The 1,031,873-nt window shown below is 45.9% G+C and overlaps 9 protein-coding genes, 10 long non-coding RNA genes, 5 other non-coding genes and 1 pseudogene across 55 annotated transcripts; 17 read left to right on the top strand and 8 right to left on the bottom strand.

The window, feature by feature from the left end:
• The first annotated feature begins 8,560 nt into the window (after positions 1-8,560).
• On the top strand, positions 8,561-81,670 carry GNG4 (G protein subunit gamma 4). Of its 3 annotated transcripts, none has more exons than XM_078434196.2 (5): positions 9,233-9,563; positions 49,647-49,743; positions 52,747-52,864; positions 54,621-54,728; positions 78,432-81,670. In XM_078434196.2, exons 3-5 carry the CDS (start codon positions 52,850-52,852, stop codon positions 78,558-78,560), a joined length of 252 nt encoding a protein of 83 aa, XP_078290322.1. In that variant the 5' UTR covers positions 9,233-9,563; positions 49,647-49,743; positions 52,747-52,849; the 3' UTR covers positions 78,561-81,670. The 3 variants fall into 3 exon arrangements, with proteins under 3 accessions (XP_078290321.1, XP_078290322.1, XP_078290320.1); XM_078434194.2 differs by lacking the exon at positions 9,233-9,563 and adding an exon at positions 9,590-9,830; XM_078434195.1 differs by lacking the exons at positions 9,233-9,563; positions 52,747-52,864 and adding an exon at positions 8,561-8,686.
• Positions 81,671-106,289: 24,619 nt separating this feature from the next.
• On the top strand, positions 106,290-184,123 carry B3GALNT2 (beta-1,3-N-acetylgalactosaminyltransferase 2). Of its 4 annotated transcripts, none has more exons than XM_060642864.3 (13): positions 106,290-106,381; positions 106,602-106,678; positions 139,595-139,742; positions 146,934-147,034; positions 150,668-150,861; positions 155,397-155,492; positions 165,831-165,941; positions 168,950-169,028; positions 174,643-174,826; positions 178,257-178,382; positions 178,964-179,123; positions 179,735-179,791; positions 181,545-184,123. In XM_060642864.3, exons 3-13 carry the CDS (start codon positions 139,717-139,719, stop codon positions 181,689-181,691), a joined length of 1,281 nt encoding a protein of 426 aa, XP_060498847.1. In that variant the 5' UTR covers positions 106,290-106,381; positions 106,602-106,678; positions 139,595-139,716; the 3' UTR covers positions 181,692-184,123. The 4 variants fall into 4 exon arrangements, with proteins under 4 accessions (XP_060498847.1, XP_078290339.1, XP_060498846.1 ...); XM_060642863.3 differs by lacking the exons at positions 106,290-106,381; positions 106,602-106,678 and adding an exon at positions 124,931-125,272 and having other exon boundaries at positions 181,545-181,697; positions 182,899-184,123; XM_078434213.2 differs by lacking the exons at positions 106,290-106,381; positions 106,602-106,678 and adding an exon at positions 124,038-124,476.
• TBCE (tubulin folding cofactor E) lies at positions 181,870-804,116 on the bottom strand. Of its 3 annotated transcripts, none has more exons than XM_078434212.2 (17): positions 804,105-804,116; positions 251,609-251,742; positions 221,457-221,541; positions 207,914-208,099; positions 202,461-202,549; positions 198,498-198,597; positions 196,660-196,762; positions 194,932-195,008; positions 193,824-193,919; positions 193,247-193,311; positions 193,080-193,144; positions 191,186-191,338; positions 190,034-190,187; positions 187,708-187,776; positions 186,869-186,928; positions 183,249-183,340; positions 181,870-183,103 (listed from the first exon to the last, which is right to left on the bottom strand). In XM_078434212.2, exons 2-17 carry the CDS (start codon positions 251,706-251,708, stop codon positions 183,011-183,013), a joined length of 1,587 nt encoding a protein of 528 aa, XP_078290338.1. In that variant the 5' UTR covers positions 251,709-251,742; positions 804,105-804,116; the 3' UTR covers positions 181,870-183,010. The 3 variants fall into 3 exon arrangements, with proteins under 3 accessions (XP_078290338.1, XP_078290337.1, XP_078290335.1); XM_078434211.2 differs by lacking the exon at positions 804,105-804,116 and adding an exon at positions 273,882-273,958; XM_078434209.2 differs by lacking the exon at positions 804,105-804,116 and adding an exon at positions 259,782-259,801.
• LOC132685496 (cell death regulator Aven pseudogene) lies at positions 266,255-270,276 on the bottom strand (annotated as a pseudogene).
• Positions 280,398-280,521, top strand: LOC132685680 (small nucleolar RNA SNORA64/SNORA10 family). The gene has a single exon (XR_009613265.1). It is a non-coding gene; the product is annotated as a small nucleolar RNA SNORA64/SNORA10 family (small nucleolar RNA).
• GGPS1 (geranylgeranyl diphosphate synthase 1) lies at positions 292,965-303,731 on the bottom strand. Of its 5 annotated transcripts, none has more exons than XM_060642867.3 (4): positions 303,592-303,731; positions 299,733-299,825; positions 294,313-294,383; positions 292,965-294,066 (listed from the first exon to the last, which is right to left on the bottom strand). In XM_060642867.3, the coding sequence occupies exons 2-4, from the start codon at positions 299,800-299,802 to the stop codon at positions 293,305-293,307; spliced, it is 903 nt and encodes a 300-aa protein (XP_060498850.2). In that variant the 5' UTR covers positions 299,803-299,825; positions 303,592-303,731; the 3' UTR covers positions 292,965-293,304. The 5 variants fall into 5 exon arrangements, with proteins under 5 accessions (XP_060498850.2, XP_060498848.2, XP_081646677.1 ...); XM_060642865.3 differs by lacking the exon at positions 303,592-303,731 and adding an exon at positions 303,309-303,535; XM_081790551.1 differs by lacking the exon at positions 303,592-303,731 and adding an exon at positions 302,629-303,269.
• On the top strand, positions 303,885-460,401 carry ARID4B (AT-rich interaction domain 4B). Of its 8 annotated transcripts, none has more exons than XM_078434200.2 (24): positions 303,885-304,150; positions 305,158-305,212; positions 370,752-370,862; positions 374,187-374,252; positions 377,859-377,949; positions 380,599-380,678; positions 386,562-386,653; positions 395,122-395,260; positions 401,169-401,248; positions 403,199-403,275; positions 404,590-404,744; positions 407,680-407,752; positions 409,305-409,399; positions 410,383-410,480; positions 411,642-411,885; positions 412,206-412,381; positions 416,414-416,665; positions 431,056-431,140; positions 432,834-433,032; positions 441,616-442,830; positions 446,191-446,304; positions 448,588-448,803; positions 450,346-450,492; positions 460,202-460,401. In XM_078434200.2, the coding sequence occupies exons 2-24, from the start codon at positions 305,207-305,209 to the stop codon at positions 460,390-460,392; spliced, it is 4,002 nt and encodes a 1,333-aa protein (XP_078290326.1). In that variant the 5' UTR covers positions 303,885-304,150; positions 305,158-305,206; the 3' UTR covers positions 460,393-460,401. The 8 variants fall into 8 exon arrangements, 7 of the variants coding, with proteins under 7 accessions (XP_078290326.1, XP_078290328.1, XP_078290325.1 ...); XM_078434202.2 differs by having other exon boundaries at positions 303,885-304,316; positions 416,414-416,557; XM_078434199.2 differs by having other exon boundaries at positions 303,885-304,316.
• Positions 371,339-371,448, bottom strand: LOC132685654 (U6 spliceosomal RNA). Its single transcript, XR_009613243.1, has one exon. It is a non-coding gene; the product is annotated as a U6 spliceosomal RNA (small nuclear RNA).
• LOC145712512 (uncharacterized) lies at positions 450,499-454,935 on the top strand. The gene is made up of 2 exons (XR_014135388.1): positions 450,499-454,176; positions 454,236-454,935. It is a non-coding gene; the product is annotated as an uncharacterized LOC145712512 (long non-coding RNA).
• On the top strand, positions 460,333-481,773 carry RBM34 (RNA binding motif protein 34). 3 transcript variants are annotated; one of them, XM_078434206.1, is made up of 11 exons: positions 460,355-460,462; positions 460,572-460,746; positions 460,962-461,098; positions 467,393-467,624; positions 468,333-468,392; positions 470,711-470,754; positions 477,333-477,416; positions 477,573-477,636; positions 479,197-479,236; positions 479,472-479,590; positions 481,433-481,773. In XM_078434206.1, the coding sequence occupies exons 1-11, from the start codon at positions 460,404-460,406 to the stop codon at positions 481,709-481,711; spliced, it is 1,293 nt and encodes a 430-aa protein (XP_078290332.1). In that variant the 5' UTR covers positions 460,355-460,403; the 3' UTR covers positions 481,712-481,773. The 3 variants fall into 3 exon arrangements, with proteins under 3 accessions (XP_078290334.1, XP_078290332.1, XP_078290333.1); XM_078434208.2 differs by lacking the exon at positions 460,962-461,098 and having other exon boundaries at positions 460,333-460,462; XM_078434207.1 differs by lacking the exon at positions 468,333-468,392.
• On the top strand, positions 486,963-522,096 carry TOMM20 (translocase of outer mitochondrial membrane 20). 3 transcript variants are annotated; one of them, XR_013550439.2, is made up of 6 exons: positions 486,963-487,235; positions 492,496-492,542; positions 495,014-495,095; positions 498,387-498,529; positions 520,166-520,336; positions 521,717-522,096. XR_013550439.2 is itself a non-coding variant. In XM_060642855.3 (5 exons), the coding sequence occupies exons 1-5, from the start codon at positions 487,115-487,117 to the stop codon at positions 520,196-520,198; spliced, it is 426 nt and encodes a 141-aa protein (XP_060498838.2). In that variant the 5' UTR covers positions 486,963-487,114; the 3' UTR covers positions 520,199-520,994. The 3 variants fall into 3 exon arrangements, 2 of the variants coding, with proteins under 2 accessions (XP_060498838.2, XP_060498837.1); XM_060642855.3 differs by lacking the exon at positions 521,717-522,096 and having other exon boundaries at positions 520,166-520,994; XM_060642854.3 differs by lacking the exons at positions 520,166-520,336; positions 521,717-522,096 and adding an exon at positions 501,748-504,584 and having other exon boundaries at positions 486,965-487,235.
• Positions 487,643-487,777, top strand: LOC132685681 (small nucleolar RNA SNORA14). Its single transcript, XR_009613266.1, has one exon. It is a non-coding gene; the product is annotated as a small nucleolar RNA SNORA14 (small nucleolar RNA).
• Positions 532,018-539,549, bottom strand: LOC132685489 (uncharacterized). Of its 3 annotated transcripts, XR_013550441.2 has the most exons (4): positions 539,461-539,549; positions 533,918-538,724; positions 533,058-533,208; positions 532,018-532,830 (listed from the first exon to the last, which is right to left on the bottom strand). It is a non-coding gene; the product is annotated as an uncharacterized LOC132685489 (long non-coding RNA). The 3 variants fall into 3 exon arrangements; XR_013550440.2 differs by lacking the exon at positions 532,018-532,830 and having other exon boundaries at positions 532,866-533,208; XR_009613139.3 differs by lacking the exon at positions 532,018-532,830 and having other exon boundaries at positions 532,866-533,208; positions 536,111-538,724.
• On the top strand, positions 548,735-553,587 carry LOC132685490 (uncharacterized). Its single transcript, XR_009613144.3, has 2 exons — positions 548,735-551,157; positions 552,656-553,587. It is a non-coding gene; the product is annotated as an uncharacterized LOC132685490 (long non-coding RNA).
• LOC132685670 (U6 spliceosomal RNA) lies at positions 557,167-557,268 on the bottom strand. Its single transcript, XR_009613259.1, has one exon. It is a non-coding gene; the product is annotated as a U6 spliceosomal RNA (small nuclear RNA).
• On the top strand, positions 608,596-617,975 carry LOC144613152 (uncharacterized). The gene is made up of 2 exons (XR_013550443.2): positions 608,596-616,612; positions 617,327-617,975. It is a non-coding gene; the product is annotated as an uncharacterized LOC144613152 (long non-coding RNA).
• On the top strand, positions 626,292-645,748 carry LOC132685488 (uncharacterized). Its single transcript, XR_013550444.2, has 3 exons — positions 626,292-630,220; positions 643,544-643,839; positions 644,917-645,748. It is a non-coding gene; the product is annotated as an uncharacterized LOC132685488 (long non-coding RNA).
• LOC132685486 (uncharacterized) lies at positions 660,000-732,266 on the top strand. 3 transcript variants are annotated; one of them, XR_014135386.1, is made up of 12 exons: positions 660,000-669,769; positions 670,344-670,491; positions 670,961-671,016; positions 672,186-672,231; positions 682,184-682,273; positions 682,556-682,934; positions 709,163-709,372; positions 719,552-719,668; positions 719,989-720,176; positions 730,977-731,542; positions 731,804-731,960; positions 732,155-732,266. It is a non-coding gene; the product is annotated as an uncharacterized LOC132685486 (long non-coding RNA). The 3 variants fall into 3 exon arrangements; XR_009613130.3 differs by lacking the exon at positions 732,155-732,266 and having other exon boundaries at positions 682,897-682,934; positions 730,977-731,826; XR_009613132.3 differs by lacking the exons at positions 709,163-709,372; positions 732,155-732,266 and having other exon boundaries at positions 682,897-682,934; positions 730,977-731,826.
• On the bottom strand, positions 728,684-732,158 carry LOC132685487 (uncharacterized). Of its 2 annotated transcripts, XR_014135387.1 has the most exons (3): positions 732,017-732,158; positions 730,585-730,821; positions 728,684-729,984 (listed from the first exon to the last, which is right to left on the bottom strand). It is a non-coding gene; the product is annotated as an uncharacterized LOC132685487 (long non-coding RNA). The 2 variants fall into 2 exon arrangements; XR_009613136.3 differs by lacking the exon at positions 732,017-732,158 and having other exon boundaries at positions 730,585-730,981.
• LOC132685485 (uncharacterized) lies at positions 745,642-748,817 on the top strand. Its single transcript, XR_009613129.3, has 2 exons — positions 745,642-748,188; positions 748,567-748,817. It is a non-coding gene; the product is annotated as an uncharacterized LOC132685485 (long non-coding RNA).
• Positions 781,145-783,679, top strand: LOC132685483 (uncharacterized). Its single transcript, XR_009613127.3, has 3 exons — positions 781,145-781,338; positions 781,796-781,943; positions 783,491-783,679. It is a non-coding gene; the product is annotated as an uncharacterized LOC132685483 (long non-coding RNA).
• Positions 804,117-879,431: 75,315 nt separating the features above from the next.
• On the bottom strand, positions 879,432-884,075 carry LOC132685482 (uncharacterized). Of its 2 annotated transcripts, XR_009613126.3 has the most exons (4): positions 883,276-884,075; positions 882,765-882,948; positions 882,023-882,223; positions 879,432-881,586 (listed from the first exon to the last, which is right to left on the bottom strand). It is a non-coding gene; the product is annotated as an uncharacterized LOC132685482 (long non-coding RNA). The 2 variants fall into 2 exon arrangements; XR_014135385.1 differs by having other exon boundaries at positions 882,023-882,948.
• A 42,056-nt stretch (positions 884,076-926,131) lies between these two features.
• IRF2BP2 (interferon regulatory factor 2 binding protein 2) lies at positions 926,132-929,172 on the top strand. Of its 2 annotated transcripts, none has more exons than XM_060642849.3 (2): positions 926,132-927,375; positions 927,955-929,172. In XM_060642849.3, exons 1-2 carry the CDS (start codon positions 926,313-926,315, stop codon positions 928,668-928,670), a joined length of 1,779 nt encoding a protein of 592 aa, XP_060498832.3. In that variant the 5' UTR covers positions 926,132-926,312; the 3' UTR covers positions 928,671-929,172. The 2 variants fall into 2 exon arrangements, with proteins under 2 accessions (XP_060498832.3, XP_060498833.3); XM_060642850.3 differs by having other exon boundaries at positions 926,133-927,327.
• Positions 929,173-931,850: 2,678 nt separating this feature from the next.
• LOC132685480 (uncharacterized) lies at positions 931,851-1,010,082 on the top strand. Of its 3 annotated transcripts, XM_081790549.1 has the most exons (10): positions 931,851-937,124; positions 973,949-974,057; positions 974,950-975,133; positions 980,823-982,494; positions 982,732-984,707; positions 984,907-985,020; positions 996,033-996,158; positions 1,000,509-1,000,608; positions 1,009,643-1,009,712; positions 1,009,860-1,010,082. In XM_081790549.1, the coding sequence occupies exons 5-9, from the start codon at positions 984,623-984,625 to the stop codon at positions 1,009,689-1,009,691; spliced, it is 474 nt and encodes a 157-aa protein (XP_081646675.1). In that variant the 5' UTR covers positions 931,851-937,124; positions 973,949-974,057; positions 974,950-975,133; positions 980,823-982,494; positions 982,732-984,622; the 3' UTR covers positions 1,009,692-1,009,712; positions 1,009,860-1,010,082. The 3 variants fall into 3 exon arrangements, 2 of the variants coding, with proteins under 2 accessions (XP_081646675.1, XP_081646676.1); XM_081790550.1 differs by lacking the exons at positions 1,000,509-1,000,608; positions 1,009,643-1,009,712; positions 1,009,860-1,010,082 and adding an exon at positions 996,955-1,000,214; XR_014135384.1 differs by lacking the exons at positions 931,851-937,124; positions 1,000,509-1,000,608; positions 1,009,643-1,009,712; positions 1,009,860-1,010,082 and adding exons at positions 953,335-953,915; positions 996,955-1,000,214.
• Positions 948,224-948,296, top strand: TRNAV-UAC (transfer RNA valine (anticodon UAC)). Its single transcript has one exon. It is a non-coding gene; the product is annotated as a tRNA-Val (tRNA).
• Positions 1,010,083-1,031,873: the final 21,791 nt, after the last annotated feature.

Raw genomic sequence — 1,031,873 nt, 5'->3', positions numbered from 1 at the left:
AACTCACTTCCTTGCACAGATACACTGAATCTATAGCTACTTACAGAAAAATTCCCTCTGAAAGAAATGCAAAAACTAGCTGAGCAGCTCTTACATCTTGGTGGGGGGGCAGGGTGGAAAAACGACAACATCAAAACGGGGAGGAGAGGCGAAGACACAATGTCACCATAAACCACACTCTCGGAGAGGCGCCCACAGATAGCAGAGAACTCACAGCCCTAAGCTTCTCCTTGAGAGGCAAAGGGTTTGAACCCCACACCTGGCACCCCTAACTTTCAAGACCTGCACCTGAGAGATGAGTCCCCAAAACATCTAGCTCTGGAAGACAATGGGATTTGCATCCACAGGACCACAAGCTTATAGCAAATTTAAAGGGGTCTCTGGACTCACCATGGCTAAACCTCTAGGGCACAGTGCAGAGGCAGCAACTGAAATGCAACCAGTCTTTCTGTGAAAGAGGCCTGTGGTTTATCTTAAAAGATTCATCCCAAGGGGCAGGCCTTTAACAACACACATCTCGAGGCCACCGGACTGCAGAAGCCGGCAAGGACTGTCTCTACGCTCGCTCGCTCTGCCTCCAGGTTATCTCCCAGAAAGGAGGTTGTGCACATGACTGGGGCCCCAGTTTTTGCAGCCATCACCCATGGGACACCCCCTGATCACCAGGCTGGTGGCCAGTAGGGCTTATGTTCGTTGCTCTCACAGGACTGTAACAAATGGAAAATAGTTTTTTTTTTAATGTTTTTATTTTTATTTTTGAGACAGAGCATGAGCAGGGGAGGGGCAGAGAGATAAGGAGACACAGAATCTGAAGCAGGCTCCAGGCTCTGAGCTGTCAGCACAGAGCCCAACATGGGGCTTGAATCACAAGCTGTGAGATCATGACCTGAGCCAGAGTAGGACACTTAACCGACTGAGTCACCCAGGCGCCCCGAAAAATAGTTCTTAACCAAGGTACAGCACAGAGGCCGTGGTCATAAACCCTAGTCTTTCTCTGAGAGAGGAAAGAAGCACTATGAAGAGTGGGTAGGGGGCGGGGGACTTCTAATTAAACACATCTAGGGGTAGATTGCAATCCTCTCCAGAGATCAGGGAGAGCAGCGGGCATCATCTTCTTGCTCTCCCTCTGCCCTGCCCCCTGGTGCTGGTGTCTCCCAGAAAGCTGCTTATGTACGTATCCGGCATCCTGGTCCTTATGGCTGCTGCCCAGAATACATATCCTTTAATAGACTGGTTCTGGTAGACAGGCTCATGTTCATAGGTTCAACAGGACAGGAGCAAAGAAACAGTTCTTAACTGCTTAACATCCAGGGCTCGGTGTAGAGGAAGGAGACAGAAATGTCCATCTCTCAGTCTTTGCATTAAAAAGTATATTTGGGAAACTTAAAAGCTGCTGCCTGAAGGTCTGGCCTCCAATGAGCCTGAATCTAGATGCTGTCTGAGATCCTCCCTTGGTACAACGACTGGTCTTGGCACACCCTCAACTGTTGGAGGCCACTAAGAATAAGTAATTTGCTTAGATAATCACAAACTTTTGAGACGCAACCAAGAGCTGGGGGGGGGGGGGGGGTGAACAATAAGGTTCAGCTCCTACAGAAGAAGGCCACTCCTTCAAGACTGAGAGAGTTGGCTGTTTTATTTAATGCATAGAAAGTCCAAGAAAACAGGGCACCTGGGTGACTCAGTCAGTTAAGCATCTGACTTCAGCTCAGGTCATGATCTCATGGTTCGTGAGTTCAAGCCCTGCATCGGCTCTGTGCTGACAGCTCAGCCTGGAGCCTGTTTTGGCTTCTGTGTCTCCCTCTCTCTCTCTGCCCCTCCCTCGCTCATGCACTCTCTCTCTCTCTCAAAATAAACATTAAAAAAATTTTTTTTCAAGTCCAAGAAAATGAAGAAACATAGGAATATGTTCCAAATGAAAGAACAAGAGAAAACCTTAGAAAAATACTTCAATGAAACAGAGATAAGTGGTTTACCTGCTAAAGAGTTCAAAAAGAAAAATGGCTATAAAGATGCTCACCACGGTCGAGAGAACAAGGCATGAACAAAGTGAGAATTTTAACAAAGAGAAGGAAAATGTAAGAATGCACCAAACAGAAATGACAGAGCTGAAGAATACAATAACTGAACTGAAAAATAGAATAAAAGGGTTTAATAGCTGACTTGATGGAGAGCAAGAAAGGATCAGTGGATGAAAGGATTGGTGAACTCAAAGATAGGGCAGGGAAACTCACCTGATGAGAGCAGAAAAATAAAAAGTAAAGATAGGTTAAGTGGCACATAGGACAACATCAAGCAGACCAACGTTCACATTATAGGGATCCCAGAAGAGAGAGAGAACAGGGCAGAATACTTGTCTGAAGAAATAATGGCTGAAAACTTCCCTAACCTGGGGAAGGAAACAGACATTGAAACCCAGAAAGGCCAAAGACTTCCAAATAAGATGAATCCAAAGAGATCCACGCCAAGACACGCTGTAATTAAAGTGTCAAAAATTAAAGAGTCATAAAGTCAATGTTTACAAAAGTGAGCAAGGAGGAAAGAAATTCAATTGCCTAACACTTGGAGATTGAAAGTATTATGGAGTTCTTGGATTATTCACATTACCCTTACTTTGCTGATTACCCTTCAGCTATCCCAAATTGGGACCAACATGTCCCCATTTGTTCCCAATATGTCCTAATTCTTGGACAGCTGCATTATTTTTCAATATCTTCCCCTTCTCAGGATAACACTCCATATACCATGAAGCCAAAGCACTTCAAAACTTTACAGGCTTAAAACCTTTAACTAGGAAAACCAACCAAAAAGCATCAACAGTTGGAGTGAGGGGAGTAGATGGCCATTTGAAATAACAAGTCAAGATTAAGGTCAGAGGCAAAAGAGGTTTTAGGTTTGGCACAAACTGGCATTTTGAAGCATCACATGGAGTGTTGACAATATTTATCAGATACTTCCCCCAGGTTATGTCCAATTTAAGCTCCACGATTAAAAAAAAAAAAAAGCAGCTATATTTGCCAATATGAAATATATACACTTGAACGTCCAATGAGCTGGGAAGGAGGTGCTATTAATTTTATTGTGTGTTATATGGCCTGAACAGAAAAATATATCCTGCCACTTTGGGGACACTGGCTTGCAACTCAGCTGTTTGAGAGAAATTAAATAATGCAACGTGTCCTTTGAGGTCAAAACGACTAGATGATTATTTGAGGCTGGGCTTTAATATTCTCGCTCAAATGCTAAGCTTGTTTCTCCTCTCATGAACAAAGTTAATGAGAGATGAGGTTGGAAAAGATTGCTTTGTGGCAACGTTGGGCTCCTTTCCAAAGTGAATTAAACTTGTCTTGCCAAAACTTTTGAGGGCTGATAACAATAAACCATTTTTTCATTCCCAGATTTTAATTTAGTTAAAAGAGCTTTAAAAATCCTTGGAATCCAGGTTCAAGCATCAAGAATTAAAAAAAAAAAAAAATCTTGTGGTGCCTGGGTGGCTCAGTAGGTTAAACATCTGACTCTCGATTTTGGCTCAGGACATGATCTCACGGTTTGTGAGATCAAGCCCCATGTCAGGCTCTGCACTGTGCAGAGCCTGCTTGGGATTCTCTCCCTCTCTCTCTGCCCTTCCTCTGGTCACGCTCTCTCTCTCTCTCTCTCTCTCTCTCTCTCTCGCTCAAAAGAAATAAATAATAAAAACTATCTGTTTTCTCTCTCTCTCAAAAGAAATAAATAATAAAAACTATCTTTTCTGAGATTTTAGGAAAAATCAAGCAATCATTTTCAGATTTGTTGATAGGACCTAAACACAAATGGTTAATTAGCTAATATCATTACAAGATTTCTATAGATACTTTATTATAAATGAAAGTAAAACCCACTCATGTGTGCTCCTGGTTATGTAAGAATTAGACATCTATTTTATTTCCCAGGATGGTCTGGAGAACAGAGTTGTGAGGTCTCATGTTTCACAGCCTGTAGTGAGATGGAAAGAACAGGTGTCTTCCACAGCCCTTTCTACCAGGTGCGTATTTACACACACCCATGCTCCTTGGCCCTCAGAGTCAGCATCATCTGCTACAGTTCTGCCTCACTGATCCTGGTGCTTATCATGTGAGCCACCCTCTTCCCCATTTCTTTACTTCCTACCGGGAATGATTTCTTTCAGTTATTACAGTTGACCATTCAGAATATACTCAATGTTGAGAAATCTTTCTCCTACGAACATACGTAAGTTTTGAAAATAACTAGGGGCACCTGGGTGGCTCAGTCGGTTGACATCTGACCCTTGATGTCAGCTCAGGTCATGATCTCAAGGTCGTGAGATCAAGCCCTGTGTAGGGCCTGCTTGGGATTCTCTGTCTCCCTCTTCTGCCCCTCCCCTGCTCATGCACATGTGCTCTCTTTCTCTCTCAAAATAAAATAAACATTTAAAAAACAACCAAAAGTCATCCAGAGCTGAATCAGATAAATTAAATATTTGATAACTGCCTTAGTTGAAAACAAAGCACAATTACAAGGTAACACACACAAAAAAATTGGGATTCTGCAGGTAATTCCAAAAGAGGAATTTTTAAATATTTTGGGCGATTTATAGTATCATTGAAATAGGGTAGAGTAGGTGCATGCTAGAAAAGGACGGACGGATGGATGGATGGATGGATGGATGGAGTGGGAGGTGGGGGGGAGGTGGATGGCCAAGGGGATGGGTAGGTGCACAGATAGACAGTATGTGTCACATTTGTTTGTTTCTATGCTTGTTTTTAAGAAAACTTCCCAACTCAACCTACCAAGTCCTAGGTTGCCTTTCCTTATCTTTGGATCATGTCTTCCACAGAATATGAAGCCCACACTTGGATTATCTTCACTTTCACACTTTCCTCAAGTTTCTTCTTTGCTAAGGAGCTCCTTGCCTTGGAGTGAACTTACTTGACTTCCCCTAAAGAGTGTCTCACTTCCTTTCTTGCCCTCGGCTTTTGTAGATCGCAGTTCTATGTTCATCTCAGGATAATTCTTATACAAATAGGATAAGAATGACAAGGTTGTACACACATGGACATTCCAGGATTACAACAGGTCCTTATGGAGCCACCAAAAAAAGCTAACTTAGATGCCTATGAGAGACCAAAAATGTGGTTATCACTCAGGGATGAACTGTGCCAGAAGCAAGCCGACTTTCAATCTGGTAATCCTTTTAATTTCCCCATATCAGACTAACGTTGCAGTTTTTAATGATCACTCTATCAGTTAGTTGATCCTTACAAACTTTTTATTCAGGAATAATGTTCAAAAGCTAAGGCTTTTTGTAATTTTCCTCCTAAATTGCCTCTGCCTACACCACATCGCCTTTGCCAGATCCTTAAAAATATTGAAAATTAAGCAAATGAATAAACACATGGATTTTCTTGACGTCCCATTAAACGTGGGGTTTCATTTAACATTTTTTGAGCCTCTACGATATAGCAGACACAAAGATGTATAAGATCTGCTCTCAAAGAATGAGTAGAGCAGTAGAGAGAGAGATTTAGAAAGAAAGGAAAGGAGGGGAAAGGAGATGAGGGCTGAGGGAAGGAAGGATTAGGATACAATAAAGTAAATTTTCCAATAGAGGCTTCTACATATCAGAATGACAAGATTGGGATGTGAGGAGCAGTTAGATCAGGTTCCTCAAAGATAGCAATGATTTAGTCAAATCATGAAGAAAAGAGAAAACTTCTAGACTTGGCCCAGGATGGAAGGAAGCCAAGGCTGAAGGAAAGCATCAGAGACAAAAGGCAAAAGTGAAGAGATGGGGGAATGAACTCAAACGACAGGCCGAGAACTCCTGCTTCCGTGCACTTCGGGGAAAAATGGGATCAGACTCACCCTGCCCTCCTACACAACTGGAAACTGGATATAGTACAAGAAACCATGGTTGTCAAAGCGTGAAATACAAGCAGCACAGGACTGTGATCCCTGGGACAGAGGCTGCCTCAGCCTCCTGCCAGAGGGCACTTAGCAGCCATGGGGGCGGGGTTCCTAAGAAGGGCCTAGAAAGAAGTCTTGCTGAGAAGAAGAGACAGAGGTTAGCACTTGCAAGGCTGAGAAACTGGAGTTTGTGACACAGAGTGGCCCAAAGAAGGCACCCAGACAAGAAGAACCAGGTGGAGGCTCTGGCTGAATACTTTTGCTCTGAGCAAAGGCTGACCAGGGAGCTACAAGCTGATCAATTCCCAGAGCTCATAGTGGGCGGGGAGACATTTCAGTTCTGACCAATCAGAGGGGAAGAGTTCACTGAACATAAAGGTATGCAAAGAAGACCCCAGAAGAGTCATAGAATAAAGGTTAAAAGTCTTTAGAGAAAATATCAAAGGATCATGGGTAAGCAATTTAGCTGGCTACCAGAAAAAAAAAAAAAAAAAATCCCTATTCTTTAAAGCAACAAAATCTAGGCATACAACAGCATACATTTACAATGTCTAGCATCCAATTTAAAAATTACTAAACATGCCAAGAAAGAGGGATATGTGACATAAAACAGGAGAAAACTCATTTGACAGGACTATATCAAGAAAGGAAGGAAATGATATAATTCCTCTAAGCATATTAAAATAGCTATTATAAACCCGTTCCAAATGCTCAAGGATTTGAAGAAAAATCTAGGGGCACCTGGGTGGCTCAGTCGGTCGGGCGTCAGACTTCAGCTCAGGTCATGGTCTTGTGGTTCACGAGTTCAAGCCCCACATCAGGCTCTGTGCCGACAGCTCAGAGCCTGGAGCCTGCCTCGGATTCTGTGTCTGCCTCTCTCTCTCTCTCTCTCTCTCTCTCTGCCCCTCCCCTCACACTCTGTCTCTCTGTGTCAAAAATAAATAAATGTTAAAAAAAATTTTTTTTAATAAAAAGAAAAGGCTCAGTTTGTCAGGCTGAATTACAAAACAAGATCCAACTCTGTGTTGTCTTCAAGAATAGAGATCCTACTTTACGAATAAAGACACAGGTTAAACGTAAAAGGTTAAACGTAAAAGGATGGGGAAAGATACACCATGTAAACACCAGTCTAAGAAATCTGCCACCTCCATATTGGCATCAGACAACAGAGTTGAGAACAAGGACTGTTAGCTGGGAGAAAGGAAGTGGGGGGGTCCAGGGTCCTAGAACCAGATGGTAGGTGATTACAGTAGTCTCAGGTGATAAACAAGGAGGGCCAGAATCAGAATTCCCCTGAGGGCTTAAAGCAGATTGCTGGGCCCCTTCCCCAGAGTTTGTAATTCAGGAGGGCTGGGGTGGGTCCTGACAATTGGCATTTCTAACAAGTTCCCAGGTGATGCCATTGATGCTGGTCTTGGGATCCACTCTGGAACCACTGACTCTCTTCCTTTTCTTTTTTTTTTTTTAAATTTTTTTTCCCCAACGTTTATTTTTGGGACAGAGAGAGACAGAGCATGAACGGGGGAGGGGCAGAGAGAGAGGGAGACACAGAATCGGAAACAGGCTCCAGGCTCCGAGCCATCAGCCCAGAGCCTGACGCGGGGCTCGAACTCACGGACCGCGAGATCGTGACCTGGCTGAAGTCGGACGCTTAACCGACTGCGCCACCCAGGCGCCCCTCTCTTCCTTTTCTTTAAAATGGGCATACTCCAGCCTTAAGGGATGGTGTAATCAGTTAGAAAGATAAACAAGGAAGGGAGGTACCGGGAAGTGTCGATCTTGCTTTCCCTTACAACTGATGCCTTCGGATTGGTCGAGATGCGGGTTGGGAAGATAGGAAACCAGGATTCTGCCTTAGCCAACCACCTGGGCGGGGCGGGGGCAGGACGTGCTGTCGAGGCGAGAAATGCAGGAGAAATAAACTTGGGGGTGGAAATAGTACAGTTTTCGATTTGTTGAATTTTAAATGCAGTACCCATATACCTTTTCTCACTTAAAAAAAAAAAAAAAAAGGTCAGTGCTGTAGGTGCATTTACAGGCTTAGTCATTTTTACCATCGTTCGATTCTGTGCCTCATATGGGCACTTGCAAGCTGTGAAAAAAAAGCTGCGAGATGTTCGCGGGCCCCAGGTGGGCACCTCTGAACTCTGCATTCGCGTTCTGTCAGACACTCGGAGTCAGCAAAGCCGCACATTTGTCTGGGGCAAATGTCAAGTCAGTGGGGATCAGAGATCTAAGAAACAAGTGATCTGGTGTCATTTACATCAAGGAGTGGCTGCTGTTTGGTGGGTGAGCGCGGCGAAGGCAGATTTGCAAGACTTATTTCCTAATTGTCAGCCATGATTTTATATAGTTTTTACAAAAGAACTAACATCGGCCTCCTCGTCCTACCAAGGAAATCTTTGTTGCTTCTCTGTTCCAAACGTTTTGCGTAATTTCACCAGCAGTCGGAAAATGGACGGCAACTACGCTGTTTTCCCCCCAGAGGTGGAGGGCTATAATAATTAAGAGGCTTAAAAAAGCTCTACCGCAAAACGCTTACAGTTCAAAAGGAACGAGGGGTCGCCCTGGATTTCCCCGCGGGAACCGCTTCTGCTCTCCACGAACACCGGGAAGTCGTTCCCGCCTTCCTGGCCGCCGGCCGGGATGGGGGCTGCCCGCGGCTCGCCCTCAGTCCCCAAAGGGTGGGCTGCCTCGGCGGGCCCTTCGTTCCCCGTCACTTAGCGACGTCAGCGTTACCCTGCGCCCGGAAAGGGAGACAATGCCCTGTGAATTTTCGCAGGTATCAAGCGTTTCTCCACTCACTGCCCTCCATTGGGGGGCTGGGAGGCATATTACGGATTCTTTGGGGACGGATGGAAACTGGCCGCGCCCAGCCTGGCTGGTCCCCGGAACTAACCCTCCAGGCCGGGAGGCGGACGCGGGGGTTCAGGTGCCGGAACCCCGCGAGGACCGCGACCCCACGGCCACAGCCCCGCCCCCCCAGCCCCTCCCCCCCCTCCCCCCAGGCGACGCGCGCGCTCCGGGCGCAGTGCTGGGCCCGGCCGGGGGCGCGCGAGCGGGCGGGGGGCGAGCGCGGCGGGGCGGGGGGCGCGGGGAGTGCGCGGAGCCCTGGCGCGGGAGCCCCGGTGACGCACCAGTGACGTCGGCGGCGGCGGGCGGGATTTCCCGGCCCCTCCCGGGCGCCGGGCGAGACCCTGCCGCGGAGTGGGCGTGACCACCGTGCCGGGAGGGCGGCCGGGGTCCGGGGGTCTGGCGCTCCGCACCCCACCGCACCCGGACGCGCCCCGGGAGCCCCGCACGGCGGGTGTGAGCGGGCCGAAGTACTTTGGGTCTGGGTGACTTCCCTCGCGCGCGGGGCACGGCCTCGCCCCCCTGCACCCCCGCCCCCAGCCTCCCCTGTCCGGGCGGGGCTGCTGACGCGGCCCGGAGACCCCGGGGGCGGTGCGGGGCGCGCCTTTCCACCGCGAGCCCGCGAGCGCCGAGGCGCGCGGGCGCCGGGGCGCGGAGCCGAAGCCGGAGCCGGAGCCCACCCGCCCGCCCAGCCCCGCGCCCGGCCGAGGAGCGATGCCGCGCGCTCTGGCCGCCCCCCGCGAGCACCGCGCCGGAGACAAAGCCCGCGCGTGAGCGGCGCCCTCGGCCCGCGCGCCCGGCTCCGGGTAAGTGGGCGCCCCGCCGGCGGGCCGGGCCCGGTGCGTCTGCGGCGAAGGGACGGCACGGCCCCGGCTCCGGCGAGCCCGGGGCGAGCCAGAAGCCAGAAGGCAACTCGGGCGGGAAAGTCTCTGCAACTGGAGACGCGGTTCGGTGCATGTGTGGTCCTGCCGTCCGTGGCAGCACGCGAAACGAATACCTTGCTTCTCTTGGCCGCCCGCAGCGAGCCGGCCTTCGCGCTGCCGCGCAGGTGGGCGTCGGCGGGGCGCCGGCAGGTGAGCGCGCCCCTCGAACCCACGACCCTCGGCCGGGCCGTTGGCAAACCCGAGCGCAGGTTTGGACAGACCGCTCCGAACGCTTACGGGAGGTCTCCCGGTGCCCGGGGTCTCCCGATCTCTGGGGCTTGAGGCGGGGGGAGGCTCCCCGAGACCCCTTTTCCATATGTAGGTCACGAACGCTTGCCATTCTCCGGGCAGGGACGTCCCCCCCGTTGAAGAGGACCGCAGTGGAAGGGCTGGAGCGGCTAGTTGGTCGTTTTATTTGTGGAAATGTTTTATTTGTGGAGTGCCTAAAGAAGCCCTCATGATTTCGCAGTACCCTGGGACACCTGTCCCCAGAGCAGTTCTGGTGGTGACAGTAGACCAGACGAGGGTTTGGTTTTCCCCTCCCTTATGGCGTCTGTCCCCCGAGGCTGGTGCTGAAACGGGCTGCGCCCGCAGCGCGCGCACACAGCGGCCTTGGGGGAGCTTTGGTTTAATGTTTGAATTGCCTTAGAAATAATAACGGGAGAGTGAGGCGGGGGGGGGGGGGGCAGAGGTGTGGCTGGAGAAGACTTCTTCATTTGGGAGGATTTGCTTATTTCCGTGTATTTTGGGCTAGGGTGTTAGGAAATTCAAAAATGTTAAAGTTTGACCGAGTGATAAAGTGGATCATGGGCGCCGGGTCTCCCACCCTCTTCCCAGCTCCCCACCGCTGCCGATCCTCGTCTCGTTCCGTTAGCTCCTAGGACTGTACAGGCTGGCACAGCGCCCACCCTTTTCAGTCCCAGCAGAAGGCCTCCTGGGCTGCGCTGGTGTTGCCCATTAAACCGTGTCAGTCCTGTCATCTGCTCATGAGTCCTCACTGGGAGGCCTCCTTCCCACAGTGGGACAGGAGAATTCAGCGGTAAATGCCTCAGAGCAGCAGCGAGGGGCCCCGGGCTCTGTGGCTGGCTCCTTGGTGCTCTGGGGAAATCTTTTTCCTGATTTTCGCATGCTGTGGGGGAAGGGAGGCACACGGCCATCTGATCTGGCTCTGTTCCCTGCAAAACGCTTACTGTGGGAACAACTGAGATGTTCAATGGAAAGCCTTTTTCGGTCCTGAGACACACGACGTAAACTATGAATTAGTTTTGGAGCGTGGAGTTGACTAGGTTATCAGTCTGGGTAAAAGATGGATATAGCACTTAATATGTTGTAGGGGTTAATGTAAGTACAAGGTTTATTGTGATGCTCTGCTGGTTAACCGGGCGTCTCACCTCAGCGTTATTAAGCTGAAATAACTATTTAGGAGAATGGACTTCCTCTTGGCTCCTTTGCCAGCACAGGGCTCCAATCCTCACCCTCCTTAAAATAAAATTGCCCAAAGGGAACCTGTGGATGAAGTCTGGCTGGCTGAGAACTAGCACAGCAAAAGGCTCATTCCCAGTAGTCCGGTGATTGGCTTGGCATTTGCCTGTGACATTTCTCGTGCAAGTAGACAGCAGAGAAACCAGGAAAAAGCTTTTCCCATACGCACTTTACAGCTTTTAAAGCTAAAGTGGCAGTCTCCAAAGCTGCTCATATCTCAGCACATTCTTTGGAGCGGCAGAACGTTAGGTGGGCACTCGGGCCCTGTCGTCCCCCTGGGCCCTGGGGTGGCAAGTGCCCCATAGCTGTCCCAGGAGGTCGGGGTGGGGCTTCAGGACTGATGATGCATCATGCCACTTCTCCCCACCACTGTCACCACTACACAACTATTGCTTCATGAGGAAGACAGCCACATGGCTAAGACAGAACTCTGCAAGACAAACCACTCTTCTGTATCTGCAGGCATGTCTCACGATCACATTTTTCTTACCTTGACTCATTTTCGTTCCACGTGAAAAGGGGAGAATGCCTAATGATGCAACAACGCATGTCAGCAAATTGCCCTTTTTCTTCATGGAAGTTTGAAACAGTGTCTTTAAGATATCACCTGGTTTGTTCTCAGAATACCCTTAGGAGCATATTCTATTCTCTAATCGCCCAGATTTCCCCCTCCTTGATTTGGTATTTTCATTGGTAAATAAACATGATAGACATAAAGAGACTTATTATCACAAAGCTAGAGAGATGATTTGTTGGGTTTTCTTAAACCAGGAACTGACATATAACTTTTTTTAAAGTTTGTTTGTTTGTTTGTTTGTTTGTTTATTATGAGAGAAAGTAGGGGAGGGGCAGAGGGAGAGGGAGAGAGAGGAGAGAGAGAATCCCAAGCAGGCTGTCAGTGCAGAGCCCGATGCGGGATCTCGTACTCGAGATCACGGCCTGAGCTGAAATGAAGTGTCAGAACGACCTCTTGAGCCACCCAGGCGCCCTGAAATTTAACTTCTTTGATACACCAGGAATACTACAAAAACATCCTCTTAACAGTGGCCAGCAAGGGTATTTTAACTGAAAATCAGAGAAGCTAACTGAGTGTCAGAAAAGAGAAACAGGGAGGCCAATTATAATATAGAAACTAGCATAATACTCCTGTAAGATTTTAACCAGTTGGTTACAACCATATGAAGAATAAACCAGATAACTTAAATTATCATCAGTGAAAAATGCAAATGCAATTTCCATTTAGGAAGGAAGTAGAGGCAAGAATTACTGCTGAAAGGAAAAAAAAAAAACTCACTGCAGAGAAATCAATGGGTACTTAAGAGGGGATCTGTTCAGTAAGCTAGCTGAAGCATTCCAAATCACTTTAATTGTCAAGGAGCTTTTGTTAGGTTAAATGGCAGGGGGTGTGCACCCAGTTTTCCTCGTGGAAACCAGCGGACAAATGGCAGGCCTTGCGGGGATGGGGGAGTGCGGCTGTGTTTCCCACACGGGGGCTTGTGGCGTGGGTTCTGCTGCCCTGGGCAGAGTGAGGACATATATGTGGCTGTGGAGAAGCCACTGGTCCCCGAAGCCTTGAGGTTCCCGCATGTCTGCAAGCAAGTCACCAATGGCCCAACCTCAGAGGGCGATCCCCGGGAGGGAGCCCAGGTTAGCGGGCCGCGGGGTGGAGGGAGGGCGGACCAGGCTTCGAGTCCCTGAGTCACACGGATGATCTCATGTAACCTTCGCGCCATACCCGCAAGGTTTCTCTTTAGCAAAACAAACAAAAACTGTCCAGGAGTGTTATGGCAGGGGGTTCGGTGGGTGGTGGTGACCAAGGAAAAGCTTATACAAATACGAAGGGGGAGCCGTTGAGACAACTGGAAGAGAAGAAACGGTGGTGTGCGTGGAGAGAGCCACGCCCAGGGACGACGCATGCGCTCTCTTGACAAAAGAGCGGATTTCTTCCTCTCTTGGATTTCTCTAACCATTTCACCCTGGGTGGCTGGGTTGGCTCGCCCTAGCGGGGTGTGTGCTGTGAGGCTGAGGAAGAAGAGGTAGAAGAAATGCTGTAAGCATCCCGCTGGGGCCAGGTGGGTTCCCCCGCCAGTGATCGCGTGCACAACACGAGCAACCACCCTGGGTCTACTAACCCGCACCTGGTTTGTGCTTGTCTGCAGTTCTCCTTAGTGCCTGTGTTTCCTCCTGGCTTTCATGTCTAATTTGCTACTGTGGGGGCTTCTCTTCTACCCCTTGCCTAGGGTCACCACCAAAGGAAGAGGGGCAGGGAGATAGCAGTAGGAAAAAGGGAAACATTTGTATTGCTTCCAAAATTCATATTAGAACATCTTTACAACCACAGCACAAGGTGTTGGTATGAAAAATACATGTGTCGCCATAGGCCTACCACCCAAATTCGACTGTATTTACTTATGGTTATCACACAAATATTAAAATTGAGAGATCTTTACCAAAAGCACTGTGTGAGAGTGAGGGTCCAAGTAGGAGAAATGGAATTTGAAACAGAAAGGAAAAAGCAAGGGAATGTTGCTTTTGCAATATTGCAAGAGGGTAGAAAGCAGAGCAGGGTATGGAAGTTGCTGGAGGTGGCCTCAGCAGTGGCCCAGCCGGCTCTGTGGCTCAGGTTCTGGAAACTCTTGGAGAGGCAGAGACAGGGATGGCAGACAGTGGGCGATAGTGCTTCATCCTTGGTCCCTGGGATGTTGGACGCAGCGGGGACAGAGATCTGGCAGCATATAGGCTGGGGCAGCCTGCATTTGCTGACTACCCCACTGCACACTCCTCATACAGCAGGGTCTGCTTTCCAGGTCCAACAGCAGAACCCATTCTAATATGGCCAGAAGGAAAAAAAAGCTTTTCCTCCAGCCTTTTAGATTTAGTGACTGGGGCCTGTGAATTAAACTGACAACAGGAGAGATTAACAGGAGAAAAGAGCCAAATTAATGGGAGAAACAGTTTGTTCTACGTGCACACAGGAGCTTCACAGGAAAGAAGAGAAAACCGGAAGAAGCAGTTAGGCCTGAGAGCTTATATATACTATTTTAACAAAGGGAGATGAGTTATGGGAAAGTGACAAGACAAAGGAAAAAAGGGGCTAGGGGTTCTAGGGGCAGTAAATTGTGGGAAGATAAATACGTGGAGAAAACTTCTAGAAGATAAGAGTTACTTTAGCAAGATTTCCTTGTGCTGATCCGTCTTGGTGCCAACGTTATCTCTCCAGTGATAATGGTGATTTTCTTCCTTCTGGTGTGGGAGATAGAAGGCAAGAACACCTTCACAAAAGGAAATGCATGTCTTGCTTTTAGGTGGAAAGGGCGAGGCCAGAGAATTCCTTCTGTGTCTGCTGTTTCTTAATTGCCTTCCGCTCAAAACAGCCCTTATGCCAAAGTGGCACATTTGGGGGTGGTATGATCTGAACCTCCTTCAAGATTGCCAGCGGGACCTTTCCTTGGTGGAGGCTGGAGTCCCAATCCTGTGTTATGCCGAACAAGCATGAGAATCCCTATTTGGTTTTAGTTTCTGTTCATTAATTTGGGGAACATTCTGTTTTCCCTGAACCCCGGTGAACTTCACTTACAACCATGGGGCTCCAGGGCTCTGGAGATGTTTGTTTACCCCCGACACCTGTGGGGCCACATGGATGAGGGAGGGCTCCGTCCTGGTTAAAGAGACAGATGATGTGAGAGTACAAGTGTATGTTTAATGGTACATATAAGAGGAAGCAGATGTCACGAGGATGGAAAGACACAGGCTCCTGAACTTAAGGGCAGTGATGAGTATGGAGTGTGGCCAAGAGCGGATCGATGACAGAGCCTGAGTGGAGAATCCGAAAGCTTTGAACCTTAAGGAAAATAACAGAGGGACAGTGACAGTGATGTCAGCCGCCGAATTTTTTCTGGAACAAGGTGAGGTATAGATACGTAAATCGGCCTTCGTTGGCATCACGTAGTCTCTTCTTCAGCTGAATTTTACCTAGCAGAGATACGGTCACTGGAGCCTTCTGCTCACTCTGGGTACCCGGGTAGACCCCACTCTGGGTCCACCACCCTGTTACCCTGTGTCTGTCTTGAGTGGCTTCACCTCATTGCCCCTTCCAGTCAGAGCTTGGTGTGTCGGTGCTGTTCTCCCCCAGGTGGTTGACCTTGCAGAATCGGGGAGTTTGGGGCTCTTTCCTGCCGATCTTTCTGGGCTTGCTGTGTCCGCACTGCAGTGCAATCTTTCTGGGGCTCTGCGTTCTCAGAACTGTTGCAAAGAGACTGGACACAAGCCCTGTGTGTCCTGCATCAGGATTAGCAGCCCTCACACCCCAGGTCCGCTGTCCCCCCTGACGGGTCAGATTCCTCCCAGCCTCTCTCCAAACCCTCCCCTCGCGCTAGAACTTCGCCATAGTCAGCAGCAGCGGAACTAAGTCGTCGGCCTGGACCCAGGCACGCTTTTTTACTAAACAGAAACTGTCTGTGTCACGGGATTTGTCATCGCAGAGGTCCGCCGATCCACGCCATGACCAGGCTTCCCGGGGTTGCCTGCCTGTCCCTGGTTTTCCTATGCGTTACTGCTGTAAGCCGTCTTCATCGGGGGACACGGCGGAAGGACCCTTTCCGTGCATGTGTGTGACTCAGAGCCGTAGATACGTTCCTACGAGATTGTGCAGAAGCCATGTGTTTCTAAGACGTTCATTTAATGAACGTGTGAGCAGGTATTTCAGGCACTGATGATTTAAGGATGAATAAGGACCTGAGAGTACTCATAATCTAGGAGGGATAGAGGTGTGAAAACAACCCGTGTGCCCCTGGATTAATGCCGTGACAGCCGTGCTGTGCGAGCGGTGATAACGGGAACATTCATTCCTCCCGAGAGCAGCGCCTGCAGGAAGGGCCTGACAGCCGAGGCCCCGGAAAGCTGAGCGAGATTTTTTCCAACCCACACAAGTGAGCAAGGGCTTTCCAGGCAGAGGGACCAGCATGTGCAGAGGCTCAGTTGGGGGCGTGCAGGCGGAGAAGGGGAAAAGGTGTCCCAAGCCCAGTTAGGAGGACTGTCACCTGAGCTGTGGGAGTCTGTTCTGGGACCAGTGGGGATCCCGGGCAGTTGTTCAGCAGAGGCGGGATTCAGCGGGGGGGGGGGGGGGGGCCTGTGTGGGGCGGGTCAGAGGAAGAAGGCTGGAGATGTGGGGCGTTAAGACTCGGCTGCAGTTGGCCCCAGGATGCCCAGGCCCTCGCATCAGTCGGCACTGCTGTCTGACCAGAGGTGGGGGGGGTGCGGGGCAGGGAGAGGCCTGCGCCTGGGTGGCCCAGGGTGACAGCATGACCTGGTTTAGTGAGTGGAAGGGGGGAGCGGGCTGGGCACGTGGGGAGAGAGAGACGTGGCAGGTGAGGAGGTCCCGCCCACGTGGAACAGAAGGCTGGCTTATGGCAGAGAGGGGCTGGGAGCCAGGTAGCCATGCGAGGGGCGGGGGAGGGCAAGGGAGACAGCCCAGGGTGGGGGTGGGGGGTCAGGTAGCCATGTGGGGGGCAGGGGAGACAGCCTGGGGTCGGGGGTGGGGGTCAGGTAGCCACGCAGGGGCCAGGGGAGACAGCCCCGGGGTAGGGTTTGGGGGGGGGGTTTCTGAGTCATGGTAGACACTGTAGGGAGGCTTCAGAGAACGGATGTGAAGTTTGGGCCGACACAAAAACGATGCTGTGAAATGCAGGCTCTTTCTGCCGCAGGTTTACACGTGTTGGCCTCCCTCGGAAGGGACCGCCTGGCCGGCGGCCCCTGACGCTGCTCGGCTGCCAGTCTCTGGGAGGCCACAGCCAGCTGCCGCCACCACCACGCTCCCCTGGATGACTCATTCTTTCTGTGTCCAGGCACAGCTCTGTCTCTTGTTTATGATCTCTTTGTCCCCCTAACGCTCGCGAATTTGATCCGATGCCCACCGCACCGCCTCCCGCCGCATGTGGATGGCGGGGATTACAGTTTATGAGCCTTCGGTGAGAGCGTCCCTCTCCCAGGGTGAGTTTTTGTTTTGTGCTTCTGCCAAACCTGGTCACCCTCTACCTACCCCCCAGCTCAGGCGGCCTGAGGCGGGAGGGCAGGGCCCAGGCCTTCCTTCACAGTAACCATGGCAACTGACACGTTGATCCAGGGCCCCCGGCCTCTCTCCGCTTTCCCCTGGTTCTTCCTGCTCTGCCTTCTCGTTGGACCTCTGTCCGCTGTGAAATGCGCCCCGTGGTGGGGTTTTCTGTCTTTTTCCCTCACAGTTCCTCACTCTGTCTGTCCGACTGGCTTTTCCTTGCCGTACTTTTGACGTGCTGGGGGACCCATCAGTGGGCAGCGGAGGGGAAGACAAAAAATATCCCTGCGCTCATAGAATTTACATTCTGGTAGAAGGATCAGGCCAGTAATAATAAGCCTGAAAATCAAAGGTAATTTCAATGCGTAAGTTAATAAGTAAGCATTTAAGATGTGAGTGAATGCTGGGGAGAAAACTAGAACAAGGAAGGGAGATAAAGAAAGAACTCCAGGGAAGGGCCATTGTAGATTTTAAATAAGCTGCTTATGGAAGGACTCAGTATGGATCCAAGATTAAGACCAAGATCAAGGCCATGAATTGAACTTGTGTCGTGCGTGTAGAGGCAGCGAAAGTGGAAGCAGGCGAGCGTGTGATTGACCCACAGATTATTCATGCCCAGCTGCCTTCCTTGACGGGGCAGGGGTCTTCTCCCCTTGTCTCCTCCCCCACCCCCAGCCTGTGAGGAAGCTGCATTTTCCAAAAGGAGCGTTTGGTAGTATAACTCAAGGCAGAGGAAGAGACGCGTGGCAAAATAGCGCACAGCACAAGGCTCTCCGTTTTGTGGATGCCCCCCGCTCCGGCAACTGGCCTGGTGAGCCGAGTGGCTCCAGACGCCCCAGGTGCCGGGTGCAGGCAGTGGAGAGTTTGAGCCCACGAGGAGTGGCGTCACCTTAGAGGGTGCCCCTCAGAGGCCGCATCCAAGACCCCCCTTCTTGAAGACCTGGGGGCTAACCAGAGGAAGGAGATCCAGGTAGGTTAGAAGACACAGCTGGGTATTCTCGCTGTGTGGCCCGGTGGGTAAAGAGCACGTTTGCGTAACGATGGGCCGCACTGGCTGTGCCTTCCGGTTTTACACACTTGTTTTCGGAACCACGTATTTGTAGCACAGGCTTGTCTGGAAAATTCGGGGAAGATCCGTCAGTGGCTCTCCAACCTGGCAGCGTAGCAGAATGACTTTGGGTAGTTTGCAGAAATACCACCTCACCCCTGGACATTCTTACTCAGCAGTTCTGAGCCAGGGCCAGGGAATCTGTTTTAAGTCTTATAAACCACCAAAGCAGATGACTTCTCAGGTCGTCCTTCCATGTATCAGAAAACCCAAACTAGCTGAGCCTTCCCAGACCGTCTCCTGTGGCAGCCTGCCCCACCCCCACCCCCCTTGGGGCTGTGTGACAGTGACTTTCCACAAACACCATGAGACCGAGACACCTGCAGGAGCCCAGCTTTCCTTTCCAGGCTGAGCGTGGATCTTTCCCCGCTTTTCGCAAGAGTGCTTCACTGATGGGGAAACCAGCCGTTTGTCCTAAAGAACTGCCTCTGTGCAGAGCATGATGACCCCAAAATACAGACTCCCCCCCCCCCCCAATCCCCTGGGCTCCCCTGTGGCAGGATGCAGGAGCTCCACGGTTCTGAGCACCCCTGGGAGCTCGTGAACCAGCATCCACCCTCGCTTGCCAGGGAGTCAGGAAGGGCCCTTCGTCCTTGATGAGACTTGTAAGTGCTACTGTGCCAGCAGGCAGGAACACAGACATGAGTAAAACGGAGGTCTCGGGTCTTAAAGAATTTACAAGCTGCTGGAAGAAATGGATGATTAAAACACAACACAAAATTAAGAACCTGAATCCAGCAGGACCCCCAACCCAGTCTAGGTCAGGAGAGGCTTCCAGAAGGAGGTCTCGGGACTTGGCCAGATGAAAGGGTTGGGTCACAGCTTTTGAACGGGGAAGACTTTCAAGTCTGAGAGGTTTTGCCCAGGCAAATAATAATAACAGCAACTAACACATATTGCGTGTTTACTAAAGCCAAGCTCTAAGTGTCTTATATTAAGTATTTATTCCTTGACAACTGTTGTGGGAAAAATAATGCACCCCCCCCCCCCGAAGATGGCCACACCAGAACCTGTGGATATGTTACCTTACAGAGCAAAAGAGACTTTGCAGATGTGATTAAGAATCTTGAGATGCAGGGGCGTCTGGGTGGCTCAGTCGGGTAAGCATCTCACTCTCCTTGGTTTTGGCTTAGGTCCTGATTTCAGGGTCGGGGGATGGAGCCCCACGTTGGGCTCCCCCCAGCCCGCTCAATGTCCTTATAAAAGGACGGGAGTGTCAGAGGGATTGGACCATGCTAGGCTGCTGGCTTTGAAGTTGGAGGAAGAGCTGTGAGCGAGGCGTGCAGGCAGCCACCAGAAGCCGGAAAAGGCAAGGATACAGACTCTCCCCGGAGCCTCCAGGAGCCCTCCTGCCACTGTGCACTTTCAAACACCCGCTGCTCTCAAATAACAAATTTGCGTTGTTTAAACTGTAAATCTGTTGTAATTTGTTGCAGCAGCAAAAGGAAACTAGTACAAACCGTGGCTCTTCCCACTTTGCAACTGGAGAGAGCAAGAGGTTAAGTAATGTGCCGAAAGAGTTACGTAGCCAGCAAGGAGCAGACCCAGGATTCAAAGTTCAGCCTTTGGGCTTCAGGTCCTGCACTTGCCCGCTCTTGCCTGTGTCCTGCCTCACGGGTTGTCGGGGGACCGGAAGCATCAGAAGATGGCCCCGACAAGGTGGGCAGACAGGAGCTGGATCTTGGTCCCTTCTTGGCCGAGTGGAGGGGTGGCCTCCGTGGCCTCTCTGCCTCGTGTCCGTGCTGACGGCAGGTGCCCACTGGAAGCGAAGCCGGCTCCCTGTCCCTGCTCACCCAGCTCCCCAGCGGTGCACACTGAGCTGTGTGCTGATGGAAACCCCGCCTTTCTCCATTATCACAGAGTTTTAAGGCTCCTTTATGGCCGGGTAATTAAGGAGAGACTCTGGTTGAGCACAGCATCCTTATGCGTTTAAGGTCCTCCCCTCTCCAAACATCTCTTTCTATCTCAGCCTTATTTGATTCATTCTCATTCTTCCATAGAAACAATTCTTTATCTCAAGAGTTCTTTATTATAACACATCCCTATCCCTCGGTCTTTGACTGAAATAAGTGGTCAGAAGAATTTTAAGACAGTGTTCCAAGTTTAAAAAAAAAATATTAGGCACAATAAACCTTACCTGAAACCGCTACTCCAGATATGTCTGCTTAATATGTGGTGCAAGTATTTTACAGGCAGTGCTTAGGTTTTCAAAGGAGTGGGGGCTAACAGTTGATTCGCATTTTATAGTTCCCTGAAAGCCTTCACGTCACCTGTCCACTTGATCTTTTCAGAAACAGCAGGAGGCATGAAGTTTTCTCCCCATTCTTGAATGAGAAACTGAGTCTTGAGTATAATCTGGCTGTGGAACACGGCAGAGCCAGGATGCAAACTCGGGGCTTCCACGCTTTTTCTATTGCATTCTATTGCCTCTTAGGGGGCAAAAATGGCCCCAAATGCCCTTATCGGGAAATAGGGTACCATCCTCTGGATGGTCAGATGTGCCCCTCCCAAGTACAGGAACAAGATGCTGGGGCATCCACCCTCTGGAGGGAGTGCACGAGATTCCCTGGGTCTTTGACATGAGGATGTCCTACGGGACAGTCTGCCTCGGGGCACAGGCAGGCATCCTGCGGAGGACCCACGGCCATATGCAGGTCTGCTGGCGGGAGGCCCTCAGAGAATATGGCCTTAGCATGCATGACGTGCCCCTGAGTGGCCACAAGGTTCTAGCAAGCATGGGCTCCCAGTGTGATAAAGACAAAGCAGGTGCAGGCCTGCTTCTCAGTGCTCACTGCTCTCCTTACACATGGGTCCTCCAGTCTCCTGGGTTATTCTGTACCGCTCGTCACGCCTCTCCCAACACAGGTGTCCTAGGGACAGGTCAATCCTGGCCTTTCTGGGGTGTTTTTCTCTAGGTATCTTTGGAGCCCTCCCTTTCTGCAAGCCTTCCTCTCTTATAAATCAAAAGCGTTGGCCTCCAAAACTTGTTCCTGAAGCAAGGGCTTTCAGAACCTACTTTGAAGGAAAAAAGCATAATACTTCTTTGTCTTTCTAGCCCTACTTTAATAATCTGAGTTCCCCCTGAGGCAACATGGATGTGTCTGGCTGGCTGAGGAAGGGTTAGGTACAAGGGAGCCCGGAGAGAAAGCACAGACCTGTCCGTCAGAATATTCTGTCACTGCACAGAGAGCTGGTTTCTCCCCACCCTAGTCCGGGCTTACCTACTCCGTGCAAGGAAAGACCCCAGGGTCCCCCAGAGAGAGGACCCCTGGCAGTGGGGGGAGATTCTCAACCACTAGCTGGCTGGTTCAACTGGGGTTACATTACCTTCCCTCTCCCAGCCTTCAGCTTCCTCCAAGTGGTACCCAGAACTACTACACGAGGTCCTTGAAGGCAGGTCCAGCCCAGGAACCCTGTGTAGACTCCGTACAGAATGTCACGTGCTTGTCTACTGCTGATTTGCAAGTGTGCATAGACGTCCTTGAGATCAGTAAGATAAAATGAATGTTAGTGTGTTACTGAATTCTTTATATCACTGTATGTCTTCTGAGTCAATAGATATCAAAAGTACTGCCATAGGGACACTGCATTTTTTTTTTTTTTATTTTAGAAGGAACCTTTAGGGGTGCCTGGGTGGCTCAGTCAGTTAAGTAAGTGTCTGTCTTCAGCTCAGTTCATGACATCACAGTTGTGAGTTCAGGCCCCACATCCGGAGGGCTCCAAGCTCACGGTGTGGAGCCTGCTTGGAATTCTCGCTCTCTCCTCTCTCCCCGCCCCTCCCCTGCTCATACTTTCTCTCTCTCTCTCTCTCTCAAAATAAATAACTTAAAAAAAAAAAGAAGAAGGGACTTTTATGCTTTAAAACCTTTGGAGCCCTGGTCTGTGGAATCCTTTCTCTTTTCAGTACTCTGTGGTTTGTTAACAAATGTTACGGTAAATTTTCTAAATATACCATAAATGTATTTCTTCTCTGCCTTTGTCCACATTGCCTTCCTTTATCAGCTGCTGGGTTCAGAGCAGGAAGAATCACTAAGCAGCCTTGCTCCTGCCACGGGGCACTGGGTGGAGAATTTCCAGAGGATGGGTCCTCGCTGTGTAGGTATAGAGGGCCATTCTGAGACTGGCTGTTTGTCCCCCACCCTCCCTGGCAAAGTGGCGACCACTTAGTGATTGGTGGGACTGGTAGGAAGTCTCCCTCCTGCATTTGGACCAGAGCTTCATTTTATCCGCGTCTCAGATTTGGATACTTGTCTTTGCAGTCTTACAGAGACTTTGAGGTGAGCTGGACCACGGGTACATTTTTCCTGCTGGTTATAGCCTTATTATCTTGATTAGACTTTCCCCATCTCAAAGTGCCTCTTCCCAACAACTGGCTGACTTCTGGTTCAAAGGGGGAATAGCCAGAGCCAGTCCCCGCCTACCCCGCCCCCCCCACTGCCCCTGTAGACGCTCTTGCTCACACGTTGTTCAAGGATTTCCCACCACGGTCCACATCATTTCAGGTGTTTCATGTAGGGGTGGGGCGTGGCTGGCATAGGTCAGATCGGCTCCACCCATCAGTGGTCTGGGGCTTCCTGGGGTCCTGGAAAAAGCGGAACTTCTCTCTGCTCACCTCCAGCCTCCACCCTGCCACTCACCACCACCACCTGTACCACTTAGGGACAGTTCACCATGGGCAACGACTCTGCAGAGGTCACCAGCAAGCCACCAACACGTTAAAGAAAAACTCACGTCGGACTCTGCATCTTTTTTCCTGGAAAAAAATCCAGATCACATGCAGGCTTATTTCATATGTCCTGTTTTGTTTTGTTTTTTTCACTACTGCTAAAAAATTCCCCTCCATGCATAGCTCACTTGAGCAACACGAATCGATCTGTCTGCAAAGTGTGAATATACACCTTGGAGAAATCCTGTTAATGTTTGTAGCCAGTGATCAGCAGTGTTCGTGGGTGACAGCCTTTGATGGCAGCCTTCCTTTGTCTTTTAGAGACAACTGTCTAAGTATTCATTGGTCATAAGTTCTTCTAAACTAGAATGGTTTCCTTTGTTTGCTCGTTTTTTTCTTCATGATCAAGCCATTAAGGTTTTAGCTCAGAAAGTCAGGTGACAATGTCCACTATATTTTTTTAAATGTTTATTTTTGAGGAGCGCCTGGGTGGCTCAGTCGGTTAAGCATCTGACTTTGGCTTAGGTCATGATCTCACGGTCTGTGAGTTTGAACCCCACATCAGGCTCTTTGCTGACAGCTCGGATCCTGGAACCTGCTTCAGGTTCTGTGTCTCTGTCCTTCACTGCCCCTCCCCTGCTCATGCTCTCTTTCTGCCTCAAAAATAAATAAACATTAAAAAAATATTTTTAATATTTATTTTTGAGAGAGACAGAGAGTGTGCACACATATGAGCAGGGGAGGGGCAGAGATGGGGTGCAGGGACACAGGATCCAAAGCAGGCTTTGTGCTGACAGCAGTAAGCCTGACACGGGGCTCAAATTCACAAACCATGAGATCATGACCTGAGCCAAAGTCAGGTGCTCAACCGACTGAGCCATCCAGGTGCCCCACAGTGTCTAATATTTGATAAATTTGTTAAGTTGTCTTACTGGTTTTGTTCCCACCTGAGGCATCATGCTTGGCTCCAATCTTTTTGGGACAAGAGGATCACATTGTTACAAAGGGAAACGCCCCCCAAATGCAGAGGTAGAAACTTGCTCAAAGTCAGACAAGTAAATCAAATACAGAAATAGGATTAGAAGCCAGTGTCCTGGCTTCTCATCCACCCTTCCTATCTGGAAAAAAAAAAAAAAAAAAAAAAAATCTTTTCCCCAGGAGTTCATCTCCCAAGGAGCCTCAGAACATTCTAGAGTTCACCTCACAAGGAGCATTGGAACATGCTAGCTGCTCCAGCTGGACTTGAAGAAGGATTCTCCAATTCAGCCCTGGCAGATTCAGTTCGCTCAGTCTTGGCACAAAGATGAAAAGTCCGTAAACGAAGCCCTGCCCTGTGCCGGGCGTCGTCCAGCTGGGAAACCGCACGCCTCACACACAGCGGCTGACCCTCTGCTCGTGGTCCTCTGGGTCGTCTCCAGGGTTATTTTAAACTCTGATGTGATATCGTCCCAGAATGAAGTTTTCCTGTCGGTCTGTGCCATCGTTTGGTTAGCTGAGGATTAATTCCTGCGTCACCACTTTTAGAAGAAGTAGAAGCAAGGAGTGACGCCGGACGTGTAAACAGGGTCAGGTCAGAAGTCACTTGAGAGTCACTTGTGAGCATCAGGACTGCCTCTTCCAGGATGTCGGTTGACAGAGGCTCCCGTCCACACAGCGCCGGATGACTGGCCATGACAGCGGTTCAGAGCTCCTCCCCGGTAGGATGTGTCCCTCACGTCTGAGGGCCACGCTTCCTGAGAAGCGCCGGGCTGCGCCCACACCGCTCGGGGGGTGGCCCTTGTTTAATGACAGACCCACCGGGGCCTTGAACTGGCATCTCGGGCCACGCCGAGCGGGACTTTCCAAACCCTGTGCTCGCACCAGAATTCCCAGGATGAACCCAACACCTGCCCTGGGCTGCCCCGCCTCGATGGGGCTTCTACTGTGATGACACGGCCACGGCACCCATCTGCTGGTCGCCACTGACCACGGGCCGCTGTCCCCAACAGCACAGTCCAGTGCTTACCCTGCTCTGAAGGGGTGTGTCTGACAGCTTGCAGGTGCCGGTGATTTGAGGATCTTTTCGAAATTTTAAAATTTAAATTTCTTGAATAAAGAGCGGCGGCGTCTTCTACGAGCGTGTGCTTGCTTTATGTGAAGCTAATGCCAAATGAATGGGGGCCTCAAACATCTTACTCTCGTCCTGTTTAATTGGAAAGGGGAGAGTAAAAGTGAAGAGTGCGGGTAAGGTGATACCAATCACTTCTACTCCTAGTGTGCCCCCCACAGAAATTCTTGCTCGAGAGATCCATTCATCACGTTATCGTACAAGATAACAAACTACGGGAAATAACCAGTTCTGCATCAACAGGACAAAAGATAAATGGGGGGGGGGGGAATAAATAACAGTGGAACACTGTGTCAGTGAACTGCTCCGGAAAACAGTTCAGGAGGATAAACATAGTATCCCATCTACAGATACTTCTTTTTTTTTTTGGATGTTTATTTTGAGAAAGAGAGCCCACGAGCGAGCGGGAGAGGGGAAGAGAGAGCGGGAGAAAGAATCCCAAGCAGGCTCCACACTGTCAGCACAGAGCCCAACTCAGGGCTCAAACACACGAACCAGTAGATCATGACCTAGGCTGAAATCAAGAGCTGGACGCCCAACTGACTGAGCCACCCAGGCGCCCCTACGAATACTTTTAAATAGGAAATAATTCTCCGTATTGCTTAGAGATACGTACATATGTTTTAAAAAGTCTGAAGATGTGTAGGAATAATAAACTGACTTCAGAAGAGCGATTGCTGGGGAGAGGTACCAGGGCACCTCACCCACATATTTTTGTTTTATTTCATAAGCTGGGTGGTAGAGAGACCAGGGTGTGTCATGTATTATTCTCTCAATTGCATTATATGTCTGAAATATTCCATAATACAAAGCAATTTGGAAATTCCTCCACTGAATGCTGCCTTTTTTAAAGGAGTCATTAGTATTAGAACTACTTTGGGTTTTTTTCATGGAATGAAATTAAAATATAAACAAAAATCTTTATTGTCTTACTGAAATGATTTAACTTACAGGTGATGTTAACTTTATATTTTCCTGTAGAGTTTGGATATTTTATAATGAGCACATAATTAGGGAGGAAGAAAACTAGGTTGATTCCATTTGGAAATAAACATCCTTCAAAAGAATTACTGAGACCTTGGGGCGCCTGGGTGGTTCAGTTGGTTGAGCATCAGACTTCGGCTCGGGTCATGATCTCATGGTTCGTGGGTTCAAGCCCTACGTCGGGCCCTGTGCTGACAGTTCAGAGCCTGGAACCTGCTTTGGACCCTGTGTCTTCCTCTCTCTCTCTCAAAAATAAACATTAAAAAAAATTATAATAAAAAAAGGATTACTGAGACCTGGAGTCCTTGCAGGTGAGGACATTTGACTCTGGATAGGCCATCATCATTTCTGTTCCTGAGGTATTGATTCAGAGAAAGGAGTGATGCTGAGTTGTTTGTTTGTTTTTTGTTTTTTTCATTCAATTCAATTCATTAAATATGTACTAAGTGGAAAACTCCCATCTTCCCTGAGGTTATAAAAATGAGCCTAAAAATTCCCTATTCTCAAAAGAGCTGGTAGTCTAGAAAGGAAGAAAATATACAAGCACCGTTGTTTGAATACCAGAGTACAAAGTCTAAGATGTTGAGGACGATAAAAAGTCTAGAAGCATCACAGTGATGGAGGGTGGGGCTCAGCTCCAGGGACCAAGGCGGCAAGCCAGGTCAAGACACTTTTGTTTGAGAGGGTAGTAGCATCTGAATGAGACCCTGAAAACGTGTAAAGCAGCTTTTATCAGGAAGAGTTGGGGTGGTGACTAAATAAAATAATGAAAGCAAACGATGACTGTGGAAACATTCCAGGCACCAAAGAGTAAACTCAGGCAGCCAACTCTAGGTTTGGATCGGAATTACAATAAACCTTGGTTTGCAAGTATAATTCGTTCCAGAAACATGCTTGTAATCCAAAGCACTTGTATATCAAGGCGAATTTCCCCATAAGAAATGGAAACTCAGAAGATTCATTCCACAGTCCAAAAATATTCACATAAAAATGATGACAATACTGTAACATAATTTAGAATAATAAAGAAAATACAACATATATAGAAAAAGAAATTAATTAATTCCACTTACCTTTGAAAACCTCCGTGGCTGGTATGAGGGAGACAAGACGGAGGAGGGTGATCGTGTAGGACAAGTTTCACAGTCGCTAACGGAATCATTGCTGTGGATTGGCTCAATGGAATCTTTTTCTTTTCTGTGCGACTTTAATAAGGAAACTATCCAACGACACTTGCTTTTGCCTCCTTTTGAGGATTTTGAGGAAATGTGACATTGCATTGTCGTTAAACAAATTCATTGCTTGCACTGCTACGGCCTTATTTGGGTGGTGCTTTTCTATACAATTTGCACTGTTTCCCACATTTTACACCTCTCCCTATTCTTGTTCGAAGTGAGGGATTCCTCTGCCTTTTCCTCCCCCTCCCCCGCAGACGAGATCTCCTCCGTAACCTCTTGGGGTTGCTTGCGATGCAGATCCGGCAGTGTGTCTCCACCAGCTCCCAAATGTCATCCTCATTCACCTCCAGTCCCATGGTCTTCCCCAAGGACACAATCTCAGCGACAACCGGTGGCTCCCGTTCATGAGCAAGCCCCTCCACGTCATGCCCAAGAGCACAATCAGGCCACAGTTTTCTCCAAGCAGAATTGAGGGTTCTCTTGGTGACCCCATCCCATGCTCTATTGATGATCTTGAGGCAGTTCACGATGTGGAAATGACTTTTCCAAAACTCTCAGAGGGAAAGGTTTGTTCCTTCGGTCACCTCGAAGCATCGCTGAAATAATGCTCCGGTGTAAAGCTTTTTAAAGTACAAAATGACCAGCTGGTCCATGGCCTAGAGGATCGGAGTGGTGTTGGGAGGAAGGAACTTGACCTTAATAAACTCGAGCGCTTCCAGTAAGTCATCCTCAAAGCCTGGAAGATGAGTAGGAACCTTATCCATGACCAGAAAGGCTTTGAGTGGCAGATTCTTTTCAAAAAGATATTTCTTCACTGCAGGACCCAAGACCTCGTTGATCCACTAATCGAACAAGATACAAGTGACCCAAGCCTTGCTGTTGGACCCTCCACATAACGTTTAACTGGCTCTTCTGCACATTGCATTTCTTTTTTTTTTTTTTTTAATTTTTTAATGTTTATTTATTTTGGGAAGACAGAGCATGAGAGAGAGAGAGAGAGAGAGAGAGAGAGAGAGAGAGAACGAACAAGCAGGGGACAGGCAGAGAGCAAGGGAGACAGAATCCTAAGCAGGCTCCATGCTCTGAGCTGTCAGCAGAGCCCGATGTGGGGCTTGAACTCATGAACTGTGAGATCATGACCTGAGCCGAAGTCGGATGCTAAACTGACTGAGCCACCCATGCACCCCATGCACCTTCGTTTCTTGAAGGCTCGTGGATTCTCTGAATGATACACGACCAGGGGCTTGACTTTGAACTCCTGACTTGTGTTAGCACGAGAGGGTGAGACAGTCTTTCATGGGTTCGTGACTGGACATTTCATTCTCTTCTGTAATGTAGGTCCTCTTTGGCATCTTTCTCCCCCCAAAAAACGCCATCTCGTCACAGTTAAAAACTTGCTCCTTCGGGTAGTGCTTGGAAACCATGAGCTTCTGGAACTTGGTGGTGAACACCTCAGCTGCCTTAGCATCTGAACTCACAGCCTCACCATGCCTCACAACAGCATGGATGCCACTTCTCCGCTTAGTTATCAAACCATCTTGCCTTGCAGCCTTTATTTTCTGTTGACGTACCTGGCAGTTTACTTACAAGGTCGGTGTACAAGGCCTTTGCCTTCTCCCAGATAAAGTTCTCGGTCACAGTGTCACCTGCTAGTTGCTTCTCATTTATATAAACCAGAAGCAACTTTTCTACATCTTCCAGAACACGTGGCCGTTGCTTTGATATTCTCATGACTCCTTTGGCTGCACCTAGCCCCCTTCTTTCTTCTTTCTTCTTTAATATTGTGCAAATGGTCAATGCAGACTTCTTATAAAGTCTTGCAATGCTGGCCACTTGCATACCTCATTCGTACTTGTCAATGATTTCCTTCTTAACTTCTCCTGTAATCGTCTTCTTACCTCCTTTCTTTTCAACCCTTTACTGCATGGGGGCCATTATATACGCTCACATGGATGTTGACTACAGTGCAGTATTAATAAACTCTTGTCATACACTGTATTTCATGTAACCGGCAATAGTGTGGCAGAGGAAAGGGTCTCTATCTGCAGGCAGCCTGACCTAGAACGAAGCAAGCATTTGTAAGCTCACTCTTGTCTGGAAAAGCAAAGGACTGTCCACAGGTGCTTTTTTTTTTTTTTTTTTTTTTTTTAATTTATTTTTGGGACAGAGAGAGACAGAGCATGAACGGGGGAGGGGCAGAGAGAGAGGGAGACACAGAATCGGAAACAGGCTCCAGGCTCCGAGCCATCAGCCCAGAGCCTGACGCGGGGCTCGAACTCACGGACCGCGAGATCGTGACCTGGCTGAAGTCGGACGCTTAACCGACTGCGCCACCCAGGCGCCCCTCCACAGGTGCTTTGAGGTGACAACAAATACATTAGTGCCAGTCGTGGACACCTTCTAACATTCTGAAAAATCACTGATTTCTGCCAAACACCACAGCCTGAGACTGAGCATGGGAGGTGATTACCCACAATCCCGCAGTGAGAGAGAGAGACAGAGAACAACCACTGCCTCAGTTGTGATCACGTGACATTCGGCGTCACGTACTACGCGTATCACAAGACGTCGCTCATTTGTCAAGTTACAATTTATTAGAAATGTTTGCTCGTCTTGTGGAACGCTCGCAGAACAACTTACTTGCAATCCAAGGTTTTACTGTATTTGATTTTGAATATTGTAGGGAGGAAGTTTGGTACCAATTCTTTAAAGCCTCTCGTATTTGACGTTTCAGAAGAGTTCACGCACCATTACATTAAATATGGTTTCAGAAATAAAATCAAAACAGCTTGATCTGAGCCTCTGCTTTTTCTTGCCTTATATGAACGTCAGCCTCACCTATTTGACTAATGAACTCCTGTGTGAAAAATACCAAGCAGGTGTTAAACTTCATCACTTCCAAATAGAGCAGATGCCATTTCTGCTCAGAGAGGGATTTCATGGCTGTTTCTGGTCCTGCTCAGTTCTGTGAGGGGGGCGGGGGGGCACTGGCGTAATTAACATGAGGGCACTCTGGCTGCCGCGGGTTCAGTCACAAAGATTCCAAGGAAACAAGCCTTCAAAGAGGCAGCTGGTAATAAATGACTAGTGAGCTACAGAGGAGGCCAGATGAGATGGTGAGAGCAGGCGCCCTTGACCAGGGACTGGCATGAAGCCCCGGAATCAAAGGAGGCTGAGGACTCGGATCACAAAAGTGGAGGGAAGCCGCTGAATGAAGCACACGGGACAGGAAGCTGGGCCTGCAGCAGGGGAGCTGTCATTAACACGGGCCACCGTCCAGCGCCGTGAGTCAGAGTGAATAGGGCTGGTGTGAACCTCAATCCACAAACTCTGGTGCGGGGGAGAAAGGCGATTCTTCTGATTTTCCAATAACTTGACTTTCACTGAAGCATGCATCCTTTGGGCTGGCAAGGAACTTTAGTCTCAGTTTTTACCAGGTGTCCCCAGCCTCCCTGGGATTTCCTCAGGGTCTCCCCAGGACTTAGGAAAGGCCAGGGTGTGGGAGAGGTGCCCCCTTGGTCCTCGAGGCATCTGTCCACCAGGTGACCAATGAGACACCCACCAACTGGGCATCGGCCCGTGAGGCGAGTGCCTCTTGGTGGCCTCGGGTCCTGCCTGGGGGCACAACACTCTCCTCTGGGACCCTCTCTGCTTCAGAGCAGTAGGCGGCCAGTTTGTTTTTGGGTCTTGCCACCACCACCCCCCCCCATGCCCCACCTAAGACTCCCACCCCCAGCCCCAGCCACGCTGGCTGTTGGTGAGGGTTACCCTCTAGTCCTGGGGCAACTCCACTCTTCGCCCTGCTCTGGTGAAGGCATTGCCCTCCTATCTCCTGAATTCTTTCCCACCTCTGAGGCTCAGGCTTTGGAAACAAAAGTCTAAGACTCTTGGGCATGTCTGTTGTTTAACCTACCACACCGGTTCCTCCATGGATTGGGAGGTGTAGGTCAACATCTGTAAGTGCGGTACGATCCCTGTGTTTGAGGTTACTTGATTCGGGTTTTCTTTCAGGCTTCACCCTACTCCAGGCAGCCTGGCTTTCCTCCCTGACAGGTTAACACACACAGAAGGATTGCACTTCCTGACGCCCTGGGGAGAGCAGATGGTCCACATCACAAGCCCCCTGGCCCAGCCTGCTCCCGCGTGCCTCCATTGTACTGATAACTGCCACTTACCGAGGCTTCCCCCCCCCACACCCCCCCCCACCACTGTGCCAGGCAGTTTTCTAGACCCCTCACTCACATGATCTCATTTAATCTTCAAAACTGTGCCATGAAGGCAGGTATAATTACACCTCATCCTCAGAGGATTTTTAGGGCGGTGAGACTATTCTGTGTGACACTCTAATGACGGCCATGTGTCATTATACATTTGTGCAAACCCATAGAAGGTATAACGCCAAGAATGAACAACGACAGTGTTAACTGTGGCCTCTGGGTGCTAATCATGTGTCAGTGCAAGTTCATCAGTTGTAACCGATGCACCAGGCTGGTCAGCGGTGCTGGTGGTGGGGACGCTGTGCAGGTGTCGGGGTGGGGGGGACACAGGAGATCTCTGTACTTTCTGCTCAGTTTTGCTGTGAAACTAAAACTGCTCTGAAAAACGAAGTATTTTTGTTTAAAAGAGGTTGAGAGGGTGGCAAAAGAAGGTTTGGAAGGTGGGAAAGAGAAGTATAGTCCTAAGCAAGAGGAGAGAGACCAGGGAAGGGGCCTCATGCCTGGAGCTGTGTGTAGGGCACAGGATCATCCTGCCAGAGATCCTTTCACCAAGATCCCTGAATACCTTTGTCATGCGGGGGCCTCACCTGCCTTCTGGTCGTTCTTTTCTGGGTCCTGCTGGGGGCTCCCTCCCAAGTCAGCTCTTCCCCAGGGTGAGAAGGTCAGCAATGTGTTACAGATTTTCCAAGAGCTGCAATTTACTAACAGTCTTCCTCTGAGGGTCAGGAGCCTGTTTGCCAACAGCAGTCTTGACCAAGACAAAAACAGGTTTCTAGAGGTGAGAGGGAATCGTGATGGAGACAAGGACGGCAGAGAAACCTTATTTGATCTGTCTTCCCACTAAAAATCTTACAGGAAGCCAATGAGGTGGGAAATAAGTTTACAAACACACACACACACACACACACACACACACACACGATGTAAAGTTAAATCCTGATGCTTTGGAACAAAATCATGTCATTTCTTAAAAAGACTAATGTGCCAGTGGCTTGCTGAAGAATGTTTATAGGAAAATTCATTATTCTTGAATAATGCTCAGAGCTGAAATAGGACAGCGTTTGTCCTTTCCTCAATTAAAAGTCACATGGACAATTCAAATGTGTCATTTTTCTCTGACAGTCAGACACTTCCCACCTTGTGAAAATAGCTTTTCTGTTGAAATAATGTCGCGAAGATGGGATTTGACATAGTCTGAAGAACCACACTGTCTTTCAGAGGACTCGCTTGGGACCCATGACCGCTTTCTTCTTTCTGCTTTCTCCCTTTCGGCCTGGAAAAGTCTCTCCTAGGCCACCGTTGTGTTTTGGAAACAGATAACTTGTCTGATTTCACGGGTTCACAGCTGGAGTGGAGTTTTTGCCTCAGGATGAATCATAACTCACGTCTCCTCCATACTTGATTTAGATGAGATTTAATTTTTTTTTAATTTTTTTTTTTTAACGTTTTATTTATTTTTGAGACAGAGACAGAGCATGAACAGGGGAGGGTCAGAGAGAGGGAGACACAGAATCCGAAGAGGCTCCAGGCTCTGAGCTGTCAGCACAGAGCCCGACACGGGGCTCGAACTCACGGACCGCGAGATCATGACCTGAGCCGAAGTCGGCCGCTTAACCGACTGAGCCACCCAGGCGCCCCTAGATGAGATTTTAGAAGAAGATTAAGACTTTGGGGCTGTTGGGATGGGGGTGAATTTACTTTTCATGTAAGAAGGACATCAACTTTGGGGGTCCGGAGGGCGGAGTATTATGGACTGAGTTGCACCCCCCACCAAATTCAGAACGTTACAGAATGTGACCCTATTTGGAGAAGGCCTTAAAAGAGGTAATTAATGGGGTCATGTGGATGGGCCCTAATCCAACGTGACTGGTGTCCTTATATGAAGAGATTAGGACATGGGGCGCCTGGATGGCTCAGTCACTTAAGCCTCTGACTCTTGATTTCAGCCCAGGTCATGCTCTCACAGTTTGTGAGTTTGAGCCCCACTTCAGGCTCTGCGCTGACAGTACAGAGCTTGCTTGGGATTCTCTCTCTCTGCCCTTCCCCTGCTCCCACACACACACTCTCTCTCTCTCTCTCAAAATAAATTAATAAACTTTAAAGAAAAAACAAGATTAGGACACAGACACACAAAGACAGAGGCCATATGAGGACACAGCAAGATGACCGTCTGTAAGCCAAGGAAAGACACCTCAGAAGAAACCAACCTGCCAGCACGTTGACCTTGGACTTGTGACGCCCTGAACTGTAAGAAAATAAGTGTCTGTTGCATAAGCCCCTTAGTCTGTGGTACTCTGTTATGGCAGCCGGGGCAGACTGATACAGCTGGAGAGTGCCGGAAGCGAGGCTGAAGAAGATAGGGAGGGGCCGGCTGTATATCAGGCGTGGGTGAAAGGGTCACACACCCTCTTCCCCTGCTGCATAAGAACCCAGCCTTGTTCACCACCTAGCTCTCTTACCCTGCCTTGCAGCTGTAACAAACAACCACAAAACGAGTGGCTTAAAACAATCTGTTCATCGTACTGCACTTCTAGAAGTCAGAAGGCGGAAAAGGGTCTCGCTGGGCTAAAATTAAGGTGTTGGCAGAATTGCATTTGTTTCGGCTCTGAAGGAAAGCCTGTTTTCTCGCCTTTTCCAGCCTCCAGAGGCTCCATACGTTCCTTGAGGCGTGGCCCTCTTCCATCTTTAGAGCCAGCAGTTAGCGTCTTAAAATCTCAGACTTTGACACTGACTCTCCCACCTCCTTCTCTCTCTTATAAGGACTCTTGTGATTGTATTGGACCCATCGACATAATCCAGGATAACCTCCCTATTTTAAAGCCAACTGATTAGAGGCACCTGGGTGGCTCAGTTGGTTACGTCTCTGACTTTGGCTCAGGTCACCAACTCTCGGTTTGTGGGTTCGAGCCCCACATCGGGCTCTGTGTTGACAGCTCGGAGCCTGGAGCCTGCTTGGGATTCCGTGTCTCCCTCTCTCTCTGCGTCTCCCCCATTCACACTCTGTCTCTCAAAAATAAATAAGTGTTAATTTTTTTTAAGTCAACTGATTAGCAACCTTAATTCCATCTGCTATCTTAATTCCTCCTTGTCATGTTACATAGTGTATACACAGGTTCTTGGAATTAGGACATGAGCCTCTTTGGGAAGCCACTCTTCTGGCTTACTCCGGAAGCCAGATAAGACAGCATATGTCAACTGTATTGTCAGGCAGCATCGTTCATGGTAAAAATGTGCTCTGATTGGTAAATTACTTATGGACCGGAAGCAGCCATGAAGGAGCTTCAAACACCTCATGTGGACATGATACTTTGGGCTTTCCCAAGTGTTTGGTGACTTCTGTAAGTGGCATGTCCCTGCGGGGACCCGGAAGCTCTTTTGAAGAGATGCTGCTTCCGCGGGCGGGGCTCTGTGGCCCCAAGGTGGACCCTGCCCCTCCACTGTACATCTCATCCCTGAACGCCGTATAAACTGCAGTAGGAACTTCTGAAGGACTCCTCGTGCATGTGCCGATACTGTTGTGCTGGCCAGCTGGGGCTTCTGTCCTAGCTTTCGGAATAGATTGGTCTGTGTTGTGTTACAGTCACGTGAGTCTGAAAGTGTGGTCGGTCGTCAGCATCGTACTGGACCAAAGTGGTTGGCTTTCCTCTTATGACCAATGAGGAGCTATAGTCGCCTTCCTTGGCCACCAACAGAGTACCACAGAACAGGTGGCTCACACAGCAGGAATTTATGTTCTCACGGTTCTGGAGGCTGAAGTCCAAGACCAAAGTGCTGGCAGGGTTGGTTTCATTTTGCCGTGAAGAACATTATTGGTATTTTTTGTTTGAACCTTGCATGAAGTCTGAGGCATAGATGAGAGCGATAGAGCAGTGCAAACTTCCTGCCTGGGGCGGTCATATTGTGGTTATGGGAGAGAATGTCCTTGTTTTTCGGAGATGCATAATATTTTTTTTAAGTTTCTTTATAAATTTTGAGAGACCGAGAGCATGAGGGAGGGGAAGGGCAGACAGAGAGGGAGAGAGAGAATCCCAAGCAGGCTCAAGTCCCAGGTCAGCAGAACTTGAACTGAGGAAGCATGGGATCGTTGATCTGAGTCGAAATCAAGAGTCAGATGCTTAAGCGACTGAGCCCCCCAGGTGCCCCAAGAAACACATAGGATTGAGGAGTAATAGGGAGTCAGCTGGCAACTCACACTCAGGTGGTTCAGAGAAAAAAAAATCCTCTGTGCTACACTTGCAACCTTTCTGTACGCTTGAGATTGTTACAAAATGTTTAAAGTTTGACATTAAGGCCACTCTTAAAAAGTAAGTGATGCCAACAAGCACATGAAAAGATGCTGGGCATCGTAGCCCATAGGCAAATGCAAATGAAAACCACAATGAGGTCCCACCTCACGCCTACTAGGATGATTATAATCCCCCCAAAATGGAAAGTAACAAATGTTGGTGAAGATGTGGAAAAATTGGAACCCTCCTACGTTGCCGGTCGGAATGTAAAATGGTCCAACACAGGTACTCCGACAAATATAGGCATATGCCTGTTCAAAGCAGAAGTAAGCACAATAGTCAAAAGGTAGGGAGAGCTCAACTGTCCATCAAACAAAGTAAGGGCAAAAAATTGTGGTATATCCATACAGTGGAATATTACTCAGCCACAGAAAGGAACAAAGTATTGTTACATGCTGCACCCTGGATATAACCTCAAAACATTACATAGTTCAGACACAGAGGGGCACATCGTGAGTTATTCCATTTATACAAAATGTCCAAATAGAAAAATCCATAGAGACAGAGAGCAGGTTGGCTGTTGCCAGGGGCTGTGGGGAGAGCCACTTAATGAGTATGGAGTTTTATTCTGGAGTGATGGAAATGCACCGAAACTAGACGGAGGTGGTGTTGTGCAACATTGTGGATGTACTGAATGTTCACTTTGAAATAGTTACTTATGCCAGGTGAATTTCACCTCCATAGAAATTCACTTCGAAATCCCAGCATTTCCCTGTAAATGGTGTCTTAAAAAATGGTTAGAGATAAAATGCAGTTGCCAGCAGCTGGAGTCTTTAGAAATAGTGTTTCCTGGAACCGGTCCCAGAGGTTGGAACTGCCTCATCTTCATTGGGTAGCTTGGCCTGTCGCCAAGATTACTGCTTCCTAACAGGACACACGCGGTGGCATTTGAAGCCCATGTTAGAGTGAACCACCAGAGTGAGGCGAGAGGCCTGTGCTAGAAACCCTCCCAGAGAGGGAGGCAGTGCATCCGGGCTCACGATAGCCACTGGTTTTACTCGGATACTGGAAGCTTCGCCTGCACCCTAGAAAGATGGCTAAAATACCAAGGGGCGGAAAGGGTCTGGCTGGGAGAGGCCAACAGACAAATCGGCATGAGCTGCTTCTCTCCCATCAAAGAGCATGACCCACTGAATGTGTGCTGACGTTTTTGATGGCATCGTGTGGGAGGCGCAGCATACAGCTGACCCTTGAACTACACAATTTGAACTGTGAGGGTCCACTTCTATGGGGATTCTTTTCGACAGGTACAGTACCGTACTGTAAATGTATTTTCCTTATGATTTCCTTAAAAATATTTCCTCTTCTCTAGCTTACTTTACTGTAAGGATACAGGGTATAATGCATATAAGATACAAAATAAGGGCTAATCGACTCTTTATGTTACTGTTAAGGCTTCCGGTCAACGGTAGGCTATTAGTAGTGAAGTTTGGGGGGAGTCAGAAGTCGTATGCAGATTTTTGGTTGCACGGAGGGTTGGCGCCCCTACCTCCCACGTTGTTCAAGGCTCAAACGCATATAGTTCAGATCGTTCCCAGAGCCAGCTGCCTGCATGGCTACCTCTGTTTCTCCAAGAGCAAGCTCCACGTTCTACCCAATGGCCATGGCCAACAGCCTCATTTAAGACTGCGCTCTCTATACCAACTACATAATAGCTGGGGCCCTTCGTGACCCAGAAGCTCTGCTGTCACTTCTCCATTCTGCAGAATTTCACTTTACGGAACCTCAGACACAGTCCTAGCAATTCTGTGCCCTTTGGTCCATGATGAGTAACTTATTGGGTTTTTTGGTATTTTTCGCTTTTTACATTTTCTTGGCCACAGGGGAGGGGGCCTCCTCCCTGTCCCTTGAGGTATTCACAGTTTCTTCCACCACTGCAGCCTCCCCTGGGGGCCCAGGGGGCCGCTGGGCACAGGGGGTGGGGTGTGTTCCCATGATCACAGACGGGCACTGGGTAGTTCTGGGCATGGCCTTGTTGATGATAGTGGAGTATTTGGTGAAGGGGCTGAGGGAGGGTAGAATTACAGCGAGCCCCCCGATGGCAAAGGACGCAACCAGCACCAGCTCCTTGGCCCAGGCATCCTCGCGGAAGGTGGTGCATCTCCCGGCCATCTTGGCCTGTCAGCCACAGCCAGTAATTTGTGGGTTCTTTTCAGTATTAAATCTTCTACAATTCTGAAAACACAGACTGGAGATCAAAGAAACAGAGCAGAGATGAGCATAGGGGTCTCCTTCCTGTGCCCAGCCCTGCCACGCTGGTTTGAGCCAAGGCTCCCACCTGGCCCTGCCTTCTGACTCCTGCCCCCTCTTCCTCTGAGCCTTTCCATGAGCAGACTTCTGGTGGCCCTACAGGCACGACCGACAACTCTCCGTCCATCTTCAGCTCAAGCTCACTTCTAAGCTGCATCCCCGTCAGTCCACCTGTCTGCCGGGCATGGTCTCTTCGGTGTCCTCAAGTCGCTCCAAGTGCAGCCTGCCCCACGTGAGCTCACTGCACACCCCTGAGAACCCCGCTTTCTCTTTTTTGAGCCTGGTGAGTTTCCCCGAAAGTCGGCCAGCCACCTTCCTTCCCCACCTTCCCCAGCGTTCAGATCCCGATGTCGTCCTCTCCGCACTTCCATCCCGGTACTGGCTCTCCATCACCCCCCGTCATCTCCCTGCCAGAGCTTCAGGTGCGCAGAGCGGGTCTCTCGTCTAGACTCGTGGAGCTTCCGAAGTGGTCTGCTTGTGTGTCTCATTCACCTCTCGCACATTCTCCACACTAGGTTGAGGTGATCTTTCTAAAATGTAAAAGCCGCTCATTACCTCTCTGCTTCAATATCCTTCACTTGATTCTAACTGCCTACTTGATTCAGGTCTCACCTCCTTAGAGTGGCATTTGAGACCCTCCGTGATCGGACCCTGGGCTCCAGGAATAAAGAAGCACGCAGCTTTTAGAGCATGCCAGGCTTGTTTGCACCTTGCCTGCCTGTACCCATGCTGTTCCCTCTGCCTAGTGGCCTCCTATTCGCCTTCCCAGGTTCAGAGTGAGGATGAAGCCCTCCCACTCTTCTTACCACCCTGTCCACCCCAAGAAGAATCCATCCTCTCTTTTTGGGCCCCACTCCCCTTCACAGATTCTGTGGTGGCTCCTTGGATCTATGATTGCATGTGTTGCTGTTAGTCTGTCTCCCACACTAAATAGAGGGCAACAGCCATGTTTGAATCACCCCCTCATTTCTTGAGTGTTGTGCCTGACATAGTAAAGGCTGAATAAATGACTAATGGGTGATTGATTTGAGGTTCTCATATTTCCTCCACTAATTAGCTGTTTCCTGACTTTGGGGAAATAACTGGCTAGACCTCAGTCGTGTCATTTGTGAAGTAAGGGAATTGAGACAGACTGTAGGTTGTTACTTTTGTTCTACAGACTGCTTCTCAGTCCGTGTTCCCGTCACCCCAAGATGAGTTTCTTGCACACATCCATGAAACACCATGCCATTCTCAGAGAAGTGTTTCCTTATGGGTCTTACAAAGAACAAAACATAATGACTCTTTGTAAAAATGATCATAAACCTACGGCCACAGCCTTGGGTTCGCGGTGATCCTGGGTTGAATTCCCCTCCCCATTCCCACCCACCTGGAACATCACAGTGTGATATTATCCGGAAATAGGAGATGTAATTGGTGAAGATGAGGTCAATACTGGATTAGGGAGGGCCTTATATCCAGTGTATGGTTGGTGCCCTTGTAAGAAAAGCAGGGGACACAGAAACTTGGAGAATTGGGGGCCATGTAGATGCGAGCAGAGATTGGAGTGATGTGTTTATAAGCAAGGAATGCCAAGGATCACTGGGAGGCCCCAGACCAGGAAAAAGAGAGGAAAGATCCTCCCCTCAAGCCTTCAAAGAGAACGTGGCTCCACGTGGTCTTAATGGTCTCAACATGGGCTTCATTTCAAACTTCTAGCCTCCAGAACCATGGGAATAAATGACACCAGGTTTCAAGCCACCGAGTTTGTGATTTGTTATGATGGCCCTAGGACACCAGCACACTGGCCCGGCCACATCACCTCTCAACTGCCTCTTCCTCCTTGGTGCAGTGATCTCCCCACCAGTAGAGTCGCCATGAGACAAATGAAGAGTATCTCATTCTATATTGTAAGATACCACACACAGGACATGAGTCTTTGGGCATGGTCAAGGGCATGGTCCAGTTCGAGTAATGAGTTTGTAATCCGGCAGGCAGTAAAAGAATTAACTTCATACTCTATGAAGTCTGGTGGAAAAGCAACAGCTCTTGGCCCTTTTAATGCTTGTTCCTGTCAAATAAGATTTTGGGACCCTATCTGCAAAGCCAAAGAAATGATTGGAGGGTGGCTGGGGTGGCCACGTAGATGAGAGAGTGGGAAGTATTAAGGGTCACACGGAAGACGGACGTGGTTTCTCTTTCTCTTGTTTATTCTGCACCGACTTGTCAAATGCCCTTAAATATAGCAGCTGGTCTGCCAACCTTTTCTAATTTTCTTGACCTTAATCGGGGCCAGATAAGGAGGGCAGTCACGTGGTGACTGGTGACCAGCGGGTTCCAGCCTCCTTCAGACTCCGAGTGCTCTCCTAAGAATCTCTTGCCCCTTGGGTCCATTACAGTACGTGCCAGGCTAAAGGCTCCTTTAACTCTGTGCTTGTTTGGCATCGGTGTGATGAGAGGTTATCAGATCAGGCAGATGCTGTCAGGGAATCAAGATGTAAATTGAGTAACTGAGACCCAGATTGTAAAATGCCCCAAGCTCCACCATCACCGTATCTACTTTGCAGAGTGCAAGTTCAAGCAGGGGTGGGGCTGGCCATGGCCTTGTTCCCTACCGAGGGGACCGAGGGGACCATGCTCCCACTGAAGACGGGTGTGACAGCACCTGATTCTCTGCTCAGGGCCCAGGATGTCCAGCTCTGTCCTGGAATGGCCGTGGGAAGAAGCAAAATTTCCCTTGAGAGGCTCAAATACCACTTTATGCTTCTGCGTGGTACATAAAGCCTCTGCCCTTTGCTACTACAGTGGTTATGACCTTTCAGGTAAAAGGTCTCTCTCCCTTTTTTTTTTTTTTATTTTTATTTTTTTTATTTTTTTATTTTTGGGACAGAGAGAGACAGAGCATGAACGGGGGAGGGGCAGAGAGAGAGGGAGACACAGAATCGGAAGCAGGCTCCAGGCTCCGAGCCATCGGCCCAGAGCCCGACGCGGGGCTCGAACTCACGGACCGCGAGATCGTGACCTGGCTGAAGTCGGACGCTTAACCGACTGCGCCACCCAGGCGCCCCTCTCTCTCCCTTTTACATCCCTTGTTTTGAAGCTGACGTGACCTCCTTTATTGTGGGGACACTCCAACATGTTGACTCAGTATATAAAATCGTTGTGGCAATCCAAAACCGATTTATCTTAAAGCGAGGGAAGAGGGATCTTAACTAAATGATTTTGTGAACTCCTCAGCTTCTATGCCCAAAGCAGTGCCACCTGGCATCTAATAGGATTGTAGGGTGAAAACAGCAGCATCCTTACATTTCTATTTGTAACCCCCCTAACCGGTGGGGACTGGACCCAAGAGCGAATCTGCATGACAGGCACCATGCAGTGCTGGAAAGAGTGACTCAAGGCCAAGGTGTGGCTAGTGGTCCAGGGCTGTGTGTTGGACTCTGTCTCCAGTGAGCTGCTTCCTGGGGACGCGTGGGACCTGGCAGGCCCACGCCACCAGTCTATGCCCAGAAAGTGAACGTGGCTTCCCAAGGTGGAATCTTTGCTGTAACTTATGCCTCGCATTTGGTTTTCCAAGTAGGATTTCTTAAATTACTACTTTTGTGTCAAGATTTGAAAGTGTTTTCAAGTGTTTCTCATGAACGGGCAGTGAATTTTGTCAAATGCTTTTTCTGCGTCCGTTAAGATCATCCTCTGATTTTTATCCTTCCTTTTGGTAACGTGGTGCATCACGCTGATCTGCAAATATTGAACCGTCCTTGCATCCCTGGAATAAATCACACCTGATCATGGTGAACTGATCGTTTTAATTTATTGCTGAATTCAGTTTTCCAATATTTTGTCAAGGATATTGGCATCTGTTCATCAGGGATATTGGTTTATAATTCTTTTTTTGTAGTGTCTTTGTCTGGTTTTGATACTCGGTTAACGCTAGCCTCATAGAATGAATCTGGAGGATTTCTTTCCTCTTCTATTTTTTGAAATTTTTTAAAAAATATTTTGAGGAGGGGCGCCTGGGTGGCTCAGTCGGTGAAGTGGCCGACTTTGGCTCAGGTCATGATCTCACGGTCCGTGAGTTCGAGCCCTGCGTCGGGCTCTGTGCTGACAGCTCGGAGCCCGGAGCCTGTTTCAGATTCTGTGTCTCCCTCTCTCTGACCCTCCCCTGTTCATGCTCTGTCTCTCTCAGTCTCAAAAATAAATAAACATTAAATAAACAAATAAATAAATAAAAATATTTTGAGGAGAATAAGTCTTAACTCTTCTTTGAATGTTCAGTAGAATTCATCTGTGAGGGCATCAGGTCCTTCAGTTTTGTTAGGAGTGTTGATTTGATTACCGATTCAATTTCATTACTAGTAATTGGTCTGTTCAGATTTTCTCTTTCTTCCTGATTCGGTCCTGGAAGATTATATGTTTCTAAAAATTTATCCATTTCTTCTAGATTGTCCAGTTTGTTTGGACAACTATGTGTCCAATTATACGGTTGTTTGTATAATTTTTTGTAATAGTCTCTTAAAATCCTCTGTATTTCTGTGATGCTAGTTGTAACTTCTCCTTCTGATTTTATTTATTAGAGTCCTCTCTTTGTTTTCTTGATGAATCTGGCTAAGGTTTTATCAATTGTGTTTATCTTTTCAAATAACCAACTCTTAGTTTCATTCACCTTTTTTATTGGTTTTTGTTTGTTTTAAACTTTTTTTTTTTAGAGAGAGAGAGTGCAAGTGGGAGAGAGGGGCAGAGAGAGACAGAGAGAGAGAGAGAATCTCAAGCAGGCTCCATGCTCAGCGAAGGGCCTGACATGGGGCTCGATCCCATGACCCTGGGATTATGACCTGAGCCAAAATGAAGAGTAGGATGCTCAACCAACTGAGCCACCATGGTGCCCCATTTGTTTGTTTGTTTGTTTGTTTTCGCCTCTTTTTCATCTATTTCTTCTCTGATCTTTATTTCCTTTCTTCCTACTACCTTGAGCTTTGGGGATTTTTTTCCCTAGTTCCTTGAGGTATAAGTTAGATTGTTTATTTCAGATTTTTCTTGGCTTTTTTTGAGGAGGGTCTATACCTCTAAAACCTCCTCTTTGGACAGCTTCTCTGCATCCCAAAGGTTGGGGAATGTTGTGTTTTCATTTTCATTTGTCTCAAAGTATCTTTTTAATTTCCTCCTTGATTTCTCCATTGACTCTTTGGTTGTTTAGTAGCATATTGTTCAGCCTCCACGTGTTTGTGTTTTTCCAGGTCTATTTTCTCATAATGAAACCGGTCATTTCAGTTTCATAGCATTGTGGGCAGAAAAGATGCTTCAGATGATTTCAATCTTCTTAAATTTTTCTTCGAGACTTGTTTTGTGGCCTAATGTAATCCATCCTGGAGAATGGTCCGTGTGCACTGGAAAAGAATGTGTATTCTGCTTTTGGGGAATGGAACATTCCATATGTACCTGTTAAGTTCATATGGTCTAATGTGTCGTTCAATGCCACTGGTCTATATTGATTTGCTGTCTGGACGATCTAGCCATTGATTTAAGTGGATGTTAAAGACCCCTACTTTTATTGTATTACTGTCAGTTTCTCCCTTTATGTCTGTTAATATTTGCTTTATGTACTTAGGTGCTTCCGTGTTGGGTGCATAAACATTTACAATTATTATATCCTCTTGTTGGGTTGATCCCTTTATTGTTACCTGATGTCCTTCTTTGTCTCTTTTTACAGTTTTTTTTTTTTTTAGTTTTAAGTTTAGTTATTAATTTTGAGAGGAGAGAGAGGAAGAGGAGGAGGGACAAAAAGAGAGGGTGAGAGAATCCCAAGAAGTCCTCATACTGTCAGCACGGAGCCCAGTGTGGGGCTCGAACCCACAAACATGAGATCATGACCGGAGCCGAGATCAAGAATCAGACACTTAACCACATATGTGCACACCCTTACAGTCTTTGTTTTGAAGTCTATTTTGTTTGCCATAAGTATTGTTACTCCAGCTTTTTTTCATTTCCGAGGCATGAAATATCTTTTTATATACCTTCACTTTCAGTCTGCATGTGTCTTTAGATACGAAGTGAGTCTCCTGTAGGCAGCATATAGATGAAACTTGGGTTTTTTATCATTCAGTCACTCTCTTTCTTTTGATTGGAGCGTTTGTTCCATTTAAAGTAGTTGTTGATTGCTATGTTTTTATTGCCATTTTGTTCATTATTTCGGGTTGCTTTTGTAGTTCTTCTCTGTTGCTTTCTTCTTCTCTTGCTCTCTTCCCTTGTGATTTGATGACTTTCTTTAGTCTTTGGCTAAGATTCCTTTCTCTTTATTTTTTGTAGATCTATTATAGGTTTGTGGCTTTTGGTTACCATGAGGTTCATATAAAACACCATATGGAGATATAGCAGTCTGTTTTAAGTTGATAGCTGCTTAAGTTTGTACACATTCTAAAAGCAGTACATTTTTACTCCCTCTCCATGTTTTATATATTTGATATCATATTTTACATCTTTTTTATTTTTTATTTTTTCCTTGATCATTTTCTTTTACTTCTAGTTATGGCCTTTTCTGCTTAAACAAGTCATTTTAACACTTCTTATAAGACCAATTTAATGGTGATAAACTCTTTTAACTTTTGTTTATGTGGGAAACTCTTTTATCTCTCCTGCAGTTCTGAATGATAACCTTGCCAGGTAGAATATTTTTGGTTGCACGTTTTTTTCCTTTAGCACTTTGAAGATATCATGCCTGCAAAGTTCCTGCTGGAAAATCAGCTGATAGCCGTATGAGATTTCCCTCGTATATAACTGTTGTCTTTCCTCTTGCTGTCATTTACGCTGAAGGAGGGCAAGAAAAATGCCACCTGCCAGCACTTCCATTCCCAGAGAAAGTTCCTACAGAACCCTGGCCCTGTGGCACATGCCCTAAAATTAATTAATAAATCTTCGCAGGGCGCCTGAATGGCTTGGTCAGTTAAGCATCTGACTCTTGATTTCGGCTTAGGTCATGATCCCAGGGTCGTGGGATCAAGCTCCACATCAGGCTCCATGCTGAGAGTGGAGCCTGCTTGGGATTCTGTCTCTTTCTCCTTCTGTCCCTCTCCCCTGTGCGCGTTCTCTCTCTCTCTCAAATAAACAACAACAACAACAATAATAATAATAATCAATCTCCTTCACACATTACCCAGGTAGCTTTCAAAGTTCTGGTTCTCAGAACATGAGAGATTTAACAGTAGAGGCTCGGTTTCCTGTAGCAAGTCAGCTCCCAGAGTTAAGCCCTGCTGATTTTCAAGGCTAGGTGTATTGGGGGCTTGTCTTCTTGGAGGTGCAGATCCCCAGGGCAGAGGGGTGCCTGGTATGGATCTTGAGCTCCTCACCCCCCAGGGAGGACTTCATGCCTTTGATATCCCTCCTGATGTCTTTAGCTGTGGAAGATCTGTTCTATCCATCTTTAGGTCGTCCTCAGGAGGGTTGTTCTATATGTAGTTACAGCCTTGGTGTGTGCATGGGAGGAGGTAAGCTCAGAATCGTCCTGCTTCCCTCAGAATCAGCCACAATTATATTATTATGAGAAAAGGAGAGAATGGCTTCAGCCCCGCATACACCTACCACACTATGACCGTTACTTATTTACTTGTTCCCGCTCAGACACTGAGCTCTGTGGGGCCGGCAAGTCTCATTCCTCCTTCTGGCTTCAGAATCTCCCATAGAAACCAATATAGATCTTCAGGTCAGGTCAAGTTCTTTGGTTATACACCCCCTAAGAATTGCATGCCTCCGTGTATGAGAATGAATTCACCAGTACAGTTTTTTGAACAATGCATGATACGCCCCACCGGACTGTAAGCCTGGTGAGAACAGAGACTATGATTTTTGCCCCTAAGACCCAGCACCACGCCATCAGCAAAGAGGCGTGACTTTAGGTCATTACACTTCACAACTGGGAGCTGAATTGGCTCCGTTTTAAGAATCGAAACCACAGCAGTCATGGAGAATCAGCATCGTTGCTGTGAAGCCCGAGCCTGTTCTTTCACATATACACGAGTCACGGTTATATGAACGTGGACAGTGGGCCTGTTCTGGGATGGTGCTGGGCACACAGACATTAGTAAAACCACCCTCTGCCCTTGAGGGCCTCCCAGCCAGCTGATGGCCACGTGGTAGAACTTTCTAGGCCTCCACAATGAGACCACCACAGCATTTTGTCTACAGATAAATATGTTTTTCCTATTTAAGGGGGGGGGGGGAAGCCATGAGAACATCATGGCAGCATATTTAGGGCCATTAAAAAGCAGTGTTTTTCAGTGACAGATCAAGCAGACCAGTCAGGAGCTAATTCCTGCCAGCACCAATAATTTGTCTCGCTTTGAGAAGCAGTAGTGGTACTGGGAGGTGTCTACAGCTCCTTCCTGGGGCCCAGGGCAACTTGGTGGGATATCTGAAGAAAGCCCCAAGCATTGGATACAAAATGCTATGCAAGTGGCAAGTGGACAAGGAGAAATTGATCATCTTTCCTCGATACACAGTCTCTCAAAGAACTACCAGAGTCAACAAAATCATCTGTAATAGCAGCCCAAAAGGCTGGATGGGACCGCGAATAATAACGGGAGGGTCAGGAGAACAGTGACGCTACCATCCCCCACCTACGGACTCCTGTGTCTTCAGTCAAGTCTCTTCACCTTGGGCTCAGACTCCCTGCATAAAGTGGCACTGCCCCCCCACCCCCACCCCAGCCCTGGCACAGAACATCTCCAACTCTATTTTGCGCATGAATCGCTCCAGTGAAAATGCGGCTGTCATTCCAAAGGTCTGGGTGGACCCTGAGATTGTGTGTCTGTCCCCTTCCTGGACCCACCTGGATCTGTCCATGAGAGTCTGAGATCTGCGTGCAGCACATGACAGGAGTATGACAAGCACCAGCGTAGATGCAGACTAGCGCTGTGTCTTTTCAGATGCGGCTTGCACCCCGGAATTACCTCGAAAGTCAGTGTGGCTTAGTGGTCTGGGGTGTGACCGCGGCATCTCATCTTTTAAGGCGCCAGGTGATTCACATGCACAGCAAAGTCTCGGAACCAATGGACTTGGCAGTGGTTTGGGGACTTGAGGTGTCAGAATCCCCTGGAGAGCCCAGAAAGAGCACCGGGGCCCAGGGTCGTGGGAGTGGAACAGAGCCGGGCCTCGGCGGTACTGAGTTCCCGGGTGCTTCTGATTCTGCCAGTGTAGGGACCGCCGAGAGAGGCAGACCTACCCACGGTGGGCTGGAGAACAGCAGGTGCACGGAGAATGGCGTGCAGGTGCGCTGCCGTTATCGGTCCCCTCAGCCCCCTGGGCAGCCGGTGCCAGTGCAGCCAGCTGGCTCACTGGGTCCCTTCACCCGCCGTGTGTGATGACAAAGTGTGAGATGCATTGTTCATTCCAAACAAAAACAAAACCCGGGTGTTCCTGAATCAGTCCTTTGGGGAATGGCGGGTTTCGGGCAACAGGTTTCTTCACCGCAGGACTCCTCAGAGTCTTTATGTGCCAGTGTGCAGCACGGCCCTCCAAAGGCACGAGTGAAATAATGGCCATTTCTCAAACGTCTGTGACCAAGGAACCCTTTTTCATGGAGCCAGTCCAGAGAATTTGCTGCACAGGGGAGCCTGGGTGGCTCAGTCTGTGAAGCGTCCGACGTTGGCCCTGGTCATGATCTTTGGATCCTCTGTCCCCATCTCTCCCTCCCCCCAGTCTCTCTCTTGCTCTCTCTCTTTCTCAAAAATAAACACTAAAAAAAATTGAGGGGTTGGGGCGCCTGGGTGGCTCAGTCGGGTGGGCATCTGACTTCCGCTCAGATCATGATCTCGTGGTTTGTGAGTTCGAGCCCCGTGTCAGGCTCTGTGCTGACAGCTCAGAGCCTGGAGCCTGTTTCAGATTCTGTGTCTCCCTCTCTCTCTGTCCCTCCCCTGCTCATGCTCTGGCTCTCTCCATCTCAAAAATAAATAAAAACATTAAAAAAAAATTGAGGGGCGCCTGGGTGGCTCAGTCAGTTAAGTATCCAACTCTTGGTTTCAGCTTACGTCATGATCTCACGATTTCGGGGGTTCGAGCCCCACATCAGGCTCCGTGCCAGCAGCATGGATTCTCTCTCTCCCTCTCTCTCTGCCCCTCCTCCACTTGCACTGTCTCTCTCTCTCTCTCAAATAAACTTAAAAAAAATTGAGAAGAGAATTTGCTGCACAAAGCCTTTAGACCCCTTTGACAGGATGTGTCCAGGTACAAAATATCTAATCTACTCAATAAAGCAAATATCAGCATCATCTCCGTATTTTTCTGGTTCTGTCCTAGCTTTCCTCATTCCATTTGTAGCATTTATTGCAAGACGTTTGTGGGGACCCGTGATGTGGACCCACTCAGAGGACTCTGCCTTTTCTTTTAAGGATGAAGACACTGAGAGTAGAGCGCATTGTCCTGGGCACATCTGATTTTAGGACAAAGATCACATAACTGGAGCAGAGGTCAGGACCTGGAGGGGGACTTGGGATGGTCTGGTGGCTTGTGCCCCAGCCCCCCACGCCCATCCCAGGGGTTTCCTGTCTGTCCAGAAGGTGGGCAGGGAGGACCCCTGGAACCCAGCTTTAAAGTCACTTGCCTAGGGGCGCATGGATGGCTCAGTCAGTTCAGCGCCCGACTCTTGATTTCAGCTCAGTCATGATCTCACGAGTTCGTGAGTTCAAGCCCCACGTGGGGCTCTGTGCTGCTGATGCAGAGCCTGTTTGGGATTCTCTCTCTCTCTGCCCCTTCCCGGCTCGCTCCCCGCCTTTCAAAATAAATAAACTTAAAAAAAAATTGCAAAGCCACTTACCTAGGGAGCAGGCTTGACGCTCTGACCCTGCAGGACAGCAGGCCTCCTCTCTAGGGCTTTGTCTGTCTGTCTGTCTCCCTTTGGAAGATGGTGGGGGTGAGGGGAACACTGTGGGAACTGATCCACCCTCAGCCCTGGACTGGGGAAAATGCACCAGGCACGACTTCACCCATCCTTCCCCCAAGTCCAGCCCATTCCTGGCCAGCCTTTATTTTGCCGCAGGTTCACGGGGATCCCCGGGACGTGGATGCTGTAGGGTGGGGTGGTCACAAAACCCCTGGGGGACGAGCCCGTTGTCCCAGAGGAGGGAGGCAACAAGCCAGGCGCCTCTCCACAGAGAGTCCCTGGCATTGAAGAGACCTTTAAAGCCACCCGATTGAGTCATCTCTTCTGCGCTAGATGTCTTTTGGTTGGAACCAGGTTATTCTAATATGCGTAGGGATAATGTTAATGGGAAGAGGCACTATAATTGGTTTTTATTTTCTTTGCTGTAATTTTCTCTCTCTTCACATTTTCCTCCAATTGGCCTAGCTCTTTATAATAAGAAAAGGCATCTAAACTGTTTCCGTTGGGCAGAGGTGGGCTAGAAGCGGGTCGCCGCGTGGGGCTGGGGGTGACCGGCAGTCCGGGAAGGGAGAGCCGGGCCAGCCCGTGGCCCCGAGGTGTTCCCGCTCCGCTGTGTGCGATCGGGGCTTCCCTTCCTGCCCGTAGCTCACTGTCTCCCGTGTGATCTGATAAGGAGACTCCGCGGGCTGCAGAGACAGCGGCAAAGCAGGAGCAGAGGGCCCTGGGGGCCGGGCGGTTGGGGGACAGCCGGCTTCTGCCACACCTGTCGACCCGTCTCTGGTTGCGTCCCCAGGTGAGCCTCAAAGCAGGAGCCGCGCATCGGCCTCTCCTCTGACAACTGTCAGCCTCTGCTGCCACCTGCCCAGGCCTGTCACTGCGCCTCTCAGCAGGTAAGGAAATGGTGTGTCGTGTCCAGGAGCGGGTTCCCTCTGGAGAGCGGGTGTCTTTGCCTGCAGTGCGCATGTGGGCCTGGGCTGTCAGGATTTCCGTGTGTGGCCTGGTCCTCACACGTCACTTTCTCCCAGCAGCTGTCACCATCCTGTCCCCCTGCCCCCTTCCGTAGCAGATGTAGGGCCCTTATGAAGCCACCCCCTCACATCCTCCCCCATGTGAGTGGATGGGCCCCCTGTTGGGGGAGAAGGGAGGAGAACTGGATGACTGGATGACCACAGAAGAGGCCCACGGCCTTCTCAGTCTTAAGTTAGGCAAAGTTCAGGATCACTCGAGGGGTGAGTCTGTGCTGGGAGAGTAGGAGAGACCAGGTGGCAAGAGGGAAACCCTGTTCCTGCCCCAGATGCCATACTAGGCCCCGGAGAGGGGACAAGCTGGGAGCCACACTAGGGAGATGCTTCCTTCCACTTTCACTAGGAGTTCCACGCAATTAGGTTATCGAACCTTCCTGAATAGGTTTCCTCATTTGAGAAGGTAGGGGATCGGACCTGGACCTCTACGCTCCAATGTTAACATTGAGCAATTCAAATGTCACTTGCTACTCAAGATGTGGTCCGCGGATCAGCCGCAGCTGAAAGCTTGTTAGAAATGCAGATTCTTGGGGGCGCCTGGGCGGCTCAGTCTGTTGAGCATCTGACTCTTGATCTGGGCTCAGGTCATGATCCCATTGAGCATGAAGCCTGCTTGGGATTCTCTCTCTCTCCCTCTGGCCCTCCCCCACTCACGCTTTCTTTCTCTCTCTCTCTCAAAAAAAAAAGAAATGCAGACTGTTGGACCATACCCCAACTCACTCCATCAAAATCTGTGTTTTATCAAGCTCCCCAGGGATTCATACATTCATTAAATTATTTTATAAGATTATTTATTTCGAGTGAGAATGTGTGTGCCCATGAGTCTAGGAGGGGCAGAGAGAGAGAGAGAGAGAGAGAGAGAGAGAGAGACAGAGACAGAGAGAGAATCCCAAGCAGACTCCACGCTGTCAGCACAGAACCGACTCACAAACTCAGACTCACAAACTGTGAGATCATGACCTGATGCTAAATCAAGAGTCAGATGCTTAACTGGCTGAGCCACCCAGGCCCCTCCTACATTTTTTAAAGGGCTGAGTCAGAGAGTCCCGAAGGTGCATGGAACACCTCACAAGGTAATTTGGTGAGGAGCGATGGAGCAGCTTTAAAGCCAGCCATGGTTCTCCCCCTGTGGCCCATGCCCAGAATCCCCTCGGGAGGTTGTGAAGTACAGGTGTCTAGATCGGGGGTCGGTCGCAGTCCAGGTCCTGGGTACGTGTGCTGGGAGAAAGCTTACCGGCCACTCGGAGAGAGAGCATGAACAGACATGAAACAGTATGGGTCACTGATGGCAGTAAGAGCAACGTCCTATAAGGGGGTCTGACAGGGCCAGGGGGCAGCAGGGCAGAGGAGGTGGAGTGGAGCAGGCTTGTCATCCTGTGTCCCAGGAAGAGTGCCTTCTGCCCTTATTTTCTGCATCTCCACTCTTAGTTACGGGCAGCTGTAGTTACTCGTCCTCTTCTTTCTTGAGCGAGAGCGGAAACTGGGGAGAGCAAGGGATTTCCATTTCGTTGTTGGCTATTTGTTTTCATGTGTTGAAAAAGACTATTTGTATATGCTGAGGAGAGGGCGCCCAGAGACACCAACGTTACAGGAGAAAGAGGGCGAGTGACAGGGCAGAGCCTGAGGAGAGACGGGCCCACCACACGGGCAGTGTCAGCCTTGGATGAGGCCGGGCTTCCAGCCACAAGTGCCAGATGACCCAGGAGACTCCTGCGAGTCTCCTGACTTTGCCCTGGGTCCGTCCCCAGTGGCCAGTATGGCAAGACCCAGTCAAGGCAGCCAGAGAGGGGGTATCTCCTCTCATGCCTCAACAAGGGAAGTAAACACAGGGTAACCGGGAATGGGAGTGAGATGGCGGGCAGCTTTGAGGACCCACTAAGGCTGACTGTGTGTGATGGCACCAGTCCCAGCACATGGGGGGCTTCCACGGAAGCACCTTGCAGCCCCTTAGTGTGAGTGGAGTGGGGAGGGTGTTGGATTGGTATGATGGGAAAGACAAAGGAAAGACGATAAGTCTTGGGAGAGAGGGACCATGAGTTGGGTTGTCCACTAGGCTGACTGTGGCTCTGGGTGACACTAGGGAAGGCTGTCACCGAGGAGACAGCCATGGAAGGGCATAGCACTTTGAGGCTGAGAGGGAGGAAAAGGGTGAGCAAGGAAGGCTCAGAGGTTGTGGTGAGAAGGTGACACTGGGGCTGTGGACAGACATGGTCTGGAGGGGACACGGGAGGGGCCACCAAGGAGGTGGAGGGGCTGACAGGACGGGGCAGGGTTAAGAGTCCATGCATCTCAGGTTCTGGAGCCCCCACCCCACCAGCCTATTTTATCTCCAGGACACAAGAAGCCAAACACAGCTCATTGGGATCTTTCTGAATATTAAGCATTCAGCCAGAGTTCTCCTCTGTGTTGCAGAGTGGAGTAGTTAAAAATGTGCCCCTCTTTGTAAACAGAGGAAGAATGAGAAAATAGTGGGGTGGGATTGGGGTGTTCTAAATGCAGCCAGTCAGGGGCCAGAGGGAGGGAGATGGCCGCTCTGGGGTCTGACGAGGCTCTGATTCTGCTAGTAACAGTTCCTATACAGGGACACCTGCTCTCACTTAAACACACTCACACCCACCCACACACACCCAGTGCAGAGCCCCTCTCCTCCTCCTTGGTTGGCCCTTCCCCCGTGTCTTCCATCTTCAGTCCTGCTGACCCTGGCCTCGGCTTCCTTCTACTCAGCCATCACTGTGCCCTGCTTCGGTGCCTTCCCCAACTTCTAAAATCCCAAGATCAAATATGAGGAAAGAGAAGGATGAATTCTGGAATGGGAAGAGAGGATCAGGATCTGAGAGCAATGATTTGTGGGTCCTTTTTTCCTTGCATCAGGCCGGGGAAAGTTGAGAACCAGACTGTTCTTCCTTTTGTGTGGATACACAGGAACGCTGATACACATCAACACCCACACCCACAGAGGAACAGCTACACACACATGGACTGGCACAGGGTACGTACCACAGGCCTGTGGGCACACACAGGGACACACACAGACCTGAACACACATGCAGAACTCATAAGCGCATCTCTACATAGCAGGGTTTAGGTGGCTGTCCCCCTGGGTTTCCAAGCCCCAACTATTCATTATTCTCCTTCTCTTCTTGTTGAGTAGAAGTTCCCAACCAAGACAGGAACACCTACCTGTTAAACTCTAATTTAGGTGACTGATCTATATCTTAGAACAAGAAACTTTTGGGGGTACCTGAGTGGCTCAGTCGGCTAAGCATCCGACTCTTGATTCCAGCTCAGGTCATAATCTCACAGTTCATGAGATCGAGCCCCGAGCTGGGCTCTGTGCTTACATCATGGAGCCTGCTTGGAATTCTGTCTCCCCCTCTCCATCCCTCCCCCACTCATTCTCTCTCTCTTTCTCTGTCTCTCTATCTCTCTGTCTCTCTGTCTCTCAGTCTCTGTCTCTCTGTCTCTCAAAATAAACATAAAAAAAACAAGAAACCTTTATTTTTCAAAACACTGCCTGTGGACAAATGAGGCTGCCGCCATGCCTCGCCTGAACCACAGAGTTAGCACGTATGTGGAAAACCCACAGAGCGTGGCCTATACACCAAGATACTGGCCGGGTCTCCTCAACCCTCACTATGTGCCTTTGGAAGCCACTGTCACCTGTGCGACCCACCTGCAGCTCTGAGGTTGAATGATTAGGCCCCTTCCAAGTGGTCTCTCATTAGATGGGGCAACTAGAACTGTGGGCACCTGTGTAGAAGTCTGTGCTTTCTTGTGGAACAGTTCGCATTCCAGTGTTTTCTTAGTCATGTGCATCCTTACATGTCAGATCAGGGAGAATTTCTTTCTTCTACAAATACAGATCTCTGCTTGGGATAGGGTGTGTGTGTGTGTGTGTGTGTGTGTGTGTGTGTGTGTCTGTGATTGTTTAAAAACAAACTCGGGCACCTGGGTGGCTCAGTCACTTGAGCGTCCGACTTTGGCTCAGGTCATGATCTCCTGGTTCACGAGTCTGAGCCCCGCATCGGGCTCTTAACTCTCAGGGTGGAGCCTGCTTCCGATCCTCTGTCCCCCTCTCTCGCTGCCCCTCCTCCATCCCTCGCTTGCATGTGTGTGCTCTCTCAAAAATAAATATTTCTAAAAGTTAAAATAAATAAAAGCTCCCAGCATAAAGTCCGTAAAATTTTTCGAATGAGGGCAAATTAACATTAATAATAAAGCGATTGTATTCAGGGGAAACTTGTACTTAGAGCTGTAGAAAGACCCCTTACCTAGGCTTCAAAGCTTTGCGTTTGGGTTCTGGATCCACAAAGTTTGGCTGTGAGACCTTTAGCTATTGGCTGAATTTCTCTGAGTTTTGCACTTTCCTGACTCAACAAAACCAAACTTAATTTGTTCTGCCAGCCTTCGGGGCTGCTAGGGGAATGAACGGACAAATGTGTAGGGAAACGATTTACTGCTAACAAAGTACCACACAAAAGTCAGGGGATTAACGCTGGGACCATCTAGTATCTTCCGCTCCCTCTACTCACGGCTGAGAAAGTCTCCCCAGGCAAAAGCACAAGGTCTTGCTGCCGTCCCCCTCGTGAAGCATTTCTTCCGCTCGTCCCGGGAGGGTTTACTCACAGATGCTCCCTGGCGTGGACAGAGACGCTGTGGGTGGTGGGAGCGGGGAGAAGAGCGAGGGCTCCTCCCGACCTTGGGGAAAAGCCGCACTTCCAACCCTCTGACTTTGCTCGTTGCAGGGGCAGAGAATGAAAGAAGGCATGTCGAATAACAGTAATACCAGCATCTCCCAAGCGCGGAAGGCCGTCGAGCAGCTTAAGATGGAAGCCTGTATGGACAGGGTGAAGGTGAGCACGCCCGAGCCGGCCTCACCCCCTGCCCCAAACCCAGCTCGGAGCGGTCCTCCCATTTCCTCGCGAGAGTTATTAACACGCTACCCGGCCGAGCGGCCAGCCGGCCTTGGCAGCTGTAACATTTACAAATGAGCGTTTGCCTCAGAGTTCCAAGTGTGCTCAAGGATCCAAAGGATGCAGAATACACAGTGTGCATGAATTCCGTAAGGAATGGCCAAAAATAGACTCATATTCGTCTCAGCTCTATTTAGCCCTGTTGTCATGCCAATAAGCGAGAGAGTTTAACGGTGAGATCAGTCAGAGTTCTCCTGCCTGATCCAGTGACTTCGAGGTTAGGCAGTGTCGGGTGTTTTGACAGGGGCGCTGTTGAGAGTGGAGCATTGAACCGTGCATCGTGTTTGTCAAATGTTCCTTTGGGGAAAGTGAAGGAAGGTGCCAGTCGCCTCCTACCGTGTTCATTTCGCTGCTCAGCGTAGGTCTGTTCGTGCTGGGAGAGCTGGAGCAGGATGAAGCCACCTATTCTCCAGATGTCACTTAGATTTGCAGGAGGCCGGGCAGAGCACGTCGCTCTGAAATAGCATGCGGGGCCATTGACTGTGATAGAGCTGGAACCCCGCCAGGAGTCTGACACTAGGAGGCTCAAGTCCAGCGGCCTTTGGGCACCTGGAATCAGGGGTCTCGCCCAGGCATCCGGGATTCATAGAAGACAGGTTGCAAGGGGGCAACGGGTGACTCCTAAAGCCTTCCGCTGGCAGAGCAGACAGTCCCTCCCCAAGGTTCCCATCACCAAGACCCCCTCCCCCCACCTCACGCTGCAGTTATGGCCAGCTAGCACCAGCTCCTGCCTCCATCGCGACAGTTATTCCCTCCCCTGGGGCCTTGGGGTTCGAGCTATCCAAGGAGGCAGCGGCGTGCACAGAAAGTGACATAATGATAGAAGACACGGGGAGGGGGTCCAGCGTGATGCAAATTGGCATAAGTGGACCAGTATCATGGGCCACCTTGCACATTCTTTTTTTTTTTAAACGTTTATTTATTTTTGAAAGACAGAGTGCGAGTGGGGGAGAGGTGAAGGAGGGGCAGAGAGAGAGGGGGACACAGCATCGGAAGCAGGCTCCAGGCTCCGGAGCTGTCGCCACAGAGCCCGACGCGGGCCTCGAGCTCGTGAAGCGTGAGATCGTGACCTGAGCCGAAGTCGGACGCTCAACCTACTGAGCCACCCAGGCGCCCCGCCATGCACATTCTCGTACCAGCTACAGATGAGGCATCGCCCCTTAAAGTCTAGGCTAGAGGAGGGAGAGAGAAAACAAACCACCGTAAAGGAGGGAGAGCCCCGCCAGCGTAGAGACAGATGTGACGATGAGCGCCGTAGACAGTGAGTGCTCCGCAGGGACAGACATTTGCTGAGAGGAGGGGGGGGTGTTGGTGAGCCTCGCTCTTCTGATAAACGTGCCTGAATACCTGCTCTGCACGAGGCGTGGTGCGGGGATACGAACACGAGCGGAATGATGCCCCCGTCCTATCGCTCAGGGAGGCCTTTGCGGGGCTGGGAGCTGGTTCTGAGGGGATACCCGAGAAGGGAGCTAACCGGCGCTCATTTCCAGCAGCCGCACTTGGCAGAGAGCTGGGGGTTGTGCCGGGGAAGGCCGCTTTGGGCAGCTCGGGGGTGCCGGGTCCGCAGGCGCGGATCACACAGCCGCGTGAGTGGGAGGCCTGGGCCGGGAGGTGAACTGACCTGTCAGCAGCAGAGGCGGTCGTCAGAGGCCAGGGGGCAGCCAGAGCTGCAGAAGCAGGTGCAGCGTGGAGCAAAGAGCAAAGGTGGAGGCCGAGAAGCAGACACCCAAGAATTGGGTACGGAAGTCAGGCAGTTGAAATAGGAGACGCCAGGGAGCAAGACGTTATAACCCAACTGCAGGGCTCCGTGGCCAGAGACCGGAAAGACCACGGGCACCGGTTTGGGCAACGGGACGGTGGCCACGCCGGGGAGCCCGACCCCGGCAAGGAAGACAAATTCTGTAATAACAGATCCTCACTTGCGACCGTCACCAGATGTCCCCACAGCGAAGGGTCTCACTGGAGACCCATGTGCAGTCTCTGAAAGAATGAAGAGAAACCATAAGCCAACTCAAAGTCAAGTCTGTTAGATGGTGTTCCAGGGGGCAGGTCGTCCGGCTCCTGGGGTGACGACGCTGTGGAAATGTGGTCCCGGATCCCAGGAGGGGGCTTCCTGGAGGGCATCTTCAGACTCTGTGGTAACTCCAGGCGGGGGGCCACTGACAGCCGCGTCAGATTTGCTTCAGAGGTGGCAGAGTTGTGTCATTGAGGAGATGATGCAGGGCTTCCTGAGGGGAGAGGTGGCCCCGAAGAACCACATCCCTGCTGTGCAACCACGTGTGTTTTCTTGCTCATAAAACCTTCAACATTTATTTTTTTTTTAATTTTTTTAACGTTTATTTATTTTTGACACAGAGAGAGACAGAGCATGAATGGGGGAGGGTCAGAGAGAGAGGGAGACACAGAATCTGAAATGGGCTCCAGGCTCTGAGCTGTCAGCACAGAGCCCGACGCGGGGCTCGAACCCATGGACCGTGAGATCATGACCTGAGCCAAAGTCGGATGCTCAACCGACTGAGCCACCCAGGTGCCCCAACATGTATTTTTTTAATGTAGTAAGATACACATAACATGTACCCTTTTAACCGTTTTTTTTTTAAGTTTATTTATTTTTTGACAAAGAACAAGCAGGGGAGGGACAGAGAGGGGGGTGGACAGAGGACCTGAAGTAGGCTCTGAGCTGTCAGCATAGAGCCCGATGCGGGGCTCAAACTCACAAACCAAGATCATGACCTGAGCTGAAGCCGGTCGCCTAACCGACTGAGCCACCCAGGCGCCCCTTCACACGTGGTTTTAAGCACTAGACCCCCCCCCCCTTGCTTCTGAACACAGCATGGCTTTGGGGGAAAATCTAGTTAATGCAAGTCCTGGCAAAATGAGGTGCGTATTGTTATCAATTAGCCAGACAATAAAGACGGAATCTGGAGAGAAAGAGAAGCCATCAAGGACACTCCGAACTGACTTCGATAAGGGCTTTGAGGAGGGAGGAAAGAGGAAGAGAGTCACCAGGGAGAAGAAGTGGCCTTTCTAGAATGAGCGAGAGGTCACTGCAGGAGGGGGGAAGGAAAAGGGGAGCCTGGACGGTAAATGACAGAGGGAAGCCCCAGGGAAGCAGATGAGCGGGTCATACAATTCGCTGAACTCATACAGAAAGGGACGGGAATCCCAGGTCCACGTGAAGGAGGAAAGGACAGGCTGAGTGTGTGGGGAGAACGCGGAAGAGGTGACTGGGCAGTGCCTTTCATGGGGCCCTGGAGAGAGGAAAGAACACGCTGGAGGGAAACCTCTGGAGGCTTCATGGAAGAAATCATTGCGACTGCCATCCCACAGAGCTGGCCCCCAGGTGGAAGCCTCCGATGACGACCGGAGGACAGCGCGAGCTCGGGCAGGTGTCGGGCACGAAGCAGGAAAGGACACGGCTGCCAAGGTACATAGGCAACTGTGGAGCCCCCCTCTGGGCTGTGTGGTTTTACCGTGTTTGGGGGAGTGTCTTATGTGGAAGGAGAGGAAGGCGTGCTTGCGGTTCATGAGAATAAAGGAGAGGAGAGAAGAGAAAGTAACTGCGTTAAGCAGCTGTTTGGGTTGCAAAGGTAAGAAAAAATAATAGCGTGAACTCAGGTCTGGGCAGTTCATGGCGGAAAAATGCAGCCAAAATACCCACTATGGTCCCCTGTTTGTCCCCTAAAAACATCACCTGCATAAGAGCACTTGTGCGGGTGTCGGCTTTGTCCTCAACGATGCAGGGGACATAGGAGGGACGCTTTATAAAGGCCAAAGCCGGACCTCAGGCCCTCACACAGTTGGGTTCAGAGACCCCCTCCCCACCACCTCAGTGCCCTCTCTACCTTCATTTAATGTTTATTGAGTTCCTCCCCCAACTCAGCCCTGCTTCCCAGCATCCATGGGATTCTTCTCTGTCCGACCTAGGAGCTCATCAGGGCATTTCTCAACAAACATGGGTGCTGTCTTTGAGAACCTGTATCAGCTACTAATATTCCCCGTGTATCACAAGAGCAAAGATTCAACGCAGAAGATCCAACATAGCTTTTTGCCTCCCAAAAAGCGAAAGTCTTGGAAAATAATACTCGGGATCCTACAAAAGAAGTAAAGAACACATTCAGATGACATCCTGGAGACTGTTTTGTTCCTAAGGAAAAGAATATCCCAGAGCCTTATTCTTTCGCTCACCCGTTAGAGGCTTACGCTATACGAAATTCTACCAGGAAGGTACATAAATGACATTGATCACCAAACAGTGAGAATTTGTCGAACAGTTGTGGCAGATACAAGCTGAGCAAAGCATAAAAGGTTTAAGTGGAGAAAATGGTCCCTGGAGCTGGCCGGTCAGCCCGAGAGGAGAGCAGCTGGGGAGAAGGTGTTGTCCCAGGGGGAAAATACAGAGGTCCTGAGCCGGCTGGGTCACAGGCTCCCAGGAAGGCTTGTGGAAGCTGTGTCTCCACTGGGCACTGCTGAGGGTGCTTTGATTTCCCTGGTCCCGGGGGGAAAAGGAATTGCCAGGGGCTGTGACTTGGTGGGATCTGGAGGTAGACGACACCCTTTAACAAACCTAACTCTCCAACGGGACCAGGAGGAAACAGCTGACGGACTTGCCGAGTGACGATATGCTCAATTGTCTGTCTGTCTGTCTGTCTGTCTCTCCCTTATTTGCCCTAAGGCCTGTGGCAGATGATTTTAAGAGCGATGGGATGTACTCACCATCCCCAAGGGGGCTGTCATTAGACTGAGGTTAATTTTGTCAACACAAAATTAATTGTGCAGATTGCTGACACATCAGCCGGTTTTATGTCAACTTGCGTTCCGCAGATGGCTAAAAACAGGGCAGCGAGAACGTTGTCGGTTGATGAACGGTCCAAAAGACGACAGCAGGAGTAGATTAGTGTGGGAGGTTATTGACATGGAAGAAGAGAGAGTATATCATGACAGGTGATGACAGTCCTTCTCCATATCAGCGAGACTCTGAGTAAGTGGCCTGTGCGGGAGGCCGTAGTTCCTATTTCGAAAAGAACAGCATTTCCCTGTTCATGAAAATGGTATTCATTTACTTGCGAGAGTTTTGGAAGATAAAAGTATAAGGAAGAAAATGTGAATAATTTATAACCACTACATTTCCATACTCTTCCATCCACCTGTTGGCCTAGTTTTCTTTTTATAAAATTGTGGTGGTTACCTTTTGCAACCTGGTTTATCACCAAACAGTATATTGTGATGGTACATCCAGGTCAGTAAATACTCTCCTAAAATGTCATTTTTTACTGTCTCTTCTCTTCCTCACCTGATGTACAATCATTTATTTAACTGGTCTCCCATCCTTGGACATTTCCCTTATTTCCAATTTTGCAGTATTTCTTTTTAAACAACACTGCAGCAACCACACTGGTAGATAAAATTTGCACATGTTTCATTGTCTCTTTAGGATAAATTCCTATGGGCTGAAATTGCTCAGTCAAAGGATATGTTCTATTCTAAAGTGTTTGAATCCATATCAGATTTCCCCATGAAAAGTGGTACCAGTTTAGGAGCCCCTGAGTGGCCCAGTGGGTTGAGTTTCCAACCCTTGATTTCAGCTCAGGGCATGATCTCGTGGTTCATGGGATCGAGCCCCATGCCAGGCTCCAAGCTGACAGCTCAGAGCCTGCTTGGGTGGGATTCTCCCTCTCTCTCTCTCTCTCTCTCTCTCTCTCTCCCCTCTCCCTGCCCCTCCCCTGCTCCTTCTTTCTCTCTCTCTGCCCCACCCTGCATTCAAGTTCTCTCTCTGTCTCTCAAAATAACTAAATAAATAAACATTACAAAATAAAAAGAAAAGTGGTACCAGTTTAAAATCTTACCAGCAATGAAGTCTGTTCCCCAGACTCTCCTAGCACCAGACCATTCTTTGAGCCAGACCATTTTGATTATGGGTACATATTCCCTTCATCTGCATCCCCCCCCCCTGCCCCCACCACATTCAGAGAGCTGGGGAGTCAGTGGAGGAGGGGAGGGAAACCTCCAAGCAGCCTCAGTTTATGCTTTTGCACACTACTCTGGGAATACATTTCTGTTTCAAACAAAATTTTGTGAAGATTTTATTTCCGTTTTTTTAAGTTATTTATTTTGAAAAAAAGAGAGAGTGAGTGAGAGAGGAAGGGACAGAGATAGAGGGAGAGAGAGAATCCCAAGCAGGCTCTGCACCCACACGGGGTTCAATCTCACAAACCGCGAGATCTAAGTCTTTTATTTCTAAGTAATCTCTACACCCAACGTGGGGTCGAATTTACAACCCCGAGATTAAGAGTCACACGCTCTACAGACTGAGCCAGCCAGGCGCCCCCAAAGAAATTTTTTTGAATCTCATATTCAAATCTTTACTCCATTTTGAGTTAATTTTTATGGGTGTTATGAAATAACTGTCCAGTTTCATTTTTTTACATGTGGCCGTCTGCTCCGCTTTAAGAGCACATTTTCTGTTGTGGTGCTTACCTTCTTATTGATTATACCATCAAGGTCTTATTGATTATACCATCCATAAGGTCCATTGATGTTGTTGCAAATGGCAAAATTTCATTGTGTGTGTGTGTGTGTGTGTGTGTGTGTGTGTGTGGCTGGGTAATATTCCATTGTACGTAAATACCGTATCTTCTTCATCCACTTATCAATGGAAACTTGGCTGCTTCCCTATCTTGACTATTATAAATAATGCTGCTGTAAGTATAAGGGTGCATATATCTTTTCAAATTAGTATTTTGTTTTCTTGGGGTAAATACCCAGTAATGAAATTGCTGGATCATATGGTATTTCTATTTTTAACTTGTTGAGGAGCCTCCGTACCGTTTTCCACAGTGGCTACGGCAATTTGCAGTCCCACCAACAGCGTGTGAGGGTTCTTTTTTCTCCACATCCTCACCAACACTTTGATTCTAGCCACTCTCACAGGTGTGAAGTGTGACACCTCACTGTGGTTTTAATTCCCATTTCCCTGATGATGAGTGATGTTAAGCATCTTTGCATGTGTCGGTTGGCCATCTGGATGTCTTCTTTGGAGAAATGTCTAGTTAGGTCCCCTGCCCATTTTTTAATTGGATTATTTGTTTTTTGGTGTTGAGTTGTACAAGTTCTTTATATATTTTGGATACTAATCCCTTATCAGATAAATCATTTGCAAATATCTTCTCCCATTTAGTAGAGTGCCTTTTAGCTTAATTTTGCTTTTTGTTTCTCTTGCCTTAGAAGACCTATCTCGAACAATGTTTCTATGGCTGATGCCAAAGAAATTACTGCCAATGTTTTCTTCCAGGAGTTTTATGGTTTCGTTTTCACATTTAGGGCTTTAGCCCATTTTGAGTTTATTTTTATGTATGCTGTAACAAAGTGACCTGTTTCATTCTTTTGCGTGTAGCTGTCCAGATTTCCTGGCACCATTTGTTGAAGAAACTGTGTTTTTTCCATTGTATGTTCTTGCCTCCTTTGTCATAGATTAGCTGACTATATAAGCATGGGTTTGTGTTTTTAATTTTTTTAAGTTTATTTATTTATTATGAGAGAGAGAGAGTGAGAGCAGGCGGGGGAGGGACAGAGAGAGAGAATCCCCAGCAGGATCTGCACTGTGAGTGTGGAGGCCAATGTGGGGCTCGGTCCCACAAACCATGATATTACCACGTGAGCCGAAATCAGGAGTCGGATGTTTAATTGACTGAGTCCCCCAGGTGCCCCAAGTGTGGGTTTATGTCTGGGCTCTTTATTCTGTTCTACTGATCTATGTGTCTACCTTTGTGCCAGTACCATACTGTTTTAATTACTACAGCTTTATAGTATATCCTGAACTCTGGGATTGTGATTCCTCCCTGTATCAAAAAACCTCCAGCTTTGTTCTTCTTCTTCAAGATTGCCTTGGCTATTCGGGGTCTTTCAGGGACCTATATTTACATAGCTCCATACAAGTTTTATGGACCTATGTAAATATACTGCCAGAAAACCTCAAACTAGGCTATGGCATATAAAGGACCAATAAAGTATTCATGTAAGAAAAAGTTTTCTTCCAGAAAACCAAAGAAAACTTTAGGTAACTGTGTTATAGTCAAAAAATGTAAAACAAATATAGAATCTATGAAACCCTAGCTCAAAGAAGAGAAAAAAGAATGAGTTGGAAAAGGAGGAGGTGGAAAAACTAAGGAAAAAAGTTGACAGGGGAGAGGGAACACCATTAAACGCAGCAAAGAGTGTAACACACACTATAGAAAACCAAATTATTGACACAGAGCACAGACTTAGGAAACGCCTACATAATGCAAAAGAAAAAGATGAACAGTCAGATAAAAGCAGTTAGAGAGAGAGTGATACAAATAAAGACTGACAGGAACATTCCAAGATTTGAATGCTGGTGTTCCCGGCAGAGAGAACAAATGGCATAGAAAACACTCTTAAGGGTAGAATATAAAAAGGTTTCATTAGGGGCGCCTGGGTGGCTCAGTCAGTTGAGCGTCCGACTTCGGCTCAGGTCATGATCTCGCGGTTCATAAGTTCAAGCCCCGCATCGGGCTCTGTGCTGTCAGCTCGGAGCCTGGAGCTGCTTCGGATTCTGTGTGTGTGTGTGTGTGTGTGTGTGTGTGTGTGTGTGTGTGTGTCTGCCCCTCCCTGCTCACACTCTGCCTCTCTCTCTCAAAATTAAACAATAAAACATTAAAAAAATATATAAATAAATAAAAAGCTTTCATTAAATAAAGGAAGACTTGAATCTGCAGATGCAAACAGCTCATCGTGTTCCGGGAAAGACGATAATAGGAGATAATAAGCCCATAGACACATACACTGCTGAGGTTACTTAATCTCAACAGTGAAGAAAAAGCCCATTAAGTGTACAGGCAGAGGAAGCGATCCTTTAGGACAAGTACCCCTAATTTCGTATGTATTAAGTGCTTGAATCCTCACCCCACCCCTGAGATATTGGTGCTACTCCACCTTACTTCACAGACAAGAAAACTTTGGCTCACAGTTATATGATGAAGTGGGGACACCAACGCAGAACCTCAAGTCTTATTATTAAACTATAGGGCCCTACCTACCAAGGGCAGAAATATCGGTCTGGACAGCATTGCATCTCCATTCATTGCAGCCTAAGATTATGTAAAAATTCTCAAATTCTGCAGAGAATTCTCCACGGAGCCGAGTGGTCGTTGATGTCCTAGGCAACAGAAAACGAAACTCTCAATTAGGCAGAAAGTTAACTATAATGCAAATTTGTGCTTCTTTTCTTTAGCAGAATTATTTCATTTTATCCAATTGGGTTTCACTAAAGGAGATACAGATGTGCACAGTTTCTGTTAATTTATGCATAATAACATACATTAAGACTATAAGACATTTTCTAGGGAAATTCTCACCGGGTCAGAAATTTCATCCAAGCCGGGGCTGAGTATCTTGTCCTTGCAATCCACACACTACGTGGGTCATAGCAGGCATTGGTCACGCTGAAGGATGGATTTAATCTATTTAGAACAGCTGTCAGTGCAGAGCCAGCTTCAGATCCTCTGTCCCTTTGTCCCTCTGTCCCTCCCTGGCTCGCTCTCTCTCTCTCTCTCTCTCTCTCTCTCAAAGATAAATAAACATTAAAAAAGAAAACAATCTATCACTGGTATACAAAGTCTTTACCAGGTTATGGTTTCTAGGTCAATATTCAGTCTTGGAATTCTGCTGGATATTAATGTGATAGGGTCACTCTTTTCAATTTTTACTCTTTATAGACTTCAGATTTGGGCATCAGAAAACATATTTACTCCCTTAGGTACCAAATGATTAAAGAGATCTCTGCCCATCTACGTCAGTTCATAGACTATATAAACATCAACAGCAGCAGCCAAAAGAATACTAGATGTCTTATAGTGTGAACGTCACCAGTGAGGCAGAGGGTGAACTTCTTCCATAGGAATGACCTGAGAGTCCACTTACTTCAACACTACCTTTCATTACAAAAGTTAGACCCTAACATAGGTTGATCATAAGCAAACATAATCTGATGAAGAACTTACACCCACCCATTGTGGTTATTCTTTTCTCCCAACCTTCGAGGTTATTCTAGTCCTGTTGTGTATTTCTCATTAGATGGTGCTTTGGGCATTCTAATGTTTAACAGAATCTTGCAGTTAGTTTGACCACACAGTTCTACCTAGAAAACAAACCATCTTCTCAAGCCCAGGTTACCAATGGGCTTTGGTTTACTAGATTGTATTACATTAATATCACTTGAGTTGAGTGTTATTGGAGACTAAGCTGCTTCAGCTGAATAGTCCACTTTCTCCAAATTTCTCCAGAGCTGTTATGGTCCAATAGCCCAAATTTCTCCAGAGCTATTATGCTGTGCATTACTTGAAACTGTCACAACTCCAACTCTAACAGGAATAGGACCCACCCTCTTTCCTGTATCAGCAGCCACGTCGCTCACAACTTTTCTCCCAATCGACTTTGACGCAATTGATTTCAGGGTCTACAGCTATCACTTCAGGTTTAATCCACTCACCTTCACCATTTCAGGTCAATCATTTGTAACCACTGGTTACAATATGTACAAGATATACATGAGGAAAAACTGCAAAACCTATGAAAGAGATCAAAGAAAATCTAAATAAATGAAGATATTCCATGTTCATAGATAGGAGGATCAATATTGTTAAGATGTTGGTTCTTCCCAACTTAATCTATAGATTCAAGACAATCCCAGTCAAAATCCCAGCAAGTTGGCTTTTTGATACTGATAAGCTGATTCTAAAGTTTATATGGAGGGGCATCTGAGTGGCTCAGTCGGTTGAGCGTCCAACTCTTGATTTTGGCTCAGGTCACAATCTCAAGGTTCAAGAGTTCAAGCCCCATGTTGGGCTCTGCACTGACAGCATGGAGCTTACTTGGGATTATCTCTCTCCGTCTCTCTCTCTCTGTCCCTCCCCTGCTCCCATGCTCACTTGCTCTCTCTCTCTCTCTCTCTCTCTCTCTCTCAAAAATAAGTAAATAGGGGCACCTGGGTGGCTCAGTCGGTTAGGCATCGACTTCGGCTCGGGTCATGATCTCACAGTCTGTGGGTTCAAGCCCCGCATCAGGCTCTGTGCTGACAGCTCAGAGCCTGGAGCCTGCTTCCAATTCTGTGTCTCCCTCTCTCTCTGCCCCTCCCCTGCTCATGCTCTGTCTCTCTCTGTCGCAAAAATAAATAAAAACATTAAAAAAAAATTAAAATTAATAAATAAACCTTAAATTAAAAAAATAATAAAACAGAATAGCCAACACAATATTGAAAGAGAAGAGGGGCACCTGGGTGGCTCAGTTGGTTGAGCATCTTACTCTTATTTTGGCTCAGGTCATGATCTCATGGTTTGTGGGTCCAAGCCCCACTGTCAGCACAGAGCCTGCTTGGGATTCTCTGTTTCCCTTTTTCTCTACCCCTCCCCCACTCATGCTCTATCTGTCTTGCTCAAAATAAATAAATAAACATTAAAAAGAGACAGAGAGAAGAGAAAGATGGAAGGCTGACACTACCCAATTTCAAGACCTACTATAAAGCTGCAGTGATCAAGACAATGTGATATCAACAAAAGAATAGACAAATAGATCAGTGAAACTGAATAGACAGGCCAGAAGCAGACTCACATAAATATAGTCAACTAATCTCTAAAAAGGCAAAAGCAATACAATGGAGAAAGGATAGTTTCTTCAACAAATGCTGCTGGAATAACTAGACAACCCCATGGAAAATGCTAAATCAAGACACAGACCTTACACCTTTCACAAAAATGAGCTCAAAATCAATCATAGACCCAAACTAAAAGGCAGAACTAGAAAACTTCTAAAGGACAGCACAGGAGAAAATCTAGATGACCTTGGGTCTGGCATTTAGTTTCTAGCTATAACACCAAAAGCAAAATCCACAAAAGAAAGAATTGCTGAGATGGACATCATTCAAATTAAGAGCTTCTCTGTCAAAGACTCTGTGGAAAGGATGAGAAGACAAGCCACAGACTGGGAGAAAATCTTTGCAGAACACATATCTGATAAAGGACTGGTATTCAAAATATACAAAGACCTCTTATAACTCAACAGTGAGAAAACAAACCACCCCGTTGAAAAAAAGAAAAAAGACCAAAGATCTGAACACACACCTCGCCAAAGAAGATATACAGATAGCAAAGGAGCATATGAAAAAATGCTCCATATCATGTGTCACTAGAGAATGACAAATTAAAATAACATTGGTATGCCCCAACACAACTATTAGAATGACTAAAATTTAGAAAAATGAAAACATAGTCTAAACATAGTCTTACCATACGGTCCAATTATGTCAAAATATACAAAGCAAAATTTGAAGAAATGTCAAGAAAGATGAACAAGTTGTGTAAGAGTATAGTGTGTCTTTCCTAGTCCATGGTGGATCAATTAGACAAAAGAGAGGTAATCATATATTAATAATAAAATTAATTAGGTTGATCTGGTAGATAGGTAGACAGATAGATGATAAGGTATAGGTCTTTATCCAGAAAACATTAAGAACACTTTTCTCTAAGCACCACTACATTCTAAAAAGTAAAAATGGTTCATACCACATTCTTTGACCACAGGGCCATACAGTGGTGGCCATAGTATGAAATAAATGTCAGCCTCAAGAACCTTTTCAGACTGTCTCTTGGGGCACCTGGGTGGCTCCGTAGGTTAAGTGTCCAATTTAAGCTCAGGTTGTGATCTTGTGGTTCATGAGTTTGAGCCCCACGTCAGGCTCTCTGTAGTCAGCATAGAGCCCTCTTCAGAGCCTCTGTCCCTCTCTCCCTCTGCCCCTCCCCTGCGTGTTCTCTCAAAATAAATAAACTTTTAAAAATAAATAAACAAAAATAAACTATCTCTTAGCGAAATTGATTTTGAGAATGCCATATGTAAATCCGTAAGACATATATATTTTTAACAAACACTCAAAACATAAAAGGGCATAAGACTTGAAAACAGGAAGGTAAGACAATTTGATTAAAGGAAAGTGTCCTTGTTCTTGAACAGGCAGAGTCTATATTGTAGAAATGTCTGTTCTCTGTAAATTAACATAAATTCAACACAAATCTAATCAAAATTCTATTTCTGTTTTTGGAGGAAGCAAACTGAAAACTATTCTAAAGTTCAATTAGATGAATAAATGGTGAGAGTATCCAGGAATATTTTTTTAAGCATATATGTGCAAGGAGGAACATACGTAGAATTTTCCTGCCAGGTATTAGAATTTATTTTAAAATCAGAGCACTTAAAGATTTATGATTAGATAGATCAACAGAACATAATAGGAAGTCCTAAATAGATCCAAGTGTACTGGGAATTTGGAAAAGGATCCAGATGGTATCTCAAATCAATACCACAGACTGTGTGGCTTAAACAACAGAAATTTATTTTCTCACAGTTCTGAAGGTTCAAAGTCCAAGATCAAGGTGCCAGTAGGGTTGATGTCCGGTAAGGCCTCCGTCCTTGACTTGCAGACAGCTGCCTTTGCATTGTGTCTTCACATGGCCTTCCCTCTGTGCTCAGGGGAAGAGAGAACTTTCTGGTGTCTGTTATTCTTTTAAACAGACCCAGCCCTATCAGATTAGGGACCCCCCCCCCTTATGACCTCATATAACCTTAATTAGGTCCCTGAAGAACTTATCTCCAAATAGTCGTATTAGGGTTGATGGCTTCAAAATATGAATTTCACTAGACACAATTCATTCCTTAACTTTGATCAAACATTTAAATATAACAAATATAGGGGTGCCTGGGTGGCTCTGTTGGTTGCGCGTCCAACTTTGGCTCAGGTCATGATCTTGTAGTTCGTGAGGTCGAGCCCCGCATCCAGCTCTGTGCTGACAACTCAGAGCCTGGAGCCTGCTTCAGATTCTGTGTCTTCCTCTCTCTGCCCCTTCCCTATTCATGCTCTGTCTCTGTCTCTTTCTCTCTCAAAAGTAAATAAACATTTAAAAAAATTTAAAAAAAAATAAATATAACAAAGTACTAGGAAAATAGGAGCAAATGCTTTTATAAACATCTGAGAAGGCCAAACATACCACAAAAGTGGTTCCTAAAGTAAAAATGGTTTATTTTAAGTTTATTTATTTATTTTTGAGAGAGCGAACGTCAGTGGGTGAAGGGCAGAGAGAGGGAGAGGGAGAATTCCAAGCAGTCTCTGTGCTATCGACACAGAGCCCAACGTGGGGTGCGAACCCGTGAAGCCATGAGATCACGACCATAGCCAAAACCAAGAGTTGGATGTTTAACCAACTGAGCCACCCAGGCACCCCATAAATTAGAAACTTTGACCTTATTTTTTAAAATTTGAGATGGCAAAAACCCCCCAATTCACAAAATAAGAAAAACATCTGCTACCTGAGTAATAAAGGGTTAATTTCTCTAAACCTCTCTGAAATTTCTCTGGAAAGTCAGTAAGAAAATAAAATATCCTCTGTTTCTTTCATTGTACGAACAACACCAATGGGTAGCTTAAAATAGAGAAATATAAACATGGTCAAATACAGGAAGAGACATTTACCTCCTTAAATAATACAAGAATTACGCTCGAAACAACACTGAGATCTACTCAAAAACAAACAAGCAACGCTGAGACGCAGACTGGTTTTGTTTTGTTTTGTTTTTAGTATAGTTAACACACAATATTACGTTACTTTCAGGTGTACAAAACAGTGACTCAGTTTCTCTATATGTGATGTCATTTCACACAAATGTAGCTACCATCTGTCACCACATAGTACTGTTAGAGTATCATTAACTATGTTCCCTCCCCCATGCCTTTTATTCCCTGGACTTCTTCATTCCATAACCGGAAGCCTGTATTTCCCACTCCCCTTCACCCATTTTGCCCCCCTTCCCCTCTGGTAACCCATCAGTTTGTTCCTTATATTTATAGGGCTGATTGTTTTTATTTGTTTATTCTTTTGCGTACTTAGGTTCCACATAGGAGTGAAATCTTGCGGTGTTCATCTTTTTTTAGACTGACTTAGTTCTCTTACATAATGCCCGCTAAGTCCATCCATGTTGTCACAAATGGCACGATCTCATCCTTTTATTTGGCTGAGCAATATGCCATTTGTATGTATCTATACCTATCTATACCACATCTTCCTTATCCCCTTGTCTATCGATGGACACTCGGGTTGCTTCCATATCTTGATTATTGTAAGACTGTCGATGTTTTTAATCTTTGATGAAATCCATTGTCATCCATCAGCTGTGAAGCAAAGAAGTCAGAGGCTTTCGATGGTCGAGTGGAAAGTGATACACTCTTCCAGAAGGATAGTTTGGAATATGTATCAAAATGTTCGTTGTGTCTATCTTGACCCAGTATGCTCCCTTCTAGGAATTTACCCAGAGACAATCTCGCAAATAATGATGGGAAGTAAGAATTTCATCAGAGCACTATTTACAGTGTCAACAAATTATAATTTTTGACTGTCCATCAGTAGGGACTGGTTAAGTAAGTTACATAGAGACAATGCTACACTATACTCTAATTATAAACAACGACAGACATCTGTGTGTACTGAGTGACAAATAGCATGTTACAGAACAGCATCTGAAATTGCATGTGAAGGCTGAATAGTAAGATACCTAAAACGATGTTCACCAGAGTGCTGTCACCAAGTGGCGGTTGACTTTTGCTCCCAGCTTTGAACTTTTGGGGGGTTATTTTATGAGCAAATAAGGATTATTATTGTAAAGATAATAAAGCGGTTTCAAAATTAAATTCCTTGGTAGGAATCACCCCTTCCACAGAGATGCTACCACACCCCCAGGACCCAGTTACACACTCCCTCCTCTGAATTTATTACCATTGGTTTGGTATGATGCTATGTGAAGGGGGCAGAGGGTGCCATGGGAAGTGACCACATAGTGACCGTAAATGGAAAGAGAGACCCTTTCTGTTCTTTCCGCCTAGGTCCTCTCCACCACATCATCAACGTAAGCAACTTATGTGTTGACCCAGGAGGTTGCTTTTTACTCCTGTAAATTAAATTAAACAAATGTGATTGCATGTATGCTGTTCATTTTGTATACAATCTGTATCTTCCTCCTTATTCCCTTAGGCACCAATAGGCAAATGCAAAATAGGGCCATATTTTCATGTAAACACACTGCATAAAAATTATAAATGATATTCCAAATTTAAGTGTAAATTAGGCTGTGGTTATCTTTTCTACTGGTTTCTCCCATCAGCGTGGATAATCCAGAGCTATTTAATAGAACCGAATACTAAGTAAGTGTTCAGGCTTGCTGAGACATTTCCATTGGGCAATCAGCCTTTTTGGCTCTTGCTTCACATTTGTATTTGAGCCAGAGTTTTTCCTCATAATCCTTCTAACAGGTAAGTATTCCACATGTCTTTTTTTTTTTTAAGTTTCTTTATTTTTGAGAGAGAGCGTGAGCTGGGGAGGGGCAGAAAGAGAGGGTGACACAGAATCCGAAGCAGGCTCCAGGCTCTGAGCTGTCAGCCCAGAGCCCGACGTGGGGCTCGAACTCACTGACTGCGGGATCGTGATGAGTTGAAGCCAGACTCTTAACCGACTGAGCCACCCAGGTGCCCCACGTCTTTCACATGTCTTACCCTTATTTTTTTTTTTTTTTCTAGAACTTCCTAGGAGTCATGACAGTGCTGCTGGCTTGTGAGTTCTTTTAAAAGAACAAAATGTGTTCTTTATGGTTCCATTTTTTCCCCAAGATAAAACACATACAGCTGAGTTATCCACAGCGAAAAGAAAATTCTAAAGCGAAAGCCAGTCATTGTTAAAACAGAAGATGAGCGGGGCTCAAATATCACAGTGTTCCCTGTGGAAAATGGAAAAAGAGCAAAATCGGGGAGCCCATCGTGTTCTGATAGGTCACTGACAGCTGATTCACAGGGTCCAGAGAAAGTCCAGGGAAGGGATATGATTAAGATGATAAATGATGTGAAGTTTGAAAGAATGACATTTCTAAAAGAAAATAAATATAAATGATGCCCTATGACCCAGCCAGAAGTCAAGGCAGTGCTTACCAATTTTGCTTTTCCCGTGTGCCTCATCTGAAGCCTGGTGGTGCCCCTCTGTTGCCCCACTTTCTGCTAGTTTAACAATTCAGCTGTGAGCCTTTCCTTTGCTGTCTCCTCCTCTCCCAGACACGTCCACGGATCTCCCCCGGACCGCCTTACACGGTAACTTTCTACCATCAGATTTAGAAATCAATTCAAAGAGAGGGGGGTGTGAATGAGCAGCTCTAGAATAGCCATCAGATCAAGGGAGGAAAATCTTTGACTTAAAACAAAGAGAAGAACATTAAATAGTAGAACAAGAAGGCAAAAGGTGTCTTTTGAAAAAGACAAAAGACGCTTCCTGTTGGAGAGGATTCTGGGTCGGGGCACTGTGGGTATCAAATTGCCCCAACAATTTCGGAGAAACCTCCTCATGTCTGCTTCTCAGTGCCCTCCCAGAAAGTAGCCAGATGACCAATGAAGTAAGAGCCCACTGTGCGTGTAACAGCATCCATTCTGTCACTGAGTCACAAGCCAGCAGGTAATGCTATCCCCATTTACAGGAGTGAAAACTGAGTGCCAGGGTCTTTGTCTTGCCCAGAATGACACAGCTCATTAGTGCGGAGCGCAGCTCCTTCAGAGAGGTCGTTTCTTGACTCACAACCCAGTCCTTTTTCTAGAAGAGATGCCTCTGGCTTTCTAGAATCCCGAGAGCCTAGAATCTACTTGTTACATTTGTCTTTCACCTCTGAGTAAGTCACAGAAACCTCTTCAGTGACTCACTGGTTCCCATCACCAAATAAATTACTCTTGTGGTGAACTCACAAAATGGTTGAATTATGGTTTCCTTTCTGGAAAATCGGGATATGTCAAAACTGAGAGGTAGTCGGAGTCATATAGGACGTGTACCAACCTCTTTCAAGGGGCGCCCGGGTGGCTCAGTCAGTTAGGCGTCTAACTTTGGCTCAGGTCATGATCTCACGGCTCGGGAGTTCGAGCCCCGCATCCGGCTCTGTGCTGACAGCTCAGAGCCTAGAGCCTGGAGCCTTCTTCGGATTCTGTGTCTCCCTTTCTCTCTGCCCTTCCCCTGCTCATGCTCTGTCTCTCTCTCTCCCTCTCAAAACTGAATAAACATTAAAGATTTTTAAAAATAAAATAAAACTCTCGTTCAAGCATCTTGGATTTACCTCTCAATGTACAGTCAACTTTTCATGTGGAGGAAAAAAAAAAATAGCTTTATGCTGATAATAGTAAACAGCAGCTAATCCAATATTATGAACATTGGACTTCAGAATTCAGAGAGGGCCTCTCTGTTATATTATTCATGTGTTCACACATACATCTTCTACTCCCTCTGGTATCCTCCAGGAATAACCTTACCCATCCCCAACTAGCTGCTATATCTGTGGCCTAGGACCCAGCGATAGTATTGCCTATAATGAAATGGATCAACACAAGCCACTGGAAGCCAAATACCTTAGTCAGCTCATGCTGCTATAACAAAGCACCATAGACCCAGTGGCTTAGACAAAGAAATTCATTTCTCACTGCTCTGCAAGCTGGGAAGTCCGAGATCAGGCTGCCTGCATGGTCAGGGTCTGGTGGGAGTTCTCTCCCTGGTTTATAGATGGCCACCTCCATGCTGTGACTTTACATGGCAGGTGGAGAGAGATCTCTCTCATGTCTCTTCTTATAAGGGTGCTAATCCCCTTCACAAGGGTTCAACCCTCATGACCTAATTACCTCCCAGAGGCCCCACCTCTCAATACAATTACATTGAGATTGAGGCTTCCACGTTTGGCCTGGGGTGGGGGAGGACACAGACATTCCATTCACAGCATCATAATATGGAAATTTCTTGAGTGTGTGCTTGGGAACCGGTGTGTTGATCTCAAATACTTCCCAACATTAGAAGAAAGACGAGATTCACAAGGATTCACCCTGCGGTGTCTGTTCAGACTTTAGAGGTGAGGTATAGAATGTCCCAAGGGTTCCACTAGGGAAAACAGGCACATGATTTCTTCTGTTGGGCGTGTGCACCAAGTTTGACCTTGTCAAAGATACTGTTGCTCCATGGGGGCTGCAACCTGGCTGTGCCCTCGACAATTAATCCTGCTTTGTTTCCTCGGGGTGGAGGGAGGAACAGGCAGAGCCAGTCAAAGAGGCTTGAAATTGATTCCAAGTAGTATTGTTAAATAGACCAGGACTGCTGAGAACTAGGTGTGAGGGCTCCGCTCTGGATGCAAAGGATAAATGCAGTGGGTGTCACAGGCAGAATAGTAATTATGTCATCTGTCTTGTCGAAGAATTTGACTATAGTAATTGCAACATTTTCTCCCATCATTGAAGCTTGTAATTATAGTGCAACTAACAGGATTATGTGCTAACTTGGGCTGTTTTAATCACCTCTTTTACTCTGAAATGCAATGGTAAAATTCCACAGTTGTTCCCAGGCTGCCGATTCTTTTCAACATCTGTTGTCTTATAGCAGTTCGGTACGAAGGAGGCAGAGATGCTCTGGGCATTTCATAATAGAGGACTTTAGGTAAAGCCGACGTGAGGCTTGACGAGAAAGCATAAACAGCAAGGGAGTTTTCAATTTCCAACCCAAATAAAATTTTCTCTTTGAAAGCAGATCATTTGGTTTTTTTGTTTCAAAGATGGCAGATGTTTTATGCAATTTGGCAATGGCTGCAGCCCAGACTTGATATGCGTTGAAGGAAACTTTCAGCTATAAAAATCAACCTAGGACTGATTAAGAAAACCCTCTCGCTCAACCTAATGAGCAGGTTGGGGTTAATTAATGCCTAGATATTAAGCTGTGTGTCACCTTTCACGTGTAAGGCTCATTAAGATGCTCGTTACGTATGTTTATCTTTCCAGAGATCCCATAACAAACTCAAGGGTTATCCAAATACTTTGTTTATACAGGAATAAAGGAACATTGGACACTGTGTGAAATACGGGGGCTGACGGCTGAGGTAGAAACCTCCCTTGATTCTTCCCTTGTAACATTCTCTTAGAGTGTTGTTTCAACAACACGAGGGCTTCTAGGATATTAATATTACATGGAACCGACCCAGATCCACACATCTGGTCTGAAAGTGGGCGCTTACTACTTAGCTCCAATACAGGCTACCTTCCATATTCATTCCTGTTGTACAGATGCCCAGAGAGGACTCTGCCGTCCGGAGGAGTGTAGTTATAACTCAGCAAGTGCATTTGTGATCCTAAAACAACAGCAGCAAAAGGAGGCAATCGAAGAACAGCCTGTTTTCCTGAAAGGAACATTGTGGAATAAGTGCAATATCACCTTTAGAGGTGATAGAAAAATGCCTAGATTAGATCTGCTTAAAACTAGCAAAGGCCAGACATAAACAACTTAGTTGTCAGGGTGGTGTAGACAAGGAGCTGTGTGGCAGCAGATAAAATGATAGGAGACGGGAGCACGGCCCAGCCCCATCTCTCCCTCACCCAGCTGTCCTACAAAGCCTCATGTTTTTAACTGAACTATAGCTGACGTACAATGTTAGGTCAGTTTCAGGTATGGAACGGATTCGACAATTCTATCCATTACAAAATACCACAATAAGTGTTATTATCATCTGTCACCATACAGTGTTATTAAAATATTATTTGTATTCTCTGTGCTGTACTTTTCATCCCTGTGACTAGTTTATAACTGGAAGCTGGTACCTCCAAAGTTACATGTGTGGGGCCCCTTCCCCCAATGCCTTGGACAGATAGACCGCTTAACTCTGCAGCAGCCCCCAGCGAGGCGCCCCCTTGCGGTCGCTTTCTGGAAATTCAACTATTCCCATTTGCCCAGGAAGGATGTTGACAAACATCTGAACAAGTATGATCCAGGGGAAGGAAGCTGTGATTATAATTTAGCAGGCTAGCTTCAGGCCAGCTGGATCATGTCGTTAAAAGGTAAATGGAGGCACGGTCAAGGTTTTCAAGCGTTTGTTTGGACGTACATCGATTCAAATGAGGCAGCACAAACCAAAGTGAGTAGGAGTGCTCAACCCACAGGAGCTGGGGCAAGGTTTCATAGAGAAGATGCTGAAGCAAAGCAAATAAATTATTTGGTCATGTGGGTTCCCAGATAGCTGGTCTCCAAGGAGAGTGTGCTGGCCCAGTGGAACATTCCAGTCCACTTGGCAGTTACAGTTTGATTATCAATCAGGGGGCTACTGTGGCATAAAAATTCTGTGGCCAGACAGCTTAGCTTCAAATTCTGGCTTTCTCGGGGCACCTGGCTGGCTCAGTCACTTAAGTGTCCGACTTCGGCTCAGGTCGTGATCTCAAGGTTTGGGAGTTCAAGCCCTGCGTCAGAGCCTGGAGCCTGCTTCCAATTCTGTGTCTTCCTCGCTCTCTGCCCCTCCCCCGCTCATGATCTGTGTGTCTTTCTCTCTCAAAAAATGAATAAATATTTTTAAAAATTCTGGCTTTCTCTCCAAGGGACCTTGGGCAAGTTTTTTTTAACTCTTGTGCCTCAGTTTTCTCATCTGTGAAGTGGCTTTAAGAATATTACTTAAAGGACATGAGGTTGGCTCTGTCGGTTAAGCATCTTACTCTTGATCTCAGCTCAGGTCATGATCTCACGTTCCATGAGTTCAAGCCCCGCGCTGGGCTCTGTGCTGACATCGTGGAGCCTGCTTGCGATCGTCTCCCTCTCTCTCTGCCCCTCCCCTGCTCGCGCTGTCTCTCTCAACATAGATAAACGGTTTTTTAAAAAGAAGAAGAATTTCTGGAAAAATTTGGAAGCTAGGTCAGTTTTAAAAATCTGTAGGGAATGTATGTGGCTTGTATACACTGGAGGCTCTAAAACATTTTTTCACTCATTTGTGGAATGTTTTTTAACATTCTACAGAAGATTAAGACCTTGAATGTACGGAAAGGACCTCATCTGCCTGCTGTATACTTACCCCGCCTGTAGCCCATAATAAGCACTTGCGGGCGGAACCACGTAATTTGCAGGAGGCATTAATGCACAAGCCGTTCATCTGCCCAGCACGTGACCCAGACCTTGGGTGAAATGAGCTGGGAACTTCATCTTCCTGTTAGCCAGTGTATCTCAGCCCTCTGTCGCCTCCCACTTGTCTCGTCCTTGAAAACCCCTGGGCTTGAACGAGGGGGATAGTTCAGTGCGCAGCTGCCTCGTGTCAGCAGGGCTTCAGGTAAGAGTGGAAGGAACGGAGGAGAGGGAGCATTCTGGTCAACAGCAACTCCCTGCACAGGGGAGTGGCCGCTGTGAGTTAAAATGTGTGCTTAGAACTGCTAGGAATTTACCCAAGGGACACAGGAGTGCTGACGCATAGGGGCATTTGTACCCCAATGTTTATAGCAGCACTTTCAACAATAGCCAAATGATGGAAAGAGCCTAAATGTCCATCAACTGACGAACGGATAAAGAAGATGTGGTTTATATACACAATGGAATACTACTTGGCAATGAGAAAGAATGAAATCTGGCCATTTGCAGCAACGTGGATGGAACTGAAGGGTATTACAGTAAGTGAAATAAGTCAGGCAGAGAAAGACAGATATTATATGTTTTCACTCATATGTGGATCTTGAGAAACTTAACAGAAGACCGGGGGGGGGGGGGGGGGTGTGGGTAGGGGGAAAAAAAAAGTTACAGAGAGGGAAGGAGGCAAACCATAAGAGACTCTTAAATACTGAGAACAAACTGAGGGTTGATGGGGGGTGGGAGAGAGGGGAAAGTGGGTGATGGGCATTGAGGAGGGCACCTGCGGGGATGAGCACTGGGTGTTGTATGGAAACCAACTTGACAATAAATTATATATAAAAAGATAATAAAATGAAATAAAATGGGTGCTTAGAGGAGCACCTGGGTGGCTCAGTCAGTTAAGCATCCTGCATCTTGATTTTGGCTCAGGTCGTGATCTCACGGTTCATAAGTTCGAGCCCCATGTCTGGCTCTGCACTGAATGCATGGGGCCTGCTTGGGATGCTCTTGCTCTCTGTCTCTCTGTCTCTCTCTCTACCTACCCCTCCTCCACTCGTGCTCTCCCTCCCTCTCTCTCTCTCTCAAAAATAAATAAATAAGAAAAGTGCACTTAGAGTACATAACTTATGTGTGTGATACAAAATATGCTAATAACATGTGTTCTGTTGAGGAGTATGAAGTGACTCACTATGTGGTCATGACAGGGGAATTGCAATCAAACAATTCACAATCATAATACTGAATACAATCCCACTGGCCTGCCCAGGGCCAGCACTCGGCTTTACCCGCCTAGAAATGGATTAGCAGATTAATGAGAAGCTAGCGGCCTGGGGACTCCACTCATCACGCAGTGGAGAACAGAACAGGGATGTCTGGACCTTCCCTGCTGGCTTCTCCTTCCTCTCTGGAGGTCGGTCCGCCATCCCTGGGCCACATCTCTTTCCCCAAAGGCACATTTGAAACCCGGTCTCCTCTGGGTTTGCACAGACCCCGTCTCTCCGGGTCGGGAGCGGCCTGTCCTTGGGCTGGTCCACCCGGCCGCCTCTGCACCGGACCCACGAGAGCTGGCCCCTAACCGACACCTGTGCTGTGTCCCCCGCAGGTCTCCCAGGCAGCTGCGGACCTCCTGGCCTACTGCGAAGCCCACGTACGCGAAGACCCTCTCATCATACCGGTGCCTGCGTCAGAAAACCCCTTCCGAGAGAAGAAGTTCTTTTGTACCATTCTCTGACTCCCTTCCTTATGAAGCGTCTCCTTGTGCATCGGGAAACTCCCCGGTAGAGCCCGCATGTTCTTAGCGTTAGGGGTTCCAGTCACCCCCGTCCCCGGCCTCTCTTCATCGGTTTTCTTCTCTGCGTCCAATTTCACTATTTCTTGCCCTTCTCGTGTTATTTGCGTCATCGGCAAAGAAAATCGACGTTTTTGTAACAAATAACAAATAAGTATGGGTTTAAGGGTTGCATTTCTTTCTAAACAGCCACTCCCGTATTTAAATACATCGAGCTAATACATTGTACATTCAATACTACCGTATTTATTGAATAAGATAATTTATTGAAAAGAAAAACCGTACTTGGCAATCCCCCCTTCACAAATAGTTCACTATCGAATGAGAGCAGTTTGACCAACTAGAACACATGGGTAAATGTTCCTCTCTTTTCATCCACCGGCTCTATGTTCCCTGCTTTTCCGTCCTCCTGTTAGGAAGGAAATGACCCACAGCGTCAAAGGGTTTCCCTAATATGTGTCTCACTGGGACCGTGTGGCCCGAACCCCGATGGGGACGCAGGTCCCCATTTCCCCCTGATTATCACGGGCCACTTGGGAGGTGGGCCTCCTACGAATGTCGACACTGGGTGAATATTGCAGCCAGCTCAACTGTCAATGTGCCCCAGCTGGGCCAGCCAGGGGCACCGGCTCCCCTCTCCATGGGCCCCCGCTTCCTGCTCCCCTTTTCTGGCTCCTCCTCAGTCGTTCTCACGTGGGCTGCACGGGGCCCCGCGGGGTTTCACCAGGGTGGCCCAGCACAGTGATCCGCAGGGACAGCAGCTCACTAACCCGCTGTCCGCTGATCTGAGCGTTGACACGCATTCACTTATTCCGTCCTCCGGCAACCCGTAAAACGCCACGAGGGCATGTCTGTTTTACAGAGAGGAAGACGGAGGCACGGACAGATTCTGTGCTTTCCCCAAGGCGATCGTTCGTAAGCAGGAACACCGGGGCTTGAGCCTGGCCCCGGGGCTCCCTGAACCCCCCAGCCACGCTGCCTTTCGGCTCCACCCATCTGCGGGTAAACAGGCCTGCAGAGCGCCTGTACCACGGGCTGTGCGGCACCTTCGCCGGGCCCACTCTGCAGCAACGCCTGTCCCCCCATCTTTGCCGGGAGGAGGCATGTGGGTGCACGTAGCTTACGGACGATGATAGATATGTGGATGCTCCAGCGGCAGGCCGGACGGCTCTTGGTTTTTCCGAGTCAAACTTGCAGACCCCACCTGAAACAAAAATGACAGAGGAGAATAAACCATGGGGAGAGAGAGCTCCTTGTCCAAGTTTGTGAGGTTCCTCTTGTGTAGAAACTGCCTCACTCCCTGGGGCTGACAGCAGCTGGCTGTGTGATGCGGGGCAAGCCGCTGTGTGCCCGGAAGGTTCTAACCTGCTAATCGGGGATAACGGTCATTGCTCCTCCTGCCTATCTGGGAGGGCACGGAGAGGTGCTCCACGGATGGACGCTCTGCTGTATCATTTAAATAAATTGCTAAATGCCGCAATGTAATATAGTGGCAGGAAAGCAGGACTTCAACGAGGCCCCGGTTCGGCCGGAGGAATACCGTCAAATTGCCCACAAAAAGCCAAATATAATTTCAGATCAATGAATAACTTGCCACCTTGCAAATGGCTTTAGTACATTTTTATTCTTCACTTCTCTTGCTGACAGCTGCTCTTTATTTCACTAAAGCTCGCTCACACAACTAGTGAGGTCAGAAGCTATGTGCTCAGACTGTGCGGAGTTGTATGCCGTGTGTGATGATAAGACTTCAAACCCTTCTGTGTCTCGGTTTACGACCAGGATCTCTTTATTCCGTGTTCCATGTCAACATCATTAACCTGATAAAGCAAAGCACAATTCATAAAAGCGCCTCAGAGAAACCGAGAAAGTGGGGCAGCACGGAGGCTGGCTAAATCGGGTCAGGAAGAAACTGTGCTTCTAGGCTTCCTCTGAACTTTCTCTCCTTTGTTTTTAACTTTCACTGTCTCTCCTTTCTCCCCCTCTTTGTCCTTTTCCTCCTCTCTTCCTTACCTTCCTCCGCGAGATGCTTTTTTGCCTTTGTACTCACACCTGTTCCTCCCAAACTTGCGGCAGTGTGGGTGGTTTGTCCCTTGTCCCTTCTAAAGTGTCCCTGAACTCAGTGCCATCTTCCTAAAGGCAAGGTCATGCACGTGGGCTATGAGATACACAAACATGTGAATGAGCCCTTCGCCCCGCTAGCAGTCACTGGGGAGTGAACAAAAGGGGGTGCCTCTGCAGTGGACAGTTGTCACTTTGTGATCGCAGTCCGGCCAGCGTCTGACCTCCTTTCCTATAGGGGGAGATCACCCCCTACATATAAACTTAGTGGGGCGCAGTAGAACTCCCGTTCACTGTGGATGCTGGAGGGGGGACGTCTTCCCTGTCTCTCAGGGGCACCCCCTTTCCAGCACCAGACTGGCCAGGGAGGGGCCAGTGACCTGACGCGAACTGCTAGGACTCCTTTGCCTGGACCTATAAGCTCAGAGCAAATGGCACAGCAGTGAAAAGATGCTGAGATTCGTTTTATGGGATCTGCGGTGGTCCAGCAGGGAGGCATCTAAGACAGGCAGGGATTCCGTGCCCACTGCTAACAGTGTCCAGGGATGGCAGAGTCCTGAGTAGACCATCGTCCTGCTCCATTGCTTGGTCCCACAAGCTGTCTCGCGCCCCTCCCCCCACATCCTTCTAGGTCCCCTTTCTAGCTCCTTTCTAGCCTCCAAGCTCCATCCACTAAATTTCTTATTCCTCCGTGAAATTGCCTGGGTTGGATGTACCTATCCTATGATCTAAAAACCCCGTATGTCAAGGGCAAAACCCAGCAAGCTGATCTATGCTGTTGCAAGTAGGGGACTATTAATTACTCTTTGGGGGATGGGAACCAGAAGGAGCACAAGGGGAGCTTCTGGGGATGTTCTGTTCCTTGACCTGGTTGCTGGTGACCTGGGTGTGTCCGGCGTGTGAAAATTCTTTGAGCTGTACCCTTCTGATTGTGTGCTTTTCTGTACGTATGTTACACTTCAATAAAAACTTAGTTTTTGTGGCTAGCAATCAATCCTACTGGGTTCTTTTGTTTTGTTTCATTTTTTGACACTTCGCTCAACTTTTTACTCCTCTTTAGGTAGAACATCATTAATGGAGCATTCACGAGTGTATTTGACAACATTTTGAAATTTGAAATACGTCTAATCCGCAGCTATCTGGCCAGAGAACCGGCTTTCAGCAGAATGCAGACGGTTCCTTGGCAGTAAGACTTTTCAACTGGGCTCCCGCTTCAAGGTCCCCTTCCCAGCCTCTGATTGCTTCTGAGGGTCCCCCAGCGCTGTCTCCTTTGCTCCCAGCTACCACGTGGCCAGTGTCCTTGCAGAGAGTGAACGTTGACTCCCGGGGTGATCACAGACTAGCTTCGCGCTGGGACTCCCGCTACACGAGTCAAGACATCTTCCTGTTGATTCGGAACTCCAGCCCCCACGGAACACAATGCTGAGTCCAGGAATTGTCAGCAGCCTCCTTCCGAGGAAGCCACGGGAGGGGCGCAGACCAAGGTCGAAGGAATTTTGTTCTGGTGACTCTTCAAATTCGAGATGAAAATAATAATAATGGCAATAACTAACATTTTGACCTGGAAAGAATAGGGACCGTGGAGATAGCTCAGACTATTTATTCACACTCCCATTTCCTTCAGCTCCTCAGGATGCTGGGTAGATGCCAGATCACGGGTATCTTTCATGGAGGACCAGAACGAGGCTCCCTACCCTGGCCCGGGAGCTTCATCCCCTGGGGGCCATGCCGCTCGGCCCTCCCCGGGTTGCACAGCCAGTAGTGGGCCATAAACTAGGCGTGTGCCCAGGTTCAGTGTTTCTGGAGATAAGTGTGGATGAGCCAGTGTCAACCCCCACGGGTCAGAACCCAACATCCCATCCGGGTTCTGATAAAACCCTTACACCTGATTCTGTTTTAGCTGTAAGTCACTAGTACTAACTTGTAAAATTTTCAAGCCCGTGTATGGTAATTAACCACACACCGATGTTACTCTAACTGCTTACCTTCAAATTCGCATCTGAAGGAGTGGCCTCTATCAGCCCAGCCTGCCTTGGCCTCTGCTAACTCCCCAGAGTGGCTTTCACACCTCACTCCCCCTCCAAACCCTGTGCTCATCCACACTGGCCATTATTCAAGCCTACCTCACCAACCCTGATCCCTGCTGCCACAGGGCCTTTGCACCTGCTGCTAACTCTGCCTCGTACACCCTTCACTCCTCCCTTTGCCAGGTCTACTTACTTTTTAGATCTCAGCTTGAACATCAGTGAGGGTTCAAGCTTTCCTGACCCCTCAGACCAAGTCAACGGTGTTTATAGGTTCTTACTGCGCCGTGGAGCTCTCCATACGGTGCTTTTTTTTTTTTTTTTTTTACATTTGTATATGTGATCACTCTGCCCATCTGCTTCCCCAGCTACACTGTAAACTCCATGAGGGCAGGGCATTTATTCACAGGAAGCCCCAGCACCTACCATATCCGCTGACACATGAGAGGCACTCCATAAGCATTATCTACATAAATGCATGCAAGTCCCTGCTAGTCGTTTCTCGACACCAAGCGCTTCTCTTTCAGGGTTCTCCAGAAGCTGCTAACTCCTGAAAGAACCCTCCGAAGACCCCGTGAACCAGAACCCAAGGGAGGGAGGGAGGAAAGCCGTTATTTGTTGAGTGTTTACATCTGCCAGGCACCAAGCCAAGGAGTTCACTTTTTAATCCTCTCAACCACGGTGTTGTGAGATTTACTGCCCTTATTCTGTACATGTATATTCCTCATATGTATTTGAGGAAGCTTAGTTCAAATGAAGGAACTTGCCCAAAGTCAGACAAGTTCTAAGGGGCTGAATTTGATCCCAGTCAGTGCCCCTGACTTAACGCCTCCGTACTTCTGCCTGGAGTCAAACCAAAAGCCTCAGAGACAAGTCTCCAGCTCCCCCATCCCACATTAGAAAAGATACATAAAAGTTTGGGACACTTGGGGTGGTTGAGTCGGTTAAGCATCCAACTCTCGGTTGCGGCTCAGGTCACGATCTCACAGTTTCATGAGTTTGAGCCCCCCATCGGGCTCCATGCTGACAATGCGGAGCCTGCTTGGGATTCTCTCTCCCTCCCTCTCTCTCTCTCTGCCTCTCCCGCACTTGTGCTGTGTCTCTCTCAAAATAAAAAATAAAATTAAAGCTACTAGGAAACCATGAAGCATACTCTTGACTTTATGGAATGGTCACGCTTTCTGGCTGTTTAAAAACCATACAGCACCTGCATGCTGAAAAGGCACCCTCCCCCTGCACAGCTAAAGCGGGTTCCATCGTGGTAATTAAGGTCAGGGTAGGGTGCTGCTGGGTCAGCAAAGAAAGAAGGCTTGAGGAGGAAGGAAACATTGTTTCGTGAACCACGAAGGTCACGTTGGTCGACTTAGTTCACTCCTAATGCCCATTGTTTGGAGTAGGGGGTATTTAAGTGTTTCAGTGAGAAAAGCAACCTATTATTAACCATGGCCAGGTGCGTGTACAAGTATTCATTGTCTGACTTTTCTTTCCAAATTATTTGGTAAAATTCTTATCGTTGACTTGGAGCTTTTACATTTTTTATTATACTTTCTTTTTTGCTTTTAAGTTAGACTTCATTCAACTCAACAATAAGCCAATCCTTAGGGCAGAATAAAAGAAACCGTTGTCCCTGATGACGTCAGTGCTTTGCAGCTGACGCTGCTCTTAATACTACCTGTTTTCTGATCAAGTAACTTGCTTCATCTGAGCCCTTTCTGGTCTCTGACACTGGAAGTACGGATCCACAACGGCACATCTTGCCTTGGTGAAAATGACATAGGAACGAGACAGTGCAAGAAGAAATGAGGGGCCCGCTTGGTAGACAAGTAATGATCAAGCCAGGAGTTATTTTAGGAGATTAAAAAAAAAAAAAAAAAAAAAGCAAAACAAAACAAAAACAGAGTACTGAAGAACCTGACTCTGGAGTCAGAGGGACTCGGGTTCAAATCCTGGCTCTGTCACTTACTAGCCCTGCCGTTGCTCTGAGCTCTCATTCCCTCTAGTGAACTGAAGATAACACCACTCGTGAGCGTTCAGTGAGATAGCATGACTAGTTAGCATTGTCTGGAATGCAATACATGCTCAACAAATAGGGGACTAAACTATATTTACCCTGTTCACAATTATTGTGGAAACAAGACCGACAGAGACTCGGAATTTACAATAAGACTGTCATTTACAATAATGCTTTGAAAGAAAGAGAAGGTAAAAACTTATCAGCCTGTAACTGGGCATCCATTACATTCCAAAACCTTAACACATCAAAATTATAAGTTTTTTTTTTAAGTTTATTTATTTATTTTGAGAGAGAGAGAGAGCATGAGACAGGAAGGGGCAGAGAGAGAATTCCAAGCAGGCTCCATGCTGTCAGCACAGAACCTGAGGTGGGGCTCAAACTCACGAACCACGAGATCATGACCTGAGCCAAGATTAAGAGTGAGACAACCAACTGAGCCACCTGAGTGCCCCTATAGGCTGCTTAATACACGAAAACAACCAAGGATTTGCACATTCCAGAAACTGCTTTATGGGGCAGAGACCTCGTGATATGCAGGGAAGGCAGGCCCTCACCGTAACCGGCAGGGCGGAGGGTGGTCAGGTCTGTTGGTGTAAGTTTACAAACTTTCAGATTGCTGTTTGAAAGGGTGATGGTAACATTCATTTGAAGGAGGTCAAAGTATTTGGTAAAACACTCCGAGTCTCGGAAGGGATCCCAGTATTCACCCAAGGAAGTGAACCGTTAAGGGCTCTCTGGAACTTTACTTTGTAACTACTACTAAGAAGGGCTGTCTTTTTGTGGTGAGCTGTTTTCTCTCCATCTGTTACCTTCCTCTGGCAATTTTGAATGAATGCACACTGGACTAAGATACCAAAGGCTGGGCCCATACTTCGTGATGCCAGGTCCCCATGGAGTTGTAGCTCGAGCTAGGCTAGCCCGGAGTGCCCACCTGCCCCAGCCTGTCCACCCGTCCACCTGCCCCAGCCTGATGGCGGGGAAGGGATGGCTGTTAGGGAACTTGGCAGTGTCCAGGCACAAATTACTTAATTGATGTTGTGGACTGAATTGTGTCTCCTGGAAATTCATATGCTGAAGGGCTAACCCCCGGGACCTCAGAATGTGACTGTATTTGGTGATGGGGTCTTTATAGAGGTAATCAAGATAAAATGAGGTCTTTAAAAGGGACCTAATCCAACATGATGGTGTCCTTCTATGAGATTAGGACATAGACACACACACAGAGGGGATGACCCTGGGAAGACACAGGGAGAAGGTGGCCATCTGCAAGTCAAAGAGAATAGCCTCAGAAGGAACCAAACCCACCGACATCTTGATTTTGGATTTCTATCCTACAGAAGTGTGAGAAAATAAATGTCCGTTGTTTAAGCCACCCAGTCTGTGATGCTTTGCTATGGCAACCCACCTCCTAAGCACTTTGCAAGTCCTCTTAACCTGTGAGTAGGATTAAAACCATTTTAAAGGTGGCAGAATGAGGCACAAAGATATCAAGTGACCAAGCGACTTGCCAAAGTCACCTGACAGGAACAGGCAAGGCTGGGACCCGGACAGTCTAATGCCAGAGTGCCTGCTCTTAACCACTCTGCCCTGCCGCCCCTTGGGGCAGGTGGGAAGTAGTCGATACTTAGGGATCCGGTGAAAATGGGCAGCTGAACAGGGAACCAGAGAGGCGTGGGGGGGGGGGGGCGCTTGGCAGGTGATGCCAAAGAATCCCAGTGGGTGGTCAGTCATCATGGGGGACAGGAGACATGGGGTTGGGGGACCCGCAAAACTTCGTAGCTGGAACAAAGCCACAGGACAGGGTCACAGGGCCAAGCCCCAGTCGTGACGGGCCTGGCTAGAGCAAGATCCGAAACCATGGGATGTCTGGAGAACTAGAATGTGCCATAAAGAATTGGGGTGGAGACAATCGTAGACCCCTAATCCTGCAAACTGGGACATACAATAGGCAGGAGAACTCAAGCCTGGAAACTCTGGGGCAGAAGCGTCGTGAGCAGAGCAGGTAGTGGGCAGTGTTCAGAACATCACCGTCTCAGCCAGGTTATGGGTACCACTTTCCGAGTCAGCCTTATCGGGAAGAGTGGGGACAAAACTCCTCAGGTGTGGCCAAGGGTACGTGAGCACGGATTGCAACTGACCATATGGGACTCAGGAAACCCACTCAGGAGGCTGGAAGAAGCAGGAGCAGGGAAGAGTGGGGGGAAATTCCATGGGGCAGCCCCAGTATCCTCTGGGGATGTCCTTTCCTGCCTGAGAAGGAGGCAGTATCCATTTTCCTGACACTTGTCGCTGACACTGAGCTCAACCCCACTGATGGAGAAAGGCTTGCAAAAGGTTCTCAGCTGCAAGGGGCAGATTTCCCAGGAGCAAAGTATTCGTTGATATGGGAGCATCTTGAAAGAGAAGGAGCTTCAATGGCGTGGGGTTCCAACTCAATGTTCCTTGGAACAGTGTTGTCTTCCTACATGTTGGCATCAGCCATTTTTTAAAATATTTTTTTAATGTTTATTTTTGAAAGAGAGAGAGAGAGAGAGAGTGAGCAGAGGAGGGGCAGAGAGAGAAAGAGAGAGAGAAGCCCAAGCAGCCTCCCTACTTCAAACACAGAGCCCGACGCGGGGCTCGAACCCACAAACCATGAGATCCTGACCTGAGCCCAAGTCAAGAGTTGGATGCTTAACCGACGGAGTCACCCAGACGACCCATCATCTGCCATTTTTTAAACATCATACAAGCAGACTATTTTTGTTTTGTTGTGTTTTCTGAAGAGGACAGCCATTTGAAGGGATGAACTTCTAAATATCTTGGTTGAAGTGTTCTTCTGTACAACGTGTCCTGGGTGCAGAATCTGTCATGATTTTGTTATGAACAACTATGCATTAATAACACTTTTCTTAGTGGGGGAAAATGGGTGATGGGCATTGAAGAGGACACTTGTTGGGATGAGTACTGGGTGTTGTATGTAAACCAATTTGACTATAAATTATATTCACAAAGAAATCATGACAGAAAGAAAAAGAAAAAAACATTAAAACATTTTTCTAAAATAACACTTTTCTTCCTACGACTGTTAATGTTGATAAAGCTAGATTGAGATATATATACATGTTCCATTAATCATGAAGACTAGTAGAAAATAAGGCCCCCAAACCTACTGGGGATAAATGAGGCACTCATTTAAGAAAACATTGAGTTTAGGATGTGAATCATGCATCGGTTTCGAGCTGTCAGCACAGAGCCTGGAGCCTGCTTTGGATTCTGTGTTTCCCTTTTTCCCTGTCCCTCCCCTGCTCGTGCTCTTTCTCTCTGTCTCTCAAAAATAAATAAACATTAAAAAGGGTTTATTTTAACTTAAAGTCAGGCACTTAATTAAAAAAAAGAAAAAAAACATGAAAAAAATTAAAAATTAAAAATTAAAAAAAAAAGAAAGAAAACATTGAGTTTAAGCTTTACCAGCATAACATTTATATTTAAATACACACAAAGAATAAATTCACAGATGATCAAGATAAATTCATTAACAATCAGATATATATATATATATATATATATATATATACATATTTTTTAAACTATCCAGCAAGTTTTTTGACAATTGATATAGTGTATTTTTAAATGAAAAAGAAAACCTCGCCATTGAATATTATTATTATTTGTGTCTGCAACGTCTAATTTCTCACATTGTTCCACTTATACTATATAGCTAAAATACATTTTATACAATATAGGTTTTTTTAAAGTAATTAATTAAAGTAATTAATATAAAAAGTGTGAACGATTTTTCAATATGGCATTTGTATCTTAGCTGGTGAGTGTTTGAGTATAATTTTCTACTTAAATAATATTTTTAAATTCCATTGTAGTTAACGTACAGGTGAACAGTATGGTGATTCAGCGCGATGAATGTGCTCCGTAATCTCCTCACCTATTTCACCCATCCCCCCCCCCCAACCTCCCCTCCGGTGACCATCTGTTTGTTTTCCATAGTTAAGAGTGTGTTTTTTGGTTTGTCTCTTCTTGTCTTTGTTTGTTTGTTTTGTTTCTTAAATTCCTCGTGTGAGTGAAGTCATATGGTATTTGTCTTTCTCCGGCTGACTTGTTTCACTTACATTATACTCTCTAGAGCCATTCATGTTGTTATAAGTGGCAAGATTTCATTATTTTTATGCCTAACATTCCTAACATTCCACTGGAATACCTAACATTCCATATATATATATATATATATATATATATATATATATGTTTATATCACATCTTCCTTACCCATTCATCTATCAATGGACCCATGGGCTCTTCCATAATCGGCTATTGTAAATAATGCTGCAATAAACATAGGGGTGCATATATCTTCTCAAATTAGAGTTTTGTGTTCTTTGGGTAAATATCCAGTAGTGGGGCCTCATATGTGATCTATTCTGGAGATTGTTCTGTGGGCACTTGAAAAGAATGTATTCTGCTGTTTTACGATGGAATGTTCTGAATATATCTGTCAGATCCATCTGAAGTGCCTGACTTCAAAGCTACTGTTTCCTTGTTGATTTTCTGTTTAGATCATTGTTACAGTCCCCTATTGTTATTGTATTATGATCGATTAGTTTCTTTACGTTTGTTATTAACTGTTTTGTGTATGTTGCGTGCATATACTTACAATTATTATGTCTGCTTGTTGGATTGTTCCCTTTACGATTGTGTGCTGTCTTTCTTTGTCTCTTGTTATGGTCTTTTATTTTGAAAGTATATTTTGTCCCATATGAGTATTGCTACCCTGGCTTTCATTTCACTTCCATTTGCATGATAGATGTTTTTCCATCCTTTTACTTCCAATCTGCATGTCTTTAGGTCTGAAATGTGTCTCTTAGAGGCGGCATGTAGGTGGGTGTTGTCGTTTTAAAAAAATATTTATTTATTTCGAGAGAGCGCGAGAGCGCACACACATGTGTGGGGGGGATGCAAGCGGGGGATGGGGAGAGGAAGAGAGAGAGAGAATCCCAAGCAGGCTCCACTCGCAGCACAGAGCGTGATGTGGGGCTCGATCTCACGAACTGTGAGCTCACGACCTGAGCGGAAATCAAGCGTCCAATGCTCAACTGGCTGAGCCACCCAAGTGCCCCTGGGTCTTGCTTTTTTATCCATTTCATCACTGCCATGTCTTTTGATGGGAGTGTTTAGTCTACTTACATTCAAAGTAATTATTAAGGGGTATGTGTTTATGGCCATTTTGGTTGCTTTCTGGTTGTTTTGGAATTCTTTTCTGTTCCTTTCTTCTTTTGCTTTCTTCTCTCATGATTTGCAAGTTTTCTTTAGTGATAGACTTGGGTTCCTCTCTCTTTATTTTTCATATATCTGTGACTGGTTTTTGATTTGTGCTTACCATTAGGTCTGTATATAACATCTTACACCTGAAGCAGTCTGTATGAAGTTGATCGTGGCTCAAGTTTGAACCCATTCTTTACTTCTCTCCCCCCACATTTTAGTTATATGGTGTCATAGTGTACATAGACTGATGTGGATGTTATCTAGTGGTATCTGTGAGATGACGTACGCTTAGGGTCTTCCTTCTCCCCAGAGTCTCTATATGTTATATTTTTAGCACTCAGGTAACAGCAATATGTTACCAATTTATTTGCTCACCAAAGCCTTTATTTTTTTAAGAATTATCTAGGAGGGCGGAGCACCTGGGTGGCTCAGTCAGTTGAGTGTCCGACTTCAATTCAGGTCATGATCTCACGGTTCGTGGGTTCAAGCCCCACGCTGGGCTCTGTGCTGACAGCTCAGAGCCTGGAGCCGCTTCAGATTCTGTGTTTCCCTCTCTCTCTGTCCCTCCCCCATTCGTGCTCTCTCTCTCTCTCTCTCTCTCTTTCAAATAAATAAAACGTTTTTAAAAAAGAATTATCTAGGAGGGTATGAGTTGTTTTTTTTTAATGTTTATTTATTTCAAGAGAGAGAGAGAGCCAGAGAGGGGCAGACAAAGAGGGAGAGAGAGCATCCCAAGCAGGCTCTGTGCTCTCAGCACAGAGCCCGATGAGAGGCCCAGTCCCACAAACCATGAGATCATGACCTGAAATCAAGAGTTGGACACTTCCCCAGCTGAGCCACCCAGGCGCCCCTCACCAAAGTCTTTAAACTGCACATCATTTGTGTGAATTTTCAGCACATTTTACTTCAACATAGCTATTTAATTTTTTAGGACATGTTTGTTTACTGAGTTACCAAATGCTATAATAAACTATCTTTACAGTCTTTGCCTTAATTGGGAGACAAAGAATAGCTATTCCAGAAAAGAAACTCTTTCTAACATCTAGCCAAATGAAATGTGTATAGCAAAAGTAATCAGGGCTAAATTTAGAAGCATTCTAATTTTGTAATATATGCGTCATCGCTGTCTGCCTCATAAACAACATCAGATTACACATTTCCTATCAATTATGAGCTAGTTGTTTTAAGGCCTTAATTAGTCTAAGTGATTTTTAAAAATGGCATTACCAATGTATCTGTTGGATCTGGCTGATCTGGTGTTTGAAGTCATGGCAGAAAGGGGCACACGAAGCAGAAAGACTTTGGACCATGTAAAAATGGGAGAAGCACCAAGAGCAGGTCACAATTACTGAGCATTCAGCATGCACAAGTAAGCATATTTAACTTAACTCCCCCAGAATTTTCCATGAGGTATGCACTATTATGACTCCTATTTTATAGACAGGGAAACAACTAGGTTAGGGAAGGGGTCAGGAACCAATCTGCAGCATTTTCCAATTTCCGTGTTGTAGCTATTCCTCTCAAGGCCAATTTCAAGTTCATCAACAGGCTTGCAAAAATTCCTGAAAGTTTAAGGCCAATCAAGTCACTGACTCAAGTTCACAGAACACAATCACACAATCGGTAAATACGAGAGCTGTGATTTGAACCCAGGAGGTCTGACTTTAGAGCCCATGTTCCCAGCTGCTATGTCATCCAAGAATCCAAGAGGGTAGAAAGTACACAGAGAGGGGACCCACCCTCCCAGGGCTGCACCTGGGCAAGGGTCATGGTCAGGAGCAGACAAGTGTCCAAGTGCTCTAACATGAGACCTCAGTAAGGAAGGGGAAGAAAAAGTAACTTGCAGAATATAATGAACTCTCAGAGGAAGAAAAATTGACAAAATTTGACAGCTCTTAAGTTTGAGGGGATGCTTTCTCTCTCTCTCTCTTTTGATAAAAATGTCCTGTTTCAGAGAGATCCTCAGGTGCAGAGAGATTCCTTCAAGCTCCAGGAAACAGGACAGAATATGCAACAGCAGCACTCTGCAGACACATGCCTGGGCAGTGCTTTGGAAATTCCTTCTTTTTAAACATTTTTTTAACGTTTATTTATTTTTGAGAGACGGAGCACAAGGTGGGGGGGGGGGAGGGAGGGGCAGAGAGACACACACACACACACACACACACACAGAATCCAAAGCAGGCTCCAGACTCTGAACTGTCAGCACAGAGCCTGATGGGGGGCTCGAACCCACAAATCGTGAGATCATGACCTGAGCCAAAGTCGGCCACTTAACCGACTGAGCCACCCAGGCGCCCCTTGAAATTCCTTCTTGGGCAGTGCCCACTCCTCTTCATTCCTTTCAGAGTTTTATGCGTAGAATATCTTGAGAAACCTAAAAAACAGCGTTTCCCCAAATCAATTTATGCAGTGCATCATATATTCACATTTTTATTTACTACCTACTATGCATTTTGCACCTTGGCACTTGAAGGACAAAAATCAAATTCCTTTTCTCTATGAGTTTCAGGGCAAAGACTGTTGAGTCCATAGGTGCACAGGGGAGCATAGTCAGGGCTGTCCCAGGGGGTGTGGGATCAGTGGGCAACACATACAAGAGATCAAGATCCCCGTCTTAAGGAGTTAGGAAGACAAGATTGTCTACACTGAGACTCAGAAGTAGATTCAGATTTTGTGAGGCCCAAGACTTACACAACTTGGGGGCCCTGCTTAAAAAAAGGAATGCCAGGTTACAAAATTAGGTATGAAGGCTTAGCACAGACCCTGAAGCTTAAGCTTTGTTAGTTTCGTGGTAAATGCTCCATTTCTGCTAAGACTTGAAAAGTACGTGGAATTGGCCATCTTAAGGAACTATAGGGATGGAGAGCAGGACTTGACAAAGGCAGGGGGAAAAAAAGCTTGGGAGAAGGTCTGGGAGCTGTAGGCAGCTCTGGAGTCCTGGACAAGGAGTTAGAAGTGGAGAGAAGTAGCAAAGGGCAGGCTGAAGAGGGTGATGATGATGAGGGTCCTGCTAAACTGACGTAGGGAGTTTGAACTTTTTGGAAGGGCAACAGGGAGGCATAGAAAGTTTGGGGAAGGAGTGTGACATCATCTGATTTGCATTCAGTCCAGAGCGGTCCTGCTGTCTGCTTCCTCCTTCCCGTCTGTATAAAAAACTGCCCCCCCCCCCCCAAACATTGAGGAGGTTGATTGCAGAGTCTGTGACCTGTTGAGCTTTGAAACCCACCAAGTGAGTACTGTTAAGGAAAGAAAATAGTCATGATAGTTGTTGAAGAGGTAAGGCAGATTTTATTCAAGGCAGAGGGAGGGGGGATAGGACCCAGGGCAATGGGATCTTGCAGTGGCTCAGACACATCGGGCTCTACTCCCCAAGCACGCGCAAGTGGGGATGCACAGCCGAGGAGCAGGTTGGGGGACAGTGGATGGAAATTGCTGAGAGGAAACAACAGGGGTAAGCAGATTCTTGCTGAGGGCCAGCGGGGTGAAGAGCCCTCATCTGGGGGGTGGGGAGGAGGATCAGTTATGGAAGGCGATCAGATAACGAGGGTGGGGTGTCCTGGATAAACTGATTTAGTTGGATTCTTGCTGAAATGGGACAACGCAGACACAACGGGAGGTCCAAAAGTCAGGCGTCGTCGAAAACCTGTCCGGGGAGCCGGAGCAGAGTGGGATCACTGAGAGCATCTTTGTCAGGGCAAAAAAGGGAGCAACCTCCGAGCAAGGAAGGACCCCGGCTGGCACACGTGGCCGTGCAGGTGACCCGAGGAGCCTCTTCCCGGGAGGCAACGGGCGGGTGGCGAGCGGAGAGAGAAAAAAATCAAAGCACCCACCACCTTCTTCCAGGGTTTCCACCTGTTGCGCAGGCGCGGCCAGGTGGGGCAGGCGGCGTGAGGTTGGTGGCATCGGCGCATGCGCGGGGCTCCCTGATGCCACTCCCACCTGCCTCGGTGAGGGGCAGCCTGCCCCGTGGTCTTGCGGTCCCCGGGGCTCCAGGTGGAGCCCAGTGCCAGCAAGTCAGAGGCGGCACCCTGAGCAAGGTGGGCTCAGCCAAAGAGGGTTGTTTAAGGGGGCTCAGCGGAGATTCCAAAACAAGATCTGCAAGGCCTTGAAAGCAGCAGAGAAGCGGAAAGAACGGGAGGTAGGAGCGAGTACCCAACCTGGGGAACACTGAGCCGTGACTTCTTTGTGTGTGTGTGTGTGTGTGTGTGTGTGTGTGTGTGTGTGTTAGAAAACATAACATAAATCGACCCTCTTAACAATTTTTAAGTATACAATGCAGTTTTGTTGATTACATGCATTATTGTACAAAACCTCTCTAGAACTTTCTCATCCTACATGACTACAGTTCTATACTCCCATCTCCCCACCCCAGCCCCTCGACCATCATTTTACTTTTTTTTTTTGTTGTTGTTTTTTTTGTTTTTAATGCTTGTTTATTTTTTGAGAAAGAGAGAGAGACTGTGAGCAGGGAAGGGGCAGAGAGAGAGGGAGACACGGAATCTGAAGCAGGCTCCAGGCTCTGAGCTGTCAGCATAAAGCCCGACTCAGGGCTCGAACTCACGAACCGTGAGATCATGACCTGAGCCGAGGTCGGACGCTCAACTGGCTGAGCCACCCAGGCGCCCCACTGTTTTACTTTCTGTTTACAGGGCTCTGCTTACCTTAATGTACCTTATCTAAATGGAATCATACACTATCTATCCTTCTGTGACTGGCTGATGTCACTCATATCAATGTTCTCCGGGTTCCTCTAGGTTGTGGCACATGATAGGATCCTTCTTTTTTAAGGTTGAATGATGTTCCATGTATGTATATACCAGAGATATATCCTGTGTGTATCCTGTGTATATCCATTCATCCCCGACGGACATTAGGTTGTTTCTACCTCTGGGCAGCTGTGAACAGTGCAGCAGGGAGCAGGCATCAAGATTCCTTTATGAGGACTCTAGGTACGTGTCAGAGCTGAGCGAGCTGTCAAGAGGTGTCATAAGTATCAATGTCACTGTAATTGACGCATTATACTGTAGTGTGGAGTTCCTCGCTTTCTCTACCATGATCCACAAGGAGAAAAGCCTTTTTATATCACAACTCAGGACCTATATAATGTGGCGGTCTAAAATTTTTGTATTCATAGTCATAATTAATATGCTGAAATTATAACCCCCCAAAGATGATTTTTAGCAGGTGGGGCCTTTGGGTGGTGCTTAAATCACGTGGAGCCATCATGAACTGGTTAGTGCCCTTATAAAAGAGGCTCCAGAGGGATCCCTAGCCCCTTCTGCCGCAGGAGGGCACAACAGAAGTCACCGGCTATGAACCAGGAAGAGGGCCCTCATCCAGCCGTGCCATGCCGGCACCCTCATCCTGGGCTTCCCAGCCTCCAGAACTCTGAGAACATTTCTCTAGATTATCAGCTACCCAATCAACCTGTGGTATTTTGTTATAGCAGTCCACAGGTGCTAACAAACGTACAAGATTTTCCAAAAACCACCTTACCTTTATTCTGTGCAAGTTGCCCTGATCTTTTCGATTCTGTCGTAGTTCATTTGTTAAATGCTGGGCATGAAACACTACATTGCTTTCACACACGCACCAGCGGACCCTGGTCTGCAGTTTGGAAACCACTTTTGTATTTATTATGTGTAGTTGTGATGACTGGCTGCCTTTGAATGCTTCAAAAAGAAGTCCATTCACACTAAGAGCGCCAGTGGCCAAGGTCAGTTTTGCTGGAGACTTCATAGGGGTGATGGAGGAGGGTTTTACATCCCCCACGATTTTACAAGTCCCCTTGGATATATCTCTACCGCCAACCGAGGGTGCTTCTCCCCCACTCCTGCCGTGTGCCGGGCAGGGTCCCTTCCATCCACCCTTCTCCCTCCCAGAACAGAGGCATTCTTCCTCATGTTTCACTCAGGGTAGTGCTCTTGGCTTCTTTCCACCCAGTGCGCCAATTCACTTACAAGTCTCAGTCCTCCCTTCGGAAAGGGAATATCGAAGTATTCACGCAATAAAACTGTACGTCTTGCAATAATGTGGCCCAGAGATGGACCAGAGAGGGAGAAGGAGCAAGCATGGACCTCACCATTTCCGAGGTGCACGTTGTGGTTTGTGTGTTTGCTATTTTAGACTCAGCCAGGGCAAAAAGGCCTTCAGAGAAGGCTGGCAGAAGCCCCCGAGTCTGTCTCCACTTTGATGGTTAAAGTCACTGGGGACATCTCATCTGTAAGGTAACTGTATTTGTTGAATTTAACAAGCGCCCTGGATATTACGGCAACACATACACTGGTCCTTCTCAGATGAGGGTGCTGTAGTTTGGACCCATATCAGAACGAGACAGTGGCAAGATAGAATGGACACAAATGTTCTCAGACTTAGACCGATCACACCAGAAGTTAACAAAACCAAAAGCTATTCCATTCTTCGTATAATAATATTACAAAAATGCATTCAAAATTGCTGGCTTAGGCCAACATACAGAATCCCCTAAGTGGTTTAGCAGCCGAATTAATGAGTTAAATTTATGGGCTGAAATCATACAGAGGAAATGTCCAGTTCCTGGGTAGATGGCTCAGCATCATACAGCTGTGTTAAAGTGCACTTGTGATGAACGAGATAAGTGATTCAGAAAAGTCACTTATTTGACATGGGCCATTCTGTCTCCTGTCTTCTCTCAAGGGACTTTTATATTCTATTAACCTCCTCTCGGAGGATCTCAGTGACAGAAAGAAAGGCTGTAGTTAAGAGCCGGATAAAACATCGAAGTAACAATACATTTAACTGCTCTGAATTCCTTCAAAGCCTCAGGATTTTTCCTATGACATTTTAGTCCCCAGTCTAGTTAACACTGTAAAAACTCATCACAGTGAGAGAGCCCATCTGGATCCAACAATCCCAGTTCTCAGTAAAAACCAGAAAGAAATTCCACTTGTGTGCAGATGGCAGTAGGCATTAAGAATGAGTGTTGCAAGGGGCTCCTGGGTGGCTCAGTCGGTTGAGCGTCCGACTTCAGCTCAGGTCATGGTCTCACGGTTTGTGAGTTCGAGCCCCACATCAGGCTCACTGCTGTCAGCGCAGAGCCCGCTTCAGATCCTGTCTCCCTCTCTCTCTGCTCATCCCCCGCCTCTCTCAAAAATAAATAAACATTAAAAAAAATGGATTATGTTAGTAAAATGTTTAAATAGTTTGTACGTTAAAACGTTTATCGTCTTGTAATACGATAAAGTGGGAAGATGTGACCGCCCACACTACCGTGTGGGGACAGCTAGAAGTTAGCTGCGTGTCGTGGGTTAGCCACCCTGGGGTGGGTGAAATCGAAAGGTGTCTTAGCGTATCTTCAGTCCTTACAAAGGCGTGGCATGAGTGCCAAGTACTGAAGTACAAAGTCAAGGGAGGTGCGGTGAAGTCAATTCTGAACCCAGATGTACAGTCACATCAAGGTCATATGACAAAGTTGATGCATAGGTGACCCGGATCCCTTCTGAAGTCACACATTCAAATATCTCCCTCCTGCCACAGCCCCTCATCCTTCTAGCTTGTGGCTCATGCCAGCCAGACTCATCCTTCTTCTTGGTCCTCCTTCCTCGTCCTTCTATCCCTCCTCCCCCACCCTGCACAAATCCCCGACTTCCTTTCTTGCCCCCACTTTGCTCCCTAATCAAGTTAAAGTCCATGGTCCGTCACGTCAGCCTCCTCTTGCTAATGCCCTCCATCCCCTACCCTGCTTTGTGTGAGCCCTTCAGTGGAACCCCAGCCCCACACAAACACAACTCTCAGCCTCCTTGGTGCCCTTGATCCTGTGGCTGCTGAGCTCCGAGGAAGAAACTCACGAAGCATGACCTGTAGGCAATCACTGATGCAGTGGCAGCCTCCAGCTCACCACCCGGCAGCCTGTGCCAGAGGTCACAGAACGGAAGGTCACATAGACCAAGTTAAGAAGCTTGGACCACGTGGGGTATCAGAGCAATCTGAAGGACACAAGAAGAAGCAGGGGGAGACGTGAGGTAGGGTAGCACACCTTGAGTGGGATACAGGGCAGCATCGCAGCACCTGAACCGTGCCTTCTACCGTGTTTGGTGGTCTTTCCTCTCTTGTCCCACCAGCCTTCTTAGGATGTGGTTATGAGGAGCAGGTTTGGGGTTGGTGGCGGGGAGGCGGGGGTCAACAGAAGAAAGGTGCCTGGATCCAGTACACTTCCCGTTCCAAAAGACTCGGGCAGCACATCCAGCCAGCTTAGCTCGCCAATGACCCGCTCAGCTTTCACCTGGATGTTGGGTGCAGAGCATACCCAGGGCAGAATAGGTGACACCAAATACAGCCGGCGTAGGAATGGCATTGCCATCAGCCTGGCAGTGGCAGCCTGTGCCTTACTAATGTCTACGGTCGATCTTGGAGCTTCTGTCTCCTTCTGGGCATAACTGACACTGTCCTTTGCTGCGTGCTTTTTACCCGCGTGAGCCCGCACGTGCTTCATTCATTCTGTTCAACTTGCCTCCCACGTTATTGATGTAAACCATCTTATAATCTCTGCCTCGGCCTCACGGGCTAAGTGCTTACTGTCTCTCCCATTTGCTTTTCTTGTTTTCTGTATGGCAGAATTGCACTTTCGTGTGTAATGCTTCACCCACACGCATGGGCCGTTCCACCCTTGCCTCACCTAGCCGGTGCCTGCTTCCTCGGCCAGCCTTCCCTTGTGCTCCGGACAAGGTCACCCCCTTGCTAGAGGCTCACGTGGTGGAGGCCTCCGCCGTGGTAGCGTGTCAGACTCTTTTGTAATGACAGAGCTCTGGGAGGGCGGCAGCCACGTCCGTCCCCTGCAGTCCCATGCAGCGCTGGGTCCAGGCACGTGATGTTTGTTGAATGACTGAAAGGAGTTAAATCGGGGTGCCTGGGTGGCTCAGTCGGTTAAGCATCCGGCTTTAGCTCCGGTCCTGATCAATCTCACAGTCGTGAGTTCCAGCCCCGCATCGGGCTTTGTGCTGCTCTGCTTTGGATTTTGTGTCTCCCTGTCTCTCTGCCCCTCCCCTGCTTGTGTGCGCACTCTCTCTCACTTTCAAAAATAAACATTAAAAAAAAGATTTAAGGGGTGCCTGGGTGGCTCAGTCTGACTTCGGCTCAGGTCATGACCTTGCGGTTCGTGGGTTCAAGCCCCGCGTCGGGCTCTGTGCTGACAGCTTGGAGCCTGGAGCCTGCCTCAGATTCTGTATCTCCCTCTCTCTCTCTCTCTGCCCCTTTCCCGCTCACACTCTATCTGTCTCTCTCAAAAATAAACATTTTAAGCAAATTTTTTTTAAAAAGAAAAAAAGATTTAAGAAATAATAAATACATTAAATAAATAAATAAATAAATAAATAGAGTTAAATCTGTGAGAAGTGGCCAGGAAACAGAGACCCTTCCCGTGTCTACCACTGCTGAGTTTCTTCCCGAGAGGCATATAAACAGGGAGTATTACGAGTGAGTCCCTCTCCTTTTTTTTGTTTTTTGGTTTTTTTTTTGTTTTTTAACGTTTATTTATTTTTGAGACAGAGAGAGACAGAGCATGAACGGGGGAGGGTCAGAGAGAGGGAGACACAGAATCCAAAACAGGCTCCAGGCTCTGAGCTGTCAGCACAGAGCCCGACGCAGGGCTCGAACCCATGGACCGCGAGATCATGACCTGAGCCAAAGTCGGTCGCTCACCGACTGAGCCACCCAGGCGCCCCGAGTCCCTCTCCTTTTTTGCCAGCCAGACCACTATAAAACATTTCACCTTTTTCTCTTATGATCTAGAACTCGTGTTTCACTCTCATTCCTACCTTAGGGGGTCACACCTCCTCTCCGAAGCCTTCCTTCCCCTTCCCAAGGCTTCCCAAAGGTTCCTAACCCCTCCTGTGTGTTCCAGCCACACCCGGTTTCCTTTTCCCATAGCGCTGATCACGCCGTTTGGTGATGGCTTATTAGTCCATCTCTCCACTAGTCTTTGCCTCACTAATTTTCCACCCAGTGCCTGCGACACAGCAGATGTTCCGGTCGACATTTGTGGATGACTAAATGAGCAGAGGCAGGATCTGTGTGTCGGTTAATTTGTAGTTCACAGGAAACAGATATTCACCACCCGTCTCCCCATAAGTGTCACTTGATAAATGCGTGTTAGAGCAGAGAAGTTATTTTCATCATCCTCACTTGTGTTTGGGGGTTTGGGGTTTTTTTTAGACCAGACTCATCTGACATTGCAGGGGATCCTGTGCTGTGTCAGCCTCACTGTCCCTCTGCTCCTAGGCTGCAGGGCGTTTTATTAGCCTGGCTTGGACTGTCCAGTCCCCATGCTAGGAAGTCTTGGGGCTGTTTCTGCTTCTCTGAGAGACTGTGTGTCTTCCCTCACTCTTATCCTTCCTGTGTCCATGCCGTCTGCATATGGCTTTGCAGTTCCTTCCACTGGACGTGGTAAATATTTCACCGCACCACGGACGTCAGGCTTGGCCAGTGGGTAAAAGTGACATCACAACGGGTCTGAGCCTCAATCAGAAGAGGCCGCGCGTGGGCTTGGTCAGCCCTCCTGCACTTCTGTCTCGACCATAACACGAACACGTAGCAGTTAGTGACCGTCCCATCGGCGTGGGCTCCGGGACAACACAACCAAGGTAGAGCCACCCTCGCAACTCCCAGCCAACAGCCATGCCCCCAGCCAACTTGCGGCTGCGTGAGCCAGAATGAACCCTGAGTCTTGGTGTGGTTTCTTACACAGCAGCAGCTGACCCATACAGCTCTGTGCGTCTTCCTTCCTCTGGCTTGTAGAAGGAAGGAAACTGACATTTTCTGAGCACCTGCTACCGCCAAGTACTTTCACCTTAGTATTACATTCCGTGAGACAGTCGTTATTTTTCACATTCTACGAGACAAGGAACCTGAGGCCCAGAGAAATGGAGTAGCTTACCAAAGTTATAATTTTAGCAAGGGACAGAGTTAAGACCCCAAACCGGGTCCTCTGACTTTGTGAGGAGCACAACTTCTGCTGCCGAACGCTTTCCGGAGATCAGATGAGCTTGCTGGAATCTCCACCTGCCGTCTCCGTGGAGAGGTAATTATAGGTTTTGTACCCCAACACCGGTTCATCGGGGGAAAGAGATATTCGCCTCATATATAAACCAGAAGGAAAAACTGTCCAATAGTGGGTGTGAGTGGGACAGGATCTGAGACTAATCTCATAGAGGAAACTCACTTGAATGCTTCTACCAATATGGATGATGAACCCTGTGCATAAACCGCTGTTTGGAGTTCCCATTCTGTCTTTTAAGATCAAAATACCATCCTGTCCTCTGACTCAGAATGGCTCTAAGATACTCTTGCTGGGGCGCCTGGGTGGCTCAGTCGGTTAAGCGTCCGACTTCAGCTCAGGTCATGATCTCGCAGTGAGTTCGAGCCCCTTGTCGGGCTCTGTGCTGACAGCTGAGAGTCTGGAGCCTGCTTCAGATTCTGTGTCTCCCTCTCTCTCTGCCCCTCCCCTGCTCATGCTCTGTCTCTGTCTCAAAAATAAATAAAAACATTAAAACAAAATTTTAAGATACTCTTGCTGAATTAATGTAACATCAGTTTGGAAGCCTAATGCCACAATCTGCTAACATTTCAAATTAATTTCTTATAAAATAGTTCTGTAGTTTGCCACAAGGCTTCTCTGTACACATTCTGGTTAAAAAGCTTTGAAGTGATTTTAATAGTGTGTCTTGGGCAAATATAAAAACAATGTTGATTTTTAACCTATAGAAAAGACAAAAGTATGAGGAAGCATGTTATTTTTTTTTCTTTTTCTTTTATCTCCAAAAAGCAGGAGTCCTAATGGAATGAGCAAGGAGCAACAAGATGAAAACATCAGTGGAGACAAGGGTAGAAATGAATCCCTTTCTATGTGTATAAAGCCAGATCACTCTCAGAGTGTTAATTTTTGGAATTTTGCTAATTGGAAAGTGTGTGGTTGTGTGGAGTGTTTAAGAGAAATTCATCATGTTTAACATGATATAGTTAAAAGGAATATTAAGAACAGATCTTAATATAAGCTTTAAGATGAGCAAAGGTGGAAAGGCCCAGAAATTTTCATTAAAAGGGATTTAGTATGTAAAATCAATTAATGTGTCAATTAAAGACAATTAATTAATCAATTAATTAATGTGCCAATTAAAGACAACTGAGCACTAATGAGAAAGAGACCAAATTTTGTTTAGATTTTTTAAACTTGCTCCTTAGGACAATCGATTTCACTTTTTAAAAGTTTTTTAGGGGCGCCTGGGTGCCTCAGTCAGTTGAGTGTCCAACTTCAGCTCAGGTCTTGATGTCCCGGTTCGTGCCCCGCGTTGGGCTCCGTGCTGACAGCATGGAACCTGCTTCGGATCCCCTGTGCCCCTCTCTCTCTGCCCCTCCCCCGCTCACACTCTCTCAAAAATAAACAAACATTTTAAAAAGTAAAACATAATAATTTTTTTTCTTTAATTTGCTTTAGCACCCTACTGCTAGTTACAACATGGAAAGCCTCTTCCGTGTCACAGAGCAAATGATCTTGGATGTTCCACGTTGCTGGGCATCCCAGTGTGGTTTGCTTCCCAATGTTATGGCTACATTCTTCCTCGCTTACTGTCCATGTTATTCCTGTTCCTTCTAATCAGCCTCGTGGCTTTCAGCTAACTTCACCTCAGTTTGTTTTACTCCCAGCCGCTGGTCTTCCTTGGTTTTTGCTGTCGTTCACCTCTGTTGTTAGCTGTTGCAGGGCTCTGTGTGGCCGCCTTTACTCTAATCAGCCTCTGGGGCACAACTCGGAGAAGCAGGCATTCATGCCACCTGACGACTGAAACTGAGCCTGTGGAAGAGGCTGGGCTGCCAATCGGATGCACTAAGACACCATGTGCAGGACAAGCTCATGGAAAGGCAGCGATAGCAGGTGTTTACTTAGCCACAGGTATGAGGGCTTCTGAGCAACAGTGGGAGACTAGCTCATTATTAAAATTTTGTTTAGGGGGCGCCTGGGTGGCTCCGTCGGTTGAGCGTCCGACTTCAGCTCAGGTCATGATCTCGCGGTCTGTAAGTTCGAGCCCTGCGTCGGGCTCTGTGCTGACGGCTCGGAGCCTGGAGCCTGCTTCTCATTCTGTGTCTCCCCCTTTCTCTGCCCCTCCCCCACTCATGCTCTGTCTCTCTCTGTCTCAGAAATAAATAAACATTGAAAAAAAAATTTTAAATAAATAAATAAAATTTTGTTTAGGTACAATTATAAAGGTTATTTTTAAAATGTTTATTTTAGATTTATTTTATTTTTAAAAAATTTTATTTTAAATTTAAAAAAAATTTTTAATGTTTATTCATCTTTGAGGAAGACAGGGTGTGAGTAGGTGAGGGGCAGAGAGAGAGGGAGATAGAGAATCCGAAGCAGGCTCCAGGCTCCGGGCTGTCCGCATAGAGCCCAACGGGTGGCTTGCACTCACGAACTGTAAGATCGTGACCTGAGCCAAAGTCAGACACTCAACCAACTGAGCCACCCAGGTGCCCCTATTTTAAAAAGTTTTAAGTTAATTTAATTTTTTTAATGTTTATTTATTTTTGAGAGAGAGAGAGACAGACAGACAGAGAGAGAATGTGAGCAGCGGAGGGGCAGAGAGAAAGGGGGACAGAGGATCCGAAGCAGGCTCCATGCAGAGAGCCCAAGGTGGGGCTCGAACTCACGAACCATGAGATCATGACGTGAGCTGAAATCATGAGTCGGACCCTTAACCAACCGAGGCACCCAGGTGCCCCTAAAGGTTTATTTTTTTAAAGACATTAGGTGGCAGTGCTGCCATTTATTCATTTCAGTGGGAGACCTAGCTGTGCAGACCACAAAGGCAGGAAGCTAGAAAGGGTAGCTGTCCACATGGTGGCAACGGTATATCCTGAGTTTGATCAAGTCTGGGGAAAATTCACAGCCTTTTTCTGTGTGGACTTTGTTTGTTCTTTGTGTGTCTCCCTCACTAGAGTGGAAGTTCCCTGAAGACAAGAATCAGCTTGTTTCATTCTCATTTGTAACTTTAGTGGTACTATGCATACATAAACACCTAACACAGATTTGTCAGAAGAGAAAAAAAGGAGGGAGGCAAACAGGGATGAAGGGAAGGAGTAAGAAAGACAGATGGTTGTGACAGATGAGCTTTGCTTCCATGGTGCAGTCGGTGGCCCATGTTTTTTCATGTCCAGTGGTTTCTTAATCATTTCCAGCACCCACCTCCCACCAGCCTTGATCCCCATACTTCTCTGTTTATCATATTCCTCAAACTCATTATAAATTCTAGCCATTGGATGTGCAAGGACTAAAGGGTTGACCAACGGATCAACAAATTAGTCTAGGACATCCCATGCTCATGGATAGAGAGAACCAATATTGTTCAAGTGTACTACCCAAAGCAATCTACAGATTTAATGCAATCCCTATCGAAATACCACCAGCATTTTTCACAGATGTAGAACAAACAATCCTAAAATTGGTATGGAACCATAAAGGACCCCGAATACCCAAAGCAGTCCTGAAAAAGCAAAGCAAACCTGGAGGCATCACGATTTCAGACCTCAAGCTATATTACAAAGCTGTAGCCATCAGGACAAGTGTGGTACTGGCACAAACACAGACACACAATCAATGGAACAGAAAAAAAAACCCAGAAATGGATCCACAACTATATGGTCATCTAATCTTTGACAAAGCAGGAAAGACTATTGAATGGAAAAAAGACGGTCTCTTCCACATATGGTGTTGGGAAAACTGGACGGCAACATGCAGGAGAATGCAACCAGACCCCTTTCTTACACCATACAAAAAAATAAATTCAAAATGGATGGATGATCTAAATGTGATACCTGAAACCATCAAAATCCTAGAAGAGAACATAGGCAGTAACCTCCTTGACATCAGCCATAGCAACTTTTTTCTAGATATGTCTCATGAGGTAAGGGAAACAAAAGGAAAAATAAACTATTGGGACAGCATCAAAATGAAAAGCTTCTGCACAGTGAAGGAAACAACCAACAAAACTAAAAGGCAACCTATGGAATGGGAGAAGAGATTTGCAAATGACATATCTGATAAAGGGTGTGTGTCCAAAATATATAAAGAACTTATAAAACTCAATACCCCAAAAACAAATAATCCAGTTAAAAAATGGACAGAAGATGTGAACAGATATGTCTCCAAAGACATCCAGATAGCCAATAGATGCATGAAAAGATGTTCATTATCACTTAGTGTCAGGAAAATGCAAATCAAAGCTACAATGAGTTATCACCTCACACCTGTCAGAAGGGCTAAAATCAACCACACAAGAAACAACAGGTGTTGGAGAGCGTGTGGAGAAAAAAATACTCGTGCACTGTTGATAGGAATGCAGACTGGTGCAGCCACTGTGGAAAACAGTATGGAAGTTCCCTCAAAAAGTCAAAATAGAACTAGTCAAAAATAGAACTAGTCAAAAGTAGAAACTAGTCTAGGATCCATTAATGACACTACTGGGTATATACCCAAACAATACAAAAACACTGATTTGAAGAGATACATGCACCCCTATGTTTATAGCAGCTTTACAACAGCCAAGATATAGAAGCAGCCCAAGTGTTCCTCAATTGATGAATGGATAAAGAAGATAGGAATATTATTCAGCCATAAAAAAGAATAAAATCTTGCCATTTTCAATGACATGGATGGAGCTAAAGGGTATAATGCTCAGTGAAAGACAAGTGCCGTATGATTTCATTCCTATGTGAAATTTAACAAAACAAACGAGCAAGTGAAAAAGAGACAAACTAAGAAACACTCTTAAAAAATGTTTTCTTTATTTTTGAGACAGAGAGACAGAGCACGAGCAGGGAAGGGGCAGAGAGAGAGGGAGAGTCAGAACCGGAAGCAGGCTCCAGGCTCTGAGCTGTCAGCACGGAGCCCGACGCGGGGCTCGAACCCACGAACTGGGAGATCATGACCTGAGCCGAAGTTGGACGCTTAACCGAATGAGCCACCCAGCCGCCCCAAAACAAACTCAATTATAGAGAGCAAACTGATGGTTACCAGAGGGGAAGTGGGGGGCGTGGGTGAAATAGGTGATGCGGATTAAGGAGTGCCCTTGCTGTGATGAGCACCAGGTGTTGAATCACTATAATGTGTACCTGAAACTAATTTTACACTGTATGCTAACTAGCCGGAATTAAAATAAAAACTTAAAAAGCCAACCACCACCACCCCCAACAATTTAGCCCATGATATCAGCAGAAAGCCACAACTTCCTAGTATTAAGGGCATTTTAAGGAGTCTTACAGAGTCATCGGACACTTCCTGTTTGTCGTCAGTGCCATTAGTGACTCTGGCTTTGCCAACTCCCTTGGCCAAAGGGTGTGTCTGCAACCATGACCTCTGTAATGTAGCAAGGCCCCCACAGCAGGTAGGTAGACTCATCTAGGACTGAGACTACCGCCCAGGCTATTTGATATGTTGATATTGGGGATTGCTTTTAGCATTTCCATTAAGCTAAGAGGGAATGGAGGAAGTTACACAGTAATAGACTTCATTAAATGAAAAAAGGCAGAAGACTCAGCAGAAGGAGTTGGAATGCTGGCCCTAATCTAAACAATGCCAACTTTTGTCCCCACATTCCCTTGTAGGGAAATTTCTCCCCGTGTCCAGATGTACTTGAACAATTGGAATCTGGGATGGAAAGTTGAAAAACTACCAAATTAAGGTATGCCTGATCCTTTTGCTGCTTGTTTGTTCGTTTTAAAGCTGTTGGTAGAATTAATTTCATTTTTGTGATGTATTTTCCAAAGGTTAAGTTTGCATATGCCTACTTTTATTTATTAATTTTTAAATTTTGTAATGTTTATTTTTGTGAGAGAGAGAGAGCATGAGAGGCAGAGGGGCAGGAGAGAAGGAGACATAGAATCTGAAGCAGGCTCCAGGCTCTGAGCTGTCAGCACAGAGCCTGACATGGGGCTCGAACTCAGAGTGCAAGATCATGACCTGAGCCGAAGTCAGAGGCTTAACTGACTGAGCCACCCAGGCGCCCCTAATATGCCTAATTTTAATTTAGATGCTTTCATTTTCATGTCTAGAGGAGAACGAGAAACTAACATTTATAGACTTTACCCGTATGTTTTCTCATTTAAGATTCAAAACAACTTACTGAAGTATGCCCTGTGAGTCTCATTTCATAGATCAGGAATCTGAAACCTAAAGATGTTAAGTACTTTCTTTGCTGAAGGTCATATAGCTAATCATATAGCAGATCTGGGTTTTGAATTCAGATTTATCTGATGGACCTGTGGAGAATATTCTCCTTTTTTCTCTTACAGAGTTTTCTGACTTTTAAATTTTATGACATTAGATTCTCCCAAGATTGCCTGAATAATGTGTGCTCTTTCACTGTGCCATTCTGAACTTACAAAATTTTTTATCTTTGGACATCTCTGGTCTTATCTTTGATAAGAAGAAATCTGGCATCAGTTGTAATAGTTTTTAAATATTTACAGTGTTCAATAGCAAGGTTCCCCAAGATGTATCGAAATCGGAGTTGACTAAAAGTTTATATATACAAATAAGGAATGTGTGTGTGTGGCAATGCCTGGGCTGATCCTGAAGTGGTAAAATTAATAGAAATTATTCTGTATTAGGAGAAAGACAGAATTTCATCTTTTTTTAAAGTTTATTTTGAGAAAGAGAGAGAGAGTGCATGTGAGCAGGGGAGGGGCAGAAAGAGAAGGAAAGAGAGAATCCTAAGCACAGGGCTGGAATTCACCAACTGTGAGATCATGACCTGAGCCGAAAACAGGAGTTGAACACTTAACCAACTGAGCCACCCAGGCAACCCAAGAATTTCATCCCTTTTTTTTTTTAAATTTTTTAATGTTTATTTATTTTTGAGAGACAGAGAGAGCATGAGCATTGGAGGGGCAGAGAGAGAAGGAGACACAGAATCTGAAGCAGAATCTGCTGACAGCTCAGAGCCCGATGGGGGCTTGAACTCACAAACCGCGAGATCATGACCTGAGCTGAAGTCAGATGCTTAATGACTGAGCCACCCAGGCACTGGCGAATTTTATCTTTTAATGGTAAAAGGAAAGGTGCCGTCACCAAGGTGGTGGCATAGGTTGTTCTTGACTTTGCTCCTCCTCATAAGAAGAACAACCAATAACTATTCAAGAAGACACCTCAGGGACTCCTAGAACCGGGAGGTGAGGCTAAAGCACCCCTGTGCTTCAGAGACCAAGATGCACTGTGTTATAAGGGTAAAGAAATGGCTACACGTTGACCACGTTGCTCCCCCCACAGGCCAGGGCCACACCACACAGAGAGGTGGTCTCTGAGCCCCCAGGTGTCTGGTAGGAAAAGAGAACCCAGGAGCCACAACCAGCCCCCACCAGCATTGTGAGTCCCTCTGAAGGAGCCCCGACTCTAACCTTGCACCACGGGGATTGCAGGGCAATCTGCTTAATCACTGGGAATCTGACTGTGATGGAGAAAGCGGGGCAGGACTCGCAACAACCAGCACACAGATCTTCGCAGACCAAGTGCACGCCTGCGGTGCCTCTGTAGTAATCCCCAATTGCGGCTTTGTTCATCTGCAAGTCCGGGGTGCACTCTGACCAGGGGGCTTGGCAGGGAGCCGAGCTGCCTGATCCTGATCCCCAGACGAGAAGTTGCGCCAGCCCTAGAGCCCAGTTGGCCCACGCCCAGGCAAAGTGCTGAGTCACAGCCCCCCTGCTGTGGAGAGGGTCTTGGGTTGGGGGGCCCATCCAAGCAGGCAGCAGACGACTCACGGAAGCTGTGCAGCCCAGCAGTGCTTGAGCCGAGAGAGGGGCAGGCAGAGGCAGTCATCCCAGAGCAAACCGGTGTCCCTCTTTAGCAGGGAACTTGGGATGCAGGGAGGCTTAAGTTAAGACAATCATCAAAGAGCTTTACCAGTTTTAGAGCTGCTTCTCCCATAGCCCCGCTCATTGCTGGATAAGGCCGTCAGCCGGCCCAACCAGGGAACTTTACCAGAGCACACAGAGAGCTGTGAAGCCCGTTCAGCAGCCCTATGCGCAGTAGCCTTTGAACAGAGGGCACAGCCCATGGCTTCCCCCATCTGCGGAACAAAACTGGTAGTCTCACCTGACCCGGGAATTCATTGCATGCTCTTGCCTGATTCACCAGTCAGTCATACAGGCCCTGGGGCTCATCCTGCTGCCCAGCCAGGGCAGGGAGGCTAATGCATAGTCCCATCCACCACTGAATATAGTACAGTTCCAACCATCTAGTAAGTCTGACCAGAGAGCCCAGGCGACTTACAGCCTCGCTTGGGAAGGGAACCAAGCCCACAGCCCTATCCACTGATTCTCAGCCACTGGCTCTCCCCACCCTCCCATCCCTAACCCCAGAGCTTGCTCTGCCCCAAAATAGACCATAATAGCAGGCCCCACTTGCACAAGGACATTACCAGCATACACACCCAGAAACCCAAACTGAGCTGACTGGTGAAGAGCTCTGTCTCTGCCAAAGTAAAACTATAAAGTCCGGAAGAGGAGCCTGATGACTCAACTGTGTAGGCAGCAATGTAAGGAATCAAGAATTGCAAAAAACCACTAAAGGAAACTAGTAAAACTCTAATAACTGGTCTTAAGGAAATGAAGATCTACGAACTGTCAGACAAAGAATTTCAGAATAATCCTCTTGAAAAATGATCCACAAGAACACACAGAGACAGAAAAGTTGGGGAAACTGTGTGAACAAAAGGAGAAGATCAAAAAAGCAGTAGACACCATAAAAAAAAAATCCTACAGCTGAAAAATACAGTAACTGAACTGGAAAATTCAGTAGAATTTCAAAATAAGAACCATGCAGAAGAAAGAATCAGCAGCCAGGAAGATAGGATATCAGAAATTATGCAGTCAGAGGAGCAAAAAAACAAACAAACAAACAAAAAAACAAAACAAAAGGGAAAAGAATGAAAAAGAGTAAAGAAAACTGCAAGATATATGCGGCACAATGAACAGAAGCAGAATTCATATTATGGGAATTCCAAAAGGAGCAGAAAAAGAGGAAGGGTCAGAAAATCTATTTAAAGCAATAATGGCTGGGGCGCCTGGGTGGCTTGATCGGTTAAACGTCCGACTTCGGCTCAGGTCACAATCTCACAGTCTGTGAGTTCGAGCCCCGTGTTGGGCTCTGTGCTGACAGCTCAGAGCCTAGAGCCTGTTTCAGATTCTGTGTCTCCCTCTCTCTCTGCCCCTCCCCTGTTCATGCTCTGTCTCTCTCTGTCTCAAAAATAAATAAACGTTTAAAAAAAAAATTAAAAAAAAAAAATAAAGCAATAATGGCTAAAAATTTCCCACACCTCGAAAGAGAAATGGACATCCAGATCCATGAGGCCCAAAGAACTCCAGATAGGTTGGACCTAAATAGAGCTGCCCCAAGATACATTATAATTCAATTGTCAAAACTCCAAGACAAAGAAAGAAGTGGAAAAGCAAAAATAGAAAAGAGAGAAGTTACCAGGAAACCCTTGTCAGACTATGAACAAGTTTCTCAACATTTTGGCCCAACAGAAAATAGGTTGGCCTAATCAAAATATTGGAGGAAAAAAACTAAACTGTCAGCCAAGAGGGGCACCTGGCTGGCTTAGTCAGTGGATTGTGTGACTCCTGATGTCAGGACTCTGACATCCTCTTCCGGACAATATGGGTTCAAGCCCCATATTGGGTGTAGAGAACACTCAAAAATAAAATCTTAAAAAAAATGAATAAAATTGTCAACCAAGAATACTGTACTCAGCAAAGCTGTCCTTCAGAAATGAAAAAGGAATAAAGACTTTCCCAGGGATGCCTGGCTAGCTCATTCAGTAAAGTGTGCAATTCTTAATGTCAGGGTTGTGAGTTCAAGCCCCACACTGGGCATGGGGCCTTATTTAAAAAAATATAAAAAACAAAACAAAAAACAACCCCTTTCCCGAACAAACAAAACTGAGGGAGTTCATTACTACTAGATCTGCCTTACAAGAAATGCTAAAGGGAGTTCTTTAAGCAGAGATAAAAGGACACTGGGGCGCCTGGGTGGCTCAGTCGGTTAAGTGTCCGACTTCGGCTCAGGTCATGATCTCACAGTTTGTGAGTTCGAGCCCCACGTCGGGCTCTGTGCTGACAGCTCGGAGCCTGGAGCCTGCTTTGGATTCTGTGTCTCCCTCTCTCTCTGCCCCTCCCCTGCTTGTACTCTGTCTCTCTCTCCCTCAAAATAAATAAACATTAAAAAAAATTTTTTTTTAAATAAAAGAATACCAATTAACATCATAAAAACAGAAAAGTAGTAAAACTCATTGTAATAGTAAATTTATGGTCAAAGTCAGATTCTGTAATTTGGTAATGGTGCATAATTCACTTATTCATTAACATAATTCTATGTTAAAAGCTAAAACACATGGGGGTGCCAAGGTGGCTCAGTCAGTCAAGCATCCTACTCTTGATTTTGGCTCAGGTCATGAACTCATAGTTTGTGAGTTCAAGACCTGTGTTGGGTTCTGTGCTGATGGTGGAGAGCTTGCTTGGGATCCTCTCTCTCCCTCTCTCTCCAACCCCTCCCCTGTTCACTTGCACGCTCATTCTCTCTCTCAAAATAAATAAACATTAAAAAAAATTTTTAAGTTAAAAAACATGAGCACAGTAAAAGCAACCATAACTACAATACTCTGTCATTAGTTACACAATATAAAAAAATGTGTGAATTGTAACAGCAGTAACCTAAAATGTGAGGGGGAGGAGAAGTATAAGTATAAAGTTTAGGAATTCTACTGAACTTAAGGTTTATCAGCTTCAAATATGGGGTTGTGGGGCGCCTGGGTGGCGCAGTCGGTTGGACGTCCGACTTCAGCCAGGTCACGATCTCGCAGTCCGTGAGTTCGAGCCCCGCGTCAGGCTCTGGGCTGATGGCTCGGAGCCTGGAGCCTGCTTCGGATTCTGTGTCTCCCTCTCTCTCTGCCCCTCCCCCGTTCATGCTCTGTCTCTCTCTGTCCCAAAAATAAATAAACGTTAGGGGCGCCTGGGTGGCGCAGTCGGTTAAGCGTCCGACTTCAGCCAGGTCACGATCTCGCGGTCTGTGAGTTCGAGCCCCGCGTCAGGCTCTGGGCTGATGGCTCGGAGCCTGGAGCCTGTTTCCAATTCTGTGTCTCCCTCTCTCTCTGCCCCTTCCCCGTTCATGCTCTGTCTCTCTCTGTCCCAAAAATAAATTTAAAAAAAAAAAAAAAAAAAAAAAGTTGAAAATAAATAAATAAATAAATAAATAAATAAACGTTGAAAAAAAAAATTTACAAAAAAAAATATGGGGTTGTAAGCCTTATGGTAACCACAAGGGGAAAACCTATAGCAATTATACAAAAAAAAAAAAAAAAAAAAAAAAGATAAATCAAAGCATACTGACACCAAAAGACATCAACACACACACAAAAAGATAGCAGGATAAGAAACAAGGAACAGTGGATCTATAAAACAACCAGAAAATAATTAATAAAATGGAAAAGGTAAGTCCTTACCTATTGGTAATTACTTTAAACGTAAAATGATGAAGTTCTCTAATCAAAAGACATAGAAAAGGGGTGTCTGGGTGGCTCAGTCAGTTGAGCGTCTGACTCTAGATTTCAGCTTAGATCATGATCCCAAGATCATGGGATTGAATCCCACATCAGGCTCTGTGCTGAGCAGAGCCTGCTTGGAATTCTCTCTCTCCCCCTCTCTCCCTCTACCCCACTCCCCTGCTCATGCGCTCTCTCTCTCTCTCTCTCTCTTAAAGAAAAAAAGGCATAGAATGTCTGAATGGATTAAAAAAACAAGATCCAGTGCCGTGCTGCCTATGAGCAACTCACTTTAGCCTTAAAGACACACACAGATTGAGAATGAAGGGATATAAGAAGTCATTTCAAGGAACTGTAACAACAAACAACAAAAAAGCAGGGGTGGCTATACTTATATCAGACAAAATAAACTTTAAACTCAAAATGGTAAAAAGAAGCTCGTTACATAATGATAAAGCTCTCAATCCATTAAGAAGACAGAACAGTTGTAAATATTTGTTCACCCAATGTCAGAGTACCTAAATATATAAAGCAAAAACTAACAGCTAGGAGGAGAAATAAACAGTAATACAATAATAGTTGGGGACTTTAATACCCCACTGTCAACAATCGATAGGTCATCCAGAGATTCAGTAGGGAAACAGCAGGTTTGAACATCACTGTAGACCAAATGGACCTAACAGACATATCCAGAACATTCCATCCAACAATAGCAAAATACATGCTCACGTAGAATATTTGCTAGGCTAGACCGTATGTTAGCCACAAAAAAAGCAAACTCAAGACGACTGAAATCATACCAAATATCTTCTCTAACTACGACGGCATCAAACTGAAATCAATAACAAGGGGAAAACTGGAAAAACTACAAACACATGGAAATGAAGCAGTATTCTTCTGAACAACCAGTGGGTCAAAGGAGAAATTAAAGGGGAAATTTAAAAGTTTCTTGAGACAAATAAAAATAAAAACACATATGCCAGAACTCGTGGGATGCAGCAAAGGCAATTCTAAGGGAAGTTGATAGGAATAAACACCTACATTAAGAAGCAAGAAAGAGTCCCAATAAAAAACCTAACTCTACACCTCAGGGAACAAGAAAAAGAAATTCCTTTTAAGACAAAGTTAGCAGAAGACAGGAAATAATAAATAGTAGAGCGGAAATAAATAGAGCACAGAAATGCAATAGAAAAGATTAACCAAACTAAGGGTTGGTTCTCTGGAAAGATAAACAGACTCGACAGACTAATCAATTAGCTAGACTAACTAAGGAAAAAAGGGAGAAGACCCAAAACAAAATTGTAAGTGGAGAAGGAGACATTACACCTGTTACCACAGAAATGCAAAGGATCATAGAGGCTACTGTGAACAATTGTACACCAACAACCTAAACGACCCAGAAGAAATGGAAAAATTCTTAGAAGCATATGAATAACCAAGACTGAATCAGAAAGAAATAGAAAGTCTGAATAGACCAGTTATTAATAAGTAGATCAGGGGCGCCTGGGTGGCTCAGTCAGTTAAGCGTCCGACTTCAACTCAGGTCACGATCTCGCGGTCCGTGAGTTCGAGCCCTGCGTCGGGCTCTGGGCTGATGGCTCAGAGCCTGGAGCCTGCTTTGGATTCTGTGTCTCCCTCTCTCTCTGCCCCTCCCCCGTTCATGCTCTGTCTCTCTCTGTCTCAAAAATAAATAAATGTTAAAAAAAATTTTTTTAAAAATAAGTAGATCAAATCAGTAATCAAAAATCTCCCAACAAAGAAAAGCCCAGATGGCTTCACTGGTGAGTTTTACCAAACATTAAAAAAATTGATACCAATCCTTCTCAAACTCTTCCAAAAAAAATTGAAGAGGAGAGAACATTCCCAAGCTCATTCTATGAGGCCAGCATCATCCTGAAACTAAAACCAGACAATGACATTATTAAAAAAGAAAACTACAGCCAATTCCTTTCATGAATATAGATGCAAAAATTCTCAATAAGATAGTAGCAAATTGAATTCAGCAGCACATTAAAAGGATTATTCATCATGATCAAGTGGGGTTTATCCCTGGGATGCAAGGATAGTTGAACATACCCAGATCAATCAATGTGGTACATCACATTAATGGAATGAAAAAGATCACATGATCATCTCAATAGAGTAGAAAAAGCATTTGACAAAATCCAACATCCGTTTATGATAAAACCTCTTAACAAATCAGGCATAAAAGGAACATATCTCAACAAAATAATGGCCATATATGACAAGTCCACAGCTAACATCATACTCGATGGTGAAAGGTTGAAAGCTTTTCCTCTAAGATCAGGAACAAGATAAGGGTGCCCACTCTCACCACTCCAATTCAATCTAGTACTGAAGTCCTAGCTAGATCAGGCAATAAAAAGAAATAAAAGGTATCAGAGCTGGAAGGGAAGAAGTAAAATTATCTCTATTTGCAGATGATATGATTTAATATACAGGAAATCCTGAAGACTCAACCAAAAAGCTCTTAGATCTCATCAATAAATTCAGCAAAGTTGCAGGATACAGAATTTACATATAAAAGTCAGTAGTGTTTCTGTACACTGACAATGAATTTGCTGAAAAAGAAATAAATTGATCCCTTTTACAGTAGCATCAAAAACAATGAAAGATTAAGGAAGTGAAAGATCTCTGCTCTAAAAACTGTAAGACATTACCAAAAGAAATCAAAGAAGACCGAAATAAATGGGAAGGTGTCCTGTGTTCATGAATTAGAAGAATTAATATTGTTAAAATATCAATACCACCAAAAGTCATCCATAGATTCAGTGCAATCCTATCAAGATCCCAGTGGCATTTTTGCAGAAGCACAAAATAACACTCCTAAAATTTATGTGAAAACTGCACAAGACCCTGAATAGCCAGAGAAATCCTGAGAAAGAAGAACAAAGTAGGAGTTATCCCACTCCCTGATTTCGAGCTGTAGTATAAAGCTTTAGTAATCAAAACAGTATAATGCTAGCATAAAAAGTCAAATAGATCAGTGGAATAGAATCAAAAGGCCAGGAAAAAAACACCCAAGCATATATGGTCAACTAATTTTTGACAAGAGAGCCACCAAGACCATTCAGTGGAGAAAAGAGTCTTCAATAAATAGTGCTGGGGTAATTGGATCTTCACATGGGAAGAAATGAAACTGGACCCCTATCTTATACCACTGACAAAATTTGCCTCAAGATGGATTAAAGGCTTAAATGTAAGATCCAAAACCATGAATAAAGGAATAAAGCTCCTTCACATGGGCCTTGGTAATGATGTTTTGGTTATGACACCTAAAGCACAAGCAACAAAATAAAAAATAAATGGACAAAATCAAACTACAGAGCTTCTATACAGTAAAAGAAGCCATATATCTGATAAGGGGTGATATACAAAATATATAAAGAGCTCATACAACTAGATAACAATAGTATAATTATAATAACGCAATCAAAAGAATAGGCAAAGGACCTGAATAGACATCTTTCCAGGAAGATCTAGGAAAGGGCAACAGGCACATGAAAAGATGCTCAACATCACTCTTCATCAGGGAAATGCAAATCAAAACCACAATGAAGTATCCCCTCACTTCAGTTAGAATGACCATCATCAAAAAGACAAGAGGTGGGGCGCCTGGGTGGCTGAGTTGGTTGAGTTTCCGACTTCGACTCAGGTCACGATCTTGCAGTTGGTGAGTTCAAGCCCCACGTCGGGCTCGCTACTGTCAGCCTGTCTGTGCAGAGCCTGCTTTGGATCCTCTGTTCCCCTCTCTCTCATCCCCATGAGGATGTAGCGAAAAGGGAACCTTTGTACACTGTAGGTGGGAATATGGATTGGTGCAGCCACTATGGAAAACAGTATGATGGATCCTCAAAAAAAAAACAAAAAACAAAAAAAAAAAACTACTAGGAACTACTACGATCCAGCAATTCCACTTCTGGAACCATATCCAAAGGAACAAAAACACTAAGTCAAAAACGTATGGACCCTCCATATTCACAACAGCATTATTTATAACAGCCAAGACATGGAAACAACCCAAGCATCCATCAGTGGGTGAATGGATAAAGAAGTTGTGATATATATCTATATCTATCTATATCTATATAGATAGATATAGATATATATAGATATAGATAGATATAGATATAGATATATATACACAGAATATGCAATGTATTGTATATTTATATGGCATAACATATACACAATATATAAATATACACCCAATAGAATATTATTCAGCCATAAAAAATGAGGAAATCTGTTTGCAACAACATGGCTGGACCTTGAAGGCATTGTGCTAAGTGAAATAGGTAAGACAGAGAAAGACAAATTATCTCATTTATGTGTGGGATCTAAAAAAACAAACTCATAGAAAAAGAGATCAGACATGTGGTTACCAGGGGCAAAAGGTGGTGCCCCGGGGGGAAATTGGACATAGGGGGTCAAAGGTACAAACTTCTAGTTATAAGAAAAATAAATACTAGGCATGTAATGTATGGTGTGGTGACTATTGCTAACACTGCTGTGTGCTGTATAGGAAGGTTATTAAGAGAGTAAATCCTAAGAGTTCTCATCACAAGAAGAAAAACATTTTTTTTCTTTTTATTGTATCTATATAAGATGATGGATGTTAACTGAACTTATTGCAATAATCACTTCACAGTGTATGTAAACGAGCCATCATGCTGTGTGCCTTAAACTTGTGCAGTGAAGTATATCAGTTATTTCCCAATAAAATGGGAAAAATGGATAAAATGATTAAAAAGAAGAATAGAAAAAGTGACTCCACGACACAACTAATGTTATTTTATAATTGCTCACGTATTGTTTCCTCTTTGAGAGCCAAGAGAGATGCTTCTTTTCGAAAAAGGTACAAAATGAATTTTCCCAAGTAAAATCTAAATTGAAGGCTCCTATTTTGAACGCACAACCTGTGGCTAAACTAACTTTTATCCATATTTAGTTGCCATCCACCCCTTACCCCTCCCCAGAAAACCCCCAAGAGGCAAGCTTTTTGCTGCCACCTACAGTTAGAAAATGTAATCACCTGCTGAGTGCACAAAGGAATGACGATGGGCAGAGAACCTGAGCTTTGGAAAGGGGGACCATGTGCCCTGGTTTACTGGTTTACTGTAACGTTTCCTGAAAGTCCCTGTTGTCTTGGGATGATCCAGCCAATGTAGCATTTGTCCTGTCCCCTTTTTCTCTCAAAACTCTGATTTGGATGATTAATTATACAGTTCTACTGGTTCTTTCCTTGCATCATTTAAAATACTCAAGTTTGGGGCTCCCGGGTGGCTCAGTCAGGTAAGCATCTGACTTTGGCTCAGGTCTCAATCTCAGGGTTTGTGATTTTGAGCCCCAGGCTCTGTGCTGACAGTGTGGGCAGCCTGCTTCGGATTCTGTTTGTCTCTTTCTCTCTCTGCCCCTCCCCTGCTTATGCACGCGCTCGCTCTCTCTCTCTGTCTCTCTCTCTCAAAAATAAACATTAAAATAAGTAAAATATTCAAGTTAGTCTCATCTCTCCCACCTAAAAGCACACACACACTTCTCCAGTCTGAACCTCCTTCCAGCTCCAATCTTTCTCCTTCCTATCTTTACATCTAAGCTTCTTGAAAAAGGGATCTGTACACCATTTCTACATCACTGTGCCGTAACCTTCCTCTCCTCACCTCACAGTACCACAGGCCCCTCGCTTCTGCTCTGACTACTCCTTGAAACTACCCGTGACCTGCGAACCACCCAATCCCTGGACACTTCTCTGTCTTTGTCTTAGCCAGTGGGCACTGCTGTAAGAGTACCACAGACTGGGTGGCTGATGAACAACAGAAATGTACTTCTCTCAGTTCTGGAGCCTGGGAGTCTGAGGTCAGGATGCCAGCTCGGTTGGGTTCCAGTGAGAGCCTTCTCCTGGGTTGTAGACGAGCCAACTTGTCGTATCAATCATTGAAAGGGACTGACCCAGTTCTATGGCCTCCTGTTGTGAGGACACTATTCCTACCATGAGGGCTCCACTCTCAGGACCTAATGACCTCCCAGAGGTCCCACCCGAAAGTCCATCACATGTGGGATTAGATGAATTTGGGGGGAGGACATTCATTCCGTAAGCCTTTCCCTTGCTTCGTATATTGACAACACTGTACCCGGTTGCGTGTTCCCCCCTCCCAGCTCACCTCTTGTCTTGTGACACCATCTCCTGTTTTTCTCCTGCATTCTGGCTTTTTCTCAGTGGGCTTTGTAACCTCTTCGTCTGCTTGCACCTAAATGTTCACGTCTCTGTCCTTATACACTCTCCCTGAGTAACCACACCCGTGAATTCTACTACAATCAACTTGACAAGGGCTCCCAAACTCATTCATTCATTCAAAAAAAATGTATGGATCACCCACAAAGTGCCAGTCACTGCTTCAAATTCTGGGATATATCCGTGAACAAAATGGAGGGGAGAATCATAGATGGGTAAACCATAGACAAAATAAGTAAACTGGACAGTATGTTAGAGGGTGAGAAGTGATAAAGAAGAGAGTAATGTCAGGGGGCACCTGGGTGGCTCAGTCGGTTGAACGTCCGACTTCGGCTGAGGTCGTGAACTTGCAGTTTGTGAGTTCAAGCCCAATGTCGGGCTCTGTGCTGACAGCTCAGAGCCTGGAGCCTGCTTCAGATTCTGTGTCTCCCTCTCCCTCTGTTCCTTCCCTGCTCGCAGTCTGTCTCTCAAAAAGAGCTCATTCAAAATGGGTAAAAGCAAAATGCATAGATAATTTACAGAAGAAGAAATAGAAGCAGGTAATAAATATAAAATACTCAATTTCATTAATGAAAAAATGCTTTATCCTTAAATTAGGAAAGACTTTAAAAAAATTTTTTAATGTTTATTTATTTTTGAGAGAGAGAGAGAGAGAGCAGGGGAGTGGCAGAGAGAGAGGGAGACACAGAATCCGAAGCAGGCTCTAGGCTCTGAGCTGTCAGCACAGAGTCCGATGTGGGGATCGAACCCATGATCCGCGAGATCATGACCTGAGCCAAAGTCAGACACGGAACCGACTGAGCCACCCAGGAGTCCCAGGAAAGACCTTTTTTTAAATGCTAGGTTATGTGGGATGGGACAGAAACCTACTTGTTAGAGGCAAACGTACACATTGACACAATGCCAGGAGGAACAAGGAGCCTTAAAATAATATCTTAAAAAGATGTCATCTGAAATGTGGGTGAAGTTTTAGGTGTAGAAGTGCTAATAATATTTGTTATACTGGAAAAATGGAAACAACCCATATGTCCAGTAATAGGGGACCAGGTTAGAAATTATAATATGAACAAATGATTAAATGATTAAAAGACATTTTCTAAGACTGCTAAGTAAATGTGAAATGCTTATATGTTAGGTGAAATAAATGGATGTAAACTCCTATTTGTAGTATGTTTGCAAAAAAATTTTTTTTAATTTTTTTTTTTCTTAATGTTTTCATTTATTTTTGAGACAGAGAGAGACAGAGCATGAGCAGGGAAGGGGCAGATAGAGAGGGAGACACAGAATCGGAAGCAGGCTCCAGGCTCTGAGCCATCAGCACAGAGCCCGATGCAGGGCTCGAACTCACAGACTGTGAGATCATGACCTGAGCCGAAGTCGGACGCTCAACCGACTGAGCCACCCAGGCGCCCCTGTTTGCAAAATTTTTTAATGAAAATGCCAAAAAGAAAGTATATAGTTTTTATGTGGTATGATTTCGTTTCTTCTTTATATTTTTCTATACTTTCCAAATTCCTTTTTATCATCATGTATTACTTTTGTAGTCAGAAAAAAAAAATTCATCCCTAGAGTTTTCCAGATAAAATCCAGATTCCTTAGCATAGCACATGATGATCTGGCCTGTTTTCTGATCGCCTTCTCCCCATTTCCCAGTCCTAACTCTCTTAGGGTCATGCCACATTGCTTGCATTTTCCTAATCATGATGTCATCACTATCTGGGGAGTGTTTGTTTTAATTACTTACTTATTTTTGCCTAGGTGTTCTCAAATACCATTCTTGCCCTCTGGCCTTCCTAACAGGCCTGTTTGATTTCAAGTTCCAGCCCTGTGTTTTCAAAGGATGACCTTCCCTGGGACGCCTTGGGCTTGGTCAGATACCTCCTGCTTTGTGTGGCCACGACTCTGTGATTCCTTTCTCTGGTTACACGGAAATGCAAGCTGGGTGACCGACCATCCCGGTCTGCCCTACCCTAATCCTAATTCTCTGCTTACCCCTTCACATCTTAAACTAGGAGGACCTTGACTTAACAGGCCCTTTACATCATCTTTTTTTTTTTTTTAATTCTATTCTTTCCATTCTGCACATTGTCTCTCTTATGATTTTTACCCACCTTAGTCTTGAGTTTATTAGGGGATAGCAGACACCAAGCAAGTGGAAGGGTCACTGGACCTATGGAACAGGTGATAGAACAGCTCTCACTGTGGTGAGATGGGAAGGTGCTAAAAAGTTAACTCAAAACGCTGTTATAGGCTTGTCAGTGAGGTTCCCCCTGTAGGTCAAAGCATTTTGGTAATTGAAAGAACAGCGCCTGAATTAGTGCCGTGTGTTAGGATTGTTTTATTTATCCCTCCCTTTAGCGCACATTGTAGCTTTGAACAGTTGTTTAAATACTGTTTAAGATTGCAGTCGGCCCCATTTCAGTGCTTCATTCCCACCTTCCCTACCCTGCTCCACTTCTCCTATTTTCTGTTAACACTTATCATCATCTACATGCTGCTAAATGTATTCCTTTATTAGAGCTATAGTTTACATTTGGCTCCACGCCATCACCGGACAGGGATCTTCGTCTTGTTCATCGATTTAACAAAGTACCTACCAAAGTGCCTGGCACATAATAGATGCTCAGTTAAAGATTTGTTGAATAAATAGATCTACTTAAATTAGGGGGTTAACTCATTATAATTCTCTAACCACAAAATGAAAATGTTAGGGTATCAGCAGAGGCCTTTTACTACCCTTCTTTTTTTCTTTCTTTCATTATTATTGTTTAATGTGTATTTATTTTTGAGAGAGAGAGAGTGTGTGTGTGAGCAGGGAAGGGGCAGAGAGAGAGGGAGACACAGAATCTGAACCAGGCTCCAGGCTCTGAACTGTCAGCACAAAGCCCAACATGGGGCTTGAACTCATGAGCTGTGAGATCATGACCTGAGCCAAAGTCGGATGCTTAACAGGCTGAGCCACCCAAGTGCCCCATCTTTCTTTCTTGTTAAAAATTTGCTGCCCTGGGGCCCCTCGCAGCTTTCCCACAGGTACCCAGAGGCAGGGCACCTGCTGGCAGAGCACAAGAGGTCAATCCGTGGGGCTGCGGCTGGTACTGCAGCGACCCCACCCGTGTGCCCTGAACGCTGCCAGCCATTTACCACCCCAGAAGTTGGGGATTCTGCCTACAGGGTGGCATTTTATGTGAATCAGTGTGCCCCTTCTACTACCCTTCTTAAAGAGGAAAAGCTGGACACCCCTAGTAACAACCAATTATTACTTTAACAATTTCTTTCAGTAAAATGTAGAGAGCAGGGGCACCTGGCTGGTCTAGTCAGTGGAGCACGTGACTCTTGATCTTGGTGTTATAAATTCGAGCCCCACATTGGGTGTAGACATTACTTAAAAATAAAATCTTTAAAAAAATGTAGGGAGTAGGTAGGCATAGTTTCTAAAAGAATTTCTAACAAGAAATCTGTACGCATTACACACCCTCCTTCCTTATTGCTACATGTAAACATTCTGGGAAAGGGGCACACAGGATTTGGTGACATTTGCCCAAGAACCACCAAGATCACAGCCTGCTAATTCTGTTTTCCACAAGAAGAAAATATCGTTCTTTCTTGTCCTAGGAGTATTCAGGGGCCATGGCGAGTAGTAGGGGCCCCTAAAGACTCCCCACACTGTTTAGAGACAGTAGTGTTTCTCTGATTTGCATAATACACTGTGGTAGCCAACCTCTAACATGACCCCACAATGATCCTTGCTTCCTGGTACTCACATCTTTGTGTGGTCCCTCCCATAGTGAATCACAGTTATCTTTGTAACCAATAGAACACTGCAGAAGTGCCAGTGTGTGTCTTGCAGGGATCCTTCATAAAAGGCATCACCGCATCTGTGCTGGTCTCTTGGATCTCCAGCTCTTGGGGAAGCAAGCCACTATGTGTGGGGACATTAAAGCGTCTTGTGGGAGAAACCCACTCAGAGAGGAGCTTAGGCCAAAAGGCAGAACCACTTTGCTAACCATGGAAGTGAACCACCTAGGAAGCCGATTCTCCAGCACCAGTCAAGCCTTCGGATGACCACAGCCCCAGCAGCTTTACGGGAGACCCTGAACCAGAACCTAGCCCCCAAGTTCCTGACTCACAGAAATTGTTAAGAGATAATAAATAATTATTGACGTTTTAAAGTGTTGGAGTGGGGTGCCTGGGTGGCTCAGTTGGTTAAGTGTTCAACTCTTGGTTTCAGCTCAGGTCCTAATCTCACCCGTTGTGGGATCAAGCCCTGTCTGGTTCTGCGTGGAGACTGCTTGGGATTCTCTCTCTCCCCCTCTCTCTCTCTGGCCCTCCCCTGCTTGCATGCACTCTCTCAAAATAAATAAACATTTTAAAACAAATAAAAGTTTTGGAATAATTTGTTAGGTAGCAATAGATTAGCTAAAAAATATACAAATCCCTTTAAAGGGAAAAAGATATTTCATACCCCACATTCATTACATTGTTTTTATTAAGTACAGACGTACAGATTTTATACAACTATTAAATCAAAAGAGATTTTAAAATTAAATACAAACAACATTACAAAACACTTGAATACAAAGTAATTTTAGGGGCACCTGGCTGGCTCAGTTGGTAGAGCGTGTGACTCTTAATCTCAGGGTCTTGAGTTCAAGCCCCACTTTGGGTGTGGGGTCTACTTTTTAAAAAATGTGATTTTATTTTTTTTTAAATGTTTATTTATTTTTGAGACAGAGAGAGATAGAGCATGAACAGGGGAGGGGCAGAGAGAGAGGGACACACAGAATCGGAAACAGGCTCCAGGCTCTGAGCCGTCAGCACAGAGCCCGAAGCGGGGCTCGAACTCACGGACCTCGAGATCGTGACCTGAGCTGAATCGGCCGCTTAACCGACTGAGCCACCCAGGCGCCCCTAAAAATGTGATTTTAATAGAAGGTTGTTTTGCTGCGATTACATTGCCACTCAATAAGACTCCGGTACTGCCAGACTCCTCCTGAGTTACTTGAATAAATTAGCTTTTTTTCCCCCTTAAGCGTGTTTGAAATGGATTTTCTATCGCTTTCGACCAAGACTTTACTCGACAGCATAGTTACCTTCTGGTGCCACAACTTGTGGGAATTGAAAAAAAAAAAAAAAAAAGAAAAAGAAAAAAAGGAAAAACCAAAAACGAAACGGAAAAAAAAAAAAACCAACCCAACCCCAGGTGTTCCTTTTCATCCTTCCCTCCCCTTTGTAGCACGTGCGCCCCGACTGCCTCGCGCCTCAACCGGGGGCCCTCGCGTGTCTGGCCCTGCGCGGGCCCGGGGGTTCCTGCCCCCGGGGCCGCGCTGCACGACGCCGGGCAGGGCCCGGTCTCCGAGGAGGGCTGCTCGGATCCCTCCCACGGGACCCGCGCGGCCCGCGCCACGGCTCCGTCCTGGGGGAGGGGCCACCTTGCCCCCCTCCCCCGTCTGAATCGGGAGCACGTGGAATTTCACCTCCTACTGGACCGCAGCTGTCCTGCCCCACAGCTGGACCCCGGGGTGCGGCCCCAACCAGAGCTCCCGGAGGACAGGGCCGGGCAAGGAGCCGGGTACACGGCGCACCAGCACTAGCACTTGACGGATGATTCACCGCTGAAGACACACGCCTCGGACTGCCTCGGCCTGCTCTCGGGCCAAGGAAACGTTCAGCAGGATCCCAACTCCCAGGGAAGGTCAGCATTCGCACAGTGGAGCTCTGCGTGATCGAAACCTAGCGTCACGCAGGTCTTTAAATCCGAGGCAGCCGGGAGCCTTCGCCTCGGCAGCTGTTTCCTTCGGCCGGTCCCGTCAGTCAGCCTCTGCGCACAGGGGCGACCGGCACCGCCTCCCCTCGGCCGTCGGGGGGCAGTAGGCGTTGAGAAGGGATGCGCATGCTCCCTGTGGGGCTTCGCGCTTCGCCTCCGCGACCGCCGAGTGACGGAAGCAAGTGCACGCGGTTATGGGAAATGTGGTTTCCGAGCCTCTGGCTCACTGGGGTGCGCCCCCTGCCTGGGCCCAGAGCGGGACTTCAGCTCCCGACTGGCCTGCAGGCGCGGGAGGGGACGCGGGAAGGGGGCGGGGCGAGTGAGACGAAAGGTGGGCGGGCCCGGGGGGGAGGGGGTAGGCCAAGCGGAGGGGGCGGGGCCTGGCCGGCTGAGCCGGCGCCGCCCGCGGTTGGAGGAACCTGAGGCGCGGGGCCGGAGCCGGCAGGAGTCCGGACGGCGGCGGGCCCGAGGGCAGGCGTGCCCAGAGTGGTCGCGCGTGCGTCGGCCGCCTCCCCTCGGCCTTTCTCTTCGCCGGTCCCCTCCCTCTCCGCCGGGACGCGGGAGAGCCCGGCGCGCGGCGGGGGCGCGAGGTGGAGCCGGCGGGGGCGGCCAATGCGAAACTGGCTGGTGCTGCTGTGCCCGTGTGTGCTCGGGGCCGCGCTGCACCTCTGGCTGCGGCTGCGCTCCCCGCCGCCCGCCCGCGCCTCCGGGGCCGGCCCCGCAGGTGAGGTCCTGGGGCCCGGCGGGCCGAGAGGCCGCGAGGGGCGGGAGGCCGACTCCGAGCCCTCCCCCCCCCCCCCCCCCCCGGGCGGCTTCCTCCGCGGAGCCCCGCCGGGAGTCCCGCAGGGGGGGGACGGGCCGAACGCGACCGTCCCCACACGAGACAAATGGCTCTTTTCATCCCCGGGGCGTTGAATCGGGCAAACTTGAGGGCGCGTTTCTCGGTGCGTGTCCCCGCCGCTTCTCACCTCCCGCTTTCCTTTATGGGCACCGCCACCGCGAGTCCTTCGTCTGTCCCCCAGGCCTGGTCGGAGTTGTCCGCCTCCTGCCCGCTGGCCCTGGGAGCAAAACCTTGTGTCCTTCAGCCGCAGGCGGCGGCTGCGTGCGCCCGGGCTCGGGTGCCAGGCTGCCTGCTCCCTTCCCAAGCTGTTGGACTTAACTCGGTCTAGACTTGGAGGTCGTAGTGTCATGGGCGATGCCTGTGCGTGTCTGAAAAGGCTGGGTCTTGCTTTTCACGGGAACTTTGCCTTAAGAGTATACTCCTTTTTGTTTTCTTTGAAAACTATGATGCAAGTCGGTGAAACAAATCTGGACGTGAAATAGGGCATGGATACGAGAGGAGTTGTTTCTGGGAGTTTGGCTCGCAAAGCCTATTAATGAAGTATACGTGAAAGTAGAAAATTCTCTAGCGATCGTATCCACTTGTTCTAAAGCTTACTCTCCCAGGGGAGTGAAATCTTGATCATTTCACAGCCCAGTCGAGTGCTTTGTCCATAGTTGGGACCCAGTGGGCTTTTTTTGTTAATGGGTTTTACCACCCTTTTTTGTTAATGGGTTTCCTTTTTTTATCTTGTCTTCTTTTTTAAGGGCTTGCCTTAGGACATAGAAAGAAACCTAGAAGGCTGTTTTTAAACTGAGGAAATAGTTGTCTTGTGTTCTAACTACTTGGGGAGTTTTTTCCTTACCACTTCTCCCCAAAACAGCTGTTTTCTTATCCAAAAGTTTAAAGAATTAGAATTGAGTATTTGCAATTCTGAGACGGGTCCGTGCCTTAACTTTTTAGTAGAAAGCATAGAAACTAATTGGGCAATCCTCAAAGCAATCTCGTTGTTGGAATTGGGGTTCTTTATTCTGGTAACAGTCTCTTAGAATCTTTTCCTATTAGGCGAACCACAAGCTCTTTGAAAAAGCTGTTTGTGTGACCTGAATAGAATTAAAATACTGTTTAAATTATTTAAGGAAAATAAAGTTGTTATAGGGCATTTTACCTGTTAACAGGTTGGGGTTTGGGGTTTTTTGGTTGGTTGGTTGGTTGGTTTAGGGTTTTTAAAACTGATCTAAGGAAAGGGTGCAATAGATATAAAATACTTTGTAACGTCTGTTAGGTTTGTGTTATACAAGTTTCTTTCCTTTTTTGTATGATGAGGGAGCACTACTAGAATTTACTTGCAGAGCATTCTTAGGATATTTATGACCTTAGTAGTCTTTTGGGGTTCAAGAAACAAGCAAAAAGTCGGCTTTCAAGCCTTTTTTTTTTTTTTTTAAGTTTATTTATGTATTTTGAGAGCGATAGAGCATGCGAGCAGGGGAGAGGCAGAGATCTAGAGAGAGAGAACGAATCTCCAGCAGACTCCATGCCATCATCACCCAGGACTCAAACCCACGAACTGTGAGATCATGACCTGAGCCGAAATCAAGAGTCCCACACTTAACTGACTGGGCCACCCAGGCACCCCGTCAAGCTTTAAACTTAGTAGGCCAGCCTGGCAATTTCTTAGTTTAGTGAAGTTTCTCCTATCCCCGTGGTGTTTGGATGATGCGCTTATCTGCTGTGAAGTTTGACTAAGCTAGATTAGGAAACTAGGATGTAGGCCATGAAAAGGAGCAGGCTGTAGGTGAAGAAATCAGTACTAGTTATATAAATTAACTTTGACTTTAGATGGATATTGTGCCTCTGGTTAGATGGTAAATTAGGCATTTTAATCTAAATGAAACCTGAAGGACTCCTAACTTACTTTTCAAAACTAAAGACCGTAGAAGCCTATCGATTGCTAAAATTTCCTGCGGCTCCTTTTCCCATTGTGTTACCACCATGCTCAAACTAAAACATTTTAACATATTTACATTTCAGCTCTTATACTTAAGCCTAAAGTGAGAGAGAAAACCCAAGATTTTGTTTCTTCCAGCAAATTAATGTTTCAAGATTTGTTTTTGTTCTCTTTTCTGCCCCTTTGTCTTCAGTCTCATTAAGTTGTGACAGTATTTTTTTTATAAAGTATTTTTTTTTTTGATGTTTATTTATTTTTGAGAGAAAGCGAGCACAAGCAGGGGAGGGACAGAGACAGGGGGAGACAGAGGATCTGAAGCAGGCTCCGAGCCCAGTGCGGGGCTGGAACTCATGAGCCGTGACATCATGACCTGAGCCTGTCGGCTGCTCAACCAATTCAACCGACTGAGCCACCCAGGCATCCTGTGGCAGTATTTTTTTAAAGGGAGATTTACCTTCCCTGAATATTAAAAAAGAACCTCTGATCTGTAGTCGATCGAGCAAATATCTGAGAGCCTACTCTGTGCCCTGTTGTAGGTGTGGCATTACAACAGTAATCCAGATCAAGTCCCTGCTGTCATGCGGTTTACAAATTAGAAAGGGAGATAGAACATAGAAAATAATTAGTAAATATCATAGGGGATACTGATAAGTGGGATGACAAAAATAAAGCAGTGTCAGAGGCTAGAGAGTGGTATACTGCCGTTTTAAATAGGTCAGGGGACACTTCTTAGTTGAGGCAGGGACCTGAATGCAGTGAGGGAGTCCTGTTAGTACCTGGTGCTTTTTTTAACATAGCGGCTCACGTTAGACACCTGAAATATGGTCACCAACTATTGAAGAGGAAGCAGGTCTGTTGTGAAATGCAGCACGCCTAGGGGTGATGAGGAAACTGGAGACAGAGACTGGACTGGAGAATATAGATACAGGGTATATCTAATAAACATAATTCATTTGGGGTAATGCCTTAGCAGGAATTATTTAACAATAAATTTAGAAAAATGATGAGACAGAAGAAGCCTCCTCTTTCTGGGATGTTTGGAGAGAAAGAAAGCAAAGAGAAAGGAAAGAAGCATATCGCTTGGAGTGCTAGGTACGGTTCTAGACGCACGGTCCCTGCTCTGAGGTCCTCACAGTCTGTCGAACTGAAGCAGACAGGGAGCCAGGAGAAGGCCAGAGACAAAGTGCGCCTGCTTTGCAAGCTTGCCTAGCGCTGGTTCATCCAAAATTATCCCTTTATGTTAATCTTGTCTCCGTGCTTTGGTGTCCTTATTTATAAAATAATGATCTCATAGGGTTATTGTGAAGACTCAATTAGTAAAACACCCAGAAAAGTGCCTGATTCATAGTAAACACTCCCATGAATTGTAAAGAGGAGGAGTAGGAGACTGGTGGCTGGTTCTTGTGCTAGTGAGGTGTTTGGGGAGGTTTCTGAAATTGGCGAGAGCATGCTGATTGTCTTCATCAGCAGATCTGTGATGAATTTCCGTTTCCCTCATTTTCAGGATTTCTGCTTATTTGTGACCAATCTGTGATTGATTCGTCTGAGAGGGTACATGTGAGAACAGAAATTTTGGTTTGATTCTTAGGAATCCTTGGGGCTAGGGGCACCTGGGTGGCTCCCTGGGGTGAGCGTCAGACTTCGGTTCAGGTCATGATCTCATGGTTCAGTTCATGAGTTCAAGTCCCGTGTCAGGCTCTGTGCTGACAGGTCAGAGCCTGGAGCCTGCTTTTTTTGGATTCTGTGGCTCCCTCTCTTTTTGTCCCTCCCCTGCTCGTGCATGCTCTCTCTCCCTCTCTCTCTCAAAAAGAAATAAACATTAAAAAAAAAAAAAAAAAAGAATCCTTGGGCCTGTTTTAAACAGTTTTTTGAGGTCAACCTCCCTTGGTCTAATAAACTTTTGGATGTCCACTCCCAAGTGCAGAGCCTAGCAGATTGCCAGACCCTCAGGATATATTACATACTAGAGAAGAGAAATGTTGTTGTCCTCAGGGAGATTGTGTGGGGTTTGAATGATTCCTGACATGAAGATTTGTTTGTTGCTATATATCTGCCATCTAGAAGAGTGAATGTAGGAGAAGTGCTTAGTAATTGGGAGGAATGAATCAAGAGAATAAAACTGGGAAGTATGCATGATTTTGTCACCTATAGATCATGTAATCACCTTCCGTGATGACCCTATGATTTAAAATTTTGTTTTATAGAAGCAAAACAAGTTCTTTGTAGAAAAGTTGAAATTATTTTTAAAAAAACAGGAAAAATGATCTATATTACAGTTTTTGAATGCACATACTTACAGTGCATGTTTGAGGGAAATTAGTATTTTTAAAAAATCGTGTCGATGTATCATATACATTCAGAAAAGTGCATGTAAATGTGTAGCTTGATCTAGTTTCATAAGCTGAATACAGCCAGCTGAGACAGCACGCCGGAAGCTCCCTTCATGCTCTCTTCCGTCACTGCCAAGAGTGGTGACCACTCCCCTGATCTCAAGTGGCAGATATTTGCCTGTTTTGGGGCTTTATATAAATGGGACCACACGGTGTGTACATAGTTCTTACAATCTGCTTACCTTAATATGGTGAATAACCGTATAACGTAATTCTACGACATCGTTTTAGTGGCTGCATAATATTCTGGCTTATAGATACACTGTAATTTAATCCCTTATTCCCGAATGTATGTATTTTGAACTTTTTCACTGTTGATAAATGATACTGTGATGGACAGAGATCTTTTAGTGCATTGCTGTTTTTTTTTTTTTTTTTTCATTTTTTTTCATGTTTATTTATTTCTGAGAGAGCACGAGCAGGGGAGGGGCAGAAAGAGAGGGAGACACAAAATCCGAAGCAGGCTCCAGTCTCCAAGTTGTCAGCACAGCGCCCGACACGGGGCTCGAACTCACGAGCAGTGAGATCATGACCTGAGCCAAAGTCATACTTAACCAACCGAGCCACCCAGGCGCCCCCCCATCGCTGATTATTTCTAAAAATAAGTTCTTAGACATGGAATTGCTGGGCAGAAGTTATACAGTTCTGAGGTATTTCCTGTGTATTGGCAAATTGTCCTGAAAAAGATGACCAAAACATTCCAGCAGCGATGGAGGAGAGGAGCCATTTCCTTGAAATGACTCTCACCACTTCCTTGACATACCAATTGTTGAGGTATTATTTAAGAAGATGTTTGTCGGTCTGAATGTAGGCAAAAATTGGTATTTTATTGTTCTCATTCAAACTTGATTCCGAGGGAAATTGAACACTTTATCGTAGGTTTGTTGGCTACTTGCATTTTATCTCTGAATTATCTTTGTGTCTTGTTGTATCATGTTTACTTCTTAGTTTTTCATTTCTTCTTTTCCTGTCTTCAGACACCAGAATCAAACAGGGCGCTTGCAACATATAGCAGAGGGTGCTGGAAGTGTGGAGGCCAGCATTGCTCAAGGGCGTTAGGAACTTGGGCATTCTTTCACAGGTATTCATTGAGCATCCACTGTGGGTTTTCCGCCGGGGAAAGCAGTACTCACGAGTCTTTTGGACTGATTTACATTGCTGTTATGTGATAGAAGAAACCTGTTATTTTAATTGAGATATAATTGACCTACTACATGAGTTTCAGGTGTATGCCATTGATTCAGTATGTGTACATATTGCAGAAGGAACACAATACGTCCAGTATACGTGCATCACCACACAGTTACAATTTTTTTCTTGTGATGAGAACTTTAAGATGTACTCTCTTATCTTAGCAGCTTTTAAGTGTGCATTACAGCATTATCAAGTGTAGCAACAAGGTGTATATTACATCCCATGACTTCTTTATTTTCTTAACTAAAAGTTTGTACCTTTTGACCACCTTCACCCATTTTGGCCACTGCCCCCCCCCCCCCACCCATCTGTTCTCTCTCTATATATGAGTTCAGTGTTTTATTTTGTTAAGATTCTACATAAAAGTGAGCCCAGGGCCCCCAGGGTGGCTCAGTTGGTTAACACCCGATCTCAGCTCAGGTCATGATCTCACAGTTCGTGAGATGGAGCCCACCATTGGGCTCTGCACTGACACCATGGAGCCTGCTTGGGACGCTCTCTCTCTGCCCCTCCCCCATGCGCTCTCTCTCAAAAATAAACTTTTTTTTTTTTTAAAGTAAGACCGTACTGGGGCACCTGGGTAGCTTAGTCAGTTAAGCGTCCGACTTCGGCTCCGGTCGTGATCTTGCGATTTGTGAGTTTGAGCCCCGTGTCGGGCTCTGTGCTGACAGCTCAGAGCCTGGAGCCCGCTTCAGATTCTGTGTCTCTCCATCTCTTGGCCCCTCCCCTGCTCATGCTCTGTGTCTCTCTGTCTCTCGATAATAAATAAACATTAAAAAAAAATTTTAAGTGAGACCGTACTTTGTCTTTGTCTTACTTGGTTCACTTAGCGTAACACCCTCAAAGTCTGTCCACATGGTCAGAAATGGCAAGACTTCTTCTTTTTTATGGCAGGTAATATTCCACTGTATTTATATAGAACACGTTTTCTTTATCCATTCATATCTGTCAGCGAACACAGGTTATTTCCATGTCTTGGCCATCGTAAACAGTGCTGCAGTGAACGTGGGGGTGCAGATACCTTCTCCAGTGACTGTTTTCGTTTCCTTCGGATAAATACCCAGAAGTGGAATTACTGGATCGTGTGGTAGTTCTATTTTTAATTTTTTGAGGAAGCTCCATGCTGCTTAATACAATGGTTACAACATCTTATAGTCCCACTGACGGTGCAGGAACCTTCCTTTTTCTACACTTTGTTACCAACACTTGTTGTTTCTTGTCTTTTTGATACTAGCCGTTCTGCCAGGTGTGAGGTGGTATTTCATTTGGTTTTGATTTGCATTTCCCTGATGGTGAGTTATGTCGGCCATCTTTTCATGTACCTGTTGGCCATCTGTATGTTGTCTTTGGAGATATGTCTATTCAGATCTTCTGCCTATTTTTCAATTGGACCACTTGGGTTTTTTGTTATTGAGTTGTAAGAGTTTTGTTTTGTTTTGTTTTGTTTTTTTACATATTTTCAGTATTAACCCCTTATCAGACCCATGATTTGCAAATTATTTTCTCCCATTCATAGACTGCCTTTTCGTTTTGTTGATGGTTTCCTTTGCTGTGCAGAAGCTTTTTAGTTTGATGTTTACTTTTGCTTTTGTTGCATTTAATTTTGGTGTCAAATCCAAAAAATCATCCACAAAACCCGTGTCAAGGAGCTTACCACCTATGTTTTATTCTAGGAGTTTTATGGTATTGGGTCTTATGTTCAAGTCTTTGATCCATTTTGAGTTGATATTGTGTATAGTATAAGGTAGTGGTCCAGTGTCATTCTTTTGCATGTGACTGTCCAATTTTCCCAACACCATCTATTAAAGAGACTCCTTTCTCTATTGTATAGTCTTGCCTCCTTTGTAGATTAATTGACCATATAATTGTGGGTTTATTTCTGGGCTCTCTATTCCATTGATCTGTGTGTCAGTTTTTATGCCAAAACCATACCGTTTTGGTTACTGTATCTTTGTAATACAGTTTGAAATCAGGGAGTGTAATGCCTCCAGTTTTTTGTTTTTCAGTTTTTTCACCTGTGACTCCGCCTCCCTTCTGGCAACCACCAGTTTGTTCGCCGTATTTAAGAGTCTGGTCTGGGGCACCTGGGTGGCTCAGTTGGTTGAGCGCCCAACTTCAGCTCAGGTCATGGTTCATGAATTCGAGCCCCACGTCAGGCTCTCTGCTGTCAGTGCAGAGCCTGCTTCTAATCCTCTGTCCCCTTCTCTCTCTACCCCTCCCCTACTGGCATTCTCTGTCTCTCATTCTCTCTCTCTCTCAAAAATAAACATTTAAAAAAAAAGTCTACTTTTTCATTTGTCTCTTTTTTTCTTTGTTTCATCATTTGTTTCTTAAATTCCAAACATGAGTGAAAGCATGTGGTATTCATCTTTCTCTGACTTATTTCACTTAGCATTATACCCTCTTGGTCCATCCGTGTTGTCACACATGGCAAGATCTCATCCTTTATGGCTGAGTAACATTCCATTGTGTATACATAGCACATCTTCATTCATCTATGGATGGACACTCAGACTGCTTCTGTATCCTGGCTGCTGTAAATATCATGCAGCAATAAACATAGGGGTGCATATATCTTTCAGTCGTGTTGATTTGATTTGCAAATACTGACCCACCGTTGCATCCCTGGAATAAATCCCACTTGGTCGTGGTGAAAGGTTTTTTTAATGTATTGTCGGTTTGCTGATATTTTGTTGACATTTTTTGCATCTGTGTTCATCAGAGACCTTGGTCTGTAGCTTTCTTTTTTTGTAGTGTCTTTATCTGGTTTTGGTATCGAAGTAATGCTGGTCTTGTGGAATAATTTTGAAAGTTTTCTTTCCTCTCCAATTTTTGGAGTATTTGAGAGGAATAGATATTAACTTGTCTTTAAATGTTTGTTTGAATTTACCTGTGAAGCCATCTGGTCCTGGACTTTGTTGGTTTTTGGGCTACTGATTCAGTTTCATTGCTAGTAATCAGTCTGTTCAATTTTCTTTTTCTTACTGATTCAGTTTTGGAAGGTTGTATGTTTCTAGGAAATTACCCATTTCTTCTAGGTTGTCTGATTTGTTGGCAAGTAACCTTATATGTTCCTATAATCCTTCGTATATCTGTGGTGTTGGTTGCTGTTTCTCCTCCTTCATTTCTGATAGTATTTATTTTGAGTCTTTTCTCCCTTTTTTGATGAGTCTAGCTAAAGGTTTATCAATTTTGTTCATGTTTTCAAATGAAACCAGCACCTGGTTTCATTGATCTGTTCCATTGTTTTCTTAGTCTGTACATCTTTTTTTTTTTTTTTTTTTTTTTTAAGTATGCTTCACACCCAGCACAGAGACCAAGGCAGGGCTTGAACTCACGACCCTGAAATCAAGACCTGAGCTGAGATCAGGAGTCAGATACTTAACCAACTGAGCCACCCAGGTGCCCCTAGTCTGTATATCATTTATTTCTGCTCTGATCTTTATTATTTCCTTCTTTTATTTGCCTTGGATTTTGTTCTTCTAGCTTCTTTGGTATAAGATTAGATTATTTATTTGAGATTTTTCTTGTTTGTTGAGGTAGGCTTGTATTGCTATAATCATCCCTCTTAGAATAGCTTATATCGCACGATGCCTCCAGCTTTGTTCTTCCCCAATATTGGTTTGGCTATTTAAGGTCTTTTGTGGTTCCATACAAACGTTAGGATTGTTTGTTATATTTCTGTGAAAAGGGCCATTGGAATTTTGATAGGGATTGCATTGAATCTATAGATTGCTTTGGGTAGTGTGGACATGTAAAAATTCTTCCAACCTGTGAGCACAGAATAGCATTCCATTGATTTTCTGTGTACTTTAGTTTCTTTCATCAGTGTCTTGTAGCTTTCAGTGTGCAGGTCTTTGACCTTCTTGTTTAAATTTATTCCTGGGTATTTTATGCTTTGTGATTCTATTGTAAATAGAATTGGTTTCTTTTAGAATTTTTTAAATTTATTTATTTCGAGAGAGACAGAACACGAGAGCAGGAGAAGGACGGAGAGAGAGAATAGCAAGCAGACTCCACACTGTCAGCATGGAGCCTGATGTGAGGCTGGGACTCACAAACCACAGGATCATAACCTGAGCTGAAATCAGTTTTCTGACTCTTAACTGACTGAGCCATCCAGGCGCCCCAGTAGGATTCGTTTCTCAATTTCTTTTCTTTGATAGTTCGTTATCAGTATATAGAAGTGCCACTGATTTTTGTAGATTGTATATCTTGCAACTTTACTGAATTGGTTTATTATTTCTAACAGGTTTTTGGCTGAATCTTTAGAAACCTATTTTTCAATATATCTGGGAGTAGAAGGTTTTAAAAAACATTTTTTTAATGTTTATTATTTTCGAGAGAAAGAGCATGAGTGGGGGAAGGGCAGAGACAGAGGGAGACACAATCCAAAGCAGGTTCCAGGCTCCGAGCTGTCAGCACAGAGCCCGACTCGGGGCTCAAACTCACAAACCATGAGATCATGACCTGAACCAAAGTCGGACGCTTAACTGACTGAGCCACCCAGGCACACCAGGAAGTAGAAGCTTTTTTAAAAGGCCAAAATCTCCTGTGTACTTCTCTTCTGCTAGGAAGGGAGAAATGCATGTGAACGAAAGCAGTTCAACACAAGCAGCTTAGACCTGGATTAGAAGCAGAGAGGATTGGCAGTGGCAGAGAGATCAAAAAGTAATTTGCAACCAGAAGCCATGGGATTTTCACCTGCCACATGGTTATCTTTATTATTTACTTATTTATTTTTAGAAAAATCTTGTTTGGCCTGATAGGAAGAAACCAGGAATAAGCTGTTAGGATAGCCCTGGAGTTTCTTGGGCTTTTTTTTCTTTTTCAATATTTTAAGTTTTTATTATGAAAAGTTTAAGACATACCCAGAAGTAGAAGATTATAACTATTAATATGTAGTCATACACCTACAGTTAAATATTTTTCACAAACACTCCTACCCAGTTCTTCCCACAGGTTTATTTGGAAGCAAATCATAGATAACTTATTCTCTCCGTAAATATCTTAGTATATTATCTCTAGAGATAGATGTTAAAAAAAAAACATGACCGCAAAACCATCATCGCAATTAGGAAAATTAATGATGCCTTCCAGTATCTAGTGTTCGAGATTTCCCAATTATCTTTTTTTTTTTTTTAATTCCAGTGTAGTTAACATATATACAGTGTTACATTAGTTTCAGGTGTAGCACGCAGTGATTCAGCACTTCATACGGTACTCGGGGCTCACTGGGTAGATGCCCCTCTCATGGTCCAGTGAAAGATCAGATTCTGAATTGAAGCAAGGGTAGAGTTAATGAGCAAGGGACAGATTGGAGAAATTTTTCATGAAGACTTTTCCACCAAGAACAGGTGAAATTATGTTTTAGGTAATCCATTTCTCTAAGATTTAATTATCTACCAAAAATGAGGCAGCAGTATTTGGCATGTAAAGGGTTGTTTTAGTGACTTTACGGTTTTACTTTTGTGCAACAACCTTGTTTTCTGATGATGTCAGGTAAATGAGGCGTTTAGGTTAAATGTGATTTTGCTCTTCCTTAGCTTTTAATCTTTCCGGAAGACATATTGAAACAGATGACATAGACTCGCCAAAGAGTTTTTGGTATCAGTTTTTTTCCAGTTAGGAAACCGAGGCAAAAGGAATTTAAATACCTTGTTATCAATCCCATGCTGCTTGTTGGTTGTGGAATCAATGTCAGTTACGTCTGGTTACTAAATTCACCTCATTTCTGTCACTAAAATGTACTTACCATCAGTATTTCTCTGAAAAAGTAGGGGGTGAAATGGGATATCATTGCCAATTTTGCACAAGCGTTTAAACTGTTCTCCACATTCAGACTCATTTAGAGTTAGTTCCAGCAGTAGGTACAACTTCCAGTGTACGGTTACACGTATCTGAGAAAGAATGTTCCTGGGCCATGAATTTTTAAAAATTAACATGCTAACCGGAATTTCCAGTGATCTGCTTATCATTAATTCACCGCTTGAACTGGTGTTAACAAATACAAGATCAGAATTTAGTCTCACATGAGCTACATCAAGCTGTGTTGTTAATAGAACAGTGATAAAGAATGGAGTTGGGGTGCCTGGGTGGCTCAGTTGGTTGAGCGTCTGACTTCGGCTCAGGTCATGATCTCGCGGTTTGTGAGTTTGAGCCCCGCATCGGGCTCTGTGCTGACAGCTCGGAGCCTGGAGCCTGCTTCAGATTGTGTCTCCCTCTCTCTCTGCCAATCCCCCACTCATGCTCTGTCTCTTTCTCTCTCTCTGTCTCTCTTTCCCTCTATGTCAAAAATAAATAAACATTAAAAAAAAAATTAAAAAAAAAAAGTCAGACTTTGGCCCAGGTCACGATCTCGCAGTTCATGACTTTGAGCCCTGCGTTAAGCTCTGTGCTGACAACTCAGAGCCTGGAGCTTGCTTTGGATTCTGTCTCCCTCTTTCTGCCCCTCCCCCACTTGTGATCTGTCTCTCTCTCTCTCTCTCTCTTTCTCTTTCTCTCAAATATAAATAAAAACATTAAAAATTTTTTTAAAGGAAAAAGAATGGGGTTAAATTGCCTGGGATTAAACCTTAGCCTAGCCGTTTACTAGTTGTTTGACTTAGCAGAAGTTACTGAGTTCTCTGTGCCTCTTCTCTGTTGAATAAGGAGCCAGCCCCACCTACCTCATGGGGTTGTGAGAATTAAAATGATACTCTGGGGGCTCCTGGGTGGCTCATTCAGTTAAGCATCTGACTCTTGTTTTTGGCTCAGGCTGTGATCTCACACACAGTTCGTGGTATTGGGCTCAGCGCTGACAGCACAGAATCTACTTGGTATTCTCTCTCTCCCTCTCTCTGCCCCTCCCTCCTTCACTCTCTCTCTCTCAAAAATAAATAAACTAAAAAAATTTTAAAAAATGATACTCTGTACATATAGGTGTACATTATAGGTGTTCAGTAAATGTCCATTATAAGCAAGCTGGTCTAGGAAGATTTGGATTTACATAAAGATAAATTCTTGCCTTTAAAAAAGAATTCATTTCACTACAGGATTCACAGTAGGCTAAAATAACAAGTATCTTTATTCCATTTAGATTGATTTTTTTTTTTTTTAGAAACCTATATCTATTGTGGAAAATAAGGTATCTACACAAAAATTCTTGTATTCCTAGAATTGTTTCAAGGTAATGTCCTTAAAGTATCCTGTTGTCTGTCCCCCAGATTTTCTTTATATTATTTTAATTAGTATTATGTTTTTGTTGACTTTTGACTAAATACCTAGGTCCTGTGGCATATAAAAACATTGTACTTCATACAGTAAAGATCTCTGGCCTTCAAGAATTTATTTTTGAAAATATTTTGGATCAGTTCCCACCATTGGCGGAAGAGATAGAATGGATCCCTCATCAGAGCTATATATGAGCTTGTAACTCTCCAGCTTTGAAACTGGTGACAAAAAACAAAGGATCTTTCCCTGCTGTCTTCTTTCTAAGGACAGTTTTTGAGTTTTGGTGTTTTGTGGTTGTTTGTTGTTTTTTTAACGTAATCCTGCCCATCAGACCTTACAGCAGTAAAAAATGAGCCATTTGCATGACTTCTCACTTGATTGTTTTTTGCCTCACTGGAAATATTGCCTTCCTCTTTCATTCTTTGGAATATTTAGCAAGTGATACAAGGTCTGTCGGCTGTGGAATTTATTGGTGTTAATAAGGGTTCTGATACCTTCCAGCATTCGTTTCCCAAAGTTACTAACTGATGGTAACGTAGGCTTTCACCTTTGAAAGCACATATTTGTTGTGGTTGTTGCTTTTGGTCGCTGTTGAGTGCCTACTATTTGGGTACCAAACCAGGACCTTTATACACATTATCTCATTTAATTTTTACAACACTTCCATGAGAGTTACTGCACCCCTTTGTTGTTAGGGAAACTGAGGCTCAAGAAGTTAATTAACTTTTCAGGGTGCCTCGTTGGCTCATTCACTGGAGCATGAGACTTGTTATCTCAGGGTCATGAGTTCGAGTCCCAACATTGGGAGTAGAGATTACTTAAAAAAATTAAAAAATAAAATCTCTAACAAAAAAAGAAAGAAGTTAAATAACTTTTGTAGGTCATAAAAAAGAGCCAGGATTCTGCCTGTGGCCTAACAGACTCTTACTGCTGACTCTTGCATGGTTTATGCCATGGTGCCTTTCCAAACCGATTCTCACGTCTTTCCAAACCAATTCTCACCATGAACATCTTGTTAGTTCTAAAGAATTTATGTACTTATGTGAGCATAAGTACATCCATGTGTGTGGAAGACAAAAAGACTGCACCAAAAATGTTATGAGTGGTTATCTGGTTGGTACATCTCTGGGTGCTTTTTAAATTTTTCTTTGGGGTGCCTGGGTGGCTCATTCAGTTAAGCACCCAACTGCAGGTCAGGTCATGATGTCACGGTTCCCCAGTTCGAACCCCACATCGGGCTCTGTGCTGACAGCTCAGAGCCTGGAACCTCTTTGGATTCTGTGTCTCCCTCTCTCTCTATCCCTCCCCTGCTCACGCTCTCTCTCAAAAATAAATAAACATTAAAAAAAAACATTTTTTTCTTTGTATTCCTTTGTATTTTCTACACATATGAACATACGTTCTGTAATAAAATTTTTATGTTACGTGCTGAACTTAGTAATTGACACAGGACATTTCTAATTCATTGTTGCTTATTTCTAGATCAATTGGCCTTATTTCCTCCGTGGAAATCTAGTCACTATGATGTCGTAGTTGGTGTGTTGTCAGCTCGCCATAACCATGAACTTCGAAATGTGATAAGAAGCACCTGGCTGAAGCATCTAATGCAACATCCATCGTTAAGGCAACGGTAGGTCTGCTTCGTCGGCACCTTGCCCGATTTACTGAGTAAGAGTTGTGAAAAACTTCTTTGGGGATGGTCAGAGATGCTAATTTAGGCCTGTGGCCTTTCTCCCTGGGAGAAATGGCCATTTCATTTTGCCTTCCCTCCGTGTAACTGAGTCACGAAAGGAAATTTTTCTTAATGTTTATTTAGTTTTGAGAGACAGAGCAAGTGTGCACATGAGCAAGGGAGGGGCAGAGAGAGAGGGAGGCAGAGGATCCCAAGGGGCTCCGCATTGACAGAAAGCCCGACGCGGGGCTCGAACTCATGAACCACGAGATCATGACCTGAGCCGAGGTCGGACACTTAACTGACTGAGTCACCCAGGTGTCCCACAAAAGTAAATTTAACTGAGGCTCTTAGCCAAAAGATAGTTGGGGGAGACTGTATTCATTGGTTAACATACCTGCTATTTATAGATACCTAGTTTGTTTTATTTTGCTTTGTTTCTGCTTTGATTTAGAACAGTAATTTGTAAACGGTTCTAGTCCAGAAGAGTTCTCCGCTTAGACAAGTTTGTGTGTGAATATGCTTTTCGCTAACTCCCCAGAGACGCACTTAGTTTTTTTCTGTTCTGTGGTCTTTTTTAGTTGTGTGATCTGCAGTGTGTGTGTTACGCCATGCTCTTTTTCCTGACTACCCTTCCAGGGTTGACGTTTGGTAGCACATCTGTTGATACTAGATGGCTTAGTTATCGGTTAGGAGCCCAAGGCCTTCGTCTTCTCAGGGAGACCAGCCTCTGAAGTTACAGAGTGAGAGGCTAGTGGAAGAGAAGCGTGGGAGGTTGAACTCTTAGTCATGTGAGGACACTGAGGCGATGGCCAGTTCTCAGAAGCTCTCTCAGGATTGCATGAAGCTGGCATGTTTGGGACTGAGTAGCTATACAACTGCAGAATTTTCTTATCCTCGGCAGTGAACATTTGCAGATTTCCTATCTTATGCATAGCAGCTTTCATTCTTTTTCAAGACCAGTTTCTTTCATTCATGATTTCAGTGATAATAGAACCCATTACCTGGCAAATGAAAGGCCTCAGACTCATCACTACTAATCAGAACCTCCTCTAAAACCTGTACTTCCTACGTAGTCTTTCCCGTCTCTGAAAATAATGACCCCTGGGCGCCTGGGGGGCTCAGTCAGATGAGCGCCCAACTTGCCGAGGTCATGATCTCGCAGCTTGTGAGTTGGAGCCCCGCGTCGGGCTCTCTGCTGACAGCTTAGAGCCTGGAACCTGCTTCGGATTCTGTGTCTTCCTCTCTCTCTCTGCCTCTCTCTCTCTCTCTCTCTCTCAAAAATAAATAAATATTCAAAAAAAAAAAGAAAAAAGAATGTCACTAGGTCAGTCAGGAGAGGGCAAGAGGGAGAGCTCTTGGCAGGGACCAGCCTTGTCACTCTGCCGTCGGGTCACCTGAGCACAATGCTCATAGCCTGTTTGTGAGGATGTTGAGGCATCAGGAAAATAGAAGTTTTAAAAATAAGATGTTGTTATCTTGATTTCTTCTTTCTCTCACATGCCACATCCAACCCATCAGCGTCTTTTCTTGGTGCTACCTTTACGTCACCTCCAGAATCCAGCCTCTGACCACCTTAACCGCTGCTCTCGGCACCCCAGTCCTCTTACCATCAGCCCACCGCTGCCTCTCACCTGGATGATTGCAGCAGAAGCCTCTATCTGAATTTCCCGCTTCTACCTTTGATCCTCTGTATTTTATTTTCCATACAGCAGCCAGAGTGCTTCTTTTAAAATTAGTCAAATTGTGTCAGTTTTCTGCTCCTATGCCTCCTATTGATTTCTCAGAGTGAAATACTAAGTCTTTACTGTGGCCTTTGACCTTATCTAGATCTACTTCCCCTACAGTGGTCACCATCACCGTGGTTCAGTACACTAATTGTGCTTCTGCCTCAGGGCCTTTGCACTTACTATCTCCCCTGTCTTTATCACTCTTCCACTGGATATCCTCATGGTTCCCCGGTCTCAGGTTTTTCAGATCTCTGCTTAGATTAGATGTCACCTTAGCAGCCCCATATTAAATAGCACCCAACCCCTTTCTGTATCTTCCCTTACTTGACTTTATTTTTCTTTCTAATACTTATCAGCAACTAACATGTTTATTATATTTAGCTTTATATATATAAAGTGTTTGTCTTTCTCCGTTAGAATGTAGTTTCATGAGTACAAGGACTGGCTTTTTTCACTGATGTATTTCTGATACCTGCAACCTAACTTGGCCCAGGGGAAGGCACTCAACAGCTATTGAGGGAATGACTCAGAACTAAATGTCATGAGGAAAATTGACCTTCAGATATTCACCAGTAATTAATTTGTCATCATAGCATTCCTGCTTTAAATTTAGTAGGTTGGTGATTTGTTTTATAAAAATGATGGGATAGCTGTATAAAAATAGATATTAGCCCAAACTCCTTCCTGGGGCAGAGTAAGTTTATGGACCTAGTAAAAGTATTTAAGATGGCTTTAAAAAACTAACTTGGTAAATATAATTAATTAGCAAGTTTATTCATTTCTGTGTATAATTTTATTGTAATCTTTTTATTTTTGAGAGAGAGAGAGGGAGAGGGAGAGTGCTTATGAGCAGGGGAGGGGCAGAGAGAGAGGCAGACACAGAATCCGAGGCAGGCTCCAGGCTCTGAGGTGTCAGCACAGAGCCCGACATGAGCCTCGAACTCACGAACTGTGATGAGCTGAAGTCAGACGCTCAACCGAGTGAACCACCTAGACATCCCTGCACTCTTATTTTAAATGCTAGTTGTTTATAAATGGTACTCTGCCTTAATTGGCCATTAGTAACAGAAAGTGTTGGCATTTCTGTGGCTGTGGCTTACTTTCAAATCTTGCATTTCACTGAAGGAGCCAGACTCCACATATATTTCCAGGACCTTGTTTAATTACAAGCCTTCGTAATAAAATAAATAAGTTGTCAACTTCACAACGTATCTTCTGCACGGAGGTAGGAGGTAGTGTGCTGCTCGTGGTAGAATATAAAGATAGTCACGGTGTAGCCTGGGTCTTTATGGGGGAAGTTTAATGGAAGGAAGTAGATGTAATAGTGTAATAAAATGTTACATGTGCTGTGATATAAAGAGAAAACAGCCTGGAGTGTTGGGGAAACCCCAAACAGTGCCATGTAACTGGAGCACGTGGGGTAGGGGCTTGTGGGCGAGAGTGAGGTGAAGCGCTGGGGAAGGAAAGAGAGGCGGAGAGACAGGGATGATGAGGTAAAGAGAGCAGGGAGGGTGTGGGACCAAGGGGTAGGCAGCGGCCGGGTCACGCACAACAGCCGTGGGGACAGGCCGAGGGGCTGGACTAAAGCGTGACCTTTGAGGAAAATGACGTCAGTAAGTGGGGGGGGGGGAGGAGGAGGAGGAGGATTGCTAGCTTTTAACATGGAGAATAGTGAAAGCATCAGTCGACACGGAAAATGCCAGATGAGAAGAGCAGGTGTCATGGGAAAGAAGTCCGCTGTGGGAATGTTGAGTTTGTGGTAGCTCCTGGTGGTGGTGTGCTAGTGAGTGTTTACCAGCTGGCTCTCTGAGAAATGAGTATGTTTGTATGTACGTGTATGTTTGCGGTAAGTTTTGTTGATACAAAGGATGTACGGCACACAAGTGACAGGATGACTTGTATGATACTCTTTATTACAAATTCCGTGTAGCCAGCAGATTCTCCTGTGAATGCTTGTATTGTTTTGGACTTGACTTACGCTTGCCACTGACAAAAGAGTGTAGTTCTGACATAAACGTTCCCTTTAAGTTAAAGAGTAAAACTAAAGTGACAACTGAGGTATGTGCCGGAAGTTTACTCTCAGTCAGTAGAGTCCACAGCTTCTTTGCTGAATCAGATGATAGGTTTTGGTCAGTGGAAGAGTATTTCCTCAATTTTTTATACCATTCACAGCGGGATGGCTACAAACACGTAGCTTTTGTCTTTTAATTTTTATTTACTTATTTTTAATTCAAGTATAATGAACATACAATGCTGCATTATCTCAGGAGTATGATAGGGTGGTTCAGCAGTTCCGTTCAGTACTCAGTGCTCATTATGAGCAGCGTGCTCTTTTTTAAAGAAAAAAAAAATTTTTAAGTTTATTTATTTATTTTGAGAGGTGGGCAGTGAAGGAGAGAGCATCCCAAGCCGGCTCTGCACCAGCAGCACAGAGCCCGATGCGGGGCCGAAACTCACAAACTGTGCGATCATGACCTGAGCTGAGACTAGGAGTCGGATGTTTAACTGACTGAGCCACCCAGGCGCCCCACAATGAGGGTGCCCTTCACGTATTTCAGCTGTCCCCCCTCCCCACCTTCCCTCTGGTAACCACCAGTTTGTTTTCTCTAGTTAAGAGTCTGTTTTGTCTTTCTCTGGCTTACTTCACTTAGCATTATCCTCTCTAGATCCATCCATGTTGTTGCAAATGGCAAGAGTTCATTCTTTTTTTATGGCTCAGTGATACTGCATCGTATATCTATACATCTCCCTGATCCATCCATCTATCAGTGGGCACTGGGGTTGTCTCCATGGCCTGATACTGGCTGCGGTAAACACAGGGATGCACATATCTTTTCAAATTAGTGTTTTTGTTTCCTTTGGATAAGTAGCCAATAGTGGCATTACTGGATCATATGGTAATTCTCTCTGTAATTTTTTGAGGACCCTCCGCACAGCGGCTGCACCAGTTCGCGTTCCCACCAACAGCGCACAAGTGTTCCTTTTTCTCCACCTCCTGGCCAACACTTGTTTCTTGTGTTTTTGATTTTAGCCATCCTGACAGGTGCGAGGTGATGTCTCATTGTAGTTTTGATTTGCATTTCTGTGTGGTGAGTGATGTTGAGCATCTTTTCATGTGTCTGTTGGCCATCTGGATGTCTTCTTTGGAAGAATGTCTATTCATGTCTTCTGACGATTTTTAATTGGATTATTTAGTTTTTTGGTGTTGAGTTGTGTAAGTTCTTTATACATTTGGAATACTATCCCCTTATTGGATATGTCATTTGCAAATATCTTCTCCCATTCAGTAGGTTGCCTTTTCTTAGTTTCATTGATTTTTTCCTTCACGGTGCAGAAGCTTTTTATTTTGGTGTAGTCCCAGTAGTTTAATTTTGCTTTTGTTTCCCTTGCCTGAGGAGACATATCTAGACAAATGTTTCTATGGCCAATGTCAGAGAAATTACTGCCTTTGTTTTCGTCTAGGAGTTTTATGGTTTCGGGTCTCACATTTAGGTCTTAAACCATTTTGAGTTTATTTTTGTGTATGGTATGTGAAAGTGGTCCAGTTCATTCCTTTGCATGTAGCTGTCCAGTTTTCCCAGCACCATTTGTTGAAGAGACTGTCTTTTCCCATTGGATGTTCTTACTTCCTTTGTCATAGATTAATTGACCATATAATTGCGGGTTTATTTCTGGGCTCTCTGTCCTGTTGCGTTGATCTGTACAGACATGGCACATTTTTAAGTTTAATCTGCATTACCTTTTCCTCCAACATTTACTTTTTTCCCCCCCTCCCATCACTTAAAGTCAACAAAACAATAAATAAAACCCTTATTTGTAGTGTTTGCTCCCTTCCATGGTGTAAATACTCTCACCGTGACCACTTTGAACTAACTAATGCAACATCTCTGAACATAGAGTTCGGGAAGGTATGTATTAATTAGCACACCATTATATTTCCACCACATGGATAGAATAGATAAAAATAACCTCAAGAGCATAGATAACAGTGAAATGATGAAGAAACGATTAACTCAGGTATTTTCTTTGTTTTTAATGTAATGTATTAATTGTAAGTTTATGTAATTTAATAAAGGCCAGGCTTAATAACCAGCCCACACAATTCCCAAAAATTTAGCGGTTGGCTCTCTCAAGCCAGTGGGCACAGGCTCCAGCACCTGTCACCTGTAGGCCATCTAGGTGAAGGTGTCCAATGAATATAGGGACCTTTTACTTAGAAGATGGGTCCAAACTAGAGACGCTAATTCAGAAATCATTCTCAAGCCAGTTGAAGCCTCAGGAATAAACTGTGTCCAGGGAGAGCAAGCAAAAAAGAAAAGGAAGAGACAAGGGCAAAGCCCTGCTTTAGTCATCTCTCCTAATGGACAAGCTGGGGAAGAAGAGCCAGTGAGGGGACTGAGCCGGCCGTGTAACGGAGGGGAAAGAGCCCTGTCCAGGCTATCAAACCACAGGTTTGAGGTGGCGCTATCGAACCACAGGTTGAAGGGTTGAAAAGCATCTGTTGATTTAACAGCGAATCAGTGGCTACATTGGGGTAAACATCTCAGTGTAAGTATTGGGTATCGAAGTTAGAATCTCTGTTTTATAAAATGAGTGGGACGTGAGAAGTTAGAGCCTGCAACTTTAGTTAATTCCTTTGTAGGACGTTAAAGGAAAGGGTAGAGACAAGGAAGGGATGGCAGCTATACAGAAATTAATACCAAGACTTCGTCGGGGCACCTGGGTGGCTCAGTCGGCTAAGCGTCCAACTTTGGCTCAGGTCATAATGTCATAGTTCATGAGTTGGAGCCCCACGTGGGGCTCTGTGCTGACAGCTCAGAGCCTGGAGCCTGCTTCGGATTCCGTGTCTCCCTCGCTCTCTGCCCTTCCCCCACTAATGCTGTCTCTCTGTCAGAAATGAATAAACAATAAAAAAAAATTAAAAAAAAAACACAAAAAACACTTCATCGTATTTATAATGTGTAGGGAAGGGACCACACGGTACAGGTAACCGGCGAAGAAAGGTGTAGGAGAGGACCTCCTCTTGCATAGACAGACTGATCTGGAGCAAAGGAATACCTTCTGACAAGGAAGGAAGCAAGTCAAGAAGATTGCAGACAGAGATACGTTTGTGAGTCGGGGCATGAGAAACTGGCTTTACTGTAGTTTGCTCATAACTGGTGTGAGCGTCTGCTGGCGGCCAGGCCAAACACTCAGACTTGCTTTAAAACAGCACGACAGTAGAGGGCTTATGCGGAAGTCACTTGGTGGCTGGCGACTTTTGGGTTGCTGGTTCTTTTGCTGGACTGGAAAAGGAAAGTTGGAATGAACGTCATAAATACTTGTGTCTCAAAGCAAAAGCTCTGATATGGGTGTGAGAAACCTGTGTGTGTGCAAAGTAAAGATCAGCATCTGATGTTAATGCCAACGTCTCTCTCAGTGTGCTTGTCAAGTTCATAATAGGTGCTCGTGGCTGCGAGGTGCCCGTGGAAGACAGGGAAGACCCTTACTCCTGCCGACTGCTCAACATCACGAACCCAGGTGAGTTGCCCTTTTCCTCAGCCCTGTCACTCCGTGTACAAGTCTGGTGTGGACGAAAAGCTGCTAAGCTCCCTAGCCCCCGTGGTCCATTTTTATTTAGCAGACTAAAATTCAGCTTTCATCCAAGTGTAGCTTTCATCTTTTTTGACAGTTGACTGATCACTGTTCAGTCTTTATAGATATACATAACTTCAGGATCCAGGAGAGTTAGCTGCTCAGCGTGATTCAGATGCATCTGGAGATTCCTCACGCCTAGATAAGTCCTGAATAACGGAATCTTGAACTTGGAGATAACTGCTCACTTCACTGTCTTGTCGAGTTAGAGTGACCTTGGTACAAATACTGTGAATCGGCTTTCTCTTAGGATTATTGTCTAAGCTTCTGCAAAAGAAAGAAATGGCAAAAAAATTTAAAAAAAAATTTTTCTTTTAACATTTGTTTTTGAGAGAGAGAGAGAGAGAGAGAGAGAGAGAGACAGAGTGGGAGCGGGGGACAGTCAGAGAGAGAGGGAGACACAGAATCCGAAGGGGGCTGTAGGCTCTGAGCTGTCAGCACAGAGCCCGATGCGGGTCTTGCACGCATAAACAGTGAGATCAGACCTGAGCTCAAGTTGGACGCTTAACCAACTGAGCCACCCAGGCGCCCCCAAAAATTTTAAATATGAGTAATATTTCGCATTCCTTATAGTTCAAGATTTCTGGGAGTTCTAATGACGCAGAGAGATGGTCCTGATTGGGTTCCCTTTGTTACCATTGGGAACCGATTTTAGGTAATTGTGGATTGTATAACCGTTTATCTTTCTTAATCCACATTTCCTATTTTCAACTGTGTTTCTAAGGAAGATTAAACTTTTCAGTCTTAAATGTGCTGATTGTGACTTCTGGTATTTGAGATTTGTCAAACCTGTATGATTATATACACCTCACTTTTATAGGTAGCGATAGTTAAGTGTGTGGGCTTTGGAGTCTGGCTTCATGGCTTTAAATCTAGGCTCTGCCTTCTCTAGGTGTGGCCTTTGATCAATTATTTACTCGTTTTGTGCCTCAGTTTCCTTTTTTTTAATGTTTATTCATTTTTGAGAGAGAGAATGAGCGAGCTGGGGAGGGGCAGAGAGAGGGAGACACAGAATCCAAAGCAGGCCCCAGGCTCCGGGCTGTCAGCACAGAGCCCGACAAAGGGCTCGAACTCACAAACCATGAGATCATGACCTGTGCCAAAGTCGGACGCTTAACAGACTGAGCCACCCAGGCGCCCCGTGCCTCAGTTTCATCATCCATAAAGTGGACATGAAAGTTCTTACCTCATAGGGACTGACTGGATGAAATAAGTTGGTATATACGTATAATATTTAGAATAGTTCTTGGGATGTAGTAGGTAGTTAATTTTATTTTAAAGAACCTGCCTTTTATAAAGTTCAGTTTCAGTCAGCTTTTTAAATAAATTGTACTGTATTTTCAGGTCTGTAGCGTAAAGCAGAGGTTTCTTACTCCCAATCTTTTAGTTAATGTTGCAATTACAATTTCATGGGCAATTGTGTTTCTCTTGAGAGAAGGTCCCTTCGCTTGCACTGTAGTCCCAGAGGGACCATGAGCCTAATAAAATGTATTACCGATGATGTAAGAGTAGCCTAGAATGAATTACATTTGAAATCCAAAACCAAATCAAATTTTTAAAAATGTCACCTTAAATTAACCAGGCTTTTATTATTTTAAGGGTTACTATTCATTAATAGTAAGAGTGGAGCTGTTGGTTAATAGAAGATTTTCATATATGTAATACTTAGCTTACAAATTTTTAGAAAATATGAGTAACTAAATTTATATTGAATCTAATTTTATCGTTTTTGATGACTCAGACAGCATTTAGGTTTATTTTAATACCTTAAGGTCATCATGAGCACTAATCATCATGATACTCTGGCTGTGTAGAAGAGTTGATTAATATAACATTATCAAAGCAACACAGTTTCCTGTGTCTAGGTAGCCTGAAGTCCAAGGTCCATCTGTTTTAAATAGATATGTAATTATGTTATAATATGCTTAACCTGTTGGCCTTTAACATACATGCTTATATTTTGAATATCTTAAATTTACTGAGTGTATGAAAAAGAAAAACTTCTGCCGTCATCCAGTTTATTTAGCGTCTAGACTCCCTGGCCAGTGTTTGCCCAGCTCATGATAAAAAGTGTATCCTCTCTTTTCACCCTCCTGCTCATGTATGTAATTGGGTAGGAGCAATTGATTCCACTTAGTCACATTTTATTGAGCATCTGTTAAGTGTAAAAGAGCATTCTAGAAATTCTTAGGTAGGGATCCAAATGATCCACTGGGTGTCAGAAGAAGACTGAATTTCTATTTAACTGAAAATGAAACGTAATATTTATAGACTGAGCACACTGGTAACAGTAATATATGTGCATATTTTGTAAGTAAATATATGAGTGTGTATACAAATGTGTTTAACTGATGGGGTTGTGTGAGCAGCAAAATTGGAAAGCCACAGCTCTAAAAGATACAAAGGACTTTGAGAAAATCTTGTAGAATAGGTCTTTATATTACTTCACAAAGTGGCACCGATGTTCTCAGCCGTGTGAACTCCTTCATGTAATCGGGCCTGATTCATTTATGGTAATTAAAAATATTATTTGAAAAGGACAGTTTTTGGCTTTGATTTAGACCAGGGAGTGTAAAGTGCACTGAGTTCAAAGTCAATAAACCTGGGGTTTTTTCCTGGCTCTGCCACTTTCTGTGACCTTGAGTGAGTCGCTGAAATCACCAGGCCTCAGTATCGTAACCCACGATGCCAGATAATGCCGTACGACGTAGCAGTTGTGAAGATGTGAGCGTGATGGGGCCTGGTGCACGGGATGTGATGAAATGCTTGCTGTGTGTGATGTGCTCCTCTTTTACCAGTATTGCATAGGGTTTTTCAGCGTTGTTGGAAGTGATTTCAAGTACTTTTGTCTTACGACATCACAAGTATTTCATTTTTTTATTTTTTACTTATTTTTTTAGGTTTTTTTTTCATGTTTATTTATTATTGAGGGAGAGAGAGAGACAGAGTGCTAGTGGGGGAGGGGTAGAGAGAGAGGGAGACAGAATCTGAGCAGGCTTCAGGCTGTGAGCCGTCAGCACAGAGTCCGACGCGGGGCTCAAACTCACGAATCGCAAAATCATGACCTGAGCCGAAGCCGGGTGCTTAACTGACTGAACCACCCGGGCACCCCAGCGACATCACAAATATTTTAAATTGCCCAGCAAGAAATAGGAATTTTGGAATTTGCAGAGCAAGACTAAATTTTCTCATTATTTATGACTGCGTTAGGTACTGTTTTTAATATCCCTGTTTATCCAACCTTTCCTAATAGATAGATGCCTTTGATAATATTCCTCTGTGGCGTTTGGACATATATATGCCCACATGTGTATACAAAAACTTACTAAAGTTGTTCTGATAATTAAATCTTTTACCAAGATGTGGGTGAGAACTTCATTCTTAAATTTCAAAATAAGTTTGTTTTTGTTCCTGGAAGCAGCCATATTTCTGGAGAGTTTTTTTAATTACTGTCATTTGTGAATTATAAGATTATATTTCTTTGGTTACGTAAAACTCCTTTTCTCCTTACATCCTTAGTTTTGAACCAGGAAATCGAGGCATTCAGTCTTTCTGAGGACACCTCATCAGGAATTTCTGAGGACCAGGTTGTCAGCGTGACCTTCCGAGTCCTCTACCCGATTGTTATTACCAGTCTTGGGGTGTTTTATGACGCCAGCGATGTGGGTTTCCAGAGGAACATCACTGTCAAGCTTTATCAGGCAGAACAAGAGGTATGCACTTTTTGGGTTTTTTTTTTTTTTTTTTTTACAAATTCCCCCCAGTTTTCTTTTTAAAAAACACCAGCTTTTTCCTCATGGCACATAGCAGATTGGGAGACTACATAATTACCTGTGGTTGGAAGACTTCCCTTACTAATTGGATACACGATAGCATAATATATTAATATGCTGGTTTGGGAAGAGAATACCGATGGATAATAACCGTCTTGTATCTAGAAAAGAAAAAAATTGGACCAGATTAGAAATTCCCAACCGAAAATCCCCTAAAGCCTAAGGAATTACAAAAGTTGATAGTGAACGTAAAAACTTTGGGACTCTGAGGTATAAGCGAGTGTTATTGTCTCTGTTCCAAGCCTGAAAGTCTGTCGCTATAATGCAAGGCTGACAGCTGCTTCAAAGGTCTTTTGTAATGAGGATGTAGAGGGAATGAAAGTTTAAAACAGCTGGGCTTACTGTGTTCCTGATACGTGGGGAAATCTGATTTGTTCACAGAGCATATCTGAAGGAGTATGTCAGTGAGGAATTGCATTTGAAAAGATCCATTTGTGGGTTTTAAACTATAGAAATCTTGGCGGAATTCTACAGTGAACACCCATGTATCTAGCTGATTTCTACAATAGTTAATATTTTGCTGCATTTGCTTTATCATGTACATAGTTGTTTCTCGATCCTTTTTTTTTTTTTCCTTACTGAATTTCAGAGTCAGTGTCAGGCATCAGTACACTTTGGCCCTAAACACTTCAGCATACATGTCATTAATTAGACTTTAATGTTTGTTTGTGGTTTTTAATTTTTATTTATTTACTTTTTTAAAGTTTATTTAAGAAATCTCTACACCCCACATGGGACTTGAACTCACGACCCCGAGATCAAGAGTCACGTGCTCTTCCGACTGAGACAGCCAGGCACCCCTCAGTCAGTTTAAACTGCATAAGGTTGTGTAAACCAAACTCCTGTCCCCTTGTCCCTTTCCTAGAGGTAGCCTTTTTTTTTTTTTTTTTTCTGTTACCATTGACTAGTTTTGCCTCTTGTGGGATTTTATATGTAAATAGAATCAAAAAGTACTCTCCTGTGTAAGGCTTTTTTCACTCAGCATGTTTTTGTAACCCATACATGTTCTTGTATGTATTAGTGAATTTTCCCTTCCCTTTTACTTTTTTTTTTTTAAGTGAGCTCTGTGCCCAATGTGGGGCTTGAGACCTGAGACCAAGAGGGCAAATTCTGCCAACTGAGCCACCCAACGCCCCATCCCTTTTCCTTTTTTTTTTTTTTTTCTGAGTTGTATTCCAGCGATATGTTATCTGTTCTCCTGATAGTGGGCATATAGAATGTTACCAGGGTTCTTATTTATTTTTTATCCTGTTAGTGGGATGAATTACATTTTTTGGTTTTGAAATGTTAAGCCAACCTCCTATTCGTCTTGGTCAAGATATGTCATTTTTTTTTTTTTTTTATGTTGCTAGAAATTGTGTTTCTTGAGGACAGCATGTAGTTGGGTCTTCCTTTTTATCCAGTCTGAGAATCTCTACTTTTTTACATGGAGTGTTTATCCATTTACATTTAATGCAACTCTTGAAGTGGTTAGATTTCTGTTTTTCATATTGCTATTTGTTTTCTGTTTGTTCCACTGTTTTTCATTTCTCTGTTCCTCTTTTCCTGCCTTCTTTGGGTTTGAATATTTTTTAGGATTCCATTTTAATTTCTCTGTTGTCCTTTCAGCTACAGTCTTTGTATTATTATTTTTGCATGTGTGTGGTTGACGGAAAGACTATGATACACATCTTAAACTTTTCTTTGTTGTTGTGTACCCTTTCATGTAAAATATAAGAACAATACAGCGTTACAACTTTTGCTTTAAGCAGCTAAATGTGGGGGCGCCTGGGTGGCTCAGTCGGTTAAGCATCCGACTTCGGCTCAGGTCATCATCTCACCGTTTGTGTGTTCAAGCCCCGCATCAGGCTCTGTGCTGACAGCTCAGAGCCTGGAGCCTGCTTTGGATTCTGTCTCCCTCTCTCTCTGCCCCTCTCCGGCTCGCACTGTCCCTCTATCTTTCTCTCAAAAACAAGTAAACATTAAAAAAAAAAAAAAAAAAATACAGTTAAATGTATATGAAAGTAATTTAGAGAAGGTATAATCTTTTATATTTGCCCACACACATATTTACCTTATCCGGTGCTCTTCATTCCTTCCTGAATATTGAAGTTTCCTGAATATGCAAGTTTACTGGTAATGAATTTGCTTAGTTTTCATTTTTCTGAAAATGTTTTTGTTTTGCTTTTATTCTGTCCCCCTCCCTCCTTTTTTTCTTATGGAATATTTTCTGGATATAGAAATTATGGATTGATTTTTTTTCTCTTCAATATTTTTAAGATGTCAGCTCAGTATTTTCTGGCCTCCATTGTGTCTGGTGTTCAGCCAACTAGCTTTCATACTGCCTCTGGGAAGATATATGTTATGTGGTTTTTGCCTGCTTTTCCTGGCTGCTGTGAAGATTTTCTCTTTATATTTGGTTTTAAAAGCAGCTAGATTGTGTTGCACTTTGGTGTGGCTTTCTCTTTGTGTCTATTTTGCTTAGGGTTTGCCAACTTTCTTGAATCTGTAAGTTTGTCTTTTACCAAATTTGGGAAACCTTCAGCTATTACGTCTTCAAAAAATTTTGCTCAACCCCATTTCTCCACTGATTTCGGGATTCCAATTACATGTATATTAGACCTTTTTTCTGTTTTTCAGATTTGATCATTTCCATTAATCTGTATTCAAATTCACTGACTCTTCTGGCATCTCAAATCTGCTGTTAAGCCTGGCCAGTGAATTTATTTTAGATATTGTCCTTCTCAGTTCTAGAATTTCCCCTTAACTCTCTTTTGTAGTTTTATTTCTCTGAAATTTCCTGTTCATTCATATTTGACCATATTTTCTTTGCAGCTTTGACCTTAGTTATAATTATGGCTTTAAAATACTGTCTGTTTATTCTAGTATTTGAATCATGTTGAAATCTGTCTCCATTGATTATCATCTTTTCTCTTGAGCATGGATAACATTTTCCTTGTGTATCTTTTCTCAAGTAACTTTGGATTATATCCTAGATACTGTGAATAATTCATTGCAGGATCTCTGGATCCAATTATATTCCATGCAGAGTATTGATTTTTTTGTTTGTTTGTTTTAGGCAGGCAGCTACATTGGCTGAGAGAGACTTTAGACTTTTTCTCCTTTGCAATGGGCAGCAGCTGAAATCTCTGTTCAGTTCTTTGGGACTTTGATGGGCTACTTGGATTCCGCTTTGAATGTGGCTGTCATGATTCTGAGTCAGCCACAGATTTGGGCAGAATTTATATGAAGAATTTAGGATTCTCTCTTTTTGACCCTTTACTTTTCAGGATTTTCCTCACTTTGTAGCTGGTGTGTTTATCCCAACTCTGTCCTTTGATTTTTTTCAACCAGAATAATGGCAGTTTTTAATTAGAATTTCTAGTTGCCCTTGCAAGGTGTGCCTTCAGACTAAGAACCATTTAAAAAATGTTTTTGTTTTTTTTTTAATGTGCCATACTTCCTAGTATTGATTTTCCTCCAGTTTCAGCCTGTTCACATTCCAGTGCCTTCAGATCTTTTTTTTTTTTTTTTGGTTTTGTCCAGTGTTCATAATTGTTATCTATAGAAGAACTCAGTTTTTTTAGACATCATTAAACTTACTTCTGTATTATTTTGAACATTAATTGTTAGTAACAGATACAGTGTTAGAGAGCAACCAGTAAATATGTAAATCAATTTAAGATTAGATTTATTTTTTTTGCATTTTGTCCTATTCCTGCCTTTTCTAAAGAATCTGTAGTTAGTGAATGTGCTTAATTACATAAATGTAAGCAGGAGGGAACAAATCCTACTAATGATTCCAGCCATTATGATTACAGTGAGAGAGCTTCATGAAATGACTCAGGTATGGGAGTTTATGTTTTATTGTGGTTAAGTTTCACTGATACAAAAATTCAAACACATAACTAAAACAGCAGGTCTCTGGATTCCACTGTTATCCTGATCTAGAAATTAGGATTACTTTCGGATCTTTTTAACATTTTTTTAAATGTTTATTTATTTTTGAGAGACAGCATGAGTGCAGGAGGGGCAGAGAGAGCTGACACACAGTATCTAAAGCAGGCTCCAGGCTCTGAGCTGTCAGCCCAGAGACTGATGTGGGGCTCGAACTCAGGAACCGCGAAATCATGACCTGAGCTGAAGTCGGATGCTTAACCAACTGAGCCATCCAGGCGCCCCTAGTTAGTGTTTTAGAACTTCGTGACAACTTTCGTTATCTTAAATACCTATTTAATAACCACGTTTTCACGGGAAAACACAAATGATGTCTAAATGACAGGAGACCTGTATTAACTGTGGCTGGGCCATCGAGAATTATGCTGACCAAGACAGAAGAGGTTTGCAAACTTGCTGCAGATGTACTAACATGAAGTCTTTTCTCTTTGTTTTTTTCCTATTTCTCGCCTCCTCCTCCGCCTCCCCCCCATCCGTAGGAGGCCCTCTTCGTGGCCCGTTTTAGTCCTCCGAGCTGTGGTGTGCAGGTGAACAAGCTGTGGTACAAGCCTGTGGAGCAGTTCATCTTGCCCGAGGTATGGGGGATAAGGAAGAGGCCGTGATACCAGTTCAGTCCTTCGTAGGCCAGGTTACGTTCTGCAGAGACAGGCACTCCATTTTTTGTTGTATGAGGACAGCTCTCCAGAGTGTAGGTGAGGCTACCGCGGTGCGTGTATTGTGTACCGAGATGTGGCTCTCTGCATCGGACTGCCACGGAGCTCCAGGATGCCCCAGGGGCTGCCAAACCACACTCTTTGGAAAGCATTCGTGTTCCCATGGTTTATTTAGCAGAGTACGGCATGCCTATTTTAATGCCAAAGGATAATAATAGGTACGGGCTGATGGAAACACCAGATGCAGACACCATTTGAATGAGTCAGGTAGTTTACTTAATCTAAAGATGGGGGTGGTGAGTGCAGACAGGATAATTGCAGAGAGATCGGCCACAATTCCAAGGTGAATAAAGCTCTCCAGGTTATGGAACATGTCTGAGAAGAGCTGTCCCCTTCTAGATCCTTCTAGGTCCAGTCTTAAGCACATGTGTTCTAGAGATCCCCTCACCCACCTGCCAAGCGCCTCATCAGTCCTGCGGTGAAGCCACAGTTTGGCTGCTGAGCCTTGCACGGTTGGGCACGAACAGATCGCTCATCCGTCAGCTTCAGCCTTTCCAGGCTGGATCAGTCTGTTCTGAGTCCATTCCTCAGTTCAGTGCTTTGGAACCACGGTAGGGATCAGTTTCCCAAGCATCTCTGGGAGTCACTTTAGATCTCCCGTAGAGTTCAATGCCGCAACGTCAAAGGCGAGCTAAAACGTGGACGCTAGACAGCTGATCGGTTCTGCGGGCTAACCAAGAGACATTTTCCTACCACTGGTCTCGTGGGTTCTGTTTACTTTTGCAGCACATCTTACAGTACTCTGTGGATCTTTCGAGTTAAGTACAAGCAGTTGGAACTATCTATGTAAATTCTGTAGATGTGAAAGGGATCGCCTTCATTTCACCTGTACATGAACTTCTGCTTAAAAACATTTTAAATAAAAGTGAAACTAAAATGCACTGGGAAAAAATTTCCAATTTCTCAGTGTTACACAACAACCAGTAGCAGGCATCCTCATGCTCCTTCCTCTTCGGTGTACGTAACGTTATTTTCTTAGAGTAAGTTGTTGGTTTGGACTTGCTACGAATTTTTGAGGCATACGATTGATTTCTTTCTGGAGGGCAGCTTAGCAGTTTGTATCAGTTTGAGTCATCATCAGCATTATATGAGAATGCCTGTTTTCCTGTGTCCTTGTATTCCTTTTAATTTCATATATGAACTTTTTTCTTTGTTACGTGATGTACCGTAAAAGGTATCTTCTAATTAAGAGTAGTGGCTTAGCTATGCTACGTATTAGATCTCAGCTTTTGAGGAAGCCATTCTTTGGTTTGTGTTTATTTATTTGTTTATTTTAATTTTTTTTAATGTTTTTATTTATTTTTGAGAGAGCACAAGCGGGGGAGGGAGTGAGGGGGGACAGAGGATCTGAAGCCGGGCTCTGTGCTGACCGGCTGACAGCAGCAAGCCCGATGTGGGGCTCGAACTCACTAACCATAAGATCACGACCTGAGCCAAAGCCAAGAGTAGGATGCTTAACCGACTGAGCCACCCAGGCACCCCTGACCCCTTCCTCTTAAAGAGTTTCTAAATTTTGCCACCATCAGCAGTTTGAGCCAGATAATTCTTTGTTGTAGGGACCGTCCTGTTCATGAAAGGAACATTGGGCTCCTCACTTACAGCACGGAGCCTGCCTGGGATTCTCTCTCTCCCTCTTTCTCTGCCCCTCCCCTGCATGCACTGTCTCTGTCTCTCCCAAATAAATAAACTTTAAAAAACAAAAAGAGGAAGGAGTCACAGTGTGGGGCAAAGAGGAAGAAAATAAGCTTTAATACTTCAGGCTAATCAGTTTTTTGGAGTCTGGCCCATTATCTTGGTCAGCTGGAAGGAATTAAGAATTTTTATTAGTCCACAAAAATTACTACTTTCTGTTAGAATGAATGTCCCTGTTCTTTGGAAATATATGTTGGATGTCGTGATGTCCACATTTTGTTTTGAAGTTTTTCAACAGCAAACAACCAAAAAAAATGCATGTGTAAACAGAGATAAAGCAGATGTGGCCAAATGTTGACACCTGGTGAGTCTAGGTGATTTGGGTGTTAATTTCAACTTTGCTGTAGCTTTGAAGTTTTTCAAAATAAAAACTGGCCTGAGGTCAGGATGGTGATCTAGCAATAGGTACTAAATGTTGGGATGGTGAGTGGGCATCTTAGTTAAGATTTAAAAAAAAAAAAAAAAGATTTTTCATCTCCATGGCCTGGTGATCCTTGTCACTTTAAGGTTCAAGCAAAATTGACTTTTTACTTTTCACTACTTCTAAGTAATATTTTTTTCTTTTAAAATATGCATGGGATGCCTGGGTGGCTCAGTTGGTTAAGCGTCTGACTTCGGCCCAGGTCATGATCTCACGGCTTGTGAGTTCGAGCCCGTATCAGGCTCTGTGCTGACAGCTCGGAGCCTGGAGCCTGCTTCGGATTCTGTGTCTCCCTCTCTCTCTGCTCCTCCCTAGCTCACGCTCACACATTCTCTCTCTCTCTCTCTGTCAAAAATAAATCAACTTAAAAAAAAATTTTTAAAGCATGCAGTTATTTAACAGTGGCTATACCTCGTGGTGAGGAGGTAGGATTATGGATGACTTTTATTTTCTTCTTTTTGTGTATTTTCTAAGTGTTCTGTAATAAATACATATCAGCTTTATAAAAACAAAACACTCTTTAAAAATTCTGTCCTTTTACACAAACTCCTGTTTTTGTTGAAATCACGTTTAATTGTGCATAGATACTCATTTTTGTTGCTTCAAGCCTAATTAGGCTTATTAACACAGGAAAAACGATAGCGATGAATGGTTTGCCTGCATATCATCAGCACAGAATGACAGAAGAAAAACATCGTTTGTGCCATTTTCGAGAGAGTAGAAGATGATTTGTTCATCATCTTATTCCCTCCACACTTGAGTGTCCTGGAGTAACGTGTCAGCGGTAGAGCTTGTCAAGTAAGCAGGTCTCCTGTAATGTCTTCATTGTGTGACGCACTAAAGCATAAATCTCAGTGGGAGTCACAAATTTAAATGGAGACTGCTATGTGCTTCTCTTAAAATATTTCTCTAATTTCGTATTTTCGTTAATAGTGGAGTTGAAACCTGAAACTAATTTCAGTGAAAAGGCTATTTTTGTTCACCTGAGTCACTAGAGACATAATTGTTAGCAGTTTGGGTACTTACACACTTCCTGTTTATGAAAGTTGAAGTTCTTTGGCTGTAGTCATTTCTCCAGTCCGTAAGAAAATTGCTAAAGTTTTTTACAGGTGCAAAAATACTATAGATTTAAGCCCACCTGTTGGTTTGGATGGGAAGTTAGAAGCAGGGCAGAAAAGAATGAACACAGGAAAGGGGTTGTAGACAGCGTGCTAGCATTATGGGCGAGATGACGTACGAGGTCTCACTTTTCCAACTCACGCCGTGCTGTTTTTCCTAGCTCCGGTTTGGGTTTTAGGGCTTTTGCAGGGAATTGCCATGAACAAGTTGTTTCTCATCTGAAGAGATCCCTGGCTTTCTGATTCCTTTGTATCGGCGCCAGGAGGGCATGTGAGAGAAGCCAGAGGTGGAAATTGAGCTGTGACGTGGAGGAGGAACAGGTGCAGCAAAGGGGGAGAACACACAGCTCCCCGCTTCCCTGGTAACCGCAGGGTTGTGGAAGTTCAGCGAATGAAGCAGGATCGTTTTGGGGGCCAATGAGTTCTTCTGGCAAGTCCTCAGTGTAGTCCGCACTGTTGCTGTTGTTATCATAACCCGATCCCGGGGGTGCCCTTGGGTGCCAACAGGAGCCACAGGAAACAGCAAGGCACGTAAACGTCAAGTGTCCGGTGAGCGGACAGGACAGAGAATCACTTGTTTTGTCATAGTTTCCAGACACGTAGCTTCAAGGAGAAGCGTTATTTGGTCATTATAGCTCTTAGTTAGGATATGGTTCATCTGAAACTGCGGTCACTAAGATTCCAGGGACCCAACTCCAAGGCACACTTTCTGTCCTTAGCTTACCTGACTGCATCTTTCTCTTTGTTTACATGATACACGTGCTTCTGGTGCAGCCACATCCGGCCCAGTCCTTCTTCCCTGGGGACTTCATTATCTCCTCCCTCGTTTTCCTCTTTTTAAAAAAGATTTTAAGTGATCTCTACACCCAAGGTGGAGCTGAAACTCACAACCCCTAGGTTAAGAGTCTCACGCTCCACCAACGGAGCCGGCCAGGTGCCCCTCTCGCTTTGCTCTTAATCGTTCGGATTTGATACCCAGCTTTCTGTTTGTTTTACTCCTTCTTCCAAGGCAAACTCTATCCATCACCACCTGTTTGCTAATGGCTCTTCAATCCAACTATAGCCCACATTTCTCTTAGGTACATACTTCTGCCAACTGAACTTCTCCACGTGAATGTCCCAGGGGCATTCTAATGGTGATGTCGTAATAGTAATAATATATACAATTTATTATTATTATTGTCATATCATCTCCGTCCCATCTGTTCTCCTCTTTCCCTGTATTTTCAGTATTGGGTACTAGTATCTTTTTTCCAAGGCACCCAAACCAGAATTGTGGGATTTATCCTCAACTCTCATATCCAGGCACTCACTAAATCCTATCAGTTCTTTCTCCTGAACAGATCTGGTATCAGTTCTTCCAAACTTTACCACTATTAAAGTTTTAGAGGAAAGTACACTGAGGGCAAGAGACTATTTTGCCAGGAAAAAGACACATGATTAACCCAGAGCAGCCTCCCGTTGCCAGGGGTCTCACAGTTAGCTCTCCGGTCTAGCCCTGACCTTCCGGTTAGCTCACTCGGAGATGATCAGATTCTCACTGAGTGACACTGAATAAATTCACAGAAGACCAGTTTGTAAACCAGAATGTCCATTCATTCGACTTGAATGGGTGTTAGCTTATTTAATTTGAAAGTCATGACCCCTACCTGGGGATCTCCTAACTGGGATCTCAGGCACCAAAAAACCCAAATCTGAACGGTGCTTGCTTGGTTTGATCACTGAATTCGATTACAACAGTGGGACGTGGCTCATTCAGGTAGGATGTGATAGGATGCTTTATATCTTCTAATTCCTGTGTCTTTCTCCCACTGGACATTGCTACATTGCCAGATTTCTCTCTTCACCAGCTTTTTTGGGTTTGGCCACTTGATACATTGTTTTGAGGTATTGATTTTACCAGCTTCAACCCCAGAGCACATCTCAGTTATTAGAGACATTGTTTCCTTTAATGTAAGCATTTCATTCAGCTCAGAAGCCAGTCTTTTTTTTTTTTTTTTAATGGCGATGTAATTGACATATAATGTATTGGCTTCAGGTGTACAACATAATGATTCAGTACTGCAAAATGGTCTCACTAAGCCTACTTCACGGCCATCTCCACAGTTCCGTTTTTTTTTTCTTGTGATGAGAACTTTTAAGATAGACTCTCTTAGACATCTTCAGATACACGTTACAGCATTATTAACTGTGGTCACCGTGCCGCACATGATTACATGCCCAGGAGTTATTTATTGTATAGCTGGAAATTTGTACCTTTTCACCCCCTTCTGCCGTTTTGCGCATCCGCCCAGCCCCTGCCTCTGGCAACCGCCCATCTGTTGTCTGCATCTATGAGCTCAGTGTTTTGTTTTTGGCTTTTTAAAAAAATTTTAGGTCCCACATATAAGTGAAATCATACGGTATTTGTCTTTGTCTAACTTCCCTCACTTACGCATGATGACCTCAAGTTCCATCCATGTTGGAAACGGCAAGGTTTCCTTCCTTTTTATGGCTGAATAATATTCCTCTGTACGTGCATGTGCGTGCATGTGTGCACATCACATTCTCTTCATCTGTTCACCTGAGGACACTTAGGTTGCTTCCACGTCTTGGCTGTTATAAATAATATGCAGTGAACATGGTGGCGCAGATATCTTTTCAAGTTAGTGTTTTCATTTCCTTTGGATGAATACCCAGAAGTGGAATTACCGGATCGTAGGGTAGTTGTATTTTTACTTTTTTCAGGACCCTCCGTACTGTTTCCCACCATGGCTACAGCCACTGTTTCCCTTTTCTACACATCCTTGTCAACACACTCGTTCTGTTTGTCTCTCTGACGGTAGTCACCACTCTAACTGGTGTGAGGGGATAACCTCATTCTCTGACGGTGAGTGATGTCGAGCATCGTTTCATGTATCTGTTGGCTACATGTTGTCTTTGGAAACATGTCTGTTCAGATCTTCTGCCCATATTTTAATTGGATTATTTGGATTTTTGCTATTGAATTGTAGGAGTTCTTTATATATTTTGGATATTAACTCCTTGCAAATATTTTCTCCCATTCATAGGTTGCCTTCTCATTGTGTCAATGATTTCCTTCGCTGTGCAGAAGCTTTGTGGTTCAGTGTGGTCCCACTTGTTTATTTTTGCTTTTATTGCATTTGCTTTTGTTTCAAATCCAAAAAATCATCGCCAAGACCAGTGTCAAGGAGCTTACTACCCATTTTTTTCTAGGAGTTTTATAGGATCAGGTCTTATGTTCACGTTTTTAATCCATTTTGAGTTGATTTTTGCGTATAGTACAAGGTAGTGTTCTAGTGTCATTCCTTTGCATGTGGCTGTCCCGTTTTCCCATCTATTGAAGAGACTGTCCTTATCCCCCATTGTATATTCTTGCCTTCTCTTCTGTAAATTAATTGACTGTATGTGTGTGGGTTTATTTCTCAGCTCTCTCTTCTGTTCCACTGATCTTTGTGTCAGTTTTTTGCCAAAACCATGCCGCTTGACTACAATAGCTTTATAATATAGTTTGAAACCAGGAAGCATGATGCCTCCAGCTCTATTCTTTTTTTTTTTTTTAATGCTTATTTAAGAGAGAGAGAGAGAGAGTGCAGGGGGGCAGGGGAGGGGCAGAGAGAGAGTGAGAGAGAGAATCCCAAGCAGGCCCTGCACTCAGCACAGAACCTGATGTGGGGCTTGATCCCACAAACCGCGAGACCACGACCTGAGCCGAAATCAAGAATCGGACGCCTAACCAACTGAGCCACCCAGGTGCCCCAGCTCCGTTCTTAAGATTGCTTTGGCTATTTGTGGTCTTTTTGGTTGGTTTCATACAAATTTTAGTATTATTTATTGTATTTCTGTGAAAAAGCCGTTGAAATTTTGGTAGAGATTGCATTGAATCTGTAGGCTGCTTTGAGTAGTACGGACATTTTAACCACATTAATGCTTCCAGTCTATGAGCTTGAGTATTTTTCCATAGATTTCTGTCTCCTTCAGTTTCTCGGAAGGCAGTCTTACTTGTTCTCGCCTGGACTCCTGTGATAGTTCCCCTTCTCCCTGCCAGCCGCTCTGGGGCTGTGCTGCTGCCGGAGTGACCTTTCTAAACCGCAGCTATGACGTGTCACTCTTGGGCTTGCAAACTTAAGCGCCTCCCACCGCCTTCGAGATGCAGGACAGACTCTCCATTACAGCAGCCACAGGCGACCTTAGGCTGCCTTTTACGTCTCCTTCCCTCAGCCTTGCGCTTCGGCAATACTGAAGTACTTACCACTGTTCTGAACACGCGGTGCTCTTTCAAGTCTGCCTTTTGATGTGTTATTTCGTCTGCCTCTCACTTTTCTGACTCACATGCCTTCAAGACTTAGCTCCGTTGGCACAGTCATTTGAAATTTTGTCCAAACTCCCCGAGCAGGATGGCTCTCCTTTGTTACTGAACCTGTCGTGGCACATCGCGATGATCTGAAGAAAGCGATTGCGTTTCTTCAAATCTTCGAATAGCCCGCAGCATGCTACATAGTAGACATTCAAAAACTTAAGGAACGGCTCGTGCCTGAAAGAAGATTGACCCCAAATTTATTTCATCATATACATTTGTTTGGTTTAAAATTTTTTTCCCTGATCATAAAAGTATGAAAACACATGAAAAGAATACAGATTCACTGTTGAAAACTTGACAAAATATAGAAAAGCTAGCAGAATACAATGATGTCCATCTGTTTCCCAACATATTTGGTGTATTTCTCCCCGGTCGTGTGTTTTTCTTCTGTGGGATTGCTGTTTGTTTTTACAGAGTTGAGGTGCAATGTCAAGTTGAATAGAGAGTTAAGGCCACCCGGGGAGAACGCAGAAATTATCTGCACGTTTCCAAGATAAGACAGTGAGATCTTTAAAGGGGCACGTCACTGCCTGCGTTCCTCCCAGGGGTCACAAAGTTCTGTTGTGCTGAGCAAAGACACTGTGCTGTGCGCGCTGTCACCGGCCCTGCGCACAGCCCTGTGAGGTCGGCACCGCTTTCTCTTTCGTCACGGTCAGGCAGTGACGACCGCAGTGTGAGTGTGGGCCTGCTCTCAGGAACCCTGGAGCTGCTCAACGTATATCAGGAGTCTCACCAACAATGCAGAAGAAGGATCCATTAGCTGAATATAAGGAGACACACTGTGCGGGGAATCCGGACTCTGTCAGTGTTTTTATCTGTTCCCACAGAAAAGCTGTAATGCTTTAAAAAAAAAAAAAAAGCTTTCAAACCATTGGCCTAGCTTGTTGGACAAATTCAGTTTCGTATAGTTTCCTTATAATCCTGGATAACTGAGACACTAAAGCACTTGATTTTAATATGTGAAAAATTTTAAAGAATATTAAAGCTGTATCTTTTGTCTCGTGCTCTAGACCAAAATTCATTCCAATTAATTGTGAGTTCAACATCGAGTGCATGTTTTTCAGGTGCCTGTTGTATGTCAAGCCATTCTAGGTGCCAGGGACCTAGTGGTTGGTAAAACGGACAACATCCCTGCTCTCATGGTGCTTGCATTCTAGTGGGAGCAGTTAGTTTGACAATAGGAACGTACACAAGGGAGAGCAGAGTGGTAAGTGGTATTAGGAGAGGAAGGCTGATGCGGTAGAGAAAAGGTGGCAGCTGGCTGCCTTCCGTTGGATCTCTGGAGCAAGCCCCTCTGGGGGGCTGACCGTGGAGGTAGCCTGAGCAGTAGAAGGGAGCAGCTGAGCACCCACTGAGAAATTAGAAGACACTGGAATGTAAATGTGTATCAAACCTTGGGGCAGGGGAGTGTAACTTTCTAAGCCCACAAGTTAATGGTAATAATCACAAAAGAAAAGCTTGTCCATTTTGACAAGATAAAACTTATGGACCTTTTAACTTAAAAAGAAGAAACAACAACCCATAGTGTTAAGTGGCGAACAATTCTGAAGAACTGTTTTAGCGTGTGATACATACACAGGATTATTGATTACCAGATAATACAGATTAATAAGAAAAATAGAAAACTCAGCAGCTAAATGGCAAAGAAGTATGAGTCAGGAATTCCCAGAAGAGACTATATAATTTATAAACATCACTAGAAATCAAAAGAAACACAATTAAATGAGGAATCGTTTTTTTTAATCTACTAAATTGATTTAAACTTCTTTGCTTTTACCAACATCCCATACTTGGAAGGATACAGTGCAGTTGGTATTTTTGTAAATTGGGAAAGATGCTATCAATTAGTATAATTTCCTTTTGAAAAAACAGCTAGGCATTGTGTCCAAAATCCATACAAAATATCTGTTTCTTGTCCCTGTAATTTCACCCCAGAAAACTTACCTTAAAACAAAACAATTAGGGAAAAATAAACATTTACACCAAAACGTGATTTATTAGCTTTTTTTTTTTATTTTTTTGTTTTTAATGTTTATTTTTGAGAGAGACAGTGTGAGTGGGGGAGAGGCAGGGAGAGAGGGAGACACAGAATCCAAAGCAGGCTCCGGGCTCTGAGCTATGAGCTCAGAGCCCGACACGGGGCTCGAACCCATGGACCATGAGATCATGACCTGAGCCCAAGTCGGAAGCTTAACCGACTGAGCCCCCCAGGCACCCGTATTAGATATTTGATAGAGCCCAGATGTCTGCCAGCAGGGAGGTGTTTGACTCGGGATGCATGCATGCAATGGCATGTTAGATACATACGAAAAAGGATGGTTGTAAGAGCTGCGGTAGCTTCAGGAGATGCTTCAGTGTAGTGGGAAATGCAAACAGCAGTGTGCAAAATTGTCTCCACACTCTTTGTACTTGTTTTTTTCAGATGTGCATGAAAAAAAAAATGACTCGAGAGTATACACCAAAAAATGTCCACAGTAGTGTCGGAGTAGCTGGGATAAACATTTAACCAATAGGTCTTAGGAAAAAAACTGATTTTTCTTGAAAAACTTACTTAAAACCTCAATGACAACAATAAAGAAATTGACTCTACTTCATCTTTCCACAAAAAGAGCTTTGAAGGTACAATCGTGTGGGAGAGCCAAGACCTCCAGGGCCTCGTGTCAAGAAATCTGCACAAAGTGACAGTAAATGATGGCGGGGGAGTTCTCAGAGTCATGACGGTAAGCCCTCCTTCTTTTCCTGAGGTTGTTCGGCATACTTCAGCATTTTCTAACACATGAAGTGTTTCTAAATTTACTTTTACATCAACCCCGGGAGTATGGAACAGCGAATCGTGTGTATTTTAAAGCACGTACGGCAGAAAGTGCCGAGTCACCGTAGTGAAATTGAGCAGCTCCAATGTTCTACGATCGTGTGACCCCAACCAAGTAAATACACAGTTCTGCCTTAGGATAGGTGCCTTTCTATTTTGTCTTAAGTTTATTTATTTTGAGAGGGAGGGGGCGGAGCATGAGCGGGGCAGGGGCAGAGAGGAAGGGAGAGAGCATTCCAAGCAGGCTCCGTACTGTCGGCACAGAGCCCAGCCCAGGGCTCCATCCCACAAACCGTGAGATCACAACCTGAGCCGAGATCAAGAGTCCGACGCTTAACCGATTGAGCCACCCAGGCACCCAGGATAGGGTCCTTTTTAAAACGTGTGATATATTATTTCTCAATAATTTTTAAGCTAGCGTTCTTGAAGGACACTTGCTCAGTAGTATTCAGAACATTCACTGTCACCCCACAGTAGGTAGTTAAAATAGCACAGATTGAAAATAAGAGGGAGCGTTTGCTTTCATTTGTAGTGCTGGAATCTCTGCTTTTTGTTTTTCTTTTATTCAGATTTGCTTCAAATTTAAAACAGTGACAGGTGAATTTCTCAAAGTAAATATGGGATGATCAGGTGTAGGCAGACCTAAAATGATAAGCTTTCAGTAAACAAGTGGTGTTTGTGGTGGTGTCAGAAACACTGTCTTTCATTCTCCTTGATGCTGTGGTACAAGGATTAGGAAAGTACTTGGCATTTCATTTCAGAAGCTTAGTATATTCTCATTAATGTTAATCTTATTTATGTGAATTAATTCCTGAATTTGAAATGAATATTATGTGGTATGTTGTCACCCGTTTAGAAAACCACTGCTGGCCCACCATGAGACTTCTACTCCAGTGAGGAAGAAAGACAATAGATGGACAGATCCACAGATTCAAATATAATTACAGACTTAGCCTCGTGGGTCATGTTTAGGATCTCATTCTTTATTACAAAAAGTCCTTTGTTTAAGATAGATGTTTTATGGAATTTAATTATAGCTTTATTCTTTTCTTACCTTATTTCCAAGGCAAGTGCCTTTAATATGTTGCCTGCTTGGGGCACCTGAGTGGCTCAGTTGGTTAAGCATCTGACTTAGGCTCAGGTCATGATCCCTCAGTTTGTGGGTTGAACCCTGCATCAGGCTCTGTGCTCACAGAGCATACTTCGGATTCCGTGTCTCCCTCTCTCTCTCTCCCCTTCCCTGCTCGTGCTCGCTCTCTCTCAAAAAATAATAAGAGTAAATAAACATAGTGTATATATATATATACACTATGTTTATATATATGTCATGTTGCCTCCTTTTCTATTTATAAAACTTAAAAATATCCAAAATGTGTTGGAATTCTGTAGTATTAAGTTGGTTACACAAAAGGAAACAGATGACTTCTGAGTTGAGGACTAGGTTCAAATGTAAAGACTCAAACGATCCATGTTGGGGGTACATATAGCTGTAGAGAGCTAGAGAAAGGGTAAACACTGAGCTAACCTTAAAAAAAGTCCAGTAACTTAGTAGTGTGTTCTGGGAAACCCCACGGACAAAATTAAGGTTTTCATCGTAGATGCAGAAAGCTCAAAGCTTCCATGAGTCTTGGTCCCTTGCCAGCAAGTGACAATGTCAGAAACTTTTAAAAGCCAAGCTGTGACCTTTTAGATAGAAGTTCATAAAAAGTACTAAAACAATGTAGGGTACGTGGTGAAAAAATAGTCTACTCTGTATTATAGAGTATATAATAGAGAGCTTTCATAGAACTACAAAGCTGGAAACTGTAGCATTCACCTTCAGCGGTTTCCTCCACATGGAACTACAGACCGTATTGTAAATTAAATGACAAGTTCCCGCAGTCACCTCGGGACAGTGTCTGTCTGCGACCCAAAAACACTGCCCTGTAGCGCACAGCTGCTGAAAGGTCCGTTGGCAAGAGGACCAGCCAGGCGGCCGCCGTGCCTCCAGAAGCAGTGCTGTGAACTGGCCCAGGTGGGAACATGGCGACGGCCGGGCGGGGGCCGTGCCACGCAGGTGTGCAGCACGCGAGAAACCCCGCACCCTGGGCAGGGGCATGGGGGGACTTGTGAGGTGGGGAGAGGTAAACTTTGATTAATAAGGGTCCTCCAGGGGCACCTGGGTGGCTCAGTCGGTTAAGCATCGACTTCGGCTCAGGTCATGATCTCATGGATCATGAGATGGAGCCCCACACCGGGCTCTGTGCCGACAGCTCAGGGGCTGGAGCCTGCTTCGGATTCTGTGTCTCCCCCTCTCTGTCTGCCCTTCCTCCTCTCATGCTCTGTCTCTCTCTCACTCTCAAAAATAAATAAACATTAAAATAAAATTTAAATAATTTTTAAAAAATAATAAAAAGTCCTCCAGTCCTCAGAGGCGGAAAGGACCGTCGCTGACGGTTGGCACTTTCCACCACATCAGAAATCGGTAGGGCTGCATCTGAACGGTCTGTTTAGAGGGGCTTTTCTCTGCATGGTGGAGCCGAGGTTAAAAATGGGCCTGGGTGCATTTGAATTCATCAGTTTTCCTCTCCAAGAAATCAGAGGTGGTAATAATTTTTTTTCCAGCGGTAGGGTTGGGAGGTAAAAGAAGAGTGGTTGTTATACTCTGACTGTAGCAAGTTCAAGAGTGTGTGGTCCTGTGTAAGTTGGAGTCTGAACACTGTATGGACTGCTCTGTGCCCCTGATGTAGTATTGCGACTGGATGACAAAACGAGAATACTGAGGTCGGCCCGATCGTGTAAGTCTAGCGCGTCAGCTTCATAGGTGGATTTAGCTGCTGTGGCGTCAGTTATCGATTTTGCCAGATCAGTTTTAAAGTAGGAGAAATGTATTTTTAGCATTGAAACGCTGAGCACTTGTGTTCTTGTTTCTTCCAGGCCGGGGAGGGCGCCTTGCCTCATGGATTCATGGAAGGTGTGGAGGGAGTCGCAGGTGGTTTTATTTACACTATTCAGGGTAAGTGGGCTGCTTGAAAGCTGAAGAGGGCCCTGATTCTTATGTACCTAATCTTCATAGTTTGACATAAAAGCTGATTTTTTTTTGTCATTAAAAAAAAAAGCTTTATTGATCTATAATTCACGTTCACTTTACACTTTTAAAGTGGTTTCCGGTGCATGAGAGTTCTGTAGGTGTCTCCACTAACTGCAGACCATTTCCGTCACTCCACAAAGCAACCCTGTGCCCGTTAGCAGACACTGTCGTCCTCCCCTCCCCTGGCCCCTACCAACCATCACCTGCCCTCCGTCCTTTCCGACCTTAAATGTAAGGATTTATTTCTGGGATCTCGGTTCTAATCTATTGATCCATGTGTCTGTCCTTATGCCAGTACCGTGCTGTCTTGACTGCCTAGTAAGAGGTGATGTCAGAAGTGTGAATCCTCCAACTTTGTTCTCTTTCGAGATTGTCTTGGCTCTTCTGGGTCGCTGCCTTTCCATGTGAACTTTAGGATCGGCTTGTCAGTCTCTGCACACAAGCCAGCTGGGATTTTGAAAGCGGTCGCAGTGAACGTAGATTGTTTCGGGGAGCGTTCCACCCTGACGTTCAGTCTCCGATCCATGAACATGGTATCTTTCCATTTGTTTAGGTCTTACTAGAGTCCTTTTAGTGGTTTTGTGGCTTTCAGAACACAAGTCTGGCATTTATTTTGGTTAAATTTATTCTTAAATATTTTTTTTGATGCTATAATAAGTGGAATTGTTTTTTACATTTCATTTCTAGATCGTTCATTGGTAACATGTAGAAATACAGTTGATTTCCATACGTCCCTCTCATGTGTTGCAGTTCTGCTGAATTCATTTATTAAGTTACTAGTTTTGTGTGTGCCTCAGGATTTTCCATATACAAGATCATGTCTTCTGCAAAGAGATAGTTTTACTTTTTTTGTTTTTCAAGCTGGAAACCTTTTGTTGATTTTTCTTGTCTAAGTGTCGTGGCTGGAGTTTCTAGAACAGTGCTGAGTAGAAGTGGCAGAACAGACACCCTTGTCTTGTCCCTGCTCTTCGAGGGAAAACATCCAGTCTTTCACCATAAAGGTGATCTTGAAAAATTAGTGGCCTTGGACTTTCTTGGCCCCGTGTGGCTGTCTTTGGTTAATCCTCCAGCCAGGTGGGGACTTCTGCAGAACTGCTAGACCCTGGCCGTAGAGCTGTCGTGGGCTCAGTGCTGCTTCTCCGTCAGAAGGGAAGAAGCTCTGTTCCCCTGACCCAGGCATGGTGCCCTCTTTTGGAAGGGGTCTGTTGGACTCAGCTTCCCCTCCTGCTTCACGGTACACTTTCTCCTCATAATGTATTTAAACATACGCTGTCTTTCAGAGTACATGTTTCTAAAATCCTTCGCCTAATAGATCTCATTTCAAGGATGGCTTTGTTAGGAGAACTCCTTTAAGACTTGGGGTCAGAAGCATTCACTTAAAACTCTAAAGGGAACTTGTTATGATGGAGTTAGTGGCTATGTTTGTCTTGAATGATGCTTATTTTATATCCATCTATGAACTCCAGAGAATTCTATGTCTGTGATCTTTAAGAAATAAAAACCATTGTTGAGGCAGTTGCTATTGGCCACTGTGCTGAACATCACTTATGGAACAAAGGTGCCCGGTCCTGTTTCTGCCTTGATGTCCCAGAGCTCTGCACACCGTGGGTTCCTATAAAAGAATTAGGACCTGGCTTCCCTGAAGGCTCTCAGTGACCGGGGAAAGCAGGGGCCAAATTCCGAGGGGAGAGTCTGCGGGGGACCCCTCAATAGCACGGTGTTGAGGATGGGACAGACCCCCAGTTTGAGGCCTCTGCATGCTGTTTGAGGATGCAAATGGGCTGTGGCTTTTATTTTTCTGCCAAACGCATCTTTATTTATAGTGTTTCCTCATAGAAGTAGTTGTATGCTTACATCACCCCAAAGGATAGGCTGGGACAGGTACATAGGTTTGGCCCATAAACTTGCCATTAAAAAACCAGCAATTTAAGGTAGATCTATTTTTAATTTTTTGAGGAACCTCCACACTGTTTTCCAGAGTGGCTGCGCCGGTTTGCATTCCCACCAACAGTGCAAGAGGGTTCCCATTTCTCCACATCCTATAGTCTCCTGGTTTGTTCATTTTAGCCACTCTGAATAGCACTGCTAACAGGAGTGCTGATGCATAGGGGCACTTGTACCCCAATGTTGATAGCAGCACTTTCAACAATAGCCAAATGATGGAAAGAGCCTGAATGTCCATCCACTGATGAATGGATAAAGAAATTGTGGTTTATAGACACAATGGAATACTACTTGGCAATGAGAAAGAATGAAATCTGGCCTTTTGTAGCAACGTGGGTGGAACTGGAGAGTGTTAATGCTAAGTGAAATAAGTCATACAGAGAAAGACAGATACCATATGTTTTCAGTCTTACGTGGATCCTGAGAAACTTAACAGAAGACCATGGGGGAGGGGAAGGAGAAAAAAAAAAAAAAAGAGAGAGAGGGAGGGCGCCAAACCATAAGACTCTTAAAAATGAGAACACACAAGGTTGATGGGGGGTGGGAGGTGGGTGATGGGCATTGAGGAGGGCACCTGCTGGGATGAGCACTGGGTGTTGTTTGACAATAAATTTCATATTAAAAAAAATGGCAATTTAAAATTTAGAGATCCTTACTTAATTCCAGTCCAGAGATTTTACATAAAACTAGGAGACCAGTCTGCCCAGGGAGGTGTCTGCTCACCAGGAAGCTAGTCCAGCCCCGGGGAAAGTTCAGATAAGGAACTCAGGCTGTTTCCTAAAGGGCTCGCACACCATCTGACTTGAATATCTAGCACCTTCCTTTCTTTTACCAGTTCATTCAAGTACGTACTACGAGGAGCCTTTAAAACCCCGTTTAAGGGGCCCCTGAGACTTCTGTCACTAAACTGTTCTACAAGGAGCAGCCACTGTACTCTGGACAAAAGTTTGTCATATTTTTTTTTTTGTCACGGAGGCTAAAGGAATAAGGTTTGGGTGAGGGAAAATTTCTTTCAAAAAGTGAAATAACTCAAGTTTTAGGCTAAAGAAATGAAAATGAATAGACTGTCTTCTCCTGTACTGCGTATATCTGAAAATCTGAGTATAAATTAATTTTTAAAAATCAGGATCTAAGTGCTATTCAGAACAGTCACGTGGCACACAGATTCTTAAATGTTGTTGGGTGTTAGCATCACTGTCTGGGCCTTACCTCAAGCCACGGAGTTGAAATCTTTAGGATTGGAGCTCAGATGTCTGTATTTTTTTTTTCCTAATGTTTACTTATTATTTTGAGAAAGAGAGAGACAGAGCATGAGTGGGGGAGGGGCAGAGAGAGAGGGAGACACAGAATCTGAAGCAGGCTCCAGGCTCTGAGCTGTCGGCACAGAGCCCGACGCGGGGCTCGAACCCATAGGCTGCAGACCGCGAGATCATGACCTGAGCCAAAGTCGGACACTCAACCAGACTGAGCCACCCAGGTGCCCCCAGATATCTATATCTTAACAAACTCCCTAGATAGATGTGATGCTTCCAAAGACTGAGAGACTGTAAACTCTGTGGTTCTTTTAAATAGACAGATCATCAGACTTAAAGCACAGACAGATCTATTACTTTATGTTATTTTTCAGATACATGCAATATAAAACAAAACATGTGATTTGTCCATCCGAAAGGCCTATATTTAATTTCTGCTCTTGCATCATTACAGCCATTCTCCTGTTCCTTCAGTTTTCTGACACTTCACTTTCCTTCCAGTGTTAAATTGTGTATGTTTGTCTTTAAAGTTAAAAGCTATTACAGTAGAATGTAAGAGCTGGAGGGGACACAGGGTCATTTCGGCCTGTGTCTCAAAGGGCAGAAGTGTGTGTGGTCTGCCCGTGTCAGTTCGAGGAAGACACGTGTTAAAGATAGAGTCTTGGGCCCCACCCAGACCTGCTGAATCTTCAGGCTTAGGCCTGGGGATCTGTGTTTTCAGTGAGCGGTCTGACAGTCACTGACGTAGCCCACGTCCTCCTCCTGCCGAGGAGACTACAGGCCCAGAAACATGGAGCTTGACCAGCAGTCGGAATGACAGAGGCAGAAATCAGGTTCCGATCTCCAGACCCCCACGTGGGCACAGAAGGTGGACTGCCAGATTACTGTGCTGTTTCTCGTCCTCACCCCTCAGCCACTTTGTCGCGAAATTTTCTCTGATTTGATCAAGACATTTGAAAAAATCCTGCCCTGGTAAAAAAAAAAAATGCTGCCTGAAATTGACAGAAACGGAGGACAGTCCCTGCCCAGATGTGACAAGTGATTCATGAACTTGGGCGATAGTAAATAAATGTTTTCTAGGCACATTTTTATCATGAGATCTCACAAATATACCAAAAATAGAGAGTGCTATAAGAAACGTCCACGTACTGGGGTGCCTGGGTGGCTCAGTCGTTTAAGTATCTGGCTTCAGGTCATGATCTCAGTTAATGGGTTTGAACTCTATGTTGGGTTCTGTGCCGACAGCCGGGAGCCTGGAGCCTGCTTCGGATTCTGTCTTCCTGTCTCTCTGCCCCTCCCCCATTTGCATTCTGTCTCTCTCTCACAAAAATAAACAATAAATTAAAAAAAAATCCATGTACTTATTACTCAGAATTAACAAATGTTTATTTTTTCATATTTGCTTTTTAAAAAAATTTGTTGATGTTTATTTTTGAGAGAGAGAGAGAGAAACGGAGCACGAGTGAGGGAGGGGCAGAGAGAGAGGGAGACAAAGAATCTGAAGTTGGCTCTGGGCTCTGAACTGTCATGTCGGCACAGAGCCCCATGCGGGGCTCAAACCCACGAGCTGGGAGATCATGACCTGAGCCAAAGTCCTACGCTTCACTGACTGAGCCACCCAGTCGCCCCTGACGAGAGTGTTTTAAAATTGATTCTGTGGCACCGGATTGTACATATCAATTAGCAATAAATACACCTTTTCCTCAGTGCCATTTTTCAGTGGCATTCATCTCAACATGCAAGATCAGGGTAATTTTTTTTTTTTTTTTTAACCCTAGTGATTCCTTAAGACCAGCATCCATCCAGTCTGTTCTGCCTTTTTTTTTTTTTAATGTTTATTTTCTTATTTTGAGAGAGAGTACAAGTGGGAGATGGGGGCGGGGGCAGAGAGAGACAGAATCCCAAGGGTCCACTCTGGTCAGCACAGAGCCTGATGCAGGGCTCGATCTCACAACCGTGAGATCGTAACCTGAGTTGAAATCGAGGACGCTTAACCGACTGAGCACCAGGGTAATTTCTTTAACTGCTGTACTCCGTGGTGCGGATGGGCCATGTTTTCTGTTACCGACAGTGCTGGGGGGAACATCCTCGGGAGCACATGAAATACTGCCTCTAGGGCTGGGTCTGAGTGGCCTTTCCCGGTGTGCGCGTCTTCCGCCCGACAGGCCGCATTGCTCTCCGCGGAGAGCGCGTGCGCTCATCCCGGGCCGCGAGGAGAGTTCCTATCAGCTGCTCTCCGTTGGGTGTCTCGGGGAAGGAGTGCAAGTGCGCGTAATGTTCCACGTTCTGGGGCTGAAGTTTACGGTGGTGTTTTTCTCCGACTCTCGGCTTTTTCTTTGTAGAAGGTGATGCTCTCTTACAAAACCTTCATTCTCGCCCTCGAAGACTCCTTGACCATATGAGTAATCTCCACAGGGAAGATGCCTTACTGAGGGAGGAAAGCAGCGTCTACGACGACATCGTTTTTGTGGACGTTGTTGACACTTACCGGAACGTTCCTGCAAAATTACTGAACTTCTATAGATGGTAAGTTGTAAAAAAACGTCGGGCAGGTAGAATTTGTTTTATTGTTCTTTGGGTGTAGAAACAATTTATCAACATTAGACCACTGAATTTTTAAGTTTGTTTATTTAAAAAAAATTTTTTTTAACATTTATTTTTGAGACAGAGAGAGACAGAGCATGAACAGGGGAGGGTCAGAGAGAGGGAGACACAGAATCTGAAACAGGCTCCAGGCTCTGAGCTGTCAGCACAGAGCCCGACGCGGGGCTCAAACTCACAGACCGCGAGATCATGACCTGAGCCGAAGTCGGCCGCGCAACCGACTGAGCCACCCAGGCGCCCCTAAGTTTGTTTATTTTTGAGAGGGAGAGCATGTGCATAAGTGGGGTAGGAGCAGAGAGAGAGAGAATCTGAATCAGGCTCTGCACACTTTGTGGGAGTCAATTGATGTGGGACTCAGACTCACAAAACATGAGAACATGTCCTGAGCTGAAGTCAGACGCTTAACTGACTAAGCCACCCAGGCTCCCCCTGAATTTATTTATTTACTTTGAGAGCGAGCGAGCTGGGGAGGGGCAGAGAGAGAGCAAGAGAAAGAGAATCCCAAGCCAGCTCCTCACTGTCAGTGCAGAGCCCAACACGGGGCCCAAACTCACGAACTGCGAGATCATGATCTGAGCCGAAGTCAAGAGTCGGATGCTTAACCGACTGAGCCACCAGGCACCCCTGAATTTTTTTTTTAAACAACCCTAAGGCCCCTGAACACCTGGGATGTGATCTGTTGTATCCTGGTTCTTTGCGAGAACTTTTAAAATTCTGCTGCTTTCTTATTTACATGAGCAGATCCATGACATGAATGATCTTTATCAAAAACAGGGCAAAAGTTGGTTTCATTTTGAGTCATCTGCTCTTGGAGTCAAAATCGGTCCTCTGAGTCACTGTCTTGGTGGTCTCGAGCCACTATCAGATGAAAATCTGTGAGTTTGAAAATGGCCCCCTTTCAGTTGTGTCCATACCCACCGACCTAAACGGCCCGAGTATAGTTTCCTCGAATCCAGGTTAATGATCTGAATTCTGTTCAGCTGAACATCCACATTATATTTCCATCCTCTTCTCCACGCATTTAAAAACCACTTGCCCTGGGGCGCCTGGGTGGCTCAGTTGGTTAAGGATCCAGCTTCCAGTCAGGTCATGATCTCGCGGTTTATGAGTTCAAGCCCCGCATCGGGCTGTCTGCTGCCAGCACAGAGCCTGCTTCAGATCCTTGGTCCCTCCCACGCTCACACATTCTCTCTCTCTCTCAAAAATAAACAAACATTTAAAAATATGTAAATAAAAAAAAATAAAAACTACTTGCCCTAATTCCAAAACTTTTATGTAAGATGAAATCCAAAAACACTTGGAGTCTACCATAACTTCCCCAACCTTTCCATATTTCGTAGACCTTGGTTGTAATTCCTACCTTTATAATAATAATGGCAATAACAACTATTTTATTTATATATATATATATATAGACAGAGAAAGAGAGAGAGTTAATATTACTAGTTACTCCAGGGTCCCCTAACGTGTCATTGAGCCCTTGAACACTGTCCACCCTAAGTGCAGAGCTAACACCTGCCTCTGTCTAAACCCATAGTGTTTTCACATCTTTGTCTTTACAACTTTGTCAGTGAGCTTGTTTCCTGGTGAGCCCGAGAGTCTGTTCCTGTCCCCTCTGTTGTCCTGGGCAGAGTGGGAGGTGGTCAAGCACTCTGTGGACACAGTCCCCTGGTCCTGAGGGGGAGACGGCCTGATTTGTTTATGGAAGATGATGTTTCCTAGCTAGGGCAAGTTAATATAATTTTGGGGTCACCTTGTGGGCAGAGGGCAGATATAAATAAGGGTTGGAAATTGGGGCGCGTCTGGAATATCAGGGTTTTGTTTGGATAACTAGAGTGAGAAAGAGAACCTTCTTTATTTAGCTCAAGGCCGATAGTAGGGGTTCCTGTGGTAAGGGGGCCAAGGCAAGAATATAAAGAGGCAAAGAGAAGGAGTGGAGGTCCAGGAAATGGGAAATCCGGATTGTGGAGTTCTAGGGCTTTCTATAGGGAGCTGATTGACGGTTGTGGAAGTTGAGTTGAGTTGAGATACCACCGCCAGTTTCAGCTTTGTCTCCGGTGCTCCAAACAGGTCTCTGAGGTCTCGGCCTCTCCCCTCAGTCATTACTGCCACTGTCTTGGGCCATCATCTCCACCTGCACCACCAGTGGAGGGCTCCCAGGGTTGTGGTGGGGGACCCGCTCCCAGCTGCTCGCCTGTGCGCCCTCTTCCTTCTCTGTTCAGTTGCTTGGTCAGCGACCGCAGTGTCCTTTATCAAAAAAGTTCCTCCTAATTAGCAAATAGATAGCATGAGTGCCCATGATGCTAATGAGAAATAAACCATAGAAGCACAGGGTTAAGCAATTTGGTGTGGACCTATTGTTGTTAGATTCACCATTGTTGGGCTTAATGAAACTTTCTCCAGATTTCTGTCATTTGGTTCCCTAGCAAGACTCTGGGTATTTTGTTTTGTTTTAATCAAAGATGCATGGGGGTTGGCAGGGTGAGATGAAGTCAGTTTTCTACTTGCCCTCATATGTCTAGGTAAATGAAGTCACCCTCCTGGGCCTCCTAAAGGTCATTTATAATAGTTTAATAGCTGGAAATCGTTTCCAAGGGGAAATATATTTCAGTGTCATAACTCTATCTTTTAAAAACCATAAAATGTGAGTGTAGCATAAATAGTGGCACAGAACAGAGCATCTTGTACAACAGCATTCTGTGTGTGGGGCCTCGTATGACACCTGTCCCCTCATCCTGGGCCCCTGTCGCAAACACACGTTACGAGGTTCGAACGCTGAATGGATTTGGTGGCCTGGCCGGAGCAAGGCCAGTAAAGTGTTGTTTGAGCATATGTTCACTTAAGGCATCTTTTTTTTTTTTTTTTTTTTTTTTAAATTGTGTTCTTGTTCTTTTGTTCCTTTTATATTTTTTTATGTCTGTTTCTTTGTAAGAGAGTGTGTGTGTGCGAGCAGGGAAGGGGGAGAGAGAGAGGGAGACACAGAATCCCAAGCAGGCTCTGCACCGTCAGCACAGAGCCCGACATGGGGCTCGAATTCACAAACCATGAGATCATGACCCGAGCTGAAATCGAGTCGCACGCCTCACAGAGCCACCCAGGAGCCCCTCTTTTGCACCTGAAGTCAGCCTGGTACTTCTCTGTGTTATGCCACTTAGTGAACATCCAGCAGGGACTGCGGTCGGCAGCAACTTTCTGAGCAAATGTTCTCAACATCGAAGGAACAAGAAGCTGAAAAAGTGTACAGGCAGCTCAGGGACAGCTTTTCATTAAAATATTAGCGGTGTCATCGCCTTGGCGTCGCCGTGTCTCCTCGTACGGACGCACTGACTTCCGTGTTCCCTTTTGCCAACAGGACTGTGGAAACAACCAGCTTTGATTTGTTGCTAAAAACAGACGACGACTGTTACATAGACTTAGAAGCTGTGTTTAATAGAATTGCCCACAAGAATCTGGACGGGCCTAATTTTTGGTGGGGAAAGTAAGTTAAAGCTTGTTAGCCACTTGGCCTTCAGGTACCTGATCAAATGGAATGAATTTATAATGAAATACATAAGCTGTCTTTCACAAGCAAAACGTGGTTGAGCTGGGCAGTCCCCCTCCTAGGCTCCTGGGTTACTGTACGTTGTTCACCACGTAGAGGGAAATTCTTCAAAATGAGAAACCTCAGGCTCATGTAATGAAGGAGGAGACACGATAGGGCTTTTATCCTCGTGGCCCAGAAAGAAGTGGTTAGAATAAATTGGTGACACATTTCTTGAAACTGCTGCTTCTTTAGAATACAGTGTGGATTGATGAGGGGTTTTTAGCGTATGTACACAAGATGGTCTGGCACTTCCAGAAACCCCACAAATGTAACCTTGAGAGAATCCGATAGACCATTCTTTTATACGCCACACCTGCCAGCTGGAGAATTGCTTTTCTTAGACTAAAAAAACACTTCTCATTCTTTCCTCACCTTTACAGCTTAGCCCTCTGTAGTGATAAGAAAGGGGTGCGGCCTCCTAGTGGTAGGACAGGGGTCAAACCAATACGAAGAGACCAACTTGTCTTGAATCTCAGTTTCAGACTGAACTGGGCAGTTGACCGAACCGGCAAGTGGCAGGAGCTGGAATACCCCAGCCCCGCCTACCCGGCCTTCGCCTGCGGCTCGGGGTACGTGATCTCCGGGGACATCGTCCACTGGCTGGCCAGCAACGCGGGCAGACTGAAGACCTATCAGGTGACTCGGGATCTCTGACCCAAGAGTGTACAAGCTTCACCCGGCCCAGGATCCCATCGCTGACACAGAGCCGGCGTTCCCCAGGGAAAGCATGTTAGTCTTTCTGGGTAGGATTCACCCTCAGAGGTCAGGGATGCAGTCCTCGCCTTCAGATCCTGGCTCTAAATTCTATCCCTAAACCTTTTCTTGAGCCTGCTTGTTTTCAGACTATATTTTATAAGTATAGTCCCTGGAGGAATGGAAGGCTTGACCAAATTCATAAGAAGGAAGACGATAGAGCAAGTGTTTGCTTTTTGTTGATTCCGGTGACGGTGGCAATGAACAAGCCGCCCGGCTCTGGGATCCAGTGTCCTTCACACGGTCGTGCTGGAGGTTTAAGGCCCATGAGAAGGGCGGACCGGCCACTTGCTATATTGTCTCCAGTCTTCTCCTTGCGATGTGCAGTTCACGGCCGCTGGCTTTTACTCTGTGTACAGGTGTTAATACGGTCTTGGCATTTGCTGGTAGGATAACGAGAAAACAAGTAGAGGATTACGAGAACGTGTGGCATCCCGTTGAAAGATGATACAGCATTTAAACTTTTGCCTTTAAACTTCACGGGGCACGTACAGGGTGAAGACGTGAGCATGGGCATCTGGATGGCCGCCATAGGGCCCGCACGGTACCAGGTAAGCAAGCCTGACGGGGGACTGGCCCCGGGGCACTCGGGAGGCGAAGGTCCTGTGTCAGACGGGCACAAACGGTGAACTGAAGATGATTCACAGAGCTGCACTCTTGATTGAATGCACAGTAATCCACATAGGTTCGCATATAGTATTTTTCTGAGTTTAAACCAAAAGTAAATATTCTGTAAGTTTTCCTACTCAGAGAAGAACTGGGTTTTATACGTTTGGTCAGAAATTCTTTGCCGCTTTAAAACTTAAAGAACCAGGCGCCTGGCTGGCTCGGTCGGTAGAGCATGCGACTCTTGATCTGAAGGTCATGAGTTCAAGCCTCGTGTTGGGCACAGAGATTACGAACAACAACCAAAAAACCCTCAAGGAATCAGCTGGCTTAGGTTTCCAGCAGTGGTGGTTCAAGGACCCTTCAGCCCCTCTGACTGATAGAACTAAAACACTGTAAGGTGTCTTTTAAAATAAACTGATCAGTGAGCCAGGAAAAGAATGAATTTGCAGAGACCAGAACAGAAATAGCCCTGAGAAGACAGCAGGTATAAAGCTGGGGTTTGCCTCCAAGAGTTCTGTTGAATTTTGGATTCTTGCGGCTTCCACTTTGGCCACAGAAGGTGGGGGGCGGAGGCACGTGCAGGGTCTGCCGGACACGACCTCTGCGTGGCGCCCCGGCCCCAGAGCAGGGCACCCTCGCTGCAGGGGTGAACGGGAATAAACTCCCACCTGCTGGGTCAGCTTTGACAGTCTGTGTCCTAGTGAAGCCCAATCTGACTTAACTGAACACTGAAGCTAATTTTCTGTATCTGCTAATTGTGCTGTCCGTGGTCTCTGTGGGCCTGAGTCTGTAGTTTGATGTTGCTTATGGAGCTTGTTTCTTGATGTGCTGAGAGACCGGTGTGTGTGACCTCATGTTCCTCGGAAATGGAGGTGTGTATTTAAAACTCCTTCCACAGAGGGCCTTACCGTCTACTTGAGTGCATTACCAACGAATGTGACTCATGCTGCACACCCACCCAAGTGCAGGTGGGGTTCTAGACGCTCAGGGTCAAGGCTGAGACCCAGGTTTTGTTTTCTAAATTACACACACACACACACTTTCTCCTTCCCTCCCTCTAGGGGGTCCTGGCTGTGTGAGTCCCCGGGGCCCGTGGCCTTTTAAAACCCAGCAGGGCCTTCGGGGCACACGTGGACTCTAGCTCCTTTCCTCTGCCACCAGTTCAAACATGCTGTGAAAAGACTTGATTCTTTCTAGCATCTTTATGTTCTCAGACGGCAGGGGTTTCTCAGGCTCTGTTGTATCACCGGGAAGTAGCTGGTGGTCAAGAGTCGGTCCTTCCTGTTCACCTTGCCGGCATCCGCTCACCTTTACTACCTTCGCCGTGACTGACCTTGGGCAAAGTACCGCACACTCAGTCTCTCAATCGTAAAAGGGAAAGGATTCCTACCTCACAGGTTTTAGGAGAATTCACAGTATTTATTTATAAGGCGCCTGCTGCCATCCCCAGAATACCGTGAGCTCCCATGGGAACAGCTGCTGTTACCTCTTCTCACAGCCGCTGGGAAACTTTCCGCTTGCCCTTCCCAGGCTTTCTGGTCACAGAAATCCCCCCACTGCCGCCCCCCTCCCGCCCCCACCTGTGGTGGTTTCGGTGGTTCGCACGCAGGTGTCTTTGAAGGCCTCTGCCGGCTTTCGTGGTCTGATCTTCAAATCCGTTCCACGGCTCCCAAGTTCACCTTTGTTTTCCTCCAGGACGGCCTGTGGCTGTGTGAGAAGACGTGCGAGACGGGAATGTTGTCCTCACCCCAGTACTCCCCGCAGGAACTGACCCAGCTGTGGAGGCTGAAGGAAGCGTGTGGAGACCCCTGTCAGTGCGAAGCGGCCGGAGGAGGGTCGTAACTCGCGGTGTGTGAGGCTGAGGGTGTGTGCAAGCGAGAGTCTGAGGAGAGCCTACGGTTGGGCTGTCGATTCCATGTGTCTTTCGGGATTGTTCTAGGTTGGCACTTTTTACCTGTAACCAATGTGATATTTCTAGACGTGTGCACAAAATTTCCTTTTTAAAAACCGACTGCTACTGTAGCATAAGAAAAATTTTATTTCTGTATTGGAAGAACATTTGAGAAATACCAAATTGTTTTATAAAACAAAAAAGTTTCTAAAAGCTGATGTATCATTTCTAGTTTATGATTCATTACTATCACTTTTGGTTAAAATTTGGCCTAGTTCAGAAATCTTGAGTAATGACAGAGAATGTGAATTTCAACCTGGATTACAGAATAGTTCCATAAAGCATAATGAGGATAATTAAGGGCCAAAAAGAACTCACAGAATGCTGTGTGGTCACTGATACCAAAGCTTGGGGTTTCTGGAAATGTCTGAAGTGGGCAACTTGAAAAGGAACCAGTCGACTCGGTTCAGGACTTTGGTTTTAAAGTTCACTTATTAAGTGGGCTAATTCAAGTTTTCTTTTGCCATTTAGCACAAATCCTGAAGGTCGCAGTCTGGTACTATTGAAAAAAAAACTAAAATGTGGATATAAGTCAAATACCTCTCAGGGTTTTAGTGACATAGGGAAGGATACTGCTTAAACAGTTGACACTTCAAATGAGTTTTGCTTTCCTCCTGTCATTGCCCGATGGTTCCCTACTACACGTGAATTCCCATCAGAGCTGGTCTTCATCTGTAGAAGAATATATGCCCAGTGTAGGTGCAGCTGCAGGAGAAAGCATGGGATTCATTTTTGCAAGTACTCTAAAAATAGTGCAGCAGAGAAGAGAGATCATAGCATATGCGTTACACACAGACGAGGTGCCTCCCTGAGTTCAAGGGACATTTTCCAAAATGACCTTCCAAGTCCTTTTGGTAACCTTTTAAACTAGTAGCAACAGTGGAATTCCATTAAAACTGGTCTTATGCTGGACCTTAACTGTGTTCAGATTTCATTAGACTAGCTAGGTTCTATTTAATATTTAAAGTAGCCATGAACCATAAATATGAAATAAAATCAGAAAGTCATTAGCAGTAACCAAGGCTTTGCACCTACTGTTCTATATATGCCTAGAAATGGTCTCTTCCCAATGAAAAATACCACTTTTTCTCTACTTAGGGCAAGTTGTAAAACCTCTTCTTCTGACAGAATTGTTCCAGAGAATCATTCCTTTCCAGTGAACCCCAGTCATGATAAAACAGTGGAGTCTCTGAACTTGATTAGTTGGCTGTTACCATCGCACTAATAGGTAGTCTCCGTTTTCCACAGAATAGAACTGTAATGACTGCTGGTCATTTTCTAGCTCAATCTCTCTGCCAGGCATCTAAAAACAGAACAAAGGGTTAATACATCAAAGATGTCTGTTTTTCACCGAGAATCCAGCCGAGTCACAAAGAGCCCCAGCTGAATGACGCGTCTTACGGGGGGCGGGACCTAAGCTTCACTCTGTGTTTCGCTGGGCAACTTACTTTGGGACTTTCGTAGGACAGCAGAAGTTCTGACACAGGCACTTTGAGAAGACGTGACAGCAGTCCCTTCACCTTCTGAATGGTCATGGAATCTGTCAAAAGACACACCCTCAGTTCCCTTGAATAACAGTTCCGTGTAAAACGAGCTCACGTGACAAGCCCACAGTCGCAGTGACTCAGTGTTCCATCATTAGGGAAAGGCTCACCTGCCCCGGGGCGGCGAGAGCCCGGTCCACACCACCTACTGGACATTCGGGAAGCTGTGGGAAACGGAGCCAATGTTTGACCTAAGTGCCCTTGACAATGGCTTTTCATTACCATCTCAGTGGTGTTTAATATTTCCTCCTTACTCTGAAGAAACCGGAAAACCTATTCTCTGCACAGAGGAGTAAATGTGAGTGAAATCCTGACCTTCCTAAACCTCTGTGATCACTCACTTCTGGATGGCTGAGAGAACGCTGGGGCGGGGCGCCCCGAGGACGTCTGTCCGTCCCTCTGCCTTGGTTTCCTCCCTGGGGAGTGAGGGAGGCCCAAGTGGTCTATAGGCTCCCTTCGAGCGCACCCAGTCTGTGGGGATTAGGACGTGTAAATGCCCTTGACATGCGAGGGGGATTTACTCAATGAGCAAATGCTTTGGTTTGTTCAGAAAACGCTATGAACTTCTTTCCAAAGATGGGTTGTGGTAAATACTGGATATTTTGGTGATGAGAAATAGTTTCTCTGAAGCTTTAGCTGGAGGTACAGCAATAGTGTGGTGTTCCTACAAATATCACATGTATTCGAATATTTTTCTATCAAAAATGATTTTTGTAAAAGCTGTGTGTGTTTTTATGCAACTTGTCATAATAAACGTTATCTTTATTTTAGAATAAAAACTGGCCTTATTTATGTGTTGAATATAAACACTTAATTGACACTTGTAATTTTAATGAACGTAACTTGTTCTTTTACGTGTGAATCTGTGTAGATAATCTTGTCCTTTCAAAAGCCTTAGGTGGACCGGCTTTCCTTGTTTGGAGGGTGATCAGCGATGGGTTAACTCCTCCACAGCAACAGGGAAGACACATTCCTAACTCACATCAGAAACAGAAAGTTTGGTCACAAAACAATCCTAAGAAGAAATCTGCCTACTCGCACTGTGTCTTTAGAAAAACAGCAATTTGCGTGTAATGCTCTAAATAACAATACCATTTTTAATGTGGAAGTAACACGATTGTCTTCACATTTAGAAAATGTAGAGATGGTTAACTGTCCCTGTGCCTCCCCATGACCACTGTTAGAATTTTAACGGGTAGGGCGCCTGGGTGGCTCAGTCGGTCAAGGGTCCGACCTCAGCTCAGGGCATGATCTCATAATTAGTGAGTTGGAGCCCCTCGTCGGGCTCTGTGCTGACAGCTCAGAGCCTGGAGCCCGCTTCGGATTCTGTGTCTCCCTCTCCCTCGGCTGCTCCTCTGCTCGTGCACTCTCAAAAAATAAAATAGAACACTAAAAAAATTTGTTTTAAGTTTAACAGGTATACACTTCGAGGCGTTCCTCCGTTTCTAGAAGGATGGACAGGTTTCACCTGCAGCGGTCCATCTTTTCTCTCTTCACGCCAGTTCCTCGACCTGCACAGCCCAGCACAGCCGCTGCGTGGCTAGTGAGCACCTGAAGTGCGGGGAGTAAATTGAAATTATGATTTCAATTTAAGGCGTTTAAATTGTGGCTCGTGGCAGCCATCCTGGACAGTGCGGCTCTAGACCTACTTCGTTCTCTTTAAAGATCCATGATACGGCAATGCGTGGCCCAAACTCACTCAACCACTTATTTCTCCACCGGTGAACATCTGTTTTTAATTCTACCATCACAAGTGCCACAAGGTAGAATGCTCGGTCGTACCGTATACCCATACGTATGGGCAAAAGACGATGTTGCAGTCGTTTACATTTCCTTATGTATCACGTTTTGAAGAACAGTTACGTTGGTGGTTGAATATTGGCAGCATGTGGCGTAAAAATCGATAGCAAGAACTGTTGTAATCTGCTGGCTTGCTGCCAGGTTTCGAGAACACAGGACTCCGATTCTGTACCGCTTGAAGCAGTAAGTATTACATATAATTTCTATGGATGATTCTGCTCTCTGCTGGGTCCATCTGAAGATTAACACAAATCAGTGCCTGAACATGGTGGGTGTGCCAGGGGGGAACCACATCTGAGAAGAACTGGGACACAGGTATAGAGGGTGGAAGAGGAGAGGGTGAGGCCACTCTGTCGCCATCAGCCTAGAGCCACAGTCACACGCACACCCGGCCACAGTCCTTGACGGATGGAGCTTGGTGCCCTTCCCCAAAGAAGCCCTTGGACAGAAAGCTGAACTCAGGGCTGACAACATTCTTGAGCAAATATTCCTCAGTAATAACCTCCCCAGGAGTTGATTTTATGGGTCTGGAAAGTAAAGGGAAAAGCAAACACGCATCCAAAGCCTACACATTAACAAAAAGCTCTGGGTCTCTCACTGGTCCGTCCCCATGAGTGTCTTTACTGACAGTACTTAAGTCTGAAAACAGAATAACCAAAGGGGAGCCACTACTTTGAATTGCTAGTGATCTAACAGCAGAATTACAGATCACAGGAACAGAAATTAGACTGCTAAGGAAAATGGAGTAACACTGGTATTAAATGACAGCTACCAGTCAGAAAGGTACCCCTGTGAGTACAAACCCTTCCATAAGCGACACTGTGAGCTTGTAGGATTTGATAAAAAATTAATTTAAAAATAAATGTGAATTTACTGCACTGACAGGCAAACAAAGAAGAGTCTTTTACTAGAGTCATTTATGGTGATCTACATTCCATTTCTTGGGCAAATCCTCACTGTTCTAAATTTAACCTGTTGATACTACTATTTAACTCTGAATCAAGTTTAATCTTGAGAATTCTTGAGAATTCACAGTATGCCCAAAAGATGGGCTGTAATTTTTTCTCTAAGTTTAAGGTCACTTAGAGGAATCTAGTTTGTTGACACAGAAGTATTTTCGGAATAAAATGAATTCAGTTCTTCCAGCAGCACTAATGTTTGGACGGAGTTCCGAAGTAGCTTTTCCAAAAGAAAACCATTTCAGTGTTTCCGTCACAAGACCACGTCTGAGAACTTTCCACAGGGACTCCCGACCGGTAAGGAGTCGAGCGTATGAGAAGTCACAGGTGTCCAAATAACTCACGGTTCGGGTCACTAGGACACATTTCCTGTTTTACGAAGGGATGGCGAGACAGACCTCAAGCCCGCTGAAACAGTCTCTCCGGGCCAGAGCAACAATTTGAGAACTAACCCGAGGTGGATGCAGGAAAGGCCGAGCCAGTCCAGCACTAATGACTTTGGCTGAAGATGTAAATGTGCGCAGGGGCTTCTGGTTTAACAGGACTTTCCTAGATAAGCTGATACGGTTACAGGAGACTCGGGCTTCCGGGAAGGGGTTGGGGGGGTGGGGGGAGGACGAGGATGCTGGCACGATTAGTTGTATTTTAGATCATAAAAGATGAGTGAAAACCTATCAACTCCAGAAGTTCAGACACTTGGCTTCCAGCCAACTCCTAGGCCAGCAATTCCTAAGCACAACGAGTGGAAAAGCCTGTTTTTCTTACCTGGCAGTTGTTTTTCTGTGACTTTCTGATCAACCTGATTAGGATATTTTATCTTCAGTGCTTGAAGGAAAAAAGGAAAGAGAGTGACTGAGACCTACTGTAATAAGGATTTAAATTACACACACACGTTAACAGTAGCTGACAAATGATAATGGCTGTTCCGTACAGCTTGGCTCAAATCCTAATAAAGGGTCTTACCGATGTTGAAAATCCCTTCTGTTAACACTTCACAGAATTACTAACAACAACAAAAATAGCTGCACCAATGTTCTAATGCCATCCCTTCTCCCCTTAATAGTCCTTTCCTGAGAATTTGGCTGTGTGTTCCAGTGTAAGAAAAGTCACAAATTTACAAATCACAAGTCCATTCACTTCTCACATACTGCCCATTTATAACACCATTAGGTGAATTGAAAGCATGAGAATTGCCAAATGTGCCAATATAAGAATTAAAATTCTTTTAAGATGTTTATTTTTGAGAGAGAGAGAGAGAGAGAGAGAGAGACCAGGCATGAGTGGGAAAGGGACAGAGAGAGGAGGAGACAGAATCCGCAGCAGGCTCCAGGTTCCGAGCTGTCAGCACAGAGCCTGACGCGGGGCTCAAACCCACGAACCGCGAGATCGTGACCTGAGCCAGATTCGGACACTCAACCGAGCCACCCAGGCGCCCCCCAATATAAGAAGTTAGATAGGCTTGAGAATTCATCATTTCTCTAAAAACTGAAGTACTCACTTAGGTACTTACTTAAGAGAAACAATCCCTACTAGCTCATCACTATCTGTTTCCGTGCCTAAGGACGCGAATACAAATACGCGGTCTTTGAGTGTGAGGTTCTTACTTAGTAGCTGGTTTTTGAGCAAAAACGGCTGTCGTGTTTTGAGTTCCCCGTCTTCAGGTGCACCATATTCTGCGGAAGAAGAAATAAAAAAGGATGAGTGATAAGCCTTAAGCCACCGGAAGCAAAAATACAAACAGTAAGTGTTTGCACAGCCTTTTCCCTTCCGGGGATAAACCTCGCAGCGGCTGCCACGCTAACCTGGCAGCGGGGTCCTTTTATTCAGTTACTGGTTTGCTTATTTTTAGGAAGGGCGGACGCAACTGCTTGCAAGCCTGGGACCCTCCATCACTGATCCTCACAGACGGCGCCCCGACTCGAGCTGGCAAGAGGAGGCTGGGCTTTCAGACGCTTAGGGCACTTTTTATTCAAAGTTTCACCTTTGCTAACCGTTCCCTCGCATTCTGGGTCCTGAGAGAGAAGCCTGGTGCCATCTGGGACACAGCTCACGGGACACCTTTGAGTCTCGCCCAGAGCGCGCGACACCAGGCCAGGCGCTCAGCACCTCCCCCTGCCTGGGAAGGGGATCCCATAGGAGGACATCAGAAAAGCTGGAGCCTTCCTGCTCGAACTTCTGCTGGGCCAACCAGAGACCGCGTTTCTAGAAACACCCCCAAGTATCTGTGCTTTCGTCTCGTAGCGTTCTCAGCCGTGAAATACTGGGCCGTAGGCACAGGAATGCGTTAGAATCTTCCCTTCCCGTCACCTCCCCCAAGTGCTGCAGAATTCACCTAAGGTGGCCAGGAAATTGGGCCAGCTAATAGAGTGATTTGAAAGCAATTCCCGTAGGCAGCTTTTCTTCCTCAAAGATCATGTTCCAGCCTGAAGCGCTTATGCGGTGAGCTTCTTGCATTAGGAAATATATATTAAAAAAAAAAAAAAAGAAAATCACATAAAAGTGAAATTTGGAATAATAATGAAGTCAAAACAAAATGGAAAGCTACATCAGGGACTAAGAATCATGAAGTCATGGCTTCAGTGCCTGAGGACCCAGGCTGGTGAGGGTGAAGAAGTACCTTGTGTTCCCAGTGCCCAAACCAGTAGGGGACACGCACACGGGGAGCTCTCAGGACAGAGCGCTGAGCAAGTACCGTGCACTCGTCTGAACTTTCCTGGACGTTAGAATCAGCTGGGGAGCTTAAACGCCGATGCCCAGATTCTACCTTGACATCTGTGTGTTTTTTTAAGTTTACTTATTTTTGAGAGACCAAGGGAGTGTGAGCAGGGGAGGGGCAGAGAGAGAGAATCCCAAGCAGGCTCCGCACTGTCCGCACAAAGCCCGACATGGGGCTCCAACTCACGAACCGTGAGATCACGACCCAAGCCAAAACCAAGCGTCAGATGCTTAACTGGCTGAGCCACCCGGGCGCCCCTTAATTTTTAAAATGCCCTCAGTACGTTTCTGGGAACACACACCCCAATGTTTATAGCAGCACTATCAACAATAGCCAAAATATGGAAAGAGGCCAAATGTCCATCGGGGGATGAATGGATAAAGAAGATGTGGTATATATATACAATGGAATATTACTCGGCAATCAAAAAGAATAAAATCTTGCCATTTGCAACTATGTGGATGGAACTTAGAGGGTATTATGCTAAGTGAAATTAGTCAGAGAAAGACAAAAATCATGACTTCACTCACACGAGGACTTTAAGCAACAAAACAGATGAACATAAGGGAAAGGAAACAAAAATAATATAAAAACGGGGAGGGGGACAAAACAGAAGAGACTCATAAATATGGAGAACTGAGGGTTCCTGGAGGGGGTGTGGGAGGGGTGATGGGCTAAATGGTTAAGGGGCACGAAGGCATCTACTCCTGACATCATTGTTGCACTATACGCTAATTTGGATGTAAATTAAAAAAAAAAAAAAATTAAATTAAAATGCTCTCAGTACAACCCGAGTCAAGATACGCTGGAGTGCTTCCTGCCCCCCTTAAAGGAGGGAGAGTACTGCCTCCTCGAGCAGGGAGTCGGGTGAGCAGGCAGACACGACAACTTCCACGCACAGCTGCTTTCCGTCCCGAATGCCAACCTCTCTCTTCCGGGAGCACACGCCCTTTCCCAGCTTCCTTACTTCTGCTCAGACAGCTGCCTGCTTCTCTTTCCTAAAGGCAGTGGTTTAATTCTTGCTCCCAACTCGCTGGATCGGCCCCAGGAAAGCACCCGTCAGCTATGCAGAGGAGTACGAAGAGACCCAGAGGAGAAAAACGGTGGCACCGAGGGTCCCCTTTGCTCCCCAGCTGTTCTAGCTGCAAGGCCGCTGGCAGGGAGGGGGGGTGGGAGTCGCCGCGCGGGGAAGGCTCCGGGCCTCATGTACGTACTCAGGCAGAGCGACTGGTATCTGGGATGGGCTGCAAGAAATTCTTCATTTGGCCTGTTTTTGTCTGGATCCTGATGTCCGCCAGCCTTTTTCCATTCATTTCCAAATGCTTTTCGGTAATCAAGCTCAGCCCCACGCCTTTCCTCTGGTAGAATCTATATTAATGTGAATCAAAACAGGTCTGTTAAGGTGGTTTTTTTTTTTTTAATGTTTATTTTCGAGAGCTAATAAACAAGGGGGAGGGGCAGAGAGAGAGGGAGGCACAGAATCTGAAAACCGGCCCCAGGCTCCGAGCTGTCAGCAGAGCCCGACACGGGGCTCAAACTCATGAGCCAGGAGATCGTGACCTGAGCCGAAAGAAGTTGGCTCCGCTGAGCCACCAACTGAACCGTGAGGCGCCCCCATTGAAGTGTTCTTCTAGCGAGTGTTTGCATTTTGTACCCTGTCCTTCCTCCACTCTTCACACACACAGAATAATCACGTCGAGAGGGACGACGCTTCGTATGGCTTTACCTTTCCTCGCTAACACGGACAGAATTCAAGAGTTTACTGAAGAAGAAAAACCAGTTTCGGTCTTACGCTTTTCTTCATGAGAGTATTTGTCCACCTGCCGGCATGTGGGCTGCGGCAGGTGTCCTGGGCCCCTGGGGCGCTGACACCCCAGGCGAGCGGCCCCACCTGGGCAATCGGCTGAGGAGAGGACAGGCTCTGCGGTTCTGTGTCCCGTCTGCCTCTGCCCCCCCGGGAAAAGGAGCAAGTGCCCAGAATCCCTCGCCCCTCCTCAAGGGGCAGCTAGGCAACTTCTGTCCTCACCTGAGTAACACCGCCTCCCGAGGAGTCGGAAAGAAAGACTTCTTAGTACCGCACAAGGGCAGTATTTTACCATATGGGGGGAAAGCTACATCTGAACCCTTTACAAGATTCAGGGGCGCCCGGGTGGCTCAGTCGGTTAAGCGTCCGACTCTTGATCTTGGCTCCGGTCCTGATCCCATGGTTTGTGAGGTCGAGCCCCGTACAGGACTCTGTGCTGACAGCGTGCAGCCCCCTTGGGATCCCTCTCTCCTTCTCTCTGCCCTTCTCTCATTCACGCATTCACATGCGCTCTCTCAAACAACCAACCATAAAATACCTCATCGTGATACTAAGCGCCCACCTCACATTTGTTCAGGGTCTTCAGCTGACCGATTTTGGCGATGATGAACTGGCGTGTGGTCTGTGGTCCGCTGCCTCCTTCCGTCAGGGGGTTTCTTACGCAGGACAGAGCACGCAGACTCTGTAACTTATCCAGCTCATTGATAAATGACCACTGAAACCCAACGGAAAAAATACGTGAATATAAGCATGTTTCAGGCTACTTTCCTAGATGATTTGAACTAGCCAGAGAAAAGCCTGAATCTCCAGTTCCAATCAGAGGCACTGGATCTCATCATGCACCAAGCACCCACTAAGAAGACCGTGCGCTTTTACTCTAGAACTGTGCCGTGTAAAATGACTGTCTGCTGACGGGCGAATTAAACTAATTTCTCTGTTAATATTTTTGGGTTTTCTGAGGAGTTTCACCCTGAGGAAGCACTTCTCTTTCAATCTAAAGTATCTTTTGACTACAGCAAAATAGAAAGTTTCTGCAGAGCAAGGGAAACCATCAACAAAACTAAAAGGCAACCTACAGAATGGGAGATCATTGCAAATGACATATCCAATAAAGGCTGAGTCTAGAATATGTAAAGAACTTGTAAAACCGAACGCCCAAAAGACAAATACAGTAAAACCTTGGATTGTGAGTAACTTGTCCTGCGAATGTCCCGCAAGATGAGCAAACTTTTCTGATAAATTTAACTTGATAAACGAGCAACGTCTTGCAATACGAGTACTACGTGAGGCCGAATGTCACATCACAACTGAGCCAGTGGTTCTTGAAATTCGCTTTGATATACGAGTGCTTTAGAGTATAGTTTGCCTCCGGAACAAATTATGCTCATAAACCAAGGTTTTACTGTGATTTGATTAAAAATGGGGAAAAGAAATGAACACATTTCTCCAAAGAACACATCCAGATGGCCAACAGATACAAGCAAAGATATTCAACGTCACTCATCATCAGGGAAATGCAAATCCAAATTACAATGAGGTATCATCTCACACCTGTCAGAATGGCTAGTATCAAAAACACAAGAAGCAACAAGTGTTGGTGAGGATGTGGAGAAAAAGGAACCCTTGTGCGTTGCTGGTGGGAATGCAAACGGGTGCAGCCACTGTGGAAAACGGTATGGAGGTTCCTCAAAAAGTTAAAAACAGAACTCCCTACAATCCAGTCATCGCATTACTGGGTCTTTACCCCCAAAATACAAAAACACTAGCTTTGGGATACATGCACCCCTATGTTTATTGCAGCATTGTTTACAAGAGCTAAATCATGGAAGCAGCCCAAGTGTCCATCGATAGGTGGCTGGATAAAGAAGACGTGGTATGTATGTGTGTGTATGTATACACACACACACACACACACAAATACACACACACATACACACACACACACAAATACGCACACACACACATATATAGTAAAATATTACCCAACCCTCAAAAAGAATAAAATCTTGCCATTTCCAACAACATGGATGGAGCGAGAAAGTATTATGTTACATGAAACAAGTCAAAGACAAATATCGTATGATTTCACTCATGTGGGATTTAAGAAACAAATGAACAAAAGGAAAACACAAGAGAGCGAGACAAACTAAGAAACAGAATCTTAACTCCAGAGAACAAACTGATGGTCACCAGAGGGGAAGGGGGTGGGGGTGAAATAGGTGACGGGGATTAAGAGCACACGTATCACGATGAGCACTGGGTCCCGTGGGGAGGTGTTGAATCCCTGTATTGTACACCCGAGACTAATAGGACACTGCATGTTAACTCCACTGGAATTAAACACTTCAATAAAGAATAGTCTTAAAGTAAAATATTTTTTAATAGAAGGAACCTGCAAACTCCATCATAAGAGTGGAAGTGAGGATACAATGTGCACATTGTGAAGAAGCTCTTACTTGTGAGATCTGATTGTCATTTACTACAAGGTACTGCAAGGAAGGAAACATTGATGTTTTGCACCCTGGAAAAAAGGAGAATTAAGTTACACGGCAGAAGTGAAAGAAAGAGCAGAAGTATGGGCTACCGGGCGGGGGTGGGGGGGAGTAGAGTTAATCTCAAATACCAGTTCCTGCATCCGGAAAATGTATAGAAGAAATTCCGACGTCAGAAAGGATTAGTTGTTCTAATCTGAAATTTAAAATGTTAAATTTGATTACAAGGAACAATATGAAATGCTACAGGCGGTCAACCAGACTAGATTTGTAATGCTCTTCCCCTACCCTAGGTTTTTGTGCCCCATGAAATGCTTAGAAACCACAGAGTCTGGTTTAGGGCGCGCAGAGAGGACTGTTTACGCTACATTGTGAGGGCTCCCCAGTCACCTGCTCCTGGTGCCCGCGGCGGTGCCACGTGTTAACGGGTCTCCAAGAGCAAACAGACGTGATCTGACTTCCGTAAGTTTAATGAATGAAGACTTCTGACATTAGCACCAGGCCGAATTACCCTTTCCTCAATGACCTAGTACAGACACAGACTGCGCCCTACGTGGTCTGCAAACACCTCCTCTACGTAAATTCAGAGAAAAGTTTCCCAAAGGGAATTCGTGTGTGAATTCCATCTGAGCAAGTACACAGAGCCTACGATCCATTCACGAAAAATCTCCTAAGCACTGCTGTAACGGCATTTTAGGAGCAAATTACCTGGGGAGATAGGCTATGAGAAACAGCTGATTTTCATCAATTAATGGATTAGAGGAAAGGTCTAATAACTTGACTGTCTGTAGAACATCCGCCGGCCTGTGTGGAAAATCAAAGTGTGTCAACATGAATTTAACCTGACTTGTCTTCAAAGATATATGGCTTTTAAAATACCTGCATTTGGTGTAAAGGAGGTGAAGGGAGCAGGAGGCGAGGGGACAGGACTGTGAAAGGGCAACAGGAGGGAGGGACCCTTGCAGTGCTGGAAATGTCCTCTATGTGGATGGACCAACTTCAGGATCCTGGCTGTGGTATCGCACCCATGGGAGAAAGTGGGTGATGGGTACAGGGAGCTCTGGGCATTATTTCTTATAACTGCATGTGAACCTCAAATCGTCCCCCAAATAAACAGTTTCACTTAAAAACACCTGCATTCACCTGTATAATAAGTCGTTCCATACAGTGAAGTCTCATTGGCTTGAATCCTTTCATTGGGAATGTATTATAAATTTGCCCACGTTTAATTTCACATAGTAATTTAATGATATCAACAAAAGAGGCAAGACAACATATTTAATTTACTCAAGGAGAATAAGCTTTTCCATAGACTCAGTACATCAATCTTACACACACAGTGCTACCTACAATGCAGGATTTGAGCCGTATAAAAGCATTTCCTCTAGAACCTCCATTTAGAAACAGAAGTTAACTATATTTCTATGAAGCTACTAAAGTTCTGGTCTTCAAATATGTTTAATTCAAGGCTTACACTCCGATGGGCTGTAATTTGTGAGTAATAAGCATTTTCCCATTCTTATTTGCAAATCCTTAAACAAAATAATGTTGGGGGGGCGCCTGGGTGGCTTAGTTAAGTGTCTGATTCCATTTCTGCTCAGGTCATGATCTCACGGTCTGTGGGATCAAGCCCCACATCAGGCTGTATGCTGACAGTGTGGAGCCCGCTTGGGATTCTCTCTCCCTCTTTCTCTGCCCCTTCCCCCCATACTCTCTCTCTCAAAATAAATAAAATTGATGATGGGTATAATGGAGATCACGTGTTTATTCAGGATGGCTGAATGGCGACACACGCGTGGACGTGAACCCTTGTTACCTTTCCGAAATGGAGATGTCGTTAGACTTGAGGTACAGCTCCTCCAGGACCGGCCACCCGGGGGCGCACCGCAGCACCTAGAAGGGAAACTCCGGTCAGGGCGAAACAGCCTCTACTGGTCCTTCCTGTGTGTTTACTACCGTACCTTCCCCATCAATTCAGTTCAGTTACCGTTCGGGAAACAAAGTGCCCTACGGACATTTCATCGCAGACTCTAATTCAGGCCAGGAGTGCCAGTGGACGGGCGGTAACACTTAAATGTTAAGGGCTGTGTTTTAATGACACGGCCGCATAGACATCGGGCACTCTAAGCTACGAGCGGGCCATCCAGGGGCGTCCTGAACTGTACAAGGCTCGTGCGAAGTAGACTTGCAGACAGGACAGTTTGCTTACCCAAAAAAGGAAGGGACTTGAGGTCCCCACCTGTCCTCGATTCTCAATGCCAACCCAGGTTTGCGAAGAGGACGCTAATCGGACGGTACTTCGCAACCATGGTTTCTAAATTTCCCCACTTGCACTTCAGCCCCAGCATCTCGATCTCCAAGTGCCCTTCCTTCCTGTTCTGATGCTCAATCTGAACCCCACTCACCAGGGAGGAGCCCTAGAACACAGGCGCACCAGGCAGAGGTGATTCGTCCCTAAGGGAGGTGCCTCGGTGGCATTTCATAGAGGAACCACTTGGCTGGGGATATCCTTATCTGCACTTGGTTCGAAAAAGGAATATGCTGGGTGTGTGAGGTCAGTTAACCTCAAACAGAAAATAGCAGTGCCAGATATAAATCCCAAACACTGCCGGGTGAGGGACCCCCGAGCCCACTGTCGAGCCCAGCTGTCTATGATGAACGGCGGCTTCCAAGAGCCAAACTGCAAACAAGAAAAGGATGCGAGAATCTTCCGGCAGCTCCGCCTCGGAGCACTTGCGGGAAAACCCAGCGAGCTAAAAGCCCAATCCGCAGCTAACTTGGGGGCTAAGTTCAGCCTGTGTGAACTGCACAGCATTATGGAGCGCCACCGTCTAGAACGATGGCAGAACAAAACAGAAGGAGCCGAGAGAGAGAACACCGATCCCAAGATAGAAAATTCTACCTCACTACAACAAGTTTCTAACTCCTTTCTGTGAGGCAGTTTAAAGGATCCTATTATTTGGATAACGTGATTAAAATGAAGGCACAGGGGCGCCTGGGTGGCGCAGTCGGTTGAGCGTCCGACTTCAGCCGGGTCATGATCTCGCGGTCCGTGAGTTTGAGCCCTGCGTCAGGCTCTGGGCTGATGGCTCGGAGCCTGGAGCCTGTTTCCGATTCTGTGTCTCCCTCTCTCTCTGCCCCTCCCCCGTTCATGCTCTGTCTCTCTCTGTCCCAAAAATAAATAAAAAACATTGAAAAAAAAAAAAAATGAAGGCACAGTTGGGGCGCCTGGGTGGCGCAGTCGGTTAAGCGCCCGACTTCAGCTCAGGTCACTATCTCGCGGTCTGTGAGTTCGAGCCCCGCGTCGGGGTCTGGGCTGATGGCTCAGAGCCTGGAGCCTGCTTCCGATTCTGTGTCTCCCTCTCTCTCTGCCCCTCCCCCCTTCATGCTCTGTCTCTCTCTGTCTCAAAAATAAATAAACGTCAAAAAAAAATAAATAAATAAAATAAAATAAAATGAAGGCACAGTTGTGCCTCAATTGCCTATTAAGCCAAGAATTTAAAATTTCTTATCTCTGGGTAATAAACTAAAGAAATATGATTACCTCAGCCCATGTTATTCCTGTTCGGTTAAGAACCAAAACCTTCAGTGCAGGAAATGTTCCAGCTAGAGATGGTGAACCCGAGGGAAAGCGTAGTTTATTCTCACTGTGTAGAAAAAGAAGACACAATGTGCTGAATGCTTGCTCTCCAGTAGGCCCGAGTGAAAGTCATAGAAGGCAACAATTTGGGATTTAATATGAGGCGTTTGGTTTGTTTCAACCTTAAAATGAAATTAAAGGTGCCTGGATGGCTCAGTCGGCTAAGCATCCGACCAGGTTTTGGCTCAGGTCATGATCTCACGGTTCATGGGATCGAGCCCTACATCGGGCTCTGTGCTGAGTATGGAGCCTGCTTGGGATTCTCTCTCTTTCCCTGTTTCTCTGCACCCCGCCCCCTGCTCATGCTCTCTCAAAATAAACATTTTATTAAAAAATGGAATTAATTAAAAACCAAAGGAGTCCAGACTATCAGTCCTACTGATACACTATACCAGAGGCTGTAATTTTGCTTCTTCGGAGTCTCTAAACCCCTCTTTTCCACTAGGATGGATCAAATAAATCACCACCTTTTCAATTTTCTCTCATGATCCTCATCTCAGGACTCAATCCTGACAGTCTTTTTTTTTATTTACTTAAAAAATTTTTTTCAATGTTTATTTTTGAGAAACGGAGACAGCACGAGCAGTGAAGGGGCAGAAAGAGAGGGAGACACAGAATCTGAAGCGGGCTCCAGGCTCTGAGCTGTCAGCACAGAGCCCGATGTGGGGCTCAAACTCATGAACTGTGAGATAATGACCTGAGCCGAAGTCAGACACTGAACCGAATGAGCCACCCTGGCTCCCCCTGACAGTCTTTTTGAAAGAAGATACCATTAAAACATGTTAGCCCTTATTTCCAGAAGAGGAGACACCGTGGGTCAACTTACACCCTTTGCTCTATTTGAAGCACAATTAATTTAGGCCTGACCATCTACTATAACTGAATCTGCCTGAACCAGGCACAACCCACCTATCTATGTAAAGCTGGCTCGAGTAGGAAAGGGGATGCCCTTGGAAAATAAGGTTCAGAGATTGAAACTAAGCAAGAATTTGAAAAGGCCTGGAAAATTATGGCATTAGTGAAACACGTATCTTGATGGAAAATCCTTATCAGAACTGAATGAAACAGCAGTCCGGTGAAATTATTCATTCCTAAAGCAATTAAATGCTAGAAACTTCAGAATGGAGAAGCACTTTTTTTTTTTTTTTTTTTTAAAGATTTTATTAAGTAATCTCTACACCCAGCGTGGGACTCGCACTCATGACCCCAAGATCAAGAGTTGCACGCTCCAATGACTGAGTGAGCCAGGGTGCCCCCAACAAGCACTGTTCATAGCACCTCTCCAATTCTTCCGTTAAATACCAACTCCTCCAGATGGCCCATCCTTCATGGTTAGGCTCACGAAAAATATGGAGATCTTGCTCAATAGGCCAACCCCCCCCCCAGCCAATCAAAGGAAAACACATTCCACCCCCCCACCCCCAAAAAGGGATACCTGGCTGGCTCAGTCAATAAAGCGTGTGACTCTTGATTTCAGGATCGGGAGCTGGAGCCCCACATTGGGCACAGAGACTAAAAGTAAGTAAAACACACCCCTATAGTGAGTCACCTCGTGTGACCATTTGAAAGACTACAATAACCAAGGAATATTAAATACTAAGTCAAAGAAAAAGTTAGAGTAAGTAAAGTCTTAAGTTCCAGTAAGCTGTCTCCCCCCTCCTTCCCACAGCGATGTCGTGAGGGAACAAGGAAAGATCAGGAGTTTTATACCAGGTGACAAATGGACGTCCAAGGGTTCATACCTGAGATTGAGAACTTCCAGGTGTTTGAGCTGATCAGCAATACTTAGGACTTCATCCCATGAGGACAGCAGGTTTCTTGACAAATCTACCCTTCTGATATCTCAAAGCACACATTAAGAAAGAGTAATATAGAAAGATTCAGACAAGACATAACAGTAGTTACCTCTTAATTCTGGAGCATGGATTTTTATTTACTTATTTATTTTTTACCTTACACTCTCTATCTTGCTTGAATTTTTTTTTCCTTTTCTTCCCTTTACTTTTCCCTTTATTTATTTATTTTTTTTTTTTGAGAGAGAGAGAGAATTTTAGCAGGCTCCACGCTCAGCATGGAGCCTGACATGGGGCTCAGTGTCACAGCCCTGGGATCATGATCTGACCCAAAATCAAGAGCCAAATGCCAACCAAGTGAGCCACGCAGGTGCCCTACTTTTTACCTTTTTAAATCACATAACTCTTGCTTCAGATCCTGTGTCTCCCTCTCTCTCTGCCCCTCCCCAGCTCATACTCTCTCTCAAAAATAAATAAACATTAAAAAAATATTTTTAAAAGGAGGCACCTGGAGAGCTCAGTCCATTAAGTGTCTGACTTCAGCTCAGGTCATGATCTCATGGTTCGTGAGTTCAAGCCCCACATCAGGCTCTATGCTGACAGCTCAGGGCCTAGAGCCTGCTTCGGATTCTGTCTCCCTCTCTCTCTGCCCCTCCCTAGCTCACACTCTGTCTCTCTCTCAAAAATAAAAAAAATTTTTTTAATTAATCACCCAATTCTTTATTTAAAAATGAAAGATTATCATATACTGCAAACTTAAGACAAACATCTACAATCGAGTAAATAAGAACCAAATGTTATAACCAATGCTAAACCATCCTGAGGATGTCCAACAAAAAGAGAAAAAAGAACCGTGTTAGTGACTGATTTATTAAGCACCTAAGGTGTACCCACAGGCCTTGTCCTGGGCACTACCTACGGCTGCAGCCTCACGGCAACGCACACGCCTTCTCCTACGGTGCATCATTCTGCTCTGCAGGAACCTCCAAATCATGAGTAGCATCCCCAGGACACGCAACAGGGGTTAGCATGGACAAATGTCCTAAAGTGCTACGGAGGATTTGGGAATTCAGGGGATAAATTAGGAGGACGGAAAGAAAAAGGCACCGAGCTGAATCCTGGAGGGGAGTGCCATGCCGTCCAGAAAGGCACAGCTTAGCAGAACCCCCGGGGACAGAGAAATGGGAAGAGAAGCTTGGAGCAGGACGGGGCGGCTAAAGGAGAATCTTGCATACTACTCTGCTATGGAGGGAAATTATTCAGTTCATCCATCTATCCCGCAAGTGTCGGGGCCCGGAGTATAGCAGCGAACACAACCGTCTCACTGGGGGAGACGGCGTTAAGCACGTGGCTCTGCAACATGCCAGGTACAGACAGAGGCTCAGAGTAACAGAGCAAAGGACAGAGGAAAGGGGTGTGTGGGGGCTGCATATACACTGGTGGTGGAAGCCCATCTTCTCTGTGAAGGTGCCACTGAAGCGGAGCAGCTCAGCAAATGAAGAAATGCCATCTTGGAGAAGAGCATCCGGGCAAAGAGAATGATACAAGCGAAGGCCCTATGGTTAAAGAATGCAGGTGACCTACGACACGGACAGCGAGCTCCAGTGTGCCTGGGCGGAGGGGGTGCGGGGTGCTGGAAATGCGGTCACATGGGCCGCAGGGGCCAGGCCACATCGCCAAGGGCCCCGCAGGCCACTACACAATCTCGGCTGGTCCCTGACTGAAACGGGAGGTACTGGGGGGTCAGGACCCTCCTGCGACCGCTGAGCTGGGTGCTTTCACACCCCACGGTCAAGCTCCAGCCACCTTTCATTTCCATGACGCTGCTGACTAGGGGCTGTCGGGGTTCCTTAGAAACAGTGAGTCCAGTATCCTTTCCTCAAAGTGTAGGCCAGGATCATAAATATACCTGCTAGTCTGCCCAGAGCACATGGACGCCTGCCTTCTGAAATCAACTCCAAACTCTAACAGTTTCACGCACCGCCCTCACGCACGTGCACACACACGCACTGCCGCTCGTGCACACACCGTCCAAGGAGCTCCCGGCGTTTGCACGGTGCCTGCTCGCAGGGACAGACCCTGCGCCCCGTGCAGAGTCAGCTGCTTCCCAGCCCGGCAAGCTCAGGGCCCCGGCACTCCTGCAGCTTGTTGTCGGGACTCAGGGAGGGGACCTCGGAGGGGGCCACCGAAAAAGGATGACTTAATTACACACAGGCAAAACTTCCACTTCAGGCGGCAATTCAACCAGGAACCGTGAGACATTCATCACCACATCTGCAAATATCAGCCGTGACTTGATTATCTCACGAAACCTCATTGCTTCTAGTCTGGGGGACGCTTTCCCCCCAGGAGAGAGCCACGTGAAAAAGCAAGATGCTGCCTCTCTAGCACACGGCTGACAACTCTGAGCAATCCAACTGCAAATGTTCCCAAACCCACCTACTGGCCACATCTTTTCTGATACGTTGAAAGTAAGTCTTGAGCCACCCAATTCCCAATCTTCTCAAATCATTGGGGAGCCGGCCGGGCAGATCACAGAACGCTCCAGACGCTGCCGTGGCATCCCCTACCAAACTACACCCTCCGCCTCAGTTCCCTTAACCAGGGAGGAAGGGACCACGTTGGTTCAGCCCACGGGGGCGACGGGAAGGGCTGCTCACAGGCAAGGTGACCGGGTCCCGACCGACCCGCAGGCTGAGGAAGTAAGACACCCAGACATGCTGGCCGGGGAGCTCTGCTCTGATTTCGGTCACCATAAAGGATACACCATAGGTGTAGTTAGAAATAGCTGGCTAAAGGGGCACCTGGGTGGCTCAGTCGGTTGGGCATCCTTCCAACTCTTGATTTCAGCTCAGGTCATGATCCCAGGGTCTTGGGATTGAGCCCCATGTCAGCATGGAGCCCGCTTAAGATATTTCCTCCCTCCCTCCCTCCCTCCCTCCCTCTCTCCCTCTCTCCCTCCCTCTCTCCCTCCCTCTCTCTCTCCCTCTTTCTCTCAGGGAGCCCGAGTGGCTGAGTTGGTTAAGCCTGACTTCAGCTCAGGTCATGAATTTCATGGCTCCTGAGTTCGAGGCTCTGTGCTGACAGCTCAGAGCCTGGAGCTTGCCTCAGATTCTGTGTCTCTCTCTCTCTCTCTCTCTCTCAAAAATAAACATTAAAAAAAAAATGTCTTTAAATATTCTGTCTCTCTCTCTCTCTGCCCCTCTCCCCCACTAACATGCCCTTTCTAAAATAAAAATTAAAATTAAAAAAATTTTAAGTTAACTCCCATTTGCCAGTGGGAGTTGTTGTGTTTTTAAACTTATCTCCCATATTTTTAGTTGTGGGCATGAAAGCAACGTAGGGCAAACACACACACCCCACTTCTAGGAGAAGGTAGAGAGAAGAGATTATAAGCCCTGGAAAAGCCTGTTTGGAGGTATTGTGACAGATGCAAGCAGCTGCCTGAAACAGGAGGAGTCTGCTCACTCACAAGGTGGCGGTCCAGGGGCCCCGGGGCTGGTGCAGGGGCCCTGTGATGCGGTCAGGCTCCGCCTCTGCTGGCCCAGGCCGTGCTGGACGGTCATCTTCACACAAGACGGCGGCTGGGCCCTGGGCGTCCTGTCCACACTCGAGGCAGGGAGCAGGGTAAAGGCTCTGGAAAGAAGGCAGACGCCAGCCAGGTCTGGCCCCTCATAAGAAGCCCTGTCCAGAGACTTCTGCTTGACATTTCCTTGGCTGGGGCGTGCACACTGCCTCACCTGCAGGCAAGGGGGCCTGGGAAGGCGAATAACTCACCCGGGCAGCCCCTGCACCCGGTGAAACAGAGATGCCCTTAGGAAGAGAGCTGGGGACAACAGACACAGCGCAGGCGACTGGCGGGGTGTGGCACCAGGGCCAAGCCCAGCGTCCGATACTCCGTGAAAAGGATACTAGGACACGCTTTGGCAATTGCTCCTTTGTCGCCGGCACAACTCACCACGCAGTTCCTCAGAGAAATTTCCTGCAGCTTGCTCAGCTGACTGCATGAAAAAGAGTTCACACGTATGTACAAGCATGTACGTGTCCCCTGGCTCTTTAAAACCTAAAAAGCATTTCAGACATATCAAAAGTCACCAAAAATAACAAATACCGGCACCCACCACCCACTTTAAGAAATAAAGCTTTAGGGGTGTCCGGGAGGCTCCGTCGGTCGAGTGTCCAACTCTTGATTTCAGCCCAGGTCATGATCTCACAGTTCATGAGTTCGAGCCCTGCGCTGGGCTCTGTGCTGACCATGCAGAGCCTGCTTGGGATTGTCTCTCTGTGCCCCTCTCCCCCACTCTCACTTTCTCTCAAAACAAACAAATAAACATTAAAAAAAAGAAAAAGAAAGCAAGCTTTAAACTACAAAGAAAAAAAGCAAGCATCACACACACTGCAAATAGAAATGAAGTCCTCTGCGTTCCTCCCAGAACATTTCCCTTCCTTCTCTGCTCCCTTTGGATAACCAGTATCCTACACTTGGTGTTTATTTAAACTTGAGCATTGAATAGTTTTACCACACGTTTGCATACCCCTAATTATAGTATTTCATGTATAATGAAATTTGATATAAACGGTATCCTACCATATATGTCCCCCTCCAACCTTTTCCCCGTCAACAGTATATTGGTCAGCAGCGAGATTTAGCTATACTGACCCTTGTACTCTAGAGCCACTCATTTTTATACATGATAGACCACAAATAATTTATTTACTCCTCTGGTTATTCCCAACCACGTTGTGTACCTGCTGCTCTCACACATGAAAGTCTCTCTAGGGTTACATCCTGGAGAGCGTGCGTCCCTTCAGCTTTATTACATAATCTCTGAAGCCACTTCTTCGGTGCAGAGAATCTGCGTTTTCTACTCATTCAAAGAGCCCGTGTGTCTAGTCTCCGAAGAGTATCTAGAACGTGAAATCTGGAGACCCATCGCCGGGGTTCAAATCCCAATTCCACTACTTCCTTTGGACTTCAGGAAGTTAAAATCCCTGGGCCTCCGATTCCACAGCTTTAAAATGCTGTGGCATACACACGTGTTTACAGCATCATTACCGCGGGAGCCCAAGGGTAGAAACAACCCAGGAGCCCATTGATGGATGATCGGATAAATAAAGGGCAGTGCATCCACACGGTAGAATACTACTCAGCCTTAAAAAGGAAATTCTGACATACAATACACTGGGCAAACTTGAGAACATGACGCTAACTGAAAGAAGTCAGTCACCAAAAGACAATACCGTGTGATTCCACTCACGTGAGGTTCCCAGGAGTCAACTTTGCAGAGACAGAAAGCAACATGGTGGCTGCCAGAGGCTGGGGGTGGGGGAGGGAAATGAGCTGCTGTTTGATGGGGACAGAGTTTCAGTTTGGGAAGGTGAAAAGGTTCTGAAGATGGAGGGTGCTGATGGCTGCACAACAATGTGAATGTAGTTAGCACCACCAAACTATACTTAAAAATGGTTAAGATGGGGGGGGCGCCTGGGTGGCTCAGTCGGCTGAGCGTCTGACTTCAGCTCAGGTCATGATCTTGCGGTTTGTGAGTTCGAGCCCCGCGTCGGGCTCTGGGCTAAAAGCTCGGAGCCTGGAGCCTGCTTCAGATTCTGTGTCTGGCTCTCTCTCTGTCCCTCCCCACCTGCTCATGCTCTCTCTCTGTCTCAAAAATGAATAAAACATTAAAAAAATAATTTAAAAAAATGGTTAAGATGGTATATTTTGTGTTGTTTTTTTTTAAATAATCTTAAATGCTATAATTAGTGAGTTAGCATTTGTGAAACCTTAGAATACTGCCTGATACACAGTAAATTATTTTGTAAGTATTTATAAAAATAGGGGTGCCTGGGTGGCTCAGTCAGTTGAGCATCCGACTTCGGCTCAGGTTGTGATCTTGCGATTCATGAATTCGAGCCCCACGTCAGGCTCTGTGCTGACAGCTCGGAGCCTGGAGCCCACTTTGGATTCTGTGGGTCTCTCTCTCTGCCCCTCCCCGGCTCATGCTCTGTCTCCCTCGCTCTCAAAAATAAACGAATATTTTTTTAAATGTTTTTAATAAATAAACAAATAAATGATAAACTGACAACCTTTGAGGGAAACACTCAGATGAAGACACAAGGCACTTACTATTACAATCATCAGAATCTGGGGGAAAGGCAGCAGCAAAGGTCTAACACAGAACCTTCTAAACCTGCTCAGTTCACAGCGCTCTTGGTGTTTTAGTAATTTTTTCAGTGTGTCCCTGAGACAAACAAAACACCTCAGTTTCCATTTAGTAAGTAGTTAGGGCCAAACAACTTAACTATTTACGTCCTGTGAACTTAGCATCAGCTGGGCCCTGCACAACTTCCCAAACCCTGGAATCAGACTGGACATCACTATCTCCATTTCTTGTTTCCATGATGATTTTCAGGAGATGCTTGCTTTTTATCACAGCCATCACCAAAAACCCAGCTTTGCAGGGATAGGACACCCACAAAAGGAACCGCAGGAATATCATGAAACTGAACAACCTCAAGCTAATAGCTTGCTCTGTGTCCAACAGAGGTCACCATTCCCCTCTAAAGTTAAAAATACCCTGCTGTGCCAGTGAGTTCACTGCAGTGCCCAGGGGACCTCACTCCAAAGCCAAAGCCATGTCCAAGAGAAATCCCACATACTGGTTTTTCTTTTTTTAATCCAATTTTTATAAGTCTTAGTGGTACAAACTCAGAGCTGGTCAGCTGGATATTATTAAGGAGGTAATATGATGGCTTAAAGTAGAGGTTTCTTTCCATCCTTAACACAGATGACTGAATTTCACTGCACAATCTCACTTGTTATCCCCAGCAGCTCTAACAGCTTAGGTAATGTTTTGCAAACGAAGAAACGGAGGCTTAGAATGAGGCATACTAGCTCTAACAGCTAGAAAGTGTCAGGGTTAGAAGTTGGCTTAGCTGACATCTGAACCCAGCTTGACTCCATCATTGGTCATTTCCAAGAAAGTCACTGGCAATTACTGAACACAATGATGCTCAAATAGTAGGGTCATTCCCCCCCACCCAAATTCTTGAGTTATACAGTTGTTCATAAGCCAGGGGAGAAAAATCAGTTTGCAATTTGTCAATATTCACAGAGTCGTGGTATTCTCTGAAAGAGATTAACCAGTAAGAAAAAACTGTGCTTCTTTCGGGGTAAAAGATCCCACGATATGTGCATTTTTTTCATTACTTGCATTTTAAATGGAAAAAAATAAAGCCAAGAAGTCCAACCCTATGAAGCACATAGTTCTTCAAATCTAAGTAAACCAGTAGGATAAAAAGCAAAAAATACTCATGACAGTTATCTCTCGGTGGTGGCATTAAGTCATAACCTCCTTCTGTTCAATTTATAGTTCCTAAATTTTCACCAATGAGTGTAAACTGCTTTGTGATTTACTGTCAAGTTGTTGCGTTTTTAAAAATCTCAATTTATGGGGCGCCTGGGTGGCTCAGTCGGTTAAGCATCCGACTTCAGCTCAGGTCACGATCTCACGGTCCGTGAGTTCGAGCCCCGCGTCGGGCTCTGGGCTGATAGCTCGGAGCCTGGAGCCTGCTTCTGATTCTGTGTCTCCCTCTCTCTCTGCCCCTTCCCTGTTCATGCTCTGTCTCTCTCTGTCTCAAAAATAAATAAACGTTTAAAAAAAAAATTTTTTTTTTTTAAATCTCAATTTATTCCAAGTTTTTTTTCCTCCTTCACAATTTTTTTATTGAAAAAAATTACATATAGGAAAGTATGTGCGTTAGCCTATGTATACATAACTACACATCTCAGTGATTTTAAGTGAGTTTGCACAGGTGACCACCACCCAGATCAAGAAATAGTACAGGGTCGCCTGGCTGGCTCAGTCCGTAGAGGACGTGACTCTAGATATCAGGGTCGTGAGTTCAAGCTCCGCGTTGGGTATGGAGCCTACTAAAAAATAAAAAAAAAAATAAAGTGAAATGATAAAAAAAAAAAAAAAAAAAAAAAAAAAAAAGACCTAGTACATTCCCAGGACTCGGGAAGGCCTCTTTGTGCCCCTGACAGCTGCTTCTCCCTCCCCTTAAAACTGTCTATTCTGACTTCTAACACTATAGATCAGTTATGCCTGCTTGTGACCTTCGTATAGACGGCTTCACACCACATGTACTTCCTGGTGTCTGACTCCTGGACGCTATGTTTCTGAGATTTCACCCACACTCTTGCACAGAGCTGTTGTTCGCATGTTCACTGCTGACAGTACGCCACCGAATGAATGCAACACTATTCATCCGTTCTAGGTTTACAGATATTTGGATTGTTCCAGTGAATTTTCCCTTGTTGTTGTTTATGGGGGTCATCTATGCTACAAAGCAGAGGTATCAAAGAAATGAATTTATTCTTCAACACTGTCACCATGTGCACTTTATATTTTGTATTATGTTAAATATTAACAACAATAACAGATAAATAAGATAGCAAATAAACGTACTTAGAACAAAACCACAGTTTAATTCTTTCACTTGAGAAAGTAAAAGATTGCAGCCCTAATAAGCCATGCGGCTACAAACCTCCTCTCCACAGCGGCCACCAGGGGTCGCTACGAAGTCACCTCATCCAGGTCAGGGTCAAACACCACAGCACTGACCATCACTTGACCTGCATGTCCTGGGAGGTTCTTGTGCACTTGTGTCTTTGTGGGAACACGAGCTTCTACTCACTCTGATTCAGATAGCGCGTTGGAGCAGAAAGCCCCTCTGCATAGAACCACAGTGTCCAGAGAGTTTCAGACAACAGAATGTTTGCATGCACAGTTCTACAATGGATTCTTTAGTGCCCCTCAGACTGCTACATAATAATCTGAGGTCCTTCTAAAAGCAAAAGCCCATGGTATTCTGATTCAGGTTTGGAATGGGACCCAAGATTCTGCAGTTTCACAAGCAGCCCATGTGACAAGGGTGTGCAGCCAGAGATGGAAGCTAACTCAGTTCTAGATGGCACCAGCATGCCACAAGGCAGGTGAGGCCTCTGCTCCCATTTCTGACTTATCTCCGGTTAGAAATGTCACCATGAAATAAAAAAGAACCAAAATGTCAGTCTTAGTTACTTATCATACAAGGCAGTCGGCATAAATATGAATAATGGGCAACCCAATGTTTCAATTCCATCTGGCAAAGCCCAACAACCCTATACCAAATTAAGAATTTTAGTTTCCCTGAAGACTTCAATCCTCAGATTCGTCTGATTTCAATTTGTGTTTGTGCAGGAAGGCCAGACCAGTTTGGGAGCAAAGTGTTGAGTATCAAAACACAGTCAGTCGGGTGAACTTCGTTCAATCCTGACCGGTGATGAAATGGTCAAAGTCAGTTCTGCCCTTATCAACTCTACATACCTTTGCTGTTTTACGACAGAGTCAAAACCAATAGTTTCCACAGGTTTATTTCCAATTGTAACAGGTTGCTCTTTTCCATCTTCCTCCGGTCCATCTTCTAACACGTAGCGATTATTCACTGCAGTGAGAAAGTCCACTCCAAAATTTACTTTGTTTGGACGAACAAAGGATCCTCCTGTTGGGTGCCTGGGGAAAAAGGAGAAATGGAACAGATGAAATATCATCAATGTGGACATTTAAACACAAGGACACATTTGAAAATCCTCTGTAAATTCAGTCTGCCAAGAATGTAAAATGTCTGCATTTACAAATTTGTTCACAAATATTTAGTAGCAAATAAAAGCAATCACACATTTTTTAAAGATTATCTTTTTCAGTAATCTCTACACCCAGTGTGGGTCTTGAACCTACAACCCTGAAATCCAGAGTTGCATGCTCTACCAACTGAGCCAGCCACACGCCCCAACGATTACATAATTTACAAAAAGAAGAGAAAGAAAATTTCATCCACCAGAATGGTCATAAATGCAACGTTCTGAAGGCCAGCAAATTTTTCTCTATGCCGAAAAATCAAAATCAGCATAAAAGGAAAATAATATACAAATGTATAATTGATACGATTCCTCAAAAAGGGTTGTGAGCTTATGCAAGCGTATCAAGTCCCAACAGGTCAACAAACAAGAAATAAGGAACAGACAATTCGCACAAGAGGAAACGGAAGTATTAAATCCACAGGGGGAAGTTTCACCTTGCTAATTAAGAAATGCAAATTCAAATAATTAAATTATTCTCAACAAAACTGGCAAAAAATAAAAATCCTAACACCTCAAGGACCTCAAGACTGGATTTTTCATTGTATAATCCTACTCTAGGGAATTTGTCAGCAGACAATCATTTAAAAATAAAAACAGGGGCGCCTGGGTGGCTCAGTCAGTTGGGCGTCCGACTTCAGCTCGGGTCACGATCTCACGGTCCGTGAGTTCGAGCCCCGCGTCGGGCTCTGGGCTGATGGCTCAGAGCCTGAAGCCTGCTTCCCATTCTGTGTCTCCCTCTCTCTCTGCCCCTCCCCTGTTCATGCTCTGTCTCTGTCTCAAAAATAAATAAAAACGTTAAAAAAAAAATTTTTTTTTAATAAATAAAAATAAAAACAAAATTGCATTTACAAAGCTTCTGTATAATAGCATTTATTTGTGACTGAGGAACTCTGGACACCATAAAAAAACCCAGCTGAATAAGAACTATTAATTCAACCAGACAGATGCAGTCATTAAAAATTCTAGCTGTAACACTTAATGAAGTTACAAAATAATGTTGAGATTTTAAAAAATCGAACCAAATTGTACATGACACACGTATAGAGGAATCCTATCCAGACAGAAAAGGACTGAATAAGGACACAAAGAAATGAAAACATTTAAAAAACAACTTGAACTAAATATATTTTAAAAAGCTTAAATATGGGGCTTAAACAGAGAATGTGGGAAGAATTCTACAGAAATATAGGATATTTGACCACAATTTCAGCTATTAGAGCAATTCTTAGTAATAACCTCTAGAAGGATTTAATGGAAAGACTAATTATATTACTGTGTGCAATGGCCACTCTGTCAGGCTTTCAAGAGAGTCAAAGTGGATCTTTGGACCCCTTAAATGTCACCATCCACTATTACATCATGGCAACAAGACCTTATTTTTAGAATAATCTAAGTATGCGCTATAAAACAGCCATACATGTTAATATTAATCACTTAAAAGAGTAAATGATGAAATACATGAATGGCCAAAAATTACAAATACTATTTCGGCTCGTTACCTTTAACTCTTAAAGAAATTGAACCTTCCTAGAACTCACCAGAATTTAAAAGGATGAAAACTTATACTGATAAATTTTGACCATATCAACATACACTTTTTTTTTTCCAGTGGGGCCACAGAGAGCACCACAATGTGAAAGGGACTTGTGATCCCCAGAAGTCAGAAGTAATGTCTCAGGGAAGCAGAAATGGCACAGAGGTCACTAGAGCCCCCCCCCCCACCCCCCCCCCCCGAGTGTGGTGTCCTGGAAGGCAGTGACGAAAGGGGACGTAAAGGGGACGTGTCCAGTGCTATGGAAGGATGTGAGGGGACGGCTGAGGCTGGCCACCAAACCTAGCAACTAGAAGGCGACCCTGGTAGGAGCACTGGGGCGGCAGCCTGGCAGGTGAGTTCCAGAAAGGGAGAGGACACTGGGCCCAATGGCTACTCTCACCCAGAAGGGCTTTACTGCAAAGGGGAGAAGGGCACAGGGCAATGGCTGAACAGAGGGGATTAAAAGAGGGAATGTCTTAACGATGGGAGGGTAGATCTGGTCTGTATGCTGTTGAAAATAATCCAATGGACAGGGGAGAATGGAAGACACAGGAAATTAAATTTTCTGTCGCAGCAAAATCAAGTTCTGGGTCTCTACAGTATGTTGTGATATCAGAGGATCACTGACTAGTGGAAGCTTCCTAGAAAATATTACATTTTACCCTAGGATAGGTTCATGCTGTAAAAAAATGCAGTTCTGTTTTAAGAAGTGCAGTTACATTACTTGGCTAGAGAGCTCAAATACAGCTAGCATCACTTCTTAAAGAGTTCAAAGAGATATTCTTTAGAGATTATCTAGGCTAGGACTCCTCAAACATAACCTAAAAAGCAGGGGGCCTGGGTGGCTCAGTTAGGTAAGTGTCCGACTCCTGGTTTCAGCTCAGGTCATGATCTCATGATTCGTCAGATTGAGCCCCACATTGGGCTCGGTGCCACTCTCCCTCTCTCTCTCTCTCTCTCTCTCTCAAAATAAATAAACTTAAAAGACAACAACACCTAAATATCAGAAAATCACTGAAAAATCTTACTGGATTCCACCCCGGGGATACTCATTCAGTGGGGCTGGGCTGGAGCCCAGGAATTTGCCTATTTAAAACAATACTGAGGGCTCCTGGGTGGCTTAGTAAGTTAAACGTCTGACTTCGATTCAGGCCATGATCGCACGGTTCATGGGTTCAAGCCCCACACTGGGCTCTCTACTGTCGGCATAGAGTCTGCTTCAGATCCTCTGTCCCCCACTCTCTCCCTCTGCCCCTCTCCTGCTGGTTCTCTCTTTCTCTCTCTCTCAAAATACATACTTCAGTTGGGGATCCTGGGGTCCACTGTTAGAGAGATCACAGCTATGACCCAAAATCTTGGATTTCTGACTACTGGTGCACTGCTATCCTCTCCCACGTCTCTGTCTGGGCTTATAGATACAAATTAATGGCTTCTTTTGGTAAATTGAACACATTCCTTAAATTCCTAATTAACCTATACATTCCTCAGATGGGAGGCAGGATCAGGATAGACTGGGAACAGCTCTGGAGTCAGGCAGAGCTGGGATCCCCCAGGGCTCCATTACTCACTGGCTATATGACCTCAGACAACTGAATTTACATTCTCAGCCAGCTGCCTCAACTATAAACCCCTATCATCAAATGAGGTTATTTATAAGGATCAAATACACCATCACTACATTGCCCAGCGCAAGCCATCTGTCCTTTCCATACAGTACTGTATCTCATGTACCATTAAACATAAACCCACATGTTCTCAAACACTGGGATATCCCAGAAGCCATACTCTCTAAACTCAAGTGGCTGCCAAACTTGTTCAGATGGGCTCCTGCGGTGTAGAACATCAATGATGACATAATTTCATGATACAAACTATGTAGTTTTGCTAAGAAAAAAAAAATGCAGTTACTAATACACGCAAGATAAAGTTCACACACGACATCGGGCACAAAGCTGCTATCTACGGCTACATAAAAACTGCCCCCAAAGCATAGGGGCTGAAAACAATGATTTACAGGGCGCCTGGGTGGCTCAGTCCGTTAAGTGTCCAGCTCTCTGGCTCAGGTCACAACCTTACAGTTTGTAAGTTCAAGCCCCACATGGGGCTTTCTGCTGACAGCGCAGAGCCTACTTGGGATCCTCTGTCTCTCTTTTCTACCCCTCTCCTGTTCGTGCTCTCTCTCAAAATAACATGAAAAACAAATAAAAGCAATAGCCATTATCATGGCCTGTGAAGGAATGGAACTCTCTATTCGGGGCTCTGTCAAGTGCTTTGTATGTGTTGTTTAGTTTAAAAAAAACACACACAAATTAAGAAACTGGAAGCAGCAAAACAAAAGGTTATTATAAAGGAAGATTAAAGGTTATTACAAAAAAAAAAAAAAAAACAAAAAAAACAAGCAAAACCCTCCAGAAATATGGTATCATTAATTTGTGAATTTCTCATCTGTAAAACATTTAACTTGTGCATAAAAGTTTAGACACCAATGCTTTGAATGTTCCAAAAGAGCAGCATGTATTGAGTAAGTAATATTACACAACTCAATACTTTGACAGTCTAGTAGGTGCTAAGAATGAGGCAAGGTGCTTTCATAATACAGATATCTTCATTTGAATAGGCTCATCTAGAACTCTTAGGTTTACTGGCAAGATGTGCTTCCAAGAAACAGAAATGCGCCCTCAACAAGGAACACTCCATGCCTCCGAGTAAGAGGAAATGGCGACATGCACCAGGCTGGATTTCAAAACCATGCAGCTTACTATTGTCTGCTAGGTGCTTCTCCTTCTCCTTTTTTGAACCAGAATATCGACTGCAGTTACTCTGACCCTCTCATCACTGCATGCTGGGTGTGAGGAGGGCCGATAACTTTTTACTTCCCAGACCTCTGGATCCGGGAGCTCTGATGGGCACCTACACCAGAAAATGCATCCAAGGAGCCTCACTGGCACCTGGAAGTAGTTTGGCAACACCTTAGATTTCGAGCCAGGGCCAAAAGGGGTGAGACTCTTGGGGGTGAGAGGAGCGAATGTGACATGGGGAAGAGAGGGGAGTAATGGTGACAGCTGGTGAACTGTGGTAAGTTACTTCCACAGATGACTCCAAGCCCATATGCCCTTTGGCAATGGGATTTTGCCACTTGTCCCATCACCAAAAACCTATTCCCCTTCCTCTTGAATCTAGACTCACCCAGTGACTTGCTTTTACCAAAAAGGAGTGAAGTCTGAGCCTTAAGAGGCCTCGCAGCCTCCATTTTCACCCTCTTGGAAAACAGACACCATAAAGAACCTCATGCTAGACTATGGTGAAGGGCTGTGGGAAGAAAGAGAGAAACTGACCCATCCAGAGGAGTTCAAGCCCCACGCTGGGTGTAGAGATTATTTAAATAAATAATATACTCTTATGCCTCCTGAAAGGATGTGTATCACAAAAAGAACCTTGGGTCTAATGTGTATTCGACAAAGAAGGAGAATCTTTGTGGAATCTTGCAGGACAACCAATAGATTGGTAAAAAAGAATGGTACTTTTGTCCTACCACAGGCATCAAACAGGATCCTACGTGTAAATGCTTATGAAGATAAAGTAGCACAACAGAAGCAGTATTATCGAAAATAAAACATTTATGGAACTGTATAACATTTTCAATAAAATATTATGGTTGAAACATGCTTCAATAAAATATTATGGTGCTTTTTCTGAAGTAAATTGCAGAGATCGCTTTTGGATTATCTCCTTGCGTTTTCTGTCAGGGCAGCACACAAAGAGATCTTGTGTTTACTGCCAAATAAATGCTACTAATGGTAAACATCTCATGCGCACAAAGCTGAACGAAGCCCCAAGATGTAGTCAGGTGTTGAAATAACTCCAGACAGTTTAGGATAATAGTTTATATATCTCAATCTATCTAAATGTGTACAAACAAGTAGGTTTTGCATCTAAGCGACAGTTACGAGAATCTCACATTTTTAAAACAGGTTTTAATTTACAAACTAGTGAAATCTGACATTCTAATGAAATGCAAGTATGAAATTTATCAAATAGTACTGGTTTGCCTTAAAGGAGTAACATGGGGGGGGCGTGGAAATGGAGGAAGATTTGTCTTTTTTCTGTTTTTTGGAAGATCTATTTTTCAAACATTATGTGATTTAAATGAAAAAATAATCCTAGTGGCAGTAATCAAATGAGAAAAAAATAATAAAAGGCACCCAAATTGGTAAGACAGAAATACAACTGTCACTATTTGCAGATGACATGATACTATATATAGAAAACCCTAGAGACTCCACCAAAAAAACTATTAGAATAAATCAATTCAGTAAAGCTGTAGGATACAAAATTAATACACAGAAATCTATTATGTTTCTATACACTAATAATGAAGTAGCAGAAAGAGAAATCAAAAAAATGATCCCATTTACAATTGCAGACGCAATTACCTAGGAACAAATGTAACCAAGGAGTGAAAGACTTTTACTCTGAAAACTGTAAGACACTGATGAAAGAAATTTAAGAGAACACAAACAAATGGCAAGATATCCCACGCTCATGAATTGGAATAATAATGTTGAGATGTCCATACTACCCAAAGCAATTGACAGATTCAATGCAATCCCTATCAAAGGACTGTCAGCAGCACTACACAGAACTAGAACAAACAATCCTAAAATTTGTATGGAAGCACAGAAGACCCAGAATAGCCAAAAGCAATTCTGAGAAAGAAGAACAAAGTGGATGTATCACAATCCCAAATTTCAAGCTACACTATAAAGCTGAAGTAATCAAAAACAATAAGGTATTGGCACAGAACACATAAATCAGTGGAAGAGAATAGGGAGCCCGGGGGGGGGGGGGGGGGGCAGGAGGGGGACCTCTATGACATAGGAGGCAAGAATACAATGGGGAAAGAGCAGTCTTACAATAAATGATGTTGAGAAAACTGAACAGCTACATCCAAGAGTGAAACAGGACCACTTACACAGTGTGCAAAAATAAATTCAAAATGGATTAAAGACCTAAATGTAAGGCCTGAAACCATTAAACTCCTAAAAGGAACATAGGCAGTAATCTCTTTAACAAGATTTTTCTGGATATGTCTCCTCAGATAAGGGAAACAAAAGCAAAAATGAACCATTGGGACAACACCAAACTAAGAAGCGTTTGCTCAGGAAGGAACCCATCAACAAAACAAAAAGGCAGGGCACCTGGATGGCTCAGTTGCTGAAGCATGCAATTCTTGATCTCACAATTGTGAGTTCAAGCCCCACAGTGGGTGCAGAGATTACTTGAAAACAAAGTCTTAAAAACAAAAAGAAAGGAGAAGGCAACCCACTGAATGGGAGAAGATATTTGCAAATGACCTATTCATTAAGGAGTTAATATCCAAGATACATAAAAAACATACAAGTCAACATTAAGAAAAAACAAATAATCAACTAAAAGATGGGTAGAGCACTTGAATAGACATTTTTCCAAAGAAGACACACAAAGGCCAACAGACACATACGAAGACACTCAGCATCACTAACCCTCAGGCAATGCAAACCAAAACCATAAGGAGACACCAGTCAGAACAGCTACCACCAAAAAGGCACTAAGTAGGTGTAGGCAAGGATGTGGGGAAAAGGGAACCCCTGTGCACTATTGATGTGAATGTAAATTCATGTAGCCACTAAGGAAAACAGTATGGCGGTTCCTCAAAAAACTAAAAATTGAAATACCAGGGGTTGCTGGGTGGCTCTGTTAAGCATCTGACTCTTGATCTCAGCTTGGGTTTTAATCTCAAAGTCGTGAGCTGAAGCCCTATGTTGGGCTTTTAAGTTGGCATGAAGCCTACTTAAAAAAAAAAAAAAAAAAGAAAGAAAGAAAGAAACAAAAGGAAATACCATACAATCCAGCAATTCCACTGCTGAGTAATTACCCAAAGAAAACAAAAAACACTAGTTCAAACACACATATGCATCCCTATGTTTACTGCAGCATTATTTAAAATAGCGAAGATACAGATGCAACCTAAGTGTCCATCCATAGATGAATCCAAAAGAAAGATGTGGTGTAGACAGACATACAAATACACAACGGGATATTTACTCGGCCATAAAAAGACTGCAATCTTGCCATTCACGACAACACCCTAAAGGGGATTGTGCTAAGTGAAATATGTCAGACAGAGGAAGACAAACACCATATGATTCCACTTATATGTGGAATCTAAAAAACAAATGAACAAACAAAATAAGAACAGACTCCTAAACACAGGGAACTGGTGGTTACCAGAGTGGGGAGGAAGGTAGGGATAAGCGTAACAGGAGAAGGGGATGAAGAGGTACAAACTTCCAGTTAAAAACAGGTCATGGGGGTGACAAGTACAGTATAGGGAATATAGTCAATACTACTGTAGCAATAATACATGCTACATACATGTGTCTGTATGGTGACAGTGACTGCGTTTATTGTGGTGAGCGCTTGACGATTGACAGCATCGTCAAACACAATGTTGTACACCCAAAACCAACAAAACACTACATGTCAGCTATACATCAACAACAAAATACATGAAAAAGCATAAGCACGCAAGTTTAAAAACTAGCACAGTTATAATAAATGATAAAACAATGTAAAACAAATACCATGGTTTTCCTTTTTGTTCTTAAAAATCTACACTTTTTAAACAGTGGTAATGAATCATTCAAGAAGAAATCTTTATTACTCTTTAGTTCGGCTGCAGGCAGATGAAAGGAGTTGGAATGGTATGTATTAGGTAGTTGCAAAGTAGATGCTGTGCCCTTTACAGATCAAAGGATAACATCAAAGATCAGTCTCCTCTGGCACATTCCTGGAGGGTTTCTCAGAAAACAAAACGGCCCCACAAATAATGAAAAATGCCAGTTGAATGAGTGCCCACCAGTAACAATAAATCTCCAAAAATAAACTAATAATTTACATAGACTCCATAGAGATTCTAGATTAATATGGAGATGTTGCAACCCAACACCAAATTCTGAACCCTGTCCAAAGAGAAAACATATGGGGAAGGAGCAGAAGGAGGAGGGTCCAAACGTTTTACTCATTAGCATTCAGCGTGTTCCAGTTCCTTCCTCTTCCTGCCCACCAAGTACAGATGATGCTAACAAAAGGACATCCTGATCATGGCCCTGGTAGAAGTGGAGACTCCCACAAACCCCTGTAATCGAGGCTCAACCTGTACCATTATCCCCAACGGGTAAATTCAGAGTGCCAGTTAAATTTGAATTTCACCATGCATTTTGTATATTTATTACCTGCATCTGGCAATCTTCAAAGGTAAAGGGTCCCCAAAAGATTACAAAATTCTCCATAGGAAGCATTTTCTCACTGGGGATTTAGATGCTGCATCCTGGGAAAGGCTGGGTCCCTGGGGAGACTCCAAAAAATGTTGTTGATCTTCATAACCTATTTGCTGCAGGCATGTTTAGAGCCTTTCAGGCAAGCTCACAGAACTAACTGTTCAATTTCACTCGACTATGTATATTGCTGTATGTGAGAAGTGACCTGGCGAACTCATGTTCCCAATGGAAAAACACTCGGTTAGCTAAGCATCTTTTTGTAGACTGCTCCTGAGTGATGCAATTTTTATTTTGCCCTGATTTATGGGAGTCTTCCAAGTATGAAATGCCTCTCTTCTTCATCTTTTGCAAGCCATCAGTACATTTAGTGACTTTTTAAAAAAATTCTTGCAACACTTTATACCACACCAGGGAAAGTAGTTTAGACTGATTCGTTAATGCCATTGCAAGAACCTCAAAATGCTTTACAACAATCTTTACGACAATCTTTATGGCACACACAGGATGAGTTCATCAAGATTGTATTTTGTAAGTTATCCAGGATTGTGCACAAAGTCTAAACAGTGTGTTTCCTCTGATGTCAGGTATTAGATTCCATTCACTGGTGCCAAAGAAAAGTCACATTTTTTTTTTTTTTAAGATTTCATTTTTGAGTAATCTCTACACCCAAAGTGGGGCTCAAACTTACAACCCAAGATCAAGAGTCGAATGCTCCACCAACTGAACCAGCCAGGTGCCACAAAAAGTCACACTTCAAGATTTCTTGCTCACCAGAAAAATTAGGTAACTGCTTGGAAAGAGGGCATTTTAAATAAAACCTGAGCAGTGGAAGGCTGTCCCACACAGTTCTGTTTACAGTATACTCTCTAGGTTGAAAGAAAAAACTGGAAATCACTCTGCTATCTAAGGGACAAGGTGCCGAGAACATCAAGGTTCATCACCTTAATTGAATGCCTCTACTCCCCAAGAAACAAGAGACGGAGAACAGCACCCAGGAAAGCGCTGCTGACCAGTTCATAGCACAAATTCTAGGAGAAACTGTAAACTAATATTAACTGGTAGTGTCCCAAATATTTATTATGGGTAATAGCTCAGGAGATCACCCTATTTACTGCAGGTTATATCAGAGATCAGGCTGCAACTACAGAGTGACACGAAATGATCAAAACCCAGGTTTAGAGGGGGCCTTAGGAGGCAATCTGGTCCACTCCCTAATCCTCTTCTGACACACTCACACCAACTACTGGGGGTGGGGAAAAAAACCCACAGAACGATCTTATTTTTAGAGGCCTCCAATGAAGAGAAATCCACAGCCAGGATTTCATCAGCTCAACTAAAATGCTATCTTCATAACCCATTGCCATATTTGGTCATCAGTGAAAAATATTAATGACACCTGTCATAACAATCTCAAAGAGTCAGAGTAAGGATCAAATGTGATAAAATATGGCGACACTATAAACTAACTGTACAAATGTTTATTCCCTGGGTTAAAGTGAAACCCATATTCTTCCGTCAGGTGATTATTAAAGGAGAGATTAGACCCTGGCAAATGTTATTCCACTTTACGCTGGAGTCTCATGAGATTAAGGTGAGGCGAGCTGGTCGTGGGAAAATCTACTGAGAACGACGTGTGCCATGAGTCAGGCCTTGAGAACGACACGGTCTCTTCTAAAAATCAGTCGTCGAGGGGCAGGACCTTACTCTGAACAGCAGAGCGTCAGTCATCCTACCAACCTGATGCTGGGGACGTGCACCAGAACTCACCAAAATCCACTTCATACATCCTGACATCTTGCTTAAAATGCAAAGGCAGCAAAGTTTTAGAAGATTTGAATTTCACCATGCATTTTGTATACTTACTACTCGCATCTGGCAATCTTACTCAAAGGTAAAGAGTTCTCAAGAGATTACAAAATTCTCCATAGGAAGCATTTTTCTCATTGGGGATTTAGATGCTGCATCCTGGGAAAGGCTGGGTCCCTGGGGAGACTCCAAAAAATGTTGTTGATCCTCATAACCTATTTGCTGCAGGCATGTTTAGAGCCTTTCAGACAAGTTCGCAGAACTAACTGTTCAATTTCACTCGACTATGTATATTGCTATATGTGCCAGAGCACCTCTCTCCATTGTTATATATGCAACACTAGCAGTCCCCTGATATTAACCCAGGCTTCTGAAGAGAGAAGGATCCGAGTTCTGCTCGAATAGGATGGCCTGGGACTCATTTTTCTTGTCGAAAACAGGTACACTACCATTTTGCCATTTACCGTAATATTTCACACGCTTATCATGAGAAAATTTGTGATCTGACAACTTAAAATTGCTTCAGCTTCATGAAAATAACGTCTAAACGTAAAGAAACATGTTTACTGTGGTAAAATACTTGTCATTATGACTTTCCAAGTAGAATTTGCAATATAAAAAAAGACTGCAACGAATTTGACAGGGAAGAAGCACATATGACATATTAGGACGAGATCTGAATTAGCTCAACAAATAACATGTAACATAATCTGTTTTGTCTGATGCAGAGATTCTAAGATATTGGTATAAGCTTTATTAGTCATGTTCTAATTATACCAATATAAACATTAACAACTATACAGATCATTCCTTCACTCTAGGCAAGTGGTTTTCTACCACATCGGATCCAATGCTCCTCTCTGTACTGCCCAATAAATATCCTGAAATGGAATTCATAATTAACATTATCTACCCATATAGGGCGTTAAAGTCAACAAAAGGCTCATTTCAATGAAACGAAAGAAAAGTAGTTTATAGTAAGAGAAATGTCTGCAAATGCTCAGGCATGACTACACTAGAAGACATAATGAAATCAGGAAATGCTGCTCCAAGGGTAAGAATCCAAACACTGAGCCCATGTCCTTGAACTGAGGCCTCCTATCAGCACTTCAGGCAAATCCTAGATCTGCCAGGACCAAAAGAACCCTTGATTTCTATACTCAGAATAACTAAGACTGCAAATTATCACTCTACCTAAAGACCACGAAGGACCATGCAGGCATGGCTCAGGTGGGTGAGGGAGCAACAGGCCAGGGTAAGAAATTTCTATTTCCACACCTCCCTAAACATATCCTCCATGAGCTCTTTTTTTTTTTTTTAAGTTTATTTATTTATTTTGAGAGATAGAACACAAGCAGGGCAGAGAGAGGGAGAGAGAGAATCCCAAGCAGGCTCTGCACCATCAGCACAGAGCCCGACATAGGGCTCGATCTCACAAACCATGCAATCATGGACCTGAGCTGAAACCCAGAGTCACACACTTAAACGACTGAGCCACCCGGCATCCCGCCCTGCCCCCGCCTCCATGAACTCTTGACAGATTCTGAGCTGGCCTCATTCCAGGTTTGCAATCACAACTGGCCTCCAAGGACATGCTGATTCTTCTAACCTGATATTCTAAAATTACAGACTGGTAGGCTGGGGAATTTTGTTATTATCTAATTTCAGATCTAATTTTGCTATATATCTAATATACAGACTGGTAGGCCGTATTTTGCTATTATCTAATTTCAATCCCCATTTTAGAGGTTAATAAATTTAGTGCTGTTTGGGGTCATAAAGATTGTTAAGAACAGAGTTAGAGGCCTCGTGATTTCCAGGCCAGGACTGTGTTCACTGTACCACATTTAAGGAAAAATAAGCTTAATGTTAAGAGATCTTTTTGAGAACGGAAACCTAAAGAAAACAAACAAAAATTTAAATGATTCTGCCTGAAATCACCCCACTATCTTTTTCAAAGCTTCATGCAGCTTCTCTGAAATCAAGCAGCTAAAAATATTAATAGACATGCAATATAAGGTGTAACTCTTTCCATGATAGTCTTTTTTAATGGTGGCCTAGCATTCTACCCTTCGGATGTTCTGTATTTTGTTCAATCAACTGCTTCTTACTAGATATCTAAGCTATTTCTCTTTTTTACTACTCACTTAGTGGACTCACTTGTTAATGAATCGATGAGAAATGTTTATATTTATCCACTTACAAAAAATCTGTTGGGGCGCCTGGGTGGCTCAGTCGGTTAAGCGTCCAACTCTTGGTTTCAGTTCAGATCATGATCTCATGGTCATGAGATCGAGCCCTACATCAGGCTCTGCACTGACAGTACGGATTCTTGGGATTCTCTCTCTCCCTCTCTGCCCCTCCCCTGCTCTCTTCATCTCTCTCTCAAAATAAATATTAAACACTAACAAAAAAAAAGTTGTACAAATAGAATTGTTTTTTTTTTAGAACACATCAAATTCTACATTGTAACTACCCCCAAAGCCAAACATTTCCTCTTCTTCACCTCCCTTTATTCAAATCTTAAATATTGTCCCAAATAACCATGCAAATTCATCATGACAAATTACCTGCATTTAAAATACACAATCCCTTCATGGCTTCCATCATGCTTTCCTCTCGCGGGATTGTCCCATTCCACTCCTAGCCAGAGTCCTAGCAGAATAAGAGAAACCAGGTAAGCAATAAAGGATGACAGAGATCATTAACACTCCTTTTTTCTGCAAGCCAATACAGTTTGCGCCAGAAACCGTATCGCACAGACACTACTGGGGGAGAAAAGTGTCTTTGGAAAAGGACAAGCTAACCTCAGAGCCAGGACTGCTATCAGCAGATACAATGGCATGTTTGGTTCAGAAGCCGACAAAAATTACAACTGCAGGAAACAACAAATTTACTAAGCACTTACTGAATGCCAGAAACTTTCTTTGCATTTTCTCATTGGTATCCTTACGACAGACATTTCAGCTTTGTAAAGCAGATTCTTCTTCTTACCTTCTTTTTACCAGTTCCCAAGCAAAGACACAAGTTTTTTTTCAGTCCTGGTCTAGTAATCTGCTTTTCACAAAATAAAAAAATCTATATGTAAATGGTCTTCTTAGTCAACATAGGTAAAATAACTTGCCCGAAGTCAGACATCTTCAAAACCAGGTCATGCTAACTCCAGAAGCCAACTCTTACCCATCACACTGTGCTGTGTATAACTCGCACCTCATATTTGTATAGCACCTTACAGTTTCCAGAGCATTTTCTTTCCTTTCCCTCCTCCCTTCCACACCAGATACAGCACCGTGCTAGGTGCAAAAGACAGAGAGTTTCACTTCTGGATCAGCCTTCTTGGTGAAAAATAGAAAAGCTAGATAAACTTTTTTTACAGCACACTTAATTTTTTTTTTAATGTTTATTCATTTTTTTTTGAAAGAGGGAGACAGACAGACAGAAGCACAGTACAAGTCGGGGAGGGGGAGAGAGAGAGAGGAAGACACAGAATCCAAAGCAGGGTCCAGGCTCTGAGCTGTCAGCACAGAGCCTGATGCGGGGTTTGAACCCATGAACTGTGAGATCATGACCTGAGCCGAAGTTGGATACTTAACCAACTGAACCACTCAGGCACCCCTAGATAAACTATTTTCAAAAATCATTTTACATATTGGAGCACTTCGGTGGCTCAGTCAGTTAAATGTCCGACTCCTGATTTTGGCTATATAAAATGAAGAGTTTCAGAGGCACATGGGTGGATCAGTCAGTTAAGTGTCAGACTTCGCTCAGGTCATGATCTCATGCTTTGTGAGTTTGAGCCCCACATTAGGGCTCTCTGCTATCAGTGCAGAGCCCACTTCAGATCCCTCTGTATCCCCTACCCGGCCCCACCCTTCACTCACTCACACTCTCTCTCCCCCTCACTCTCTCAAGGAGTAAAAAAAAAAAATTTTTTTGATTAAAAAAAAAAATGAAGAGCTCCAAATAAATGGTAATGATGGATGCACAATGATGTGAATGTACTTAATACCACTGAACTGTACTTAAAAATGGTTAAAAAGGGGGTGCCTGGTGGCTGAGTCAGTTGAGCATCTGACTCTTGGTTATGGCTCAGGTCATGATCCCAGGGTCATGGGATCGAGCCCCACATCAGACTTTGCAATGAATGTGGAGTCTGCTTGGGATTCTCTATCTCCCACACTCTGTCCCTCTCTCCCACTCATGCCCTTTCTCAAAAAAAAAATAATAAAAACTAATGGTTAAAATGGTTAGTTTGGTCATGTACATTTACAATTAAAAAAATATGTATACATATAAAATATCTCTTTGAAAGCACCAGAAAGCTACTAAGGCAGTGAAGAATTACAAGGCTGATGTAGAGAAGAGGGAAACCCAAAGAGTTGAACTAATAAGCATGTAGAGCAATCTTTTCCCCTTGAGGCATCTGATAATTCTGATAGAAGAAGCTAAAAAGCTGAACAGACCTTTGGACAGATTTCAGGGGCTTCTTAAGAAATCAATATTGAAAATCACAGCCTCCCAGGGAAGGTGAAAGTTGCCGAGAAACTCTAGGATTTGTACTGGGCTCAAAATGTCTTCATTCTAAGAGTAAGGAGGAATCAACTCTAAATAAACTAGCCCTTGTAGGGATTAACGGCCAACTTTAAATAATCTCATTCTCAGATACGTTTAAAGTGATCTGGGATTGCTACTGACCCTAGCTACATGCCAGAGCAAATTTCAGTCCTCTCTGGAGGAAGATAACACTATTGCAAAGCTCAAATTATGTTTTCATAGTAATTTCTGGCACTTAAAAAATATCTAAGAAAAAGACAAAGACATACAAAAAGACAAAGACTATGTGACTGAGAACCAAGGAAAACAACAGCCAACAATAAACAGATTAATCAGACATCTGCATGATGGAGTTTTAACTGTATTTAATATTTCCAAGAAAAGCTTGAGAATTTTGCAGAAAAGTTTAAAACTCTATTTTTTAGAATCCTAAGTAAAACTCCAGAACTGAAAAACACAATTCAAATTATAATCTAATGGATGCAATTTTCAAATAGATTATCCTAGGGGCACCTGGATGGCTCAGTGGGTTGAATGTCTGACTCTTGGTTTGGGCTCAGGTCATGATCTCAGTTTTGTGGGTTTGAGCCCCCACATCGGGCTCTGCACTGGCAGCATAGAGCCTGCTTGAGGTTCTCTCTCTCCCTCTTTCTCTCTGTCCCTCCCCCACTCGTGCTGTCTGTCTTCCTCAAAATAAATAAACCCAAGAAGTTAAAAATAAAAATAAAATAGATTATATCATACATTATTAAAAAACAGGTCAGAAAAAATATAGAGAATGAAGCCTAGTGATGAGGGATGAAAAACAAGGGCTAGAGTGGAAGAGACTTAAGGGCATAATGAAAAGGTCTACTACATATATAACCGAAGTCCCAAAAAGAGAGGAGAGATTGTGGAAGAAGTAATCTTTGAAGAAATAATGACTGATAATATTATAAAGCTAAAGAAAGCCATTAAGCCACAGACTCAAGAAGCTCAAAAAACACCAAAGTACAAATGCAAAGAAAACCACACCCAAGCACATTAGGATACAATTGCCATACACCAAAGACAAAGAGGAAAATCCTAAAACAGCTGGGGGTGGGGGAGAGGAAACAGATTACCATCAAAGGAAAACAACCAGATCAACAGCTGACTTCCTCGTAAAGACAGTAAAAGCCAGAAGACAAATGAATGATTCAAAACACTGAAAGAAAGTAACTGGTGATCTGGAGCACTGTAATTGGTGAAAATATCCCTCAAAAAGTGAAAGTGCGCAAGGGGCCCTGAATAGCCAAAACAATCTTGAAGCACAAAGTCAGAGGACACACTTTCCAGTTTCAAACTTACTACGAAGCTACCATAATCAAAACAATGTGCTGGCATAAGGATAGATGACATACAGACCAATGGAATAGAATTTCGAGACCAGAAGTGAACCCATAAATGGTCAACTGATTTTTTACAAAAATGCCTAGTCAATGGGGAAAGGACGATCTCTTCAACAAATCGTGCTGAGGCAGCTAGAGATCCTCATACAAAAGAAAAAATGTGGACCCCTACCTCACTTCATAGGACCCACATAGATCACTAATATAAGGGCTAAACTCATAGAACACTTAGAAGAATGCTTAGAGATAACTCTTCATGACCATGGATTTGGCAATGGATTCTTAGAATACCAAAGCACAAGCGACAAAAGAAATATAGATAAATTGGACCTCACAAAAATTAAACACTTATTTGCAAAGGACATGATCAAGAATGTGAAAAGACAACCTACAGAATATTTACAAATTATTTACAAATATTTGCAAATATTTACAAATAACTCATCTGATATGGGCTTAATATCTAGAATATAAAACAACACCTAAAACTTGATTACAAAAAGACAAGCCAACTGATTGTAGTTTTGGTTTGCATTTCTCTGGTGGTAAGTGATGAGGAACATCTCTTCGTGTGTCTGTTGGCCATCCGCATGTCTCACACCTGTCAAAAAGGTTAAAATAAAAAACACAAAAGGTGCGCCTGGGTGGCTCGGTCGGTTAAGCGGCCAACTTCAGCTCAGGTCATGATCTCTAGGTTTGAGAGTTCAGGCCCCACGTCAGGCTCTGTGCTGACAGCTCAGAGCCTGGAGCCTGTTTGGATTCTGTGTCTCCCTCTGCCCCTTCCCCGCTTGTGCTCTCTCAAAAATAAACTTAAAAATTAAAAAAAAACACACAACGGGGCACCTGGGTGGCTCAGTCGGTTAAGCAGCCGACTTCAGCTCAGGTCACGATCTCGCGGTCCATGAGTTCGAGCCCCGCATCGGGCTCTGGGCTGATGGCTCAGAGCCTGGAGCCTGCTTCCGATTCTGTGTCTCCCTCTCTCTCTGCCCCTCCCCCGTTCATGCTCTGTCTCTCTCTGTCTCAAAAATAAATAAAACGTTAAAAAAATTTTTTTTTAATTAAAAAAAAACACAAAAACAACAGATGTTGGTGAGGATGTAGAGAAAAAGGAAACCTCTTGCACTGTTGGTGGGAATGCAAATTGGTACAGCTATGTGGAAGACAGTATGGAGGTTCCTCAAAAAGTTCTAAATAGAACTACCCAGCAATCACGCTACTGGGTATTTACCCAAAGAATACAGAAACACTATTCAGAGGGATACATACATCCCTATGTTTATAGCAGCATTCTTTATAATAACCAAGATATGGAAGCAGACCAACTGTCCATTGACTGATGAAGGGATAAAGATGTGGTATATATACGCGATGGAGTATTATTCAACCATGAAAAAGAATGAAATCTTGCCATTTGCAATGGTATGGCTGGAGCTAGAGAGTGTAACGCTAAGCAAAATAACTCAGAGGAAGACAAATACCATATGATTTCGTGGAATTTAAGAAACAAAACAAATAGGCAAAGGGGAAAAAGAGACAGAGACAGATCAAGAAACAGACCCTTAACTATAGAGAACTGATAGTTACAGAGGGAAGGTGGGAGGGGGAAATGGGTGAAATAGCAGAGGAGCACTGGGTGATGTACGAAATTGTACACCTGAGAGTAATACAACACTATGTGTTAACTAACAGGAATTAAAACTTAAAAAAAAAAAAGACAACCCAACTGAAAAATGGGCAAAGGACTTAGACATTTCTCCAAAGATATACAAATGGCCCAAAAACATATAAAAAGATGCTCAGTGTCATTAATCATTATGGAAATGCAAATCAAAACCACAATGAGATACCACATCATACCCAGTAGTACAGCTATTATCAGAATAATGGAAAATAAAAATAAAAATAATCATAATAATAATGGAAAGTAACAAGTGCTGGCAAGGATGTGAAAAAGCGGGAACCCTCAAACATTGCTGGCGGAAACATAAAATGGTGTTGTCACTGTGGAAACAGTTTGGTGGTTCCTGAAAGAGCTAAATATGACCCACCGATTCTACTTATAGCTATATAACCAAAAGCGTTAAAAAGACTCAGATACTTACATGCCAATGTTCACTGCAGTATTCGCAACAGCCAAAAGGTAAAATAACCCAAATATCCATCAACAGATGGACAGATCAAATGTGATAAACATACCAAGGAATACTCAGCCATAAAAAGGAATGAAGTTCCCACACATGCTACCTGGATAAACTTCGAAGACATCATGTTAAATGAAATAAACCGTCCCGAGAGGACAAACACTGTATGGTTCCACTTAAATAGTGACTATTCTAGATACCTTATGTAACTATAAAACTTAAAAATGGCTAAGATGGTAAATTTTATGTATATTTTACAATTAAATATTTCAACAGGCTAAAACAGGGGGAAGGAAGAGATGGGATAGGTGGAGCACAGAAGATTTTTAAGGCCGTGAACCTACTCTGTATGGTATGTGTCATTATGAATTTTTCCAAACCAACAGAACATACAACACCAAGAGTGAACTTCAATGGACTTTGAGTAATAATGATGTATCAAGACAGGTTAACCAATTGCAGCCAATGCACACTCTGGTGGGAGACACTGATAACTGGGTGGGGTGGGGGTTGGGGGGTGGGGGTGGGACAGGAGGAAATCTCCCTACCTGCTATTCAGTTTTGCTGTGAGCTTAAAACTACGCTTAAAAAATAAAGTCCAGGGGCTCCTGTGTGGTTCAGTTGCTTGAGTGTCTGACTCCTGATTTCATCTCCAGTTAGTGAGATCAAGCCCCATGCCAGGCTCTGTGCTGATAGTGCAGAAAGAAAATAAAGTCTATTCAAAAATAGGTTAAAATGGAAAGATTCGTTACATATATTTTACAACAAACTTTTTTTTTTTTTTAACATTTATTTATTTTTGAGACAGAGAGAGACAGAGCATGAACGGGGGAGGGGCAGAGAGAGAGGGAGACACAGAATCTGAAACAGGCTCCAGGCTCTGAGCCATCAGCACAGAGCCCGACGCGGGGCTGGAACTCATGGACCGCGAGATCGTGACCTGAGCCGAAGTCAGACGCTTAACCGACTGAGCCACCCGGGCGCCCCAACAATCAAACGTTTTTAATGAAGGGGCGCCCGGGTGGGTCAGCTGGTTAAGCGCCTGACTTTGGCTCGGGTCACAATCTCACAGTTTATGAGTTCGAGGCTCACATCGGGCTCCGAGCTAACAGTGCGGAGCCTGCTTTGGATTCTCTGTCTCTGCCTCTCTCCCTCCCCCTCCCCCTCCCCCACGGCACACGCACGCTCTCCCTCCCCCGCAAAATAAACAAACATAAAAAAAATGTTTTAACAAAAAACGGTCAAGGGGCACCTGGGTAGCTCAGTCAGTTAAGCGCCTGACTTTGGCTCAAGTCATGACCTCCTGGTCTGTGAGTCCTAGCCCCATGTTGGGCTCTGCGCTGATGGCTCGGAGCCTGGAGCCTGCTTCAGATTCCATGTCTCCCCCTCTCTGTGCACCTCTCCTGCTCACATTCTGTCCCTTTCTCTCTCTCTTAAAAAATAAAATAAACATTAAAAAAAAAATTTAATGGTCAAAATCTTTTATATGCGTGTTACAATTTAAAAATTAAAAAAATTTTTCAACAAAGAAAAATTAATAGGTGTCATCTTAAGGGTAAAGAAATTTATCCCAGGGGTGCCTGGGTGGCTGAGTTAAGCGTCAGACTTCAGCTCAGGTCATGATCTTGCGGTTTGTGAGTTTGAGCCCCATATTAGGCTCTGTGCTGACAGCTCAGAGCCTGGAGCCTGCTTCAGATTCTGTGTTCTGTGTCTCCCTCTCTCTGCCCCTCCCCTGCTCACGCATGCGCACGCTCTCCCTCTCTCTCAAAAATAAATGTTAAAAATATTAAAAGAAAATTATCCCAGATGAAAATGTGAAGATACAGAGGGGAACAAAAAGAAAAGAGTACATATATGGATAACTCTAAATTAAATAAAAATATAAATAATATCAGCTCTTTGTGTTTAACAGGCACAAAGATTAAAATATCCAGCATATGCATTAGAAGTGGGCAAACAGAATTAGTATTCGAGTCTTCCAAGGTCTTTGCATGAGTCCACAGGAAGAAGTAAAATTACTAATTAGACTTTTATAAGTCAAAGATGCATGTTTTTATCTCTATGATAATTACTCAATAAAAAATGCATGAGTACCAAATTAATAGAAAGGAAAAACAGAGCTTAAAAAATAATCCAGTAAAAGGGGGAAAAGGAGGGAAAAAAGGACAGAGCACAGGCAAGACAAATAGAAAGCAAATAGGAAGATGGTAAATATTAACCCAAATTATCAACAAACAAATGAAACAAAAAATGACTAAATGTTCCAATTACAAGAGTCAGCAGAAATGATCACCGGGATTTTTACAGGGATCAAACAGAATCTGTAGATTGCTTTGGGTAGTACTAGCCGGTTTTAACAATATTAACTCTTCCAACCCAGGAACATGTGATGTCCATTTACTTGTGTTTAATTTCTCCCAGCAATGTTTTATAGTTTTCATTGTTTAAGTTTTTCACCTCCCTATTTAATTCCTAAGTATTTTATTCTTTTTGACGTGGTATATGCATGCAATGGGAGATTATCCGGCCTTAAAAAAGGAAGGAAATTCTGCCACATGCCACGACATGGATGAACCTTGCAGATGTTATGCTGAGGGAGATACACCAGTCAGAAAAGGTGAACACTACAGTCAAATTCCTAAGAAACAGTAGAATGGTGGTTGCCTGGGACCGGTGAGAGAGGAGGATGACACATTACCATTTAATGAGTATGAGATTTCAGTTTTGGAAGAGAAAAAATGTTCTAGAGATGGATGATGATGATGGCTGCACAATACGAATGTACCTAATGCTACTGAACCATATCCTTAAACAATGTAAAAAAAAAAAAAAAAAAAGTGGGGGGAGGGGCAGGGAAAAAAAGGAGAGAGAATCCCAAACAGGCTCCGTGCTGTCAATGAAGAGCCTGACATGGGGCTCCATCTCAAGAACCATGAGATCATGCCCTGAGCTGAAATCAAGGGTCAGACGCTTAACCGACTGAGCCACCCAAGCACCCCTAAATTAGGAAATATTTTGAACAGGGGCGCCTGGGTAGCTCAGTTGGTTGAGTGGCCGACTTTGGCTCAGGTCATGATCTCACAGCTCGTGGTTTCGAGCCCCGCGGTGGGCTCTGTGCTGACAGCTCAGAGCCTGGAACCTGCTTTGGATTCTGTGTTTCCCTCTCTCTCTGCCCTTCCCCCACTCATGCTCGGTCTCTCAGAAAATAAACATTAAAAATTAAAAAAAAATTTTTTTGAACAGAATGATAAAAATACTACACATTGAAATCTGGGGATTGTATCTGTAAGTGGCATTTTGAGAGAAACTTATGGACTGAAATGTATAGGTTAGATAGAAGATCGAAAATAATCATCTATCTCAAATGCTGAGCAGAGAAAAACGAGCAAATTAAACCTACAGAAAAGTAGAAGGCAAGAAATAATAAAGAGGAAAAACAAACAGGAGAGCAAAATAACCAATAACCAACAGTTTCTTACCGTAAAACACCTCAAAGATTTCTAACAGGGACAGATGTGAAAACCAGCAGCCATTATATAAAGGAATAAATCTTGGAATAAAAGAAAGTACAGGTGATATGGAAGCATAGATAAGACAGATAATAAGGCCGGTGGGTAGGAAAGATACGCAGAAAGAAATACTACCAGGAGGCAAACCTTGAAGGGAAAATACGCGAGCCCAAGGCAGAGTGGAGAGTTCAGGACCTATTTAGGGAACCTGAAAAAAAAAAAAATCAAGCTACAGCTGGAGGTGGGGCCCAGGGGTGGGGGCAACAGTCATAGCAGGAGAAAAAGACTAGCAGGGGTGAAGAGAGGCTCAGCCCTAAGATAAAACCTTCGTACAACACGGTTAAGAGCTTCAACTTCATCCTGCTTCTCCTGGGAACCCCTATTTAAGCAGCATGGAGAGATAGGATCTCCATTTTAAAGATAAGAAAATGAAGCTGTGGGGAAATACGTCACTGGCTAAAGGGAAACGTTCTTCCTCTAATCTCACAGCACTTCTGAAGGCAGATGTGTGGGTTTTTCCTCACCACACAATTCTCCAATTCTTGGCAGACAAACTGGGTGTCCTACAATTTAACTCAAAGCTGACACTGCCTGCCTGGATCAGCGCGGACCCCTTGGATGAAGGGCTCAGTCCCCTAATAATGACCCCACTTCAGACACCAGTCCTAAGTCCCAGGTTGTCGCCCGGACTTCTCAGCAACCAGTTGTAAAATCAGGGGTTTCCACATCCGTTACTCGCGTCTGACAATTTGCTAGAACTGCTCACAGAACTCCAGGAAACCGTTACGTTTACCGGTTTATTATACAAGATAAAACAGAGAACAGATGAACAGCTACATGAAGAGGTACACAGGGCGAGATCCAGAAGGGTCTTGAGTGCAGGTGTCTATCCCTACAGTTTGAGGTACACCACCCTCTCACCAGACTAGAAACCCTCCAAACCCCCCAGTTTAGGGATGTTCACGGAGACTCCATCGTGTGGGCATGATTGACTATTCATCTCCAGCCCCCCTTCCCTCCCCAGAGGATGGAGGTGAGGGATGCGGGGGTGGGGGGTGGGGGGGGGGGTGGTGAAAGTTCCAAGCTTCTAATTAAGGTGTCTTTCTGGCAACCAGCCCCTACCCTGAAGCTACTTAGGGGACCCCAGTCACCAGTCATTCATTATCATACAGAAAGACGCTCATCACTCTGGAGATTCCTTCTTTAGAAGCTCTTGGTGTTGGGAACAGGGGTGGAAGAGCAAATGTTAGAACATGTGAAGTTTTACTAAAACGTAGTCAGGAGGTTTCACAGGGGGAGCACTCACGCTCTACCATCATTGGTAGTCAAATGCAGACAGGAAGAGCGGAACCGGACTTTACATGGACTTGACCTTGCACCCAGATCCTCCTCTCTTATTCCAGCCAGAAGAAGAGACATTTTCTTTATCCCCTGGGCAACAGCTCAGACAATGAGTAGCCACCATACTTCATACTCTCAGTTTCCTCCAATGGACTTAGTTTATTATTTTTTTTAATGTTTATTTACTTTTGAGAGACAGAGAGAAGAGTGTGAGCTAGGGAGGGGCAGATGGAGAGGGAGATATAGAATCTGAAGCAGGCTCCAGGCTTCGAGCTGTCAGCACAGAGCCCGACGTGGGGCTTGAACTCACAAACTGAGATTATGACCTGAGCTGAAGTCAGATGCTGAATCAACTGAGCCACCCAGGTACCCCCAGTGGACTTAGTTTATAACAGACTTCCCGACTTACTCCTTTCCTCCTTAAAAAAAGCATGCCTCTCCTTTATTCCCTTGGACTTGCCCATGGATTTTGCCACAGCTTATTTGTTCTGGACTACAGTTCTCTTTTATTCCTAAATAAGCCCATCTTTTTCCTTTTTTAAACAGACATGTTTTTGTTTAAAGTGATCACTATAGCCAACATGGGGCTCGAACTCACAACCTTCAGACCAAGAGTTGCATGCCATACCAACTGAGCCAGCCAGGCAGGGGGCTTATTTTATTCCTAAATAAGCCCATCTTTTGCTGGTAAAATAACAGGCAGTTTTTATTTTTAAGTTTAACAAAAGATGCTCCTAGCATCCCCTACCACACAGGACATTACATGGGTTTGGGGGAGGAGTTTTAGGTCAGAAACCAGAGGCAGAGACCAAATATATTTTTCTTATTAGGTCACACTTGCCAAAATAACACAGCAAAAAAGGGCCAGACACAATTCTTTTGTGTCTTAACCCACTTTTTGTCAAACAAAGCCCTTCACGGAAGAAATATATACAACAAATGTTATTCATCATAAAAGTTGTCAGAATGAATGGAGTTGGTGGACATCACTAGGAAGGATGCACCACACAAGGCCATTCTTCCACACTGTTCCTCGCAGGAACAAGTCACTTCTCAAGCTAACACAGGTGGAAAACGCAAGGCCCTCATGCAACTGTGATCAGCTGTAAGTCTGGTGAAGCATACCTACTGTTTGCCAAGTTATTATCCAGTCCATTAACGACAGACTAGCAAGTACAGAAAATCAGTACAGATGGGAAAACGGACAGAAGTGGCAGCTGGGCAGGACCACGGCATCAGTCAGTCCCAACACTGTAAGATCCAGGCTTCTGCCTTCTACATGCCATGGGTGAGAAGGCCCTATTAGCTTCAGTCTACCAAATTCAAATGTGCAAAAGACTGAAGCAGATGCTAGAATATAGGTTTATTAGTTTACAATCATAAACAAAACTGTTATACAAACCAAATATTCTGGCCAGCATGAGCAGTTCATTCTCTTCCTGGACATCAAGACACATGAAAGACCAACTGCAATCAGAGCCTTCACTAAAATCACAAGAATTAAAAATAATGACTCCAATGAACCAGCAATCATATTGCTTCGTATTTACCCAAACGAGTTCTACCCACACAAAAGTTAACGCCCAGATATTTACAGCAGCTTTGCTCATAATTGCCATAACTTGGAAGCATGGACAAACTGTGCTATCTCCAGACAATGCAGTGTTATTTAGCATTAAAAAGAAATGAGCTATCAAGCCATGAAAAGACATGGAGGAAATTTAAATGCATGTTACTAAGTGAAAAAAAAAAAGGCAATCTGAAAAGGCTTCATACTGTACCATTCCAACTATAGGACTTTCCAGAAAAGGCAAAACTATGGAGACAGGAAAAATTATCAGTGTTTAGGGAGGAGGAAGAGATGAATAGGCAGAGCACAGGGAATTTTGAGCCAGTGAAACTACTCTATGTGATATTATAATGGTGGATGCAGGCCATTGTGCATTTGTCAAAACACATAAAATGTACAACACCCAGAGTGAGCTCTAATGTAAATAATGGACTTTGGGTGATAATGAGAAATACAGAGAATCTTCCAGCTCCATTAAGCAATACTGCTAATCTGATTTATTCAGTGTCAATCTTTACAAAATTACTCGCAGAGAGGGCAGGTGTTTAGGGCCTCCTACTATTGACAATGGCTTATAGCTGAAACAAACTCAGTTTCAATACTTTGGGAGCTGGACTCATACAACTATAAGATTAGTCTAAAATGCCTCAAGTTCTTTGAAATTGTGAAGTAGGTTGTTTTTGGCACCACCCTAGGCAGTCTTGCTCCAGGAATATGCCAATGCCACTGGGAAGTAGTGTTTTGCTTTTGTAATCTGTAACTTGAGAGTATCTAAAAAACATGCAGTTCACTTACAATTGAAAAAAAAAAAAAATGGAGGGGCCCAAGATGGCATAACAGCATGGAAGTTTTTTTGTCTCTCGTCCCTGAAATGCAGCCAGATCAATACCAAACCATCTTGTACACCTAGAAAACTGATCTGAGGATTAACACAACAATCTGCACAACCTGAACCACAGAACTTAGCAGGTACATGGCATGGAGAGGTGAACTGGGGGAGAGGGAAGCCGTGGAAGGAAGGGAGCTGTTTTTGCTTCTGGAGAGAGGACAGAGACGGGGGGAGAGTATGGGAAAAGCACCCCCCCACCCCTGAAAGCAGCTAGAGAGAAAGAGGAAGAGTGGAAACAGCTGCAAGGGACTGAACAAAAAAGGGAGAAAGGAGAAAGAAGAGTGTTTAAATTCCATTAAGACTATAAATAGGGAGTGCAGAGTCTGAAACTCCGCAGCTTGATACCTGGTGGTGCTCTGGTGGGAAGGGCGAATCCACAGGAGCAGAGCGTGAGGTTTGAGGGGTCCTTCAACCACATGGGGAGAGGCGGTTCCCCTGCAGGGAGGATATTTGGTACAAGCTGTGTGGCCTCCCCACCGGCAAAGGTCCCAATAGACCCCAGAGATCAACCACATTCGCTGGTGTTGGAACAAGGACATCAGGGGTGAAGCCTGGCACCAGATGTGTGTTGTGATTTACCATAATCTCTGAAACACTGAGGCTACACAATCGTGCGAACTTTTTCTGGGGCATGTGGGCACCCAGCCACTGTTCCGTGAGACCCTTCCCCAGAGGGTCTGAGCAAGTCAAGGCCACAGTCCCTCAGAAAGTGAGGGGATGGGAAACACAGCCCCATCTGAGACAAAATTCAGGAGGGAGGTGCTGTCTGGCAGCCCGACGGCTTGGTCACAGACAACGCAGAAGCAGGGAGAGGATGGAAGCTGGAGACAATGGAGGGGCACTTGATTGCCGGTCATGGAGAGCACAGAGTTCTGATACTAGAGCCTGGCTAGCTGGGTGACGCCATTTTCACCCCTCGCGGCACATGCACATACACGCCTACTCACACCACAACGATACGCCCCAGTAAATTAAGCAGCACCATCTAGTGGAGAATGGAGCCGTTACACCAAGCCTTGGCCAACTGCGCCAATCGCGCTCTATAGAACATCAGTCTCTCCACCTGCTTAGTTTACAGACTATAAAGTACTTCATATTTTGACTTCTAGGGGAAACTGCATGTAATTTCAATCGTATTTCATTCTGTTTGCTGGCCCATCTGTTCAATTATTTTTTCTTTTCTTATTCTTCAATACAGAAAGAAAAAATTTAATTTTAATTTTTTGTTTTTATAAAAATGATTCTTAAATTTTTACTTTTTTGTAAATTTTTAAAATTCTATTTTACATTCAGTTTATTTTATTTTATTCTTTTTTTCAAATTTTCAAATGTTTTCCTTTTTTTTTCTTTTCTTTCCCTTTTTTGTCTAATCTATCAAGCTTCTTTCAACAACCAGACCAAAACACAGCTAGGATCTAGCATCCTTTGATTTTTTGTGTGTTTTTAATTTTTTTATTTTTATTTATTTTTTTCCTTTTTTCCTTTTCTTTCTTCAAAATGAAGAAACAAAGGAATCCACCCCAAAAGAAAAAACAGGAAGAAATGACAGCCAGGGACTTAATCAACAGATAAAACAGATACAAGCAAGATGTCTGAACCAGAATTTAAAATCACAATGATAATACTGGCTGGGGTTGAAAATAGACTAGAATCACTTTCTGCAGTGATAAAAGAAATAAAATCTAGTCAGGATGAAATAAAAAATGCTATAACTGAGCTGCAATCTCAAATGGATGCCACAGAAGCAAGGATGGTTGAAACAGAGCAGCCGCCAATCAGTGATATAGAGGACAAATTTACGGAGAATAATGTAGCAGAAAAAAGGAGGGAGACCAAGGCAAAAGAGCACGATATAAAAATTAGAGAATTCAGTGACTTATTAAAAAGGAATAACATCTGAATCATAGGAGTCCCAGAAGATGGAGAGAGAGAAAAAGGGGTAGAAGGTTTACATGAGCAAATCATAGCGGAAAAATTTCCTAACCTGGGGAAAGACGCAGACATCAAAATCCAGGAAGCACAGGGGACTCCCATTAGATCCAACAAAAACGACCATCAACAAGGCATGTCATACTCAAATTCACAAAATACTCAGGCAAGGAAGAATCATGAAAGCAGCAAGGGGAAAAAAGTCCTTTACTTAAAAGGGAAGACAGATCATGTTCACAGCAGACCTATCCACAGAAACTTGGCAGGCCAGAAAGCAGTGGCAGGATATATTCAATGTGCTGAACCAGAAAAACATGCAGCCAAGAATTCTTTATCCAGCAAGGCTGTCATTCAAAATAGGAGGAGAAATAAAAAGTTTCTCAAACAAAAACTAAAGGAGTGACCACTAAACCAGCCCTGCAAGAAATTTTAAGGGGGACTCTCTGTGGTGAGAAAAGACCACAAACAAACAACAAACAGACCAAAAGCAACAAAGACTTGAAAGGACCAGAGAATACCACCAGAAACTCCAACTCTACAGGCAACATAATGGCAATTAATTCATATCTTTCAGTACTCACTCTAAACATCAAAAGACTAAACGCTCCAATCAAAAGACATAGGGTAACATAACGGATAAGAAAACAAGATCCATCTATATGCTGTTTACAAGAGACCCATTTTAGACCTAAAGACACCTTCAGATTGAAAGTAAGGAGGATATGGAGAACCATCTACCATGCTAATGGTTGCCAAAAGAAAGCCAGAGTAGTCATACTTATAACACACAATCTAGATTTTAAATTTTTTAATGTTTATTTATTTTTGAGACAGAGAGAGACAGAGCATGAACAGGGGAGGGTCAGAGAAAGGGAGACAAAGAATCTGAAACAGGCTCCAGGCTCTGAGCTGTCAGCACAGAGCCCAACGTGGGGCTCGAACTCACAAGCTGTGAGATCATGACCTGAGCCAAAGTCAGATGCTCAACCGACTGAGCCACCCAGGCGCCCCATACAATCTAGATTTTAAAATAAAGACTGTAACAAGAGATGAAGAAGGTCATTATATCATAATTAAAGGGTGTTCCACCAAGAAGATCTAACAATTTATAAACATTTATGCTCCAAACATGAGGACACCCAAATATACAAATCAATTAATCACAAGCATAAACAAACTCGTTGATAATACCATAATAGTAGGGGACTTCAAGACCTCACTTACAACAATGGAGAGATCATCTAAACAGAAAATCAACAAGGAAACAATGGCTTTAAATGACAGATGGACTTAACAGATATATTCAGAACATTTCATCCTAAAGCAGAATACACATTCTTCTTGAGTGGACATGGAATGTTCTCCAGAAGACATCACATACTGGGACACAAATCAGCCCTCAACAAGTACAAAAAGATCGAGATCGTAATGTGCATATTTTGAGACCATAATGCTATAAACTTGAAATAAGCCACAAGAAAAAATTTGGTAAGATAACAAATACTTGGAGACTGAATAACATCCTACTATAGAATGAATGGGCTAACAAAAAAGTTAAAGAGGAAATTTAAAAAGTACATGGAAGTAGGGGTGCCGGGGTGGCTCAGTTGGTTGAGTGTCCAACTTCGGCTCAGGTCATGATCTCAGTTCATGGGTTCAAGCCCCACAATGGGCTGTGTGAGGACAGCTTGCCTGAAGCCTGCTTCAGATTCTGTGTCTCTCTCTCTCCCTGCCCTCCCCTGCTCATGTTCTCTCACAAAATTAAATAAACATTAAAAAAAAAAAAAAAGTACATGGAAGTCAATGAAAACAATAACACCACAGCCCAAAACCTCTGGGTCATAATAGGGAAGTATATAGCAATCCAGGTCTTCCTAAAGAAGGAAGAAAGATCTCAAATACACAATCTAACCTTACACCTTAAAGAGCTGGAAAAAGAACAGCAAATAAAACCCAAAACCAGCAGAAGATAGGAAATAACAAAGATTAGAGCAGAAATCACTGCTATCGAAACCAAAACAACAGTAAAACAGATCAATGAAACCAGGAGCTAGTTCTTTGAAAGAATTAACAAAACTGATAAACCCCTAGCCAGTTTGATCAAAAAGAAAAAGGAAAGGACCCAAACAAATAAAACCAAGAATCAAAGAGGAGAGATCACAACCAACACAAAAATACAAACAATAATAAGAGAATATTATCAGCAATTATACACCAATAAAATGGGCAATCTGGAAGAAATGGACAAATTCCTAGAAACATATAAGCTACCAAAACTGAAACAGGAAGAAATAGAAAATTTGGGCAGATCCATATCCAGTAAATAAATTGAATTAGTAATAAAAAAATCTCCCCAAAAACAAGAGTCCAGGGCTGGATGGCTTTCCAGGGGAATTCTACCAAACATTTAAAGAAGAGTTAACACCTATTCTTTTCAAGTTGTTCCAAAAAATAGAAACTGAAGGAAAACTTCCAAACTCATTCTACAAGGCCAGAATTACCTTGATTCCAAAACCAGAGATCCCACTAAAAAGGAGAACTATAGACCAATTTCTCTGATGAACATGGATGCAAAAATCCTCAACAAGATACTAGCCAACCGGATCCAACAATACATTAAAAGAATTATTCACCACAACCAAGTGGGATTTATACCTGGGATACAGGGCTGATTCAATATCCATAAAACAATCAATGCGACACATCACGTTAATAAAAGAAAGGACAAGAACCACATGACCCTCTCAATAGATTCAGAGAAAGCATTTGACAAAATACAGCATCCTTTCTTGATAAAAACCCTCAATAAAGTAGGGATAGAAGGATCATATCTCAAGATCATAAAAGCCATATATGAAAGACTCACCACTAATATCATCCTCAATGGGGAAAACAGAGCTTTCTCCCTAAGGTCAGGAACACTGCATGGATGTCCACTCTCGCCACTGTTATTCAACATAGTATTGAAGTCTTAGCCTCAGCAATCAGGCAACACAAAGGAATAAAAGGCGTCCAAATCGGCCAAGAGTAGGTCAAACTTTCACTCTTCGCAGATTACATGATACTCTACATGGAAAACCCAAAAGATTCCAGCAAAAAAACTGCTAGAACTGTTCCATGAATTCAGCAAAGTCCCAGGATATAAAATCAATGCACAGAAATCAGTTGCATTCTTATACACCAATAATGAAGCAACAGAAAGAGAAATCAAGGAATCAATCCCATTTACAATTGTGTCAAAAACCATAAAATATCTAGGAATACACCTAACCAGAGATGTGAAAAATCTATACACTGAAAACTATAGAAAGCTTATGAAAAAAATTGAAGAAGACACACACACAAAAACAGGAAAAATATTCCATGATCCTGGATTGGAAGAATATTGTTAAAATGTTGATACTACCCAAAGCAATCTTCATATTCAATGCAATCCCTATCAAAATAACACCAGCATTCTTCACAGAACTAGAAAAAACAATCCTAAAATTTGTATGGAACCAGAAAAGATGCCGAATAGCCAAAGCAATCCTGAAAAAGAAATCCAAAGCTGGAGGCATCACAATCCCAGGCTTTAAGATGTATTACAAAGCTGTAATCATCACGACAGTATGGTGCTGGCACAAAAACAGACACTCAGATCAATGGAACAGAATAGAGAACCCAGAAATGGACCCACAAACATAAGGCCAACTAATCTTTGACAAAGCAAGAAAGAATAACCAATGGAACAAAGGCAGTCTCTTTAGCAAATGGTGCTGGGAAAACTGGTCAGCAACAGGCAGAAGATGAACCTGGACCACTTTCTTACATTATACACAAAAATAAACTCAAAATGGATGAAAGATTATCTATATTTAGATATAAGACAGGAAGCCATCAAAATCCTAGAAGAGAAAGCAGGCAAAACCCCTTTTGATCTTGGCCACAGCACCTTCTTACTCAACACGTTTCTGGAGACAAGGGCAACAGAAGCAAAAATGAACTAGAGGGACCTCATCAAAATAAAAAGCTTCTGCACAGCGAAGGAAACAATCAGCAAAACTAAAAGGCAACCAATGGAATGGAAGAAGATATTTGCAAATGACATATAAGATAAAGGGTTAGTATCCAAAACCTATAAAGAACTCAACACCTAGGGGCGCCTGGGTGGCTCAGTCGGTTAGGCGTCCGACTTCGGCTCAGGTCACGATCTCACAGTCTGTGAGTTCGAGCCCCGCGTCAGGCTCTGTGCTGACAGCTCGGAGCCTGGAGCCTGTTTCGGATTCTGTGTCTCCCTCTCTCTGACCCTCCCCCGTTCATGCTCTGTCTCTCTCTGTCTCAAAAATAAATAAACGTTAAAAAAAAAATTTTTTTTTAAATAAAAAAAAAAAAAGAACTCAACACCCAAAAAACAATCCAGTGAAGAAATGGGCAAAAGACATGAATAGACAATTCTCCAAAGAAGACATCCAGATGGCTAACAGACACATGGAAAAATGCTCAACATCACTCATCATCAGGGAAATACAAACCAAAACAACAACGCGATACCACCTCACACCTGTCAGAATGGCTAAAATCAACAACTCAGGCAACAACAGATGTTGGCAAGGATGCAGAGAAACAGGATCTCTTATGTAGTCCTGGTGGGAATGCAAACTGAGGCAGCCATTCTGGAAAACAGTATGGAGGTTCCTCAAAAAATTAAAAATAGAGCTACCCTATGACCCAGCAATTGCACGACTAGGTATTTATCCAAGGGATACAGGTGTGCTGCTTTGAAATATGCACCCCAATGTTTATAGCAGCACTATCGACAATAGCCAAAGTATAGAAAGAGACCAAATGTTCATAGACAAATGAATGGATATGTGTGTGTGTGTGTGTGTACACACACACACACACAAAGTAGTATTACTAGACAATCAAAAAGAATGAAATCCTGCCATTTGCAACTACATGAATGGAACTAGAGGGCATCATGCTAAGTGAAAATTAGAGAAAAATATCATAGGACTTCACTCATGTGTGATTTAAGATACAAAACAGATGAACATAAGGGAATGGAAGCAAAAATAATATAAAAACAGGGAGGGGGACAAAACATAAGAGCCTCTTAAATATAGAGAAATGAGTGTTGCTGGAGGGGTGATAGGAGGGAGAATGGACTAAATGGGTAAGGGGCATTAAGAAAGACACTTGTTGGGGCGCCTGGGTGGCGCAGTCGGTTAAGCGTCCGACTTCAGCCAGGTCACGATCTCACGGTCCGTGAGTTCGAGCCCCGCGTCAGGCTCTGGGCTGATGGCTCGGAGCCTGGAGCCTGTTTCCGATTCTGTGTCTCCCTCTCTCTCTGCCCCTCCCCCATTCATGCTCTGTCTCTCTCTGTCCCAAAAATAAATAAAAAACGTTGAAAAAAATTTTAAAAAAAAAGAAAGACACTTGTTGGGTGGCGCCTGGGTGGCTCAGTCGGTTAAGTGTTCGACTTCGGCCCAGGTCATGATCTCACAGTTCGTGAGTTTGAGCCCCGCATCAGGCTCTGTGCTGACAGCTTGGAGCCTGGAGCCTGCTTCAAATTCTGTGTCTCCCTCTCTCTCTGCCCCTCCCCAGCTCCTGCTCGCACTCTGTCTTTGTCAAAAATAAACAAACAAGACACTTGCTAGGATGACTACTGGGTGTTATACATAGGGGATGATTCACTGGAATCTACTTCTGAAATCATTGTTGCACTATATGCTAACTAACTTGGATGTAAATTTTAACAATTAGTTTTTAAAAATCAGGGAAAAGAAAACTAGGTACTGGAAGATCAAAAGCCACTAACCAAGAAGGGCAGGGAAAGTAGGGAATAAACATTTAAAAAGCAGAGAATCATCGAAAAGATAGCCATGTAGTACAAAACATTGCTCTGAGCTTCCTTGCAGCAAGAAAAAGGTGCAGTTCTCTTGACCGGTAGTAGAAACATCCGTTCATTAGAAGAAAACCATTTTTCCCTGTCCCTAAGCTAACTGTAAATTGTCACAGTGGCACTTGTATAAGGAGCATCAAGATAATGACGGTCACACCCCACTTGGTAACAGCTTTATAACATTTTCACTGGTGTTGCACAAGTGGTTATTTCTTAATTCAAGCTTCAGGATAGAAAGCTTAGTTTTGTAAAGGCAGTTACAGAAAAGCATACAGGTTTATTTCGCTTTCTGAGGATCTCATTTTCCACCTGTATATTAGTGCATCCTAAGGAATAAAAACAGAACCATTCCAAAGTGTGACATCAGAATCATCTAGGGAGCATGTTAAAAATGAGTCCTGGGCACCTAGGTGGCTCAGTCTTTAAGCATCTGACTTTGGCTCAGGGCATGATCTCACGGCTGGTGGGCTCGAGCCCTGCTCCCAGTAAGCTCCGCTTCTCTGTCTCTCTACCCGCACCCCTTCTCCCCCGGGATTCTCTCTCTTTTTCTCTGCCCCTCGCTCATTTGTGCCCCCTCTCTCTCTCTCTAAAAAAAAAAAAAAAAAAAAAAAAAAAAGAAGAGTCCTAAGCCCTAACTCCAACCTACTTAATTAGAATCTCTGAAAGCAGAATCTGAGAATTTGTATTTTCAACAAGTTCCCCAGGCACACTGCATTAGACTTCCCTTTCTCAACAGAGGTGATCTCAGCTAGGTTTCTAATTACAGTGAAAGGACAGCAACTCCAAACTGAAGTCACTTAAACTGAGGAGAAGGTATTATATATTGCCAATCCAAATACAAGGCACATGGTTGATAAGCATAATGGTTTAATGTATTAAAGACCATACTTTCTGGCTCTAAGGGCCATACATAAATTACAGGTTTTTATATTCATTACATCAGTTTCCTGACAGAGGACAATGAGTCCTCTAACTCTAACAAAAATCAATATTCTATGATGATTTTCCTATACATGGAAATGAAGTGTTCTGGGAAAGGAATACGTTTTCTTTCTAAATCACAACAATAACAGCAAAAACACTAATCTTTAACATTGAAAAAGTTCTTACTTCCTGTCAGGCATGGTTCTAAATGTTTTATATATATATATTAATTCACTGAATCCTTCTAACAACCCTCTAAAGTAGAGGGCCATCCACTTCAGTATAATTGTGGGCTATAGAAATACCACTAACTTTCAGGAGCAAGAATTCTCTCTCAGGAATCAACCCCACAGCTGTCCAAAGCCTCAACCAAGTATATGACTGAGCACCAAATTGTTTGTATCTATAAATATGGAAAAGATGACCAGGGGCCTAAAATACTTGAAGTTATAAATTACTGAATGCCTATTAATCCTATAACAAAATTATAAGCCCTGCTTATAATTTTAAGCAGGGCTACACCCCAGTAATAAATAAGCTCTAAAAAGCACCCTGAAATAATTAAATGCATTACCTATTTTAATTACACTATTGACAATTTTTCATCTGAATACTATTACGTGTCTGAGACCACAAATTGGTTTTAACGTAATGTTTGAATGTTCTTCTAGACAACAGTTATGTCAAATACTTTAGCCATTTCTTCCATCAACTCCCAGAACATGAAAACATATCCTGTCATCACCACATTTAAACACACATACGCCTATCTATAGTCCAAGTATGGAAAGAGCCCAAATGTCCATCAACAGCTGAATGGATACAGAAAATGTGGATATATATATATGCAATGGAATATTACTCGGCAATCAAAAGAACGAAATCTCACCATTTGCAACTATGTGGATGGAACTAGAGTGTGTATTATGCTACGTGAAATTGGCCAATCAGAGAAAAACAAATATCATATGACTTCACTCGTGGAATTTAAGATACAAAACAGATGAACATAAGGGAAGGGAAGCAAAAATAATATAAAAACAGGGAGGGAGACAAAACATAAGAGACTCTTAAATAAGAACTGAGGGTTGCTGGAGGAGTTGTGGGAGGGAGGATAGGCTAAATTGGCAAGGGGCATTAAGGAAGACACTTGTTGGGATGAGCACTAGGTGTTCTATCTAGGGGATGAATCACTGGATTCTACTCCTGAAATCATTATTGTACTGTATGTAACATGGATATAAAAAAGCAAAAAACAAAAAACGGGGCTCCCGTGTGGCTCAGTCGGTTAAGCGTCTGACTTTGACTCAGGTCACGATCTCATGGTACGTGGGTTCGAGCCCTGCGTCAGGCTCTGTGCTGACAGCTCAGAGCCTAGAGCCCGCTTTGGATTCTGTGTCTCCCTCTCTCTGCCCCTCCCCTGCTCACACGCATGCACGAGCGCTCTCTCAAAAGTAAAAAAAATAAAAAATAAAATAAAGTGCTTAAGCAAAAAATGAAAAGAAATGAAGTAAATAAGGCAAAATATCAGCAATGTTAAATTGACATCACAAGTATATACAGGTGTTCCTTATACTATTCTCTGCGGGATGTTTGAAACTTTTATAAAAAGTAATAAAAAATACACATATCCTCCTTAAATCTATTCTACTTTTAGGAATTAACTCAACGTAGCAGCTGTCAACTAAAAATGGCCTAGAAACAACGATCGACCCAATAGCAATGAGCACTGCAGTAACTCAGATTGTGGCCTACAAATGTTATTTCCTACTTAAAAAAAAAAAAAAAAAATCAGGCCCTTGGAGAAATGGCTGATTGTGACGTGGGACCAAAAATATGTAAGACGAACACCCTGCACATCTGATAGCTTCCTTATCATATCAGGAAGGAAGCTATCAGAAACCACTGGGTCACATCAAAAGTACTCAGGAGTCAATTTGAAGGGGTTCCTTAGGGCCAAATATGGGACACTTCGAGCATCAATAAGGATGTGGACTAAAACATATCAAATATGTTTAAACCCATGATTTTATAAAGATTTTTAAAATCTTTCATAGGTCTTCTAAGTGAATCAATTCATTATGAAGACTAATAAATAAGAGGAAAAAAATCAAACATTTATCCTGCCTTTCAATCATCCAATTACTTTGTAAAGCAAGTAATTGACACAGGGACATTCTCCACAATATAAGTTGCCCAGCTATTTCATTGATCAAAGGAATGATAAAGAAAATTATTAGAACTTCACCTTTTGACAATCCCCAAATGACCACTATAAACAACGGTCATCATGAAATAACATCACAGAAGCACCTGGGTGGCTCAGTTGGTTGAGCATCCAACTTTGGCTCAGGTCATGATCTCATGGTTTGTGGGTTCAAGCCCTGTATTGGACTCTGTGCTGACAGCTCAGAGCCTGGAGCCTGCTTCGGATTCTGTGTCTCCCTCTCTCTCTGCCCCTCCCGCACTCATGCTCTGTGTCTGTCTCTCAAAAATGAACAGACGTTGAAAAAAATGTTTTAATTTAATAAAAAATTAAAAAAAAAAAAAAAAAAAGAAAGAAATAACAGGGCGCCTGAGTGGCTCTGTCAGTTAAGTGTCCGACTTCAGCTCAGGTCATGATCTCATGGTTCGTGGGGTCGAGCCCCATGTCAGGCTCTGGGTTGATAGCTCAGAGCCTGGAGCCCACTTAGGATTCTGTGCCTCCCTCTGTCTGCCCCTCCGCTGCTTGCACTTTGGCTCTCACATTGTCTCAAAAATAAATAAATGTTAAAAAAAAAAAGAAAAAAGAAATAACATCACAAAAAGAGATACAAGCAGACGTTATGTGCCTGACTGAAGTACACAACACTTACAGAGTATTTGTAAAAAAAAAATAGAGAGAGATACCAAACCTGAATTTAATAAAGCCTATATAACTACCAATTTATAGGCAACAAAGACAGAAAAACATGTTAATGATATCATGTGGATGTAATCAGAAGAACCCAGAACATGGGAAATTTTAGAAGACAAACACAGTATTTTCAACAAATAAACTGCAAGGAAGAATAAAAGGAACAGAGGATCAATCTAGGAAATCCCATATCCAACCAACAGGAGTGCCAGAAAGAAAAGACAAGTAAAATGGAAGGGTAACAACTATCAAAGATAATCTTAGAAGAAAACATAACTGAAGAGGTACATGTGACCTCAATCAAATAGGCTTGTTTAAGAAAACACCTACAACAGTGAAAAAAACACCTACAGCTGGACACTGCTTTTCATCATGAGCCTTTATGCACTAGGTGTTAACAGGTTCATGTATTTTAATTAATATTTTTTAAAAAGTAGCAACAAGGTTTCAATAATGACCCAGAAGATTAATTAGCACTATTTACCCAACGACACTATAAGAAAATCTTGTTATATAGTATTTTAATAACAACACCATCTAAGATGTAAACAAAAATCTCCCTTGTTCATCATGGAAAATTACAAGTCCTCTAAAATGCAAGGAAAAAAAAAGTCTGCTAGAACTCTTCCAATGAGCTACAGAGATGTGCAGGGTAGAATCAGCCCCTTGGAGAGTTCAGGCCAGAAGCTGGAATCTGGGGGACCAGAAATTGGTATGCAGGTTTTGGTAAAAAGATGTGAGGAGTAGAGAAAAATACTAAAAAGCCCAAAAGCTGACTTCTAACTTTTCTAACTCAGCTGTGAGCCGCTGTTCCTTGATGAATTCGGATTTCTGTTTCAGTAGGTGGCAATGCATTTCAATCCCTACTTAGGATCAATAAACTGACGAATACAAAACGCCTCCATAAGAACTTAGAAGAAATATATTTCTGCTTTTTTGTTTAAAGTTAACATTGTTACTTTGGGATAAATCGAACCCAAAATACTGTAGGGCTATTTAATTTAGTCACTGCATATAGGTAGGCAGTAATGCCAGATTTCAGTTACGATAAAACATATTATAAAACAATAACTAAGGGCAAAGAACCATGAAGACAATTGCCCAGGAGGAAATAAAAATACAATGTACATCAGGATTGATGTAAGCAACTCCAAGTACATGGATATGAGAATATCCAGTAATAATTTTTAAGCACACAGATGTATATTAATCAAAGGTCTACTTACAGTATTTCATTAATTAAATCAGTTACATTATCACTTTAAATCACATGATATGAATTAATTTAGAAAAAGTGCTTCCTCACTCCCGTTATTTCATGAAACCATTTTAATCAGACTCTTCAAACGCGGTTCTAACATTAGTGTTTAACTATCATCACTAGGGACGCTTTTTTTTATTAAAAAAAATTTTTAACGTTTAATTTTTGAGACAGAGACAGAGCATGAATGGGGGAAGGGTCAGAGAGAGAGGGAGACACAGAATCAGAGGCAAGCTCCAGGTTCTGAGCTGTCAGCACAGAGCCCGATGTGGGGCTCGAACTCACGGACCGCGAGATCACGACCTGAGCCGAAGTCGGACGCTTCACCGACTGAGCCACCCAGGCGCCCCACTAGGGACACTTTTAAAATACCTCACACAGGGGCACCTGGGTGGCTCAGTCGGTGAAGCATCTGACTTCGGCTCAGGTCGTGATCTCACCTCTTGTGAGTTCGAGCCCCGTGTTGGGCTCTGTGCTGACGGCTCAGAGTCTGGAGCCTGCTTCGGGTTCTGTGTCCCTCTCCCCCTACCCAACTCACACTTTGTCTCTCAAAAAATATATAAACATTGAAAAGAAAACTTTTTTAAATAAAATACCTCACACAATAAGCGAGGCTATATCAGTTTCCTACTGCTACTATACAACTACACAAAGTTATTATCTTACAGTTTTGGAGGTCAGAAGCCTGATGAGAGTCTCACTGGACTAAAGTCAAGGTGCTGCAAAGCTGTGTTCCCCGCTGGAGGCTCTAGAGGAAAAGCTGCTACCTTGCCTTTTCCAGCTTCTAGAGGCTGCACTCGTTCTTAAGCTTCCTGCCTCCCTTCCATCTTCAAAACCCACAATGGCCAGCTGAAACTTTCTCACATCACGACAAGTGCCGGCACTGCCTTCTTCTTCCACTTCTACTTCCAAGGATCCTTGGGATTACACTGAGCCCACGTGACAATCTCCCTATCTTAAAGTCAGCTGATTAGCAACCTTAATTCCACCTGCTACCCCAATTCTCCCTTGCCACGAAACTGAATAATGCTCCCAGGTCCTGAGATATCCTTGTTTGAGGGGAGGGAGCATTATTCTGCCCACCACAGCATATCATCTTTACGTAAAACGTGTTTTAAAACTTGCATATGATGCCATCTCAGGAAATTACATGTCCATCCCCAAGCCATTTGCAAAACATTAGAACCGCTCCATTTCTTTTTTAAGTAAATTTTTAAAATGTTTATCTACAACAATAGTTAACACTATGCACCAGTAACTGATCCAAGTGCTTAAACATCTTAACTCGTTTAGTTATAACACATACTGAGGTAACACCAGGAGTAATTACTAAATCTGCATTCGATTTCTCCTATCTTTGTACCAATTCCACCTGATGACTTCTAAAAGAAATTTTAGGGGCACCTGGGTGGCTCAGTTGGATAAGTGTCTGACTCTCGCTTCCGACCCGACTCAGGTCATGATCTCACGGGTCTCATGAGTTCGAGCCTTATGTCGGCTCTGTGCTGACAGTGCAGAGTCTGGGATTCACTGTCTCCCTCTGTCTCTCTGCCCTGCCCCCATTTGCGTTCTCTCTGTCTTATTATTAAAAAAAAATTATTTTTATTTTTTTAATGTTTATTTATTTTTGAGAGAGAGAGAGACCAAGTTCAGTAGGGCAGGGGCAGAGAGAGGGAGACACAGAATCCAAAGCAGGCTCCAGGCTCAGAGCTTTCAGCACAGAGCCCGATGCAGAGCTCGGAACCCACGAGCCGTGAGATCATGACCTGAGCCAAAGTCAGATGCTTAACCAACTGAGCCACCCAGGTGCCTCCCCCCACAAATTTGTTAATAAATAAATAAATAAATAAATAAATGCATACATAAAATCCCAAAGTAGCATCTTTGAGGTAAAATAATAGAGAATGCCCTCATACAATCAGATAATTAATAGAGTAAATAAAGAATAGCTCCCCTCTTTGCACAATTATAATTTCAGGTAAAAAATTGCCTGATAATACACGAAGGAAGTATCAAACTCACGGGCAATTTAATAAATGAAAATATGTACTACTTCATATTCACTAAATTACCATGAAATAGCTTCCATCTGTATTATTAGATTTGGGATGCACTACTCCGAGCTGCCTTTACAAACAGAGCCTTATTCTCATCAGCTGCTGGGAATACTAGCTTCTAGCAATTAGCCCTCAACTATGGTCCCACTTTTAGAACCAAAAAAAAAAAAAAGTGCCTTGCACAAGCACATACACCCTTCCACATACCAGGATCCAGTGATGGATCATCACAGATGTAAATGCCCAGCCCCTCATCTCAACTAGGAAAATCTCTGAAGGGCCCCCTATCTATCTTCAGAATTGCCCACAGGGTCAGGTGAAACTTTTGTTTAGACGACATCACAGGGGCACCTGGCTGGCTCAGTCAGTGGAGTATGCAACTCTTGATCTTAGGGGTTTTAAGTTCCAGCCCCACACTGGGGGCTAGAAATTACTTAAAAAAAGAATTTTGAAAAAAAAAAAACTGCACAGCAAAGGAAACAATCAACCAAACTAAAAGGCAACCTAAGGAATGGAAGAAGATATTTGCAAATGACATACCCAATAAACGGTTAGTATCTAAAATATATAAAGAACTTACAAAACTCAACATACACAAAAAAACAAATAATTCAATTAAAAATGGGCAGAAGACATGAATAGACTTTTCTCCAAAGAAGATATACCAACAGCCAATAGACACATGAAAAGATGCTCAATATTACTCATCATCAGGGAAATGCAAATCAAAATTACAATATTACCTGACACCTGTCACAATGTCTAAAATCCAAAACACAAGAAACAAAAAGTGTTGGTAAGGATGTGAAGAAAAAGGAACCCTCGTGCACTCCTGGTAAGAATGCAAACCAGTGCAGCCATTGTAGAAAACAGTATGGGGGTTCCTCAAAATATTAAAAATAAAATTACCACCTGATCCAGTAATCGCACGACTACGTATTTATCCAAAGAATATGAAAACACTAATTCAAAAAGACATATGCACCCCTATATTTACTGCAGCATTATTTATAATAGTCAAATTATGGAAACAGCCAATGTGTCCACCGATTGACGAATGGATAAAGATGTGGCATATATAAAAGGCAAAAATAAAAAAGGAATGAAATCTTGCCATTGGCAACAACATGGATGGAGCTAGAGAATATAATACTAAGCAAAATAAGTCAGAGAAATCATTTCACTCATATGTGGAATTTAAGAAACAAAACAAAAGAATCAAAGGGGGGAAAAAAAAGAGACAAACCAAGAAACCAACTCTTAACTATAGAGAACAATCTGATGGTTATCAGAGTGGAGGTGGGGGTGGGGGGTGAATGGGTGAAAGGGGACTAAGTGCACTTATCTTGATGAACACAGGAAAAATGTAAAGAATTGCTGAATCACTACATTGTACACTTGAAACCAACACAACAATGTATGCTAACTATACTGGAATTAAAATTAAAAAAAATAATAATAATAAATAAATTTAAAAATAAGAGAACGAGGGGTGCCTGGGTAGCTCAGTCAGTTAAGCGTCCGACTTCGGCTCAGGTCATGATCTCACAGTTCATGAGTTCGAGCCCCACATCGGGCTCTGTGCTGACAGCTCAAAGCCTGGAACCTGCTGTGGATTCTGCGTCTCCCTCTCTCTCTGCTCCTCCTCCCTCCCTCCCTCTCAAAAATGAATAAACATTAAAAAAAATTGTTAATAAAAAATAAAAAAAAATACAAGAATGATATTATTTAAAAGGAAAAAAAGTTACCACACCAAAAAGACTCTGTAAGTATGTATGATGATGAATGTTAACTAGACTTAACTTGGTGATCATTTTGCAATATATACAGATATCAAATCATTGTTTTGCATACCTGAAACTAATATAATGTTATATGTCAATTATATCTTAACAAAAAATGTAAGCAAAATACTATAGAAACATAAATATATTCCAAATAATAAATGAAAGAAGACATCACAAATTGTATTTATATCAATTTAAGCTACTTCAAATACATATACACGTGTACATATACACGTGGATTAATGACAAAAGAAATTTCCAAAAAATTCTTAGTTTTTGAGGGTAGGGTATGAAAATTCAAGATTATGAGTTGTTTTAAGTTTACTCAGAAGATATTTTAACATTCAATTAATATAAAATAGTAACACTAAATAATTAGATAAATGTAAAATGAAATAAAACCATAGATACCACAGGATATTGTTAACTGAACAAAACAATGGTATATAAGAATATAAGAAGCATCTACAAATTGTTTCTTGTTGTTACAAAGCACTATGGGGGGTGGGGGAGGAGCACTACAGAGAAGCCTACAAAGAAACAATCCAGAATAAATAAATACACACACACACACACACACACACACACACACACACTTATAATTTACCTGCCACGGGAGGGACGACACCAGAAAAACGCACTGTTGCATGTTCTCCATTAACTTCAACTCGTCGACCAATGACATCTAAGGTCAACGTGTCATTCATGATAATATAGCCAGAATCCAAAATATGAGGAGATCTAGGAAGAAAATTACAAAATTGACAAGATCTTAATAAAGTCCTTAAAAATTTGTTTTTTTCATGTATTGAGATATTCCTTTTTTTTAATGTTTATTTTTTGAGACACACACACACACACACACACACACACACACACACACGAGTCGGGGAGGGGCAGAGAGGGAGACACAGAATCTAAAGCAGGTTCCAGGCTCTGAGCTGTCGGCACAGAGCTCAACACATCACCCAAACTTGTGACCTGCGAGATCCTGACCTGAGCCAAAGTCAGACGCTTAACCCACCGAGCCACCCAGGCGCCCCTTCACTTTAGTGAAATATTCTTGAGGTCAACACTCCTGCAATTTAGTCTTCATATTTTGGTGAAGAGAAGGACCTATAGGTTTATGTGGCATATTCTCATAGTTTCATTTTACTTTACTTTCTAACTATATTTTGATAATAATGTTTATTTTGAGAGAGAGAGAGAGAGAGAGAAGAGAGCGCACACATGAGCAAGGGAGGGGCAGAGAGAGGGAGAGAGAAAATCCCAAGCAGATTCCATGCCATCAGCACAGAGCCTGATGTGGGGCTTGAACCCACAAACTGTGAGATCATCATCATGATCATGAGCTGAAACAGAGTCAGACACTCAACCAACTGAGCCACCCAGGCTCCCCAATAATATGTTTTTTAAATGTTGCTCAACTCCCGTTAGCTCACATCACATAACTTGTCTACTCTGTCATCTACTGAAGGGGATAGGAAGGAAAGGAGAATAGAAGAGAGGGGGACAGGGGCGCCTGGGTGGCTCAGTCAGTTAAGTGTCAGACTTTTGATTTCAGCTCAGGTCGTGATCTCATAGTCGTGAGATCAGCCCCGGGTAGAGCTCCATCCTGCGCACGGAGCCTGCCTGAGATTATCTTTCTCCCTCTCACTCTGCTCCGGCTCCTCTCTAAAATAAAAAATAAATTAAATAAATAAAAAAAAAAAACAAAAAAGGAGGAGAAAAGTGATAGAGAACAGGACAAGAAAACAGGCAATATGGGCATTGTTATCTCTTGAGGATGGGAGAAAAACACAAATCCGTAGATATAGGAAGCAACACATACAAGGAACAATAAATAAAAATTAAACTCTAGGGGCACCTGCCTGGCTCAGTTGGTGGAGCATGTAGTACTTGATCTCGGGGTCGTGAGTTCAAGCCCCACGTTGGACACAGAGCTTACTAAAACAAAACAAACAAAAAACCAGGAAACTAGGGACGCCTGGGGGGCTCAGTCGGTTAAGAGCCCAACTTTGGCTCACGTCATGATCTCATGGTTTGTGGCTTCAAGTCCCACATCGGGCTCTGTGCTAACAGTTCAGAGCCTGGAGCCTGCTTCAGATTCTGTGTCTCCCTCTCTCTCTGTCCCTCCCCCCTCACATTCTGTCTCTCACTCTCAAAAAATGAATAAACATTAAAAAAAAAAAACAACATTAAACTCGAATAAAAAGACAGAACCATGAAACTAAAGAGAAGGCCCTAAAGGGAGACAGAGTGAAAAGTATCTCCTATCCAGGAATGGTAACTAGATCTACCTCCTACTTCACAGGAAAGCAGAAGACTGAGGAACATGAGAAAAGACACTGTCAATCCAAAATCCAGGGAACCCTACCGTCAACCAAGTTAGTTTCTTCAACACAAGGAGAACACAAGAAGAAAAAGAAAGACATGGAGGGAGAACAAACAGATTTAAAAACACTGAAGACAACAATTGCAACATATGGACTTCGTTTGGACCCTAATTTTTTAAAAAAGTGTAAGTAACTTTAAAGTAAAAACTTGTGAGAATATTGAAAATTTGAACACTGACTAGATTTGATATTAAAGAAAAACTGTTTGGGGCACCTGGGTAGCTCAGTCGGTTAAGCGGCCGACTTCGGCTCAGGTCATGATCTCGCGGTCCGTGAGTTCGAGCCCCGCGTCGGGCTCTGTGCTGACGGCTCAGAGCCTGGAGCCTGTTTCGGATTCTGTGTCTCCCTCTCTGTCTGACCCTCCCCCCGTTCATGCTCTGTCTCTCTCTGTCTCAAAAGTAAATAAATGTTAAAAAAATAAAGAAAGAAAAATAAAGAAAAACTGTTTAAGACTCAATGAAATCCTTATCAAAATACCAATCGTAGGGGCGCCTGGGTGGCACAGTCGGTTAAGCGTCTGACTTCAGCCAGGTCACGATCTCGCAGTCCGTGAGTTCGAGCCCCGCGTCAGGCTCTGGGCTGATGGCTCGGAGCCTGGAGCCTGTTTCCGATTCTGTGACTCCCTCTCTCTCTGCCCCTCCCCCGTTCATGCTCTGTCTCTCTCTCTGTCCCAAAAATAAATTTAAAAAGTTGAAAAAAAAAAAAAATTAAAAAAAAAATACCAATCGTAGTTTCCACAGAACTAGAACAATTCATGCTAAAATCTGTATGGAACCACAAAAGACCCCAAACAGCCAAACCAATCTTGAGAAAGAACAAAGCCGGAGGCATCACAATCCTGGATTTCAAGTTATATACAAAGCTGTAGTAATCAAGACAGTATGGTACTGGCACAAAATTTAGACAAATAAATAGAACAAAATGGAGAGCCCAGAAATAAACCCGCACCAGTACGGTCAATTAATTTATGACAAAAGAGGCAAGACTACCCAATGGAAAAAGACAGTCTCTTCAATAAACAGTGCTGGGAAAAATGGAGAGCTATATGCAAGAGAACAAACCTGGATCACTTTCTTACACCATACACACAAGTAAACTTAAAATAGATTAAAGACCTAAATATGAATCCTAAAACCACAAACTCCTAGGAGAAAACATAGGCAATAATTTCTTGGACATCAGCCTTAGCGACATTTTTCTAGTATGTCTCCTGATGTGCGGGAAACAAATGCAAAAATAAACGACTGGCACTACATCAAGATAAAGAGCTTTTGTACAATGAAGGAAACAATCAACAAAACAAAAAGGCAACCTACTGAATAGGAGCAGATATTTGCAAATGATGTATCAGATAAGGAATTAATATCCAAAATGCATAAAGAATTTATACAATTCAACACCGAAACTACAAATAATCCAATTAAAATGAGCGGAGGACCTGAAGTAATATTTTTTCTAAAGAAGACATACACATGGCCGACAGACACACTGAAAGGATGCTCAACATCACTAATCACCCAGGAAATGCAAATCAAAATCACCATGAGATATAACCTCTATACCTTTTAGAATGGTTAGTGCCAAAAAGACCAGAAATAACAGGTGTCAGTGAGGATGTGGAGGGAAAAAAACAAAAAAAAAACAAAAAAAACCCAACAAAACCCTTGTGCCCTGTTGGTGGGAATGTAAATTGGTGCAACCACTGTGGAAAACAGTATGGAGGGTCCTCAAAAAATTAAAAATAGAAATACCATATGACCAGCAATTCCACTACTGGGTATTTACCTAAAGAAAATAAAAACACTGTATCAGTTTGAAAAGATGTATGCATCCTGTGTTTATTGCAGTATTAGTTCCAATAGCCAAGATGTAGAAGCAACTCAAGTGTCCCCTGATAGACAAATGGATAAGGAAGAGTGGTGTGTGTGTGTGTGTGTGTGTGTGTGTGTGTGTGTGTGTCAGTGTGTCAGACGAATATTATGCAGCCATAAAAAAGGATGAGTTTGAGCCATTTGCAACAACACAGATGGACCCAGAGGGTCTTATGCTAAGTGAAATAATTCAGACTGAGAAAGACCAATATCCTATGATTTCATTCATATGTGGAATCTAAAAGCGACAACAAATGAATAAACAAAAAAAAAAAAAAAAAAAGCAGAATCAACCTTAAATACAGAGCTGATATTTGCCAGAGGTGAATGGGGTGGGAGTGAATTGGCAAAATAGGAGATACAGGCTTCCAGTTATGGAATGAGTAAGTCACAGGAAGAAAAGTCACAGCACAGAGAATATAGTCGATGACACTGTAACAACGTTCTATGGTGACAGATGGCAGCTTCACTTGTGGTGAGCAAAGCATAATGTATAGAGAAACTGAATCACAATGTTGTATACCTGAAGCTAATGTACCACTGTGTAGCAACTATACTCAAATAATTTCTGAAATAAAAATTCAAATGTAAAAAATTTAAATGTTTAAATTTAACTATAAATATCCTAAAAAATAGTTTTCACTAGTTTTAAATGCCTTTTCAATTTTCATTAACATGTAAACAGAATTTTTTACAAGCGAAATAGATACGTAATTTCTATCCTACTTCTTTTATTAACAGGTGAACATTTTTCTATACAGCCACAGAGTTATCATATTAAGCTCTTTAATGTTGACCTGTAGATCCACAATTTACTTAATCATTTCTATTCCTTCCCCCCCCAAAAAAAACAGCTAAAAACATGGTTTTGTTTTTAAATTATTCTTGTCCTCTGAAGTATTTCCCTGGGAAAAATTCTTGAGACAATTATTCAAAGTAAATAAACATGTTTAAGATTCGAGAAAGCCATGGCCAGACTGTGCATCCAAAAACAAAGTTAAATACTAACACTGACACTAAAAGAAAATCTACTTGTTTACTTGTTTCTATAAAGTCTTATGAATTCCCATGAAGAACTTTCAAGTCAGGTCTTCTCTATTCTATACTTGTACAACTAATTTTTTTAAACTAATCTCTACACCCAACATGGGGCTAAAACTCACGACCCCAAGATCAGGAGTTGCGCGCTCTACTGACAGAGGCAGGTGCCCCTTGTACAACTAATCATTGAAGCAGGACTTAACACATCATTATTCATGTAAATGCAGAACTTTACATTTATATATACTGAACATTGAACACTCCAACATTAATTATCTCTCCCAGCTCTGTCCTGTGCAATTTTTGTAAGATCGAAACAAAATGTGTATGTGTGTGTGTGTGTGTGTGTGTCTGTGTGTATTAGATATATGACTTTGACCAAAGACAGAACCCATACAAATTGTGTGTAAAACTTTTCAGTTATAAGCCCTCCTATTATCCAGTTCACATGCAAGAACATCATGAACTTTGTGAAATGCTCCCCTGAAATCAAAATAAACTGTCAGTCCCAGAATATACTGTCAATCAGAGGAATGGCATAACTTAAACACCTCTGAGTTGTATGAATATTTTTGGAAGGAACAGTTGTTCCTTTGTGATTTGTTCTATTGACAATAATGAGTACGAGAAGGAAGATAATGATGATCAACAGAGAAAGTAAATACTGCACTGTTCTCTGCAAATTTCCCTGGCTTGTCAGGGAATTGCAATCCAAACAAACAAACAAAGGCAAATTTAGCAAGACTCGCTCAACTCTTGCTACTTCCTTAGGATTACTGCTTTTCTAAATGTTCAGAAGAATCTTTCCTAGAGGTTCTATTTCCCCTTGTTCATTACTCTTTAAAGATTACGGACAGGAATTTTTGCAATCGTATTTCCCAGTTCTTTCATAAATTACTACATGTAATTTCTCTTGGAATGCAGGCTAATTCAAAATGGCCAAACACTATACCACCTCCTTTTATCTTCAACATGCTTTTAAACAGGCTTTTTTTTCTTTTTAAAGACAGGAATCATTTTCCATAGACACGACAAAAGATAAAAAATTGAGTCAATCTGTGATTTTTCTGTCATCTCTATGCTACATTAAATACATTTTCAAAAGATGAAGCAAAGGTGGCAAAGTGTTAACAATCGCTAAATAACGGCAACGAGTATCTGGGTGTTTCCTATGTTTCAAAATATTCAAGATTTAAACTAAAAGCCGTATATTACTACACCCAAGGCATTTGTACTACTTTTTAGTCTAGATCAATCCTAGAAGCTTCTTTTCTTATCTTCCCATTTTTTCACAAATTGATTTGGAGGCTCAACCTTACCAGTATTTTTCTTAAGAGGTCCATTCAAGTGCCTGAAAGTCATTGTTATGCTGTTTCTTCTTCATTTCAGGGATGCTCCTTATATTTTTCCAGATACATCTTTCTCACTTAATTTTTTTTCTTTAAAAAAATTTTAATGTTTATTTATTTTTGAAAGACAGAGAGAGAGAGAGAGACAGAGCATGAGTGGGAGGGGGCAGAGAGAGAGAGGGAAACACAGAATCGGAAGCAGGCTCCAGGCCTCAAGCTGTCAGCACAGAGTCCAACACAGGGCTCGAACTTGGGAATGGCAAGATTGTGACCTAGGCCGAAGTCGGACGCTTAACCAACTAAGTCACCCAGGTGCCCCTTTTCTTTTCTTTTTAAAGTTTACCTAACCATTTTGAAGGGAGAGAGAGAGAGAGAGAGAGAGAGAGAGAGAGATACAGAGAAAGAGACAGAGAGACAGACAGAGAGAGAGAGAGAGAGAGAGAGAGAGACGGAGGGAGGGAGGGGCAAGAGAGAAAGGGAGAGAATCCCAAGCAGGCTCCACACTGTCAGCGCAGAGCCCCAAGTGGAGCTCACACTCACAAACCATGAAATCATGACCTGAGCCCAAGTTGGATGCTTACCCAACTAAGCCACCCAGGTGCCCTTCTCACTTAACTTTTTAAATAGATGATACTCAAAAGAATAAAAGGGAATACACTAAAAGTTTCCCTTCCATTCCCGCTAGTCATTAGCTCTTTCCACTGGCAACAGTTTTATTGTATCTTATAGTATCTTCCACACACATTTTGTGCTTATACAAGCTGATATATTTTTTTCTTTCTTTCCACAAATGAGACCATGCTCTATATGGGGTTCTTTTTTTTTTTTTTTTTTTTAATTTTTTTTAACGTTTATTTATTTTTGAGACAGAGAGAGACAGAGCATGAACAGGGGAGGGTCAGAGAGAGGGAGACACAGATATGGGGTTCTATTCCTTACATTTTCATTTAATAATATAACCTGGAAATTTACCCACAGCCATGTCAGAAGCTTTTACATTTTTTATGGCTACACAGTATTTGCATAGATATACCATAATTTATATAACCCGTCTTCACAAACTGATGGACTTAGGTTACTTCCAAGTCTTTGCTATTATAAATAATACTGCAAAGATTAAACCTGCTCAATTATTTTTTATACCTGTGCAAAAATAACTGTAGCAAACAATCTCAAACTGGGTATTGCTGAATCAAAGGGGAAGAGCATTTTTAATGTCGAGAGCTAATAACAAATGTCCCTTTTTAGGAACTGCACCAATTCACAATCCTACCAGCACTGTATGCAAGTCCCAGTATCATCACAACGTTGCCCTTCGCAGAATAATTTTTGGTTACTTGTCAGTCTGATAAGTGAAATATACATTTTATTTACATTTCCTTTTATGAGGGAAGCTGAGCATCTATTCATTTTGATTCCCTTTTCTATGAATTACTTGTTCACATCCTTTACCCACTTTACTTATCTTTTTCTTAAGCTGTTTTTAAAAATATAAGCTGTTTTTAGGGGCGCCTGGGTGGCTCAGTCGGTTAAGCGTCCGACTTCGGCTCAGGTCACGATCTCACAGTCTGTGAGTTCGAGCCCCGCGTCAGGCTCTGGGCTGATGGCTCAGAGCCTGGAGCCTGCTTCTGATTCTGTGTCTCCCTCTCTCTCTGCCCCTCCCCCATTCATGCTCTGTCTCTCTCTGTCTCAAAAATAAATAAAAACGTTAAAAAAAATTAAAAAAAAAAATATAAGCTGTTTTCTGGATGTTCTTCACAATGAGATGACTACATAATTCCTCAAATTAAATACTTTGAAAAGAATTGCAAGGAAAGGGGCACCTCGGTGGCTCAGTTGGTTAGGCGGCCGACTTCGGCTCAGGTCATGAGCTCATGGTTCATGAGTTCGAGCCTCGCGTCGGGCTCTGTGCTGACAGCTCGGAGCCTGGAGCCTGCTTCAGAATCTGTGACTCCCCCTCTCTCTCCGTCCCCTCCCCAGCTCATGCTCTGTTTCTCAACTAATAAAGAAACATTAAAAAAAAAAATTTTTTTTAAAGAATTGCAAGGAAGGACACAAGCAGATAATTGTACAACCACATTCACGGCGCTATTATTCACAAATAGCCAAAAGATGGAACTAACCCCAATATCCGTTGATGGATGAATGGATCAACACAATGTGGTATATACATATAGTCAAATATTATTCAGCCTTAAAAAGAAAGGAAATTCTGTCACATGCTATAACATGGAGGAACCCTGGGAACATCATGCTAAGTGAAATAAGCCAGTAACAAAAGGACAAATACTGTATGATTCCATTTAAATGAAATACCTAGAGTAGCCAAATTCATAGAGAAAGTGGAATTGCGGTTGCCAATCGCTGTGCAAAGGGGGAAATAGTGTTAATGGCTACAGTGTTACAGTTTTGCAAGATGAAGAGTTCTGGAGACATATGAGTTAAGATTGCACAACAGTGTGAATGTACTTAACACTACTCAGTTGTACACCTAAAATTGTTAAGAGGGTCTGGGGCACCTGGCTCGCTCAGTCTGTGGAGAATGAGACTCGTGGTCTCAGGGTTGTGAGTTTGAGCCCCATGCTGGGTGTAGAGATTACTTATGCTCTGTCTCTCTCTGTCTCAAAAATAAATAAATGTTTGGGGCACCTGGGTGGCGCAGTCGGTTAAGCGTCCGACTTCAGCCAGGTCACGATCTCACGGTCCGTGAGTTCGAGCCCCGCGTCGGGCTCTGGGCTGATGGCTCGGAGCCTGGAGCCTGTTTCCGATTCTGTGTCTCCCTCTCTCTCTGTCCCTCCCCCGTTCATGCTCTGTCTCTCTCTGTCCCAAAAATAAAATAAACGTTGAAAAAAAAAATAAATAAATAAATGTTTAAAAAAAAAAAAATCCTCAAGGGATGCCTGGGTAGTTCAGTCAGTTAAGTGTCTGACTCTTGATTTCAGCTCAGGTCATGATCTAGCAGTTCTTGAGTTTGAGCTCCATGTCGGGCTCCTTGGTGGCAGTGTGGAGCCTGCTTGGAAGTTTCTCTCTCCCTCTCTCTGCCCCTCCCTGCACACCCTCTCTCTCTCTCAAAATAAATAAATAAACTTTAAAAAACTGTTTTAAATATTTTTTAAAACTTGTCACGGCGCCTGGGTGGTTCAATCGGTTAAGCCTCTGACTTTGGCTCAGGTCATGATCTCATGGTACATGGGTTCGAGCCCTGCATCAGGCTCTGTGCTGACAGCTCAGAGCCTGGAGCCTGCTTTGGATTCTGTGTTTCCCTTTCTCTGCCCCTCCCCCGCTCATACTCTGTCTGTCTCTCTCTCTCTCTCTCAAAATAAAGACTAAAAAAAGGTGAACATAAGGGCAGGGAAGCAAAAATAATATAAAAACAGGGAGGGGGACAAAACATAAGAGACTCTTAAATATGGAGAACAAACAGAGGGTTAGTGGAGGGGTTGTGGGAGCGGGGGATGGGCCAAATGGGTAAGGGGCATTAAAGAATCCACCCCTGAAATCATTGTTACACTATATATGCTAACCAACTTGGATGTAAATTTAAAAAATAAACAAATAAAAAAGAATTTAAAATTTTTTTAAATAAATAAATAAAAATAAATTTAAAAATTTTTTAGTATTTTTCAAAAATTGTCAGGGCGCCTAGTGGTTCAGTCTTAAGGTTAAGCATCTGACTCTTGATTTCAGCTGGGGTCACGATCTCACCGTTCCCGATATGGAGCCCCACATCAGGATCTGTGCTTACAGTGCAGGGCCTGCTTGCAAGTGTCCCCCCTGCCCCCACTCTGTCCCTCCCCTGCTATCGCTCTCTCTCCAAATAAACTTAAAAAAAAAAAAAAAGTTAAGATGGTCAATGTTATCTGTATTTCAGAACAATTAAAAAAATAATATGAGGGGCACCTGGCTGGCTGAGCCCAATATTTCAAGTTTTAGAGAGCTCTGATTTGCTTCCACTTTAATTGGGACACTGAATCATTAAAATATGGTATTTCATGGGAATAGCCATATGCTTACCTCTTTGAAACTACACTACATATAATGCATCCTTCAACTGACCTCTTCATTAAGACAATTGTTTGGAGACTATAGATGCTGGCGAGGATATGGAGAAATGGGAACCCTCTTGTACTCTTGGTGGGAATGCAAACTCGTGCAGCTGCTCTGGAAAACAGTGTGGAAGTTCCTCAAAAAATTAAGAATAGACCTACCCTAGGACCCAGCAATAGCACTGCTAGGAATTTATCCAAGGGATACAGGAGTGCTGATGCATAGGGGCACTTGTACCCCAATGTTTATAGCAGCACTTTCAACAATAGCCAAATTATGGAAAGAGACTAAATGTCCATCGACTGATGAATGGATAAAGAAATTGTAGTTTATATACACAATGGAATACTACTTGGCAATGAGAAAGAATGAAATCTGGCCTTTGGTAGCAACGCGGATGGAACTGGAGAGTGTTACGCTAAGTGAAATAAGTCATACAGAGAAAGACAGATACCATATGTTTTCACTCTTATGTGGATCCAGAGAAACTTAACAGAAGACCATGGGGGAGGGGAAGGGGAAAAAAAGGTTAGAGAGGGAGCCAAACCATAAGAGACTCTTAAAAACTGAGAATAAACTGAGGATTGATGGGGGGTGGGAGAGGGGAAAGTGGGTGATGGGCATTGAGGAGGGCACCTGTTGGGATGAGCACTGGGTGTTGCATGGAAACCAATTTGACAATAAATTTCATATTTAAAAAAAAAAGACAATTGCTTGCAAGCGAAAAAAAAAGACAATTGTTTGCAAGCGTGTGTATAGAAGCTAACAGAAATAGCTGTATGCTTAACTCATTAAAAATACATTGTCTTTAAAAAAATGAAAAAAAAAAAGAATATGGTATTTCTTCTCCACTCTTCAAATTATACCTTCCTAATGCCCTAGGAAGCAGTTTGATTATATTCAACATTTTTTTCATTGAGAAGATTCAAAAATAGCTTCTTTTCCCAGAATCTTTGAGGCTCTTTCACTTCACTTATTTCTTCCTCCTTGTTGATGAGAATTCAAAACAAAGGAATCTTTCCTCTCATTTTGTTTCTGCCAAGGAACTTAACAATGGACCCTCCCCACTCCACACACAAATCAGGTCTTTTCCAGAGAAAAGAAGCCTCTAGCAGAATTTAAGACAGCTGAAATCTTTCATCATTTATCTGATTTTTGTGCTTCTTTTATAATCTGTATTAGGAGGATAACAACCTTATTCTCTTTACCAAATGATATACAGCATAATCGATAGATCTCTTCTACTCCTCAGTCCTAGCATTGTCCCTTGTGCTTTCTACCCTAATGTCACTACTCTTCGCGCCAAACAAATATGTATATCTTCCTGATATATACTCTTCAGCTCTCAAATCTTACATTGGATTGTTTTTAACAAAGACATGTATTTCCATTCCAATAATGAGCCCATCCCAGCAAATTTTAGTGATATTCACGGTATTGCAGGTATCCTCCTGGAACGGAAACTTGAGACCACACGTTCAGGTACTATGCTTTTGCTACAATTTCTCCCTGAAATCTTTTGGCTGTCTCCTCCATTACTTTGGTTATATATAACACTCTTTCTTCTCAACAGCATCCAATTTCCATAGTGTCAGGAGCAATTTTTCCCTCTTTATAGAATGTTAGTATCCATTCCTCTCAATCACACTTTCTTAATTCCTACTGGGAACTATTTTTCTCAATTCCTCTGAGAGGCAGACTACTTTAGAATGAGGCTGATCATTACCTGGGAAGACAAGAAAAGAAATGGCCTAGCATCTGAGTTATTATCTATGCTTATTAGGAATAAAAGATGAGAGGGAATATATCTTCAGTGGTTAAGTCATGACCACCAGAAACTCAGACTGAAGGTAGGTCAAGGTTAGTACCTGGCCTTGATGGTATTCAAGAAAACATACATGACTATCCCAAAAAGTGGGGACTGCACCATAATGGGACAGTGCAGGTGGATGTTCCTCAGAAACCCAAAGGTTGCATCTAGAAAGCTTGGCCAAAGAAATATAGTATAAGTCATGTAACTGGGATCAGGGGTAACTAACAAGAATAGAGTAAGACCTCACTCAACTCCAGGTAATTGGACCACTGGGCTGATTACCTGGACAGAGCCTAAGGGAGGTTTTTTTTACCCTAAATCCATAGACTCAAGGCATCTTCTAACTGAAATTCGGCATTTTCCAAAATTGTGCACATAGGCAAAAAAAAATAGTTGATTAGCAGCACCTGTGATCCCACATCTATCACATTACAGCTAGTATAGCTATCCCAAGATATATTTTATATGCATCACTATTTCAAAATTACAGCATTTATTAGACCTGCCGCTAGATTCTGTCATTTAAAATATTAATGAACACACATTACATTACAATTTTTAAGTATTTTGATAACTTTATTTCACATAACTGGATTCTCATCTAAAATCCTATATGTTTTTTTCCAACCTTTATTATTTATGTTTATTCCAATTTTACTAAATTCCAGTTAGTTAACATACAGCGTAAAATTAGTTTCAAGTGTAGAATTTGGTGATTCAGCACTTCTATACAACAGCCAGTGCTCATCATAACAAGTGCCCTCCTTAATTTCCCTCACCTATTTTACCCATCCCCCACCCACCTCCCTTCGCGTAACCATCAGTCTGTTCCCTGTAACTAACAGTCTGTTTTGGGTCACCTGGGTGGCTCAGTCAGTTAAGGGTCCAACTTCGGTTCAGGTCATTATCTCACGGTTCGTGAGTTAGAGCCCCGTGTCAGGCTCTGGGCTGACAGCATGGAGCCTGGAGCCTGCTTCAGGAGTCTGTGTCTCCCTCTCTCTGCCCCTCCCCTGTGCACTCTCTGTCTGTCTCTCTCTCAAAAATAAACAAACATTAAACAAAATTTTTTAAAGTCTATTTCTTGGTTTTCCTCTTTTCTTCTCCCTGTGTTTGCTTTGTTTCTTAAATTCCACACTAGCGAAATCATATGGTATGTCTTTCTTGGATTTATTTCACTCAGTGTAATACCCTCTATCCCTGTCCACATGGTTGCAAATGGCAAGATTTCATTCTTTTTTGTGGCTCAGTAATATTCCATTATATACATATACCACATCTTTTTTTTATCCATTCATCAGTTGATGAACTTTTGGGATCTTTACATAATTTGGCTATTGTTGATAATGCTGCTGTAAACATCAGGGTGCATGTATCCCTTCAAATTAGTGTTTTTGTACATTTTTGTATCCTTTGGGTAAATACCTCTTGGTGCAATTGCTGATCATAGAGTAGTTCTATTTTTAACGTTTTAAGGAACCTCCACACTATTTTCTACAGTGGCTGCACCAGTTTGTATTCCCACCAATAGTGAGAGTGTTCTCCTTTCTCTGCATCCTTGCCAACACCTGTTGTTTCCTATGTTGTTAATTTTAGCCGTTCTGCCAGATGTTAGGTGGTATCTCATTATAGTTTTGACTTGTATTTCCCCAGTGATGGGTAATGCTGAGCCTTTTTTTTCATGTGTCTGTTAGCCATCTGTATGTCTTCTTTGGAAAAATGTCTATTCATATCTTCTGCCCATTTCTTAACTGGATTATTTGTTTTTTGGGTGTTGAGTTTTATAAGTTCTTTATATGAAATCCTGTGTATTTTCTGTATTTAAAAACATTTTGGGGCACCTGGGTGGCTCAGTCGGTGAAGTGTCCGACTCCTGCTTTCGGCTCTGGTCATGGTGAGATCGAACCCCACATCGGGCTCCAGGCTGACAGTGTGGAGCCTGGTTGGGAGTCTCTCTCTCCTCTCTTTCTCTGCCCTTCCCCCCTCAAATAAAGAAACACTTTAAAAAAACATCCTAGGGTGTCTGGCTGGCTGAGTCTGTAGCATATTGTCAGCAACTCTTGATCTTAGGGTTGTGAGTTGACCCCCACATTAGGTATAGAGATTACCTAAAAATAAAATCTTTTTAAATTTTTTTACCTAAAAATAAAAAAAATTCTAAGGAGCTCACAGACTTTATCAGACTGCTAAAGGGGTCTTTATCCTAGATAAAGAATCAAAGAAAATTTGAGGACATGACAGGCATCAAAGTAAATTATTTAAACTAAATTACATAGCCCTTTACAAAACACTTTCATTTTCCTTATTCACAATATTCATTCAAAATTGCCGACAATTTCTTTAATTCTTCTAAAAAACCACTGGTTTGTTTGTGTTTTTTTCTTAATATATGTAGGCGTCATGCCCAGCATAGAGCCCAACATGGGGCTTGAACTCACACCCCTGAGATCAAGAAATGAGCTGTTACAGTACACTTCATTCAACTTCTCCAGTGATAGATGAAGAAACGTCAAGGGACTTTTTCCTTATACTAAAAGGCATGTGGCATCCTGGCCCTGGTATCCTCTGGTGACAGGAACGCAGACTGAAAGAAACAGTTCCACTAGTTTGTTCTGCATTCATTCCGTCTCACCTCAGTTTGTCTCTGAAATCCATGTTGCTAACATCGTGTGTTTGTTGTTAAAAATAAAAATATAAAAATAAAAAAATAATAATTAAAAAAAGAAATTAGCTGAGATCAAGAGTTGGATGCTCAATTGACTGAGCCACCCAGGTGCCCCCAACTGTGTTATTTTCTGAGTGGAAGAATCTTAACGTGGGAAAGGCATCTGAAGAGTTCCATCTATATTATCGAAATGGTTCTCACTTGTTTTCTGCCATTTTTAGCCCAGCATCTTCCCCTTGTGGGAAGTGTACTTTCTCTGCCTGGTGGGCTGTCACTCACCCACCAGAGGAGTGGACACATGGCCCAGGATGGCCAATATAGTGACTCCTCACCTCTATTTCCTTGCATATAGCAACTGGTCCATACGTGAAGACCCTAACCCAAGCAGAGCCAACCTTTTAGAAAATGACATGGGCTCTTGAAGACAGGATCCATCCCTCTCTTTCCCAAGACCTAAAACAAAAGGACCACTTAAACCTGGAATAACTGAGGGCACCTGGGTGGCTCAGTCGGTTAAGCATCTGATTTCAGCTCAGCTCATGATCCCACAGTTCATGAGTTCAAGTCCCCACATCAGGTGAGCCCTGCTTCTCTCTCTCTCCCTCTCTCTCTCTCTCTCTGCCCCTCGCTCACTTGTGCCCTCTCTCTCAAAAACAAAACAAAACCAAAAAACACTAGAAGAGCTGAGAAGTACTTCTGATACTATATGGAAAAAATTTGTGTGAAAATAAGGCCGCAAGGGAAAGTGGTGTTGATCCAACTATGCGTGAAGCCTTTCATTAGCCCAAATGAAACAGTAAGTTTTCTTTCGCTTACATCAGTTTGAGCTGAGTTTCTTTCTCCTGCAACTGTTAAGAATTCTGAAAAAATACACAAGAATTAAGATCATATGTGTTCCTATTTACTGTAATACGAACATTACATGCAGTCAGTCTGCTGGAAAGAAATTCGACCTCATCCACTACATGTTACCTATGGGACACTGGATAATTTAACCTCTGTGTGTCTCGGTTTCCTCATCTGTAAAATGTATACCAGGAGGACCTACTTCACAGGACTGTTGTGAGAATTAAATGAGTTTTTATGTGTAGAAGTGCTCACCATCAACAGTTGATAAACATTAGCCATTGGGGCACCCGGGTGCCTCAGTCAGTTAGGCATCCAACTCTTAATCTCGGCTCAGGTCACAATCTGATAGTTCTTGAGTTCGAGCCTCACATTGGGCTCTGCACTGATGGCACAGAACCTGCTTGGGATTCCGTCCCTCCTTCTCTTTGCCCCTCCCCTGCTTGCACTCTCCCTCTCAAAATAAATAAACTTTAAAAATAAATAATATACTGGGGCACCTGGGTGGCACAGTCAATTGAGCATCATCCGACTTCGGCTAGGGTCATGATCTCACGGTTCAAGGGTTCGAGCTCCATGTCGGGCTCTGTGCTGACAGCTCAGAGCCTGGAGCCTGCTTTGGATTCTGTGTCTCCTTTTCTCTTTGCCCTCATCCTCCCCACCCACTTACACTTGGTCTCTCTCTCAAAAATAAATAAAGCAGTTAAAAAAATAATAATAAATGTTAGCCATTAACATCTCTTAATCACTAAGACCCTTAACATCATAAATTAGATTCTATATTTAAAAAATTTTTTAACATTTATTTTTGAGAGAGACAGAGCATGAACAGGAGAGGGGCAGAGAGAGAGAAAGGGACACACAGAATCGAAAGCAGGTCCCAGGCTCTGAGCTGTCAGCACAGAGGCGCACACAGGGCTCAAACCCTCGAATCGCGAGATCATGACCTGAGCTGAAGTCGGACGCCCAACCAACTGAGCCACCAGGCACCCCTAGATTCTATATTTAGATAAGGAGAAAACACTCCATAAATTCAAAGAAATATATTACAAATTCAGAATAACAGTACCTGACATGGGGAAGTTTAATTGCAGTAGGCCCACACCGTTCACAGGTATGGATTCTATCTCATTTCCCACCTTCTTAAACCACCAAGAGATCCAAAAAGATATCTGATGCACAAAAGAAGAGGTAAAACGTACTGGCGCTTCGTGAATGAATGTTAGAAAAAAGATTTTTCAATATGACTTCCATTACCTTTCCAAATATATGTCCCTCAATCTTTGCCTGTGTTTATTCAAAATTGTACCAAAATAATCGGTGTGAGGTCTGAAGATCGTTCACACACTGACACCTACCGAGTAGAAAACTCAACATCAATGGGAGCCACACCTAACTGAGATTTTGGAGCTCCAAGTAGTGATCTTAGCTCAGACACTAACAAGCTGGGACTCCTTACGCTTATTAACCTGTTACAAAGAACACAAGGAGTTGAAAGACATGCTCTTAAAAGGAACTTATAGTCTAGCTGGGAGAGATAACCAACAGCAAAAAACTAAGACCTAAAATTAAAAGTGCAAGGACCAAATTCAGTGATGGAAGAGAACCATGTGGGTTAAGAGGGAGGGAAGGCTCCCTGTGGGAACCACGCCCTGAGGAAGCTGTCAGGAACGGACAGCAGAGAGTAAGGAAAACGAACTTTCTAGGTAGGGAAATGTAAGAGGGTTTCTTTGATTGGAGGTTCATGTTGAGACTAGATACAGAACTTGGGAATCCTTTAAACATTTAAGGGCAAAAATATCATCTGCTTTTAACTTACTACCCAAAATGTAACAATTTCCAAGTACGTAGCCCAATTTTTTTAATAAGCCCTACCCCCAACAAGGGGCTCAAACTGACCACCCCAAGATCAAGAGTCATATGCTCTACCGACTGAGCCAGCCAGGCACCCTGCTATTTAGCACAATTTTAAACAAACCCACCTGCTGTCTTCCCCCCCCCCCCCCGCCCCCCCATAGACCAGCGTTCCTTTATTTTGGCTAAACGCATGCCTTGTTGTCTGCTCCCATTCTGTCAGCAGCACCTGCTAGGCTGCAAACATCGAAAGGGAGGGGGCTGGAACCAAGAGCCGTAACGTCCGCTGCCCTCAAGGACTCTATTAGATTTAAGCCAGAGAACAAATGCAAGGAGCCTCTTAAATGTATGGTTTCAGAGGTCGCGGGACATAGAGGTAGGCCGTTTATTGGGGCAAGCGTGATGGCTCACACGGGCTTGAGGCATGCTTGTAAATCAGCTGTTCCGGAAGGACAGCCTTGAGCCTGCCCTTGCTGACAAGGCAACCAAAATCTGCTTCAGGGACTTTTTTTTCATTTTTCTTTTTGCTTTTTTTTTTTTTTAATGTTAGGAAATCACGGTGCCCAACCAGTCGTTCAGCTCTTCCTCGGTAACAGTGTTTGATGTACCTGGTTGCTCAGACTCCACGTTTTCTTCCATTGCAGGTGGTTCTGCAGGACCTTCTTTTTGGGCCACCTCCCCATCTGTCTCAGATTTTCGGCCCTGGGGTGTCTGGTCTGCTAAGATGTTCTCTCTTTTACAGGCACGTCTAAACTAAATGCCAGATCTCCTTCTTCCTCCGAGTGGTGTGTGGCTGACTGCAGTGGGGCAGCGGGTTCCTAAGAACCCTACAAGGATCCAGGCTTGGGCTACCCTTCCCCAGGTGCCTGAGGCAGCCAGCAGCAGATTTCAGCTCAGAGACGGATCCCTTTCCTCCAGGCCCCAAGGGCCCTTTTAAGTGCCTCCCCAGTCCCTTGGTTTCATCATTTCTCTTTGGTTTCACCTGAGGAAGCTCCAAAGGAAGGGTGGCCTGGACCGATTCGGCAGCAACATGGAGGTGGAGTAAGACAGGCAGTTCTCGAAGGGCTCGAACCAATGACTCACAGTCCACAGAAAATGAATTGTTTTGGACATAAAGCTTCACCACCCCACTCTTTCTCCTCAACAAACCGTTACTGTGAGAATGAGTCCCCTGCAGAGCTGAGAACACCAGAGTCTGGCCCTGTGGTTCTCCACTATCATTATCGACCTCTTTTTCAATATCTTAATATCCATCCCAGTTGGAAACTATCTTGCTTTTAGATCTCCGCATCACTGTCACCTTCAACAGGCACTCGGGCGCTGGGGCACCGGACTGCTCACCTCCCCAGAGCCCCAAGGAAACAGGCTGCTCTGAGCTCTGAGGTGCCACCAGCATCGGAGGCGGGCTGGGGGGGGGGGGGGGGGGGTGAAGGTGGGGAGGGGAGCACAGGATCCTTTTTAAAGAAGGTTTTTTAGTTGTGGTAAAATACACGTAACATAAAATTTATCACCGTAACCATTGTGTTTTAAGTTTATTTTGAGAGTGAGCCTGCAGGGGAGGGGCACAGAGAACGGGAGAGAGAATCCCACGCGGGCTCCGCACAGTCAGCGCACAGCCCAAGGGGCTGGAACTCACGAACCGTGAGAACGTGACCTGAGCCGCTTTCAAGTGTACGGTTCAGAGGCATTAGATATGCTAACACTGTTGTGCAACCAATTACCGAAACTTTTCTATCTAGCAAAACTGAGACTCTATACCCACTGAAGGACTCCCCATATCCCTCTCTCCCTAGCCCCTACCTTCTGTTTCCATGAACTTGCCCCTCTAGGTATCCAAGTGGAATCCAGCACTATTTGTCTTTTGGGACTGCCTTATTTCGCTCAGCATGTCTTGCTGTCCTTTTATGCCTCATGTCAAAGCCTGTCTCCAAGTTGTCCTCACGGTAGTTCCTTTGTCTTCACATACTGAACTGTCTCATGTAATTTTAAGCACGTCCTCCAAAAAGTTTTAAGCATTTCCTAAGAGGCTATAGGAGGCACATGTTCTCTCTGAAAGAGGCACATCTCCTCTCTAAAACATCAATGACTTACATCTACACCAAACCCACAATTTTTCTGACAAAACTGTATAAAAGAGAATTAATAACTTTGTGCCCTTTCTGTACACACTTTCAAAAATCAGCAAATCTTCCCGAATCATTCCTCCACAAATTCATCCCAGCCACTCCTAATAACTGGCAACCTATAACGTTTCTCCTTTCTGGTAGACCTTACTTACTTTCTGGGTCATATTCATTTCACACTGAATAATATGTCTACCTTATTATTTTTTAACGTACTCTCCATTAGAGACAATGCATTGTTGCATATTTCCCAACAAAAGGGTAAGGTAGGGAAAGTACCATAAACTTTTTAAATAAACTTTGAGGTGCTAAGCATACAACAAATATTCTACTAAAGTATATGATAAACTGACTTTAATCAATCAAAAAGAAAAAAACAAAACCACCAGAAAATGGTAACAACTCTAGTTTTATTGTTGAACATTCACATCTTACAAAAATAATTAAGAATTGAGATGATCCAAGAAGTCTGTTTAAATCCGTAACTTAAAGGTAAAAACAATATTGTTCTGCAGGGTTGAGATTCAATTAAGACTGGGATGCCTGGGTGGCTCAGTCGGTTAAGCATCTGACTTCAGCTCAGGTCATGATCTCACAGCCTGTAAGTTCAAGCCCCAGTCTGTGAGTTCAAGCCCGGTGTGGGACTCTGTGCTGACAGCTTGGGAGCCTGGAGCCTGCTACGGATTCTGTGTCTCCCTCTCTCTGCCCCTCCCCTGCTCACACTCTCTCAAAGATAAACATTAAAAAATTTCAATTAAGATTGAATTAGATTCAATCAAGTATTCATAGTGAAATTCAAAATTAAATTTAAAAGGTTAACCAGGGCACCTGGGTGGCTCAGTCAGTTAAGCATCCGACTTTGGCTCAGGTCATGATCTCAAGGTCTGAGACACAAGCCCCGCATTGGGCTCTGTGCCTACAGCTCAGAGCCTGGGGCCTGCTTTGGATTCTGTGTCTCCCTCTCTCTCTGCCCCTCCCCTGCTCATGCTCTGTCTCTCTCAAAAGTAAATGAACATTAAAAAATAATAAATAAAATAAATAAAAAATAATTCTTCCTTAAAAAAAAAAAAAAAGGTTAACTGGTATAAGAACAGAGTAATGTATCTTCCAAAGAAGTAGAAAATATGAAGAGAGAAAACACAACAAAATCCAATCTCAATCCAAAAAAAGTCAAGAAAGGAAGAGAAAAAAAGCACAGAAAGTACAAAGTATAAAATGGTAGAAAAGGTCCAAATCCATTCATTCAACTGTTATATTATGGGAAGCCTATTGAAAGCCAGATACTGTTTTAGGCACCAGGAATACAGCAGTAAACAAAACAAAAATATCTGCCCTCATGAAGCTTCTATCCTAGTGGGGGGAACATAGTAAGCCAGATAAATGAATAAACCACATGGCATGTCATGTAATGAATGGGAAGCACAACGACAAAGAGGGCAACGGAGATGTAAGGGAAGGATATGTCAGAGAAGACCTCACTGACAAGGTAAAATTCCAAAAACGAGAAGGGAGGTAAGGGTCTGAACCATATAGACAGACGGAGGGACTGGAGAGACTTCCAGGCAAAAGAACCCCAAGTGCAAATATCCTGAGGTTGGGATGTGCTTGAGGAGTCTTGAGAAGTAGCAAGAGAGATCAGAGGTAAAACAGGAGGGGATCATACAGGACTCTGGGGGTCACTCTACCAGCTTCGGCTTTTACTCTTGAATGAAATGGGCATTCTTTGGAGGATTTTTTTTTTTTCTTTTTCTGTTTCTTTTTTAAGTAGCCCTCACACCCAGTGGGGAGCCTGAACCCACCACTCTGAAATCAACACCTGAGCTGAGATCAAGAGTCGGAGGCTTAACAAATTGAGCCACCCGGGCACCCCAGTAGTCCATGGAGGATTTCTTAGAGGAGGGCAAAAATTTGATTTTTTTTTTTTTTTTTTTTTTTTTAGGAGGATCACTCTAGATGCTGTAATGAAAAAAGACTGAAAGAAGAAAAAGCAGATTAGTTAGGTGGCTATGCAGTAGTCTGGGTGAGAAGGGACTGGGAGTCCGGACAGATTCCGAAGGTGAAGTCCATACAATCTGCTGGCAGATCGTACGTGTGGTGTGTGAAAGAGATGAGTCATGGATGGCTCCAAAAGTTTGGGCCTGAACAAATGTCTCGGTAATGACAATGAATAAGTACAAAAACCTGCCTGTCAAAAGGCAGAGACTGTTGCCGTGGATTTTTAAAAATCCCCAGCGACAGCTGTTTCTAAAAGCATACAGAAAGGTTAAAACTAAAACGATGCTGAGACAAATATCAAATGACAGCGGCCTTGGCTAGGTTAATGTCAAACAAGTCTGCTCCCTTCATCTTTATCTCCCCCGTCTCTACCTTAACCGTCTGGCATTTGTGAACCCTGTCTTCCAACGAGACTGTTGTTTCTTTGGGGACAGGGATGTCGCACCCTCATGTGCACCCACCCACAACTCGGAACAGTCCGCAGTTGGTAGTAAACACTATTTCAAAATGTTAAATGTTCTCCACCTACCACACGTTATTCCTCCTCGTCCACAAATGTTAAATGATTCGGAACTTCAGGGCTGTTTCTCTAACCTGACCTATTTCACCTCGTCCAAAGTGATCCGCCAGTAAGGCTTCCCGGTAAAGGGATGGACGGCGCTGCCAGTGCGGCTTCCTGGCCCGCTCGCCGGCCCGGACTCCCTACAGCCGGCGCGCCTGGGTCTGGTCGAGGCGGCAGGGAGCAGGCAACGCCCGACTCCTGACCACCTAAGAAGTTTCTAGGAAAGGACTAAAGGACCGAAGCATTGCAGGGTGACGCACCGGCCACTGGCCGGCCACGAACGCTTGGCTCCCGCAGCCCCTCAGCCCCTCCGAAGCTCACCTGCAGGCAGAGAGCCCGGGGGGTCCGGACACCGACCCTCGCACGCGCCAGGCAGCAGCGGAGCTTCCGGTCCTGGCCGGAAGTGCTTCCTTAGGGAGACAGGAAGTCCCACCTCCGCTGGGTGGGCGGTGGCTGCTGGAGCTTAGGCGTGGCTATAGCGAGCCAGGGGCTTCGGAGTCGGAGGTTTGGCCCACCCACCCAAACCTGGGCAAGCTCCCCGCCCCTGTGCTGGCCCGGTGATTCCTCTAAACTCAGGACTGCAGAACAAGCCAATGAACGTACATGTTCCAGCCTACTTGTGATTCACTTCCATGTTTATTGAGAGTCTACCAAGTCGGAGGCGTGTGGTCACAGATAAGAAGATAGTGTTGATGCCTCAAAAACTAAGAGAATAATAATAATAATCAACCAGGTAAAATAGGCAGAATGAAAGTAAGTGCAATCATAGAAAAAGCAAATTCCATACGTTTGTTAATTTCTAAGCGTCAGGTTTCTATGTAATTAGCTCAGTGGTTTGTTATGAGGATCAAATGAGGTGACACAAATAAACATTGAGCAATGGGGTCTGGTACATGATTAAAGCACACATAGCTGTGGTGTTGGTATCATTGGTTGAAAATAAGAAGCCTTTATCCCCCCCCCCCCCCCCCCCCCCCCGCACAAGGGGAAATTGAATAACAACTGAGGGAGGTAGCATTCATGCTGACTGTTAAAGTTGAGAAGAATTTCAGTACATAGAGAGATATCCATTGTGAATCTGTAAACAACTGCTTTTGTTGATTAATGAAAGGACATGGGATGAAAAACCTTGCTCCCTAAAACAGAACTCTCAGAAGTTTGTTGTTTGAAATCCTATCAGTGAGAATGGAACATCCCTCTCCTGCCTGGCAGAGCTGAGCCATGTGGATCATTTTGGCACTTTTCCAGTCCAGGTATAGAGCTTCAAATAAGGGGTTTTCAGATACAACATTCCACGTTTATTTTAACTTTGTAGTTTTCAAGAGTTCCAGACCTTAGAGTCTGTTTCATAGCCCAGACCAGAGCCTGCTTAATTCTTACCTATACTGCACCCAATCCTATGCTATCACAGTCTCTTCCCCTGCCTCTGCCTTTTTTTTTTTTTTTTTTTTTTTTTTTTTTAAGTTAGACATCCTGCCCCTCTGCTGTGTGTGTGGTCTTACTTGTTTCAGCAACTAAATAAACCTTTGTTAGACTATAGGCTTGCTTTTGAATGAACCTTATCACTATTGTGAACAAGGTTCTTAGACTCATGAAAGTTGGAGGACACTTTTATTTTGTTTTTAAGGTTTATTTATCTTTGAGAGAGAGAGAGACCGAGAAAGAGAGCATGCAAGCAGGGGAGTGGGGGGGGGGGGGGGCGGGGGGAGATAGGGGATCTGAAGCAGGCTCTGTGATGTCAGTACAGAGCCCACGGTGGGGCTCAAACTCGAACCGTGAGATCATGACCTAAGCCTGACAGACACTTAACCCAGTCAGCCACCCAAGTGCCCAAAGAACTCCAAAGAATTCTTCTAGTCTCTTCTTCCTTCCGTAAAGTAAAGGAGTTCTTACTGCTTTGATTGCTCCCTCCGTGATTATCTATCTTTGCCTATCGTTCTTCTTGTGCTGCCTACTCTCTCTGTGTCTACATCTACTTTCTTGATTTTTGTTATTGGAAGGCTGACAACTATTTTAATACAGAAATCATTTGGAGTTATGGGGTAACTTGATAGAAGATCAAGGTCAGGTAAACCCACTAAATACCAGGAGACATATTTGATTTCATTAGTGTCTAAGTAGACAGCATGAAAGTTGAGTCTACACCCAGATATTTGGTCAAACACTCGTCTAGAAATTGCTGTGAAGGAGTGTTTTAGATGAGATAAACCGTTGAATCAGTACACTTTGGGCAAACCAGATTGCCTTCCATAATGTGGGTGGGCCTCATCCCATCACTTAGAAGGCCTTTAGAGAAAAAAGTCTGACCGCCTCAGAGGAAGAGAGAATTCTGCCTCCCTGGAAGCACATGGCCATGAAACAGGGAGAAAGTATCAAGGTTCTTACCACAAGAAAAAAGCAAGGAAATGATTTCTGGGTAGGTAAACAACATCAGGCATAGATTCAATTCGATATCTTCTCAAATCTCTCCAATGATACTATTTAAGGTTATGGTTTGTCTTATTTTAAGGTTTTCTGTGTTCCCTTAATTATTCCTGTCCCGTCTAAGTTAAATTTTTCTATATTTTCTTGTTTTCTTGTTGCTTCTTTTTTAACCTCGGTTTTCTCTGTTAATACAGCAGGTACTCCATAAATGTGGGAGTTTCCAGCTGTCCATTTATATTACAGAACGAGGCAGTAGAAACGCTAAATGGGAGCAAATGGGAGCTCAGCTCCTGTGATCAGGGCTGCCTGATGGTAAGTCTCATTGTCACGTGAATGGGAAGGGAACAGCCATCAAACTTCCGGAAGGCTCTCAAATGCCCAGTAGAAGAGTGTGGCTCTTTGACACCAGCATGTCTGCTAGTTGCCCAAATTCACCCCGGAAACTGACTTCTAGTTCTCTAGAGAAGATGTCTTCCTCTTTTGCTTGAGGACATATACCTGGCAATGATGATTTAGTTTCCCTACTGGCACAAGAAGGAGGTAGTGGCGGGGGGCGGGGGTTGTTCATCCTTTTGTTTACAGACCATCAATTAATTTCTGTTTTCATCCATATTTATCCCTTCAAACCTCTGTGTTGACAAGTATAGCACTGTTCCAGTTAGTTTCCTATTGCTGCTCTAACAGATTATCACAATCTTAGTGGCTTAAAACCACATATATTTATTATCTTACAGGTCTGAAGAAGTACAACACTTCTCACCGGGCTAAAAGCAAGGTGTCAGCAGGGCTGTGTTGCTATCTGGAGGCTCCAGGCAAGAATCTGTTTCCTTGCCTTTTCTGGTTTCTAGGGGCCACCTGTATTCCATGGCTCATGGTCCCCTTCCTTCATCTACACAGTCAGAAATGGTGGGTTGAGTCCATTCCACATCACTCTGACTTTGTTTGTAGTCTCACATTTTCTTTGACTCTCCCCTTCTGCCTCCTTCTTCCACTTAGAAAAATTCTTGAAATTACATTGGTCCACCTGGACCGTTCAGGATAATCTCCCTGTGTCAGGGTCATCTGATTAGCAACTTAATTTCGTCTGCAGCCTTCGTGCCCTTTGCTGTATACCTACCATATTTACAGTTCTGGGGATGGGGACAGGGACATCTTTGGTGGGGGCATTATTCTGCATATGGCTTTACTGAGCCTGTTGGATCCTGTGTCAGCCACAGCCACTTCTCTGCATATATTTAGCTATGGCTTTATCTGCACGGCTTTCATCAGTCAGTAATCTGCTGTCTGTATTCTGGAATCTCTCATCCACTAACAGAGCCCTTCCTTTTAAAAAAAAAAAAAATTAATGTTTATTTATTTTTGAGAAAGAGAGGGGGGAGAGAGAGAGAGAGAGAAAGTGCAAGCGGGAGAGGGGCAGAGAGAGAAGGAGACACAGAATCCAAAGCAGGCTCCAGGCTCTGAGCTGTCAGCACAGAGCCCGACGTAGGGCTCGAACTCACAAGCAGCCAGCCGTGAGATCATGACCTGAGCCAAAGTTGACTGAGGCACCTAACAGAGCCCTTACATTCTCAGTGTTATTTCGATATTTTTAGCCTCTTTATTTCTTTTACTTTCCTTGTAGTATTCTCCCAAACTGAAAAAAGAATGAACACTAGCAGAAAAATTCATCTCAGGCAGACTTGGGACCACTTTCCCAGCTTTTAGATTTAAGAGGCGCCTGAGGGCGTCTCATCTCCAAGCTTCCTAGACACTGTTGACAGCTTTATTGTTAAAGCTGACAAAGATCCTTCAAAGTCTGACATGTTTCTGCTTCCTTGCCATGGGAATGTTGCTATGAACATTTGTGTACGAGGTTTTGCGTGGATATTTTTTTTTGCATTTCCCTTGGGGTAGTGGATTGAATGTGTCCTCAAAAAATTCATGCGGAAGGGAGTGGGGATGTTACTGTCTGGTCCATCCTCTCTCGAGTCTTGCTCATCCCCAGGAACGTTACCCACAATCATGGGAACTTCTGGTTTTCGCTCCCTTCCCAGAATCTCTCCTCTCTTCTTTTCTCTTTGCCCTGAAAGTCACCGCTCCTTTTTTCCGTACCCTTCTTCCCGGACACCTAGACTGACCTCATCAACAGGCTCAGGTTTCAGGAAGATTAATTCAGAAAAGGAAGTATCTTGCAAGAAATTTATTTTAGTCTTAGAATCATAATACTTCCCAGAGGTGAAAAAGCGCAAAATGGCATGGGTACCTTTTTGGAAGTAAGGATGGAAAAAATAGAGGTGGAAGAACACAAGTATCTCACAAAAAGTATTTTGTTAATATCTGTATCTGTAAATATCTATATCTACGTCTATATGTCCTGATAGTATACAGTTTTGCTCCACTCAATCACAGAATGTGATTTAATCAACTTTTTTCTATTATAAATGCTGCTGCAATAAATATACTTTTATAGGGGCGCCTAGGTGGCTCAGTTGGTTAAGTGACCGACGTTGGCTCAGGTCATGATATCACAGTTCATGGGTTCAAGCCCTGCATCGGGCTCTGTGGTGACAGCTTGGAGCCTGGAGCCTGCTTTGGATTGTGTGCCTCCCTTCTCTCTCTGCCCCTCCCCTGCTTGTACTCCATCTCTCTCTCTCAAAACTAAAGAAAAACATTAAAAAAAAAAAAAAAAATATATATATATATATATATATATATACTTTTGTATACATTTTGTACATCTGAGGGAGTATATCTTAAGTATATAGTCCCTTCTCAAAATGTAAAACAAGGTCACCATATGAGTTAGCAATGCCACTTCTAGGATTTACCTGTCACTGTTGGCTTGAGCTGCTATAACAAAATACCACAAACTGAGTGGCTTAAACAACAGAAGTTTATTTTCTCACAGTTCTGAAGGCTCAAGTCCAAGGTTAAGGTGCCAGCCAGTTTGATTCCTGGTGAGAACCTCTTTCCTGGCTTGCAGATGGCTGTCTTCTCACTGTGTCCTCACATGACATAAAGAGAGAAAATAGTTCTCTCTGTCTCTTCTTACAAGGACACTAATCCTGTTGGAAGGTCCCCACCCTTATGACCTCATTCAGCTTAGTTACTTCCATAAAGACCCTATCTCCAAATACAAAATAATGGAGGTTGAGGCTTCGAAATATGAGTTTTGGGGGAACATTATCCAAAAGAAATGAAAAAATACACCCACACAAAAACTTATATGCAAATGTTCCTAGCAACATTACTCATAAGAGCCAAAAAGTAGGAACTACACAAATGCCCATCAATTGACAAGCGGATAAACAACATGTGGTATATCTATATGATAGACTGTTATTCAGACTTAAAAAGAAATGAAATTGTGATACAACACGGATGAACCTTGAAAACACCACGTTAAGTGAGCAAAGCCAGTCACGAGAACTATGTAATACATTGTATGATTCCACTTATATGAAATGTCCAGGACAGGTGAACCTACAGACAGAAGACAGATTTGTGGCTGGCCAGGGTGGGGTCTGGGAAGTGAAGTGGACGGAAAATGAAGAGCGAATCGTAACACGGATGGGGTTTCTTTCAGGGAAGCAAAAATGTCCTAAAATTAGATTGTGGGGATGGTTACATAACTCCATGAATATAATAAGACCCACTGAATTGTATGGTGTGTGAATCAAAAGAGCAGTTTCAAAAGATACGTCTATCCCTAAGAGTGGAGTGTCCAGGGATCGGTGCAGAACCCACTCTGCCTAGGTGAGCTCATTCAGTCCCACGGCTCTATACATCGTCTGCATGTCAGTGACACAATTCCAACTTCCTGCCTTGCTTGATCTCTCCTGTGAACTCTCTCTTGCCTTGTGCATGCAAGTGCCTTCTTGACATCTCTTCTCGGATAGCGCATAGGCATCTCTAATTTCCCCCCCAAAATGCTGTTCCTCCTCTGTCTTCCTAAATCCAAGTTACGGTACCGCTATCTACTCGGTTTCTTTAAAAATCCGGTGATCATCCGTGATTCCTCTTTTCATTAACTCTACATGCTATCCACCGGTAATTCCTGTTAATTCCACTTAAACTCACCCCAGCTTGACCTCTTCGCACTGTGTGCCCTGCTCCCACCCTTGTTTTAGCTACCATTGTCTCTCATGGGATACTCTGACACTGTTCTCAGGGGTCTCCTTATGTCCTCTATAGCCATCTATGAATTCATCATCTATTCAGATGCCAGAACGGTCTTTTATAAATGTAAATTAAATATAGTTCCTCTCTTTCTTGAAATCCTCTATTGGCTGCCCAGTTGCATTTAGATGAAAAGCTAACATCCTGAGGCACCTGGCTGCCTCAGTCGGTAGAGCACGCGTGCGACTCTTGATCCCGGGGTTGAAAGTTCAAGCCCCATGTTGGGTGTAGAGATCACTTAAAAATAAAATCTTACCTCTCTCGACTCCACTTAATCATACTCAGTGTGTGGTTGGTGTATTTTCAGAGAGAGAGACAGGCCCTCCTAATGCACTTCAGACCAGCCCGAGTGGCCTCTGTTCCTAGGATTACAACAGCTTCTATATGCATCGGGAGCGTTGTGTCAGATGAATCCACCACCCCCCTCCTGCTGTTTTCCCTTTTCCAGCCAAGGCCTCTTTTGATGCCATGTCCAAGACCTACAGCTATCTCACCCCTGGCCTCTGGAAAGAGACTGTGTTCTTCAAGTCTCCCTATCAGGAATTCAATGACCATCTTGTAAAGACCCATACCAGAGTCTCTGTGTGGAGGACCCAGGCTCCAGCTATGGCCACCACATAGTTCTATACTAGACAAATGCAGTGAGGGGCACCTGGGTTGCTCAGTTGGTAGGCATCCGACTTTGGCTCAGGTCATGATCTCACAGTTTGTGGGTTTGAGCCCCGCGTCAGGCTCTGTGCTGACAGCTCAGAGCCTGGAGCCTGCTTCGGATTCTGTGTCTCCCTCTCTGTCTGGCCCACCCCTGCTTGTACTCGTACATGCTCTCTCTCTCAAAAATAAACATTAAAAAAAATAAAGTGAATTAAAGTTCGTTAAAAAAATAATAAAATAAAATCTTAAAGAAAAAAGCTAAAACCCTTACTCTGGTTTACAAGGTCCTTCGTGATCTGGCTCCTACGTTATCTTGTACATACTGGCAAAGGTCTTTCTCACCTTAAGACCTTTGTACTCCTTTTGCTTCGATTGCTCTGCACCAGGATTATAGTATGGCTAATTTCTTGTCATTCAGAACTCAGCTTAAATGCTACTTCCTCAGAGAGGTCTTCCCCAAACACCTAATGTAAGTAGCCAGCTTTTAAAAATTATTTTATTGCTAATATTTCTTGTTTATTGGTGCTTTCATGACTTGTAAGATTTTTAATATTTGAATTGATAATACATTCACATGCTTCAAAAGTCAAAAGTCATACATGGGTGTACAGTGAAAAATCTCTCTTGTTACTCCTATTTCCCAGTTTCTGTTCCTCACTTCCACTCGGGATAATTTAGTCAATATTTTTCTTTTATGCCATGCTTTTTCATACAATGGCAATTTCTTGTACAATCTCTTAAGCTACGTGGTGTCTTGTTTTTCTGTTTCTATAACTTGAATATCAGCTTACCTTAAGAACAAAGGGAGGGGTGCCTGAGTGACTCCGTTGGTTAAGCATGGGACTCTTGGTTTTGGCTCAGGTCACCATCTCACAGTTCGTGAGTTCGAGCCCCACGTGGGGCTCTGCATTGATGGCACAGAGCCTGCATGGGATTCTGCCTCCCTGTCTCTCTGCCTCTCCCCTGCTCACTCCTTCTCAAAAATAAATAAATAAACATTAAAAAAAAAAAAAAGAACAAAGGGAATTGCTTGAAGGAAGCACTAGGTTGAGGTTTAGGTTCTGGATAAATAACCAAGATAGAAGAACCAGAAAAGAACTGTAATGGCAAGTACTGTTTAGTCATTTGGTCAGAGTCTGCTGCCAGATGAGTGTATTCCAACAGTTTTTTCCACTCAAGAATCCCCCTGGAGACAGAATCCAACTGGCCAGGAGTAGGTCGTGCATTACCCTTTGGCCGTAGCAGGACAGTAAGAGGAAGGACATAGCAGCCCCCTGGGACCCTTTGGCTTCTGTACTGGAAGGCAGGACGCTTTGGCTATATCCAACTGTGGAGCAGTAGTTTGCCAAAAGGAAACAAACATGATGAGGAAGAATTAGGGTGGGAGAGGGTTGCCGTGGCCATGTGCAACTGCTACAGTTTTATCCCTGTGTCTAACTCCCTCCTCGGAGGCACTGCTGGCAGGACCTCCACTGGCTCTGCCCAGCACTTGGAGACCAACAAACAGGTGCTTGTCAGCTATAACCATCAAAGCACAGACAGTGGCCAGTGGCTTCACGTTACCTGTAGAAAATACGATCAAGGAAGGAGGTGGCTTTCCCAGAAAAGTTCTGGCAGAGTGCCAGAAGTGAGGACTTGTAAGTTATGTACAGTATACATTTAAATAAATGGATTGAGGGGTACCCAGGTGGCTCAGTCGGTTGGGCTCCTGACTCTTGATCTCAGCTCAGGTTTTTTGTTTTTTTATGTTTGTTTGTTTTTTTAAATTTATTTTTGAGAGAGACAGCGTGAGTGGGATAGGGGTAGAGAGAGAGGGGAACAGGATCTGTGCTGACAGCGGTGAGCCTGATGTGGGGCTTGAACTCATGAACCCTGAGATCATGACCTGAGCTGAAGTTGGATGCTCAACCAACTGAGCCACCCAGACACCGCTCAGCTCAGGTCTTGATCTCAGGGTAATGAGTTCAAGCCCTATGTTGGGCTCCCTGCTGGGGCTTGACACCTACTTAAAAATAAATCAATGGGACGCCTGGGTGGCTCAGTCAGTTAAGCCTCCAATGTTGGCTCAGGTCATGATCTCGCAATTCATGAGTTCAAGCCCTGCATGGTGTTCTCTGCTGTCAGTGCAGAGCCCCCTTTGGATCCTCTGTTACCCCCCCGCCCCCCTCTGCCCCCTTCCCCACTCACTAGTGTGTGTGCTCTCTCTCAAAAAAAACAAAACAAAAAACCCCCAAATAAATAAATGATTGAATTCCAAAAACAACAATAAAGGCCTCCCCTATAGCTAGTTTATGCTTTGTTTTACATATGTAACAGTATAACAAAAGTAACCTAGGTCAACAGTAGAGGCCCAGGATAATTGTTTTTCTTTTATTTAGTTTTTTGTTTGTTTTTCATTGGTTTGCCTTTTGTTTTTGTTTTTCTTTTAAAGGAGATGGTACATTATTCAAGTTGGAGAATCACTGTCATAAATTCCTACTAAAGAAATGTTTTCCAGTTGGCTTACAATGCAGTCAGCCCCTTACTATCTGTGAGCAACAGGTAGGCTGAGAATAACAAAGAGACCCTTTATTGAGTTAGTCCTATACCTTTTAATTACCTCAGTCACCCAAAGACCACATTTAAGCTTTACTTTGTAAGGTCTCTACTAAATACTTAGCCCATTCTCTTACTCGTTTTCTATCTGGGTGGAGGGAGTAGTTTATTTCATGTTTTATCATTACTATTATTATTTATCAGAAAGCCATTTTGGCTTGCAAAGTTTTTGGCAGGGGAATACAACTTTAAGTTGGAATTTGGACATAGAACAAATTTAATGGGTGGCAGAGGAACATTTCAGTTACAAGCATAGGAGTACAGGCTTCAGAGTGGGAATGTGGGGGCGCCTGGGTGGCTCAGTCCGTTAAGTGTGATTCTTGACTTGGCTCAGGTCATGATCTCACAGTTTGTGAGTTCTAGCCCCACATTGATGTCTCTGCTGTCAGTGTGGGGCTTGCCTCAGATCCTTGGCCTCCCTCTCTCTCTGCCCCTCTCCCGCTTGTGTGCTCTCTCTCAAAAATAAATAAACACTAAAAAAATTATAAAGTGGAAATGTGTATAATGTTTGTAGGTGGGGGAGGATGAAATTGACGGGCTCAGGTTAAGTAAACGCATAGTGGGAGATAAGTCCAGAAGCTGATTATAGAGAGCTTGGACTGTGAGGCTGAAATGTTTGACCTATATGGATATGAGTTTTGGGGCACCTGGGTGGCTCATTTGGTTAAGCGTCCAACTCTTGGATTTGGTTCAGGTCATGATCCCAGGGTTGAGGGACCAAGCCCCCCACCTTGGGCTCCACACTGAGCGTGGACCCCACTTAATATTCTCTCTCTCTCTGCCCTTTCCTCCCCTCCCCTGCTGGTGCACACACTCTCTTTCTCTCTCAAATAAAAAAAAAAGGATATTATTTTTGAACAGAGACATAAAATGAAAGCAAATGATTAAGATTAATTTGGCAGTTGTGTGCAGCATGAGCTATGAGAGAGGGATTCCAAGAACACAAGTTAGGTGACATGAATTGTGCATATATATATTCCAAGCCAGGAAGAAATTATTGGTTTGATTTTTCATTTGTTGTAGCAGTCACGTAGCTCATTGTTACCCCTGTTGGAGCCATGATATAACACAGTAAATGGCAATAAATTCTTTCAACAACTTCCTCATTAAATTCATAGGCATATGTGACTTGTGGTCTCAATGAATTGAGAATTTCTTTTCTAAATTTTTTTTAATGTTTTATTCATTTTTGAGAGACAAAGAGAGATAGAGTGCAAGTGGGGGAGGGGAAGAGAGAGAGGGAGCCACAGAATCTGAAGCAGGCTTCAGGCTCTGAGCTGTCAGCACAGAGCCTGACACGGGGCTTGAACCCACGAACCGCGAGATCATGACCTGAGCCGAGATCATGACCTGAGCCGAAGTCGGCCACTTAACCGACTGAGCCACCCAGGCACACCTAAATTGAGAATTTCTTAGTATTAGTGACATTCTTTATGGTGCTGAATCCTCTTGGTTTCCTCTGAACTATTGACAATTATATTCCATTTTTTTCTAAGCCTTCTAAAACTGTCTAAATTGTATATATTTTATATCTTTAGTGCTAAGTCATTTAGCAAATGCTATTCTTTAATTTTTGTTCATCTTCAATCCAGAACTTTACAAACTTCAATTGGCCAAGCTTAGGATTCAATAAATTTAAAAAACTTAAAATAAATTACACATTCAATTATTTTATTTTATTTTTTTAACTTTTTTTTTTTAATAATTATCTTTGAGAGAGAGACAGAACATGAGCAGGGGAGGGGCAGTGAGAGATTGAGACACAGAATCTGAAGCAGGCTCCAGGCTCTGAGCTGTCAGCACAGAGCCTGATGAGGGGCTTGAACTCATGAACCATGAGATGGTGATCTGAGCCAAAGTTGGACACTTAACCAACTGAGCCACCCAGGTCCCCCTACACATTCAATTCTATTATCAAAGCACAAATACATTTTCATAAAACTTATTGGAAAATCTATGAGTTTATCTCTTGGAATTACTACTTTGTTTCAAAGAACATATGATTATTTCTTTAAATGACCTGCTTTATTTTCAGTTTCCTTTACCTAGTCTTATATGTTCAATTCTCTATGGTTGCCTTAATCTGTCAGGTTTTTAAAAAAAATTTTAATTAAAAAAAATTTTTTTTTTTTTTTAAATTTTTTTAACGTTTATTTATTTTTGAGACAGAGAGAGACAGAGCATGAACGGGGGAGGGTCAGAGAGAGAGGGAGACACAGAATCTGAAACAGGCTCCAGGGTCTGAGCCATCAGCACAGAGCCTGACACGGGGCTTGAACTCACGAACCGCGAGATCATGACCTGAGCCGAAGTCCAATGCTTAACTGACTGAGCCAGCCAGGTGCCCCTAAAAAAATTTTTTTTAATGGGTACCTGCTCCTCCCCTGTTTGTACTCTGTCTCTCTCAAAAATACATAAACATTAAAACAATTTTTTTTTAGGGGCACCTGAGTGGCTCAGTCTGTTGAGCATTGTACTTTGGCTCAGGTCATGATCTCATGGCTCATGGGTTCAAGCTCCACATTGGGCTCCATGCTAGCAGCACAGAGCCTGCTTTAGATCATCTGTCCCCCCCCCCCGCCCCCGACCCTCCCTGCTTGTTCTCTCTCTCAATAAAGAAGTAAACTTAAAAAAAATGAATTTTTAATGTTTATTTTTGAAAGAGCGAGACAGAGAGAGTCAGAGAGAGAGGGAGACACAGAATCCGAAGCAGGCTTCAGGCTCCATGCTGTCAGCACAGAGCCTACTGCGTGGCTCGGACCCACAAATTGGCAAGATCATAACTTGAGCTGAAGTCAGATGCTTAACCGACTGATCCACCCAAGCACCCCTAATTTTTAATAAAAAAAAAATCTCTATGTCCAACATGGGGCTTGGACTCCTAACCCCAAGATCAAGAGTCACATGTTCTACAAACTGAGCCAGCCAGACACCCAAAATCTGTCAGCTTTAATAAATCATTTCTTTCTTATACAGTGTTGACATCAGAGTATCATTTATTACAACTAAATCTCTTCAAAGTTTTTACTTTTCAAGTGTGTAACTATTCGCATTTTATAACTTCTAGGGGTCAGTGGGTTAAGCGTCTGACTTTGGCTTGGGTCATGATCTCATAGTTTGTAGGTTCGAGCCCCACATCAGGCTCTGTGATGACCATGCAGAGCCTGCTTGGGATTCTCTCTCTCTCCCCCCCACACCCCCACTTGCTCACTTGTATGCCCCCCCCCCACCTCAAAATAAATACCTAAACTTTAAATGCAATTTCTGGTAAGTGACCTTACAAGTTTCGGAAAGATTCACAAATTACTTTTGCAGCTCATCATTAGTACTACCTCGCCCACTGAGGTCCAGATATCTGCCACTATTCATTAAACCAATTCTCAGGTAATCAGATGTGTTTTTCTTTCTCTATATACGGTAACAAGTGTAATTCAAGGATAATCAATTGGTCATTCTCCTAACGATACAGTGTTTTATAAAGAATGCACATAATACAGCAGCTAGTGCTACAGATGTTTCCCAGACATCTCTAGGAAAAGATGCTCATTGAACAATGGTCACAAAACATTCTACAGAATTAACTTGAACTAATGGGTTAACATAGAAATTTTGCTAATATTATTGCTTATTGTGCTGTTAATATTTTTTTACCAGCCAGTACACAGTAAAAACATGCCATTACCACTTGTTAAGGTCCGGTATATTCAACCACATTAAATGTGAGGTTGCATTACTGTAAGGTTAATGGAATAACCAGAGAAAGTCTGGTTAGCCAGACTGGAGATGGTGGGGGTTTAAGGAGCCAAATGCCAATTGGGTTATATCTGAATTCACATTATTGTGGGGTCCATTGTGATGAGTCCTTTTGTGTATTCTTACCACCAAATATCAGCCCTATATGTATGGCAATAAAGCCTGTTCTAATGACAGGGAGAATGCAAAGTACGGGTCAGATAAGAGACCTCTTAAAGGACAAATCTGTAGGACTTGGGAGGACTGGAGAGACAGAGGAGACGTGAGCAAATCAATCAAAAACACACTCCTGGATCACTTGAAGAATAAAGATTGTGACAGAAAAGGCAGGGAGAGAAGTGGTTCCATTCCATTGTTTGAATTGGTAGAGGGATAGGAAGGGATGTATAAGTTGGTTTTAATTACATTATTTCAAGGTGACAACACAAAGCTCAAGTGAATAGGCAGTTACAGGACCTGAATTTGAGGTCAGGCTTTGGATGAAATGGTAATCATGGACAAAACAGTGAGCAGTCTAAGAATCCTCTCAGAAGTGAACAGAACATTGAATAAGAGTCATTAGAGAAAGAATTCGAGGTAGAACCGCATTAACATAAATGCTAACATTTGAGGCTTATGATATCTTTTCAAATGAATACTTTTTTTTTTTTAAAGTTTATTTATTTTGAGGTGGGGAGGAGCAGAGAGAGAGAGAGAGAGAGAGAGAGAGAGAGGGAGGGAATCCCAAGCAGGCTCCATATCAGTGCAGAGTCGGATGCTGGGCTCAAACTCAGGAACTGTGAGATCATGACCTGGGCTGAAGTCAAGAGTCAGATGCTTCACTGAGCCACCTAGGCTCCCCATTCACATGTTATTTTAATGGAACCCTTGAGAGGTGGGGGGTTAGTTTCAAGTATATTTATTCATTCATAAATATCTATTAAGTGCAGGGCACCTGAGTGGCTCAGTTAAGTGTCCGACTCTTGATTTTGGCTCAGGTCATGATCTCACAGTTCATAAGTTTGAGCCCCACACTGGGCGCTGGCAGTGCAGAGTCTGCTTGGAATTCTCCCTCCCTCTCTCTCTGCCCTTCCCCTAGTCGCTCACACTTTCAATCAAAATAAATAAACATTTAAAAAATATGAAGTGTTTCTGGGAATACAGGGGTGAATATGTCACAGTCCTTGCCCTTAATGAGTTTCCAATCCAATGGGAGAGGCAGATAAGTAAACAAGTAATTACTCCCCCTTCCCCCCGTGCCACCCATTACAGCAGTAACAATCTGTTTAATAGTTGGCTATTTACTTGCTAGCCTCCATCACAGAAAATTCACAGGGTTATGGAATGGTGTCTTTATCACTCTTACATCTCCAAAACCTAGCAAAGGATCTAGCACGTAAGCATTCAGGAAATATTTCTAAATGAATTAAATGAAAATAGACGATGTCAGCAACAATGAGCACTATTTTATGGCAGAGTAAACTGTTAGGAAATATGGTTATGGTGGGTTGGAGATAAAATTTTGGGAAGTCTTATGTATTATACCAAGGAATTTATAGGTGATGGTACTAAGGATTCAAAGATGGCAACGACCATCACATTTATGCTTTCGAAAGACAACTCTGGTTGGAGTGTATATTATTACAATACACGAGTGGTTTCCAAACCTTTAAACACATATAAATGTGCATATAGAATGAGAGGCCAGTGGGGTGCCTGGGTGGCTCAGTCGGTTAAGCGACCGACTTCAGCTCAGGTCATGATCTCGTAGTTCCTGTGTTTGAGCCCTGCGTTAGACTCTGTGCTGACAGCTCAGAGCCTGCACCCTGTTTCAGATTCTGTTTCTCCCTCACTCTCTGCCCCTCCCCCACTCATGCTCTGTCTCTCTCTCCCTCAAAAATAAACATTAAAAAAAAATTAAAAGAGAAAAAAAGAAAAAGAAAGAATGAGAGGCCAGCTGCCCAGAACAATGTACTTTGACCTGTACTCAAGGGTCTGGCTCTGCTCGGCAAGTGCTTGAAGAAAAAAACAAATCATCTGGTACCTGATAGGTACTTCATATATGTACATTTCCTTCCCCCTTTCCTTCTCAATACACAGATTAAGAAAGAGCCAATGGGTGGGGCACCTGGGTGGCTCAGTCGGTTGGGCATCCAACTTTGGCTCAGGGCATGATCTCGAGGTTCATGAGTGCAAGTCCCTGCACTGGGCTCAGTGGGACTCTGCTTGGAATTCTCTCCCTCCCTGTCTCTCTGCCCCTTCCCCCCCTTGCTCTCTCTCTCAAAATACGTGAATAAACATTAAAAAAAAAAAGAGCTAATGGATAAACCTTGAGGCTGAATCTTAAGGCAGAGGATTGAATAAGGCCCTCAAGAGGCAGAAAGGGAGGGAATCAAGAACAGGACAGCTTGCTTGGCCTATGTCATGAGTACAAACAACTTTTCTTGAGATGAAAGGAAGACAACTTGAGACAGACTTAAGAAGTAGAGAGGAGGAAAGTTAGGAGAACTTACATTAACTGGGAAAAGAGTGGAGAAGCAGGGGACATTAGATTGACCAATGTGAAATCTCCATCAGGAATAGAGAAAAATAAATAAATAAAAGAACTTATGGAGGCTGTAACATGTTAATTTGCAATGGCTACAAGGGCAGTTCTGAAAACACTCCCCAGCAGTGCTCAGCAATATGGGGGGAGCAAAGTGTGCAGGTGTTGGATGCTTCTAGAATTGGGAATTGGCAGGATGAGAAGGGCCAAAGGAAAGGAGGACCCTGATCTGAGAAATTCTTGAAAGGCTGCCTAAAGTAAATAAATACAGGGCATAGGTCAGGAAGGGAAGGAAGTCAAATTAGAAGTTGACACAGTGGGGGTGCCTGGGCGGCTCAGTCAGTTAAGCATCTGACTTTGCCTCAGGTTACCATCTTACAGTTCGTGAGTTCGAACCCTGTTCAAACTCTGCACTGATCAGCGAGGAGCCTGCTTCGAACTCTGTCTTCCTTTCTCTCTCTGCCCCTCCCGCTCATGCTTGCTTACTCTCTCAGAAATAAACATTTAAAAAAAGGTAAAATAGGGGTGCCTAGGTGGCTCTGTCGGTTAAGCACCTGACTTTGGCTTAGGCCATGCTCACGGTTCCTGAGTTTGAGCCCTGTGTTGGGCTCTGTGCTGACAGGTCAGAGCCTGGAGCCTACTTACAATTCTGTGTCTCCCTCTCTCTCTCAAAAATAAACATTATAAAAAAATAAAATAATTTGAAATCTTCCATTTTAATTGATATAAGGAAACCTCAAAATCATGGGTATTTATGCTACATTATGGAAACCTGAACTGTTTATGAATTCATTACATAAAAGAAAATTTTAATGATTATTCAAAAAGATCTAATGCTAACTATATAGACAAAATAGGGGCACCTGGGTGGCTCAGTCAGTTAAGCATTGGACTTTGGCTCAGGTCATGATGTCCTAGTTTGTGAGTTCCGAGCCCCGCGTCGGGCTCTGTGCTGACAGCTCAAAGCCTGGAGCCTGCTTCACATTCTGTGTCTCCCTCTCTCTCTGTTCCTCCCCGCAACTCATGCTCTGTCTCTATCTCTCAAAGATAAATAAACATTAAAAAACAAAAAAGAAGTATTGTTAAAAAAAACTATATAGACAAAATATTTACCTTTAAGATGAAGACTGCCTAAGTAGATTATTCCTTACTTAATCAAATTACTTTTGGCCTGGTGCTATTCATGATTCTTTTGTCATTTGTATCTGGCCTTTGTCAATGACAGAAATGCTTGACATGAAATTGGGACCTTACAAAAAGAAATCATTTTATCTATTAAGTAACCAAAAATCTATTCTTTTCACTTGAACTATAGTCACAGTTGTCAATACAGAAAACACTGTAAGAGTAGTTTAAATCTAATAAAATATATTATCTACTTAGGTTTAAACTACAGTATTTTTTGTGCTGCAAAAGGAAAAGTCTTAGAACCCAAGTAAACTGGATTTTGTCATTTAGAAGACATGTATTTTAAAACATTTTCACATTTTCTAGTCTATGAAGTTTCAAAAAATAAAATTTTTTGCTTGCCAAAACCAAAAGAATGAAGGCTAATTATGTTGCCATAAATCACTTTCAGCAAGATGTTAAATCCATCAGCTCTCTATTCCACTGTGTCAACCTTAAAAAAAAATAATTTTAATGTTTATTTGAGAGAGAGAGAGAGAGAGAGTGAGAGTAGGGGAGGAACAGAGAGAGTCACAGAATCTGAAGCAGGCTCCAGGCTCTCAGCTAGCTGTCAGCACAGAGCCTGATGCGGGACTCGAACCCATGAGCAGTGAGATCACAACCAGAGCTGAAGTTAGACACTTAACTGATTGAACCAGCCAAGTGCCCCTAATTTATTTGAGAGAGAGAGAGAGAGAGAGAGAGAGAGCGCGCGCGCGCAAGTGAGTGAGGGGCAGAGAAGGAGAGGGAGAGAGAATCCCATGCAGGCTTCACACTGTCTGTGTGGAGCCCGAAGCAGGGCTTGAACTCACAAAATGAGAGATCATAACCTGAGCCGAAGTTGGACACTTAATGGACTGAGCCACCCAGGGTGCCCCAGATCCAAATTATTTTAAGTTAGTAAAGATAGTACCCAGTTTTTCAAAGATTTAGATTGAGTGCTTCAGTGAGAAGTTCTCCTACAAGCACATGGTGATTAGATCTGAGATCACACACCAGAATAGAACCAATCAAGCAAAATGCAGTGTTTCTGGAAAGCAGTTTTGTTTTGGGAGGTCAGCAACACTTCTAAGTGAAGGAATCAGGGTTTTTCCTTTGCTGCTACTTGTTGCCACAGATGGCTCCAGGGGCTTGGGGGTGGAAAGTACACAAAAGGGATAGGGGGTCAGTACGAAAGCACTGTAAAGCTAATTAGTGCCTGATAACATAAGCTTTGACTACTTTTCAGCCAGCCAAGCACCAGCTCTCAGGTCAACACTTTACATTCCTTTAATCACAGAGATTAAAGATACCTACTTCCCTTTCCATTCAAGCACCAATTGCCTTCAGTAGTGGCAAGGAAAAGGACACTTCCTTCTGCTTTTGTACTTCAGGTGAGCAAATAGCTCTTTTATTTTTACTACTGATAGGAAAATATAAAAAGGTTTTTTTTTTTTCCCCCAAATGTTTATTTGAGTGAGAGAGAGAGAGAGAGAGAGCGAGCGAGCAAGTGCACCTGAGCAGGGGAGGGGAAGAGAGAGAGGGGGACAGAGGATCCGGAGTGGGCTCCAAGCTGACAGCCCAGCACAGGGCTCAAACTCATGAACCATGAGATCATGACCTAAGCCAAAGTTGGATGCTTAACCAACTGAGCCATGCAGGCGCCCTGAAAAATATAAAAAGACTGAAATAAAGGCTACTTCATAAAATACATTTTCCACGTGCCCTTTTTCCTTTCCAAATGGAAAGACAATGCCGTATCCAGATACTAATCAGCTTTGGGTCACAAATTACATTTAGAAGGAAAAAAGAATGAATGTGGGGTAGCATATAAATTTCAGTAAGTGGAGACTCCTTGGTTAAGGAGAATTTGCTGGGCAGAGAGGATGAAAAACAGGAAAAGGTAAGAAAAAGGGCCAGATCGCTTACTGCTTATCACAGTCAGCTTTTTCATGGCAGACTTTAGTAAGGGAGTTTCCAAGAGGAGATGAAGATATTTTAAGTAGCAACATTTAGGAAGAGAGAGGAGGTCCTGTGGTCTTTGGGTCAGCTAGCTACCGGAACTGGTTCCAAGTAGTCACTGGCTTGGAAATGGGGTAGACGAAGAATGGGGAATTGCCCATACAGCACAGTTAGAAGTATCTGGATAAGAATTCCCGGAAGCTGAAGTCTTCTTTATTGATAGAATTAGCAGAACATTTGTGGCAGTTGTCCATAAGGTCCCAACACAGCACATTCTGACATTCATATTAGACCTATTTAAATGTGGCTCCTTTTGATTCCATCAACTTTGTACTATGATGATTATCTGTACAAAGGGGTTCTAAATTGAAACAATCTCACTCACATCACCCCAATTCACTCAGTTTGAGGAGACTAACAGCTCGGTCCTAATTTTTAAAAAAGTGATAGGCTAAAAGACAAAAAAAAAAAAAAAAAAAAAAAAAAGTCAACTAAAATAAGCTCCCAGGCCTAATCAAGAATGACTTAATATTATTCATTCTCTTCTTTGAACATTTTGCTTAAGTGCTTTATTAGAGCTACAAGCTCAGGGTTCCCACCACGTGCATCAATTTGTTTATAGGCTTTAGATTCAAGCTCTTTAAGAGTACTCCGAGTGTATTCAAAAGAACCTACATTCTCAAGATAATGTACACAGTATTTTTTAATATCTATATTTTCGGTTCTCTGGCGCAAGATACTCTGCACCTGGGTGCTTTCAGGCCTTGACCAGATGGCATGAATAGTAGGGAAGGAGAACTTTCCCTCTGTTAGATCTTCACAAAAGCTTTTGTTTTCACTATATTCTTTGGAGTGCAGATTAGCATAATCATCCCTAATTTGGAAAAAGAGCCCGAGTGTATTAAGCAGTGGCTTTAGATCTTCTTTGTAATCAGAGAACAACTGCATGAGACCCACTGCTAATCCAAACAGCCCACCTGTCTTTTGTAGCACCATAGCCTTATATTCTTCTTCGGTGGGACAAGTGTAATTATCCCTCCAATAGATATCTAGGCCTTGTCCCTGGTGGAGTTCCAGAAGCTGGTGGGTAAAAAGCTTTACCGCATCGGGGTGATCAAGGGTTAAGACTTTCTCTAGGCCAAGAAAATACACGTAATTGGCAGAATTGATGACGGACGGAATCCCATAGATACTGTGTGCCACAGGAAAGCCACGTCGGAGTTTTGAGTTGTCTTCGATATCGTCGATGAGCAAACTGGCATTATGCAACATCTCCGTCACTTCAATGATAATCTGACAAAAAAGACGATGGACAATTTCATTTTATTTGAATATGCAAATATTCAAAAAGCTTATAAATAATTAAATTAACAGATTACGAGCCCTGGATTCCTTAATTTTTACAACTGGTATTTACTTAGCAATGTCAATATAATACAATATATGCGGGGAACATTAAACTCAATTAAGAGCAAGGAGTATTTTGTGTGACATCTTTTAATTTCTTAAGGATTAAGAGGTTTTGAATTGCCTAAATACCTGCAGCTTATCTTCTGGAACTTTGAGCCAATGATTAAATGCCTGTGAAAGTTTGGTTCTCACTTGTTTACCTGGAATTAAAGAATAAAATTCGGCAATAAAATATTTCAGTTATAAAAAACACATTCAGACACTTCCTCTAAGACTGACCAGACTTGATGAACCCAGCCCCACTAATCCATTACTAGAGAGCTTGCCTTTCACTACTGGGCCCTGAACGCTCCACCCCCTCTGCTGAAATGCAGTCTAAAACGCCACAGCCTTTTAAAATTAGGGCGGGCAAAGACATTCTGAAGTATTCCAGGGGCCCACTAGTAAGCCCACTCCTTTCACTGGAATGAAATGGGCATTTTAGAAACTATGATCTAACGCATTCCTTTTTTGAAAAACAAGTTAGTCTAGTTAGTGGCAGTTAATTAGCACTGTCCATTTCAGAGGAACTATGGGGATTTTTTTTTTTTTTTTTAAGTAGGCTTCACACTCAGCGTGGAGCCCAACGTGGGGCTTGAACTCACGACCCTGAGATCAAGACCTGAGCTGAGATCAAGAGTTGGATGCTTAACCGAGTGAGCCACCTAGGCATCTCAGTATGGGTATTTTTAATGAAGCATACTTTGCTACTGATTTACCTCATATAATTACCTCTTACAAGTATCTACCATTCCTTTAAAGTTTTAGAGATTGTATAGTTCTGCGTCTTTCCTATCAAAAAATGAGATTCCCATTCCCTGAAGTATTCCCTTTTAGGATCCCAGTTTAGTAAAAAATGAGTCTTTTTATTTTGACTACGGCCATTAGTTTTTCAATATTATCATTTTCTTACATGGAAAGCTCAAGAGATTTTTGGCTAGTAGTTATCAATAGAAGTCATTTTAGCCCAAATATAAAGGAATGATAGATAAAAACCCCAACCAGTTCACTTAATAATGTTCTATGAGCTTCCTGCTAAAGTGAATGCACAGTCACATCCTAATTTCAGATGAGGTTTCAGAAAATAGTTACATAAAAAGTTCCAGTGAACAAAAACAGTATTTTCTAAGACTTATCTAGGTTTTTTTCTCTGTACCAATCACCCAAAAGAATGAATACATAAACTCTCATCACATATCCAAATGAAAGAAAGTTGCACTTTCTGTGAGAAGTCTGGAGGGGAAGGCTCTCTTAGGGTTCAAGAAGGAGTATCTTCTGTCTCCTAATCCTTAAGGTGAACATGGTCTGGGTAGCAATTATATACTTTATACTTTTGATCTACTTTCCAGTTTAGCTAAGGCTAATTTGGGCTTTACTTACAATGTACAAGTGTGTAAAGTAACCCATGTCACTTTAGAAAATAAGCTCAGAGGTGCCTGGGGAGTTCAGTTGGTTAAGCAACCAACTCTTGAATTTGGTTCAGATCATCTCAGGGTCAGGGGATTGAGCCCCATGTTGGGCTCCACGCTGAGTGTGGCACATGCTTAAGATTCTCCCTCTCTGCCTCTCCCTCCTGCTTGCGTGGGTTTGCTCTCTAAAAAAAGAAAAAAAAGTTCAGAAGATGAAGAACACAAAGTGGAGAGACATTCTCCTTTTTGCTTTAGAATATATATAGAAAAACAGTCCAATAAATGGTTTAATTTACAAGTTTTTTTCCCCAAACTTTATTTATTTTGAGAGAGAGAGAGAGAGAGTGCGCACACAAGCAGGGGAGTGGCAGAGAGAAGCAGAGTGGGGAGGAAAAGGGAGGGAGAGGGAGAGAGGGAATCCCAAACAGGCTCCAGCTGTCAGCGTGATGTCCAACTCAGGGCTCCATCTCACGAACTGGGAGATTATGACTGAGCTAAAATCAAGAGCCGGATGGCTCAACCGAGTCACCCAGGTGCCCCTGCAGTTGTGTTTGAATATATTCTTTTCCTTTAACCAGGTTCTGGGGTCTGGATTGATACTTTTAAGTCCCCAAATAGTTTCTAACAGATGTTAGTCATAGAAATCCCTCAAAATGAAAAGAAACAATAATTACCTTTCCTCTTTAAAAGACCTTAACATTATGGACTCCCTGGCCTTACACTAGGGCAAATAAACAAACAAAAGTCATTCAACCCCACTAATTTCAAAACATCCTAATACTAATAATTTTTAATTATTATAATCTTTTATTAGCAAGAGTAATTTCCCAACAGAAAAAATGTTCTGGCCCATCTTGAAGTCACTTTAGTAACTATGAAGTTCTCTGTGAAAAACAGGTTTACTATGCATAGTGCAATTTCCTATTTCTTTTTTTTTTTTTTTTTAAGATTTTTATTTTTATTTTTATTTTTTTTTTTAATTTTTTTTTTTTCAACGTTTTTTATTTATTTTTGGGACAGAGAGAGACAGAGCATGAACGGGGGAGGGGCAGAGAGAGAGGGAGACACAGAATCGGAAACAGGCTCCAGGCTCCGAGCCATCGGCCCAGAGCCTGACGCGGGGCTCGAACTCACGGACCGCGAGATCGTGACCTGGCTGAAGTCGGAGGCTTAACCGACTGCGCCACCCAGGCGCCCCTTAAGATTTTTATTTTTTAAGTAATCTCTGCACCCAACGTGGGGCTCAAATTTACAACCCCGAGATCAAGAGTCCCGTGCTCCACTGATGAACCAGCCAGGTGCCCCACAATTTCTTATTTCTTTAGGAAAATCTTTTGAGGTTACATTGTATTATGGATGCAAGAATACATTTGATTAAAACAAATTAGCTACCTAATGAGAGCTTTAAATGTTATCTAATGACTTAGATATTAATTCAAGATGAGGATTAAAAAATGTTACAAAAGGTCATTACACAGGTAAACATTATTGCTAACATGTAACTACAGGGGTGCCTGGGTGGCTCAGTAGATTAAGCTTCTGATTCTTGATTTTGGCTTGGGTTGTGTTCCCAGGGTTGTAGGTTAGAGCCCCACACTAGGCTGCATTGGGCTCCAAATGTGAAGTTGGTTTGGGATTCTCTCTCTCTCCCTTGCTCCTCTCATATCCACTCTCCCTACAATAAATAAATAAACACACAGAATAAAATTACAGACAGTCCTTGCTCTGCAAAGTGGCAGGAGACACTCTTTAGACCCTTTATGGCATTGATAACTGCCATATATTACCATAGCCCGGTTCCAGCCAGTGTTTGCAAACTTGTTCCCAAAATAAGTTCAACAACAGATGAAGAGAGTGCAGGAGAAACATCACCATGTTTCTCAGTGGGAGACCCTGAAATAAGTGTAGTTTACTAGCTGTTGAATAAACGTCACTCAAAAGCAGTCTCTTGGCTTTTCCTTAAATAGCAGGAAACTTTCCCTTTGCATTCCCCATTTCTGTCTTCCCTCCAACAACATTAATTACAATGCCAACGACTATATTCCTTATGTTGTACTTTTTATCTTTGTGATTTATTCATTCTGTAACTGAAAGCCTGTACCTCTCACTCCCCTTCACCCCTTTTTACCCATTCCCTAACCCCTTTGATAACTTTTTTCAAGTTCTATGCCCAACGTGGCTTGAACTCATGACCCTGAGATTAAAAGTCGCATGCTCTACTGCCTGACCCAGCCAGGCACTGCCGCCCTTCCATAACTTTTTGAGCTGTACTTACGATCATTGTTTATGCATGTTATACATCAATAAAAAGCAGCACCATGCCAAGAGCAAGGTAGAATTATGTACCCTGGCTGTAGGTAATAAAGAGGTGCACTATCTGTAATCAATTTCAAAATATTAACAGACTAGAAGTTTCTTAAAAAGTACGTATCTTCTTTGTCCTTTGTATCTTGAGGATTTCATCTTTGTTTACTATTTTTTGAGACAGTGTGTGCACGGGGGAGGGGCAGAGAGAGAGTGAGAATGGAGCCAGACTCAGGGCTTGATCCTATGAACTGTAAGATCATGACCTAGGCTGAAATCAAGAGTCAGATGCTTAACTGACTGAGCCACCCAGGCACCCTGAGGATTTCATCTTTAATTTTTTTTTTTTTTTTTGTCACTGGAATCATCACAGTGGAAGGTAATTTATATCCAACAAATTCTGGATACTTTTAAATAGCTTCTGTTGTACTATGGAGTATCTTCATTCTGTCAATTAGATTTCATCTAATAACCTTTGGTGAGTTATATGAGATAATATGGCTGGGTATAACTTGAGTTAGGAAATAGATAGTTCCCTTCATTCTTTTGAAGCACCGACATCAGCAGGTACGTCTTCATTAAGATTTGCCAGAATAGAAATGACACTAATCATGATGGCTTTGAGGATGTAGCTGGGGAGCCACCACTATTCTGCCTTTGATAACCATATTTATTCTCTCCAGGCTCATGAAGAACAGAAACATACCACTGACATGTGCCCATAAAGAAAGATATGCACTTTAGAACAGAAATAAAAAAGTGTTTATCGTGATTGAGTTGAGAACGTTATTAGTCTAAAGGTTAGCTACCTTGCATGCTAAGTAGGTTTTTATGGTTGTCAACTAATTTATCACCTTTTATAATTTCTATAAGAAAGAGAATTCCAGATTTCAAGTACTTGGTTTGTGAATGAATTTTTATTACAAAAACCCACGCTTATTATATATATGAGTTTTTACTTGCTATTATTATTTTCCAAACCAAGCTTAAAAAAATAGCAAAATAAAACATGCACATACATGTGATTAGGCAGGTGTTACTCTAAGAAGCCATGTTCGGATGACCCATCTTTATATACGAATGATGTGGTCTGTTTCCAAGTAATGTGAGTTAGAGATGCATTACTATTTGGCTCTTAAAGGAACCAGTAGTGTAAGAAATGCAGTGTGTATGTGACAGTAGAACAAATGAACATGGAAGATAGAGTGAAGCTTTTTGTTGTTATACAAATTGGAGTAACTTCCCCTAATATCTAAATGGTGGGGAATAGGAATGTATGGCATCCATAAAGAATGAAACTTCCAATGAGGTACTCAAATGTTTTAATTTTTTTTTTTAGTTATGTTGTATAATTGGACATTTTTAAAACAATGCTTCAAAAATGTCCCTTTTAGGGAGCCTGGGTGGCTCAGTCCGTTGAGCCTCCGACCTCAGCCCAGGTCACGATCTCTCGGTCTGTGGGTTCCAGCCCTGCGCTGGGCTCTGTGCTGACAGCTCAGGGCCTGGAGCCTGCTTCGGATTCTGTGTCTCCCCCCACTTCTCTCTCTCTCTGCCCCTCCCCTGCTCACACTCTATCTCTCTCAAAATCAAATAAACATTAAAAAATTTAAAAAAAGCAAAACAAAAATGTCCCTTTTAAGAACAAAAAACTAAAATGTTCTATTTGTCATTTTTCTCAAATGCATGCCTTTAAATAGGAAATCTTAAGAGATGGTAAATCTAATCTTTTCAGTAATTTAACATTTGAATGACTACTACTCTATAAAAAGACCCTATATTAACCATAATTAAAGTTACCTGGTAACTGAAGTAAATACTTATAGGGTTCTAGAAGAATTCTTTGCACTGTTTCTTGAGTCTTCTCCATTGTTTTTGAATTTCAAAGCTGATCTGTGAAAAAGGAGAAGGATAAAGATGATCTTATTCACTAAATTAATTTTGAGTGTTAAACTGCAAAGGAATTTGTATCTCAAGGTGTTTTTGTGCAAGTACACTTTCAGTTTTGTTTTAAAAGAAAATTCCACACAGGTGACATCTTGAAACATGCTGAAGTGAAAGAAGTCAGTCACAAAAAACCATATAATATATGAAATGTTCAGAATAGGCAAATCTATAAAGATAGAAAGTAGTTTGGTGATTGCCTAGAGTTGGGGTAGGAAGAATACAGAGTATGAAGTTTCTTTTTGTAGGGTTCAAAATATTTTAAAATTAGGTTGTGATGGTTGCACATCCATGTGAATATCCTGAAACCTACCAAAATGTATACTTTAAATGGGTGAACTATATGATATGTAAATTATCTCCCTTAAGGGGAAAAAAAAAAAAAAAAGGAACGTCTTCGTGTGATTTCATTGGTCCCAGTATTCACCTGGATTTTAAGTGATTTCCTTAGTTACAGAACTTATATTAAGCTTTTCTTATTGTACTCAACCATAAAAGGCATAAAACCAAATCAATGTCAAAACAAATCAACAGATTTAGATACTTTATATTTGATTGATTACATAAATTCGTAAACATACTTTTCCCCCAAGAGCATTGAGATACGTTTTATATATTTAAAATTTAAGGGGAAAACGCCTCTCTTGTAATTTCTTTACAGTCAATACATTTCAAAGATTCCAATTCAAGACGTGCATTAGTTTGAATGCAATTATCAAAAATATTCCCCTGTATCCACACGCGCGCGCGCGCACACACACACACACACACACACACACACACTTCTCTGTAGCGATAATTCTGAGTTTTACATTTACTTTGATATTTCCTAGAATAACACTCATGGTCTTCCTACAATCCTCCTTTTCTATTGAATCCAATCTCTACTTTGCTTCTTTGCTGTTTTTTATTTGTCCTTATCTTAGGAATCTTCTTTACTAATTGCTCTCACATCTTGGGTACATTTTAGGAGGTTTCTCACCTTTATCTGTTTTCTTTTGCTTCTATAACAATAATTTGGTCTCTAGGATCATGAACTAAAAAGACTGAAAAGTGTGTTTTTTATAATCTACTCTGGAGTGTCTAGGTGAAACAATCATAAGAACTGAGCACTCCAGGGGCGCCCGGGTGGCTCAGTTGGTTAAAGTCTCTGACTCTTGACAGCTCAGGTCATGATCTCATGGTTTGTGAGTGCAAGCCCCGCATCGGGGGCTTGGGATTCTCTCTCTCCCCTCTCTCTCTGCCCCTACCCCGCATGCTCTCTCTCTCAAAATGAATAAACTTAAATTAAAAACAAAAAGCAACAAAAAAAGAACTGAGCACTCCAGCAAAGGAAATCATCTTAGCAATATGACCTCAAGGAGAAACATTCCATGTAGGAAAGTTTTATACCTGCCTTAACTGACAATGAATACCAAGGATGTCACAAGGGGGGAAAAAAGTCCAGAAAATAATTTTGAAATTATCCAAAAATCAGTTTAGTAATCTTTTATCTATACTGTTTAAACTCTGACATGTTATCTCATTCTTAAGAGATTAAAAAAAAAAGGTAACAAGAATGATCACTTAGGTAAAAGATTATTGAACAGAATTAAAGGTAAGATAAAAAATAAAAACAAGCATCATTTATATATTTCTGCATTTAAAGCAGTTGGTGGCTATCTCTTCCCAACAAGGTTGAAAGCAATGTACTTAACTTAAAAATCAATGAGACCACCTTTCAAGAACTCTTGTCTCCCTGTGGATCAGTAACAAGTATACTCTTGCCCAGAAGTCAGAGCTAACTAACTTTTATTTCAATTCTCAAGGCTTTGTCAACGCTATTAAAAAAAAACAAAAACAAAACCAGTTATGAATCTTTAAAAATTACCTTAAGAACACTCATTAAACAAGTCAATTAATGTTCCTTTCCTAGAGGATGTTTATACACAAGTATTCTTGGTAGTAGGAAAATACAGGAACCTCAATATTTCTAGGTATTGAAAAGTAATGTTTTGTGTCTTCTTAAAGAGTCTAAGGGGTTCTATACACTGTGGCATACATGCCTTTTTTTTTTTTTTTTCTTTCTTTTTTTGACCTAAAGGAGTGCTATTTATCATGGCTGGAACTTTCAGCCATCATGTACTAGACTCAAATATAAAGGGGCATTAGTGTTACATGAATTCTACTCATTTATTTTTAGATTGAATAACTACAGAATGCCTCTATGAGAGAGTCTGAAACTACTCACTTCCAAAACTGGCAAACTGCCTTAAATGGGTTCAGTTGATGGATGAATATTAATACGAAAATAGATTGTCCCCTGTGTGGACTACTACTGCAATAATCTCCTGGTTGGGCTCCCTGCGCTCACTCCTAGATTAGGTTCTCTAATCGAGATCTCTACTCTTCAGCCAGTGATCCTTGCAAAATTCAGATCTGGTCCTGTTTCCCTACCCATTGAGAACCCTTTGAAAACATCCCTTTGCTCTTAGGTAAGAACAATTCCTTAATAAACTGCATAATAGTAGGTTACTCTCCCGCCTCCCCTCCCCTCTCCTCCTTCAGGTCTTCACAATTAATTCTTCACACTTTAAAAGCCTCTAGACACAGGCTTTCCAACGTGTTATTCTTTCTATCTGGAATGTTCTTTTCTTAGTTAACTTATGATAACCTTTCCACTCTCAGCTGGATCCTCACTTTATTTCCCTTAAGCCAAATTCCCTATTTTAAATTCTCCTATCACCATGTAACTCTCCTTTGTAGCACTCACCACTGCTATTAACTTCACATTCAATTGTGTGTCCATTTTAATATCTGTCTGTCTCACTAGGCTTAGGTCCACGAAGGCATGGGCTGTTCCGTTTTTCCACATGGTAGGCGCTCAATAAATATGTGAAGGATTGAATGAACTAACGGAAAGTGCCTTCTAACGCTTTAAAAAAAATGAAACCAAGGAACAGACTTGCAATATGAAAAGTTATCATACCATGCAAGTTTTTTTTTTTTTTTAAGGGAACGATCTGGTTTCAAAATTGCTAAATAGTGACACTCTGCGTAGCTGTGAAACGCAGAGTGAATCCTCCACTTAAACTTTGGGAGATGATAGAGCTGAAGAAAACTGCCTGAGATAAAAGCAGTGGATTTAAATAACCTCAAGGCAGATTTTTAACAGAGACTTGGCAAAAGAACTTCAAGGGTCTACTATGCTGGTACAGAGCCCGCAGGAGAGGAGAGGTTTCTGCTTCCTCTCCGCTCAGTTGCCCCCTTCCGCCCCACTGGGTCACCTACCGCTCCACCCCTTCTCTAGCAAGTACGGAAAACTCATACACAATCCGGTTCAGCATCCGGGTCCTCACCCTCCTTTCTTTCTTTCCTCCGGACCCCGCCTTCCAGCCTCCCCCGCCCTCATTCCCATCCGGGTTCCCCCCGACCGCCACCACAGCCGCTCACGGTTCAACGGTGATATCACAACTTTCACGCTGCCGGTCCGGGAGTAGCAGTACCCAGCATCAACTTCCCACTTTATAGTTCAGACCACGGCTCCGCCGAACGCCTACATAGATCCCTCCCCCTACTTCACCACGGAACTCTCCACCCTTCTCAGCCGCCAGCGACACCGCATTACTCGGTGCAAGAAAATACGCCATCCCGGTCACACTGCGCAGGCGTCGTTGCCGCCTCCCCACTGCTTTGTCGCCCCGCCCCCTCCCCTCCCCTCCCTCCCTCAGCTCACGCAGACGCGGGGCATTGCGGGTCTTGCAGTTCTCAGGGGCAAGGGCTTCCGTATTGGCCTCAAAGGTTGGACTACATTTCCCGGGAAGCTTTGAGGCGTAACTTTCTGTTTCCATAGAAGTGGTGGGAAAATGGCGTCGTTGTTTGTATCCCGAGGACCAATGAGAATAGGGTGTAGGCGGGTTCTAAAGAACTCTAGCCAATCCGAGGTCATCTAAGAGGCCATCCGGGAAAGAGGTAGGGGAGGGGAAAATATCTAGGGGAGGGGAGAAAGAAGGGAGGGGGGCACTTGGGGTGGGGGGGGGGAAAGCGATGTTTGCCCGTCAGTCGAGTCCGGAGTGAGGAGCTCGGGCGCCGGAGCGGAGGGAGACTCTTGTGCTTAAGCTTGCCGCCGCCACGGCCACCGCCTGGACCTTTGCCCGGAAGGAGCCGCAGAGGGTCTGGCGCCGCCGTCCTCTGGAGGGCAGCGCGATTCGGGGCCCGGACCTCCAGTCCGGGAGGGATTTTTCGTCGTCCCCCCCTCCCCCCAGCGAGGGAGCCCGAGCGGCCGCCAAACAAAGGTACCAGTCGCCGCCGCGGGAGGAGGAGGAGCCGGAGCTTCAGCCTCAGCAACCGCTGGACCCGCCGCCCTTCTTCCCCCATCTCTCCCCCGGGCCTGCTGGTTTTGGGGGGGAGTAGGGGAGGGAACTCTGGACGTGCCAGGGTCAGAGCTCGCCTCCGAGGAAGGTAGGGACATTTTCTGAGGCTTTCGCGGTCTCGCAAGGGGGTCCTTTCGGGAGTCACTGGGCCTGGCCGAGGAGCGGGGGAAGATCGCTCGGTGGTCTCGCCGGGAGCCCGGATTGGGGGCCTCGGCCTCCCGGGAGCCCCCGCCCCCCGTGCTGTTGCCGAGTCCGAGTCGCCCCCCAGCCTGGCGGCCGCACACTCAGCGGTTTAGCTGCTCCGGGCCGCGGTGGGGGGCCCGGGCCGGCGCGGGGGGCTGTGCCGCCTCCCGGCCCCTCGGTCCTCTGGCGGTCCCCGCGGCCCGGCGGACGGGGATCCCGCTCGCACTTGTCGGGTGTCCGCCTCAGAACGGGACGTGGGCAGAGGCTGCGCGGTGGGTCGGTCCTGCCCGCGGCCCTCCTCCGGCCCGCCTGGCCTCTCCGCCGCCCCCCACCCCGGGCCCCTCGAGCCCGGGCCTGCTCCGGCTCGGACGCGGGGCTGCGCGACCCTTTGGGGGCGCCGACCAGCTCGGCCGGGCCCGGAGGCCCTCGGGGAGGACAGCCGGCCCCGCGCCGGCCCCCGGGCTTGTTGTGAGTTTCTTCTCTGACAGAAATGGCGTCATTGTCGGAGACGGGAAACTCCGGCGGGTCCCGACAATGGGGACGGGAAGCCGCCGAGCTGTGTAGGTGGCCGGGTTTGCGGGGCTGGCGAGGCCGGAGGGAGCCCCTCGTCGGCGTTTCGTGGTTCGGGGGCTGATGCCCGCCACGCTCTTTCTTCGGGGTTCAGGCTTCGCTCGGTTCCCTCCGCCTCCGCCAGTGCAGAGGGGTGCCCGGTGGTGTTGACTGGGTGTCTTTTGTTTTCCCTCCAGGTGCAGGTGAATCTGGTGTTTTCGAGGGGATCGCGGTCCCTGAATCATCATGAAGGTAAGATTGCTCCCAGAAAACGACCTCTGGGGTTACAGAATTGGGGAAGTATGGGGGTTTGATCGAGGTCGTGTGTGGGGCCTCCGAGTTTTGCCGAGGAAGGTGTGTTGGGTGGCTTGGTGCCCGAGCCCTTTGCCGGGAGACGACGGGGGTCAGCTGGTGTGGCTCTCTACCGGCTTTGCTGTGGAGTTGGGGCCACTTGGAGGATATCGCACCGAGCAGAATTCTGCCCTTGTAGGACGTCTCCTTTTTCAGGGTAAGGTAGGAGGAACTGCTTGAATTAAAGTGTTTTACAAGGTAAAACAGAAAAAGCAGGTCAAGTAATCTGACTCTAGAAACTGAACTGTATTGTGCTTCTGTCGATTACACTGATGAAAGAAAATCTCATTTATTGTGTGGACAGTACTGTGAATTTTTAGCAGAGGACCTCTAGGGTTAGCCATGAAAGTGATCTTCATTGAGAAATCCTTAAAGAGAATCTTTATGATCTTTACACAACTCAGAGATAGCAGTTGCTCCTTGTATTTCCTGGGATTTAGCGTTATATGGTTTATTTTTCTTTGTTGATCCGTAAATTGTCAGATGTTGTGGTCAAAACCCATGTGGATTGATGTGGAAAGCCCATGGCCGGGTTCCTCTTAAACGTAAACATGTTAACTGAATGGAGGATAGTGTCTAAAGGGTAGAATTTACTTAGTCGGTGGAAGAAATTATAGCAATGGAAGTACTGGTTGTTTTTTTAGAGAATATGTAATTGAATGCTGTCATTTTTTAATACACTGTAGGATAAAAAGCCTTAGGTGTCTGAAATGTCTAGATTCAACTGGTGGAACTTAGACACTAGACAGCTTGTTCACCCGTGACAAATTCGGAAGTGCTTAAAAGGGTAGAGTGTGTTTACGAGTGTAGAAATGTGAAATAGTATGTGATAGTATGTGAAAATAGAAATGTTGTCTACTTTGGATAGTTCCTTTGAATTATTTAAAAAAAAGTTTTCTTCGCTTGTCTTCAGAATCAAGACTTTTTATAGTATTGCATCTAAATGGAAATTTGTAATGTTTGTGTTTATGGAAGAAGTAAATGCTGTGGCCACTTAAATATTTATCAGCTATACAAAGTAAATTTAGTCCAGTTTTGGTTTTTTTTGTTTTTTTTTTTAGTGGTTTTTTTTTTTTTTTTTTTTCCCCCGTCTTGAGTTTAGGGTGTTTATAACCTAGAACAGTTCATACCTGAAACAGTTTATATCTGCTGAATTCCTGTCTCACCTTCATGTAGATGAAAAAAATGATCAGTGATGTCTCTGAAATGAATCCCTTTTGTTAGTCACAGATGCTAGCGGTGACTCTTGTGACCTATGTAAAACAGAGACAAGTGAATTCGTTAGGAAAAACTGTGTATCTTCCTCGTTGTTGGATGACAATATAAGAAAAGCGTTGGGTTAAATAACATAATAAATTCAGAAGCTGAATAACACAGGATTTAGTTTGTAATAGATGTTGTAATATGTCAGTTCCCCGTATACTGCCTGGCACATCTTAGGTACTCTGTTAATGTTTGGTTAAAAGAAATGTAGTTAAGTTGAAGGTCCTTTAGATTTACATTTTCTTCCTTTCATTTCCCTTTTTTTTAACTTGTGTGTTTAAAAAATGAAAGTACGTTGGAAACTTTAGCCTTAAAAGTTTCAAAATATTAGGCAAATGCAAATTTTTTGGTATCATTTTAGAAATACTAATTTTAAGTGCTTAGCATCTCCATTATTATTGCCTTTAAAAAAAGGTACTAGTGATGTTGAGTTATTAAAGTAAATTTCTAGTTTTGTGCAAGAAGAACTTCCTGTTATTGTACGTGTACTAAGTCTTCTCTTTGGCAGTCTATTAATAATCAGTAGTACTACAAACTTAGCTTATTTCTTACAACTTAATTTCTTATATGCTGAAAAGTTGAGAGGCTGCCCATGATTGGTATTTTCCTTCAACAAAATTGCAATTCAAGAAGTATTTAGTAGTGATTATATTGGGCTTAAATCTTTTATGTGTGTGTGTGTGTGTGTGTGCGCTCCCAGTTTCTAAATTGTAATGACAGCTGAGCAATAGAAGGATTTGTGCTATTTCTTAGATCTTACCAAACATATTCATACTTCGAGGTGAGCTTTTAAATTTTTATTATCTGTTTTATTCAAGGAATTTTTTTATTTTATTAAGTGACAGGCTGATGTCATTGGAAGAGTGCTTAGTAATACTTTTCTGGTTGTTGCGTTAAAATGTATGTGTCATTTTAAATGTTATATGTTTTAGCGACAATTTTCCTGTAGTACGTGACTTCAAGAGTGTATTTAAATAAAAGTCCTTTACTAATTAGAATACTCTATCTTGTAATATTTTTGCCCAGTGTGGTTTTGAGAAATATGACTGTAGCACAGAAGCAATTAAAAAAACCCAAACCTGTTTATTGTGAGAGAGCACCACTGCATGTAGGGGAGGGGCAGAGAGAGAATCCCAAGCTGACAGTGCGAAGCCTGATGCAGGGCTCAGTCCCACGAACTGTGAGAATCTGACCTGAGCCAAAACCAAGAGTGAGATGTTTAACCGACTGAGCCGCCCAGGCGCCCGAAAAGCAGTTTTGTTCTTAACACAGGTCATGTTGTTGGTGTTATGTGGGATTTTTTTTTTTTATCCTTTCTATAGATCTTTCAATGTCAGTAATAGCATGTTATCAGGAAATGATAGTTTATTGAAAGTTTATCAGTGATTCCAAGACTTGATTATGTCAGATTCATTTCCTACTTTTTAAAAAATGTTTATTTATTTATTTTGAGAGAGAGAGTACACACACATGCTCACCTGATCGGGGGCAGGGCAGTGAGAGGGAGAGAGAAAAATCCCAAGCAGGCTCCACAGTCACCACGGAGGCCTGTGCGGGGCTCTATCTCACCATCACGAGACCAGGACCTGAGCTGATACCTAGCGTCAGATGCATAACCGACTGAGCCACACAGGCGCCCTTATTTCCTACTTTTTCCTAACTAAAACTTTGTTTCTACGTTGTGCATGTTATTAACATCTCTCATTACATTGCAGTAAATTTTCTTTTTTTTTTTTTTTTTTTTTTTTAATTTTTTTTTCAACGTTTTTTATTTATTTTTGGGACAGAGAGAGACAGAGCATGAACGGGGGAGGGGCAGAGAGAGAGGGAGACACAGAATCGGAAGCAGGCTCCAGGCTCTGAGCCATCAGCCCAGAGCCCGACGCGGGGCTCGAACTCACGGACCGCGAGATCGCGACCTGGCTGAAGTCGGACGCTTAACCGACTGCGCCACCCAGGCGCCCCTGCAGTAAATTTTCAAGTGAAGTGGCAGAGGCTGGACATTTCAGAATCTTTATGGGAGAAGTGATTTAGATGGTTATGCTTAGAATCTCCGGGAGATGGGCTTTTTCACATGTTCCATTCTCTCAGTAATCACTGGCGTAGAACACAGAAGTAATGGATTGTGTACAAATGCCCTTTGCTCGCGTGCCTGTGCACATGCGTGTGCGTGTTCTCACCACCCTGCCCCTTCCCTCCTGCCTGCTTTCCCCCTTTCCTTTCCCTGGCTCCTCCTTTCCCTTTTTGTTTCTTTTACTTTTTTCCTCTTGTCCTTGTTTTCGTTCATTTCCTCTTTCCCTCTCCTCCTCCCTCTCCCCTCCCTCTCCCCTCCCTCCCTCTCCCCTCCCTCCCTCTGCCTTTCCCCTCCCCCCCCTTTTTTTTTTCTTTCTTCCTCTTCCCCCCTACTCCCTTTCACAAATCATTCATTTAACAACAACCCCTTCCATGCGTGGGGCAGTGTGGAATGAAGGTGAATACTCTCAGAACTGCTCTCAGGGAGCTCCCAATTTAGTAGAAGACACAGAAAAATAAAGCAAAACAACATATACCCGATTGTAAGAGTATTGACAGCAATGTACGGTAATTGTGGTAAGTGCTGTGGGAGGGCAGAAGAGGACATCTAAATCAGAGTCATGGAAAGTTCTCTGGTGGAATTGACATCTAAGCTCAGTGTTAAAGCTTTCATTTGGCAAAGAAGGGTAGAAAAGAGTGTTTGAGTCAGAAAGGGGACTACATACTGGAAAATGAAAAAAACCCCGAGATGGTGTATTTGGAAAGTGTAAGTCGTTCGCTGTGCCTTGCTTAACTTTGAAAGCATGATGTGTTTGGGGTGGGAATAGGAGGGCAGTGATAGGAAATGAGGCTGAGTGAGGGGGTTGAAAATTTTCTTGAAAGGTACATGGAAGCACGGAAGGTTGTTAGGAAGGAGTAAGGATGATGGATTTATACTCTGGAGTGGTCACTTTGGTAGTATCGTAGTGAATCCATCGAAAGGGAGATCTAAATGGAAGATCTGGAGATTCCAGATGAGAAGTCCAAGTGAGAGGTGAATAAGGGCTTGAACGAATGCAGTGGGGGTAGAGCAGAGGGGACGGATCTGAGATATCTCAGAAACTGAACTCAGGACCTAGTAACTCTGGGCCCCGGGGTAAGAGGAAGATGGAAGTTTCTGTGGTGGGTCATGGGATGGATGTTACTGTCATCTGAAGTATGTCGTCCTGAGAGGAAAGCTGTAGTACAGGGTTTCGAGTATTGAAGGGATCTGTAGGATGTCCACATCTACGAGTCCGGATGTAGGATTAAGAGAGCAGGTAGGGTGAGGGGTGTGTGGGTGGCTCCATCGGTTAAGCGTCCGACTTCGGCTCAGGTCATGATCTCACAGTTTGTGAGTTCGAGCCCCCCATCGGGCTCTGTGCTGACAGCTCAGAGCCTGGAGCCTGTATCGGATTCTGTGTCTCCCTCCCCCCCCCCCCCCCGACCCTCCCCCACTCACACTCTGTCTCTGTCTGTCTCTCTCTCTACAGTTAATAACTTTTTTTTTTTTTTTTTTTTTTTTTTAACGTTTATTTATTTTTGAGACAGAGAGAGACAGAGCACGAACGGGGGAGGGTCAGAGAGAGGGAGACACAGAATCTGAAACAGGCTCCAGGCACTTGTCGGTCAGCACAGAGCCCGACGCGGGGCTTGAACTCACGGACCACGAGATCATGACCTGAGCCGAAGTCGGCCGCTCAACCGACTGAGCCACCCAGGTGCCCCTACAGTTAATAACTTTTAACTGTACATCCATAATGTGGCATATGTGTTTTGTTCTATGAATTTGTGGTCTTTTTGATGAACAGGTAATTTTGGTAAAATACTGACTTGTTTTCTGTGCCCATTGCTAATTCTTTGTTTTTTTGTGATTTTTAAAAGTAGATTAGATGAGCACATATTTCACTGAAGAATGTGTTTTTGCTGATTCAGTCTGTATATTGTGTACCTTCCACGTACTAGATGTGCTTTGAGGTGTTGAGGATCCAGCAGCGAACGAGAGTTCTTACCCTCATGGAGTTTACTTTCTATTAGGATAGACAGGCACCAAGCAGGGGAAAAAAAAAAAAAAAAAAAATGTGCTAAGTGCTGTGAAGAGAAATAAAGCATAATCAGGATAAGAGGTTACAGTGACTGAAGGTGTTAGTTTTAGATTAGGTGTAATAAAGGGCCTGTTTGTGGAGGTGACATTTAAGCATCACGTGCAACAAGTGACAGAGCGAGCCATTCGCCTATCTGGGGGAAGAGCATTCCAGGCTGAAAATACAAATGCCAGGGTCCTGGGGAGAAATGTTTTTGGCCTGGTTGACCTTGGCATACCTTAAGGAGGTAGGGAACTGGAAGGAACTGGAAGAAAGCCTTTAGAGCTGGCGTTGTAGGAGATGAGGCTAGAGAGATCACGAGAGCCGGTACAGTGTAAGGGCCTTGTAGGCCTTGGGAAGTACGTAGAGTAAAATCTCAGTGTTGTAAGAAGTCATTGAAGGGTCTCGAGCAAGAGTGTGAAGTCATCTGATTGACGTGTTTAAACGGTAACTGCTGTTCAGAGAACAGACCGTGGGGGAACAGGAGTGGGAGTAGGGGCGGCAGTGGCATGGCTCCTGGATTAGTTCTGGTGAGATGGTGTGGACCAGGTGTGGGAGGTGGTGGTGTTGCAGGTGGAGATGATAGCATTTGAATGGATTGGAGGGGAAGGAAAAGTTGGGCTTGCTGCTACTGACAGGACTAGCCTCTCTCCCTCCCTTTTAAAATATTTCTTCTGTGATTAGTTGGTGGATGGGATTCTTAGAATCGAATACAGCCAAGAAGGCATTCCCAGCTCTTAGCCTTCCTTCATGTGTGAGCCGTGAACATTGAGCCTGAGCATTCCTTTATGTTTTTCTGTTTTGTTTGGTTTTTGAGTTTTAGGAAAGGAGGTAAAATTCACCCTTTAAAATGTACAACTCAAAAAAAAAAAGAAGTGTACAACTCAGTACTTAGTATTTTCACAAGATTGTTCATCTGTCACTGTTTAAATGCAGAACATTTTGTTTTCCCAACAAGAAGCCTGTACCCATTAGCTCTCACTCCCTGTTCTCTCTCTCTCCTCTTTCTCTCCCCTGGCAGTTGGTCATCTACTTTCTGTCTCGAAGGGTTTGCCTGTTCTGGACATTTCCTATCAAGGGAATCATACAACATGTGGCCTTTTGTGTCTGGCTTCTTTCACTTAGCATAATATGTTCAAGGTTCATTCGTATTGTAGCCTGTGTCAGTACTTTATTCTTTCCTGTTGGTGAATAATATTTCATTTAGTGGATATACCACATTTGGCCAATCCGTTCATTAGCTGTTGGACGTGTGGTGGATTGTATCCACTTTTTCCCTATTATGAATAGTGCTGCTGTGAACGTTCGTCTACAGGCTTTTGTGTGAACGCATATTTTCAGTTTTCCTGGGTCCTGGGAGTGGATATTGCTGTTTTTAGGATAGCAATATTATCTGTGGTAACCCTGTTGGGAAGTGAATGTTTAACTTCAGGTGTTTTTGGCATGATGGCTAGTGGCCACTAAGGATTTGGACATTGAAACAATTTATTCAACATTTATTGAACACTTAAAGTGCTGGTCTCTCTTTTCTAGCCATTTAGGATACATCAGTGAACAAAAAGTCCTGGCCCTGTGGATCGTTTTAAGGGAGCAAGGGTGGACAAAGAGAAATAAACATAATAAGTAATCTAGTTTATTAGATGTTAAATAGTATGAAAATAAGAGGAGAGCTGGGTAAGGAGGGTAGGGAATACATACAGGGTTGCGGCAGGCTGTAGTCTTTTTGTAATACATTTTTTAATTTATTTTATTTTATTAAAAAACCTTTTTTAAATGTTTATTTTTGAGAGAGAGAGAGAGAGAGCGAGCTCATGTGCATAAGTGGAGGAGGGACAGAGAAAGAGGGAGACATAGAATCTGAAACAGGCTCAGGCTCGGAAGCTGTCAGCACAGAGCCCGATGCGGGGCTCGAACACACTAATTGTGAGATCATGACCTGAGCCGAAGTGGGCAGCTTAACTGACTAAGCCACCCAGGTGCCTTTTACATTTTTGTTTTTTAATATTTACTTATTTTTGAGAGAGAGAGAGAGAGAGAGAGAGAGAGTGTGAGCGGGGAGAGGGGAAGAGAGAGAGGGAGGCACAGAATCTAAAGCAGGCTCCAGGCTCTGAGCTGTCAGCACAGAGCGGGACAGGCTGTGGTGTAAAGGTGGTCAAGTAGGTATATTGAGAAGACATTGGCACAAATATTTGTCTAAAAGATGTCATTAGTCATGTGGCTTTAAAGACAGGTCAACATGTTCATTGAACTGCACAGAGGCCAAGGTGGCTGCGGTGGAGTAAGGAAAGAAGAGAATGGGAGGGGGTGGATAAAGGGTATGCAGGTTGAGGGCGGAGCCCATCAGGTCACCTAGGACCTTGAAGGCCATTGTTAAGGATTGTGGTTTTCACTCTTGTAGAAATAGGGAACTGTGAGTTATGCAATCTCGTTACAGAGTGGCAGATTTTCATTATATTCTTAAGGGATCACTCTTTGTTGTGTTAAAAACAGGCTGAAGGCAAGTTGAAGATAGAAGCTGACCAGTTAGGAAGCTATTTTAATAGATGATGATGGTGGGATATTAGCCATCACAGTGAGGGGAGTGAGGAGTGGTCAGGGTCTATATCTCCTTTGAAGGTAGAGCCAGTAGTTCCGGTCAGATTCAATGTGAAGGAAGGAGAATTGAGGAGGACACCAAGATTTTTTGGTTGAAGAACTAAAGATCTGGGGTTTAGAATGAAGTTAGGGCTGTGTAATTTTTGGAAATAAGCATATTTTATATTTATGAAAAATGCTAACTGGCATATTGCTTCGTGTAATGTGGCTGTAAACAAGATATAGATATGCTTTATTAATTTTTTAGTGATAGATATATTCAAAAGAGTTGCAAACTTTTGTTCTTGATGAATTGCTTAAAAACAGGACTCTTGCAGCGCCTGGGTGGCTCAGTCAGTTAAGCATTCTGACCTTGGTTTCAGGTCAGGTCATGATCTCATTGTGAGTTCGAGCCCCGCGTTGGGCTCTGCACTGACACTGTGGAGCCTGCTTGGGATTCTCTAACCACCACTCCCCTCCCCCCACCCCCGTCTCTGTCCCTCCCCCTCTCATGCTCTCTCTCAAAATAAACAAATGTTAAAATAAAAATAGGATTCTTGCCGCTTTCCTTTTGGTGTTACAGAACGAAGATGTTCTGCATTCATGAGAATTAGAATCTAGTATTCAGTGTGACACTTGGTAAGCAGTGGAAACCATTGTCATATTAATCCTTTTGATATTTAAATGTTGCAGATTGTAGAAGGTGTGGGTTTTGATAAGGCCTGTGAAGAAAGCGTGTCAGTATTTTTTCTTTTCAGTTGGGCCTCCTTTATACCTAGTGGCCAGTGAACGAAATATAAGCCATAACTGGCTTTTCGTTCTCAAGATAATTGAAATTTTTTCATTTAATTACTTTACATCAAAATAAGACTGTGCGCATATTTGTTATGTCTTAAACTACTAATCAGTATGTGTATCTTAATTTTAAAAGAGAACTTTTGTGGGGCGCCTGGGTGGCTCAGTCGGTTGAGTGTCTGACTTTGGCTTGGGTCATGATCTCACGGGTTCGCGAGTTCGAGCCCTGCGTCGGGCCCTTTGCTGACAGCTTGGAGCCTGGAACCTGCTTCAGATTCTTGTCCCTCTCACCCCCCCCCCCCCCCCCCCCGCGCTCATGTGCTATCTCTGTTTCTCAATAAGAAATAAATACTACAAAAAATATAAATAAATAAGAAGAGAACTTTTGTTATAAAAATGACTACATTTCTGGTTTTGAGAGGGCTGGAAATTCTGACATTCAAGTTTTCCATGGAAGATAATGTGTTTCTGGAAATCTGATAGTTTTCATACTAAGATTCAAGATAGCAGTCAGGTTTGGGGAGGAAAACCATGAGTTTATAAAAGTATATTAACAGTTTACTAGAAAATAAAAGGGTCAGTTTACAGAGACAGAGAAACCAAATTTGGTATTTAACTTTCTATGCTAAGGGTCATATTTTAGGCTGGTTAATAGAAGGAAGGGACAAAATAAAAGGCAAAAAAGAGGGAAAATTTTAAAACAGCACTTGTCTTACTTTGAGTATAATTCCCAGTATTCCTTAATTAATACTTGCTCGTGCTCCACTCAGAAGGTCCAGATATGGGCTTCACGGTTGCTGTAAATCTCTCCTCTCCCCAAAGTTTATGTGCCCAAATTCATGTGGCCATACGTTTTCTTGGGGAGATGAATTTCATCAAGTTCTCACTGGAAACTTTGATACGAATATTAAGAAACACAGCTCTGTAATGTCACCTGTTACTGATCTGCTGCTAATCTTTTTAAAGTTTATGTATTTTTATTTATTTTGAGAATGAGCGAGAGTGGGGCGGGGGTGGGGGCAGTGAGAGAGGGAGAGAGAATCTGAAGCAGGTTCCTGAAGTCCCATGTCAAGGTTTTGACGAGAACAGACTGCTGTCTCCTGTATTTGATACTTCTGCTGGGTGTGATCTCTTATGACAACATAATCATTGATACCTGTTTATGTTTCTTTGAAAATCACACTTTTTTGTAAGTTTATGCATTTATTTTGAGAGAGAGAAAGCATGAGTCAGGGAGGGACAGAGACAGAGGGAGAAAGAGAATTCCAAACGGGCTCCTCGCTGGCAGCACAGAGCTGATTCAGGGCTCGAACCCAGGAACCCCGAGATCATGACCTGAGCCAAAATTGGATGCTTAACTGAGCCACCCAGGCGCCCCCCCAAAAATTACACTTCTTTTGAATCATTTACTTTCATCACAGAAATGAAGATTGTAAACTATCAAAACTTTGAGCAAATGGAATTTAAAGAAAAGATTCACTTTCTACTGACAGGAAAAACTATACTTGAATATGGCTGTAAAAACCATCTTTGTTTAGTTAAAGTGCCCAATAAACAGTGTGGCTTAATGATTAAGAGCATATGGCTTGGAAAGAGAGGTCTTGTTCCCAGTACCGTCTCTCTCTGTTCTTGACTTGGCTGTTGAAGTTTGGGCAGTTATTTATTTTTGCAATGAAAGGAAACGTCATTTTCATTTTTCGCAAAATGGGGATAATAATAGTTACCTTACAAGGTTTGTAAGTACTAAATGAAATAGCATTGAAAATCTTTTACACTACACTTGGCATAGTTCTCAGCAGTCAGTATGCGATAGCTTTATTATTCCAGTAAAAGCCAGTCACTTCTTTCATAAACTGATAGAGTGAGGATTCTTTAATCTAGAGTGTTTGGGATTGAATTGGGATTCTCCTGTTTACCCAAGTTGTGGGCAGTTTTCTTAAACCTTCTAAGAAGGCTGGTGTCCTTGTCTAAAATGAGAAACATTTATAGTACTTACCTCATGGGATTATTGGGGATGACTAAATGTAATAACAGGATCTATTACATAGTAAATTCGCAATAAATTGTAACTATTATTCTTAGTTCTCTGGAAAGAATGTGCAAACTCTTAATTTAAATACACTTTCAGGATGATACAGCTACTGTAATCTTTTGTAACTTAAAGATTGATTTGGAAGTTTTGGAGAAAAGTAATTTTGTGATTGAGGTTAAAACCTGTTATTTTCGTCTTTATGAATTCCTTAAGAACAGAGTATTTAATGGAAGGGGAAAACCAGATTTCTTGATTCTAAGAACTCTTTGCTCCCATTTCAGACTTATTTTATCCCAGCCCTTCCTGATGCAGAAGCTTCTCTTAGTAAATATAATACTTGTCCTTTCTTCTAATTTGCTGCTGGTTTGCCCAAATGGGATTCTTTCAAGGGAAAAGTAAATTTTACTTCCAAGCCTAGAGGGTTGTTATTGGATTAGGTGAACCACTGGAGATATTTATTTTCTGGATAAGCATCCACCTCTAGCCTTGCGTATGTAGGGCAAACATTTTTTTCTTCTCTTGATCCGATCACTGTTCTGATGTGGCAGTTAGTCACCTGAAGCTGGTCTGGCATCCTGAGCCTGTGGGGGTGGGGCAAATGCGCGATGGGGCCCTGCCAAGCCTGTCTCTACTCTAGAGAGGAGTAAAAGGAAAGGCGAACAGGCTTGAAGACAAAGGAGCTACTATTGCTGTCAAAGTTTAAATGAGGCAGCTTGGCTTATGCCTATTTGGGAATTAAAAAAAAAAAAAAAATGTAGCTTTTCATTTTTTCAGTTTTATCTTGGTGAGGATATCTCACCAAAAGACCCATCTCTGTTTAGTTGTTCAGGGATTTTTTTTTTTAAAGTTGTTTTGTGTATTGAGGGTTTTTGACACTTAGTCACCTAATTTTGCTTTCCCCCAACTTAGAGACATATTTTTTTCTAAACTAGTTCTATTCCTACCAGAATTCAGAAGTTTTTATTATAAAAGCAGTACAAGTTTGCTATAAATATCAAAAATTATAGAAATTAGGGGTGCCTGGGTGGCTCAGTCGGTTAAGTGTCCGACTTTGGCTCAGGTTGTGATCTCGTGGTTTGTGGGTTCGAGCCCCATGTCGGGCTCTGTGCTGACAGTGACAGCTCAGAGCCTGGAGCCTGCTTCAGATTCTGTGTCTCCCTCTCTCTCTTCCCCTTTCCCACTCGCACTGTTTCTCTCTGTCTTTCTCTCTGACAAAAATAAATAAACATTTAAAAAGTTACAGAAATTATATGGTAAAGGCACCACTATGTTTCTTTAGCTTTTAGCTTTGGCAGATACGTACAAACCTCATGTATAGCAGTGTACAAACCTCATGTATAGCAGTGTTTAGCATTCAGTTAGGTAATCAGTAAGTATCGTTGATTTATTTGAATATTTAGTGCTTCTAGGTGGTGAACAGTCCCAGCAGCATTTATGATAGCCCTTCATAGGCCTATGGATTATTATTACAGCTACTAACTAATAATGAAATCTAACTACATGAGATTGCTATGAAAAGGTAAGCTGTGAGGTTAGTGAGGGAGCATCCCTGTGCTGTATGGCTGCTGCTAGAGTAGCTAATGCTGTTCTTGGATCCCTAGTAGCATTTATTAGGAAGGTTAATTTGAGGACACACTACCGTAGGCATTGACCCCTGCAGATGCTTAGGGTCAGAGTATGTGGTTTCTAAAGGGTTTTTTTTTAACACTAGCATTATAATGTTTTTAAGTGGCACATTATGTTTTTAAAGTTTCATGATCATTCGTTATTCCTTATAATATCCCTTTGAGGCAGGTCAGCAACATTTTTCCTTTTTTATGGTTGGAGAAGCAGATGCAAAGATGTTGAGTGATTTGCCCACAGGCACACATTAAACCGATGGCAGAATCTGCTCTCTTGTTAGTAAACCAAACCACGCTGCCTCTGTTAGTTATAAGTGAGTAATAAAGTTGTTTCCATTTAGTGACCTTTTGATGCTTTATGGAATAGTGTGTAGTTTAGAAACCTTTTACCTACTTTCTTTATTGAAAGGAAATCCTTTTAAAGCTTAGAATTGCATTGCATCTTGATATTAAATATTTGGTGTTAACTCTTTTCTTAAAAATAGAAAGAAAATCATATGAAAATATATTAAAATGGCCTACAGTGGACTTCATGCTTCTGGGAAAACCTTTACTGGTTTGAAAATTAGTATTTAAATTAGAGGACAAGAGGACAAGGCTTTGAAGAGTTAATATTTTAAAGTAGGAGCAAAATGAATCCTCAGGTTATATTGCCAAGGTAATTTTGAATTGAAACACTGTGGCCTATAGAGCCAGAAGAGCTTCAGAGATCATGTGGCTCTGTGGATTTAGAGCCCAAGTGTTCTGCCAAGTGACAGCTAGGTTACCTAGACTAAAAAACTGTCTACAGTCTGGTTGACATCCCTTAAGTTCTGAGTTTTCCTGTCCCTTGGAAACATTCTCTATTTACTTGTTTGGACTTGATTCTATTTTTCCATTCCCTCTTCCCTGGTGTAATAATAATTATTATTCTTTCCTATATGCAACCTTTTTTCCTTCCAGTTGAAAAGAATTCTGACTGTAATCTTCTTGTGTCGATAGAGGGAGGTTGTGGGGGAATTTTCAAATAATAGGCAACTATTGTAAAAATGATTTAATTTAAGGGATCACAGAGAGCCAGAAAATTATATATGCAGTTGGAGTGTTTAGACAGATGTTTTGACATGAGTTGTAAGTCTGTGATAATAAGTAATGGTTAATCCTCATGTACGTTGGTAATTAACACAATCCTATATTGTGTACTAGTGTAAATCCTGTATTTAGTTTAGTAAACATGTAATTTCTGAATGCATCTTTTACTTTTATAATCACATCCCATTAATCCCAAAGTCAAGCTGTCATTAATTTTGTCTTGTTCTGAAATAGTATTAAAATTTTATCACGCGGCCTCTGCCCTGGTCATGTTCTTTCTGACATCATCAAATTCATCATTGTTATTATCATGTGATAATTTTGCTACTCGTTTAGTCCTTATTAGTATGTGTCAGACATTTTATACATTTTAAAATTTAATTCTCAAAAAAATGCTGAGAGGTACGTATGAATATGCCTGTTTCACAGATGAAAAAATGAAGACTGAGGAGACTGTGTACTTGACCTCAGTAAATTCATGCCACTAGGAAGTGGCGAAGCTAGGTTTTAAGCCTGAGCTGCTCCAGATCCCAGCTCTTACTATTACTAATCCTGTTCTGCCTCTCAGTTAACATACATAGCTTTACTTAGATGTCTGGTTTGCTTAGTCCACAGATGGTTTAGAAATATCCAGTTCTTTGTGAGTTGGGAGTGTGTTTGTGTGTGTGCTTATGTTTCCATGTACATGTAGGGGTATTGGGAGAGGAGTTTTGAAATGGGGATAATGAGAGCTGGAATTACAGCAGCAAAAGGAAAAAGACACTTTTGAAAACTAAGACACACAAGTGTGTTCTCGTTTAGTGTTTCAGTTTTCAAATGTGGACCTTGAATTCATCAGGTTTTAATATGTTCCATCTCTGTTTTGCTTTTTTTTTTTTTTTAAAGTAATCTCTACACCCGACGTGGGGCTTGAACCCACAACCCCTGAGATCAAGAGTTGCATGCTCCATCAACTGAGTTAGCCAGGCGCCCCTGTTCCATCTCTTTATGGAACAAGGGAAGCAGAAGAATTTAGAAAGATCATTAAATTTTCATAAAGAGTAGGGTTTTGTTCTGGAAAGTATAAACTTATTAAAAAAATTAACTTCTGTGGAATACTTCATTCTTTCTTGGTACTGGGCAGAAAAGTTGCTGTTATATTTTTAAATAATATTTTAAAATTCAGGATTAATCACTATTTAATTTTCTTTAGGAATCAAGAAACTTTTATGTGAGTATACAAGTTGAATTTTGAGGGATTAGATGGGGGAGATGTTTTTATATGCAAATCAGTGCTAAATGTTACCACTTGCTACTTAGGTTCTTTATAAAACTATTTGGTAAAATCTTGTTCCGTGGTGCCAGATTTAGGTTCCGTATTCGTTTCCTATCGCTGCTGTACCAGTTGCCACAAATTTGTGGTTTGGAACGACACAGGCTTATTATCTTGTAGTTCTGGAGGTCAGAAGTCAGAAATGGGTGTCTCTGGACTGCATTCCTTCTGCAGGCTCCATGGGAAATGTTTCCTTGCCTTCTCCAGCTCTGGAGGCTGTACACAAGCATTCCTTTGCTCTGTCTTCCCGTCTCTGATTGACACTGCCTCTTCTGCCTCGCTCTTTCACTTGTATTACCACCCTTGTGATTTCATTGGGCCCATCCGAATAATCCAGGATAACCTTCCCATGTCAAGGTCAGTTGATTAGCAACCTTAATTCCATCTGCAGCCTTAATTCTCCCTTGCTGTTTAGCAACATTTTCACAGATTCTGGGGATTAGAAAACAAACATCTCTGGGGAGGCCATTATTTTGCCTACCACATAGGCTCTTTAGTTTAGAACAATCATTTAGCCTTTTAGGCTTTTTATGTAAAGTGAAATTTATATTTATTGTTTACCACAAAGGAATTTTCATGAAAATGGAAATTCTGTGCCAGTGCAGACAGATCATGCGTAGTATTTACTTGCAATTATTAACAGATATTTCCTGGTTGGTCTTACCTGTTGGGTAGATGCTTGGGGTGAGGTGGTCCCCAGCATAACCAGGGGGCTTGGTAAACTCTAGTCTGAATAGTGGAGTTAAGCTTGGCCTCTAGAAGCAGAACAGGATGTCAGTGACTCAGACCCTTCCCAGAGAAGTGAAGCTTCACAAAAAGTTGTTTACTTTTTCTTTGACTCTTTAATGTGGCTCTTTTTGTTTTAGAATTTAGCCTTTCCAGACCTTTGCTTGTTGAGGACATTGAAAATTTATAGCACAGTGTTGAAAAAACAGATGAATGCTTAACTGTCATTTTTTATGATTTGAGTCTGTTTTAGTCTAAAAGATACAATATTTTTTAAGCAGTAGGCTTTTCCCCTTACTATGCTTTTTCAAAGGACTGCTATGATAATAATTAAGGAGGGTTTCGAGCAATAGGCAGTTTTAAGTCACAATTGCTTATGATTGATTATTTTGTGTGTGCCTAGTTGATACAGTTTTTGATTCTCCCAAGTTGATCTTGGAGAATTGCTGTTTTTAATGTTTCATTTGTTAATTTTTCTTAGAGCCACCTTTTTACTTGGTTAGCTTAAAATGTCTCTTTTTTAAAAAAAATTTTTTTTGACATTTATTTTTTGAGAGACAGCGACTGGGTGTGGGTGGCGGACAGGCAGAGAGAGAGGGAGACACGGAATCTGAAGCAGGCTCCAGGCTCTGAGCTGTCAGACAGCACGACGCGGGGCTCGAACTCACAAACCGCGAGATCATGACCTGAGCTGAAGTTGGATGCTTAACCGACTGAGCTGCCCAGGTGCCCCTAAAAAATTTTTGTAAACGTTTATTTGTTTTTTGAGAGAGAGAGAGAGAGAGAGAGAGAGAGAGCGAGCGCACCTGCTCACAAGTTGGGGGGGGCAGAGAGTGAGGGAGACACAATCCACACAGGCTCCAGGCTCTGAGCTGTCAGCACAGAGCCCGACACAGGGCTTGAACTCACGAACTGTGAGATCATGACCTGAGCCAGAGTCGGACACTTAACTTACTGAGCCACCCAGGGACTCCATAGCAAAACACTTCTATGTGAACATTCCCTAGGTCATCTTGTAAATATTATAGATGGAAAGAGAAGTCACCTAGTTCTGTCTTGTTACAATACAAACCTGCTTTGAGTAAGTAATTGATAGAGATTTTCTTAGTTTTGTGGTTGGAAAAAATTATTTCTAGATTGCATTATTGTATATTTCTTTGCACACATAACTGCTAGTTAAGTGTGGCCTAATTTAGAATGTGTCTAAAGATTGAGTTGCAGCTAGTGATTTGGTTCTTGCAGTTTGATAGTATTCTCTGTCTCCAGGATATCTTTTCCTGATTCTGAACCTTCTCTTCTCTGTGCTATCCCTGTATTCTTTACGTATTTCTAGTAGCGTACCTTTAATTCTCTAATGATAGGCAGTAAATACAGAACAACTATTTTCATAAGTGCATCTGCAAAATCAGTTTCTCAAAGTTGTGTGTGTCTTGAGTTGTAAATTTATGCTTTCAAAGTTTCTGTTTTACATTTATCAAGTGTTTTGTGCAGCATTTCTTAGAAAGTAGATAGGGGCATGATTGATAGTACAAATGATACTGTATTCAAATGGTTATCTGACATTTTAAAAATGAAATCTCAGTATCCCATTTTAATGGAGGTGATAAATTCAAGTACTACTCTTCATTGTCAAACCTCGGCAAAGTTGTATTAGAAGCAAAATGATGTGCTGTCACTCATTTCATCACCCTGAGGATAGAGAGATGATATAGTAGAGTAGATTTGTTAGGTTGAAATCCTGCTCTGACCCTTAGCTAGTTGCATGGCCTTAGGCCGTTTATTTCTTTGAGCCTTATTTTCAGCATATGAAAAATGGGAAGAATAAAATTTACTTTCTCGTTTTGTTATGAATGAAATAAGATGATACATGCAACATTCTTATTGCTGTGTTTGGTTTATAAGTGCCAAAAAATAGTAACTGTAATATAGAGTATGGAGAGGCCACTTTTATTACAGGTTTTCAAATTACCAATTGCTAATAGTTTAGAGTATGTACTTAGTATGGTCAGAGTGTGCTGCATTATGATAAAACATATAGAGTGCTTATTACCTGTGCACTGATTTACTGGCAGCCAGATTCATGCAGTTTTGGTTAATCTTTGTTTTTGGAGCCTCACATTTTTTCCTTTCCTGGTTCACTTTTTTTTTGGTGCTGTTCATTAAAAAGGGGAATTGAGTGGGAGTTTTTCACTGGAAAATATCTGTTTCGGGGACATTGTCTTTTTGAGACCTATGTTACCTACTGTGCTAACGAGGCACCTGGTGGACAGTGTCTTTAATAAAGTAAAATTCAGGAATATAAATTCAGAGTTCACTATAGTAGAGCCTCAGTGGTTAAGAATATAAATTTTGAAACCAAACTGAATTCTAATCCTCGAACCATAACTTACTTTGGGCATATTCTGGGTGAATTACTTAAACTTCTCTGATTCTTTATTTATTTTTATTTTTAAAAATTTATTTGTTTTAATGTTTATTTATTTTTGAGAGACAGAGAGAGCATGAGCCGGGGAGGGGCAGAGAAAGAGGGAGACACAGAATCTGAAACAGGCTCCAGGCTCTGAGCTGTCAGACAGAACCCACTGTGGGACTCAAACCCACAAACCGTGAGATCATGACCTGAGCTGAAGTTGGACGCTTAACTGACTGAGCCATCCAGGTGTCCTGAACTTCTTTGATTCTTAATTTAAAATTTCTGAAATGATGATAATGATAAAACTGACCCCCTACTTTGGAGGAATTGAATGAGATAATCCATGTAAAGCATTTAGCAGTGTGCCTAATATTACTGAACAACAGCTGTTAGTTATTAATAAGGATAAATAAATAGGAGAAGGGGTAAATTAGTGGGCAGGTATTCGGATGCTAGAGTGTATTGTTTAGAACAGTGTTGTCAAAAAGGAATATAATGGGAGCCATGTAAAAGTTAAGTTTATAGTAGCAGCACTTAAAAAAATAGGTAAAGTTCCATTTTAATATTGTGTTTAACCTGGCATATCCAAAATACTGTCATTTTAATGTGTAATCAATATAAAATTATTGATGAGATTGTTACGTTTTTTTGTCACGCTACGTCTTTGAAATCTGGTATGTATTTTACACCTACGTCACATCTTGGTGTGGACAGTAAGTTGTCATTGGAGGGGCACCTGGGTGGCTCAGTCGGTTGAGTGCCCATCCACGGCTCACGTCATGGTCTCGCGGTTCGTGAGTTCAAGTCCCACGTTAGGCTCGCTGCTGTCAGCACAGAGCACACTTTAGATCCTCTGTCCCCCTCTCTCTGACTACCCCTCCCCCTGGCTTGTGCTTTCTCGAAAATAAACATTTTTTGTTAATTGTCACTGGAGATCCCTGATCTGTATTTGCAGCTCATAAAATTTACAGTTGAAGAAGTAGATTCTCATGTCCAGATTGTTCTAAGCATACATAAAAGTTTTATAATACCTGAATTGAATATTGGCTTTTAAGGGGCTCCTGGGTGGCTCAGTGGGTTAAGCATCTGACTTCTGCTTGGGTCATGATCTCACCTCCTTCTGTGCTGAGAGCTCAGAGCCTGGAGCTGCTTCGAATTCTGTGTTACCTCTCTCTCTCTCTGCCCCTCCCCTGGTTGTGTTCTTTCTCTCTCTCTCGAAAATAAGTAAACATTAAAAAAAAAAACCCAGAATATTAGCTTTTAAGTTAAAATTAAAATTAAATAAGGTTAAAAATACAGTTCCTCTGTAGCACATTTCAAGTGCACCGGTGGCTTGTGGCCCCTCATCTGACACTGTAGGATGTCCCTGTGTGCCTGTGTTCTCTATGGCTCTTCTTAGAGTTGCTTTATGGTGATTAGGTTAAAAGCTTTTTTTTTTTTAAATGAAAATACTCTTGTTAAAATATATGTAAATATTTGTCTATAGGTATTACCTGTCATGTGCCCCATACGTTTTGGCTCCTGTTAAAATTTCACATATTTTGCTATTTACCTTTTTATCTCATTTGACTTAGATAATGCATTTTTTGATTTTTATTGTTGATACATGTTTTTATACTAGGATCTTTTTTGGGGGAGTACTTTTTAAAGGGAAACTTAACATTTTAGTGATTTAAAATGATGAAACCTCTGGTTTTATTTTAAATTTCAGGATTTGTTTCCTTGTTATTTATATTTAAGTTGAAACAAAAACTTGGAAACCACAGTATAGTCTAGGTAGCCTGTGCACATTTAAGAAAGTATAAATGAAACTTCGATGTAAAGGAAGCACTAGAGATTAGTTTGTCCTTAAAAATATCTAGAATAGTGATGTGAAGGGGAGGAAGAAGTTCTGCCACTGAAGAAAAAGACTCACTTAAAATGCGGGGTGCCTGGGTGGCTCAGCTGGCTGAATGTCCAACTCTTGATTTTTGGCTCAGGTCATGTTCCCCGGGTTGTAGGATCAAGCCCCGTCAACGGGCTCCACGTTCAGTGGGAGCCTGCCTAAGATTCCCTCTTTATTCTCTCTCCCTCCCTCTGCCCTTCTCCCCAACTTGTGCGTGGTGCATGCATGCTGTCTCTCAAATTAAAAAGAAACAAACACTTAAAAAATAAACTGTATTGTGGCTATTCTTTTTTTTCTTCTCCGAGGCATCTTTAATGTAGAACAAACTATAGTAATAAAAGCAGCAATAAAAAATGACAGCCAGTGTTTGTTGAGTACTTTATGTGTTCCGTCTCCTTCTAAACACAGATATCTCATTTAATCTTCACGACAACACTATGAGATAGATACTGTTATTATTCTTGTTTACAGATAAGGAATATGAGGCTCAGAGGAAATGGTAGAGATTGATTTTAACGTAGTCCAGCCCCAGAACTTGCCTTCTTTTTTTTTTTTTTTTTAATTTTTTAATGTTTATTTATTTTTGAGAGACAGAGACAGCATGAATGGGAGAGGGCAGAGAGAGAGAGGGAGACCCAGAATATGAAGCAGGCTCCAGGCTCTGAGCTGTCAGCACAGAGCCTGACGAGGGGCTCGAACCCACAAACCGTGAGATCGTGACCTGAGCCAAAGTCGGAAGTTCAACCAACCGAGCCACCCCCACGCCCCCTGGTTTTATCTATCCATTTATCTATCTATCTATTTATTTTTAATGTTTATTCCAGAGCTTGCCTTCTTAACAGCCACACCACCTCCTTATTGGTTTCTGGAGACAGTGAAAAAGCAAAGGAAAATGGGGTTTTTTTTCCCCTTAGTAGTTTTTCTGGCATTCTCTTATGGAGGAGCTGGAGTGGAGTGATGTGGGAGGAAGGGGTGCAGTGTTTTAGCTGTTAATTTGGATTTTTACAGGACTAAATATTTAAATTCCTTCTGGGACAATAAAAAGATACCTAATAAAGGCACATTTTCTTTTACTCCCAGATTCTTTATATCATACATTTAAAAACTGTCAGAGAATCTAAAGACTTTCTTCTGGTCCTAAATGAAACCTTAGATTTCTTTGCCAAGAGAGCGCTTTAGGCAGCCATCACTGATGGGTAAGAATTAGGAATTGAAACTGCGGTGTAGACCTTGATCTCTTGACTCATAAACCAGTGTTCCTTTCTATTGTATTCCAGAGAACAGGTCCATCCACTTCTAAACCATTGCTAAACCAGTGCCCATAGTGATGAGCAGGAAGCATTTCAGTGAGTAATTATTTCCATTATGAATTAGTTTTAGTGTTAATTTTTGACTAGGCTGAACTCTTAGCAGTTGTTATTGGTTGTTAGGATATTAAACCCTTGGATAATTTTAAAAACTGTTTATCCCCTCGAAAAACACAAGTTTTTTTAATGTTTAGTTTTGAGGGAGAGGGAGAGAGAGAGAGAGAACAAGCGGAGGGGGGGTGGGGCAGAGAGAGAGGGAGACACAGAATGTGAAGCGGGCTCCAGGCTCCAAGTTGTCAGCTCAGAGCCCCATGCGGGTTTCAACCTATGGAACCGGGAGATCATGACCTGATTTTAACTGACTGAGCCACTCAGGTGCCCCAAAACACTAACAAAGTTTTTTAATGGATATGAACTTGGTTTGGGTTCACACTTTAAGGTGGTTTTAGAAAGTGCGGTGAGAGACTTAGAAGACTGCAATTTTTTTTTTTTAAGTAAGGTTTATGCCCAGTGTGGGGCTCAAAGTCATGACCCTGAGGTCAAGAGTCACCTGCTCCACTGTCTGAGCCAGCCAGGTGCCCCTAAAACTGCAGGTTTTAATGAATGAAATGCCTCTGTGTATGGATCGAAGCCAGCTTTTATGGCAAACATTAGCAGTGTGGTTTAGTTCCCCATCTCCACACCATTTAAGTTCTAACTTACACTGTCTTGATTACAGTAGTAGCTGTGATTAAGTGTTGATGAAACAAATACAGGGTCCTAGTTAAGCACAATGAAGATCTCACATTAAACTGAAGTAAAATGAAGCCACATCCTACTTAACCTAACCAGTCTGGATGGGCACAGTGACTGCTAATAATGCAAGCAGTAATTTTTATATGGATAATATGATACAGTAATTGGTTTTTAGATTAATGTATTATTTGAAACATTGTAGTTTTTTTTTTAATTTTTGGAAAATTCCATGATCCTTAAATTCTGGAGACTCCAAGTGATAAAAATAGATGATATATATGATAATATAACAAATAACCTGGTGATAGAACTTTAAAAATTTATTATGGAAACTTACAACGTACATTAAAGTTCAGTGAATTTTCACATACTTACCACCTAGCCTCAGCATCGTTCACATTTTGTCCTACTAGTTTTATGTTACACTCTCCTGCTCCTTATCTCCCCTCCCCCTCACCATGTAACATTTTATTTATTTATTTATTTTAAATGTTTTTTTAAATTTATTTTTGAGAGAGCGCCAGCAGAGGAGGGGCAGAGAGAGAGTGAGACACAGAATCCGAAGCAGGCTCCAGGCTCTGAGCTGTCAGCACAGAGCCTGATGCAGGGCTCGAACTCACAGACTTCTAGATCATGACCTGAACTGAAGTTGGACACTTTAACCTACTGAGCCATCCAAGCGCCCCACCATGTAGCATTTTAAAGCAAATTTCATCCGCCTCTTTTTCCAAAGCATAATCACAGTGCCATTGTCACAACTAATAATGTTAACAGTAATTCTTAATGCCATCCTATAGTTAGAACACGTTCAGATTTCTCTGATTGTCTCAAAAATAGCTTTTAAAATAGGACTCCTTACGTTAGGATCCAAATAAAGTCCTCACATTGCAATTGAAAGATATGTCTCTTAAACCTAGTTTCTTATTCTATAAAGTCTCCTCCGTTTTCATGCCATTTATTTGATAAAGGAACCATGTTATTTAAGCTGTAGAATTTCTTACATTCAGAGTATAGCTCATTGCGTCTGTGTGATTTTGTTTAACCCCTGTATTTCTTATAAACTGGTAATTCTAAGGGCTTTTTTGATGAGCATACTTCATAAGAGGTATTGTATTTCTATCATATATCGTCAGGAGGCACATAATGTTAGGTCGATTCACTTTTTTTTAGTGTTGCTGAGATGGGTCAGTGGTTTTAGGTGGTGTAAGACTTACCTGTTTGTTATAAAGTTCATGTTAACTTTCTTTCAGTGGTTTTAGTAGCCACTAATGATTGTTGCCTGTTTATTGTATGAGGATTGCAAAATGATTTTCTAATTCTATCACTCCTACTGCATTTATTAGTTGAAATTCTATATGGTGACTGTAAAATACAGAAATACAGGATAAATGATTATTTTCCCCTCACTTTGCTGGTTTTTAGGATAATTAGTAGATGTCCTCCTAAAATGACCAGTGAAGTTGGTTTTGGTTTTTAGTGTTCTTAGTGTTATGGATTTTTATGTTTTCTGTGTGTTTTTTCATTGTGGTTGCTCTTTGACATTTTAGTTGCCTCATGTTTGACTACTTGGAGACCTTTCAAATGGATTCCTGTGTTCTTTTGAATATGATCCCATTAGTTTTTGATAACTTCCTTATTTTCTGGCACAAGGCATCTCAGGCTCATCTTACATATTTCCTGTTCTAGATCTGGAATCAGATTTTTCTTCAAGGAGCCCTGTTTTCCTCAAATGGGAAATAGTTTTTAGAGATCACAATCAGAGTGCCAGGGGTGTTGGTTGCTACTGGTTTTCTTATGGCTTCTAGGCTTTTAGTGTTCAGACCAAGAAAATAGGGTGGAGTTTTGTTTTTTGTTTGTTTATCTTATGTTTTTAAATATTATTTTTTAAAATGTTTATTTAGTTTTGGGGGGGGACAGCACGAGTTGGGGAGGAGCAGACAGGGAGACACAGAATCCGAAGCAACCTCCAGGCTCTGAGCTGTCAGACAGAGCCCGACGCGGGGCTCAAACTCATGAACCTTGAGATCATGACCTGAGCCGAAGTCGGACGCTTAGCTGACTGAGCCACCCAGTTGTCTCCCAATCTTATTATTAATAGTCAGACTAATTAATGCAATTTAAAATTCTTTTCTGTGTTTTTTTTTTTTTGTCCTTAGGCTATGTTCCACTCAGGAATATAAGATCAGAGTACTTTATTTTACTTTTTAATTTTAATTTTTTTTTTAAAGTAAACTCTGCACCCAGCGTGCAGCTCGAACTAATGACCCCGAGGTAAAGAGTTGTGTACACTACCACCTCAGCCAGCCAAGCACCCCAGAATACTTATTTTATTTTATTTTTAATGTTTTTTCAATGTTTATTTTCGAGAGAGATGGAACGTGAGTGGGGGAGGGGCAGAGAGAGAGGGAGGCACAGAATCTAAAGCAGGCTCCAGGCTCCAGGCTCCAAGTGGAGCTGTTAGCAGAGAGCCCCATGTGGGGCTTGAACCCATGAACTGCAAGATCATGACCTGAGCTGAAGCCACCAGATGCTTAACCAATTGAGCCACCCGGCCCCCTGTCCCCCCCTCCCCCCCCTCCCCCCCCCCCCCCCCCCCAAGAATATTTATTGTAAAGTGACTTGAGGGCCTCCTGGTGGTTCATTTGGTTGAGTATCTGACTCTTGATTTTGGCTCAGGTCATGATCCCAGCTTGTGGGACTGAGCTCTGGGTCAGGCTCTATGCTGAGCATGGAGCCTGCTTGGGATTCTTTCTCTTCCCCTCCACCCCTCTCCCCCACTTGCCTGCTCTGTCTTCTGTGCTCGCTCTCTCTCTCTCTCTCAAAAAAAAAAAAGGGGGTTGCACCTGGGTGGCTCAGTCGGTTGGGCGGCCAACTTCAGCTCAGGTCATGGTCTCACACCTCGTGAGTTTGAGCCCCGCGTCGGGCTCTGTGCTGACGGCTCGGAGCCTGGAGCCCACTTCGGATTCTGTGTCTCCCTCTCTCTCTCTACCTTCCTCCGCTCATGCTCTGTCTCTCTATCTCAAAAATAAATAAACATTAAAAAAAAAATTTTTTTTTAAGTGACTTGAAATCATTTTTTTTATACGCTTATCCTACCAAGTTGATGGACAGATCATTTACTTCAGTTTATTTTTGAGTTTTAGAGATTACTGTGTTGTTTTCTTTTTTTTTTTTTTCCAGTTTGAGAGAGAGAGTGTGAGTAGGGGAGGGGCAGAGAGAGAGAGAGGAAGAGAGAGACTCCCAAGCAGGCCCTGTGCCAGTACAAGCCCTATTTAGGGGCTGGGTCCCATGAACCATGAAATCATGACCGACCCGAAATCAAGAGTCAGAGGCTTAACCCACCAAGCCACCCAAGCACCCTGATTTTTCCTTTTTAATTTTTTTTTTTTTTAAGTAGGTTCTGTGCTTGACATGAGGCTTGAACTCATGACTTTGAGGTCAAGAGGTGCATGCTCTGCTGACTGAGCCAGCCCAGTGGCCCTCTTTAATTTTTTTGATGTAAAATATTTACATGTTTTCAAAACATTGGTGTTGTTTTGGAAAAGATGCTGGTGGTTGGCATATCATTCTCATATTCTGTCACTAAAGAAATGAAATACTATTTTTTTGCATGTTTATATTTAAAATTTAATTTATGCTTGCATGAGTTTTTTAAGGTTCAAAAAAAATTTTTTTTAAGTTTATTTACTTATTTTTTTTTTTTTTTTTTAATTTTTTTTCAACGTTTTTTATTTATTTTTGGGACAGAGAGAGACAGAGCATGAACGGGGGAGGGGCAAAGAGAGAGGGAGACACAGAATCGGAAACAGGCTCCAGGCTCCGAGCCATCAGCCCAGAGCCTGACGCGGGGCTCGAACTCACGGACCGCGAGATCGTGACCTGGCTGAAGTCGGACGCTTAACCGACTGCGCCACCCAGGCGCCCCTATTTACTTATTTTAAGAGAGACAGGGAGTGTGAGCAGGAGAGGAGCAGAGAGAGGGAGAGAGAGAATCCCAAGCAGGCTCGGCACTGTCAGCATGGAGCCTGATGCAGGGCTCGAATTCAAGGTTCAAATTTAAAAATCCAGTGTAAATTTTCTACGTCACCAGGTGGTTGCTAAATGGCAGTAAATGCTTCTTGTTTACATATTGCTTTTTATATTTATTTAAATATTTATAAATGTTTATTAATTTTGAGAGTGACAACAGAGAGAGAGAGAGAGAGAGAGACAGCAAGGGCAGGGGGTGGGCAGAGAGAGAGGGGAGAGAGAGAATCCCAAGCAGGCTCCGCACTGTCAGCGTAGAGCCCAACATGTGGCTGAACCATGAGATTGTGACCCGAGCCGACATCAAGAGTCAGTCGCTTACCTGAGCCACCCAGGTGATCCTATATGTTGCTTTTTAGAATTTCAGATGTTTTACTGGGTTTTGAACATATTATATATCATTAGGAGACAGATGGAACTGTCATTGTTTAAAAGTTGTGATTGTGACATTTCCAGATAATAAATATTCCCTGTAATTCCACCCCCCCTCAGTTAACAACTATATAAGGATGTTCTGCAGGCTGCTATATTGAAATTATGACGCTCAGACTTCAGAGATTATTTGCCTCAATTTTGCTGGACTAAGCCCTTCTTTTATTGGAGGAGATCTGTCATAGGTAAGTTTTGCTTGATGCCTGTCTACCCCGGAAATCGATGTTAAAATCAGCTCTGGAGTGGGTAGGTGGTGATAAACTGACTGTAGTGCTGTGTTCAGTTGCTAGACTTTATTTGGCTATATTTTCCTTTCATCTTTTCTGGTTTTCTCTCTTTCAGTGTCTGTGCTTTTTAGAATATGCTATGTGATAAAACCTGAATATGACTTACCTAGATTTGGGCAGTGGTTTGCTTTTGCTTACATTTGTACTGTCTAGATAAGTCTGATGTTTCACCCTAGAGATTACTGAACTTTTTAAAACATCAATTCTTCCTGGTTGAATATAGTTAAGGGGGACAGATTGGTATATACATGGAGTTTTTAAAAAAACGTTTTTTACTTAAGTAAAAAATTAATTGTTGCATTAATTGTTAATGCTTCTTAGAAAAGGTCTGGAAGGACCTATAACAAGTTGTTAAAGGTGATTGTCTCTAGAGGGTGAGACTCTGGAAAATGTTTAGTGTCTTCTTTGTGCAGTTATGATGTTTGATTTTTGTATTATCATGTTTTGTATTATCATTATTGATTATAAAAATTCTCCACTTTTAAAAATTTGTGTTAGTGATCAGTACTTCAAAGGTAGAAAAAACTCTCTTGTAGCATGTATGTTTTTGGTCCTGACTCAGACATTTAGTTGTGTGATGTTGATTCTTAGTTACTGTACTCAAGTACTGAGGGTAACACTACCTGTGTCCTAGTGTTGTTGTGAGATTAAATGGGAAATATTATGAAGGCATAATGCCTGGCACATGGTGGGCAATCAACAGAATAGAAACTCTGGTCTTTGTAGATCCTAGATTTGGGAGGTAGCTGTATAAATATGAGGAATTTATCGTGGGATCCTAGAAGAGCTTTGTAATTATCTGAGCCTGCCACCTTGCCTTGGAACTTTCTTCTTGACTATTTCCTTCTACTTCAGCTTTTCTCCTCTATAGATGTATTCCCAGAGGGTTTATTTCCAGTTTTTCTGCCCAGCGGAGACTTTGGGGTCCACTTTGTACCTCTTATGTTACTGTTAGTTAGAAATAGATGTATAAATTTATCTTGCTCAGTAAAAATTGGAAAGGTCAACATTTCAAGTTTTACATATATTCTCGATGACTTTACTTTCCTGAACTCAAACTGGGTCACATGATTTTTAAAAAGGATTTTTTTGTACTGGTTTCAGATGTCATTGTTTGTACAACCTGGAAAATTTGGCATTTCTAAGTGCCTTTATTGATACATAAGTTAATAACATCAGAACTGAATATTTGTTTTTATGTTTTATTTGGTTTCAATTGGGGGTGGCGCAGCGCCGGTTGGTGGCGGGCAGTGGCGGCTCAGTCCCTGTTTCCAGCCCTAAAATGTCTCAGTCTGGTGACTCGGGCATTCCTTCCCGTTGGTGTGAAAACATGCAGCTCCCACTTCCGGGGCTCAGCGGAAGTGGGAATTGAATATTGGAAACTGGAACCGTTTCTAGAATATTCAGGATGCAAGGTTCTTGTAGGTATATGCAGTTCTTCACAAAGGTAGACTCTTGCAGACAGGATGATTGCAAAATTGTATCAAATATAATATGTAATGAAATGTGAACGCAGACAACTTACATTAGAGGTTATAGTCATATTGTTGAAGTCCAAATACCTATTTTTTTAATGTTTATTATATTTGAGAGAGGGGGAGAACGCCTGCGAGCAGGGGAGGGGCAGAGAAGAAAGGGAAACTGGGGATCTGAAGCAGTCTTGGAGGTGACCACACAGAGCCCGATGCTGGGTGGACGCGATGGGCGGGAGGCTCAAACTCCAACTGTGAGACCATGACCTGAGCCGAAGTCGGACTCTTAACCCACTGAGCCACCCAGGCACCCCCCCCCCCCGCCCCCAAATATCTGTGTTTTAATTTAATGGTTAGAACCATTTGGTTAGAACACTTACATGGCTGAAAAGTTAAATAGGTAAAAGAATATTGTAAAAAACCTTTCATTCACTTTTTCTCTTCACTCTTTGAGTTTCCCTTCTTTCTGCACAGGTACCCTCTATTGTTTCTTGTATATCATTCCAGTGTTACTTGTGTGTAGAAAAGGAAACACAAATTTGCCTTCTTCCTCCTCTTTTTTACGTTCAATTTTTAAAAATTTATTACTCATTTTTAAAATTATTATTTTTTTTTAGTTAGTGATCTCTACACCCACCATGGGGCTTGAACTCACAACCTGGAGATCAAGAGTCTTATTCTCTTCGGACTGAGCCAGCCAGGCCCTCCATTTACTTTCAATTTTTATTTATTTTTACTTTTTCTTACTTTTTTTTCAATTTTTAACTCCTACATATTGTTCTGTGCTTTTCAACTTTGTCACTTAGCACATCTGGGAAGATTTTTTTTTTTTTTTAGTGTTTATTTTTGAGAGAGAGAGGGGGAGAGAGAGAACTTGGGGAGAGGGTGGGGGAGGGGCTAAGAGAGGGAGGGACAGAGGATCCAAAGTGGGCTCCTCGTTGACAGCATAGAGCCTGATGTGGGCTTGAACTCAAAAACCTCGAGATCTTGACCTGAGCTGAAATCAAGAGTCAGATGCATAAATGACTGAGCCATCTAGGCACTCTGGGAGATGTTTTGATATAGGTGCATAGAGAATGCTCTCATTTGTGTTTTAACAACTTTGTTGAGGTATAATTTTTACACCAAAATATTAAACCATTATAAATGTAAAAATCAATGATTTTTTTAAAAAATGTTTTATTTATTTTGAGAGAAAGAGAGAGTGCGGGGGAGGGGCAGAGAGGGGGAGAGAGAATCCCAAGCAAGTTCCGTGTCGTCAGCGCAGAGCCCCATGGGGGGGGGGGGGGGCTCCATCTCAGGAACTGTGAGGTCTTGACATGAGCTAAAATCAAGAATTGGATGCTTTACTGACTGACCTACGCAGGCGCCCCTGTAAAAATCAGTGATTTTTAGGCAAACGTATAGGGTGTGCATTCATAACCACAATTCAGTTTTAGAACATTTTTATCTTCCCTAGAAAGTTCCCTCCTTCCCTGCAGTCAGTCCTCCCTCCCATCTTCAGCCCCAGGCAACCTCAAATCTCATTTTGTTTTTGCAGCTCTATATTCATTTTATGGATGTAATATTTGTTTAACCACGCTCACATTTGTGGAGTTTGGGTTGTTGTTGACCTTTTGCTTTTATAAATAGCTCTGAGATGAGGTCACTTTGTATATTTGTTATTTCATACATATGCAAGAGTATCTGTAGGATAAATCCCCAAAAGTAAGGTTACTGGCTACAAGCTTTATGTATTTTTTATTTTGGTATTTTTTCTGTATAGCTTATATAGATTTACATTCTCCCCAACAGTAGGATTGCCTATTTTCCCAAACCTTACCAGCCAAGTGTGTTACCATTCTTCTGAACTTCTGCTGATATGAAAGTGAAAAATACTGTCTCGGAGTACTTTTTATTTGCATTTCTCTTATGAATGAGCCTGAACATTTTTTCATATGTTTAGGAGCCACTTGGATTTCTTTTTATGTCAACTACCTCTTCCTATAGAGGTAGTTTTTCTGTTGAATGGTTAGACTTTTTAAAAGATATTAATTTCTAGGTGACTTTATATTAGGGAGATAGATGAGCTTTTTGTTAGTGATGGGGATTACAAAAACTTACCAAAAAAATTTTTAATGTTTATTTTTGAGAGAGAGAGAGAGAGAGAGAGAGAAAACAGGGGAGGCTGGAACCCACAAATTGCAAGATTATGACCTGAGCCGAAGTCACATGCTTAACTGACCAGGTGACCCACAAAACTTTTTAAGAGCTTATTTTTTTGGTTTTTTGGTTTTTTTTTGCTATACAGAGGTATTTTTTTATTGTTAAATATATTAATTTATCAATATTTTCATTTATGGCATCTTGAACTTTGAGTTAATTTACTAAAAGTAAGGTATAAGTTGAATACCCTTCCAAGGTCATAATTCATTATCGTTTTGAATTAAACTCGATAGATTTACTGACTTGCATCTATGATAAATACCTTTGAGCACATATTGTCTCACATATGTACAAGTATATCTGTTGGATGAATTTTGGTGTGTATTCTTGGAGGTAGGGATGTATGCATTTTTAATATTGATAATTATCATCAAATTGAATACATGTATCTTTTAAGACTTTTAAGATAATGTACTGCTAATTGGTGAAGAAATGAAAGGTGATTTGTGTTCAAGATCCCAGATCATTAAACTCTTCCAGTACTAAAAAAGCTTTTGTTGAAAGTAGAACACTTAGTTGTAATTAAGATTTTTTTTTCATTATGTATTGGTCTTCAAGACACCAGAATTACAGTTTAGAAATTCTTGGAGAATTTGCATTATCTCTTAAAAAATGTGCATATTCTGTGTTCTCCTTCTTGACATCTATCCTAGAGCAATACTGATACACATAGATGCACAAGAAAGTGTGTATGAATATGTTTATTGCAGCCTTGTTTGTATTAGTGAAAAACTGGAAGCCTTTTAATATCATTAAATACTACAAGGATAATTTGATAGTGTTTACTGATTGGAAAGATCTGCAAAACATTTTTTGAGTGAAAAAGAAAAAGGTTTAAAGACAGTATATTAAATTTAGTACCAAACAAAACAGATGAACATGTGGGAAGGGGGACAAAAAAGAAGGGAGAAGGAAATAAACCACACAAGACTTTTAATGATAGGAACAAGCTGAGGGTTGATGGAGGGAGGTGGGTGGGGGATGGGCTAGATGGGTGATGGGTGCTAAGGATAACACTTTGTGATGAGCACTGAGTGTTTTATGTAAGTAATGAATTACACTGAAGTCTACTCCTGAAACCAATATTGCCATGGATGCTAACCAAAATTTTAGTTAAAAAAAAAAAAGAAAGAAAATAAATTTAGTACCAATTATGTAAAAATATATTCACAGAAATACCGTACATGGGTACATACACTAGTATATAAATGGAAAAGTCTGGAAGAAACCTGGAAGGACATATGCCAAAATGATAGCAGTAATTACCAATAGGAACGGTATGATAATGTAGAATTTAATGTTTCATCATCTGTATAAGGACAGTATATTTGTTGACTGTGTAAACAAAAGCTAATTTTAAACATTTTGTTGGCAGTAAAAGTGTGTTGTGTTGTACATAGATCCCTGTAAATGTGGAGAAAGGAGGCTGGAAGGCCACCCTAAACAGGCGAAGGGAGTTAGGTTGATGAGGGATGTGAGAAGAGAAAATGAAGGGAGGCAATGTTTACCTTTTGTCTACATCCCTACCTTTATATTTTTATAAAGCAGATAAATTCACATATTAACTTGTATAATGGGGAGAAAAAGGCTAAATTCTTTGGGACCAAGAATTCATACGAGAATATGATCTCATTTTTTTGGACTCATTTAACCGTTCTTAATGAAAATAGTAGCTGCCAATTGAATCACTAGGTAGAGAATAAAGTTCACTAATTTGATGATAATTAGGGCATTAATTTGCTTGATGCGATGTATGCTTATTACTTTAGGGCAAATACAAGAATAAAAATAAGCAGACCCTTTCCCATATTCAATCATGAACACTTCTAGCTTCTAATACATTCAAGATAGTAGACATAGAGCTGTTCTTCCTGTGTAGCCTCATCTGGAATTTTCTCTTGTCTTCCCCCTTGCTGCTACAACCTCTCCTGCAGTCTGGATAGCTCTCTAGTTTACTGGTCCAGGATCAGATCTGTTCTTAGGAAAGGGGAATCAGCAGTGAGAGGAAAAAAAGATAAAATTCTTCATTATTCCTTTATTTAGTCAGTCACTGAATGTGAAGATGTCTTTAGTCCATCCTCTCTCTATCCCTACCTTCTATCTCATTCTAGATTACAAACAATTCCTAACCTGTCTCTGATCCTGTCTTGTATTTTTGGAGTCCATTTTACACATGGCAGCCACTGTGATATAAAACATAGATCATGTCACTCTGCATAAAATTTTGTAATGGTTCTCCTGTTGCTCTTAGGCCATGCTTCTCTTCCGTGGCTATCAAAATATTTCTCAGTATGGTCACTTATAATTTATTTAAATGTTTCTTTTATTTTTGAGAAAGAGAGCACATGTGGTGGGGAGGGGGTGGTGGGGTGGGCAGAGAGAGAGGGAGACGCACAATCTGAAGCAGGCTCCAGGCTCTCAGCTGTCAGCACAGAGCCCGACGCGGCGCTCAAACCCACAACCCGTGAGATCTTGACCTGAGCCCAAGTCGGATGCTTAACCGACTGAGCCACCCAGGCGCCCCAGTCATTTATAATTTATCGATTTATTTGTACCACCTATATTACCACCTCTCCCCCTTGCATTCCAGACGCTGTGTTTCTCATTTCAGGTCATTACACATCTTGATTCTTTTTCCTAGACTGCCAGTCATCCTGCAGGTATCCTTCCCTGATATCCGAAGACTGATTTACATTGTGCTTTGTGCTCCCCTTGTACAGAACCAGATCACAGTGGTTATCTTTGTGTTGTAATTACTCGCTTGTTTAACTGACTCCTTGGAAACAAAGACTAGGTCTTAGATTGTATCCCTGGTTCCTAACTAGTGCCTGGTATTTTATAGGCTTTAGGTCAAATATGTGAGTCAGTGAATGGTTAATCTTATGCAACCTAACTCTCAGCCATTTTTCTGTCTTCTTTTCTCTTGTTCTTTCCCTACCTAGTGATAAAGGGAAAGAAAATATGGGGAAAGGTAAGAAAAAAGGAAACCGAAGAGGAATAGGAGGGAAGTTGGTGCGGTTCTTAGTATTCTATGCTTAATTCTTTTCCCCCTACCCCCCCACTCCAAATATAAGAATTTATTATTTTTATTACAAAGAATAATTTGTAATAAAAATTTGCCATTTTAATTTCAGATTTCTGGGCAAAGGATATAGTGTTTAGTTTAAAAATTAAAAAGGCAGTATGTCTGCTGAAGTATTTAGGGGAAAGTTCTCTGATGTCTGCCGTTTAAGTTCTTGTGCCTGGATGGCTCAGTTGGTAGAGCATGTGACTTTTGGTTTTAGGGTCATGGGTTCAAGCCCCTCATTTGGCATAGAGTTTACTGTAAAAAAAAAAAAAAAAAATAGGGGCTCCTGGGCGGCTCAGTCGGTTGAGCGTCAGACTTTGTCTCAGGTCATGATCTTGCAGTCCGTGAGTTAGAGCCCCGCGTCGGGCCTTGTGCTGACAGCTAGGAGCCTGGAGCCTACTTCTGATTCTGTCTCCCTCTCTCTCTGCCCCTCTCCCACTCATGCTCTGTCTCTCTCACTCTCAAAAATGAATAAATGTTAAAAAAAAAAATCCAAAAAAAAACCCTGATCTGACTATATACAAATTTAAAATCGTACAAGAAATGACAGAATAAATAAAAATCAAGTGTTATTGAAAAACTAATAAATGCAACTGGGATAAAATATATTTTAAAAAAGTAAATTCTCTGATAATTCCATCATGTCTGCCATATCTGAGTCTGGCTCTGATCCATAGTCTCTTTCTTGAAAATGTGTTACTATGGCTTGTAATTTTTTTACTGTAAATTTTTACTGTAATTTTTACTTGTAATGGTGTACTAGATAAAAGGACCTGAGGCATACAGGCCTTTAAGGTAAAGTTTTATGTTTATTGGCTAGGTTTTAGGCTGTGTTTACAATTTGCTGTAGCTGTGGGTGTCAGAGGCTAAAATTTTCCCTGGTGTCCTTGATTTTGACTTTAGGTTTGCTTCAAGTAAACTCTGTGCCCAGTTTAGGCTCAAATTCATGACCCAGAGGAAAAGAGTCCCATGCTCTACTAACTGAGACAGCCACGTGCCCCTTTTTAGAGACTCTTTCTTTCTTTCTTTCTTTCTTTCTTTCTTTCTTTCTTTCTTTCTTTCTTTAAATAAGTGTTTATTTTTATTTATTTTAAAGAGACAGAGCAGTAGCGGGGGAGGGGCAGAGAGAGAGGAAGACACAGAATCCCAAGCAGGCTCCAGGCTCCGAGCTGTCAGCAAAGAGCCTGATGCAGGGCTCCAACTCACAAACTGAGAGATGATGACCTGAGCCAAAGTTGGATGCTCAACCGACTAAGCCACCCAGGTGCCTGAGACTTTCTTAAATAAGGTCTTATACATGTAGTTCTTTCACGTGTAATCCTCTGTTACTATACAGGAGTTCTGTTGATAGAATGGAAAGGTGTGGGGGAAGGGGAAGGAAGCATTCTGTAGTCTTATGATCAGGTCTCATTCTTTTAGTGAGCTGGTGTTCCTGGGTTGTGATCTTCACACGTGCTTCTCAGGCCCTTGTCCTTAGATGAAACTGGAAGGCTTTAGGGGATTGGGGTTGGGTATTTTCCTTCCCCCAGGCTGGTTATGCTCTGATAAAATAGTTTCTTTTGAGGGCAGGCCTTGTAAAGAAAAACAATGTTCTGGGTGTATTTCAAAATGGTGAATTTTTTTTCCCTCTTCCCACACCAGAAGCACGAGGGGATTTTTCTCTGTGAGAACCTGCTAGGTCATTCACGAAAGTATGGGACAGCTCAGGCTGTCCGTACTGAGTCTTTCTCAATTCATCAGTTACATTTGAGATTTTCCTGTGCCTTACTACCTCCAGTACAGGTTTCTACTCCTGCCCTTCTTCTCAGGTTAAGTTGTAATTCTCTGTATTTGCCTGTTTATCTTTTCAATTTTGGAAGCAATGGTTTGTCCGTGATGTCAGTTTTCTAATAGATGAAGAAGAGTCACTGATTTTCAGTTCAGCTTTTTTCTTGTTGTGAGGGTGGGAGTGGTAACTTCCCATCTCCTTACAGGCCAAAGCAGAAACTGGAAGTCTCCTGCCATTTACTTCATTTATTTTTTATGTTTATTTATTTATTTTGAGAGAGCATGCATGCGCACACACGAGCAGTGAGGGGCGGAGAGAGAGAAAGAGAGAGAGGGAGGAAATCCCAAGCAGGATCCATGCTGTCAGCTCTCATGAACTGTGAGATATTGACATGACCTGAAGTCATTGAACCACCCAGGTGCCCCTCCCACCATTTACTTTAAATTTTTAATGTTTATTTACTTTTGAGAGAGGGAGAGACAGAACTGGAGAGCAGGGGGAAGGGCAGAGAGAGAGGGGGTGAGGGGGAGACACAGAATCTGAAGCAGGCTCCAGGCTCTGAGCTGTCAGGACAGAGCCCGATTTGGGGCTTGACCTCTGGACTGTGAGATCATGACCTGAGCCGAAGTTGGTTGCTTAACCAACTGAGCTACCCAGGTGCCCTGATTTACTTTAAATATAAATGATTCACAGATAGAAGGATCATAGATCTATCATAAAATATGTAGAGTAAAACTTGAATGGTAGAATCTTGTACTCTGACCTGAGGATACACAAAAGGTGGGAAGAACACAGAAACAGTGTCTAGAAAATTCAGAGAAGTCTTTACATTTAAGCAGAACTTTGAAGAATGGGATAGTGTTCTCGATGGGAAGTAGGGGGAAGGATGCTTCAAGAACAGATAGCATCACTGTGGCCAAAGATCCAATAGGCGGGAGAACTTGAAGTGGTGAGAAGCCTGACATGGTTGGAGCACAAAACCTATGCCTGCCTAGCTCTTACCTCTGAAATTCTGTTGGAATAATATTTTCCAGTACCTATACCTCCCTAATTTCTTGCAGCAGGGCTAATACTTGGAGTTGGAGCTCTCATTCTTTGCTTTGGCCTTTACCCTTAGCCCTACATCTTGGTGGGTTTTTCGTCCAGGAAAAAATAGCTCTTTTTAGAAGAATAGTCTCTTTCAAACATTTTTTAGGCATAAATACTGTATAACAACACGATGCATGTACACATAGACACAGGAATCAGAAATTTCACAAAATAAGGGGCCCCTGGTTGACTCAGTCGGTTGAGTGTCTGACTTCGGCTCAGGTCATGATCTCACAGCTTGTGGCTTCTAGCCCTGTGTCAGGTGATGCGCTGACAACTTGCAGCCTGGAGCTAGTTTTGGATTCTCTGTCTCCCTCTCTTTCTCTGCCGCTCTCTGGCTTGTGCTCTCATAAGTAGGTAGGTAGGTAGGTAGGTAGAAAAGAAAGAAAGAAAGAAAGAAAGAAAGAAAGAAAGAAAGAAAGAAAGAAAGAAAAGAAAGAAAAGAAAAAAAATTTTACAAAATAATTCTTTCATGTTCATTTCACTCTGATATGTTCTGTTCTTTTCTCCCTCATTTTTGAAATGCTGGTCAGCACCCATCAAATTATATTCACAGTCCATCAATTGGTCATGACTCAGTTTGAAAAACACTGAGGGAATCCTGATGTACCAGTGCGTGCACTCAGAATAATAACTCCTCTTTTGCCGGACTTCTCAAGTTTTCAGTAATTTTTTATTGTAAAATTTCAATCTGATAATTTTGTTTCATCTCTGATCATTTTGTTTATAGAGATAAAATTAATTTACCTGTATTGATTGTGTATCTTGGATCTTGATAAAACCACTTGCTTGTTCCAGTAGCTTTTTTGTAGATTACTTTGGGTTTTCTGTATAGCTTGATCATGTCACCTGCCACTAAAGTTTTTCTTCTTCCAGTCCAAATGCCTTTTGTTTTTCTTTCTTGATTGGATTGGCTAGAATCTCCAGGACAAAGTTGAATAGAGTTGGTGAGGTGGACAACTCCGTCTTGTTCTTTTTTTTTTTTTTTTTAAGATTTTATTTTTAAGAAATCTCTGCACCTAACGTGGGGCTTGAATTTACAACCCTGAGATCAAGAGTCACATGCCCTACTGGCAGAGCCAGCCAGATACCCCTGTCTTGTTCTTTTTTTCTTTTTTTTTTTTAATGTATGTTTATTTTTGAAAGAGAGAGACAGAGTTGCAGAGTGCAAGAAGAGGAGGGGCAGAGAGAGAGGGAGACACAAATCCAAAACAGCTCCAGTCTCTGGGCTGTCAGCACAGAGCCTGACACGGGGCTCAAATTCAGAACTCACTAACTGAGATCGTGACTTGAACCGAAGTCAGACACTTAACCAACTGAGCCACCCAGGTGCCCTTTCCCCTGTCTTGTTCTTAATCTTAGGGGAAAGCATTCAGTCTCTCATCATTTAAGTATGATGTTAGTTGTAGGTTTTTCATAGTTGCCTCTATACTGAGGAAATTTCCTCTTGTTCCTCATTTGCTGAGAAATTTTATCAGGAATGGATTTTGGATTTTGTCAAATGGATTTTCTCTGTTGAGGTGATCATATGGTTTTTCTTTTAAAAATTTGTTGATATGCTTAATTATGTTGAGTGATTTCTGAAGTTTAAACCATTTACCATTTCTAGAATAAACCTCACTTGATCATGGTGTATTATCTTTTCAATGTATTGTTGGATTCTGTTTGCTAAAAATATGTTTGGAATTTTTACATTTCTGCTGATGAGAGATAATAGTCTGGTTTTCTTTTCTCACAATGTCATTGTATATCAGGAAAATGCTGGCCTTGTAGAATGAATTGGGAAGGATTCTATGCTCTTCAATTTTTTGGAAGAGTTTTTGTTGAGTTGATATTATTTATTCTTTAAATGTTTCATAGAATTCACCAGTAAAGCTATTTGTGCCTCAAGGTTTCATTGTGGAAAGGTTTTTAACTACAGATTCAATTTTTAAAATAGGTAGAGGTCTATTCCAGTTATCATTTCTTGCTGAGAGTGTTTTTGTAATTTGTGTGTGTCAAGAGATTTGTCCATTTTATCTGAGTTATTGAACTTACTGGCATGGAATTGTTCATAGTGCTCCTTTATTATCCTTTTAATGTTTGTAGAATCTGTAGTGATGTCCCGTCCCTCATTTCTCATAATGGTAACTTGCATCTTCTCCCTTTTTATCCATGATCCATTTGGCTAGATTAGCAATTTTATTGATCTCAACAAGTCAGATTTTATTTTCATTGATTTTCTTTATTTTTCTGTTTTCTATTTCACTGATGTTTATATTGATTTTTATTATTTCTTGTCTTCTACTTCGAGTTTAATTTGCTCTTCTTTTCCTACTTAAGGCAGAAGTTGAGGTCATTGATCTGAGATCTATCTTCATTTTGTTACAGGTGTTTAGTGCTATAAACTTATGCCTAAATACTGCTTTAGCAATATCACACACATTCTGATATGTTCTATTTTTATTTTCATTCTGTTTGAAATACTTTCTGATTTCCTTTTGATTTCTTCTTTTACCCATGGGTTATTTTGACACGTGTTACTTAGTTCCCAAATATTTGTAGACTTTCCAGAGATCTTTCTGTCAATTGATCACTGAGTTAAATCCCTTGTAGTTACATTTTGTATACTTAAGTGCTCTCACATTTATTGAGACTTGATTTATGGCCCAGAGTATGTTCTGTCTTGATAAATGTTCTGTGTGCAGTTGAGAAGAAAGTTCTGTTCTTGTTGGGTAGAGTGCTGTAGATGTAAACTAGATGAAGTTGGTTGATAGCATTATTTGTGTTCGGTATTTGCTGAATTTCTGCGATCTCTAGGTTTATAATTTTCATCTAGTTTAGAAACAATTTGGCCATTATTTTTCAAAAAAATTTTTTTTATTTCCCCCCTTTTTGTAATTGGGGACTCCCAATTACATATGTATTGTTAGGCTATTGGAAGTTGTGCCTCATCTCCTTGATGTTCTTCTCATTTTTTATAGGTGCGTTTTATTTTTCTTTCTGTTCTATTTTGAATTGTTTCTGTTACTTGGTCATCAAGTTCATGAATCCTTTCCTCATCTAGTGTATATTTCATCTCAGACATCGTAGTTTTCATATCTAGAAGTTTGATTTGAGTCTTTAAAAAATATTTTCCGTGGGGACACCTGGGTGGTTCAGTCAGTTAAGTGTCCGACTTCGGCTCAGGTCATGATTTTGCGGTTCATGGATTTGAGCCCCGCATCAGGCTCTGTGCTGACAGGTCAGAGCCTGGAGCCTACTTCAGATTCTGTCTCCCTCGCTCTCTGCCCCTCCCCCACTCACGCCCTGTCTGTCTCTCCCAAAAATAAATAAACATTAACAAAAATTTTTAAGTATTTTCATGTCTCTATTTGACTTTTTGAACACATGGAATACACTTATAAGTGTCTGACGTCTTTAGTTGCAAATTCTAATATCTGTTGCAGTTATGGATCAGTTTTGTAATTATTATTGTTACGGTTCATGTTTTCCTGCTGCTTTTGCATGCCGGATAATCTTTGAGTGAATGGCAGACAGTATGAATTTTGCCATGTTGGTGCTGGATATTTCTGTAGTTCTGTAAATCTTCTTAAGGTTTTTCTTTGAATGTGGGTAAATATTTGGAAACAGGATGATCTTTTTGAGTTTTGCTTTTAAAATTTGTTAGGCAGGGCAGGAGCGGTACACAGACAACGGCTAATTATTCTCCACTATTAAGATAAGACCAGATTTTCCTGGGTGCACTATCCATAAATTATGAGTCTTTCTAATCTGGCTGGCAAGAACAAGCACGTTTTTGGTCCTGTGTGAACACCAGGCAGTGTTTTCTCTAATTGTTTCTGATGGTTCTTCCCGGGGTCTTGTTTGTGTAGTAGTTTCCTCACATGCGTGTATTGCTAGGTCTATTGAAGACTTGAGGACGACCTTTTACACATCTCCAGGGTTCTCTTTCTGGGTAGCCTTCTCCTCTCTGGTAGTCTGTTCTATGACTTCTAGCCACCTCGGGCTCCTTAGACTCTTCGGTGTTTCTTCAGTGCAGGGACTCTTAATGGCTTTTGCCTCACTCGGTTCCCTCTTCTTGTGCCATGGCCTGATAACTGTCAAGGCAGTAAACTGGAGCGGTGACAAGGTTCACCTCATTTGTTTTCTGTCCCTTAGGCATCTCTGGCCTTCTTTGCCTGATGTCCAGTGGCTTGAAAACCATTGTTTGAAGTATTTTGTTTGTTTTTGTTGTTGCAGGTTAGATAGTAAATCCAGTTGCTTGTTTATTTTGGCTAAAACAGGCAAATAACGATACTGAACAATATTTAAATAATATATTGCACATTAAAAAAAGTCAGCAAGTCAGGATTCCAGCAACGCAGAAATAGTGCGCCAAAATTCATGGCTAGTGCCTGCTGAAGAAATTATTAGTTTGCTATATTCATGGGATTAGGCTGAAAATATTTAAGTTTGTGCATTAGACAAAAGGTCAGATTGTCATTAAGAATATCATTCCTTTTATCAGTCTTGTGTATTCTTCTATTGTACCTTCTTTTACACTATCCTCATTGAGACCATGGGAACATTTTGGTGTCATAGATGTTACTTTAGGATTTCATGCCATATGCGTAGTAATATTACCTACCTCACAGGTAGACTGCATGAGTTAATGAACATAGAATGCTTCCTTACCACAAGACCTTGCATATAAGTAAGCACAAATGTCAGCCATTAATGTTAACACAAGCTTTTTTAAATTTTATTTTATTTTTAAAATTTACATCCAAATTAGTTAGCATAGAGTGCAACAGTGATTTCAGGAGTAGATTCCTTAATGCCCCTTACCCATTTAGCCCATCCCCCCTCCCACAACCCCTCCAGTAACCCTGTGTTCTCCCTATTTAAGAATCTCTTATGTTTTGTCCCCCTCCCTGTTTTTATATTATTTTTGCTTCCCTTCCCTTGTGTTCATTTGTTCTTTGTCTTAAAGTTCTCATGAGTGAAGTCATATGATATTTGTCTTTCTCTAATTTCGCTTAGCATAATACCCTCTAGTTCCATCCACGTAGTTGCAAATGGCAAGATTTCATTCTTTTGATTGCCGAGTAATACTTCCATTGTACATATATATCACATCTTCTTTATCCATTGATCCATCGATGGACATTTGGGCTCTTTCCATACTTGGGTTACTGTTGATAGTGCTGCTATAAACATCAGGGTGCATGTGTCCCTTTGAAACAGCACACCTATGTCCCTTGGGTAAATATCTAGTAGTGCAATTGCTGGGTCGTAGGGGAGTTCTATTTTTAATTTTTTGAGGAACCCCCATACTGTTTTCCAGAGTGGCTACACCGGTTTGCATTCCCACCAGCAGTGCAAAAGAGATCTCTTTCCACATCCTCGCCAACATCCGTTGGTTGCCTGAGCTGTTAATGTTAGCCATTCTGACAGGTGTGAGGTGGTATCTCATTGTGCTTTTGATTTTATTTCCCTGATGATGAGTGATGTTAAGCATTTTTCTCATGTGTCAGTTGGCCATCTGGATGTCTTTTTTGGTGAAGTGTCTATTCATGTCTTCTGCCCATTTCTTCCCTGGACCGTTTGTTTTTTGGGTATTGAGTTGGTAAGTCCTTTATAGATTTTTGGATACTGACCCTTTAACTGATATGTCATTTGCAAATATTGTCTCCCATTCTGTTGGTTGCCTTTAGTTTTGCTGATTGTTTCCTTCTCTGTGCAGAAACTTTTTACTTTGATGAGGTTCCCAGTAGTTCATTTTGGCTTTTGTTTCCCTTGCCTCCGGAGACGTGTTGAGTAAGAAGTTGCTGCAGCCAAGATCAAAGAGGTTTTTGCCTGCTTTCTCTTCTAGGATTTTGATGGCTTCCTGTCTTACATTGAGGTCTTTCATCCATTTTGAGTTTATTTTTGTGTGTGGTGTAAGAAAGTCATCCAGGTTCATTCTTCTGCGTGTCGCTGTCCAGTTTTCCCAGTACCACTTGCTGAAGAGACTGTCTTTATTCCATTGGATATTCTTTCCTGCTTTGTCAAAGATTAGTTGGCCTTATGTTTGTGGGTCCATTTCTGGGTTCCCTATTCTGTTCCGTTGATCTGAGCGTCTGTTTTTGTGCCAAACACAGGCTTTTTAAAATCTGACAAAATTTTAAGTTTAGACTTTTCTGTGTTAAAATAAAACTCAAAATATTTTTAGCCACAAAGTGTGTTTATGAAATTAGGATCTATAAATGATAATAGTCATTTAGTCACTATACAGCTGATTCGCTAATAGATGATGTGTATTTTTTGATAATATTTGACTAGTCATTTTACTTAGTGATGCAGTATTACAACTTAGGTTTCCTGGAACTTTTGGGAAAAGTGAGTCACTTCTAGATACTAACTACAATTTTTACCTTTTTCTAATATCAAGACTTAAAATTTGTTAATGGAAGTTTTATCAAATGTCTTGGTATTTTATGTTTAAAAGGTTGTTTTAAACTTAACCTTTTTCTTGATGATAGTGACTGTATTATTGATAAACCTTAGTGCCCACTTAATTATGAGGTGGAAGAGTATTATAGTAGGAGGATGATATGTTGTGTTCTCTGGTTAACCAAATACAGTATTTTAATCTGTGTGGAAGAAGCATAATTACTTCTTTTTGATAACCATGGAAATGAAAAAAGGGCCAATTATGCAGAAAATACTGACATTTTTGCAAAGCTAAAATAAAAACTAAGTTGTGGTGAAAACATATCATCTAGAATTCAGTCACTTAATTTTTAGTTGAAATAATAGGTCATGGTCACATTATATTTTTATTATTTATTTCTTTAAAAAACTTTTTTAGCTTTTATTTATATTTTGAGAGACAGAGAGTGAGTAGGGGAGGGGCAGAGAGAGATGGAGTCACAGAATCAAAGCAGGCTTCAGACTGAGTTGTCGGCACAGAGCCTGACACGGGGCTTGAACTCACGAACTGCGAGATCATGACCTGAGCCAAAGTCAGACGCTTAACCAACTGAGCCACCCAGGTGCCCTACGTTATATTTTTAAAGACACAGTTGTCATAAATAAGTACAAACAAATGAAAGCTTGTGAAGTGAAGTGAATGTAATTAGACTTCTCTATCTGATCAATTTATCACGTTTCATCTTATGATAATTTTACAGTAAACTTGGAGAACAGGTGGTGGTAGACCTTGGAGAATTAATGGAGATTCACTGGAAATACAGGATAAATTACATTTCCTTTATAGAGGAGTCTAAGTTAACTTCTTCTAAAAAAAGTACAGGGGCACTTGGGAGGCTCAGTAGGTTGAGTGTCTGACTCTTTTTTACTTTTTTAATGTTTATTTATTTTCCACACACACACACACACACAGAATCTGTGGTAGGCTCCAGGCTCCCAGCTGTCAGCACAGAGCCCAACGCGGGGCCTGAACCCACAAACCATTGAAATCGTGACTGGAGTCAAAGTCCGATGCTTAACTGACTGAGCCACCCAGACGCCCCAAGTGTCTGACTGCTGAGTTTGGCTCAGCTGATGATCTGACTGGTTCAGCCCCGTGTAGGGCTCTGTGCTGAGGGTGTGGAGCCTTCTTGGGATTTTCTCTCTCCCTCTCTGTCTGCCCCTCCCCTGTTCTCTCACTCACTCTCAAAATAAATACACTTAAAAAAACAGAAAAAGAAAAATAGTATTGGTAAGAAATCTCATAGTGCTTTTAAGTAAATACTAAAATACTAGTGTTTAATATTAATACCTTTATAATGAAAATACAGATTTGATTTAAATAGTTTCTGATTATTATAAAAATTATTAAAAATTCATAGAAAATATGGAAAATCTAGAAGAGCAGACAGGATGAAAATCAGCCACAATTTAGACATTGCAGAGATTACTAATGTTAACATTAAAAGTTTTTTTAATGTTTATTTTTGAGAGAGAGAGCAAGCAAGCTAGCAGGGGAGAGGCAGAGAGAGAGAGACACAGAATCTGAAGCAGGCTCCCCAGCACAGAACCTGATGCAGAGCTTGATCGAACTCACCAACCATGAGATAATGACCTGAGCTGAAGTTGGCCGCTTAACTGACTGAGCCACCCAGGCGCCCCACCACTGTTAACATTTTAATATATCCTTCCAAGTCTTTATGTGTCTGTATATGTGTGTGTGTGTGTTAACAGAATTATTAATAATACCTTTTCTTCTTTTTAATATTTGTTAACATTGGCTCCTGAATGTGTAGATCAGTTTAATTGGTATATGTTATAGGTAGTTTTAAAGGATGATCGGTTGTTGTTACGTACCAGGCAGCATGCAGTAACACTGAGGAGATATTTGCGTGTATGCCCTTTTCCTACCTCTAATTAGTTGTGTCCGTAGAATCACTTAAAGTTCTGCCTCTGTTTGCTTTATTATGCCAGTGAGTAATCGTACTTTTCCTATTTACCTACAGAATTTGTTTTTATAGAAATGAATGTGCTTTGCAAGATGTTGTATCAGTTTTATTGTTTTATTGTAATGTTAAATAATATCTAAGGCAGTAAATATTTCCATTTCTGGTTAAATCTGATTAGCGTGCATCAAAGTATTCTTGTTCTTTCCTTTTCTTGCATTTTAATTAGGTTACCTTTATGAAAAGCCTTTATGAAAAAATATATTTATTATATACATATATAAAATCTCTGAAGATTCTGTCTTTAATTGCAGGGTTGTCAGAGACCTACAGAAACATGTTTATAGCTTCCAGGTTAATTATTCCTATGAATATAGTAGTTTGCACTCATTGTCCACAGTACCTTGGTTTACCTACTGTGCTTCCAAAATCTGACACACCCGTGAAACTAATTTTTGCATGAACTGCATTTATATACTGTTATCCCAAAGTGTACCAAACAGAGGGTTGCCTATAGCTGATTGTATCCTATGAAGTAATCTGGAGCGGAATATTACCTTGTGTGAGTTAGAGGCAGCAGTGAGGGCTAAAAGTAACATCTTGGGTTTCGTGGACCAAGTGAAAACTGAGGCTCTTGAGGATGTAAGTAAGCCAAGTCTGTCATAAACTGTTTTCACACGGTATCACAATGTTAAGCGCAGACCGAGTAAATATTGGGTTAACTAGGACCCACTGGAGACCATTGTTAGGCATCATTATGTTTACATAGTGATTGTGTTCTTGATGATTTTAGTAATTCCCTTCAGATAAACCACTGAATTCTAGTATTTAAATGTTTGTCTTTATTTCACACTAGGTCTCCCTTCTCCTAAATCATGGTATATGTCCCTAGGCCTGTATTTTACCCCAAATAGGAATGTTTAAGGACCATTTTGTGACCGAAAACGATTTCATTATTAATAATGTTGGTATCTAATATGATTAGTAATATGTTTATTTCTTTTCATTACATATCTCTAATGTTTCTAGCATCTCTCCTTGGTCTTTTCAATGGTAGAAATGATAGATTTTTATTAAATATTACCCGACTGCCTTAGAATTGCTCACCACTGTTAGCTAAATTAAATTAATAAAATAAGTAAATTAAATAAATTACTAACTCCCTCTCACCTTGGGGCATGCTATATAAAATTGCCCTGTTAAGAAGCAGTCTGATGGCCAGTCATTACTGTGCAGTCTGTCCAGTCTGTGACTTTATTTTGAGCTCACATTTGAAACCACTTTGTTTTATTTTGTTTTGTTTAATTTTTTAAAATTTATTTTGAGAGAGAGAGAGAGTCAGAGAGAGAGCAAGTGGGGTAGGGGCAGAGAGAGAGAGAGAATCCCAAGCAGGTTCTGCACTGTCAGTGTGGAGCTGGATGCATGGCATGAACTCATGGACACAAGATCATGACCTGGGCTGAAGTCGGACGCTCAACCAACTGAGCCACCCAGGTGCCCCTGAAACCACCTTTTGGCTTTTTTTTTAACATCTTAAAATGTAAACTATTGGAAGTGACTCAGAACTGTTTGTAACTGAGTTGGAACTATGGGAGATCATGACTGTTGTCTTTTTTAGATGCTTTCTCAATATCTTTTTTTTTTTTTAACATTTATTTACTTTTGAGAGACAGAGACAGAGCACAAGTGGGGGAGGGGCAGAGAGAGAATGAGATGAAACACAGACTCTGAAGCAGGCTCCAGGCTCCGAGCTGTCAGCACAGAGCCTGACGCGGGGCTGGAACTCACAAACTGCCACATCATGACCTGAGCCAAAGTCAGACGCTTAACCGACTGAGCCACCCAGGCGCCCCTCCCATTTTGCCAAATCCTATTTGCCAAATAGCCTGATTTTAGTGGTCCTCCCTTATTTGGGCCTGCCCAGCATGTGTTTTCCCTTCATTTGGTAACAGCATGCCCTTGGTGGACTGTCAGTGTAGGTGCCCTGTTCTTGACTGGCTGAGGACTGAGCATGTGATTCAAATTAGGCTTATTGGGTATGTTTAAAAAAGTAAGAAAATGTCTGGGTGACCCAGTTGGTTAAGTGTCTGATTCTTGATTTTGGCTCAAGTCATGATCTCGTGGTTCGTGGGATTGAGCCCCATGTCATGTTCTGTGCTGAAATCGTGGAGCCTGCTTGGGATTCTCTCTCTCCCTCTCTCTCCCTCTCTCTCAGCCCCTCCCCTACTTGCTCTCTCGTTCTCTCTCAAAATAAATAAGTAAACGCTTAAAAAAATTTTTTTTAAGGTAAGAAAATGGAGGGGCACCTGGGTGACTTGGTTGAGTGTCCAACTCTTTTTTTTTTTTAATTTTTTTAACGTTTTTATTATTTTTGAGAGAAAGCATATGTGCGAGGGGGGAGGGGCAGAGAGGGAGGGAGACACCACCTGAAACAGGCTCCAGGTTCTGAGCTGTCAGCACAGAGCCCAATGTGGGGCTCGAAACCAGGACAGTGAGATCATGACCTGAGCTGAAGTCAGATGCTTAACAGACTGAGCCACCCAGGCACCCCAAGTCTCCAACTCTTGATTTCACTTCAGATCATGGTCTCATGGCTTGTGGGTTCATGCTGTCAGCACAGAGCCTGCTTAGGATTCTCAATCTCTCTCTTTCTCTCTCCCCCTCCCTCCCTCCCTCCCTCCCTCCCTCTCTGCCCCTCCCCCACTTGCATGCTCTCTCTGTCTCTCTCTAAAAGTAAATAAATTTTAAAGAAAATGAAAATAACATAATACTAAAATGTTTTATTAATGCATCAAGTAATAACATAAACATGTCCGATTCTGTGGTATTGTCAGTGAGTGCTTTTAACTGTTATATGACTGTCAAAGAGCTCATAGTAGAAGTAAAAGAATGTGTTGAGAGTTCAGGTTTGGTAATTCATGGAGAGAACTCACAGTACTTAGTGGATAGTCATGCTTAGGCTGTAATTTGTTACAAGAAAAGGATACATAATGAGCAGAAGGAAAAGATGCTTGGGGTGAAGTCTGGAGGAAATCAGATGCAAGCTTCCAGAATCTTCTTCCACTTAGAGTCACACAGGAAGCACTTAATTCTCCTAGCGATGAATTGTGACAATATATCTGAAATGTTGCCAACAAGAAACCTTCTTAGAGACTGAGCATCCAGGATTTTTATGGTGGCCAGAACCATAGGCACCCATGCTTGGCACATACCCAGATGCCCAGTTCTGAGAATGAAAACAGGTGTTTAGCATAAACTGTACTGTTTGTACACACAGTTTAGGTACAGTGAGCCACTTATCAGTTAATTGTGGGAACCCTGCTGATGCCCATAAGTTCCCAGATGCCATCTAAGGGCCAGGCTTGCGAGCAGGCCAACAATAGCAGTTACGCCTGTTGTATTAACTCTTGTGCAGAGAAGTATTAGTTTTCATTTTTCTTAGTTTTTACTTTTTACGTTAATGGTTTTATCTCAGGTTCTGATTTCTTTGCTAGAATCTTAAGCCCCATTTATATGCTATTTTAAATGAGTTTGCTTTTGTTGCTTTATTTTATTCTGTGTATATGTTAAATATTATTTTCATTATCACCACCCTGACATTTTCCAAGTCTTTGATAGTAGCCGTGATTCCCAAAGGCGTTTGCTTTGGCTATTCCCATCATAATATCTCATATTACGTGGGTCAGGAAATCAAGTAGAAATGAGTTGTTGAGTGTATCTGTTACAAGTTTTGCAAATTCTGGTGAGGACCTAGAGAAATAACCTCAAGGTTTTCAAACTGTGGATGTGTCAGAGTTCCCTGGAAGGCTTGTTTTACACTGTTTGCTGATTCCCTTCCCCAGAGCTTCCAATTCTGTATGTCCAGAGTGGAGCCTGAGAATTTGCATTTCTAGCAAGTTCCCAGGTGATGCTGATAGAGTTGGTCCTGGGAGTGCACTTCGAGAACTTCTTTTCTAATTTGTAATATACTTACATAACTCATGGAAACCAGATGATGTTATCTGCAGATAGACATCTTACAGGCAAACCGAACACAATGAAGATGCTGAAAGTGAACGGGCAGTTGAAGACACCACTTTCAGCCCTCTTGTGTTCTGCAGCTAACACTTGTTACTCAGGACGTATGTGTTCACAGGATCCCTGACTTGTAGATCAGCATAAATGTGTATTTAAAAAGCCAACATTCCGATATGTTTTTAACATAAATAAATCAAAGATTCTGTATTTTTTGTGTGTTCACTGAATTGCCCTCATGCTACCTGCGATTTCTCATCCCACCTGGGTAATCAGCCCAGTAGATTATCTCTTCAGCATTTTCTAGGGAAAATCTGTTAGCAAGGGAAATGATAGTATTTCAGGGCTTTATTGGCTTTTCTTCCCAGCTGGGCATGCTCATGAAAGGGGAGCTCACTGAAAAATTTCCATGACCTCAGTTGGGTCAGAGAATCCCAAGGAGGCAGAGTTTAATGGGTGGCAACACGGGCGTGGTCATCACAATAGATGGCAATATAGATTTGATGATGAAATTATGAAAATGTTCTGATCTACATGGGATCTTAGGTTGATAAGCAACCTACTCACCCATTTTGGTTGGTATAAATTTTTAAAAGTCCAGGTCTGGTGATGAACAGTCTGATGTGAGCCATCCTATTAGAATGCCTTAAGGATTGTCTATTTAGTTCTCAGAGCCTATTGAAAGAAGGCAAGATCAAGTACCCTGGAAGGCCTGTTATAGATCCCTGTATATAATGTGGCCCTTTTTTCCTGCTTTCACTAATACTGTCTTGTGCTCATTTACTTAAATAACTGTGTAGTTGGCAACAGTAAATATTCAGTTCTTAAAATGTAACTATTTGATACAATGAAACTATTTGATACTGCCTCTCATGTAAGAGTAATTTCTGGTGATCCAGAGGACAACCGGTGTGACCAAGCAACACGACTAGGTGCATGTGCAGAGCCAGGAGATAGTTTTGACCTAAGTATGTTTCTTTACACCTATCCTGAAATTATTTCTCTTGGTCCTCAGTGAAGAGACATCCTCGGCAACTAACCTAATCCCCCTTGAGTGTGATGTAGTATGGTGGGAATGGCCAAGTAAAAACCATTTGGTGCCACCATTAAAAACTTGAAACATGCCAAGATGGTGATCAGGGGAAAAAACAAAACCCAAACCCCAAAACAAAACAACAACAACAACAAAAACCCTAAAATATGCACACAAGAAAATAAGGCGTTAAAAAGTCTCACATTATTGTCTTTATTATCACTGTTGATCTTCTGTTGTAGACTGATAGCCGTGGATGAGATGTATCAGAAAGTTCTTTCCGGTATTTTAGTGATAGTATTATTAAAAATTGAGACTCCATAGGAGGCGAGGACCATGTATTGTAAGTGATTTCATTCTTCAAAATTAATGTTTTTCTAGAGCCGGTTCCAAAGTATCTAACTTTGTATTATAATATATGTGCTATGGTTAACAGAATTCAGATAAGTTATTCAAGAAGTATTTATTTTAGTGAGAAAAGAACAGTTAGATTAATAGACGAGGCATTTTTTTTTTAATTTTTTTTAAGTTTTATTTATTTTTGAGACAGAGAGAGACAGAGCATGAATGGGGGAGGGGCAGAGAGAGAGGGAGACACAGAATTGAAAGCAGGCTCCAGGCTCTGAGCCATCAGCCCAGAGCCCGACGCGGGGCTTGAACTCACGGACCACGAGATCATGACCTGAGCTGAAGTCGGATGCTTAACCGACTGAGCCACCCAGGCACCCCATAGAAGGTTGAAATCTTATTTTCAGTGTAAACTTTCAAAATTGTGAATCAGATTACTTTTGAGTTTCCTGCGATTTTAGTTTGAGGGTTTTGGCAATGCTCCCCTTCCAATCCAATCATACTAGCTGGAATATACAACATTAAATGTGTCCAATTAGTCTTCTCCATGTCATAGGACTATATTGTGACAATTTAGCTTAAAATTTTAAACTGGAATTGGTTTAATATTTGTATAGATGTGACCTAAGTCCTAAGTAACCCAGGACATTAATTATGGATGCTCAATAAATGTTTATAAAATTTTAGTTACATTTTACATTATTTCTAACTTTGGTAAGTTTCTGATGGGTTTTAATTAAGATTGTTTTGATTATAGGTAATAGAAACCATCTCAGATTCTCAAAATCAGAAAAGGGGATTTATTTTAAGGGTACGTAGTACCCAAGAACAGAAAGTTCAGTGAGATTTTAGGAGGGATTTAACTTTGGGGCTGGAGAGCTAGCAGGAACTAGCTATATTCTTAGTCACTCAGGACACGTAGTCTCTTATGTGTCCCTTTTTTCTCTGTACATCTGTTTTGTTCTTCTCCTTTATTTCTTACTCTCTTTGCAGTTTGACCAGTTTTCTCTGCTTCTCTCTCTACACATGCCAGGAAATGGCCACAGGCTATATTATTTTGCTGTACCAACAAATGGATTAGCATTTCAGCTTTAAATTCCTCTGAGAGAAAACCTGGTCTGCCCAGTTTAGATCAGGTGTCTGGCTAGCAGTCTAATCAACTTGTTGACAAAGTAAGATGCCAGAACATCTCTTTGTTAGGAGAAATAATCTAATAATTGATGCTTGTCATGTTACCAGCTTAGTCTTTATGAAACTGTATGGCCTTTTTTATCATAAAATTTTGGTTATCTGATGTTATAAACTTTTAGATTTATCAGCACGCAACGTAATTTTCTATGTCTCTACTTGACATATGACAAAATTTTCTAATTTTCTATGTCTCCACTTGTCAAATATGAGGTTCTAGGCTGAGAGAAGTCAAATAATCAGCGTCAAAGGTCACATACCTAGCAAGTCACAGACCTGGAGTTTGGACCAGGTACTGCTGATTCCAGAGCTCATGCTTTTGACCTTTCGATATAAGGTGCTTCTCAGTATAAGGTGTTTTTGAAATATAAATGATTTTTACCTTAAGGGAAATCTCATTTAGCTGGCCTTAACTAATGTCTAACTTCTTTGGTTCAGTAAATGTTTCCTGAATTCCTCCTGTATGTAGGTACAGTTTAGGACCATGGCATCTAGAGATGAGTAAGAGGCTATTTTTGCCTTAAGTTGTGCAATCTAGGAGACACGACAGATACACATCATTAAAATACAGTGTGACATGGGGGTGCCTGGCTGGCTCAGTTGGTAGAGCATGAAACTCTTGATCTTGGGGTCGTGAGTTTAAGCCCCATTGGGCTTGGGTGTGAAGCCTAGTTAAAATAAAAATTAAGAAAAAAAGTAGTGTGAAATGTTCACCTGTATAGAATGTTTCTATCTGTTTGGGACAAGCAAAGCTAGTATATAGTATAATAATAAGTATTGCAGCATTGGTTACTAAAGGAGTTAATACAATTAAGTGCTCAGAAATTAGAATGCATTCTAGGGCTTAGAATGTGTATTACATATTCTGTGAGTCAATTTTTTTGGTCACTAGACAGGTGACGGGTAGGTTTTCAAGCGATCAGAATTAGTTTCCTTTTGATGGCTTTTTTCAAGGTTATGTTCTTGAGAATGTAAATCAAGATAAAACTTGGTTGGTGGACCAGACAGCCATCAAGTGAGAAAAAAATAGTTATACCCCTGTTAGTGGTATAAAGGTCAAATGCAGGTTGCCCAGGACCTAGAGCTCAGTGAGAGGCCCAGTTATCTGAAAGAAATATACTTAGGTGGAGCTTAAGGGACCCAGAAAAGTTAGTAGCGCAAAGCTGGGCCTTGTTCATGGGCAGCGGGGTAGGAGCAGGGTCTGAGCAGATTGTAGAATAGGACTGCACCGTTAAGATGTCTGAGGTGTTGGTCTCTGGTTTCCCACCTGTTTAAAAGAAAAGGAGAGTGGGGCACCTGGGTGGCTCAGTCGGTTAAGCATCCAACTTTGGTTCAGGTCGTGATCTCGTGGTTCGTGAGTTCTACCCTGTGTCGGGCTCTGTGCTGACAGCTCAGAGCCTGGAGCCTGCTTCGGATTCTTTGTCTCCCTCTTTCTCTGCCCCTCCCCTGCTCACGCTCTTTCTCACTCTCAAAAATAAATAAATATATATAAAAAAAAAATTAAAAGAAAAGGAGAAAATCAGTGTTAGATTGAACCATAAAAAATTGCCAGTATTTGACCTTTTTTGATCTATAAAACAGCAGTTGCATATGGTTTAATGTTTGCTGAGTACTTATCCAGGACTTGTCAGTCTCCCAGAGACTCTAAATATACTACTTAATTTAAAACTTGCAAGCACCCTACAAGAGAAATCTCCATAACCTACAGAGAGGAAACCAAAGATTAAAATGGTGGAGGTGACATAGTCAAAGACAGAAAGTTACTTAGTAAGTGAATAGCAATCTCTCTGGCTCAAAAGCCCTAGAATTTTGAAATTTGCCAACGTCTTAATCCGTACATTGAGCGGTACGACCACTATGAAATCAGACAACAAAGTGGGGACGGCTTTCATCAGGAGAGCTAGTGAACTGAGTCCCAAACCCCAACTCCACAGGATTTGCGTCCTCCTTGTGCTCTCTGCTTCTGGTCTCTACCATTTATCTCCTTATCGTCCTTTATTTCATCCATCTCTTTCCATTCCTTCCCTACTTCTGTTTCCCTCTTTCTGCAGTCATGAAGAAATGTTACATAAAGGTTGGTTTAGCACAGGTAAGACTATGTAGTGATTATCAGCAGAATCGCATTTAAGATATGGAAGAACATTCAAGCTTTATTAAGTGAAAAATAAAAACACACAATGGGGTGCTTGGGTGGCTCAGTTGGTTAAGCATCAGACCCTTGATTTGGGCTCCAGTCATGATCTCACGGTTCAGGAGATTGATCCCGTGTCAGGCTCTGCACTGACAGTGCAGAGTCTGCTTGGGATTCTCTCTCTCCCTCTCTCTCTGCCCCTCCCTCGCTCTGTCTCTCTCTCTCAAAATAAGTAAACTTAAAAAAAAAAATTAGAGTGAAGTAAGAGTAGTTGATCAAACTATCTGTCATCTGTCTCTCTGGTTATTTGCTAGGGGAAAATATCTGGAATGGTATTCTGATAGTCATCTCTGAGAAGACACACTCCTGCTAATCTGATTTTTCCCCTTAGTTTTCTACTACTATTATTTTTATTAGTAATAAAACAAAAATGTAGTATTGTTGTTTTCAGGTCATCTACAAAAACGTGGTTAATGAGGACTTTCAAGGATTTTTATTATTTTTGGTAATCAAGCAAACTCTTAGAAAATATTCTGTAGATGCCTCCTAGTGACTTATCTTGTGACATTTCAAAATATTCTACTTACTGCCTTTTAATTCATGCCAAAGTAGATATTACTAACATGCCCAGATAGACATAAACTGTAACCATGCCAGTTACGGTTTCTTTTTGTAATTCTGATTTTTGAACTGGCTGCATCACTAGGCTCTTCTAGTTTCCAGATCACTAAAGTTTAAATATTATAAATAAGCATGGTATGTTCTGAAAGTGACATTATTCTAAAGCACATTCACTTATGTTTGAATATTTTGATCCCACTAGCAAGATAACAAATTAAGATTAAACCTCTTCTGATGGCAAAATAGTCTACCTTTGTATTATTTGAGGAAAGTGCCTGTGCTTTTTTGACTCATAGAATAATGCCTTAAATATACAGTAGGCATTTAATAAATGTCCTTCCTACATTCCTGTCTTACCTCTTTGTTGATGATGAATAGTCTAGTCAGAATGTCTATTTTGAGCTTTTAAAATTTCCAGGAATATGCAGATACCCTTCTGTCAGTATTTGTGAATATTCAGATATCTCTCTGGTTAGTATATGTGGGTCTAAAATTTACTTACAAGTAATTTGTGGTTCCATCCTCTAAAGTAACTTAATTTTTACGAAGATATTAGGAAATAATAGGTGGCATCCAGAGAAGATTTTTGTGTTTGGGGGTAAAGGTTGATTATTATTATTATTATCTAAAATTTTTTTTTAATGTTTATTTATTTTTGAGAGACAGAGAGACAGAGTGCAAGCGGGGGAGAGGGAAAGAGAGAGGGAGACACAGGATTTGAAGCAGACTCCAGGCCTGGAGCTGTCAGCGCAGAGCCCAACACAGGGTTCGAACCCATGAACTAACTGTGAGATCATGACCTGAGCTGAAGTTGGATGCTCAACCAACTCAGCCACCCAGGCACCCCAGAGATTGATTATTTTTTTTTAATATCCAGGAACTTTTACAATCCAGTAAAAAACAAAAAACAAAACAAAACTCAGATGGATAAAGAACACAAATGAGCAATTCATAGAAGAAATATACAAATGCCCGATGAATATATATACTACCTTAAAAATAATTTATTTTAAAAGAATTTTGAATTTATAGTACAAATAATTTTTATAATCTGTGTATATGTATACATATGTATGTACCTGTTATCATTATCTTCAAACTTTTTGAGAGCAAGCTGCAGATGCGACGTCCTATCACCCCTAAATGCTCCAGTGTGTAATTCCTAACAAAAAGGCCACTCTCGTACCCATCCTGCATTCAGCCCTCGAGATCAGGAAGTCAGCATTGGTATAATACTGCCATCCTATCCACAGATCCCTTTTAAATTTTACCAACTCTCCTAAGAATATCTCTTTCCTTTCTGGACCAGGCTTTATCCAGAAATTCATGTTGCATTTGACTGTCGTATCTCTTCAGACCACTTCAATCTACAACTGTTTCCTGGTTTTCCCTACATTTCATATTCTTTAATGTTTTAAGGAATACAGGAATAGGAATTCTGTAGGATAACTTCTTCAACCTGGGTCTGATTTTTCGCATTGTCAAATGAGAATGCCCCGCAGAAAGTTGCACTTTTGTTTTCAGTGTGTTTTGTCATTCCACCACTGATAATTGAGTCATAGTCCAAAATTATATCAATATGCCTTTCATCAGACCTCCACTCATCAGCTTAGCACCTGTAGGCAACACTGTGAAACCGTCATCTTTATGATGGCTGCGAAAAGATGATTCTTTATTTCCACCACTCCTACTACATTTATTAACATTTTACTATATAAGGAAGAGCTTTTTCTCTTTTCTGAATTTACTTGTTTATTCATCATTCATTCACTTGTCAGTGTGGACTCATGGATGCTAGTCTTAATGAGTGGGTTGTAATTTGTTATTAAGTTTTTCAACTGCAGTATGATTTACTTATAGTGGAATATGCACATCTTAAGTCGGTCAGTTTTGACATATACATATATGCCTAACAGGGATAACCAATATTTATTTTGATGCTCAGTTTCCCTCATTTGGCCAGCAGAATCTCCTTCAGCTGGCTCCTATGTCCCTCTGAAATGTCTCCCATCATTCACTGAACACTTCCTTACTTTCTGGCACAAGATGTTTCAGATTCTTCTTGTACTTTCTCTACCCAACTTTGAAGTGAGCCATTTCTCCAAAGATCCCTGGTGGTTTCTTTTTTTCTTTTTTTAAGTTTATTTATTTTGAGAGAGAGAGACACAGAGAGACAGAGAGAAAGAACAAGTTGGGGAGGGGCAGAGAGAGAGGAAGAGAGAGAATCCCAAGGAAGCTCCTCACTGTCAGCACAGAGCTCGAAGTGGAGCTTGAACTCATGAACCATTAGATCAGGACCTGAACTGAAATCAAGAGTTGGACACTTAACCTACTGAGCCACCCAGGCACCCTCCCTGGTTTCTTTTAATGTAGGATGGGATTTGGAAGTCAAGAGACAGGCCGTTTTTGTGTCTTTTGTTACTGGGCTGTCAGGTGCCCTTGTGCCTTCTTGGTGGACAGTTAGGAAAATATATGGACATATATATGCACACACACACAAATACATATATACAAATATATATGCATATACATCCATAACTACACATGTATGCATATATGTATATACATATACATCTGTAACTACTTATTCATTTTCCTATGTGTGTATATCATGCAACCATGAGTTCAGGTTTCTAATTCCAGGCCAGTGCCTTAGACGTATTTAGTTTATGTTATTTTAGACAGAGAGAGTGAGCGGGGGGGGGGGGGGGGGGAGAGGGAGGGAGGGAGAGAGAGAGACAGAGAGAGACAGAGAATATCTTATGCAGGGTCCGTGCTCAGCCCAATGTGGGATCATGACATGAGCTGAAACGAAGAGTCAGATGCTCAACCTACTGAGCCACCCAGGTGCCCCTACCTTAGACTTCTTTATAGCTCCTTACTCCTTCCTTCCCTTAAAATTTCTTTAGCAGTGAGAAACATGGCCCCGCTATCCTCAGTATATCCTCATTTCATCGCTCAGCTTACTTATTTGGTGAGTGTAACAAATTTAATTCTGCTGCTCATTTCCTCAGTCTCTGCTCGGCTCCCACCATGTCCTTAGCCACTGGGTCAGTCTGTGCTTCCATGGGGCTTCCTCAGCTGCCTCCTCATTACCGTGAATACTCAGCATCTGTCCCCTCTCTCTCTGCCTCCCCACCCCTTACCCGTCACCAGCACATGCCCTTAGTACCACATGAAAAGGAAAAGAAGAAATGGTCCCAGAGAAGATTTTAGATTATACAGTTCTCTTTATTTCTTCAGTGTACTTTTTGTTTGTATGTCTTAAAAAATTGTGCATTTTAATTTTTAAATGACATACCCTTTGGTATATAGGTAAATATTTTTCATTCATTCATCTGCTGGAATTATCTCCACTATTGTCCTAATACCTCTTTGAGATTATCATATACAAAAGGTCGTTTTCCTAGATTTCTTGTTACACTGTGTGTTTAAGTACATTTATTTACTGAGGGTTTTAGCATCAAATTTAATACTCTTGTTCTGCTTCTCCTGGCTGCATCAGCACTGCCAAACCGGTTCGAATACTTAACCCTTCTAAAGAAACTACCTCAATAAAATGTCGTCAGGCATGTTTTGCTTTTTTAAAAATAGATCTTGAATAACTGAATATTATTAGCCATTTGGAGAATTGATTCAACTATTGTCTTTCTAAAGCTTACTTCAAATATTTGGTGTACTGCAGCCCAAGGCACATTAGAAATTACTGTTGATTCCTTTGGGCACTTGTATGTTTCACTGGTGTTTTGGCTTCTTAAAGGATTATTAGCCACCAATAGCTAATTTAAAAATCGCTTACGCTTTTTAGTGTTCCCTTGGAATTCAATGGTTTTTAGGTGCCAGTTAGGACATTTGGTAGATTGACTAGAAAAATAATTGTTTAAGCAAGGCTGAATAACTGTGAGGTAGCTGTTGCCTTGACAACGAGAGAACTGTTCTGTTTGCTAAACAAAGGGATGGTAATTTAGTAGTTTAATTTCCTTTTGGGCATGGAGGTGCCACATAATAACATTTTAGTTTAGCCTCTGAGAAGGTCCATATTATTGACCAAAATCAGAGAAGGAGAGCAAAAAAAAAAAAAGGTAGGAGTTTTTTTCTGGTTTTACAACATGTATACCTAACAGCGGCAGTGTTGGTGCATGGAATCTTAGTTAACCTCCTGACATAATTCTTTGTGTATTTCTGGACTAAAGTACGGTAGCCCTGGAGTAGGCATATAGTCTCGGTTGTCTTTCCACCATACTAAAGGGGTGAGATGTACTTCTTAGTGGAACATCCCCACAGACACTTTAACCTCTTGTTGCTACTGCAGGCAAGAGGATTACTTTATTTCTGAATTGAATAAGGGGGATAATATTTAAATTTATTTATTTATTTTTGAGAAAGAGAGACCGTGCTCGTGTGGAAGGGGGCAGAGGAAATCTTAAGCAGGCACCACTCCCAGTGCAGAACCCTACTCAGGGCTCGATCTCAGGACCGGGAGATCATGACCTGAGATGAAATCAAGAGTTGGCTGCTTACCCAGCAGCTACCCAAGCGCCTCAGGGGGATGATATTGAAACTCTTTCTCCCCTCCCTCATCCATATATATACACAGTTAAACTGTCATCTCTTCTATTTGTGTGGGATCTCTTTTGTATAGGGCTTAAAAAAACTTTTTTTTAAAGCCCGGTTTTCCCCCAAATTATTAATACTCACAGTCTGTTCTAAGCACTTTACATGTAGCATTTCAGTTCTTCTCCCTGTGAGATAGTCACTCTTATATCCTGAGGTACAGAGGTTCTAGCCCAAGGTCACCTCCCTACTAAGTGATAGGTTTGAATGTAAGCATCTAACTCAAGAGTCTATGCTCTTGGGGCACTTGGATGGCTCATTTGGTTGAGCGTCCAACTCTTAATCTCAGCTTAGGTCTTGATCTCATGGTTATGAGTTCAGGATCCGCGTTGGGCTCCATGCTGGGCGTGGAACCTACTTAAAAAAAACCAAAAACCTGTGCTCTTAATTACTATATTGTACTGAGTCTCATTAATATAGTCATTCTAAGTACATTAGAGGGTACAGAAAAGTATTAATAGAAAAGATAAAAGTAACCCATAATCACAACTGACTGTTGTTCTGATGAAATGATGTAATATCTGGGGTTTCTTTCAAAATAGTCATTGTTTGGAAGGAATAGGTAGGAGTATAGATGAGACAAAATTGCATTGATAATTGTGGGAGCCAGACTATGAGCATATGGGGGATTTATTATAGTCCCATATTCTTTTGTATATGTTTGAAATGTACCTTAATATATGTTTTACTTATTTTTTAATGTTTATTTATTTTGGGAGAGAGCAAGTGCAAGCAAGCAGGGGAGGAACAGAGAGAGAGGGAGAGAGAGAATCCCAAGCAGGATCCACACTGCCAGCACAGAGTCAGAGGTGGGGCTCGATCCCATGAACTGTGAGATCATGACCTGAGCCAAATCAAGAGTCAGTCGCTCAACCGACTGAGCTACCCAGGCACCCCTCCTTTTGTTAGTATACATTTTAAAAAGCAAAGAATGGGGCCCCTGGGTAGCTCAGTCAGTTGAGCGACCGACTCTTGATTTCAGCTCAGGTCATGATCCCAGGGTTGTGAGATTGAACCCCGCCTGGGTCAGTGCGGAGCCTGCTGGGGATTCTCTCTCTCTCCCTCTGCCCCTCCCCTGCTTGTGTACTCACTTTCTCTCTCTCAAAAGAAAAAAATTAAAAAGCAAAGAATACATGTGAATTGTAACAATTTTAAAAAATAGGAACGCTTATTTTGAATGGCAGATTTTCATATACATACTCCTCCATTCCATTCCTTTAAGAATTTTTTTTTTTAATGTATACTTATTTTTGAGAGAGAGAGAGAGAGAGAGAGAGAGAAGAACACTAGCAGGGCGGGGGGTGGGGGAGGGCAGAGAGAAAGAGACAATCTGAAGCAGGCTCCAGGCTCTGAGCTGTTAGCACAGAGCCCAGCACAGAGCTTGAACTCAACGAGCGGTGAGATCATGACCTGAGCCAAAGGTGGACGCTTAACCGACTGAACCATCCAGGTGCCCCTCCGTTCTCTTTAATTCCTTTTAACATTTATTCCTGTCTTTATTATGTATGTTTTTTCTGTATGTACAACATATAAATATCTTTGATTATTTTTGTATTTCTAGAAATAGGGTAATATTTTAAAGACATATACATATTGCCAGATATCCTGTGGTATTTTCTCATTAGATTTCATACTGAAAAATAATATATTCTGAGAGTATTGACCTTAGTTGGAAAGGTGAGGAAAATGGTGTAACTTTTCCATTTGCACGGACTTATGATGAGCAATCATTAAAAATGAGGTTTTCTTCTTGCATTTTAAAAAGAAAAAAAGGAGGAGTGCCAAATCTGAACTTACATTGGTTTAATGACTTGTTGGTCCACCTTGAGTGTTTCATAATAGTAATAGTAATTGTTAATAGCTAAATACTTGAGGCATCATAATTGAGTGCTTTCTAATTTTGACCGTGTTTTCCTGATGTAGAACCTGAAGCTTAGAGAGATATGTAGTCTACAAAAATTCATCGTTAGTGTATGGAATTGACCTGGGGTTAGGACCGCATCTTTCTGCTTTGAAAGCCTGTGCTATTAGTCTGCTTTATATGCACACAAAGCTGAACATGTAGGTAGATTATGGATTTCATTTGTTTTTCTCATGAGAAATTCTCATTCATATTTGGGTTAGCATAGTTTCGGTTCTAGATGATTATGTGTCTTAAAAGTATCCCATTCTGATTATCTCTGTAACCCCAATGCTTTGAGATAGACTTGTTAGACAAAGGTATTCAAAATTCAAATTCTTATATTCATCTAATGATGAGAATTTAAGAACAGAAAAGTAACTTACCTAAGATGATGCAAAACAAAGTAATAGAGGCAGAGGTAAGCTCAGAACATAGATCTTTGCTTTTCCTCTGCAGCCTTTAACACAATTAACACTGTTCTAACAATGTATTTCAATTTAGCAGTTGTTTATTATACTTTGGTTTCCCTTTTCAAGTATTTTTCCTCTCTTCTCTCTTTTTTAATGTTTTTGAGAGAGAGAGAAAGACAATGAGCAGAGGAGGGGCAGAGAGAGAGGGAGACACAGAATCCAAAGCAGGCTCCAGGCTCTGAGCTGTCAGCATAGAGCCCGACATGGCCTCGAACCCATAAGCGGGGAGATAATGACCTGAGCTGAAGTCAGATGCTTAACTGACTGAGCCACCCATGCACCCCTCAAGTATTTTTCTAATACACATTTTCTTTATATGTTTTGCTAATTCATTTTCATGTATTCTAGCTTGAAGGAAGGGAACTATTAGCCTTCAAAATAATAATTTGCCCCCCCTACAATATTTGAGGTAATTATTACTGTTTTCTGTCTGCATGGATTTTTATGTTGGTAAGAATGTGAGATGTGGGAATGCAAACTGGTGTAGCCACTCTGGAAAACAGTATGGAGGTTCCTCAAAAAACTAAAAATAGAACGACCCTATGACCCAGCAATTGCACTACTAGGCATTCATCCATGGGATACAGGTGTGCTGTTTCTAAGGGGCACATGCACCCCCATGTTTCTAGCAGCACTGTCAACAATAGCCAAAGTATGGAAAGAGCCCCAATGTCCGTCGATGGATGAATGGATAAAGATGTGGTGTGTATATATATATATATATATATATACACAATGGAGTATTACTTGGCAATCAAAAAGAATGAAATCTTGCCATTTGCAACTACATGGATGGAACTGGAGGGTATTATGCTAAGTGAAATTAGTCAGAGAAAGACAAAAATCATATGACTTCACTCATATGAGGACTTTAAGAGACAAAACAGATGAACATAAGGGAAGGGAAACAAAAATAATATAAACACAGGGAGGGGGACAAAACAGAAGAGACTCATAAATATGGAGAACAAACTAAGGGTTACTGGAGGGGTTGTGGGAGGGGGGATGGGCTAAATGGGTAAGGAGCATTAAGGAATCTACTCCTGAAATCACTGTTGCACTCTATGCTAACTAATTTGGATGTAAATTAAAAAAAAAAAAAAAAAGAAAGAAAAGAAAAGAATGTGAGATGGTCTTGGTTTTGGGGGGGAAATCTCAAATTTAAGTTGAATAAATCTGCTCAGTAAACATCTTTATAGCTTGCTATCATTGGGAGTGTTGCTAGGGTTTGATATGAATATTAACGAAAAGAAAATGTAAATGGTTTGTATACTAGTAGTCTAAATATATTACTATTCTATTCCCCTTTTTGTTCACAATCTCTATAATAAAAATATCTAAAAAGCTTATCACATATTAAATATTTGTTTCTAAGTAGGCACAAATGTGCAACTTTGAGTTGATTTCTTATTTTTTTTCTACATTTACCAATTTCTCGTTCTTCATAAGTTTTCATTTATTTTTAACCATTCTGTTTGTCTGTGAAAATAAATTTCCTAATTAATAAGGCAGGATGTGTTAATGAGAGAGGTTTACAAGTTGTAGAGAGTAATGAGCCTGTGGTAGTGAAGACAGGCTCACCATTTCCTTTTCTAGCAATTACATACAATATCAGTTGAACCACAAAGTGAATTGATGTCTTTCTGAAACTTGCTTAAAATTTCTGGGTTAAGTGCTGTGAGTCTGTTTCATATACTTGATGTCTAAAAAAAGTCACTAGCTTGTCTGGAATTTAACCAAGGTTTTGACAATGGAAAATGGTATTTTCAGAGGGCTAAGACAGATAAACTAGAAAAATGCATTTATTAACTTTAGGTTCAAGAGCAGTACAGAATTATCAAGTTGTAGTCAATGATAACAACAAATTTAAAATGTAGAATTTCAGGAATTATCATCTTTATGTAAGAGTATATACTCATAACATAAATGAATTGAAATATGGGCATTTTCCTAGGTATTTTTTTTTCTTTTTTTTTTTTTTTTTGCCTTTTTTAAACAGTTTTTATTTATTTATTTATTTTGCGAGAGACAGACTGAGCAGGGAAGGGGCAGGGGGAAAGAATCGCAAGCAGGCTCCACACTGTCAGTGCACAGCCCGAGGCAAGGCTGGAACTCACCAATCGTGAGATCATGCATGACCTGAGCTGAAACCAGGAGTCAGAAGTGTAACTGACTGAGCCACCCAGGGGCCCCATTTTACCTTTCTTTTCTTTTTTTTACCTTTTTTTTTTTTTTTTTTTTTTTTAAGTAATCTCTATGCCCAACATGGGATTTGAACTCACTACCCCAGGACCAAGAGTTGCATGCTTTACCAACTGAGCCAGCCAGGTGCCCCTCATGTAGATTTTAAAAACAACATACTTAGGGGCTCCTGGGTGGCTCGATGGTTGGGCGTCTGACTTTGTCTCAGGTCATGATCTTGTGGTTCCTGGGCTCAAGCCCCCACATCAGGCTTTCTGCTGTCAGTGGAGAGCCTGCTTTTGATCCTCTGTCCCCCTGTCTCTGCACCTTCCCCACTTGTGCTCTTTTTGTCTTAAAAATACATAGACATAAAAAACCCCATATACTTGATATTGCTTTGTGTTCTTTTAAAAAATATTTTTGTGAAATAAATAGAATGTGAAACAAATGGCCATTGAGGGGGTCACCCTGATATTTTTTAGTTGTAGCACTTTTGTCTTGGTTTATGATACTTCTCACCTTTTAGGAAAAGTTACTACAGTTATTTGATTACATCACTTTTGGTATAGCATTACAATAAATATCTTAAAAAAATTTTTTTATGTTTATTTATTTTTGAGAGAGAGAAACAGAATGTGAGTCAGGGAGGGACAGAGAGAGGAGGGAGACACAGTATCTGAAGCAGGCTCCAGGCTCTGAGATGTTAGCACGGAGCCTGACATGGGGCTCAAATCAGGAATGGCAAGATCATGACCTGAGCTGAAGTCAGGCGCTTAACCGACTGAGCCACCCAGGCACCCCTGGAATAAATATCTTTTTTTTTTTTTTTTTTTTATCACTCTCATATGTATTAGCCACAACTATTGGAATGAGTTTAAGACCCAAGTGAAATTTATATTTTCATCATTCACTGCTGTATTAATAGCATTTTCTATCTTATGTTCTGTGGAATTTCTGCAGGATGTTAATAGAAAAAAAAAAAGGTTTCCTTGGACAAACAGATAAGGAAATGATGAGGCAGAGTAGGGATTTATTCAATAAACTGATTTTCCCAAATTCTCTCCTCCTTCTCTTGTTGGTGGAGTATCTCAGGATATTAGTACTTCTTGTAAAACACTTTGGGAAAAGTTACTCACATAATCTTTCTTTGATTGTGAAATTGATTAATATAAGCAAAACTTCTTAGATTTCTAGATTTTACACAGAAATGTGCCTGATTGTAAAAAGTCAGAGCAGCTAGATTAGGACTATTAAAAACTAAATCACACACACAGAATAAAACTAAATCCTAAGTGAAGAAATTAAAAATTTTAATATAGATGGGTAAATAAACAGTGAACCCATGCCAGAGTATTTAAGAATTCCCAGATTAGAAATCTTCATATAGTTTTTTCTCCAGTAGTTTGAATACATGTAATTCCTCCCACTCCTTTTGTGTTATGTTATTCTGCCTTAGAATTGTCTAGATAGGGTTATGACAAAGCTATTCTGAATTTGGGTAGCTGCTAAGATACAGTCTAAATATTAAAAGAAATTTTCTTAGACTTTAAACTTTTAAGGATCTGCCTTCTCTTTAGGTGGTCATATAGTATGTGAATATTTGAATGAATGAGTAGATGGAAGGGTGGATGGAATGATAAACTTGAGATTAAGCTGATTCATATCATGGACTATATGCATTTCATATAGAGCAAAAAATGCATTTTATTTTATATGATAAATATGTTGATTAAAAAATATCTTTAATGTTTATTCATTTTTGAGAGACAGGGAGAGACAGAGCGTGAGTCGGGGAGGGGCAGAGAGAGAGGGAGACACAGAATCCGAAGCAGACTCCAGGCTCCGAACTGTCAGCACAGAGCCCGACATGGGGCTCAAACTCATGAACTGCGAGATCATGACCTGAGCTGAAGTTGGACGCTTACCTACTGAGCCACCCAGGCACCCCATATGACATACATTTAAATGGGTTTTTAAAATTTTTTTAAATTACATTTATTTATTTTTGATAGAGACAGAGTACAAGTGGGGGAGGGGCAGAGAGAGAAGGAGACACAGAATCTGAAGCAGGCTCCAGGCTCTGAGCTGTCAGTACAGAGCCCGACGTGGGGCTCGAACTCACGAACTGCTAAATCATGACCTGAGCCGAAGTTGGACGCTCAACTGACTGAGCCACCCAGGCGCCCCTAAATGGGTTTTTGATACATAGATTTTACTTATTTTTAAGTTAAAGTATTTTACAAACGGTTCTTACTAACACATTATTGCATTCAATTATTACAACTCTTGTAGCTGTAACAAGATTAGATCTGCCATTCGGAGGTCTAATTGTACCAGTGAATTAGAGTTTAAATCTAATTATATTTGTTTGCATTTTTTAGGCCCTTGATGAGCCTCCCTATTTGACAGTGGGCACTGATGTGAGTGCTAAATACAGAGGAGCCTTTTGTGAAGCCAAGATCAAGACAGCAAAAAGACTTGTCAAAGTCAAGGTACAGTATATGTAGATTTTATAAATTATACGATCAGCATTTGATATTTAAACTTTTATTTGGTGAGTGTACTTAAGACTTTATTTCCCTGCAAGATGACTTTAGTTTCTACGTAATGGTTGTCACATACCCGAAAACAAAGCATTATTTGGTATTTTATTTTTATTTGTTTTTATTTTTTACTTTTTTTAAAGTTCTTTTTGACCAATTAGGACCTTTTATTTGGGAAGCTAAGTTATTTGGAAAAGCACTGTCGTCCAGTGGTAAACCTTAGGTTGTATTGCGCAGGTAAATGCTGTAACTGCCCAAATATATATGCAGTTCCTAAAGTTTTAATGTTTTGGTATAAGGTCATCACTTAACATTCTGATTACTTATAGTGTTATATGTCACAGAAATAACCAAATTTCGTTGTCAGTTGCATCATAATGAACTCTCATCAGATCTTTAACAATGTCTATTTCTGAGATTTTGTCAAAAATGTGGAAGCTTCATGAATTTGCGCATGTTGTCCTTGCGCAGGGGGGCCATGCTAATCTTCTCTGCATCGTTCCAGTTTTAGTATGTGTGCTGCCGAAGCGAGCACGCATTATTTGGCATTTTAAAGTATTCTAATTGGAATGAAGTTAGGTTATTACAAATTGGTATTTTGAGTGCTATTTCGCTATAGACTTGGTACTGTTTGTGTTGTTAACCTTTTAGAGCTGGAAAGAACCTTAGAAGTCATGCAGTTTAATTCTTAATTTTAGACCTCCCCTTCCCATTTTAACCATCAAATTGAAATGTGATTTATAATTGATGAGATTTTAGATAACAGTAAAATAAGGTAGATCTAGTTGATTTCCTTATCCTCTTTCTTAAGTACTTGTGTTTTTCTCAGATAATGCAGAATGTAATTGTTTACATTTTGGTAAATTATCGGTGTTGAAAAATATAGCACAGGTAAAATATTTGAAGGTAGATGTTTATTCATTTGTCAGTTATTTACTGAGTGGTAACCTGTTAGGTGGGAAGGAGGGTGGGGCTATGAGGGTGACCTGATCTTTGTCCTCAAGGGATTTATGTAGTCCAGATTAGCAGATACTCCGTAAAACACTGGTTTGAATATCACCAGTTATTAAACAGGCCATAGAGGTGTTGTATGTCTGGTGGAGAGTTTCAGATTCTCTTCCGGAGTTTTTCCCTTGCTTATATATACTTAGGTTTTTATGCATGGATGTGTGGAAAACAGCTTCCTGGGTCACTTACACTCCTAGTTAAGATCCATTGTGATAAGACCTTTAAATTAACTGTAAACCCGTAGGAATCTAGTCTTGGCCCTGCCACTGCCTTCAGTTTTCACGTGCGTGGTGCGTGTGAGCTCTTTTGTGATTTGATTTTTGTGGGTACTCTTACAGTGTTCATATAGTGGCATTTCCTGTTCTGGTTTCACACACCGGTGTTACCTGAGCACTCATTTTTTTTTTTTTTTTTTGCCACTGCTATCTCAGAAATGAAGAGGAAGCCTTTTATCTGGTTCCTCACTCTTCTAGACAGGGCTGCTACCAGCACAGGTAACACCTTAGTGTGAATTAGACAAAAGTCCTCCATCCTGGTGGATAGTCTCCTTAGCAGAGCATGGCCTACAGGTAAGACTTTTATATTAGTTAGAAAAAGGTGTTTCTTTTGGACAGGAGCAGTTATACTCTAGGACCCATGCTTTGGTCTGCAGGGCACAGGCTAGATTTTAGCCCTGACATAGAGTTCTCAGCTGGATGCTGCTCTTTAATGAATGAAGCAGCTAAATGGCATGTATCACTCCTGCCATTTCTTGCTATTAATAAAAGGAAGAAAACTGTTAGTCTCTACTGCCTCTGTTGCTAGTACATCATACCAGTACCTTGTGTCTTGTGTGTCTTGTAAATAACGAATATCTAAAATTGTTAATTTTTTTGGCTGCTCTAAAAATCTGTGTATGATTCAAAGTTAATTATTTTCTCAGCAGATACAGTGGTAAATTTCTATACTGGTTTAGTTTGTATATGATTCAAAGTTAACACGTTTTTTATTTTATTTTATTTATTTTATTTTTTTTCAACGTTTTTAATTTATTTTTGAGACAGAGAGAGACAGAGCATGAACGGGGGAGGGGCAGAGAGAGAGGGAGACACAGAATCGGAAACAGGCTCCGAGCCATCAGCCCAGAGCCTGACGCGGGGCTCGAACTCACGGACGGCGAGATCGTGACCTGGCTGAAGTCGGACGCTTAACCGACTGCGCCACCCAGGCGCCCCAGTTAACACGTTTTTTAACAGTTTGTTGATAAACTTCTTCCTCATCAGTTTTCATTTATTGCGCATCTGTGTGCTAAGCCCTATGTTAGGTGTTGAAACTCTAGTGTTAAAATCTGATCCCTGTCGTAAATTGACTTCAAGTCTAAGTGAATGACAGAGATACTTAAATACATAATTTAAATGAAATGTGGTAATGCTTTTGTGTAAGACAGAAACGCCTGAGATGCTGTGAGTACCGGGCATCTCTTTTCATAGCTCCTTTGTGAGCAAATTATGTAAATTGGTTATCCTACATATCTGATAAGACCATGTTGATGTTTCAATTCCTGTAAGAATTCTTGCTTTGTATAGGAAGAACAACTTTTTCTATACTGAATACTGGAAGCTATCTTAGTTTTCACCAGCTGATTAAATATTTAAACTTGAACTGTATTTTTAACCTAATCTCCTTACATCTGGTTTCCCATTCTCTGATTGCTATACTGATAGAGAGTAGAGTAAACTTCTGGAGGTAGACTGCCTGAGTTTGAATCTCAGTGCCACCATGTACCAGTTCTGTGATCTTGGACCAGTTACTTATTCTTTATGCTCCTCAGTTTTCTTATCAACAAAGTGGGAACAATCATACCTACCTAATAAGGTCATACATTTGATTCTTGAGCCTGATGCTTAGCTCTCAGTAAATGTTTGTTGTTACTGCTTATTATTAAACTAGGCCTTCACAGAATTATACAGGACCTAATTGCCTAAGGTCTCTACCTTTTTTCCCCTCATTTTTTAGGAAAAGAAATTAAACTACTAATGTAATAAATAATAGTGTTGAGTAGAGTATGATATGTGAAACACCAGCTAATTTAGTCTCGGAAGTTTTCTGTTTAAATAATAAATATTTCAGTGTACTTAGTTAGGGATTGAGATCTTACATACACTAGGTAGCGGTTAGTTTAGATTACTCGTAATGAAAATTAAATCATGCATAAATCATGCATTAATGAGCCTGTATCACTTGATTTTGTGTGTATATGTGGCTAATTAAATTTATGATCTCTAGGTAACATTTAGACATGATTCTTCGACAGTGGAAGTTCAGGATGACCACATAAAGGGCCCGCTAAAGGTAATTCATTTATTTATTCATTATTAATTCTAATGCTTCATTGGAAGCATTAGAATTCCTTCATTAATGCTACATTCATAATTACAGTTGGTCATTTTTTTTTTTTAATTCATTGGCTGTTTTGTTATTGAGTTGGTCAACATGATTCTCTCTGAATAGACCGGTAGAAAACAATAGATTTAATGTTCAGTGAAACCTGATGTGATAGTAAAACCTGCATTTAGGAATGAAGTGAACATCCAGGAAGCATTGACTGCTTTTTGTGTACTCACCTGTCCGTTTTACCATATTTCACTTCCACAATTAATATGTGATGAATTGGGGATTGAATGATGTTAAGTTCCATGATGATGTGAAAAGTGAGGGAAAAAACCCAACACGTTAAAAACGTGGCTTTTAGAGTGTTAATCCTTTGAAGCAGCTACAAGCAAATGAAAAATTTTTTAAGGGTTATCAGGCAGTTAAAGTGATGAACATGTTACATACAGATGTATTTGCATTCATGTTTCCTCACTGGTAGCTGAAATAAGGGCTCTTCTACTCTCGACTAGTGAGCAAGCTAAAGGGAGTGTGTGGGTAGCCACTGGGCTCTTTGGCCCTTCTGAATGTCTGAAAATTGGGCAGTGGCCTGGCTGGGTGAAGTTTAAGAGTGCTTACAGAATTTACAGATGCAAGAAAAATCCTTTACCAACGCAGCTGTACTTTTTGGAGAACTAGATATGTGTATCTGTCAGTTGTTTGTTTGTGATTGATTTAAAGGCTTTTAATTGGATCCCTAGAGTCTTAGGAGGCAATAGAGAGAACTAAAGCTTATAATTTCTAAAAAATCTTGCCGTATAAAAATTATTTTCCACCATTTCTGTTTCGTAGGTGCCATCTTTAATGTGACACGCACATATTCACCATTGCAGGGACAAAAGAGACGAAACACTGTACTTTTGATGCTTGGCACCATTTATTTAGCACTTAGTATGTGCTAGTACTGTGCTAAATCTTTTGCACACATTATCTTATATAATCCTTATAATAGCTCTTTACAGAAGAAACTAAAGGGAGGTCCAGTAATCTGGCCTTTCCAGACAGTAACGGCAGAGCCCAAATTCCAATAGGCTCACACCTTATAATTGTAGCACGTGCCCTCTGGATGTTCAGAACACATACATACACTTTCATGCCTTGTTTACGTTTTTGCCTCATAAGCACACCAGCATATGGCTCTCACTGACTCTGCCCTGTTCACATGCACAGGCCAGCTCGTACAACCTGCAAAATATGTTGTGTTGCAAAGAGATAGAGTAGGCAACTGCTTTGTAACCTCAAGTCCTCTTTTTCTCCTTCTGCTCCCACCTCCTTGTGGTGTAGCTGGTTTATTTTACTTGTTTGGTTTTTCTTACTTTATTACAATTTTCTTTGTGATTAGGGCTTAGTACCATTTTGATTTTGACACAGGCAACTATATTAAATTTTGAGGTCAAGATGTTAAAGTATTTTTCTTTATCTGTTGATTGGTGTGTGTGTGTGTGTGGGTGTGTGGGTGTGTGGGTGTGTGTGTAGATTTTGTATTGTTCCCTAAAATTCTTCATAGCTTTCTGTTACCTGATAGGAAGGGTCAGCATTTGGGTAAATGTTTCTCTTAGAGGAAATAAACCTACCAAAAGTGGTGGTCATTTGATCTTAATGTATTTTCAGATGAGTTCACATGAAATATAATACCTAGACCACTTATTAAATTAAAAAAATAGTACCACGTATTTTTGACTACAGTCATTTGATAAAAGCTTTGGTAATTCTCCAGTTTCCTTCTCCACTTTGGGCACTGTGTGGGGCTAACACTCTGTTCTATGAACAAGTTTGTTTTTTGTTATTACCATAAAGATCATATATACTTTTAATTTCAGGGGTATGATTGACATATAACATTATATTAGTTTAAGGTATACAATATAATGATTGGATGTTTGATCCATACAGTAAGTCTAATTACATCCATCACCATACACAGTTAAATTTTTTTCTTGTCATAGAGGCTTTTAAAATTTACTCTCAGCAACTTTCAAATATGCAGTACAGTATTATTGACTACAGTAACCATTGCTGTCTGTTCAATATATCCCCAGGACTATTTTTATAACTGGAAGTTTGTACCTTTTAACCACTTTTACCCATTTTATCCACTCACCACTTCTTTCCCACCCTCTGGTTGGGAAATGACCAGTCTGTTCTCTGTATCTGTGAGCTTCTGGTTTTTTATTAGTTTTGGTTTTTAGATTCCACATATAAGTGATACCATCTGATACTTGTCTTTCTCTGTCTGGTATTTCATTTAGCATAACGTCCTCAGAGTCCATCCATGTTGTTGCAAATGGCAAGGTTTCCTTCCTTTTTATGGCTGAATAGTATTGCTGTGTGTGTGTGTGTGTGTGTGTGTGTGTGTGTGTGTGTGTGTGTGTGTGTGTATTTCTTTATCTGTGCATCCAGCAGTGGAGACTTAGGTTGTTTCTATATCTTGGCTGTTGTCAACAATACTGCAATGAACATGGGGGTGCAGATATCTTTTTGAATTAGTGTTTTCGTTTTCTTTGGATAGATGTCCACTAGTGGAATTGCTGGGTCATAGTTTTCTTTTTAATTTAAAAACCTCCATACTGTTTGCTATAGTGGCCGTACCAGTTTATTTTATATTCCCACCAACAGTGCACGAGGGTTCCGTTTTCTTTCCACGTCCTTGCCAACGCTTGTTATTTGTTGTCTTTGATAACAGCCATTCTAACAGGTGTGAGATGATAACCTGCAGTAGTTTTGATTTCATTTCCCTGATGATTACTGATGTTGAGCATCTTTTTATGGACCTGTTGGCTATTTGCGTGTCATCTTTGGAAAAATGTCTATTCACATCCTCTGCCCGGTTTTTAATTGGACTGTTTTGGTGTGTTTTTTTTGTTTTGTTTTTTGTTTTTGTTTTTGCTATCAAGTGGTAGGAGTTCTCTCTCTCTGTAAATTGGATATTAACCCCTTATCACATATATGATTTGCAAATATTTTGTCCCATTCAGTGGGTTGCCATTTCATTTTGTTGATGATTTCCTTTGCTGTGCAGAAGCTGTTTGATGTAGTGTTAAAGACCATAAAAATGTAATCCTCAGCATTTTCTTGATCACAATGGAAAATATTAAAATGATTGTCATTAGTGGTACATTATAACTCTTAAGGAGATGCCAGAGCTTGCTCTTAACGGTTTCTCTCCTTCCCCAGCCTCTTTGAAAGAGGAGTGGTAATATGAGGCAAGGGCAGTCAATTTCATAGATAGTGGTTCTCAAAGTGTGGTCTGAGGACCTCTGGGGTCTCCCAAGACCCTTTCAGGGAGGCTGTTGTAAGGGCAACACTATTTTCACAACAGTATTTAGATATTATTTACTTTTTTACGAATTTACTTTTTTGACATTTTCACTGATGGCACAAAAACAGTGGTAGGTAAAACCCCTGGCACTTTAACACAAATCAGTAGTTACTTTTATTCTTCACCACCACGCACTCAGTTAAAAAAAAAAAAAAAAGCCAGTTTTTGTTTTGTTCATTTATCTTCTAAACGTTTTTCTAACTTTTTAGGTTGGAGCTATTGTGGAAGTGAAGAATCTTGATGGTGCATATCAGGAAGCTGTTATCAATAAATTAACAGACGCAAGTTGGTACACTGTAGGTAAGGGAATAAATCTTTTAAAACTGTATTTTCAGAGGTAATACAAATAAAGCAAAATTTCCTTGATTTAGCTCCTCCCGTAATACTAAAGATATTATTACTGGTAATTTTTTAATCTTTCCAGGTCTTTAAAATGTTTATTTCATAAATATGTGCATAAAGTATAATTTGAAATTAGCGTATATATTATAAAGTTGAATTTGTAGCTTTTTTCACTTCAAAGTATATCGTTATATCTCTTCAAGAGATATATCTCTTCAAGAGGTATATCTTTTCAAGAGAAACTTTTTTTCTATCTTAACCATTTTTAAATGTATATTTCAGTAGTAAGTATATTCATGTTGTGCAACAGAGAAATTTCTTTTAATTATAGTAGTATGTTTCATAATATTTGATGTGCCATAAATTTTTTTTATTAAATTTTTTCTAACATTTATTTTTTGAGAGACAGAGTGTGAGCAGGGGAGGGGCAGAGAGAAAGAGGGAGACACAGAATCCGAGGCAGGCTCCAGGCTCTGAGCTGTTAGCACAGAGCCCGATGTGGGGCTCGAGCTCACCAACCATGAGATCATAGATCATGCCTGAGCCGAAGTTGGACCCAATGAGCCACCCAGGCGTCCCTTCTTTTTTTTTTTTTTTTTTTTAATTTTGTTTACTTTCAACTCACGATGTTGCCAGCTTTCTTGCTATTAAAATAAATGGTGGATTGAATGTCTCCTGAATACACGTTATTCCTGTATTTCCCTAGTATATGTATATATTGAGAAGTAGACACAGAGTGAAGTGAAATGAATGTACTTTTAAAATTTAGTAGGTAATGAAAACCACCTTCCTGGAAGACTGTTCCTTTACCCTTTCATGGACAGTGTGTGAGTGCACTTCTTTTCCCAGCCCTTGTAAAATTTGATGTTGGTAATCTATAAAATTTTTGCCCATCTGGATACAAAGCAGTATCTCAGTTTTGTTTTAATATTGCCCCTCCCATGATTACTAGTGAGACTGAACATTTTTTCATATATTTATTGAAAGGAACATCATTTCATTTGTATTTTCTCTCTTTTGAATTGCATGTTATAGTGCCTTTCCAGTTTCCCCCTTTTCCTGTTGGGATGGTTATCTTTTTCTTATTTATAGGATATGAGATCTTTATATATTCTGAATATTATTATCCCTTGGTTCCTTTAGTTGCAAGTATTTTTCTCCTATTGCTTTACTTTTTTTCTCTGCTATCAATTTTCATAGTGTTAGTTTTCCTCTGATCACCTTTTCCTTTGTAGTTTTACTTGTTGAATCTTGTTTAAAAGGGCTTCCTTCCATCGGTGTCATAAATTTATTTTCCAATGTATTCTTCAATTTATAGTTTTATTTTTGGTTTGCAAATAGCTTTTTATTTCTCCTGCAGTTCATTTTTTGAACATTTTGAAATGTCAGATTTCCCCTACCTGCCAAATCAATAGCCAAATACCCTGGCATTATTTATTGAATGGGAATAATTCATATTCTTTAATGACCTCATAGATGAAAATAGACACCTACTTAAAATGTCTTTGATGATGTCAGAATTTCATGGAGCTTTGAAATAGTATAGATGAGTTTTGTTTATGTTTTTGTGGGATGAGAAAAAAACTTAGGGGAGATTTTAATTTGAGATGAGAAAATTGACTTTATGTAGGTTACAAGACTGAGCAATTCTGGGAAGTAAGTTTGGTGATAATTACATATGGTTGTCAGTCTCATAAATGTGCACCGTTTAAAAAACATACAAAAAGTTATTTATCCAGTCTCACAAAGTCTCATTTAATATATAAGAACCAGTTTTGTCACTTAGGCAAAAAGTGCTGTTTCTAATAAAATGAAAGCTTAGTAGCTTTATTTGAAATAGGGTTATTTTTCCCCCATAATTGGTGAGGAATGTCAGCATATGCTAAAATTATAAAATATATGTGTATTTTGTGTATCTATGAACTTACAGTAAATTCTCTGGGACATTTTAGTACTTCAAGTAGTTTTCAGTGGGGAGCAGATTTGTCACCCAAGGAACCTTTGGCAGTGTCTTTGGCAGGAAACATTTTTGGTTGTCACAACTGGGAAGCCACTAGTGGCATCTAGTGGCTAGAGGCCAGGGATGCTGCTAAGTAGCCTGTAGTGCTCAGAATAGCCTCTCATGACAAAGAATTAATCTGCCCCAAAATATCAGTAGTACTCAGGTTTAGAAACCCTGCTTTAAATAATAAAAACAATAATTTTTTTAGGTGCAGTCTGAATATACAAATTTGTACTTGTTCTGGTTTTTGGATGTCTGTATTTACCAGCTGGAAAACTTGCCTTTCCTTTACAATATTGAGATTGGTTAATTAGCATTTAAATAGTTTCTTCCTAAAATGCTAGCTTCTTATTTTCATGTGGTGTTTTCTGGGTCAGGAAATGTGTTCATTTCAGCTATATTGTTTCTTTATCACTAGAAATTGGAAAAGATACTTTAGAATTTAACGTTGTCATTTAGTAAACCTAAAACGTGAACTAAATTTTTAACTGTAATCTTCTTAAACAATCGTTCTATTTGCCCTCAGAAAATTAAACGATAGTTTACATCATCTTGTTAACCTTTGAAAAAATCCTTCAGTAGTTTCCAATTTTACCTCCTCATAGTTTTTGATGATGGAGATGAGAAGACACTGAGACGGTCTTCCCTGTGCCTGAAGGGAGAGAGGCATTTTGCTGAAAGTGAAGTAAGTAATAATTTAATGAGTGACTGTATCTTAATACTTTGTATTAGGGAGAGCATATTTTTCTTTCTCAAGCAACTGACTCGTTAATCAGGAAAATTCATTAATACATCTTACCATTATCCTGTAATCTGTGAATCCTGTTTGAGTACTAGGTGATACTTTTTTTTTTTTTTTCGGTGTAAGAATATTTTAGCATTTGTCCACAAAGAAAATGCAATGAGCTTGCTTAACTATTACCTTTAGGTAACTTTCATGTAGACTCTAATTTGTAAATAATTGTAAAAAACAGATGTCTGATTTTTTTTTTTTAATGTTTATTTATTTTTGAGAGAGAGAGAGAAAGCGAGAGAGAAAGTGAGCAGGGGAGGGGCAGAGAGAGGGAGAAAATCCCAAGCAGGCTTGTCAGTGCACAGCCCAACATGGGGCTTGATTTCACGAACCGTGAGATCATGACTTGAGCTGAAATCAAGAGTTGGATGCTTAACCAACTGAGCCACCCAAGTGCCCCATAAATGTCTGATTAATAATCCACTGGAACCCCATCATCATTGAAGGAGTAGAAACTATAAGCAATTCCTTACTACTACTAGCTGACATTCTTATAGCCTGTCCTGAAAGAGGCCTTGCCTGACTGACCTTTCTGAAATAGTGCCTTCCATTCCTTTTAATCTTTTTAGGTTGATTTAGTTTTCTTTATATAGCACGTGTCATTCTCTGACATCAGAATATGTATATGTGCTTAGTTAATTGTTCATTGTCTGCCTTCCTCACTAGAATGTGTCACAAGGGCACGTTTTTTAATGTGTCTTCTTCACCACTTGTTCCCAGTTCCTAGAACAGTGCCTGGCATAGTGTAGGAACTGAAATAAGTCGTAGTTGGATGAATAAATGAAGTGCTTATATTTGCCAGGGACTTTGCTCACTGCTTTTTCTTTTTAAAAATTTTTTTTTAATGTTTATTTATTTTTGAGACAGAGAGAGACAGAGCATGAACGGGGGAGGGTCAGAGAGAGAGAGGGAAACACAGAATCCAAAGCAGGCTCCAGGCTCTGAGCTGTCAGCGCAGAGCCCAATGCAGGGCTCGAACTCACGGACCGTGAGATCATGACCTGAGCTGAAGTCGGACGCTCAACCGACTGAGCCACCCAGGCGCCCCTGCTCACTGCTTTATGTACATCATCACATTAACAACGTTATGAAGTAGATAGCATTATTATCTGCAATTTACAGATGGTGAAACTGATGGTCAGAGCTGGTTCTCAAACCAGTATTTTCTAGTACCAAAGCCATGTTCTAGAATTGAAGGGTGTTAAGTTATTGAGAATGGAGGGAGAGTTCACAAAGTTCTGTAAGTTACTAGCTTGTAATCCAGAATTTTAAAAAGGCATATGGTTGAAGTGTTCTATTTTATAGTCTAGTCTATAAATATTAATTAATGCATAGTGTGATCAAACCATCATTTCCTTTTTTCTTGTCACTATTTAGAACAGTGTTTCTTTGGGATTATATTGTTTTGTTTGTTTTGAGAGAGAGAGGGAGGGAGGGACAGAGAGAGAGGGAGAGGGAGAGGGAGAGGGAGAGAGAGAGAGAGAGAGAGAGAGAGAGAGAGAGAGAGAGAGAATCCTAAACAGGCTTTGCACATCATCACAGAGCCTGACAGTTGGGCTCAATCTCATGAACCGTGAGATCATGGCCTGAGCCAAAATCAAGAGCCAGGTGCTTAACCGACTGAGCCACCCAGGTTGCCCCTCTTTGGGAACTTATTAATATTATTTATTAAACTATTAGACTTTTTTTGTATTCTCTTGCTTTGAAAATATTTTCTTCTCTTTTTAATAATTGAATTCTTATTCCAATTCCGAATTTGGGACAGGTTCTGTGTATTACGATTCCAGCCTGTTTTTCCTATTGTACCATTTCTCTGTCCTTCCTTTTTCTTTTTTCTTTTTGTTTTGTTTCGTTTCTCTTTCTGTTTCAGTTTTCATTTCGTTTCTCTTTTCTTTCTCTTTCAATTTTTCTTTTTCTTTTTCTTTTCACTTTTAAGTACTCTCTCTCTACACCCATAGTGGCTGGGACTCACAACTCCAAGATTAATTAAGAGTTGTGTGTTCCACCAACTGAGCCACCCAGGTGCCTCATTTCTCCATTTCCCTGTCCTTCTGTCTTATGAGACTACTTGGTATTTTCAGAATTTGGTTCAAATTCATTTCTTGGTTTCTGCTGAGCACTGCTCCTCTTAATATTCCTCCATGATGTCTTCCATGACAAATTTCTAACCAAATTTGATCCCTTTATCGTTTGATCCTTCAGCGCTTCTCTTACTCTTATTTGATTTTTTTTTTTAATTACTTTTCTTATTTTCCCTGGGAGATTTTAAGCTGTTTGAGTTAGTAGCCATGTTTTTGTCATTTTGATGGCTTTTCTTTTCCCAGGAGAGTTTTCTACACAAAAACCTTCAGGAAATATTTGTTGAGTTAATTGCGAAGGTTCAAATACAGGAAATACACTTTAGAATTTGCAGTGAATTTGGCTTCTTACACAGACTGATGAAGTAACAGAATTCTTTATAAGTTTATATAGTTTTTTTTTTTTTTTTTAAGTTTTATTTATGTAAGTAATCTCTGCACCCAACCTGGGGCTTGAACTTATGACCGCAAGATCAAGAGTCTCACACTCTTCCGACCAAGCCAGCCAGGAACCCGAAGTTCATGTAATTCTTAGAAATAATTTCATTTCCCTTAGAACGTGTGTACAGGTATAGTAGGTCGGTGAATATGGGGGCTTGAAGACTTGACTTTTCATCTGCTAAGTGAAGGCATGTGCCTTATTTTTTTTTAATTCAGAGAAATATCTAAAATATTTTGTTCTTGTCAGGAGAATTTTATAGTTCATAAGACAGTTATAGTGTAAAGGCTGAAGCAACATGAGCAAGTAGCTCAGTGTATCCTTCTTACCTTCTAGGAGGATCACTTTTACCATGTGTGTCTATATGTGTTAGATTTCATATTTTGCTGGCGGGTACTTGGAATATTGGTGTACTGTCCCTTACCATTGTCCTAAGCCAGGTGCTATGTTCGGTACTAGAGACAAGCATAAGCCAAGTAGCCCTGGAATTTATCCTGAGAGTAATTTACCATCTGTTGGAGGAGAAAAAACATTAATCAATCAGATATTTTAAAATTATGAATGTATTGAGTTCTGTGGTAACATGGCCAGCAATGTATTTAATATGCCATCTATATATTCTTTCCCTTAATTTGTTATTTTTGATATTCTCAAAAAAGCATCTTTAATTTTTTGAAAGATTCCTCAGGGCATTGTTATTGGTAATAACTTTGGCCTTTGAGCAGAAAGCCATATCATACTGGCAGTATGGGGGCTCAGTAGTTCCATTAATAAGCTACATACTTAAATGAAGATTTAAATTCGAGATTTCCATGATAGGAGATCACAATAGCACTTCAGTCCTCTGAATTCCAACACTAAAATCGCTGGTTCTACCATAACCACCTTAGAGAGGATGTTGCCCATTGCCTGAGTGTTTGGGCATTTCTGGAGGACATTCCTGATTTGAGTCTGTCATTCAGAAGTAGTTTCATCAGCTGGTATTCTCTGTGCATTTACTACATGCAGGTGAAAACTAAAGAAAAGTGAGATAAAATCTCAGCTCCATATTTCCTGCAGCCCAGTTAGGTAACGGATATAGGAATGTTTCCCCCAGGCCTGTGAAATTTTCTTTTAGCCTTCAGTATAGCCGGGGGTCTCTGCTCATTACCTTTTAGGCTTAGACAAGACAGATTCTCCCCTCACCTCAGTCTTTTCTGTCACTTGAATTAGACGTGCTTCTATTTCCCCGGACATGATTGGAGGCCAAGGACAGAGATACTGCTTCTTATTGTTCTAAGTATTACATAGGGAAGGAAATCAGAAATCCTGGGTATTTTCTTTCCTGTAACTAGTGACTAGCAGATGCTTGAAATAGAAATCACAGTACTGAATAGAAATCTTTGCTTTCAGGAGAGCAACTTCAGTTGTAGGGGAGTAAGGTGAGAAAGTGAACCCAGATTAATTTATTTTCTGTTTACCAAATATAGTGCTTTGAAATTTTTGCCCATGGGAAGCATAATTAAGAATTAATGACAAGTGGCTTCTAAAGAGTTTTTATTTGGCAGATTATTGTATTTGGACCAACTTTGCCTCCACATATTTTTTAAGTGCCCAATTTAAACAAACTAAATTTGTAGGATTAGGTTTTATGCCCTATAAACCTATCTTTTGAAGGAATTATTTTTCATGTTTTATGGATAGTACCTTTTACTGTTGTTGGACACCTAGTTATATGTATCTCAAATACATTTACTTAAGTTAAAACACCATAGATTATTAATATGCTTGCCCCTTTCACATTTTAGTTCATCATCGTTTTGACAAAATTACCTGTTTTAAAAATAAAAATTAAAAATTTCCTTTTGAATATTAACGTTAGTTTATATTTAATAGCTATCTGATCTTAAAAAAAAAAATCTAAGTTGGTGTATACCCTTTCATGTAACACCCTGGTTTATAACTTTGAGAACTCTTTATCCTAAGTACTTACTCACCCTTCTGTCCATCCTGACAGTTTTTCTGGGATCTTTAGTTCCCCTGGCATTCATGACATTATCTGTAACAGCAGAGCGTCTACTGGAGTGATGAAAGGAATAGCACTTGTGTGAAAGATCTTAAAAATGCAGAGAAAGTAGGAATATTATCAAAACTGATACTCAGAATGAAGTTAGTTGGGATAGTGTCTTTAGATCAATACCTTAACTTTTTAGATACAGAAACCTTTTCAGGAAATGATGGCAAGAAAAATTTAAGAAATACTGGATACTGAGAAACGAAGGGAATCATTCCAAAATCCCTTTCTGCTTTTAATCAATAACCAGTTCCTCACCTGGAAATCGTTGTTTTAGAATAGGGTGAGGGACAAAGGTTTGACATGAACTGTCAGTTGACAAGAAGAAATGTTTTCTTATTGATCACTGTCTTCATACCAAGCACTGTATTGAAAAGCACTGTATTAAAAAGGAAGGGGAAATTAAATGTAGAAAAGCTAAGTTTACATTTCTTTTTTTTTTTTTTTTAATGTTTATTTATTTTTGAGAGAGACAGAGACAGAATGCAAGTGGGTTAGGGGCAGAGAGAGAGGGAGACAGAATCCGAAGCAGGCTCCAGTCTCCAAGCTGTCAGCACAGAGCCTGATGCGGGGCTCAAACTCACGAGCTGTGAGATCATGACCTGAGCCAAAGTGGGTCGTTCAACTGACTGAGCCACCCAGGTGCCCCTACGTTTTCTTTTTTTTTTTTAAAAAAAAAGGTTCATTGTAGAAAATGTTTGCAAAGTAGTAATACAGCCTATCTAAAGCTGTTTTCCAAGCAATTGATGCGTTTTTTGGGATGATTTTGTTACTTATAAGAATTCTGTATTATGGATTATGATTCCCTTTAAACAAAGAGAAATTTGAGTAGCAGCTGGTCCCAGTTTAGGTGTTAGGTCCTTACATGTAGGTTTTTATCTCTGAAATCTATTTTCTAGTGTCTGTTTTGTATTTTAATCATTCTTAGAAGTCTTTCAGCCTTCAAATAGATAACGAAACCATGTGGAAAGAAGAATAAATTTCTTTTCACTTTTTCTTTTTTGTTTTTTTCCAGCAGTGGGCTCATTCATCTTGATCCTAATATCTTTGAAATGACAGTTTCAATCTTCAGGAAAGTTGTATTTTAGTCTTCCTTGGGGGCAGTTTTTAATCTTAAAATCTAAGCATATTAAACTGATTTGGTTTAAAAAGGAAAAAGAACTTGCAACGTAATAACTGTGCTGGGTTTATGTTCTTACCCACAGACATTAGACCAGCTCCCACTCACCAACCCTGAACATTTTGGCACTCCAGTCATAGGAAAGAAAACAAATAGAGGAAGAAGATCTAATCATATGTAAGTCCATTTTCATAACTGTTAGTTGAACCTGAATTCATTTCTCCTTCTAGTATTGTTTTAATAGTTATTAATTTTAAATTGTAATTTGCAAAATGCTAACTGGATCTAATAGTAATTTCAGACTCCTTAGCACGGTGTTTGAGATTCTCCGTGCTCAGCCAGCCTTAACAGGTGTATATCTGCCTGCCATTTCTCCCTACATGTATCTTGATGCTATGGTCAGTATTCGCTGAATACAGCCTTTGTTTTCCTGATATCATGCTTTTATTCATGCTCTTTTTTTCTTTCTCAGATGCCACCCTTTCATGTCATTGACTCACACATTCAGTCCTCCAACAGAAATGCTCCCACCTTTATGTGAACTTTTTGTGTCTCCCTGCTCTTTCCTTGAAAACAGATGTGTTTTCTTTCCTCTGAACCCTCTGAATTCTGTGCATTTATCTCATGTCAAAGGTAGTATTTCACCTGTTGTTGTTATTGTAGTATTTGTTTTCTCTTCCTAATAATCTCCTTGACAGAAACCACCACTTATTTTTATGTCTTGCAGTTGTGACATATATTCTACCTAACAAATTACTTTTAATGGGACGTGCTTAGGCTCCAAAGGCTCTACATTAAAAAGGATCACAGGATCAAAGGGGTCATCAGAGATAAAGAAACAATCTTCAAACAGTTGCCAAAAGGAAAATAATTTATTGCAAAGGACTGAGAAGCAGAATGGCATCAGACTTCTCCATATTAACACTAGATGCTGGTAGTCAGTAGAAGGCAGAATGGAGGAATTGAAGTCTCTATTAAAAAGGAGGACTTGATTACCTGATATAATGAAACACTGGGAGGAAATTAAAGATATCATCTTAACAAACAGAGAACAAATAGCGAAGGCATTAAGTAACTCCCCCTGGAAATTATCTAAGAAAGGAAAACTTAATATAGGATGAAGGGTGAGGAGGTGTCTTAAACATAAAAGTTGAGTCCTAGTAACAATAGGAAGTCAGCAGAATAATGTCTAAAATGTATAATACCAGTATAAGAATATTCTTTAGAGATAAGGCAGTAACTCTCAAAGAAATAACTAAAATAGTTAAAAACATAGTTGCCTCCACAGGAGCAGGAGAAGAAAATTGGAAGGGATGGGTTTTTAATTTACTCTGTCGGAGGTTGTCTCAAAAACAATTTTGAACATTTTACTTGGATAAAATTAACAAATTTTTAATGAGTCTAAGCCCAAATATTTTCAGAGTAGCTGTTAAAAATAAATAGTGAGTTGGATTATGAAATCTTTAGTGTAAGTGAATGCTTTCGTTCAGTATTTTGAGTTAGGTATTAAATCTAATTGTGGCCGAGCTTTGGAGACAGGACTGCGGTAAGCACTGTGTCTCATGTTACTTTCAGCCTTACAGCAAACTCCTGAAGATAGGCATTGCTTTTACCCATACTAAAAACTGGGGAAATTGTCCTCATACACAATAAGTAATCCAAAGAACACGGGAAGAAAAGGACCAGGACTTGAACTCACCCATGTTCCATGGACCTTTACCCATTCATTGATTGACTCTTACTTAGATTGAGTAGTACTTCAGTTACTTTCCAAGTTAGTTTTAACAGTAAATAAATAGTGTCTCGTTGAGGGAGAAAACGGAAAGACTGATACTTGCGTTGAAAAAATATTTGATAATAGTATTTTCCTACTGTACTTGTGATTCAGGCCATGCCTTTTTTTTTTTTTTTTTTTTCTTAACTCTGATACTTTAAGAAAATATTTTTCTTAATTACTAAGTGAATAATTTCTGTCACTTGTGATTTAGCTTGCTGATGACTTGATTATTTTTAGGGTACTCAGGGCGTAACTATTATTTACTCTTGTGCATATGACGTTTAAAATTTGAAAAATTCTATCCAGGAAGAAAAATAAATGAAAAATGTATGATGGCATTATTCACATGAAAGAGTCCTTTTGTGATTATTTGATGTTACTGTGATCTAATAATGTTATCACTTTTTTCGAGGGCTGTTAACATTGCCATAAAATATTCACCGAAGTGCTTATATAAGATAAATCCTTTGATGTCTGTTTGAAAATTAATGACTTCAATTGTATATTAAAAGTTTTTATCTACCATTGCTCATTAGTCTTCCCATAGTTTAGTAGTCAACTTCTAATTATGCGTCATGATGTCAGAACAGTGAGGTGGGGTGTATTTAATGCAAAATTATTTCATTAGTGAAGATTTCTACTTCTCCTCTAGCTTTTGAGAGTGGTAGTGTTGCCCAGTTGTTAAGAGTGTGAACTGTGGAGTCGGTGACTTGGGTGTGAATAACTGTTTCTGCCACTTCCTTGCTGTATAACCTTGGGCATTTTACTTAGTCTTTTCATGCCTCAATTTTCTCATCTGTAAAATTGAGATATTACCTATCTTTCAGAGTTGTTGCAAAGATTAAATGGATTCTTAAAGTGTTTATATAGGAAGCACTATGTAAATACTAGATACATCATGAATTGAATGAAAAAATTTTCATGAACTATTGGTATGTAACATGAGTTCATTCATAAAATGTGTCTATATGTGAGTTTATAAAAATTCTGCTTGCTTATTGTTTATGTCTGACAGGTAGAACTGTTTTGGGGTATATTTGAATTATTTTTTTTTATATTGCTTTTTAATTTTTTAATTTATTTTTGAGAGAGAAAGAGACAGAGCATGAGCAGGGGAGGGGCAGAGAAAGACAGCAACGTAGAATCCGAAGCAGGCTCTGGGCTCCACGCCTTCAGCACAGAGCCCGACGCAGGGCTCGAATTTGTGAACCACAAGTTCTTGACCTGAGCCGAAGTCAGCTGCTTAACTGACTGAGCCACCCAGTCATCCCTATATTTGAATTTTTTGAAACAACATTTCTGTATTATATTATATTATATTATATTATATTATATTATATTATATTATATTATATATATTGCAGGAAAAACTGTTTTTGTATCTATCAAAAATTCTTTTTAAACTTTGAAAAAGATGGCATCTAATATTTAGACATGTTTTACCTTTCTTCAACTGTGATCTAGACGTATAAAAAGAAATTTAAAGATCGTTTATAGAATATCACCTAGAGTGATCTACAAAAGTGACCCAAAATTATGATGTATTAAAAAATCTATTAGCTGAGGTCTCCCTTTCTTGAAGATGAGACTAAAGCATGCAGTTGTCACTGAGCAAGTTGATCTTTGCTTTTTAAAGACTCCAGCAAATATCTAAGTAAGTGATTTTCCTGTTGTGAATAATGAAAGATTTGCCGTTGGGATTATATTACGTATGTGCAATGTATGGCAGACCGAAGGTTGAGAATTAACTTGTAGGGAATGACGCCCTGCTCATCCGTCACCTTGTTTGGCTTGCTGTCCCTTCCCGCTCGCTATTGTGGTCATTCTCATGGCCAAGGCACGTAATGTTCTTGTTTATTAGCACCTTATGCCGTAGTATGTAGGCACTACAGGCAAGTACCACAGTTGGAAATTCCCTTCTTCTTAATTATACTTCCTCAAAGTTCTTTCTCCCCTTTCTGAGTGATTTTCTACAACAGAGTCTTGGACTCGGACCTTAAGGTCATTTACCTGACCTTCATTTCTGCTTCCATTACTCAACTAAAAAAGTCTTCATTTTTGGTTCCCTGATTGTCATTTAAAATGCAATTTTGTACAGGGGCACCTGGGTGGCTCAGGTTAAGCATCCGACTTCAGCTCAAGTCATGATCTCACGGTCTGTGAGTTTGAGCCCCACATCGGGCTCTGTGCTGACAGCTCGGAACCTGGAGCCCGTTTCAGATTGTGTCTCCCTCTTTCTCTCTCCTCCCCTGCTCATGCTCTGTCTCTCTCTTCTCAAAAATAAATAAACGTTAAAAAAATTTTTTTTTAATAAAAATAAAAAATAAATAAAATGTAATTTTGTACAAAGATAAATGAAGCTGTCTCTTCCCAGGATTCCCCAGACTCCATTGTTGCATAGTATATATACCACTACCTTTATTTTCTTTTAACAACTGTTAATCCACATACCAGTAAATCAGCCTCCAGCTCTTCCAAAATTGATGATTTTTGACACCTTCCTTCAGATGAATTTTATGTATCTTCTACCTTTAGTTAATTCTAATGTATTCAAGTATTTTCTTAAGATTATTATTCTCTAGTTTTTTAAAGCAAGTTGAAATTTTCCCTTAAGTTAGCCATTGTATACAGGTATTTTGTTTGATTCTGCCTAAACAATAGAATGCCTGAAATTATAGAAAAATCGGTGTATCCTCACCCCCTCAAAGTGTTTTCCAGTAACGAGGCAAAAGTATATATCCAGCTGCTACAGTAGGAAATCAGTCTGCTTGCCATTATTTTTTTTCCTGTTCAGAACAAGAATAAAGCATAATAAGGCCCATAATGATTCTTGATAGCAATTATTTATGGGCACAGATTTTACTCACTGACAGTGCTAAAGTTTACCCAATAAACTAGTGATTTGTAACTGACATTTACAGGTCTGCAGATCTTTAAAAAATTTTTTTCATTGCGATGCATTTAACATATCACAATTCACCCTTTAAAAGTGTACAGTGTGCCTTGTTTTTCAGTGTATTCATAGACTGTGCAACCAGTACCACTAATTCTGGAAGACTTTTTAATTATTTGCTGTTTATTTTGATATGACAATTTGATTCTAGTTTCCTTCTTGATAAAACTTAGGGGAAAACAGCTTTTTAATTTAGTGTGCAAAATTTGAAACCGAGTTACTTGCCTGAAATAATAAGGAGCATTGAAGTCAGAATTACATTTCCAAATTGAGCCTCTGAAGTTCCTAGCTGAGTTTTCTGCTTGTGTTTCATCATTTGCTGTTCTTTGGCACATGTCTTGTCTTAAGTTCTTCTTACTTGATTCACAATTAATGGTAAAAATTAATTTATAATTGTAATTCTTACAATTAATTGTGATCAGCTTTAAGTAATTAGCTGTTGGTCTGTGCTTGTAAACATTTCTGTGTAATTAGCTTTGTTTCCAGTGGCATCATCAGATGTTATTTCACAAAGACAGTACAGTATTTTGTTCTGGCTCAAGTAAACAAATACTTTCTTACTACCAAAGAAGCAACAACATCAGAGGGGAATAAAAGCCAAGCAGGTTCTCTGCTTGCTCTGTATTTGCTCCCTTAAAATACTTTTGATGCTCATTTATTTTTGTTCCATCAGTTCATTGAGTGCTTGTCTTGTGTAAATTATTTCCTGACCAAACTCCTGTAAGAGGAGAAGTTAAAGGGGTCCTAGGTGCATATAATGGTGTGGTTTACACTGGTTGTGTACGTTATGCCACTTGTTTACATTTTGTGATTTCAGGAGAAATAAAATTCGATATACCATAGTAGAGAGAAAGAAATCTATTCAGTTCCATTTATTTAGTCAGCAAATATGTATTGAATATCTATGCTTGTGCCAAGCACTGTTCAGGTACTTGGAATATATCAGTGAATAAACAGGCATTGATAAGATGTCTGCCCTGAGGCTTATATTCTCTCATACGGGGGAGATGGGTCAGAAAGAGAAAACGTAAGAACGAATTAAGCAGATTATATAGCATGATAGATTTTTCAGTGCTGTGGGAAAACAATAAAAGGAGAGATTGGGACGGGCAGATTCTAAATTTGAATGGGACAGTCAGGGTAACCTCATTGAGATGACATTTGAACAGAGACTTAGAAGAGTTGAGTGTTTCCAAATGTCTGGGGAATAGAGCATTCCAGGCTCTGTTTGACTGCAAAGGGGGAGTAGGAAAATGAGGTGCTAGTAACTGGTGGAGAAAGTGAGGTCAGGGGATTTTTCTTTTTAAAATGTTTGTTAATTTATTTATTTTTGAGAGAGAGAGAGAGAGAGAGAGAGAGAGAGAGAGAAAGCACAAGTGGGGGAGGGACAAAGAGAGGGGGAGACAATCCCAAGCAGGCTCCAGACTCTGAGCTCCAAGATGTTAGTGCAGAGCCCAGCTGGGGACTCAGACCCACGAGCTGTGAGATCATGACCTGAGCCCAAGTCTGCTGCTTAACCGACTGAGCCACCAAGGTGCCGCAGGGGATTTTTTTTTTTTTTTTTTTTAAGTGGGAGAAATAAAGCATGTTAGTGGAAATAAGGGTATGCTGATAGGACTCAATATAGCAGAGGTAGAAAAATTGACACAGGAGAGGGAAACAAGCATTGTGGGAACAAAGTCTTCATTTGGGGAGTCGAGGGGAAGAAATCTAGTCCATGAATGGGAAATGGTTTTAGAGTGGAACTTGGACATTTAGTATGTAAAGCGGATAGGTATTTTATGTAGGCAGCCCTTTTATACATATATATGTATATACGTATATATGTATATACATATATATATATATATACACACACATACACACACACATATATATACATATATGTGTGTGTGTGTGTGTGTGTATATATATATATATATACACACATATATATATGTAACTTTCTCATGTCTGAAGTCTTCACGCTTGTTAAGTCTTAAGAAACAAATGAGAATTTTCATAAAGATGCAGATGACTTTGTTAGGCAAATAAAGCCCAGTTTTCTGTCTCTGTTTTACAGATGTGATCTATGTTATCTGTGATACTGGGACTTTCTGTCTTGCTAATGATAATGACTTAAAGGGCGTCTATTAAATCCTAGCTGAATAAGTTTTTTATAACTGCTTTGAAAAAGCAGTGATTATGGTTTTAAGGTTGGTTGTGTTCTACAGCCACTAGAAAGTGGAGAGAGAAAAGTCATTGCCCTTGAGAAACACTTGTAATCAAGTAGAACTCAGACTTGGGAAGTCTGTCATGACTGCCGGAAGCTGTGTGTCTATTTTTAAGGTTTTATGCTTTGCTAATACCAAGCTGTATTGGTTTTTCCTACCTTCTGTTACTTTCTGAGTAGCAGTTGAACTACTATAAGGGCCATTTGAAGTACCCTGGTTCTCAGCAGCAAACTTGGAAAATTTGCTTTGTTTCTGCCAGGAGAAAAGTTTTAAGTTACTTGATCATTGAAATCAAATAGTGATATTTCCCATATTGTTCTAAAATGTTTAATCTTATTACGATAGTTTTTTTGGGGTTTTTTAAAAATATTTATGTTGAAGTGTATAAATATAAAGGAGTGACATTTATATCTCCATCCCTTTGGAAAGGCATCGAGACAAATTTAGAATATATTAGATTTATGCCAATCAACCAAATAGATAAATCATGTTTAAGGTTTTAAAATGATTTTTCAGCTTACATTTTTTGTCCGTGAACTTGGTCATTGCTGAGTATCTCAAAAATGTTTTCATCCCCGTAGGTAATCAGTATTCACCATTATTCAATTTTATTTTATAAAAAGAACATACATTGCAATGGTTTATTTATTTCTTTTTTTAAAACCTTTAAAAATTTCTTTTAAACGTTTTTTTTTTTTTATTTTAGAGAGTGAAAGCAAGCAGGGGAGAGGGGCAGAGAGAGACAGAGAGAATCTTAAGCATACACCACACTCAGCACTGAGACTGACATGGGGCTTGATCCCATGACCCTGGAATCATGACCTGAGCTGAAATCAAGAGTTGGACGCTCAACTGACTGAGCCACCCAGGAGTCCCTGTGTATTCATTTCTTAGTGTCTTTACTTACTCTGAGCATTTTGAGCTGTCATTGTTATAATCTTTATTTTCTTTAACACTGATTGTGGGCTTTCTTAGAACCAGATTCAAAGGTAGAATTTTTGTTTGTTTTGTGTGATTTTTTTTTTTTTTCTTTTTTAGTTTTCATTTCTACTATACTTTTGTATAACATCACGTGGGTAGTTTTAGATAGTCTCTTTTTCTGTGGGCAGGTAACTTCTTTCTAATTTACTAGTCCAATATACAGTGTAAACTGAAAGGAATTTTTAATGTAATACAAAATAACAATGTTATACAAAAAAACAACAAAATAACAGTATTATACATTTTGTCAGTGCCTAGTTTGTGTATATTTGATATTAAGGATAGCAATGCTGATCTCTTAGCAGATTGTCTTCTTCACCACCCTAACCTCCCCATAAATAAAAATGTTTTTCCCTTTTTAAAGTTATCTTTGTACTAGGATTATAAAATTTAATATCTTGGGAACTCCCAACTCTTTTGAGAGTAGCATCTACTGTATTTTTGTGTAGTACTGGGATGTTTCATATAGGGCCTTAAGCTTTTTGAGTATTGTGTTCTTTCCAAGAGATTTTTAGGAAAATGATGTGCTTTATTTTAATGATAACCCTTTTTATTATTATTTAGAAATTTAGAAAATTATATAAAAATTTAAATTTGCCATTCTATAGGTTTTTGAAAATGGGATAAGATTTCTGGAATACCTGTATTTATCAGCTTGGTATGCTCATTCTCTGTGAAGATAAATGGAAATATCTTTTTTTTTTTTTTTTTCTTTTCCTAGACCAGAGGAAGAGTCTTCTTCATCCTCCAGTGATGAAGATGAGGATGATAGGAAACAGATTGATGAGCTACTAGGAAAAGTTGTATGTGTAGATTACGTTAGTTTGGATAAAAAGAAAGCACTGTGGTTTCCTGCATTGGTGAGTAACTTCAGTATAAAAGAGTTTAACTTTCAACTATTTAAGTTCATGAAGAGGACAACTGATAATCTTACTAGTATTTTTCACAAGGACAAAGTGGGGAAATGGTTTTAGCATCATTTAGTTTACACAAATACTACTTTCAAAATTGTCTTTGAGTACCAAGAACTCTTGAAGTCATCCAAGAAAGGCCAAATTTTGGTAATTTTAGAGGCTAGGTATATGAGAGTTCATTATACTTCTCTTTCTGTTTTGGGTAGAAAAGTCATAATGTAAATTTTTACAACTCCTAAATTCATCATGCAGAAGATTGCAGAAGAGGAGACTTTCTTTTTCTACTGTTAACTAAAATAATGTCTGTCTATCCTCCTTTTCAGTGAACATGTTTTATATTCTTTATCCTGAGCTCAGTTCAGTGTTTTGCACAAAATAATTGCCCAGTAAATGCCCGTTCTTTCAGTTAAAACTTAACATTGTATCTTATAATTAAAACTAAAGAGGGTAATTATTTGTTTTAATAAATATAAATGCTTTATGATACCTTTGCATATATCCATCTGTCCATCCAGTATTTATTGGATGCCTGTTGTATGCAGGGACTGTGCTAAGACCTTTACAGGGACTACGAGGCAGGTATTATTATTTATCCTCACTTAGTGATAAGGAAACTGAGTATTGGAAAGTCGAAGTAAGTTGGGTAATAAACTGAAAACTTAAGTGTCAACGTATGAGATCATTTCTTTTTTCCTTAAGCACTAAGATTTCTTTGTAAGAATTTCTTTTGAAAACATTTTTTTTTTTAATGTTTAATTATTTATTTTGAGAGAGGGGTGGAGGAGTGGAGAGAGAGGGAGAAAGAATCCCAAGCAGGCTTCACCCTGTCAGTGGAGAGCCCAACACAGGGCTTTATCTTAGGAACAGTGAGATCATGACCTGAGCCAAAAATCAAGAATTGGATGCTTAACCAACTGAACCATCCAGGTGCCCCTGAAAACATGTTTTTTTTTTTTTAATTTTTTTTTTTAATGTTTATTTATTTTTGAGACAGAGAGAGAGACAGAGCATGAACGGGGGAGGGTCAGAGAGAGAGGGAGACACAGAATCTGAAATAGGCTCCAGGCTCTGAGCTGTCAGCACAGAGCCCGACGTGGGGCTCGAACTCACGGACCGTGAGATCATGACCTGAGCCGAAGTCGGACGCTTAACTGACTGAGCCACCCAGGCGCCCCTTGTTTTGTTTTTTAATGTTTGTTTGTTTGTTTTTGAGAGAGCATGTGCATGCACGAACTGGGGAGGGGCAGGGAGAGGAGAGAAAGAATCCCAAGCAGGCTCCATGCTGTCAGCGCAGAGCCAGTAACGGGGCTTCGATCCCACAGATGGTGAGATCACGACCTGAGCTGAAAATCAAGAGTTGGATGCTTAACCAACTAAGCCACCCAGGCACCCACAGCCCAGGCTGTGCTAACAACTCAGAGCCTGGAGCCTGCTTTGGATTCTGTGTCTCCCTCTCTCTTTGCCCCTCCCCTGCTCATGCTCTGTCTCTCTCAAAAATAAATAAACTTAAAAAAAAAAAAGTTTTCTGTGTCTTTTTCTAAAACAACAGGAATATTAATTTTTTCACTGTTAGTATATTCAGTATTATGATTCTCTCACCATAATTTCTGAATAGTTTTCTTGATGATGGGAAAAATATTTAAGGATTTATGATGTTGAATTGTCAGTAATCTGCTTAGGAACCATCTCATTATCATTTAAAGAATCTTAGAATTATTCATATATGTAATCCTTCCCCCCAAAGTGAGATCTTTTAGACAGTGATGAGTACTTTTTGTCAACTAGGGTGTAAACTTGTGTACTAAATCAAACAAACTTGACATAATAACATAAATAGTATTTGGGTTTCAATTTTTGAAATTAGTTTTTATAAATTGAGTAAATTTTACGAGTGTTTAGTAACATCATGCTAGGAAACAGTCGCGTACTCCCAGGACCTGTGAACAACCTCCATGGGTTTAGCATCTCCCCTGGCCAGGCACTGTGCTGAGCTTGTCAGTATAAACAGTCTCCTTTATTCCTGAGACTGAAGATAAGTGGTATTTACCCCCATTTTAAGAGAAGGAAATCTTAGCTTCCATGACTCATGCAGTTGTCTTTTTCAGTTTCCTTCATGGTTTCTCCTCTAACCAACCTTGAAATGTTGCTGTTCAAGGTTCAGAATATATCACTCTGTATTCTCTTTTGGGTGATCTCATCCCCTTTTATAGCATTGGTTGCAGAGTTAACAAACTGAAATGCCTTAGGGACCAAGAAAAGAACATACATGGGTGAACAGGATGAAATACGGATTATCATTCCTGTGGCAGAATGGAAAGTGATCCCACTTACACACCACCAGCAGCATCGGCCAAAGCTATCATATATGTAATTTTTGAAACCCATGAGAAAGTGTGATTCCTTCAGTAGCTCAGTTGGTCAAGTGGAGGACTGCAAAAACCATGAGAAAAAAAGGTAGATTTTATTCATAGTTTTAGACCTAAGTTTGAGACCCTTAGTATTTAGGCTGTTGACTCCCAAGTTTATATCACAGTTCAGACCTTCATTGTGAGCTCTAGACTTGGGTATCTCTCTATTTAGTATCTCCATTTGGATGTCCTTCAGCCACCTCAAAACTTAATAAATTTAAAACTAAATGTATTCTCTCCTCCCTTCTTCCAAAACTTGGCCCTTCTCCATTGTTTCCTCTCACAGTGAATGACATCATTTGCACAAGACAGAAACCTGAGCATCCCTCTGCTTGCTCATCTCTTCACTTCCCTAATTATCTCTCATAGTTCTCTTTTCTTTAATTTGCCATTGCCACCACTCTGCCGCCAAGTCACCACCTCTCACCTGGATGTTTTAATTCCATTTTAATAAATAAATAAAAATAATTGTAACTTAATTTTATTTTTATTCTTTTTTTAATGTTTATTTTTGACAGAGAAAGAGAGAGAGAGAGCGAGCATGAGTGGGGGAGGGGCAGAGAGACAGGGAGACACAGGATCTGAAACCGGCTCCAGGCTCCGAGCTGTCAGCACAGAGCCTGACACAGGGCTCGAACTCATGGACAGTTGAGATCATGACCTGAGCTGAAGTCGGACACTCAACCGACTGAGCCACCCAGGCGCCCCTATTCTTTTTTTTAAAGTTGGATTTATTTAAATAATCTCTGTGTCCCACATGGGGCTTGAACTCAGAACCCCGAGATCAAAACTCACTTGCTCCTCTGACTGAGCCAGCCAGGCACCGCCTAAGTAATTCTTTAAAAGGCAAAGCAGTTACAACATTATCCTTCCTCAGAGCCTTTCCTTAAAGATTTTAGATTTTATTCTAAGAATTAACCAGAAAATCTGAACGCTTTTCATCTCTCTTAATCACTGCAGGCAGAAAGTTAGCCACACTGCCCTTTTGCTCTCTGGAACAGGGTTCTACTGCTTCCTGTCTCTGACGCTTCCTGTGATTAGTTTCCTCTGCTTGCAGTGCACCCCTTTGCTGCATATACATGTGTACGTGTACATCCCATGTCAAGCCACCTCCTACTCAGGCTTGAAAGCTGAGCTTAAATGTTGTGCCTTCAAGGAAGTGGTCCTGTGGGGTGCCTGGGTGGCTCAGTCGGTTAAGTGTCCGACTTCGGCTCAGGTCACGATCTTGAAGTTTGTAGGTTTGAGTCTCACATCAGGCTCTGTACTGACAGCTCAGAGCCTGGAGCCTGCTTTGGATTCTGTGTCTCCCTTTCTTTCTGCCCCTCCTCTGCTCACTCGCTCTCTCTCAAAAATAGATAAACATTAAAAAAAAAGTGGTCCCTGATTACCTAGATAAGGACTTAACGCAGTAGCAGTTAAATCAGTGTGTACTCTCTTACTTAGTGCTTGTCTTCCCAACTAGAGTACAAGCTCCGTGTAGGGAGGAGCGGTGACTGTCTGGGCTTCTGTGTTCTCTGGCATCTAGTACAGTACCCTGATGTGGTAGTTAGTATCTGTAGCATGATTAGACCAAATATGAAGTATTTACTTCAGAAATTTTTTACATTTATTTTGGGGGAGAGGGAGGGAGAGAGAATCCTAAGCTGGCTCTGCGCTGACCGCGCAGAGCCCAACACAGGGTTCAAACTGTGAGATCATTGCTATGAACTGAAACCAGGAGGAGTCGGACGCTTAACCAACTGAGCGACCCATGGCAGGCGTCCCTACTGGAGGACTTTTTTGAAATGACAAGGAAGTTTCCTTGGATGCTAATACATAGAGCAGACTTTTTTCTTTTTTTAAAAATGTTTTAATGTTTATTTATGTTCAAATGAGAGGCAGAGTGCGAGTGGGGGAGGGGCAGAGAGAGAAGGAAACACAGAATCCGAAGCAGGCTCCAGGCCCCTAGCGGTCAGCACAGGGCCTGACGTGGGGCTCGAACTTGCGAACTGTGAGATCATGACCTGAGCCGAAGTCAGACGTTCAACCAACTGAGCCACCCAGCCGCCCCATGTAGCAGACTTTCATCAGTGAGTTTATTCACAGTGCCGTCAGTATTTAAGGAATGCCTGGTGCACTGCAGTTGCTGTTACGGAAAATGTGAACTAACTTTTTAAAGACGAAATTAGAACTCACCTGTTTCTAGCTCCTTTCTGACCTTTGGTGAGAATAAATGGCCTTTATGTACCATTGTCATTTTTCAGAGCTAATGAGACTGTCCTTAAAAGAAACCTGTCATACTTATTTAGCCCATTTTTCATTGTTCCTGGTATACATAGTGGGCTGTCTTGGAATTAAAATACTCAAAGTTTATAGGCGTCTTGCATTAGCCTTTAGGAAGGAATGCTTGAACCTCACTTTAAATAGCAGCTGAGGGGGGCGCCTGGGTGGCGCAGTCGGTTAAGCGTCCGACTTCAGCCAGGTCACGATCTCGCGGTCCGTGAGTTCGAGCCCCGCGTCAGGCTCTGGGCTGATGGCTCGGAGCCTGGAGCCTGTTTCCGATTCTGTGTCTCCCTCTCTCTCTGCCCCTCCCCCGTTCATGCTCTGTCTCTCTCTGTCCCAAAAAAAAAAAAAAAAAAAAAACGTTGAAAAAAAAAAAAATAGCAGCTGAGGGACTCCAACTAAAGTAAATCTTCTTCTGTTAGTAATAAATCTTATGTAGCCTCCAGAAAGGTATCTTCTTTATAACATTTACTTTTTAGAGTGGGTAGCATTGGGAAGAAATTTTAGTGCCTGTTACGTATATTTAAATGTAAGTAATAAGTTGAACTCATCTCTACCTTTTTTAAGTTAGAGACTGCTCTGATATACTTGCTCCCGTTTGGTTTCTGTTCTCCTAGCCGTGCTGCAGACCCTCTGGCTCTTTTTCCACCCCAGCCTCCCCTTTCATTCCAGTGTTCTGTTTCTAACTAGAACTTGGTCCACAGCTTCAGTCGAGCCATGGCCACGCTTCTGCTTTCAACGCCAAGCCAGTGCCGAAACAATGTGGGGAATCAAGAAAGCTGGAAGGATATAGGATGTAAATTTAAAATCACTTGTGTGTATTTTCATGTGTGTGTGTACCTGTTTACCCTACAAACTAAAATTCGTTTTTAAGCTTTAAGCTGAAACTATCTTTTATTTAAAAAAATTTTTTTTTTAATGTTTGTTTTTGAGAGAGAGCGAGAGCACAAGAGAGGGAGACAGAATCAGAGGCAGGCTCTAGGCTCTGGGCTGTCAGCACAGAGCCTGAGGTGGGGCTTGAACTCACGAACCAGGAGATCATGACCTGAGCTGAAGTCAGACACTTAACCGACTGAGCCACCCAGGCGCCCCTGAAACTGTCTTTTAAAAGCATTTTAATAATTGATACATAACTGTAAATGTGCTTTTAGTTTTAATAGTTTACACTTTTTTGTTTTTTAAAGGTGGTTTGTCCTGATTGTAGTGATGAAATTGCTGTGAAAAAAGACAATATTCTTGTTCGATCTTTCAAAGATGGCAAATTGTAAGTATAATTCACTGGAGGTTAAAAATATGCTGTTTTTCCAAGTTAGGATAGTAAATGATAATAAATTAATTATTTCCAATGACCTTATGCTTTTACTTTTCATCATACAGAATGTTTGGAAGTGTGATCGTTTTTCACATTATCATTTAAGTGGTCTTACAGTATGCCTTACTTGTTTATTTTGTTTTTTTCTAAACTCCCAGAGTTTGTCAGTATTTGCCTGTATAGTATAATAGCTGGTGATTTGTTGAGGCACATTTAGATATATCTACTGTATCTGATATTTGATCGCTATATTTATTGATGTCTTTACTATTCTGGAATATTTAATTGGGCCCTAATATTTTTAGTTCTAATGGTTATACTGATACCTGTTGTGTAACATTCAACTTGTATAGTAGCCTGTGGATTAAAATGGGTTACTGCAAATGTATTGAGTGTTCAAGTGATTTTTCATATAGAGCTTTTCTGGAACTGAGTTATGAATTTCTGTGTTTTTTTTTCCCTCTTTAAGAATTATGTGACTAGAAAAGTCATGTATTTTATACTTGGCCTTATTCTGTGTTTATACCTTAAAAGGATCATCACATTTTAAGATTGGTGTTTGGGTTTTCAGGTTCTAGAAAGTGATTTTTATAACAATTTATGAAATCCACTTTAACAAAATGGAGATAATCAGGAATTTGAATATTAAAATTGAATACTGGTTCAATGGTATTAGGAAATTATTGTTAACTTTTAAATGTGTAGTAATGGTATTGCTTATGATTTAAAAAAATTTTTTTTTAATGTTTATTTATTTTTGAGAGAGACAGAGACAGAATGTGAGTGGGTTGGGGCAGAGAGAGAGGGAGACACAGAATCCGAAGCAGGCTCCAGGCTCTGAGCTGTCAGCACAGAGCCTGACACGGGGCTCGAACTCACGAGCTGTGAGATCATGACCTGAGCCGAAGTTGGATGCTCAATGGACTGAGCCACGCAGGCGCCCTGTTTATGATTTTTAAAAAGAATTTTCTTTTAAAACTCATGTAAAGTATATCACAAATCAAATTATATAATATCTCAAATTTCCTTCAAAGTAATCCACATAGGGTGGGAGGAAGTAGGTAGGGGTATAAGTGAAAGTGACTGACTTTATGATTATTGTAGTTGGATAATGGGTATATGGTGTTTCATTGCACTGTTTTATTCTCTTTTGTATGTATTTGAAATTTTTTGAATAAAAATTAAAAATAGGCTGGCTGACAAATGTATTTGGAATAGTTTTCTGGCGTTTGTAGATTGATACAAACCAAATGCAGAAGAGCTGAATGATACTGAAGGATGACTTATTATTGTAAAATAGGAGATGAATGTGATATATATGATAGAAATTCTCCCAGTTGCTTACATCTGACTCCCTCCCTCCTTATGACTGGGGAGTTCCATAAAAGACTAAGTTATATATTAGAAGTTTGCTTGTGAGCCTAGAATCCAGCTTAAAAACAGTTCTTAGAAGAACATTTATAGTATAAACAAGTACATTTTCTTCCAGTCTTAAATTCAGTAATTTCTTGTGATTATTCCAAGACAATGGCAAATTCTTACTATTTGACTTCTTTTTTTATTGGATTGATCCTGCCATCAAAGTATTTTCATTTACTATTATTTTCATTAGCCTCCCTGTTTTCAGTGTTACATTTAGCCAGGGACTCCTGATATTTGAGAATATCTTGTTTGAAAAACACCTCTCAAGGTGGGGTCCTTCTGTAGGTGATGACCTATTTCAACATTCTGCTTAGCATTTTATTTGGGAATTGCAGCACTGTGCAATCACTTTCATTTCAAATGTTAATGTTTTCATATTTTTAATATTTTTCTGTAGTGTGTAATTCAACTCTTAATTTCTGTTGTGTTTTTTGTGGCTTTTTTTTTTTTCTTTAAAATTAAAAAAAAAAACTAATGTAGTACTTCAGTGCCAAGAAAGGATGTCCATGAAATTACTAGTGACTCTGCACCAAAGCCTGATGCGATATTAAAACAAGGTAAGGATAATCTTGGAATAGTTTATGGTTAACTTAACAACTGCTCAAGTGTTTTTGAAGATCAAACTCTCTTTTGCTCTTTAAAAAATGTATTTTGGGGGCATTTGGGTGGCTCAGTCAGTTAAGCATCTGACTTTGGCTTGGGTCATGATCTTGTGGTTCATGAGTTTGAGCCCCTGTGTTGGGCTATGTGCTGGCAGCTCAGAGCCTGGAGCCTGCTTTGGATTCTGTGCCCTCCCCCCCCCTCCCCCCCACACACACTCTCTCTCTCTCTCTCTCTTTCTCTCTCTCTCCCTCTCTCTTTTTCTCTCAAAAATCAATGAACATTAAAATAAACAAATAAATAAAATAAAAAATAATATTTTTTATAATCCTGTCTTTGAAGTTATACTTGGTTCTGTGTGAATTATACTTTTGTAAACCTAGGTGTCTTTTGTTACTATAGGGTTTCTTTTTCTTTCTTAGCTTATAATCAGGGGCAGTAATCTAAAAGTGGCAAAGAACTATATTACCAGCTAATTACTATAGCCTTGCTTTTGCCTAGTAAATAAAATGTTAGTTCCTAAGGATGGTGGAAACAGAAGTCAAAAGTAATTTTGATTTGGCATGTCTCATAGTGTAACAGTGGTCATATTTTATTGAGGAATATATCATAATTGCATTTTTTGCTTGGTTTTTAGCTTTGTATATAACTTTATTTTCCTTTCACCCATGTTCATCAAATCTAATAGTATGCTAGGTAGACTGGTTAAAAATCACCAAGAATTTGTGGTTTAGAGTTTATTTCCATGTATTATAAACTGAAAATAACTGTGTCTAGCTAATTTTAGTTTAAGCTGATTATTACTTTAATTTTAATTCAGGTTTAACTAGAAATGAAGCTAATGTGTATTTATAGAATATCTTCAGCTATAACGTATGTTCATTACAGCAGCTTTGTGCTTGATATATGACGCTGATTCATAGTCATTTGTTGGACAAATGATCAGAAATGTACCAGTCTTAAAGTTGTTTTTACTAGGCATGTTTAGTTTTTGTGTAAAAGAAGAAAACTGTTCTTTGTTTGAACCTAAGTCCCCTTCAGTAGCGGCGGTTCTCTGTCTGTCAAATGGGTGCCTGATGCTTCGGATGGTTGGGTTTGAAATGAGTTACTACAGTGCGCAGTGCCTGGCACGTAGCAGACACTTCACAGATGTCAGTGGTATTAGCACAGTAGTTTTACTTCTTTTTTTTTTTTTAATCTTTTTTACCACTATTAGACAAATCAGTTGTCTTAATTTCTCCAGTTCACATAGTTTATGGTCCTCTTTCCAGCCTTTGATCAGGCGCTTGAATTTCACAAAAGTAGAACGATTCCTGCTAACTGGAAGACTGAACTGAAAGAAGATAGTTCTAGCAGTGAAGCAGAGGAAGAAGAAGAGGAGGAAGATGATGAAAAAGAAAAGGAAGATAATAGCAGTGAAGAAGAGGTAATTAAAAATGGTTGATGTCTCCTAAAATTAGAAATAACACTTCAGTTTCCTTTGTGAGTTAGGATTCGGCATAAAGTCGTCAATCACTTAAGTATTTTTAGTATTAGAGATACTTCATAATAAAACTGTGTTGTGATGTCCGCCATAACCGGGTAGTTTGCTTGCTTACTTAAAATAGAAATATAGTCTTGTGAAATTGAAAATACTAAATACAGTTATTTCAGTCATCTCAAAAATGTTTCTTGATGATGTGCTTTTTTTGGTTTATCAGATAATAAGGGAAATACACACCTAACGTAGCAAAGCTCTACTTTCATGTGCTTTCTCATCATCCTATGGACCACTGTCACCTGGTACAGTGTTTTCATCTGCATATTTTATTGAAATACCTAGAGAAGTATAAAATACATCTTCCATCTAGTATTAGAAGAATAGTCCGCAAAAAAGGGTTAATACCTTTAATACCTCTTTGATTCAGAAAGACTTAAATAACTACGTCTAACACAGATGAGTGGCTAGTTCTAATTAGATCATAAATAAGTCATCTGTGAATTTGTATGGATCAAGTAGGTAAAGTTTTAGATTTTATTATAACTGGTACTTTAGATCTAGCAGTGATAAGTACCAACAAAAGCTGTCCATGGCATTACTAGTGACATTGTACCACTGTGCTCTTCAGTGGTTTGTTGAACGATTTCATAAAAGTTACTGGTGAATGGTGTAGGTAGTGAAGGCTGTATATTTGACCTTGAAGTGAATTGGAGTGAATGTTTTCAGGAAACTAAGTAAGTTAATCTCAATATGTAATATTTTCGGTAAGTTCTGAAATTCTGCCATTTAATTGTAATAAACAACTATTCATGAAATAGGATTGTTTCAGAGTTTATGTTTTATGACCTAGTGATCTGTGATGACAATGTGTAGTGTAAAAGTTTCTCAGCTTCAGTCTTCTCCCCCTCCCGCTTTTTGTTTAAAATGCTGAAATGAACAAGCAGTCCTTTGCTTCAAACTTGCCCAGTAGCTTCTTAGCACCTTAAAAGTCAAGCTTCACTTACAGAACTTCTTTTACAATCCAGTCCTGCCTTTTTACCACTTCTCTTGGTGTACCTTGCCATTTTGAACTTGATGCTGTGGCGATATTAAATTACATACCTTGCCTCTTCCCAGCCTGTACACATACCAGTACCTCTGCCTACAGTGCTCTTGCCTTTCCTCCCCCAGTTAGCCTGGCAAACTCCCGTTCAGTTTCAAAACCCTACTAACACGATCCCTCTGTAAAGGGAAACCTGTGCAGCGTCACCTCCCTCACCTCAGGAAAGTTAATCGCTCCATTTGCTTAATTACTACCTTTCCTTGTGCATATTTTTATCATTTACACACACGCACGCGCACTTATTGTCAGTTTTCTCCCCTGTAAGCTCCTCAGGGGTTTGGTGTTCCCTGTGCTCCTACTCAGAGTGTCTCATAATGTATAACTTGTAAATATATGATGATCAATAAATATTAGTTACTAAAATTTTTATTGCTTAGATTTGTGTTTTAGAAATGTTTTGGTGAAAGCAAATCTGGTTTCCAGTTAATCATTTTCTTTTACGTTAAATACAAACTTCACTAAATTTTTGGGACAGGAATAAGTTTGGCAGTTTATGAAAGCCAAATATTGTATCGGGGGCATTTAAGATCGTATCTAGAAAATAGGTTTCCTTAGATTTGTATCTGACTGCCTTAATAAAACCCACCTTCTGTGGACCATGTTTAAACTGAGAAGTGTAGATTTTTACATAAAGAAATTAATAATTGTCATTTATTCTTCTCTGCTCAACTGGCAAACTTAATAGTTTATCAACATGGATTTTTGTTTCTTGTTTTTACCTTGCCTTCCTTTGCTCTGCTAGCTTTTAAAGTAAAGGGGCAGATGTCAAAACAATGGCATTAGACACATGATTTTTAAAAGTAAAATGATATATTTAGGTTTATTTAGACTATCAGTTGAAAAGTATGGTCTGGAGCGTTACTGTCAGAAATACATTGGTTTCAGCCAGAGTAACTGCAAGTCCTAGGTGTATGTTTGGAATCACTTTCTTCACAGTTACTCCCGATCGTGTTCTCTAACGGCAGGCTCCATCGCTCATTTTTCTTTTATCTGAGTCAGCACCTAGCACAGTGCCTACGCTCGCTGGTGCTCGCTAAATGGCTTGTTGAATGGATGATAGTCACTGAATCGACGAGTTCCTCCGTCTCACCTACTACCCTGCTCCTTGCAGGTCGCTTCAGGACCAGCTCCCTACTGCCACAGCCCCTGGCCACAGCAGCAAGAAGCTAGTCCCTCCCTTGTAATTGATAAATCGGGGAACTATTTTATTACTTGAAGATTTCCCTAAGTCTGAATCTTCAGGTATTGTAGATCAAGTTTGTTCCCCACTTTCCTGATTTTGTTAGCTTGAAGTGCTGCACAGTGGGGCTGTATATCATGAAGGATACTTGGAGTTACAGCTAATGGGACCCACACGTGTATAGTTCTGGAGGAGCAACAAGATAGTCTGTTGTGATGTGAAGCCCTGACCCAATTTAATATAAGTGAGAGTAGGTCTTCTTGAGCCTGTGGCCCTGACTTAAAGAGTAGTTAGATATCTGATATGGGAAAAAGCTCATGAACCATCTTGCTAGTCTTATTTCGTACTTCTTCTATGAGAATTTACATTTGGGATTATCGCTGTTGAGATACCTTTTAAGGCATATTCCTTTGGAAAGCATAAAATGTCTAGACTTGCCTGGTTTTGAACATCTTAGTGTTAAGAAATAATTTTTACTTGGTAAAACATCCTTGAAATGTTTTAGTAAATATTAGTCTTTGCTTTTAGTAGGAAATCTTGTATTATTATGATGTTTAATTGAGGAAAATAACATTCTATTCTTCTGTGACTAAAATTAGGAAGAAATAGAACCATTTCCAGAGGAAAGGGAGAACTTTCTTCAGCAGTTGTACAAATTTATGGAGGATAGAGGTGAGTTTTATTTTTAAATGTGCTACCTGTACAACAATAACCATGAATAAAAAAACCATAAAGAATTCTGTTCGTTAAGCTTCATGTCACTAATAATCATGGCTGCCTTACTGCCTGCCAGCGTCACCAGCACCTGGCATAGTACCTGGCATATAGTACATGGGAGGAGGAATTTGACAGTATTTTGATGGATATTATGGCCATGGACCCATATGGCCTGCATTCTGTTCTGCCTATCTGCCCTCCATCCATGGGTTCCCAAAGAACTCTTAACGACTAGGGAGCAGTAGCTGACTGGTAATCATAGTACCATTTTATTTGTACCTACATAGATTCCTCTAGTAAAAAGCCTTCCTCTCTAGAATCACTGTTGGATATACCTTGGATGTGTATGTTTGTGTGTGTTTGTGTATGTGTGCATGTGAGTGAGAGAGAGAGCCAGAGAGACACCATAGTCCCAAGTCTTCTTGGGACCCAACCACACAGAACGAAGCAGAGAATTAAACCATCCAGAGAGAGTCAGACATAGAGAAAGGTGGCAGAGTCTCAGGGTGAGCCTTGGCTTAGTCTTTTGAATCTGCCTGGTGTTGTTAAAGAAATACAAGAATCGAGGGAAAGAGGTATGGATGTTGACCTTTCGTTTTCGGTAGTGACCTCGTCCTCTGGTAACTGTGGCTTTGTCACTCTCTTGGTAATCTGCTGTTCAGAGTATAGTGTCTCCTTTCCTGGGAAGATGCCAGAAAGGGAGTAGGGAGAGGCAGAAAGCTTTCTAGCTTGAGGAGAAGGGCAAAATGAATGAATAATATTTGGAAGTGCCACTGTACTTTGGGAGTTATTTGGGGGGGGATTAATATTTTTTTAAATCCTCATTTGTATTGTTGATAAGTAGAAGTTGGCTGTCTTTTGCTCTCGTAAGTGATAGTGGCTGCCATAATGTAGGTATCTTTATTGTTTGATATAAAATGTCCTTGCTTTCTGTATTATTTTTTTGTATGAATGAGGGTTGGCCTAAGAAGGTAGGTGATTTCTTAGGCTTTTGTATAAGGCAAATAAAAAAGTGAAGGGGTGCCTGGGTGGCTCCATTGGTTGAGTGTCCGATTCTTGATTTTGGCTCAGGTCGTGATCTCACAGTTGGTGAGATCTGGCCCCACGTTGGGCTGTGTGCCGACAGTGTGGAACCTGCTCGGGATTCTCTTGCTCCCTCCCTCTCTGCCCCTCCCCCGCTCGTGAGCCTGCTTTTTCAAAATAATTGTAAAAACTTTAAAAATTTTTTGTTTTGTTGATATTTTATTTTGGTTTATTTGTTATTCTTTGTTCATCAAGGAGATGAAAATGGAGTGAAATCATATAAGGTTTCAAAAATCTGGTATGAGAAATTTTTAAAAAGGAGATGGGCTTAAGTGGTAGACATGTTTTGGATTAACAAGGGATTTTTTTTTCTCTTATACGTATACTTTGCACTATATATATTCAGTGGTAATATCTGAATCTTTGGTAGTTTTAAATAACAAATGCAGCATGGTTATAGTAAATTTTGTGTTTTCTTTAATAGGCACACCTATTAACAAACGGCCCGTACTTGGCTATCGAAATTTGAACCTCTTTAAGTTATTCAGACTTGTACACAAGCTTGGAGGATTTGATAATGTAAGTATTACAGTCAAAAGTGAAACATGTTTTTCATGCAACATGTTTTCTTTTTTAAAAATTACCTAAGATTGTCTAATAAAAACCTAATAGTAGAAGGAGAAGAAGATGTAAGGCACAAGTTAGAAACAGAAACAGCTAGCTTCCTCAGCCAAATTTAAATTTAATTAAAGAGCTTTTCAAACGAGCTTCCCGATTTACTGTTTGTCAAACTTTCATAAACCACCTGTGTATGTGTGAGTCACAGCACAACTATATTGGTAGAAGTTCTTCCTGTGTCTCTTTTCCACTACACTGTAAGGTCCTTGAGAGTAGGGATCTCTTTTAATATTCTTTATTCTTAATCTCTTCCATGGTGTGTGATGTGCGCGCACACACACACACACACACACACACACACACATTTATGTATAGAAACATGCAGAAAAATCTTTGTTGAACTGAAGAAATTATCTTAAGTTTGCCATGATGTGTGGTGTCCATCCAATTAAGATTATTCGGGCGGGGGGAGTATTCTGTAGAAGAAGTATTCGGGCGGGGGGAGTATTCTGTAGAAAATTTACTTTTTTTTTACTTAAAAGTAAATGCTTTACTAAGATCCTTAGAACTACTTTGATTTATTAAATTTATAGGTTTTATGGGAACTAATACATTACTTAAAAATTTTGATGTGTCTCTTCATTACAAATTTTCATTTAGAAACCTGAATATTTTCTTATTTACTATGCCAGGTTTGATTTAAAAATCAAATGGCCTAATAGCTCAACATTTGTAATTTTCTGAGATTTGTTAGAATACTAAAACTTACTTTAAAAGATTGTTGTAAACTAAATTTTTTATTCAGAATTTATTAAGCTATTTTTCATTCCTTTGAGACTAGAACCAGTACATATAAGCATATATTTCTATATGCTACATTAGTCAAAATTTTATTATATTCCCACCTTTTAATTGGGGAGTTTTCATTTTACTTTGTCTGCTAGATTGAAAGCGGAGCTGTTTGGAAACAAGTCTACCAGGATCTTGGAATCCCTGTCTTAAATTCAGCTGCAGGATACAACGTTAAATGTGCTTATAAAAAGTAAGTCATGGTACTTGATATACCGACATTCGATATTTTACCTAGAAAACAGGAGGCTAATTATTTCTTCTAAGAAATCAGAAATTTTTACTAATCACTTTATAATAGCATGTTCTGCAGTATTTTCTGTGAATACTAGATCTATGAGATATTCTGTAAAGAAAGTTTTTGTGGCCAAGAAAATTTGGAAAGCACTGTGTAGAGACTAAGAACCTCTTTTTAAAGTGTTAAAGGGGTACCTGGGTGGCTCAGTCGGTTTAGCGTCTGATCTCAGCTCAGGTCATGATCTCGCGGTTCATGAGTTTGAGCCCCGTGTTTGGCTCTGTGCTGACAGCTCAGAGCCTGGAGCCTGCTTCGGATTCTGTGTCTCCCTCTTCTCTGCCTCTGTCTGTCTCTCTCCCTCTCTCTCACTCAAAATAAGTAAATAAATAAACAAACATTAAAAAAAAATGAAGTGTTAAAAAGTCCAGGATTGAATCCTGGTCCTGCCAATTATTAGCTTTTGTGCCCCTTGGACCATTTATTTGTTCTCTTAAGCTTCAGTTTCCTCATTTGTAAAATGGGATACTAGTACTTGCCTCGTAAGATTATTCTGATGATTAAATGAGATTTCACATGAACTAAGAGGACTAGTGCTTGGCATATCAGAAGTGCTCATGGGGTGCCTGGGTGGCTCAGTCAGCTGAGCATCTGACTCTTGACTTTGACTCAGGTCAGGATCTCATGATTCATGAGTTCGAGCCCCATGTTGGGCTCTGTGCTGGACAGCGCAGAGCCTGCTTGGGATTCATCTCCCTATCTCTCTCTCTCTCTCTCTCTCTCCCTCCCTCTCCCTCTCTCTCTCTCTCCAAAATAAAAAAAAAAAGTGCTCAAAAAGTTGATGCTTTACTAATACTTTTAATAGCTATTGTTGTTACAGTTACTTTATTTAAGATACTGTTTTTTTACTTTTGGCATAGTTTTTTTGTGACTTTGGGTTTTTTTGAAAAATGTTTCTATTTGGGTTAAAGAGAATGGGAAGAACTGAACTAGAATAAATTAGAATATTAATATGACTCAATATTTGAGAACTTAAAAGAAATAAACACCTTTTAAAAACCACCACTCTGTAGTAATAATTTGAAATGTTTTCCCAAATGTAATTTCTCTTCACGTTTCCAGATATTTATATGGTTTTGAGGAGTACTGTAGGTCGGCCAATATTGAATTTCAAATGGCATTGCCAGAGAAGGTTGTTAACAAGCCATGTAAGGAGTGTGAAAATGTAAAAGAAATCAAAGTTAAGGAAGAAAATGAACCAGAAATCAAAGAAATAAAGATTGAAGAGGAGGACAATATAATACCAAAAGAAGAAAAGCCTACTGATGATGATACTGAAAGAAAAGAAAATATTAAACCCTCTCTGGTAAATCAGATACTGTTCATAGTGCTGTGCCTTCTTTGGTACATTGTCTACACTGTCTGTAACATTTTCATGGTTAACTTACTATAAAATGTTATACTTAATTTCTTGAGCATTTTCCTCGTTAAGTGCTATTTTTGTATTTAAAATGGTTGTTCGCTGTTTTTGCTTAGTGTGTTAGGAATGGCAGGAGTATCTTAAAATAGCTAACGCATTTCTCAATATTAGTATTGGTTGGTACCGCCTTTTGCTAACAATTAGATCATGGAATTAGGTTGACAGTTTTTACTTTTGTTGGTTTAGTTCCTCTGATTTTTTTCTAGGGAAGTAAAAAGAATTTATTAGAATCTATACCTACACAGTCCGATCAGGAAAAAGAAGTGAACATGAAAAAAACAGAAGAAAATGAGAATCTGGAGGACAAAGATGAGGAGACAGCTGGGGTAGATGAGTCCCTCAGCATAAAGGTAGAAGCTGAAGAAGAAAAAGCAAAATCTGGGTAAGAAATTTGTTTTTGGTTAAGATGCATTTTTTGGCCGAATGAATTCTTGTAATTTGCCCTTTGTGTGTGTGCGTGTTTGAACCTAAATTTGACAAAATATAGTATAATTGAGTGGTTTGCATTTAGTATGTAAGTACCATTTGCCTCCTTCAGAGACCCTACTAATGCAAATTTGTAGCAAAAGATCATGTTTTTGATCCATTCTTCTTGCTCTCATCATGGAAATTTATGAAATTTTGAGCTAGAAAAATACTTCTTACTACATTAAGCTCTGCTGAATAACCAGATAATAGAAATTTGGGAAGATGGCTTTCTGTATGCAATGTTTTCTAGATGGTATGTTGGCTCTAGATTTTAAGAGTTGTGTTCATTTCTTAAGCAAAAAACAAGAATGGAAAAGTGGTAATAATTAGCTTTCACCAGGCCTGGATTGTTATATTGTGTTTTCTGTGACAGTAGTAATTCCTCATTTTGGTCAGTTTGGAATGATGAACTGTTTATTCAGCAATGTAATTTATGCACTGCCAGTGGACCCCTGGATTTTGTAGATGATCTTTGGCATCTAGTCATCGCTGAGGTTTAAAAAAACCCTACACATCCCCATCGTCAATGGTCCGTTTAAATAAGTACAACCAAATGTTTTTGATCATTTTAGTGTTTTCTGAAATTTGGCCACAGCATGCACATAGGCAGGGAAGGGAAGCAAAATATGCTTTGCAAATTTAGGGAAAGGTACTTGTTTAGTATACCTTGTTATATATCTTTGTGTACAAATGTCTATATCAAGTACTCCTTACTGCTGTTGGTGATTATTTCAGCTGTTAAGAAACTTAGTAAGTACGTAGCTTTTTGCCTAAAATCTCTTGATTATTTTAGTGTCCTCTGAAATTTTGGCTGCAGCATACAGATAAACATGGGAGGAGAAACCTGGGTTTAGATGAATATAGTCTAAGTGTTTTTTCATTATACTTGGTTATAGCCCTGTGTGCACGTGTATATTTCAAGGTACTCCTTGCTGTTGCTGGAGACTATTTCAGCTCCTAAGAAACTTAGTAAGGATTCAGCTTTTTGACTAAAAATCTGATCTTTAAATTTGCATGTATTTCTGGAATATCTGCTGTGTGGGAGGCATTGTGATAAGCCTGTGTTTTCTCTTTGTCACTAATAATTACCTTATTTTTTCAAGTTGGTGTTTCAATTTATTTTCTGGTGTAAACTATATATTGTAGGTTTTAAAAAATTCTTCAACTATATGGCTTTTTAATTTACTACATATATTTATCAATGTATCATACTACAAACTGAAATTTTCCTAGCCCGACAGCACTAATTTGGTAGTGTTATGTGTTGGGAATGTCCAAGATTGATTTCTGAGTTTTATTAGGTAAGTGCAATAGAAAATTTGATAGTTATAAAGAATCATATGTGAGTATTTCTCTAGCATATAAAGTTTCTCTAAGTAATTACTAGTTACTGCCAGGAATTTGCCATGTCCTTTTTTCATAGTCTAGGTAAAGGAGATTAAATAAGTTAATTTAGGTAAAATGCCCTGTTCAATGCCTGGCCCATAGAAAGTATTAATAAGTTAAAGTTGTTGTTTTTTTAATTTGTTCCATTGTATGGAGTGTGACATCAAACTGGGAAAATTTGATATTTGTGAATTCAGATGAAAAATACTGATACATTTGGTTTCCCAAAATAATAGTTCTTTAAAAGATGTGCGTGTGTGTGTGTGTGTGTGTGTGTGTGTGTGTGTGAGTGTGAGAGAGAGAGAGAGAGAGACAGAGAGAGAGATCCACATCAACTTAATTTTTAAAAATCTATATGCTGATTACATTTTATACTTCCAGAAGGTATCATTGTTGGCATTCTATGTCTGATTTAGTGCGTTTTACCTTTGATTTTGCCAGTGAATTATTAGAGAAAGGAGAAGAATATTTTATTTGATAGCAATTGTGTTGTTTGCTTCTTTAAACTTTAGTACACTTTTTAAGTGTTTTTCATTTGGTTGGTGTCTGAGGTTGACACTCAGTGTGAAACTTTTGTTTTTAATTTTTGATTGCTTTATTAATACAGAGTATTAGAGTATTACTCCAGATAAAATTAAAGACTGCCAGGCTGCACTAAAGTGGGATTGTGCTTACTGGCATGAACCAGTTGTGCTCAGAGCATTGTGTAATGTAAGACACAATTTAGAAGTTGTTTTCATTTAAAAACTCTTAGATTTTTTATTCTGTGTCTCTCCTTTCTCTGATATGATCATTCTGAGGTACATGACAAATATCTTTGGCGCATAATAAACAACTTCTTTTGTCGTGGCCACTAGAATACACTTCCTTTTCTCCCTGATACACAGAGATACAAGTTTATGATTTAAACAAGGAATATCCTTTCCAAAAAAAGTCTTAACTGTTTTAATTTTTTAAATACATATAAACATTTATTTAAAGTTGTTAATAATAGTTTATCATCCAAAATACCCTCTCTGGTAATTTCTTAGATATTTTAGCCTTACTAATAATTATTTCTTCAGTACAGACATGTTCATGTATTTTTAATAATAGAGTTCTAGTTTTTTATCTCCAATTATAGCTGGTTTATTTAGGTCTTAATTTTGAAGTACCTATTCATTTGAATATAAATGAGTCTTTAAAAATAGAAGTAATTCTTGAGATTCTGTAGACTTTGTGATGTATTTCAGAGAAAACTGATGCATTTGTTACTTTTGTAAACTTACACTTAATTTCACAGACTGTTAGGCTTCCCTTCGCCCCTCCTGCCTCACAATGTAGAAGGAAAGAGGTAGGAGAATAAAAAAACATTTTAGCGTTGCTCGTATTACTATAGATTGTTTCTGTTGCTTACGTGATTGCATAATTAGGAGTGATAAAGTATGTCATTGCTAAAAAGGTTGCGTATAAGATTATGAAACAAATGATCAGTGGAAAAGGCTTTTTATATAAATATTACATTCATGAACTTTTAAAGCTTAATTATGTAACTGTCATGTAGTTTCTGTTTTATAATCTTTATTTGTCAGCTCTAAAGTGATGGAGTCTTTTTGAGAGAAAACTATTGTACTAAATATAGACATAGTTTTTATCTGCTGTGCAGGGTAAATACATAGTATTTATCTTGGGACTAAATATAGTTGAATTTCGTATTGAAGTCTTTTAAAAACTAAATCTAGTGTTTGGAAGGTTTTCTCCAACTTGTTTAATATGGATTTGTGGCTAATATAAAATGAATGCGAATGCTCAGTTTTAAAAAGTGCACAATACTGAGAAGACTGAAATGGTTGCAGTGCTGCTTCTAGAATGATTTCACTTTTAGTTTTGTGTTACTTGGACTTGGCCTGTCTTATTTCATCGGAACTTCGAAGTTGAGAGAGTCGGTAAAAGACTTTATACGCGGTAAAGAAACAGAAATTGTAGCGAAGTTTAGAAGAATAGAAAGAAAAAAATGATGTGATATTGATGTGAAGTTAGTCAAATAGTCCTGTGAAAGGTAAAATGATATTTCAGTTAGCATAACATTTGAAATTCTGGTTGGAGCACCTTTTGAACTCAGTAAGACTAGCTGTTGGCTAGTAAAAGTTTTTGTTTTCAACACCCCGGGGCTGGAAATACTTGAATAAAAAATACTTTTTAGTCTGGAAATGGCTATGAGGTGTAAATGATTTGTGTTTTTGTCAACACGTTTGTGTAAAACACTTTCATAATAAACCATGAAAAAGTTGTTAAAGTTGACCTTAATAGTTTCTTATACAACTTCTCTTCTTCTGGCTGTTGGAAATTTTCTTTTAATGCATTTTTCAATCTTCATTTCCTCTAAATGTATTTCTCTATAACCACAGTCATCTTATACAGTTTTGGTTTTTAATGTTACATTGCAACCCAGAATTTCATGCACATGGAACCTGCCGTTCCCGGAGCAATCACAGCCACGATTTTTATCAGTTTATGTGGTTTGGAACTGAAAAGCTTATGAAGTGTCTTTTATTAACTGCAATTTTTTAAACCTTTCAAGAGATGAAACGAATAAAGAGGAAGATGAAGATGATGAAGAAGCAGAAGAGGAGGAGGAGGAGGAGGAAGAGGATGAAGAGGATGATGACAACGATGAGGACGAGGAGTTTGAATGCTATCCACCAGGCATGAAAGTCCAAGTGCGGTATGGACGAGGGAAAAATCAAAAAATGTATGAAGCTAGTATTAAAGATTCTGATGTCGAAGGTGGAGAGGTCCTTTACTTGGTGCATTACTGCGGATGGAATGTGAGGTAACTTGAGTTTCAGCTAGTGATTACTACCTAAAAACACTTCTAAAATAATTTTCTATTTTAAAAGTTAATTGACGAATTACAGACGTATTAGTTACTCTGATTGAGGTCATAGTACCATATAAAAAATCTGTAGATTTCAGCATGTAAATGCCTCGCTTAGTCACTTCCTACTTACTGTTTTGAATACTTAGAAGATACCCTTAGGGTCTAGAAAACTGATATCTATACAGTTGACTTTTATGTTATACATGAAGATTAACAGGGACAGCAACATTATTGGTGAAATGATAGAAAAATCTTTTTTTTTTTTTTAATTTATTTAAGTAGAAAAATCTTTTTTAAAGTTAAAAGAGTTTTGAGCTTCTTCATGTCTATGAGTTAATGACCGGACTTCTTTCTCTCTCGCGTTTTCAACTGCATTGCCACAGTAACCTCTTCTTTGTAATCTGAAGTTGCCACGTGTCTTTCTTACAGGAGGCAGGGATTTTAAAGTCATGATTTCTTAAGATGCATTAGCCATTTTAAGAGGGCCTTTATCTCTTCATTAACATCTCTTAGATCATAGTCTTGTTCAGAAGCCTCAGAAAGTCATTTGTATATTTGAGACGATATGGTGGAAGTGCAATAAGCAAGCGTGCTTAACTAAAATAGGGTGCGCTTTCTGACTGTTGATAACCCTAGGGATGAAAGGCAAGACTCAGGTTTGGCTTTAGGTGGTGTTCAGTGACTTCGCTTCTTTTCTTACACAAGTTTTCTTTGGTTCATCCAGAGAAATTTTGTATTTGAATTTCATCCAAAATTGGCAAGTCTGTTTTAGGATCTGGTCACTTAAATTATCTTTTAAGAAAAACTATAAATTCGTTTTGGAATCTTTGACACTTTATTTGAAAGGCAGCTTGTGATAGCGTTGTTGCCCTTGAAAAATTCACCACAGAAGTTAGAAATGGTGGTTTCGTGGTGTGCCTAGTATCTTCAAGGAGGAATACAGTTCCCGTGCTTTTTATTTCAGTTGTATTCTGTGATTTAGAAAGGTGTTCGGAAAACATCATCTCAATTTCTGTTTCTTAGAAAAACTATATAGCCTCTGTTTCTTAAAAGTCCATTTTGTGTTGTCCTGCTGTGGCAATAGGAAGCTCTAGAAGCACGTCTAATCTGATTGCCTTTCTTACTTAGAGAAAAGTGCAATTCTGATCCATTCTGACGCCTGGAAGAAAATAACAATTTAAGTCATAAGGAAATGTTTAGAAGTTTTGTTTGGGGACTCGTTCTTTGTTATTTCTAACCAGCAAGTTTGGGATTTTAAGAGTACTTTTAATCAATCAGTGTTGTCCCGTAACATAAGCTTTTCCGAAGAGTCCGTTTTAACACCATGTGTAATTTATCCTTTTGTCTGTTGGCTCTTGGGCTGCTTTTGTGGTGCATGATTTTCCTTACCTGAAGGGCTGGCTATTGATGATCATGTTCAACGGAAAATACTGGAGATCTCAGATATAGCTGCTATGAGAATATTTTGCCCAGTTTTGACATTTAATCATTTTGATCTTCCTAAATGATCATCATAATATAAATGTCGAGGGAGTTCCATTTATGCCTGGAGTGTACATGTTGAATACGTTAGTTTAAAATTAGGAAGGAAAAAATTGAATCAGGAAAAATTAATAATCACTGAGTAACGCCCACAAGAGATGTAAGAGCCACATCATCTTTTACCTCTCCTTTCAGTTCTTCTGCCCTTAGTTTGTATAATGAGGTGGTTTTTCTGGTGGCCTTATTAAATGCTTTGTATTTCGTGACAGAACTTGCACCATTATCAGGGCTTGATTATTTTCTATTGTTCCATTAAATAAAGAGGCTTAGTAAGTATAAGAATTGAGACATTCATAAAATGATTCTGCAAGTAGGACACAACTTTCTGTTTGTTTAAGAAAAGACTGAGTGAAGGAAAGAGTCATCTTTCCGTCGGAACACTTGGATTTTAGGGGCCAGAAAGACAATGTCAGTATTTTAGCTTTGAATTTGGTGAGGGGTTGGGATGGTAAGGGAAGACTTTAAATTGAGACCTTCAAGTTTTTAATAACGCAGAAAAGAAAACGAGACCTAGTTCAGCAAGACAAGCTGATGTCACTGAGAAGGATGCCATCTACTCCTCACACCTCAAGCGTTTGTGTGGTCTGAGCTTTCAAAAGAAGAACACTAACCAACTTGACGAAGACCTGTAGAGTGAATCTCTTCATACTCCAGCAGCATAGAGAGAGCTGTACTTCTGTAGATTAGCAGTTAATTTTCATAGTCAGTATAACAATAGTCCTATTTCTCTCTGCAGTAATAACCAGAATCTCTTATTGATGAATAAGCAATAATTATGATTTTTGCTGCTCCTTCATGTCTGAAGCTAATCTAATGAGGACTGCAACAAATCCTCATCAGTTCTGCAACTGTGTTCCTGTGGTTTCGGTGATCTTCAGCTTGATCTTTGAATTTACACTTAAGAGATGTGAAATTAGACATGAAGATTTATGTATGAAGGTTCATGAAAATAGTTTTATCTTCCGTGGCAGTCATTCATTACTATAGCAATTTAGGAAACTTCTTATGGAGCTATTTGTGTGAGTTTTGTTTGATCTGAAAGGTCACTTTCCAGTAAACAGATTTTTCGTAAAGAAAATAAGAGACTATCTTTCTTAGTTTAAAAAATGCTATTTTTCTGGTAATTTCTACATTTTACCTTTTTTCTAAAATGCTGTGTAAACCTTTCCAATGATACAGTTTTCATTTGCACCCCTGTTTCACATTTGAAAAATGTTAATTGTCGTTACACAAAAGAATAGTATTTGGGCCAATTTATTTTTACTACCACAAGAAGAAGACACATTTTTACAGGCTTACATCAGATTTACTGGAAATAGCCAGAACTCTGGATCTTAAACCACATAATGGCTTATAAATGGCATAATAGTGCTACAGAATTTGTCGGGTGTGGTGACCATATATAAAACTATTGTCCAACACAGTAGACTTCACTAGGTTGCCATGTGCTTGGAGGAAGTCAGTGCTTCTTTATGAATTGTATTTGACTCTTCTAAAAATAGCATCCACTCTAGAAAACTGGCGAAATACATAAAAGTAGAAAGACAACTAGTGATATTGTAGTATGTTCTCTTGTAGTCTTTTAAAAGACATTATACGTTTTTAAAAATTATAATCACACTTCAGTAATTTTTCATAGTAGGCTTTCTGCTTGTTTTCTCTGCGTGATGTTCATGCTTTATGGAAGTTTTTAGTTCATTAGCTAATTGATCCCCTTTGTTCTCGCTTCTAAGTTCATGCCATAAATGTGGGATTGAGTTTTGAAAATAAAGTTACACTCTGAAATTCAGCTGCTGCAATCTCTGTTGTGTGTGTGTTGGGTTTATCCTCGTTCCCAAACACAGCCAAGTGTGTTACAGCTTTCTGGGCAACTTGGCTTGCAATTTAAAATGCATCAGTGTTTTATCATGTATTGAAGCTGATTTGTTTTTCTCCATTTCCAGTTTGGCTTTCCATAATCAAGGGGTTGGGAATTTGATTAGAGAATTTTTTTTTTTATGTTAAGGCTCATCAACTACATGAAAAGGATACCCTCAAGTAGAAGAGAAAGGGAAAAGCAACACTAAAGTTTCAGCTGTAAAATTTCTAATTAGCAAATTAGTTCTACTCCATTTTATAAGTTCTAGAAAACTAAAAATAAGATAAGTTATATTTAAAGATATTACTTGGCAATAAAAATGTATTTCATTTAAAAAATATTTTGTCTCTCAGGGTGTCTGGGTGGCTCAGTCAGTTCAGTGTCCCACTTCGGCTCAGCTCATGATCTCACAATTTGTGGGTTTGAGGCCCGCTTCAGGCTCTGTGCTGACAGCTCAGAGCCTGGAGTCAGCTTCGGATTCTGTGTCTCCCTCTCTCTCCACCCCTCCCCTGCTCACGCTCTTGTCTCTCTCTCAAAAACAAAACCAAAACATAAAAAAAAAAAATTCTGTCTCTCGAAGCGAATTGGCTCCTCCTTTGAAGAGATGGGGGGCGGGGACAACTAGTAAAACGCTTTCACAAATGGGTTCAAACCTACTTTGTGCTAACATTCAACTGCTTTTTAACAAACATTTATTCTTTTATTTGGCATATATAAGTTCAGTATCCTGTGCAAAATACTATGCTTGAACAGAGATACAAAGAAATGGTTCCCGTTAAGGCATTGATTGTCCAGATGAAGGAACTACCCCCCCCCCCCCCCGCCCCCCAGGATTTACAACCCATCCATCCCACCACCCCTCCCTCCTAATACCCTCAGCCCTCCCCTTGGCTTACTTACCTTCAGTCACCCCTTCGAGTCATTTCTTTTGACCCCCACGCTCTTCTGTTGCTCTTGTGTTGCTTTGTAATCCTTGCTCGACAGAACCACTAGAACACCGATTAAATCTCACACTCGTGCTCCTGGCCTGCACCTGTGCGGCTCACCCTGGCTGGAGAAAGCAAAATGACTTACTTTAAATTCATGACTGTGAACCTTAAGTGGCCAAGGTATGTCCCCCTTCCATCCCCTCTCTTACTTTCTCTGAAGACTATTTTATACTGCTTCTTATCTCCTCAGATACCCACGATCTCTTCCCCATCCCTGCTTCGTAACCTCACTGAAAAATTGGAATGAGAGAATTTCTGCAGACTTCCACCTTCTTACCCGCCTCCCTTGCCACGCTCTGCGCCCGGTCGTTAGTCATCGGTGATTGGGCGCGCCGCTGTCTAAAGCCGGTCTTCTGAGTGCCGTGCCTTGTTGCCTAAATCAGAGCCGGGGCCTCAGAAATTCTCCCTTTCTTCCCCCTCTCTGTCATCAGCTTCTCGCTCTGTTCTAACTCATTGTTGTCTGGACCTGCAGGGATTTCTCCCGTCTCAAAGCTCACTTGACCTTCCCCCTGCTTTTCCTGCTGTGCCATTTCTCTGCTGTATTTCTATCCAGCAAGACTATTTGAGCAGCCGACTTCTCTCGTGTTGTTTTGTGTAAGCCCACTCCAGTAAGGCTTTTGCCCCTGTCACACCTCCAAAACTGTCACCAGTGACCCCCATCTGACTGAATTCTGTCCTTATTTCTTGACCTCTTGCTGCTTGCCTCAACAGTGGCATCTGACCCTGCTGATCGCTCCTTCCGTGACATGTTAACTTGTGTTCCAGCTGCTGCAGCGGCAACAGTTTTTCTTGTTTATTTTCCTTTTCTGCCATTCCTCAGTCATCCTCTTTTGTCTCTTCTTGTCTTTGTGTGTTTTCTTCCTTATAATTGTGCCCTTTTATCCTTTGATACCCATTTTAACTTGTTTACATTCTATCTCTATTTTTCCAGCCCTAATTTGAATCACTTTTCTGATAACTGCATTGTTCTAAATTATTTCTCGGAGCCAAATGGTTTTGACCTTCTGGAATATAGCTTCCACTTAGGACTGTGGGGACCTCAGGACCACATTACTTCCCAGTACAAAAGAGCATTTAATTTTTAAAACGTGAAAAGTAATCCCAAATCCATATTCATTCCATTAATATCCCTTACCACTTCTAGAAAAGTACATGCCTGTAAGTAGCAAATAAATCTTGAACTAAATTGGACCTCCTGGCAACCAAATAGAAGTACAGCAGGAGTTAAAATCCAGATCAAAGGAACTAGTCTACAAAAATGATACTTACAGAATACAGACACAAATGGGGGATATTGGGACAGATGTGGCCTGGCTGCCTCACTGGAGCCTCTCAATGCTTTTATGTGTGGGAACTCTTTAACGTCCTGAGGCACTGTCAAGCTGTTTTCCACAGAGGCTACACCATGTTACATTCTTAGCAGAATTGTATTAGGGTTCTGGTTTCTCCAAATCGTCACCAACATTTGTTATTTTCTGTTGCTAAAAAAATGGTTATTATTAGCTAACTTAGTATCTCATTTTTTTTTCAATTTTTTTTTGAAAGGTTTATTCATTTTTCAGAAACAGAGACAGAGAGCATGAGCGGGGAAGGGGCAGGGAGAGGGGGAGACACAGAATCTGAAACAGGCTCCAGGTTCTGAGCTGTCAGCACAGAGTCCGACTCAGGGCCCAAACTCACAGACTGTGAGATTGTGACCTGAGCCGTAGTTGGATGCTTAACCGACTGAGCCACCCAGGCGCCCCTCATTTGGTTTTGATCTGCATGTTTAGAATGACTAGTGATGCATACTTATTGGCTATTTGTATGTCTTTGGGGAAATGTCTGTTTAAGCCCTTTGCTCATTTTTGAATTGTTGTTATTGTTGAGTTGTAGGAATTCTTCATATGTTCTGTATATTAATCCTTTCCCAGATACATGGCTTGCAGATATTTTCTCCCATTCTGTGAACCCACAGAATTCACTTTTCACTCTCTTGATATACAAAAGTTTTAAATTTTGATAAAGTCCTTATTCACCCATTTTTTCTTTGTTGCCCATGCTTTCAGTGGTGTATCCTGGAAAACATCACCAAATCTGGTGTTGTGAAAATTGCCCTGTGTTTTCTTCTAAGAATTTTATACTTTTAGTTCTTTTTTTTTTTTTTAACGTTTATTGATTTGAGACAGAGAGCGCGAGCGCGTGAGCGAGCGGTGGGGGAGGGGGAGGCCGGGAGAGATGGGGACAGGATCCGAAGCAGGCTGTGCTGACAGCACAGGGCCCCGTGTGGGGCTGGAACCCACGAACCGTGAGATCATGACCTGAGCTGAAGTCAGATGCTTAACCGAATGAGCTACTCAGGTGCCCCTATGCTTTTAGTTCTAATACTTTAGTTTTTAATCCATTTTAATTTTTATAAAAGTATGCATGATAGTTCTTTTTTTATGATTTTTGTCATATGAAGAGCCCATCTCCTAATTAGCAGCCGAAATGGGGTTGAGAGTGAGACTAAAGTGAATCTGATGGGAAATACTCCTGATGCGACTTTCCTTCTACTCTGTCTTCTTTTGTCCCTTTAAGAATTTTTATGTCACTTCAGATTAATTTCTTCCATATTCATATTCCTTCCACCTTCAGAGTATTTTATGTCCTTACTTCTTTTTTTTTCTTTTACTTTCATGTCATCTGATCCCTACCATACTTTCATTGTGTATGCCAATGGACTTAGGAATGTTGATAAAAGAGTACAGAGTTGTTCTGTTCCTGTGCTTTAAAGTAATTATGCTGGTAATGATAGAAAGGAAAGCAAAACCGTCTTGGAAATTGTCTGCTTTATTGCTGTAGTGTGAAAGTTAATGAACTATAAATGAAGATCATTTGACAGGGGTTTACAAGTGAATATCAGCAAACTTGTTTTAGAAGGCTGGGAGGGGACATTGCTCCATTTTTGTTTTTGTTTTGTTTTGTTTTTGAGTTTATTTATTTTGAGAGAGTGTGTGTGTGTGTGTGTGTGCATGGGGGAAGGGCAGGGAGAGAGAGGGAGGGAGGGAGGGAGGGAGGGAGAGAGACAGACAGACAGACAGACTCCCAAGCAGGCTCCATGCTGTCAGCGCAGAGCCTGCTGAGGGGCTCAAACTCTGGAACCATGAGATAATGACCTGAGCTGAGATCAGGAGTCAGACACCCTACCCCTGTCTTTTTAACCAGGCCTTCCAATTCCCTTCGCATGTTCTTCCTCCTGTGTCCCATTCTTTATTTCTTGGTCCCTCATTGTCATCTTTTCCAAACTCTCACTTCCCTAACCCCCTGTCACAGTCCCCCAGCTTATTCAACTTATGTTTATGATGTAAAGCATATTCAAATTAAAAAGTACCATGGCAGTCAAAGGGCTGTGTTACCACTCATGTGAAAAATTCTTATGCAGTATGCAAATGATTTGTATCAGACAGTCATACATGCAGAGAAAATTAAAATAAAGTTTAAAAGCAGGGAATGAAATGAACATACAAATAGTTTATACTTTAAAAATAAGACTTTTGAGTTGACTCTAGTTTCTCAGTGCGAGTGAAAATAAATAGTTCCTTCATGAAAAAAGATTAGTAACTTGGATATTTTGCACTCAGGTGGGCTTTCCTTCTTTGTATGTTGAACTTCGAGTGTTTACTAAGTTGGACTTGTTCCATTCATTATTTTTTTGTAGATTGGCAGGTACGTTTAAGGTAAAAGGTAAATGTGGACCTGTTCATTTGGTGGTTTTGTAGATTGGTAGGTACATTGGTATATTTTTCTAACTGTACATAAATCCTAATCCTTTAAATTTATCAAATGTTAATAAAGTCAATTTTTAAGGTACTTTTAAAAGTCAGTATCTGCGCCACAAAATACAGTAAGTGCCACAGTTGTTAACCATTTGTAGTGATCTCTATAAGCCTGATAGAGTATTCTGTGATGTGTTCTTAACATTACATATTCCCTCTGCCTAAAGACCTATACCTTGTTTCATTTTACAAACTTAAACTCTTTAGGAAAACCAATCGATATAATTACTATGCCGTGCACTTAGGCTGTTTGTGTCAAATATTAAATATGATTATGCTATAATATTCAAGTTATTGTCATTCTGTTCTTTATTATGATGAACACCATTCCTGTGTCTTTGATGTGGATTTAACATGAAGTGTTACATGATGTGGAAATATGAAATGTTAATAGCATGCTTAGAATTTTATTTTTTCAATAAGATAATGCTTTTATTTTTGTTTTGTCATATCTTAAAGTACATGACAGAAAGCATTAAATTGTGTTCGGTGAGTCTTTCATAAATTTTGATTTATATATTCTCTCAGATTAAAAATATATGTGTACATTCAGATTATTATAGAAAATTCATAAAGTAGGTAAATATCGATACAGTGGCTTATAAAGTTCATGATCAATAACTATTGCTGTTTTTCATATGATTTGGTCTTTTTTCCTATTACAGTGTCATACTTACTTTCTTCTGTAATTTTTTTTACTCTAACCATTAAGAGGGAAAATTTTCTTTCCTTGCTAAGATTGCCTAAATTTCCACTTTAGATGTAAGGTTTTTGAGACCTGAGTTTGTTGTATGACATGGATTACCTTTTTGTATAAAGATAGGCAAGATATAAAATGCATATTATTCAGCAGTTATGAAATGAGTCTATTCATTACAGAAAACAAAATACAGATGACTTTAATATTTTACCTAAATTAATGGTCGGGTTTTAGATTTTCTCTTTTTTATAATCTGTATACATACAGTGAGCTTTTAAATATTATGGCAGTTTGGTTTTGCTTGTGAAATTATTTTTAAAATATCTTTATTATGCATGTAATTATTTTTTTTAATCTCTAAGGTTATGTCTTTTGGGGTACATGTTAATACACACTGATAATATTTCTTTGAAAGTGGTTTGGTTGGGGTTAAGAAGAACCCAAATCTAAATTGCTGTGGGCAACAGTAGCCATTTTGGTTCTCTTACATCTGGTTGATTAATGTTCTTTTCCATTTTTATTATTACTAAGTGATTTCTTAGATGATTTGCCAACACATCCAAACAAAAATCAGAAAGCTGTGTTTCTCTGGTGAGAGCAAGTATGTTACGGTCTCTGAATGGTTCCTTCTAGCTTTGTGTGAATATTTTAATTCAACACATTTAAAAAATTCAAATACCTATGTGGCTTCTTTCAGAAGGTTTGTATTGGTACTTTTGTCATTACCGCCTAGGGTCGTGTTCTCTGTTTCGCTGTCAGCTCCTTGTGGGAAGAAGCTGTACTACACCATTCCCGAATGCCCAGTGCGTAGCTCCCCAGGAAGTCTTTATCAAACGAATAAGTCCCCGAGCGTACTTTCAGTCTTGGCGTTTCATCTTACTTTCTGCTCTCGGGGTCATCTGGTCCAGCTCCATCATTTTGTACAGAGTAGGGAGCAGACCTTTATAAGTTAAAGGAGTTGCTCGTGCATCTCTCCTTTCATGTTCGTTCCATTAGTTGAATATTCGATGGTCTCAATAGAAATATCCTTAGGTACGCCATACGTGTGTTCTGAAAATATTTTCCTTAATACTCTAGTTAAACACGAGATGAGATACCTGTGTAGGTTCCATGCATTAATTACAGTGATTTATTGATAATTGAAAAAGTATGGTCTAATTACTGACAGACTTTATTTTCTAATTCAGTATTTTTTTAATTCAACATTTTAATATTTGTTTCAGGATTTGTTTTTCTTAGTTTCTCAGTATTTGCTTTTAAAGGGAAGAATTCAGTAATCCTCTTTTCTTTGTGCCATGCCAAACTCTATTTCCTTCTGTCACAGAGAGCTCCATTACTATCTTGTCATCCTAATTTCTAAAGGTAATGTCTAATTAAAGGCAGCACAGTTTATATCAATAATGCAGACCATTGGTTTTCTTGACATTCTCTTAGGACTCTGTTGTTTGGATCAAAGGTGCAAGTCATTTTGTTCGTAGGCCCAGCGCTTCGCCTTCTTTCTCTCCTGGTTCTCAAACTACATTGTTACTAAATGTGGTAGCTGACGGCTACAGTCCTACCAGCCTTGAAGAGAAGTCTAGGTATTTAATGATAGAAAGTGGTTTCTCTGAAGACCTGTTACCCTAGATATCTGTTAAGTAGTGTTCTTCCTACTAGTGGAGAGACCCCGTCAAAATATGTGCTCTTGATTCCTTCTGTGCTACTTAGAGCACACGTGGAGTCTCTTTTTAAGATACTGTATTAAAAGTCAAAGTTTACATAGAATAAACAGCATCAACTTCTTGTAGTTCTGAACTAAATGCTCTTCATTCAAGTCTTTATTCTTGGTAGTTGATAGGGAATCAGTATCTTGACCCACTAATATTACCTCTTTATTTAAATTAACTGGCACGCGGGGCACCAGGGTAGCTTAGTTGGTTAAGCATCTGACTTGGGCTCAAGTCATGGTCTTGCCATTAGTGATCTTGAGCCCTGCATCAGGCTCTGTGCTGACAGCTCAGACCCTGGAGCCTGCTTCAGATTCTGTGTCTCCCTCCCTCTCTGCTTCTCCTCTGCTCATGCTCTCTCTCAAGAATAAATAAACATTAAAAAAAAAAAAAGAAAAACTAAGAAAAAAATAAATAAAAATAAATTAACTGGCACTAGTTAAAATAAAAATTTGAGTTGGCCTCTTCCTTACATAAGTTAGTGTCTATAGGAAGTGTTGTGGGGTTTTTTTTTGCTGTTTTTGTTGTTTTTTTTTCCAGCACCAGTTTTTGTTTTTTCTCCCACATGACTTTATGTGTGTCTCCTTCCTGTTCTTTGAAAGTCCTCTGTATAGGAAATGGAACACTTGGATGATACTCTGAGTGATTATGTAAAGGGAAGGAACATTTCTTACTTTTAAAATACAATGATCAGTTTATTCGCTGATATTTTTTTCCCTTGTACGATTAATCAAGCAACTAAAGTGCTATTTAGAGCGTCATGAAGTTTTGAAGGATTGGTCTGGGTTAAGGTTTACGTCTGCAGTCTCAGCTTCCATTTGGTATGGGCTTTGGAATTTGAAAGCCCTCCCTTAACCAAAATCCCCTAATGCGGCTTTTCCTAATGCTGGTCTGTTACTCTTCTCTGTGCTTTCTCTGAATGGGACCTGGTGTGCCCTCAATCATTATTCTGGTATTGACCAGAATGTTTTAAGAGGCTGTCCCTTTCCCATTTTTCTCTGACTCCCTACCGAGTGCTTTTCTTGCAAGCCTATTGTTTGCAAAGTCCCATTTTCTTCCATGGTCAGAGTTTTCTGAATCTGTGAACTAAATTCATTGGTTTTTAAGGCATGATCTAGTTCCAGAGGCTATTAATTATAATAGCAATAATAATATTGTGTCACTACATTTTATAAAAATGGAGAATAAATCTGGTGCAGGAAAGAAAAAAAGTCTACAAGAATAGTATCAGAATGGGGGAATGCCTGAGCAGACAAAAAGCACTGAGAAAGTAGAACAGAAAGAGGCAAATAATGGAGAAATGATATCAGCTAATACTTATAGGACTATAAGTTACCATGGAATGACTTCAATAGGAAGTGTATCTAAAGAATTTTCCAAGGCATCTCCCAAAGCCATACAGAATATTCATTATCTTAAAACGAAATTGTCATCCAAAATAGTGAGACCATAGTGTTTAATTACTGCGGTTCAGATATTTTAGAAGTGTGTGTAGATTGTTTCATCTAATTCCGGAATTTTCTTTTTTTGTTTTCTGCTTGGTCCAACAGTCTTTCCCTGTCCAAACTCGCTACTTTAAGTTCTTCTGATAGCCAGTCTTCTTATAGCATCCTTACTTTGTAATTGGGTGGAGGAGAAAATGATTTACCAGATAGCATCTGTAAACTGAGCTTACGCAGTGGGCATCGGCCTGTACCAAGGGGGTAGCCATTGTTTTATTTATGTATATGTTTCTCCTACCCTGTTCCTAAGAGAATTTAAGTAACATCCATTATCTCTGAGTCATAAAGAAGTCTTCCTCTATCACAGTGAACATTTCAACTATGGAGACAATAACTTTTTTTTTTTTTTTTTTTGCTTGTTTGATGTATTTGGTGCTCCATGTAATGTATGCAAATACACAATATCTCATGGTGGTGATCCTAAGTCGAAAGCTACTGTTTTGCTCTAATTTGAAATATAATTCATGTCAAAAACCCACGTTGAATAGAGTAGTGTTTTTACGGGTAGTGAGAAATGTCTGATACTGTACAACTAACTAACATAACAGATGTCTTCAATTAAGAAAGCTAAAAACTGCGATATCTTTGTTTAGCTCATGTGGTGTTATGTAGAACCATCATGAACTACCTTTAGTTATCTCATAAGAAGACAGGAAGCTTGTTTTGTTTTCTTTTAAACAAAGTCCACAGCAATGACTTCCATAACTATATCCAAATCAGAGCAACTTCTGGGAATTTATATTCAACTTTGCTGAGGGCAGAGATATTTTCTGTTCATTTTCCACCTTCAGTCCAAATTTGGTAGGAACTAAATTGCTTTCATCTCAAGCATAATGCAGTTTTCAGTATTCCTGGGCAAGTTAAAAGTACTGTAAATATTTAGGTAGGTGTTACTGTGCCAGTATAAATACCAAAAGGAGTGTGTTAAGTAGAATAATAATATTTGTTTAAAAATTTTTCAAAGTACTTATCATATATTTGATTCTCAAAAACTGTATGATATGCAGTCTTAATTTTTTTAATACAGTCTTATTTGGTACAGATTACACGGGTCTGATGTTGAGAGTGGCTTGGCAAGGGCCACATAACTAGCCAGCAGGGATTATGTAAAGACTTGTCTAGAACTCATTGTGTTCTTCCTTATTCTCTGTAATTGTTCTGACCCTCAACAGCTTCCAGCAGATACAGACATAATCCCTTGCGTGCGGTTGTCCCTCAGCTTCACCACAGCCAGTAGTTTGCACCAGCCAGTGTCACTTTGCCTGGGAGTGGCTGTAGGCATACTTTCCAGGCCTACTTTAGAGCAAGAATATAATTTATTCATCAGATAATGAGCCAAGTCATTTACTTCCTGACTTAGGGCCTTTATTACTTCATTTAGTGCCTCTAATAATGAGGACATTTTAATTTAAAAGCTCATTTTCAGTTCATGTTCTGGAGTTAAAAAAGTCAGTGAGTTTTCCATTTTCCATTTCTTCTTTTTAAACATAAAAAGAAGTTAATTTGTTTTTAATATTTCTTCTTTCTAGCTGAGTTTTTACAAAAATAAACTGCCGTTCTTTTTTGTTTTAAAGAAATAGCTTTATTGCAGTCAGTAGTAAGTTGCACCCTGTGAAACTGACACAGGCTGTCAACATTGAGTGGACAGGCCATCGGCGCTGTTGACTCTTAGCTGCCTGTCCATGTAGGAAGCATCTCAGAATACTGAAAAACTTGGCCAAGTAATACTTTCCTAGTGTTTTATGAGAAGGTTTTTTTTGTTTTTTTGTTTTTTTGTAGGTGATTTTGCATTGTCCGGAAGTTATAATATTATGCTCTCCTATCACATGATGCCATGTAAAACTAGAGCATGTTACTTAGCTTCCTGATGTGTCTAGAAAAAAACCCCAAAACAAACCTGTCTACTGGCTGCTTAAAAACAAAACAAAAAGACAGAAAATATTGTGGTTTCTTTACAGACAAGTTTGGTTTCTCTTTGGTGTAGCAGACTCAGGAGTGCCAGTTTAGACCTCAGGAGGTCTTTCTGGTCTCAGCTCAGCCAGAAGCTGACATTCTGTCCTTGGGCAAATCACTTGATCTCTCTTTTGGGGCCTTGGTAGCTTTATTCATTGAACCAGGAAGTTGAGCTAAATGGTCTCCAAGGTCCTTCCCTGTTCTAAAATGTTACGATTCTAGTTATGAATTTTTCTTTAATATGGCATAGTTCTGTGATGTTTTGCATATTAATATTAATTTCCTTTCATTTTAGATATGATGAGTGGATTAAAGCAGATAAAATAGTAAGACCTGCTGATAAAAATGTGCCAAAGATAAAACATCGGAAGAAAATAAAGGTAAGTGCTTACTTTGCTAAAAGAACTTTTTTTCCTACATGATAGGTGTTAATTGCAGAAATTTTCCTCCAAAATGATGCCATCAGTGTTAGTAGAAATGAAAATACTCTCTTAAAACAGCGAATTTATCAAGTGCTAGATTTGGGTACAATCGATATTGTCACCTTATGGGAAGGTATTTTGGAAATGATACTTTGGAAAAGGCATTTGGAAAAATGATCTCTTGAGGCTTTTGTAGTTCTGACATCATGTAAGGCCACCCAGCCAGATTTCACTTATTTCAATCCCTTTTTGCCCCTCTCATCTCCAGCTAGGAGCCATAAAATAGTATGGCTGGGAGCCTGGCTTAGTGTGAGGGCTGTAAACTATTCAGAGGAAGAAAAGAAGGTATCTGAAGGCAGACGAGAGCCTATCTGTACCTTCTCTTTTTCTCTTCATCTTTAGCTGACTGTATTAGCAGTAGCTTAGGATGTGTTCATAGGACTCTGTGAGCCATACTGTAGATGAACCATGGGGACTCTATTAATGAACTTGTATGGAAATTACTGTTACTCTTATGTATGATAGATTTACTCTTATATATTCTAAGACTAAATCTTTTAAGAATTTTTTTTTAGAAAGTTGACCATTCATTAGGTAACATATAGTTGAGGTGCTTAGTAGTTCTTCTGAAATTCAGTCTTCATATTCACAGTGAAGAACTGTTACTTTCCTGCCACTGGCCCCAAATAGTGCAAGCTTTCCCCCAACATAGTTACTCTTTCCTCACTGTAAAATTGGGTCTGGTTCTCAAGTTTTGATACGGCAACCCGGTAGCTGCAACTCAGGGTGCTGGTCCAGGGACCACCCTTGGAGAAGCATTACCCCAAAGCATCTATAATATGCAGTGAATTATCTTCTGTGCATCCAGAATGGTGATAGTCATGTACTGTATTTGGGAGAAGTGTGAAAATAGCCACAGATTCTATAGTCAGACCTGTATAACAGGATTTCAGAGTTGTCTGCTACACCATCATGCTCTACATCGTCATTCAGGAAGCTTGTCTAAATGTGATTTTTTTTCTATAAATTATTTTAAAACCAGATTTAAAAAATAGTTTCCAGGAAATATTTTAGTTAGCCTCTGCTCCTCTTATTTGTAAACAGTCAATTGGAGAAAATTTCTCATTTTTTCCAGAAATGTTACTTTATCAATGAACAGGTAGGTTTCTTCCAAGTTAACTTCACAACAGATCATTTGTAGAGTTATTATTCCCAGTTGTCAACTAAATGAAGATGGTTGGAATTTTGTCGCTCCCAGCCCACATTTTATATTGAAAATGTTACAAGTTTTAAAACTACCGGGCTGAAAATTTGTTTATGGATATTTAAGCCTGTTGTGATTTAATTTTGAAGAATTTGTAACACCAGTTATTAGCAGTATGAGGTTTGTCTCGATTGTTCATAGGATCTCTGGTTTACTTCCACAATTAAAATGTAAATATTAGACAAAAACTTTTTGCTCATCCTGCAGTACCTTTGGAAAAAAAAAAAAAACCACCTCTGGCTGTTTAGAGGAGCTTCTTATATTCTTTCTTTTCATATTATTTAATATGTGATACAACTTTGAGTTTAAAATGAGTATTAGCATTGTTACAGTAAATACTTCATGATAAACTATGGCTAACATGGCATACTTTTTTTCTTAACCTAGAATAAATTAGACAAAGAAAAAGACAGAGATGAAAAATACTCTCCTAAAAACTGTAAACTTCGGCGCTTGTCAAAACCACCTTTTCAGACAAATCCATCTCCTGAAATGGTATCTAAACTGGATCTTACTGATGCCAAAAACTCTGATACAGCTCACATTAAATCCATAGAAATTACTTCTATCCTCAATGGACTTCAAGGTAAACCTAACAAATACCCTGTTGCTTGCAACTCTGTGTTTTGTTACGAATCAAATTCTGTAAAGGCAATGTACCGTTTTTTAATTGGACCAGAATTTTGTTGCCTGTTATTACTTGAAATAAAATCAGCCATTGATTGAGGCTTGGAAGTACTTCTGTTATTAGTAGATCTAAAGGCATCCTTAAATTTTAGTTACAATTTATTATTTACCCTATAGTACTGTGTTTTTTTTCTCAGGTACTGTCCTTTCCGTTGCCACATAAAGCATGGTTTGTGTTAGGTAATTTTAGACTATAAAATTACACTGAATTTTTTGTTAATACCAAATTTTGTTTATCTTGATTGCATCTATTATGATCCTCTTTTATGATAGCATTATTGCCTATTAATATTTGAGGCAGAATGACCTATAACTAAGTAATACAATATGAATGTTGGTGTGTCTACCATAGTGGTGAACAAATAACATTTATTTAAAAGAATTTTGCATTTCTGCCCCAGAAGTAATTAATACCCTGATTTTAGTGTGATCATTCCTTAACTTTTCTTTTGAATAAACATATATGTATATATTAAACATAAATACATATTTCCAAAGAGCAGATGAATTTTTAAAACACGGAGTAGCCAGCACAAGCCTTGCTGTGAAGGCTCCCTGAGAATGTTATGCGAACGGAGTCTGTAGGTCATATTCTGGTTTCATATTCAGCTGCTCTGAGAATTCGCAGAAGCATCTCTCAGGGAATTCGGTGGGACAGGGTCAGAAGGGAGTTCTGGGAAACATCGGGGCTCACCACAGCCAGGATGAACAGGAGCGTGGCGGTAGTGAGCCGCTCTGTGTTTTCTGATTCTAGGCTTTACCAAACGAACGTCTAGCTTTCAGGTGCAGGTCAGAGCAAAGCATTTCTCCTGGGTACAATGCTGTAGTCCACTGATCCCGATAACATCTTGCAAGACATAGAGGGGAGAGCTGGAGTTTTATCAACACATTGTTCAAACAAGCTAAATCTATTTAAATGCGTTCGGACAGTGTGGTGGCAGCAGGCATCTTAGTGATGGTGGTCCTTGCTATTTCTTTGGAAAGGACACTGTGTAGGACTGGTTTCCTTCTGCATCTGGTACACAGATAGCTTCCTGGGGAGATCCTATTCTAGGGATCACTCTTCAGAGGAGCCCTTGGAATTCCTTTGTTCTGGCATCTCATGTCTGTTTTACCCTCGGCATTCTCTCATTGTGGTGGAGCATATTCTCTAGTAACTTTTTAAGAACAAGTGAGTGAGAAGGAAAGCAAATTTTTAGAGACTGTGCATCTGAGAATATCTTTATTCTGTGCATGGTTTAGCTGAGTTGAATGGTTTTCCTTCAGTATTTTATTAGCATTGTTCAATTGTCTTTTTTTTTTTTTAGTTTATTTATTTATTTTCAGAAAGAGAGAGAGAGAGAGAGAGAGAGTGTGAGCAGGGGAGGGGCCGAGAGAAGGGGAGAGAGAATCCCAAGCAGGCTCTGCACTGTCAGCGCACAGCCCGATGTACGGCTTGAACTCACAAGCTGTGAGATCATGATCTGAGCCAAATCAGGAGTCAGATGCTAAACTCACTGAACCACCCAGGTGCCCCTCACCTGTCTTTTCTGATGTTGTTTCTGGTCGAAGTTCAGAGCTCTTACAATTCCTGATTCTTTCTGTGTGACTTGTTTTTTATCACTTAGGTTTTTTGTTCTTTGTTTTGGGTGGTTTTTTTTTTTTTTTTTTTTTTTTTTTTTTTTTGGCTTTTGCTTCTCTTTGGAATCTGGAATCTTTGTTTCTAATGTCCTAAAATTTCACGGTGATTATGCCTTGTGTGGATATATTTTCATCCACTGTCTTGAGTACTTGCTAGGCTCTTTTCATTCTAGAAACTTGAGCCTTTTTGTTCCAGGTGCTTTTCTTGAATTATTTTGTTGATTATTTCTTCCTCTGCATTTTACTGTTCTCTTTTGTTTTTTGTTTTGGATTTTTTTGACTTACCATTATATCAGTATTGCATTTTCTGTAGTATATTTTAATATGTTTATCGTTTTGGGGATGAGGTTATTCATTCTTTGGTCTTTTTTCTCTGATTTCTTGGAAATTTTCTCAACTTTGTCTTCTGATCCTTTCGTTTATTATTTAAAAAATATTTATTTTGGGAAAAGCACAAGTGGCGAAGGGGCAGAGAGAGGGAGACAGAGGATCCAAAGCTGGCTGTATGCTAACAGGCTGGCAGAAGCGAGCCCGACGTGGGGCTCAAACTCACGAACCGTGAGATCATGATCTGAGCCAAAGTTGGACACTCAGCCTACTAATAAGCCACCCTCGTGCCCCCGCCTCTTATCCTTTTAAAAACTATTTAATTTACTGCCGTAATGTTTGGTGACAGCTGGTATATTTTTAATTTTCAAGAGCTCTTCATTTTCTACATGTTCTCATACCATTCTGTTCTTTCAAGATGGGTACAAGATCTTAACCTTTCTGGTTTTGCTCTTTCCAAAGGATATTGTAAATTTTTTGTTCTTCTTTTGCATGGTTAGCTACTTCCAGTTTGCTTTTTCCTGCTTTATTGTCTTGATCTCTTCCCTATGAAGGACTTTTTCCTTGGCTGTCTTCTCCTGATTAGGAATCTTGAGCACATGGTTGGGACTTGTCAACTTTTTTTTTTTTTTTTAATTTTTTTTTTTTTTTAATGTTTATTTTTGAGACAGAGAGAGACAGAGCATGAATGGGGGAGGGTCAGAGAGAGAGGGAGACACAGAATCTGAAGCAGGCTCCAGGCTCTGAGCCATCAGCACAGAGCCCGACGCGGGGCTCGAACTCATGGACCACGAGATCACGACCTGAGCCGAAGTCGGACGCTTAACCGACTGAGCCACCCAGGCGCCCCATGGGACTTGTCAACTTTGAGTTAATTTCACTCTAAGGTAATCTGGGTGGGCCATTTTTTGGAGAGGACTACTGTCAGGTCTTTAGGTCTTTTTCTTAGTCCAGTTGCATCCCAGAGAAAAGAGTCTTCCAGCCCTGACTGGAAGGTAAGAGAATGTCTTCTAGCGTTTAGGATCCAGTTGAGGATTAGGGAAGGAAAGAGGGGAAATTCTTAGCAGTTGTAGTTCACTGATCCCACTGAGTTCAGCATCACATCTGTATCTGCGCCTTCAATAGTTCTTAGCAGTGCCTAGGCCAGAAATCCTGTCTTCACCATCTTCAGAAAATAAACCTCCGGAAGAGTGGTCACCTGGCAACCCACGGGGTGAGGACCTAGGGATCTAGATGCTTTTGGAATAATGTTCACCCGATGCTCCTTATGTTTAGCTGCCTCCTCCACTTTTCATTTTCATAGTCACCTGATACAGCCAATTTTTATTGAAGAGTCTATGGAGAATTGGGTTTTTTCTCAGCTCTACTAACTGCTGGCTTGAGTCTGTTTACTCTCATCCATCTGCTTTTTGGCTTATGCATTCTATTGTTCTCTCCTATTGTCCCTATTTTTGTTAGCGTATTATTTCAGAAATTGTGTTAACATGCCACGTGTATGATATGTGTGTTGTAATATATAATTATTAATATATATTAATATGTTCCATATTAACACATTAATACATATCCCAAACAAATATATATACATATGCACAGATGTGATATTTTTATAAATGGGATCATTAACACTACAAAACCCCACCTTTTCGGGGGGGCTTGGCATAGTAGAACTGATAAATCTTTTCGTATCAGCACATTCATACAACTGAATGGCTGTATCGCTATTTATTTAATGCTTGATGAAAAAAGGTATTTAGATTATTTTCATTATTTTTCCTATTGTACGTAATTCAACAATGACCATCACAAGTGCCATATTTGTAACATTTCACATATTCTCTTCTTCATATTTTCTCTTTTCTGTGGTAAATTTTATTTTTGATTTGGCCATAGATCAAATTTAAGACATTCAGGTTATCTCCAGCTTAAAAATGATTGCTGCTATGAATGCATATGTATATGTACATGCATATATGAAGAAAAATTGAGGCCACCCATGAGTGTAGAACACAGGTAGCTAGGAGTCTCTTCCCTGGCATGAGATGAGCTGGGAACAGAACAAGAGGGTGGGTGATTGTTGGAATTCTGTGGAGTGATTGAATATCTCTAGAGAGTAATATTTCACATTTAGGCACCAGAGATCCCGATCTCAAGTAAAACTAGATCCCTGCTGAATCACCTAATGGAAAGCTTATCCATTAATAAGCCCTACCAATACAGTCAGGTTTTAGTAGGTCATCCTTCAGTGTGAACAGTCAAGGAGAGCTCCCACATAAAATGTGGAAACTAAGACGGAAGGAGTGACCCTTGAGGAGAGAGATAATGAAGGTAAGAAGCATATTAGTTCTCTCCGGTTATTATTAATCTCAGAAAACCCGTAAGCATCTGTAAAACAAGAACAGGATACAGTGATAAAGTAACAGAGAACAAGAAACACCTAGAATTAGACATTGAAATTAAAATTCAGTCAAACACAGTTTGGAGTCGAGGAAAACTTTGAGAAAATGTAAGAAAGCAGTGATAGAAATGTAAGAAGATGAGTGATACTGAATAGTAAATAGTGAAATCAGAGGGGAAGAAATGAACAGGTAACCGCGCACACCACTGTGGTTTGAGGATACTCACGTGTGTATATCTTTGTTTTTCACGCTGGGGAGAGTGACACCAGCATTACTGCTAGAATCTGCCTGAGGAATCAAGAAGCCATGGGAACAGCATGCCTGGTTATAAGTAACTAAAAAGCAGTTGGATTTTGAAAAAGCGAAACCCTAGTTTTCTTATGAACTGTCTCACGACTACGTTATTTATTTTTTGATTTGTACCTCATCACTCCGTGCTGTATTATATAGAGTGTGGCAGTTCTGTCTGTCTTAGAGAATGCTGTATATGTGGTGGTGGGTTGTCCTCCCCAGTCTGCCATATACATACCAATCACTAAGATCATCCTAGAATAGTCCTCAGGTGGACAGAGGAATAAACAGGTAACTAAAAGAAGAAAAATCTCCAGAACTGACAGACACGAATCTTTAAATTGAACGAGCCTACCCGGTACCTGATAAATTCGTGCATAAAGAACCATGCCACAGTACGTTATTATGAAATTTAAAATACCAGGAATAAAAAACCACCACTGTGGTTGAGGAGATAAATGAAAGTAGTGTTTTTAAACTATAAGGCAAGGGGTAGGGGCGCCTGGGTGGCGCAGTCGGTTGGGCGTCCGACTTCAGCCAGGTCACGATCTCACGGTCCGTGAGTTCGAGCCCCGCGTCGGGCTCTGGGCTGACGGCTCGGAGCCTGGAGCCTGTTTCCGATTCTGTGTCTCCCTCTTTCTCTGTCCCTCCCCCGTTCATGCTCTGTCTCTCTCTGTCCCAAAAATAAATAAAAAAATTAAAAAAAAAAAAAAATAAGGCAAGGGGCAGTACCTTCAATTTTTTTTTTTTTAATTTTTTTTAACGTTTATTTATTTTTGAGACAGAGAGAGACAAAGCATGAACGGGGGAGGGTCAGAGAGAGGGAGACACAGAATCTGAAACAGGCTCCAGGCTCTGAGCTGTCGGCACAGAGCCCGACGCGGGGCTCAAACTCACGGACCACGAGATCATGACCTGAGCCGAAGTCGGCCGCTTAACCAACTGAGCCACCCAGGCGCCCCTCAAATTTTTGAAGGAAAATAATTTTCAACTTAGAAGTCTGTACCTGGTTAAACTATCGATAAAACGATGAAATTTGAGAGTAAAGATGTATTTGGACACGTAAGGACAAAGAATATTTACCTCCTTGTGCCTTTTTAAGGAAAGTACTAGATGATGTGCTCCAAGACAATCTGGGAATAAACCAAGAAGGAGGAGGATGGGCAATTCACATACCTGTGGGTCTCAGTCAAGAGAAAGCAGTGAAGGTGGGGGGGCCTGGGTGGTTCAGTCAGTTAAGCGTCTGTCTCTTGATTTCGGCTCAGGTCATGATCTCAGGGTTCGTGGGACAGAGCACAGCATCAGGATCTGTGCTGACAGCGCAGAGCCTGCTTGGGATTCTCTCTCCCTCTCCCTCTCCCTCTCCCTCTGCCTCTCCCTCTCCCTCTGCCTCTCCCTCTGCCTCTCCCTCTGCCTCTCCCTCTGCCTCTCCCTCTGCCTCTCCCTCTGCCTCTCCCTCTCCCTCTCCCTCTCCCTCTCCCTCTCCCCTGTGCATGCTCGCGCTCTCTCTCACTCTCTCTCAGAATAAATAAATAAATAAATAAAGCAAAAAAGAAAGTAATGAAGGGAATTACTAAGATGATAGCTGTTAGAGCAGACCCAGAGAGCCACCAAACTAAATGGAGTAGAAAGTAGGTCTTCAGGATAGAGAGATTCGGTGAATAAGGGAACTGGATGGAGTGCTTGCCTGCATGGAGCAACTGAAATAAATGTGAAAAAGCCTTAGAAAAGGAAGATGTACCGTCAAAAGGAAGGATTTTGGAAGCTTGGAGAAATGGCTCTATGAGGAAGGAAGTTTGTCAAGTGTGGTGCTTCTTTCTGTAGTGAACCACATTTATGTATATTATAAACAGTATATTTAATTAACTGAAGGGGCGCCTGGGTGGCTCAGTTAAGCGTCCGGCTTCAGCTCAGGTCATGATCTCACAGTCCGTGAGTTCGAGCCCCGCGTCGGGCTCTGTGCTCACAGCTCAGAGCCTGGAGCCTGCTTTGGATTCTGTGTCTCCCTCTCTGTCTGCCCCTCCCCTGCCCATGCTCTGCCTCTCTCTGTCTCAAAAATAAAAACATTAAAAAAATTTTTTTTTAAATAATTAACTGAAGGGGCGCCTGGGTGGCGCAGTCGGTTAAGCGTCCGACTTCAGCCAGGTCACGATCTCGCGGTCCGTGAGTTCGAGCCCCGCGTCAGGCTCTGGGCTGATGGCTCGGAGCCTGGAGCCTGTTTCCGATTCTGTGTCTCCCTCTCTCTCTGCCCCTCCCCCGTTCATGCTCTGTCTCTCTCTGTCCCAAAAATAAATAAAAAATGTTAAAAAAAAAAAAAATAAAAAATAAATAATTAACTGAAGATAACTATATATGGAAAGTATGGCAGGAGATAGGAGTATTAATACAATACCCATGGCTCATTGCAGGCTAAACTTCCTAAGCGAGCACATCTCTTAATTATATACTATCAGAAAACATGGTTTTGAGACTTTGGAGGCTTGGGAAGGAAGAAAAAGAGCTGTTGGTTTTCTATTGAGTTTCCATTTGTTTTTAGTCATATGTGCAGTGCTTTGATAATTAAAACAGTTCAGTTGTACAGAAACACATTGAAACGTTTAAAAGTTTTTAACTACCTTGTGTCTGTTCTTTTTTACTTGTAGCAAACTTAGCTAAAGAACATAGGTAGCATTGTAGTCACAATTATAAATTCAGGAGGCAAATGACTTAGGTTTCTGTTTCTTCTCTACTTTTACTAGCTCTCTGGAGTGGTTTAACCTCTCTACATCCTAGTCTCCTAAACTATAAAATGGGGTTAATAATAATATACCCCTCATAGGGTTTTTGTGAGACTGAGTCAGACAGTCTATGCAAAGCGTACCAAAGTATCTGGCATGTAGCAGTTTCACAGTAAATGTTTTATTAAAATCACGATAAAGGCAATTACTTTTTATACTTAGTTGAATCCATTTACTGAAATGTACTTTCAAGAAATCAATTCTGTAAATATTTTTATGTAATGTATCAGTTACTTAAGTTAATTGGGTCTACTCTTCAAAACATTGTAGAAAACAGGGCACCTGGGTGGCTCAGTCAAACATTCAACTCTTGATTTTGGCTAAGGTCCCGATCTCAGGGTCATAGGATCGAGCCCTGCCTTGGGCTCTGTGCTGGGTGTGGAGCCTGCTTGAGATTCTCTTTCCCTCTGCCCCATCCCCCGCTCATGCTCTCTCTCTCTTTAAAAAAAAAAAAAAAAAAAAAAAGACCAAAAACAATTTGGAAATTCATTGTTCACAAATCTTTGCCTAATCATTGCTACATTGAAAATGAAGCTTACAATTTCATATACAGACTTTGAAGTTAGAATAACCCGGGATTCCATCCTGACTGCAGTTATTTTCTACTCATAAATTTGGAGGAGTTTCTTTTTCATAATCCGCTTTATTGAGGTATAACCTACAAACAATAAAATTCACAACTTTTACGCTTACCATTTGATGTGTTTTGGCAAAAATATATGGTGGTGTAACTACAACCACGGTCACAGTACACAACATTACCATCATGGGGCACCTGGGAGCCTCAGTCAGTTAAGCGTCAGACCCTTGATCTCAGCTAACGTCTCGATCTCAGGGTCATGAGTTCCAACTCATGCTGGGCATGAAGCCTACCTTAAAAAAAATTACCATCGTTGTGTGAGTGTCTTAAATCTCCAAAGCTTAGTTGCGTCACCTGCAAAATAACGATGACACCTAGCAATCCAAGAGGACTGTAAACATAGGGGCTAATATAGAGAGAGAGGGCCGTGCACAGGGAAGACACTGCTGGTGTCCTTATCATACTCACCGGTGTTTCTTCTTTTCTAGCTTCTGAAAGTTCTGCTGACGACAGTGAGCAGGAGGATGAGACAGGTGCTCAAGACAGAGACCACAGTGGCAAAGAGGAATCGAAGATCGATCATTTGACCCATACCAGAAACGATCTTATTGCAAAAGAGGAACAGAACAGTTCATCTTTGCTAGAAGACAACAAAGTCCATGCAGATTCGGTGATCTCCAAAGTGGTGTCAAAATCTCCAGAAAGATTAAGAAAAGATATGGAAGGATTATCTGAAGATACGGATTATGAAGAAGACGATGAAATCACAAAAAAGAGAAAAGACGGTAAGAAGGACAGCGCAGAGAAGTCTTCAAAGCCTCAAGTCAAACGTGGTAAAAGAAGGTATTGCACTACAGAGGAGTGTTTGAAAACTGGATCGCCTGGCAAAAAGGAAGAGAAGGCCAAGAGCAAAGAATCGCTTTGCGTAGAGAACAGCAGCAACAGCTCTTCGGATGAAGAGGAGGACGAAAAATCAAAAACAAAGATGACTCCAACGAAGAAATACAACGGTTTGGAGGAAAAGCGAAAATCTCTACGGACAACCGGTTTCTATTCAGGATTTTCAGAAGTGGCAGAAAAAAGGATAAAACTTTTAAATAACTCTGATGAGAGACTTCAGAACAGCAGAGCTAAAGATCGGAAAGACGTGTGGTCGAGCATTCAGGGACAGTGGCCGAAGAAGACTCTGAAGGAGCTCTTTTCAGACTCGGACACTGAGGCTGCAGCCTCCCCGCCCCATCCCGCCCCCGAGGAGGCGTCCGCAGAGGGCTCGTTGCAGCCGGTGGCCGAGGAGGAGGGCTGCCCCCCCAGCGCCGAGCTGGAAACACCGCCGCCGGCCGGCGCCGACAGTAAGCCCGCCGAGGAGAAGCCGGCGGAGGTCACCGACAAAAAAGCGGAATTTCCCAGCAGCGGCAGCAACTCCGTGCTCAACACCCCCCCTACCACCCCCGAGTCACCTTCCTCGGTCACTGTAACGGAAGCCGGTCGGCAGCAGTCTTCGGTGACCGTGTCGGAGCCGCTGGCCCCGAACCAGGAAGAGGTTCGCAGTATCAAGAGTGAGACCGATAGCACAATTGAGGTGGACAGTGTCGCGGGGGAGCTGCAGGACCTCCAGTCGGAAGGGACCAGCTCGCCGGCAGGCTTTGACGCCAGCGTGAGCTCCAGCGGCAGCAATCAGCCGGAACCAGAGCACCCGGACAGAGGTGAGGGCCGAGCCGTGTCCGTTGGCGTAGTGTAGAACCTTCTGACGTTTCCAAGGGCTTCGCGGTAGCGCTCGTTAAGAGCACGAGGCGCACAAGTGAAGTCCTTGCGTGAACGCGGTAAAAATGGAAGTTGGAAGGGTGCTTTGAGTAATGGATAGCGAATGCGCTGAAAAGCTTGGGGGGGACTTACCGTCCCGTGCGTGAGCTGTCCGTGACATCCCTAGGGGACCAGAGCCCGTGCTGGGCACGCACCCAGGCCCAAATCCACACCTTTTTGAAGATTCCTTATACGCTGGTTGACTATGTGGCATGAGCAGCTTCAATATATATCTGTAACGTTGTTTTCGCAATTGTAACCGATGTGCGTTTTCTCACAAACATTTTGATTTGTTGACAGACCCCTCCACCCTTAACCAAATACTGTATGTAGGGGTTTGGAGCAACCAACTGTCCAGGCACTGCTTTCCTCAGACAACCGTGTCAAACTGATTTTCAAGCCTGACTAACTTGTGTGAGTTTGTAAAGGAATTTGATGCTTTCTTAGATGCATAGCTTCCAAATCGAAGGAGCAATGTGTATGTTACCCTCCAGTAATACTTTTTTGATTTTCCGTGAAGTTGTTAAAAGTGGAAACCCAAATTAGTACTTTTAAAAGTATTGGTGCCCTTTGATTTTGCCATAGCTATTCGTGTGTCTTCATTCTTCTTACAGACCACTTCATTCAGGTGTCTTTAGATGAATAGAATATACGCCGACAGCTGGCTTTGAAACCTACTTTTTCGCTGTAAAGATAGGAAGATGTTTACTTTACGTAACATACCGGTTTTTATTATGCTAGTTTGAGATTTTTAGCTAAGCTTAAAGAGATGTGATACAGATCAGGTGGGTTAATTCCTAATTTTCTCACACAAATTTTTTTTTCCTTTTTTTCTTTTTCCAGCTTTAGTGAGATACAATTGATGGAACATTGTCACACAAATCTTGACTTAAAATATTTCTTTTTAAAAAATAAATATTAAGTAAAAGATATAATTGCAGTGCAATTGGGATCTTCTTTGGTTTTTCACATTCACACATACAGCTACAGTATGTGTGCCATAAAAAAGAGATACGGTAGCTTCTGATAGAAGCAGGTTAGCATTGCCCTTTTGAATCTTAATCTTGACTAGGTTGAAAAGAATGCAACTTAAGAAATACTCCTGGGGCGCCTGGGTGGCTCAGTCGGTTAAGCGTCCAACTCTTAGTCTTGGCTCAGGTCATGATCTCATGGTTCGTGAGTCATGGGATATTCTCTCTCTCTCTCTCTCTCTCTCTCTCTCTCTCAATAAATTAAAAACAAAAAGAAACTTTAGAAGAAATACTCCCAAATTTAGGGTAACAGAGACCATCTGCTATACCAGAGCAAAGAGAGAATTGATCTCTCTTTAGAAATAAATTCTTGGGGCGCCTGGGTGGCTCAGTCGGTTGAGCGTCCGACTTCGGCTCAGGTCATGATCTCGCAGTTCGTGGGTTCGAGCCCCGTGTCAGGCTCTGTGCTGACAGCTCAGAGCCTGGAGCCTGCTTCAGATTCTGTGTCTCCCTCTCTCTGTGCTCCTCTCCTGCTCATGCTCGCTCTGTCTCTGTCTCTGTCTCTGTCTGTGTCTCTCAAAAACGAATAAACGTTAAAAAAAAAATTTTTTTTTTAAAAGAAAGAAATTCTTAAGCATTTATTTCATATGGCCTTATTTTAAGAAATTTGTCTACTGATACCAGAGAATTCACATTGTGTCAAAAGTAAAAATGTAAATTTTACAATTTAGATTTAGGATTTCCCTCCAGTTGGCTTACATTTACTTACTTACATCCAGTGGCTTCCATTACTCTTTATTTCTTGCAGCTGAAAGCTTCAGAATTAAAACTCTTTTAGGGAGAAACCTGACAATTATTTTTAAGATTCTGTGCTTCAATATAGTCATTATCTTCATCACCTTCTTTGTGTTTTATTTAAGTTGTTATATTAAAATAGCTTTAGAAGAAGTTATTGCTAAGATGTAATTAAAAAACAGTCCAGAAGTTGCAAACAAAACAGTTAATGGCCTATTCCGTTTTTGACCAAGGAAGCCATGTCCTATATACTCGACTGATATTATCGTTGGTAACAGGACTAAGAAATATTTTTTGTAGCAAACATGCCATAATTTTTATCACATCTGTATCATGTCATTATAGTATTTTAATACTATAGTAGTATACAGTATAGTATTTCATTGTACTGAATAGAAACAGGACTTTATTAATCTCCGGAAAAGATAGTCTGGTAGACGATATATATATAATTAGAAATACATAGAAACACAGTAGATGCTGTGGACCAAGTTAATAGTATAGAGAAAAATGTACTGAAACTATAGTTTGGAGTAGTTGTCAAGCCATGAAGCCTGGCCGGTCATGGAAAGTCTTGGTGAAGATGTAGGATGTGGGCTAGTCCTTGAAGAAAAGGAAGACATTTATGAAGTTTCAGGATAATTTCCTACCAAGAAGGTGAAACGTTTCATAGGATCATTATGCTGGATTTATAAATGGTATATGTGTTAACCAGTGCCCTGGCAGTGAAGTTACTGTTAAAAGAAATAAATTGGTGGGGCGCCTGGGTGGCGCAGTCGGTTAAGCATCCGACTTCAGCCAGGTCACGATCTCGCGGTCCGTGAGTTCGAGCCCCACGTCAGGCTCTGGGCTGATGGCTCGGAGCCTGGAGCCTGTTTCCGATTCTGTGTCTCCCTCTCTCTCTGCCCCTCCCCCGTTCATGCTCTGTCTCTCTCTGTCCCAAAAATAAATAAAAAACGTTGAAAAAAAAAATTAAAAAAAAATAAAATAAAATAAAATAAAGAAATAAATTGGTAAAACAGCTAAGTGTGAATTACTACTAAAATTTATCCCATTAATATGATGATATTTTAAAGTTGTTAATATCACTGTAAGCTATATCATTAATGTTTTCATCTGTGACTAAATCTTAATATTTTGGTTCTATTGAATTTTCGCAAATTTCAGTTTTTATTTTCATCATTTACCTGTTTTTGGAGTTACTAGACTCATAAACTCCCAGTTCTATATTGAGAACTATTTTTAGTTTGTATCTGATTTTTCTAAGAAGGATGTGCATACTTTATTTGCTTTTTTAAAACTCTTTTATTATGTGTAATAATTCAATTAATGAAAATTCATTCTAAAAATTATAGTAATTCTATGATAATTTGTAAAGCTCATAAAGAACATGCATAGTTTGAGAATTGTTCTATGCTTCTAAAATGTGAGATTAATTTATACCTAGGAAAGCTTGATTTTATTTTGTGTTACTTAATCATTTCTTTTCCATCGTAGCCTGTACAGGTCAGAAAAGAGGGAAAGAATCTCAGGGAGGAGGAAGTTCATCAAAAAAGCAGAAGCGAAGCCATAAAGCAGCAGTGGTAAACAACAAAAAAAAGGGAAAAGGCAGTAAGTGTGAAACCTCTAATTATTTATGTATAAAAATAATGGCGGATATGTTTCCCCTCCCCCCCACCCCCACCCCCCCTCCCTCCCCATTAAGAAAGGGGCATTCAGGATATGGGATAGTTAAAGATTTTGATTTTTGTCTCTACCGTCAAAAAAATCACACAGAAGTCTTCTGATCCTAGGTAAACTCTAGGATTAAGCAGTCTGGTGTTATTCAGCAGTGGTATTGATTGCTGATGAATGACCAGGTAATCCTTTTGAAAATAATAGCCATTGTAATGTAAACTCAACATCTTTGTTAGTTGTATGTCCCACGGTTTTTCCAATTGCCATTGTATGTATCACATATAACTGAAAATGCTTCAATTATATATTATTTTTATTACAGTGAAATTGATTGCTTTGTAATTCTTCAAGGCAAAATCAGACTGGAAGAGAACAATCCAGGTAGCCTTAGAGCTGTACCTCCAACAAGTCCAGTCTGTTACTTTTGTCGTTCGTGCCCCAAACTCTGTGTCCCAAGAGCAGCTAGAAGCAGTACTAAAGATTGAACTTTAGTAATGGCTCTGTTTGTTGACCAGCAGGAATTTATATACTGTATTTCTCCTGAGAGCTGCACATTTAATCTCTCTTTTGTAGACAAAGTGAGAAGCAGAAAATATGTAAAGAATTTTTTTTCAGGTGCCCCACACTGACCTCCTGCTGCTCTTCCAGGAGACTCCTGCCACCTCCACTGCCTGACCTTTGCTATCGGCCGGCTTGGCTGCACTTCAGTGCAGAAAAGGGTTATGCGGCCAGCTCCCCGAGGTTCTGCTGAGCCCATATGACTTCCAGGCGGTGAATATGGCGTCCCTCGGGGCCCCGGGCGGCTGTGCTCAGCAAGGCCGTGAAAGCCGGGCTGAGGCAGACCACTGCATCAGAGCGGGGCCAAGCCTTGGGTGGCTTAGCTAGCAGTTGCCAGGGCTTCCAGAGCAGCAGTGGGGGGCTTGGGGGGGGATCTTTTCGAGATGTGTGTAAAGGAGTGGTGGAGTTTCTTCATTCTCAAAACACCACAGTGGGAGGAGCTGCTGTCTACCTTTCCTATCTAGAATACTTGTCAGGCTTTGAGAGCCCGACTGTGCCTTTTTTGGGGTAGCTGTTAGTAGATAAAGAATCAATCAATACATGCCAAATTGATCACCAATTATTTGGAATAACCAACAGGATATTTAAAGTGTTACTACACAGTGATGTTTTTGTCTTCAAGACTTTACCATTTAATGACAGATCCTAGGAGGGCTCCTCTTCAACGAGTCCGTTAATGTATTCCTATAATTTAGCGGTATAGTGGGTATATTTAATTGTATTCAAACACTGTTCTGTAGCAGTAACAGTTAATTGTATTTTCCCATTTTAATTATTGGGCTTAAGGCTTGATAAATCAGAATGAGGAAGCCATTCTCTGAGAAAAATTTCGTAAAGTTGAACTAACTCATGGAATCTAAGATAATACTTTGTATCCAGAAAGGTAATCCATGGAAATATCAATCCCATCATCTACTCATTCACATGGTTAAACAGTCAAGGTTAAGCCTTTCTGTTCCAGTACTGAGGCTTTAATCAGCAAAGGCAGTTGTAACATAATTATTTTGCAGATTTGTGAAATCTTCATAGTGAATATATTTACCAGAGTATAACTGATGGTTTATTTTAGTCCACAAGCTACGACGTAGGAGTTACTTAAGGAAAAAAAAAATCATTGTACACATCAAAGTTTAGAGTTCATTCCCAAAGAAGTTTTTTTTAAGGAATTTCATGATTATCTTTCATTGTTTGCTTGTGGCCAGAGGAGTAGAAAAAGTGTTACATGTACCTGGGTTCTGTATACAACCCAAAATGTGAAAATTAAGTTGCTACAATGAGTCACTTAAAAAGATGCTGTATTCTATTTTATATATAGTAATCTAATAGAATAAAAAGCCATTGAAATCTATAATTATGATACATCTGATAGTCTACCAGGTATAACGGAAGATTAGTTTGAATGTTTTTTTAAAAAAACTATTATTGGCAATTCAGGTAAGAAGCATTTTTTGGTTTTGGTTTTGTTTTCCTAAACTGAGATGCTACTGTATTTATACATGACAACTTTCCAGGTTTCTAGGCAGGGTCTATAAAGCAAGGTATTTATTTGAGTAATAAAGTCATGCAGTTAATTTTAAAATTAATTTTTCACTAAAGTCTGTGACAAATTTTTTGTTACTTTTCTGTTTACTCACGCTTTTCTTTCTACTTTTATTTCAGCAAACAGTAGTGATAGTGAAGAACTTTCTGCTGGGGAAAGTGTCACGAAGACTCAGTCAGTCAAATCAGTTTCTACCGGAATGAAGTCTCACAGTACCAAATCTCCGGCCAGGACACAGTCCCCGGGAAAATGTGGAAAGAATGGTGACAAGGATCCTGATCTCAAGGAACCCAGTAATCGACTACCCAAAGTTTACAAATGGAGTTTTCAGATGTGTAAGTGACACCTAGTAAGAAGAAGCAGCTTCAGCCTAGTAATTTTGAGGCTAATCCCTCTGAAAAAGAGGCTGTAACCAAACTTGAGACATCATGACCAGTTGTAGTGTCGAGAGCATATTTGGATCTTGATTTGAATAAACAAATTGCTAACAGAAAAATTTTAAGGCAATTCAGGCAGATACCAACATTGAGTAGATATTTATGATATGATATTAGAAATTTGCTTTAAAACAACCTAGTCTTGGGGGTGGGAGTAGATGGGGTATAAATAAGACAAGATTTGCCATAATTGCTAATCACTGAAGCTGGGTGGTGGTATATGGGACTCCATTATTCTATATTCTCTATACTTTTGTTTATGTGAGAAATCTCCGTAATAAACACTTTTCGAAAAAAGATTATCCCAGCGTTTCTCACACACGGAGATATTCTTAGGAAATTGAAAACTGCTCTTTAGAGCTTTTAAAAATTTTCCTACAACTTAAAAGTTATATATACTCAAAAAAAACCCAAACAACCACACATTACACATACTCATAAAAATCTAAAGAAAGAACAAAAAGAGGCCAAAAGAGAAAAATTTATCCACAGTCCTGACATTCAAAAATATATTCAATTTTAACATTTTGGTGTCTTTCCAAGTATAAGTTTTAGTGATACATTGTGGTGATACTGTATATGAATGAGGAATTTTTAGCATGCATGTTTAGGTTATAAGGTTTTTAATTCTACACGCGCATACATTCAACAGATAACATGCATGTATTATGTACCTGGCATATATAGGCATACATTTTTTTAAAAGATTATTTTATGTATGTATGTATGTGTGTATGTATGTATGTGTGTATTTATTTATTTAATGTTTATTTATTTTTGAGAGAGAGAGTACAAGCAGGGGAGGGGCAGAGAGAGAGGGAGACACAGACTCCTAAGTGGGCTCCAGACTCTGAGCTGTTAGCACAGAGCCCAACGTGGGGCTTGAACCCACAAACTGAGATCATGACCTGAGCCAGAGTTGGACACTTAACCGACTGAGCCACCCAGGCGCCCCTATTTTATTTATTTATTTACATTTTTGAGAGAGGGAGAGAGACAGCATGCATGTAGGGGAGAGGGAGGGAGGGAGGGAAGAGAAAGAGAGAGAGAATGAAAGAGAATGAATGAATATCTGAAGCAGGTTCCACACTCAGCATGGACCCTGACTCGGGGCTGATCCATGACTCTGGGATCGTAACCTGAGCTGAAATCAAGAGTCAGAGGCTTAACCCACTGAACCGCCCTGACACCCCTAAAGATTTTATTTTTAAGTAATCTCTAAACCCAGTGTGGGGCTAGAGCCTACAACCATGAGATCAAGACTCACGTGCTCCACTAACTGAGCCAGCCAGGCGCCCTTATGTAGGCATAGCTTCTCATGTTCTAGCTAGAAAAAAAAATCTCAGGGAAACAAATGCTCACAAGCCTTGGTTTTAGTTTATCTGTCTTGACATTTTTCTACAACCATACTACATACTGATGAAAGTTTTAAATTCACAGCGGACTTGGAAAATATGACAAGTGCTGAACGCATCACAATTCTTCAAGAGAAACTTCAGGAAATCAGAAAACATTATCTGTCATTAAAATCTGAAGTAGCTTCCATTGATCGGAGGAGAAAGCGTTTAAAGAAGAAAGAGAGAGAAAGTAAGTGTTAACCTTCCTTTACTTAAGCCAGCAGTTTATGACCCCGCAGTTAGATTCATGTGAGTTTATGTCTGGGTCTTCGGGCAAGTTCTTTAATCGCTCTGCCTTACTTTCCTCATCTATAAAATGGGGAAGAATTTAAAGAAAAAATGATCTCAAGTCACAGGTCACAATGTTCACTTTCATGGAGTTTATAGATAGTCTGCTTTAAAAAACGAAACAAAACAAATAAGATTTCAGATAGCGAACAGCACTGTGAAGAGAGTAATATTAAGGCAGAGATTGGATGGGTTGTGTTAGGTTACAAATGATCAGGACATGTTCATTGAGACCTGAATGACCAGAGGAAGCGAGAGAAGTTAAATCTGGGGGAAAAGAGTTCTCTTAGTCTGCCAGGGCTGCCATAACGAAGTACCACGATTGGGGTCTTAAACAACAGGAAACGTATTGCTTATCTCCAAATACTGTCACATTGGAAGTTAGGGCTTCAGCATAGAAATTGGGGGAGACACGGTGCTCGGTCCCTAAAAGAGTCCTGGGCAGAGAAAACAGTATTGGAACTTTTGACATTTTGGGGCCGGGTAAGTCTTTGCTGACAGAGTGGGGGGGCGGGGGGGGCAGGGCAGGGGGGGCGGGGAGAGGTCTGTGCACCGCAGGATGCTTAGCAGCATCGCTGGCCTCTACCCACTGGATGCCAGCAGCAACCTACAGTTGTGACAACCAAAAATGTCTCGAGACATTTTTCAGGTATCCTCTAGGGTGCAAAATCACCCCAGGGTGAGAACATCTGCTATGAGGGAATACATTTGGTGCCTTTCGGAAGCAGGAAGAAGATCATTGTGGTGAAAGCAGTGGAAACATCAGCTAGGTAGGCAGAGGCCGACTCCTGTGGGGCCTTATAGGCAAGGATGAGGGGTGGAGATTTTATTCTAAGTGAGACAGAGAGCTGTTTCAAAGTTTTAAACAGGGAAATGACATGGTCTATTCATAGTACTTAAAGATCACTGTCTGCTGTGTAGAAAGCAGACTCTAGAGGGGCAGGGGTAGAAGGAAGCAGTGTCGATTAGGAAGCCCATCGCAGTGGCTCTGGGGAGCGGGCGACAGTGCCTTGACTGGGGTACTTGCAGGGAAGATGGAGAGCAGTCCGTGTTCATAGCGCTCGCTGATGGATATGGTGTGGGTGGAGCAAAGAGGAATTGAGATGATTTGTAGGTTTCCAGCAGGAACAAATGGCTACTTGGTGCTGACTTTGGAAACCGAGGAGGACCTAGAAAAGGTAACATTGTGGGTTGAGGAACACAGGATCAGACGTTTTGTTTTCACCATGTTACTTTTTGAAATGCCTAGTAGGCATCCAAGTGGGATGCCAGGTAGACAGTGGGGTACGTAAGCGTGTAGCTCAGCGGGAAGGCAGGACTAGAGAGCAAATTTTTAAGTCATTGCCTGGCCATAATACAGTAGTTAACTGTAAGCGGTTTGTTAAGCCCCAATACTTGAGTAGATCACCTAGAAGACAAATGTGGGTACAAAAGAAGGAGAGCTGGGGCAAGCCAGCTTTTACAAGTAGGGCTGAGAGGGAGAAGACTAGCAAGACGTGAGGAGTAGCCTTGAATGAAGAAAACCGATGAAGGTGGCCAAGAGTTGAGGAGGCCGGTGGTCATCTGTGCCAAATGCTGCTGAAAGGCCAGCAAAGCGGTCAGTGGCTGGGCCATGCTGGAATCATCGGTGGCCTTTTTGAGAGCATGTACCGTGAGCTGTGGAGGTGCAGAAGCTGGTCTAAAGCTGATTCAGAAGAGAGGGGGAGGCAAGGAAGTAGAGATGGTGACCCTCTAGGAAAAATCTCACGTTTGCTATGAAGGGAACAGAGAAAGGGGACCCTAGGGGCGGGGGTGGAGGGACAAAGTCATTTCAAGCTTATGATTATGCCTCCCCGACCGTCCTCTGTTTCCACTGCTCCCATTCTCTGATGAAAATCAAAGCACTTTGGTTTTCATTGTCTTTTTCTTCAGAAGAATGTTCTTCGTTCCCTTTCCTGCGGTTGTGATAAGTCCTATACCTCTCCACCTTTGTCTAGGCTTTTTAATTTGTGGAGAGACTGAAGGTCTGGGTCATGGAGTGATTCGAAAAGAAATTAAGTGTTAATATATAGAAAGTATATACAGAAGCATTCTGTCAAAGGAAGGGGATCAGGGTTTTATTTGATAGGTAACCATTTTTTTTAAGTTTATCTTGAGAGAGAATGCACACACAAGCAGGGGAGGGGCAGAGAGAGAGAGGGAAAGCGATTCCCATGTAGGCTCCACACTATCAGCACAGAGCCCAGTGCGGGGCTCGATCCTGCGAACCATGAGATCATAACCTGAGCTGAAATCAAGAGTCCGATGCTTAATCGACTGAGCAGCCGCCTAGGCGTCCCTCCCCTGATACGTAACCATTTAAAAATAATTAAAAATCAACTATAAGCACACTATTTAAATTCTTGTGCCAGCGCTCCTTGTTCTCCCATCGCCTAAGCCTTGTTAGAGTGTTTGCATGTAGTAAGATGTCTACCCAGAAACAGCTCCTCTGAAACAGTGTTTGTATGTGTGGTCACCATAGGTTCTCTGTAGCAAGTGATTCTTATAAATGGATGCCTTCCCTGGGGAGTTAGCAGTAAAAGTCAGTTCCTAAATACTATTTAAAATATCAGTGGAAAATGACTATCTCAGCTGTTCAAAGAAATGCAAATCAAATAGGATACTATTCCTAGCCAAAAAAAAAAAAAAAAAAAAAAGTATAATTGAAACCAGTGCTAGGAAAATACGGTGAAATTCATATTTTATGCATTGCTGGAAGCATTGGCACAATTATTATGGAAAACAGTTTGACTATGTATTTGGAGAACTAGCTAATTCCAGTTCTAAGAATAGGTCCCAAGGAGAAATATGTGATGATAAAGAAGTTTGTCATGGTAATATTTATAATAACAGATAGAAATTATTTAAATTGTATTATCAAGTGATACATTGCATGGAATAAAAAGAAGTAGACATTTAAAATTTTATTTGTAACGCTCAAAATATTTATTATATTGTTGTTAGCAACAGGAAGACACTAGAATTAAATAAGTTAAAGTTCATAAATATAATGGAATACTATTCAACTTTGAAAAGAAAAAGAGGTAGATGTATATATGTACCAGTATGGAACAGTCTCCTAAGGTAAGTTGTTAAGTGTTAAAAAAAATAATCAAGAGGGGTGGCTGGGTGGCTCAGTCACTTAAGTGTCTGACTTTGGCTCAGGTCATGATCTCATGGTTTTCGAGTTCAAGCCCTGCATCAGGCTCTGTGGTGACAGCTCAGAGCATCGGCCTGCTTTGGATTCTGTGTCTCCCTCTCTGCGCCTCCCCTGCCTGCATGCTCTGTCTCTTTGACAGTAAATTTCATATTAAAAATAAAAAAATAAATAAATAAATTAAAAAAATAAAAAATCAAAAGTCAAACACTATACTGTGGTGCTTCTACTTACATTTTCAAAGTAAAGTTATAGCTACACATGTTAAATTTGCATATCCTATCTCTAGAGGCTGGAGAGGACATTCCTCTAGAACAGGGATTGGAACATTTTCTGTAGAGACAGTTAATAAATATTTTGGCCTTTGTGGGCCAAGGGGCCTCCTTAGAACATTTGACCCTGCCATTGTAGGTGTAAAATCTACCATAGGCCAAGGGGCCTCCTTAGAACATTTGACCCTGCCATTGTAGGTGTAAAATCTACCATAGGCAGGAGGTAAACAAATGGGCGTGGCTGTGTTTCAATAAATTTTATGTATATATATAGTTTATTTAAGTAATCTCTGCACCCAGTGTGAGACTTGAAGTCACAACCCCGAGATCAAGAGCCACACACTCTGACAACTGAGCCAGCCAGGCACCTAATTTTTCTTATCAGAAACAGTTGAGGCAGCTCTTTCTGCCCATGGGCCTGTCCCAGTGCTTTTAATAAAATCACCTTTTTTATGCCAAACAAACAACAGGTGGGCCAGATTTGGCCTTGGGGCAGTAATTTGCCAGCACCTCTACTAGAGTTTTGAAGACTGAAGCAACTGGTAACAACAGGGAAGTGAAATTTGGAGGACTTACGAGGGTTTTCATGAGGCAGAGATTTGCTTTTCCACCTTATATTCCTATACTGAAGGAATTTCTTTTACCTTGTGCATGTATTCCTTAAAACATTTTGTTTTTCAAATATTGATTTATAGGGGCACCCGGGTAGTTCAGTTGGCTAAGCATCTGACTTCAGCTTAGGTCATGATCTCACACGGTTTGTGAGATTGAGTCCCACATCGGGCTCTGTGCTGACAGCTTGGAGCCTGGAGCCTGCTTCTGATTCTGTCTCACTCTCGCTCTCTCTGCCCCTCCCCACTGTGGTTCCATGGGCTCTCTCTCTCTTTCTCTCTCTCTCTCTCAAAAAGAAATAAACTTTAAAAAATATTGATTTATAACAATGAGAGAATTTCCCTGAAGAAACTAACGGATGTGTCATTTGCTTTGTATGCGAAGTGCAGGAAAAAGCAGTAGTCAAGCTGTGGACCCTTTTGTTCCAACACTAAGAATCACTCTCATCACCATTTAAATTTGTAAGAAATTCTAAACACAGAAAGATGCAGGAACTAGGAGGAAGGAAAAGATTTTTGGGTGGATTACCACTTTTTCTTATTGGATTCAAAGTTCTTTTCGATGTTTGTCTCACTGTTGCAAAGTCGATTCTTGGTTTTATTTCCATGTCTTAATAGACTGGGTGCACAATTGGTTTTTTCCTAATATGATCTGTGTGGGAGCGGCATTCCCTGATCTGTCCCTTTTCCTTAACTCTGTATTTCAGGACTGTCTAGAGCTACTTGAGGTACACTGGTTTTTCCTTTCTTTACATCATGGCATTGTGACCTTCGGACTGCTCTTGCAGGCTTGAGTGATTTCAGAGAATACGACAGGCTTTTAGCTTACGGGGCTGGTGTTTTCTTTCTCTCTGTTGTCGTATGTACGTTTATTAAGCCTTTGGTTTGGTTTCCCCTTTCTTCAGGTGCTGCTACGTCCTCATCCTCTTCTTCCCCTTCATCCAGTTCCATAACAGCTGCTGTTATGTTAACGTTAGCTGAACCGTCAATGTCCAGCGCATCACAAAATGGAATGTCAGTTGAGTGCAGGTGACAGCAGGACTTGCTAAAGCACTTTGCACTTAATGGCTGTTGAGGGCCACGTCTTTTTTTATACTGCACAGTGGCACAAAAAAAAATCAGACAAGCACTATTTTATATTTAAAAATTGTTTCTTGACAAGCTGACTTGGCACTTAAGTGCACTTTTTTTATGAAGAAAAAGTACAATGAACTGCTTTTCCTCAAGCAATAATTGTTTCCAACTTGTCTGGGAATTGTGTGTCTGGTAACTTGAAGGCCTTCCACTGTGGCAAATGGAGGCTTTTCACTGCCTGTAGAGACAATACAGTAAGCATAATTGTTAGGTGGGCCGGAACATGTCAAGATAACTTACTGTATATGTATTCCCTTGTATTTTGTTAAAGCTGGAACATTTGATATTTTTCCATTTATTTATGAAAAAATACGAACCTATTTTCATTTGTACGAGCTAATTGTTTTTTAAAGCAAGTCACCTTAGGGTGGCTTTAATTGTATAAGTCAAGCACATGTAATAAATTCCAAACCTGCAGTTAACAGGATATTAGACATCAATCCTGGTAACCAAATATTGAAGATTCTCTTTAAAAAAAGACTGAACATGTTTACAGGTTTGAATTAGGCTAAAAGGTCTTGCAGTGGCTTTTCATGCCCCTTCAAATTGGAATGGAACTACTGTACTTTGCCATTTTTCTATAAATCAGTATTTTTTTTTAATTTTGATATAATACATTGTGTGAAAAAAGAAAATGGCTAATAAACTGTATTAAATCTTAAACAATGTATAAAGATTGTACTTAGCCAGTTCAAAGTGTATATTTATTCATAATGAATTATAACAGTTATATTTTTGTGTTTTCTTGTAAATGTTTCTTTTTCCTTAAATACAGATAATTCATTTGTATTGCTTATTTTATTATGAGCTACAACAAGAGGACTTCAGGAACAAGTAAACTGTATTAGTATGGTTCCAGGTTGTTGATATGAACTGTCTCAGAAGGATGGTTGTTATTTTAAGTATAAATAGCTAATCGGGGTGGTAGGCCTATAAAATTAAATGCCTTGTATAAAATCCAAAATGAACGCAAACTTGTTTTCACTTGTATTGACTTTATGTTGTATGATTCCAATCTCTGTTCTGTTTGGCACTTGTATTTAATTCTACACCTTTGTAAGACATTTGTATATTGCGGATGTGTTCATTCAAGCTATTTAATACCTGGCACTGTTAATACACAGTACTTTACTGTACAGACTGTTTTACCGTTTTAATTGTAGTTCTGTGTACTTTTTTTGGATGGGGCTGGCATGTTTTATTTGTTTTCTGGCAATACGACATGTGAGAATTTCGAAGCGTTTTGTTGTAGATGCTAACGTGTCAGAATCCTTTACATTCAACTTTTCTAAGAAAAGCATTTTCAGTCTTGTAGTGTGTGCTTACAGTAACTAATTTTGTTGAAAATGGTTTCAAGTTATTCAAATTTGTACAGGACTGTAAAGATTTGTTGACAGCAAAACGTTGAAGAAAAAGCTTATAGAATAAAAGCTATAAAGTATATATTAGGATCTGCAAACAATGAAGAATTATGTAATATATTGTACAAATGTAAGCAAAGGCTCTGAAATAAAATGCCATAGTTTGTGAATCCTTGATTTTGTTTCTAAAAGATTAAGTAATTTTAGTTCATTTCTGTATGTGATGATTGACTGGAACATGCATCTCCAGCCTGTATTATCCACAAGGGGTTAATTGACATACCAAAAAAAGGGAATATTATACCTATAAGAATTAAAAGTCCATTAACGGGATTCAGGATTTATTAGGCATTTTTATATCTTTGTATATACACTATAGACTATTTAGCTTGAGTCTGAACATGAGTATTCACTTGGAGGTTTGTCTAAAGAAAAAATTTTTATTTTCTTTAACATGTGGAACCATTACCAGCAGCTTTTTTTTCTTTTTTTCTGTGTTACAGTTTCATTGGACTTTTACTTTTAGTGCACTCTGCCCCACTGCACATTGGAATCATCTGGACATTGTTAAAACAGTGATCAGTAGTCCTGTGCCCTGTTGGTGTCGGGGGGCGGGGGGGGGGGGCAGTGGAGGCCATCCTCCCATCCCCCCACCTCTAGGCCCCCAGAGTTGTATTCAGTTGGTCTAGGATGGTACTTGGATTTAGATCTTTTTTAAAAGGTCTCTGGTGATTTAATATGCATCTGCTTTTTTCCACATTAAAAAAGATCGGTATTTAGATTTTTATGCCCCATTTAAATGAACTTTCCACCTAGAGGCAATCCTTTCTTAAGAATAATTTTTACGGCCTAAAAAGCTCAAATGTATAGTTTTAAAGCACCTTTGGAATGACCCTGTATTTATTGTTACAGAAATTTGTTTAATGGATGATTTTTAAACTGTTGTAGAACGGTGCTTCCCAAAATGAAGTCTTAGAATACCGGTTCTGGGAAATGCTTTGGGAATTCATTGCCAAATATATATGCTATATATAGCACTTTTTCTTCGCAGAGATTCGGTGTTGGCGTATTAAAAACCGAGAAGGCCTATGAAGAGACCCCTGGCTAACTTCCTTTACCTACTGTTTTCACTCTTACCTGATCATGAAACCCTGGTTTTCAAGGAACTAATATCACGTACTTTGTGTGTTATAGAAACAGTGATTCCAAATTTTGTTGGAATTGAGGTTTATACTCTTGGGCCTCTCTGCCTTCCTGCCTGTTGTGAGAATTCATGGTATTACCAGAATTTGACTTAAATTCACCTCTGGTTACCTAAACTATAGTTTATCAACCTAGTTACAATGGATGGAAAAATTAAGATGGATGTTTTTTATAGTGTTCTCCAAAACCATTTTATTTCTCCTGAAATAACCTGAGGGTCAGGTCTTGTTAATTTTCTTAAGTGTAGGGAGATTGGGGAAGCCGAAGCAGAATACGGAAGACCACTAACGTATTTTCCAAAGTATTTTTGTCTGTATCTTTCTATGAAAAGAGTCCTTATATTTTAAACTCTTCAGAGGCATTAAGTGATCTCTGAACAGTTAAAAACCAGTTCTGAACAGCAGTGGGGATCATTTTTTAACTGTCCAACCACAGCCTCTTTCATCCTAATTATTTTCCTCTAGAAGTGTGTGCTCCCTTTCATTCTTTGTGAGCCCATTTCTCCACCTTTCTTTTAATTTTAACCTATTTAGGGATTTGTGACTACCATCATGATGGGTTTTGTGTCTATTAGATGTGATCCCCAAGCAGCAATAGTTTCATGGTTTTATTGTGGAAGTAATCTACGTAAGGCTTAACAAAATATGTGCTAAATTGTACAGTCAGGGAAAGCCAGTGGTTAGGAGTCTGGAGGGGGCGGTGAATGAGCACACAGGGATTATGATGACAGATGTGATGGTGACACACAGGAGCTGCAATCCTTAAAGTAACATTTGAGGGAGTTTCATCTAGAAATGGAATGTGTAGGTAAGAGTGGAGAGGAAGAGTCAGGAAAGGCCAGATGTGATGAGGTTGCAAGTGCTACGGATAGGAAATGATTCTTGGAATAATGCTAGAGAGAGTGGGGATGAGAATGGGATTGGGAGACCTTCTGAAAGAGAAATTGAGTAGAATTTCTTCATTGGACTACATAGGATAGATGGAGCGAGGTGCTTGAATTGCAAATGCAGACAGTTGGATTTGTCTCATCTTTTGTGAAATACAAGGTCACAATTACGGGAAGCCTAAATAAGAGACGCGGAAATCGAGACCAGAGCCAAGCAGTTGAATATTGGGTGTTTTCCATCAAGTTTTCTGATACAGTCTATAAAAGGGTCACATATATTCTCAGTTACTTCTTTTAAGCAGCTTTCAGAAAGCACGCCTATTCTCGAGTCAAAATTAAATCCGATTTTACCACCAAAGTTCTGAATTCAATTACTTAATAACAATTTGATACTTTTATTACTTAAAAATCAATTTATCGAACATTCACTAGGTACGGCAAGTAGAAATACATAAATAAGGTAAATTAAGAAAAAGGGTAAATACGTTAACACTAGTGCAGTTAGATGAAGGCTTGGAAAAAAATCTATTGTAAGTAACTGGGAGATTTTTCTAGGGGATATCTGAGCTGGGATTCCTTTCGGGTAAAGGAATAACAAGGAATAAAAAAGGCTAGAATGTGCGGGTTTGGAGGGAGAGGAGTCTGGGAAGTTAGGCTGAGAAAATAGGAGTTTTCAGTGCCCAGAATCTGGTAGAATAGCTAGGCAGAGCAGGTTAGAGCTGGAGCTTACTTTAAACGTTATTTTGAAATAGTGTGAAATACCAGAAAAGTTGCCACAGCAGTGCAGAAAATGCCCATGTACGCTTCGCACCGATTCACCAATTACTGTGTAGCCTACATCCCTGTAACCTCATTTCTTGATAAACCTCCCTCCCTCCTCTTCAGTGATTCAGGGGTTTTCGACCGTGTTTCTCTCCGCTTGGAGTGGCACCCCACACCCAGCCTGGCTGATTCTTATTTATACTTCAGGCCTCAACTACTCTCGAAGACTTCCTGCACTCCCAAGAAAGGTTTCTTTCCAGCCTGAAGAGGTCCAACCCGGCACCGGAAGCCCTGCGCCCCGCTGGCTCCCGCTCAGCCCAGGCCGGAAGGGGCGAGGTTCCTGGAGCGGAAGTAGCCGGGACCCGGAAGTGCCGGGCTCGTGCGCCGCCGCTGTCTAGAAAGCCTCAGGATGGGGACGCCGGTGGAAGGAAAGAACAAGGGGAAGAAAAAGAAAGGTGCCCAGGAGAGGTGAGTGGCGGGTGGCACGTCCGCCTGGGCAGGGGTGTGCGTTCGGGAGCTCTGGAGGGCGAAACGGTGGGGCCTGGCGTGGCTGAGTTTCTGGCGTCGGTGTCTATAGAGACAACCCGGAGGACGGCGTTCGCGGGAGTCTGGCCGGAGACTATGTGGTTGGACAAGTCGCCAGCAGCTTGCTCCAGAGCAGGCGCCCCTCCAGAAATAGTACAGCTCGGTTGGCGTCCCTCTTCAGCTCTTCTGAGCCTCAGCTCCAACCCGTGTATGTGCCTGTGCCTAAAGTAAGTCACTGAATTCTATTCCGAACGTCCCGTCAGAACGGCTTTTAGAACAGTCTGCCTCGCAGGGCATGATTTCTAAAGCGGGGCAGATAGGGTTAATTTTAAGTAAGCTTTCATTACCGGAATCCAGTGAGAGAGAACACTTGCTAATTTAGGAAGACTACTAAATTATGTAAAAAGATGAGGTCTCAAACATAACTTCCAACTTTTAAAAGGAAACCACCAAAAAAAGGAAACGGGATGAGGAGGAAGAAGGTACATCCCAAATTCAAGGACCACTTTTGCAAGAACCTTCACAAAAAATGAAAGTGAAGAAGAAACTTTCTGCTGCAGACAAAAAGTTGGCAAACAGGTCGGTAGAATCGTCTTAAGCTGATGTTAAAGAAATTAGATGGTAAAGAATTTGAGATTTTTATACCTGCACTCTTCATCTTAGTGTTTTGCTCATCTCGTAGTTCTAGGTTTTACAGAAAAAAATTTTTATTGTGTAAAATGTCATACATATTCAAAAGTTGAAAAGGATGAGAACCTCGTATGCCCAGCACCAGCAGTTACTAATCCTTGGCCAGTCTTGTTCCATCTTTACCCTTCATATCTCCCTCATTAAGTGGAAGCAGATTTAAGGTCTGGAATCTAAATGTGTAAATATCCCAGCATGAAAAAGGTGAGTTTTGTTTTCCCAAACTCAGAGATCAGATTTCCCCCATTAGCTTAAAAAATGTTTTCATGGGGCGCCTGGGTGGCTCAGTCGGTTGAGCGTCCGACTTCGGCTCAGGTCATGATCTCGCGGTCCGTGAGTTCGAGCCCCGCGTCGGGCTCTGTGCTGATGGCTCAGAGCCTGGAGCCTGTTTCAGATTCTGTGTCTCCCTCTCTCTCTGCCCCTCCCCTGTTCATGCTCTGTCTCTCTCTGTCTCAAAAATAAATAAACATTAAAAAAAATTAAAAAAAAAAATAAACACTTTCCAGGGGCACCTGGGTGGCTCAGTTGGTGAAGTGTCCGACTTCGGCTCAGGTCATCTCATAGTCTGCGAGTTCGAGCCCCGCATCGGGCTCTGTGCTGACAGCTCAGAGCCTGGAGCCTGCTTTGGATTCTGTGTCTCCCTCTCTCTCTCTGCCCCTCCCCCGTTCATGCTCTGTCTCTCTCTCTGTCTCAAAAATAAACAAACATTAAAAAAACAAACAAAAAAAAAAAACATGTTTTCAGGGGCACCTGGATGGTTCAGTTGGTTAAGCGGCCGACTTCGGCTCAGGTCATGATCTCACAGTCTGTGAGTTCGAGCCCCGCGTCAGGCTCTGTGCTGATGGCTCGGAGCCTGGAGCCTGTTTCAGATTCTGTGTCTCCCTCTCTCTCTCTGCCCCTCCCCCGTTCATGCTCTGTCTTTCTCTGTCTCAAAAATAAATAAACGTTAAAAAAAATTAAAAAAAAAAAAAAAAAACACTCTTTCCAGGGGCACCTGGGTGGCTCAGTTGATTAAGCGTCCAACTTCCGCTCAGGTCATGATCTCACATTCCGTGAGTTCAAGCCCCTCGCCGGGCTCTGTGCTGACAGCTCAGAGCCTGGAGCCTGTTTCAGATTCTGTGTCTCCCTCTCTCTCTGCCCCTCCCCTGTTCATGCTCTTTCTCTGTCTCAAAAATAAATAAACGTTAAAAAAAATAAAAAAATAAATAAACACTTTCCAGGGGCACCTGGGTGGCTCAGTTGGTGAAGTGTCCGACTTCGGCTCAGGTCATCTCATAGTCTGCGAGTTCGAGCCCCGCGTCGGGCTCTGTGCTGACAGCTCAGAGCCTGGAGCCTGCTTTGGATTCTGTGTCTCCCTCTCTCTCTCTGCCCCTCCCCCGTTCATGCTCTGTCTCTCTCTCTCTGTCTCAAAAATAAACAAACATTAAAAAAAAAAAACATGTTTTCAGGGGCACCTGGATGGTTCAGTTGGTTAAGCGGCCGACTTCGGCTCAGGTCATGATCTCACAGTCTGTGAGTTCGAGCCCCGCGTCAGGCTCTGTGCTGATGGCTCGGAGCCTGGAGCCTGTTTCAGATTCTGTGTCTCCCTCTCTCTCTCTGCCCCTCCCCCGTTCATGCTCTGTCTTTCTCTGTCTCAAAAATAAATAAACGTTAAAAAAAATTAAAAAAAAAAAAAAAAAACACTCTTTCCAGGGGCACCTGGGTGGCTCAGTTGATTAAGCGTCCAACTTCCGCTCAGGTCATGATCTCACATTCCGTGAGTTCAAGCCCCTCGTCGGGCTCTGTGCTGACAGCTCAGAGCCTGGAGCCTGTTTCAGATTCTGTGTCTCCCTCTCTCTCTGCCCCTCCCCTGTTCATGCTCTTTCTCTGTCTCAAAAATAAATAAACGTTAAAAAAAATAAAAAAATAAATAAACACTTTCCAGGGGCACCTGGGTGGCTCAGTTGGTGAAGTGTCCGACTTCGGCTCAGGTCATCTCATAGTCTGCGAGTTCGAGCCCCGCGTCGGGCTCTGTGCTGACAGCTCAGAGCCTGGAGCCTGCTTTGGATTCTGTGTCTCCCTCTCTCTCTCTGCCCCTCCCCCGTTCATGCTCTGTCTCTCTCTCTCTGTCTCAAAAATAAACAAACATTAAAAAAAAAAAACATGTTTTCAGGGGCACCTGGATGGTTCAGTTGGTTAAGCGGCCGACTTCGGCTCAGGTCATGATCTCACAGTCTGTGAGTTCGAGCCCCGCGTCAGGCTCTGTGCTGATGGCTCAGAGCCTGGAGCCTGTTTCAGATTCTATGTCTCCCTCTCTCTCTGCCCCTCCCCTGTTCATGCTTTGCCTCTCTCTGTCTCAAAAATAAATAAATGTTAAAAAAAATTAAAAAAAAAAAACACACTTTCCAGGGGCACCTGGGTGGCTCAGTTGATTAAGCGTCCAACTTCCGCTCAGGTCATGATCTCACATTCCGTGAGTTCGAGCCCCTCGTCGGGCTCTGTGCTGACAGCTCAGAGCCTGGAGCCTGTTTCAGATTCTGTGTCTCTCTCTCTCTCTCTCTGACCCTCCCCCGTTCATGCTCTGTCTCTGTCTCAAAAATAAGGAAACGTTAAAAAAAAAAAAAAAAATGTTTTCATTACAGTTTATTTGATCAAGATCCGAATAGCGGTCACATCACAGGCTCCCTGGTAACTTTCCTTGGTCTGTGAAGCCACTCTCTTCAAGCCCCTTAATTTTTTTTACTTTCTCTCAGAGAAAGGTGTCTCGCTCCTTGTCCAAGGTTAATTCGGTCACCTGTGCTTTGGATACCACATACCTCTTTTGTCTCCCTCCGGATTATTCCCTCAGCTATATCCATTTTCTTCTCCTTCCTGTGGCTTTCATCTGTCTCCTGTACGAATGTGCTCAAGTGTCTGATCCTAAAAAGAGAAATCTAACAAAACCAAACCCTATCTTTGCTACGATGCCCTCAGTCCTTCCCTTCATAGTCAAGCTTTCAGAAAAACTTTATACATGTGTTCTTCCTTTTCCTGATCTGTTTTCTCTTCCAGGAACTTGTTGTTCTGACGTGTTGAATCCGACTGTTCACTTGTTGTGTTTTTATGTGATCTCACCAAACTTCTGAAGCAGCGTGCAGTGAAGATATCCTGACCCACTTGCCATATTTTTTTTTTAATTTTTTTTTTCTTAACATTTATTCATTTTTTGAGAGACAGAGAACACAAGCAGGGGAGGGGCAGAGAGAGGAGGAGACACAGAATCCCAAGCAGGCTCCAGGCTCCAAGCTGTCAGCACAGAGCCCAATGCGGGGCTTGAACTCATGAACCGCGAGATCGTGACCTGAGCAGAAGTCGGACGCTTAACCGACTGAGTCACCCAGGCGCCCCACACTTGCCATCTTTAATAGACAGTACAGCCTCTTCCCTGTTCCATTCCACATGGTGGCTTTTCTTCCTGAAGCTATTAGATTCTTTTAATCGCAGTCTCTTCTGATTCCCCTCTTGTTTGTCTGTTCCTTCTCAGTGTTCTTGTGGGTACCTCTTCTCCTGCCTACTCTGTAAATGTTGATTTCCCCCAGGATTCTGTGGTCGTCTTCTCAGGACTTTTTTCTACCCTTCATTCTGAGCAGTCTCCTTTATGCCCGGAGCTGCACCATTCTGATTTCTCTCCTGATCTCCTAATCTGTGTATCTGTTTGCCTGCTGGCATCTGCACCTGTGTATTCTAGATACAGTTGACCTTTGAACAATGGAAAGGTTAGGAGCACTGTCCCCCACACAGTCAAAAATCCACATATAACTTTCGACTCCCCCAAAACTTAACTACTAATAGCCTACGGTTGACCAGAAGCCTTACCATAAATAGTAGGTAAACATGTATTTTGTATGTTATATATGTCATGTACTGTATTCTTACAATAAAGTGAGCTAGAGAAAAAAATGTTATTAAAAATCATAAGGAAGAGATGCCTGGGTGGCTCGGTTGGGCATCCGACTTCAGCTCAGGTCATGATCTCACGGTCTGTGAGTTCCAGCCCCACGTCGAGCTCTGTGCTGACAGCTCGGAGCCTGGAGCTTGCTTCAGATTCTGTGTCTCTCTCTCTCTCTCTCTCTCTCTCTCTCTCTCTCTGCCCCTCCCCCGTTCGTGCTCTGTCTCTCTCTGTCTCAAAAATAAATAAACATTAAAAATTTCAAAAAAAAATACATAAGGAAGAGAAAATACTGTACCACATTTATCAAAAAAATAAATAAAAAAAAATCCACGTTTAAGTGGAGTTCAGACCCGTGTTGTTTGAGAGTCAACTCCACCTCAAGTTCAGAATGCTTCAGACTGAGCTGCGTAGGCTCCTGAGACCTGTTTGTCCGCAGGAATGGTACCACGAATCTTCCATCCAGTTGCCTGAGCCAGTGACTCGGGAGTCGTCTTATACCCCCTCTTTTCCCTGTGTTCTACTCCGCTGCCGGGTCCTGATGGTGCTGTCTTTTAATATCTCTTGAATCTGTTGTTCCCTTTCCACCCCTCCCTTGCTCAAGTTGGTCTGTTGTCTTCTCAGATACATGCAGTTATAACTCTCTCCGTACCGGTCTCCCTTTTCCAGCCTTGCCCCTTCCCTAAGCATCTTCTGCTCTGCTGCCCAAATGATCTTTGTAAGGTGCCCCAAAATTTTCAATGGCTCTTTAAGCTCTGTGGGATACAATCTAAGCACTTGCACGTAACAGCCATGGTCCTTGACCTGGTTCCTGCCATACCGTCTCGGTTCCTTTCACTCCTGCTTGGTACTTTATATGCCATAGTGGACAAAAAACTAGACATGAACCCTCTCCTTAGTGGAACTTACGGTCTAGTGGAAGAAGAACGTCAAAATTTACTGAGGACAATGTGCCAGACACGGCCTTTCCCCTCCCCTGAGAAGCCTCTCATGTGTGTTTTATTTTTCTACACCATGTTACCATTGTATTGTGAACTTTGCTTATCTCTTCAGAGGCTGGAGTATTGCAAGGTTTTTAATAGTCTCTTTATCTTTCTATCCCCAGACGCTAGAACAGAATAGGAACCCAGTAAATATTTACTGAGTGAATGAATCATTTACTACCCACGACTTGACTTGTATTACCGTTGCCTCCTTAAGATCCCAGTCCCGGGGCGCCTACTGGCTCAGTCGGAAAAGCATGCGACTCTTGATCTTGGGGTTGTGAGTGTGAGCCCCACTTTGGGTGTAGAGGTTACTAAAAAAATAAGTAGATAAACGTAAAATATGTATATATATATATATGTATATATGTACATATGTATGTACATATGTCTGTGTGTGTGTGTGTGTGTGTGTGTGTGTATATATATATATATGTATATATATATATATGTATATGTATATATGCATACATATGGTCCCTGTCGGTTCTCTATTAGACTTGATGCTCAGATCTCGCTTACCCATGTGCACCAAGGTTTTTGTTGTATTTGCCATTTCAGAATGTACTTTTGACAAGCAGTCCTTTAAATATTACAGTTAAAAGTAGGAAATCTGGTTTTCCCTGTTGGCCACATTGCTTTTACAAAGTATTTTGCAGCCATTTTAACCTTTATAGACCCCCTACAAGTGCTGCAGATCCCCCGGAGTTCTAGAGCAGAGAATGAAACTGGGTATTCATAGAGCATAAACTAGACCTCCAAGAGCTTTACAACTTTTGTTTAAATGAGCAACTTTTGTTGCTCTGCAATAATCTGACAGTTTTAACATATCTTCAAAAATTGAGCTTAGTTTTTTCTAATCTTTTTTTTAATACATCATTCTTTTTTAAAAAAAAATATTTATATTTGGAGAGAGAGCGTGAGCGGGGGAGGGACAGAGAAAGAGAATCCAAAGCGGGGTCCGCACTGCCAGTGTGGAGCCTGATGTGGGGCTTGAACTCAGGAACCATGAGATCATGACTTGAACTGAAACCAAGAGTCAGACACTTAACCACCTGAGCCACCCGGGTGCCCCAATTTTTTCTAATCTTGAGTATTCTAGAGATACTGGTCACTTTTTGATAATGCTGTTTCTTAAATTTAGATATATTTGTGAATCATAAGTTTATATTTAGGAAAGCTAGAAGTAGGTGAGAAATATTTCAAATCTTTGTGCTTTGTCAGATACTACATCGGACTTCTAGGACTCTTATTCTTTTCTTTTTACCTTTTTTTTTTTTTCATGGCCTTGTAAAGGGAAAACGCCCTAGCAAGTGCTGATTTAGAAGAAGAAATTCACCAAAAACAAGGACAGAAAAGGAGTGCTTCTCAATCTGGTATTAAAGCAGCAGATAAAAAAGTACTTGATGATGTAGATCACACAGTTGTAAATCAGAGAAAGAAAATTGAAATCAACCAAGAAGAAGAAAGATTAAAGAATGAGAGAACGGTGTTTGTTGGGAATTTGCCTGTCACGTGTAATAAGAAGGTAAGTGTGTATAATCTACATGTTGTAAGGATTCAGAGAACTTAATAACTCATAACTTTGTTTACTCTTCCTTTATTGAATAAGTACATAATTAATAAGTCATTAACATATAGCTTCATTGTAAATGATTACATGAATCATTCTGTAGATTGATTCTGGTATACACCTTCTCCTCTCCGTTCCCATAGTCACTGCCCTTATTCATCCTTTTGCAAATCTGCAAACAGTATTGCAGTGGCCTCCTGGTTTGGTTTTGTTTTTTTTATTCCTTCCAGCCCTCTTTTCTGTTACATGTCACTAGAACGTAAACCTGAAATCATGCCTAGCGTAGAGTAAGGAGCTCAATAAATATTTGTTATATAAATGAATGAATACATCCTGAGGTTCTTCCATTATGTGGGATTTACTAAACCCAAAATATGCCCTTTACTTTTACAGTTTACATGTGGCAAAGATTATAAAAGATTCAAAGACAAAAATGCGTACCTTATGGATACTAACAAAAACTTGAGATGCATTTTATGTGTATATATGTGTGTGTGGAAACTATTTTTTGTCTTCCAACCGAGTAGTCCCTTGTTCCTGAAATGTTCTTAAAAGAAAACCTGGCAGTAAAAGATGATCAGATGGTTTTACTTAATTCTTTTTTGTAGCACTTACTTGATGTTCTGAAAGTAGACTAAAGTATATATGTTTTTTTTATTTTAGAAGCTGAAGTCATTTTTTAAAGAGTATGGACAGATAGAATCTGTACGATTTCGTTCTCTGGTATGTTTTCTCCCTGTCTTGAAATTGCAAATCTCGAAACGTATTCGTTTAAGTCAGACTTATTAACATGTTGGTATTAGTGAGATGGAGAAGCACAGCCTTTTGAATCAACAGGTTCAAATCTAGCCCCAGAGAAGAAGTGCTCTTAAGATCTACTTCTGACTCCTGGACTCTGTTAAATTAATGCGTTCACACAGTAAAATGATATCATTGTAGGAGGGTGGATGTGTGACTTTTGTTTGCGGAACATTAATACGTGTGGAATAGCATTTCTGAGCTCCAAGGCATTCAGTCCAGGAGGTTGGTGTACTGCAGACAGTACCTACCACTGTCAACTTAATTTCCCTAAAGTACTTCTTCCCAGGGGCGCCTGGGTGGCTCAGTCGGTTAAGCGTCTGACTTCAGCTCAGGTCATGGTCTCACACTCGGTGAGTTCGAGCCCCGCGTTGGGCTCTGTGCCGTCAGTTCAGAGCCTGGAGCTTGCTTCGGGTTCTGTGTCTCCTTCTCTCTCTGCCCCTCCCCAACTCGCGCTCTGTGTCTCTCTCAAAAAATGAATAAGTGTTAAAAATTTTAAAGTACTTCTTCCTGGAACTCATGATCATTACACATACAGGTACCGCATCACTTATGCGTGCGCGCATGCGCGCGCACACACATACGCACTTTGGCCTGGTATTACTTTTGGGGATCTTGCTCTGTCCCTGGATTACCGGTCTGTTTGATGACCCTGTCGTGCATTCTCCGGCACCCCATGCTTCATTATGGTGCTTATGACACTGTTCTGTAGTCGTTCCATTATTCGTCTGCCCCACCAGACTGAAAGCTGATAGCAGACAGCCGGTTTGCCTTGCTCATTCGTGGGTCACCAGTACCTGCACATTGTGCACATGAAGCTTATATGGAATTGCCTAAAGCCCTTACATTTGCCTTGCTGTGAGTGAATTCTGTCCTGGTTCTTAGTCTGACAGTCAACACAGGGTGGCCCTGAGGCCACGTGTGACTCTCCTGCAGCCTGGGAGCTGCCATCGTTGCTGATCAGACGCTAGCGCTTTCTCACTCTTCTTTTTGCTCAGTTCATTGGTTTTGTTGCGACTCCTCCTCAAAGTCTCATTTTGCCTAGTGAGATACAGTCTGTGTTTTGGTAGGCGATTAAAATGTTAATTACTCAAGTTTTTCTTTTTGATACTTTATACCATCAAGTTTTTTTTTTTCCCCTCTATTTCTGTACCTTACTGCTTTGGGTCTTACCTACTCATTTGTATCTTCAGTAACAAGATACAGATGCTTGAGGGCTCCTAGAAGACACCTAGTAAATGTGTTTTGATGACCATCATTCACCTGTTGATTGTTCACTTGGGCATTTCTCATGTCTTGCACGGTTACGCTGTCTGTATTTTCAGAGTTTGTGAGTAAGGCAAACTGAGAATTTATATCAGATGACTAAGATTTCCAGGGGACATTCGTAGTAACTGCCCTAAATTAAACTGACATTCATAGATGGTGCTGCTCTGTGAACTTGCAGGGTCTATATCTTTTCACCTTTGTCTTGTCAGTACCTGGCTGAGGCATTTCAGTGCCTCTGCCAGTTATCTCAGGACTGGCGCCTTGCAGACGGTCAGAGTTGTTGACCTGAATTTCCATCTCCTCCATAAAGTTTTCCCTCCCTAACCCCTCATTCTTAAGTAGTACAAAAGTAATACTGTATAGGGCTGAAAAGAAAGTGAATTTGAATGTAAAGGGGTTTCCCTTATTTGCCCAATTAAAGATACAATGATTTTTTTTTTTTTTTTTTTTTTTTGCCAGCCGACATATACTGACCCTTAGACATAGGGATGAAATAATGTCTTTACATTATTTCCCAATTTATTTAGACATACTTAAAATCATACAGAATGTGCAAAAAAGTAAAATCATATAGCACGTACAATAAAATATTGATATAGAAGTGTTGCTTTTTTCCAAGCTTATTTTATAAAACAATTTTCCTTAGGTTTTTCTTACGCGTCTTTAACCTCCATATCCCCTTATGTCCAGAGACCCCTTTGAGTCATCTGACCCAAGTTGAGAGCACAGTATGTTTACTTCCATTTAGATTAAAAAAGTCATTGTCTGTAAAATTTTGGCCTAAGCCACCAGATCCCATTCATATAACATTAGGACGGTTATTTCTGATTCCCTAGAATGTTTTAATTACATCACATCAGAATAAGACATTTAGAATTCGATTAATTAAAATATAATTAATTTGAAGTAATATTTTGGATAATGAATTTTCTCTAATACCTGTCCCCCCCCCTTTTTTTTTTCTCTCTTAAAAGATTCCAGCAGAGGGAACTCTGTCCAAAAAGTTGGCAGCAATAAAGTAAGTTTATAATGAGAGAAAGGGAGTAGTCTTAAACTCTCTTCCATTTTGGTTAAAACTTAAGACCGTATTTTCGTGGATTTTTATTTTTCGATAATACATCATACTACTTGACTATTTTCTTATGACTGCAATAGCGTGTAAATTTATCAGATGTTTGTCTTTAAGCTTTAACATAAATTGTAGAATCACATTAAATATTATAAATAAGTTGCTGGAAAATGTGCCATGAGAATTTTCAAGGACATTTAATCAAGCTTTATGTTTGGAAGAGAATAAGGAAATTTTATGCCCAAATATTGTAGTATAAATCATAAATACTGTATTTTATCAGTTCTAAGGCACACATTTTCCCATATCTTAACATTTTGAAGTCAGGATGCATCTGAAAATCAGGGGTGCCCCATAGTTGCGGTTAGCTGGTCAGGTTTTTCCAGAGAATTCATGTTTGCTTCTGTCAGGTTACCTGGGGGTACTACCAGCTCAAGACCACTTTAAGCTCTCTGTTTGAAGGTTTGGGGACTGTGCTGGTAGTGTGGCTCACAAGTTCATATTCTCAGGGGATTTTCCCCTACCCTCCTTATCCACCTAGTGCCATGGATGAGACACAAAAGTTTTCTTTACTCTCCCTTCATTTCTCATTAATTTTTAAAATTGAAGTATAATTGACATATAAATTTAACGTTTATTTATTTTTGAGACAGAGAGAGACAGAGCATGAATGGGGGAGGGTCAGAGAGAGAGGGAGACACAGAATCGGAAGCAGGCTCCAGGCTCTGAGCTGTCAGCACAGAGCCCAATGCGGGGCTCGAACTCACGGACCGTGAGATCATGACCTGAGCCGAAGTCGGATGCTTAACCGACCAAGCCACCCAGGCGCCCCTAAATTTAAAACATACAACCTGTATTTCTCATTCACCTTCAGTTCTATGCAGAGTCTCCTATTAATCTCTAATCTTGGGGTTTTTTTTCTAACTACGACATGAATTCATAGATTGTACAAGCAGAGGTATATATATTAGATATAGCTATATTAATAGATCTACAGATTACATTGATATATAGGTATGGTTATATTAGATAAGATAGTGTACTTTGAAAACATTGTGGCATTATTTACAATAGCCAAAACACGGAAGCAGCGTTAAGTGTCCATCAATAGATAATTGGATAAACACACACACAGGAATATTGTTCAGACCTAAAAAAGGGAAAGAAATCTTTATATTTTTGACAACGTGGGTGGACCTTGAAGGCATTATGCTAAGTGAAATAAGCCAGAGAATGAAAAACAACTCGAAGACACAGAGAACAGGTGGGTGGTTGCCAGGGGAGGAGGTGGGGGTGAAATGGCTGAATGGGGTCAAAAGGTACAAATTTCCAGGTATAAAATAAGTAAGTCATGGGGATGTCATGTATAGCATGATGACTATTGTTAATAACACTCTTGGGTATTTGAAAGTTGCCAAGAGAGTAGATCTTAAAAGTTCTCATCACAAGAAAAAAGCGTGTCACCCTGTGTGGTGATGGATGTCAACCAGACCTACTGGGGTGAGCATTTCACAGTCCATATATGCACCAAATCATTATATTGTACAACAGAAGCTAATATAATGTTACATGTCAATTACATCTCAATCAAAAGAAAAAGAAGTCACGGGTTGCCTCAGCCAGTACTAATTGAATAAAGTTAAAAAAAAATTCAGTTGAATCACTATGTTGTACTAATTACAACCTAATTCACTATGTTCAGCTAAGGTAACATTGTGTGTCAGCTCTGCTCACGTAAAATTTCACAGAAATTTCTGGGAATCCTCCAGTAACAGGATTTTTGAGTTACGGCAGCTCCTTTGAGCATCTTGGTGCATTCATGTGTACATTCGTTCTTAATTTAGACTTCTTTGGCAGACCAGGTTCTTGGCAGTTTTATCCCATACCCATCACAGCATTTGTATTAACACTTAATAAATATGTGTTACTATGTGTTCCTGGCTCCAGTAACGTTTGTGGGGTAGCCACACATGTTAAGTCCTTCCATATGCAGGGTATTATTGTTCAGATGCTGTAAAGAATGGAAAACTTGGTAAGACACAGCTCTTCTTCAGGTCGTATGGACTTCTTCCTGGAGCTGGCTAAAAGCCAGGGCCCAAGTTTCAGCAGAAACCAAGATGCCAATAGGAGTGTATAATAGTACTGAGGAATTTTGATGCCAGAAAAATAGAATTTGTGCCCTGTGGTTGCCATTGGCCCTGACCACCTGCCCCCAATCAAAAAATTTCTTAAATTTAATTATTTGAATAAATAATGAAGCAAGTGGTTAAAAATAAAGTGTAAAAGTGTATGCAGTGAAAAGTTTCGCTCCTGGACCTTTACCCTAGTCAGCCAAGTTCCTGCCCCAGGCTGCTGCTGTTTTTACTTTTTAGTATAACCTCCTAGAGACATTTTACGCGTTTACAAATTGATACACATATATATACTTTCTCCCCTCCCCCCCAGCCCCCCACATACCTTTTGATGCAGTTGTATTCAACATGTATACTCTGCGTCTTCCTTTTTTTGCACTTACTATGAACTGGAGATCACTCACACTGTTGGATGCTCCGTGGCTTGTTCTTTTGTTATTGCCCAGTAGTATTCCATGGTGTAGCTGTACCAGAATGTATCCAGCCATTCGTCAGCTTGATGAATGTTTGGGTTACTTCAGGGTTGGGGCTATCACGAAAAAAGTTCTGAACACATTGGTGTACACATTATTTTTCTTGCTAAAGTATCTGGAGGTCTGGGACTGCTGGGTCTTGTGGTAGGTATATGTCCGTTTTCTAAGAAGCCGTCAAATCAATTTCTGAAGTGGCCTCACCGTGTTACATTCCCCCCGCTGTGGGAGAACTCCCATTTCCTTCACATCCTCGCCAGCACTGGGTATTGCCAGTCATTTAATTTCAGCCCTTCTAAGGGTTTGTTGTAATGGTCTCAGTTTCTATTTAGTCTGATGACTAAAGATATTGAGGGCCTTTTCATGTGCTTTTTGGCTGCTTGTATCTATTCTTTGGAGAAGTGTTGGTTCAAAAATTTCACCCACTTTCTGGTGGCTTGTCTGTCTTATTGTATACAGTTTTTCATTGTGGGTGCAAGACTTTTTTCTGATATATATGTTTTGGATATTTTGCCCCTATCTGTGGCTAACCTTGTTGTTAATGTTTATTTATTTTTGAGAGAGAAAGACAGCATGCAAACAGGGGAGGGGCAGAGAGGGAGACAGAATCAGAAGTAGGCTCCAGGCCCCCATGTCAGCACGGAGCCCAACGTGGGGCTTGAACCCACGAACCGTGAAATCATGTCCTGAGACGAAGTCAGACACTTAACCAACTGAGCCACCCAGGTGTCCCTGTGGCTAACCTTTTTAAGGGTGTCTTTTAAAGAGCCCAAGTTTTAAATTTTGTTGAAGATCCATCTTTGCGAGTGCTGGTTCTTGGTGGTCTGGTTGGGGGCGGTGGGGTTGTCTGTTGTCCCGGTTCAGCCTCTGATGCAGGCCGGCCCTGTCTGTCTGTGTATCAGTGCACCGGCCGGTCCTCCCTCCCATGGCAGCCAACCTCTGCCTTGTGTCTTTGGTGGATCTTGGGCTGGAAAACATTTCCCACTCCTTGCCCTGTGGTAGGAGGCCTCCCTTCTCTGGCCCCAGGACTATTCCCTGTGCTCTGGGAATGACGGGGTTTGCTGTCTCTGCCCCAGCAGCTCAGCCCTCTCCGTTGGGAGAAGAATCCAGGTGGGCTTTGTGTCCTTCCCATACTTCTCTTCTCCAGCCCACACCCCCCAGGGATGTCTCTGGGCTCCCACCTGCCCTCAGTCATTCCTGGGGACACTGGCAGAGGTCGGTGGAGCAGGGCCTGCAAGCGGGTGTGCCTGTCTGTGTTGCTGGCCTCCAGAGATTCCATTTCGGGCCCAGCCCACACGTGGCTCTGGCAGTGTATTAAATCCTAGCTGAAATCGGCCTGGCTCTCTTGTCCGGCACCAGCTTCTGAGCCAGTGCTGCCTCCTGTCTCCTCGGATGGCCCAGCCCTTGCTTAGCCCCCCAGTTTCCTTTGGACCTCAGCTCGGTTTCCTTTGGACTTTAGCTCTGGTAGCTTCTACAAAAGTTAGAATGTTGTGGGTTATTCGGCTTCTTGTGTAGGGGTGGGGATGATGCTATTTCTGGTTTTCTCCCTTCTGGGTGCAGGTGGAACTCTAGATGTCATTAATACCTAGATCTCTAGATGTCGTTAGTTTTTTTAAATCACCCATCCAGCTTGATACAAAACAGGTTCTTGCCACATAGAAAGGGGTAGAACTGTGTGCTTGCCCTCTGTATTCCCTGTGCCAAGGGATCTTTTCTCGTAGAGTGCAGTTAAGAGTTTTTATTTATTTATTTATTTATTTAATGTTTATTTATTCTTGAGACAGAGCATGAACAGGGGAGGGGCAGAGAGAGAGAGGGAGACACAGAATCTGAAACAGGCTCCAGGCTCTGAGCTGTCAGCACAGAGCCCCACGCGGGGCTTGAACCCGCAAACTGTGAGATCATGACCTGAGCCAAAGTTGGACGCTCAACCAACTGGGCCACCCAGGCGCCCCAAGAGTTTTTATTTTTTAATTTTTTTAGAGAGCTTGTGCCTGCCCAAGTGCAAGTCGGGGAGGGGCAGAGGGAGAGGGAGAGAACCCCAAGCAGGCTCTATGCGCCTTGCAGAACCCAGCTCAGGGCTTGATCTCATGACCCTGGGGTCATGACCTGAGCAAAAAAATCAAGAGTTGGATGCTTGAATTGACTGAGCCACCCAGGTGCCCCGTTAAGAGTTGTTAAAGTCCTTTTCCATTTAGGTTTTCTTGGGGTTTGTCTTAGTCTGTTCAGGCTGCTACAACAAAATGGCACAGACCAGATGGCTTATAAACAATAGAAATTACTTTCTCATACTTTCAGAGGCTGGGAAGTCAGAATGAACTGCCAGCGTAGTTGCATTCTGGTGAGGGTCAGCTTACTGATTCGTAACCAGTGCCTTCTCACCGGTCCTCACAGTTTATAGTCAAACGGTAAGATAAAGAAGGGGCTAGGAGTTCTGTGGGGTCTCTTGAAGAACACTAGTCTTGTTCAGGAGGATTCCACCCTCATGACCTCAGCCACGCCCACAGGCCTCACCTTCTATCACCATCACATTGGGCGTTACATGGATTTCAACATGAATTTGGTGAGGATGCAAACATTTCAACACTAAGACAAGTTGAGTAGGATGTTGTCAGGAGCTGTGTGTTGCAGGGAAAGCATGGGGGTTCTGGAGTCACTGAGGCCTGTTTGAAGTTCTGGGCTGGCCACGCCTTGCCTTGTGATCATGGCACTTCTCTGAGTCTCAGCTTCCCTATCCATAAAATCAGAAAAGTAACACCCATGTCGGAGATGGGAGACTAAATGAATACATAAAATGGCTAATACAGTGCCCAGTATTATATTAGGCATTCAATAAATCGTAGTTAGTTTTATCAATAGAAAACTATCAGATAGTGTAGTATATTATTACAGAATGTGATGAGAAATGCCCTGACATTTCCTAGTGCCTTTCTTGATGGTACTCATTTGTTTATTAGCATTTTTGCTACTTCAAAAACAATAGGTTCATGTCTTCAGGGAAGAATCTGTGGTCATTACTAGGTCCTTTTTGCTGATCGGTCACATCTAAATTATATGACCATTTTGCAAGCCTGCGAATTAGTGGGTGGAAGCATTGAGCAGCAGCAGCTGTAATCGTTAAAAAGAGTGAAAACCAGTCATAACCTGCTTCCCGTTGAGCAAACACAGCACTACATCCAGTCCCGACAGAGATGTGCAGTCTGGGTCTGAGCAAACCTCTGGATCCAGCTGCCAATTTGTAAGAAATAGGGAGGCCAGAGGAACACGTTGACCTGTATTGTGAGCTTGCAATCAAAACCATCCAGGCTTTGGAAAATTCCGTAGGTCGAACAGTAAGGTAAAGAGAGAGATAAAGGCAGAATCCTGCAGATTAAATTAGACTCAAAAGACTTCAAGTCCCCAAGTGGACATCACCAAAGTATGACCAAGGAATAGACGCTTGATTGTGATAAAACTACATAGACACGCAAGCAGATGGTTTCTGGAAAAGTAGGGGTGGTAGGCACAGAGAGTGTCTCTGGGATGGGCAGTGGCTGCAAGGTTATTGATCTTTAATATTTCTCTAAGCTGTACACATTTGTATAGTTTTTATCTTCTCGTATCTGCTTATGTGTTGTTAGGTACAGGGCTCCAGTTAAGATTCTTGTTTCTAGCTTTGTGACATTGCTTGGGGGGGGCCTACTTGCTTGCTCCCTCATAGTGATGATCAATAGGAAGGCAAAAGTTACATGTTTTGTCCAATATCTGTGTAAGTTGTATGTTATTTTTTGCGTTATTACTAAATTGATAAAGAGATGAAACTTCTGGGAATTCTTGTCATATGTGCTGATTGAGAGTAGAAAACAAATTATATCTTTTTAATGACTTTGAGAGTAACAGATTTTACACTTTTTCTTTTTTTTTTTTTTTTTTTTTTTTTGTATAGACGTAAAATTCATCCTGATCAGAAAAACATTAATGCTTATGTTGTGTTTAAGGATGAGAGCGCTGCTACAAAAGCATTGAAAAGGTAATGTTATCTCTCTGAGATTTGAATGGAATTATTACATTTAAGTATGTACGAGTATGTTTTTTTTATTCTTTGGTTTGACTTTAGAGCAAATATTACAGTTAACTCGGCGCTCATTTTTAACAGCCATTTTCCCCCTTCGTGTTTATAATGCAGAAATGGGGCCCAGTTTGCAGATGGATTTCGTGTTAGAGTTGATCTGGCATCCGAGACTTCATCTGTAAGTGGTACTTGAGTTGTTTAAAGAACTTAACTAGAGTCTCCTAGAGAGAAACGTTCTTTTCCGAGCTTTCGCTAAGGAGAGGAGTGGAATCATCAGTGAGCACAAGGGAAGCCAAGAAGGAAACACTTTGGCCCTTGAGGTCACAACGTTGGGGCACAGACTGGCACAAGGACCTTAGTCAACAGCTTCCAAGAACGGGGTACCCCCACACCCGGATCAAGTATTCATAGATAGTTAGCCTGGGAGGGATGTTGGAGATCATCCGGGCCAACACCTTATTTCACATACCGAAATAGAGAAAGTTAACTCCGTTTTTGAGTCCCTACTCTGTGTCAGGTATTCAATGCTGAGCTATAGTCCGGGTTTTGTAGGGGTTCAGGGGTCCACAGTACAAAGGTGAAGACAAACAGATGGGCTGATTGTGGCACTTTTTTTTTTTTTTAAGGTATTTATTTTTGAGAGAGAGAGAGAGCTTATGAGTGTGAGCAGGGGAGGGGCAGAATCCAAAGCAGGCTCCAGGCGCTGAGCTGTCAGCACAGTCGGATAATTAACCGAGTGAGCCACCCAGGCGCCCCAGCACTGTGTTCTGATAAATACACAGGATACTCTGTCAGCTCAGGAATGGGACACTTGACTTGGGGAGGTACCAGCAAGAAGGGACAAAGGAGGGTGTCCAGGAGAAGAATAGGTGCTCTTGGAGACTTGAAAGATGAGTCAGTGTTATCTGGGCTCAAGAAATTTTAAACAGTGTATGTGGCGGGGACCAAAACTTTATTTGCTTAGGGAATGGCAAGAGCTTGATGCAGTTAATAGCAGGTAGAGTGTGAAGAGGGACAGCAGTAAGGGACTTGCTGTTGGAGAAACGGGAGAGGCCAAATCATGAAGACTGTGGTCTGCCGTGTTGAGGCGTCTGGATCTTGTCCAGGAGCAGTCCCACAGGTTTAAATGCAGGAGTGACGGGTAAGTTTGCAGTTGACAAAGGTCTCTCAAAGTGAGTGAAGGCTGCTTGTAAGAGCTCACCACCAAAACCTAGAGTGCATTTTCCTGGGGGTCAGAGTGCGCTGGCTGAGAAATGACCAAGGCCTGGAAGACCTCTCTGGCTCTGATGTAGACCTACCCTGAGGGCCAAGTGTGCTTGTGTTATTTAAATTAAGCCGACTGTGTTATTTAAATTCAGTTTTATTAGCATACAACCACCATTTACTTGTAAATGTTCTGTTAAGGCTGGGAGGGTAGTTACATCAGAGACCACGTGGCCGCAATGCCCAACAGACTGCCGTCTGGCCCGGTGCCGAGTTTGCCGTGCCAATGTAGCGTGCCTGTCCTGGGCACTGCCATGTGTTAGTGCTAGCTGTGACCAAAAGAAACCCTGTTGCCTCTGGTGCTTACTCACTTTCAAGAGGGAAGATAGAAGAAACAGAATCAAATAAGGGACAGGTGCGTAGTTAAATCAGAGCCGTGGAGACCTGTCAGATACATGGTGTGAGGGAAAGGGGATTTTCGGATCACTTCTGTTTTCAGCTCCAGTGATTTTTATTAACCTTCTTTGTGTTTCAGAGGGACAAGAGATCAGTATTTGTGGGGAATCTCCCGTACAGTAAGTGTTAAATAAAGTACCCATTTATCGTTAAAATAACAGGAAAATAACAACTGAGTAGTAACTTAATGTTTTGCTTTAAGACCAACTTGGAAAAGTGTAGAGTGTAACTTGACTAATTTTCGTGGGGCTTGCTGTATTAACTATATTACATTAACTTGCCGTATCGTTAAACAGCTCCAGCTTTCAAAGGCCATTCTGTTTTTACTTGTGCTCTGGTTGAATTTGTTTTTAGAAGTGGAAGAATCTGCAATTGAGGAACACTTTTTGGACTGTGGGAGTATCGTGGCGGTTAGGATTGTGAGAGACCCAGCCACTGGAGTCGGCAGAGGCTTCGGCTACGTACTCTTTGAGGTATGGGAGACTCGTGCATCGTCACTGTCCACTGAAATGTGCTGGAGGGGTTGTCCCTGCTGTTTCATCTCTCGGACATAACTGTCACCGTCACCTTCAAATTCCGTCTTCAGGAAACTAAACTCATAATCTGTCATATTAGAGTACTCTTCCTGTAACCGCACCTCATCAAAAGACCTTCCGGTTCCCTCTTTCTCCACGCTGATGTTATGAAATAATGTTTCAGATATTGGACATGAAAAGTATTAAGTCTCTGAATTTCCCCTTTCCATAAAATGGAGAAAAGAATTGACCCGTTGGCACAGGTAGAAGAAAATCTTGGTCTTTGTACAAAATTAGTTATATTTAGTTTACAAAATATTAACCAGCGTATCATGCCTAATAATACTAGAACATACATACTATGAGAATATTCATAATGCCTGATGGCACTTAAGTTTTTCTCCCTTCCGCAAGCACCCGTTAATACATTTCCTTTCAGTTTTTTTCGTGCCTTCTTTTTTAAAGTTGAACTTCCATCTGTGAACATAAAATTTTGCAAACTGCTTTGTGTTTTCTGTTGTATAAGTATGTTCCTTTGAGTGAGGTAACATAATTTATACTATCTTTTCCCTAATGTTTCTCAAATGTTGGAAATTTGCAGCGTTTTCTATTTTTCCCTGTAATGATGAAATTGGGGTGTTTTTTTTCCTTCAAATGTTTGTGTGCAGTTTGTGATTGCTTTTTTTTTTGATAGATCCCCAGGCCTGTTACTGACTAGGTCAAGATAAATGACCATGTTTAATACTCTTGATATGTATTATTACCATACAGCTTTTGAGAAAGGTTGTCACAGGCTTTTGTTGCCATCGTTAATGCATTGTAGTGTTTCTCTGTTGTCTACTATTTTTTTAAGGTTTATTTATTTATTTATTTTGAGAGAGGGCTCGAGTGGGGGAGAGGCAGAGAGGGAGAGAGAAAGAATACCAAACAGGCTCCTGCTGTCAGCACAGAGCCTAATGCCAGGCTCTATCTCACGAACTGTGAAATCACGTCCTGAGCTGAAACCACGAGTTGGCTGCTTAACCGACTGAGCCATCCAGGTGCCCTTCTGCTGCTGTAATTACTTGATAAGTTCCTAAAGTCCTTTAGCAAACATCTCATGAATATTCAGGGTTGTTAGCATCTAGTGGTTCTATATTAGAACAAAAGAGTAATAGAATTTGGGATCTAAATGGGATCCTACAGGAGCGCCTAGGGGGCTCAGTCAGTTAAATGTCCCAACTCTGCTCTGACAGCATGGAGCCTGCTTGGGATTCTCCCTCTCTCTCTCTCTCTCTCTCTCTCTCTCTCTCTCTGCCCTTCCCCTGCTTGCTCTCACGCTTTCTCTCAATAAATATTAAAACAAAAACAAAAAACAATTCTGCAAGGCATCTAGTTCAACATTTCAGAAACTGAAAGGGAGTTCCCTTCTCTCAAGTCAGCTAACACAGTGCAGCTTTTGCAGAAAGAGCCTGTGACAAGAGAGGCCGATTGGTTTAAAAGATTGCATGTGACCGATCTAGTTGGTTGGAACTCCATTTTACAATGAGAAAAATGAAGCCTGTTGGATTGTGACTTACCTAATTATGTGACAAGGCAGCTGAGTGCTTCCTGGGGAGAAACCTGTGAGGAGCATGATTAAAACGAGACTACCGGCCCAGCCACTGAAACCCGTGGGGTTGCACTTCTTGGATGTCATAGTGGGAGGGGCGTTTATCTGTGCAAGCTTGAAAATTCTCCTAATCCACTAAAGTCACAGTTGTACTAGTGTCTTTGCAGAGGGCTTTCTGGTGGAAATTAATATATTGATTTTTATTCCAGAATACAGATGCTGTTCATCTTGCTCTGAAGTTAAATAATTCTGAACTGATGGGAAGGAAACTCAGAGTCATGCGTTCTGTCAATAAAGAAAAATTAAAGCCAAATTCAAATCCCAGTTCGAAGAATGTCGGTAAACCTAAGCAGGGACTTCATTTCGATTCAAAAAATGTAGGACATTCTAAAAGTTTGTTTATTGGAGAAAAAGCTGTTCTCCTTAAGAAGAAAAAGAAAGGACAGAAGAAGAATGGACGGACTAAGAAACAGAAAAAACAGAAGTAACAATCCGAAGGTTATTTTGCTCCCACTGAGTACTCGTAATAAAAGTGTGGTAAACTCATGTATCAAGTTGCAGAATTTTATATGGATGGTGCGTGTGAAACGTGGGAACATTTTTAGTTTATTCGCATTGTGATGGCACCTTTGAAGCGTTTGTTTTAAGATGTAAGCAGATTAGTCACCAGTGATTATGAGATGGTATGAGATGATTTTAGACTTAAGGTAAACATTTGGAATTTTAGTGGCTATGTATTAGCGTATGATAGAAATATGTAATTAACACTTCAGATGGATGTTTCAAGAATTACTTGGGATGAGACTAAAAGTGAGTAAATTTAAAATGTATATATGTATGCACACGTTGATACCAATTGGATCTAGATAGGTAGGAATACTGATCTAATACAAATAACGGTCCCAAAGAAGAAGGGTTTGAAGGGCTCTTGTATAACAGCCACTAAATTTTTTTCCCCTTTCTCTTGAACTTGTGAAAAGTAGAGTTCTGGGTTTTTATTTTAATTCATCAACGTAGTAATAAACTAACCAAAGAATATTATATGAAATATTGCTTTGATTTCTTATTCTTAACCGGTAATTAAACTCGCTATTGAAGTCCTTGGTAAATTGTCTACAAAGCAGATCTCTACTTTTATTTCTGTTTCTCAATTTGAAAAATACTCTCCCAGGAAAACTTGTGATTCTTAAATTAGTGTCATGCAGTAGAATGAAATGAAACAATCTTTCCAAAAAATCCTGTTTAAAGGATATTTTCTGATAAAATATGGTAATTAGGCCACAAAGTGTAAAGTTCAACAAGAGGAGAGAATACCATTGTATTGCCTTGGGGCCGAAGCTTGTACTATAGCTGTTGCCCATCTCACAGACCTTACTTACCCAGCTGCATCTGCATCCAGGAGGGAGGGGGGGTGGGAGAAATCCAGGGATGCTGATCTGAGGCAGGCGGAATCAGTGTTGCAGGTGTCATGTCACTTAGGTGGAGAAGGGGATTGAGGGACAGTGAGTTATTACTGATTATTTTGAAAATCCCTTCTTGTGGTCATAGCACCGGGGAAACCTAATGATCTTTAAACTGTAATTTGTAGAAATCAGAGCTCTATTTTACTGTATCCAGAGACTGGGTATTTTATGCTTAGTATCCCCTATGGTGCTTAGAATCTGGTTTTTTGTAAGTATGGTTCAGTAAATACTTCATACTTGATCATCTTGAGCATTTTTGCATATTTCACCAGTTAAAGTTGTATAAAGATGCATCTCCTATACTGGGGCACCTGGGTGGCTCAGTCGGTTGAGCATCTGACTTCAGCTCAGGTCATAATCTCACAGTGTATGGGTTCGAGCCCTGCGTTGGGCTCTGTGCTGGTGGCCTGGAGCCTACTTCGGATTCTGTGTCTCCCTGTCTCTCTCTGCTCCTCCCCTGCTTGCACTCTGTCTCTCTCTCTCTCTCTCAAAAATAAACAAACATTAAAAAAAATTAAAAAGAAAAAAAGATGCATCACCTATAGACCAGATAGAACTATCACTGTAGATGTAAACTATATGTAGCATATATTTTTATGGTGTATATCTTATAGTGTATATTGGTGTTTATTATGTAAAATTCAGTGTATACATAAATACATAATTTTAGTCTTTAACACGGGGTGCTCCTTTTGGTCTCTAGGTTTTTGTGTAAAGAGCCATGGACTGCAGTGTAAGGGCATCTGGTTCTTGACCCACCTCTCTGTATGACCTTGGACAAGCCTCTCAGCCTCTTTATCTAAATATCTTGATGGATGAAATAAGGGGCTTTAACTTTACTCTGTGACCAGTACATAGATGGATATATTTAACTGACATGAAAGTTTCACATGACATTACTGGTCGTTACTATACATGTCATTTTCTGATATTTCAAATTCTATTTTTTTAAAAACACCAGTTGTGGGATGCCTGGGTGGCTCAGTCAGTTAAGCATCATCCGACTTTGGCCCAGGTCACAATCTCCCAGTTTCCTGAGTTCCAGCCCCCTGTTGGGCTCTGTGCTGACAGCTCAGAGCCTGGAGCCTGCTTCGTATTCTGTGTCTTCCTCTCTCTCTGCCCCTGTCCTACTCATGCTCTCTCTCTCTCTGTCTCTCAAAAATAAATAAACATTAAAAAAATTAAAAACACCAGTTATGATCCACTAGGGGTATTCCACAACCCGCTAATGATCTCACTCACAAACAAGTGCATAGGGGATTCCAGGCTGTTTCTATTCTATGCTTGCATTTTACAACAGGTGTTTTAGAATGTAGAATGGTTAAGGAATAAAGCACAGATGTTGCTCTAACTGTACTTTGTATAAACATGTTGCCTGGTGTATTGAACCTCATAGTAGTGACCTGAACATTTACACCACGTTTACTATGCACAACAGAGGGATAGCTCTTTGTTCATTCAGGAGTCATAATCTAATGGCCGTGTAGTCTGTTCAAGTTTTCAAGAGAGGAAAGTTCTAGGCCTCACTCATGTCATCTGTGTGGCCTTGGACGAGTCTTTTCTGTTCCAACACATCTGAGGCTCAGGATATACCTCTTAACAGCTGAGGTTCACTGGCAAATTTTGGAACAGGAAAAATCAGAACGTATGTGTGCAGCACATAAGGAAAAGCTTTTTGTGTTATTCTCTTGTGTGTAAATCTCAATTACTATCTTTGGTGCATAATGCATCTCCATACCCTTCCCTCTCTGCCCAAGTCCAGGTAATGCATACATAACTTTGGTCCTATTTCCGGTCTTGCATTGGGTATCAAATTCATCATCATTTAAGCAAAAGGGCTTTCCTGAATTCCTAAGCTAGGTTAGGGGCTCTAGCCCAAACCATGCATAAGTACCCTTACAATAACTTCTGACACCAACGACCCAGAGTTAGGCCAAACTTCGTAGGTTGAGCACAGTCTCCCACAAGACTGCCTTCAGACAGCAGACAAAAGTTGGGGGGCGGGGGTTGTGTCTCCAGATCACTCTCATGACCAGCTTGCTACTAGTTTGGGGGTTCCCACTACCACCTCACATTCAATAATTGGCTATAAGGACTGAACTCAGGAACATGGTATACTTAATTTTTAAAAATTTTATTTATTTAATCTCTACACCCAACATGGGGCTGGAACTCACAAGCGGAAGATCAAGAGTCCTATGCACCTCTGACTGAGCCAGTAAGGCACCCCATTATGATTACCGTTTTATTATAGCAGAAAGAAAAGAAAGAAAGAAAGAAAGAAAAGAAAGAAAGAAAGAAAAGAGAAAGAAAAAGGAAAGAAAGAAAAAGGAAAGAAAAAGAAAAAGAAAGAGAAAGAAAGAAAGAAAATACAAACAAACTGGCCAAAGGGAAAGATGCACAGGGAGAGGTCTGGGAGAGTCCCACAGATGAAGCTTCTGTTGTCCCCTCCCTATAGAGTCAGAACACCTCACCCTCCTAGCACATGGCACATTGGTGTAGAATTACACAGTGTATTGTCAACATGGGAGGCTCATCTGCTTCTGGGTCCTGAGTATTTATTTGGGTTTCATTATGTAGGCCATTTCAATCTCCAGCTCGCCTCTGCTCCAAACCCCTGACCTTCCCAGAGGTAGGGGTGGTATTACCTGGATCAAAGCCTCAACCCTCTAACCACATGGTTGGTCTTCCTGGCCTGGCTAGCCCCCATCAGAGTGGACTCCTTAGCATAAACTGCCAGGGCTCACCTCGAGTAAGCGACATCGCTGTCACTCCCAGGGTTCAAGAGGCTCCCTTTCTATGACTGGGGACAGAGGCAGCCACATTCTTATGACACAACCCTGAAGGTCCCTTCTCTCTTCTACCCCTCTCAATTTATAGTTATTTAATGGCTTCCTAACCAAGGTTTTGTCTCTTTAAACTACTATATATAATGTTTCCAGTGATTGTAAGACAACTCATGTTTTCAATTTTCTTTCACCTTTTTTTAGATCAATTCCTTTTTCTTTGAAAATTTTTATCACACAAAATAATGTTCTGAATATACACTATTTAGTTTTGTAAGTTTCTTCCAGTATGTTTACATAGTATATAAACATTAGGCAAATGATACTGGACCATTTCACTATGCTCAAAATTTAAATTTTCATTCATCCCTAAAATTTTATGAACATCCCATGTATTACTTTATTTCTAATCCTGAGTGTGTGGCTACTTAGCATCCCATGTTATTTCATTTTTTTAACTTGTTTTATTTTTTTAAATTTACATCCAAATTAGCATACAGTGCAACAATGATTTCAGGAGTAGTTTCCTTAGTGCCCCTTACCCATTTAGCCCATCCCCCCTCCCACAACCCGTTTTCTCGCCCTCCCTGTTTTTATATTATTTTTGTTTCCCTTCCCTTATGTTCATCTGTTTTGTCTCTTAAAGTCCTCATGAGTGAAGTCATATGATTTGTCTTTCTCTAATTTCACTTAGCATAATACCCTCCAGTTCCATCCGTGTAGTTGCAAATGGCAAGATTGCATTCTTTTTCGACTTCATTGTCTATACCACACCTTCTTTATCCATTCATCCATCGATGGACCTTTGGGCTCTTTCCATACTTTGGCTATTGCTGATAGTGCTGCTATAAACATCGGGGTGCCTGTGTCCCTTCGAAACAGCACACCTGTATCCCTTGGATAAATCCCTAGCAGTGCAATTGCTGGGGTCATAGGGTAGTTCTATTTTTAGAGGAACCTCCATAATGCCTTCCAGAGTGGCTGCACCAGCTTGCATTCCCATCTTTCATCTTTTTTATTCATTATGTTTTTCCAGGAACCAGCGAAATTTTCTTCCAAATTTTCTTACAAGGTTGTATTGTAATATTCTTTCAACACTGAATCACTAGATTATGTTGCTCGCTGTACAGCATATTGTGACAACTTGAAAAGCAAGTTCAGTTCAATTCAAACGAGTCACAGGTTGTCTATATTACACAACAGTAACACGAAGCATTTGTCACCACTCCCTTCCATCTTCGGCACAAGCAAAGAAGTCAGCTACAGTCTTTTGAGTATGTGACTGACGGCCACGCGCCGCCTTCGCGACGTCACGCTCAGCGGCTCTACCGGAAGTGCGAGGTCACTCGCAAAACGCTGACACCACCGCACACCCTGCCCGGAGGCGCCTAGGCGACTGCGTTTAGGCCCCCTGCGCAGGCGCAGAAGCGGCTCCGGCGCTGCTCTTCAGGCACTGCCGCGGACACGCCCGAGGGCCTCGCACAGCTGGGGCCGGAAGTGCGTGCTCTCGGCCTTTCCGCGTCCCTCGCGGCGAGCGACAGGTCGCAGCGGCGCGGTCCGCTGTGAGGGTTCTCGGCCAACTGCTTCTACGCGGGGCCCGACGCCGCCGCGACGCTCGCTCCTGCTCCTCGGTCGAGAGAAGATGGTGGGCCGGAACAGCGCCATCGCCGCCGGTGTCTGCGGGGCTCTTTTTATCGGGTATTGCATTTACTTCGACCGCAAGAGACGAAGTGACCCCAACTTCAAGAACAGGCTTCGAGAACGTGAGTGGGTCCCCTCGGCACGGGGCCTGCAGCCTCTCCCCGCCTCCGCCTGCTTGCTCCTCGCTGCCGCGCGCGGGGGTGCGGGGGGCGTCGGGGGTGCAGGGCGGCCGCGGGCCTCCCAGGCGGAAAAAGGCGGCGGCGCCGGCTGCGCGCTCCCGGTGCCGCTTTCTGCCTCTGGGGCCCCGCATGATTGCCTCCATTTTGGAGGGACGATTTTTCCCATTTTGTCTTCCCCCAAACATTTGTCGTATGAATGCACTCTGGTTTGTGTTATGATTTGGGGGGGGGGGGGGGCTCCTTTTGCAGTTCACCTGTTTAAATCTCTGTTCATAACTCGAGAGTCGTGTGATTTGTATTTTGCGAAATTGTGCTTGAAACTTGGCTCCGCAAATGCACCCGTATCGCTGCTGCATTCTTAAACCCTCTTGGTAGCTTTCCTGAAAATGCTTCCAAGATATGAGTGAATGCTATAGAAATTGCAGGGGAGTCCAAAGGGCTGCGCTTCTCCTGTGGCTCAGTCTTATTTCATACCTGCGACATCTTTTACGAGACATTTCCAACGAGGGAGGTCGTGCCACCAAAACCTTTGTGATCTTTGAATTCCGGAGGCCTCCAAGAGCAAATTTGTCGCAATAAGAAATATTTTTGTAACTTTTCTGGGTTGTTCAGTCAAAACGCTTTTTAAAAATTAAAGCCCAGAATGTAGGAAGAAATGATTAGTCTATTTCACACTTACTGTTTGATTAAGCTGTAGCAGGTTGTCTCAGGTGTTCAGTGCCCCACGTGGCTAGTGACCTGCCCTCTTGGGGCTAGAAGATGATCTTGTACCATCTACAATAGGACACCTAATTCTAGCTGTCTTCTGTTTTAGGAGGGAAGGGATACAGAGAATTTATTTTATTTACAGTTAGATAGATGGGGAGGGTGCCATTTTGGATTCAGAAACTCAGTTTTCCAGGCGCATCAGCTGCATAATTTGGGCTCTCCGAATCTTAATTTTCTTAGTTGGTAAAATCAGGTGATGCCACCTGCCTCTGGTTGTTCTTGTGAAGATTGAGATGTTTGAAGTGCCCACCAGCATTCCTGACCTAGAGGAAGCCCCTCTGCAAAGGCTGGCTGTAAACATTAACTAGAAATTCAGATTATTTTCTTGTAGTTTCCATTTCAGTAATAGTTGGAGGCATGGTGGTGGTGGTATGGCTACAGAGCTCTATAAAGAGTAGGTTAATCCTTTCTTGCTTTAGAAATACTGCAATCCTATTAGAAACCTTGAGAAAACTAATTTTTGGCCGAAGAAATCATAAAAGCCGTCCTTTTAGACAAGTTGAGAGATTATTTTCATAATTCCTTTTCCATCATCTTCAATCCACAATTTTTTTTCTAGCATTAGCAATGGTCTACACTGATCTCAGTGGTCAGTTGAATTATTAGCTGAGTAACCTTGGGCAACCGACTTAAAGCTTTAGTTTCCCTCTTCTGTAAAATGTTATAATACATACAGAGTTTAGTACAGTCCCTGGCACATGGTAACTGATAGATGCTAAAGATTGTTTATGAATGTAATTATTATTTGACATTTTCTTTAGGAAGTAAAACTTATATTCAGAGTAATTCTACAATCTGTAAGTTCCTGTTTTACGTGTATTTTTAAAAGTAGATACGGGGCGCCTGGGTGGCTCAGTCGGTTAAGCGGCCGACTTCCCGGCTCAGGTCATGATCTCATGGTCCGTGAGTTCGAGCCCCGCGTCAGGCTCTGTGCTGACAGCTCAGAGCCTGTAGCCTGTTTCAGATTCTTTGTCTCCCTCTCTCTGACCCTCCCCCGTTCATGTTCTGTCTCTCTGTCTCAAAAATAAATAAACGTTAAAAAAAAATTTAAAAAAAAAAAGTAGATAAAGTCTCTTTTAACTTGTTAGGTTTACACAGTAGCATTTGGGACTAATTTTCTAGTAAATACTGAGTCAAGGGCTGAATTTGCTTGCTGAATGTGTAACTCCCATGATTTTTCAGGCCCTTACCATCTTTCCCTTTATCGTAGAGATAGTATTATGTACTGATAAGGTGACAATTAAATTGTCTCAAGAAACTAAAGCTAGAATCTTACCGGTAGAAATTTAAAGGAACTAAACCGTCTTAAAATTGGTAATTCTATCAGTCAGACATTCAACGAAGATCACTCCTCTTCATCCTATTAAAAAAAAAGCAACTATTAAGATTGGATAGTAATGGAAAACAAGTTCTTAACTACTGGGTTTCATTATTTTTGTCATTTTTCATAAATTCTGGCTTAGCAAACTGTACGTACCTGTTTATTCCACAAACTTGCCTTGTTCATTTCTGAAGTACCTTTTATTTTTTTATGGGAATGTCTTCACGTCTGTTAGAAGGTAGAGGAGGGACAGTAGAGTTGTTCTGCAAACTGAGAAGGCACTTTGAAACTGGAAAATCAAGCAGGTGACCCCATGGGTTTACAGTTTTATTCAGCATAACTTAACGGGGGAGGGGAGGGGAGTCAGATGGTGATCCGGCTGCAGATTTTCCCCCCGCAAAGTCCAGACCTTCGTCCGCAGATTTTATAGTGAAGAGACTAGCAGAAGGGCATTGTTGCAAGATCGAAGGGTTCGCATGCATCTCAAAGCATTTGCGTTGACCTAAATGACAGCAAACCTTTAATTATATATTGTGGCACTACGTGTGTGTCAGGAAGGAGAAAGACTATGTTCTCTCTCTCAGATTCGTGGGGGGCCAAGAAAAAGCCTTCCCCAGTCCTCACCTTGGGCCTTTCTGAGGCACGTGCATTAATCTCCAAGGGTCCAGGAACACACAGTCCCAGGAGAGGTCATCCAGTGAGCTTGAACAAGACGGAAGGGCAAAGATGGAGTCCGTATTGTCGCCACTCTTAACGACTTCTCGGCAGCACATAGGGGCAATACAGAGTAATGTTTGAGTACACACGTCCTGAAATTCAGCTGCTTGCTTTTCAATTGCCCCTCCGCCAGTTATTAGTTGGGACCTTGGTAAATTTTCTCAAGTGGAAATGCTAATCATACCTGTCTTAGTGTTCCCGTGAGGCGTAAGTAAGCCAGGTGATACTTAGAATAGTGTCTGGCGTGTGGCATCTAAAACTTACTGAGTGCTTACCCTTCACATCTGAGTGTTCCTTTGTCTTCATGTCTCGCTCTTCTGTGCAGTCTTCCACTCCTCTTCTGGCCGTGGCAGTCTCCTTCCAGCACTGGTGATGTTTAGTAATTACTTGGTATAGTGTGGTATTCATTATTTCCTGCCTAAAGACAGACAAACGGGGGACGGCTGGGTGGCTCAGCAGGGGTGGCTCGGTGGGTTAAGGGTCCCACTCTTGATTTTGGCTTAGGTCGTGATCTCACACTTCCTTGAGATCTGAGCCCTGCCGGACAAGGGGGAGCCTGCTTGGGATCCTCCCTTCTTCTTCCCCCTCCCCCGTCTGTGTGTGCGCATGTGTGTACTCTCTCTCTCTCAAAATGAATAAACATTTAAGAAAAAAGAAAAATGGGCTGTCTTCACTTGATCTTAGCCAAAAGGCCAGGAGGCGATGGACTGTCTTCAAATTTACATACAAGATCAGCTTATTTAACCTATATTGTTTTGTTGAAACTGCTAGAATTGTATTTAAGTCTTAGAGTTGTAGCACTTTAGGTACACTGGGGGCTAGAGTTGGCGAGAGCTACTGGTGTGGTTAAACCCAGTTTGTAAGGGGAGATAAGAAATTTCCTGGACCACGGTAAATTAACCCATCTCCCTGCAGTTAGGCAAACAGGTCACTACCTCTTCAGTCATGCACTGATTAGACTTGGATTTATAGAACACTAACGTTTTCAGAGGACATTTGCTTGTCCTTTATGGCTTTTGTTCCTCGTAGTAGTAAGATTGAACATGCCTTATCTTTGCAGAGTTAAGAGATTTATTTGCCAAAGATCACCCACATAATAAGCATTTGAGTCTTACCTTTCTTAGCTCTGCCACAGTCTCCGTGTTACCGGTAGTTTTAACGATTAGTAATGCAGCATGGCACAACTCCTAAGCTGGGGAGCTGGTATCGAACTATCTCGGTACCACATGCATACTGAGGTCGTTCATTACCAACTCCTCGTATGGCACGTGATAAACCGGGCACAGTTAAGAAATATTTTACATGCATTAACTCATTTAATCTTCACAAGAACGCTGTGAAGCATGTACTGTTCTAGACCAGTTTTACATCCGGAGAAAGTGGGGGACGGGTTCCTGTAACTTGTCCGGGGTCACACTAGTAGCGAGAAGAGCTGGGGTAGAAACACAGCTAGTGCTTCCTCTGTGCTAACACTCCTTCATGTGGAGCATATAATTAAATAGCAATTTAAAATACCGTTGGTGTCCTTTATTGATTCGGCTTAAGTGTTGACTAATTGATGATTAAGATTTTAAACATCACTTGCTTCTGAGATAGGTAGTATTGCCTTTTCATATCAAAAACAAGACAAACAAAACAACTTCCAGAGTGTAGGCAGAAGTTTTTTTTCTTTTAATTTTTTTCCAATGTTTAATTTTGAGAAAGAGACAGCGTGTGAGCATGGGAGGGGAGGGCGGGGGGAGACACAGAATCTGAAGCAGGTCCCGGGCTCTGAGCTGTAGGCACAGAGCCCCACAGGGGACTTGAACTCATGAACTGTGAGATCATGACCTGAGCTAAAGTCAGACGCTTCACCGACTGAGCCACCCAGGCTCCCCAGCAGTGGTTTTTTTCCTTAACCAGCCAGCAGTAGTTAAGAATTTTGCAGTGCATTTCTGAACACTGTCTTCTTACCCCCTCTTTTTTCCCATTTAGGAATGTCAGATAGCTTTCAGCATGCAGTAAAGATTAAATCTGTTATATTTCAGTTATAATACTTTCTAACAGCAGTGGCTTAATTCTTGCTTGTGTTTCATGTCCTGTATAGACTGGGGGGGGGGGGGGCTTGCTCTGCTTGTGATATTTAATTAATCAGCTCTTAGAACTGTCTGTCTTGAAAATTGCTGATCTTGGTGCCCCAGAGGGAAGGAAAAAGCTCTTGCTCAGAAATGTCACATTGTCCATAGCTCATTGACCAGAACTATTTATAAGACCTTGACAAATCACAAGGAGACAGGAGAATAGGAGAGCCCTACTCAGGGATGTTTCGCAAATAGCATATATGACTGTCACAGCAGTTTGACTTCTTTTGATTCCCATTTTAATGACGATAACGTGAAAATATTCCATGTCTTGCAGGAAGAAAGAAACAAAAGCTTGCCAAGGAGAGAGCTGGACTTTCCAAGGTAATACTTAATCTGTTTTTTTGTTTAGGTTGTATAATATACTTCATACCTCACTTGAAATGTGTATTTTGAGAAAGCTAGTTGATAACAGGCATTGATTTTTTTATTTTAAAATACAGTTTGTTGTTTCTCGGAATAGTTAAGTCAGTTCAACTGCAGATTATCCAGTCCATCGTTATTTCCTCCCTGTTGGCCCTAACCGCAGACAGTTTATTACGTGAGCAATACTTAAGGGGCAATAAGATGATACTCTGCAGAAAACAATTCTACCAAAAGGTTCAAACTTTCTCACTCAGCTGCTTCAGAATAATACAATACAACATTAATTATTAATTTTCCTTTGTTCAGCTTCCTTTAAAAGAACCACATGCTATTTGTTTCAGAAGTTATATAGGATCATTCATACCCTCTGATCCAGAATCCCACCGTGTGGCACATTTTTACCTTGATGTAATATGTACATATAGATATAAATCTTTCTACTTTTTTCTTTTCATAGATCCTGTGTTCATGATTATTTTTAATGACTACATAGGTTTCTCTGCTTGATAAAAAAATGTTCTGTGACATGTGTAAGTCAAGTAAGTAAATGTTAGTCGTTGCACATATACCTCATATACCTTTTCTTTTTTATTAGAATTAGTTCCATTGCTTGGATTCCCAGGACTTGGACTACTGGATCAGTAGTGGTTCTTTTTAAAGCAAGTTGGAAAAAAAGAAAAAGAAAAGAAAAAAATACCAAGTTGGAACAAGGAAAAATGAAATCCATAAATGTTATATTTTGTTGTTGTGATACAATTGAGTAATCACAACATAGCTAAAAGACTGGACATGATGATGATGATAGGGAAGTGAAACTGAGAGGTGGCCACTTTGTTCCATTATGTCCAGACTCCCTTTCTGAAATACGTAGTATGTTCATGATATTTCAGTAACCTTTTTTGTCTCGACATGAGAAAGTAGGTATAGACACATGCACCCTGTGTATTTTCAGATTCAGGTGTAATCACATTCTTGCCTGTGTTGGGCTGGTTGATGAAAGATGCCTCTACTTTCAGAAATTTAAATTTTTTATGTGTTTGTTGGTAATGAGAATGTATAGAAGTCAGGAATCAAAAACTCCCAGTAATAGAAGTCTAGGTTTTTAAATAAAACAGCCCTTTTTTTTTTTTTTTTTTTTTAAGGTTTATTTATTTTGAGAAAGAGCATGAGCACGGGAGGGTCAGAGAGGGAGAGAATCCTAAGCAGGCTCTGTGCTGTCAGTTCAAGGCCTGATGCGGGGCTTGAACTCATGAATCGTGAAATAATGACCTGAGCCAAAGTTAAGAGTCAGAGGCTTAACTGAGCCACCCAGGTGCCCCAAAACAGGACTTTTTATTTTTATTTTTTTATTTTATTTAAAAAAAAATTTTTTTTTTTAACGTTTATTTATTTTTGAGACAGAGACAGAGCATGAACAGGGGAGGGCAGAGAGAGAGGGAGACACAGAATCTGAAACAGGCTCCAGGCTCTGAGTGGTCAGCACAGAGCCTGACGCGGGGCTCAAACTCACAGACTGTGAGATCATGACCTGAGCCGAAGTCAGATGCTTAACCGACCAAGCCATCCAGGCACCCCAAAACAGGACTTTTTAATAATAGGTTTACATTTTTTGAAAAGACAAGTCCTGGGGCACCTGGGTGGCTCATTCAGTTAAGCAGTCAACTCTTGGTTTAGGCTCAGGTCAGGGTTTGTTGGTTTGAGCCCCGTGTGGGGCTCTGTGCTGACAGTGCGGAGCCTACTTGAAATTCTCTCTCTGCTCCTCTGTCCCTCAAAATAAACAAACTTAAAAAAAAAATAATAAAGAGGTAAGTCCTATAGCTAGTGGCATTATGTATTACCGTAGTCTGATAATATGTAACAAACTACAAAACCAAAAACTTAAGTAAAGCTTAACAGTTTGTATTAGACAAATTAGACAAAAGCTTAACAGTTTGTATTAGACAAATTAGGAGTAGCTCAGATGTCCAACAAACAGATTGTGATTATGCAATCCTGTATTTCTCCATGGAATAGTCTCCTACCATTTACATGTAATCTTTTAGATGCATGTAAAATCTATTCAAAGTAATGGATCAGAGGAACAGTTGGTTATAGTTATATAAAAATGTATAATAATGGGGATCAAAATAGTGTAAATAGTAAATTGCATATTTTATGGTATAGATAATTATACTCTTCATTTTTTAAGTTTGATGCACAGCTTTCTAAGAACTAATTTCAGTTTAATCAGTAAGTTTTTTTTTTTTGCATTCATTTAAATGTAGATACTAAACTAATGCTTGTGAGTATTGAAGAGTAAATTTATCATTTTTTATAATGAGCTCTTCAGTTTTTTGTTCTTTTGTTTTTAGTGCAATGATTTTCTGTGTATTGGTTATATTCCCAGCGTAATTTTGGTATCATGTATTAAATATTCTGTTTCCAAACAGTTACCTGACCTTAAAGATGCAGAAGCTGTTCAGAAATTCTTCCTTGAAGAAATACAGCTTGGTGAAGAGTTGCTAGCCCAAGGTAATAATCATTAAAAGACTAGGAAATTAGAATTCCTCACACTAATACAAATTTGTGGTGGTAAGGGACTTTTTCGTGTGTAGTACAGCAGCTGTTAAGAAAGGTATTCTAATATTTCAAGACAAGTCACTTAATAATGGGAGGATTATTTTATTTAAGACTGACTCTTGGGGCACCTGGGTGGCTCAGTTTAAGTGTCTGACTCTTGATTTCAGCTCAGGTCATGAGCCCTATGTCCGTCTGCACACTTTGCATGGAGCCTGCTTAAGATTCTCTCTGCCCTTCTCCCCACCTAGGGCGTGCGTGCTCGCTCTCTTTAAAAAAAATTAAAAAAGGAAAGAAAATTGGCTCTAGAAGTGAATACTTGCTGTGGGCTATCCTTGTCCATAATATGTTTTGAGTGAATTTTAGGTTTACTTGATACATGATACAGAGACTATAGTAAGTAATCTTTACAAGTGAGGTATTTTTTAGCAGTTTAGAGAATATAGTCCTAATGCAATATATAAATAGTAACTGGAAGAATATGCTTCCTCAGCTTCTTCACCTAATCTTTAGTAGGTCTTTTCCAGTATTTATAGGAAGGAATGGGTCATATAATTCCTGGAGAAGGTTAATTTACCTGTCAGGGTCACACAGTGAGTTCACGGTGCTTAATTTCAGGACCAGTGAACTGAATCTGATCTAGAGTTTAGGCTTTGTGCATTATGTATTCAACCAAGGATTAAGAGTTCTGTTTTTAGGGGCTCCTTGGTGGTTCAGTTGAGCGCGACTGACTCATTTCGGATCAGGTCATGATCTCATGGTGTGTGAGATCAAGCCCTGCATCGAGCTCTGTGATGACAGTGCAGGGCCTGCTTGGGATTCTCTGTCTCCCTCTCTCTCTGTCCCTACCCTGCTCACGCACGTTCTCTCTCTCTCTTTCTCAAATAAACTAAAAACAAAAGTTCTTTTTTTAAAACATTACTATTACGAAGTTAAAATGCTCACACTGACAAATTGAAAACTATAATTCAGTAATTTAGAGTCTTAAATGTATTTGTAAATTTTTAGTGTCAAATTACCTTTTATTTCAAAAGTAGCTTTGAAGTAGTAGTTGCTGTCGTTGATAAAAATGGTATCAAGTGTCAAGTTTTTTTTTATGCTCATTGCTGTATCTTAGATTTGGATAGTATTGAACTACACAGTGTAGGTCATTTGTGGTTATTTTACCTGTTTTTATGGAAAGAGATTAAAGGTTTGAGGTGGTGGTGATGTGTTACTTTTGATCACGTTTCTCCCTTCCCAATAATTTCTTTGCTTTGATTTTTTCTGTAAGAAATAATTATTTTATTTGGATGGTATAGTAGGCTGATAATATTTATAAATGAAAATGGGAATGGCTTATTAGAAAATAATCTTGGCTTTTTTACCCCAGTTCATTAAGAAACATGTGAGGTTTAATCATAGGGTGATAGTAAAGCACTTAAATCCTCATAGGGCTCATTTAAGAGGCTGTATTAAATATCCGAACAGAAAAATCTGCATGGATAGGGATATCTGTGTCTAAGGGTATAGGTTGTATATCGATTCACGCAAACAAATTCTCAAAATTTTTTGTTGATGCTCATAAATATGTCTATCAAAGTTTTCTTCTTTCTCCCAAAGGAAGGTCAAGGAGGGACAGGGAAGAGTTACTTTTCTTCCCAAGTTCATGTTCCACACTTTAACTCAATGCCATACAGAGGGTTACTTAACAACTCTGCCAAGCTGCTTTTTTTCCCAGTGGAAACTACCAGCCCAGCTCAAGGTTGAAGAGTCAGGTGGTTAGAATTAGGGGAAAAGTCAACATCAAAGTAAGCCAAGTGAAGGCATAATTGACTTAGGCAGTAAACTTCATTTCACATGGTCTCCTCCATCTAGGGGTCTTCCATAAGCATATTCTGTTAACTGAGCCAGATCTCATCTTAGGATACCTTGAATGGGCTCAGGTCTACAAACTAGAGAGGAAATGGTTTCATCTGCATTGAATTGTTTTGGTTGGTCATTAACTGTTTGCATTATTTTTAGAAATATTAGGAGGTGTCTCAATCCCCTGTGTTCTACACTAACACTCCAGTAGTAGCTTTATTTCCATTTAATAATCAGAATTAATATCCCCAGGCAACAGTGTAAATCCCCTACATTGCCTGTAAATTCAACGGCATGAGGATTCAGTGGCCAAGTGGCGTTTTAATTTCCAAGTTAATGGAGTCATTTGTCCCCTGATGAAAGTCAAAGCCCAGGCTGAAGACCTAAGTCTTAATTTTCTTTTTTATAATTTTTTTTTTTTTTTTTTAATTTTAGGGAGAACATGAGCAGAGGAGAGGGGCAGGGAGGATAGGGCAGAGGTGGGGGGGGCGGAGAGAGAGAGAGAGAGAATATGAATGAGAATGAGAATGAATTATAAGCAGGCTCCACGCTTACCTCAGAGCCTGACGTGGGGCATGATCCCACGACCCCTGGGATCCTGACCTGAGCCAAAATTAAGAGTCAGATGCTCCACTGACTGATCTACTCAGGCACCTCAGTCTTTTGTGTTTCCTATTTTAAATACTTCTTTGTAGAGTTGTACTTTCTTCAGTTTGAATACCTCAGTCTTCAGATTTTCTCAAGTGAAAATGTTAAAGCAGGCAGTTCCTCTTCATACACCATTCTTCAGTCACTTACTCGCTCATTTTCTTCTTCAGGGTCAGAAAACTTCGCTTACTGGTTTCTTATAGAGGCTGTGGCTCCGGAGCAGGCAGATGAAAGAGATGCGCAGGGTGGTGGGTGGACAGGACGGGAGTCTTTGGCCGTCCGGATGCACCACCCTCCTAGGGCTTTTTCTGTATCTGCTTGTGCTGCCATTCAGATAGTGTGAGCGATTAGTGTAAAGTGAACTTGGACTTCTTTTCCACCTCAGTCCCCGGTCTTCAGTTCTTTCTTCTCATAGAAAAGTACTGTTCCATTGTTAGCAATTTTTAATACGTTGCAGAAGTATTCTAAGTCTGTAAACAGTAATATACTTGCACATTTCTGCACTTAATTTCTCCCCTTCTGTATGTGTTTTGAAGATCCTTTCATATCTGTGCATGTGATCTGATTCGTTCTTATTAATGGTTTCATAATACTCAGTTATATGAAGGTACCGCAGATTATTTCCGGGTTTTTACTTCTTTGATGTTTTTGGTCATGATCACTTGGAAACGTAGTGAAGGCTGTACAGTTGAGTTTTTGACAGAGGCAAACAAAGGCTTTCCAGGTCACATTACTTTTATGTAAATCTTCCAGGTGAATATGAGAAGGGTGTAGACCATCTGACAAATGCGATTGCGGTGTGTGGACAGCCGCAGCAGTTGCTGCAAGTGTTACAGCAAACTCTTCCACCGCCAGTGTTCCAGATGCTTCTGACCAAGCTTCCGACAATTAGTCAGGTGAGGATTTGAAATGTTAACAAAAGTGAGTAGAATATAAAAAAAGAAATGTTTTAGGGACATGGACTTTTAAAAATCAGTGAAACCATAAAGGCCATTCTTACTGTTACAAAGAAAAACTAGTCTAGTGAACATGATGAAATTCTGAAACTCATTCTTGGGATGAAATCAGAATTGGAGATACCCGTGCTTGAAAATGGTCTTCCCTGATAACGTTTGAGTGAGCGGTCATAAGATCTAGTCGTTGTGCCCTCTGTGCGGATCAGAAAGTGTGTCTCAGGGGCACGTGGGTGGCTCAGTCAGTTAAGCATCTGACTCTAGATCTCAGCTCAGGTCTTGATCTCAGGGTCTTGAGTTCAAGCCCCACTTTGGGCTCTGTCGTGGGTGTGAAGCCTACTTCAAACAAACAAAAAAAGAAGGAAGTGCGTCTCATAGTATTAAATCTCAGACCTTGGTATTCACATACCAAAATTCAGGCCCCTCTCAGCTGCTTTCTAAAAGTAGCTTTCTACCTTCTGTGAGCCCATGCATTCAGCGAAGTGGCCTGGCAGAGGACAGAGGAGCTAAGATTGGCACAGCCTGAAACTGGATCACAAAGGATTGTAGATTGCCTCTGACCTCGCTCGTCTAAAGGCCCCAGTGCCTCCGCTTTTGCCAAGGTGGGCTTTGAGCTTGGAGCTCTTTAACTACATCCTCAAATCTGTATTGAACACAGTACGATTTGTATAAAAGATGACCTATAACTTAAGAGTTGATTAAAATTGCATTCTGTTCATTTTTAATCGTCTCCAGGAACTGAAATGAATCTATTTTTTGGAACAGTTTGTGTATTCATGTGTTAATTCCCATAGTTGATGTGATTAAAAATTAATAAAATGACTGGTTAGTTCTTCAAACTGATCTTTATTCAACTAGTTGGAGAAGGGACTAGAAAGAAAACAAGTCCCCAAAGATTTAAGGGAGAGGGTTGAAAAACCAAAGATTTGGTCTTAAACCTTTTTATTTAGACTAATGTGGCCCCTAGCGTGTCTGTATTAGAATCCTCTTATAGTGTCTACTCTTGGAAAGGCAGCATAGCGCGGTGCTTTTGGAAGATTGACCTCAGGGTGAGGTCTTGTGAAATATGGATGAGTTTGGGATGAAGCCTGAATTCCTCTTTATAAAAATGGCTTCCTTTACTTAGTTAACTTATCTCATATTATTTTGACATATTTTCAAATGCTAATTTTGGAAGTACTTTCTTGTATGAGGACTTAGGAGCATTTTCAGGCCAAAAAGGGAAATGTTTGGAGGCTAAGATGACCAGTAAAAAATCAGTATTCTTAGTTTATGTGGGAGTGAAAGAGATCTTAAATTCTTTTTGGTTTTAGTTATATAATTGACCAACCTCTAAAACAGTGCATGTTATTCTTCCTTTATTAACTTGGATTTTGAAATGGGACTGACCGCATGATCATTATTTTCTTTGATAACAGTGTTTAAGAGTGTTAAATGTTGAAATTGTAGAATGGGTAAACTTTAGCAAGATTTGATTTCTTTGACCGCAGAGGACATCTCCCCCCACCCCTTAAAATTTTTTTTTGGGAGGTGCCTGGGTGGCTCACTCGTTTAAACATGACTCTTGATTTCAGCTTGAGTCATGATCTCATGGTTTGTGGGTTTGAGCCCCACATCAGGCTCTGTGTGCTGGTGCAGAGCCCACTTGGGATTCTCTCTCTTTGCTCCTCCTCTGCACGTGTGCACATTGTCTCTCTCTCTCTCTCTCTCTCTCTCTCTCTCACTCTCTCACTCTCACTCACTCACTCAAAAAACTTGAAATTCTGGTTTTAATTGAAGTGTTGTTACAAAATGTTACATTAGTTTCACATGTACTGCTTACTGATTTGACAGGTATACTTTATGGTCTGCTTTTCTCACTGATGTGTTTACCCTCTGTCTCACCACACAACATTGTTAAACGATCGTGGGCTATATTCCCTATGCTGTACTTGTTATTCCCGTGACTCATTCATTCCATAACTGGGAGCCTGTACCTCCCACTCCCCTTCGCTCGCTTTGCCTATGCCCCCTCCCCCACTTCCCTTCTAGCAGCTGCCAGTTTGTGTTTATGGGTCTCTGTCTGTTTTTTTGTTCGTTTTGTTTTTTAGATTCCACATATAAGTGAATTCAGATAGTGTTCATCCATGTCTGACTTAATTCACGTAGCATAATACTCTCTAGGTCCATCCATACTGCCATTAGCAAGATCTCGTTCTTAGGGCTGCGTAATAGTCCATTAAATTATATATATGCCACTTCTTTATCCATTCATCCATTGATGGACACATAGTTTGCTTCCATATCTTGGCTATTGTAAATAATGCTGCAATAAACATAGGGTTGTGTACATCTTTTCGAATTCGTATTTTCATTTTCTTTGGATAAATAACCAGCAATGGAATTGCTGGATCGTATGGTATTCCTATTTAAATTTTTTAAGGAACCTGTTTACTGTTTGCCACAGTGGCTGCACAGATTTACGTTCGCACCAGCAGTGCACGAGTGTTCCCTTTTCTCCCCATCCTTGCCAACACTTATTATTTGTCTTCTTGAGTCTAGCCATTCTGACAGGTGTAAGGTGATGCTCCTTGTGGTTTTGATTTGCATTTCCCTGACGATGAATGATGGTGAACCTCTTTGCATGTGTCTGTTGGAAAAATGTCTCTTCAGGTGCTCTGGTCATTTTTAATCAGATTATTAGGTTTTTTTCTTGGTGTTGAGTTGTATGAGTGTTTCATATTTTTTTGATATTAATTCCTTGTTGCATATATCATTTATGAATATCCTCCAGTTCAGTACATTGCCTTTTCATTTTGTTGGTTTCCTTTGCTGTGTAAAAGCTTTTTGTTTTGGTATAGTTGCAATAGTTTATTTTTGCTTTTGTTTCCTTTGCATGAGGACACATGCTTAGAAATACGTTGTTAAGGTCAATGCCCAAGGGATTACGATCTATGTTTTCTTCTAGGAGTTTTATGGTGTCAGGTCTCATACTTAGGTCTTTAATTCTTTTCCGAGTTTACTTTTGTGTATCCTGTAAGAAAGTGTTCCAGTTTCATTTCTTTGCATGTAGCTGTCCAGTTTTCCCAGCACCATTTGTTGAAGAGACTGTCTTTTCCCGTTGTATATTCTTGCCTCCTGTAAAGGACATTTAAAAATTAAATTTTTTTTTTCTCTTTCAGAGAATTGTAAGTGCTCAGAGCTTGGCTGAAGATGATGTGGAATGAAAAACCAATATCAACATAATCTCAATTAAAAATATTTTTAAAATCTTAACTCGGAAGATGAGCAGCTCTGGGGGAATAAGGGCAAATAGGCTGGTTATGGACTGTCCTACACTGAAATCTACCAAAGTTAATTTTTACTTTGTGTAGATCCATTTATCTGTTTTATTTATTTTTCCCAGTGAAAAGTGTATTTTGATAGAAGTCTTTTCATTTTATAAATACACTACGAGTTACCGAAATATCATGGATTTATTTTATTCCTAAAATGTGCAATTAAAATGTACATATAGCGTCACATTTCTCACGTTAAAAATACTCTGTGCTTAGTTTTGAAAGATAGGCCAAGAAAATGTAGGAGAAAGTTGAAGAATGCACGTTGTTTTTTTTTTTTAAAGCTAGTTCATTTTGTTCTGCATAAAAGAATTGGATGGAAGCCTGCTTTATCAAAACTAAGCATTAAAATCTTTGAGAGGTCATTTCTTTCCTTTTAATCTCTTAATACATGAGATGTGCTGCTGTGCTGTATTAACTCACCTCCCTGTGCATTTGTCTTGAAATGTTTTGTTTAACCAGTGGGCTTAATGTGTTCTGGATATTTATCTCCATGTATTTTAGCTGTATGTAGTTGCAGATAGCACTGGGAATTAGATCTGTGTCATTCTTAATCTAGCCATGTGAGCTTCACCAATTACTGTCTGCCCTCTTTCCTCTTTATAAATGAGGCAGTTGGTCTGCTAATTCAGAGAAGTGTCCCTTTCAGCTTTTAATTCATTTGTTTCTGTTTAGCATCTATTTTCAAATCCACCTTTTCCTGAGGTATATGTTTGTTTGGACAACCAGGCCTTGCATTTTTTTATACTCTGAATTTTGCATGCTTGCCTGACTTTGTATTTTTGAGTTGATCCCCCCCCCTCCCCCCCCCACCTTTTTTTAAAGATCTGACTTGTGTTGGTTTTCACCGAAATCCTATGGTTCTGTCACTGTCGTAAATCTGAAACTTAACTTTTAGGTAGCTGGGATGATACGCTTGTAAAATGTTTGTTCCCTTTGCTTTTATCTTCAGTGTATCTCCTTAATCCTCTTTCATTTATCTTGTTACGATGAGAATAAGGTGTAACCTTGTAGCTGAAGACTTGGAAAGAATGGAGGTGTTCTCAAAATAGTGACGTGTTTTCTGCAGTCACAGATTCAACATCGGGCCTGAGAATAAAGATCCTTGGTACTTGCTGTCATCTGTTGAACTGAGTAACAATTCCTCCCTGTATAGGTTACCTTTACTCTGTCTAAAAATCTGGAGAGATCCCAAAGACTTTTCCTAGGTACCAGACTTTTTATTTTGTTTTACTTACAAATTTTCCTTAACCTTGGGTTTTTGTTGTGGTTGAGATCTAAAGGAGAGTGTTTGCAGTATGGCTCTAAGTTTTTGCCTCTGGACATCCCCACACCCTTTGGCACGTCACATTACATCTCCGAACTTACCTCCTAGTATTCTCGTCTGTAAAAGAACATCAGACCACGCGACTCAGACATTTAAGGACTCTTCCTTGTGTATCTTCCACGTGTGTAATCCTGAACCCTTAAACAGTGTGCTTTTATTTTTGATAACACCCAGCCTGCTCTTTTGTGGGGATAGGGAGGTGACCAGTGCAAACATGCCAGTCAGTTTTACCAATAGATCCCAAATCCAAAGCAGGGCAATGGCGATTGGTCAGTGATTGACCACATCGGTAGGAAACAAGCTTTTGTCCTGTGCCCACCCCAGCCAGAGGGAGTGTTGAGACCAGGGGCATCCAGAATATAGGTTAGAGTTAGTATATAGAGGCAAGAACAAGGGGCAGGCAGCTTGGCAAGGGAGGAATGGACCCAGAGAAACTAAGGACTAGTTGGAGGAGTGAGGGGTTAACTTAGCTGTGTGGGAGGATGTGAAGGCTATATGCTCTGGAGAATTCTGTAGTCTGAGCTGGGTATCACTTAGTTTTCTGAAAAATAACCAGCTTTGATGTAATACTTGTTGAAATGCCTGTGGTATCTTCCCATTAGAGCTGATTATGCTGTCATTTTCTTACTTAAATGATGGTTTTCAGAACAGGTGCCACTTCTGAAAGTCGTTTTGTTAAAAAAAAAAAAAAAAACCAAGCAAGGTTTTCCCCAGATACTTAATGTGCTGAACACCATTTCCTATCTAAAGTTTTAAATGGTGACAGAACCACGCAGTCAGTAGGAGCGATGCTGGCCCAGTGGTCCTCAGCCCAAGATTTAGGTAGAGTGGTGACAACCTGAGTGTGCCCATGTCCTAATGTTGCATGTTTGGGTACTGTCTTTGGAGATGGAAATATGTATTTGTGCATGTTGGTGCGTTTCCTTGGGAAAGACCGATTTTTCGATTCCACAGTTGTACTTAAGGTGAAAGCACACTTAAGATGGGCTTTACCTGACTGTGTCCCGCTAGCCTGTTAACAGATGACGAGGACTTAACATTCACATTGAACTTCTGTAAAGTACATAAAACCTAGTACGGTGGCCATAGTAGGCACTCAGTAAATGTTTGAGTCCTCTTACCCTTCAGTAATTGATTTTTTTTTTTTTTTTTTAACTAAATTTCTGCTTTTCTGACCTTGTTGAACCAACTTCTGGACCAGAGTATTAACAAAATATTGCCGAAGAGAGTTTGAGAAAATTGGTATATGATGCAGATATTACACAAAATTCTTTCTTGTAACAAAAAATGCAGTTTTATTATTGCTTGTGCCTCAGCTGTTTTAAGTGAATATTATTAAAGGGCTTGGAGAACATGTTGGCTTGGTGTGTATTTGCAGAAGTGAAATCTGAATTTGATGACTGGCAGTGGTGGTACCTGCTTCTAGGTTGACATCCCTTAGAGAAGGTTAACAGTTGGGCAGCTCCTCCCAGGAAAAGGCACATTTGCCTTTGACTTCATATCCCAGGTTAAGAACCCCTGCTTTAATGTCAGCTGGTGAGGGTTCTGGGTCATCGTGGTTACCCAAGTTTAACAGGTACCTGGAAGGATTGCTAAAGCACATTGTTGGGCAGCAGGTCAGACTCAGGAGCACATTTTCAGTATTTCTTTTTTTAATTAAAAAAAAAGTGATTTTCTTTTAAGTAAACTCTGTGCCCAACTTGGGGCTCGAACTCATGACCCCAAGGTCAAGAATCACATGGTTTATGCACTGAGCCGGCCAGGTGCTCCATTAGCATTTCTAATGAGTTCCCAGGGTTTGGTGATGCTGCTGGACTGGGGCCATGCTGTGAATGTGACCCAGCAGCAGTCAGGGGTGACCTAGAAAACATGAATAGGAAATTATTGCAGGATAGCGAGTGTTCATGTCCCAGATGATGTGCTTCAGCGGTGCACTCTGTAAAAATGAGATGTGTAATTAAAAAGCCGGCCAACTGGTGGTAGTATGTGATTATTTAAGAACACCCAGTACTCATTCGATAATCCAAAGCATAAAGACCGTCAATTACAGACTTTATGTTCGAGATAGGCCAGTCCATTTAAATGTTTTTTTAGGATTTTTTCCCCCATAAATAGCCCATTAACTAGACACATAAATTAAGCAGAAATTCCATTCCCTGGGGCGTGCTCAGGTCACGATCTTGACGGTTTGTGTGCTTGAGCCCCATCCCATGTCTGGCTGTGAGCTGACAGGGCAGAGCCTGCTTGAGATTTTCCCTCTCTCGAAATAACAGAAAAAATTTACATTCACTAAGCATTTTGATTGTGAGTTCTAAAATTTTTATTTGATATTTGTGTCTGGGCAAATCAAATGGATTTTTTCCTTTTAGAAGGTCTCCAGGACATTTTATATATGGAACCTTTTCCTTCACTTTTAAAGGCTTACAGGAGGCATTGCAGAGGTGCTAAATTCTTGTTTAATTTCCATTGGTATTGATAGAGGAGTCAAACACTTGCCGATAATATGGATATAGAAGCTAGGAGTCGGGGGTGGGGGGAGAAAATGAGTAAGAGAGGCTGTGCTTAAGCTAGAGCTTGATCTGAAAAATCTGTGCCTGGTGTTCAGCAGTGCCTCCATGAGACGTGCCAGCACGTGACCTGCACGTTCGGGGAGAAAACGGGATCCTACTGGCGCTTCGCGGAGATCTTAAAATCCATGTAGCCTTGCCCTTTCTTAGCTAGACTGAAGTGAGCAGGCCTTTCAGCTTGTACCTGGGCAGAGTGGGCACGTTTGAAGTTGTAAAGCAGAACGAGTTGCCTGTTACCCAGAGGAGCGCACGAGACAAGTCCCTGGAGAGGTGGAACGTGCTCACTCAGTGACCTCTGGACAGTGACCTCGTACATGCAGCTGCTCGCTCTGTTCGGCATTTGAAGAGGACAACTTGGTGGTCTTAGCAGAGACTGATTCTTATAAAAAAATTACATCAATGTGCCATTTTTTTTAGAGCCCTGCACTAGTTTTCAAAAGCCTCCCTTGCAGTTAGGACTCCAGTAGCAAGTATAGAAGCCCAACTTGAATTAGCAGAAGTGGCATTTGTTGGCTCAGGAAAAGTATGTCTAGCCTTTCAGATTAGAATGAGCTCCCTACACCTGACCGTCCCCTCCACCTCTGCATCTCACTGTGCTAGTTTGACTTTTACTAACAGACTGAAAGAGGCTGGATCTCCAGGCCTCACATAGAGGATGACAAACATTTCCTCACCCCAGAATGTATTCACTCACACTCCCTACTATCTCAGACAGTAGCTGTTTCCCTCTCATAGCTTAAGAAACCTGCCCAGGGACGCCTGGGTGGCTCAGTCGGTTGAGCGACCGACTTCGGCTCAGGTCATGATCTCACAGTTTGTGAGTTCAAGCCCCACGTAGGGCTCCGTGCTGACAGCTCAGAGCCTGGAGCCTGCTTCCGATTCTGTGTCTCCCTCTCTCTCTGCCCCTCCCCCACTCATGCTCTGTCTTTGTCTCAGAAATAAGCATAAAAAAAAAAGAAACCTGCCCAGTGTTGGGTGATAAATGGAAGATTCAGGATCCCCCCCCCCCCTCTTTATTGAAGTAAGATGAGTAAATTAAGATTTTATATATTTAAGATGTGTGATGTGATGTTGGGGTATAGTGGACATGAAATGATTCCCATAGTCGGGCTAACATCTGTCACTTCAGATATGTTACCTTTCTAGGTGTGTGATGTGGGAATACTTAACATCTACTCTGCAGGGGCGCCTGGGTAGCTCAGTTGGATAAGCGTCCGACTTCGGCTCATCACGGTCTCACAGTGAACCCCATGTCGGGCTCTGTGCTGACAGCTCAGAGCCTGGATCCTGCTTCGGATTCTGTGTCTCCCTCTCTCTGCCCTTTCCTTGCCTGCTCTCTGTCTCTGTCTCTCAAAAATAAACAAACGTTAAAAAAAAAAAACCAAAAAACAAAAAACTACTCTCTGCAAATTTCAAGTATACAACACATTTAACCGTATAGTCCCCATGCTCCAGAACTTATAACTGGAAGTTTGTACTGTGTGTTCAACATGTTCCAATTTCTTACTCCCTTGTCCCTGGCAACCACCATTCTACTCTATGAGTTTGATTTGGTTTTCCAAAAAAAATTTTTTAAACTTTATTCATTTTTGAGAGGCAGAGAGAGACAGAGCATGAGCAAGGGAGGGACAGAGAGAGAGGGAGACACCGAATCTGAAGCAGGCTCCAGGCTTCAAGCCTCAGCACAGAGCTGGACACAGGGCTCGAACCCACGAACTGTGAGATCATGACCTGAGCCGAAGTCGGATGCTCAGCCAACTGAGCCACCCAGGGACACTACCCCCCCCCCCGCCCCCCACCAAATTGTTTTTTAAAGAAAGTAGTCTCTATACTGACCTGGGGCTTGAACAACCAACCCCGAGATCAGGAGTTGCATGTTCTCTGACTGAAGCAGCCAGGCACCACAGCATAAGATTGATTTGTTTAGATGCCACCTATAATTGAGATCATGGTCTTTTTGTTTGGGGCTTATTTCACTTGGCATAATATTCTCCAGGTTTATCCGTGTCAGAAATGGTAGGATTTCCTTTTTTTTTTTTTTTTTTCCCCCCTTATATTTTGAGAGAGTGAGTGGGGGAGAGGCAGGTGGAGAGGGAGAGAGAATCCCAAGCAGGCTCTGCAATGACGGACATGGAGCTGGATCTCACGAACCATGAGATCATGACCAGGACTGAAGTCAAGAGTTGGTTGCTTAACCGACTGAGCCACCCCGGTGCTCCCGAATTTGCTTTTTTAAGGCTGAATATCCACCTCCACACCCCCCCCCCCCACCACACACACACACACACACACACACACCTGTAACATTTCATTTATCCACTGACAGACGTTCAGTGTCTGTCCTGCCTTGCCTCTGGCGAACAACACTGTGACGACCATGGGGGTGCAGCTGTCTCTTTGAGATAATGACTTCATTTCTTTCAGACATATCCCCCGAAGTGGGATTGCTGGGTCACGTGGTAGTTCTGCTTTTAAGGTTTGGAGCCATCTCCACACTCTTCCACGGTGACTACACCGACAGTTCCAAAGGGAGCGGACTCCCTTTCTCCACAGCCCTGCCAACACTTGCCGTTTTGACTTTGATAACGGCCGTCCTGTCAAGTGTGAGGTTATATTGTGCTCTTGTCAATTTCCCAGATGGTTAGTGAGGAGCACTTTTTGGCCATTTGTATGTCTTTGGAAAAAAATGTCTACCGGGGCCTTTGCCTGTTTTTAAAATTGGGTTGTTGTTTTTTTGTTTTGTTTTCTGTTTTTGTTTTTTTTTTTTTTTGCTTTAGGTTGTAGGAGTTCATATTTTTTTGGATATTAACCTCTTTGATGAGAGGTGGTTTGCAAGTATTTTATTCCATTGGTTGCTTTCTCACTTTGTTGGTTTCTCTTGCTGTGCGGAAATTTTTTACTTTGATATAGTCCCATTTATGTTTCCACCGCAAACGTTATGAAACTACTTAATAACTTTGCTTTTAAAATTCTGAATTTCACCTTTACGATTTTTCTTATAACATTTCCAGAACTCTATTTCAAATGTCAATCATGTTTGTAAATTTATTTTTGGTGTTTTACTTTTTTTTTTTTAAGTTTATTTATTTTGAGAGGGGGGTGTTGGGGCAGAGAGAGGGAGAGAGAGAATCCCAAGCAGGCTCCACACTGTCCGCGCAGAGCTCCAACATGGGGCTCAGTCTCATGAAACGTGAGATCACGACCTGAGCTGAAATCAAGAGGCTGACGCTCAACCCACTGAGCTACCCTGGCACCCTGGTGTTTTACTTTTTTAACTGAAGCATAATTGACACCAAGTTATATTGGTTTCAATTGTACAACATAGTGATTCAATAATTCTATACATTGTGCAGTGCTCGCCATGATACGTATAGTTACTGTACAACATTATCACAGTATTAGCGACTGTAATCCCTTTGCTGTACTTTTTATCTCGGTGATTAATTATAACTGGAAGTTTGTACCTCTTCGTCCCTTTCACCTATTTCGCTCCTCCCTTCACCCCCCTCCCCTGTGGCAATCACTAGTTTGTCCTCTGTATTTATGACTCTGCTTCTAGTTTTCATTTGTTTGTTCGTTTGGTTTTTTAGATTACACATGTAAGTGAAATCATGGTGTTTATCTTTTTCTGACTTACTTCACTCAGCACTATACCCTCTAGGTCCATCCATGTTGTCACAAATGGCAAGACCTCATTCTTTTTATCACTGGGTAATATTCCACTGTGTATATATGCACCACTTCTGTATCCATTCATCCGTCCATGGACACTTGGTCTTCCATATCTCAGCTACTGTAAATAATGCTGTGATGAACGTGGAGGTACGTACATCTTTCTGAATTAGTATTTGTGGGGGGGAGGGTTTAATACTCAACAGTAGAATTACTGGGTTATATGGTATTTCTGTTTTTAACTTTTTCAGGAATCTCCATACCGTCCTAGTGGCTGCACCAGTTTGCATTCCCACCGATGGTGCACGAAGGTTCCCTTTTCCCAGCATCCTTGCCAACACCTGTTATTTCTTGTCTTCTTGATTCTAGCCCTTCTGACAGTTGTGAGGTTTTGATTTGTGGTTTTTCATTGCGGTTTTGATTTTCATTTCCCTGACGATGAGCGATGTTGAGCATCTTTGCATGTATCTGTTGGAAAAAGGTCTTCGGAAAAATGTCTTCTTTGGAAAGATGTCTGTTTGGGTCCTCTGCCCATTTGTAATCAGATTGTTAGTTTTTTAAGTGTTGGGTTGTAAACATTCTTTATATATTTTGGATATTGACCCTTTGTCACATGTTTTATGTGCACATATCTTCCATTGAGTAGGTTGCGTTTTCATTTTGTTGGTGGTTTCCTTTGTCTTGCAAAAGCTTTTTAGTTTAAGGTAGTCCCACTTGTTTTTCCTTTTTGTTACCTGGCTTTTGGTGTCAAATTGAAAAAATCATCACCGAGGCTAATGTCAAGGACCTTTTCCCTTATGTTTTCTTCTAGGGGTTTTTATGGTTTCAGATCTTACAGTTAAGTCTTTAATCCATTTTGAGTTGATTTTTATATATGTTGTAAGATAAGAGTTCACTTTCATCCTTTTACATGCAGATAATCCAGTTATCCCAACACCAGTTTTTGAAGACTGTTTTTTTCCTTCTTGTATATTCTTGGCACCTTTGTTGAGGGTTAGTTGACTGTAATAAGACTTAGGGTTTAAAATAAGGGTAACTTGCACTTTACTTGACTGCCTGTTTGAGAGATAGGGTAAAAGGAATTGGGGCGACTTTTTTTTTTTAAAGAATGTAGGTACTGGGCCACCTGGGTGGCTGGCTCAGTTGGTTAAGCGTTCGACTTGGGTGCAGGTCATGACCTCATGGTTCCTGAGTTCAAGCCTTGCATCGGGCTATGTGCTGTTAGTGCAGAGCCTGCTTCGGATCCTCTCTCTATCTCTCTCAAAAACAAATAAGCATTAAAAATAAAAAAACGTAGGTACTTTTCACCGAAGATGAAAGACATAATGTGCAAACAAAACAAAATGGCCACTATATATAATTCATGTCACACGTAGAATGGTTGCTTCTTTCTTGAGAGGGTACAAAGCCTGAGGAATTGAAAGCACAAAACGTTATTGAAATTACGTCTTCTCTCTTCTAAAAATGAGAGTTTTGTTTTTGTTTTTGTTTTCTGCTCTGTAACTTTGCATTGTCTAACATAAAAATCTCTTTGCTCCCTCCCAAGTCACTGATACACAGTTAATGCTTCAGGAAGGAATGCCATGACCCCTAAGCTGCGGTCACAGTCTGGACCCGGTAACAGGGCCAGAGTGTTGGAAAGGCAGGCTGACGAGCACATGGACCTGGAGGGCCGGGATGAACTCGGGCTAGCGCGGTGTGGCGGCTGGGGCTGGGGGCTGGGCTCCGGGTGGGGACGGTACCTTGGCCGGAACTTGCTCCTCTCCCAGATTCTGTTTCATTTAGGATTGCTCCCATCTCTCCGTTCTTCCTGGGTGATTTCATGCTCTCTGGCTTCATTGGCACCTATGTCCCCTCACTGAGCTCGGGTGGGTGTGGGGTCCTGCTTGCTCAGCATCACATGGCTGTGTGCAGGCACCTCACGTGACTTGTACAGGATTGAATTAATTCCCTTGCACAGGCTCCTTCTGAGCTGTCCTCCACTTGGCTGTTACCTACTCACCACACTACACCAGTGACCAAACCTCGCCCCTCCTATTCTTTCTGTGTGTCTGATCCTTTCCACTCTTTTCTGGCCTCACTGCTGCTCTAGGATATTCGATTATAGTTACTGTGCAGCCTCATCGACTCTGATCCACTCTGCTGCCCCAGGAATTGCTCTGAAACGTCCCTCTCGTGTGGCATCCAAGGCCCTTATAATCCGACACTTGACTAATTCTCCAACCTCATTCACCGAGATCTACTGTAATTTTTTTAGTAACGTCCCGTTCACCCACCAGACCACTCCTAAATACGTATGTCTTAGTGATGATTGGGTTTCTCAGCATAAAGCGTAGTTAAATGCTTAGTAAATACTTAATGAACGGAAATCCATATGATCAGAAGTTGGCTGGGAATTTCTCACAATGAAACGAATATAAAAGATTTTTTGACATGACACATGAAGGTACATGGAAGGACGAACAGAATATCGTTGTGAAGAGTGATAATACCTCTTTTAAAAGCTACTTATTAAGTCATTGGGTTTATTATTATTTTTTTCTAAGTTTATTTTGGTGGCACCTGGGTGGCTCAGTTGGTTAAGCGTCCCGACTCTTGATCTCAGCTCGGGTCACGATCTCACAGTTCATGAGTTCGAGCCCCACATTGGACTCTGTGCTGACAGAGCCTGCTTGGGATGCTTGGGATTCTCTCTCTACCCACTCCCATCAAGGCAGAACAAAGGACATAGAAGTTTATTCAATACACCACAAGATGGGCGGTACAGCAAAGAGACTGTCTGCAGCAAGGTGGCAGTGAGGGGCCACAGTCACAGGGTGGAGTGAGGGAGATATGGGAATGGATGGAATTTTCCCTTTTTTGGTAACTGTGCCTGGTTGTGAGTAGCCCATTGGCTAATTAGAGCCTATGGCTATTACGAGGTGGGTCACTTAGTGAGCCTGCTTGCCCGAAGCTTGTGGTGGTCGGTGAGCCCTGTGGGCTCTTTGACCTTACTCAGGTTTACCCTTGGTCAAGCCTGTTGCTTAGAAGCCGCCTCTACAAAAAGGTTTTTACTCCTTTATTTTTTTATCAAAGACAATACCAAGCAGCATTCTAGATATTTCTCTTAATGCTTTCAGCTGTCTGCTGAACTTGAGATTTCTTCCCAAATGCTCCGGGACCCAAAGTCCTTGATTTTGAGAGTAGACACAGGTACACCGAACGTCCATGGAGGGGGGGGAAGTGAGTGGACAGGGAGGTGTTTGACTTGTAATTTCCATGTGGCGAAATTGTCGACCCATTGTCCGTTTATTTGGGCCTGTGAGTTGAGTATATTTCTGTTGATTCTCTAATAGAAACAAAATGGCCGGCCAGCCTGCTTTCTGAATAAAGGGGAACATTCAACAGGAAATGTGCAGAATTTCCATGTTCTTCCTTTTGTAATGTGTAACTTCCCTTCTGCAAAAGGGCCTACAGATCTGACTGTACTTACTTAATTAAAATAGTTTTAATCCCACCTCTTTTCTAAGAAAGTGGGAAAATCATTTTTCGTGAAGCCTCTAGGTGATGGCATCATCAGGATGCTGGGGGAAGCAAGGAGACTGGAAAACACAAAGTCATCTCAACACCAGGGGAAGCCATTCACTCCCACAGACTCCTCGTCTGGAATGCGTTGTACGCCTCTGGCCGCCTAGACAGCACATCTTCCTTCAGGACACGTCTAGTGTCCTGTTAGCTCTGTGTCTCACGTTCATCATGCCTCCTGAAAGACGTTCTGAAATGTCTCTGTGTTTGGACAGAGTCCCACACTGAGACACCTCAGGCCAGTTGACTTTCTGTGTCACCTCCCCCGCCCCGCCCCGCCCTGCGGCCTTGAGCTTGGTCAGATCAGTGCTGCTCCAGCTCCCAGTGTTGGTTTTCATCCAACAGGTCGGGGCATGCCGGTCCTTGCAGGCAAAAAAGATGTGCCTGAAGCTATTCTCCAAGGGAGGCTGGCTGCCAGGGGGCCAGGGACCTTTTCGGGGCTAACCACATTCCTCACCTCTGATCCTTTAACAGATATTTAGAATATTCTGGATTCCTCAGATTGTGCTTCAGAGCAGTAAGAGCTGAGAATTAATGATATCCTCTGTTAGAATTTTAGCCTAATCTTTCAAGTCCTCTGTTTTAAGAATCATTTGTAATCATGTTCCTTTATCTTATGCTCCCTTTAGGTACTGTTATAACATAAAAAACAGTGTATTTTGTAAAAACAAACTGCATTTGTGTAATGTTTTGACGGCTCAGGTGTTACATCATTGAATTCACAAAGCTGAGGAAGGTAAGGATATTATTAACAAAGGACACAGTGACAGGGGGAGGCATGGAAGGATCCAGTGATTTGTTTAGCATCATTGAGTTAGTGATTAAGATGCATCCAGACTTGGGATGCTTGGGTGGCTCACTTGGTTGAGCATCCCGCTTTGGCTTGGGTCATAATCTCACAGTTCGTGGGTTTGAGCCCCACGTCAGGCTCTGTGCTGACAGCTCAGAACCGGGAGCCTGCTTCAGATTCTGTCTCTCTCTCAATCTCTCTCTGCCTGCCCCTCCCCCACTCATGCTCTGTGTCTCTCTCAAAAATGAATAAACATTAAAACAAAAATGCATTCAGGCTCATCTTCCTGGTTTGTACCTGAGCCACACTACATCACAATGCTTTGAGGACAGCAAACTGATATAAATGTCCTCATCTCAACAGGATGTGTGTTTAAAAACTTCCTTTGGAAGGAGGTAAGCTCTAGTACGGCCGTGCTGTTTTGCTATTTCTGTTCACTGCGACCCCTCTGGTGCCTAGCATGGGTTCTAGCACGAGACGGGCACCTCAGTAAAAGCTAACTGAATTAATTAAAAGGACGTTAATTAAAACAATTTTGTGGAGCCTGACAGAAAAGGTTGTTAGTCAAACCTATGAGACTATGAGACCCCCCCCCCCCATCTCAAAAAAGAGAAAACAAAAAAAGAAAGGACATAGGTCCCTGTGTCCTGAGCAACACAAAATACTTGGCACCATAAAGGTTCATCTCTTCAATTATACTCTTCCTTTACCACAGCTGTCCTCTCCCAAAACAAAGATACACAAACTTCCTTCTCAGAGGGACTTAAGATCTGCGATAAGGAGGGGCGCCTGGCTGGGTCAGTCAGTAGAGCATGTGACTCTTGATCTCAGGTTTATGAGTTCAAACCCCACACTGGGGGTAGAGATTACTTATAACTGAGATCTTTAAAAAAAAAAAAAAAAAAAAAAAAGGTACGTGATAAAGATGTTTTCAGGAAACAGCTAAGCCAGCCCTAGAGTCAGAGTATGCTTGGAATACACCCATCGTAACCAATTCTTACAAACCCTGACCTGTTTAAAATAATTTGTGATTTAAAGCGATTAAAATAGTTTGTGATTTAAAAACTTTTCAGTGGTTCATTCCATGCTGAAAAGCACTTGACAGATATCCTACAGTTAGAGGAATAAGCTCTCGTCAAGTCAAGAAAAAACATCTCCCCTAACCAGTTTTCAAAGGGTTCTGGGTTAGTCTAATTACAGACCGTATTCTTCATTTGTGGAGATAGGACACCTGACTTGCTGTCCTGGAGGCACAGAGGAGTTTTTCAAGGATGGATTTGTCAGCCACAAACTTCTCTTTCAAGCACCTGCAAGCGGGTCATATTTTGTGCCCTTGTGATGTGACCCCATGAGACAAAAGTAACAGGTGAGCTGTGTGGATGCATATGCCTCATCTGAAAATGCTTTAAAGCTGCCAGCTGGGCCACATGGAAATTCAATCTCCATTGCATAGGGCTCGAGGCAGCCGAGTTATTGGACACTGGCCCAGGCTTTCTGATAGGCAAGTATCAGCAAAGCATGTATCGGGTAATATGTTTACAAAACCACATTCCTCCCTCCTCCCAGCATTCCATCCAAATTTTGCACAGCCAGCGCTGTTCTGACACTGTTGGCTCGGAGATCGTCTGCCAGGTAGCGGACGACCCGGGTCTGCTTTAAGTCCAGAGGTGGACGGAGAAGACAGCGGGCGTCGAGCTGACCCCTTCTCCAGTTCCAAGTCGGGGAAAGGGCCGCCAGGCCCCACCAGGCCGGCGGGTGGTGAGCGGCGCCTGTCCCGACCGCGGTCCCCCGGAGAACTCGCAGCCCGCAGGAGTCAGGGCGAAGGAGGGCTCTGGCGCCATCTAGTGGCGGCGCTCCCGCCGGCGGCCCTGTCCCCGCGCCGGGCGCTCGGGAGCGGAACTGAGACCCCCGCCTCCCCCAGCCCGGAGCTGAGATTCTGTACAAAGTGCACACAGATCGTCAAGGGCAAAGCGAACATACTTGAACGTGGATATTTTTGGGGGGAAATAAAAGTGCATCCGGGAAATTGTACCAGGATAACCTTTTGCCAAGTCTCTTGTTTCAGAGCCCCATAAATTTGAATGTTACATGGGAGCGGAGGCCAAATGAGAATGCGAAATACAGGAAACTAGTTGGAAGGATCCCTGACTTGTCAAAGAGGCCTCATTCCAACGTGAGCCTCAAAGTGCCTCAAAGCCACCTATGTTTTGTGTAAAAGGCAAAGAGTAAAAAACGTGGCAGAGGGTTTCTTTAACTCCTTAACTTCCCAGTTCTGCGCAAAAATAGAGGGGCAGCCGTGGTGGGACAGATTTTGGAACCAGAGACTTGGGTCTTGGGTTCCAGATTTGCAACTTACTAAGGACTTCACTTCTTGGAGCTTCCTCGGATTCATTTCCAAAGAGAATGAAAACCCCGACTGCACCCATCTATGTATCCACGCCCATCCCCCCAACACTGTGGGCGCACCTCTCAGAGCGGGGAGGGGGGGTGGCGGGGCATTGGCTTTGGACCACTGGTCGACCTTGCTGCAGTCATGCATCCTGCCTTCCGTACCATCTCCCCCTCGCTGCTAGATATTTCCAGTAGCAGAGACATGGTGTAATTTATCCCGTCTTCACAAAACCTCTTGACCCTTTGTCCCCTGCAGCTGGCATCCCATTTCTGCTCACTTTTACATTATAGCAAAATGTCTCTAAAGGGCTGTTCATAGCCGCTGTCTCCACTTCTCCCGTGACCCACCTATCAGACTTTTGTCCTGGCCCTTTCACCCAGGCAGCTTTTGCCAAGGAAACCGGTGACCTCCATGATGCTGAATTCTGGGGTCAGTTCTCAGTCTTTATCTGCGACGGCCTATCAGCACTACTGGACAGGATCGCGCCCTTCTGGAAACCTTTTGTTCTCTTGGCTTCAGGACACTACATGCTGTAGTCTTTCTCCCCACACTGGCTGCTATTTCCCAGTGTCCAGGGCTCAGTCCTTGGATGTCTTTGCCAGTTACTCGCTCCTTAGTGCTCTTAACGCAGTCCCGGGGCTGAAGATAGGATCTGTAGATGCTGACCACTCCAGAGTCGCGTCTCCAGCCTCCGCGTCGCCACTAAACCCCAGACAAAGAGAGCCAGCTTCCTGCGTGACCTCTCAGACTTGGCATTCCAAACTGAACTTGCGATCTTCCCCTCCAGATCTGCTGTTAGGATAGGAAAACATAGGCTAAAAGAGGCAGAGAGGGAAAGATTAGGACCGGAGGTCCCTGGGTGGGGAAAAACACAGAGTTTGGAACAATGCTGGGAGAGCCTGACCACAGCGGACCCCCTCAGGCATGAGGTCCCTCTCAACAATGTCACAGACCCCACCTACTGCCCCTCGGGTTTCCCTCGGGAATTTGACAAGAGACCTGACTAAAAATAAGTAGACCAGAAAACGGATGACCCACAAGGACCAGCGTGGCCACAGACCTCTCCTTGTATGACGAAAATGAGCCAATCAGGAAAAGGACAACCCAGCACCTGGCGTTTTCCAGCCAGTAGAGGTCGACCCTGAGAAGGAGCCAAGGGGAACCGTGGGAAACCAGGACCCTTGCCTCTACTCGCGGCCGTTCACTTTTGAATGTCGCCTCTCTGTCAAGAGAGCTCTCCTACTCTTCTTCCTTTCCGATCTTACGGTCTCAGGAACTTCTGTCTGCCGCCGCTCATTTTGCGTTCACCACTTTACTCTTCGAAGGGGCAAGACGACGAGTCCCGGTGCTGAGGTAAAAAATCCTGCAACGCTGTCCCTGGGGTCATCTCCATCCTAACGAATGGTTCCTTCGGGCTTCCAGACACTCAGGCCAAAAATGTCCGTCATCCTTGACCCCTCTTTTTCTCCCACACCTCACATCCAGTCTGTCCAAAAACCCTGTTGACTGCATACACCGCATGGCCCTGAATCCAGTCCGTCCCCCATCACTCTGGTTCCACGCTACTTTGTTGATCTATTTAATGCCCATCTCCACCACAGAAGAAGCCCTCCCTCCATCCGTGAGAGCTGGGGTCCTGCCCACCCCCGGTTTTGTGTATCACTGTATCCCCAGGCCTTCAAACTGTGGCCTAATAGGTGCTCAATAAATACTGGCCAATGAAAGAATGAATGAACGGAGCAATTCGTGAAGTGCAGGTATTTTATAAATGGTGGCAATCATTTTACATTGTCCTCCTTAGATATTTAATGTGAATCGGAAGTTAAAAGAGGAAATTGCACTGCGAAGGAGCAGTCAGACACATCCATGCGTAATATGTCTGTAGTTTACCTTAAAACACTTCAGGGACGCCTGGGTGGCTCAGTCGGTTGAGCGTCCGACTTTGGCTCGGGTCATGGTCTCACGGTTTGTGAGTTCGAGCCCCATGGTGCCCTCTCTGCTGTCAGCACAGAGCTTGCTTCGGATCCTCTGTCCCTCTCTGTGACTCCCTCAAAAGTAAATAAAAAAAAAAACCTCAAAACTGCACACTTCAGCCAGAAAAGAAATAAATGAAGCAAAGCTGGCAAAACGTAAACGATTGTGAAATGGAAGTGATGCGTGTGTGTTTGTTATACTGTATTCTTTCTGTATGTTTGAAAAATTCTAGTAATGGAAAAGTAACAGAAAGCATGATTGGCAGCATTTGTGGGATACCAGCTGCAGCAGCGTCGATTCAAAGCCACCTGCCCGATCGTGGCTGCCCGCCGAGCCAGAGGACCCCAGACGGCCAGCGAGGGCCCTGCGGTCCTGGGGGTGGGGGTGGGGGGCCCGGCTTACCTGGCAGGCCCGTGCAGAGAACCACAGCGGCGGCAGGGCGGGCGCGGTGCTCCCACCGTGGCTCCTGAGAGACGACAGGTCCGCCTGAAATGCAGCCCTTCGGAGGTGCTCTCAAACAGCTCAGCTGTTTCTGGCCAAAAGGCTTTTGGTGCGGGGCCAGATTAACGCCTTTTGAACTTGAAGGCTGAAAAAAAAGTTTAAGTTGAACTCAGAAGGCTGACAGAGCTATGTGCCAAAGCTAAACAGAAATGAAATAATGACTCTCCCTCCATGTGGCTTAAATGGGATAGCTCGAGATGCTGTCGGGTTCAGTGTGACAGCGTGTTTGAAGGTGTTCACGAATGGTGTTTTCTTCCCCCTGGCTTCAGAGTAAATTCTGGGAAGTCCATTTTGCTCTTTTCTCTAGGTTGTGGGATCTGGGGTGATTTTTTTTTTTTTTCTTACGGTTTCCTGTGGTTTTCAAAATTCCTGCCCCCACCGCACAGTATTCTCGCAGTAAGAGAAAACGACGCGTGGGCTTTTTGCCTCTACCTCCTGTGTCAGTTGGGATGCTTTCCACTGTGACAGCAAATCCACATCATGCTGTAGAGGAACGGGGCTCTGCTGTTTCCTAGCCAGGGCCGGTGAGCATCAGGTACCGGGATGAGCCTGGACCTTCTTTCCCGTCTCCCTTGGTCCTGCAGGGACGGATCCTCGAGCTTTAGCTCCATTTTCAGGCAGATGCTTCCCTTGTGGTCGTGGTACAGCAGTAAGGGCTTTAGACTAGCGTCTTTCCAACCTCAAGTCCAGTGGGAACGACGTCAGTGCCCTGATTCCTGGCAAAATGTCCTTGGTATCTCACCGGCTCATCTGCCCACCTGTAACCCAATGCCGTGTGGAGAGGGAGATAGAGGATAGAGCAAGGGACTGGCTTGTGTCTAGGTTATGTGCCTCTCCCCTGAGATGGAGGTGGGACCCTCTCCCCGAAGCGCATGGGCTAGGGCTAGGGAAACATAGTTTCCTGGAGGGAATTTGGTATCCAGTTAACAAAAGGAGGGGAATAGATAGCGGATAGCCAGAATATCACAAATGCCGTCTTCCTACCTACATCCAGAAATTATTTGCAATAACGCCATGCAGAGAAAGCTTAGGCCAAGGAAAGCTACTATAATTGGACGCAGAATGTAGCTCTGAGCTTCCTGGTGGCCAAGGCCAAAGGGAAAGTCTTGTTTACAGACTGCTAGCTCATCAGGATTAAACAGTAAGGAAGGATCAACAACAGACAAAACGATTCCAAGGCTCATTTTAAGCTGTCCACTTGCTCCGTTTTCTCTGTCCATCTCCAACAAGAGCTCTTATCCCCTCTCTGCCTAGAGACACCATATGGCCTGCTGCCCTTTCTTTGCAGTTAAATACGAAACTCTCAGAATATCCGGGGGGCTGGGATCAGTGCCGAAATCACATTTCACTATGTACTCCTCGAGGGAGGCAGCGAAGCTGAACTCGGAAAGGCAGAAAATCCACTGCCATCACATCATCAATTAGTCAGAACAAAGGGTCGAGACACTTGGAATTTAGTTCTGTTTCTCTTTTAGAGTCATCTGCAAGTCCTCCCCGCCCCAGCCTGACTCTGTGGAAAAGGAGCGAGCCGGATCAGATGGTGACGCCAGCGTTCCTGCCTGACTGCAAGAAAGCGCATTGCACAGCGGGGAAAGTGGAATCCTGCTCGCCGAAACCCATTTCACAATGGTTTTTGCATCAAAAAGGTTTTCCGAGGTTTTCCTCCCAGACCACGTAGTTTCTCACAGATCCTGAGGGTTTCACACTCCATTCTTTTTCCTGTGTTGACAAGCGGAGGAAGCACATCTGTTTAGGCCGGGCGGGTGTGGCGCTGGCCGGGCCCCTGCCCTGCTCTCCTGGGCTTGCCTGTTGACGACGCGGGAGCCCGGCCAGACCGGCCAGCAGCTGCAGGTGTTGAGCGGAGGGCTGGCCAGAGAGCCGCTCACTTGGCCCCCGCAGGGAGCCTTCCTGACAAATGTCACCGCTGCTTTGGGAAAAGAAAATGTTGACCGGGTGACCCCTTCCTCCCCACCCCTAAACTTCAAGTTTACAGAGTACCTGCAGGGAACTGTTGATCCCCCAAAGTGAGGGGGAGGAGGGCACCTTTTGGTCTTACTCCTGCTTGGGATATTTTCCTCTCTAGATTGGTCCTATTTGCACCTTAGTAATGGCCAGCATTATTATTATTATTATTATTATTATTATTATTATTATTATTTTCTGGAAAAGCCGTATAGGAGACTAATTTGACTGTAGGAAGGAAATGATTTGTAACCTTTCCTGTATGATCTGTTCAGTCTCTCTCTTGTGTTATTCTTATGGTCTGGACTTTAGTATTTTATTTTATTAAAAAAACCTTTTTTTAATGTTTATTTATTTTTGAGAGAGACCGAGATCAGGTATGAGCAAGGGTGGGGCAGAGAGGGAGACACAGAATCCGAAGCAGGCTCCAGGCTCTGAGCTGTCAGCCCCAATGTAGGGCTCAAACTCACAGACCGTGAGATCATGACCTGAGCTGAAGTCGGACACTTAACCCACTGAGCCACCCAGGCTCCCCTGGACTTTAGTATTTTGACTTGGAGTCGTATGTTGAGCATCCTTTTGGCTTCCCAGAACATATGTGAGTGGACAGCAGTCGCCTCTCCAAGGTGAGGACTGTTGCTTAGACTTGGTCTTAGTTATTTCAGCCTTCTGTTGGGGACTAGGATGTGACCTGGTAAGAATATGCCTTAGGTCGCCTGCCATGGTAGAAGGACATCACCACAATAAAGAACATTTTCGGCTGCTTTGTCTCTCCAGGCCGCGATGGCTTTCTCCCAACACAGACACCCCACTAGGCCACTATTCATCTTACATAGTCAGAAGCCTTGTTTCAAACATTGGGTTGCAAAGTACAGTGGGTCTCGTGATGACACATGGTTTTTCATACTTCCAGTAGTTTTTATGAGTCTGTCACAAATGGACTGATTTCGCTTTAAACAAAAGGTCTTTTATTTTGCTAACTTTTATTATGCTAAAGGTCTTTTATTATGCTATGATAATGCATAAACACAGATTAAAGGGTTTTTTTTTCCCCCTGAGAACAGTTGTCTACTCTCAACGGGAAAGAATACCGCAACTCGACTGATGGCAGTGCCATGGACTGTTTTATGGAAGAAAATAATGTAGCAGCTAAAATAAATGTGTGCTTTGCTTGAGCAAGGATCATTTATGAAATTGCCCAGTCAGGGGCTACACCCAGGACTTGCCTTCTGTAGAGGTTGTAACAATTACACAAAACCCCGGGAGACTTCCTTGAAACAAGCAAATGTTGCCAGTTGACAACAGGAATGTAAACATGACTCCAATTAGCGGATATACTAATGGCTCTTTCCTATCTGGGATTTTAGCTGCGTTAGCTACGAGAGGAAAATTTCTCCCTCTGTCTTCCCACTTGCTCATCTCCAATTAAATTACTTACAGTCAATTCACAGGCCTTCGGGGATGATCAGCTAATTTTGAAACATCGCCTAAAATTCTGCAAACAGTGTAGTTAAGCCAGGTAGGTTAGGAGAATGCCCTCAGAAGCTTAGTTTATAACTAGGCTCATGCGTCACGTTTCCTGCGTTGCTTTCTGGGAGGTGCACATGGGAAGAACTGACTGATCCATGTGGCCTTTGGATTTTTTCGGGGTGAAACAGATCTTTGTTCTAGCACTTTGCACTCATTACAGTTGTTAGGAGAGGATGAGAGAGAGAGAAGGAGAAAGATTGATTTTATGTGTCAACTGGAGGGTATTTTTGGATGAAATTAGCATTTATTTTTTATTTTTAAAAAAAATTTTAATGTTTATTTTTTTATTTTGAGAGTGAGAACAGGGGAGGGGCAGAGAGAAAGGGAGAGAGAGAATCTCAAGCAGGTTCCACACTGTCAGTGTAGAGCCTGACACAGGGCTTGAACCCACAAACCATGAGATCATGACCTGAGCCGAAATCAAGAGTCGGACACTTAACCGACTGAGCCACCCAGGCACTCCTGTTTTATCTTTTATTTTTAAATGTTTATTTATTTATTTTGAGAGAGACAGAGAGAGAGAGAGAGAGAGAGAGAACATGCGTAGGGGAGGGCCAGAGAGAGGAGAGAGAGAATCCCAAGCAGGCTCTGTGCGACATCTTTGCAGAGTCTGATGTGGGGCTTGATCTCATGAACCGTGAGATCGTGACCTGAGCCAAAATCAAGAGTCAGACCCTTAACCGACTGAGCCACCCAGGCATCCCAGATGAGATTAGCATTTAAATTGGTGAACTTTGAGTAAAACCGATTGCTCTCCCTAATGTGGGTGGGCCTCATCCAATCAGTTGAAGGCCTGAATAGAACAAAAAAACCTGCCTCTCGCAGTAAGAGGGATTGCCAGAAGATGGCCTTTGGACTTTGTCTGCACCGTCAGCTCTCCTGGATCTTTAGCCTGCCAGCCCACACTGCAGATTTTGGATTTGTCAGCCTCCATGTTTCTAGGAGTAAATTCCCTGTGAGAAATCTCTTTGTACACATATCCTATTGATTCTATTTCTCTGGAGAACCTTGATTAGTACAGTGTGTCCTGCTGAGGCTGGCTCATCTGCGCAAGACAGATTTTCACTCAGGGAGTCCTTATAGATCAACACGTACGACGTTCCTTAAAAACCCTCTACAAAAAACACACATCTGGTCTTTCTCAGAAGCACTTTCTTGGTGTGCTTGAGCGCCATCTAGTGTCAGTTGTAGGTAGTGCAACGTCCGAGCCTTCCTGCTTCACTGTTTCCCTTGCCATCACTACCCATATAATTCCCTAAGTTCGTAGTAGGAGACGTGCATATTCATGTGTATCATTCACTCTTTTATTCACTCAAACATTTAGTGAGGGCCTGCTTGTGCACAACGCATTGCAGCAGAGGCAAAGGCCGCCCAACGAGTGGTCCCTCCCCGATCACTGAGCTCATCATCTAGCTGGAGACAAGGAACACAAGCAGATGATTATGGTCACATGTGCTCAGGGCCACGAGAGAAACGTGAACCAGGAGCTAAGGCCTGAGCAATGGAGACTTGAGGGTGGGCCACCGTTTGAGGGCGTGTTTGCTCCCTTCCGGGCGTGGCGTTGGCTTTGGACTCAGAGGGGTCATGGCCATTCCCTGCAGCAGCTTCAGGGCCGGTGGGCCCATTCTCCTTCCCGGCACACCGCCTTCCCAATGGCTGCATCCTAGAGTGAGCACAGATGTGTCGGCAGTAGCAGAAACTTAGATGTGGACGACATCACCTTCCATTTCCTTTCTTTATGCTTGAGGGGAGGTAGCCTCAGAGAGGCATACGACACTGTAGTGAAGACAGTGGGTTTCCAAGGTTGAATGTCCAGGAGCAGATCTAAGCTCTGGAAAGCTTGCCTTCGTTTTCTTGTGTCTTCAAGGCAAATAACAGTTTTGCCCTGTAGGGTTATGTTACGGGAATTCACCGTGATGACACGCATGGCCAGTCTGGGTTTTTGTTGGCTGCTGTTGTTGTTGTTGCAAACACCAAACATCAAACGTCGTTAAGTTAAAAAAAAAAAAAAAAGCGTTTCTTAGAAAAACATCGGGTAGCTCACAAAATCGGTGGGGAGGCTGGGAGTGTCTCTCTTAGTTTCTATTCTCTGTCTCTTGCAAAGCTCTTACGTTTGTTGTCCTGAGCCCTCTCTGCAGACTTTCTGCTTCCTAATCCACACGGAGGAAGGCGGGACTGCTTCCCGAGGGTGCACTTCTCATGCTGGTTCTCGAGGAAGAGACTGAGTCTCTCAGCGAATCAGATTCCTGGGCAGGCGTCCTGAGCAGCCTGGCCCTGGCCGGGTCTGGGGCACGGCGGGTCCAGCTGGCTGCCCGAAGCTCCCCACTGTGGCCCCAGAGGGGAGCTCCGCTAGGTGCTGTCGCCGGTCCATCGGGTGGGCTCTGTGAGCCCCTTCCCAGGGTACAGGGTAGACTTGAGTCTTCCTGAAAGTCCCTCCGGCTGTCAGCATCTACATCCTCCATTTGCTCATCTAAACGTTCCGCGGGGCCACACCGCTCACCCCGTGTGTCCTCTTCCTCAGCCCTGGGCCTGCAGGTGCTCTGGTCCCACAAGGAGCCACTCTTAGCTCACTGCCGGTGACCCTTCTGCTGATGCATGCCTGGGACTTACTGAGGGCTGGCCTGGCCTCGGCCCTGTTTGGATTTGGCCTTTCATAAGCACAGGACACTCAATGGCTGTCCTACAGGCCCAGAGCACCAGAGAGGATTTGCGTACATTTGCCAGAGTGTGGCAGTGGTTCTTTAAAGATCGGGGCCCTGCACTCCTAAGCGCCCAGCAGTACCTGTGAGGGAGCCACTGAGGGCTGCCTTGTGGGGATGGGGTGGGAATGTCCCCTAAGGAATCCAGGGCGGGGGAGGAGGTCAGGGGGGCTGGGGCAGGAGTGATCTGCTTGCTTCTCTCAGCATCTGCTCTGAGCAGATCGACAGGAAGGAGCAGGAGGAGCCTTTTGGGTCCTGTGCCCCCCCCCCCCCCCCCGCCCTACTCAGACCATCAGCATTTCATCCTTTGTCCCGCAAGGCTCATCACTCTGTCGTGGACTCAGACGCCCCTGAGACTCGGGGGTGCTCCTTCGAGCCAGAGACATCGGCAGTGCTTTGCTGTGGTGCTTACACTGTGGTCCTTATGCTGATGGTGCTTACCGCTTGTGAATACCCACCGCATGCCAGGCACCGAGCTGGGTGCTTTGCATGCGTTATTTCCAAGTGTCCTAGGCATTTGGTAGGAGCTGTTACCCCATTTCATGGATGTGGCAGCCGGCACAGAGGGTGGGGGTGTTAAGGCCTGGCAAGGGTGTGCAGCAGGCCGAGGTCCACCTGGCCCTGGCTCTCCCCATTCTCTAGCTGCTGCTGGAAGAATCAGGGGCAAATTCAGGCCCGTTGGACGGTTCCCTCAGCAGGGGGTGGGGGAGCAGGGGCTTCTGAGCCTGTGCTCCCCTCCTATGGGGTGGCTCACTCGGTTGAGCGTCCGACTTTGGCTCAGGTTGTGATCTCACGGTTCATGGGTTCGAGCCCCACATCGGGCTCTGTCTGCACCTCTGTCCCAGAGGCAGGCTGGCTTGGCTGGTCTCCTTCATTGTCTCAGGCTAACAAGGAGACTGTGGCCACCTCCTCTGCCCAGTCCTTTCCAGGTCTGGCTCTGTGCTAGACGGCTGACGCTGCCTCCGGGAAGACACTGTTGCATCCCACCCTGTGGCAGGGGGAGGCCCATTTGGAGCCTCGCTTTCAGCCTCATGGTGGGGACAGGGCCTCCTCTGGCAGGCGGCTCGTGGCTGGGGCTGACTGCCAGCCTCACGGTCGCCCATGACTGCTAGAAGCAAGGTTCTTCAGGGCAGATTGTGTCTGTGTTTCACCCAGTTTATCCCACGGTAAGATGACTTTTTGGTGAACGTGTTGGGAAAACTGACTTTGGGACAGCGGGAGGCCTAGAGACTGTTGGGCACAGGCTGGTGCCTCGGTGGCTTGCCCCGGTAGCCTTGGGCCTTGGAGAGGCGGGCACTGTCCCTTATCCAGGGCAGGCAGTGCCACTGAGTTCTGTCTGCACTCAGCTAAAGGGGTGTTTGGCTTCCCTCCTCTTTCTTTTCTTTTCTTTTCTTTTTTCTTTTCTTTTCTTTTCTTTTCTTTTCTTTTCTTTTCTCTTTTGTTTTCTTTTCTTTTTTTTTCTCTTCTCTTCTTTCAAGATTTACTTATTTTGGGGAGAGCGCAAGTGTGGGAGGGGCAGAGAGAGTGGGACAGAGATCCAAAGCGGGATTCTGTGTTGACAGGCTGATGGCAGAGAGCCCGACGTGGGGCTCGAACTCATGAACCTCGAGATCATGACCTGAGCCGAAGTCGGACGTTCAACCGACTGAACCACCCAGGTGCCCCTTGGCCTCCTCCCTCTTAACCTGATGTCCCGGCCACATGCACTGGAAGGAATCAGTTGCCGTGGTCACTTTTCCCGGATGGGGACCCGTGGTGTCCCGAGAGCCAGGCGGTGGTGGTCCTCGCCTGCTACAGCTTTGCTCCGGAGCGGCTGCTTTGCTGCGGTCCCTTCTCTGAAGGAGGATTGGGCCGTGTCGACCTCACGTACACACGTGCCTTGGGAAGGCCAGGGCGCCTCAGGTGGTCAGTGCTGCCGGCTGCTGCTCAGCGGGAAGTTGCACAAACGGTGGTCACGGCCGTGACCGGTGCACCTAGTGATCGGGAGCTGGGCGGAGGTGACGCACCGATTGCCCAGGTTACTGCCGATTGGGGTGCTTTTGAGGTTTGGACCAGTGGGCGCATTAGCTGTGGAGGCCACCTGGCACTGTGGCGGGGGGGAGCCGGGTGCGGGTGTGGGTGCAGGCAGGTGATCGCGCAGTTGGGAGGCTTTGGATATGACTCTCGGGCAGGATGTCGGGTGACGCGGAGCCTGCCCCACACTCCCCTTCCTGCCCACAGGGAGAGGTGCTGCGGGGTGAGACAGGATGAGACAGCCTGTCCGGCTGTCCACTTGCAGTGATTACGGTCTCCGTGTTCTCGCAGAGGGGGTTGGTTATGAGGGAGATGAGGGTCTTTTTAAAGTGTGTTTATTGTCTTAATGGCCGATGACCGAGCTAGGACACTCTCCCCCTGGGAGGCTGTGTAGATGGGGGTGCAGGGTGCCTGGGGGAGGAGGCCTGGGGGCGAGGTCCCAGAGGTCTCAGAGGTCAGCCACTGTTCCTGGTTGTCTGAGCAGTGAGTGTGAGTGTGCGTGGGAGAAACACACACACAGCAGAGAGACAGTGTGGCAGCATCGGGGGCCTGGGCCCTGGGTTTGATTCCCGTTCTGGACCTGGTGGTTGGCTGTATTTTTATTTTATTTTATTTTATTTTATTTTATTTTATTATTTTATTTTATTTTATTTATTTTATTTTATTTTATTTATTTTATTTTATTTTATTTTATTTTACTTATTTTATTTTATTTTATTTATTTTATTTATTTTATTTTATTTATTTTATTTATTTTATTTTATTTATTCTATTCTATTCTATTCTATTCATTATTTTACTTATTTTTAGAAGTTTATTTACTTAGAGAGAGAGAGAGAGAGAGCATGCACGTGCATGTGGTGGGGAGGGACAGAGAGAGAGAGGGAGAGAATCTCAAGCAGGTTCTGCACTGTGAGCACAGAGCCCAACGTGGGGCTCAAACTCACAAGCTGTGAGATCATGAGCTGAGCCAAAATCAAGAGTCGGATGCTAAACCAGGGTGCCCCTGGCTGTAGTTTAGTGACAGGACAGAAGATAAGGGCCCTGAGGCTCTGTTCCTTGTCCTCCCCGCTGCCATCATCCAGGTCGGGGCATCGGGGCTCTGGGCCAAGGAAGTGCTCAGTGAGGGTGGGGGGTGACATCCTAGTCCCAGCAGGGGTGAAGCTGACCACCAGCTCTGGGGCCAGGGTGGGGATGGACTGGGGCCGGGGCAGGGCCCGTGGGAACTGTCAGAGTTAAGGAAGGGAACTGAAGGGAAGGGTCAGGACTGGAGCATCAGTCCCAGATCTCTGTTTAACACAAGCCAGGCACTGGGGAGACCTCACTCCCCAGTGAGAAGAGACAATTCGTTTCCTCTCGGGGCTTAGGGGCCAAGAAAGCTGGGGGATGTCCCCAGAGGGCATGGGCCAAGAGGAGCTTTTGCAGGAGAGCATAGCTGAGCCTTTATTAGCGGGAGAGAACAGCGAAAAGGCCCACCGCTTGAGGTCCACGGCCCTGGCCATGACCACCTTCTTGCCTGACATTTCCTGCAGCTGGCTGAGGTTTTAGAGGGAGCGCTGACTGGTTGTGACGACCTTCGTTCTGAGTTCCTCTATCTGTCTGGGCCTCAATTTCTCCGTGTATAAAATGGAACTTTTTAACTTGAGGGACTGTTACGAGGTTTAGACAATGTACGTGAGGCCTTCTCTGGAGGTTGGAACATGCTGGAATTATGAGTTCCTGTTCAGCAGGTTCAACGTCAGCATTCTTATTTCTGCAGCTCCTACAATCTCGCAAACCGGACGTCACCATTAACTCGGCCTAGGCCTGTCGTTCACAGATGAGAAGGCTGAGGTCAGGGGGCGGCCGGCCTCCCTGTGCCCTGTCTCATGGTGCACGACGCATCATCACCCAAATGATAAAGGGCTCGGAGAGCCAGAGTGTCCCATCCCCTCTCAAGGGGCTAACGTGGATGGTGGAGATCGAATGACAAATCTGGCCTCCAGTGTGAGAAACTTCCGGGTCACGGGGCCTCCCGTTCTTAGCAAGACAGAACTGCATGTGTCTTCAGATACCGATCCCGGGGCCAGGTCAGATGGGGTGACAGCGCTCCTTGCTCTGTGACATCCTTGTGCAAATCAGATGCTCTCCCCCTCAGACAGCAGACCCTCAATAAAATCAATAACGTGCGCCCCAGCTTTCCCCGCCGGGACCACATTAATCTTCACATTTTTGCCACATCACTGGTTCTCGTGACAGCTCAAGATGTTTTTCTGCTTCTGAGTATCCCTTTTATTAAAAGACTTCTGAGCCGCACAGACGTGTTAACCAGCGGCCCCTGTGGCACCCCCGAGCCTTTCCATTCTCCCAGCTCAGCCTCTGCCTCTTTGCTTCTCCCACAAGTCTTTCCACATCATTCATTCTGACATTTAAAAGTTTCCAAGCTTGTTCTGAAATGCCACAAAACTGCCTTTGTTGTTTGCGGGCTTTGGAATGTGGAGAATCCCAGGACACTGGGAAGGAGGGCCTGCCCGCTCCGGTCAAGACGGTCAGGACCAGAGGGCCAGATGCCTGGGCAGGGAGCTGTGCTTCCCAGTGTCCTGGGATTCTCTGCATCTCTCCCTCTGAAGGGCCACGCAGCTCAGGTGCTGCCTGCTTCCTGGCGTTTCTGTCCTCCTCGCTACACCAGACCCTTGTCTGGTCCTCCTGAGGATCACAGAGTCGCTGCAAGTACTCCATCAACTCAGGAAGAACGCTCTTCTTCACCCCATTGCATGATTTCTCCACCTTCTGCTTGGTTCCTGCTCGTGACAGGCCCTCCAGTTCTCAGGAGGAATGTTGGAGAAAACAGACCCGGACGTGTTTGGGTCTCCAGCTATGGAGGCTGTCTTCTTATGGAGGCCCAAGTGCTGGGCCTGTTTTGACCAGATTTTGCGTCCAGCTTGCTCTGGCTGGAGGTGCCATTTTGTAAGCCCACGACGCTCTTACAGCGATCTTCTAGTTTGTGGATGTGCCAGGGGCACGGGTGCAGCGGGGATGGGCAAGCCTGGGCTGGGGCTGGATCCCTGGCGACTGGAATGCCGTGTTCGAGCCGGCCTGCTCCCTTCCTGGGCCTGTGTCTGAGCAACCCCTCTTGGAGTTTCCGGAGCTATGCACAATTACGCAGACATTGCTGGCCCCCCACCCCGGTCTTAACGTGGAGCTCGCTCTCCAGTTCTGCTTTAGATGGCACACACATCAGTAAGACACTCTTGGCTTCCTTTTCGCTAGTCGTTCCCAGGCTTTTGGGATCGCGGGTTAGAAAAATTCACCGATAAGGCGGGTGTAGGCAGGCACGTTTTATTTTGCCTACCAAAGATGTGGGTAAGAACCGCACACAACTACACTCAGAATCACTCTTCCTAAAGCAAAGCACGTTTCATTGCCAAAAGGAAGGGAATACAATGGGTGGAAGACAGTGCTTACGCAGAGGGGACCGATGGCTCACCGATGGCTCACCGATGTCTTGGCTGCAGCAGCCGGTGTCAAGTTAGTTAGGGGACCGGCAGTTTTGAATCGGGGCTCCTCAAACTTGAAGTGCTTGCACGAGTCTCTGGGAGTCTCTGCAGATTCTTATTCATTAGGTCCTGGGTGGGGGCTGAGATTCTCCTTTTAACAAGGTCCCAGGTGAGCCCCCCTCCTCCTTTCGTCTTTGAGTGGCAAAGTACGACGCCGTGAACCATCCTGGGGTTCACTGATGCCAGTGAAAAACAGGATTGGGTAAAATGGTTGTTTTTGTATTGATTTTTTCAGCTAGATTCTCTGCTATTGCGCGGACACGGCCAAGGCTGTGAGAGGCTGCTGCTGTACTGGCAGGGGTGAAACTCAATGATGCGCCAGGACCCTGTGTAGCCCGGCCTGCCTGTGAGAAGAGTGGCTGCTGGACAGGTCCCCTCATCCCGGCCCAGCACCAGCATGACAAGAGCGCTCAGGGGTTCTGAGCCTGCTTCCTGGGCTTCGCTAATCCCAGCAGCCACCTGCCCCTCGTCCCCCACCCCCTCCCCAAAACCAAGACCCGAACTGAAAGTGCAACAGAGATTCGTTGGGCACCAAATGAGGCGGGCCTGGCCAGCAGCAGGCCTGGTCACAGTCGGGTGGGAATTCCTGCGGTCTGGCTGGAACTGTAGGCAGGTGGGACGACGTGGGGGTGTCGCTGGGTGCACGTGTCGCCGTGCACGTGTGTTGTGGGGGGGCCGGGGGGGCGAGGGGTGAGGAAGAGGAGGGGTGGTCCCGACAGACCACTCGGACGTCCCCAGCGAGATGTGCATTTGACATCTTTACCGCCCCCACGCGCCCCCACACACCTATATACCTGAAATCGGATGTGTTTTACATAACAATACGCAGCCTTACTGCGTGTGACAGCCTCTCGGTTTTAAAAAACAATTCTAGGGGCGCCTGGGTGGCTCAGTCGGTTAAGCATCCGACTTCAGCTCAGGTCACGATCTCGCGGTCCGTGAGTACGGGCCTCGCGTCGGGCTCTGGGCTGACGGCTCAGAGCCTGGAGCCTGCTTCCGATTCTGTGTCTCCCTCTCTCTCTGCCCCCCCCCCCCCCCCCCCCCCCCGTTCATGCTCTGTCTCTCTGTGTCTCAAAAATAAATAAATGTTTAAAAAAAATTAAAAAAAAAAAACAATTCTAAAGTGCTGGCTCTGGTGCACTAAATTTTTAAGTTTATTTACTTATTTTGAGAGAGACAGAGATGGTGCAAGAGGGGGAGGGGCAGAAAGAGAGAGGATCCCAAGCAGGGTCTGCACTGTCGGCTGCGGAGCCCGATGTGGAGTTCAAACCCATGAACTGTGAGATCATGACCTGAGTCAAAACCAAGAGTCGGATGCTTAACCGACTGGGTCAGCCAGGTGCCCCTCTGGTACACTGACTTGATTTCAGGGCTCACTTTTGAGTCATGACCCAGAGTTTGACAAATACTCAAGTACCTTGAGAGCCTTTTCCTAAGTTTAGAATGTGTGATTCTTTAATCTGTTGTGGAGTGAGGCACGGGTCTTCTATAATATAAGAAGACCTAATTTAGGAAATATGCACTTAAAATTATGGTTTCTTCAAGTTCTACCCTGTAAGATCTTAGTGAAGGGATCTATTCTTTGGTAAACTCAGAGCATCTAAGAAAATGGATGAATGAATGCACTAGCATATTTATAGATACTTAAGTCCTTGGATGGAAGATTTCAGGACAAAATAAAATTTTAAAATATTATTGGGGTGCCTGGGCGGCTCAGTCGGTTAAGCGTCCAACTTCAGCTCAGGTCATGATCTCATAGCTAGTGAGTTCGAGCCCCGCGTCAGGCTCTGTGCTGACAGCTCAGAGCCCGGAGACTGCTTCGGATTCTGTGTCTCCCTCTTTGCTCCTCCCCTGCTAGCACTCTGTTTCTTAAAAATAAATAAACGTTAAAAAAAACCCACATTATTGATAAATGAGGTCCAAGTAGATACGAACAAGAAAATGTTTTTGAAGTTAAAATTTATAGCAACAAGAAAGTATGATTGATTTGTAAATAAGTTTTGAACACACCAGTAATAGAAATGATAATGTGAATATTTACTGATCCATTACATGCCTAGTCTGTTAAACATTTTAATTCATAAGGTAACATGGTCTGTTTAGAAACTTCCCTTTATTTTCAAAAACAGAATGTGGCTCTGGGAGATGAGGTTTGTTGCACTGGGTTGGGTGATCTTATTGTTTCTCAGATCTGGGAAGAAGTGTTTAGATGGTCTTGTCCGCAGGGGCTGGGGCGCCTGGGTGGTTTGGTCGGTAAGCATTCAACTTCGTCTCCAGTCATGATCTCATGGTTCGTGAGTTCGAGCCCCGCGTCAGGCTCTGTGCTGACAGCTCAGAGCCTGGAGACTGCTTTGGATTCTGTGTCTCCCTCTTTGCTCCTCCCCTGCTAGCACTCTGTTTCTTAAAAATAAATAAACATAAAAAAAAACCCAACCTTTTTTAATAGCGGCAATATATCGTAGGGGGGGAACACAGTGAAGGTTCAGAGGGGATCCGAGGGAGGGGCTGGCGCTCTGAGCCCCTCTGTCCTCTGACCCAATATAGCTGCCTCAGCTCTAACAGAGACCAACTTTGACCCAGCCTGACCCAGTTTCAAATTCTGGGGAGGGAGAATCAGATTGGCTCACCTGGGCAGCTGCCCATCTCTTATGTACTCAACTGTAGTCCGGGTCTGGGGTCATGAAGTATAAACACCATGTTGGGGCCTTAACTCTGCCGGTGTGGCCAACAGTTCTGAGAGTCATGGTCTGGACAGGTATCTGAGAAGTCGCCACGATACTGTGGATAAAGACAGAGTTGTTCTGGTAAAAGGCATGGGGACCAAAGTTCTACCAAACTGCCAACCCTCCCCTGGGGCCTGGGAGTGTAGTTCTGGAAACTATGGATCTATTTCTGCCCCCGGTTTTTGTAGGAAAATGAAGTTAGAGGGGCGCCTGGGTGATTCAGTCAGTTGAGCGTCCGACTTCGGCTCAGGTCATGATTTCGTGGTTCGTGGGTTTGAGCCCCGTGTCGGGCCCTGTGCTGACAGCTCAGAGACTGGAGCCTGCTTCGGACTCTGTGTCTCCTTCTCTCTCTGCCCCTACCCCTGCTTGCTCTCTGTCTCACTCTCAAAAATAAATAAAAACATCAAAAAAAATTTTTTTTAATGAGATTAGTGAGTGAGGTCACCTCCTCAGACATACACGCAGCAGCTGAGTGTGGGGGCTAGGAATGGCACGGGGCCCTGACTCCTTGTGGAACGTTCGCTCCCCCCCCCCGGCTCTGTCTCCTCCTCATTCCCAGTAACCCAAACACAAAACTGTTGGGAAAGCCTTCTGTTTCTTTTAAATTCCTCTTTAGAAAGAAAATCACTTTTGTATTTCTAAGGTGAGTTGGTTTTGACTTGCAGAGTTAAAAAGAAAAAGAAAAAAGGAAGACAGCGAAAGTCAGTGTTAACACCAGAAGGCGGCTTGTGTCCCTGGCCAGAAGCTTCCTCTGGCGTGCTCACCAGACCACGTCTTGCCCAGCACCCTTCAGTCCTCGTTTCTCCTTCACCGAGGATCTCCAGACAAGGGCCGGGTGGCACAGGCAGGCTTGCTGTGGTCACTGACCATGTGTCAGGTTGAAAATGTGCTTTGGTGCCTCCCATGGTACAGTGACTCTTGTCCCCGCGCCTCCCAGCATTGTCCCTGTGTGTGGGCCGAGAGGCTAAATGAAGCATCTTGCAGGAGCACGGTGAACGTGATGGCCCGTTTCCCTTAGGGGACATACACTTGGGGGGAACCTTCCTCCCCTCCCCGCAGACCGTTCCAGGGGAAGGCGCTCGGCTCTGTGGCTGAGGTGAGACGCTGGCCACTGTCCTTTACAAAGCCCCGTTGCTCCCCCGTCCACGGGGTCAGCTCGGGCTGTCTGGAGGCTCTGTCCTGCGTCTGCACGCAGAGCCACTTGATGGCACTGTTAGAACTGCGGAAGAGAGGCCGCCTCCCTTGAAACACTACCTACCCCACCCCCCCATCTTCTCCAAACTGTCATTTCCAAGCACCTCCTTCCAAACAGAGGCAGAACAAAATCATTTCCTAGCCCATTCCTGCTGGCCTGCCCCCCCCACCCCGCCCCTCTGCAATCCACTCCCTGCTGGGTGTTAAGATTTAGTGACCGCTCTGGTCCGCCCCCCCCCCCCCCATCCTTCCATCCTACTTTTCCAGATCTTTATCATTCTGTGTGTCGGGGGTGGGGGGGGGGGTTTGCTCTGGGGTTCCAGGCAATCTGCCGGAGGAGAAAGGGCCATGAAAAGCTCCTAAGGACCTAGGGATCTTAAAGAGAAACAGAAGTGCGTGGAATCCTTCTGGCCGCAGGCCTTGTTTTCTGGAAGAAAGGAGCAGTTGGCCGTGGGGGGAGAGCAGAGGCTGCATGGAGAGGGGTCACTGGGAGAAGGTGCTTGGGAGGAACGGGAGGAATGTGCAGACAGTGCAGGAAGTGAGCTCTCTCAGGCGGAATCTTGGCATTAGGTTGCACGGATTAAAGGCTTTCTGTTCTTGGCTTCCCAGCTGCCACTGTGTCAAAATCCCCCTCGACCCACCGGGTCAAGGGTGGGTGGGGGCGTGGTCATAAGCGACCCTCGCCTTCATCCCTTGTTTTGGCTTCTGGTTCCCTGTTCTTGCTGTCACTTCCTCTTTCTCAGAGATGTGTGTGGTGGGGACCACGAGCCAGAGAAGATGGGAAAGCACCGATGCCCCACCCTGGCACCGCGGACCTCAGGTCTGCCCGCCACAGAGCCACCCACCGCTGCCCCAGCTCGCCTTCCCCAGGAGGAAGGAGAAAACGCTGTTGCTTGGGAGGAGTTAGCTGTGAGGAAGGCATTTTCCCTGAACAATGACCAGGAAATACTGTCTTGCCTGATATTCTCGGACATGTGCTGCCCTCTTGGCAGAGTCCTTTGAAGGCTTGTTAAACCATGTAAATGCCAGTGAAGCAGTCCCCTGACTCAGAGCGGCCCACACAGCACAGGCCGCCGAGGCCTCCTGGTTTCCCCTTGGCCGGTGCTCGCCACGCCCCTCCTGCCAGCCAGCGCTGACCTTGAGTGGGGGATCCAGGCTGACCGCAGGTGGGAGGTCATTCTCTGCTGACTCAGGCCCCGACTGGGGCAGGTGCGTGCCTCCAACCCTATGAGTAATACCCAGCTTTTCATCTTCAAAGGGCCTTCCCAAGATTAACCAATTAGTCACCCCCAGCAGAGCTACAAAGCAGGCGACTATTGTCTTCATTAAGCCTGTGATGGAGGAGGGAGGCGAGTGGAGTCCCCACCCCAGGCCAGTGAGAGTCTGGGTTTGGGTGCCCGTGAGCAGTCGCTCGGGATGCCCCAGGGGGTTGCAGGGTGTGTGGTGAGGAAACACGAACACGCTAAAGTGGAGGCTGGAGCTTCTCGCCGAGCAGAAGCGGGGGGAGGCCACGGAGGGGTGAAGGGGAGGGTTGGAGGGTCTTAGGCCGTAGGAAGGGTGTCCTGCTGAACCCAGAGCGAGCAGCTGCAAAGGCAGGTTGACACAGCTTATGCACGGAGGGCTCCCCCAGACGTTCTAAACCCTCAGAAAGCGGTGCTGACGATGGCCCTCCGAGCCCTCCAGATATCTGTGAAATGAGTCTTGGAACACTTCCCTTTTTGTATCTGTGTGAGGATTTTGAATGACTAAAAACGATCAAGCACCTTGCGGACCAGACGCGTGATGCGGAAGGTCAGAAGAGCCAGGGGCGAGCGCTCGTCCAGGTCACTCTGTGCCGCGGGTTTGTCCTCTTCCAGACGTGCAGCGCGGGTCAGAGAGTTTTGGGAGGTAAGGCTGTCCTGGTGACAGAGTAAGACCCGAAGCACCTTCTGGAAGCCAGACAGCAGAGCAATCCTTTCAGTCAACCCTGTCTGCAGCTGCTTTTTATAAACTTGGCATAAATATGTGCTTGGGAATGCCAGGACAGTGTATCTGGAAAATATTTGCTACCCTTCGAAAACACACACACAGACACACACATGGGCACGCGCATGCGCGCACACACACACACACACATGCTTGGGAAGGGAAAAAAAAGCACAACAGAAATTGTGCATAATACAGAGTGGCTTCACTTGTGGTTTTTTTCCATTACTTCCTCAGTTCATTTTTCTGCTGCCAATTTTAGAAGGCCATAAGTCATAGTTGTTGTTAAACTTTGTCAGTTAAAATGTAACTCTAAGAACAAGTCATATGATACGTTGTAGCCAAATGGCCTTTTGGAGGGAAGTTGTCGTGGAAGGCACGGTCCAGGGGTGAGTGCCGGTGTCCCCAGGTCTCCTCTGCTGTGCATTATGCACTGTGCCCGCAGGCAGTCCTGGCCCTCTGGGCCCCAGAGTGGTCATTTTTGCCACAGCTCCAAAGGGCCACCTGTCAGAAGAAAGGAGATGTGCCGAGTCTGGTTTCTAATGTTTACTCTGTGTGACCCGGAACAGAATGTGGTCTCAATACGGGTGATTTGTTACGAGTCCCCCATTTGCTGTCCTAGAGATGATGGGATCTACTTCCTCTTAAACCGTGACCCAGCAGAACCAGAAACTAAGAGTCCAAAAGGGAGGAATTGGCCCTTTGAGGCTGGGAGCGCCTAGCTTCTTCACATCTGCCCAGAGGAGCAGCGGACCCTGAGTGGCAGGCAGCCTGGCTCGTGCCTCTGGGCTCTGGGGGCGGGGGGTGGGGGGCTTGGTTTGCTGCCTGGCGTCGTTTGGGACTGGGCACCTTCTGAGGGCAGGGCCCTGGGTGTCCCCAGCAGTTGTGGTGTTGAAGGCAAGGCCAGGCACAGTCAGCACTTACACTTGCTTGTGCTGACAACCAAGATCAAAGACAAACACCCGCAAGGCTGTCAGAGCAAAATCAGCCTGCAGGGAGGCACGACGGCCGGGGGTGGGGGAGCCTCCTCTTTCCAGGCCTGTCTTCTGTGCGGCCTTCCGTCTGCTGCACTTTCCTCTGTCTAACCGTCCACTGAAGCCACCTTGGGGTCTCAGAGGAGAGCAGGGGGAAGGCACAGTGAGGATTAGGGAGACTTACTCAGGGGCCAGGCTCCCGAACTGTGAGGCCAGGCATCGTCTCTGTGAGGCAAAACCAGAACGGGGACCATTGTTCCAAAAGCTGGTCCTCGCTTTAATCCATGGGCCGCTCGGAATTTCTGGGAAGGACTGACAGGTCTGATGCCAGACCCTGCCCCTGACTTGCCAGGCCACTTCCAGGGAAAAGCAGGGCTCTCTGGGTTCCTGAGGGTGCATCTGTCTAAAGTTGCTCTGGCCGCATGTGCTGTGCGTGGGCCCACGGTGCCCGGATGCGAGGGGCAAAGGCCACTCCACTGCCTGACAGCTGGGCCCTCCAGGTCATGGTTTGCTCAGCTTGGGGCATCCTGTGCCCCTGGCTTCAGAATGACCCTTGTAGTATCTCAGCTGGCCCGCCAGAGATCGTCATGCTTCTCATTTGGACCCCCTTTCCTCCTTCGGGGGCGGGACTCTTTCATTCATTCAGTCCTTCCTTCGTAGGACAGATACATACTACAGAGCTACTGTGCTCAAGGTCGTGACGGGCCACCACACACATCTGTGAGCAAGGAAAGTCCCCATCTTCATGGTGTCTTCATCCTGGCTGGGGAGACAGGCAGATGGATGTGGGCCAGCCCATCCCACGAAGAACTTTGGCGTAAGATGCTGACTGCAGCAATGAAGGGGAGGTAGCTCACGACAGGAAAGATGATTTGTCTGCAGGGGAGGTGAGGTGCCCTTGGATTTGCTGCTTCACCCCCAGAGCCTCGCCTGTGGAACGGGCACACCGCCATGTGCTTCACGGGGTTGCTCTGAGAAGTGGGTAAAATAATGTGTGTGGAAAGGCACTCTGACAAGCGTTGGCTCTTTCCAAACTCTCCCGTGTCCCCGGTAATCCGGCATCGGATCCATTTTCTGCCCTCTCTTTCGGATGAACCGATTTCACAGTCCAACCTTGCCTGGGCAAACGGGAAAAACCCATTGTGAAAGCAACTGGCCTTCAAACCATTTTCTTGGGAGGGAGGTGGAGAGCCCACGTGCATCCGGATCCTTCAGTGCGGTCTCATCGCTAAACCCAGCGTCCTGCCATGGCCTGGAAAGAGCACGCGGCGGGGACAAGTTCCGAACCTCCTTCCATGTGTGCTGCGTGCCTGAGGCCGCTCTGCCCTCCGGCCACGGCTCCTCGGTGCTCCGTCTACGGAGAAAGATTTAAAAGACTCAGGAAATGAACTCACATTTTTCTTGCCTCCCCCTCCTTTTCCAGAACAGTGCAGCCTTCCTGGAAGAAAGCAAACAAAACAAGTGTGGCTATTTAAAAAATTATTGGAAACCCCGTTGTGAACACTGTGTCTTTGGGTGGCTCCCTGGGGCGCATGCGTCCCCTCAAGCTCCCTGTGGCCCTCACCCCATGGGTGTATCTGTGCGGAGGGGGCAGGGCAGCCGTGTGGTCTCAAAGGAAGAGGGGGCCGACAGGCAGAGCGGGCCTGACGAACGGGCCCCCCGAAAGCAGCCATGTGCACCTGACACGCACAGACGGCGGACACAGACACGGACGCGAGTCCCCCGTGTGTGCGGCCGCGTCTCCCCCTGAAACCAGAGATTCATGCGTCCGCCCCCCCAAGTGCCGGCGACTTCTGGCCTGCATGCGGGTGACTATTTTGGGTTTCTAGGTGCTCTCGTTTGGTTTGTGGCATTCTCGGTGCTGTTATTAATAACACCGTTGGCTGCATGGAGGCTGAAGACGAAGCCTTTTCATTTCAGCCATCTGGTCAGGACGCTTTTCCTTTGATGAGGGAGAAACCTTTGCTGTGTTTCAACTGGAACGCTGCCTCCCAATTAAGGTGACAGCAGATGCCGCACGGCCCCGTCTTTGCAGGAATAGGATGCTCAGCCAGGCTCTAAGCGGCGGCTCCGTCCGGGAGGGAGAAGGCCTTTCATATTGATCGTGCTTGGGCATGTGGCGCAGGTACCGGCTCGCAGGGCCCTGGCCAGGAAAGCCGCCACGAGGTGTTTACCGGCTGGCTTGGCTCTGCGCTCAGCTTTTCCATTGTCAGGCCGTGACAGCGATGCGTTACAGACACCCTCAGGAGACGTTCCTCCGCTTTCATAACAATGAAGGTTTTTTTTTTTTTTTTTCTGACTCATCTTCAGAAGATCCCCCCCCCCCCTTCTTCCTTTGAAAATAAATATAATTAGTAACAGGCAGACGCACTGTATATAGCCAGCCCTTCCTATCCGGGAGAGTTATAATTAAATGTACATGCTGTCTGTTGTTCTCTGTCTGCTGAGCGCCTTGCCACCCGCTCTAGGGGAGCAGCAGCCCGTGGGAGGGGGCTGCAGGGAGCGAGGCCTGTCGGGGCTCCGAGCCCTGCGTCCGGCCAGAAGCGGAGACTCGGTGTTGACTGAATGGCAGACGGGACCGTTGTCCCCTCGCACCCCCAGGCCGGGGTTTTGCCCCCTGCTCAGCCTCGAGCTGCGCTGGGAGGCCCCCGGATGTGCCTGGTCCATGCTGGGGCGGTCCGCCCCCCCCCCCTCCCCGGCCCCTCCCAGGAGCAGAGGGAGGGTAGCCAGGTACGGTTGTCATGGCAACGTGGTGGCCACTGCCGGCTGCCGCCGGTGAGGGGCACCTGAGCGCCTGCAGGTTAAGATCGGCTCTGGCCAGGCGAGGAGCCAAGACAGGGTTCCTTTGTTCCCGGCTCCCTGCCTGCGAGGCTGGCACCGGGGCGGCCGTCCCCGCCCCTGCGGCCTGAGCTCAGACAGGTTATCCCCAGGTAACCCGCAGCTCGCCTTCCTGACAAGCAGGCGGGCTGGGCGTCCGGTGGCCTCCGTCCAGGCCCATGGAGAGCTCATATTCTGCTGAAATCAGTGGGTCAGGCAGGCCGAGGAATGCGCACGCGCCCGCGCGCGCGCGCGCGCACACACACACACACACACACACACACACACACACACACACCCCCCCCCCCCCCCCCCCCCCCCCCCCTCGTGGGCATATTCTGGGACCACAGCACAGCCAACAGGCTCGGTGACACAGGAGAGGCTGCCGCGCCTCCTGCCTCCCGTCCCTCGGGCGGCCAAGGCGGTGACCGGATGCCTGGTTGGCACAGCCCCCCCCCCTCCCCGCCTGGATCGAGTGCAGCAGGAGTCATCTGAGCCACAGGCACCTTTACCCAAGTTGCTCAAAGTGTTTTCCGAGCAAACAGTTGTTTCATAACACCCGTGAGAAGTAGGTGGGGTGACAAAGCATTCTCTGTCCCTGTCTTACGGATGAGGAGATTGAAAAGCTTGCCCAGCCAGGTGGCGAGGCCAGGAAAGGAAAGAGGTTGCTCTCTCTCCCGGGGCTCTGGGGCACGGAGGGCCGGTGGGTGCCCTGTCCCTAACTCCTGGGGCGGGGGGTCCTGGGCAGCGTGGGGAGGCCCTTTGGAGAAGGAGGCTAGAAGTGGGGGAGGGTCAGGCTTCTCCCACAGCACTGAGGGGCCGCCAGGAGCTCAGTTACTGTCCTTGGTCTGAGGTGTTGACACCGGTGACCCGGGAGGCGTCCTTTGGCTTAAAGTTGCGGGACTCTCGGAGGTGGTCCGCGTATCCCTGTGCCGCATCCTGTGCCGGCCCAGGGATTGTTCCAGGCACCAGGGGTACGTGGCGAGTGAGGACACGTGGCCTTTGGCCTGAGGAGCTCGTAGGAGACAGATCACCGACACATAACATTAAGAAGAAGTAATTTCGGAGGGTGCCAGGTGCTATGAGGAAAGTGCAGATACTGTGACGGACAGAGATTGGCTGGAGGGGAGGGTGGGGGAGAGGGGCAGCTTTAGAGAGGAATAAGAGAAGGAGTCTCCATGGGCTAATCCCAAATGAGGAGAAGGAGTCAGACCCGGACCGGCATTCCAGAGGGAGGGACAGCTGTGCAGGGGCCCCGAGAGGACGGTGAGGGTGGCCTGTCCCAAGGTGGAGGAGAAGGACGCTGCTCCTGGATGATGGGAAGAGGGGGTGTGCAGGGACCTGGTCACGGGCCAGGGGACCAGGTGTGATTGTGGATGCAAGGGGGTGGTGCAGGAGTCAGGACGTCCTGGGGAGGTAGCACGGACACCCTTTTGTGAGGGACTCGATGTGGGGCATGAAGGATGATTTCTAGGCGTTTGCTTGAGCTGGAGGACAGGGCCATGGACTAAGGCGGAGAGACTGAGGAAGACGCATGGACAGGAGACACAAAGGATGGTCTTGGACATGGGGAGTTGGAGATGCCTGCTTCCAGATGGCTACTTCTGGGGCTTGGGCATCTGTGTTTCTTGAGCTCTTCCTCTCAGACCACGGAGAAGGAGGGTGGGTCGTACAGCAGGAGTTCTGAATTCACCTGACCCTTCCAGTGCTCAAACCCAGTCTTTTTCAAGGAGGATCAGACTCCTGATCTCTAAGCTGCAGCGGGGCTCTGTCACTGTGGGTTTATGACGCGGGGAGCAGACCAGCCTGGGGTTGCTCTACAGTCAGACCCCCTTCTTTGTGGGTGCCTGAAACTGCAGACAGTACCGAACCCTGTATGTGTGCCACTTTTTTCCTATACATACGTACGATATGTTTAATTTACAAATGAGGCGCATTAAGAGAGTGACAACAATAGCTAATAATCAAAGAGAACAGTTACAACAGTATACTGTAGTAAAAGTTATGTGAAAGTGGTCTCTCTCTCAAAATAGCTTACTGTACCGTACTCCTCCCTCCTCTTGTGATGACGGGGGATGATCACATGTCCACGTGATAAGATGAAGCGGGGTGAATGATGTGGGCATTGTGACCTGGCTATACCCCAGGAGGATCACCTTCCCGACCGCAGTTGACCGCAGGTAACTGAAACCGCAGAGAGCGAAACCGCAGATAAGTTGGGGAACTTCTGTATGTGATGTGGTGAACAGCCTTCCGTGGACTCAACTTGCTTGTCCCTTCCCATCCAGCCCCTTCCTTCCATGGCCAAATCCTTGGACATTTACTCCTCGGCGCCCCACTTTGGCTGATCTGTTACCTGTGGGTAAGGAAGGACCTAAGTCTTGGCGTGTCTTTTGACTGATAAAATAGAACGGCAAAGTGATTAGCAATTTCTTCTGAGAAGGGGCATTTGAGGAGGATGGGCCCATGTGTTCACTGACCAGAGAGGAGTCCACTAAGCAGGAGGGCTAGGATTCTTTGTGGCCACTGACTTGGCATGGAGCTTTGAAGAACATGCTAGTTCTTACCCCATAGTATAAATTGAAAGCTACAAAAAAGATTGCATCAGAGAAAACGACTCAAGCCCCCTACTGGACCCACCTACTGCCGGCTCAACTCAGAGCCATTAGTGCAATGAAAATTCCGATTCTGGGTCTCCAAGGAATTGTTATGATTATCATTATCATTATCATCACTATTTTTAAGTAAGCCCTACACCCAACGTGGGGCCCGAACTCACAACCGGAGATCCAGAGTCACAGGCTCCACCGACTGAGCCAGCCACGCGTCCCTCCGAGGAATTATTTTGGAGCTAAGGATGTATTATAATATTTACGTCTGTGGGAATTTCCTGGCGTCTCATCGTAAAGCTTTTTGCTGTGGCAGGGGGTTCTCATCATGGATTTCACACAGGATGTTTCTGATGTACCGAGAACATCGTATTATGAGGTTGTCTTCCCGTGTCCCAGGAATAGATTCAGAGATATCCGTTCTCATACCCCAAGAACTCCTTGGGTAAAGACTCAGAAGCTCACTCATTATGATCGACTTTTCAGTGGACAGACCGCTGTCACTGACGTGGTGCTTTGAAGCACACCAAGTGCCCTCATGGCCATTTTCTCATTTGATTCTGGCCACAACCCGCAACAGTACTGGCATTTCATCAGTGCAGACGCAGCAGCTCAGAGAAGTCAAGTCCTCCGTCCGAAGTCACTCAGCAAAGGGAGAGCTGGGGATTAGTCCTGGTCCTCGGACCTCTCCCACTTTCCCAAGTCCCCGTCGTCCCACCTTTGGTGGCAGTGGGCCAGGGTGGTTCTGGGCCCGTGTGGGCCGATGTCACTGTGAGTTCTGCGAGCCCGGCCCGGGAGGTGCTTGGAACTCCCCGAGCTCGCGCTCGGGAACTGGTTCTGCTCACCGAGGGCTGTGTCGCAACGTGACCGATGGATGAGAAGGCTGACAGCCATTCCTTCACCAATGTGATTCAAGGTCATTTGTCACCTCGGGAAGCGCACGGAGCAGCGGCATTCAGCAGGGAGGCGCGCTGCTCCGGAGCCAAGCCTGCGGTGTGGCCTGGCACCTTTCCCGTGTGGCAGGGAGAAGGGGAGCTTCTGGAAGTGAGCAAGTGCCTAGCCAGGCCCGGGAGTCCAGAGCCCTGGAGACTTTGGTCAGAGCTGACTCAGCCCCTCTTTTGAGAAAGGAACCTGATGCAATGTGGAGGTTGCATCCCCAAGCTGGGGTTAGGATGCCAGGACACAGGAGGCATCAGCAAGAGCTGGTGACTGCCGCCGCTGGCTGAGCTTTGAGACATGACAGGCGTCACCGGAGGGTCAGCAGCTGCCGTCCCTCTGGTGTCGCCTGAGGAAATCACGCTCACCGAGCTACCAGAGCGTCCTCATGGAGACGATCTCTCTTCCTAATTTAGCAAGCGGTGCTTGCTTGCTTTTTCTGAAGGAGCCCAGAACTGTCCACCTACACTGCTGTCCATCAAAGCGCCGTGTCCCAGAGGAGGAAGCCCTCACCGGTGGGGGGCCAGGCCCTGGGGTGGAGGCCTGGACGTTGTCGCCCGTGCTCTGAACAGTGCACGCCCCGGGTTTGATGGCTAAGACGGTGCCTTGTCTCACTGGGCCTTCCTTCTCACATTGGTAACCTCGGCCTCCATCACAGCTTCCTTTTGGGCTTTCTTGCTCAGGGGAACAGCACTGAGATGTCCTTGTGGTTCATGACCCAGGCCTCAGCTCAGGTGTCCCTCCCTGAGAGAAGTCTTCCTGATACGCGTTAGCAGGCCCCTGCCACGCTTTTTTTTTTTTTTTAATGCTTATTTATTTCTGAGAAAGAGAGACAGAGTGTGAGCGGGGAGGGGCAGAGAGAGAGGGAGACACAGAATCTGAAGCAGGCTCCAGGCTCTGAGCTGTCAGCACGGAGCCCGACGCGGGGCTCGAGCTCACAGACCGCGAGATCATGACCTGAGCCAAAGTCAAGAGTCAGGCGCTTAACCAACTGAGCCACCCAGGCGCCCCTGGCCCCTGCCAATCTTGATATTCCCCTGGGCACCTACCACTACCAGAAACTACGTATTTGTTTGTTTGTTCCTTCTGATTCTCCCTGTCACTTAAACGTAAGCTCCTTGAGGGATGGGAGCATGCCTAGTTTAGCTCACCATCATACCCTCAACACCTGGCAGGGAGCTCGGTGCTAGGGACACACAGTATCTGTCCTTGGAAGGAAGGAATGAATGAATGAACGAATGAATGCAACCGAGTAGCTGACATGGATGTGGGCACCAGGAGGGGCAGGCTTAGTGTTTATTTATTTTTGAGAGAGAGAGAGAGAGAGAGAGAGAGAGAACATGAGTGCAGGAGGAGCAGAGAGAGAGGGAGACACAGAGTCTGAAACAGGCTCCAGGCTCTGAGCTGTCCGCACAGAACCCGACGCGGGGCTTGAACTCGGGAACGGCGAAATCATGACCTCTGCCAAAGTTGGACGCTTTACCGACTGAGCCACCCAGATGCCCCCAGGAGGGGCAGGTTTATACAGGCGGATGCTCTACAAGGGCCCTCCCAGATGCTCCCAGGTGCCCCTGCCAGCATGGCACCACTTGCCAGCTCCTGGACCCCCGTGGGCTCCTCGTGGGCTGAGCGGGAGGGGCGTCCCAAGTCGCTCAGTCATTATCCGATGGATGAGTGGGTTGTGCGGATGAGTAAACAGCGATGGACCGGGAGGTCAGGCATCATTCAGCCTCAGAAACTGCACGTGTCAATGGGATCGAGGAGCCCAGGAATGTGTTTTTCGTTGATGTAAACCTGGTGCAATAGACCACACCTGCTTCTTGACCCAGGAACGTGGGAAAGAGAAAGGCACGGCCTGTTTTGGTGCTGGCAGAGTTGCTGGCAATAGAAGAATGCCCTTCTTCTGATTCAGAGCGGGGAGGCGCTCTGGTGCCCTGCCATTGCCCGAGGACCGCAGGGTGAGTCGTTCCGTGGCTCCTTGCCCTTCCCCATCAACGTTCTGGCAAGTCACTTGTTCCGACAAGTACTCGCTTTTGGGATGGAACAGCCTCTCTTTTGTCCAAAACCTTCCCCTGGATTAAAGACGTACAAAGAACCCTTCGAAGAGGAAAATAATTGGGCTGGGAAGAGGGGACTGTGTCTCGTTTGGACACTCAAGTCCTTAAGCTCCTGCCCCGAGAGCTTCTGTCATCTGCTCCTCCGGTGCCCGCAGTGCACCAAGCCTTTTGGCTCCCAGCCTGGTGTGGTCTCCATGGCTTCCTCCTTCGCAGGAGCCGGCCACATGCCCTTGAACCTTCTTCCTTTCCTCTCCCCTGCTCCCAGTGATCCTGCTAAGAGGACGCGGCAGTTGAGCAGCAGACTTCTGGAGCCCAGAGTCGAACCCTGCCCGGAGACCCCGACTCCATCACGAAAACTGTTCGGGCATAGAAAGAAAGCAAGACTCTGGGGAAGCACCGCTTCCGGGGCCACGGTGGTGGGACTTCTGGGAGGCCAGGTTCAGCGCTGGGGGATTCGAGTGGTGCCAGGTGACAAGCTTCCCCCCCCCACCCCTGAGTCTTGTCTCTTGTCCCAGTGGCTGCTGGTGGGAGGCGTGGCCTACCCTTTTCAGGAGTGGGAGGGCCTGCCTTGCGACACTGCGGACCAAATACTGGTATTACTTGGGCCAGGTAATCAACCCCCACAGCGCTCCCGTGTGGCTGGTGCTGTCGTTACCTTGTCATTTGTCCTGGAAGGTGAGGCTGGGCAGCGGAGCCCATGTCCATAGAGCGCCTGCGCCGTGCTCTGCAGAGGCGGGGGGCGTTCGATGGATGGGGCCCACAATGTGGACCCAACACCCCCTCACACACCCTGCACCTTCTGTAGGACTCCTCAGCTAGTGGCTGTGGGCTGGCCACTTGGGACTCAACCCACATACCCAGGCTTTTGTAAATCTCCACTTGATCAAATGAGCAGTTTTATTTATGCCTTGATTCTTTAAAATACTTGAAATGTTGATTTCTTCTCGCCTCTTGTTCTTTCAAGCTTGACATTTCTCGGCACATCAAAGTCTTCAGAATGCCCTCAAACTTCTGTCTCCAAAGGCATTTCACTTGGCTCCGTGTGGTGGGAAACGCTTTTCCTTAGGGAGGTTAAAGTTTGTGTTTGGTTGTCGAGTTTGGTGGTGTTTATAGGAACAGACACCAAGGTGGGTAGCCTTTTTCTCAGCTGAGCGGTAATTTATGTTACGTGTTCATAGATTTCAACGATTCCAAGTAGGGTTGGCCAGAGTCTACGTGGTGTTTGATGTTCAGTGGTTTGATCTTGCTGAAACCTGTTGTTTTTATGGTTTTGATAAATCTTAGTGAAATAATTCAGTGCTGCCAAGACCCGAGGACTTTTTCCTCAGGTAGTGGGTATACAGTCAATGCATGTACATATCATACGGAGAGAGTTGACCATGTTGCACTCAGAAGGAGTTTATCTTTCTAAAGATCCTCTTACCTGGTCATTTAAAAAATATCACCCTAGGGGCCCCTGGGTGGCTCAGTCAGTCAAGCGTCCGACTCTTGATTTTGGCTCAGGTCACGATCTCACAGTTTAGTGAGTTTGAGCCCCACGTCGGGCTCTGCGCAGACAGTGTGGAGCCTGCTAGGGATTCTCTCTCTCTCTCTCTCTCTCTGCCCCTCCCCACTCGCTCTATTTCTGTCTCTCTCAAAATAAATAAATAAAACATAAAAAAATAAATAAAAATATCACTTAGTTACCTAGGTAACCATTTTCCACAAAGGAGAACAAAACCTAGTTCTCCACTTCTGGTCCCCCTTTGTCCCAACTTAGCGCATCACCGCTGCCCACGAGCATCTGTGTCCGGTTCTCTCCAGGACTGAGAACGAGTTGCCTTTTCCTCTGCAGGGCCAGCCGGTCCTCAAGGCTGGCCTCCCCACACCTGAGGAGCACCCGCCCCTCACTCCCCAGGCTGTCTCACATTCTGAGGGAATGTACTCGGTGACCCTGCAGGACCCTGTTCTTCCGTCCCTGCGCAGCTAACTGTGCTCACGCGGGACTGATCTGCACTCCTGCTCGTCTGGCCCTCTTCTTACTGGACACCCGTTTCCAGGTGCACGATGGACACCTCCACAGGACTGTCCCGCAGATACCTCAGATGCAAGAAGGCGAGGAACGAACTCACCATCTTCCTCTCTTAAGTGCACGCATCTTCCAGGATTTCCCGTGTCAGGCAGGGGTGCTACGGCCCGTCCAGAGGCCCGCGACAGGAAACCTGGTCTCTTTCTGGACTCCGCCTCACCTCCAGGTTCTAGGCCGACTAGGCGGAGTTCACCTGTCTCTTGAGTCAGCAGTGCCCCTCACCGGCTCGGCCACCCCCGTCCGGGCCCACAGCTCTCCTGCCTGGACCACGCAGTGGCTGATCTATTAGTCTCCTTGCTTGCGTCTCTTCTCCCTTGACACTTCCTCCAGATCAACGGAAGTGGGACTCTGACCACACGCTCCTCTGTAGAAATGCCTCTGTGACTCCTGATTCAGTGGGAATCATGCCCAAACTCCTGTCGGGGCATGCACAGTTGGTTCTGTCGCCTGGGCCCCATTTATATCTCTGGCCCCGTTTCTTGCCACTTGAGATCTAGAAGTACTGAGCAACTTCTGTCCCCTGGCATTTGCATGCTGGTCATGCCTGCGGCCTTGATAGGTAAGGGTCCCTTTGCCAGGGACACCTCCTGACTTCTCATCTGACAAGCTCCTATTCATCCTGCAAAACCCTCAATGTCACCACAGCTTTCTCCCAAGACAGATTCTTCCTTGAGACACAATCAGTGGGGCTCCGCTAAAGTGCATGCAGGCCTCTGTCACTTCCCCCATCACTCTGTTGTCATGACTGCTCTTTGGCTGCTCTCCGCTTCCTCAGGCAGGAACTGCTTTTGTACCACCCACTTTCTAGCACGGTGTATAGCAAATAGTAGCCTCTCGATAAATGTGTTGAGTTGAGACCTCAAGTTATCCTAGGGAGGTTCAAAGAAGCATAAGTCCTTGGTTGTGGTCCACAGGCCTATTCACAGCTAATAATGGTCAAAGAGAAAAACCTGACAGGGACCCAAGAGACATACAGATCTTTTCTCCCCTTTCCCAGGGTGGTTGACTGCTCTTGAATGTCCTTTTTCGAAAAGAAGAGCTGAGCTTGATTTGGCTCATTTACTGACCCTGAGCCTCCCTGGGCTTTGGGAAGGAAGCAAGGATCCGATAGGATGATGTAGCCGAGAGCCCTAAGTGAACATAGGGGGCACTGGGGGTCTCCACGCCGGTGAGCGCCTGTCCTCTCTGTGGGTGATGCGTGAGAGTGATGTAGGCCTCCGCGCACGTGCGCAGAGCTGTTTGTAGGGGCAAAAGGGCCGCCCTGGAGTCCCGGATGCGGTTTCAGTCTGCAGGGGGTAAGGGCGGTGGCAGCTGTGTTTGTTTACCGGGGCGATAGCCGAAGAAGGTGACAGCACTCCTTTGGGGATGTCTAAGATTGGGTATGTGATGGAGCCACAAAGTTGAGGCCACAAAGGGGACTCCATTTTGGCTCAGGGCATTTGTCAGCAACTCCTGGGTGGGAGTGGGTGGTACTGGGAGCTGGGGGATGGGTGGGGTCACCGTAGAGCAGGCGGGTCTCCGTCCTGTGCTTCTCCAAGTGCGGGGGGCTGTCACACACCCCGTGAAGCCTGGGCACTGGTCACACTGTGAGCCTCGGCACAAGCCAGCAGGTGATGTATCAGCAACCTGAGAATGTGTGTGGCCCCGATCGGAACCAGGGCCGCATTGGAAGGAAGTGCACATCGGTGAGGGGCTCGGGCCCAGCAGCGGGCCTCTGCGGTGGCTGTGGGGGCCCTGAACAACACCTGAATGGACTTTATCCTGAAGCCAGTGTGTGTAACTCCTGCGATTAGCTAACCAGGTGACTCATTGCTTACACTTCCTGAGTCCTCAACCTTTTTTTTTTTTTCCCAGGAAGATCCTTATAAACTGGTCATAAAATACGCCGCGTGCTGTGCCAAATGCCTCTGCAGATACTTGACTCCATTCTGCAAGTTCAGATGGCTCACCAGGCTGCAGTCACCTTCCGCTGACTCTGCTCAGCTCGTGGGGTTCACCCGTGGCCGCAGCCTTTCTCCCTGACCCAGCTCTATCTACAGGCTAGACTTTGTTCTTTTGCCCATCCACAAACACCTTTACTCACTCACCCCTGCCCCAGCCGTTACTGAGCACCTACCGAGCCAGGCCCCCTGCCCACCCCCAGGTATATAAACCTAACTGAGGCACAGACCCCACCTTCGAGGGCTTGTGACAGCCAACCACAGGGAGGGAGCTAAGGGCTCTGAAAGAACAAATCCCTGGGCCCTCAGCACGGTTATCCATACAGACTTGCTCAGCAACTTTCATAGAGAAAATGCAGTAGCATCTGGCCTGTCATCAGTGAGTAATAAAATACTTATTATACTTATAAATATACTCAGCCCCACTGAGGATTTTCCAGGACAAGTGCTATCTAGATGTGCCCTTATTATGATCTAAGACACCTAATGACCGCACAGGCTGATGCAAACATAATGATATTAGTTATTTGGTTAAAACGTGGCCCTGTGCAAGATTTTTTGTAGACCAGCCGTGCGGTGCAAACAGAACTTTCTTTTGAAGCCATGTTTTGGGTAGCCCAGTGAAATAGGAATACTGGAATCAAGATCAAGTGAAGAATGGGAACCTATCCCAGGTGCGTCTCCCACAATGCACCTCACCTGGGTAAACACACATTTGCATATCAACGTATGGATTACAGACTTCCTTTTCTGAGACCTAGGAGGTGCCCCGTTCCGCACGCAGGGGGTCCAACAGCCAACCGGCTCTCTCAAACCCGGTGCAATATGAGAACCAAGGACTCAGGTCTTCAGAGCCCCGGGGGCCAGTCCTACGGAGCAGTCCTTCGCTCTGCTTTCCCTAAAAGGAGGGGATTCTGCTTTGTAACTCACCCTGCCTTCACATGTGGGCCTGGCCTCCGGTCTCACAGGCTGCGCTGGCTTCTGCACGAGCCGGCCGGATTTTGAAATTACCTTTGGAGCCAGCCGTTATAAAAAGCCTGGTACTCAGAGGGGAAGAAAGGTAGTTTTGATGGTAGCTGATGAGCTCACCGGGTACGGATGGAACTTTTCAAACAGGCCAAATTAAAGAGCAGGCCTTGAGCCTGGGGCCTCACAGTGCTGCTGCTGCGAGGGGCAGGTGGGAAGAGTATCAGATGTGTGAAGTACAGGTGACAGGTAACCCGATCGCCGTGGCTGAGTCGCTGTGCGTGAGGCATGGCGGGAGGCGGTGCCGGTGGGGGCAAAGCCGCGCCCCTCTCATCTGTCTGCAGAGGGGCCAACAGGTTAACCCAAGCCTGTTCCTGCAGGGCTGACAGTGGCTGGTTGCAGCCGATGAAAGTGGATGTAAATCAGTGCGGTTTCCCCCGGTGGCAATAATGAACCCACGGAACCTCGCTGGAAGCAGGTAGTTTTAGGAGAATGGCGCTGGAGATGCTGGAGGGAGATTAGTGTTTCTCAGCTGTTGCAGCAGTTTGCACATTTCAGTGTGCATTCAGCTCCACCTCATTCCCATTAAAAAAAAAAAAAACAAAAAACCTCATAAATTAAATCGCTAGGCAGGGAAAATGGACTTTGTTTCGATAGAGGGTCTGGGATGCTGGTCTGCTCCGAGGGAGAGTGTGGAGGCCTGGCTCCCAGCTGGTGTCCTCAGTTTTCTGGCCTCACCGACTTCTAGAACACGTCCACCTCAAGGACCTGTGGTTCTACTCACTTTAACGAATCAGAGGACTTCCCGAGTTCTGGGAAGGCATCTCGTCCGTCCGCCTGAGCGGCAGCTGGTGGATGACATGTGATCCTCCTTTCCAGTTGCTTGGGGTACAGGACTGGCTCCTCGAGGCCCTCTGCATGCGGGCAGCTGGCCCAGGATTACAGGCGGTGGGATTATTTTGGGGGACTATGTGGCCCAGTGAACGAGTGCTCTGAGAGTGGCCCCTTTGTTTTGGTCATTTTGGTCCCGGCATCTAGGATGAGGTGCTCAAGACCCAAGAACCATCTGTGGAAAGAGGGAGGAAATAACAGGAGGAAGAAACCGAAACCTACCAGCCCTCAGCTTAAGTCCAGTTCTCTGTAGCTTTGCTCATTTCCATCAAGCACCGGGATGTGTCTTTAATGGGTCCGTAACACCCCCTCAAGAATATCAATGAGGGAAATCAAGTCCGTTACCTGCACTCTGTTCATCAGGCCATCCAGCACAGAGCAGGGATGGCTCATCTCCTGGGCGATGATGGCCTTGCAGAGAGAGCTCGATTTCCATCATGCCCCTTTGGGCGCCTGTGCCCTTCCCCCTCCTGGCGGGTATGCTTGGCAGGGGTCAGTACGGCTGATCCTGGGGGTCTCAGAGACACCCCTTCCCTCCAGTCAGGCTTCTAGAAATCTAGACTTGACCCTAGTTTTCAGAGTTCTGGCATTTCCTTTCTTTGGACAAGGAGGCTGGGGGTGGGGGGGAGTTGGGGGGGGTGGGGGTCCTCCTGGTATGAGTGTGGTGAACTTGACTACATCAAGGTGTCCCAAAACACAGAGACAGATACCAAGTGTAATTATTATCTTAGAGCTACCATGAAGTTGAGTTCCACAGGAAAAGAGTATTAAAGTATTTAAGCCTTATGTTTAACCATGAAATGAAAAGACTACTTCCCTTTACAGGAATTTGAAGTCTTAGAGGTCAGCCGGTGCTGTGGACTGCCTGCATGTTTGTGTTCCACCCCCCACCCCTACCCCGGGCCCCCCAAATTCATATGTTAAAAACCTAACCCTCAATGGGATGGTGGTAGAAAGTGGGGCTTTGGGGAGGTGATCTGGTTAAGAGAGTGGAGCCCTCATGAATAGGTTTAATGCCTTACAGAAGAGACCCCACAGAGCTCTCTCACTTTTTTTTTTTTTTTTTTTTTTTTTACCCTGTGAAGACCGAGTAAGAAGGCACCATCTGTGAACTGGGAGGCAGACTTTCACCAGACACTGAGTCTACTGGTGCCTTGATCTTGGATTTCCCAGCTTCCAGAACTGTGGGAAATAAATGTTTGTGGTTAATAAGCCTCCTAGTCTATGGTACTTTTGTTATAACAGCCCGAATGGACTAAGCCACAGCCCCGCCAGACTAATACCATAACTTTAGTTCCAAAGCAGATTAAAATGAAATCCCTCAGAGATCGTTAAGTGTGTGTGTGTGTGTGTGTGTGTGTGTGTGTGTGTGTGTGTAGTATAAACATGTGGCAGCAACACCTCTGTGTCATATGCACAGACATCCTTTGTCACCCACTAAGCACTCTGGGGAAGGACTCAGATAAAATGAAGAGCTTTGAGTTCCAAGTTCTGTCTCTGGCCTTGGAATGTTCAAAGGCCTTCCCAGCTGTTCTGTGTTCAAGGGTGGCTTTCAAGAGCTGGGAGGGTGGTTGGAGCTACTCCTGGGTTTCTCTGAGCCCCTCAAAGAACACTCTGAGTGCATGGAAACCGTCTCCACACTACCTGCAGCAGATGCCATGGTGCTGAGGAACAGTGGCAAAGCACGAATTAAAAAGAAGGATTCTGAGCTCAGAAGTAAACCCTCACGTATGTGGTCAACTAATATTTGATGAGGGAGCCAAGAACACCCAATGGGGAAAGGATCGTCTTCAACAGGTGGTGTTGGGAATACTGGATAAACACATGCAGAAAGATGAAATTGGACTTCCGTCTTCCACTCTGCACAGAAATTAACTTGAAATGGATCAGAAGACCCAAAACTGTAAGATTCCTGGAAGAAAACATAGGGGAGAAACTCCTTGACATTGATCTTGCCAATACTTTTTTGGATATGCACAAATACAAAAAAAAAAAAAAAAAAAGCAAAAATCAACAAGTAGGACTGCCTCAAACTTAAAAGCTTCTGCACGGCAAAAGAAACAATCAACAACATGGAAAGACAACTTGTAGAATGGCAGACAATGTTTGCAACCCATGTCTCTGATATATCCAAAATTTATAAAGAATTCATACAACTCAGTGACAAAAAAATCCCCTAAACGATATGATTTAAAAAATAGGCAGAGGAACTAAAGAGATGTTTTACCAAAGAAGACATCCAAATGGTCGATGGGTACGTGAAAAGATGCTCAACATCATTCTTCATCAGGGAAGCAAATCAAAACCACAATGAGATACCACCTCACCCCTATTAGGACGGCTAGCGTCAAGAAGACAAGAGGGGACAAGTACTGGTGAGGATGTGGAGAAAAGGCAACCCTTGGGCACTGTTGGTGGGAATGTAAATCAGTGCAATCACTGTGGAGATTCCTCAAAAATAAATTAAAAAACCAGAATGATTCAACAGTTCCATCTCCATCCCCAAAGAAATGAAAACAGCATATTGAACAGGTGTATACACTCCCGATGTTGATTGTAATATTATTAACAATAGTCAAGGTATGGAAACAAGCTATGTGCCTGTCAACAGACGAGTGGATAAAGAGCACACACACACACACACACACACACACACACAAATATTATTCATCCATGAGAGAGGAGGAAATCTTACCATTTGAGACAACATGGATGGATCTCGAGGACATTATGTGGAGTGAGATAAGTCAGAGAAAGACACCTACTGTATAATATCACTTATATGTGGAATCTAAGAACGCCAAACTCCTGCAAATAGAGTGAAATTTGGTTCCCAGGGGTTGGGGTGAGGCGGGGGAATAGGAGCGAGGTTACTACTAGCAGATAAATAAGTCCTGGGTATCTAATAGTACAGTGACTATAGGCAGCAATATTGTATTTATCAGACTTTCTAAGAGATTATATCTTAATTGTTCTTACCACAAAAAACCAAAACATAATTATGTGACATGATGGAGGTGCTTAATACAATGGCGATCACATTACAATATGTAGGAATATCAAATCAGCGTGTTGTACACCTTAACCGTACACAATATTGTATGTCGAATATATCTCAATAAAAAAAAGAAGCATTCTGTACACTTGGCCTCCAGCCCCTAAAGTGTAGAAAGCCAGGGCTCTCATTGTTCCCCTGAACTGTGATCCTGACAGGTCGCCAGGAGCCCGGCACCCCGGCTGACACCCAGTTCCCAGAGACATTGTGCATGATGGTGGAATCACATGTTGCCCCTGTCCCAGCTTCTTGGGACCCTCCATAGATGGGTCTTGGTGTGGTGACAGGAACGGTGGGAATGCAGTCATTCTGAGGTTGAAGAATTTCATTTAACACACAATAAACGTTTGTTGTGCGTCTTCCTTGTGTCAGACGCTGTGTGATAACACTTTTATGTTTCTTCCATTTAATCCATGTGATAATCTGTGAGATAGGAATTCCCTTCTCCATGTAAGAGACAAGGAAACTGTGCACAAAGGGCCAAGAACATAACTGGAGAGGGGCCGAGATAGTTCTAGAATATCCATCCGTTGACATCAAAGTAGTATGTATGTGAGTATGTATAGATCACCTCATATGTGACCGCGGCGTTCAGGTGCTCAAACATTTGCCTTGGTTCCCTTTTCCTCTAAAATCTGCACTGTGGACTGTGTCCCTATGTCCTTGAGAGTAGAGCCCGCCCCTGGGAGGAGCTGGGAGACTGTGACCCCACTGGGGCCTGGTGTAGGGCTCCAGGGAGAGTGGCCAGGTTTACCAAACAAAAATGCAAGATGCCCGGTTAAATTTGAATTGAGTTTCAGATAAACCACGGATATTTTCTTTTTAGTATGAGTATGTCCCACGCAATGTTTAAGATATACTTACGCTAAAAAAAAGTATTCCCTTGTTTATTTAAAATTCGAATTTAACTCTAGTTCCAGATGAAGCTTGCAGTTTGGTCTAATGCTGAAGGGGGCTCTGTTTGCAGAGGCTGGGACTGGATTTAGCTTTGCTCACGAGCTCTGCAGGCTGTCCACAGCTCTTTCTGAAATCAGTCTCACCATCTACACTCAAGGTCACAAACTGGCAACTTGGGCAGAATCTAACCAGCTATGTTTTGTTTAGCTGGCATGATGTTGATTTTTTAAAAAATCAGTTTTTGAAACCAGGAGCTTCTACATACAAATCTAAATGTCTGACCTCCTTTTTAAATTTTAATTCCAGGGTAGTTAACATAGTGTTACATTAGTTTCAGGTGTGCAATGTGGTGATTCCACAATTCCTCACATCGCCCTGTGCTCACAAGTGCCCTCCTTAATCCCCGTCACCTATTTCCCCCATCCCCCGCCCCCTCTGGTAACCATCAGTTCGTTTTCTATAGTTAAGAGTCTGTTTCTTGATTTGTTTCTCTTTTTTCCTTTACTCACTGGTTTTGTTTCTTAAATTCCACATATGAGCGAAATCATATGGTATTTGTGTTTCTCTGACTTATTTCACTTAGCGTGATGTTCTCTAGGTCCATCCATGTTGTTGCAAATGGCAAGATTTCATTCTCCTTTATGGCTGAAAAATACTCCGTTGTATATATATATGCCACATCTTCTTTATCTGCTCATCTATTGAAAGAACACTTTGGGCTCCTTCCGTAACTTGGCTATTGTAAATAATGCTGCTATAAGCTTAGGGGGTGCCTGTATCCCTTTGAATTAGTGTTTATTAGTTCATAGGGTAATTCCATTTTTAACTCCATACTGTTTCCCATAGTGGCTCTCCACATCTTCACCAACACTTGTTTCGTGTGTGTGTGTGTGTGTGCGTGTGTGTGTTTAATTTTAGCCATTCTGATAGGTGTGAGCTGATATCTCATTGTAGTTTTGATATGCATTTCCCTGATGATGAGTGATGTGGAGCATCTTTTCACACGTCTGTTGGCCATCTTGATGTCTTGTTTGAACAAATATCCATTCATTTCTTGCCCATATTTAGCTGGATTATTTGTTTTCTGAGTGTTGAATTGTATTCGTTCTTTATATATTTTGGATACTAACCCTTTATCGGTTATGTCATTTGAAGATCTCTCATTCAGCAGGTTGCTTTTTAGTTGTGTTGATGGCTTCCTTTGCTGTGCAGAAGCTTTTCATTTTGATGTAGTCCCAATAGTTTATTTGTGCTTTTATTTCCCTTGCCTCAGGAGACACGCCTAGAAAAATGTTGCTCTGGCTGACGTCAGAGACATTACTGCTTTTATTTTTGTGTGTATGATGTCAGCAAGTGGTCCAGCTTCATTCTGTTGCACGCAGCTGTCCAGTGTTCCCCGACACCATTTGTTGGAGAGGCTCCTTCCCATTGGATATTCTTTCCTGTTTTGTCAGAGATTAACTGGCCACATAACTGCGGGTTTATTTCTGGGTTCTCTATTCTGTACCATTGATCTGTGTATCTTGTGTCGGTACCATACCGTTTCGATTGCAACAGCTTTGTAATATAGCTTGAAGTCTGGAATTGTGATGCCTCCAGCTTTGCTTTTCTTTTTCAAAATTGCTCTGGCTACTCGGGGTCTTTAAAAACCTGGAACACTTCGTGAGTTTGCAGATCATCACTGCACAGGGCCAGGCCAATCTTCTCTAGATCGTTCCAGTTTTAGTGTATGCGTTGCCAAAGCGAGTACTAAATTTCTGACATTCTTTAAAAAACCAGATCTGCTATGCTGGGCCCTTAAGACCACGTGGAAGCAGTCGTCTGCAGCCCAGCTCTAGCACCCCTCTAAGACAGGGCATGCCCTCACCAGTGTGCCCCATTCCCATCCCCATCCCCATGGCTCCCTCTGGTCACATCCTACCCACTTGATTCACTTCTACCTCTCCAGCCCCTGCAGGCATGGAGTGTTTGACTCCTGATCTACACTATGTGCCAGAAAGTCTACTTCTAATACAGCAAAAATACCCAGAGTCTTCACTGAACCGGCCCCACCCATTTCTGCCATTTTATTGCATCTCCCTCCGGGCCCCCTCCCTCCAGGCACTGATGTTCATGCACTGGTCGCTGGTTGTCCCCTCCTGCCAGGTTTCATGTCGTCCCACCCCCCCAAGGAATGCCAGCCTGACCCCAGAAGGCCAGCCCGTGGGCATGGCTTCCCTCAAGATGGTTCCAGGAAGCCCTCCCCAACTCCCAGAATGCCTCTGTTGCGCACACAGAATCACACTGCCACTTAGTTGAATTTCTTCGTTGTACAGATTAAGAAATGGAAAATGTGACTTTCAAGAAATTGCACGCAACTAAAACTGTGTAAAACTGTGACTGGAACTCAGGCAACAGGGACGTGAGAATTTCTCACCAGACGGCGTTCTATTCGTGAGGATCTGGCCTCGGTGCCCCTCACGTCTCTACTGCAGGGCAAAGCACCGCATGCATAATGAGTGCTTTCAGACTGACTGCCTGATTGACTACTCACTCAGTGCTCCTGGCAAAGCCGTTCTCACTCTGTTGAACAAATATCTTTATGCATCGCAGTCTCTAGAGCTGAGATCAGGGGAAACTCACTGTAATCTTCAAATCGTTGAGCAATGCCTTGAAACCACTGGACGTGATATAAGGATCTAGGAAGACTGTCCCCTGTTGGCATGTGGAAAGGAGGAAGGGGGTAGAAAGCAGGAACTCCAAGGCGCTGTGCTAGGGATTTTAGTTTTGTTTTCTACTGCCTGCAGCCAAATGTTGCTCAGTGCCTGGTTTATAAATAAAGTTTTATTGGAATTCTATCATACTCACTGCTGTATGGATTGTGAATGGCTGCGTTCATGCAACAATGGCAGGGTTGAGTAGTTGCAGCAGAAACTGTGTGGTCTGCCGATCCTAAAATATTTACTGTCTGCCTCTCTACAGAAAAAGTTTTCTGAACCTTGATGTAAACCATTCAGCAGCCCTCGGGGGTGGATGTTACCGTCCTCATATAACCGAAGAGGAACCCGTGCCTGCCCCGAAGTGTGGTGGGATAGAATTCACTTCTTTGATTCCAAAACCCATCATCACTTGACCAGTCACCCACGGGATAAAGTCCAAATTTCCTAGCAGGGATCAAACCCGCTTATTTGGCCTCTCCCTCCCGTGCGCCCCTCAGGCCAGCAACTTTGAACTCCTTGCTGGTTTCCAAACATGCTGTGCAACTTTATGTGTCTGTATCTTTGTAAACGATGCTTCCTTTTCACCAAATCCCCAACCTCTTTTTTTTATAAGTGAAATCCCTTCAGGATGCATCTCGAATCTTACCTCCTCGGTGGAACCTGCTCTTTGTCAGACGGTTAATGAGAACAAGAGCCAACGGGACTAGTATTTTCTTTGAGCCGCGGACGAGGCTGGCCGCTCTGCTGTATGTTCTATTTAATCTTTTTCTAACAACCCTATGAGGCAAGCCCTGATAGTCGCATTTTCAAGGGGCGCACCCAGGTTGAGAGAGGTTAAGTAACTTGGCCAAAGTCCCAGAGCTAGTAAGGTTTGGACCCAGGATTTGGCCCGGGTCTGTCTGATGTTGGAGTTCAGCTGTTATCACCATGCTATACGCAGTATCCGTTTTCGGCTCTCATGGTTTCTCCTGAGGACCTGGCTTTATAGCATTTGCTCAGCCTTGTGTGACAGTGTCTGTCTCCTGGAGGCTGGGAGGTCCTGGGGGACAGCGAGCACATCCATTTACAACTCTGGAAGCTGGCACATGGCGGTGACTCAGTAACTGTTTGTTGGGAGAATGATGGCACCTTGTCTTTACCGTGCCAACCCTGAACCTCATCTTACTGTTCTGTTCATGTTATTTCAACAGCATTTAGCCATTCAGGGAGACGAGCTCTCCCCTGGTCCCTTTCTGTTGGTGTCCCCATCCCTCTGCTTCTGTGTGGGCCGTGTGCAGTTGACAACCCAGGCCCATTCTGGCTCCGCGCTCAGACTTTGCTTTGGTCACCTGGTATGCATTTGTCAGCCTTTGAAAAAAGTTCTTGTTTCATCCATAGTTAAGTAAAAGTTCACAACTGTGAATAAGAGATTGGCTAAAAGTAGCAGAGGCAAGATGACTCCTTTTCCCCCCACCGTCTGCCTTCCTCCAGAAACATCCCCCCAGTTCTGAGCAGTCAGTGATGTGAGTCCACACACCCTTACAGGCTTACTCGGACTCCAGAAAGGGAAGCGTGTTGAACTATCATTACTCACTGATAAATAATAACAGCGGCAGGAGCAACAACAACATCCCGACCGTAGGCAGTCGGCACATTTCGTGTTGCCTTTTCCGCGATGGGAGCCGGGGTGTAGGTGGAGTGCTGTCCCTACCCTCTCGTGGCTGCCGGCCCACCGCAGCATGCCGTGGTCAGGGATCTCAGCGGAGGGGCCCCAGCCAGCCTTGGGGTGGGAGGCTCAGGGAAGGGCCCTCCCGGGAGAGGCAGGATGGAAGGTGGCAGCGGGAGATTCGCAGCATTAGCCGGAGTTTGGAGCAGACAGCTGTCGCTATGTCTGGGACAAGTGACAGCGAGGAGCATTCACATGCAGGTCCCCTGGTGCCCAGCCTGCTCCCTGAAGGCTCTGAATTCAGAGGAGTGGTGGAGTGGGGGTTACCTCCGAGGCACAGCCACCGTCGCCCAGGCCCCTACTGAGGGGATCTGGAGACCACCGAGGGGTGGGACGGTGCACACCAGCCCTCCCCGGCCCCCGTTTCCACCCCCCTCACATCCAAACGACTGGCCGAGTCAGGGAAGATGGTTCTATCCTGGGACTGAACGAACGAACCGTGTAAAGAATCCACTGGCTTCTGTTGCCTTGCATTTTGAGGGAGGTTCCAAACAACGGTCACCTAAGGGATGTATCTGAGCAGCCCTGTGGTAGGGGATGGAATTATCGACCAGCTTGACAAGTGATCAGGATTTCTGGAAGAGAACCAGCTGTTCTGAAGGAGCCGTCTCAGTTGGGCTTTGCCTGCCGGAGCCTCGCCCAGGATGCCTGGAGGAACCGGAAGGTCCCAGGTAGCATCAGGGTTTGGCCGCAGGTCCAGGGAGGGCCGCACCATGGCCAGCATTGCTGCCGTCAGCAGCAGCCCTGAGACAACCCTGGGAGGAGGCAGGGAGCCGGTCATCTTGTTTCCTCATCTTGGTTCGCTGCTGCTTTGCCATGAGACCGACCGGAGGCAAGGGGCGTTCAGCCTGGGCTGTGCCACCTGTGGCCCGACTCCCTCACAGGATGTCGGAGGACACACGGCTTCACGCACGTGGCCATGTTTTGAATGGTTCATAAGAGCCCCGGACGTGTGCTATCGATCCATTCTCTTGTGTTCCAGGACCATGGGAAGGGATGCAGTGACCGGGGTCTGGGCTGGGTCCCGGCTGATGCATAATCCTGTCCCTGGCATCTCTCCACGGGTTTCCCACCCTCCCTGCTTTTGAGGGGCGGGGCGGGGGTGCTGGGTGTTTCTCGTTCAGCATTCCTGGTCCTGGTGATAGCAGGGGTCGTGAATTATGGACGCAGCAGCAAATGTTTTTAATCTCCCGTGAAACAAAAGCAGTGTGTTTTCTGCACCAGGGGCCGAGGGTGAGGGAACAAGCAAACAGCTGCTCCGATATGGCGACCTCAGGCTGACGTCAATGAGAGTCAGTCCAGGCCAAGGGCTCCGCTCAGGAAGCTTAAAAGTGATACCGAAAACAAATTTGCATTTTTTCCTTTCACGGGAACTCAGCTATTCTCAGTTCCACTGAGATGTTTTCACCAGCCTTTGCCACTAACTCGTCTGCTGAACAAACAGGGCCTGCGGGGTCACTGGAATGCAGCTTTGCTTTTTGCTTTCTCCTTCCCCTTTAAAGTGTATTCAGCGGGATGAATGTTCCCTGGCCCTGGATGAAAACGCTGGCAGGCGCTGACTTCTCTGCTCCTCTTAGGAAATAGTCTGTCCTAAGGTCGCTCGAAATGGAAAACAGTCTCGATTTGGAATTTGAATGTCCAGGCCAAGATATTAGTCAAAACTGTAAACTTTGACATCTCATTCTCTCTGCTCCAGCTTTGCTTGTTTAGGGCTGGAAGGCTGCGTGGGAAAGGGGGCTTCGCTGCTGGACTCGTGCCCCCCTCTCCTTCTGTCCCCCCCACCCCGTGCCCACCCAAGGTGGGAGCTGGGTGGGGGAAGGAGTGGACAAGAGAAGGCAGCTCTTGAGTGGCGGAGTGGTGGGGGGGCGGGTGGGGGCTCTGAGCTGACTTTTCTCCCGTTGAGGCTGTTCTAAGGGCCCGGCCTCCTCAGCCAGGTGGAGGTCTCCCTCTTCTGGGTGGTCACTTGTGACTTTCTCCTCCATCCCTGGGGTTTACCGCCAGCTCCTTGCTGCTGGGGTCTCTGGCCCTCCAGACAGTCCCGTTGGTCAGGCCCCGCGTGGCTCCCTCCCCGAGTGGCCCCCCCCCCCCCCATCTGGCTCTCACCTGCTTTGCACAGCGCCTGCCCTGACAATCTCTGGAATGGAGGTGACCCCAACCCAAGGGCTCGCTCCTGGTCCCTCCACCCAAGCAGGAGCCACCTGCGTGTTGGTTCCCTGTGGTTGCTGAAATGAGTCACCACAGACTTGATGGCTTAAAAGAAAAGAAATGGACTCTCTCCCAGTCCTGAGGACACACGTCTGCAGTCAGTTTTACGGGGGCTGAAATCGAGTGTCAGGAAGGCCGAGCTCCCCCTGGAGGCTCGCAGGGACGACGTGCTCTTTGCCTCTTCCCGCTTGGTGGGGGCTGCTGGCGTTCCAAGGCCCACGGGCCCCATGGGTCGTCTCTGCCTCGCTGCTCACATTGCCTTCTCTCCGCGTGTGCTTAAAGCTGCCTGGGCCTCCTTCTTTTAAAGATACATGTACTTGACTTCATGGCTCATCTGGATGATCTAGGGTCACTTCTCCATCTCAGGGGCCTTCATCTAATCATATCTGCAAAGACTCTTTGTCCAAATAAGATCACATCTATGGGTTCCAGGGACAAGGCCTGACATCTGTGGGGCCTTTATTTGGCCCCCTGCATTCTGACCTTCTTCCTCTGGATTTCCGGGCTGGGAAAGGGCTCCAGCCTTTTCTGCCCTCAGCTGGAGGCAGTCACGTGGTAAGCTCTCTATGTAGCTTCCTGGAAACCCCCCCACATATTTGGGGTGAGTGGGTAGGCCCCCTCCTGACCTTCAAGGAGCACAGCTTTCTTCAAAGATACTTCTGTCAGAAACTCTTTTCTTAAAAGTCCTGTCCCTCAACAAGCTGATTTTTTTTTTTATGCTTTTTGGCAGCGGGAAGATTCAAGACTGCGGATCTTGACTGTCTCCTGTGAACACCTCTTCTTGCTTTGGAATTTCACCGTGGAAGCAGCGTGGTACCCGGAGTGTCACTTTTCAACATTCCGTTACCCTTGCAATGGAATTAATAGCGGTTGATGCTGCCCCAGGGCTGTGCCCTTCAAGGTCGCTCATGCACACTGTGGCCTGCGTAGGTTTCCCGTGGAAAGGCCCAGGGGGCCAGAATCTGGCCCACACGTGGCACCCTGGCCTCAGATGCCTCCATCTGTGGAGAGCATGGGGCTCCCTCTGTGAGTTCACATCACGGTGCACCGTGCTGCCTGTGATTCTCCTCTGCACCCTTCCCCCAAGTGCTGACCATGTCCCAGCCCTTATCCAGTCAGAGGTCTGCCAGTGAGAGGCTCGGAGAAGCAGATGCCTGCAGCGTGACAGTGGAGCTCTAGTGACAAATGATGCAGACTCACTTCAGTCTTTGGGTTTCCAACTTGCAGCTGGTGTGCTGATCTAGAAATTTCCTATTCTGTCGGTTAGCAGATTGTATTTGATAAGGGTTCACTGTGTGACCTAAGCCAAGATGGACAAGCTGGTCTGGGAGGAAAATATACTCCTCAGCTCTCAGAATGTGGGTCCAGCTTTTAGGGGGAAAGATGGAACAGATTTGTTTGGAAGGTTCTGGAATGTTCAGGTAATAAATCCTTTTATCTTCTTCTTCCACCTTAGCAGGGAAGACAAGTGGCCTGTCTTGTGGCTGCTAGACTAGGGGATGAAAAATCAGACCTGGGCTAAATTCCTAGAGACTCGGGTATGCTGGTTAGCACGAAACCCATTTGTTCACAGAGTTACCTGTGAAAACTGCCATTTATAGAAGAAGAAACTGACAAATATCAGTGAAGCTATTGTTCAGAATGTTCAATTTTTATTGTTCAGAATGTTCAATTTTTATTGTTCAGTCACGAAGGCCGAGATTGCTCAGAGATCTGTCAGCATGCCGTGATTTTTTTTTTTTTTAAAGATTTTATTTTATTTTGTAAAAGTAATCTCTACACCCAACATGGGGCTCGAACCCACAGCACTGGGATCAAGAGTCACGTGCTCTATAGACTGAGCCAGCTAGGCACCCTGTGGTTTTTTTCTTTACTGAAACATCCCATGCGCTTTTCTCCTTTTACCACCACAACCACCCTCATCAACGACTTGATAGAAAATTCGAGTCTTCTCATCATCTTTCCCAACTCACCTGATTCCTGATTCTCAGAGCCCAAAATGTTGTTGGCTGAGGTGGCTCAGGGGGTCTGTTCTGAGTGGGCACATCTCTTTTCTCCGTATAATTTTGGGGGAAACTGGGGGAGATTTGGGAACAGACTCGCGGCCAGGTTTCCTCTAGCGTGATGAGCCTGAAATATGTTACCTGGTGCCTTTGTTTGCCAGGACAGCCATGGAACACCACAGATGGGGCAGCTCAAGCCACAGAAATTAATTTTCTCGTGGTTCTGGAGGTCAGGGTGGCGGCAGACTCAGCTCCTCCTGGGCCTCTCTCCTGGCCTTGCAGATGGCCGTGTTCTCTATGTGTCTTCCCATGGTCGTGCCCCTGTGCGTCTGTGTCCTAATCTCTTCTCATAAGGACCCCACTCATATTGGATTAGGGTCCACCCACAAGGCCTTGTTTTACCTCACTCACCTCTTTAAAGATTCTGTCTCCTGGGGTGCCTGGGTGGTTCTGACTCTTGATTTAGGCTCAGGTCATGATCGCATGCTTCGTGGGTTCGAGCCCTGTGTCGGGCTCTGTGCCAACAGCTTGGAGTCTGCTTGGGATTCTCTCCCTCTCTCTCTGCCCCTCCCCTGCTCTCTCTCTCTCTCTCTCTCTCAAAAATAAACATTAAAAAAATAAAGACTATCTCCAGGTCTAGTCACATTCTGAGGTCCTGGGGATTGGGACTGAACACATGAATTTGGGGGGACACGATTCAGCTCATAACTCTTGGGAACCCTTGATCTAAGCTCAGCCATTCTGGACCGGACTGGGATGGACTCCATGGGAAGGAGTGGGCGGGGCCATACTTCCCTACTTACAGCCCCATTCCTACTCATGGCGCAATTCCACTGGCTTCTTTTCTTCCCTCTGATGGTCCTGCTCAAGCCTCCGAGCTGTTTCCCACACCAGCCCTGCATCAGGGGCAGGACTGTCCATGGCTCTGAGTGAGCATCCTTCTTTGCTCCTTGTAGACACACCTTTTCCTTCATAGGAAGAGGGAATCTCTCCAATTCCTCTGATTCTCCAATTCTCCAATTCCTGCCAATGGTCGCAGTCGAGTTAAAAATGAATACAAAGTCTGACCTGGGGGGAGAAGGAGCCACCATAGGACTTTGGGCAGACTAGTGAGAAGACAAGTTTGGGCATTATTCTTAGCGCCATTGTTCGATATGCCACCTTCTTCCCTTTGCTCCCCACCCCTCATGCTTGTCGTCTCAGGTCCCAGCAGGTGGTGCAGTGGAAAGAGCACAGGCTCCGGGGCAGCAGGCCTGGTTTGACTCATGTCTCTGCCATTTGTTAGTTGTGTGTCCTTGGCCAGGTTACCGAATCTTCTTGGGACTCGATTTCATTGTAAATAAATGGGGATAGAAATATTTGCCTTGCAGTGTTGTTGCGGGGGGGGGGGGGGGGGGGGCAGAATTACTTGAAATCATGCATGTAAAGTCCCCAATACCTTCTGTTAGGGGCTCAACTGTGCCCCCCAAATGCCTATGCTGAGACTCTAGCCCCCAGTTCCTCAGAATGTGGCTATTTTGAAGACAGAATCTTTAAAGCAGTAATGAAGTTAAAACAAGGTCATTAGAGTGGGCCCTAATCCATCATGGCTGGTGTCCTTATAAGAAGAGGCAATCACAGGACTCCTGGGTGGCTCAGTCGGTTAAGCATCTGACTTCGGCTCAGGTCATGATCTCACCGTTTGTGGGTTCGAGCCCCACATCGGGCTGTGTGCTGACAGCTCGGAGCCCGGAGCCTGCTTCGGATTCTGTGTCTCCCTCTCTCTCTGCTCCTCCCCCAGTCACACTCTGTTTCTCTCTGTCTCTCTCTCTCTCAAAAATAAATAATCATTAAAAAAAAATAAGAGGTGATCAGAGAGGGAAGAGAGAAGACACACAGAGAGAAGACCATGTGAGGACACGGGTGGTGGTGGTGGAGGGGAAGATGGTTATCTACAAGCCAAGGAGAGAGGGGCTTCAGAAGGAGCCGACCCTGCTAACGTCTTGATCTCAGACCTCCAGCCTCCAGAGCTGTGAGAAAACAAATTTCTGTGGTTTCAGCCTCCTGATCTTTGGTGCTTTCGTACTTTGCCCTGGTTAGCTAAGATACCAGGTTTCAAGCTGATCACATTGGAGAAAACCTGGCCGTGAAGCTGTCCCCAGATCTTCCTCAGTTTCCCGCCAGGGTTATCAGAATAAGAGGGATGTACTTACTCAGAGCAGATCCCCATCCAAGCCAACAGCAGTATGGCCCCTGAGAATCAGAAGTAAGGTGAGTCGTGACCCCTTGATCTCAGACTTCCAGCCTCCAGAACAGTGAGAAAGTAAATTTCTGTTGTCTCAGTCCCCCAGTGTGTGGTGCTTTGTTATTGCTGCCTTAGCAAACGAATACACCTGGTATATGGACGATTTTCTTCCTTTACTTCTGCCCTCTTGCCCGTCACCACCCCTGATTTTAGAGCAGTCTTGGACTAGCCCTGCACAATTTGCAAACTTAAGACAGGATACGCATGCAAAAGGCTAAACGTAGAAAGAGACTCAGAGAAAAGGGAAAACAAAAGACTAGAAAAACATGTGGCACCTAAAACAAAAAGTACCTTAAAAATCACCTAAAAGTTGGCACCTTAAAAAAAGGTGAAAGCCGACTCTTGGCTCACGGTCGCGTCTCTTGGGTTTTTCGGAGGTTCCCTGCTGAGCCCCTCTCCCCACAGTTGTTGTGACCTGGGGAATCATCTGGAGCCTTTGCGGTCACTTGGAACCCCTGCTCAGTCTCTGCGCCCCAACTCGGGGAAAATCGACAGCTTTGCAGTTTTGTCGTCCAGTCCAAGAACGTGGGATCTCTCTTCGTTTGCTGGTTCTTTAAGATCTTTCAAGAAAGGCTTATCATTTTCTTCTATAAAGGAATGTACATCTTTTGTGATTTTGTACTTCTGAGCATTTTGTTTTTCTGTGCTTTCAGTAGTTTGAAAACCTACAGTTTGTTTTTGTTGCTGGTGCACTAAAAGGCGACTGATTTTTAAAAAAATGTTTATTTATCTTGAGAGAAAGAGAGAGAGAGTGTGTGTATACACACAGTGAGCTGGGGAGGGGCAGAGAGAGAGGGAGAGAGAGAGTCCCAAGCAGGCTCCGTGCTGTCAGCGAAGAGCCTGACGTGGGACTCAAGCCCACAAACCTCGAGATCATGATCTGAGCCAAAACCGAGTCAGAAAACTTAACTTGTTTTCCAAAGTTAAATCAAACTTGTATTTTTAATTGAAATCCATCTTGGATTCTGTGTTAGCATTTTCATACATTGTTAGATTTTTTTTTTAAGTTTATTTACTTATTTTTTGAGAGACAAAGATAGCTCAAGTTGGGGAGGGGCAGAGAGAGAGGGAGAAAGAAAGAATCCCAAGCAGGCTCTGTGCTCCCAATGCGGGTTTCAAACCCACGAAACCCTGATATCATGACCTGAGCCAACACCAAGAGCTGGATGCTTAACTGACTGAGCCACCCAGGCACCCCCATACATTGTTAGGTTTAATTTGCCAATTTTGGGGGGGGTGCCTAAGTGGCTCAGTTGGTTGAGCATCCACCTTTGGCTTAGATCATGATCTCATGGTTCGTGATTTCGAGCCCTCAGTCAGGCTCTGTGCTGACAGCTTAGATCCTGGAGCCTGCTTCAGATTCTGTCTCCCTCTCTCTCTGTCCCTCCCCTGTTCATGCTCTGTCTCTTTCTCAAAAGTTAATTTACTTTGAGAGGGAGAGAAAGAGAGAGAGGGAGAGAGAGAGAGAGCAAGAGAGAGAGAATCCCAAGCAGATTCCACACTGCAGCATGGAGTCCGATTTTGGGGCTTGATCTCATGAACCTCGAGATCATGACCTGAGCCAAAGTCTAGGGTTAGACACTTAACCAACTGAGCCATCCAGGTGCCCCTAATTTGCTAATTTTTTAAAAAGGATTTTAAATGTATATTCACGATCAATCCGGGGCTGTGATTTGGAGATTTCCCATTTGCCCTTCCAGATGTGGTCTCCCCTTGCCCCACCTGGTATGACAGTTATGAATTTCTTCAATGAATTACCTGGTTCAGAGTTGGGCTGGGCCAGTAGGAACCCTGGCAGGAGGCTGGAGGGAGGGAGGAGAGTGAGGTCACCGCAGGCTGGTTGTATCCTTTAATGGAAGGTCACCGGTCTTCCCAAAGTGCCTGCTCTATCCTTTTGGGTTCTGGTAGCTTCTCCCTTCCCTAGTTCCTATCCCAGGTGTAAGATCCTTTGTTATTCCCCTTCATCCACAAGTTGTAAACAAATCCTCCCCAAATTATCTTATTTCCTGCAGGGACTTTGACTGATGCAGCCCGTAACTCTCTTTTCTTGTAATATTCTTGCTGAGTTTTACAATCAAGGGTATAATAGCTTCATAAAAGGAAGTGGGAATGTTTCTTCTTTATGTTCTGGAATAGTATTGGTTGTTTGGTAGCACAAGTTAAAGCTTTGGTAGAACTTGCTGGTAAAACCGCCTGGACCTAGTGTTTTCATTGTGAGAAGAATTTTGCCTGCTGAATTCAGTTTCATTTGCGGTTGTTAGACTCTTAGTGCTTCCCTTCTCTTCCCTTCCCTCCCCTTCCCTTCTTCTCTTCTCTTTCTCTTCTCTTTTCTTTCTTTCCTCTTTTGTCTTTAGTTTTGGTAAATGTGGAATGCATTCATTTACAAAGTTGCCGGCATTTATTTTTTTACATTATCTTCTTACTAACCTTTTTTCTCTACGTTATGCTTAAGTCCCTTAACAATTAATACACTTTATTCTTTAGGGCAGCAAAATTGAGCAGAGCATTCCTGTACACGTGCTGTCCCCACACATGCACAGCTTCTGCCATTATCAGCGTTCCCTACCACAGTGGTACATTTGTTACAATCGATGAACCTACGCTGATACAATGTTCACCCCAAGTCTGTAGTTTACATCAGGGTTCACTCTTGGTGCTATACGTTCTATGGGTTTTGACAAATGTGTAATGACATTATCCACCATTATAGTACCACACAGAGCATTTTCACTGCCCTAAAAATCCTCTGAGCTCTGCCTGTCCATCCTTCTGCCATCAAATACTGGTAATGTAATTACTCTCCATTCTTAATAATTTTTATTTGTAGTCTTCTTTTTTCTTTATCAAACTTGTCCCAAGTTTGGCAATTTTTACTAGTCTTTATAAGACCCAACTATCAGCTTTTAAAATGTCATTGATTTCTCCTCTTTATTATTTTTTCTTTTGATTTCTTAGGTTATTTTTTTTTTTTTTCTTAATCTTTTCTCCTGAGTTAAAAATTTAACTCATTAGATTCCTGCCTTTCTTCCTTTTCTTTTCTTTTTTTTTAATGTTTATTTTTGAGAGGGAGAGACAGAGAGAGACAGAGCACGAACAGGGGAGGGTCAGAGAGAGAGGGAGACACAGAATCCGAAGCAGGCTCCGGGCTCTGAGCTGTCAGCGCAGAGCTTGACATGGGGCTTGAACCCACAGACTGCAAGATCATGACCTGAGCTGAAGTTGGACGCTTCACCGACTGAGCCACCCAGGCGCCCCTTTACCACTTTTAAGTGTCCAGTTGATATTGTTGTGTAACCAATCTCCAGAACTCTTGTCATCTTGCAACACTAAAACTTTATACCTATTAAAAAACAAATCCCCATTCTCCCCTCCCCTGGGCTCCTAGCAACCACCACTTGACTTTCTCTGTATGAATTCGACTCCTCAAGGTACCTCGTATAAGTAGAAGAATACAGCATCTGCCTTTTGGTGATTGGCTTATTTCACTTAGCAACGTATTTTCAAGATTCATTCATGTTGTAGCATGTTTCTGGATTTCCTTCCTTTTTTAGAGCTGTATATTCCAGTGTATGTATCTACCGCGTTTTGCTTACCCATTCATTTGCTGACGGCCACTTGGGTTGTTTCCACCTTTTGGCTATTGCGAACAATGCTGCTGTGAACACGGGTATATAAATATCACCTGGAGACCTTGCTTTCAATTTTTTTGAGTAGGTACCCAGAAGTGGAATTGCTGGGTCATATGGTAATTCTATAGTTACCATATATGGTAACCTATACATTTTTGAGGAGGTATTATATTATTTTCCCCAGTGGCCGCACCATGTTACCTCCCATCAAAGTGCACAAGGGGTTCCATTTCTCCGTATCCTTACCAACACTTGTTTTTTTCTGTTTTTTGATAGTAGCCATCCTGATGGGGGTGAGATGGTACCTCACTGTGGTTTTGATTTGCGTTTCCCTAATGATGAGTGATGATGTGCATCTTTTCATGTGCTTATTGGCCATTTATATAGCTTATTTAAAGAAATGTCTGTTAGAATCCTTGGCCCATTTTTAATTGGTTTTTAAATTTTTTAAATTGTTGACTTGTAGGAGTTCTTTATATAGTCTGGATATTAACCCCTTATCAGATATATGATTTACAAATATTTTCTCCCCATTCTGTAGGGTGGATTTTCTCTCTGTTGCTTTTACGTTGGGAAGGTTGAATACATTTCTTTTATCTGGTTAAGGTTCATATATTTTTTTTTTTTTAAAGAGAGAGAGAGTGTGTGAGTGGGGGAAGTGGGGCAGAGGGAGACAGAGACAGAGAATCTTAAGCAGGCTCCATGCTTAGCGTCGAGCCCGACATGGGGCATGGTCCCACAACACCGGGATCATCATCTGAGCTGAAATCTCCACTAACCTTTAATGCAGTAAACAGTATCAGTGGCTTTAAAAATATTAAACTATTTTTGAATTCCTGGAATTCAATTCAATTTGTCGTGGTATGTTATGTTTTTTTTTTTTTTTTTTTTTTTTTTATGTGCTGCTGGATTTGGTTTGCTAATATTTGTTTAGGATTTTTTGCATCTTTATTCATTAATTACATGGGCTTAATAGTTTTAATTTCCCATATTGTCCTTGTTTAGATGTTGGCGTCAAAATTATACTAGCCTGATCATTGTGGAGTTGTGGAGTTGTCTCTTTTGTTCTATTTCTTGGAAGAATTTTCTTAGTTTCTTTTCCTTAAGTTTAGTGGTAGAACTCTTTTGTAAACTGTTGGCATGCCGTACCATAGGTCCCACTGAATGCATGAGCAGAATACGGATATATTGAGCATTCTGAAAAGTAAACAGTAGCAGGCAAATTGGGTTCTTTCGTTAGAATATCTTCATTGCTGCTCCAATTTTATTCACATTTTTATCTCTTTGGTCATGGTTTTCATAATTATTTTTTTTCTAGGTATGTATCAATTTTATCTAAATTTTAAACTTAGTGGCATAAAGTTGTGGAAGTATTCCCATAGCCTTTTAATCTCTTCAGTATTGGTAGTTCTCTCTCCCTTCTCATTTGTAATATTAAAAAAAATTTTTTTTTAACATTTATTCATTTTTAAGAGACAGAGACAGAGCACGAGTTGGGGAGGGCAGACAGAGAGGGAGACACAGAATCTGAAGCAGGCTCCAGGCTCTGAGCTGTCAGCACAGAGCCCCGCCTGAGCTGGAACCCCCCCCATATGAGATCATGACCTGAGCTGAAGTCGGATGCTTAACCGACTGAGCCACCCAGGTGCCCTCATTTGTAATAGCTTACATTTGGACTTCTCTGTTTTGATCATTCTCCTTAGAGATGTCTCTTGATTATTCTCTTCAGACTTATCAAAAACATAACTTTAAACATTCCTTTCTTGTTCCTTTTTGCTGGTTTTCTGTTTCATCAGTTTAGTTTTCTATCTTTACTATATCTTCCCTTCACCGTGTAGGTCCCCTTACCTCCCTCTTTATGTTATTCTTGTCTGATATGCTCTATCTACGTATATTGAAAAGCTCATCAGAAAATATTATAATTTTTTTTCAGCCATCATCATGTTTTAAAGAGCTCCAGAAGAGAAAACCAGTTTAGTATATTTACCCAGATATTTATCATTTCTGTTGCCCTTCCTTCATTTTTTTAAAGATTTTTTTGATGTTTATGTATTTATTTTGAGAGAAAGAGAGAGAGAGTGCATGCATGTGTGCCCAAGTAGGGAAGGGGCAGAGAGAGGGAGAGACAGAGAATCCCAAGCAGGCTCTGTGCTGTCAGCACAGAGACTGATGTGCGGCTTGGTCTCATGAACTCTGAGATCATGAACTTAGCCAAAATCAAAGAGTCAGACACTCAACTGACTGAGACACCCAGGTGCCCTGCCCTTCCTTCATTAAAAAAATGTTTTTTTAAAATTTTTTATTTTTAAATAGTATCTATATCCAATGTGGGGCTCAAACTCACAACCCCAAGATCAAGATTACATGCTCTCTAGGCTGAGCCAGCCAGACACTTCATTCTTTCCTTCACTTTGGATGCTTTGAGTTTCCCTTAGGTACCATTTCTTTTATGTCTGAAGAACTTTCTTTAGCAATACTTTTCGAGTAGGTCTGCTATTGATGAATCTTTGTTTTCCTTCAATTGGGAATGCCACTTGATTCATCTTCCTTTCTGAAGGATACTTTTGCTGGGTATAGAATTCTAGATTGGCAGTTCTCTTTTCTTCTACATCAGAAACTATTGTGCCACTTCCTTCTGGCTACCATGCTTTATGATGAAAAATCTATGGAATTTCAGTGGTTGTTCCTCTTTTGGCAATGTGTCACTTTTCTCTGGCTGTTTTATTTGTTTTATTTATTTATTTTTTTTACAACAAATCTGTTTATTTAATTTTTAAATTCAACTTTTAAATCCTGTAGACTAGTTATATGTTTAAAAATTTTTTAAACATTTATTTACTTTTGAGAGACAGAGAGACAGAAAGTGAGCAGGGGAGGGGCAGAGAGAGAGGGAGACCCAGAACCCGAAGCAGGCTTCAGGCTCTGAGCTGTCAGCACAGAGCTGGATGCGGGGCGTGAGCCCATGAACCGTGAGATCATGACCTGAGCCAAAGTCACATGCTTAACCAACTGAGCCACCCAGGCGCCCCCTGTGGATGCTTCTTATTAGACTTTCTACCTTGTTTCCTGTTTTATGTACTTCTCTAGACAGACCTAGATGACAAGAGCTCAAGTTACTGAGCCAGCTCAAGGTGGGAGCTGGCTTTGGTGCTCTCTAGGTGGGTAATTTTACTTAGAACTCTTTAGTTCTTGACTTTAGCCTTTAAGTGTTGCCTCTAAGTGTTCTTTACTTTCTTGATTCTTTTCAAAAATTATTATTAGTTGGGGCACCTGGCTGGCTCAGCCAGTAGAGCATGTGAGCCTTGATCTCAGTGTTTTAAGTTTGAGCCCCATGTTGGGTAGAGAGATTACTTAAAAATAACAAAAATAAACGGGGCGCCTGGGTGGCTCAATCGGTTGAGCGTCTGACTTCGGCTCAGGTCATGATCTCGCGGTTTGTGAGTTCGAGCCCCGCATCGGGCTCTGTGCTGACAGCTCAGAGCCTGGAGCCTGCTTCGGACTCTGTGTCTCGCTCTTTCTCTGCCCGTCCCCTGCTCACGCTGTCTCTCTCTGTCTCAAAAATAAAACATTAAAAATAATTAAAAAAAAATAATAATAAAAATAAAATCTTTAAAAAATTATTATTAGTTAAAAAATATTTTATTCAATATTTTGTGTTGCTTTCAGCAATTGGGTTGGCCAGCTTATCAGTCCACCATCTTGCTGGTAATGGAAGTCCAAATGGAAACATGTTTTGGGTTCCCAATCATGCTCACTTCTTTGCTGATCTCGTAAAAGGTAACTTCATAGATATGTGCTGTTTTCCTTGTGGGACTTTCCATTTATATACGTTTATTCAATTTGTCTTCTTTAAAACTGGAAGTGATAATGAAATACAAAGTGTTTCAAGAAGTCGATATATTTTCTGTAAAAATTTAACCCATATTTAATACCTGATATACAACTGAACTAAGCTATGTGGAATACGTCAAAAATGTAAAGCACTATATAAATGTAAGATGTGATTAGATAAATAATTTAAAGTCTCTTTATGTTTAATCAGGCCATGAAGAGTAAATTAAAAAGACAATTCACAACAAATGCCTGAGTGAAATCCTCAGGGGTTGATGAGGACCAGCTGCCCACCTATCTTTTACAGATTTCAGGTAGCTTCTACATATGAACTTGAACCAGATTTTCTTATAAAACTGGCAGAGGCAGTCACTTAAGCAATGCATCCCTCGGGAAGTTCATTGCTGAATTCGATTTCTGTATAGTCATAACTCTGGTATGTTTATGAGGCATTTTATAGTTTGTTTACAGTGATGCAAGGACACACTTATATGAGTTATTTGTGATATTTGCAGGGCCTGACATAAAAAAAACAAAACATGTGTTCCTATACTTCAGGTTCTTTTTCTCATTGGCTCCTTCGTGGTGGCACATCTGTACTTTATATCTGAGATGGCTGTGAAGTGTGGCATTCCCTATGCATCTAACCAAAACCCTGGGAGGGCTAAAATGGTTTAGAATAATTTGGAACGTGGGCTTTCTGGCAGGGGCTGTTCTGGCTCTGCCCCCGTGGGCTGTGTGACTCTGGAAGAGCTCTTTCCCCTTTTTGAGGACGATTCTCCTCGCCTGCAAAATGGAGATAATTACCCTCATCTTTTAGAGTCTTGATGGGACTTCAGTGAAACAGGCCATATAGTGCTTCATTCAGTACACAGGAAAACTTAGTAAGAAGTATCTATAAATCAGCTCACTGTCAATCCTCAGACTGTGTTTAGGGCAGCGATCCTCAACCTGGACAGATCATAAGACTCACTTGGGAAGCTTTGAAAAACCCGTGGCCTAGGCCACACCCAAGAACACTTCTAGGAGCATCTCTGGGTATGGGGCAATTCCGATGTGCAACAAGGTTGAGACTTATTGTGGGGCCTTGTAAGGAGGTTAGCAGCACCAGGTCCTATGGGAAGATGCTTAAGTTTCTGCAGGAGCACCCTCTACTATGCATGCCATCTCACACTACACATGCTGATTTCATGAGGGTATTCACCTAGCTAAGAGGACAGGGAAGCCCAGTGTATGCAAAGGCCCTGAGGTTGCAGGGGTTAAAGATGACAGGAGGAAGCTGATAAAGGTCATGGAGGCTGCAGGGCAGAGAGAGAGTGAGGTGGCCAAGGGAGGGGCAGATGCGGACCTTGGTACAAGGGCAGCGGATTCAGGCTGGAGTGGGCCTGTGTCCCATAGAGATGCCCGGTGGTGCCCAATAAGTTTGTCATCCCTGCTGAAGCTGGTTTTCAGTGTGCCCTTGGGGATCTTGCTTCCCCTTGGGGACCCCAGTTTCCCCATCCATGAAATGGTAGGGTTGGAGCAGTGTTCTCATGAGCCTTGTGCCCACATTCCATACTTCCAGAAGCCTCATGGCTGTCATCCTCTGGACCTCAAGCCTAGTAGACTGGCCACTGACTTGGCTTTCACATGGCCATGGTACATCCCTCTGCTTCTTTCTGAGAAAGGCCCACTGAGCCCCACAAGGGTGAGAATTTCCTTCTGCGTTTACCAGTGTTTTCCTAACAATACCAGGGGCATGTGGTGTCGGTGACTGCCACCCCCGTCATGCTCAGGGAAGCTCTGGGGTCTCCAGAGCTTCTGAAGCTGTTTTCGTGCTTCTTGGTTAGCATGGAGGCGCCCTTCTCACTGTTTCTGCTCCGTGATGACAGCAAGTCCCCTCCAAGAAGCCGAGAACCTCAGATGGGTTCTGCTCTCCACACTCAGGGGCTGGCCCGGAGCAGACACTTCTTGTGCCTGGGGCAAGAAGGAGCTGTGTCTCTCCTGATTCCTTGTCACCGGGTCCTCTTTGGGATAGTGGGCTGGAGGCACACTGTCCTGTCCTTCGGAGCTCCCCGTGGTGCTGCCCTCCAACCAGGCCTCATGCCTTTCTTCCTTCCGCAGGCTTCTCTTCACAGGTAAGCTCCCCCAGGGCGTTTGGTTTTGCTCCTTGATATTCAGAGACCATCACTACCTGCATTCGCGTTTGGGCCTTATGTTTAAGCATGGAATGAACAGCTGGTTTCCTTTAAAGGAACTTCAAACCTTAGAGGTCAGTGTGTGCTTTGAACTGCATGTGTGTGTCTCCCCCAAATTCATATATTGAAATCTTAACCCCTGACGTGATGGTATTCGAAGGCGGGGCTTTTGAGAGGTAACTAGAAGCCCCCATGATGGGATTAGTGTCCTAACAAGAAACGACACGAGGGTGATGATCTCCCCCTTCTCTGCCGTGTAAAGATGCAGAGAGAAGGTCCTGTCTACCAGCGAGGAAGAGACCTCACCGGAACCTGACTATGCTGACACCTTGATCTTGGACTTCTAACCTCCAGAACTGGGAGATAGAAATGTCTGTTATTGAAGCCACACCGTGTGTGGTATTTTTGTTAAGGCAGCCCGTGCTAAGACAGCTGGCTGGGCATTTGGAGCCAGAGGAGAACTCTTCTGTTGCCATTGATCCCAGGTATCATAACCTTATCCTTGTCTCAGCACATGCATGTTAGTCTGCTTGGGAGGCCACAGCAAAGCACCACAGATGGTGGGGTGGGGGAGTGGTACTTAAACAACAGACATTGATTTTCTCACAGAGAAAGAATAGGCTTTCTTTTGTGTTGATGATTATAAGAAGATCTCTACTGAAGAACCCTATTTTTTAAAACTTTATTTATTTATTATTTATTTCTGTTTATTTATTTATTTTGAGAGACCGAGAGCGAGAGAGAGAGAGAGAGAGAGAGCGAGCATGGTGCAGGGGCAGAGAGAGAGGGAGAGAGAGAGACTCCCCAGCAGGCTCCGCAGTGCAGAGCCCCATGCTGGGCTCGAACTCACGAACCGGGAGATTATGGCCTGAGCCGAAGTCAGACACTTAACTGACTGAGCCGCCCTTCAGGTGGCCCTGAAGAACCCTATTTTAAAATTCAAGTTCGTACTCATTTTTCTATAATTCATCATAGAATAAGCAATGGACTTCGCCATATTGATTTCTTCCATCTTTCCAAAGGCCTCTTTTCTCTTACACTCGTGTATTGAGCACCTAGTATGTGCCAGGAACTTTGCTGGACTCTGGGACATGGTCTCACCTTCAAGAAACTCATTCTCATGGGGAAGACAGACAGGCAAGCTGGTGATGGCTCACCGGGAGAAGGGCTGGGGTCATGGCTAGCTCAGGACACAGCGGGAATGCAAAGGAGGGGTCCCTTCTCTCCAACCGGGGAGGCGGGAGGCAGCTTGTCAGAGAAGGGCAGGTAGGAGCTGGGGGAGATGGGGCAGTGAGGGGGGGTGTGGTACCAGGGATGGGGGAGGAGTGAGGAAGAGGCCGGGGAGCTGGCAGGGCTGGCCGCCTGTCCAAGGTTCCACCTGGCAGTTTTCTTCAGGGCCGTTGGTTCGTCCTCAGCTGTTTGTCTTGCTCTGTGTCTGTGCCCCATTTTTCTATCAACGGTGTGTGTGACCTCTTCCAGGTTCAAGGGTGGTTTTAGTGTCCAGACTTGGCCACTCAGCATATTCTAACCTCCAAACTCAGTGAGTGGTTAAGGGATGAGTACATTGACCAAACTGGCTCCATGTGACCCAACCCAAGACTTTTCCTGGAGCTTCTTTCCTCTGGGCGACTCAGTGAGAATGTGAAGTCAGTGCAGCTGTTTTCCAGCCTGCGGGGAAGCCTGTCTAAAAATGACACCACATAATAAAAGCAGAGCAGGGCCTAGAAATAAGTAGGCCCTTCAAAGCATTGCCTGAGCCCTGGGCCCAGCCGTGATTCCATTCCATTTCGGCTTCTCGGTAGCGGGGCAGTTTGTTCATTTACTGAGTAGTTTTCGCTTAGCCTATGTGCCACCAAGAGCTGTGACAAACACGGCTATCCTCAGATGATTACTGGGTCACAGAGAGCTCTGCCCACAGAAACGAGCATTTTGTTGGGCTAATTGTAGATTGCAGGACAGAACTGAAAAATCAGGGGCTTTGGAGTACGACAGGATTGATGGGTTTGAAACTTGGCCTTGATACTTAACACAATATGATGCCCGTTTGGCATATTTCTTCAGTACCCTGAGCCGTCGGGTTTTATCACCTGTGCAATACCGTGCTCCAGCTAGGCAGGAAACAATCGTCTATTGAATAAATCTTCGCTGAATTTAGGAGCGTTGGAGATATGTGCACAATCTCTTCGTGCAAAATTATCTGCATCTTCCGCCTGTGCACAGAATTGTGGTAGGTGTGATATACTGCGAGCAGGATGACCTCTGGAGAGGTGAAGCGGCTTCCCTAAGATGGAACAAGTTTCTCAAGAGCCAGGTTGAGGCGTCTGAGTGAGGGGGGAGTCCTATAGCTTTGGGCACTATCATCCCCGCCTAAGAACGTCTCCCCAGGTGAACGGTGAACCTCTCCGTCGGGGTCAACTCCAGGGTTTCTGATAGGAGTCTCCGGAAGGCTTTTCTGGATTGAGGAACACGGTCAAGTATGGAAGTCTGGTGTAGGTTGAAAGAGAAATCCCTTCCTTGTGGTGCCCACCGACGTTCAGAAGCCAGCCCCTCAAGGGAGAGGGAGTGTGATGGGAAATGAGACAGCCGGGGCTCGGGGCCCGGGCAGGGCAGACGCTTCCGAGGCTGGTTGTGACAAAAGGCAGCAGGTGGAAGCAGTGGCCGTGGAGGAGAATGTGTCCGAGGGGGAGGGCAGGGGTCTGGGGTCAGAGGCTGCCGCAGAAATAACCTGGGTAGGGACCCAGGTGATGGCTGCACGTCGGTCTCCCGGGTTTCCCAGCGGCCTCCGTCCCCCTCCGGTCCACTGTACCTCCAGGCCCCGCAGGGGAGCGGAGATTGTGTGTGCGAGAACAATAGGAACAAAGGCTGCTTTCAGGCGCGTGTTTGCATATATGCTTCATAGTCTAAGGGAATTAAAAACAAACACCCTCAGTTGTTTAAGAGCTATGTTGCATGACTAAGGCAGTGATTTACGGACAGGGCTGAGCCTTCACTAATGGGTTCCAGTGACTTCAGTGGACCAAGAAAGGAAGACTTGTTCCCAAGGTCCCGGGTCGATGTCGGGGAGGGCTGTTATCCCGTAAATCACGGTGACCGCACGAGGGGCGTGGGCTCGCTGGGGCCTGGAGGGATGCTGGCTCAGGAGAGGTTGAGGTGCCTGGTGGCTTGTCAGCTGCTGCCAGCCACCCCGGCCCAAAGATGCGACCTCTGCACGGGGCTGTGGACAGCCAGCTGTTGCTCTTCGGGCCCCCTGGGGGCTCTCCCAGCCGTGCCTGAGACTCTGGTGGCCGGAGCAATGCTCTTTCCCGCCCTGTTCTGGTGGTGGGGGGTGCCCGGCATGACGAATTTGTTCCTGGTGTTCAGCTGACATCTTCCTTGTCTCTCCCCCTTCGTTCCCACTCTTGCTCTGGTGCTAATACTCCCCGGGGCCCAGCTGAATGGTCCCGGACTCTCTCTCTGTGGCCAGCTCCCCTGCTATGTGCACGCCACCCCGTCCAGCCCTGCCAGTGTGTTCCCCCAAGGCCGTCACTTGCTCTTCTAGCTCATTCATCATCTTTGTTGCCTTCCTCTGAATTTTCGGAGTCATTTGCTGGTTTCCTGGATCGGGGCACACAGAACAGCTACTGGTTTCACAGGCATAGCGGGAATAAAGACAGAAGAGGGCTCTCCTGTCTGGTCCCAGAATAGTCCCTCTCCTCCTGGCCCGTCCTGGCGTGACGACACCTGCACAGAAACGCTCCCGGGGACTCTGTGTGAGCCGTGTCTGGCCGAGACTCTTTCCACGCAAAGCCTGTACGTTCTGTCAGTAGTGAAAGGGCTTCATTATGAGAACGAGGTCTCTCACCTTACAAAGCAGGCCCATGACAGGGACACAGGGAGTTCGGAGGGGTGGCGCCAGGGACACAGGGAGTTCGGAGGGGTGGCGCTCGCTCGTTCTGCAGAGAAATGCAGTGAACGCGCTGATCTCTTCCAAGTCAGGGCCCCAGGGCTGGGACGGTGGGGCCAGGGGAGTGGGGGATAGAGTACAGGGTATAGGGCTTCCCTCACCTCACAAACGAACAGACCGGTTGGCTTATGTATCCTTGGAGCAGGACGATGATATAATAAAATAATCAGGGCCTTCGAGTCAGGGAACTGGCATGGCCATTCACCAGCTATGGGATCTTGGCAAATTCTTTGGGCCTTAACAGCTTATTGGTGACGGTGATGATGTTGATGGCGGTGGCGGGGATGATGAAGAGACATCCAGTGGGAAAGTGGTGTCCCCTGCCATGTGTCCCTGGCTTGGGGTGGTCTCAAGTGTGCCCATCTGGCCCCAGAAAACAGGAGTGGGAGCTCTTTCTCCCATCCTCGTGGGGGCTCCGAAGCCTGGCTGGGGCTTATGAGATGTTGTGGGGTGGCTGAGCACGCAGCCTGGAGCGGGGGGCACCGGAAGCTCTCCGGGATATTGATCCTGCCCGGAGGAAGGCAGTGAGATCTCACAGTCAGGCGTGGCTCCTCTGGTCCCATCCGACCACTAGGACACTCCGTGGCTCTGCTCCTTGACCCCTGGTGCTGCCTTCAGAACTTGCAGGACTCCCAACCAGCTCTGGCCTCCCAGGCCTGGCCCCGGGTCCCCTTCCCCCATCCTAGCTCCCTCCCTCTTCTGATGCCCTCCACAAAAGCCCTGCTGTGTGGTCCCACCTGCCCACCAAAGTGGCACCTAGATCCTTAGGGCCGCAGAACCTTGTTTAGGAGGATGAAGAGGTGCTGGTCCTCAGCAAAGCCAGGGAGGGAGAGTGTTTTCATTCCTTCCAAATGCCTCCCCTTCTCCAAGGAGAGGGCTTCTGGCTAAAGGGCATGTAATGCATCAGACCAAATGGTGCTGTGCTGACTTCACGCGGTTTGTTTGTTTTTTAATCTTTCTTTATTTTTGAGAGAGAGAGAGACAGAGCGTGGGCAGGGGAGGAACAGAGAGAGAAGGAGACACAGAATCCGAAGCAGGCCCCAGGCTCCGAGCCGTCAGCACGGAGCCTGACGCGGGGCTCGAACCCACAAACTGCGAGATCATGACCTGAGCCGAAGTCGGACGCCCGACCGACTGAGCCACCCAGGCGCCCCACACACGGTTTTTGTGTGTGTGAGAATCTACGGAGATAATATACATAAAAATGCCTCTTAAGCACAAAAATGTCACATCCTCAGTATGAAAATACTTGAAGGTGGCCTGGAGCACTAGTCCCTGCAGCCAAAAGCAGCCTGGCCTGTGTCAAGGCCTTTGTAGGGCTGGTCACAAAAGAAGGATTGACGTGTGCCTTTGAGGGGTGGGTGGGTAGTAAGAAGAAAAGTGTATAAGGTAGGCCACTGCAGGCCACATGATGGCATTCTCTCTTTGTGAGTGGGCATGGGAGGTATATCATCTGCCCAAAGATCCTTGTAACTGACGACGGTCCTGACTAACCCAAAATTGTTAAAACATTGCTTTCGTGCTCACTGTAATTGTGTCGCCTCATGTCAGGGAGCCTTTTTCTAATACTCAGAAACCTTTGCTCTTTAGAGGTGAAGACATGTTTTATGGCGCTGCTTACCATGGAGTTTGATTTACAGGATAGAAAAGACTCACGCGTCTATAAACATTTGTCGTAAAATCTGCCTCTGTTTCCTCCTCTCTGAGATTTTTAAAGACCTGTCTGTAGTATGGGACTCTGCTATCACAACCCGCCATTTCAGGGCCCGGCCTTGACTGGCTTCTCCCAAACACGCCCTTTCGTTCAGTCCCTCGCTTCTCCCCGGGCATTATGGGCTCAGTGTCTAGACTGGGAATGCATGGTGGTTTTTCCCCACCACATACCCCACATGCTCCCCCCTCCCCCGCCCCAACCACCACCTCTGCCTATGCTCACTTCTTACAGCCATTCCTTGAATAAATACCCTCTGCCAGACTCTTTATCCCCTCAGTGTCCAAGGAAACTGATTCATCACACTGAGGTTTCTGTGTGGGAACTGCTCCCAGACAGCTCAAGCCATGTCCTGGCCCATGTGTGGGGTCTGGGTTTGAGTCTGGTCCTTCTCTTCCTTTGTTGTGCTTAATTTGGTCTCCCTGTGGGATGCGGTCCCTGCCTGTTTCTGTGCCATTATTTCACACGAGTCTGTGCCCAGCCTTAGGTTTGCTCAGAGAGACATTCTTGCTGGCCAGGGCAGTGTGGAGCCCTGAAAGTCTGGTGAGAGGGGCTCAGGCCCAAGTAACTCTTGAGTGGTGAATCTGTGGGTGTAAGTATGGATACACCAGGGGCAGCTGGATTTCCAGTCACTTAGTTTCCTGTCTCAAGTCAGTGTTATCCAACAATCTTCGTGGCATTTTTAGGGCCTTTGATGGTGGAGGGAGGAGCATTTCTTTCCGTTTAGGAAAATCACTACTCAGTTCGGTCTGGAATTAATTTTCCTCGTCCAATTATTTTCAATCAAATGCATTGTGAAGAAGCCACTGTGAACTTGTTCAAAAACTCTTCTGTTGTGTTTCTGTGGCTGTTTCAGTGTTCAGAAAAATATTTTATCCCTTTAAGGAGTCCTGACAAGAAGTTACAGAGGATTAACAGGGACCAGGTTGTAAATTGGAGTTGGACCATCCATCATGGAGGAGGGGCTGTTGACAGTTTTAGAAGCCTTGCCGTAAAGAGGGAGACACTGTGTTCTCCATTTTGTGGATTCAGGATCCTGTATCAAGTGAGACCTCTTGATAAATAGTGGAGCAGCTGAGAATTCAGATACTTGGGGTGGGGGGCGGATAGAGCAAGACCTTCACAGGTCAACAAAAGAACATCAAGAAGACCATTCTTTCAACAGGCATCTGGCTTGGGAAGAATAGCTCGACGCCGAGAATACATCTCAGGCAATGGGGCAGGACACAGGCTCAGCATTTTTAAAAAACTCCTTTTCCATTAAGAGATGGAGTCTAGGTCCCTCTTCTTGACAGACTTCAGACACCTTTGACCAGTAACACATGGGGGAAACGATACCATGCAACTTCTGAAGCTAGATCACAAAAAACAATGCAGCTCTGTCTTGTTTGCTGAGACAATGCTCTTGGATCTCTGTAACCAAGTCAGAAGTCTGACTGTCCTGTGGCCGCCGTGCCACAAGGCAGCCATGCCACACGGAGAGGCCACCTGTAGACCTCTGGTCTGCAATCCACGTCTTTTCGTTAGGTGAGCCAGATGCCAGATGCATGAGTGAACAAGCATTCTAAACCCTAGCTGTCAAGCCACCCCCAGACTCTGAGTCTCCCCTGTCGATGCTCCAGATGTGGTGGAGCAGAGACAAGCCATCCTCTCTGTGCCCTGTCCACATTCCTGACCCACGCAATCCACGTGCATAATGAGATGGTTGTGTTAAGCCACTAAGTTTGGGGTCATGTGTTCATGCAGCAGTAGAAACTGGAATGGGCGACCTGTAAAATGGTGGAAAAATAAAGCAGATTGAGGTGTTAGATAGTGAGGCAGATGTAGGTGGGGGCAGACCTTTGGGAGAGGGTGTTAGAAGACTTCTCTGAGGAGCTGACATTTAAGCAGAAAGTTGAATGATGTGAGCATGCGGGTTTCACTTCTGGGGGTGGGGGACGGGGAACCACAGATCCTGGTCGTAGGTAGAAGCCAGTGCAAAGGCAAGAGATGGAATGAGATTATTCAAGGGATAGCAGGACGGCCTATGTGTCTAGAGCTCAGAGAGTGAGGTGGGGAGTGATAAGAAATCCGAGGGAGCCACACGTAGGGCTTTGCTGATCTTGATAAAGGATTTGAGTTTTATTGTAAGCCAACAAGAGGTTTTGAACAGGGGAATATTCTCTACACTCACTCCCTCATTGATTTTATCCAGTCTCATGACTTCAAATAGCTTCTATGTGCTAATAATTTCTAGATAGATATTTCTCATCCAGACCTCAGCTCTGAATTCCAGATTCTTTATATGGCTGCCTCCTCAACTCTTCACATAGTTTGTTTGATAGGTATTTAACGTGTAATGTGTACAAACTATTAGCTTCTTCCCTGTCCTAAACATCCTCCTCACATCGTCTACTCAATATTGTCAAATGGCGACTCTGTACTTATAGTTGCTCCTGTCACCTTTGACCCCTTTCTTTCTTTCACATCCCTGTCGGATCCATCAGTAAAGACTACTGGTTCTGCTTCCTATCGCTTGCCTCTGCTTTCACCCTCACCTTCCTTCCATATATTGTCCTGGCACAAATATGTATCTGTTGGAAAGTCTGATGACAATCTGATTGTCTTTTCCTTACTAGTAGCTTGATCTTTTTGCCTAGATGTCCAAGGGATTTTATATTTCTCTTTAAAGTCTAGACAGTTATCAGAATATATTTTGGTATTGCTTCTTCTGAGTTGGTTTTGACTTTATATATGTCGTGTCAAAATTTTTAAATTAATTTCAGAAAAGTTTTCTTGGATTGTAGTTTTTAGTTTGGGTTCTATCACTTGCTTTGGTTTTCTGTTTTAGGGACTCCTTTTATACAAATGTTGGATCTTCTTTGCCTGTCTTCTATTTCCGTTACTTTCTCTCAAATCCCTGTTCATTCTTTCTTCATTTCTTTTGATGTAACTTTTTTCCTTTGCATTTTCTATTTCTCTTAAGGCATAATCTGCTGGATTTATGCATGCTTAGTACTACTGTGATGTGTTTTTGACAACACTTCTACATCAAATGTCTGCATTTTTCATACCAAATTCAATAACCTGGTATAATAGTTCATGCGACCAAGGGAAACACTTAATAGCAGATGAAAAGGTAGATACAGCAAGGCCTGGAAGGGTCCTGACCACAGGAATTTCTGTCCTTGAGGACTTTGGGGTGTATCACCCCCCTGGAACATGAATGTGTTCACCAACGTGGAAACTCTTTGGACCCCTTCATTTAGGTTTTTCTGGAGATTCCATTACATAGGCTAGACCTGATTAAATCATTGGCCATTGGTGATTAAAGCCCTAATCCCTCTTCCCTTCCCAGAGGTCAGGGAATGGGGCTGAAAGTTCCAACCTTCTAATCACATGGTTGGCATTTAGCTGGTTTCTCTGGCAACCAGTCCTGACATCCTGAAGCTGTCCAGGGGCCCAACAAGAGTCATCTCCTTAGCATAAACACAGGTATGGTTGAAAGAAGCTTATTATGAATAATAAAAGATTCTCCTCTCACCCTGTGACTCAGGAAATTACAAAGATTTTAGGAGCTCTGTGCCAGAGACTGGGGATGAAGACCAAATATATATTTCTTATTATATCACAACATCACAACTCTTGTCTTCTTTTTAATGTAATCTAATTTCTGATATGGATAAGACATTTCTAATACTTTCTCGAGTTCTATCATTTTAATACTGAGTTTTTCTAGCTCTGATTTATGTTGTTCTTTTAGGTATTTGGGAGAAATAAGTTGTAGATTTCATTTGTTTTGTGAGCATGTCTTTCTGGCATGTTTTATAGTCTCTAGGGATGTAATTCTGTCATTTTTATATTTTTTCCTGAATGACTTTCTATGTTACTTTTTTGTGTGTTGAAAACTTTTATAGGAAATTCATTCTTCTGAATTTGTAGAAGATGTAGTTCCACTTGGCTTCTCTAACTTCACTACTCTAGAATTCCCCCTTCTGTTGTCTCCATGCAGTATTCAAGACCGTGGTAGCTGACTTTCTGAGGTCTCTAGGCTCTTTTCCCCTTATTCTTTTTAGGTGGCCCTTTCATCTGTTTTTTTTTTTGGCTCAGACAGTTCCACCCCTTCCAGACCTTTACTGCAAACCCCTTGAACTCACCCATGACCTGAGTGGGTAAAACCCTTCCAGTTACAGCTGCTATTCTCAAATTGTCTCTGTCAGCTTTCCACTGAGTACCCGTTCAGTACTCTGGGATTTTCAGGTTTGTCTGATCCCTGATTCTCTGCTTCTTCTTGTACAGATATTAATATTACTCAGGTCTTGTATCTGTTGGTTTGCCCTCACCCATTTATATTCTAGGGACTTTGTCCCCCGATACTTTTGTCAGTTGGTTTTGTGCTACATGTGATCCGTGAATTTTGGTTTTGCTGTCTGTACTCCTGGTACTGTCTATTTCTCATGATGGGATTTGGGAGGATTCAAAAATTATGATATCGTATTCAATGTATTATCCAGAATGGTGTTATTAAAATGTGTATCAGATCATGTCACATCATGATAAGAAATGCTTTAGTGACTCTCCATGTCACTAGAGCAAAAGCCTACATCCTTACATTGACTTATAAGGTGCTATGTAATCTGACTTTCTCTACCTCTCTTCCCTGTTACCTCCCCGAACTCATCTCATACAACTCTCCACTGTGCTTATTACACTACAGGCACACTCTTTATTGTCCTCTTTATTGTTTCCGAAGCATGCCAGGAATGGTTCTGCTTCAAGGTCTTTACACTTGGATGTTCCCACTGGTATTTATTCAGATGTCTCTGTCTCATCGAAACCTGTGCTGAATGCCCTATCTAAAATTGCAAACCCTCCCAACATTACCTATTCCCCCACTCAGACCTTTCCTGCTTCATTAAAAAAAAAAAAAAGGTTACTTATTTATTTCGGGGGCGGGGTGAGGAGCAGAGAGAGAGGGAGAGGATCCCAAGCAGGCTCCACACTGTCAGCGCAGAGCCCCGATGTAGGGCTTGAACTCATGAAACTGTGAGATCATGACCTGAGCTGAAACCAAGAGTCTGACGCTTAACTGACTGAGCCACCCAAGCGCCTCTCCTGCTTCATTGTTTTAATTAGCATTTATTACCACATATTTTATTTATTAATTTACTTATCGATTTTTTAAATTGTCAGCCAGAATGGTAATTCCACAGAGGTAGATATTTCTGGTCAAAACTAAATTTTTGTTGAATGAGTGAATACATTTCAAAATTCCCTCTGTGGAGAACAGCACTGCGTGGGGTGAGAGAATTCAGAGGGAGAGACCAATGAGAAAGACTACTGCCACTCTTCAGGCAAGAGAATGTGCTGGAAGCAGGGGTAAATAGTTGAATTTGTGGTCTGCTTTAAAGGGAGAAAAGGCAGTCTTGCTAATTATCAGTGTAGGTTGGTAGATGCCTCTTAATTGTTTGATTGGTGAACTATTGTAACATGTGGGCATGAAGATGATTTTATGACAGGCCGATCACAGCTCTTGGTCCCCATAAATTCTCAGTTTTTCATTGAATAATCTGCCAGGTGTAAAAGGGAAATTCAAGAGTACTCAAGGCAGAGGATATCTTGGAGGTGGGGATAGGAAAGGCATTTCAGTGAGAATTTGCCACATGTTAAATCGGCCTAGCGCTTAGTGACTTAACAGAAGATTTATTATTTTTCATGATTTTATGGGTTGGCTAGGCAGTCTGCCGATTTTCCCTGGGCTCACTCACGTGGCTTCATCCAGCCAGAGGCTCAACTGGGCTAGACATTCATCTCAGGATGGCCTCTCTCACATTGTGGCAGCTGGTGCTGGCGGTCAAGTTGGTGGGGGGGCGCTCACTTCTCCTTCATATGGTCTCTCCCCTTCTAGTAGGCTACGCCAGCTTCCCAACATGGCGGTCCAAGGGTACATTTCAAGAGGGCAAAAGTGGAAGCTGCAAGGGCTAGTCTTGGAAGTCACACATTGTTACATCTGCTAAATTCGATTTGTTAAGGCAAGTCACAGCTTAGCCCAGATTCAAGGATAAAGGAAACAGACTGTAACTCTTGATAGGAGTAGCAGCTCAGTCATTGCCAATCGGCATGCTTACCAAGATTTGGGGCCACATTTTGCAATCTCCCACAGAAAGGAGCCAACATTAAAAAAAAAAATGTTTTTTAATGTTTATTTATTTTTGACAAGAGAGAGAGAGACAGAGCATGAGCGGGGGAGGGGCAGAGAGAGAGAGAGGGAGACACAGAATCCGAAGCAGGCTCCAGGCTCCAAGCCGTCAGCACAGAGCCCGACATGGGGCTCGAACTCACAGACTGCAAGATCATGACCTGAGCCGAAGTCAGACGTTCAACTGACTGAGCCACCCAGGCGCCCCAGAAAGGAGCCAACATTTATGGAGTGTTAATTACGTTCCTCCACACACTGTGCCGGTACAACACATAGCTGAGTCTGCTCGAGCCTCATGGGAGGAAGGCCACTGAAGAAATGGAGGCCCCGGGACAACACATTGCCTCTCCTAGGACCCAGAACCAGCAAGGGGGAGGCTGACGTTCAAGTCCAGAGTTATCTGACTTTGAAAGCCTGCTTTTTCCCTCCTCTTCTTCTTTCATACCGATACTGGTCATGCCTCTTTGTTGTACAGAGAGGCATTCAGTTGGCTTTGTTAAGCATTTTTTCTTTTCTTCTGCCTTCTTTCTCTTTTGCTGATTTAATGAGTTCCTTACCTTGTTTGGGGATTTTTTTTTTTTTTTTTTTTTTGGTTCCACACTTCCTAGCTAACATTTACCGAGTAGTTACTGTATGTGAGTCACAGGTTTGCTCACGGTAGGCTCTGTTGTGTAGACGGCAGCGTTCACAGTCGACCAGGCTGTTCTGGGTTGCCGGATTGGTCAGTGGTCTGCTGTCCTACCAGACTGACCTTCCTGTCCCTGGTGTTGTCATGGGAGTTTTCTTCTCTGCTGCAGATTTCTGCCCCATTGGAGGCAGCTGTGAGCAGGCCACCAGGGCATAGGAGCCGGGCTGCATCCCGCACAATGGCCTGAAGGGTCCTTTGTCTTTGGGATGCGGCCACCAGGTAGTATTCTGGAGAGCCTGGGCCGTCTCCCTTCTGGCTGGGGCCATGGGATCTACTTGGGTGTGGATTTACCCCCTGGCCTCCATGTGTCCTGTTGTTCTAAGAGGAAAGATGAGCGATCGTGTCTCCTAACTGGGCAGGGGGGGAGGAGCCTCTCGCCACGCCCTGCCCCGCCAGTTCCCCTGGTCTGGGTGCCCGTTTCTGCCCCAGGCAGGGGTTGCTGGTTTGTGAAAGCACACTCAGACAGCAAGGTTATCATCGTCGGCTGACCGCTCACCTTGGGACAGCCAACGATAGAGTTCAAACCACGTTCACGTGTGTGTTCCCACGAGAACCCTGCAACATTCCTGTGGGGGCCGCAGGGCGGGTGATAACGTCCCCATTTCGGAGAGGAGGACAGCGAGGCAGCTGCCTGACTCTCCTTTAGACCCAGGACTCAAGCCCAGGTCTGTCCACCCGTAAGTCCTGCTCTTCTGCCCTCGTGCTGGGCTTCCCCTTGAAGACCAGGTGCCAGGGTGTGGGCATTTAGGAGGAGTCTGGGAACATGGGAGGAACAGATGGCCTGGAACTCTCTCCAGTATCTGCTCGTCACCACCTAGAAGCCAGCGGCTGTGATGCAGCCACAAGCTTCATTCAGTGATGGCTGCCTTCATTCTGTGGGTGGGACCGCAGCGCCGGCTGCCTGGGGAATCCCATTGGTGACAGCACAGCATCCTTTTGCGCTGACGCGGCAGCAGATGCCCCAGACCAACTCCAAGCCTGACAGCATCTCTGCGAAGCATGTGAAGGGACAGCAGACGTCAGAGCCCTCCTGTAAATCACCTTCACAAAGGCTCTTTGTGGTTGATTCACTGATGACTCATTTATAATCTGGTTTCAACATTGTGAGTCAAAATGTACCACTTTCATTAAAAATAACATTCACTGGGGTCTAACGGCTTTCTTTTTTCTGTTTTTTACTGTACTGTGTGGTTTCTGGATGGGAAGCTGTCGGCAGGCGAGGTGTTCCGAGGCACTTGAACATCATCATTATGCGGTGCCTTCACAGGCTCCCGCTGCGCCAGGGATGATCGAGCAAAGGAGACCGAACACCTCCCGTGCGTCCTGCAGCCTCCAGCCCCGAGAGTGTGTGCGTCGTCGGCGTGGGTGTGCATAGGAGTGTGCATGGGAGTGTGCGTGCCCAGTGCACGAGGTCCAGGCGAGAGACCAGGTTGTCTGGCCTGCAGGAGATTCCAGCCCACACACAGATCCAGAAGCATCGGGAGGACCTGGGATGCTTGTTCATGCAGATTCCTGGGCTCTACCCACACCCCCCGTGGGCGGGGCCTAGATAAACCCCCTCAGGAGATTTCGGGGCACAGTAAAGTTGAGAGCCTTGACTTTCGGTGAGACAGATGGGAAGTCCCTGTAGGCAAACCCTTTCTGTGAGTGGAGGAGTGAGGGGAAGGCAGGTGGGCTGCGAGACAGAGGGGATGGGGGTTGCAGTGGCACCAAGGGTGAAGTGGGACCCCCCGGGGTCCCCGTGGGGACTGCACTAAAACTCCCAGCTCTATTTGAGGCACCCACGGCCTTTCTGGTTTGGGGACCAAAACTTGGGCATCCCCTACGCCTCTGGTAGGGGAAAAAAACACCATACAGAAATCATTTAGTGGGTATTCTGCAGGGTCAAAAGCCCTCGCTCTGGTGATATCTTTATATTTTGTGTTCTTCAGCAATGCTGGAAACTCTAGTGGGAAAGCCGCTGATGAGGTACAGTTGAGGCTGACCTGGAACAATGTCAGGACTGGCACCGAAGTTCTCAGCTGCTCTTGGGAAACCACTGTTCCATTGCAGCCATTTGTAACTTTCTTTGCCAATTTTTGCTGTTACTGCCCTAAAGTTTTGTTTCATGAAGACTTTTCCCTGCACGCCTAGGGGGAAGTGTGACCTGACTCCCCATCACTCCCTCCTCTGATGGGTCTTCTCTCCAAGGCCTTCTGGGACCCAAGCTCTCTTGATGGAAATATGACGTGAGGTCCGGGAGTGAGGCTGAGATTAGGAAGGTGAAAGGTTCATCCCAGATGGCCTTGCCATCCTGGCGGTGGGCGTTGTCATTTGGCAACCGTGGCCTGGCCTGCCGGGGCTCCCTGACCCTCTCACTGTTCCCAGCTTCAGCTGGCACAAACACCCAGGACCTTGTGGGGACATCACCACGGTCCTCACCTCTTTGCTGCAACACCACTCATTCCTGTCTCCCCCGGCTATTCCCGACCGTCTGTGGCTTGCTTCCCATGCCTTTCCTGGGCTCACTCCTCCCAGCTTACTTCCACTTCCGTGGTTCAACCCAATTCTAGTTGCTTCCTTCTGCTTCCATACCAGTGTACTTCCCAGGATGCTTCCCAGCATCAACCCACATGGCCGCCCTTCCTGCTGGTTTCCCCTCACCCTGGAAGGTAATTGGGTAGCTGCCATGAAACTCTGGTGGTTCAGGAAGGGATCTTATAAATTATCTGCCATTTCCTGGTCCTCATGCACCTCTCCTCATCAGTCAGCTGTATCGTGAGGCAAACAACCACAAGGAAGAAGAGGGTCTTGATCCCTGGGCTCTGTATCTTCGTGCTTAACAGAAGCATCGTCTGGCCCATTACCTGTCACCTGCCCATTTTTGGTGAGAAACTTACTTCAGCTCATTTAACTATTGGGGTCTTCGCCGTTAGCTTTGGAGTTGGTTTCAGGGGACAACTTGGTTAAGGAAAGAGAGGCGACAGAGTAGTGTCCGAGAGCGCGAAATCTGGAGTTCGGGTTCAAATCCAGGCATGGTTGCGTCTCCTTGCACGAGTGCCTTAACCTCTCTGTGCCTTGGTTTTCTCATCCACAAAATGGGCCCGACAATAGTAGTCCCCATCTCTGAGATTTTTCTGGGGATTAATGCGTTGACTGGTCAATGCCACGTGGTCTTGTTCAGTTTATTTCCTTCACTTTCACCGAGCAGCAAAGAGACCCGGGGAGGATGAACAAGAGAGCGGCAGAGCCAGAAACCAGGGGTTGGGCGGGCGGGGGGGGGGGGGGGGGGGCAAGCTGACTCTCCCCTCGCCCTCGCTCCCAGCGCCACCGGCCGCGCCTCTCAGCGGCTCCAGCATCGAGCCCCTGTTCTGTCTGCTCCGCACAACTGCGCGAGTTTCCTAACCGAGCGGAGTGGTCTGAACGGCGGCCCCCAAATTCCAGGCCCCAATTCCTGGAACCTCAGGTGGCACCTTGTGTGGGAAAGTTTTTGCAGATGTGATTAAGGTTTTTTTTTTTTTTTTTTTAATTTAAATTGTGGTGAAACGTACAACATGAAAGCGACCATCTGAATCATGTTTCAGTGCAAAGTGGCGTTAAGTACATTCACGCTGTTGTGCGACTCTCACTGCCTTCCCTCTCCAGCTCTCCTTTTATCTTGCAAAACCGAAACCCTGCACTCATTAAACTCTGCCTTTCCCTCGGATCCCCACTCTAGTCCTACCGTTCTACTTTCTGTTTCTATGAATTTGACCCCTCTGGGGACCTCAGATAAGCGAATCCAACAGTATTTGTCCTTCTGTGACTGGCTCATTCCGCTGAGCATGATGTCTTGGGGGTTCATCCATGTTGTAGTGTGTCAGAATTTCTTTTCTTTTTTTTTTAAGTTTATTTATTGTGAGAAAGAGAGAGAGAGAGAGAGAGAGCACAGGCAGGGAGGGGCAGGGAGAGAGAGAGAGAGAGAGAGAATCCCAAGCAGACGCTGAGCACTGTGTCGTCTTCCATTGTATGGGTGTACTGAACTTTATTAATCCATTCATTCATCTGTTGGTGAATGCTTCAGTTGCCACCACCTCTTGGCTGCTGGGACTCATGCTGCTGTGACACGGGTGGATGAGTGTCAGTTCGAGTCCCTCCTTTCAATTCTTTGGGGGCACATCCCCAGAAGTGGAATCACAGGAGCCTGTGATAATTGTCTTTGATCTTTTGAGGAACTTCCGCACCGTTTTCCACAGTGACCATCTTTCATTCTTACCAACCATATATATGGAAGAGCTGGAGACCTGGAAAAGGAGGAGATTTTCCTGGATGGTCCAGAGGGGTCCCCGACGCCATCACAGGTGTCCTGGTAGGGAAAAGGCGGGGGCAGTTCAGACACACAGGGAAGGCCACGTGAAAATGGAAGTGGGGGTTGGAATGCCGAGGCTCTAAGCCAGCGAATTCTGGCCGCCACCAGAGGCCGGAAGAGTCCGGGAGCAGAGAGAGGGTGGTCTTCCTGACACGCGGGAGTTCAGCCCAGTGAAACTGATTTCGAACTTTTGTCCCGAGAACTGCGCAAGGGTAAATACGTTGCTTTTATTTTAAGCTGCCAAATCTGCCGTAACGTGTTACGGCAGCCACGAGAAACTAATACGCTGGTCTCCACACATTCAACGTCGTTTTCCCTCCACTCAGCGCAGTTCCAGTGTTCTTTCAAAAATGCAAATGGGGGCGCCTGGGTGGCTCAGTCATTAAGCGTCCAACTCCTGATTTCGGCTCAGGTCATCATCTCATGGCTCGGGAGTTTGAGCCCCGCATTGGGTTCTGTGCTGACGCTGCAGAGTCGGCTTGGGGTTCTTTCTTTCCCTCTCTCCCTCCTCCTCCCCTACTCTACGCTGTCTCTGCCCCTATCCAAATAAATAAATAAAAACTTAAAAAAAAATGCCTTTAAAAGTGTGAATGGGATCACGTCACTCTTTCGCGTGGGTGCTTTCCGTTGTGTCTCGTTGTCCTTGGCGTGGTGATCAACTGCCCCTCGACAGGCTGATGCAGCCCTCAATGCCAGGTCACAGCCTACCTCTGTGAGGGCTTCACGGGAGCTTCTCGTGTCCTTTGCTGTTCATACCCATTTCTCCTTGGTCCTCAGACACACCGTGCTGTCTCTTGCTTCTAGACCTTCGCAGTGCTGCTCTCTGTTTAAATGGCCCCATCCATGCTTTCTCCTCCCACGTTTGCCCTAAGTAGTTTTATAGGGATAACTGCTAAGCGTCTGCTGGGTTGGCGATCTCAGCGGTAACTGTCACCGCCTCTGGAGTTGCTCCGCGTGACCGCCGGGTGAGGTTGGCCGCTCAAGACGAGTGGTCTCGCGGCTCCTGGTGCCGGCTCATCACCACGTGCCTCACCCTTGACTGCAGGTGCTTGTCTGCTTGTCTGTCTTCCCTGCTGGGGGGGGGGGGTGGGGGCAGCCTCCTACAGGCCGTGACCCTGGCACGCTCGCCCCCCTCGGTCGTCACCGTCTCACACAGAGCTTGGCCCGCGCGGTGTGTAGCAGCGAATGTTTGCTGGCCAAATGGCTGAGCCGATTTGGTAAGGGAAGCGAGGCAGACTTCAAGACAGCAAGGCCGATGTCCGAAGTCACACTGTATGTCCAAGGCACGCAGTGCCTGGTGTCTACCAGGAAGCACGTGTTACTGTGCTGGGTGCCAGGATTGGCACCACTGTTGGAGGAGGATCAGGATACTTCGGGAGCCAAATAAACCACCTGAGCGTCGCTCGTCACCGGCCAAGGGGGTTGTCCCGGAGATGTTACTGGTTCATCTAACCACACGGATGTTACTGGTTCATCTTGCCTTTGCTCTGAATCTTGGCTTGGCATGTCGTCACCCACACCTGTCTCCCCCATCCCTCATGCAACCCGACACGCAAACACACAACCCTGACGTACAAAGTATTTCTGAAGAAACTTTTAGAAACTTAGAATAGTGATTAAATAACACATAATGTAAAACTTCCCGCAGGCATTTCTAAGCGTACATCCCAGTAGGGTTCAGTTCCTTCACGGTGTCATACCGCCATCAGCACCACCCGTCTCCAGAACCCTCTTCATCTTGCAAAACTGAAACTCTGTCCCCACTAAGCAATTAGTCTCCATTCTCCCCCGGCCCCTGCTCTAGCCCCTGGCAACCATCGTTCTACTTTCTACTTCTATGGATTTGACTCTTCTAGGTACCTCGTGTAAGTGGAATCATACAGCATTTGTCTTGTTTCGACTAGCTCATTTCACTTGGCATAATGTCCTCGAGGTTCAGCCATGTTGGACCATGTGTCAGAATTTCCTTCCTTTTTAAGACTGAATAGTATTCCATCGTATGTATGTATGTACCATATTTTGTTTATCCATTCGTCCATCAATGGACACTTGAATCGCTTGTGCATTTTGCTGTTGTAAAGAACGCACTATCAACATGGGCACATAAATATCTCTTTTAGACTCTGCTTCCAATTCTTTTGGGTATCCACCAGTGGAATTGATGGATCATGTGGTAATTCTATGTTAGATTTTTTTGAGGGATTGTCTTACTGTTTTCCATAACAGCCATACCACCATTTTACATTCCCACCCAAAGTGATGAGGGTTCCAGTTTCCCCACATCACTGACTCCTGAAGTTTGGATGGGTTTTGTAGACTTCTACTGAATATTTCTTGGTAGAGGTTGGAAGGAGGTGGTTATATTCATATCGTACCACAAATTGTTTCTAAAAATGTTCTTTAAAAAAAATGGTTATGTGTTTATTTTTGAGAGAGAGAGAGGCAGAGAGAGAAAGAGAGAGAGAATCTCAAGCAGGCTCCACACTGTCAGCCCAGAGCCAGATGCGGGGCTCAAACTCATGAACCGTGAGATCGTGACCTGAGCCAAAAATCAAAAGTTGGATGCTTAACTGACTGAGCCACCCAGGCGCCCCTGTAAAAATGTTCTTTAAACATCTGTCTCTTTCCTTGCGATTCTACTTCTGATGGAGATGGCTCCTCTCCCCTCACTCTCGTTCTCACCGACAGGGACTCCCTGTTAGTCGTGTCATCCTTTTCATTATTTATTGTTTCAAAGTATTCCCCCCCCCCCAGCTTTTAATTTTTTTAGAGCAGTTTAAGGTTCATAGCAAAATCGTGAAGAAGGTACAGAGATTCCCTATATACCTCTTGTCCCCCTGACATGTGTAGCCTCCCCCATTATCAACAACTACCCACCAGAGGGGTGTATTCGTTACAACTGATGAACCCGCGTGGACATACCACATCCCCAAAGTCTGTGGTTTACACTATGGCTTACTCTTGGTTCTGTGTATTCCATGGGTTTGGACAAATGTGTAACGACAAGTACGCATCATTATAATATCATACAGAGTATTTTCAACGCCCTAAATTTTTCTGTGCAAAAGTGCTTTTTCATTAGGTAGTCGCTCATGGAGTTCAACATTGAAAACGTTCACAAGTCTCCCTCCCAGACAGCCACCTACTTCCTCCCACCAGGCATTCCCCCATGTGATACTTCCTCGGGTGCATAGTGGGAGATATTTTGTATACATAATACAGGAGAGCAAATTGATGAGGGATAAGGTGAAGCATGAAATATACAAGCGATAGCAAGGTGTCACCAAAAACAGAACTGAAAGCACACGTACAGGGAAAAGTCAGGTAGGTCTGTTTAGTGCCAGCTGAGCTGATGAGATATAACGTAAAGTAACCACCTGGTTCTTTGCATGATTTGGATCACAGAAGCACAGTGTAGGTTGCACACATCTGGAAGCACAGCAGTTTGCACTACAGCAGTCCCCAAGGCAGGACCATAGGACTATCTGGAGTTGGGGCTGTGGTCCAGGACCCCCAGAGGAGAGATTTCTGGGCAGACTCAACAGAGGGGGGCAAAGACAATGTAGGGTTTGGTGCTTGGACAAATACATAAATCCAAGCGTGCATATCTGAGACATCTGGAGTACTGAAGACGCGCTCAGTTTTTCAGTGATCCGATCAGTTGTCAATGCGAACACAGCTTTAGAGATGTCACCGCTTCCCGCCCCCCCTCCCTCCCCCCCATGCCCTTTCACTTCCCCTGCCTGTAGGTTTCATTTGGAGGACAGGTCCTGGCCAGGTCAGGAGTGGTTGTGCTTGTGAAAAATCTGTTCTCTTCTTCTGTGGTGCATGGGTAGTGTTAGTCCCTCCAACAAGTGGGGCCATGGACTGTTTTTCACCAGTGCAGCACGATAGGAGGTGACATTGCCTTCCACAGATAGAACAAAGGTGTCTATGCATGCCATGGAAGGCAACCACTACTCAGAAAGAACCCTGTTCATAACCTCCATACCCTACTGTCTTCCTTTGGTTGCCTCTACAAATCATATCCATCATTAGAGAATAAATATTTATTCCGTTATTGAGTATATCCAACAAAATGCCCCTGTGGACAATCTTCAAACCTCTGGGCAGTAGCTCCACTGACCATAGCTTGAGCCTGTGTCTTGGGCCCTCTTGGATCTATTTAGAAATATCAGTGTCCTCCTCGCAGGGACCCCTCAGATATTCATAGTTCCTATGAGCAGATGGAATGCCAGTTCCCGGTAGGTCTTGAGACGTGCAGGTAGCATATTGTAATTCAGGATTAAACAAATTCGCACAACCCCGAATTTACACGTTATCACATGACCCTTCACTGACTATTGACTCAGCCTGCCTGCATCCCGCTCCCACCCTCTGCCCCAGTTCCTGCCACCTTTCTGCATCCCTCACCCATTGGTCAGGTGAGGTCATCATCATTATTTGAACAATAATCAAAACCCCAATCGAATGTCTCAGATCTTCCCTCTGGTTAAAAAGAATATTCTAATAATATTTTAACATCAGGACTAACAGTACAAGAGTATTGTGTTTATTAATGTATGTATGTATATTGAACGCACATGTTTTGTTCTGACTTTCAAATTTAACAAAATGGGTAGAAGTGTGAATAGATACATATGCTTTTCATGAATGTAGGCTTCTGGCCAAAGTATTGAATGGGGAAAAACATTGAGGATTGTTCCTTGGGCACATGAAGGACAGTAATCGTACTGGGGGCAGGGCATTGGGGGGGCATGTATGTTTTCAGCACTGGACAGTCATTGAATGTTTCTGAAGCAGAACTCAGGTTATAGCATCTTCCCCAATATCTTCAGAGGTCGGTGAGTCAAGGTGGCTTTGCAACGCCCTTTCATGAGGGTCTGTTCTAAGCCCTTGGTGACCTCCTTCTGAGCTCTACGCAGGTTGACATTGCTCTCAATTTTCTCTTTAAGCTCCAAACAGAAGTTGTCAGTAAAGTTAGGACACTGATACATGTAGGATTCCAGAAGGAAAACCCATGTAGATCAAGCAAGGATTCTTTAATTCTTTCAGTGACATCTGGCCAGACTGGTTACTTTGTCAAAGTATGATTGGGTCTTCTTTTAGTTTTCCCATGAAAATCTGTGTACTTTGGAATTCAAAGTCACATGAATCTTTGCCTGGCAGAAATGTAAATGTTTTGATAAGGCTGTGTCTTTGTGAGTTTGAGCCACTGCAGATACCGAGGGACCCATGGATGAAGGATGGATGAGGCATGCTGATGCTCTGGGCAATTTCTAACGCTGACAAGACACAGATACTTCCTTCCCTCCTCGACCTCCACATCTCCTGTCACTTTCAGAAAACACCAGGCTTATGGGGGCCATGGAGAGAATGTTCCCTTCTCTCTGATTCTGGCCCACTGTGACATGGGACTGATGGGCTAATTTAAACCCAAACAATGGTTTACACCTTTTCTTCATTCTTTTTTGTGTGGGGTTGGGGCTGTGTGAGGTGATCTCAGGCTCCTTTGTGAATTATGAGCTGCGTATCTGACCCAAATGGACAGCACATGAGTATCCTCGGAACAGGGTCCTCATCTGTCAGATCCCAGTGATGGAGAAGAAGGAAAAGAACAGAGAGAACTGAGCTTAATTTGGGGGTTGTCCGATGGTTGGATATTAATGAAATATGGCTGACCCACTGTTAGTTAGAGTGGAGGAAGAAACAGGCATTCCTGATTTTTTCCTCCTTGTTCTCCAGTTTAGCAGGTCCACTTGAATGCCCATGGACTACAGCAGGTTGAGGTTACACCCTTGGCCGGTGTTGTTCACAGCTTGTAGACACACACAGGGGAGGTGTGGAGCTGCTGGGTGGGGTCCTGGACTTAGTGGCAGGAGGCTGAGTCTGACTGTGCTACCTGTTAGCTCTGTGGTCTTTGGCAAATTGTTTCTCCTCTCCAAGGGGTGATTGTATCACAGTGCTGTCCACGTCATCAAGGTGTGGTGAGGTTCAAGTGACAATGATGACTGAGAATGGAAGACCACTTGGAAGGCTAGAGTTGCTTCTGAGGGCTTTAGCATGATGGTCATATACGAAAGCTGAACAGGATCAGGTCTTGTCTAGAAATGTGAAAGCCCAGATAACCACAGACTTTTGCTGTGTTAGAACTCGATGGAAATGTAGCAGGTATTTTCTCCAACTCGTCCATTGGCAGATGAGGAAATTGAATCTCAGAGAAGGGAAGTCCCTTGAAGGGTTGTCTTGAGCCATCTGAACAGCCTGGGAGAGGCCTGGAGAGACTCTGGACTCTATTGTGCGGTCACATCCCTTGCAGTGAGATGCCTCCAGGGGTCCAGGGACTCCTAATTTCCAGGCAAAGAGCGTGAAGAGCCCTTTGCCATGCCAAGAGGATGGAGAATCCCCAGGATTCAAATAGTAGAACTACCTGAAAGACAGGTGACAGATATGGAAGATCTGACCCCTGCATGAGAAACAGAGGCCAAGAGAGTTGCCCAAGGATGAGATCCAGAGGGTTCTACTGTTTTTCCTGAGAAGTCCCTTGACCTTATGAGCATAGGTAGGCCTTGGCCAACTTTTCCATGTCCCAGAGTGGCCCGAGACTCAAATGTGCCTGTTAATGATGGCCCCTCTGGGGTGGGTGGGGGGACATTGGGAAGCTGTGACTCAGAGCCACTGCCTGCTGGAAGGTTCTTTCTCCATGACAAATTGCTCTGGTGGAGAATTATAGGTGTGGGCAAGACTAACCTTAAAGGCTACAGCTTTATAGGGCATGAATAAAAGCTGATGCATGATGTCTACTAACAAAGTAAGGGGCAGGTCAGGCTCTTGACCTCACCCAGAGAGGACTTGACTTGTTCGGCGGGGTCAGGGATGCTCATGCGGCTCAGGGTGGAGAAGGCAGAATGTGGGAGACAGCAGCAAATGAGAAACCCAGGTGCCAGCCCAGAGGTACGGAAGCCACTTCTTTCCAAAGATTCGAATACATGCAGGCCCTCTTTGGTCTGAGACAACTGACACCTGCAGCTCCAATCACCCAGGGACAACCGGGGAGGGACAGCTGTGTCCTGCTACCTCTGGGATGTTGGAAGCACCGGCCTCAGGAGGGACAACAATCTCCCCCTTTCTCATTCTCCACCCCACCCCCTACAAACCCACTAGGTCTGCGATCCTCTCTAGCAAGACAGCCGTGTGTGGCACTGCTGTCCTTGACATTGATGGCACTTCTTTCTGTCAAACCTATGCAGTGAATTACAGTGGAACATGAGTTCTGGTGTCTTCCTGGGGGGAAAGCTATTCCTCCCTTCATTGGGCGTACTGCGGGGCCCGATGGAAGAAGAAATGCCTGAGAAACAGACCCGTGTGGAGGACCAGGAGTGCAGGACTGGGACTCTTGGCCTGTGTGGGAGGAGGAGGGAGGAGGCAGCCGTCCAGTTCCCTTGAACCTGCAATCTGATGGAGCCGGCCGGGCTGAGCAACCACAGGGGGAGGTCGATTGTCACTTGCAAATTAGCTGGGAAAACGGGGATCTGGGAGAGGTAGCGCAGAAGGCCTGCACTGTGTGGCAAAGCACAGGCTGCGAAGGGAATGGCCGTGCTCTCTTCAGAAGCAGCCCTCACGTAGGCCCAGAAGGACCTGGAGATGCCTTGAGCTGCTTTTGCTGAAGGCCTGGGCTGTCCTTGGCTCACATCAGCGAGGGGAAGCTACCCCGGCCCTCTGAAATGGGGTCAGTCTGGGGAGCTGAGTCAGAGGGAATGCCATCTCTCACCCTGGAGTGGGGCCAGGTCACAAGGGTGGACTTTTCTAAAAATAAGCCATTCATGTCTGGACACCATGCATCTGTCTCCTCAGAGACCTGGCACTCAGTGCCAGGCCAACTCCTGTGGCGCCCCGCGCGTCGAGGCTAGGGACTGGCTCGGGAGAGAGAAGGCTCTCCAGACTCTTTTTCTGCCAGGTTGGGCGCGAGGGAGGTGGTTCTCGGTGAGATGAGCCTTCGCCATCACAGCCTGGGCCTCAGCCAAGTGCCGGGCTTATAGGGGGGAAGGAACCCGGAAGCAGAAGCTAGCTGCTTAGGCCGGAGGCCCCTGTGAGGGAGTCAGCAAGGTCTTCTCCCTGGGGCTGCCTCTCCAGGCCCTTTTCTGGCTCCCCACTCATGAAGCCACGCCGTCTCCCCCCCCCCCCTCAGTCCGGGCCCCCTCCGTCTGGGTACGAGGGGCTACGAGGGCGCAGAAGTGGGGCATGAAAAGAACATTGCTATTATTTTTTATTTTTTATTTTTTATTTTTTTTTGTTTTTTTGTTTTTTTTTTTGTTTTTTTTTTTTTATTTATTTTTGGGACAGAGAGAGACAGAGCATGAACGGGGGAGGGGCAGAGAGAGAGGGAGACACAGAATCGGAAGCAAGCTCCAGGCTCCGAGCCATCAGCCCAGAGCCCGACGCGGGGCTCGAACCCACGGACCGCGAGATCGTGACCCGGCCGAAGTCGGACGCCCAACCGACTGCGCCACCCAGGCGCCCCTTCATTGCTATTATTTTTTAAATGAAAAGGTGACGTGTACTCATTATTTAAAAAGATCAGACATAAAAGGAAAAGTATAGAGAAGAAATTAAGAAACGACCTGTTACCTCCCTCCTTCCACAAGTTTCTGGGGAAAATAGATGTATTTTTCTACACGCATATGCACACTTAGTTGAGTATATTTTCTTTTTATAAGAATTGGGTTAAGTCAACATTTTCCAACCAGTTTTCTTGCTTAGTAATACATCATGACAACTTTCTACAGCCACGATTATAGATTTGCATAGTAATTTTAAGAGCCTCATATAGAGTAATCCTAATTTAACCGAGGGGTCGGCCGACTTTCTATCACGGACTAGATGGTAAATATTTTCAGTTTTGTGGGCCAGATGGTCTGTATTGGAGCTATTCAGGTCTGCAAGTTATAGCTCCAAATGGTCAAAGGTAATATGTAAAATATGTAAACGAACAGGTGTGTGTGTGTGTGTGTGTGTGTGTGTGTGTGTGTATGTGAATGTTGTGTACATTCACATACATACATAGTCACATAAATACATGCACACAGGATTCCCATACACCCCCCCCCCCCACACACACACATACACAGGCACAGAATCCAGACACACACACACACACACACACACACACACACACACACACACATCCTTTATCTGATGGCATCTGTAGGATAAATTGTAAGATGTATTTTTCTGTGATTTCAGAGGGAGGCTTGCAAACCAACTGTGGATTCCGTTCGCTCTCATGAGCCTGCATCTCCTACTTGTCTAATAAATGCATTTTGACCAGACTTCGATTGACAAAGCGTGTATTGAAGAGGGGTCTGTTTCAGGTCTCCTGGGCAGGTATTATGTTCCCATTAGAGGCCTCCCCCTCCAGGAAGGGCCTGCCGGGGAACTCTGTTTCTGATAGCTGTTGGCTGTCTGGGTGGCTTCCTGAGAAGAGAAGAGAAATGGGAGAAGTTGACGCCCGTCAGGACAGTGCTGTCATTGGGATTCAGGCGCCTGCTGGAGCCCGTCCGGGAGTCCTGCAGCCCTGTGCCCGACCTGTTCTCTGAGAGACAAGTGTGGGTCCACGCTTTTTATAGAACACCGTTAGAGGGACGGACCGGGGCGCCTGGGTGGCTCAGCCGGTTAAGCGTCTGACTCTTGGTTTCGGCTCAGGTCATGATCTCAGTTTGTGGGTTTGAGCTCCACACTGGGCTCCATGCTGACGGCACGGAGCCTGCTTGGGATTCTCTTTCTCCTTCTCTCTCTGCCCCTCCCCTGCTCACTCTCTCTGTCTCTTTCTCAAAAATAAATAAACTTAAAAAAAATTTAAAAAGAAGGGGGGACCAGATGAAAGAGGTTGAGGACAATGCCTTCCAAGGTTCTTTCTTCCATAGGAGAGGCACGGGCCGGCCTGAGAAGCAGCATTACAGGACACCTGCTGAGGTTGTGTCTTGCCCGCAGGGCACGCTGCTCCTTTCACTTCTATGAGCTTGGGGTCATCCCTGGCTGACACTTGTTTTCAGGAGTAGCATGACAAGGGCTAGGGGTGGCTGGTCACAAAGGGGTCCTGCTGGTAGAAGAAAGCTGAGTTCTGCAGGGAGAGAAGGGCGTGTGTTGGCAAGAAAGGAGAGGGAGCAGTTCCAAAGGGCACTGAGCAGGGACAGAGGGAGAGGCTCAGAGGCAGTGTTGGCTCGCTTTCACTGTGGCGGGCCGTAGGCCCGCCACTGGGTTTCTCCGGGCCTCGGAGTCGTCATCTGTTACGAGAGGGCTCACCTTCTACCTGATTCTGTGAGGAGCATAAGAAAAACATGCAGGGAGAACAGGGTGCATGCATTCGCGGACGTGTGTGCGTGTACGTAGCAAAAGCGTCATCCTTTAAATTGATGACGGACCAGCGTCAATCCTTGCCAGTCCTCGGGCATCTTCTGCGCCCGATCCACCTGTGATGACCGGTGACATGGGGACAGGTGCCTGGTGGCTGGGCGCTGAGGCCAGAGAAGTGAGGTGTGGGGCTGACGGGGTCTGTGCGCACAGTTCAGTGCTTCCTGGGATCCACGGGGCCCGGCTTCGAAGGCCTCCGGGGACCATTCCAAATAGAACTCCCGGATTGTTCGGTCTGAAAGTCGCAGAAGCCCTTGAAGGTTCAGATCAGCTTGTGTGATATTTGCCCTTGAGAAGCGGGGAAACAGTGTCTGAAGATCTGGTGATTTACGGTAAATCCTTCGCAGAAGGAAGGGGGGGCCGGACCACGTTGGGATGCGGGGTTCTGTGCTCCGGACGGCCTTGGTAGGCTTCCTCCCGCACCTCTGTGCTCTTCTGTCTCCGTGCTTTGCTGGAAGCGAGTGAATCCTGTTCCCCCTCGCCGGGGCTGGTCAGTTGTTTCGGCCCTGAAGAAGAAAAAGAGCTTCCTTCGCCCTTCCCCCTTGCCCTTGGGAGGTGGGGACCAAAATCTGCGTTGCCGCTTGACTAGGTAGCAAGCAGGAAGTGTTTTGGCAAACGATATTGGTTCTTCAATGTCATCGAGGGTGATTTATTAACGTTGGCCGTGTTGTCCCATCCTGCAGGATTTCCTCCTTTTTTAAGGCTGAGTAGCCCCGCGCTGCATTGCGTGTACAATTCATCTTCTTCCGTTCACCTCTTGAAGAACATTTTGGTTGTTCGCCTCTCTTGGCTATGGGGAATAATGCTGCAGTGAACATAGGAGGGCGGCTGTCTCTTCCAGACCTTGATTTCGGTTCTTTTGTATGTATACCCAGAAGTGGGATTCCCGGCTCATATAGTAGCTCTAGTTTTCATTGTCTGAGGAGCCTCCGTACTGCTCTCTGTAATGGCTGCACCAGTTGATGTCTCTAGCAACAGTACAGAAGGCTTCTCTTTTCTCTACATTCTTGCCAAGACTTGTCTCTAATTTTTATTGTTTTTTAAACAGCCATCCTGACATGTGTGAGGGGGTTTTGGTGTGCATTTCCCTGATGATAAGTGATGTGGAGCATTTTTTTCTTGCATCGGTGATTAGCTGCATTTTAGATAGGGGGAAATGGAAGCTCCCAGGGGTAAAGGGGGACCCTTCCCAGGGTCACACTGTCAATTAATGATGGGCCTGGAATTCAAATGTGACCCTGGCAGTGTCACCATTATACTCCACCCTGTGCCCTATCTCAAAGCCCACCCCCGCTATAGGCTGAATGTTTGTGTCCCCCCAGATCTGTATGTTGACATCCTAATGCCCGGTATGATGTCACTGGGAGGTGGGGCCTTTGGGAGGTGCTTAGGTCACGAGGGTGGCACCCTCATGAGTGGCATTAGTGTTCTAATCCTGCGCGTGCCCCATCCCGTGAGGATGTAGTGAGCAGGTGGCAGTCTGCAAGCCCAGAGAGGGTTCTCACCAGAGCCTGATCACACGGGCACCCCTGATCTTGGACTCCCATCCTCCAGAACTGTGAGAAAATAGATGTCTGTTGTTTGTAAGCCTCCCAGCCAGTTATTTTGTTATAGCAGCCAAAATGGATTAAGACACCCCTCCGAGTTAATTAGGACAGTCAGTGGGCCAGTTAGCTGGCCCAGGCAGGGGAGAAGGCAACACTTTAATTCAGGCTGAGTCCTAAAGAGGGGGAAGGGGTGGGTGGGAGCGACAAGGGGGGAAGGTGCAGGGAGAAAGGCCGATCAGGATGGCAAGAGGGGTGGGAGGCGGCGGTAAGGGGGTGGGGGATGTGGCTGGAGGGAAGCAGGGCCAATGTTTGGGGGAACGACACGGAGGGCTGCTGTCCTGGGAGGGCGTGAAGCTTGACCGAGGGCACGCGTGGGTTCTGGACTTATGAAGGGTAATGGTGTTGCAGAGACAGGCACAGTTCTAAAGGAGCCCTCAGAGTGAGGCAGGAAGATCGAGAGGCTGTGGCTCCATGTGGAACTAATCTGAGTCTCCGCAGGGCTGCGCGGGGGTGGGGGGCGGGGTGGGGGGGATCCAGAAGAAGCTGATACAGGGCCACGTTCTGAAGGGAGGCTGGACGCCACGGCAGCCCTCTTGCTCACATCACGGTAGCCATTCCCATGATCCCGTGCTGCCGTGTGGGGAAGGAGTACATGAGTTTAGTGGAGCCATTAGGAGGTTCCTTCACTGCTCCAGGGGAGGGGTGATGGCGAGGAGGTGGCCCAGCATTTGTAACAGATGCTGAAGATAAAGCCGTCCTTGCTGATGTCAAGCGTGAGGGGAAAAGGGGATAGTCAAGGATGACCGGGTGCTTTGCCCTGAATAGGGGTGTCGTTTACTGAAGTGAGGAATGGAGGCACGGGAGTCGGTAGCTCCTTGGCGATGCAGAGGCTAGAGGTACACGTCTGAGGATCATCAGGAAGAAGTGACATTTCGGACGACAGAGGGAGAGCCCTTGGCCCCAGGATTGGTTCCCTGGGTCTAGATGACTCTTGAGGACTTTTTGCTACAAAGGAAAGCAGAGAGATGCGGAGGGTTGAATTGTGTATCCCCCGTCCCCCAAAAGATGTTGAAGGGTTTCGAACTTTTTTAAAGGTTTATTCATTTTTGAGAGACAGAGACGGAGTGCAAGCAGGAGAGGAACAGAGAGAGAGGGAGACACAGAATCCGAAGCAGGCTCCAGGCTCTGAGCTGTCAGCACAGAGCCCAATGTGGGGCTCGAACCCACGAACCATGAGATCATGACCTGAGCTGAAGTCAGACGCTTAACTGACTGAGCCACCCAGGCGCCCCCAAAAATGTTGAAGTCTTAAGGTCCAGAACCCATGGCTGTGACCTCTTTTGGAAGTAAGGTCTTTGGAGATGAGGTCATTAGGATAGGCCCCAACCCAACCTGATTGGTGTTGTTCTAAAAAAGAGGGTTTGGACCCAGAGACACAGAGGCAGACACCTACAGAGAGAAGATGAAGTGAAGGGACACAGAGGGGTGACGGACATCGACAAGGCAACGAGAAAGGCCTGGAACGGATTCTCCCTCCCAGCCCTTAGAGGGAACCCAAAAACGACACCTTGATCTTGGACTTCTGGCCTCCAGAGCTGTGAGACAATACGTTTCCGTGGTTCAGGTGGTCCAGTCTGTGGTCCTCTGTTACAGCAACTTTAGCAGCTGACGGTGGGAGGTATAGCTGAGGTGGATGTGGACTTTACTGCAGGTCTGTAACCAGGGGTGGGGGGGGTGGAACGACATGCCTGTAGCAGGAGGGGAACGATCCGGGCTCGAGGGAAAAATGGGGCATGTGGGAGAGCGAAGGGGTGGCTCTCTGAAAAGACCGGGTTCTGTGCATCTTGGGCCTTTGCACACGTGGCCCCCGGGCCTCACTGGATGGGCTGCCCCTCCAAGGGACCCGGAACTGCCCCCCTGTGCTCCGGGCACCCTCACTGCTGCCCCACCTCTGCACTCTCCACCCACCGCCCAGTGCTCTGGGAGGGACCAGGACTCGGGACGCTGAGCCTAACAGAGTCCGGCCACAGGAGGGGCTCTGCGAACACGCTTTCAGCAGATGAATGTGAATCCTTCGGGAACGTGTTTGTCCACGGGGCGCTGGTTTTAGAACTCATTTTGGAAATTGGTCCTGGCACGTCCCCGTCTCTCCAGACCAACGTTGATTTTGTCCTGTGTTTACTCAATGCTTTGGGGGGTTATAAATCTGGAGACAGCTCCACCAAGAACTTTTCACCGGGGCAGACCCTGTGAACTGTGTAACCTTGAGCAAGCTACTTAACCTCCATGACCCTTGGTTTTTCCATTAGTCAAATGGGGCAAAGCGCTGCCCTTTTTCTGCCTCACGGATGTGGATGTGGTGGCTCCAGCTAAGTTCTGAAGCAGAAGCTTGGGTGTGTGGATGCATCAGTCTTTGTGGGCCCTAAATGAAAGGCACAATCAGTGGGTTTCTCGGAGAAGAGCTGGCATGTGTGCATGTAAAGAGGGGGAAGGTTTAGTCACTCGGTCCTCTTTATCCAGAGCTCTGAAGTTTTAAAAGTTTTCAATAAAGAGAGTTGAATGGTGGCAAAGTGCACATAACGTTTACCCTCTTAACCGTTTCTGAGCGTGCGGTTCTGTGGGTTGAACTTCCTCACATGGTGGTGCCATTATCACCCCCATCCAGAATTTTTTCATCATCCGCAGCTGAAAGTCGGCACCCATTAAATGGTAAGTCTGCATTCCTCCCCTTCCCCCTCAGCCCCTGGCAACCACATTCATACTTTCTGTGTTTATGCATTTGCTTCCTCTAGGGGCCTTGTCTGAGTGGACTCACATGGCATTTATCCTTCTGAAACCGGCCTGTCTCACTTAGCGTGATGTCCTCAAGGTTCATCTAGGTAGCCTGGGTCAGAATTTTCCTCCTTTTTAAGGCTGAACACTATTCCGTTGTATGGATGTACCATGGTTGGTTCATCCATTCATCCATCGATGGCCATTTGGGTGCTTTCACCCCTTGGCTGATATGAATTAGCCTTCAGAAATCTGAGCTGTATGTTACGGCTTGACTTCTACGTATGTCTCATTGTCCATCCGTGGCTTCCTTAGCCTTCTTGTTTGATTCATCTCAGTGTGTCAGAAACCCGGACTCATCTGGGCTCTTCTGCACTGTCTATGCTTTTAACTTTTTTTTTTTTTTTTTTTTTTTTTACATTTCCATGAGGCCTTTTTGAGAGAATTAAACATTAGATAATTTAAGGTATTATGGTTTTGGAGTTAAGGCCACTTTGGTGCATTTTTCCCCCCCGGAGGATCATCTGTTTTATCTCCACTTGACTTTTTCAAAATGCTGGAACTGTCTTTTGATTGAACTTGAAGCTTTTTTTTTTTTTCCTTGACATTTATACTACCGAAGGCGGAGAAATAAGACCTTTGCTTATTAACAAAACGAATGCGTCTCTTTCCCCCATGGGAAATTGAAAACAATTTAGAGAATAGAGTAAACTTCAGATTTTCCTGTGATGTGAATTTGGGTGACCTTTCCTTGAGGTAAGATTTAAGGGAGATCTAGCTGGGCTTGACAGACAGTGATGGAGCCAGGTGCCTCCGGATTTCACCTTCGCTCGCCGTTGTTCTTTCCAACTGGAAGCACCTTCCCCCTCCCCCCCTCCCCCCCCCCCCCCCCGCCCACTCGTCTGGGTTCTTCCGGCATCAGCAGAGAGAGCACAGCTGAGGCCCAGAGAGGTTCAGTGTCTTCGCGAAGGTCACTCAGGGAGCTGGCGACCAAGGGAAAGGAGGGCTCAACCCAGGGGCCCTCATGATGCAGCAGCGGACCCCTGCTCCAGACAGTAAATTCTCAGAGGCGGTGGTGGTTTATTGTTCGGTATCTTCTCTCTTCCTTTTCACTCGTCTATGCCAGATGTGCTTGGGGAAATTCCCCGTTAGACCAGCGCATAGTTAACACCTCCTTTGTCTGACCGTGTCACATGTTCCCCCTCTGGAGATGGTGGGGGCCCGGAGTTTCCAGCCAGCTTGATCTAGAGCCATGGCCTCTGGTGCGGTGCTGGTGGCCGGTGCTGGAGAGGCCTGCCCGCCATGTGCCCGTCCTTGCCCGGGAGTGGGAAGTAGAGAATAAACAAAGCAAAGACACCGTGTTGGAAATAGGACTGCAGAGCTGAGAAGACGCTTAGAAGAGTGGCCTTGGGCCAGCTCCTACTCTCTCTAGGTAGGCCAGGAACGCTGGGCCCAGAGCAAGGGGACAAAGCAGTGGAAAGAAGGAAAAAGAACCGTCCAGGACCAGGGCACCCTCCTACCTGGTCTAGTTAGCAAAGCAAAAGGATACTCCCTAGCCCCAGATAAAAGTGGATCAGAACTCAGAAACACTTGTGACTAAAATTTGTGCTTCTTTGGGCAAGCATCTCCAAAACCAAATCTCCTATCCTCCTCAGCATCCCTTTTCTTGGGTGAGAAAGCAACTCAGAGGACCCTTAAGAGAACGGGTTTGTTTAAGCACATCACAGGGAGTGAGCAGGGCTGAGGTAGAACGCCCCCTTTTCCCAGCTGGGTGCCGAATGTACTGTTTGGCACCAGGGATTAGTTTCCCAGTTTGAGCAGAAGATCAGATCCTGACAGAGGACAGAAGGTCAAAGGTCACACCAGTCAGGGAGGGAGGAAAACAAAACAAAAACAGGAAGTGGCCCGCTCAGGGATTTTCCATGGGAAGGCTGGAAAACATATCCGGACTTAAAGAAAAAAAGGAAGACAACGGGGCACCTCCGAATCTTCTGGAAGCCTCTTGAGATGTTGTTGGAACTGTTGTCAGTAGGAGCCAGCTTGATGGAAGCGTGGAAGGGGACCAGGACACCCGGTGGGAGCCCCAGTCCTGGACTCACATTGGCTCATCACCAGATCTTTCATTGCCTCTGTCCTCCTTTTGGAAGGAGAGTTTTCATCTCTTGTATCCCTTGGAGAGGTGTGTTCATGTGTGTCCTAATGTTGAGGCATGAAAAGGGGTCTATAACCCAGAAAACATCCCCACCTCTAAGCAAGCGTCCACAAGGGGTGTTTCTGATGTATATGGGCATGTTGTCTTTACAGCGAATGTCATATTAATGGAAAAACACCTGCCTCTCACATTTAGGACTAACTGACTCAGTCCTTTTGCTACCAAAATTTGCAAAGGTCAAGGCCAGAGAGGGGGCTGGGCAAGGCTGAGGGAGGCTGTCCTGCCATCTTCTCTCAGTTTCAGTTCTGCCCCTCCCTCTCTGTCCTAATCAGGGCAGGGACAGACTCCCCGAGAGAACCACTCTGTCCTCTCCCTCCTCGTCTCTGCCTTCTCAGCATGGGTCAGGGGCTGTCGGGCAGGAGAGTGACAGGTCCTGCATGGAGGTCCAACAGAGGAAAGACTCCCTGTTGTTTATAAATCTCACCTTTTGTACGAGAGCAGGGGACAAATATCCTGGATCCCCATCCTGTGCTCTGTGCAGTGGCCACCCCCTCCCTCACAGGGCCTGACTCAATGGGTGCTGTGCTCAGCCCTGCTTCCCGATTTGAATCGAGGAGTCTCCTTGCCAACAACTGAAAGGGGGGAAAACAGTCCCCAGTCCTTCGTGGCCGTGTTCTGTCTTGAGATCTTGTTTTAGTTCCTAGTTAATCAAGGAATCAGAATTTGATGTAAAAAGAGAAGAATATGCCAGTGTGTTTCTAATGCCCCACATGCAAATGAGCCCGTAAAGTATATCGCAGGCAGCCACCGGAGGTCAAAGGTCACCCTCCACGTCTGACAATTATTTTGCTCAAAATAAACGGTGAGCAGGACTGCAGGAAATGAGTTGCGGCAACCTCAATTCATGTGTGAAAGTTTCCAATTAAGAATTCAAAGAACTTGTTGTTTAATGAAAAAGTGAAACAAATTCCCTTTATGTGTTTCCCCACTTCCTTGGTGGTCCCTGGCAAAGAGCCGGGTCCGCAGGAATATGGCCGTCTTTCAGTTCACCTGATAAAAGAGGGAGCTTGGCAAGTGATTATATGACCAGAAGCAAAACGTGAAGTAAGGGGAAGGTAGTTGATCAGATCCTCTGGCTTGGGGTTGGCAAAGCACCGCCTAGGCCAAATACGGCCCACAGCTTATTTTTGTCAATAAAGTTTTATTGGAACACAGCCATGCCCATTTGTTCCTGTATTTTCTGTGACTGCTTTTGCAGTACAGGGGGCATGGGAGCTGTATGAGGGAGCTGAATAATTGGGACAGAGAGACCATATGGCCTGCAAAGCCAAAGTATTTGCTTTCTGTAAAATTTCTGTACAGAAAGTTTGCCAACCCACCGTCTAGTTCATTGGTTCTTAATTTTTGTTGCACAGTGAGATCCCTTTGAAACTGTGATGAAAACTTTATACACACCCCCTTATAGAAAAATGTATGACATCTTTGTTAAGAATGCCTACATGTAACTCTAACTAGACCCTTCTCCAGAGCCTGGGATCAAGGTAGTCCATTCTGGACCCCCCACAGGAGGAGTTTCTGAAGGTACGAAGGACACCTGCTACTATCCACCTCCACCCACGTGCTGGTCCCAGTTGTGATAAAGCATGAAGAACCTCAGATTGCAGGTCAGGGGACACACGTTCTCTTCTGGGCTCCGTCACCCTTAAGCTGCGTGACCTTGGGCAAGTCACTTCACTTTCTCTGTGCCTTGGTTCCCTCACGTGTCAAATGCGAGGTCCAGAAGAGATACTTAAGAAAAAAAATTGTTTTAATTGAGGTATAATTGACATGTAACATTGTATTGGTTTCAGGCCTACAGCATAACAATTTGATATTTGTGTATCTTGTAAAATGGTCAACACAGTAAGTCTAGTTAACATCTGTTACCACCCAGCGTTAATTTTTAGATTTACGCCCTTGGTAACTTACAGGTCACCATGTTGTCTCTTGTACCCCAGGACTTGCCTATTTCATAACTGGGCGTTTGTACCTCTTGACCCCCTTCATCTTTCCACCCGCCCCTCTGGCAGCCCCTTCCTCCTCTGGCAATCACAATTCTGTTCTCTGTATTTATGATTTTCATTTTGTTTTGTTGGTTCCCTTGTTTTACTTTTTAGATTTTGTGTCCAAGTGATATCATACAGTATGTGTCTTTCTCTGTCTGACTTATTTCACTTAACGTAATGCCCTCAAGATCCCTCTGTCTTGTCACAAATGGTAAGATCTTATTTTTTATGGCCAAGTAATATTCTGTTGTGCGTCTATCTATCTATCTATCTATCTATCTATCTATCTATCTATCATCTTCTTTATCCCTTTATCCATCAATGGACACTTAGATTGTTTCTAGAATAGATGATCTGCTTAAAGCTCTTTCTGGTTTTAGATTTCTATGCTCTTCAAGGGTCTCCTGGAATTTATTTCTGGAGCTGAGTAGATAAGGTGTTGTGATTCATATACTTTCAAAACATCTGAAATCCCTTGGCAACATAGACCTGTCTGGGTGGCACTGAAATCTGGGATTTGATGACCACGCTGGATATTTGGCACCTGCGGGAGAAGACCCTCACATGCCCCGGCCTCCACCCAACCCTGGCCAGCCATCCTGATAAATCGAGTACACACAGGGGCTGCTCAAAAAAGCACAGGTGGACCCAGTTCAGCCCATCAGAACTCAGGGGAAACAAGGTAGAACCCAAGGCCTCTTTTTTTGTTTTTAAAGTTTATTTATTTATTTTGAAAGAGAGAGAGTGAAGGAGCACGAGCAGGGTAGGGGCAGAGAGAGAGAATCCCAAGCAGGCTCCACACTGTTAGCACAGAGCTCCCGGTGCGGGGCTGGAACTCACAAACCAGGAGATCACGACGAGCTGAAATCCAGAGTCGGATGCTTAACCGACGGAGCCACCCAGGCTCCTGGAACCCAAGGCCTCCTGGTAGAATGATCTGCAATAACGCCTTCTACCAGAACGAGCACATGCAGCTTCTCTGGGACAGATACTGCCCGCCAGGAAGACAGGTTTTGCTTTTGGGTCGCTTTGGGTTTGAAAAAGGAAAATAAATACATATTTTCACTGATCCTAAAAATACTTCACATTGCTTGTAGATAATTTTAAGAAATACAGAAAATGTGAAAAAAAGGTGAAATGTTACGCTGAAATCCACCTCTGCAGAGACGAGCATTGCTAACAACTTGATAAACCTGCCAGGTGTCTTTTATGCATGCATGCCATCAACACACGGTTACATAAATGGGCTGTACGTGTTTTGTCTTCTACGTGTCACTTGCCAAAGTGATCTGTGCTGATATTGTTCTGTGGCGTTGGAGGTAGAGTTCCAACATTATTTGTAACGGCCGCACGGTATTTCATTGGACGTACTATAGTGCACGGGCTCATTCACCTCTAGGTTTTTCCGGTTTGTGTGCGTGTGTGCTCTCTTCGTACTTCGATCTTGTGCGTTTTGCTGCTTGTTCAGCTGAGGAGCAATTCCTCGTGTTGAAATCCGGGAGTCAAAGGCCGCTCCTTAATAACTGGAACGCACAGGGTGAAACTGCCTCCAGAAGATGTGTAGCACTCTGTGTCCACCAGCACGGAGGAGAGCCATCCGTTCCCACTCTCTGGCCAACACTGACTGTTGCCGTGGTGGATACTTAGGGTCTTGGCCGACGTGATAGGTTAAAAGTGATCTTGTCGCGTAGCTTTGCATTTCCAACGTCGTTTTGGTTTTGAATGGCACTGTCTGTGATTAAGCAGGGGTGAAGGTAATGACTTCATATCGGGTTCTGAGCCTGGCGTGAGAGCAGACGTATATCGTTCAGAGGAGCCCGGAGCCCCCGCCGAAGAGCTGGATGCTCTTTGAGGCCCATAATCCTTCACTGACTTACTTAATCACAGGCTCACTTGCGGCTACTTTTGGGCACCTGCCTAGAAGGCCACAGGGTTCTGGTCATGAAGGGGCCTGGATGACAGGGAGGACATCCGTGCCATAATTTTGAGGCTCTTTGCAGGCCGAGAGCTGGCCCCCTGTGTCCCGCTCGTGCCTCCGCTCGATGCCACGTCCACTGACGGCATCTCCCTTGGTCTGAACGGATCTCCCCACCTCTCTCCCGAGACTGGCTTTAGCTAATACAACCAAGAAATCCTCTGGAAGAGTCAGAAATGCCCGGGGCTGCCCGTGACATAGTGCAAAGGGTGGATCGGAGAGTGGAGGGCAGCCACCAGGGACGACGGTGGAGAAGCTGAGTGCGTGGAGCGGCAGGTCTGTCCCGCAGCCTCCGCTGTGGCCTCAGGCCAAGATGGGCGGCTGGGGCAGAAGGGGGCTGCGGCAGGGAGCCCTTCCTTCTAGGTCTGGTGCTCAGTGGTTTCCTGCTCTGCTGAAGGGCCGTTGCTCGGTGGTGATGATTCATGGCATTTGGACACTGTGGCCGTGTTCTGAACAGGGAAGTGAAAAATAGCACAGCCGAGGGCAGTGCAGGGCAGGGCAGGGGCTGTCACAAGATGGGAAGCTTTCCTTTGGAAAATGCAGGGGGCGGGGGCGTCACAGCCAAGTTGGTGGCAGCGGTTCCCGCCGTGTGAGTGTGGCCCCGTTTGCTCTTCTTCTGGGCATCAACTTTTCCAAGTGTCGGCCACTAAGTTGTCCCTCGGAAGTGGCTGCTGGTCTTGGCCGAGCCGCTGTGAGGAGGAGGAAGTGGACGGGTGATTCAGTGAGTGTCAGCTTCCTCTGTGACTCGGGATTGGATCCGTTTCTTAGGGTGGTGCCAGAGGGCCTGTGTGGCTTTGAAATTCTCTGCCACTGGCGGTGGCCCTCCCTTGACCCCTTTTGAACGAGTAAGGGGATTCAGCTGGATTCCGCAGCCTCCCCCGAAGTTGGGCAGGCCCTTCTGACTTGAGGCCTTCCCGTGGCTCCGGCCGACAAAGATCAGTGACGGGCCGAGCTGAGGCCGCTGCTGGGTCTGTGTGCATGTCAGGAGCTGCCTCGTATTTGGGAACTGGATTGCGAGAGCAGCTGGGATCTGAGGGGCCCAGTCCCGGCAGGTGTTAGACTGAGGGAGGAGGCAGTTCAACTGCCCGGAGCCACCAGCTCTCCTGGAGGCCATTTGTCCACGTAGCCAGTGGACGACAGGAGACGGCCAGATGCACAGCTGCTTCCTTCCCACGAGGAGAGTCATGACTGGCTTTTTCTTCCAGAGCACCGAGTTTTCCATGGATCTGTCGTTTCGCGCGCAGCCTAAGCCGCCATTGCTGCCCTCGCCTGAAACCTGTTCTAAGAAGCACTTCAATCATCCAGATCCTCGCCTCTGCCTAAGAGTCCATAGTCCTAAAAGCACTGACTTGGTAAAGACTGAAAAACCCTCTCAAAAAATGCTGCAGGGGCTTCTGTATTCGAATGCCTTCCATCACCTTGGAGAACAGCCTCCGCTTCCGGGTCAGTTCTGTCCCACCTCTTCCCCCCTCGGTCCCCTCCTGTTTCTGTGGCCAGAACAGAGGTCAGCTGGTCTTACTCAGGCAGGATGGCCAGCATCCAGTCACTGGTGTATTTAATGAGGACTCTAGTATTAGTCACACGCACAGAAGTGCAGCTCAAACCAGTCGGGGCTTCCAGAAAGGAGCTCTGTGTGACAACTGTACAAGGGGGGAGGGGCCCGAGGCACTTGCAGCTGGGACCTGACCCTGCTGGGTGCTCTGTCCTTTCTCTCACATCATCTTCCAGCAAAACAGTGATTTTGATCTCTTTCATAAGCTTTCTCCACACGGAGTGTGCACGATTGCAGTTTGCTCATCACACCTCACAGCATCACTGCCAGAGAGGGGCTGAGAGTTCCAAAGTTCCAGAGAGAGGCCTCGATGGCCTTCCCTGGGGTCAGATGACCATCACTGACTCAATCACTGTGGCCAGGGAAGGATCTCTGAGCACATGGCTGTTTCGCATTTGGACCCTATGATTAGCGCTGCGCTAAGCAGGGGAGGCAGTATTTTCCAGAAGGAGGGGCTCCTGTCCCGGGCAGACAAACAATGGGCCCACTGCCCCGGTGTGCTGAGCTCTTCCTCACCCCCAGGCTGAGGACTCAGGCCCTCACTGCCTCCCCTCTGCCTCTCCCGGGCCAGGGGGTCCCCTCAGAACCCACTGTTTTATTGCTTAAAAATCCATAAGAGATGGGGGTTTTCTCAGCTAAGTTTTTTTGCGGGGGGCGGAATACAGGTCTGGGGCGGGAGCTGTACGATTTTCTGAGGAGACGGCCTCGGAGGATCTAAGCAACGAGTGAAGGAACAACAAAGGGACCCTTCTCAGAAGCATGGCAAAAATGAAACCAAATAAAAACCCCATAAAAATCCCTACTGGGGCAGAGGAAATACCAGCGTGATGCTTTTGAGCCACATCTTCAGTAATAAAGGAAAGATTCAAGGATCGGCTGTTCTGACGGGATTATGTTTGGGCTTGAGGGAGAATGTGCTGGAAAACAATGAAAGGGAGTCATCCAAGCAAGGGAGGTCTGTTGGTGCGTGCATTTGTATGTGTGTTGTTGCAATTCAGGAACTGACCGATGACCAGGGTCATGGGGAGTCTGAGAGAGACACCCGACAGGAACCGGTTCAAAGTTTGTGCCCAGCCTGGGGAGATCAGATGACCGGCAGCTGGCCTGCCCCCTGCCGGCTCCCATTGATGTCGGAGGGGCTCTGACCCCCGTTTGGTCACAGAAATACCCGTTTGGAAATCTCTTTGAAGGCTGATTAAGTAAACGCTCTCGCGGCACCGACAGTCACAACTGAGTGACGTAGTCGAAGTGCTCGTGGTTAGTGGAGGAATCTCTGGCTGCCAAGCTGACAGGCAACTCGCCTTTCTGTTCCTCTAACTTGGCCTCCCTGCTTCCGGTCGCAGTTTCGGGCACAGAGTTTCAAGGGGACGGGGCCGAGGATGTGGAGACTCTCACTGTCATCGCGCGGGTGGGACAGGGCCCCCAGGGACGGAGCGTTGTCCTGCCGCACAGCAGCTGGCCACGGCCCGGTGACCGGTAGTCCTCCCGGCACGGCTAACCTTTGATGTTGCTCGTGGGGTCCTTCCATCTGGTTTGTGGCCTCAGGCTGCTGTGACCCCCAGCGGGGGTGTCTCCCCGGGCCTCCCGGGGCCCGGCAGGGTGAGCGTGAAGGAAAAGTCTGGTTTTCATCCGGGAGCGCCGAGCCCCTCTCTGCGTGACGGCTCTGCTCGCGGCCTGGCCAACTGGACGAGGGCTGCCGGCCCCTCCGGACGGGGGAGTGGGGGCCCCTTCGTCACTTTACTGCCCTCGTTATCTCGGAGACCCCGTTGTCGTTGGGGGGGGGGGGGGGGGGGAGCGGGCTGCCAGCCCTGGACCCAGCTATGTCTCCGTACCCGGCAGAGTTGACGTTCGTTCATTCACTTCATCCGTCATGGATCCATCCACTTACCCATTCATCCGGGGCTGTCGTTCAGTCATTCGGTTACTATGTGACCAGGTCTCCTTATCTTTTATCTTTGCTGCCTGGCACAGGGCCAAGCTTGTAGGAGGGACTCCGCACACGTTCGCTGACTTCTCTTCCTGCTTTACCTCTGTTATGGTTCACGTTCTACGTTCACGTCCATGATGTTGAAGCGCTAATCCCCAGGACCCCGGAACATGACTGTGTTTGGAGATAGGGTCTTTAAAGGGGTAGTTACGTTAAAATGAGGTCATTTTAAGTGAAAATGAGGCCCTGAAGCAATCCTTTTAAAAAAAATTTCTTTTAATGTTTATTTTTGAGAAAGAGAGAGACAGGGCATGAGCAGGGGAGGGGCAGAGAGAGGGGAAGACCCAGAATCCGAAGCAGGCTCCAGGCTCTGAGCTGTCAGCACGGAGCCCAACGCGGGGCTCAAACTCGTGAACCGAGAGATCGTGACCTGAGCCGAAGTCGGACGCTCAACCGACTGAGCCACCCAGGTGCCCCCAAACCAATCCTTATAGGAAGAGGAGTTCGCAACCCAGGCACATACAAGGGGAAGATGATGTGAAGACACGGGGGGGAAGACAGCCATCGACAAGCCAAGGAGAGAAGGCTGGGACCGATCCTTCATCCAAGAAGGAGCCAACCCTGTCGACACCTTGGTCTTGCACTTCCAGCCTCCAGAGCTGTGGGGAAATAAATTTCTGTTGTTTAAGCTGTCCCAGTTTATGGTGCTTTTTTACGGCCACCCTAGCCGACTAACACAGCCTCTCCACAGGTCCGTAGAGCACGTAACCAAGTCCAAGGTGCTGTGGGACGTCCAGAGACAAAGCTGAGAAGTCTGGGAAAGAGGAACAGTGAGGGGGGCCATCCTCTGTTCACATTTTCTTCCCCCAAATCCCGCTCTCCTCCACCTCTCCTTACCTGTATCTATCCCCAACAGAAGGGGAAACAGGAGGAAATGAAATAAAGGGCTCCGCATGAGATGCCATCCTGCAGAAGGTCTGGCAACGCATGAAAGCCCTTTAATGTAGAGTCAGAAACGCCATTTAGTTATTTATTTATTTCTGCCCGCCTCTCTTCCCCGACAAGTTCTCATTTAGCACACGTATGTGTATGCACATGACCAGAAGGTACGCATGACAGCCGGGTGTGTCCGGGGGAAGACCGCGAAGATGATCCACAGCTTTTGGGGACACACACGATTGTACAGCTGGCAGCACGTTCCCCAGTCCCAGCTTTATGGTGCCTGGTAGCCGGGAAGGGCCACAGCCAGCTCTCTCTCGGGACCATGCATTCCCTCGCTCGTTGCCCTTTGTGATTAAAGATGATGCTTATGTGATGTTTCTCTACAGCTGTTACCGAGAGGTTGTCCTTTGAATTAAGGCCCTGGACAGTGGCTATGGGCTGTGATCTCTTTGCAGGAATCATGAGGTCATTTCACTGTGGAGTAATCTTGGGATCTCTGGGAACATTTCTGAGCCTTCTGATCTGCTGGGCCTATTGAGAAGCCAGGTCCATTTGAAAATTTGCACAGTATGGAAGTCGCGATGTTTTTAAAATTTATTTTAACTTTTTATATTATTTGAGAGATGGGGAGGGTAGAGAGAGAAAATCTTCAGCATGACCCTCCAGCCAAGGGCAGAGTGTGACTTAAGGGTGTGTGATTATGGGTCTACTGCAAGGTGGAGGCTGAGTCGGGCCCTCGGTGCTATCTCTCTGCCACTTCCTCCTAGCCCCAGAACTATATTTACTATCTGGCAGATAAAAAAAGACAGCTCCGTGTGCTCTCAGACCCCACGCCCTCTCCTCCCCAGCTTCGATTTCGTAAATGTTGGTTCCTCCAGAGAAGCGACCGGAGCCCGTAACCGTGCGTGTGCTTTTCAATAACCTTATGACTCCCAGCGTGGTCCAGCCAATGAGGACGGAGCCGTGACCCTTAGATAAAAGGCTTCATTTGGCATGACTCATCCTTGGAGACATCCCGCTTGCTTGGCCTGTGTTGTTAAGTGCCTGGTTTTGTAAATATTGACAGTTAGAAACCATCCCAGGAACTACCGAGCGGTGATCTGGAAGGTAATGTATATGAATATGACCCGTGATTAGGCAATGCTTGTCATTTGCTAAGATTCAGCCACTGATAAATGTCACCCCATTATCTTCCTTCCTAATAGCGGCTCGTTTGCTTGCGTGTGACTCATCGTTGATATATTAGGAGGTCGGATTCAGCAAGGAAAGTTTGGTCTGCTGCGACAGAGGACAACATCCAAGGCCACCTCGGTTTTCAGGATACTAGTTTCTTAACAAGGGTGGCTTGTTAAGAAGGAAAAGTTCAAAAGTCCCCATCACTGAGAAACTAAAGGGGGTTTGGGAGGGATAAAGAGCAGAACAGTGCTTTTCACCATTCAAAGCTGATGTGCTAAAACCTACTTCTCCATGTAGACGTACGTTCGTTGCATTCACCTGTGGACGCCTGTGGCTCCACGAGGCCGTCTCTCTCTGTTCAAGGCTACACTTTGGGTCTCGTCGGGCCTGCTCTCAGACGAATAATCTCTGCTCACACAGAAACTGGTTTTTATCTCTTGCCCTCCCTTTGTCACTACCTAAAATAAATATCGTCACCTGAATGTCTGTCGATGCTTTCTGATGGGTTTGGCTGTTTGGTTTATTGAACTTTATCACTTGCAGGAACTTCCCTCTTTGACTCACAGCCCTTTGGAATGGCCCTTGTTTATTTCCTTCATTTGCTCTGGGCTGAGGGTCTGTCCTGCCAAACCAGGGATGAACTTTTCAGTAGTTGGGCTTTGAACATGGGCCTTTGGCAGACTGGAATGCCAGATAAAAGCACTACCCTTGGCTGAAGGCAGGTGTGTATGCACATGCGTATACACACACACACACACACACACACACACACACACATACACACACACACAGAGCTGTGTCCCTCTGTATAATCAGTTAACACTTACTATGCTGTCCCGTAATGAGAGCTGAGCTCCGCCTGGGCTGACCACGTCAACCCTGTGAAGGAAGCGTGCATCACCTTGATGGAAGCCACCTCTTGACCACTCGCTGGCTGTGTGACTTTGTGCGAGTTACTTAACTGCTCTGAGCCTCAGATTCCTTACTTGTAAATTGAGGATAATAATACCTACCCTTCAGGGCTAGCGGGAGATAACGTATTTAACCCACACGGATCATAAAAACCGTTCAGTCGACGGTCGCTGTTACTGTCTTTAGTACCAAGCCGCGGTGGAAACTTGCCGGCAACAATTTTGGGGTGTTATGGGTTCGACTGTTAAGGGTCGACTGTAGCTCTGAGGTTTTACACGCATCGTATCAGCCCTTCGGGAGCTGGAGGCTCAGGAGTCCTGCCGGCCAGCGTTAGAAGCAGGCATCTCCGGCCATCACTTGCGTCAGCTTTCAGGGACACTGGAGGTCACGACCGTGTGTGTGGTTAGCAGAGGCTGGCAACTTGCTGTGTCAGGAGGACACTAGGGCACCCGCCTCACCTTTGCCCCCATCACACAAGCACAGGCTGGTCTGTGTGCCGTTGGCCAAACAGCTTCACAAAGTCCTTGCTTAACCACTTGGCACTGGCTGAATGTTCTGTCCTTTTGTTCAGGTAGCTGACGCACCTGCCGAGTTGCAGGGCAGTGTTCCGGAACCTGTCGATAGTCCATATTTTTAACGGAATGTCGATGGATGAGCGATAGGAGTCCAGTCTGTGGGGATCTGTGGGGGCGGGGATGGGAGCGGAGGGGGAACTAGGGTGCTCGAAGAGTGGGAAGGAAGTTCAGGTTGACAGTCATTCCGCTCGGTCCTGGTGATCAGAAGGAAACAGACTGCTCGAGCAGGAGTTCCTCCTCCAAGGGCCCTCCCTGTGGCCCCAAGCCCCCTCTCCCAGGGAGACGCTTTACACGGGGCAACGAGACGGAAAATTCTGCCCTCACGGGACTGCATTATTAACTGCGTATCTGTGGCATCAGGGCCATATGGCATGTTTGAAGGAACGGAGAGGAATTCAGTAGCGCAACATGCAGACCACGAAGGAGAGAGAATTCTCCTGCAGTGGCCACAAAGGAGGAAGGTGTGCTTCGTGGAGAAAAGGTCCTTGCCGTGACTGCGAAAGGCCAGCACACTTACACTTAATAAATGAGAGCTTCCTGGCACAAACACTTCCCGACGGTGAGAGAGGCCCTCGGCGGCCCACCCAGGAAAGGCCCTGTGGCATGAATCCCTGAATGTCCCAGGGGGTCGGACTGTGCTTCCCTGAGAGCCCAGAGATCACCCAGCAGGGCTGGAGTCAGGGGTGTCCCCAGAGGGAGCACATGTGAGGCTCCGAGGCAGGTAGGCCAGCTTTGGCTGCCCGGAGATGAGAGCTCATCCCTCCCTTAGGGGTCTCTGCACGGGAAGCCAGCAGGGGAGCAAGTGTCCCCTCTCAGTGGTGACCAATGGAGGCAGAGGCTAGAGGGAGGCAAGGCTGTAAAGGGACCCACTGTGACCAACTTGGAAGATATGCATGGGTTGCCCTCTATTGGATGCATCTGCTTCAAGATACCCTAAATCCTTCAGGTCTAGGATTCTCTTCCATGGTGCCCCAAAGAGTCAACATAGCCTCAAGCTCGTTTCCACCTCCGTGAGTGCTGAACAAGATGATGCTGTATAAGACACGTGCGGTATCCGGCACATGGGATGTGTGTAATACGTGTCCCCTCATGTCGTTACTGCCACATCATTACGTCAGACTCCTGGTGCGCGTTTGCGCTTTAGAGGTCGGCCTTCAAACCGAATGGTTCCCTCCAGCAACCATGCCCCCACCCCATCTTCCTCCCCCCCCCCAAGAGTGTTTGGGCTCCTTTTTGCTTTCTTTGTGTTCTGAACAAATGAATCCCTCTTATTCACTCACTTGCTTATTCATCAGTCCTCTGAACACTTCTGCCAAAGATTTACTGTGTGCTAGGCCAGCTGTCTTGCTGAAGTGCTGTTACCTGCTTATGACACTCGCATACACAGCACCCCCATATATACAAATGCAATGCTCTTTTTTCAGGTTCCAGGTCTAATTGCTGAATAGAGATGTGTGATCTCACTCGCTTTTTTGGTATGTGTATTTTTCCATCACCAACGTGTTTCTCGTGGGAACTTCATGCCTGCAGAGAGCATTTGGAGGCTCTGGTTTAGAGAATGTGAACTGTTCTAAGGTCTTCTGAGGCCCTTGCTGTCCAGATCAGAGGAGAGGAGGAGGGAGCCACCATGGTCGGGTGGGAGAGAATCAGGCCCGTTATGTACCTCGGGCCTGCTCCCTACCGGACTCCACTTGGAACCACTTTCCATTCTGTGAGGTCTGGGACAGATTTCTCCTTTATAAGAGGTGGCGGGGCAGAGAAAGACAGAGTCAGGTCATGCTGGAAACCAAGTCATCATATGGCAATGAAGAGCCACACAGAGATCTGTCCACTCCACCAGCACTTCCTGTGTGGCCACCCACAGGACCCTGCCTGGAGCGTTGGTGCTGCCTGTGTTGAAAAAATGTGCACAGAAACAGTTTAAAGGGGAAACAAAGATATTGCAGGCTCAGGCTACCGAGGCTTACTTATCTTTGGAACCCTTGTTCTAGAGAGTTCTGTCATAACATGAGGGCAGCTGTTGCTGTCTGGAATGAGTAGAGGAAGAACAGCTCCCAGTTGCGGGGGGTGGGCTGCGGGGAGAGGTCTGGGGGAGCCGGGAGAAAGCGCACAGCAGCCCAGGCTGGGTGCCCGGATATAGCGGCAGGGGAGCAGGACGCATGCTCTCCTCTCCGGGTACGGGAGTCTATTTCAGGCTGGCTGGAGACAAAAATGCATTCTTTGCCACAGGAAGAATGCTCCCTCAGACAGAACTGCTAATCGGGCAAGATGAAGGGCTGCGGAATGTACGGCCAGGGGTGGTTACTGTTCGCTTTCCTGCAGGCTTTTTTTTTCTCTCTTCCTTCACTGAGTCACATGTATTTTTGGCTGGCTGATTTGGACGGTGGCTGGGTAGCCCCCTCCCCCATAGCCTTCATTTTTGAAAAGGTGGGAATCATCTGAGCCTGTGAGCTATCTTGCAAAGCTATGAGCAGTTTTCCAGAGCTACCCTATGTCATCTGTCTCCCTGACATAAAGAGGGGAGGCGGGAGGAGTAAGAGGAGGGTGTGGACAAGGAAAGGAGGGAGGAGGGAAAGCCGAGTAAAAGGGGGAGAGAAACATCTTGCTGACGTCAAAGAAGACCACACTCTGCAGGATAACATTACTCGGGACCTCAACCGCCCACTCCCTCTAATTTACTAGAAACCAAACAGCCTGTTTTGAAACCTGTAGCCTGCAGTCTGTTATTTTGTTTGTTTGTTTTTTATTTTTGGTTTTGGTTTTTTTTTGTTTTTTTTTTTTTGCTATTCTCTCGGGACCCAAAGGACTATTAATTGTTGGGAGTTTGAAAGCTACCTGATTCCCTGAAACAGAGGGGATTTCCACGAGTAATAATTCAGCCCGCGCTTGTGTTAGGGCGCTGGAGCTAGAGTAAATTGATCCAGCTGCTTGCAAGCTGATGGAAAAGTGCCCGGGGGAGAGGACGGCATCTGCAGCTGGGGCCCGCGGCTGGCTCTGTCACGTGGCCTGGCCTGCGACCGACCGCAGGGCTGGCTCCAGCTCGCCCTCCGCCCCACCCCCTGCGCGCCCCCAGCCCGGCCCCCCCACCCCCAGCGCGCCCCCTGCGCGCCCCCCTGCTCTGCCCCCCCGCCCCCCCGCACCGACTTCCCTTACAGAGCAGGTGTGGCAACCTCTTTCTTGGGAAATGCAGGACACAGAGGATGATGGGGGGGCGGCCTTATTGCCTAAGCTCCCTGAAGAGAGTCACCGTTTCGGTGCGTTGGCCGGTGGAATTATGCTTCCCAGAAGCCTCCCCTAGTTCTGTCGTCCGGACACTCAGGGCCTGTTTACAAATAAAATCGGAGCTGGCAGAGGTTACCTGTATGTAACCAGAGGCTAGAGAAATACTGATTCCACCACCCAGATGGTAGAGTTCAATCTGTTTTCTGGCCAAGGCCGCACAGTTAATTTTTATCCTAGTAAAGAATAATAAACACGGCATTAGCAACTAAATGTTTATCAATTTACAGTTCATTTCCAGCCAGATCATTTCACTCCAGCATGTTTTTACTGCTAGCTGATGCACTGGAGTGCTTTTCGTGAAACCATATGTGACTATTTAAGTCCTAGCCTCCGTAGCATCGATGTGGTGCTTTTCACCGTAATGGGACGGTATTATTTGGCTATTTCAGGCACGGTCTTCCAATATTACATTCGAATGATGAAGAAACTGCAGCAAAGAAAGTTTACATGACCGGCTGGGGATCACCCCACGGTTGGGAGATGATGCTAAACAAGGACCCCCAAGTTTTTGTTTTGCTTTTAGTCCAGTGCAAACCTGTGTGCACTGGACCATGTGCCTGAGCCAGGGCTGCCTTGCTGGGGTTTCTTTTCCTCTTACAGTGAGTTCATACCAGAAGGGGCGGCAGAGCAGGGGTGAGGAACCCCGAATAGGAGGAATGCCTTATCAAGGGAGATAAACAATGAGAGTACGATTGAAGCTGAAGTCCGTGGGGCTGCCCAGACAGCCAACCCGTCTTGCAAGTGCTTTGGCTGGTTTTGTTGTGTCAGTGGACTCACACCATTCGATGGTGTCATCTCTCGTGTATCACCAGACTGCGATAGCCAGAAACGATGCAGTGATGACAAAATGAACGCGTGGCTAGCCCACCGCTTCCCACTGGCACGCATGAGGCCGGTAGGGACTGTGAGCAGGCAGAAGGCCGCTCACAGCATGTCGTGCGTAGGCACAGCGTGTGGTGTGGGGCAGCCAGCTCTTCTGACCCCGCTGTCGCCCACAGGCCGAGCAGAGGCGTGGCTCTTGAGCAGACGCTCAAGAAATGCTCTTGATGAGCGGGGTAGGCTTGACAGGGGCTGGTAGGCAATGGGTTGAAGATACCATAGTTGCAACTCCACAAATGAGGCAATGCCCCATTTCCCAATGAGCAGGTTACAAAAGTCTTGTGTGTGTGTGTGTGGTTTTTTTCCCCTTGGTCAGCCTGAATCTATATACTTTAATGATGCAAGAGAAAGAGTCAAATTTCTAGTTATAAGATTTATTGATTTAATTATGTGCATATATAAAATCATACACACATATATATTTTTTTTAGAAACGTTGTCTTTTTTTTTTTCAGTCATTATTCAGACTCTTCATCATCACCTGTCTTTGTCATCACTCGAGCCCCTTTTTCAGTGATCTCACCCAGTCTTTGAGAACACACCATCCTGCTTCTGCCCAAGTATCTTTGGGGTTCAGTACTTTTTGAGTCTGTATGTTGTGGTCCCTGGAAATGTTTGCTCAAGCTCAATACCCATGCACTACTTGTGATCTCCATAAAGCTAACTTCTTGTTGTACTGCTTTTAAAGGTGATTTTAATGAGGTTGGGGCTACACAAGGGAATGTTCATGCATTTTAACGATGCATACCAATGTATGAAGGGGTGAAATGACACCAGGTTTGGGATTTTCTTTAAGCTAGTTCAGCAGAGGGGTGTCTGACTGGCTCAATCTGTGGAGCACATGACTCTTGATCTTGGGGTTGTGGGTTCGAGCCCCACATTGGGTGTAGAGATTACTTAAAAGTAAAATTGGAAAAAAAGAGAGTTCAGCAAAGAGACAAAGACAAAAGACAAAAAAGGAACAAGTGTAGCAAATTTGGAAAAATCTAGGTTATTATTAATCTGGGTGATGGGCATATGGAACTTCATTTTACTATATGCTTTTTTGATATGTGTAAAAATTTTCATAATAAAAACATTTTTTTTTTAATGAGCTTTAAAAGACTTGCTTACAATATCTAATTCTTATAGTTGGAGACCAAACCTCCTGGAATAACTACAAAAACTTTTAATGTGTTTAAATGTGTTTTAAATGTGTTTTTTTTAATGTGTTTTTTTATTAAAATGGTTTAAAAAAATTTTTTTAAGTTTATTTATTTTTGAGAGACACAGAGAGAGAGAGAGAGAGAGAGAGCGTGAGCAGGGGAGGGTCAGAGAGCGATGGAGACACAGAATCTGAAGGAGGCTCCAGGCTCTAAACTGTCAGCACAGAGCCCGATGAGGGGCTCAAACCCATGAACCGCGAGATCATGACCTGAGCTGAAGTCAGTCATGAACCGAGTCACCCAGGTGCCCCTAAATGTTTTTTATTAAAAAAAACAACAACCCAAATCATACCTCCAGGAAATCTCCATAATCATCCCAGACAACCACTGATTGAATTCCTTTCAGGGTATTTTGTTATTTAAAATAAAGAAATCAAGGGGCACCTGGATGGCTCAGTTGGTTAAGCATCAGCTCTTGATTTCGGCTCTGGTCATGATCCCAGGGTTGTGGGATCGAGCCCCACATCAGGCTCTGCGCTGACAGCACGGAGCCTGCTTGGGATTCTCTCCCTCTCTCTCTCTCTCTCTCTCTCTCTCTCTCTGCCCCTCCCCCACCCACACGCACAGGTGAGCTCTCTCTCACAATAAATAAGCATTTAAAATAAAATAAAATAAAGAAATTGAGTGAGCACTCGATAATATGAGGAACTTTTAAGAGACACAAATACAGGATGACATCTCAGATTTGCCCACGTGTGTTATTTTCCTTTGTCTTTGTTGGGGTGAGCGGATGGGGTTGGTATGGGCCCCAAACAGATAACTTTTGTAAGTGATGGGGAGCTGGCCAGGGTACTTTGTCAAAAGTACCTATTACCTAGTGCCCTTGTTGGCATCTGAGCTGGAAGGCACAGGATAGCAGGGAACATGCTGTCCTGGGAGCCGGCCTGGTGTCACAGGCCTGGGATGGGGCGTCAGTCATGGTGTAAAAGGGGAGAGGCTGCATTTTCTTCGTTGGGCAACGCTTATCCCCTGGACAGAGGGCACAGAGCTATGATGTACACAGCCAAAATGAGAGGGGTTGGGGCAACTGTCCAGCGAGCTCAGTCTAAGTCAGGCAAGAGTGTTGGGGCCTCAGAGTCCTAAATAGGCACGGTCGGAAGGAATCAGAAAACTCTTCAAAATTTACATTAGTTTCATAGTAATGGCTTTTCCAAAGTTGGGGGCGGGGGGAGAAAATACATTATTTTTAAACATTTTGGAAGGATAAGATTCCTTCCATGCAAACAGAGTGGATTATTTGCAGAGAGTATTGAAATAAAAAATATCTACCCAGCCTGTGTGGGAAGCCTGGAATTCTCTGGAATTCTTTTACTTTATTGTCTTCTCCCCCATGAATGCACTGTGCCGTGCCACAGGCCAGTCACAACCTTTCAGAGAGTTACTTCTGACACTTTGTGGTATCACCTCAGTCACACTGACCATGTCATAAGAGAGAGAATCTTTCGTGTTTTGAAAGAACCTTCTCTCAGACATAAAAATCACAGCGTAATGGCTGTAGAGTGACCATCTCAACATCACGGTGCGAGCAGATCGGAATGCAGACAAACAAAGGAAGAGACACAAACGGAGAGCAGGTTCTTTGTGGAAGATGCGTGGTTTTGTGATGAGCTAAGTGTCGATTCTAACCCCCAAGGACCGAAAAGTGTGAGGTTAGGTAAGCGTCTGCCAGATTCATTATTGCCATGTGGATTCTGTGAAGTCAGCTTACAGGTCACTGGCAGTAGCTGCCGAGTAAAGTTCACTGACTGTGCATCCGTGCCCCGATTGGGCAGTTCCTGAAAACACCGCCTGCACCACCTTCTGGAAGCCCTTTGCTACCTTCAGGTCCGCACCGTGAGGGCGGACGCTTCTAGCACGGGAGCTCTGGCTGAATTCTGCAGGCATTGCTTGAGAAACGCCAAGTGGCCACTGGCCAGGGTCTAAGTTAAACCAGGAGATGGCTATCAACTCAAGTTGTTGGGTTTGGCACGTCTTTCTCGAGCTGCTGTGCGGAGCAGGAAAGAGAGACGTTTGTTTGTGGCCTTCGTTCACCAGTTCTATAGTGCACGCTTTAATCTGAAGCTTTTATTTGCTCAAGGGAAAAACAAGTCGGACTTGCCCACCGTGGAGGATTTCAATTGGACAGGGCCATAGAGTCTTCCACCCACGCTTTTTTTACATTTATTTTCCAGCAACCTCATCAAGTGGTTTGGGATGCCTTCTGGTTGTGTTAAAAACTTTCCAATAGATTTGCTGCGCGTCCTATGATAAATATAATCGTTTCCCCATGAATCATGATGATTTTGTACAGTACATTTATGCGCACGCGCACACTGTTTGCATGAAAAATAGTGTGGCTGTATTAAGGAACGCTGATCTGGCTGCAAAGCCGTTACCGTTGGGTTTTCTTCAGTGTGGTTATCCTTCCTTCTGGTCGGTGAATAAATATCGTTTGGACAAGGTCTGGCCCAGACGCTTTAACCGTAAAGCTTAATGTATAACTAGTATGTTTTTCTTCTGTGTCAGCAGTTGGCAACACGATACTGTAAATAAGGATTCTGGTGAGTAAATGGATGTCTGTAGCGAGAGGAGGGGAAGGCTGGAGTAGGCACTTTTGAAATTCATGCCAGGGGTTGCTACAAGTGATAAGGTAATTTGAGTAACCTGTAAGACCTGTGGATTCACAGGTTTCAAAAACAGGAAAGTCTCTTGTTTAAAAACCCTCTAAAGCAACATGTGGGCTTAGAAAAGAAGCTGGCTTGTGGTTAGGTGATTGTACTTCCTTATTGATATAATGGCTGGTGACGCAAGGCCTCCTGGGATTGCAGTGCTGTGACCGCAGGCCCGACAGTTACCCTGACCAGGTTCTGAAACAGGCCCGGGGCTTTCTGGACGGATGAGAAGTCTAAAAATTTCCCTTTTCATTTCCTCTCTTGTGTGACTTTGTCTTTTTTTTTTTTTTTTTTTTTTAAACCTGGTAATTGAAAAGGGAATTTTGCCTGTGCTCTGAAGGAGTTTATCTTGACTGAGTTGCTTCTCTCCTACTCCTCAAAAATCCCACCCTGAAAACCCCAAGCTAAAAAAAAAAAAAAAAAAAAAAATTCATCCATTCTCGCAGATTTTTCAGTGAGTCTATGTTTGATTAATCTGCTTTGAGGCTGGGTTCAGAACGAGCAGATCTTTGAAAAGGGTATGAATTTTGAAAAACACTCCAGAACTTGTCTGTATCCTCAACCTTCTGGGTGTTTCAAGCCCAGTGAATGCTGCGTCCTTCCGGAAACCTAACCCTCGCACAGCCAGCCGGGAGGCTCGATTGGGTAAATGCTCCCAGGACTCATGCTCGCGTTCTGAGACACGAAAACAGATGCCATTCCTGGGTGACACAGCTAACTGACCACGGCATGGAGAGTTCCACCGGCTAGATGTGCCGGGCTGTGCTAGGCCTCGAAAACACGCTGCATGCGAACCGAACTTCAGAAAGTGTTCTCCTGTCTGCTCTGGAGAGGGTTCGGGTGGGACAGCTTGGTGGGCTGAACGTGCTTTGAGGTGGTTGCTACTCTTGCTGTCTGTCCTGGGGAGACCTAGAGGGCAAACAGGTGGAACCCACTTCCCCACCCAGACTCCTCCCAGAATCCTTATGGCTGCATTCTTCCTTACCCATTTACGTATGTTTGTAAGCCAACGCATATGCGTGTGTCTATGTACCTGTGTATATGTTTGTGTATACGTACATGTGTGTGCATACATATATACGCACACACATCGGCGTGTTTTCTATGCTATTTAGGCCAGCCCACGAGTCCCTTTCATTTTTCCGCAAATTCAAAGAAGATAACGTAAGGAAGAAGTGTATATTTTCACGTTCCAGTAAATTACCAGTCTAACGTGCTGATTCTCACCAAACGATGCGCTCATAGTGATTCCCTCGTCTTGGCTCTGACGATCTGCCTGGGATGAATGAGTGTCAGACTTTACTGCTCTCTTTTTGGTAAGCCCGAAGAATCTGCCCAATCGTGTCACTGAGGCCACAAGGAAATGTCATCCTGCTAAGCGTGGGAGCTAATACCTGCCCAAATGTTAAGGTTGTAGTGAGAGCAAGAACCGTTTTCTGCATTATGCATATCTATGGTGTGTGTGTGTGTGTGTGTGTGTGTGTGTGTGTGTGCGCATGGGTACTGAATGTGAGTGTGTCTGCTTTGTATTGCACGTACTGTGTGTGTGGATGGGTACTGTGTGTGTGCGTGAGTACCATGCGTATGTAACTGTGCGTGCACGTGCTGTGTGTGTACACGAGCGCTGGGCACGTGTGCGAGTGTGCACGTGTACCATCCGTGTGCATACAAGTGCACACGTGCATGTATACTGTGTGCGTGACACACGGGATGTCACAGAGCCATGGGGGCAGTGACGCGGAGGAGGCTGGTGTGGGGCAGGTCGATCGCTTCAGAGCTTTTCTTTTGCTTTGTTGCCCTGTTACAGAAACTTAAAGACAGGTAAAGCGTGTATCCCATTTCTCCTTCCCGCCTGCCTCTCAAGCGAGTTCTGTGTGAATGTCTTTTAACTCCAGCCTCAGGAGAAAGGAGAGCATTTTGGAATTGAGAACACGGAGCAAGGATTCGACCCGGCACCGTTCTCTTTTGCTCTGCGTGTGTGTGTCTGTGTGTTTCTTGTGTGTCCAAAAGACAGAGAGGAGAAGCCAAAAAAAGGCAAAACAGGGAATCGGATTGGAAAGAGACTGTAAGTTTGTATTCATAAAATAAGACTTTTATTCCTCTACCCAGGACTCTGCCCCAATTTCCTGTCACTCACCTCAGTGTCAGTGCTGACCCACTTCTGGCTATTTTTATTTGTTCCTTGAAAATCCTTGCTGCGTGATTAAAGTTTACTCTCGTCAACTTTGTTCTGACCCTCCCTGCCATCTGGGTCCAAAAGTGCAGCCCTTCCCACCTTGCTCCCTGTAATGACGGGTGAGTTCAGAGCCAAGGAACAGCAGGGTTTTACTGGCGATGTGCCAAATCAGCGACCCCTTTCCCTGCTTCCAGAGCTGGCAGCGAGGAGCTCCTGCCTGCTCGTGGAGCGTCGCTGCCCGTGTCTTCGCCTCTTGTCTGGTTTTCCTCTCGGGAGCACGCACAGTCCCCCCCCACCCGGCGACAGCATCTCCGTGTCCCAGCACTGCGGGGGGGCTCTCACCCCCCGGGGACAGCGAGTGTGCGGGCACTTATCTAGGATTACAACCTGAGTCAACAGTGGGACCAGGAAGTGGACTCAGGGTCCAGCATCGTGTGGAAAGTTGGGTGTATTTACTTTTCTCTCAAAGCAAACTTTGATTTACTCTTTAATAAGTCACCGCTGAGGATATAATTCTAGAAAACCCAAGTTCCCATGTTGATAACAGAGGAGAGGAAACAGTGAGTCTTTGCATTTTTCCAGCTTTATCATTAACCCCAGGTGTGGAAACTCATTTGCTTTAGAAGGATTCGTTTCCAAGTTTTCAGGAAGGTGATCATTCTCCATTGATGAGGTATTTTGGGCATCCTTAGCTGAAAGGCATTATAAATGGGGTGGCCCATGGCACCCTGGAGGAGCTGTGTGACTGACTAACCGGTGACCTTGGCTTCGGACAGGTTAACGTCTTGGCTCTATCACTCCCCGTGTCACCTGGGGAATCTCTTCACTTCATTGGCCTCAGTTTCCTCATCTGTAAAATGGAGATAAAAAGTGGTCCCCCTCAGAAGGTTGTTACAAGGATTCAGGAGGGAGACGTATGTGAAGGGTCAGAAGGGAGAGTGGAATAAAGGAGATGCCTAGTATTCAAGCTGTTGGGATTACGTATGACTTAAGTCATTTTGATCGCGTGGAGTAAACCTTCTCATTTTGCTTTCTAGAAGTTTCTCGAGGAAGTCACCTGTCCAAGGTACAAAATGTGATTTCATCCTCCGTGCTTTCCCTGTTTGCTTCCACATGAGTGGATGGAGCAGAAGGGCTACAATAAAAGAATGTTCTTACCTCACTGCTGATGGGGACGCGGGTCCTGGGAGTGGTTGGGGTGAAAGTTTCCTCTCCTTATGGTTAGTACTTCCTCATTAAATGTGGTGAGCTGCAAACAAAGGAAAAAAAAAAAACAAGAAGAAAAAGGAGGCCCCCAGGACCCTTCTCATATGTCTGTGATGATCTCTGCAGAGGAGTCATTTCTTTGCTTGCCCCATGGGCCCAAAAATAACTTCCAGGGAGAAGGAGAGCACCCTTTTCTTGAGTTCTCACAAGCTTCTCTCCCGACAGCTCCTGTAGCAGAGATGTGAGCAGGAGTGCATATGTGATGAGCATCAGGAGCAGAAAGGGGGGACACCCAGGAGATGAGGGGTGCGGGGGCGGGTGTGCCATGAGGGGCGCACTCTCTCGAGAGCTTGCCGCTTTTGAAATCTCTAATTGCCATGCACCGGTGATTCTGCACTCTGTCAGTGATAGAATCCTCCTTCCACAGGGCGGCCATTCCTCCTGGGCACTGGATGAGCTGGGGTAGAAGGGAGACAGCGTGGCCCAAAGTTAAAGGAACCTGAGACATTTCTTTCCTCCAAAAGAGGCTGGAGAAGCCAAGTGTTCAGGCATTCTTTGGGGGTCGAAAGAGTGATGACAGACGGGGAGAGACGTGTCCATAGACCGTGTAGTGAGATGTCCCCTGCCTCTGCTTGTGACCCCCAGCAGCCCACGGGGCGGGCCTGGGAGTGGAGCCACCATGGGGCTGCTCTGGACTGGGCTGGGCTTGGGGTGGGGGGGTGGTCACACGTTGGAGACAAGCTGGTAATCGGACCTTCGAGCAAAGCCGGAGGTTGAGGGTGTGACAGAGGCCGGTAGCATTCCTGTATGTAGAGACTCCTTCCCCTTCGGCCCTGACCTGGAGATGGGTGCTCCTTCTGCCCTGCTCCGCTGCCATTTCTGGTGGAAATAGCTGGAAAGACTCCTGCTTACCAACAGCGGGGCTCCTTTAGCTCCCACTGCTACCTGGTGACACGCATAGAATCGTGCTCGTTCAACGGATGAGGAGACGGAACCTCCCCAGTATCACCCCGCTGGGAAGTGATGGGTCTGGAATTGTGTGCCACACCCTGGCCTCTCTGCCTCCAAGGCTGAGGAGACCCTGAGGAAGCCATCGTTTCTTTCCAGTGTTTTGCAAGGCTGGGTGCAACATCATCTTGGGGAGAGTACACGGGGCTCCCCTTAAGCTCACTAGGCCAGCTTATGATGCAGCACAACCGAAGACACCGCCTTTGTGTTCTTGAAGGACACAGAGCCAAATAAATAGACCCTCAACAAGCTGGGGCTGTTTCCAGAGGGGCTGGGTTCCCACGTATGGCAAGACTCATACAGGGCGGTGGAACAGATTTTGAGAGAGCAGTTTGCTTTGAAGGTGACCTTGGAGGCACATGGCCTTTATCGGTTTTCTGGAATCCTTGCGCAGAGGCAGGCCTGACCGTGGGCCCCTGCTGGCAGAAGTGCCTCCTTGTCGTGAGGGCTTTTTGGCTGTGGAAGAACTTGAGAGAGACTCTCACCACCCTCTCTGTGCTCAGGATTTGCTCATCCCTCCCCACCTACTTCCCAAGCACAGAGGAAGCCTCAGAAAACGAGGGAAGTGTCTTACACGGAGTCCACTTGAGTTGGTAGAATCCAGTGTGATGCAAGACCCCGTGTTTGAACTCATCGAGGCCTGTCTACCAGGTTCGTTGAACCCCAGGCGCCTGGAGGGCCCCTGAGCACTGGGCCAACCCGATGGATAGGCTAGCGTGAGGCTACGGCCGGGGCCAGGTCCCCACCGAGGGGAGGAAGCCAGGAGCCCCGGTGCTAGGCCTCGTGTGATCTCGGGACAACATTCGGCGGTCTGCTTTGGGCCCGGCCTCCCTGAGTCGGAGAGAGGAATCTACCTTAGCGAAGGAAGACCTGGCCTGTCGGGTTATTTGTGGCTCTCTTCTTGCCTGCCTTTGTTCCGCGGATTGGTGTGCATAAAAGGCTGGCTGGGCCGGCGAGAAGTGCCCATCAGTGACTCGAACAGGAAATTGGAAATCGGACACCGAGGGTCTACCCCCACCCTGCCTCTGACTCACGCTCAAACAAACCCAACACCCGCCCTGACCTCTGCCCCCTCCATCTGTGGCCGGCCAGGCCTGACAGCAGCCCCGTCTCCCCACCAGGGGAACGCTTCCAGAAGTCCAGCACTGGGTCAGCTTGCTGTGGGAGAGAATCCCTCAGGTGTCCACATGAAGGCCGTGGATGCAGTCTCTCTCTCTCTCTCTCTCTCTCTCTCTCTCTCTCTCGTCCGCTCTCTTTTTATCTTCAACAAAGTGAATTCTTAAATTTTTTCTCTTTAAATTTTCATCCATTATATTCATCAACGCAGCGAGATGGAACATTTGGCAAAATTATTTCAAGTAGCACTCCAACCTGTGATCGTAATTTCAAATCGAGGAATTTGCTGAGCAGCCGTGGGAAGAACAAAGGGCCAGAGGGGGAGGGGAGGCAGGTTGTGCGCACGCGGACGGGGAACTGGCCTGCTCCGGCCTGCAGTGTGTCTATACTGGGCGGGGTAGGACTGCAGTTTCCATCTGCTGAACACACGGCACGAACCACTTAAAACTAGATACGCGGAGCAGAGGATTGAGATTCAGTTTAATACGATGGGCCGAAAGCTTCACCCAGGAGTGGGACCGGCCTGGCCTCGCATCTTCAAGCCCCGCCACTCACCAGCCTCCGCTGGGTCACCTGTAAAATGGGAACAGTCACTGTAACCACATCTTCGGGACCATTATGACATATATTCCTTTAGCTGGCTAATTACTAGCACGTAGTAAGTGTTCAAAATGCTATTACTGTCGCCGACATGCAGAAACGGACAATTTCCGAGCTTCGTCTTTGCAACTGACTCGTTCAGCAAACATCTGTTGAGCACCTATTATGCTCCAGCAGTGGGGCTGGGTGTTGTAGGAGTACACACATGTAAAGCATAGGCATTAATATGCTACTTGATAAATAATGATACTTCTGTTGAGTTGAAAATGACTCCCAAGAATATTTAATTCATTTACAAAGAATCTTTCCTTTTTTTTTTTTTTTTTAAACATTTCTTTATTTCTGAGAGACCGAGAGAGATGGAGCACAAGCAGAGGAAGGGCAGAGAGAGAGGGAGACAGAGGATCCGAAGCAGGCTGTGCACTGACAGCAGCGAGGCTGATGCGGGGTTCGAATCCACGAACCGTGAGGTCATGACCTGGGCCGAAGTCACACGCTTAACAGACTGAGCCACCCAGGTGCCCCTACAAAGAATCTTTCTTAAGAGATGGTCTAGCAGAAACAATTCGGAAAAAATGTATGAGTTAAAAAAAAAAAAGCTGTCTTATTTCCAATTGTTTTTGAACTCCTTGCTTTTCAATAAAACTATGATCTAAATGAATGCAATTTCTTAAAATAAGCCCTGCTTCATACCTGAGAACTTCAAGCAGCTAATTCGCAGATAATCAGACCTATTTGCAAACAATCTGATTTGTCTAAGTGCCTTCCCAAGAGTGCCACGCGTGTGCTCAGAAAGACTGTCATTTGTCAGGATTACCCAGTTCTGCTAAATTATGGTTTTGAGAATCAGAAGTAATCTAGTCCAACCTCTTGTCCTGTGAATAGTATTTCTGAGAGATACTAGTTAAGCTTGTGCTCAAATTCTGTGAGGAAAGGAGAAGGTAGGTACCTTGCAGGGTTGAATAGCTCTAGAGGGAGATTAATCTAAATTTGTGTAGCCATGGAAAGGAGAAAAAGGCTTTTTGTTGTTTTTTGCTTTCATCTTGCTCCCCATTTCTGTTGGCTGGTCTTGCTTTGGCTCCTGTCTGTCTCTCCCCTTTTACCCTGAGCTGCCGCATGCCCTCTGCCCCAAGGGGAACAGCCATAGCCCTGGTCACCGTTGGGTGGCCAAGCGTACCCTGCTTTGGAAGTTGAGAGCCAACATTCAGTTTATTGTTCCTTGCCCTGTTCTCTGGGGTGGTTCAACCAGGCTCTGCTTTCTTGGAAAACAACAGTGAACTTTGTTCAGCCAGAGCCTTATTTCCCAAATTCTGATATTTGCTCACTGGCCCTCCTCCCGCCAGCTGTTCCCAACTGCTGACCACTTCTTACGCGCGCGGCTAGCTGCTTCCGCTGTTCTGGCTCTTCTTGGAAGGCAGCCATCAGGGGCCAAGGCAGATGTTGCTTGTGGCCTTGGCTTGTGGTCCGAATCCATGACTGCATCATTTGGAAAGTGTGTGTGTGCGTGTGACTACCTTTGAAACCAAAGGGCTAAAAGCAGAGCTTTTAATGAGCAGAGCAGCTCCATGAAAAACGTGCAGTTGCTTTATGGCTTCTGGTTGCCTGTGGAATTGTTAGAATTAAAAAAAAAAAAAAAAAAAGCAAGTCAAGAGCAGCTAAAGTAAAAAGAGAAAAGGGAAAGGTTTATTTTTGGAGCTCTTGAATTCAGAAGCTCCTTCTGACTTCCCCACTTCTCCTGACTTGGCTTTGGTCTCGTGGGCGCTTCGAGTGTCTGGCCTTTGTCTCAGCCCTCGGTCCCAGGGACCCTCTGGCTCTCTGGGTCTTGGAGTGAGATGTCACCCAGCCTCCTTCCACCCTGTCTGATGGCTGCTCACTGGCTGGGTCCTGGGAGGTGCTGCAGAAAGGCATGCCCTAGTTTGGACTGAATTCTGAGTGGCTCATGCTCTTGTCTCAAAACACCTAGACCTCATCTGGAGTGTAAAACGGGCTTTGTTTGACCTGAGTGATATGTGGTATAATTTGGTTTAGTTATCAACATTTAGGAAACAGGAGGTCACAGGAAATATAGAGTTTTAGTTCAGCCTGAAGTTGGGGAGGGGCAAGACTGGATATTTGCTCTCTTTCGAACCGAGTGGTAGCTGCCCTTCCTGACATGTGGAACACGTTCTCCACTTGGCCACACTCTCTCCAGCAACAAGGAGTATCTTTCTGGACATAGACTGGTATTAGATGCCATTGACCCATGGGCTTCTTCCCTTCCACACCCCTCCCCAACCTGCCTCATTCATGAAGGGTCTGCCTGATTCTCCTGGACTTTGAGTTTGCTGTCCTTGTTCAGTGGAGTGTGATTCACATGCTCCCCCTTATCTCTAATAGACTCCAGGCCCCCCACATTCTTCTTGCTTCCCTTCTGCCCCCCTTCCCTCTCTCCTTCCTTCCTCCTCTTCCCTCCCTACTTTCTCTCTCTCTCACTTCTTGAACTATAAAACACACCTACAGAAAAGCGTTCACAGCAAAGACCTGTAACTCGATTTATCACTGAGTCAACACCGGTGTCGTTACCAGGTCAACAGATAGGACTGTAGGGTACTCTAGAAGCTCTCTCTGCTCCCTCCCTGCCATGCCCTCCCCACCACAGGTAACCAATATCCTGACCTCCATGGTAAAACACCCTTAATTTCTGTAGAATTTTACCAGCAAAATATATGCTCAACGCTAGAGTTTAGTTTTGCCTGTTTTTACAACTTCATGTAAATGTAACTCTACAGCATGTATTCTTTCATGCATGGCTTCTTCCACTCAACATTAGACTTGTGTAATTCACCCCTGTTGTTGTTTATAGCTGTAGTCTATAAATTTTCATCACAAGATTGTGTTACCTTTTATAAGTGTGATGCAGTTTTGTCTTTTTGTTCTACTCATGATGGACATTTGGGTTGTTCCCAGTTTAGAGCTAGTACAGACGGTGTTGCTATGAGCATTCTTATGCTTGTATACTGGTGCATGTATGCATTTCTGACAGTATTACCTCCAAGCCTGGGGTTTTTCCTGTGGACAGGTTTTAAATTACGGATTTAATTAGTTGAAGAGTTATTTGACTAGATAAGATTCATATCTCTTGTGTTCATTTTGATAAATTGAGTTTTTTAGGATTTTAGTATTTATCTAAATTTTCAAATGTAGTGGCATGACATGGTTTACAATATTTTCTTACAATTTTTAACAACGGTGGGCTCTGTTGTGATGTCTCCTTTTCATGCCTGATAGTGATTATGTTTATCTTTTCTTTCTTTTCCCCCCTTGCTCGATTCTGCTGAGGTTTCGGGTTTTAAAATCAATTTAATACTTTTTCCACAGAATCAAACTTTTGATTTTGTTGGTATTTCCTATTGTGTATTTGTTTTCTAGTTCATGAAATTCTGCATTTATCTTTCTTTTCTTTTTTTCCTTTGGGTTCAATTTTCAGTGCTTTTTCTAATTTCTTGAGATGATGGATTAGTTCTTTGATTTTAAACCTTTATTATAATCTAATATATGCAAGTAAGATTATAAATAATCATCTAAACATAGCTTTAACCTTATCCTATGAGTTTCAACATGTAATATTTTCATTATCATTCAATTAAGATATGTTTAAATTTTCTTTGGTTTCCTATGGGTACTTTAGGAACATTCCTGAATTTTCCCATACATGAGAGTTTTCTCATCATATTTCTATTATTAATTTCAAGCCTAATCATAACGTAGTTAGAGAGTATATTTTGTATAATTTCAGTCACTTGATATTTGTTAAGACTTGCTTTGTGGCTCAGCATACAGTTGACGTTTGAAACTTCCTTGTGTTCTTGAAAAGAAGGTATACAGTTAGTAGTTGTGAGCTCAGTATTCTACCGCATCCATTAGGTTATAGTTGCTGATTGTATTGTTGGAATCTTCTATATCCTTCGTGACTCATTGTCTATTTGTTCTATTAGATATTCAGAGAGGTGTGTTAAATTCTCCCATTAAGATTGTGGATTTGCTGTGTGTATATATGTGTTGGTTTTTGCTTTATGTGTTTTGAGGTATTAGGTATATATAATTTTCGAATGCTATAACTTCAATTCACTTTTTGAATTGAAACTCTTATCACTATGAAATGTCTTCTTTATTTCTAGTGATACTTTTTACTTTAAATTCTATTTTGATAAATAATATAGGTACTCCTATTTTACATTGGATGTATTTTTCCATCTCTTTACCTATGTCTATTCTGTATCCTTAAGTGTCATAAGCTTCTCTCGTAAATGTTATACAATTAAAAAAATTAATCCAGTCCGACAATTTTTTCTTTTAATTGGTGCATTTAGTCTGTTTATATTTACTAATGAAATTTAATTTACATTTAATTTAATGTAATTTCTGGTATATTTGGATTTAAATCGACCATACTATTAAGTATGGTATTAATATGATATTCCATTTGTTCCATCTATATCCCATATTTATGTTTCTCTCACTTTATTGCTTCTTTTGGATTGGTTATTTTTTAATATTCCATTTCCTTTCTCTATGACTTTGGAAATTGCATATTCTTTTACTATTCTTCTGGAGGTTGGCCCCAGGATTGCAGCATCACCTCTTGTGTTATTAAGGTCTAATCTTAATTGGTTTTATGCTCTTCTCAGGCATTTCAAGGACTCTGGAACACTCTAACTCCATTTGCCCCCTCCCAAATTATTTTATTATTTTATTATTTTTAATGATTTTTGTTTTTACAAGTATTCATTTTTGAGAAACAGAGTGAGACAAAGTGTGAGCAGAGGAAGGGCAGAGAGCGAAGGAGACGCAGAATCCGAAGCAGGCTCCAGGCTCCAAGCAAGTGGTCAGCATAGAGCCCGACGCGGGGCTCGAACCCACGAACTGCGAGATCATGACCTGAGCCGAAGTCGGATTCTCAACCGACTGAGCCACCCAGGCGCCCCCAAATTATTTTATATTATTGTTGTCATGCATTTTAAGTGATACGTATTTCAAATCCAACAATTTTTAAAATCGTTTTATATAGCCACTATCTATTTATATTTACCTATATACTTGCTATTTTCTATGCATTTCTTTCTTGCATCTCTGACTTCCTACTTGGGACTATTTTCCTTTGACCTAAAGAACAGTCTTTAATATTTCCTTTGGTGTGAGTGACAAGTATTCTTAGTTTTGATTTCTAATTATCTTTAGCTGACCCTCTTGAAGGATATTTTTGTTGAGCATAAAGTTCTAGGTTGACAGTTTTTTACTTTTAGCCTGTTCAAACTATTCCATTATCTTCTAGCTTTCATTGTTTCAATTGAGAAGTCGGCTGTAAGTCTCATTGTTGCACCTTTGACCATAATCTGTTCCTTATTCTTTGACTTCTTGTAATATGTTTCTCTTTGCTTTAGTTTTCAGCAATTTTATTATGATTCGCCAAGGTGTAGATTTCTTTATATTTCTCATGGTTGGGTTTTTTAAAGGTCTTCTTTAATCTAGCTTTATGTATTTAGTTAGTTTTGGAAAAGTCTCAGTCATTACCCCTTCAAATATTACTTTTTTCCCATTCTCTCTCGACTCTTTTTTTAGGATTCCAATTATATGTGTATTAGACTTTCTCACTCATATTATTTCTCTCTTACCCTCTCTCTTGTCTTCTCCCTCCTTCAATCCTCTGTACTTCATATTTTGTGCACTTCACCTTTGTCTGGTGTACTATGAAATCCATCCATGACCTCTTAACTTTGTTGCTTATATTTTTTTAATTCTAGAGGTTTTATTAATTTCTTTTTCATGGTTTCGAATTCTTTTCTGAAATTCTCAATTTTGTCTTGTATCGTCTCAAACACAATAAGCACACTTATTTTAAAGCCTGTGTCTGATAACATCGATATCTGGAAACCCTATGAGTTTGTTTCGGTTGTCCACTATTCTGCTGGTTTTTTTCATGTTACCTTCTTAAGAAGCCGTTTTTGCTTTTTACAGTGTATGTATTTGCAAAACTAATTGTAGAAATAATTTGAGGCCTCGGATGATATCTTCCTCTAGGGAGGATTTCCTTTCCTTTTTCGGGAGCCTGAGAGCACTAGCACCCTGGGATTAATGTAACCCAATTTTGTGAATTGAAAATGATTTGAAGGTCTGCACTGTCTTCAAAGGCCTGATTATTTCTGGTTAATATTTCCTCCTATGGTGCAATCCTTCAGTGTCCTATCCTAAAGATAAGGATTTTCCTGGGACATCCAACTTGGCAGGCTCTGGACTCCAATTTTTGATTCCTTAGCCATATGATCCTGTCAAAAGTTCTACTCAGCCTCTTAGCCCCCCTGCTGCCTGGTCTGGAGTTGGCTAACAGTCCAGAGGAAGAGCATCTTGAGGCTTTGGGTTTACCTTCTGGACCTCCATTTCCCCCAGCTCTTGGCTTGCTAATTCTTCACTCTTGTGTTAACCATCTGTTGCCTCCAGACAGATGATTTGATTTTTAGGTTTTGTGTACCTTGTATGTTTGTTTTCACTGAGAAGACTGGGTGTGAATTACCTAGTCTCCCATGGCCCTCTTCCAATTTCTCCTCATCGTCAGACGTTTTCTTTCTCTTTTCTTCCCCTTCACATCTCAGGGAAAGAAATGTTCCTTCTTTTTTTCTAAACCAAGCCCTTATTTGTGTTACGTGGTCTTCTTTCTCTCAATACTTGTGTAGAATCATAAAGCATCTTCAACCTCTCCCTCGACGCTGGGCGTTCCCCTATGAGCACGTGCAACTATCCTCTATACAAAAAAATAAAGGCCGTGCTACATCTGAACCTAAACTCTGCAGTTCTGGCCAATCACCAGACCATGTGGAGCTATTTTTGATGATAACTCTTGCTAGAACAGTGTCTCAGTTCCTTTTTTCCAGAATAATGTTGACAAGTCTGCTCAAATTAGTGTTCCCATCTTGATTGATTCACTTGGCCAGAATACGTTTACAAATCAGTGGAGAATAGTGGAGGAGGGTTGGAGAAAATAAGATGTAATGTTTTAGGTTATGCGGTCCAGCATGTAATTTTTTTCCATAAAAGTTTTCTCTCCCTTGCTCCTGCTATTTCCCTCTGCTCCCTTTTAGCATCAGAGTTTTAAAAAGAGTGATCCATTCCTGCTGTTCCCCAAACATATATTTTTATTTAAAGGTCACCAAAACATCCCAGCTGCCCACCCAGTGACCTTTTCTTGGTCCAAAGTCTCCTTGATCTTTTTGCAGGATTTGTCATGGTTCCTGCCTCTTTCTCTTAAATTCTCTCCTCCTTCAGGTTCTGGGATGTTTGACTTTTTTAGCTCCCCTGACTGCTCATTCTTTTTTCATGTTTCATTCCTTTGTTCTATTTCCTAAAGGTAGAATTTCTTAAAGATTCCTGGCCCTCTTCTCTTGTTTCCTCTTCTCACTTCTTTTCATCGCAGACTTTGCCTTTGTAAACTTATGGCACCCCTCTTGTACAGGACACCCTTAATCTAAATATCTGGCCCAAGCTTCTCTACAGGTTTCCAGTTTTGCATTTCTGAATGACTGTCAGTGTCTTCTCTCTGCACGTCCTAGAGGTCCCACAAAAATATTTTTAAAACTGAGCTCATAATTTCTACCCATAAACTTCCTCTTCCTTCTAACTCCCCATTCATCATTCGTGTACTATGACTGCAGCCCAACACCCACTGTTCCTTTTACAATCAGTGCCCTTCCCTTCATTTCAACCTGTGCAAATCCCACGTGGCTTCGGAGGACCAGTTCAATGCTCCCTGTTTCAAGCAACCATTGAGTAATGTGGAAAAGAGTATGGAATTCGGCAGTGGGAGATACGGTGCAAATCCAGGCTCTGTTACCAACGTTTTTGCCGCACATTTTTCTCATCCGTAAAAATGGGAATAGGAATGACTAATCCACAGGTTGTTGAAAAGATTAGATGAGTTATTTGTGAATATATTCTATTTCTTCTACTTGCCCCTTAAGAGCAAGATTCATTTCTCATGATGTAGCTCAGGTACTTATTAAATAGTTAAAAATGAATGGATTAATATTGCAGAGTTTGCCAAACAACATGGTGCCGATGTCAGCATTTTATTCATTAGTTAAAAAGGTCAAACCCACTTTATTTTGTTCATTTGAACGTTACGTGATTCTATACCGTCACTACTTTGATACCTTTATTTCGATCCAATTTAGCTGCTTGATTTAATGTCAAGTGTCTGCTAAGATAGGTGAAATCATCGTGGGCCCTTAGAGCCACCGTAGCCTCCATCTGTTGTTGCCTTCACAAGTGCAAGGAAGTTTGGATAATTGTCTAGTGGGTTGAATGGTGTAGATCACTGGCCCTGGCTGGAAGTGTTCCCACATCCCATCACCTCTTTTTATTCTTGCTTAATTTATCCAGATAATTGCTTCAACTCTTCACTTCTCCTGATCTTTGTCAGATAGCTGATTGGGTCCGGGCAGCCATCTGTTCATCCTCCCCTACTCTCATTTCTCTTTTTGACCTTCTTTCCTCCTCCTTAAAGGTGGGTGAAGCTGGCCTTGGAAAGCCAGCCCTTCGCTAGGAAGTGGCCCTTTTCCAAGAGTTCATCGGGCCCAGTACACCTGTCTGCCAGGGTGGGTGCACCAAGCGCTCGTCTCCCGCCTGGCCTATCGCGTACAGCTGAACACATTTGGCAGAAGCTCCGGCAATTTGGTGATTCATTTTCTGCTCTCACCTGGTCGGATCTTGGCTCACCCAGTTCCTGGCTCCCTTGGCTGGCAGCGTCTGGCAGGCATCCCATCTTAGCTCCTTTCTGCTTTGCCCACTCTCCACTCTTAGGTTAAGTCCTTTAAGGGACTTTGACGGAGGTGACGTGAGGTATGAGCATGCAAGGTGGAATTGTCATATGAAACCGGGAGGTTTCACAGAACAAAGTTTTCTGGTCACGGCCAGTCTAGCAGGCTGAATAACGGCCCTAAATATATCAGGCCCTGGTCCTTGTAATGTGTACATGTTAACCTTATTTTGAAAAAAAAAGTACTTTGCAGATATGACTAAGTTAAGGATCTTCAGATGGAGAGATTATGGATTGTTTGGGTGATCCCTAATGCCTTGGCAGGTGTCCTTATAAAAGAAATGCAAAGGGAGATCACCCACACACGCACGCACACACACGTGCACACGCGTGCGTGCACGCGTGCATACGCAAGAGAAAAGGCAATGGAAAATTGGAGGCAAAAACTGGAGTGATGTGGCTGTAAGCCAATGTCAGTGGCCACCAGAAGCTGGAAGAGGCAAGGAGCGGATTCTCCCCTAGAGCCTCCCCAGGGGCCATGATCCTGTTTACGCCTTGACTTTGGCCCAATGGTACTGATTTGGACTTTGGATCTCAGAAGAGCCAGAGAATTAAACGAATAATTTTAAGCTAGAAAGCGTGTGGCGGTTTGTGACAGCAGCCTCTTAGGAACATAGCATAGCCAGTAACGATGATGCAGAGGGGAGCCCTGTAGCATCACTTCTAGGCTGGAGGCCCCCTTCCTGCAAACCCATATCTGGGGTGCTCCAAATGCCATGTCATAGTAAGTCAGCAGATATTTATCGAGCAATGCTTTGATCGGTGCTCACCTGCAGAGCCACAGAAACCACCCCAGTTCGTGTAAGCAGAAGGAGGTTGATTGCAAGGCATTAAAACACTAGCAAAAGAGTCAGGATGGAGGGTCCAGGCCGAGCTGTTGGGGACGAATCCAGTAGGAGATGGCGATGCCTTGAGCCACACTTCTCTCCCCACTGAACCCGGTTTCAGATTCAAGTCTTGTGTGACTTCCTGTCACTTGAGGAATTTAAATTACAGCCGGACTTGAGCTGCAGGGGAGTCTGGGGAATGTGAATTTTAGCTTTCCAACTTGTGTCTTGCAGGCAGGCAACTTCCTGTTTTGATGGATTTTGCAATACTGATGCCGTGGGTCCTGAGTGAGCCAATCCGCGATTTCTAACGCCAGCGCTTACTCTGTGCTGAGCGCTATTCTAAGCAAATAAGACAGAGTCTCTGTGCTCAAGGGGCTGATTTTCTCATGGGCGTAGGAGGTGGTCAGCTCATCAACAGACACGATAACGTCACAGACGGGCAAACCTTCGGGACCAGACCCCTGCGACAAAGTGAGCATCACAATCAAGAGAATCAGATGAAGTTTTGGGTTCCCCAGCACACATTAAAATTATGTGTATACTATACCGCAGTCTATTAAGCATGCAAACGCATGATGTCTAAAAAAGCACATACCTTAATTGAAAAATACTTTATTGCTGAAAAATGCTAACCATCGCCCGAGCTTTCAGTGAGTTGTAATCACTGATCACAGCTCACTCTCACAAACAAAACAATAATGGGAGAGTTTGAAACATTGCTAGAATTGCCAATATGTGACACAGGAGACCCGAAGTGAGAAAATACCGTTGAAAAAACGATGCCAATAGACTTGTTAGATGCAGGGTTGCTGCACACCTTCAATTAATGGAAAAAAAAAAAAAAGCAGTATCTGCAAAATGCAATAAAGCAAAGCACAGGAGAATGAGGTATGTCCGTACTGGTGAGAGGGCTCAAGAAGATGAAGCAAGGTAATGATGTGATGGCTGGGGGTAGAGTGTCGGTTACTTTAGGTAGAAAGGGTCTCTCTCTCTCTCTCTCTTTTATTTTTTTAATGTTTATTTCTGAGAGAGAGAGAGCGAGCGAGCAGAGGAGGGGCAGAGAGAGGGGGAGACACAGAATCTGAGGCAGCCTCCAGGCTCTGGGCTGTCAGCACAGAGCCTGACGCGGGGCTCGAACCCACCGATCTCGAGATCATGACCTGAGCTGAAGTCAGACCCTTAACTGACTGGGCCACCCAGGCACCCCCCTCTTTTTTTTTTTTTTTAATATTTTTAATTTATTTTTGAGAGAGAGAGAGACAGAGTGTGAGTGGGCAAGGGTTAGAGAGAGAGGGAGACACAGAATCCGAGGCAGGCTCCAGGCTCCGAGCTGTCAGCACAGAGCCCGACGTGGGGCTCGAACTCACAAACCGCGAGATCATGACCCGAGCTGAAGTCGGACGTTCAACTGACTGAGCCACCCGTACACCCTGAAAGGGTTTCTTGGTGTGACATTTTTGTTAAGTTCTGAACGATGAAGAGGCAGCCGTGTGGAGGTCTGGGGGCGGTATTGTTTCAAGAGGAAGGGCAGTAAGAACAAAGGGCTGGAGGGAGGAATTCGCTGGCAGGTTTGAGGGAGGGAAAGAAGGGCTGGAATGCGGTAAATGGACGGACAGAGAAGGGATGTGAGGTCACGGGGCTGCACAGGCCCTAGATCTTGAGGACCTTACAGGAGTTTGGATTTTGTTCTGGTTAGAGTGGGAAGTCCCCGGAAGGCGTTAAGCAGGGAGGTTGCCTTAAGTTGAGTGGTGCCCTCCAACATTCACTCCACCTAAGGACCTCGGAATGTGACCTTATTTGAAAATAGGGTCTTTGAAGGTGGAGACGGGGAGGTTTGGGGAGCTGAGTTGGGATTCAGATTTACGCTCTGGTCATGCAGAGTTTGAAGTGCCTCAGCCCAGATGCTGAGCTAGGTAACTGGACTTTACCAGTCTGGGCTTTCGGAAGAAAGCAGCGCAGGGATAGAATTTAACAGTCGCCAGCATATCGGTGATGTTTAAAGTCTTGGGACCAGACGAGGCTGTGGATATGGAAGAGAGAAGAGACCATGTCAGCACTTTGGGACCTTCAACTACTTTTTCAAGGTCTGGCAGAGACAGGGGGTTCTGAGGAAGCAGAATTTTGTTTGAGCTTCTTTATTTATTTTGAGAGAGAGGGCTAGAGAACGCACCTGGGGGAGGGGCAGAGAGAGACGGGGCGGGAGAGAGAGAATCCCAAGCAGGCTCTGCACTGTCAGTGCAGAGCTCCGTGTGGAGCTTGAACTCGTGAACCATGAGATTGTGCCCTGAGCCCAAGTCAGAGGCTTAACGGACTGAGCCACCCAGGCGCCCCTGTTTTATTTCTTAATGTGCTTGGGCTCGTGTGTGTGTGCTTGGGCTCGTGGAGAGAACTGGTGGCTGGTGGGGATCCAGGATCGGGATCAGGATGGGGATGGGGGGGCAGGGGAGCCAGTGGTGAGGGCTGTGGCCCCCCCTTCCAGGACTCTTGAGGGAAGCCACCCCAGTCTCAGAGGGGGCTTGTTCAACTCACATCAGCAACGTCCAGGTGCTGGGAGCCCAGGGCTCTGTGTCAAAAAGTTTTAAAAAAGATACACCCTCCCCCCACTGCTTTCCTTTCTTCCCTGTACCCCCAGTCTCCTCCCCTGCCCCTCTTCAGAAGCTCTGTAGGAGTCCGAGAGCTTTTCTGTTAAATCCTTTAAATACCAAGGGTCTGATTATATTCCCTGTCTCTAGAATAACCTCGTTCCTGCTTTTCAAAATAAAGCTAATAAACTAATTCCTCTTTGTGCCCTCTTTGTCTGAGAGCATGGAAATTTCTCTCCACATGTCTGCTTCTCAGTAGGGCTGCCTTAGGGCTCCTAGCTCATTCCCTTTCGTCTTGCCCCAGCCCTCTTGCAGGGCTTGTCCCCTGGGCTTCTGACACTTTAATTTTTCCCTAAGAAAGGAGAAAAGCTTCCATAAATTTAATCTTAGCTAATTAATAATATGGTTTGGCTTACTGTCTTTTTATCTTGTAGAGCAGTTTTTTAAAAATTCTCTTCAGGGCACCTGGGGGACTCAGCTGGTTAAGCGTCCAACTTTGGCTCAGGTCATGATCTCACGGTTCATGAGTTCGAGCCCCATGTTGGGCTCTGTGCTGACAGCTTGGAACCTGTTTCAGATTCTATGTCTCCCTCTCTCTCTGCCCCTCCCTCTGCTCACACTCTGTCTCTCTCTCTCTCTCTCTCTAAAAAATAAATAAACCTTAAAAGAATTCTTTAAAAAATTCTCTTTCATAGACTACTAGTCCCATGAAAATATTCTGCACACCCCCCCCCCCCCGCCCCGCCCCGCCCCGCCCGAAGAATTTTGTGGTCAAGCCAGTTTTGGACATCTTACATGTTAAAGTCCAGAGAAGGTGCAGTTAAAAATCTCACTAAACTCTGTTTCATCTGCCATTTCTCAAACATATCTGGCCACGAAGCAGCGTTCTGTGGAATACATTTTGGGAAATGTCTACCTGTATAGCCCTTGGTGTCCCAGGAAAAACAGTTATCCCTGGTTACCTTCTGGGTCCAACAAAACCTTTAAAACATTTTTCTAGTCATGGTACACATAATTTGCAGAAGAGCGAAGGGAGAGCGAAAAATGACCCTGCTCGAAACGCAGGCACGAGAATCGAACCTAAAACATCCACATTTTTTCCCCGCATTTTCCTGGTTTGGGACATGTAAACACCGGAAGGGAGGAACACCCTTCGCATTTAGCCAGCTGCCCGTCTGTGACCGTGCACGATTCTGGGACATCCATCTCGTAAGTACCGGACTCAGGCTTCATCCTTCTCTCTAACATGTTCTAATTTATCATTGCTTCCGCTCCTCCTTCGTGCACTTTCGTCGTCAACATACGAGAAAAAAAAAGGGAAGCCTCTGCCAGCACATCATTGTGACGAGGAGATGGCCATCTTCTTTGCTTCATGATTGCCAAGAATTTTTGTGTTTTGATTTAAGATGATCAACCCCACAAATTCCTCTGATTCCTTTCAGCCACCTCTGTACGTACCTGCCTTCAACATTTATCCACTCAAGTATATTCCCAATGGCATAGACGTCGTAAATGATGAAAGAATACTGCCAAATGCCCTGTGAGCGGATGCAAGGGTCTGAGATCATGGGATAAAACATTGCAGGATGAAGTCTCCCGGGTGGAATGGTTGGTGGGACGAGAGCACCGTAATGCCTCTTGGTCCATGGCAATGAATCATTCGCCCATCAGACTTCGAGTCTGGGAGACTTTGTTGAACCCACGGATCTCTGAAGACTTGGGCCTGAGACTTCACTTACGTGATCAATTTCATCATTGTCATTAAGGTCTAGGGTCCTACTGTCTCTGTCCTCGTCTCCTGATTCATCTAGGAATTGTTGGAATAGCTTCCTTTCTTTTTCTTCTCTTTGCCGTTATCGTCAGAAAGCAAAAGACTCTGAATTGTCAACTGTGTTCAATGCCAACTTCAAAGATGGTGTCTCCGGTGTTCCTCTATACCCTCTTGAAGACGATGCCATACTTCTGCGAGTTGCACGGGAAGACTCTGAAGGATGCGGTTGTGATGGCTTATCTCACTGTTACATCTTCCTGCTAACCCGGGTCGCTGCATCCTTGTTCGTATTGTTCAGAATAATTCATAAGTATCAATACAATAGCAAATGTGTTTCAGCATATAAGAAAATCAAGCACCCTAAGATCCTCAAATGTAACTTAGAAGCAGTAAAGGGTCCAATGAATGTGTGGACTAATTATGCTACAGAATTCCTTTAAGAAAGTAAGTAATCACTTTCCCCCCCCTTCGGAAAGCCTCTAATAAAGAACAAAAAAAGTCAAGTAATATCAATCCTAACAGATAGATAGAACTGCTCAAAAAAGGAACTCAAAAGTTGAAATTGAATCTAACAGGTCCTGATGAGAGTTTTCTCCCATATTTTGACCCCTAATACAATCTCTTAAAACTTCCTATGAGTGGAAAAATGTTTTTCCTTATTAAGTGGTGTTTGATAAAGAAATTATTTGGAGTAAAACATCTTTTATAGGGGCACCTGGGAGGCTCAGTTGGCTGAGTGTCTGACTCTTGATTTTGGATCAGGTCATGATCTCAAGGTTGTGAGATCGAGTCTCGTGTTGGGCTCTGTGCTGAGTGTGGAGCCTGGTTAAGATTCTCTCTCCCTCCCTCTGCCCTTCTCCCCCACTCGTGCTCTCTCTCACTCTAAAATAAAAACCAAACCAAACCAAACCAAAAAACCATCTTTTATAGGTTAGTGTATTCTTAGTTTTTGCATTGAAAGTTTTTTTAAATATAATTTTTAAAATGATACTCATGATATGTGTCCTTTGTTCACTTAGTAATGCATACCACTTAGTTTATTTGAGATGAATTATGTGAGAAAAAATGTGAATCATAGTGAATAAAGAAAAAAAAAGCATATTATTATTCAATTTTAGTTCCTCAATGTATATATATTTTATAATATTATAACATAAAAATGGACAAAAACTTTTATTTTCCTGATGCTGGGAATGCTTATATTTTGCACTTAAACTCATCTGTATTTACGATTTTTGAAATTTTATTCTTTTTTTTTTTAGTTAAAAAAATTTTTTTAATGTTTATTTTTGAGAGAGCCAGAGTGCAAGTAGGGGAGGGGCAGAGAGAGAGGGAGACACAGAATCCAAAGCAGGCTGCAGGCTCTGAGCTGTCAGCACAGAGCCCGACACGGGGCTGGAACTCACAGACCGAGAGATCATGATATGGGCCGAGGTTGGACACTTAACTGACAGAATCGCCCAGAGGCCCCTCTCTTGGCTTTAAAAAAAAAATGGGTTCAAGCCCCTGGGCCACTTTTGAGAGAGCTTTGCAAACGTGCGTAGGCCGTGTGGGTCCGGCTCAGCCCGTGCTCACTGGGTGTTCGGGAGACGCCCTGGCTCATTCCGGTCTAGACGCCCCTGTGCGGTTCCTTTTTGCAGACTCCTTGTACAGCATCACGTCTTCGTTTGCCGTTGTCCAAAACAGATTTCCGTTTCTAAGACTGTAATTCAACCTACGCGAATGTATATGTAGTGCGGGATATTCTCGTGTGGCCAGCAGCGCATTTCTAGAATATTTCTTAGAATGGCTGCCTCTGCAGAGGCCGGTGTTCCGATGTTAATGGTGACCCTCATCGGCTCTGGGTCCAGAGGCTGGCATCTGCAGTGTTCATCCTTCCGCAGGATCTAGGAGGTGCGTCCTCTGTGGGCGCGGCATCCCCCTGGGTCCTGCGTTCCTGGCAGTGGGGTGAGAGGCGGAGTGAGCCTGGGGGCCAGCCTCCGTCACAGCCTCTGGGCTGCGTTGGAGAAAGCATGGTGGAAGGTGCTCGTGCTTCGGCGTCCGCTCTCGTTAGGGTTTCTCTGGGCTTCGGATGGGTCAGCCAGGCCTGGGGGGCCCGTCCCCAGCCCCTTACCTTCGGAGCCACGGGATCTGTCCACGAACAGTGCACATACAGGGTCAGCAGCGCCTTCCTGGGGCACCCGGCTGCAGCATGCAACGGAAGGGCATCTCCAACTCCCCTGCTCTCGGAAAGCGTCTCAGATACGGATGTGCTGGGCCGGGGTCGGCAGCCTCTTCACCGAGCATCCAGGGGCCCCAAGAGCGAGCAGGGGAGGTGAGAGGACGGGAGAGGGGAAGCGAGGAAATGGTACAGGACAAAGAAAGAAGATCCAGAGGCATGAGACAGGGAGGAAGATAAAAGAAGAGAGACCGCCAGTGGGGGGATTACTGTTGGCGGGGGCAGTGGCCCCTCACGAGGGGTCGGCACCTGCCAAGCCGGACTCAACCCCGTGCGTTTTGGATGGTAAACGTCAGGCAGAACGTGAATGGGGAACCGGGAGGGAGCCTGCTGATCTGGGGCGCGCTGGGGACCAGTGCCCAGCAAGGACCGAGGTCACTTCGAACTTAAGCTGTGCGCAGGCGGACACGGGGGACCGGCGGTCCGCTCCCGTGTCCCCTGCGCAGGGGAACAGCATGCCACGTGTCACAGGCGTGCGATCAACACGTGTGGAACGTGTTCTCTTCTGCGCAGAGCTAGGTGAGTGTGCAGTGTGCTACCGTGCAGGGGTCCCTGTGCTCTGGTGGCTCCAGAGGAGAGGAGTCCCCACAGTTGGGGGTTACCTTTGGCTGCCAGACAGTCCTCCCCAGCGCCAGTACCCACCCGGGGCGGCCGGGAGGAGCGGCCAGGGGGACAGAGCAGCCCCGGGGCTCTCTGCTGACGGCCGTCCTGGCCAGCACCCCGTCCCGCACTTCCTGCACCTCGTGGAGAGGAATGGCGGCCGAAAGCGCAAAGTGACCTCAGCAGACGGTCACGTGACCGGGTGTCTGCCGGAGCCACCGGTGTGCAAGGACACAGACGAACGGAGGCCTCCGCCTCGGGAACCGTGAGAAAGACCCAGAGTGCGTCTGGAGGCCACACGGCCTCGCTGCGGTGTCTCGGGGCAGCGTGCGTCGGGTGCGCGGGGACCTGGCGTCGCGTGGGACGGATGGAGGCGGGGCGTGGATTTCTGAAATGACGGCACCAGTCCCCGCGCCATCCTGTGAGGTAGGTGGGAGCAAGCCCTTCTGGGGGCCCGTCTCCCCTCGGGGAAGCAGAGCCCTGCCCCGTGCTGGCTGTGGCGGGTCACCGCTCCTCTGCTGCACGGGGTGGGAGCCCTGGGGGATGCGGCCAGGTCCGGGAGCTGGGGGCTCGCCCCAGAGCAACCCTGAGCCGTGTTTCTGCTCTTTCTTGCCACATAGGGCTGCGGTAGGAGCTTCTGGCTAGAGCTGGGCAGGAGTCTCAGGGTGTCTCAGACGCAGGGTAGGTTCCTACCCCTGGGGTTCTGTCCGTGTCCCCAGAGCAGGCCAAGAAACTTTCAAATGATGTGGTCGGGCTATTTGGTCTGGGTTTGGGATTTCCAAAAGGCTTGATTCGCCGTATAAAGTCCAATCAATGAAAACTCACATTGAAACAGGCAGCTTACTTGGCATTAACAAGTCAAATGGTTTGGAAAGCCACGGTACATCTCCCTACTGCGTGCATTCAACTTAATGACATGTTTTGAACACTTTCTACATTCAGGGATGGCCATGTACAGATGTGCGGTTTGTGCACTGCACAAAGGTTCTTGGCTTGGCCAAGGGTGCGAGGTGTGGGAGATGGAATGTGAATGGGCACTGAAATCCAGATTGTGATTTCTCACAGGATATGCTAGGGGGCTTCGTTCACCTGAAAAGAGGGGCGGCTTTTTCTTTGCACAAGGGCATTGTTCTACAGAGCTGTCATATAGGCTAGTAGGCCCCCTAAAGGCTTGGGGGACCCTGGCTCTTTTCCCCAGGCTGTGCTAAGGTGTTGGGGATACAACAATGAGGAAGATGGAGCCCCTTCCCTCCAACTAGCATACAGACTTCTAGAAAGATCTAGGCACTTTAAACCAGCAATTGAGATCCTGCCACTTTTCTTTCCCATCATATTCCTTTCTGGTTTTTTGGAATGGTAGCCTCCAGTCCCAGACCAAATAGCCTGACCACGTCATTTGAAAGTTTCTTGGCCTGCTCTGGAGACGTGGACAGAACCCCAGGGGTAGGAACCTACCCTGCATCTGAGACACCCTGAGACTCCTGCCCAGCTCTAGCCAGAATGTTAGTAGCCTCAGAAAGGCAAAAGTGCTTGGAGGAAGGCCCCACAATCTGTATGGGGAAACTTGGCCCTCATTTACTGTTGATAGGAAAGTTCCATGCAAGCCCAGCTGAGAGACTGAGGCAGGGGCCCTTTTTTTTTTAATAAAAATTTTTTTTTGATGTTTATTTATTTTTATTTTTGAGAGACAGAGATAGAGTGCCAGCAGGGGAGGGGCAGAGAGAGAGAGAGAGGGAGACACAGAATCCGAAGCAGGCTCCAGGCTCTGAGCTGTCAGCACAGAGCCCGACGCGGGGCTCGAACCTACGAACCGCGAGATCATGACCTGAGCTAAAGTCGGACGCTCAACCGACCGAGCCACCCAGGCGCCCACAGGGGCGCTTTCTAAAACACATTGGTCCTATGACAGTTGAAGAGCAGACCCCACATTTCCCAGGGCTTGGGGGCCTGACTCCCCGAGGCAGCTGCCAGGGACACTGGAGTTGCTGGGTTGGCGAGACCCTGAGGCAAAATCCGCAGCTAAGCTGATGATCCAGGCTAGGCCTCCCCAAGTCAACTCCATCCCAGTGAGACCTGCTTAGTGTATGCTGTGTAGACCTTCTCGAGAGAACAGAAATCCAAACCCGACACCTGATGGTTGGGGCGTCCAGAGAAGCCAAACACAACAAATGCCATCATCCCAGAGACTTGTCCCCCTGTGATGTGAGAGTCATCCCTAACAGGAGCCGGGGAGGTGGATGCCACAGCCCCGGAGCTTGTCATGGGAAACGTCTTCACAGTGAGGGCGCGTGTCCCTGGCAGCTCCCGGCCTGGGATGGAGCCCGGACAGCAGAACTTGGCCAAACAAGGGCGTGTTGTGGGCGTGTGTGTTTGGGGGGGGTGAGCCGGCTGCTGAGGGCCCAGGGTCGCTCCTCTGTGGGCCTCCACCCCACGGATGTGGCGGCCAGGGCTGGGACGTCTCTGGGTTGGGGTCCCCAGCCCTGGCACCTGCTTGCCCAGGCAGCCGCGGAAGGTCAGGGTGGGCACCAGCCAGGCAGGGACGGCCCCGGGGAGGAGTCGCAGCGCCGTCCCAAGACCTCAGGGCAGAATGGCTGGGTCAAGCCATGTGTGGCGTAGCCTGGGGACAAGCCACTGGTGAGGAGTCACCTCTTGAGGCCCTGAGGGGCTGTAGGGGACACCCCCCGACCCAGCTCCCGGGGATGCAGGGCCTGGGTCACAGACCCGTGGGTCTCCTCAGCTTTCGCCTTCCATAGCCCCTCTCAAAGAGAGCGGGAAAGGAAGCCCACCCTTCATTTAATCTGCACGACCTTGGTGAGGGGGAGACTCCATCATCGTCCCATTTTGTGGATGAAGAAGCTGGCTCAGAGGAGAAGTAACCCATCCTGGGTCCAACGGCCAAACCCAGGCAGACCCCGTGCTCCCCTCCCACCCCCCACCCCCCACCCCCCGGGGGAGCAGGGGGTGAGCTCAGAGGGCCAGGACGGAAATTGTTTGTTTGTTTTTTTAAAAATCTTTTTCCTGTTTATTTTTCAGAGAGGGAGAGAGAGGGAGAGCGTGAGTGGGGGAGGGGCAGAGAGAGAGCGGGGACAGAGGATGCTAAGCGGATGACGTGCTGACAACAGAGAGCCCTGCGTGGGGCTCAAACCCACGAGCCCTGAGATCATGACCTGAGCTGAAGTCCGATGCCCAGCCGACTGGGCACCCTCGAAATCTTTTAATGAGGAGTGAGGCAGACCTGGGCCCCCGCCTGGTGTGGGTGCTGTAGGGGCCGGGCGCAGGAGCGGGGGACGTGACACGAGGCTTTGGCTACTCCTGTTGGGACTCTTTCTTGCCCTGATCCCTGGGCCACAGGAAGGTGGAGAACGAGCGAACACCACTCCCTCCTCACTCCTCTACGAAGCCACCTGACCCTCTGGCTACACGTCACTGCTCGCCCCCCGTGAGCTCCTGTAAGTTGTGGTGGCCCCTCTTTTCTGCCTCCCACGCCAGAGACTGAGTGACCCCGGTGCCCCTTCTTTGGACAGGGTCAGCGATCTCTGGACCCGCCAGGCCCTGGGACGGCCCCCGGGCCTGTTAGGAGCCAACCTGCGTGTGTTGGGAGGTGTGGCGTGGGGGACCGGGCACTGAGGGCGCAGGGCAGTGAGGTCTATGCCCAGGAGAGCCCCCGTCTTGCCCCAAGGAGCTGACTCATTCAGTCGTCAGCGAGATGCAGTCCCATGAGAGTAAAACGCAGACTACGGTGAATGATATCTGGAGCTCTTAACTCTTTTTGTTCTTTCCAGACCCATCTGGGGGTGTCTGACATTTTCCATCGCCTCACCCTGCTGGCATCACGGGGTGGGCGGCGCGAGCGTGGAGGGGTTACCCGGAAAAGCGTAACGTTTCCAGCTACTTCCCAAGTGTCCGTGCTGCATTTTTGTGGATACCTTTCTTCCCGCCTACTGTGAATCCGTAATTTCCTTTCGGGTAATTCTCTGTCGCCACCCTACGTGCTCCATTCCCTCCCCACCCTCCCATTCTGGCATAAACCCACACCCTGAGGAGCGCAGCTCTCCATGTGAGAAGGCCATCCTTGGGAATTCTGAGAGAGATCTGGTGGTTTTTTTTTTTTAATTTTTTTAAATTAAAGAGAGAGTGAGTGCAGGTGGAGAAGGGGCAGAGACAGAGGATCCCAAGTAGGTTCCACGCTCAGCACAGAGCCGGATGCGGTTCGATCTCGTGGACCGTGAGATCGTGCCCTGAGCCCAAATCAAGAGTCGGAAGCTTAACTGACTGAGCCACCCAGACGCCCCTTAGAGGGATCAAGTTCTTAAAATGGCCTGGTGTTTGCGAATCAGAAGTGCTGTCCGACCATCGGTGCAGCCAGAGGTAGACGAAGCCTACCCGAGAGCCAGAAGGCTGAGAATTGGATCTGGAAGGCACGGGGTCGGGGTCGGGGAAGGATCCTGCCACTGGTACCCGCAAGGGAGGGAGGCACCGGCAGCCCCAGGGGCCACCGTTCATCACCGTCTTCATAAATGGCTCGCGTCCGCTCTGAGGGTCATCGGAGAGGTAGCGTTTTGAGGAGGAGGAGACTTTGAACTTGAAAGTGAGCCGGTGGGAGCCTAGGGGGCCGGGAAGTACAGGAACAGCCACGCCATCACAATACAACGTTGTCCCAGAGGCGCAATGTCAGATGAGAGGCCGTGCAGGCAGTGAGCGCGAGGGGGTTTCAGGAAGAGGAGAGGTCACCCTTCTCCGGCCCCGGAGGGTGACGGCAGGGAGGCAGAGCCACAGCGGGTTTTGAGGAGGGGGTGGAGTGGGCAGATGAGGGGGAGAGAAATGTCCAGGTGGGGTTATGATGTGTGCAAAGGCCTGAGAGCGCGGATGGTCACAGCCCTGTCGCGGGGACAGCCGCGAGGTCTTCTCCGATGGCGGCAAGGCCTCGGTTGCAGAAGGGATGCCTGGCACGGTGGTGTGGACTGGTTGGGGGCATCCTCAAGGCCTGGCTGGAGACCAGGGTCAGTGGGTGTCGAAGGAGGCTCACTGGGGAGGAGGCCAGTCTACAGGGGGAGGCGCTCCTGGGATCAGGCCCAAGTCCACACTGTGCCCGGCAGGGGGGCTGGCAGTGTGTGTCACAGGGAGGTCTCAGCCAGGAGACATCCTGGAGGGGAGGCTCCAGGCCTTCTGGCTGTGGGAGGCAGTGGGCTGGAAGCAGATCAGACAGCAAGAGGAATGAGGCCGGAGGGGAGCCACCTGAAGGGCTTCAGGGTGGTGGTGTCCTGTAGGAGGCAGGTGCCGGGTGCCTGGAGGACCACAGAACGGTCAGGGACGTCGGTGGTTATTCAGAGGCCACTGGGCAGAGGTGACCCTGCCCGAGGTGAGCACCTGCGAGGTGGCCTCTCTGGGAGAGGAAGGCACCCTGCAAACAAAGCAGGAGCAGCCTGGGGAAGCCCGTGGTGGGAGGTCACTTCACTCGCCCAAAAAACGACTTGAGAGTTGCAGCGGTCCCATGCATGGCTCTGACCGTGCCACGGGCTGGTGATTTCTCATTGTTCTGTGACTTTGGTTTCGGTTTTGTGATGAGTGCTCACGAACCCCAGCACAGCGAAACCCCAAAGCCCTCTGGAAGCAGCAGAAGGGAAAACCGAAATCCGAAGAACCAGCTTTCTTTACATCCGGAGGGCCAAATACTGAGGGTCGTAGACTGACCTTGACCTTGGGTTGTCTCCCCCACCCAGCCTCCCCGACGCCTGCACCTGGGCCTCCCCGGCGTCTGGGAGGGAGCCACATCTGGGTGAAGATTTTCCGTGCAGCTCTGGTAATTCACATTTCTGTGATCCCAGACTTTTTCACGAGCGCTCTGGAATGGTGAATTTTCGGGGTGCCCCCCTGGCCACGGTTGCGTTTCTGGGCTGGTGATTCAAGATGACTGGGCGGGTGGGGGAGGATGATATGATGTCGTCTTTTTTTTTTTTTTTTTTTTTTTTTTTTTTTGTGTGAGCTCTCTTCCAACTAAATGAACAGGCTACTTTCAAAAATGCTGCTGTGGGAGAAACGCAGGCACGTGTTTTTGCTCCGAGCACCATGGGTTCTCCGGCATCCCCATCACCATGTTCATGCACTCCGCGGTCCCCCCTGCAGCCCCCACCCCCTAATGGTGAGAACAGCGAGACGCATTTGCTGCCGTGGACTCACTCACCACACTTCTTTCTCTGAGGGCTTCCAACCGCCAGCAGAGATCAATAAATTAAGATAAAGAAAATGACGTTTGGCTTTGTGTGGGCTCTGTTGTCAGAGATCTGCTGGGGTTGAATGGAGATTCTGTTTCCTTCGCCGACTCTCAAACGCTCAGGCTGCTTCTGGCTTTCCTGTCGGTGCCTCCTCTCACCCAGACCGTTCTGACACTTTGACTTACCGATCAACTTGCTATTTTTTTTAACCCACGGTTTTAAAAAAGTTGAACGCATGTGCGCACACGCGTGTAGGGAAAGAAAAACATGCTACCCAACAAGCCATGTGTCAGAACCGGCTAAGCTCTAAGGCTTGCCCTCCGAGAGTGAGGGCTGGGATGAAAATTCTCCGTGTAGCCGATTAACACAGATCGAACTTTTTTTTCTAAGTATATTTATTTATTTTGAGAGGCAGAGAGAGAGAGAAAGCAAGTGAGGGGGGCGCAGAGAGAGGGAGAGAGAGAGAATCCCAAGCAGGCTCTGCAATGACCGTGGGGTTTGAACTCACGAACCATAAGATCGTGACCTGAGCCAAAACCAAGAGTCAGACACTGAGCTGACTGAGCCATCCAGGTGCCCTCACAGATTGAATTTTTAATAGTTTGCAGCCCTGCCTGCTGTAAATACTTTCTTGTCTCAGAGGATGAATACCTCCTATCGTTCTGTCAAGACGATATGTATGTCCTTTTCAGAGAAGGTGTGGCTTTGGAAAGGCATTTGTGTGTCTCCGGTGCTGGAGGGGTCAGTGGGACTTTCCTGTCCCCAGCCTTTGTCCTTGCCTTTTTATCCACCTGGATGGTCACTAAATGCCCGGAGCAGGAGAACGGAACGTCTCTGAGGTTGTCCTGGGCACAAGTTCTGAGACTATTGTTAATGCAATCCTGGCTGAAGGAAGAAGTTTCTTCTGGTGGAATTTTTGATTTAAGATAAGGTCGTGGAGGGGCGCTTGGGTGGCTCGGTCGGTTAAGCGTCCAACTTCAGCTCAGGTCATGATCTCGCAGTTTGTGGGTTCGAGCCCCGCGTCGGGCTCTGTGCCGACAGCTCAGGGTCTGGAGCCTGCTTCAGATCCTGTGTCTCCCTCTCTCTCTGCCTCTCCCTCACTCACACTCTGCCTCTCTCTCTCTCTCTCTCTCTCTCAAAGATAAATAACATTTAAAAAAAAAGAAAAGATAAGGCCGTGGAGACTGAAGTTAGCAGTGTTACTTCTCTATAGGAACCTTGGTTTTTGCTTCTGGGTCTCAGGATTTGCCGAACTCGGGCCACATGCCGTGAGGGGCCTGGAGGAGATCTCTGGAGGAGGTCCTGCCTGGGATAAGCTGATGAGTTTACAGAGAGGTCACTGATACCTGCCGGGTATTGTGCCGCATTTGCTTGGAGGAAAAGGTACACACTTACCATGACGAATGATTCATACCCACCATTCAGCCCAACTCCAGAAAGTTCCTGGGACCTTGAGAACACATTTGCTGAGCATTCACACACGGGCCAGGTATTGCTCCGTCCGTGGTGGACAAGGCCATGGCTTAGCTTTCTGGGTCTATTATCTCGGGCAAGTGGGCAGATACGTTTTGCGAAGGTCCAGATGGTAAATATCTCTTGCTTTGAGGGCCCTGTGTCTTTGTCACGGCTACTCAACTTGGTTGTAGCGTGAAGGCAGCCACAGTTGAATGGCACGGATGTGTTCCAATAAAACTTTATTTACAAAACAGGCGCTGGCCAGATTGAGTCCATTTGTTTACTGTCCAGATTTTTCTTCTGAGCTTCTGAAGGGCAGGAGCCAGTCCTTATTTATGTTTGCCTGTCTAGTGTTCAAGCATGGGACCTGATTCCTGGTATGTGCTGAGTAACACTCCGTGAGACCTTCCAAGGAAAAGGTATCTTTATGATTCACACCATGAGCTGCATTGGAGTCCCGACAGCAGAATGTTTAAATTAAAGGGCCCTAGTATATCACACACCCACCCACCCACATACATAGAAATATGCAGGTGTCTTACAACTAAACTCACAGACATATGGGCAGTTTATATTCCCGTTCTATTGCCCTTTCAACCCTCTCCCTTCCTTCTTCTTTTTTTCTCCTTTCCTTTTCTCATCTCCTTCCCTAAAAGTTTACTATACATTTTTTATGTGCCAGACACTATGCTAGGCTGATAATGTAACATCTAAATGTAACAGCCAAGACATAACATTTGCCTTCAAGGAGTTTACAGCCCAGTAGCTGAACCCAAAAGAAAGGAAAAAGAAGAAAAAAAGGAGATAAGCGAATAATTTAATGAAGTGGAAAACACACATAAAATAGGAAACATCGACAAAACTAAAAGATTATTTGGAAAGAATAATAAAACTGATTGAAAAAATAAAGCCCTAGCAAGACTGAACAAGGGGGTGGGGGGAGAAAGAACAGGTAAACATCATTAATGTTAGGCATGTTAAGGAGACATCACAACAGAGCCCACCTTCAGTAAAATGCCATTGCATTTGAAAATTCAGATACGTGGTAAATTCCTATAAAACACAGTTTACGAAATGGACATAAGGAAAATATGAATCTTAACCAGTCTAATAACTGTTAAACAGATCGAATCCATAATTTAAAACTTTTCCACAAGGAAAGGAAAGGCTTGGAGGTAATACACGCACCAGTATACAAGCACAAGGATGCTTATAGCAACACTATGTGTACTAGCCCTAAACTGGGAACAGCCCAAATGTCCGTCAAGATGGAACAGATGAGGAGAAAACAAAGCCATGAGATGTGGGCCCCTTCGCCCTGAAGCAGTGAGCACTACTGATGTGTTCTGTTGTGTCAGGAAGTGTTTTCATGGGAGAGGGCCTTCTTGAATGGAGGCTTGAGAAAGAAAGAGAGAAAGATCTCTGCTGTGGATCTCTTGGGAGGGGTGAGGAGGGAACAGGGTAGGCAGAGACACTTGAGTGGGAGATAAGGCCATGTTTGGGAAAGGACAGGCCTTCAGTGTAGCTGGAGATTGAGAACAAGAGGGGTCCAGGGCAGGATGGGGCTGGATATGATTTCCAATGGGCCAGAGAGAGCCATCGAAGGTACAAGCTGGGGGATAATGTGGCCAGAACTTCCTGTTTTAGAGGGATACTCCGGTGGCTTTGCTGAGGTTGGATGAAGAAATTAAGCCCAGAGGAAGGCTGGAGGGATGTGTGAGTTCAGACGAGAGAGGTGCTGAAGCCTGGGGAGACAGTGCCATTGTGGTGGGGGTGGAGAGGAGAGGGCCGAAACAAAATCACAAAAGGTGGAATCTACAGGACCTGGATGGTGAGTAAATTCAGGTTGCTGGTTTGGGTGGCCAGGTGGATGGGGGTCCTATTCTCTGGGGAGGGAATGGGGGGAAAGGTGAACAGTTGGTTCTGGGGCATGTTGAGATGAGAATCCAGTAGAAATCTGGGCATCTGGTTTGGGGCTCAGAGGAGAAATTCATGCTAGAGGCAGGAGCCATGGAAAGCAGCAGGTGATTGGAATCATGGAGCAGAAGAGGTTGGGTGGAGGGAGTAACCCCTGGAAAGCACCAGCATTTGTGACAGTCGTGGGCCATGGTGGGAAGGTTCCTAATGGAGACCCAGCAGAGACCCTACCGTCGAGGCTGTCTGCATATGCTGGCATGGTAACAAGTCACCCTGGCCAAGAAGGGGCTCAGGGGGAGGAGAGCCCTGGATTAGGGAGCCCATTAACAGAAGGAAACAGAAGCCCTTAGATTAGATTCAGAGTGTTTCTCCCTTCCAGCTGTGACTCCTGGTCTGGGTCAACACTGGGCCTCTCCAGGCCTCTTGTTCCCTTGAGCATGAAAGAAACAGGGCCACAGTGTCTCTGAAGCGGGTACAACCCCTGACACACAGCAGTTAATCTGCACGCTGCTCCCAGCTGACTATTCCGTCACAGAGGGGCCGCCGGCTCTTTTGTTTCTAAGAAATATCTCAGCCAGTGTAGTTTCTGGCCCGGGGCTCGGTCCCAAGGCCTCTGGCTTGCACTGACCTGACCTCCTGTGTCTGAAGGGGACAGCTGGCCTCGTGTGGGTGCTGGCCACGGCCTGAATGGGTCCCGTGGGGGCTCTAGCCTCTGCCTCCACACCCTTCCTTGGGAAGAAGGGAAAGAGGTAGATTTGGGGATGGGGTCCAAACAGGCCGTGCCCTGGGGACCCCGAGCAGGGGAGCTCCCACCTGCTTCAGCAGGTACGCTTTGTGTCCAGGGATGGAAGCACTACTGATTTTCCTTTGAGCTTGGCTGCAGTGTGGGCTTACTAGGACATTTCATAACGGCGGGAAAATGAAATTACAAAATCTGTGAAGCACATCTCTCTCTCTCTCTCTCTCTCTCTCTCTCCCGGTGAAGATGACGAAGAGGAGACTGGCAGAGGACAGGAAGCGCACCGTACAAGAAGCTGTGTGCAAAGATCTTCCTCATGCCCTCGCTCGCGCTGTGGCCCCCAAGCAGGAGACAAGCTGGACACGCACAGGGGTCAGAGAACGTTCTCAGGGCCACCTTCCAGGTTTGGTGTTTTCCGTGAAAGATCCTTGGGTTCCACGCCTATATCCCTGTGTAGGGAAGTGATCACATTCGACTTTTTGAAGGTTCAGAAGGAACTGAACCTACAGATGGTGAAGAGAAAATGTAGCTGCAAAAATAGGAGTAATGTTCTGGATTCCAGCTCCCAAGCCAGCCACCCCTGTCCCGGGCCTTGGGACTTGGGGGTGGAGCAGGACGCAGGCCTGGTGTCCTTGGGTCCCTAGGTGGTAATCAGCCTGCAGAAATGGCTCCCCGGGACTAGGGGCTGGCGAGCAAGCAGGGGACTTTGTGAGTCTGTGACACATGATGCCGACTAGGCCTCCGTTTGCCCTGAAAGACATGGGAGACAGTCACCTCCATCCCTGGTGAGTCAGCAAGCCGTCTGTGGTCTGCATCCCAGGTGGTGCCACCAAGAAGCACCCAGGACCCTGGTGGGGGAGCTGGCTGTGGGTCTTTTCACATGAGGTCCTGGACAAGTGTGTCCCATGATGCACAGAGCATGAAGATGGGGAAGCAGAAGGCAGAGCCGCCCAGGTAGGTGCCTCCCCACCCCCACGCCTGGAGGACGCTTCCCCACAAGGAGTCTGGTGGCCCTGAAGAGGGGAGAGGAGAAAGGCCAGAGACAGCTGGCTGGGGGAGAAGGAGAGCGCAAGGGGTGGGGGGTGGGGGTGCAAATCCCAGGGCAGGCAGGCTCCCAGGTGGGCAGAAAGCCTAGGCGGCCCCACGGTGGGACTCAGAATCCAGGAACAGGATGCGAGAAAGGACAGCGGTCATGAAGGCCTCTTCCCTGAGAAGGAACAATGGTCATTCTTCCATTGAAGGCTGACATTCCGTGAGAGAGGAAAGGCCTCCCGGTGGAGGGGGGCGGGGGAGAGCTGAAGGAAAGGAGCGGAAAGGGAAGGGAGGGGGCCCCAGACGCTTGTGCTGACCCGGGGCCAGCACGAGGCCTTTGGAGCACACTCGCAATTTGATATGTCCCCGTCTCCAGTACCGAGCAGACAGGCCAGCTCACGTGGATGGCTTCACCTAAGTGTGACGTTACAGCTTCCCGAGGCGCCACTGACTCAGCCCCGGCCCCTGCCCCGTGGCCTCCCAGGACCCTGAGCGGGCAGGCTGGGATGAAACTGCCCCAGGAGGAGGGGGCAAGGGTCTCATGTGCTCTGTTGTGCGGTTCTGTGAGACTTACCATATCTACACACGGGAAGAAGGATTTCCCAGAAAAAATAAAGGAAGCCGGCCAATATAATCAAGGCACACAAACCCCTCCTCTTTCCAAATATGTGCCTATCTCCAAAACAATCAAAACTGCCCCATTAAATAACACTTGTTCGGTACAAAGGAAGTAGAGCATGATGGGATTGCACGCCGGTTCCAAGTAAAACATTCCCGATTGTTAGGCATGCAACAATGAGCAAAAAAGCTGAATGGCAATCACACGTGAGGACTGCTGTGCTCGGAGCCCTTCAGAGCCCTTGAGTGCCCGGCGCCGGGGTCACTCGGTGGCTCTCTCACGGTCAGTTCCTGGGCAGAGGCTGCCCTGTGTTGAGGAGGGTCGGAGCCCAGACGGGGCTTCACGTACAGGGCCCAACCTGACTGGCAGCCTGCGCCCCTGCCTGCTTCCCATATGCAGCTCCTTGGGCCTGTCCAGCCACCTTGCCTCTGGTCTGGCCCTCGGTCCCCTCAGTGTGAGGCAGGCCGAGGCCACGACCTGGCAAAGAGCGGGGAGATGGTAGGCAAGGCCCGAAGGCAGCCGAAAGGAGGGGGCAGCCTTGGTTCTCACCAAAAGAAGGGTTTGGGGGCCTCAGCGACAGCTCGTCTGTTCGGGGCTGAATGGTGTCCCCACTCAATTCATATGTGGAAGCCCCAACCCCCAACGGGATTGTATTTGGAGACAGGGCCTTTATGGAGGCAGTTAAGGTGAAATAGGGTCATTAAGGTGGGGCCCTGACCTGATAGGATTAGTGTCCCTGTAAGAAGAGTCCCCTCTCACTTGCCCCCTCCCACAGTCCAGATGTGAGGACGCGGAGAAGAGGCGGCCATCTGCAAGCCAGGAGGAGAGCTCTTACCAGGAACCCCACGGGCCAGCCTCTCGATCTTGGGCCTCCAACCTCCAGAAAGAAATGTCTCTCGTTTAAGCCACACAGTCTGTGGTAACCTGCTTGAGCAAATTAAGACATCATCCAACGATAAATTGGAAAGATGAAGGGACCCGGAAGTCTTGGGGGCAAGCAGACCCTACAGGCCATCTGAGGATCTGTCTGCCAGCCAATGGGGGCTGCCCTCCCCGGATCCCACCAAGTCTTCCCCAGGGACATGGCCAGCAATTTCACTCATGTACATGTGTGTGAACGCATCAGCTTTTAGGTTCAGTTTGCTGAGGCCCCAGAACACGGCATCCCTCTTTGAGTCTTCACTGGGCTGGCCGGGCGCCCCTCACCTTTGGGCTTAAGGCCAGTGTGATTCCATCGTGGGCGACGTCCCAGGCGGCCCCGTGAATCTTCAGGCAGGTGGTAAACAGCAGGGAGAGATAAATTCTTAATAAATGGAGTCCCATTTTGATGCAAATGCGCCTGCTAATAAAGTAGGAAGGAGCGAGAACCACAGAATATTTATGACAGAAGCAGGACTGTTTGGAAACAGACGTTTTATTAGGTTCCCGTGAGGCACCAGCCGCTCTTGTAACATTTCTATTTCGGGGCTTTATGTAGAAAGCAGTCGCTCTATAAATAGCAGGGCAAACAAAGTTAAGGAGGGTTGTTATCATGCGGCGAGGCTGGGGTCTGGAGCCCGGGAAACCATGAGGCTCTGTCCCCGGTCTTGAGGGCTTCTCAGACTAGACCACTTCTCCCGTGGTCATCTCCCTTCTGGGTGACCTTTTAGCTCTTTCAAACTCTTCTTAATATTTTATTTATTATTCTTATATTATTTTAAATGTGTATTTATTTTTGAGAGTCAGAGCATGAGCAGGGGAGGGGCAGAGAGAGAGGGAGACACAGAATCCGAAGCGGGCTCCAGGCTCCGAGCTGTCAGCACGGAGCCCGACGCGGGGCTCAAACTCATGAACCATGAGATTATGAGTTGAAGTCGGACGCTCAACTGACTGAGCCACCCAGGCGACTCTCAGACTCTTCTTTTGGAAATACCTCCATGCCTGCCTCTGGGTTCCTTTTTTTTTTTTAAGATTTTTTTTTTTAACGTTTATTTATTTTTGAGACAGAAAGAGACAGAGCATGAATGGGGGAGGGTCAGAGAGAGAGGAAGACACAGAATCTGAAACAGGCTCCAGGCTCTGAGCAGTCAGCACAGAGCCTGACTCGGGGCTTGAACTCACAGACCGTGAGATCATGACCTGAGCCGAAGTCGGACACTTAACCGACTGAGCCACCCAGGCACCCCTCTGGGTTCCTTTTTTTCTTCTTCTTTCTCTCTAATCTTTAAGATGTTTCTCTTTACCTTGTAGTTATTTAAAATTTATTTTGAGAGAGAGAGAGAGAGAAAGCATGAGCCGGGAAGGGGCAGAGAGAGAGAGAGAGGGAGAGAGAGAATCCCAAGCAGGCTCCACACTGTCAGCGCAGAGCCCGACGTGGGGCTTGAACCCATGAGCCGCTAGATCTTAAACTGAGCCAAAGTTGGACGCTTAACCAACAGAGGCATCCAGGCACCCCCACTTTGTATTTTGAAAGAAATTCTTAGAAAAGAATTTTTCTTTTCCTCAGAAAAGTTGCAAGAATAGTACAAGGAACATCTATATACCTTTCATACAGATTTCTCTCTCTCTCTCTCTCTCTCTCTCTTTGAATACATAGTATTCGCATTTTATTTTGCTGAACTGTTTGGGATTATGTTGCAGACAATATGGCTGTTCACCCTGAAATACTCCAGCAAATATCTCCCAAGAGTGCCTTGCTCTTATATAACCATGACACGATGATCTCATCCAATGCTATGATCTAACATGAAGTCGATATTCACATGTCACCAAGGAAGGTCCCGATAATGTTTTTATAACACTCCCCACCCTCCTTCCACAATCCAGTTCCGACTCGTTCACTGCATTTACTTGTCCTGATTCTTTCGTCTCCTTGAACCTATAGAGATTCTGTCGCTTTTCTTTGGATGTCACAGCATCAATATCTGGAAAGGGAAGCAGAATGATTAGAAAAGGAATTGGAGATTGATTAGAAGGATGAGCCCTGGGGCTCCTGGATGGCCTGGTCAGTTAACGCTCTGACTCTTGATTTTGGCTCAGGTCATGATCTCAAGGTTCGTGAGATCAAGCCCTGCGTTGACAATGTAGACACTGCTTGGGATTCTCTCTCTCTCTCTCTCTCTCTCTCTCTCTGCTTCTCCCCAGCTCTCGAATTTTCTCTCTCTCTCTCTGTCTCAAAAATAAATAAACATTTTTAAAAAATAGAGGGATGCACCCTTACACCATGATGGGAGAAGCCTGGGGAGTGAGGTTCTGGAGGGGACATTGGTGGGGATCAGAGGACAGTGCTGAGTGAGAACCAGACAGCCGAGTGGGGAGATGTCTAGAGAGGGCTGTTCCCTGATGGAGCGTTGGTTCTGAGGTCTCTGTAGGCAAGTGGGGAGGTGCTGGGGGAGGAAGCATTACAAAGCAGGAGAGAACAAAGGCCAGGTCGCTCCCAAGGGGACACAGTGGCCTATGTCTGTCCCCACTGCACCTAGAGGAGAAGCCAGTGGCCTGTACCCACACCTGGCCCGGGACGTGGAGGTGGCCCAGCACAATGGTGGCGACTTCCCCTTTGCCCTGATCTTGTGCACGTTTCTCCCTTGGCCCGCCCACCCATTTTTCCTCCCTGCAGACTGCCCTCTCCTCCCATGAAAGTGAGTCTGACAAGCGAGGGATACCTGGTCGTGCTTGTCAGCGGATGGCCTTCCTCACAGGGCTGAATCTCCACACCACGCTGTCCTTTTCACGCTTTCCTCCCCTCATCTCATTGCTTGTTCTCTGGCTTCTCTTCCCTGTGAGAGTGGGAGCACTTCCTGGGAGGACAGGGCCCAGTGCATCCTGTTTATGTCTGTACCTCCGGGATCCGGCCTCACACCCGGCACCGAGTGCACACGTGGGACAGTGGATAAACGAACGGGTGAACTTGTGGCTCTGCTGTTCTAGAAACCATCTCAGGTGGCTTTGGTGACAACGTGTACTTTTCGGTGCTCGCTGCGAGGAATAGCTTTGTAGATGGACCATAGTGGATTAGACCTGCCAGCCATTTTCAGTGGCGACTTTGTCCTGAGACGGAACTGTTGGAATGAGGAGGGCAGGATTCAATTCCAAGATTCAGAAAATTCAGTATCACCGTGGCGTAAACCAGACAGGAGTTTATTTCTGTCTCACATAAACCGAGCCCAGGGGGAAGCGATCCGCGGAATCCTTAGGGCCCAGCCTTCCCCGACCCTCCACTTGGCCCTCGCTTGGCCCTTGATTCTCTTTCTCCTGGTCCAAGATGGCAGCACCCGCGTTTCAGGCAGCAGGCAGAATGAGGGGGAACCGCAGAGAACAAAACAAAAATGCAGCCACAGGACACTTCTGCTTACATTCCATTATCTAGAACTTCTATGGCTGCAGAAGAGGCTGGGATGTAACCTCTATTCTGGGCGGCCATGTGCCCGCCCGGGTAGAGAGGCTCCAACGATGGTTTTGTCAGGCTACCAGCAATCTTGGCCACAGTTGCGTCTGGGGAGAGGTCGCGTGTCTTCCTTCTCACTCCCTCTTTCACGTGCAGGGTGGGAACCAAGTGGAAGGTCTCAGGCCCCGTGCTCCTGTGCGGGGTCATCGTTAGCTTTTCCTAGGAGCAGGGCAAGCTGGCCGCAGCGTGCTGTGATTGGGTTATCTGTGTTGAATGGCACGAGGTTGTCCACAAGGCAAATATCAAATTGCAGGGAGTAGGCTGCACTTAAATGCGCTGGGCCAAAAAAACCTAAGAAACACACAAACAAAAAAGCCACCCTAAACCCAAGGGAAATCTGTCAGGGCTTAGAGGCAGCGGTGAGCAGGGAGGAAGGCAGTATGAGTTCATGGTGGGGCCACGGTTTTGCTGCGTCGTGATTGAAAGAGCGTTTACTATAGGGTGGGAATTTTAAATCTCTTTTTAAAAGCATGAGTCTCCGGGGAGTGTGCCGGAGGCGGGAACCGCTCCCCGGAGAGCAGTTTTGTAACTACTTGTAGCTGAGTTTATTTTGTTTTACTGAAGTATGCCAGGCTGGACATTTCCTCCTGTTCTCATGCTTCTGGACTCAAGAATGCAGAGAGCACGCTGGCCTCCGGAAAGCATCATCAGCAGGATGTGAACCAGGGACTCCCCCTTCGTGTCCAGAGGGCGAATCACCTTGCTCCTGAGCCGTCAGTGTGGGTGCGGACTGGGGGCGCCGGGGAGAAGCAGGCGCTACCGGTAATGGAAGTGTGACGGGCTGGCGTCTCAGCCAAAGTACACTTGAACGTGAACTGCTGGTGTTTATTCAAGTCGACTTCCTCACGTCCTCTGGCCCGGGGGCCTGGGCCGTCCCCGTTACTGCCATTGCTGCGATGGTGCGGGATCCAGCGTGCTCAAGGTGTGTGCCTCTGGGCTGGGCTGATGCCCAGGGCCGGGCTTCCTTTCGGGAGCCGCGTCAGTTTCCCTCTCAGCCGTCACACTCCTCGGCGGGCCAGAGCGACAAAGGCAGGAGTGCGTGCAGTGTAAGTCAATCAACGAAGCGAACAAAATCCAGAGAAACAGCACCTGCCCTCGACTGAGCGCATGCTGTGTTCTAGGTCCTGAATGCCCGAGATCTCAGCACCTCCTCAAGGCGGGGATTGTCTTCTCACTTCGGGGGTCAGGAGAACAGGGTCGTACCAGTTGGGTGATGTGCCTCCGGGTCTGTGTGTGATGGGGCTTGGGGGTCAGGTGGGATCCTCAAGCTGGGGAGCAGCCTAGCCCCATGAATGCTGCCAAGGGGCATCTCTGTGGGAAAGAGGAGGCACTCTCCCTCTCGCGCGGGGAGCTCTGTGGGCTGTGGGGTGGAGCGACCTCCCACGTGGCAGCACCTGTTCCCTCCACGAACCGGCCAGCGCTGCCTTCCTGCCCTTGGGAGCAGACACTGCGGTTGACAAAGGTCGTCCGGCTTATCCAGCCTCTGTTTTCCTGTGATATTGATGTTTATGCCAAGGTAACACCCGCACCTTAGCTTTGGGGCGGAAGGAAGAATTTCCCTCTGTGGGGTATAAGATCTCTTTTCCTGAACTTTCCCCTTAATGTCCGTACCCGCAGCTGAACCCTTAGCCATTTCGGTCTGTTGGTTTCCACACGTTTACTGGTTTATCAAGCTCTGGAGGGATGGCTTCATGTATTTAAAATCCTCTGCCTGGATGGGCGCCTGGGTGGCTCAGTCGGTTGAGCGTCTGACTTCGGCTCAGGTCATGATCTCGTGGTTCATGAGTTTGAGCCCCATATAGGGCTTTGTGTTGACAGCTCAGAGCCTGGAGTCTGTTTGGGATTCTGTGTCTCCTGCTCTCTGCCCCTCCCCCACTTGTTCTCCGTCTCTCTCTCTCCCCAAAATAAATAAACGTTAAAAAAATAAAAATAAAATAAAATCCTCTGCCTGGTATAGCAGAGAATGACAAATTCTCAAAGACTGATCGATAGATTTAATAATAAAAAAAAGTTACTTCCTCACCTCTGTGTCTTCTGCAAAGCCGCGTTTTAATTCCATTAATAATTTAGTTTTTTTCTCCTACGTCTAGTGAGAGAGAGACCTCAAAGTGTTTAGGCTTTATTGTTCTGCTGAGCTATTCATGGGCCAATGTATTTCCTACTGCATAAACCCAGACTGGACTTCATGGACGGTGATTACACTAAACCAACACCACAAGGACCCCACCTTATTCCCAGGTACGGCCCAGGGAATTCTTTTCCATTAAATCATTATTTTTACATCCCCATACATAAAATAGTTGGCAGTTTCTATACCGAGGAAACCTTTGTTTCAGGGCCTTCCCACATTCCTTCCAGGGGATTTCCTGCATTTCTAAGGCATTTAATCTGTGCGATGGGCAATATTGAAAATGTGTATATCATGATCCCTGCCCTCAAGGAGTTTACAGTCCAGTTGGGAGTCAAGACAAAAAATAACAGAGAACCACAAAGACGATATAGTACCAAGACCTAAATTTTAAACTGCAGGTTGGATCCATTGGCGGGTGGGTTGTAAAATGAGTTTAAGCGGTCACAGTCAGTATTAAAAAATGGAAATAGCAAAAATAGGAAGGATTAACATGCATAGGATATAGTAAGCTTAAGAACTTTTCGGTAAAGGTTTGGTTCTGTTTTATATATAAATAAAATCTGTTTCTTACCCTAGGTTATGGTCAAATATGTGTGGATGTTTCTGACAAGCTATGTGGGAGACGAGTGGAGGTAAGCCTGTGAAGGAATGCCACATGAGAAGGCATTCGTGACTTCTGTTCAAGTTATGGACTCTTGAGAACCCTTAGAACACGATGGGAAATCGCTCTAGAAACCATGCATATGCCGGGCGTTTTGCACATCTCAGTGGCTCATGGACTTTGCAGCCCTTGGTTGCAAGACCTTGGTTGGAGCCCTTTGATCTGGAGATTAAAGCCAGGAGGGAGAGAGAGGAGAAAGGCTGGAGAGCTGGGCTACATTTCCCAGGAGAGAAGATCATTCATCACTCACTTGGGAAGTCAACGAAGGCTTCCGAGGAGGAGAAGCTCGGAATCCAATTCATGTTTTAGGAAGACTGTTGTGGAAGGCATTAGGGGCTAGAGGTCCAACTCAGAGGGTATTGTAATAATTATTTGAGAGCTAACAGAGGCAGATAGGTAGGAGGGCACAACTGTGAGAAGTTTTTTAGGATAAAAAAAAAGTCATTGGACTTGGTATTTCTTTGGATATGGAGGCAATGAGGCGGAAGGAGGAGTCTGGGGTGGCCTCTTGGTTTCTATCTTTGAGCAGACAGCGTTGCTAATCACTGAGTCAGGACTAAATATAGAAAGGAAAGTAAGTTTGGGGAGGAGCCTGAGTTTAATTCTGTAGTGAAGGGACATACGCAAGTATATCCAGGGACCTGATATAATCTCCCAACGTTCTCTCTATGAAACTAAAGAGCAAAAGCCGACGAGGGCCAGGTTGGGGTGGGATTGGGGTCCGGCAGAGCTGGAAGAGGAGGGGATTCAGATTTTGTTTGGGTACGTGTGTTCTTTGGTGGAACAGTTTGGTAATCCTGGGGCAACAGGAGTGTCCCAAAGACTCTGAAAGCCCCGATGACAATGGAAATAGCAGGCCAGGTTCATTGGCTGAACTGGAGTAACCCAGAGTAGCAGCCTGGGTTTGGAAGTACAGGGGAAGGGGCTGGTCCGGCCCAGTAGGGAAGAAAGCCCAGCAGGCCCTGGCCGGTGTGTGTGTGTGTGTGTGTGTGTGTGTGTGGCAATGTCTAGCTCCATCTGGAACTAAAGCTGGTGAGTCTGCCCAGCCCATTCCATAGCATCTATGGGGAAGAGGGGCTCTGCCAGATCCCACTGATCCTGCCGGTGGGAAACATACCAGGATCCCCCTGTCTTTTCCAGGCCCAGGAGTCGGATCCAACTGTGTTTGTGGCTGGTACAGAGGAAGGTGAGATGTATGCAGGAATTTCACGCTCCTTCACTCTTGATAGGTGCTGCTAGGAATCTGGGTTAGAGTCAGATTTGTGTTGGATGCTCTGGGTGAACTCCTTAACTATTTGTTTGTGGTACTGCTAAATATTTCCAGATGTCAGCACCACACATATGCCACGATGCTGTGATTAAAGCGCTCAGTGCTGAAACTCTCTCTCTTTTTTTTTTTTTTAATAAGAAAAATGCATAAGGAGAAATTAAATCTCCCTTTCTGTCTGGAACCCACCATACAGATCCTGCATTATTTACCAACCACAAGAGTTTTTCCTTGGCTGGTACATGCGTCTCTCCTAGTGTTTTTTCCAGCTGCTCATACAGACTTTGGCAAAGTTACTCACTAGCTCCGAATACCAGGATTACCCCATTCTCGTTTAGCAGTTCAGGGATTTGGCACCTGGAGGAAAAGCAAAGGCGATTTCAGAGTCCCACTAATTCCCCAAATGGAACTAAGTGATAGTCCCAGCCTCATGGGGTTGTGTAAAGGCGGAAGAGGGCATTGCGTGGAAAGTTATCGACTACAGTGCCTGGTACCCACCGTGGTCTCAGGCAAGGCCAGTTCTTTTCCTGAGGAGGGTCACGTGATACCCGACCAACAGATTTTCGCATCGGCTGGGGTGGGGACATTGGAGCCTCTGGTGTGGGCTTGTCTGTAGTGGAGACATTGATCGAAAATCTTGGGAGTGTTATGCAAGAAAAGAAACAGGCAGAAAGAACAGTAGTTCTGGAGCTGAAAGTTTGAATCTCAGACTTCTCTCTTCCTCCCTCAGTGACCTTAGGCAAGGCACTCACAGTTGACCCTTGAACAACACAAGGGTTAGGGGCACTGACCCTCTCGCAGTTGAATATCTGTGTATAATTTTTGACTGCTCCCCAGACTTACTACGAATAGCCTACTGTTGACCGGAAGTCTTACCGATGACACAAACAGTCGATTAGCACATATTTTGTAGACGATATGCATTATATACTGTATTCGTTTTTTAAAAAAATTTTTATTATTTACTTTGACAGAGACAGAATGAGCCGGGTAGGGGCAGAGAGAGAGGGAGAGAGAGAGAATCCCAAGCTGGCTCTGCACCATTAATGTGGAGCCAGATGCGGAGCTCGAACCCACGTACTGTAAGATCATGACCGGAGCTGAGATCAAGAGTTGGACACATAACTGACTGAGCCACCCAGGCACCCCTGCATACTGTTACAACAAAGTAAGCTAGAGAAAAGAAAATGCTATTCAGAAAATCATAAGGAAGAGAAAATACATTTCTAGTTCGGCAGTATAGGAAATCCACGCGTAAGTGGACCCCACATTTCAAACCCTTGTTGTTCAGGGTCAACTGCAGGTTTACTGAGCTTCAGTGTCTTCATTTGAGATGGGAACAATGCCCTTCTCAGAGCGCTGTGGGGAAAACAAATAAGAAGTCTGGCTAATGGGAAATTATGGAACAACAAATATGACCTCTCTTATTTCTTGCAGCAAAGTTGTCACAAGAGCGTCACATTCTCAAATGTCTTCTTTGGTGTTACACAGGGGTTTTACCGTGGGTGCTGATGATTTATTCATTCATTCATCCAACAAATATTTACTGAGTCCCTGCTATGTTCTACATGCTGGGGATCCCGCAGGCAACAAACAAAAGCTCTTGCCCTTATTCATGGCATATTCTAGCGACAGGAGACAGACTGCACACATATGGTAAGCACAAGCTACCTGTACAGGTGATTAATGACAGATTCATTGGGGAGATTCCAAACCTGACTTAACCAAACTTAGGGATCCGGTGACATGGGAAATCCACGGTCTCTATGCCTACTGAGGCTTTTCCTGGTTAGGATGACTTTGTTGTGCCCACCCTTGGGGATCCTCTAGTCCTGGATGTCTTGTTTGGTCCTTGTCTGCACAGGCTCGGCAGCTCTGTGGGTCCCCACCCTTAGCTTGCTTCCTTTCCAGGTGACGGATATCCCTGGAGCTTTAAAGGAACACCCAGCTTCGCTTGAGAAATAACCCAGGAGACCGAATAGTGCTTCTGGCTGTACAGAGGACATTCCAAAGAGTTCCGATTCTTTATCGCAGACCGAGGCATCTCCTTCATGTTTCACTCAGTCATCCCTCAAACTTGTCAGATGCTCTCACACTGTGGTGTTTTTGTTAATGAGGTTCCTGCAGGCTGGCATCTCTTAAATCCCCGCCCACTAAATCCTATCCATTCATCCTGGTTCGGCCCAGATAATCCCTCTGTGGCAGAGAATGTGAGCTACTCTGCAAGATCCATTCTCTTCTGATTCTGGTGGTCATAGACACCCTGAGCTTGAGCTGGACTCATGGCAAAAAGTGAAACATTCCGAGCCATCCCTAAAGCGAAGTGCAGCTGTGTGACTCAGAACTGGCTCCTTCCGCCCTTCTTGCTGGCAGGAACGTGAACTTGGTGTCAGGACTTGGTATCTTGGCAGAGCAACAAGATGGAAGGTGCCTGGGTTCTCAACATGGTGCAACTGTCCCATCAGTCCTGGATAATTGGCGTCCAAGCAATAATCTGAGGGAAAATGAAAGTTTCCTCCCTCCCTCCCTCCCTCCCTCCCTCCCTCCCTTCCTCTCTCTCTCTCACTGTCTTTCTCAAGCTATTGTTATTTTGGTTTTCATTAGAGAATCCAAAAACTGATATCCTAAAAACTCCTCCTGTGCTGTGAAGTTCCCCCAACCTGCCTCTACCTATATATCCCCAAAGTGTGCAATTTTACCTCAGTTAGTGTTGTCCTATGGCCATTTGGGAACCCAGCAATTTGTATGAGCTTCTAGTCCTTGACGACACAAGCCCTCGTAGAGCAGGAACCTGTCTTATTAAATGTGTACCCCCCATAATAACGAGCACAATGCTTTGCTTTTATTCTTCATGTATTTAATGAATGTCTGCTCCTTGAATTTTTTGGTGAATGAAGAATGATTCCCTGCCTCTCCTGGACTAAACTCTCTCTTTCTAAAGCATCTCTGCCCGGTAGAAATACAAGGCAAGCCACATATGTAATTTTGAATTTTTTAGTTGCCACATTTAAAAAAAAACGCAAAAGGAAACTGGTGAAATTAATTTTAGGTGTTTGTTTCATTGAGCCCTACATACTCAAATGTTGTCATTTTTGTAAGTAATCGATACAAAAATTATTACTGGGAATGTTTTACATTCTTTTTCTCATACTAAGTCTTTGGAATCTGGTATGTGTATTTTACACTTTTAGCTCATCTCAATTCAAACCAGCCACCGTTCAAGTGCTCAGTGGCCACCAGTGGTGAGTGGCTATTGTACCAGGCAGCATAGCTCTAGGGGACCCCGAGCCAGCCCTGAAAGGGTGGGAAGGATTTGGATGGGCTGGAAGGGCATGGAGGAAATGCCGTGAGGCAGAAACAAGGAGTCTTTTTCTAGACGTTTCATGGAACTTGCTTGGCATGGGGCTCTGCAATATATGGGGTACTCCAGGGACTCTTAGGAACTGTTGAGTGACTTTGATGTAGAAAGATTCATGTGGGAAGAGACAGAACCACTGACAAAACTAAAGAAGAAATGGAATCAGGAGAGAAGGGTGTCTGAGCGGAGCTCTGGGGGTCATTGAAGCCAAACTCAGGGCATATCTAACGATATAATGAATGAGGACACAGCCTTGGCTGAGAGACATGGTGTGGGGCTGGGTTTTTCACCGTTGCTGCCTAAGTGACCCTAGATGAGCCATTTCAACTCTCTGAGCCTCAGTTTCCTCAGGAAGCCCATCTGGAAGCAGCACTCTGGTGGGCACAGAGCAGTCTCTTCAAAGGAGCCAAATTCCCAATGGCATGATAAGGAGAAGCTCACTGGACCAGCTCTGACAACTCTAGGGTCACTGGACAAGGCAGACTCCACGGATGCCCCAAAGGAAGGAGTTTTTCCTTGGGCTATTGAAGCAACGGGTGGTTTCCATCCAAGGAAGGACTGACTTTGCAAAAAGTGGAAACTCAGAGGTTGAACAAGGGAAGGGGCAGCCACCACAGACTGGGGTGGGCACAGGCAGTTGTGGTACACGGAAGGCAGGAGAGAGACAATGCCTTTCTCTTTTCTCATGGAAGTCCCTTCATGGAGCTCTGGGGTCTACCAGGGATTCTGAGTAGATGGGGCACTAAATGCCTCTGCAACCCAGACTGGGCTATACAAGGGAGAAATGGGGAATCATGACTGTCCTATGGATCATTTGAGGGGGAATCAGGAAAAGTCCCCAAGAACCCCTTTAAAGTCTCAGCTTTCCAGTATCTCAGACCCAAGTGCTATTTTGGCCGAAATATATCCAGGTAATGGCTACAGTTTTCTACATAACTTTCCATACTGGTCATAAAGGACTTAGACCATTCCCACCAAGGGCATTGTGGGAGAAGGCTGTGTGTGCTAAGGGCTGATTTGGAGTTGCTTTCAGGAGGGGAAACAGGTCCAGTGTCCCAAAGCTCAAGGTTCCAATCACCGGAACATATGGATGTCCAGGGAACAATGGGACTTGCGGTCAAGGTGGTGGTCCGGGAAATTTGAGTGTTGGATGCACCAGAGAATCTTAGAAACTTATGACTTCGTACTTGGGAAGCTGCCAGTGTTTCTGGAAATGGCTGTGCTTTGGGGTGAGAGCAGCTGAGGAAATAAAAGCGTTAGGTCCAGGACCAACAGCCTGACACAAAATCACCGAGCCAATGCTGTGAGTAAGGGGTTGGCCAACCCCAAGGCCAAGTGTATCTTTGATGGAAAACGAATTCTCAAGGAGGAAGCCTATAATTGGATGAAGTCCTTGTCTCCCTAGCTTGTGGAAACAGCCAGACTTTCCCCCTTGTTTTCCACATGGAATGTGAGTTCTCTAAGATCTGGCCTGGGCCACATGGGCTTCAACATTTCCTCATGGTGATGCCTTCCTCGGACAGCCCCATCTCGGGTGGAGGGGAAAATGTTTCTGCTGTGGCGTCTGGGGAAGCACTTGTTACAATCAAGGTGCTCAACCAAGGTTTGTGAGAAGGATGCATTCATGATGTTCGCCTCTGAACCATTAAGGTTAAGTGACACTTGGCACCTCCTATGTGTTCTTTCTGACTTCGTTCCTCACGCCTGGTGGCCCAGGGGGAGCTGGGAGCCTGCCTTTCATGCCAGAGTCTTAGTAATGCTTTGCTCCTCTTATCTTCCAATAAACCTGATGAACACGTTCATTCTAGAACGTTAGAGATTTAACGTTTCACAGGCACACTGAGTGGCCCGCACTGACAGTTGAGAGCTAAACCAGCCGGGTACGGATCAGGATTGAGGCCACGGCCAATTCACTTCACCTGTCCGAGCTTTCACTCTCTTATCTGAAAAACAGGGATGCTGATCATTTTTATAGCTACTTCCCAGCGTCCGCAGAGTTCAACGAGATGAACAAAATGCTCTTGGCGGTAGACACACAGCAGCCACACCAGTGATGGATTCGCCGGGCAAGAGTCGGAAACGTACAGGCATGGTTTTCTCTTTTGCCTTTCAAGTACATAACCTTTATGTCAATTGGCTGGCGCTGGAGAAGAGGCAGCATAGGGGAGATTGGGATTTGTCACGGGAAAACCCTCCACAATCCATTTTAGTGACGTCGCTTCAAAACAGGGAGCTGATTGGACAGCTTTCATAAATACAGGGGTAGAGCTTTGATTTTAAGCTGCGACAAGAACGAACACCAACGACACAGCCAAGCGCAGCGGGGAACTGGAGGGGAGCAGGGGTAGGGCCATCTTCCGCTGGTTGCAAGCAAGACGGGGTGCATTATCTGAAGGGACTTTAAGACTGAGAATAAAATAAAGCCAAAAGTGAGTCTACTTTTTATGGTCACCATATAGGAGCAATTGTATTTTATTTTGAAAGTTTATTTATTTTGAGAAAGAGAGAGAGAGTGTGAGAGAGCACAAGTCGGGGAGGGGAGAGAGAGAGAGAGGGAAAAAGAGAGAGAGAGAATCCCAAGCAGGCTCCGCGCTGTCAGCACCGAGCCCAACACAGGGCTTGATCTCACGAACTGTGAGATCATGACCTGAGCCGAAATCAAGAGTCAGACACATAACTGACTGGGCCACCCAGGCACCGTGTGGGCAATTTCAAACAGTATCTGATAAAATATCCCTCCCTGCAAAAATATGTTGTTATTCTAAGTTCTCAACAGTTGGCACAATGGCTGTTGAGTTTTAATAAAATATATATAGACTTTTTGGCATATTTTTATTACCTATCCTTTCCTAAACGTTGTATTCTCTGTGAAAGGTCACTTGGGGAACTCCCAGTAGGCAGTTGGGCCCCCCGCCCACTGAACACATGCTTACCCAGCCACACGGTTTATTTCGGGAGTACATTCATCATAATGGTCTGGAAGTATCCAAGCTCACTTAGGGTGCTGTCCCTGTCTCCAACAGCCCCCCACCGAGGTGTGACATATTCCTCTTTTTAAAAATAGTATATCAATTTAGCGGAATATGATCAACAAGAATAAGGCAGATCTATATATAACGATACAAAAATAACCTCCAATATGCAGCGTTCGGCGAAATAAGCACTATACAGAACACTGAAAAATATTTGAAAAAGTGACATGTATGTACGTATGTATGTTTTATACATGAATAGAATCTCCCAAAGGACAAATAAGAAATGCTAGATTCAGAAAGAACGGTAGGGGCCGCTGGGTGGCTCGATCGGTTAAGCTCCTGACTCTTGATCTTAGCTCAGGTCTTGATCGCAGTGAGTTCAAGCCCCACGTTGGGCTCCATGTTGGGCATGGAATCTACTCCCAGTGTGGAGCGTACTTAAAACAAAACAAAACAAAACAACAGCAACAACAAAACAAGATGAATGGTAGTACAGTGATCTTAAAGACAAAGACACGTACTTGAGCTACCTCAATTCTGTCATCCGCGTGACTGCTTGGCGATTTCGTGTATGTTAAGAATTTCGCCCAGCCGAGGCTGAGGGTGAAGGGGAAGGTGTAACATTTTTAGTTGGTAGTGTAAATATCAGTTCATACATGAAATGTTTCGCAGAGCCCAAGCGCTGTTTTTCACACTGGCATTCATTTCTCTTTCTCAATTCTTAATGGTTCATTTTAAAGCTAACGAACTCATCAAGAGGGTAATGGCTATTACCGATTATTATGTGATTCTTAGATGAATAACTTGGCCGCATAGAGAGGGGAGTTTTAAAAACTGATTTGCTCTGGGTGTCTGATCCACTGCATGCCTGACTTTTAATCAGGACATAAAAATGCTTTTCAGGCATTATTTTTGTCTTACCCTCTCAAGGTTTGCTCAGAAGCGCAATTTAATCAACACTTGTAATCGGTCACCTTTGGGGCCACTCCGGAGGCTTGCTATGAATTTAGGAGCACCTACTTTCTGGGGCTCTCCAGGCAGTGTCTCAGGATGGCACAGCCACCAACAAGGGCGCCCCCGTTCTTTCGGTCGAGGGAGAATTGGCAGAGCTCAGCAGAGAATCTGAGAATGTGCAGGAGCTCATTTGGGCTGGGCAAAGAGGAGGCCCGGAATAAAGCCTCTCACGGCCTCTCTTATGCTTTTCTACCATGGATCCTGTTTTCCTACAAAGGACAGGGCTGTGCTTGGCCATGCACTTGCCCAAGAAGGCAGTGCCTCCTCACATAATTCCTGGTGGGTCCTTCCTAATCCCCTCCCCTGGTGAGCCTTGCATCCTAGAATTACAAAGGACCTCTCTCCATTGACTTTTTGGGACTTCATGATGGACTGAGGCATGTCAAACGGGTTTCGGCTGTGCCAATACAGTGCGACTCCCCCCCGCCCCCCTGCCGCGCTGGCCTTCTTCGGGGGTCAGGAAGGAGCATGTGTAACCAAAGATCCCCAGCTGATCATTTTCTGCTTTGAGCAACAGCCTCCCATCTACCCCCGGGGGTGCCCACACAAATACGATTTCGTATGTGTGCCCTTTTGTGCAAGATCTTGGGAAGCACGGCTTTGGGGGCAAAGACAGTGCCATTCTTGGCCGTTTGGGAGAAATGCATCTGTTTTGTGCAGATAAGAAAACAGTGGTTTGGCGTGTTTCGTTGCCTGGTGAAATTACCCGGTGGTTCCGTCGCTTCCAGATCAATCTGAGTGTGAGCCATCGGCAACCCGTGCATAGCGTGTGGCCGGCTGAAAATGCATCATCTCTCGACGTGAAGCTCAGCTATTTTTCTCCAGCTTGGGTTGTTGTGTTGTTTTCTGCTTCCGCCTACAGCCTCTTCACGTCCTCTTGGGGACGTGCTCGGTGACATAGCACAGCTGCACACGCGGCCGTTCTTTTTCTTCCCGAAATGAGGGGAAGGCTCTGTGGCTCCAGTGCCCTGTGATGCAGGCCGTCCAAGAGATGTCACAGTACGACGGTCAGGACCCCCGTTTCGGCAGAGGTGGCACCACCCGTGCCTGAGGGTGATGGTGACAGCTTACAGTAGGTGTCCGATTGTGACACATGGGTGAAATGGAAGTCACAATTCCTTTCGGGGGGATTTACAAGCTGTCGATCGAACCATCCGGGATTCATTCACATTCTGCTGAGGTTTTGTGTTCTCTTCCTACGGGTAATGAATGAGGTGCGGGCAGCATAGAGGGGTCGAAGCCAGAGCACAATCCGTGGTCGGTAAAGTGCGTTCGGTCAACAAATATTTACGGGAGATCTCTGTGTCGGGCACTGAGCCGTGTGCTGGGGTGCTTTACTCGGCAAGATCGTGACAAAAGTTATTGTAAAGGCCCAAAGAAATTCTTATGAACAAAAGCTGGAGGTGTTTTGAAGTTACTTAGAGGTGGTTATTTGAAGGAGAACGTATAAGGCGTACCTGGGTGGCTCAGTCGGTTAAGCGTCTGACTTCAGCTGATGTCATGATCTCACGGTTTGTGGGTTTGAGCCTCGAGTCAGGCTCTGTGCTGACAGCTCAGGGCCTGGAGCCTACTTCACATTCTGTGTCTCCCTCTCTCTCTGCCCTTCCCCTGATCACGCTCTGTCTCTCTCTCTCAAAAATGAATAAACATTGGGTCGCCTGAGTGGCTCAGTCGGTTGAGCGTCCGACTTCAGCTCAGGTCACGATCTCGTGGTCCGTGAGTTCGAGCCCCGCGTCGGGCTCTGGGCTGATGGCTCAGAGCCTGGAGCCTGCTTCCGATTCTGTGTCTCTCTCTCTCTCTGCTCCTCCCCCGTTCATGCTCTGTCTCTCTCTGTCTCAAAAATAAATAAATGTTAAAAAAATTTTTTTAAAAATGAATAAACATTAAAATTTTTTTTAAAAATAAAGGAAAATGTATAATGGCGTCTGTCTTCCGTGTTTGTAAATGCGTGTGGCCAAATCCTCTCCAGACTTGTGGGCTTAACTCTGGGCGTTAGCAGAGCTCCGAACAGGTACAATTGGGGACCATCGTGTGTCCCAGTATTTAGGAATATAAATCAGCCTACCAACGGTTAAATAAAATATGCTCTGTCTTCTTACTTTTTTTTTTTTTTAATCTTTATTTATTTTTGAGAGAGAGAGAGAGTGCACACTCGCGTGAGCAGGGGAGGGGCAGGGGGAGGGTATAGAGGATTCAAAGTAGGCTCTGTGCTGACAGCATGGAACCGGCTTGGGATTCTCTCTCTCCCCCTCTCTGCCCCTTACCTGTGCTCGCTCTCTCTCTCTCTCAAAATAAATATAAATAAACTTAAAAAAAAAAAACCCACACGTTCATAAGGACAACTGAAAAACGTGTAAAGCTGTGATTTGTACATGACCAAAGTTTGGCAGCTGTCCCAAAGCGGCTGCATTAACTATTACTACACGTGCTTAAATGTTCCTTTGTTCTGTTTGAATGACTAACAAAATGAAGGCGCATAATTTGTAATTATTTCATGTTTATTTCCTTAAATTTTTGTCTTCAGCTCAGCATGGTCACGAATTCTGTCATTGTTGCAAATGTGTTCACATAAGTTTGTTCTGTCGACGGCAGTGAGCTCAAGGATTTAAAAAATGTAAGTGTATTTAAAATATGCAACACGTGGGTGTATTTCATAAAAAGTGTGAAGTACATGTAAAAATATCAAAATTAATTTTTCATATGTATTTTCAAAGAAAGTTACTTTTTCCTATAAAATATAAAAATTAAAACGGGAAGGGGAAAAACACAGATTATAATTAATAAATGTGGAAAATGGTACGACAAAATTATTTAAAGAAAACTGAATTTTAAGTTTAATTTTCTAAAAGCTGAAATCTGATTAAATATTCATGCCGATCATGCTTCGTATTGCTAGCTTCCGACTCTCACCCAGTGGCTAACAGAAGGGATCCGTATCACGCATCACACATGGACTGTTTAGACCCACACAGACACGGGGTTGAGGGTGACAGGAATTGTGAGGCGCATCATCACGTTTCTCAGCTGCCATGTTGGTGCAAATATCATGGTAATTCCCCAGTAGCTACAGGACCAGGAGTTGAAGCCAGGAAATGGGTGAGTAGTTCTCCTGGGAAGTGGAGGGTCGGAGGGGAAAGAGCTGACCAGTTAATTTGCTTGTGTTTTCTCTCCCCTGCATGCATCTGCCAGTCAAATCCTCCCTGCGCTCTGGAATACCATCTTGCCTTGTCTCTGCAGCCACAGTACGACCCACAGACCTTCATGTCTTGCAGACGGTGAGTTTTTCTTTTTTCCCAAAGACATAGGACACAAGATACAGAGAAGCCATGGAGAAGCTGTTGCCTGGGGCCCGAGCTGTGTTGGGCACAGGAGTGGACATTAGGGTGATGAGTGAGGCTTTGCCAGCCCTGAGCACTGGATCCCCAGTGGCTGGGGGGGCCGTGTGAACATTAGCGACATTTTTGCTCTTGTGAGTGTGGGGCTGTCTAAGCCTTGGGTCTCAGGACAGGATCTTAACCCCCTCAGTCTACCGGGAATGTCAACAGCACTCAAACACAGCAAGATCCCAGAAAGGGTTTCCTACTTGGCTGGTGGCTCTTCTTACCCTCTGGTGGCTCTGCCCTGCTCACTTCTGGGGGGTGGGAGGTTCTGGACAGGGCACTTTCTGGAGGCCTGGCCTGCTTCATGGCTCATTTCTATCCTGGTTGCTTCCTGGAGCAGTGTGGCATTAGAGTTGAAGTCAAGGTTGTACAGTCGGCCGGGAATAAAAGTATCCTTTGTGGTTTGCGTGAAGTTGCATGATGGGTAGGCCTTGGACAGAGGCACGCTTTCTTTCTGGGATGCTTCTGCCCTGCTATCGCAAGGCTGGGCTGCACCCCGCGGGCTTCCTGACTGCAGCAGGACATCTGCTGTCACCCCGCGTTAGACCCTCATCCCCAGGTTAGCCTAGCTCCAGCCAGTAGTGGGAAGGGGGGTGCTCTGTGCCGATTCCCTACGGTGCTTCTGTGGTGGAATTCACAGGTATGGTTACGGTTCTGTGTTGTCATCTCTGTAGTTGTTGGTTGCAAAGCTGAACCGGAATATTCTGTGTGCAAGCAAAAAATAAATATTGTATTTCAATATTATGTTCCACTGAAATACAGGGAGATAATCGCGAGACTCCAGTCAGGGCTGTTGGTATTTATCGGGTGCTTTACTGTAGCCGTAGGTCCGGCAGGGCAGACAGGCTGGACACGAAGGGTTAACCAGCCAGCTGGGCACTACAGTGAGAAGGTGACAGGCCAGGCATTTTTAAACCATTAGGGCCTCTTTTCACACTCAGAAACCCACTCCGTGGGTCTTCATCCAGACTGTGTCTGAGGCACGGCTGACCTGGCTTTCACCTTCTGTGCCCTTAACCTGGCTTCCCATTTACTGTATCTTCATTCCCCCCAGATCCTGAGCTCTATCCACCCGATAACTTCACCTGGACTCCGGATTCCTTCTCCTGGCTGATGATGGTTGTCCTGGGAGCTTCCCTGCCTCCCTCAATCCCCGAGAATACAAAGCAAAAGATATGGAGAAGGGGTTTGAAATTCTCGTTCCTGAGGGTCTGACAGGTTGAGACAGACATTCCCACCTAGAGAGAGAGCATATGGGCAAAGTTAAAAAAAAAGAAAAAAAAAAGGTGAATGCAGGGGCGCCTGGGAGTCTCAGTCAGTTGAGCGTCCAACTCTTGGTTTCAGTTCAGGTCATGATCCCAGGGTTGTGGGATCGAGCCCTGTGTCGGCCTCTGCACCGACAGCATGGAGTCTATTTGAGATTCTTTCTCTCTCTGCTCCTTTCCCTCTCTCTCTCTCTCTCTCTGTCTCTAAAGTAAGAAAAAGAAAAGAAAAGAAAGAAATAACGAAGGCGGGAGTAGATGGCAAGGCCCACACAACATTTCTGGTGGGTGTCCGTGTAACAGAGACTTACCAGGGAGAGCCATGATGCTCTCAGGTCAGGATGCCATGACCAGCCTTGCCGGGCCCTGCTGGCCCCAGTCCCTCCAATCACCTGGCAGCCTCACACTTTGAGAAGGTCCCAAGGCTCTCACGATGAAAACGCGTGACCGTAACAACTCCTGCGATTCATGTGTCTCCTCCGTAAACTGAGCTCTGTGCCTGGTGACATTAGGTGCGTCTAACGCCACACTGAGAATAGATTAAGTCGAACGGTCGTGAGGTCCTTTGCAAGGATACCCCGTTTCTGTGGTGTCGCAGATGTTTTGGTTGGGTCTCATTTTTAAGCGGCCTTAGCCAAAAACATCTTCTTGCGGAACAGCCGACTCACTTTAGTATTTCACTTTGGACAGTTGCTTGACTTCGTGTAGCACCCCGTGCCGGAGCCCGGTCTCCCCAGGCTTGCTTCCCTTCCGTTAGCGTCAGCGGGAGCCTCGGCAGGCAGATTGAGGCCAAGGGAAGGTGGACCCCGACGGCTGCACTGTGGGGGCAGCGAGCCTCGCAGAGCAGGAAGCTGGCGCACGGGGAGAGTCGTCAATGGTGACTTGCGAGCCATATGCCGCCTTAGATTGTATTTACATTGAGACACACAACAGCTTGTTATCAAACAAGGCAAGACACAATACTCAGCGGTAGGAGACCGCAGCCGCAGTGAGCCTCAGAGTCTGCTTCCCCCACCTGCTGTTGCCTGGGCGTTTAAGCTGGCAGAAATCCTGATCAGGTCAGTGTAGGGAAATGTGACAATGTCTGTGTTGGGCGCCGATGGACGTTGGGAGGCTCTCCCTACACTCCGAAGCATGGAGGTATTTGCATTTCTGCTGACTGGCTCGATGATTTCTCCAGGAGCTGGTTGATGTCCTCAGGCCTATATGCGGCTGAGACAGTGCAGCGGAAGCTGACTTGGAGACCAGTGGGTGTCTGTGCAGGGCCTGGCCGGCTCCTTTCGGGGGGTCGGTGGGGGAGTGGGCCGCCACCCAGTGGGAACCTGACAACACAATGCACAGTTGTGTTGGCGCTTGGGGCGCAGGCGTGGTTCTGCATTGTTGCTCCGCCTGGATCAGTGTTTTGTGACTGTGGGGGGCTCTCTCCTGTTACAAGTTCTGCAGAGCTGAGGTCCCCAGCTCAGATTCCACCGTGGCCCAGGGGAGAGAGAGGAAAGCCCTCTCTCGGCTGGAAGGCAGACAGGGAGAGGACATAAAGAGGGAGTCCCTTTGCCTGTGGCCTGGCCTCACCGACCTGCAATCCACACGGATTCGGTAAGAGCTCCCATCTCACTAAACTCCCACTGGCAGGAAGGTGTCGGGATGTTCTCGAGTGTTAGGGGAGAACCTTTTGGGGAAGAGGTGACGTTGGAAATTCAGGCTAGAGACTCCATAGAGAGCTTTTCTGGCATTCCTTAATGGGAGGAGTCTCATGTTTAGGCTGGTTTTCCCTGGGAACCAAAGAACCTGGCCGAAGTCTGATGAGTTTAATGCAGTTATCTAATGAAGGAGCCAGACTCCAGGGATTTTTAGGACCCACTTTGCCCCTGAGATCCTGCGTGTCAGTCAGGGGGTGAGTGCAAGCTCTGTCTTCTTGGACACCTGAGTTTAAGTCCCATCTGCCAGTTTTTTTTTGCTTGCTGTGCGGCCTGGGGCAAGTCACTTAACCTCTCTGCACCTCCGTCTCCTTAGCCCTAAAACGGACAGTTGGTACGAGAAGTCGTCTGGTTCACAGTAGATGCTCAGTAAATGGTGGTTGTGCTCCCTCCCTCTCCTTCTCTGAGTTGGCAAAGGCACATGGGCAACACGGTCCCTTCTTCTCTCAAGTGCACTCAACCACGGACCCAAGCGTCCTTCCCATCCCAGCAGGAGAGGATCTTCAGAGATAGTTTAATTCAGGTGGAAGGCACCGTGTCTCTCCAAGGATAGGTGTTCTCTCTCTACTGGGCCAGCTTAGAGTCCACGTCCTCTGTTGGTGCCCGTGACCCTCACACCCTCCACGGGGGGCTGACTCGTTTGCAGGTGGCCGAGCTGGGTGGTCTATAGGCTTGCCTGGCACACGGCTTTGTCAGGTGCCCATCATCACGCCCAATGCCCCTGCTTGGCATGTAACTTCCTCCCGCCCCCACCCCCCTCCAGTGCCTGCCCCCGGTTCACCAGACAGGCAGTGAAAGAAGGTGGAGAGAAAGAGAGTTTCCAGTCTCTCTGACCTCGGTTAAAATCTCCACTCTGCTGGTGGTTAGCTGTGCAACGTTAGGCATGTCCCTGAACTCCCGAGTCCCAGAATCCTAGTCTGCAAAGCAGGATATTAATTCCTTCTTGGCAGGAGTGTTGTAAATATCAAAGGCAGCGAAGTATCTGGCACACGGGAGGCATTTGATAATAATATCCTTGTTATTCAGAGCAACGTTCTCATGCCCTTAAATCATTCTCTTTAAATAATGAGAACAGCGGTTCCCAAAGTGTGGCTCCTGGGACAGCGGCCTCAGCAGCTCCTCTGGGGCTTAGGAGATGTGGATCCCGGGCCCCACCCAGGACTACTGATTCAGAAGCCCTGGGGGCAGCCTCCACAATCTGTTTTCACACAGCCTCCAGGGGATTCCGAATGCACCACGGAGCTGGAGAACCTCTGAATTGGAAATATTTTTCAAAACCTCACCGCTCAAGGTCAATTCTTTTGCTTGTTCCCGGATGTGATTTGGGAGGGTCTCCAAACTCAAGGGCCACAGAGGCTGGTGCAGATACCTGTGGCCTGGGGCTGCGAAAACGGCCTGCCTGAATACAAGAGAAGGCTCCAGAACCCTTGAGCTGGGCCTCCTCCCGCTCCGACAAGGGCCTTTGATCAGTGTTCCCGACCTGGCTTACTACCACCCGCTCCCGCGGCCAGGAGGGCCGTTCTTTCTTCCCTGGGAGCAGAAGGGTGCAGTGCAGACCCCGTGCTGAGCTGCGCTCCAGCCCACGCGAAGGTACTTCCTCCTCGCAGGGCAGGGGCTGGCCAGGGCCTTGCGGACATCTACGCCCGTGATTACCCAGGTATGCGGTGGCAAGGTACTTCTTGAAGGGACGCTGCCAACGCGGCCAGACCAGCGCTTTGCCTGAGCCCAGACGGTGTTATTAGTACCGTATGGCGGCTCTAATTTTAGGGGAAGCCTGATGCCTTGGTGTTGTCGTATTCTGTCAAGCAGTCTTCCAAAGGATGTGCTCATTTCTTTCATGTGGTTTCTTCGCCCGCTCACCGAATTATTGAATGGGGCCACATCCAAGCAACTAACGCAAATAGCCCTTGACTCCGTTCCATGACCCGCCATGGTTCCTGGGGGCCTCCGAGGTGCCGGGGACCGCGCAAGGGGCCACGAAGCGTTTGGCGTCTGGGACGGCTCCGGTTCTGAGAACAGAGCGTTTCCAACAGCTGCGCAGAGTCTTTCAAGGCCCCAGATCTTTGGTGTCATAAATGGACGCGGCCCCCGTGCGAGCACTCCACGTTTCATTTCTCTTTGCGGACGTGGTGTGGCCTTGCGGTGAGGCGGATCCGGGTTCGATTCTGGCCCTGCCACTCACCAGCTGTGTGACCTGGGGAAAGTTACTTAACATCTCTGAGCCTCAGTGCCCTTATCTCTCCAGTCGGTCAGAACCCTGGCAGGGCTGTTGGGGATGGGCAAGAGATCTCTAGGAAGGTGCCTTGGAAAAGGCGATCCGTCTCATCCTATGGCAACGTGACTTGGAAGGCACTGTTTCAAAATCTGAGCAGAAGGAAGAAAGAAGGCTTGTGGAAGTAGAAAGCAGAGGTCCTTCCAGGAATGTCTGGGCTTCCTGTTTCATTGTCCTTCGCCACGTGCCCCTCTGGTGAGTCCCCTAGGGTGCTCCTTCTGGACACCGGCTGAGGGACGTGTGCCCAGAACCGGGCCCTTGAGCCGTGGTCCAGCCTGTCAGCCGACCCATGGGGCTGACTCAGGACGCTGGCATGCTTGGCTGCCTGTTTTCCTCTTCAAAACATTTGTCTGGAACCACTTGACTGGCTAGCGGAGCAGAGAGTTCGAAGAACTGGTTCTTGACTTTTCACCGCGACCTCATAGTCAGGTCGCTTGAGCCCTGTGGGGAGGACAGAGCTATCCAGAGGAAAGGACAGGTGAGACAATGTCTAGAGAGTTCTACGCAGGAGGAAGGTGCCGGAACAGAGCTGCGCTGCAGGGGCTGGGGGCTCCCACACAGGACTGGCCTGGGGCGGGGGGGCGCTGGGTTATCCCCTGGGGTGCTCAGCGAATCAGGAGTTTTGAATGCAGAGTTAATAATCAGTAAACTCATCCAGACAGGCTGGTTTAACTAGGAAGCAGAACAGGAGCATACACGTGTAAAACCTTTTGGATTCTTTTCAGCACGCGGACAGTTTTTAAAACTTTCATGGACGCTTTCTAGGCATGATTTTTATTGTGGTAAAATACACTTAACAGCAGATGTACCATTTGAACCATTTTTTAAAAAGCTTTTTTTTTTTTAACATTTATTTTTGAGAGACAGAGAGCGAGCGGGGGAGGGGCAGACAGGGAGGGAGACACAGAATCCGCAGCAGGCTCCAGGCTCCGAGCTGTCAGCACAGAGCCCGACACGGGGCTCGAACCCACAAACCGTGAGATCGTGACTTGAGCCGAAGTTGGACGCTTAACCAACTAGGCCTCCCGGGCGCCCCTTATTTGAACCATTTTGAGGTGTGCAGTTCAGTGGCCTCAGGGGCATTCATATTGCTGTGCCCACTCCATCTCCAGAACTTTCTCATCTTCCCAAACTGAAAACTCTGCCCCCATGAACTACTAACCCCCCCGCCCCCCTCCTCCCAACCCCTGGTAAGCACCATTTACTCCACTGAAACTTTTGTAGAAACCAAAGGAGGCTTCTAGAAGATAATAGAAGGTGCTTCAAATATCCACTTCCTTCAATAGTATATTTAAGAACTCTGTCTTCTTGGGGCGTCTGGGTGGCTCAGTTGGTTAAGCGTCCGACTTCGGCTCTGGTCATGATCTTGCGGATCTTTTCGAGCCCTGCGGAGCCTGGAGCCTGCTTCGGATTCTGGGTCTCCCTCTCTCTCTGCCCCTCCCCCACTCATGCTCTGTGTCTCTCGCTCTCAAAAATAAATAAACATTAAAAAATAATAATAATAAGAGTCCTTTTTAAAAAATTTTTTAAATGTTTATTTATTTTTAAAGGAGAGAGAGACAGAGCATGAGTGGGGGAGGGGCAGAGAGAGAGGGAGACACGGAATCCGAAGCAGACTCCAGGCTCCGAGCTGTCAGCACAGAGCCCGACGCGGGGCTCAAATTCACAGATCTCGAGATCACGACCAGAGCCGAAGTCGGCGGCGTAACTGACTCAGCCACCCAGGTGCCCTGAGCTCTGTCTTCTTAACATAGGAACTCTGATCCCTCAGACGGAGGCACAAAACAGAGGCTTGAACGTTCGTGGAAATGTTCTGCCCCCCTCGGAACAACCGTGGATGCCTTTTGCTTTGCTCTTGCTGAAAAGAGCAGTATGCTGTTTATAAAAGAACACTTGCGAAGAAGAAAGACTTGGAACGGACCACCGTCTTCCTGAGTTGTTGACAGCTGTTATTCAGTGGAAATCTCAGTGGAAACAAAGAAATATCGAAGCATTGTTTCAACGTGAACATTTGAAGTGGCTTCCTTCCAAAGCTTGGCTGGTTTAGGTACCTGGGATCTGCGGCCAAAGCCTCCCGCACCGTCTTGATTTCTCCCCTATAGCTATTGTTGACGCAGCTGTGGAAAAGTCTGGTGTGCATCCTGAATCTGCGATCGCCTCCACTGGCGGGGAGTCACAGCTTTCTAGGCTATGTCACCGTCTCCTCCACGATCGTTGGCCGCTCTGTGTGCAGGCGTTCGGGGTCTTGAGGAAAAGCCAGCTTTTCCATCGTTGGGAAGGTTGGCAAGGCTTTCTCAGAATCCCAGGGGGCACGGTGGCCAACGTGGATTTCGGTGGAAACCCCCCGCAGTAGGAAGGTAGGAGGAATCTGGGGCATCTAAGAGAAGCTGACGGACCCCTCCCCCTCCCCCCCACCCAGCCCTGCATATCATTGGTTTTCTTTTCTTTTTAAATATGTGACGGGGGCACCTGGGTGGCTCAGTCGGTTGAGCGTCTGACTTCGGCTCAGGTCACGATCTCATAGTTCATGAGTTCGAGCCCTGCGTCGGGCTCTGTGCTGACAGCTCAGAGCCTGGAGCCCACTTCGGATTCTGTGTCCGCCTCTCTCTGTGCCCCTCCCCTGCTCATGCTCTCCCTGCCTCTCAAAAATAAATAAATAAAAATAAAAGTTGTGGCGTGCGACTTGGCCTCTTGGAGCCCTGGGCACCATGTCACGGACCTGCTCACCTAGCCTGGATGCTGACTTACCGTGTGCCCTGCTGAATCATTTCACGTTTGGTTTTGTATTGTTTTTCCCACCAATAAAATGGAGATCATAACACCCATCCCGGTTTTAAGACTCAGAGGAGGAAACATATGTGAAAGTGATTGGAAAGTCATAAAGCGCTTTCCAGGCGAGGTGTGGCGGGCCTTTGGGGGAGTGGGGTGTGGGTTGGGGGCGCCGAGCCCCTCGGCCCTCTGGCTGTACGTGCCTCCCGCAGGTGTTCTCATTGCCCAAGCCGGCCAGGACGAATGACACCACGAGCGGGGAAGTGCCTTGAGGGAGGGCGGGCGGCGAGGGCCCCACGGCATTAACTGAGAGGACTCAACACGCGTCCTGGGCGAAGGGCTCCCGTAATATTCTCACTGCAGTCATCCGCTTCAAATGCCGTTTCCTCCAGGATGTCCTCCCTCTTCGGTCCATGGAGGCAGCCTCCCAGGGGCAGGGACATCATCGTGTTAGATGTTACCTCTCGGCTTCCTGATTTGTTGCCGTCGTCGGGTGTGTAATCTTTGCAAGCCCTTTTCACTTGGGCTTTATCACGAAACTCCTTGATCACAGTCACGTGCTCAAACCCAGCAACCTTGGGGCTGAGTTCTTTGAGCCCATGTTTACTTATGTCACCACACTGAGCCATGGGTGTATAGCATTGGGACAAGGACATTTGACCAAGTGGTTTGGATGTGGAATCTGGGATGGGTGAGCGGCATGTAATTCTGTGTTTAAGTAAGCATGTTTACACAGAGACTTTTGTCCTGTAGACACTGGTTTCATGACATACCTGAGGGTCGCTGTGCAGAAGCGTCGGGCCAGCCTGGAGTGATCTCGTCTCAGAAGGCACGAGGCTGGGGCCTAGGAGTCCTGGGTACCCAGGGGAGAGGGGCCGCCGTCTGGGTAAGGGTGGGCCGGCCTGGGCTGTGGGTCCCTCTCCTGGGCAAGGGAAGGCCATGGAGCAAGGAAAATTCTGAAACACCAAGAGGAGGCTTGGGGCTGACCGTGGACCTAAGGAAGATATGGGAAAGGGCTTGGCAATTGGCCGAGAGGGTTCTGGAGGCATTGGCTGGGGCCACTGTGTGTGTGTGTGTGTGTGTGTGTGTGTGTGTGTGTGATTGGGGTGGGTAGGGGCAGGGAGGGAGGAAGGGAGCCTTGTACTCAGGACAGTAGCAGGACCCACAGTCCCCAGGAGACGGTTGGGCGAGAACCGGTTTGGGCAGATATCAGCCCAAGAGTGTGAGGATGTGGTTATAGGGTCCTTGAAACCTGTGGAGCCCACTCCCCCTTCTGATGCTCAGACCCCCCTTTAAAACGGCCCAAATGAATAGTCAGAGACCCCGTGTCTGGTACTTCTAGGGACAGGATAGCCCTATTGGATCCATTCTTTGTTTTTCCACTGGATTCTGTTCGAGGCACAACTTACGCCCGATAAAACGTGCACATACGCACAGCTCCGTAAATGCACAGCTCAGTAAACAGTCCTGTTCGCATCCACCCCCAGAACCGCCTCCCAGATCAAGATGGAGAGTTTTTTCACCAAGCCAGCCAGCTTCTTCATACTCCTTTCCAGGAAGCAACCCCACTACCCACCCGAGGGCCATTACTTCTCTGCCTCTGATCACCTTAGATTAGTTTCGCCTGTTTTTGAAATCTGTGCAACTGGGATCATTTGTCACCTCGTTTGTGCCCAGCTGGTGTATCCGCTCAGACGGCCCAGCTCCTCACTTCGTTGAGCCTCCTCTGGGGTGCACGCCTCTACTCCACCCCGAATCAACTCCCTTCCCAGGGAGTCTGTTTCCTGGTGTCCCCTCTCCCAGCCCTGCTCTTCATCCCCCCCTCCCCAGTCCTTGCTCACCTCCATGGTGGAAGGTGTGCCATGACCCCTGGGAGAGCTCGGTGTTGATGGGCTGCTGATGGCGACACCCTGCTGAGCAGGGCTGCAAGAGCAGGGGGCGTCGGCTCTTCTTAGCTCCATAAAGGGGAAGGCTATGGCCTGCGGTTTGGAGAGGCAGGCTGGCAATGAACTTGAACACGAGCTCTTTGACCTTGAGAAAGTCATTCGACCTTTCTGGGCCTTAGTTTCCTCTTTCCCAAAATGAAGGAGGCGTTAGAGGCTCTTTGAAGCTCCTTGCGGGGGGTGCCTGGGTGGCTCAGTCGGTTAAGCCTCTGACTCTTGGTTTCGGCTCAGGTCGTGATCTCATACTTCGTGGGATCAAGCCCCGGGTTGGGCTTTGTGCTGACAGTGCGGAGCCTGGTTGGGATTCTCTCTCTCTCTCTCTCTCTCTCTCTCTCTCTCTGTCTCTATCATGCTCTCTCTCTCTCTCTCTCTCAAAAATAAATAAGTAAACCTAAAAAACAATAAAGTTCCTTAGTCCGTGATCCAAGAATCCAGATTGCATGATTCTGAATCTTCCCTACATGGGTTCGTCCATACATCTTCTGTGGGTATGTGGTTCCCAAGTGAAGCTTCAACGGAACGCGCATGCGTGTGTGTGTGTGTGTGTGTGTGTGTGCCCCATCTTGCAGTTCAATATTCCTGCAGACCTAATTCGTTTTATACCCTGGGTTTGAAAAAAGCCATCCCAACAGCAGGGATTCTAGCCCGGTGGACGGCTGGCCTCCTTGTACTGATTGATGAGGGGCTTTTTTTTTCTCCCAGCTGACCTCGGGGGCTTGCCCCTACCCTCAGGCAAAGGGCTATGTGGTGGTCCTATCTATAGAAGTTTCCAGAAATGGATGAAAGGACAGTTCTGTTCGGAGAGTATTTTGATGTCTTGGTTCAGCAGTCTTAGAAGGTCTTTAGGCTCCAAAAAAAATCTGTATTTTGGGATTCAGTTCAAAATGGGGCTCTTGGGTTCCCTGGTGAGGCTGTCTAAGGGGGATTCAACCATCGGCGGCGGGCCAGCTCCTGGGCTGCCGGGCTCAGCTTCCCATCTGTGAAATGGGCGAATACTCCTTGTTTTATCTTGCAGGATTGTTGTCAGCATCTGATAAACACAGCCCGGAGAAAAGGCATCGTTCCAGTGAGTCTTAGCTGTAGGCCAGTACACCTTGGGTTTGGTCCAGGGTTCAGCTGGGTAGCAAACTGACTCTGGTTTTCGTGTCCTTGTTCGACCAGAGCCCAGGGCCTTCAGAGGGTTCTTTCAGTTCTTCTCCCGACCTGTCTTTCTGCCTTTTCTTATCTCTGCTCTTCTTCCCCTGTACACGTGAGCTTTTATAGCTATCAGCTGGCTTGGGATATTTAGAAGCGTGGTGTATTATAGCTAGGTGAGGACTTAGATTGCTTCCGTGAGAGCAGCCCAGAGAGGCTGAATCGCCTGCCCCAGGCCCTTGGACCTCGGGCCTCTGATTTGCCTTTGCATTAGCTCTTTCAGTCTGCTGCCTCTGACCTCTCTAACTCGTTTAAGTGGGTTGGCTTTGTCTTCGGCTGTTTGAGGACCCGGGCTGAGCCTCACACAGGTACTCAGTGTTTATCTTTGATCAGATTGGACAGTTAATAAATATTTGTTTCGGTTAATGGAAGTCTGAAGGAATAGATACATCGTGCAGCGTGTTCTTGCATGAGAATTATTTGTGACTACGCCTAGCCTTGGTCCCAAGGTATGGAAACCTCTTAACACCCACCCCCCCTCTTTCCTGGCGGTGCCTTCTGCCCTTATTTGTAGCTGAGATGGTCACGGCCAATGTGCAGTGGAGGCGAAGGGGTTAATCTCTGTCCCTCAGTCTTCTTCCTTTGCCTCTTGTGCTCCGAACATCCTTGAAACGTTACCTGCAAGTTACTGGAGCTTTAAATCGAAATGTCAACCCTCTCTCCGTTCCCACTTACTGCACCGGCCCTCGCAGGACACAATGTGCTGCTTTAACAGGGGGTGACATCCTTCCTAATACGTCTTCTGTGGGTGACTTCTCCCGTGTGGCATCTGCTGCACGGACAATGGGCTCGGGGATAATAAGCGCTCGGATCTCACCCTTCCATTATGTCATTTGGTTCCCAGCTTCTGAAACTCAGAATCGAGACATAAGCCCAACGTGAGGGGAGTTTTTCTGAGTTCAGCATGACCTCCAGGTTCTTGGTGAACACACGGAGGCCCAGGGGCCTCATGGCGCTGGGTCATTGGCTGAAGCCAAAACCAACAGCATTTCTGTGGAGGAGGTAGGGCTGTGGGTGACATCCTCTTTCCGGAAGACTGAATTCTGGGGGACCCATTTCTGTTTCCAGCGTGGGGTTGTGTCTGCACTGCTCAGCTGCTTCTGTGAGAGCTGATCAGCTTAGCCCGACAGCTCTTGGCGTTGGACAGGAAGATGGTGTTTTGGGACCCGCTTCCCAGCTCTGCCTGCAGCTGCACGGCACCAAATGGCCAGATTCGTTCATAATTTGAGCCCAGTTAACTCTGTTTTCATAGATCCGGGTTCGACATGGTAGTGTTCGTTTGCTTAAAATAGAGACACAATCCCGAACCCGGAGGAAACTGACAAGGGCTATTTCACAGCCTCCTTTAAAAGATCTGGGGTTGCCCTTCAGATAGTGAGGTAATTTATAAGTGTTCCCCCTAAACTTGTTTCCAGAAACAGTGGAGCTTTTTCATGGTCATGGTTCAGATGTGCTTTCCCCCACAGAGGAACGGTCTAACAACTTCTCTGGTTCTCTGAGTTCCCCTCCCTGGACTGGAAGGGGCCTCGTCTCCAGGAACAGTAATAACATCGAACATTCCAGGTGAAGCTGGGGCTGTCCATCTCCTCTGTGCTCCTGGACATCCAAGAGGTCACAGGCAGCAGGAAAGAGAAAGGAGCCCTAAGTTGAGTCGGGGTCCACCTACCCTGCCCCCGTCTAGGCTGCTGACCCTCAGCAGAGGGCTCCATGCATTCACTGGGGTGTGGCCTTGGGTCCCCATGCCATGGAGCTGGTGAGGGTGGTTGGTCATAGCAGGCTCCACCGTCCTTTCTATACCCCACTCAGCCTGTCCCTTTCAGGGGCCCCACATCCCACATCCTTGGGACATGGCCCCATATCCAGAGATGTCACTCTGGGAGAGTTCAGGATGTTCAACCAGCCACCCCAGCCTCCCTCTGCTTCTCAGTAGGGCCTCACTTGGTTTCCTTCCATCTCCTTCCATTTACGACCAATGGGATCCTCTCGGGAGGCTGGCTGTTCCACGTGTCTCATTCGGTTTGGGCTTTTAGAACAAACTATGGTAGACTGGGGAGGTTAAACGGCAGAGATTTATTTCTTACGGTTGGGGAGTCCAAGATCAAGGCACCAGCAGGTTCAGTGTCCGGTGAGGACGGGCTTCCTGGTTCATAGTTGGCCAACTTCTTGCTGTGTCCTCATACGGCAGAGAGAGAGGAAGCAAACTCTTGTGTCTCAGGGCACTGATCCTATGCGTGGGGGCCCCACCCTCATGATGGAATCACCTTCCAAAGGCTGCATCTCCTAACACCACCACACTGGGGATTAGGGTTTCAGTATATGAACTTTGTTGGGAGCATAAACATTCAGTATATAGGAATATACTCTCTACTTCAGAGAGGGTGATGTGGGGCACAGAATGGCCAGTAATCATTAGGGATTGCCCCTAACAGAGGTTGTTTGCTCTGAACCATGGGAAGGTTGCCAAGGATACCAATTCGGTCAAGGGACAGCTAAATACAATCCCAACGGCTGTTGCCTGGCCCGTTGACTGTTTTTGAGGGCTGGCCTAATGCTGGCCCAACCCTGGGTGGATGGGCATGCCCTTGGGGGTACCTAGTAGGTATTTTTTATTTAGACTTTTCTGTGACCATCCTCGGGTTAGAGGTTTCCTGGAATAGTCTAGGTGGGCATCTGTACATTCCTTCATATGTTCAGAAAACACTTATTAAATAATTGCGGTGTGCTAGGCTCTTGGGAAACAAGATGGAAAATAAATGCGGTCCCAGCCTTCATATAACTCAGTCTTAAAGAGACTGTAGGTGAGGAAACAGGTGTATGAGCTAGCTATCACTGTGTAACAAAAAACCCTGCAAAACCATCAGGAGCGTTTAAGAATAAACATCTATTTTCATAGATTTGTGGGTTAACTGGGATGGTTCAGTTTCAGGCTGTGAGCATTGGTTGAGCTGATTTTATTCCAAGGTGGTCCATCCCAGGTCCCAGGCTAAGGGGCCACAATGACCTGGCACTAGATTCTTCTATCGATAATGACAGGGCTACGAAAGAGCAAGTGGAAACATGCAAAACTCTCAAGACCCAGGCCTGGAGTTGGCACAATGGCTCCTCTGTCCATATGCCCGTGGCCAACACAAAGCCACACCGCTAAGCCTGAAGCCAAGGGGCGGGGAAGAGCATTCCCGAATGGCGAGGCTACATGTATGGAAGGGAAGAATGGGGCTGATAATGCAATCCACCACACCATGGGCAGCTCCCTTAGGCACTGACCGCTGGGGGAGCATGAAGGGGCCTAGGGGGCTGGCAGTGGTTGGGGTACTAAAACAGGGCGGCGGGGGCGGGGAGCGGCAGGGTGGGTGGGCACAGGTCAGTACAGCCGTGAACTGTGTTAGTTTTCTGGGCTGGAGAAAGGAGGTGTTCCAAGCAGGGCCTGTGAAGGTGCTGGTTCCTGGCTTTGTGGCCTCTGTGTGCCCATGGCTATGCCAGCTCCAGCATCCGGAGGGTGCATGGGCACGAGTCTGGCCACATTCTCCGGGGCCTTGGTATGCTGCACGGAGGGGAGCACTGAGGCTCTGCTTGTCCTGTTCTTGCTCCCGGAAGGGCAGGCCCCTCTCTCTGGCCTAGGCCAGCCCACCGTCTGATGTCTAAGCTCTGAGCATAGCCCAGGACATGGCAGGTGCAGCCAGCCACGCATCCAGGGAGGCACTTCCCCCAAGTCCTTTGGCAGTGTTGGGCCCCTCTGAGTGTGGCGCTAGAGGCTTCCTTCCCTTCCCGCACGTCTCCCCTTTGGGCCCATGGAGCCACGCACTCAGCATTCTCCGGAACCCAGCCGCGTCTCTGTCAGCCTCCTGGCTCAGGGCCCCCTCTTCTTTGCCCTGACTATTCTGAGAGCCTCCCAATCGGTCCCTCTGCTCCCACCCTTGTCCCCCCTCTGTTTCTTCTTGACACAGCACCCATCCCAACCCGTAGCTCGCAGCACGTCACTCCCTACTTCACCCCTTCTGCGGCTTCCCATTGCGCCGAGGGGAGAAACCTCCACCTTTTAGGGTGGCCTCTGGGAAGTCGAGGCTCTTGGAAAACGACACTCGGGCATCATTTGCCTCTGTCCCCGGTGCTGTCTCACGGGTATGTGGTGGATTCCCACGGGCTTCACCAGAGAGCTGCACCACGATTCCAGAAGCAGAAGTGAGAACTCGGTCCCGAAGCCAGGCACCGAAGGGATGCACAAACCCGTGAAACAGGACCACTCTCGCCACCGCTGCGTTTTAGAAATAGTCCTCTCTCGTGAAAACGTGGTATTTATGTCAGCATGCAGGAAGTTTATTATTGCTATTTTTAAGTGAACGAGCAGGTTTTAGAACTGCTTCGGTTTCATTTCTAAGGCAGGGCGTTTGAAAGACGGAACCCACGTGAGCGGAAGCCCCCCGGAGGTTTCCATAATAGACATTTTCAAGGGTGGTAAAGGGTTCCCGAGACCAAACAGTTTGAGGACCGTGGCTACAGAGTATTGCTGAAACTTAACTTGTCTAGGTCTGTTGAGAAGATTATATGCAAACATGAGTGCAGGGCACTGGGTACGTAGCAAGCGTTCAGCGAGTGCTTGCTAATATCACGACTATGTAACAACGCTACCGTACGGCTGTATTTTAATTCAAAACAACAACAGTAATGAAAGAAACATTGATTTGAAGCCTACGAGGAAGGGAGGAAGAATTTGCTCTGTGTGTGCGTTAAGAGGGAGACGGGGAGTTAGAAGAGGTGGCTTCTCTGGGGTAGGGTTGAAGCCCCCCGCTGAAAAGGCTGAAGGTGGGTTTTCTCAGCTGGGCTCGCGGCTGGCAGTGAGGGGGCCCGGCCTCCGCCCGTCTGTGGTAGGTGGGATCTGAAGTGCTTGCCCAGCCCACGCCTTTGGGGGACCAAGAGTGGGTGACGGGACTTGGCTCCACTGGACAGCGCTCTCGCGGCTGCATCCAAAAGGCCAAACACAAAGAAAATGCTGGCTTTGTCCAGGATGGAGCAAATCTGTTGCCTCTCCCTTGGCTGGCGGCTCCCTGCTGTCTCATTTCGGAGTAACTGCTCATTTGGCTGGTAGAGTGAAACTAAGAGACAGGTTTGACCTTGGTATATTTATAGCCAGGAAGTAGGAAAGTATCATGAGTAAAACCAGACCAGGGAAACCATACGAAGTCCCCTGGGGAACAGCAGCGTTTGTGTGAATGTGTGAGTATGTGTGTCTGAGACAGAGAGAGAGAGAGAGAGAGAGAGAGAGAGAGACAGAGAATATGTTTGCGCGTGAACCATTTGGTCAAAGGCTTGATTATTTCTAGAAGGAAGCCTGATTGGCTCGGTCAACTTGACGACCAGAACTTCTTTCCTTATCTGAACTTAGTTTCCCCAGCTGTAAAATGGGAGCAGTGCCTGTGTCCTTGCTGTCCCTCTAAGGCACACGGCGGCGGAAGTCACATAACTATAAACCATGGCAGACGTGAGGTGATCTAGAAGGCGTTTGTCCCCTCTCCAATCCGGTAAGGAAAAAGCCACAGCGTTGCCGGCTGAGGAGGGGAAAAAAATGTCCAAACAGGAGCAGTTCAACTATCCGTGGCATCCTCAAACTTCGTTCAAGTTGCCCTTGACGCGGTGTGGCGACGGCAGAGAACAGTCAGCCCGAGGGATAAGGAGCTTCCGTCTGTCTGGCCCACGACGTCCTTGGCAACCGCGGGCCTCTCCTCAGACGGAAGCCACTTCAAGGCCTTGGGAGCCACGACCAGGGACAGCCCTGGCTGAGGGGGGGATGATATTGGTGGAGGTACGCCTTCACATAAAGAGTTGGGCAAGAGGAGAATTGCGGAGAAGAGGAAAAGTGCTCCCCCGCCGGGGGTGCAGAACAGACTTGTGTCCCTCACGGACAACGGGGGCCTGGCGCCCTCTCATCTTCCTTCTGTATAACGACAACTGTGTCCCCTCTGGCAGCAGTGAAATAGGGGATAACATCTGTGTTAGATGACATCTGAAGGGGGTGAGCCACCGTGAAGTGACCTCAGTGCTGAGGATGACAGTTTGGCAAGATGGTAGGCCGGTAGAGGTGACCCTTGGCCTAGAGGTAGGGTGACCATAGGCTTTCTTACACAAGGGGGGGACGCTTGTTTGGAAATGAAAGGAGGTGCTATTGGTAATGAAACTAGGCATCAGGAGAAGACTAGGACAGTCTGGGTACAGGAGACATATGGTCACCCTCTTGGAGGCCACGGGAGGCTGATGGTAGAGCTTACCCCGTGGGGTTTCCCAGGGAGGGTTGGCTAGGCCGCTTCACAAGGGTTTAATGCACAGGGAGAAAGAGCCCCAGCATTTATGCCCGAAGAGGGGTTGGCCAGCAGGTGTGGTCTTGAGAAAAGGACAAAGGAATGTTCCTCTACAGGTCAAGGGGCCCTTTCTGGAGGTCTGGTGTGGAGACCCAAACTGCAGTCGTCATCATGCCGCCCACTCTTCCAGGGTTTTATACTTTCCAGAACACCCTCATAGGATCCGCGATATAATCAGAAAAGCCCACCCAACCGTCCAGGAGTGGATAGGGCAGATTATCACTTGAGAGGTGAGGAACTTTGAGGAACAGATGGGCCTAAAGCCCTCAGCCTGCGGGGAGCGAATTCATTTCCCAGCATCTGGCGGAGGGAATGTTCCATCCACGACGCTACCTACCAGGAAGATGGCTAAGGTCTGAGTTTCTTCCAATGCGTTTCTACCCAACTGGTGACCTTCAAGGCAGGGCAGGAATCAGGAAGGAGAAGCCCACGGGGCCACAGAACAGAGAAGCCTCTTCACGTGGAGAAGTGGAACTTGGTAGCCTGTGTGCCTGTGGGGCTAAGCTTCCACCCAGGTCTGTGTCTTTGTGGTTTTATAGGACCAGCTGCGCCCAGGGCGTGGGGACAGGCTGGATGAGGGATGCACCAAACTACCGAGCCCACCAAGGAGAGTGACCCACTGCCCCTGGAGTTTTGTGGAATGGCAGGAAGTTGGAGCTGAAAGTGGCCTGACGTTCACATCCTCCAATGGCCTCATCTGCAACATGGAGAATCTGTAGCGGGAGAAGGAGGCGACACGTGTTTGCATCTCGCTTGCGGGAGCCTCGGTTAATCCGTAAACCCCTCTGAGACAGGAAATGTGATCTGAGGTCAGCTCTGTTGTCCAAACGAGTAGGTGGGGAGGCAGGCTTCAAACCCGGTTCTCAGGCTGACTCTGAAACCCACGCTCTTGGTAGCACATGGCACCCCCTCCCCCCGGGGCTTTGTCTGGAAGAGGTCAAGCCGCGCTGAAAGTATGCTGACCCCCATCTAAGTCTTTTTTAGGTCAACTCTCATTGTAAATGTTTTCTCTTTGATTTTGCAACCCTCAGCAATTAGTTACCAGGGCTGCAAAGGGAAGATAAGGTCGCAAGAGAGGAACCTCCCATCTGGCCCTAGTGAACCACGGGCAATTTCCGAGTGGCTCTCAGGCCGTCAAATGCAGTGACCCCACGAGGCCAACACTGAGGCCACACCGTAGATACGACTGGGCTTCGTTTTTCCATGATCTCAGCAGAACTGTATAAACCAGAAGCAGATCAGGTTCAGAGATGAGGGGAGGACATGGTCGCAGGTCCTAAAAGCCCACCCTCCCCAGCAGAGGGATCCAGATCGGGGGTGGGGAGAGCTGGGTGGGGGGAGAGGCAGGCGGATGCAGGTGTATTCTTGCATGGCCACCTCTGGTCTGCTGTCTCCAGAGATGCTGGAATGAGGGCTGTGTTCCCAAGAAGACAGTCTTGCAAAGAGGGACGCCCCTCACGTGGGGCCGGTGGTCTCTGTAGACAGTCTGGATCCAGCAGGAGGGGAAATTGTGCAAGCACTGAAGGGTGCAGGGGGCTGTCCTTGAGGCAAGGGTCAGCCCAGCAAGAACAAACAGGTTGTTTTGGAAAATTGTCTGGCACCCTTCCCCTCGGCCTGCGTTCAGGGCCCAGTATTTTCCGAGTCTTTCGCCTTATTGGTTGATCAGCACTTACCACATCCTTGAGAAACAGGTCAATGCAGGTGGCTGGCCATGTTCACCCCTGGGGCCGAGGTTGGGAGCTCTGATCCACACAGAGGCAAACAGAGCCACCCCCAGCCCTCCCGCCCCAGGGACCTCTGCTGGGCTGGTCTCTTCACCAATGACGGTTCTGTCTGTTTCCATCCGTGAGATGCTGCTTGCCTTTCAAGGCTCAGCCGAAAGTCTCTCTTCACTGCCTGCCACCTTATCTTCAGTTTTAACCTTTCTGCGTTATGAGCATCTCAAACATTCCGCAAGCTAGGGAGCAGAGGACAACGCGCGTCACCCATGTGTCATCCAGAATCAAGATTCTACCGCACCCGCTTCATCTCTCTCTCTCTGAATTTTTTTTTATAGCATCATGTCATTTCACTTCTGCATACTAGACTTTGCATCTCTAAAAATTACCGGCATTTTCAGACATAGTGATATTCTGGTTCAGGGCCTAAAAAGGGCCAGTGATTCCTTGCTGTCATCCAATACCCAATCCACACGGAGATTCCAATTGTCCCAATTTTTTCCCCCCTCACAGGTGATTCTTTTGAATCAAGCCTACCATGTGATTTGGTTGAGTTTCTGAAGGAATGCGGCTAGCTGTTCTGAAGAACTCCCACACATGGCTTCTACCCCCAACTTTCCATTTATGCTGTCTTACAGCCCTTATTATAGGTGCCCTCGATTGGGCCACTGCTGTCCTGGCCCCGAGTCCCCTCCACAGCGCGAGCTTTTTGAGGGCAGGCGTGATGTATTCTCTTCATCTCCGGGCCCCTCATGCCTCCCAACGTGACGCTTTGTGCATAATAAGTGTTCCGTTGACTCTCAAAAATGTCACCGTATCTGAGCGACTTTTCTCTTTGCCACTTACAACTTAGGGTCTTAAGATTTTTGAAAATCGCCCCCCCCCCATGACCGGGAGTGACCGACGGGTCCAGTGAGGTTCATATGCAGAGCAGAGGACAGACCAGATTACCTTTACGACTCAGCACGACTCTGCGACTTGGGGTTCCAGAATCTGGCTGATGCCAGACATTGACTTCGTCCTCCGGCTTTGTCCTGGGATTTATCAGACTTCTCGTGGTTAAATTCCACAAGCTGGCGTGATCTGAGGAGGAAAATTAGGGCATGATTTCTTGCCATCCCTTTTTACAGCTTGGCAAGGGACAGAAAGGTTATCCTTCCCTCCCTGTGTTGCTGTGTCTTTAGTGAGCTTGCGTGGAGCTGAGGGCCTGGAACATTCGGGGGGGTGGGGCCTCCTGCTCCTCACCTTGCTTTCTGACCCAATTCTCTGATCTCACAACCTCGGACTTGGTTGTTTCTAGAGGTATAATCTGTATGCCGTATTGAGAGCGGATGAGAAAATATGGCTTGGATTATGGAATTCAGCTTCGTGATTCATTTGTTCGACAAGCTTCTTTTGCGAACCTACCATGGGCCAGGCCTTGCCTGCCTGGGTTCTGGGAGTCCAAAGGTAGCCAAGGCCCACTTTACCAGCTAGGAGTTCGCTGGTTAATGAAATAGATCATTAGTGCCAAGGTAGAAGGAAGCCTGGACATTATAGAAGACAGAGAAGGGCAGCCAAGTTAGACTGCTGGAGTATGGGAGGGCTTCCTGGAGGAGGCAGTTTGTCCAATGAGTCTCAAAGGACGCATCGGAATTTACTGGAGAAAGGGGAAGGGGAAGAGGGAAGAACATTCCAGATATATTTCAAGGGTGTGGAATAACATGTGGAAAGGGAAATTATATTTACCCTGTATTTTCATTTTCTCTCTCTTTCTCTCTCTCTCTCTTTTACCCTATATTTTCAGAGATACTTGTAATATCATTCACACTTCTGAAATAATTTAAAGAAAATATGCCTTGGGGTACCTGGGTGGCTCAGTTGGTTAAGCGTCCAACTCTTGGTTTCGATTCAGGTCGCAATCTCATGGTTTGTGGGTTCAAGCCCCACATCGGGCTCTGTGCTGACAGCACAGAATCTGCTTGGGATTCTCTGTCTCTCCTTCTCTCTCTGCCCCTCTCCCATTTGTGCACTCTCTCTCTCTCTCTCAAAATAAATAAACATTAAAAAAATTTTTATTTTTTATTTTATGTTTATTTTTGAGAGAAAGAGAGAGACAGAATGCAAGCAAATGAGGGGCAGACACACACACACACACACACACACACACACACAGAATCTGAAGCAGGCTCCAGGCTCTGAGCTGTCAGCATGGAGCTTGAACTCACAAGCCATGCGATCGTGACCTGAGCCAAAGTCAAATGTTTAACCGACTGAGCCACCCAGGCGTCCCAATAAATATTTTTAAAGATTAAAAAAATAGGCCTTGAGGATGTTAAATGATTTGTCCAAGGGGAGGAAGAGGAATTAGAATTAGGCCCACAGATTCTCTGAGAAGCAGGGCAGCATCCTGACTTTATTCGGTGCCCACGTTAACACCCATCCCTCCGTGAAGTCCCTCTGAAATTTTCACTTGTGCCAGTCATAGAAGGGCCGGGCCCGGGTGAGGGGGCATGCGGTGGTTGTGTTCCAGAACAGAATTGCAGAGAATTGCCTACGGCCTCTTCACAACATGCCCACGGTGCTCCTGGGGACCAGGAACCAAGGGCAACAAGCCTTATCTCAGAGAGTGGAAAAGTTTCTCTTCTTGAAGCAGACGCAGACTGTGTTATGTTGGCCTTCTGACAAGCTGGAAATACCAGACTACTGACCAAATAGGATTATTTGATGGTTTATGTATTCCGTGAAAACCATTGTGTTTTATTATGTATACGTGAAGTGTTAGTGAATGCAGTTAATCCAGCCACGATCTTCAGGAAGACCAAGACTTTTCTTCTCTTCACGTCAGATGATTGTTAAAAAACCTCTAAAAACTTAGAAGTGTTCCTCTAGAATAGTTCAAGGAGCTTTTGAAAATCCCCTTGACCCCTAAGTACTCGGCCCTGAAGCGATCACCATGGCAACGGGCGCTTTGAAGACCTCCTCAGGGGAAACAACAATGACCCAGCACCCACCACGTATTAGACAGTGTTCTAGACACTTCCACACGCAGTGCTGTTTAATTTTGGATCACGCACCCTACCAGAGGCAGTCATTGTTTGCCCAGTTTTTACAGGGGAGGGGACCAATATTCTGACAGGTTCAATAACTCGTCAGTTTCACAGAGTAAGGAGCGAAATGACAATTCTGACCCCGAAGTCTCCTCTTCCCTCAGCGCCATGATTACATTTCACACATGAGAGGAGGCGCCCAAGACGCAGCTCTCGGGTCTGACTCTCTGGGTTTGAACCCAGACTCCAGTAATGACTCACTCGGGACAAGTTACTTGGCCCCTTTTCCTCGACCTCCCTGGTTGTAAATGGGGAAATAATGGTGCCTTCCTCATAGGAAGGATTGGAGGGGTCAGTCCAGGTAAAATCGTCCAGATGGTGCTTGGTGCCTCATGATAAGTACCTCATGAATGTTAACGACTCGTGTAGGGACCTTTGCTTGAAATCAAGGTTACCTTTCGCCTGGGCTCGTCTTGCTTGGGAAGAGGACAGGGTGTTGGTGCATCTTTGAGGGCTGAACAGTTAGGGAAGCGGTGGGCCATTCGGGACCGGGCTTCCTCCCGGCAGAGCGCTGGAGAGCTGGCTGGTACGCAGGGGTCCAGGAGGCCCCGAAGTTGCGGGCTGTTTCTGCCACCCTGGATCCATCCGAGGGATGAGGCACGGAAAAGCACATGGCTTTGGAGACAAAGGCTCCTGAAAATAACTAAAAGCTGGAAGCCTCTGTGAATTCAGCGATGCGCGATGTCCCTGCAGGTGCTTTCAGGGGAATCAGAACAGGGACAAACGTCCACCTGCCGCGGCCGGTCAAAACCAACCCCAGAGGGTGCAGAACAAGGCTCGGGTCAGAAGCTGAGTTCCCCGGGAATCAGTGGCCAGAGCGTCATTGCCTGCCGGGGAGTGGAGGAGGCCGTGCTGACCAGGGAGGACAGAGCAAGACGCCGGGTCTGGCTCGTCCACAGGGCAGGTGGGAGTGGGTCCGGGTGGGGAAGTGAGGACCACTGTTCACGTAGGAGGACCTGCTGGGCCACCTTGCAGGGGGTCAGAGAGGACCCACCAAGGAGAAGGCCTTTGAAGGCCAGCCAAGCCAAGGGGGAGCAGACAAGGGCAGGGCTGGACAACAGGAGGGGACTTCTGGCCTACGGCAGAGGAGGCTGGCTCGGGAGTGGTGGATATTTCCAGCTCTGGTGGGTGAGGAAGGGGGTCCAGGTGGGAGAGAGGCCCTACCCCGGCCCTCTCGCTGCACTCCAATTATTTCTGCCGAGTTACCCCACCTCCCTGAATCTTGTTGATCTCATCTGCAAAATGGAATAAAAACGACAACTTCCTCTCCTTGTGCCTGTGAATGAAGGCTCTTGGTGCCACAAATGTTCGAGACATGGGAGTGCTCCTCGAGGGCCCGGGGACCTCGGAGGGAGCTAGAACCTCCAGGATGCTGTGGCGGTGTAGCTGTGTGTGCCCAGGGACCAGGCAAGGCCACCCCTTCCTGGAGCTTGACTTCAGCGTAAAGGCAGTGCGAGCTCTGCGTGTGGGTCAAGCCTGCATTTCCCGGGAGACCTTCCAGTCTCTACCACCTGGAAACCAGGCTTCCCCGTCACGGGGCCGAGCAGTGGACTCCTCTGCAGGGCGCTCTCAGTGCCACCGAGTGTCTCCCCCGGTCTCCCCTGTCCTCGGACAAGGTAATGGTGATATACGTAGACCCCCGTGAGTGCCTCAGGCGGGTGGCTTTAATGGCTATCTTGGAGGTGACATTCCATTAGGGGTGATTGAACTTAATTTTAATGGCAGGATGACTTATGTTTTCATCATCCCCTCCCAGGCCTGAAGGTCAATGGGAAAACTTTCTCTCCTCCAGGAATGAACTCTTTGAAATCACTTAAGGCCACGCCAGGCTTGGTTAATGCTAAGATCCTGAATTGTAAGGGAACCTCTCTGCACCAGCGGGTTTGTTTGGCCGTGTGGGGTTCTTGGTTCGGGGACCCTAGAGCCAGGGATGGCAGAGGGTTGAAGGTTGACCCAACCACCCGCTGGCTGTGTGGCCTCGGGCAACTTACTTAACCTCTCTGTGCTTCCTCGTGTTGGTGTAAGGATTCCAGGATTGGCTGGGTGGAAAACGGCTAGCGCAGTGCCTGAAACAGGGGAAATTGCCGCATAAGTATGGGCTCCCGTAATCAGCTTTTTCGAGAAAGGGACAGAAGCAGCAGCCATTTACAGAACGAGCGTCCGAAGCCACAATGGAACAAAACGGGTGGTCGGGCTAAGGCGAGGGCTTCAGGCAGGAGCAGGTAGGTGTGGAAACGCAGATTGGGGCTGGCTGGTGAGGCATCGGAATTAAACCCCATCCTGAATGATACACGGGCGAGTGGAGGGCTTCCCGGGAGGGAAGGCGATAGGGAAGGGGTGTTTCTGGAAGATTTGTGCTGACAGTGGGGATGGAAAGAAAGAAATATGTATGAGAGCCATTAGGAAGGAAGCCTCTTCAGGAGCTTGCCGTAACTGGATGCGGGGTGGAGGAGAAGGACTTTGAGGTGCCGGGGGAGGTGACGAACAGGAGAGTGTCCTCACCAGCGCGGGGGGGAGCTGGTCTGCAGGGCAGAGGGCGTTTGGTGTTCCGATACCAGAACCGCGTGGCCTCCTGGAGAGATGTCAGGGCTGGGGATGTGGTTCCGGGAGCCGTCTGCAGAGACGGGGGGAGGAGAGAGAGAGGGAAGCAGAGAGGACGCAGTCCAGGCGTAGGGCAGCTTTCACAGGGTCTGAAGCTGATAAGGGAAGAGGAAATCACGAGGAAGGCCAAGAGCAGGGAGGAGGGCGGGATCATCCCCTGGGCAGGTGCAGGGGCAGCCCCGGGGAGCTGTGCGGGAAAACAGGGCACCAGCAGGAAGGGAGGCCTCAAGGTGTCGGGCGACTCAGCAGTCTTATGAATTTCTGCAAAGTGCCAGAAATGAGAAGATCTTGTCTTCCTCAAAGGAAATATTGACAACACAGCTGGTAGTCACGGAGCCCTGTGCTTCGGCTCCCTGGGCTGCCTTCCGGAGCCCAGACCAGGTCAATGTAATTTTGAGCAGACTGGCTCTGGATTGTCCACCTGTGATGGGGCGGGGGGACGGAGCGAGGGGCCTTTGTAGTGATGGTGCCTGGGGTCCCTCTCTGCCCCCTCGGCCCATGAGCCATCACTAAGTCACTCTGAGGACAGTGGTGGCCCTGCGCCGTGTGTGTGGGCCGTGTCACTCCCGCCCTCCCGCGAGCCCGGGGTGGCGAGAAGAACTAACGGGTGACATGAAAGCAGGGACTGCAGGCTACTTATGCAAATGTTACCACGTGAGCTTGCCGTTACCATCCTGTTTGTGCAGTCAAGAAATTCGAGGTTCAGAAACTTGACCGAGTTCATAGCAGAGCTGGATCCAGACCCAGACACTGGTACCCTCAGCTCAAAGCTCTTTCCATCACCACATGCTATTTTAACATTTAAGCGGAGTAAAGTAAAAAAATGCTTTTAAGGTTTATTTATTTTTGAGAGAGAGAGAGAGAGACAGAGACAGAGACAGAGAGCAAGTGGGGGAGGGACAGAGAGAGAGGGAGACACAGAATCCGAAGCAGGCTCCAGGCGCTGAGCTGTCAGCACAGAGCCCGACGTGGGGTTTGAACCCACGAACCATGAGATCGTGACCCGAGTTGAAGTTGCATGCTTACCCGACTGAGCCACCCAAATGCCCCAGAGTAAAGTAAAAGTTTTAATTTCAGTGGCATGGACAGTGTTGTGTCCTCCTTGAGGTATTTAACAAATTTGGTGTGGCCACATTTGAGCTGGGATACCCTGCTGGTCATGGGGGCATTGGCTTCGCCAGCGTGGGAACAGCTGTTTTTTTACCTCCCCCCCCCCCCACCCCATTTGCAGATGGAGAAACCGAGGTGGCTCCAAATCAGCTTTCTGCTGCTGCTTCGGGATCTGATACCAGCTTGGACGGTGGCCATGGTAACCTGTGTTTCCCCAGCTCTCCAGGGGTTTATGTTCAGCGAGTGATGATGTGTCCTACTAACAGCAGGCTCTGGCTTAAAGTCCTACCTGCATAACTTCTGGAACCCAAGCCCTCCCTTTCCCTGGAAGGTAAGGGTCCCAGGAGGGTTCAAAGGGTCCCCTTGGTGGGAGATAGTTTTGCACACAGGTGCCGCTCTGGAGTCCTTTGCTCCTGTCCTGCTGGTGAAGGGACCTCGAGATTCACCACAGCCACTCTGATGTCTCTCTTGCTGTCTTCCTCCACGGTCCCATGCCACCTGATGGGAAGAGGGGGCAGCCCCCTCCCTCAAGAGTAATGGCTTATACTCAGCGACCAAATGTAGGTAATTCTTACTCTTTCCTCAGGATTACAAGCCCACGTTTCACTTACTCCCTTTCTTTCAATGTCCCCTGTGCCTCAAGACTTTAGAACAAAGTCCAGGGGATATGTGGAAAGACAACATGTATGGAAGCACCCAGCATTGCGCCCGAAATTGTCCCTCTCCCCTGACAATTGGCCCCCGTCTCTACATTAAGCTCAAGCACTTCACCAGGGCCTCGATGGAGAATGGGGGTGAGGGCTGGTTGGATGTGGCCTCTGCCGTCTCTTTGCGGTGGTGGTTTCTCTATGGCAGAATTGAACATGTGCCCCATTATTCCTGGATAAGCATGCGTCCCATTATTCCTGGATGAGCATGCGTCCCATTATTCCTGGATGAGCATGCGTCCCATTATTCCTGGATGAGTTAGAGTTCCTCCATCCTCTGCTGAACAGGCTTGGGTGTCCTTTGACACATATTTGATACCGGGAGTGCCATTACAGAAACAAACCCCAAGGGACATGGGAGTAGAGGTGTAGAGAGGTATCTGGTGAAACAAAGTCAGCTCTCAGTCAGACTCACCCGATGTGGCAGATAGCCCCTGAACGGCCCCCAGAAAGTCCCACCTCCTGGTTGTCACGCCTCTGTGTAGTTCCCTCCCAGGATGAATGGGGCTGACCTGTGTGACCGAAAGAATATTATGGGAATGACCGAGCGTGACCTCTGAAGCTGGGTCTTGGAAGACATTGAGGCTTCTTCCGCCTTGTTCTCTTGGATAAGTCCCTCTGGGAAGCCAGCTGTCAACTGCTGAGGCCATTGGTGGACAGATCTACAGATGGGTATGAGGAACAAGTTCTACTGCTGGCAACGACCCGCCAGCGTGTGACAGCAGAGCCATCTTAGAAGGAGAACCTCCCACCCCAGTGAAGCAGTCAGAGGACTATAGCCTCTGCTGACATTTTAACGACAATCTCAGGAGAGACACTAAACCGGAACCATCCAGCTAATTCACTCTTGGATTCCTGACCCACAGAAACTGCAACATAAGAAATGCCATTACTGTTTTAAGCGGCTACGCGTAGGCTAATTTGTTACACAGCAGCAGATGCCTAATACATCCGCCGTAGGTCACAGGGACTTGGGAGTCAGTCCGGACTCAGGTACAGGTCACACTTCCCGGAGTTTTCATGCAGCACTGCTGCCTATCTGCCTGTTTCTCCCCGTGCTGCCTCTGTTGACGCGCAGGCTCTAACGGGGGCACTTGGTCCCTTACGTGCCTGCGACTTGCTTCATGGCGGGAGTCTAAGCTTGGAGCTTCACTTCACACTGGCGCAGTGTGGAAGCTGGAATACTCCCTCACGACGGCCCTCGGACTGTGAATAGACACGAAGGGCGATGCTGAGTCAGGCAGCAGGCTGGCAGGAGGGCACACGTCAGCGGGCCGGCTTCCAGAGCCCCGGCTTGCCACGCTCCCAGCCGCCTCCTCCTGAAGCTTCACCTCCCATGGTGATTCCGCATGGCAGTCACCTCCGATGCACACAGAGCCTGGTCCCACAGGCACGTATGAGAGACCGAGAACTCTGAATTTCAAACCAGAGAAGTCCGGGGTTGCCACATTTTGCTCTGACTCAGCAGAGCCACCCTATGCTAGAAACCCTACTCGAAGAGCTTGGAGCGCACAGTGCTTGGCACATATTCAGCCAACGAGTAACTGAGGGGCCGCGCTCTGACACCCTCTGTCCTGTTCAGAGAACCTCGGGGAGGGGATGGCACCGTGGGGCTCACACTTCCAGAGGGACATGGGAACGTTGGAGCAGGCGTGGGCGTGAATGGTGAGGCTGGTGACACGTGAGGGCTCTCACTCTGCAGGGGAGGCCCGCAGGCACGTCGTAGTCTGGAAATCGTCCAAGGGCCCTCTTGTGCCCACTCAGGATCTAAGGTCTGCGAAGGGCGGGAGGGTCTTTGTGAGACACCTGTCATGAAGAAAGATGTGTCATCGATGCTGAGGCACAACCACGGCCCTTGGGGAGGAGATGAGCTGCCTGGTCCAGGAGTCGCCTGGTCCCAGCCAGATGGGGAGGATGAGGGTAGGAAGACCAGTCGGCAGACTAGTCCGGTCGGTGGACCACACTCCGTGAAGTCCTTCGGAGGCTTCAGTCTTGTGCGTCCCCCATGAGGAACATCAATGGGTTGGGTGCAGGGAAGTCCTGCCCTCGGATGTCCTGCCCAGGGCCTCCTGGTGTGTGGCCTGCCTATGCCTGATACCAACGGCGTGTTGGCCTTGACTGACGGTCCCTGGTTCTTCAGTGCTTTTGCGGACAGCAGGGAAAACACATGTCCCCTCTGAAGAGTGGATGAGTCACCAGCCCCAGGGAACGTGGCATATTCTCTCTGTCACTGAGTCTGTGAACCAGGCCCAGGGTCTCCCTTCCTCTGCTGTTTTTAATTAGGGAAACAGAGCAGCCCTTGATGGTGGGGACCCACGGAGGGGATGCCTCGGGCAGCGGGGTTGCGGAGGGGCCGGAGGGCTGTGGCTTCTGCTCGATGCCCAGCCTCCAGCCCTCTGTCTCCAGGACCCCTCCTGGGTGGCCAGTGTCCACGTCTCCCGCCCCCTTTGAGCCAGGATCCTAGTGATAAATCTGTTCCCCCCCCCCCCCCCCCCCCCGTCAGCAACAGAACAAATGCGTTCTCTCCAGCCTGCTGCTCACTCTCAGGGACCAGAGCCTCCCCAAACCCAACCAGCTCATTCATGTGGACAACGTCCAGGCTGGTGGGAACCGGAGAAGCTGGCGTCTCCCCCTCTCCCTGCGCTCCCACGCCCCTCCGTGCTTTCCCTTGAAGTCCCAAATGGGGGCACAAGCACATTCTTTCCTGGGGCAGCCGCTCTGCTAACTTCTAGCACGTGCTCTGAGCTCATAAAATCCGAGCAAAGTAGGGGCGCCTGGGTGGCGCAGTCGGTTAAGCGTCCGACTTCAGCCAGGTCACGATCTCGCGGTCCGTGAGTTCGAGCCCCGCATCAGGCTCTGGGCTGATGGCTTGGAGCCTGTTTCCGATTCTGTGTCTCCCTCTCTCTCTGCCCCTCCCCCGTTCATGCTCTGTCTCTCTCTGTCCCAAAAATAAATAAAAAACGTTGAAAAAAAAAAATTAAAAAAAAAAAAAATCCGAGCAAAGTGAAGAAAATGCAGGCGTCAGGCCTGCGGGGACCCGAAGCTCTGGGGACCCCTGGTTTGCTTTTTTCCTTTCCGTGTGCGTCAGATGAGCCGGCTCATCTTGCAGAGCCTTGGCCAGCCCTGGCTCTTCCGTAAAGGAAGGTAGAACCTTAAAGCGGTGGCCGGGGGTCCCCTCAGACTGGGAAAATATTTAAAGCTGGGGGCGGCGGGGACAGGCCGCTGTCCCGGGCGCTCCAAGAGAAATGCAGATTACTGAGCCAAACGTGAGAGCAGGTGCACATTCGTCATCCAGGCAAAGCTCTGAACACAACGGTGAAATCAAGTCGGGGCTGGGTCCCGCCGCCGCCCTGAAGGCTGGAGAGGAACTATTCTGGAACTGGGAGCCTGCTCTTTCCCCGGCTGGCGGCAGGAACCTGCGGTCCGTGGCTGAAGTTGCTCTGTCTAGATGCCCCCCGCTCAGTGGCCAGTTTCTTTCCACAGTGGGCACTGGTTCCCCTTGTTGTGAAAATAGCCCCTCTTCTGACTTCACTGGGCAGGAGTCCATTCACATGAGGCGATCTTTCTGTCTTGTGGGCACCCCCCTGCCGCTGCCCGTTCACCCTTGACCTCGCCCCTTCCTCCAAAGTCACAATTAGAGGTGGGAAAAATAATCGACAGACATGAAAACGATAGGCTTAGCAGGAGCCTGAGGAATCGGTAGGGAAAGACCGAATTTAGTTTGCTTTTACGTTGGAATGATCGTTCATTTTCTTGGTTCAAAAATCAACACTCGAAAAAGCTAGACTTCTACCCTTGCTCCCTTCAACCCAACCCAAGTGAACACTGATGGTAGTTTCTTGGGCATTTTTATCATGCCTCTGTGTGTGTGTGTGTGTGTGTGTGCATGCACACGAGCATTTTCTTTTTCTTTCCTCCTTTCACAGATAGGGAAGTACAGGGGCGCCAGGGTGGCTCAGTCGGTGAAGCGTCCTACTTCGGCTCAGGTCATGATCTCACGGCTCGTGAGTTCGAGCCCCACTTTGGGCTCTGTGCCGACAGCTCGGAGCCTGGAGGCTGCTTCGGATTCTGTGTCTCCCTCTCTCTCTGCCCCTCCGCCTCTCACACTGTCTCTCTCTCTCAAAAATAAATAAACATTAAAAAAAATTTTTTTTAAAGAAAAGGAAATACAAATGGTCATAAAAGAACGGGAAGGACCCACCATCTCACTTAGGAAAAGTGCAAATTGGACCGACAGCAGAATACCTTTGTGACAAGGCTGACAAAAGCATTCTACACAAATGGGTTTGGACTTTGTTCTCCTCACTTAATTGTATATCTTGGAGATCTTTCAAATCAGTGCCTAAAGAGTGTCTCCATTCATTTTTACAGCTTTTATAGTGTCCTATTTATGGACACACCATAAATTTGTTTAACTAGTTTCCCACTGATGGACCCTTGGGTTGCTTCCAAGGTTTGGCTACTACAAACAGTGCCACCCAGGACATTTCCTGTATGTGCAGGTACGTCTGTGGGACGAATTCCGGCAAGTAGGACTGTTGGGTCACAAGTGAGTGTGCTTATGATATTTACAAGGCTTTCCGGATACTCTGAGTGGGGTTGTGCGATAGACGCAGCCCCTGGGAATCGAGGAGAGACCTCTTTCCCCGCAGCCTTGCTGCAGAGACATCTCAATGCAGTTTTAATTTGCATTTTCTCTCATTAAAGTGGGCCTGAGCTTCATTCCGTTCTCTGAGGAGCCGTTGCCTTTCCTTTTCTATGAGCTGCCTCTGCACCCGTAGCCTTTGCCCATCTAAACAAAAATTGCTTTGTTGGCTTGATCTTTTTCCTTAACTATTTTCTAGGAGCTCCTTTTATGTTAAGGAAAGATTAGCTCTCTGTGACAGGGCTTGCAAATATTTACCCCATGTTCTTGTCTTTTGATTTTGCTTATGTTGTGTGTGTATGTATACGTTTTTTAAAAATTAGGTGGTAGAATACTGCAATGTCTTTTTATTTTTTAACGGATTCTGATAAAAGAGAACCATACTCCAAGGTTCTAGAGGAATTTGACGTGTTTTCTTCTAAGTACTTTTATATCTTTGTGCTTTTATATCTAAGTACTTTATATCTTTGATCCCTTTTTAAAATTTTTTTAATGTTTGTTATTTATTATTGAGAGAGAGAGAGAGAGAGAGCACAAGCAGGGGAGGGTTAGGGAGAGGGAGACACAGAATCTGAAGCAGGCTCCAGGCTCTAAGCTGTCAGCACAAAGCCCAATGTGGGCCTGGAACTCACGAACCACATGATCATGACCTGAGCCCATATCGGACGCTTAATTGACTGAGCCGCCCAGGCAGCCCTCTTTGATCCCTTTAGAGTTGATGCTGTGGCAAAATATGAGGTATGATACGGTATCCTTAACTCTTTTTCAATCATCTTGACATCATTTATTGGCCTATTCCCCAATGATTAGGCGTGTCGACTTTGTAATTTACCGAATTTCGGACCAGAACCGGGTCGATTTATAGTTTACTCCATTGACTGGGCTGTCCATTGGCAGGTACAGTGCTGTTGTCATTATTGAGCCTCTGTGGTGCACTTTGATACATGGGATGGTTGTTTCTTCTCATTCCTTCCCTTTTCCCCCTTTGCTCTGTTTTCTTTTCCTTTTTCTTTTCCTGGCCCTTCTTGTTTGCTTCATTTGCCATATGAATTTTAGAATCTGCTTATTTAGTTTAAAAAAAGTTGATATTTATATCGAAATCACATTGTTTATTAATTAACATAATTGATATGATAGTGTTAATTGTCACGGGGTTCTTGACATGATTGCGAATTTTCCTCTGTTAGAACATGGCGTGTGTTGCATTGGTGCTACTCTTCTTTTGCATTTCTTTATCTTTCTTTTCTTTTTTTTTTGAGAGAGCAAGAGAGAGAGAGAGAGAGAGACAGAGCGAGCTCGTGAGTTGAAGAGGGGCAGAGAGAGAGGGAGATCGAGAATCTCAAGCAGGTTCCGTGCCCAGGGAGGAGACTGATGTGAGGCTTGATCTCATGACCTCAGGATCGTGACTTGAGCCAAAATCGAGAGTCGGATGCTTAACCGACTGAGTCAGCCATATGCCCCTTCTTTTAATTTCTTAAAGGCTTTTCTCTGACACATTTTGCCTGAATCTTAAGTTTTTTGCAGATATTTTGTTGTGTTGCTATTGAAAAAAAAATCTCTTGAAGGATATGCCATTTTCCTCTCCACCTGATTGCTATTTGTATATCTAAGTATTGCTGTCATCCAGTATGTTAGTTGTATACCGGGCTACGTTAATGAACTTGTTTGTAGTTGTTTTTGCCAGGAAGCCTTTAATTAATTAATTAATTAAATGCTTATGTATTTATTTGGAGAGAGAAAGCCCACACGAGCAGGGAAGGCAGAGAGAGAATCCCAGACAGGTTCCATGCTGTCAGTGCAGAGCCTGACCCGGGGCTCAATCCCATAAACTGTGAGGTCATGACCGGAGCTGAAATCAAGGGTCGGACGCTTAACCGACTGAGCCACCCAGGTGCTCCAGGAAGACTTTAATTTAAAGAATAACAATGTGGTTTGGGAAATTATCCCAAATGGATATTTCAGCAATGGCAAGAAGGCGGCCACCAGGGGGTTTGGGGAAGTTCATGGTTGGGGTGGGAGGGCTGAAGAGTGTACCTCCTGAGATCTACTGAACTGCCTTCAGTAAAGTGGAACTGGGGGCCGGAATCCAATTTCGGAAGCTTCATTTTGGACCGAGATTTAGAAGGTGTAACAGCTGAGCCAGTTCCGTGGAGAAAAATCTGTGCTGAACTTGCATGTGGTTGTGCTCCTTTGAGCCCCAGAGCACAGAAGGAAAATGCCCAAGACCGACGGCAGTGAGGAGCAAGGTTCTTGCTGGCTCCCAAACCCAGAAAACTGCAGGGACACTGGCCATCTAGGGTCGTGGATCCTTAGCTTTCGGGGACACTCACCAGAGCCCATCGGTGGAAGGATCTCAGAACACAGAGGAGGGAACAGAGATCCAGCACTCCTCTGCTCCTTTGGAGACGGAAGGCAGATGGAATTAACAGGTGACCTATGACCCCGTGAGGGACATTACCACTCTCTGTTCTGTCTCAGTTGGGGTCTAAGGCAGACCCAGCCCCGACACCCTGATGCCTTTGGGGTCTCCCATATAGTTTATCCAGACAAGGACTTGGAGCTCGGGAGCCTTTTAGGGAACAAAGTTTAGCTTCCTCTTCACCTCACCCACCCCAGGTAAGAGGAGGGGTAGGAGCTGTTAGTAAGTCCTGTGCATTATGCTTGGTGCTGTCTGTATGCCATTTTATTCACTCTCCTACCTAGTCCTCTGAAGCATTCTCTCTGCTTCAAGGGCGAAAGAATGAAGGGCCAGAGGGGCAGTTAGCTTGCCTAAGGCCATTCAGCAGGCAAGTGGTCGATGCAGGGTCCAGGGAGCAGAACAGAAGCAGAGCCCTACCTCCTGCCCCCACCCCCTCCACCCTTGCTTTAATAAAAACAGCTCGGCCTTCACCTACTTGGCTCCCATTACATTTTGATTTGAAGGGTGAATTCTACCGTGAAAGAGCCTGTGTTCTCCAGACAGGTCCATTCTGTTGTTTCTCATCTCCCGCCATTTTGAATTAGCGGCACCTCCCCACCCCTAGCCCTGCCCCCACCCCACCCCTGCTACTGCTGCCGCCTCTGCTAGTGGATCTGAGGGGTCCCAGCCCACTCTCTCTCTCTCTCAAAAATAAGTAAAGATTAAAAAAAAATTTAGAAAAAAAAAAAAAATTGAGTTGAATGCAATGTTGATGGGTGACGCCAGTACCATTATTCTGATCACCGTTCCTAATAAAAATCATACGGAATTAAATAATCAGCCTAGGTCCAACACCATCCTTGAGCAAACTCAACGTTGTGAGACAGGGAAAATGGCCATCTAGAGAGAGGAGGTCATTCATTCTACATTCCTTGCAAAGATAAAGGCAAATCTTTGTTCTGCTGTGCTCTGCTCTTCCTGGTGGTTGCGAGTGGTTACAGCTTGTGAGGACCGTGTGTCCTGGGCAGAATTCCCTGGCAGGATGGCTGTCTTTCGTGATCAGCACCTGGGCTGTGTGTGGGCAGGCAGGTGTGCTCAGAACCAGGGGTCCTCGCGTGGCACCCTGTACTCTTGTCGTGGACCAGGGGATGCAAGGACCTTCCATCAGGCTTGATGAGAACAAGCTCAAACTTCTGGGGGCAGTGGTGCCACTAAATGGCCAATGCAATATCATCTGTGGCCCAGAGCTGGGGAAGAGGTGTATTCTATTAACAAACACCTAGATATCGGTGTAAGCATTTTACAAATATTCGTTTACCTAATCTTCATCTGGATTAGGGTTCTCACTTTATTATTCCTGTTTCCATACAAGAAAACGAGGCACGGAGTTCAGTAATCAGAACGAGGCCACACAGCCAATCTGCCACAGGGCTGGAATGGGGGTCCAGGCTCGTTCAGATCCCGAGGCTAACGTGCACTCACTGTTCGTGAAGCATCTCTCACGTGCCCTCGGCCTGGAGGTGGAGATCAGAATCCAATCTGACATGCCCCTTCCTTCTAGTAGCTTAGAGCCAGTGAGGAGCTTACATTTTGAAAGAAGCTTTGCCCTGTAAGTTTCTCTGCCCCATCTCTGACGCTTCATTCCTCTGTACGTCAACCTGGCTTGGCGACAAGGATTACAAATACTAAAGGGATGTGATGGTTAATTTTACATATGAACCAGGATAGGCTATGGTACCCCAATACTAGTTTAGATGTCACTGTGACGGTATTTTTTAGGTACAAATAACATTTAAATCAGTAGAGTTTGAAGAAGGCAGATGGCCCTTCGTAACACGGGTGGGCCTCATCTAATCAGTTGAAGGCCTTAAGAGAGAAAGACCTGAGTTTCCCAAGGAAGAAGGATTTCTACCTCAAGACTTGAGACTGCAAAAGTAACTCTTCACTGGGTCTTCAGTTTGTCAGTCTGCCCTGCAGATTTCAGACCTCCCAGCAATCATGTGAGCCAGTTCCTTAAAATAAATCCTTCTCTCTCTCTCTCCACACACCCTATTGGTCTGTTCCTCCTCTGGAGAACCCTGACTTACACAAGGGAAAAATTGTATTTATGAGCTTCAGTAATGAACTTCTTCGGCGGCAAATGGCTTCTGTTAAATAGGGGGCCAGAATGCAAGTGAAGGTGTCCGAGGACTATAGAATCCTCTGCAGAATTTTTTTTTTAATGTTTTAATTTAGTTTTGAGAGAGAGAGAAAGAGAGAGACAGTACAAGTGGGGGAGGGGCAGAGAGATTGGGAGACAGAATCCGAAACAGACTCCAGGCCCTGAGCTGTCAGCACAGAGCCCGACACGGGGCTTGGAGCTCGTGAACCGCGAGATCACGACCTGAGCCAAAGTCATACGCTCAACCGACCGAGCCACCCAAGAGCCCCCTCTGCAGAATTTCTGCAATGCAGATACCTCTTCTATGATCCTTATGGCGTGTGAGTAATGACTTGAATCTGAGAATTCAGAAATTCTGATCCTGGTCCTGAGCTCGGATCTCTACATACCGGCGGTTGGTAGGTCGGAAAGGAAAACCACATCTCCAAGCACGAGGCACCTCCTTCCAGCAGGAGGCTTATCCATCCTACCATGTGCCACTGCTTCGAAGGTACGACAGAAAACATCTACCTCATGCCAGGATCTGGGCTGGATGCGCGTGACGGTTCTGGCGACGGCTCTGAATGGTGGGTAAAGTGCTTCCCATTTGCTATTTGCAGGGAACCGTTTTCTGACGTGTCACGGCCAGGAGTTGGCAGTTACCCACTTTCAGGTGCAGTGACGGTGTCCCCACCTGCAGGGATGGTGAGCGCATCCAATCCCAGGGCTCTGATCAGGTGAGCAAGACACAGAAAGTGCTGCTTGGGGGGGGGGGGGGGGGCTGGTGTGGGGACCGGTGGACAAGCAGGGATACAAGGGAATGGCCGAGAGTACTCCCAGGGGCAAGAGTGCCTCTGAGGGACTCTGCTGGTGTCTGAGAGAGTCCCGGGAGGGAGGACTGCACGTGGCACCGGCCATGATTTACCCACCCCAATTAGCTGCAACAACAGCCCGTGCTGTGAAGCAAATCAAAGGGGGAAAAAATAGCCTCTCCAGAATGGTGACAGATGTCTCATAGTGCCGCATTACAGTGAGAAGCACTTGGACCTTATTCTAGGTGAGAAGTCCAATGAAACCCAAACTTGTCCTCTGGACAAGGCTGCTGTGTAATATAGAGCTGCCCCTCAGTGAGTCTGGCTGTCTCTCCGGGCCCCTCGCCAAGCCTCAGAAGCACCTTAACTTGAAGCCCTGCTGATTCCAAGCACCGCCTTCTGTTCTGGGCAAGCCTTGGCCAGGAAAAGTCAGGTAGGGACCCGTTCGTGAAGCAAGCCTACCACGTGTGACTGCAGCTGGGCTCCCGGAGTTCGTGGAGAGGAGTATGTTGAGCAGAGTTGAAAAGGACTGGTTGTCCCCGGCTGCATCTCAGCTGTGTTGGTGCTAGAGTCAGGGTGTGGGGCTGCCTTGGGGCCACTCGCCACCCACAGTGTTGTTTCTTTGGGAAAATGCACTCCCAAGTATCTCTGTTGGTTAGTGGGTTGACTGGCCGATTAATCGATGGATTCATTCATTCATTCGGTCAGTCACTGCCTGCCCTACGCCAGGAAGTAACCAGGGATGCCATGGCTGTTCTTTTGATATGAACAGCAACAGTGTGGAATGCCTGGGTGCGGGGGTAGGGGAGGAGCCTGCCCCAGCCATCCATTTCCATATGTCATATCAGGAATCAAGAAGCAAAGGGCTAAGGGCAGGGGCGATTCCTCATCTGCCTGCCATGTGATGTGGGCTGCTCATCCAAAAACCACGTCTTCTCACGTCGGAGAAAAGTTGGGTTTCCCTGACTCAGTTGGATGAACCTGTGAGCCACTTTGAGGGCAGGGCTGTGTCTCAGGTGTTTTGGTATCCTCAGATGCCTCCCACAGAGGGAGGGCCGACCAGGTCAGTCAATACGCGCCTGATACAGTGAAACCAACTTCGGCTGTCCCAAAGCCCTTTCTTTTGTTGGGTTCTAAGTGGTAAAGAAAGTCTTGGCTTGGATGGAGTCTTGGCTGTCACTGGGGTTTTGTGATTGTGTGTTCGAGGGATATGCGTTCCAATGGATGGAGAGCTTTCCAAAGCCCAAGTGATTCCTATGGGAGGGGCTCGATCCCTGAACCCACCTTGGCCTAGACGAGTCTGAGAGGCTGGAGAGGGAGGCCAATTATGGTCTTTGGGAAATTCTTAAGGTCAGCACCAACCCCCTGTGTGAGAAAAGGTAGGATTTCCAACAAGATGTCTGCTTAGGCTGTGGTGTTGACAGTTCAGGCATGCGGGTGACAGTAAAGAGAAGGCTACTCACTCTTGTCCTCTTCCAACAACTTCTGCTATCCATGGTGGCCTCACATTCATCTCTCTTGTCTCAGAAGAACTTCCGGGGCTGATGACACCTAGCACTTCTAGAAGGATCTTGTCAAGTAATCTCATCACACATGTAATTCATTTTGGCCAAGCTAGCTAGGGCGATCAGCACCCTTATGTCAGAGTCACTCTGTTCTAATTATCTTGTCAAAGGGACTTCTTTGCTTCCCCTCTCAGATGCCTCTATCTTTGTCAAACCTTAGTGACAAAACTTGGGCCATAGGCTCAGGTGTGGTCTTCCAAGCACAGGGGACAGATGGAACAGGCAGGATTCTACTTACCCAGAGTCCCTTTGTGAAGGCAAGGGCACTTAATTTTGTTGGTCATTATAACAAAAATGATGTTAGCTAGCATTCATGGCCCGACATGGTGCTGAACACTTTCCATGCATTATCTCACGGGATTCTCCCAGCACCTCAACAAGAGACTCTATTTTCCTCCCATCTTTACCGATGAAGGAAACTGAGGTTTCAAGAAGTTCAGGGAGCACACCTGAGGTCCTGTCTCAGGTCAGGCTCCCAGAAGCAGACCCCGAGATGAGGACTCACAGGCAGGTGATGTGTTAGGGAAGTGATTCCTGGAGAAATCTGCTGAGAGAGCAGCTGGACCGGGAAGCAAGCCAAGCACGGGCCATCTCCGAGAAGTCCCTGGGTTGATGGGTTCCACCTAATCCCACGGGCTGGGCTGGGTTCGTGGGTGTGCACCCTGTGCCCTTGTGGGGCCCCGTGCTCAGGAGGGCCCTGTGCTTGGGCTGACGTGCTGCTGTTGCTGTCTTGAAATTCTTAACAATTTTGGAACAAGGGACTTGCATTTTCATCTTTCACTGAGCCCTGCAGACTCTGCCCACGGGATTTCCAAAGTGCAGGCCCCTCGGGGCTGCTCCCACTGGAGGCCTGGGGATGCGGGCTTTAATCCTGTCATCAGCCATCGGTCATTGGGTAAGGGCTGCTTCTTAACCGTTCCCACGTTTTCCTGGTTCCTCCTGTAGGCAGGCAAAGCTGTCTAATGGCCTATGGGCAATGTTCTGAAAAAGAGCCGCAGGTAATGGCTGTTGGAACTGGAAGGGTCCCGAAGGAATGGCAGGATTCAAACTCAGGGCCACGGTTCTTAATCACTCTTCCTTTGAGAGGTCACAGGGTGGGTTCGGTTCTGCCGTGAGCCCCCGTGTCCTCCAGCCCCACCTTTCCTTCTCTGTTCCTCCTGCTTCCGGTCATGGGTAGGAGGGAGAGTGAAAGAATGGGAAGTGGAGGTTGGCAGTGTGCCAGCTGCTGGGAACGCCGCGATTTACCTTTCCTGCAGACAACTATTCTGGTCTGGGTGGGCCACCCGGGAACCCGCAGGGGCCAGGCTGGAACAGCGTCGAGGTGCTAATTCAGCCTTCCCTTCGCTGGCGCAGTCCTCAAAGTTTTCTACCAAAATATCAAATCTATGTAGTTTTCTGCTTTGCCATCTGTGCGTTTTTATTTTTATTTATGTTTATTTCTTTATTTTTTTGAGAGAGAGTGAGCAGGGCAGGGGCAGACGGAGAGAGCAAGAGAATCTCAGGCAGGCTCCACGCCCAGGGCGGACCCCGATTTGGGGCTCGATCCCGCGAACCGTGAGATCATGACCCGAGCTGAAATTCAAAACTGGACACTTAACTGATTGAGCCCCCCAGGCACCCCTCCTGTGCATTTTTCAAGATGCAATTCCCATGGCTTTGGATCTTTGTACTAACCTCCTCACAATGTGCATTTTAAAGAGATTTTCTTTAGCTTAAAAATGATATTTAACAACCCACTTGTCCCTTGGCAGGCTGTGTTTGTGACTGTGTAGACACATCTCCTCTATCTCTATAAGTCCCTGCCTAAATAGGATTAGTTTAGCGGGTCTGCCCAGAACTTTCCGTCCTATGTTAGGTTGTGGAAGCCTTGACTGCAGAAGCCCTCTTTCAAATCACATTCATGCAGCCATTCCCAGAAACTTTGGTAGGAAAAAAGGCACGCAGGCATACAAAATGATCCCCGGAATTGGCTTGCGTTGGCATGCATTTGCAGATGATGGGCCCTAAGTCCTAAGAGCAGGGACTGCCCTTTTCAAAAAAAAAAAAAAAAAAAAAAATCATTCCTCCTACATGCCCAGGGGCTGTAGTGCAAGAGGCACATTCAGTAAATATCCTAAATATAAATAAGCAGTAAGCAGGAGGGTGAACTTGCTTTCTGATCGGTGCTACCTGCAATGTTCTGGAAGTGTTTAGACATCTCCTGTGTACCTGTACCGCGTTTTGAAAAAATGTCCTTTTTGGCCCACTGTGCACCAGCTCTTTAAAAGATCTTGACTTGGAAACTTTGGCTGTTAGTCCCTGGGTTGCCATCCTCACAAGGGGACCCTGCATGGGAGAAGGGTGTTAGCCAGGGACTCTTCTAGAATGCACCACCAGTGAAGTCACCATCCTTTCTTCCCTTTATCTCCATTGTCCTAACGACTTGTTACCTTGTCCTCTTCTCTTCCTCTTAGTATATTTGCAGTGTGCTTATCCCATATTTCAATTAGGTCAGATTCATTGGCCTGGGAGAGGTGGGGTGCTCCTTCTGATGGAGGCACACATCTTAGGCCAACCGGCTAGAAACCAATAAGCAAACCACTGCCAAACCTTAGTCTTCTTCCCATGGGAAACCAGCAGAAACAGGTTCTTTTTGTTATTTCCACAAAACGTACATCCCCAAAGCACGCAGAGAAGCACACGCTGGATTGTAGCATCATCGTTTACTCAAGATGCCGTACAAAAGCCGAAAGAGGAAGGGGTGGACGTTGGGCCATCAAAGCCAAACGGGAGGAATCTTCGAAGGAGGAAGAGGCTAAACATGGAGGCGGAGGCCGCGATGAGAAGGCCATTATTGGTGTCTTCAGCAAGTCCTGAGCTCAGACATCCTTGTTTATGCCTCCGATGTGCCAGTGACCCCACCTCCTACCATAGCTTGTCTCGGGAGGGAAAGAAACCGGCCAAGAGAGCCAATTTCAGAGAGTTCTCTGGGGAAGGAGGGAATGAGTGAGAATCAGGCGTGTGTGGGCGCTGGGGATGCTTAGGTGCAGCCAATTTGGAGCCCCCTTTCTGAACTCATCCCGCCCACTCCCCAATTTCTACTCCTTGTGCCATGCTGTGCAGGATAGAGGTCCCATCTGGGAGGGAGTGTCTGGGACTACCGAAGAGTTACATTATGGTGCAAGGCGTCCAAAGCACCCTCCACACTCCCCCCTTCCAGCATGAGAATGGCTCACTGAAAGGAGATCAGCATTTATACCCAATTGGGTAATTTACTAATGCTTGTTAGTTTCATATCCTAGGAAACTTTCACTTGCCACCTCAATGAGGACAGTCACAGGCCATTGCCCAAAAAACTATCCCCAGTGAAAAACTACAGACATGGCCCCCAGGACCCCAGAACCCAGTATAGACTTGCAGCCATCATTCTCTCTTTCTGTCTCTGTGTCTCTGTCTGTGTCTCTGTCTCTCTCTCTCGTCTGCCACTTCACTGTGGCTCACTGTTTTACTCTCTCCCACCCACATAACCTCAGAAACTGCAGTTGAAAAGTTTCCATTTTAATTCTGATATTACGAGCCTATGTATTTTGCAACTCTGAATTTTTAGACCGAGACATGGTACTTTCTATTAGACGTCTGATACTTTTTTTTTTCTTTCGCCTAATGGACCAAGATGGCTGCAAATATGATACACAGAGTTTAATTAACTCTGCATTTGTTCAAAAGTCAGGGTAACTGTGAAAAGCTATTTTAATGGGTGGAGCCCACTATCATTTAAGGTCATAAACTTGAGCCTTTGAAAAAATAATGAATCAGATAGGTTCATACCAGTACTGCCTTTTAAGGCACCTTCTTATATTACCAGAATCTTCTGATAATGAGAAAATTAAACGGGATGCACCGTGACACTTTTTACAGCAGCCTCTCCTCGTCGTTACCTGTCATAAGGTCCTTGTCTAATTCGAAGGAGCAGAGGAGGGACTTCCTCTAGGTTGTATTGATTGGCGTTAGTGTGTTTCCAGCTGTCTGATTTGGACCACTATCTAGACTTCACCAGTGATGACGTGGAGTGTTCCTATTGAAGATTTAAGAGAAATAGTTTTCTTTCCACCAACATCAGCTCTCTCTAGCCACTGGATTTTGCACGGCTCCTTGGTGCATGCATACAAGTCACCTGGCTTAACAGGTGTTTGCTTTTTGGTGACTTTCTCACTCCTTTCTGGTAATTTCCCTGACAGAGCTTGGTTTCCCCTTCTCTCCCCATGTACAAGGGACATGAGCGCTTGTAGCTGAAAAACTCCGTCAGATATATTTGCATGAGTCCTTTTTTGTCTTTTAAGCTACAAGACTTCGATTTTTCTGCAGAATGCTTGCTTTGTTTTAAAGAACTTGACCACACATTGTGTAGGATGTTACTTGCTTGCTCCGGTACAAGGCCCTCAGGGCCTGCCAACAAGACCAGCTGCATAGTTTGTAGGGTCCAGGGAAAACGGGAGGGCAGGCCTCCTTGTTCAGTATGATCAAGAATTCCAGGTTGGTGACCGCCAAGCGTTGGGCCAAGAGCAGTGACCCCGTGCAGATCACATCCCCATGATCTGTCATTCCTATAGAAGTAACTTTTTACGACTAGCCCTGAACAGGATCTGTGACGGCCGGAGTTTGTTCCTTTGCTATGTTTAGCTTGTAAACCGAGTAAGCTCATCCTGTATCTCTCAGTGTTTTGAAAAGGTTCCACTGACTTCTGGCTTCCATCGTTGCTATAGAAAAGTCTATGTCAAGCTACCCCCACCCCCACCCCCCACCCCCCCAACTCTCTGCTCGTGGATTTTCCCGTTGGCAATTTTTCCTTAACCTGTGTCTAGTTTTGTCTATCTTGCTTTGAACCAGTTTTGCTTCCTGAATCTGATTTCCATCCTGCCCTAGAAAACTCTCAGCCCCTGTCTTTAAAATATCGCCTCTTGCTCCCGTCTTCCTGGAACTCCAGTGTGATACCTGCTAGAGCTTCCTGTTCATCTTCCATGTCTTCAACTTCTCTTTCATTTTGCAAATCTCTTTGTCTCTGTGCGCTGTACTCCAGGTGATCCCCTTCCAAACCATTTCCTGGGTCACAGTGCTCTCTTTAGCTGTCTAAGCTGATCTTTAAAACCCATTCGATACGTTTTTGTTTTTAATGATGCACATTTCATGTCTAGAAGTTATATTTGGTCATTTTTCAAATTTGGTTTTTAAAATGTTTTCATGTTTATTCGTGTTTTGAGAGAGAGAGAGAGAGAGAGAGAGAGAAAGCGTGCACGTGAGTGAGCAGGGGAGGGGCAGAGAGAGAGAGAGGGAGACACAGAATCCGAAGCAGGCTCCAGGCTCTGAGCTGTCAGTGCAGAGCCTGATTTGGGGCTCAAACCCGTGAACCGTGAGACCATGACCTGAGCCAAAGTCAGACATTTAACCGACTGAGCTGCCCAGGTGCCCCTAGGTCTTTTTTTTTTTTTTTTTTTTAATTTTAAATAGAGTCTGATTATTTGCTTATAATGTTGATCCTCCCTTTTACATTTTTAAATGCATTTAGGCATAATTTATAGCCTGTTCTGAGAGCTTCATTATCTGATGTTCTTGGGGGTTCCTGAGGTTCATTACTGCCTGCCGTGTTTGTTGGCTCTGGTTCTTCGTGCTCATGTCCCTTGAAGCATGTTGTAGTTTTTGATTGTGAACTTCCGTTTCAAAGAACGTTCACTATGGGAATCTTGTGTGGCTGAGGCTGGGGATCTGTTTCCATAGAGAAGTTTCTCATTTGCTTCAGCAAGTGCCCCTGTGATATTACTAGATTGGGACTCTTTTGATGCTATCTAATCAGCATGGACTTTCTAGAACATACAGGTGTGTCAGTTTAAACCCCAAGGCTGCGTGAAGCATGGCCTGTGGTTCTGAAGCTCAAGGTGACTTTGTTCCCCGCCAGGGCTCCCTCTGCACAGGCAGCCAAAGTGTCCGCACCTGCTCCGGTGTTCAGCCCGCTTTGGCCTCAGGGATTTCCTTTACTGATCTCAGCTGTGCTTTTAAAACCGTGTGTGTTATTTTTGTACAGCATATCTAGGTATTTTGTGGCCGGAGGTTTTTCAGATTCTCCTCCATGATAATGCCACAAATGATAGTTTCTGTCATTCCGAATTTCTGAGCCCAGAAAAAAGCTTTCTCACCATGATTACATGTTTTGAGATCTCCCCAAACGTTAGAGACGGATGGTGGTGATGGCTGCACAGCATCGTGAATGTACTTAATGCCACCAAAAAAAAATTCATGGCAATTCTACTGCACCGATCAGAAGACATCCCTTATTTTTGTGTGCAGCTTTTCATTTGGATGGGGTTTTGGTTTTGTTCTGCAGAGAAAACAGCTAACGCACTCTTTGCTAAAAAGGACTAGAGTGCACAAATGGTTGGATTTATTTAGTACCAAAATGTGAGATTAAAAAAAAAAAACCCTTAGGAATTTGAGGACACTGGGAGGGTGGCTCAGCACTGAAAAGAAAGCTGCGGGAGAAAGGCGTCTCAGTTCTCTCCGCCATCCATGCTCTCTGGCTTTGAGTAACGCAAGCATTCCTTTCTCTTGCTGTTGGGTTTCTCGAGCCTCAGAGATCTGTTTTACCAGAAAAATGAGAAAGTCTTCGCCCAAGGAAGCATCAGTGTAGTGAAGTCGAATTACTGTAAAGGTTTCTGGGCTGAGTCAGTGGGAGGGCGGCCAGTGATCACTTCCTGTCTCACCCAGAGGAGGGAGCTGCCCCGGAAAGGGACGTTGATGCTGGACCAACTTTAGGTGCTTCCTTTATTTCCTCAGGGACCAGCAGGACACTCTCTTTCTCTGCATGGAAGGCTCTGATATCCAGATGGGGAAAATCTAACTCCGTGGACCAGGAAGGAAAGCCATTCATTCGTTCATCACTCCTACCTCTTATTAGAGTGAAGTAAGAGCTTTATGGGAAATGTAGGCAGGAAACTTTCACTATGACTACATATGTGTATTTAACAATTTTTTTTTTTTTTTGGATTGAGAATCTTAATTACTCTGAATGCAAAACACTCAATAATGTCCTTTGTCTTTGTTGTTGTTACTGTTCTGTGAACATGTTTTTAGAAAAAACCCGGTGCCATGACATGACCTTTGCTGATGAGGCAATGCTGGGTCCATTTGTTCATTCTTTTTTTTTTTCTTTCAAATAACATTTGTCCCACATTATATATTAGGGATTTGTACTGGTGCTGAGGGGCTCAAAGGATAAATAATAGTCTCTGTCCTTAAGAGTCTCTGTCTGATGCCTTGCGGAAAGGCCAGCCCACATACAGAAAGAAAATGCTAAACAGAACACAATTCATCTTCAAAGGATCTAATTAAAGAATCAGAGCGAATATTTCCATAACTTTTTTTATTGTGATAAAATATACAGAACGCAAATTTACCACTTTAACCATTTTTTAAGTGGCATTAAGGACGTTCCCACCGTGGGCAACCATCAACTACCATCCGTCTCCAGAACTTTCTTATCTTCCCAACTGAAAGTCTGTCCCCATGAAACGCTAACTCCCCATTTCCACGCCTCACCCACCAGCCTCTGGCAGCCACCGGTCTCCTTTCTGTCTCTATGAATTTGACTCCTCTCAGGAGCTCGTAGAAGTGGAATCTTACAGCGTTTGTCGTTTGGGGTCTGGCTTCTCCATTACTTTTTTTAATGGAAGGAAATATGACTTGCTGAAAAGAAAATGTCAGCCTTGTCCCTGACTGACTCACCACTTGGCTTGGCCCAGAGTAAGACGGTCAACTTTAGCGTGCTCAGCTCTCCGATAACGCGACCGTTTTAGTATCTTTTCTTGAAGACCCCATCACAGTGTTGTGATATTAGTCCATTCGAGTTGATCGACATTATTATAGCCTTAAGAGGCTGCCACTCCCTGGAAACATGTTCCAGCCTCCCCCCCCTCAGGGGGTGGTGGAGTGAGGTAAGCAGCTTGCAGGTGGGACCAGCCCCGCTGGCTTCCACGGGCTGCGTGTCTCACAGGCGCTTCACGTGTGAGCACGTAGCGAGCCCTGCTAGTCCCTGAGCCCGGAGGCCTGCCAGAAACCCAGACCCCAAGGACTCCCCTCCAGACGTGTGCTCTGAGCCGGGCTGTCTAAACTCTTTCCTCTGGAACCAATCAGACACTCGCCGAAGGGGCCATATCTCACCGACTGCTTTTGAGTCACGTGTCATATTTGAGATCTGCCCTGGGTTGGGAGCTGAAACATTTTGGCTTGTCTCCACTGGAGTCGGGGCAAGGCCTGAAGTCACGAGGAAGGCTGGCTCAGGTTTCCCACTGTGTTTCTGGGGCACGTGGATATGCAGCTGAAATGTTGTACCTTATGCAGCAAGGGTGGTCTGCCGAGTACGAGTCGACATGGCGGCTCAGCTTCTTGGGGTTCGTCTCTTCCTTCCAGCAGAGCATAAGGTCCACGAGGGCTGAGCTGATCACCGCCGGCTCCTCAGTGCCTTCCAGGGAGTCTGGAACAAAGGGTGACTGTGTCCTACAAACTGGAGGAGGTATCTGTTGTCAGGCTAGGGAGTGCGCCAACGTACGGAAAGTTACGTTGTCAGAAACAAGAAAAGGATGCCGCTGATAAATGCACTCGTGCTACTTAACCAAGAAATATTCTCAATGATTGCAGTTCTTTAAAAAACTAGAATGGAGGCAAAAAAATGCTTTTCTTTAAAAAAAAAATTTAATACAGTGTTTTATCCTAAAATAACATTATTTAAAAAAAAGTTTTTTAAATGTTTATTTATTTTTGAGAGAAGGGGAGAGAGACAGAGTGTGAAGGAGGGGCAGAGAGAGAAAGAGAGAGAGAAGGAGACACAGAATCCGCAGCGGGCTCCAGGCTCTGAGCTGTCAGCCCGGAGCCCGAAGCGGGGCTCAAACTCATGAACCGTGAGATCGTGCCCTGAGCCAAAGCCGGATGCCCAACCAACTGAGCCACCCAGGTGCCCCCTAAAATAACATTATCTATTACCTTTTTTCTTACCAGATTTCACAGAAGCTTCTGGAGGTACCAGTGAAACACTTAGAACTGAAAGAGGAAATTACTTACTTGCGTTTTCAGGATACAAATATCCTGGTTTTCTAGGATGGTTAAACGCTAACACTGCCAGTGAGAATGTGATGCAACGTTGGTGAAGCAACTGCCGTGTAACATTGTCTCGCGTAGGATTTTATTAGAAAAAAAGAAAAGAAAGCTGAGGTCTTGGAAAATATTAGAAAAGTATCTCTCTGCAGGGCTTACCACATAAGCACGTTGTTCTCATTCCCCAGTGGCTATGGTTGGTTTGGACCGGACAGTTCCGCCTTTGTCTCCAGGGTTTGGGCCTCGCTTCTGGTTTTTGACCACCCGCCAGCCATGCTGTCCTCATGGAAGTCATGCAGGGAGAGCTGACGTGGTCTGAGCTGACTCCTCCGGGGCCTTGCACAGATGTGAGGTCTATCACCAGCACGCCGCTCGCTCACGGAGGGTGCCGGGAAGCTGTGCGGGCGGGCAGAGCAGTGGCTAACGGATAGCCCAAGAACTGAGCCTTCCTCTAAGGTACCCCCACCCCCCAGAAGGTCAGCAAAGACCCCTCGAATGTTTTTTCTCCTTGCTTCTCTCCCCTTATTTGTGTGGTATACATCTCTTTTTAGCTTGCAGGGACCACGCCTAAACAAAGGAGCCAAAGATACACCCCAAATCGAAGCCACATCCCGTGTTCCCCAAAGATGATGGCTTTTCTGTTCCCCGCAGCTCATTACGAGGGCTCCTCACCGGACAATGGATCTCTCTGGGCCACCCAGCCACACAGGGGATAAGACAGCTTCTGAAATACAGAATATTTTTGGAGCTCTGATCCCGACTCCCACATCCGCAGCCCCTTTTGGACTAGACAGCCTCCTCCTCGGATTCTCGGTGGCTCATCACATCCCTCCATCTGTGACCAGAAACGGGCCGGGGGAACGAGTAGATAAGAAGGCCGTCGCCGACCAGGCCCACGGCTTCCCAGACGGAAAGCGGTTGGAAGCACAGCGGTTTGCGTATCAGCCGTCGCAGAGCAGGGGCTGAGGCAGGCGATGGAGGAAGACGGGAGGTGAAGCTGGCATCAGAGCCTTCCCTGGCAGAGCGATTCCCGAAGACACTGCTGATGAACTGCAGCCTGTCCGGGAGCCCCCCGCCCCCTGGGACCCCCGCCCCCTCCTCTTCTGTGCAGAGAAAGGTAGCCGGGGAGCTGTCGCATGGCTGGGGTGCCATCTGCCCTGACCCCTATCGTTTCGCCTCTTGGCTTGGGTCCCAGGCCCCACGGTGGGCCGGCGGCTGGCTAAGGCCACAGATGAGCTGAGTAGCTACACGGTATGGCTTGGGAGCATTTCAGCATGGCGGGAAGGGAGCGTGCTTTGCAGGCGAATGGCCCCAGCGTCCTGGCCCAGCCCTCTTTCCTTTGAAATCCAACTGCATTCTGGCACTTTGCATTACTTAGGGTAACACGGGCAGCGGTAACAAAGAACCCCTCCGATTTCACAGCCTTAGCACTGATATTTACGTCCAGTTCAGGACAGTGGGTGACCGTCCTCAGGCGGCGATTCAGGAGCCCAGGCTCGCCGACCCCTAGGGCCTTGGAGACCTCCGCGCGGAGGGTGAGAGAAAGCGCAGGTTACATTAGCCTCAAACGACACACCTCACTTCTACTCACATTTCATTGTCGGGAGGATGGGGAAACGTAATCCGTAATCCGAGGGAGAACTTCGTGCTGCGGCCGGGAGGGTGCCAGTGTCGCTGTCACAATAATGGGGTAAACTTTCAAAGCTTCGATTTCCTCATCTGTAAACAGAGACGTGGAACCAACAGCCGAGAGTTACCAGGAAGACGAGAGCTGATGTCTGCGATGCGACTCAGCCAGTGCCTGACGTGGATCGGGGGCTGGGATTACAGCCAGAGGGACGGGGGCTGTCTCATCAGCTGGAGCCCCACATGTCCATCCTGTGCTTCTGCAGAAAGAGGTTTCTTACGTGAGACTGTTATGCAACGTGCGTGCCGGATCGTGGTTAATATGGGAATGCTGGTCTCCGTCACGATGATTATTCGGTACCGTGCATTACGTACTGTGATTATGTTGTAAATGCAAGTGAACCGCTCACTCTAACAAACGTCCCATGGTCTAAAATTCCGGGGGCATCGATGCAAGCTTTGGACTATTCTCCCATTGTTTGCTATCTTTGAAAAGGCCTTTGTTATCAAAGCGGCAGAGATCATTGCAAAAATTGCCAACACACAGATGGCTCCAAAGTGGAACTTAAAAGCCTTCTCCCCACGCTCGGTGCCCCCTCTCTTACCGTTGTTGGATAAGCAACTATCGTTAACGCTTTCGGTAAATCCTTCCAGAAACACTCTACGTTTCTACGCAAGCATATTTAAGTCCTCTCCTTTTGCACAAAAGCAAATCATGCTAACGTGTTATTCCGCAACTGCTTTCTCTTTTTCTCTGCTTCCGCATCTGCTCTAACTCAATAGTATTCCATCGTGGAATGAGCCACAGTTTCTTTAACCAGAGATGAGAGGTTTAGTGCGAAGTAAAAAGGCATCAAACCCCTCTTTTCTCCGTGTGAGTGGATGGCTCACTCCCCACGCTGACCTCCCCACCAGATTTCAGGTGTCCTCTGAAATCCCAGTCCCATCTGGGTGCACCCAGGGTCCTCGTGCCTCCTACCGGGGCATCCCCTCAACATCCCAGGATGTGAATGGCTGTGGTTCAAAAAACGAGGATAAGGGCTTGGGGGTGGAGTAAGCTGTCAAAAGTCTTCAGGAACTCCTTCCTTGTGCCCGTAGCCTCTAGCTGGCTCAAAAAGGTAAAACGCTCTTTCTTGTCCCCTCCGGGGCATGGGGTACGCTTGGTTCAACTTCAGAGATCTGGGCCCAGAGATTGGTGATCCGAAAAGGAATCCTATACTGTCGCTCAGGTCATTTGGATGAAGACTTCTTAATGTAGGGAGAAAACCAAGTGGTCCTTGCAACTTTGCGGGTTTTCACTGGGCATTTGGAGATCTCGCTGGTTCCGTGTTCAGTGAGGCTACGAAAAAGATTCTGTGCACACATCACTTGTCCGAGCCATGGGAACCCAACCGGCTTCGGGCCTAGAAGACTATTTTCCAGTTTTCAAACGTTCAAAGGTGTGCCACCTTCTGATTTCCTTTTTTCCATCTCTGCAGACGGCAAAGCCTTGGAGTCACAGGTTGGGTGTGTTTATATTCTTTGGAATAAACACATCACAATAAATAAACTCCTTTAAAAAAAAAAAGCATGATCGTTGCCCCACCGCACCTTGGCAATTGCTGCCCAAGTGACTTGTAAATCTTTTCGAGGGAGATGCATTCCTTCGGACAATTTAGAAGGAGATTTGTGCTAAGAAAACAACCTCTGTTGATTCTCCTGCATCAGCACAGGATGATATTTTTGGCCACAGTGATCCTCACGGAATGTTTTTTGCTTTTTCTGGAAAGCAGATAAATGCCTCCCTTCCCAATTACCACTGAGGATAAGTAGTAAAGAGTCAGGGAGCGTCCAGGGACTCCTGCTCTAGCAGATGTAGAGGTCTTTTTATTGCCTTCAGTGCACTGGGCCAGGCTCACATTAGTCCTATTTTTAGCCTTTCGGACTGACTCGGTGAATCTGGCCTCCTTTTTCAACGGATCATATTAACGAACTGCAGATGGGGCCCTAATTGATTCTTTTCTATCACAATTATTTGCAGGCAAATGTCCTCAACGTCTCCTTGGTGAATAGTCACCTAGTTTCTGAAAGCCCTGCTCGGTCTGGGAACAGGTTTTCTCTTTGGTTTGGACACCAGAGGAGAGACTATCCTAGACGGATTCACTGAAGCGCTTGGATGCATACGAGGCATCTCTGGCGGGTGTGTTGAGGGTCTGGAATCTCGGCGGTTCTGCGTTCGGTTACACGGAGATGTTGGCACCTCGCATCTCGGTGGACCAGGCAAGGGCCGCATTACTGGATGACGTTTAGAAGCATTTCCCCCACCGATTAGCACGCTCATGAGCTCCATTAGTCCAGCAGCCTGCCCAAGTGAGTCCTCTCCTCCCCGCCACACCTGGAGGTAGGTCGATCCCCGAAGGCATTTTTATTTTATATTCCACAGACTTTTCCTTAAAAGGCTCTCAATTTACCCTTTGGTTCCATGTGAATTCTGGGACCATTCTCCTCCGTGTGACCAAACGCTGGCAGCGGGTCGGGGGGTTAGCACTGTGTTCTTTTTTTTTTTTTTTTTTTTTTTAAGTTTATTTATTTATTTATTTATTTATTGAGAGAGAGCGAGCAGGGGAGGGGCAGAGGCGGCGGGGGGGTTGGGGGGAGAGAGAGCATCCCAAGCAGGCTCCACACTGTCAGCGCAGAGCCCGATGCGGGGCTCGAACCCACGAACTGTGAGATCGTGACTTGAGCCGAAACCAAGAGTCGGATGCTTAACTGACTGAGCCACCCAGGCGCCCCTAGCATTGTGTTCCAATATAAACGGGGGCGTGAGTTTGCACGCACAACAGTGCAAGGTGCTGTCCGTCCACACCGAGGGAAGCCACAGATGGCACTGACACAATTGCTTCTGAGTCAGGCGGGGCACTTACTCAACCGACTGGTGCAGAGAACCATAGGGAGTGATGAAGGACAAAACTTCACCCCTGTTCATACTCCAGACAAACATCGGTCTGTTTTCCGGTGAGTTACAATCGATCAGTCAGTCAACAAACCAAGAAATGATGTCATGGATGTTTTCTAGGACGCCAGACGCCGTGTTAAGTGCGTTCCGTCCTGACTCCATAGCAGCCCCCGTGCAAGAACGTGGTGACTTACACGTTCCCATGGCAGCCCTAGAAGCTCTGTGCTGTTTTCGTCCCCACCTCACAGATGAGGAGACAGCCTCACAGAAAGCACCGATCGGGGCTCATCAAGCAGACAGCCGGATTTATCCAGCTCGGGGCTTCATCCAGAGCACCAGTGTTTCCTCCGTCACACGGAGGGTCTTGCTGTCACCCAGGATGCACATGGTCACATCCGTTCCGTGTCGGATGCTTTAAACCAGGAGACAATTTATGTGTTGATCTAGTTAAACGTATAATTTGAAAGCCAAAGCTTCTACATAAAACATCATAGCCTCATTTTCAGGTCTGACAACTTGTACTATATTATTATCTGCCCTTTGGGTTATTTGAGCACCTGTCCATCATGGAAATCACAGAGCTACCTTATTTTATGTTCAGGCACTGACATACGACATTATTTTAGTTTCAGGTACACATAATGATTCGATATTTGTATGCATTGCGAAACGATCACCGCAATAAACCCAACTCACATCTTTCACCACACATAATTACAGAGGTTTCTTCTTTTTTTTTTTTTTTCTTGTGATGATGGGAACTTTTAAGATTTATTCCCTTAACAACTTTCAAATATGCAGTACAGTGTTATTAACTGTAGTCACCATGCTGTACCTGACATCCCCGGGACTTAGAATAATTTTAACTTTCGGAATTAAGGACTCACGTTGCCCAACTACGTTCTGGGCCGTCCCTCAAAAGCGCCAAACCCCAGCCGTCTTACGGTTCACTTGACCTTTTTGAACGTCTCCAAGCTGACGGATTTGACAAAGCACATCAGTAGTGAGTCTCGCTGGCTTCGGGATTGGAAGCTGCCGTCCGAGAGTGTTGTGGTCCGTGGACAGTCCAGTCTGCTCTCTTCAGGGAGAGTGTAGACAAGGCAGGTGGACTCCACCATTCTCCCCATTTCTTCCTTGTGGCTTCCAAGCCCACTTCTGTGGCCTTGATTATTGCACTGCCACCTAAGGAAATGCGGGGTCCCCACCAAGAAGTGAAGTCATTTTCATTCGTACTGAATTAAATTATTGGGGTGCCCGACAGTTACGTATTCTGTGACCTTGATTCCCCCTAGACACTGACATCCCTGAAGTCCCTGCAAAAAAGACTCTGGGAAGGCACTCGACTCCCTGGCCTCTTTTTCATCATCTCTAAATGATGACATTTAATGAGCTAATATTTTGTGGTTCGGCGGAGTTAGGAAATTTCCAATCTCTGCTGATAAAGGAGTTTATTATTTTTCTAGCACATGCTGGCTTGAGAATTATAGTTGACCTCAGTAGATCCCAGTTAGGAGGGAGGGGGCGGTGATGGCAGAGTTCAATCGTGGATCTATAAATACTGAGTGATAGGCTTGATTCCTATCACTTAGCCTTAAAAGATTTTTTAAAGCTCACAATTGGTTTTCATTTATTTGAGACAAATCACCACCATACATCTTTGTTTTTTTAATTCTATTTTAGAGAGAGAGAGAGTGAGCAAGAAGAGAGAGGCAGAGTGGGGGAGAGAGACAGAATCTTAAGCAGCTCCATGCTGAGCAGAATTCGATCCCAGAACCCTGAGATCGTGACCTGAGCTGAAATCAAGAGTCGGACCAGGTTCCAGGCTCCGAGCAGGTTCCAGGCTCCGAGCGGTCAGCACAGAGCCCGACGCGGGGCTCGAACTCGTGAGCCGTGAGATCATGACCTGAGGGGGAGTCGGAACGCTGAACCGACTGAGCCACCCAGGCGCCCCGGCATACCTAAATTCTTTACGGGCTTTTGTCATGCTGTATTTTCTTGATCAAGAAGTGGTAAACATACAACCATTATCACATGTGAGTCTGCCATATTTTGGGGGGTCTGAAAAGGGGTCCCCTATTTGAGAATATGGGAGCTGCTAATACAGAGGAGAGCCAAGGCCCATACAGTGACAAACCCTTGAAACGCCAGGCCCAGCGGGGCAGAGGCCTGCATCCCGGTGGGGGGGGGGGGGGGTCACACAGCAAGAGGATCGTAGGGATGAGGACGGGGTTCTGTGTAACGAGGGCTGGGGACAGCTCACTCATCTACGAGCTCTGTGGTTTGGCATCATGTTTATGAAATACCTGCTTCATTTGTTGATTTTTTAAAAAAAATGTTTATTTAGGGGCGCCTGGGTGGCTCAGTTGGTTGAGCGTCTGACTTCAGCTCAGGTCATGATCTCGCGGTTTGTGAGTTTGAGCCCCGCGTCGGGCTCTGTGCTGACGGCTCAGAGCCTGGAGCCTGCTTCAGATTCTGTGTCTCCCTCTCTCTCTGCCCCTTCCCTGCTCATGCTCTGTCTCTGTCTTTCAATAATAAATAAACATTAAAAAATTTTTTTTAAATGTTTATTTTAAGAGAGAGAAAGAGAGAAAGAGATCAGGAAAGGGTCAAAGAAAGAATCACAAGCAGGCTCTGTGCTCAGCCTGGGCTCGAACCCAAGAACATGGATCACGACCTGAGCCAAAATCCATTCCAGAAGCTTAACCCGATGAACCGCCCACAGGCCCATAGTTTGTTGATTTTTAAAATGAGCTTTTAGTAGGGCGCCTGGGTGGTTCAGTCAGTTAAGTGTCTGACTCTCGATTTCAGCTCAGGACACGATCTCGAGGTTCAGGGATTCAAGCCCCGCATCAGGCTCTGTGCCGATAGCGTGGAGTGTGCTTGGGATTCTCTCTCTCCCTCTCTCTTTCTGTCCCTCAAAATAAATAAACTTGAAAAAAAAATAAAGTGAGCTTTTATCTAAATTCATTTTCATGCTGCATAGACCCAGTCTGTTTGGACAGCCAGCCCAGTAGAAATGGAGGCACTGATGGGTTTTGTCCCTCTGACCCTTCAGAGGGGAAAAAAATATTACCTATCGTGATGGTAGGAAGCAGTTCCCCATGCCCTTTCTTAGGACAAAGAAAGAGGCCACCAAATGGAGTAGCCAGGCACGACTGTGTGTCTCCTGGGGGGGTGGGTCCCCCCCAAGCACCCTTTCACCTGTCACCTGGGACCCTTCCCTTGTGTCAGATAGTTTCGTGTTCCACGCCCATTTGCTCTGCCAGATTTTAGGCTTTGTGCATGCAGGCTGTACCTGCCTGGCCTCATTTCCTGGGTCCAACATAGGACATGTTCAAAAATATTTGTTGAATGAATAAACCAGTCAGTGAATGAATATGTGCAGTGTTAAGTATGATTTTGACTTTATAAGTTAGAGATTGAAAAAGTTTTAAGGAGATTTTTAAGCCCAGATCACTATTTATTAAATATGCCTACTCAGTCCATTTAATTTTTTTAGGTTTATTTATTTATTTTGAGAGAGAGAGAGAGAGCGTGGGTGTGCATGACTGGGGGAGGGGCAGAGAGGGAGAGAGAATCCCAAGCAGGCTCCTTACTGTTAGCATAGATCCCCACCAGGGGCTCGAACTCATGAACCTTAAGATCATGACCTGAGCTGAAATCAAGAGTCAGACCCTCAACCGGCCACCCAGGCGCTCCAAGTCAATTTTCTTTAATTGCCTGCATGGAATCATAGAAGGTCAGAGTGTTAAATGAAAAACCCTACTTCTCCCCCTTGATTATAGAAACAACATATGCCCATCGTAGAAAAAATAAATTAAGGAGATAAGGAAAAGCTTCATAAGCCACCTCCGTGTGTTTCCCAGCTCACATCTTTTCTGACTCTCCCCTGTGTGTGTCTGTAGAGTTTCAGGGAGCCCCCGGGCCGTTTCTCTGCCCTGCTCTGCGCAGGAGGCTGACCCATCATGGCAGATGCCAGGCTCCTCCGTGCACCCTATCCCAGCTTCCTGTTATGTGCCACCAACGTGAGGCACTGGCCGGAATGAAGCCCGTGGAAGGAAGAGAAATCAGTACACTCCTCCCCAACGACTTCCCAGCGGTCGCCTGTCCGTCCTGACTTCAGTTCCTGCCTCTGGCCTCGCCGGCACGGCTCCTGTCCTAAGCAGGCCCAGGATACGCTATCCCCTCCTTGTTCTTCATGCTCATGGGGTCATTGCCTCTCCCCCCGCATTCCTTCCCCCCCTGGTCTGGGTGTCACCAACCCGTGTGTTCACTGAACTGTCCACAGCTCTTAAATTGGTCCCTTCACTGAAGCCCCTTTATAGGAGCCACATAGGATGGGCTGTGTTTCTGGCCTGATTAAAACAATACGCACCTGTATTTACATAAATTGTGTCGGGCTATGCATTCTATCTGGTTACCTGCTTTTTAAAATTATCTTTTTTTAGAGAAACAGAGAGTGAGCATGAGCAAGGGGGAGGGGCAGAGAGAGAGAGAGAGAGAGAGAGAGAGACTCCTAAGCAGGCTCCACGCTCAGCTCAGAGCCCGATGCAGGGCCCGATCCCACGACCCTGGGATCATGACCTGAGCTGAAATCAGGAGCCAGATGCTCAACCGACTGAGCCACCCAGGTGCCCCTGGTTACCCGCTTTTAAAGTCAACAATACTCTGTAATAGGAATCTTTTAATGGCAGCAGATACAATTAAGTTTCCGCATTATTCTACTTGTTAGGATTTTCAGTGGGATCTGATTAAATTCCATAAGTATGTATTGAGTTTCTACCCTGGGTAAGATGTAGTCCCTGCCCTTAAGTGGGGCGGGGGGGGGGGGGGAGACAGTGCTATGTGGGCCTTAAGACAAGTTAACTGTGTGGAAAATAGGAGGTGTCATAAAGGAGGTACTAGCTAAGAGCCATAACAGTTCAAAGGAGAGAGTGTGGGTCATGCCGAAAGGTTTGTTGGAGGAGGCAGTGGCCAGGATAAGCCAGGGGTGGGGAGCACCTTAAACCAAAGGGAGCAGGAGCCTGGAAGACACCCCAGGCAGAGAGGGTGGCCAGACCCAAGGCTTGGAGCTGAGAACTTACAGGACTTTTTTTGAGCCGTGAAGAGTCTGGTTCAGCTGAGAAGAATGGAATGTTCTTCCAAAGGTACTTTGTTCATCTCTTCTTTAAATTAATTTTTCTTGAATGGATATCATTTTTCCTTTTCCCTTCTAGATTATAGCCTCCTTGAGGCCAAGGACCAGTCCTTCACACCCTGCTGTAGACCTTATGCTTAGAATAAGGCAGGGATTCCCAGTAAAAGTTTGTCGAGTGAATCTGAATAGATAACCCTACGATGGGAACGGAAATTTGTTGTCAGATCGTGGTGGGTCTTGGGGGCCGGGCTGAGTGGTTTGTGGGAAATGCTCTGGACCTGTCTCCTTCTGGTCATTTCCCGCCCCCAACTCCTTTCAGAGACTTCTCGCTCTTTTAGACCTAAATGGAATCACCGATATGAAAATGCTTTTTGGACAGGACGCTATCTCCCAAGAAGATGGGTCCCATATTCCCATGTCTTCCTTCTTCTACATGTGGGTCAGGGGTAGGAAGCCCTGACCCATGCTGCCCAGGGAAAGAGGTTGCAAATTGGCCAAGAATCAGGCTGGCCTTTGAAACGGAGGGCAAAATAAGAACTGAGGTTGGCTTTTCTACCAATATTCAAAGTCCTGAGCCCCTTCTCCTCTGGCCAACCGAAGAAAAGCCAGGAAGTGCCAACGTTTGCCCTATCTATCCCTCCACATCCTGCCTATGTGACTTGGTAGCTCGAAGGCATTGATTGTTGGGCCAGGGAACGTGACCAGGTTTGGGACATCTGTGCAGCGCGTGCGTATGTAGTGAGGGGGCGTCGATGATGGTGGTGCTCAACAACCACAATAACGAAACAGCAGAAGAGACGATTTATGTGGGCGTGAGCATGAGCTCCACTGCGCCCTGACTGCGTGTGCCACTTTGCCATGAGGCAGCTTACCTTTCTTAGCTTTCTCTTCCATCGGTAAAGTGGAGGCGGTGATATCTACACTCACAAAGTTGTGCAAACACAGGGGAGAACGGGCAGACGGAAACACGTAGCTTGGTGCAGGGACTCGCCGTATTTTATTCTTTTCCTCCCTACACGTCAGTACTCTATCTTCTCTTTTTTTCTTTTTTGATGGTTATTTATTTTGACAGAGAGAAAAAGAGGGAGAGAGCATGCACAAGTGGGGGAGGGGCAGAGAGAGAGAGAGAGAGAGGGAGAGAGAGAATCCCAAACAGGTTCTGCGCTGTCAGCGAGGGATCAATTCCATGAACCATGAGATCGTGACCCGAGCAGAGATCAGGGGTTGGATGCTTGGGGCGCCTGGGTGGCTCAGTCGGTTGAGCGTCCGACTTCAGCTCAGGCTGTGATCTCACGGTTTGTGGGTTCGAGCCCCGCGTCGGGCTCTGTGCTGAGGCTCGGAGCCTGGAGCCCGCTTCAGATTCTGTGTCTCGTTCTCTCTCTGCCCCTCTCCCGCTCATGCTCCGTCTCACTCTGTCTCTCAAAAATAAATGGAAAAAAAAAAAACAGCCGGATGCTTAACCGACTGAGCTACCCAGGCACCCCTGGGCTCTATCTTTTCTATTCCAAACTTTGTTGGGACAGACTTTTATATTTCTCTGTGAAGGATTATCTATTAATATCATGTGTGGTACAAATTTTCTTGGAAGTGTGTGGCACTTTGGACGTAGTTGGGGAGAATTCTCCATTGCCTCTTCATCTCTGATCTCTGATCCTTAAGAAACAAAACAAAACAAAAAAACGACCAAAAAGCAAAACTTGGGCGTCTGGCTTCCATTCTGAAGCCAGCTGTTCTGTTAGCTGGTGTGGAGTGAAAGGCACGCGATGCAGATGAATGGCCCTCCCGAAGCACGTAATATGCTTCTCGGGGAGGAGAGATACTTTGAATGAAACCAGTTTGCACCACGGGACCTCAGGGTGTCCTATTATGACGGTCTCATAGACATCCAGGAAAACCTGTTGACTGTTGAAAAGCCAGATTCTAAATACTGTTTACTCCCGAATAATTTGTAATTCCTTTCCCAGCTCAAATAACCATAAACTCCTACAAAGTGGTTTATAAACACTCATTAGAGTATTACAAAAGTCCTTTGAGCTCCACATGATTATCTCCATTTGGCAGTTGAGTAAACTGAGTCACAGAAGTTGAAAGATCTGCTCGAAGCTCTGCCAGGAGCAAAGACGGGGCAGGGCCAGAGCTCAGACATCCCGGCTCCTCACCCGGTGAGTGGTTCCACAGAACGTGCTGGAGGTGGGGCACGTCCAGGCTCTTGACCTTTCAGGGTCCCTCGGTGCTCCGGCCTTCTGTTAACCCATTGTCTGGGACTGACAGAGGTCCCCTGGCTCCTGAGCTACCACTGTCCAGGAGCAAAGGCTTTGCTTTGAAAAGGCCATCAAAACATGTGTCCCAAAACTCACCGTAGGTTTTTTCTCCCCTGCGGCCTGGCCTCACCTTTCCCAATGACTGCTTGTAAATCGGGCCACAGAGCAGCAGAGAGAGTAGTAAGAGAGAGTCAGTAGTAAGAGAGAGTAGTAAGACGTCGGTTTTCTGCTTTTCCTGAAAAGCTGAAAATAGCCAGGGTTAGCGGGGTGTAGTAAACATTTCCTGCTTTCGGGCTGCCCTGAATTTAAACCCACTTCTTATACGTAGGTTCCACCGTCCCCCAGGGTGAACAGAAAGTGCCGGCTACTTGCTCTCCGAGATCCCTGGCCCTGGGGTGTGGGCACAGGACCCAGGCTCGGCCAGCTGGCAGCGCTGTGGGGGACTCAAGTGAATGGTAGGAAGAGTGGACTTGGTCCAGTGGTGGGTGGTGATCCCCACCCCAACCCCCCCCCCCCCCCCCGCCTGTTAGTGTTAGGGCCGTGGGGCCAGCAGGTTGGTCGGGGTCCCGGGGAGGCAGCTTTACCACCAGATTGCTGCTGTGTTGACCTTGGCTGTGGTTAAAACTGTTGGCCCGGGGTGCTCTTTGCTTCCCACTCATTTCTGGAAACTTCTGGATCGTTTGTGAGTTAGCAGTTCTCCTTCCAATAAGATGCCTTCCCGAGGTACACCCGAGTCAGGAGTTTTGTTTGTTTGCATCTGGCTGGGAACAAGTTGGAGAACGAGAGAGTTTTCCCTTTTCCTTTCCCCCTCGCGTTATTGAGAGATGGGTTCTCCCATCGGTATTGCAGAGACAGTCAACACGCCATGATACGGAAAGGCTCGAAAGGTCCGGAGTTGATGTTTGAGGGTGATCTAGCTCATCAGCGACATTGGTTGAACCCACATCGGAAACGTTGGTTGGCACATGGCCATCACATCACGTGGTGACGACTCTTACGTCATCACCATGACCAGCATCTCACCAGCATCGCTGTCCCTGACACTCTCACCGTAATGGTTGTGACTTAGATCCGCACCGCATACCCATTCGCCTCTCCCCCAGGCTCGCCATCCAGGGTCCTTAGGCAGCTCGGATGTGGAGTTGAGGAATGGCTGCACATGGGGAGTGAATGCTTTCGTCTTTCCCGCTACTTGGGGGGGGGGGGGTGACGGTGCTGTCTGGGGCACCTGGAAATCTTAGAAAACAGCGTTTTTCCCTACCCCGGTGGCAGTGGGCAAAATGCCTCTTACAGACTCACAGAAGAAGAGAACAGAATAAAAGGTAATGTTTGTTGAGTGCTTTTTATGTAAAACCTCATTTAGTCTTCCTAATATCCCTAAGAGGGAGGTGCTATTATTATCCCTAAATTACATGTGGGGCACCTGAGGCACAGAGAGGTGAAGTGACTTGCCCGGGGCTCTTTACTACCAGGCATTGGGTAGATGTCCACATGCTACAGGGTGGCTTCCAAAGCTAACTCTTTATCACAACTCCAAGGAAAGACGACAAAAACATAGACTTTCAGGACCCACAGCCAGAGATTTTAATTCCTCAAATCTGGGGAGGGTGAGGGTTGGGGCTTAGAGAGGGAACTGCTACCACGCCTCCCAAGGGATTCTGACGGGATCTGTCCATGGGCGGGTATTGGACAACCAATGGTTGACCCAGGGCTTATGTGGCCACTCCCCTTTCCGAGTGCTTGACGGAGAATACCTATTGATCGCTGTACTCTTTCCTGACTTGGCCTCAGAATCCTTCTCGATGCAGGTAGTGACTATCAATCACTAGCAGGTGGCTTCAAGACAAAATCAATTTGTCATCTTCAGCCTACGGTATCCAGGAGGGGAAGTGAAGGGGCTGAGTTTTATCACCGGCCACTAACTCACCAAAGAAGGAAAATAATGAGATATTTCCGTGCCCCGGGTTTCTTTCTGCTCTGTCGTGGGGAGATGTTATAGAACTTTTCACTTGTAGCCTGGAGAGGGTGGATGCTTATCTCTAAATTGCTCTATTAGTTTAAGATTATGCTGGCTACTTTAACATCTTATGACATTTTGTGAACTATTACAACTGTCACTGAAACGGTTCCGAATTTGAGCTTTTTTTCTTTTTTTTTTTTGAGTCATCCAAATGACCAGCTTCTACCCCGTGAATTGGATTAGTTTACATACGCAGGATCTATTTGTTAGGATGGCTCTAAACACTGACTCAGTTATGCTTGATCAGCAGCAGGACAATGGGGAAGGGGGTTCTCTTCCATCCATTCCTTAAGGTTCCAGGCTGATGAAGGCTCTGCCAGCCTCCATATGTGGGTTCCGAGATCAGGCACCTTAGGTGTTCAATCCAGGAGGTTGATGGTACTGAAAGACAGTGGAGACTTGCCCAGGAAAGTTTAGAGATCATTGGTTGGAAGTCACATTCCATTGGCCAGAACCAGTCGCATGGCTTTAATTAACAGCAAAGGAGGCTGGGAAATGGGGCCTGGCTTGCCTGGGAACAAAGGGAGATGGGTTTGGTGAACAGCTACCAGAGTCCCCTTGCGTGCCACGAGGGGCTATAGGTGTGCTCGGAAGGAGCGAGTGAGGACCACACAATCCAGAGCGGACGGTGCTTGGGCCAGTGGTACCTAATTTTGTAACTGCCGAATAATTCCCGTATTGGACAATTAAAATGCGTTCAGTGCGACAGTTTTCAAATTTCAAATAGTAAAACACCTGAAACCAACCAACCAACCAAACAAAGCAAGAACAATGAATAGAATATTTTCCATCATTTTAAGACTCTCTTGTGACATTTTTTGGAGTTCTTTATATATATATTCTATATACATATATATTATATAGAATATATGTATACATATATATGTATATATACACACATATATATGTATGTATATACAATATATATACAATACATACGTGTGTATATATATATATATAATTTTAGAAATGCTTGTCTGGCTCACCTCGTGGTTTTGTTCATTAGCTGTTTGTCTCCCAAACTGTTTCCTTGGACTCTAAGGGAAACCTACCCAAATCTGTCCTAGCCTTCCCCATATTCTGAAATAAAGACGAAGAATGCATTAAAATTTCTGGTTCTGGACAAAAATGTTGGCTTGAACCCCCTTTTTGAAAGTCAGTGTCCCTGGTCCTTAAAGTGGAGGCTCTGGGCTTAGACCCCTCCCCCCCCAGGACTCCCCCCCCCTCCAGTCGTGGGTCCTTTGCAAGTGTATTAATGGGCTCGTGTCTCATCATTCTAATTTACACATGAGGATAGTAGTAACCAGCCCTCAGCACTGTGAGGGGATGCAGGGGAGAGATAGGAGAGCATCGGGTGTGTCCGATGTACAATAAGCATGAAAACTACTATTGTTAACTCCAGGGTCCATGAGCCACCCACTGGAGTTCAGCTGTGTTGGGCTGTGCGGGTAAAATTTACACGGATGGGTAAGAATCTATACATTTAAGCTCAGGGCAAAGGTGTGGTCGGGGGGCGCCCTCCCGACGGCCCAACACAGAGGCGTCTCCCCAGACCCCTCCCTTGAAACAAATCCCGCAAGCTCTCAAACCCTCACTGCGCCGTGACTCGGTTTCCCCCCCGATAAAAGGGGGACACGATGGCCGTTCTAAACTTGTTTGCAAAACCCGTTGAGAGGCTTGAAATAAAGGTGGTATTTAGTGTGAGTTCAAAGCGTTGTGCGATTACTTTATTGCCCCTTTTATTCCTGAGATTTTTGTTTGCTTGGCTTACAAACCCAAGCCAGAGCCATAAAATCACTTTTATGCCAGCGCCTTTCACACACATCGTGTACCCACTGCACATGTCAATCAGTGCCTAAGGAGCTCAGGAGGGCGAGGGTGGAGACAAGCAGAACACGAACGCCAGCAGTTTCTGCCACGTGGAGGCCTTTACTGCACACTGTCCCTGAAACTGTTCCGCGGTCAAGTTTTCTAGCCGTGCAGGTGAACCACGAGTTGGGTCAGCTGGCACGCGTTGGATCTGTTAGTGAGGATGGCCCCAAACACCAGCTCAATTTGCGTTTCTCAGCCCACCCTTCTTTCTCGTGGGGTCAGTCTATGACTCACCACACTCTTTGCGAAGTCCCATGACCCCAAACCATAGGGCGAAAAGAAGTTTCAAGCTGCTGTCACTGACCCGGGGTGGGAGTCCCTTTCACAGTGCTCCAGGCACAGCCTTCACTGGCTAACACGGGGCCCACCCTCCCTGCTTTGGGAGGCGTCCCGTTCTATTGTTGGGTGGACCTGGCTGTAAAGTGTTCTTCCTGAAGGTGAACAGACGTGTCGGCCGTGCTCAGGTGAGCTCCGGGGAGCCCTGTTTTCCCAGGCTGGCCACGGAAGCGGGCAGCTGGAAAGGCTGAGAAGGCTCTCGTGGTCCTGGGCCTCGTTAAGCCCCTGAGCAGAAAGAGGAAAAACGTAGGATCTAAGGGTTATTTCTGTTCGGGTCCTTCCTCTACTCAGCTCTACAAACGTGGCCGCAAGTGGCGGTCCATTTAGATGAGTCAAAGTTTAGGGTGAGTTTATAGGGACTGACTCTTCAGGGACAGTGTTTTTGTCGCTCTTCTCCTGTGCCTTCCACTTGGGGTCCAGGTAGGGACCTGCAGGCGGACCACATTATGCAAGAACAGAGAAGTCTCTTCAGTGTCTGTCTACATCAGCAGGAGTTTAAGTGAATGATCTTTTCCTCAAATTCATCGAGTGAATCGTTTATTCAACTACCATTCAATAACCCTCTACTGTGTAAACAGCCCTTCCCAGGACCAAGGGATTCAGATCCTTGTGCTTGAGAAACTTATATACTCCTTAAGGATATGGGACATTTTACCTGGACAGGTTAACTGCACACCTCACCCCCAGGAAATCCCACTGTAGGATAGTGGAGAACAGTGGTCTTTGGGACTTCTAGTCTACCTCCTTCTATTGGCCTCTCTCTCTCTCTCTCTCACGCACACACACACACACACACACGCACACCAGAAAACAACTTCCTTTTACCTGGCAGCCACCTTACCCCACGGACCATGGAGAAGAGCAAAATGTGAGCAGGTATGGGGTGCGAGGCAAACAATCTGATTCTGAGGGAGACCCAAGCCAGGGACAGCCGGTTCTGGAGTCAGACAGTGGCGACCAAACCCTGGGCTTGGTGGTTGGATGCTTCGTAGGGAGCCCACGATAAATGCTCTGTACATTTTAGTGGAATAAATGAATAAGTGAATGACAGCATGAACCTGGAATCCAAACCATGTCTGTACATGGTCTCAAAGTATTACTCATATTCCTTCTCATTCCTCCGTGCTGAATGCTTTAGTCTAGAATGTTCAGGGAAAGGGGTTTGGAAAACCAAACAATTCTAGAGATAGCTCTCGCCATCCGTCAGCCCTGGGTACGCCCTTAGACGTTTTTCTTCAAAGAGATTTTACAGAGCGGAGAATTCTAGAGCTAAGGTCTTGTGGGATCCTCTCTTTTAATCTCTCAACAAAGACAGGCAGAGGAATGATGAGCCACTTCAGCCGGTAGCTGTTCAAGAAAACCCAGCAGTGAGTGCTTTCATGTGTACGTAGTTCCTTTTAACGTGAACCCAAAACACTCGAGGGAAATATCTATATCCAAAGCGTCCAAGTAAGGCAAGCAGACATCAAGAATTGCTATCCCATTTGACAGATGGAAAAGCTAAGGCTCTCACTCATGGAGCAAGTCAGGAACAGAGCTCAGGAGAGAAGCCGTCTCTCTATGCCCGCGTAAGTAGGTGAGTTACCATATGCGTTTCTGCAGTCCCACGCTCTGGGGATAGAGTCAGCTTTCCCTGGTCAGCGCCCCTGCAGGAGCCGCGTGGAGGGAGTGGGTCCAAAGGCATTCATATCTTTGCCCATGTCTTTCTAAGCGTCTGGGAGGGAAGGAGGGTGACTCTCCCTCCAGTGCGGGCTCCGCAGCATTGTGCCACCACTGGCCATCCATGAGTATCACAAATCTTTGTCCATGCTGTCACCTTTTGGGGCCACCAAGTCACATCCCAGTGAGGGTTGCATCCAGGTCACTCGTCCCCTCCACATCACCCGGGCAGTCTCATTGCCAGTTCAATAGTTCAACCATTCACTTTCCTTTTTACCTTTTCTTGGTCATACAGATGGCTGTGCCTCCACCTGAAGGCTCCCTCAGAAGTATGTCACGTCAAAAATTCTGGACTCAGGGGGCACCTGGGTGGCCCAGTCGGTTGAGCGTCCGACTTCGGCTCAGGTCATGATCTCGCGGTTTGGGAGTTCGAGCCCCGTGTCGGGCTCCGTGCTGACGGCTCAGAGCCCGGAGCCTGCTTCTGATTCTGTGTCTCCCTCTCTCTCTGCTCCTTCCCTGTTCGCACTCTGTTTCTCTCTCTCTCTCTCTCAGAAATAAATAAACATTAAAAAAATAATTCTGGACTCAAGAGGACTCCCTCTCTGACTACACACTTGCACTGTTGCTGCCACTTGCCGGGAACTCTTTTGGACCTTGTCCACCTCCCTCTCCACTCTAGACCATGTTTATTTAGTCCATTTTAATACTGCTCCTCGAGCAAATGGAACCCCTTCCCAAATCCCCTTGATTCTTCGCCGAACAGCATCCCAGCCTTGGTTCTAATCGCTCAAAACCTACCTGCAACCACTCACATTTCCAGAGCTTCAAGCCCTGATTCCCAACTGCCCATTGGACACAGCCCCACCGGGACATCTCAGAAGCACCGAAAACGCCACACATTGAAACCGATTCGTCGTTCTCTCCCCGGTCTTGCGCTTCTTCCACGGTCCCTTTCTCACCAAGGTGGTGCCACCACCCACCCGGGAGGTCGTTCAAACCCGAGAGTGGGAGTCGTCCTTGGAAAGCTCATCTCCCTCGGCCCCACCTTCGACTGGCCACCCAGGGGCATCTCACTTTGCCCATTTCTGTCTCCCCACCGCCTTCTGCGGTTGTTCAGTGGTTCGGGCCACTGGTCTCCCCTGGTGGGATCGTGTCAACCTTCCCACAGCTCGCCCTGCCCTCTAGGCTTGTCCCCCTCCAACTTCACATCCAAACTGCGAGAGAGATGCTTCTAAAACACAGATCTGATCATTCTCCCCCTAAAACCGTGCAGGGGCGCCCTGGTGGCCTCGGGATAAAATTCACATGTTGCCAGGTCCCTGTCTTCCTGCTCTCTCTCTCTGCACTCCAGTCTCAGCAAACCACTTCCTGTCCCTTCTGTGCTTTTGGCCCTGTGGCCTGGGAACTTTGTACACGTTGTTCCCTCCGCCTGAAATGTGACCCCCTTCCCCATCTCACCCCCATCCACTCTGGCTTGGCTAACCCCACGCTCTCTGTGTGTCTCGGCCCAGAAGTCACCTTCCCCAGGAAGCCCTTCCTGACCCTCAGACCTGGTGCAGATTCCCCACGCGGGTTCGCACAGCACCGCGTTACCATACCGTCAGCGCCCCAGCCGTGCCTTTCAGCTGGCAGCCAGCGAGTGTTAAGCGATTGTTGCGTGTTAGGCTGTTTCTCAAGGCTTTGCAGGACGGATCGTGTCCGGCTGTCACTATAGCCCGATGAAGAAGATGCCGTTATGATCTCCTTTTACGGATGAGGAAGCGAGGGCGAGAGGCAGTGTCCCGCTTGCTCTGTGTGAGACTCGGTCTTTAGAAAACACACTTGCTCGTGCCCTGTGTTAAGAGATTTTTTTTTTTTTTTTTTTTTTTTTTTTTTTTTTTTGGTGGTAGTGATAATGGCGGGACTCTGGGATCCTAAAGATCTCCAAAGGCGAATGTGATATGCAGGACCAAGGCCCATTATGCTGCATCGTAGCCGCCCGTTTTGATGTCTTCGGTCTGCAGCGAGCTTGGTGAGGGCGGGGAAGGTATCTCTGACTCGCCGTTTCCCCGCAGTGCCTAGAACGGCGCCCGGCCCACAGTCAACCTTCAAGATGTGTTGAAGGGGTAAATACACCGCTTTGACTCTGGGCTTTCTGGACTCCTGGGATGCTAGAAAGAACCAGGTAACCTGGCCCACTGGGCCCATAAGTTCACGGTTGCTGTCCTTGGTCCCCCTCATGGCTCGACTCCTTCCCCGGACTCGTGGAAGTCTCTCCACGGTCTGTGAGCCCTCCCCCTTCCCTGCCATGCTCTCAGCAGATACCCTGGCCCCCACACCCCAGGCTCATGAGAACAGGACCACCGAAGCAAGGTCTCTTGTCTGGCCTCCCTCCTGGGGCCCCCAAAGGAGCTGTATCTTCACTCTTTGATCCTTTTCCTTTCAGGGCACAGAGGAGGCAGGGCCTCCCTTCTGCCTCGGGCTGCCCTCCCCAGCCTGAGCTCCAGGGATGACAGAGCCCCAATCCCCAGCTGGCATCCCCCCCCGCCTCCCACTTGCTGTCTTTGGAACCTTCTCGTGCTCTCTCTTCTGACTTCCTAACCATTGCCCCACACGAACCCATCTGTCTTCCGTGCCCCACGCTCACTGCCCGGGCCACCCTGGTGGCCCAACAGCTGATCGGCTTGTTCTCGTCTTTCACGCCTGCCCCCCCCCACCCCGCCTCGCCCCACCAAGTGCACTCTGGTAATTCCCCTGCCCCTTCCAAAGTCCCAGGGAATAGAGTCAGCGCAGTGGAGCGTGCTGACTTCCTCTCGGATGAGGCCCGAGGCTCTCTTTAAAACACCATCTCCTTTTCCCTCCTCTCTGCTCCAGCTAGATTTCTTCCTTGAGCATTTCCTGCCATTCCTGTCTCGCGCCCGTTTCTCCCCACCACCCCCCACCCCCCCATCAAAGCCTCGCCCAGCCTCAGAGTCCTGCTCAGGGCGGTTCTGTGAGCTCCGTGACCGGCCCAGCACTGAAGGGGGGGGGGGGCCTCCTTCCTTCGAGTCTGCTCTGCAGTTTGGCGGTTTGTTTGCACCGCTCTTCTGGCACTTGCCACAGATCGTCTTACCTCCTGAATGGACTGTAAGCCCTTTGAGGGCAGGATCTGGCCTTAATACCCCGCCAGCACCCCGCACGAGCCTTGCACAGAGAGAAGGCTCCGCATGACGGTCGCGGATGACACTATCTGTCTAAGGCTCCTCTTGGCCCTGCACCACCGTTAGGGGGCCTGGAAGCTGTCCGTGCGAAGCAGTTTTGCGCCCTATGTCCTCCCGATCCCTGGGCCAGCCCGCTGTCAGATGCTGGAACCTGGTGGGGAAACTGAGGCTAATGCTGTTTGTCTTCCGGACGGGGAATAGGCAGCCTCCCCTCCAGGCGAGTGGGGGTGATTTGGGTCAGGGACCAGGGCGCCGGCCAGGGCGGGCCTCCTGGACACCCTCGCTTTGTTCCAGCACGAGGGCCTGGGTTCCTCTTCTTCCCGAAGGGGCTGGAAGAAGGGATCACACGGGGGGCAGACTCAGCTGTGGGAGTCTGGAGCAAAAAAGCCAATAAAACCGGCTTTGTTTGTCATGTTCCCTCGCTTGTTATTTTGTTATCCCCGGTTCTGTTTCCTCAGAACAACGAAACAAGGAAAAGAATTAAAAAAAAAAAAAAAAGCCAAAACTCGGCTCTAAGTATGCATGAACTTTATGGCCTCATTCTGCGCCCTGTCCTCCTCCCCACGAGGTTGCCCGTGAATTCCTCTCCCAGGCTTCGCGTTTTCCACCCTAACTTTTATGGCATTTCCCTTCGATTAATGGTTAACACATTCATTTTCTCTCCCCCGCCCCCGTTATCAAAGAGTGCTTTGAATAACTATTAACTCTCCAGTTAACAGAAACATGTTAATCATCTACAAACCCTTGGGCAGGAAAAATTATTCTTTGTAACCTTGTTCCAATGGCAGGAGAGCCCCTGTCCCCTGGCGGCTGACCTTCAACCGCATCTGGGTCTAGAAGCTGGCGAGACCCCGACAGTAATGGTGTTACGAGGGCTTACTAGGCAGCCAAGGTCGTAAACCGTCAGCGGGCGCGGGGCTGGTGCTCTGCGGCCCAGGCAGTGAGGGCGACTTTCAATCCAGCCACCCTTGCTCCAGAACCCTACAAAGAGACCAGCCTGCACCTCTTTTTTTAAAAAAAAAATTGTTTTGCAAGCCAGGGCTAATCTGTTGCACATTCTTTGTTGCTGGGAGACTCAGAGTGGCTGTACAGGCTGTTCTTTCTTGGAGCCATAGTTCAAAAGTGCTCCTGACCCAAACACACACGTGTTGTAACCCTGCCCTCCCTGGAGTGGGGCTGGGACAGCCGCTAGGAAGCGTCTCCCTGCTGCAGCTCCGGGGCCCAGGATCCCAGCCAGACCCAGTGGCGGGGAGGGTGACCTCCTTCTGGAGTTAGGTGGGTGGCGCCCTTCCAGGGAGGGGGAGGAGGAGAGGAGGAGGAAAGAAAGGGCGCAGGGGAGATCGGGGCGCCCCCTCCCCACGCCAGGACAAGGGTCTGACACGAGCTCAACGTCTGGAGTGCGACCTGTGCGCCCAAAGGGTTAGAGAGCCACCTTGGAGAAAACGCCCCCTCCATTCACAAAGCGGATCTGTGGCCGAGAGAGGAGGCCAGGGGACAGCAGGGCAGCAGGCCAAGTTCTCGCTGGGCTGGCTCGCTCTCCCTCTCCTGCAGCACCCCACCCCCTTTTCTTAAATAAGACCGGGCGGAGGAGAGAGGCCGATCTGCAGCGAGAGGACGCAGGCACCGCCAGACTTATTAGGAAAGATGTGGTGGGGTCTTGGCAAGCGCGGGCGCAGCGGCTCCCGGCGTCCCCGCAGCGTCTGGTTACCGTCAGGCGCTGCGCTCACGGCCCTGCCGGCCCGGCCAGGTCCCGGCCGGCGGCTGCCCGCTGCGCCTGCGCCGCTCGGCGTCCAAACATTTCCACATTAGGCGGCCTCCCAGTGCTCCGCGCCCCTGGCAGTGACCTCGGGTGACCTCCGCGGCCGGGCTGACCGCCAGGCCTCCCCCACAGGTGCACTGGCTGTTTTCTGGGTCACCCTCGTGATCTGGTGTCCAGGCACTTGGCAAAATTTAGCAAACGTCCCTCAGCGCTCGGTTTCCCTTTCCGCTGTTCACCCAGCCGCTCTCGGGACCACGCGGGAGGAGCTTGGTGTCGCCTGCCCGGCACCGATGATGACGCGCAGCGAGGGGCGCCGGCTCCTGGGACATGTTGGAGGACCCCACCTCCCTCTTCCTCCCTAGCCGCCTCCCTTGAAGCTGGTCTGCCTTCCCACTCGGACTCAAAATTCCGAGCAGGAGCTGTGACTCCTTATACAGGCGCTGGCGTCCAGATTTTCGCAGCCATATATGGTAGCCGCCAGGCGCCGGTGGCTAAGGGGCACTGGGAAGGGGGCTGGTCCACGTGGGGACGTGTGGTGAATGTAAACGACGCCACGGAGTTCAAGGCTAACCTAAAAAAAGAAGGTAGACTATCACACACGTTGAGATGACGATAGTGGGGATAAAGGGGCTGAACTAAAAAAAAGTTATTGAAATCAACGTCGCCTGTTTCTTTTTGCTTCTTGACACCGCTGCGAACACTGGTCACGGGTGTGGCTGCATCGCTGGCAGTGGCTCCAGACGGTCCCTGCTACGAACAGTCCTGTCCGCGCTCACCGACGGTCCTGCACGTTCCGTGTCTATGGCTACCTTCCTGTCCTTCTCCTTCCTCCTTCCTCCTTCCTCCTTGCAGAGCGTCTAGCCATTTTCCAGGATCCAGGCCGAGAGTCTCCCATCTGGCAGACTCCCAGGAGAAGCACCTGCTGGCCATCACCGCTCGGGCGCATGCACCCTTAGGCATTCTCCCACTGCTTGCATGTGACTCGAGCAGTGCCTTCCTTGAGAGCAGTCTTTGTGCCCAACGTCCCCAGGCAGACAGCACCTATATGCTCGGCTGAACGTGGGTGAACGGCCCTAAGGGGTAGAGCGGTGGGAATCTGGTTTTCTTTCTTTCTCTATTGCCAGAGGCCCCAAACGAGGAGTCTGAGTCATGTGCACTTGCTTGCAGTTATCGATATTTGAAAGAAAAGTGCCGGCCAAGTCTGGGCTTCAGACCTACGTAGTACTAGTCAAAAGAAACTTTTAGAAATTCTCATGTTATTAAGAGCGCTAGGACTCTAAGTCAAATAAAATGTCGTGTATCACAGTTTCTTTGGTTCTAGATGAAATGTTTATGGGAAGTCGAAATGCGAGGTAGAAATGTCACCTTCTGAGACTACTGTCTAACGCAGTACCTGTGTCCCTTGTGGCTATTGGGACTTGAAATGTGGCTAGTCCAAACTCGGATGTGACAGAAATATAACATGTTCTCGGATTTCCAAGCCTGGAACGTGGAACAGAAGAATGTGAAATATCTCACTGATGATTTTTATATATTTTTCAAAGTTGATTTATTTATTTTTGAGAGAGAGAGCATAAGCGGGGGGGGGGGGGGGCAGAGAGAGGGAAAGAGAATCCCAAGCAGGCTCTACACTCTCAGCGTGGAGCCTGATGTGGGGCTCAAACTCACAAACTGCAAGATCATGACCTGAGCCGAAACCAAGAGTCGGACGCTTAACCGACTAGGCCACCCAGGCGCCCCAGTTTTGATATTTATAGCAAATAGTTTTTTATATTTATTGATGAGAACGATAAGATTTTTTGTCAATTGAGCTACATCATTTAAACTTAATCTTACTTGTTCCTTTTTTTTTTTTAACGTCCATTCTGGAAAATTTAAATGACTTAACGTGGCTTATGTTATATTTCTGTGGGACGGTGCTGCTTTAAGGGAATTATGCATTATTTATTTTGAGACGTTTACAGGTATAGGTGACCATCTCGGCTGGGTTTATGACGGCTTAGGAGCCTGGGGACTTTGACTCTGAGTCTCTCAGCCATGCAATAAAACATAAGTTCTGTAAGGACCTGTAAAGAACTGTAAAAACCCAGTTCTGTAAGCTTGAATTCTGGTTCCTCTCGCCAGATGTTGCCTGGAGGACCCACCTTGACTTACCCCCTCCAGAAGTGGCCCCTCTGGCCCTCTGGGAAACTCCCAGGTTCCGCAGAGACTTGTCAGGTAGTAATTACAGGTATGCAAAGACCCTCCCGTTTCATACACGTAGTCAGAATGATTTACCTTTACCAGGCACCAAGGGGGTGCCGGGAGATTAGCTGAACAGAGAGAAGACGTGGCAGGCAGATCACCTTGAAGTTGACCCGTCAGCCAGATTTCACAGCACCTGCCTGTTCCAGCCTGAGGGGCTGTGATTTATTCTTTGGGAAACAGACCTGCAAATTCTGCCCGTAGGCCACAATCCAAATCCTTGCTACTCTCTCCCCGGTTCTGGAGGTCAGGACGCAGGCATCTGGAGAGCAGGGGAATTTTTTTTCCAGGGAGTTTTCCACCTGAATTATCTTTTATGACACCTTCAAGCGGCCTCTAAGAATCTGGTCTGCTAACACACCCATGCGCACACATACACGTAAACCTTCAAATCCACATTGGAACGTACTGGTTCTTTGGCCCTCTGGAGATTGGGGGCTGAGTTATCTGCTCCCCTTCCCAAGCCCTCTGGAGCAGGGTTCCCTGGATTAGAGGCAGTGGGAAGAATCCTGGTGAATCAGGTGTGCCTGCCCATTTGCGCGAACTGGGCATTCTGCCTGCCCGCCCCACATGCTGAATATTGCTGGGAAGAAACAAAGAAACATTTATTAAAGGGGAGGACAAATTAGGCCCTTTTCATTAAGGTCGGAAGATTTTTTGAGGCTGGATCAGCTGGCCAGGTGCATGACCAATTTTCTCGGCTCCTTGGAAGCAGCAAAGTATTTGAAAGATAATGGGGCCCTTGGTCTTCTTATAAGTAAAACCCCATTTATCTTGGAAATTAAAAAAAAAAATGCTGGCGATGGAAATTTTCCGATGGGATGCATTTCTTCTCGCCTGAGTGTCTTGAATGCCTGCTGGGTTTGTCTCCCTGCGAAGACAGACACATTCTGGCAGATCTGTGCTTTTCAAGGTGAGGAGGTGAAAATAAAACGCCTGTGAGCTGTATTTTTGGGAGGGCCGAAAACAGGAAGCAAATGGGAACCACGGCATGTGGGGCACGGATATGGGTTCAGGGAGGATGTTTGCTTATTTGGACAGGCAGCAAGCGTCCCATCCCACCCACGGCTAGAAGTTCTACACCTCCTGAACATCCCATGGAAACCTAGGTTCTCTTTGGGACTTGGTGGGAAACCGTGTTGTTTTTTTTTCAGCTGAAATTGTTTTTATATGGTCACTCTCACTATTCCTTTCTGTGTGGGGATATTTTCATATATTTTTTTATTAAGAACCGCCCCCCCCAGCACATCTTGATTTTGAAAAGGCACATTCACCCAAGTAGAGGGCCAAGAGCATCAACAAGGTTGCCTCAGTATTTCGTGTGTCAACAGCCAGTGTTCCCAGGATGCGCAGGAGGGCTTGAGAACAAGAAGGGAAGGAAGGGACTTAGTCCTTGCTCTCTGGGTGTTTAAACACCTCCAGTCCCCTCTTCTGACCTCCCTCAACGACTCTCCCTTCTGCGGTTTTGAAGGGAGAGAACACAGCTAGCAGAAGAGGCGAGGATGGGTGTGCCCAGAGGCTCACACGGTCTGCCACGTGGCGTGGGAACCGGTAGCATCGGCTCAACCTTGGGCGCCATCTTGGAGTTCTACCTCGTCTACACTTCCAAGACCCGCCCGGCCATCAAACCTCATCACTCCTCCCTGAGTCGTCTCCATCTTCTCTCCCTTTCCGTCCCCCTGACTCTTCCCGGGGTCCCGGAGGACAGGGTGGAGGGGGACGGGACGGCCCGTAGGAGCCGGCTCTTAGCTCAACACGCGTGGCGGCTGGCCCAGGAGTCCGAGCCCAGAGATCTCGTCTGGCCTCTCAGCCCACAGGTGCCCGGGTCAGAAGCAGATTCTCCAGGAAACCTGGCGATGTGGGCTCCACAGACACGATCTGTCCGTCATTTTGCAGACACGGGAGACCGAGGCTCATCGAGGTTGAGTGACTTGTCTGGAGTCATTTGGCCAGTTGGCAGTGGAGTCACAGCCCGGCGCTCAGGTTTTCTGACTCTGTGTGCTTCCCCACACTTACCCATGGGGAATGTTCCGCCGGGCCATTCTCTTCACCCCCAGTGGAGAGAAGCCGCCTGAGTAATAGCTGTGGTTTTGCAGCTAACTTATACAGACTGAGCACACGGCGAGTCACCGAGGATGTCCCCTGGTCTATGGACTCTGCCTGTCCCCATGTTTCCTGGGGACTGTGCTCCCGGCCTGGGCAAGCATGCTTGCTGAGAAGCAGAGGGTCACCTGGTGGAGAGTTCCGGACTAGGAGTCGTGCAGCATCGTTCCACGGCCGGCTGCTGCAGGCTGGAACCAGAGGTCAGGTCCGTCAGGCCAGAACCAAATGTCAACTATTCAGGAATCCTGTGAGTCACTTAACTGTTGACAGCGTGAAAGTGGCCCCGGGGAGAGTATTTACAGCGCAGAAACTGGTAGAGGCTGCGCATCAGGGTTCCCTTTGCTCTCGCCCGGTTGACCAGATCACCACTGGTTTGGGGGTAAGACCCTGCTTGGGGCAGGGGGCTACTCCCAGGCACGATATTTCCTGCCAATTAAAAAACGAAACGTGGCCCTATTGTGTGCAAAGGAGACCATCAAAATTTGGAAAAACTACTACCTGTCCTGCGGGAGGAAAGTGTCACTGAGGGATCTCGCACCAGACGGAGAGGAGCCATCCAACTTGATTAATGACAGTGAGGCCTGGGTGGGACTCTGGTCACCTTGGGACAGCTTCCCCAGGGTCACCTATGAGCTGGTGGGCCGGGGGTGCCACTCTGTGTCGGGGCAGAGACCCGGTGAAGGGCAGGCAGTCTGTCACCGCCGCCCCCCGCCCCCAGCACGTCAGCAAATGCTATCATTCCGCCTCCGGTACACTCCTGATTATGCCCTCTGCCCCTCGCTGTGGTCACTCCCCGAGTGCGGAGCCCTGGGCCATCTTTCCTAAGATGCCCACTTCCTGCATTCTTGCTCACGTCTAGTCTATTCTCAACACGGAGCAAAAGTGATGGGGGAAGGAGGAGGAGAAGAAGGGGGAGGCGGAGGAGGAGAAGAGGAAGAGGAAGAAGGAGAAGGAGAAGGGAGAGAAGACAAGGAGGAGGAGAGGGAAAGGAGAAGGAGGGAACAGGGAGGGGGAGGGAAAAAGAGGAAGAAGAGAATGAGGAAGAAAAGAAGGAGGGGAAAAAAGGAGGACGAGAATTTATTATGTCAGCCCTCCCTGGACTTCATCAAAACCCTTCGGTAATTTCCCACTGTACTTAAAATAGAGCAACACTCCGCATGACCTGGCCCTTGCCCCCCTCTCCAACCCCTCTTGCTCCATGCTCCTGAACATGCACATCGCTCCTGCCCCATCGGCCTTCTTGCAGTTTCTTGAACACTGGCCAACTGTCTGCTGCCTCAGGACCTTTGCACGTACTGCCCGGACTACGGTCCCCTGAGTCATCCCATGGCTCCTTCATTTCCTTTAGGTCTTAGCTTGAGTGCACCCTTCTTAGAAGGAGGGTTCCCGCTCACCTGATGGAGCCCCGGAGGGCTAGCAAGAGGCTTTGCACGCAGCGTTGGTGGGGAACCAAACGGTGTGGGATTTCTGGGTGAAAGGAACCGTCTGAGTTCAAAATGTTCCTGTTGAATTTGCCAACGTGGTAAGCCTTACAACAATACGCCTTGAAAGTTCTTGTTTGCTGACTGTGCAGTTCTGCGTCCATCTGGGCAGAGGCCTGGGCAGGGGGCCAGCGAACGAGGGGGTGTGTGGGGCGACGGGGGTGCAGGAGCCCTGCTCCAGCCACGTACCCTCGCAGACGCCCCAGTCTTGTCCTAAAGCTCTGACGGGCCTCTGGTCTGCTGTTGGAGCGAGCGCTGATGATTCACATGAAGTAGATCCGAAGCAAACCTCACAGTTTGTTTTTCTTGAAATGGTCCTGAGAGGTGCTTTCCAAGAAACAAGTTAAAAACTGAACTCGCAGCGGGGACTTTGAGTCCGCCGAGGGGCCGTCAGTGGTTCGCTCCCGACGGCAGAGCCTTTCGCTGTGGCCCAGGATGTGGGCCGTGAAGGCAGGCGCCAGAGCTTGGGAGATAGACGTGCGAGGCCGTTCCTCTAGCAGGGTCTTCAGGGCGTATTTATGGGATCCCAGGGGGAGGCGGGAGGGAAGGGGTGCGTCAGTTTCCGTGGCCGCCATTACAAATGACCGCAAGCCATGTGGCTTGACACAATGGAATCATATTCTCTGACGGTTCTGGAGCCTAGCAATCTGAAATCAAGGTGCTACAGAGCTGTGCTCCCTGCATAAGCTTTGGGGGGGGATCCTTCCTTGCCTCTTTCAGCTTCTGGGGGTGGCTGGAAATCCTCGGCATTCCTTGCCTCGTGGCTCCGTCAGCCCAATCTCCACCTTCATCCTCACGTGGCATTCGTCCCCCGTCCTTGTCTCTGTGTCCAAATCTGGCTCTCCTCATAAGGACCCCAGTCACTGGGGTTAGGGCCCAGCCTACGTCAGCAGGACCTCATCTTAACTCGATTACATCTGCAAAGACCCCATATCCCAATAAGGTCACATTCACAGGTCGCGGGGCCAGGGCATATTTTTCTGGGGGACACAATTCAACCCACGCTGGAGGGGGTCTTCTTGCTTCTACACAGGTAGTCACATCACTTGCATGCTTCACAAACACACAGAGCTGATGAGAAAACATCATCTCCAAGTTGAGCAAGGTGTGGCTTCCACGTATGGGCCGCACAGATTTACAAAAACATCTTGAGGTCTGGAGGGCGAGCCTGCTGGAATTTAGGAAGCCTCCTTTCTTCTAAGATTTCCAAATACATGTCACACAGGTCGCTGTGGCAGGCTGACTAATGGCCCCTCAAAGATGTCTACGTCTTAATCCCTGGGACCTATGAATATGTCACTTTACACGGTAAAGGGGACTTTCAGATGCGATTAAGTTAAGGGTTTTGAAATGAGGAGATTATCCTGGATTATCTGAGTGGGTCCAATGTCAGCATGAGGGTCTTTATAAGAGGGAGAGAGCCAGGGGTGGGGTGGGGTCAGGGTCCAAGAAGGAGACATGGCCACAGGTGCAGAGGTCAGAGATGGAGGGATTTCAAGATGGAGGGATTTGGAAGACTGAGGGAGGGACCAGGAGCCAGGAATGCGGGCAGCCTTCCAAAAGTGGAAAATGCAAGAAGTGGGCTCTTTCCTTGGAGCCTCCAGAAGGAACCAGCCCTTGCTGACATCTTGATCCTACCCCCCGTGAGACTGAGTTTTCACTTCTGATGAATACATTTAATTTTGTTTGAAGCCACTGAGTTTGTGGACATTCGTCACAGCGGCAACCGGAAACTAATTCTGTCACGCAGCCCTAGCCTCTTTGGATACATCACCGCCCTGGTATCTATGGGTATGGAGGGGAGCTGGATATTAAACAAACGCTCTTGCACGTTAGAGCATACCTAGATTATGTGGTGAGTTCTGTGTAGCAGAAAACTCCAGGGAAGGATGACAGATGAGAGCAAGGGGACCTAGCTCAGACTCTGGGGTCAGGCAGAGCCACCAGGAGACCCACAGCTGAAATGAGGATGGGACGTACCTTCTCTTGGCTTCAGTTTCAAAGAGAGGAATGTTCTGTGCACAAGGCGGTCACCTGATTTGAGCTCTCAAGGTGCCCACGTTTTGGGGAATGGTCTGAGGTTGTCATTTGGTCATGGAAAAAAATGGGGTGTAGGTTCAGCCTGGCCCTGAGCCGGATCTTTGTCTTTGATGTGCCATCAATGTAGTCATAAATGCCCTTCCATGACTCCCCTGCCCTCTCTGCACGCCAGGTGCCCTCCAGCTGATGAACGATGATCTCACCGGCACCGTGCGGGAATGGGGTCCAGGTGGGAGGAAGGATCACCGCCGCCCTATTTCTACAGGGCCCGCCTCATCCTTGCTCCTGGGGCCGCTGGCATTTTCTGAAGCGGAGCTGGGGCCCAGAGGAGAGTCACATTTATGGGCACCTCTGCGCCAGGGAAGGGGCAGGACCGAATGAGGCTGAACCCCCACACCCAAGTGGTGGGGGCATGGGGGAGGGGCAAACGCAGACACTCAGCATCCAGAACATAGAGGGCTGTGCTAGAAGTATAGAGGGAGGCCCCACAAGGTCTGCCTGCGGAGCCCGAGGGGACGTGGGGGAGACCTTGCAGGATACCAGAGTGTGGTGAGTGAAGTTAGGGAAGCATGTTCCGGGCACAACCAGAGCCAAGGTTCTCCACACATCAGGGCTCTGAGTGGTTGGGGACCCAGCTTCTTGCCTCCTCCCTTGTGTCCTCACACCCCCAAGGGGCAGCGGCCACCGTGTCTTGAGTGCTTTCCCAACGAGCGCCCGGGACCGTGTTAGCAGCTGGACACGGCCCGTCTCCATTCCCGCCGTCACGTCACTGTCCGCACCTTGTCCTTTCAGATGAGCGTCTGGGAAGTGCAATCACCCATCCAATCTCCACCAGCCACTTAGCTCTGGGTGCTGTCGACTTACGGCCCACCCCCGGACTCTTTTGCCACGTGGACGGTGGGTCTGGGGGACGAGCTGTAGGCATGGTTTCGTCCCCCGGTCCCCGGCCAGCGTATGCACCCCTGACATGTCCAGTTCCTGGCGCGGGAGGGGGCTGAGCCCTGGTGAGCTCAGAACAGGCCCCGGGTGCGATCTGGTGGTTACAGAGGCTGCGCATCTCAGGATGGCCAGCCGCCTCGGGGGGGCACCGGGGACCCTTCTGCGCTTCCGTGGGGCCCCGCTGACCACGCGGAGCTTTCCCCCTTCCACTACTGAGGAGGACGGTTTGTCACGGGGCCAGACGCACGCTCTCCGGATGTGCTCATTGAAGCTCTGCTCTGGGAGGACAGTCACTGGCTCACGGCAGCGGGAGGGCCTGGGGCGCCAAAATCTTCTGCAGGCTTCCACTTGCCACCTGCCAAGCCGAATCCCCGGGCGCCCCTTCCCGCCCCCACTCCTAGCCCTGCCTTATCAAGTGGAATCTTGTAGGAGCTGCTGGCACCTTGGCAACCGTGGGGGAAACACCCTCGTCAAACAAAGACTCTCCTGGAGAGAGAAGGGTTAGCCCCCGGCTATGGCCTCCTGACAGCACTTTTTGCTCAAGCATTTACAGGGGAGCCAAATGCCCTCCTACTGAAGGCCCTTCCGCATCCTTCGGGTGAATCATCGCCACCCCCCCACCCTGGGTGCCCATTTGAGGAAAGACCTTGGCCCCACAGGCAAAATGGCAGCTGCGAAGTGAAGCGAAGCGAAGCGAAGTGAAGTGAAGTGAAGTGAAGTAACGGGTGGAGGCGTGCTTTGGAGCAGAACCAAGGAACGTGGGGGTGGATACCCACCCCCAGCCTTTACCTTCTCCATCGTCCCAACAACCTTCTCTGGAGCTAGGTGGGAAGTTCCGTGAGGAGGCCGAGGGGAGGGAGGTTGTGTCCAGGAAGGAGGCCAGAACGCATGGCGTTCTTCCCATTCGACCAGGGAGCAAGGCCAGCCAGGACCTTCCCCGGCCTTTGTTTAAGCTCCCTTAGGGTTTTGGGTTGGCCCAGAAGGGCACATACGACCTCTGTCCTCGCGGACCATCATTCTGTTCTAGACTAGCTTCCCTCAGTGCAAGACTGTGGCCATGGAGATGAAGCCCTGAGGTGGAGGAGACACTCAACTCTCGGCACCGAGAGGAACCTTCAAGAGTTCGTGCTGCTGCTGCTGCAGGGTTCACATACCTGCCATCGGGACAGGCCAGTGTGTGTTCGTCTTTTGTTTGGCCTTATTTAGGACGGTCTGGAACCTTGGGCATATTCGGTGCGTGTGAGGGAGTGAGATGGGGATGGGGTGGAGACGCTGGGCCGGCAACAGACTGGCCCCAGCGCTGCCTGGACCTTACCGCACTCTCTTACAACAGTTGCCTGTCTGGCCATCCCTGTGAAGGATGATGAGCTCCACGAGGAGAGGGGCAAAATCTTGTTTCTCTTTGGATTCACAGCTTCTGAGATGCTGTAAATTTCAGCACATACTGTTGGCGGCCTGATGGATGCACCGCACGTGGCCACGGGGGCGCCATACTAGCTGGGGCCCCTCTCCCTAACCGATCTGGGGGTCAACCAGGTCAAGGAGGCTTTGGGCTCCACTAGAAAATGTTCGTCTGCTGGGTTATGTAAGGTTATGGGTTTCAAGCAGCTCCACGTTCCTCTAAAATAGTTAACGGCAATAGCGGTGAATTACGGCGTGCCGGGCACCGTGCGGGTTTCTTGCACGCGCTGTATCTAATCTTTATAAGGACACTGTTGGGTTGGCGTTATCATCTTCATTTCACAGATGCGGAAATTACCACCCAGCAAGATCAGGGATCCTGCTTAAGGCTAAGAAGGCGGCACAGCCGTTCATTCCATCCACTTATGCGGCCAACATTTACCGCGTGCCTACTCCCTGAGTAGGTCAGCCCCAAGCACCACTCTGGGTGCTGGGAGAATTGCAGTGAAGACAGACAGAAATTCTTGCTCTCCCAGATCTTCAGTCCTGATGGAGGGAAACAAAATGGTAATCCAGATAATTAACAAAATATATGGTATGTTGGGGGTTGGTGAGTGTAAGGGGAAAAATAAGATAGAGAACGGGGAGGGGAGGGCTGGTGGGACTGGGAGGGGCTGCTGTAACTTGGGGGGAGGGGCAAGGAAGCCCTCACCCAGAAGGTCACATGTGACCACAAACCTGAAGGAGGTGGGAGAAGCAGCAGAGAGATCTGGGCGGAGGGTCCCAGGCAGAGGGAGCAGTGAATTCCGAGGGCCAGAGGCACAAGTGCGTCCAGTAGGTTCTAGAAACAGCAATGCCAGATGAAGTGCAGTCAGAGTGAGGGTGTGTGAAGGGACAGGCAGACCACAAAGGGCTCCACAGCCTGTCCCGAGGATCTTAACTGTACTCCCACGGAGATCGGAGCCATGGAAGGTTTTGAGCAAAGCAGTGACATGATCCAGTTGGGGTTTCAACATCATCCTTCTGGCTGCCGGGCTGAGAACAGATTGAGGGGACATGGATAGAGCAGGGAGGCTCTATCCATGGTGGCTCAGATCAGGGTTGTAGCAGGGCCAGGATCTGGGTACCGGGTGAAAATAGAGCCAATGCGATTTGCCGAAAGATTGGATGTGGGGCGTTAGAGAAGGAGCTGTGCTGAGCGACTGGGAAAATGAAATCTCCGTTCCTTGAAATGGAGACTAGGGGAGAGAATATTTGGGAGAGAAATGCGAGAGCTCTGTTTTGGACATGTGACATCGGAGACGCCGGTCAGACATTCAAGTGGAGACGCCGAGCAGATGGTCGGATCTCTGAGTCCGGAGCCGTGGAGAGGGATGGAGACCGGAGATGAGACACTGGCATCATCGTGTAGGTAAAAGGCATTTGAAATTCTCACACTGGAGCTCGTTGATGGAGACAGGGAGTGCACATAGAGAAAAGAAGAGACCTGAACACCGAGCTCTGAGAGGCACTTGCGGGGAAGGGGAGGAACCGGCAAAGGAGGCGGAAAAGAGCAAACAGGAAGGCAGGAGTAAAACAAAAAGGCAGGAAGGCAGGTGTGAGTGCAGGAGGGGAAGGAGGTGGAGGGGAAAGAGGATGAGGGGAACGAGGGGGAGGAGGAGGGAGAAATCAGCTGCATCAAATGCTGCCTGCAGGTCACATAAAATGAGAACTGAGATTCAGCCCAGCCCCATGTAGCCCCAAACTGCTGTGCTCTGTTCACTCCCTTAGTATTTGACTGACGACAGATGCCGCAAACTGTTAACAGAAAAAATCCTAAGCCCCAAACCACAGTGTACTGAACATTTGACTTCGCTAAACCACTCAATGCAACCTAAGCACCACAGGGCCGCCTTCAAGTTCTCCAACTGGTGTGCTCCCTCCCCGCAGCAGGTGCATTCCTGAAAGCAGAATGGAAAAGGAATCATTCTAGAGTATATGATAGTGTAATTGCTGTATTGCAAACCACCCTCTTTTTAAGAGAAGTGTCACCCTCTACTTTCTGTTTTATAAATTAGGGCTTATAGATAATGAGTGGCATATACCTGTCTGGGATTTGACCTATATCGGAAAATCACTGCATAGCGTACCAAACGGTATTGGAGAAGAAATCCGAAACTAAACTGGTCCGAACAAGAGGCTGGTTCGGTGGAGGTGACAGAGGGAGAGGAGGGGATTTGGCCAGGCTTGGCTGTGGATTGGCTACATGATCTCAGGTAAATCACAATTGGGAACTTCCCCCTTGCCTACCAGCGCCGCTCCAAATAAGGTTTCTACCTCACTGAACCTTCCCGCCAAGGATGCTAAGGGAATTGGCCGCTATTCCAGAGAGACAAAGAGTCCATCTGGTGTCAACACTGCCATCATCATTGACATCATGGTGACCATTAGGACTGCTGGCAAGGCATCAGGCTGGCATTGCTAATGGTCAGCACCGTTAGTTTTCTGAGTGAGTTCTCATAATGGGCAGTTGTGGAGCTAGAAGTGTCCGTCCTTGAGGAGCTCATTTCATCAGACCTGCCTCTGGCCACCACCCCTTCATCCCTTTCCCTCCTGTTCTAGTGCGTGGGTGGTGCCTCACTCAGAAGGCAATACAGATCAAGTTCTTAGCTGTTGACTAAGAGTCAGTGTTCCCTTTGTCTTTTGCTATCACCCCCCCTTTCTCCCTGCCCTTTGGGTCCTATGCATTTGTAGGTTTTTCCTTTTCTGCTCAGTTCTGGACCACTCATTTGCTTTGTTCTTGGAGAGGTGTTTCCTCTTACTACTTACCTCCTTTGCTTAATTAGAGATGACTGCTTGTCCCTATATCCACTCTTGCCTTCCTTCACAATAATGCAAAGTGTGACGAGGCATGTGGCCGTCAGAGACTGTTTCCCAGCATCCCTTGCAGCATGGCAGGATCATGTGACTGGTTTCTTAACTAGAGTCTGTGCTAAAGAGGTGTGTGCAATTTCCGAGCCTTTAAGGAGAGAGGTTTGTGCCTATCATCCTTTTACTTTTCTCCTCCTTCCTACCATTGGAATGTGGATCCAGTGGTGAACCATCTTGGACTAAATGGATGAGGCCAACATATTCAAGATGGCCGAGTAACAAGATGGAAGGCATCTGGGTCTTGACATGAGAGCTCTGGAGTCTTTACACTTAAACTGATATATGAGAGAGAAAGAAAGTTTTATCTTAAATCCCACTATTTTGAGGTCTATTAGAACTGATGGACCTATATTCTAGCAAATACATTCTTTAGGCTTTTTGACTTAGTGGATTGTAGGTTATATGAGATGGAGAACACGGTTCGCTCACCACCGGGCGAGCTCTCTCTACAGAGAGCCAGACGCATAGTATATACTCAATAAATATTCGTTGAAAGTATGAATAAGCTACTGTGTCACACTGGCATCTTGACCTCTGCTTTCGAAGAGCAGGTGGCTCTTGATCTATTGTTCACTTGGACTACTATGGTCTCTGTCATGGGCCAAGTATGGAATGTCCTAAGGAAATGAAAAGTCAGGAAGAGAGAGTCCCTGTCCAGCTGAAGGACCCTTTGGGAGTGTGAGCCTCAAATCAGGCTCGACAATGTAATCTTCCTACCTGTTGAATAAACAGAAAGTTATCTAAAGGGGTCACATGACTTCCCAGCTCTACGGAGATGATGCTTCATCCACACGTGAAGCCCCTTTGATAGTCAGAGTGCCAGCAGAGGCAGGAGGTTCTTCAGACAGACCTGGAGCTTTGAGGATAAAAGACCGGACTAGGGCCTTATAGATTTTTCAGAGCTATGAGTCTCCAGGGCAACAATGATCCAGAGTTCTGGCCTATTTTGGCTTGTCGTTCTTTTTGATCCACTGAATGAGAGTGCTCACCAGTTGCCTGCTCTGAGGTGTCTTCCTGCCTTGAGACTTTCCTCCAGACTAGGGTAGCCCATAAACACCAAATACCCTGATTCCTGAATGAACGGGGCCATGAGTTAACTTTCCAGCGTCTACAGACTAACCCAGTCTATGGTGATAGTTCTGTAACCTCTCATCTCAGGGCTATGCGGTCCTTTCTCCTCTACATAAATCCTGCTTCCTCTCCATCCCCCACTTATCCATTGGGTCTCAGCTTCCATGTCGCTTCCTCGCATTATCTGACTATTCAAGACTGGAATGGCTGTTCCTCCAGTGTGTTCCCAAGTACTTTTGCTCTTCTTTTTTCTCCACTAGACCATGAGCTCCAAGTGACCAGGACACAGATCTGGCCACTTAACTTGATGTCTGGTACCTGGGAGTTTCTCATTAAATATGTGTCCAACGAAGGAGATGAATGACTGAATGGCTTTTCTTGCCCAGCATGGCCTAACTCTATCCTCGTTGCTTGGTCAAGCCATGGCCTTGAGCCTCCAGTGAGGTTCCCAGCTCTCATTCTTGGTGAAAAATACCTTTCACCAATACTTTTATATTCCTGGCTATTTCCTTGTTTGTGAATTTATCTCCTTACCCAGTCCTCTGATCTCCCTGCCTATCCTTAGCACCATATTGTAGCTACTCAGAGTCCCTGTGGTAGCAAATCCCACCATGTGGCATATTGCCATTTTGGTGCAGTTCCTGCCACAGCCTCCCTACTCCTAGGTATGTGCTATTTCTATCTGAAGAGTCCAACAGGGAGCATGTTATGAGGATTAGTGTAAGCCCAGATCATGGTGCTCCAAATAGATCAGAATCTCTGTGTGTGTAACATCTTCAGCATCCCTTCAGACGAGGGGTGATTATTTTTTATTGAACTTTTCATTCTGAGATAATTGCAGATTCACATACCATCCTAGGAAAAATTCAGATATATGTGTACTTTTCACTCAGTTTCCCCCAATGATAGTATCTCTCAAGCTACCGTATATCACAACCAGAATATTGACATTGATACGGCCAAAATATGGAACATTTCCATTGCTACAAAGGTCTCTCATGTTGGTGTTTTATAGCCACACACACCAATCCCCCATCCTGAACTCCTGATGACTGCTAACCTGCTCTCCATTTCTATAATTTTGTCACTTCAACAATTTGATCTAAATGGAATTGAACAGCATGTTACCTTGGCTTTTTTTTTTTCACTTAATATAACTATCTGGAGATTCACCTGGATTGTTGCATGTATCAGTAGTTTGCTTCCTTTTGTTGTGTGGTATTCCACGATATGGATACACCATGATTTGTTTAACCACCCACCTGTTGAAGGGCATCTGGGTTGTTTCCACTTTGGGGTTATTACAAATAAAGCTGCTACAAACATTCATGTACAGATTTTTGTGTGAACATAAATTTTTCTTTCTCTGGGATAAGTGCCCAAGAGTACATTGTTGGGTTGTATGGTAGTTACATGTTTCGTTTTATAAAAAACCATCCAACTGTTTCCCAGGGTGACTGTACCGTTTTAAATTCCCATTAGCAAAGTATGAGTGATTCTGTTTCTCTACATCCTCACTAGCATTTGATGTCACCATTTGTTGTTTTAGCCTTTCTGATAGATTTGTAGTGGTATCTCGTTGTGATTTTAATTTGTATTTTCCTAACGGCTAATGATTTCGAAAATCTTTTCGTGAGCTTATTTGCCATCTGTACATTCTCTTCAGTTAAATGTTTTTCGTGCTTTTGAAAAATATGAGCTAATTGGATTGGTTTTTTACTGTTCAGTTTTTAGAGTTCTTTATAAATTCTAGATATTAGTCCTTTATCAGATAGATGGATTGCAAAGATTTTTTCCAAGTCTGTAGTTTATCTTTTCATCCTCTTAACAGGTTATTTCCCAGAGCAAAAGTTTTTAATTTAATGAAGTCCAATTTATTGGTTTTTCCTTTTGTACATTGTACTTTTGGTATCAAGTCTAAGAACTCTTTGCCTAGCCCTAAATCTCAAATATGCTATCCTTTTTTCCCCTGTCAGTTTTATTGTTTTGCACACAAATCTATGACCCATTTTGAGTTAATTTTTGTAAAGGTGTCAGAGTTCACAATAAGGTTGTTTTGTTTTGTTTTGTTTTGGCCCATGGATGTCAATGGCTCTGTACTCTCTGTTAGAAAAAGCTGTCTTTCCTCCACTGAATTGTTTTTGCAACTTTAACTAAAATCAGCTGGACATATTTGTGTGAACATAGTTCTGGATTCTCTGTTCTCTTCTACTGGTCTATGTACCTCTTCCTTCACTAACGCCACCCACACAGCCTTGATTACTATAGCTATATAATCACTTTTGAAATTGAGTAGAGGGGTTCCTTCCACTTCATTCTTTTTCAAAATGGCTTTAGCTATTTTAGTTTATTTGCCATTTCATAGAAATTTTATAACAATCTTGTCTATATCTAAAAAACATGTTGCTGAGATTTTGATAGGAACTGTGTTAACCTATATACCAGTTTGGGGAGAATTGGTAGTTTTACTATGCAGAATCTTCCAGTCCATGAATATGGTATGTCCCTTCATTTATGCAGATTTTCTTAGGTTTCTTTCATCACATTTTAAGCATATAAGTACTGTACACATTTTGTTAGATTTACACCTGCGTATTTAATTTTTTTCAAGTGATTTTTTAAAGTGTAAATAGTATGGCACTTAAAATGTTGTGTCTCCATGTTCATTTCTGGCACATTAAATACAATTTAGTTTGTGTATCTATCTTTTTTCTTGCAACCTCACTGGGTTCAGTTATTAATTCTAGGTGATTTTTTTTTTTTTAATTCTTTGGGATTGACTGTCATCGTGTCATCTGCAAATACGGGAAGTTTTATTTCTTTCTTTCCAAATTGTGTGCTTTTATTTTTTTGCTGGCTGGAACTTCCAGTATAAAGTTGAATTGGAGTGGTGAGAATGGACATTCTTTCCTTTTGTTGTACTTAGGGGGAAAGTAGTCTTTTACTGTTAAAGTAATGTTAGCTGTAGGGTTTTATGGATACTTTTTAGCAAGCTGAAGTTCTCCCTCTATTTCTATTTTTCTGAGAGTTTTTCCAATGAATGGGAAAATTTGGGAGAGGGCAGTAATTCTTTCATTATTAAAAATTCCTTAGTGAAATCAGTCCGTCAATGGGCATGTTATTGATTGAGCACCTACTGTATGTTATGCTAGGCCCTGTGAGACAATGTAGGAGCTTGAAATTTGACACTTGCCCTCAAGCATTAAGGAAACATGATTTCCATTTTATTATTGAGCAGATACTGTAAGTCTGCAGAAGACCCAAGATAGAAAATGCTAGTAATGGCCTGGCCAGAGGTGGTACTTAGACTGACCTCTGGGAATGAGCAGATCCTGAGAGAGAAAGTAAAACAGAGAATTAAGGAAATCTCAATGACCCGAAATTCTGTTTTCCAACAAGGATGATGGTAAGTCAATAATTTGCAGGCTACAGCTAGCTTTTGATTTATGGAGATGGATTATCTCTGTTTTGTGGATTATCCTTGACACATGCTTAATCCTGGACTTCCTCCCTTTCTTCATACAGTTGAGCCTTTGGGCTGTCTTTTCTGCCATCAGTCCGCATGCTCAGGGAATGCAAACTAATATTACTATTAGCTAAAGAAAAACATAATTAAGAAGGGCAATGTGTTGTCCCTAAGTTATATCATTTATTCCAAACTAAATGGGAGTGATATTTATATTTTGTTTGTAGATATCCACACCACTTCTCTCCCTTCTCTCCCTCTTAAGGATAAACAAAAATCGGCTGTGTGACTGTGTACACATCATATTTATTAAGTTGGCTTGGGAGCCAAGAGTAATACTGGAGAGATCATGGACCACACGACATCTGATTCATCGGACCCATCCATATTTTTATGTGTTTACTCTAACATAAAGTAATAATGAATAGTGCTCTCATCTGCAAAATTAAAAATCCTGGCACATTACCCACAGGTCATGCTTTGCGTTGTCTTTCTACAGCATTGATGGATTTGCATGGATATGGCCCTCTATCTCACGTTGTCCTGCTGGTGACCAGTGGCTCATCTTTGAGGCAGATGGCCAGGGTTAAGGGTAGAAGCTGAGGCCATGAGGCAGGGTGAAATTAACTGCTCCCTTCACATGGGGATTGAACCCCTGACCTTCACCTCATTAGCACAGCACTCCAACACAGCAGTTCCCAGCCTCAATTTTATATCACCCCAGGGTGTTTCCATTTATCTCAAGAGGGAGCTGTGGAATTCCCCAAACAAAATTAATTTTAACTCACTTTAATTTAAACATTAAATATGGGCTATGCAGGCAGTGCTTTTCGGGAGCGGAGGAGAGTGGCTGATGTTAAAAGATGCAGCCACCATGATGCACGCACTGTTCCCCAAGCACCCTGAAACAGCCTCTCTAACCCACTGGTTAGCCAGTCTGGTGAGGAAGGAGTCTGCATGTAAGTAGCAGGCATGGAAGACTTTTCGTTCTGGGGGAAAACAAGCTCAGTCCTACCAAACATCTGCATTTCACAGGACCGTTTCATGCAGTCTGCTGGGCGCACGCTTAATGTGTCTGGGCCTGATGGGCACAGTTCCACTTTGGTCCAGCTAGGCCCTCCCTTCTTCGTTCTAGGGACGGTGATGCTTTGCACGGTCTTAGGAGTTTGCTGCAGGAACCACTTGTGATTTATTAAGATAATAAATTGGGCTCCGTTGTCCGGCTTTGTCCTGGGTCAATACACAAGATTTATCACTACCATGCTGGCCCGGGAAGTGTGTGGCTCAAAGGTTTCCAGGGCATTCTGGCCCCTGGGTTACTCTGGAGACACGTAGGGTCTCAGCAGGCCTTTGGCAGGGCAGGCCAGCGGTTTAAGTGCGATGTAGTAGAGGGAGCAGGGAAGCAGCTAACGGACATCTTCAAAACTCTTCATTGTAGTTTACAAATAATAGCCATACGCACTTATTAAGGGATAATACGTATACTTCCTTATACTGGCATCACACTTTATAATTTGTATAGGACTTTCACGTACATTATCTCACTGGTTCTTCACACACCTGTCAAGAATTACTATCTTCATTTTATTGATGAGCAAACAGACTCAGGAAAATTAAGTGACTTGCCCAAGGTTGCACAGCCAGTAAATCACGGATGCAATACCAGCTCCAAAGTCTTTTCATATCCTGTGCCCTTTTCATTATACTTCTCTTATCTCAGTTTATCATCCTCATCCATTTGCTTTTGGCAGGGAAGGGTCTAGTATCTCCATTTTACAGAAGAACAAATTGACACAAAGATGTAATTAAACTTTTTGACTCCTGCCTTTTGGAAACGCTCCTCTTTTTGATGGTATTACGTCCATTCCTTGCTGAAGGGCAAGGCATTCTTTTGCAGGATAATTTCTGCTCTCCGAGTCCAGAATCGCCACTGTCATCGTCACTGCCATGATGGTGGTTTGGCTCCAACATGCCCTCTGCCTCTGATGGGGGTTCACATCAGCTACTTCTGGGTGGGGAGGGCTTTGCACATAAATGGTTTCTTCACATCTACTGAAAACTGCTCTGTGAACTCCACGACCTCAAGCGGCTGTTGTCGAAACACTCTCCTTCTCAGTCCTTCAGGGATAGGCACTTTGTTCTAGATCTTTTTTGCAGTGACGTTCTGTGAAATTCTCCCAATACGGGGAGGTTGGAGTACACTTTCCCATTTGGGCCCTTCGACCCACTCCCTCCCCCCCAAAATGACTAAGTCTCCCAAGGCCCATTCTAGATGCATGGCCACAGTGTGCCATCCCGCTTGGAGGAGAGCTCGACCTCTTCTGAATGCCTCTGTTATTCATTATCGAGATGATTCATGTCTAGACTTGGATTGGAGTTTATGGTATAGTAGAAAACGGTTGTTTTTAGCTGCCCAGTATCTACGCCCTCTTCCTAGGTTGAAGGGATTCACTGTGGAGCATAGAGCAGCTGGGGCAACAGTGTACGACAGACCTTGGCCAAAACCGAGTAAGAGATGATTCTACCAGGATGCAAGCTCTATGTGGGCAAAGTTTTGTCACTTTTGGTTCACGCTTGAATCCCCAGGTCTAGAACACTGCCAGCCTGCTACTAAATTATTTACTCAGTGAATGCACGCATGATGCAGAGACGACGAGACTAAAATGGATAGTGGCCAGTCGTGGGCACGCAACCCAGCCGTCGACGCTGTGTCCATCGGTGGCCTAAGGTTGCTCCTACCTCCTGGCTCCCTTTGCTTACGCTCCGTTTACTAAGCCCGGTGCGGTAGCCTTCCCCAATGATTCCGTCTCTTGTTCAAATTATCAGTTGGTTTCTAAGGCATGCAACTGAGAGACCTGACTGATGTAAATGGAATAGGGTTGATTAACCAAGTATGTATGTTTTACCTACCTCACTTAGATGGTAAACTTCTGAAGGCCACGGAAGGTCCCATATCTTGTTGCATCCCTCATAACACCTGGAATGGTGCTTTGCAAATAATCCGTGCTCAAGGCGTGTTCGCGGATGGTGATGAGGATGATTGGCTTTAAAGGCCAGGCATCTAAGAGGTTGGGTGTTCTGGGGACCATCTTTCCTACGTGTGCCTAGAGGCACACACATTTTCTCATTTGCGAGGCATCACTTGCAAGAGGCCTTTTGGGTAATGCAGTGGGCCCATGGAAACCGGAAGAAATTCAAGGCCATGGGCCAGCTACACCACGGGAGCCCCACACCCAGCCAAACGTTCTCATTGGCAAATCAAACCCGAAAGCTGTCACAAATTCTGCTCCCTGACAGTCCCAATTCAACAATGTGATGAGAGACAAAAGGAGAAACCCAAGTGAAGATCGCCAACGTGTCTTTTTGGGCAACCAGCAGATTGCGCAGAGGGTCAGCACAGACACAGGCAGAGAACATTCTCCTGGCAGGACTCCATCTCTAAATCAGGCACCACTTCAGAGGATCTCAGCCTCATACCTTATGGAACTTGTGTTTTTTTGTTTTTTTTTTTAAATCCAACATTTGTTCTTATTGTTCTTTTATTATTCCTAATAAAACTTTCTTAAAGTAGCACCATTCATTCACTCATTCATTCACACACTCATTTATTCAATGAAATCTTTGTTGTCTATGGGCTGAGACCTTTGGCCCCATTTGATGATAAAAAAACTCTTGGGGCGCCTGGGTGGCGCAGTCGGTTAAGCGTCCGACTTCAGCCAGGTCACGATCTCACGGTCCGTGAGTTCGAGCCCCGCGTCAGGCTCTGGGCTGATGGCTCGGAGCCTGGAGCCTGTTTCCGATTCTGTGTCTCCCTCTCTCTCTGCCCCTCCCCCGTTCATGCTCTGTCTCTCTCTGTCCCAAAAATAAATTAAAAAAAAAAAAAAAAAAGTTGAAAAAAAAAAACCTCTTGAAACAGGTAACCCATTCCCACTTGCGTATGTTCAAGATGAAGAAACCCAGTGAGGTAAAGCCATCTCCCACAGCTCACTGATATCCAGACTTAGATTAAGAGTCCGATATTTTAACTCTTAAATCTGAGCAGTCACCCCTGGACTGATACTTACTGAGAAATATCGACTAGGAAAAGTGCCCTTACCTGGTATATCGTGATGTGTTAGGGCGAGATTAGTAGCAGTCTTTGTAACTCCCAAAATACCGTTTCGGGAGTTTATGATGACGGCAGGGTGGCTTTGAGTTACCTCACGGTTTTGCCAATCATCCTAAAACCCTCAACAGAAATCAACTGTAGTTTGGGTTACAATATGTCATTTAGCCGGATTTCCCCGTGGTAGGAGTGTGGGACTGAGGTGGAGGGCAATATCTCAGCATCATGGGAAGGCAAGTGGGGGCCACAGTTCCGACTTTTGAGGCTCTGGGCCTACAAGGAAGGGAAGAGCTATGTAACTCGGTGGACAGAGCTTGGAAGTACCATTAGAAGAGGTTATTCTGTACAGAAAGAGAGACTTGGTTTAAAGAAGAAGAAGAAGAAGAAGAAGAAGAAGAAGAAGAAGAAGAAGAAAGAAGAAGGAGGAGGAGGAGGAGGAGGAGGAAGGGATCCCAAATGAGAGGAGTTGCCCGAGAAAGTTCCTGGCAACTTAAAGGAAACACCAGTTCCTTCTGGAGGGTGATTCTCCTAATTTGAATTATTATCAGAATCACCTGGAGTTCTTTATAAAACTCTATCTTCCTAGGCACCCCCTTCTTAGAGAATCTATTAGGCGGGTCTGGGTTGAGGCCCAGGAATCTGTATTTACATTGGCCTCCCCCCACCCCCCACCCCCGCCCCTGCCCCACCCTACGCTGGTTTTTACAATGAGGAAAGATTATATCAGGAAAAGTGGGCAAGTTCTGGGTTTGAGGATGTTGCCTTTCAGAGTGAAGAAATAGCTTGACAAGCCACGTTCAAGAGAGGGGCTGTGGGTCAAAAAGGCAGGAAGAAAAACAACACGAACTTCAAAAAAAAAAAAAAAAAAAGTGAGCTGGCAGAAAAGCAGCTGTAGCCCGCATTGAATGATTTCCCACGGCTTCCAGAAAACAGCTGAGTCTGCAGACCCCTGTTCACATGCAGGATGAATGGAGTCTGTGTGTTCTTCGAAATGTCATCACGACGCGCACATTATGACCGCGGGGCTCCCGTGAGCCATTCCTTCTGAACTCCCCTGTCACCCAAAGTCCCAGGTGGGTTTTCCTTGGATCATCTCCCTTCTCCCTTCTCGGAGGCTGTTCCTCTGGATCAAATGACCACGTTTCCCTGTCCTGGGGCCTCCTGAAGTCCTGGCACTGTGACTCCCGTGGGAGGGCCAGAGGCCTGCCGTCGCCTGGCCTGCCAGAAGCTTAATTTCCTCTGCCATCCCCATCACACCTCCAAGCAGCTGATCCCACGGTGGGTGTGAGGACCTGAGGTCTGCGAATACTTCGGGGCTGATAGCCTAAGAGGCCTCGAAAATCCTGGGTTTGCTGCTGACTGGCGTGCCCGTGAAGGGAGCTGGCTGGTGTTCCAGGAAACCCAGGCCGGAGAACCCCAGAAGCAGACAGTGAAATGGCTGAAATCCTTGAGAGCGATAACAGAGCGGCTACCGTTTATTCAGTCGTGCCCGTGCCGTCCATTTCACACACTGTGTCTTAGAGCAGCCTCTTGGGGGTAGTTACTATTACGCTGATTCTACAGATGAGGACGAAACCTCAGTGTAGTTAAGTGAGTCGCCACTGGCACAGTTAGCTAGTAAATAAACCTTTTAACCTTGAAACATAACATGCATAAAGAAACGCGTAGTGTGCTGCTTTGTGGGTGAACACGAGTGTGAACGCATCGGCCAAATCAAGAGCTAGACTATTACCAGCATGAGAGAAATCTCCCCACGTCCTCTCCAATAATCACCTCTTCCCCGCAGGAAGCGTTTTTGTCACCAAAGAGTAGATCGATGGCGAAGTTTATAGAAATGGAATCGTATACTGTGCATTCTTTGTATCTGGCTTTTTCTCCACTCGGTATTATGTCTGTAAAGTGGATCTAATAGTGTTACGCGTACAGATAGTTTTCTCATTTTTAATGCTGTGAAAATGTCCATAGTTTGAATTTACCACAATTTATTTATGTATTCAAGGACTGCTGGTCATTTGGGTAGCTTTTCATTTGAGCCTCTTGCAAATAATGCTGCTTGGAACATTCTCGTAAATGTCTTGTGATGTATACGCTTCTGTGGGTTATATACTGAGGAAGAAAACTGCTGGATCATAGGGGCGTGCGTACTTTGGTGTTAGTAGATACCGTTACGTGGTTTTGCAAAGTGGCTGCACCAGTTCGTACTCCTAACAAATAGTTACAAGGGTCTGGGTAATCCATATCCTCATCAGCACTTGGTATTGTTGGGCTCTTTTAATTTTTATCACGCTGGTGAATGTATCTTAGTTTGCATTTCCCCGATGACTAATGAAATTGAACACTTTTTCAAATGTTATTGGTCATTTGGGTATGTATTGGCCTGTTTCAGGTTTTTGCCCATTTTTCACTTGGGTTGTCTGTTTTTCTTGGTGACATATAGGAGTTCTTAACATTTTCTGGGTATGAATCCTTTGTCATTTACATGGATCACAAATATCTTCTTCTCTGTGGCTTTCCCTTCTCACTCTTAATGATTTCTTTTGATGGAAAAAAGATTCAAATTTTAATGTAGTCCAACTTATCAATGTTTTCTTTTGGGATTCTGCTTTTTCTTCCTGTTATATGTAATTGACTCTTGTGCACTGACATTTTTTATCCGACGAACTTGTCTGATTCACTTCTTAATTCTGATAGTTTTCTGTAAAATATTTTGTACTTTCTATATACTCAATTATGCTTTCATTCCAATTCTTAACATTTTATTTCTTTTTTTAACTTTATTGCAAAGTCTAGGACCTTAAGTATAATGATAAACAGAAGTAGAGACAGGGAGCATCTTTCGTTCTCAATATTGGGTGGAAAGTATCACTATTTGAACATTAAGTATGATATTTACTGGAGGTATTTTTATAGATATTCCCTCATGTTAAAGTATTTCCCATCTAGTCCTAGTTTCCTAAAAGAGTTCTTTTTATTATCACTCGGGGGTTAGTTTTATGAAATTATTTTTCTGAATCCCTTGAGTTGATCAATTATTTTCATCTTTATTCTGCTACTATGGTAAATTACACTGACTGATTTTGGAACATTGAGTCTTCAAACAAGACCCATTTTGTTTGTTGGATCCAGTATGATAATGTTTGGTTCAGAATTGGACCTCCATGTTTAGGAGAAAGAAATAGCCTATAATTTTCTCTCCCAGTCAGGTTTCGATAATGAGGTAATACAGCTCTCAAAACTGAGTTGACAGGTCACTTATGTTCTATTCTTTGAAATAGTTTGTGTATGATTAATTATATCTCATCCTTAAGTATTTGGAAGAATTTACTGATGAAGCCATCTGGTTCTGGAGTTTTCCTTGTGGAGAGATCTCTCATTATGGATTTAATTTATTTAATAGATAAAAGACCATAAATTGGCTCAGAACAGCCTCTTATCTTATTTAATGGCTATAGGCTATATTGATAAGTCTTTTCTTTTTCTTCCTGATATCAATTATTTGTGCCTCACCCTTTTTAAAAGAAATCAGTCTTGTCAGGAGCTTCTCAATTTTATCAGTCTTTTTGAAGAGATAGTTTTTGGCTTTGTTGGTTTTCTTTGTTGTATTATTATTTCCCCCCTTCCTTAATTCCTGCTGTTTATTATTTCCTTCCTTGTAGCATCTCAAAGTTTAATTTGCAATTCTTTTACTAAAATCTTAAGATGGAAACTCGGTGCATTGTTTCTTGATCCTTTCTTCTTTACTAATGATGGATTTAAGGCTATAAATTTCTCTTAGGCATGCTTTGGCTGTATCCCATATGTTTTGATATGTTTCAGTTTTATTATCTTTCATTAAAATATTTTCTAATTTCCATTGTGATTTCTACATTGACTCATGCGTTGTTTAAGAATGTACTGCTTCATTTGACATCACATTAATCCGGTCAAGCCCTGAGCTCTTTAAAAGTGATTCAGGATTTCTGCAGCCAGCTCTCTTTCTGGATCACCCCTTCCGGGGGAGTCTCACCTGAAGGCCTGAGGTGTCTAACCTGGCCCTTCCTCCTGAGTTCCCTTTTTGTCATCCAGCCCCATAAGACTCCTGGAAGCTCAAAAGGAATGTTAAGTCATCCTGCTGCTCGGCTCCCAGCTTAACCTTCCTCGTAATTCTTGATCTAGTCCTTCGGATTAAGCATGGCCATTTATAGAGCCTCAGTTTTAAAATGGGCAAAACACAAATTTTCTCATTAATTTCTTAGTAAAATTAATCTTCTTGGGGTCCCTTTTTGATAGTTCTTCACAGGGCCTCTGGGATCCCTGCTGCCTCTTTTCCAAGTTCATCCTTTCCAGGTCTGAAACCAAAAGCAAAGTGTAGGGGATACAGAAGCCGAAGCCAATTGTCCTATAATTCTTTATCTCCCCCGGTAGACGCGGCTGGCACTTGAAGGGAACCCTCTGCAGGGGTTTACAAGGAGCAGTTCCTAAGGCTCTCCCACAGGGGCTTCCTTGCTGTCAGTGTGAATGCCCTGACTGGTCATATCACCCTTTTCCCTTTGGCTGCCGGGAAGCCCAGAGTATGGAGCTAAATTTACAGGTCACCTCTAGCGACGAGGTCCACGTATAGAGACTGGATGTGACTTTTCCTCCCTGGCTAGACTTCTTCTGCTTATTTCTCTTTTCCTTAGCTCAGAATTTTTGTTAATTTCATATATTTTACCGAGTTATATATTTTACCATGAAAGTCTCTGTGACCTTCCCTGAAGCTGGAGTTACTTCAATTTTGTCAATCTGTTGTAGCCACTTGGAGTTTATTTATGTAAAAATTTTCAACTCTGGAGACATTTGAAAGACAGCAGAAAGGGTCCCGGAGAAACAAGGATTCTGAGGAGTACTGTAATTTCTAGAATTTATTGTGAAATTAGATTTTTATGACTCTTTGCCATACATATTCTCTTGCTTAAGATTATTCATCATTCTATATTGCTTTACATGAAAAACACATTTCAAAATCAAAATTACTAAGCCGTGTTCTCCGATTAACCAGGAGCAAGGGTAGGTAGACAAATCTGGCCACGCTGGCCACTGAGCATGAAAATATGAAGACCAATTTTACAAAGTCATGGACACAGGAAAGAAATTAATTATCAAAATCAGAAACTATAGTATCAGTCATTATTGCCATACACTAATATATAAGTATCAGTATTTCTCCAAAACATACACTAATGTAAGTAAAATGTAATTAATGTCATTAAAAAGTTCAAATCTATCATATATGTTATAGTACTGTACTATTTATTGTATTTTTTTTGTTTGACATGCAAAACCATGTACAAAAGGGTTAGAAAAAGAAAAAAATTCACTATCTGCTTTTCTTTTTGACCCATTATTAATATTGCTGCATTTATCATTATTGCTAAAAATAATGTCCTACATGGGGGCGCCTGGATGGCTCAGTCGGTTGAGCGTCAACTTCGGCTCAGGTCATGATCTCGCGGTCTGTGAGTTCGAGCCCCGCGTCGGGCTCTGTGCTGACAGCTTGGAGCCTGGAGCCTGCTTCGGATTTTGGGTCTCCCTCTCTCTCTCTGCCCCTCCCCTGTTCGCACTCTGTCTCTGTCTCTCTGTCTCTCTCTCTCAAAAATAAGCAAAAAAATTTTTAAAAAAATAACGCCCTACGGAAGCAGGGGTAATAAGTCTCCTCCCTGGAGGTCACTCCACGAGGCAGGCTATGGGCACCTGCCAGGTGCTGGAGAAATCTCTGCTAACCCAGACTTCCGGCCGCCTTGATGTTCTCTCCCTGCGTCTTGATGTCCCTCCCATCCTGCATTCCGCTTCCTCAAGGATAAAGGTGTTCTTTGCACACCTTTCCTCAGGCCAAGGCTTTTCAGTTTCCTCTGCACTGGCCTTTGTTACCAAGTCCGGTCTCCTCCCTGGAGAGCAGCTTCCTGTTTGTGCTCTTCCTGCCAAGGAGCTCCATCAGTCAGCTGCCTGGGCCCCCTTCCTGGCCCAGCCCCTTCTTACTGTGTGGTCTTAAAGCAGGTCACTTCACCTCTCCCTATCTTTCTCTGTAAAACCCAGATAATACTACTTCCAGAATAAAGAAAGGGTTTTCTTTAAGCCCTTTGAGCTTCAGATGGAGGCACCACAGCCCTGCCCGGGGCCGCGCCGGCCACCGTGTGATTAGGTAATGTGAGACGCGGCTCATTATGCTTTGTCTGCAATGAATGCGGCCCGGCCACAAAGCGCTGGAACTTTCGGTTACATTGAAACCCCCGCGGTAAGCGGGGATTGCCTTACACTCCAATAAAGCACACCAGAAAAGAGCAGTCATTTTGACTAACCCAGTCCTCAATGAACACTCGCATTTGATTTCTTCTGCTGAGTAGAAGACGGGTAAGTAAGACACGACCTATTTACAGGTGGAGGGACCTGTATCCCCAGACCAGCATCCCCAGAAGCTTCCTCTGCAAGACACAGAAGACTCCCGGGCAGTCGGCCTTGCTGGGCAGGGCGGGAGCTATTGCCTGTGCAGAGATGAGGAGAAGTCAATGGCTGCCATACATTGACCTCCTACTACGTGCCAAGAATTATGCTAGGTATGTTTTTCCATCCCAAACCCTCAAGATAACTGTATTAAACCCTAGCTACGTTCTGAGAACAAAAGGAAACAAAAACACCCGCTAATCTTTATACATTTTTCACCGTAATGAAAGCCTATCCATTTGGGCCCCGTAGATCTGAGCCCAGAATTTTGGCCGGAGGCCTCCTCCCTGATCCTCAGGCTTTAAGACCACACAGCATGGGTCAGCAAACCACAAAGGGAAGGCTTACTTTTCTCACCCTGACCCAGACCTCTGAAGCCTTCCTGATGACGCCTTGGGCAGGGCTCACTCAGCTTGACAAACTTTTACCCAGAACCCTCTGATCCCATTTTGATGAATGAAGTCAAAACCCCAGTGGGTTCACTCATCTGGCTGCTATAGCACAGCCAGTCAAAGGTAGGTCTTGGCTGCGTTTTCCTGCGAGCTGCTTAGGAACTGGGGGTGTGCTGGGGAGGGGCCAGAAGGGACTCTGGAATCAGGGAAGATACGGGCACGTATCCTTCTGGCTGGGGCTTCTCCGATTAGGCCAAGGATCAGGTGCATGGAAAGAACAGGCTGGGGATGAGATGGGTGAAGAATTTCCCTTGGTGAGAGAAGAGGGAGGGGTCCACAGGACTGGAGGCTTGGATCAGATCCTCCAGTGATGCCTAGAGGCTGGGGCTTCTGGAGGTCCCAGGTAAGGAGACAGCTCTGCTCCCTGGGGAGGAGTCTATTATGTCAATTGCTGGGAAACATGGTTAGTTGAACTGACTCTCTATTGCCCTGGCATGTGGGGGGAGGGGGGGGAGATGGGGTCCTGTTGTTAGGGAAACCATGGAGAGGAAGGAAACAAAACGCTTTGGATGGGTGCTGCACTCCCCTGGGTCCGCCTGCTGGGTGCTGATTGGACAGCCCGCCCAGAAGAGGTTTCATGTTATGCAGGCAACTGTTGTTGCCCAGAGAGCCCAGGGCTGCCTCGCTCCCTCGGGAGCTGATGTTTCGGGAACCGTGGAAGCAGCTGGTTTATGGAAGCGTCAAACAACGTGAGCTGCGGAATCTGCCAAATCCCAAACAGCTCTTGCCAAGCACCCTTTCTTCTAGATTTCGAACTCATCTGTGTTTCAAAAGCAATTTTGTTTAAATGGCTTATCCCCCCTACTCCCAATCTGTGGGAAGCTGCCACGCGCAGGCAGGAAAGGGACTCTCCAGGATCCATTCGCGACGGCTGCCGTGAGCCAGAACCCGGGGCTGAGGCCGCACAGGAGTCAAGGGCCCGCATTCCTAGGAGGGGGTGGGGGGGGGGGGGCGCCTGCAAGGGAACACAGAGGGCAGGTGTGTGGCTCCTCAGTCCCCTGGCTTAGGTCTCCAGGCAGATAATTTTGCAACTTTCAATTCCTAACCCAGCCAGCATTGTTTGTACTCGGGACAAGTCATTCGAGCGTGGGGACTAGGAACACGTCATGTATTATCTTCACTTCTCTAAGAAAGGTGTGGGGCTTCCCTTGAATGAATGAATGAATGGGCTTATGGTGTCGGCCATTGGCAAATTTTGTAGCTCCCTGCCCACCCACCCAAGGACTTCTCCAAGGAGCATCTGGAGGCTCCTTACAGGGAACCTGGTCCTGAGGACACGCGTATCATGTAGCCCTCCATCACGCCATCTTGTCCAGACCCTAGGGGTTCTGGGAGAGAGGGGGAAGAGCAACAACGCCTCCAGACATTGGGCAAACCGCTGGCCTAATTCATTCACTATGGCGACTTTTTCATCCGTAGGCCCGGCACTGCTTGTGTAGTTGGGTCTGTGAAGGTTCCCTTTCAAGTAGGACAGCTGCTTGGCGTTCTGGGCTCACCATGTGGAGGGCAGATGAGACATCCTCTCGGAACACACTTGTTGGTGGGCAGCAAAGTCGAAAGGCAAACCCCCACGAAACCTTGCTAACTTCTTTTTCTTTTTGACTTTCCAGATCTCAGTACCCATCTGGATACTTCATTAGGGTCCTAAGACATCTGGGGACCAGCGATGGAAGAAACGTGCTTGTGTCGGGTGCCTATCGTACGCCCGCACTGTGCTGAGCCCTTTCCAATATGGTATCTCGGATGGTCCCCCACCAAAAAAAAAAAAAGAAAAGAAAAGAAAAAAAGAGAAAAGAAAACCTGCCAGAGTGGAATTATCATTTCCATTTTATAAGTGAGGAAACAGGCTCAGAGAGGCTGAGTGACCTACCCAAGGTCACACAGGTGGGAAATAGCAGTTCCTGAATCTGAACCAAGATGATGACATTGTCAAGGGGCAGTTTGGGAGGTTTTCATTGCGGCCCCATCTCCGGCAGCAACGTCCTTCCCCATGACATCCCCCTCCCCCAAATAAATACACAGTCTGAGTAAGAAGAATATGCAGGGGACACGATGACACTTTAGGGGTTCCCCTGCCTCCTCCCTTTCACAGAGATGGCCCTCTGCACAGACACCCTGGAGTCCCCACTGAATCAAGATCCGTCTGACTCTGAAGGACAGGTCCTCCCAATAAAACCGGACGTCAGTTCTCTTCGATTCCTACCAAGAAGACCTTTGCTTTCTTAAAACCTTTACGTAGAAGAGCCAGTCAGTCAGTGTAGGATTCCCCTAACGGAGACCCGAACCACAGATTCCAGAATTTCACCAGCCTACCCAAGGTCGCCAGCCCAGGAAATGCCCCACACTTCTCAGGGAACAGTGATGCATCGCATCCTGGCGGGGAGCATGGGCGTGAAGAAGCACAGAATTAGTGATGTAGATTAGAGTTTCAATTTATGTTGAAGCATCTGCTGGCCAAGGTCCAGTTCATTTTGGGTTCCAGCTAAATTTATTCGGCCTCAGGCGCCTGGGTGGCTCAGTCGGTTGAGCATCTGACTTCAGCTCTGGTCGTGATCTCCACAGTCCGTGGGTTCCAACCCCGCATCGGGCTCCGTGCTGACAGCTCGGAGCCTGGAGCCTGCTTCGGATTCTGTGTCTCCCTCTCTCTCTGCCCCTCCTGTGCTCATGCTCTGTCTCTCTCTCTCAAAAATAAATAAACATTAAAAAAAAATTAAAAAAAAATCTGTTTGGTCTCTAGATATAGAGACCAGGGGTGTTTAATGTGGCCGTCCTGACACGGCTCTTCCCTCCGTGCCACGCAGCCTCCACCCTGGAAGTGTGTTTAATGTGGCCGTCCTGACACGGCTCTTCCCTCCGTGCCACGCAGCCTCCACCCTGGAAGTGTGTCAGGGACCCAGGGTCAAGGTCAGCCATGGCCTTGTATTTCAGACAGGAATTAGTTTTCAGATTATATGTTCACAAGTGAAGGGCTTGTCACGGGCTGGCTGGAGAATGCAAAAACAAGCCAAGATCCTGGGAATTCAGAAACATGAATAAGCGTGAGTACCTTTGACCTGCTCCCTGCTTCCTCGGGAGGCCTATGCCTGATGCTGTTACTATTTTATGCTCCTAGATCTCCATACAGTCGCGAAGCACTTTTACAGACAGGACTTAGTTTTGACCCGCAAGCACTACTGTGCCCATTTTAAAGATGAGACATTGGAGACACCAGGAGGTGAACGGCTTTGCCCAAGGTCACGGGGTCAGTAAGTCCAGGAGAGGAGAGGCTCACATCCGCTGATTTCATGCCCGCCCGGCACTCTGTGCATCAGATCTGGAGTGTTCTCCCTAAAAGGGCAAAGGGCCAACGCGACCTTTGAGGAGCCTGGTTAGTTGGCCTTGGCCTAAGACCTGGTGCTTCAGAGTTGAGTTTGATGCTCTTTTGCATCCGCGTGGCCCTCCTAGGCAGGCACTGCATCTACGTCAAGGTGGGGGCACAACCTCTAGAGAAGAGGTGGCTTCTAGTGAGCCGCAGGCCAGGTCACCTGAAGGGGCTCTGTTGGCCTCCCCCCGATGGGAGCTGACCGAGGTGGGGAAGGGGGAGACGGCGCCTGGGGTAAGCGACGGTCTCCATCAGCTTCTGAACGACCAGTGCGCTCCGTCCCTCCTCCCCGTGGCAGCCTGAGAAGGTGACGGTCTCTGAGGTGGTGTTTGGGTGACAGGGGGCTGCCCGGGTCTGATTGTTTTCTGCTGAGGCCATCTTGGGACTACCGCCGTGGGCTACCTGGAGCGCCATCCGAGGAACATAAGGCACATCGATGTGGCTGTGGTTCCTGGGACAGGAGCTGAATTAGGCTTCGCGCTGGATGGGGCCCGATTTGTCTCCTTCTGGCACGCTGGCCCTGCCCTGGCTCAGGGGCTGGTGTGAGGGACAGGGTGTGGTCCGCCACCTCAGGGGCTGACCAGAGGAACGTACCTGAAGGCCAGGGAAGCAGTGGCCCCACTGGCAGAAGCTACCCGGCACCCCAAAGATGTGGGACACCCGCCAATTCCTGCACCGCGTACTATGTGGGCAGATGCCCCTGAGGACAGCAGCCCCTCCAGGCCTCCCCACTGCCTACCCTTCACCCCACGAGCTCTGCTCCTTGAAACGAGCCCTCCTCCTCTTTCCAGCCAATGATTTCAAAATCCTGCCATTTCCAGGGCTCCACATACAGTGGGTGCTCGAATATTCGACGAATCGACGAGCAAGTATCTCATGTTACACCCTGCAGGGTAGGTATTAGCACCCTCATATCCTGAGGATGAGTCATGAGAACTGCCTCTCACGGCCAGACTCCTGGGGTCAGCTCCCCTCGGCTTGCCCCGCCTGCCCAGGTAGATGCCAGCTTGGAGAGTCGTGGGGCCATGAGGACCCAGGTGCATCATTGCCAGTCCCGCCCCTGAGGTGTCCTTGCCGTGGTCAGGATGCATAGCAGATTGGAGTGGCTGTGAACCGGCCCGGGGGTGGCGGGAATCACAGGGGGTGCTCCCGGAATGTCCCGTGTGGGTAAACACCGGCCCACATGGTCAGGGCTGGGACAGAACGTCACTTTGCTGAGGCGGTGACAGGCTGAAGCCTAAAGGAAACCCGCCAAGAGGGCCTGGGATACGCCCCTCGGTGTTTCCTCAGAACTGCCCCGGGGGTCAGGGGTCAGGGGTCAGAGGCCGGCTCCCAGGAAGCGCCCCGCTCTTCAGAGTGAGGTTCAACTTCCAGATCCAGTCACCGAGCACTGGCTCCCCCTCCTTGTTCCTGGCCAGGCCATCCCCGGCTGTCCCCTGCCCACGGTAAGTCCTTCTGAGACTCATCGGCAGCGGGGTCTCCCGCACCCCTGATCGTGGGGTTGGTAAAACGTGCTTCTTCCTGAAGTGGTTTCCTCATTTGTTTGCAGTTGAAAACCATGACCACGAAAGTGACTTCCACGGGCCGCTGTAATCGGCCCTTGCATAATGGCGCTGGGGACAGTGTTTGGGGGAACAGGAGGGGGTGGCTGTGCTTCTCCATCATTTGTGAGATGCATTTTGGTGAAGTGATACGGTCTCCCCAGGCCCTTCCGGGCTCGGAGAGAAGAAGGTGTCCCCTGGGAGGGAAGCTCCTTTACCAACCTGCCCGTCCTCCCTCACCCTGTGCTGCTGACCCCGCGTCCCTTTCTCTCTGCCAAAGGGGGACTTTGGGCATCTTCAGATTCCTCTGCGTTTGCCTCGCAAGATGCCCCGTATTTGTCCAACTCAAGGTGACGCACGAGTTGGAGTCAGAAGTCAGACCGAGGGCTCAAATCACAGTGGCAGCACTTACGAGCTTTGTAACTTTGCAGCTTTGTTCTTTGACCTGCCTCGGTTTCCCCGTTGCGAAACAGGCTTGCCGTGAGAGGATGGGATGAGTTGATCCACCGAAAGCCGTTGAAACCCTGCCCGGTCCCATTTTGCTATTGCCGCCGTCTCTTGGCTTCTTTCCGTAGGGACTACTTTGACAATCGCTGGCTGACCTTTGAGCTCGTCCAGGTCCTGGTAGCCGGGCTGGCTGATTGTCCTGCGATACCGTGCCCTGTGCCTTTTCCCCCCCTCTGGTGCCAGGCAACATCCCCCAAGTTTGCCCACCTCCGGGGCGAACATAGTATCGAAACTGCTCCCGGTAGAGAGGCGTGTAGCGGACAGAAACCACGCAGTCACGTGTGGTTTGCAGTTGGCTCACGGGAGTGGGTGTCGTGTTGTCGCTTGTGAGTGATTGCAGGCCCAGATCATGCTTTGCTTCCCTTTAGCCATCCCGCCCGCTGCCAGGGTGAGAGGTCAGGGGGCCAAGCGCCCCCAAGTAGGAAGTGACTTGGCTCCCCATGGGAGACCCGGAGCTCACTGGCTTCCCCACCTGCAGCCCCTGAGTGCCAGCCAGCGCTGCTGAATCCGTGCGCACAGCCGGTGGCTCGGGACCCCGCGGCTCTGGGGGCCCTGGGGGGGGGGGGGGCGGTCCTTTTGAAACCAGCCAGAGCTGCATGTGTGTTTGGCTGGTGCCCGAGAACACGGGGGTGCGCCCGTGACTGCAATGACGTTAGCAGCCAAAGCAATGGAAATATGTCGAGAGCAACTTGGTCAACCCAGCTAGCTGGTGCGAAAACCGTAAAATGTGGGGCCAGGTTCTGTGCCAGAAACGTTTCATTCAAGTGAAGTAGCCGGAAAGGAATGTTCCTGGCACACGTCCCCCGGGTCACACTTGCAAATGCCCACCTTCCTAGTGCAGAGTGGGCGCCTCTTCCCTGGGCACCCGGGGACACCTGCTGTAGACGCGGTCTGCCTACCCCTGTGCGCCTGGGGACGGAGTCCCGGAGCCCGGGCCACCTTGGCTCCCCTCCTAGGCTGCACAGAGCTTCCTGCATAGTGCCTCACACAGCCAGTCCCTGTGACCCCTGGACTCGTCACAATTGTACGGGCAGCATGCACGGTCACAAACGGCCCGTCGATGGCCTCTACGGTAGGAAGGCCATCCTGATGGTGATGTGCAAAGCAGGTAGCGCTGACCGCTGTCCAGGCCCCACAGACAACCAGGTCCTGTGCTGGCCCGCCTCGGCACCCCGATGGGGTGGCACCGTTGGTACCGTTCCCCTTCACTCGGCAGCTCAGGTACCCGAGGCTCCGCTAAGTAACCTGTCGGGGCTACAAAGGGAGGAAGCGGCCGGGCCGTGATTCAGCCCCAGGCCTGTCTGATGTCCCAGCTCATCCTTTTCTCCACTGGGACAAGAGGCCTCCTCTTCTCTCACGGTGCACAAAGTTCGGACAAGTGTCAGACAGCACCCTAGGTGAGCCTCGAGAAGGTGACCTAATGGAAGGGTTGGCTCCGCCGTGGGAACAGGCATCTTAACGCCCCAGAAGTCAGACCTCAGGGCTTCCCATGGCTCTGGCACTGGGGTGCTTCTCCACCCCTGCTTGCTCCCCTCCTTGGAAGAAAACCATCTTTTATCCCCCACAGCCACTCTTTTTTGACACCAGTTTTAATTTGAGGCACCCTCTCTCTGGGAGATTGCAAAAATTAAATCGTTTTTAAGCAATCAAACAACGCTTCTGGGGTTTGTAACAAACTTGTGAAATTTGCGGAACTTGGCGGTTGAGGCTCCCTGAGTCTTGCTTCCCGGGGCCCCGAGGAGCTTCGAGCTGGCTCTCTGTTCTCTCTGGTTTACAGCTGATCGTGCCAACTGGGGCCCAGCCATTGCGTCTTGGACCAAGAAGGCAGTGGGTTCTGAAACAATCAAGGGGCTCTGGGAGACGACCTCCGGTCCGGGTTGTTGGCCCCGCCTTCCCTCTGTCACTGTGGGAAAGTCATGCAGGCTGTGGGTGGCTGGGTGGTCCCCTCCACAGAGGACGTCTCTGTTGTTCCCACAGGGTTCCACCACCCAGGGACACACAGATGAGCATTCAACTTCCCCTTGGGACACTTCACTCTCTCCCTTTCAACCAAACGGATTCCGGGGTCTCCTGAAGGTGGCCCACACTTCATTTTACGACACTCTGCTTCCTCTCCCAGGCGGAGGCCGTCTCCACCCATGGAACATAGCAGTGAAGGCACTTCCATGCCTCAGCAGCTCCTGGGCCCCTATTGTCACGGTGTAAGCAGAGTGCACAAGGCTGAGCATGTCTCTGGTTCCTCCACATACTTAGCTAGAAACTCAGATCCATGTGGCCAGGACTTGGACAGGGTCAAGGCCAGCACGATGAACGTAACTTTATAACTCACCTTCCCTTGCCTTTGATGTAACAGAGGGAGCCCTCTTCTGTGCAGGAGGACTTACAGGGAACAGGGAGCCAGGAAGCCTTCTTGTCCTTGGTATTTGGAAGGCAAAGCCCCTCTATTTATCTCCTCGTAGTAATGAACCTGGAGTCTGGGCCAGAAGGCTGGGTGCTGGACCCTTTACCAGCCATGGACTTGCACTTTCTTGTCATTTATATGGTGGGGAGAATACCAGCACCTGCCTCACGGGACTGTCGTGAAGATTAAATGCATGCGAAGTGCTTACAACGATGCCAGGCAGATAGTAAATGTATATTATTTGTATTACGTGATTCCAAACGAGAAATGATCTTGCGCTCAGTGAGAATCCCGGGTAAAGGAGACCATGGCTCCTCACAGAATAATGTGAATGTCCTTCCCCAGGACCTGGGAATGTGTTAGGTTACATGGCAAAGGGGAATGAAGGTCACGGGAGGAATTAAGGCTGCGGACTTTATTATTCTTTTATTATTATTTTTAGGTTTACTTTGGAGAGAGAGACGGAAAGACAGAGACTGAGACTGTGAGCAGGGGGAGGAGCAGAGAGACAGGGAGACACAGAATTCGAAGCAGGCTCCAGGCTTCGAGCTGTCGGCACAGAGCCCGACGTGGGGCTCGAACCCACGAGCCGCAAGATCGTGACCTGAGCCAAAGTGGGGCCCTTAACCGACGGAGCCACCCAGCGCCCCCAGCTGACTTTAAGCTAGGGAGATGATCCAGGATTCTCCAAGTGGACCCAATGTAATCACAAGGGTCCTTACAGGTGGAAGAGGGGGCAGAAGACGAAGGTCAGAGGAGACACGGTCATAGAAGAAAGATACAGAGGGAGGCACCCTGGTGGAGTGGAGTAAGGAGGCCACCAGGCAAGGAGTGCAGGTGGCCTCTCGGAGCTGGGGGGCAAGGACAGAGAGTGTTCCTAGAGCTTTCGGGAGGAGCCCAGGCCTGTCGTCCTCCAGCGTTAGCCCAATGAGACCCGAGGCCGACTTCTATCCAGAACCATGGAGGCATGTTGTTTAAGCAGCCAGATCTGTGGTGATTTGTTTCAGTCGTGGTAGGGAGAGGATCACCCAGGGCTATCCCTGTGTGTCCCGCGTGCTGCCTCGGTGACTGATCCCTGTGCTTGGACACCCCCCCACCACAGCTTAGTAAGACTCCAGGACTGGGGGCGCCTGGGTGGCTCGGTCGGTTGAGCAACTGACATCGGCTCAGGTCATGATCTCACGGCTCGTGAGTTCGAGCCCCGCGTCGGGCTCTGTGCTGGCAGCTCAGAGCCCGGAGCCTGCTTCGGATTCTGTATCTCCCTCTCTCTCTGCCCCTCCCCTACTTGCACTCTGTCTCTCTCAAAAATAAATGAAATATTAAAAAAAAATTAAAATTAAAAAAAAAAAGACTCCAGGACTTTTTTCCATCGCGAAGGCTTTAGATTCTCTTAAGATGGGGAGGCAGCTGGCATTCGTAGCCTGTAATATTTGGGAGGCTCCTGTGGCTTATAAGGGCGACCAACTGACCAACCAGTTCAGGGTTCTTCCCTACATGAAAGGGACTATAGATGTTCCAGCCTGGGCTTCAGCCCCTCACACGAGTCCTTCTCTTTTAGGAAACCGTCAATTCCAGTAAAAACATCAGCACAGAGTGGATTCTCCCATGAATCCACTGTCCTCCGCGTCACCCACTGGTGATGTTCTGGAAAGACTTCCCTCCATCTATAGGGGACGCTGATGCCTCCCTTCGCGGGCTCGCCGTCCCTCCCCGGGCCTCCTTCCTTTCCCAAACAAGGTTAGGATTTATAACTTCTTTCAGGGCAACATCTGGCTCATTTCCATCAAGTTCTTGTTTTCTTTTTCTTTTTTTAATCCTTCGTCTAAGGTCATTTGATTTCAGTTCAGTTGTATCTCGCGCCCGCTCCCCCCACCCCCCACCCCCCACCCCTTCTTGTTCGTTTGGCCTTTGGAGATAGTGAAGCCGAGGCGTGAGGACTCACTACCCACAGCTGACGACTCGGGTTTAGAAGTGAAAGTGCCGGCTGGGACCCTACTTCTTTCTTTCTTTTTTGGCCGCAGAGCCACAAGGCTGGGTCCCCAGCGAGCCGCCTGAGGACATCTTGTGGCACCATATCTGATCCCCCCCTCCCTTACCAACCGCCGGGCTCTGTTGTCATTGCTGATTTTTTTTTTTTTTTTTGTAAGTTTTTGTTGGTTTTAGAAATTCGCTAGCTCTGTACTTTCTAGACTGGGCTTGCCAGCATGAAAGCAAAACCAGGGCAAGGAGAACAAAGCGGGAGAGGCTGGCAGAAAGCTAGGCCACACTTCGCGAGGCCACGGCAAGCTCCCTGGGCGGGAGGGGCGCCGGCCAAGCCTGAAGACGCCTCCGAAAACTTCTCATGGCCCGAGGGTTTAAAATACCCACACTTCCTGCGCTTCGGAGAGGGTATGCGCAGAATGTGAGTGAGTCACCAGTGGTGGTTTTCAAATGTGTCTGTCATGAGGAGGTGTCATCAAAAGCTCATCCTGTTCCAGATCTTATTTTTTCCACTCTCGGCTCTGCAGCCTATAAAGGCCGAATGCTGCAAACCAGCGTTTGTGTTGAGCGCGGAAAGTGAAGGGCGAATTAATTGCACTGCAGCAAGTAAAAACCCGACTCTTAAGGAAGAAAGAAAGAAAGAAAGAAAAAAAAAAAAAGACGTGTAAACAGTGTGGAGATTGAGTTTCAAAGCCCTTGTTTTCGAAAAGTTTAATTATATTTCAACTCAAGCCAAACTGTCAAAACATGGGGGGGGAAGGGGGTGATCTGCCTGCTTTGAAAGCGCATTAGCCTTCTTATGTAAAAGCCTATAATTGATATCCAAGCCGAAACTAGAGACGTGCAGAGAGAGGGGATGGCCTCTCACCACCGCCCAAACAGCACTTCCCTATCGACCACGTGCAGCTCTTCAGAGCTCGGTCGGCAAAGTGGGAAACTGGAGAGGAGAACAAAGGAAACGCAAAATGCTCCGTGAACGGAGAGGGTTTAAAATATCAGGCCTGGTTTATGCAACGCGTGGGCCCAGTGCATTGTTGATGATCATTTACATAAGAGGAAACCCGGGAGAGCTGCTCACTGTCCGAACCGCAATGTTCTAGGAAGCAGCAGGCGTCCCCTTCTTGCTCCTGAGAAGCGGGGATGTGCCTGCCCTGTCCCCCTGGGGCTCGGGCCCAGCCTGGGGCCTCTCGGAGAAGGCCACCGGTCCCAGCCAGGGGCCGGTTTTCAGGCTCCTCCTCTTCTTCCAGACTCCACTCGGTCACTTCCCCCAGAAAGGGACCCCTGGGTGGTGGAGGCTTTGCCCTCCTCATCTGAGCTCCTATTCCCGTCTCGCCTTTGGTGATCTTCTAGAACTTTCTGGTTGCCACGGCCGAGATTCTTGACCCTGTTCGTTTGACGTCTGAGAGTTCTCTATGTTCAGAAACCATTCTTGAGCGGAATCAGGTTTGAGCTGAGGGAAAATTCGCGATGTCAGCCACATGACACATATTTGGCATGGGGCTAGAGTAGGCATCAAAGCAGACCATGACCGGGACAGCAATAGCAAAAGGGCTGGGAATTACTGGGCTAAAGTGCGAGTTCTTAGAGGTGGCCACTGTCCTTCCTCCTTTTACGGTCAAGCCTCTGGCCTCTGAGCAGACCAGCTTCACCCAGCAGGCCCTGCCTGGGACCGTCTCTGTCATTTCATTCTCCCTTTGGATGCTGATAGTTTAAAACAAGCCTAGGGGCACCTGGGCGGCTCAGTCAGTTGAGCGTCCGGCTTCGGCTCACGTCACGATCTCACGGTTGGCTGGTTCGAGGCCCGAGTCGGGCTCTGTGCTGACCGCTCGGAGCCTGGAGCCTGTTTCAGATTCTGTGTCTCCCTCTCTCTCGGCCCCTCCCCTGCTTGTGCTCTGTCTCTGTCTCTGTCTCTCTCTCTCAAAAATAACTAAACATTAAAAAATTTTTAAAAAACAACAGCACAAGCCTAGGTACGTATGACGTGGATGCTTCTGTGATTAGAGCCCTGTCTTCTTCCATCCTGGTGACACACGGCCACTTTCTTCCTCCTGGTTTTGCTAATCTCCCCCAACTGTGAAGCATCCCCACGTAACCCACTGTTGGGTAGAGTGGACTTTTTGGTTTATGGTCTGGGACTCTCCGATGACCTCAGAAGAGAGTTGCCAGATAAAATACAGGACGCCCAGTTCAATGTGAATTTCAGATCAACAGTGAATCATTTTTAGTGCAAATATGCCCTAAATACCAGGTTAAGAAAAGTATGTCCCATGAAATATTTAGGCCATGCTTACACTCAAAAATTATGTGTTGTTTGTCCGAAGTTCACCTTTAACTGGGCACCCCGTATTTTTGTTTGCCGAATCTGGCAGCTGGTCCAGAGCTCCGTGTGTTCTAAACGAACGTGGGCTCCGTCAGCTATGTGAGGGAGCAGATTCTAATCCGGATCAGAGCCTGACGGCAGAGTAGGGGGAGGGCTGCGTTTTCCACGTGAGCCCCTAGTGAATAAAACCAACCGGGCCAGATTTTCCATTGTTACTTCCTCCTTGGCCTTGTTCTATGTCTAGGGGTACACTGTCTACATCTCTGTCATAGCACAAGTCAAGCTGCCGTCCCTAAGAGCTGCTTCTGGCTGAGACCATGTTTGATAATCTGTGGGCCTGGCAGGTGCTCGATATGGGTAAGCAGAGCTGGTGGCTTGGGAAGGAGAAGGTCGTACCAGGCTCCCTAGGCCATGCCTGGATGGCAGGGTCGTGTTTCTGACCACCCCCAAATGACTGGGAAGCCAGCAGAAGCCATCATGCAGCTCGCAGAATGACAGCGTTCTCCTTTCTTATTCCAGACGGTTTGGAGTCTTTAAAACATTGCTCTTGGGAGGCAGGAGGGGTGTGGGAAACTCGGAAACCAGTCGCCTGAGGAAAACAGGGAAGGAGGGCCTCTAATTAAAAGCAGCTCCCAGCGCTATCTCAGCACTGGGGACCCAGCTGAGAAGGGATGGCCGCTCCCCTCACCGGCCGTTGCTGGGGGCAGGTGGCCTGGACAGACCCCGAGAAGGAGCACTTGGGGCTCCTCAAAGAAGAGAGTCTCCACACGACATCCTCACCCCTAGACTTCTAGTTCCTTCCTCCCCCCACCCCTACCCAAAGCCGATGCTGGGCTCCGGGCTGAGTGCTCAGACAGAGCACCCACAGCTTAGAGCTGCTCAGAGCCATCCTGTTTCTTTCATCTCAGAGAGAAAAGTCCTCTTTCAAGTTCTCCAAGAAATGCTCTCAGCAGAAGCCATTTACCGGCTGTTGTTGGACTATGTATTTCCAAGATATTTACACGATGGCATACGTATTCGGACACAGCCTTGCTGTGTGACAGGTTGGCAGCATCGTATTTATTTCACAGATCCCAGAGGGGGCCCAGAGATGGTGATCGATTGGTCCCTGGTCACACAGCAAGTCGTCCTTTCATATCATATATGAGTGGTAGGTAGCATTGCAATGTTAGAGAGAGGAAAACGGAAAAGATATCACTCCTGGTAAAATGGGCCAGAAGGCAGGGACCTCTTGAGCCAACAGGAATACAGCGGGGAGAGGGGCAGGGTGGCAGCATGCCAGGGGGGAATAACACCAAGAGGAGAGAGTGACTTTGCTGGGTAGGGGGCCGCTGGGGTGTGTGGTCAGTCATAGCACTATGGTCACAGGCCAGAGCGAGGGTGTCTGGTGCTGAAGTTGAGCCTCTGGGTCATGGCTCTAAGACATCAGGCCAGCGGTTGTGGTCAGAGGGCCGGCTGACCTACGGCCACGTGGTATGGACAGAGGGGAGGTCGGGAGGCCTGAGCCTGGCGTTGCCTCTGACATTCGCAAAACTGGACAGGTCACCTCACCTCTCGGGACCCTCAGCTGGGTGTCTTAATCTGAAACCGATGAGGGGGACTGGATTTGACCACTTCTACGATCTCTTCCTGAGAGCTCTAAGAGTTCCAAAATTTGCTATGAAGCCCCAGGCCCCCTGCCTTGACTCAACAGTGGAACTGATCGTGCAATCGCTCTGCTGATATTTACCGAACAGCTACTACGTGCTGAGCTCAGGCCATTGACAGAGGCTGTAGGAAACGAGCTCCAGAAAGTGTTCTTTGGGTCCGAATTCTCGCTGCCCCCTGCACACTTGTTCGCCATCTCTTCTGCTCCCCGGGGGAGTGCAGAGGGATTTCTAGGTAGTTGCAGACACGAAGCCTCGGCAAGTTCTGACTTTGATCTTAGCAAAGTTGCATTCAGTAGTTCTGGTGTGCTTAGCTCCTCCTGAGGGCGTGGGAACCAGCTTTCAAACAGATGAGTGTAAGCAGCACCCTGGTGAAGAGATTTTTCCAAAGCCTGTGGCCAGCGACTTGGGGCAACCCCGGAAGGACAGGCTCCCCCACCAGACCATCAGGGGGCTGCTGAGGGCTAAAGAGTGCACGTAGTGCCCAGAAGAGCCCCTTACAAAGGGGATTGCCCGGGAAAGCTGGTGGCGATCAGGAAAGTGCAGGTGAAATACGCTTTCCAGTGACGGTATCTGATGCAAGAGAGCCAGAGGAGGACGTAGCCCTTTAGGGAAAAGGCACAGATTAGACCCGGGGGCAGGGGACAGGAGCAGGGGAGGCAGGGAGGCCAGTGATGATGGTGAGGCTGGGGACTCTTGCTTCCTTATTTGGTGCATTAAAATACTAGATCATGACTCAATTCCTCATGGTTCGAAGAAGAGATAGATGCTTAGGGGACTTGGCCTCCCATTAGCCTGGAGAGTCCCAGCCCTACTCTTGTGCCGGTGTCACTGGGCGTACCACCCCCCTTCCATTCTCAAGAGCACACTTGTTTGAAAAATGCTTATACGGTCACCCTTGGCGAGCTGAACCAGATGATCATTTGGAAAGCTCAAGTGACTCAAATGGGGCAGATGTGGCTCTGGAAGAATGACACCCAAATTTCACTTCATGACCAAGCACTGGCCCCTTTCAATGCAACTATCTCTTTCCAAGATCATCCAAGTGTTTCTCAGTAAGGACTATTTGTCCTCAGGGCCTTACCCCTTCCCAATGCCAGGTTTACACTAAAGTTCTGGCCCTCAGGACAAAGATTTTTTTCGCACCCCAAACAACCAGGTAGTACTTTGGAGGCTGTGTTTGATTCTACCGCTCTAGACGCCGACCCGTCACCCCTCCTTAAGCATTCATTCTCTCCATTCCGTATCTTGAAAACTTAACGCTGTAAATGTGAAGAGCGCCTTTTATTAAGAGAGTTCTGTACAGAGCTGTCCCAGGATAATCACACTCAAGAGGTCAGGGGGGCCCTTGGGAGGTGGTCCGACCTGGTGGAGAAGACATGGTCCCCAGAGTTCCAGCCCCTGCTCCACCTGCTCATGGATGGGTTTCTCATGAGTCAAATGGGTATAAAGTTAGTGAGAGGACGAAACAAAGAAAAGAATTACTAAGGGTAAAACTTAAGATATGACAATAGGTTAGTTAGTGGTGAAGCTGTCTGTGGTCCTGAGGCCTTCCTAAAGCACTTAGTCACCTAAGGGTGCCCTCCACACTCTGCTGACAGGGCTGGCTGGCTCTGACCCCACAAGTTAAGGACTACAAGGCACAGACCCCTGGAATCCCAAAGCACTGACTGAATCTGCCCCTGTGTCTCAGCAGTGGATTTTGGTACTTTCTCCTTTCCTTGTGTCCACAGACCTGAACCGGCCTGGAGACAAATATGTGCCAATGCACGTCCCGATGGGAAGGGCTTTTGTCGCTCTGGGTTGTAAGTTCAGTGACCTGCACTCTTCCATGCCCTAGGGATACAGCAGCCATCCAAGCCCTCCCTGCCCTCATGGAGCTTATGCTCTAGAAGGAGGGATAGACAACCAGCAGGTAAACAATCAGATCCGGTAGGGCCAGGTAGAACTGAGTGTGTGAGCAGAAGTGAAGCAGAATCAGCAAATGGGGATGAGCTTCTGTCTTAGGGTCGTTGGATGAGCCCTCTAGATGGGGTGGCATCTGGAATTTGCTGGCATTTAATGTGATGAATTGTGAGAAGCACCTTGCAGGGTAATGGCCCCAAGGCAGGACCCAATGGCTGTTTGAGGAAGAGTCAAGGCCAGTGGGGCCAGATGTGCAAAAGGATTAGGATGAGAGGCCATGGGATGGGTTGTCTCATCATGGTAATGACTTAGGGTTTTTGTGGTCTCTAATTATGACCAGAAGCCATTGGAAGTTTTGATTGGAGGAGTGAAGTCCTATGATTGACATTTTGAATGACTGCCTTTAGCCGCCGTATGAGAACTAGGTGGTAGGGATGCCTGGGTGGCTCAGCCAGTTAAGTGTCCAACTCTTGATTTCAGCTCAGGTCATGATCTCCAGGTTCACAAGAACAAGCCCTATGTCGGGCTCCGTGCTAACAGTGCGGAGCCTGCTTGGGATTCTCTCTTTCTGCCCCTCCCTCACTGGTGCATGCTCTCTCTCTCTCTCAAAATAAATAAATAAACTTAAAAAAAACTAGGTGATAGAAGGACAAAAATGGAGACATTTTAGAAGATTCTTGCAACGGTCAGAGTAAAAGGTAATGGTGCGTGGGGTGCAGTGATGGCAGTGGGGGTGGCGAGAAGGGATTTGGTTTTGGCTGTATTTCAAGGGTAGAGCTTATAGGATTTGCTGATGGGTTAGATGTGGAGAGTGAGAGAAAGAGGGAACCACTGGTGATGTCAAGGGTTTTAGCTTTGACTGTGTGGTGAGTCCATCTGTGGAAGTAGGGAAGATCGGGGAAAATCAAGACTTTGGTTTGGGGTATCTTGACTTTGAGATGCTAACTAGACACCCAAGTGGAGATGTTGAGTAGCAGTTGTATATATTTTTGAGTATCGGTTGTGTGATATTAAAAATATTCGACAGTTCCTCAAAAAGTTAAACATAGAATTACCATATGATCCAACCATTCTGCTTCTGGGCATATACCCTCAAAAAATTGAAAACAGGGACTCAAACAGATGTTTGTACAGCCATATTCATAGCAGCACGACTCACAAACGCCACGGGGTGGAAAAAACCCAAGTGCCCATCGACATGAATGGATCAACAAAATGTGGTAAATATATGTAATGGGATATTATTCAGTCTTAAGAAGGAAGGAGATTCCAATACGGGCTACAACATGGCAGAATCTTGAGGACATTATGCTAAGTGAAATAAGCCAATCTCAAGAGGACAAATATTGTGTGAGTCCACTTATATGAGGGACCTAGAAGAGGCAAATACACAGAGACAGAAAGTACAATGGTGGCCACCAGGGCCTGGGGAAGGGAGGAATGGGGAGTTAGTGTTTCACGGATAGAGTCTCAGTTTGGGAAGGTGGAAAAGTTCCAGAGAAACATGGTGGTGGGGGCGTGCCCACGAGTGTGAATATACATAATGGCACCCAATGTACAGTTAACCATGGCTAAAATGGTAAATTTTATGTTCTGTACATTTTACACAATAAAAAAGAATTCTCTGTGGACAGGAGTCCCAGCCAGTCAGAATGGGTGTAGGTGAGGCCCATCTGTAGCGGTGTCCCGCCAACACGAGCCCTGGTTCAGGCGTATATTGTTGAATGAGGAAGCCTAGGCCCCTGTGCCATCGTGGTATTAAAACCAGGGCCCTGGTCAGGTCCCACCTGGGAACGGGGGTCGGGGGTGGGGTGGGCAAAAGGTAAGGGAGACCCTCCAACCTCTCCATGACCAACGCTCAAGAACAGGAAGCTCTAAAGCTCTGGATGCCAAATTGGACTTGCCACTGTCCTCCAAAGGAACGCACCCACGACGAAGTGCATCGATTTCCACACCGTGTGCTGCTCCTTCAGCTAAATGCACGAACATTCTTCCTTCCCCCTGCGTCCATCCATGCTCTCTTTGAGCCATCCTTCCGCCTTGTGCTCTGCACATTTAATTGCCAACACACGTAGCTGCTGCTCACACTTAGTTTCTCTCCACTGGGTTTCCTCCATGCTGTTCCCAAGTCTTCTGTCCTCCAGAGGCTTTTTACTTCTTGCCCAAAAGAAGTCACAGCCTCCTCTCGCCTCCTAGACTAAGAAGGCTGGCAGAAATGGCACTCAGAGGAAGTGAGGGCAGGGCAGGATCGAGCTTCCCAAGAGTCAGCCCTCCAGGAGGACCGGGAGGGGGTATGGAACGCAGTTCTAGAGATCAAGACAGATCTTTTGGGATTTGGTTCTTTCCACACAGGTAAAGCTGGGGTGAGGACAGATTCGCGCGGCGAGAAGGGCTAATGTCACATCTAATGGCGAACAAGGTCAGGGCTGGAAGAGGAGTCAGCATCACCTCAGGGCTGGCCAGTCAGTGTGTGTCTCTGTTGAATGTCCCACTGTTCTTGTCCCAAAGAATTCTAAAATGCAGCACATAGCAGCTGATGCTTCCAAGCCGGCCTCCCTGCCTCCTGTCCACCCATCCCAGACCCAGGTTCTGAGAGGGACAGTCCCTGGCTTGGGTGTGCAAGTCTGCGAAACCTCTTGCTGAACAGTTGACGTGAAGATGTCTTACCCCCACATTTGCCACCTCTGTGATTTGCACTTGGCCTGCCTTTGAGATCTGCTTCCTCTGCCTCATTTCTTGCCCACAGCTGTTCTGCCAAACGAGCTTTTCCCTGCTCGACACACAGTCCTGAGCTTTCCAAGTCTTTGCCCGAGCTCCACCTTGCAGCGGGAATACTTGATTTCCCTCATCTCCTGTATCAACCGTTACCAAGTCCTATTTGCAGAGATGGGTTTACCATAAGGTTAACAAAGTTGAAGCGTCAGGATCCCTAACGTGCATCAGCCCCTACCATGGACCTGGAGGCGCCATGGCAGTCAGTGCAAATGGGCGTGTGTTTTATACAATTTGCAAAAGCAAGGTGGGTAGGTTAAGATGTTTGTATTTTTCCACCCTACCTTTGCCTCCATGTGTTTCACCAGTTTGTTATGGTGTTGAAGTGGTTTTGAGCATTTTGGGGATCTGGCTAAGGGGAAATTGAGTTGGGGAGACATACAATTTGGATTTAGTAGGATATTTATGCCGTTTGCAGTCTCCTCAGCATACATTAAGGTATTACTCACTGTTCTGGTGTAGAAGTGGCTCCCACGGATACCCCTCCATCCCCCGTGCTGGCTCGTGTGGCACTGCCTGGGTGTGTATCACAGAATACATAGATCCTGAGACACCAGCAACCAGAACCAGATCAACAGGAACGCAGAAGCAGAATTTGCAACGTGTGGGGCCAGCATCTGGACTGTGGAGAGTTCCTTCAGCTGACAGGTGTATACAATCATGCAGAGAAAATTCTGTTTTCACTGACACCTAGTCAAAAGGAAAGTTCTCTCCTGTCAGGAATACACCTAGCATTGCAGCAAATACCAATTAGAAATGCACAGAGTTGGGGCGCCTGGGTGGCTCAGTCGGTTAAGCGGCTGACTCCGGCTCAGGTCATAACATATACACATATATTTTCCATGGGTCTAGATTAGGAGATCTGTATGATGTCTGTATTACAGATTTTATCCCACGAAGTCAAAGGAAACCCGATGGCTTGGTGGTGACAGGAGTCGATGAACGTGGGATTCTCTGTTCAATCCATTGACAAGCAAGGCTTCCCATGTCCTTATCCCCGTACGGTTTCCAGGGACAGTCTGATCTGTCCCTGGTATCAGGAAGGGGCTGACGAGTGAGGGTGACACGGACTCGTTCTCACCGACCGCCCCAGGCAACAGCCCTTTGCCTGCTCTGGGGAGGTCAGGTGAGCAGGGAGAGTGGAATAACAGAACGGACTAGGGCTCTAGTCGCATGGGGTCAGAGGACCTGGGACACGCCGAAGGGAGCAAGCAGCACCCCAGTGCACATTGACCCGAAGGCGGATCCGTTGACGCGTCAGGAGCGTCTTGTCCACCTGGCAGGCCAACTGTGAGTCAGGAAGCCACAGGAAATGGGAAGGGGCGCACAGGCAGGGACACAATCAAGCCTGAGTTCCAGAATCCCCAGCCTCTTCAAGCAGGTAGAAGCCTAGAATGATTTGAGCTTTTGAAAACCGTAAATCTGCCTGAGTGTTGGCTTGGCTGAAAGGTTGGAAAATTCGGTTAAAATTCAAATAAGAAGCATGGCACTGGAGTCATGAGTATAGTTTTTATTTAAATTACGCTCCCAGGTCTCTGTGAAGTCAATCCAAAACATAATTAATGCTGGTTTTTAATTTTATTTGCTTTTGCTCCAGAGGATAAGTTTTGGCTGTAAGGGGACACAGACCCTCCCCGACATGCACCTGAGAGCACACACATGTACAATAAATACACACACATTTGCCAACAGAAGTAAGGGGGGAAGATGAGAAATGTCCCCAAGTTGGCAGTAACTGTCAGGTGAGGTAGTGGGCGACTGAGGTCCACGTGTCAGAAGCCGCTGAGCCCCAGGGAGGAAGAGGGAGTTTGCTTGCGGGGGTGGTTGTGCTTTTTATAAACTTCTTAAGGGCAGCGGCCTGTCTACACTGCTCTGTCTAGCCCTGGGCAAAGAGCTGGGCCGTGACTGCGCTTCTGTTTATACTAACGCCTCCAGGCCTCCACTGGACTCAGGGTGGAACCTCAGGAAGGGGGGACCCAGAGACCTCATGACCCTGGAATACCGTCTCCGGTCATAGCGTCCTGGACCGTCCCTCCCTGGGTCTGGGATCCCTAATCTGAGCCTCGACAACCTTCTTCTCTTAGCTCTGGCTTTGTCCTAGGTGAACTTCTATACCTCACCCTCGGTAAATCAGAACCAAAGGTGGGTCACCCAGCGCCCCCATCCCACAGCCTGCCTCCTAAGCCATCCGCCATCCAGGCAAAAGCGGAAGGGGCCCAGGGGACACTCTAGAACCCGGACTCGTGGTTAGACGTGAGAGGGTTTTCTCACCTCCCCCCCACCCCCCCGGATCCATTTTCAGGGCTCAAGAGAAGACAGTAGGCAGTTGACATAGGGGGTCCTTCTCAGAGGTTGCCGTACATTTGGCCCTTGCGCATTTTTCCCTAAGCTTTTAAAAATGAAAATCGTAACTTTCAGCTCTGATGGGCTAGGGAGCGGCCATCCCGCCTCTCCATGCTGGGAAGTCGGCTTCTCTGGGCCGCGTAAGCCCCGGGCGCTTCCCTGGGGCTGACTGTGTTCCCAGGGAGAGCAAGGGTGCCCCGGGTCGCCTTCTGACTGGGGCCAGAGGCTTTCAGGCTTTTCCTGGCTACAGAGCTCTTCCTACCATGAAACCCCATGAGGAACCCCAATACCGAAAGCGGATGAAAGATGGGGGAGGGTTCTCAGAGGTGGAGGGGGACCCCACACCCTCCATGGGCTCCCCAAGTAGCCCCGTGGAACCCCAGGGCTCCGTGGAATATGGTTTGCAAAACAACACTTAGAGCCTGCTGTTGGGAGCTCCCCCACGCCAGGGGAATAGGCCTGCAAACTCTGTCTATCCCCAGCAAGAATCAACCTACAATTCCAGAAATTCCTAGAATTCTGAAAAACCAAACAAAACCCGCACCCCACATTCAGAGCCCTTCTCCCCGGGCTACCTTCCCGCCAGCCAGAATCCCCCCAACTTGGGCACCCAAAAGACCCCGCTGAGCTCCTTCTGCTCCTAGTGGTTGATGTGACAAGTCCCCTTCTCCGGGGTCCACTTGTCTTCCAGAAGACAAGATGGACCGTGTGGCCCGTCTTTGGGACGCAGAACTGCCTGCCGCCCCCCGAGGAGGCTGCGAGGTGCCAGGGGGAGAGGGGCCGAGGGCCCGCTCGCCTCCCGGGGATGCGGCTGGGATGAGGGAGAAGCCGTACCGTGCAGCCTGGATGAAAGTTTTCCAGAAATGGAGACTCTGGTACCTTTGAGGCAGCTCCTTGCCTTGCCGATGTGCTTCATCGTCTTTCCCAGCAGCGCCTGAGGAACACGGGGCCTCGGAGGTTACCTTCCGATGCAGAATCTGAAATTATTTCAGAATAGTTGAAAATTCTTAACCTGTCTGCAGCATGGGCTGCTCCGTCAGCAGCTAGACCTAGAGTTTAATGGCCAGGTAGCAAGATTCAAAACTGACACGAGGAAGGGGCATGGTTAATCCCCCCCTGACCATGACTCACAACATGGCAAAAGTGATTGGAGGGTCCAGGGGGTCGAAAATTGCCATCGTGGTCCGCTGCCCAGAGAAGGAAAGGAAAATAGTGAAGCGGAGAGAGAAGGTAAGAGCAAGAGAAGTGCACTCACATTTTCTGATCACCTGCTCTGTGCCAGGCGCATTACACTTATTTTTTTTGTACTATATCTATTTTTTATTTTTATTTAAAAAAAATTTTTTTAAATGTTGTTTATCTGTTTTTGAGATAGTGGGAGAGCACGAGCAGAGGAGGGGCAGAGAGAGAGGGGGACACAGAATCCGAAGCAGGCTTCAGGCTCCGACCTGTCAGCAAAGAGCCCGACGCAGGACCCGGACCCATGAACCGCGAGATCATGACCTGAGCCGAAGTCGGACGCTTAACCGACTGAGCCACCCAGGCGCCCCTGGACTATATTTAATTCATACAACCACTCGGCAGTGTAGGAATCATTCTGCTCATTTTACGAACTGAATGAAGAAACAAATGCAGCCTGGTACGGTTTGTCAAGGTCACACAGCTGAGCTGGCTGCGTCCTTCGGTAGTGGCGAAGGGGAGGGGCGTGAAGAGGCCGACAGGAACAGCGGAAGGGAGAGAAGGTGGCCTGAAGCTTCCACTGGAAACATTTCAGAGGGGCAGTTGTGCTCGAGTCTGAGGGCAGTCCTCAAATCCACAGCCCTTCTAGAAAGGAAGGTTGCGTGGGGACGCCTGCTCGCGGCCGGGCTACGTGTGAGCGGCCGAGTGTGAGGGGTTTTGAGGTTTTTGAGCCTTCACTGATGTCCTCCAGGCTTTTCTGCTACTGGCGTCTGCGACTGAATGCAAGAAAGATTTGGAACCTTCCAGAAAATGAGGTTGTGTGCAATGGAGAGGGTACCGGCAGAAGCTCTCCAATCAGACAGACTCAGTGAGGTCCTGGCTCTGCTGCTGACTGTGTGTGACTTTGGGCAAGTTACTGAACTCCTAGCTTCAGTTTCCTCAACCATGACGTGGGGATAATAACAGTATCTCCCTCAGGGCTGTTTTAAGGACAAAATGAGGTAATGTATGTAAAACACTTAGCACCAAATCTGGCATATATTAGATGCTCAGTGTCCATTGGCTTTTATTATTTTTAGTATGTCCCAGTTAAACAGCCATGATCTAAGATGCATCACATCGATAGAAGTTTCTAGAAAAGCAGCTCCGGTTTGTGGTTTTTTTTTTTTTTTTTTTGTCAGATGTGTGCCCTGTCCTTGGCCAGTCTCCATGTAAAATTTATGGGGGTGGTGGTAGGGGAAGAACTCGTTTGGGGGAACCAGGAGGGCGGGATCCAAGAGGAAACAGTTACTTAAGTGGCACCATGTGAAAATACCGGGGGCGCGGTTAGATTTTAGACGACTGCTCTCAGAACTCTGCTTTTCCTACAAGAGAGGGTTTCACCTCCGGGCCCAAGATGGTGCCTCAGATTCCATCGAGATACATTTGTTCGGAGTCTCAAAGTCTTTGGGGGCTTCCAAAGGGTCTGGGAGGAGTAATCCCTTAAGCTATTGTCCCTTGCATCAGATAGCTGACATATTGGGGGGGGGGTGCCAGTCCTACAGAACATTTCACCGGTCCTGGGGCGGAGGGAGGGGGTGCGGGCAGGAAGAGGTTGAGAGAGTGTGGTGAGCAGGACAAGCTGATTCATAGGAGCAACTGCCCTTTTGGCAGCTTTCCCTGGAGTTGGTCAGTGATGGGTCTCCAGCGCCTCTGAGGCCCTCAGTCCGTGCACAGCAGCCTCCTCGGTGGCTCCTCGCTCTGGTTCAGATGCAGAGAAATCAGTCCCTACTGGCTTTCAGGTAGAGGGAGAAAGTGTGCATGGTCGGAAGGATGGGAAATGGAGGGCCCGCCTTGTTTGCACCTAACCCCCCGCCCCCCGCATGTAAACAGCGAACCCAGGCTTCTAAATGGGAGCTCTTGGTTTCAGTGATGGAAGCCCCTGCCCCTTGCACATGTGTGTGCTCGCACACCCTGTTCTCTCTCTCTCTCTCTCTTACCCACACACACACACACACACACACACACACAAAACTGCATAGAGCATCGACCAGGGACAGGTGTAGAGAACCGATGCCCAGACTCCCCTGCGGGTCCCCACCCAGCTGTCCCTCATGAAGCCCCATCTACCCGGATCACATGCTTGAGAAGGAAGCTGATGGGTCAGCCATAGTTCAGGCAGCAAGTGTCACGGGAAGCACTGGGAAAGGAGGGCGTCCAGCAGAAACTGAGGCATGGATGGCGAGGTGAGGCTCCAGGGAGCCCCCCTCCTGGGCGTGGTGGCCCTTCTCCATCCCTGGAGTTTAGTCCCCTGGGTGGGTAGCGGGGTCTGGGCTGCTCTCACAACATGGCAAAGTGGGTTCCAAGGCGGACCTGAGGGCTTTTTGTCTCTCCTCCGCTCAGATAGAAGCTGCTACTGCACCTCTTTCTTGCCTTCTTCTCCCGGCACCTTCGCTCGTGTCATTTTCCTTGGTCTTGGCGGGAAGATTAGGAGGGGACTTGCCGGGGACATCCAAGCTCACCCTCCTCCTAACCAAGCTCTGCCCCATTCTGTAGCTCACTCACGTGTTGCAGTGGCGTTTTCTTACGTAAGTGCCCCGATCTGCAAACGTTCTGGGTACTCTGGACACACACGGGGCTATATTAAGGCTCCATGACTCCTGGAGTGTTTGAGACGTCAGCTTTTCCGGAGCATCTTTAGACCCACCCTTCCTTTTTTGACCCTCGTCCTCAAACGTCCTACCTCCAGCAACTGGGATGCCTATCCTTTTTGCCAAGAGGCATCTCAAAGCCAAAAAAACACGTAGATTTGTGAAGTGACTCTGAGCAGTGTCCGTGACTGTCCTGCCATCAGATTTGCAGAAGTTAAGCAGATAAAGGGAGAAGACTCCTCCCTTCTATTAAAAATAAATAAGACTTTAAACTTCTATTTAAGAGAGCTTCCCTCTCTTCTCTGAAAATAAATGTACAATTGTCTTGAAAACCCTCCAAGCCGAAAATACACAGTGCTGATGTTCCCACGCCATTAGGCTCCTTCCCAGAAGCAGGATCCCTAACCTGGAATCAGCATCCCTTTGAAATGACGTCAGTGTCTGTGAGTTGGCCGTGTGCATTTTCCAGGGAGGGGTCCACTGTTTTCATGTGAATGTCAGAGGGGTTCTTGACGCGACGGAGAATAAGCGCCACTGCCCTGGGGCATCTGTGATCCCTGTCGTTTAGCCACATGGACGGTTCACCCCCAAAGTTCTTTCTCTGCAGGCCCCCCCCGGACCGAGCCTCCCTCCCTGCTTGTCTAAGCGATGTTGGCTCCCCCCATCTCTTACCGGGAGGCATCGTGCTACTCCCCTGCTCCCAGCCTCTCTCTCTCTCTCACCCACAGTCTGTTCTTCGTGAGGCTGCCAGAACATTGGTCCTCGGGCACCCAGGGTTGTGACAATTTATCAGCCTCTGACCTTGACTGTGATGTTTGCGGCAGGACCCGCCCTCGCCAGCAACCCCAGCTTACCATCCGCTCCCCCCCCAAACTTCTGAATGGACTGCCCTGGATGTTCATCCTGGTTCTGCCTCTCCACAGCTGTGTGACCTTTGCCAGGTTACTGAACCTCTCCGGGCCTCGATTGCCTCATCTAAAAATGGGGATAACGTGTCTCTAGCACCCTGTGTTTGAGGTGGATCACATGGGGTATTACATGTAACAGACCGCGCTGACTAGATTACTGCATCGGGGCTTTCCCCCTCTGCTGCGCTTTGCAGAGTGGCCTCTCCATAAGTGCCTTTGCCCGACGATTTCTCACAACTCAAAGTCACCTCTGAGGTCTGCAGCTGGTGGTGCAAGCTTGAGGATCTGGGGTGAACGCTGTCAGGATTGTGTCCTCAAAAGGCATAGGAAGTGACAAGGGTGGAGGAGGGGTAGTATTTCAAAGGCAGGGTGGGGCCTAGAGGTCGTTTAGGAGACACTCTCTGGGGTGGGCGTCCAGCCTGGCCAGCGTCATCCCAACGGGCTTGATCTGGACCCCAGAGGGAAGCCCTGAGAAGGGTCTAGAAAGCAGGCAGCTGTTCTTTCATATTAATGTCCGGACCCCTGAGCAGCCTTTTGTCACGGGGTCGCTTGGGGTAAGAATCGTCCCAGACTGTGTCCAGACTGTGCTCAGGTAAATGACGGGAGACCCCCTGATCTCCTCGCTCTCCCCAAGTCCCTCTGCCTCCCTCTGCTTGGCATTTTTATTCCCGGTTCAGACCAGAAATAGAGATTGTGTTTGCCAGTTGATTTGTGAAAATCACAGAACCATTATCTCCCACAGAGGAACTTCTTAAGACACGAGTCATTTTTTTTTCCCCTATAAATTGTCGGTTGACAACTCCTTGTGTGTCTGTAAAACGCTGTGAGCTCCTGAGAAGAAAGGTGTTATCGAAACACAAGGTATTATTATTTTTGCCATTATCATTATTTATTAACACGGGGCTCCTAAAACGGCAATAAGTGTGGAAAGCAATTATGTTGTTTGCTTTGGCTCTATCTGGGTCTTGTGACAGCAAGGTGTGATGTCTAAAAAACCAAGTCATGGAGTAAAAAATACTCCGTGTTAGTATGCCTCCTGCCATCTGTAGCCTTCACATGCATTAATTCATTAATTCCCCAGGGTCAGAAAGACATGAGCACTGCTGTTCCCAGTTTCAAAGACAGGGAGACATTGGCCAACCTTGGAGTTACCAGAAGCAAGATCCCTACCCTGCAGGACTAGGACTATCTGAAACCTTTGGGATGTGCTGGAAATATCCTTTCTGGAGGCACAAGAGGACCCCTGAAAGCCGACACCCTTTGCCGACCAGCAGCTGTAGGAAGAGCAGGAACGACCGTGTCCCTTCCGACCCCTTCCGTGAGAAGGACCTCCTTCTTCACCCCCCTCCACACAGTGGCAACACGTGGTGTCCCTGGTCGCTCAGATGGTCCCACGTGGCCAGGCTGATTACATCACATGGAAACATGCCAGAACTAAACAAGATAGCAACGGTCCCAATGAACTGAACAGATGCCCGTCTTGTAGGTTGTGAGAAAGCGCGTGCCTCTCACGGTTGGGTTTGGAGTTCTTGGGCAATCTTGGATCTTCGTGTGGACACCATTCCCCCTCCCCAGTCCTGGCAGAATGTGTGACGAGCAGGCCCCCATATCCATGCATTCGTATGTAGCGGTATGATAAGGAAACGTGATGTGCTGCCCAGGCTCTGGGTTGGGAGTCATGTAAACCTTGGTTCCAAACCCTGAACTCACTTCTGGGGCGCCCGGGGGCTAGTCAGTTAAGCATCAGACTCTTGGTTTTGGCTCAGGTCACTATCTCACAGTTTCGTGGGTTCGGGACCCACGCTGGGCGGAGCCTGCTTGGGATTCTCTGTCTCCCTCTCTCTGGCCCCTCCTCACTTGCGCTGTCTCTCTCTCTCTCTCTCTCTCTCTCTGTCTCTCTCTCTCTCTCTCAAAAATAGATAAAAATAAACTTAAAAATTAAACCCTAACTCACCTCTTGCTAGCTATGTGATTTGGGGCAAAGTATTTTCCAAGCCCATTGGCAGGATGGGACCAGTAATATCTTCCCTGTGAAGGTGTTTGTGACAATTATTATTAACGTGTACGTAGCACCAGCCACAGGGGAGGAGGTGGCCGGAGAGGAGCCTCCTACTGACGGACAAGAGCCGACCGTGTGTTCAGCGATGTCATGTTGGAGACTTGAAATTGGCCACGGCAAGAGTATTTCCTCCATGGGAATTAGCAAATGCTGCAAAGTAGGGCTTTTGTTTTTTTTGTTTTCTCTCCCCAAGACCTTATTTGTCCGCACACTACTGCATAGTAGACACTCAATAAATGTAGCTATTATTAGCAAACTCAGGGAAAACCTATGTTGATTCAAAGCGTAGAAATAGAATACATCCATTATATGGAACACAAAATCACTGCTTGTTTTACAAGAAAAGTGGTATCACATCTGCCCCCAAATTGATCACCCAGAAAGATGAATGCATAGCCTCTTTGGGTCCATGAAGCTTGTCACCGAGATCTATTGCTTTTGCTTATTGAACTTGGGAGCATATTTTGTGTTGCTTCTAGTAACTCTGGTAATCGTTTGGCTTATAAGAATGTGCTGGCTAAAACCCAAGCTGATGGAAAAAAAAAAAGAGAGAGAGAGTTTTGGCAGTAGTTCTCTCTATTTCCATGAAGAAGCAGCTTGTCAACCAACAAACATCCAACACTGTGCTTGATTCTACCGCTGATGCAGGAAATTGGCAGAATGATTCTCGACTTCATGAAGTTCGTAGCCTACAAGGGATAGCGTGGGAGAAGGCATGATCTCACGGTTCATGGGTTCGAGCCCCGCGTCAAACTTGCTGCTGTCAGCGCGGAGCTCGCTTCGGGCTGATTCTCTGTCTCCATCTCTCTGCCCTTCCCCTCCCTATTTGCTCTCTCTCTCTCTCTCTCTCCAGCGCTCTCTCTCTCTCTCAAAAATAAAAACAGATCCTGAAAAAATAAATAAATGTCATTTGCAAATATACTATATGCTACAATTTCCTTCCACACATAGGAAACTCAGGCACAGAGAACTGAATCAAGTTTTTTCAGGCTACATGTCTAGTAAGAAGCCGAGCTGAGATCGGAACTCAGATTGTAGATCCCAGTAGGTCTGGGAATTCAGATTGTAGATCCCAGTAGATCTGGGAACTCAGATTGTAGATCCCTTCTCAGTAATAATTAGGGAAGAAGAGATGATGGTATTATATGCTGAAATGAAAACGGACTAAATTCTGTATAGAGATAATTAGACAATGGACAAATTAGAGGCTAATGACGTGATCCCGGACAATAAATCCAGGAAGCATGGAACAATTAAAAGGAGGCAGGACTCTCCCTGGGAATAACTACTGTTGAGGGAGGCCCCACAGAAAAATGGCATTTTCTTCCTGTATCTTGACAAATAGTTACACGTTTTTGTGATATTTCGCTCAACCGTGAATACGACCAGGTCTCCATATCTTTGTCCCAAATGCGGCAAGCCATCGGATCTCACCAATATGACCAGCAGGAGGTGGGAATGCAGACTGGTGGTGGAGAAGATGTCTCCCTCTGTCCCTGGACAAATCCCAAAACATTAGGGCAAAGTCAGTTCAACCCAATTTTTTGATATTACAACCCAATTTTTTTGGTATCATTTTTTTTATTGATATGTTTCTTATCCCACAAATCTCTCTTGGCTTTTTCTCCTTCCTCACCTTCCTTCTCAGTCTACTTAAAACAACAACAACAACAACAACAACAACAACACGTCGATGGGCTTTTTTGGCTATTGCCAACCCAAACACCACTCCAAATAATAAATATTGGAGCAAAGATGGGGCCACCATTGCGTAGCTGAGGGGAAGCAATACTTTATTTCATACACCATTTACTACTGCACGAGGCAACAATCCCACAAAGCCAGGGAAGATTTAGAAAGTTAAGAAAGGAGGGGGAAACACTCCAACCACATCACTACTCTATCTCCATTATCTTGTAAAGTTTATTGATGCACAACAAGAGACAATTTATAACGGCAGTCATGACTGTTCTGATTTATACAAAGAAGGGCAAAATGGTGCTAAACAGTGTTTCTACAGCATTCTGTATTTGTCACAGGCTTTATTGGAAATGTAGTGATTTCTCTTTGTGACCCAAATCTGGGTTTCCTACAGCCCACTTCTGAATGCAAAGCACATATCATAGCCGTGGCCCGTGGAGGTCCAAGGGGCCCCCAGAGGTGACTGGGAGTGGGGAGTAGCGGAAAAGTACTAGAAACTTGCCGGTTCCCTTCGGCAGCCACTCTCCATCCTCGGGTTGTGACGAGGCCAGAAAAGGAGGAGATCAGGGACCGTGTTTCCAGCAGGAGGAAGGAGATGAAGGAGACAGAGGCAGGTGAGGCAGCTCCTCGTCTTTACCTGGTCAGCAATGTTGCAGAATCCCCACCTGTCCCCTCCAGCCCCGCCCCCCAGAACACACAGGCTCTTCTCTCTCTTTTTTAAACAGTTTATTTATTTGTTTGTTTGCTTATTTTTGAGAGAGAGAGAGAGATTGTGTGAGCGTGGGCAAGGGAAAGGCAGGGAGCGAGGGAGAGAGAATCCCAAGCAGGCTCCGCACCATCAGCACAGAGCCTGACACAGGGCTTGAACTCGCAAACCATGGGATCGCGACCTGAGCTGAAATCAAGAGTCAGACGCTTAACCGACTGTGCCACCCGGGTCCCCCCCACACAGACTCTTTTAACGTCGCTCGTTTTCCCCAACGGCACTCCCTATTCCCCGGACAAATGTGACAAGCCCACATGGGCGACCCGGAAGTCACAGGAGACTCTTGACCATCTGCGGTACACTTTCCCGACCACCTGCCTGTCCCCAGCCCTGCCCGGGGCCAATCACAAAGGTCTGAGGGTTACGAACCAGAGTGGTGGGCGTTCCTAACATACCATGTGTTAACCTCCTCACCTCTGAGCGGTTGGTGACCTGAGGAATGGCCAGGGCACCTCGAATGTTCTTGGAATGGAGTATCCATTTCTTGTCCCAAAGAGGAAACGAAAAAAGCCAGAAGGTGAGGAAGGCGGGTCCTGGGGCAGTGTAGTGAGGGCTGTCTGCGGGAGCCAGGCCACTGTCACTTCTCCGGGGTAGGGGGTGGGGGAGCCCTGGGCACAGCCTCCCAGGGGGGTGCTTCAGAACAAGCTCCACGGGTCTGCTCTCCAGGAACCCCCTGAGCTTCCTGCCCTGCCCCCCTCTCTCCCTCCTCTCAGGAAGGTCTCATTTGTCCGGTTCCCCCAGCTCCTGAGCCCTCCAGGAAGTCTCTGAGCAAAATCCCATTGTTTAAGTCCTGCATGGCAGGGGCAGGTGATCTACCCAACAGAATCACTTCCCCTCACTCTTCCTAAGAACTTCGAGGCAAACATTCCTCTTCCTACCCCTCCTCTCCGGCCTTCTCAGCCCCTTCGAATTGTGCTTCTAGGAACCAAATACACGCTGCGGGAGTCCCCCGCAGACAGCGGGCTCGTCAGATGACTTGGATTTGAAACCGGTGTGATCCCTCTGGTAAGTCACTTAAGACCTCAGTGTCTCGTCGGCAAAGCGGGGATATTCTTGTATCTCCCCGGGGTGTGCTCGCAAATGTGGGACCCCTAGGTCTCAAAACAAACAAATAAAAAGAAACTTCTGGCTGTATAGCATTTGCCAGTGCCCATGGTGTACAAACTTCCCTCCTGGCCGGTGGCAAGCTAGCGCCCTGATGCCACTGAAGGTGCGGTTGGGGAGAGGAGAGCTTTGTGAGCCGGCTCCAGTCCACCCCGGAAGTTACGGGGTGCTTTTTCTAGGTAATGCACGGACAGTGTTTAGCCATGTTCAGCCTAGTGCCCGACACACAGCAGGTGTATTTATTGTGGTTGTGGCTCACGCCAGCCAGGGTTCTCAGCTTGCCTGCCCTCTAAGCCCTTCCGAATGCAGCTAATGGATCGCCTTCTGGGGGAAGCAAATTGCAAATGATTTTTGAATAATATGAGGCTCTCTTTCCTGGCTTCTGATAAAGCGTTCTGAGCAACCTTCTTGGAAATAACCCCGGGCCAGTGCGTGTGCCTCAGGGTGATATGGGAAAGGGAATCATCTGAGGCCTCTCCCTCCCTGCCACGGGGGGAGTGAATCTGTCATGATAGCCACTCTAAGCTGCCTTGGCCAGCACCCCAGCACTGGTGCCAATCTACCGCATGTAAAACATTGTCTTACTTTTAGCAAGTTCCTAATGTGTTTGTTTCTTTCCTAAGCAACCGCTATGCTGCTGGTCACATCCCACAAAGGAGCAAAGTCACATTGTTCAAAGCAAACAACTTCCAGTATCAGTTGGAACAAATATACAATCACACTCGCAGACCTCAATCTTCAAACCCAGTTGGACAAAGCAGAGCAAAAAGGCTCAAGGCCACAAGGCAGCAAAATGCACCTTTATCTGCTTTCAAAGGGCCTCTATCAAGTGCAGTTCTCCTGTGGGCTCCCCCCACCCCCTGACTGTTACTAATATCCTTTTAGAAACCTGAAAATAGCATGTCTTTCCTTACTGATGGGTCCTGTTTCAGGTGACTATGATTGATTTCGTTTTTTTCCTCGCCACCCTCTGTGTTTAGAGGAGGACAAAAAGCTTTCTTTAGTTTCTCTGTTCGTTCTTTAAGGTCCCCGTAGTAAGACTTTTTTTTTTTTTTTTTTAACTCAGTCTCCCCATCTGTGGGCCTACACGATCCTTTTAGATTCTTCTACCATTTTAAACATCCTATGATTCTGTGAGCCGTAACCCCTTTTCTGGTCTCCTGCCCTGAGGCTGCTGAGGCTGATAGGCAGGAGGAAGTGCCCTGTGGAAATTCACCTCGTGCAATTGACCACTTGCAAATTTGCATGCCAACCAGTGGTTCACAGCCCTCTGAATTTGTGATGCTGGGCGCTCAAGGACCCTTCCAGAGAACTGCTCCAGCAGGTCATTGGGCCAGCTGAGGGTCAGGAATACATAGGACGCAGCCACCACCCTGCAAAGGTGGATGGGGGAGGGGCTGACTATCTCACCAAGTAACAGAGGTTGGAATGAAAAAGGAAACCAGACTGGCCCTTAGCCAGCCCGGAATACGCGGTGTTGCCTCTCGCACACATTTGAAAAACATGACTCTGGTTACTTGTCAGGCACTGAGGTGGGAACCGCTTCAGACCCACCATGGTGCGAAGGGAGAGGACAGAGAGAGCCAGTGAAGCGGTCGCTGGGGCAGCAGAGCCTGGGGAGAGAGAACCCCGCCCGGAGGGGCAGCAGGGGGCGAGCTCCTTAAATCCTCCAAGGGAGAGGAGCGGAGTCTCGAGAAAGGAACAGAATTTCTCCAGAAACGGGAGTGGGAGGGAGGGAATCCCAGGCAGAGGAACCGCCCGGGCAAAGCGGCAGAGACGCGAAGTGCCCACCGAACTCCGTGCGTACACGGCCTTTGCGTGGCTCATGTCTACTTCCTGAACAGAGGGTGAAAGAAGTCATTCTCTGGAGCTCATCTATTTATTTAAAAAAAATATCTTTTCAGCGCTTTCTGGGGCTCTAGGTCTGTGAGGAGTGCTGTGGTCAATACTAAGGCGCCCCCACTGGCACCCACACCTCCTTCCCTCCATGTTTTCAACATTCTTCTCCAGCGAGCTCTGCTGGGTGGACCACTGTGGCCTGAGGGATAGTGCTGTCCTCACGACCCTCAACACGATGATTGTCTATGTAATCAAACTTCAGCATCGCTCGGGGGCTCGGGACTCACTCTATCCCTTCCACTATCATCTGGAGCTGGTATTCACATTTTTTTTTTTTTTTATTTTTGGGACAGAGAGAGACAGAGCATGAACGGGGGAGGGGCAGAGAGAGAGGGAGACACAGAATCGGAAACAGGCTCCAGGCTCCGAGCCATCAGCCCAGAGCCTGACGCGGGGCTCGAACTCACGGACCGCGAGATCGTGACCTGGCTGAAGTCGGACGCTTAACCGACTGCGCCACCCAGGCGCCCCGGTATTTACATTTTAAAGTACTGTTTAGTTCTCTAGCCATTTTTAAATCAACCAGAGTGTAATTTACATACGATAAAATGCACAGAATTGGAATATATGCAGTCTGATGACAAACGTGAATACCACAGGGACAGAATCACCATCCCGACCTCGCAAAACCTCCGGTTCACGCCACAAAGCTCCTGTGTCCCCTTTTCCTTCACCACCGACCACTCTGCCACCCACCCAGACAGCCCAGGCCACCGCTGCTCCGGCTTGTATCATCATAGCTCGGTGTTTCCTCCTCCAGAAAGTCATATGAGCGAAATCAGACGGTAGATAGTCTTTCGTGCCTGGAGTCTTTTGTTCCACGTAGTTTTGGTTGTTTTTTGTTTGGAGATTTATCAACGCTGAGTGTATCAGTAGGTTGCTAATTTTTATTGTTGAGGAGGGGCCCTTGGGCGGCTCGGTCGGTTAAGCGTCCGAGTTTGGCTCAGGTCATGATCTCGCCGTTTGTGAGTTCGAGCCCAGCGTTGGCTTTGTGCTGACAGCTCAGAGCCTGGAGCCTGCTTCGGATTTTATGTCTCCCTCTCTCTCTGCCCTCCCCCGCTTGTGCTTGCTCTCTGTCTCAAAAAATAAATAAACGTTAAAAAAATTTTTTTTTAAATTTTTATTGCTGAGGAGTGGGTATGTTGCATAAATAGAGTATTTTTTTTTTCCAACTCTTCCCCTCCTAAGGGATGTTCAGATTGTTTTCTCCATGCATATTTTTGGTCTTGCCTTTCCAACCAGACTGTGAGCTTAAGGGCAGGGATGTGTCTCCCATACTCTGTCCCCACCCTGAAGCACCTTATCCAGAGGCCATGCTGGTTTGGATTCTCAAATGGGTTGGTTAATTGAATTATATTTGTTGCTAAGATGTGGTCCCTGCCTGTTAAAACCTTATAATCTAATTATGGAGGCAGCTACAAACATAAATCAATTATTCCAAGGCAACACATTTATCTATTCATTCAGCAAGTAAGTATTTATTTTAGGGAAGAGAGAAGACATGTCAATGAATATCTAAAACATAGGGCAGAAAGTAAAGGATGATGTGAAAGAAATTCAGAAGAGGATCCACAGAAACTCTGAGAGCAAAGTGGTGCCTTTTGTGGAGATGCTCAGGAAAATCTTCAAGGAGGAGGGGCAAATGCACAAGCCTCAGAAGGCGGGCAGACTATGGACCAGCAGTCTCGGGTTCAACAGAGACAGAGCTGGAAAGACAGGGACAGAGGGTAAGGCATTCCCAGCGGCAGAAGGAAGGGAAGTCACAGAATCAGCACTGGACGTGAGTAGAAGCAGCCGGTTGGTGGGTGTGAGCACAGCGTGAGAAATGGAGGCAGTGACCAGGGGCTGGGAGGACAGGACAGCGTCAGACCACAGAGGGCCTTGAATGCCAAGCCAGGAAACCCACGAGCAAGTCAAACACACATTACAAGCCTATCGCACGCTTATGTGATGACACCTTCTGAAGGGCAAAACCCCACCATCTCTGAATTATTACATCAACGATGCGGGAAAAGAACTAAAGCTGAGAGGGCTAAGTTATTTAACTAAGTCACACCAAAGGTGAATGTCAGAGTCAGGACTCAGCCCAAATTTCTGATAACTGTGGTCTTTATGCACAGCAGGTGGTAAAAGTATGTGAGTGCAAACATCCCAGAGTGTAAAGGTCAGAGGAAGCCTTTTTATATGCAAGTCATAGAAACAGAGTTTGGTTGTTTGTTTCTAAGAGATTGCAATGCAGCGACATTAATATTATCAATAACACTACATGACCCTTTGAGGACTTTCTATTTTTCAAGCCTTTTCATACTCCTTATGTCACTAGACCCTCACTATAATCCTGACAGCTCAGCAAGTCAGGTGTTTTCCTATTATTGGTGGTATTAGTACCACTATTATTCCAGAATTTTCAGGGGGAAAAAAAAAAACTCCAAGACTCCAGAGAGTTAAGAACCTTTCCAAAGGAATTCCAGATGACTAGCCAGGACTCAAACCTGCATCCCTTCAATGCATTTCTATGACCAGTTATTGGAGAATAAGGAGGAAGGATTCTACTGGATAGAAATGCCTAGAAGACTGCGGTCGCCAAACCAAAGCAGTTGGCCTCAAGCCCTCCTCATCCGGTCCCAGGCACACTATTGACCTGCAGGCGATCTCAGAGGGGTTCAGAACAAGGCCGATGCAGAGGTTTTCCTATGAACACGGGTAAATCAAATGTTTCATCTGTAGCAATGGAGGGTTGAAGATGGGGGTCACCAGGCTTTCTGCCCATGTAGCCATATGTCCTCTGATCCTCAGGGCCACAGTCAGAACCGGAAGGGACCCCTAAGACGTTTTGCAAAGGTGCAGGATCTGCAGCCCTGGGACTCCACGGGACCGTGGACCGTCCCTCCACACGGCCTCCCCTCTGCCTACTCTCTCCCCATAGCTGGAAGCTTCTTCCTGCTCCTGTGGTGGTAAGCTCTCAGCCTGGGCCGGGTTCCGGACAGGCAGACAGGGCAGGCTGTGCATTGTGCTGGGAACAAAGAGAGCTTCCATAGGGGACGGCCCCGAGGGGTTCCCCTATGTTGTCCTTTTGCCTCTGGTGAATCTCGAATAACCAGGAACCAAAGAGAAAGAGCTGACCAGCCATGAGAAACCATTGTTGGCATCTAAAGAACCATCTGGAGGGGGCCAAGCCTCCCACACGGGGGATCCCTTTCCCGGTCCCCACTGCCTAGTTTGGCATCTCCCCAAAAGTTTGCTTTTGTGTGCACACGATCTCTGAAGCAGCTTGCTGAATTCATTCCCTGAATGAATCATCTACCGCTACCTGCATTTATTCACCACCTGCTTCCTCCTTCATCCAGGACCACCTGACTTCCATCAGACCGATCAAGCCAACCTCCCCTCCCCCCCGCACCCCCCAACACTTAATGCTCCAAATAGAAATACTGGTCTTCCTCACTTGGCATTGTCTCTCTCCCCTTGAAACGTACACACGCTGTGAAGGGACTCTAGAAATAAATCTTTGCTCAAAGAAATTCTCTACACATGTATTAATTTCGATACTTCAAAACAGCAGCCAGGCAGTCAGCAAATAGCAACCGCCCTTGGTCATTGCTGGGAAGAGAAAGGATTATCAAAACAGAGGCCAGCTGCTTGCCAGTGGAAGCTGGTCTGTCATTGCCCTGAGCCTCGTAGGAAGACGTTAACAGCAATCTTCGGCCATAAAAACTGTCTGGTCCATTTGCTCCCGGACGAAGTTTGCATGCATTTTAAGCCTGAAAATCAAAGCGAAATGAAACCTTACATATAAACATGACGTTTCAATCACTTGAGAAAGACACACATTCTCTCTCCCTCTCTCTCTCTCTCTCTCTCTCATAAACACAGTAGCTTGCTTAGAGCAATCTTGAGCCAGGAGCTGTGAAGAATTGCTATAGGTAGGAAGACACGTTAGCTCTGGAATTCAACGAACTGTCAGCATTACTCTTGGCATCAGGATGAGTCACTCGCCTCTAGCAAATGGCACCGGGGGACTGTGAGCCTCCACCATGAATGGTGATTGAGAAGATCTGCAGGGCCAGGACTCAGGGCTCCGGGGGTCCTTCCCTCACCCGCATACATTTTACGAGAACGCACAATAAAGAGATCGTGGGAGAGGCTGGGTGCCGACATGTAGCCTCTTCGTTCATTTGTAAGTTTCACAGGCTTTGAAGCTACTGAAGAACAGGGACTGTGTTTGTTTTCTTCTCTCTCAGCTCATGGCCAAAATCATGCTGAAGGGGAGAAGCACAAGTGCTTTCTGGTTTCCCAGGGGGCAGGCACTATTATTAGCCCCATGGGATAGATGAGGGAAGAAACTTGCTGGGCAGAGCTAGGGGCTCAGTCCCAGAAAGGATGCCAGGCGCACCTGCTCTAACCACTGCCCGTCCTGCCCCTCGAAGGGTGGTCACCCCATTTCTCTAATGAACGGGGTTGGGGGGTAACGTGTGGGCCTGAGGAAGGTGAAGGCATGTTTTTCCGTTCTATAGGATAGGGCACACACAGCCTACGTACATCCGACAGCCAAGAGGGAAAACATAGCTTCGCCCTTTTCCTCGGTCATTGAATGATTCAGGCTACGGCCGATTGGTTTTGGTTTTGGCGTGATTTGTTAGTTTCCCCCAGCTCTGCCATTCATCTTCCAGAATCTTCTGTCCCTGGTTTCACTTTTGTATGTGCAGATACGGTCTTTGATGCAATCGAAAGGGCAAAGACATATTTTAGTGAAGAGCCCCCCCCCCCAATAGTTGAACATAAAATTCCTCAAGAACTGAAGGAGAACGTTAAAACATGAGAATAAAAACTCAGTGTGAATTTGTCCGCAACGCTTAAGAGGAGCGTGTTGAGGGTGCCAGGGTGGCTCGGTCGGTTAAGCGTCTGGCTCTTGGTTTCGGCTCAGGTCTTGATCTCACGGTTCGTGAGTTCGAGCTCCGTGTCGGGATCTGCGATGACTATGCAGAGCCTGCTTGGAATTCTCTCTCTCTTGCTCTCTCTCTCTCCCTCTCTGCCCCTTCCCTGCTCAAGTCCTCTCCTCCTCTCAAAAGAAAGAAAGAAGAAAGAAAGAAAGAAGAAAGAAAGAAAGAAAGAAAGAAAAGAAAGAAAGAAGGAATATGTTGGAAATGCCACGTGTGTGAGTACTAAGCCAACGTGGCCAACATTCAAGGCACAGAAAGGATAAAATAAGATACTCTGAACACATGGGAAATACCAGCTATGAAGGCTTTGGCCCTTTTATTCACACATTTTATAAACTTCAGGTAGACGGGAAACAACAGTAAGAAGAATGACCTCAGCGTGGCATGCCAAAGCAAATCAGAATTCGGATATCCCTGTTCCAAGCTGCAGAAGTTGTAGGTCGGGTCCATATTATATTGGAGCTTCTCAGTCCAGCACAGCATCGCCTGTTTTTGCCTTCTTTGCCTTTGTCTTTGCTCTCTGTCCCCGTTTCCCTACACAACCAAACATACTGGCTCTCCCAGCTTCACAAAGAGAAAACGATTCCAAGAGGAAATCACTTCACAGCAAGTGAGCCCTGGGAAGAATTTCAGACTGAGGAGCCCTTGTAATGAGATTAAGGGAAAAAATGCTTTTGTGCAACCAACTCAGACCCGTCCTCAGTACGTGACAGGAGCCAAAACAAACAGAGGCATTGTTTTGGGAAGGAAAAGGTTAACAAGCTATGAAAACAAAATTAGAGATATTTTCAAAGCATGACCCTCAGCAGAATGAGTAGAATGTGGTCTGCCAATGCGGCTGTGTTTCCCTCCCTCTGACATTTATCCTGCAGCTTGGTGGGGAACAGCCTCGACCGTGATGTTCCCAGCAGATGACGCGGGAGCAGCCCTCTAGAGCTGCCTCCACTGGGCAGACGCACAAAAGCCTGGGTCCGGGGGAGAAAGATGGCTAGCTCCTTGGCCCCCTTCTTAGAAGGGAGCTCAGGAAATATTCTTTGTGGATCATGTCGAGCTCGGAGCACCTGCTCTCATCTGCCCTCTGGTCTGCAAATGGAAATTCGGAACTTTTTTCCAGACTTGGGTCTCACAGTGACCCCAGGACAAGACCCGTGCCTCAGTTTCCCCATCCAGCCAGTTAATGTTTATTGGGCACCCCCCGTGCACCAGGCTGAGGAGCTTCCCACTGTGGATATAAAGTTGAAGGGCCCCATCCTTGTCTTTCCAGGGCTCACAGAGTGGTGAGGAAACAGATGTGTAATAGACAGCTACCATTGTTTATAGAAAGCCTGTATCTGTAACGTTTATCAAATGGAAGAGTTTTCATTGGTTTCCAAACCTAGCAGTAGTGAGGGTAATATCAGTGGATATTTGATATTCAGGTTGAATGGTGTGTGTGTGTGTGTGTGTGTGTGTGTGTGTGTGACACCCATCACCCTCTGTCAGTAGTGTCCCCTGGTTCTTTGGAGCCTGTAAACATCCTCCCATGTTCTAAGCTGGCTCGTAGTGACAGTGGCTGTCACCCTTAAGTACAGTGGTGCAAAGATGCGTACAGAAGGGCCAAGATGAAATACTCAAGGTGTTTCCTTATCTCTCTTCATCCAAAACACGTTGCCAGTGCCCACAGAGGCCTGGGCCGTCTTTGTTTCACTCAATGCACACAGACCCTCTTTAGCATAAACCCTGCTGGCGATAATGATGAGAGATTTTCTAAACAGAATCAAGAGCCCGAGAGAAAAACAGAGAACATCAGCAGGTGTGCTGTGGGCTCCAGGACAAGATGCCCCATTTTCTCCAAGAAGGCTTCAAATCTTACTCGTCCACCGTTGAAGTCCCCACCCTGCCTTGCCAAGAAGTATTTTATCCGAACTTTCTGAACTTTGTGCAGACGGAGCTCGTTCTGTGGATTCTCAACGTCTCCATGATTATTTTATACTCGAAACTTCTCAGTCTTGCCTGGTGATTTGCCAAGATCTGAATTGATGAGGTTCATTTCTACACATCAAAAAGTAGGGATATCAAAAGGTACACGGAACAGCGAGGGCTCAGGAAGGAAAGACACCGCGGGCGGTGACTTACCCAAAGCAGGAGCTCCAACCATTGGGTGGCAAGGCTGTCCTTTTTCTGAGACTTGTAGCAACTAGGCAAGAAACTTGGAAACGCTTTAGAGTAAGTTTGGTGTGGAGAAGGTAGAGCAATGGTGCTTCTCACTGCTTCTCAAATTATTTGTATGTTTTTATTTTATTTTTGAGAGAGAGACAGAGGGGGAGCGGGGGGGAGGGGGCGGGCAGAGAGCGAGAGAGACACAGAACCCGAAGCAGGCTCCAGGCTCTGAGCTGTCAGCACAGAGCCCAACACAGGGCTCGAACTCACCAACCACGAGATCATGACCTGAGCTGAAGTTGGACGCTTAACTGACTGAGCCACCCAGGTGCCCCTTCCCCACTCCTTCTTAATTCAGAGAAACAGCTACCTGTAATTACCTGTTGGCCCTCTGGTTAACTTTTGGTTAACGACTAGGTCCCAAAGGAGTTTTGTTAACCTAATGAGAAATTAATCAGGCTTTTTATTTCCAGATCTATATGTGAAATGTGAATTCTGCGTTCAGATAACGTACTTATTTCAAATTCATTTTATTCCTCAGACATAAGGTTTCTTTGAATGTATTCAGCCAGCTCTTGATTATCTGGAACAAAAATTAGTAATCCTAGACTAGCTTCCTCTTCTGCTTCTGGGTGATTTTTCCTCCTTTTTTCCTGCCCACCCGGGTCAGGAATTTCTATTGTACTGAATACTATGGCACTGAATCCATGAGGCGTTTTATGTGAAATAAGAAGTTTGATATCGTTTTTGCTCCCCTGGTGAATGAAGCTTACACCTGAAATCTTGAAAGTCATACTTATTTATAGAAGTTCTAAAATATTTCCCCCATTCAAAATATTACCCAGAGGCCTTCTTGACATCGCTGCAAAGGGAACAGACATCTTAAACGCCACGTGTCTAAAACCGAGTTCCTCACCACCCCTAGGGCCCCCTCCCACTGACACCTGCTCCGCTCACAGCCTTCCCATCCCAGCTGGTGGGAACATCTTTCCTCAAGCCGTTCAAGCCCCAAACCTTGAAGTCATACAGATTCCTCTCTTTCTCTTATACCCTACGTCTGAACCATCAGGAAATCCCCCTTCCTTAAAATATATCCAGCTCCCCTAACTGTCACCCTGGGCCACCACCACGTCCCCCCGGATTGTGTCAGTGACCTCCAATAGGCATTCTTCCTTCTCTCCTCCACACCTGCGCTCTACTCTCAACAGGCCAGCCAGTGATCCTTTGAAAATGTAAGGCAGGTGGCACTGTATCTGCTCAGAACCCCACTGGGGTTCACCCCAGGGGTGGCCACGGTAGGGCCTTTGTCCTATCTGTTCTCTGTGTCTGCAGCTCTCTTCCCCCGACAGTGCCGTGGCTAAGTCCCTCGCCGGGTGCCGGCTCTGATCTCACCCGCTCGCCGGGCCCACCCGACCTCTGTTGAACTTGCCTACATCACCGGTTTCACCTGCCTCCCAGGCCCTCTTCTCCCACGCTGGTTTTTGTTTTTGTTTTGTTTATTTGTTTGTTTGTTTGTTTCTTCCTTTCCATCGCACTCCTCCTCCCCTCTCACGGGGTCCGGAATCTGTATTCACTGATGTATCCCCAGCGTCCAGAGCAGTACCTCCCGTAGCTGGTATGCAGTAAATACTTGGCGGGTGAATTGATGACTCAGGGAGCTGGTTTTCGGTGTTGAAAAGAGCACAGGTTTGCAAGTAAACCGGGTTGAAGTCCTGCTGCTTACTAGCTGTGGGACCTTGGGCAAGTCACTAACTTTCTGAGGCAGTTATATAAAGCCATGTAACTATAAAGCATCTGAGACCGTGCCTGGGTCTATAAACACTCAATAAATGGGGCGTGGCGGTATTGTGATTACTGCTGGGTATGCCAATACCCGTTATGACACAGCAATAGCCTCGAAGGATATTCTACCCAAGCCCACCTTCTCAAGCGGGACCATAAACCCTGGCACCTGCCACGCTTCCCTCTTGCCCATCCCCGTTGCTCCTCTGTTTGGTAAGAGGGAGGTGGTGACAAGGTATGTAATTGCCCCGACAATAATTTGCTCAGCAACATGGAGCTCCAGTCCCCACGACTGACACTGTAGCTCCGAGAGCAGGTCGGTGGCCAGCAGACAGAGTCAGTCAGCCTCCTTCTTCCTCTCCGACCCCCTCCAGCTGGTGCAAACTGGCTCCTTCATCCTCAATATACTCTACGAGGCAGCAAAGGGCAGCAGAACGGTGTGGTTTTTGGAGTCAGGCACAACGGGGGTCCAATCTCAGCTCTGCTCCTCGCTCACTGAGTGGCTTAAGGGAGTCTCCCGCTCTGAGCCTCAGTTTTCCCATCTGTAAAGCGGGGATGATACAATTAAATGAAATGCCAGGCACCTTATACCCACTGGGTGCTCAATAGATCGTAGAAAGTCCCGGTGGCAGGAGAAGACAACCCCACCCAGGGGACAACCGGCACTTTTTTTTGTATTTTTTGAGGAGGAAATCGCTAAGTCATTGAATGGTCTTCTCCTGAAGAAGGTAGCCGTGTCCAAGAAGAAACCGAACAAGCCCTGAACCGGATGACCCGCTCTCACGTAGGCCTCCTCATGTCTGAGATCTGTGACCTCAAATGAGGCTGCCCTCCGCTCCTTGCCGCCTGCCAAACCCCAACTCCCCTATTAGCTTGATCGGGCTCTTGGCTCTGCCTTCTCACGACGTGTCACACTCCAGAGTAGTCATTGTTGGATGGAGGCACAGAAACAGAGAAGTGCTCCAAGAGCTCGTATCAAGGATCAATGTGACAGACCCAGGACATTTAGTAAATCCATATTGTAGACGCGAGGTTGAACACAGCCGTGGTGAACATGCGAGTATAATAAAGCGTGTGTGGAGGAAACATCCAACAGCCTCCTGCTTTATTGAGGGAAGACAGGCTTGGAGAGGCACTCTGAATGATGGGAAGGTGCAAGCGAGGAAAAGAAGATGGAAAGTCTGGAAGCACTGGGCAGGCAGGAGGGAGAGCCAGGGGCAGGGGCAAAAAAAAAAAAAAAATGCATCTGTCCAAAAAATGCTTCCAGAAATACAGACAGCCTAGGCCCAACTCACGCTGCTGTTTTTCGTGATGTTTCCCTGCAATCCTTTGCACCCCCTCCCAAAGTGGTCCATAACCGGAGTGTATTGCCATGGCAACAGGCTCAGTAGGGGAGCCGCTCAGCATTACCCAGTAATTCACATCTGTGCTGGCTTCTCTCCCTCCCTCTCCTCTCGCCCCTCTCTTTTTATCTGTAAGTGGAAAGCAGCTTAGCTCGTGAGTGACGCCACCCTGAAGCTGATGGTTTTGGAGGAAGGGAAGAGGAGACTTTCTTTCAGGGGGATATGCTTCCCCCCCCTACTGCAACGTCCCTTTTCCCTCTCCACAGGTTGTACTCTCTCACCTGGGGGTGGACAGCTGGGGGTACGTGGAGCCCCCGGGGAAGGCTTGGAACCAGCCACAGCATCTGACCTTTGCTGCAGGAGAGGTTCTACTTTAAAGGCTACGGAATTAGCCTGCGGGTTTTTACAAGCTCCCTTGACTTCATTCAGGTGGGGGGTCGGGCAGGTGGATGGGGGCCGGGTGAGCTGAGATGTAGCACTCCCAGCCCCCACTGCGGAGTGTCCAAAACCTTCCCTTTTCACCCTTCTTTCTTCTCTCTCATCTGGCTTTTTCTTTCTTTCTTTCTTTCTTTCTTTCTTTCTTCTTTCTTTCTTTCTTTCTTTCTTTCTTTCTTTCTTTCTTTCTTTCCTTGTTTCTAAATGCTCTTCCTGCCTTCCATACCAGGGCTCAAAGCAATGGATGACTAACCAGGCAGGGTCAAGGCTGGGGCTTGGTCAAGGTTGACTTGGGAGGCCAATTGGAGACACCATCCTTCCATCCCCTTGCTCCCACCTCCTGTGCTGTTTTTGCTGAGTTCTGTGAAGTTACAAACAACAGTCCGGGGCCAACCTACTCACCTCTTCTCCACCACTTTTCCTTCCCATAAGATTACCCTCGCCCTCTGGTCGGTGCCTAATGGAGCATTAGGAAGGAACCCAGCAGCTCTGGAAGAGTGGATCCCTACAGAAAAAGTTATTTATAAATGCCACCAAAATCTGAATATGATGAAGTTATTACAGTGATGGTGTGGTCGGTTTTTTAAAGTTTTTTTAGTTTATTTTTGAGAGAGAGCGAGTGAGGAAGGGAGGGGCAGAGAGAGAGGGAGAGAGAATCCAAAGCAGGCTCTGCACTGTCAGTATAGAGCCTGATGTGGGGCTCGAACTCACGAACCGTGAGATCATGCCCTGAGCCGAAATCAAGAGTCCCCGACACTTAACTGGCTGAGCCACCCAGGCGCCCCCATGTGAGGGTGTGTTTTTTTTAGGAAGATCATTTGTCAGTGTAGCCTAGAGCTTGGATGATTTTATGTCTGTGTAGTTTTGCTTTCCCTGGTCTTGTTTAAAAAAAAAAAAAAGTGGGGCGCCTGGGTGGCGCAGTCGGTTAAGCGTCCGACTTCAGCCAGGTCACGATCTCGCGGTCTGTGAGTTCGAGCCCCGCGTCAGGCTCTGGGCTGATGGCTCGGAGCCTGGAGCCTGTTTCCGATTCTGTGTCTCCCTCTCTCTCTGCCCCTCCCCCGTTCATGCTCTGTCTCTCTCTGTCCCAAAAATAAATAAAAAACGTTGAAAAAAAAAATTTAAAAAAAAAAAAAAAAAAAGTATCTCCTTATTTCTTAAATAAGCCATCTATTCAAATTATCACGATTTAAAATACTTCAAAGAATTAATGTGCAAAGTCTCCCTCTCACACCTCTCCCCCAGACACCAGTTCCCCTTCTGGGATCCAACCAGTATCATCAGTTTATATGGGAGATATTTACAGTGTTCACAAGCAAACACACGCGTGTATTTTATTTTGTGTTTCCTTTTAATATGGAGTCCCAAAAAAGTAGGGTTTCAGGATTTAGAAAGTCCTACCCAGGGAACGGACCGTGACTCGTTTTGTATCCGATTTACTTTATTAACCAAGGCTACACTGTATTCAAGTATCTGTGCATGGACTAAAGAAGTAAGTTCTTGGGTAATCACAGGTGTCCTTTTTTTTTTTTTCAATTTTAAGAATCGCCTTCCTCCCCTGTCATTTCGCAGAACGACAGAGAAGGGACACAGAGAGCCGGGTCGTGTTTGTTCCTTTCTGCCTGGCGAGGAGCAGGTGTCCGATAACATTTGCCAGGTGAGGCTGACACTTTGGAGAATCGGGATCAGTCTGACACACTCCAAGGGTGGAGAGAGCGTGGGCTGCCTTTCTCGGGGAAGCGGGGTGCTTTGCCGGCTCTTGTCCTCCTCCATGAAGGAGGGAACCCACAGTCTCCCGGCGGCACTGGGAACGGGGGTGGGGAGGAAGAAGAAAATCGACCAGACTGCTTATTTGACTTTAACTGACTCCATCCGCATTTCAGTCGAAGCTGCTCAAAATGGCTCTTGTGGGCAGACGGGGCCTGAGTCAGCCAGTCAATAGCACTCATCGAGCGTTCCCTGGGTACAGAGCCTAGAGCACAGAGCCTGGAGCTGTGGAACCAGAAACAAGGAACGTACGGTTCAGTCCTTCCCCGAGTTGCTGAGAATCTGAGGAAAACAGAAGGCGCAGATAACGCTTGAGAGAGACTCAGGAGCCCCTTGACGCGAACACAGACCCAGGGACAAATGAACACGCCGGATTTATACTGACTGAGGCCCAGGCTAGGCCTGAGACAAGCTGTCTTCTCCTGATTGACTCTCAGAGAAGGGAGCAAAGACCGTCTGGCATATTCCCATGTGTCCGGGCTACAGGGGCCACCTACTCCTGGAGCAGGGCTGTGGGAACTGAGGTCCTTTTACACTGCCAGACGAGCTTTCTGTTTTGTAAATTTTTTTATTAAAAGAATTTTTGGTAAATGTTTACTTATTTTTGAGGGAGAGAGAGAGACAGAACACAATCAGGGGAGGGGCAGAGAGAGGGAGAGACAAAGAATCCGAAGCAGCCTCCAGGCTCCGAGCTGTCAGCACACAGCCCGACGCGGGGCTCGAACATACGAGCTGTGAGATCACGACCTGAGCCGAAGTCGGATGCCCAGCCGACTGAGCCACCCAGGTGCTCCTAGATGAGATTTCTTGACATGCTTCTAAGGCTGTCTGAACCTCAGTTTCCTCATTTGTGATGCGGGGACAACCCCTATGCCTGACACTTGTGGTGAGATCAGAAAATGGCAACTGTCTGCCAGGAGCTGGCACAGGGTGGGCGGGCACCCGAAGGGTGGCATCATCCCGACGATCATTCTAGAAATCCGTGTGGAAGGGTTTCACTCTTCTGTGCCTCCCTTGTCAGCGGGTGAGACTCTTCTCTTTTTCCTGTCTCACCTCTGAACCTAGTCTGCTCACTGGTCTTCGGTCAGCAGGGCCGCCCCCCAGCGAGGCCGGGCCTGGGCGAGGTCTGCCCGCAGGGACGCCCGGTGTTGGTGCCATTGGGCCAAGTCGAACAGGAGGGTCCTAGCTTCGTCTTCTGTCCCTGAAGCCGCTGGGCTGAGAGAAGGAGCCAGGATGAGAGGCCAGGAGATGGAGTCAAAGGTCAGAAGCGGCCAGGTTCTGCATGTGGAGTCGGACAGGTGGGTGGCAGGTAGGACCGGGAAGTCAAGGAATGACCACGCAGTGCATCCTGGGTTAGGTGAGAGGCTCTTCTGACAAGGTGTATCTTTTCTGCGAGGCCGTTTACAGCCAGAAATGACCTAGAGGCCTTCCTCAGCTGGATTGAATCCAGCTCTGGGGTGGGAGGGCTCGGGATGATGGCACGCGGAGGGAGGCACCGCCTGGATCCCAGAGCACCACTCACCGAACCAGGTGGGGCATTGCCGAAGGTCATGCTAGCGACCCCTATGCTAGGTCAGAGCCCTCTCCCTCTCTGGGACCCAGAACGCGCCTCCTAACCAGGCTTCCTGCCTCCTCTTGGGCTCCCCCGGAAACACCTTCTTCACACAGCCACCAAAGTGAAGGTGCACGTTGTAGACCCAAAACCCGTCACAGCCCTTGAGGCTCTCTAACCGACGGCTGGTCTCCAGCCTTTCCAGAACGCACGCTGGAAGTTCTGCAGGCTCCCTACCTTCTTCCCGAGTCGCCCTTGCTCTGTTTTACATACACCAGACTCATCCCTGTCCCCCTGGACCCAGCAGGCTCCTCCCCCAGGAAGGCTGCTCCCAGGCCTTGTGGACCCGGCTCCCTCCTCCATCCAGAACTGAAGACCAGCTCTCCAGCGTGGCCCCAGGCCCTCTGGGCGCAGGGGGACAGTTGGGTTCCCAGGGAGGTCATCCTTGGTGGCCCGGAGTCGGGACAGCATCGTGTCCACCACATCTAACGAAGGATCCGAGGACATACTAGCAAAAGCCAGATTTCCACAAGGAGGCCTGGAAATGGGAGAGGAAGCCTGGGAGGTTAGGAACCAGAAAGATGCAAGAACCCAGTGGGTAGGGACGAGCCGGGATGGAGAAGACTGTGCTCTGACAGAATCGCCCCCAGCCAGGCCCCGCCTGCACCGCGCACCCCCTGCGCAACGCTGGGTGGGCTGGTGGCCCAGAGTCCAGGCCAGGCTCCCTTCCTGTCCCAGCCCCTTCAACACACACACACCCTCTGCCGTCTCCAGAGCCCCGTAGGGAATGCTTTTTTATTTAAAATGCCAAGTTACGGGGCGCCTGGGTGGCTCAATTGCTTAAGCGTCTGACTTTGGCTCAGGTCATGAGCTCACCGTTCATGGGTTCAAGCCCTGCATTGGGCTCTGTGCTGACAGCTCGGAGCCCGGAACCTGCTTCGGGTTCTGTGTCTCCCCCTCTCTCGGCCCCTCCCCCTGCTCGCACTCTGTCTCTCTCTCCCTCAACAATAAACATTAAAAAAAATTAAAATGCAAAATCACTGTCTACAATACAATTTTTTGAACTCTGTGGTTGTGGATTCTAATTACCCGTTGGGTGTTTAAATATTTTTTGTGAGTTCTAATGGATCAGGTGGATGGGAATATTTACAAACAGGCCAGTTCTTGCATTTACTCACAAGTGACCACGCCAGAAGGAACAGTGCTTGGATTTTCGTTATTTGTCACCAGTGACGGCTGCAGGCCTGGGTCACTGTAAAAGCATGACTAGGTGCAGGAAACTAGTTTTTCCCCAGTCACTCTCCTTCTTTCCCTTTTTTCCCCTGCCCCTGCTGGTCTTACCACATTCCTTTTTGATGGTGAAAGAGTCAGATCAATGAAGGCATCAGAGGATTTGCCTGACAGGGTCTTTTTGTCTTTATCATGATCAGTCATGATCAGTCGTCAGAGCTGGGAAACCGGTGGACGCCTTAAGTGCTCCTGGTGGCTCCTTTTGTTTTCTCTTCATGTTTCTGGTGGTTTGGTTTTGAAATCAGGAACAGTGTGCGGTGAGAATGTGTCCTGCCTTCCACTGAGGCCCTTGCTTTGACAGTGTTTTGGAAATTGTCAAGTGCACGCGTCATAAGGAATTTGGTTGGTGATGGTTCCTTCCTCCTCCGGGAAATGGCCCGGTCCTGCGCTATTCTGTTCCTTCTCTGCATCCTAAAGACCCCAGAATTTCCTGACCCTCCACGCCAGGGACTGTATGTCTCCAGGAGAAGCAGGTGTGGGGCCTCCCCTGTCCTCGCTGGGAAGGAAACCACGGCAAAGAAGGCCGCCCTAGAGGGAGCTTAAGTGTATCTCTGAGCACTGAGTCCTCAGCTCAGAACCCCCCTTTCTCTGGTGTGCAGATGGCCACAGTGCAGGCTGGGCTTCCCTACCTGGATCCAGTTCCCAGATTTCATTTAGCCAATCCCCAAATTTCCACAAAGAGCCCCTAGCGTGGCCTGCAATGTAGCTAAGGCCTCTTCTCTGGGAGTGAGGCCGAATACCTCTGGGTTTGGGCGTGCCGTGGAGAGCCCGTCCTCTACCCTGCTTGCCGCCTCAGAGAAGCTGGGCTTCAGGAAGGCGGAGTCTGTCCTGGGACCAAGCAGAGCAGGGTTACTGTGGACTGTTGTGCAAGGCGGGCATGCAGTTGATGTCTCTGGGGCACTTGACAAAGGACCTTGTTCCCGCTCACCTGTGCCTGGCGAGCCTGGGCAGAAATGCCCACCTGGAGACAGGGCATCGTCCTCCTTAATCATGGGTCATTAGAAATCAGAATTCTCCCAAAGGATCAAGGCACGCTGTCCCCACACCTGACTGTGCCCTCCCTAAGGTCACACTTCCCTCCAGGTGGCTTTGCACACGGGTGGTGTGTGCACAAAGTGGGCCACACCCCTGCACCCGAAGCCAGCCTGTGACTTTGGCTGGAAGCACGTCACGGGCCTCCCCTAAACTCCAGCAGACACAACGCAGATGTTAAGGCGATTTGTGACTCAGGAACTAGGAGCCCGGCCCAGCCTTGACGAGGGGCAGGGGCAGGGGCAGGGTGTGTTTCACAGCGGCCCCGTCCTAATCTGCGGAAGGGTGATCTTCGAGCAGGCGGGGGAGGGCAGGCATGCCAGGGGTTGAATAGACGGCTTTTATTCTTTTTGCCCGGTACTTCCTGCAGTTTTATGTTATCGCACGCAGTTACGAGAAGATGTAGATAATACACACGTTTGCCTTTTCCTGGTTATGTGTGGTATCATTGGCTACCAACCTGTGCAGGTCACAAGGACACATTCTGGCTGAATATCAGAGACTTTTATTATCTTTGACAACGACAACAACAACAACAACAACGACGACGGCCCCTCTGCTGTTATTGCACGCGAGGTGGTAGAAATGTGCAGGTCCCTGCGCTGAAGTCCACGGTGAACAGAATCAAACGCTCCACGTTTGGGCCATGACTGAACAGCATGACGGAATGGGTCATTTTCTGGTCTGCTAGCCAGGCCTCCCCTCTGTGGGACGGTGGACAGCAGGCCGGGTGAGCCCCTGGATGGCCCGTGCCCGGGGGCAGGGGGCTGGGGGGGAGGGGCGCGGCGTGTGGTCCACGCAGCCCTGAGACGCCCCCGGCACTTGTAACCGTCTTTAAGGCGGCGCCTGGTTGCCTGAGGAGCCGCCTTGCAGTTCCGAACAGCGTCCGGACGGTGCTCAGGCTAAGCCCACATGCCTCTCGGGGTCTCATCCCTTTCTCTCAGTGGTCAGTCCATCCAGAAGAGATCTGGGGGCTGCCAACGAGGCACGGCGTCCTGCCAGTTTCTACAAGGACACGGGGGAAAGAACTGACACGCAGCCTCCATGCTCGCAGGGCTCACGTACTGGCTGAAAAAGACAAGATGCACAGAGGCTGCCCGTCACAGAACTGGCACCTAAGTAACTCAGCATAGGTGCTTTGCAGGTGGATCGGACCTCCGGATGCGTGTAGGACATATGGAGACCGAGCCCCCGGTCCGGTCGTGCGGGCTCAGAGCCCGGCTCGTTCACTGGCCGAGTTAATAAGTGCTTTCCTTCCTCAGAATGCTGATGTGGTCGGCTAGCTGCACAATTCACCCGGCCCTGCTGTGCTTTGCCATGGGCGATTTTCCTGTAGCTCTCCCTCGACGGTGGAATCATCAAATGCTTTACAGAAGTCATCTACCAAAGTGGGGGAAATGGACGCAATCGGAGAAGTGTAAGATTTGCCAAAGGTCACCAGGTTCCCTGTTCACCTTGGGTCTTGGGAAGCTGATTCCAGGCCAGAGGGAAATGCAGACACTTGAGGGAGGGTCATTTTTAGTGAGCCCTTCATCTGGGCCTCTAGAGCCCTGCAGCCCCTCTCTGTAGACGAGGGAGGGAAACATCACTTTCCCCTTCCCATCCTGCCCCGCATTATGCACCACGGCTCAGTCCGCGGCCAGAAAGAACATTCCTCGTTTTAACCGATGCCTTCTTGTGTAAATCTAAAAGGACCAGGAAGCAAGCTAGGTCTCAGTGCCCAGCCTGCGGCCACATGAGAGATTTCTCCTGGCATTCTGGGTTGGGCCTCCTCGGGGAAGGGGCCAGGTCCTGGAGCCGTTTTGGGCGTCCCCTGTAGGGGCCCAATCCCGCTACTCAGTCCTCATCGGAGAGGAGAGAATGACAGCAGCTGTCCCCGCGGCCTTCCGGGATGTGGGGACGGCCATACGCACACGCAGGGTGAATGCACGGATGGCCTCACACACAAAGGTGCTGGGGACCTTATCTCCACCTTGCAGGGGGAGGTCTTGCTGCACTAGTAAAATGAGCTATCGAGACAAGAAAGATGAACTTGTTGACTAACCCTACAGGTGCCTACGTGGCACGATTTTAAACACGACGACCCCGAGCTTCATTTGCGTGTGCGTCCGCTGACCCACCTTTGTGACCGCCTGTACCAGGAAGATGCGTGATTTAGTAGGACGTATGGTGAACGTGTGAATGTTAGCGCACACCCTCGAGTCTCTTTGCAAAACCCTGAAAACCCATTTGGTAAAGGGTAGTTTTCCTAATCCCTCCTGCCAGAAAAAGGCAGAGCAGTCTCCTTAGGGCCCAGCTAATTCAGATTCCAGGGAGAGCTGTTAGCAGGAGAGGGTGCTGAGACAGGGGTGTGGGGTGCTGGAACCCGAAATGCCTTCCCAGGGGTCTCTTTTTGCCCCGCTCTGGTTCGGGCTTGAGCTCCAGGTAATGAGGGAGAGTCCTGTGCCCATTAAAGCAGCAGTACTGGGGCGCCCGGGTGGCTAGGTTGGTGAAGTGTCCGGCTGTTGATTTTGGCTCAGGTCCTGAGCTCACGGTTCATGGGATCGAGCCCTGAGTCGGGCTTTGCGCTGACAGCATGGAGCCTGCTTAGGATTCTCTTTCTCTCCCTCTCCCTCTCCCTCCCTCTCTTTCTGTCTCTCCCTCACTCATGCCCTCTCTCTGTCTCTCAAAATAAAAAAATTAAAAAAACAAACAAAAAGCAGCAGTAATCTTTGGAGCCCCGCATGGGAAGTTAGAGTGTTTTACCACGTGATCATCCTAGACTCCTTAGTAAACAAACAGGCCCTTGACTCCATGAAATCCATGTTGGAGCCTTATCTGAATTTCCGATCCTTGACTTTCACTAACGCACAAAGCCTTCTCTCAGCTACAGGGCTGGTGATGAGTCTCTCTTGTCCGTCGGCAAAGAGAAGTATTTTCAATGCGTTCTCTTTATGGCTGTAATGACCAAGGGCAAAAAGGTGGAATCTCTCTGTACATTGATTTTTAGCACAGGCTCCACGTCTGTATGTAATTATGTTTACCATGCAGGTGAAGCAAGAAATTAAATTGGGCTCCTTAATGAAGGAGAATAACCAGCACCAGAAAGAAAAGATCACAGGAGAATCTGAGCAGCTAACCTGTTTGCAAATGCTGTTCTTGCTTTAGGTCTCTGTTGCTGCGTTCCCCCCACCCCCCACCCCCCGACACACACACACACACACACACACACACACACACACACTCACACACTCACACATACAGATAGATCTGTTTTTGCTTTCCCCTTGGTTTCTCAGGAAAGAATAATCCCCCAGGATCTTCCTTTTCTGTCTGCCTGACAAACCTAATAGGAAACTTACATTAATCTGTAAGTGAGGGTAATGGTTTTTCTGCTGTTTCATAAAGTGCCACGTCCAATTCATGGATCCTGAGGAAGGAAGGGCCCCTGGGGAACCAGATTCACCTCCGTGGGGCCAGGTGACCTGCCACGCAGAGGTGCTGGGTGAGGTGCACGGGGGCTACCCGCTCCCACCGGGGAAAGTCTCTCCCCCACCCCCACGCACCCTTCTCTCACACTGAGAACACTGCCCCTCTGAAAAGAAGGCCCAGGGAATCGGATTTCCACCCTCGTCCGAGGTGGGAAGGGCAGGCTGGTTTTCCAGGCCGCACCCAGGGAGGGAGACGCACGCTGAGCAGATAGGGTCAGGAAGCCGCAGCGTTTCACGCACTCAGACATCCGGCGACGGTACGTCCCGATGTGCCGTGTGGTCTCGAATCCATCCTGACCCAGTGTTGCTTCTAGAATGTTCCTGGTGAGCGTCTCCTTCGCTGCAGTTAGCTCCGAGCGCCCTGTTCACTTGGGGGGGGGGGGGGGTGGTGAGCCCGCTCTGCGAACTCCAGGAGCCTGTCCCTGCTTGGAGGCCAGAGAGCCCCTTGCCCCTGCTCTGGAGTCACCTCCGGAGGACAGGGGACAACGGCTTCTGAGTTCTGCCCTGAAAGCCAGGCCACCCCTTCCTCTCCTAATTCTGAGGAAACTGAAGATCGTCTTGGCATCAGTTTTGCTTTGCAACAAGGTTTTATTTGCCCTGTCTTGTAGGCAGGCCACAGAAGGGTGCCCCCTGCTAGCCTCCACCTCCTCTTGGAACCACAGGCTGCGGGTGCTGTTCAGAGGAACCACCTCCTCACTCCATCTCTCAGTGGCCATGTCCTTGGCTCTGGTGACAGCCAGGGGGGACTGGGGGGCCTGGGGGCTGGGGCGGGCGGTCCAGGGAGGTCCGGGACTCTGCCCTACCAGGATGGGCGACAGGAACTGCCCTCTCAGGGACACTTCTCTGCCTGGGGAACATCCCCCAAGGAGGTCATCCCCGCCCCGCCCCAGCACTGCCACAGTCAGCCCCATGCATCCTGAGAAAGGCAGTCAGGCCCGTAATGGAAGCAGAGAGGAGCAGGAGCAAGGACTTCTGGGATCTGGCTCCTATTTGCCAACTTCTTCCTCTATGACCTTGAGCTGTTTCCTGCCAGGCACCTCTGCTGCCAGCCATGGACGCGAGAGTCAGGCACACAGACTCTTGCAGGGCAGAGGGGGTCCCTCTCAGAGGGCCGACCGTGGTCCATCTGAAGGGAGCCACGGGCCCATGTGTCTGACAGGGAGGCGCTGGAGGCCTGGTTACGGCGGCCCCCGCCTCGGCCTTTCCGGCGTCCATGTGAAGCCGCCAGGAAACGGCCAAGTCAGCCCCTGCCGCAACACCTTCTAGAACAGAAGAGGCCTTTCCGAGAATCTTGCTGCACCCCGAGGGCGAGGAGTGTCAGATTTTGCAGTGGGGAAAGCTGGCAACCTGAGAGCCTCTTCTAAGTAACCTTTGCCTCGGCCGCCTGCCAGCTATGTGCCTGGAGACCTGCCTTTGATCACGACTTGTCACCTCCCAGGAGATGTTCCACTTTCCAAGCAGGTGAAAACCGAACCCGATTAAAAATAGTCAACTGGACTCTTTACAGAGTCCCCTCGTAAAGCGAAACAACCTGTGCTCCTCCAAGTGGCAAAAAGGCCCGCCCCCGCCCCTGGGTCCCCAGGCTCCCCGTGGCCTGCCAGGTCCCCAGTGCTGCGCCCCGCGACCCCGCGCAGCCCCGAGCCCCGGGGGCACGGCTTGGCTCTGCTCCAGCAGGCCGCACCCTTGGCCGCCGGCCCCTGGGTTCACCTTGGTGACCGAGGGGCCACCGTGACCGTCCACGGCCCTCCCCCTCCTTCCTGTTCTCGCCAGCGCTTTACGGACCCGACGTTTCTGGAGCTTTCTCAAAAACCGTGGACGCATTCCCAGTGGAAATCATGACATTTTCCGTTTCACATTACGTACTCCACAATGCCTCAGGAAAGGAGAGAGAGAAGAGAAGGCAAACAAGGCCTGGGAGCCAGCCCCCTCTCTCTCTGTAAACAGCCGGGCCAGGCCTCGTCTGCGCCGCGGTCCTCTGTTTATCCTGGAGTCACCTCCCCGAGCCTGACAGCTAGGGCTCCGGCCTTTTCCCCTCCAGTCAAAGGCCTGATGAGTAGGTACACTGCCTTTTCTACCCGCTCCCGTGGCACATCTGGATCAGGGCGTGCCTGTCCGCTTCATCGTGTGTGTGTGTGCGTGTGTGTGTGTGTGTGTGTGTGTGTGTGTGTGTTTTAACTTTACTTTCGACTGCCATGGTAACTGCTCCATGTTTGGCAAAGGGAAAGAGGAAAAAAAAAAAGGCTCGGAGAGAAGAAAAGGAGCTCTCAGCGCGGGCCTGGCGGCCAGCCAGGGTAATCATGCCGCAGAGCTGAAATGAGGCCTCTGGCGGGCAGCCAAGTTACAAAGAACAAAGCTGTCAGTTCCCAATGTTGGCGGCAAAGCTTGTTTGGCACCCTTATATGGTTTCCCAGAACTCCCTGCCTTGGCCGGCTTCCATTCCCTTCAGGGCAGCAAACAGGATTAGCACAGCTCGAGTTGTTTTTCTCTTCTCTCCTCCAACTGTTCCAGTGACATCATCCCTGCTGCATTCATTTGCCAGCAGGGTGGTTTTTTTCTCTCTCTCCACCACCCTCCCTGCCTCCCTCCCTCCCTCCCTCCTTCCATCTCTCTCTCTCTCTCTCTCTCTCTCACACACACACACACACACACACTCCACTTCCTTCCTGTAATGGCCCCCTCTCTCCTCTGACTTTCTTTAAACGCAGTGTTTTAGGTCATTCTTCTTGTCCAGCTTCCCTGTTAAATTAAAAACGCCCTGGTGCTTGTACATTTAGCTGAATCAAGCCAGACGTTGTATTTTATTTTTATAACTGAATTCCTGTGAGATAAAAATCTCATTTTCCTTAGCAGGCTGTAATCAGCACTCACAGGGCTGTGGTTTCCAACTGTCCCATCTCCTGCTTCCTTATGAAGCTCGGCTCAGAAATGAACTTGGCTCCTGTTCAGGTTTAAAGGGCCCGCGGCCGGTCGCACGTTGCTTGTTCTCTCTCTCTCTGTCTCTCTCTTTCTCTCTCTCTCTCTCTCTCTGTCACACACACACACACACACACATACACACACAGGATGTGTGTCCAAAGGCCATTATACACACACACACACACGCACACACACACACACGCACACATGCACACACATCCTTAGCTACACAAAGGGTGTGAAGCTACCCACCAAGACAAACGAACACACAATCAGTACACAGTATCATTTCTCTCCCTTTGCAGAAAGAAAATAGGTAAATAAATAGAAGCCAAAAGCTGCTTCCAAAAAGACTGGTTTAAACTAGCAGGCAGGCAGGCGTTATGCAACTAATGGCTGGGTTCATGAAAGAAACTGAGGTTCCCGACTGCACAAATGTTCCCCCGCCCCCGTCCCAGTCCCCCCCCCCCACCTCACTCTGATTCATGAACTAGTTTTCAGATTCATGAATCACTCGGGAGCCAGCAAGAGAAAAATGAGTAGTATTGATCTCATTTCAATTGAAATTGGCTCATTATGGCCATTCTGGCCGTGGACAGCTTTCCACGACCAGACGCTGGCCGGCATCCGAGGTCTGCAGGCAGGCGCCCCCACCTGCGGGCGGAGGCAGGAGTCCTGGGGTGAAGACTTCTGCGAGGGTTCCCCTTCTTGTTATCATCAAATGGGCATAAGAAGATCTTACTATTAAACGGCGAAGGGACTGTGGCTGGACTCTGCCGTCTTCCTCTGGCAGATCTGTTGCCTGCTTCTAGTGTTCTCCATCTTTCTTTGTTTTCACTTTTGATAGATCTTTTAAGAGGCATCTCAGGGCAAATTCTTTTCTGGATTTCTGGTGACTTCTCAAGGACTACCTAAAATAGAAATTCACCTTCTACAAGGTGACTTCAAATTCAAATCTAACTAGGAGGTCCTGGGATTTCTTTCTTTGTTTTAAGGCCAACAGTTGCTCTTAGCTTTTGCTGCCCACCCCGCCCCCACTCTCTTTAGCCAAGAAGGACTGGGCAGATATGGATCTTCTAGATTTGGGGTGATCTGATTTCTATCGGGAACGGTTGCCTACCCGTGGATGACTGTCTGCACATGGACACGGGGCTCTGGAATTTTATGAAATGGGTGTTTTCCTTCCCAAATGACGTAACCAATGTTCTTATCACCAATTGTCCAGGAAGTGGGCACTGAGTGTTGGTCCAGGGGCAGCGCAAAGAGAGACTTTGGGTCCCCCAGCAGGTTTATCAAGGATTGCCCATCTGCTTCCGTCTAATAGCCTTTCTTCTCTCCACTTGAGTTCCAACTCAACCATCTTCCCTCTTGACAGGTGCCCCCCACTGCAACCCAGCCCAACACGTTTGACTATCCGCACAGCCGAGAAACCCTCTCTTCCTCTCTCGAACACTGCTCTTGTGAGAGCAGATCTGGATAGGCTGTTGCCCTTGATTTGCAGTTCACATTGTATTCTGTGTGGTTTCTGCCCCCACGTCCTTCCACCCCTACCCTCCCACCCCAGGCAGATTGAAAACAAGGGACTGGACGTATGCTTTTCAGAAACCCCACAGAAGCTGGCGACCAGCACCAGGAAAGAATTCGAGCCCAATCTGCATAATTTTGGATCCAAGCGTTTAGAGATGAGATTCTTATCCATTGACTTCAGACACACAGTCATGCCATTAAACGCATTTAACTTGGCTGGGATTCGATGATGTGACCTTACTCCCTTTTTATCCCTGCAAGGGCCCAGAGAAGCTGAGAGCGGTCCAAGAAGGGGAAAGAAGATGGGGCTGTGTGAATTTCAAGAAGCAATTGGTTCGGAGGCAGAAAGAGCTGCTTGGCGTTCCCGTGAATACCGAGTGAAGGTGCCTTTCGGTTCCGAGCCGCCCCAGCCTTTGGGGGGCTGAGCCTTCAGCCAACCAGAGTCCCAGGCCTGCGGGGCCCCAAGGGTTAAAATCACTCCCACAAATTTGCTGGCTGGCCTCAGAGCAAATGGGGATAGTGGGTTGGCTCATGTTTTGCATTAACTCGTTTGCTTTTTTTTTTTTTTTTCCTATTTCTAATAACATTCCAAGGACTGGACTTATCGTGCAGAGGTCTGGACTTTTATGAATTGTTAATGGTTAACTAAACAGAGACCCTCAGGACGTCCACCCTGCTGTCTTTGGGGTCGGGGAGGGGAGGGACGTCGGAAGAATGTGGTTTCTCTATCCGTGATCCGCTGGCTAGTGACCCGAGGCCCCTTTCAGAGAATTTGCTAAATAATCTCAAACATATTGAGGATCTTACTCATGTTTGGAAAAAAAAGAAAAGGGAGGGAAAACAAAACAAAACAAAACAACTACCTTCTTCCTTCATTCATGGAGAGTGTGGTTTCCTTCTATTTTGTTGCCAGATGCACTGACGGTTGCAGATTCAACCCCGAGTTTTCTTTCGGGAGAGGGCAGCTGTCTCAGATGGCCACACCTAGCTCTGGGGGACCCGAGTGTCCTGGTGTGACAGAGAAACCACACATTCAGAAGTCAACCGCATGAATCATGGGCTGATAGAACAGTTGCAGAGAGAGAGAGAGACAGAGAGACAGGACGTGAGGTGGCCATCCCCCCTCACAACCGTGCACTCCCCCTGCTCCCCCCCCCCCCGCCCCCCACCGCCAGCAGTCCACCCTGCTTGGTCCAGTCCTGGTTTAGATTATGACAGGGAGTTCCCTGCAAAAGGCCGTTTGCAGCCTATTTAGATGTCACTAGGGAAACTTCTTCCCGGGGTTCCAACCGCATATCTCTTTGTTCCATTTCATCAGCTGTGCCTTCCTTCCGGTTCTGCCTGGAACATCATTACCCTGCCTTCCTTGTGCACGTGGGCAGCGCTTCAAAACAAAAGAAAGCCCAGGTACAGCGCCGCCGTTGAGGGAAGGGCTCAGCACCGGCCAGGCTCACCTTTGGGCAGAACCCAATGTCACTCCAGTGACACAAGGTGTTAAGGAGATGCCCTCGTCCCCTCCTGCGTCCCGGGCACCCCCCTGCGATTCCTCCCTGGGTCAGCTCTCAGGACTCGCCCCAGCAATGGTAGGGGGGAGCTCATCACCCTGACTGGGATCTCAGCTTCAGCCCAACCCGAGCCTGGAGCCCTCCCCTCTGGGCTTCTGTGTGCTCTACCTGTTTTAAGCTTCATTGTTGCCTCTCTCCCTCACCCCCCACCCCGATTTCCTCAATTCCTGCGCCGTGAGTCTCTTACGCCTTCTCGTTTTGGAAATCTTGGTCTCCAGATGTGCCAGCTCAGGACTTTGCCAGGACAATTCTCACTCGATTATTTCTTCCGCGGCCATGGCCATCAGATGTCCGGTCACTCTGGTGTTTGTAACACTTCCCCATCTCGTGCCACGTGAATTTCATTTACCTGCTGTTTCTTCTTCTGGGTCACGAGTAAAAATGACAAAGAAGGGTCCCTTTCCTTGTCGCTCCGTCCCCACGGCCTGCTGGGCCTCGCCGAAGCCGCCCACACGCCCCCTGAGCCCACCCAGCGGCCCCCGGCGAGAAATGGGTGGGCTTCGGGCACCAGGCCGGGGTTTAATATCCTTGAGATCCATTTAGTGTCTGCACACCTGGTTGCTATGGAGACGGTTGTCATAAAAACACACCGATCTGTGGAGAGATATAAAACCATCCCCGTGGCACGCAGTTGGACACGTTAGCTCAGAGAAATGGCTTGCAGCCTGTCGCTTCCTTTTGTTGACACAGTGCCTCTGCCTTTCAAGCCCGACCTGGACGACCTTCTTAGAACCAGGCCAGGGCAAATCCATTCTCAGTTAATATTTCGTAAGGGACAATCAAGGGCTTCGCCGAACGCCAGATGCCCCAGCCTTCCTGTCCCAAGCTGAGTCAGCCCAGAAGAGGACATTCTTCTTTGGCACGCTTTGTTCTCTGCTGACTGTCATTGATCCGTCAGCACGACTGACCAGGCAGAATAAAAACACTGACCGTGCGGACGCTTCGGATCAGGTGGCTGGGGTCGAGTAACAGGTGTGGAGGGGCGGCCTGGGATGCCCAGTCCTGCCCGGAGGGGCCGAAGCTGGAGGGGCCCCCGGAGACCAATCCAGGATGTCGTGCGGGCCCGTGACTGTCATCTGCCAGCCCGGCACTGGGTGGTTCAGCAAGTGACCTTATAAGGTGCACAGGGCTCCCACTAACCACCGTCGCCCCCTCACCGTCTAAATCCTCAAAGCCTGAATTTGGTTACCGCTGGCTGAGGTTACTGTCTCCCTCGATCTGGTCTAAGGGCAGAAACCAGTGAAACACCTCGCTCCCCTCTCTCATCTGGGGAGCTCTGGCGGTGCGAAGGGGCAGGCACAGATGTATTCTGCGGTCCACAAAGTGTATGGAGGGTCCTTCTGAAATGTGTTTGGGGAAGGGGGTGAGCGAATGATGCGCTCTTTGTATTTTTAGCTCTGCCATTGGCCGAGTGTTCCCTGGAGCAGGAAAATGGCTGGAGAGAACGAGTTAAGGTGGGGGCCACGTTGTGAATGCAGGCAAGGTTGGCTTCCCTAATGGCTCCCAGAGCTCGAGGCTGCAGCCAAAACGTGAGCTCCCTTGCCCCCCCATAGGCGTGCGTGCATGACACCCGAGACCCAGGTCGCCATCTGTGCTCTTCCTCTGTTTGGAAGATGTCTGACTTCTAGAAGACAGGCCATGCTCTTGTCTTTGACTTGACCTTTCCTCCTCAGCAATTCCTTTCGTTCCCCAGTGCCTCATTTCCCTTCTTTTTTATTGGGAGATGTGTTCTGTTTCTATTGAAAACCAAAAAGCAGTTTAAGAATAAAAGGTGGGGGGGGCTGGGGTGGCTCAGTCGGTTGAGCGTCCGCCTCGATTTCGGGTCAGGTCACGATCCCGGGGTCATGGGATCGAGCCCCGTGTAGAGCTCTGCAGTGGGCATGCAGCCTGCTTGGGATTCTCTCTCTTTCTCTCTGTCTTTCTCCCTCTGCCCCTCCCTACTTGCTTGCTCTCTCTCTCTCTCTCTCTCTCTCTAAAATAAAAAAAAGAAAAACAAAAAGAAGAAAGAAAACCAAAAAGCATTTTAAATGTCTTCTGCTTTAGTCGATCCTATCACATTGCTACTGAGAGAGGAGGGAGAGATGAGACCCAGGCTATCGGGTCTGACTCTGAGAACAAGTAGTGCACTTATCATGCATGATATTAACATGAAATGTGATATAATATTAAGACACCTGTTCTTAGTGCCCCTGCTGACTGGATGGTATTCCAAAATCCCTGCCTCTCTGCTCTCGTAAATGCTTTAGCAACTGCCATTAAACACCCCGGGATGCGTGTTATTTCAGCCTCTCGTTTACATATCTTCGATTTCTCCAAATGCCCTCTTAACACCTCTTATCAATAGTTCATGGACAACATCATCGTAAGTTCCCAATTGTCCTTCCCCCTCATCTTTGTTTTTCTTGGTTAAGATAATTTTTTAGGGGTGCCTGGCGGGCTCAGTCAGTGGAGCATACGATTCTAGATCTCGGGGTATTGAGTTCGAGCCCCAAGTTGTGGGTAGAGAGTTCTTAAATACAAAAGTAAAACAAAAAAGTAATTTTTAAAAAAGCAGTCTAAAAGCTCAGCCAATATGGAGTCAATTACCTTTCAACTTCCTCTTCATTCATGAAACGGGCCTACTTTTTGTTTCCGCACGCCTTCCCCTGAACCAAAAAAAAAAAAAAAAAAAAAAGAAGAAGAAGAAGAAAGAAGAAAAAAAAGGGAAAAAAGAAAACATGTTTAAAAAAACACACCACATTCCCCTCAGTTCCTTTGGCTGGCATTAAATTATCCTGCTTTTTTTTTTTCCTGCCCTCATGTTTTTCCTGAAAACTTTAACTTAGACCTGATGTTCTCATTGTCCTCCCGCCGTGTCTCCATTTCTCAAACAAGTTGAGGAGGGAGTTGCTCTCTGGATTTTTTCTGCCCTGGCCCAGCTGAGAGGCCCGTGGAGCTCGCTTCTCTTGGTATCTTTTGTCTTGTTTTCACGGGACCCGTAGTCTTGGCCTCGCAGTTATGGCGTCGTGTTATCTTTCTCCCAAGGCAACAGCTCACATCCTGGCAAACCAGACAATGGCGGTGTGTGTCTTTACTTAGTTTTTATACCTTTTGTTTCAAAATGCAGGATTTCCTTATGGTTTGTTTGGGCTTTTCAAAAAGCTTATTTACTGACCCAGAGAGGTGCCAGACTCACACCCTGAAGAATACAGGCCAAGTTTATATGTGCCTGAAAATACACCATCATGTCCAGGCCTATTTGATGTTTGGGGCCAATTTAGAGGCTGATTTGATTGCTGTGTCGTTTGCCAAAAAAGTGGCTGCTCAAACAGGCCAAAACCTCAGCTCACGGAGCCTCTTGTATAGCCAGAGCAGGGCTAGAAATTCAGACGAGGATAATGTCTGAAATGGAAAGAACGAGGATTACATTTTTAAATTAGGGTCTTGTGTCTGCATTGGTAGTCAACTCGAGTCATTTATTTGTTTAAATTAAGCCCCTTGCCTTAATTAAAAGTTGCTCTCTGATATTTAAAAATTAATCCAACCGTGTTTAAGCCCCACATTCCTAGATCTTGTACCGAGATCTTCATACAATATTTTCTTTTTTTTTTTTTCAATGCTTATTTATTTTTGAGCGAGAACACCAGGGGGGTAAGGGGAGAGAGAGAGGAAGACAGAGAATCCCATGTAGGTTCTCCGCTGCCAGGGCAGAGCCCGACATGGGGCATGAACCGTGAAATCGTGACCTGAGCCCCAATCAAGAGTCTGACGCTTAACCGACTGAGCCACCCAGGCGTCCCTACAGTATTTTCAACACAACGTTTTAAAAAATGAACACTTAGGTCAAGACACGAGGCCTTTTCAAGAGAGAGAATATGTGATCTTCGTGATAGGACCACAAACAAGACGCTAACGCGTGAGTTTATGGCAGGTTTACTCAATTATCTCTAACCATTGTGGACCAATGTGTTTGTTTTATTTTCCTTGATGTCAGTGTGATATCAAACGCCCAAGGAGTGCTGGGGAGAGTCACAAGAATACAGACTCGTCGAGAATGCACGCACAAATGTGCACGGATGGACACAAAAGGCAGGCTCGTGCCACTGCCCTCATTGAAGAACCACAGGGACGTGGCCAAGCGAGGTGAAATGTTCGCACTGTGTCTGCCGTGCAGAGCCGGCCCTCTGTCCAAGAGCAGTTCCAGAGCTCAGATCTGGGTGATTCAACAGGATGCGATGGGGCCTGGATCCAAGTAGCTTTTCCAAGGAGTCTGACTCTGTGCTCTAGGTGCGTAATGCATGCTTACTCCTTTATGGCAAGACGGTATCTCCAGAGGTTTCTACGTCCTCTGCCTGAAGGGATCATCTCTGCCATCACGTTAGCTTTTACAGCCCATTGTCCAAGGTTGGAATCCAATGCCACCTTCCCTTGGAGACCTACCTCAGTCCCCACTTAAAATGGATTTCGCCTTTTTTCTGGGTGCCCGAAATACAGTACCCCTCTATCGAAGCCTTATCCCTCCTTCTCTGTTACAGCTGTCTGTTGGGCAAACCAAATGGTGAGCTCCTTGAGGGGAAAGATTATGTCTTTTCCCTCCAGATCATGACTCTGCTCTGTCCAGAGTTTATTATTTTGCATTTTGATGCCTCTGTCCAGGTGTCTCTCTGGAACCATAGATTGAAAGCTCTCTGGGCACATGGACTTCGTTTTGTGTTTGTATCCGCAGTGCTGAACAGATCATCTGTCACACTGAAGGTGCTCTGATGCCTGTTGCATAACTGGAGTTGTACAACCTATAGACAGAAGACCTAAGTGTCCATACAGCTTTCTCAACACTCCCTAGTGCAGACGGTTCCCAACCTATGAGGGTTCAGCTTGTGATTTCTTGGCTTTCCAATGGTGTGGAATTGATACGTATTCAGTAGAAACCATACTTTGAATTTTGAATTTGGATCTTTTCCTGGCCTAGCGGTACAGTCCTCTCTCCTGAGCCGCGCAGTGGCCTCGGCTCCCAGGCAGCTGTGCGATCACGAGGGTCAACAATGGATCCGGTCCCATCATTTGGCGCTCGCACGGCCCTTCTGTTTTTCACTTTTCGGCACAGTAGTCAATAAATTGCATAGATATTGAATGCTTCGTTATCGAATAGGCTTTGTGTTAGATGCTCTCACCAAACTGTAGGCTCATGGGAGTGTCCTGAGCACCTTTAAGGTCGTCTGGCCTGAGCTGTGATGTTTGGTTGGTTAGACGTGTTCAATGCGTTTTCCGATTAGGATATTTCCACCTTACGATGGGTGTGTCCGGAAGTAACCCCATTGTGAGTCAAGGAAGGTCTGGATACACATCTTTCTTGTGGTTTGCACTTAGTCCCTTCCTATTCATTTTCAGTCCGATGAAAACTGGCTCCTTCCCTTACCTGTAACTGTTTCATTGTAACTGTTCTTGCTTGTTCTGCGAACTTCCTAAGCACCTGTATTCCAAAGGGCATTTTTCAGGATGTATCTTATTCAGTCCTCCCCAAACATCTGGCACCGGCGATGGTTCCCTTACACTGGAATTCTCTCCACGACCTTGGTGTCCACGGTGCGACACTCTTCTGTTTTCCTTCCTTTCACAGAACCTTGCGTCTCCAGCTAATATTGGTGCCCCCGGCCTCCTGGGCCCCCTCCTCTCCCTCAGCAGCCCTATCCTAACCATGGCTCCCATATCCCTCTACGTTGGAACGAGCCCCAGATTTTCATCTCTAGCAAAAACCAGTTCACCAAGCTTTGGACCGTCATTCCCCCAAACATACCAGACATCTCCAAGGGGATGCACTGTAGTCCCTTTAAGTCAGTAGTGCCATCATCTTCCCACCAAAATTGGTACCCACTCACCACTCCTCATCATCCTCATTATATTCCGGGAGCATCTGTAGCTATTTTGCTCATTGGTCTACCTCCCGTTCACCTCCACATCACCACTGGTCGTAGCTTTCTGAAACATTTGCTCTATAAACTGCCGTCCTGTCAGTCTCATCCAAGACCCCCACGCACACAGTCTGAACCGGGCACAGACACATAAGACCTCTGACCTCGGGCTCTGGGCTCCAGCCTTACCAAACTGCTTGTGCTTCCAGAAGACCTTCGAACCTGCCACCCCTGCTGACCACCTGGTAGTTCTCCTGATCTTCTGAGACTCACCTCAGCTGCCTCATTCCGTGAAGGCTTTCCTGCCCCTCACCTGCAGACCTGACAATGCCTTCCTTTCTGCTTCCCATTCTGTTTGGACATCACTCCCATGTCGTGGTCCTTACATTGTTTGGCACCCCCCTGGGTTTCCCGTCTTTCTTGTCAACTGGGCTGCGAACCCCTCAATGGCACAGTCACCTGCAGATCCCATTTTAGGAGGTCACCTACTGTCACTCGTCCTTCCTTAACAATCAGGTGCATTTTGAGGCAAGGGGACAAAGGAAAGATGGGAGTGTAGAGCCCTGCTATTCCGTTCCCCGCCCCCCCCACCCCGATACACTGTGCTGTTACCTGGCCGATCCATTGGAGTAAGAAATGTAATTCAGCTGAATTCATCACGGGGCCCCTTGCTGTTGGCTTTAGGGTTGCTGTGAAAAGAGAGATGTAGTTTTCTACGTCGATCTGTTTTTTAAGTCTTTGCAGTTATTAGGCTAGAAGCTCTTTCAGCCTTCCTTCATGCTGAGTTAGAGGCAAGAGACGAGAAACCCAGAGAATCAGCTCCTCCTAAGGCCTTCACCCTATTTATTCACACCCACAGAGCCCTAAGTCCAAACCTTTAAAGGCCCAGCCATAAACTCACACAAACGCACCCTTTCTCCTCTGTGCTCTTGTTACATCACCGCTTAGGCGACCGTTGCTGTGAATTTGCCCATGTTCCTTGTCTGAGGGTTTCCAATATTCCATCCGTATTTCCTTTTTTATTCTTATTGCCAGGTAGGAGCAAGTGCGGCTATCTCCATTCCACACAAAACCACCAGCCTGAAGCAGGACAAAGACCGCACTCCAGGGGAACGCAGATGGAAATCTAACGGGTCCCAAGTCAGCCATAAAACCCGAGTTTGGTGTCATGAGGTAGGACGGTACCAGGAGATGATGCTAAGTACGGACCCGATACAACAAAGAGGTACACAGTGTGTGCTCGGCATCTCCCATACCTTGGCAGTGACCCCACGTGGCTTGACTTTCCAGGAATGCCGCTCCGGTGCCAGTTACTGGTGAGCATTCAGGCCAGGCTCAGGGTTGAATGCAGCTCTGGGAAACATGGCCCTGCCGTCCAGCACGCCCATGGCCTCACGCTCAGGCATGGCCTGCCCTTGTTTGGTAAGATAAAAGAAATGTATAACACATTCTCCCTGACTTTCAGGGATGCCCAGGGCATTTTTCTAATAACAGCAGCAGCTTCTATTACGCTTTTATTCTTGATTAATCATTTCTCAGTGTAGCCTTGTGGGCTTAAGGGCCAGTGAGGGGAGAAATTGGGCTGGGGGTGGGGGCAGGGGTGAGGGAGATTACTCCAGACAAGGGGCATTGCTGTAAACCTTGCAGCAAAATTATCTTTGTGAACTGAAAGGCACCTGAATTTTATCCAAGTGAAAAGCTGGCCAGTGACTATGATTTCAAATGATCGCTGTCTATACTTCCAATGTACGGGCACAAGGGTCTTTGGCTTTTGTTTGTTTGTTTGTTTGTTGCAATAACCTAGGGAACATATGCAAATTGAAGCGATTCTGGGTAGTCTGAAGTGAAAGCTCACTGAATAATTGGTCTAGAAGTACACAATGTGGTTGTAAGACCGTTATTTACCAGTAAACAGTACACAACATTGAGACAGACTTCAGGGGTGCAGGAAATATGTAGGTTAAATAATAAAAGAGCAAAAACCCTAAAAACAGCTAATGCTTGCTAGAAATCAAGGATTTTTTTTTTTTTTTTTTTTTTTTTTTGAGATAGGGAGAAGATATTAGGAAAAGTGGATTAACACTTTCCTTGTGGTTGTACACGGATCGCGTAGGGTCTACACTACAGAGCAGAGTTTCTCAGAGTGTGGTCTTGGGAAACTTTCTGTTGTTTGCTTCTTTTAAGATGTCGTGCGGCCCTGTCCCTGGCTGTGGAGTCTGACATACGTCCCTGATCTGCTCAAAAGGCTCGATATCTAATTTCCACGTCTGCGCCTTGCAGAAGCCAGTGGAAATTACGCAGTGATGGATTATCCCACCCAAATCACATCTCGTCTAGGGAAGATGTATTGAGAACACACGCTTTTCTTCTTTTAACACCTTTTCTTTTTTTTTTTTTTTTTTTTTTTTCAACGTTTTTTATTTATTTTTGGGACAGAGAGAGACAGAGCATGAACGGGGGAGGGGCAGAGAGAGAGGGAGACACAGAATCGGAAACAGGCTCCAGGCTCCGAGCCATCAGCCCAGAGCCTGACGCGGGGCTCGAACTCACGGACCGCGAGATCGTGACCTGGCTGAAGTCGGACGCTCAACCGACTGCGCCACCCAGGCGCCCCTAACACCTTTTCTTCAGACGACCTGACTCCCTCCCTGTAAGGGGCGGGGGGGGGGGGGGGAATCACAATGGAGACATGCCCGTAGTCAAACTGTAGCTGTGGGGGGTGCTGGGGTGGGGAGAGAAGCGGCGGTAGGGTAGTGGTAGGGTTTCCTGGGTTAACCCCTCAGGAGTCATCTGCCTGCACACACTTTGCTGAGGGGATTCTGGAAGCGAGGTTCTTGGGGCACTCTACTATGAGATGCAACAACTGTCTGCAGCACACCTTGGAAGGTTCTAGAAGTACCTGCTGACATGGCAAATGTGGGGGACCACCTCATTGGACCTCCTCTCAACAGACCAACATAAACTCATTCCCCACTGCCAACCACCAATCCCTACCCCCTTGGAATGGAGAAGCCTCTCTACTTCCAAACCCCTTGGTGCCATTGTCCTTGCTTCGGTCCCAACTAACCTAGGCACAGGCAAGAGACAGGCCCCAGAGTGACGCCGCAAGATGGCGATCCATCGCGAGGCACCTATGAAGATCCGTGTTGTCCCGATGACCCAGTTCATGCCCTCGATATGCCCCTGCAAGCGGTAGGAGCTTTCTGAAGGACATTTTGGCCTTTATTTTTGTACCTCTGTGTAAGCTGTTCTCCTTTCTGACAACCTAGTGGAGTCACTTAGAGAGCTTTTAAAGAATACTTATGGCTGGGCCACCCCCCCCACCCCCCGCCCTCCTACCCCAACCGATAAAATCAGATTCTCTGTTGGGAGCAAGGCGGGGGGGAAGCTGGCAACGGTGAGCTCCCCAGAAGAGTTTAACGTGCAGCCCGGGGATGAGAACTGCCAGGTCAATGGCCATGGCTCTGGGAGAAGAGATAGGAGCGTGCCAACGTTTAGGCAAGTTTTCACTACTTTAAGGAGCCCTACTCTGTGCAGGTTGTATGCCTGGGTTCTGGAAATACATCAATACATAGAGCACAGGTGGCCTTGTACTTTAAAGAGGGATTCAGACAGATAAAGGATCGTGTCTGTGTTAGCTGGTTGTGCTATGAGGCGTGCTCAGGGGGCACAGTCCAGGGACCCCGCTCTCCAGGGGAGCTGTGAAAGTTTCCTGCAAGGGGTGAAGCCTGAGTGGCTTGTAGTATGAGTGGGACCTTGGCAAATGGAGAGGGGGACGCAGGATATTTCAGCAGGAGAGAAGGACAGTGCACAGGGGTGAAGCAGCATGATTTGTTAGGAGACTAGAATGTCGTCTCCAGGACAGCAGGGTGTTCGGGTATTCTCTGCTCGTTCTTGAGCGCCATCAGGAGCATTACAAATATTAGTGGAATGAATGAATGAAAGAATGAATGAATGAATGAACAAATGAGTGAACGAACGAATGAATGAACGAATGAACACAGGAGCATTGCCTTCTCAAGGGCACAGGGGATGCCAGGAGAAAAGGCTGGGGAGCAAACGGGATCCCTGATATGGATGGAATTCTGGGGCATGTGAATCACCCATAAGCCAGTTGTTCTCAACTGGATGGAAAATAAGGATCCAGGGGCACCTGGGTGGCTCAGGTGGTTAAGAGTCGGACTTTTGGTTTCGGCTCAGGTCATGATCTCACGGTTCTTGAGTTCGAGCCTGCACTGAGCCTGCTTGGGTCTCTCTCTCTCTCTCTCTCTCCTTCTCTCTCTGCCCCTCCCCACCCTCTCTTGCTCTTAAAAAAAATAAAAATAAAAAAGAGGAAGAATCCATATTTTACGAGAAAAAAATTCTCTCAGACCCTCACACAGTGGCAATAGTACTTTTAGGCACATTGAGAAAATGCATCTAGACTAAAAAGTTCCTACAAATTTCATGATTTTTAAAATGAATTTTGATTTTGACCACAACAGTTACGTGCAAGTAATACATTTCTCCCCAACATTGAAGTTTAAGAAATTTTGCCTTTATTTTTTGAAAACAAATCATGACTGAGCTCCTTCTAATAAAGGTAGATTAGAAAGTCTATCTCAGTCAATCATTTGGCATAAAATTTAGGAAGAACTCCGGGTCTACTGTGGCCCAGCTGGTGCAGGTACCCCCATCCGGGGAGTGAGATCAGCAGAGATGTGCCTCATGGTCATTGTCTCCCTTCTTTGCAAACCTTGCCACAGAACCCCAAGACCAGGGTTTTGGGGACCCAGCACCCCCCAAACCCCCATAGCTATCACCCATCCATCCTAGGTCCTGAATGTTCTAAGACTGGGGTCTCTGTTACCCTTTTTTAAGTAAACTCAACACCCAATGTGAGCCAACCTGGCACCACCCTCTTGCCTTTTGAGTTGCAAATCTCCAGCCCTTTTCTCAGTCTGTTTGCTCCCTCTCTGTCCCATGTCCCCTCCCCACAACACCATCAAAAACCAACAAACAGCACAGACCAGTTTCTCTGCATTCTTCTTTCTCACGGAGCACTCAATGGCTCATTCGGAAGCTTGGGCAGTTCAGAGTCTAGGAATTTGTCTACCTTTTCTGGGGTTGGAAGGATTCGGTCTTTCAGTGCCCAGAAGTGGATACCGGGCTTTTCGTGAAAATATTTGCTAACATTCACCCAGCATGCTGTCCACATTCTGAAGGCATTTCATCCTTACCCGCACCCAGTGGAGGCCCTGTGATGTCCCCAGTCTTCCGGAGAGGGGTAGAGAGGTTAAGGGAAACTGTGGCAAAATCAGTAGAATTTGCTGGAAAACTGGATTAAGGGATGAAGGAAAATGAAGATAATCCAGGGTGACTCACAGATGCTGCTTCAGTCAAAGGAGATGCCATTAATGAGCTGGGGATCCAGGGGAAGACTCTTGATTAAACCAGACCCAGCCAAAGGAGCCCTGGTGTCATCCCCACCCCGCTGCCCTGCCCCTGTGGCCCTGGGAGGCTCTGGCAGGAAGTGCTAGTGTGTTCACATGAGGCCTTCCCCTGCAGCCCCCTGGTCCGGTGCTCTCTGGTAAGACCCTCCCCGGGTTCCTCAGACCCCCTCTTGTGGAGGGACCCCAGTGGCTGGAGCTTTGCTATGTTCTTGGTCAGACAATGGAGGCTGTTCCTCTTGCCAGCCCTGCAGGCCACGCTTGTCCCAGGAGCACCGGCCTCGTAGGAAAGCCGCGGCTTCCTCCCACCCTTTGACCCCTGGGCACAGGCCTGCTCTGGAGTAGGCCCCACCGGCCCCGCGCTTCCCCAGGCCCCGGGAAGACCTCTTGGGGCAGACTTTTACCAAAGCACGAATCATCTGGTGCGAATAGGTGACTGGGAGGAGGGGTGGGGAGACAGGCCGAGGCCCTGGGGAGGCAGGGGCGGACCCCACAGCTGGGGGGAGGGAGGCCAGGAGTGGGTGGTGGTAACATCGACAACAAACACTCGCTGCCACTCCCACTGGGTTGATCTTTCGGAGGAGAGGCAGAGGCCCCAGGCCAGGCAGAGGCCCCAGGCCGGAGGAGGCTTTGATGGAAGGAAGCTGGAGGAAGGAGCCCAGGCACCCCTTAACCCCTACTTGGACTGGAGGCCTCCCAGCAGCGGTGGAGGGAGCCCGGGACACTTCCCAGCTCGCGCGCAAAAGGCGTTGGCTTCATCCTCTCTCATTTAGTCTCTGCTGCTGCCCGGGTGCCCTGGGCCTAGTGACACCGCCCGCAGCCACGTCGGCCCCCGCGGTGAGCTCAGAGGCCACGCAGGAACAGCTGGACGCGAGGTGACGCCCCCCGGGACCCGGGCCTGCTCCTCAGCTGGGTGGGGGGCCCAGCGCCTCCCCCCCCAGGCCTCCGCCTACGTGCCCCCGTCTTCCCGCTAACCCTGTGCCCTTGCCATCTTCTTGGCTTGCCTCTCAGCAACCTTCTGGGCATCCATGAGACCAAGAGGGGCCATTCTCTGGGGGGGGGGGGGGCGGGGGAAGGGGAGGCGCTGACCGCCCATCCCCCCACCCCCCAACTTGGCTGCTGCTTCTCTGTTCCCCGCCGTTTACTCCGCACACAGGATCCGAGCGATCATCTGAAGCCCATTTCAGGGTCTGCCACTACTTCCCTCCCCAGCGAGTTTAGACTGAAGGCCACACACCTTGGGGCCCCCAGCCTGCACCAGCTGGCGCACCGCTGACTCACCCTCCTCTTCCTTCCAGCACCATCGGCCCGCTGGCGTTCCCGGAACCACTTCAGGTCTGCCCTCTTGCCTCAGGTCCTTTGCACCGGCCATCCCCTCCCTTTCCTCGGAATCCTCACCATCCGTATTCCAGGTTTCGGCTTAAATGTCACCTCCTCAGAAAGGCCTTCCGTGTCTGTCTGTCTGTCTGTCTGTCTAAAAGAGGTTCTCAGAATTGTGCCATCCTAGCACTCGGCATGAGTAGTCATGGCTCTCTCTCCTTCTTCATCTACCTAAGCTCTGCCCACCTCTTTGCTGGATTGTGGGCATGGTGAGGACAGCACAGCACAGACAGATTCACTCTGGGTCTTTGTGACTTCCATATATATGTTTTTTGGCCTGGGCCCAAATCCAAATATTTTCCAAATTGAAGGAAACTGGGCTTCCTGGTGGAATTAGCTGCAAGGAGGAAGGCTTTAATACTTGAGTACTTCTGAGGGAGCCTCTGGAGTAAGCCCAAAGCAAGCCCTAGGCCAAGACTCAAGGGCACCTCCTTGATGTTGCGAGTGACGTAAGGCCTGACCAGGGCCAGGCTGGAGAGAACAGACTGGGCCCAAGGGACGGCTCCTGCCTCTGTATTTCCTTCTGTCTCTGATTCTCCTCCTTCCTGGCAGCCTGGGCCACCTCGCGAGGCTGGCACAGGGCTTCCGGCCTTCTCCAGACCTGTGGCCTGGGCGCTGGTAAGGGCCTCCTGACCTCGTGGATTTCACTGCCCCTTCCTGCACTGTTTGTGGTGAATCTTTACCAGCAAAGGCAGGGTTGCTGGGAGTGAGAAGGGCACTCCACATAGGTTATTACAACAAACAAACAAAGAACCACACAAGATAGGAATGCTCCCTCCAAACCTCGAGACTGTGGCCTGGGGTTGGTGGTGGGGGGGGGGGGGGCAGGGCTCACAGGCTTAGCTTAGTGCTCTCAAGAGACCTCAGGATTCTGGCAGCTTGGGTCCCAGGCCCCCCTTCACGTCACCAGGCATAACAAGCCTTGGGTTTAAACTCTGCAAACCCTGGAGAACGGCCTTCGTGCATTTTCCTCACGATCTCCCCATTTTGGAGAAAGTAACGCCAGCACCTTGATCGTGAACAGCCAAAGCCCCAAAGCGAAGATCGCCCTGATCTCCCTGCTAACTGAAAAGCCTCCTCATGGCTCCTCACGCAGTCTCACAGGGCTTCCTCGTGGGGTTTGGAGCAGTTTAGTCTTGCTCCCCGGCCCAGGAGGACGCTGGGCGGGGGGCAGGCCCATGGAAAAGAGTATTTGCTCAGTGACCCTGGGACCCAGGGGCCAGGGGGGTCAGTGATCACACCACACCATCTCAAAACGATTTCCCTGGGGTTTACTCAAGTCCATTGTTGGGAGGTACACAAGGGAAGGAGGAGGAAGAGGGGCTCCAGTTCTGCTGGGAGAGGGAGATGGACCCGCCCCCTCCACACACACACCTCCATCCATCCCATTGGCCGGTGGCACCGGAAGCTCTTACACATCAGATACTCAGGGACCGGAGCCCCCTTCCCGGCTCCACCTCAGAAGGTCAGTACTTCCCGTCCTGTTCCAGCCCCGCTCGCGACCCTTCTCCTCAGCCGAGTCCATGAGCCCTAGACACAGGGGGGAAGGGGACAGCGTTGGGCCTCGGTCTATCCCTCACGCACCTTTTCTCTCCGTCACCACTCTACGAGTGCCGCCTCCCTCTGGCCCCCGTACTCTGGCTCTTCCTGGCCTCCCTGACACCCAGCTTCGTATCCAGATCCTCACCGGGCCAGCCCTTTTGCATTCTCTCACCAAAGCACAATGGCTCTCCTCTCTGCTTCTGCTTGCTGCTAGGAAAGAAGCTTGATCGTCAGTTCCACCCCCTTCTTTCTCTCCAGGGCTTAGGGCGGACACGACCTAAAGCACTTTCTGCCAGGGTGTTTTGAGTGATGACAGAGAATTCCTAAAGGGACACTGCCCACACCTGTACCCGGGTGTTGATTTTGTTTGTCCTCTAGGGCCTGTCACGCAATTCAGATTTCAGTATAAGCAGCTTGTCATATTTGGGGACATTTTCCTAGGGTTATTACTGTCTCTCTGCCTAGATTTAAAAAACATTTTTTAAATGTTTATTTATTTATTTGGGGGGAGAGAGAGAGAGAGCACAAACACATGAGCTGGGGAGGGGCAGAGAGCGGGAGAGAGAGAATCCCAAGCAGGCTCCACACTGTCAGCACAGAGCCTGATGCGAGGCTCAGACTCATGAACTGTGAGATCATGACCTGAGCTGAAATCGAGAGTCAGACACTTAACTGACTGAGCCACCCAGGCACACCTCTCTGTCTAGATTTTATTCTAAACCCACTTTGCCCTTAGCTAACGCATTGGTTAACTGTCAGGAATGACTCTCTAATGTGCGTGAAGTCAGTAATGGAACACCCATGAATAAAGTCAGTAAGGCAACACCCGTAAAACACTTGGTGGTCTGAGTCGGGAAGACTGTAAAGAATCTAGTTCAGCTCCCACATCATATAGGGAAGAAAGCTGAGTTGAGAGGAGCGTGAACGTATAAAACAGGGATCCATTTATTCCTTCAGGAACACGTATTTATTCAATGTCTAATCCGGTGGCTGTGATAGAATTATAAACGATGAACCAGCTGTGGGTCTTGCTCTCCAGCAACTTAGGGTTTGATGTCTGAGGGAGAGAAGATTCTAATGAACATCGATTAGTAGACTGTGTGGTAGGAAGCTGCGAGCACCATGAAGATGCTAACAGGACTGTAATCAAGTCTAAAAATGAATAGGGAGAACTTCAAATGCCGTGAGTGGCCAAGAAGGGAAGAGCTGAGGGCAGATGGCGGTAGAAAGGGAATTTGTAGGTCTGTGTCAAACATCCACCCACAGCTAGAGGATGAAGCCAGTCCCATGCCCTGCCCTGTGCTTGGTTAGCGAAGGCTCACGAACTTGATTTAGCCCATGTTTAGAAGGAGTGTACTGTGTGCCCTGTCATGACTAAGAGAGAGACCTGGAGGAGAGCTAAAAGGGTAAATGCACCGAATTGCCACCATGGGACTTTCCAGTTCAGCCTGACTCTAAAGAAGATAGCAACTTAAAAGACGGAAAAGGAAACTATCTTTGTTTCTTTTAATATCCTCTTGTTGTCCTTACGTCTTTATTACTATTTTCCAATTGTAAGTTGGGTTTTTCTACCAGCTTAATCATATTAATGCTTACAAAATGTGCCAGGTCAGTACACATCCTTTTTTAAAAAAATGTTTATTTGTTTTTGAGAGAGAGAGAGGGAGAGAGAAAGAGGCAGAAAGAGAAAGAGACAGAGGATCCGAAGGGGGCTCTGTCCTGACAGCAGAGAGCCCCGGTGTGGGGCTCGAACTCCCGAACCATGAGATCATGACCTGAACCGAAGTCAGATGCTTAACCAACGGAGCCACCCAGGCGCCCCAGTACATGTCACTTTTAAAGGCACAGCCCAGCTCTCAAAAGATGAAAATTGCATGGTACTTGGTGCTTCTCGGAGACTTGCCTGGATAATCTGGCAGAAAAAGGCCATCAGCAAGGAGCATTCACGACTCATTCCATTCTCGTCCCTGGCACTGCTGGGATGACAAAAGAAGTGGAAGCCACTTCTCTAAGGGACAGAAAATGTCCATGCTTGCAGCATGCAGAGGAAACTGACCCCTACGTACAAGAGAGCACGGTCTGCACTGTGCACGCGCACGCATGCACGCACACACATGCGAATCCTGAGAGCAGGGTTGTGTTCTGTTGCCTGACAGTTCTACACTTCACCCAGCTTCTCAGCCATCCTGGAAGCTTTTCCTCTGCCTCAGGCTGCCCAGCCACCTGACCCCACCTCCCATCCCTCCTCTGAGTCCTCCAGCTTTCTTTGATGACCTCTCTCTTCTGAACTTTCAATCTTCCTCATTAGCTCCTTTTCCACATCCTTTAAACATGCCAAAGACCCCCTACTCTGAGAAACCTTCTTCTCAAGTTACTGATCCGTCTCATGCCCTCTCTTTACAGCCAATGTCATTTTTGAGAAGGCTACGTTCACTGTGCCCACTAGCCCCTCTGCTGCCTTGCCTCCACCCCTGCGTTTCACTTCTGCCGCGACCGCCTCATTGAATGGCTCTCTCATACTCATGTTGCTCTTGGGATGTAGATGGCCTCCAAGTGTTGGTCTGGACATCCGCTATTCGCTTTCTGTGGGTAATCCTCTGTACCTCTGGCTGATGACTCCCAGATGCAAGTTTCCAATCTTGACCCAAACCCTGGGGTACAGAGACTGTATTTCCAATGACTTCCCCCACAACAAGTCCCCCTGGCCATCCCTTGATAACCTTAAACTCAACATGCCCCAGATGGACTCATCCTCGTCCTCCTCAGGCCTCCCTCTTTCCCACTCTGTGTGACAATTTATGTCATCACAGTGCATCCATCTACCAGGCAGCCTTCGAGCTAGAAGCTCAGGATTCTTTCAGATGCCTTCTTCTCTGTCATGTTTCACATCTAACTGCTTCCTGATCATCTCTAAAATTGGTTCCCTCTTGTCATTCCATCCCAGATTCTCTAAGTCCAGCTCGCCCACCCACATACTTTGTCCTGGCTGGCCCCCAAATCTGTGAACGACAGAGATTTTAGGCAAGAGCCCAGCCCCCTCCTCATTGTTCTCAGTTCTCTGCTTCCTGATTCCTGCCCTGTGACCCCACTTGCTTTTCCATTTCCGGCCGCTTAGGCTTCATTGGTTTTAGATTTCCATGTAATTTCCCATTGTGATCCTCCACCTGGCTTATACTTCTGGTTTGAGTTTAAGGTCATACCCCTGTCTCTTGGAGGAACATCCTAGTCCATTCCTACTCTTGTGAACCCAACTGGCCAGGCCAGCCCCAAGGCTCCTACCTCTGCCTCCACAGTAATGTGATTATATATGTACCTGTTTCCCACACTGGACTTTAAGTTCCTTGAGGACAAGGACTTAATTTACCTGCCTTTGAATTCCATTTCAGGCACAGTGTAGGATTATTAAAATGGAAAGAGGGTAGCACACACGGGGAATGTTTAGAAAGGATTCATGGCAATACATGTCCTGTAGGAATACAGAGGGAGGGAGGGACTGTTGTGGACTGAATCAGTACAGGAAGCTGAACCCCAAACTGAACACAGATGTTGTAATTACATGCCCTAAAAACAGGAAAGTGTTGGTTACTCTGACGAAGCCTATCTTTTCATTCCTTCCAGTGCCCTGAATTCTTCACTTACTCTGTTACCTTTTCTTAACACAGCTGGGATGGCTACTGCCTAAAACACCAAGAAGAGCTGTCCAGGATGTCCTGAGAAGCATGGTGCAGCCAACATGAAGTCATGGGCCAACAACCTCTCTGTGTGTTAGGGCCAGGAGTTTGGGAGGCCCTCTTCTGTTTACTTGGACCAAGGGAACCTTGGAGCTCTCCTTGGCCCCAGAGTAGCTCCGGAATCAGAAGTGTTCATCATTCTTATGAGCACATATCCAGGGGGTGTTTGATCATGAGTTCTCCCTAGAGCCAACTCTCTAGCCAAGTGTGAACAGTCCTTGTATAATCCTGGCTGTTGCTCAAGGGCCCTGTTAGGTTTTTCCAAAGAAGTATCCTAGGGCTTCTCATTGGTTTCTCCATTTATTGCTTCCTGTCATGCTATCATGTGATTGGAATACCGCTGTCCTTAAGGCTGTGTCCCTTTGGTACCATGAGCTCAATTCTGTTCCCTGTCTTCCTGGCCTCAGCCCCAGCCAACCCTCTTGGCTGAGAGATCAGTGGAACTGTATTGCAGCATCTGCCTGAATTGTGGTTTCTCCTAAGATCTTCCTCTAGGCTGTTCATCACAAACACAAGATTTGTGTGTGCAGTTCACACTCCATTATTAGTTCTCTGGAGGGCACTATTTGGAACCACCTCATACTGAAGGAAAACCCAGCTCCTAAGAAGGATTTGGGCTGTGCTAGCAATATTTTCAGGATTAGTTTTGAGAGCCTGTCCCCTTTAATCTTTCCTCTCCTTTGGCCACTCACTCTTACCTCCTCGCCCTCCCAGATGTTCCAGAGTTACTGCCAGAGATGACTTACTATTCACTGTGAAGCTGTGCAAGCATGGAGAAACTTGGCCAATCTAACAAGGTGGTGCCCAAGAGAAAGCATGTCTTAACCCCTGACCCCCTCCAGCATAGGTGTCTCCCTTAGAAGATGCTTGTGTCCTCAGGATTTCACTGACTTCTTAAGCTTGCCACAGATATATTTTTAGCCCAGGCAACCCTATGGTTGCTCGATGGTCTTATTCATGGTCGGCTTGTAAGCTATCACAAAGACCTTCTTCTGGTTTCCTTGGTTCCTGGAAAGCCTTGGTGAACTCTGTGCAAAAGTAATTCGGTCATATCATAGCATATTAATATGCACGTTCAGACATACAGAACCAAAAATCCAAGTCATAATATGGTCACTCATCCTTTGGGATTTCCAAACCCAAATGAAGGCCCTGAGCCTCAGGGATACACAGAAAGAAACAATGGAATAAACAAATATACAAACAAATAAATAAAGGAAAATATTCTAAGATTCTAGAAAGCTGCTGTTTCTTTTACCTATGGAGGCACATCCATGTAAACGCCTTCTCTTCTTGCCTGATCCAACCTTGTCTCCAGCAACAGATAGATGGTAGATGGATAGACAGATCCAAGGGAAATAACTATCACTCTCCTTAAAGTAGTTCGTCACATTGTGAAGAAGAGCCTTGTTTTACCACACATATAGAAAGGCCTGGAATTTCTACCATCTATGTTGATAAAGTCACCAACTATCACCTCGTATAAATCATGGGATCCATCAGTCCCTTGGCAAATGTTTCCAAGTGTGATTTATATACAGTGTCATCGATGTGGCCTCAGGATTGCTGATATTTTTAAACCAATCCAGCCTTGGTCACCTTGAAGAATGCTTTTAATTTTTTTCCAGCTGTTGGGCTGTAGGGTCCATCCTGACCCTTCCTCTCCAGTCCCTGGGCTCTGAGCTGCCTGCTCGGTCTGGTTGGGACTGAGTACCATTGGGACAGGGTACCATTCATCATTCTGGTGTGGTGCAGGTCAGCTGACCCTTCACTCCCTCTTGTTTCCATGTTGTCTTCTAGTTTCAGAGAGGGGCTCCCCTGAGAATCAGCCTTATGCCGTCTGCACATGGTGGGGCCTAGAAATCTTGACAAAGCACTTTCTATCAACCACCGCGAGGGAGGGCAAAAATAACAATAATAAATAGCACCTCTGAGTCAGCCATTAACCTCTGCTGATGCCACCTCCGTGTCCGCTGTCACATGTTAATGATGTCACCTGGAATCCCTGATGCTGCATTGCGTTGCTTAGCGTGCCTTCGGGTCAGACCTCAGTGCTCTGGATTTTTTGAATCTCTGGGTTGAGTTTGTCTTGGGAAACCTCCCCACCTCCTTGAGGCCCCAGGATGCAGCCCTGCAAGGGACTGTCTGCAAAGGTGAATGGGCTATTTCTCCAACCTGAGCCCCTCTCTTCCACCAGCCCTTGCGCTCGGTCTGCTAGACTCTCAAGGCCTGTCGTGACGTTCTTCCCTGTCTGTGGCCTTGCCCTGGCCATGGCCATGAGTGCGTGCCAGAGACTTGCCTGCAAGTGGTGGTGGCAAAGTCTTCCTCCCCACGTGGACTGTCACTTTGGTGAGCTGAGGAGCACTGGCCAAACCAAACGGAGACCTCCTCTGCAGCTTCCGGTCAAAACCGCCACTCCATTCCAGAGTATAATTTCATTATTTAGCTTCTGGGCTTTCTCTGGCTCTAGAATCTATCTTGAAACATAAATGGAGAAAGGAACAGACCCACGCCTCTCTGGAATGCCACGTACTTGTCAGCCTCCGGGTCGAGAGGTCCTCGAAACATTTCTCCACTCATTTTATTAATTATGTGTCATGCAGTATTTGGTCACCTAGTGTGAGCCTGGCCCCTGGGCACCCCCACTGGGGACGTACTACACTGGAAGATGCAGACACACCAGAGGGTGAGTGTCACTGTGGGAGCAGAGCATGGCGGTCCCCTGAGGAGGAGGGGGAGAACTTCTTCACAAAGGTGGTGACGTTCCATGGGGCTCTTCAAGCAGGACTCAGTGTTTAACAATGAGAGGTCGGTGGTTGTCCTGCCAGACGGAGGGTGGGTGGGCACAGGGCCCCGAGGGCTCTGACACACATCGGCAGGATGTGGAGGTCAGTGCGACCAACTCGCATCTGATGGGTTTGACCAGCAGTGAGGGAATCTGAGGCCACCGTTAGGTCCTCATGTGCACACCAAGGAATTTAGACATTGTCCCAGGGATGACCGAGAGTCACTGAAGGTGTTGAAACAGAGCAGGGTATGAAGTATGGTTCAGAGAGGCCAAGACAACGACAGGGAGACAAATCCTGATGGTCCTGGCCTGAGAGAGTGTGGAGACTGGCTTTGTGGGGACACAGAAGGGGACATTTCTGTGACAGGGTCAACCAAACCTAGACCCTTGCTGGGTATAGTGAGAGAAAATGACGAAAGTATTGGGAATCACATGGAGGTTTTGAAGCTGAGAGACCGGAATCAGGAGGCAAGGCGGGACAAGGACGGGGGTGGGGCAAGGATGGGACGGAAGTCAGACCGGCGGCTTCTGGAACGTGAGGAAGGAGAGGCGGCGAGTATGGATGAGTCCTTCGTGAAGTTTAGTGGTGAGGAAAAGGGAGACTCTGAGCGCTAAAGGGTTTTTCTAAAATAGGGGAAAGAGCATTTTTGTGAGGAGAGGGGAAGATACGGTGGGGAAGGGGAGATTGTAGCGGGTAGCAGACCTGCCATTTATTGAGTGGGTCCTCGGAGTCGTCCTTGCAGCGTCATACTCTGAACACGCATATGGCATGTCAGCGTCACATCAACCTGGTGAGATCGTGCCCACTTTTCCAAATGAGGAAACCACCGACCGGGGGATTCAGGGGACTGGCTGAGCAGTGGAACAAGAGAGAATGGTGTGGTGGGGGGAGGTGCTTGAGGGCCGAGGAAGGTCTACCTTTTAGCTTTGGGACCTGGAGTTGTCCACCAGTTCTGGCTGGTGCCAAAGACCAGATGCAAGGGATGGGGCTCGATGGTTCGTTCCCATGAGCCTTGTGGCTATCTAGAACGAGCCAGCTGCAGACGCCCTCCATGGGGGTGGCTGCAGGTGACGATAATGCAGAGCCTTCTCTCTCTGCTTTTCCTCTTCTCAGACCTCTCTGAACATCACAGTCAGAAGTCTGTGTTTCCCACAGAGCCTGGTGTGTGCCAGAAATACCCCGTGTGCCCGTTGCCTTTGCTTTTCACCACCGTAGCTGGAAGAGTCCATTTTGCCTTCTGCCCGCCCGTCTTCGTGAAGCATTTATGAACTTCACAGGAGAGCTACAGCCCACATTTTGCCTCAAAGATTTCTTTGTTTTCTCCCAGTTACCAGGTTGAACCCTAAGCTGATGTTTAATTTATCTGTGGTAATGAGGGATGGGGAACAGCCTTGCGTAATTGAAGTCCGAAGATAAGCCAAGGCCCGTTTCACCCAGAATTCGTACATCCTTCCCCACCAAGTTTCTATGCCGGTGTTGCTAACAAATAGCAACCTGACTAATCTGAGTTTCACCAGTTCTTTATGTGGTGTGTCTTCCCTTGTGTCACTTGTTGTGATGAAGCCTTTCAGTCAGTCCCAGGCACCCGAGCTCACTTCCTGGGTCTTTCAAGATAAGGGTGTCTTGGGCTTGGGCGGCCATCTTACCAGAGGGCAGTAAATCAAAGCTCGTACCTCCTGCTCACATAGCTTTCTGCTGACGCCGGACAAATACACCTTCAGTCTACAAACAACTTCTAGTGGACTTACTGAATGAATAAATAAGTTTCTAAGCCATCTATAAATGAAATTTCTGGACAACTCATCCACTGTGAAAGACAATTACTATAAAGATTTCTGTGAAGATATGGGAGCCCGCTACTCTCAATCTCCCTTCTATTTACGATTTGATAATCGAAGACCCGATAGTCCGATAGGTGAGATTTTTTTAGGGAAGATTAACCAAAACAAAGATGGAATTTATCTGGGATTACATATAAAATTGTATATATAAAAAATATAAAATTTTTAACACCTTCCCAAGTACAGAAGTACTATGATGTAGACTCACAGTGAATTTAAACTATCATATAGTCAATTCACATTATCCATAAGGAACATTAAGCCCAATCAGGATCAAAGACTTGCCTAAAGTCTTAGTTAAAGATTGTTCAGAACCAAGATCCATTCAGAGGATCTTAAATTTAAAAGAGGGCAAATTACAGGTGTACCTGGATGGCTCAGTAGGTAGGTTAAGCGTCTGACTCTTGGTTTGGCTCAGGTCATGATTTCAGGGTCGTGAAATAGAGCCCCATGTCAGGCTCTGTGCTGAGTGTGGGATTTTCTCTCTCCCTCTCTCCCTCCCCTCACTCTCGCATAAACTTAAAAAAAAAAAAATTTAAAGAGGGTTTATTACCGAAAAACCTAAAGGCAATTACTTGAAAGAGGTTTAGTGAAAACTTGTGGAAACTGACAAATCCTTGATTAATTTCCCTGACTACCTCCATGGGGCCTTCTGGACTCCTCTCTCTGCTTCCAGGAGCCTCCTTTATGTCCTCTGAAGATTGGCTTTTCTGCTCTCCCCTGATCATCCCAAAAGACAGTTTCTTCCATGTCACCATGACCTTCCAGCTTGGATCCTCCAGCTGGGTAGGGATCTCCTTGACCCAGCTTGGATAGGATGCCCATCGCTGGCCCCTGACCCTGGTAAGGAGTGAGGTATCCCTCAAGGACCTGACAAAGGCTGATTCCCTAAGAGTGAGGTAGAGTTGGGAGAACACGAGTGGCCTCACTGGTGCCCCCAGGAAGGCTCACGCAGGTCAGAGCCTGACTGACCCCAGACCAACATTCAGTGGATGACCAGAAGGGTTGGGTGAACTCAGACACAACTGCCATTGAATGTAAGGGGTGTTCCAAAGGTGAGTGCGATCACAAGCAAGGAAGGGGGTGATAGCCTTGTTCGATCCCTCCCTGGCCGGGTGCCATCCAAAGGTGTACAGTTGACAGATTTTAAGAATAATCCAGGGACTCCTGGGTGGCTCAGTCGGTTAAGCATCCGACTTCGGCTCGGGTCATGATCTTGCGGTTCCTGAGTTCAAGCCCCACATTGGGGTCTGAGCTGACAGCTCAGAGCCTGGAGCCCGCTTCGGATTCTGTGTCTCCCTCTCTCTTTGCCCCTCCCCTCTTGCGCACTCTCTCTCTCTCTCTCTCTCCCTCCCTCTCTTAAAAATATATAAACATTAAAAAATAAAAAAAAAATAATCCTGAGTCAACTCAGAGCACAGCCAGGAAATGTGACAGTGTTGGTAAATGGCTCTAAAATTCTGTCACAGAAGAAATGACCGGAGGGACTTGGTACGTGTAGCCTGGAAGAAGGAAGATTTAAAAGTGATGCAATTCTTTTGTCCAAATATTTGAAGGGCTGGCTTCAGTTTTGAAAGTATTCTGTCTGTGTATGTTTGCAGAGGTCCAGAACTAGTACCGATGGGTAAAAATTAAAAGGAGGTGGACTTTGGCTTAAAATGAGGGTCAACATTCTTCCCAATAGAGTTTTCTAGAAATAGGGTGTCCTGTCATGCTCTAGAACAGATGGGATGATCGCCTGTAAGAAAAACTGTAGAAGAGCTCCTAATGGGAATTAAGAGACGTGTAAAATTTATTCCAGTTCTGGAATTCTTTGACCCTGCTGCAGCCACATCCGGTTGGCTGGAATCATCGCTGTCACAGGAGCGAAGGCCACCGTGTGTGGTCAGTTGGATGGGAGGTATCAGCCGATGCCAAGTGGCCGCAACCCTGGGGAACGGCAGGTTGCCCTGCTCTCCCTTTGGATCCTTTCTATTCTGGGCCTTCTCAGATCTGTTTGCGACAAGCCTCCTCCTGCTGAGATGCTCTGAGGCATTCATGCCTCCCGACCACCCGCGGGGTCACCATCTGCAGAAGTGGCCAGGCGGGGATAGGGGGGTGTGCCGTTTGCCCCTGGAGTGCCCAAGATACGAAATCGACATCGAGGGGAGTGCTTCCGATGTGGCTCGTTTGCTTGTAGAGATCGGAAGCCCTTTCGGAGCAGCAGGTTTTAGAAAGAATAAGGGAAAAGTGTAAAGGGATGCATTTCAAGGATACAAATCGGTATGGCAGCCAACCAAGGAGAGCTGAGCACCAGGACTCAGGGAAGGCAGAGCTTCAAGACAGTGGGACCACCACAGCAAGAGGTGCCCCCGTCTACACTAGCACACGGCCGATGGTCCGACCGTGCCGCGGCTCTGCTCCTAGGGGCTTGAGGAAATGGACCCAGTCATCCAACACAGAGATAGCCGGGGCCCCGAGCAACCCAGCACACTGTGCACTCAACCCGTCCCTCCTAAGGTGGAGTTCATACTTCTTTGGTTTGATCTCTCTCCTCCTCCTACGTGGTGCCTTTCTCTGCATATCTACGAAGTCATATTACTCCCCGTGGATTCCACCATCCCCAAATACTAGGTCAATGTGCCTGCTAGACCAGGTGCCCGTCCGTATACAATCCCAGAGAGTTGGGGCAAGGAGATTGACTATCTGGCCTCAATCACTCCTTCTAATTAACTCATTCGTTAGTACATTTAACACATAATTATCAAGGGCTTAATTATCAGAATAGCTCTCTGCGAGAAGCAAACAGGTATCATCTATGGTTTATATCCTCAGGCGGCTTGTACTCTATCTGGGAAAGCAAGACATATGCCCTTAAGCAAATAAATACAATTTCAGGTAATTCCTATGATCTCAGAACTGGGTGGGTTGAACCAGCCTTGTGCTGAAAGAAATGCTGTCCAACTAATTCAGCACGGCATGCCAGCTAAGTGAAACCCTGTGCCTTCATTCAGCACCGACAGAATCACTGTCTTTCTGCAGCACTTACCTGTAGAAACTCTGAAGTCTTCTGCAACTCATTACACTGAGTCCAAATCATCAACTTGCAGAATAAAGATCGAGCTCCAGAAGAGATAGTGTGCAATCTGGGTAACAGGTGCTGAGCAAGGACAGCCTCTTCTCAAGTTCTCCATGCTGCCTGCTGTTTCTAGGGAACGATCTTACCATCCTCGTCGGCTAGAACAGGACTCAATGTAAGATTGTCGAAGATCGTCATCGGCCACAGGACACGGAAGCTTCAAGACTGAACTTCGCCTAGACCCTCAGAACTATAGAAAAATGAAGCTCCTAGGTGGAATATTTTTTTTAAGTTTATTTATTTATTGAGAGAGAGAGTGCACGCACATGCATGAGTCAGGGAGAGGCAGAGAGAATCTCAAGCACTGTCAGCAAGGGGCCCGAGGAGGGGCTCGAACTCACAAACCGTGAGATTTTGTAGGTGGAATATTTTTAAATAAAAAAGTTACAGGTATATTTTTGTTGTTTCCATTGTTTTTTTTTTTATTTGTGTTTTTAGAAATGGGATTGCAAAAGGCACTTGTCTTGGCCCCTTGGAACAGAACTCTTATGTCCCCACTCTTGCTTCCCATCCCCCTTTCCCCTGGTCTTGCTTGGCTGGCCAGCCAGCTCAACCACCATGCCTGGCCTCTGCCTTCTGCAAAGTGGCCACTTGCTAAGTGGCATCCTCCTCCCCCTACCCTCAGCTCATAGTCAGCAAGCACTGGTTGAGGCTTGCTCTGAGCAGGGCGGAGGCTGAATGTCGCGGGGTATCCAAAAATAATAGCAACTCTACCCTCCAGGAGCTTGAGGGGGAGAAATATGACATACAGAACAGCTTTAACACAAGGCAAACTCATGCTGGAATTTGGATTGAAATTACACGAAACATATTGACTTGAGAATTGATCTCTTTCAAAGGAGAAAAAAGTAGGAGATCTAGATAAAAATGTGGCTGTTAGATATGAAGATACAATTCATACTAAAGGAAACCCAAATCCAAGGTAACAGTCACACGAGAAATAAAAGAAATAGCAATGAAGACAATAACGAGATCCCACATTTCATCCATCAGATTGGGAGAAAATACGAAATTGAATAATGCCAATTATTGTTGAAAGTTGAATAAATAGGAACTTTCTCTCTCTCTCTTTTTTTAAGATTTTATTTTTAAGCAATCTCTACACCCAACGTGGGGCTCGAACTCACAGCCCTGAGATCAAGCGTTGCATGCTTCACTGAATTAGCCAGCCAGATGTCTCGAGATAGAGAAACTTTCATGAAATGGGTGCAGACAATCTCGGGAAGAGTCTGGCAGCATTTATTGAGTCCCATAACTGGGCAAATAACCCAGATAAATTCTGATTATAATAGAATGTGTTCAAGGATATTTGTCCCAGTGTTATTTGTGGTAGTGATGAGTGCAGGCTATACAAGTTTCTAGCACAAGGAGGGTTGATATGGGCATTTGACGTGGCAATCAGAATAATAAAATGGTGCACACTCAGCCTGGTTGGAGCTTAATAAGGTAGTACTGATTAACGACAGCAAGAAGCAAATTGGGATATATAGTGTAGTGTCATTTACATACATTCAAAACATGTTTACAAAATGACCACATCCCCAGCAGCCACAAAAGTGCCCAATACAAGGTAGGTTTTCCATAAGTTGTTATTTTGTTGTCATTATTAAATATATCTACTAGGTAGCACTATACATTTTTCAATGATACAAACAAAATGAGATCTATAATGACATTTATGTAAATTAAGGATACGTGAGCATAAACACAAAAAATCGCGTATTTTTAAGGACATACACAAATCTAAAAACATATTTCAGGGCATGATTCTTGTGGATGTAGTCATTCAATATTAGAATGAAAGTCCCTGGAGTGAAACAAAATTAATTCATAAATCTCTGTTGTACCCAAGGTCAAATACCCTCAACAACAGCCACTATGTTCTCGTTTTATATTCACCAAGCAGCATTCTGAAGTCTGAGAGTTTCTCGGATACCTGGTTGACAGAAAAGGCAGAAGGAGGGCTTTCCCAAAAGCAACTATGTGAATATTCCATTTATTAGAAAGCGTCTGAGCAGCTCTGAGCAACATAAATTCATATATTGGCATCAGTCTCTTGTGGTCTGAGTTATGCAGATCAGTATCCCAAAGCTTAGATGTTTCCTGGTTCCTCTGTCTCCCTAAAGCAATGGTTAAATATAGATTTCGGTTCGATTTTGTGTGTTTATTTGGAAAGAATACTTCATAGGTAGTTCTGTGTACTTCTCAGTGCTCCACATCGGGGGCACATCATGTCTGCTGGAGGCATGGGGAGTGAAATGACATGATGTTTGGGATTCGGGGTAAAATATTTCAGCAAAGGAAATATAAATGTAGTGCTACAGAATCTTGATTGAATCTGTTGAGGCTTGTTGGTAGGTATGCGGGGGACTCATAGTATCCTATGTGTGTATGTGAAATTTTTAGAGACAGAGAGAGAGAGAGAGAGAGAGAGAGAGAGAGAGAGAGGAGTCCTCTTGCCTAATAAAATTGGCAATCTCCCACCTTCTGACTCCTCTTTTCTTATCCAGGCAGTTGCAATATTAGCTCACGCTTACCATTTTGGTGTTCACATTCCCTTCAATTCTTAACCCCAGAGATGGCTCTTACTTTCTTGGAAGTCAGATGATGACTAAAAGGATGTTCTAGGTTTTCAGCACTGCTAGGTATTTTGTAGCAGGAGACAGTTCAGATAATGTAATCTGCACCCCCCTCCCCACTCTTTTTTTGAAATGGAAGTTTTTATTTGTGCTTTCAAAATAGCTTTAATGGTTTTTCTAATATGCAGGGAGACAGTCTATACAGTGGCTATCTTCTTATCAAATATCTTACAGATACATACTATAAATGAATGATAGTAACCCCTGTCCTAGAAAAAAAAATCCAAGTACATTTCTTCCCTTAATAATCTTTATATAAACAGGCTAACACAGTGATTTTTTTTTTTTTTGGCATTACCTAGTATTTTGTTTTAATTTTACCTCAAGAGCAGTGAGTGTAAAGCACTTAGCTAAGGTCCTAAGACTGCATCATCTTCACCTGCATTGAGTCTAAAAGGTTACAAAGTATGATATCATTTTATCCTCAGCACAGCCATACAGCACAGCAGGTATTGCCATCATATATTTACAGATGGAAAGACCGAAGCCCACAGAGACAAGGGAAAGCAGCAAGACTCACCCACTAAATGCCAGGGCCAGGATTGGGGTCCTCAGTCTTCCACCACCCCACAGCATTTGTCCTCCAAAAAGCCAAGCTGTCTTCTCACAGTGATTATTAGTGTATTTATGTGCAGAGTCTAAAGCGGCTAAAAGAAAAAAAAATAAAAGGATACCAATAACTTCAAAACCCAAAAAGTGGAGTGGACCCTCCTGTTGTAGACCAAAACAATGAAAATAAAAGTCAGAGTAGGTGGTGAGAAGAATAAATCTGAAGGGAAAACATCATCTTCTCCAGGTTTAGGGTGACTGTGAGCTATCTATACCCTCTCTTATGTGTTTAGGAAAATATACTATAAATAACACACATCTTCAGACAAGGGCGCTCCTCTGCAGCTGACTGGCTGGTCTTTGCCTGCTCTGTCATTTTCAGCCAAACACATAAATCTGGGGTTGGGTAGATATTCATGGCTGGGTCAAAAAGACAGTTTTGGTATGAACTATTTATACTTAATTGGCCTCTGTGCTTGTCTGTGTAGTTTTGCCAAGCATTTTAATAGTTTCATTGAGTAATCTTTATTCTTTTCTGGGAAAAAAGCGATACAGGGTGGTGATGGGAGGAGCACAGGGCATGAAATGCCTCTGTCTTCCCTAAGACTTTGGACCCCCTTCCCATACTAGATGCAGAAAGAAGCCTTGACCTCTGACTTGCAAATAGTTGGGGCTATTTTCCTGGTAGTTCACCACTGTTATCCTTCACCTTTGGACTGTGATTTAAATTCCAGTTTGGTCCCTGCTTGGTAGATAATGAAAGCATTAGATTGGAGGGAAATTGTCAATTCCTGGTAGATAACAGGGTGAACATGGAGGTAACGTAGCTTCATTTGCAAACTGAGTTTTAAGTAGCTCATTTATTTGAATAATTCTTAGCCAGTACCTTCAAAGATCTTTATGTTTATCGTTAGAAAGTAAAATATAAGCTGTTCTCAAAGAAGTAAGTACAGGGGCACCTGGGTGGCTCAGTCGGATAAGCAGCTTACTCTTGATTTGGGCTCAGGTCATGATCTCACAGCTGGTGACTTTGAGGCCCGCGTCGGGCTCTGTGCTGTCGGCCTTGGGATTCTCTCTCTCTCCTCCCCCCTCTGCCCCTCCCACATCTCTCTCTGTCTCTCAAAATAAATAAGTAAATAAAACTTAAAGAAAAGAAAGTACAGGAAAATATGAAGAAAAAAATTAAAAGCCACCCACATGTCTACCTTTATTAAATATATTCCCTTGCTGCTTTTTCTATGGGTTTTTATTTCTCCTCAAAACTTGAGTTTTATTATATATAAATATAATAAAATTTATATGAAAATAAGTTTTACAGTTATAAAATAAATATAAAATTGTATGTAATTTTTAGGACTTGCTTTTTGTGTTATATAGCAGGCCTTTCCCCATTATTGCCATTCTCAGGGAACAGAAATCTTAAAAATCTTCATGCTATTCCAAAGTAAAGATGTGTCATAATTTACTGGACAAGACCCTTACTGTTCAACTTCTTTCATTTATTTTTGTATGTTAATAAAGTCACCATGTACATTTTACACTTGTGTCTTTGTCGACGGGTTGGATTACATCTTTACCACGATTTCCTAGAAGAGAAATCTAGAGCAGGAGAGGCACAATTTTGAGGTTCTCGGTATGTATTTGATTTTTTTTTTTTTTTTTCCAGAAACAGGTTACTGAGTTCCACTTCCACAGGTGGTGGACCAGAGGGCTTGGTTCTCTGGACCCTCCCATTCCCTGGTTCAATCCTTGCCCCTGCGGGAAGAGAAGAGGGGCCCCGAGCTCCATGGGCTCCAGGTCACGTGCCCGCCCACTCATAGCAGAGTAGAGGTGGGTCAACGCTCTGCCTGTTTCCACAGGAGCATTGGGGGTGGGGGGGATGGGGGGGCGCCTGGAGAACTCTAAGTGTTCTGGAAAGATCCTCCCCAGTCCCTTCCTCACCAGTCAGCCCTGCTGACCACAGGACCAACCACTCTTTTTTTTTTTTTTTTAAGTTTATTCATTTTTGAGAGTGTGCGTGCGAGCAGGGGCGGGGCAGAGAGGGAGAGAAAGAGAGAGTCCCAAGCAGGCTCCATGCTGCCAGCGCAGATCCTGACTCAGGGCTCGAACTCACAAACCGTAAGATCATGGCCTGAGCTGAAGTCGGACACTCAACCTACGGAGCTCCCCAGGCGCCCCCCAGGACCACTCTCATCCTAAACTCAGTTTCAGGAGGTGAAAGAGGGTATGCTCTTCTGATTTCTTCCAGCTCTCCCTCTCCTTCTAGGTGGAAATTCCTCTCCATTTCTGCCTGATCGTTTTGTGTGTCAAGATGAAGACAGCTACCAAAGCCCCCCAGATGAGTCCCCCTCCAGCAAAGCTTGGAAAGAGCAGAGGAAGGACAAGGAATTGCTGTCCAGGCGTCCCTCTTGCTTCTGTCCAGCATGTTTATCCACCCCCTTCACCAGGCTCTGGAAACTTCTCCAGGTAAGAGGTCCCGGTAAGAGGCCTCTCATTCTGCTGAGGAGGAGGAGGCTGAAAGAGAGAAAACGAAACAAAACAAAACAAAACCCCACAAAGCTTCATCTCCTTCCACGACAGGAAGTTCAAGGTGAAGAAGGGAGAACAGACAGGGAGAGAACATGTAACGACATAATGAACGTGGGACAGAGTCGCCCTTACACATAACTCTTCCAAGGCTGCCGTCCAAACGGCAGGAAGTCAAGGGCAGCACTTCTGATCCCTAGATCTTTCTCTGGCACTCTCGTTCACAGCAGTCGGTGTGTTATTCAAGGGCCTCGCTCCATACCAACCGCTTTAGGAATCAGATTTCTGGGATCCTTTAATTAAAGTATCGAGACACGGGGTTAAGATGCAAGACTTAGCAGAAATGTGGACTGCGCCCAGCACAGCCGGTGGTCTGTTTGGAACTAGTGAAGGCACAGGAGGGTCCTGTCCCGGCTTGCGGGCGTGGGGCTCCGGCTCTAACGTCTGGTTGGGGGCTTGGGGGACGGTGTCCGCTGGGCTGGAGAGCCTGAGTGGGAGCTCTGGGCCGAGCTCCTGGAGTCTGAGCCCCACTGCCCTTGAGAAGTGTCTGTATGTGGATGCCTATGGAAATACCCCAGGCGCCCAGGGAGCAAGAGGGGGGCTGCCCGGCCTCAATCACGCAGTCCACCTGCCAGTTACTCGGCCCGTGTGTTCTCAGCCTCTGGATGGATGAGCTTTCCCAGGGCCCTCGCGGCTCCCAGGATTTACCCTGCGCACTTTTATTTCTCTGAATCCGCTAGGCCATCCTCAGGGCTCCTATGACTTGGATCGTATCGGTGACCCTGGAACTAAAAGCCCTAAGGTATCTTTTTAAAAGAGAACTATAGATTTGTATTTATATATTTTTATAACACACGCCGATATCTAAGCATGAATGTGAACGTACCTCCTATTGAAAGGCTTCCCGGCGGTAGAGAACCCACCACGCCCATATTCGGGGACCACCCTGCTCACATGCATATTAAGTCCAGGCTCCCGTGGTCTGTGGATAGTAATGAGTCGCCTCAACAGCAATGATCCAGATTTCACAGGCTCTGACCACCAACCCACCCCCCCGACACACACACCAACACACAGAAGACAGGATTTTCATCCCCTGTGCCACCCTCCAAGAATATCTGTGGGTCCCGAGAGGCGTCTCACGGGTGCTCGCCACAGCCCTGCCATTGTTCTGCTGACGCCCCACCAACCCCACTGATGATCCGGGTCTGTGCCCCCCACCCCCAAGAGAACATCCAAGTCGTCCCTGAGTGCCCTGACCCCCACGTTAGTGGAGGAAACAGCCCTCTCCTGCTGTGTGATTCCTCCTCCCTCAAAGCAGAACCCCTTCCCCCACCCCCCCGGACCCCATGCATCAACTCTTACAGCCCAGCCTGAAGACCTTCTCGCCTGGAGACTGAACACAGATTTTCAATGCGGAGCTACGGACAGTTCCGGAGACAAATACCGCCGTGGCTTTCCCTTTCAGCTTCTCCCCCAGCTACCTGCCTTCCTCCCCCTTCGGCTGAAACTCCCTCCCAAATTCATGCCGCCCAAAGCCATGAGTCTGCCTGTCAGGTCTGGATCCTAGCTCACGTCCAGGTTAGGACCCAGGTGACATTCTTCCCTTCGGGCTAGTCAACAAGAAGTAGATGCAAAACTGAGTTGAGGAGCAGGAATACTCTCGGCAGCATCTCCCTTCCTTGAATTTTGGGACAGCTCCTTCTTCAGAGCTAAGTATTCAGGGACTATCACTGGGCTATCTCTTTAGTTCTGTTAAGTATGTGCGTGTCAACGAATCCAGAATGTTGCATGGATACTCTGTGAAAATAAGCAGCAAAGAGGAGTCCATTCTGTTCTTCCAGTGATCAAGAGTCAGATGAGATCTTATTAAATTTAATCAGCCAGATGTGTCATGGAAAATGTTTTTAAATTAATGAAAGAGTTCCGTGGGCTCTCGGATTGGCCCATGCCCTTGGCAAGGGGAGGGGCCCCTCTCTAGACATGGCCCCAGGTTTCCTGGAGAGAGCCTGACCTCTGGCCTCTGATCTTGGCCCTCCCCTCATACCACCTGAGTGTTCCTGGGCAATTCGTGTCGCTTTTCTGAGCTTCTGTTTTCTCCCCCAGGAACCGAAAACCCTTGCTGGATTAGTGTAAGAATTGGAGATTTCATAGGCGCTCAGTAAATGGGAGCCCTTGGAGCTATTATTTAGTCTGGGAATATTTGGGGAAGAAGAACGAGACGAGCCATATGCTTATCAACAGCTCCACATCTGTCTTTGAAATATGACTCTCTCTGCTTCTCACACACATATGTCTGCACACACGTGCGTGGACACAGACACACACACGTGTGGAAAAGAGCATGGATTCTGGACCCGGGCTTCCAGGATTTGAGTCCTGGGACCTTATACCTTTTTCTCCTGTGACTTTGGTCACTTAATGGATGTGTTCGTCTCCTTCGTCTGTTACATGAAGGCTGTTGTAGTAGGCACGGGGATGAAATGAGCTAATATATTTAAACCATTAGAGCAATCGCCAGCACAGAACAATGCCCAGCACATAAAAGAGCACACAGGCTATTATTATTATTACTGTTATTATTCATTATTCCCCTGGCAGGGGAGGGGGTCGAGGGGGGACTCTGACAGTGAGAAACCTGAATTTCAATTCTCATTTTCACCACTGACCTCTGTCCTGTAACCTCCTATACACTTCTTTTGTTTCATTTACACATCTGCTTTTCTTTCCAGAAGAGCTGGTTCAAGTGAGTCTGTTGGGCTCACCTCTTCTAGCCACAAAACAAACCATTTCCCAGAGAGATGATATGCAAACAGCACAGAAAGAGTCTCCTGGCTTCAGGTGGCCCTGTGGAAAGAGAGGACCCCCTCGGTCCCGGAGACCTGTCTATCAGCACAGTTAGCAAAGGAAGGGGGTCACTGCCTGGAGGGTGAATATCATCTCAGTCGACTCTGACGCCTTGGCAGAGTGTCCCCCATGAAGAGACCAAGGAAGGCTGCTTGACCAACGAAGACCAGCTGTCACCACAGGAAGGGTGGCTCTGACTGACCTTCTGTCCACCCAGTCTGTCAGCAATCCATTAGCAGTCCTGTAAGTGACCCTGGTCCTATTGAATCTCCACTTAACGGGGCTCTTGGGAGGATACGTGGATCAAGAATGACGGCTGCCCAGGCCAACTGGAAGGGCGAGAACTGTCATGGCAGCCAGGCAGCATGGTCGCTGAGTCACAAAATGGTGTGGAGGATGAGCCCCATGGGCACACAGGAGAAGATGCTGGGGCAAAGGAAGGGGCCATGTGGGGGCGAGAGGAAGAAAGACTGGTGGGCTAGGCCTCCCCTTACCTTTGGCTCGTCCTCGGAAGACCAGTCAAAGAAAGCAGGAAGAGAAGTCAGTTTCCTTTGACTTCCCTAAAGCAAGCGCTCCTCAGAAAAGAGAACAGTGAGCCTAGTTGGGGTGCGTAAACTATCTGATGTCCGTCCAGAGAGGTGTCTGTTAATGGGTGTAAAATGGAAAGATGAATCAATGGGACTGATTAATATTTATGAAGATCCAGCCTCAACGGAGTGAAAAAGACCCGTATATTGGACAAGAAGGGAAAGGGGGGATTTGTTTGGGTAAGGTTTCTGTTTTGATCACCGAGTAAGCTTATAGAGCAGGAATGTAGGATAGAAAAATAAAATCTGTATCTAGAAGTTATTAGCATTGTGCACAAAAGTTCTGTTGGTTCCTACTTTTAAAAAAAATTTTTTTTACATTTATTTATTTTTGAGAGACAGAGAGACAGAGCACAAGTGGGGAGGGGCAGAGAGAGAAGGAGACAGAATCCGAAGCAGGCTCCAGGCTCCGAGCTGTCAGTACAGAGCGCGACGCGGGGCTCAAACCCACAAATGGCGAGATCATAACCTTAGCCGAAGTTGGACGCTCAACCAACTGAGCCACCCAGGCGCCCCTGTTGGTTCCTACTTTTTGTGTGCCATTCCATCTGAAAAATCACTGTGATTTTGTAGAGGAAGTTGTGATGGAAAAGGCACTCTGAAGCAAGTTTCTTGTGAAAAGAAGCCAAGCTACTAAAACTATAGTTAAGAAATGTAAAAAGTTACCGATTTTACTCCTTCGGATGAAAAGAAATTTATAAGCAGGAGAGAAATTATGGATAGAGGCAAGTTCTGACTACAGTAGTTCAGAGACAGGAACTCTAATTAGCCAGAGCAAGAGGCGACTGCTTCGGGAAATTTCTGAAAGGTTAAATAGGAAAGCTGAGGGTCAAAAGCATACCGTGATGAGAATAAATGCAGAAGACTGTTTGCAAGGAGCTACATTGCATAATCATCAAAGGAAGGACAAAGACAGAGAAGGAAACCTGAAGCCCCAAATAAATAACAGAACACAGACCATAAAAGACGCTGAATATAGGGGCGCCTGGGTGGCTCCGTCCGTTAAGCGCCCAACTCTTGATTTCGGCACAGGTCATGATCTCAGGGTTTGTGAGTTTGAGCCCCACATCGGGTTCTGTCTGCTTGGGATTCTGTCTCCCTCTCTCTCTGCCCCTACCCTGCTTGTGCTCTCTCTCTCTCAAAATAAATGTTAAACAAACTTAAAAAAAAAAGACGCTGAATATAGCACACAGATACTCAGAAGGTACGGAAAGATAAGTCAGAAGCCAAAACTCAGTTACCATTATCATGCAAAGGAACAACATCACTCTTGGTAAAAACAAATGACTTAGCATGTGACCAATACTGCTTTTCTTAAGTACCGCAGAGAAAAGCCTGATAATCACCCTCTATCAAGCCCTACAAGTAGGAGACCTAGAAATGGTTACTGACCACTGTTATCTCTCAAGGAGTTGAAGCAAACTGACCTTACACATTGGAGTTCGTTAGCACTCGCCAACACAGATTACAAAATATAGGGAGGAATTCTCCTCGGGACATTAAGCAATATTTGCAAATGTGTGCAGGTAAGTGTTGACTACCTGATCACTCTGACCAGGAAATGGTTCTCAGCAACGGTGTGATCTCTTTTTCAAAGTGGAAAACATGAATGTTATCGTCACCAGCTCATCGCGGGGAGGCACGGCGGAAGGGACCAGCGAAGACTGCAGCTCTTACGAGAAGAAATGGAAATCCAACTGACAACAAATATTCGTTGAGCACTACACTGTGCTAGGCACATGAGAACTAATACCTCCATGGCTGATAAAGCCTTTCGGAAGTAAGTCTTCAGTTAATCTGCCCGAGGTTAATTGAACTGGAGATCTCCTGATTTCTAGTTTTATGTCCTTCCTGTGTACTTTCTACATTTAGATGTTGGCATCATTCCTCCTTGGCTGAGTTACTCCAAGAACCTCTGCATTCTCGATCGTTAAAATGGAAATACGAATGCCTACCACATACGGTTGTTGTAAGGATTCGGTGTGTAAAAAAAGCGAGACATGGTGCCGGGCACATAGCAGGTCCTCAGCCAATGTTGGTGTCTCTCCCTTTCCTTCACTGACGTCCAACTGTCCGCCACGGATAGCACCGCCAGGCGAGAATAAAACGGAGCGATGTCCCAAGGCGAAACGAGGGGACCGGCCAGCCAGGGCTCTGGGGTCAGGCATGGGAGTCCTCTTGGGCTGGAGGGGTGTCGTGTGAGGCCTGGGAGACATAGGGACTTGGACAGAGCTTAGCGGAGGAATGAGATTTGCATGGGTGGAGAGATGGGCAAAAAATGAGCCAGTAGAGAGAACAAAGGCACCAAAGCAGGTGAACACAGCAGCTGTGTGCGAAGGACCCCAGTTGCTAACCAGTTTGCTAGGCAGCAGGCTAATAGTGAGGAGTGGAAGAAGGGCCAGGGGGTAGCTGAGGCTCTCCTGTGAGGAATTTCCATGCTCGAGGGTTTCAACTTGATCCTACAAGCGAAGGGGAGCCAGCGACGTTTTGTCAATTTGGAGCTCATCTATTAAGATAAATCTGGGGCCAGTGTGTAGAATGGACTGTCAGGGAAGAGGTCAAAAAACAGAGAAATTTTATATTTTATACACACACGCACACGCAGTCTTTTTCATTATAATATATATATATATATATATATATATATATATATATATATAATCTACTAATTCCATTTTGAATGGCTTGGACATTAATTTTGCTCTTGTAATCGATTATAGAGGCTTAAAATGGCTGTGTTTTTTGCTTTTGTGACATATTATGGTCATATCTAGAATTCATTTGCTGTTAAATCAAGAATAAAACTCTCAATTACATTGTTGTTCCTACGGTAAAGCATAATCTACTTTCAGGCTTTCCCTTTGCCATAAACTCTCCAGGAACGAAACTCGATAAAAAGCAGAGACTCATTGCCTACGATGGTAATTAAATCTCTGTTTGACAAGTAAAAGAGCGGGACTGTAGGGACAGGTCATTTGAGAGAAAGAGAAACAGACTTTAATATGTCAGCAAAGCATACAGAAGTGGGACACCCGTCATCTGTTTTGGGGATATGGGATTATGATATATATTTGAGACAAACCAAAATCCCATCAGTACCCAAATGATGGGATGAATTGTACGTTCAGAATGCAGGCTGGAAGGCCAAGATCAAGGTGTCAGCAACTTGATTTCTCCCAGGGCCTCACTCCTTAGCTTGTAGGGGACCATTCTCTCTCCATGTCCTCACGTGGCCTTTCTTCCTTCAGGTCTCTTCCTCCTTCAATAGAGACACCAGTCCTATAGGATTAAGGTCCACCTTTATGACCTTTTTCAACTATAATTACCTCCTTAAGGATCCCCATCTCCAAGTCACATGCTGGTTATGGTGGGGGGTGCGGGTCAGGACCGCAACATATGAATGGGGGGGGGGCGTGGAGGAGGGGACACAATTCGGCCCATAACAGGCCTTCCAAGGAGTTAGGGCTGTGGCTAGGCTATCCACCCAGATGGAAATACAAAGGAGGCACGGCAGGGATCTGCTAGCTGTGGGGCCCAGTGCAGGTGGCGGGGGGGGACCCAGGAGCCCGACACCCAGCACTGGGCTCCCGCAGGTGTGACCGGCGTTCCTCCGAATCCCGGCTGCCGGCCTGGAGATGTTTTTAAGTGTCCCCAGTTTCTGGAAAGGGAACTGAGCGTTCCCTGTGCCCTGGCTCCCTGTTGCCAAAAAGGCACGGGATGGAAAAACCCGCCTGGGCTGAGGACCGAGCGAGGGCGAGCGGGCTCTTGGGGCTCCGAGCCGATTTAGGTTGCGGTGGGTGGCTGTGGTGATTGGGCCTCTCCTTGGTGATCGGTATGACCTGGAGGTTGGCGTCGTTAAGGAGAGGTTTTTGTGATGACTTCAGAAAATTACTGTAAATAAGACGGTATTTCGCTGTTTGTAATTTTATGCAGCTCATTAGATCACGGTCAGATGAAAACCTTGACATTTGGGGCAGGAAGCATGTGGCAAGTGGGGGCGGGTGGACTGCAGGCGGGGCTGCTGCCCCCCGAGAAAGTCATGCAAGGGTCTTACGGAAGGGAGACGCGCAGAAGGATCTTTTGAAATCGATGCTGGTGACTTCCTCTTCCCGACAAAGTTCTCTACTCCTTAAACTCTGTCCTGCTGGTCGATGGAGGCAGGAACAGAGACATTGGGGGATGGGAGGGTGGACTCTTTAGGACACGTGGGAGACAGGCGTGCGGTGGCGGCAGTGTTCTGATTAGATCAGGCCAGCGGAACACGCTGTCCTTGCTCTGCTGTCCTTGCTCTGCGGCCCTTGGCCCTGGATGTCAGACGAACACAAAGCCTTGACACGTCTACAGCCAGGCTGCGCTGTTTGGGCAAAGCTCTAAGTGTTTTTCTGGATGGCTCAGGAAAAGGCAGAGAGTTTTTTATGGGTTGCTCTTACACTTGGCCCAAAAAAGCAGTCACCCAACACTGAACTGCAAAAAATGCAGACCTCTTGGTACCTCTTCTAAAAAAGAGCTTTGAAATGCATGCATATCTGTGCAACAAAATCCCACTGAAGATCTGTCCTGCATTGAAAAAGGGAGTATTGGAGCAGCAGCTAAGGGAATGGGCTTTCGGGTCAGGAGACCTAGGTTTAAATCCAGGCTCCGACGCATTCTCGCTGAGTGACCTTGAACAATGAGATACCCTCCCTGGGCATTAGGATAGCACCTACCTCCTGGTAGTGTCGTGAGAAACACTCAAGCCACGGCTGGGGACAGTGACAGGCACGTGGGACAAAGAGAGCTCGTGGTCGTAATTACTGAACAGAGGCTCCTTTGGACATTTCACCAGGCGTTAAGGGAGAGAGGAGACAGGGAGGGGGAAGGAGAGAGAGCGCGGCTCCGTATACCTACCTACTCGGCTGCATATACCTACCTAATCATGGTACCCAGCAGGGGAAGGGCTAAGTCGCTCTTAGGAAACATCACTGTAAACGCTATATGATATTAAACCTCTCTTCCGAGGGCTTAGTTGACAGGCCACACATTTATTTCCTCTCCGAGTAGAATATGTTACATTTCCCTTTCTCTGACACTCTAGGGTCTTGAAAAAGCCAGGAAACACCTTTACATGCCTTGGCCCAGATTCGCCTTCCTGTCCTCTTCATCTTGACAACTGTCCCCGGCCAGGAGTAACTGACCTGCCGGCCCCAGCCCCTCCGGGTGAGAACTGCCATCACCCGAAATCTTCCCTCTGCCCAGCAGGTGCCTCAAAGCTTCTGGGAGTTTAGACCTTAGAGCGAGGCAGTGAGGGGAAGCCTCTTTCTCCCAAGAGAAAACCAGTGAAGGGAGCCTTTGCATGTAAATATATATATAAATACAAACCTTCGCAGCAACCAGGATAAATTTAACGTGCAGAAAAATACACACATCAGGATCTTAAGTGCAGCGGGATGCAGGATTGTAAACATGGTTATGATTACAGTAATATGAAAACCAAATAAAAACCGACAATGCATCGGCAGAAAAATTTCCAGAGTGTTAGCCGTGGTGGTGGTCTTTGGGAGGTCGGGGGGCGAGGTGGAGGGCAGGGGTAGTTTTCTCCTTCTTCTTCTCCTTCTCCTCCTCCTCCTCCTCCTTCTCCTTCTATAACAAAAAGAATTAATACGTCTATTCTAATGCCCCTTTCACCTGAGGCTCCATGCAGCACCCGTGGCCAGGCGACCCACCATCCGGAGAGCTGTGGAGGGGCCTGTCCCTCTCTGTCATATTTCACTCGCCCCTTTTCAGTTCCGGCCTCTGTCTCCTCTCCAGCCACGTTCGGTCACATTCTGGCGGATGTTCTTTCCTCTTCGGATCTTCCTGCATTTCCCATTCTCCTCCTCCTTTGCCCTGTTTGGCTACCTCCTACGTTCTCACGCATCCTCCCTGCCACTCCCTTCGTTCTGGGTCCTTCCTCCAGTCCAGCGTCTCTCCCCTGCCCTCAGGATAAAGTTCCAGCTCCTTCTGGTGCCAAGAGGTTCCTTGCTTGCCCTTCCCCACCTTCCACCGGACCAGGCTTCAAGCCTCGTCCTTAGGCTCCGGAGCAACCTGTGAATATGTCTGCCACAGCACTTAGCACATTTTACCGAAATTATCTGTTTCTTATCCATCATATCCCCCAAACGGGAAAGGTCTCTAAGGGAAAAGACCATGTCTTAGTCATGGTTGAGCCACCAGTTCCAACCACAGTCCATGGCACATGATAGGTTCTCAATAAATACTGCCTCTCCTCCCAAAGCTTTTCCATGGCAGACCTCTGAATGCAGTCCAAACCTTTAGCCTGAGGAACATCCGTAGGCTGATTGGAACCTACCTTTGCTGTTTTATTTCCCACAGCCCCCCACCCCCACCCCCGCTCCTGCCCAGCCCCAAGACCCCCAGCACTGCCATGCTGAATATCCATTTCCTCCCAAGCCTACCTTGGCCATAGTCTATCCACTCTTTTTCTCATATAAGTGCCTCTCACTTCCCTAATTAGACTTACGTAAACCCCAAGCCACGGTCTGCAGGAAATTGGATCCCCCATGGTGTCATGTACATAAGAGCCTCTTGATGAGAGCTGTTGACTGGCTGCTGTTGGTCACTGGCTGGTGGGGAGGTCACTGGGCTGGGTGTGTCTGTTTTGGTTCCTGAGCTGTGGGTCCCTTTCTCACACAGTGTGCGCCTTGAGGGAGGGCCCTCGGACCTAAAAGGGTAAGGTTAGGTCACTCCAACCCTCCCCCGACTGCCCTGCCTCTGCTTCCTTATTTCCTGCCACAGGACAGCAGAGAGGCCCTGTCAACAACTGGCTGAACCACCAGGACCGGTAGGCGAAGGACCCCACACCCCGCAGCTAGCATCCTGGCTGGTCCCCAGAACCACCCAGCACTCCAGAGTTTGCTGAGTCTGTAGGTAAACTCTTATTGTGCAGGGGCGAAGCATTAAGAAAAAGAAAAGCAAGTTTGTTTTCTTTTTACTTATCAACTTCCAATAGCTCCCCTCTGAATGCTGTCCGGGGCAGTAGACTGGCATTCGAGAACTTACAGGTTTTGTATCCGTATCTGTCTTTCATCAACCAGACACGATCCAAAGCCACCCAGACTGCACCTTTCACTCACTTAGCAAGAACCGGGAGGATTTTCACACACTGAATAAGTAGGTGAATTAATTAACTCAGTTGGGATTGTTGTGTATGTGACCTCACGTGTTCTTTAACAAAAGATGTCGGCATCCGGGAGTGGCTCTACCTCGTCCTGGTTTGCATCACAGGGGCTTTGGCTTGAGCCAACACGGAAGAATGTAGAGCACAGACCTCCTCAGCCCGGCGAGAACACAGGGCGACGTCACCGCCTCACCTCTTCTTGGTGTTTCTTCTCCCTCCATGGGTGTGACGTCAACAGGGGACCTCTGGCCTTGAAGAAGGGACTTGCCCTGTGGAAGAGGGGTTGGCTAAGGACTACTCAAAAAGGCATCCCCCTTTCCCCCCACCCCCAGTGAATTGAGGGGACCCAGGCTTGCATGGCTCGGGGGACCAGGAAGCACTGTAGCGAATAAGGGGATAAGACCCCTAGGGGCAGCACGGAGGGCAGTGGGTTCTCAGTTCTGGTTCTCCAACCTGGACCTTCAATTGTCCCCCATTGTATGCAGATCAGGGCGGGCTCCTCACCCACCACCGCAGGGCCTTCAGGTGTTCAAAACTGGGGCATGGCCTCTGCTTAACTAGAAAGAGGCCTGGGCTGGTGACTCACGGGAACTCACCTGAGAATGTGCAGCTCTTTGGTCCCGGCCCAGATGGCCTGTCTCCCACGTACTGAGCCTTCTCCTCGTGTCTGTCGAGACAGCCTCAAAGCCAAGGGACCGAAGAGAGCAAACTTGATTTTTTTTTTTTTAAGTTTATTTATTTATTTTGAGAGAGACAGAGACCGCTCGAGCGGGGGAGGAGCAGAGAGAGAGGGAGACAGAGAATCCCAAGCAGGCTCCGCCCTGTCAAGGCTGTGGGCACAGAGCCCCTTGCGGGGCTCGAACCCACGAAACTGTGAGATCACGACTTGAGCTGAAACCAAGAGTCCGACGTGGAACCGACTGAGCCCCCCAGGCACCCCAGGGCAAACTAGAGTTTTAAAACCTGGACAGTGGTGAGCATGAGCCTCCTTGGGACGCGGTCTTCCTCCCTCGCTGGCTTCTCTCACCTCCAACCACCAATTTTTACCTTCTTGAACTGTTGAGGCTGTTTGTGACCTCCTGGGAGCAGCTTGTCCTCTGAACTTGTGCATTTGTGGTCTCCTTCCAGACTGCTGCAGCCTGTCCGTTCTTAATGGGAAAGAAGTCCTGGTGAGTGTCAGAAGCCCTCTGTGCCGTCCAGATGCTCACGTAAAGACGGCCGCCATGATGGGGGCGTTTCACCCATTGGTCAAGTGCCAACAGTATACAGGGCAGGACAGAGATTACATGGATTGCCCAGCGAACAGGCTGACCATCGACGTGCCCTCCGTGTCCCCGTGGGCACCCCCCACTCAAGTTGATATTTTAAAAGAAAATAAACACACCCAGACAACCATCTCCCATGCCTCTCCCCCTTCCCTTCCCTTCCCTCTGATAATGGAAGAAACCCTTTACCAAGTTGTTGGCTGTTGGCCAAAGGCCACAGATCCTAGCCCTACACCCAGGGGCTGGGCTCACCCTTGAGACTGGGTCAACTGGAGATCCCAGTTGTCGCCGGACCTCTCTTCACTTCTCAGCAACGCCTGTCACTGGATCCAGCTACATCCTGGCTCCTGAGTGGTTCTAGCTAGATTAGACCCAGTCTGAAGACAATTTGAGACTCTTGCCCAACAGCCTTTGGGAATCCTGAGCTTTTCCACTGGGAAAAGGGAGCTGCAGAAACCTGCCTCCCCCTGGGGCTCTGCCCAGCACCCGGCATCCTGCAGGGTTGCCTGGGCCCCTCCCAGCCCCGGTCTAACCCCAAGTGAGCTGGCATTGGCTGGTCGGTCTGGTCTCACCCGGAATCCTTGTTTGCCTTGGCCTCTGTCAAAGAGGCAGGGAGCCCGAGGAACCAGAGGGTTAAGCAACAGCTTCCCAAGGGCGAATTCCTGCCTGGCGTATCTGATTCCCGAGCCAAGCCTGGGTAGTTCTGTTTCTGCCGATTCCCCATCATGCTGCACACTGCGTGCTGGTTCTCTCCTCTTGCCCGGCTGCCCCCTCCCAGGAGAAGGAGCTCGGTCTGACTGCCACGGCCCAGATGTACATCTTGCATGGGTACGCTCCTGCCAACTGAATTCTCAGAATATAGTAGGGGCTACCCTTGGGGCCGTTCTGGAGTTCTGTTAGCCCTTCCTCCAAGCCCAGCTTAATCGACATGGCCACGTGTTATTTACGATACCCCAAATAGGCAAGTGCTTGATATCAGGGTAGTTTAAATGTCAGAGGGGCAGGGCCTGGCATAACTCGTGAGGCTGGGACCTCCAAGGAGCAGATAAGAGCCTTCGTTGTCACTATGATGGCTTTGCCCAGTGTCACCCATCATTCTTCAGACCCTACACCACCCCCCCCGAGTGTTACAGGGTTGTATCTGATTATTTTTTCACATGCTTAGAAATGTATGAAAGACAGAGTTTCTCGGCCCTTCTCTAGAGCAAAGCTAATGGCACAGGCTGCAGCAAGCAGCCGTTCTACCCCCATGAGCCAGGAGGTGGTAAGCTAAGGAAAGCCTGCTCCTATCCCCATTTTCACATGAGATTCTAGAACGTTCCGGGGACCACCCCTCTTAGTAAACCTGTCTCAGCATAATTGTTAACACCCCGTCCTGCTCTCAAAAGTGCCAGCTGGACGGTGGGTTCTATAGTCATCCCACGTTCCGAGGACGTCGCGTTCCTTCTAGCCCTGGTAAGGCTGGCAGAGCTGAGGGTGAGAAAGGGAAGTGACTCGTCCAGGCTCACACAGTGAGTCAGTAGCTGAACAATTTCAGAGAATCCAGGAGCTTTGACTAAGGTGCCACTCACCCCTGACCCCGCCCTGCGAAGGGAGTTGAAGGGACAGAAATTGGTTGAAACCGCACACCAGGGCCAAGAGGTGAGTAAAAACGGTGAGGAGACCAGCAGCAGAAAACATCCAGAAGACAAAAGGAATCCCTCAAGATATGTTGGTTGCGAAGAGAATGCCCACATGCCCATGCAGCTAACCAGCTTTAGAAGACACCCAGGCGGTGGGTGCAAAATAATACCGTGCAATGAGCCGACCCAGCATAGTGGGGGCCCAGTAGCTGCCGGATGATGGGTGAACGGATGAGTTACAAGCCGCCCCAGGGAGAAGGGAAGCACGAAGGAGTCATTGCAGACAATCTGGGGAGATGGCAGGGAGGAAGCAGGACGCTCCCTGCTGCTGGCAGGTGGCACAGGGCCGTCCTGGCCAGTGTGTGCTCCGAAGGACCCCGGGGTTACCTGCAGCCCCACCGCGGGGGGCTGCTTAGCGAGGTGAGCGTTAAGCCGGCTTCTGGAAGAGGAAGTGTGACCAGGAGAAAGAGGCAGGACGGTGCTTGGCTGGAACCCAGCGTGAATGAGGGATGTGTGGGGACAGTGGGCAGACGGGCCTGCCTGGGGCAGAAGCGCTGGTGGGGAGTGGGGGGGGGGAGTGCGGGGGGGCGGGGGAGGGAATTCAACAGAGATGGAAGAAAAGAAACAAAGAATGTCTGCCCAGCATCCTCATTTTTTTGGTTTTCTGGGAAAATGGTGAAACTCTTTCTTGCAAGCAGCGATTATAGAGGGTAGGAGTAGGAGCGAAACCACAGGGATTTTTTTTTTTTTTTTTTTTTTTTTAGGACCGAAAAAATGTTTTCCCCAAACTAAACAAAGTTAGATTGAGAAATTCAACATGGTACCTTAGGGACCGGGTAGCTCATTGCTACCCCGAGGCCCGCCTTCCCACAGGCGCCTGCTTCAGGCTCTAATGGCTGTCTGGGGAGGAGAAGGGGACACTTAAACTTTTCAAGATCCAGAGACACTTAGGGTTGTCTTTCGGCAGAGTCGTTTTTGTCCCCTCCTGGAATGGCACTGGAGCCCTCCTTGGTAGTACCCTTTGCAGGCCCTCAGCGGCACAGGTGAGTGTGAGTCCCGCCCCCCCCCCCCCCCCCCCTTACCTGCCCTGTGACCAGCCTTTTCCTCAAAGGCAGCTGGGAGCCTGTGACTTCAGTGTGGTCCTCCCCATTCAGTGCCCTCAGGGCTGGTGGCTGCCGTTACCTAAAAGGTGATTTCCCTCTAGATGGGGATTAGCGTCATTAAAGAAACAAAGGCATCCCCTAATTACAAGACTAAACTCTGCCTTCAAAGGGGGCTGGGGGGAGAGTGGTGCTGGGCCCTGGGTGGCCTTGCCCATACCAGTGTTTCCGTGATTTGATTCACTGAAACCATTCATTTGTAGAACTGCCTATTTTTTATGTTTTTATTTTTTTTAAGCGCTGATTTCTTCCTCAGTTTTCTTTTCTTTGCTTTTCTTTTTAATGTTTATCTATTTTTGAGGCAGAGAGAGAGCATGAGCAGGGGAGGGGCAGAGAGAGGGAGACACAGAAGCTGAAGCAGGCTCCAGGCTCTGAGCTGTCAGCACAGAGCCCGACGCGGGGCTCGAACTCATGAACCGCGAGATCATGACCTGAGCCGAAGGGGGACGCTCAACCGACTGAGCCACCCAGGCGCCCCTGTTTATTTATTTTTAACAAAAACGTAGGACCATTCAACCTTCTTTAGCAAATTGCAGTGAGTTTTTTTTTTAAGTTTATTTATTTTGAAAGAGAGAGCAGCATGGACAGGAGAGGGGCAGAGAGAGAGAGAGAGAGAATCCCGAGCAGGCTCAGCGCTGTCAGCACATGGACCCCCCACCCCACGCAGGCCTCGATCTCATGAACCAAGAGAGTGTGACCTGACCTGAAATCAAGAGTCGGACGCAGAGCCAACGGAGCCACCCAGGCGCCCCCAAGTTATAGTGAGTTTTGAGTGAATAAAAAAGTCAGTGGCCGCCCATCTCCCCCCGCCCCCCCATCAGAAACAATGTATCTAGTGATGGGAAACAGCACCCCCTCCCTCCGACTTAGGGGGAAAAAAAAACCCTGCAACGGCTCCGTAAATTCTTGCTCTCAGCCATCTGATTTTTGTTAACTGCTAGATCTAAATCTAGTCAGGTCTTGTGCCTGCAAACCCCTTTAATTAGCATGATATCTTAAATTGTTTTTCAATTGAGGTAGCAGCCCTTCTGGTTCTTATCTGGGAAGCTGGAGGCCCTGAGGCCACCTGCGGGGACCCACAGGGGTGAGATTTTCTCTGCGGGCTCTCCCCTCTCCCTTCTCGCCCAGGCCCCTGCTGTGGCCTGAGCAGCGAAGAAGCCTCGGATGGAAATCTGGGCCTTGTGCTGGGGAGGCTTCAGTGGGCCCAGCCTCCGCTGGAGACAGGAGAGGGACAGGGATGTTTTGAGGGGCTTCCGCTCCTGCTCTGGGGCCTCTGAGTTGCCTTAGGGTGTGGGAAAACCCAGATCTTGCTTCTTCTGAAGTGCAGAGTGGGGACTGTCCCATCCTCAATGGGGGGGCGGGGGAGGCGGGGCTTCTCTGTCTCACACAAGGACCAGGGGCCGACCTGCAGTATGGGAAGGAGGTGCCTGTCCCGAGCTCCCCAGGCAGCTGGCTTGGATCCCGGACCTTGGCAGTCACTGGTGCCAGTGTCTATGTCAGTGACCCAGCAGCTGTCTCTGTCTAGGTAGGTGAGGGCCCCATCCCAGCGCCAACCTCACTTTTTTCCAAGTAGCCCAAGATCAGCCAATTGGAAAGACATCTTCAGCTCAATCCCAGGCTCTGAAATATCAATGGAGGGCCAAAGTGAAGATCTCACCAGAGGCTTCCCCCTACCCTGCCCCACCAAGTCAAATGGGTTAATGCCACAGGGGCGGAGGGCCTCGCACCTTCTTAAAGTCGGGGCCGTGTCCACATAAAGTCCTACAGTTGTTCACCTGCACGGAGACAAATGATTTATTTCACATTCCATTTTGCGCGTTGCTAGCTTTTCCCGAACGGGGTCCATCCAGAACGCTCCGTGAAAGCAACTCACCGTGGCTCGGCCTAGCGCGCTGACCCAAAACAGGGTCAACGATGTTCTCCGCAAGGCCCGGGGTGGGGGGCCGGGGGAACAGGGTGGGGTGGCTCAGCTCAGTCCCCAAGGTGGGGCACGCATCTCCCTCCAGTGAGAAGGCCGACAGGAGGACCACTGCCAGGCTTCTCAATTTTCTCTCCCAACGCTACAAGTCACATCTGCTTTAATTCTTGGTCACTGTCACCATCTGCGCAGAGGGGTCGGTGGGGGTGGGTGGGTTAGGTAAAAGGTAGCAAGAGCCCCTGGAAAGGGGTGTGAAGAGAAATTCTTCCGCAAATGGTGTAGGAACCGTTCGGAAATGGCTGGCCATTTGGAAAAAGAAGTTAAGCTTACCTTACTCTTTGGTCCCAATACATTTCTTGTAGGTAAAACTCAAAGATAACATTTGAAATCCTAAGATTTCACAATCACGGGAGCATTTGTTGATCATGTCTGCACAGCAAGTCCCTTCTGGCGAGGAAGTCACAGATGTAAAAACCATAAATTCCATACTACCAGAGCATATCTACTTTTGTATGACAAAGGCACCTTTAAAAACAGGGAAAAGATTTGCAACATATACTAGAAACACCGGGCTAATTTCCTTAAATCACAAAGATCTAGTACAGGGGCTCCAGGGTGACTCAGTCAGTTGAGTGTCAGACTTTGGCTCAGTCAGTTGAGTGTCAGACTTTGGCTCAGTCAGTTGAGTGTCAGACTTTGGCTCAGGTCATGATCCCACGGTTCGTGGGCTGGAGCTCCGCGTCAGGCTCTGTGCTGACAGCTCAGATTCCCATTCTGTGTCTTCCTCTCTCTCTGCCCTTCTCCCACCCGTGCTCTCTCTCTCTCTCTCTCTCCGAAATAAATAAACGTTAAAAATTAAAAACAAAACCAAAAGGCAAAACAAAGCACTCGTACAAATCAATAGACAAAACGCAGAATAACCCAATACAAACATTGGGCAAAGAATATAAATTGAGCAGTTTATAAGAGACGTAATACGAATGTCCAACAAGCACTTTCACTTGAAATTGAAGACACACATCCAGGTGGTAACTGGATGTCGCTTGTCGTCCGACTGGCAAAGAAGGTAAAGTCTGTAATAATTACTGCCTGTGAAGATACGTGGAGAAACAGGTATTTGCAAACATTGCAATGAGGACCGTCAACTCGAGGTCATTTGCCAATATTAAGAGTCTTCTAAGAGCAATTTAGCAACATCAATCATAATTTTCAATGTACATAACTTTTGATCCAGGAATTCCGTTGCCTGAATTTAGCCCACAACTACAGCAGCAAAATCGTACCATGACACGTCGTGTTGTTCGGAATGTCAAAAACGCTGGGATCCACTGAGGCTGGTTAGCAAATAGAACTCTCTAGGGCACCTGAGTGGTTCAGTTGGTTGAGCGTTCAATTCTTGATTTCAGCTCGGGTCATGATCTCCTGTTCGTGGAATCGTGAAACCTGCTTGGGATTCTCTCTCCTTCTGCCCCTCCCCTGCTCGTGCTCTCACAAATAAAATAAAATAAAATAAAATAGAATAAGAAAATAGAACCCTGTGAAGCAGTTTCTAGAAAAAGGTTCAAAGTTTATTGGTGGATCTTGATTCAGGGGATCATTGATTTGTTGTTGTTGTTGTTGTTGTTGTTGTTGTTGTTGTTGTTTTTAATAAGCAGAGAATGAAAGCCAGGCTCTGGACAAGATATTAGCAATATCTGGCAAAGTTCCCCCCCCCTTTTATTTACTGTTTATTTATTTATTTTTTTTTGTATTTTACTTTTGAGAGAGAGAGAGATAGAAGACGAGTGGGGGAGGGGGGAGAGAGAGGGAAACAGAATTCCAAACAAGCTCCGCACTCAATTATCTGACAGTTTTTAAATGGTGTGCCTCATTAGCAAAACCTTTGGAGCACATTCCCCAACGTATTTGTTGATGTATTTATAAATATTTATGAGTACACATAAACAGTTTCAAAAGTAGCATAAAATGAGTAGATTAAAACACAGAAATCTAAGCTCTAATATTTTTTCTGCCTTCCCCTCTCCCGCATTGTTTTCGAGATGCTGTTAGCTGTGTGTACTTGTTCCACAGTAGAGAGAAGAGGAGTGTATCCCTGTGGCGATTTAAAAACGTGTATACAGGGGCGCCTGGGTGGCTCAGTTGGTTAATCGTCCAACTTCGGTTCAGGTCATGATCTCGTGGTTCATGGGTTCGAGGCCCGCATCGGGCTGTGTGCTGACCGCTCGGAGCCTGGACCCTGCTTCGGATTCTGTGTCTCCCTCTCTCTCTGCCCCTCCCCTGCTCATGCTCTGTCCCTCTCTCCCTCTCTCTCAAAAAGAAATAGGCATTAACAATTTTTTTTTTACAAATGTGTATACACGTTCTTTGACACAATTTCCGCCCAAAGGTGAGGTCTATATGCCTCGTCCCCTTGGAACCAGGCAGATGTTTGTGATTGTTCTGACCAACATGCTTTGGCAGAAATGACATGTGATTCCAACTCCACGTTATGAAATGTGACACTTGTTCCTGAAGCCTTCGGCCGCTAAGTGAGCAGTCAGGCTGCCCTGAGATCACCGTGCTATGAGGACGCCCAAGCCAGCATGGGAGGGAGGGAGTTGCCGTCCTGTCCCCGGTGGCCCTGGCCTCTGTCCGGCTGCGACTGCAAAGCCTTACGAAGCCGACCACACAGCCGAGCCCTTCCCACCTTCCTGACCCTCAGAAACCTCTGCATTTTGGAGTAATTGCCACACAGCCATAAGTAACCGGAAGAATCGTGACCCTAACTTTTCACACGTGGCTGTACGTATGTGCGTGCTGTGCGTGCACGCACTCTCTATAAAATTGTGGAAATTCCATCATGCATGCACACTTGCTGTATTCTGCATAATTGTGAAGGGGTAGAGCAGAAACCGCTGGGAGTGATCATTTGGGGGGTGGTGGGATGGGAGGCAGGGAGGTCATCTCTGCCAGAGGGTCACCGGCCATGTTCTACCATTGTTTGCATGCTGTATCATTTTTTCCCCCTGGAATCTTTCAAAAACGTTACCCGGCTTTGGAGGAGACATATTCACCTGTCCAAAGTCTGTGCACGTGAGGATTCTGCACGATACCAACTCTGACTGGACAACAGCAGCTACATGCTTAACATGATCCGAGGCTGACCCTAGTCATTGATTGTGAAGACTCTGAGGTCGGTCCACATCCTGGCTCCACCGTTTCCTGTCCTCTCTGAACCTCGGTTTCCTCTTCTGTAAAGTGCAAATCATCCCAGCACCTGCCCATATTCACCACCCGCTGCTGCATAACAAATTACCCCGGAACGTGGCCGCTTACGACGATAATCGTTTATTATCTTATAATTCCCGGGGGTTACGAATCCAGGCACGACTTAGCTGGGGACTTCTGGCTCCAGGTAACTCATGAGGTCCCATCTGAAGGTCTGAGGAGGGGAGGCCCCTCTTCCATGTCAGTGCATGTGGTTGTTGGCCCCATACTATTTCTTGCAGGCTGTTGAGTCTCAGCTCCTCCCTGGCTACCGGCTGGGGGGCAGGGGCGGGGGTCTCCCTCAGTTCTCGGCCACATAGGCCTCCCTGCAGGGCAGCTCCCGGCATGGCAGCCGGGAGAGCCTGAGATAGAAGCCAATCTTTTTATAGCCTAATCTTGCAAGTGACATCCCATTACTGCTACCGTGCTGTCCTTTAGAATGGAGTCTATAAATCCAGCCCACCCTCAAGGGGAGGGGTTACCTAAGGAAGGGAATGTCAGGCGGTGGGGATCATCAGGGGACATCACAGCACCCATGGGGTGGTCGGGAGGATTAGACGAATTAAGGTCTGAAACACATAGCCCGGTGTTTGAGACAGCATTTGCTCAGCAAATGGGAGTTCTAACTCATGTTAGAGATTCCCGTCTCGGTCTAACATTAAATGCCCGAGCGCCCTTTCTGCCACAAATTTATGGTGAGAGTTCAGCGAAGCCCTTTCGCCAACAACATATGAACTCATCCCTGCTGACGTTTTCCTGGAACTCCAAGAGCAGGAGTCCCTTAGAAGCTGGATCTGACCCTTTCATGACTCTGGGCGCCTCACTGAAGCTCATCATGTAGTCAACCTTTGCATAGGTATTTAGCACCTACAAGGAGACAGAGACTCAAGGAGGAACGAGGCCAACCCGGCAGACATAGTTACTGCCTTCACACAGCATACAGGTTACGGAGGGGGTCTGGACAGAGAAACGGCAGCTTTGGCCGTTCTTGGGGACTCTTAGCCCTGCTAATGGGGGAAGTGTGCACCTACATGATTGCTGAGGGTAAATGGGAGGGCTTTTAATTACTTTTTATGTTTGATTTCTGGAGCATTTAATTTTTTTTTTATTAAAACACATTTACTCTTTTTATTTTTATGAAATTCACTGATGCTGGGCGTGCCCTCACTCGGGGCCGAGACAGGGTAGTAAACTTCCTGCCAACCTCATGGGATTGGCTTCACCATGTAGAGGACACCGTGGTTCCCTGGGAAACTCAGCCCCGGTTGAAGGGGGACAGAGCTAGGATTTCCACGAGTATGGTCATCCTACAGGGCATTTAACTATTCTTTGTAAGAGTATCTATATCGTCTCAAAAGTACGTATTGATGTAGTCAGCCGCTACTTCATGAAAAAATAAGCAATTGCTACCCTTTTTTTTAAGGTGTATTTGTTTATTTTGAGAGGGCGGGGGAGGGGCAAAGAGAGGAAGAGAGGGAATCCCCAGCAGGGCTCGAACTCACGAACCGCGAGATCATGACCTGAGCCGAAATCAATGGAGCCACCCGGGTGCCCCAGCAATCACTACGCTTGAGGACTCACTGTGGCCTATGAGCTACAGAGAAAGCAAAGGAACAGGAACCCACGAGCGATTTATTACGTCTTCATAGAGACCAGAGGCGCCCGCAGAGGAGAGCCCAACATGAGCCGGGGCTGGTCTTCGGCCAAAATCCAGATGTGTCTGGGCACAACAGTCAATCTGTGAAAAGAGTGAAAGGCCAAGGTGTCATTCTGGATGACTCTGGCTGTAATTAACAGAACACCTGACGGAGTGGCCAAAACCAAACGATGCCTATCATCCCGCATAACAAGAAGTTTGGGGGCCAAGTGGATCGAGGATTAGTTAATTTAGAGGTTGGTATCGAGGACCCGGGTTCTCCCCGTCTTTCTGCTTCTCCATCCTCAGCATTGTCGGCTTTTGTCTTCAGCCTTGCCTCCTCATGCTTGTAAGACGGCTGCCCCAGCTACTGACTTCATGAGCCTTTCGCAACTGTGTGGGGAGGCGAACACACTAGCCACTCGCACCTGTTAGAAGCCATGTGGTGGCTCTCGGGAGCTGCGTGACAGGCTACGTTGGATACGCCCGATCTTCGTAGAAGAGAGAATCCGTAGGTGAAAGAATGGGAATGAAGCAATGAATTATCTTATCTACCTTGCATTACATAAATTAAGTTCATGTGCTCACTTTAAGTAAAAATGGGTCTTTGGGTACTTTGGGGATCCTCCTATTGCTAAATTTCAAAGAGTGTGTTCTCTCAGTTCATGGTTCTCCACCAAATGTCCTGTCAAGAACATGCATCGGGCTCTAAGAAGACCATCATCGTGGGCTTGAATCAATCACGGGGGTAACAGCAAGAATCCAAAAACATTCAACAAGCAGAGAAAAGGGGCAAAAGAATGTAACTACAAAGTGCAAAAGGTCTCAAAACATTTTAGACCTTTGCCTCGGACTCATGAATCCCCTTTCTGTGTGGGCCAACAAAAAAGAAAAGAAAAAAAGAAAGAAAAGAAAAGAAAATTACTTACATGAGGCATGTCTTCTAGAGTGAGCTGATCCAGAGTCTTTAGGAGACGAGATGAGAGCTAATTCATAATGACATATACAGGGAACAAACCTTGCTATGAAGGCAACGTGTTATCTTACCTAAACCGTATGGTATTAAAATTTATTCATTCGATCAGCAAGTATTTTTTTTAGCACCTACTCTATGACAAGCATTGTTTTAGGCTCAGGTTTTGTCATGGTGGCCCAAGTTTCCCCTTCTGATATTTACACTCAATAAACACTTATCAAAAACACTGCTGGACCGCAGAGCTATAACCTGAAATCAGCCATACCTTCCTGGAAAATATTGCCAAAACTTCAGTTGGCAAGATCAAGAACTCAGAAAATGGGGAGTTTAGAGCACAAAAAAATGAAAATGGTATTGTGTGTGAGTATTCGCACACCCATAAATGTGCACCCATAAGACAAAAATTCTGGAAGACGACAATGTTGAAAGAGGCTCTGTCTATATTAAAGATCTTCTCGCCTTAATCTGCATCAGGCGTTTGGTACCGATCTGTGGTGTCACGATTTCCTGAGGCATATTCTTCGGCAAATGTTATGTTACATAAACTCTGTGTTCGTTTTTGTTTGTAAAGCAGTCCTTACTGGCTTAAAAGGCAGTATCTTCTTGCGCTCACATCCTCCCTTGTTTTATTTGTGCTAATCTCAGCAAAATCTTGTGTAACTGTAGTAGTCAGCTCAACTATGTAACAAGCAATCCCCAAACCACAGGAGTTTATAGCCATAATATATTTCCACTTCATGACACATGTAGATTATGGGTCGGCTGTGGCTCTGCCCGTGTTTTTTCTGATTCCAGGATGCAGGGGGAAGGAGCAGTGCTTCTCTGGAGCATGCTCTTCTCCTAGAAGGGGGCATAAGAGTGAGAGACCAAGCTGAACCACAGAATCACATTTAAAGTTTCTGCTCCTACTGGTATGTATCGTGTCTACTCACGTGTCATTCAAAGTAACGCACGTGATCGAGCCGGACAACGAGGTGGGGAAGCATTCTCGATCTATAAGGTCGAGACGTGGGTAGGGATGTATAATCCTTTTAAAGGAGAAGGAATAGGGGTACCCGGCTGGCTCAGTTGGTGGAGCACGTGCCTCGTGATTTTGGGGTTGTGAGTTCGAGCCCCACACTGGGTGTAGAGCTTCCTTAAAAATATGAAAATTCTTTGAGAAAAAAAAAAAAAAACCGAAAGGAGCAGGAGCAAATAATTGTGAACAAGGCTCTAATCCACCACAGTAATCACCTGGCTATGCCCCAAAATACTGAGGAACTCAAAAGCGCATTTTTTCTTGGCCTTCCTTTCCGTCCATTCACGGAAGGAGAGAACAGAGACACCTCTCCAGACCTGGCACACCTAACCCAGGAGAAAGGAAAGTCATCCTATTAAGGGGACTGTACTAAGCCCAGCATTTGATAAAGGGTCATGTACTTTTGGGTTTCAATTAACTAATACAAAACCACATTGTCACAACACCAGGTTTGCCAAAGGATTGCTGCGGTTTATTCAGCATTACGCTGGCAGTGTCACCGGTTTGCTTTCAGTCTCTTGGGATTCAAAACCAAAAGAAAGGAAAAGAAATGGCTGGTGCTGACGCTAACGCTTGCGTAATGCTTCCGAATTTGCTTAGGCTGCGCCTTCCACTGCTGTGATGGTAGGTGCAGCAATGATGAACTCGGCTAAGACAGACATGCTCCACTTGGAGACTCTGAATTAGAATCAGGAGGGGCAGGATAATGTTTGCCCTTATGTGCAGAGTAAAATTATAGGGCTACGTGTGATTAATCACTGCAGGGACCTAAGTCATTGCTGGTGTCAATTTATGCCATTTGGACAACAGGAGAAGCTGGGACCTCATGCCTGCCAGCCTGCCTTTTACTATTTTTCACCACCTGCTCCATGCCCGACACCATGAGATATTTCACATTTCCATATATACACACCTATTATGTCTATGTATCACTGATTTTTTCACCGTAACCAGGATTTACTTGTAGTCATAAAAGATGGCTTACCTTAGATTTCTTGCCATAAAGCTCTTTCCCTTTATATGACTTCATACTTTCTACACTTGGCTTAAAGGACACATTTTATGATGAGAAAGCTAAAACGAAGTCTTTCTAAACACCTGCCAAAAATGCAATTAACTAACAAGATGACTACTTCACTCCTCAATCTGTGACCTATTGAGATGATGGATGAATGGATGGGTGATAGATAGATTGGTCAATCAATAGAGAGAGGATAGATAGATGAATAGTTTGCCACACCCTCACTCTTGGTGTAAGAAGAGGAAGGGAGGAAACCAAGGTAAAATAGTCGTTTCTCACTGTCTTACTACCCACTTCAAATTGGAGAGACTTGTCAAAGAGTCTAGAAAAAACAAGAGCTTCTCAACGTTGCCATTCCAATGACCACTTTGAATATTATCTCTTCTTAAAGAGCTTGTTTTGACATTTTGTGACAATGACTAGCGTATTATGAAGACGACGAGTCTTTAGTACTTTGTTATGGCGGCCCTTGCAAGCCAATACAGTAGATATTTTTAAAACTCAACTTTGGTTCGGTTTGTCGGGAAACAACAACAACAACAACAACAACATTACCGATACTTATCATCATAGGGGGAGGCAGCCTAGTATAGTGGTTCTCTGCTTGCCCTGGTGCGGGCCTGGGTTCAACTTCTCACTCCATCACTTAACTAGAGATGTGGCCTTGGACAAATCACTTAATCTCTTTGGGCCTCGGATTACATAAATATACACAGGGGTAATGGTACATTACCCTTCTCTCACAAAGGCATTATGGGTATTAAGTGAATTAGTGCTTTAAAGCCCTTCGCAGAGCGCTTCACACCTTGTGACCGATACGTAAATATTAAATAACGAGATGGGAAAGTATGATGAAATCCAGTTTACGGAATCTAAGTGCTAACACATTAACAAAATTCTAACTCTGGAGTACTCTTGTTTCACAGAGGGAATACCTGTTTGCGGCATTCAGAGTTTTAACGTGTGTCGAGTCTGGGTTTATGTTAGGACAAGTGTCTACGACCAATGAACGTGGGTCCGACAATGACATTGGTAACCTCCATGCACCTCGACAGCAGTGACTGTGAGCCACGTCTGATGAGGATTGTAACATTGGCCAGAGATTCGACGATTGCTGGCTTTCCTCCCAACATTTGGGGTGATGATAACATGAAGGAGAAAGTCCAACACATGTGCCGAAAATGTTCGCAGGTGCTGTTTGCATATGACTTGCGGCAGAACTGGGGTAAACCCTCCTTGATTTCTACTGGTAAAACTTTAACCCAAGATAAACTTGCTGACTGCAAAGTGTCCCACATGACTGTTCGGTGCACGATAACTAATATAAACAGTGCGTGGGGAGCAGAGGCCTCCCAGGGTCCAGGGACCACTGTGTGGACCTTTCTGGAAGGCCAGCCCCGCCCACAGTCTGCTCCGCATTCCTCAGCCTCCTGAGTTGCTTCTGGAAGACCACGTGTGGGAGACACTGGAAGACATGGCACAGAGTTGTAAATCAGGAACATCACACAGTGAATGTTGACCGTGTGTGGTGACTCACTACCCCCAACCCACTGACTTCCAATACCCAGGATGGTTTCTGCCAGGAAATCCCGAGGGCCTGCTGATTGCCTGTGGCACATTTTCTTTCTTTTTTTACTTTTTAAATTTTTTGTAATGTTTTTATTTATTTTTGAAAGAGCGTGAGACAGAGCATGAGCAGGGGAGGAGCAGAGGGAGAGGGAGACATAGAATCCGAAGCAGGCTCCAGGCTCTGAGCTGGCAGCACAGAGCCCGATGTGGGGCTCGAACTCACACACCGTGAGATCATGACCCGAGCCGAAGTCGGACGCTTAACCGGCTGAGCCACCCGGGCGCCCCTACATTTTCGACTAATAGAATCTTAAACAGAAATGGCCAGTCATAGAAAATGCATCTTATAAAGCATTTGGGGAAAGAGGGAAATGGCTTCAAAAGGACATAGCCCCTGAGATAGATTTCTGAGGATATTATTTCTCTGCGATCAAACAGTGCCTCTGATACATCGAGAGTATTTTTACGAGTGTAAAAATCACTAAAGGAGACTTGAACTAGTTTCCTCTCGTGTCAATTCAATCCACAGAGCCATTAAAATTTTCAAAACTTCAAGGCACTGAATAAATAGATTATCTGAGCGGAAGCTTCTGAATAACCCATAACCAATCTCATATAACTGGGAGTGGGTAGGCCCACGATACTTTATATATTTTTTATTTACACAGAACTGAACATTGTATAACCTTCCTTATCCAGAAAATAGCTTAGGATCAAGGGATTTTTTTTTAATGTTTATTTATTTTGTGGGGGGAGGGGCACAGACAGAGGGAGACACAGAATCTGAAACAGGCTCCAGGCTTTGAGCTGTCAGCACAGAGCGGGACACAGAGCCCGAACCCACGAACCATGAGATCATGACCGGAGCTGAAGTCGGATGCTCAACCAACAGAGCCACCCAGGTGCCCCTAGGATCAAGGAAGTTTTAAAAATTAAAACAAAATGGGGCGCCTGGGTGGCTCCGTTGATTTAGCATCTGACTTCAGCTCAGGTCATGATCTCGCGGTTTGTGGGTTCGAGCCCCGCGTCGGGCTCTGTGCTGATGGCTCAGAGCCTGGAGCCTGCTTCCGATTCTGTGCCTCCCTCTCTCTCTGTGCCCCTCCCCCACTCGCACTTTGTCTCCCTCTCAAAAATAAATAAACATTAAAAAAAAATTTTTTTTACTTAAAACAAAACTTGAGAAATACTTTTCTTATACACTTGCTTCTCTCATAGAGAAATAGCCCTTAGGCCCCGACTCAGGAAACGGTTAATGTTTAGTGTACTGCCTTCACCAGTGTGATTTTCTCACTTTCATCCATACGGCACTTAAAAATACGAAATTAGGAGTAGAGAGACATTGCTATAGACATACACGCTGACGAGAAGTAACTACTGACATCCGGCAGAAGGGGAAAATAGAAGAACATGGAAAGCAGACATGACAATTCTAAAAGGCACAGTGATCTCGGTCCTCTTGGTGCGCAGGCCAATGTCCTATCTATCCCGATTGCCTCAGCACATACTTTTGTCATACAATAACATTAGAATAGGTTCTCACTGGGATGACGTTGAGACCAAGAAAAGAAAAAAAAAGGTGTTAAATATAAGCTTCCCACATTCTCGGAAAGCAGTAGAGATTGAATTGCATTTTTAGAAAGCTTTCCACCCAAAAACATCTTGTTTCCTCTCTCTTTCCTTTTAAAATTATTTTATTTTATTTTATTTTATTTTATTTTATTTTATTTTATGTATCTTATTTACCTTATTTTAGTTCGTTACTTTCTGGTTCTTTGAAACACAAGCCCTCGATTGCCTAGAACGGCTACTCCCCCAAAGAGGGCTGGGATTTTACGGTGGTTGTGTACCATGTGCCATATATCCAGCTATGATTATTACAGATCATGTGATCGGTGTTAGTTCATATCCTTTATGGGTCATCTCGCAGTTTTCCCGTGTTTTACTGAAGCACCGTGAAAGGTCTTGTTTCTTGCAAGAAGAAATGAGGGGTGGTGGGGAGCGGGGAATGCACGGAGGGGCTTGTAAGGAGAGGGTGTGTCAGAAAAGAACATCACACTGTCAGGGCAGGTGGGAGGCAAAAAGAGGTTTCCTGAAGAGGAGGAACAGAATTCCGCTGTCCCGTTTATTTTTACTTTAGCCCAGCTCACAGTCAGACCTCTGAAACAGCTCACGGTCACCAGAGGCCCTTTCAAATGATGAAGAGCTGAAAGAAAAATCCAGGTGACCCCCCCCCCCCCCCCATGATAGGCGTATCTTCCCAAGGAAAGAAAGTGCAAACGCAGCCGTTTGGAAGGCGAGCCTTGTCAGTTACAGCCTTCCTTTCCTCCCACGCACCATGCCTGCGCGTGCGCATCTTGTGTCGGGAACGCTGCCACGTGGGGAAGGTGTAATAACTCTAATAGCTACCTGTACCGAGGACTTCCTATCAGCCAGGCACTGGGTCAAAGGGCAACACTAATTATCACCTGACCCTGTTAGGAAACTTAAGCAAGTTTCTTGAAAGACACAGAGCTTGCGCACAAATGACGTGGGGTTTGAAACGAGGGTGCTTATTAACCCCTGGGCTATCGTGTCTCCTATTGAGATCTAAAAGTGTAACCCTGTAAAGAACCCTCATTTTTCCCAAGGGACAGCGAAGGGTTGAGGAAAAACAGCCCCTTTGACTATAAAGACCCGGAACAGCGGTAGACCCTTCTCTACACCGAATGATATTGCGGGGTGCGCTGGTGCTGACACACGGCCTCTCTGGGTGACTCACATGGATCCCCAACGTCAGGGGTTGGGAAAGGCTGTGGCCCCCGTGAGAGGAAGGCATATCTGGGGGTCGGGCAGACGGGTTTTTGCAGCAGAAAACTGCCTGCTTACATGCTTCCGTGTTCACCGGGAGGCTCTCTGGGAACTGTCATTTTAAGGGAATGTACATGAATATCCCATAACTTTAAAAATTAATAGTTCTGGTATTAAAAGCCATACGGGCTCGTTGTAGAAAAATCTTAAAATACTTTTTAAAATTACTTAAAATACTTTAAAGAGCCAAAACCATCACCTGCAATCACAAATCCTGCCACTTAGAGATAATTAGTTAAAATGTTGGTGTTTTTCCCAATGCTTTTCTTTTTACATGGACATATATACATATTTAAAATTATGATTATATGGAATTTATGATTGCATATCTGCCTTTTTTGAGTGCTACAGATTGGGCATTTTCCTTTATGAACAAGTATCTTTGAAAATAGGATTTTAATTTACACAGCATCCCATCACATGGATGGGCTATAATTTATTTAACTATTTTTGTACATCGAGCTTGTCTTTAACTTTTCTTATGTTACAAATAATGCTCCAATAAATATATGTATTCAAAATCATTCTACACACTTCTGATATTTTCTTAGGACAAATATACAGAGGCAGAATCAACAGGGCAAGGGATATAAACACATTTAACAGCTCTTGTTAAATATTTCTTAAAATATTTTTCAATATTTTTCTTAAAACACATTAAAAACTAAGATCTAAAGAAAGTTATGGAGAGAAATGACAGGTTTGGGTGGTTTTTTTCCTCTTCATTTCATTTTTTTTTCCTATTGCCTTGTTTCCTTTGGCCCAGGCCAGTCTAAGTATTTGTCATCTTTAGAGTTCAGAATTCATACCGCTTTTCATGTTTTTCCCTTGTGTCTTGGGAGCGCCCATCCTAGAGATTCCTCTATTATCGATGGTCTGTGTTGCCTTGCCCACATCTGGGGGCCCCTGACCTATGGTTCAAGGGCACTCTGATGGACCCTGTGTAGAACCAGGATTTCTCCTTAGGGAGTTGATATCAAGGCTAGAACACACACTAAAAGGCTTATTGTCTTTCAAAAGACAAATAAAATATACAAGAAATGTTTATTCCATTGAAGTCAAAATCCTCTGTTAATAGCTTCTTGACTCTGTATTTCTACATGCTATTTCCAGCATTTTAGCCGATTTCAGGAATATCAAGGAACATTGTTGGCTGCAGAAGATGTTGCTGACTCCAAAAAACTCAACAATGGTCATTTTTGAATATGGTGTGTGGTTTATGCAATGAAGTTAGGGGTAGTGCAACTTTTTCTTTTACATAATAAAAAAATTAACTTTGCTGTTTATGTTTATTTTTTTAATTTTTATTTATTTTTTTAATTTTTTTTAACATTTTATTTATTTTTGAGACAGAGAGAGACAGAGCATGAACGGGGGAGGGGCAGAGAGAGAGGGAGACACAGAATCGGAAGCAGGCTCCAGGCTCTGAGCCATCAGCCCAGAGCCCGACGTGGGGCTCGAACTCACGGACCATGAGATCGTGACCTGAGCTGAAGTCGGACGCTTAACCGACTGAGCCACCCAGGCGCCCCTGTTTATTTTTTTAAAGTAGTAGTTTTTCATTGTTGTTTTTTAACCTGTATTTATTTTTGAGAGAGAGACAGACAGAGTACAAGTAGGAAAGGAACAGAGAGAGAGGGAGACACAGAATCTGAAGCAGACTCCACTCTCCGAGCTGTCAGCACAGAGCCTGATGTGGGGCTCAAACTCAGAAGCTGCAAGTTCATGACCATAATTTTTCTTTTTTAAAAATGTTTTATTTATTTTTGAGTGAGCACAAGCAGGAGAGGGGCAGAGAGAGATGGACAGAGGATCCACTGACAGCAGAGAGCCCGATGTGGGGCTTGAACTCACAAACCATGAGATCATGACCCGAGCTAAAGTCGGATGCTCAACCAACTGGGCCACCCAGGCACCCCAATAAATATATTTTCTTAAGAGCTCCTCATGATACTTCTCATGCCCTACTTTTCCCCACTTTACTCTTCTTAAACTTTGTCTTCTATATCATACCAAACATGTCTTGAAAAACTTAAGCCAAATAATTGAATATTATGTACCAATAGAGTCACCAAATATATTCTCATATTTCAGGAACTTAGGATATATACACATCCCTGCTGATAGAATCATAGATTCCAAGAAAAAAAAAATGGACTTAGCTGGGATCTCAGGATATTAGCCATAACTTACTCATTTGAGTAAAGAAATCACAGCCTGGGAAACTGAAAAGGCTGGATACTGAATCTTTGGGTTTGTCATTTAATCAAGGATATGGAATGGGAAAAATAATAGTCAGAGTAGCTGACTTCTTTATAGCCTTTTACCGTTTATGAAATACACTCACATTCAACCTTAAAAGGTACCTCAATTCCGGGCTTTCAGCAAGTGAAACCCCCACATTCCCCTCCATTCCCCTCCAGGAGACCCATGTGGCTGATTTTTTGTCTGGTATTTATTTCATTTATTGGTTGTTGCTGGTGATAGTATCCTCCACTTAGAGCTTCAAAAGGCATTTAAGATGAATTCATGCACAAAACACAGGCTATCATTTTAGGTAGACTGATCTTAAATGGAGAGTAACCCACCTTGCCCTAAAAGTTGAGGAACTGTGGCCACATCTGGGAGGCAGAATCAGGGGATCAGTGGGATTTTTCAGATTTTTTAACAAAAGGGTTACTGGTAACATCCGCCACTTAGAGCACCAGGGACCAAATTGGATCTCCAAGAAACCCAAGGTTGTGTCTTTCAAGGACTGAGAGAGTGGGCTTCGCCAATGAAGGCATCAGATCTGATTTAAAATATAAATCAGATTATATATATTATATATCAAATTATATATAAAAATATAAAATATGAATTTAAAATAAAATATAAAAAACCGATTTCTCTGCCAGTTATATTTTACAGAAGACGATGACAAATACTTCTGTGATGTCATAAAGGAATGCTAATCACTCATCTGGAAAACACCGTCTCATGAATTCATTCAGATTTTCTACATGCACTGAGCACTTCTGGTTTTCAGGCACAGAGGAGGGATGCAGAGGAGAACAAGGCGTGCCTCCTGCCCTCACAGTGCTCCCAGTCTGATGGCAGGGACATCTGCACGGCCACATCTAGAGAAGCGATCTCAAGCCCTGGGAAAGCTGTGCCTCTCCTGTAAGAAGGTGGCATAGTTCATGGCGACCATCTGGGACAGCTGGGACACCTTTTCTTCCATGAAGTGGGTTTTACAGTATCATGCGTTTACTCTCCCACAGGGTGTATGCGTGTCCTACGGCTGCTGTAACAAATTACCACACCCCGGGGGGCTTAGCGCAACAGACATTTTTTCTCATGGTTCTGGAGGCCAGAAGTTCAAAATCAAAGTGTCAGCAAAGCTATGCTCTCTCTGAAGGCTCTGGGGCGTATCTGTCCCGTGACCTTCTCTTAGCTCCAGGTGTTGCGGGCGCTCCTGGGCATTTCCTTGGCTCGTAGACACATTCTCCAATCTCCATCTCTGCTGTCACCTGGTGTCCTTTCCCGCGTCTCTTCTCCTCTTCTGGTCGGGCCCACAGTCACGTTGGATTAGACCCACCCTAACCCTGCATCATCTTATCTTCACTTGATTACATCTGCAGAGACCCGATTTCCAAATAAGGCCACATTCCCAGTGACCCTGACCCTAGTGACCCTCAAGGTCACCTCCCAGGGTTTTAGGACTTTAACAAATCTCTTGGAGGGACGAAATGCAGCCCATCACACAGGGATCTGAGACGTCTGTGCCCTTTTCTCAGCAGAGACAGTAAAATGCACCAGCTCTCCCCCCTTTGGATGGCAGGCTGCAGCCCCATGTGGCTGTGCTCAATGACAAACCTGAACACCCCGGGTTCCTCAAGCTCCAGAGTGGGTCACAGATGGTTAAAATAATGCGCGATGTGTTCTCGGGGGCAAGAGGACGGGACAGGCTAAATAAAGTAGACCTTCAAATAAGTGACATTTCGTGGATCCCTGTCTCTTTCATCTGTCTGTGTCTTAGAACATTATCCTTCATCCTTCCGTCTTTTTCTCCTTGTTCCAGTGAAGCAGCAGCGAGAGTCAAAGTGCCGAGCTCCCGCGGTAAATTAGGTGCCCCTCGGCACCCCCGTTCATCCGGACAGTTCGCCGTTCATCCTCTGCCCTGATAGATCCTGTTTGGCTCTTTTCGATGGCGTCTGAACGCGCTACCTGTGCAAACTTTTATTTAGGCAGCAGACGGCACATCTGCTTTCTCTTTCAACCCCTTGCGTTGGTAGTGTTTTCCCCCAGGGAATACACAGTCGTAAAGCATCCAGTTCGGCCTGGAGCACTATTCCCACTGGCATCAGTGGGAGGGCTGGCAAATAATCATCCCGACTGGCAGAACCCAAGAGGGGAGATCTTCTGTTGACCTGGACGATGCTCTGCTTGCCTGGAGATCATAAATGGAAAATTGTGATGGACCCAGCCCCTTCACAGAGGACGTGATAAGAAAAACACCGCATTCTGGGGCGCCTGGGTGACTCAGTCGTTTAAGGGTCCCACTTTGGCTCAGGTCCTGATCTTGCCATTTGTGGGTCCGACCCCTGCGTTGGGCTCTGTGCTGACAGCACGGAGCCTGCTGTGGATCCTCTGTCTCCCTCTTTCTCTCTGCACCCCCCCCCCCCAACTCATGCTTTCTCTCTCTCTCTCTCTCACAAAAATAAACATTAAAAGCAGTAACAACAACAAAACAACACTGCATTCTGCAGGGAGGGGGGCAAAAGGCAGTGGTCTGAAGAAGAGGTTCCTGTGGAGAGACAGGAAGATTCCTGCTGCGGAGTATAGGAAAAATGATTGTCTTTTCTTGCCATCAGAAATTGTCACTAAGCTTCCACAGCAAGTGGCACTTTGTTGGGTGTCATGAGAACACATTCATCTTAGTCCCTCCTACCTAATGTGAATTGCAAGGAAAGACAAGTGTATTAAGAGCATTCAGGCAAACCAGCAAGTATATTTGAAAATCTTCAGGTGGTGTGCAAGCAAAAGGAAAATGCACATAAAAGGAGTGTATGCATTCTCTGGTAAATGAATACAAGTTCTAAGAGGTCCTTCTGCAGAGGAAGGACTCCATCTTGTAACTGGAGACAGTTTCATGAAGGAATTTTATTTTATTTTATTTTTTTTAACTTTTTTTTTTAATGTTTATTTTTGAGAGAAAGAGAGAGACAGAGTGCAAGCAGGGGAGGGGCAGAGAGCAGGGGAGACACGGGATCCAAAGCAGGCTCCAGGCTCCGAGCTGTCAGCACAGAGCCCGACGTGGGGCTCGAACCCACAGACTGTGAGATCATGACCTGAGCCGAAGTCGGACGCCCAACCAACCGAGCCACCCGGGCGCCCCTCGTGAAGGAATTTTTAAAAATCTTTATATATCCTAATTAATTAGTAACAAATCAAGGGTCGAGACTCGCAGTTGCAAGTGACAGAAATACAACCCAAATAAAAGGCGATGTAGTTGTTCACGCACACAGAAAAAATCAGGAGTAGACTTTCAGGGAGAGCTGGTTCCAGCCCGTCAAACATTATCTTCAGGAACATGTTCCCAGGCTTCAGCTTTGCCTTCTCTCTCTTGACTTCGTCCTCAAGCAGGTGTTCCCTACTTGTTGACAGGAGGTTCCACAGAAGCTCTGGGCGAACTTCCCATCAGTTTAACCCCTCAAGAAGAAGGTTCTTTCCCAGGACTTCCGGGATACCTCCTGGGGCTGACATCCTTGGCTCTGATAGGCTCAGCTTATAGCACGTGCTCATTCCTAAACCAATCAGCATGGTTCAAATTCTCATTGGCCAGACTTGGACCGCACACCCACTCGCGGGGCTGAGGGTGACCGTGAGCCCTGCCACGTCTACGGGGACTGGGGGTCAGGGAGAAGTAATAGCTCCCTAAAGAAAACTGGGGTCCTAGTATCGCAGGAAGTTGAGCAGGAAAAAGCAGCAGATACCCATGACGCTACAGAAAAAAACGTCAATTGTTGTGAGATTCTGACCAAGAACTACAAAATCAACCCCAGCTTTTTAAAGTGAGTCTAAAAGAGGTCAAACTTCCAGCTTCCTTCAACGGAATTTCTGATTACTCTGCCGCCAGTAACCAAGTCAGCAATAAATTTGTTGTTTCTCTTACAAATCAAGCTCGTCTAGGAACATTTCCTGTTAATCCCTATTTTAGAGTATTGCAGAAAGTCCTGAATTCTTTTGTCAGGAATAAAGGTGACAGACAGACGTAGATAAAAACAAAATAAAGCAAAAGGTTATAGTGACTTTTTCTGTTTTCACATGATAGCTTCAGCAGGAAAGTCTATTTGGCCGAGTTATTTTTGAACAGAGAGCCAATAGGCAACTTAAAAAAAAAGAAGAAGAAGAAGAAGGCTTTAAAAAAATGAAGAAGAAAAAAGCCATCACTATTTATAATAAGGATGATGTTACCAAGAAAGAGAAGAAGATGAACGCTGGGAGACAGGGAACAGTTTCTGTTGGGGTGTTATAGGAGGCAAGTGACAGTTTCTGTCACATAGAAACCAGTTGCACTGGAGGTCTAGGAAGCACATATATATCATCTTCCAGTAATGAGACGGCATGATCTAGAGCCCAGAGATGACACGGTTGTACCACAGATTTTGTTTTGCAATAACGCTTCGCCAAGAGTCTCTCCGGGAGTGTTCAGCCCCCCAAAACGTTCTTGGAACAAACTTACTGCATTATAGCTAAGCAATTTAACTTTATTATTTTATTTTCTTAATGTTGCAGAGGGCTTTTGAATGGTCTAGATGTACTCCATAATCTGATGCTAAGGCTTGACAGAAACTCAACCAGATTAGGGTACACAGAGAACAACAGAGAAACGGGAATAATGACTTAACATTATTGCAGGAATCCTTGCACGTGGGATTACCCAACTCTAGAATTTCTGGTTGTGAACTTTTATGTGCAATGTGTTCATTTGGAGATGCCACTTTTGTGTTCCCAATTTCTGTTTCCATTGTACGTCTATTAATTTGTTGTTGTTGTTTTTCATCTTGAGTTTTGTTTAATTGACCAAATATACTACTTTGCAAGAGAGCAAGGTACTGGTTGGGTGGGTCCACATGTGAGCTTGATGCTTACAATTATTTATATAAATATCCCCCCAAATAACCAGTATGTGGTAGATGTTTACAATAAGATTCTAGAAAGATTGAGTGGGTCTTATATGAGTGCAGAGCCCTTGAAAGATAGAATAGCAGGCCATAAAAAATATGAAGGGAGAGGGGCGCCTGGCTGGCTCAGTTTGTAAAGCGTGCAACTCTTGATTTCAGGGCTGTGAGTTTGAGCCCTACGTTGGGTCTGGAGATTACTTTAAAAAAAAAGAATATATATATACTATATATATATACTATATATACTATATATACTATATATATACCTATATATATATAGTATATATAGTATATATATATATACCTATATATATAGTATATATAGTATATATATATATACTATATATATATAGTATATATAGTATATATGTATATATACTATATATATATATACTATATATATATATGTATATATAGTATTATACATATATATATATAGTATATATATATATATAGTAAACATTTGAAATACAGGGGTTATTGCCAAAAATCAATGGGCCAGCACCACTAGCTCGGCCCTGGGCTTGATGTCAGGTGTAGCTGGGTGATAGAAAGTAGATTGTCTATCAAGATTATTGCTTTCACAAAGCTCAAAGAGCACACATGACATTGTCAAGGCATTCCACACCACACGCATAACTAAGCACTAAATTCTGGGACACTACACAAGTACCCTGGGGGTTCAGAGGAAAGAGACCAATGATCATGGGTGGACCCAGGACCACCCAAATGGGGAGCTGACCTGATCTTTGAAAGCTGTATAGGATTGGAATAGGTAGTAGGGGAACATTTAAGGACAGAGTAGTCCCCCAAAACTACCGAATGAATGAATGGATGAATGGTAGAACATGAACAAAAAACAAAGACCGCAAATCCGGTTCACGGAAGAGTGAAGGGAGTCCTTCACTGTCACCTTTGGTGGGTGTTAATGTGCAGAGGTATGTTGGTCAGCACAGAGAGGGGTCCGTATAAGCAAGGCCTTAAAAACTGGTAATGAGTTTGGGTTGAAGTAGTGGAATTATGGAGCAGAGGGGAAAGATGATAAAAACAGTGCTAAGGTCAAGTCAGGGATGGTCAGGAATCGTGTTGTAGGAGGAAGCAGGAGCCCACAGAAGTCTGCCAGAGTCTGATGCTTGGCAAGTCAGGCAGGGCTGGGGGATGGGTAGCGAGACTCAGGTAGGGACGGCAGGGAGCACGGGACCTACCCTATGGCCCAGCCAGATCTTCAGATAAGGAAGTGAGAGAGGAGTTGAGCTGAAGGTTGACTCATAATGACTACAAAATTAGTAGTAATTCAAAGAGAGCAAAGAGAGAGCCGAAGAGGCAGGGGAAGGTGAGCTGAGTTATGTGTTTGTTGGTTTTGAGCCAGCGATGAGATACACAAGTGGAAATACCCCATGGGCAGTTAGAAGTTCAAAGTTAGAATCCGACACAAGGGTAGAGGGGGACAGAGATTTGGAAGTCATTATTAGGGAGACAATGAACAAAACAATACGATAGATGAGGCCTCTGAGGGATCAAAACAAATAGAAAGACACTAGAATACCGACGACCGAGTCTAAGGCAACATATAAATTAAAAATATGAAAATATTCCAGGAATGCTTAGTATGAACACGTGAACCTAGAAAAGGTCAGTTGTCCTTACTAGGGCTGCATTAGGACTTTTGCGGTCCCTGGAAATGCTGCGGGCCCCTTCCTCCATTAAAAACGATGTCCTACAACTGCACTGCTATAAAGACAAATATAATGTAGACTGAATTAATGTATATTCGCTATTGTTATCCTATTTTCTCCCTTCTGATTTTAAAAGAAATTAAAATGAAAACATTTTCATGGGTCCCTAAAAGTATCATGGGTCCTGCTATGCCTAATGGTGTGAATAATCCAAAATCATGGGTAATTAAAACAACAACAACAACAACAACTCATCTACAGTTGACTTCAGAGAGAGAGAGAGAGAGAGAGACCGAGTGTGTGTGTGTAAGGGGAATCTGCCTCTTTTTTTTTTTTTTTAATATTATAAGTTAATATCTTAAGTAACTTTGATCCCCACAGGTATAACCTTCGCTCAGTTGAAGTGGCCCTGAATTGAGATGTGTGGCAGAAGGGATTCGGGGTGAGACTGAACCAACCGTTATTATTCTTTACTGTGTAGAAGACAGGAATTTTACTTTTATTTATTTATTTATTTTTATTTCTAAGATTTTATTGTTACATAATCACTACACCTAACACAGGGTTTGAACCCACAACCCTGAGATCAAGAATCACATATTCCCCCAACTGAGCCAGCCAGGTGCCTCAGGAATTTGATTTTTAAAATGCATATTCTTGGGGCGCTTGGATGGCTCAGTCGGTTAAGCCTCTGACTTCGGCTCAGGTCACGATCTTGCGGTTTATGGGTTCGAACCCCGCGTCGGACTCTGTACTGACAGCTCAGAGTCTGGAGCCTGCTTCAGATTCTGTGTCTCCCTCTCTCTCTGCCCCTCCCCTGCTCTCATTCTGTCTCTCTCTATCTCTCGGAAAGTAAAAAAAAAAAAAAGTTTTAAATTTAAAAAAAGTTGTTTTTTTTTAAAAATGCATATTCTTGGGTTCTACCTCTCAAAGAATAGCATTCCCTTGTTAAAATGCATCTTATGGGGCTCCTGGGTGGCTCAGTCGGTTAAGCGGCCGACTTCGGCTCAGGTCATGATCTCGCATCCGTGAGTTCGAGCCCCACGTCAGGCTCTGTGGTGACAGCTCAGAGCCTGGAGCCTGTTTCGGATTCTGTGTCTCCCTCTCTCTCTGATCCTTCCCCATTCATGCTCTGTCTCTCTCTGTCTCAAAAATAAATAAATGTTAAAAAAAATTAAAAAAATAAAATAAAATAAATAAAATGCATCTTATACAGCCCAAGAAGGGGTTGTTTTCAGAATAACTGTGCGTGGTTTTGATGTTTTAGGGGCTTAATTCCTACATCTGTTTCCTGAATAAAGGGGAATTAACAATGGACCCCCACAAAAATTGGAAACCTGGAACAGATGATATTTAGCCAGGAAGAATTTCGGGTCATCAACAGGATGGACGTTGAGTCAGACAACCTTACAGGGTTTAGGTTTACTTCATTGAGCAGAGATTCTAGGAAGGGCAGGAAGGGCCCAAATACCCAGAAAACAACAGTAGGGGACGGAGACTGAAGACAGACCTTCAGCACTGCAGTTCAGGGCAGCGCCACAGACATTCACTGAGCACCTACTGTGTGCCGAGTCCCAAAACCTTTTAGCCTGGAGTAAAGCAGGGGGAGGTAGAACACATACATAGGAACTTCCGGAGTTCTTACCTTCTTTGCGTTCAGGAGGCACGGGATATTACTTTAAGAGCCAAGGTGAGGAAAAGAATTCAAGAAGTGATCGCAGAAGTGGTAGATGACTCAGAAGGGATTAGAGAGATAAGAGTCTCTTAGAGATGGTCAAAATGAGGTCATTGGCAGCTTTGGTGATAATCCTTCTATCAACCTCTGCGGTAAGTACGTTTTTGATCCCCATTTCACAGATAAGGAGATTGAGGTACAGAAAGTTTAAGGGCCTTGCCTAGGCTCACACAGCTGGTAACAGGTGGAAAAACTGGAATAGAAACCCTAGCTCTCTGCCTCCAGGCCCCGAGTTCTTAACTGCTGGGTCACTTACCCATACTGACCCACTCTGGACGTAGTAAATCTCACATTTACAGCTGACCTTTGAACAATGTGGGTTTGAACTTCGAGTGTCCGCTTACATGCGGATTGTTTTTCAGTAAACACAGGGCAGTGCTGTACGTGTATTTTCTCTTATGATTTTCTTAGTAACGTTTTCTTTTCTCTGGTTTGCTCTATTGTAAGAAGATAGCATAGAACACCCAAAACATACAAAATGCATGTGAATGGACACATGCATGTCAACGGTAAGACTTCTGGCCAACAGCAGGCTATCAGTAGTTACGTTTTCAGGGAGTCAAAAGTTGTGTGTGGATTTTAGACTTCGGGGGGGGGGGGTCGGCACCCCTCACCCCTGCATTGTTTAAGGGTCAGGTGTATCTCAACCTGCAGAGGAAGTGAAGCACAGAAAAAGGGATTTGCCTGTGTTTACACAGCAATGCGACAGCAGAGACAGGAGTGGTACCCTGTCCTGAAGCCTGAGTTACCCTCCCAGGATGGAAACCTCAGAGTGTATGCCGACAGGGATTTGGAGCTTCAAGGGGAAGCTGGGCCTCTGTTAAACAGAACAAACATTTAGCTAGCCCCCAGTCCATAATCTATCTCTGCATTTCTGGTGCCCTCCAGAGAGAAAAGCTTTACTTGAGAAGAAGGGACTTTGTTTTCTCTCTCTGAACATCTAGAAAATTCTAGGGCTTCAACACCATTTCCCCATTAGGCCCACATAGTCTTAGGTACACATTCTCCATCCCCCTTGACCAGATGGATGGAAAGCTTACCCTGAACCTGACATTATTAAAGTATTTTAGTAGTATATAATGATTACATAGCAATATAGTAACATATATGCGCCTACGTGCGCCCAGACACACATCTTGGTTTTTGCTCTGAGTTCTTAAGAGGGTAAATACAATCTAAGCATAAAGGGCTGTAATTTGCTTCTTCTTCTATCAAAAGTTAATGACATTGCTTTATCAGTAGAGAGCGTGTGTAACAGACCCACTGGCCTTTCTCTTTCCAGTAGTGGAAGAACATGCCTTGGAAATGTGTCTACACGGACGATGGGGAAACTGGAAGGACAATTGTCATAATGATTGGGTAATGAAGTTAGGCCCCGATTTTTGTGACTACAGTAATTGCTGCCTCTACTGTTGCCACGCTTAAGGAAAATGGCGGCAGAATGGCCATTAGAGAAGTTGAAAGGGAGACAGTATCATCTGTTGAGGAAAAGTAGTGTCAGCTATGACTATATTACGGATGCCATAGCTGAGGATAGAAAGAAGTGTGCCTGCCTGCCTGTTCCAGTACATTCTGCGTGTATCTTTAAAAAGTATATGGTGGTTATGTTTTTAAAAACCTAATACTACTCAAGTATTCTAGAGGAACTTACTTTTTTTTTATAGCCCTGTGGTAAATTATGAACTTTATAAAGTGTTTTTTTTTTATAATTCTGAATGATCAACTCCATTTTATGTGTTTTCTAAGGGATACGGCATCCCATGTAGAGTATTGCTAAAGCTCAGTAACAGATACAAATGGGTATTAGTACTAAGAGAGGATTAGTATGGAGAATTAACGTGGAAAAATGAAAAATTCCTTTCCAGTATCTTGGAAATGACATTGGGCAGGGAGGGACTGATATAAAACCTCAAGGCCGTGCCGTTGTCTGGAGAAGCCATCTTGGCATGGCGTCCTGTTCTGAGACTCCGACTGCCCAGTTTTGCTCCTTGAGCAGTGTATGCTCTGAGTTCATGTGGGGTTAAGAAGGGAATTTACCATAGTCATTTTCCCTCCCGACCTATTATAAAACCAATGGACTGCAGTGATTTGCAAACTTTGTTTTCTTTCAGGACAACGCAGCGAGGGGCCATCTCAAGTGCTCCATTGGGGTGGGGGCTGGCGGAGCAGGCCCAGGGTCCTGGCCTTGGAGGTAGGAGGGGGTGTGACGCTGCTCTTGTGCGGGCACCATCCCAAGGGGCGCCTGAGGATGCAGCACTGGCTGTGAGCCAGGTAAATTGGAGGCAGTCCTAGAAGTAAGAACATCCATCATGCTTAGTAAGATCTTAGGTTGTAACGGCTGCCTTGAGCCTCCAGACATTTTTTATAAAGCTCTCGGTCATGAAGCACTCTTTCCGTCTCTGCTGCCATATGTTTTTCCAGCTGGACCTCCACCAGTCTTCCGCTCTCCAGAAAGTTCTCATTCATTCAGCCCAAGGGTATCTCATCGGCTTTTCTGAGGACCTGCTGGAAATTTCAGCAGGAGTCTTGGCCACATGGAAAATCCAGCTCCCTGAGCCTGGAGATGAAGGTCTCAGACTGGGATGCTGCGCTTTTCTTACTCAGTTTAAAAGTGGAGAAATGTAAATATACATGTTTAAATATGTGAAACTGCAGAAGAAAAAAAAAACTTATTACATGCATTTGCTGTGATTCAGACTTCCTCACCAAATCCAGCAGCAGAGAAATTCAAGAACGGGTTTTTGTCCACAGACTGGGATCCGCCCACTTACTTAACTCTGAGGAGCCAGTGGCCTCGAAACTTGTTTCTTATCGTTCACCTTCTATTCACCTGGGGCACCCGGGATGTTTTAGCTTTTCCAGATGCTGTTTTTCAGATTAGTTGACACAGTGGTTGGAGTCATCTCTGTGACACACTTTGGAGTCCTTGCTTAGGGGCCAAGACTTACGCTTTCAAATTCTAGCCAACTCTTTGTGATTCAGACGTGGTTCCTGCCCTGTTGGTCATTTTTCCTTTGGGTGAATTTAGAAACCAGTTCTTCATCCTCAAAAGCCTAGCTGAGAAGGAAATTGTTCACGCCTTCTCTGTGGCAAATTCTCCTTGGAAAATCCTCATGAGGAATTGGGCTGTCCCTGTAAAGCTTTGGCTTTTTTTGACATATTTGTATTTGATTTACAATCAAAGCTGAGTCCACCGCCAGATTTTAATCGTGCCCCTATTACTTACCTGGGAAGTCATTGACTACACCCTTCCCCCTTCCTCCCACTCATTGCCCCCCTCCACACTGCTGGTTTTCCCGTGGTCCTCCCACCCCCACCCCGTTTGCTGCTGTGTATGGCCAAATCCGTTCTCGTCACCTTCACACTATGAAATCTGAGGGGGCAAAAATAATGCCTATGATGATCTAAACTATCCTTGGAGCAATTCAAATTAGCAGTATGAAATCCAAAATTTTGACAGGTATTAGTTTGGGTGGACCAATTAGATTCAAGGATAGCTGTATTTTTAAAAGTAGGCAACAGAAAGCAAGATTGTGGGCAAGTCACACCAATTTTCACTTTCTTTCTAGTTTGTTGGCTTCACTAAACGCTTAAGCGAGAACATAATTTCAGTATTTCTAAACTGATGGTGTAACTGCTCTGAACGTTGGCGGTATACCTCCCAACAGTCACGATAATACAAGCGGCATATATGTGGTAGGTTACCCATTAAACGAGTGTGACAGATCGTATTTCTGGTTAATTGTTAGTTCCTTATGACCTTGGACTTTGCCTGTGTGTTTAATAACACCATCTGCTGTGTAGGGTAGCAATACGACCTTTTTTACATGAGGATTACTGTTCTTACTTCGTAAACAGCGCTCAATAGGAGGTGATGACACTCTACCATAGAATTATTTAAATTATACTACCTATGGAAAGCCTGAAGAAAGAAAGTGATTTTCTTCCCTATGCCGGCTTTATTGGTTCCACCTAAAATATCGTAATTTATATACCATAATAAAAGCATAAAAATGATTTACAGGTTGTATTCTTGGGTCTGTAAGACGAAATGTTTTGAGAGACCTCTGACTGTTGGGCCTGTCCTGTTTGGCTTTTTCCAGACTAGTTTCTCATCGTGTATAAATCTCTGGGAAATTTCCCAATAAAGCAGACAATTAAAAAATAATTCCCACAAAGTGAAATGAGATGAGACTTTTTTTTTTTTTTTTTTTTTTTTTAATCACCACTCAAGATTGCACCTCTACGTCTCTCTTTTGGGGCATGTTGAGAATCCTGCTGGTGTTCAAGAAATATGAAAACATCTACTGACATGTCTCGTATAATAAGGCGAATGTTGACGGGGTTTTAAGTGGGCTACGTTTGTTTGAGACCCACAGATAGATGCACCTGTGAAATGAATCCATGGGGGCTGGTGAGGCAGGGAGGAGGATTTCCTTTTAATTTCACCAGGTTCGTGCTGTATAGTGTGCTAAGGCAGTGCAATTCTCCGACCAGCGAATCATAACTTCCTAAAAACAGGGGCTCTGTGGAGTGGGAGAACCGGTTTGCACCTAACTGATACCTCCTACATGGGGGAAAGCGGCACCTTTCTGAGTCAGGAGAAAGAAACTCCATTCACCAGCTCATTCATTTATTTGTCCCCCTAACCCATTCCCAGCCTTGATGCCAAAAGGAGCCGAGGTGAATGGAAATTGCTACTTAATCTTACTAGCGAAATGACAGCTCCTTAAAGGTGGAAACTTTTTGGCCGCAACTGTGATTTTTCATTCTGTAACATGGTGACACTATTAAGTAGGAAGGAGCACTGGAAAATAAAGCATTCTAGGTCAGGGGTACACAATTTCGAACTAACTTTTGTTGTGGACTGTGACAAGGCTCATAGAATTGACCATTGTACGTCCAGCGCTCACACCCCTATAACTTCGTGCTAAAATGCGGACACTTCACAGAATATGGGTTATCGTTTGTTTTGTTTGTTTTGTTTTAATTACTGGGAACCGGAAAGGTTGGCCTGAACACCCACCGCACGAAAATAATCAAGAGGTCGTCTACCAACAGAAAACAACTTCAAAAGTCTGGAATGTTGAATTCTGAGCCTAAACCACTTGTCAGCATCCCAAAAAGGCATGTCCTGACATGTTTTCAGTAAAAGAGGGCTTCAACATTCCAGGCTTTTAAAAGAATGTCTCCTGTTACAGCTAAAAGGGACCGTTTATCTTTTTCCACACTCTGAATTCATGGAATCTGGAGGTCTCGTTTGGGACGCTCATTTTAAAATACGTCGAGTAATTTCTACATGAGAAATAAAGAATATGGCTCCTTTTTATTTTTTTTTTTTTTGTTTGTTTGTTTTGAGAGAGAGAGCAAGCAAGCCAGGGAGGGGCAGAGAGAGAGAGAGAGAGAGAGAGAGAGAGAGAGAGAGAGAGAAAGAGGGAGAGAGAAATTCCAAGCAGGGTCCGCACTGTCAGTGCACAGCCCGATGTGGGTCTCAAACTCATGAACCATGAGATCATGGCCTGAGCCGAAACTAAGAGTTGGACACTCAACCAACGGAGCCTCCCAGGCACCCCAAGAATATGGCTCCTTTTTGGTTGTAGAAAAGTAGTTGACGTGAAACCTTTACATATAAGTGCTTCCCACCAACACCATCTTTGAAATACATAGAATTTAAGAAACTTCATTAGGTTTTTTCATGATCAGACCCAAATAGGTGAAAACCATATGGAAAGTTATGAGTAGTTAACGATAGTTTGACGTTAGTTAACAAATTTCAAAATATCAGGATTCCTAGAACTTAAGTCTTCTAACATCCTTTATAAATTCAGTATATAGCCAGCAAAGAAGCCACATGGCTATTAAGCAGTGGAATCATGGGTGAGAATACAAAAAAACCTCAAAACAAGTTTCCACATCCTGCTGATCTATTCAGCCAAATGCCTGTCAGTGTATGGAACGGTTTTTTTGTTTTTCTCAGCTGAGGTCCTCTCGAGTAATCTAAAGGGTCCGTCAAGAGTATATTGAATCTTTGCCCATTTTATTTGAAGTATATACACACTCTTTGCCCGAATATGTGTATAACCTTTGCTGTTTTATAAATTTATATACACAATAAGGTGGTCTCTTGTGGAGAGAAATATTTTCCGTAAGTCTCGAGAGACTTTAATTGGGCACATTAATGCTGATACAGATGCTTTTGCCCTGGCTAACTTAAACTAAGCACAGACCATGGCTTAGCCACTCCTGGCCTGGGATCTGAGCCCAAACCAAGCAGACATAATGTTCTCAGATGATGTGATGATCTGGGAGCCACTTAACCTAGCGACTTTATTTGGATGGCACAATGCCCCAAAATAATGGGCAGACACTCACTGGTCATTTTTCTGCGTTGTTTTGTGATGGCACGCGTGTCAGAAGATGTCGGGCTTGGGTTTGTCCAAATCTCCCGTATTCCCATTAAATCATCCACCATACGAAGGGTCGGAGTAGAAATGGTGTCAAGGTCAGCGTCTCCTCTCCCACTAGAGAAAAACCCGGGCCCGGGGGTATCCAAGTGGCCTGCATCAGGTGACCTGCCAGGTGGATGAGGGGAACCCCATGGTTCCTCAGCTATTTCCCGTGCAGGCGTTTACATGTATGTAAAAAAAGAACCTGGGAAGAAAACAGAAATAGGAGGTAGCCCACCAGTGGGCTAAAGAAAGAACTGCAGTTTGGGAAACCTGAATGCTGGCCGTTGAAAACAGCAGCACCTTTTCCTCGAAGGCCAAGGCTTCATGGTCTTGGTCCCCCCACTTTACCAAATTCGTAAAGTGAACCGACACGGATGTGTCAGTCATGGTGACGGATAACGAATTGATCTGTTAATGCAAACGTAGGTGGGTGGGTAGGTAGGTAGGTAGGTAGGTAGGATGTAGCATAACAGCAGTCTGAAAAATGTTGAAAATCTCGCTGTCTCTGAAATGCTGAGAGATAACAGCCCCTAGGAAGTTCACGTGTGTGTCGTTCCCAGGCATGTTTCGGACCAGTTTCCTCACTCAGGAATTTGCTTGAAGGGCTGAGAAGGCTTGCCAATGAGTCCATCAGAGTTCATCTGTTTTTGCATTTTAGCCGTCTGTGACAAGCTTTTTAGTAAACACACTATATTTAGGCCGTCACATAGGAACTCTCTGTCTCTATTTCTGTCTACTAGTGGTCTTTTGTGAGGGCACACACTCAGGCGGTCTGGTCCCCTGTACTTCTTCCCTGTATCCGCTCAGTTCTGAGTGTGAATCTTAATGGTCTCAGGTTTTGCACTCCCCTTGGCAAAGAGGTATCGCCATGTGGGCGCAGGGGCGGAAGTGTTAATGCATACACACATTTACTCTAATTAATAAATTACAGTCCTCGACGAGTCTTTTTTCTTCCTCTCTTCCTTCTGCAGGGAGCTCTCTGTGTCTCCTTTGTACATAAAACTGATCACACACACACACACACACACACACACACACACACACACACATCGGAGAAATAGTTTTGCTGTTATTTAGCTCTTTGGGTACCAATGGAATATCACCTATACACATAAAATAATTGTTTTAAATAACACTACTTTTTGTGTGTTTTGTTTTCTGTTCTATCTGTTGTGGAGAAGCTGTTGGGTTGGCCCTTAGTTCTTCTTCCAGAGGAATTGTTCTATACATAGGTGTAATTCAGTGTGTTCTGTGGAGGGGGTACATTCGAGATCTTTCTACATGGCCACCTTGGACTGGAACGCCTTCTTTTTATTTGTTTGTTTGTTTCTAAACACATTAGGCTAGAGCGAGTAAACCACTAGGACAGATTATTGCAACCCTATTGGTAAAGGCCAAATTTTCCTGCTGATTGGCATTCTTTTATAAAATACATTTTCACCTTATCAAGAGAAAGTCAGTCTGGTTCATACTGGCTGACTTCTTTTTTTCTAAGGGTTTTTTTAAAAATGATTATTTATTTATTTATTTATTTATTTATTGTTTAATTTTGAGAGAGAGAGAGAAAGATAACATGAGCAGGGGAAGGGGCAGAGAAAGAAAGAGAGGGAGAGAGAATCCCAAACAGGCTCCACACTGACAGTGTGGGGCTCGATCCCACGAACTTCGAGATCATGACCGAGCTGAAATCAAGAGTTGGATGCTCAACTAACTGAGCCACCCAGGTGCCCCGGGCTAACCTCGTTTTCATAAGAAATACAAACAATGACACTGAGGGCTTATTTAAATAAGTTATGATCATTTTGCTTCCTCTAGCTCCTTCATAATCATGAAATTCTATGAAATATCTGACTTCATGTTTTTTCTTTTCAGTGCCCCGCAGCCCATTGTATTTGTCTGAGTGCAAAGTAGTCGGGATTGGAATCCTACCATAGGAATTACATGATTTCATGAGATTTTCCTTTGCTTTGTAAGGAAACAGGTCATAAAGAATTGGAAGTACAGTATTCCAGTTTGGTGACTGCCCAAATCATATCCTCACCCAACTAAATCCCAAAATGGAAGTTTTTATTTTTTTAATATTTATTTATTTAAAAAATTTTTTTAAATGTTTACTCTTGAGAGAGAGAGAAGGATAACACGCGTGGGGGAGGAGCAGAGAGAGGGAGACACAGAATCCGAAGCAGGCTCCAGGCTCGGAGCCATCAGCACAGAGCCTGATGCGGGGCTCGAACCCACGAACCCGCAAACTGCAAGATCAAGACCTGAGCCGAAGTCGGACGCTTAACCAACTGAGCCTCCCGGGTGCCCCTTTTTAACGTTTGTTTATTTATTTTGAGAGAGAGGGCAGGGTGGAGAGAGAGAGAGAGAGCACACACAAGTGGGGAAGGCACAGAGAGAGAGGGAGAATGAGAATCCCAAGCAGGTTGCACACTGTCACTGCAGAGCCCTGCTGGGCACCATCTCATGAACCGTGAGATCACGACTTGAGTGGAAATCAAGAATAAGACACTTAACCGACTGAGCCAGCAGGCACCCCTGGGATGGAAGTCTTTTATCCTACTGCCAACATCAATTTTTATCTGAAGTTTATAAAGACCAGCACAAAATAGTTTGCCATTTAAGGAGTCCCCTACCAGGCACAGTGTGGTGGCAACTGTCTCTCACCCCCATCATCTCCCTCTATCTGTTGTGACTGTTTGCTTTTCTTCGGATGGCATGTCTTGTGAACTATACTACAAGTACTTTTTTCCTATAAACATAGAGATTGGCAAATCTTAACATTCTTTTTGTCAACACTCACAAACGTTAACACTCTTTTGCTAGCTTTCTACCCTGTGCTTGCATGATTTTTTAACATTCAAAATGCAAACAGAATCTTCTAGACTATACCATTAGACAATAGGACTCATATCTGGATTTCAGTTCTGATGCTTAACTTTAAAGTTACTGCAGGCAAATCACTTAATCTTTCAATACCTTAGGTTTTCGTTTCTGAAGAAGGATGACAAGATCATAGAATTTAGGCTTGAAACAATCTTTTTTGAACGTCCATATGAAAGGCATAATAAATACTAGGCGATCATATTATTCTTAACCTTTTAGAATTGTAACATCTTCCATTTTTGCAGTCCCCTTACTACCGAAAAGTGTACTCAGAGGAGTTACATTTTAAGGAAGTAAGCTAATGAAAGAAAATTTACCACCTTAATGTTTTCAAACGTTACCCTCGAAGTATATTCACTATTTTGTCAGCATCTTCCTAGTGCTGTCTTTTAAAGGATTTTGGTGAGTGTCTCGAATATCCGCTAAACCCGCATTCAGACATTTTTCCAGAAAAGTACATTTCATCATGCCCTTTCCAAAAAGTCAATAGGAGGGTTCTGGCATCCAATGGCTGTTGAATTCCCTCCAGTTCTCCTACAAATTTCCTTGCAGACTGAGAGAGTGTGTGACCTCAATCTCTCCTTTGTCTGTATTTTTCACTCAGCTCTTTAAATTCTGACACAGGAAGTACTTAGCCTCCATCCAAGACCCCAATTTTTACTCTAAATGGGGACCCGTACCTGTGTTTACACACAGGCTGGTGACTAACAGCTGCTGATTCTTAGACCCTCCACAGACAGTTTATCTCCTCCACATGCAAAAGTCTCTTTAATATCTGGATGCTTTCTGTGCACAGGGGAGGTAGGCTACGGGGAGAGGTCAAACAGAGGGAAAGTATTTCTAAAAAAGTATATTTGCAATTGAAAAACCAGCAGAACTGTCTCCTAAAACGCTATTACTTAGAAAAAAGGCTCCCCGATTACAGAAGGTTCCTGTATGTCATGACTCTCTGTAGTAGGCACAGACGTATTCCCATAAACAAGTATGTTCAAATGCCTACGTATAATTTTTTTAAAGTAGATCAGCCCTGAATAGCACATGCGCCCTTTCAGTCTTAACGGTGGTTTTGCATAAGGAGCTGAGGATGTTATCCACAAAAAATCCACATGACATGCGGCTGCATTTTTTTTTTCTCCTTCAAATATGCCAGGGTCAGAGTTTAAGAAGCTCTAGTAGGGTTGCAACATCATGCTATTAATAGAAACTGCACTCTAAAGAATGAAGGCTGTGATTCCACATGTGGATATAGGGTGAAGTGCATGAACTCAGCAGTCTCTAGGAATATCACCTCTTGGGCAGTGCTCCCCGTGCAACCCTCCCCCAGCTGTGTGTCCTCAGGCCAGAGTGCCCTCGGGGTCTTCTGGAAGGAACCTTTTTTTTTTTTTTTTTTTTTTAACACTGCCCTGTGGGGTGTCAGTACAGGGCCCTGCTGTGTTAACAAGAGCATCATCTCAACTGGGGTAAGCTCCGGGGACCAGATTCAGACTTTAGATGTTTAATGCTCACATGGCGGAAGCCCATGGAAATGTCCGTGCGGGGAGGTCAGATTTGTTCTACCCACTGAGCCATTGCTTAGAACTGCTCCCTCTGGCTTACCTTCCGATCGCTTCCCTTATCCCTGCTCTTTTTGGATGGTATCCTACAGAATGGCTCTCCTTTTGCTCCTAGACTGTGATTTTTATTTAAAAAAGAAAAAAAAAAAAAAGGCCTTAGAAATTAGAGCTGGAAAGGACCGTTGCCTCATCTAATCTCGGCAGAAGTGTTCCCCGTGGAATATTTCCTTTAGTTCTTAAGACAAATGGCAGCATTTCGGCGATCTGGTGAAAAGCCAGCCTCAACCCACGGCCCCACCAACACCTGGTGCGGCGTCCACCTGCCTGCCTGTCCACCTATGAACGCGTAGGAGGGCCCTGCAGCCAACCTGGTAACCTTGACTCTGAAAGGCAAAGATTATCATAATGCTCTTCTGAGAGGACCAGCAGCCTTAAGCAAGAAGGCAGAGTCTACGTGACTAAAACATACCAACTTCCTCTTTCATAAGTCATCACATGATGAACTACAATTACAATTCCTGCCTTGTCTCTGCGAATTGCAGACGCATTGCCTCACCCTAGAAACCCTGCTTCTGTGTGTGGAGGAGGCGGCCGTAGCTGCTGCGGCAGCCGATTTGGATGGGATCCAACTCCAGTCTGGGCCGGCAGGGAGGGCGGTGGGTGGAGGACAAAAACAAAGCTATGTTTACTTAGCATAGATCGATAAAGCTGCTTCAGAGCTACATGAAAGGCCAGGCAGCATGAAAGACTTTTGATACAATATAAGGAATTGCTGCTCTGGATCCAGGGCCAGCCTTAACCCCCTTGATCCCGGCCCCTTTTATGGCAAAGAGAGACCAGAAGTAAACCAGCCTCTCCATGCTCTGGCAGGCATTTCGTTAGGGAAGTTACAACAACTCTGTTTCAACATTCAACTCACAGTGTAATATAAAAAGGAAATGCCCTTCGTTTGGAGAACACAAGCTCTGCTCTACAAAAATCCTTACTTTGTACCTCTCAAGGCAGCATTTGTATTTCAGGATTTCTATTTTGGGATGGAACGGCAGGCTTTCCCTTGAGGTTATTACAGTACCAGCTTGCAGGTAAATGAGTATAATTAGGCCATGGCTCTAACACAGAGTTGTTTTCTTTTAATGTTTCAGTCGCTGCCTAGTGGGGCCATCTCTTGGGGGTGTTCAGATGGCCAGTCTCGCTGCAGCACAAAGACTGGAAGTGTTCCACATCAAAGTCACGCGCTACAATCAGCGGCACAGGGACTGCATGGAGAGTGACCAGAGGGACACGTCCTCAAAGAGGTTCGAGACAGCAGGTACTAGGGGTGACGAAGCCCACTGGCACCAGCTGCTCCAGGGAAGGATCTGGGCAGGCCCTATTCTCCCGGCTAGAAGAGGGTGAGGCAGGATTGCAATTGCAAGCAAGATCCGGGAACAGATGGGGAGACCTTTATGGCAAGCACACCTTCTCTGGAAATCCCCAAGAGAAGACATGCAGGGTTGGCCTGTAAAAACACTTAGATCTGGCATTACGCTTTCTGTGCCACTTTCGAACAGGTTTTTTCATGTGCTTTAAGCAGCTCCCTCCACCGTTTCTCTAAGGGTGTTTTTCCTCTTCCTTGTGGTTAATCCTTTGAAGCAACCTGGCATTTTCAATAGCAACAACTAGAGAGAAACGTCAGCAGGATTTTTTTCTCTCTCCACCTACCAATCCAGTTGTAGGAAAGATAATATAATTAGTACCCTGTTCTTCCCACACTTAACCAGCCCATTCCAGTCTCACGCAGAGATGTGGGCCTGTTTTCCAACAAAAGAAGCTCCAAGGGCCGCCCTTCCAGAGTTGAAGTGTCTAGGTCCCAACTGAGGGTGACTAAGCCCGCGTCTATTAGTCGGTAAGACTAACGACCAGCCAAAAGTGATTTACCCGTAACACACACCAGCTCCTCCTCCCGATACAAGTGTGAAACTCAAGTGCTCACTTCAGTCTGGGCAGAGGCTGTGGCCGCCAACAGTGGCGGGGCGGGCAGGCTCTGGGGCCGCACCCGGCTTTCGCGCGAGGCGGGTATGCACCCGGCCAGGGACTGCCCTGGCCTGGGCCGCGCCGTGGGTCCCGCCCCACTACGGCGCCGGGGACTTCCGCCCACGGCCCGGACCCGCGCGACAGCCGCCTGCGGGACCCGCGAGCCGGCCGCCTGGCCAGCCACCCCCACGGCCGGCGCGGACCCCGGCGCCCGCGCCCCGCGCCACCTCCAGTCCAAGTTTGGGCCCGGGGGCGGGGCCTAGAGGCCCACAGTCGCCGGAGGGGGCGGAGCCTGCGCGGTGACGCGGCCGCGCTGGCCGTAGACCCCGGATCCCTGGAATGTGCATTCGTTCAATGAGGCCGCCAGTGCCAGCGGCGCCGAGTCACGTCCGCCCGGAGCGTGCGCACTCGGCGGCAGCGGCGCACGCGGGCCCGCGGCTCTGCGCCCACGTCACGCGCCCGCCGCGCGGTCCTACATAAGGCGGCCGGGTCCGCCAGCGCCGCCGCGAGGTCCCTTGCTCGGCAGGTTGAGCCCGGGCTAGGAAGGAGGGGAGGACGGGGGAGAGAGGAAGCCTCGATATTTGCGAGGGGTTCGGCGCTCCCGCTTCCCTCCGGAAGGGCTCCGCCGAACGGCGAGTGGACGCGGTCCCAGGCTTAGGAACAGACTCTTAGTAAAACTTAAGGGGACTGGCGGCGCCTGTGTCCTTCAGAGACAAATGCGCGTGTGAAAGCACTTGGTGGAGTTCAAATGGGACTCCTTAACAACAACAACAAAAACCTGTGAGCCACGTTAGATTTAAAGTCCCCATCCTCAAGAGAGTGACAACACCAAGTCACAAAGTGGCCTTGCTTTTAAAAACACGAGTTTTGGCATGATTTGGCCTCAAGCTTCTGGAGGGGAGGAATCCTGGCTGAGTAGTGGAGGCAGCCGAGCGGGCGGAGGGAAGCAAACCGCGCCAGCGTCGCCTTCACTTCGGGGACACCGGTCGCGGCGCGGGCGGGCGGCGCTGCCCCGCGGGCGGGCGCCGAGGAGCCGGCTCTCCCGGCAGCGCTCGTTCTCTCACCGCGCGGGGGGAGGGGGAGGGCGCGAGCGCGGGGGAGGGCGGGTGCGCGCGCGAGGGGAGGGGGCCCGCGCAGGCGCCGTGCGAGGCTGTCGAAGAATCAAGTCTGTAGAAGTGGAGCGGTCGCGGCGGCAGCAGCAGCAGCGACGGCGGCGGCGGAGCTGAGGCGGGCAGGGCGCTGACGCGGGCGCTGGAAAGCGGCGACGCCAGGAGCTGTGAGAGAGCAGCGGAGCGACCCGGGGCCCGCGCCGCGCCCGTGCTCCACGCCGCCCGGCTGCCGCCGCCGCCCCGGCGCGGCATGCCCCGCCGCTCGGGCTGAGCCTGCCCCGGCGGCCGCCCCCCGCCCCCCGCCCCCCCGGCCTCCCCGCCCCCCGCCCCGCACTCCGCGCCGGCCGCCGCCGCGACCTGCTGCGCTCCCCCGCGCCCGCGCGGCCCGTCTTCGCTCCGGTCTGGAGGCCGGCCGCGGCCCCGGCCGAGCTCCCGCCGCCGCCGCCGCCTCCGCCGCGCCCGCCGCGCCGCCCCGCCGCCCCGCCGCCGCCCGCCCGCGCCGGCCGGGGGGACGTGCTGCCGCGGCTGCAGCCCCTCGCCCCGCGCCCGCCGCCCCTCGTGCCCCGGGGGCGCTGCGCGGGCGCCGAGCCTTCGCGGGCTTTGCCGCCGCCGCCGCCGCCTCTGCGGCCGCCGCCGCCGCTGGTGGGGGAGACGCGGGGTTGGGGGGGGAGGAGGGCGCGCGTGGTGCCGGCGGGGAGCGGCGGCGCCCCCTCCTCCTCCTCCTCCTCCTCCTCCTCCTCCTCCAGCGCCGCGGGCTCCTCGGACATGGCCGCGGCGGTGGCGGTGGCGGCCGCGTCCCGGCGGCAGTCGTGCTACCTGTGTGACCTGCCTCGCATGCCCTGGGCCATGATCTGGGACTTCACCGAGCCCGTGTGCCGCGGCTGCGTCAACTACGAGGGCGCCGACCGCGTCGAGTTCGTCATCGAGACGGCGCGGCAGCTCAAGCGGGCGCACGGCTGCTTCCCGGAGGGCCGCTCCCCGCCCGGCGCCGCGGCCCCCTCCGCCGCCAAGCCGCCGCCGCTCTCGGCCAAGGACATCCTCCTGCAGCAGCAGCAGCAGCAGCAGCAGCAGCAGCTGGGCCACGGCGGCCCCGAGGCCACCCCGCGCGGCCCGCAGGCCCTGGAGCGCTACCCCCTGGCGGCCGCCGCCGAGCGGCCCCCGCGCCTCGGCTCCGACTTTGGCGGCAGCCGCCCGGCCGCGGGCCTGGCCCAGCCGCCGACGCCGCAGCCGCCGCCCGTGAACGGCATCCTGGTGCCCAACGGCTTCTCCAAGCTGGAGGAGCCCCCGGAGCTGAACCGCCAGAGCCCGAACCCGCGGCGCGGCCACGCCGTGCCGCCCACCCTGGTGCCGCTCATGAACGGCTCGGCCACGCCGCTGCCCGCCGCGCTCGGCCTCAGCGGCCGCGCCGCCGCCTCGCTGGCCGCCGTGTCCGGGGCCGCGGCCGCCGGCCTGGGCTCGGCGCAGCCTGCCGAACTGAGCTCCCACAAGCGGCCGGCGTCCGTATCGAGCAGCGCGGCCGCGGAGCACGAGCAGCGCGAGGCGGCCGCCAAGGAGAAGCAGCCGCCGCCGCCCTCCCATCGCGGCGCCGCCGACAGCCTGGCCGCGGCGGCCGGGCCCACCGAGCTGGGCGCCGAGGGCGCGGGCAAAGGCCGCGGGCCCGGAGAGCAGGACTGGGTCAACAGGCCCAAGACCGTGCGAGACACGCTGCTGGCGCTGCACCAGCACGGCCACTCGGGGCCCTTCGAGAGCAAGTTTAAGAAGGAGCCGGCCCTGACTGCAGGCAGGTTGTTGGGTTTCGAGGCCAACGGGGCCAACGGGTCTAAAGCAGGTAGGGGCGGCTGTGGAGTGAGGGGCTCTAGGGGAGAGAGGGGCACGCAGAGCAGAGGAGGGGGTGCTGTTTTCCATTCGCTGTTCTACCCCGGCCCAGAAACAACAAACACCCAACTTCCTGATCTGCCTGAGGCGGAACCAGTGCTTAGTGGCAACGTGTTCATGTGCTGAAGCAGCATAACAGAGATGAGTCAGACTGGGCTGATAGGCACTGACACAGGGTTTTCCTTTCCCAGCACATTCTTGGATGGGAGCATGAGGGCACCAGTCACCTTTTAACCTGTTGGGGGACGTTGGCGATCGAATGCGCGGTTTAACCTGGGGACGTGCGTGCACGTGTAGAAACAGGCTCCTGGGTGCATGCTGTGTTCTGTGGCTTTTTACAATACCGCCTCGGAGCCCCACGGGGTCTAAGTGTCCTAACTTGCACTTGAAACTCCTGTGAGATTTTATAGACCAGCTCTGAGAGAATGGAGGTTCTTTAGGGGGTCTTGTTTCGTGTTAGGAAGAGCGAGATCCTTTTTAGCACACATCCACTTACTTCCTTTTTTTCCTTTTCTTTTTTTCTCTCCCCCAGTGGCAAGAACAGCGAGGAAAAGAAAGCCTTCTCCAGAACCAGAAGGTGAAGTCGGGCCCCCTAAGATCAATGGAGAGGCACAGCCCTGGCTGTCCACACCCACAGAAGGGCTCAAGATCCCCATTACTCCTACATCCTCTTTTGTGTCTCCACCGCCACCCACTGCCTCACCTCATTCCAACCGGACCACACCGCCTGAAGCGGCTCAGAACGGCCAGTCCCCCATGGCAGCCCTGATCTTAGTGGCAGACAATGCAGGCGGCAGTCACGCCTCGAAAGACGCCAACCAGGTTCACTCCACTACCAGAAGGAATAGCAGCAGTCCACCCTCTCCGTCGTCTATGAACCAAAGAAGGCTAGGCCCCAGAGAGGTGGGGGGCCAGGGGGCAGGCAGCACTGGAGGACTGGAGCCAGTGCACCCTGCCAGCCTCCCAGACTCTTCTCTGGCAGCCAGTGCCCCCCTGTGCTGCACCCTCTGCCACGAGCGGCTGGAGGACACCCACTTTGTGCAGTGCCCGTCTGTCCCTTCGCACAAGTTCTGCTTCCCTTGCTCCAGACAAAGCATCAAACAGCAGGGAGCTAGCGGAGAGGTCTATTGTCCCAGCGGGGAAAAATGCCCTCTGGTGGGCTCCAATGTCCCCTGGGCCTTTATGCAAGGGGAAATTGCGACCATCCTGGCTGGAGATGTGAAAGTGAAAAAAGAGAGAGACTCGTGACTTTCTGGTTTCAGAAAAACCCAATGATTACCCTTAACTAAAACTGCTTGAATTGTATATATATATATCTCCATATATATATATATATATATATATATATATATATACACACACATATATGTATATATATACACACACATATATATATACATATGTATATATATATGTATATATATATATCCAAGACAAGGGAAATGTAGACTTCATAAACATGGCTGTATAATTTTGATTTTTTTTTTGAATACGTTGTGTTTCTATTTTTTTTTTTTTTTTTTGACGACGAAAGGTATGTACTTCTAAAGGCATTTTCTTCTTTTGTTAATGTTATTAGCATATCTTTGTGCTTTATTATCCTGGTGACAGTTACCGTTCAATGTAGGCTGTGACTTGCGCTGCTTTTTTAGAGCACTTGGCCAATCCGAACTGCTTCTAGCTGTATTTGTATGCACTTATTTTAAAAAGAAAAAAAAAAAAAAGCCAAATACATTTTCTGACATTGTAAGATTGCCTTACTGTCTGTTATTCCTTACTGCTGGCTCCTCTCTCAGGCTGGAGGCCAGTTGGTGGAGAAGGAAAGGAAATGAGTGAAGTGGGCGGCATGCCAGTGGGAAATATCACCAAGTTTCCCCCAAAACGTTGTCCTCTCGGAGTAGTAGGAAAATAGATGGCGAATCTTTCTCTGTTTCGTTCTTAAAAGTTCAGTTGTTGGGATATTAATGACTGCCTGGGAGTTGCTGCTGAGAGATTTTCAGGACTCGTGTGGTTTTGGGGGGGGAGGGGGATTTTTTTTTTTTTTTAAAGGCAAAGTTGACCACTGTTCACTGCCCACGTGATCAGTTGTAAGCTTCCAATGCTGCCTGCTAGCCGGTTACATAATACACGATTCAGTGACTGAGGGCGGTGACCGCGGATGGCGCGGCGCACAAGGTGGCACTGCCATCTTTGAACAGAGCCTGGCTCTGCAGCGCCACTCATGTTTTGAAACCCCCCCCCACCCCCCCCAGAGCTCTGTTTGTTGTTGGTGTCGTCGTTCCTTTGAAAAGAGTCTCGAGGGAAGTTACGGTTCAGGTGAACTTGGAGATTGCGGGATTGGTTTCGTTTCTGTTTTGTGTTTGGTTTTTGTTTTGTTTTTGGTTTTGGGTTTTTGTTGTTTTATCATTTACCTGTAGTGCTATTGCTGTTGGTACTCTCACCTACACCCTGTTTCTAGCGAGTGCTAAATACAGTATGGTACAATGACAGGAACAGCACATAGTGCTGCCAGGACTGCCCGTGGGCATATCAGTGACAGCCCAAATGGGGGTGGAGGAAACCTGTAATTTCCTTCTTACGTGTGTTTGACATACCAAGTGAATAATACTGTTCTTCTGGAAAAAAAAAAAAAATTTTTTTTGATAAACTAGTGACAATTAAAGTAAGGGTTTTAATAATAGACAGGCCCCACCTCTCAAACTATTCTTAGAAACCTTTTGTAAACTAGTTTCTTTGGATCACTATTTTGCATCAGTAAACTGATTTTTTTTTTTTAAACCAATAAATCATCTGTTATTAGAAATAGTTGGCTCACAGTGATACTGGTTTTTCTTTTGTGCTGTTACGATTTAACATTGACAGGAACACTATACGAAATCCTTTTATGTTCAGGTGTTTGTAACTTGGCCCTATAATTAGGCTGAATCATGGCTTCAAGGTCTACTACAACTTCTGTGTATCGTTTACGACCTAGCTTCTATTTTAATTTGAAGATAGACATTGTTACCCTCTTTAGATTCTTTTTTAGTTATGTTTTTGTCTTTCTTTTTTAAATTGCTCAAATATTTTTTAACGGTCGAGTTATATTAACACTTGAAAATCAGATACTGCACCAAATACAGTATTTTTCTTTTTTTTTGGTAGTGTTTTTAACGAGCGCACCTATAATTAATGCTGTGCAAATTCATGTTACCGGTCATTGTTATATTACAAACAGACTTGCATGATTAACCAGTTTGTTGTTACACTTTTTTTTTTTTAATTGGAGCATCAATGACTCAGATCAGACTGGTTTCTCTTATGTAAATGCATACATGCAGAAACACAGAGTCCATTTTACATGCCCATAAAGACATTTGTAAAGAATTCAACTATTATGGTTTGTTGTATAAATGTGTATCTAAGCACTTTATTATAAACTGGAATTTGACCTCATAGATTTTTACAAGTTGATCAGTCATTTGACCTGATTCGTGGTAGCTATCTGTATGTTTTGCAATCTTAATACAGATAAGCTTTCCAAAAAGATTATTAATAAAGAACCATCCTGCTGTTTTGAGTAAGTCTTTCCAGCTGTGGAGAAGACAGCCTATGGATTCTCTGTGCTGGTGTTTAAGGAGGGGGAGAGTACGGACAGCTTGAAAGGGCTGTGTTTGAGATTACTCCTATGAAAAACTAAGACCTGGAGGAGTCTGGCCCTTGGGTGGCCTTCGTGGAAGGCTTGCAGCTGTAAAATGTTGATTGGGGTTCTTCTTCTGGCGTTCTCTTAAGTTAAAAAGTTTAACATTGGGACATGGGTTTGATCTTTTGTTGTACCTGATGACAGTGCAGAGTCTCCACAGCTGGATAAAAATGTCAGAAAGCTACTTACTGTACACGGGCAGTATCCGATTTCAAATCCTAAATATTTCAGCTGTGCTTTTAATACTCAAAATATTAGGGGATGGGGTGTTGAAGCTTTCCCTTTTTTGCTTTACCAATTTATAGAATATAACAGATGTACTGTCTTTCATGTGGCCTCACATTAAAAGTTATGAGAACGTACACATGGTTTACAACTTTTACTATATACCTTCCCTTGGCCACCAAGTATTTTTAAAGTGTGCCACCTTTTAACCTTTACTTTTTTTTAAGTTGAAGGTGATACCTTTTTCTATATATGATGAAACTCATGTCAACTGAAGTGAGTGTAATCTCATATCAACATTATTATATTTTAAAATCACGCTATGGAAATATCACCTGCATTCTGTCATTTGTCAGATTTACAGTACCTTTTTTTTTCTTTAACTTTTAGCATTAAATAAAAATAAAATTGGGAGCACTGAAAATTTTCTGAGGCCTTTTTTAATGTTTTAAAGTTAGCTTAGAATGGCTATTATTGTAATCACTAATGGCAATGCGACCAAAGGATGTGTGGGCTTGGGGTTGGGGTTTGACTGGAAGAACAGGAGGTAAAAGACACAGAACAAAAAGGCAACTGATGGTAGGGGGGAAAAAAAAGTGCTAGGGACCGGGGAAAGGGCAACTGGATAGGGGAAACCGATTAAGAGAAGAGCGGAACAAAGTACAGCCAGAAAGTACTTGTTTATTTTCAACTTGTAGTAGAGCCAGCCCCTGTACAACAGGAGACTGGCAGGAGATCCTGTCCACACCTCAAAGGCTATCGAGACCAGGAGCTACTCTCTGGAAAGCATCAGAAGAAAACAGCCATGTTGGGCCACGTGAAATGCACCGAAGACAAAAGGGGGAAAATAGGAGCCTGCCTTTTGGAAAGCATTGGAATAAAATGAGAGCGAAAAGCCAGGGGGATTCCTGATGTCTTGAAACCTGAATTTATAAATAGAGATAAAAGGTGGGAAGCACCGGGAACCATTTGCAGACTACTGTCTACTCGCACATAGTAAGAGATGTTTGCAGCTTTTACTCGTTTTATTGATCAATGGCTTGGCAGACTTCTGTGAAAGGAAGTTGTGAAGCTTACGTAGAGTTTGGGGATAGCGTACACATAGACTGATTTACTACGTGTTTTAAATTAAACAGCCACAGTTAATGTGTAACTGAATATTTTTCGGTTGGGGTGGTCCCGTAACTCGGACCCATGGCTGTATGTGTTACAATAATTTCTTTTTATTAGTAGGCTGTTTAAGGCAGTTTTCAAGAAACCGTATTCTTAATAAGTTAATTACAGCTCATGATACGCAACACGATGTTTCATTTAGGGATCAGGTTAAAAGAAATGTTAAACCGTTGACTTTAACGTAAGAATGTTAAATTTTATTTTTAGTAAAATTTAAGAGACTGCAGCTTGCAGAAGTCATTTTTAAAATTTCAAAAGCTCCTCTCAAAGTAAACTTTAATGATTGCATTCAGTTTCCAGTTAAGAAGACCAAACGAGCCAGACTCTTGATGTGGCAGATGTCTTTGTTTATTTCCCAAAGGAGGGAAAAAGTTAAAGGGAAAATACAGAGAACTCCCTTGAATTCCTAGACTTAAGTCCCTTGTTACTCAAAGTTGTTTTGCATATGATTTATAGATGGTTTTATTTGGTTTAGTGAAGAGTAAAATGTTTCTCTTCCTGATTCCAAAGGGTATGCGTGGAATCATTCAGAAAAATGTTCAGTTGTGTGTAGGCCACTAGAAGTCCTGAGTCACCCTCATTTGCTTGCCTTTTCTTCAGAGGGAACAGTGTGAGAAGACACGCCTTTCCTCTGTCACAGACCAAGGTCAGAGGCACCAATGAATGGAATACATATTTACCTACTTCATCATCTGGGGCTCTAGAAATGAGAGGCGGGGTGGGGATGCTATTTAACTCCTTCTGTGCCACTGGTTAGGCCTCTGGCAGCAACAGTATTGATTACAATCAAATAAAAATTATGGTGTGACTTCGCAGATTATTAATTAGATCCTTTGTTGCTGTTTCTCTTGACAGCCTGCATTTTCCTCCAGTTATGAACCCCTGACAGGAATTTAAAAGGCACAAAACTATACAAAAAGCCAATTTGTAAATTACTTAGGAGGTCGGAGGATGGAAAGTGACGGATTTATGGATTATCTGTGGATTTCTCTATTAATCCCCAGATAAATCCATTATTAGGGATATCCACACTATCCCTATTTACCATTAACTAATTTGTACCTAATTTAACAGTGAACTTTGTTTTAACCCATCCGTCTGTTAACCTGCTGTTGCCCCGTGTTCATACAACTTCACATGCTTGATTTAAAACAGCTTTCCTTTTTTAACTTGAGGTATAATTTTTTTAATTCTAGAATACGAAATCAACATCAGCATGGATCTTTATCACAGCATATTGTGTGCTTCTGTGTGGCACTAAGCCACGTAAAACAACCCATACAAGCTACAGACGAGGTCTTTTAGGGCAAAAAAGTACGCCCTAGGCAAAATCATTTTTAGAATCATTTAGACATTGGGTCGTAAAGCCGTTCTTTTATTTTGAATCTGAGAAACAATCGAGCAAAATCTCCTTAATAGAACAGCCCTATCAGAACGGTATAAACAGTCTTAAATATTGCTTTGAAAACAATGTAGCCCTTTAAAACTGAAAGTCTTAGTAGAACGAGTCTTCAGTGCACAAAAAATTTATCACAAAGTCAGCCATGAAAATCCTCTAGGAGGTGATTTACTTTTAGGTCAGACAAGGTCTGGATAAGAGACCACAGGATTCCTAGTTTAAATTGGAAGCATCAATACACTGGTTGATCTCATCTTTTGAATGGACTTTAGAAGTTGGATTGCATAATCTAAAGAGCCTCCTCTGGCAGTTCAGTTAGACGCCCTTGATGCTGAGATAAGACATCCTATATAGAGTAGTAATGTCCCATTTGAATATTTCTCAGTTTATATTTTGGGGAAATCAAATATGGTCTATAATCTGTAGAACCCATCACTTAACCACTTTTGCTTAGCAATTACTATTTCATTCTTAATGTCCCTACTATCCATTAATATTCAGATGCTTACAAGGAGACAGGCATCACGCACAACAAAGGAGTCACGTTTTGTTGTGTAGGTTATTCAGGCAGCAAGTTTAGCAGACCAGTCCTTGGGTCACTGCATACTTCTCTGCCTTTTAGAAAATCTCTTTCCCCTGGCAGTTCAAATCGAATCTTTTGAACTGTAAATATGGCTATTTACATTGCCAGGAAAAAATAAGTCCAGAAACATGTCCTCAGAATTAAGGGCCAAAGTTTATTTTAATGTACGGTGAGAGTTTACTAAAAGTAAACCTTTATTGTACGATTTTAAAATATTAACCACACTCATATAAGAGTTCTGCAGAGAACTGAAACGTAGGAGTAGGGATGGTCTGGGGCCGAAGACATCAACATTTTGTTACACACAGCCTTGGCTTTGGGCCTTCCATGTTCTCCAAAGCCTGAGAGACGACACGGGAGCTGCAAGACAGAAAAAGGCTGTTGCATGCCTTAACCCAGGCTAAAAGGCCTCTTACCTCCGTTTTGTTATTTCTGCCTCCAAACAGCATTCCAATTAGCTCTTTTTGGTGATAAAAGATAAAGATTTATTGTACCCCACCTACAACTGGAATCAGAATTTCACAGGAGGGTCACAGTCATTAGAGAAGGTTTTTGGAATACTATTCTCTAAATAAGCACCATGTGGGGGTGTTGCTATTATTTAACACCTATTAAGTAGGCACATCATTCTAGGCTTTGAACAGCTGAAGAGTCCGGGCCCCAGCTTTCTTGGAGCTTACAGACAATCCCGCAGACAGGCAGGGGAAGGTCGGTGCGCTCGATTAAGGGCACATACTGAGCAAAGTTTAACTACTTGCTGGTTTCCTTCCGCGAGTTTGGAAAATACATGGTCTAGGGCTAAATTCTTAACCTGGAGGATTGAGTCTCGTTCTAGAACTTCTAACCGGAACCTCGGTAGGGCTGTGACACAGGAACGCAGTCCGAAGTCCAAAGTGCTGTCACACAAGAAATTCATTATGCCCAGCATGCAACCGTCATGCATGAAAGGGGCCGCTGGACCTCGGTTATCTTCCTACAAATCAAGAAGCCATTTGGAAACATCGGGGCCAGGTCAAAATCGTCAAACTGTAGCCTTGTCTTTCTCCACTTTTTTTTTTTTTTTTTTTTAATTGTTGCTCACAGTGGCGTTTTTGAAAAGGAAGAAAACAGCCGCCAGCACTGCCAAGCCCTGTTTACTGGAGGGGAAGGAAAGGGGAGGCGGCTCCCTGACTCTCCGGCAGCCTGCGTAAGGGCCTGCGCCCACGAGGGGACCTTGCTGCGGTTTCCAGCGCGGCACCCTGACTCACGCCGCGCCCGTGTTTATTTATTCTAGAACTTCTGCCGGGGCCGCACGGCCGCCGGCGCAGCGCCTTCGCCCCGCGCCCCGCTCTGCGCACGTGGAGCCGGGCGGCGGGACCCCACGCGGGCGGCGGCGCCCGGACCCGCCCCGCCGGCGCGCCAGCTGCGCGGCTATAATTAGAGAGGAGCCGCGGCCGCGCGCCCCCGCCCGCGTGCCCGCGAGGGCCGTGCGCGCACGCGCGCGCGCGCGCGGCCGCCCGCGTGCGTTCCCCGGCCTCGCGCTCTGGACCGGTTACCGAGTCGTGCACCAAATAAAGTAAAGGTCTGGCTCCTGCCGGGCGAGGCGGGCGGGCGAGCGGCGTGCCAGCCGGCTCCGGGGTGTGGCGAGCCCTCGGTTGCCCAGAAAAGATGCAACGCGCGTCAGCAAGAGCCTTGGCTGCTGCCGCGAGGGTCCCTGACGCGCTGCCGGCTGTCCCGGGTGGATTTTCTAAGTTGGGGAGGGCGCATGACAAGAGCTGCCCCAGATGTCACTCCCTTTTTGGAAATCATGAGGCTGCCTTTTTTTTTTTTTTTTTTTTTTTAAACGACTGTGGCTATAATAAGGCCAACGGTCCACGCTGGTGGAGTAAACTCTCATACTTAAGGGGCATCCGTCTTCGGGGAAAGCACACCGAGGCACGGGTGCGTGTCCATAAAAATGTTATTTATTAAGCGAACCTCAGGACATGCCCATATGGGTACTACAGAGTCAAATAAAGTACTGCAACCACCGACTGCCTAAAAGGGAGTTGCCTTTTTACAGAGAGACCTTTATTAAAATTACAGCAACGGCCAAAAAGTTTTTTCTTGCGTCATAGCACCGTTGGGCGCTGGAGGTGCCCCGCAATCCATGGACTTCTAATTTCCGTTCATTGTTAGATTCAATACTCTGCAGTAACGTCTCAAAAAAAATCCAAGAAGCATGACCCCATCCTTGCACAAGATGACGCCGAAATGGCATGTAGTACCAGCCTTGGAGTGCGGGCCGAGGAACTTCACTGTGGACTGAGGGTTGTGTAATAGTTTCAGGCACGAAATCATTTTAGAAGCGTGGGATGAATTCCTACAGAACCGTCCCCTCCTTCTGTATTTTATCGAAGAACTCGCAAGGTTTCTCAGGTTGCAGCTCGATTCCTACGAAGCTATTTTTGCTCTTTGCCCGAGCCCATTGGTCTTGACACAGCATCGCTAGAGTCACCCGCTCCGCTCCTGGACAAAAGACCTTTGAGAGCGAATTCTGCAGAGAGAGTCTCTCTGAAAACACACCTCAGAATTGTCCAATTCTGTCCCAGACACACGACAACACTGGAACAGAGGTCAGGACGTCTCCAGGTGTTCCTGGGCTTTGGGTGATCATTTCAGGTAATTCCATTCATTTTTGTGTTTCTATGTGCCATTATTATTATTATTATTATTGACCATGTGCTTAACTTAGTGGGGCAAAGGAATCAAACTGGACTGTCTCAATGACAGCTTTTTGGTTTTTCATCCATCGGCCAGACATAAGAAAGCACTGGGTGTGATACCCATTAGGTACTTGGGCGCCATGAATGTGTACCACTAAAAATATAGATGCTTGGTTATTATATTAAAGAGGAAATAGCAAATGGTCTTGAAACACTGGAGAGAAGGGGCTCCCCCTGCTGTCATCATAGAAGCTGCATCGTCTCTCTGGCTAGAGTAGCAAGGACATCTCAGGGTAAAGCATAGTAGCCGACCATTCATGAAGTTCTCATCACCTTGGGGGACGTATAGTTCTATTGGAAATAAAAAAAAAACAAAACACAGACCACGAATGAAGGCAATGAATACTTTTCTTAAAAGTTTCCTATGCTCACATTCATTTGCTGAAGGGTCAGCGTCCCTATAAACCACTGAAATGGCCAACCCAAGTCCACAGATGGCTTTAAAGGCAAGGGTGGTAATTGCCACCTGGTGGCAGGGGGGATTGGGGTGAGCCTGTGTTTGAGCATAGTGTGCCTTTTTTTTAAAAAAATAATCGATAAAAGTGACGTATGACGAAAAATAAAAGAACACCACTAAATTTCGACCTTGGTAAAAATGTTGGATTTGTAAAAAAAACTCGTTTCCTTTTCCTATAAATCACACTCCTCTGCACATGGGTCTTTACATCTGTAAGTAAGCCTTCAGAGCTCATGAACACCACGGATTTGTAGCCCTGGGAAGAACTCGATGGCAAACATTCCCTGAGTGAAGTGTCAGCCGTGACCAGACCGAGCCGGAGGTCATTCATCTGTTTGCTGAGAGGTTGAGGACTTGGATGGAATTAGTCGGGTCGAAGGTCTTCACGGATGAGGTCAATCGCAAGCAGTTAGGAAGGAGAGGAGAGGGGCGCCTGGGTGGCTCAGTTGGTTAAGCCGTGGACTTCGGCTCAGGTCACGATCTCACGGTTTGTGAGTTCCAGCCCCACCTCAGGCTCGCTGCTTTCAGCACAGAGCCTGCTTTGGATCCTCTGTCCCCCTCTCTCTCTGTCCCTCGCCCACTCGTGTTCTCTCTCTCTCTCTCTCTCAAAAATAAACAAACATTTTTTTTTTTTTTTAAAGAAGGAAAGGAGATGGCCTGTGCAAGCTCTGAGAGATTGGAGAGGAAAAATCACCAGATGAGAACCCACATCTACGTGGGTGTGGTCACGTATTGATTCATTTACTGGTTTGCTTATCCCTTCCCTCCACTCATGGTAAGGAAGGCAGGCTCTTGAGCTTTGGCCACAGCTCCACCTCTCTAACCATAGCGCTTAACCCTCTGACCTCAGCTTAATTATCTGTGAAATGGGTTAAGGCTATACCTACGTCGTGGCATTGTTGTTGAGGGGATTGAATGACAGGGTTATGTAACACGCATAGTCAGCGCATATTAAGTCCTTGTTAAATTTGGGTACATCAGCCTGCGGTGCTGGGCTCTGGGTCGGAGTTAGATAGTTGTTAAAAAACAAAAAACAAAAAAAAACACCAGTGTCTTCAGGGTCACCTGAGTGGCTCAGTCCGTTAAGCATCCAACTTTGGTTCAGGTCATGATCTCATGGTTGGTGAGTTCGAGCTCCGCGTCGGGCTCTGTGCTGACTACTTGGAGCCTGGGGCCTGTGTCTCCCTCTTTCTCTGCCCCTCCCCTGTTCATGCTGTGTCTGCCTGTCTGTCTGTCTTTCTCTCTGTCAAAAATAAACATTAAAAAAATGTAATCATGAATCTGGTCACCTCTCTCCACCTGATGGAAACCATCATCATCTCTTGTCTGAAGCACTGCAGAAGCTTCTTACCTGTTCTTCCAGCTCCCGCCCGTCTTCTCTGCAGTTTGTTCTCAGTTCAGCAGCCAGAATAAACCTCAAAGATACTGGCCTGATCTTGTTTCTTCTTCATCCAAAGCCCTACGATAGTTTTCTATCTCCTTTAGAGTCAGATGTGAAGTCTTCCGCTGGCCTGCGAGGCCGTGCTACCTCTCAGACCTGGCTCGGACCCTTGCTGGCTCCATTTTAGCCACACTGACATCCGCGCTCTTTCCTGACCTTGCCGAAGAGGCTCCTGCCTCAGGACCTTTGCATTTGCTCTCCTCTGTTTGGAATGGTCTTCTGAGATGTACGCATAGCTCGCTCCCTCACTCCCTTCAGGTCTCAGCCCCAGTGTTCCTGTTGCTGTTGTAAACATTCCCACAAATTTAGTGCCTTAAAACAACACAAAATAACTGTCTTAGGGTTCTGGATGTCAGGAGGGTAAATTTAAGATGTTCACGGGGCTGGTTCCTTCTGGAGGCTTCTGGGCAGAACCCATTTCCTTGCCCCTTCCAGCTCCTAGAGGCCGCCCACATTCCTCGGCTTGTGACCCCTTCCTGCCACCACTCTGAACCCTCGCTTCTGTCCTCACGTTGCCTCCTGCCTCCCTCTTCTAAAGACTCTTATAATTGGGGCGCCTGGGTGGCTCAGTCGGTTAAGCAGCCGGCTCTCGGTTTCACCTCGGGTCATGATCTCATGGTTGCTGGGTTTGAACCCCACGTTGGACTCTGCACTGACAGTGTGGAGCCTGCTTAGGATTCTCTCTCTGCCGCTTCCCCACTTGCACACACGTGTACTCTTTCTCTCTCTCCCTCAAAATAAATAAACTTTAAAAAAAAAAACCCGTATAATTACACTGGGCTCAGCTGAGTAGTTCAGGATACTCGGCTTATCTCAAAATGCTTAACTTAATCAAATCTGCAAAGTCTCTTTACCAAGCAACATCCCGTATACACAGGCTCAGGGTGTTAGGATGTGGACATCTTGGGGAGGGGTCATTACTTAGCCTACTGCATGCGTACTGTCTATAAAATAACCGTCCCAACTTACCCCCCATTCTAGAATCCTGTCCCTGTTTCATTCTTCCCCTTAGCACTGTTCCCCATCAGACATTGTTTGTGTCTGTTGGTTTATAACTTTCTGTCTCCCCCGCGCCCCGACCCCTGCATGCCTTGGAGTGTAAAGCCTACGAGACAGGGCAAAGCACCCCCCTGTGGCACAATAGTGGGGGGCGTGGGCATGTTCTCAGTAAATATTTGTTAAAGGGCTGAATTTAGTCTCTGATCTTAATGAGGGGAGTGTGGTGCAAAATAGTGAACGGTAAGAAAAGAGTCATGGGGCACCTGGGGTGCATGGGGCTCAGTGAAGCGTCTGACTTTTGCTCAGGTCATGATCTCGCAGTTCACGGGTTTGAGCCCCGCATCAGGCTCTATGCCGACAGCTCAGAGCCTGGAGACTGCTTCGGATTCTGTGTCTCCCTCTCTCTCTGCCCCTCGACAGCTCATGCTCTCTCTCTCTCTCTCTCTCTCTCTCTCTCAAAAATAAACACTAAAAAAAAATTTTTTTTTAAAGAAAAAAGTCATAAAAATGTATTTGGAAGATTTCGTGGAAACACGATCATTGGACTGCAGAGAGAGAACATCAGGAGGGCTGCACGGAGGAGGAAACTGAAGGGGGCCAGTGGCAGGGCAGGGCTTGGGAGAAGGAAAAGAGCTCAGCCAGGTGGGATGGATCTGGGGATGGTAAGCAAGCACGGGGATCCTACAGGAACTGTTTAGCCAGGCAGGAGGAGGGTCCAGGCGGACAGATGCAGATTCAAAAAAGCAGGAAGAAAAGGTCAGGGGCATATGCTAAGGAACCACATCAGAGTCCGAAGGGTGATGTAACCTGAGATGCTTTCTGCAGGGGTAGGAGGTAGGGGGCGGGGTTTCAGGTAAAGCAGGAGGTAGCAGGCAGGAAGCGCATTCTCCTTGGGGGTGGGCGGTAACAGCCTCTCCCAGGGGGCCCCCCAGAATGGTGAGAATGCATTCTGATGGCTGACCCCAAAGAGTTCAGCCTGCTCTGAACTTCCACCTTCTCCTGGCACAGGAGGAGAGAGGAGGGCGGCAGGGGTGGGGTGGGGGGATGTGCAGCGGCTTGGCTCACCTAACAGCTCCCCGGGGGTGGGGGTGGGGGGCCTTCCAGGCTGGTTGCAGCTGTTCTTTTATAGAAAGATTTGGCCAAGAACAGTGTGAAACGGTCACAGTCACGACTGCCTTGACTCCACCAGCCTGGCTGTGCCCTTGGATAAGTTCTTGGGTGTCTCTAAACCTCAGCCTCCTCATCTGTAGAATGGGGATAAGAATAGTGCCTACTTCTTCAGTTTATTGTGAGGGTTAAGTGAAGTGGTACATTAAGTCTCCTCGGGGCAGTTATACCATAAACCCAGAGTCTAGTTCTTTATCCCCGAACAGGAAGCACCCGAGGCCCCGGGGGAGGGGGGGGTGACCAACCATCTTCTCTCCCCTCACCCAACCCCTAGAGATCTCACCACTCAGGTCTGCCCCCCCCCCCCCCCCCCCCCCCGGCCCTCTGTGGACAGATCTCTCTGATAGGCCTTCTGGGAATCCATATTTAAATTGCAGCCCTCCACCTCCAGAGTCCTCTGGCAGGGAATCTCCCCCACCACTTCCAGTGGGAGTGGATTTCCAGCCCTTCGTCCCTTCTCTAGCCTGAAAACTCCCCCCTTCACACTTGGGTTGTGAGTCTGCATGGCTCTCCCCTGCCCAGCCTCATCTCGGGGATCTCTGGCCCATCCTTGGCCCTGGTGGAGAGGACAGAGGAAGGCCACCAGGTTCTGGGAGCCGGAGAGAGGCTGGGATGGAGAAGCCTGAGGCTGCTTCAGTCCTGGTTCTGTCTCTCTCTAGCAGCAAGGGCCAAGGTCAGCTTTTTCATTTTTTATTTTATTTTTTTAAGGTTTATTTATTTTTGAGAGAGAGAAAAGACAGAGTGCGAGTGGGGGAAGGCCAGAGAGAGCGAGAGGGAGACAGAATCCGAAGCAGGCTCCAGGCTCTGGGCTGTCAGCACAGAGCCCGATGCGAAGTTCGAACTCACAAACCTCGAGATCGTGACCTGAACCGAAGTCAGCCGCTTAACCGACTGAGCCACCCAGGCACCTCGTGTTCTAGATTAACCAAATGTACATATCACACACCCTACCACAGGTAAGGAGGGAATGTTTAATACCTATAGTATTAGGTATAGAACCAAGAACTTGAAAAGGCACTGTAAGCTCTAAGGTAATGTAAAAATACTGACTTTTACTACTTAACCTGGGATTTCTCTACCGATAGAAACTTTACCCTACCTGAAGTTAGGGACTTACTTCCCCTCACACATAATTTACAAAAATATCAAGACAACTTTGCTCTGATCACCTGTAAAGTATTGATCCAATAGTGTTCCCCCAAATCCCCAGCTCATCCTAAGGACACAGCTCTTTCTGGGAGGCGGTTCTCATGGTTATGGTGCAGTTACAAACCCCTGGGTCACATTTCTACGTGGCCTTGCAGAAATGTTACGCTCAGGTTGGCCATGGGCTCCACGGTGGGGGGCGGGGGGGTCAAAGTCACCAGGAAAAACTGCAGACTTCGTCCCCACAATGCTGGGAGAACTCGGGGTTAGGCTGCCCTGGGCACCAGTCCCCATAGGAAGGCCACAAGAGACAAAGAAGTCTGAAAACAGATAGCTAAAGAGGCTTAGTCTTTGGGCAGACCTGAAAAGAGACTGGAGGTACCCTCGCTACCAAAATACGTAACGTGTGCTAAAGGGGGTGTGTAAAACTAAGTGTGTCTTACTTCAGTGTGTGTGCTAAAGATTTCATGTGGGATTGCTAATGTGGGAGCTACTGCCTGTCTGTTCCGTTTTTGCTGAGTCACAATAAATGTAGTTCTAAGCGACCACGGAGGCTTTGGGAAGACATGGTCACTCTACGGGGCAGGAAGGGGCAAAGGGAGCTGCACAGAGGAGGAGACACTGAAACTCCTCGGCCCCGGGCTCCTTCGTCATCCCACCATGAAGGCACACGTCTACCCCAGTCCTCAGGCCAATCTAGGCATGACGAAGGACTTCTGAGTGCCTCTGGGTCCCAGGATCACCTTGTACCACTCGCCGAGTTCCCATGTGACCGCCTGAGTGTCCTTCCTCGCCCTATCCTAGAACCACTGCCCCTGGGGAAGGCTTCTAGAAGTTTCCGTGGCTCCTCAGTTACAGCTCTCAGCTACCCCCTCAAGCTATAGTCTCGAACTGTAAAGGGAACTCATTGGCTCTTGGACCTGAAGAATCCACAGGCAGGTCAGCTTCGAGTTTGACTCACTTCAGGTTTGAGCCCGTGTCTAAGGGCACGTGAAGTACTGTAGCCCATGGGACTGGTGACCCCTGGGGCTGAGCGGTCTCCACCTGCAGGGTCACAGGCAGCAGCCCTAATCCCTGGAGAGGACAGCTGCCTGGAAGGAGGGGTGCTCCCGCCCTGATGTCAGAGTTAGCCCCGCATGGAGGGGCAGGGTGGTGGCTGGTAGGCAGGTAGATGTGTGCGCCTCAAGACTTCTTTGTTCCTGATCGGTCTTCCTCTTTGCCACCGAGGGAGTGATCCCCAGCACTGAACTCATGGTGACCAGCTCTACACCTGTTAGGACACGGGCCGAGCTTTGGGGTGCCACGGGGAGCCACTGGAAGCCGAGGAGAGTGACTCACCCTCTGTTGACAGAGGTGGCATGGCCGGGACAGAGAATGCAGGAGGAAGGTGACTGGAAGACATGTTGGGACAGCCCAAGCGAGGGGGCTGTCTCTGAGATTTTGATCTGTAATTTGTTTTTATATGTTGAAAAAAAAAAATACCTGAAGTGGGACTCGTATCTTCACAAGCTATAAAATGCCTCTCTCGTGCTCCTCCTGTCTGTGCCACTTCCCTCCCCACCAGGCTGCCATTGTCGTTACCGGCAAGGGCGTGTCACCTAGCATGCGAGGGGAGGCCACCGCTGCACCCTTGCTGAGAAGTACACTGATCCTTCCCGCACCGTGCTGTCCTCGCACGGGTGCTCCAGGAGCGCGCTAGCTTGGCCGCGTGCACTTGGCACTCCCATCCGTCACCGGGCGACGAGAATCTTCCACGTGCCGATGGCGGGCTGCAGGAACCAGCAGACCACTAGCCGGACCTGAGCCTTCAGGAGAAAAACTCAGCAGAGTTGTGCCTGGGGATCCTTCTGAGCTAGGGAGAGACACGCTAGGGGCAAAATGTTGCTGGAATTAAACAAGGGCGCTGCTAGATAACCTGGCACAGAATTCTAAGTTGTGCAGGAAAAAAAAGAAAAATTCCGCTGAACGCTAACCCAGGGCTGTGTGATTTACAAAGCCTTTTGCTTCTGTCAGGCCTTTGAAACAAAAGCATCAGAGAAATCGCGCCTTGCTGAAAGTTATTCGGTGAAGCCTCCATTTAAATCCAGACCTTCTAACCCTAAATCCTATCTTCTTTTTATCACTGGTTTACAGCATTTACGGGTAACGCTTTTGGGGACCCTGGCAGCATGGGCAATATTAGTTAAGCTGTGCCACAGAATGGATTCTACAAATCCCACCAAACCCTTTGCTTACCCACTGGTTTATTCTCATTCTTCATGCTTAGTTTGCTAATGTAGGAGTCACATGTCCCTGTTGTCTTTATTCTCCTGGTTTAATCAGGAAAACGAGCCAGAGGAGCCGAAATGATTAGCTTGGAATCATTAGAAGAGGAAAGAATTTATATTCACGGTGACTGTATTTCTAGTCCATTGATTAGGCAATTTTGCTTTTATGAATCAATCGGGGTGATTGCTATGCTGAATAAAATACGGAATTGCTATCACAAAGAAAACATAAATTATCAGCTTTAAAATGCATACCGTCTATGCAGGGAGCTACACAGTGTATGGAATGCTTCTCATTTCCTCTCCCAGATTTCTACCTGGGTTTTCTCAAGGGGTACTCCTATAGGCTCTTTGGCTCTGTTGTGGCACGTGACGGGATGATCCAACAATGCAGTGTCCTGGCGTGTGACATTACTGTTTAGCTTCCACTAACAGCCCCTTGTAGGTGCAGGGTGGTGTTCTAAGTCAACACAGGGCGCTTTGATATCAATATCAATAACCACGCATATCTTGACTCTGCGGCTTGCAATCCAGAAGGCAAGGTGATTTTTAGAAATCCATACAATCACCTTTGGAGACTCTAAGAACTAATGCCCGAACCATCTCATCTCCTATTAACCGGTTAATTTTTTTTTTCCTAGGATATACAGAGGTCATTTCCTAAATTGCACGTTTCCCACTGATTAATCTCAGTGGATTGCCTCTTACTATAGCAAATATGATAATGTCCAACAATTATCATTCATGATTATGGAACTTTATTTCATGAGAGGGTGTTTTAAAAGCCAGATAATCACTTTTAAGAAGACACTAGAAAATTGAATAGGGCAGAATAGAGGTGGAAGGAGGAGGAGAAAACAGAATAAAAATAGCAGTGGATGAAGCGCTTTAAGACTAAAACCTCGCAAGGCTGGTGTTCCATGCGTTAAGAACAAAGAAGGAGGCATTTGGCTTTAGTACCGTGGGATTTTATGGATTCTGGATGCCAGAAGTTTCTTTCTTTCTTTCTTTCTTTCTTTCTTTCTTTCTTTCTTTCTTTCTTTCTTTCTTTTTTTAAGTTTATTTTGAGAGAGGGAGGAAGAGAGAGTGTGTGTGAGCGAGCAGGGGGTGGGCAGAGAGAGGGAGAGAGAGAGAATCCCGAACCCCAAGCAGGCTCTGTGCTGTCAATGCAGAGCCCGATTCAGGGCTTGATCTCACAAACTGTGAGATCGTGACCTGAGCTGAGATGGAGAGTCGGATGCTCAACCGACTGAGCCACCCAGGCGCCTCTAGATGCCAGAAGTTTCTTGATTTAATTCATTTGACACACATTTATTGTATGCATCCTATACATTGAGGCACTAAGGAGTTTAGATTGTTATAATTGTTTTAAGATCTGGCCATCTCGCAGCCTACAGAAAATGGACTGGCCCACGAGATAGACAGTTGATGAGCATGGAGGAAAAGGGAAAAGAGAAGGAGAAAGAAAAAGCAGAAATGAAAGTTTAAGGAGCAGCAGCAGCCAGTGCAAACAAAATCCCGCTGCAAGACCTTTTTCCCCCAAATAAAGCTGTCAACTGTTTCTTAATTAACACTTTCCTAATTTTTCTCAGCGAGCACTAGGTTCTGTAAGTTATAAGTACCTCCCAAGGCACAGTGAGGAACACAAGATAAATAAGATTCAGACCCTATTCTCAAAGAACTTAGACTCTATTTGGAAATTTCTAGCAGTGCACATTGAGTCATGGATCCGCTCTAAGACAGCATTCAAGCAGGTACAGGAGACCTGATCCACACTCTGGGGGTGCAGTTCAAAGAAGGCGGTAGGCCCGGCAGGGGAGGCAGGGACAAGGAAGGGTTCCCACAGAAGATGGACACCAGAGAGGCCTGAGAGGCGGCGCAGCAGAGGGGAGGCAAGAAGACACAGGCAGAGCAGAAATTAGCATCGTGTGTCTTGGGATCAAGAAGAAAAATCTGTGCCTTCTGTAACCGCAGGATAATTACGAGGGGGTCACGGGGAATGCTGTTTGAGTAAGCGGGGGAAGCTGGGACCTCCAAGCTTTCGGAAACTCAAGCACAGGGAGGTCGGGAGGCTGGCCGCGGGTGAGGAAGCCGGCCACGGCCCAGATACTGGTGGAGAATGGAAAAACCACTTTGCTGACAGGCCTTTACGCCACTCCCTTCCACGGAACTGGTCCCGGATGGCCGCAGAGGAGCTCACAGAAGAGAATTTCAAAGAGGTTGTTGATAAGGCTTGGAGACGGAGCTGATTTCGGGCAGGGGCGAGAAGAGGGTGTGGAGGATGACTCCAAACCTGCGAATATGCCTCATTTCCGCCAACTGGAGCAGGACTCGGGCTTGGGAGAAGATGACAAATGCCTAGATCAGAAGACTAAGAACGACTCCAAGCGCAGCTGGGGTAGCCTCAGGGCGAGGATCAGAACTGCCCGGTCCTCCCCAGCCCCCAGGGTTAGGCAAGGATGGCAGGAGGTGTGCGAAAGCTGCGGGGGTGCCCGGTAGGGCTGAGCACGGGAGGGGGCGGGGGAGGGGGGGAGAAGGGGGGCGGGGCACGGAGTTCTGGGCGCTGGGGAGACTCACTCCGTCACTTCCCCCCCCACCCCCCCACGGGGAGCAGTGTATGCATCTGTGCTGCCCGGGCACTGCTCCTTGGCTCTCGTGGCCTCTGTGGCCTCACTCAGGGAGCCCGACCCGCTCACACGCGCACGCCAGGCACCGTGCGGGGTCCAGGAGCTCATGGGGGATGGGGGGGGGGGCTCTCAGTCTCCCGGGGAAGGCAGAGATAAGCAGATGTGGGGATCCGAAAATACGAGCCGTCACTCCGAGGAAAGCATCCGAAGCAGCCTCCTCGGGTATTTCCTGGGGGTGCTGTGTTGAATTGGCATCGAAGGGGGCAAAGACTTCAGAGCACTGACCGTCCTTCAGCAATTCTTGGCAGGAGCAGAGGGTGGCATGATTTAGGGTGAGAAGTTTGTGTCTCAAAGTTCAGCATATAAGAGTCTAGGGCTGTCGTCGCAGCAGCTCGAGGAAGTTAACCAGGGTAGCCCCTGGGAGGCTAAGACAGACGAGGGTAGTCCCCAGCTTAGGCGCTGGGATGCGTTCCCACATCCCCAGTGGATGCCCGAACCCCACGGATGGTACCCAGCCCCATCTATGCTATGTTTTTTCCTACCCCATACATCCCTATGATAAATACCTACTTCCTTTATAAATTAGGCACAGTAAGAGCTGAACAGCAATAACTAATAATAAAATCGAATAACTATAAGCCTATACTGTAATAAAAGTTACGTGAATGTGATCTCATTCTCAAAATATCTTATTGTACTTCCTGCGAGGATGTGAGATGATAGAATGCCTAGGAGGTGAGATGAAGTGAGGCGAGTGAGGTGGGCTTGTGACCTGGGATGTGTCAGGGGCTCATTTTCTTCCCAACTGATTGACGGCAGGTAATGAGCCGGGAAAAGTGAAAACACAGGACTGTATAGCACACGCTCTTTGAGCCGGGAACTGAGTCTTCAGGTTCCATGGTGTAGCGGTTAGCACATCTGCCTTACACGCAGAAAATCCTGGGTTCGATTCCCAGTGGAACCACAAGCTTGTCTTAGTTTCCATTTAAAGCTGGAGGATGAAAACGGGCGCGTTTTCACCTGTGCCAATCAGGATCTTCTTAAATACGATTTCATGGGTATGTGCAAATGTCCTGAAGTGCAGATTTTCTTTTCATCAACTTACGGCACAGAGACCCGGCTGAAATCTCAGCTCGAAGGTCCCCAGCTCCGGGCCCAGATGTTCCTGATCTCTGTCCAGCAAGGATGACAGGCACTCACAGCATGGAGGGGAGCCAGGAGCCCCCCGTCCAGGGCCAGCCCTGGGGGCCGTATGGCACTATGACCTCTTCTCCCTGAGGTTCCTCTGACTTCACCCCTGAGATATCCTGAGTCCTAGACGCACTGCTGTGCCTAGAATGTGAGGTACGGAGAGAGGAAGACGTTCGGCCGAGTCAGGAATAGCCTGGGTTTTGACATCAAAGAGTCTGGATTCCAATTCTGCCTCCACAGTGCCGTTAGCCATGTGGTCTTGGACACGCTCTTTGCCGTGGTTCTGTCCCCGTGTGTCGACTAGGCGTAAGCAAAGCACCGGCATCATGAGGAGTTTGTGCACGCTGGACGAGATGATTATGGAAAGCGCTTAGCACTGGCTCCTGCCTACTGCTAAGTAGGCACTCAACGGGCAGCCCTCGGTCTCAGAGTGTGGCTCCCCTCCCCGCGTTCTGTGTGAGCTAGGACCCAACAGCTCTGCCTGTACCTTTCTTCCCTTCTCTCCGGCGACACAGCTCTAATACCGGCTACCAGAATACGAACCCTCGTTAACAGGTGGCATCACCTCTGAGGTACCTCCGCAGTGCGGCCTGAACCCCACTCTGCCCCCCACCGTGTTGTTCTCCCGCTAATGTTCTGGTTAATCCAACCGCTTGAGCAGAAGTGTCACCTCCCACGCTGTCCCACATACTACCCACCGGAAGATGGGGAGGCGGGATCACGGCAGCCCAGAGGTCTATCTTGCCCAACAAGTCCTGTAGGAGAGCCCACAAAAGAAAGAGGCTCTTTGCCACAGGAGATTTATTATTACTATTACTTTGCCGACAGGCTCAGAATTTAAATATAGGACGCTGAATGGCCAGAACCTCGGCCCAGCCCTGAGCGCCTCCGGGCATGTTCCTGAACCAAGAATTCGAGTTTCTGCCCAGTGGGCTCGCCGTCTGAACTTTCTATTTCTAAAATCGCAGTTCTTGGTAGCCAGCACACATTCTGAGCCACAAAATTCTGAGAATTGTTGCACTCGTCAGCTGCTAAGTCACCTGTCCCTCAGCCTGGTCCCTTCTCCTATCATAACAGGACTTGTGTTAGAGTCTATGAATTTCCCTGTCACATGAAAATTGGCATCCCTTATAATACCGTAATCGCCCAGAAATCCACCGTCAGGCCTGTCGTAATTAATCCATTTTCAGGATCCCTCAGGGTCTCCAAATACAATGACTGGTGGCAAATTAATAGATCCTATGGATCGTCTCCTTTCGCTTCATCAAAGAACTGACCCCGTGATGGAAATTTAGTTTAATTAGGACAATCGCTCATATTTAAAGAGTGCCTCACAGCAAAGAAGCCCCCAGATTCCATCTCTTAAGCTTCGAAGCTGCACCTCACGTGACTTCGAGCCAACTTTCAGGGAACAGGTATGTTCGTCCCCATTTGCTGCCCGTGGACAAGCAAGAAGATATTCACAAAGCTTGGGACTCCCGCTTCGGTGTTGACTTTTGTTGCTTCAGCTTATATGTATGAACTATCGGCAGCACAAAAATATATATGGGATGGTTTCTTTTTTTTTTTTTTTCTGAGTACCTACTTCATGAATAGGGTATCCTGTGTACACGGTGAGGCTGTAAATAGACTTCAGTAGTGGAGCGCTGGAGTGGACAAATATAGAATGTAGCCTGTGGTCAGCAATGCCACACACACTCCCCCAGAGAGCCCCATGCTGGTATGTTAGCTGGTCTGTCTGGAAGCTTTTTTTTTTTTTTTTTTTTTAGGTTTAGTTGCATGATAGTACAAAGAGCCTTGTGTTATGGTCTCAACACTACTATTTATACCCCATGACCCATTAAGCACTGATTCCTTGGTTGGGGTTCTCCCAACAGCTCGAGAGAAGAAACAGGGAAAAAAATAGCCTGACTGGAAAAAAAAAAAAAAAAAAAAAAAGGAGTTCTCATTTACAATCCTTGAGTCAAGAATTTGGTAACATGACCCCGGCCAAAGCCTTCGGAGGCGAGGCCTCGTATCAGATGTTGTTATTTTTGGGTGGCTTGAAAATACGCCTGGTTGAGGCGTGGGCACCCGAGTGGCTGTCGCAGGAAGCAGGAGCCAGAGTGGGCCCGGGGCTCTGTCCCGAGAAAGTCCCCCCGGGCAGGGCCCGGGGGCAGCCAGCTGCCGGGCTGGCCCCGGGCCTCACAAGAGGAATCCACAGCTTGGCCGGAGGAGAACTTCACCTTCCCTCAGTCAACCTCCCTCCCCTGCAGAGGGGTGTCAGACCTCAACATTCCTCTCTTGGTCTCCCAAAGGCAACTGGACACTCTGTGCCCCCCCCTCCAAACACCCTAGGCACTGAACCTCCCTGGAGTCCGACGCATCCCTCCCCCCCCTTCCCCCAGGGGACTTCATTTTCTTTCAACAGGGCATTTCCCCTGAAAAGTGAATTGCCTCCCCTGTTTGGGAAGAATGCCCGCTGGAGATATTTTTACGCTCTGTCTGCAGCGGGTGAAAGGGAAGCCCGGCTGAAGTGATTCCCCGGTAATGCGCTCCCCGAGCCCCACCGTGCTGTGCCAGCGTCCGAACGGACACGCTGCCCACGTTCGGGAACGCGGCTCGCTTGGCCTGTCCCGCCGCACCTCCCTTCCAGCCCGTCGTGACCAGCACACGCGCGTGCTTGCACACACCTGTGTGCACCCGTGCACGTGCACACGCGTGCACACACACGCGCGCGCGCACACACACACACACACACCTGGCTCAGAGGCCAGATAGATGGTTAGGTGCTGTGTTGTGGCCTTCTAGTACATATTTGGAAACTATTCCAGAGGAGCATGAAGGGGACGTGTGGGCCCCTCTTCCGTGAAAATAACTAAGAAAGATCTCAAATAAACTGTCCCGAGCGCACTCTGCAGTCGGAGACAGGAAGCCGAAACTCTCTGCTTGCATAATTCACGTGCCCTCAGAGTTACCTTAGTTGAAAAGGTCTTTAAAATATTTAGACCCGATCCCTCTTCCTACGAAAATCGATGCTTGGCGGCCTATGAATCCTGTAAAGTAGGAGACTGTCCATTCTTTTCTTTTAATTTTTTTAAATGTTTATTTATTTTTGAGAGACAGAGAGACAGAGTGCAAGTGGGAGAGAGGCAGAGAGAGAGGGAGACGCAGAATCCGAAGCAGGTTCTAGGCTCTGAGCTGTCAGCACAGAGCCTGATGAGGGGCTCGAACTCACGAACTGTGAGATCACGACCTGAGCCGAAGTCGGAAGCTTGGCGGACTGAGCCACCCAGGCGCCCCAGGGTCCATTCTTGGCACAAGTGTTAGTGCCTCCAAGATGGCTTCTGACTGATCTGGCCCCACAGGCCTGTGTGCACCCACCGGCCCTCCTTGTGGAAATTCAACTTGTCCTTTCTTGTAGCTCAAATCCCGCCTTCTCCGAACAACTTTCCACCGGGCCCCACGGTAAAGATGGGTGTCGTCCCATCTCTGAACGTTCCATGTTTGAGCTGGGCCTGGCTGGTCGAGGAGGGGTTAGCGGGTCAATGAGATGGCTAGAGGATGCAATCGTGACGAGCCAAGGGCGGTGTCGCACAATCCAGAGAGGCAGAAAGATGCGTTAGGTTGTGGGAAAGAAAACGTGGGGAGAGCCGGGTTGGAGAAATAACAAACCTGAATTTCAGGTGTTGTCAGCCACGTGAAGGGGGTTGGCTTTAATTGAAAGACAACAGGAAGCCGTGGTTTTAAGTCGAAGCGTGAGTGGATGTTGCTTGCGTCCAAGGGGTATGACTAACGTGGCAGCCCAGAAGTGTTTGTGGGTGCATACATGAATATTGGAAAACTGTTGTGGAGGGCTCAGAGAACCTCTGTGACAGTGTTAGTTCACGTTACATCCTCCCATTGGGAAGTTGTTGTGGTCTGAATGTCTGTGTCCTCCCTACATTCACATGTTGAGGCCCTAACCCTCAACGTGATGGTGTTTGGAGGTGGGGCCCTTGGAAGGAATTAGGTTCAGATGAGGCCATGAGGGTGAGGCCCCAAGGGTGGGATTAGTGTCCTCATAAGAAGAGCAAGTGAGTGAGACCAGAGCTCGCTCGAGTTCTCTCTCGCTCCCCATGCCATAGGAAGACACACTGAGAAGGCGGCCATCTGCAAGCCAGGAATTGGGCCCCTCCCCAAAACCGAATCTGCCGGCACCTTGACCTTTGACTCTTGGCCTCCGGAACTATGAGAAGTAAGTGTCTGTTGTTTAGGCATACTGCAGTATTTTGTTATAGCAGCCTGAGACAACTAATACATAAGCCATCCGAAATGCATTAATATAAATAAAAGTTATTTTGGGGGGCACTTGGGTGACTTAGTTGGTTAAGTCTCCCCACTCTTGATCTCAGCTCAGGTCTTGATCTCCGTGTCCTAAGTTCGAGCCCCGAGTTGAGCTCTGCGCCGGGCGTGAAGCCTACTTAAAAAAAAAAAGTTATTTTTCTATCAAGAACTCAGTTCCTCATCAAAATAAGCATAGTATGCGTGGACGCAGACCTGAAGACCTGTGTGTTGCTTGTTCTCAAAAAGACCAATCTCATCTCATCTCTCTAATAGATGGATTGGGCTCGTCAGCAGCCTCCCAAAACTCAGCAGAGGCATGAATCTACTGTCTCTGGTGCGGAACGGTCAAACATTTTTCAGTCCGTCCCAGACAAGATATTATGGGGCTTAAGATGAATTAATGTGAATTTAATCCACGGCAATTTTTGGCCAGTAATGTGCTTTTCAGCCTTCATGCTGCCAAGCGTAGGCTTTGTGGGGTTTTGGCTTAGCATTGCTTGGGCTCACGAGTGTAGTGCGGGATGACGAATTGCCATATTCCTCTGGAGAACGGTGTAGTTTGTCTTTATAGTGGTGCTAGGTGTATGGCAATGGTATGTCAACACAATTTTATTTCTCAGCCCCAGATATTTTCTCTCCCCTACCAGGTTGTCCAGTTTTCTTAGGAACTTTTTCTTAGACTCGGCTCCTGCAGCGGATTCTTGATGGTCTGGTTATACTTTGGAGAGTACAGCTCTCAGATCCAAGAGATTGGTACCTTATAAATTGTTTCTTCAAAGACTTTAGGAAGAAGAAACTCACTGTTTTCATTCCCTAGAACCAATGTACTTGAATTCTTTCTGTACCTGCCACAAAAACATGGAGTATGTTGTATGAAATACGTTGTCGGTATATGTAATTTCCTGAGAAGGAAGACTTACAAATCTGTGCCTCTCTCGCCTAATAACTTGCAATGCCAAGAGTTGGTTTCCACTCAGTGCAATCGAAAGTCAGAGCGCAGAAAGGAAGGAAAGATCACAGGCATTCATTATGATGCCTGTCTGATGAGGAATGCCTAGGACGGTGTCTGGGGATTCTGGAAACTCGGGTGAGACTACATGCCTTAGCCTCTAACTCTGAATTTGGATACTTCTGCTGTGGCCAGTAAGGTCTGGAGCCACCCAAGGTGTGTGCGTAGCCTTGCACAAAACTCCAGAAGCTTTTTTATTCCTGAAGCACCCTTTCTGAAACCTGTGTATTGTCTCACGTTTAATTTTTTTTAGGTAGAGAGAAGGTTGACCTGAGCAAAAATAAAACTTCCCTCTTTAAAACCAAACCAAACAAACAAACAAAAAAAATACATGCAAACAAACAAACAAACAAACACAAACAACCTAAAGGAAAAATGCAAGTCTCTGCTATCCCTAAGAACTCTTCTTTTCAGCAGCATTAGAGAGGAGAGGTGGAGGTCACTGGATTCCCTGCCCCTCGTGTCCCTGGCTTGGTCCAGTGCTGTTGAAGTCCTTTCTATTCTGAGTGGCTGTCTGCAAGTTCGGGGGGCAAAGCACAGGAAGGGATTCGGTTTTCTAAGCCTGAAAGAAAGGCACATCTGGGTCAGATGCAGCTCTGAGGAAGGCATCCCTTTGAATGTGTTGGCTCAGGCCCACCTTCCAGCTCTCTCGATCCCCAACCCCTCCTCTACAGAAGCTCATGTCCATTTCCTCCCCTCCACTCCCTGTCTGCCTGTCCCCTCCGCAAAGCCTCCCAGAGTGCTCTCCACCCCCACAGGCAATCACCATCCTCATGACTGAGCCCGTGCGTCCCGCGACAGTCACATGTACTTCGGGGTGATGTTTGTCAAATCAGCTAAAATGGTTCTTGAAAGCTAAAGACCACCGTCAACTCTTCACCTTATTCATAAAATCCTGGGCTGGCCTTCATAGAGCTCTGCTGGTTGGTGCTTCTCAACCCTCTGTGTGCCTGTCAGTCACCCGGGGCACCCGTTATATTCCGGGTTCTGAGTCAGTAGGTCGGTGGCACTGGGTGAGAGTTCTTGATGTTAAAACCCAAGTCAGGCACAGGTGAAGCAGATGTGTAACGGAGACTCGTGGTGGCTCCACTTAAAGAGAGTTTCGAGGCTCCTGGGGGCTCAGTTGGTTAAGTGTCCCACTTCAGCTCAGGTCACAATCCCATGGCTCCTGAGTTCGAGCCCTGCGTCTGGCTCTGTGCTGACAGTGCGCGTCCTTCTTCGGCTCCTCTGTCTCCCTCTCTCTCTGCCCCTCCCCTGCGTGCTCTCTCTCAAAGATAAATAAACGCGAAAGAAAGAAATAGAGTTTCACCCCAGCTTCTTCTGAGGGCTTCTTCCCAGCTATTCATTGACATTTTTATGTCCCTCGAGGCTCGCTTCCAATCTGGCACACCCCTCCGAGAATGCCAGAATCCTCTCAGAGGCCGGAGAGCGATGACGTACCCAGCGGCACTGGCCACTGCAGAGAGGAGGCGTTCTGATCATGAGCTGCTTTTATCTGGAGCTCACTGACCAAGCGGTTCCACGTCCCTGGGGAGCATTTGATGGACAGCGCTGCCTCTAGAAAGTGATAGAACTTTTCTGTTGGCAGAATTTGTATTAAAACCTCAAGACGCTCGGTTCTTTTCATCTCCGCTCCTCCTAATTTATAAGACAAAGCCTAAAGTGCTTGATCTGTAACATGCGTCTTGCCAACGGGCAGGCAGACTTAGGGAGAGCCTCCTCGGCCAGGTAGCTTTCATCTTCAGGGATGTACAGAGCCGGGGAGCCAGGCCTGACATGCAAATGATTAGGTAGTAGCATAAATCATATGAAATTGGGCCCAAATCCATCATTCCTACTTTCAGAAAAAAAAAACCTTCTAAATAAATAACATGTTTTCAGTCTGAAACTAACATGATCCCAAACCATTTTAAAAAAAGAATAAAAGAAAAGGAAAAAGAAAAAACTCGCTCCAGTACATTAATAACCACTGTTAAATGCAACAATTATCAGCATTTCGTTGTGATATTCTTTTGCTTTTCCTGTGTGTCTGTTTTCATGTGTAGACTAATTTTTCCATAATTCTGACATACGATATGTGTCATTTTATATGCTTCTTTTTTTCACTCACTGTTTTATCTGTCATAAGTATTCATGTGATTATAGCCTTTATCACCATCATTTCCATGTGCTGCAAATTACTTCGTTGAATGGTTATACCAACGTTTGTTAATTCAGTTATTAACGCGGCTAAATGTATTAGGCATTTAAGCTGTTTCGAAAGCTTTACAAATACAGTTGGGGCACAAATGTAATTTATCAAGTGTCTGCATACAGAATACAGTGTGTTTCAATATTTTAATGAGCTTGAAGTCCATAACAGATGTATTGATCCAGATTATATATATATATATATATATATATATATATATATATATATATATAAATGCTTACTTATTTTTGAGAGAGACAGAGACAGAGTGTGAGCTGGGGAAGGGGCAGAGAGAGGGAGACACAGAATCTGAAGCAGGCTCCAGGCTCTGAGCTGTCAACACAGAGCCTGACACTGGGCTCGAACTCACGAGCCCTGAGATCGTGACCTGAGCCGAAGTTGGATGCTTAACCAACTGAGCCACCCAGGTGCCCCGATCCAGATAATGTTTTTAAAAATGTATTTATGAGAGAGAGAGAGAGAGAGAGAGAGAGAGAGAGAGAGAGAGAGAGGATCCCAAGCAAGCAGGCTAGGCACTGTCATCACAGAGCCTGACACGGGGCTTGAACTCACAAAGCGGGGGATCGTGCCCTGAGTGGAAATCAGGAGTTGGACGCTTAACCAGCTGAACCACCCAGGTGCCCCAGATACAGATAATTTTAAAGAGGTATATAACAGGTGACACAATTAAAGCATTTATCAAGGATCTCTAGGAAGCCAACAGGGAACAGACATGGCCTGTCACCCTCTGCCACAGAGAGGGCGTGGGAAGGGGGGAAGAGGCAGGGATGGTTGCAGAGAGATATGGAGTCCCAGGGGCCAGGGTGAGCGACCACCACTCACCTGGACGTCACCCCATGCCCATGGGTCAGTGACTTCCCTCCCTGCGTCCCAGCCTCCCCATCTTTTTTTTTTGAGAGAGAGAGAGCAAGAGAGCGAGTGAGCATGAGCAGAAGAGGAGCAGAGAGACAGGAAGACGCAGAATCCGAAGAAGGCTCCAGGCTCTGAGCTGTCAGCACAGGGCCCGACGCCGGGCTCGAACTCAGGAACCGTGAGATCATGACCTGAGCCGAAGTCGGACGCTTAACTGACTGAGCCACCCAGGTGCCACCCCAGCACCCCCCCCCATGTAAATCAGATCGGTGCCTACCTCAAAGGACTGTGGCAAGGATGAAGGGAATCCACAAAGTGCTTAGTAGGATACGTGTCCTGGTGCGCATACTCAACGAGGTCAGAAAACACCATTGGGGCAGCGATCACAGGCATCGGGAGCTGCCTCCTCCTGCTGTTCACCAGGTCTCCTGCTCTGGTGCCACATGTCTAGTTATTTAAAAGCAGTAAATGAGGCCAATAAGCCATTAAAAAAATGTTTTATCCTCCCACCTTGATATGCCTTCATGACACAAAAGAGAAGACTCTTTATAGAGAGGCACCTGGGTGTCTCATTGGGTTCAGCGTCCGACTCTTGATTGCGACTCAGGTCATGATCTCACGGCTCGTGAGATCGAGCCGTGCGTTCAGCTTTGCGCTGACAGCACGGAGCCTGCTTGGGATTCTCTCTCTCCCTCTCTTTCTGCCCCTCTCCCTCTCTCTCTCTCTCTCTCACTCTCAAAATAAATAAATAAACTTAAAAAAAGGGAACATATTTATAGAGCTATGGTTTTTCTATGACTAAAAAGTAGCAAAATATGGAAGGAGGAGGAATATGATCCTTTGTAAGCCTGTCTGGGATGTTGTTTGGCAAGCGTTGGTTGGATGACTAAAGAATAAAGACATAAGTTTATAATTTTTTAAATGTTTATTTATTTTTGAGAGAGTTAGAGACAGAGTGTGAGCAGGGGAGGGGCAGAGAGAGAGGGAGACACAGAATCCAAAGCAGGTTCCAGGCTCCGAGCTGTCAGCACAGAGCTTGACGCGGGGCTCGAACTCACAGACTGTGAGATTATGACCTGAGCCAAAGTTGGATGCTTAACCGACTGAGCCACCCAGATGCCCCAAGACATAAATTTATAAATTATTATATATTTATTTAATAAAATTCATCTTCTTACCTTCATTTCAGTAAAATCATTAATTATATTCTTATAATCAAGAGTTTCACAATCTGTGTTCCAGTGATAGCAGCAATCTAACAGATTAAAAATAAATGTAATTATATTAAAATATACAAAATTGTAATATATTTTAATCAACATGTAGATTAGCATCAATGTGAGAAGCTAAAAATTTAATTATTTTAGATATGTTTTCACAAAACTAATTTTTATTCCAAAATATTCAAAATTATCCATTGTAACTGAAATGCAAATACAAATTACTTAGTGAATATGAAAAGTTAAAATAAAATTATTTAAGTAGATCTGAAGGTTTTTAGAAGATTTTTTTTAGTATATAATTACATCTCATTGTGTATTTTTATAAAAATAAAACTATTTGCAATTCTAGTAAAATTTGTTTAGCTGCTAATGTCAAGAACTGCTTTTACACAGGTGCACCCGGGTGGCTCAGTCGGTTAAGCGTCTGACTCTTGGTTTCGGCTCAGGCCACGATCTCAAGGTTCGCGTGTTCGAGCCCAACGTTGGGCTCTTTGCTGACAGGGGAGCCTGCTTGGGATCCTCTCTCCCTCTGTCTCTACTCCTCCCCCGCTTGCACTCTTTTGTGCTTTCTCAAAATAAATAAATAAACTTAAAAAAAAAAAAGAACTGCTTTTATACATCACGTATATCTATCTAGGACTATATTTGTGTATATAAGTAATGAAATATGAGTTATGTGGTATTGCAAAATGTATGTGCAATTGTCGGGTATCCTGTGTGTAATTTTTTAGCACCCCAGGGACCCTGGGTTGGAATGTGAAGAGAAGAAAATGGGACTTTCAGCTCTACTGGGAAATAGTTATTGATCACGCAAGAATTTATTACATCTTTGCTATAGGAGGGGAGAATTAACAAGGAAAAGATTTTGTGTTTCCTCTTCTCCCGGCATTTCTGCTGCTTGAATTCTCTCTACGCCTCGGAGTCATGAGTCATGGTCATTTCCAACGTCAGTAGTAGTGCGAACACACCTCCTTGGCACTCGGTACTCGGATGCAGGGCCTTTTACTTCAAAGCCAGAGATGCAGGAGGTGTCCCTGGGGCCTGAGCGGTATTGGTCACAAGAGTGGATCTTTAGGATTATCGGTTGTCATGCCTGCATTGAAGCAAAAATGGACCTCGAGTCATGCTTGCACGCACGTGTGTGTGTGTGTGTGTGTGTGTGTGTGTGTGTGTGTGTATGTCCAGGATCAGAGACTCTCTTGTAAAGGCAACTCTCCAATAAAGAAACACAGGACATCGTGCACAGATATTTCTTGGGATAGATTTTCCACAGTGTGCAAATCCTTCTTATAAATACCATTAACCACAGTTGTTCCCTCACTGACTTTGAATCTATTCTAGAGTCCCGTGCCCACCCTGCATGGCTTGACGTTTAAAACACTGTGTCCTGTGTCCGTTTTGACAATTTATTAGAAAAGGTAGAGGAGAGAAGCTCCCTCCTTTCTCACCACCAGGACCCATTCCAGAATTCGACAGCCCCCGGAATCAGAGCAGCCCGTTGGCGGGAAGGCCCCAAGACCTAGAGCTGCCGAGCAAACGTCCGGAGGAGGAAGGATAGTCAGCAGGTCCAGATGCGGCTCTGAGCCACCACTGTGTTCATTAAGAAGCTCTTCGAAGCTTGCCCCTTTTTTTCATTATCTCTGAAGCTCAGTTGGACTTTCCTTCCTCTCAGAAGCTTCCAGGCGTTTGTCAGGGGAACAAGACTCCTAGGAATTTAGGGGAAGTATGTTTGGATGTGAGGCCACTGTTCTGACAGCCTGGGCTGGGAGAAACTGTTAGGGCCGTCTGCGGAGCTGGGGCTCGGAGCCCGGGAGCAGCATCGGACATCAACCTGAACTGGCCCGCAGAGGGGATCGGAGCCCACACATCCAGGCCCCGAGTCCCACGCCACAAGCCAGGAGGAGCGGCCCGGTGTCCAGTCGTCTAGAAAAAGGCAAAAGGTAGTGCACGAGGCTTTGAATTCAATCAATTCTTCTGTCAAATAAGTCACATTTCTCCTAAAAATCGTTTATACCTTTACCCCTGGCTTATCTTAGATCTCTAGCCTACACTGTTTGAATACCATCATTTCAAAATGGCAGGTTTTTCTTCTCATTCGGTTAAAGCAGTGACCTCATTTCCCTCCGTGCTACCTTAGCTTTCAAATCATCCTTCTCCCGAGGTATGTTTAAGGGCAGCGTCTCAATACACTGCGTGTTGCTTTATGTGTGATATAACTAAATAATTATATCCTATAACGTTGATACAGATGGCTTTCAGGAATATAAAGACTGACGGAAAGGCAGGGAGAAGGGGAAGAGAATCAATCTGCGTTTCCCCTGGGAGATGATAAGTCATTTCGGTGAATCTCTCTTGAGAGCCCACTGTGTGTCTGCCACTGTCCTAACGCTCGGTTCGGTTGTATATCTTCTCCCGAGCTGCTCGTAATCTTGGAGGGAAGAGAAACCACGTATACCAACGACTGTGAATTAAGGGAGACCGAGCTGAAGTTATGAGAGAAAGATAGTTCAAACCGTCGGCAGCTCTCTGTATGGATCAGGAAGTTTCGTGATGGGTGTCTGAACAAAGGCGTATGAGCAACGTCACAGGGGCCAGGAAATGTCGGCTGCCTCGGGAACTCAGCCGTGTCGGATAGGGTTTGAGATGCCGGGCTGACATGAGTGGCTTCCTTTGGTGGGCAGTGGGGAGCACAAAGGTGGTTAAGCAGGGAGGAGTCTGATGAGAGCTTCCTTTAGGAAGCTAAATCTGGCAGCAAAGTAGACAACAGATTCAAGTAAGAAGAAGCAGGAGATTGAGAGGCCTGTCGGAATGTGTGATGGGGTCTTGACATGGAAGAAATGAGGGTCTGAGCTAAGAGGGAAGACAGGACACTGGCCAAAGACTTCTGGATCTACCGGTAGGGATACACTCCCATCTTCAAGGCCGAATGATACTCCTACCCCCGCCCACGTCTGTTTCTGTTATGCTTTATGCACATCAGTTGCAGGTGTGGACTATGTCGAGAACCTGAACAGTGTGACTTACGTCCCAGGTTGGGACACTCCAGGCACTGTCAGGGTTAAAAGAAGTGTCGCAGGAAGAACACAGCTCTGTTGTTGGCTGTGGGTGTAGGTGAATCCCACAAACACAGTAACGAATACCAGAAATATCTAGCGAGCCGAAAGGAAAAAAGAAATGAGCCAATAGGCACACAGCGGTGCCAAAGGCCAGGTGGGCAGGAAAACTGAAACGCTGGGATGGGTTTGAGACCACAGCCTGCATGAGACCTCCCTTTGTCATCAGGACATGAAGCCTTGCTCAGCGACGTTTGATTAACTTCTGCGTTAGGCGGGATTCCTGGGAATCTGGGTCTGAGGCTGCAAGGTGCACACAGGACATTTATCAGGGAATGCTCTTGGGACTAACGGCCGCTGGGGGGGTGGAGGAAGCCGAAGGGGGGACAGGGAGGGGTGTGGAATTGTGAAGTAGTTGCAATAGCTCTGGAGTCAGGATGGTCCTTAGGGCTTGACCCCAGCTGAGGCCTGAAGGCTGGGCCTGTATCCCCCATCCGTTACTCGGTGGCTGCCACTGTTCCCCAGAAGGGTGGAGGGGGACCTTGGTGACTCCCGTCAGGCAGGGGTGGTTTCTGGAGGGAGTCTCAGCTGTGAGCCCTAGGCAGCCAACGCTTCCAGCGGTGGGGGGAATAAGAGCCTCCATCCTGGAGGAGCGATCTCAGAGGCAGGCCACGGCATCTCCAGCATCATCCGCTTTCTGGGGATTTGCCGCGTCTGTTGGGAGACTCTTGGGGTGCAGGCCGGCCGAGGGAACGCTGTCACGTAGAGCTCTGGGCTCGTCCAAGCCGACACGTGGTGCAAAGCCAGCAGCTGAGGGACACAGAATGGCAAGGCCAGAGCCTCTGAGAGGGCCCAGCCGCATGACCTTGGGCACACGACTTCATCTCTTTGTCCCTCAGTTTCTCCATTTGTCCAATAGGGACAAAATTAGTACTTACCTCATGAGTTCTTGCAAGACTAACTGAGACAGTGCATGCGAAGCGCGTCGCACTGGCCCATCATATGCAAGGATCTGTGGACAGTGGCTGCCAGAACGTTCATTGCTGCTAATCATTTCGCAAACTTGGAGAAAGGCCTGAGACGAATGTTGAGAGCCCAAGTCCTCATCCAAGAGGTCTAAGAGTTAGGGAAGTCGGATCCATCCCAGAAGCGAGAGGTAGGTTTGCGCAAGGCAGGGAGTCCCGACAGATACCCAGCCCGGGACTATTGGCCCTTGACCTTTACATGTTTGTTTTCAACTGGGTTCGACTTGGCGGAGACAGCCCTACCGACAAGACAAGAGCGAAACCACATATTTCTGGTGAAAAAGTTGCTGCCTTCTTCCTTCTGCCCTATTCCTTTAGTTAGGTTTAATGGCAAGCTTAGCCTTCCCACTGAGTTTTCTTCTCCCTTGAACTTGAAATCCTGGCTTTGCCACCTGTCACCTGTACGGCCTTGTGAAAGTCACAGAACCTCTCTGAACTTCAGTGTCCTTGTCCTTAAAATGAGACGGATAGTACTCGATCTCCCTTGGTGGTTGTGAGATTCGAATGAGATATTTGGAAGCAGTTTGCAAATTGTAAAACACAATGTAGATGTCACGGTTATTGGGGGTGTTCTGCTGACTGCTTTTTCTTCTCTTTTTTCTCTCTCTCTCTCTCTGGATACGGTGTTCATGACCAATAGAGAGGCTGGGGAGGACAGCCACAGGTTAATGAACGCGAAAGGGTGAAAAGCCCCTGGTGAAACTGATCTGACAAGAGCTTTCTTCTCTGAGCAAGGACGATGCTATCTTTTGTCCCTTCATATACGAAGGGCCTTTTTTGTGCCAGAGCCTGTCCGAGGCCCTTAAGGTCTAGAGAGAGAAGACCTCCATTATCTCAAGGTATTCATGTCATCTGTTTTGTCATGTGTGCTAGATTATTTTTCCATTGGTAGCAAAGGATTTGCACACGTCCACCCGCGCTCTATCTCCTCGCCCCTAAACCATCTAGCTAAAGCCCTCATGGGAACAGTAAGACCCTCCCAGGCCTATGACATCCTTAATTCTTGCCACACTCAATGTGGCAGCAACCTTTGACGGAACACCTCACTTCACGTGCGGTGATACCCGCACCAACGCATGTTTAACTTAACTCAATTGGAGTGGAGAATGGGGTCTTCTGACGAACAGAAATTTCAAGGCTTAATGAATTTTAATTCATCGATCTTTCTTTTAGGAGTGGTGCTTGTTGTTATTGTTGTTGTTGTTGATCTAGTTTTCAAAAACCTCTCCCTACTCCACGGTCTTGGAGGTTTGTTTTTGTTTTTGTTTTGTTTTGACATTTGGACCTGAAACGTGACTTGAATTAGCTTCTATGGCTGTGTGCAGGAGGGGATCTAATGTCTTTTTTTCTCCAAAGGTGTATTTTTTTTTTTTTTTTTTAAGTAGAGGACACTTCCATGATGGTAGGAAATGGGAATGTGTTGTAAGAAAGAAACAAACAGAACTGGGTGGAGATTCCAGGCAGTTCAGAAGAATAGGCCAGTCTCCAGGGTTTATTAAGATAAAGCTCTGCAGGCCAAGGGGTAATCATGGGGGCTAATCCCTATCCTCAAGGAGCTCACTGTCTCAGTGTGAACACGTGATTATGACAGATTTTCATCTATGGCCGGGAACCCCTCACCTTCATTAAAACTTTCACAGTTGGGGCGCCTGGATGGCTCAGTCGGTTAAGCGTCCGATTTCAGCTCAGGTCACGATCTCGCGGTCCGTGAGTTCGAGCCCCGCGTCGGGCTCTGGGCTGACGGCTCGGAGCCTGGAGCCTGCTTCCGATTCTGTGTCTCCCTCTCTCTCTGCCCCTCCCCCGTTCATGCTCTGTCTCTCTCTGTGTCAAAAATAAATAAACATTAAAAAAAAATTAAAAAAAACAAACAAACTTTCACAGTTAACAAAGGATTCCTATATGTGCTTCTTCACAATGTATTCCCGACCACGTCTATACCTGTAACTGGGATTCACAGAAGCTCAGGGACTCGCCCAAGGTAACACAGCTAGTGAGCACAGGGCCGGACATACAATCTGGAATGTTTTCTCAGCCTGGTGTTTTTTCAGCCACGCTGTCTCTCAGCTTGATCTCCACTTTCCAGTGGCTTTTATTATACAATGAAATCTGCTAAATCTGTTTCTGTCTCTCCATCTATCGGCCCTATTTGTCCTATTTGTCCAGCCACCAGTTTATCTGTCCGTGTATCTACCCATTGTCTATGCATTCATCTGGAATGCAGTCATCTGCCTATCCGCCTACCTATCTGGGAAGGTCGGGCCGGTGATGGCAGAGTACTGGGAGGGTGGGGGGAGGGGGCACCTGAATTCAGCCAGATCCCAAGCTCACCCCCAGCCAGTTGCCTAACATCATGCCGGTCACCTCGTGCGTTTGCAAATCAGTTTCCACGTGTATAAAATGAGGTGTTTGGACTCAACGCTTTTTAAAATGTGGCCCCTTTCTAACTTGATTTTTCCGACTATTGTCTCTAATACTATTTTCTTTACTAATAAATAATTTACTTCACCTCCGTGCACCTTTTGTCTACAGCTTACCCTCATGCCCCTTCCCTGCTTCTTTGATTGCAAGCAATAAATACACAGCTCATAGTCACGCAGGCATGAGGCTGTTGGTTTACACAGTTCAAGTACCGGGTTGATCACAGAGTTGAAAGGAGTAACGGGTAGAAGCAGGGTCTCTGAACTGGAACTGGGGGTTCTAAGTAGCCATCCGTATTTTATTCTGATTATCTGTTCCTGTTTATCTGTAGGTCCTACTCTTTTAAAGGAGGGCCTTTATCCACACTCTGGGAAATATGGCCCCTGCCAGCCCCCGATAAGCAGATCCAGCAGAAAAATTCTCATGCTGTGTATACCATAGTTGAAGGGGGAGGGTCTGACTGTCCTCTACCGGGTTTTATGGTTGGGGGACAGGATGATTATAGCCAAGGGCCCTTTAACCCATAACCCTAATGGAACTTTGTGGAATAGAAGAACATCTCTTTTCCCCAAAAAATATATTGAACAGGCCCCCAAAATGTCCTTTACACGCACTGATCCAATAATAAGGTATGGGTGGGCCAAAAACCAACTTGGAAAAGTTAAGGCCGAATAATGGTTAGGATCATGGGCCCTGGAAACAGTTCTCCTGGATGAATTCGAGGAAATTCACGTTGACAAGCCAACGTGGCCAAATTATATATCCTCTTTAGGAGAATAACTTTACCTATGGCAACAAGTTATTGTGAGGGCCAAGGACAAAAATGAGGTTGTCTGTTACTACTGCCACAACTACCTGTTTGAAGAGTGTCATAAATAATAGATTCTGAACTAAAATGATGCCTGCTGATGCCTGACCTAGAACTCCTCCCACCGTCCCGTGATTTGGAACGTAGCAGATGAAGCAAGACGGAAATGGAATGAGCAACATTGTGACGCTGGCATTTCTGGATCCTTGTCACAGGCCGGTGGCCAGCATCCCCTCTTTATTTGGCCTCTTATTGCCCCGTGTCACAGAAGAGGGAACTGAGGCACAGAGTGATGAACGTCCAGCCGGGTCACACAGCCAGCTGGTGGTGGAGGCTCCGTTAGGGGCGTTGCTGATGGACGGACAGAAGCGTAAGCGGGGTTTCCTAGAGTCTCTGGCCAGACGGGACGAGCTTCGATGTCGTCTCTCTTCATTGTGCTTTGCCTCGTGTGCTGTTGGGCTCGCTGTGGGCACCCTGTCTTTTCAGAGAACACGCGGACGGATGTCGACCGCGGCAGCTGATGGAGAAGAAAACAGCAAAAAGGTACAACTCAGACGCCAACACTTGTGGGTGAATTTACAGTTGTAGGGAAGAGAAACTTCCCAGGTAAATAACATTGTTACTGTGAATTAAATGCCTGGCTTTTATGCAACCTTGGGATTGATTTCTGCTACGAAGGAACAGCGAACGTAAACTTACTTCAGACTCCGTCATCCTTAGTTTTTACCATCCAGGGATTTCAAAATCAGAAAGGCGTGTCAGGTCATCCATAGACCTGTTGCTCTTTGTTATTCAACCCTGCAGTCTGGCGGTCCGCTCCGAATTTCTGCAGGATGCCTCATCCTGTACCTGCCGCAGAGCCGTGACTCAGCCCTATTGAATAACTCCCTTTTCCCCTGTATGACATGTCAACTTCGTTTCATTGCTATGGCATGTTTCTTGCCCTGTGGCTGATAAACAAGGCAACCCAGGCAGGAAACCAAAGAAAATTCCCTACTTCTGATTCCAAGCGGGAGGTCTGCCAGCATAGACCTGGAAGACACGCTCCCTTACCTTGCCCAGTCCCCTGAGGAAGCTGGTTTTCTCTCCCTTAGCCTCCATCCCTCCTCTCGTTCCTGGCCCCCCCGCCTCCCCAGGAGAGGACCACAAAACCCTGGAGCTCTTTTTACCTGAAAAATAAATCCAGGAGCAAGACCTTTTACATTACGTTTATCAAAAGGGAGGATGTTCGTCTCATGACTCCTTTAAAATGAAGCATTTGTGTCTGAGAGGTTTCAAGTGACTGGTGTCTGTAGGACCGGGATCCACGCTAGGATTCTCTGACTACATCACAGCCGGGTGGCCATGCGGAAGTCTGGGCTCAGAGAGATAGCACGGTGTCATGCGTGCAAAAAGAAAGGCTTTGGGGTTTCCGAGCTTCGCTTTTGTTATCTAAAAATGGGGATTAAAAAACTTTCTTTTTGGGGCGCCTGGGTGGCTCAGTCGGTTGGGCTTCTGACGGCTCAGGTCATGATCTCACAGTTTGTGGGTTCGAGCCCCACGTCGGGCTCTGTGCTGACAGCTCGGAGCCTAGAGCCTGCTTCGGATTCTGTTTCTCCCTCTCTCTGTCTGCCCCTCCCCTGCTCACGCTCTGTCTTCTGTCTCTCTCTCTCTCTCAAAATAAATAAACATTAAAAAAAAAAAAAAACTTTCTTTGGGGGATTGTTGTAAGAATGAAATGAGAGTACACATCAACCACATGTGAAGATATATCCCAGATCGGCGTGATGGTAACTTTTCTCATGGACATGTTGTGTCGCGTTCACCGTCATACTGGTTTCTGCCTTAATTGTTTCAAATGACAAAACAGAGCTAATTATAGTTGCCACTAAATCATGTTTTAAAAAGATTGAACTAGCGAAAGTACAAATTCGTAGAACTTTTCTGGAGGCAAATTAGTATTATCTATCAAATAAATATATATGTGTGTATATATATATTTTAATAGAATTTTACTCTAGGAATTTGTTAGGAGAGTAGGCAGATGTCATTCATAAGTATGGTAATCGTGACATGGTTGACAATATGAAAATTTACGAACAACCTATAAATTCTGCATAGGAGACTGGTTAGGTAAATTATTATACATCTATACAGAGGAATACCGTCTAGGTAGCCATTAAAAATCATTTATTCTTATGGGAAATATTCATTTGTGTATCATTAAGTGAAAATTGCAAAGAGTAAACTGGGGTACACTGTTATGTTAATAAATAAGAAAAGCACGTATATACAACGGAAAGAAAAAAAGAAAAAAGGAGGGTTCATACCAAAACATTAATCATAGTTTTCTTTGGCTGGAATCCAAGTGATTTTTGTTGTCCTTTGTGTTTTCTGTATTTTACTAATTTCTTGTACCCCATATACTTTATTTCTTTAATTAGAAAAAAACCATGAGTTTAAAATATGGCCACTTAACTCATCATGTTTTCAAATGAGCATTAAGTTTAAGTTTAAAATGCTTCAGAGAGGGGGCACCTGGGTGGCTTCGTTGGTTGGGCTTCTGACCTCGGCTCAGGTCATGATCTCACAGTTCATGGGTTCGAGCCCCGCATCGGGCTCTGTGCTGACAGCTCAGAGCCTGGAGCCTGCTTCCGATTCTGTGTCTCCTCCTCTCTATCCTTCCCATGCTCTGTCTCTCTCTGTCTCTCAATAGTAAGTAAATGTTAACACAATTTTTTTTAAGGCTTCAGAGAGACTTTGAAAGAACTTATAAATGTGTACATAGAAACAAAGCTGAGAAGAAACACCTCAAAATGTGCATAACATGATTTCTGTGTGGTGGTTTAGGCAGTCATTTTATTATTGATCTTTTATTTTGCTGAATTTTCAAAATTTCTACGGTCTACATGTATTACTTTTATGAAGAACAGGGAAAATGCTATCAGAGTATCTGAAAAATTGGATAATTATTATTTACTAAGAGTAATATTTTCTCAGTGCCTTCTGTGATTTCTGGTTGATTTGAGCTTTTTTTTTTTTTTTTCTCCTTTACTGAATTTAGTTTATCTTGCAAGTAAATAAACCGACTCAGAGGCAGCCCGTTTGTCAGTTTCAAGATGTCTAATTTGAAAAAAATCTAATTTCTTTTCTTCTTAAAATCTCTCATTCATATATCAGGGAGACTTTAATTTGTAGCATCAAGTTATTCAAAGCCCAAGTCCTAAGCTGCTGGAGGGAAGACAGTTCCCAAGCACAGCCAGCTGAATCCGAGGAAAGCCTGAAAATCTTCCGGGCGAGTCTGGCCTCACAGGATTGTCAGCCTGATTTTAGATCAAAGGGGCTCAGATAAACGCATTAACTTTCGACTACTTCTCCTCCAAGCCTCAGATCCCCTGGACGCTTGCCCATTTGGGCTGAGACCTGTAGGCGGCTGTTTTTGGAGCAAGGGTGCCTTGAGGTCACAGCTAACGCACAGATTTCCATGTCTGGTAAAACAACCAGCATGTGTTTACCAACATGAATGGTATTTTTCAAGGTCAACGCTGGGTTCCTAGCAAATGGAAAAAATAATTGGTATGCAGGATAGAAAAAAGGCCAAGAAAGTTGTAGGCCTATTGTTAAAGCCCTCTGTACAGCACACAATTTTAGGGAGGCCTCTCGCGGGCCAGTCTGCCATGTGCACTCCACCCTCTCGCCCACAGATTGGATCTCACCCTGGACATGTACAGGGGAATGAAGTTGGGACATGATTACATTTTTCCCCATCTTTTGTCCTCTTCTTACAGGGTCACAGTTATTTTGGTATTGGATAAGAGCTCTTATTGACAAATACGAACAAGGCCGACATGTGCTTAAATACCATCGCAGGTAAGAAAATGAAAAACGAGAAAACTAGCAACGTATTTCTTTCCTGCATCCGTGCGCAGGCCCAACTTAACCCCGCTTTCAGAGACGCCCTTATGGGATGCAAACCTAACTACTGTTCCCCCTTCAAACCTGCTTCTCTCTGGGACAGGACCTGAGCTCCTTGGTGTAGCATTTGGGGGTCTTAGCCACCGCATTATCTCTTTAGCCACCTCTACCCCTCCCACTTCACACCCAAACTTCCTGTCATGTCCTGGACCCCAGGAGGGTAGGTCCATAAATAGCAGGACCCAGAACACGGTGAAACAGCAGGCCCTTGTTCAAAACAAAAATTCAAGGATAAGATTAAAAATTTCAAGGGGCTCCTGGGTGGCTCAGTCGGTTAAGCGTCCAACTTCAGCTCAGGTCATGATCTCGCCGTTTGTGAGTTTGAGCCCCAAGTCGGGCTCTGTGCTGACAGCTCAGAGCCTGGAGCCTGCTTCGGATTCTGTGTCTCCCTCTCTCTCTCTCCCCTTCCCCTGCTCGTGCTCTCTCTGTCTCTGTCTCTTTCAAAAATAAATAAACATTAAAAAAAAAAAGAAGAATTTCAAAATGGCGGCCACAGAGCATTAAGCCCCAAGTACAAGGCCCGTGTGACTTTTTGGGTCAAATGCCCATGAAGTCACCCTAACCTGCGGCACGTTTTCACCTCCGTTTCCTCGCTCCTATGGTGTGTGGCCTGGAGTGTCCTATCTATTGTCTGCTTCCCTCATCTTCCCTCCTCCTTATTCTTTAAGATTCACTTGGCTTGGGTATCTGTGCCAAAGAGTCTCCCAAACTTCCCTCCCACAACCCCGCACCCACAAGTTGGGGTGGGTATTCCTCTTCTGAGCACCTTTTAGACCAGTGATTCCCAAAGGCTGAGCCGGCCACCACCTACTGTATATGTACCTGGGGCGGTTGTGAAAATGGATTTGAATCTCAGGGAGAGGAGCTTAGGCATCTGCCCTTGGAGAGTTCCAGAATGGATATGCATGCACACTGAAGCTTGAGAACGAACGCCCCTTGCCCAGTGTCCTTGCCAAGCCTGTGTTCAGTTCCCTTGTTTCCTTAACATCTGGCCCTACCTACACGTGGTTCCTTGTCTGCTGGACGGAGCTAACTGTTCCCATTTCAGGTCTGCCTTCTTTCCGCTCGTGCTTCTCACTGGCTCCCGGGTCCTCAGAGCCTCTCCTCCTTTCCCTCCAGAGTTAATGCAGCTCCACGTGGCCTCTCTGGCTGGCCCCGGACCCCAGGAGTGACCCGTGGGGTTGGCACTTTCTGGACGGAGCTGCCAGGTGGTAACGTGGTAAGTGCCCGGCCTCCATGATTGCGAACCCCAAAGGGAGACCCTAAGTGTTTGCTTCTTGAGGACCTCCAGCTGGAGGAGAGAGAGAGAGAGAGAGAGGGATGACCCTCTCTCCACAGAGGTGCGCGTGAGAGAGCATCTCATTTTCTCTGTGGTCAGGGGCCCTCGTGTGAGACCTCAGGCAGTCTGCAGGCCGAGGAGACTACAGATGGCACCACCAGGCCCCAAACGGCCGGCATGTTGAGAGGCAGCGGTGAGCTTGTCTGTGGATGGGTTTTCTCGGGTCCCAGCCCACATGTTGGGAGCGCTGATCACAGAGGAGCTGTGCACAAGGCCTGGCAGAGCTCCCGTCCCTGTGCCTCAAGCCTGAGCTTGCAGAGGAGGGCCCAGACACTGGAGAGATGTGGATGACAGACCACCCCAGCCCTGAGACTCAACACAGGGCACTGGATGTTTCTTTTGCAGGAAGGGGGAAGAAGTGCCTGGGGGTGGTGCGTGAGCAAAGGAAACAACGGCCTGAGGTGGCCTCCCCGGTGGACTGGGGGCATGAGCTGTCCGTGTGGCCCCCATGCTGGGCTCACCTCAGCTCGGCCCCGAGGTCTCGGCCGGCCACACTCTCAAGACCACCCCAGGGCCTCCGAGACCCGTGAGCCCCACAATGAGCAAGCCAGCTCCAGGTCTTGGGGCTCCCCATCGCCCTCCCTCGAGGCATCTGGGGCACGACGACACCAGCTTCCCTCGGCCCTGTTTCGAGGCCTGTCTACCAGGAGCTGGAAGACCGCCTCCGGAAAACTTGGCCCTCTCTCTCCTGTTTTGATTAGTGTTTTTGCTTTGTTTAACAAATATCTCACGGCTGTTGTTTCAAAAATTAGTTTTTTCTCATTCGGGGCATCGTCAAATCTGGATCCCGTGCCAGCCAAACTAGGCAAAAATTTCTAGGCCTCCAGGAAGCTGTTACAGAGAGGGGAGCCCTGTGGTTCCCACAGCGTGAAGGAGGACAGGTCACCCCACGGACCATTAAGCAATTGTCTGGGAGCCAGTTGTCTGCTGGTCTGTGAATAGTTGCCTGAGTAAGCAGATGTCTCGCGGATCATGAGGTAATTGGGGCCACGATACCCAGTGCTTCAGCCACACGATTTCTCCTTCTCCCCTTGAAATTTTCCTTAATCGTCATCATCATCCTCACTCGCTGTACGAGCTTAAAGCTACTGAGTGCTTAATATGTGCAAGGCACGGTCTTAAGCTTCTCCTTTATTAAAATTTTTTTTTAACGTTTTATTTATTTTTGAGACAGAGAGAGACAGAGCATGAACGGGGGACGGGCAGAGAGAGAGGGAGACACAGAATCGGAAGCAGGCTCCAGGCTCTGAGCCATCAGCCCAGAGCCCGACGTGGGGCTCGAACTCACGGACCGCGAGATCGTGACCTGAGCTGAAGTCCGATGCTTAACCGACTGAGCCACCCAGGCGCCCCATCTTAAGCTTCTCCTTAACGAGTCTCATTGTTTCCCATCATACCCCTGAAGTGTTGCAGTTATAACCCCTTTTACGGATGGAGTGATTGAGCCTCCGAGGTGCAAGTGTCCTGTCCGAGGTCAGACGGATATCAGGACTCAAAAACATCCTACGTGTCCTAGCCATAGTGAGCCTCTGCAGATATGATTCTCTCCAAGTGCAACCTGGTCCGAGGACCGCTTCCACTTTGTAGCCTCCCGTTAGCAGGCGGGGCTCGCAGTTCTCTGCAGCACCTGCCACATGCATTTATATTTCTGTCTACCTGTGGTATAGTAAAAAAAAAAAAAAAAAAAAAAATGTATATTTTGTCTTTGTCCCTGGTTCCTGGCGCAGAGCTCTTAAAACCCTTGGGATTTCCTGAGTGATAGGAATGTTACTTATTTATTTTATTATTTTTTTTATGTTTATTTATATTTTTGAGAGAGAGGCAGAGAATAAGTGGGGGAGGAGCAGAGAGAGAGGGAGACACAGGATCCAAAACAGGCTCCAGGCTCTGAGCTGTCAGCGCAGAGCCCGATGCGGGGCTCAAACTCACAAGCTGTGAGAGCATGACCTGAGCCAAAGGTGGACACTTAACTGACTGAGCCACCCAGGCGCCCCAGGAATGTTATTTATAAAGGTCCCTTTGACCATACCTGAGTTTATGCTAATGAGGTGACTCCTGAGGGCTCCCAGAGGAACCAAACACGTGATTACAGGGTAGGAACTTTCAGTCCCACCCCACCTCATCCTCGACCTCCAGAGAGGCGGGGAGGGACTGGGGATTGAGTTCAATCACCAATGGCCAATGCCATTAATCATTAATCAGCGATGCCTACTTATTGAAGCCTCCATTATAAAATCTAAAGGACAAGGACAGAGGAGCCTCTGAGTCGGCAAACACACTCATGTGCCAGGAGGGTGGTGCGCCCCAACTCCATGGAGAAAGAGGCTCCTGCGCTGGGGACCTTTCCAGATCTTGCCCTCTGTACTGCTTCATCTGGCTGTTCATTTCTACCCTGTGTGATAAACTGTATTCTAAGTATAGTGCTTTTCTTTTTTGTTTTTTGGTAATGTTTGTTTATATATGACAGAGAGCACGAGTGGGGAAGGGACAGAGAGAGGGAGAGAGAGAGAGAATCCCAAGCAGGCTCTGTGCTGTCAATTCGGAGCCCAAAGCTGGGCTTGAACTCACGGACCGTGAGATTGTGATCTGAGCCAAAGTTGGATGCTTAACGACTGAGCCACCCAGGCACCCCAGCGCTTTTCTGGTTCTGTGAGTCCATCCAATGAATTGCTGAGCCTGAGGGCAGGTGGCAGGAAGCACTGACCTTGTAGTCAGCCGGTGGAGGTACAGGTAGCCCCGGGACCCCGCGAAGAGCCAGTGTCCGATATGGGGGCAGGATCGTGGGGTCAGTTGGTGTTGGAATTGGTTTGAGTTGTGGGTCACCCAGCTTGTGCCAGAGGACTGGAGAGTGGCTGGTGTGGAAGAGCTACCCCAAACCCCACCGGCCAGTGAGACTTGTAGGTCTGGGGAGGGGCTCGTGTCGCTGGTTAAACAACACGGCGGGGGCGGGGGCGGGGGGGGGGGGCTGCAATGCGTTGCATGCTCAGCATGGCTCACTCCTCCACCTGCAACTTCAGACTCTCAACCCCCAGCGGGAGCTTCTGGAACCTCTCTTCACCTTCAGGGGTTGAGACAGATATTCACTGGGTTGGTTACAGTGAGCCCGACCTTCAAGTGACGGGGAGTAGTAAGTTTCAGCGCCAGGGTCACACTGATACTTGGTGACAGAGCAAGGACCGGGCTTCCCAGTCTCATGACTGACACACCTCTACCTCACCATCTTTCAGCTTTCCAAAGTATCCTTCCTGATCCGATGCCACAATTCTCTGGGGCCAAAATGCAAAATGAAGTCACCGTGAAGCTGCCGTTGACTCACTGCGGGACACTGGTTTCCAGGTCGGTGTCACTTCCACTCCACACTCCAAACTGGACTATTTTCCATCAGGGGGTATAAATGGCCCTTAGGTCTCAGCTTCCTCCCCTCGCCCACCAGATGTTGTGAATCATAGGCCTATGAATCTCAAGGCCTCCGTCCAATAAAGACGCAGGAGCTAAAGGCAGGTGGGGAGGGGGAAGATCCCGGAAAGTCCCCACTACTGTCAGCAGCTTCCATGGCAGGGAGGATTCACCGGGCTGGCTGGGTCCGGAGCTTAGAGGCCAACTGAGAATCTGTCATCAGCTCGCTCTTGTTCCAGAAACAGCTTCTTCAAAGGGGTCTGCAGCAGCGGTGGGGAGGCCTGCTCAGAGTCTCTGGGATTGTTGGAAGGTGGAAGGAGGAGAGGAAGGTGGGGAGGACGCCTGGAGCCCTGCCACCCGAGTGAGGCCGGTGACAGGAAGAATCTATCAATCTTGTGTGCAGAGCCAAATATGGTGCTGGGGCTCAATAGGTAATAAACAATGGTCACATTGCGGGCTCGACAAGGAGAGACATTACAGATGAGAGCCAGGGGCAGCCTGACGTCACTGTGTGCGGCCAAGCCGGCTGGCTCACCCTGGGCTGCAGAAATTCCATATTTGTCCTTTTTGAGCCCACATGTGCTTTCTTCTCCATGTGCTCAGAGCAGGAAGGGGAAACTGAGGCCCGTGTGTCGCTTGGGAGATGTATCCCCGGGGGTGTGATAGGAATTGAGCCTGTCTTATATCGTGACTTGCTTTTGGCAGTCTTGTCCACATGCAGCCAGGCTCTTAGCGGCAACAGCAAGAGATCCGTGAGTGGAAGTCACCAGAACTGGCACTTCAAAAAATTTATTATTATTATTTTTAATGTTTGTCTATTTTTGAGAGACAGAGAGAGAGAGAGCACGTGTGGGGAAGGAACAAAGAGAGAGGGAGACGCAGAATCCCAAGCAGGCCCCAGGCTCCGAGCTGTCAGCACAGAGCCCGACACGGGGCTCGAACCCACGGACCACGAGATCATGACCCTAGCCGAAGTTGGCGCTTAACCGACTGAGCCACCCAGGCATCCTGAACTGGTACATTTGTTAATGAAAATGGTTTAAGCAGACATTAAAGTGTGAGTTTTAGATACTCCAGGACCGGTTTGTTGGGGGGTGGGGCGGGGACACGGGGACACCTAAGGCTGGCCGCTTCTCAGAGCGCTGAAGACAGTCTAGCTGGAGACCAGCTCTCACACGTACAGATCTGAGAGCAGGGCACGGTGTCTTCCCATCCAGGCCAAACAGTTGGCGCGCATAAGGGCAGTGGGGCCAGGAAACACCCATGCTGTCTTCCTGCACATCACGAATAAGGTGGCACATATTCCTTTCCCTGTGCCTGTCTGTATTCAGGTTTTCTTAACAATGAGATTTCTCTGGAGCGCGTGTCCTATATAACTGCAGAGACGAGTAGCTGACGAGGGAGGTAGTGTCGACTCGCACAGGATTCTGAGCCAGAAAGTCCTGGCTTTGTGTCTTAGAACCCCAGCTGTGCCCATCACCAGCTGTGAGACCTTAGGGTGTTCACCTCACTCCCCATAAAAATGGGGCAATCTCGGGGCGCCTGGGTGGCTCAGTCGGTTAAGCGTCCGACTTCGGCTCAGGTCATGATCTCGCGGTCCGTGAGTTCGAGCCCCGCGTCGGGCTCTGTGCTGACAGCTCAGAGCCTGGAGCCTGTTTCAGATTCTGTGTCTCCCTCTCTCTGACCCTCCCCCGTTCATGCTCTGTCTCTCTCTGTCTCAAAAAAAAAATAAATAAACGTTAAAAAAAATTTTTTTTTTAAAATAAAAAAAATAAAAAAAAAATGGGGCAATCTCTTCCTCTCGGCAGGGTTTTTGGGAGAGGCAGAAAGAGCCTCCAAAAGGGCCGAGTGTAGTAGGTTCTCAGGAAATGGAATGAATTCGGGTTCTCCTAAACTGAAGTCATAAACTACCTGTAGGTTGTCATTGGCTAGAAACCCTCCTCACTCCCGCTTAGAGCTCTCGAGAACAGGCTGTGGCTTTAAAAATGCAGATGCCTTCTGCAGAAGAGGAAAGGCTGTGCGAGGAAAGCCAAAGGGCACCATGTCCTAACTGGCACGACTCTGTCTGCACCCTGATGCCTGCCTTGCTGGTCCCAGAATGCTGAGCAGGGACCCGGACCGGGGCTTCTGTGGTTGCGGGCCCAACCGTGAGGCCAGAATACATCACCATTCTTTCCCCGATGGTCATCCCCAGGGAAAATGCACGGTAAGCCTCAGAAAGCCTTCAAGGGGGTCAGCAGCACAAGGTGTGGGAACCGGAGGTGGGGGTGGGGAAGATGCAGTTCCCGGGCTGCCCGGAAGCGACTGGCACTCTGGAGTGTGTTGCTGATGGCAATATGGCCGCCACACTTGGCGCCGGAAGCGATGGTCGCCATATGCATTTTAGGCCGTCATGTTGATTAGACCCGCTCCTGTTTGCTCTCTGCAAATACTGCCTGAATGGAAAATTAGGAGAGCCACGTGCATTTGCTTTATATTGTCCAGGATGGAAAACCCGGGCCCTTTGTGCCAGAAGGAAAATATCTGAGAGGCTATTGGTCTAAGTTTGTTTTTTTTAATGTTTATATATTTACTTTTGAGAGAGAGAGAGAGAGAGAGCGCGCACAAGTGGGGGAGGGACAGAGAGAGAGGGAAACACAAAATCCAAAGCACGCTCCAGGCTCTGAGCTGTCAGCACAGAGCCCAACACGGGGCTCGAGCTCACAAACCGTGAGATCACGACCTGAGTGGAAGTCAGACACTTAACCGACTGAGCCCCCTGGGCGCCCCAATGGGGGTCTGAGCTTTCAATGTCACGGAGAGAGAATGCGCCAGAGCGGGATCAACGCTGATGGACCAAAATGGTGAGGAAAATAGGGTAAAAATGGGAAATAAATTAGGATGTCTGAGAGGAGGTCACTAACACCAGAGAAGGATTAAACCCCAAACACTACTTATGAGTTTTATGTGTAAGTTTGCAATTCATATTAGTCCCACAGAGAAGCTACATTAAGAATAGTGGATTAAATAAATAAAGAAAGAAAGAATAATGGCAGACTGTGGCGATTGTCGTTTGTCACCCATAGTACTCCACGTTTCCACTCGGTGGCAACAAAACCAGTGATCTAAATATTAGCAAGTGGAACACACGATAAACATTTAGTTATATATTATTATCCCTGTAAAGTCATTACAACAGAAATAAAAACTGTTTTTTATTTTAACTATTAATATTCATCAAATGTTAATGAAAATACCTAACAAATAATTATGAAAAACACATGGCTTAAGTAATAAAGATGAAAGAGATGATAATCGTGAATATTGAATCTGCAAAATAAAGAACATACCATTAATAAGACTTAATTATGTCATTAAATATTTAACTTCACTTTCACTACTAAATTTTGTTTGCACTTGGCATATTTCAAATGCAAAAAGCTTTGCAATAAGATTTGTGGTTTCAGCAACATCAAATGCCAGCGCATCTAAGTTTGACTTACTGTCTTCATCAAATTGGTCAAACATCATTTTATTTATCATTAAGTGAAATGAACGATGCTCTTGGCGTTTACTGCAAGTTATGCTTTATACAAAAGAGGGGTTTAATAATTGATTTTAGGTTAGAGCCACAAAAACAGTGTTTTCTAGTGGTGAGGAAAAATAATTGCTTCTCTTTCAGTTTTTTTGTTTGTTTTGTTTTGTTTTTGTTTTTTGGAGTATCACACTACTTTGTGTATTGCCTACCATTTGCATAGAAAAATGCAGATCTGATTCTGCCTTGGCTTGCCAGAGAATGGATCCTACAGCAGCCACCAATAGACCCACCCATTTCCTCGGAATTGGTCCCTTATAACTCCTGTTTCCCGAAACACGCTTACAAGTAACAGACGGTAAGATAGGTTCCTGGTGCCACTGAAGGCACTGGGAACTCCCGCCCTCCCCCTGGCATGAAGTGACAGCCTCCTCTCCGTCGCCCAGTGCAGGGCTTGGCCGTATCGCTCAGTGGGCACAGCCAGACCACGCGCACAGCATAGGGACACAGCTGGCCCTGCTCGTCACAGCCAACGACGCGCATCTCTTCACATTCTGTGTTCAGTGGCATCACACTGGTGGCTGGAAATCAGCCATGAAACGTTTACACCAAAGAAATGGGCAAATACTACTCTGGGCTCCACCGCGCCCCCCACCCTAGAGGGCCCGTTAAACGTTTACTAGCGCGTCCCTGCACGCACATGCAGGGATCTGGACGTGCTGCCCGGCCGTCTCCTCCTGTGCCCTTTCCCTATCCGGGCCTCTGATGACCCGAAGCTCAAACACTCTGTGGTCGCCAGCAGGGCAGGGCACCAGGCACCCACCTCAGGCAGCTCTCACTGCGCGGTGTGGCCGCTCGGTCTTTCTCCCCTGGCCTCTTGAGTCTCCTGACCAACTTTTCTTCCTGGTCAGGCAGCTGAGGCAGGGGCGTAAACGGCCTTGGCAGGCTTTTCCTTCGCTGACTAGAACATAAAGAGCTCTTTGTTGGGAGAGGAAGGCCAATCCTTTCATGGAAGTCTCTAGCTATGTTTGCTGCTCAGTCAGTACCTCAAGTTGGGCCCTGAGGGCCAAGCAGGAAGCTGGACGAGAGGCAAGGGACCCACTGTCCCAGTTGGCCCAGGACTGAGGGCCTTACTGGTACTAAAACCAAGGGTAGTTCCAGACGACCCTAGCTGGTTGGTCACCCTCAGGGCGTCTCCCATCATTTCTCTCTCTCTGAGGCTGGACGCTGGGTGACATCAGGAGGCCCAGATCTGTGGAAAGGCCTCTTCCTCCTCTGATGGCTGCCGGCAAGAACAGGAGAAAGCAGGGAAGAAACCAGAATTCCTGAGGGGAGATGCAGTGTTTCCATCCTGGGGCATAAATGAAGGTCGTGGGCTCAATCCGTCACCCATTAAGGACCCCAGTTACCTAATCTCCAGGGCGTGAGCCCCAGGTGCTGGGAGAGACCTGCAGGGAGGCTGGTCTGGCCTCCCGCCTCCTGACTGTCAGGCCTGTGCAGGCCCATTGATATTCCAGGGCGGTCGGCAGCCTCAGAGTTTCCCAGCCCCCACAGACATGCTCTTCTGACTTTCCTTTCCAACTTGGCTGTCGGTACCTGACTGGCACACTGGTCCGGCCCTTGGGGGCAGCAGCCTGGCACGTCAGCCTGTCGATACTAGACAAACAGGCCCATCCTGACCCCTGCGGCAGCCTTCAGGGATGTGCTGGCTCTTTTCAGAGGAAACATTGGTGTCTGTGCAAAACTTCCAACTTTGAAAGAATGAACGGTGACCAGAATAATAATGGGGCGAGTCGCCCGGACTCCTCGTGCTCAAACTTGTCTTAGAGTCGAGCCGTTTTTGATCGTCTCCCCGTTTTCCCATCTCTGCGGTGAGGTGGGCAGTCAGGCGGGCCCCAGGGCTGCTGGGCTGGGGGTGGTGTTGGGTGGTTCCCCTTACTCCTGAGGGGCTCTGTCCACATAGGGGGTGCTCGTGCACAGGCTGGAGTCTGTCTTGTTAGCCAGCAAGAGACTGATTAACTGTCCCTAGAGATTCAGAGGCTGGGACGGGTGACTTTAGTCACCGCGTAAGGCCCGGCCACTCATCGGTTTTGCCTCCCTCCACCTGCCTGCCATTTGCCAGCCCTCTAAGGGTCTACTCAGGGACCACCCCTCCGAAGTCTCAGCAGCTCAGTCAGAGGCTCCCTCTCCAGGCTCACCTGGCACTCAGTGCTTAAGTCTTTCATGGCCCTTGCTCATATCAACACTATTTTTTGTCCTCCTCGAGGACTTCTGGGCGGAAGGGAGCTTTTCGTATCACCTCTGTATCGATAACAGCGCCTTATACTCAGTAAATGCTCAATAAATGCCCACCGAGGGTTTTGAATGCTTGCAGGACTCCCTTTGAATCACAGCTCAAGGGATTACCTCTCCCGGGAAGCTTTTTTGGGTTAATCAAGGGTACCTTCACCTTTAAGTATGATCCCGACCCTCCCTTATGTTGGGAAGTAGTGAATATGGTGTAATTAGTCCTGATAGCTAATGTGAGTTGAGCACTCACAACATGCCAGGCGCTGTGGGAAGCACTTCACGTGCCTTTCTGTCCTTAAGTGACAACACCCCACTGAATTAAGTTCCGCTAACATGGTCCCCATTATCCAGATGATAAAGCGGAGGCACCGAGAGGTTAAGAAACTTACGTAAGTTGACTTGTCTGGGAAGTGCTGAGGTCAGGATCGAACCCATCTCGTCTGGCTTTCGACTGGCTCGCTCACGATGTCCTACTCTCTCTGAGTTTTATATTTGGTTGCGTACTGAATGAATGGTTGAAGTCCCCAGGGTGGCATTTCTGTGATGAAATGTGCCTGCACAGTCCAACCGGCAGCCCCTTTTCCCGTGGGGCTGCTGAGCCCCTGAAATGTGGCGAGAGTGTGCCCAAGAAAATAAAACGTTTACGTTTTAACTAACGTCAGTTTCAATAGCCTCATGTGACTAGTCGCTACTGTATTGGACAGCACAGCACAGAAGCTGAAGGACGTATTTTGACTATCTTTTCTAAGTCTCTTACCACGTAGTCCACGGCCATCCAAGAAGAACTTGGAATGGCTAGTCTTCGTGTCTTTCAGTGCTGGGAAAACACCCAGCTATTACTTGCCCTGAATTCGTGGACTAAGTCGATGTCCATCCTTACAGTGTTTTTTTTCTACCTCCAGTGGTTTCCCGCACGCGAAGACATGCAGAGCTCTAGTTTCTTCATTCACAGAGCCCTGGAGAAGAACAGACGGTCCAGGGCAGACTGGTAAACTAGCGCTGAGACCAGGGACAGGAAGTGAGCTACCCTAACAACACCTACTACGTGCTGGGCCTTGCGTTGGGCATTATCTTATTTACTCCGAAAAGCGATTGGGCGGCCTCACTAATTCCCATTGTATGGTTGGGGAAAACTCAGAAAGTCACACTCAGGAAGTGACAGAGACGTGGCTTGAGCTGAGTCCGTGTGATTTCACTGGCCCGTCAACTTTCATCTTAATCACAGAATGTTCACTGTTCCACGGCAAAGGGGAATATTCGAGACTGACCACCTGTTCGAAGTGTGTGTGTGTGTTTATTGTTCCAATAGTGATACAAGGCAAGTGGTTAGAATTTAGCGTCCTAGCAAAATGGACCTCTTTTGTATTCTTACCTCTCTGTATTCCTTATAGGGTAGAAAATTCTAGAGCTGCAATGTCCAATACAGTAGGCAGTAGCTACTGTGGCTGTGGGCCCTCGAAACGTGGCTCATCGAGATGTGTTACAAGTATAAAACACATACCAGATTTCAAAGATTTGGTATGGAAAAAAAAAAGAATATAAAATACCTCACTGATGATTTCTGTATGGATTATACTGAAATGATTGCATTTTAGATATATTGAGGGTATAGAGCAATTGATGTTCTTTCTTTTTACTTTTTTAAATATGGCTCCTAGGAAAATCTAAGCGGCCTCTGCGGTTCACATTATATTTACATCGGAGAGCGCCAGTGTCTAGGGGAGTGTATTTGCGAATTCTGGATAAAAGGTAAGCGGCTTGTTAAAATTCTCCTCAGCCTCAGAAAACGCTTTCGTGCCACTAACACCGGCCCCGAAAGGAAGCAAAGTTGGGAGGCTCAGTCGCGGCGTGGGCCCGTGCAGTCCTCCTGGCCCCCCGCGGGCCGCGCTGGGGGCTCCGTCATGCTCGTGCCCTTAAACTGCGCCATCATTTCTTTTCTTGAGCAAAGTGCTTCGTCATTCCTCTCTGGGAGGCAGGTAGGTGATGAAACCACGGCACAGAGAAATGACCTGATCTCTCCAAGGTCGTTATGGAAGGCCATAGCCAAACCCCTCGGAGCAGTCTACTGCAGAGTTTACCGCCCGAAATGCTTTTCCGGTGGGTGATCTTAACGGCAGGAGAGCAGGTTCAATGCCCGGGCTTACGGGGGTGGGGGAAGGGATCACAGTGTCTGTGAGTGCCTGACCCCACCCGTCCCGAGTAGTATTCACCGCTCCCTGGGCTCAATAACTTCCATTCTCCTAACAGAGATGGAAAGTGCCGTCGTATCCCTCTTTGATGATTTAAAAGTGTTGTGCGCCTTTTCCTCTTTCCTCTTTCTATCCAGCCCTCTCCCTTCCCCTTGCCGCTTTTCACGTTTCCATAGCAACCACCTCTATTGTATCCGTGACTGTGAAGAGAAATCTTGCAGATGTTAGTAGAGATCCAACACCTTCCAGCAGCTATTTTGATTCACAGTCTCCTTATCTCTCGGCGCTGATTTTCTTGCCCTTTCTTCTCCCTACAGCTGCTCGCTTCCCCCCCAAGTACCTGCAAGCCCTTTAGCGTGGCTCCCTCTGTCCTCCACGAGCCTGGGTGAGCTCGGGGCAGGCCGGCATCTCTGGGGCTCATCAGAAACCTTAATTCTTCAGGTGGCTCTGACACAACATGCTAGACGCGGAAGCTCCAGGGGGCTGGCATCAAAGGCCGGAGGGCAGTGGGGTAGGATCTCCAGACGCCCTTAGGCGAGCCCCCTTACCTGAAGGCCGCAGAGCACAGGGAGGGCCTTCCTCGGCCCTCCTTCCCGCCTACCACATCCGGCTCTTTTTCCAGCTCCCGCTCGCCTCCACCCCAGCCTCGTGGAAAGCTCGGGACCACACCCGTGCCTTTGAATGTCTTCATTCTGTGCATTTCCCGTGGAGGGATCAGCCACCTTTCCTTGCTGGTTCAGAGGACAGGGCAGACATGGGAACACGCACACGCTCTCGTCAGGGCTTTGAAGACCCACGACACCTGAATCCCCCACCTCCCCTCTCAGGGCCAGGCTCAGCTGGCCATCTGGAAAGGCCATCAGAATGGGGCTTTATCGTTCCCCTCCCGAAACTGTTTGAAGAGTTCATAGCCTACAATCCCTCCTTGGAACCGGGCATTATTCTCTTGATTACACAAGCCTGACAGCCTGATCATAATAAACATGTAACTGAAGAGAACCTATTCCTTTCCAGCGGCATTATTTATTCACCTAAAGCAAAGGCTGAGCTATATTTAGCATATGATGTCAGTGGGTTGTTTGGATTCTTGGAAATTGGCAGGAAGCCACCTCTCACATGATATATGAAATCACTGATAAATGCTTCTTTTCACCAAAAGAAAAACAGCTTAATAAATGCGGTCCTTTTCTGCTTTCATCTTCTCCCTCCCTCCCTCCCTCTCCTCCACCGTCCTCCCTCCCCGCCGGCCCCTCCCCCTCCACCTCCTCCCGCCCCTTCCACGTCTGGGATTTGTCTTTCTGTGGCACAGCTCAGCAGAGCCTGTGAAGTGGAAATGAGTTGCTCAGTATCACAGATCAAAATGAGGCTGTTGGGATGCTCGGGATGGTTTTTTCCTCTCCTAGAGCCTGGAAGGCGGCCAAAGCGCGAGTGAATCAGACACACACGCACAAAAAGGCAAATCTATACAGCAGTGGCTTTATGGGGCCCAGTATTTATGGTGCAGCACTCGCTCTGGGTTGCTATTTTGCAGGCGAAGATGGGAAATAGATAGTGATTCAGGATTGCCATTAAGTGTGGAAACAGCCCCTGTACAGATTGTGTGTAATAAACCAAGTACGGAGAGAAGCCGTAAGAAGCCCAGGATTTGCCACACTGGATCAGCCTTGAGGCCCATCAAGTTCAAGCTCCTGATTTGTGTGCTGGCTAATACCTGGTGCTTGGAACAAATCTTGCTGCCTTCCCTCTGTCTTCCCCGCCATGTGCTTGGTCCATTATACAAGGCTGTCGGAGGGCTTGGGCGGGCCTGTGTGTTTGGAGTTAAATTAATTCTTGCCCTCCTGTGGAGATCAGTTTATATGGCCCGAAGCGGAAGATTTAATTGCCCTTCTCTTAGCTCCTGTAAAAAGCAGCGTCATTACTGATCTCGTGGATTCACCCAGGCCCTTTCATAATCAGCTGTCGCGTTTAACTCAGTGACCCCCAGCAGGGGCCTGGTGGGTAGTTTTCCTGGCCATGGGGAATGGGGAAGGCACGGCCCCCAATGGCGGTGGTTCATTTACGTTTGTCCTCAGTGCCGTCCCGCGGCCCCCCCGGTCCTGGCATCGGAAGACATCCTGAAGACCAGAGATGCACTTGTTTTCAGCCCCTTATTATTTGGGGTGTCTTCATCAGGTGCCTTCTAACATCCGCTCTGTCAAACAGTCCTGCCTGTAACCGCGGGCGTGAGAGTTTCAAAGATGCCACCGTGACACTGGCTGCTGCTGGCCTTTCTTCCGCACCCGCCCCTGGGCTGAGCTGGCTCCCACAACTCTTCAATCTTCAGCCTCAGTCGGAGAGGAGAAACGAAAGGGAGGAGGAGGAGGAAGTGAGAGCAAACCAAAGCTGTGTTCCTCCTGTACCTGCCTCGGTTCTTAGTGGGGTGCGGGATAGATGGACGGGGACAATAGACAGATTAACCGGGACAGAGGGGGGATGCACCCTGGCATCAATTACTCATCGAGAGATCCCACCAAATGAACTCTGGTTGCAGGTCAAAGCTGTTCTCCGATTCCACGGTCAAATTAGCCCTCGCTTGGGACTCCATAATAGGGACTGCAGGTGAGTGGGGAGTCTTTGTTTCAGCTGGGATTATTTGTTTCCTTCTCAAAATGAGGGGTGTTGGGCCCTGATGACCCGTTAGCTCCCTTCCAGGCTCTGAAACTCTCAGGTTCTGTAATTGTATGATTCTGTGACTTTATGAGTCACCCAGGGGGATTTAACTCTTTCCTGGGAGGTCACCGCCCTCCTCTCCCTGCAGGTGAGGTGAATGAGCTCTCAGACACAGATGCTTCAGGAACATGCCCTGAGGAACAGAGACAGAGACAGGAACAGGAACAGGGCGCCGAGGCTGCTGTGGGTCCTGAGCGAGCAGGTAAATACGCTTCCTCTGGACGCACATTTGCTCTCACTTGGGGACATGGCTCACTCAGGCTCTCTGGAGGGCCAGATCATGTTTATATGAGGATGATGATTGCTGTTTTCTGCAAGGAACGATTCTTTTGGCCCAGGCTGCTTGAGAAGCGGACTGCCTCTCTGTCAGCCCTCGATCTCACATAGTGTGGTACCGTGGCATCTAGCAGGGCATCACGTGACGGGGCCAAATAACCTACTTGCCCATCCCTGGAGGCTGGCCCACGGTTCCCCTAGGGCTGGGCTGCAGTCACTGTCTGTTTTATCACATGACCTTGGGTGAGGTGTGGAAAGACCAGATGCAGGTGAAGACAGAGAGAGACTGAGAAATTTTAAAGATTTTATTATAGTCACGGTTCCCTTGAGAGAGCACTGGACACCATGCAGGGTCTCCTGGGTAAGCACCGGGGGCGGTCAGGGAGCAGAAGGAGGGGGCATGTGTGGTTTCCATGGGAGGGAACAGGCGAGGCAGGACAAAGTCACGCTTAGGATCGGCTAGTGTTTGAAACTGGCCTCCCTGTGAAATCTGTGTTCACTGGGACTGTTAGAGTTTATAGTTTAAAGCTATCTGAGGACTCCAAATGTTTATGGGTATATTAGGGTTCTTCAAGGAAACAGAACCAACAGTGTGTGTGTGTGTGTGTGTGTGTGTGAGAGAGAGAGAGAGAGAGAGAGAGAGAGAGAGGGAGAGAGAGAGATTTTAGGTAATTAGCACAATTATGGTGATTATGGAGGCTGGCAAGTCCAAAGTCTGCTGAGTAGGCTGGCCGGCTAGAGACCCAGGGAAGAGTCAATGCCACAGTTCAAGTCCAGAGACAGTCTGCTGGCAAAATTACCTCTTGCATGGGGATGGGTGTGTGTGTGGGGTGGGGGTGGGGGTGGGGTCAGTCTTTTGTTCAATTCTGGCCTTCAACTGATTAGATGAGGCCCACCCACATTATAGAGGACATTGGATCAGAGTCCAATGATTTAAATGTTAATTTCATCCAGATACACCCTCACAGACACGTCCAGAATAATGTTTGACTACATGTCTGGGAACCGTGGCTCAGCCAAGTGGACCCTCAGACTCGAACTTCACATTGGGAGAGTCACAGTTTTGCCTACGGGTCGCTAATAGACCTCCCCCCCCCCCCAACCCCAGGTGGCTGTCAAAGCATGCGCTTTACAGAAATTACAAGTTTGGTTACTAGACGGTCATTGTCTCCATTAAGGGGTAGCTCTCACGTGGCAGGATCTCCAAGGTCTCCTCACCTCTCAGTGCCTTCACACAGGCAACTCACAGCTACCCCAGGAAAACGCATGGCTTGCAAAGCACATTCCCTCCCATTATCTCCTTGCGTCTCAAGACAGCCAGTAAGGGCAGCAGTCCCGCCCTCCTCTCAGGAACCAGAGAATGTGAGCGGAGAGGTAAGACACCTTGGCCCACTCAGGTCACACAACTTGCAAGTGGAGAGAGCCAGATTTGACACTCATCTTCCAATTCCAAGTGACGGGGGCTGGCTTTTCGGGAGCCATCGTCACGTGCCGGGCATCCCCCTCGACGCTCACACGCGTCCGTCGGCCCGACTTTCTGAACGACCCCGGGGGGGTTGCTTCACCCTTTATGCGCGGGGAAGCTGAGGCCTTCCCACCGCGTCGCACGGTGGGGCAGGGGTGGGGGCTGGGTGTGAGGCCAGGCTGGAGTCCACGATCTTCGCCACCTCCCCCGCGTCCAGGGCTAACGCCACCCTCTCCGCCCGACACACTGCTGCTGCCCGGTCACACCCCACACCCATCGCTGGAGACCAGGAATAATCGCCCGGTCCGGCCGTGTCACTAAAGGCCATGAGAAGGTTGCATGACGTTTTCGAAACCCCACAAGGTGGAGTGAGGTCCCGAGATGAGGCCGGGGCTCCGGAAAGCAAGTGTCACTTCCCCCAACCTCACAGCTGGGGGTTGGTCCCAGGTGCCCCAGCTTATCGGGAGGGCCCCAGGGCCTTGCTTCCCTCCGAAGCGTTCGTTTGGTCTCACGTCTTTTGCCGTGTCCCCACGTGACCTGCTGGGCCCTGACTGCCGTCGCCACGAGAGGCCAAATGTGGGAGACACGTTCATACGATAAACCTTTACCAAGTGCCAGGCGCTGCGCCGAGAGCCAAAGCTGAGAGATGACGAAGGGGGCAGATCGGTCAAGCAGACAGCATCAACCGGATGGCAGGGCCACCAGGCCACCTGTCCAGTCAGGCCTCCGGAAAGTACTCCGGACCCACAGGCGGAGGCCTCACCAGCTCTGCCCAAGGGATGCTGGCCGCCCTGCGGGAAGGGGGCGGGTTGACCTGGAGCCGAAACGCCAAGTCCACGGATGGAAGAATGAGGGAAGGGCAGCCAGGCCAAGGGATCAGCCTGTGCAAAGGCACAGAGGCGCCGAGAGCATTCGGTTGCACACAGCTGGAGTCTACAGCATGTGAGGCGTGGCCAAGAAGGCCCAAAAGTCCGGCTGGATAGACCGTCAATAGCCTGATGTCCCGCCGAGAACAAGCTTGGATTCGTTCGCTGAGAAATACGCTGGCTGATCCTGGAGCAAACCCTCCAGTCCCGCTGAATCTTTGTCAGCGGTGTGTGAAGGTCTCCGATAGACTCCGGGAGGTTATTGAGTCTTGGTTTGTGCTCAGCCCTAGGAAGGAGCTTCGGGGCACGCAGAGAGGGTTAGGTATGGGTTCCTGACCTCAGAGAGCTTACAATCCAGTTGAGGAGCAAGATTAAGGACGTGAACCATTTCGAAGCCATCCCAGGAAAAATCAGCAGGTATCAGGCAGTGTGGCCTCTTGAGTAAGTGTGGCGAGAGGTGGCGAAGGACGGGACGGTTTATGACGCGGGAGAAGTCACCGCTTCCTGCTGCTGACCCGGGAACGACCACGTCCCCTGACCTCCCCACGAGCCCCTGTCCTTGTCCCCGGCGGATGCTTCACGCACAGCCTTGCCGGCTGTCATTGGCCTGGACGCCACTTTCCCCTTCCCTCCCGTACCTCCCAGCTCACGCCTGTCGGAGCTGAGCACGCTTGTCTCGGACCCTCCTACGTTTGCGGTTTGCCTGCAGCCACCCAACTCCTCCGCGGAACGTGGGCCTGGGGGAGAAAGACGTTCTAATGGATTCTTGAATGATGGAGGTGTCCGATATGAGGCTCCGCGTCCTAGGCGGCTCTCTCTTTCTGCCAGAACCCATTTCTTATGGGCTCCTCCAAAGGCACTCGTTTGTGGCTGGCGGAGAGCTCCTTGGCGTGCCCGCCCGTGTGTCTCAGGGCTGTTGCTTCAGAGCCAGGCAGTCGTCTCGGTGCGGGCCCGCGGCAAACGCGTCACCTGCACGCGTGGCCCGTCTTCTCCCCTGCAGTGCGAAGCGGGGATGATTGAAACGCGACGTTTTCAACCCCAAAGCAAATTACGGCGAGGAATCAGTGTGAAATTACTCTCTTCTGCCCAGAGTTCCTTTTTCAAAGTCAGGCAGCAGCACCCGGGATGAAAGTTGGCCTGTCAGACAAGCCCATTCAAGCTTGCAATTCCTCTGTCATTTGCCCGACAGGCTTGTGATAAAGAGCAAGGATTAAAAAAAAAAAAAAAAAAAAAAAAATCTGCCAAAAATAGTGCCACCGAGAACCCTACACCAGGGCAGGCTCAGGAGCCAAGGCCGCCCCGGCGCGGGCCTCTCGGATAGGACGGCGGCGGCGTGGACTTGTTCTGACAGCGATGTCGTGTGACCTCGGATTTCGGCACCGGAGCCGTGGAGAGGAAGCGGGGCACGAAGCCGCATCTGTGAATCAATCCCTGAAGAAAGGAAAGGGAGAACAAAGTTTACATTGAAAATCTTGACTTTCCAAACAGCGTGTCGAGACAGCCCCACAGCGGACAGGTTTGCTGCAGGCCTGGGATGCGCCCTGGGCTGCTGCAGGCCCGGAGATTCATCTAGAAAGAATACAAGGAGGCTCGTTCTCCCTGGTGCCCAGGGCACTCCCCTTTGCGCTCTTTCGGGGGACTTCGATTCCACTGGTTGGGGGGGGGGGGTGCCTTGGGGGCCCGAAAGAGGGCGCGTCCCCTCTGCGGCCGGGAGCGCGATGGGCCCAGGAGAACATGGAGGAAGACCTGTCACCTGAGAAACTGTCAAAGAGGCCACTGCAACCTGGTGGCAAATGCTCCGGGTTACAGGGGACGGGCAGATCCTGTTCCAGCCCTGTTGCCAGCTCTCAGGGGGAGGTGGCAGGGCTTCCAGGGCTCGACGCCTGCTCCCAAGGCCGAGGCCGAGGCCTCCAGCCGCCCCCACCTGCCAGGTGACCGTGAGGCTTCTCGCCTCCGAAGCTAAGAGGTCACGCCTGTACCCAGATGCGGATTTTGCTGATTTATCTCACCTCCTGGGGCTGCGTGCTTCCTCTGACGGCCCCTCACCTCCCCGAGGTGAGGCATCGTTTGCTCCAGTCTATAGATGGGACCATTGAGTCTCAGGTTAGCTACTGTGGCCCAGTTCACACTGCTAGGAAGTGGTTGATCCCAGAGTCCAATCCAGGTCTTTGGGATCGAAGTCCAGTGACTTCCACACAAGGAATTCTCCCAGCCTGCCTCAGAGGCGGCGGCCCATGTGCAAATGGGGAGGGTCACGTGGTCCCTCTGGGTGGTGATTTCACCGTCGTGGGATTGAGCTTCATGTTGGGGTCTATGCTGAGTGTGAAGCCTGCTTGGGATTCTCTCTCTTTCTCTCTGCCCCTCTCCTGCTCTCTCTCTCTCTCTCTCTCTCAAATAAATAAAAATAAATAAAGGCCAAAAGAGCTGTGACGATTCCAATATGGTAGCCATTTTGCAGCCAAGTCCTTACAGGGGCCACAGCTTCAGAACGGTTCGATAGGCCCCACCGTCTGTGATAGTCAATGTCACCGCTGCCACCACGGTCCTCGTTACCACCAGATTTTACAAGTGCACGGTGCTTCCGATCACTGGCCACCCGGAGAGTTCACCCGGGCCGGGCTGTGCCCACTCCTGCCGACTGTCTTCTGTGTCACTCACAGCCTCCTGCAGGCAGAGACTTCCCTGGGGAGGTTTCCCCGGGGGACCCTTTTCTTTGGCATCCTTGAACAGCTGTCACCCTGTCCCAGTTGTTTTTCAAGAAAGGAGGTCCCCAGGGTTTCGCCGAGGCACACTCACACTTGACCCCACCATGTCGATTGATTCACTTCTACCCCCTCTGGGGGAAGGGGCACCAAGCCCTGGGTGCCCGCGGCCAGATGCATCACCTGTTGTTTCCGACCCGGAATACGAGTTCGGCCATGCGGGGATCGCAGTGGTTCCCGCAAAGGGAACCTTCTCTAGCGGACCCCAGGACCTCTGGGCAGACCGGCTTCGCGCCCCAGGGCGGTCAGCAGAGCGGTGAGAGCAGGGCACGTAGGTAATGCGGTACAGAGGGTGGGTGAGGGAGGCCGTCATTCAGCACGCGATTCTGAACTGGGCATCTGCCAAGAGCTTCTCGGTCATTTCCGTTAGCCATGACTTCTAAACATCCTTGGGACGTGGGCAGGAACTGTTGCCTCCGTCTGGGAATAAGGAAATGGAGAGAGAAATGTCTCCAGGGACACATCCACAGGGTGAGAAGAGGTCAGAGCCCTTTGTAATGACCACTGTCTTTCAGCCCTGGCCCTGCGTGCATCCAGCAAGTTCATGGGGGAGGGCGACCCTGGAGCGTGGCTTCCATCCAGGAATCGTCTGAAACATTAACTTGCCACAGGCCGGGTTGAGGTCTGGGTAACTGTCACACGGCACGTAAGGGGCAGGCTCAGAGGGGTAAGGGATCGGCAGTAAATCACAGAGTGACTGGCACCTTCTCAGCATGGAAAAAGGAGGCTCTTACTCCCCAGCCACGCCTAGGGCCAGCTCTGAAGCAAGATATATTTTTAAACACAAGCCTCGTAGAGAAAATGTTCCCTAGCATGTCCCCATGGCCTACTAATGGGGCAACTGTTGGCAACCAATGCCATCAGCCTGTGCTAAGGGCTGTGTTCTCAATTTTTGGTTCTATTCTTGTCCCCTGGCATACGATAGGGCTTGTGTCCCAGGAGACTGCAGGCCACTGACGAAAAAGAAGGTTTCAGTAGGTTCTCGCCTGCTCTCAATTTCAAGACTCTCTGATTTCGTTCAGACGTCGGGCCTGTGCGCCTGTGCTCATTTACCGAGTTGGAAACTTCTTTTTTTCTTCCTCTTCTACTTCTTCTTCACATAGATGCCATGGAAACTGCCCGATGCTTCCCAGAGGCTGGGGTACCCCCCTGTTTTGCCTCGGGGCGGCGAAGGGCTGAAGTCTGAGAAGGTCGGCTGCCCCTCCGATGCCTGGGCAGGTAGCCACTGTGGTCCTCCCTGGTTTCCCAGCGGCTCTGAGTACTGAGAGAACCACCGCAGGTGACTGGCTTCCCTCCTTTGCAAATGCAAAGAACCATTCCAGGGTCAGTTTTGTTTCTTCTCGCTCTGATCAGGGTCTGTTGCTTAGCCGGAGAAAAGAAAGACACCTTCCGGTCCTCATTAGAGTGGCTCTGGTCTAGTTTATTCAGGGTATCCTGCTAAACCCTGCTGGCGTGCCCCTGTGTGTTATTAGTGTTGCTGTAGTCGGGTCGTTGTTTTAAGGAAGCCCGTTTCTGAGCGGGGCGGGAGGAGACGCCCTTTGTCTGCCTCTCGGCCCTGTGGTCCTGGCCCTCGCCAAGGGAACCGATCTCGCGCTGCTGTGTTTATTTGAGTTATGTAATATAAACAGCTCCAAGGAGATGAGCTCCTCCACGTTTGTGTTTAGACTCAGGCTTCACTTGTCCTCTGCAGAGCTCATCACTTGGGTGGTTTCCTCTCGCCTGCTCTGTTTTGCTGCCGGAGAACAAAACAGCCTGCCCTTGACCCTTCCCCAGGACCGGCCCTTTCCTCCCCTGACCCAGCAATGAGAGCAAGGCGCTGCTGATGCGTGTCCTCAAAGGCTCTTCACAGGCCGAGGGCAGGGGCGGGGGGCCGTCCAAACAGAGCGGAGACCATCGGTGTAGGTACTGACTTTCTCTGTGGCTTCTTCACGGATACGGGGTTCCCCCATGCCAGGAGTATCCCTAGAATATTTAAAACCTAATTCCACTTAGCATATGGATTCACACTCAAGTTTTCAGCAACACCCCCGATGTGTAAAACGTGTGAGGACAGCCAGGAGGAAAGTTCAAAAGGTATTGTAGACGCCCGTTCCACATTATTTTATGGTACACATCCATTTAAATATTTTCAAAGCATTTCGTTGCTCATTGGACCAAGTTCATGGCGTGTCCCCCCGATGACTCCACACTAAGGAAAACATCTTCTCGTTGAGTTTGTGCATCTTCTCGTTGAGTTTGGCTTGGCACCGTGGTCCTCAAGGCCCAGTTGGATTGTGATACGTTTTTAGGAACAGTTTTCTCGAAACAACTCTCCAAGGGTCGAGTCACTTAGTTCTTTATTTATACAGTTGTCTTAATGCAGATCACAGATATTTTCGGAATCGTTACTGGCTCTCCAATTTCTTATGGCAAGATGCCATCTCTGTCTCTAATAACCCCTGATGCTCATGCTTGCCATTTACCGGGGCCACCAACCTCCTCGGGGTGCGAAGAGTGTTTGCTCTTGTCGTGTCTTCAGACCTGTGAGCTCGGGGAGGCAGGACTAGCAAAACAGAAGGCCTAGAGGTTTGAGCAACAGGGGATGTGGCAGCCACACTTTTCTTCCCACGGTGTTCCCAGAAAATTATGAGAGGAAGGAGGGAAGGAAGGAAGGAAGGAAGGAAGGAAGGAAGAGGGAAGGACGGAAGAAAAGGAGGAAGGAAGGGAGGAGGGAAGGAAGGAGATGGGGGGGAAGGAAGGGAGGAGGGAAGGGAGGAGGGAAAGAGGGGAGGAGGGAGGGAAGGAAGGAAGGAAGGAAGGGGGGAAGAAAGGAGAGAGGGAAGGAGAAAGAAGGAATTTATAGCAATGAGAGGAGGGGAAAATGGAATTGGAGCCTTGTGTGTTCAATACTCGGAGGTCTACCAGCTGAAGCCCAGCCAGGACCTCTGACAAAGCCACGCAGCATCCCCGGGTGCCTTCAAGCCCTTCAGGACTTCCGTGCATTGTTCCGGCAGCGGCTGCAGCAGCTTCCAACTCTTGCATCCCCTCTAATTTGTGAAGTCCCAGCTCTTACCCTCCCGTCTCCCTCTACATTCCTCTCCTTCAAGGTCAAATCCCAGCGCACCTCAACTTTGCCGTGTTTTCCGGGGCGGTGGCGAGAGCCCCTCCCCGGGGAAAAGGGGGGGGGGGTGCCGGGGACGGCGTTGCGAGCGGCGGGGCTGGAAGAAATCTGCTGGGGCCTTGACTTTCTCACACATGTTTCAGATGTGCAGGGTGTGATTGTAAACAGCGTCTTCTGCGCTGCCAAAGCTGGCCTCCCCGCCCGAGCCCTGTTCCCAACACCCCAGGGGTTCCAGTAATAGGGCGTAAAGCAAACAAAGAAAAACAGTAATCTGGTGTTCCAATTGCATTTTTCGTTTTTAGAAAATGGTAATGATAGGTTATTTGATTACCCTGGGTTTGGCTCTGCTCGCTCTGTATTAAGCACATCTGGTATTTGGTAACAATATAAGTAGCTGGAGATTTTTGGCTCTTGAAAATAAGCTTATCCAACGTTGCCATGCAGTTTGGAAACCCGTCAGAGAGGCCAGCCAAACTTGTGGAGATACAAGACTTTTTCTGTAGGCTGGGCAGCTGGCCAGGACGGCTAAAAAATGTGAATTGGCTAAGCACGGCTGCCACGCAAACACTTCTGGAAATTTCTGTGCTCGGGCCTGCCAAATGCATTATGCACAACATGAATTACAAGAGTTTCTAGCTCTCCCAGCAGTTGTGTTTTGAATTTAATTCTCCTGCGCGCTTTATGAAACATACACACACAACCAAAATGAGAAAAACACCGCAAAAATCCACTACCAGTTTTTTTGTTTTTTTTTTTTTTGTCTCTTTCCATTTGCATTGCCAAGCGTGCAACTTTTCCTGAATTAGGAGAAATGGCCTCAAACTTTGGTTTCAATTACATTAACTCTAACACGTGGGAGGGAAATGTGCTTCCTGGAAATTCTAGAAAGGAAGGATGTCTCGCATCATGGAGACAGCCTAATTTCTAAGTAGGAAAAACAATAAAGCGCAACCAAAGGGCTCAGAAGGAGAAAAACACATACAGCCTGCAGTGCTCACGGCCGGTGATTGGGACTGGGGCCTTGCCGAAGGGCTGTCGTCCGAACGGAGCTGTCAGCAGAATGTGTCTCTCCTGTGCCCGAGACGGCATCCTTGCACAAAGGTCCCTGGTTCGGCCCGGCCGGCCGGCCGAACTATCAAGCTCACGAGGAAATTTCGAGGTGGAGGACGGGCCCCGGAGGACACGCCACAGCCGGTCAAAGGGAAAGCGGGCAGGAGAGAAGCAGCCAAGCCTTCCAGACGGATCCTGGTTCTGCCCAGGCTTCCCTCGCCTTGCAGGGCTGAGAAACGTTTGCATCATCTATTTTGTGATTCCAAATTGAGACTTGCCTCTTTCTTGTGATTCAGATGAGCTGGATTGCTCAGACTCTCTGCCCAGGATTGTAAAAGGGCCTGGAGCTCTCTACTTCTATTCTGGAAATGACATTATTCATAGGACGCATATAATTCAATGCGAAATAATCACACCAGCACATGGAGAAGACAGGACGTCGTACGGCGAAATCCTTCTGATTCCTACCAAGTGTAATGCTTTCTTGATATACGGCCTTTCTCGCGAGAACTTAGATAATCGTGTCAATATTAGTAAGCTGAAACTCTGAAGAGTTCTAACTGAGGGCTAATGCTCCCACCTGCGTCATCTGTCAAGCCACTACGCTAGTCTGTGCCTCCGTTTCCCTCTTGTGTTTGCTTGGCCCTACCGTTCTCCCAGGGTGTGGGAAAGGTCTTGAGTTTGAGCATCAGGTCCTGGCTGGGACCCTTGTAACTCTGTGACCTCCTCCCGGTGGCAAGTCTCAGCATAGTGTCCTCACTTGTAAAACGGGGACAGTGGCATCCTTCCGCCCCGGCACGGTCACGAGGAACCCAATGTAGTAATGACAATGCACCTGTTTTGCGAACTGTAAAGCGGCATACAAACGTGGGTTGTTATTGGTACCTTTCAAGTCCTAATTATAGAACTTTGATCGCTTAGATTCCTGTGAATGTGATAGAGAGCGTGTGAGGCAAAGGGGTCCATGCACGTGTGTAATGTGATCTGGGAATGTATTGGGACTGGGTGGCAAGGAGGGGAGACCGTTGCTTTCTGCATATGATGTAGGTTGACCTCTGTCAGTATGACTCTTAATTAAAGTATGTCACCTGCCTCCCCCTCCCTCTTTCTCTCCGCGCCCCCAGCCCCCCCTCTCCCCCCCCCCCCCCCCCCCGCTTCCTCCCTTCCTCTCTCTATTCCTTTTTTCACAAATCCATTGGCAGCAATCACGGTTAATGTGCCATTTGACTATGTCGACCTTGGATGGAAGGTGAGCTTGCCCGAGCTAATTAAATTTCCTTTCCCGTAGTGAACTGTATCCCAGAACTATCGTTCTGTTCACTAAGCAGTGAAACAGGTTTGGGCATGTGAAAAAAACAAAAAAAATAAAAAGCTGGGGCCCCAAGAAAGTACTCTTGGCCTCATTTCCATTTGGCCCACATTGTCCTGTTCTTGGCTTAAATTTGGATCCCAGGACACATTTTCTCAGTTTCCTTTTCTCATGTTCCTGGATCTTTGTCGTGGAATTGTAGGAAACACAGAGTCAGGGGAGTCAGCCAAAAAGGATTTCTCCCCCTCCCGGGAAGGTCTCGGGTCCTGTCTCAGACACTACAGTGTGGGCGGCCCCCTCTCCACACGATTATTGTTTTCTTCGCCGTGGCCAGAAGTGGGGGGCTTTGAATTCACCTTGGCCAAAGGGGCTTTTTCTGTTCTCAGTTTTAAGGAGCCCCCCCGCCCCCGACTCCCCGCGAAGCACAGCGCCCACCAGTGAGCCGGCCTGGTCCGGCTTTGACCTCCGGGATCCGGGGCTTCTGAGGACAGATCTAGAGCTCGTGAACTGGGGTAAGTGTGGCTCGGCGGAAGCATGAACAAAAAGGAGACAGAAGGCCACTGTTGGGCACAGCAGAGGGAGAGAATGGGGCCCGGGGGCGGGGTGACAGGGGCGGAGGAGGGCATGGCTGGAAAGAAGGCCGGGCCGCCGCCACTGCCATCCCAGGCGAGGACGGTGACAATAGGCCAACAGCTCACACACGGCACAAGGGCTGCCTCTGCCGGCCCAGCACTCCCTGTTGGAACCAGCTGGCACTGGTGTTAGTGGGGTCACGGGACCAACGTGGAATTTTCTGGAATAAGAGGCAGATTGGGAAGCATTCCCCAGACATTGCAATATCCAACCAGCCCCTCCTGCCATTTACCTTTCAGGCTGACCGCTGTGAATAATAATCATGAATATTGACTGTGCGCCCTCCCTCTCCTGGCTCGCCACTGTGAATTATTTTAGTCTCACGGTCGCGCGGCACAGTTTTGCTATGATGTAGGCACTGTCGTTATCCCTGGTTTTCAATGGGAAGAACCAAAGCTTGGGTGGTGGGTTAAGTGACCTGACCAAGTTTACGCAGCTCGTAGCAAATGCCGGTCTTCTCTTTGGCGTCCCGTTTATGGTTACCACACGGCCACCGCCCGAGGCTTTGGACAACTGACCTCTCACCCCCATCCTGTGTCGTTAATATTATTTTTGTATTTGGTGGCAAAATGGGCTTCCCGTGGGAGGGGGTGCGCGCAGAAGTGCATATTCTCCGTTCCTTCTACCGGTGAGCTCCGTTGGTGCTACCCGGTTTCCTCGGTTTTGTCTTCTCAGTGGTTGCACCAACTCTGGGCAGGTGGACACATCTCCACCCGGCCAGGTTACTGTCGCAGCCCTCGCTGCATTCTGCTCCCCAGCCCTCGTGACAGCGAGAAAACCCCACGCTTCTACGAAAAAAGCTCGTATTCGAAAGGATCGCTAAGCTTTCTAGTCCACCCCACTGATCACCGTTTCATAGCCAGACCATTTCATCTGACATTTTTAAAGTGAAGATGATGGGTGCCTGGGTGGCTCGGTCGGTTAGGTGTCCAACTCCCGAGTTCGGCTCAAGCCACGATCTCGCGGTTCGTGAGTTTGAGCCCCACGTCAGGCTCTGTGCTGACAGCGCAGAGCCTGCTTGGGATTCTCTGTCTCCTCCTTCTCGGCCCCTCCCTGACTTGTGCCTTCTCCCTCCCTCAAAAAATAAACTTAAAAAAAAAAAAGTGAAGATGATCTTCCACTTTTGTATATTCAATATTTGCCGAGTACTTACTAGGTGCTTACTGAGTTCCTGCTAGCACAAGTACTGTTTGGGGCACTGTCTCCAAGAGTCTGCATGCTTAGGATGGGCGTACTCTCGAAATCCTGGTGTTCCGGGGCAATCATTTCTTGTGATTTTTCCCACAGCACCCACTCTTCCTCTCCAAGGTGACCCCTCTAAGCCGTGAGAGAAATTAAAAATGCCTTCATGGAATCATTATCCCGTGATCCTCAATGGGATTGCTAACGTTACCACTAGGACCTTTCCGCAAGTCGCCGGTTGAGCACCTGCGTGTATGAGACCGGGAGAGAATGAGGGAGAAAAGACTGCCGTCGCTATTGTTCCTAAATGACAAGATCGGTTTTATCACCATGGTGTAATTATTAGTGTTACGTATCACCTTTACCTCTTACTTATGTAATAGTTCAGAAGCTAAAAAAAATTCTTTATTTCTTGGCAAATCTTGGATTCGACGGCCATTTGTTAAATTGGGCTGAGCACGAGCTTCTCAGATCCTAAGTGTATTTGTTTTTACTGCCGCGTAAAGTTACCATGAGCTCAGCAGCTCGAAGTGACACACGTTTATTATGTCTCATCTTCTACCGGTTAGCTGGGTCCTCTGCACAGGGTCTCACAAGACCGTAGTCGGTGTGTCCACTGGAGCTGGGGTCTCCTCTGGGCGCAGGGTCCTTTCTCTCCCAAGTTCATAGGGCAGAATTCATTTCCTCCCAAGCGTCTCCTGGTAGGTTTGCTTCTTCCAGGCCAGCAAGTGCGAGAGAGGATCTGATGCTTTGTCTCTGCCCCTCTAGATTTTCTTTTAAAGGGCCCATCTGATTAGGTCAGACCCACCCAAGATAATCTCCCCTGTGATTCACCCAAAGACACCTGATTAGAGACCTTCATTACATCTGCAAAATCCCTTCACCTTCGCCGCTCGCATCATGAAACACAGGGATGAGTGATACCCTTCCACCTTTGCTGCATTCTATGGTTAGAATGCAAACCAAGGCCCTGTTCGCACTCAAGGGGAGAAGGTTACATATGACCAGGGTGAGGGACACTGGGGATCATTTTAGAATCTGTGGATAGCAAGGTTGTCTGCGTGCTTTTTCATCGATTTATACTCAGCGGAGCAACAGGCATACAATGTAAAAATAATTGACGGGTCCTGAGAATGTAGCGATTGGAAATAAATTCATGTTTTTGAAGGCGCATTGACGGGTCCTGAGAATGTAGCGATTGGAAATAAATTCATGTTTTTGAAGGCGCACTCCAGAGCACACTCTGAAAAAGGTCACTTTCTCCCCCCAGCAGGTCTTAACAGGGGAGGGTGGAGGGAAGCGTGGGTAGGTGACGGTTCAGAAAGCACACGAGCTAAAAGAAACACGAGCCGGAAAAATCTAGGTTCCCGTTCTAGTTGCTCCCGAGAAAGCTGTGTGAGCTTCCCCTATCTGGGGAGCAGGGTGGGAGGGAAATAGTAGCTGCCTTCCCTTGCAGGTCTGCTGAACAGGCAGAAAGAGACCAACAAACCTTTGTGGGGACAAAGGTCTTCACTGTCCTGACACAGACTGTCGGGAAGCTGGTGGATCACACTGTGCTTCTGTCTCAAAAGGCGGGTGCGTGATCACATCACCAGGAGCCGTTTTTGTTTTTGTTTTACTTTTTTAAAGTTATTTATTTATTTTGAGAAAGAGAGAGAGAGGGAGAGAGAGCGCGCATCAGCAGGGCCTGGGGGGGGGGGGGGTGGGCAGAGACAGGGAGAGAGCGAGAGCGTCCCAAGCACACAGCCCAACACGGGGCTCCGACTCACAAACTGAGATCACGACCCGGGCCGAAATCAAAAGTCGGATGCTTGACCGACTGAGCCACCCACCCAGGCGCCCCTGTTTTCGTTTTTGTTTTTGGCGATAACCAGTCAGGCGTTCTTGAAAGGCACCCACGTCTGTCCCATAAACTGGGGAATGAGTTCTCTGTGCACACGTTAGGGGAGAGAAGAGCCCCTTACACACTCCCTCCAAAGTTGTACCTTAAACTTGAGGTCCAGAACCTCTGATGCAGCCTCTACAGCTGGCTTGCACGGTCCCCTGCATGTCTCTACAAGGCACACAAAGGAAGTGAGATAGGGAGGAGTGTGGGGCCATTCTCGGTCACGTGAGAATTGCTTCTCAGTTAGCCAGATCCGTGCAGCTGCACAAAACAAACACACATACAGTCCAGGCTGGGGAGACCGCCTGCAGAGTGAGCTTCCCTCCTGCAAGGAAACAGTCGTCTGATAATGTGTTAAGATCAGATTAATGTAGGAAGTAAACATGTAATAAATAATGATAGTGTAATAATGGTGTCTGTTGAAAATATGAGACCCGGAGTATGGATTTCTTAGGCTAATTTTGCCCTTATTTAAAAGAAACTGACAGACGTGCTTTATAAAATGGAAGATAATTTAACAAGGAGAGAACAGAAGAACACCAACTCATTTTCCTTGTTTAACCGTTGCCTTATTCTTTTGGCTTAGAAAGGACAAGTGAGTTTTTGCTTTTTTCTTTCTTTCTTTCTTTCTTTCTTTCTTTCTTTCTTTCTTTCTTTTTTAAAAAACAATTTTTTTTAACGTTTATTTATTTTTGAGACAGAGAGAGACAGAGCATGAACACGGGAGGGTCAGAGAGAGGGAGACACAGAATCTGAAAACAGGCTCCAGGCTCTGAGCTGTCAGCACAGAGCCCGACGCGGGGCTCGAACTCACGGACCGCGAGATCATGACCTGAGCTGAAGTCGGCTGCTTAACCGACTGAGCCACCCAGGCGCCCTATTTATTTATTTTGAGAGAGAGAGAGAGAGAGAGAGCATGAGCGGAGGAGTGGCAGAGAGAGGGGGGAAAGAGAATCCCAAGCAGGCTCCCCACCATCAGCACAGAGCCCGACATGGGGCTCGGTCTCACGAACAACGAGATCATGACCTGAGCTGAAATCAAGAGTCAGACATTTAACCAATTGAGCACTCCAAGTTTTTGTTTTCTTAGAGAACTGATATTTAAATTTCACCCTCCACATCTCCCACCCTGTCCTCAGTTTCCCCACGCCATCCATTACAGATACGAGGCCATGCCTGGGTTCAAAATTCTCCGGGAAGCCACAGGACTTCACCTTCGATGCAGGAAAGAAAACAGGCGTTTTTAATGATCTGGAAGCCAGGTCAGTTTCTGATTTGCACACCTCAGAGCTTTCAGTTAATGGAAAGGCCCCAACAGCGTTATCGCAACGTGTTGTTGCTGACTCATCAGAAAAACCAGTCCTGTGATGAAGGAACCTGGGTCGTTATTTCTGTCGTATTCCTGTATCAACTGAAACATGCATTCTAGCACATGAAGCCATCTGAGTAAGCCACCTAGCTTTTGAGTCACACACCTGAGATATTTTCGTATCTGAGATGCATAAAGCACAACTACACGTGACTCAGAGACACAGGCAAACAGTGGCCCCGTAAGAAACAGGAAGGGAAACGTCTTATAATAACCGCCTGGTCTGGACTATGGACTTTGTTGGGATTTTCAAATGAGGGGATCTTGTTGGTTTCGAAAGCCGTGTTGGCAAACTGATACCGTATTTTTAGCATGCCTTGAATGGAAAACATGCAAGATATGTGAACAATATATTTCCAAATATGACACATATTTATAAAACACAGCAAACGCATGACAGATTGAGTAGGATATGTGGAAAAAAATAACAGCTGCGGTACACCCTATTTCTTAGCAAATTCACACACAACAAATGACATTCATGTCCCATGGTTTGTAAAATCTATTTTTTAAGCATTTTAGGAAAGGAGGTACGGAATGAAAATAAAAGTTTGCAAAAGAAAAAAAAAAAACAGAAGGTGGATGTAAATTTAAGTGACGTGTCATGTAATTATCATGCATAAAACTAGTTCGGGATAGGTTACCCCCTACCCCCCAGCATGCTGCCCTTTGATGGAAATGATATTAAATGAGGCATTAGAAGTGATTTGCATTTTCAGGTGGGCTCAAATGTCATGTATAAGGGAAGGCATTTGGAAAATTTCAGTATAAAACAACCAAGAAGTGTGCCAGAGGTGTTAAGATTTACTCGGATGGAGGAGAATTGGTGCCGATCATAGTTTGGGTTCTGAACTGAGACAAATCTGGGTTCTGAACTGAGACTGGGTTCTGAACTGAGACAAATCTGACCAGAGACACTTGGATTTGGATAAAAGGCCATAGGGATCCATGGTCTGTTCTAAAGCAGGGACTTAGCACGAGAAGCAGTGTTTTTAGGGGGATAGTGTTAGCGCCTATGAGCACAAAGCAACCTCTGAGGACAGGGGTATAAATTCCTTATATGTGTAATATAGGCATTTAGGATTTACAAAGGAGTTTTCTCATTTTCAAATGCATAATCTTATCTGAGCTATGGAACCCCCTTGTGAGGCATGCATTCATCACGCACACAGTCCTAACAAAGAAATCAAGAGTTATGACTTTGGGGTCACACTCAGAGGAGGCACCAATCCTAACAACCAGGATGTTTGTCCCTTTAGGATGATCCCCGGGAGACATGAGGTTACGGGTATTTTTTTTTTTTTTTTTCTCTTCTTCTTGTTACTTCTGGGTTTGTCCAAATTTTCTGCAATGAGAAAATATGATTTTATAACTCTAAAGTGACATGAAATATTATTGCTGTAAACAAGGGACAGAATCCCCCGTTCTCATTCCTTCTAGACCATTCCCTTTGCTCCACCCCCTACTGGAAGCTGGGACCGACTTTCCTATGCTATTCATTGCTGGCCTCTGCCCCCAGCTGGAGCTCTCCCAGAACTCAGAGCTCTGTTCGTAGGCTGAGCTGGTGTAAGTCAACTTAGAACAGGTCAGCCTGGGAGTCTAGAGGACTAAATTTGCATCCTATTTTCTACAATGCTGGGAAGTTCCTTCATATCTGTATGCCTTAGTTTCCTGCTCTGTATCCTTTTTGCCAGATATGGAGTGTTTCAAGATTCCCAAGCAAACATTGCCTTATCAAAGAAAGGTGATGCGAAGATTACATTCTTGTGGGAGACTGCTAACGTGTTGAAATACCGCACTTGTGTTTTCTGCTTGGCCTTGGCCTTACCGAAAGGAGACTTTGGGTAACAGAAGTAGGGGGAGGGAAAGGAAGGTGGGCATGAGAGACGGTGGAGAGGGAGGTGTACCAGTTGAACCGAGGTTGGAGTCATCAGCGGGCGTTCTGAGCTCCTCTGGCCCTTCCTGGGCGGGCGTGGCTCTAATGGGACCTCCCTCACTAACGGACATGCCACAGAAACTCATTCAAGGAGGCCATCTGATCTAGCGTCATAGATAATAACAGACCAGACTGCTTCCTTGACCTTGGGCAAGCAACTTAGCCTCTCAATTTCCCACTTTCTCTACCTGTAAATAAATGATCTCACTGGGAGGTGAAGGATAATTGAGATCGAATTTCCAAAGGATTTTTAACTCCTTCGAATGCATCAGTTTTAAACTTTGGGGAAGGGAGGGTTCTTGGAACCCTCTGAGAATCTAATGAAGGCCAGGAGGCTTTCTCCCAAAACGACATGTACCTGGCCATCAACTTTCATATATATTTGTACGGTTTATAGATTCCCTGAAGCTTAAACTTCCTCTAATTTAGGGGAAAAAACCCACACCTGCCTTAAAAGCAAAGTGCTATAAACATGTAAAAGATAAATAATGTGTCATTTTCGTGTCACTGCCGTCCTGTGCATTTCATTCGTGAAGCTCATGTGTTGTTATCACGACTATCCTCCTTGCATTATTGTTAAAAATACTCTGGGGCCCCTGGGTAGCTCCGTTGGTTAAACGTCCAACTTCAGCTCAGGTCATGACTCATGGTTTATGAGATCAAGCCCTGCATCAGGCTCTATGCTGGCAGCGTGGAGCCTGCTTGGGATTCTCCATCTCCCTCTCTCTCTCTGCCTGTCTCTCACACTCTTTCCAAAAAAATAAATAAACTTAAAAAAAATACTCTACTTTCTCTATTGGTTTTCGTCCTTCCCCGACACCCACCACCAGATTATTATTATTATTATTTACATTAAGCACGTTGGAACCAAGGATGCTTTGCTACTGGTGTTCTGTGTAAGACGACATAGGTCTCTTCCATCTAAGTATAATCTAGTAAATAGATAAGAATATGTATAATTAAAGTGAGCTGCTAAAATGAGTTCTTTTTTTTTTTTTTTTTATCAGTCTTGGACAGTTAAAATTGCAATGCTTGAGAGAAATAGAAAAGTGGCCCCTCGTCATGTTATAGAGGGCACTTGACACAGGCATTCAATCTGAGATTGATTAAAATTTGCATACTTCTTATTATTTATTCTAAAATAATTGAAAAGCAGTGGTCTTGAAGAGAGAATTTTTTTTGAAGAACAATATTTTATGCATTGGTTCCAAAGGAACCAGCCCATTTATTCAATAATGAAAAAAGGCATTATTTTCACATCGCCACCTAATGTCTTCTGTTTTCTCCCGTCATTATTTAGCTCAGCTGGAAATTAGGCATCTTCTTCCGTGACGCTTAAAAAAAAAAAAACAAAAAAAAAAACAAAAAAAACTTGTGTTGTGAAATAGCACTATCCTTTGTGGACGACTGGACTTCAGAAAAAGACACTTGGCATGGGTTAACATGCTTCTTGGGCTTATACTGGACCCTCCTTTCTTTTCCTTTTCCGTTTTTGGCACAATGGATAGGTTTTTAGCACGCCAGAATCTGTAGTTCTTGTTCTCGGAGATGTATGTGTATATATATATATATATTTTTTCCTTTTTACTATCGTCTATAAAAGGAGCCCGCTATTGATTGTAGCTGACTGAGTCGCTTGAGTTGATATCTAAGCAACGCTAACCCAGATAGGGATTAGCATTACATCAGCTGTCAGGCGAGGAAGCCTGGCAGAGTGCCAGCCTGTAAAAAACGGAACGCGTTTGCGTCACTGTTCCCTTGGTGATGCTTCTTGGAGCCTTGTCAGCTGTCCCCTGAGGTTGTTTCCTTAATATGTCAACAGACATTCCTGAATCTTTAATGCTGGATAGCTCTTTTCCTCTTCCAAAAACACTTAGGTGACCAAGCAGCTGGTGCTATGATCTTTCGAAATGTATCTCTTTCATGAAATACGTGTTTGCTCTGTGTTTGCTCTGTTCGGAACAGTCGAGGGGATTTAAGAAGGTTTGGATTTCTGCTTCTCCCATGTTGGAGGACCTATTTTTGAAGAAACAGGACAGCCAGCTTTAGTGCTGGGAGCTGCTTCTCTGCTTTTATGTTCCTTCGGAAAACCCCGTATTCCCTCACCAGCTTATCCAAACCCTCCAATTATCCTGTTACACTGTGACATCTCATAGAACAAAACAGCTGGTTGAAAAGACCCGGCTGGAATTTGCCCCCGTTTATGATTTGCTCTCTGACCTGGCTCTAAGAACATCCGCGGGACAGAAAAAGGTGTGGGCAGTGACCTTGAGCGTCCCCTGCTTACCGAGAACCGCGTAGAAGAAAGGTTTGTCACCCGTTGCCCACGTGAAATCCATTTCCTCATTTTCCCGACGTCTTTTTTTTTTTTTTGCCATCCTGGCAACTCGATCTCTACTTCCATCTTGGAAAATTTTACACTGAAAAGTAAGTGGGTAAAGCCTCGCGCTAACATACCTTCTCTCTCTCTCTCTCTCTCTCTCTCTCTCTCTCTCTCTCTGTCTCTGTCTCTCTGCAAGTAAACGTAGCCCATTGAAACTGGGTTATTTCTCCCTGCTCAGTAACCCTCCAGATCATTACGCCGTGGCTATACCAGTTAATTACAGTCAATAGTTTGAGCAACTTAAATTTGGAAAGAAGTCATTCGGGTTTTGGAGGGGTAGTGTGGCGGTGTTATTAAATTCATTTAATCATAAGTGACCATGATGGAGTACGTAACTGGGGGGAAAGCCACTTCCACGGTGTGTGAGCCTCAGACTCCGCTGTCAGAGGAGCGCCTGTCGTCGAGCGGGCACACATCTTGTCCTTTGGAGACACACTAAGGGCCCCGAGAATTCCGTGGCCGTGGAAGCTGTCTCTGGGCTAGGTCTCCTGGGACGGCCGCTTCCTCATTCTGCCAGCTGATGTAGCAGTCGGGTTTCTGTTCCGCAAGTCCTGTGCCCCCGGCGCCCAGCCTCCCGGGAGCCCCTTGATCACCCCCCCTGCAGAAGGTCCCCATGGCTCTCCGGGGGACAATGGGAACAGAGCTGCCCAGGAGAGGAGGGAGTTAGGACCCTTGGGTTTTAGAATTGAAGGGAATTTTTAGAGTTCGTGAAACCCAAGCCCGACATTCATTTTAAGAATGAAAAATCTGAAGTTTGCTGGTGTGGGCTAGCTGGTATCATATCTGGGAGGAGGACCCATCTCTCTGCACTGGCCTTTGTTTTTCTTATTTTATACTTAAAAAAAAAATATTTATATTGAGAGAGAGAGAGAGCATGAGCAGGGGAGGAGCAGAGAGGGGGGGTGGAGAGAGAGAATCCCAAGCAGGCTCCATGCTGTCAGCGAGGAGCCAGATGGGAGGCTCGAACCCACAAACCTCAGGATCATGGCCTGAGCTAACGTTAAGAGTCAGATGCTTAACCGACTGAGCCACCCAGGCGTCCCTGCCCTGCTTTGTACAGCAGCAGCTCTTGTCCGGGGGCAGAGCCGGGCTGGGGCAGCACAGGCCACTCTTCTCCCCGGTTCAGTGTCCTGTCCAGTGGAGTCAGTGGCTCGAGGACCACTGAGGCCACATGCAGCGTGGAACTGAGCACTACGGATGGGGGCTCCACTCCAGCAGGCTGTCACCCAAGCACACCTCTGTTTTTCCTCACTTAGCCGGGGGCCCGCAGGAGAGCTTCGCTGTGCTGTGTGCACCCCACTTACAGCAGCGAGGGAATGCCATCCCCGACCGCACACAGCCCCTGGAGGGACCGACGAGGCAGCAAGAGTTAGCCCAGCCGTTGCTTTGGGGCCAGAGGCACAGAGTCTGGATGGTGCCGAGGACAGCATGTAACAAGACTCCTTGTCTCTTCCCCTTGGGAGCCAGGAAGGGAAAAAAAAAAAAAATCACAGACACCTGTAAGAAAGTGGAAAGAGGACTTTTAGCCCTCGTGTAGGGCTTCCACATCCGGAATAAGATTTCCTCGCCCTTACTTCTTCCCTTGTTGCCCCAAACTCCACGCATCCCCCATGGGCTGGGCTGGCGCACGGCTGGCTCAGCTCGGTGGCTGTGATTCGGAGGGAGGGCTTGGGGGTCGGAACTCCTGCGTTCCAGTCCCCGCTCTGCCACTTGATAGCTGTGCGATCTCGGGCCAGATTTTCTCCTCTCAATGTCCTCATCTGGGAAATGGAGAGAACGCTATTGAGTTTGATGAATATACCAGAAGGATTAAGTGAGGTGGGGCCCCGTAGCGTGCTTGGCAAAGCGCCCGGCCCAGAAGGGGTCAGTACGCCTCAGTCGCCGCTATTGACATCGCGCGGAGAACGCTTGGAGAGAATTCTCAAGGCAACTGATAGACACACATCTTCTCCGGTTTGGGGTGGGGGTGCGTTGGGAACCAGTGTACCGGCCTGGCGAGCAGGAGGTGAGCTGGAGACGAGGAGACGGGCTGGTGGGAACAACACAAACGACCTAGACCTTGACCGAGCTGCATATCAATATATATCCCGCCTAAAGGGTTGGAGCCGGCTTGCACTTGCCTGTGGCGGGGGGCACCTGGTTCTCCCACGCAGTCTGACCACTGGACACGACTGGGGGGAAAAGAGAGAAAAGAAACGCCAAAGTAATAATGGTTAGCATCGGCATGGCACGGTCACGGTCTCGGGAGGACCTTCATCTCTGTAGACAGCGGAGGGTTTTACACTATCCTCTTTTTGCAGATGAAAGAAACACTTTCTTAGACTCTAGGGACTTGCCTCAGATTGGAGAGTGAATAAGTGTTGGCGGTCAGGCCTGGACTCCCTTCTTTCTCAGAATGTTCCTCCCGGCCACACTCACTCAGATGCACGCGCAGGTGCGCGCACGCTCCTGCCCGCATACACACGCACACACGTGTGCACACACATGGGGGCACACACGCGCACGCTCAGATGGGCACAATCTAGGCCAGGGAGACCCGGCGTCTGCAACGTGCTTTGCTCGCTCCAGTTGCCGGGGGTCCTGTAGCGCTTGGAGAGGTGGCCGCAGAGACCGGGGTCCGGCCCGCTGCACCGAGGCTCAGATAAACCCGGGAACCAGGAACCAGGAACCTGTCACCCCCTTCCTTCCCCCGAAGGCACCGGGGCGGACAGACTGGGCACGGGGAAAAAAGGCAACGTCCCCTTTCGTGTTTCCCGGACGTGCCTTTTGCCATCACGACAACTGCGAGTTGCTCTGGGAATCAGTCCTTCTCCCTCAAGCTCTGGAATGAGTCATTTGGCAAAGAGCTGCGTGCGGAAATTACAAAGCTTCCGTGTCACCTATGGAAACCGCGGTGGGGCTTTTGTTTGTTTTGGGTTTATTTCTGCCGCTGTCCTCACTTCCGCTGTGTGAGAGGCCAGTGGGGAACCACACGCTTCACACGTGCTGCACATGCGCACCCCGCCTACACGCGGAGGCCTGGGGCGCAGGCTGGAGGGCCCCGGCTTTCCTCTCTCTGCTCGCCCTTCCAATTCCTCTGCGATCGCATCCGCTGCAGCCTTGCCCCGCGGGCCACTGTCGCAGGAAAGCAGATTGGGCCAGTGGAGACCACCGTGAGCTGGGCTCGGCCCCACTGCGGGAGGCACCTGTGCGAAAAGGCTCCACCTGGGACACTTGGGACATGTTTTAAGGGGACACTTTCTTGCTTCACGTCCTCTACAGGCTTTAGGGGTTTCTTTTACCATACGTCTTTTGTTTTAAATTTTATTTATTTATTTTTAGAGAGAGAGAGAGAGAGAGTGTGTGCCAGAGGGGCAGAGAGAGAAGGAGACAGAGAATCCCAAGCGGACCCCAAGCTCAGCGTGGAGCCTGATCGCGGGGCTGGATCTCTGAGTCGGAGGCTGAACCGATTGAGCCCCCCCCAGGTGCCCCAAACCATAAACTTTTTTATGCCCTTGATACTTAATGCTCTTTTCATGGTTGGCTCACTGAAAAAAAAAATTTTTTTGTTCCTGGAAACAAGAAAGGAGCTTGTTTTAAAAAATTAAAAAAAGTAATTTTTTTAAAAAAATTTTTTTAACGTTTATTTTTGAGACAGAGAGAGACAGAGCATGAACAGGGGAGGAGCAGAGAGAGAGGGAGACACAGAATCCGAAACAGGCTCCAGGCTCTGAGCCGGCAGCGCAGAGCCCGACGCGGGGCTCGAACCCACAGTCCGTGAGATCACGACCTGAGCCGAAGTCGGACGCTTAACCGACCGAGCCACCCCGGCGCCCCACGTAATTTTTTAATAGCAATCTGTCTCTGTGGCTGTCACACATACAAACTCTGTCACTTGGGAGAATTTTTAAGCACCTTCTACTGCTCAGGCACGGTTCAGGGAGCTGAGGGTATAGCAGTGAACAACATGGACAGCTCTCGTCCTCGGGGAGACTAGGCAATAAATGACTGAGAAAGCTTCTTAGAGGGGCGCCTGTGTGGCTCAGTCGGGTGGGTGTCCGACTCGACTTTGGCGCAGGTCGTGATCCCAGGGTTGTAGGATCGAGCCCCATGTCTGGCTCCACGCTGAGCATGGCGCCTGCTTAGGATTCTCTCTCTCTTTCTCTTTCTCTCTCCCTTTGCCCCTCCCCCCCCCCATTAAAAAAAAAAAAACATCTCATAGATATTTCACAAACCGAACTTAGAATTAAGGTCAGTAACACTGAATCCGCTTCAACGTGATGGCCTATCTTTATTCATATATTTTTTTTTATTTTTTTTTTAACGTTTATTTATTTTTGAGACAGAGAGAGACAGAGCATGAACAGGTGAGGAGCAGAGAGAGAGGGAGACACAGAATCTGAAACAGGCTCCAGGCTCTGAGCGGTCAGCACAGAGCCCGACGCGGGGCTCGAACTCACGGACCATGAGATCATGACCTGAGCCGAAGTCGGACGCTTAACCGACCAAGCCACCCAGGCGCCCCTCATATATTTTTAAATATTGTTACCTAGTCACTGGTGATCTGGATTTGAGGATTGGGACTTTAGTTCTTGTCGGAAACCCTGAGCCGGTCTGGTCTGTACACAGGTGTCCACCAGGGAGCTGGCTGATGGAGGCTGTGTCACAGAAAGTCTGAGAGTCTGTGACTTCTTCTATGGTGATTATGGGAGTTTGGCTACCGGGCTGACAGGGCGCCCCCCCCCCCCCCCCAGCCTATGGAAAATTGGGTTTTGCTGCAGGTTGACCTTGGAAAAGAACGGGTAAGTAAATATAATTTAAATGGTTCATTTATTTTTTTCTTTAGGGACATGGAAAACAACCAAGACCCTTAGCTGTAGAGAACAAACTGATGGTCACCAGAGAGGAGGGGGGTGGGAGATGGGTAGAATAGGTGATGGGGATTAAGGAGTGCACCTGTCGTGATGAGCTCCGGACGAAGTGTTCAATCACTATTCTGTGCACCTGAAACTAACATAACCCTGGATGTTAACTCTACTGGAATTTAAAATAAAATTTAAGAAAAAACACACGCCTTAAAGAAAGATGCTGCTGAAGGAGAGTTCAAAAAAAAAAAATAAAGGTTTACATAAACTGCTTATTTTTGCAAAACTGGCCCTTGCTGATTTAACTGGTGGCTCACTCGTTCGTTCATTTACTGACCGCTGTGGTGGGCCAGGCACCCTGCTCTGTGTCAGAAACACAAAGTTTAATAAGACATGGTCCCTGCCTTCAAGGCGCTCATAACCCGGTAGGAAAAGCAGTTGCAGAGACGATCGGGTAACTGTGGTATGTGCTGTACTTGAGGCTGAGTGATGGGCTCCACCCAGCGTGGGGCAAGGCTTTGGAGAGAGGACAAACCGTGTCTTTAACGTGGGTTTAAAAATAAGTGCCTTATAAGAGCCAGTGCCTTGTCTCCCTCCTCCTCTGTCTAACATTTGTCCACGGTGGCTCTAAGGAATTTGGCCACGTTATCCGGCTACCAGTAAACAACTACGCCAGCCCTTCTATGGGCTGATCTGCTTAGTATTCTATTTTGTGCAATCAGAGATTAAATTCCAAATTCACTGGCACTGAAGATGAAACAGCTAATTACATACAGTAATTGCATTTAAAATCCATGCCTTTGAGTGACTGATGAAATCTGCTTTTTAAATGCTCCTGAAACTCAATGTACCCAGCAACTGACTGTGGTTAAGGGGCAGTGTATTTTTAGTCCTGGAGTGTGGGCACGGCTTCAGCCTCTTTCACCCATGTCCCTTCCTTGAATTCAGTCTGTGCACTTAAAAGAATACTTTTGTCCAAAAGGAAGAAGTAAAGTTGGCTCTGTTTGCAGGTGGCATGATATTACATATAGAAAACCCTAAAGACTCCACCAAAAAAAAAAACCACCCCAAACATTAGAACTAATACGCACGTTCAGTAAGGTTGCAGGATATAAAATCAATATCCAAAAATCACTTGCATTTCTATGCACTAACCACAATCTATCAAAAAGAGAAATTAAGAAAATCTTATTTACAATAACATCAAAAAAGATAAAATAGGAATAAATTTAACCAAGGGGGTGAAAGATCACGCTGAAAACTACAGAACATTGGTAAAAGAAACTGAAGGAGACACAAATACAGGGAAAGATATTCTGTGTTCATAAACTGGGACAGTAAATATTGTTAAAATGTCTATACCACCCAAACTCTCTACGGATGCAGGATTATCCCTATCAAAATTCCAATGGCATTTTTCACAGAAATAAGAAAAATGAGCTTCAAATTCATATGGAACCACCAAAGGCCGGGAATAGCCAAAGCAATCCTGAGATAGAACAAAGCTTAACAAAGAGGCACTGTACTTCCTGATTTCAAACAAGGCTACAGTAATCAAAACAGTGTGGCATTGGTCTAAAAACAGACATACAGGTCAATGGAGTAGAGTAGGCAGCTCAGAAATAAACCCACACATATATCATCAATTGCTGTTCAGCAAAGGAGCGAAGGATTTACAAGGGGGAAAGGATAGTCTTTTCAATAAATGGTAGGGGGAAAACTAAATATCCACATGCAAAAGAATGAATGAAATTGAACCTTCATCTTCCACCATACACAAAAATCAGCTCCATATGTATTAAAGGCATGAACACGAGACCTGAAAACATAAAACTCATTGAAGAAAACATAGAGTAAAAGCTCCTTAATATTGGTCTTGGCGATGATTTTTTTTTTATTTGACACTGAAAGCAGAGGCAACATAAGCAAAAGTAAACAAGTGGGACCCATCAAATTAAAGAGCTTGTGGGGGCGCCTGGGTGGCTCAGTCGGTTAAGCGTCCCACTTCGGCTCAAGTCATGATCTCACGGTTCACGAGTTTGAGCCCCGCAAGGGGCTCTGTGCTGACAGCTCGGAGCCTGGAGCCTGCTTCGGATTCCGTGTCTCCCTCTCTCTCTGCCCCTCCCCTGCTCGTGCTCTGTCTCTCTTTCTCTCTCTCAAAAATAAATAAATCATTAAAAAAAATTAAAGAGCTTCTGCACAGCAATGAAACCATCCACAAAATGAAAGGCGACCTACAGAATGGGAGAAGATATTTGCAAACTATATGTCTGGTAAGGGGTTACTATCCAAAATAGACAGAGAGCCCATACAACTTAATAGCAAAATAATAATGATAATAATCCCAATTTAAAAAACGGGCAGAGGAGTTAAATAGACATTTTTCCAAAGAAGACCTACAGGTGGCCAACAGGTACATGAAAAAGTGCTCAACATCCCTCATCATCAAGGAAATGTAAATCAAAACCACAATGACAGATCACCTGACACCTTGTCAGAATGGCTAAAACACAGGAAATAACAAGTGTTGGGGGGGCACCCGGGTGGTTCCCTCAGCTAAGTGTCCTACTTCAGCTCAGGTCATGACCTCACGGTTCGTGGGTTTGAACTTCATGTCGGGCTCTGTGCTGACAGCTCGGAGCCTGGAGCCTGCTTCAGATTCTGTGTCTCCCTCTCTCTCTGCCCCTCCCCTGCTCATGTTCTGTTTCTCTCTCTCTCTCTCTCTCAAAAAGTAAATAAACATTTTTTTAAAAATTAAAAAAAAAGAAATAAGTGTTGGCAAGGATGTACAGAAAAAGGAATCCTTGTGCACTGTTGGTGGGAATGCAAATCAATGCAGTCACTGTGGAAAACAGTATGGTGGTTCCTCAAAAAACTAAAAATAGAATGACATATGAGCCAGTAACTACACTACTGGGTATGTACCCAAAGAATATGAAAACACTAATTTGAAAAAATATAGGCCCCCCCCGTGTTTATTGCAGCATTATTTACAATAGCCAAATTATGGAAACAGCCCATGTGTCCATTGATAGATGAATGGACAAAGAAGATGTGGGATGTGTATACAGTGGAATATTACTGAGCCACGAAAAAGAAGGAAACCTTGCCATTTGCAACCACATGGATGGATCTAGAAAGTGTAAGGCTAAGTGAAATAAGTCAGAGACAGACAAATACCATGTGATTTTACTCATGTGGAAGTTGAGAAACAAAACAAAGAAAAAGAGAGACACGCAAGAAATTAGACTCTTAACTATAGAGAACCAGAGGGGAGGTGGGTGGGGGGAGGGGTGAAATAGATGAAGGGGACTAACACTTACTAACACTTAACCGTGTTGAGCACTGAATAACGTATAGAAATGGTGAATCAGGGGCGCCTGGGTGGCTCAGTCGGTTAAGCACCAGACTTCGGCTCAGGTCATGATCTCGCAGTCCGTGAGTTCGAGCCCCGCGTCGGGCTCTGTGCTGACCGCTCAGAGCCTGGAGCCTGTTTCAGAGTCTGTGTCTCCCTCTCTCTCTGACCCTCCCCCGTTCATGCTCTGTCTCTCTCTGTCTCAAAAATAAATAAACGTTAAAAAAAAAAAGAATTGGTGAATCACTATATTATACACCTAAAGCTAATATAACACTGTACGTTAATTATACTGGAATTTAAAAAATAAAGATTAAGATAAAATTTTTTTCAAAAGGAAAGGAAGACTAATAAAATTTAGGAGCCCTGAAAAAAAAAAGAAAGACGAGATAATAAACGCTGGCGAGGACGTGGAGGAAAGGGAACCCTCGCACACTCTTGGTAGGGCTGGAAATTAGAGCAGCCCCTGTGGAAAATAGTATGGAGGTTCCTCAAAATATTAAAAATAGAACTACCATGGGATCTAGCAATACCACTTCTGGATATATCTCCAAAGGGGAAAAAAATCATTGTCTCAAAAGGATATCTGCACACCCATGCCCACAGCGGCATTATTCACAATGGCCAAGGTGCAGAAACAACCTATATGTCCTTTGACGGATGAATGAATAAAGAAAATGTGATGTATCGCAATGGGATATTATTCAGTCCTCAAAGAATCCTGCCATTTGCGGCATGGGTAAGCCTGGAGGGTATTATGCCAAGCGAAATAAACCAGGTAGAGACAAATAATGCCTGAGATCACTTATATGTAGAATCTTTAAAACCAAGTAAACAAATAAACTGGGTCTCAGAAAGAGAGTTGAATGGTGATTCCCATGGGGGAAATGGCGAGAGGTTGGTAAAAGGGTACCTTTCAGTGATTCGATGAATAAGATATGAGGATCTCCGGATGCCCGGGTGGCTCAGTCAGTTAAGCAACCGACTCTTGATTTCAGCTCAGGTCACGATCTCACGATCATTAGATCGAGTCCTGCGTCAGGCTCTGTGCTGAGTGTGGAGCCTTCTTGGGATTTTTTTCGCTCTCTCTCTGCCCCTCCTCTGCTCGTTTCCTCTCTCTCTGTCTCTCTCTCTCTCTCAAAATAAACACTTTTAAAAAAAAGATATGAGGATCTCATGTATAACGTAGTGAGTATAGCTGATAATACTGTATTGTATAATTGAAACTTGCCAAGGGACGCCTGGGTGGCTCAGTCTGACAAGCGTCCAACTCTTGATTTCAGCTCAGGTCACGATCTTGCGGTTCGTGAGTTCAAGCCCCGTGTTGGGCTCTGCGCTGATAGCATGGAGCCTGCTTGGGATTCTCTCTCCTCTCTCTGCCCTTCCCCTGCTTGTACTCTCTCTTTCTCTCTCTGTGTCTCAAAACAAATAAACTTGAAATTTGCTGCGAGAGTAGAACTTATGTATTCTTACTAAAACAAGTGAATGTCTGAGGTGCTGGACATGTTCATTAACTCAACGGTGGGACGACTTCACGACCATCACATCGCCATGCTCATAGCGACTTTTTTTTTTTTTAATTTTTCTCTATAATATGGGACGTGTTCATTAACTCAACGGTGGGACTTCTTCACGACCATCACATCGCCATGCTCATAGCGACTTTTTTGTTTTAATTTTTCTCTATAATATGGGACGTGTTCATTAACTCAACGGTGGGACTTCTTCACGACCATCACATCGCCATGCTCATAGCGACTTTTTTGTTTTTTAATTTTTCTCTATAATATGGGACGTGTTCATTAACTCAACGGTGGGACTTCTTCACGACCATCACATCGCCATGCTCATAGCGACTTTTTTGTTTTAATTTTTCTCTATAATATGGGACGTGTTCATTAACTCAACGGTGGGACTTCTTCACGACCATCACATCGCCATGCTCATAGCGACTTTTTTGTTTTAATTTTTCTCTATAATATGGGACGTGTTCATTAACTCAACGGTGGGACTTCTTCACGACCATCACATCGCCATGCTCATAGCGACTTTTTTTTTTTTAATTTTTCTCTATAATATGGGAAGGCTTACAGTTTCAATATGTATCATTTGTAGCACTTAAAAATATATTTAAGACCCTGCCGTGTTGTTACAATTTTAGTCATTAGCTATTAAAATGTATTCACTGATTAGAATTTATTCATAGAATCCATTATTCATTGTAAACATCTGGGGAAGGAAGGTACATAGACCTTCTCCGGCCCCGGTGCCCAAGCTAGTGCTTCTGCTGGGGAATTCAACTCAGGACACGGCTGTATGTCTGGAGGACGTTCCCTTTAGTTTTCTCTCCCCTTCATGCCTAGTTGCGGCTTTTGGAATCGTTTCAGTTGGACAGAAAGAAAACCGAGGAAGTTGTGTCAGATGAATCATTTCACTGTGCGTTGCTGTATAGAATCACTTCCCCTGGATAATTAATAAAAGATTGACAGGAAGAATGTTCCTGGAATAATGAGCAGGCAGTTTCAGAACTGGAGCTTGTATTTTCCTCATTTTGCTCGAGCCACGGTGAACGCCCGGTTTTCGCCACTTGAGGATTTTTGACAGAGGTGAAAACGGCCTTCTGAGAGCGACTGCACGGCTGGTCTTCGGTAGGACGCGGCCTGGGGACTCCCGGAGCGGAGACCCCCCACCCTCCCCGCCGCAAAGACACCACAGAAGGCTGCCACGGCCGGGCAGAGCCCCTGCCAGACCCCCAAGGCCGCCTCTCCGGGATCACCCGCTTTGCACACCGGTTTTGGCATTTCGTGGCTCTGATTCACATCTTTATAATCTCTTATATTCACATCATTATAATTCTCATCTTTATAATGAGAAGAGGTTTCCAGTTTGTAGGGAAGTAAGTCAGGCAGTGCAGATTCAGGTGGCATATAAGTTTTTTTTCTGTTTTTACATAAGATGGTGCAAAAAAGGTTTTCGCGGACTACACCAGGAATCCTAAATCCTGGTTGGTCAACACCGCGTAGGGCTCACGTTACATCGAATCGCTTTAAACCCTGTAAACTAATGTGGGGACCATAGAACTGATTTGCTTTTTGGGTCAATACGCTGACCTGACTATAGCCCTTCTTTTTCCTTACTGTGGTTTTCATATTTTTGCCTTTTAAACGAAGTTTGTTCCTTTCTGCGATTACCCTCTCCTCTCTCTTTTACTTGTACGTGCTGAGACACGTCGCGACTTCATGAGTAATCTTGATAACATCACTCAGATTAAAAAAGAACCCTGGCGCTGATCTGAACCGTGACCTCTTGCAAGTCGCTGCAAGGCTTTGAACTTCGGTTTCCCAGACTGGAAGAGGAGGCGATTGGACTAGAATGTTTCTGGTTCCTTCCAGTGGAAAAAGGCTGTGGTCCTGACGTGCGCCTGGGTTGGCTTGGGGCCGAGCTTTACGGCTTCATTGTGAGGTACCTGAGGGTTCCTCGGGGATCCCTCTGGGGACTCTGCCCTCCCTTCTCTCCACATCCCCTCCACCTGTCCCTAGGTGCTCACCTCCCAGCCTTTCAGGACTCTGCTGCCCCAGGCCAAGAGCTCAGACCGCTCTCGGCTGCCACTGGGCCACGCAGGACTTGACCCTTATCTCTCTCTGCTCCTCCCTCCACCCCTAACAGAGCTGCTGTTCTGTGCCTTCCATGCTGGAAACTCATGCAGGGGTCTTCAAACTGGATCCCCTAGGAGTGCCCGAGACCCAGAAGACGTAAATAGGTTTCTCCGCCCAGAAGCACACAATTGCTTTGAAAATGTGTGTTTTCTCTTAAAAGTTCGTGGGACGCATGCATTCCAGTTCGAAATGCATCTGTTTGTTTCATGAGAAGAATACTGCTTTAAATAACGGAGGAACGCTAATCCACAGGTAAGACAGAAGCTCCAGGAGAGTATTTGAGAAATGTGGAACAGGTTCGCTCAACCACTGGCACGGCTGGAGGAAGAGCTGTTTGCGTTATCTTGCGGTCCTTCGAGCCCTGCCTCCTTTCTTACATGCGTGCATTTTGCATGCACGCAGCAATTTTTGCGTACGTTAGTGAATTATTTCCCCGGATATGGTTTTGTGTGTGTGTGTGTGTGTGTGTGTGTGTGTGTGTTCCAGCCCACATGGTAGAGAGGGGGACACGATGAGGGGATGCTCTGAGGGGCAGGGCATGCCAGGCAAGGAGGTCACCGTCTTTGCCCAGCTGTCTGGACTGCTCCGGGTGACTTGGACCCGTGCCGCGCTGGGCAGGTTGCTTTCCTAACCTGAGACGACGGGTCACCCCGTTCAGCCTCTCCCACAGGCCACCGACGTCTTGAACGTTGTTGGAAGAGCTGCTGTTTTGACAGTCAGTAGAACCGTAACTTAATTTTCACCCTTTACGTGGCCAATTGCACGTACGGATGATGGTCCTGTAACGTCTCCCGACAGGGTGTTGGCCACTCCTGCTCAGATCCTTGGGGGGCTGGGGTCCCGGAAAGGTACCGCTCGTCTACACTCTCGGGGGACTGCCTATACCTCCAGGGCCGGAGTGGAGGGGATGGTTCAGGTCAAAGGCAAGTGTGCCTTAGCCAAACCCCGTCAACCCCTCGGCTGCTCATTGACGCCAGGGTGCTAATAAGGGACCTACCTCACCGGGGGGTGTGGGCGCACTTGAACTGATTTTATGTAGCAGGACACAAGTGCTAAGTATTATTATAGTTATAGGAAGAGAGCCACCATTAGCATTTTTAAGCCCTAAGGATACTTGAAAATCAGAACCTCACGGAGGTGCGGATAATGGCTGCCTGAGAGCTGGAAACTGCTTATACACAATCACCAAGCTGCCAGCGTTTAACTCATCACGGTGCAGAGTAATTTGGGTTACATCAGCCCGAAAGGGGGCTGGGGAACCTGGAAGGGGTGGTAATTAAAAAAAAAAAAAAAAAACATCCTTTTCTATGTGTTCATTTAATCAACCGCTATCGGCAGAGTGTCTGGATTTGATGCTGGCAGGGGGTTGAGGGGCCCCGCAGCACAGCCAGCCTCCAGGAAGGGAGGGACGATCCTGAGTGGGGTGGGGGGGGGTTATTCCAGAGCTGACGGAAAGGGGCAGGATCCTGGGGCAGATGGACAAGTGCTGGGGCTCCGGGAGGGCCTGGCACCCTGCAGATCCCCCCCCCCCCCCCCCCCCCCGCAAACTGTTCGTGGAATGAGTGAAATAAGCAAATAAAAAGGAACAATGGTCAGAAAGTCCGGGGGGGTGGGAGGTATTCAGGCAAGTTCGAGGCAGCAAAGCCCAGGACAAACCATTGAGTGACAGGGTGTGCTCGACCTCAGAGGGATGGCACAATGGCGGCAGAGGTCCCAGGTACGGACCTGGGTTGTTCACAAGAAGCCACGGGCACAAAAGGACAGAGAGAACAGGAGCAGGGCCGGGCCCTGGGAAATGAGCTGAGCTGACAGCTGAGTCCCCCAGACACGGGCGAAGGGGACTTGTGGCTTCATCTCTGAGTCCCAGCACACCACACCGCATGCCCCGTCGTCTCTGTTCAGGTGGGCCTCCTCCCAGGTTCCCCGGCAGGAGATTTTTGACCCAGTCTTCCATTGCCAGCTTGCCGGGTGCTTTATAAATATTTTTTTCAGTTTATCCTCACAGCAGTGAGTTGGTGGTCAGCGTTGGCCCAGGTTTTCCAGTGACGAACCTTGGCTCAGAGAGGTTAAGTAGCTTGCCCGAGGTCACACAGCAAGTAAACACGAGCGCTCGGGGTTGGCACCGGGAACGTCTGACTGCAAAGCCCAGATTTGTTCTCTATCAAGTCCTTTCATGGACTCACGGAGCCTCCAAGCCGGGAGCGGTCCGGAAGGTCATTTCGATGAGCCCTCTCAGCAATGCAGCAATATTTCCCCCCCATTCTCCATAAATTGCTTATGCTCTTGCTCAGAGAAATGGCAAACAGGGACAAAAAGAAAGAGGAAGCAGGTGAAGGGGGAAGAAGGAAGAAAGGGAGGGGGAAAACAAAAGTCTGGCTTCAATGAGCATATTTAGGATTTCATTGACAAAAAACAACCTAGCAAGAAGCCACTTTACTTTCGGCATACCTGAACAGTTTGGATTTCGTGTTTAGTGTTGTCTTATATCAAGTTACATTTGGAGACGGGCCCTGTCGCCTTCTGGGGCTCGAAAGTCCCAAAAGGGCCCGATCTGCTCAGCTCAGTCCTGGCCTCTGAGAAGGGCCCTCTCCCTCCAGGCAAGGCTTTGTCTCCTCTTGACAAACGTCCTAATTCGCTGCCCTCATAATGGAGCTTTTCTATCACATCTCCCAGTTTGACCCCGTGTCTGTAGCAGCCCAGAGGGCCCCCGTCCCGCCTGCCCCGGCTTCCGGAGTGAGACAAACCCAGGGTGAAGGTAGGAGACAGGCCAGAGATGCTCCCCCAGCCGGTGGAGATAAGAGAGAGTAGCTTTCCCGGATCTGGGACCTCGGGGAGACAGAAACTCTGAGAGCCTAGAGTTGAAGTGGGGTGCAGAAAGGCGAATCGGTCAAGGCACGAGGGCTTTAGTTCTGTCTAGCATGGAGCTTCTAGAATTCCAGGTGAAGAGCAGACAAGGCTGTGACCCGGCCAGGGTGGTTGCCACGACCTCCTGTTGCCCGAAAATGTGCCGAAGGGCACCGGGATCCTGAGAGCGCAATGAGGCAGGCTTCCTGCCCTCGGGTTGCCTAGAATCTAGGCCAGGAACCAACTAGAAGCGACATGAAAATAACCATAAGGGCAAGAGGGATTTAAAAAGGAAGGGACATGGGTGGATGCGGGTAGCTGGAGGACCTTCTGGCGGGAGGAGAGTCTCGAGTGAGGACATGAGGCCTGGGATGGTCTGGGCAGGGAGGGTGGGAAGATAGGAGGAAGAAGGACATGGGGAGGGCTAGAGGGGAGTTGAGGGTGTAAGAGCCAGAAGGACGGACAGAAAGTCCTCGCCAGGATGTGACAGATTCAGACAAAAACACAGCGCTACCTTACGTTTATCACGGATCTCAGGGTAATTCTATATATTGTGTCCTGTGACTTCATCTCGGCCTGTCAACCTTTCTTGACGAGTTTAGGAAGATATGACCCCGATCTCTGAGCACAGCCCATAGGGGTGAGGGTTGGGGGCCGAAGTTGGACTTTTGGATTAAAAAACCCAGCGTGGTTCACAGGTATTTCTCTCTGGTGGCTGAAGCCGTAAGAAGCCACATTTGGAAGACTGGAAAAGTAGAGGCAGGAGGGCGGAAGGGAGGGAGAGAGACAGAGAGAGGGAAGGGGGAAGAAGCAGGTGTGCGTACATCTAGGGGAAGCAGTCCTATGGTTCCCTTGCATAAGCCACTTAGGTCTACAGAAAGAACGAGGCTCGGTGAGAAATTTGCCCCAAACCATCAGCGAGGAGGTAATTCAACCTGGATCTCCAATTCAGATCGGATCTCAAAGCGTCTTCAAACGCTCGCCGCCACAGCGCCCTGTGTTAGGTGGCCAGGGTTGCTGTGACAAAGGGCCACAAACTCGGTGGCTTTGACAACCGAAGCTCATGGCCTTGTGATTCTGGAAGCCAGAAGTCTGAAATCAGGACGTCACCAGGGCCTTGCTCTCTCCGCAGCCTGGAGAGAATTCTTCCTGGCCTCGTCTGGCTTCCAGACTGGGCGTCTGGCTTCCTGGGACTGACCCAGGGCTGCCCAGCCCGTCCAGCGGGAGCTGCTGCTCTGAGCCGGCTCTCACCTCTTTCCTGTTGCAGGTGGACAGGTAAAGCGATCTTGTAGGCACAGGGGAAAAGGCACAGAAAAGAATGGAAATTTGGGAGGGGTGAGCAAAACGCGGACATTTAAATCTTTGATGATGAAGTGAAAAGGTCAGCAGGGGCCAGGGGTAAGGGAAAAAGGGGAGCCAACAATGAAATCACGGCAAATCCATCTGGCTGGCTGTTCACTTATTCTGTATGAAGAGCCTCACGTGTGCACGGTGCTCGAGGACACATCTGCCACGCAGCAAGCTTTCAGTGGGTGGCTTGTGCATTTGTGCCTTTGTGCATTCAGATGCCCGCTTCACAGCTTTCCCTCCTATTCTCTGTTACGTGCCTTTGGGTAATTCTGAAAGATGACTGTGCTTTACAGTCGTGTAAGAACCAAGATGTTGGCCTTCTCCTTAGGTTTTGGAGATGGGTGGTGAATTTTTAAAACTAACATCTTTTGGGAAGAACCCAAATTAGCCAAGCAAGAGAAGAAAAAGGTAATGAATTGTACTAAATATGACAATTCAGTTCATCCCTGGAAACCCTAGCCAGCGGCCATCTCAAAATATTCTTCATATACTACTCTGCACTAATAAAGATCTTGCTACTATATATATATATATATATAATGTAATACCATAGGCCTTAAGGATATGTGTATGGGTATATGTGTGTATGTGTGCTCACACACACACATAGGCCCTAAGTATATATATATTTATGTGTGTATATATATATGACATGTGCACATATATGTGTGTGTCTACGTGTATACATGTGTGTGTATGTATGTATAAGCCCTAAGTGTATTATATATATATAAAAGTGTGTGTATTTATGTGTATATATATGGTATGTGTGTGTGTAATATATATGTATATATATATATATATATGCCCTAAGTATATATATGTATTTATGTGTATATATATACGGCACGTGCATGTACATATGTATATGTGTGTGCGTGTATGTATATATGTATGTGTACATATATATGTATAGGCCTTAAATATGTATATATTTACTTGCATCTATATATGTATATATGTATATATTTATGTGTGTCTATATATGTATACATGTGTGTCTATATATGTATATATGTGTATATATTTATGTGTCTATATGTGTCTATATTTATGTGTGTCTATATATGTATACATGTGTGTCTATATATGTATATATGTGTATATATTTATGTGTCTATATGTGTCTATATTTATGTGTGTCTATATATGTATACATGTGTGTATGTGTATATATGTGTATATATTTATGTGTCTATATTTATGTGGGTCTATATATGTCTATATGTGTCTATATGTGTATTTATATGTATATATTTATGTGTGTCTATATATGTATATATATGTGTCTACATATGTATATGTGTGTATATATTTATGTGTCTATATGTGTCTATATTTATGTGGGTCTATATATGTCTATATATGTCTATATGTGTCTATATGTGTGTTTATATATTTATGTGTGTCTATATATGTGTATATATGTGTCTATATTTATGCGTGTCTATATGTGTATATACACGTGTCTACATATGTATATGTGTGTATATATTTATGTGTCTATATGTATCTATATTTATGTGGGTCTATATATGTCTATATATGTCTATATGTGTCTATATGTGTGTTTATATGTATATATTTATGTGTGTCTATATATGTGTATTTATATGTATATATTTATGTGTGTCTATATATGTATATACATGTGTCTACATATGTATATGTGTGTATATATTTATGTGTCTATATGTGTCTATATTTATGTGGGTCTATATATGTCTACATATGTCTATATGTGTCTATATGTGCATTTATATGTATATATTTGTGTGTGTCTATATATGTGTCTATATGTGTCTATATTTATGCGTGTCTACACATATGCTGCATCACTAGCATGTCACACTTTTAGCCATTTGATTAACCACTTAATAATTTAGCTTATTTTCTTTCCATACTCTGAGGACAATAAAGTATCCTCTCGAGTAAATGAGCACGTTCGGACTCCCTTCCTTAGCATTCGCGCCTCTCATTTGCCCTTCCCAGCGACCTCTCAGGATTGACAGGGCATCAGCAGGCCCAGCAGCGCTTTGATTCCTGGATCTCCCCTTTCTTCTCTCTCCTGTGACCTCAGTCGTAGGATTGCTTCAGGACCCAGCAAGCCCACCTCCTCTTGTCTTTGAACTTCCCTCATCTTGCCACAGCATCCAAAAGAGGCTCCCTCTGAACTCCTGATGGTGCCTCTTGTTTGCCACTTTCTTCTCTTCCGACCAGATAGATACCGAGCGAGTGTCTGATACGGACCACCGCCGAGCTTTTGTGCCTCGCCGAATCCCCTGCCACGAGGTTTATTCATAGATGTTGGCGGTAGATTCCAGTCCCAAAGACGCAAAGGGAGCAGTCAGCGCTTACCTTCTTTCACTGAACCAAGGTGCACCATAATTTTGAAAACCCGTCTCTCCGCTCACAGACGTGCGAACCCTCGAGCCCTCTCTCACATAACCGAAAGAATTGAAAGAGTATTCTAAAAACCCTGAACGAGGACAAACATGAAAAGAAGCTGAGCTTTTCAGCACTTCCCATTAAGCGAGCTGCACCTTGGATGTACGAACCAGTAAATTATCGCACAAAGTGTTTTTCTACTCGCTTAGTCCTAGGACTGAATATTTGCGTAGACTTCCACCATTAAAGGAAAGAAGAAACTAAGAAAACCACAGCCCCATTACTTTCTAAGAGATGTACCTCATTACAGCACACCTATGTAGTTGGGTTCTTTCTCTCTTTTGAAATATAAAACAATATATGTGGAGAGGAGGCAGCTATTAATTAATCAAGGACTGATTAGCCAGTCTGGGTTTGACCCAGAGGCTTGTTTTTCTCCTTTATTCCTTTCTCCCGCCCTCGTGGATATTCCAGCCCCCCACGGACAGCCTGCATGGGAAGGGAGGCCATCACTTGTTTACGTAGCAGTTTGGACTTGAGTTCTTGCAAGATCTTTGCATGGAAGTCGTACCTGGTTTCTTCATGATTTCCTTGGTTTCCTTAATTAAACTGGGTCATTTCAGGCTGGTTCTTTAAAGGATCTTGAGGATGTATCTATTTTTAAGTTATTTATTTATTTACTTTGAGAGAAAGAGAGCACGCGAGCAGGTGGGGACAGAGAGAGAGAATCCCAAGGAGCTCTGCACTGTCAGCACACAGCCTGATGTGGGGCTTGAACCCGTGAGCCGCGAGATCATGACCTGAGCCGAAATCAAGAGTCGGACGCCTGACCAACTGAGCCACCCAGGCACCCCCGGCCCGAGGATCTTGAGGATTTGTTTATTTTATTTATTTTTTTTTTAATTTTTTAACATTGTATTTATTTTTGAGACAGGGAGAGACAGAGCATGAACAGGGGAGGGTCAGAGAGAGGGAGACACAGAATCTGAAACAGGCTCCGGGCTCTGAGCTGGCAGCACAGAGCCCGACGCGGGGCTCGAACCCACGGACCGTGAGATCATGACCTGAGCCGAAGTCGGCCGCTTAACCGACTGAGCCACCCAGGCGCCCCTGAGGATTTAAAAGAAAACAAAACAAAACATTCTCCACTTGGCCATGGCCTTTGAAGGGCGCCTTCTTGTCCTTCCTCCGCTACTGTGGGACGGGAGTCGGGGAGATCGGATCCATGCCGTGTAGAGACGAGCAACCTTTGGGGGATGCGCGAAGGGGCTAGTCCAGTGGCCTGCCTTACAAGGGTGCTTCCAGGAGCTACTAGTTGGTGAGTATAAAGTACCGTAGAAACCGAAATTGTTTCTGAAAATGCCCAACAAGAAGACATTTCTCCAACCGGGACTCAGATATTTTACAGGAAATCCAACTCAAGCGGAGCCTCACACAGCCATTATCACTTAATTACCAACATAAATCTCACTGGCAACTTCCATAACTTCATTTGCAAATGAATATGCACACCTCCTAAATCACTCCCTCCTTTTCCCTCTCTCCCTGAAAGCCATTCCCCTGGAGCTCCGAGAAAAGTCTGCCGGGGGCCGTGATTTGCAGAGGCTCCCGGGTGCCCGGCGTCAGGCCAGGCCTGCGTGCGCCTGGACCGGCCATGCGGGCCCCGGGGGGCCCCGCTTCCCGCTCACCCCCATAAACCCCTGCGGGCACCCGTGGGTGCAGACACGTGGCAGAAGCCTGGCTCCACGTGCTCAAAAGGTTCACAGACCACAGTGAACTTTTTAGTGATCTGAGGCCAAGTTTCCACTGTGTAATGAAAACCGAAACCTGGTTTTGGGTTTCCTCACCAAATTCACGCAGACCGAGTCATGGCAAGAGACGTGTGAGGCAGGACGAGCCCCACTGAGGCACGAGCGAGACGCACAGCGTGAAGTTCTATTTCTGGCCGTTCTGCCAACTTGTGTGGCCTGAAACCGCCCGTCCACTCTCACTCCACTTGGCCAACTCGTCCTTGTATGGAGACGGTGCTTTTGACCACGACTTACCTTTCTGGGACGTGGGCGGGGGGGGAGGGGGTACGAGGCAGAGTACTTTGAGCATTCCTCTGAGTCCTATAACACAGGACACACAACTTCAGGATACTACGGCCATCCCGCCCCAACCCACATTTGCATGTTGCCCTCTGTCTGCATTCTGAAGCGTTGCTCCGATTTCTTCCAGGCTTCGCCAGGCACATTTATGACTTCTTTGCCTTTCCACTCCTGGAGAGCACCAGAAGAATGCCTCCATTATTTCGAGGGTTCACCTAAATGGTCTCCCAGCTCATTCCCGACTTGGAGGTCCTGCGACTCCAGGAAGTGCCGTGGCGGAAGGAGAAGGAACCCGGGCTTTGAAGTCAGGCATACCTGGTTGCGAGTGCCGGCTCTCGAATCTACTAAGCAGTGTGACTTTGGGCAAACTGTTGAACCCCTCCGAGCTTCATAGCCCCATCAGAAAAACTGGTCCGATGCCAACTATCAAATTGTTGCCGTAAAGCTCAAGAAAGTACTTACGGGACGTGGGAGAGAGTGCCTAGCTTAGTGTAGATGCCGATGTCAGCATCAGATTCTGCTTTTCGTTATTCACGTGAGGCTCCGATGGGCCAAAAACAGAGGCTGTCGTACATTTGAATATTGCTTCTTTCTTCTCATCCAGGCCCCCCCCCCTTCAGAAAGAGAAAAAAAAAAAGGAAATAAGCAGTAACCCTCAGAGGCCCTTCTGAAAGCATCACCCATCCATTGAAATGTACTTTCCATTCAGAAACGAGGTTATTAATTATTCATTCCTACTGGAACTGAAAATAAGAACAGAGCTCACTGCTGACGACCCAGAGCTTGACGAGAACAGTGTTCCAACTGCTTGATGTCAGTCATTTCCTGTGATCTACGTAATAGATCCCAAATCCGAGATTTGTAGTGTTGAGCATCAACCAAACTTGAGACTGAATGACTGTCAATAATATTTAGTAAATGCCCTGGAATGACTGTTCCCTTCACTTTCATTTCCACTCCAAGCAGTGCATTTCTCGGGGATTATTTCACTGCATGGGTGGCCCAAGTCCCTTGGCTTTCAGCCTTATGGCTCATTCCACCGCTCTGGGCAAGCAATAACCACCCAAAAATGCAAGCTTTCCTTTCATGCCCTGGTGGCATGAGTAACATCATTAACTCTTCCCGGCTGAGGTTTGGGATTACGTAAAAACCTTACACCCCACTGTGTTAACAGTCAGAATACCAGAGTAACAAAGTGTTTGCAGTCTGTTTTCACGCCAGGAATGCGGTTGCCCTAATAAACAATCCCTGAGATATTTTTCCCCCCAGCAATTACATTTCATCAGGATTGCGGGTTTCAAAATGGAAGCTAAGTATTTCCCACTTCTTGTTCCGGGGAGAACATGCATGAGGACCCTGGGCTCTGAGACTCTTCAGACAAGGGGAAATACTGCTGGCCTGTCCCCAGGAGCAAAAGGAGAGGAAAAGCACAGCTGCGCAGTATGGTGTTTCACATGTTTCTCTACAGATGAGCTTTGGAAAGAGTGAAAACCTTGCAGGACGCTGGGCAAGAGGAGACATAGTAACACATTTCCTATGGGCCCTGGGCCAGCGCTGGGACAAACCAGAAGACCGGGCACGTGCACCGTGGGTTCCGCGCGCCATCTGGTGGCCCGAGGCTGACATTGTGTGCACCGGCTGTCACCCCACTGATGTGAGATGCACACCGAGGAGTGAATAGCGGGCTCTGAAGTTCTGCTGGGAGGTGATCGCCAGGGCCCCAAAGGAAGACGCCGGGGGCCAGGTGTTCCGAACCCCATTCCTTATTCTGCAACAGGATACTGAGACCTCGGGTTCTCCATGAAAACAGATAACGATCCTTCCCTGAGGACCAGCCTTTCTCAGACACATAACGATTATCTCTGAGCAGTCTGGCCCCTCATGTTCTCCTGTCTACCTCGCTGGCCCAGGTCTGGGCACAGGAGTCCCCCTCTTGCCCCTGCCTGGAACACACTCATGTTCTCGACTCCGGCCTTCTGAATCCTGCCCTCCCCAAGGCTCGGCCTGCAGGCATCTTTACATTCTCAGAATACCTGTCTCATTCTTTGCTCACCCTAGTGTTTCCAAAGCACGTTCCAAGAATACTGGGTTTATTATTTAAGAATTGTAACTTTGGGGCACCTGGCTGGCTCAGTCAGAAGAGTACGTGACCCTCGATCTTGGGGTAGTGAGTTTGAGCCCCCCGTTGGATGTAGAGATTACTAAAAATAAACTTAAACAAAAAAGAATTGTACCTTAAAAAAAAACAAGCATTCCAATTCGGGAAGCTCTAGGCTATCCCAAGCTAAAACAGGTGTCATGGTGGGACATCTCAAAAGCTTTGACACTCTGAGGTCATAGCAGATTTTTAAGAAGGAACTACGGTTTGCTATCGTTGCTAAACTGATTTGACATCAAAACCCTTTCCCCACCTCCGCCTCTGCAGTGTTTCTTGACATATTGTGTTTGACAAAATAACTTTAGGGAGAAGTTGGCCTAACCTACTCACTTGAGTAGATAACCATCTTTTCACAAGTGAAAGACATCTGTCAGTCTGCTCCGGCTGCCATAACAAAAGTACCACCCGCTGGGGCGGCTTACACAGCAGAAATTTATTTTCTCACAGTTCTGGAGGCTGGAGGTCTGAGATCAAGGTGTGGGCAGAGTTGGCTTCTCCTGAGGCCTCTCTCCTTGGCGTGTAGATGGCCGTCTTCTCTGTGTGTCTTGGCATGGCCTTCCTTCTGTGTCCTAATCTCCTATTCTTATAGGGACACCAGTCCTATTGAGAGAGGGTCTACCTTCGTAAGCTCATTTTAACCTAATTACTTTCTTTAAAGATCCTATCTCCAAATGCAGTCACATTCGGAGGTATTGGGGTTAGGTCTCCATCATACGAATTTTGAGGGGGGACACAATTCAACTCAGGATAGCCTCTTATTATTTTTTTTTAAGTGTTGGAGAAAATGTGTGCATCAGTGCAGAATTATTCATTCTTTAGAGCAGGGCCAGAAAACTATTGCTAGGGGGCCAGATAGGGACTGCCCCATGTGTCTGTACATAAAGTTTGATTGGCAGAAAGCTATGCTCATTCCTTCAGGGATGTCTATGGTTACTTTCATGTTCAAATACTGCGTGGCTTGCAAAAACCTAAAATATTTATTATCTGGCCCTTTATAGAAAACACTTGCCAAATTCCTGGTCTAGAGCACACCCCTCAAGGTTATCTAATTCTGATTCCAGAGGGGCTCTGCCGCTTTCAGTGCCTTTGAGCTATTTTACAACTCAGCAAGTTGTAGATAATAGATAGCCCGGCAAAATAATCCTTGCTCATGGACACAGACAAGCCAGTTCTGCCTCTGTGTGTTCATTCCTTTCAACATTCCTCACCTATACATGTGATGGCTCTTTGGATGCTCTTTTGAACTGATGGTGACGTCTTCCAGGGCCCCCATTAACCAGGAGTTAAATAAAAATCTTTAACACATGGTCATTTTATATATGGACGAGAGTCAAAATTTTGCCTTTCTGAAAATTTCCCTTTGACATGTCAATGCTGTTATTCTTGGGTGTGATAATAGTGCTGGGATTATGAAGGCAGATATTTTTGTTCTTAGAGGATGCGTGTTGAAGCATCTGAGGAGGAGCGTCATGATGTCTACAATTTCCTTTCAAACGGTTTGGCATATGTGTATATACACGTGTGTGTGTGTGTGTGTGTGTGTGTGTGTGCGCACTTACGCGTATATCATGTGTATATAGGGGAATAGAGAGAGAAAGAGGAAGCATAGATGATAAACCATTAACAACAAGTACATCTGGATGAAAGCCACGCGATGAACCTGAATGGTACTACCCATTCCACTTTTCCACAGATTTGACAATTTGCAAACTAAAAACTTGGAGGCATAAGGTTATGTCATATTCCAAGCTCAGCACGTAGCCAGCTCCGTGTCCTATATCTGTGGGTGTTTCTGCGATACTTCTGAGAGCAGCCAATCACAGACATTTGTTAGCTTTCTGAGTCTTTGCAGCTGGGGCCACAAAGAAGAATAAGTAAATGAAACACTGGTGTCTCTCTTGTCATGTGGCTCCATTTCTTTAGAGTCCTTAACGGTACTAAGTGACCGAGATGTTAAGGTAAAATGTTTCGTTAACTAGATTTCTCATCTTCCCGAAGAGTTCTTTGAAAATAAATATTTTCGGGGGCGCCAGGCAGGGGCTCAGTCAGTTGAGCGTCCCACTTCGGCTCAGGTCATGATCTCTCGCTTCGTGAGTTCGAGCCCCGCGTCGGGCTCTGGGCTGACAGCTTCGGAGCCTGGAGCCTGCTTCCGATTCTGTGTCTCCTTCTCTCCCTGCCCTTCCCCTGCTGGTGCTCTGTCTCTGTCTCTGTCTCTGTCTCTCTCAAAAATAAATATTTAATAAAAATATTTTCAAATGAGCCCAGGATCTGAGAAGCCACTTGGAGTATTTCATGTTCAAGCCTAGGGTACTACTTTTGGGGGTGGGCGTTGAGGTTTGTATCTCTCAATTATGTACAGATACTGTATTAACCAGCTCCCCACCCCCACCCCAGAATGATATCACGATCTTGACACAGTTAGGGACCTCATTAATTGTCATTTGTCTGCTGCTTGAGTTGGGACTAGAAAACTCGGGGCGGGGGCGCCTGGGTGGCGCAGTCGGTTAAGCGTCCGACTTCAGCTCAGGTCACGATCTCGCGGTCCGTGAGTTCGAGCCCCGCGTCGGGCTCTGGGCTGACGGCTCGGAGCCTGGAGCCTGTTTCCGATTCTGTGTCTCCCTCTCTCTCTGCCCCTCCCCGGTTCATGCTCTGTCTCTCTCTGTCCCAAAAATAAATAAAAAACGTTGAAAAAAAAATTAAAAAAAAAAAAAAAAAAAACTCGGGGCGTTCAGCATCCGTAGAGGTATGAATGGCAAGGTAACATTGAGGGAAGAAAGTCGGCTAAATTCTCAAACATCGTGTCACTTAGCGTGAAGGTTTGGGATTGAAATTTTCTGCCTGAGGGAAGCAGAAAAAATGAGTTTTTACAGAATGCTGCCTGTTTCTAAATCTAAAAGGCAAACTAAAAATAGCTAACGGGACCGAGCTGCCCAGAGGCTCCTTGAGTTGCCCAGTGGGAGTTCCTGCTCGGGGAATCTGTCCTTCAAAGCCACTGCTCCAAAGAGCTCCCAGTCGGTGTGAGCTGTGGGGGTTTTCCTGGGCTGTCTTTCATCTGGTCACAGGGAAGCAGGGGTTGGGGTGGGCAGAGAGGCTCCTTAATCGAAGGAGGCCCTGGAGGAGGAGACAGAGGCTGATGGTCCTGAGGGGAGAGGCACAATGTGGGCTCAGACACCGACCATCCTGAAATCAACCAAGAGCAAATGGCCTTTGGCCATGATTTACACTAACTCAAGAAAACTGCTTTTCTCTCCATCCCCATTGATGTCACGATATATATATATATTTTTTAAAGTTCATTTATTTTTGAGAGAGAGAGAGAGAGAGAGCATGAGCGGGGAAGGGGCAGAGATCAAGGGAGACACAGAATCTGAAGCAGGCTCCAGGCTCTGAGCTGTCAGCACAGAGCCCGAAGTAGGGCTCAAACTCAAGAACCGTGAGATCGTGACCTGAGCTGAAGTCGGACACTTAACCGACTGAGCCACCCAGGCGCCCCGATGTCACGATATTTAAGATGCTGATTTTTCGTATCTGGGTTGTCACCGTAGCCTCTCATCTGGGTTCTCTGTCTCCAGTGGTGCCCACTGCGGTGCACCTTCCTTATGGACTCCCAAATCGTTTATCGGTAGCCCAGTTCAGTGAAGATTGCTCTGTTTTTAAAGTTTCCTGTCTCCATTGGGATGGCAGAGACTGGGTGATACTCATTTGTCTAAACCTCCCTAGAGTTCGGTGTAGTGTCATTCCTGGAAAGGAAGTCCAAGAAATAGACTTTGAGGGTATATACTCAAAAGAATATTTGAGGGTATATAGTCCCTCAAAAGCAGGGACTTAAAGAGATATTTGCATTTTTGTGTTCATGGCATCATTATTCACAATAGCCAAGGGGTGGAAGCAATCCAAATGTCCATTGACAGATGAGTGGATACATAAATGGTCTATCCACACAGTGGAATATTATTCAGCCTTAAAAAGGAAGAAAAAAATTTTTTAAGTTTATTTATTCTGTGACAGAGAGAGAGAGAATCCTAAGCAGGGTCTTCACTGTCAGCACAGAGCCGGATATGGGGTTCAAACTCATGAACCATGAGATCACGACCTGAACCAAAACCAAGAGTCGCATGCTTAACTGACTGAGCCACCCAGGCGCCCCATAAAAG

Source organism: Panthera onca, chromosome D2 (genome assembly GCF_046562875.1).
Source record: "Panthera onca isolate mPanOnc1 chromosome D2, mPanOnc1 haplotype 2, whole genome shotgun sequence".
Lineage (NCBI taxonomy): Eukaryota > Metazoa > Chordata > Mammalia > Carnivora > Felidae > Panthera > Panthera onca.
This window is presented reverse-complemented; position numbering and strand designations above follow the sequence as displayed.

Excerpts from the sequence above, each read along its gene's own strand:
- RBM34 (XM_078434206.1), top strand. The coding sequence starts at position 460,404 with ATGGGGACGCCGGTGGAAGGAAAGAACAAGGGGAAGAAAAAGAAAGGT. Across the intron at positions 460,463-460,571 it reads AAGAAAGGTGCCCAGGAGAG|AGACAACCCGGAGGACGGCG; the intron begins GTGAGTGGCGGG and ends CGGTGTCTATAG. Across the intron at positions 470,755-477,332 it reads AAAAAGTTGGCAGCAATAAA|ACGTAAAATTCATCCTGATC; the intron begins GTAAGTTTATAA and ends TTTTTTGTATAG.
- TBCE (XM_078434212.2), bottom strand. The coding sequence starts at position 251,708 with ATGAATGACACGTTGACCTTAGATGTCATTGGTCGACGAGTTGAAGTT. Across the intron at positions 196,763-198,497 it reads CTGGAAGTTCTCAATCTCAG|TGAGAATAAACTACGCTTTC; the intron begins GTATGAACCCTT and ends TTTTCTACACAG. Across the intron at positions 186,929-187,707 it reads GCTCAAAAACCAGCTACTAA|CACTGAAGATAAAATATCCT; the intron begins GTAAGAACCTCA and ends TTTTCCTTCAAG.
- LOC132685480 (XM_081790549.1), top strand. The coding sequence starts at position 984,623 with ATGAACTCTGGTTGCAGGTCAAAGCTGTTCTCCGATTCCACGGTCAAA. Across the intron at positions 985,021-996,032 it reads TGTGGGTCCTGAGCGAGCAG|TTTTAAGGAGCCCCCCCGCC; the intron begins GTAAATACGCTT and ends TTCTGTTCTCAG. Across the intron at positions 1,000,609-1,009,642 it reads TTTAATGATCTGGAAGCCAG|GTGTCCACCAGGGAGCTGGC; the intron begins GTCAGTTTCTGA and ends GTCTGTACACAG.
- ARID4B (XM_078434200.2), top strand. Across the intron at positions 386,654-395,121 it reads GGAAGAAGATCTAATCATAT|ACCAGAGGAAGAGTCTTCTT; the intron begins GTAAGTCCATTT and ends TTCTTTTCCTAG. Across the intron at positions 411,886-412,205 it reads AAAATATTAAACCCTCTCTG|GGAAGTAAAAAGAATTTATT; the intron begins GTAAATCAGATA and ends ATTTTTTTCTAG.
- B3GALNT2 (XM_060642863.3), top strand. The coding sequence starts at position 125,161 with ATGCGAAACTGGCTGGTGCTGCTGTGCCCGTGTGTGCTCGGGGCCGCG. Across the intron at positions 139,743-146,933 it reads CATCCATCGTTAAGGCAACG|TGTGCTTGTCAAGTTCATAA; the intron begins GTAGGTCTGCTT and ends CGTCTCTCTCAG. Across the intron at positions 169,029-174,642 it reads TTTTATTTACACTATTCAGG|AAGGTGATGCTCTCTTACAA; the intron begins GTAAGTGGGCTG and ends TTTTCTTTGTAG.
- GGPS1 (XM_060642867.3), bottom strand. The coding sequence starts at position 299,802 with ATGGAGAAGACTCAAGAAACAGTGCAAAGAATTCTTCTAGAACCCTAT. Across the intron at positions 294,384-299,732 it reads GTATTTACTTCAGTTACCAG|GTAAACAAGTGAGAACCAAA; the intron begins GTAACTTTAATT and ends CTTTAATTCCAG. Across the intron at positions 294,067-294,312 it reads TTCCAGAAGATAAGCTGCAG|ATTATCATTGAAGTGACGGA; the intron begins GTATTTAGGCAA and ends CTTTTTTGTCAG.
- IRF2BP2 (XM_060642849.3), top strand. The coding sequence starts at position 926,313 with ATGGCCGCGGCGGTGGCGGTGGCGGCCGCGTCCCGGCGGCAGTCGTGC. Across the intron at positions 927,376-927,954 it reads GGCCAACGGGTCTAAAGCAG|TGGCAAGAACAGCGAGGAAA; the intron begins GTAGGGGCGGCT and ends TCTCTCCCCCAG.
- TOMM20 (XM_060642854.3), top strand. The coding sequence starts at position 487,115 with ATGGTGGGCCGGAACAGCGCCATCGCCGCCGGTGTCTGCGGGGCTCTT. Across the intron at positions 495,096-498,386 it reads TGAAGAGTTGCTAGCCCAAG|GTGAATATGAGAAGGGTGTA; the intron begins GTAATAATCATT and ends TAAATCTTCCAG. Across the intron at positions 498,530-501,747 it reads AGCTTCCGACAATTAGTCAG|AGAATTGTAAGTGCTCAGAG; the intron begins GTGAGGATTTGA and ends TTTCTCTTTCAG.
- GNG4 (XM_078434194.2), top strand. The coding sequence starts at position 9,713 with ATGTGTGGTCCTGCCGTCCGTGGCAGCACGCGAAACGAATACCTTGCT. Across the intron at positions 9,831-49,646 it reads CGTCGGCGGGGCGCCGGCAG|GTGAGCCTCAAAGCAGGAGC; the intron begins GTGAGCGCGCCC and ends TTGCGTCCCCAG. Across the intron at positions 52,865-54,620 it reads CACACATGGACTGGCACAGG|GGGCAGAGAATGAAAGAAGG; the intron begins GTACGTACCACA and ends TGCTCGTTGCAG.